The sequence below is a fragment of the Cervus elaphus genome, chromosome 25 (assembly GCF_910594005.1).
Source record: "Cervus elaphus chromosome 25, mCerEla1.1, whole genome shotgun sequence".
Classification (NCBI taxonomy): Eukaryota; Metazoa; Chordata; class Mammalia; order Artiodactyla; family Cervidae; genus Cervus; species Cervus elaphus.
The window spans coordinates 63,558,464-64,711,896 of NC_057839.1; the positions used below are offsets into that span (position 1 = coordinate 63,558,464).

General features: G+C 42.2%; 2 protein-coding genes, 1 long non-coding RNA gene and 1 other non-coding gene across 4 annotated transcripts; 2 read left to right on the forward strand and 2 right to left on the reverse strand.

Moving 5' to 3' along the window:
- Nucleotides 1-184,540: 184,540 nt before the first annotated feature.
- Nucleotides 184,541-185,440, forward strand: TAS2R1 (taste 2 receptor member 1). Its single transcript, XM_043887826.1, has one exon. The coding sequence runs from the start codon at nt 184,541-184,543 to the stop codon at nt 185,438-185,440; it is 900 nt and encodes a 299-aa protein (XP_043743761.1).
- Nucleotides 185,441-270,419: 84,979 nt separating this feature from the next.
- Nucleotides 270,420-274,664, reverse strand: LOC122683870. The gene is made up of 2 exons (XR_006337858.1): nt 274,344-274,664; nt 270,420-271,795 (listed from the first exon to the last, which is right to left on the reverse strand). It is a non-coding gene; the product is annotated as an uncharacterized LOC122683870 (long non-coding RNA).
- LOC122683994 lies at nt 271,893-271,962 on the reverse strand. The gene has a single exon (XR_006337900.1). It is a non-coding gene; the product is annotated as a small nucleolar RNA SNORD123 (small nucleolar RNA).
- A 207-nt stretch (nt 274,665-274,871) lies between the features above and the next one.
- On the forward strand, nt 274,872-829,542 carry SEMA5A (semaphorin 5A). The gene is made up of 23 exons (XM_043887779.1): nt 274,872-275,383; nt 401,189-401,283; nt 466,846-467,040; nt 518,756-518,855; nt 535,991-536,036; nt 618,384-618,446; nt 627,878-627,976; nt 629,818-630,031; nt 652,080-652,365; nt 657,696-657,831; nt 666,695-666,899; nt 702,476-702,683; nt 730,583-730,700; nt 740,658-740,839; nt 747,243-747,386; nt 757,327-757,474; nt 800,766-800,991; nt 804,148-804,366; nt 808,553-808,723; nt 810,747-810,902; nt 812,683-812,730; nt 819,934-820,145; nt 822,655-829,542. Exons 3-23 carry the CDS (start codon nt 466,920-466,922, stop codon nt 822,772-822,774), a joined length of 3,222 nt encoding a protein of 1,073 aa, XP_043743714.1. The 5' UTR covers nt 274,872-275,383; nt 401,189-401,283; nt 466,846-466,919; the 3' UTR covers nt 822,775-829,542.
- Nucleotides 829,543-1,153,433: the final 323,891 nt, after the last annotated feature.

The window sequence follows — 1,153,433 nt, forward strand, 5'->3', positions numbered from 1 at the left end:
AACCTCTCTCTAAGGATCTGCAGATCTGTAGAGCTTTCTTTTTCCTTTTTGTGAGACATCTTGGCTTTTCACCATTAATTAAAAAACATAGGTTGTATATATATATATATTTAATTGCACATGAATGAGAAAGAAAGATTGGAGGAGGGAATGGCAATCCACTCCAGTATTCTTGCCTGGAGAATCCCATGGACATAGGTGCCTGGCGGGCTACAGTCCATGGGGTCGCACAAAGTCGGACACGACTGAGGCAACTTAGCACACACGCAAGAAAGAGAGAAGAGAGAAGGGAAAAGAGAAAGAGAAAGAGAGAGAGCTCACTTACATCAGTTGCCAGTTTGACTCCAGATTTCAGACATGGAGGTTGTTTCTCCCTGCTGACGTGTTTCTGATCCATACTTCTGGTGCCTGTGTGCTAAGAAGCCTCAGTTGTGTCCGGCTCTTTGTAACCCTGTGGACTGTGGCCCGCCAGGCTCCTGTGTCCAGGGGATTCTCCAGGCAAGAGTACTCGAGTGGGCTGCCATGCCCTCCTCCAGGGGATCTTTTCGACCTGGGGTCTAACCCACGTCTCTCACATCTCCTGCATTGGCAGGCCAGTTCTTTACCCACTGTGCCACCTGGGAACTTCTGATACTTCCCCTATGTCCCGTAAAGTCTTTGGGTTACACTGCATAGAATCTCTGGTGGTCACCCCAATCTGCCTTTTGTCTCTCATGCCAAGGAATCTGATGCATGACTTTGATCAGTTACGACCTTCTTTTCCATTCCATCTTTAAGGGAAGTTTATTTGGAAGGCTTTTAGGAGGCTTAATTACACTTCCTTTTATCCATCTCAAGATAAATAGCATTTTATTTACATCGCCCATGTGTTCACCATTCTGCTGACACGCCAAGCGAGAGGGAGAAGGAAGAACAATTGCATTAAGCTGTGTATTTCATGCAGAAATTTCAAAACGTCCTGACAGATTGCAGAAATAAATGCTAAACAATAACAGTGTTTACGCTCAGTAATGAGATAATTTATTAGTAAATTAGTGGAACTTTACTTTCTCTGTTTTGCAAATGAGGAAGCAAAGTCAGAGAAAGGGTATTTTCTTTTCCCAAGGTCACACAGTGAGAGCCAAGAAAAGAATTTTTCCATATTTTATCTTCTGCTTAGGCCATGGAGCCACTGAAATTTTGTAAGCAACAATGGATCATAGAGAAGGTAAGTGATGTCACTGTTGGATAATTCAAATGTATCCATGTTGCCCTTCATTCTAGAGTAAAAATGAGTGTAGGACTGAGTCATTAGTTTGCATTTGTAGACAAATGCTTCAGTGATTTTTATCTGGAATATAAAATGGATTTCTTATTTGAACTGTCAGCTTCAAATTGGCACTTGCCGTGGGCACTTGCCATCTTACTTCTACAAGGATTAAATCATGTGCTGTTGTAGCTGCTTGTTTTCAATAGCCCCTGAAAGGAAGACAGGATTGGGAGCAGAAATGAGGCACTCTGTGCTCTGGGAAAAACTGGCAGGACCGTAGCTAGGTATTTTCAGAGGCCAGTTTTATGAACCCAATACTTGTATCTCATCATATCTAGAAAAGCACTAAAGTCCTTTATGGTCCTTTATCTGCTCCTTGAGACTAGCAGAAAGCTTCATAAGACTGCAGGAAACCTCTGGAAAAATCTGTGCTTGATTGCATATATTCCTCCTTCACCAAAATCACACATGTACTGATCTTCCCCTCTGGCTCTCTGGAGATGGTTCTCAGCTGTTTCTCTGTTTCTCAGAGCTCTCTGAGGTCTTGTCTCCTGGACTGCAGTCCTCATTTTGCCCCAAATAAAATCTAACTCACAACTCTCCTGTTGTGAAGTTTTTTCCAAAGTCGACAGAACTTTAATAGGATGTCTGCATGAAAAAAAGTCTCGGGAACAATGGAATGCATTGTAGGGAAAACTCTGAAACAACCTGTGTTTGATGTTCAAAATTTTTACTCCAGATATTCCAGCTTAGATAAAAGAACATTCTTGCTATGGAGTTTCCTTAAAGTAAGACAGAGTTGAATTAGCATCTTATGCTAGTATTTTTTTTTCTTTTTTTTGCCTTTTCCCTTTTACGTCTATTGATTAAGAAAAATCAGGCACCTATCTAGGTATCAATTAACAGCAAATCCGCATTTTAAAGTCGACATTTTCAAAAGGCCAAAAGTGTCTAGCCAAATCCCATTGTCATTGGATTCTATTGAGAGAAGTCCCTTTAATTTCAAAGGGGATTTTACTTCTAAGCAAAATAGGAGAGAAAAGGTGGGTGACTATTTTGGGAAAGTGCTGTACCTGTAATGATGGTGGCTGAGTCACGTTCAATTGTACCTGGGTTAAAAAAGAAAAGGAGCAGCACACAGTGGCAAGCTTGTATCCCAGAAAGCACTTTATGCTTGACAACCAGATCAGAGTGAAATAAAGGGAGTATTGTGGTTGAGGATATAAAAAGAAAAAATCTTGGGAGAGATGTTTTGAGTGAATTGCAAATGCAAAGAGAAGAGAGGTTGGCAATGAAAACCAAATTTGTTGAAGACATCAATGAGATCGGAAGTTTAGGAGGCAGGGATGATACGGTAGTGGTGGTTTAGTCTCTAAGTCCTGTCCGACTCTTGCGACCCCGTGGACTGTAGCCTGCCAGGCTCCTCCGTCCATGGGATTCTCCAGGCAAGAATACTGGAGTGGGTTGCCATTTCCTTCTCCAGGGGATCTTTCCAACCCAGGAATCAAACCCCAGTCTCCTGCATTGCAGGCAGATGATATACCAACTGAGCTAAGAGGGAAGCCCAAGGATGCTATGATGTACTTTAAATTCTATAAGTATAATGGATACTGTATAACAATGGTGAGATGCCAAGTGTAATTCATTGGAAGTCACATGTGAATCCATTTACAGCTAGCCATGGCCCAAACGCAAGATGTATCACTTAGAATATAGGTTAAGGTGCTGTAACCAAGTTTGTGTGTGAAGGCATCATCTTTGCAGTCTCTGTGTGTGCTAAGCTGCTTCAGTTGTGTCCAACGCTGTGAGACCCTATGGGCTGTAGCCTGGCAGGCCCCCCTCTTCCTGGGATTCTCCAGGCAAGAATACTGGAGTGGGTTGCCATGCCCTCCTCCAGGGGACCTTCCCAAACCAGGGTCTAACCTGCATCTCTTGTTTTTGGCAGGTGGGTTCTTTACCACTAGAGCCAACTGGGAAGCCCTATCTTTTCCCTAAGTTGCTAAATCTCGCCGGCGGTTTTGCATTGGCCAATGTGTATTCAAAAGTGCTTGTTTGTTTTAATAACAAAATAATTCTTTTAAAAAAGTTTCCGCCAAAATGCCATTGAGAGGAAAATGCACTTGAGAACAAACATCTGTTAGCTCGTTTGAAGCTGTGACAGCCCTCAGGATTTAGCACTCACTCTTTGGCAAGAACAAGTCTTCAGCTTCTTTAAAGTTGAGCACAAAATGCTGCGAGATGTTTCTCTCTTTCTCCTCTTAGCTTTTGATTTAAATGCTTAATTGGGAGAATTGTGCCCCCTAATTTAGTAATGCATTGACAGAGTTGCAAATTATTTCAGAGGATTTGTAAAGTTAACATGGTGTAAGAAGACACAGCTGGATTGTTCTAGTAAAAGAAATAATTAGTTCTTTCCGGACTGCCGTACATCTCTCCTTATTGGTCTCATTGAAACAAGATGCTCTGTGGTGTCAGCCACCAGCTGGTATAAAGGGTCGACCCTCTGTCTGATGATGCCTTCAGTTTTGGGCCTTCTTAGCAAATCTTTCTGATTCCATGAATGCCTGACTGAGTCTCCTCTACTTGCTAAGTGAACTCTCCTTGGAAAATTATCACATCAGATGACAGGGCAGATGTGGTTATCATCACTATGTATGGCATGAATGGGAGTTCAGGAAGGGAAGCAACTGCATTTTGGAAAATATTTTGAGTTACAGTGGCCTCCCATTTTTTCCAAAGACCTGAAAAAGATATGAGGTAAGACCAATGCTTTTCCACCTTTATAGTGAAAAGGTATTTTTCTGTTTTTGCAAAATTCACCATTACATAACTTTCTAGTCTACTTATACTTAGGGGCCAGGAAAATAAAATTGGGTTTCCCAATATGTCTCATGAAGGGACTTCATCTTTGGCATTTAGTGTCATTTCATTTTTTAATTTAATTTTTATTTTATACTGGAGTATAGTTAATTGATACTGTTGAGTTAGTTCAGGTGTATAGAAAAGTGATTCAGTCATACATGTACATTTATATACTCTTTTTCAGATTCTTTTCCCATATAGATTATTACAGAATATTGAGTAGTTCCCTGTGCTATATAGTAGGTGCTTGTCGATTTTCTGTTTTACATAGAGTAGTGTGTGCATGTTAATCCCAAACCCCTAATGCATCCTGCCTCTCCTCACCTTTCCCCTCTGGTAACAATAAGTTTTTTTTGTTGCTGTTGTTGTTTTAATTTTTTACATTTTAAAGATGCATATTGAAAAGTAATCAGAGTACAGTCTCTAACGGGGATGAGATATATGATGAAAGGGCAGTGCAAAAGCAGCTTAGTATGAGAGACCCTCTTTACATGATTTTGTTGCAAAAGTCATCACAGGTAAGCCATCATCTGAGCGGTGCTCAGCAGGAGTGGTGTTTTGGTGGGTTTTGAAAGCCAAACGGGAAAGGAAAGCTAACTCTAGAGAGTCTATTAGGGAATCAAAGAGACCTGGAGACATGGAGTTGGCTAGACCTGCCACTGCCCTGGGTTCTGTGGTTTTAGCGAGTTGTTTGACTTTTGCACACTCAGTTTTCTCATCTGTGAAATGGGAGACGTCCTGTGAGATCCTTGAGATCCTGGCACAGCTCTTGTGCCCAGCCAGTCCCTCTGTGAAATCACAAGGACTCTTGTCTTAGGTCACCTCTGTGCCCTGGCGAGCTCTCAGTCACAACTTAGATGCAGTATTTATTTGCAAACATTTACATGATGGTTTTTCTATTTGACTGAAGGAGAAGGAGGGTAGTTGGGGCCATTAGGGTACAGAGGGGTGAGAGGGATGGAGATTGGGATGGGAATTGGAACCGCCAGGAGGCATCTGGATCCTGCTCGGCCAACACTGTGTCTTAGTCAGAGAGGAAACTGTGGGCAGAGGGCCGGAGCAGCCCTTCCTGAGAGTCCAGGAGATACTGAGCAGGGAGGATCTGATGCCCTGTGGGCATAGTACAGTGATGTGCAGGGTTGCCTTTGATCCATACAGTGTTTTTGTTCAACTTAGGAGCCTTGGTTCAGATTAGGAGAAGGTGCTCCTCCCCTGAGTAGCTATCATCCTACATGGGGCACTGAGCTTAGCATGCAGAGTATGAATGGGTTTTTACTTCTTCTTATCCCTGACCCCTTTACTGGGTGTCCTTGTGCAGTCAACAACCTGTGCAACTGCACATGGAGTTTCTAAAGTCCTAGGCCACTTGGTGGGGCTACAGTTCTACCCAAGGGTTCTCCCCAGTAGGTGGGGTAGAGTTTCCTAGTTCCTCATTGGGTATATGGGCACAGAACAATGGTGAGGCGCTTGCAGTCCCTGACCATTTGAAGAGGCAAGAGCTGCCTCAAGGATGATCCTGCTTGCACACCTTCATCCATCCCCTAGGCAGGGTGTACCTGGGGAAGGTGAGGCAGCTGTTTTGCCTCAGGCAATGAGGTCTGAGTTTGTGCTGCGTGCCCCAGGCTGTTGTCTAAGGTGGGTGATGTGGCAATGTGGCCCAACTTGGGAGAGGAAGAGGAACCCCCTTGGGTATGAATATACCTGCCTAAGAAGACCCCACGCTGGCCCTTTGGTTTGACAGCAGACATCCTCATCTGTGGGCTTCCCTGGTGGCTCAGCTGGTAAAGAATCTGCCTGCAATGCAGGAGGCGTGAGTTCGATCCCTGGGTCGGGAAGATCCCCTGGAGGAGGATATGGCAACCCACTCCAACGTTCTTGCCTGGGAAGTCCCATGGACAGAGAAGCCTGGTGGGCTACAGTCCATGGGGTCACAAAGAGTCAGACACGACTGAATGACTGACACGTACATTTTCATCCTCGTCTGTGGGACACTGATGGGAAGGAGGGTCTCTCCTGACTGCTAACAGGGTGAGACTGGAGGAGAGTTTCCCTCAGCCGTTCATGCGGTCCTGGGCTTGACTTATATCTGCAGTCCCCTACTCTATAATGTGAAGCGGGCTTCAGACGTGAGCTGATTATTATGACGTAAGGACTGAGGCTCGTGAGCTGTAGAGGCTCCTCTTCCTGTTGAGTGTGAGTCATTGGTTAACCAGATCTTACAGCCTGAGAAGCGGTCAGTACCTCGTGGGCTACTGGCCACTTTGCAGTTTGGGAAACTGAGTTCTGGAGCAAATCGGTGCCTTGCCTTCAGTAATGCAGCTAATTGTGGATAGAATCGAGACTAGGACATAAATGGGTCCCCCCCGCCTCCCGCCCCATTAAGTGTTCTTTCTATAACTTTCTTTACCAAGGTTAGGGAAAAAAATCCTTCCAAGTCTGATGGACTTTTTTTGTAAGAGTTTTATTGAGATAGCTTCTTCCCTGGTGGCTCAGATGGTAAAGAATCTGCTGCAATGCAGGAGACCTGGGTTCAGTCCCTGGGTCAGGAAGATCCCCTGGAGAAGGGAATGGCAACCCACTCCAGTATTCTTGCCTGAAGAATCCCATGGACAGAGGAGGTTGGTGGACTACAGTCTGTGGGGTTGCAAAGAGTCAGACACAACTAAGGAACTTTCACTTTATTGAGGTATCATTTATACACCATAAAATTCACCCACTTTAAGTGTGCAATTCAATGACTTTTAGTAAATTTACAAACTTGCACAATTATCCCCACACCATTTACCAGGTGACGAACATTTGGGTTGTTTTCACTTTTGCCTATTATTAACGCTGCTGCTATGAACATTCATGCACAACTCTTTGTGTGGATGTATCAACACATTTTTAAAGTGAATTTTCAGTATTTCAAAGAGAGTTCATTTTAATTAATGCTGAAAACAGCAGCCTAACAGCATCTCTCCCCTCCCACTCCTGCTCCTGGTCACAGGGTATTAACATGACTGTAACAGGGGGAAGAGCCAGAAAACCATCAGTGACATCACCAACATCATTAGATCATTGCCAACAGCCTTTAATAGGCTCTAACTCTTCCTAACACTTGGAATGGGTTGGAGATACATTTTTTTTTTCTATAAAGTAGAATTTTTTTGCCATTAATTCATACTTTCTTTTTTTCCCCCTCTAAAATGTTTCCCTCCTTCCCAGAAACAGTGATAATCTTCATCAGAGAAGGTGATCAATGTGCAAGCTTTGGGCTGTGTTCTCTTCAAAATCCCCTAAATGTCATAGGACTAGCATCTGAGACGCACACCCTCCTCTGCCCTTGGCGATACTGACATTGAATTCTTTGTGGTGAGGGGGTGTCCTGTGTCTTATCGGGTGTGTTAGCAGCATTTCAGCCCATGACCCATGGCATGCCAGAGGTAAACCTCCTAGCAGTGACAGCAAAGACTGCAACATCCGCCGGGGGGGTGGGGCACAATGATTCCACTGGAAGGGGAGGTTAGGGGAAGGGTCGAGACCACCTCCTACTGTTTCTTTGGAAAGGCCGAGGGTGGGTGAGCCAGCCAAGCCTCTCCCAGCCCCTGGAGGACCCCAGGGAGCCGCTGATGGCTCCAAGACAAGGCGGTCTGTAACTGGATCCCTGTTACCCCAGGACTGGAACAACACTAGCTTCATTGTGAAGGGAAACGTGTTTGGGCTGGGAGGAGGATGTTATGGGAAACAAGTAGATGAGAACATGTCAGCCTGGAGGGGAAACAGCGTTTCCTTTGACTCTGAAGTGAAGTCAAGTGCTGCTTGAGTCAAAACGGCCGCCCACCAGATGGCCACGTCTGTCACTTAGTGAGGAACTGGTGCTCTGTGTCCCTGCAGAAAGGGCAGAGGGACACTTTGATCTTTTGCAGGAAAAAAAAAAAAGGAGCAGTTTTCCACATGAAAGGTTTGCCTGTGCACTTTCAAATGATCCTGCTGACTACGAGGTTAGCTTTTAGGACTTCCCTGATAGCTCAGTTGGTAAAGAATTTGCCTGCAATGCAGGAGACCCTGGTTCAATTCCTGGGTTGGGAAGATTCACTGGAGAAGGGATAGGATATCCACTCTTGTATTCTTGGGCTTCCCTTGTGGCTCAACTGGTAAAGAATCTGCCTGCAATGTGGGTAGACCTGGGTTTGATCCCTGGGTTGGGAAGATCCCCTGGAGAAAGGAAAGGCTACCCAATCCAGTATTCTGGCCTGGAGAACTCCATGGACTGTTTGATCCATGGGGTCTCGAAGAGTGGGACGTGACTGAGCGACTTTCACTTTCAAATGACAGACTTTTAAAAGACTTCCCGGCCACTCCCTTGTTTTGGCTTAGAGTGGAGCTGTGAATACTTCCTTAGAAGAGGGGGATTTAGGGTTTTCATTTGTAGGACAAGCCATCACCCCAATTTTCAGGGACTGAGAGGTTTCCCAGGACATGGGACTTTCAGGGTTGACGCCAGGACAGTTGGTCACCTTGCTTGGAAGAGGCGGGAGACCCTGGTTGGCCCTGTCACTTTAAAGAGCCCTCCCCACCCTGAAGCTGCAGATTCTTCTCACGGAATGTGGGTGTGATTCTTGTGTTCTTGCTGGAGCCCTGGGTGGACGGGTGGCGGCTCTGAGCAGTGAGTCAGCATGAAGGGTTTCGTCCAGAGTGGAGGGCAATGGACGGCTAGCATCCAGGCACCTACTGCGTGGTCTTGTCCAAGTCAAGTTATCGTGTACGCTCAGTCGCTTAGATGTGTGCGACTCTGCCTGCCAGGCTCCCCTGTCCAGGGGATTCTCCAGGCAAGAATACTGGAATGGGTTGCCATGCCCTGCTCCAGGGGCATCTTCCCAACACCGGGATGGACCCTGTGCCTCTTGCGTCTCCTGCATTGGCAGGCAGATTCTTTACAAATTATCCTACTGCGTTTGGATGCTTAACCCCTCCTCTTAAACCATCTTTGATGTCTCCATCGGACACACTCCACGGTTGACTCTCTTGCTGTCAAGTTGATGTCGAGTCTTGAAGAGCAATCTTGAGGTCCTTGGAACCCCTGACATCTCTGTTGGGGCTGATTTATCCACCTGTCTGCAGAGCCAGCTCACTGGGGTCCCAGGAGATGGATGGAGGGCAAGGTGTTTGGCAGTGGGTTGGAGCTGGGATGGGTCTGAAGTGGTGACCTTCACCTTTCTGACTGAGGGGCCCTTAGAGAGCAGGATGGAAGCTATGGATCCTCTCCATGTAAGTATTCACATATACATACCCTGGAGAAGGGAATGGCAACCTTCTCCAGTATTCTTGCCTGGAGAATTCCACGGACGGAGGAGCTGGTGGGCTGTGGTCCATGGAGTCGCAAAAAGTTGGACCGGACTGAGCGACTAACACACATGCACACGGCTTGGGCGCACAGGTTCCCCCCTGACACCTAGCCGTGGTCCCCTGGATTCAAGGGTCAGGATAAGGAGAGCCTGACCCAGAGCTTGGCTTCTCTGTGGGCTGGGAAGGGTCCCCACATGAGGGACCCCCAAGAGCATGGGAAAAACCAGACAGGAGAAATTTGAAGAGACGCACCATGCTGCAAGGAAGTGCTTCTGCTTGACCCGGTGTGTGTCCTCTGGAGGCTGAGGGTGACTGGTTAAGCGTGAAGCCCTGAAGTGGATATCTACTGGGTCCTGGAGACACTTTCTGAAACACTGCAAGGGATAAGGCAATGAAGGCTTGATGTCAGGGAGCTGAGAATAGGGGGACCCCAGCATGCTGAGCGCCTACCACCCACCAGAGGAGGTGCTGAGCCCTTTCACTGTTAAAGTGCTTTTAGTTTTTGAAGACATTAGTTTTCTCTCCAGCCCCAAGGTGGACAAAATAGTTTTAGCTCTAAAGTTCAAGGACACTTGACAATGATGCTGGTATAGAGTATATGTTCCTCCGGTTCTCAAGTGGACATAAATAAGAGCCAGATTATAAATTACTTCTGGTTGCTGTGTAGAAACACTGACTAAACAGCCAATGGGCATGCTTTGAGAACCAAGATGCTAGAAATATCATTATTATGTTATTATTGAGTGGAAGGTGAAAGGTGGCAACATATATCATCTTCAATACAGGAGAGGCTTTAACATTTGCTGAATGTTAGGATCACTCTTCAAATGACTATTTAAAAAAAACCGCAACAACCCTACTGATATTCAAAGCACACTGACCCATTTCTGAGTCTATTTGAAGTATACAATAGTTTAGATTTTTTTAAAGGGCATTTTTTTTTTAAGATTTTGTCTCAGAAAAGACTACTTAGAATAATTTTGTTTAAATCAGCGCTCATTTTTTAAAGTTGAAAATTAATTTTTTTCTCAAGCTCCTATGTTAAAATGACAACGTTTCAAACTAATAAATTTAATAATTTTGGTATAAAATAAGGATGACTGCTTATGCTTATGAATATTTGTTTAAACAAATGGGATTAAACAAATAGGATTCACCTAAACAACCAATCAAACTTAGAAACTTAATTAAATTTCCTTAAACATTTTAAAATTCTGTTCTTGAAATTTAATATATCTGAAATATTTCATATATTCCATAAGACAGACTTACAACCCAACAAGTAAATTCCTTCTAAGCACTTATCTCATGTTAATATAACAAGTGAATAAATGAAGTTCTATTAAACTATCAAGCACTCTTTACAAACATAATCAAATTCCCTTCCTTTCACACTAAAACCACAATTCTATAATCAACTAAAAATTTCAAATCAACCCTCTGGGCCAATATGTCATATATTCTAATATGCTGAAATCCCATAGATTTTTTTCAACTGATTTAAATGACATGGATTTTTCAAAAATGATGATAACACAATTCATTCCTAAATTCAATATACATACATGCTTGCATGCAAAGTCATTTCAGTTGTGTCCGACTCTTTGTGACGCTATGGACTATAGCCCACCAGGCTCCTCAGTCCATGGGATTCTTCAGGCAAGAACACTTGAGTGGGTTGCCATTTCCTTCTCCAGCAGGTCTTCCCAACCGAAGGATCGAATCCACGTTTCTTATGTCTTCTCTACTGGCAGGAGAGTTCTTTATCATATAGAAGAACTAATATTGTGGGTTAGATTAACCTCACGATATTTTAATTTTTTTCTTCACCTTTCTGTTAACAAAGTTCCTTAACTGTCCCAAGGGAGCTTACTTATCACTAAGGCTCAGTTCTGGAAGGTGGTTCAGGATCCCAGCTTTGTTTGTGGAGTCTGGAGCCAAACAGAGGCTCTGGTACTGTGTCCAGAACTATGGGCTCGTAGGTGATGGGAATCCTCAGAGCATCACTCTTCCTGCCTCTGAGATGGTTCGTGCTGTCTCTCTCCCCACTTTTGAAAACTTAGCAACCTAATAATTCACAACTCACAATGCCTTGAGTTAAATGGATAAGACTCTGCACCCTTTAAGGGTTGCATCTGGTTTCTTTCTTTTTTTTTGAAATGATATACTTAATTTTGTTCCCATTTATTTATTTATTTTTGACTGCACTGGCTCCTTGTTGCTGGGCGGGATTTCTTTAGTTGCAGGGAGCAGGGATGCTCTCTAGCTGCGGTGTGTAGGGTCTCACTGCAGTGGCTTCTCTTGTTGCAGAGCATGCACGCTAGGGCGAGTGGTCTTCAGCTGTTGCACACAGCCGTAAGTTGCCCTGCGGCATGTGGAATCTTCCCTGACCAGGGGTTGAACCTGTGTCCCCTGCATTGATAGGCAGATTCCCAACCACCAGAGAAGTCCTGCTTCCGGTTTCTCTTCTGTTTGGACCACATTCTGCATCCAAAGCCAAAGGGTTCGTCACCTCCAGACTGAGGGCTTGGTGCCATTCTTAACAAAGAACTGCAGCTAATGTCTACCCCATGGAGGCAGGTAGGGTATTGGGGCTCATTTTATTATGTCTCCCAAGGGCTGCTTTCTTCTTATGCCCTCTCAAGCTAACACTCCCCTTTTCCATCTGTCCTTAAGGTTTCCCTCTTTGTGGTATTTGGTTTCCTTTGAAGTGATCAAAGCTTAGTTTTCTCTTTGTTACTTGAGTTGAAAGAACTACCTATTTACTGATTATCCCTTAACACCACGGGTAGCATGGAGTTGTTATGAAAACAAAAATTTCCCAATGTGAGTGTTTTATTCCCTTTGATCTTCACTTACTTTATGTAACTCTTAATTTCTAGAATATTACCTCAACACATACCCTATTTCCCTTGATCCCCTACCATGCCTCCATAAAACCCACAAAGGAAAAAAAGTGCCTCCATTATTCTGATTAGTGCTTCTTTTGAGGACTTCAGATGGTTGAATGTGGTCCTTTGCAGTCTCTTGGTTGCCTTCATGCTCTATTTGTAGATGAGCCCAAGGACATTCTCTTTCATGAGGGTGCTCTCTTTAATGTTGTGTTATCCCTACCAGCATAGGGAAGAGATCTAAGCTTCTTGCTCTTAAATATTTTTTTTCTTAACAATTAGACTTTGGATTTAATTTAATTTTATTTTATTTTTGGCTATGCCGCGCAGCATCTGAGATTTTAGTTCCCTTACCAGGAGCTCAGATCTTAATTTCCTGACTAGGAACTGGAGGATCCATGGAACCTCTGCCCCCTGCACTGGAAGCATGGTGTCTTAACTACTGGACAGCCATGGAAACTCCCTGGGCTTCTTGCTTTTAGCCATGAGATTGTCTTCACCTTCAAGAGCATGCACTTGAATTTGAGGTAAAAATGAACATTTTGATGAGAATTTCACCAATTTAAAGATGAAAAGTGGAAAAGATTATATAGGGGCCTTCATCTTCTTCCTCCCAATGAGCCTTACTTTTATCTCCCCAAGTAAAGATTTGTATATAGATCTTTTTCTTATTACACACACCACTTTCCCCACGAGATTAATGATCACTGCCACATTTCCTCCTAAGTTGTCAAGCGGGAGTAGTCATTTGGGAGCTTTCCAAAGATGCAGTATTGACACTTGAGCAAAGAATTATGAGATTGCCAACGTTCATACTTACTTTTGAATTTTTTATCCTTTTGGAATAAAAAGTCTGTTGTTGGAAGCTTAGGTGCAAATAACTTTTCCTCTTCAAAAGTCTGCTTGGTTGTTGGCAACATTTGTAACCCAATTCAAGACGGTTAGACATTTCAAAGTTAGGATAGATGAAGAAAATCTTTTTGTTCCAGTAATAATGTCATCCGCCCCAGGTCTTTATATTTAGAGGCTACCGGCTGGAACAGACAGGTTCATTATGCATCTATGACCTTGACAACCTAAGAGATTTTAAAATATTGGAAGTTCACCATCTCTTCAAAATTATGGTATTATGAATGTTCATGCAGGTATATACATATATATGTGCATACATATACATGTATGAAATTTTCTTAAATCACACTGCTTCAATCACATGTAAAAGCAAATACTATCAATTTAATATGTATGCACTCACACATATAGTAAAAAACAAACTTAGATTAACTCAGAAAATATCATAACACCAAAACAGTTAAATGTTATTCCAAATATTCTTCCCATTAGTGTTTATTTTCTGATGTAATTTTAGGCTTCCTTTACACAGAACCATATGATGCCATCAAAACATGGAAACATTATTTGGAAGTAGTAGAAAAAAAACTAAATTCAGACAAAATATCCTCTCACAAATGTAAAGTGTGGAGATAAAAGTCACTGAAAAGTCCTAGTTGTACTTGAAACCAAATCCCAGTGCCTTTAAGGAAGTCAGTTTGAAAACTCTTGATTTTAGGTTGTTTACCCGGATTCAGATGATATAAGGTAGGATGCAATCTCTCTTAACTATAAATAATCAGTAAGTCTTCAGAGAGGTAAAATACTCCATGAATAAGTCTAAATATGTGTACAAAAATAACACACTTTTGTATCTGTGAAAGTGTTAGTTGTTCAGTCATGTCTGACTTTTTAAGACCCCATGGACTGTAGCCCACCAGGCTCCTCTGTCCATGGGATTCTCTGGCTAAGAATACTGGAGTGGGTTGCCATTCTCTTTTCCAGGGGATCCTCCCAACCCAGGAATCAAACCTGGGTCTCCTGGATTGCAGGCAGATTCTTTATCGTCTGAGCCACCAGGGAAGCAGCCCCTTAATAAGTTTCATCCCATAAAGAGCATCTTTGTAAACTCAGAACCCCAGGAAATGTGGACAGAGGCTGGCAAGTGGCAGCTGTCATTTTTAAGCCCATTTAACAGCAGAACGCTGAGGCTCCAGGAGTCAGCAAATCAGACCTGCGGTTCTGGGTGTGCTACTCAGATCCTGACTCCCGGTGGTTCTCAGCACTATACAACATCTTTCTCCTTCCTGCCTCCTAAATTAGAACATATTTATGCAGCGGTCCTGAGAGTGACGGTAAGGATTCACCATGCTCACAGGAGAGCTAGACGGCTCTGCTCCTAGTTCACAAACAGCTCCCTACCCAAGTAGACCCTCCGCTCCCCACTGCATCAGAAACCCCAACCCGTAGTCACCTAGGAGGTGTTTAAAACCTCGGATGCCCCAAACCAAGTGAATCTTTGAGGGTGGAGGCTAGGCATCAGTATTTAAAAAAAAAAATCTCTAGGGGATCTTAATGTGTAGCCAGGGTTGAGATGGGGTTGAGATACCCAGTCTGCCCTTGTTATCACATTTCCTCTGATTAATGGAATAACTCTGGGATGTTTCTTCCTCTTATCCCATGTGTTGGGGCCCCAGGATGCAGAGAGGAATGGGGAGGGCATTCTTATTGACCCCATGATCCATGCACATGTGTGTGTGTGTGTGTGTGTTCACTCTAGCATAATACACTTCACAGCTATGAGGTCACTGCCACTTATAATGCTACTTATCACACTTTGTTGAGCATGGGATCATCTGCAGATCCTGTTAATGTTCTGAGGCAATGGGTCTAGGTTGGGATCCAGCAGTTTTGCATTTCTATTAACAACCAGTTTCCGGGGGACATCCGTTGCTCTGAGCCACAGCTGTACTTTGAGGAGCAAGACTGCAGAGTATTTTAAGACTGATCAGCAAATTTTATTTTACACACACACAAATATTATATTTCACTGATCATGAGATTTCAATTTTTCCCACAGTTCAATAAAGGTGCAACAGAAATGAATCTTCCAAACGATGATGTCTTGTGCTTGCTGTGGACCAGGAAACCACAACTGACATTGCCTTGTGTGAGTCCTGGCTTTGTCCTGGCTGACACGCTGATGGAGCTTCAGTGAGTCATGAGTGTGGCTAATAACTACATAGCTGAGTTTATCTGATGATTAAAATATCTCTGAAAATTACCTATTATTTGCCGTTCAAAGGAAAATGTATCAAAGACATAAAAAGGCATGAAAACAGAGTAGCAGAGTATAAATACGTTAGCAGAGCAAATATGGCTTTATAGTAGAATGGCCAGTCTCTTATTTCTTGCAAAGTGACTGCCAAAAGCTTAATGGCAGATTATAGTATTGGGTCAAGATGTTCACTGCCCCTCATCCGTCCCTCCTTCCTGCATCTACTGGTGGGAGGAGCTGACTTCATACCCAGTCATGTCACACTTGACCATGTGACTACTTTTGGTCAGTGGTGTGTGAGCAGACTCATGGGTGAATTCCTGAAAAGAAGACGCAGGAGCCGTAACACCATTCTTCTGCTCCTCTTTCGCTCTGCCATGAGAATGGCACGTCCCTGGGAGGGGCCATTCCCTCAGCCTGAGGACCTGTGGAGCCGAGCCACAGCCAACCTGAAAGCATAGTGAATCCAGCGAGAACTGAACTTTTGTTGTAAGCCCCTGGGATTTTGGTGGTGGTTGTTAACCACAACGTTACTTATCCAAAGCTGACTAATAGACAGGGCTAAGAGAAGAAGTTTTTGTTGCTGTTCACTTGCTAAGTCATGTCCAACTTTTTGTGGCCCCGTGGACTGTAGCACACCAGGCTCACCTGTCCTCCACTATCTCCTGAACTTTGTTATTCATGTCCATTGAGTTGGTGATGCTATCTAACCATTTCATCCTCTGCTGCCCGCTTCCCCTTTTGCCTTCAATCTTTCCCAGCATCAGGGTCTTTTCCAGTGAGTCAGGTCTTCACTTTAGATGGCCAAAGTATTGGAGCTTCATCTTTAGCATCAGTCCTTCTAAGGAGTATTTAGGACTGATTTCCTTTAGGATGGACTGGTTTGATCTTCTTGCTGTCCAAGGGGCTCTCAAGAGTCTTCTCCATAGCCACAATTTGAAAGCATCAATTCTAGAAGTAGATGAAAATCAATTACTACTAAATCTATGCAGAAGGATTGCATTGTGCAGGGCAACCAAAGCAACTGAAAGCAGGAGAAATCACCAGATCCCCAAGAATGGGACATAGGCATTTCAGGTAAGGAGAGAATGGTGTGATCCATTCACGCATCTTATTCACAGACTGTCATTTAGGCATCCTTCTGTAGCCTAATTTACAGTTTGTTTTTCTCAATCATTTCAAAATTAAAAGTGTGTCTTACAGTCGTGTGGAGGCGCCATGTTTTGTTTGGAAATCTCATCCCATTCGCATGCTGAATCACTTGTGCCCATTTCTCAAGCATTTTGAGTTGAAATCTGTAAAAGGGTTTGTTCATATCAAGGCAGTTTAAGAAGCAAAGGACTGTGTGTATGTATATCCCTTGAATAAGGAATAACTGGTGCCATTTTTTTTTTTAAAGCAAATGTCAAGCTGTTCCTAAAGGGAAGATCTAAGGCCTCTCCTGGTTGTCTTGCTTTTGAAGTTAGTACTTCTATCCAATGCCCTAGAGGAAGCCCTCCCCACTCACCATGTGGTTGATACTCCTTTTTCTTATTTAGATGAAAGTTTTTCTTAAAACAATGGATGAGTTGTCTGGGGTAAGGGAGGAATCGGACCAGAGGGTAATATCTACCAGGTCATTTTTGTTGCTTTTGCTTCTGAACAGGAAGGAACATTTATCATATGCAATCATGATACATATAAGAAAATAGATACTTGGGGTACACAGGTGCATGCATCAGTATAAGCTCATGGGTTGTTCATGCATAGCCCTTACTTATGAACTGGGGGGAAATAACTAATATGAGAGCACACTTCTATTTTTTTTCTCTTAATTCTGTCTCTATATTTTGAAGAAAATCTATTTCTTGTTCTAGAGCACAAAACATTTTTACTTTTCATTCACAATCTCCACTCTGCATTCTTTTCCAAAATACCCTAATAGCGTCTAATGAGTTGAATTGTGGTTCAGCTGAAATCAACCCACAGGCTACATAAGATCACATTTCTCTTTGAGATAAACGAAAGGTGAGGAGAACTATAATTATATTTCCTTTTGGCTTCCTATCTCTTCCTTTATTCCTTTTTTTTTTTTTTTTTAAAAAAGACCAAGATCTTAATAGAAGTGCTTCTACTCTCATCTACCTGTTGGAAACTCTTTAAATTCCAAGAAATAACTTTTGAGGCTTTTCAGATCAGAGATAAGGGTCAGCCACACTTGGTGACTGCAAAATAACTGAATGCCAGTGGGGATTAGTTGAACCGTATTAGGGATGCGCAGCAGAAGTGATGGGATATAGTCCATTTGCACAGCCCCAACTTGACTTGCCCAAGGTGATACAGTCCGTCATCCTTAAGCTGCCTACAGGGTGAGGCATCAGTTGAAGCTCTGAAATCCCCCTGCTGCATTTGGACACTGCAAACAGACAATTTAGAGCATTCAGGCAGAAAACTCCAGCTTAAGCCTGCACATTTGAATCGGGCACGTGTATACCTACTTATCTGTGTGATGCTTCAGCAAGAAACCAGGAAGTCTCTAGTCTCTTCCAGTGTATCAGCAATACAAAGGGGCTGATAGAGATGATCTCTTGACCCCCAGTGAATGCTGACCACCCCATGGTTCTGCTCCATCCTCACCCTGTGAGGCTGTTGACAGCTCTTAGCAAGCTCGCCTCGTGCCCAGCTCTGCAGAATGGCCTGGAGCCTGCCTTGTTAAGTTTGATATGCCTAAAGTATCTGCTAGCCAAGTGCTGCTGGTCCAATTGCTGTCATTCTGCAAAGTCTAATCCAGAGTGCCTCATGACTGCGAGAAACCCTGGGCAAGAACTTCATCTTTAACAACACGCGCTGCACTTGGCAGGAGATGTTTGCCCTTGCTTCGGCTCCAGCAGCCTTTGCTCAAGTGCACACAATCTCCAGGGACCTCTCTTTCAGACTTGATGGCTGGTAAGGATTTCTGACAGTGTCTCTTGCGAAGTTGCTAGGAAGGAGTAGCCCCAGGGTTGCTTAGCACACAGGAGATGTTCGGTTCTTAATTGTCTGGGAAGACAGTCAAGGAATAAATTACCTGGTTCTGGTACTTCTGAAGTGTCACTGCCATTTGGCTACTTCACTTGGGACAGATGATTGGCAGGTCAGCAAATGTTTGCAGCCGTGTTTCAGGGCATTGCCGTCTCCCCAAGGGAAGGCCTTTCATCTGCAGAACCACTTGTAGAAATTGAGTATCTTATATTTCCATCAGGCTGAAAAAAATATCCTGGCTACTAGGATGCCTTTATGTCTCTTGGCTTTTTAAAATTTCAGTTTTATTGAGGTATAATTGACATATAAAATTGTATTTAAGTATTTAGCATGTACATCATGATTTGATACATAAATATATATATTGTGAAAAGATTCTGCCCTATAATGTTACTTGGCTTTTTATAATAACAACAAAGGGGGAAATAAAGACTCATTTATAAACACCATATAAAATATGATACAACTAATTCCTCTATATTACCCTCCTTTTGCATAATGTTCTCTTTTAAGCCTTTTGGGTGCGAACATCTACAAAGCAAATGTTCTTTTAAATGTGTATACCTGTCAAGACTGTACATTTCCCAGTATTATACTTGATGAGTACAGGATACATGCTTCCTAATGCCCTCCTGTTTCCTGACTTCATCTCACAATCATTCCTTGTTGGGCTGTTTACTGGCCTAGGTGATGGGAACCTAAGGGAGAATCTCTGCTTTTAGGATGTTCATCCTAAATGATCATTAAATGCAGATCATTAAATGCAACACAGTGTGTTCATACCTTGTGGAACCATAGGGAAGTTACACTGAGATAGACCAGGGGTTGAATTGCCAGCACTGATCGTTAAGTCATTTAAGGAAAGGTTCCTGGAAGACTGTGAGCACTTGTGAAGCACAGAGGAGAGAAATGACGCGGTTTGTGTGGAGAAAGTTCAGCTGCAGCAAGAAAGTGCAGGAAGTAATCGGTGAGGCTAAAGAGCAAAGTGTGGCTAAGATCATAGAAGGCTACATTGCCACGTGAAGGAGGTTATTTCTAATTCTTCATGTTATCTTATTTCACAAACAGCCCTTCTAGTTTTTAGCCATTTTAATCCTTTCCATTTCTTAAACTAAAGATTTAATCCCTTAATCTTCTAGGGAGGCGGGTGTCAACTTCTGCTGCACATTAAAGTCACTTGAAGAGCCTTTCTAGAAACTCAATGCTTAGCTGCTTCCAGTATCAATTAAGTGGAATGCAGGCATCGGTACTTTTAAAGCCTTCTAGGTGGTTGCAGTGTTCAGCTTGAGTTGAGAACCACATTACTATCATCTATTCAAGGAAGGTCAGAAAGGCAAATTCTAAGCAACACTTACTCACCTTTGAAATTCACATCCCTTCCTAATGGCAACGGTCTTTCATCATTTTGAGCTTCAAGGTTTACAGCATCTGTCATAGTCACAGATAAACTTACGGATAATAATTAAAGGAATGGAAATTTCAATGGTGTCTTCGTCAAAAGCTCTCAAACATCTTCTTAGGAAATATACTCCCAGAAATGGCGGACGTACACAGCAGCTTTAGATCTGGTAAAGTTTCACAAGTCACCATTCTCCTCCGTCAATTCAGTGCCTGAAATCCCAGGTTTATGCCTCTTGTACCACTTTCTAATGACCTACTGGCCCATGGTGCATGAGCTAATGTTTCTGTTCTGCCTTTGAAACTAGATCCTTGAAGTGTAAACACATCTGGCTCCAAAGTCAAGTCATTGATTTTAAACAAGCAAAGGAGAATTGAAACAGTTCTCTGCAGAGCGGCTGTGTCTTGGATTTCCAAAACTTTCAAGACTTTTTGGCCTGCTTTGTTGCTTTATATACTTTCAATGGTCACAAAACTTTGGAAGGTGGGTTTGGGAACAACCAAATCTAGATTTTTCTGAGCAAATGAGAGCTTCCTGACTCAGAGATCGAACACAAGTATCCTGCATTGCAGGCAGATTTACCGTCTGAGCCACCAGGGAAGCCCAAGAATCGGAAAAGGAACATCAGATTTTCTATTTTTTGCATAAACAAGACCCTCTCCTGAAGATGCAAATTTAAATCATGAGTACGTGTCTTTAAAGGTATGAGCAGAAACCTAGTGGTAAATAGAGGCATATGGAAAGATCCAAGTGTCAGCATAGCTCTCCTGGTAGGGGAGTGGGTGACTGGGGGAGCTGGGAAGGAGAGGGTGGCCGTGATAAGATCTCATTCAGATACTGATATGTGAGCATGGCTTCAAAATGGGGTGCATCCATTTTTGTTGTTGTTCAAAAAGATGGAGGTTCTTTAACATGGGAGACTGTTATGGACTGAACTGTGTCTCCCAGAAAAAAAAAATATGCATCAGATTATGACCTTATTTGGAAATAGGGTCATTGCAGATATAATCAATTAAATTGAGATGATGTCATCTGGAGTAGAGAGCTTCCCAGGTGGTGCTGGTGGTAAAGAACCCACCTGTCAATTCAGGAGATGTTAGGAGACATGGGTTTGATCCCTGGGTTGGGAAGATTCCCTGGTGGGGGGCATGGCAACTGACTCCAGTATTCTTGCTTGAATCCCATGGGTGGAGGAGCGTGGTGGGCTATAGTCCATGGGGTCACAAAGAGTCGGACACGACTAAAGCGACTACGCATGCACACCCACATGCGCGCATCTGGAGTAGAGTGGGTCCCTAATCCAGTGTGACCTTTGTCCTTCTCTGAAGATGGCTATGTGAAGGCAGACCCACAGGGAGAGCACCACATGAATGATGCTGGCAGGACAGAAGGACACCAAGGACCAACAAACGTCAGAAGCTGGAGGAGGTGAAGAGGGGTTCCCCCTGCCCCGTTAGAGACTCCGGAGGGTGAACAGCTCTGCCCACACCTTGATTTTGGACTTCTGCTCTCCAGAACTGTGAGAGAATAGATTTCTCTTGTTTTTAGTCACAGAGTTTGTGGCACTTTGTTAGAGCAGCCCTGGAAAATTCATAGAGACACCATTCTTGATTCTGTTTTATAACCTGACCTTTTTCATTTAACAAAATACGGTGAACATCTTTCCATGTCATTAAAGTTTCTGCTACAATATCCAAGATGAAATTTTATTTCTACTCTGGAGGTATGGCTACATTTTGTGTCGTGTGAATTGACCTCATAAAGTGAACTGTGGGCCTTTCTACTCCGGTTGGACTCTCAAGGGCAGGTTGGGGTTGGGGGAGGGGGCCTTTTCACTGATGCTTACATAGTAGCCAGGGACCCTGTCCTATTCCCGCTGCCTGACTGCTTTAATTCCTTCTTCACCTGTGCTGTGTGCAGGGCACACTCTAGGCCTTGTGCCAGGTGCTGGGAATACCTGCACCTGAGGCGTGTCCTGACATGTGGACTCTTGGGAGACCTGGGCAAAAGGCCAAGGTCCAGGCCCGGCTCAGGAGTGCCAGACCTGCTGGAGATCTCAGGGCCTGGCAGGGGTCTGTGTGGACAGACCTGGGCCTACTCATATCCCCGGACTCGGGGTCTGTCCCTTTCCCGGAGGAACCCCTGAACACCAGAAGTAAATTTCCCGCTAGTCTGGTTAGAGAGATGCTCAGAATCAAAATTGTATTTGTTTATAGAAAATTAGGGCTTCCCAGGTGATTTGGTGGTAAAGAATCTGCCTTGCCAATGCAGGAGACATAGGAGATGAAGATTCGATCTCTGGATTGGGAAGATCCTCTGGAGGAGGAAATGGCAACATACTCTAGTATTCTTGCCTGAGAATCCCATGGACAGAGGAGCCTGGGAGATTACAGTCCATGGGGTTGCAAAGAGTCGGATACGACTAAGCACACATGCATACATAGAAAATTAAGAGTGAATGATCATAGTAGACTTTTCCATGGTACAAATCTTTAGTGTTATTGTTCAGTTGCTCAGTTGTGTCCTATTCTTTGCGACCCCATGGACTGCAGCACGTCAGGCTTCCCTGCCCTTCACTATCTCCTGGAGTTTGGTCAAACCCATGTCCATGGAGTTGGTGATGCTATCCCACCATCTCATCTTCGGTTGCCCTCTTCTCCTTTTGCCCTCAATCTTTCCCAGCATCAAGGTCTTTTCCAATGAGTTGGCTCTTTGCATCAGGTGGCCAAAGGATTGGAGCTTCAGCTTCAGCATCAGTCTTTCCAATGAATATTCATGGTTGATTTCCTTTAGGGTCAACTAGTTTGGTCTCCTTGCTGCCCAAGGGACTCTCAAGAGTCTTCTCCAGCACCACAGTTTGAAAGCATCAGTTCTTGGGCACTCAGCCTTTTTTATGGTCCAACTTTCACATCTGTACATGACTACTGGAAAAACCACAGCTTTGACTACAAAGCTTCCCAGGTGGCTCAAACAGTAGAGTCTGCCTGCAACTCAGGAGACCTGGGTATAATCCCTGGGTCGGGAAGATCCCCTGGAGGAGGAAATGGCAACCCACTCCAGTACCCTTGCCTGGAGAATTCCACTGACAGAGGAGCCTGGTGGGCTCCAGTCCATGGGATTGCAAAGAGCTGGACATGACTGAGCGACTACCACTTCACTTCACTTTGACTACAGAATATTCGGTATCATCATTTATATTTATTAACTTATTTAAACCTCACCCCCTCCTAATGCCCTCGAGACTGTTGTCATCCTCGTTTTACTGATGTAAAACTGAAGCAAGAGAGGTAAGGCCACCAGCTGGAGGTCACAGAGCTAACACTAGGAGGAGCTGGGATTTGAAGGCAGACGGCTCGGCTCCCAGGGACTGGATTGAGCCCACTAGACGATACCCCTGGAGGCCCCCGGAACCTCCGGTGCTCAGCAGATGCCCTTTCTAAAGGTGTCATGTTCATCAACTCCTTAACTGCGCACGGTTGCTTCTGACATATGGGCTTGCAAACAGAGACACATCTTGGCTACTGTATATTTCAGAACATTCTGGCCTTTCTCAGAAGATAATATATCATTTTGGTGTCCATATTTTAAAGTTCTAGAAATAACCAAAGAGGGGGAAAAAAACCAAAATAGAATAGTCTTATTTCTTTAAAAAGGTATAAAATACTTTTATTCTGGAGGGAATCAGACCCAGAAAATTATTCAGCAGTTTGAAGTGTGGTCACTCAAATAAGAGGATTGAGGGGTTCAGGTCACAAGCCCAAGGGTGATTAAGTAGCACCCAACCCCCAGGCCCAGTGGAGTTCAGATGGACACAGTCTCAAAGTCATCTGGTTCCCTGAGGATGGCTCTGGCTTGGGGCGTTCCCCAGGACAGACCTTGGCATCAGCCAAGCTGACCAAATGCTCTAGGAGTAGCTCCTGTTTCCAGGGTCAGTTGAGCCTGCTAACATTATTTCCTTTCTTAACAGCTAAGGAGTTATAGGCTTCCCTGGTGGCTTAGCGGTAGAGAATCCACCTACAATGCAGGAGACCCGGGTTCCACCCTTGGGTTGGAAAGATCTCCTGGAGAAGGGAATGGCAAGCCACTCCAGTATCCTTGCCTGGAGAATCCCATGGACAGAGGAGCCTGGTGGGCTACAGCCTCACATAGGATCCCAAAGAGTCAAACACAACTGAGGGATTAACACACAGAAGGAGCTAAAGTAGAATCACTGAGATGATCTTTCCAGATGCCTGGGTGAGAGGATTCAAGTGTAAGAGGAGAGACACAGGTCATAATCATTAGATTCTTTTAGGTGAAGGGGAGCCAAGCTAGGCAGGCATTCACATGGCCAGATTTGAAAGTTAATGAAGTTCTCAGAAGCCAGCCGAGGGAAGGCAGTGGGGCGGCTGCGATCTGATGGAGGCGGGAGGCAGGCCCCCTTACACAGTCATCAGGAGCAGAGGGCCGTCTGCAAACCATGCGTCTGCAAACAGCACCGGCTGTTTGTTTTATACATATTCTTGCCTGGAGTATCCCATGGACAGAGAAGCGTGGTGGGCTACAGTCCATAGGGTCACAAAGAGTCAGACACGACTGAAGCGACGTAGCACACTATTAAATGTTAGCGTTTTTGCCCCATCTGTTTCCAGAGAAGAACCACTCCCCCGTCCCCAAAAGATGTTTTTCATAAGTAGGAATCCTTTTCCTGACAGCACAACATTTAGTGCCAGCATTAGAAAGCAAAGGAAATGCTATTGCTTTTAAAAGTGTTTTGAAGTCACTGGTGAGGTAGATGTGAATTCTAACATGCACACCTTTTAGTCTTTGGTTAACGTGCTAGTGATTGATGGAAGATAGGTCCCCATGGCTGGAGGGGGAGCAGCTGGTGGACTCAGGGCTCTAAAGGGGTGCCTGGCTGGGTTTGGGAGGCCTCTGTTTGACCTGTTTTGAGTCTCAAATTTTCAGATCAGTTTCAGCAAGATTAGGACTTACTGTGTGGGTGAGACCTTCCCCTCAAGATGCCAGCCTGGGAGAAATCAGCTTAGTATGAATGTCTGTTCATTTTTTTTTTTTTTTAATTGGAATATAGTTGTTTTACAATGTTGTGTTAGTTCCTGCTGTACAGTGGAGTGAATCAGTCGTATGTGTGCCTATATCCCCTCTTCTTTGGATTTCCACCCCACTTATCGGTCACCACAGAGCACTGAGGACATTTCCCTGTGCAGTGTAATTGATTCTCATTAGCTATCTATTTTATGCATGGTAATCTATACATGCCAATCCCAACCTCCCAATTCATCCCACCTTCCTTCTTCCCTTGGTAACCATAAAGTTTGCTCTTTCACATCTGTGATTCTATTTCTGCTTTGCAAATAAGTTCCTCTGTGCAGATGGCTCAGTAGGTAAAGACCCCACCCGCCAATGTAGGAGCCACAGGACACGCAAGTTTGATCCCTGGCTTGGGAAGATCCCCTGGAGGAGGGCATGGCAACCCACTCCAGGATTCTTGCCATGGACAGAGGAGCCTGGTAGGCTACAGTCCATGGGGTTGTGAAGAGTTGGACATGACTGAGCACGCATGCAGTATGCAATATACGATGTTGAACATCTGGTTCTGAAGGGAAAAGAGCAGAGTGGGGGCACCTGGAAATGGTACTGTGTTGTAAAAGCAATGCTCATTTCCAGACCTTCCAGAAACAAGCAAAGCCAGGCCTGCTGCACCTGGGCAAGAAGATAATGAGTTCATGCACCTCACAGGAACTAGCCTCCCTTTCATATCTGAAGACCCTCATTAGACGGAGGAACTCTGCTGTGGTCTGTTTGTCTCCCCCTCAAATTCATATGTTGAAATCCTACCCCCCACCCCCAGGTGATTATATTAGGCAGTGGGGACTTTGGGAGGTGCTTACATCATGAGATTGGAGCCTACAGGAATGGAATTAATGCCTCCTAAAAGAGGGACACCCTTTCTGCCACATGAAGACACAAAGAAAAGTCCTCAACCTGAAAGAGGACCCCCACCACGCCCCGACCCAACCACACTGGTGCCCTCCTCTCAGACATCTGACCTCCAGAACTGTGAGAAGTAGATTTTGAGACTTAGAGTATTTGTTGTTTCTTGTTCAGTCTCTCAATCATGTACAACTCTCTGTGACCCCATGGGACTGCAGCGCATCAGGCTTCCCTGTCCTTCACTCTCTTCGGGGTTTGCTCAAATTCATGTCCATTGAGTCGGTGATGTTATCCAACTATCTCATCCTCCATCGCCCCCTTCTCCTCTTGTTTATAGTATGGTTGGTAGTATATTTTGCTTTACCAGCCTCAAGGACTAAGACAAGCTCACAGGGCCCCTCTAAAAATCCACATCTACCCTGTCTTGAGGACTGTTCAAGGTGCTTGAATGAGAGGCGAGTCCTGGTCCTCACAGAGCTCTTCCTCTAATGCAGGAGAGAGATGAGGCATGATCACACTAAGCTCCTTCTGCACATGCCAGGCTTCCTGTGTTCATGTGGGAGGCTTTGTGTGAGGAATAGAAAGGCTACATTCTAGGGGAAAAGCTAGACCATACAGGTGAGGAGTAAGTCAAACATAGTGAGGAGGCTGTGAACCCAAGGGAGGGTCAGAGCAGGATGAGGACAGTCAGAGCCCTGGGGTGGACAGGCGTGCAGGTTGGAATAATGGGCTCAGGAAGCTTTGATGAGAAGTGAGATATAAGTAAAGACTTGAAGGAGATGGGAGCAAGCATGTGGGTATCTGAGGAAGAGAGTTTCAGGCAGAGAGAATGTTCTGGAGTCCAGGCCCTGGCATCAGTTCAGTTCAGTTCAGTCGCTCAGTCATATCCAACTCTTTGCAACCCCATGAACTGCAGCATAGGCCTCCCTGTCACCACCAGCTCCCAGAGTCCACCCAAACTTATGTTCATTGAGTCGGTGATGCCATCCAACCATCTCATCCTCTGTCATCCCCTTCTCCTCCTGCCTGCAATCTTTCCCAGCATCAAGGTCTTTTCCAGTGAGTCAGCTCTTCCTATCAGGTGGCCAAAGTATTGGAGTTTCAGCTTCAACATCAGTCCTTCCAATGAACACCCAGGACTGATCTCCTTTAGGATGGACTGGTTGGATCTCCTTGCAGTCCAAGGGACTCTCAGGAGTCTTCTCCAACACCACAGTTCAAAAGCATCAAGTCTTCGGCACTCAGCTTTCTTTATAGTCCAACTCTCACATCCATACACGACCACTGGAAAAACCATAGCCTTGACTAAACGGATCTTTGTTGACAAAGTAATGTCTCTGCTTTTCAAAATGCTGTCTAGGTTGGTCATAACTTTCCTTCCAAAGAGTCAGCGTCTTTTAATTTTATGGCTGCAATCCCCACCTGCAGTGATTTTGGAGCCCCAAAAAATAAAGTCTGCCACTGTTTCCACTGTCTCCCCATCTATTTGCCATGAAGTGATAGGACCAGATGCCATGATCTTAGTTTTCTGAATGTTGAGCTTTAAGTCAACTTTTTCACTCTCCTCTTTCACTTTCATCAAGAGGCTCTTTAGTTCTTCTTCACTTTCTGCCATAAGGGGGGTGTTATCTGCATATCTAAGGTTATTGATATTTCTCCTGGCAATCTTGATTCCAGCTTGTGCTTCATCCAGCCCAGCATTTCTCATGATGTACTCTGCATAGAAGTTAAATAAGCAGGGTGACAATATACAGCCTTGACATGCTCCTTTTCCAATTTGGAACCAGTCTGTTGTTCCATGTCCAGTTCTAGCTGCGCCCTGGCATACACCTGCTATATTTAAGGGATTCCCTGCTAGCTCAGTTGGTAAACAATCTGCCTGCAATGCAGGAGACCTCAGTTCAATTCCTGGGTTGGGAAGATCTGCTGGAGAAGGGATAGGCTACCCACTGTAGTATTCTTGGGCTTCCCTTGTGACTCAGCTGGTAAAGAATCGATCCATAATGCTAGAGGCCTGGGATTGATCCTTGGGTTGGAAAGAGCCCCTGGAGAAGGAAAAGTTACCCACTCCAGTATCCTGGTCTGGAGAATTCCATGGACTGTTCTGGAGAATTCCATGCACTTTATAGTCCATGGGGTCGCAAAGAGTCAGACATAACTGAACGACTTTCACTTTCAGGGGCTCTGTGGTCAGAGTGGCCCACACAAAAGGGCAGAGCAAAGGGTCTGGTCGGTGAGTGAAAGGGGCAGATCCTGTAGGGCTGGTGGACCATGATGCGAACTTGGCTTTTATTCCGAGTGCAAGGTGGAGGTGCAGCGTGGTCCAGAGCAAAGAAATGCAGTGTTCCAGGTTTCACAGGAAGAGGCTCACTCGGGTTGCTGTTGAGATTAGAGAACAAGGGCAGAAGCATTTCAGAGGTGATTACAGCAACCACGTCAAAGGTGACAGTGCTGGGGGCCATGGTGGTCACAGAGGAGGCTGTAAGAAGGGAGAGCCAACAAGATTTGCTTGGCTTGAGGGGTGTGAACGGGAGGATGACTCAGCAGTTTAAGAATGGGGGGCTGGTAGGATGAAGTTACCACCAACTGAGATGGAGATTTTGACATTAATGCTCAACTTTGAATGCCCAGACTGTGTTGGGTCTCCAAGTGGAGATATTGAGCCAGCAAACAGATACACAAGTCTGGGGTTCAGAAAAATGGCCTGGCCTAAAAATATGGATTTGGGGTATCATGGCATGTGGACGGTTAGTTTTATGTATTCACTTGGTTAGGCTATAGTACCCTGTTTTTTTAATCAAACACTAATGTAGGTATAATTATGGAGGTATTTTATAGACGAGGTTAGATGTAGATTTGGTCAAATCTATTAACCTTGTGGAGATTATGCTCAATAGTGCTGAAGGCCTTAAGGGCAAAAACTGAAGTTTTCTATAGAAAAAGATATTCTCCCTCAAAACTGCAGCATCAGCTTCTGTAGGAGGGTCAAGTAATTTATTTATTTATTTTTTGGTAAGATGAGATGATTGATAGCAGGTTTCTATGGTGATGGGGTGACCTCATAGAAAGAAGGGGATATTGATAATACAGGAGAGAAGGGGGCCTTGCTAGAGCAATGTCTTTGTGTAGGACAGAGGGAATGTGATACACAAGAGATTGATCTTGGTTGGAATCATGGGTTTCTCTTGAGCAGTGTTCGTGAAACTTGCACCTGCAATGGAATTCCCCAAGGGCTGGTTGAAATGCAGAGTTCTGTAATGCGACCTGTGAATCTGCATTTCTCACAAAGTTCCCAGAGCCCCCGATGCTACTGGTCTGGGGCCATGCTCTGAGAATCACGGACTTTGGTGGGCAGATGCAGGCAGAATGTGTGAACACAGATGCTTGGAAGAAGAGAGACTGGTGGAAAGGGTCTGAACATCCTCCTAGGAGCACTTTCAATTTCCTAGTGAAGCAGAAAGCCAAGATACTAGCTGAAAGTGAGGAGTGGAGAGAAGGTTTGTAGAAAAGCTGGTGAAATGGTCATTCAGGAGAAAAGGGAAGGTGAGTAAAGCAGGGTTGATAGATCATATGCTTGACATCACTAAGGGTCTGCCTTAGTTATTTCATCATGAATTTCAAATGAGATCAGTCAGCATGTGCTTTTTTCCAGCTACATCCAATTGAGAGAAAAGGATTTCAGGGTAGTGGCTTTGCCAAGCAATGATGAAAATGCATGAGAGCCAGAGAGTCGAAGATACGGGCAAAGAAAAACTGCAATGATCCAAGGAATGGGAGCAGAGACAAGAGGGGAAGGAAGGAGGAAAAGTGGACAGGCTGAGGCCACATGGAGAAGAATTCAAGGAACTAAGCAAGAGTCCACAGACTGGATGTGTTCTCCAGGTTGTTCAGTCACTCAGTCGTGTCCAACTCTTTGTGACCCCATGGACTGCAGCACGCCAGGCTTCCCTGTCCTTCACCTTCTCCCAGAGTTTGCTCAAACTCATGTCTATTGAGCCAATGATGCCATCCAACCATCTCATCCGCTACTGAAACTGCCAAGAATAAAATGGAAGTAGTGTTGGGAGAGTGACATTGACTTAGGAAATCAAATCTGCTAGAAATAAGAGGCAGAGTTGGTAGCCTCATCAGGAGGTCATATAATCTGGGGACATGAGATTCAAAGCTGGGAGCTTTAGGGGGAAGAGAGAAGGATGGTGAGTGCCATGAATACAACACAACATAGCAATGGCATGGTGGGGAGTGGCCAGGACAAGGGCAGAATAGGACAGTCAAGGCAGACCCCTCTGAGCAGGGAACATCCGGGCTGGGTCTTGTAGATGACAGCTCTGTGGACTGCAGGTAGACCATTCCAGACAGAGACAGTGCACAGGCTCCTAGGAAGAATGTAATCAGAGTGTGCAGGAAACACAAGGATGAATAGATGACATGTTAGATGGAACTGAACCAGGAGGGTCCTGGTCTGGCAGCAGATGCAGTCGGAGATGGTGCAGGAGAGAGACCATGCTTGTGGGCCCCAGGAAGGAATGTGGACTTGATTCTAATAAAACGTGGAAACCAGTGCAGGGTGATGTGGGAGCAGGGGAGGGACACAGTCGGTTTATGTGGTTTACCCTGGCTGCTGCCAAGGAGATGGACTGTGAGGGGATAAGAAAGGAAGAAGAGAGACCAGTCAGGAGAACAAGGCCTCTGGAAGATGGTGCTTCTATGGGCCCCTCAATAACCCCAGGAGGTGGGAAACATTATTTCTCCCATTTTACAACTGTGGAATTGGAGGCACAGACTTAACCCAGCTAATGAGGGGCAGAGGACGGATTCCAACCCTGGCAGTCTGGGTTTATACCTGAGATTCAGAAGCAGGTGCAATGCTACATCTCTTGGGCAAGAGATCTGATGACTCAGATGTAAGATGAAGTAGGAGAGTTGGTGAGGAGAGACAGGGTCAGGATATATTTTTGAGATGGAACAAGCAGGTATGAATTATACTTGAACTTCAGGGTAAAGAGAGAAATGCATAATGGCTCTGGATTTGAGGTCCAGGCGACTGTGTGTCGGTAAGTGCTTCCACAGGCCAAGATGGGAAGACATATGAATGGAGCAGGTTTGGATTAAATAACAAGTTTTGAATACGATAAGGGATGGATGCCTTATAGGAACGTTTATGGATCTGTGGAGTAGGGAGGTGGATACACTCACTGAAGCTGTGGAGAGGTTGGGGATAAAGAGATGGGTTTGGGTGCCACCCATGTGTGGGTGGTGTTGAGACCCATGGAAAGGAAGAGACTGCAGGCAGAAGAGAAGGAAGGTGAGGACTGAGTTTGAGGCTCACCAACCTTAGTGTCAATGGAGGATCACAACAAACTGTGTGTGTGGATCACCACAAACTGTGGAAAATTCTTCAAGAGAAGGGAATACCAGACCACCTGACCTGACTCCTGAGAAATCTGTAAGCAGGTGAAGAAGCAACAGGTAGAATAGGACATGGAACAACAGATTGGTTCCAAATTGGTAAAGGAGTACATCAAGGCTGTATATTGTCACCCTGCTTATTTAACTTATACACAGAGTACATCATGCGAAATGCCGGGCTGGATGAAGCACAAGCTGGAATCAAGATTGCAGGAGAAATATCAATAACCTCAGATATGCAGATGACACGACCCTTATGGCAGAAAGTGAAGAAGAACTAAAGGGCCTCCTAGTGAAGGTGAAAGAGGAGAATGAAAAAGTTGGCTTAAAACTCAGCATTCAGAAAACTAAGATCAAGGCATCTGGTCCCATCACTTCATGATGAGTAGATGGGGAAACAATGAAAACAGTGACAGACTTTATTTTTTTGAGCTCCAAAATTACTACAAATGGTGACTGCAGCAATTAAATTAAAAGGCACTTGTTGCCTAGAAGAAAAGCTATGACCAATGTAGACAGCATTTTAAAAAGCAGAGACATTACTTGGCTAAAAAACGTTTGTCTAGTCAAAGCTATTGTTTCTCTAGTAGTCATGTATGGATGTGAGAGTTGGACTATCAAGAAAGCTGAGCGCTGAAGAATTGATGCTTTTGAACTGTGGTGTTGGAGAAGACTCTTGAGAGTCCCTTGGACTGTAAGGAGATCAAAGCAATCAATCCTAAAGTAAGTCAGTCATGAATATTCATTGGAAGGACTAATGCTGAAGCTGAAACTCCAATATTTTGGCCACCTAATGCAAAGAACTGTCTCATTTGAAAAGATCCTGATACTGGGAAAGATTGAAGGCAGGAGGAGAAGGGGACGACAGAGGATGAGATGGTTGGATGGCATCACTGACTCAATGGACATGAGTTTGAGTAAACTCTGGGAGTTGGTGATGGACAGAGAGGCCTGGCATGCTGCGATTCATGGGGTCACAAAGAGTCAGACACGACTGAGTGACTGAACTGACCTGAACATTATTGTCAACGGAGGAAATTTCAGTAAGAGACTAAGGACCAGCAGCCAGGGAGGTGAGAGGAAACCAAGTGAGGATTCTATGAGCTCCTGGCTCTGACCATATGGTAACCAATCACCCACCCCAGGGACTTGCTAACCTCCCCCCCCACCACCACCCCGTGCACTTTAACCTCTGTTGGTATTGTATGCTTGTTCAGCTCAGCTCAACTGGTCCTCTGGCTATTGCCTGAACTTGGGAACAGACAAGGAGAGACCCTTGATCTGAGTCACCAGGATAGGGTTTTCTGGGACAGAAGAGAAACCCAGGCTTGCCCTACCTTGGGAACACCAGTCTGATTTTGTGTTGGGTTGACGGTCATGTACGGGGACATGACAGGGTGAAGGATGGATTTGGATCTGTGATTACAGTCTTATCAGGGGTTATGAGACTCATCCAACCAAGGTGGTTCCCGGGATCCTTTAGGGGATTCAGAACCAGCCCGGGTAGATCTACAACGTGGGAAATCCTACATCATGGACTGTTACCGATTAATTGTTTTACCCCCTGGTGGAAGTTGCTCAGTTGTGTCCAACTCCTGCGACCCCATGCACTGTAGCCCGCCAAGCTCCTCTGTCCATGGGATTTTCCAGGCAAGAATACTGGAGTGGATTGTCATTCCCTTCTCCAGGGGATCTTCCTGACCTGGGGATAGAATCCGTGTCTCCTGCACTGCAGGCAGATTCTTTACCATCTGAGCCACCAGGGAAGCCCAATGATCAATAGATGTAGAGAAAGGTTCTGACAAAATTCGGTACCCACTTATGATAAAAAATAAAACTCTCCAGAAAGTGGATACAGAGGGAACACATCTCAACATAATAAAGGCCATATTCGACAAGCCTTCAGCTAACATTATACTCAATGGTGAAAAGCTGAAAGCATTTCCTCTAAGGCCATAATGAGACAAGGGTGTCCACTCTCCCCACTTTTATTCAACATGGTTTTGGATGTCCTAGCTATGGAAATCAGAGAAGAAAAAGAAATAAAAGGAATCCAAATTGGAAAAGAAGTTAAGCTGTCACTGCTTGCAGATGACATGATCCCATAAATAGAAAATCCTAAAGACACTACCAGAAAACTACTAGAGCTCATCAATGAATCTGGTAAAGCCACAGGCTTCAAAATTAACACACAGAAATCTTTTGCATTTCTATACATTAACACCAAAATATTAGCAAGAGATTCAAGAAACAATTCCACTTACCACTGCATCAAAAAGAATAAAATATCTTAGGAATAAACCTACCTAAGGAAACAAAAGACCTGTACTCTGAAAACTATAAGATGCTGATGAAAGAAGTCAAAGATGTTCTTCCAACATCTCTGCTTTGTTTAATAAGGGAATCCCTAAGAAGGAGGCCTGAAGTCCGGCTTAGTCTTGACCGTCAGCCAGCTTCAAATGTAAAATAAAAATGGTAAAATTAAAGAGTAGAACATTTTTTATGACTTTCTACAGTTTACACAGAAACTGATTTTAAATCTAAAGCAAGCATGTGTAAACATTTATTTAACATTGCCTGGTGGATCAAATGGTAAAGAATCAGCCTGCAATGCAGGAAACCCTAGTTCGATCCCTGAGTTGGGAGGATCCCCTGGAGAAGGGACTAGCAACTCACTCCAGTATTCTTGCCTGAAGAATTCCATGGACAGAGGAGCCTGGTGGGCTACAGTCCATGGGATCACAAAGAGTCAGACACGGCTGAGCAACTAACACTTTCATTAAAATTTTAAACACTTACATAGGATTATGTAGGTTTGTTGAAGGTTTTCCACCAGCAAAATAGAAATATTCCATTAGGTCACTTTTCTAGATGAGCGATAATGATTTGCTCTAAGAAATGCATTATAGGATCTGTGACTTTTGCTCTATTCCCTTATAAAGCTTGACTATGTTATTTGGAGATGATGAAGAATAAATCTGAAAGGCCAAGTAGCACTCTGGCTATGAATAACTCAGCCATGTGTGATCACAGAGCGCCAGACAACAAGAAATGCAGCTCAGATAAAATATTTATAGAGTGAAATGGAAAGGCGTTTCTCATTGTCTTAGGCCACCTTTCTGGTGCATTTGACACATTGATGCTTTTGTCTTAGGGTAATCTAGTCTATGTCCTTCTGGGACATGAAAACACAATTTTAATGATGTGCTCTCAATTTATTCCAGGGGCACTTTGTGAGAACTTGCTGTGGAATTAGGTAGTGGCTCGTTTACTCTTGTATTAGGTGTCCCATTATTTTCATCTCCATATGTCTGGCTGTCGGGTTTCCTGCCGTCATCATGAAGGGGCTCTTCAAAGCTTTCCAGACCATCTGGCATCCAGTGAAGGAAGGGTTGTTTCCTACCAGGCTCGCTGTCCATGAGATTCTCCAGGGAAGATTACTGGAGTGGGTTGCCATTTCCTTCTCCAGGGGATCTTCCTGGCCCAGGAATCAAACCCGAGTACCCTGTATCTCCTGCATTGCAGGTGGATTCTTTACCACTAAGCCCCCAGGGAAGCTCTCTACACTTGGAAGCATCTCCCAAATGGTTGTTGTTCAGTCACTAAGTCATGTCTGACTCTTTGCAACTCCATGGACTTCAGCACGCCAGGCTTCCCTGTCCTTAACTATCTCCTGGAGTTTGCTCAAATTCATGTTCATTGAGTCAGTGATGCCAAGGGCCCTAAAAATCAACAATGTGAGTGTGATATTCCCATGTTTGTGGAGAAGTGGCAATTGAAATACTCATCTGGAATGGCCTTTTTTTTTTTTTTTTAATTTCATTGACTACATGTATTGTATGTGTGAAGGTTTGGCTGGCATTTATTCATACTTACTTGGTACTAGAGTTGTATCTGGCTCTTAACATATATTATTTTAGTTAAATTATTCCAGTTAACTCCGTCTCAACTTGGGACATATATTATTATCTGAGATTCATAAAAAACAACTAATTTGTCTGTGTTAATATAAGAATAAGTGATAATCAAAGTTCAATGCTGTTTTAAACCTTGCAATCAGTACTTCACTTACTTTTATTTCAGTTAATAACTAATAACTCTTTACTAGTATAAATCTACATAGGCTCACTATTCCCAAATTAGTGCTAGTGGTAAAGAATCTGCCTTGTGCAGGAGACACAAGAGTTGTGGGTTCAATCCCTGGATCAGGAAGATGCCCAGGAGTAGGAAATGGCAACCCAGTCTAGGGTTCTTGCCTGGAAAATTCCATGGGCAGAGGAGCCTGGTGGGCTACAGTCCATGGGGCTAAAAAGAGCCAGCACAACTGAGCACATGCTCATTATAGAGAAAATTTAGTGGCATGAAGGACAAAATTAATATTGCTTTTTCTCCCATCCAGAAACAGCAACTCCATTTACATGGTAACTTTTAGGTTTTTTTCTAGATGTATATTTGTGTATGTGTGTATATTTTAACATATATGTCTTCAGACTATAAATAAACTTTATATTTTACTTTTCATCACTTGATCTTATACTGTGAGTGTGTTCTCCTATTACTAATTTTTCCTCAGACATGGTTTTTATAAGTCATCTCATGGCTATAATTTATTTATTCTTTCCTTGCTAGTGGCAGTTCAGGGGGTTGCCCACTTCTTAACTGGATTTTTTAAAAGGCGCCATAAACAATTTTATGCATAAATCTTGGTTGAAATCTCTGGCTCTTTTTTTTTTTTAGGACTGGCTTCTAAAACTGAGATCACTGGGTCTTGTGCCATCTGCTCTTGTCTGATACATTGGGAGAAACTATTTCCCAACAGACCCTTCTCAAGTTAGGATGTAAAGGGTGTGAATGACCTGGAGGAAAAAAGTGAAAGTGAAAGTCGCTCTCAGTCGTGTCCAATTCTTTGTGACCCCATGGACAGTCCATGGAATTCTCCAGGCCAGAATACTGGAGTGGGCAGCGTTTCGCTTCTCCAGGGGATCTTCCCAACCCAGGAATCAAACCCAGGCCTCCCGCACTGCAGGTGGATTCTTTACCAACTGAGCCACAAGGGAAGTCCAAGAATAAATTCTGGAGTGGGTTGCCCATCCCTTCTCCAGTGGATCTTCCAGACCCAGGAATCGAACCAGGGTCTCCTGCATTGCAAGAGGATTCCTTACTGACTGAGACACCAGGGAAGTCCAATTCTTCTTAAATTTGCCTTTTCCCTATAAAAAAAAATTCTTCCTGGTCCCAAGTGATAAGCTAATTGACTCTGAGTCTTAGTTTTGTTGAAGGTGTGAATTTTTGTCTCTATCGGTATATATATATTTTATTAAAATATCTGTATCTAACACCCATATTTAAATAAGATGCTGGGAGTGGGAGCAGCTCAAAAAGGCTAGTCAGAAATTATTTTAATCTTAAAAACCCCAATCCTACTAGGACACTTTAATCTGAAGGAAATTTCCCAAGTGAGTTTTGATATTTCTATAGAGTTAAATGTTTTCCTAAAAAGCAACAAAAAATGTTGGGACAAATATGAGAAGTCCTATCAGGGGAGGAAAAGTAATTGCCATACTTTTAGGAAGATTTCAGATGCACAAATGATTTATAAGCCTTTCCAGAATTAAATTTTAAAAAATGATGAATTTTGCACTTAACTTTCCAAAACCTAGCCTTGTCTCCCGTAGACTGTCCATCACCCCTCTGCTCCCAGGGCCCCTTGTTAGCCTTCTGCAGTCTGACTGTTAAAGACATGACCTTTTAATTTATTTTTGAGTAGCATCCCTGTGGAAATCTAGGGAGGATAAAGGCTAGGAGGTCATTTCGATTTTCCTTCCAATCTTTTGTATCTTCTCTTTTATCCTCCCTAAATTGTCAAGTAATTAGATTCTTGCATTATTTTCCTTTTTGAACTTTCTGTGAACATTCACTTTTATTTTCCGTATTGTTTTACTAACTAAACAATGCGTCTCTGGATTGGTGAGCCGCACACAACAATTCATTCGAAAATCGTCTGTTTCATGTTTATTTCCTACTCCTTTGTTCCTGGTGGAGTCCAGTGCACCATCACTGTGGTTTTGATGGCTTTAATTCTTTGTTGTACCCAGGGCTCCTGGTACTATTTCTCTTCCTGTGCTTCCCTTTGTTCTTCTGATTCTCTTTCCTCCCCGCTCTGCCCCCTGGCAGAGCAGGGTTTCAGATGTTGTTGCACAGCTGGTGCATTTATAGACAATCACTTCTGATTGTTTCCTTTTCTAGATTTTCATTGGGATTCATGGAGTCATAGAATGAATGCTGGCATTGCTGTTTTCTCTCATACATAATATTTCTAACACCCCTTTTTTGTGACTTTCTCAATTCTGCTTCTTCAGTTTATTTCAAATCCTACAAAACTAATTCTCCAAAAGGTTCAGCTTAAACAAGGTGTTGATATGGGCCTCTTTGAGGAAGAGCAAAAGTGAATTTACACTCATGCCTCAGCAGCTACCTTCTATTATCACAAATCCACACATATTTTTCTCTGGAGTGGCCATGTATAAAGAGGCTTTCTGGAATATTAACTTTTGTTATCTTGGCGTGAGTTTGTAGAAGAGAATTCCACTGAGAAATGGCAATGGACATGTTTTTTCTATCTTTTTGATAGGAATTCCCCAAAGAGAATTCTTGCTGTTTCCAATTTAGGCGAAGCTTCTCATCCCAGAGGAATTATTTCTGGCATAAGGTTAGAGACAAGGAACTCTGACAAATTGCAAATCATTCTCCAATGCCAGAAGGGTGTTTTTGAAAGAAATACTCTCCCCAAGTGAGGCAAAGTTTGTCACCTTTCCTTTATGAACTCTAGTAAGTAGGTGTCAAGTCTAAATTTGTTAGCAGCTTTTGTGCTATCTGTTAAAAATGGGGAATGAAAGGAAAAGATTCAGATCATCGCAAACTTTCACACAGAAACCTGATTTGGAAAAGGGAAAGTTCTCCGGACAATGTACCAGCTCTTTGTGGTGACATACTTACACACTTCTGTGTGTAGTAACACAAATGGGCTTTGTTGTGGATGGACAAACATGCATTCCTAATTATATAATTTAGTTTGAAATGCTGTGAAACCTAATATGTTTTTTTATCCTCTGTGAAACTGATGATGTAAACTAGGTTTTAGTTACTATGATAATCCAAGATTGGGGTCCTTTGGCCTTCCTGAAAGATATAAAAGATATCTCGTTTTGTGCCTTTATGTGTAGAAATTCCTTTGAATAGATATTCTCCTTCTTAGGGTTCTTTTATTTTGTGGGCTGTGTAGGTGGGTGTGGGAGCAGTGAAAGAGTGCTGTGTAGGCTAGAGACCCAACCTTGGCATCTTCAGCTTGCTCAGTAAGGATGTCTCGACTGAAAAAAATACATGAAACCTAAAAGTTGAGGGTGATGCTTTATTTGGCAGAAATTTTTAGGACTTCAAGCTAGGCAGGCAGCATCTCAAGTAATCCTAAGAGAACTGTTTTCTCTCATACATAAAATAGGCTCCTCCAGACTCGGAGGAGATGAGGGGGAGGAGACAAGTTATACAAAAAGATTTGCAACAAAGGGCAGGTAGTCTAAACATCAAAAGATCATTGTTAATTAAAGAAAACTTGATATTCCAAGTTAAAGAATTTAGTGCTTTTCTGTGTGAGGAAAGAGGCATGAGCCTGGGCTCACTGAAATCATTCTTTTGATATGCATCTCAGCAGTCCTGGACCAGTATCCTGTATTCTCCTCCTGAGTTTCCTCAGGGCAGCTGGTCGCAGATGACTGCTAGGTGGTAGGTATTCTGTCCTTTCCTGAGCTTCCTCAGGGCTCACTGGCTTATGCTGGAGAGCTGTAATAATTCATGAGTGTGACATCCTTGTTTACTGATGTGGTAGGAAATATTCCATTTCTCAGGTGGCAGGAATTTAGACAGGCTATTCTACAATTAGCAATGTGAGGCTTAAGAAAGGGTACCCACATTTTCATCACGGAAGAGAAGGGTGTGGTGCTTTGGAGAAGCCCTCTGGCTCTTCGAGGACTCCGAACATTCAGGAAAATGATGGTGGATTGCGTAAGGCTCATGAGGACCTGTATGCACCAGTCTAAAGACGGTCCTCCAGGCGCCTACTGCTCCTTCTAGCGCCTCCTCTCCAGAGGAGGTAGCTTCGGGATGTGGAAATTTTGTTAGATTTCAGGATTCTGGAAAACTGTTCAGTGGAGCTCCATAAAAAGCTGGGTAAAGTAGGCTTCATGAACAAAAACTATCTGGAGCCAAACTAAATGTCCAGATGTGATTTGAACATTTATGCCTCATTTTATTGCAGTGATTACTGAACTGTTTAGTAACAGGGTAATAATTACTATTACAATTCTTGTGTTTGATGACACACAGCCATCATCAGAGAGCGGGCACAGACACTCTAACTCACCGAATAACTGAGCCAAGGCACTAAACATCTATATAGAAATATTTCAAAAGGCAGATGGAATTTAGAGAAAATGATAAATAGCTCTTGTTTAAACTGAATGCATAAGAAAGAAGAAAATTATCAAAATTATTTTGCAAAGGTATTAGCACAATTGCCTCTATCCTTCTGAACCTTTGAAGTAGCATAAAGATTAAATCTTCCATTTTATCATTTGTATAAAGGAAGGATAAGTCCCCATTTCCCTTCATCAAGCACAGAGTTTTTTTCTTTCTGTTACTAAATTACAGCCATCAAGACCATCTTCTTGATTTAGGTCACTTACTTGTTAATACCTGACTCTTAACTAGAATCCTTATTCTCATCAAACTCCAAGGAAAATTTAAAGTGAATATAAAGTAATTTTAAAAAAGAATATGTTGTCCTACTCAACCAGAAGATAATTAATTCCTCAGGTGAAGGTGTATTTTCTCCTTAATTTGGCCACAACCTTCTTAGAGTGGCAAAGTTAATTCATTTGGACTAACACTTTTCCATAATGAAATATAAAACATCTATAAGGAAGCAACTGCTTTTTGTATGTTAAGCTTCTACCCTTTGAGTTTGCTGTACTCTTTTATTAGCTCCAGAAGTTATTCTGTAGATGCTATGGAATCTTTTGCATAGACACTCATGTTATCTACAAATAGAGGTTTTTTTTTTTTTTCTTCTTTTCCAACCTGTATGACGTTTATTTACTTTTCTTATTGCACTAGTTAGAATTTCTAGTATGGTGTCTAACAGGACTGGTGAAAGAAGATATCTTTCCCCAGCTTATGAGGAAAGCATCTAACTAAAACCCTTCAAGGACAACAGAGGCAGAACACTCTTAGACATAAAAATGGCAACCCACTTCAGTATTCTTGCCTGGAGAATCCCATGGACAGAGGAGTCTGAGGTTGCAAAGAGTCAAACACAACTTAGTGACGAAGCAACATTTTATATTTATAGAAAGAAACTTTCAAAGTTTTGTTAATGCTTATATAGTATTATTCCTCATCAAAATCTCCATAAAATATAAAAAGTGGGTTTAAAAGTAGTTAATTTTCTTCTTGAATATTCTAATACATGCCAATTTAGATTAGCCTTCAGATTTTAAGGACTTGTAGAATATGCAAAAAGTGAGTGCATGTATGCATGTGTGCTAAGCTGTGTCTGACTCTTGCCCACCAGCCTCCTCTGTTCATGGGGATTCTCCAGGCAAGAATACTTGAGTGGGTTGCCATGCCCTCCTCTAGGGGATCTTCCCAACCCAGGGATCAAATCCACATCTCTTATGTCTCCTGCATTGGCAGGCAGGTTCTTTACCACTAGTGCTGCCTGGGAAGCCCATACAAAATGTACTCAAGAATATTTCGATATATTTAAAATCAGTTTGTTTACATTATGACAGCAATACTTTGGACTTGCAGATATTGAAAAAATTATCCTAAGTATACAGAAAAGGCATTTTAGACCAAGTTACTTATTGGTAAAAATAACACATCAGAAAATTATTAGTTGTGCAAGCACCCCAGGTGAGTATAATGCAGTATCCTGCTGACCTTTTACTAAGAACACTACCATTGACCTTGTACTGGAAAGGCCTTCAGAGGGCATTAATCTTGACCCTTCATTTAATGAATGAGATCCCAGACCTCTAGAGGGGGCAGTGCAGTTAGTCAGGAAATGGCCCACGACTTCAGCTTCCTTGTATTATACAATGATGTGCTACTCAGGACACTGGTGATGAATGTCCAGCTTGATTATCCAACTAAACTTTGAATGTATTTTAACCATCATAAGTAATGAATAGAAATATACTTACTTTAGAAATTAAAAAGAGCATGCGATAGATACATTTCATCCATAAGAATAGATAATAGTGCCACCACTGTCTGCTTTGATGTCTACAAAGTCAGTAACTACTTGGGGAAGCAGTGCAAAATGATGTGGTCCACCAAGCCAGCTGAATATTCTAGACACAGATGCTTACACATCAGACTTCACTCATTAATTGAAATTCAGTGCAGTTGCTCAGTCCTGTCCAACTCTTTGCAACCTCATGGATTGCAACACACCAGACCTCCCTGTCCATCACCAACTCCTGAGGTGTGCTCAAATTCATGTCCATCTAGTCAGTGATGCAATCCAACCGTCTCATCCTCTGTCATCCTCTTCTCCTTCTCCCTTCAATCTTTCTAAGCTTCAGGGTCTTTTCCAATGAGTCAGTTCTTCGCATTAGGTGGTCAAAATATTGTAGCTTCAGCTTCAGCATCAGTCCTTCCAGTGAACACTCAGGACTAATCTTCTTGAGGAGGGACTGGTTGGATCTCCAAGAGACTCTCAAGAGTCTTCTCCAACACCACAGTTCAAAAGCATCAACTCTTTGGCATTCAGCTTTCTTCATGGTCCAACTCTTACATTCATACATGACTATTGGAAAAACCATAGCTTTGACTAGACAGACCTTTGTCAGCAAAGGTCCTAGGTTGGTCATAGCTTTTCTTCCAAGGAGCAAGCTTCTTTTAATTTCATGGCTGCAGTCACCATCTGCAGTGATTTTGGAGCCCAAGAAAATAAAGCCTGTCACTATTTTCATTGTTTTCCCACCTATTTGCCATGAAGTAATAGGAATGGATGCCATGATCTTTGTTTTTTGAATGTTGAGTTTTAAGCCAACTTTTTCACTCTCCTCTTTTACTTTCATCAAGAGGCTCTTCAGTTCCTCTTCACTTTCTGCCATAACAGTGGCGTCATCTTCTTACCTGAGGTTATTGATACTTCTCCTGGCAATCTTGATTCCAGCTTGTGCTTCATCCAAACCAACATTTCACAGGATGTACTCTGCATAGGAATTAAATAAGCAGGGTGACAATATACAACCTTGATGTACTCCTATCCTGATTTGGAATCAGTCCATTGTTCCATGTCCGATTCTAACCATTGCTTCTTGACCTGCATACAGATTTTTCATGAGGCAGGCCAGGTGGTCTGGTATTCCCTAAAATTCTCTTTAAGAATTTTCTACAGTTTGTTGTGATCCACACAGTCCAAGACTTTGGCATAGTCAGTAGAGGAAAATACAATCTTTCACATGTGTTTATGTTTTTAGGAGAGGTGTGGTCTTATATTTGAAAACTATTCCTTACTATCTTGGAGGTCCCGCTGAGATGTTAGGACTCATCTGACAAGTTGTCTTCCTGGAGCAGCTTACCTCTTGGGCTCAGCCTGTGTGCTATTTGTTTTTCTTGGTTTCCAGTCTGAGTCCCAAATGACTGTAGAACTTTAATATTGTTGATGCTCTATTTTATTTCTTCTTTTCCCCTGATTTTGTGTTTTGTCTTTGTTTCTGGTTCACACAGGTGGTTCATATAGAAGCTAATTTACTTCTCACTGGGGTCAGCAATGATTCAAAATGTGGTTCTATCCCTGATGGCTTATTAATTCCTACAGATGGAAGATAGTGATCTGCTCTCTCTTGGATGACAGACAATGGAGAATTCATATTTTCAGTCCTTTTTGTTTGCCTATTTTGAACTCTAATCAATTTAGAATTTCTGGGACAGGAAAAAGCTCTTTGAGATGTAGGCCACAGAGTTTTTGTGTGCCTGTGTTTCCTTTTGACCTGAGGCTGATATTGTAAAACCGAAGCTGTAGGTTCTCTATGTGTCTTCATGAATGTGTGTCTGTATGTGTAATTGAGAAAGGCATTTCTCAGGATTTTCCCCTATCACCAGAGGATATTAGTGAATTAAGTTGTTATGGCACTTAGAAAAGCTCTCTTATGATTGTTTATAGAGGTAAATATACACTTATATAAATAAAATATTCCTAAAGTTTCCCCAGAGTAATGAAATTGTATTTCTAATAATTTAACAGAGTTGCCCTTAAAAATATGTTGCTGGATGAGAAACAGTTTAAGGATTCAAGATTACATAATTATGATAGAGTTTTGGCAAATTGGACTGGAGTAATGATTACAGTTTTCAAAAGAAATTTATGTCTTTGTCTGATTTATCAGTATTAACTATATATAAGCATATATGTCATTTTTTAGTTGATTGATTTTCTCTTTCATGAAAAGAATAGACTGAATTTCCTAAAATTATGCCAGTCTCAAGATCAAGTAAGCTAGTAATATTCCCACACAATATTAAAGATTATGAAAAGTAATTTGCACTCAACTAAATTGAATCATTACTCCAGCAAACTTTTTATATCTGTAGTAATTATGTTTTGTAGTGCATCAGCTTAAACTGCAGAAGGAAATGGCAACCCACTCCAGGATTCTTGACAAGAGAATCCTGTGGACAGAGGAGCCTGGTGGACCGCTGTCCATAGGGTTGCACAGAGTCGGACAGGATTGAAGTGACTTAGCATGCATGCGTGCCTTGGAGAAGGAAATGGCAACCCACTCTAGTGTTCTTGCCTGGAGAATGCGAGGGACGGAGGAGCCTCATGGGCTGCCATCTATGGGATCGCACAGAGTCAGACACGACTGAAGTGGCTTCACAGCAGCAGCAGCTTAAACATAATTTCCAAACTCTTTAGGTAATTTAAAACCTTAAACTACTATTAAATTGAGCTAATTAATGTATAATTCTTGGGTGGCTAGATATTTTCCAAGTGATATGGAATACTGAAATGTTAATGTCCAAGTGTAATTTGAGGCTTCATATTCCTATGCCACAAAGGTCTATATCTTTAAGTCATGTCACTGAATGTGTTTGTTTTTGCCACTTAAGGTACAAAAGCAATCAGCGTGGCTGTAGAAAGCTGTGTTAAGTATATTCACAAGCTATGTCATTCTGCTAAAAAGCTGCAGAATGACAGGCTGTTCTCAACAATATATTCTCTAGTTTTCTCTGAAATAGAAAACTTTCACCTTGGTCAGAATTTATAATAAACATTTGTGGTTGAGATTATGCTACAAGCAATGAGAATGCAGAAATGCAAGTGGGTGTGTGCCTTTATTTTCTGAGGAAAAAGGTAGTTTTGTTCTCATATGAGTAAGTTCCTTCCAGAATATGAAACAGGTTGAAAAAGACAATACCTGAAAAGTAAATTTTATTCAGTTTGGTTTATCATAACTGAATCTGAAAAGAAGGCATAAGGTAAAATTTTAGCTAAGTTTGCTCATTTTTGACGGGCTGGTTGGTTTCATTGGTTCACTGACTAATGTCTTGGTTTACAAGATGAAAGAATAGTTTTTTACCTTTTGCAAAATCTGTCTACGTAGCGGAGAACCTGCATCTGCCAGAACAAGTTTTTTGTGTGCTTCATGTTGACTTTACTATGTCCTTGATTGTTAAAAAGAAAAAACCCAAAGAACCAAGTTTTCTCACTTGTGAAAGAGTTCAGGTTCTTTATGAGTTTATTACCCTTTATGTGTAATTCAAAACACTTTGTTGTCAATTTGATTAAATAGGTCACCATGCAGTTGGTTCTCAGGCACCTAATATCCAATCAAGATCAAGTGCCCCAAATCTCCTCTGACAGCTGGTTTGATTTTTTACCTTACCAAGATTGGATCCTCTATTTAGAAAAAAACAAAATAAAAACTTTAGGGTATCTTTAATATCTAAAATGATGTTTGAGATTTCACAAAGGCCCCAGAGCAATCTCCAAGATTTATTTTTTACCTTGTAAAATGAGAAACACTAGAAATAATTAAGTTAGTTTAACATGCTATATTTCTCTTAAATTAGCTCAGTGCTATTGCAAGAGCTACGTGGGAAAAGTCATCAAATTAGATGAGACATTTAGCCTTCTCTTGAGTTTGTTGAGGACAATTCTATTAATATAAATATTCCAGACAGTATATGCCTTCCGAGAAGACTCTGGAGGTTTGTCTTACTCTCAAGGGACACGTTGATACAATCCTTATGAAACAATTAGGTACTATCCTCCAGCAGGGAGTTTATCCTCTTGCATGACGATATTATTGATAGTAACTGGGGCTTCCCAGGTGGTGCCATGGCAAAGAATCCACCTGCCAATGCAGGAGACACAAGAGACCCGGGTTTGATCCCTGGATCAGGAAGATCCCCTGGAGGAGGAAATGTCAACCCACTCTAATATGCTTGCCTGGAGAATCCCATGGACAGTCTATGGGGTCGCAAAGAGTCAGACATGAATGAATGACTGAGCACGATGATAGTAATCATTAAGTGTTTGTCTTCCACAAGTAATCATTGTCTTATTCTGAGCCTGAAGGCTCTACTCTAAGGTACAGGTAGTCATTTTTGCCTTTAGACTTAAATCCTGATGGAAAGAATGGTAGCAGCTACTTTGATCTATTAACTCTTTCAAGTCAAGGCTCTTGGGTACAGGTTTCTGAACTGACATCACTTAAAGGCTGTCAAATTTTATGACTGGCCTGAGGTAGGAGCTCAGGACTCTCCCTAGTCTGGAAGCAGATGGCTTCATCAGCAGAAGAGACCAAATAAACAGAGGACAGAAATTTTGTTGTGATTAGTTCCTTGGAATTTTTCAAATACTTTGTTCATGTTCTATTTTTTCATGTTTATATTTAGAAGTCCTTTTTCTTTCTGAGCCATCACTAACTGTTCAGTAAACTCTGCTTTTGTAAAGTGAAATAAAATATTTTGAAATGATATCTGATTCTCACTCATCCCTCAGAAGTCCCCAATTCTTAATGAGTCTTTCCATGGCATTACAGTTATTTATGTAGATTTTATGTAAACCTGGGGCTTCCCTGGTAGCTCAGGTGGTAAAGAATCTGCTGCAATGCTGGAGACTAGGGTTCGATCCCTGGGTCAGGAAGATCTCCTGGAGAAGGGAATGGTAACCCACTCCAGTATTCTTGCCAGGAAACTCCAATGGACAGAGGAGCCTGGTGGGCTACAGTCTATAGGGTCACAAAGAGATGGTCATGACTAAGCGACTAAGTACTGTACCATAGACTTTGGAATCAACCCACCTGACCAATCCTATGTCTCATCAACAAAATTTCAAAACCTAAAGTGGAAATTATAGGAAGACAACACTGGGCAAGAATTTAACACTGACAACTTAGCTAAGAATCTCTAAATGAAAGTTGTGTCTTCAAGCACTAAAACTGTGTGTGTTAAATGGGAGGCTAGAGGGCCTCCCTTGTGGCTCAGTTGGTAAAGAATCCGCCTGCAATGCGGCAGACCTGGGTTCAATCCCTGGGTTGGGACGATCCCCTGGAGAAGGGAGAGGCTACCCACTCCAGCATTCTGGCCTAGAGAATCCCATGGTCAGTCCATGGGGTTGCAAAGAGTCAGACACAACTGAGCGACTTTCACTTCACAGAGTCTGTAATACTGACAGAGGCCCTCAGACTGTTTCCTGCCTTTGCCAAAAGTTAACCTTGGCTGTCAGGACACTGAAGATAAGGACACAAGTTCACCTGTCCTAGTGAGACACAATCCTTCTCTTGCAACTGAAGATGTATTAAGCCTCACCCTAAATACACTCTGAAAATGCCAGGATGGAAAGTGTTCCTCACTGAATGCAAAGCATTGTTTTTTTAAAAAGATTGCCAGTTTTTGCTGTATGCCTGTGGGTACTGATCATGCTTTTGAGTCATATTAAATCTTTTCTGGTTTCATTTGTTTCCTTGGGAAACTATCAACCGTAATACTCTGACATCCTAGAATTTCCCAGATTGGTTTCTATGTGCAAATTAAAGTTGGGAGAAATGAAGACTTTGTAAGATTACCTGTAATGTACTGCCAAGTGTTTAATGCACAATTAGTCAAGGACCCAATTAGAATGCAAGTAAAACTGAGCCTATGGTTAATTAAAGCAACTGGACAGTGAAGCTGAGAGCTGGTGGTTTAGGTACCTTAGGACATTAAGTTAGAAAACTTGGTCCATTAAGAATGGCTCATAATCATTTTAAAGTTTGTTCTTTGGATAAGAGTTTGTGCAGAACACTTCAGTTCAGTTCAGTTCAGTTCAGTTGCTCAGGCATGTTCCACTCTTTGCGACCCTGTGGACTGCAGCATGCCAGGCCTCCCTGTCCATCACCAACTCAAACTCATGTCCATTGAGTCGGCGATGCCATCCAACCATCTCATCCTCTGTCGTCCCCTTCTCCTCCTGCCTTAAATCTTTCCCAGCATCAGGGTCTTTTCCAATGAGTCAGCTCTTCGCATCAGGTGGCCAAAGTATTGGAGTTTCAGCTTCAGCATCAGTCCTTCCAATGAACACTGATCTCTTTTAGAATGGACTGGTTGGATCTCCTTTCTGTCCAAGGGACTCTCAAGAGTCTTCTCCAATGCCACAGTTCAAAAGCATCGATTCTTTGGTGCTCAGCTTTCTTTATAGTCCAACTCTCATATCCATACATGACTACTGGAAAAGCCATAGCTTTGACTAGATGAAACTTTGTTGGCAAAGTAATGTCTCAGCTTTTTAATATGCTGTATAGATTGGTCATAGCTTTTCTTCCAAGGAGCAAGCATCTTTTAATTTCATGGATTCAGTCACCATCTGCAGTGATTTTGGAGCCCCCCAAAATAAATCCTGTCACTGTTTTCATTGTTTCCCCACCTGTTTGTCATGAAGTGATGGGACTGGATGCCATGATCTTAGTTTTTTCAATGTTGAGATCTAAGCCAGCTTTTTCACTCTCCTCTTTCACCTTCATCAAGAAGCTCTTAAGTTCCTCTTCACTTTTTGCCATGAGGGTGGTGTCATCTGCATATCTGAGGTTACTGATATTTCTCCTGGCTGTCTTGATTCCAGCTTGTGCTTCATCCAGCCTGGCATTTCACATGATGTACTCTGCATGTAAGTTAAATAAGCAGGGTGACAATGTAGCCTTGACGTACTCCCTTCCCAATTTGTAACCAGCCCACTGTTTCATGTCCAGTTCTAAGTGTTGCTCCTTGACCTGCTTACAGATTTCTCAGGAGGCAGGTAAGGTTGTCTGGTATTCACATCTCTTGAAGAATTTTCCACAGTTTGTTGTGATCCACAGTCAAAGGCTTTGGTGTAGTCAGTGAAGCACAAGTAGATGTTTTTCTGGAATTCTTTTACTTTTTTTACTCTCCAACAGATGTTGGCAATTTGATCTCTGGTTCCTCTGCATTTTCTAAATTCAACTTGAACATCTGAAAGTTCTTTGTTCATGTACTGTTGAAGCCTGGTTTGAATAATTTTGAGCATTACTTTGCTAGTGTGTGAGATGAGTGCAATTGTGCAGCAGTGTAAACATTCTTTGGTATTGGCCTTCTTTGGGATTGGAACAAAAGTTGACATTTTCCAGTCCTAAGGCCACTGTTGAGTTTTCCAAATTTGCTGGCATATTGAGTGCAGCACGTTCACAGCGTCATCTTTTAGGATTTGAAATAGCTCAACTGAAATTCCATCACCTCCACTAGCTTTGTTTGTAGTGATGTTTCCTAAGGCCCACTTGACTTCACATTCCAGGATGTCTGGCTCTAGGTGAGTGATCACACCATTGTGGTTGTCTGGGTCATTAAGATCTTTTTTGTATAGTTCTCTGTGTTCTTGCCACCATTTCTTAATTTCTTCTGCTTTTGTTAGGTCCATACTGTTTCTGTCCTTTATGGTGCCCATTTTTGCATGAACTGTGGTGTTGGAGAAAACTCGAGAGTCCCTTGGACTGCAAGGAGATCAAACCAGTCAGTCGTAAAGGAAACCAGCCTTGAATATTCATTGGAAGGACTGATGCTGAAGCTGAAATTCCAATAGTTTGGCCACCTGATGCAAGGAACTGACTCCTTGGAAAAGTCCCTGATGCTGGGAAAGATTGAAGGCAGGAGGAGAAGGGGATGACAGAGGATGAGATGGTTGGATGGTATCACCGACTCAAAGCACATGAGTTTGAGCAAGCTCTGGGAGTTGATGATGGACAGGGAAGCCTGGTGTGTTGCAGTCCATGTGGTTGCAAATAGTTGGACACGACTGTGCGACTGAACTGACTGAACTAACTTGCATGAAATGTTCCCTTGGTGTCTCTAATTTTCTTGAGGAGGTCTCTACTCTTTCCCATTCTATCGTTTTCCTCTTTTTCTTTGCATTGATCACTTAGGAAGGCTTTCTTATCTCTCCTTACTATTGTTTGGAACTGCTCCTAAACTTTTTCTTGAGGAGGGGGAGGGTAAAGGACGTTTTGGTGTCTTATGGAAGCTGTGAATCCATTTTATAAAAGTAAAATCACACCTCAAATATATTCCAAAATCTGCACAGTTTTAGCAGCTCTCGTGATATATCCATCTGCATGCATGCGTGTTAGGTCGCTTCAGTCATGTCCAACTCTTTGCGACCCCGTGGACTATAGCCCGCCAGGCTCCTCTGTCCACGGGATTCTCCAGGCAAGAACACTGCCGTGCTGTTCTCCGTAGCGGCTGTACTAGTTTGCATTCCCACCAACGGTGTAAGAGGGTCCCCTTTTCTCCACGCCCTCTCCAGCATTTATTGCTTGTAGACTTTTGGATAGCAGCCATCCTGACTGGCGTGTAATGGTACCTCATTGTGGTTTTGATTTGCATTTCTCTGATAATGAGTGATGTTGAGCATCTTTTCATGTGTTTGTTAGCCATCTGTATGTCTCCTTTGGAGAAATGTCTGTTTAGTTCTTTGGCCCATTTTTTGATTGGGTCATTTATTTTTCTGGAATTGAGCTGTAGGAGTTGCTTGTATATTTTTGAGATTAGTCCTTTGTCTGTTGCTTCATTTGCTATTATTTTCTCCCAATCTGAGGGCTATCTTTTCACCTTGCTTATAGTTTCCTTTGTTGTGCAAAAGCTTTTAAGTTTCATTAGGTCCCATTTGTTTGTTTTTGCTTTTATTTCCAATATTCTGGAATGTGGGTCATAGAGGATCCTGCTGTGAGTTATGTCAGAGAGTGTTTTCAGTGTGGAGATTTCTTTAAAAACTGGAAATAGAACTGCCATATGACCCAGCAATACCACTTCTGGGCATACACACTGAGGAAACCAGATCTGAAAGAGACACATGCACCCCAATGTTCATCACAGCACTGTTTATAATAGCCAGGACATGGAAGCAACCTAGATGTCCATCAGCAGACGAATGGATAAGGAAGCTGTGGTACATATACACCATGGAATATTGCTCAGTCATTAAAAAGAATTCATTTGAATCAGTTCTAATGAGATGGATGAAACTGGAGCCCATTATACAGAGTGAAGTAAGCCAGAAAGATAAAGACCAATACAGTATACTAATGCATATATATGGAATTTAGAAAGAGGGTAACAATAACCCTATATGCAAAACAGAAAAAGAGACACAGATGTACAGAACAGACTTTTGGACTCTGTGGCAGAAGGCGAGGGTAGGATGTTTAGAGAGAGCAGCATCGAAACATATTATCAAGGGCGAAACAGATCACCAGCCCAGGTTGGATGCATGAGACAAGTGCTTGGGGCTGGTGCACTGGGAAGACCCAGAAGGATCGGGTGGAGAGGGAGGTGGGAGGGGGGTTCAGGATGGGGAACACATGTAAATCCATGGCTGATTCATGTCAATGTATGGCAAAAACCACTACAATATTGTAATTAGCCTCCAACTAATAAAAATAAATGAAAAATAAATAAATAAAAATAATAACAACAACAAAAAAAGAATGCTGCCGTGGGTTGCCATGTCCTTCTCCAGGGGATCTTCCTGATCCAGGGATTGACCCCAAGTCTTTTATGCCTCTTGCATTGGCAGGTGGGTTCCTTACTGCTAGCGCCATCTGGGAAGCCCAATATATCCATCTACCCCAGGTTAAAAGGCTCTTGATGCAGTTGCCTCCATTTACATATAAAAAACCAGACTAGAAGTGCTTAAGGACATCCAACCAGTTACGAGGAGGGCAGGGTCTGGGGCCCCCTGACTCTTCACACTTCTCTTGTCATCCAGCGTGCCGTGGGCAGAACTGTTCAGGATTGGATACCATGCTTACCTCTGTCTGAGAGTTTTAATCAATCAGCAGGCAGAGGATTTCAAATATAGCATTGTATTTCTGCACCTTCTATGACAGCTGTATAATAGCTCTTTGAAAGCTACTCCACGACATTTTGTATCTGAGGGCACATCCAATTGATCCTGCAAAAGTCCTGTGATTTGCCTTGCTTGTTCTACAGAGCTAATGGTTAATCTTCTCTAACCCGGGAGGACACAGCTATCTCCATTTGATTGCCAACTGGGGGTTAATTTGGTGATTTCTTATTTGATCACTGCTTTTGAAAGTGCTCCAACTGCCTGCAATCACACCCGAAAGGAATTATGATGACATTGTGCTGTTTCTAATGATGAAAGTGGCAAAGGGACCATTCACATTGTATCGATTGCTGGGCCTCTGTGATAGAGACTTCTGGATTTGGGTTCTTTCTCTGGAATAATTGAAGAGTTATAGTTAAGCAGGGCATATAGCTGATTCTGGTCAATGATTACAAGTGGAAGTGATGTGGGCCATTTTCAGACCAAACCATGCAAAATCTGAGTAATTGAAGAAAGTTTACTAAAGGAGTGAGTTGGATTTCTCAAGTTTACATAAGTGTTTTCAAAGGGGATGGGCTAGGTTTTAAGAAAACAGCAAGGAGTGGTGATACAGCCTGGTCTATTAACAGCAAGGCAGCATTACCTGGGTTTGGAAAGAGAAGAGGGCAGCTATCAGAATTCAGAGAGACAGAGACAGACAGAGAAAAGTTCTGGTCCTCAGTAGAGGGCTGCAGCCAGGCCAGCACGATCCCACGGAATATGAGTGGAGGAATAACACTCCAAACTCATTTAGCTTCTGCTTCTGTGGTCCACCCCGTTGTTCAGATGCAATGAGAACCAGAGGGCAAGATCACACAGATCAGACTCTTGTGACTGAACAGCTGGAGAATGCTGGCGGGGGTTCTGGAAGGGCAAAGGGAGCTGTCCAGCGCAGAACCGCTCACTCACTCCCATCCCTGCAGTGGGCACAATGGAGGAGACACAGGTTCAGAGCAGCCTGAAAGGCTAGGCCCTGTAGGTAGAGGACAGCAGTCCTGGAGGGTTGCTGTCTCCACCAGTAGCTTTGCATGAGCAACAAATGATCTTGTGTTAAGCCACTGAGATTTCCTTGTTGTAGTTGATGAAGACAACTTCTCTGAATAGGCCCTTTGCAGGGGATGAGATTGGATTTTCTTCTCGTTCATGTGCAAAGATAATAATACATTCAAAGCTTGGATGGAGGAGTAAAATGCATCTCCTTGTTTCCCTGTGGACTCAGTAAAATTCCTTATCCTATTCAAGATCCCAGAAGGGGATTTTGTTACTGGCTCAAGCTAACCTCAAGTCTCCCATGAGTCATGTGGTTTAATATACCTGGTCATTACTTTTGGTCCTTTCAGTATCTGGAATATTGTGCTTAAAATATGTACATGTCATACATGATCAATAATTCAAATTTTTTCCAGGGTCAGCCACAGCACTGTGCCAGGGTCAGTTTTTCAGAGTAATCAGTCACCCTTTTATCCACTTAGCCCCTGTTGCTTTTTGGAAGCAGCCTTCAGTGCTTGAGTCTATATTCCAAGGTGATGGTCATACAGAATCATTCCTCAATGTTGACACCACATTCTACAAAGGCCTCTCTTGTTGTGTTGAGATGGCTGTCTTAACTTACTAATGTGTGAATTCATTCTCCTGTTCCTTTAAAAAAAAATATTGCCATCCCAGTCTTCCAAGGAAAATGCCAGAGATTAGATTGCGGAAATCCTTAAGGGCCATTTGTTGCTGTTCAGTTGCTCAGTCCTGTCTGACTCTTTGCAATTCCATGGACTGCAGCATGCCAGGCTTTCCTGTCCTTCACTATCTCCTGGAGCTTTTTCAAACTCATGTCCATTGAGTCGGTGATGCCATCCAACCATCTCATCCTCTGTCGTCCTCTGTTGTCACTTCTCCTCCTGCCTTCTATCTTTCCCAGCATTAGGGTCTATTATAATGAGTTGGCTCTTCGCATCAGGTGGCCAAAGTATTGGAGCTTCAGCTTTAGCATCAGTCTTCCCAATGAATATCCAGGATTGATTTGCTTTAGGATAGACTGGTTTGATCTCCTTGTCGGCAAAGTAATGTCTTTGCTTTTTAATATGCAATCTAGGTTTGTCATAGCTTTTCTTCCAAGGAGCAAGCATCTTTTAATTTCATGGCTGCAGTCACCACCTGCAGTGATTTTGGAGCCCAAGAAAATAACGTCTGCCATGTTTCCATTGTTTCCCCATCTATTTGCCTTGAAGTGATGGGACTGGATGCCATGATCTTAGTTTTTTGAATGTTGAGTTTTAAGCCAGCTTTTTCACTCTCCTCTTTCACCTTTATCAAGAGGCTCTTCAGTTCCTCTTTGCTTTCTGCCATAAGGTGGTCATCTGAATATCTGAGGTTATTGATATTTCTCCTGGCAATCTTGATTCCAGCTTGTGCTTCATCCGGCCTGGTGTTTTGTATAATGTACTCTGCAAGGGCCATTATTCTACCTGAAAGTGTCAAAGTTTAGTCTCTCAGTCATGTCCAGCTCTTTGCTGTTCCATGAATTGGGCCCACCCAGGCTCCTCTGTCCATGGGGTTCTCCAGGCAAGAATACTAGAATGGGTTGCCATTCCCCTCTCCAGGGGATCTTCTAGACCCGGGGATCCAACCCAGGTCTCCTGCATTGCAAACAGGCTATTTACCATCTGAGCCACCAGGAAAGTGCATTATTCTGCCTCCCATAGACAAAACTTTCTTTCCTCATGGAGCTCATAACCCAGTGACACCATGAGAGACTCAGTAATTTCTTCATATGCATTCATGCTTGTAATAAGTAATCTTGATTAAGAAGGTTCATTAGCAAGGTTTAATGAACACACTACGTTTTGTTTATGAATTTATGGTTCCCAAAGTTGTGCTCTCATTCAACTAAAAAGAGTAGTCAGTCTTCCTCTCTTGTTTCCCATTCCCATCTCATTTGCTATAGAAATGAAAGAATATGCCTTTTAATTTCATAACTCATACATATTTAGGGAATGTTGATGACTTCTGAGCCCAATATTGGACAGTGAAGGGAGGACTCTGCAAAAGTATGGAGATTCCAAAGATGTAATTAACACAAACCAAAACAGTTTGACAGTCATATCTTAAAGAATCTAAGAAAAGTCAAAGGATGTATTTTCAAGGATCCAGGCTTAATAAGTTCAAAGCTGGGAAAAAGAAAGCATGCTATGAGCTGGTATTGAGCAGAGGGGATGGGAAGAAGACATCCCAGGAGTAGGAATTTACAGGCAATTTGGGTGCAGAATGGTCTGGTCTAACATTTTTGCCAAAATATCCAAACAAGAGTGATCCAGAATAGTAGGTGATACCAGATTAGATGCATTTGGCTTTAAACTCTGTTATTTAAAAATTGTTTGGGGAAATTATATTCCATTTAGAAAAATATAAAAATGAAACCACATGTCCTAAACATAAAAATGTGCTAAGAAATTTATGTATTTTTAGATCAGTTCCAAACAGAATATTTTCCCCTCCTCTCCTTCTCATCTCTTGCCCTCAGGAATAATTCACCTGGAAACATCTTTCTAAAGTTCTGTCATGAGAGGGTTTACTTAGTCTAGGGGAGAGAACTTAAGATCCTCTGGAAGCAATGCCAATTGCATGTCGTGTACAATTTGTGACTTTGCTTAGGTTCCGTAAGAGATTCATATTTATGCAATCTTGGGTTGTATAACCCACATTCATTTATATTTCCACGATTTACTGGTAATGGCACTAATTATGCAGTTGGCAGACAGGAGTGAAGTGACAGTTATGACGATTTTGTCAACAGTAGGGTGTTTGATTGTAAACTGTTCCCATCGCGAAATCCTCCAAGTTAATTTGTTTTTTCCATATTGCCAGCAGAAAAGAATAGCACTGCTTGACTCAGACTGTGAAACTTAGAACTCTCCCAACTTTATGAGCATCCAGAAGGGAGCCCTGGAGAGAGAAGAGGCAAAGGGAGTTGCTTCTGGCACTAATTAACAGGAAAGACAAGCACCATAGTTAGTAAAGATAATCTGGAACTTTTTGCAAGTACAGTCTCTTTTACGAGCTGTCTGGTTGGAGCAAATGGAGAAGAAATGAGCACTGGCGTTTCTCTGCATCGCTTATTGCTTTCCACATGTCAGCAGATTCGAGTTTGCCCTTCTGATTTGTTCCAGACTGAATCATTTTTGTTGTTGTTGTTTAGTCCCTAAGTCACATATGACTCTTGCTGACCCCATGGACGGCAGCACAAAAGGCTTCCCTGTCCCTCCCCATCACCCAGAGTTTGCTCAGGTTCATGTCCATTGAGTTGGTGATGCCATCTACCCGTCTCATCCTCTTTCATCCCCTTCTCCTCCTGCCTTCACTCTTTCCCAGCAGCAGGGTCTCTTCCAAATGAGTCGGCTCTTCGCATCAGGTGGCCAAAGTATTGGATTCAGCACGAGTCCTTCCAGTGAATGTTCAGGGTTGATTGCCTTTAGGAGTGGCTGGTTTAATCTCCTTGCTGTCCAAGGGGCTCTCAAGAGTCTTCTCCAGCACCACAATTTGTAAGCATCATGCTTACAAATGCTAATAATGCTGCCTAGTCCCTCCTCACATTTGAATTTACCACTCTCCGCCCTGCCCCTCTGTGTCACCAGCTACCATTTTCAGTTCTAACCTAGACATGCATCTTTTATCATCTTCTGGGTTTTCTCCTCCCCTGCCATCTACGGCTTCAGGCTGGTAAAGATTTTCGGCCTCTCTTGTGAATGACACTAAATTAGTTTTGGCTGAGCCTCACCAAACTGATGACACTTCCCAACTCAAATCTTCTCAACATGTGAGGTTGTTAGTGTGGTACATGATGACAGCAGGAAATTGAGCTAAAGTAAGTTCCAGGTATGGAAAAAAAGGGTCCCTGTAGTCAAAGCTACAGTTTTTCAAGTAGTCATGTACAGATGTAAGAGTTGGACCATGAAGAAGGCTGAGTGCCTAAGAACTGATGCTTTCAAACTGTGGTGCTGGAGAAGACTCTTGAGAGTCCCTTGGACGGCAAGGAGATCAAACCAGTCCATCCTAAAGGAAATCAACCCTGAATATTCATTGGAAGGACTGATGTTAAAGCTGAAGCTCCAATACTTTGACCACATGATACAAAGAGCCAACTCATTGGAAAAGCCCCTGATGCTGAGAAAGATTGAGGGCAGGAGGAGAAGCGGGCAACAGAGGATAAGGTGGTTGGATGACATCACTGACTCAGTGGACATGAGTTTGAGCAAATCCTGGGAGACAGTGAAGAACAGGGAAGTCTGGCGTGGTGCAGTCCATGGGGTTGCAAAATCAGACATGACTTAGCAGCTGAGTAACAAATGGGAAAAAAGAACCAAGAATTTTCTTTTGTTAAGAAAACCAGTAGTAAACATTGCATTGTTTTTCACAGATCTTAGCTGTAGAAGTGAGGAGAACTAAGAAGTTAGGGACAAATTCAAAGATTTTTTTTCCCACCTGAAATATTTGCCCCGCTAAACTTGGATATTCCTGTATTTGCACGTAGAAAATGTTATGTTAGAGAGATAAAGTGTCTAAACATTTTGTGGGGAGTCCAGTTGTTTTGCTAAAAACTCAGTATGGGTTTTTCATGGTGCTTCAGGAGCAGGTATGCAGATGGAAGTTTATCTCTATGGCAGCCGGCTAATGTTTTCAGGAGGGTAATACCTGGAAAATGAGGGAAACAGGTGGACGCTCTGTTTCTATGCCTATTCCTTGGGGCTCATGTGTTAACAAACACTGAGAGATTAACAGGAGATCTCTGATTTGAAAGCTTGTTTGTGCTGTTGTCTGTTACATGACACGAGAGTGAAGGCCTCCTTAATAGTGACCTTTGCACTGTAGGGCAGCCTCACCTACAGCTGGGAAGACGTCTGAAAAGAAGAGGAGCTCCCGGAGCCAGAAGGTGCCTTCAAGGGTCAGCTGGCTCCTTTCCCTCCCTCCCCAACTGCGTTCAAGTCCACTTCAGGCAGCCTGTTGCCCAGATATGGGGCGTAGACCTGCCAGATCCAACGTTTGCTGGGTATCTCTGAGCTGGTTAAGAGCAGATGAGACAGGGCAGTCCCCCATCTGCTACACCTGCCAACTGACTCACAGTTCTGCTTTCCAATGTACACAAAAGAAAGTCCCTCTTTTCTTCATGTAAATCTTTCCTTTGGTAATTTTAACGCATTTCCTGTCAACGTCCAACATGAGTAACACTTGTCATTCTGGGGAGAACGTGGTGTTTTGCTACAGATCAGAAACTTAGATCAGTGGGAATCTGCTGGTGACTTTCAGGCACTGGCCTCCATGGGATGCTTTGGAGTGTCGTGGGCTGGAAATTCACTGGGACAGGAGATAGGGGATGGGTCGCCTTGCTGGCTTCCCATGGGCCTTTGGGGACTCTCAATTTACCCGGATCTCTATCTCCGATAGGTCAAATGAGGGGTGTAAGGTAGAGTGAAAGTGAAAGTGTTAAGTCACTCTGTCTCTTTGTGACCTTATGGACTGCAGCCTGCCAGGTCCCTCTGTCCATGGGATTCTCCAGGCAAGAATGGTGGAGTGGGTTGCCATTTCCTCCTCCAAGGGACCTTCCCAACCCGGGGATCAAACCTGGGTCTCCTGCATTGCAGGCAGAGTCTTTACCATCTGAGCCACTGGGAAGCCCTGTGTAAGGTAGGTGATCTCTGTAATTCCCTTCTGATGGCAAAGTTGCCTGCGTCTGTGGATGTTGAGGGACAGGGTGATTGTATTCTCGGCGTCCTCTGGGACACCATGTTAGCAGTGGTTTGTAGAATTTTAGTGGAGGGAATGATATAATGATCCTACTCAAGTGGCAGAGGCTGGTTGATGAAGAATGGCATGGAAGAGGAAAAATACCTTATTTCCGTTCAGGATTTAATGAGAGGTTGCTTTGGGGCTAAGCTCTGTTTATAATAAGGCCCACCTGAGACAGATCATATTGTTAATAAACATCTTTGAGTTTCTCAGCTGCCACCAGGAAGCATCAAAGGAACTAATTACTCAGATTCTTGTTCAGTGGTGCTTATCTAAATAACTTAGGAGCTTTTGACTGAAAACAATAAAAATGCAAATGATTATGGTGCAGTGTAGCATAATAAAGATATTTTCATAATCAGAAATGAAGGAGTCACAAAGCCAAGAGCATGGACCTGCTAGTGAGTGTTACCTGCTCAAGAGTTCTGTCAGGTTCAAGGATTGGGGACCTGTAATAATGGAGGTATCTTTGCTTGTTTCTTAGCTTCTGTCTCTTAATCTGTGCGTGTGTGTGGGTGCTCAGTCTCCAAGTTGTGTCCAACTCTTTGTGACCCCATGAACTATAGCCCACCAAGCTCCTCTGTCCACAGAATTTTCCAGGCAAGAGTACTGGAGTGGGTTGCCATTTCCTTCTTCAGGGGATCTTCCTGACCCAGGGATCAGACCTGTGTCTCCTGCATTGGCATGTGGATCCTTTACCACTGAGCCACCTGAGAAGCCCGTGGCTCTTAACCTGTACCTGCTCTAAAATGAGACTCCAAAAGCTGCTCTTGGGTCTTGGAAGGCAACTGGGTGACAAATTCCAAAGGACATCACAGTGTGCTAAGAAATTCCACAACTGAGGTGGCTGCGGTTCTCCAGTGTAAATTTGTCTTTAACTATACCCCATTAACTTAATAGTTTTGAAATTCTTAGGGTAATACTTTAGGCAAGAGATAATTGTACCATGGGGCTTTCCTGGTGACTCAATGCTAAAGAATCCACCTGCCAAGGCAGGAGACCTGGGTTTGATCGCTGGGTCAGGAAGATCCCCTGGAGAAGGAAATGGCAACTCACTCCAGTATTCTTGCCTGGAGAATCCCATGGACAGAGAAGTCTGGCGGGCTACAGTCCGTGGGGTTGCAAAGACTTGGACACAACTTAGCAACTAAACAACTCTACCATGGTGCCTTACTAGATTCACTGAAAAATGATGCATGAAATATTGCTGTGTAGTAAAGCCCTGAAACTAGAATTGGAAGCTCCAGACTATTCTTGCCTTTATTATTTATTGACTGGGTCCTTAGCACAAACTGTATAATCTCTTGGGGCTTCATTTTCCCACCATTTCTATTCACCTACAAATCAGTCCTAAGAAAAAAGTGTGTCGTTGTTGTTCAGTTGCTAAGTTGTGTCCGACCCTTTGCGACCCCATGGACTGCAACACGCCAGGCTGCCCTGTCCTTCACTGTCTCCCACCGTTTGCTCAAATACATGTCCATTGAGTCAGTGATGCCATCCAACCATCTCATCCTCTGTTGTCCCCTTCTCCTCCTGCCTTCAATCTTTCCTGGTATCAGAGTCTTTTCCAATAAGTGGCTCTTCGCATGAGGTGGCCAAAGTATTGGAGCTTCAGCTTCAGCATCAGTTCTTCCAATGAATATTCAGGGTTGATTTCCTTTAGGATTGACTGGTTTGATCTCCTTGCTGTAAACGGACTCTCAAAGTCATCAGATCAGTGAGGAAAATCTTGCAAACTAGAACACTCATAATTTAGTTAAGTGTAGCAAAGAACCTGAGTAAGTTTGACACAACATTTCCTGGACTTACTAAACAACAGAACGTTTTTGGGTTAAAGTCTATTACTAACAAATGTCCCTGAGGAACATGGGACCGTGTTGATGGCCTCTATAATTCTTCCCCACTCCATGAGGAGGTATGTAAGTTGCAATTTCTGCAAATTTTGAGAAAAGTTACTGAGATATGAATTAAATCCAATAACAAAGTTAACCTGCTTTAAAAAAGACCTTGAATTCTAGAAGGACTCATTTAGTTGCTGTATTTCATAGAATCTAAAATGCCACTGGTTATAAAATGCACCATTATTTTATGTACTTCTAAGGAAAAAAATGCTGCTAGTTAAACTATGACATGGCTTCGGTTATAAGACTCATCCTGATTTAGAGATATCTTAAATTCCCTAAATTCAAGTAGTATTCACGTATTTAGAATTAGGAATGCTTTGGCTACTAGGCCTTGAAAGGAGGAGAATGAGAAGGGCATTAGAAAGAAATTTTAAGCATTAAAAGATCTTTATGCTTGAATCTCTCAAATATAATTTTTGCATGAATTACTTTTACCATAACTCTAAGGAATTGTTGGGAAGCATACTTGCCTTTTACTGACTTATAACAGCTAAGATGTAACAAGACTGGATGTCACCAAGGATGAGAGCGTGAATCCCAGCACTGTTTTTTGGATGCTATTAACAGTATAGGTTTACATGACTCACCTTTTTATTGTGACTACTTCAAGAACATCATTATTTATTAATCCACAGTTTTACTAATTTCATTTTCAAGTAAGTGAATCTGGACTCTAGTTCGGGTTTCCCCTGCCCAATAAATAGACCCTTCTGGGGTTGGTGAAAAGGCAGAGGAACCAGAGATCAAATTGCCAACATCCGCTGGATCATCAAAAAAGCAAGAGAGTTCCAGAAAAACATCTATTTCTGCTTTATTGACTATACCAAAGCCTTTGACTGTGTGGATCACAATAAACTGTGGAAAATTCTGAAAGAGATGGGAATACCAGACCACCTGACCCACCTCTTGAGAAACCTACATGCAGGTCAGGAAGCAACAGTTAGAACTGGACATGGACTAACAGACTGGTTCCAAATAGGAAAAGGAGTATGTCAAGGCTGTACATTGTCACCCTGCTTCTTTAACTTGTATGCAGAGGACATCATGAGAAACGCTGGGCTGGAAGAAGCACAAGCTGGAATCAAGATTGCTGGGAGAAATGTCAATAACCTCAGATATGCAGATGACACCACCCTTATGGCAGAAAGTGAAGAGGAACTAAAAAGCTTCTTGATGACAGTGAAAGAGGAGAGTGAAAAAGTTGGCTTAAAGCTTAACATTCAGAAAACTAAGATCATGGAATCTGGTCCCATCACCTCAAGGGAAATAGATGGAGAAACAGTGGAAACAGTGTCAGACTTTATTTTGGGGGGCTCCCAAATCACTGCAGATGGTGACTGCAGCCATGAAATTAAAAGACTCTTACTTCTTGGAAGGAAAGTTATGACCAACCTAGATAGCATATTAAAAAGCAGAGACATTACTTTGCCAACAAAGGTCCATCTAGTCAAGGCTATGGTTTTTCCAGTAGTCATGTATGGATGTGAGGGTTGGTCTGTGTAGAAAACTGAGCACCAAAAAATTGATGCTTTTGAACTGTGGTGTTGGAGAAGACTCTCGAGAGTCCCTTGGACTGCAAGAAGATCCAACCAGTCCATCCTGAAGGAGATCAGTCCTGGGTGTTCATTGTAAGGACTGATGCTGAGGCTGAAACTCCAATACTTTGGCCACCTCATGTGAAGAGTTGACTCATTGGAAAAGACCCTGATGCTGGGAGGGATTGGGGGCAGGAGGAGAAGGGGACGACAGAGGATGAGATGGCTGAATGGCATCACCGACTCGATGGACATGAGTTTGAGTAAACTCCGGGAGTTTGTGATGGACAGGGAGGCCTGGTGTGCTGCGATTCATGGAGTCACAAAGAGTTGGACACGACTGAGCGACTGAACTGAACTGAACTGGGGTTGGTGAGGCAAAGCCTCGGCCCTTCCGAGGACGGGCCTACCTGCAGGGGGCAGAGGAGAGCTTGAGGAGTGGACTGGACCAGGGGCTAGGTCTGACCTCTGTTCACTGTGAGAGCATCCTCTTCACCAGACAAAGGGACAGAGGGGAAGGACAACTGGATTTGAATGCATAAGAGTGAGGGGCCTGTGCTGTGTGTGCGCGCGCGCGAGTATATGTGTGTGTGCGCATGCGGGTATGCACGCGCTCAGTCACATGGGACCCTTTGCGACCTCATGGACTGTAGCCCACCAGGCTCCTCTGCACATGGAATCTTCCAGGCAAGAACACTGGACTGGGTTGCTCTTTCCTCCTCCAGGGGATCTTCCCGACCCAGGGACTGAACCCACATCTCCTGCCTGTGTCTTCTGCATTGGCAGATGGATTCTTCACCACATGTGCCACCTGCTCTAAAAATAAGCAGATACTGACTAGTGTCTTGGAAGAGGAAGCACATGGACGCAAAGGGACCAGGTTCCATTACTGAGAAAGGTAAAGGCAGTCTTCTGTGTTTCTAATTTCCAGTAAACTTTTTCTAGAACCAGGCAGGCACTGAAGAAAATTTGTGGGTTTTTTCAAAACTGAGTTAAAGCAGAAAAATATGATGATGTGAGACTGGCTTTTCCAGCAGCTTGCCATGGGAATTACTGGCAGGGCTTATCTCTCTAGTGTAAAAAGAAAAAAATTAAACTCAAATCTTAGCATATGTGCACCCAGGGAGAGAGACACCCAGTGGAATATTTGAGGGCTGTCTGAAGGCCCATCTGCACTGAAGCTCATCCTCTGAGGTTCTCCTGCAGCTGACATTTGGTTTATTAGTCATTACCTTGAGTCTGGAAGAGGGCATGGCAACCCACTCCAGTATTTTTGTCTGGAGAATCTCATGGAAAGAGGATCCTGGCAGACTACAGTCTATAGGGTCACGAAGAGTCGGGCATGGCTGGGCATGAGCACACATGCACTTTGACACAAGACAGTAAACATTAGATTTCAAGGCAAAGTATCAGAAAAGGCGTGCCTGTTATTCCCTGTCACCCCCGTAGCAAAAATTGGCTCATCAACCAGGGGGTTGGTCATCCCTTGGGTGCTGGGAGGGCAGGAGGAGAAGAGGACCTGCTAAGTTGCTTCTGTCGTGCCTTACTCTTTATGACCCCACGGACTGCAGCCCACCAGGCTCCTCTGTCCATGGGATTCTCCAGGCAAGAATACTGGAGTGGGTTGCTAAGCCCTCCTCCAGGGGATCTTCCCGATCCAGGGATTGAACCTGTATCTCTTACGTCTTGTTTTCATTGGCAGGCAAGTTCTTTACCACTAATGCCACCCGGGAAGCCCTGGCCATCCATTAGTGTCCTGAAGAAACAGAAATGGGGTCAGTTTAAATAACATAACAATCACTGCTGGATTGGCTAGTGACAGAAACCATCCACGACTTAGACTAAACGAAAGTGATGCTGTTAGAATAACACTGGGTGGCATTTGGGAACCCAAAGTAAGGGATGTGCTTGGGCCTCAGAAAAGTTTAGAGTCAGGAACTTGGGCCCTAGGAGACACCCTCTTCTCTGGTCTCCTCTTTCCCCGTCTGCTTGCCCCACTTCTCTGGTTTGTATATTAGAAAACAGGACCACTTACCTGAGTGTCACCTCCCGCAGCCCAGGGTTCCCAGAGACTGGCTTCTCATTTCCAACAGAAGCTCTAGCTCTGATTGGATCATGTCTCAACCATGGGCTTAGCAACTCTGAAAATGGAATGGTAATAACTGCCCCCCCACCCCCCGCCAAGAATAGTAAGTTTCTGGGAAGAAAAATAATGTTCTACTAAGTCAAACTGTAAAGAAAAAAAAATCTAATCTTGCCAGAAGGCGGGGAAGAGACAGAGACAGAGAGAGAAGGCAGAATATTGAAATGACTTATCTTTTTTTAATACGCAGGAGGGCAGCTGGAGGGTTGTGGGTCTCCCACCAGGTGAGAAGATCCAGATGAGGAAGACGGCCGTGTGCATGTTCTTGTGTGGGTCATCCCAGGCATGCAAACATCGGGACAAAACAGCAAAGGGCTCAGTCATGAGGAGGCAACCCCGCTGCTGAGGGTCTTCTCCACCTTGCTGATGGTCTGAGAGGGGCTTGGGAGACTTTGGCTCATAAAGAATGAAGTCAGGAAGGGGCAGAATTGGACTCAAGCAGACAAAAGTTAATTGAGCCTCTGTCCGTAAGAGTTTGGTGTTGCTGCATTATGCTCAGCTGTGTCTGACTCCTTGCTGACTTACCCTGGCTAAGTCAACATGAATAACTAACCATTCATCTTCCTGTCCACAGTGTCCCACCTGTTCGGTTTGTCCACACTGCCATCTGGATGGAACCAGGAAGGGGAATGGCAGCTCCTCAGCTTCCTTGTGCCTATCATCTCGGGGTGAGGACCAGCTCTCCCCCCGACCCTCACCATCACCTCCAGAGGCTGGTGCCTGGGGTAGGACAGGGCACCAGCCTCAGCTGATATCCGTCAGAAGCTTTTCATGCACCAGGTGCTGTCAAAACACTTGTCAAGCATTATTTCATCTCATTTCATGAAGACTTAATGACATAGTTATCACTATTGTTCCCAATTTCCAGAGGAGAAAATTGAGGCTGAGAGCAGTTACATAACTAAATGACCTTCCCTCAAGGTCTCTCAGGTTGTGTTAGAAACACGTTGGTCAGATTCCAGAATCCTTCACAGTTACACTGAGTCATCATGTGACTTGACACCCCTTGTTGCAAATGAAGAAGGAAGAGTTTGCATCCGAACAGGAGCTGAGATTTGTGGGTTCAGAGACTATAATGGGGGACAAAGAAGACCAGGGCCTCTGCTTGCTCTCAAAATTCATAGGGATAGTGGCATCTCTGGTTCAACCATTTGTCCGTTTGTCAACCATTTGTATGACCCAATCAAAACTTTAGATCAACGAAAAAGGGTAGAGTTGCTGAAATCAACCAAGGGCTGAAAACATGAAATGTAGAGAGAGCTCCCCTTCCATCCAGGCCCTCTTGGGGACTCGCAAGGCTTGACAGGAGAGAACTCAAGGCTGAAATAAGAGACTGTTCAAGAGAAGTGTACTTGTGGGTTTAGTTACGGATCAGGATAACTTAATTTGGATTCCCAGGAGATCCTGAGAGAAGGGTTCCCACACAAGTACTTTGACAGCTACTCCAAGTAACAGCATGTGAGAAGTGGGTTTTGCTAGGCACAAAGGGGAGAAAGGGTGCATCTCCAAGCAAGTTCCCACTGTAGCCACGTGGAGGACAAGCCCACTGGGAGATGGTTTAGAGGGTGGACCTTAAAGTTTCCCACAAGAGGACCAGGGGTGCTGGGGTGTTTACCCACCACTCTCAACCCGAGGGATGCCAAATCCTGGACACTCTGGGACTGCCCCACAAGAGAGCAGATGGGGCTTCTGGTTGACGCTGGACCAAGGTATGAGCACACGGGGATATTGACATGGTATTGACATGGGTATTGACACATGTGCAATTGTGTCTTTCTGTGGCTTCAGCCAGGGACGCCACAGGCAAGTCTTTCCAAGATTTGATTCCACTTATATGAGGTACCTGGAATAGTCAAATTCATACAGTCAGAAGGTAGGCTGCAGATGCCAGGGGTCAGGGAGTGGAGAGGGGAGATGGGGCATAGAGGGTTGGCACTCAGTGGGGACAGAGTTTCAACTTAAGAAGTGAAAAGTTTCGGAGGTGGATGGTGGTGAGAGTTGCACGACAATGTGAATGTACTTAGTGCTTTTGGACTGAACAGTTAAAGATGGTGAAAATAGGATGTTTTTATATTATGTGACTTTTACCACAATAAAAACATTAGAAATTAATAAAATAAAGTAAATTTAAATTAAAAAGAAGACTGAGGCCTCTCAAGGATGAATTCTGACTTTGCTGTGAGGTGAGGAAGAGAAAGAGGGATGATAGACAGGGGTACCCATATCAAAGGCATCTGTATGACTCCTTGGGACAAGAGCTGGACCATTCAGCGATGCTTTAATATGGAACTGTGCATTGAGAATAAGGTGAAGCTAGTTAAGATGCAAACAACACCGGAGGGTTTATGAGGCGTTCCCCATATAAGGGAACAAGGATAAGGTCTGCAAATTGAATGAATGGGGCCTCAACCCAATGCTCAGATGCTAAGTTCTTATGTCCTCTCTGTCACCCAATGGAGATCTTGGAACAAATATTGGAGGGAAAGTTGACTGTATCAGGGCTCTCCATCTAGAAGGTAATGGCAGGCATATTTTGGTTATGTGATAACTGTGCTGGTTTTTAAATGAAATCACACACTCTTCAGAAAGTTTGTTGTTTAGTTGCTATGTTGTGTCTGACACTTTTGCAACCCATGGACTGTAGCCTGCCAGGCTCCCCTGTCCTTGGGATTTCCCAGGCAAAAATGCTGGAATGGGTTGCCATTTCCTTCTCCAGGGGATCTTCCCAATCCAAGGATTGAACTGGGTCTTCTGCATTGGCAGGCAGATGCTTTACCACTGAGCCACCTGGGAAATCCCTTAGACAGTTACATTTCTAAATAAAAGCAAACACTATTTAGGTCAGTCAAGAAGCATACAATTACATAATTGATTATTTTGGAATTAGCTATTTCTGTTAACAGATTATTGACCAGAGACATATTAATAAGTCTTTTGTTACCTGAGTGTTATTGACCAAAGATGTATCAATACGTTTTTAGAGAGGGATACAATTAACCTCACAGAGCCAAGTTGGTAGAGCTTAAAAATGATCAAGGGTTCATTATGCAACTTCTGATTGTTGTTATCATTCACATTTTGCTCTGTTAGATTTTTGTCCCAACTTTGTATATATTATAAGCATAAAGTTTTTAAAAATGAAGCATTGCAAAATTTTGAGTGAAGAATTTTTGGTGATTTTCATGCAGATGCTTTCTCTGATTTTCTGATCAACATATATGTTCGTGTCTCAGAGGATGATAGTTCTTCAGGGTATAGTTCTGATTCAGAAGAAGTGATTATTCAATTCAGTCGCTCAGTCGTGTCCAATTCTTTGTGACCCCATGAATCACAGCACACCAGGCCTCCCTGTCCATCACCAACTCCCAAAGTCTACCCAAACCCATGCCTATCGAGTCGGTGATGCCATCCAGCCATCTCATCCTCTGTCATCCCCTCCTCCTCCTGCCCCCGATCCCTACCAGCAACAGGGTCTTTTCCAATGAGTCAACTCTTTGCATGAGGTAGCCAAAGTATTGGAGTTTCAGCTTCAGCATCAGTCCTTCCAATGAACACCCAGGACTTATCTCCTTCAGGATGGACTGGTTGGATTTCCTTACAGTCCAAGGGACTCTCAAGAGTCTTCTCCAACACCACAGTTCAAAAGCATCAATTTTTTGGTGCTTAGCTTTCTACACAGACCAACTTTCACATCCATACATGACCACTGGAAAAACCATAGCCTTGACCAGACGGACCTTTGTTGGCAAAGTAATGTCTCTGCTTTTTAATATGCTATCTAGGTTGGTCATAACTTTCCTTCCAAGGAGTAAGCATCTTTTAATTTCATGGCTACAGTCACCATCTGCAGTGATTTAGGAGCCCCCCAAAATAAAGTCTGACACTGTTTCCACTGTCTCCCCATCTATTTCTCTTGAGGTGATGGGACCAGATGCCATGATCTTAGTTTTCTGAATGTTGAGCTTTAAGCCAACTTTTTCACTCTCCTCTTTCACTTTCATCAAGAGGTTCTTTAGTTCCTCTTCACTTTCTGCCATAAGGGTGGTGTCATCTGCATACCTGAGGTTATTGATATTTCTCCCAGCAATCTTGATTCCAGCCTGTGCTTCTTCCAGCCCAGCGTTTCTCACGATGTACTGTGCATAGAAGTTAAATAAGCAGGGTGACAATATACAGCCTTGACCTACTCCTTTTCTGATTTGGAACCAGTCTGTTGTTCCATGTCCAGTTCTAACTGTTGCTTCCTGACCTGCATACAGGTTTCTCAAGAGGCGGGTCAGGTGGTCTGGTATTCCCATCTCCTTCAGAATTTTCCACAGTTTATTGTGATCCACACAGTCAAAGGCTTTGGCACAGTCAATAAAGCAGAAATAGATGTTTTCTGGAACTCTCTTGCTTTTTCTACGATCCAGCGGATGTTGGCAATTTGATCTCTGGTTCCTCTGCCTTTTCTAAATCCAGCTTGAACATCTGGAAGTTCATAGTTTGCGTATTGCTGAAGCCTGCCTTCGAGAATTTTGAGCATTACCTTACTAGTGTGTGAGATGAGTGCAATTGTGCGGTAGTTTGAACGTTCTTTGGCATTGCCTTTCTTAGGGATTGGAATGAAAACTGACCTTTTCCAGTACTGTGGCCACTGCTGAGTTGTCCAAATTTGCTGGCATATTGAGTGCAGCACTTTCACAGCATCATCTTTCAGAATTTGAATTAGCTCAACTGGAATTCCATCACATCCACTAGCTTTGTTCGTAGTGATGCTTTCTAAGGCCCACTTGACTTCACATTCCAGGATGTCTGGCTCTAGGTGAGTGATCACACCATTGTGATTATCTGGGTCGTGAAGATCTTTTTTGTACAGTTCTTCTGTGTATTTTTGCCACCTCTTCTTAATATCTTCTGCTTCTGTTAGGTCCATACCATTTCTTTCCTTTATTGAGCCCATTTTTGCATGAAATGTTCCCTTGGTATCTCTAATTTTCTTGAAGAGATCTCTAGTCTTTCCCATTGTGTTGTTTTCCTCTATTCTTTGCATTGATCACCGAGGAAGGCTTTCTTATCTCTCCTGGTTATTCTTTGGAACTCTACATTCAAATGGGAATATCTTTCCTTTTTTCCTTTGCTTTTCACTTTTCTTCATTTCACAGCTATTTGTATGGCCTCCTCAGACAAACATTTTGCCTTTTTGCATTTCTTTTCAATGGGGATGGTCTTGATCCCTGTCTCCTGTGCAATGTCAGGAACCTCTGTCCATAGTTCATCAGGCTCTCTGTCTGTCAGATCTAGTCCCTTAAATCTATTTCTCATTTCCGCTGTATAGTCATAAGGGGTTTGATTTAGGTCATACCTGGATGGTCTAGTGGTTATCCCTAGATGGTCGGGTCATGGTGGAGAGATCTGACAGAATGTGGTCCACTGGAGAAGGGAATGGCAAACCACTTCAGTATTCTTACCTTGAGAACCCCATGAACAGTATGAAAAGGCAAAATGATAGGATACTGAAAGAGGAACTCCCCAGGTCGATAGGTGCCCAATATGCTACTGGAGATCAGTGGAGAAATAACTCCAGAAAGAATGAAGGGAAGGAGCCAAAGCAAAAACAATACCCAGTTGTGGATGGGACTGGTGATAGAAGCAAGGTCCGATGCTGTAAAGAGCAATATTGCATAGGAACCTGGAATGTTAGGTCCATGAATCAAGGCAAATTGGAAGTGGTCAAACAGGAGATGGCAAGAGTGAATGTCGACATTCTAGGAATCAGCGAACTAAAATGGACTGGAATGGGTGAATTTAACTCAGATAACCATTATATCTACTACTGTGGGCAGGAATCCCTTAGAAGAAATGGAGTAGCCATCATAGTCAACAAAAGAGTCCGAAATGCAGCACTTGGATGCAATCTCAAAAACAACAGAATGATCACTGTTTGTTTCCAAGGCAAACCATTCAGTATCACGGTAATCCAAGCCTATGCCCCAAACAGTAATGCTGAAGAAGCTGAAGTTGAACAGTTCTGTGAAGACCTACAAGATCTTTTAGAACTAACACCCAAAAAAGATGTCCTTTTCATTATAGGAGACTGGAATGCAAAAGTAGGAAGTCAAGAAACACCTGGAGTAACAGGCAAATTTGGCCTTGGAGTACAGAATGAAGCAGGGCAAAGGCTAATAGAGTTTTGCCAAGAGAACGCACTGGTCATAGCAAACACCCTCTTCCAACAACACAAGAGAAGACTCTACACATGGACATCACCAGATGGTCAACACCAAAATCAGATTGATTATATTCTTTGTAGCCAAAGATGGAGAAGTTCTATACAGTCAGTAAAAACAAGAATTGGAGCTGACTGTGGCTCAGCTCATGAACTCCTTATTGCCAAATACAGACTTAAACTGCAGTGAATATTAGGCCAACAAAAAGACAAAAATCCTTCATGATTGACTCTGATAGGGAAAGTGAATGTGAAAATGAAACTCTTGGGACTGGAGAAAGCTCCTTTGCTGCTACAGAAGAGTGGATTCAAGGCAACATTTCATGAGAATTAGAAGACTTTACGTGGGTGACAGGTGTACCTGCTGAATGTAATAACCTGCGAAGTGTTAGTGAAATAACAGAGTTAATTTTTGGCTGGCCACAATAAAAATCGCCAAAGGACTCAATGTCTGCAAAAATCTGCTGATCAATAAGGAGTTAAATTAGGGAAGCACTTCTGCAGTGGTTGGGGTGTGTGTTGTGGAAGAGGAGAGCTGGGCTTTCAGCTCAGGTTGGTGTCTCACCTAGAAACACAAGATAAAAATATATACATCTCCTAGTATAACTCTAGGAATTACAGGGGATTTTACATACAAAATACATAGTATGGTACTAAATAAAGAGTACCATATGCTGTACCTACAGTACATGGTAAAATAATGTATCAGCATTAATTTTATTTGTTCAAGCATTGTGGGATTTTTTTGTCTTTTGTAAAAATTAATTTTATTTTATCATATGTCTATATTGCTATGTATTTTTCTCACACCTTGACAATAAAAAAAATCTAAAATTTTTCTGTTCAGTTAATAATCTCAGCAAGCATTATTTTGGTTCAGACACAGGGTGATGAATCAAGATAATAGAATCAGTTTGTTTCAGCAAAATTTATTCCCAAAAAAGCAATGAAGGGTGGTGGGTGGGGGGAGCTTCCACTGCTAAGATAAAATATGGTAAGATATCAGGTGGTAGACGAAAGTTGGAATAATTTTGTGAGAAAATGATTTCATTAAAATTTAAAGTGTCATAATATGCTTTTAACAGGAAAGAAAAAAGCATTTCAAGTTTTTGAAGGTTATTTTTCTCCCTTTTCAAGGTACTGATAAGCTGCTTAAACTTCAGGTAAAACCCTGAGCCAATCGCTACTCGCAAAATCAGGCAAGTTGGCCGGGGTTTGCCCTCCAGGTGTGTGTGATGTGAAATTCCTTCTGGGTCAAACTTCCATCCACAAGCCCCAAGTCTCCATTTTTGAGTGGTGAGATAAGAGCTGCCCTCTGACAGATTACGAGCTGTGGTGAAATGAAAAGAAAATACTATGGGTTTCTTTCTCCAAAGTCATGTTTGACTATTCTTGAAAGATTTCCCCAGCCCTTCCGTGGGTTCAGATTGGACGACCTAAACTGAATCCTGAATCTTTTCCATTGAATAGAACCGTTGCCTTGCGTGAGTAACTTCACAAATGTTTTCTCTAAAGGGCCAGATAGTAGATGTTTTTGCTCTGTGGGTCATTTGGTCTCTGTCACAAATAGTCAACTCCGCAGTTGTCATACAAAAGTAGCAGAAGACAAAGCCCAAACTAATGGGTGTGATCGAGTTCCAAAAAGCATTACTCAACCACACTGGCGATGGGCAGGATTTGGTCTCCTGCCTGTAGTGTGCTGACCTTTGAGCTATACCATTCGTGAATTCTAGATGCTTCTATCGAGCCATTCTTTGGATCTGTGATGGTTATTTCTATCAACCTGGCTGGGCTAGAGTACCCGGTTATTTAATCACACATTAATCTAACTGCTGCTGTGAAAGGAATTTGGTATGTTTGATATGACATGGCATCTATAGTCTGCTGACTGTAAGGAAGGGAGATTATCTCAGTAATGTGGGTGGGCTTCATCCCATCTGTTGAAAGCTTTAAAAGGGAAAAACCAAACCCTGAGGGTTCCCCTAGGAAGAAATAATTTGCCTCAACACTGTGATACCAATCTCTACCTAAATTTCTAAGCGTTTTTTTTTTTTCCACCCTGAAGATTTGATCTCCTTTACTGTGTTATTTTCTTTACATATTTATTGGTTTACTCAACTATCTACCCATCCATCCACCTATCTATCCATCCACCTGTTTACCTGTCCATTCTTCCAAAAATCTTGTCCATCTCAGTAAGCCAGTCCACAGCTATTAAAACCAGAATCTTTGCAGGCAGGCCAGCCTCCTGTTTTTGGCTCTGAAACATATTTCCTTCCCATCATTCACCTTATTTTCAGGCTCTGTCCTACTCTGAGCCCCCTCTGTGGTCTGCACCTCATCAGTTTACCTGCACAGGTGCAGCACGCCTGTGCATGAAACACGTTAGATAGCAAGCCTTTATTGATTTTATGCACCTTATTTACTTTTTTGAATTGAACCATGGCTGATTTGCAGTGTTGTGCCAATCTCTTCCATTCAGCATCTTGTTTGCTTTGTTTACTTTAGTTCCAAAAGGTAATCTCGTGAAGATGAGACATTGCCTCATTTTCCTCTTTACACAGTCAAGACACACGTTCCTTCCCTCAGCCTCCCTGCCAAACTCACTGTGAGACTCAAAGAGACAGCAGTGGTGGAGAACCCAACCTTGTACAAAAAAGCCCAAAGTATAATTTTTCTCCTGGTTCTGTCTGAACCTGCTTTTCATGTCACAGTGAGATTTGGAACCCATGTGAACCAAAATCATATTTTTGTCTTTTGAAAAAGCTTATATCTAAAGATAAAGAAGAATAGCAATCATTACCACTGTACCCTATGATTTTTTTTTTTTATTAGTTGGAGGCTAATTACTTCATAACATTTCAGTGGGTTTTGTCATACATTGATATGAATCAGCCATAGATTTACACGTATTCCCCATCCCGATCCCCCCTCCCACCTCCCTCTCCACCCGATTCCTCTGGGTCTTCCCAGTGCACCAGGCCCGAGCACTTGTCTCATGCATCCCACCTGGGCTGGTGATCTGTTTCACCATAGATAGTATACATGCTGTTCTTTCAAAACATCCCACCCTCACCTTCTCCCACAGAGTTCAAAAGTCTGTTCTGTATTTCTGTGTCTCTTTTTCTGTTTTGCATATAGGGTTATCGTTACCATCTTTCTAAGTTCCATATATATGTGTTAGTATGCTGTAATGTTCTTTATCTTTCTGGCTTACTTCACTCTGTATAATGGGCTCCAGTTTCATCCATCTCATTAGGACTGATTCAAATGAATTCTTTTTAACAGCTGAGTAATATTCCATGTGTAGCCTGATTTTATATTCATATATTATACAGAATGCTTTTAAAAATAAAAATGAGTTGGTATTTATATGTTTGTGTGCATGTATGTGCGTGTGCTCAGTTGTGTCTGACTCTTTGTAGCCCTTTGGACTGTAGCCCACCAGGCTCCTCTGTTCATGGGATTCTCCAGGCAAGAATATCTGAACGGGTTGCCATTTCCTTTTCCAGGGGGTCTTCCTGACCCAAGGATCAAACCTGCATCTCCTTCATTGGCAGACCGATTCTTTACCCACTGATCCATCGGGGAAGCCCATTTATGTTTAGGAACTCTAAATTTCCTCTCCTAGAACTTCCTCTTTTGAATTCTTGCCTCCTTTATCTACCCGTCCACCACTGATATGTATTCAGCACAGTTACATTGCACAAAATTGGATAAAAATGTCCATGGGTATCACCATGAAAAGTGAGAAAAAGAGAAAAAAAAAAATTATCCCCCTACTCTTTCAGTAGAGGGGTCATAGATCAGCTCACATATTGGCAGATAACCTTGTTCTTTCAAGCGACTTGTGGAGGATGGTAATGTTGTCCTTCCTAAAGATAATAAAGAACTGATCATTAATCACTAACCTTTTAAAATAATTTTTTTAAAGAACTTTTAAAGGTAGATTTTAAAACAACATTCCAAGACATGTGTGTACCTACTTGCTCAGTACTCTGGTTAAACTCACTCACTTGACTCTAGTTGTCTCCAATCTGGTTCAGGAAAGGTCTTTCATGGGCTTTTGGTTTCTGGAAGCTTCTTCATAACTTCCCAGACATTCTTGACTGGGAGAGGAGGGTGATGGTGCATCAGTAGGGAACGTGCCTGAGAGTAAAGAGACGCCCTAGTTGCGAGCAAAGTGACATCACAGCTGGTCAGGAAGGCGAAAATTAAGACTGCTGGAGCATCATCTTCTCCAGCCCGTGGCAGGACCAGGAGGCCAGCCCACTGGGACAGACCATGACTCTTCAACCATCACCTTGTGATGTTAGAGATGGGGATCACTTCCTGAGAGCTCTGCCCCTTGTGCAGGGGGGTGAGTCCTTCTTTATTAGACCTCCTTTCCTGCAGTCTGACAGCCACCCACAAAACACCTGCCCCTGCCCACCAGCTTTAACCCGGAGTGTGGGTTATTAAGGGCTTCCTTGGTGGCTTATGGGTAGAACATCTGCCTCCAAAGCAGGAGACTTGGGTTCAATCCCTAAAAGATCCCCTAGAGAGGGAAATGACAACTTGCTCCAGTATTCTTGCCTGGGAAATCCCAATGGACAGAGGAGCCTGGTGGGCTACAGCCCATGGGGTCGCAAAGAGCCAGACACCACCTAGCCATATAAGACAGGGTGTGAAGGCCAGGCCTGGGCGATAAGGAGGGTGGTAGTACCTGTGTGGCACAGGTGATGCTCAGCTATCCTTCTCCTTGAACCAAGGGGAGCCTGGCCTGGTCTGTGCCCTGCCTCCTGCGTGGGTGAAGGGTCCTTATCCTTAACAAGAGAACAGGTTACAACCCCCCACTGGGCCTCAGTTTCTCTTCAAGCATCTTCCTTCTCCTGGTCTCAGGAAGCTTCTGGTTTCCTTCAATAAGCAAGTGTGTTGAGTCTTGTAAACTCCTAGCCCCCAGATCTTGCCACTCAGGCCTGGGAAAGGGTGGAAGATGGCCTAAGTTCTACCTTCAGATGCGCCAGCTCCCCTCCGCTTCCACTCTTCCTGGCCTGGGCTCACCCGGGAGTGGGCGTCTCTGTTCCCCGGGCTCCTGGGTGCTGGCAGCTCCCAGTCTGTGTTCACCACTTAACCGCCACACAGAAAGGGCCACACTAGTAGGGCGAGCTACCAAAATGTGGAATAAATCGGCTTTGTGCAAACCAGACTCCTCAGTTGTTGTTCAGTTGCTCAGTTGTGTCCGCCTCTTTGGGGCCCCATGGACAGCAGCACGCCTGCTTTCCCTGTCCTTCACCGTCTCCCCAGGTTTGCTCAAATTCACATCCATCGAGTCAGTGATGCCATCCAACCATCCCATCCTCTGTCACCCCCTTCTCCTCCTGCCTTCAATCTTTCCCAGCATCAGGGTCTGTTCTTCACAAGATGCCTTAGAGTCCTGCTCTACTTTCTCCCTTGAATATTTAGAAGCACAACACTCCATGGCATTTTTCAGCAGCAACGGTGTTGGGAAAGATGGCCTATTTTGTCTGTGAGAACTTGGATTTCAGGTAGTGAAAATCCCATGTAAACAGAATGTTGTATTGGAATTTTGTTCATTTTCTACATTAAAAAAATTTTTAACTTTTATTAGAATAGAGTTTCTTTACAATGTTGATAGTTTCTGCCGTGCACACATACCCCCGCTTCCTTGGATTTCCTTCCCATTTAGGTCACGCAGGGCATTGAGTAGAGTTCCCTTTGCTATACAGTAGGTTCTCATTAGCTATCTGTTTACATATAACAGTGTATATATGTCAACCTCAATATCCCAATTCTTCCCACCCCTCCCTTTTCCCCTTGGTATCTAATATATTTGTTTTATGCAAATCAATCAATGTGATACACCATTTTAACAAACTGAAGAATAAAAACCATATGGTCATCTCAAGATATGCATAGAAAGCTTTTGACAAAATTCAACATCCATTTATGATTAAAAACTCTCCAGAAAGTGGGCATAGGGGGAATCTTCCTTAATTTTTAGATGTTTCACTTATGATATCGAGGAAAGCTGTGCCAAAATCAGATTTGATGTACCTTCCTGTGTATATTTCAGGTGACAGAGCTGCTCGTAGCATGGGGGTAGATTTTAATCTGCACGGTCCCAGTGTGCAAAGATGATATTTTTTTGTTCTTCTATAATTTACATTTGTGACTCCATTGCATTGGAGTGGTGGAAATGTTTGCCAGCTTGGCTTATCTCAACATTTCTGGGGTTGTAGTTAAGTTCTAGGAGAATTGTGAGAGAAGATAAGAGAGAGCTTATAACACCCAGTGCTGGAATGTCTAGAGTCCTCAGCATCTCCTCTAATAGCTCTGCATCATCCCCTATCTCTGTACATCTGATGACCGTGTTACATCTATACCCAGGATTCGTTCTGCCTCTTCCACACACATTGGACCAGAGCAACCCCATGAGGCTGAGTGGGTGACTTCCATGCCACTTGACTGCACACAGTACTCTGCTGTCCTGCATCTCACTGGGGCCCCACGAGCCCTGCAGGGCTGCTTTAGTCCTTCCAGCAAGACACCTGTATGGGCACTTCTACTCTGGGTCCTTGTGGGTGTTGGTATTCAGTCACTCAGTCTTGTCCAACTCTTGGCCACCCCACAGACTGTAGCCTGCCAGGCTCCTCTGTCCATGGGGTTTCCCAGGCAAGAATACTGGAGTGGGTTTCCCATTTCCTTCTCCAGGGGATCTTCCTGACCCAGGGAGCGAACCTGGATCAAACCTGGGTCTCCTGCATTGGCAGGCAGAGTCTTTACCACTGAACCACTGGGCTGCTTGCTTATCCTCTACGTGGAGCCAGATGCAAACCCTCAGCAACTCTGGAATCCTTGTCCTCAGGCCTGAGGCTCAGATCAGGGGAAGAAGAGGTGCCCTCCTTTGCTCAGAGCCTTCCCAGCATCTTAGCTCTTGTTGCTTTTATGATGATTGTTCTCGCTCCAGCCTGGGGATGTTTATTGTTCCCAGGCAGCAAGGGTGGACAAGCTTTTTAACTTGGAACCTAGACTTGTAAATCCTAAAGCCGTTACAGGATTTCTGCTATGACCTTACTTCCCTTAGCTCCTGAATTCTGCTCTTTTTGGTTTCCCTAAGAGTGAAAGGGTAAAAAGTCCAAGCAAATATGGAAGAGTCATGTCAGTTAACACTGAAATGTTTTATCTGAGACCAAGACTTTCTCTTTTTCATCAGCTCTATTCATTAAATGACCATTTGTTGAATGTCTGCTTTCCGATAGAAATGTACTTAGGTCTTAGAAGGCATAAGTGAATATAACACAGTACCTATCTCTTTAAGGCCTAATGATTCAGGAAGGTGATGGAAAAAAATGAGCTGCCTCAGGGTGAAAAGCTTGATAATAGGGTGTAGATAAAGCACTTTTATAGCGCTGGTGAGGTCACCGGAGGCTACTGGAGCACCTGCGTTGTTTCTCGGGTATCATTTGGAGCTCAGGAATCGCTGTGTCCAGAATGTGAAATGACTGCTTCACCACTGATATGAAGCAATTGGGTCATCCTTTCTGAAGTGATGGAGCAAGACAATTGGTAGATCCTGTTTTAAACATTGAAAATCTATCTGTCAGCTGCTCACAGTTGACAAGAAAAGCTTCATCCGTAGTACACCAGTGTGGAGACAGGTCTTCTACGGGGAAGGCATCCCACTGATGAACGCTCTCTTATCAAAAGAAAAATCGCTGAATTTTTGTAAGTAAGATGCCTTCCTGCTTAGCCCCTCTGTTTAGAAGTCCCACTTTTAAATTTGGAAAATGTACAGGAGCGGTTGCTCCCTGTGGGGCTCTAGGATTCCTTTAACAGGCTCACCCCATTCTCTCAAGAGTCCTCCCTCCACTGCTATGAACACCACATGTTCAGGTGACTCAGTGGCCCAGGAGCCCACTGGCTCCTGGATTGGAAAAATGAATACTGTTAAGATGTTCGTACTACCCAATGTCATCAACAGATTCAAAGCAATTCCTATCAAAATTCCAGAGGCACTTTTCACAGAAATACAATCCTAAATCTTATCAATACTAAATCACACCGGCATGTCCAAATGGATCACCCCCACAAAATGCCTCCCTGACTCCAGGGCTTAAGGCATATCTTCTGGGGATTCTGTAAGTCTGAATTTATTGATCTTATCACTGCTCTGGAAGAATTACATTGCAGACAGTAATTTTTTCCCTAAATTGTTAAGTTTTCCGAGAGGAGTTTCTCCAAACCATGTACAATTCTTTGCCCAGCGACTAACCAGGTGGCCGCACGTGGTATGCACTGAGGATGTGGTGGGCACATCCGTGGACACTTACTTGTAAAACTCCTTCAAGGAAGTGCTGGAGAAATACAGTCCTTCTCGTACTCCACCTGACTTCATGGTATCAGGAACTTGCCAGGTACAACCTGTGTTCTCCACAAGGATAAAATTTGTGTCCATGATTCACCTGAACTTGCTGAGTCTTGTCAGGAGAGCTGTCTAAGAACAACAGAAAGACTACATTTATAGTCCGTCCATGGTGTGGCAGAATTTAAATCGTTTTTTTTTTCTTTAGAAATAAAATTGGGGAAAAAAATTTCTTTTTGCATATGGTTTATTTATATTCTATCTTTTTGCCAAGGAAGATAGAAAATGGCTTAAGAAGATACAATATTTCAACATAATAAAAAATTTAGGAATATCTAAGAGAAGCATTTTTCAAAAGCCAAATAAAGGAGAAGGTTCTGAAGCTAAAACAGAGCCAGAGGGAGGGTCTCCTAGCAGGTCAGACAGGCTTAGCCATAGTAGGGAGTGAGCTGCAGGTTTAGTTCTGGCCCCAATGTGGGTAAAAAGAAGACTCAAATGAAGTCAGACTCAGAGTTGAATTTCAAAAAGGCATAGACTGGTCAGGAGAGTATCTGCTCTCCTGACACTCAGGGAGAAGCTATTCTCCCTTAAGTCTTCACAGGGAAGGCTTTCTGCAAAAGGATGAATGTGATTCTCAATCACGAGCCTGCCCGAGACAGTCTGAGATATGCCCTAAGTCCACAGGTCAGAGGTCACCCCAAAAGGACGAAGGAAAAAAGACGTGGATGCTCTGCCTTATTTCAGTGACGCTCTTCTCAGGGTTACTCTCTTGGGTCTCTACACTGTCTTTCTTTATCTCTGAATCCAATATAAAATCTTCCTCTCAGAGCACTACTTTTACCCCAAAATGTGTTTTATTTTTCAAATACAATTGCAAATGATAAGTTTGTATATAAGCAAGGATTATGAAATTCTGTCTTTCTCATATGTTCTGTTAAAAAGAGTCAAGTAATCTATGTGCACTTGTTGTTCAATGGTTAAGTTGTGTACGACTCTCTGTGACTCCGCGGATTGCAGCACTCCAGGCTTCCCTGTCCTTCACTATCTCCCAGAGTTTGCTCAAATTCATGTCCAGTGAGTCAGCGATGCCATCCAATCATCTCATCCTCTGTTGCCCACTTCTCTTCCTGCCTTCAATCTTTCCCTGCATCAGGGTCTTTTTCAATGAGTTGGCTCTTTGCATCAGGTGGTCAAAGTATCAGAGCTTCAGCGTCAAGACCAGTCCCTCCAATGAATATTCAGGTCGATTTCCTTTAAGATTGAGTGGTTTGTTCTCCATGCCGTCCAAGGGACTCTCAAGAGTCTTCTCCAGCACCACAGTTTGAAAGCATCAATTCTTTGGCGCTCAGCCTTCTTTATGGTCCAACTACGTGCACTGCACGTATGTAAAATAGGTAGCTAGTGCGAAGCTGCCGTAGAGAACAGGGAGCTCAGCTCAGGGCTCTGTGATGACCTAGATGGGTGGGATGGGGGTTGGGAGGGAGGTACAGGAGGGAGGGGATACATGAAGACTTGCAGCCGATTTACTTTGCTGTATAGCAGACAGGAACATTGGAAAGCAACTATGTATGCATGCTAAGTTGCTTCAGTTGTGTCTGACTCTTTGCCATCCTATGCATCCTCTGTCCATGGGATTCTCCAGGCAAGAATACTGAATGCCCTCCTCCAGAGGATCTTCCCCACCCAGAGATCAAATCCACATCTCATTATGTTTCCTACATCTCCCTCCAAAAAAGTCAGGTGAAGAGAGGACCCCAGGGCACTGACTTGTAGATGTCCCCATGGAGCTCCAGCCCTGACTTACCTGAGGCCCAGGTGCATGCAGAAGATGAAGGGAGTGGCCAATTTCTGACCCCTGGTCTCCTTCAGTTGTCCTGAAGGTGCCTGACACTGACCGCATTGTGGGCTGGAATCAGCATGTGTTCTGTGTGGCGGTTCAGGGCATCCCACTCACACATGGATGTCTCTTCGCCCCGAGACAGGGAGGGGGAGTCTCTGCCCTGCAGATGCCTGTGTTTCTTTTCTTTATAAATTGTCTTTCTTTTTAATGACATAAACCCCAAGGATTTTCCTGGGCATGGCCCTCCTGCTGGAGAACCCTGAGCAGGTTGGTCGGGCTCCACCCTGGGAGCATCATACCTGATGGGTGGGGTCATACCTGCCAAGTGGGGTCATCCCTGACAGGGGGGCCGGCAGCTGTGAGAACAGGCGGAGGTCTCCCCATTGTTCCTAGTGAGGCAGCAGAACTTGGTGGGGCATTTCTAGGGGTTGAGAAACCTAGGCCAGGAGAAGGAAAGGGGCTGAGTATTGTCACACGCTCTGGGACAAAGCCCAGCTCCAAAACAGTGTCTCCCAACTCGGGGTAATCTTGCTGCCCAAGGGACTTCTGTCAGCAGAAAGTTTTCGTGGCCATGATCTCGAGCATCCTACTGGCATGTACTGGCCAGGGGTGTTGCTCAGCATCCTACAAAGCACAGGGCAGACCCACAGAAAAGAATTATCCAGCCTGCAATGTTGGCAGCACAGAGGGTCAGAAACTCAGCTCCAGAAGGAAGCAGAGAGAAAACTGGGCCAGTAAGCAGGGCATTTAGTGCAGAGACACACAGAGGACAAAGAGCAAGTCACGGGAGCAGGAGGGCCCCAAATACCAAAGTTCTTTTTAAAAAATCTTTTTGTTTTTGTATTGGGATATAGCCAACTAACAAACAATGTTGTGGCAGTTTCAGATGAACAGCGAAGGAATCAGCCATCAGAGAAGCTGGTACCACGCACATGTGCACCAATGGTGAGTGAGACTGTTAGTCACTCCGTCGTGTCCAGCTCTTTGTGACCCCATGGACTGGAGCCTGCCAGGCTCCTCTCTCCCTGGGGATTCTCCAGGCAAGAATACTGGAGTGGGTTGCCATGCCCTCCTCCAGGGGATCTTCCCGACCCAGGGATCAAACCTGCATCTCTTATGTCTCCTGCATCGGCAAACAAGTTCTTTGCCAGTGGTGCCACCTACTTATATGTAAATTTTTGGCATATATATATATATATATATATATATATTTATAAATATATATAAGGAACAATGTTTTCTACATCTTTGTACAACTGCCGGAGTCGCTTATATATAATATCTGTGATGACTGGCATTTTTATGTCAAAACTACTTACAATGTTCCAGTTGAAGTCTATAATTTACAGCATGTCTATTTTTTCTATCATTTCAATACAATCAGTAAATCTTCCATGTGTAGTAATGGAGTTGGTTTTCACACAATTGTATCTTCTCCTGTGCCATACTTATTTACCATGAGCTACTTCTCTCATACAATCAAAGCAAGGAGAAGTATTTGATTTGTATATTTTTAACTGTATTTCACACCTAACCTGATTTCTTAGGAGCCTTATGTCTCTTTTTGAGTTGTATTAAACATATAAGAACAGACCACTTTTTATCCAAAAAAGAGGAGATACATGTATACCTTTAGCTATTTCACCTTGCTGTACAGAAAAAAACTAATACAACATTGTAGAGCAGATATACTCCAATAAAAATTTAAAAATAAAAAATACTCAAACTCAGCAGATCCCCAGTGATAGTTAGGAGAAAGTGACAAAATCACAGACTTGACAATGGCAAACTCTCCTTCAAGTGATTTCAGATGCTGCCATTTCTTATCAGGAGTAAGTTGCCTCTTAGAAGATCACATGGAATTACTCAAAGTTCAAAGCCTAGAATGTTTCTCAATTTGGTTGAAATCACACATTATTTATAATGTCTGTATAGCTTGCAATGATATGTAAGCATTAAGGTTTATCTGAAAGTGAAAGAGAAAGTCATTCAGTCATGTCTGACTCTGTGACCCCATGGACAATGCAGTGGAGAAGGCAATGGCACCCCACTCCAGTACTCTTGCCTGGAAAATCCCACGGACGGAGGAGCCTGGTAGGCTGCAGTCCACGGGATCTCGAAGAGTTGGACACGACTGAGTGACTTCACTTTCACTTGTCACTTTCATGCATTTGAGAAGGAAAAGGCAACCCACTCCAGTGTTCTTGCCTGGAGAATCCCAGGGACGGGGGAGCCTGGTGGGCTGCCGTCTATGGGGTCGCACAGAGTTGGACACGACTGAAGCAACTTAGCAGCAGCAGCAGCAGCAGGACAATGCAGTCCATGGAATTCTCCAGGCCAGAATACTGGAGTGGGTAGATTTTCCCTTCTTCAGGGGATCTTCCCAACCCCGGGATCAAACCCAGGTTTCCTGCATGGCAGGTGGATTCTTTACCAGCTGAGTCACAAGGGAAACCCTTTATCTATTGACTTTCTATTGGGATAGACACAGAATTAGTTCAGACCCACTCTGCCTTCCCTGTCTGCATCCTTCCAGTAGAGCTTTGCTACTCACTGCAGTGAATAGTGGGCAATTTTGCTTTACAGAGAAGACACAAGTGTGTTAAAGATGCAATCTCTCTCCTTCATGGAGTTTAATCACAGTTGGAGGAAACATGTAGAAATCAGCAACTACCTTACCACAGGATAACTTCTGAGAGAGAGGTGTTCACAGAGGATAAACAAAATTCTCCCCAAAATGCTTAAGTCAAGTTTTAAAGGATGAGCAGAGTTTGCCAAAAAATCAGAAGTGGTGGTGTGGTGAGTAAAGGATAGAGATATTAGACTTTAAGCAGGACATTCGCAAGAGTTCTAATGCTAGAGAGAGGACAAGCCATTCAAGGGACCCCACTGAGAAGGGATTTAGTAAAACAATCCATGTACAATACTTACACAATACTTTGGTCACCCGATGCAAAGAGATAACTCATTAGAAAAGGCCCTGATGCTGGGGAAATATTGAAGGCAGGAGGAGAAGAGAAGGCAGGAGGAGAAGAGAAAACAGAAGATGAGATAGTTAGATGGCATCACCGACTCGGTGGACATGAGTTTGAGCAAGCTCTGGGAGTTGGAGATGGACAGGGAAGCCTGGCGTGCTGCGGTCCATGGGGTCACAAAGAGTCAGACACGACTGATGGATAAACAAGAACAACACTTAGACACTAAGCATGGTACCTGACAAATGACACCTGATAAATGTGGGGTGAAGGTTTGGTGGTGATTTGGGGTGATGATAATTTTGTTGTTGCTGGCGGTTGTTGGTGGTGGGGATGTTGGTGTCAATTTTGTTGTGGTCAGTGGATGCTGTGGTGGTCTTGTTGTTGCTGAGAGATATTGTGGGGGTGGTTTTGCTATTTTTGGTGGTGGCAGCTGTCACAGTAGCTTTATCATTGTTGGTTTTGTCGTCGTTGGTGTTTGCATAGTTTTTGGTGGTGGTGCTGCTGCTGGAGATTTTGCTGTTGCTGATTGTGGTGTTGGTGGTGGTTGTGATGGTGAGTAAGGAACTGTCTGTGGCAGGAGTGATAATAAGAGTGAAAAGAGTGGCTAGAGTTGAGATTGGGCTCACCTCTTTAATTTGAAGTGTTTTGTTGGGCCTCTGTAATGCAATGGGAAGATGAGTAATGCAATTTTGTCCCTCAGAGTCCACAATGACAGCAGACTCTCCCTTTGGGAAAAGACCACAGGCCCATAATAATTAGATGCTAAAATACTGGTGCCTTGGAGCTATCGATCTCATCATCTTTTGACAGAGAAGAGGCACGGTCTTCATGGCAACGGCAGAGAATCACTGAAACTACCCCCCAGATTTAAAACTGTCACTCCATCTGCAAGCTGAACTGGTACCCCCCAGATTTAAAACTGTCACTCCATCTGCAAGCTGAACTGGCAAATGTGGAACCCCAGGACGGCAGATGGTGGCAAGCTCCCAAATGCCAATTTGACCCCAGACTGAAATATTTCTGTGCACACTCTGATTTCCACCCTGCTCTCCCTCACCTCCATCTGCTTGGGAGGCCTGTTGCCCATCTGAGAACTGGGCAAATCTTTATTGTGCAGCAGAGGCACACCGTGGTAGGGGGCTGCATGGGGCCATCTCATAGCCTGAATGACCGTCTCTGAGCCAGCTGTGTAGGCATGGCCGAGTCAGTGGCAACCCGCTAGGGTCTCATCTGGAATAAGGGCAGCCGTACTCCAAGCATCCATTCTCCAGCCTTGACATCACTGTGGGCTGTGAATATGCTTGCTCACTCACAGTGTGCTTTTGATATTCGGAGTACTAGGTGGTGTCTCTCTGTAGTAAGCGTAGGCGGTTGTGTGGGGGATTCAGTTCAGCAGAAGATAGCATAGGCAATACAAAGAAAGAAGACAGGACCACAGGTACTGGGTACCCAGGGAAAGAAGGTGGGAACTTAAAGGTTTGCTTTGCAAATCTGAGGCCAACCCGTGGCAATGAGGCTTCGCACTTTTACTTTTTTCAGTAGATTCCTGCACAACAGCCACGGCTTAAAAGGCGAGTGCAGTGTTTTGGCAAGAAAGCCATCCATTGGGTTTCTCTGTGAAAGTGAAAATCGCTCAGTCCTGTCTGACTCTTTGGGACCCCATGGACTATATAGTCCGTGGAATTCTCCTGGCCAGAATCCTGGAGTGGGTAGCCTTTCCCTTCTCCAGGGGATCTTCCCAACCCAGGGATCGAATCCAGGTCTCCTGCTGAGAGATGCAGTTTCAATCTTTGCTCCTCTTGGAGATTAAACCCAAACTTTATTATAGTGTTTGGTACAATGAAGATGTATCAGTTAGCAATTTGTTGCAGAAAAAAATTACACTGGGACTCCCCTGGTGGTCAAGTGGTTGAGAATCTGCCTGCCAATGCAGGGGATATGGCTTCAGTCCCTGGCTGGGGAACTAAGATCCTACAAGCTGGGGGGCAACCTAGACCACACACTGGGACTACTGCCCTTGACTCTCTGCAGCCTGCACCTCACCACTAGAGGAGCCCTGGAGAAGCCCGAACTCCACATCCAAAGATTCCTGAATGCCTCAACTAAGACCTGATGCAACCAAATAAATAAAATAAGTAAGACACAGTGATGTAGTGTACATATAAAAATTTTTGCTGACTCTACCCCTTGACTGTGGGTTTGGGGGTCTTGGTTCCTCTTTGGGGGTTGGCTGGAGGCCATCATCATTTCCTTGGCCCTTCAGCTCACAAAAGGGCAGCTGTTTCATCAGAGCAAACCAGAAGAGCCAAAGAGAGAGAAAGTGAAAACAGGGGGAGAGCGGTTTTGTACAGCAGTCTCAGTGCCATATCGCCATTCTTGCCGGATGCTGCTCTTTAGAAGCAAGTGATGTCCAGCTCACACACAAGGGGAGGAGATCACACAAAGAGGCTAAAAATTGTCAAAATTATATCTGTCAAAATTGAGGAACACATCTGTGCTAAGTGAGGAAAAAAGAGGAAAAAAAACAGTAACACCCAAACTATGATGATGATAATACTTTTTGTTGAACATTTTCTTAAGGTGTAATTTATTCAGTGCCTACTGTGGGTTAGTTAGGACACTAAGAGCTTTTGAGAGTCCTTCATTTCACTCTTACAGAACCCTGTGAGTTTAGGATTGGCTGTATTTTATGGATGAAGAAGTATAGTCTTGGAGGCATTAAGATGACAAAGCTAATTAGCAGCATCAAGGTTGTAAGCCAGCCTAACTCCAGAGCATCTGGTTTTAGCCCCTAGGCTCCACAGCTTCTTCATACTTCTGGTTTTAGAACATACTCTGATAGGCAATTTTCTTCTGGATCATTTTTAAAAATGCATTTGAAAATGTATGTAGCCTTTGTATCAAACATACTATTCTCAGGAGGACCCCCAGGGAGCCACGTGGGATTCCATGTTATGGAAAGCTCCCTTGTTCTTTGCTGGTGTATATTGCTCCTAGATTGTCAGAGAATTTTTGCCAAAGCTTGCTTTATTAGCTATTGATGTGAGCAGATTACACATTGATAGGGAAAACCTCACACTCCGGGTTCTTGCTTAGGACCTCCAGGCAGTCAGGGGCAGGGGGAGCAGGGGGAACAGGGGAAAAGATGGTGGGGGGCAACACACAGAGGTCCCAGCAGAGCCAACTCATCACGTGTAGGGTCCAGGGCTGCACATACCCAAGGGCACTGGAAATGACGGCAGCAGGAGAAGTGAAGACAGCACCCCCTCAAATTCAGTGTGACCCACCCTGACGCTCCCCAGAAATGCAAAAATCTTAGAGAATAGAAGATCTGGCTTTCCATCCCAAAGAAGGAAGGCCTTTAAAACCCCCCACGCTGGATTTCCCCGGTGGTCCAGTGGTTAGTATCTGCCTACCAATGCAGGTTTGATCTCTAGTCAGGGAAGATTCCACATGCCAAGGGTCAACTTAAGCCCGAGCACCACAACTGTTGGGCCTATGATCTACAAGGGAAGCCATAGCAATGAGAAGCCCGAGCATTTGCATCTAGAGAGCAGCCCCTGCTCACCGCAACTAGAGAAAGCCTGCATGCAGCAACCAAATTCCAGTCTAGCCAAAAAAAAAAAAAACAAAACCCACATAATGGACATTTCAGGTGAACTGTTTCTGCCTGCCCGCTCCTGACACCTGTACTTACCTATGTCCCCACCAAGAACACAGGTCGGTCCCCCGGTGGCTCCTCCCTGTGATACCTTCATGCTTCTGTTGCCATGGTCTCAGTTGCAGAAACCCTCACCAACAGCCAGTTGAGACAAATGGCTTCATCCTTTTACTTCCAGAGACTTCCAGGTGCACCCTTCCCTGTGGCTGTGGCTGCCACTAGTGAGCTCTGGCCATTCTAACCTCTAATGACAGAGCATCCTTCTCAGCCCCTTGAGTGAGTTTGACGCTGTGATTTTCTTTAGCAAATAGGATATGAGTAGGAAGGACAGTGAGCTGGTTTGGGGGCCCAGGGCTCCAGAGATGTTACATATATCTATTTGCTTCCTTGCCTCCTGCGATTGATGTAAGAGCATGATCCAGCCAACCCACAGCTCCAGGGCGGATGAGAGACACGTGGAGCAGAGGCAGAGTAGCCTGCAGCTTAGAGCACAGTCAGAAAACCTCCACCAAGACCTGAGATGTTGCCTCTCAGGCTTGAAGTCCTAAAACTTTATGTCGAATAAGGAGACTCACCAACAAAAAAGAAAGAAAATCTCCACCAAGATCAGCCAAACCCTGCCAACTCGCAGACCCATAAGAGTAAATGCTTTTTGTTGAATGTTACAGTTGGACCATAAAGAAAGCTGAGGGCCGAAGAACTGATGCTTCTTTCAAACTGTGGTGCCGGAGAAGACTCTCGAGGGTCCCTTGGACAGCAAGGAGATCCAATCATTCAATCCTAAAGAAAATCAACCCTGAATATTCACAGGGAGGACTGATGCTGAAGCTCCGATACTTTGGCCACCTGATGCAAAGAGCCAACTCATTGAAAAAGACCCGGATGCTGGGAAATCTTGAGGGCGAGAGAAGTGGGCAACAGAGGATGAGATGGGTGGATGGCATCACTGACTCAATGGATGAGTTTGAGCAAACTCCGGGAGAGGGTAAAGGACAGGGAAGCCTGGTGTGCTGCAGTCTGTGGGTTCCAAAGAGTTGGACACGACTAAGCAACTGAACAACAGTGATCGTGTAATTGTTTGTTACACAGCAAGAGTTAAATGATATAGTAGGTTCAGCTCAGCTCAGCTCAGTCGCTCAGTCATGTCCGACTCTTTGGACCCCATGAATCGCAGCACGCCAGGCCTCCCTGTCCATCACCAACTCCCGGAGTTTACTCAAACTCATGTCCATCGAGTCTGTGATGCCATCCAACCATCTCATCCTCTGTTGTCCCCTTCTCCTCCTGCCCCCAATCCCTCCCAGCATCAGGGTCTTTTCCAATGAGTCAACTCTTCGCATGAGGTGGCCAAAGTATTGGAGTTTCAGCTTCAGCATCAGTCCTTCCATTGAACACCCAGGACTGATCTCCTTTAGGATGGACTGGTTGGATCTCCTTGCAGTCCAAGGGACTCTCAAGAGTCTTCTCCAGCACCATAGTTCAAAAGCATCAATTTTTCGGCACTCAGCTTTCTTCACAGTCCAACTCTCAAATCCATAGTAGGTTAACCAGCTTTTAATGATCAACCATTTTCTGACTATCCAATTTGTGGTGTTTGGAATCATGAAAATGAAAGCAGAGAGAACATGGTGTGTTAAAACAGATCCAAACAAAGATTCTTGGGAAAGTCTCATATTTAAAGGTCGAGGGGGAAAAGGAAAGAGAATAAGGCTGGAGTGGGGTGATCATAAAGGTGAGAGGGAATAAATAGAGGGAGGTCATGGAAGTAGTGATTTTTAGGAAGTAAGGGGCTGAAAGAACCTAATGTTACCCCTAACCCCAGCAATATAAGGAACTGAAGGATTCCCCTTGGATTTCCTGCTCTGGAATACATGGAGGACTTTACCAGGAGCGGGTGTCAGTGGAGGAGATGGGGAGTAATGATTCAGGGGGAGATGAACAATGAAGGAGTAGAGATGTGGAAGCATGAGACCATCATTGCTTCTAAAGTTTTCTTTGCAAATAATTTCAAATTTATAAAAATTGCAAAAATACAGTGGAAATTGGCTGTATGATGCAGGGGTCTCAAACTCAGTGTTCTGTGACAACCTAGAGATGTGGGAAAGGGTGGGAGGTGGAAGAGAGATTCAAGAGGGAGTGCATATACATTTACCTATGGCTGGTTCATGTTGATATATGGCTGAAACCGACACAGTATTGTAAAGCAATTATCCTCCAATTAAAAATAAATAAATCTTTTAAAAGTTGCAAAAATATGAATAGTACAAAACATCCTTATGTCCTTGACCCAAACTCATTTTATTTTACCACATTTGCTTTATCACCTTCTGAATGTGTGTATGTATACACACACACACACACACACACAAACACACACATGCACGCATGCATAATTTTTTTTTTGAACCATTGGAGAAGAAGTTACATATAACCTGGTCCTCTGCTACTAATAAACACTTCAATGCCCATTTTCTAAGAACAGGGAGATTTATTTTATCCCTACATAAAACTACTGATTTTACATTATTGATTTACGTTTATGTTGATGCCAAACTTATTAATTAATCTAACGTCCATATTCTAATTTTGTCGGTTACCCTGGTAATTATAATGTCTTTTATAATGTTTTCTTCCCCAGTACAGGATCAAAGGTATTGCCCTCTGTAGTCATGGCTCTTTAACCTTCTTCAGTCTGGAACAGTTCCAAAGCTTTTCCTTATCTTTTATGGCACTGAAGTGCTTGAGGAATACAGCACCCCCTTCACTTTTAAATATTAACACTCTTGTTTCTATGCCATCTCCTAGTGATTAGGATGAGATGCTTTCCCAGCCAGGCTATTACCGAGATGATGTGTCTTTCTCAGGCCTCACATCTCATCTCAAGGGACATGGTCTATCTATCTGTTCCACATGGGTGATGTTAACTCTGACCACCTGGTCAAGGTGTTGCCTAATTTTCCCACAGACAGTTTACTATTTTCTTTCTTATAAGAAATAATCAGTCTGCAGGAGATGCTTTAAGACTCTCCGGAAAGCCTGCTCCTCAGTGAAATTTTCCCATTGGTGATGAGACCATCCATTGGTAGATACTGTCAGTCTGAATCTTAACCATGTTGTTGCAAAATAATTTTCCTACTCCACCAGCCCTTTATAAGCCAGCCTTCAGCATCCTGCTGTAAACAAGACTTCCCCTCACCCTCATTCTTTTCTTTTTCTTTCTTTCTTTCTTCATCTTTCTTTCTGTGCTTCAGGTATTCAGTTCACTTGCTCAGTCATGTCCTACTCTTTGTGACCCCATGGACTGCTCAAACTCATGTCCATCGAGTTGGTGATGCCATCCAACCATCTCATCCTTTGTCGTCCCCTTCTCCTGCCCTCAATCTTTCCCAGCATCAGGGTCTTTTCTAATGAGTCAGTTCTTTGCATCAGGTTGCAAAAGTACTGGAACTTCAGCTTCAGAATCAGTCCTTTCAATGAGTATTCAGAACTGATTTCCTTGAGGATTGACTGGTTTGATCTCCTTGGGACTCTCAAGAGTCTTCTCCAACACCACAGTTCAAAAGCATCAATTCTTTGGCGCTCAGTTTTCTTTATGGCCCAACTCTCACATCCATAATGATCCATAATGAAAAACCATAGCTTTGACTATATGAACCTTTATCAGTAAAGTAATGTCTCTGCTTTTTTAATATGCTGTCTACATTTGTCATAGCTTTCCTTCCAAGGAGAAAGCAACTTTTAATACCCTCAAGTATTAGGCTCATGATTTTCTGTTTTTTGTTTTTTTTTTTTTCAAAATAGGTTATTACTCATTACTGTACTTAATTACTTTGGTGTTCTATGTGAATCTGCCTGCAGTGCAGCAGACATAGGAGATGCAGATTCGATCCCTGGGTTGGAAAGATTCCCTGTAGGAAGGGACTCCAGTATTCCTGCCTGGAAAATCCCATGGACAGGGGAGTCTGGTGTGTTACAGTCCAAAGGGTCACAAAGAGTAGGACAAGACTGACCAACTAAGCACATACACATAGTCTGTATTAGGACAATTAGCACTCCTTCAATTGGGCCCTGTGTCCTAGGACAGACCCCAACTTTTTTTTTTTTATAGTTTTCCTTTTTTTTTTTTTTCCATTTATTTTTATTAGTTGGAGGCTAATCACTTTACAATATTGTAGTGGTTTTTGCCATACATTGACATGAATCAGCCATGGATTTACATGTATTCCCCATCCCGATCCCCTCTCCCACCTCCCTCCCCACCCCATCCCTCTGGGTCTTCCCAGTGCACCAGCCCCAAGCACTTGTCTCATGCATCCAACCTGGGCTGGTGATCTGTTTCACCCTTGATAATATACATGTTTTGATGCTGTTCTCTCTAAATATCCCACCCTCGCCTTCTCCCACAGAGTCCAAAAGTCTGTTCTGTACATCTGTGTCTCTTTTTCTGTTTTGCATATAAGGTTATCATTACCATCTTTCTAAATTCCATATATATATGCGTTAGTATACTGTATTGGTCTTTATCTTTCTGGCTTTCTTCACTCTGTATAATGGGCTCCAGTTTCATCCATCTCATTAGAACTGATTCAAATGAATTCTTTTGAATGGCTGAGTAATATTCCATGGTGTGTATATACCACAGCTTCCTTATCCATTCATCTGCTGATGGGCATCTAGGTTGCTTCCATGTCCTGGCTATTATAAACAGTGCTGCGATGAACATTGGGGTGCATGTGTCTCTTTCAGACCTGGTTTCCTCGGTGTGTATGCCCAGAAGTGGGATTGCTGGGTGATATGGCAGTTCTATTTTCAGTTTTTTAAGAAATCTCCACACTGTTTTCCATAGTGGCTGTACTAGTTTGCATTCCCACCAACAGTGTAAGAGGGTTCCCTTTTCTCCACACCCTCTCCAGCATTTATTGTTTGTAGACTTTTGGATAGCAGCCATCCTGACTGGCGTGTAATGGTACCTCATTGTGGTTTTGATTTGCATTTCTCTGATAATGAGTGATGTTGAGCATCTTTTCATGTGTTTGTTAGCCATCTGTATGTCTTCTTTGGAGAAGTGTCTGTTTAGTTCTTTGGCCCATTTTTTGATTGGGTCATTTATTTTTCTGGAATTGAACTGTAGGAGTTGCTTGTATATTTTTGAGATTAATCCTTTGTCTGTTGCTTTGTTTGCTATTATTTTCTCCCATTCTGAAGACTGTCTTTTCACCTTGCTTATAGCTTCCTTTGTTGTGCAAAAGCTTTTAAGTTTCATTAGGTCCCATTTGTTTATTTTTGCTTTTATTTCCAATATTCTGGGAGGTGGGTCATAGAGGATCCTGCTGTGATTTATGTCGGAGAGTGTTTTGCCTATGTTCTCCTCTAGGAGTTTTATAGTTTCTGGTCTTACATTTAGATCTTTAATCCATTTTGAGTTTATTTTTGTGTATGGTATTAGAAAGTGTTCTAGTTTCATTCTTTTACAAGTGGTTGACTGCCGGGAGCTGTTATGGGGGGTCCCGCCTGTGACAAGGTCATAAAGAAAATACCAGGCAGACAAGGCCTTCCGGGACCCCATCCATGACCAGGTCACGAGGAAAGAAGCTGACAGCAAGGCCGTCTAGGATAAGGGACCCTCCAGGTTGGCCTCGGCCTCTACCTCACCCTGTATCCTCCCCCCTTTTCTGCTGTTGTTCTTGTTTGTCCTGTTGCAGATTCTTGTGTTGCCTGCCGAGAGCTCTCCTGCTCCTCTTTCACTGAATAAAGACAAACTTAAAACCCTAACTAATAAATCTCCTGGACACTGGTACCCTATGAAGGGGCCAGGGATGAAGGAAATGCTTCAATTCAAACCCTTTTGCTGACATTCTGGCTTGTTTGATAAATGTGTACTCTCATTGCACAAAATGCTCTTGATTGTTCTAAACATCCTAAACACAGTATTCTAACAAAAGAAACTATTAAGCATAGGCCCCTCCACGTGGTGAGAAAAGCTCCACAAATAATAGTCACAAATGTGCCTAATAGAAAATAGTTTAGATAGAGAAGAGCTGGCGACTTCTTGCAGCTAGTTAACTTTTAGACTAAGAGCCTGTTTTGTGCCATATCTGCTGTTTCTGCAGTCCTTCGCATTTCTGTTCTGTAAAAATGTAATCCTATCTAGTTCCCATAGAGATGACGCTTATTAGAAAGAAAATAGATTAATTATAAGAAAAACAGGGTTGGCTACTGAAGTTGCTTAAGTCACACCAGGTGCAAGCCATAAAATGTTAACAGGCCTGAAGGCCAAATGATAAGAAAGACTCTTGTGAATGAAAAAGTATGTGGGTGACATCCAGTTTCAGTTGAAGGTCAAGTTGCTGTAAAGTTTTGAGATGACCTGTGTGTAAGCAACATGCACTTCCCCCAAATATGTTGTTAAGGGTATAAAGGAGCCATGCAAAAATAAACTTCAGACTTAGCCCTCGAGGTTTGTCTCACTCTCTCTCTCATTCGCCAATGCCGTTCATCCTGAGGGTTCCCCTGGATCCTGCTGGGGCTGGACCCCAGCAGTTGACCAGTTTTCCCAGCACCACTTGTTAAAGAGGTTGTCTTTTTTCCATTGTATATCCTTGCCTCCTTTGTTGAAGACAAGGTGTCCATAGATATGTGGATTTATCTCTGGGCTTTCTATTTTGTTCTGTTGATCTATATTTCTGTCTCTGTGCCAGTACCATACTGTCTTGATGACTGTGGTTTTGTAGTAGAGCCTGAAGTCAGGTAGGTTGATTCCTCCAGTTCCATTCTTCTTTCTCAAGATTGCTTTGGCTATTCAAGGTTTTTTGTATTTCCATACAAATTGTGAAATTATTTGTTCTAGTTCTGTGAAGAATACCGTTGGTAGCTTGATAGGGATTGCATTGAATCTATAGATTGCTTTGGGTAGTATAGTCATTTTGACAATATTGATTCTTCCAATCCATGAACACGGTATATTTCTCCATCTGTTTGTGTCCTCTTTGATTTCTTTCATCAGTGTTTTATAGTTTTCTACGTATAGGTCTTTTGTTTCTTTAGGTAGATATACTCCTAAGTATTTTATTCTTTTTGTTGCAATGGTGAATGATATTGTTTCCTTAATTTCTCTTTCTGTTTTCTCATTGTTAGTGTATCGGAATGCAAGGGATTTCTGTGGGTTAATTTTATATCCTGCAACTTTACTATATTCATTGACTAGCTCTAGTAATTTTCTGGTAGAGTCTTTAGGATTTTCTATGTAGAGGATCATGCCATCTGCAAACAGTGAGTTTCATTTCTTCTTTTCCTATCTGGATTCCTTTTATTTTTCTCAAGTGCACACAGAATCTTCTCCAGAATAGGTCACATCCTGGGCCATAAATCTAGCCTTGGGAAATTTTAAAAAATTGAAATCATTCCAGTCATCTTTTCTGACCACAGTGCAAGTTAAGATTAGATCTCAATTACAGGAAAAAATTATTAAAAATTCAAACATATGGAGGCTAAATAACACGCTTCTGAATAACCAACAAATCATAGAAGAAATCAAAAAAGAAATCAAAATATGCATAGAAACAAATGAAAATGAAAACACAACAACCCAAAACCTATGGGACACTGTAAAAGCAGTGCTAAGGGGAAGGTTCATAGCACTATAGGCTTACCTCAAGAAACAAGCAAAAAGTCAAATAAATAACCTAACTCTATACCTAAAGCAATTAGAGAAGGAAGAAATGAAGAACCCCAGGGTTAATAGAAGGAAAGAAATCTTAAAATTAGGGCAGAAATAAATGCAAAAGAAATTAAAGAGACCATAGCAAAAATCAACAAAGCTAAAAGCTGGTTTTTTGAAAAAATAAACAAAATTGACAAACCATTAGCATTAAGAAACCATTCATTAAGAAACAAAGGGAGAAGAACCAAATTAACAAAATTAAAAATGAAAATGGAGAGATCACAACAGACAACACTGAAATACAAAGGATCATAAGAGACTACTACCAGCAGTTCTATGTCAATAAACTGGACAACTTGGAAGAAATGGACAAGTTCTTAGAAAAGTATAACTTTCCAAAACTGAACCAGCAAGAAATAGAAGATCTTAACAGAGACATCACAAGCAAGGAAATCGAAACTGTAATCAGAAATCTTCCAGCAAACAAAAGCCCAGGACCAGATGGCTTCACAGCTGAATTCTACCAAAAATTTAGAGAAGAGCTAACACCTACCTTACTCAAACTCTTCCAGAAAATTGCAGAAGAAGGTAAACTTCCAAACTCATTCTATGAGGCCACCATCACCCTAATTCCAAAACCAGACAAAGATGCCACAGAAAAAGAAAACTACAGGCCAATATCACTGATGAACATAGATGCAAAAATCCTTAACAAAATTCTAGCAAACAGAATCCAACAACATATTAAAAAAAATCATACATCATGACCAAGTGGGCTTTATCCCAGGAATGCAAGGATTCTTTAATATCCACAAATCAATCAATGTAATACACCACATTAACAAATTGAAAGATAAAAACCATATGATTATCTCAATAGATGCAGAGAAAGCCTTTGACAAAATTCAACATCCATTTATGATAAAAACTCTCCAGAAATCAGGAATAGAAGGAACATACCTCAACATAATAAAAGCTATATATGATAAACCCACAGCAAGCATTACCCTCAATGGTGAAAAATTAAAAGCATTTCCCCAACATTTTTTTAACTTGTGTACATTCTGGAGAAACAAAGCAAAATTTTCAAGTTCATTTTGTACCTACCCTGCCACAGACCTGAAACTACCCATTTCTTTAAGGTGACCTGGTTGTTTTAGTGGGAAACAGTGTTAGAGACCAAGATCTGGGCATTAGGTGTGCTCTTTAATACTGGGGTGTCTTTACTTCTTGACTCTTTCACAGGATAAAACCAACAAATAAATGTACATGTTTATGTATACCTATAAATATGCATATACGCATACACATACATTCATATATTTATGTGCACATAAGCGTGCATATACACATATATAAACACATTTTTGAAAACATGAGTTCACAGTCACACTAATACTTTCAGCTCCAGTCCATTCCAATAAGGTTCTTTCTTGCCTTCTCGTTTCCCCATATATACAAGTCCTTTCTTCCATAGTGAGAACCCTGGCTTCCAAAAATATTAACATATTACTAAATTGCTCAGTCCTGTAACACATCTAAAATAGTGTCAGAATTGCTTTGTCCATATCACTATGGTAAATAAACCTAATGTTTTATATTTGACTTATTTCACTTAGCATCATGTTGTCTATATTTATTCCTGTTGTCACAAATGATAGAATCTCCTTCCTTTTTTTTAAGGCTGAATAATATATCATCATAAGTATAGAATAAATTTTCTTTATTCATCTATCAGTGAATGTTTGATTGCTTCCATGTGTTGACTATTGTGGATAACACTGCCATGAATATGGGGGTGCAGGTGTCTCTTAGAGATGCTGATTGCCTTGGATATGTACCCAGAAATGGGATTGCAGCATCATATTCAAGTTCTAGTTTTAGTTCTCTGAGAAAATCCCACGTTGTTTTCTATGTGCCCTGCTGTTCTCAGTCGCTTAGCTGTGTCCGACTCTTTACAACCCCATGGACTGTGGTCCTCCAGGCTCCTCTGTCCATGGGATTCTCTGGGCAAGAATATTGGACTGAGTTGCCATTTCCTCCTCCAGGGGATCTTCCCAACCCAGGGATTGAACCCAGGTTTCCCACCTTGCAGGCAGATCCTTTACCAGCTGAGCTACCAGGGAAGCCCTGCTTTCCATAGTACTGCACAAGTTTACATCAGCAGTGTACAAGGGTTCCCTTTTCTCCACTTTCTTGTCTGGAGTTGTTTTCTTCTGTCTTTCTGATATTAACCATTCTAACAGTTGTTACTTAATATCTTACTGTGGTTTTGATTTGCATTTCTCTGATGATTAGTGATGCTGAGCACTTTATTGTATACCTGTTGGCCATTTGTACGTCTTCTTTGGAGAATTATATTTATTTTCTTTACCTGTTTTTAAATGAGTTATGGGGGGGTTGTGTGTTTTTGTTTGTTTTGTCACTATTGAATCATAGGAGCTTCTTAGATATTTTGGATATTAAAACTTTACTAGATATAAGAATTTGCCTGCCAGTGCAAGAGGCACAAGAGAAGCAGGTTTGTTCCCTGAGTCTGAAGTACAAAATGGCAAGCCACTCCAGTATTCTTGCCTGGAAAATTCCATGGACAGAAGAGCCTGATGGGCTACAGTCATTGGGGTTGCAAAGAGTCAGACATGGCTGAGCACACAGACACAACAAGCCTTTTACTATACTCAGGTTATAGGAGAGTTTACCTCTGTTTCCTTCTAGTATGTGTATAGGTTTATTTTTTTTTAGCACTTAGATACCATATCTACTGGGAATTAACTTTTATGTATGGTTTGAGGAACAGATTTAATTTTATCTTTTTCCAAATGACTAATCAATTCTCTCAACATCATTTGTTAAAGAGATTATTGTTATACCTGTGATCTGAGATACCTGTTTACATGTTTTTCTTAACTATGTACGCCGTTCCACTATTTTTTCTATTATTGAGCCTTACCACACTATTTTAATTGTGTAGGAATTGTGTTACATTTTAACATCTGATAGGTTTATTCCTCCCCTAACCTCCTCCACCCGCTCAGTTCTTCCTTGTCAGTGTTTTCCTAGCTATTCTTTCGTGTTGATTTTCCTAACTCACCTAGCTCCATTAAGAAGCTCCTTAGGATTTTATTGGGATGGCATTACACTTTACACTTATAAACTAACTTAGGGAGGACTGACGTCTGGATAACATTGAGACATCTGAACCGAGAACAAGGGACGTTGTTCTTTCCGTTCAGTTATTCTGCAGGACACATTGCTCCCTGTTACTTCCTTCTTTTCCTTCATAGACACATCTCTCAGAGGTACCATGCCTTTCTACATAGCAGTGTCTCTCCCACAAATAACGTTTCTTTGAGGCTGTCCTTTCTGGCCCCGCCCACTTCCAAGCTCCTTTTCCATAGCAGTGCTGTGACTCTTCAGCTCCTGACTGATGTTGAGTAATTTTGTACTTATAATTTCACCTCCTCTTTCTGGGGACCATTTCGTCTATACTTCTTGTAAGCCCTCTATCCCTCCTACTCTTTTCCACACCTCTTTCCAGTCTCCCCTCTCCATTCACAAGCTCCTAGAAACACAGTGTGAACAGAGGAGCCCCACTGGAATTTATTTATTTGGTTGTGCTGGGTTGTAACACACGTGTTCTGCGTTGTGGTGTACGGGCTTCTATAGTTGCGGCACAAGGGATGTGCAATCTTACTTCCCTGACCAGAGATGGAACTTTTGTTCCCTACGTTGGAAGGTGGATTCTTCACCACTGGACCACCAGGCAAGTCCTCATCACTGGAACTTGTTGCTGTCTTTCTCTACCCTCAGGTAATTTATGGGCTTCCCTGGTGGTTCAGATGGTAAAGAGCCCACCTGCAGTGCAGGAGACCTAGGTTCAATCCCTGGGTTGGGAAGATCCCCTGGAGGAGGGCATGGCAACCCACTCCAGTATTCTTGCCTGGAGAATCCCATGGACAGAGGAGCCTGGCAGGCTACAGTCCATGAGGTCGCAAAGAGTCAGACACGGCAGAGCGAATCATCTCATTCTCAGATAATTTAAACGGTGCGGCTTTCTCTGTCTTCTGGCAGTGCTGAAGGCTTGAGTTCTTTTTTGTCTCCTTTGTTTGCCTTCTAGGTTTCAGGGTTGTTTGGGGAGGGAGGCCAAGGTTCAGAACCCTCCCATCATTGGTCTCCCAACCCTGAACACTATTTTAACAGGCTTGATATCAAGGCAAAACTAGAGGTAAATTTCAAATCAAAATTGTCTCCCCCACCAATCCCAGAGAAGGACTTGAGGACTTATGTTCACAGACTGTGGAGTTAAGATAGGGTGCAATTTCAAACTGATGAAGTTCTGTACCTCTACACAAACGGGGCTTGTTCAGGGAAACTTTTGAAGTCAAAATTAGGGAATCCAGATAGTTCACATTTGGTTGATAATTAAGAAAGCGTTTCAGGAGTAAGTGTAGGTAAAACTACAAATCATAGACTTGAAGTGAATCTGGATTTGAGTTAATGTGATTGCCATCCCTGGGGCTTTTCCCCACTATAGTAACTCAGGCACTCTAAATCAGGTTGTGGGGCTTCCCTGGTGGCTCAGTGATAAAGAATCCACCTACTAATACAGGAGATGGGGGTTTGATCCCTGGGTTGGGAAGATCCCCTGGAGAAGGAAATGCAATCCACTCCAGTATTCTTGCCTGGGAAATCCCGTGGACAGAGGCACCTCGGGGGCTACAGTCTGTCAGGTCACCAAAGAGTCAGACATGACTGAGTGACTGAACAACAAGAAGTTAGATTGTGTCTAGAATGATTTGCAAATCAATGGCACCACAAATAGATCCCCACCCTCCCTGCATCATTTCCTGATATTTGGCAATGAAAAAGTATATGACCTGTGAAAGTGAGTGGGCACCTACTTGTGGAGGACACCAACAATAACATGATAGTATGGTTCACTGTGACCTCAACTGTGACATATACACACAGGGAACAACTTCATTGTTTTCTCTCTTGTGTTTTCAATCTTGCTCTGTTGGAGTGTCCCTCCCTGCCCACTGAAGACACCTTAGGCAGATTCATATAGTTTTATTGATGCTTTGGCTCATTTTTAGCAAAGATTCACTGTTAGGTGATTACAGATCTAGGTACATGAAAAGCTTTATTCTTACCTTCACTGCAAAGCTCCTCCCCACCCCCAGCTCAGGGTCCTGCAGTGGGAAAGGGAGACACGGTCTGCTCCATCCCTCCTCTCCTGCCCTTTCCTTCTCCTCCTCTCTCCAGGACAGTGGAAGGGGAAAACTGAGTGGAAGAAAGTGCCTGATGCTGTAATCCACCTGCCCCTCTCTGTGATTGGTTCCCCAGAGCTGGGACTTCTTTGGGAGGTGGTTCAGTGGTGGTCTGGAAGCCCTATAGAGGTCTCTGCAAAAATATGAGTGAGTTCAATGGGGAAGCTTTTGAAATTCTCCTGCTTTTGTTCTGATGCTATTCCCACAGCCTCCTGGTGATGACTCAGTAGGCTGCCCTGTCGGATGGTGCTTCCAAAGCACTTGTCTTGGCCAGCATGGGTAGTATCCTTGTCATTCAGGGTGGTCATGAATGATGGTGGTCACATAGGACCCCAAGGGGTTCCTCTCTCCCTAGCTCTTACACTGCACTGCTCCAGCCAGTCTCTCATCTTCCAAGTTCTCCAGGAGAGAAACAGGCAACATGTCTGTTGTTGCCTATGACTTCCTACATAAACCCACCCAATTCTAAGAAACACACACCCAGCCCTCCCAGGAGCCACCCTTCTTGTTTCACTCCACATGCAGGGCATTGGGTCTGATGGGTAGTAAGATGTTGGTCTCTCCCTCCTAAAATGTATATAATTTCTTCTGATACCTCTTCCTGGAGCTTCCTTTTCCACTCTTTCATGAGAGCTTCCCTCTCTCCTGGAAGAACAATCCACAGCAGTCTCCTCCCTGGTTGGCAAATCTTGTTTGGCTCATCCCATTCAATGAACTCATTTATTCACATATATGTATGTGTGTATGCAGATATTCTTTGAATGTATGTATGGTATATAGACATAAAACATACATATAAGTTGCATATTGCACACAGATTGCATATATCATGCTAGATACTCAGTTTCATCCCTAGACTGGCTCTTCAGTTTTTCAATAAGTCCAGAAGGAATGTGTTAAGCACTTGACTTTGAAACACAAGGGGCTTTCTCACTCTTTGTTTGAAGCTTCAGCCAGAATCCTGAACCAAAGGGAACGGTGTCAACCATATTCTGTTACAAACACTTTCTACCATTTTTGATCAACTCTTACGTGCCAATCCCTATTCCAAAAGCTTGAACTAATTTTCATATTGTTCCTGTAAGGTGGTTTTCATTTACCTCCTTTTAGAGTAGGGTACTGGGATTCAGAGAAGCCAAACATCTTGCCCAGGATCATGCATCTGGTGAGGCCAAACCTGGAGCTCCATCTGATTACAGAGCCTGGGTTCTGTACTTCATCACTACATCAGATGGTTCGATAGCATCAGATGGATCTGCTAAACAGAAACAGACTTCATTCTCCTGAAAGTGCTGATTAAAAAGTTCAGTTGGGACATTATGTTTGTTATCATGAATGCTGGTGTGGATAACACCAGGTTCCCTGGAAACCATGAAGATATTATCTACGTCCCATTTACAGATGAAATACCAAGTAAAGACTGCAGACGACTACCCCTCAGGGAGGAAAGTCAGCCAACTCGTCATTAGGGACCTGTTCAAATTTCTGGCTTCTCAGTGAATGCTGATTTTTGATGGAAAGCCACTTGTGCATGTGGCATGATTTGCATGCAAGGCTCTGTGAGAAAAAGTGAGAAAAAGTGAATGTGTGATATTCAAAGAGCAGAGCCAGCCCCACAATTGCTTCTATATGTTGACATGAAGATGCTGCTCTACTGGCCTTAAGTGACATCGCTTTTAAACAAACAGTTATACTTACAATAGGGGAGCAAAAGGAATTCTGACTGAATTTGTTAATTGTTCTACCCTTTTGTGGGCATAAGCCAATGTTTGGTCTTTTGCTGAAATAGACATTTGACTAAAAACCATTGTTCAGAAAGATCCATTTCCCCTGTTATTTTAACTCCCTCTCTCCTAACTGTACCTCCCCTCACTGACCTTCCAGCACATTCCCAGCTTTCATGAGCTTTGTACTTCAGTTATTAAATTACAAAAGAAATGGAGCAAAAGGACTGAAATATATTTCTCAAAAATACAGCTGTGCTCGCAATGGGCGCCGCGTGTGAAGTATGCCTCTGAACCCCCTACGCCTCATCACATTTCAGCAAATAAATCTGACTCTCTGTGGAACAATTTTGGTGTTAGCACAAAGTAATTCAAAACAGTGGGGGCAGGGGGGACGCATAATTATGACCAGCAGAAGACGCATTTGCAAAAGCTGTGCATGAAATGATTTAGTTAGGAAAAAAGGCTCTGCCCGAAGCCCAGAAAATCCTTCTGTTTCCCCCTAAATTATGAAGCTTCATTCTATTCTATAGTGATTTACATGTTAATTCCATAAAACTACTTTTGTCTAAAATCATTCTGTTTGTCCTTTTTGGTGATAATGTGTTAGGATTCATCCATTTATATCTTCATTCTCTGGACAGCACAAGAGCTAGTTCCTGTTCTGGTGGCCATTTGTAAAAGAGGTCGTTAGAGTCCGATTTGACATGTGGATGAAGGGGGTACTGCAAAGTGAGCATCATCAGGGAGGACCACATGTCCCAGGTGGCTTGGCCAAGGGAAGCTTCCTGGGCAAGATTATGGTTCAGCTGAGCTTTAGAGGAGGACACGGTGATGGAGGGGCAGAGACAGGATGTCCTGGGTGGAAGCGGTGGTGTGGGCAAGGATGTGAAAGGCAGAATCAAGAAGGATGAGGAAGGTATGTGTCTTCCTCTGCTCAGGCTGTCTTAATAGAACACCACATACTAGGTGGCTCAAACAACAGAAACGTATTTGTCCACGGTTGTGGATGCTGGATGTTCGTGACCAAGGTGTCATCAGGACTGGCATCCGATGAGGGTACTCACCTTGAGTTGCAGACAGTCGTCTTCTTCCTGCCTCTCACAAGGCCGCTCCTCTGTGTTCCTGTGGAGGGACAGCGAGACAGAGACAGAAATGACTCTTCCTCCTCTTACAAGGACACTCATCCCTTCACAAGGGTCTCACCCTCATGACCTAATGTCATTCTAATTGCATCACGAAAGCTCCATCTCAAAAGCCATCACACTAGGGGTGTTAGTGCTTCAACAATATGCGTTTTGGGAGACACAGTTCAGCCAAAATTAGTGGGTATATTAGTTAAGATATTCCCGAGAAGCAGAACTATATGTGTATGAAAGGGAAGAAATAGGACAGGCTCACAGTGCAGGGGTTGGCAAGTCCAAAAATCTGTTGGACAATCCAGCAGGCAGGAAATTCAGATAAGGGTTGACTTTACAGTCTTGAGCCTGAATTCCACACGGCAGGCCAGGTAGGCTGGATACCTGGGCAGGGTTTCTATATTGTTGTCCTGAGGCCAAATTCCTTCTCGTTCCAATTTCCTTCTCTTTCCGAAAGCATCAGTCTCCACCCTTAAGTCCTTCAACTGATTGTATAAAGCCCAAACATGTTATGGAGAACAATCTTCATTACTCAAAGTCCACCAGTGGAAATGTTAAGAACATCTAAAAAAACCTCCATGGCAACATTTAGACTAGTGTTTGACCAAACAACTGGGTCCCATGGCCTAGCCAAGTTGACACATAAAACCCTCACAGTGGGTGATGTATCAAGGAGAAGGGAATATGATGAACCAGTGGTCTTGGGCTGGATTCCAATGAAGCTGGACTGTGCTAATGAACTACCTGCTGATCTGGGCTCATAAACACAGATGTCTAAGGGGACCAGGCAGGGAAGACATACAGGTGACTTGAGACCCACTTATATTCTTACGCTTTGTTTACATATTAAACACATGAGAACATTCTTTTTTATGAAGGTGTTCTCTCAGCTGCTTTTTCAGCAGAGCCCTTTTGATCTATTTTTTCCCCATTTTGGATAGGGACATGGGTACGCAAGAGTATGTCTCCACTATGCTCCAAATAATGGTACAAGCAGGGATTGTGTGTGTGTATGCTAAATTGTTTCAGTTGTGTCCGACTCTGTGCAACCCCATGGACCATAGACCCCCAGGTTCCTCTGTCTATGGGATTCTCCAGGCAAGATTACTGGAGTGGGTTGCTATGCACTCCTCCAGAGGATCTTCCCGACCCAGGGATCAAACCCACATCTCTTATGTCTCTTGCCGTGTCAGGCGGGTTTTTTACCACTAGCGCCTCCTGGGAAACCCACAAGCAGGGATTAGAAAAATGGCAATGTCCCTGCTATTTTTGAAGTAATAATAGTGGAGGACACTCAATTAATTGGAACTGAATTGAGTTTTTAAAGGAAGCAGCTGATCTTATGGAATACCTCATGGTGTTCTATGGACATGTGGCTGTAGTGTGGCCAGATGTTCTACTGTTCTGACATCTCCCAGTTTGAAATATCAGTTCCAAATCTTTAAATCTGTGAATCCAAATTCATCTGCTGGGAAGTCTAAGTCATCTGCTCTGAGGCATGGGGACTACTTACAGGTTTTAGGCAGGACAATTTCCCATTAAGTCAATTCATTACCTATCACTGCACAACAAACAGTTCCTCAAATCAGTGGCTCAAAACAACAAACGCTTATTGTCTCACAGTCTCTGTGGGTCAGGAATAGGGGAACAGCTTACTTGGATGCTCCTGGCCCAGGGCTTGTCATGAGTTGTTAGTCAAGATGTCAGCTGAGGGCTTGGCTGGGGACGGAATCCACTTCCAAACCCACCATGAGCTGTTGGCAGGAAGCCTCAGTCCTCACTGTGTAGACCGCTCCATAGAGCTGCTGAGCATCATCAAGACATGGATGTTGCCTTCCCCAGAGCAAGGGATGAGAGAGCTGAAGATGAAGTCACAGCACCTTTTGTAATCTGACCTCAGAAGTGAAATCCCATCAAGTCTGTCATCTCCTATTGGCCACCCAGACTACCCCTGGAACATGTGGGAGGGACTACATGGGGTGTGAGTAGCAGGCTGTGTGAGTCATTGGTGGCCGTCTTTAAGTACAGCTACCACCTTAAATGCTGGGCTAGCACCTACGTAGAAGATAGATTTGCGATGGGGACCTTTTAGGAGAATGTTGAATCAGTAGAATGCTGATGAGGGGAGGGGATATTGCAATTAGAAAAAAGAAAGAGAAAATCATTGAAACCCTGTGACTGAGTCAATAATTCATTTCTAATCAAAAAGCAAGTCTGATGATGGGAACTTCTGGGAAAATTTTTCTGTCCTGATTAAAAAAAAATTGAAGAATGAAGATGCTCACATTTCTCTGGCTTCTCCATGAATTTTTCTGCTTTTGAATATAACTGTGTGGGAACATGATGCATGGAACTGTTGCAGCTGTTTTGTGACAGTGAGGGGGAAAATCATTATGTTTGATGTGGTTGAGTGGGAATATGGGCAGACCCTGAATGATATGCTGAGTCATTAGTCAATCATAGATCTTGTTATGTTAACAATAAATATCTTAAGAAGAATTTAAGTCACCATGAGTTGGCCATTCTGTTATGTGCTGCTAAAAGCATTCCTGACATACAAGGGGGAGAGAAAAAGACATTTCCAGACTTTTTGTTTTAATTAATTGATTGGTTTAAGGCTAGATGAAATGAAAAGTATGCAAAGTTTTGCTTTATAAATAGTGTAGATGATGGTGATGCTAGATAAAATGCAAAAGATAAGAGGGAGCAGGGTCCAGTCTATTGAAATTGACCTGCTTGTGGGATATGCACATGACAAAGACCAGCAGGCAATGGTTAAAGGAGAGGACCGTCTTCATATTCCCGTGACCATCATGATGCTTAACACATTCTGAGGAAGTCAAAAAATGAATGAAGGGAAGGATGCTGAAAGTTTAAAACTGGGACTAAATGACAAAGATTGCTTTGCAACAAAACTTCAGTGTAGATGGTTTGTGACAGATTCTAGTGAAGCTTTTAATCAATGTGTGTGAAAGTTAGACTGCACAAAAAGAGAGATAGCGCTGTGTGTGAAAATGCATTGTTTTAGGAGGATCCGCATTTTCTGTTCCCTCTTTGTGTGTATTTCTTTGAATGGTAAGTTGCCTTTGAAGAAAGCAGCGTCTTCATTTTTTTTTTTTTTAATAAGAAAACTATGTTGGAGAGATGAAAATTAAGTGAACAAAATTGAATCTGCCATGTGGCACAGCAGCTCAAGGATTCTTATTTGAGAACCAAAAGGAAGTGACAGTCTGCACCCAGGCAGGGTCTGTCATCCATATTACATGCTTGCTCTCATTTGAGTTGAGTAGCCTGAAAGCCTCAAAGCGCCTGTTGGTCAGTTAACTTCATTTGAAGAATATTCTATGGGATCGTCTTTTCCCCCCTTTGGACTTTGAAGTTTATTTCCATTTTCTAGGCTACCCTCAACTGATGACATATCCTGATAGGAGCTTGCACTATAAAGACAGAATATTTACGGCTGAATCCTTTCTGTTCCCTCACTTTCCATAGACGTAGAGATAAGAGTCAGATGGAGGCCATCTGACTGAGCTCAGCCAGCAGCTCTGGGTGGAAGCAGCCCCAGGCAGAGAGTCACGTGTCTGCAATGAGAAGCAGGAGTAAACAGTGCGGCTTGGACCAATGAGTGCCACGGGGGGTCTCGGTGAGGTCTTCACAGTTCTGGTACAATAGCTAACCTGAGTTATTTTGCATCACTGCCCCCCAACAATCAGTGCCCTGGTTCTAGAACATTGCACGGTTCCAAAACCCAGGGAGAGCTGGGCTGAGAGTTCCAAGGTGGCTGTGGGAGCATCGTTTAGCCCTTGTAAGTGGTCACTTCAGATGGGTGGGCTCTCTGGTCTTCTAAGCCTGTTTGGGGTGTGGAAACATTGGTGAAGCTGTCCAGGGTCCTGAGGGAGGAGGGCCAGACATGCCCCACCCTAGGGGGTTCTGGTAGCTCGACCTGGGGTTTGGGGTGCAATTAGGAGCTCTTGCTCTTCTTCTCAAACTCCTGCTTCCTCCTCTCCCCAACTCTACCACCAGGCGGGGGAATCCTTCCCTAGTCTTTTTTCCTTTTTTAACTATTTACTATCTATTTATTTGGCTTCATTGGGTCTTAGTTGAAGCACATGGATCTTTGTTGTGGTACATGGACTCTCTCTAGCTGTGGCAGGCAGACTTTGTTGCTCTGTGTCAAGTGGAACCTTAGTACCCTGACCAGGGAACAAACCCGAGTCCCCTGAATTAGAAGGTGGATTCTTAACCACTGTGAGGCCGGAGATAGATGCGCCCTGGGCTGAACAGTATCCTGCTGAGGACAGAAACTCCATAAGCAGGATGATGGAAGAAGCTAGGCCCTGTCACATAAGAGGTAAAAGATTACATATTCCTCATTCTCAAAGTTAAAGAGACCTCCCCGACTACACATGTGCAGAAAGGCTCTTTGGAGCTCAAAAAAGGAGGAGGCGTCACCGCATAAGTAAGTGATGTCAACTACCCATAAGCCTCTCCACTAGAATTTTTCTTGAATAAGAAAGGAGAATGCACGTGAGAGGATTCTGAAATAAACCAAATACGGACTCAGATTCAGCTAATCAAAATGATTGGTCAAAGGACTCCTGGAAGAAATGCTCGATAAAAGTAATTCAAACTGCCACGTGGGCGCGACTCAGCGACTCTGAGTCTGCCTGTGTTGTCTGTCCCACACACTGGACTCTTTTCCCTCCTAATAAACACTTGACTTGTTTCACTACTTTCCATCTTTGTGGGAATTCTTTTCTGCAAAACCGAGAAGCCAGAGCCTTGTCACTGACCACTGGTTTAGTGACTAGGATCTGGTATCCTCACCGCCGGGACTCGACCTCGGTCTCTGGCCAGGAACTGAAGCCCTGCTTCAAGTCTATGCAGGCCGAAGCCACCTGAGATCAACCGGGCCACCAAGGAAGTGTCCCCCTTCCCTAGTCTTGAGGAAATCCTTCTCTCAAGGATTTGAATATTTTGTTTCTCTTGGAGACAGGCAAAGAGAATTCTTTGGAATTCTCTCTCGGTTTCAGAGCAGCTGTAAAGGTCTTGGCATCCTTCTGTCCTTCACCCTGTCACACCCCACCCCGGAGGCAATAAATCAGCCAAGTAACTCATAAGGACCTTGCATGGGAAGACTTGGGGAAAGAGGGAAATTAAAGTGAAGGAAAACACTCACACATGAGAAAAACAGCATCATTTATTGTCTCAGAACATCCCTTTAATATCAGGGTCTGCCTTCACCAGTTCTGCTCAAGGAAGGTTCAAAAGTTCACTACCTTATTCATAAACCAGGCCTCGCCAAGTCTGAAGCCCCCCCCCCCCCCCCCACCAGAAGCCAGCATGTAGGACCAGCCTTGATGCTCTCTGCTCTTCATCAGTAGTGAAGGAGGAAACAGACAGAACAGCCTCTATCTTGAAAGCAGGACTCCATCCTGGGCCGGGCTGTGGACTTTGAGCTCTATGCCCAGTATCTATGGAAACCACACACCAACTGGAAAACCAGGCCACCCAAATGGAAGAGCCCCAGGGCTCGTACCTAGACTCTTCTTCACCTAAAAGAATACCCTAATTATCTATGTAACCGAATAGAATCAGAAATTCTACTATGCTTATTGGGGTATGACCACAGGCCTATTGATAATTGTCCACTGTTAACTACCTAGGCTTAAGGCATATGAATCACGGGCTTAAGGCCTACGAATCAGGGTTTAACTTTGATTGTATCTTTCTTTTCCTTTGTTCAATCTAGTTTCAGAGAATTTGGGGAGGTGAGTTTGAGCACATACACTTAGGGTATATAAGGTTTTCACAAAACCTGGTTGGGCCCTTGGCTAAGAGGAGACTCTGCCTTGGGCCCGCCGGTGTAATAAACTGCACTCCACTATCTGCATTGTCCTTCTGAGTGAGTTTGTTTCCCGGAACGCGTGGCTACAACAGTAGCCTGGTGAGTTCTGAGCACACAAATATCCTCTGAGCTCTATTTTTCTGCCTGCCCTCCTCAGCTGCTCAAATATCCCTGGGTCTGCAGAGCTGTACAACCCAACTTCTGTTTTGGTTTCCAGAAGGGCCCCAGTGGTAAAGAACCAACTTGCCAATGCAGGAGACATAAGAGATGTGGGTTCAATCCCTGGGTTGGGAAGATTCCCCTGGAGGAGGCAATTGCAACCCACTCCAGTATTCTTGCCTGGAGAATCCCATGGACAGAGGAGCCTGGCGGGCTACAGTCCACAGGGTTGCAGGGAGTCAGACGTGCTAGGGCAGTTGGTCACCCAAGAGACCTAGGCACTCCTGGGCTCAGGACTAGGTTGACCAAAATGATGATTATGATTTGGGTTATATATCTTTAGATAAAATCAGTAGGAACAGAATTTTAATTTTAGTTTACTTCTCTGAAGTAGTATGCCTTCTTTTCACTAAATAGTAATTAGAAAAGCAATGTAAGCACACGCACAGGAAATAATTCAAACTAAGCAAAAGAGTACAGTGTGAAAATCAGAAGTCTTTCTCCATTCCCATCCCCCATCCTCTTGATCTTCTAGCCGTTAGACCCCCGGGCGCTCCTGTTTCTTGATGTTAGTCTATTAACATTCAGTGCATGCACAAACCTCTTTATACAGAGGTATATATGCATTACAAACAATTTCCTCCTGTTTTCCTTGGGTAACTCTATTTTGAAGTTCCATCCCAAAGAACACTTAGTCTGTGCCTGCCTGCTCTGTCACTAAGTCTTGTCTGACTCTTTGTGACCCCATGGACTGTAACCCATCAGCTCCTCTGTCCATGCGATTCTCCACACAAGAATACTGGAGCGGGTTGCCATTTCCTCCTCCAGGGACTCTCCCAGACCCAGGGATCAAACCCACATCTTCTGTGTCTCCTGCATTGGCAGATGAATTCTTTATGACTAAGCAGCCCAAGAACACATACACATTTCTTTAAATTAAGGAAAAAAATTTCCTATAGTTTTCCCCACCATAAAGCAATGTCAAACTGGCCACTTGTAGATATTTAGCCTGTGCTTTGTCTTCTGCTATTATGAACAATCTGCAATGAATAAATTTGTAAGCACATTTGTGCACATGGATCTCGTGGATAAACTGCTGGAAGAGAATTGGCAATACCAGCAGATATGTCCATTTTACATTCTGACAGTTTAGAAGCAGGCACAGATACACTGCACCAATTTACTTTTCTGTTAACAAAGCATAAGACTGTTCAACCTCCCTTATCATCTCTGGGTATTATCAAACTTCTTTATCTCTGGCAGTCTGACAGAGAAAAATAATCTATAATTATATTTGCATTATTTTAGTCATAAATAGGCTGAATATCAGTTCACATGTTGGCCTGAATAAACTGATCACTAACTGGCCACTTGCTTGATTTGTGTATGGAGGACTTTCCAGGTGGCACCAGTGGTAAAGAGCCTGCCTGCCAATCCAGGAGACATAAGAGACCAGGGTTCGACCCCTCAGTTGGGAAGATCCTCTGGAGGAGGTCATGGCAACCCACTCCATTATTCTTGCCTGGAGAATCCCCTGGACAGAGGAGCCAGGAGGGCAGCAGTCCATAGGGTCACAAAGAGTTGGACATGACTGAGCGACTTAGCATGCATGTATGGGTGTGTGTGGATTAATTTTTCATCCATTTCCCCCCTCATCTATATGTTTCTGCCTCTTATAAAGATCTATAGTTTCAGGATGATTTTATTGGATTTCTTCAACATGAATTGCCTTTTGTTGTTCTTTGAGGGTATTAACTATTTATGTTTGAATACTTAAATCTCACTGCAGCTCATGAACAGTCAGCCTGAAGCTCGTGGGATCTATTTCACTTACCAAATTAGATTTATATTATCTGAGTTTTGTTCTCAGTGGAACTGTTGCTGCAGGAAGTAAATAAAGAACATGGGTCAATAAAAAAAAAAAAAAGATACTCTAGGAAGGGGTAGCTTTTTGAGGGAAGAAATGGTGATACAGAAAATTGAGATGAACATAACATAAAACAAAAAGCTAAGGAATTCTTAAGCTCATGGGGTCCAACATTAGGATGTGAATTCAAATTTCATCCTAAGTTTTCTAGTTGTAGGGAGATTGCTACAGTTTGTTTTGTCCCTTAATTTCTTCATCTGTCCATTAGAGTGTCAATTAATATTTCCTGTTTAATTGAAATAGAATGTGCATGCTAAGTCACTTCAGTCATGTCTGACTCTTTGCGACCCCATGGACTGTAGCCCGCCAGGCTCTTCTCTCCATGGGATTCTCCAGAGAAGAATACTGAAGTGGGTTGCCACGCCCTCCTCCAGGGGATCTTCCCTGACCCAGGGATCAAACCCATATCTCTTATGTCTCCTGCAGGAAGTTGGCAGGTGAGTTCTTTACCACTAGCACCACCTGGGAAGCCCTAAATAAAATGTAGTACACTCAAAAATTTTCTAGACTAGGAATTCAGGGTAAGTGACAATTTATATGATTTTACCACAAATCAGCTTTACAACTTTGGCCACTCTGGAATCAGTTTCCATTATTGCCAAGTTGAATCTCTCAGCCCTAAAATGTGGGATCATGTTCTCGGAGCATGAATTTGATCTAGTGGCTAAGACACTTCACCTTATAAGAATATGAACAAATTTTCTTTCTAATAGTGAGTCATGCCTCATCACCCGCTCAATTGAGCAGCTGTGGGCACAGATGCTGTGTCAGCCAGGCTCTGAGTCCTTACCGGGAAAATGATGGAATTGCCAAGTTTCCCAAAATCTTTTGGCTTTCATGTTCTGAGGACAGTTACATGGTTTCTTGGTGGCCACTTGGGCCACAGAAGTGACTTTCTTTGGGGCTTCTCAGGTGGCGCTAATGGTAAAGAACCCACCTGCCAATGCAAGAGAACTAACAGACTTGGGTTTGATCCTTGGGTTGGGAAGATCCCCTGGAGGAAGGCATGGCAATCCACTCCAGTATTCTTGCCTGGAAAATCCCATGGATAGGGGAGCCGGGCAAGCTACAGTCCATGAAATAGCAAAGAGTGGGACACAACTGAAGCAGCTTAGCATTTAAGTTCACCCAGTGACTGGCCATCCTAGCTCACCAAGGACTAATCCACCTCATTCCTCACAGGCGCTTCTACAGAGCAGGATGAACTTGTGTATTTACAGTTGGATCCCTTCTGCCTGGGTGTCTGCCCTCTTGTTTCCATGTGACCCTTATTGCTTCCTGCAAATGGATGCTCTCATACCTGTTCTACAACTTGAGGGTTGCCTGGAGTGACTGCCCTTCTATTGGATGCCCAGCTGACCGGTCTGATGAGCTCCTTGTCTAAAGAACCAATCACTGCTGTAGACTTATTTATTCATTTTTCCCCCAGTCAACTCTTTGGAGGATGTCGGTCTGAAAATTGTTAGAGTCTATGCCTCTACTGAACAGTATCACACGTAAAGCACCCCAGACACAGAGCAGACATGGTCCCTGATGGGAAGCAGATGTCTCCTCGCTCTCCTCCTCCCCTCCCCCTCCCAGTCCTCCTCCTCCCCTCCTGCTCTTCTCCTTCTTCCTCCCCTCCCAGTCCTCCTCCTCTCTCCCTCCTCCCCTCCTGTCTCCCTCCTCCCCTCCTGTCTCCCTCCTCCCCTCCTGTCTCCCTCCTCCCCTCCTCTCTCCCTCCTTCTCTCCCCTCCCCTCCTCCCTCTTCTCCTCCCCCTTTCCTCCTCTTCCTCCCCTCCTCCTCCCAGTCCTCCTCCTCCCCTCACCCTCTTCTATCTCTTCCTCCTCTCACCCTCTTCTCCCTCCTCCTCCCCTTCTCCCTCCTCCCCTCCTCCCTCCCTCATCCCCCTCTTCCCCTCCTTCTCCTCCTCCTCTTCTTGACATTTTCTCCACCCAATAAAAACTGTCTTCTAGTTGCTGACAGAGAGGGGGTACCCTTAATTCTGGTTTATGAGTATTCTGGCATTAGAGTCCAAGTCTCTATTTAACTTTCTTCTAAGGAGACCAATCCGGCCTCCAAGCCTATTGTGTATATAAGGCTAGAGACTATCTACTGGGGCTTAGCTTTGTTTTTACTTTAAGGCGATGATATTAAAGAAGATATTGCTTAACTAGCCCTCTTCAGTGCTTCTCTTACTGTCCCCGCCTTTTCATCTGATTTTATTTTCCCCTCCTTTCTTGAAACTTTCCATTCCTTTTCCTTTTTATTGTCACTCTTGGCTCCTTTAGCTTTTCTGTCTTGTTTATTTTTCCCCTCTCTGACACCTCCCTCACTTTTGTTGTCTCTCTTCCTCACTCCACCATCCCTTAAAAATCTGCCTTTCTCCAGTATTTGATCCTTCTCTCATCTCTTCTAGTTTGACCAGATCATTGTGGGGGCTCTCATCTAGGTCAAGTTTTTAAATGACCAGTTTAGGTCAATTCTCTATTCCCATGTAACAAATCCCAAACACAGTGGCCTGAAGAAATAATTATTTACTTCATGGTTCTTCTGATCAGCAATTTAAGCTGGGCTCAGCTGGGTGAGCTTCTGTGTGCTTAACAGTTTCTACTTTGTGAGTTTCTTTTTGTTTCCAAGAACCCACCACATGGTTTTTAACCCTAGGCAATATTGGCATTTGGCCAGATAACTCTTTGTTCTGCATTGTAGGATGTACAGTAGCATCTCTGTTCTCTACCTGTTAGATGATGGTGGCAGACTCCCTCCTCAGGGTGACAACCCCTAATCTCTCCAGAGTTTGCAAATGTCCGTTGGGGTTGGGATGGGGAATTTGCCCTTGGTTGAGAAGCACTGACATATCACAATACCTGGAAGAGTGAGAGCAAGAAATATACACCAAGAAATTGGTGTATATTTAATAAGGAAATGCAGCTTTTTATTCCCACAGACGGAAAGCTGCTAGAAGTATTTGCAAAGACTTTTGATAGGTCCTTACCAGGAGAAGTATGTCAAGGCTTAAAGGAAAGAGAAAGGAAGTAGTCTTGCAGCTAGCTGGCTGACTTGGAGAAAGTTTTCTTGAGATGGGACACCTAAATTTCATTTTGTTCTACATGAAGTGACCTTTAAGCAAGTTTTGTCCCCTGCAAGTCATATTCATTTCATTCTAACAGAGACTTTAGTTATATTAAATTTTAGATCAGTCTGCTCTTAAAAAGACTCTCTTTAATTTTTTAGAAATGTTTTATCCTGAATGGTAGCAATGTGACTGCAAGAAAGAAGAGCTATTTGTGTAAATTGATCTGGGAAATGTTTAATAATCTTTCAAGACATTTGGAACATGTGAAAGCCTGTTGTAATAAGAGTTGGAAAAAAATTTTTCCAATATATGAAGAAACAACTTTACAAAAGTACTGGGAGTGAATCCACATACACATATGCTCCAAAATTAGTATTTGTCAAATTGTCATTGGTTCTAATTTTCAGTGTTTAGATTTCCATCCGTTTATGTCAGTCTACTAAGCATTGGTTTCTTGCTTCTCAGAGAAACAGGCATCTTTTCCTTTTGTCATTCTACCAGGTTATAATCATATGCAATATTAATAAGATATTGAGGAGGACTTCTGAAACACCTGGTGTCACCCCATCACATTTATTTTTCTTGTTAGAAAAGTAGTTTGCTCTATGCAATAACTCAGTTATTCAACCTCATCCCAGAAAGCTTTCTGTTCATCTTTCCAGACATATAAAGAGAAGGAATTTCAGTGAAAGAAGAGATCAGGGAAAAAAGAGATGAATATTGCTACAAGACTATCTAGGTGATACATATTGCAAATGAAAGAGTAACCTCTTTCAACAAGGATTGCATGTGCGGAAATGTCATTTGTTTTTACCACTTCTACTTTTGAGAAATTCGTTGGCCAGTGTTGTTCTCCTGTATCAGAAATGTTGAATGGTCCCATAAGTCCTTTGAGGAATGTGTTGTAATGTTGGTGTTTTCTGTATGTTACGGACTGCAGTATGCCCCCTCACTCACCCAGAATCCACATGTTGACGTCCTAATCTCCAGTATTGCAGAATGTGACTGTATTTGGAAATGGGGCCTTTAAAGAGATAATTAAGTTAAAATGAGGTCACAGGGGTGTGCTCTAATCCAACAGACTGGTGTCCTTATAAGAAGAAATCAGGATACAGACATGCACAGAGGGACAGCCATGTGAAAACTTACAGAGAAGACAGCCGTCTACAAGCCAAGGAGGAGGCCCCAGGAGAAACCAGCTCAGTTGATGTCTTCATCCTAAACTTCCAGCCTCCAGAATTGTGAGGATATAAATTGATGTTGGTGAAGATACGCAGTCTGTTGTGCTCTGTATGGTAGCCTTAGAACACTCATGCACTATATTCCAAGTCTCTTGTGCAGTTGTGTGATAGAGATTCCTTGTATTCCTTAGAGTGACTCCCTCCCAACTCAGTTTGTCTTTTTCACTGCTTCCTGATCAACCATTCTTGTTTAAATAAGGGCAAAGATCAAGAAGATCATCTCCATGGAAGTGTGTGTGTATATATATAAATATACACACACACACATATATATCTCCTTACATCTACAGCTAATCTGTAACTGAATTCTGCATAGCCTAAGATCACAATTTTCATTATCTCTTACACTGGCCCTAGACATAGACACATATAATGAGTTTCTGGTCCAGAAACCTCATTTTTTCAAAAATTGTGAACTTGATAAATGATTTAATTTCAATGTTAGGAAACATAATCTGAATCAGGGTCATTTTTAAAATCCACTCACTCAGAATCTTGATGAGAAGACAGTGATGAAAAAGATGGGGGAAAATATCTCATTGAGTTGAGAATTTTATGAATTAGTTTCACTTCCCTGGTGGCTCAGACTGTAAAGAATCTGCCTGCAATGCAGGAGACCTGGATTCAATCGCTGGGTCAGGGAGATCCCTCCGAGAAGGAAATGGCAACCTACTCCAGTATTCATGCCTGGAGAATTCCATGGACAGAGGAGCCTGGCAGGCTACAGTCCAAAGGGTCACTAAGAGTCGGATGTGACCGAGAGATTAACTTTCTTTGTTTAAGGCAGAGCAAAGCTCTGCTTTTCACACATGGGATTAGATTAAACTCCAAAATTTCTTTGTGGTTTAAAAGATGCTAAAATAAGTTATCAGAGAAATGATAGGCTATCTTTCTCGGAAGAATGTTGAAGAAATAGTCTCAATTCTTTTCCATCAAAGATGCATGGTTGCAGTTCTCCCTTGGGTTGGTGATAGCACAGAGACCCTGCTAACTTTATGCTGATAAAAGAAAAAAGTGAATTATCAGTTCAAAAATATTATAGGTCTTTAACAAAGTCTTTGTCGAGGGCAAAGTAGTCAAGAATCAGAAACAGCATGTCACAATTAAAAGAATAGAGGCTTGTAGAGAGAAGACAGGGGAGGTGGCTAGGAGCATCAGGGTTCCATCACACTGCCCACAAGTATGGCCAAACATCAGAGCACTTGGTTTTCCCATGAGTCATGTAGGTCCACAGGGGTAATATGTTTAGCAACGGACTTGTAGATGCTAGAAAAGACAGTTCCAGAATCCCTGAGACAGTGTGAGCTTTGGTGATATTTAGAATCTGTGGCTTTTGATGTAAATCTCTGTTATAATATTTGGTAGTAGCTCAAGGCATTTGGTACAAGTAAGGAAACAGGATTGTATCATTTCAACTCATATAAATCTTCCCCAGAGGAACAAACCATCCTTAGAAGTCAGAAAGCTGCATGAGCTACATACTAATAGGAGCATGAAAGCTTTGGAGGGAACTGATTTTTTTCATGGATATTCAGCTTCATCACTTTGACTTTGGTTCGTGGAGTTAATTACACCTCTGATTGGATTTACATCGCAGATCATTTAGTATGTTTACATGAACTAGCTGCTTCTAATCATTATGTTTATTCTATAGTTAGAGGCTGACTGTGAGAACAAGTTTATTTTTATGTGTCTTGATCTATTCTCACTGACTTCATGGTTTGCCTATATCATTTTCTTTTAAATAGCTTGTTGAGATATAGTTGATATACAAAAGCTGCATATATTTAATGTATACAGTTTGATGAGTTTAGACATATGTGTATAGCCGTGACACCATCACCACAATCAAGGTAATAAACATATCCATCACCTTCAAGAGTTTCTTCTCCCCAGTTTTTTTTTTTTTAATTCCACTTCCCTGGTGGTTCAGACAATAAAGAATCTTCCTGCAATGCAGGAGACCGGGGTTTAATCCCTGGGTCAGGAAGATCCCTTAAAGGAAATGGCAACCCACACCAGTATTCTTGATTCTTGACCATCTTGAATCCCATGGACAAAGGAACCTGACAGGCTGTGTCTATGGGATCACAAAGAGTTGGACATGACTGAGCAAGTAACCCTACAACTGCTATTTTTTGTGTGTGTGATAAGAATACTTAACATGAAATTGCCCTCAACAAACTTTTAAAGTCTAAAATGCAGTTTTGTTAACTGTGGGCATTATGTTATACATTGCTGCTGCTGCTACTGCTGCTAAGTCACTTCAGTCGTGTCTGACTGTGCGACCCCATAGATGGCAGCCCACCAGGCTCCCCCGTCCCTGGGATTCTCCAGGCAAGAACACTGGAGTGGGCTGCCATTTCCTTCTCCAATGCATGAAAGTGAAAAGTGAAAGTGAAGTCACTCAGTCGTGTCCGACTCTTACCATGGACTGCAGCCCACCCGGCTCCTCTGTCCATGGGATTTTCCAGGCAAAAGTACTGGAGTGGGGTGCCATTGCATTAGGGCTTTAGAAATTACTCATCTTGCATACCTGAAAGTTTATACCCAGGAGCAAAAACTTCCTGTTTTCCTCTCCCCCCCATTCCCTGGCAGTCACCATTTTACTTGCTACTGCTCTGAACTGAATTATTTTAGTTACTACCTATAAGTGACTTCATGCAGTAATTTTCTTTCTGTGTCTGAATCATTTCACTTAGCACAACCTCCTCCGGGTTTACCCATGTGGTCTGCTATGACGGCATTCCCTCGTATTTAAATACTGAATAATATGCCATTGTAAGCATATATTCTCCATCCATTCTCTGTATCTATGCATTCCTGATGGACACTTGGGTTGCTTCTATATCTTGGCTGTTGTGAATAATGCTGCCTGAACACAATCTATTCTTTTGTATTGTGCTGCCTGACACTCCTCTTGAGATCTGTCCAGTTGGGTGTTTCACACATGAGGCAAACTTAGTTTTTAAATAGGAAAGTCTTCTTTATTATAGAGCTTGTTTCTTGTAAAAAGAATAACAGGATGTCACTCCATTTATTTTTCACTTTATCTTCTAAAATATGGGCAGCTTCCCAGGTGGCTCAGTGGTAAAGAATCCAGTTGCCAATGCAAGAGATACAGGAGAGCCAGGTTCCATCCTTGAGTCTGGAAGATGACCTGGAGTAGGAAATGGCAACCCACTCCAGTATTCTTGCCTGGAAAATTCTGTGAACATAGGAGCCTGGCAGGCTATGGTCAGTGAGTTTGTAAAGGGTCAGACATGACTGAGCACACACACACACAATAATATATGGAGGAATAGGACAATTTGGAACACAAACACCAAGAAAGGATGTATACAAAGTCATTTTCTTTGAAAACTTAAAAAAAAAATTACACTCTTTCAAGAAATCTGTGATGTCTGGCTGTATCTGCATAGGTTTAGTCACTTAACTCTGGTGTTCACAAGAATTATACTAACTACAGAGGATGGAGTTTCCAGAATATTCTGTGTCTTCATAGGTGTAATTATTAAAAATTGGTTGTAGTTAAAGTCTGCTGATTTTATTCTCAGGTGTGTTTGTATTTGTGAGAATATCTACCTCCTTCCTTTTATGCTTTCCTGCACATTTTTAAACTTTGAAAGTCTGTGGGAGAAGGTGAGGGTGGGATGTTTCAAGAGAACAGCATTGAAACATGTATATTATCTAGGGTGAAACAGATCACCAGCCCAGGTTGGATGCATGAGACAAGTGCTCGGGCCTGGTGCACTGGGAAGACCCAGAGGGATAAGGTGGAGAGGGAGGTGGGAGCGGGGATCGGGATGGGGAATACATGTAAATCCATGGCTGATTCATGTCAATGTATGACAAAAACCACTACAATAGTGTAAAGTAATTAGCCTCCAACTAATAAAAATTAATGGAAAAAAAAAAGAAAGTCAATGGAAAAAATTGTCTCGTTTATTAAAAACAAATCAAAATGCTACAATTTTACAGAAAAAGAAACAGTTTTTAACCATCAGTTAAATAGATTAATCAGGACTTTAGGATTTCAATTTTGATGTCATGTTGACAACATTTAAGGGTGGCACACATCTTATTTTATGATATTTCTGTAGCGATCATATATAAATATTAATGATTCATTTAAAAATGATTGGCACAGACTGTCTAAGCTATTTGTATAATCTTAAAATTCTTTCAAGATATTTTGAATCATGTTTTTCAAGTTTCCAAAAAAATTCTACTGGGATTTTGATTAGAATTCCATTGGAACCATCCACTAAGGAAAATAGATATATTAAAATATTCATCATGCTTTTATCTGATAACATGTTGCTCCTTTAGTTTTTTTTTAATTTTATAAAGTAACTTTATCTTTCCTTATGAGGTTATTTCTTGATACTTTATGTTGGAAAGTGCTAAGAACAAGCTGCCAGCATACTAAGACATATTTCCGGGGCAAAGGCTAAGACTAATTTTTGCCAACCTTATTTAGTTTTTTCCTAATTCTCAAGAGGTTTTTTTTAATTGATTTTTCTTGGATTTTTAAATCTCGTCTTTTGCACTTGATAATTGTTGTTGTTCAGTCACTAAGTCGTGTCTGACCCTTTGCAACCCCATGAACGGCAGCATGCCAGGCTTCCTTGTCCTTCACTATCGCCCTAAGTTTGCTGAAACTCATATGTGCTGTGCTTAGTTGCTCAGTTGTGGCCGACTCTTTGTGACCTACTTGATGATAACTTTGCCTTATTCTTCCTCAGTCAGTTCAGTTCAGTTCAGTCACTCAATCATGTCTGACTCTTTGTGATCCCATGGATTGCAGCACGCTAGGCTTCCCTGTCCATCACCAACTCCTGGAGCGTGCTCAAACTCATGTCCATTGAGTTAGTGATGCCATTCAACCATCTCATCTTCTGTCGTCCCCTTCTCCTCCTGTCTTCAATCTTTCCCGGTATCAGGATCTTTCAAATGAGACAGTTCTTTGCATCAGGTGGCCAAAGTATTGGAGTTTCAGCTTCAACATCAGTCCTTCCAATGAATAGTCAGGATTGATTTCCTTTAGGAATGACTGGTTTGATCTCCTTGCATTCCAAGAGACCCTCAAAGCCTTCTCCAACACCACAGTTCAGAAGCATCAATTCTTCTGCACTCAGCTTTCTTTATAGTCCAACTTTCATATCCATACATGACTACTGGAAAAACCATAGCTTTGACTAGACGGATCTTTGTTGGCAAAGTAATGTCTCAGCTTTGCAATATGCTGTCTAGGTTGGTCATAACTTTTCTTCCAAAGAACAAGTCTCTTTTAATTTCATGACTGCACTCACTATCTGCAGTGATTTTGGAGTCCAAGATAACAAAGTCTGTCACTGTTTCCATAGTTTCCCCATCTATTTGTCATGAATGATGGGACCAGATGCCATGATCTTAGTTTTTTGAATGTTGAGTTTTAAGCCAGGTTTTTCACTTTCTTCTTTCACTTTCGTCAAGAGGTTCTGTAGTTCTTCTTCGCTTTCTGCCATAAAGGTGGTGTCATCTGCATATTTGAGGTTATTGATATTTGTCCCGGCAATCTTGATTCCAGCTTGTGCTTCATCCAGTCTGGCACTTTGCATGATAGATTCAAGGGATTAGATCTGATAGACAGAGTGCCTGAAGAACTATGAACAGAGGTTCATGACATTGTACAGGAGGCAGTGATCAAGACCATCCCCAAGAAAAAGAAATGCAGAAAGTCGAAATGGTTGTCTGAGGAGGCCTTACAAAAAGCTGAGAAAAGAAGAGAAGCTAAAGGCAAAGAAAAGGAAAGATACACCTATTTGAATGCAGCATTCCAAAGAATAGCAAGGAGCGATAAGAAAGCCTTCCTCAATGATCAATACAAATAGAGGAAAACAACAGAATGGGAAAGACTAGAGATTTCTTCAAGAAAATTAGAAATACCAAGAAAACATTTCATGGAAAGATGGGCTCAATAAAGGACAGAAGTGGTCTGGCCCTAACAGAAACAGAAGATATTAAGAAGAGGTGGCAAGATTACACAGAAGAACTATACAAAAAAAGATGTTCATGACCCAGACAACCATGATGGTGTGATCATTCACCAAGAGCCAGACATCCTGGAAAGTGAAGGCAAGTGGGCCTTCGGAGCAACACTAGAACAAAGCTGGTACAGGTGATGGACTTCCAGTTGAGCTGTTTAAAATCCTTATTCTTCCTAATGGTTATATTCTAATGTTGTTCCATATCTTATTGCATAAATAAGGCTTTCAGAATTATATAGAATAATAACAGCAATGATTATCTTGTCTTAATTTTAACCAGAATGTGTTAAGTATTTTAATATTAAATGTGGTAGTTGTTCCGGTTTTCCCTGGTGGCTTGAACAGTAAAGAATTTGCCTGCAATCCAGGAAAACTGGGTGATTCCTGGGTCAGGAAGATCCCCTGGAGAAGGAAACTTCTACCCACTCCAGTATTCTTGCCCAGAGAATTCCGTGGATGGAGGAGCCTGATGGGTTATAGTCCATGGGGCTGCAAAGACTCAGACACGCCTGAACAACTAACATGGTGATAGTTGTTGGTTTGAGACTTGTCATAGTATTACAGTATTATTTGTAGTTACCTGAGCTTTTCTTTTTAAATAGCTGATAGTTTTAAAATTCCATGAACTTTTTTTTCTTTTTGGCAAAAGCAGGATTCTTTATTTTTCATATTGGTTCTCAATGTATAAAATCATATTAACAGATTTCCTAATATTAAACCAATTTGTGTTAGTGGGATCAATTTTCTTTTCTGTGGTGGATATTTTTTTTTTTCATGTATAAGTGAATTGTATTTAGTATCCATATTTCCAAGTGGAATTAGCTTTGAATTTTCATTTATTTTGTGGTATATTTGTTACACATGATCTAATATTCTTCTCCTTGGAAAGTTATGACCAACCTAGACAGCATATTAAAAAGCAGAGACAGTACTTTGCTGACAAAGGTCCATCTAGTCAAGGCTATAGTTTTTCCAGTAGTCATGTATGGATGTGAAAATTGGACTATAAAGAAAGCTGAGTGCCGAATAATTGATGCTTTTGAACTGTGGTGTTGGAGAAGACTCTTGAGAGTCCCTTGGACTGCAAGGAGATCCAACCAGTCCATCCTAAAAGAGATCAGTCCTGCATGTTCATTGGAAGGACTGATGTTGAAGCTGAAACTCCAATACTTAGGCAACCTGATGCAAAGAGCTGACTCATTTGAAAAGACCCTGATGCTGGGAAAGATTGAAGGCAGGAGGAGAAGGGGATGACAGAAGATGAGATGGTTGGATGGCATCACCGACTCAATGGACATGAGTTTGAGTAAACTCCAGGAGTTGGTGATGACAGGGAGGCCTGGCATGCTGTGGTTCATGGGGTCGCAGAGTCAGACACGACTGAGCGACTGAACTGACTGACTGACTGAGCTTAATAAAATGAACTGAATAGCTTTGTCTATTTTTCTATTCTCTAAATAATTTACATATTACATATACTACTACTTTCTTTGAAAATTTGAAGTACTCAAGTATAAAATAGACCTAGTGGTTTTATGGTAGTGTTTTGCTTTATAGAATACATGCACATATACGCAATATTTTCTTGGAAATAATCTGTTTATTACAAAACAATCAGACTCTGTTGTAGGATTCTTTGTCCAACTTTATTGAGAGGTAATTGACATATCAGTTCAGTTCAGTTCAGTCGCTCAGTCATGTCCGACTCTTTGAGACCCCATGAATCGCAGCATGACAGGCCTCCGTGTCCATCACCAACTCCCGGAGTTCACTCAAACCCACGTCCATCGAGTCAGTGATGCCATCCAACCATCTCATCCTCTGTCATCCCCTTCTCCTCCTGCCCCCAATCCCTCCCAGCATCAGGGCTTTTTCCAATGAGTCATAACATGGTTTAAGTCACGTTGCTTTTGATACATTTGTATGTTAGCAACATTATCATCAATTGCCAAAATATAATAATCACCTCACATAAATATCATTTCACTTTGTGGTGATAACATTTAAAACCTATTCTCTTAGCAGCTTTCAAGTATATGATACAGTGTTGTTAACTCTAACCACCATGTTGGGTTTTAGATCCCCAGAACTTATTAACCTGGTAACTGGCAGTTTATACCCCTGAGGAAAATCTCCCCATTTCCCCCACCCCCATTCTATGGAACCAACATTCTACCTTCTTTTTCTATGAGTTTGTCTTTTTTAGACTCCACATGTAAGTGATGTCATATAGCATGTTGCCTTTCTCTGTCTGACTTAGTTCAATGCCCTCAAGATCCATGGTATCACAAATGACAGGATTTCCTTTTTTCTTAAGTTTTACCTATGGTGGTAGATATAATGGTCATCCAAATTAAAATTGCCCATTCCTATCCATTTTAGTTCACTGATTCCTAAGGTGTTGCTGTCCAATCTTGCCATCTCCTGCTTGACCACGTCCGACTCACCTTGATACATGGACCTAACATTCCAGATTCCTATGCAATATTGTTCTTTACAGCATGGGACTTTACTTTCACCACCAGACACATCCACAACTATCATTTCTGCTTTGGCCCAGCCACTTCATTCTTGCTGGAGCTACTAGTAATTGCCCCCTGCTCTTCCCCAGTAGCATACTGGACACCTTCCAACCTGGGGGGTTCATTTTGGGTGTAAATTCTTCTTGCCTTTTCATACTGTCCATGGGGTTCTCCAGGCAAGAATACTGAAGTGGTTTGCTGTTTCCTTCTCCAGTGGAACACGTTTTGTCAGAAAGCTCATCCATCTTGGGTGGCCTTACACAGCATGGCTCATAGCTTCATTGAGTTAGGCAAGCCCCTTTGCCAATACAAGGCTTGTGATTCATGAAGGCGAAGCCAATAGTTACATAGGCTATTTTAAAATTTTGATGTGTTTCCAAAGTTGTTTAACCTCCTGTTTTCAAAGGTAAGATGAAAATCTCTCCTTTACCTTGACTTTGCCAGGTAATAGAAAAAAAATTGCCAAAGTTCTACTCTTCCCTTGCCTTTAGTAATATATCCTGAGGCTTTTAGAATAAATTAGTCATTAAATTATTATTTTTGGTCTTGCATTTGCTGTCTTCTGCACTGTCAGCAGCCCACTTAAATTCATCCATTATATAATTACTTTCCTTTCTACCCCATTATTATGGCTCATGACTTATCTTTAGTGTATATTTTATTTAGTCCACTTAAAAGCTTTTCAGGTAATCTCTTCTTACTTCATCCAGTGTATTTTTCACCCAAGCTTTTCTCTTTGTTATTCTCTCCTTGCTGCCTCTCAGAGGTGACGTATCCTGGCTTTCTATCTGCTTGGTCTCTTCACGCTCTATTTCTTCAAAGTTTCAGTCACTCAGTCACGTCCAACTCTTTGCAACCGTATGGATTGACTGCAGCCCGTCAGGCTCCTCTGTCCATGGAATTTTCCAGGCAAGAATACTGGAGTGGGTTGCCATTCCCTTCTCCAGGGGATCTTCCTGACCCAGGGACTGAACGTGTCTCCTGCATTGCAGGCAGATTCTTTACTATCTGAGCCACTTGGGAAGCCCCCATTTCCTCAATCAGGCTTCAGCTGCTATGGTAAATATTTGACTGAACCAGGGTCCCTGCTGCGTCTTCAAGATGACATTCCCCCTGCTCATCCTGAGGGGCTTTCTCACAGGTGCTGTTTGGGTGTGAGAGTCTTTTCTTCCTGTGGTCATCGTCAGGTGCAGCTATGGAGACCCACAGTTGCTCTAAGTTTAGTCTCTGGTTTCCACATGGCCTTATTCTCCATCCCCTTTGGGCACCTTCACAGCTTTTTAGGTAGTAGGAGGGTTCTGCCAATCTTTACAGCTTCAACATCTAGCATATAGGCTGATCTTGCCCCAGCCTTCTTAGATCATTCTGCAGGGAATATGAGATACCATCCAAACTTTCCCTTGGCCTGGATTTATCTCAAACCAGTTCCACATGCCTTAGAGTCGATGCAAACTTTTTCCAAATGCTGGAAAGAGGCGAGTCACTCTGTCAGATGGTGGATGGTTTATGAGTTTTCAAGTTCCCCTGTATCTTCAAAGGTGTTTAATCGAGAAAGGAATCGAGGCTTTCTCAGGGCTATTGTGAGGTGGCGAACTGACACAACAAAGATGATGCCATTACAAGTTACAGTAACAGCGGCGATGACAGAACTGATTTTGTTCAGAGCTTGCTTAAGCAGCAGCACGAATTGTTCCATTGCTTTGTTTAATACACGCTGTGTAACAGGGCTCCCCGGGTTGCACTGGTGGTAAAGAACCCTCCTGCCAGTGCAGGAGATGTAAGAGATGCAGGTTCGATCCCCGGGTCGGGAAGGTCCACTGGGGGAGGGCATGGCAGCCCACTCCAGTGTTCATGCCTGGAGAATCCCATGGACAGAGGAGCCCGGAGGGCTACAGTCCATAGCATTGAAAGGAGTTGGGCAGGACTGAAGGGACTTAGCTTGCACACAGCGTGTGTAATAGATAATATTATTCCCTCTTCTTTACAGATGAGGAAAGGGTCATGGGGAGATGAGTAGACCCTCCCCCCCAAGCCACACAGCAGGCAAACAGTGCAGTAAGCCGGTAATCACATCCAGAAAAATCAACTCTAGAATCAACCCTACTGACCATGCACTAGAACTAGAAAAGATCTTATTACTTCGTCTACCCATGGAGCACAAGATTAAAACTCTACAATGTCATGAAATTGAGAAAAGTCCTTTAATAGTGAACTAATGAAGTCACAATGGAAAACTGAAAATTCAGTGAATTCTAGAGACACACCCTAAAAACAGGCAAATTTCTGGAATGACTCCTATAGGGTATTAATGATCAAAATTAACCTAAATAATCAATATGTGAGAAAGAGCAATTGTTTTACTGATTATCAAGCTTTTACACACCAACCTCTCCAGTGCTTATGCTGTAACTAACATAACTTTCTACCAAAAGCTCATCACTTAAAAAACTGGATTTAAAATGAGATAATAGAAAAAGATGTAAAATTAAGATCAAGCAACATAAACCCATTAGGAAGAAACTGGCTCTTTTAACATTTTCCTTTTATAGATTTCAAGGTGGCAAGAAGAGGTGATATACTTCAAACACTAAATGACACCTATAAAAATGTTGAAATACAAAATTAATAAAATTTTTATTTTATAAGTAGGTAATACAATCCCCTTTTCTTATTCTTTTTACCTTTATTTTGGAAGAAAATATTAGTTTCAAGGTCTTAGTTTGGTGGCCCTGAAACTAAAGAAGCCACTCTGAGTTCATCTTTTGTTTGATTTGCAACTACTTAGATTTCCTTTGATCTCAACTTAATTTCTTCCATATTTTTGTGAATTAAAAACTTGTTTGATTTTGTTTGTTCCACTTGTTACAATTTGTCATCTGCTTTGTTGTTGTCAACAGCTGCAAACATCTTAGATGCTACACTTAAAAAGGTTGATTTTATGATTCATTTGTGTCTTAATTTTGGCAAAGGGGACGTAATTAGTTGTAAATCTTCCCTTGTGAATTATGATGAAGCCATTTCCCTGTGTGGTAAAACTAGGACTGGAATAGCTTTTTTAAAGTGGATGCCTCACAGGAGAAAACATTAAAAGCTAGTAATTTCTTTGATGGTAGACAAGGGTTGAATCTTGGAAGTGAGGGTTATTGAGTTATCAGAGCTGGTTTAATTCTATCAAAATGTATTACATTTTAAATTGTTCTAGAACATAAGAACAGGCCATGTTATTTAAACTGCTGTGTGACAGCTAACCCTATACACACAGAAAATCCCAATGGACCCAAGTGTTGGTTAACTCCTTTTTTGGGAAAAAAAATTAAAGGCAGTGTAGTAGGCAAACAATTGGGAACAAAAAGCATTAGAACAGAGATCGTGCTATAACTGAGCAAGGGATACAGGTAAGATAAAATTTAAGAAAAGTATTTGTCTCCTTTATTGTGTTTCTTTATTGAAAAATATTTGAGGAAGATTTGTAAAATGCCTAAAGAAGCCAAGTGTTTTAAATAGTCATTGTGCAATGTATCTATCTGTACTTTTCTCTCTGTGTGTATATACACATATTTAATTTTTATTTTGTGGACTGAAGGCAGACAGCCATCTCCAATTTATTACCAACTTATGAGTGTTTTGTTCAAGCCCAGGGGCTCATCCACTGATGGGGAGCAGCCTTTAAAAGCTTTTCTTCTGGAGATAGTTGGGTGGGGAGTGTTGGTGTAGGGAGAAAAAACGGCTTTGGAATTCAAGTCCCGATGGACAAGAGAAATGATTACTCTTCCTTTAACATAGGTTTCACACATCCTCAATGAATATCACCTTTCTTGGTAATTAGTTTTTAAAAACAAGTGAGAAAATCAGAGTGAAGGAAAAAAAAATAAGATGTGGCCAGAATGAGGCTTATGGACAAAAAGGAGAGCTGCAAAACCAGTTCTGTGCCTCCCAGAGCAGAACACACTTTGCCAAGTAATTCTTGGTGTCCATACAATATGAACGCTTGTTCACGATGGAGGCACACAGCTGTTTTCAGTCCCCTCGTAGTTTCGTGGAGACAATGCCCTGTGATGTCATAAGCTACGGGTCCACTATAGGTGGGCCACAAATTAGGCAAAAATGCACTTTGGTTTGGTATCCCTTCTGGAAGCAGATGGCAGCAAATCCAGCTGCTGTTCAGTGTGAGCGTCTGAGCCAGTAACCATATGTGACCAGGTTCTTTGATAGTCTGGGGCAGTTCAAGAATAAAAGCTTAATATTTAGACTCACTGAGTTTTACATGGACTATGTAGCCCCCATAATTGAGTGTGTAGCCAATGACAGTCCTTAACTTCAGCAGGTTCTGGCCCAGTGACCTCCCCCGACCCACCCGCCCCCTGCTCTTTTTCAAAAATCACCAATCAGGAGGGAGGGTGGTCTGTGACTCTCATGCAATCTTAGGTTTATTTTTCCTCTGACTCGAGGTGTGCTGGTAACCCTTGGCTGGAGGCGGGGTCCAAGTATGCTCTGGCTGGTACCTAGAATACAAGTGTCCTTGACACCAACCAAAGAAGAAACCCAAGCATGAGAATTACTGAAGCTGGGCTCAGCGTGACATGGAAGAATCAAGACACAAGCCCAGGTTCAAGGCCACTGCTCCTCTTCATGAGGCTGAGAGAATAGCTGAGGACAGAGCCCAGACTGCTTTTTTTTTTTTTTTGTAATTGAAGTATTAGTTGATTGACAATGCTGTGTTAATTACCGTTGTACAGCAAAGTGATTCAGTTGCACACACACACATATATGTAATCCATTCTGTTTTATATTCTTTCCTGTTCTAGTTTATCATCAGCAAGGATGGGCATGCAGTGCTTTCAGGGTGCAGTTTGGTGGAACATGTGATGTGAAATCTTTAATTAGCAGTGAAAGTGAAGTCGCTCAGTCATATCCGACTCTTTGCGACCCCATGGACTATAGCCTACCAGGCTCCTCCATCCATGGGATTCTCCAGGCAAGAATACTGCAGTGGGTTGCCATTTCCTTCTCCAGGGGATCTCCCTGACCCAGGGATCGAACCTGGGTCTCCAGCACTGCAGGCAGATGCTTTACCCTCTGAGTCACCAGGGAATTAGCAGTAATGAGTAATTAATTAGCAGTAATGAGTCTCATTCCTTTCAGACAGCGAGCATCCACCAGGTGGCTGAGGGGCCCGTCTTCCAGGAGGGGCCCTTCAGGAACGGCAGTGGCTCTGGTCAGGGGTAGGATGAGCAGACAATGGACACTGCAGGAGCTTTGCTCAGGGTTGGTGGCTGGTGGTTTCAGTCGCTAAGTCGTGTCCGACTCTTGTGACCCCACAGATTGTAGCCCTCCAGGCTCCTGTGTCCATGGGATTCTCCAGGCGAGAATACCAGAGTGGGTTGCCATTCCTTTCTCCAGGGGATCTTCCCAACCCAGGAATCGAGCCCTGGTCTCCTGCCTTGTAGGCAGATTCTTTACTGACTGAGCTACAGTTTATCATAGGATATTGATTATAGTTGTCAGTATTATACAGTAGGGCTGGGGTTTTCATCCATTCTACAGGTACTAATTTGCATCTGCTAACCCCAAACTCCCACTCCACCTCTCCCCCAGCCCCCTCCCATTGGCAGCCACCAGTCTGTTCTCTGCGTCCAAGATTCTGTTCCTCAGAACAGATAGGCTCATTTGTGTCGTATTTTAGACTCCACCTGCTCCAAACCATGGAGGAAGGTTGTCCCATAGGCATCCTCTCTGGCTGTGGCACTGAAGCATTCAAGCTCCAGGTGAAGGGACCATTCGGGTTGATCTTCACAGATGTTTAATTATCATGGAATGTATCATCTGATTTCTCCATACCTAAATCTCAGCTTAGTTCTTCTGGTAAAGATACTGTGTGCTGCTGCTGCTGCTAAGTCACTTCAGCCGTGCCCAACTCTGTGCGACCCCATAGACAGCAGCCCACCAGGCTCCCCTGTCCCTGGGATTCTCCAGGCAAGAACACTGGAGTGGGTTGCCATTTCCTTCTCCTATGCATGAAAGTGAAAAGTGAAAGTGAAGTCGCTCAGTCGTGTCAGACTCTTAGTGACCCCATGGACTGCAGCCTACCAGGCTCCTCCGTCCATGGGATTTTCCAGGCAAGAGTACTGGAGTAGACATTTTTTTAAAAATATATAAATCAAGTAAGTCCCATTAGTAGAATCAGAAACTAAGAAAAGACCTCAAATCGAGCACTGAAAGTTAAAGTGAAAGTCAGTCCTGTCTGACTCTTTGTGACCCCATGGACTATACAGTCTATGGAAGTCTTCAGGCCAGAATACAGGAGTGGGTAGCCTTTCCCTTCTCCAGGGGATCATCCCAACCCAGGGATCAAACCTAGGTCTCCCACATTGCAGGAGGATTCTTTACCAGCTGAGCCACAAAGGAAGCCCCAAATAGAGCACTCAGCTCAGTTCAGTTCAGTTCAGTCACTCAGTCGTGTCCGACTCTTTGCAATCCCATGAATCGCAGCACGCCAGGCCTCCCTGTCCATCACCAATTCCCGGAGTTCACTCAAACTCATGTCCATCAAGTCGGTGATGCCATCCAGCCATCTCATCCTCTGTCGTCCCCTTCTCCTCCTGCCCCCAATCCCTCCCAGCATCAGGGTCTTTTCCAATGAGTCAACTCTTCGCATCAGGTGGCCAAAGTATTGGAGTTTCACCTTCAGTATCAGTCCTTCCAATGAACACCCAGGACTGATCTCCTTTAGGATGGACTGGTTGGATCTCCTTGCAGTCCAAGGGACTCTCAAGAGTCTTCTCCAACACCACAGTTCAAAAGCATCAATTTTTCAGTGCTCAGCTTTCTTCACAGTCCAGCTGTCACATCCATACATGACCACTGGAAAAACCATAGCCTTGACTAGACGGACCTTTGTTGGCAAAGTGATGGCTCTGCTTTTTAATATGCTATCTAGGTTGGTCATCACTTTCCTTCCAAGGAGTAAGCATCTTTTAATTTCATGGCTGCAGTAACCGTCTGCATGATTTTGGAGCCCCCAAAAATAAAGTCTGCCTCTGTTTCCACTGTTTCCCCATCTATTTGCCATGAAGTGATGGGACCAGATGCCATGATCCTACTTTTCTGAATGTTGAGCTTTAAGCCAACTTTTTCACTCTCTTTCACTTTCATCAAGAGGCTTTTTAGTTCCTCTTCACTTTCTGCCATAAGGGTGGTGTCATCTGTATATCTGAGGTGATTGATATTTCTCCTGGCAATCTTGATTCCAGCTTGTGCTTCTTCTAGCCCAGCGTTTCTCACAATGTACTCTGCATATAAGTTAAATAAGCAGGGTGACAATATACAGCCTTGACGTCCTCCTTTTCCTATTTGGAACCAGTCTGTTGTTCCATGTCCAGTTCTAACTGTTGCTTCCTGACCTGCATACAGGTTTCTCAAGAGGTAGGTCAGGTGGTCTGGTATTCCCATCTCTTTCAGAATTTTCCACAGTTTATTGTGATCCACACAATCAAAGGCTTTGGCATAGTCAATAAAGCAGAAATAGATGTTTTCTGGAACTCTCTTGCTTTTTCTACGATCCAGCGGATGTTGGCAATTTGATCTCTGGTTTCTCTGTCTTTTCTTAAACCATCTTGAACATCTGGAAGTTCATAGTTCGCGTATTGCTGAAGCCTGGCTTGGAGAATTTTGAGCATTACTTTACTAGTGTGTGAGATGAGTGCAATCGTGAGGTAGTTTGAGCATTCTTTGGCATTGCCTTTCTTTGGGATTGGAATGAAAACTGACCTTTTCCAGTCCTGTGGCCACTGCTGAGTTTTCCAAATTTGCTAGCATATTGAGTGCAGCACTTTCACAGCATCATCCTTCAGGATTTGAAATCACTCAACTGGAATTCCATCACATCCACTAGCTTTGTTTGTAGTGATACTTCTTTCTAAGACCCACTTGACTTCACATTCCAGGATGTCTGGCTCTAGGTGAGTGATCACACCATCGTGATTATCTGGGTTGTGAAGATCTTTTTTGGTACAGTTCTTCTGTGTATTCTTGACACCTCTTCTTAATATCTTCTGCTTCTGTTAGGTCCCTACCATTTCTGTCCTTTATTGAGCCCATCTTTGCATGAAATGTTCCCTTGGTATCTCTAATTCTCTTGAAGAGATCTCTAGTCTTTCCCATTCTGTTGTTTTCCTATATTTCTTTGCATTGATTGCTGAGGAAGGCTTTCTTATTTCTCCTTGCTATTCTTTGGAACTCTGCATTCAAATGGGATTTAAGGGACTAGATATGATAGACAGAGTGCCTGATGAACTATGAATGGAGGTTCGTGACACTGTACAGGAGACAGGGATCAAGACCATCCCCATGGAAAAGAAATGCCAAAAGGCAAAATGGTTGTCTGAAGAGGGCTTACAAATAGCTGTGAAAAGAAGAGAAGCAAAAAGCAAAGGAGAAAAGGAAAGATATTCCCATTTGAATGCAGAGTTCCAAAGAATAGCAAGGAGAGATAAGAAATAGAGCACTAGATACTCCATTTTGTTTAACCAAGTAATCATCACCAAACAGCTCCATCTCTCCATCCTGTTCCCTGATTGGAACATTGTCCCACGCCTGCTGACTCTAGAATGTGCTTTTGCTTCCCATCTTCCATAATCATGCCAGCATTGTTTTCCATTCCCTTTCTGTAATCACCTGTAAAACAGACGAAAGTCACCTTGTTCACCCTTCTGGAATCTTCCCAGAAGCTTGGAGGCAGCAAGCTCTGCACACAGAGAGCATTGACAAGCCTCATTCAATTAAAGTGTGTGTGTATTCATTTCCTGAGGCGGTCGGAACAAGCTACAACACTGGGGTTCTTACAGCCACGGAAATTATTCTGTTCACAGTTCTAGACACCTGGAGTGAGAAATCAAGACTCAGCAAGACCCCACTCCCCCTGAAGGCTCTAGGGGCGAATCCTTCCTGCCTCTTCCAGGTCCTGGTGGCTCCAGGCATTCCTTGGCTTGTGGCTGCATCACTCCTGTCTCTGCCTCCACCAACATCACGTGGCATCTCCTCTGCTTCCTGTGTGTCTGTCTCCTTCTGCATGTCTCTTCCAAAGACACATGAGAATCTAGGGGCCACCAGCATCTTCCAGGATGAGCTCATCTTGAGATCCATAGCATCATTACAGATAAGGTCCCGTTCTGGGACTCCAGAGTTTGGGAAGTGGGCTTATCTCTTTGGGGGCCACCTTTCAGCCTACTACCATGCACAGTACCCTCCCCAGGACTGGATTACCTCCTGGGTTACACACATTCCTGGGAAGGGTGAAGCGTGGTATTACAGGGAGGGGCTTTGGCCTGGTTTTGAAGGATATGAGTTCAACTATATGGTAGTAATGATAAGAGTATTGCTTGTTCGTATTTTCTTCTCTTTCATTCCTTGAGTATTGGCAGAGAATGGCTTGCTCATGGGGAAAAATCCCAGGATGAGGAGGCAAAGGTATTGGAACTGAAGGCAGTTGCCTCTTCTTTCATGCCCTCAGCAACTCCAGTGGGCAGCTCTGCCTTATTCATCTCTTTCTCCACCTTTACTTTAGAATTCAGAAGTAAGACGGTTGGTCAAGAGAGGCATCAACACTTTTAATTGAAAATGAAGTCAGACTTGCTTTTTCTCTCTGATAGAAATTAAGGTTGACTTGATTGGGTTGACAATGACTCATCTGACTAATTAGATAATATGAAGGCTATTTTCCAAAGAGTTATGTCCTTAATTTTAACGAGAATAGATTTAAAGCATCTGATGAGATAAAAGCACTGGAGGGCCACCACTTGGTGTGCATCCAGGGCCGCCCCTTGTGCTAGAGCTTTTGCAAATATCACCCTTTAAGCTGGATGGTGCACAAGCTACATGGTCAGACTCCCAGACCTGGACGTTTTATTTTAAAATTATTATGCAATGATATAGTTTACAGAATTTTATTTTCCCAAATGTTTATGAATATATCAAATTAAAGCACTTCTTCAGGAAAGTTATTTGATAAATATTGGCAGAATTTTGGGGGTAGTTATTTGATAAATATTGGCAGAATTTGGGGGGAACATGTATTCCAAAAATTACAAAAAGAGTAATAACAGAATAGCAAAATTTTTACCAGTTAGAAGGGCTCTAATTCTTTTCTGTCAACATAAAAAAGGTCCTGGTCCTGTTATTAAAGATAATTTTTGATGACATATTGCTATACTGTTTTGGTCCCATAATTTAGACAAATTTCAATGAATTGAGTGAAAACGTTTTAACAAAACTTCTCTATTCCCATCTACTTACAAACATAGTTTTCAATGTTTGTCATAAGATAAGAATAGAATTTATGAGGACTCCTAACTCATTCTCTATGTGAGAATTTAAAAAGACCCTCACTCACTGCTTTAGGAGATGAATTTGTAAAAATACTGTTTCTTGTGAAAAGCATCAAAGTTGATATAATGTAGTTTTAATCAATTATTTATTGTAATATGAAATGATAATAACAAAAGAAATTTTTAATATTTTGAAACTCTAGACTGAGGAAATTTTAAATGATAATTTATATATATATATATGTATATATATATAGTTTTATCTATCTATATTTGTTCCAGAGAAGTATGATAGAGTAACCTATAAAAGACTCTCTAGCCTAAAAAATGTATTAAACTACAATAAAAATCTATGGGGAAAGAGCCCAAGGAACAAAAAGAATGAAAGAAATTTTCCAACTGTTAAAAAAGAGCTTATTATTATATAGATATATTTAAATGGATGATGGTAGGTGTTAACTCCCTATGGCAATAATTTTCAAACTTGAAAACTCATCAGAATCATCTGGATGGTGTATTAAGCACTCCTAGAGTTTCAAATTCAGTAGGTCTGGGATGGAACTTGCAAAATTGCATTTCTAACATGTTCCCAGGTAATTCTGAAACTGCTGGTCCAGGCATACACTTTGAGAAGGACCACCCCTAAGTATCTTGGGACTTCCCTGGTGGTTCAGACAGTGAAGAATCTGCCTGGAATGTGGGAGACCCAGGTTTGATCCCTGGGTCGGAAAGATCCCCTGGAGAAAGAAATGGCAACCTACTCCAGTGTTCTTGCCTGGAGAATTCCATGGACAGAGGAGCCTGCTGGGCTACAGTCCATAGGTTTGCAAAGAGTCAGACAGGGACTGAGCAACTAACACTTTAAGTATCTGGAGTCCATTGTCTAATTGGATATTTTCACAGGAGAATTTAATTGAGTACATGGGCAAAAATATTACAGGTCACAGGCTAGATAGATAGATAGATGATAGACAGAGCCCTAGCCAGGCCAGAACAGAGCAACAGAGTTGATAAAAGTAAGTAAATGGGCAGAAATCAGAGTCCTCTGTTGAGAATGGTCTGGGAACAGCTTGCACAAACCTTAGTTCATTCAAGCTTTTACAGACCCTGTATTAGCAGATGCTGGTGGGGCCCATGTAATTATGACCAGAGCCATCTTTGCTGAGCACTTTCTTCCAGCACCCAGTTCTAAATGATTGGTGACCAGTACCGAAGCAGCCAGTCCCCAAGCATGAAGCTTATAACATGAGAGAAGCCCTTAACTTCTCTATTTTTCACCCTGGTTTGCCTTCCTGAAGCCATGGTTTTTACAAAGTGGTTACACATTGGGCTTCTGGAACTGGGGGCAATGATAACCTACAGAGCATCCACTGGGCAAGGGTCTTCACATTTTCAGCATTTCATGGCAGTTGATGTGATTCCCATCATAAATATGCAGATAATGAGCCTCCCAGAACCCAGGGGTCTCACCCCTGCTCCCCAAAGTGTGGGGAGTGGGGCACCTACCTGACACCAAAGTCTGCCTTCTCTTTCTTCTGTCTGCACTGTTCAGCGTACATCAGAAATACCTGCATCCAAGTATAAGCAATACCATGTGACATGTAATCTTAAAAAATGGTCCTGATGAACTTATTTGCAAAACAGAGGCACAGATATAGAAAATAACGAACTTCTTACTACCAGGGAGGAAAGGGGGAAAGGAACAAATTGGGAGATTAGGATTGACACATACACATTACTATTTATAAAACAGATAATCAGTAAGAACCTACTCTTTGGCACAGGGAACTTGACTCAATTCTCTGTAATGACCTATATGGGAAAAGAAACTAAGTGGATGCATGTATGTGTGTAGCTGATCCACTTTGCTGTACAACAGTGACTAGCCCCGCATTGCAAAACAACTCTACTCCAATAGAAATCAATTTAAAAAGAAATACCTGCATTTGACACACCTAAACCCCAGGCTCGTCTCACATTTATTTAGTCAGAATCTCTGAGGGATATTTGAGAATCTCTATTTTTGAACACAATCCTGCTCTTTATTATGTAGACTTCCAGAATTCCTCTATTTCTGAAAAAGACACATTTTCATGTAACCACATAAGACTTCATGTAACCTGCCCAAGTGATAAATCAACCCTACATCCATGGAAGAATATTGAAGCTTTCTAAAGGTCATTCCATTAATGGTTTAAAGGGGTCCCAGATTTCTGTTGATAGCTAATTAATATCACTTAGCATAGTTATCTAAACATAGGATGAAAAACTATATTTTTGTTCTGAGGTTTTGGTTACTCAAATCTCCCAGGCATGGGGCAATGCTTAATATGCTACTGTATTTTGAAATAAGTCTTTGGTTATTTTTTTCTCTGTGCAGGAGTCTGTTCTCCTATGGCAGTGACTCTGTGAATTTCTTCCAGGGCCTCTTTTGATAGGACCTTGTGTGGAACTGAATAAACTGTGGAAATTCTGAAAGAGATGGGAATACCAGACCACCTGACCTGCCTCTTGAGAAACCTGTATGCAGGTCAGGAAGCAACAGTTAGAACTGGGCATGGAACAACAGACTGGTTCCAAATAGGAAAAGGAGTACGTCAAGGCTGTATATTGTCACCCTGCTTATTTAACTTATATGCAGAGTACATCAAGAGAAACGCTGGACTGGAAGAAGCACAAGCTGGAATCAAGATTGCCAGGAGAAATATCAATCACCTCCGATATGCAGATGACACCACCCTTATGGCAGAAAGTGAAGAGGAACTAAAAAGCCTCTTGATGACAGTGAAAGAGGAGAGTGAAAAAGTTGGCTTAAAGCTCAACATTCAGAAAAGTAGGATCATGGCATCTGGTCCCATCACTTCATGGCAAATAGATGGGGAAACAGTGGAAACAGTGGCAGACTTTATTTTTGGGGGCTCCAAAATCATGCAGACGGTGACTGCAGCCATGAAATTAAAAGATGCTTACTCCTTGGAAGGAAAGTGATGACCAACCTAGATAGCATATTAAAAAGCAGAGCCATTACTTTGCCAACAAGGGTCCGTCTGGTCAAGGCTATAGTTTTTCCAGTAGTCATGTATCGATGTGAGAGTTGTACTGTGAAGAATGCTGAGCGCCAAAGAATTGATGCATTTGAACTGTGGTGTTGGAGAAGACTCTTGAGAGTCCCTTGGACTGCAAGGAGATCCAACCAGTCCATCCTAGAGGAGATCAGTCCTGGGTGTTCATTGGAAGGACTGATGCTGAAGCTGAACCTCCAATACTTTGGCCACCTGATGCGAAGAGTTGACTCATGGGAAAAGACCCTGATGCTGGGAGGGATTGGGGGCAGGAGGAGAAGGGGACGACAGAGGATGAGATGGCTGGATGGCATCACCAACTCGATGGACATGAGTTTGAGTGAACTCCGGGAGTTTGTGATGGACAGGGAGGCCTGGCGTGCTGCGATTCATGGGGTTGCAAAGAGTCAGATGTGACTGAGTGACTGAACTGAACTGAACTGAACTGAACTGATATATCCAGCGCCAAGCTACACACAATTCTCATTGATAGATGGGCTCTCATTCAATGAGAATAAATAGAGCAAATGCTCATTGAAGAGCTACTATAGGTAAGCCATCTCTGCAGGCCCTTCAGAGAACCATAAAGGAAGACGAGACACTATCTCTGCCTCTTGAAGCTTTAGAGAAAGCATGGATGGAGCTGGCAACATGGCAATCTATTGTCATTGGACAACAGTTTCTGCCCTGCTCTGTGCCTGGCCCTTGGAGATGCTGAGGGGTACGCTGTGGGCAGAGATGACTCTTTGTCAGCTAAAGGGGGTGGTCAATACAGAGTAGAAAAAGAAGCTCCATGTTGGGGTCCTTAAATCTTTAACTGAGCCCAGAGCATGCTTTGCCGGGCACTTCTATTCCCCACCACAGCCTGTCAGTTTCATTAAGCAATTCTCATGGGATTCTCACTGGCAGGAGGATCACAAGATAGAACTGCATACAGTCCTCGGCATATACCCAGAGGAAACCATAATTCAAAAGGATACATGCACCTCAGTGTTCAGAACAGCATTGTTTATCATAGTCAGGATATGGAAACAACATAAATGTCCATCAATAGGTGAATGGATAAAGATGTGTTACTTATATATGATACAATAGAATATTTCTCAGCCATAAATAGGAACAGAATTGGGTCATTTGAGGAGATGTGGATGGACCTAGAGTCTGTCATACAGAGTGAAGTGAGTCAGAAAGAGAAAAACAAATGTCATATATTAACGCATATATGAGGAAATTAGAAAAATGGTATAGGTGATCTAATCTGCAAAGTAGAAATAAAGAAACAGACATAGAAAAAAAAAGTATGGATACCAAGGGGGAAACAGAGCGAAAGAAATTGAGAAATCAGGATTGACGTGTATACACCATTGCTATGATGTATAAACTAATGAAAACTTACCGTATGGCACAGAGAGCTCTACTTAATGCCCTGTGGTGAGCTGTATGGGAAGGAGGCCGAGACGGAAGAGTGTGTATGTATGTGTCTGTGTATATGTATGGCTGGTTCTGGGAAAGGCTAAAGGCTAGAGGAGGAGGGGGAGGCAGAGGGTGACGTGGTTAGGGAGCATCACCGACTCAATGGACGTGAATTTCAGCAAATTGCGGGAGACCGTGAAGGACAGAGAAGCCTGGCGTGCTGCCGTCCAGTCCATGAGGTTACAAAGAGTGGAACACAGCTTAGCAATTAAACAGCAACAACGGTTGATTCATTTTGCTGTTGAGTGGAAACAAACTCAACTTTGTAAAACAACTATACTTTAATAAAAATTAACTTTAAAAAAAGAACTGCATCCAGATGCTATTGTCACCTAAATGTCAAATCTATCCCAAGTAGGTGAAAGCTTCCATGTTTCCCCTTTTGCTGGTGGCTAGTATTACATCTGGTAATAGTTTAGTATAAGCAACAAAACCATGGAGAGAATTCTCTGGGGCCTCTGAATATTTACACTTTTAAGACTCATTTCCAGTGATGTACTGTTATGTCATAACACACTAACTTCTGAAAGATCACTAGATACTCTGGGCTCTGTAAACAGACACACCAAAGCAAGTTCCCTTTTTTCTGTGTTTTTTAATCAAAAGAGATCCTAAGTTAATGACTCCTAATAACGTCCATCATATATTAGTACATATATTTGAATTATATATTAATAACTCAAGTTACCTTTCTGTTATCTATCCAGGAAACATTACAATTTGAAAATTTTGTTGAATATTTTACACATTTAAAACAGGCAAAAGGTAACTAGATACTCTTAAAAACATACCATTTATCACTTTATTTTTTAAAGTATGTTAGTCCCAAGAGTAATATAGAATACTATCAAATACAAAAAAACACATGGAAGAAAATAAAAATAATCCAATAAACTGCTGCCAAGATATAATTATTATTAATATGAAGTTTCACTTTCGTAATAGCACATATTTTAAAATGAAATTGGAATTTTTTGGTATTGTGCTACTTTAAATTCTGCTTTTAAAAATGTAACATTTTATTAGGAGGAATTCTCCATAAAAAGCAAATTTTCCCAGGCCTACAGTTTCTAGTGCATGAAAGCAAAGCTGTTTGTTTGTCCATTTCACCATAGGTTTGGACTTTTGGGTAATTCCTTCCCTCCTGTTTCCTCCCTGCCTCCCTCACTCCCTCCTCCCTCCATCCTTCCCTCCCTTCCTTTCCTCTTTCTTTCCTTCCTCCCTCCCTCCCTCCCCTCCTTCTCCCTTCTTGCCTGCTACTCTTCTAAATAAAGTTACACTGAACATCACCCTGCAGGTCTTCTGCGTGATTAATCAGATGAGGAAGCAAAGTCCCAAGGAATTTCTCAGGATGAACGGCCCCCAGGAGAGAGTTACCCATCTGGTGCTCTAGTCTCTGGGAAATGCCTAGAGATAAGTCAGGACTGCTGGATCAGCGTTTTCTTTCCAAGAGTAAGTTGTTTGTTTGTTTGTTTTTAAGATTTTTCCCAGTGGCAACAGCTTTGTCTTCCTGATGACACTCTGGCATTCAGGACAGTTATCTGTTTTTGAGGTGCTAATAAATAAAATCTGGGGATTGAAGATTTTAAGGAAGAGAGGCATCCAATCACAGTTTAAAAGATACAAGCAAAATGGCATTATCTGTGTAAAGTTTGCCTACATTACTGCACAATATTTAATTCTGTATCTAGTACAACACACTATGCTTTTCTTTAAAAATAATTTGTAGAAGTAATTAGTCTTCTTCCTTGGCACTATGTAGTCTGAAGTACACTGGAACATGTCATTTATTGACAGCCATCAGCTCTGGCTGGGTGGTTTGCATGGACACTGACACAGTCCTGCAAAATCTGATGCTAATATATAACATCTCTAATATGCCAAGACTGCCTCCCAGTTGTTAAATATATGACTAGTCCCAATGGGCTTGTGTTTCCCGTTTACTTGATTTCCAAGGGACATTTTGTCCAGCTTGATTTTTATAAATATATTTATGGTATAACATAATACAATCAACTGAGCTGTGAGGGAAGCTTCCCTGGTGGCTCAGATGGTAAAGCGTCTGCCCGCAATGCGGGAGACACAGGTTCAATCCCTGGGTTGGGAAGATCCCCTGGAGAAGGAAATGGCAACCCACTCCAGTATCCTTGCCTGGAAAATCCCATGGTCAGAGGAGCCTGGTGGGCTGCAGTCTATGGGGTCACAAAGAGTCGGACACGACTGAGGGACTTCACTTTCACTTTCATAATACAATACTATATAATGTGATACTATAAAAGAGATTACTATGAATACCTAAATGTACTATAAAAATCATGTACAATTATTAATTTTTATACATCTAGCACTTCAAAAGTGTTTTTTCTTGACATATTTTAGTTGAGATGAGGCACTTTCTATGCTTCTATAAGATTGTCTTGTGTGTGTCTAATCCATTTCAAAGAGCAAAAGTCCACTTTTTTCTTATAATTTCCCCTCTGATTGCTTAAATGGACAAGTGCCCTCTAGGGTTTTCATTGGGAGAGAATAAACATTACCAGCTTGTGTTATCAGCCCCACTCCTCATAGATCTGCCTGTGAACTTGACCTTGAGGTCTCTCATACCCTGGTGCAGATCCAGCATGCCTCTGCTCTCCAGACACAGGCAGAGGCCTCGTGGATGTGCCCTGTGAATTCACCCTCCACTCAGCAAGTACGACCTGGGCATGTCTGAGCTGCAGAGCTGGTTCTGAACCCTCCAAAGTCTCTGTCGTCTGAGTTCTGGATTGCAGCAGAGGAAGGTGGCTGGGGTTGTCCTACCAAAACCTCAGACTCACTCAGTTCAAACTGAACTTGTTCAGGGCTTTGCTCAGACCTGCTCTTCTCTTCTAGTCCCTGTTTCAGTTTGGGGCACCACCCATCACCCCGTCTTATAATCTTGTAACAAAAATGTGCCACACACTTGGCTAGATGCTGCCAGCATGATGGTAAAGCACACAGACCTTGAGTTGACATTCCGCAAAGATCACAGCAGAAGTGGAGGCTGCTGAGGCATGGACATGCAGATCTGTGTTTAGCGGGGAGAAGGGATGAGACAGGAAGGTCCCAGCTCTGCAATATCAGAGAAATTTCATTTTACATGCGATCTCCAATCAATTAATAGTGACTGCCTTGATGGAGAAGGCTCCACCTAGGTTGAAGCAGAAGACTGCTGTGATCAATTAGTAATGTCTGCCAGGGGCAGCAGCTGGTGGTGCATGGCCATGAATTCTAAGCATTTTCATCCTATATTCCTAACATCAATTTCTTTCCGCAAGAACCATGGGAAACCACCCCTGGATGTTTGCCTGAGCATCAGAATGGTTTGTTGAGTTGTGTTTAAAGCCCCTTGTGCTTCAGGAGGACTCGGCTCTCCCAGGGAGATTATATCAGTACTAAACCTTCCAAAAATTGTGACTGTCAAACTGCGCTGTGTATTTTTAAATGTACATGACTAGTGAGTATCGTTGTTTTAATTTTTTTTTTTTTTTAGGATACCATACACATGGGTCTTAAATCATTGGGTAAAAGGCTTTCCAAATAGGCTTGGAGGCTTACAGACTATGGTATTCTGCCTGACTGAGGATGATCATAATATGATATTATAATGTTGCATTTTTATAATCCATATTATGGGCTTCCCTAGTGGCTCAGATAGTGAAAAATCCACTTGCAATGCAAGTGACCTGGGTTCAATCCCTGGGTCAGTAAGATCCCCTGGGGAAGCAAAAGGCTACTCACTCCAGTAAACTCACCTGGAGAATTCCATGGACAAAGGAACCTGGAGGGCTATATAGTCCATAGGGTCACAAAGAGTCAGACACAACATGTATACCATAATACCTATTACTCAAAGAGTTTAGGGAAAAACTCAAATTTTCTGAGTTCAATGGTATAAAGGCAATGAATAATATTTCAAATGACACAGCTATGAGCCCTTGTGGTTTTGGAGTAGACTACATTCAGGGATCTTTGAGCATTCCTGCTCTTCTCAAAACTCAGTTTATTACTGTTGGTTGGTTAGAGTGCATCCTTATTTTGAATGGATTAAAGATAACACTTTATGTCATATTAGGTAATTTTCTGGTCAATAGAGCTGGAAGGTAGCCCCTGGAAGAGTAGAACCCAATGGCAGGTCCCAGACCCTTCAGTCTGATGTGGCCAGTGGGGGCTGGACCCTGAGCCAGGCCTTTCAGAGCACCCTCGGCTCATCTGGAGACCAGAGGAGACAGTTCAGGTCTAGTCTGGTTCACAGTGGAGCCGGCCTGAGGTCTCATCCTAAAGGAGGCAAGATTCAACCAAATCATGCCCGTCAGACCTCTGTCAGCTGGATGATCTTCGCCCTGAGAAACTCTTTTAATAATATTCTTCACCTTTTGTATAATTTTATTTCTTTTTTGGCTGTGCCGAGTACTCATTACTGCAGGGGGTTTTCTCCAGTTGCAGCGAGCGCTGGCTACTCTCTGGTTGTGGTGTGTGAGTTTCTCGTTGCGGTGGCTTCTCTTGATGCAGAGCGTGGGCTCTAGGCCTGTAGGCTCTGCAGTTGCATCTCCTGGGCTCTAGAGCACAGGCTCAGTAGCTGTGGCACATGGGCTCCTTTGCTTCGCGGGATATGGGATCTTCCCGGACCAGGAATCGAACCTGTGTCTCCTTCATTCTTTACCACTGAGTGAGAGGGGAAGCCCCGCCCTGAGATAATAGCTCATGCATTGTATTTCTATTTCCTCTCTCTTAATCCCTGTTCATTCCTTTTTCCCTCTGAACTTCCCACTGTGGGTAGCAGTGTTAACTTCATCAGAGTCACCTACTAATTATCCACTACAAGAGGGAGGGAGCGGTTTTGCTGAGAATTAGAGAGAAGACCTTGAACAAGCACCTCTGTTTCTGCTCTTAGTACTCTGACTGGAGAGAGAGCAACACAGGTCTAAGCCTCCATGCCTTATGTCTTATAAGAGCAGATCCCTATTCCCCATGGGGAAGCTAGGATAAGCTTTATGTCTGCTTAATTCTGGGTAAGGCATAAAGAAGCTGCCCAGCTGTGGAGCAAAGCCATGATCTCCCACATCAGCTTCATCAGCAGAAATAAACTTGATGCTTTGTACATCATCTGCCTGACCCTTTGCCTGTCTGTCAGTTGTTTCTAAATTTTGGCAAGGATAGATGGAGTGTTAGGTATTACCTGTAAAACTTCTATAACTTTCCAATACAGCCTCTCATTTAATGTGTCCTTGAGCCAGTCATTAATTTGGTTCTGTTCCCATGAATGTCCCAGATGCAGTGATAATATGGGAGATAAAGGAAAAAAAAATGAAACATGACTCCTGTCCTCAGTGAGTTCATAACTTGGCAAAGATACAGACAATTAAAAAAATTCAGAGAACCACACGCAAAGGGCTTGGGGAGAACTAAATCCTGGATGCTCAAAGCATTTCCAACTATAATATGGCTACAAATCATCTGAAGATCTTGTTCAAATGTAGATTCTGATTTTGTAGGCACAGGATGAGGTGAGATTCTGCATTTTCAATGAGCTCCCATGTGATGCCTATGCTGTTGATCCATGAACCACACTGAGTTCAGTTCAGTTCAGTCGCTCAGTCGTGTCCAACTCTTTGCCACCCCATGGACTGCAGCACCCCAGGCCTCCCTGTCCTTCGCCAACTCCTGGAGCTTGCTCAAACTCATGTCCATCGAGTCAGTGATGCCACCCAACCATCTCATCCTTTGTCGTCCCCTTCTCCTCCTGCCTCCAATCTTTCCCAGCATCAGGGTCTTTCCTAATGAGTTAGTTCTTTGCATCAGGTGGCCAAAGCTGGTCCATGAACCACACTGAGTAGCGAGTAGCAGTCTGATAGAATTTATTGCACTCCTTTGGAGCCAGATGGCATAGACAAAGTACACCCAATCAATTCATTTCAGAAAGGCCAGGGAAGACTTCTCTGAGGAGGGGACGACTACAGTGAATCATCAAAGATGAGCCATTTCTTAGGAAAAATCTGGAGTAGTAGATGCTTTGTTGTTGTTTGGTCACTAAGTCATGTCTGACTCTTTGCAACCCCATGGACTGTAGCCCTCCAGGCTCCTCTGTCCGTGAGGTTTTCCAGGCAAGAATACTGGAGTGAGTCGCCATTGTCGGCTCCAGGGGATTTTCCCAGCCCAGGAATTGAACCTGAGTCTCCTGCATTGGCCTGTGAATTCTTTACCACTGAGCCACCTGGGAAGCCCAGTGGATGGATGACATCTTTCCAGAGATGAGGAATTGTGGAAAGGAGTGATAGTTTTTTGTTGCTATTGTTTGAGAACCCATGAGAAGCTCCCACAAGTGTGAATTGGAGTGTGAATTAGAAAGGGGAGAAAATAAGGTTTGGAATTCACTGATAAGGCTGGAGTTTGGATTTAATCCTGCAAGTATAATTAGGGATATTAAAAAACCTAAATGGAATTTTCATGATCTATTTAAAATTTTAGTATACTTTTTTAGAACAATTTTAGTTTTACAGAAACATTGAGAACATATTACAGAGGATTGCCTTATATCCCATTCTCAACCTTCCCATTATTAAACTCTCACGTTAGTACGGTACATTGTTTGCAATTAATTAACCATCGATGTATTATTATTTATTAAAATTCATACTTTATTCATATTTCCTTCATTTGTACCTAATGTTTTGGTGGTGTTGTTCCAAGACCCTATCCAGGACGTCACATTAGATTTAGTTGGCATGTCTTCCTGGATTTCTCTTGGCTCTGGCTGTTTCTGTGTGTGTGTGTGTGTGCATGCTCAGTTGTGTTCAACTCTTGGCCACCCCATGGATGGTAGCCCCACTAGGCCCCTCTGTCCATGGAATTTTCAAAGCAAGAATACTAGAATGGGTTGCTGTTTCCAACTCCAAGGGATCTTCCCAACCCAGAGATCGAACCCACATCTGCATTGGCAGGCAGATTCTTCACCACTGCGCCACCTTTCTTGATGACCTTGACAGTTTTGAGGAATATTGGTCAGATATTTTGTAGGATGTCTCTATATTGGGACTTATTTGAAATTTTTATCCTGATAAAACTGGGGTTATGGATTGTGGGAGAAAGACCACACAGGGGAAAGTGCCATTTTCATCTCATCATACGAAGAGTAGATACCATGAACATGACTTAGAACTGTTGTTGTTGACCTTGATCCTCTGCCTGAGGCAGTATTTGCCAAGTTTCTCTGCGGTAATGTCACTCTTCCCCCACCAACCTTTTCATACTGTGCTCTTTGGAAGGGAGTTACTATGCACTATTCATGTGTAAGGAGTATGAGTTATGCTCCTCCTCCTTGGGGGCATAGTACCTACATAGCTACTTGGAAATACTCTGCATGAAAGATTGGTCTCTTCTTCCCGCTTACAAATTTATTCAATCATTTATATCAGGATGGATGTTTGACATTTATTTTATGCTTCAGATTATATCTAATGCTATCTTATTACTTTGTTGTTCACATTGTCCAGATTTGATTTTTTGGGAGCTCTTCAAGAAGCACCTGTCATATTGACATAACCCATCACATAGGGTTTTCATTTTGGCACCTTCTTATTATTTGGGACTAAAAGATGCTCCAGGCTTATCTGTATTTTCACTGTCCCACTTCTAGAACCAACTGTTTTTCCAAGGATCCCCAATTCCTTCTATTGGAAGATGATATCAGATACCAAGTTGCTGGGGCTATCGTTGCTCCTGTGGTGGTGTTTCTTTCTGGCTCTCTCTGCTGATACAACAAGGAAATAAATGGGTAGATACTAATCTTCAAGTATACATACACCTGTACATACACCTATACATACACTTCTGTATGTAATAACTGACATCTGTATTTGGCTAAACAGAAGTTCATACCTGTATCTCCATCTCTAACCCAGTACCACGTACATCATTCTAGTCTCCTCCTGGGCTTGCCTGTAAATTCTCAGTGGGTTTCCATGCCCTTCTCCAGGGGAGAAGCCTGGTGGCTACAGTCCATAGGTTTGCAAAGAGTCAGACACAACTGAAGCGACTTAGCATGCACGCATGCACAGTGAGAGGCCTGCCTCCCACCACTTGCCCTTCATTCACTTATTTTTTCAATTCCAGTAATATCAACATTGTTAGCCCACATCCCATGGGAAATAGCTTTATCCACTAGAGTACAATGTCTGTGGGTAGTGTCTTTCGTCTTTAGTCTTAGAGATTCTGCTCATTTCCAAAGTCACTTAGGTCAGCAGCTTTTCTCCTTACCCCTTTTAATGAGGTTATTGGATACCTCAACATTCCAAATGATGTTTTTAATATTCGTACACTAAAGTTCATCCTTTGTCCTGTAAAATTCTACGGATTTTGACAAAGGCATAACATCATATATTCACCATTATATTATCATAAAGAATAGTTTTATTGTCCTAAAAACCTCCTGTATTTCATGCACTTACTTACTTCTCTCCCTTTCTCTGAGCACCTGGCAACCATTGTTCATTTTATAGTCTTTAGAATTATGCATTTGCCAGAATGTCATAGTTGGAATAATACAATATGATCCCTTTTCAAATTGGCTTCTTTCATTTATCAACATGCATTTTAAATCACTGCTTGTTCCTTCTTAATTTGATAGCACCTTTATTTTTATTGCTGAATAACATTCCCCTGTATGGACATACCACAGTTTACTTATCCATTCACCTGTTGAAGGAATCTTGGTTGCTTCCAACCTTCGGTGATTATCAGTAAAGTTGCTCTAAATATTCATATACAGGTTTTTGGGTGGGCTTAAGTTTTCAAGTCAGTTGGGTAAGTGCCTCAGAGCACAGTTGCTGGATCATATGGCAAGATGATGATTAGCATTTAACCTTGTGAAAAACTGCCAATCTCGTTTCCAAAGTGGCAATGTTACTTTGCATTCCCACCAGCGATAAAGGAGACTTCCTATTGTTCTGCACACTTGCCAGAACTCAGTATTGTTAGTTTTTGGATTTTGGATGTTATAATAAACGTGTAGTGATATCTGCTTGGTTTAATTTCCACTCCCCTAATGAGAAATGATATTGAGCATCTTTACAAAAGCTTATTTTCCATCCATATATCCTCTTTGATGAAGTGTCTGTTCATGTCTTTACCCATTTTTTAATTGGGTTGTTCCTTCTGTTTACAGTTGAGTTTTAAGAGTTCTTCATATATTTCAGACAACAGTTCTTTATCAAATAGGTCTTCTGTAAATATTTTCTTCCAGTCAGACTTGTCTGTTAATGCTCTTAACTGTGTCCTTCATAAACCCCAAATTTTAATTACAATAGTCTAATTTTTTCTCTCATGTATTATACTGTTGACATTATATCTGAAACTTCACTGCTAGGCTCAGTCACGTATTTTCTCCCTTGTTTTCTTCTAGAATGCCCAATTGTACCAGCAGCCTTTGTAGAAATGCTATTCTTTCCCTGATAAGTTGCCTTTGCTCCTTTGTAAAAACCAGTTAGTGATATGTGTATGGTCCTATTTCTGGGTCCTCCACACTGTTCTGTTGTCTGCGTATCCTTTCTTTCTCTGCTCTATCTTGATTCCTATAGCTTTACAGTGAGTGCTGAAGTCAGGTAGGGTCAGCGCTCCAGCTTTTTTCTTCTTCAGTATTGCGCTGATTGTTCTGGACTTTAGCCTTTTCTATAAACTTTGAAATCAATTGGTTGATATCCGCTAAATAGCTTTCTGGGATTTTGACTGGGAATGTGCTGGGCAGAGGGGCTGCAGGCAAGGACAAGCCGTGAGCAGGTGCTGGGAGCACAAGTTTCAAGTGATGGTTTTACACTTCCTGTTAGTGTAGAAAAATTGCAAATTAGACAAAAGCATAAACAAACACATAAGTAGAAAAAGAAATCATAGTGCCTACACACTTAAAATTTTCTGTATCTCCTTCCAATCTTTTTCCTACATATGTATTTAAATTATTAGTACATTAATTTACTTTAATTAAGCTTAAACTTTTAAAGGAGAGACTATACTCACATCTGTTAAAACGTGTGTTTCCAATTTCTAACATAATGCCAGGCACGTGATAGACATGCACTAAATAGATATATAGAAAAAAAATGGGTTCCAGAAATCAACATAAATGTTTCATGTCTCACAGATTTTTATTTTGGAACATATCAATTAACTACATATAATGACCAGTTTTAAGCATTTAAAAAAAATTTGCCTTGAACTTGACTTCTTAATTATTGATAATAGCTATTGCCACTTTGTTTAATTTCATTTGCCTTACATATTTCCATCATTTTATTTTTTAAGTCAAGTAATATTGAAGCATGTCTCTTTTTGAATAGCATTTAGTAGAATTTGCTTTGTGATTTTGTGAACCTTTTGTTTTATAACTCACATTTTTATAACAACACATTTATCAACTCACATTTGTTATCATAACTGATACGTCAGTTTTTAACTTCTGCTTTCTGTATTTTTGCTTCCTGTTAGTTTTTGTTGTTGTTCTCTCTCATCTGCTGATCTAGATATTGCTTACATTTTTTCACTTTTTAGTGAGTTGAAGACATGCAATACATTTTTATTCTACTATTATTTAGTGTTAAGATTTTACCAGGATATTTATACTGTAAATATATCAATATGCAAATATAATGTATAATTTCACTGGGAAAAAAAATCTGCTTTTTTTCCCTAAGCATCAGTGCCAAGAAAAGAATAGTTTGTTTTGTTTTTTTTCTCTCCATCATCTGAAAAATAGCAGGTGCTATTTCACTGATGAAGAATCTTATCCCTCTCAGATATCATGAGTATTAACAAGGATATTATGTTCGACATTAAGAGCAGTTTCCAGAGCTGTGGTCAGCCAGGGACATGGCATTTTAGGGAAGATGCAAGCTTTGTAGATACCTTCATATTGTACATCACAGTTGACCATGGAGGACATCTGATGCAATGGCAGCTGAAAAAGTGAAAGTGTAGTACCAGGTTGTATTCAACTTTTTGCGACCCCATGGACTGTAGCACCCCAGGTTCCTTTGTCCATGGAATTTTCCAGGCAAGAATACTGGAGTGGGTTGCCATTCCCTTTTCCAGGGTATCTTCCTGACCCAGGAATCAAATCTGAGTCTCCTGCATTGCACAGATTCTTTACTGTCTGAACCACCAGGCAAGCTGCAATGTCAGCTGTATCACCATAGTTATAACAAGGGTTTTTCAATCACAGAGATTCGTTATGTTGTGATTTTCCTCTCAGTCAGAACAGCTGTTTCAATAAACAAAACTCTCTCTAAATCCTTCTTAAAATGAAACTTTTTTAAGAACAGAAAAATATCTTTTGCAATTATTTTCCCGCTTAATAACCTGTCTGGAAATAAGCAACATCAAAAAAAAAAAAAAAATCATGACGTCCCATTTATGTAATTTTCCTGAATCCATTTCAATTCCTCAATTGATTAGTGAGCATCTATCTAATGCATACAAATCATATTCTCTCCCCCAAAAGTAGGTTTTGGTACAGATACACCTTACAGTATTAGCTGAAAAGTAGGGCAGGGTTAGATTAGCAAATACTTCAACTTTTAACAAGTTGTAAACTCTCATGGTGTAATAAAATAAGAAAAATCACTTCTCAACTGCTGTCCTCTCTTGCCTCTTTCTGTCTTGTACAATATGATCATTTCTTTGTATTTATTTAAAATCACTTCTACCATGGGTGCCAAATGCCAGGCAATGTTCTCAGCTTTTGCCAATATTAAGTCACTTAATTTTTACAATCCTAAAGGTGGATATTGATATTTCACCCATTCTACAGATGAGGGGACTGAGGATTTATTCCAGACAGGACTGCCTACGGTCTGTGATTTTAGACATGACACTCTACCATCTCACCAGCATCCTCAGATTTTACTGTTTGTGCTTCCACAGCTCAGGTTTAGGTTACGGTGAGTCTGAGGAGGCAGAAAGACATAAGTCAAAAAGAATAAAAACAGATTTAGGTTCACAGCCCTGGTCTGTTCCTTACAACCTGTGAAAAATACAGGTAGGCAGAATTATGGACCTATAAACATTCCAGTTCTAATCCCCAGGACAGAAAATGATGAGATACCACAACTTTGGATGTGTTACCATACACAGCAAGAGGACTTTGAAATGTAATTAAGATTACTTATCAGCTGATCTTAAAATAGATGATCCTGGATTACCTAGGAGGGCCCAATGTAATTTCAGGAGGCCTTAAAAGCAGAGGCAGGAGAGGAAACTGAAGTGATTCAAAGTATGAAGTAGTCAATGTACCACTGCTGCATGAAGATGGAGGAGGCTGGGAGTCAAGGAAAGGGGAGCCTCAGTCCCACAGCTACAAGGAACTGAATTCTGCCAACAATGGGCATAAGCTTGGAAGCAGATTCTTCCAGAGAGCCTCCAGAAAGAAGCACAGCCAACACCTTGACTTTAACCTTGTAGGATTCTGAGCAGGGTAACCAGCCCTGCTGTGCTGGACTTCTCACCAAAGTGCAGTGGAATAATAAATCAGTGTTTCAAGCTACTTAGTTTGTGGAACTTTGTTACACAGCAATAGCATACTGATACGACGAACTCAGACAAGTGCGGTAGCTGTGTTTTTGGAAGAATAAATGAAATCACTTCATGACCGTCTGGCATAGCACCTGAAATTTAGTAAGAGTTCAAAAAATATGACTACATTTCACAGGTATTAAAACAAAATTCTAAGAGTGAAACAGAGAAACTGAATGAAGAAAGTGGCACTTTAATTGAACTTTGAGAAATAGGCTGAGTTTTGATCGACAATTCAGACTGAAATTAAACCAGTAAAGAATTGAGAGGGGAAAACGCTACAGTTTATCCAAGTCTATCACTCGTTGTGCAGAAGTATGAATTTGCATTTTAATAGAGAGAAGAACATTAACTGAACTCAAACCATGGCATCTTTTGAAGGGAACTTTCAATCCTGGAGAATAAAATAGAAACAAAACAAATGGGAATTCACATAGAATATATACAGTGGTTTATAGCCCATATGTTCATACAGCCGACTGTCAGGGGAAGGACCAAAACTGGGCTCATTTTTATTTCAACTCTGTACCATTTGCTTTGTATGTGCAAACAAAAGCAAAAATGTTTCCGTGCAAAGCACAAGACACATGTTCACATCTGTGATTGACACCTGGTGTGTGGGGTGTGACAACAGTCGCTTTTCTATGGAACCTGAAGGAAGTCTTGTGAAGTGAAATCACTGAGATTTTAAACGGTGGCAATTCAGAGATTATGGTTCTGCTGCCTTGTTGGAAAATGCCAAAAATTTTTTAAAAAGAAAAAGATGGAGGAGAGAAGGAAATCATGAGCGACATGGAGTGTCTTTACTAGGTACCCAGGACTTCCCTAACAAATCACCTAAACTGGGTGGCTTACAACCCTGGAAATTTATTCTCCTGCGGTTCTGAAGGTAAGATGTCTGAAATCAAAGTGTTGGCAATATTGGTCTCCTGGGGGCTCCAAGGGAAAATATTTCTTCACCCTTCTCCTGGCTTCTGGTGTAGCCGGCAATCCTTATAGATACATCGCCTCAGTCTCTGCCTCCAGCTTCACCTGACCTCTCTTCTCCCTTCCGTCTCTTATCAGGACACTAGTCGTTGGACTTGGGACTCAGTTGAGCAATGCAAAAGTGATCTCATCTCAAAATCCTCAACTTAATTACACTTGCAAAGACTCTTGATCCAAATACTCAGATTCACAAGTCCCAGAGGGTAGGACTTGGACATATGTTTTTTGGGGCTGGTCATTCAAATCATTAAGGGGACTATTAGCTAGACAGTCTATGAGGGGCTTCCCTTGTAGCTCAGTCAGCAAAGAATCTGCCTGCAATGCAGGAGACCCAGGTTGGATTCCTGGGTTGGGAAGATCCCCTGGAGGAGGAAATGGCAACCCACTTGCCCGGAGAGTTCCATGGACAGAGGAGCCTGCCGAGCTACAGTCCATGGGGTCGCAAGAGCCAGACAGGACTTAGCAACTAAACCACCATTAGCTAAAACCTACTGAGGAATATCATTTGTTGCTGGTGTTCAGTTGTTAAGCCATGTTCAACTCTTTGCAATCCCCTGGACTGAAGTACTCCAGGCTTCTTTGTCCTTCACCATCTTCTGGAGTTTGCTCATACTATGTCCATCGAGTCGGTGATGCCATCCAACCATCTCATCCTTGGCCACCCCCTTCTCCTCCTGCCTTCAATCTTTCCCAGCATCAGGATCGTTTCCAATGAGTCAGTTCTTCGCATCAGGTGGCCAAAGTATAGAGTTTCAACTTCAGCATCAGTCCTTCCAATGGATATTTGGAACTGATTTCCTTTAGAATTGACTAGCTTGATCTCCTACCTGTCCAAGGGACTCTCAAGAGTCTTCTCCAGCACCACAATTTGAAAGTGTCAATTCTTTGGCGCTCAGCTTTCTTCATGCGTGCATGCATGCTAAGTCACTTCAATCACGTCAGACTCTTCACAACACCATTGACTGTAGCCCTCCAGGCTCCTCTGTCCATGGGATTCTCCAGGCAAGAATACTGGATTGGGTTGCCATACCCTCCTCCAGGGGATCTTCCTGACCCAGGGATTGAACCTCCATCTATGTCTCCTTCATTGGTAGGTAGGGTCCTTATCACTAGTGACACCTCTTTATGCAAACACCTTTTAAAATAAATGTGGAATTATATGAGAAATAAAGAAAGCAAAACCCACATGGCTAATTTATGTCCAATTTAAGTTTAAAAAAATCTCTAATTTAGATTTCAGGTAAATATTAGTATAATCTTCTACATGAAAAGAAAAATCCATTCTTAGAAAAAGAAGAAAAAAGATTAGGTGCCTGAAAAAAGTTGAGCCAGTAAAGACAGCCAGAATTCATAAACCTCTCCTCCTACTTCATCACAGACCTGTAAATATTCCAACATGAAAAATTAAAATTATTAAGAAAATATAAAATTAAAAACATATAAACTATTTTCTACCTTTGCTTCAATTTTTTAAAATAATAACCATTAGCCGAGTCCAACAATTCCAACTGGTAGTCGTGGTGATTCAATATTATTTGTTTTGCCTTTTGTTAATAGCGCATATGTTGTTTGTAGAATCATCTTTATTTAGCGAAGTGTACATGAGAGAACCTAATAGCTTTGTTATGATTTAATATTTGCCATAATGCTTTGCAATGTAGAATTGTATGCAAACATGAATGGTGGAATTTCATTAGCCAAATCAAGTCACATGACAGCATTTAACTTTAAGTGGATGGGGGCTGACCAGCCCTCAGAAGGAGAAAGAGCCTGAACATCTGTGAACACCTGGACTATCACAGCCTGGAATCCCAGCCTCTATGTCCAGAGACACTCCAAAATGGCAAAACATCTTTTTAGTCAGACTGGGGAGAAAATCCTTCCATGTCTCATCAAAGGCAGTTGGGTCTTAACAAGTTAATTCCATTTACATCATTATTTCTGGAAGAAACAAGAGAGAATTAGTCTTCCTATCAAAATTTCTTACAAAAATGACAAAAATACTACCAATCGTGTTATTTTTCTTTCTTAACTGATATATAGTTACAGGGTATAATTTCCAGAACACTGACAGCATTCTGGGTACTTCCAAATATTTGAGACATCTGTGTGGAACTAACAGATTGATGGTGTTTGTGTGTGTGTGTGTGTGTGTGTGTGTGTGTGTGTGTGTGTGTGTGTGTGTGTGCTCGCGTGTGCGTGTGTGTATGTGTGCTCATATATGTTGTGATGCTTACTAGCATATATGTTTGCTCATATTTGAGCTCTCCTCTTTCTAGGAGGAGAAAGACTCCAAGTCTTTGCCTCCCACTCCTCTGAGGTCAGCTGTGACCTTATCATTTACCTTGGACGGTGACTGGTTGAGTGACCCATGTCACTCTTGGACAGAAGCATCTCATTTCCTACAAGAGTCTTCACTGCTATCTTTCCCTTGGCAAGGAAAACCAACCCAGGGTGGTCTGGGTGGGGGAAGAAGTCCATCACTCCACATTTCCTCATGAGGAATAATGTGGAGAAGAACCCCAAGCAGACCACAGAGGACATGCAGCATTAGTAAAAATAAACCTTTCAGGTTTGAGGGTAACGATAGATAATGAAAATAGTAAAGCCCTCCATCACGTTTGCAATGTGAATTGTTGTTCTTCTCACAAGGGGGTACATCTTCTTTCTCTATGCCCTAAAAGACTGGGCTGAGCTTGTGACTTGCTTTGATCAACAGACTGAGAAGTAACCTTGAAAGGTTTCCCAGCAAAGACCCCTCCTAACTTCTGCTTGAACTCCCTGCTGCCTTCAGACCACCCTGGGTAGCCAGCGGCCATAGGGAGTGACCGTGTTCAGAGAGAGACCTGGCAGACGGCCAGCATCCGCCTCCAAGCATGAGAGTGGGCTTGTCTTGGACCATTCAGCCCAGGATGGGCCTCAGAAGACTGAACTATGAACTACATGGGGGACCCCAGGCAAAACTCAGAGAACTGCCAACTGAGCCCAGTCCAAACCACTGGCCCACGGGACTACACGTAAATACAGTTTTGTTGTCTTGGGCCACTAAGTCTGTGTAATTTGTATGTAGCGATGGATAGCAGATGCAGCTTGAACTAGCTTATCCTGATTAATATATGTGTGTGTGCATGCAGCTCTGTATGTGTGGGTGCAAGTGTGCTTGACCTTGCAGCCCCATGGACTGAAGCCCAGCAGGGTCCTCTGTTCATGTACTACTCCAGGCAAGAATACTAGAGTGGGTTGCCTTTTTCTCCTTCAGGGGATCTTCCTAACCCAGAGATCAAACTCATGTTTTCTGTGTCTCCTGCATTGGCAGGCAGATTCTTTACCATTGAGCCACCTGGGGAGATAGTTAAGTGTATGCATGTAATATAAATGTGTATATATCATATACACATATAGTATCAATGCATGTATATAGTTGTGTGTGTATAGTATAAATCTGTGTATACATTACATATATACACATACACACATGTATTGATGTGTATATGTCAAAATAATTTTTAGCAGCAGACTGGGTCAAGAAGGTGATTCAGTTTTTATTTTATTAACTAAGAAATTCATATGTTTACTGAAATTTCCCTTATTCCTATCAAGATAATCTCAGCAGATGGCTAGATTACAGGGGTCTTAAAATTTGGACTTGAGGAAATCATCCTCTAATAGTGGATTCTTCTGCAAACAAATGATATTAAAACCAGATTGTGAGGTCAGAAGATCAGTGTCTTTGCTTTTCCTTCTTCACGCTGATGCATTCCAGAATACACTATGCAGTTGTTGCCAGACGTGATTGAGACCACCTTCAGGGTCAGGAAAGATAGCATCCATTCTCCTTTTGGAGTTTAGTATTACATCAGTCCTAACTGATACTGCTGGGATTAGTTGAGCCATTTGGGCCAAAATGCAGCATGGAAATCCACTGATGCTTTTAATATAAAAAATTAGTAGAAAAATTATAAAGACCTTTCTAAATTATCTCATCTGAGGAAGAGGGTTGCTTTATGAGACTGAACCAGAGTTCATGCTGCTTAGAGTCTTCAGCTGGAAGGAATACGATTGGTTAAAGTGGAAAGGTTTTAATTAAGAAGGAAACTGACATGAAAACTATGTATTCCTTTTCTATTGCTGCCATAACTATTAACGATAAACAGAAACAACGCATATTAAAATTACACACATCTATGATCTTCTAGTTCTGGAGGTCAGAAGTCCAATGTGGGTCTCTCGGGACTACAATCCCAGTGTTAGCCAGTTGAGCTCCATTCTGGAGGCTCTAGGGAAGAACCGTTCCCTTGCCCATTCAGGTGGTGGCATAACTCAGTTCCTGGAGATTGTAGGACGAAGGTCCCGTTTCCTGACTGGCTGTCAGCGGGGAGCCACCCTTACCTCCTAGAGGCTTCTCTCAGATCTTTGCACACCACCCGTACCTTTGGACCCTTCTCAAGCTCCCATCTCTTTGATTCACAACCCTCCTGTCCTCTTCTACCTTCAGGAACTCATGTAATTAGATGAAACTCATTCAGATAATCAGGGTGATTTTCCCATCTCCAGGTATGCCCCATAACCACATCTGTAAAGTCCATTTTGCTGTGTAAGGAGACATATTCAAGGGTTCCAGGGATCAGGACGTGGGCACTGTTGCCAAGGGTGGAACATCACGCTGCCCTCCACATCCTACAGAGAGGCATAGATGGATTAGAGGAGTGGGTCTAAAGGACCTCATGACCACTGGGTCTCACTTCCCAGGCTGGGCAGTTTAGGGAATGGATTAGGGGATCTGGGGACCTCAGTGAATGCCAGGATGTGTTCTGTGTAAGGAACAATGAAGTCATATGGAGGCCTTGGTTTTTGTCCATTGGTTTAGAAGTATTTCTGACTTTTCTACAGTGCCTTTTATCTATGACTAAAAAGCATGTGTAACTACCTCATGGCTCAGACAGTAAAGAATCTGCCTGCAATGCAAGATACCTGGGTTTGATCCCCAGATCAGAAAGAATCTCCTAGAGAAGGGAATGGCAACCCACTCCAGTATTCCTGCTTGGAGAATCCCACGGACAGAGGAGCCCCGAGGGTTATAATCCATGGGGTTGCAAAGAGTCAGACACCACTGAGCAACTAACCCTTTCACTTTCCTCTTCAAGAACTCCTTCATGGATGAACGCTTAGTGTTTTCAGTCCACAGTTTTGAGAGACTTGCTGGTGAGCTTGGGGGCTCAGGGTGGATCTGAGTCTTCACTGCAGAGTGAAACCAACCAACAATGTCCCGTAACCTCCTCTCCTGACGCTGTGGGAACTGATTCTGACCCGGTAAGCACAGGTGATTGGAGAGCGTGAACCAGTTCATTTGGAGCCCGTTGTTTGAATTTCATTCCCAGGCAGGGAGATACAGAAGGGAATCCAGTAGTAAAATGAAAACCTTTTATTGGGCCTGACCCCTTACAAAAATGCTCACGTCATGTGTCTTGTCGTCCAGTAGCTTTGGACGGCTGTGCCATGGAGCCATCACTAGGGATGTGCCCCCTCACCCAATTCTTAGAGGTCAGATAGGCCTGACGGGGTGGGGGACGGGTCAAATGATGCCTTGTGGTTCTGTCCACTGGCCACCAGCCTGGTAGCTCTCCAGGGAGAAATGGAAGACATGGGACAGGAGGAAAGCAGGGGCATGCTGCTGGCTGATTGTTCTAGGCAGCGGAAGGTTAAGCCTGTGCCTGTTATTTAAAGCAGGATGGTCCTGTCTCAGAGGGCAGCTGCCCTAGGTCTTGAGTATTAGACGTAACTGTGGAAGTCCAGCTGGGCCCTGGGCAGCCAATCACACCCGCTGCACTCCCCGTGTCTATAGTGAGAGGGGTGCTCTCTTTCCTCCAGGGTGGGTTCGGGGACACCCCTGTGTGCCCCTGCGGCGACCACTGGCCTGGATTCAGCTGTCCAGTTGGAGAGCCCAGGGACTGGTTTTGTCAGTTTTCACGGAGGTCATCAAACTTGGGCGGTTTGAGCCATGCAGGAAAATTAATAACAAGCAGATTTATTCAATCCAAGTTTGCCACAGGGGACAGACTTTGCAGGCGTGAGGATGTAGCCAAGGCAACCTGTCCTGGAAGAAACAGATTAGACAGAGGGCAGAGGGAGCATGAGGGCTTGTGGGAGGCTGTCTGTGGCCATAGAGGATCTCCTGGGACTTCTGAAAACGGGGCTCTAGCGGCCAGAAGACCGTGTGCTGCTGTTATGGCAGTTTTACCGCAAATGATACCCCCTTGGTTTTGCATCTCCGTAGCCCCCAGCAGGCTTGTCATGAGGGTGCATCACCTCATTACTTGCTGCCACGAAGTGGAAAAAGTGAGTTTTTAAATTGGATTATCAACCAACTTTGCTACCAATTCCTGCTATATCAATAGGAAGTCATTTGGCCTAAATTAATTTGATTCATGGGTAGCTCATCCATTATTGACTGTTTACTAGATTTAATTCCAGAGCGTAGCTGGTGCACTTTGTTGCAACCTTTTGGGTCTGCAGAGCTGCGCAGCGTGTGGCTCTCAGACCAGCAGCGCCAACGCTTGACGGACCTGCGCGTTCACCGCCTACTAAATCCGCCTACTAAATCCTGGACGGAGTCCAGGAAACGGTTTTCATGACCCTCTCAAGTCATTCTTCTGTGCATTAAATGGTTAAGAGCACGGATGCTAGGGCCAGACTGACTGGGTTTATATTTTGCTATTCTACTGCAGGCTGGTATCCTTGGGAAATTACCCTTCTGAGACTCAGGTTTCTAATCTGTGAAATGGGCACACTCAATGGTTCTTACCTCCCAGGGTTGCTGTGGGGGTTAACTGAGTCAGCACAGGTAGAGTGTGCTCTGAACAGCAACTGGCAAATAGGAAGCATATGCTAAGTGTTTGCTATTACTATTGCTTTCCTTCCCAGCCAGATGGGCTTCCCCGGTGGTGCTAGTGGTAAAGACCCTGCCTACAAATGCAGGAGACATCAGAGACTCGGGTTCAATCCCTGGATTGCGAAGATCCCCTGGAGGAGGGAGGGCATGGCAACCCACTCCAGTTTTCTTGCCTGGAGAATCCCCATGGACAGAGGAGCAGGGTCGCAAAGAGTGGGACATGACTGAAGTGACTCAGCATGCAGGCAAATGGAAGCACGTGTTTCACTGGCTCCCACTTGCTGAGAGCTCAGCATCTGATTGGTGGTGACTAAAGGCCAGGCGCCCGGGATGCACACCGGAAGAATGCTCTGGCATCACCAAGGCCTGGACCACATCGTTTAATGTATCTGACCCTGGTCTCCTCACCACCCCAGGCTTGTTGCTTTTTAAGGTCCACTTTTGTCTTTGAAATTTCATTCCTAAACATCTTCCCAGTCTCTTTTCCTCCCGGGGCCACATCATACACAGTGTAGGCCAGTGTTCAAACTGATCAGAGCAGGGATGTTTGCAGGAGAAGAAATGAAACTTTTAAGAAGAGCGTGGCTCTCAGTCATCTGCTTTTGATTTCAATCCTGAGAGACTGAACTTCAAGGTGAAGCCCATCTCTGTAAAGATAACAGAGCTTCCAAAACACATGGTTAATGTTTTTGTTCCTCAAAATTACAGAAATAAGTCATGCTAGTTGAAATAAAAATTAGAAATCACCAAATCAGCAAAAGGAAAAAATTGACCCATGATTCCATCGTCTGGAGAAAATACCGATTAATTTTTTAGATGCACAGTTCCACAGGTTTATCTGTATATATATTTTAAATTGAAATTGGATTATATTATAATTCTCTTTTTAACTGGCTTTTAAAACTTAACATACTGTGATGAGTTTTTAACATCAATAATTGTAGGTTATCATATGAGCACTGTTAATTATTGAATAATATTTTATTATAACTCATAAGTTATTTAATTACTCCCTTTAGGTGTTTAAATTTTTTCAAGTTATAACCAATAAGCAATGAAATCTCGTGTCCCAATATTCATGGAAATTATCTGATAATTTCCTTGGAACACATTTTTAAATGCTGAATTCCTAGATTCAGCCTTTAACATGCAAAGCATTTTAAGGGCTTATATTAAATGTTGCCAAATTACCTCTCTTTCCCCAAAATTATACCTGTTTATACTTTCACCAGTAGTCGGTAAAGCGCCATAATTTAAAATTTTGCCAATACTGTATATTTTGCTTCATTTTAACCCTTCCCAATTTAAAAAGCCACCCACACTCAATGAAGCACTCAGGAAATATTGATTAAAAACCAGCATGCCTGAGGCACTCAGGCTCTGGTTATGCCCTTATGGAACTTATCATGACGGTTGTCATAAGGAAGGTGCACAGTGAGGACAGTGGGATGAATGCTCTGCACGGGGGCGTGTGTGGCCCAGCATTGCAGAGCGGGGCCTTCATCAGAACTGGGAGTCAGGAGCAGCTATCAAAGAAGTGACATCTGAACTGAGGCCTTGAGGACGGATAGGAGTGATACGGGAGATGCAGAAGATAGGAGTTTGATCCCTCGGTCAGGAAGATCCCCTGGAGAAAGAAATGGCAACCCACTCCAGTATTCTAGCCTGGAGAATTCCACGGACAGAGGAGCCTGGTGGGCTGCAGTCCAAAGGGTCACAAAGAGTCAGACACGACTGAGCGACTGAGCACACAGACATTGAATTTGGAAATGTTGGTCCTGGAGAAATAATGGAAGCCCAGTGGCAGAAGGAAGCCGGGAAAAGTCAGGGCAAGGCATGCATTTTCTTGATTTCTAGACAGTCAAACGTTTTAATACTTATTGGTTATATATGTGCAGCTTTCTCATGAACTGTTTATTCATATCTTTTGCTTAAATATCCAAGTGTTGGGTGAATTTTGTTTCTCTAAAAACCTTTATAGAAGTACTTTAACCTTTGGTCAGTTACACAGTTAAAGTAGTAAATATACTATTACTTCTTTAATAAATTGTCTATTTCATCATTCAGTGGGTTTTGTGTGTGTGTGTGTGTGTGTGTCTAGCTTTGAGATTCTCTTCTAAAATAAAGTATTGACTCAATCTCTTATACATAATGATTTTTTTTTTCTGGTTGTTACATACCAGACCTGCCTCTTAAGAAATCTGTATGCAGGTCAGAAAGCAACAGTTAGAACTGGACATGGAACAATAGACTGGTTCCAAATAGGAAAAGGAGTACGTCAAGGCTGTATATTGTCACCCTGCTTATTTAACTTGTATGCAGAGGACATCATGAGAAACGCTGGGCTGGAAGAAGCACAAGCTGGAATCAAGATTGCTGGGAGAAATATCAATAACCTCAGATATGCAGATGACACCACCCTTATGGCAGAAAGTGAAGAAGAACTAAAGAGCCTCTTGATGAAAGTGAAAGAGGAGAGTGAAAAAGTTGGCTTAAAGCTCAACATTCAGAAAAGTAGGATCATGGCATCTGGTCCCATCACTTCATGGGAAATGGATTGGGAAACAGTGGAAATAGTGGCAGATTTTATTTTGGGGGGCTCCAAAATCACTGCAGATGTTGATTGCAGCCAAGAAATTAAAAGACGCTTACTCTTTGGAAGGAAAGTTATGACCAACTTAGACAGCATATTAAAAAGCAGAGACATTACTTTGCCAACAAAAGTCCATCTAGTCAAGGCTATGATTTTTCCAGTAGCCATGTATGGATGTGAGAGTTGGATTATAAAGAAAGTTGAGCACCGAAGAATTGATGCTTTTGAACTGTGGTGTTGGAGAAGACTCTTGAGAGTCCCTTGAACTGCAGGGAGATCCAGCCAGTCCATCCTGAAGGAGATCAGTCCTGGGTGTTCATTGGAAGGACTGATGCTGAAGCTGAAACTCCAATACTTTGGCCACCTCATGTGAAGAGCTGACTCATTTGAAAAGACCCTGATGCTGGGAAAGATTGAAGGCAGGAGGAGAAGGGGATGACAGAGGATGAGATGGTTGGATGGCATCACCGACTCAATGGATATGAGTTTGAGTAAACTCTGGGAGTTGGCGATGGATAGGGAGGCCTGGCATGCTGCAGTTCATGGGGTCACAAAGAGTCAGACACGATCGAGCGACTGAACTGAACTGAACATATTTTAATACTGTGTGTGCCTTTTGATTCTACAGAAGTTTAAATTAAGCAGTTGTACTTGTCAACCTCTCCTTTCGATATTAAACCCTTCTCTACTTAATAATTGTATTAAGACATAATTGTCATATGTTGAAGTTTGCAGTTTGATGAGTTTTGACAAACCTGTGTAGCACATAACCACCACTATGGCATGAATGTGGGATATTTTTCTTATTCCAGAAAGTGTCTTCCTGTTCTGTACTAGGCAATTTCTCCATGCACCATGCCCTGACATCAGACCACCACAGCTCTGATTTCTAGCACCAGAGACTCGTTTTGCTTATTCTAGAACTTCAAGTAAATACAGCCACAGTATGGACTCTTTCCATCCAACATAATGTTTTTGATACTCATCCATGTGGTTGCATGGGCAGGAATTTGTTCCTTTTAATTCTAAACAGTAATCATTGCATGACCATTTATTTCTATATATCTCACTGTAGTTTTTCACTTATCCAAATCTTTATTGGTGGACATTGGTTTCGTTCATGTTTTCAGCTGCTATGAAAGAGCTGCTATTGGCAGTCTTTGTACAAGTCTTTCTGGGGCATATGCTCTGCTTCTTTTGGTACATAAGAGTGAAATTGCTGGATCACTGACAACGTGCCTGTCTAACTTTATAATAAGCTGGCAAACTGTCTTCCAGGGTAGTCATATCATTTTTACTCCCACCAACAAGGTATGTTGTTCCACATTTTCACCATTTGTTTCATGTTTAATTAATTCCAATTTCTATGAAAATTCTGAGACAACGGGAATCTAACTTTGTGTCTCCCAGGGGGCTTAGCCACTTATCTCAGCAACACTCATCAAATAATCTGTAATCTCTCCATTGCTTTAAACACCAAAATGGTTTCATATACATGTTTCTTTTTCTGGACTACCTACTTATTCTCTGGTTTTCTGAGGCCAGTGTTGCCTCATTATCATCACTGTCACTTTTTAATACATTTTAATATCTGAGAGTGAAAGTCATTCATCTTTAGTCCTCTCTATCCTCATTCTTCCAAAAAGTTTCTTGCTTTATATATATATATATATATATATATATATGCATATACATTTTAGCTTCCTTGAAGTTTTGAACTATTTCCCTAAAAGTTTGATTTTTATAAGTAAAGGAGCAATGGAAGGATAGAAAGTAAAATTAGGAGATTTTTCCAGTCTTCTGTAAATTTTTGTCCAAGGGAATAACTCAAAATATTATTATGATTTTAGCACTCAATTTTTTTTTAATGCTCAGTCTCACTAGCAATCATCTAAATGCAAAATAAAGCCATCATTATCATCTGTCAGACTGAGGTTAAATCAAAAGAAAAAAAGACCAATATTTGTCCAGTAGAGGTGAGGATGAATGGAAAGGAATATTTTTACACATTGGCGTTTGGAATGTAAATGAAGTAAGCATTTTGGGAGCATACTTTGGTGACAACAATAAAATTGTTTAAAGTTCACACATTTTTAATGACAATTCCATTTCTAAAGATTTCTCCTGTGTGCCTCTGACTTCTAGCACCTGGTATTATTGGTGCCAGTCTAGTTTTCAGCAGTCCCTTCCCTTAACTTTGGAATTCTCTTGGAGTTTCTATTTATCCAGTTCCAAATTTCATGGTGATGCATCACATTGCAGGGTCTTTTCCCATTCATCCCAGTTACGATGCAACAGGCTGTTTCAATTTTGGCCATTTTGACAATGGGATACTTTATGTAATTTCCCTGATAATTGCCTTTGCTTTGGTTTTCCAATTCTTCTTTCTGGAACTCCTGTAAGATAGAGGTTGGCCATCTTTTCTTTTAATTTTCATTTTATGTTGGCATTCAGTTGATTTACAATGTGATATTAGTTTCAGGTGCACAGCAAAGTGGTTTACGTGTACTTATACATGTATCTGGGTTTCCCTGGTGGCTCAGATGGTAAAGAATATGCCTGCAATGTGGGAGACCTGGGTTCGATCCCTGGGCTGGAAAGATCCCCTGGAGGAAGGCATGGCAACCCACTCCAGTATTCTTGCCTGGAGAATTCCATGGACAGAGGAGCCTGGCAGGCTACAGTCTGTGGAGTCACAAAGAGTCAGACACAACTGAGTGACTTTTAGTTCACTAAACATATATCTATTCTTTTTCAGATTCTTTTCCCATGTTAGCTATTACAGAGTATTGAGTAGAATTCCCTGTCTTCTACAATAGGTTCCTGTTGATTATCTGTTGTATATAGCAGTGTGTATATCGGTATGATAAAATACTATTTTTTAAAGAAACTTTAGGTGTTGTTTCCACACAGCAAATGTAGGAAGGATTTTTGGTTTTGTTTTAAATTTCACACCAAATTGAACTTGAGGAGTCCTTTTAACTAGAACTTCAGGCACTATGGAAATTCCTATGGAAACTAATTTTAAAAGTTCTCGATTTCCTGGAGTCTATTTTTGGAGGGGAATTTACATTTCTTGTTAATTTGCTCCAGGTAAAGGCAAAGACAGCGAAGCCTGGTGTGCTGCAGTCCATAGGGTTGCAAAAAGTCGGACACGACTTAGTGACCGAACAACAACAACAAGCTTACAATGCTCTCATACAAACAAAACTGTCTAGCTGAGCTGTCGGATCCACACCTCGCTGAACATTGCCCACTGATGAAGCAAGTTGTTATCTGGAGATCATTAGCTAACCACAAAGCTAACTGCAACCTCACTTCATGCTCAGAAGTCACCATACGACCGTGATGCTTAGTTTGGGGTGAAAGAGTGGTTGTGTTTCACATCAAGGAAAGAACAGTGGACTTTGAATATTTAGGAATAGTTCTAATTTGGGGACTGATTTCCACAGATATTGACATTTCAGACAGTAATTTTTGCAGTCACATGTTGTTTCTTTTCTTCATATGTGGTGGATGTTAAGATCCTAGGAAATCCAAATAGAAAAAAAGAGTTAGTGAGGATGTGGAGAAATCAAAACCCTTGTGCTGGGGGGAATTGGGTGCAGCTGCCATGGAGAACAGTCTGGCAATTCTTCAAAAACTGAAAAATAGAACAACCATATGATCCAGCAATTCCATTTCTGGGTATATGCCCCCAAAGAATGGAAAGTGAGGACAAGGAAAGATATCTGTACACTCAGGTGTATAGCAATATTATTCACAATGGCTATAAATGGTAGAAGCAACAGAGGAAGAGAAATGTGGTCTATACACACAGCAGAGCATCGTCCAGCCTTAAACAGGAAGGAGACTCTGACACATGTTACAATAAGCCTGGAAGAAGACATTCTGCTTTGTGAAAATATGCTACTTAAACCGGACAAATACTACATGATTCCACTCAGATGAGGTACATAGAGACAGAAAGTGATTGCTAGGGGCTGAGCCAGGAATGGGAAGTTTAATGGGTGCAAAATTTCAGTTTTGCAAGACAAAAAAAGACGTGAAGATGGATGGTGGTGATGGCTGCCCAAAAATATGAACATCCTTAGGACCACCGAACTGTATGCTTAAAATAGATTAAGATGGTAACTTGTATACTACCTATATTTTAGCACAATTTAAATAAATCTTTTTTTAAAAGTCAATAAAATATAAAAAGATCCAAGGAATTCCAGATTCTAAAAAACCTTTCAGGGTCATTGTATTAGTTATGCTAACTGGCAAACACACAGTCCCCCACATTTGGATGGCTCATTGCAACAAAAGCGTATTTCTCACTTGTATTTCCACCCATTGTGGGTCTGAAGGGGGCAGACAGCAGTGGGGGTAATTGCCCCACACAGTCATGCAGGGAACCCCATCCTGGCTTCATGTTACCACACCTTTCTTTGGCCTTTTGGAGTTCTCTGTGTTCAGCCAGGGAAAGGAGGGTGAGGATAGTCTTGGCAGTTTTTACAGGCCAGACCTCAGAGGGGCCCACACCCATCCTGGTCATATTCCACTGGCCTGAACTCCCCTCACAGGGAGACCCCTCATCCAAGGGACACTGGGAAATGTAGTCCAGGGAGACACCCCACCCCCCACCCGAGGGACACTGGGAAATGTAGTCCAATTGTGTGTCAGAGGAAGCAGGCAAAGGGTGGCAGGAAGGGGTCTCAGGCATTCATGGGAACTGCAGGTCTCTGCTACAGACATTGTGCAGGGCACAGCAGTATGATAAGAAGATCAGGAACAATCCTAGCTGTCAGAATTTTGTAGGAAAGATATTTCTTATGGGGGACAGAGAGATACTGTGTCAACATGATCTGTCCCACCTCACTGCCTTAGCATGATAATACAGTCATGTGACTCTCAGTTCAGGTCAGTTCAGTCGCTCAGTCGTGTCCAACACTTTGCGACTCCATGAATCACAGCACGCCAGGCCTCCCTGTCCATCACCAACTCCTAGAGATTACTCAAACTCATGTCCATTGAGTCGGTGATGCCATCCAGCCATCTCATCCTCTGTCGTCCCCTTCTCCTCCTGCCCCCAATCCCTCCCAGCATCAGGGTCTTTTCCAATGAGTCAACTCTTCACATGAGGTGGCCAAAGTATTGGAGTTTCAGCTTCAGCATCAGTCCTTCCAATGAACACCCAGGACTGATCTCCTTTAGGATGGACTGGTTGGATCTCCTTGCAGTCCAAGGGACTCTCAAGAGTCTTCTCCAACACCACAGTTCAAAAGCATCATTTCTTCGGCACTCAGCTTTCTTCACTGTCCAACTCTCACATCCATACATGACCACTGGAAAAACCATAGCCTTGACTAGACGGACCTTTGTTGGCAAAGTGATGGCTCTGCTTTTTAATATGCTATCTAGGTTGGTCATCACTTTCCTTCCAAGGAGTAAGCGTCTTTTAATTTCATGGCTGCAGTCACTATCTGCAGTGATTTTGGAGCCCAAAAAAATAAAGTCTGACACTGTTTCCACTGTTTCCCCATCCATTTGCCATGAAGTGATGGGACCAGATGCCATGATCTTAGTTTTCAGAATGTTGACTCTATAGATAGTTGTTTCAATTAAGACACATTTTTATATGAAGATCAGTCGCTTCAGCAACTGACCTCAAAACTCTCTCCTGACAGTCAAGTGGAGTGACTCTATTCTGCTAGTCACTACTAGGGTCAGAGCAGGTCCATAGAAAGGATGGTCCAGAAACTTGATCGACACCTCGGGTACAGATGGGAGTATGGAAACTCAGTGACTGGAGACCTCCACTGCCGTGTTCTACTCAAATTTCCCACCTGTAGTGTAAGCTCTGACTGTGGTCTTTTCCTTTTTCGTAACGCAAGTGCCTGACTTAAACTTTAGTGCTGAGGCAACCCCTTCAAAGAAGGCTGAATGGAATAAACACAATCGCAGCTGCAGGACTAGATGGAAATCAGACCGCCTCCTCATTCTGAGGCTCCTTTGTTTTCGAGAGACTGGTTGATCTAGATAACTGGCTATTGGAGCTAATTTCCCACCCCCCCCCCTTTCTGTTCTTTAAATTCCCTCCCTTATCTTTTAAATTCCCTAATAAATAATGAGCCCTTGAAACCCTAGACCCCTACTCTCAACCCCAATAAAAGCAGAACCTCAAGCTCATGTGCTTTATCTCTATCTCCTTTGACCCTACTCTGTGGTCCCAGGTGTGTAGAGTAATTTCCAGGTCTTGTAAGTAATTTGTTGTTGTTCGGTCACCAAGTCGTGTTTGACTCCTTGCAACCCCAGGGACTGCCGCACGCCAGGCCTCCCTGTCCCTTACCCTCTCCCAGAGTTTTCCCACGTTCATGTCCATTGAGTCAGTGGTGCCATCTAAACTTCTCATCCTCTGTCACCCTCTTCTCCTTCTGCCTTCAATCTTTCCCACCATCAGGGTCTTTTCCAGTGAGTGAGCTGTCTGCATCAGGTGGCCAAAGGACTGGAGCTTCAGCTTGTAAGTAACGAAGTCTCTATTTTTTCACAGTTTCCTGATGGTTGTTGCTGAAGGATGTCTTAAGAACCACAAGGGCTGGTCCTACCCAGCATTGGTCATCAATAAGCCGAGGCTAGCTGCATCACCATCTAGATGAAGCTGAGGTAGAGGGGAGTGGATGGGGGGTGTGGGGGGTTGCTGAGCCCCAGCCATAGCTTCAGTGGAGCCTAAGCTGTCTCCTGGCGTCTGGAGTGTTCTTAATTCCTGAACCCTCACCAGGGCTGCTTAAGAAAGACTGTGTTTGAGACAGGAGGTAGATACTGCCCCCTCACAAGAGTAAAGCAATTGGAGATTCATTTTCTGTCGATGGAAACTCCAAGAAGAGAATAGCAGAGCAATTAAGGGAGGAGACTGGGCCCTGCCTAGACCTCCTATTTCTCATTCCCAAAGTCAGAAGACTTCCCTACCACACATGCGCAGAAAAGCTCCTTCTAAGTCCAAGGGGGAACAATATCAAGGAATGCTCTACCCACATGCCTCTTTGGTAGAATCCATCTTGGCTCAGAGATACCAGTGCACACATAAGGATCCTGAGATATACCAAAGGTGGACTGTGAATCCTGGCCAAAGGAAACCCAGAAAAAATGCCCAATAAAAATAATTCAACCTGACTTGCAGGCACAGCTCAGGGCCTGACCTTCTGAGTCTGCCTTGGGAGCCTATCCACCTGTCCTGTACTCTTTTTCCTCTTAATAAATACTTTACTGGCTTCACTACTTTCCACCTTTGTCGAAAATCTTTGCTGCAAAGCCTGAGTGCCAGGGCCCTTGTCACTGTCCACTGGTCTAGAGGCTAGAATCTGGTGTTTTCATGGCCTTGACACTCTCTGGCTGGGAACCCAAGTCCTGCTCCAAGCTTTCGCAGGCTGAATCCACCCAAGTTCATGTCTGCACAGAGTTGAGTTATACTCACTCAGATGGAAGGAGCTGTAAATTCACCTGTACCTATGTTATACACATATTCACAGAATTTTGGGTTTGTGTCATAAACTTTAAAAACTGAAAATCTTTATACCTGTTACACGTTTCTCCATTAAATATGCCTTCATTAAGATGAAAAGCCTTCACAAATGTGAATCACTTCCCAATTTATCTTGTTTATCAGGGCAGAATTTAGCATCTTGGGGGATTTTGATCAATATGTTATGGAATCACTTCACATTTTTCTTCCCGAAATTTTCACTTCCTGTTTCAGAACTGGCTTTCTTTCTCCAAACCAAGACCTTATTCTCTTTCATACTAGTACCTGTATGAATAATTATTTAAAACAGAAGACACTGCACAGATTTCTGTTAATTAAATTGAATAGCTATGTTGAGGATCAATTCAGAGATGTATGTATGAAACTCAACAAAAACCCATGCAAAACCAGAGGTATAAAGTTTCCTTATCCCCAACACGGTTGAGCTTCATAGAGGAATCAGGCAATCCTGTAGAAACACCAGCTTGGCTTCATCCACCTTCATGGCCAAGAGTTCAGGGGAAGTGCCCAGCACACATACCATTGTCTTTCTCTTCCCCCGCATTTCATGTCCGATGTTTTCAGGAGCAAACACTGTTGTTGATTTTTTTTTCTTTAAATCCAATTTCTTTCATTTGAAAAAATGGTTCCCATGATGAAGCAGTCATAAATACAGTCCAGCATGTACATAATAAGATGATAATTCTTTAGCTATGTTAGGGCAGTTTTTTTTTTCTATCAACTTAGAAAATACAAAATTTCTTACAGATCTATTCTTAATAATAGATCTTGGGTAAGAATTGCTTCTGTCTAAAACTTATTCTTGGAAATTGCTAAATGTCTTTTATCCCTCTATCGCTAATTTTATTTTTCATATGAAAATTTCCAGTGCCAATCTCTGACTGTACAACTCTTGTCCATTTTGGCTGTAAACTGCTTATAATTAAGTTTGCTTTTTAGTTGCATATTTATATGCAGACTGGTTTAAAACAGGCATATTTGTTAAGTATTCTCAGTTTTAGGTAAAAAAAAAAAAATGATGCTGATTTCTTTCTTTTTTTTTTTTTTTAATGCAAACTTTTCTCCACTCCAGTATTCTTGCTTGGACAATTCCATGGACGAGCCTGGTGGGCTACAGTCCATAGCGTCACAAAGAGCTGGACATGACTAAGTGACTAACTTTCACTTTTCTCCAAAATTAGGGATATTGGCTGTTCTGTTGGTCATGGATCTATCTTCAATAAAATTTCCTTTTGCTTGAAGGTATCAACGTGAGTGGATGCAGTTTGCATATTTTGACCTCTTCAATCACAAATACAAAACAAATGTAAATGTGGCTCCACTTTTAACACGCTTTTGCATAATGCAGAATAGCTTGCTTGAGCATGCATGTGTGTGTTTGTGTTTCATTAAAACTCTGTATTTGAGATAGAACTTGCCTTAGGACGTGTGACCACTGACTTTTGATTGAATTATAGGAAATTGGGAAAATGGGAGTTGAAAAAGTTACATTCCAGAGAGGTATCAGATAGGAGTATTTTGGAAAGATATGATGTAGCTTGATTTTCCTTGAGATGCCACAACATTGGAGTCAGTGAGCTTGTGCACAGATGTTTTGCAAATACTCCCAACTCTTGTTATCTCTTATACTTTTCTACTTAACATTTGTCATATGATGGCCTCCAGAAGAAAATATTGGCAAGTAACTTATTTCAAATGCATTATAAACAGTTTTTGTTTGTTTGTTTCTTTTAAATTCATTCTATTGAACTATAGTTGATTTAAAATGTGTTAATTTCTGCTATACAGCAGAGTGATGCAGTTATACACATATAAATTCTTTTTCATATTTTTTTTCCATTATGGTTTATCACAGAATATTGAATATGGTTCCCTGGGCTAATCAGTCAGACTTTGTCCATCCTAGAGGTAACAGTGAATGTTCATTACAAGGACTGATGCTGAAGCTGAAGCTCCAATACCATGGCCCTCTAATGCAAAGAGCCGACTCATTGGCAAAGAACCTTGAAGCTGGGAAAGACTGAGGGCAGCAGGCAACAGAGGAGGAGATGGTTGGATGGCATTATCGACTTGATGGACTTGAGTTTGAGCAAACTTTGGGAGATGGTGAAGGACAGGGAAGCCTGGTGTGCTGCAGTGCGTGGGGTCACAAAGAGTCAGATAGGAATTAGTGACTGAACAACAGAAACTATAGGTAGCAGTTAGCCATTCTACAGGTAACAATTTGCATCTGTTAATCCCAAACTCCCAGTCTATCCCCCTGTACCCTCCCTTGACAACTATAAGTCTGTTCTCTATGTCCACGAGTCTGTTTTTCTACGAACAGTTTTTTGAGTAGATATATTAACTGCTGCTTTCACACATTGCTAATGATGTACATGAATAAATGCATCACACAGTAGGGGCCCAGGAAGTATTTGTTCAATGGACAAACCAATCAGTACAATGTCAAAGATCTGAGTGTGCAAGATGCTTGGTTGTCCTTTGTTGGTCAGTCGCTAAGTCATTTCCGACTCCTTTCAGCAATGAGAAACTGTGGACCTCACAGCAAGCTCACTATCTGAACCACAAGATAAAAGTGTTTTAAATCAGAGTCCGGAGTGAGCTGTTGGAGAAGGGGTTCCCAGAGGAGAAAGGCCGGAGAGGAGGGCCTTCGAGGATGTTACCGGTGTTGCTGCTCCCTCCCTCTACGTGAGTGGATGGCCTTGCTAAGACTGAATTGGTTTTGAGGTCTGAATGTCTGCACAGATGTCACTGGGCACAGATCGTTAGTATAGATTCTTCCTACATGATGCTGCAAGTCCCTAGCCAAAAAAGGGCAGAGGGATCAAAAGAAATTGAGGTCTTCATCTTGGAAGGACCCTACTCTGCACAGAAGATGTCATTCCTCACTTTTGAGTCTTCAGTAGTAGCGATTATGGAGACCTGGAGAACATAGGTGGCCTCTGTTTTTGCTTTTGGGGTGACCCATCGTGTCCCCCGAGGTCCAGTGCACAGGACCTCCATCTATGCTTACAGATTACGTGGTTCTGACCTCTTCCCATCACACGGGACCCCCTTGAAACAGTGAGGAACAAAGCAGGTCGCCTCTGGTAGATCTGATAGATTATTTGGGTTTGGGAGGCAGCAAAATAAGCTTCATAAATAAGTTTTAAAAGTGGTTGGAAGCTAACATTGGCTCCCCTGGTAGCTCAGCTGGTAATGAAACCACCTACAATGCAGGAGACCCCAGTTCCATTCCTGGGTCAGGAAGTTCCCCCTGGAGAAGGGATAGCCTACCTACTCCAGGATTCTTGGGCTCCCCTGGTGCCCCAGACAGTAAAGAATCCACCTGCAGTGTGGAACACCTGGGTTTGATCCCTGAGTTGGGAAGGTCCCCTGGAGGAGGGCATGGCAACCCACTCCAGTATTCTTGCCTGGAGAATCCCATGGACAGAGGAGCCTGGCAGGCTCCATGGGGTCGCAGAGTCTGACAAGACTGAGTGACTAAGCACAACACAGCACAGAGACTAAAATGAGATCTGAATATCTGTTCCCAGCAAACTGGGTCAGCAAATGAGGTTTGACCTGCATAAATTAACTGCTCGTATCATTAAGATCATGTTTTCCTCTCGTGTGTGTGTTACTCTCTGCTCCTCCTCTATGCCTTGCCACTGTGTATCCAGGATCATATTTACACTCTTTCTCCATTTAAGAGCAACGCATGATGCATTCTGAATATCTCTGATGACAATTACTTTTGGAGTATGTCTGATCTTATCCTGTTTTTATAACCAAAATTGCTTTATTTATTATTGCATAAATTCTTAGGAGGAAGGAAGTAAATCTTGTAAATCACTGTGTTGTCATAACTAGAAAAAAAAAATGGGACACCCCTAACAAAAACCCGACTCCTGATTGCATAATTGTGAGCATTACCCAAATCTTCTCTAACAGTAGAATCTATGATTATCTAAAATGTGTTTCATGTCAGGCAGGAAGAGGAGATTTTAAAAATTGGTATTATCAATTTAACTTTAATAAGACAATATTTAGGCTGGTGGGTAATTGAGGAAGGATAGTATTTCATAAAATGAAAATTCTCTATCATTTATTATGTATGTAGGGAGTCTCAAATGTACAAGGATAAGTATTAATGACTACAGAAAATTATAATGAAATGTTGGCGTTGGGTTTCCATTTCTAATGCATTATCTTTGCAATTTATATTGGACCAATTGTACTCTATGAATGGCTGAGGAGCCCTGGGTACCATTGTTGAATGTTGTTCTTTTTTTTCCACATTTTGAGTAAGGACTGCAAATCCATGAGTCTATACTTTGCAGTCCACATTAGTGGGCTACAGGCGCATATATGTGGGGTTTTCACACCTCTCCCAAGAAACATGGTCAGTAGGCATGCCTTGGGAGATCACAGTTACCATGTCCTGTCAGCCAGTGTTCTACCCATCAACGGTGGTTGTGGTTTAATTGCTCAATCACGTCAGACTCTTGTGACCCCAAGGACTGTAGCCTGCCAGGCTCTTCTCTCCGTGGATTCTCCAAGCAAGAATACTGGAGTGGGTTGCCAATTCCTTCTCCAAAGGATCTTCCCGACTCGGGAATCAAACTGGGTCTCCTGCATTGCAGGCAGATTCTTTACTGACTGAGCTATGAGGGAAGATCTACCAATGTCCCACCATTATTCCATCCCATGAAGGTTTCATAACTAAGTAAAATACATCCACAATATCCACTCTTCTAGAATACATCTGACTATTTCCCTGAACAAGTCACAGGGAATTGCATCTCTCTTCTGGGATTCTGCTTTCTCCTTCTTGATAAAATAAGAAGTTGGCACAAAATAGTACTAATATCCTTTGCAGATCTGATGTGATGTGGTTCTGTATTAAGTTTACTATATTGAATCCAGACAGTCAAGTTAATGTTTTTCTCACTCCCTCCATGTTACAGATCTCATCCTTCATCCCTCATTTGTCCCACAAATATTCACAAAAGATGGATGCTAGACAATGGTAGGTAGATAGAATAACACTCTGCCAGAGGAAAAACATTACAAGGATGACATAGTACTAAAGTCTGACTAGCAACACCTTTCTAAAGCTGAGAAAGTCCATTCAGTTTTTTTCCATTGTTGTTTTCTCGGCAAATGTTTCTAGAGTATCGCTGCATATATCCACATATATATGTCTCTTTTTGAATGCTGGGGGTTCGATAAGAGTTCCCAAACCATATGAGATGGGAGACCATGAAACCTGCTCCCAGCTACTGGGGAAATAAAGCAAGAAACAATCATCTTGGTCTTCTATAAGTTGACAAAATTATATCTGCAGAAGCCTGTTTGGAGGGGAAGAAGGAGAAATAAGCTTTTATGTATGAAAACCCGGAATGCCCTTTTCTATCATTTCATTGTAATTCCTAAGTAATATCCTTTCTTTGTGGGGCAGGAAAAAGAGTCTCAGGTACTAGGTTAAAAGGGAACAATTCAAGATGGTACCAGGGCAGAAACCACCATCATTCGAGACCAAACATCCACTATCTTCATCCTTGTGTCCAATTTGATGATTTCAACCAACATATATGTCAACGCATATTATAAAGTCCACTGAACATCCTTTAGACAAAGTATAGCCTTTTGGCATGCAGTGCCACTGGCAGTCTATACAGCATGGAATGAATAAAACTTCTGATGTCCATATGCTAACCTCAAGCTTTGCAAACTCTTCCTACATGTGTTATGTGTGTGTCTACTCAGTTGTGTCTGTCTCTTTGTGACCCCGTGGACTGTAGCCTGCCAAGCTCCTCTGTCCGTGGGATTTCCCAGGCAAGAATACTGGGGTAGGTTGCCATTTCCTACTTCAGAGGATTTTCCAGGGATCAAACCTGCGTCTCCTGAATTGGCAGGTAGATTCTTTACCACTGGGCCACTAGAAACTCTTCCTATAACACAGTAAAACTCTGAGCTGTTTAAGTGAGTTCGTGATGGGAAAAAAATCATTAAATGTATAGGGAAACCCCAGAAAAGAATTCCATAATTTTTTAAACAAATTTCCTACAAATATATTTTAAGAAACTGTGAATTTAGTTGAATACAGCCCTCAACTCTAATTTAGAGATCACAGGTTTGGGCTCTAGGAGTATCACTGAATGACTAGCTATAGGAAAGTTACTTCTCTAGCACCAATTCCTAAATGTGAAAAATGAAAAGTGCATTTCTGCTTTTCTATATAGCCCGCAGCTATTATATAATAGTACACCCAGTGTGCGAAAAACCTAGCTCAAGCTTGCTTCAGCAAAATCTGGAAATTTAAAGGTTCATTTAAATATTAAGGCCAATGGTATATAAGGGCTGACTCTGGGTGCTGACAAGTTCTGAGCACTGGTCTTGCTCCCTCTTCTCTGAGCACTGATGTTGTCACGTAGAATCCATTCTCAGGCAGGTTCAGGTCCCTCCTCATGGTGGCAAGGTGGCTGCCAGCAGCTTCTGACAAGCATCCCGTCTCTGATGGGAAAGTTCATTTTGCCCAGCCTGCTATACAAAAAATTCTGGGATTATTTCTGATTTGATGAATTTGGACTTCATACTCATCCCTGATCAGATCTCCACTGTTCAGGTGTGTGATTATGTTAACTGTTACACTTGGTCAAATGTTTCTTCCTGGGTTCAGAAAGGAGGACAGCCCCAAACAAGAGACACAAACAAGCGTGGACTGTGTGTGGATGGGGGGATGGGGGTGGGGGGGAGTGATTCTTCCAAAGAAAGTCAGGGTAAAGAGGAGGGAATAATACCAGAAAGGCCAGAAATAGCAGTTGTTCAACCTTCAAGCCTAAACCACTCAAAGACATTTTCACCGAGACTAAGCTTTAACATGAGAGATAGTGATGGTGAATGTTTAAAGACAGATACAAGTAGTAGTTAGTATCAGATCTTGGTCCATATCTTAGGAATACTATTTATTCACTACATGTCTTTAGGCAATTTCCAATCCTATGTGTACCTCAATTTAATATTCTGTAAAGTGGAGATAATATTGATTTCACACAGTTGTCAAGAAAGCAAATTGATACCATGTCTGCCAATTGTTAAGCATTTTAAGTGCTAAATAACTGGTAAGGACTGTGCCCTTTCCCAAGAGCCTCTGGCCTCAGATTCTTTCATTGTAAATTCTTTCCAATCCCCAAGAAACACGTAACTCCCATGCAATTTATATCACTCCGGTGCATAGAAAATAAGAAAAGCTTAACAATCTTTTGATAAATCTAGCATAACATGGATAATCAAATTGATCAAATATAGCACTAGAAAAATCTCCAAACCAATCTTCTTTGTGAATAAAAGAGTGATATTTCTAAATTAAACAACACATAGAATCAGCCATGTATAATGAGATTAAGCCCTCCCGTGACTGGCGGGGTCAATTTCAAAGAAGCAAGTGTTAACTCATGTACTTCTGCCCATCATGTTTCTTTCCCCAGAGAGATGGCATCGGAAAGGACAGTTGGGGTGATGTGAGCACACAAAATAGTTTCTTATCTACAGTGCTCAGAGACTCCACTTGGCAACCTGCTCACTACATAACCTTGTCCAACCTCATGGACACACAAGTAAATTCCAAGTGCATATTTCTAGCCCTTGTGGTTCCCCTCAAACCCCAAGTTTATCACCAACTGTTGAGTAACATTTCTTCCTGGAGTAGGCACCTCCGACCAAAAATAGAGTTCTTTTAGCTTTCCTCCAATCTTCTCTTCTTGAAAAATGGCACCATCGCTCACCAGCAGGGCGTGTCAACCACTCTGAAAGTGTTCTTAATTTCTCTCTTTCCCTTACTCCCCCTGCCAAAGCCATCTAACATTCCTGCTGAGGTTTCAAATCAACAAAGAAATGTCAACAGACATTTCTTTCCACATTCTTCCACCAAGCTGATTTGGGGAACAGCATCCCTTGACTAGGGCTTCCCAGATGGCACTAGTGGAAAAGAACCTGCCTGCCAATGCAGGAGGTTTAAGAGACAAAGGTTTCATCCCTGGATCAGGAAGATCCCCTGGAGGAGGGGGGATCTCACATGGTGATACGTGGCAACTCCAGCCTTCTTGTCTGGAGAATCCCGTGGACAGAGAAGGTTGCAGTTCTCAGGGTTGCAAAGAGTCAGACGTGACTGAAGTGACTTAGCACTCATGCACACATCCCTTGTCTGATGGATTGCAACAGCCTTCAGACTGGTCTTTCGGCTCCTACTCTAGCTCTTTCCTGACCCACAAGGCTGTCTTCCAGAGTAAAATGTTTTCTTTTCCTTTTTTTTCAAGCAGTCAGCGTAAATATTTTTGAACATAGATCTGATTATGAAAAACCCCTTCCCTCCCTGCCACAAACACATTTTGTTGCTATTGTTGTTCAGTTGCTCAGTCATGTCTGATTCTTTGTGACCCCATGGACTGCAGCATGCCAGGCTTCCCTGTCCTTCTCTGTCTTGCAGAGTTTGCTCAAATTTGGTCATGCTATCTAAATATCTCATCTTCTGCTTTCTCCTTCTCCTTTTGCCTTCAGTTTCTGCCTGCATCAGAGTCCTTTCCAATGAGTAGGCTCTTCACAGCAGGTGGCCAAAGTACTGGTGCTTCAGCATCAGTCCTTCCAATGAATATTCAAAGTTGATTTCCTTTAGGATCAACTGATTCATCTCCTTGTAGTCCAAAGGACTCTCGAGAGTCTTCTCCAGAAACAAAATTCAAAAGCATCAGTTATCCTCTGTCCATGGGATTTCCCAGGCAAGAATACTGGAGTGGGTTGCCATTTCCTTCTCCAGGGGATCTTCCCGACTCAGGGATCAAACCTACATCTCCTGCATTGGCAGGTGGATTCTTTACCACTGAGCCCCCAGGGAAACGCCCGCACACACATAAACTCACACAAACTTTGAACTGGTTTCCCAACACAGTGAGGATGTAACCTAGTCCTTACCGTGACCTGAAGCTCTCTCTGACTGGGTCACATCTGCTCCTCTGTTCTCGACTCCTTGGGCCCTTCGCTTTGCTCATGTTGCTCCAGACACCGCAAAGTTTAGGTCTTTGTTTTCGTGAAATACTTCAAGCTCTTTCTTTGATTCAAGGAGGCACTGCCTTCTCCTGCCCTCTCCCCGAGGATGCTCATCCCCTCAGTATCCATGGATTCCATCCCCTTCAGTTCTCTTTGCAGTTATCACCTCCTCCTGGAGGAGTCTACCTTTCCTGACCACTCTCTCTAGAAGTGTACCTATGTTACCAGGAAGTACTTCTTTCTTTAATTGCTCAATTCTCATCTTCCCCACTAAGATGCAACGTCTAAGATGGCAGAGACTTGGCCTGTCTTGCTTACTGCAACACACTCCATGCTTAGGGTAGCACCTAGTCCGTGACACACAATACGTGTGGACCCACAGAGAGAGAAAGAAGGAGAGAGGAAGGGAGAAAGGGGAAGAGAGGCAAGAAAGGATTGGAAATTCCCCAGCTCGGTTCAGAGCTGAAGACAAAACTGTGAGAACCAACTCAAGTGATGTAAGTGCCTCCCTTTTCTCATCGTAACTAACAAGGGATGCTTGCTTGTAAAGCACTCTGAGTTTTTACATGTAAGCCTTAAATTCAATGCATTACATGACTCCATTATTCTATTTGGTACAATGAGAGTAAATTTCACAACACTGAGAGGAGGGAGGAAAAGCACAGAAATATATCACCAGGATAAATAGAACAGAGAAGGGACAAGCACTGGGGAGTGACCTGAATATTAAAGACGAAAATTTTAGTTGAAAAGATCAACTGCAAATTCAAGTGGAAAGAAGCAAATGAATGGACTGAAAGAATTATTAGTCTGAAAGGGTCTGGAGGTTTTCAACCAAAATGTGAATTTTAGATGGAATAAATTCCATCTGGGCTTGGAATAAATTCCAAGGGCTGAGTTATTCTACAGGAAAGATTCAGAAAGGATATCTGCCTTGGTTTTCCCAGAATCTGTATTTTTCTTATTTGAACAATCTTATTAAATATACAATAATGTTACTACAGATGCACCTTCCTTAAAGCAGGGATTGTTTCCCAAGAATTGCTCCCTTGGTAATGAAGTGGGAAGACCCACTTGGGAAAGGTGTTAAAACTATGGCTCCCTTTCACGATGGCTCTAATCCCAAAGTAAATGTCCGTGTTCTGCTGAAAAGCAGAAAGATGATCATCACAGGCTCCTACCTGGTGAGAAGCTTGCCAATGTCAATCTAACAGCATGTGAAAAAAAAATTGCACTTTCTTTGGAGGGACTGAATGATTTGAATATAAATAAGCAATCCTTTCCGCCTGTCAGTTACCTCAAGAATATTTAGTATTGTCTCTTTTAATGACTGCTCATTACCAATGAGTGCCAGTGAGCAGATTTAATCAGGGTAATGTGGGGTAATCACTATGTGAATTTCTCCACATCAGGATTTGTTCCATCTGTTCCGAGCCATTTGTCCATGTAAAACTGTCACCATTCTGAGCTGATGACTGACAGGTGAGGCCAGGCTTGTTCATTTCTCATCTCATAGTCAGAAATTCTCCTATGTGTCCTTCTCACTAAAACAAATGGCTTCAGAGACACAAAGAGGTTCTGTATTCAGACCACTTTCCTCTATTTGGTTTGTTGTGTGGCTCATTAAAATACTTAGCTCACCCTCACTTAGCCCAAGAGTGCAGTCAACATCCATGGTTATCTTGATGGATGTAGTGGAATCTAAGGTGGGGAGAGACACTGGACCAGGCGACCCTGGAGGTCTTCCCATGAGTACTGAGATGCAGTCACCTCTGGGCCTGAATGGGTATCAGGTTGTCCATGGCCACAGGAAGGCTGGGTGCCCAGGGCAGATGTCTCTTGTTCTGCCATCCTTTGATGGAATCCAGTTCACGTCCCAGGCGAGCTGATGTGCCTTCAACAGCTTTGTGTGTGCTCAATGAAGAGACTGGTGGTGGGAATTATTGAATGAAAAAATAATGTAGCTTAAGCCTCATGAATTTTTATTTTTTACTCCATGGGATTCCAGCACCAGAAGACCTGTTCTACATGAAATAAAGTTTTCTATGAAGAATCACTGCTGTTCCCCAAGCTAGTTCTCACAAAAGTCATCATAGAATATTTGAGACCCAAATACCCACTCCAGATGCTTGAATTCAAAAGACAAACAGCATGTTAATAAGTAGAATAGGGCAAAGTTATTTCCTTAAAGGCTTTGGTGTTCCAGGCATTATCTCTGCTAATTCGAGTGTGGAAAAACTATATGTGATTCTAGACTCAGAACAGAATTTTTTTTTCTCTTTAATGTTACCATGACTTTTTTGTGATACTGAAGTGTGCAGACCATGCTGAAGGGCTCAGGAGGTCAATGTCATGGCTAAATTGGAGCAACAGGGAAGAGGCATGAGCTAGCTGTTCCTCTGACCTGATGTCTTTAGGAACTGAGAGCTGGAAAACAAAAGCTCTCTTTCTGTGATTTTGTAATATTTTTTCCTCTTTCCTTTGCTATGAAAACCCTTCTGTAACGGAGTTTGGTTCTTGATGCGAGGAGTCGACTCATTGGCAAAAACCCTGATACTGGGAAAGATTGAGGGCAAGAGCAGAAGGGCACAGCAGAGGATGAGATGGTTGGATAATATCACTGAATCAATGGACATGAGTTTGAGCAAACTCTGGGAGATAATGAAGGATGGGGAAGCCTGGCGTGCTACAGTCCGTGGGGTCCCAAAAAGTCAGATACAACTTAGCAATTGAACGACAACTACCTAAAAAGATTTTACTTTGGTGTTTGCATGCTCAGTCGTGTCTGACTCTTTGCAACCCCGTGGACTGTACCCCACCAGACTCCGCTGTCCACGGGATTTCCCAGGCAAGAATACTGGAGTGGGTAGCCATTTCCTCCTCCAGGGGAAAGTACCATCTGCCAAACACAGAAGAGGCAAATGCATTCTGGGGATGAGAAGAAAATCCAGATGTGCCCTCCCTAGAGCAGAGTCTGCAGGATCCAGGCAAGGACCCAACATTTGCAGGCAGCGACAGGCACAGTGATGGGAGGTTTGATGGAGAAACCATGGCAGCAGTGGTCTCTTGTTTCACAGGCAGATGCCCTGCAGTTTTCACTTCTCCAGCCTGTAGAATGTGAAATCGGGAAGTTTTTAAAAATTATTGTTCTCTCTCCACATAGGAGAGAAGAAGGCTTATTCTCATTGTCATGCTTGAATCTGGATCAGTTTTGTGAGGGCCCACTGGTGAACTTCCTCGGTGGCTCAGATGATAACAAATCTGCCTGCGGTGTAGGAAACACAGGTTTGAGTCCTTGGTGGGGAAGATCCCCTGGAGAAGGGAATGGCTACCCATTCCAATATTCCTGCCTGGAGAATTCCATGGACAGAGGAGTCTGGTGGGCTACAGTCCATAGGGTTGCAAAGAGTCAGACACGACTGAGCGACTTTCACTTTCTTTCACTTCACTCATGAGCTACCTCCCTTGACACCTCATTGAAGATGCTCCCGGCTGTTTCCTACATTGCACTGAACTTGTGACACAAAGAACAAAGTAGAGATACTGTGTATATACATGACACAGTTCAGTTCAGTCGCTCAGTCTTCCGTGGCCTCCCTGTCCATCACCGACTCCCGGAGTTTACTCAAACTCATGTCCATTGAGTGGGTGATGCCATCCAACCATCTCACCCACTGTCATCCCCTTCTCCTCCTGCCTTCAATCTTTCCCAGCATCAGGGTCTTCTCCAATGAGTCAGTTCTTCACATCAGGTGGCCAAAGTATTAGAGCTTCAGTTTCAGCATCAGTCCTTCCAATGAATATTCAGGACTGATTTCCTTTAGGATGGACTGGTTGGTTCTCCTTGCAGTCCAAGGGCCTCTCAAGAACCTTCTCCAGCACCAAAGTTCAAAAGCATCAATTCTTCAGCACTCAGTTTTCTTTATAGTCCAACTCTCACATCCATACATGACTATTGGAAAACCATAGCTTTGACTAGACAGACTTTTGCTGGTAAAGTAATGTCTCTGCTTTTTAATATGCTATCTAGGTTGGTCATAACTTTCCTTCCAAGGAGTGAGCGTCTTTTCATTTCATGGCTGCAATCACCATCTACTGTGATTTTGGAGCCCCAGAAAATAAAGTCTCTCAAGGTTTCCGTTGTTTCCCCATCTATCTGCAATGAAGTGATGGGACCTGATGCCATGATCTTAGTTTTCTGAATGTTGAGTTTTAAGCCAGCTTTTTCACTCTCCTCTTTCACTTTCATCAAGAGGCTCTAGCTCTTCTTCACTTTCTGCCATAAGGGTGGTGTCATCTGCATATCTGAGGTGATTGATATTTCTCCTGGCAATCTTGATTCCAGCTTGTGCTTCATCCAGCCCAGAGTTTCTCATAATGTACTCTGCATATAAGTTAAATAAGCAGGGTGACAATATACAGCCTTGATGTACTCCTTTCCCAATTTGGAACCAGTCTCTTGTTCTATGTCCAGCTCTAAGTGTTGCTTCTTGACCTGCATACAGATTTCTCAAGAGGCAGGTCAGTTGGTCCTGTATTCCCATCTCTTTCAGAATTTTCCACAGTTTATTGTGATCCAGACAAAGGCTTTGGCATAGTCAATAAAGCAGAAGTAGATGTTTTTATGGAACTCTCTTGCTTTTTCGATGATTCAGTGGATGTTGGCAACTTGATCTCTGGTTCTTCTGCCTTTTCTAAATCCAGCTTGAAGTTCATGGTTCACGTACTGTTGAAACCTGACTTGGCGAATTTTGAGCATTACTTTGCTAGCGTGTGAGATCGGTGCAATTGTGCGGTAGTTTGAACATTCTTTGGCATCGCCTTTCTTTGGGATTGGAATGAAAACTGATCTTTTCCAGTCCTGTGGCCACTGCTGAATTTTCCAAATTTGGAAACAGATACTGCATATTCAGAGAAGAATCATAGGATAACCTAGGTCCCTACTCTCAACATGAAGGATTTCATATGGATTGCCTTCCACCTTTCTAAAAGTGAGCTTCACCCCAAGAGCCCTTTAGGACACCTTCAGACAAAGTACAACACATGTCCATAGGGACACATGCTTCAAGGTAGGCTCTGCTGGGTCCACTGTGATTAACTGCTAGGTTGGAAAATCTTCATTCCACAAAGGCATAATAGATCACTCCCCACTTTTGTGCTCCAGTGGGGATTTTTCCAAATAATGAATTTAGTTTTAAGTCACATTCTACAATGTGGCTTGCTCTGCCATTAGTTTTCAAGTGCCTTGAGGACAGAAACTATTGTATCCACCTTTGTCCCCACAGTGGTAAGACAGTGATGTTCAGTGGGGGGGGGGGGGGGGGGGTGATTTTGCCACTCAGGAAACACTCAGCAAAGCCCAGAATCATTTTTTGTTGTAGCACCTTGGGCAGGGCGTGCCCTGCCGGCATCCGATGCTTAGAAGCTGGGAGACTTGCTACACTACCCAGGACGCACTACCACCACCCCTCAAATATCTGGCCCCGAATGTCAGCAGTGTCAAGGTTGAGCGCAACTGCTCATGCAGAATACATTTTAATAACCGCTCATTTACTTTTTCCAAAAATAATCCATTAGAGAGTTAAAACAACAAGTCAAATCATGTGCTCTTTTATCATTACATTTGCCCTGGAACAATCAGCTCATGCCATAAAATTCTCACAGTCTTGGGACACTAACAGGGGAAAAATTTCGAGCCCTTTATTATCCTGAAGAGGGTTGGTTACCGATGAGAATGGTGCTGAAGGGTTCTCTATTACCTTCCTTTCAGCTCTTGACCTACTGTGTACATGGACATGTAAGCATACTCCCTTTGCCGTTATAGTTTGTCATGCTCTGCGGTTTATCACATATGATTTATCGCATAACTGTTTTACATTTTAGGTGGCATTAAGTTGCTCAATAATTGCATTATGAAGAACTACTACTTAGGAGTCTCACATTGCTGATTATACTATGTCATTATAGCACAAATGATGTTTGTTTGTTTGTTTGTTTAAAAGAGTTTTCTGTAAAGAATGCCTTGCAAGTGTTAAATAGAATCACACCTATAGGCATAATTAAACAATTCATGGTAGAGATGAAGATTGAGAAGCTTCCACTGCTCAGGTACTGGAGGAGATCTCCTCCAGCCCTGGAGGGATCTGGTTCCATCATTCGCTTGTGATGAAGCTGAAAGCCAAATAGACCAGGGAAATGCAAATGCCATCACTAGGAGGCAAATCATTGCTCAAGTATCTCTTTCTTATTTGACTGCCTTGGGACAAAATTGAGGAAACAGTGATAGCAACAAATGTTCACCACATTCCTACCTATTGCTTTTGTTGTTAAGAGCTGTGTTCTCTAAAGGAATTCTAGTTGAAGAAAAAAGAAAATTCAGAGAATCCAAACAGTCTGAAAATCCACAGCTACATCATTTTTTAAAGTGATGTGATTTTTTAAGTGATTTTTTTTATTTCCTTCTCGGAATGCTGGCGTCTCACCTTGTTAGCCACCTTGTTTTGACAGTGATACAAGTTCTCTTTGGGATTTTTGTAAATGGCCTCATTGTGATTGTGAACGGTACTGACTTGATCAAGCAGAGAAAGTTGATCCCGCTGGATCTCCTTGTTTCCTGCTTGGCGATTTCCAGGATGGGAATTCAGCTGGCCTTCTTCTACATTAATCTGGCTCTTCTTTCCTTAATTAAATTTCCCCAGTTTACTGAGAAGCTTGTAGTTTTCACATTTGTGAATGATTTGGGACTTTGGTTTGCCACCTGGCTCAGCGTCTACTACTGCACCAAGATCGCTACCGTCGCTCACCCTCTCTTGTTCTGGTTGAAGACGAAGATCTCCAAGTTGGTTCCTTGGCTGATTCTTGCGTCCCTGCTGTATACATGTGGTACTTCTGCTGTGCACGTCAAATATAAGTGGGTATTTTACGGAGAAGATTTCCTGAGCCTTTTCTTCCCCAATGTAACAGCTCCCATCGAAGTAACCCCTAGTTTACAGTTTGCCTTTCTGTTTGCTGAGTTTGCATTGCCATTGTTCATCTTCCTCATTTCTTCTCTGCTCCTGATATTTTCCTTAGGGAGACATGCCTGGCAGGTGAGAAACACATGGACAGGCCCCAGAAACCCTCGCACACACGTGCACGTCAGGGCCTTTCTCTCCATCCTTTCCTTTCTGGCCCTCTATCTCTGCCACTATCTGATCGTGGCTTTGATCTTTTTTCAGATTTTTAAGCTTAGAAGCTTCCTATTTCTGTTCTGCACCTTCACGGTTGGTTCATACCACTCCGTCCACTCTATTACTTTAATTTTAGGAAATCCAAAAATGAAACAAAATGCAAAGGCGTTGCTCCTCCTTGGAAAGTGCGGTCAGTGAGAGAGAACTTTGATCCAGTCAAAGAATCTGCAGCTCAGTGAATTAGCGGAAGCCACTCGGCCTCCCTCAGCCAAACGAAGTCTGTTCACAAATTTACGAAGCATCATCTAAAGACTATTTGTTCAACTTGAAACACTTTTGTGGATGCTCTCCTTTTTCAAAGGGTTACATTGATTATCAAAGTGTAAAATGTGTGGCTGGATTATGTCAATGTCAGTATCCCTGCCAGGTCTTACCTCACTGGAGAAGCCTGGGTAAGTGGTACAGGGATCTTTCTGTATTATTTCTTACACGCATGCAAGCTAAGCTGCTCAGTTGTGTCAGACTCTCTGCCACGCTATGGACTGTAGCCCACCAGGCTCCTCTGTCCATGGGATTCTCCAGGCAAGAACACTGGAGTGGGTTGCCATGCCCTCCTTCAGGGGATCTTCCCAATCCAGGGATCAAACTCACATCTCTTATGTCTCCTGTATTGGCAAGCGGGTTCTTTACCACTAGTGCCATCTGGGAGACCCTTTTATAATTTCTTATGACTGCTTACAAATCTGCAGTTATCTCAAAACAAAAAGCTTAAAGAAAAAGGGAATCACCTGTTGGAACTTGTGATGGCAGAAGGACGCATGAATATCCTGGGGACTCTGTGTCTAATGCTGGTTTTAGATGATTTATCCTGACTTAAAGTGTTGATTGCTTATTTCTAATCTACCTGGATATTATTTCTGCACTGTTTTTTAGACTCACAGACAACAGAACCATTTTTCTTCATCAGATCAGACAGTAAGCCGAGGACAGGCTGGATTTCTCTGTCCCTGTAAGTAGGTTCACCTACTCCAAGCTGCCAAGAACCTAGGTGCCATGGTGACATGATAAAAAGGCAGACAGGTGGAAGAGAAAGAGGAAACAATGGCTGAACTCTTACTTTCCATTTCACCTGATTGGACACACTGAACAGACAATAGCTTGCAAAGATATTTCGTTTTTACTTGTGTGCTCTGCTTTGGAGCCCTTTCAACTGATGGTGGCAATGTGGAACTCCTACCACACTGCATGTCTTCCCGATGAGGCAACATCAGGTGGGTGGGCTGGGGGCTTCTCCATCTGCTTGAAGTCACAGATGCAGTTTCTAACTAGCTGATGATGTCAGATGCTAAGATACATGTGTATATTCCTAAAACACCTTCAGAACTCTTTTGTTTTCAGTGGAAGCAAAAGATGTTCCTTATTTTGGCCAGCTTGCAGCTTATGTGTAATGATAGAAAATGTGTTAGGTTTGGATTTGCCAGTCATCAACAACATGGATTCAAATGTTGGTTTATAAACCTAAGATATACAGATCTCATTGTACTAAACTGAGGTCTTTGCTTCAGAAGATTCTTGGATGTGGGAGAGCTCTGAGGTTACTCTTGCTCTTCCTATGGAGGAAGGAGCAAAGCAACAAACTTTGTCTTCTTGGAATTTCCTTCCCCCACGTCCCAGTGGGTAGGAAGGTTTATAGCTAACTGTGTACTCAGGTGGCCAGCTCTGGAAAGAGCAGTTGTGCCCTGGAGATGACGATCATTCCTTCCTTTGGAGGGGACAGTGAGGAACCACATTTTCTGGACAAGTCAAGTTCAGATGCCTTCTCCTTGAAATATGGTGAGAAAAGCAGAAGAGATTTCAAATATACAAGTCTCATGTGATTGTTTTACTCAGATGCCAAGTTCTCATTCAATTCATGAGAATGAGAATTCTCATTCTCATTCATGCAAATCTTGCTTTAATAATGCTGGTTAATGAGATGAATATGAAGGTATGATTGTTTGTATGCTTAAAAGTTACCAAGAGTTATAAAAAAAAAAACAAAAAAAAAAACAGATAATGCATGCTAATGCAAACTCTTCCAGAAACACTTTCTCAGTCTACTTTCAAATGTTGCCTAGCTCTCACACTGATGGAGATTGGGTTGGACACTAATTGCCCCATCACTGGTTGAAGCAAAACAGACTCAGTCTTTTGACTGTTTGGAGCTGCCTTTATGTGGACAAATTGTTCTAGTCCTGCTCACTTTGCATGGGATTAGCCTCTGTCGTGGTACGGCATTGTCCTCTACCCAATCCCTGAGGTGGGGTTGGACACAGTCACCCCAGGACCTTGCCGTGGGATCACATGCCCATGGGTCAGGCCAGAGGACTGCTGACCACAGGACAAGGCCCTGTGCACTCTTCCTTCACGTCCCGTGGCTCCCCTGCTGAGTCAGTAGCAGAGGAGATGGGCAGGGAGACGGGCTCTTACAACGAGGCCAGGGGCAGCAAGAGCATCCCATTCCGTTTCAGAGAGAGGTCGGACGAGCACCCTCAAACCAGGAGACACACATCGCCACGTGGCCACCCATTCTCCATTCTGAGGTTGACCCGTTCGGTGCCCAAGCTTCAGGGATTCTCCGTGGTTTCAGTGACCACAAGACAGTGACTCCAACCAAGAAGACTAAATCTGTGTGCTTACATCAACAGTTTTCTCAAAATATGAATGCTGTAAGTAATTAGCCTCCAACTAATAATAATAAAAAAAAATATGAATGCTGTAACAATTTGGATATGAGGAAAGAAACGCAACAATTCTAAAACTCTCCCAAAGTAAGAATGCCTTTTTAATCCTCAGTCACTAATTCAAATGTAGCAACTGCTTGTAGTTAGAATAATCCAGACCCAGAAGTGGAAGGAAGACATGAAATTTAATGTCTACTCATCTTCTTTAGGGCTTTCCAGGTGGCGCTAGTTGTAAAGAATCTGCCTGTTAATAAAGGAGATGCAAGAGATGCGGGTTCGATCCCTAGGTTGGGAAGAACCCCTAGAGAAAGAAATAAATGGCAACCCACTCCAATATTATTGCCTGGAAAATTCCATGAACAGAGGAGCCTGGCAGGCTGCAGTCCACAGGGTCTCAAAGAGTCAGACACAAGTGACAGACTGACACACACATCTTTAGGTTAAGGACCACCCATTCTAGATGCTTTAGACAGTTTGAACATTTTGCCCCATTGTATGCTTAAGTATAGTCATTCTTGTCAAACTGTGCTCTAATTTTAGGCTTGGGAAACATGATTTCTGCAGCTTTAGGGCATGTGGACCTACATCTCTTGGGGTGAGAGGAGGGATAGATGGTCAGACATATCCAAGAAAGAAAGAAACCAAACAGATCATCCAAACCAGCACTGGCAATCAGTGGGATAACAGATGCTGTAGACAGATGGAGCCCATATTGGAGAAAAATCCAAATGGCAGGGGCAGGAGACCCACCTGTTTCCAAAGGGTCTTGCTACAGTGTGAATTTGGAATCAAGCTAGTGATTGTATTTGTACAAACTTAGCACCAGCATGCGTGTGCTTAGTCGCTCAGTCACGTCCGACTCTTTGTGACCCTTTGGACTGTAACCTGCCAGGCTCCTCTGTCCATGGGATTTTTCAGGCAAGAATACTGGAGTGGGTTTCCATACCCTTCTCCAGGGGATCTTCCCAATCCAGAGATTAAACTCGCATCTCCTGTGTCTCCTGCATTACAGGTAGATTCCTTACCCTCTGAGCCACTGGGGAAGCCCTGCTTCAGTGGTATATTTCCTTTTAAAAGAATTATTCTTTTGCCACCTATTCATTATCAACTGTCATGTGAAAACTTTATGCCAGGAGAAAGGGTAGGGGCTGAGAAAATCAGTCCCAAAGAGCTGAGAACATTAAGCTTTTGAGAAAGAGTCAACATAAATGCAGATTGCGTGTGGGCCTTTGCTTCACTGTCCTCTTATATAAAGTGAGCATCTTTCTCTGTCTCCTTGTACATTAGACCACTCGATGCACCGCTTCATACCTTCGCGAGAAGAAATAGTGCTTGTTTTTGACATTTGGCTTCACATTTGTGACATCTGCATCTACTTAATCGTTCTACTTGGGGGTCAGATTGGTGATTGTATCCTGTAGTTTAAAAGATTCAGATCAACACATCGTGGGTTTCCGTTTTCCTCTCTGGTGCTCTATTTGTTTCTGTTTTAAATGTTTGTCCACAAGATCATCTCTGTAACTCAGTTTAGAATAAAATAATCTTCTGAAACTTCTCAAAATATGTCTGCTTTAAAAGTGAAGACTTAGGGGTGGGAGAAATTGGGAGATTAGGACTGATACATATGCACTACTGATACTATGTATAAAATCGGTAACTGTGGAGAACTTACTGTACACAGAACTCTCTGCTTACTGCACTGCGGGGACCAGGATGGGAAGGAGGTCCAAACAGGAGGGCACACATGCATTCACTGGGGCTTCCCTGGTGGCTCAGAGGGTAAAGCGTCTGCCGGCAACGCGGGAGACCGTGTTCGATCTGAGACCCAGGTTTGATCCCTGGATCGGGCAGATCCCCTGGAGAAGGAAATGGCAACCCACTCCAGTACTCTTGCCTGAAAAATCCCATGGATGGAGGAGCCTGGTAGGCCACAGTCCATTGGGTCGCAGAGTCGGACACGACTGAGCGACGTCACTTACAGCTGATTCATCCTGTTATACAGTAGAAACTAACACAGCCTTGTAAAGCAACTACAGGCTGATAAAAATTCCTGTAAAAAGGAATAAAAAATAAAAATTATGCCTGAGGGTTCATTTTATTTCAATCTCAACATTCCTGGGGAAAACAACACATTTCAACTCTTTCTCAATTGTTGAGGTTGGTATGAATGTTCTTAAGTGAAACCTTGAGTTTTTATTAAACAAACTCTCTCCTCCCTACAGATGTGCTTAAGTAATATAATATAAACACAGGCTAATGTGTACCTGGGCAAAATTTGAATTTAAGAGTATCTAAGTCCCCATAGCTAGACTGCGCTCAGCACTTGGAAAGCATCTCTGAATGACCTAGATTCCAGAACCACTGGGAACACTTCGGATTCTTCTGAAGATAAGCAGGTGGAAAAGGATGGGATAAAAAGCTAGGATATTGTATTACTAAATAGATGGAAGGTCCTCTGGCCACAAGTTCACTCATTTGGACAGCAAATGCTATGCTTGTGATTGAAGACTGTGAACTTTACTTCACTTGAGGTGGCGCTAGTGGTAAAGAACCCGCCTGCCAACGCAGGAGACATAAGAGACACAGGTTCGATCCCTGGGTTTGGAAGAGCCCCTGGAGAAGGAAATGGCAACCCACTCCAGTATTCCAGCCTGGAGAATCTCAGGGCCTGAGAAGCCTAGTGGGCTACAGTCCATGGTGTCACAAAGAGTTGGACATGACTGAAGAGACTTAGCATGCACTTCTCTTGAAACCCAGAAAACTGGCTTCCAGAAAGAGCTACCAGATATAGTAAAAAAAAAAAAGCTTGGTTTCATGATAAATATTCTCTAGCATACGCATCATTGCACATCTGCTATAATACTTGAAACTCTTGAGACAAGGACTTGTGCCTTTGATCACGGAGGCATGATGTCCTTTATAACTTTGGTGGAGATGGATGTGGTGAACAAGCTCTGTGGGAGGAGAGAGGAAGTCTTCAGCATAATATTCTAGACAGGGAGGCTCAACAGATTTGTGCCGTAGCTTATAGAGATCAGAAGCCGGTCCATACACTGTCCTTCAAAGCCAGTCTCCTGATCTCCTCAGTTCTTGCTAGAACTGTACCTGCTTACCTGGGTCTTTTAAGCCACATCTGTGCAATGCTGTAAGCACAGCAATGAGCTGAGCCTCTGTTCCTTGATCTATAAAATGGGGATGATAATGATAGATGCCATGTGCTTAACAGAGTTCCAGGTACGTAACTGTGAGCACTAATAAAAGCATCTCCTGAGTAAAGGAAATGAAAGCTGCTCAGTGGTATCCGACTCTTTGCAAACACCATGGACTGTACAGTTCGGGCCAGAATACTGGAGTGGGTAGCTGTTCCCTTCTCCAGGGGATCTTCCCAACCCAGGGATCGAACCCAGGTCTCCTGCACTGCAGGCAGATTCTTTACCAGCTGAGCCACCAGGAAAGCCCAAGAATACTGAAGTGGGTAGCCTATCCCTTCTCCAGGGGGTCTTCCCGACCCAGGAATCAAACCAGGGTCTCCTGCATTGCAAGTGGATTCTTTACCAGCTGAGCTACCACAGAACCCTCACCCCCCGCCCCCAGCCCAAGTAAGGGGACTGATATCAATATGGTTACCGGGAGTCTCCAACAGCACCGTGGGGACAAGGGCATTGGGAAGGACCATCCTGAATAACAGAGGGTCATATTATAGGCTGATTTGCAATCTATGAGCTGGGTGACTTGACGAGCCTGAATCTCACATTTCTCCATCTTTGAAATGGGCGCATGGTTCATTCTGAGTCTAATGAGCTATGTTGATGAGCCAGGTGGAATCCACACAAGGCTGCTGCCAGTGTTGTTTTCCTGTTGTTGTTAAATCATATGAAACTCCTTAAATGGAATCATTTTTGACCTTCCAAGATGTCAGTTTGGTAAGCTTAGCCTCGAATAACCAACCAAACAATCATAGAGTTTGTAGGAGGGCACATTCTAGACAAAGTAAACAGTGTGTGTAGAGGGATCTGGCAGAGAAAAGAAATAAAGACACAGAAAAGTAAAAGAGTGAAAGGAGGAATGAAGGGTGTATCAGACTGCTTTGCTACAGTATCATGGTGGTGGTTTAGTTGCTAAGTCATGTCCAACCCCATGTACTGTAGTCCACCAGGCTCCTCTGTCCATGGAACTTTCCAGGCAAGAATACTAGGGTGAGTTGCCTTTTGCTTCTCCAGGGGATCTTCCCGATCCAGAGATCCAAACTGCAACTCCTGCATTTTAGGCAGCCTCCTTCATTGCAGGCGGATTCTTTTACTGCAGAGCCACTAGGGATGGGGCCGGCAACTCAGTCCTCGAGTCATGGGTTCATTCTCATACACATTGCCTGAGGCCTGGGAATTTACAAGAGTCTTGTTGCTACTCCAAGTCCCAAGGGAGCAGCACCTGTTTGGGTTGGCAAATTTTATGTTATGTATGTGTTAACACAATAAACAGATTTTACCAGAAAAGGAAAGAGGCAGGGGCTGGGGGGATGGTTTTTTAATTTAATTTTTATTTCATATCAGAATATAGCTGATTTACAATGTTGCTTTACTTTCAAGTATGAAAGTGAAAGTTGCTCAGTCATGTCTGACTCTTTGTGACCCCATGGACTATAGAGTTCATGGTATTCTCCAGGCTAGCATACTGGAGTGGGTAGCCTTTCTCTTCTCCAGGGGATCTTCCTAACCCAGGGATGAAACCCAGGTCTCCTGCATTGCAGGCAGATTCTTTACCAGCTGAGCCACAAGGGAAGCCCAAGAATACTGGAGTGAGTAGCCTATCCCTTCTCCAGCGGATCTTCCCAACCCAGGAATCGAACCAGGGTCTCCTGCGTTGCAGGTGGATTCTTTACCAACTGAGCTATGAGGGAAGCCTTTCAAGTGTACGGCAAAGTGATTCAATTATATGTATATCCATCTTTTTCAGATCCTTTTCCCCTATAGGTTATTACAGAACATTGAGTAGAGCTCCCTGGGCTACACAGTAGGTCCTCACTGATTATTTTATATATAGTAGTGTATGTATGTATATCCTGCACTCCCAATGTGTTGCTGTATATGGTTCATGGGCAAAACAAGGGACAGGTAGTATTCCATAGTGAATTAATTCACTGCCGTTGTTGTTCAGTAGCAAAGTCGAGTCCAGCTTTTTGCGACCCCATGGACGGCGGTATACCAGGTTACTCTGTCTTCCACTATCTCCCAGAGTTTGCTCAAATTCATGTCCATTGAGTCGGTGATGTGTTGGTGAATTAACTCACTGTTAAATCCTAAATCAGCCTTCCCCATTAGAATCAGCTTGCGTTTCAGTGAATAAATATTGCAAACCCTGATACTTTTAGAATCTAAATAGATAATTACCATTCAAACACAAGCTTCCCCTCCTCCAAGTACACAGGCTTTTACACGCCATTGACCCTAAGAATGTGCAGTGGCTGTTTAGAATAAAGAGAGAAGAATCGCGTCTTCCGATATCATCTCTAAAAAGCTCATCTCGAGGATCAAACCCAGATAAACCTTATAAATTTCTTTCTATTTTTCCTTTCTTTCTTTCTTTTAATGGGCAGAAAATGCTTGAGGCTAGTTGTTAGGGGATGGAAATTCTTACCATTGAGGACATTGAGGTTGTATTTCACTGTCTGGAGTAGAGAATTTTAAAGGCTGCTTCAGTCACTGGTAGCTAATTCCGAGAGAACAAACTGATTGTTCTCTCTGAACAGACATACAGATGACATGCTTCCAGAACCTTCAAAATAAAAACACTTCCCTGGAGAGAACCAGTGTTGATCACTGTGAGCCCTGACGGGAGTAAGCTGGCAGTGCGTCTTGGGGATCGTTGACCTTGTCCAGTTATGAGTGTGACCAGAGTTGAGCTGGCTGATTCCAGTTTGAAAATGTAGTCCTCATCCTTCTTTCCTGCTTTGTGCTCTGTGACCCTCCAGCTTGCTGCCCCTGCAGATCGCAGCTGCTTCATCATCCCTTCCACCCAGATCTGCTGGAATGTGCTTATCAGTTACAGGCGGAGTGCCGCTCCTAAAGCATTCCCCGAGGGATCCCAAGTATGAATAGCTCTCGGTCTCCCTGTTTTTACAGGAAGAGAATGAACGGACCTCTTGTGAAATAACTCTCCAATGTGTTCTCTTCGAGGCTTTAAATCATGCTGGAGAGAACAAAAATAAAATAAAGCAGAGCAGGGCAGACACGCCGGCAAAGACTAACGGAGAAAGGCGCCTCGGGCCCAGGGACTGAGCCCTTTGTCGCTGTTCAGACGCCGAGTCGTGTCTGACCCCGCTACCTGTGGACTGTAGCATGCCAGCTCCTCTGTCCTCCACTGTCTCCCAGAATTTGGGAGATACTCATGTCCTTTAAGTCGGTGGTGCTATCTAACCATCTCATCCTCTGCCGCCCCCATCTTCTTTTGCCGTCAACCTTCCCCAGCATCAGGGGCTTTTCCAATAAGTCGGCCCTTCACATCAGATGGTCACAGATTGGAGCTTCAGCTTCAGCATCATTCCTTCCAATGAATATTCAGGGTTGATTTCCTTTAGGATGGACTGGTCTGGTCTCCTTGCAGTCCAAGACACTGTCAAGAGTCCTCCAGCACGACAGTTTGAAGGTGTCAATTCTTTGGCACTCAGCCTTCTCTACGGTCCAACTCACATGTCCATCCATGATTATTGGAAATAATGTAATAATAACTAGCAAATAGTAAAGAAGAAAATCATCCTGAATTTGCATCCTAATAAACCAGCCATTTGGATCTGCCCATGTTCCCATTAAATGCTGGGACTCTTATCATCACGGCAAAGATATATTTTTATAAATTTCATTTCTCTTATTAAGTATCTTCTTGCTAATCACTTTAATGACAACAGAATATTGTCTTGGGCTGGCATATAACACAGTGCTTAAAAATGGAGGTAATCAATATATATTTGTTGAAAAGATGAATAAATGTGTTTAACTTATCTACATCAAAGGTCCGTCTAGTCAAAGCTATGGTTTTTCCAGTACTCATGTACGATTGTGAGCGTTGGCCTATAAAGAAAGCTGAGCGCTAAAGAATTGATGCTTTTGATTTGTGCTGTTGGAGAAGATTCTTGAGAGTCCCTTGGACTGCAAGGAGATCCAACCAGTCCATCCTAAAGGAAATCAGTCCTGAATATTCATTGGAAGGACTGATGCTGAAGCTGAAACTCCAATACTTTGGCCACCTCATGCGAAGAACTGATGCATTGGAAAAGATCCTGATGCTGGGAAAGATTGAAAGCGGGAGGAGAAGGGGATGATAGAGGATGAGATGGTTGGATGGCATCACCAACTCAATGGACATGAGTTTGAGTAAACTCTGGGAGTTGGTGATGGACAGGGAGGCTTGGCCTGCTGCAGTCCATGGGGTCATAAAGAGTCGGACACGACTGAACGACTGAACTAAACTGAACTGAATATCCTTATTTGGAGGCACTGAGTGTGCTTCCATTTTTATGGCTGTAAATAATGTCTAATGGCCCTTAATTTTCCTATTTTTGTGCAATTTTGCCAGGAAAAGTTCTTAGAAATAGGGTTCCTATGTCAGTGATTATTAAACGCACCAACAAATTCCTTTTTAAGGAGATTGTGTAGATTCGCTGGACTGTCAACCAGCAATGCACAAGATTGCTAGGTTGTTTATCATTTGCTAATTTCCTAGGTGCAGAGAGAGATTTCCATTTGCGAATCTCTCTTTTTTTTTAAGTAATTACTGAACAGCTTTTGTGCTTTCTCTTCATTTTAGAAGCCTTGTCTTATGGTCTGACACAGAACTGATCAACTTTGAAGGTTTCTCAGGAAACCTTGTTTCCAGTGAGCTGGAGATGTTCAAAGTGAACGTCCTGCAGCAGATCTGTCCAGCAAAGAGGACAGGTTTAAAAAAAAAAAAAAAAAGAGGACAGGTTTGAGTCACTGGACGGTCTCCAACCACCCACAGCCCAGAGCGTGGCCCGTGGTGGCTGTCACTGTGTAACTCTTCCAAGGCAGAGGCCGAAGGCTCCGGACGGCTCCCGGCTGGCAGGGAATGCTTTCAGGCAGGCCATGTAGGGAAGACTGTGAGGTCCTTACTGACAGTGCTCCCCAAAGCCCTCATTTGGTTGGCAACCACCTAGGGCTTCCCGTGAGCGGGGCTGTCTCTACATGGTCACAAATATGGTGCTAGTGGTTAAGAATTCATCTGCCAAATGCAGGAGATACTGGAGACGTGAGTTCAAACCCTGGGTTGGAAAGATCCCCTGAAGAAGGAAGTGGCAACCCACTCCAGTATTCTTGCCCAGAAATTTCCATGAACATTGGAGCTTGGCGGTCTACAGTCCTTGGGGTCACAAAGAGTCGGACACGACGGAGTGAGTGACACTACTCACTACACCGTGATGTGGACGGCGGTTTCACTTTCACCCTCACTTTCCAGACTCAGGAACAGGGCCCTCGGGAACGTTGTTTTCCCAGGATGGTTCGGCCATGAGGACCCAGGCTCGGGTGATCTGACGCCACAGATCAATCAATAATATTGAATCAATAATATTGAATCAATCAATCAAATTAATATTGAGTCAAATCAATAATTAAAATTGAATCAATCAATAATTATAATCAGTAATAATAATCACTTTCAACATGAGAGTGACAATGATGGTGATAATGATGGGCACTAATGCTCCTGATCTAGTATTTTTAAAACCTGTTATTGACCCTGCTACAAGCGAAGGGACTGAGCCTCAGAGGTGGAGTGGCTGGTGCAGCCAGGCCTCCCATAGCAGTAGTAGTAGTAATAGTGTTAGTTGCTCAGTTGTGTCCGACTCTTTGCAATTCCACAGACTGTAGCCCGCCAGGCTCCTCTGTACATGGGATTCTCCAGGCAAGAAGACTGGAGCAGATCGCCATTCCCTTCTCCAGGGGATCTTCCCAACCCAGGGATGGAACCCAGGTCTCCTGCATTGCAAGCAGATTCTTTACCGTCTGAGCCACAGGGAAGAACTCCCATGGTGTCCCCTGACTCATCTGCCCGAGGGACGGGATAGTAACATTGGCCCTGAGGGAGAGCTGAGGGGCAGGATGCTCAGCAGATGGTGTGGCGCACACAACTATGGATGCTGGAGGAGACGGATGGAGGAGGCGGCAAGCAGAAGCCACGAGTACAAGAAGATGGCGCTGGAGGTCAGCAGAGAGGCTGGTACCTGGGCTCAGGGGAAAACCTTGCTTCACAGGAGATGGGGGGCAGGCGGAGGGGCAGTGGGCCATATGTCAATGAACATTTTGATAATTTAAAAGTAACACGTGACTATGGTGCTACTTATGCAATTAAATAATAGAGCACTGAACTCTCTGTGAACATCAACTTCCAGAGAAAACTCAGAACTGTGTCATTTGAACCAGATTCAAACTCTGTCTGTTTTTGTTTTTCTTTCTCCTGGACAGGATTTCTCCCTTGTTTCCGGTTTCAAACCACTGTTTATGGCCTCTGAGAAACAGCTGCTGTGGCCCAGAGTGACGACATCGCAGTGGTGTAGGTAGGGGCTTCATCAATTAATGGGTGCAGGGTTCAGTGACATTGGGACAGAAGTCTCAAGAGCAAAGTTCTGTAAGGATTCAGACATCTGTGCGGTCAATAGCCTCATCCTTCTGTTTGGAGTTCCTCTTAAGGAGGACGCTGTCCTTAAAGTTCATGTTAGGTCATCTGATGCTCTGAGTGGGTTTTAGGGAGCAGAGTCCAAATGCGGGCAACAAGGCCAGATGCCCCTCTTCCATGGCATCGGCTGTCTGCTCTGGGGTCACTGGGGGTGCAGATACACGTCTGCAGAGAGTTCAAGTGTGTCTGCATCGTCATTCATTGCTTCTTTAGATGCCTGGAGGGAGAGGTCAAGTCAAGCAGGCAGGCTGTCCAGCCAGCAGTGTTACTGCCCTTCACCTCCTTCCTGAGAAGCCATGTGTGGTCATCTCAGAGCTGGGACAGCCTTGCTCCCTGAGGAGGGACAGTGCCTTATCAGATGGGAGCTTGTGGAGACCTCCCTGCAAACAATGGCCCGGTGATTGCTCTCTGCAGACTCAGGCAAGCAGGAGGGAACGTTCACAAGGAGTGTTTGTAACAGTGTGGAGCCGCTGTGTAACAGGCTGACTTTGTTTCAGTTTTTTGTTTTTCTCACCAGAATGCTAGTGGGAAGAAGACAGTCAGCTGGGTTAACATCTGAATGTAAGTGTTTACCAACAGACAGCGAAGCTGCATTCTGATAGAACTGGGGGGTGGGAGAGGTCTTTTGGAGCAGAAACTTAAAGCCAAAAAAATCACAAATCTGATAACAGAAATGTTTCAAATAACTGTACAGAAAAAAAAAAAAACTCAAAGATAATCACGAGAACATTGGGAAACCACCACAGCTTGTACCACAGAATTAATATAAACACAGCAAAAACTCTCAAAAGCAACAAGAAAAGATTAAGTGTGCCCAACAGAATCTGCAAAAGATAAGAAGTGGGTGATTCAACAAAGACTGGAAATACAGGAGAAATTTGCAACCAAAATGCAAACTGGACCAGCGGTTAGGTAGAATCACAGTATAGCTGGCAGATGGACAAAGATGGAAAAGAATGCAGTGACCAGAGCTGGTGATCCTGAGGGTGGAGGGTGTGGTGTGCAGGTGGGTTTGGAACCAGCATAGAGCTTTTTGAGAGTCCTTGGTCAGTGTACCTTGATACTGGAAACTTTGAATACTGTGACCCGGCAATTCCACATCTAATTACTTAGTATCAAGAAGCAATAAATACTGCACACAAAAACTTAGAAAGCTTCATGACATGGTTTTCTATGAAAGCAAAAATGTGGAAAACTCTAAATGACCAGATGAGAATTTAAACCCCAGTTGAGCTATACAATGAAATATTCTTGGATCTATTACAAATACTTATGTTGACCTACACTTATAGACATGAGGAGGTTTATAAAATAGTAAATGCAAAAAATAGATTATAAGACAATGTATATGATTTTATGTGAAATATGTTAAGTATGCCTATAAAAACTTATACATAAATATATAGAAATATTAGAATGATATAAATCAAAATATTATTCAATATTATTCTCCTTGGACAGCAAGGAGATCAAACCAATCAATCTCAAAGGAAATTAACCCTGAATATTCATTGGAAGGACTGATGCTGAAGCTGAAGCTCCAATACTTCAGCTACCTGATGCAAAGAGTCAACTCGTTGGAAAAGACTGATGCTGGAAAATTTGAGGGCCAGAGGAGAAGGGGGCAATGGAGGATTAGATGGTTGGATGGCATCCCTGATTCAATGTACATGAGTTTGAGCAAACTGTGGAAGACAGTGAAAGACAGGGAAGCCCGACATGCTGCAGTCCATTGGGTTGCAAAGTCAGACATGACTTAGTGACTGAACAACAATAATTATTCAGTAGCTATCTCTAGATTGGGGCTTCCCTAATAGCTCAGTTGGTAAAGAATTCACCTGTAATGCAGGAGACCCTGGTTTGATTCCTGGGTCAGGGAGATCAGCTGGGGAAGGGATAGGCTACTGACTCCAGTATTCTTGGGCTTCCCTTGTGGCTCAGCTGGTAAAGAATCCACCTGCAATGTGGGAGACCTGGGTTCAATCCCTGGGGTGGGAAGATCCCCTGGAGAAGGGTTAGGCTACCCACTCCAGTATTCTGGCCTGGAGAATTCCAAGGACTGTAAAGTCCATGGGGTCGCAAAGAGTTGGACACTACTGAGCAACTTTCAGTCACTCATCTCTAGATTTACACATTAGGATGATTTTATTTCTTCTTCTCTTATCTGTAGCTCCTAAGATTTTCACAAGTAGCATGTAATGTTTGTATAACAAACTAATAGTAAAAGCAAAATAATAAAAATGAAAAGAGGCCCTCTGACAATTGAGCAGCCTTTTCGCTACCTGTTCTGATTCTTGGCACTTGTCCCAGGTGGATATTTCTTTCTGACTTCTCACTCTCTGCCTTGCATCAAAGCTGGGCCTTCGTCTGAATCCTCCGGACTCCCCTGCAACTCTTTTTCTGTCATTTTTAGCAGGCCTGCTTACTCCTGCCCAGCTGTTACCCATGGGATCCAGCTCCTTCAGGCTTTTGGTTTCACACCAGGAACAAGTTCCCAGAAGCAGAATTGAAAGCAAAGGAGGTCTGTGGACACCTGCGGCTGCTTTAAAATATGTAAATCTGGTTTATCGCTCTGCTACTCAAAACCCTCCATTGTCTTGCCTTCATGTTCAGAATTAAAACCACACTTTCCCTGTCATTTATTTATAAGAGCTCATGAACTCTGAGCCCTAGCATCTCTCTGATTTTTCCCTCTCTCTTTACTTTACCTGGCCTGCATGGGACCCAATGGCCTCCATGCCATTCTAGTTAATGAGTCAAGTCTGTTTCCACCCCAGGGCCTTTGCACGTCCTTCACTCAGCCCAGACAAATGCACAGTCTGTGCCTCTGTTCCTCACTTATTCAGGTCTCTGCTAGAGTGTCACCCTTGTGAAGAAGCCTTTCCTGACCATCTAACTGTGAAATGAAAATATCTCCTGCCATATCAATAAACAAGGAATGTCACAGCCATCAACGATTTCTGGCCTCCAGCTGTGAATGAGGGCTCCCAAAAGTGCAATGCTGCCAGCCCCTACAGTGATTGCTGAGGAGCTGGGGGAATGCAAGAAGCAGCCATCTGCCACCCCTTAAGGTGAGCAAGGAAACAGGATTTGACCCCAGATAGCTGAGATGCATGTGAAAGGAATGAATTCGGTGAGCCCAGAGGCTTGTATCTTCCCATACATAGAAGGCTAGATTCCTTAACTTGATACCTGGTCTTTGCTGTTCCTACTGCCTTCTCCCTTTGTTACAACATTGCATATAGCCTGACTCCCTCTACTTCCTCCCTGAAGCAGTCTCTCAGAACTGAGGTGCCCCCTCTCAGACCGCAGTCCTCATTTTGCCCCAAATAAAACTTAACTCACAGCTCTCAAGTTGTGCATGTTGTTTAGTCAACATAATCTCACGCAGAACCTTCTCCATTGTCTTGTTTCCCTGACTTATCTTTATTTTTCCTCAAAGCTCCTCAGACACCCTCTGATGACAAAATATGCCTTAAGTTGTCCCTTGTTTGTTTATTCCCCTTCTGCCTACAACAAAAGCTGCAGGATGGGGAGATTTTGGCTTGTTCTTTGCTGTATCCACAATTTCTGAAAAAAAAAAAAAAATGACTAGTTCATATTTATTGGTGGAAAGAAAGACAGGGAACAATGGTAGAAATTAATGAGCTAGAAGACAAAGAAACAAAATCACAAAAGCAAAAGCTGTTTTTAGAAAATAGAAAATAAACTACTGACAAAGCAGATTAAACTTCCAGAAAGAGGAAGACACAAAGAAATTATATTAGTGATGACAAAGGAAGCAAAACAGATGAAAAGTTTTAAAAATTGTGAGAGACTCCCCTGGTGGACTTCATGACAATAAATGGAAAATTGCACTGAAGTGAGGGTCCTGCTCACTTAAAGCCCCTTGAAGGCCACCTGCATACAGTGGGGACAGGACCAGCCCAGGTGCCATGGGGTTGAAACTTACATAGAATGTGATGATGATGCTTGAGAAAAATCACACAAATTTATATACTAAAAAGCTGACAAATATCACAAACATCATAACATCCAGAAAAATCAGATGACATTGTTATTATTAGTCCTAGCAGTAACTGACTTTCAGCCACATATCTGCAAGGCTCACTTCTCTGGTTTTTCCCTGCACACATTTATTGCTTCCTCCTAGGATAATAATTTAGCAATATCATTTTCTGTAGAGAGAACAGAAAGCTAATTCCATCTTTCCTCCAGCAAGGCTGACAGAAATTTGTTTTTTATTATTGATAGTTTGAAAAAGCCACCCTCAGCACCACGTCTTGTAATTGGCAATGCCGCAATGGAGACTCTCTGTGCAGTCTCTTGCTCAGCGGGTCCTCCCAGTGGAGATAAGGAGGGATGCAGAGTCAAAGGAAGCTTTGGGGGACCCTGGGTCTTCCCTGGGGGCAGGGGGTAGATGCAGGATCAGGTCAGGTCCTCAGAGGTCCACATCCTTCATCCACCAGGCTCTCTGGATCAGGACTCCTGCAGTTCCTGCCTCAGTGGCAGGTCTAGCCTCCCATGCCCTGGTCTGTCTCCCTTCTGAGTCTCCTGGCTATGGCCAGCTGCATGCCAAGCAGAGGCTAGAGCAGCACCTTCGGTTCCCTCTCCTTGAGGTCAAGGGTAGAGTCAGGATGCTCTATGAACCCACAAAGGACTGGGACCACAGGATAGAACACAGTGGCAATTTTCTGGCCTTTCCCGCAGCCTCCATGAGTAGAGCACAAAGGTGACCCTAGCTTGGGGCGGTGCTCCACGTATCTGGCCAGCAGCTACTGAGCCCGAGTCTCTGGGGGAGAGCAGAGCTGGTGTAAGCTTCACTCCCTTCATGGCAAGCCCACTGCCGAGCAGGAGCCAACCTGGGAGGAGGTGGGACTGTCTCGAAAGCCTGAGGAGGGGCAGAGGGACTGCTGGGGTGAGGGCAGAGGACTTGCTGCCATGGTTGTGCTTCCCAGCCTTCTCCTACTTTATCTCAGGTTCCTATCCTGGGCTTCCTCATTCCTGCCACGTCCTCATACCGGTCATCACTTCCCTCCCACTCCTTGTCTCCTAGACAAGGATTCTCACCTTGCTTTTATAGCTGACATTTCATTATTTGTTTTCTATATGTTTTATGTCTTTTTTATTCCTCTGTTTCTCTGTTACTTCTGGTTTTTTTTATGTCAGGTACATATATTCCAGTGTACCATTACAATTCTCTTTTCATTTCTTTTACTATATATATTTGGAGTTATTTTCATAGTGATTGCCCTGGGGATGATAATTAATGTCTTATCGTGTAACAATCCACATCAGATTATATCAGTTTAATTTCAGTATTGTGTGAACACTGTCCTTATATGACTCAATTTCCTCCCACTCTGGTGCTTTTTCTGTTGTCACAAATTACATCTTTGTACACTGTATGCCCATCGACACAGATTTATAATTACTTCCTGAAGCTGTTGTCTTTTAAATTAGAAAGGAGGAAAAAAGCTACAAATGAAACAGTTGTTTATACTGTCTTTTATACTGACCTATGTTCTTGTCTTTATTAATGCTTTTGATTTCCTGTGTCCCTTCATTTCAGCCTGAAAGATCCCCTTTGCTATTTCTTGTAGGGTAGTTCTGTTAAGAGACAAATTATCTCAATTTTTTAAAAATATAAGATGATATTCATTTCTCCTTCATTTCTGAAGGATAGTTTTGCAGATATAGAATTTATGGTTGATAGTTTTTTTCTTTCAGTGCTTTGAATATGTCATGCCCTAGATATCTGGTCTCCATGGTCTCTGACGAGTCAGCCATTGTACGGAATCTGTCCCTTCTCTCTTGCTGCTTTCAAAATTCTCCTTGAGTCTTTGGCTTTTGACAGTTTGATGATGATGTGTATATGTGGGTCTCTTGAGTTTATTTATTTGGAATTCATTAAGCTAATTGGAGGAACAGATTGTTTTTCATCAAACTTGAGAGGTTTTCAGCCATTATTTCTTCAAATATTCTTTCTGTCTCTTCCTTTCTCTCCACTCCTTCTGAGATTCCCGTTATTCATATGTTGAGACTTTTGCTTGTGTTCTACAGGTCTCTGAGGCTGTGTTCATTTTTCTTTCTTTTTTTTCTCAAAATTGATAATCTCAATGGACTGTTTTCAAGTTCACTTAGTGTTTCTTCTGTCTTTTCAAGTCTATCGTTGAGACTGGCCATGGATTCTTCATATTAGTTATTGTACTTTTCAACTTCAGGGTTTCTATATGATTTTTAATTATTTCCATTTCTTTATAGGTATTCTATATTTGATGAGATCTCTTATTTTTCTTTAGTTCTTTGGACACGTTCTTTTTTTTTTTTTTACCACTTTGGTTATATTTGCATACCTTATTTAAAGTTTTTGTTCAGTAAATCAAATGTTTGATCTTCCTCAGAGACAGACTCTATTGATTGCTTACACACTGTCCACTTGCTATGTAGACCATGCTTTCCTGTTTATTTGAATGTCCCATAATTGTCTGTAGGAAATCAGAATTTTAAAATAATATAATGTAGTAATTCTGAGGGCTTTCAGGGTGGCTCAGTTGATAAAGAATCGGCCTGCAATGCAGGAGACTCTGGTTCAATTCCTGGGTCAGGAAGTTCTCCTGGAGAAAGAATAGGCTTCCCACTTCAGTATTCTTGGGCTTCCCTGGTGGCTCAGATGGTAAAAAAAAAAAAAAAAAAAAAAAAAAAACACCCACAGTGTGGGAGACCTGGGTTCAATCCCTGAGTTGGGACGTTCCCCTGGAGGAGAGCATGGCATCCCACTCTAGTATCCTTGCCTGGAGAATCCCCACGGACAGAGGAACTTGGAGGGCTATAGTCCAAGGGGTCACAAAGAGTCAGACATGACTGAGTAACTAAGCAGCGCGCAGAACAGCACAGTAATTCTGAAAATCAGATTTCCCTCTGCCCCCGCCTCTGTTCCACCCTGGATTATTGTTATCATTGTTGTTCATCTGGTGACTTCTCTGAACTAATTCTACAAAGTCTGTATCTCCTTGTGTGGCCACTGCCATCTCTACTCAGTTAGCTTTGTGGTCAGCTAGTGATTAGACAGAGGTTTCCTTAAATGCCTGGGCATCAGTGTCTCCCAGTTTTTGCAAAGGGGCTGCATATGTGTTTTGAGGTGCTCCTTCAACTCAGTGTTGCCTTTGCCTTCTTTTCCTGTTTGCACAGAGCTTCAAAGTCAGCTAAAGCTGACAGCTTAGAACCTTCACAAAGCTTTCCTGAGTAAGCTCACAGTCCAGGATATATGGGCAGTTTTTCTAGATTCCCAGGAATATGTCAGAGTTTTTCTAATCCCCTTCAGATTTCTCTTTCTCCAGCTTTTCCTTTTAAGCTTGCTGCTTAGCCTGGTGTTTGTCAAAACTGTTATCCATCACCTCGGGCAGCTACAAAGTTAAACATGTCTCTATTATTGTTTTCAACAAGCACCCCTTGGGGAGAAACCTTTTTGCACTGCACAAGCTCTAAGTCAAGTCAAATGCAGATAACCCTGCAAGTGAGATCTTCCAGGGAACCCTGAGATAGTTCAAGCAATGACAGTTATCTGGGATTGGGTCTTTGCAAAGAGTTCCAGCTCTGTTCTGTTAGGCTGCTAGGTTGCAACAGAAAAACAGGCTTTCATTTACAAGGTTCTTATGGATCTGGAGACCAGGGGGTGGGACTAGGGCAAGTTGAATGCGAGGACTTCACTGGTGGTCCAGTGGTTAGGACTCCATATTTTAACTGTGGGGGTGCAAGTTCCATCACTGGTCAGGGAACTAAGATTCCACATGCCCTGCGGTGCGGCAACCCTCCTCCCCTAACAAATGTAATGAAGCTCATTGGTCTTACTGAGATTTAGTTAGTTACTCTCTAACAAATGCCTCTCAGATTACACCACGCCTTTGGTTAATTTTCCAGATTTCTGAAAATATTGAGTCTGATGACATTTACCAGTTGTCTCATTGCTCTTATGAAGAATTTTTGGTTCGGAGAAAAGAATTTTCTGCCTTTTTCATTGATGTCATTCAACTTTCTTTTGATACATGAAATATCTTAATCACGCTGTTTTTGTGTAACCCCGGCCTGACCTAATAGATCTGTTCGTGAAGGAATTTGACTGATTCTTGGTACTTATTTGTCCCTCTAGGCCCGTTTTCACTGTCCTCTAACATGGGTACCCCCTTAAAATGTGTATTTATTGATGGTATTCAAACTAGTGTGCATAATAGCACCATTAATATTTGTATAAGGAAGTTATGTAGTGAAATATTACTTCAATATTATTACTTGAAATAAGGTCACAACCAGTTAAGTGAACATCACCTGTGAGCTGGTTCAATGCAAATTCTCAGGTCCTAATCTGATCTACTAAATCAGAAACTGGGGGTGGAGTCCAGGTAACTTTTAACAAATAGTGTTTTACTGTTTATTAAAGTTTAAGAACCACTGGAAAAAAGAAAAGCTAAATATTTTACACCAGTTAAATATTCTAATCACCTGAGTAGTCATTTATTCCCCTATCTTCACTGAATTGACTTATGTTGATGAGTTACTTATTCTCATCTATAGGCTTTAGATCCAAACCTATAAAATGATGGAGTTAACATATAAACAAAGAGATGAGGAGTCAATTTTGTTTTGGTTTTTATATGTTATTCCAGTCTTTTATATGAATCCCCAGTCTTGCTTAGAAGTAACTTCTCTTCTTAATAATAATTTTTTTTAAACAGCATAACTTCTATATTGTATTATATTATTAGATGGATTGTACCTTTCATTCAGGTCTTTATTCAATCTAAAAATAATTTTTAAATTTTGTATAGATGCATATATAATTTTTTTCTTTTATAAAGTATCGGCTATTTGTCCTCACATCATTTATCATATATTAAAAACCCAGGTGCTTCCAGTTTGGTTTCTGGACTATGTTCTGTTTTGCTTATCAATCTGTCTATTCCTGTGCCAGTATTCCCAAACTATATTGTTTTGATTAGAGTAGTTTTAACATACATTCAAATATCTGGAAAATAAGTCCCTTATAATTTCTTTTCTGAACTATTCTCAGAAATGATCAAGTTTATTGTTTATATGAAATGGATAATCAATTTGTCTAATTTAAGAAGCTGGATCAGAATACAAAACAACTATTAAGATGCTGATCGGAGTTGGATTAACTTTACACACTAATTGGAAACACACTTATAATGTTCCCATTTAGGGATATGTCATGTCTTCATTTACTGAAGTTTCATTTCATGTCCTCTGTAAAATATTAATGCTAAAATACATATTCTAAATCTTATAACTGCCTTGAAAATTTACTTTAGTCGTTTTGAAGTTTTAGTAGCTGTCACGAATGGCATCTTCTCCCATTTCAATTTCTGAATGGTTATTACTAGTACAGAGAAAGACTATTGGGTTTTTCAAATATTTATGTCACATATGGTGATATCTTCATATGTTGGTGTTTTAAAAAATTGGCTCTAAGATGTTTTCTCTTAGTTAAGACTCCTGAATTTTCTGGATTTAGAATCGCATTAGCTGCAAAAAGTGCTACTGTTTTCACCTCTTCCCTAATATTTACCCCGTGTACTTGGGTCTGTCTTACTGCGTTAGCAGCTGCTGCTGCTGCTTAATCACTTCAGTTGTGTCCGACTCTGTGTGACCCTATGCACTGCAGCCTGCCAGACTCCTCTGTCCATGGGATTTTCCAGGCAAAAATACTGGATTGGTTTGCCATGCCCTCCTCCAGAGGATCGTCTCCACCCAGGGATCAAACCCAGGAATTTGCAGGCAAATTCTTTACCGCTGAGCCACTAGGGAGGCCCATTGCATTAACTAATTCTCTTAAATGAGATTGAATTTTAGTGAGCTATTCCCTGGCTGTTCTGTTTCCAAGTGCAGTAGGAAAGCATATAAGATTTCACTATTTAATATTAATGCTTGATAATAATTTCTGGTTTCATTTTAAAAATTATTTTTAAAAGTTTTTGTTATATCTGAGGAAAAGTTTTATTTAAAGTCTTTAATCACAAAATTTTCTTCTTGATTATTCTTTTCTCAGGATATGATGACATAAATTCTTACTCAAATTTGTATTAATATAATTAATATTATTTCTAGATTCCTTAAAATTGAACCATTTCAGCAAGTCTGGAATAAAACTTTTGTATAATGGATATAGAAGAAGATGCCATAAATAAAATTAAAGATGAGTGGGAGGCTTAGAGAAATCATTTTCAATGCAATGCATACAAATTGCATACTATATAACATAAATGTTATGTATTTACAATACATAGATAACATATACATTGTATATTTTATATATTTAGAGTACATAATCTGATGTTATCTCTAATAATAAAAAATAGAAAATAGACAAAGGGTATAAATAGGCAAAACAAAGATTAAAAAATACAAAATGTAAAAATATTCAGTAAATATATGAAAATATAGTTAATCTCACTAATGATTTTTAAAATGTATATTGAAATGAGACGCAGTTTTGCCTTTCAAAATGGCATCATTTAAAAACATTTAAAAAGTCTAACAGCATCAAGTGTTAGACCAAAGGTTTAGATTTCTTCTAGATTTCTTCATGCATCTGTTCAGATCAGTTCAGTCGCTCAGTCATGTCCAACTCTTTGCGACCCCATGAATCGCAGCACGCCAGGCCTCCCTGTCCATCACAAACTCCCGAAGTTTACCCAAACCCACGCCCATCGAGTCGGTGATGCCATCCAGCCATCTCATCCTCTGTCGTCCCCTTCTCCTCCTGCCCCCAATCCCTCCCAGCATCATGCATCTGTAGTGGGAGTACAAATTAGCATAATCTTTGAAAATATAATTCATATAGTAAATATTTTAATATGTATCTATGATAATCCAGCAATCCTACTGCTAGGAATCTATGCAAAAACTCTACTGGGTGAGTTGGTAAGCATAACTATGTCTGTTTTCACTGCTGTATTGTATATGACAATTGAAAATAGGAAAATCTCTCCAATGTAAATTGATAGGGAACTCGATAAGCAAATTATGGTGTAGGAGTCAGGACCAGGGGATCTGATGGCTGTTGACCAGAAAGGAGGGGTCTAAGCTAGCTGGTATTACAACGAGTGTGTACTTAGTTGTTCAGTCCTGTCTGACTCTTTGTGACCACGTGGACTGCAGTCCACCAGGCTCCTCTGTCCATGGGATTTTCCAGGCAAGAATACTGGAGTGGGTTGCCACTTCCTATTCCAGAGAATGAGATTGAGTCCACATCTCCTGCATCTCCACATTGGCAGGTACCCCCTGAGAAGCCCGGTGAGTACAATAGACTCCCACTCTCCAATGAAAGTACGCTGTTGCTTACATGCATACAGATTCTGGGGAGGTGCTTTCACATGGCAAGGACAGCCAGGACCAGACTAAGTTAGCAGCTACCAGTAACAGTAACTAACTATGGTGGATTCAGCAGAAAAGAGTGGACCAAGGAGCCGGTGATATTCTCGAAACATCTGAGAAATAAACTTCGCACTTCCAGGAACAGGGTCCCCAACCACGGACCTGGCAGTGACCGTGGGACCTCCCTGTCACTAAGCCTGGGATACCAGGATGAGCACTGCCTCCTGGCTTGGCCACAGAGGCTGCTGCCCCAGGCCCCAGGCCCCTTTCGCTCCAGACATGAGGTAGGCAAGCGCACGGCCCTCCAGGAGCCAAATGCCTCCACCAAAAGTGGATTCCACTGAAGCCTCGTTTCTCAGGCTGCTCCTTCCCAGAGCAGGGCTTGCATGTGAGGATCAGCCTGGTGGGGCTTGGAAACCTGTGGGGCCCAGTTTCTAAGAGCTGAGACCCCATGTCCTCTGGGTTCTGCCTTAGGTATGTGGGACTCACACAGCTAGAATTTCCCAGACATCCCAAGGATGTTCAAATTTGCTGTGAAGCCAGAAAATATAACAAGTTTGATAGAGAAAGGATCCAAATTAATCTAGATAGTGGTCATCTCTGGAGGGTAGAATCAGAAGGGTGGCTGTAGCTGGAACTCTGGCAGAATTCCAGGGATGTCAATCACATTGGGCTGGAACTTACAACATGGAAACACTTCTTCTGGGTGGAAGGATGTGTGTGTGAGTGTGTGTGTGTGTGTGTATGTGTGTGTGAGAAATATATATGTATATATATGCAATGGAGTTATTTTAAATTATTTGTATTTTTCATTTTTTTAATATTCAAAGCTAAAAATAGATTAAATAAGCTATTTGAGATCAAACCTGTCAATCCTAAAGGAAATCAACCCTGAATATTGATTGGAAGGACTGATGCTGAGGCTGAAACTCCAATACTTTGGCCACCTGATGTGGAGAGCCAACTCACTGGAAAATATCCTGATGCTGGGAAAGATGGAAGGCAAAAGGAGAAGGGGTAGTGAGGATAATATGGGTAGGTAACAATACCATCCCAGTGAATGGGAATGTGAGCAAACTCCCAAAGATAGTGGAGGGCAGAAGAGCTTGGTGTGCTAAAATTCATGGTGTCAAAGAGTTGGACATGACTTAGCAAGTGAACAGCAACAACAAAGGGCCCTTTGAATACTATAACTTTTGATACTAAAATAAAAGTCACGCTTAAAGCATGATAAAATTGAGTATTAAAGCTTTTAATATCACTATGTTTCACTTATACATTATTCAGATCACTGCAAGCAAAATATAACTGGGAGTCTTCAAGTTCAGCAACTGTCTTTGCAAAACACCAGGTCCCAGATGGATTTAAATGGTTTGCATTGTCCAATGAGCAGACACGTGACAGAACCCATTCTGGGATTTCATGCTCTTTCTATTTCTTTTTCTATTTTCTATTTCTATTTCTTTCTATTCCAGTGTACTATGGTGATGGCCTGTGAGAACAATGGTGGGACCTCATCTCTTCCTAATTCTTTCTAATTATGAAAATCCCCAGTGGCTTCTTATCCCATGAAGGATGGAATTCTGATTCCTTAAAGGGCCCCACACACCTGGTCACAGACTGTCTGAGTCTGTCATCTTCCTCGTCATCCCTGCCCCAGTCCCACGGACCTCTTGTTTCTGGAGCTTGCCAACCACATTGTCACCAGAAGTTCTTTGCACACAGTCTCTTTTCCTGAAATGTTCCCTTCTTCCCTGACCCCAGTATCTCCACAGTGATCCACTTCTTCATTCCATTCCACTATTGCTGAAAGACTTCCTGCTCAGGGAGGCTTATATAAACACAGGATAGAAAACCCTATTCCCTACCCCCCATTCTCCAGCCCTCACCTGCATTTCAGCAGGGTCACCTATTCTCTGCTGGAATGTTAGCTCCATGCAGGAGGCGATGGCTATGGTCTGAGTTTTGTGTCTCTATCAAATTCGTCATGTTGAAATCCTAACCCTCTGAGATGATGGTAGGAAGTGAGACCTTTGGGAGGTGCTTAGGTCATGAGGGTGAAGTCCTCAGCAATGGGATTAGTGCCCTTTTAGAAGAATCTCCATAGAGATCCCCAGCCCCATCGATTAATACCGTGTGAGGACACTAAGTAGGAGCCGGTTATGAGCTAGGAGGAGGGCTCTCATCAGAACTTGTCCATGCTGGCGCTTTGATCGTGGCCACCCCAGCCTCCGGAACTGTGAGAAATAATCTTTTTTTGTTTATAAGGCACCCGGTCTGTGCTGTTTTGTGACAGCAGCCTGGAGACTGCCCAGTTCACTCCCAGTATCGACCGAGCCACTACACGTCACAGAGCATCAGTAAACAGTGATTGAAGGGGTGACCCGTGGCATTGGTTAAGGTGACCGGCCGCTGGCTTGAAGTATTGAATAGACTTTCTTCCTTTGGAGTTCTTTTGCAGGCTTCTTTCTCCTGGAATCCACTTCCTGTTGAGTTACTGTCAACCAAAAACACAGAGGGCTGATTTCAGTACCAATGAATGGCAGACTCTCTTGGTCACACCTGCCTCTTCCATTGAGCTCCCAGTCCCCATGTCCTCACCCCGCTCACGAATCCACTGAGGACAACCAGCCCCGCACCTCATCCTACGTGCTCTGAGCATCTTTGCACAGAATTCTTGGTGGTTCCAAATCTTTTTATCTGCCTACTTGGGATCAGCTTGTCCACTGACATTGCCAATAGCCCCTAATAGTTCCCAATGATTCTGCTGTTTGAGCTACACTTCTCATTGCAATTCACTCCTGAATGCACCAGTCCTCAGATCCCCAACTAAGAAAGATCCAGACTTCATCTGTTTTATTTTCTCCCAACTGAATCCTTTTTATGAAGGTCCATTCAATTTATATGCATTTCAGTATCTGAAAACTATTAATAAATTCAACAGAAAGTGTAGTCATAGTTTTCTTACAGAGAAATTGCTCGTGGGCTCACAGACCTCTTCCTGACCACACCAAGACTTCTGGTTAAGAAAACACCCTAAACTTTTCCAGTTTTGATTGCAACAAAAATCCCCAAATATTTGTATTTCTTTGTCTGGTGTCCTATGTAACAGAAAATGTGTAGGCTGCTTAAAAAAACATATCCTGAGTCACTGTTGGATTATACCACTGTGTCAATATTAGCCCACAGGCTGGCATTCCATCTTGTTTAAAGTGACCTCTTTGATTACAAAATCGAATGTCTTATTGTACCTTCACCTTTTGATGCCATCTGCTACAAGCCTCTGCAGTTCTATCAAGCATGAAAAATAAAGGTGAACTTTGTTTCCATTATTCATACTGCACTAGACACAGGGTAGACACTGCAGGAGAAATGAGAAACAAGAATCTATGCCACAAAGAATCTGTGGTCACGGGGATCAAGAGTAGAGGTGGATGACACGGTTTATACCAGAGCATCAAGGGGAAGCATTTCTGCAGGACAGAACTTTAAAAAAGAAGGAGAAGGATGGTGCTCTGTTTTCCCTGCCAGCAACAGGAACACTGAGGTGGAAAATATGAAACCAGGAAAAACCCATCCATTTGCTGTGGAGTGAATAATAGGATGAGAAGATGAAGGGACAAAGAAAAGGGGATATCTTGTAAGTGGATGGCTTCTACTCTGACAAGCATCTACGTAGAGGGGAAGGAAAATACAACCTACCTCTCCATTCTCCTTTAGGAATTCAACAACTTTTCCAGGCCATACACTGGGCAAAGGGGTGCGTGAAACCAATGTCAACACAGAGGGGAGCAGTAGCCCATCAGGACAAAGCAAGGCAGATTTAGATGCTGTTTAGCCTTATCTTTGAGTGCTATTTATTTTTATTATTGTTACTGGTCAGTCTCCAAGTCATGTCCAACTCATTGCAACCCCATGGACTGCCGCATGCCAGGCTCCTCTGTCCTTCACTACCTTCCAGAGTTTGCTCAAACTCACGTCCATTGAGTTGGTGATGCTATCTAACCACTTCCTTCTCTATTGCCCCCATCTCATTTTTCCTTCAATCTTTCCCAGCTTCAGGGTCTTTTCCAATTAGTTGGCTCTTCATATCAGGTGGCCAAAGTATTGGAGCTTCAGCTTCAGCATCAGTCATCCAATAATATTCAGGGTTGATTATTTTAGGACTTCCTGTTTGATCTCCTTGCAGTCCAAGGGACTCTCAGGAGTCTTCTCCAGCACCACAGTTTGAAAGAATCAGTTCTTTGATACTCAGCCTTCTTTATGGTTCAACTCTAACATCTGTACATGACTACTGGAAAAACCATAGCTTTGACTATATGGATCTTTGTAGGCAAAGTGATGTCTGTTTTTTAATATGCTGTCTAGGTTTGTCATAACTTTCCTTCCAAGAAGCAAGCGTCTTTTAATTTCATGGCTGCAGTCATCATTCACAGTGATTTTGGAGCTCAGAAAAATAAAATCTGTCACTGCTTTTCCTTTTTCCCCTTCTATTTGCATGAAGTGATGGGACCGGAAGCCATGAGCTTAGTTTTTTGAATGTTGAGTTTTAAGCCAGCTTTTTCGCTCTCCTCTTACACCCTCATTAAGAGGCTCTTTAGCTCTCCTCTTTGCTTTCTGCCGTAAAAATGGTATCATCTGCCTCTCTGAGGTTGTTATTTTTCCTGGTAATCTTGATTCCAGCTTGTGATTCATCCAGCCCAGCATTTCACATGATGTACTCTGCATAGAAGTTTAAAAAGCATGGTGACAATATACAGCCTTGATGTACTCCTTTCCCAATTTTGAACCAGTTTGTTATTCCATGTCTGGTTCTAACTGTTGCTTCTTGACCTTCATATAGATTTCTCAGGAGATAGGTAAGGTGGTCTGGCATTCCTATCTCTTTAAGAATTTTTCACAGTTTGTTGTGATTGAGGCAAGGATACTCTGCCTAGAAAGAGACTTCAAACTCCAATTTCTAGTCTGCCACAGTTAGAAGTTCCTGATGGTGATAATTTTGAGCTCAGAGCTCAGAGCAGTGAACAGCTCTTCCTTTGGGGCTCTCCAGCATCTGCCCTCTCTTCTTATGCCCGGATTTTGTCTGCTGTGGTGGATGCTGTTTTTTTTGTGGTCAACCTGGAAGCCCATTCAGGGCCAGCACTCCCAGCTCCTGGGAGCGTTTGCTGCTAAAGATTCACTGATTTTCCCACTTTTCAGAGCTTCCATACCTGGAGTCTGTATTGGTTCTTAGAGAAGCCACAGCAGAGTATCAGAGACTGGGTGACTTAAGCAACAGAAATTTATTTCTCATGGTTCTGAAGGCCAGAAATCCAAAGTCACAGTGCTGGCAGCATTGGTTTCTTCTGAGGCCTCTCTCTACGCCTTGCAGATGGCTGCCTTCTCCCTGTGTCCTCACATGGTTTTTCCCATGTCCTAATCTCTCCTTCTTATAGGGACACCAGTCATATTGAATTAAGACTGGTGCATCTGACCTCAGTTGACCTTAATTGCCTCTTCAAAGGCCCTGTCTCCAAATTCAGTCATGTTCTGAGGTCCTAGGAGTTAGGATTTTAACACATGAATTTGTAGAAAACACAGTTCAGCCCATGGAAGCCTTTCCTTTCTTTCCCCCCTTTTCTCTTTCTTTTTTCTTTCTTTGCTTCTTCCTTTCTCTCTTTCTTTCAAGAAGATTCTTTATAAAGCTATTTGGAGTCTGGTCATTAATAGCCTCTGAGTATTTGACCTCCCTAGACAGATTCCTGGTCCCTATACCTGCAGCTGCAAGAACTGTTCTAATAATACTCTGACCACTTTCCCCAGAAAGGAACATCCTTCCCAAAGTCCACCTAAGATGTGGCCAAGGAGGAATGCAACACAGACAGTGAAGGGCCCCCTGCTCCACCCTTGGAAAAGAGCAGAAGTCAGGGAGGGGAGGATGAGGGAGCCCCTCGAGGTTGCAGAGCCAGCAAGTCCAAGAGCTCTTTCCATCCCCCTGTTCTCATCCTTCAAGGGGTGATGACACATGCCACCAAGAAGGGACCACCAACTGTGGTATTACCACTCACCCCTTTCTTGAATGAGAGCCATTATTGTTCAGTCACTAAGTTGTGTCCAATTCTTTGTGACCCCTTGGACTGCAGCACACCAGGCTTCCCTGTCCTTCACTATCTCCTGGAGTTTGCTCAAACTCATGTCCATTGAATCAGTGATACCATCTCATCCTCTGTCATCCTCTTCTCCTCCTGCCTTCAATCTTTCCCAGCAGCAAGGTCTTTTCCAATGAGTTGGCTCTTCACATCAGGTGGCCATAGTATTGGAGCTTCAGCATCAGTCCTTGCAGTGAATGAGAGCTGTAGATGAATAAAAAGTAGAGACTCTGGACTGGACCAGAAGAAACCCATCTCCTATAGCCTTCCGTGGCTGTTCAGCAGTTCCTTACATGTTGAAGATAGCATCACAGGCTCGTTAGGCTGAATATGACTCCCAAACATGCCATGTCCTAACTTCTGGTACCCGTGATTATGTTATTTCACCTGACAAAAAGGACTTTGCAGATGTGGTTAAGTTAAGGATTTTACTGGAGAGATTATCTTGAGTTACCTAATGGGCCCAATGTAATCATAGGATTCTTACAAGGGGGAAATTGGGGCAAGGAAAGTCAAAGAAGATGTGACAATAGGAGCAGAGATCAGAGATCAGGGATGATGCTGTCCTGCTGGCTTTGAAGACAGAAGAAGGGGCCACAAGCCAAGGACTGCAGGGCTCTCTAGAAGGAAAGGGGCCAATCTCCCCTCTGATTGAGGGGAGCCCCTGATGGAATGCAGCCCTGCCAACCCCTTGATTTTAGCCTGGTGAGGCTGATTCAGGGCTTCTTAGCTCACACTGTGAGAGAATCCACTCATGTGGTTTTGAGTCACTGTGGTTGTTTGTTGCAGCAGCCCCGAGAAGCTCATGCAATATGTAAAGAACCCGGATGCATGTGCTTTACTCCAGAAAACTCATGTGAGTTTCTGTCTTCCTAGAAACACAGACTAGCATCTCATCTTTAAATCTAGAACTGAACTGGCTAGAACTGGGATGATAGAGAAAGGTACCCATCCTTCTCAGGATCTCACCAGTATCCTTGAGGATGTGAGTGATGCAGAAAATGTATAAGGGATCTCCTGATGTCAGGCTTTGACAAGAACAGCTGAGATGGCCATCGTTTAAGCCCACATTCCAAGCTAACAGTTCAGGGGTCGTTGTGTTATTTGGTAAAGAGCCAGATAGTGAATACTCTAGACTTTGTGGTCTCTGACACAACTACTCAACTCCACTCTGGTAGTGTGAAAGCTGCCATACATCAAACAGAAACAAAAGGGACACGGTTACACACCAATGAAATCCTATTTACCGAAACAGGCTGCGGCCTGGATGTAGCCACAGTTTGCAGACTTTTCCTTGGGCTACTCAAAGGTCGGCAAACCTCCACTCCCTTGTGACAAATCTGGAGACTTGGATCTTCCAAGCAACCTCAAAGGGCACAGCTCTTAGGAGTCCATCTTCAATCCATCAGGCTTCCCAGGAGGCTCAGTCATAAAGAATCCACCTGCCAACGCAGGAGACACAGGTTTGATCCCTGGGTTGGGAAGATCCTCTGGAGGAGGAAATGGCAACCCACTCCAGTCTTCTTGTCTGGAAAATCCCATGGCCTGGTGGGTTACAGTCTATAGGGTTGCGAAAGAGTCAGACACGGCTTAGCCACTAAACAGCAGCAACAGTTTCAAGCCGTCACAAGATACCTGAGTAGGAGTCCTTCAGCTGAGATGATCCCTTGAGGCCAGGTGTCCCCAGCAGGACTTCCGATCAGTATCCTGAGCCCCACTGACTTCTGATGCGAGGGCTGGCCCACTCTCCTCTCCCTGCGCATTTCCATATCTCTTCTGCAAGGATCCAGCTCTTTTCCTCCCAGACCCCTTTTTTCTTTTGAGAAAAGAAACGGAAAGAAGCTTCTTTTCCTTTCACAACCACAGGAAAAATATTAACATTCTCCATCGAGTTATCCTGCGCTTCATATTATTTATCGTCCGTTGGATACATGTGCAGACTTAAGCGGGTGGCTCAGTAAACCCTAGGTTGTTTTCATTCTATGTGAACATCATTATTCGTCTGTCCTTCTATGCCTTAAAAAGTCACAGATAGCACTGCAGATAAACATCTAGACAGCATGCAATGTAATTGAAAACAGTCCAGGTTCTAACGGCCAGCCATGGGAGGCTGGGTGACCAGCTTTCCTTATATAACAGCCCATTAACCAGGTTTATTCCCATCTGGGCGTCCCACTCGACCTGCCCTTGACCTTTCTCTAGCTGTCTGCTCTCCTCCGCAGGTCCTATGTCTGGTTTAGGACTCCCCTTGGTTCCTGGCCCAGGAACGATTGCATTTGTGGATGTGAACAAAGCTGAGGTGAATAGGCTTATCCTGAGGAGACAAAGCGAGTGTCCTGGGTTTCAGCCACCTGCCTCTCCTTCCTTCAAGTCAAAACAAAACAAGCTCTTCAGGGCTTAGTAAATACGTATCTATTCTTTGGCTTCCCAGCTCTCACTAAGCTGATAGCTAGTCTTTCAGCACTTGGACAAATGTTTCCGATTGCTGAGTGTTGAACTTAATTATACAAAAGAAAATGTTTAATGGGTTCATCTTGAAAAAAGTGGTGCGCTTAATGGCAATTTTAAGAATATTTTTATTCAACAAAGCTTCTTACGTGAAAGAAGCAAATTTATAGCCTGGGAAGAAAAATTTTAGCAAAGACTATAGAAATGGCAAAGTGTGCTATTTTCTTCCCGTTTTATTCTCTTGCTATTCAACCTTCCTTCACCCACCCACACTTACTGGAGAAGAGACTTTTGCCTACTGACAGGCTAGCTTACCTCCCCTGGCAAGAGCTTAGGAATCAACAGGAGGGGAACAAAGGCATCTGGAAATCACAGGTAGGCTAATCATCACATCATATTTCTTGACTTTGCATCCAGAAGCAGGGGAAGCACTGTGCCAAGGCAGACATAAACTGAATGAACAGGAAAACTGCATAGACCCACAGTGGAGGCAAATTAATCCACTGACTAAGATAACAAGCCAGCAACTGCTTCTTCTACATGTTTGCAAAAAGAGTTCAAATGGATATGATGTGAGCAGGAGAAGATTTTCTTATATAATGTGAGAGAATCCATTTCATTTAACATATCTGGAGAACTTGAAGACTCAGGTGTCTGAAACTGGGAAGGATAAACCATTTTGTTTTCTCTGCCAATCCTCCAATTTTATATAATTTTTAAAAATGAAATCAGAACAGAACAGTGTGGTGTGTTATGATGACACTGATGATTAACTTTTCTCAGTTATTCCTTTAAACTAAGAAGATAGATAGATGAGAAGTAAGTATTGATTTTCCTACAGAAAATACTAGAAGCAACTCTCATGCTTATTTTTGTTAACTTAAGAAATAAACCATAGGCTTCACTTCTTCCAGGAATTTAGGAATTGCAGTCTGCTGAATGCATGGATACTCCTCAATTTAACATATGTCATACCAACATTAACCGGAAGCTGGAAACAGAAGGGAACACTGTGGAGAATGATACTCATTCCTTACAAGGCATCTATCTCTTCCCCTAATAAGGTGACACGCCACCTGAGTCATCCCAATTTAAATAGCACCATTATTCTTTAACTCCAAAGCATCCCTTTTTCCCCCTAAGAATGTGCTCTGTTTTCTTCATAACATGGGCATTATGGGCAATAGGATAACTTATTTCTATCATATGGGAATCAGGCAACTTTCTGGAACACTGCTGTACTTGCCTTCATGGAGACAGCCTTTTTTTTTTTTTTTTGCCAAAAACAAGTACAAAATAGTTTGCTTTTTGTTGCAATGTGTGGGTGTGCTCAGTTGCTATGTCGTGTCCAAACTCTTTACAACTCCATGGACTGTGTAGCGCACCCAGCTCCTCTGTCCATGGGATTCTCCAGGCAAGAATACTGGAGTGGGTAGCCTGTCCCTTCTCCAGGGAATCTTACTGACCTAGGGATCGAACCCAGGTCACCCTCATTGCAGGTGGATTCTTTACCATCTGAACCACCAGGGAAGGTCCTTGTTGCAATGTAAATGCCTACAAAATGTTCCTGAAAAAAAGTGAAGAATTGTGAGACAAATGTAATAAATGAGAATGCCAAGTATGCATTTGGCATTAGTAGAAGAGCTTAGTCCCAAGTATGTACTGAAAAGGGAGAAGATGGACAGGAGAGAGGAAGCAAAATGGAAAATGAGAGAAGAAAGAGAAATCCATGCAATGAAAAGTGAGAATTAAATAAAAGGAGAGAAGCAGGTGTCAGACCCCTCAAGCTGCAACAAAAGTCCTCTAACAACACAGTTCTGGAGGCTAAGAAGTCCAACCTCGAGGCCCAGGCAGATCTGGTGTCTGGTGAGGTTCTGAGTTCTGAGGATGCGTAGCCAGCCAACTTCTCACTGCATCCTCATGTGAGAGGGAGTTCTGGGTCCTCTTTTATCAGGGCACTAACTCTTTTCATCAGGGCCCCACTCTTACGACCTAATCACTTCCTAAAGACTCCACACCCAAATATCATCCCACCGAGGATGAACTTTCAACGTACAAACTCTGGAGTGATACAAGCATTCAGTCTGGAGCAAGACACAAAGGCAGTGGTGGGAAGGAGGAGAAGACAGCAGAGATGAAGTGGAGAGGAGCCGGAGCAGGGAGGGAGGAGCGTGAGAAGAGACAGAGAGAGGCAGTGGGAACTGTCCTGCGAGGAACCCTGCTCTCCCTGCACCCACCCCCAGCCCCAATAGTCGTCCTCGGAGGAAGTTATACCAGGCTGTCACAGGCACTATAGTGCTGATTTCCACAGAGAGTTATTTATCCAGCGAATACTCACAGTGAATCTTCCTGGTCAGGCTGTGTTCTAGGAGCTGGAATACATCAGTGAGGTTCATATATTTGTGAGGTTCCGTTCAGTTCAGCTTAGTCGCTTAGTCACGTCCGACTCTTTGAGACCCTGTGGACTGCAGCACGCCAGGCCTCCCTGTCCATCACCAACTCCCGGAGTTTACTCAGACTTGTGTCCATCGAGTCAGTGATGCCATCCAACCATCTCATCCTCTGTCCTTTGTGAGGTTACCCCGCTGAAAAGCACGCTTTTACCCATCCTTTGTGAGGTTACCCTACTGAAAAGCACGCTTTGTTTTCATTATAAAATTCTACAGTTTATGTTTTAAAGAAGGATTATTTTACCCCAGATTACTCGAGCCTTTGCATTCATAGGAATGATTAAGGGTTTAAAGCTGTAGTTTAGAACTTTCGAAAAGTCTGCATTTTTGGTATGAATTAAAAGCCTGTTTCATATTTGAAAGCAGCCAGATGTGTTTGGGATTTGATGAGGAGTTTGCATGGGGAGGGGTGGGGAGAGGGGTCTGAGGAATAGGATGAAATTATTTCATGAACCTAAAGGTTACCTTTGAGAAGGCGCTCATTTCATTGTCTTGGCTCTTTTTTTTTGCCTCTGAAATCAAATCCACATGTCTCCTTAGTCCAATAGAGTCTCAGAAAGCCAAGTTCTTGGCACTGTTATGCAGGAAATTAAGAGAACCTTCAGGTTAAATAAAGGAATGAAACTCAATTCTTACTTTTGCAACTGCTCTTATCAAAATGTCAAGCTTCTCGATTCTGAAAGCCATCAGCCTTGGCATACCCCCCTACTTGTGACGGATGAGATTGCAAACGAGTTGTTACATAAGGATTCATTGCACAGTTCATCAAAGCAGACTGTTTCTCTGATTTAACTGTGTCTGTGGCAGGTCACTCTGAGGCCATCCCTGTGGGGCTGGTGTAGGGCCAGGGTGATGGTTCTATGGGGAGGATGGAGTCATCCCAGAGACCCCTAGATGGAGCAAAACTCAGGAGAGTCGAACTTCCAAAGGAAAAGCCCTTATGACTACCTGTCGTCATGTTCAAGAAATTATTTTGGTAAAAAGTACTGTTTGATAAAATCATTTGGCAACAGATATTCATTTTCCATGGGAAGGGAGATTGCTTTGAACCATTAGGCATATTTAATTTTAGTCAGTGAAATTCTGGAACTGGATCGAGGTGATGGTTGGTACAACATTGTGAATGAGCACAATACTACTGAATTGTAGACTTAAAATGGTCAATTCTATGGGATTGACATATACACACACTTGTTCAGTCACTAAGTCGCGTCCTACTCTTTATAACTCCGTGGACTGCAGCACTCCAGGCCTCCCTGTCCATCACCAACTCCCAGAGTTTACTCAAATTCATGTCCATTGAGTTGGTGATGCCATCCAACCATCTCATTCTCTGCCACACCCTTCTCCTTCTGCCTTCAATCTTTTCCAGCATCAGGGTCTTTTCAATACATACGCTCAGTTCAGTTCAGTCACTCAGTCGTGTCCAACTCTTTGCGACCCCATGAATCACAGCACACCAGGCCTTCCTGTCCCTCACCAACTCCTGGAATCTATCCAAACCCATGTCCATCGAGTCGGTGATGCCATCCAGCCATCTCATCCTCTGTCATCCCCTTCTTCTCCTGCCCCCAATCCTTCCCAGCATCAGGGTCTTTTCCAATGAGTCAATTCTTCACATGAGGTGGCCAAAGTATTGGAGTTTCAGCTTCAGCATCAGTCCTTCCAATGAACACCAAGGACTGATCTCCTTCAGGATGGACTGGTTGGATCTCCTTGCAGTCCAAGGGACTCTCAAGAGTCTTCTCCACAGTTCAAAAGCATCAATTCTTCAGTGCTCAGCTTTCTTCACAGTCCAACTCTCACATCCATACATGACCACTGGAAAACCATAGCCTTGACTAGACAGACGTTTGTTGGCAAAGTAATGTCTCTGCTTTTAAATATAAAATAGGTAATTAATAAGGACCTACTGTATAGCACAGGAAACTCTACTCAATATTCTGTAATGGTCTTTATGGGAAAAGAGTATTAAAAAAGAGTGGATATGTATATATGAATAACTGACTCACTTTGCTCTACACCTGAAACTGATGCATCATTGTAAATCAATTATATGCCAATAAAAAATAAATTAAGAAAATAAATAAAATTGTCAGTTCTATGCTGTTGTTGTTGTTAAGTCGCTAAGTCAAGCCCATCTCTTTTGTGACCCCATGAACTGTATGTAGCCCACCAAGCTCCTCTGTCCATGGGATTTCCCAGACAAGAATACTGGAGTGGGTTGCCATTTCCTTCTCCACAATTCTATGTTACCTATACCTTATCACAGTAAAAAAATTAGTTGGATGAGTTTACTATAAAACAAGTTGCAAGAAATAATTAGGCATCAATATAATAAATCAATGGGAGGAATGAAATGACATTCACCAAATTTGGAACAATGTTCTTATAGGCTCATAATTTAGTATGATTTGATAATAAGGAAAGTTCAGAGTGGACATAAATTTCTTCTATCCATAGTTTTTGAGTTTGTCTTCAGATGTGGGAATATTAAAACAAAGAAACAAAAGTGACCAAAAAAATCCAGAGCTTGTCATTTTATCAGGAACTAAGAAGCAAGTAACCAGGCTCCTATGAGATAAATCACACCATTTGGCATATAATCACTTTGTTTAGGAAATACTGCATTCAGAGGGAATGATATCTGGTAAGAAAAGCATCTTTTTAATCTTATCAGAAACAGCTCTGCACCTGGAGTTTGGAGCCAGCATCTTTTCCCTTCATTAGGGGCTGAGCTTCAAAGCCTGAAAGGACTCCGTGTGAGGAGAAGCGAAGCTGCTTACAATCATTTTTCTCCCTTTTCAAGCTGAGCTGTGTAAGTATTGAAAAGTAGCTCTATCAGATCCCCAGGCAGAAAGAGGATTTCTAGAAAGTGCAAAAACTTACCTTTATGGGAAAATAATTCACCCGATTAAATTAACAGCTTATCCCGAGCCCCTACCTTTCTGCAGTATACAATTCATTTTTATTTCGTTTTCTTTTAAACTTTATGGAACTGCAGAGACCATGCATATGCTCAGTCAACTTCTCCGGTAAAGAAGAGGTTGACTTCTTATTTAAGGATCAAAGCCTTAGTACATTTCCAAATTTGATCTTGGGGAAGGGGTGGATCTGGAATTTAATACAACGATATTTATATTTACCAGGCTCTGAACACCTCATACCCTCCTTAGACACTGAAACACAGAGTCAGTCCTTGCTAATGTTTAATCTAAGGTGACTCTGCTATTAAACAAACAATTTCTTTTTGTCTCCTCTCTAGGAAGAATGAGTAAATCTATTTACACATTATCAGTTCATCTACTTAGGATCTGATGACTGTGTGCCCCTGTTCCTTATCAGTAAACTAATAAATACAGAACCTTTCAGATCCCCATAAAGAGATTATCTCCCAACAGTTTGATGACGTGATACTTTTTCTTTAGGCGTTCTTTAGGGTAATCTATTGAACAAACAGAACAAAATGGCACTAAGTTATTGCTGATCACGCAGGAGCCCCGTTGATCATGCAGAGTTAATACATATAGCATTGTCTGGATGGAATGTTAGTCAATATGACTACAATCGCCCATTGAGGACCAGGGTTGATTCCGATGACCTGGCTGACTCAGGTGGGCCCTGCCCCTCATTACAGAAAGTGTTTCTCTTTCAAAATTACACCTGGAAAGAAAAATATGTAATGACTACCAGCATCTCAGGTCCTTGGTTCCTCCAAAGATTCCCCCGTGGGAGAATGGGTCAGCACCCACACTTATTCAGTGCCCGTCTCTGTGGAAGACAGAGCATCCTTGAAGGGGGTAGGTACCACACGACTTGCCTTTGCCAATGAAATATGAGTGTGCTTGGATGGATGCTTTACGAGCTAGCCCCTGCTCCCTTTTTCCTCCCGTGAGATGATGAAATCAGGGAGCCCCTGCAAGCCTGGGTCCCTGAGTGATTTAAGATGAGAAGAGCCTAAAACACAGAGTGTGAGCGAGAAATAGACTTTGTTATCTAGCCACTGAGATGTTTCTACACCATTACCCACTCCATCCTGCCTGATACCTCACCAATCACAGCTAAAATATTTTTTAATTTAATTTTTATTTTATGTTAATGTTTAGTTGACTTATAATGTTGTGTTAGTTTTCAGGTATACAGCAAAAGTGATTCAGTTACACACATATCCATTCTTTTTCAGAATCTTTTTCCATATGGGTTATTATGGAACATTGAGTAGATTTTGCTGTGCTTGTTGATTATCTATTTTATATATAGTAGTGTGTATATGTTAATGCTATACTCCTAGTTTATCCCTCCTCCCTTTGGTAACCACTTCCCCAGTGGCTCAGCAGGTAAAGAATCTGCCTGCAGTGCAGAAGACATAGGAGATGTGGGTTCGATCCCTGAATCAGCAAGATCCCCTGAAGGAGGAAAATGGCAACCCACTCTTGCCTGAAAAAATCCCATGAACAGAGAAGCTTGGTGGGCTACGGTTACAGTCCAAAGTGTCAAAAAGAATCAGATGTGACTGAGCGACTACACTTTGGTAACCATTAAGTGTGTTTTCAAAGTCCAAGAGTCTGTTTCTGTTTGATAAATACATTTGTATCATTTTTTAAAGATTCCACATGTAAGTGATATCATATAGTATCTGTCTTTGTCTGAACAACTGAAAATGTTGATGAGTTTGTCTCTTCAGATTCCCGGTGGAACAGTAATGATCATCAGTCATGTTCAAGTTCAGTTGGTATCAACAGCTCTTTGATACCTGATGCAGGGAAAATGACCCTGATGCTGGGAAAAACTGAAGGCAGGAGGAGAAGGGGACGACAGAGGATGAGATGGTTGGATGGCATTGCCAACTTGATGGACATGAGTTTTAGCAAGGTCTGGGAGCTGGTGATGGACAGGAAAGCCTGGCATGCTGCAGTCCATGGGATCACAAAGAATCAGATATGACTGAACGACTGAACTGAACGGAACCGAGTAGCTCTTTGAGACCTATCGTTTCAATGGAATGAAGAACTGGAGTAGCTGGGATCCCCGGGGTTGACAACGCCTACAGGTACGGAGCAGTGGATTTGTGGGAAACAAACAGCGATGAGGAGGTTTAATAGATGTCTCATTTTAGGGGGCGATAAAGAAATTGCAAAGCAGAGTGGGACAGAGGGCATCAAAAATGAAGTCTTGTGTGGGACACAGCTACAATGCTGCAAGAAGTTCTAGAGCAGAAGTGCTATTCTGAACTCACGAAAATGTAATGTGGAACCGTGTTAGCCAAGGTTCTCCAGAGAAACAGAAAACGGAACCAAGAGGATACAGATAGATATTGGCGTATAATTCTCCAATAATTGGAGGAACACATAACATTGCTTTACAGAGTCATGTTAGTTTCTGCTGTGCAACGAAGTAAAGCAGCCATACGTACGCACCTATCCCGTCTCTCTTGAGTCTCCCTTCTACTCTCCCATCCCACGCCTCTAGGTCGTCACAGAGCACCGGGCTGAGCTCTCTCTGCTGTAGCAGGCTCCCTCTAGCTATTTAGCTGACACAGCGTAGTGCATACAGTCTGGAGCCCTCAGTTCATGCCACCCTCTCCTTCTCCACCCACCTACCGTGTCCACACGTCCAGTCTCTAGACCTGTGTCTCTATTCCTGCCCTGTAAATGTGTTCACATGTACCATTTTACTAGACTCCACATACATGTGTTAATAGACAATGTTTGTCTCCCTTTCTGACTTGTCTCTAGGTCCATCCATGTCTCTGCAAAGGACCCAGTTTCATTCCTTTTGATGGCTGAGTAACATTCCATTCTATATATGTACCATATCTTCTTTACCCACTTATCTGTCCATGGACATTCATAAAGAACTAGCTCATGTGATTATGAAGGCTGACAAATCCACAATCTGCTACCTGCATGAAAGCTGGTCGTGTAGTTCCAGTCTGAATCCAAAGGCCTGAGAACTAAGAGAACTGAAGGTGTAAGTCCAAGTTTGGGGGCAGGAGAAGACCAATGTCCCAGCTCAAACCATGAAGCAGAGCACTCTCCCGTCCTCTGCCTTTCTGTTCTATCCAGGCCCTCAACAGATGAGATGATGCCCATTCTCGCTGGCAAGGGCAGTCTGCACAATTCAGTTTACTATTCAAAATCTAATCTCTTCCAGAAATACAAACAAACTCAGAAATAATGTTAGGCTAAAAGCCTGAACATCCCATGACCCAGACAAACTGGCATGTAAAGTGAACTCATCACAGGGACCTTAGGTCTGGTGTTAATGAAATTGGGTGTGCACATGTGCATGTATGTCTTCATGCACGTTGCAATTCAGAGGGTAAAGTATTTACTGAGGCACAATATACATCCAAATCATAGAATTTGTATACATAATACATCCAATCAAGAAATACACACAAATCATAAGTATACAGATCAGTGAGTTTTCGCAAAATGAACACACCATGTAACTAGTACACCATGTAACATGAAAATTCCTCTCATGTCTCCTTCCCCCTATTCAAGAGTAATTACTTTCCAGACTTCAACAACAGATTTTTTTTATGGTTAAGTAATATTTCATTTTATATATGTACCGTGTCTTCTCTATTCATTCACCTATCATTGGACATTTAGATTGCTTCCATGTCCTGGCTATTGTAAACAGTGCTTCAGTGAACATTGGGGTACATGTGTCTTTTTGAATTATGCTTTTCTCAGATTATATGCCCGGTAATGGGATTACTGAGTCATATGGTAGCTCTATTTTTAGTTTTTAAAGAACCTCCATACTCTACTCCATAGTGGCTGTACCAGTTTACTTTCCCACCAACAGTGCAAGAGGGTTCCTTTTCTTCACACCCTCCCCAGCATTAAATGATTGTAGTTTTTTGATGATGGCAATTCTGAGCAGTGACATCTCATTGAAGTTTTGATTTACGTTTTTCTAATAATTTGGAAAACTCAGCAGTGGCCACAGGACTGGAAAACGTCTTCATTTCAATCCCAAAGAAGGGCAATGCCAAAGAATGTTCAAACCTACCACACAATCGCACTCATTTTACATGCTAGTAAAGTAGTGCTCAAAATTCTCCAAGCTAGGTTTCAGCAATACATGAACCAAGAACTTCCAGATGTTCAAGCTGTATTTAGAAAAGGTGGAGGAACCAGAGATCAAATTGCCTGGATCATAGGAAAAGCAAGAGAATTCCAGAAGAACATCTACTTTTGCTTCATTGACCACACTAAAGCCTTTGACTGTGTCAGTTCAGTTCAGTTCAGTCGCTCAGTCGTGTCTGACTCTGCAACCCCATGGACTACAGCACGCCAGGCTTCCCTGTCCATAACTGACTCCCAGAGCTTGCTCAAACTCATGTCCATCGAGTAGGTAATGCCATCTATCTGTCTCATCCTCTGTTGTCCCCTTCTCTTCCTGCCTTCAATCTTGCCCAGAATCAGGGTCTTTTCCAATGAGTCAGTTCTTTGCATCAGATGGCCAAAGTATTGGAGTTCCAGCTTCAGCATTAGTCCTTCCAAAGAATATTCAGAACTTCCAATGAATATCCTTTAGGATTGACTGGTTTGGTCTCCTTCCAGTCTAAGGGACTCACAAGAGTCTTCCCCAACACCATAGTTCAAAAGCATCAATTCTGCAGCACTCAACTATCTTTATGGTCCAACTCTCAAATCCATACATGACTACTGGAAAAACCATAGTTCTGACTAGATGGACTTTTGTCAGCAAAATAATGTTGCTGCTTTTTAATATGCTGCTTAGGTTGGTCATAGCTTTTCTTCCAAGGAGCAAGCATCTTTTAATTTCATGGCTACAGTCACCAACTGCAGTGAATTTAGAGCCTCCAAAATAAAATCTCTCACTGTTTCCATTGTTTCCCTATTTGCCACGAACTGATGGGACCAGATGCCATGATCTTCGTTTTTTAAATGTTGAGTTTTAAGCCAGCTTTTAAACTCTCCTCCTTCACTTTCATCAAGAGGCTCTTTAGTTCTTCTTCGCTTTCTGCCATAAGGGTGGTGCCATCTGCATATCTGAGGTTATTGCAGTTTCTCCTGGCAATCTTGATTCCAGATTGTGCTTCATCCAAGCCCAGCATTTCACATGATGTACGCTGCATATAAGTTAAATAAGCAGGGTGACAATATACAGCCTCGACATACTCCTTTCCTGATTTGGAACCAGTCTGTCATTCCATATCCAGTTCTAACTGTTGCTTCTAGACTGGTGTAAAGATTTCTCAGGAGGCAGATGAGGTGGTCTGGTATTCCCATCTCTTTAAGTACCTCCCATCTTTTTGACTGTGTGGATCACAACAAACTAAATGCTTGCTGGTGCAAGCTGTGTTATGCCAGGATTCGTGACCTTGGGAGGAGAGGATTTCGATCTGGGGTCGGAGACGAGCCTTGACTACTTGGAGCATTTTGCGTAGCAAAATTTTACGAAAGTGTAATAGAGATAGGGAAAGCTTCTGACAGACATCAGAAGGGGACAGAAAGAGTGCCCCCTTGCTAGTTTTTCAGCCAGGCGTTCCATGTCTGTTGCTGCTGCTGCTGCTAAGTCGCTTCAGTCGTGTCCGACTGTGTGTGACCCCATAGACGGCAGCCCACCAGGCTCCCCCATTAGAAACCTATTAATGAAATAAGAGAGGCACCCCAAGGCTGATGGGGTCTCACCAGGCCCCTCTCCCACAACAGACAGATGGCAGGAGACGTGTCATCCTCCAGCCATAAAATAGTTGACTTGAATACTGGTTTGCTGAGCCATTATCAGTCCAAGGTTTGAGAAAAGAAAAAAAAATTAGTCTTAAGTGGAAGCATTTTGAAGAAAGGCAAATTCTAAAACAAATGCATAGTTTTATTACTTAGCCTAAGAAAAACATTTCCCTAAGAAAAATACATTGGTTAGCTCAAGGCAGGACGTCTGCAACTTGCAGTTTATTTCCTCGGGCCACTTGGGGACCTCTGGCCTTCCTGCCTGTGACCCTCTCAAAACTGGAAAATTCTTCAAATGATGGGAATACCAGACCACCTTACCTGCCTCCTGAAAAACCTGTATGCGGGTCAAGAAGCAACAGTGAGAACCAGACATGAAACAATGGACTGATTCCAAATTGGAAAAGGAGTACATCAAGGCTGTATATTGTCACACTGCTTAGTTAACTTATATGTAGAGTACATCATGCGAAATGCCGGGCTGGATGAAGCACAAACTGGAATCAAGATTGCTGACAGAAATATCAGTAACTTCAGATATACAGATGGCACCACCCTTATGGCAGAAAGCAAAGAGGAACTAAAGAGCTTCTTGATGAAGGTGAAAGAGGAGAGTGGAAAGGTTGGCTTAAAACTCAATATTCAAAAAACAAAGATCACGGCATCTGGCCCCATCAGTTCATGGCAAATAGATGGGAAAACAATGGAAACAGTGACAGATTTTGCTTTCTTGGGGTCCAAGATCACTGCAGATGGTGACTGCAGCCATGAAATTAAAAGATGCTTGCTCCTTGGAAGAAAAGCTATGACCAACCTAGACAGTATATTAAAAAGCAGAGACATTAATTTGCTGACAGAGGTTCATCTAGTCAAAGCTACGGTTTTTTCCAGTAGTCCTGTATGGATGTGAGAGTTATAAAGAAGTCTGAGTGCTGAAGAATCAGTGCTTTCGAACTGTGATGTTAGAGAAGACTCTTGAGAGTCCCTTGGACTGCAAGGAGATCCAACCAGTCAATCCTAATATTGAAATCAATCCTGAATATTCATTGGAAGGACTGATGCTGAAACTGAAGATCCAACACTTTGGCCACCTGATGTGAACAACCAAAAAGACCCTGATGCTGGGAAAGATTGAAGGCAGGAGGAGAAGGGAGTAACAGAGGATGAGATGGTTGGATGGCATCACTGACTCAATGGACATGAGTTTGAGCAAGCTCTGAAATATTGAAATATGGTGAAGGACAAGGAAGCCTGGCGTGCTGCAGTCTATGGGGTTGAGTTTGGACAAAACTGAGTGACTGAACAACAAAGAATGAGTACACTCTGTTGTAGAGCAGAAACTAGCACAGCATTGAAAATCAACTGGACTCCAACAAAACAAAGCAACAGATGATCTTAACCTGCTCTCTCTGGTCAGTTCTTCTCAGTATTGTATCTGTGGCATCCATCCAGGTGTCACTGTAGTTTGTCCATTTTCATAGCTGCATGGCATTCTATGTGCAGATACATACTTAAATTTTTTTGTCCAAACTGTCACTGATGGGCACTTGAGTAGTCTCCAGTTTGGGGCCATTACAATGGTGCTGCTAGGAATATTTATATACATATCTTCTGATGAACATACATGTACAAGCCCACTGTGTTTATTGAGTCACAGGATAGGTAGTATGCTCTGTTTTAATATTACTACCAAGCAAGTTTCCAAAGCAGTCACACTCCCACCCGCAGCAGAGGGGGTCTGGTTTGCTCCACAACTTTCCTACCGTTGGTGGGTTTTGTCCTCATTTTAGCCACTAGTGGATTTATGGTGATATCTTATCATGACTGTAATTCACATTACCCTGTTGCCTCTTGAACATTTTTTCATGTTTACTTATCATTTGGAGCATCCTCTAAGTGTTTGCTCAAGTCTTTTGACCATTTGTCCACTGAGTTGTCTTGTCTCTCTTTTTTTAATGATTTATAGACGTTCTTTATATGTTCTGGATACAAATCCTTTTTCAGATATATATTTTGCAAAACTTTCTCCCAACCCACGGGAGTCCCTTTCAGTCTGTTAATGATGTCTTTATGTACAAACGTTCTTAATTTAATATGCTTTCAATTTGTCTTTTTTTTTTCTCTCATGATTACCACATTGTAATCACTGCCTACTCCACAGTCATGAATATGTTCTCCCATATTTTTTTTTGAAAGATTTATTATTTTCCTGCATGCATTTATATCTGTACTCCATCTGTAATTGACTTCTGGGTTTGGTGTGATGCAAGGATTAAGAATCATTTTTTCCACATGGATATCCAACTGGCACAGCATCATCGGTCAAAAAGCCATCTTTTCTCTTGGCTAGCGTGTCACTTTTGGTCACATACAGGGTGACTGCCTAAGTGTGGGTCTAGTTTAGACTTTTCATTCTGATGCCTTGATGTACTCATCTAACCACGCACTGCATTAACTGCCATAATTTTACAACTATAAAACATACTGCATTTTTAAAAAAGAATGTTATTATTTGGCTGTACTGCAGTCCTGAATATTCATTGGAAGGACTGATGCTGAAGCTGAAACTCCAATACTTTGGCCACCTGATGGGAAGAACTAACTCCTTGGAAAAAACCCTGATGCCAGGAAAGATTGAAGGCAGAAGGAGAAAAGGATGAGATGGTTGCATGGCATCACCTACTTGATGGACATGAGTTTGAGTAAGCTCCGGGAGTTGGTGATGGACAGAGAAGCCAGGCGTGCTGCAGTCCACGGGGTCGCAAAGAGTCGGACATGACTGAGTGATTGAGCTGAACTGGGTCTTCACTGCGGCGCATGGGGGCGTTTCTCTAGTTGCAGCACACAGGCTTCTCTTGTTGCAGATCACGGGCTCCAGGGTGCTCCAGCTCAGTACCTGCAGCTCGCAGACTTCCTTGCCCTGCTGCATGTGGGATCTTAGTTCCCTGACCAGAGACTGAACCCACGTCACCTGCATCGGAAGGCAGATCTTTAACCACTGGACCACCAGGGAAGCCCTCATATTGCACTTTTATTTTCTTAACACAAATTCATAAGAAAAGAAGCAATAGTTCAAATGATATGGATCATATTCTAGAAGCTCTTGGCTTATACAGTCGAATGCCTTCCAAAGGTGTCACATCTTCAGATAGTGTACATAATTATTATTTTAACTCTTTGGCCTCAATTTTGGCAACTTTTAGTTCTTGCATTAAAAAAGATTGCACCACAGGCCCGCAACACCAGTGATGCTGACAAGCACCACTTACGCCATTGCACTCCAGGTGCTGTGCTAACATGTGTCTCAAAAGATCTGCAGGATTGGGTATATGCTTCCTATTTCCCCTGTTAGGAACCCGAGGCTCTGGAAGGTCACCTGACTCTTGCAAGTCAGGGCAGCAACTGCCAGAGCTGCAAGTCCAGTCTCTAACCCCTTCTCTGCAGAGCAGAGTCCTTCCCTCCCTCACTCTGCTAGTACCCTAACTTGCAAATCTTTCACAACAAGGTAGGTGGAATTGCTTTCTCTTTGTGGGCAGAGGTGTTCCAGTCCCCCTTCCTGATGTCTTTAATGCTTATACCCTTCTCAGAAGGAATGACAATTGACAAGGCTTCTTCCTGGCTGGAGAACCATGCATATTTGATCTTTCACCCGAAAGAAAGACTGGAGTGATGTCCTTTGCATGGATGCCCCTTCCACAGGGGCCAGTGGTCTACCAGAACTAGTTAAGCAGTTTCAGAAAATGTATCAGTGATTATATTGCCACTCCTCATGCGTAGGTGAGAGAGAAAGATGTGTGGGCGGCCAATTTTCAGGGGAAACAGAACACATCAAGAGGATGGGAGCTGCAAAGACTTCTAGGAGAAGTGACCTTGAGGCCCGTGCTGGTTGACCTTGGAGGGAATTCTCAACGGACAGCATTTGAAGGAGGCGGCCAGCACAATGAGCTGGGAGTTGATGTGTGGGTTGCTCACCTTAGAAACAGGCTCCAAACCAACACGCGGACCAGACTCTTCTTTTGACACACGTGTATCTCTTTCTCTCACACACGTGCACCCACAAATCTCTCCCTACACACGTTGCTCCCCTACACACTGACAGTTCAGATCTTTGCCAATATGCTAGAAGGAATTTTGGCAAAAGAAGGCTCCAGCTCCTTCTGTGGCCCCTGACCATGTGCCTTGCTCTGAGCTGAGCTGAGGGAGGAGGGGGAAGGATGGAATGTGTGGAAGGAGATTTGCAGAGGTGTCGTGCCCTCTCTCACCAGCTGCTTTTTTAAGTTCAGTTCAGTTCAGTACATGTATATATATATATACACACATATGTATATATATATATAAATCTTATATATATATAAATCTTGTATATATATATAAATCTTCTCAGATTATACTGTATGGTTGATGTTACTAATATAGATATCCTCAAATTATGTAGAATTCATATAGATCTGATATTCCCTGATAAAATGTGGTCAATTATAATTCTAGTTATCATGTTAAAGGGTTACAAGTCATAGCAATGACCAGGCTACATTGTCAATTGCAATTTAAACAGATTTTAAACATGCCTGGGTTGGGAAGATCTCCTGGAGGAGGGCATGGCAACCCAATCCAGGATTCTTGCCTAGAGAATCTCATGGACAGAGGAGCCAGGTGGGCTACAGTTCATGGGGTCGCAAAGAGTCAGACACGATTAAGCAACTAACTAACTATATATATATGTATATATATGTGTATATATATATATATATATGCTACTACAGAATATTGAGTAGAGTTCCCTGTGCTATAGAGTTGGCCCTTGTTGGATATCTACTTTATACAGAGTGGTGTGTGTGTGTGTGTGTGTTACTTCCGTCTTTACATTTTCTTTAAATGTTCACAGGATAAAGATGCTCCTCCAAACAAGCTGGAAGAGAAAACACAGAGAGACACAGGCTCCATCTGGGCTTGATGAAACTTTGAGCTAATTATGGGATTCCAGTTTTTATGTAATTACTTATTGGTTTTACAGAAATTGGAAGGAGGAAGTCAACACTGCTTAGGCAAGAACATAAAATCCTGCCTCCTGCCTGGGACATGCCTCCTGCTTCCACTGAGGCAACTTCTAAACAAAAAGAAATAACCTTTTGGATGTTTGATGTCGCTGAAGCCTTGTTGCAGTCTCATGTGTTAAGTTCTTTAACCTTCATAACCCTGAAAGGCAGATATTGTTTCCATTTTGCAGATGAAGAAACTGAGGCTCAGAGGGAGTCTTTGCCGATGATTGCAAAAAAAAGAAAAAAATAGTAGACAGTGAAGGCAAAATTTACTCCAGGTCTGTCCAGCTCTAAAGTCAATGATCTAAGGTGATATTTATTTTGGTCTCAAATATCAGGATGGTCCTCAGGACATAATTTTTGTTGACTCTGTTGTATTTTTATTGAATTGACCCTGTCATGGCTCAGCAGTAAAAAATCCACCTGCCAATGAAGGAGATACAAGAGATGGGTCGGAAAGATTCCCTGAATTAAGAAATGGCAAGTCACTCCATTATTCTTGTCTGGAAAATTCCATGGACAGAGGACCTGGCGGGCTACAGTCAATGGGGTTGCAAAAGAACCGGACACAACTGAGGGACTGAGCACATGTATTTTTATTAACATTTTATGACTTCTTTCACAAGCAGTAGTATGATTCTGCACGTGGTACTTATCACACTCTTTCACTTATTTTTCACAAGCCTTTTAAAGTGTTGGTTTTCCAATTCTGGGCATGTAGTCCAAGTTTTTAGTGAAGCAAAACCTTCTTAGTGGACTTGTTTATTTTGACATGAGTAGTTTTATCTCTGAATTCCATAGTAAAAGAGCAACTGACCATCTCACTGTATGCTTCAGTGTGGCAGGAAATCATCCAGAAGGAAAAGAAACAACTCCTTGGACACATTTGTGTGGCAGACAAGAATGCCTGTCTTGTTCCAGAAATGGATAATCCCGAGTGTTCCTCATTCAGAGCTCCCCCTAGATCAAAGACTTGGTATTGAACTTCCCAGAGCTTTGGTTGAACTCTCTTCGTCCAGAGAAACTTGCTTCCTCATGCCTTGGCTGCAAGTGGTTGTAAATGGGTTTCATATCATTTGAGTCTATCTAAATCCACACAATTCCTCGAGTTTTGAAGCTGCTGAATCTGCAGTTCCTCAGATGTCCAGAGTGAGGAAGGCATGCCAAGAAAGCATTCCAAATGCATCGGCTACATGAACTATGCTTGGCTGGGTGAGAGGCGTTACCTGCGTAGAGAAATTAGGAGAAGCAGTACTCAGAAGGTGAGGACCTAAGGGTTTTCTTGGTAGATTCCACAATTAATACTTCCCATCTTTAAGGGGCAGCTATCACATGGAAGTAGCTAAGCTTTGGAGAAAGTAGCTATAAAACCAAAGACTTTAAGTAACTAGCCTGTGGCCACACAAATCAATGCTGGGAGCTGAAAATAGAAGCCAGCCTTCCGACCTCTTGTCTGAGACTCTATCCATCATCCCTGTCTCCCTTAGACCAAAATACACCCTTCCCTTTAGAAACAAATGAAACCAGGGTGACCCAGTGGAACTGAGTGTTGTTACTGTAATTGTCATAGCAACCAGATTTAGAGTTCAAAATCTAAACTTTGGTTTTACATTTTGGGAAGACACTGGGGAGATTGTGGTAAGAAACCCCTCTCCAAATAAATAAATAAAGTTTAATTTTTCTATGACTTGGATCCAAATGCGGATATAGAAAGCTTTATTGTTTGGAGCTTTAGAACTTCCAGGTGAGGAAATAGAGGTTTTTTTCTCATAGGTGTTTTGTTTTGTTTTTGCCGTTTTTCTTAGCAAAATTAGGATCTTATTTTCATTCTATAGTTATCTTTATAGCATTCAAAATTCTTTAGAATACTTGATGAGTCAATATATAATTAGTATATTTTATAGAATTTCAAATAATTTCTGGGGCTTCCCAAATAGCTCAGTGGTAAAGAATCCGCCTGCCAATGCAAGAGACACAGGAGATGCAGGTTCAGTCCCTGGGTCAGGAAGATCCCCTGGAGGAGGAAATGGTAACCACTCCAGTGTTCTTGCCTGGAGAATCCCATGGACAGAGGAGCCTGGCGGGCTACAGTCTATAGAATGGAAAAGAGTCAGACATGACTGAGCAACTGAGCACACACGCATGAAAAGAACTTCCAGTTGGGAAGTAATTCTAAATATCATCATAATGAATAGGCAAATGTTCTTCACTTATTTTGTTTCTAGGATTACATGACTGATTTAAAAAAATAAAATTATTCTCCAAAAGTAGCCCCTAATGAAAATGCTTTATGTGTTAAGAGGTTATAATTATATGCAGCAGAAACCCCAGTTGCTGCTCAGTTCAGCCTCCTCTTTTCCCTAATTTTTTTTTTAATCTTTTGCCACTAAGTCAAATGACTGCTTACTCACATGCATCAAAGCTAAATATGACCATTTGTTTTGGTCAAGGAAATGTAAGTCAGAGTGTTTTGTGCAAGTCACAGGAAGTGTCTCTAAAGGGATGAGGACCACTTTCTTCCTCCCTGGACCATGGCAGTGATGGCTGGAGCTCTGGCATCCAGTTGGGACCCTGAGGTCCTAAGACATATGCTGGGGATAGCAGAGGTGTTGGCTGGACAAATTCTGTGTCCTGTAGACTTAGGGGAGCAGGTACATAGATGTTCTTGCTGTTGCCTCTGGACTGCTTTTACAAGGCAAGAAAAGTAACATATCTAATTGGGCTTTCTGTACCACATAGCAGAACTTAGTCCCAGCTGATATAAAAGATGCAAAATGGTATTATTATTATTTGGATTGTTCTATCAAAATTTAACCTTCTAGGATCAACAGAGGGAAATAACCCATTTGGTCTTTTCTACCTCTAATTTCTCCCACCAAGATCACAGACAGTGACAGATTTCCCCGTACTATGCCTGACATTCACACCAGCCTCTGTCGGGGACATTTCCTCTTGGCGTGGGTAAGAGGAATTTGCAGTCCTCTCTTTGTAGACAGCAAACAGCCTTTGATGACAAGGATGTATTCCTAATAAGCTGGTTGTCCAGGAAGTGTGGGGACGGCCAGCTACTTCATCAAGGTGCAATCTCCAGTCTGTGAAGTGCTCTGAGGAAGACACCTTGGTACAATTAATTTATGATCATTACTGACCTGGGGTTTAGAACAACCACAGAATAGCCGCCTAATGGGAGCAGGCGACTTGCTGTGAACACAGGCCTGGTGCCCTTGTCTGCTTCCTCAGGGATGTGTGCCCAGTATACACTCCCAGAGTGAGGCTGGGGGAAGCCCAGTGCTGGGTAACTAGTTATCTTAACCAGCCCTTTAACAGTTGACTGTTTGCAGAAACGCAGGCAGCTGTCTTGATCAGATGACTAGTTACAAAAGGCCCTGAATTTTTGGAGTAACTTAATACTGCGTCTCTCACACATGCTTTATCTTGTGTGTTGAGGCCCGGCTGTGACCTGACCTGGAGCAGAGGATGCGGTGGTGGCCCAGGTGTGGACAGTTGTTACTAATCTCCCAGGTGCTCTTTGCGTCAGGATCTCACATGCATGATGTGGGCCGCTGGGCACAGACATGCCATCTTCCCCCACGCTGAAAGTTCAGATCCGCAGCAAGGCTGATTTTCACTGTCAACACAATTTAAGAGGAGGAAATCTAAAGGCAAGCAGCCTTTCAGGTGGTTTTTGGAACAACACGAGTAAGCAGCAAATAGGCAAATATTTGCATTTCTTTCGAAATGTGAAAACTTCTCTTATTTCAGAAAGTCTTTTAGGACAAAAAAATCCTTTATCAACAATTCTACCTAAGTATGTGATCTCTGCATGAACCTCAAGATGCATTTATATCCAATACTCTAGATGTCAACAATTGAAGTGGCAAAATGTGCATTTATATATGTTACAAATACAAATATTAACCTTGTTTGTTTATTTTCATTTTATTAACATTAAGCCGTCAACTTAAAGTGCAGTCTCTAACAACTTTGATTTAAATAGTGAGAGACTGCTATTCTAATTCCGTGATCAGGTTCTCCAATTTTTAAATCTGAAAGATTACTACTAATCTCTCCACTTCATCTTCATTGTGGCTTAAGGGTTTTATGAGAAATATTTACTATCTCTTTTTCTTGAAATCCCCAAATGATGATTTAATTGAATCTTCTTCTCTTCCACCTTGTTTTATATGATTTAGCAAGTGGAGTGTTGTTTCTCTCCAACAGCATTTGCTCCCAAAATAAGGAGGCCAATTATTTGCTGGTTCCACATCTACCAAGTTTGGAAAAGTTGCCAGGTCGTGCATTCTTCCCATGTGCTACATCATAAACTCAGCACGTTGCAAATCAGATACCCTCATTCAGCTACACCTCTAGGGAATCCACTCACACATCGTTTTAAATGTGTTTGGTTGTTTCTGCTAACTTATAAATGTTCCGAAGAAAAAGAGTCTGGCTTCTGCAGAAGACAGTTATAAAATGGATAACTAACCAGGATGGGGAGGTTTCTGAATCAGTTTCAAAGAAGAGGAGAAAGGGTCAATTGCCAGTCCAGGCTGAAGAATTTGGTGCCGCAAAATAAGAAGAGCAGAGAGAATTAGAAGGGACAGAGAGGAACCTTGGAGTGAAATGGATTTGGCATTGGAAGTAATGGGAGCATTGAGAAGGTCTGTGATGTCTTGGAAAGGAGGAAGGATAATAGCAAAGTGTAAAGAAAAAAATACTTTGGTCAAACTTCTGTCTGGTAAGCATTATTCATTATTTAGGCACACTTTGGTTGTTACTAAAGCTTTTATTTCTTTTAAATACGTGCTCTTGTTGGACTGTACTGTTTTTAACGAGAGTGTCGACTTTGAGGGATCCACGTTTTATCTTCTTAATGAAGGGGATTGTGAGCTCCTTGACAGATGACCAGGGAAATCAAACTGGGAGTTTCTTCATTCAGTGATTCAACAAAATTAATTGAGCAATATGCATTTTTATATCCATATATTTACTTGTGAGTGATTTCCATCAATAGTCAATCATCTTTGCATAGCTTTGGGTAACTAATACAGTATTTGGTTGCTTTATAAAGATCTGTGAATTGTATCAAGTTTTTGTAGGGAAAAAAGCACAGGTTCATATGTAACCCCCCCTCTTATTCGAGAAATGGAGAAGGCAATGGCAAGCCACTCCAGTACTCTTGCCTGGAAAATTCCATGGATGGAGGAGCCTGGTAGGCTGCAGTCCATGGGGTCACTAAGAGTCAGACACGACTGAAGCGACTTAGCAGCAGCAGCAGCAGCATTTGAGAAATGCCTACCCTTTGGGTTGGCCGGCTTGGGTGGTGGTTCTCTAAAATGCAGGCTCTATTTGTAGTGCTCCTAATCTCACCTGCCCAAGTTCAAACCTAGACATCATGGTCTATTATTAGCTGCGTGACTTGGGAAGCTTACTTAACCTCTCTGGGCCTCAGTTTCTTCATCTACAAAATGGGGCTAATTCTACACATACATAATAAAGGTGAGACATTGGAACAGTGAAAATGGCAAGTTTCTACCTTTGGGTATAAAACAAAATGCTCAAAATTACCAGAAACATAGGGAACGGAAGGATATTTCCTCACCTCATGGGAGCATACAACCTAGTATGGCAGCAAGAAAAGATACAAAATTATGAGGAATGGTATCTCTGAATGTACAGTGGTGTCTATTAGGTTATAGGGAACCTGTGACAGGTGTTATTAGTTACAGTTTCTTAGACAAAAACTATAGAGGATTTAAGGGACTTCCCCGGTGGCTCAGACGGTAAAGTGTCTGCCTACGATGCAGGAGACCTGGGTTCGATCCCTGGGTTGGGAAGATCTCCTGGAGAAGGAAATGGCAACCCACTCCAGTATTCTTGCCTGGAAAATTCCATGGAAAGAGGAGCCTGCTAGGCTATAGTCCACAGGGTCTCAAAGAGTCGGACGACTGAGCAACTTCACTTCACTCACTATAGAGGATTTCAGCTGGGTTTTAAACTACATATCCACAATCTCAATCCTGTATTCCCAATTCTAAAATTCAAAATTCTTCAGGAACCATGTTATTCATAACTCATGTGGTTACAAGAAATTGCCTAGTGAACTTTTTAGTGACAACTTGACCTGAATTGATGTGAGGCTATTTATGATCATGATTACCCACATTGTACTATTTCTGGATTTCTCTATACTGATGTATATATTATCTTAGTGCTATGCAAGGAGGGACCCCAAAACTTATGGCTTAAAGCAACAGTCGCCATTTATATATTTTTCTTTTATAAAAATCTTTGTTTTTAATTGAAGGATAATTGCTTTATAATGTTGTGTGGGTTTCTGCCATCCATCAGCATGAATCAGCCATAGGTACACATATGTCCCCTCCCTCTTAAACCCCCTCCCACCTCCCACCCCATCCCACCCCTCTAGGCGGTCACAGAGCTCTGGTTCGAGTTCCCTGAGTCATATAGCAAATGCCCACGGCTATTTTACATATGGTAGTGGGCACGTTTCCATGCTACTCTCTCCACTCATCCCACCTTCTCCTCCCCTCGTTCCCCACGTCCGTATGTCTGTTCTCTGTGTCCACATCTCCACTGCTGTCCTGCAAACAGGTTCATGAGAACCATCTTTCTAGATTCCATATATATGTGTTAAAATACGATACTTGTTTTTCTCTTTCTGACTTACTTCACTCTGTATAAGGCTCTAGGTTCATCTACCTCATTAGCACCGAATCAAACGCTTCCTTTTACGGCTGAGTAATCATCCATCATAGATACGTACCACTGCTTCTTTATCCATTCATCTGTTGATGGGCATCTAGGTTGCATCCATGTCCTAGCTATCGTAAATAGTGCTGCAATGAACATTTGGGTACATGTGTCTTTTTCAATTAAGGCTTTCTCAGGGTAAATGCCCAGTAGTGGGATTTTTTAAGGAATCCCCACACTGTCTTCCATAGTGGGTGTATCCATTTGCTTTCCCACTGGATTCTCTTTTCTCCACACTCTCTCCAGCATTTATCTTTGTAGACTTTTTTATAATGGCGATTCTAACCAGTGTCAAGTGAACTGTCTCATGGTTCTGCGGGTTGATGGGTTCATCAGGGTGGTTCTTCTACTCCACTTGGTGTCAGCTGGGGCCTTGAGCTGAGATGGTTCAGGTCCCCTCCACGACCTTCTCCCTGTGACTCATCTGGGCTTTCTCAGCACAGCAGCTGAATTATGAGAGGGCGAATCCCAAGACTATCGAAGAAAAGCTGCAGCTTTTGCCCAAGGCACAGGCTCAAAGTTGGGGTGTCACTTACACTGCCTTCTAGTGGCCAAAACCAATTACACTCCAGCCCAGATTCAAGGACAAGGGCAATGGACTCTACCTTTCAAGGGACATGAACACATTGGGAGACTGGGATGGACATATACCCACTTTTGCTGTTCAGTTGCTAAGTCATGTCAGACTTTTGGTGATCCCATGAACTGCAGCACGCCAGGCTCCTCTGTCCTCCACTACCTCCTGCAGCTTGCTCAAATTCATGTCCAACAAGTCAGTGATGCTATCTAACCATCTCTGTTGTCCCCTTCTCCTCCTGCCCACAAATTTTCCTAGCATCAGGGTCTTTTTCAATGAGTCAGCACTTTGCATTGGGCGACCTGAGTATTGGAGCTTCAGCTTCAACATCAGTCCTTCCAATGAATACTGAGGATTGATTTCTTTTAGGATGGACTGGTCTGATCTTCTTGCAGTCCAAGGGATGCTCCAGAGTCTTCTCCAGCACCACAATTTGAAAGCATCAATTCTTCGGTGCTCAGCCTTCTTTATGATCGAACTCTCACATCCTTATGGTTTTTTCAATGGTCATGTATGGATGTGAGAGTTGGCCTATATACACACTTATAAAATGGATAACTAATAACAAGCTACTCTCTAGCACACGGAACTCTACTCTGTAATGACTGCTGTGAGAAAAGAACCTTAAAAAAGAGTGGGATATGTGTAACTAACTCACTTTGCTCTACAGCGGAAACTAACACAACTATACTCCAATAAACATTGATTTAAAAAAAGAGAATTGGTAACCACCCTTAGCCCACCACAGGATGTTACGTACTCTATGACACAGGTACCCTATACCTTTGTAAAGACACAGCTCCAGCCCTGGGGACTTTGGGTAGAGATGAGAAGATTTGCACATGCTCCACCTCTGTGCTCTTGGTCCAACCTGTTGCATGCTGATACAGAAGTGTACCAACACCAGGACTGGCATGTTCAAATATTTCCCCCAACAGAATGTTGAATCTGTGAATGCTTCCCTTCACACATGTTTGAATTAATATCCAAAATCCCTTATCATAAATTTAAATACTTGCAAGGTTATCATTTCAAATGTTGCTGTCCACACTGGAAACTTAGATTAAATCCTAATATTTTCTCCTTTAAATATATTCTATGGAATCTCAATCACAAAGTGATTTGACATCTACCACCAACTGTTTTTAATACTATGTGAACAAACTCTTACAGGAGAAGTTTTACTTTATTTCTTTTTCTCATTAAATTTGCATTTCCATTTTACTTCTCCACAATGTAAATATGGGTCTATATTTAAATTTAATTTTCTAAAATATCATGTGATACTTTAAATACCCTGCTCTACATTTTGAATAATTACTTCTGGATTTAGTTAGCATTCCAGTAATTACTATTGCATAATGGAACAAAAATGAAAATGTCTCACAAACTTTGATAATTGTAAGAAAGAACATAAGATTTTATTGAAAAAATGCATCATTAGCAAAATGGCTGATTTTTTTTCCCTTCTTTTTCTTTTCTTTTTTGTTCTTTTCCTCTTTTAGTTCATATGTCTCCTGGTGAATATTACCTATTGCTAAAATGAAAAATGATTCAGTGTCAATTCTATTCCTGTTTTGCACTTTTATAAATTTAAGTACTTAGAAAATTCATCCATATAAATAAATGGAAATAGAAGAAAACTGTTATAACAATGTTGCACAATTCTTTGAACTCTTCCAAGCTACACTGCAGAAATCATATTACAATTTATCATCAAAAATTACTTTTAATGTTCTATGGGCTGATAATTCAATTAAACTCTCCTTTAATTTGGTTGAAAAAAATTGGAAACCAATCTGACTTATTATCAAGTCATTAGTATGGAAAAATTTCCCCTTTCCTTGAGGTGTGCATCTCTGAGACAGCTACTTTGGGAAGATAAAGGAACAGGAAGGGAGTGCTTTTGTTCAATAAATTGACTGTTTGCCCCTTAGAAAGCTGAAGAACTGCTGGGTCCCCTGAGCACCAGAAGTAGTTGGGAGTTGGGGAAGGGGGAGTGTGGTCTCTGGGGCTGTGAGTCAGGGCGCCCCACCAGGAAAGCCAGCTCAGTTTTTCCACTTTCATAGACAGGGCACTACTTGGAGAAAGGCCCCCCGACTGACCCATAAACCAGAGCATTTTGAGAAAAGGAACAACAAGGTCAACACATTAGAGAGAAGGGTGGAGAATCAGTTAACATAATTTATTTCCCTTTGGAAAATCCTTAACAAGTTTACATTAACAATTATAGATAAGTAAATATTTTACACTGGCAGAAGAATGATGGATTCCAAATTCCTTCTGAGGGAATAAGTTGCTGGCATCAGCAGATTTAGTGATGTTATAGTATCTGAGAAAAGGAGTGTGTGATTTCCATGGCATTATGTTTGTCCTCAAGCCCAAATCATGAATATAGACTGAAACTCTCCAAATGGGCCCAGTTATATTATTAGATGAGCCTTAATTGGCAAGTGTTTATACAACAGGCTTTGAGAACTAGAATACAAACTATTTGTATGGAAAGATGGAATCAGATTATGAATAATTCAGTGCCATGTGCAGACGTTATTACTTGAATTTCAAAATAGAGTTGAAGTAACATTGACATAAGAATTTATATTATAAATCTGTGTTTATAAATGTATGGAAGAAAAACATAAAATATATTACACCACCAGGTGATTGTGGCAGAAAAACTAGCTATAAACCCAAAACTGTGCTCTTTCTTCCACAATATGGATGCATGTTTGGTAGGTGGTTGCCCAACTTAGGACATTTTCCAGCTCAGCCTTCTATCCAGGTGTGGCCATGAACCATTTCTCTCCAATGAGCAGAAGTGAGGTGTATCATGTTGTCACTGGGGTAATTAGGAAGCAGAGGAGCCCTGTCCACTGTCTTTTTTGCCTTTCTACTGGTTGAAAGGGCTTTCCAGGTGGTTCTGCGGTAAAGAATCCACCTGCCAATGTAGGAAACACAAGAGACATGAGTTCAATCCCTGGGTCAGAAAGATCACCTGGAGGAGGGCATGGCAACCCACTCCAGTATTCTTGCCTGGAGAATCCCATGGACAGAGGAGTATGGTGGGCTACAGACCCCAGGGCCACAAAGAGTCAAATATGACTTAGCATCTAAACAGCAACAACAGCTGGTTGAAAGCAATGTTTCAGGGTCCACCACAGAGCCGGGAAAGGTGGAGCCGCAAGATGGGAAGTGGTAGGGCCTTTGAATCACAAGGTAGAGGAAAACTGCCTACTAACCAGGAATTACTCATTGGACAGTAACGTGAACAAGAAAACAAATTGTCTTAACCCAATTGCAAGGTTTGTTATAGTACTGCCCGAATAAAACAGAGACCCAGATTGAAAATATATATAAGTCAAAAACCACTTAAGTAAATTAATGAACGGTAGGGCGACATTTTATATTTAAGAAAATGCAAAGTGTTTAAAATTAAGGACTTCCTTGGTGGCTCAGATGGTTAAGAATCCACCTGCAATGCTGGAAATCCTGGTTCAATCCCTGGGTCAGGAAGATCCCCTGGAGAAGGGAATGGCTATTTAAAAGAATTTCATGGAAAGAGGAGCCTGGTGGACTACAGTCCATGAGGTCACAAAGAGTCAGGCACAACTGAATGACCAACACTATATATAAGAAAACATAAGGTACACGTGTGGTTATATTTTCCTATTGACTGGGAGAGTCCAAAGTGCCTCTTTTATTGCCAGAACTCCACTCAACCATGTGCATTTTCCTGCAATTAAAAATACTGTAAACTTGCACAAGTAAACTATGGATTTTTTAAAAAATCACATTATGGATCATTCTTTGGGAAATATTGTCACTCCAAAATGTGTCAAACAAACGAAAACAGCAGCAGGTCGCATTATTAAAGTGATTCAGAGTTAGCAGCAAAGTCAGAGTGGTGGCAGAGAGTGAGACGAACAGTCGCTCTGGCCGCGGCATCTGCTCATTGCACTTGGGCAGCCTTGCCGCTGGCAGTGTGTCGGCATCCACAGTTGGCAGGGGAAGAGCCTGCCGGGCCGCCGCCGCCACCCATCCGTCTTCATTCAGCCTCCCTCCTAAAGGCCAAGGTTACTGATGCTCTAACAAGCGCACTGACAGGCTCTATCAAACTTCTGTTTAGAGCCCAGTGATCACAGGAGGGCAACAGATTTGCTGGCAATTTATACAAATGACGTTGAATATGTGAGTTTGAATACTGATTTTTTTTTTTTTTTTTTTAGAAAAAGGAATCTGTTGAGTCTTCATATTTTTATCTGGGGTAAAAAAGAGAGGAAAAGGACAAAATACCAGAGTGTCAACTCTGCTCTAAAATTAACTTATACAAAACAGGAGAAAAAATAAGTCACATTTGAATCTGTTATTGGTGGACATCTCATTCTAAATTTACAAACATCCAGCTAAAAGAACTTCTGAATTTTGATTCATCTTTGAAGAAGTCAGTTTTGATCATTCCTGAGAAAATCACATACGGCACACATTACAGTTATAAAGAGAGCAAGTTCTAATTGCTAAGTAAGTAAGTACAGTAGTTCAGTCACGTCTGACTCTTTGCAACCCCATGAACAGTAGCCTACCAGGTTCCTCTGTCCATGGGATTTTCCAGGCAAGATTACAGGAGTGGGTTGTCATTTCCTGCTCCATCTAATTGCTAAGGTACTCCTAAATTCAAAAGCATGAAGATTTCTAATAATGTGGCTTAGACATGTAATATTTCCTGCCATATTAGTAAACAAAAGATCTCACAGTTGTCATAGATTGCAGCCCTCCAGTATGAACCAGATGTTCAGACTACCTGTTCTTTGTTACAAAATTTTTACATAACCTGGCTCCCCTTCCCTTGTGTCCTTGGAGCAGTTGTCTCAGTATTACTTTAGATGCTGTTTCCTAGGCTTGTTGCTATTGTTGTTTAGTCGCTAAGTCATATCCATCTCTTTTGTGACCCCTCTAGGCTGCTCTGTCCATGGGATTTCCCAGGCAAGAATACTGTAGCAGGTGGCCATTTCATTCTCCAGGAGATCTTTTCAACCCAGGCATCGAACCTGGGTCTCCTGCACTGGCAGGCAGATTCTTTACCATCTGAGCCACCAGGGAAGCCTTCTCTTGCTAAGTTATGACCGATTCAGAAGCCTGAAGACTGATGTATCATGTGTGACACCCTTTTATTTAAACATGCAACCATATATGTCTGGGCTAAAACTCACGCTCATTTCCAGACAGTGATTAATGACTTTTTGTTTTTTGTTTTAACATGTTTATGTCTCAACAGTAGGCATGATAATTCCTCAGTGTGTCTCCTTTTTCATCCCGTATGAAGACTGATGTACAGCCTTCTCCCTAATCCACAGAGATGACTGGCAAAATGGAGAAAGTGACCAAGGGCAGGGGGTGAAAGACTGCAGGCTTTCTTCAGGGCTGGAGCAAATCCAAATTCCAGAATCGGGATCATCCACTGGAGACACTGACATATACAGGCAAGTACTGGGTTGGGTCAGATGAACTCACTTCCTTTCCTCATCTCCTTTATCCACCTTCATTTTACTCTCTTCGCTTGCTCCAGTAAGCAACCGCGAGAAGGTCCATAAATCAGACTTAACTGTGAATCAGAACCTAAAGACTAAAGAAACGCGGGGGGTTCAGTCCCATGGAAGTGTGAGCTGCACTTACCCTGGTGGATCATGTGGGCAGAGACACAGTAACATGTGGGTATCCTGGAAGAAGCTTTTGTTTAGTTACTTTTGGCAGTGCTGGGTCACTGCTGTGGGAGGACTACTGTCTAGCTGTGGGGCTCAGACTTCTCACTGCAGTGACTTCTCTTGACTCGGCGGCTGGGCCCCAGGGTGCGAGAGCTCAGTAAGTTGCTAAATACAGGCTTAGTTGCCCCACTGCATGTGGAATCTTCTCAGACCAGGGGTCAAACCTGTGTCCCCTGTATTAACAGGCGGATTCTAAACCACGGGACCACCAGAGAAGTCCCCGGGAAGGAACACTTCATTTAGCTCTTCCCCCTGGTGACTCAGACAGTAAAGCATCTGGCTGCAACGTGGGAGACCTGGGTTCAATCCCTGGGTCGGGAAGATCCCCTGGAGAAGGAAATGGCCACCCACTCCAGTAATCTTGCCTGGAAAATTCCATGGATGGAGGAGCCTGGTAGGCTACAGTCCATGGGGTTGCAAACAGTTGGAGACATGACTGGGCAACTTCATTTTCACTTTCTTTCTATTTCTGAAGCTCAATAGACGTGGACATGAGAATAAAGATGGATCAACACGAGACATTTCATCCATTCACCTGAAATGAGATCCAAAGTCTGTGCTTTTCCAATTAGACTCAGGTGATCAGTGCTGCTGCTGCTGGAACCTGGGGAAAAGATGTTTTCCCTTTAATAGCCCTCCTCTTTCCCACACCCTCCTCCATTATTCACTAAGTACCCTGGTCCCTCCAGACCATCCAGGAGTCTCAGGTTCCCTGGAGGAATAAATTCTCTTACAGCCAATCATTCTCCCACTTTAACAATCAGAGTGAGTTAAAATCTTGCGTTAAAATCACACCATGGTGCCTGATGACTGCTTTTGTGAAATCAGCTCTCACAGTATTGCCTACTCCTCTACCCAGTAACACTCCAACTTTTGCTGTTTTCAGTTTTTAACTTTAAAGATGACATTTCCACCCTTCCTGGCTTTGTGAGTCTTTCTACCATCTGGGACCAAAAACAGTAATGCTGACATAACGTTAACGTTAAATCCTGTTCAACTCTTGCAATGTTTACATTTTAAAGAGGGCCACAGACAGCGGCAGGAGCCAGGCCCCACTAGTATAATTTAAGACTCTTACAACTCTTGCTCAAGGGGAGACTAGCTGTTCTGGGTCAGGGGCTTTTGTGGGGCTTCACTTGTGGCTCAGACACTGAACAATCTGCCTGCAATGCAGAATACCTGGGTTCGATCCCTGGGTCAGATTCCCTGGAGAAGGGAATGGCAACCCACTCCAGAAATCTTGCCTGGAGAATCCCATGGACAGGGGAGCCTGGTGGGTCCCAGTCCATGGGGTAGCAAAGAGTCGGACATGACTTACCGACTAACATTCTCATTAAGACCGATTTGTTCAGACTTTATTTTTTTGGGCTCCAAAATCACTGCAGATGGTGACTTCGGACATGAAATTAAAAGACGCTTACTCCTTGGAAGGAAAGTTATGACTAACCTAGATAGCACATTAAAAAGCAGAGACATTAGTTTGCCAACCAAGGTCCGCCTGGTCAAGGCTATGGTTTTTCCAGTGGTCATGTATGGATGTGAGAGTTGGACTGTGAAGAAAGCTGAGCACCGAAAAACTGATGCTTTTGAATTGGTGGTGTTGGAGAAGACTCTTGAGAGTCCCTTGGACTGCAAGGAGATCCAACCAGTCCATCCTAAAGGAAATCAGTCCTGGGTGTTCATTGGAAGGACTGATGCTGAAGCTGAAACTCCAATACTTTGGCCACCTCATGAGAAGCATTGACTCACTGGAAAAGACCCTGATGCTGAGAGGGATTGGGGGCAGGAGGAGAAGGGGATGACAGAGGATGAGATGGTTGGATGGCATCACCGACTCAATGGGCATGAGTTTGAGTAAACTCCGGGAGATGGTGATGGACAGGGAGGCCTGGCGTGCTGCGATTCATGGGGTCGCAAAGAGTCGGACATGACTGAGTGATTGAACTGAACTGATATTTATCTATCCGTCCATTCATTCAAAAACAATACTACTGAGCACCAAATATCAGCTTGGCGCTGTTTTCAGGACAAAACAGTTGAAAATGTCCTTATGGAGCTTATCTTCTAGTGAAAATATTATTTTGTTAATAAAAATGGAAAGTACAGTTTGTTATACAATGATACGTGCCCTGGGGGTGGGGTGAGGGTGGAGGAACTAGGTTATGTGTCTGCGTGCTCAGTCGCTCAGTCGTGTCTGACCCTCTGTGACCCCATGGACTGTAACCCACCAGGCTCCTCTGTCCAGGGGATTCTCCAGGCAAGAATACTGGAGTGGGTTGCCATTTCCTACTCCAGGGCATCTTCATGACCCAGGGATCGAACCCGGGTCTCCTGCATTGGCAGGCAGGTTCTTTACTACTGAGCCACCTGGGAAGTGAGTCCACGGTGCATGAGGGTGTGACATTTTAAATGGACCCATCAGGTGGGGCATCACTGAGAAGTTAACCTGTGGACAAATGCTTGGAGGAGGTGAGAGCATGGAATAAAAAGTCTGACCCCATTTTTGATGTGGGGCTGCTGACAGCTGGCAAGCCCACCATTGCTGTTCCCTCCCCTTCTGCCCCACATGTGGGCAAAGCGTTGGTGCCCTGGGAAACCCAGCCACACAGCCCCGATCCTGCTGGAAGGGGCTGTACAAGCAGGCAGTCACACAGTCACCCTTGAGTTAATGCTCTGCCGGCCACATCTTGAGATTCTTAATCATTCTTGAACCCGAGGCCCTAAATTTTCATTTGCACTTCTTCCTGCAAATGATATTGGTAGTCCTTTCTCCCCCATCTGAATCAGAGCTTGAAGGAGTTCTAATATTAGATTCAAACCTGGCCTTTTCTTATCAAAAGTGTCACTTTTTAACTTTTTTTGAGATCGTTGTAATGTTAACTTTTGAGATACATTTTAAGAAAACTGTAGATTCACATGCAGTTATAAGAAAACCTTCAAAAAGATACCAGACATGCTTTATTTGGTGTTTTTTCCTAACTGGTAACATCTTGCATTAAATGTATCTTTTTTTTTTTCCAGTGTGAGAACTGAGCATCTTTTCTGTAACAGCTTGTTGGTTATAATGATATTTTTAAATATTTAGTAAAGTGAGCCTGTTTTTCCTCTTCCTACCGTCTATAATATTAGGAGTTAGTTGCAAGAAAACTTTGAAAAGTGGTCTGCAGTCCTCCACTTCTCTCACCATTTCTCAGATTTCTGTCCCTTTATTCTCAGTAACTGCTTTTATTGATTCACATGGTTAAATCCAGTGGGCGCTTGTTTCTCTGTTTAACTGGCCTCTCAGCAGCATCGATGGAGCAGGAAATGGTAATCCCCTCCAGTATCTTGCTTGGAAAATTCCGAGGACAGAGGAGCCTGGTGTGCTGCAGTCTATGGGGTCCAAAGAGTTGGACACGACTGATGGACTGCTCACATAGCAGCATGTATGGATTTGATTTCTGTCTTTTCCTGGACCGGGCTTCCAGGACGCTGAGCCATCCAGGTTTCCTCCTACCTCAGTGGGCATTCCTGAGTCCACTGCTGGTTCTACCTCCCCCACCTCTGAGTTCTGGGCTCTGGCGTTCACTCCTTGCACTTTATCTTCTCTATCCATCCCTGCAACCCTGTTCCTAGCCTGTCCGGCCACGTATGAACTGAAGACTCCCAAACCTCTTTTTTTATTTCAGACTTGACATCCCCACTGCCTGCCCAGGAATACTTTGTATCATTACTTTGCACCAAGATTAAAAGCAACACAATATTAGAAAGAGGATATAGATTATTTTAAGGAGTAATTGCTTGACTGGTTTGCTAATTGTTGCCCAAGAATTGGTAACATCTCTCTGCTTTTGTTTCTAGGTTACATTTCATTTTATCCTTCTTTGAAAAAATTCAGGAATAATTTGAGATGCATATTTCTTTTACTCGACATGAACTATGTATTTTAACATTGGATTTTCTGTGTTTTTACATTATTTCCAGTCATCTGTAGCCTTTAACATTTGAATTAAAATTTATTTTGTAATACCTAGCAAGTCTAATCAATGTATAAAACGTTGTAAAAGTTTTTTTTTTCTTTTTTTTCTTCTCAGGATTATTCCTTTAAACTGAAGGCAGGTGGAAACTGTTGTTTTATATATATGTATGTGTGTATATATATGTATGTGTATATATATACATGAAAGCCGATTTCAGTGTCAATACTCCAACCTGACCCTCTAAGCTGATGGTGTAGATTAGTGGGAAAGCATTATTCTAAAAATACTAATTAAAAATCAACGAAACTGTGCTCCTGTGAAAGTGCCGCTCAGACCCCATGTAGCTCTGCACAGCATCACTGCTTATGTGGGGCAGCCAGCTAACGAGAACGTCTAATCAATCAGGAGAAAGATTTTTCCAGTAAATGAGGAACAGATACAATTGAAGTAGGTTAAACCAGTTGAAAGTGCTTTCTGTGAAAGCAAAAAACTGTTAAATACTGGCACTTTCATCTGGTTGAACTTCACATGTGCGGGCACCTCAGTAGGAAGAGTGATGAAACTGCTAACTAGCAGAGCAACTGAGAAAGAGATGATTCAGAACAAATGAAAGAAAACGAACCAGCAATGGAGACACAGACATAGAGAACAGGCTTATGGACGGGGCAAGGGGTGGGCAGGGGGAGATGAATGGAGAGAGCAGCATGGAAGCCTATACATGACCATGTGCAAAACAGGGAGCCAATGGAAACTGTGTGACTCAAGGACCTCACGCCCGGGCTCTGTAACAGCCTAGAGGGGCGCAGAGGGGTGGGAGGGGCTACGGGAGGGAGGGGACGCACGTACACCTGTGACTGATTCACGTCGATGTGTGCAGAGATCACACCAAGACTGTAAAGCAATCATCCTTCAGTTAAAAATAAATCTAAAAAAAAAGAACAAGGGAAAAAGAAAAAAGAAATGTGAAACCAGAGTCTTCAGTAACGAGGAGCAACTGAGGGAGCCCCAACTGTGAGTGGGGCCCCTCCAAGGCCAGAGTCCTTGCAGCAGGCAGTGACCAGGAAGGGCCAGCCCTGGTCAGAGGAACACGGAGCCGGCCTCCCTGTGAGCACCTCTCAGACACGTGCAGCGGGGGAAATGGGAGTGAAATCTGTAGAGGCACGGAAACCCCACTGATCGCGACTATATAATCATAATGATAGCTTTTATTGTCCTTTCCACTGACAATGAATATAACCCATGTTCACTGTGAAAAATTGAGAAAATGGAGAAATTCATGATGGGGAAAGCCACAATCACTCATGTGTCTACATACTTCTAGGTGTCACCGATACTTGTACAAATACAAAATTAGGACTATATATTTTACATATTGCTTTACAACCTGTGTATTTCTCTATGTCATCACATAATTAGGTTGTAAATAATTTTCATAAGAATGTCATAAGCTTTTTTGCATGAGTTGAAATAGGCTTTGAGAAGAAAGTGAGATTCAAAGCTATGTAATGGATGAAAAACATGCATTTGATTATACTTTTTTTTGTGATCTATTTGTTTCTTTTTATTGTGTATACTAGTGCCACAGTAGCAATCTCTGTCCCCAACTTTTTTGGCCTTCTGCTTCTTTTATTTTTTTCACTATGCTTTAATTTATTAATAGAAGGATAATTGCTTTACAGGATTTTGTTGCTTTCCATCAGACCTCAACATGAATCAGCCATCAGTTCAGTTCAGTTCAGTTCAGTCGCTCAGTCGTGTCTGACTCTGCGACACCATGAACTGAAGCACGCCAGGCCTCCCTGTCCATCACCAACTCCCGGAGTTTACTCAAACTCACGTCCATCGAGGTGGTGATGCCCATCAGCCATAGGTATACATATATCCCCTCCCTTTTGGCCCTCCCTCCCATCCGCCTCCCCATCCCACCCCTCCAGGCTGATCCAGAGCCCCTGTTTGAATTTCCTGAGCCACACAGCAAATTCCCATTGGCCATCTACATTACATATGGTAATATAAGCAACTTTTGTCCCTAACTTTGATAACCCTCTTATTATTTCTTTAAATATTTGGAGGAAACTGGAGTGTTTATTTTAAAAACTCTCACTAAATATTTCCCTTCATAACATTTATATACATTTAGTCATTAGTCAGAAAATAAGAGGGTAAAACACATATTTGATAATGTTTGTCAATTTGGTAGATGAAAATGATACCTCATTGTTGTTTAATTTTTCAGCAAAATTAATATATATGTTTAATATCTATTGGGTTGGCCAAAACATTCATTTGGGTTTTTCCATAACATCTCATGGAAAAACCCGAATGAACATTTTCAGTTCAGTTCAGTCGCTCAGTCATGTCTGACTCTTTGCGACCCCATGGACTGCAGCATGCCAGGCTTCCCTGTCCATCACCAATTCTGGGAGCTTGTTCAAACTCATGACCATCGAGTCGGTGATGCCATACAACCATCTCATCCTCTGTCGTCCTCTTCTCCCCCTGCCCTCAATCTTTCCCAGCATCAGGGTCTTTTCCAGTAAGTCAGCTCTTCGCATCAGGTGGCCAAAGTTTTGGAGCTTCACCTTCAGTATCAGTCCTTCCAATGAATGTTCAGAACTGATTTCCTTTAGGATGGACTGGTTGGATCTCCTTGCAGTCCAAGGGACTCTCGAGAGCCTTTTCCAGCACCAGAATTCCAAGGCATCAGTTCTTCAGTGCTCAGCCTTCTTTATGGTCCAAATCTCATATTCATACATGACTACTGGAAAAACCATAGCTTTGGCTATATGGACCTTTGTCAGCAAAGTGATGTCTTTGCATTTTAACACACCGTCTGGGTTTGTCAGAGCTTTCCTTTCAAGGAGCAAACTCAAATTCATGTCTATTGAGTTGATGATGTTATCTAACCATCTCGTCCTCTGCCACTGCCTTCTCCTTTTGCCTTCAATCTTTCCCAGCATCAGGGTCTTTTCCAATGAGTTGGCTCTTTGCATCAGGTAGCCAAAGTATTGGAGCTTTGGCTTCACAGCAACAGACCTTCTAATGAGTGCACTAAGCCTTTGTCTGTGACAAATGTTGCAAACATTTTCTCTTAGTTCTGTTGTAACTTATTTTTCCTTTATTTTAAATTTCCGTTGCAATTTATTGGGTTGAAGCACCTAACTTCTGCATGAACTGAAAGGAGGAGCTGATTTCTTTTTATGGAGGCATGGTCCACTAGGTATTCAAAAACTCCTCCCACTGCAGAAACCAGGAAAGGCTGGATAAAAATAAATCCAACTGCTTTGAAATGCAGAGCTGTGCTCACAAGAAAGTAAGGAAACTCCCAAGGGTTAAAAATAAAGAAAGAATAGAAATTCACCTGGTTGCTTTACAGGAACCGGGGCAGGAAGCAGGTGAGGCACACCTATCTTGATGAGCAATAAACAGGGGGGTTAGATTTCAAGGTCACAGGAAATAAGGCCTTAGGGCATGCAGGAGGCTGTGATGACATTTCTTCCCCTTCCTCCCTCCCCAAAGCCCTTGATTGGCTATATCAAGGGAAATTGTAGGAAAGGGAAATGTGAAAGGGAATGTGAAACATTCACTCATCAGCAAAGAGATAATCAGTGATTTCTCCTGGGCTCATGGTGAGAAAAACTCTTCTCTTAAAAATAATAACCCTGAGATTTATTTCATGAAGGTTTGGAGTTTGATTTTATTATGCATGAGATCCCCAAAGGAGAAAATTAGCCACAACAGAAACAGCCCCAGTCTGATATCACTCCTGGGATTTCTAAAACTTTCTGCAAGGGACATATTTTAATTCAGGACACTCAGGGTTTTCATTGCTAAAGACCCACTGAGCACAAACTCACAATCTAAATTTTAAAAATCACAAAAGAACAATCTATAATACCATGTGCACAAGTCAGCAGAAAATATAGACTCAGAACCTAGAAAAATAGGATACTGGGGACAAAATTAGCATACTTGGGATGACTAATGCCACAAGAGAAAGCAGGAAGTAAGCTCAATATTGTTACAAAAAGACCATGTACATTCTAATAATGAAAACCATGTCTGTTGGAAATAAAAGCTTCAGGGGCAAGTTAAAATAAGGAGTTAAGCCAGATGTATCCAAAATGAGAACTTTGAGCAGTTACTAAAGACGGGTTCACTTGATTTAATATCATTCCCCACAGAAGAAGCACCTGTCCCAGCGTCACCCAAGGAGGATGCCCCCTGTCTGGGAACAGAAGGAAGATCAAATCACAGTGGAGGATGAGATGATGCTAACACTTCACAGGAGTTTCCTACAATTCCCTCACTGGCAGTATTGCTAATACTCTAGAGGAGAGAGACTTAGAGGTTAAAAAAAAAAGCCAAAATTATAGTTGTCCTGCAATTATAGCTATAAACTAATTGCAAGTTGTTTTTATCAATATTTATGTCGCACATTAAAAAGATTCCATAGTGCGGCAGAGGCCACTCAAGTTCCACAGTATCAACTTCCTTTCCTTCTCAAGCAATAAAAACCTTGAGTTTTGTCTGGGCACTAAGCCATGCTGAAGAATGAGTTTATTCTTGAGATATAATTCTGAATAATAGGATTGCACAGAAATGATGTGTGAAATCTCTAGGGATGTAGCATCCTCCTTATGCCTCCTCACGGGTGGTAAGAAATGTTGGGTCATGAAGACCAGAGAATTAACAAGGCGCGACGCGGGGACCAGGAGAAAGGGGCCTGGTGCATGGTAATCTTGTGGAACAGACACAGCAGGTCAGATTTTATGCGAGAAAGAAGTCGACTTCTAAACTGTCCCACGTTTGGATGAATCTATAGAGCAGAATTCTATTCCTGGAAGTGCGAGGTTGCCTTTGTTAGAACCTAAAATGGATGTCATTGTCTTAGAGGAAACATACTGCTAGCAGGTGGCAGAGACACAGATCACGGTGGCTGGAAAGCTGGTGAAGCTTGTCATGTACCGACAAGACCTCCGGGGACGCTGTCTGCTGCAGGATCCTGGCCGCAGAACACATGCCATCACTGCCGTCACCACCATTCAGGGAAATGGTCAGCAGATCCAGGACGCCGGTGTGTTCCGGCAGCTGCTTGAGATGAAGAGAGGCCAATTAAGACTAGAGCCACCAGACGTTAACCACAACTGGAAGGACCTCAGCTCTGCCACGCCACATTCTGTCTTGAAGAAGACACTCACTTATTTGCAGACAACTGAGTTGACTAAGGGTCCTCCTGGGACGTTGTAAGGCGGATAAATTCAGCCTCTACCCCAAACTGAGACAGTGACCAGAGGCAGCTCAGGGAAGGCTGCAAGGGCAAAAGATCATAGGTTGTTCTCACGCTCCTTAAATAAGGCGTTTCCTGTTAGGTACCATTCAAGGTAAAGAACCTCCCTACCGGTGCAGGAGACCTAACAGATATGGGTTCGATCCCTGAGTCGGGAAGATCCCTGGAGGAGGAAATGCCAACCCACTCCAGTATTCTTTCCTGTTGAATCCCATGGGCAGAGGAGCCTGGAGGGCTACAGCCCATAGGACTGCAAAGAGTCGAACATGACTGAAGCACCTTAGCATGCAGCACGCGTGTCAGACAGTGGGAGACCAGACAAGGAAATGTCCTTATGTTCTTTAGTCCCTTAGCTGTGTCTGACTCTTTGAGACCCCATGGTCTGTAGTCCACAAGGCTCCTCTGTCCATGGGATTCTCCAGGCTAAAACACAGAAGGGGGTTGCCATTTCCTTCTCCAGGGGATCTTCCCGACCCAGGGATCAAACCTGTGTCTCTTGCATTAGCACGCAGATTCTTAGCCAACTGTGCCACCTTGGAGGCTTCTTTCTTTAAGACACCCTCAAAGTAGTCACCATTTATTTGAGAAGAATTTTGGCAGAGCACAGAGGTAAGGAAATAAAAATGCTGAATTTTAAGGTTGAAAAGGATGTTGTCAAGGCAGCCGCAAGAGGAGCTTGCGTACATAAGTGATCGGTGACCCACTGTCAACCTGCTGGGGGCTGGGCTCGCCCCAGCTGGATGGCACAGGCTAAGAGACCAGCAAGCCTCTCCCAGGAGACGAAGCCATGGAAGAAACGGATCAGGATCTCCTTCCAGAGGCCTCTGCCCGGTATGGCCAGAAAAAGGGACCAAGACACTGACTCCGCTACCTGGCCAGGGACTCTTCGGAGGGATTTGCTTACTAGTAACAAACAGCTTTCCTCCCTTATGGCAGAAAGTGAACAGAAACTAAAGAGTCTCGGTGAAGGTGAAAGACGAGAGTAAAAAAGCTGGCTTAAAACTCAACATTCAAAAATCTAAAATAATGATATCCGGTTCCATCATTTCATGGCAAATAGATGGGGAAACAGCGGAAACAGTGACAGATTTTATTTTCTTGGGCTCCAAAATCACTGCAGATGGTGACTGCAGCCATGAAATGAAAAGATGCTTGCTCCTTGGAAGAAAAGCTATGACAAACCTGGACAGCATATTAAAAAGTAGACACATTACTTTACTGACAAAGGTCCACATAATCAAAGCTATGCTTTTTCCAGTAGTCAAGTATGGATGTGAGAGTTGGAACATATGAAGGCTGAGTGCCAAAGAATTGATGCTTTCTAACTGTGGTGTTGGCGATTCTTGAGAGTCCTTTGGAGTGCAAAAATATCAAACCAGTCATTCCTAAAGGAAATCAATGCTGAATACTCATTGGAAGAATTGATGCTGAAGCTCCAATATTTTGGCCTTCTGATGTGAAGAGCCGACTCACTGGAAAAGACCCTGATGCTGGGAAAGACTGAAGGCAGGAGGAGAAGGGGATGACAGAGGATGAGATGGTTGGATGGCATCACCGACTCAATGGACATGAGTTTGAGCAAGCTCCGGGAGACAGTGAAGGACAGGGAAGCCTGGCGTGCTTCAGTCCATGGGGTCAAGAAGAGGCAGACACAGCTGAGCGACTGAACAGCAACAACAAAGAACCAGTAGCTGCTGCTTGACTTCCATTGAGAGATTTGCTCCCTCATTGAAGTTTTCTGTTTCTACTTTACCATTGCATACTGAATACAATGGATGGGCAGAAATTCATCTTTTTATTTATACTTGCTAGCCTGAGGGGCCCACACCTGGACCTGGTGGAGGCAGCACATGTTTGGAGGTGAAAGTGAAATGAACGTGAAAGTTGCTCAGTCGTGTCCAACTCTTTGAACCCCATGGACAATACAGTCCATGGAATTCTCCAGGCCAGAATACTGGAGTGAGTAGCCTTTCCCCCAGCCCAGGGATCGAACCCAGGTCTCCCACATTGCAGGCAGATTCCTTACCAACTGAGCCACAAGGAAAGCCCAAGAATATTTGGAGGTGAACACAGTGACAATACGGGATCACCCACCTGGGGTAGGAGTTGGGTATGTCCTCCATGAGAAGATGATTGCGTGTGTGTGCTAAATTGCTTCAGTCGTGTTTGACTCTTCGCAGCCCCATGGACTGTAGCCCGCCAGGCTCCTCTGTCCATGGAGGTTCTCCAGGCAAGAATACCAGAGTGGGTTGCCTTGCCCTCCTCCAGGGGATCTTCCCAACCCAGGGATCAAACCCACGTCTTTTGCATCTCTTACACTGGCAGGTGGGTTCTTGTACCACTAGCTCTGCCTGGGAAGCCCAAGAAGTTGATTAGACATAGATGTTTGGATGGCCAGAAAGGCCAAGCAAGGTGAAACTAAGACAAAAAGCAATAGCCGTTGTTTCATCAACAGTGTATAATTCCATATACTAAATTTAGCTTGGCACATGGATCCCCAGAATCAAGATCTGACCTTGTTACGAAGTTCCAGCCAAGGTCATGTGTATGTGGGCTCCAGGGCATGTCCCCATGGGAAAGAGTATGCTTTCCCTTTCTCTTCCCCTCCTCTCTTTCATGGCTGCATTTTTGGGGTGATGGTTAACAATGCTGGTTCATGAAGACATAAGAAGCCCACCAGGGGTGGCCCTGGAGAGGAGCCAGGCCCCAAGAGGAATTTAAAAAGCACTGTATCATCATTGCCCTGATTTTTCCTTTGCCTCCAGTGTTTAAGCCCCTGTTATTTTTGGGTCTCTGTCATCTGAAGCTCAATGAAATCCTTATTACCACATGTGGCTAGGTTAAGTCTTTCTTGAATAATTTTTTCATGGTGTTTGTACAATGTGTTGTTAAGAGATCCAAGTAAAACTATGAAATATCTGAAAATAGAGGACTAAGTTCAAATGGGTAGCCAAACAATTATTACGGACACATGTGCGCCTGTGCATATGCACGGCCATTGGAAGGTGAAGCAGAGAGGGGTAAACTAGAGGCCCTTTCCTGTAAGGAATTAATGGGAAGAGTGGAGCACAGGGGCGGGGTGGGGGGGACTGGTTTATGGGCCAGGAGGCTGAGCATCAGATGTCGCTGTGTCCCCAGCTGGCTCTGTGAATCCGAGAGGGACACATAATCACTCCAGCCCTCAGCGTCTTCATCTGTGGGATGAAGTTCAAGATCAACGATCTTGAAAATCCCTTTTGGCTCTCAAATCTTATCTTGACATTAACAAAGTCATATTAATTTTGCAGTTGCCTAATCTGCAATTATACATTCTCGCCTTCAACTCCATCTGTTTGCCGACCTCGGGAATGGCAGCCATTAAATGGGGAACAAAAATGCTTAGAAGTGAAGTTTGCCGCTTTTGTTACGAAATAAAATGAAAGTGCTGAGCGTGTTCTGTCAGTTCAAATTAACATTTGGATGCAGGAAGACCGTGATGCTTGTGTGCCAAAGACTGGGAGCAATCTCTTCACTCTGCTGCTGCGTTCAGTTGCTTTTCCCCTCCCAGAATTGCTGGGGGGTGGAGAGGGAGAAAGAAAAGTCATGCTTTGAAACCAAAGGAGATGCTTTTTCCTTTTAATTAAAATATTGGGGTGACCAAAAAGTTTGTTCGGGTTGGTGCTTAAGCTGTTAGGAAAAATTGGAATGAACACACTCCTTTGTGGCCAACACACTACTTCAGAGAACATCTAGATTTCCCGCCTGTTTTTCTAGATAAAGGGAACCGGGAGGCCCTGATGCCCTTAAGGTTTGGCCAGGGCACTGAGATTTGTAAGTGGCTTGCTCTTTGTCATACTTACCTGGCTACTTACCCCAAGGGGGAGTCCCCTGGGCAGGTACGTTGTGCTCGAGTTATTTCTAGACAGGTCCAGTCAGCCTCATCCCAGTCTTGGAGCTATAAGATCCGTTGCTGCCTAGGTTGCTAATGCCTTTTGTGAAATAAGTAACCTACAACTCTTTGGTCTCCAATCTCTAAGGAATACCTTGACAGGCAAGGGCTTCTTATGGAGAATCACAACTCAGAGCAAGCTACATCTTTTGTGACTTGGACAAAACTCAGGACTTGTCTTAAAATGTAGATTTTCCTTAAATTTGCAAAGTGGGCAAAATGAGCTCCTGTACCATACACATGATTTCCCCACACTAGGCCATGTTACACTCTGAGTTTGAGCAAATCCTTAGTATTTTTGTCACATTCAAAAATTGTTGGCAATAATCTAACGCAGCACTAGACTCATTCATTTTGCTTTCATTCTACAAGAAAATAGTTTTGAACTTCTTGTAACAAGCCACTACACTGGGCACTGTGAATACCAAGAAGATAAAATCTGGTTCAGGTTTGAAGAGCTGATGTTCCTGAAAACAAAATTCCTGAGAATAAAGACTGCCAGGGGAAGGAGCTGATAGGGGTTTAGTCATAAGAATGGTAAGATTTTACAGCAAATCTGATTTACCCACAGAAGATAAGATGCAGGCTGTGTGATGCTAAGATTCCTGTAGGCTATCATTCTCAAGGGGTGGTACCCAGACCCACAGGATCAGTATCACCTGGAGGCAGATTAAAGATGCTGCCTTGGACCTGGCCCAGGACCTACTGAGTAAGACACTTGGGAGGGTGTTGAACACCAGTTTGATTTTTAACAAATTCTCCCAATGATTCTGAGGCATGTTCAAACTTGAGCACCACTGGGATCAACCACCTGGGAGCCAAAGATGCATCTCCATCTGCTTTTGTAGATGATGTGCTGTTATTCAGTTGCTAAGTTGTGTTCCACTCTCTGCAACCTGAAGAACTGCAGCACACCAGGCTTCCTCGTCCTTCCCTACCTCCTAGAGTTTGCTCAAACTCAATGTCCACTGAGTTGGTGATGCCATCCAACCATCTCATCTTTTATTTCCCCCTTCTCCTCTTGCCCTCCAATTTCCCAGCATCAGGGTCTTTTCCAACGAGTCGACTCTTCGCATCAGGTGGCTGAAGGTATCGGAGCTTCAGCTTCAGCACCAGTCCTTCCAATGAATATTCAGGGTTGACTTTCTTTAGGACTGCCTGATTTGATCTCCTTGCTGTTCAAGGGACTCTCAAGAGTCTTCTCCAGCACCACAGTTCGAAAGCATCAATTCTTTGGTGCTCAGCCTTCTTTATGGTCCACTTCTTATGTCAGTACATGACTATTGAAAAAACCATAGCTTTGACTATATGGATCTTCGTTGGCAAAGCGAAGTCTCTGCTTTTCAATAAGTGTTACTGGAACACAATTCATTTATCTGTTGTCTAGAGTTACAACAGAGACCTCATGGCTCACAAAGCCTAAATATTTACTACTGGGCCTTTACAGGAAAAACTCACCAACCTCTGGTCTGGTACCTAGCAGAATTGGGGAGAGGAGCCAGCCTCTGAGGACAGCCATCTAAACCCCATCTCTGTCTCCTTCTTGTCTGATGTTGGCGGAGATTACTTCACCTCTCTGTGGCTCAGTGTTCTCATCCATAAAGTGGTTGTAATAATAGTTGTAATAATAGTTTCTAACAATAAGAGTTCTTGTGAAGGCTCAACAGGTCAGTGTACTTCTCTCGGGGCTCAGGGATTAAGAACCTGCTTGCCGATGCAGGAGACAAGAGTTTGATCCCTGGGTTGGGAAGATCCCCTGGAGAAGGAAATGGCAACTCACCCCAGTATTCTTGCCTGGGAAATCCTATGAACAGAGGAGCCTGGCAGACTATAGTCCATGGGGTAGAAAAGAGTCAAACGTGAGTTAGCAGCTAACAACAAAAACAACAGATTAATCATTTAAACCTTTTAGACCAGAGTGTGGTAAGTAGGAAAAACTCTACACATGTCAGCTATTGATACATGAAAGACACATTGCATTAATAACACACTTCCCTGGGGAACGTCTTGAGCCTCCGATGTCTCTGACTTCACCTGTGCAGACAGCACGGATGGGTGAATCGCATGCCGTGCATGAGGCTGTGGGACACAGAAAAGAAGGCAATCCTGCCTACTCAGAGAGGGGAGCAGCATGAGCTTGGTGGAGGCTGGCAGGGGTGGTATCATTTTTCCGGGAGCAAGGTACCTGCAGGCCATTTCCCCACCCACCCTAGAGCCTGACATGTCTCCCTGTGGTGAGCAGGCATGATATCATCTCCTGGGGGGCAGGGAAAGGTGAAATGAATATTATTGCAGCTCCTGTGCTTATGTGATTAAAGAATCATGTCCGTGCTGGTTGAGCTGAGAAGTTAGGCTAGAGGGAGGGTAAACAAGGGTCAGAGAGATCTTGGTGCTACTCAGCGGGGAATCCTGTCTCATTTCATGTCCCTAAGAAGTTGCTTTCACTCATGCACAAAGCTGCAAAATCTGATCCTTGTGGAAGAGAAAAGTATGTATATGTCTGTGTGTGAGAGACAGACAGAGACAGAAAGAGATAAGACAGAAGCTCCCATAATATAAGTAGTCTCTAAAGTAATAATCTTGCAGGATATATTATTGACGAGCCAAAATATTTTATAGTTGATATTTTAATGATATTTTAATGACTCTTTTGGGCAAGACGAGCAAATATTAAGAATCTGTTCTGATTACATAAGATTTTAAACAGAAAAACATGTTCTTGATGCAGTTTAGGATGGAAGGAGTTGCCATACAGGCTGCTCAGTGCAAGAATTCTAGAAGCTTAGGAATGGATAGAAAAACACTCCCAGTAGGGGCACTCCAGCCTTTGTCCTACTGGAACATTTCTTCCTTGGGACAATCAGGACCACTCTTGCTTTAGAGATAGGTGAACTTTTGTACTGACAATAACCCAAGTCAGTACAGATTGTGTTTCAGACTCACCCGGGGAGATTTTTTAAAAATCACAGGTCTGGACTCAGCCCCTAGAGACTTATTCACTGGGTTGATGGTCAGCCTGGGCTTGTGCTTGTTTACAGACTTCCCGGTTATTTCTCATTAGTCACACGGGTTAAGGGTGGTGATGACCAGTTCTTTCTAGAAGAGATACTGGAGATTAGCATCAAATTCCATTGTATGCGGCTATTCAGGTTTACTCTGTTGAAACTTGCTTGAGAAATTTAGTGGAAAAAGGATGGCGTTTGGGGGCCAGCCATTCTGGGTTCCTCTGTCTATTAGTCTGTGAGTGTCTTCTTAGAGGTTCACTCTCACTGAACCACATTTTCAAACCCTGTAAAATGAAGAAGATGGAGCCCTTTCCTCACGGCTGTTGTCTGCCGACTGCCTGTGTGACCCTGCCTCCTTCCCTGAAGACTCCTCTGGGGGATTCAACATCTATACTGATCACACATCTAAGATGCTGACCTTCTGTTCCATGACCCATCTGTCCTCCCCCGCCTTCAACAACCACTAATTTTTCCACCTGGGCTCCCCATTGCCATGGAAACACCATGATGCAATGCATGTCCTCATTCTACCTTTCCCCCACAACAACTTCTGCTTCCCTTTCAAGGGGACCCCTTGCAATGATTCCTTGACTGTATCTTGTCGTCCAGTCCACAGATACTGTGATTTCTGTCTGCACGTTCTCCTTAGTTGGCTTCCATTGCAGGACCATGCTTAAAGCCATGTCCTTGTAAACAGCTTCAGTTTTCCTGCTTTTCCCTTTTTCTATTGCTTGGGGAAACTGTTTCCTGGTTGGATCTAATCACAGCTTTCCTCATACCAGTGCCTGAGCTGCTGAACTTTGCAGGAGAAAATCCCACTGGCCTGGGGATGGGGTTCGAGTTAGGATGACGACCACCAGCTTCTGTTGTCTTTCAAGGCAGCATGGAGATCCCAGCAAGTTTGTCTTCCTGATTTTCAAGATGTCGATTTCACAGCTTCTCTTTTCTAAACTTCATACCTTCTTTCTCCCCGCAAACTGAACCTGCCATCATACTTCATTAGGAAAACAAAAGTTATCAGAAGGGCAGGCCTGCATCTATACCAACAAAACTTCCGCTCCTGCTGTGTCCACTCTCTCCCTGCACGTCTCTGCTATGAGAACGCGGAGACAAACTCCAGCTCTCTCCAAACAAATTCTATTGTCTCTTATCTTTCCAAGACCTTCGTTCCTGGGATTCTCTTGTTTCCTCTACTGAATAGGCAATTTCTCTCTGGCCATGAAGGTATTTCAATCAATATATTAACACGCTTCGAATGACCCACTTTAAAAAAATAGCCCTCTGTGCTCATCTCTCTCCAGCTGCTACCAGCCCTTTTGTTCCTCTCCAGGACAAAACCGCTCTAATGAGCTCTCTTTGCCTACTTTCTGCACTTCCTTACTTCCCGTTAACCCTCTTTATTGAATGATGAAATCTTCTGAGCATACAGAAAAAGATAGTAATCTAATGAACACCCACCAAACCAGCTTTATACAATCTTAACCTTTCTCAGTATTTACCTTGTATCTTATTTTCTTAACGGAAAGCAGATTCACAGATAAACACAGTGTCCTGTGTTTGTCTTTCCACCATCATGAATTTCATCATAAATGTAGTGTTTAGCATTTCTGTTGCTATTACACATACTGTGTATGTATCCATACACTATACAGATATGTGGGGTTTGAATACTTTATATAACCTGGCAGTATGTGGCATGTTCTCTGCAACTTTGCCAACTGGGCCGTACGGAATGTACATTTTCAGCTTTATAAGAGTGGCCAAGATGCTTTCCCAAGTGATTGCACCAATTTACACCTCTAAAGTTCCGCTTGTCAATATGTGATAACAGTTGGTATTGCCAGACTTTTTCATTATTGCCAATCTGATCTGTTTTCCATGGTGCCATGTTGCTTTAAATAAATTTCCATGATTATTAAGGTTATTAGTCTACTCTTAGGTTTATTGGTCAGTGAGCTTCCTGTTTCATTTGCACGTTTCCTTTGCTTCTTCTTTCTCCATTGGATGGTTGGGAGTTAGAGAATATGTATTTTCTGTCTACCATCTTTTGTCATTTGTAGGAACTGAAAATCCTCCTAGGCTGTGGCTTGCTTTTAAGTTGTATTTTGTTATTTGGAAGTTCCAAACTTTAAGGTTGTTTGCAGTATTGACTTTTTTTTTTTTTTAAGACTGGTCTTTGTATCTTATTTTGAGAACTGCCTTCCTTATCCAGAGGTCATATAGATAGATACATGTTTTCTAAACGTTTTAATGTTTTGTTCCTCAGTTTAGCTTTAATCTACTTTGAAGTTATTGGTATGAATGGCTTGAGGGAAGTATCTGATTCAGCGTTTATTGCATCAAGTACTCAATTGTCTTTGGAAAAGGCAATGGCAACCCACTCCAGTACCCTCGCCTGGAAAATCCCATGGATGGAGGAGCCTGGTAGGATGCAGCCCATGGGGTCGCGAAGAGTTGGAAACGACTGAGCGACTTCACTTTCACTTTTCACTTTCATGCATTGGAGAAGGAAATGGCAACCCACTCCAGTGTTCTTGCCTGGAGAATCCCAGGGACAGGGGAGCCTGGTGGGCTGCTGTCTATGGGGTCGCACAGAGTCGGACACGACTGAAGTGACTTAGCAGCAGCGGCAGCAGTCAATTGTCTTAAACACACTTGAGCCCTACCTCTGCCCAGGGAGCCCCTTGGTCACACGTCCAGGATGGTGTATGTTGGGTCTGTTTATGGGCCCTCTGTTCGTTGTTCTTTTTGTCTCTTCCCTGACAATGCATCAATGCCATAATTGTTACAACTTTATGAACAGGATTGGTAGTTTATAATCCCACCTTTTTTGTTCATTTTCTACAGAAATTTCTTAACCACTCCTAAACGTTTGCTCTTGTCTTGCAAGATCCATTGTAAGATCTACCCAAGTTTCATACAGCCAGCCTCATTGGACCTGCATTGTATTTAAGGATAAATTCGGGGAGCATGGACATTTCGAAACAAATATATCATGTTCAAGATATTATATACTCAATCAGTCTACTTATAAATGTGATAGAGAATTACCTTATTTAGGACTTCTTTGGGTGCTAAATCGCTTCAGCCGTGTCTGACTCTGCGATCCCACGGACTGTAGTCCTCCAGGTTCCTCTGTCCACGAGATTCTCCAGACAAGAATACTGGAGTGGGTTGCCATTTCCTTCTCCATAGGACTTCTTTAGGACCTTTAAATTTAGTTTTATAAGTTTTCCACAAAGGTCCAACATATTGTTTGCTGACATTATTCTTAGGTAACAAATCAATGTTTTTGATTATTGTTATCTTAAAAATTATATTTTCTCATATTTGCTGCTGGCTTATGGGAACACAATTGATTTGTGTGTCGAGATTCTATCTAGCAACCTTGCAGAACTTTCTTTTCATTCTGCAGATGTTCCTAAGTGGTTTTACTGGAGACACTTGTACAATCTGCAATTTAAAGTTTTTCCTCCCTTTTCAACAATTGTTTCTGTGTTGAATAGAAGTGTTGATATGTGCACACTTGTCTTGATCTTCTCTTTCAAGTAAATAGTTCTAACTTTTCACAATGAAGTGTCAAGTATTTTGTTAATTTTCTTTGTAGACAGTCTGTTAGGTAAATTCCTTTTTGTTACTAATCTAATAGCTAACAGGTTCTGTGCTTTTTTAAAATAAAAATACATGTTGGATTTTATCAAAGCATATTATGTGGTTACTGAAATTGTTACCCCATCCAAGCTCACTCTACTATCTTCTCTCCTGCCATCCACAGGTGGACAGGATTCTGATAAAAAGCACTTTGGCTTAACAGTTAGGCAGAGGGGCAGGATTCTCTGAGGCAGGCTATTTAGGTATGATTATAATAACAAAAGCAATGGAAAGCAAATCAGAGAAATAGTTCCAGCATGGAGTCAGAATTGGCTTTTCCCTGCAATAAAATGATTATATGGTTTTTCTTTTTTATTTAGTTGCTGAGGTGATTAATATTAGTATATTTTCTAATGATAAAACATTCTCGAATTTTGGGGGGGTTTGGGCTACAATTTTCATGTTCACCAGGATGACTTTCACAGAATGGGGTAAATTGTGCTTGAATATTCAGTAGCGTTCTTTTAGAAAACCATGCAGACCTGTTTGCTCTTCTTGTCCAAGCATATACTGATTCAGTTTCTTTAATGGTCGTAATTGTTATTGGATTTTCATTTCTTCTTTAGTTTTCTAAAGCCAAATTTCCCTAGTGAGTTACATATCTTTTCAGAGGTTTGTTTGTTTTGTTAACCTTTCATGATTTTTTTTTTTAAACAGCTTTGGTATTTCCCATTCTTTCCACTGTATCTTTATAGCATATTTCATTAAAATGTGATATTAACTACATTATTTCCCTTGCTTTGTTCTTTTTCTGGGTTTTTGAGTTAGACATCTACCTTGTTAATTTCGGTCTTTCTTAGAGTTCTCATCACAAAGCGGTACTTTTTTCTATTTCTTTAATTTTGTATCTGTATGAAATGATGGATGTTCATTAAACTTATTGGGAAAATCTTTTTATGATACAAGTCAAATCATTATGCTGTACACCTTAAACTTATATAGTGCTGCAGGTCAGTTACATCTCAATAAAGTTGGAAGAAAAAAGTTTTACTACTTCCTTCTTAAGTACTTAAGGCTAAATTTCCCTGTAAATATAACTTTAACTAAATCACATTTTATATGTTGAATCTTTATACAACATATATGTTTCTCTGATTTCCATTATTTCTTTTTTGTCACATTATTAAAAATATGGCTTAAAGCCAACAAATGTGAAGTTTTCTAAATTATTTTTTAAATTATTATTTTGTAACCCAGTTATGGTACTAATTATTCAGCATTAATTGAGGCTTGCTTTGTGGCCCCAGACTTGATTAATTTTTGTAATTCTTGCATGAGTGTTTGACATATCCATACCATATCAGAATAACCTTGATAACTGCTTTTCTCAGAATATCTAAATTCATACTATTTTCCCCCTTGTGAATTCATCAATTAGTGAGAGAAATGTGCACTATCAATGATTGGGGATTTGTCAATTTTCCTTACAATTCTGATTTTTACTTTTTATATTTTGAAACTCTTTTGTTAGTTGTATATGTATTTCTATTTCCTAATGAACTTTTTTTTAGATGGTGAATATTTTTACCAAAAAAGATTTTAATCTAAAAATTTGTTTCTAATATTAGTATTTGTAAACTAGCTTTATTGGGACTGATGTTTGCCTGGTGTATATTTTTTTCCTTTGTTGTTATGTGCTTTATGATATAATTAGATTGTATGTATTTACTTAATTTCGTCTAGTTTTTCTCTTGCACAATTTTTTTCTTTCCATTTCCAGTCCTCTCCTGGATTGACCAATCTGTCTTTATTTCATCTTTTTTCCTCTCTACTGTTTCAGAAGATTGTGTCTGTGGCTATTCTTTTGCAATTACTATCTTTGATGTTTTAACAAGTGTTAACTTCTAAAGTTAAATGCTTCTTCTTTTTTCCTGGAATCGCTCTTTCCACATTTTTTTTATTACTCACTACTCATCCTTCCAAAGTTAGCCCAAAGGCCACCTCCTCAACGATGCCTGTTCTGACTCCCCAGACTAAACCAGACACCACTAAACTTGTCTTTCATAGCACTTACTAGGGCATACGCCAACATACTTGTGAAATCAGTCATCGACCCCTGCCTTCCTTAATTTCTGTAAGGGCTGTAATGCCTGAAAGGGTAGGCATTGGCTGTGCCGCTCTCTATTCTCCTCTTAAGGTGCAGCCCAGTGCCAGAACATGCCAGGCAACAAACGGCGTTGAAGGCCAATAGTGGGAGGAGAGAAGAGGGCACGGGTGGTGATGCTGAGAGGGGAACCCACGGGGACGCTGACTCTGGGAGAGCCTCACACTTTTGTCAGTTAGGAATTACATTCTCCTGCGAAAACTAGAACAGACAATGATGGACAAAAAGGGAAATTCATTTCTTTTCCATGTTATGAAGTCTGGAGGCAGAAATCCTGGCTTAATAAGGGGGCTCCATAAAGTCAAGAGGGACTCAGACATTTTTTTCTCCCCCAGCTCTATTATCCTTGCCGGCTGTATGCTAAGTTGCTTCAGTCATTTTTGATTCTTTGTGACCCTATGGACTACATCCTGCCAGGCTCCTCTGTCCATGGGATTCTCCAGGCAAGAGTACTGGAGTGGGTTGCCATTCCCTTCTCCAGGGGGTCTTCCTGACCCAGGGATCAAACCTGCATCTCTTAGGTCTCCTGCACTGCAGGTGGATTCTTTACCACTGAGCCACCAGGGAAGCCCTTACTATCCTTGGTTCATGGCTTAGATCCTGAGATTACGAGTCCAAGATGGTAGCCGGTATTTCAACCACTACAATCAAGTTAGAGGCAGGAATGTGGAAGTGGGAGGGAAGGGCAAGAAAGAGCAAGCCCAGTTATTTGTTGCCCCTTTTAGGAAGACTTTCTTGGAATTTCATGGACTTTATATCTTATTCATCATGGCTAAGTTCCATGGTCAAACCTAGATGCAAGAAAAAAAATTTTTTTTCAAAGCCAGGATGATTGCAATTTAAATATAACTGGGGGGGGGGTCCTGTGTTATTAAGGCTGATGGGAGTGGGGGTGGTGTTTGTAGGTGATCACTGTGGTACAGTGATGCAGACTAGGGGTGACAGGGAGACGGGTAAGAGGAGGGGTTGGTATTTTGGGCGAGAGAAGTTGACATTCTGAATTAAGGCAACAACATGGGAACGGAAAGGAGGGTCTGAAATGAGATTTGACAGACGCTGCGATGGGGTTCTTAACAGCTCATCTTCTCACTGCATTGCTCCAGGAGACACTTTGCCTATTGGTTTAATTTCACTTAGTAGAGAGGCTTTTCACTGAACTCAAGGTCATTAAGAGTTGATCTCCCTGGTAAATGCTGGAATAAACAAATACTTATTTGTGTTTCTAAATACATGCAGGATGAGTACTCTCTTCAAAGATGTTTTTCCAAATGTACTTATTTCCTCTCAAAGCTCTATTTCCAAAGACAGATGAATACAGAGGACAATGATTAATAAGTACAAACATAATTTTTTTAAAAAAGTACAGTCATTCTTTGCATATAGATACTCAAGATAAATATAAGGTTCAATGTCAGAAAATGACACTCAGGAGTGCTTTATCTCCATGTTGCACACCATTTGCATTTCCTCTAGGTATTCCCAAAATCTTCTAAATTTTGCATTTTTTTCCCTCTCCCCATATGATACTTATAAAAAGATGACTTGAGGTATTTTGAGCACACCGATTTTATTTTAAGCAAACTGGGATGCTAGAAAAATACATACATCTAGACATTTAACCATCAACACCAGAAAAAATACTTTCAGATTTCTAGAATACTTTGTTCTTCTGGATACACAGTTGAAGTAAAAACACATCTTTTATTAATAGGCCCTTATTAAAAATGAGATTAATTGCTAAGATTATGTGAGATTAATTTTCCTAAGTAAAAAATAAGGAGCATTTCTTACTGAATATGTGCTCGGGTTGCTGTACCCTTGAGTTCTTGCTAAGGTTCTTGGTGGGCAGGATTTAGGCAGGCTGCTCCTTCGAACGTGGCTGTGAGGGGTGGGAAGGTGGTTTTCACCTGTGAAATGAGCTTAAGAGAGATCACAGGTGAGTCGAGCTCACCTGGATGAAGCAAGGGCCACGTTGCTCTGTGCTGACCTGCACTGAACCAGCGGCAGTGGCGAAGCATGTTCCCTTGACCAGACGCGGGAAGCTCAGAGAAGTTCCTGGATGCAGCGGGGTGGAAACCGAGACGCAAGGGAAGGGGCCATGGTGATGTGCAACGCACAGGCTGGCAGAGGCCTGCTGCCCACCTGGAGGACCAGGTCCTTCCATTAAGGCCCAAGGGACCCGCCCTTTGTCCCACGCTCATTCTCAGATGTGCCCTAACTATTCTTTCTATTCCGTCCTAGTTTTGGAGCTGCTTTTTAGAATAGAGCTGCTATGCTTACCTCTGCCAGGGGAGTGGGCTGCTGCACTGAAAGGGGAGTGAGCATTTCTTGGGCTTAAATAAAAGAAAGCAAAAAAAAAAAAAAAAAAAAGCGAGAGTTTCTGGTGAAGCTCAGGGGATGTGATTAGGAGCTGACGGCTCCAAGCTCTCCTTCCTCGGCGATTCAGTCACCTGTGATTGTAATTGTGAGTCTTCCAAATATTTAAAATTGCTGAACAAAAAACAGCACCAGGTAACTTTAGTGATGCATAAAACTTCCTATCTTTTTCTCAATGTTTGGCCATTTTAAGAAAAAAAAAACTGATGGGGTTGATCAGATGATCTGGCCATTTTTTCAATTTCTCAAGGCCATGGATCTAAAAGAAGCAAAACGGGGTGAAGAGAGAACACTTGTGGTTGGTGACTGTAACGTGTTCCCTGTTGATCCGTAGGAAAATCCAGTTATGATGGAAACGTCTAGAACCACAGTTTCTATGCTGAGGTTTTTCATGATATGGATACAATCTCATTGCATTGTAAGGATCACAGACAGCAAGGTTTCCTGTTAAGGTCACTGACCCACAGCAGCATGGCAGTCTCCTCTGGGGAACGTTCTCTGCCACCCTCTCCCGGCTCCTTTCAGCTGAGGTGGCAGTTTAACCATGAGGCTGAAATTCAAACACAAGGGAGGACGGTAAAGACAAGACAAAATCAGTTATTTGTTTCAGAGATATGAGACCCCTCACATTCCCACCCAGAAACTGAGGTGAATCAGGAAATGGATGGCGTTTTTCAAATCACATGAATCAGCGCCCCAGAATTCATCATTTTCACCAAGTGTTTGGCTGGTTTTCATTCCTTTATATTATGGCTCACCAAATACAGTTTAGGGAGAGATCCGATTTCATGTTTAAAAGAAGATAACTAAACACTTTCATTTTGAAATGATTCCCTCTAGTTTTGACTGTGATGAGAAGCAGCTTAATGTCACATGGGCTTCAGCTAAGACTTATCAAAGGAAAAAAAAACTCAGAAATTGCATTTGGGAAAAGAACACACTTGTGGATTCTTTTAAATGAGTTTTGTTGTAGAGCGCCTACTTCCGTGCAGGGCCTCGGGTGAATATTTCACTTGTACCAGTTTCTTTTTCTGTGAATGTTTACAAAGGATGTAATTGCCAGCAGGTTTGTTTAAGCTCCTGACAAGACTATAGCTCAGAAAAGTTCAGGAACTTTCTCCAGGTTGCAAGGTAAATCATGACTTCAGTTTAGTTCCATTCAGCTGTAAAGGCGCATCCTAAATGATTATTTGGTTTCTCCCGTTCCTCATTTTTATTATTCATTTATTTATAATTCATTATCACTAAAGATACATATTTTAACAACGCTTTGGTGTAGTCTGTAAGTACCTGTCAAAGTGCCCCGCACTCTAAGTCACCACACACATACACATGGGCTCCCCTTTTTGCTCAGTCGGTAAAGAATCTGCCTGCAATGCAGGAGACCTGGGTTCAATTCCTGGATTGGGCAGGTCCCCTGGAGAATGGCTAACCACCCCAGTATTCTTGCCTGGAGAATCCCATGGATCGCCTGGTGGGCTACAGTCCATGGGGTCTCAAAGAGTTGGAAACGACTGGGTGACTAACACTTTCACTCCTTCCACAGACACATAAAGTTACATAATTTATCGAGTTAAATGTTATCAGCCCTCTTTGGGTGATACTTCTTCTCCCCGCTCAGCCCTCTATATGCCTTTAAAAAAAAAAATTCTTTATTATTATTTTTTAATGCCTTTAACTGTAGTGTTGAGGGGCAAAGGACGAGGAGCAGTTAAAAACGTCGGATTCTAGCTTCTGTCTCCCTCTGCCCTGGCAGCTGGAAGATCCAAGGTCCACAGAGCCACCCTTAAATGGTGTCAAGTGTGAGTCTGGGTTCTCCTTCCACCCAGGAGCAGAGCAGCCTGGGGAGACCTTGGCCAGCCTCCGCCCTCCCCAGGAAGCACTCCTGGGTCTCCCTGCCACGTTGGCAGGAGAATTGGAATGTCGGGAATGGAGCTGGTGCCCCACGTGCCCTGCACAGAAGGAGACCTGTTAAAGCTTTTCCTGAAGGCCCCAGGAGTCCAGCAGCTGCTAGGCACCTGGCTGAGTGCCCCCAGCACAACCCGGGGAAGAAAGCATCTCAGACGCCCGCCCAGCTACTGATATTTCCTCCGGACATCTTAAGGAAATCCGAGTGAGGCCCTGAGTTGTACCTCCAACCGCTCCATCACCAGCCCTACAGAGGGACTGGAGATTTCAGGCTGGGCTGGGCTTCCACGGAAACCCGCGGGATTACTTTCATTTAATTCTTTTATTAAAAAAAAAAAAATTCTAGAAAATAAAGATAAATCAATGTCAGTTTGTTTTTCTGTTGTCTTTCTCCTAGATCTATGTGGCTCCTGCGGGAGCCCTGACACTTCCAGCCAGCGATGGGCTGTCTTCATAGATGAACGCAGGGACACAGTTCTGGGCCCATGGGGCCACCTGGCCACTGTCACTGCAGTTCAAGGGCCGCGGTGGGGCGTTCATGAATTTCCTCACCCCAGGGAAGCTTGAAAGCCACGCTCTGAAGCCCAGTAGGAGAGAAAAAGGCCCAGAGAGACTGTCCCCAACCCCCACCCAGCAAGGTCAGGCGCAGCCCTTCAGCGTTCCCTCCCAAAGTTTTGCAACAAAGTACCAACACACCTTCCCCCCTCCCCCCCACCAACGAATTCCGGAGTCTTGAAAGGTACTCTGCTTTTCAACTACGAATCTTTTTCGCCTGAGTACTCGCTCAATCAAGGCGAAAGAACCGGCCGAAGTCCAACAAGTAACATTTGCCCCATAACTGGACGAGACTACTGTCCATCTGGGACATTATCCTCTCTTAACACGCAGCCCGGCCACTCGGGGATCCCCTGACTTGCCTCCCTGGTTCGCCGAATTTGTTCGCTTCTCTAGTTCAACGCTGCAAAAATTGACCCCATCTAGCCGGGAGGCGCAACCCCAGCCCCCGCCCCCAACACGCTCCTCCAAGAATCCGCAGCAACTTCCCTCGGTCGTTTGTGAAGTTTTCAGCGCTGAGCACACAAGAGGAACAAGATCACACACTCGGAGTCCAAAGGATCCCCGCGGCCCCTGCCCACCCCCACCCCCCATCCCCGGCCGGATTAGCCGGGGGGTGGGGGGCGCGCACATACCTGGAGCTGAGGTCGCTGGAGTGGACGCGCCACGTCCCGAGGCTCGGCCCGCGCCGCCTGCGGCCCTTTATACCCCCCCCCCCCACCCCAACCCCAACCCCCAGCAGCCACGTCGGAGCGGCGGGACAGGGGACAGGGGCGGGGGAGCGACCGAAAGTTGCGCGGCGGGGGAGGGGGGCTCCCTGAAAGTCAACGCTCGGACGCCCTCGCCCTGAGCGGGCAGGAGTGGGGGCCTCCCCGGAGTCCAGGGGGGCGCCCCGGGAGCAGAGGAGGGGGTCCAGTGCTGGGAAGGGGCGGTGTCTGGGGAGGGGCCCGGGAGGTCAGGCGCGGGGTGGGGCGCTCGGGTTTCACCCGGGCCGGGAGGGGCAGGAGGCGGGGCGGAGGTGGGCGGGACCGGGGCGGGGCTAATCGAGCGTAGGCGGGGCCGGGGCGGGGTTAGGGGCAGAGCTAACTGGGCCGGGGCGGGGCCTGGGGCGGGGCGAAGCGGCCCCGCGCTCCCTGCCCTGGCTCCCCGCGCCGCTCTTCTCGCCGGGAAGGCAGCGCCAGCGGCTGCTGCTCTCCCTGCGGTGGCTCCCGCGCGCTGTGCTTCCCGCCGCGGGTGGGCTCCGCAGCCCCCTGCCGTCCGCGGCCCCGGGCCCAGCGGCGACCCGCCACCACCCTCCACCTCCTTTCGGCGTGGGGGCGCCCCGGCTCTTGTGGCTCATCCCAGGGGCTCCCCTTTACCTCCTCCAACCGGCGGTTTCCCTGCGGAGCTGGCTGGAGCACCCAACTTTGCCTCCTCTCCCGTCGCTCCCTCTGGGCGCGAACCTGCTCACCTCAGGTCCGGCCGTGCGCCCGGGGACCGTGCGCCTGGGGCTCGAGCCGGCGCACCCCCGCTCCAGCCCGGAGAGCAGCGAGTTGCGGGTAACTCTAGGGAAGTGGCGGGGGGCGGCGGCGGTTGCTGCCTGGACATCCTTCGCGGGCGCTGAAGAAGACCCTCGCAGCCGCTCTTGACCCCTCGGGCGCCGGATGACTGGCACGGTGAACGCGCCTTGCACCTGGTGAGCGACCCCTCCACCCCACCCCGCACTCTGACCCGTCCCCGCGTGGTCGTAAGCTGCAGCCGCTAGCTAGCCGCGTTGGGGGCCAGGACTCGGGGGCGGCAGTTGTCGGCGCGTGGGTCGTGTGGGTCTCGGGAGGGTCGCTCTGCAGGCGCGGGGGACACAGTCCCGGGGTTGCGTTTGCGGGATCCGGACTTCCCAATACGGGGCGGGGGGGTCACCCACAGTTGAGCAGGTTCGCGGGCTGGAAGTTTGAGTCTCCGCCTTTGCCGAGGTCTGAGCGTGCAAAGGGAAAAAGGGGGAGCGAGCCGGTGGGCCCCCGGGCGTGGGGAGCGAGGGCACCCTCCTAACGCCTCCTTAAGGTGCACGGCGGAGCTCGCTGCACGCACCGGGCGCGTGTCCGGGCTCGCGCGGTAGGGAGCTGAGGACAGGGTCCCGGTGGCCGTCACTTCGCAGTGCCTGCCTGGGGCAAGGTTTTCTGGTCGAGTGACTGGGGCTCTGCGGCGCCCGCGAGAAACCAGGAGGCGGTGGGACCCGGGCTCAACTCCTCCGAGCGCTGTGGATAAGCAGGGAGGGAGACCGAGGCAGGCGGCCGCCCCGATCGCCGCGGCCGGGGATGTGTAGAGGCCCCGGGAGCCGCCGGCCCGATGGGCTGGCTGCAGCCAGGCCAGTCCCTTCCGCGGGCATCTCCCGCCGCTCCACTACTTCGCATCCCCTCCTGGCTTAGGATTTCGGGCTTGGGAGGCGGATCTGGGCGCCGGAGGGAGGATGCGCGGAGGAGCCGCGGCCGAGGAGGGGTCTCCCCGGGTCGCTCTCCGCCGCGGCGCCGGGTGCCAGGCCTAGCGCGGTCAGATCCCGGGTCCCTGGGCTTTGGTGGGAAGCGCATTTACCTCCTCGCCCTCCCCTCGCTTTGTACCTGGATGCGGTTGGCTGTTGAGAGTTGGGGTTGAACTTTTCCTGCACTTGCGGCGTCCCGGGGACCCCCGGTAGGGGGCGCCGAGAGCGAGCGCTGGAAGAGGGCCTGAGGATGCTGGCTGGCTAGGAAGGCTTCCTCTGTGCCCGGTGAGTGGGTGGGGGTCCCGGTGAGTAAAGAGCAGGACCAGGCGGATCTTGCCATCATTTCCTAGAGGCGGAGGGTGGAGGGGTAGGTGATCTGTCGACTAGGTGGGGAGACGTCAGCCTTGTTAGAAGGGACAGGAAAGGTGGTCAACAAACTCTGGTCCTTTAAATAGAAAGACTCCTTCCAGAGACAAACGCATCCCTGTAAAATCTTCCTGTTTGTGCGTCTGCCTTCCTTCCCCCTGACCTTTGTATTTACCCAGAAAGAAATGGGAATCGGGTGAAGAGAATGTGAGTTATGTTTAATATTGACATGAAGTTCTCCTCCACGAGCAGATTAGTGAAAACGCCAGGAGTTACAAATGACTGTTGCATCTTTTTTTTTTTTTTTTTTTTAAATTAAGGTTTATGTTGAATCTTGTTTTTAAGAAAAGCCAGTTGTATGTCACAATCAGTTTATCCGGAAGAGCCCTGTTATGATGGCCAAGTTTGCAACCAACAGATATGTTATTAAATACAGAGTTAGTCTTTCCTAAGGAGACCCAGAAAGACAAAATCAGACTTTACCAGGGAAGATTTTAACACCTAATTAGGATTGCTAAATTAATTGCTGGTTAGTGCCACTTCCATTATTGAAGAGAGGGCAGAGTTTATCCTTCACTGTTTTGAATGACCAGTTCACACTTTCAGTTGTAGCTGATAATAGCTTAACTTGTGTACCATTTAAACGACTTTTCCTCTATGTCTGTGTTTACCCCAGAGGAAATAGGGATTTTGTACCCCCAAAGATTTTTTTTTTTCTTGTTTGTCTTAAATGAAAATAGTGGTCTGAAGTACAACTGTTTGGGCCACTTGAAACAGATTTCTTTTTCCTTAAGTTTCTTTCTTGCAGAAACTTTGCCATGATATAGGAGCTCATCCATGATGCTACACTGGTCATGCTAATTCTCTGCATACTCATGGAACCCTTGGGGTGAGGAGCTGGTACCTGCTTTTACATACTTTGCTTAACAGGGAGAAGATGGATGATGCTAATCATTTTATGTCTTTTACAAATTGCACTAACTTAATCGGTTGTTTTAATGGCAAGCAGCTGTGAGATTCCTGCTGCGAGCAAAGCCTTTGGTCTCCTGGGTGGTAAAGCTTGTTTTTGTCCAAAAGAAGTTTTGGGGATGTTCAAAACTTGATAAAGATAAACCTGTGCTCTTCACTGCCGTTCTCCTTTTAAAATGATTCTTCTCCCTGTCTGGGTAGGATGAAGCATAGAAATGTGTAGTGTAGTGGCTGTTAAAAGATGTTGGCCGGTGGGGCATGATGAATATGTGCATGTTCCCATAAACTTTTGCTTAAGTTTTAGAGTTTGTAGACCTTCCGAATCCCTAGCTGTGGCTTTGCAGCAAGAAATCTTGTTCACATTAGACTCTTGATTGGAGATGTTAAAACCCACAGACTTTTCTATGTGTTGTATGCTAATTGCTCAAAATAAGAGATGCCAGCTCCTTGGGACTCTGTCCTTTGCTCCTGATACTAGAGAGAACTGCTTAGCTGAATCATTACGTAGTTTTTTATTAACTTGGTGATTATTTTTAATGATTCCAAATGTCTGTTTTTGTTGTTATAAAGTCACTGAAATGGAGGCTTTCCTTCTGATACACATACCGGGAAGTTGGGGAGGGGAAATTCCCCTCCTTCATTAAATGTCCAGCAGAGGTCTAAAGGCATCCCATTATATAAACAAGTAATCAACAACTCCAGAGTTAACTAAGATTAGGACCTAATCCATAAGAAGAGGTTTGGATCACAAATCCTACAGTTTGTGAGACAGAACAAGTTAATTAGTTTATACTATGTCAGAGTCAAGGAATCCATTTTTGGAGTATTCTGTGTACAAGTGTTTGAGCAAAGTCCCACATCCTGCAATAAATCCTCCATAATTCTTGATTCTAAAATTGTACTATATTTGTGTTTTAAAATGCTTCTGAACTTGTTGCTATAGTTACACAGACAAGTTGCTTAGGGTATAATTATAACACCAAGGTGACACATTTTTACGTTTAGAGTGAAATAATTTTTAAAAGGTAAGTTACGATGTCTAACAAATTTGAGTTACAGCCAAGTGCAGTGTGTGTGTGGAACCTTTGCCATTTCTGCCCACATGCATCTTTGTACATTTATACAGAGAAAGTCAACTCTTTTCTTGAGTCTTAAGATGAGAACAAGTAAGCACTTTGAAGTTGTTTATACTTGTCTTTGTGTACTGTTGTTAACATAGATATTTTCACATAGGTCCCTGGCAGCCTTTTAAAATTGAGATGCAGAAATTTTGTTGAAAATTGCTGATTTTTATCACTCTGTTTGCTGCCTTGTAGAAATGATCAGTTGTAGATAGGGGGCAATCTGTGGTTTCTAATTCCTGCACATATTGGTAGCATCTTAAAGATTAAATTCAACAGGTGAGGAGTGGCTAGCTCATTGGGAAGCTGTTTGAAGAAGCAGCTTTTGGTGTGCTTGATAAAGATGTCACTGACTTCTGTGATGAATTTATCAGGTACTGGTTATCCAGATTACACAGAATCAATTTCTAATGGCAAGAAAAGAGGAGAAAAATTAAAGCAAGCTGGAATATAAATAGACAAACTTGTTTTGATTCAGAATTTATACCAAACAGAACAAAGCAAATGAAAACTTGATCCCAGAGAAGGTCCAGTGTAACAATTAAGTTATTGTTATGTACTGGTATTGACACAATTAATCTTTTTCATCTAAAGGTTCTAGATCTAGGGAAATTTGGCTCTGAATTTCACAGAGTATTCTGAAGCAACTTCAAAGACAAGCTATAGGTCCCTGGGGCATGACATTTAAAATAGGATTAACCCAATGGTGAGCTCAAGGAAACAGAAAACTTTCTCAAAGGAATTGCTGTTGTCTTTTTCTTTACCTTCTTTTATTGTCCAAGATTAATGGCTGTTTGACAAGAGCAAAGTTGAGCACTTTACTTCTCTTTCCTAAGTTTTAAAATGTATTAGTGTGGTACTGTTGCATTTGGAAAAAATTAAATCATTCCGTTCTTTACTCTTTTATTTTTTTCCCTACATACACTCGAATTGGTTTCCTGATTAAGATTGAAGAACACTAAATTTTTAAAAGAGAATAAATTTTTAGAGGGTAATTTCTTTGCTTTCTGGAAGGCCATGAACTCACTAATCTTTATCTTCCCATCCGTCATTCTTTACTTGTCACCATCTCTCTGGGAAATCGGCTACCCTAGGGTTCATATAGAATGGTGAGGAGGTACATATTGGAACGATTTTATTTTATGTTGCATTTTTATGTCCATTTGCGAGTAGATCACATTACTGCAATAGGTAATTCAATTACAGATATGTATGATAAATAACCAGGAGATGGATGCTATCAGAAGGCAATTCTCCTGGAGAAAATAATACTGTATTTGCTGAGATGTGAAATTAAATAAGTTCTAGGCAAGTGACAGTCAGGATTGAGAATGGCCAAATTGTTCACAGGAAAAAGAGCCCCTTTCAGTCAGTTCAAATTCACCCAACATTTGGCAGTGATATATGATATGCCTATGCAAGGAAAAAGCAGAGTCAAAGAAAAACAAATAAAGCAATAAGAAAAATTCTGCTAAGCTGTGTCCTGTGAATTGTCTGCAGCAACATACGATGGTTAGTGCCTGGCTGTTAACTTCCCAGAACAGATGCATTCCTCACCAACTGACCCCCAATACAATTCCTTACAAAGAGCTTCCCTTTCTGTAAAGAAAACTGGAGATGTGACGTGTCTCGGGGAGCTGAACTCAGTCAGCCACCAAGGATGCAGCTGCCTGCTGCCAGGACTTCGCCAGGACCCGGTGCCAAGTGAGCGCCCCGGATGGAGGCCAGGGACGTTTATAGCTGGACAGGCTGCAGCCAAATGGGCTTTAGCATCACAACGGGCTGCTGTGATTTCCTTTTGCCGTTACAGGGCCCAGATTTAGATCTGCCGTAAAACTTTACCGATTGTAAAGCTGAGAACATTGTTTGTACCTGGTGTGGCATAAAGCAAAAATAATCCCTTGGGATGCAAACCTCCCTTTGTTCAATGGACGTTGCCGTGAAGGCCATCGTCCGTGCCAGTCGGAACAGGAGGAGAAGTTGCTTCTGAGACACCCATCAAGTCAGTTCCTCAGTGTGTGCTAGCTGTGAACTTTGGGAGACTTAGTTCTGGGAAAGCCGGGTGGAATAATTACCAGGAGCCTGGGCTCTGATGAGACTGCTTGCCTAACTGGCAGGGCACTTAGGATGGCAGCACAGAGGTCCCCAGGGGACAGCCCGCTTGCGGGGCTGGAGGGGTGTCGGCGGTGGTGGCAGGCTTCCAGGGCAGCTGGTGAGGGGTGGTGAGGGCAAGCGTCCCTGTCCCTGCTCAACGGCGGGGTGCCGGGTAGGGACTCCCCACACGACGGATGCGGCAGAGCGTGTGGGTGGACTGGGGGAGGACCAGGCAGCAGTGATGGGTCAGGGTGCCAGGCCTGCCTTGCCGCAGGGCTCCTCGTGGGGCAGGTACTCCAGAAGGGAGAAGGGGACGTGGGCGGGAAGCAGGATGTCTCTAGGAGAGGGGGAGGATGACCCAGGGAGGGCTGGACGCAGGACAGCACAAACCACAGCGAGGGTGATGTCCAAACTGGACGTGGAGGACAGGTCGAGGGGACAGTCTCGATGCAGTGAGAGAAGCAAGCCAGCTGGACTGGCTGCCCGCCAGGTGTGGGTACCATGATGGCAGATGGCTGCTGCTAACGTGCAGAAAGAGCCAGGGGTCCTGGGCCCTGCAGCGGGCTGGAATCCATTCCTGGTTGGGGGCATGAGCGCCTGAGCTCATCCAAGCATCCTGTGTGATCCCGGCCCCCCGACGTGGCTCAGTCCTACCACTGTCTCCTCCTCCTGACCCCAGCCCCTTTGGCCTCTGCGTGTTCTCTTCCTTCTGCTCAGAAAGCTTCCCCACCCCCCCCCCCACTTGCCTTCCAGATCTGGTCTCTCAGACGGCTTTCACTCAAGTGGCCCGTCTTCAGAAAGGCATCTCCGCATCACGCTAGCTAGGACCCCATCCCGTCCCTTTTTCCTCTCTTCCTCAGCCTCCTCTTTTTCTCTTCTTACCTTTTCACTCTAACCCAGCATACTGTATTGGCTTAAAGTCTTTAACCAACAGAGAATGGAAGCTTAGGAGCCGGGTGATATTGCCTCTAGTGAATCTGTGTTTAGCAGGGCGCCTGGCACACAGGCTGCTTTGGGTTCAGGTATGTGGTGAGTGAATGAATGGGAAAATGCCTTTATGTGGTATATAAATAGTGCAGACTGTGATACAGTGTCCTGGATAAAAGCTATGGCTTAAAACTTTGGGGGCCAACTATGGAAGCTAAAAACTATTTGGGTGGAGAAAAGTGTTTCAGATACTCCCAAACTGATTTATTGACATCGTCTTGAAATACAGATGTCCTTGTGAGCCAAAGACTGTGAGCTTCATGTTTCCTATACAGGGCTATTTGCCCAGTTGTAAATGCTTGTTCAATGAATCCGGGACCTTGCTGGATTGGGAGATTAGCATAAAACATTTTGTGTGTATTCTAATAGTTTATGTATATTAAAACATAAAAAGTGAAATTCAGGGGTGTTGTTTATTTACTGAGAACAGCTGCCCTTCCCTCTGCCACCCACAGGCACAAAAATTCCAGGCACTGTATTGTATCCTCATGACATTTTCACACATTACAGAGACTTTTCGAAATTCCAGAAAAAGTTTAGGACTGTGGAAGCCTTTCTTCTTGTATTGCTGAGATGAGGCCCATGAGCCCTGTCGCTTAGTTGGATTTATAGATTTAATAAGCTGAAACAGATGAGTGGATAAACAGAGTGTGGTCCAGCCATACAATGGGCTACTATTCGGCAATCAAATGAATGAACTCTTGATATGGGCCATACTGAGTGTGAACTTTAAAACATTATGCTTTGTGAAAGAAGTCAGTCCCAAAAGACCGCGTGTCATATGATTCCTTTTATGTGAAATGTCTAGAACAGGTAGACCTGTGAAGACAAAAAGCAGATTTGAAGTTATCTGAGATTAGGGCTGGGGATTGGAAGAAACTGCTGATGGGCAGCTGGGGGTTTTTCAGGGAAATGGAAAAATTCTAAAAGTGGATAATGGGGACAGGCACACAACATGTGCATTTACTAAAAATCATCAAATTGTACACAAATGGTATGTAATCTATGCCTCAGTGAAGTTGTATAGTTCCAACTTAGCACCAAAGGAATCCAAAACCTCAAAATGCAAGAGGTACGTAAGATAATGACAATAATTTATAATGTTCTGAGTGGTTACAGAGTACCAAAACATTTTACCCACTTAAAAGAAAAAAGGCATACTCTGGGGGCATACTCTCTAAAGAGTTCTTTGAACCACCCATGGCCTAAACAAATCCTGGTGTGTTTCCTGGGAATTGTGTCTGTGTTTCCAGGATTTTCACAAAGCCCAGTGCTGACGCCACCGGATGCGGGTGAGCAGCATCTCTTTGATCCCCAGGCACTTCCTGGGAAGTGTATCAGAGCTGTGATCTCTGTCCTGAAAACAAGCAAACCTGGGTTGTTTCCAGATGAGACCCGGAACCAAATCAAATCAATTAAACTCGTCTGACCCCTGGGCTACTCCGTGTTTGCTGCCCACCAGTTTCCAGTTGTCTATTGAGGATACTTCTCTTTTGCCAGTTTTCAAAATCTTTTTGGTGTTGTTTATTATTGTTATTCTTTTTGGCTGCACTGGGTCTTCACAGTACTGCACAGGCTTCTCATTGAGGTGGCTTCTCTTGTTGGGGTGCACAGGCTCTAGGCACTTGGGCTTCAGTTCAGTTCAGTTGCTCAGTTGTGTCCGACTATTTGTGACCCCATGGACTGCAGCACACCAGGCTTCCCTGTCCATCACCAACTCCTGGAGTTTACTCAAACTCACACCCATTGAGTCAGTGATGCCCTCCAACCATCTCATCCTCTGTCGTCCCCTTTTCCTCCTTCAATCTTTCCCAGCATGAGGGTCTTTTCCAATGAGTCAGTCCTTCACATCAGGTGGCCAAAGTATTGGCCACAATCACAGGAAACTAATCAAAGTGATCACATGGACCACAGCCTTGTCTAACTCAGTGAAACTATGAGCCATGCTGGGTAGGGCTGCCCAAGACGGATGGGTCATGGTGGAGAGTTCTGACAAAACGTGGTCCACTGGAGTGGCAAACCGCTTCAGTATTCTTGCCTTGAGAACCCCATGAACAGTATGAAAAGGGCTTTAGTAGCTGTGACTCATGGGCCCTAGAGCACGGGCTCAGTATTTGGGGCTCAGGGGCTTAGCTGCTCCGTGACATGTGGAATCCTCCCGGACCGGAGATCCAACCCGTGTCCCCTGCTTTGGCAGGTGGATTTCTTTCCACAGTGCCACCAGGGAAATCCTCTTCTGCTAGTTTTATTGGTACATGGGCATCGCTCTGGGTGGGGGTGGGGGGGTGGAAAATCTTGGAAAACACACCATCTCCTGGTCTTATTACAGTTGCAGGGTTTGGAACTCCAGAGCGTGGCTCTGCTCGCCAAAGAATGCTGCTTTCCTGGGATGGGGCAGAGTGCGTGGTACCTGCTTCTATATCCTTGTTCACCTAGCAGAGCATCTGCTTCGGCTGGTGAGGTGACTTCTGACAGCCAGAGCTGGTGGTAGGATGCAGGGTTTTGAATGCCCAGAGCCCAACAGTTCAACTGGAGAGGGCCCTTTTTCCCCATTAGAAGAAGAGTCATTAGAATCGTTTCTGGCTCTTTCCCTTCTGCTTTGACACATTCTGCAGTTAAAGCACAAGCTGAGATTTGGTTATGGGCCGAGGTACATGTGAATTGCTTGTAATTTCCTTGCTCTCCGACTATTGTCCCTGGATGGGAGTGTCTTTAGCTCTTTCCTCTTGTTTATGGCAACTTCCATCTGTTTAGTGCCTGAGAATCCTCTCTGCCTCCTGCCTCGGGGCTTGCTTGGCTCTCTCTTGGGCACCTTACCCTCCCCACACCAGTTGGTTTCCACATGGTGACTTTCTGTGGGAGTGTTTACTTTGGCAAAGACGATCCCGGCTCCAGATAGACTGGGCATGAGATGGCCGGCTTTCAGAGCTCATATGCCTCTTTCCATTAGTGGTGACGTATTGCTCTCCAGTCCTGGGATGGTTCGGGCAAGCATTTGTAAAGAGCGTCTAATGTCTTCAGCCCTTGTAGTGGTCATATGCAAAAATTGAGATGGACAAGAGTTTAAAATTCTAGGGCAATAGTTTTATTGACCTCTTACCAGTGTAATTTCTGACTCGCTCATTCTGAGTTTGCCTCCCCCCAAACTGGCAGCCTAACCTACACACAAATTAAGAGTAAAATTTTTAAAATGACCATGTTTTTCTGTTACCACCCCTAAATTATTACTCACCCTTGGTGAGTAGTAAGGAGTTCTTTATGAGATTGCATTAATATTTCTTTCTGCTTATTAGGTGGCAAAGGAGTGGCTGACATTTATATTTGGATGTCACTTTTGATAGCTTTAATTGGTCAATAAAGTACTGTTTAGGTGGGTACTTTTGGTAGTTGTTTTGTTTCATTTGCAATGAGCGAATGTTCTCCATATTTTAAGGGTAACTATTTAAGTATTCAATTAAAGAGATTGACTGGTTACATGATGAGAGAAATTTCCATGTTGCCAGGACAGAGACTTAGTTTGGAAACACAAGGAATAAGAAAATGATGCCATTTTTCTCTTGTTTTAAGACCTCCCTTTAGAATCATTGTTGATTTGTATTGGATCTGAGAGCTGGAGTTGATCGTAATTGAAGGAAGATGTAATGTTAGATACAGAATTCTGTGAAGACATTGCCCTAAGTGGGAAAAATGTGTTAGACCATTAGTTTTGATTTTTAAAAAATTTTTTCCTAATCATTTCTTTTTCTGAAAAGCATCCAGATGCTGAGATCAAATACTGATTTCAGACAGTCTAGCGTGTACCAGATCCTACCTTTATTGGGTGGTTGGATCACAGGGAAGAGCCTGGAATGTTCACTTCACAGCCTGGAACGTTACTATTGCAATCCCTTATATCTGCGGACACCTCCTCCCGCTGCCCTTGTTCTGAAGTTTAAACTTGAAGGGTCTTTGACAATGTTTCAGGGAAAGAAATCTTTAATGTTTGAGCTAGAAGTTAAAGTTGGACATTTTATTTATTAAGTTTAATATTTCTGGGCTGTAAGTAGAGAAGAAAGATCATGTTTGACGGAGCTGGGGTCCAGCCTGCAGATGTTGAAACTTTGCCCGAGGTAAGGTGACCAGATGTCCCATGTGGAAAGGCGCTTGCTGGACTGTGGTTTCTTGTTCTTCCTAATGAAAGAAAGAACTGCTGCTCCTCCAATATCCTCCGATGTTCTTTTTATCCACCCCCCCCACCCCCCCCGCCCCCAGTCAGAGGGATTCTTCTGCGGTCCTCCTTACCGTGATCTTTCTCTGGTCAATTTCTCTGCTAATCCAGCTGCCTTTTTAGTAATGCATTTCTCCTTCACCATAAAGTTCTGAGCTGAGCTCAAAACTTCTGATCGGCCCTTAGTTTCCAGCAAGGCCCGGCTCACTCTCTGGCCCTCCCCTCCTCTGTTTCAGCTCCCGCCCCCATGGGAAAGGGTCTGGCCAGGCTCCTCAGTGGCATCTTCAGCACTTGGCTCTAAGCTCTGGGGGTACCGAGCCACGGCTGGATGATGTAATATCAGCGGTGTCATCGATGGGCTTCCCTTGTAGCTCAGTCTGTAAAGAATCTGCCTGCCATGCAGGAGACCTGGGTTCGACCCCTGGGTCAGGAAGATCCCCTGGAGAAGGAAATGGCAACCCACTCCAGTATTCTTGCCTGGGGAATCCCATGGACAGAGGAGCCTGGTGGGTTGCAGTCCATGGGGTCACAAGAGTCGGATGCGACTTAGTGAGTAAACCATCACCACCACCACCATCGATGGACACGCTCTTTTGCTCAGCTGTGTTCCTGGGCTGGTTCATGTTGGCTCATGAGGTTAGTCCTTCTCTAGGTCAGTTATAAGTATGATGGGAATGTGGTGGCAATTTCGTTCCCTCCCTTCTTTAGTTTCATGTCTGATGGTGCTCTCGAGCTGGGAGAAGCAGGCATCGGCTTATTAGGCGAGAGAAGCCCTTGAGAGAAGGCAGTGGGGACTTCTCCACCCCTCAGCCTTTCCTCTTGGTGATGGAGGTCGGGAGCCTTGGAGTTACGCCTCTCAAGGTCCTGCCTCCTTTCCACATGGAACTCTCACTTCCTTGGCCCCTGGTCACAAAGTTGGTGCCAGGAAAATTGGGGATACCTGAACCGAGGTGTTTGAGGCGACAGTCTTTCCCACTCTGCCTGTCTACCCCTACATACTTTACAGTGCACATCTGAAACCAGTGTAAATGCCTTCTGTGAACGGAAATTGTGCGGTGGTTGGGGGTGGGCCTGGCTGGGTGGAGACGGGAGGGCCCAGGAGCCCTGAACGTCCAGGCAGGGGCTTATTGGCTGTCAAGGCTTTCCAAGCCGACTCCCAAGTCAGGCCTGGAGCCAAATTTACTTTCCGTCTGTCAGCTGTGATGGAATTCCTAGGTCCTATCGCCAGCTTGTGAAAAGAAATCATTCAGGGAAGTGCAAGCTGGCAAGTAAGAATTGCAAAGGTTCATTCACTCGAAAGCTGACGCCTGCAAATGTTATTTAACTTTGAACAATTTCTCTGGGCCCACCTGCTGGGGTTCCATCTCCCTGAGGTTTGTGTTGGTGCAGAGGAGAGGTCACGGGGAAGGGCTCATGGTGGGCATCTTAGCGGACATGTCCCAGTGATGGTCCTGGCAGAAGGACTTTCTGGATGTCTCCACCTCACTCATCCCTGACCCAAGCGTTGTTCAGTAAGGTCCATTTCTTTCGAACTCCATGGAGTAAATAACAGTGCTTGGACTTCAGCTGCTAAAGTTGCTGAACTCTAAAACCCAGTTAGGACTGTAGAGTCAGGTTTCACAGTGGTTAGACGCCCTGTCAATTTGAATACCTGAAGACACTTTTAAAAAGAGTGTCAGTGAATTAATTGTTTTTGGAAGGAGGCTCAAGAAAGTCAATGCTTTCCACTTGGGCCGTGGCTACAGGGGAGACTGACTTGCTAAGCCGGGGAGGAGTAACACACCTTACATCTTTGATTAGGAAGAAGAGTACTTCCCAGTGTCTACAGAGTATTTCAGAAAGACTTCTCTTTGTCATATAATGAAAATAATAACAGAAGGTCAAGCACTCCAGATACAATTTATTGGTATAGTTGATTTATAATATTCGTTTTTCTCCTTCTGACTTACTTTACTCTGTATGACCGTTTCTGGGTCCACCCATATCTTTACAAATGACCCAGTTTCACTTGTTTTTTGTGGTGACTATTCCATTGTATATATATGCCACATCTTCTTTATCCACCTGGTGATGGACATTTAGGTTGCTTCCTTGTCCTGCCTGTTGTGAACAGGGGATATGTGTGTCTTTTTGAATTATGATTTTTCTCAGGGTACGTGCCCAGTCACGGGATTGCTACATCATATGGCAGCTCTCTTTCTAGTTTTGTAAGGAACCTCTGTACTGCTGTCCGTAGTGGCTATTCCAACCTACATTCCCATCAAGAGTGTAGGAGGGTTCCCTTTTCTCTACACCTTCTCCAGCATTTATTGTTTGGAGACATTTTGATGATGGTCATGCTGACCAGTGTGAGGTGATCCCTCATATGGGCACTGAAAAGTGAAAGTGAAGTCACTCAGTCGTGTCCGACTCTTTGCGACCCCATGGACTGCAGCCTACCAGGCTCCTCCATCCGTGGGATTTTCCAGGTGGGAGTCCTGGAGTGGGTTGCTGTCTCCTTCTCCAGGGTGTCTTCCCGACCTAGGAATCAATCCTGGTTCTCCCACATTGCAGGCAGATACGCTTTACCGTCTGAGCCATCAGGGAAGTCAATATATGCACTAACATGTGTGAAATAGATAGCTAGTGGGAAGCTTCTCTATAGCACAGGGAACTCAGCTTGGTGTTTGGCGATGACCTAGAAGGGTAAGATCAAGGAGTGGGAGGGAAGTCCAGGAGGGAGGGGATATATGTTTACCTATAGCTGATTCACTTTGTTGTATGGCAGAATCTAACACAATATTGTAAAGGAATTATTCTCCTATAGAAATGAACTACATTAGATTTCTTTGCTTGGGTTTGTAGATGGGAGTAGTATGAGCTTTGGAGTGACTTTGGGAAAGAATAGGCCAGATAAATATGCTTCATTTGATCCCTGGGATCCTGAGTTCTTTGGTAATCTTTCAGAAAAATCTCCGTTTTTCTTCTTGCGGTCAATGACTTTGCTCTTTTATGTTAAGAGGGAAGAGAGTATCGTGACCTCTCAGCTAGTGAGTGGGTGAGAGGGGAGACTCAGCCAGGAGGCGTGTCTCATGTCATGCTTTTCCAGAGTTTCGCGCAGATCTTTGTCCTCTACCAAAATGCTCAGCTCCGTTGGTGCCTTGGTTTGGGGTCTACATGACGAAGTGACACAGAGTGGGGAAGTTTGCCCAGTCTGTCCCTGGCAGTGGGTCCGCTGAGGTTGTGCCCATAAAACGGGGCTATGAGTTCACCCCCAGTGGTCTTTCCCTTAGGGTCTCTTTAACTACTGGTGGTAGTGTGTGAACTTTAAACCAACTTTTGGATCTGCCGCTAAGTGCCTTTCAGTGGGTTTTTGGTTTTTGTTTTTAAATGAAAAGTGTATGTTCCCAGAAGAACTGGCTTTGGGGCCCAGATTTTCTGCCTGGAGGTTGTTGGAGACAGGGCTAAGTGGGAAGAATAAAAATCGTGATTGGAGGCTTGGCAAAAATAATTGTTGGAGGCTTGGCAAAAATCATCATGAAGAGACCCAGACAAAGGGCACAATTAGTTCATGGCTGAGGCTGGGCACTGATGTGGGTGGCCCTGAGGGCCAAGTGCCCCTTGTGGTTCTTTAATTGCACTTTTGAGCGAACAACCAGTCTAATTAAGTAATGAAAACTAGTCAAAAGCAGGTTAGGGAAGAATGCTTGCTTGAAGGAGTGTGGGAACCCTCGTGTTTATCTCTGTTACTCTTCAAGGGCGTGCTACCCTCTCTATTTTCTTTTCTTTTTTATGTTGGAGTATAGTTGATTAACAATGTGTTAGTTTCAGGTGTATAGCAAAGTACAGGTAAACATATGCAAGTATCTCTTCTTTTACAAATTCTTCTTTTCTCATTTAGGTCATTACAGAATACTGAGCAGGGTTCTCTGTGCTTAGGGCTTCCCTGGGGACTAGGATGGTAAAGAATCTGCTTGCAATGTGGGAGACCTGGTTTTGATCCCTGAGTCGGGAAGATTCTCTGGAGAAGGGAATGGCAATCCACTCCAGTATTCTTGCCTGGAGAATCCCATGGACAGTGGAGCCTGGCGGGCTATGGTCCATGGGGTGGCAAAGACTTAGATGTCACTGAGCATGAGATTTTTAAAAAGCCCCCCGTGAAGTAGACCATCAGTACCGGGTTCATTCCTGTATCTTTCCTCTATGTAGGAAGAAAACGATTTGTAGCCGTATTTCTGTCAAAGAGTTAGGCATAAACTTTAAAGAATTGGTTGAAAGCAAAAGGCATTCATGTAAAGACATAACTAGAGGTACATATGAAACATGTTTGAAATGCTTGACTTTTCTGAGCAATCCGGAGGTTGTTAGCTGTTTCCTTTTCCCACTTAAACTTTCAAATGATTAATAGGATTTGTTTAATTAAATGTTCCACGTTTACGTGGAGTAGAGGCCCAGGGAGTGTTCTGAAAATAGTATCAATTGTTTTCTATTGATCTACAATATGCAGTATGGCTTGCTTATCCCGAGAGAAAAAGCATTCAGTTTTATATTAATAATCTTTTTCAAATTATTTAACTGTTAGTTCTAAAGTGAAAAATCTATTTAAAACATCCCCTGGACCTCCTGAAAAATTCCCTGTCATGAAATACTCCTTTACTGCATTCCAGAGGAAGAAGGTAGTTTTAAAAAGAGAAGCACGCTTCTGTGGCTACCACAGGAGGTTGAAATGTGCCCAGGGGTAGCTGGGCTATTTTTAGCGAGTTCCAACGTATCCTGTGGTGGCTGATGTCCAATGATCCAAAATTAGTCATGGGATCTTGGCCACCACAATGTCTGGGACTCAGCCGATCAGCATGCTCCACATCTTTGAATTGTCAGCCTAAATCTACCACTAGGATTGATTGCTTTGGTCAAACAATACATCATTCTTTGCAGAAAACAAAAGGATTACCTCTTCTTGTGAGCTAAAAGATCAGAAGCCTTGGAATTACGGGCTAGCAAGGTGGGTGCTGAATAAAATTGGGAACACTTTCAGGCTTTTGGAAGATGACAGTCTCTTGGTAATGAAGACAGTGAAATACCTAAGAGGGACATTTTTACTTTATTCTATTGGTGGGGGCATGAAAAAGAACAGCTGAGATTTTTTTTTCCTCTTCTGCTTTGTTTACATAAAAAGAAGGTCAAAGGAGAAGGTTGATGGGGACCCTCAAGGCAGAAAAAGCTTGGTCTTTCATCTGTAGAAAAAAGGGGGGATACAGTTACCTTCTGAGAAAGGTCTCTTCTTACACATGGTGCCCCCGATCATTCTAGAGACAGATGACCTATTCACCTTGAAAGAATTAGATTTACGTTTCCCTGTGCCTAGAGAAATGCTTCCTTGTTAAATACACACCCAGCATACAATTATCCTTTGCTGTGTTCATTGATTACTTTTTTTCCCAAAGGTTTTTCTGTTTGCTTGTAAAGTAATCCATAGTTGACAGAGGATGGGCTAATTTTTAATAGCTTTATTCTGACAAATCCTTTCTGTTGTCTTAATTTAAATTGACATGGCAAATGGGAGGTGGATTTGATTCGAAGGAGGGGAAATGCACTTGGTTGGAGCATAGTCTCTTATGTGTTGACTATTGACTGCCTTCTAATTGATATAAGCGTTCCATAGGATTCCAGAATTTAGGGGACACAGTGGAAACCATCCTCTGCGTCTCTTTGTCTGCGTGCAGGGCCTGTTCTGAACCCTTGTGAACAAATCATGATCTGTTATGTTCTTAAAGAGGGAGGTACCTTGCGGCTTCTGTTGTAACTTGGTCCACTGGTTTTCACTGTGGTCCAACTCCAGAGAAGCACTGGGTGAAGGGTGACATTTGATCATCCAGCAAGTTTACTAGAAACTTCCTCTCTGTCTGACACCAGGCCTGCTCTGGGAATACAGTGAATGTAGGACAGACAGGCTTTCTGTTCTCTTGGTCCTGGTTTTCCAGTTGGGTATTCCTTGCCTTGGCAAGGCTGCCATTTTTCTCCAGTGTTTTTCAAGAAAACTTGCAGGATGCTTCAGTTCAGTTCGGTTCAGTCGCTCAGTCGTGTCCGACTCCTTGCAACCCCGTGAATCACAGCACGCCAGGCCTCCCTGTCCATCACCAATTCCAGGAGTTTATTCAAACCCATGTCCATCGAGTCAGTGATGCCATCCAGCCATCTCATCCTCTGTCGTCCCCTTCTCCTCCTGCCCCCAATCCCTCCCAGCATCAGGGTCTTTTCCCATGAGTCAACTCTTCACATGAGGTGGCCAAAGTATTGGAGTTTCAGCTTCAGCATCAGTCCTTCCAAAGAACATCCAGGACTGATCTCCTTTAGGATGGACTGGTTGGATCTCCTTGCAGTCCAAGGGACTCTCAAGAGTCTTCTCCAACACCACAGTTCAAAAGCATCAATTTTTCGGCGTTCAGCTTTCCTCACAGTCCAACTCTCACATCCATACATGACCACTGGAAAAACCATAATCTTGACTACACAGACCTTTGTTGGCAAAGTAATGTCTCTGCTTTTTAATGTACTATCTAGGTTGGTCATAACTTTCCTTCCAAGGAGTAAGTGTCTTTTAATTTCATGGCTGCAATCACCATTTGAAGTGGTTTTGGAGCCCCCCAAAATAAAGTCTGTTACTGTTTCCTCTGTTTCCCCATCTATTTGCCATGAAATGATGGGACCGGATGCCATGATCTTAGTTTTCTGAATGTTGAGCTTTAAGCCAACTTTTTCACTCTCCTCTTTCACTTTCATCAAGAGGCTTTTTAGTTCCTCTTCACTTTCTGCCATAAGGGTGGTGTCATCTGCATATCTGAGGTTATTTATATTTCTCCTGGCAATCTTGATTCCAGCTTGTGCTTCTTCTAGCCCAGCGTTTCTCATGATGTACTCTGCATATAAGTGAAATAAGCAGGGTGACAATGTACAGCCTTGACGTACTCCTTTTCCTATTTGGAACCAGTCTGTTGTTCCATGTCCAGTTCTAGCTGTTGCTTCCTGACCTGCATACAGGTTTCTCAAGAGGCAGGTCAGGTGGTCTGGTATTCCCATCTCTTTCAGAATTTTCCACAGTTTATTGTGATCCACACAGTCTAAGGCTTTGGCATAGTCAATAAAGCAGAAATAAATGTTTTTCTGGAACTCTTGTTTTTTCGATGATCCTGGATATGATTTGATCCAGGATGCTTCAAATGCCATTAAACTTTGAGGATTGCCTCGAACCTCTAGCCAGGATGGGGTGACTGTGGGTGGAAGATTTGGGCATGGGAACATTTGGAACAGCATGCTCTGGTCTCCACGTCCTGGCAGAGCTTCCTTCCTTCCTGGGGCTAGAGGGACCTGAGGGGGTTTGGAGGATGCCCAACTAACACGAACACCTGGTTGGTGCTCATTCTGGGCCCTGGGAGGACCCCCACCCGGGGTGCAGAGCAGCACCCATCAGTGTACATGTAGCCTGGGCACATGCCTTCTGATGTTCTCTGGGAGCGGAGAGGGCCTGACACCCAGAAATGCCTTCAGGAAGATTAAGGGAAAGATGGAACTGTCCACGGTCTTACCTTTAGGACCTTAGAGAAGTCTTCAGGCATCTCCGTGGGATGGCTCAGAGATCTTCCTCATCAGGGCTGGAGGTCGAATGATTAGCTCTGTGTATGATTTGGCTAAAGGGGTTTATGTCACTGGCTTCAAACGTGGGACAGATTTCTTGGTGGATTTCTTAGAGACAGAAATCACATAATCCACCTTGGTTGCAGGACTGTCATTTCCAGTGTCTAGTGTGCTCTGCAGTTGGGATAAGAAAGGAACCTGACCTTTCCTGAAATAGAAGAGCCTCGGGATGTGGAGAGGGCAGTTGGCCCTGGAGCACAGTTAGATAACTAAGCTGCCTGAGACCCACTCCTGCCCAGCCTTCTCGGGGATGCTCGCACCCTCTGCCTGTCTCTCTCTCTGATTTCCTAGCCCCTTAGCAGAGCGTCTCGGTTTCTGCAAACTCCTTCGAAGAGGGATCCCAGCCTGGTGGTCAAGATCCCTAGCCAGACTGTGGTTGCAGGAGAAATTCATTTCTCTTTTCCACTAGCCTTCCTCCCTGTATCCCAGGTGCCCCCTTCCTCAGAGTCGAACCATCATTGGTGGTTCTCTGACGTCAGAATGCCAGTGACTGTTTAAATCATTCAGGCTGTGTGTCAGCGTGCTCCATCCACCAGTTCTCATTGCAGAGGTGTTTGTGACCCAGGAGAATGAACTCACTCACTTCTGTTTTCTTCCTTTTGTCCTTTTACAGAAACCTGAAGGAGAAGCACCTTGTTTGGGGATAAATGTGGGCCAATATCTCAGAAATAAAAAAAGAGACTATTACAAAGGAGCCCTTTCCCTCCTACCTCAGGATGTTGTTTGAGACTTAAAGAGTTTGTCAGCGATGTGTGTTGTTTCCTTTTGGATGTTTCATTTGGGTAAAGGTGTTGATGTTATAATTATCCATCAAATTATATGCAGCTGTGAAAGCCTCCAGACGTACAAAAATGTGGTTGTTGGTCTAAATGGGAGTATCCGAGCTCTCCTTGGGTCACCTATGACACTGTGTGAGCATGACTTTTTATTTACACATGTGATGGGGACTTCCCTGGTGGTCCAGTGGTTAAGAATTTGTCTGCCAGTTCAGGGGACACAGGTTCGATCCCTGGTCTGGGAAGATCCCACATGCTGCAGAGCGACTACTGAGCCTGTCCCCTAGAGCCTGTGCTCTGCAACAGGAGAAGCCACCTCAATGAGAAGCTGCACACCACAACTAGACAAAGCCAGAGGGCAGCAACCAAGACCCAGAGCAGCCAAAAATAATAAATAAATTAAAAAAAAAAAATCACGCAGTCTCTCTTTCATGGTGTAGCCCAGCACAACAAAGGATCACCAACTTGCTTTGGATATAATCTCCAGAAACAGTCTCATTTAAGAGGAGCACAAACTGGAATCAAGATTTCCAGGAGAAATATCAATAACCTCAGATACATAGATGACACCACCCTTATGGCAGAAAGTGAAGAGGAACTAAAGAGCCTCTTGGTGAAAGTGAAAGAGGAGAGTGAAAAAGCTGGCTTAAAACTCAACATTCAAGAAACTAAGATCATGGCATCCAGTCCCATCACTTCATGGCAAATAGATGGGGAAACAGTGGAAACAGTAACAGACTTTATTTTCTTGGGCTTCAAAATCACTGCAGATGGTGACTGCAGCCATGAAATTAAAAGACACTTGCTCCTTGGAAGAAAAGCTACAACAAACCTAGACAGCATTTTAAAAAACAGAGACAGTAGTTTGCAGACAAACATCCATCTAGTCAAAGCTATGGTTTTTCCAGTAGTCATGTATGCATGTGAGAGTTGGACTATAAAGAAAACTGAGCACTGAAGAATTGATGCTTTCGAACTGTGGTGTTGGAGAAGACTCTTGAGGATCCCTTGGACTGCAAGGAGATCAAACCAGTCAGTGCTCAAAGAAATCAGTCCTAAATATTCATTGGGAGGACTGATGCTGAAGCTGAAACTCCAATAGTTTGGCCACCTGATGTGAAGAGCTGACTCATTTGAAAAGACCCTGATGCTGGGAGGGATTGGGGGCAGGAGGAGAAGGGGACGACAGAGGATGAGATGGTTGGATGGCGTCACCAACTCAATGGACATGAGTTTGAGTCAACTCCCAGAGTTGGTGATGGACAGGGAGGCCTGGCGTGCTGCAGTCCATGGGGTTGCAAAGAGTCGGACACGACTGAGCGACTGAACTGACCTGAAGAGAGCTAGAGAATATGGGGCTCTGGAACAGCAAGTGGGGCTCTGGGCAAAAGCCCCCAGCACGCCTCTCTGTCTGCCTTGCCAATCTTTTGACTTTGCCTTCTCCTTAGAGGTCACACTGGCCACTGAGCCTTTTGGAAACTATGTGGAGTCTGTTTGAACATGACACCTTTTGGGCTTTATGGTGGTTTAGTTTCAGATAACTACTCTGAAGGCCACCCTTCCACATGATCCCAGGGAAAATATAAAGCGCTGAAAGTCTGGGTAGTGAAGTAGCAGAAAGAGAAGTTAGCCACACATCAGGTTGCCCCGAAAGAACTTTAAAACAATTAAAAAAATATATATTTTTGGACCTCACCCTGTAGCATGTGGGATCTTAGCTCCACAACCAGAGATCGAACTTGCATCCCTTGCTTTGGAAGTGTGGCGTCTTCACCCATGGACTGCAAAGGAAGACCCCCCAGAGAAATTTGATTTCACAACCCCCTGCCCTGCTTGCTGAAGAACTTTCAACAGAATGAATGAATAACTGAAAGTCAGGTTCAGAGTTACTTGCAAAGGTACCCATGGAATTTTATAAGGATGTGAATACCAAGAGGAGCCCAGGGTTTGAACATGAGTTAGCAATTTAATGTGAAAAAACAGTTCTGGCTCCAGGTCAGTAGATACCTTAATCACGTTAGCAGAGGCCTGTATGTCAAAGTCTGAAACGTTTCTGGCATAAAGAGCTTGCATGTTTTATTTTGTTCTGATTGAAGTTTATTAGTGGTAGCTTTGGTTCCGTAGCTTCACTGTGAAATGAAGACCTTGGTCCTGAAGCCCTTGGGGGGAAACCCTGTTGCTGGTGGGGGAGCAGGCCAAGGTAGTGGGCTCTCTCAGCTGCCTCCCGGGGCCGGCCAAGTGGCTTCCTGACCTCTCAGAGAGGTGCTGACAAGCCTGGCCACCGGAGAGGACACGTGGGGATGTTTACCACAGTGATACGGGTGGAGGCGATGTGAGGGAAGGCTGGCACCCCGACTCAGGCAGCTTCGCACCCAAGGCCTGGCTGCCATCCCTGGATGGATCCTCAGACCGTGATGTAGCTGACAGCTGGTTGTGCTTTCAGAACTGGAAGGCAGTCTGATGGTGAGAGCCAGAACCATCTGTATAGAGCCCTACAACAAGCCTCAGAGCTCCAAACAGGCTGCCCTTCTGCCTTTTCCTGGATTTTCTGGAAACACCGAGACCTGCAAATATAATTGCCGTATCTTACAAATTACCTAATGGCAACAACAGCAAAAATAAACCCATGGGATTCCATCAAAGGCTTCTGCACAGCAAAGGAAACGATCAGCGAAATGAAACCTGTGGCCTGGGAGGAAATATATTTGCAAATCATGTATCTGATGAGGGGATAGTATCCAAAATATATAAAGAACACATGCAACTCAATAGCAAAAAGCCAAGTAATCCAACTTAAAAAATGGATCCGAATCGACGTCTTTCTAAGGAAGACATACAGATGGCCCACATGAAAAGATGCTCAAGATCACTAACCATCAGTGAGATACAAATATAAATAAAAATGATATCATACCTCACATCCATTAAAATAACTAGTAGCAAAATGACAGGAAATAACAAGTGTTGGTGAGGATATGGAGAAAAGGGAACTCTTGTGTAGGGTGTGTAAATTAGTGTGGCCATTATGAGAAATAGTATGGAGAGTCCTCAAAAAATTAAAACTAGAACATCATTTGATCTAGGTATCCCATTTCTGGGAATTTATCAGAGGGAAAGCAAAGCCCTAATTTGAATAGATACCTGCAGCCCCACATTTATAGCAGCACTGTTTGCAATAGCCAAGACCTGGAAACAACCTAAATGTTCATTGATGGATGAATGTGTAGAGAAGATATGGTGTACACACACACACACACACATATTTTTCAGCCACAGAAAAGGAAATTCTGCCATTCATGACTACATGGATGGACCTTGAGGACATTATGCTAAGTGAAATAATTCAGATAAAGATATATATCAAATGATTCACTTATATGTGGATTCTTAAAACAGATCAGTTTCTTAGAACTGATCAGTTAAAACAGATCAGTCCTGGGTGTTCATTGGAAGGACTGATGTTGAAGCTGAAACTCCAATATGTTGGCCACCTGATGTGAAGAGCTGACTCATTGGAAAAGACCCTGATGCTGGGAAAGATTGAGGGCAGAAGGAGAAGGGGATGACAGAGGATGAGATGGCTGGATGGCATCACCTACTGTAGAGAATTCTAGAATTCTCTAGGCCAGAATACTGAAGTGGGTAACCTTTCCCTTCTCCATGGGCTCTTCCCAACCCAGGGATAGAACCCAGGTCTCCCTCATTGCAGGCGGATTCTTTAACAGCTGAGCCACAAGGGAAGCCCAAGAAGTGTAGCCCATTCCTTCTCCAGCACATCTTCCCAACCTAGGAATCAAATCGGGGTCTCCTGCATCGCAGGCAGATTGTTTACCACCTGAGCTCTCAGGGAAGCCCTATGACCTATTTGCTATGTAGCAAATAGTCTGACCATTTAGTGGTTGGAGACAATACTTGGTTATTTTCTTTCCCAGTCCTTTGGGTGGGCTGGGTGTTTCTCCTGGGTCTCTACTGCAGTTGTGGTCATGTGGCCACTGGGGCGAGTGGTCCACCCTCATCAGAGACTTCACAGAGCGGGATGCTCCAGACGGCTTCACCTGGACACATGGCCTCCCTCATCTTACAGGAAGGCATGGGTTTCAAGAGGCAGGAAACCCAAGTTTCCAGGGCAGTTAGAGGCTGTGCCCAGAACCAAGTATTGAATATTCTCACTGTATTCTAATGCTCAGGGCAAGTCCTAGAGCTTGCCCAGATTAAGGGGGTTGGAGGCATAGTATGCTTACTGATGGGAAGGTGCCGAGGTTTTTGCAGAAGATGGTGTGTGTGAGGGAGGGTGTGCCAAGACCATCTGTGGAGAAGTACCATCTGCCACTCCATTCCTCATCATGTTCAGTGTATGAGAACTGACAAAGTACATGTGCAATCATTTGCTTAAGTCAGTCATCCCCGAATTCGTTTCTGTAAAGACAGGATTGGGAAGCCAGCACACAGTCCTTCAGCAAATATGATATGCAGTGTCCAACTTGAAAATTACAAAATGGGTAATCCTTTTCACCAAAATGGATTTTTTTTTTATTCCACGAGGAAGATCAGTTACAGAATTCCTTCAAGAATCAAGGTCTTCTAAAACTTTTCACTGTCATGAGATGCAGTGATTATGAGAGTGGGTTTTGAATGAAGATGGCTGGGTTTGTAACTCAGTTCCGCTGCTAAGGAGCCAAGAGAACTCGAGGGATATGCTTAACCCCTCCGTGCCTCAGTTTCCTCAAGTCATGTTTGGGTGTGAGATTTAGAGCATAGAGAAGGCTGAGCGCCCAAGAATTGATGCTTTCAAATTGTGGTGCTGGAGAAGACTCTTGAGAGTCCCTTGGACAGCAGGGAGATCAAACCAGTCAGTCCTAAAGGAAATTAACTCTGAATATGCATTGGAAGGACTGACGCTAAAGCTGAAGCTCCAGTACTTTGGCCACCTGACATGAAGAGCCAACTCACTGGAAAAGACCCTGATGCTGGGGAAGATTGAAGGCAGGAGGAGAAGGGGGCAGCAGAGGGTGAGATGGTTGGATGGCATCACTGACTCGATGGACATGAGTTTGGGAAAGCCCTGGGAGATAGTGAAGGACAGAGAAGCCTGGTGTGCCACAGTCCATGGGGTTGCAAAGAGTCGGACACGACTTAGCAGCTGAACAACAGAAAAATGACAAGAGTAGTTCTTACCTCCTAGGGACCTTTGTGAACATTCGTGACTGTTGATACAGGTGAATTGCCTGCTTCATAGTGAACACTCTTAATCTTAGCAGGTATTACTCTTGAGATGATTGGATGAATAGAAATTCTCTCGAGAGGCCACGAGATGGGTTAGTGCCTTCTTCTGCTCAGCAGTGTGTCACGCCATGCACTTGGTTCAGCCCCTCTGTTAGGTCAGCTGCGCAGGGAGTGCCCACACAGAGCGGAGGAAGGAAGGAAGGGAGGTGGGAGGAAAAATGCGGAAATGGCCAGTACGAAAATAAAGATGGTTGGAGTGGAAATTGTTGCTGTACTCGCCATCAGAGCAGGTATCTCTGGACCTTAAGAAAAAAAAACGAAGGAAAGGTTGGTGATGTCTTAGCCTTTTGCTCCAGTATCTTCTGCTGGCCACTGCAGATCCTATCTGAGCCTCGTTCAGGCTCTGGAAGGTTCATCTGTGTGGACTGCATCACGAAGCCTGGCCAGCTCTCTGCTTCTGCCTGGCCTCCCCTGATGGGAGCCCTGGGGAAGTGGGGGAAAGGGGGCTTGTACCCTGAGAGGTCTCCATGAGCCGGCTACAACTTTCCTTCTGCCCAAGGCCTCAGCACCCATCAGGATCTCCCCCATAACCCCTCTGGAGGGGTGGATCGTAGGACTGGAAACTGCTCCCTCCTGCCAGGACAGCAGGCCTGGGGATGGTAGCTGAACCGGCTGTGACTGGCCCGACTCTGAGCTCTGCCTTGCTTTTCCCTCCCCAGCTTCTCAGGTGGGTGTCACTGCCACCCCAGGACCCTAGGTGGTGGTTGTTTAGTTGTTAAGTCACGTCTGACTCTTTTGCGACCCCAGAGCCTGTAGCTCACCAGTCTCCTCTGTCCATGGGATTCTCCAGGCAAGAGTACTGACGTGGGTTCCCGTTTCATTCTCCAGGGGTTCTTCCTGACCCAGGGATCGAACCTGGGTCTCCTGCATTGCAGGCAGATTCTTTACCACTGGGCTGCCAACGAAGCCTGTATGTGGGTAGTCATCCGTTATCTGTCATCACATGAAGCTCACGTGAAGTCACGTGAAACACTCGGGGTGAAACAGATCATGTAACCAGAAATATGACTGTGCTCTGAAACAGCCCTGACTCCTGGCCGTTTAATGACCCCACTTGACCTGCCGCTGTTGGGGCTGGAACCAAGGGCCTGGACTGGCAGCCCAAAGCCCGGTGTCCTTCAGCCCCTGATGGCTCTTGAGGAAGAAATCATTGCCGTTAAGGATTCGCAACAGTTCCCTTAGAAATCAGGAGCAGTTGTGTTACACATCCAGCTCTCAAAGCTGGACGACTCTTATTTTCCAAGCTGAAGTCTTCTCTGGGCACCGGACAGCTGGTTTGTGTAATGAATGGCACCCCTGTGTGCTGTGAATTAGTTTTGATAAAATCAGTAAACTGTTTTACCCTGGACAGTCCTCACAAATGGGGTCTAAGATACATTTAATTTCAGACATATAAACATGCAATAGCTGTTTACTTTCCGGCTCATACACACACATCCTACTTGGCTTTCTGGCTGAATCCTCAACTTCAGTGTCTGTTACTACCAGGGTTTAATGCGCTTTTGGGAAAGAGAGGGCTCTTCTGACTCAGACCGATTTCCTTCTTCCTTTCATCGTTTTTATATCTTTGGGGAGCTTTGGGTAGCAAGAACTTTGCAATTCAACATACAGGAGAAATACAGGCTTTGTAGCAGGTCGCTGTTGTTGTTCGGTTGCTCAGTTGTGCCTGACTCTTTGCAGCCTCATGGACTGCAGCACACCAGGTTTCTCTGTCCTTCACTATCTCCCAGAGTTTGTTCAAATTCATATCCATTGAGTCGGTGATGCTGTCTAACCGTCTCATCCGCCGCTGCCCTGATGCTGGTAACTATTGAAGGCAAAAGGAGAAGAGGGCGGCATAGTATGAGAGGATAACAGGTCCTATTTTAACAGGTCGTATTTTGGATGAAATGTGTGGCTTATTAATGAGGAAGAAATTGCTCCTTTTCATTACTTTTTGATTTGATAACCCAAAGAGGTTCCCAGTTGTTTAAAATGCCCCATAATTCTTGAAAATATAATTACTGCAAACATTGGAATAATTATTCTTCATGATATAACCCTATAAAGGGCCAAAGGCTAGTTACTCCAAATAAGATAATGTTTGCTCTAGATTCAATTATTTCACTTCTATAGGAGATGTTACGTTATTTTATGTCATGTTACGTTATGTTACGTTATTTCCCTAACGTAACGTATCACACGTTTGTCCTGTCTCTCTGGATTCATGCTTAAAGAAAACAGATACCGTTTCTCTGTCTGGTGTTCAGGGAATGTTGGCATCTCTGAAAACCTGACCAAACCTGCCTCTTTCTGTTTGCACTTGGCCCCGGGGAGGGCTCGGCTGAGACAGTACCTGGAAGCCCGTGGAGGGGTATCTGTGGTTGTCCCAGTGACCGTGGGTGCCCTGGGTGTTTGGGCTTCTAGAGTCAGCACAGCCGTTGTCATCTAGTGATGGCATCCCTTGAAGAGTCCTTTCCCCTTCCGGTTCAGAATCCAGGTCTTTCTCAAGACCCAGCTCAAGGCTGGGCTGTCAGGGAGCACGTTACATTCATCTTACCGTTCCTGACCTTCTGTCATCCTTGCTGTCTCTGCGGGTCGTTTCATCTGTTAGGTTAAGCAAACCTTCCGTACTTTTCTCCTAAAGGGCCAGTTGGCAAATGCTTTAGGTTTTGGGGACCACATGATCTCTGTCATGACAGCTTGGTTGTGCTGTTGAAGCATAAAAGCAGCCATTTTGCAGCAGCAAAGGAGTGGGCCTGGCTGGGTTTCAATAAAACTTTATGCAAACAGACTGCATTTCAATAAAACCATACAAACAGGCTGTGGTTCACATTTGATCCAAGGGCTACAATTTTGATCCCCGGCTTAAACCACTTTTTTTTTTTATGAGTTTGAGCCACTGTCTTCCCTGGTGGCTCAGATGGTAAAGAGTCTGCCTGCAGTGTGAGAGACTTGGGTTTGATCCCTAGGTCGGGAAGATCCCCTGGAGAAGGAAATGGCAACCCACTCTGGTATTCTTGCCTGGGAAATCCCATGGACAGAGGAGCCTGGTGGGCTACAATCCATGGGGTTGAAAATAGTTGGATATAACTTAGCGACTAACACTTAAACCATATGAAATAGCAATTTTTGTAGTTTAGAAAGGGTCAACTGCTGGCAATTTCGTAGGATTCAAGCTAATATATCGTATACATTGTTGTAAATTTCCTTGTCGTTTGAATGTGTCATTTCTACTCCAAATACATCTGATTCTCTCTCAGTCTCCTGGGTTGTTGTTTTTTTATTTTTTTTATTTTTAGTCTCTGTGGTATCCAAGTCAAAGCCTGAACTATTTTGGTCATGCAACAAGTACATATTTAGTTCATGACTGAAATGCTGAAGCCTAAATTCAAAATGCCTTCCCTGGAAGAAAACTGATAACTTATTAGATATTCTTTTGGTTACCCTCAAATTTTTTATGTTTATAATTGCTTTAGTAGTGGTTGAGATTTGTTAAGTCTTTATGCTACGACCAAAGGGATTTTCATAATTGTTGTTACTATCTGTTTATTTTCTAGTGTGACCACACCACACTTGATGGCTTACAACACGAGAACTCCATTCTCTCACAGATTTGGGGCTGGACGTCTGAGATCAGATATCAGCAGGCTTGGTTCCTTCTGAGGCTTCAGTGGATAATCTGGCTCACGCATCCTTCCTAGCTTCCGGGCCCTGGTTCCTTGCAGTCCTCGCTGTGTCTCAGCTGGTAGACCCATTTCCCTAAGCCCTTCCTCAGTCGTCACGTGGCATTCGCCCTGTGTGTATACCTCTGTCTCGTCTTATGAGGACACCAATGATTGAACTAGGGCCCACCCTCCTCCAGAAAGATCTCACCTTTTTAAAAAAACTTATTTTTTTTTTGGAGTATAGTTGCTTTACAATGTTGTATTAGTTTTTGCTGTATAGCAAAGTGAATCGGCTGTATGTTTATATATATATATATATATCTCCTCTTTTTTATTTGGATTTCCTTCACACGTAGGTTGCCAGAGGGCAGTGGATAGGGGTCCTTGTGCTATACACTGAGTTCTCATTATTTATCTATTTTATGTGTTTGTGCATGCTAAGTTGCTTCCGTCGTGTCCAACTCTTGGGATTCTCTAAGCAAGAATACCAGAGGGGGTTGCCATGCCCTCTTGCAGGGCGGTCTTCCTGACCCAGGGATCAAACATGCAACTCTTATGTCTCCTGCATTGGCAGGCAAGTTCTTTACCCCTGGAAAGTCCCGATGTATTTTATACGTGATATCAATAGTGTATATATGTCAATCTCAATCTCCCAGTTCATCCCACCTTCCCTTTCCTGCTTGGTATCCATATGTTTATTCTCTTCATCTGTATCTCTATTTCTGCTTGGCAGCTAAGATCATCTATATCAATTTTTCCGGATTCCACATTATATGCGTTAATATAGGATACTTGGCTTTTCTCCAGAAAGACCTCATCTTAATGTAACTGTCTACATCTGCAGAAACCTTATTTCCGTATCACATGCCATTTGGCAGCTCTTCGCAGACATGAACCTGGGGGACCACTATTCCACTCTTCACCCCAGGAGGCCATCTGTGAGGGAGTGATGTAGGTGCCTGGTGGTGGAGATGGCAGCTGGATGGCATCCTGATGTTTGCGCTGCCTCAGGTTCACAGAGACTTTTCTGACTCTTGGGATGGTCCTGAGTTACTTGCTTTGAACCTCAAATGGAGAGTTATGTTTTTGAGCACTTAATGAACATTCACTAATTTTAATTTGCCTGAGAGCCACTTCTTTCAGACCAACTGCTTACAAAAGAGAGAAAGCGTGCAGGAGACAATTGTGGTGCCATAATGATGACTGATAATTGATAATTTGCTGCTGAGACACCGACTCACATCACCTTCCCTTTGGTCCCTCTTTATATCTTTTTATGTATTTATGTGATAATATGGAGATACTGTGGTTTTGATTTCTGAGCTTTTATAAACAATTGTGTACTATATAGAGTGGTTGTAGTTACAGCTAAGATTTGAAAAGTATGCTCTGAAATGTTCTCACGTTATAAATGTTTTACAGTTCCTGAATTTCTATGGGATCCATCAGCATGATTAGGTTTCTCATTACAGAAATTTAAACCACCTTCTAGTAAGGGAGGTGATGATATGGGAGCTCACCTCTCTAGTGGTACCATGATAAGACAGGACTCAGGAAATAGAGACAACATTTAAACATTTAGAACAACCCACCATTGCCAATGTGCTATATTTAGTTATACTCAAATCTCATTGTCCTTTGTGGGGGCTCAGTTTGATGGTTACATAGTTCTCTTATGTATGTTTCAGCTTTGATTTTAATTTTCTCTTGACTGGAAGAGTTAATTCCTGTTCTATATTTAAAAAAAGAAAAGGACAGATTTCTTCAGCTTCTTGTTATTCAGTTGCTAAGTCGTTGTGACCTCATGGACTGCACTATACCAGTCTTCCCTGTCCTTCACTATCTCCCAGACTTTGCTCAAATCATATCCATTGAGTCAGTGATGCCATCCAACCATTTCATCCTCTGGTGTCCCCTTCTCCTACCCTCAATCTTCCTCAGCATTAGGGACTGTTGTAGTGAGTTGGCTCTTCGCATCAGGTGGCCAACGTATTGGAGCTTCAGCTTCAGCATCAGTCCTTCTAATAAATATTCAGGGTTGATATCCCTTAGGATTGACTGGTTTGATCTCCTTGCAATCCAGGGGACTGTCAAAAGTCTTCTCCAGCACCACAATTTGAAAACATCAATTCTTGGCACTCAGCCTCCTTTATGGTCCAACTCTCTCTTCTGTACATGACTACTGGAAAAATGATAGCTTTGACTATATGGACCTTTGTTGGCAAGGTGATGTCTTTGCTTTTTAATATACTGTCTAGGTTCCTCATAGTTTTCCTTCCAAGGAGCAAGTGGTTTTTAATTTCATGGCTGCAGTCACCGTCTGAGATGATTTTGGAGCCCAAGAAAATAAAATCTGTCACTGCTTCTACCTTTTCCCCTTCTATTTGCCATGAAGTGATGGGACTGGTTGCCATGATCTTAGTTTTTTGAATGTTGAGTTTTAAGCCAGCTTTTTCACTCTGCTCTTTCCCCTTCATCTAGAGGTTCTTTAGTTCCTCTTCACTTTCTGCCATAGGGGTGGTATCATTTGCGTATCTGAGGTTGTTGGTATTTCTTCTGGCAATCTTGATTCCAGGTTGTAATTCATCGAGCCTGGCATTTCACATGATGTACTCTGCATATAATTTAAACAAACAGAGTGACAGTATACACCCTTGTCATATTCCTTTCCCAATTTTGTACCATTCAGTTTTTCAAGCCAGTCAGTAAGGTTCTAACTGTTGCTTCTTGACTCAAATACAGATTTCTCAGAAGGCAGGTATGGTGGTTTGGTATTCCCATCTCTTCAAGAACTTTCCAGTTGGTTGTGGTCCACACAATCAAAAGCTTTCGTTTAGTCAATGAAGCAGAAATAGATGTGTGTTTTTTTTTTTTTAATTTCCTCGCTTTCTGTATGATCCCCAAAATGTTGGAAGAATGGATCTTCTTTAGATTAGCTTCTAATAGGTTGTAAATACTCTTTTTATGAGCTATGTAAATCAAACCACCTTGTCGTTTACTGATTGCTTTATTTTGTAAAACTGTTTACACCTTTGTCTTACTTAAACTCAAAATATGCATGTGCATAGTAGTTTGAAAAAGGAAAATATTACTTTCAATCCATTTTTTAAATAGTGTTGAAAGTTGCTGTGTGGTCCTGACTACATAAAAGGCTGTGTGAATTCAATTTCAGTGGAAAGCCAATTTGATCAACAACTGTGATGAGGTTCCACAACTAAAATGTACAAGAGAGAGACTAAATTATGTTAAGGCTGGCTGTCGGAGACCAAATTTAAGAGATTTCACTTTCTGCTAAATATTAATTTCATAGTCATGACAATCCTCAAAGGCTTAGCTTTTCAGGTTAAAATTGCTCATTTTGGAAACCCAGAAATGAAAACCATTCAGGAGAGTGAAGCGTCACCCCTTTATTCTGCCTTTGCCCCCGTCCTTTCCTCATTTTCTCTCATACACAGCACCCATCTGGCTGCTGCTGAGGCATGGGATCCTTTAGCACGTTAGCTTGATCTTGCTGTGCTCCCTGGACGTCGTCCGCATCCTTGATTGAACGATCGGTGGATGCAGGCGCTGTGTTTGGCAGTGACGGTGACAGAGGAGGACGAGGTGAGGTCTCTGAGAAGGTGTAGTCCAGGCAGATGGGGGCCTCTGATACATACGAGCTGCCCTGAGCCCACGCGCTGGACCCTAGATAGGGTGCAGAAGGGACCTCGGGACAGGCATGGCAACAGCACTACCTGGACTTTACCTCTGACCTCCGTGAGTATCAAGCAGACCTTCCTACTTGTGACCTTCTCCCTCAAAGAGGCCAGAGCCCCTCCCTGGAGTCAGGACAACCATGGAAACATCAGAGATCCCCTGTGGACACGTAAGGGGGGCGCTGACTGGTGCACATTGCTGCTGCCGGGAGCTCGCAGCCCAGTGAAGGCAAGAAAGTACTTGAGTTGAAGAGTGTTCTCGAAAGACCTGAAGGACTCTTAAGAGGAAGAGAGGTTTTCCTTGTCATTTGTGCCCCAGAGGATAGAAGTAGAGCCAATGGAGGAAAAATGCCTCAATAATTTAGAATCATAAAGGAATATTTGGAACGGGCTGGCTTGGAGGGTTCAAACAGATTTGATAAAACACTCAGCAAAAACATGCAGAGGAGTGTTAAGTCCTGAACAATCTGACCCAAAGTTGTTATAGATCCATCGTTTTTGTTTCAGTTCGTATTCCAGAGTCATGATTTCTAGACAGAGAGCCTTTGTGCATTTTTTAACAAAATAAACTTTTAAATAAATTTTTTAGATTTACAGAGGAGTGACAAGATAGTGTAGAGTTTCCCTGTACTGTCTTTCATTAGAATCTACATTGGTCACCAGGAAAAACCAGCTCTGACTCATTATTGGATTATTGTTACCTAAAGTCTGTACTCTACTCGAACTTCCTCAGTTTTCCCCTCAGTTGCTTTCTCGTGGAGTCATGTTCCAGAATCCCATCCAGGACCCCGCATTTTCTAGTTATTTGTCACGTCTTCTTAGGTTCCTTGTGGCTGTGGCAGTTTCCCAGACTTGTCTGTGTCTGTGATGACCTTGATGACCTTTCTAGTTATTTGTCACGTCTTCTTAGGTTCCTTGTGGCTGTGGCAGTTTCCCAGACTTGTCTGTGTCTGTGATGACCTTGACAGGTTTGAGCAGTGCTGGTCAGATAGTTTGTAGACTCTCTCTCAGTTTGGGTTTGTCTAATTTTTTTTTCTGGGCTACACTGTAGTTTGGGTTTTGGGGGAGGACTACAGTGGTGAAATGTCATCCTCGTGGATATCAAGGGTCCGACCGTCAGCATGACTTGTCACTTGCGGTGTTGGCCTTGAGGACCTTGTGGAGATGGTATAAAATATGGGATAATAGTGAAGTCCAGAGTATCTGGAGGGGCCCAGGGCCCCGAGTGAGCTCTGTCCTGTGATCCACTTCCTGCCCTCACGTCCTGGACCCTTGTGACTGTCCTTCCGTTTGTGCTTGTCCTATCTTTTCGTGTCAGAGGCCATCTCAGCATCCCTTCTCAGCCACCTGCTCCCCACCACGCTCCTGTTACCCTTTATCCTGCCCTGTTCTCTCCCCAAGGCTCATCACCACCGGCATTCTGTGTGGCTGTATGTCTGACTGGTGGCTGTCTCCTTGCCTAGAGGGCAGGCCCCGGAGGGTGGAGGGTTTGCTTCATTCACTGTATCCTCGGTCCCTGTGACAGTGTCTGGCACATAGTAGGTGCTCAAAAAATATGGAAAGAGTAAATAAGCAAATGAATGAGTGATTTGTCAAAAGAGCGGTCATAGCCTTTAGCTCACACTCCGCTATACCTAAGGTTACAATTTGGGGGTGAATAAAGCCTCAAACGTGGCCATGGTGATGGCCCTTCTCAGATACCACTGGTAGGGATCACTTGGCTTTTTGCTGCCAACTTTTCCCATGAATGTATATTCTGAGCAGTGTGGGATTCAGTGATACTCTTTTTTTCCATGTAGGTCTGAGCTTTTGGCTATCGCATATGTTGTGGCAATATTTGCAAAAGCACACAGTCTAGGAGTACTGAAATGGGTTTCAATCAAGGAAATGCATCAGAATCAATCAGAAACATACACTAATGCAGAAGGAAGAGGATAATGTAATTAGTGTGGTAGATCCTGGAATAAGTGATGTGTTAGCATGTAATGATCACATGATAGGAGGCACTGTAGTGCAATCCTATTTACATGTGTGTGTGCTCAGTCACGTCCTTCTCTTTGGGACCCCATGCACTGTAGCCCGCCAGGTTCCTCTGTCCGTGGAATTTTCCAGGCAAGGGTACTGGAGTGGGTTGCCATTTCCTACTCCAGGGGATCTTCCTGACCCAGGGATCGGTCTCCTGCATTGGCAGGCAGATTCTTTACCATTGCGCCACCTGGGAAGCCCACAGCCCCATTTGCAGGCCAGAAAAACCAGACCATGCTGGTCTCATCATGGTCTTAGCTGTCTTAGGGCTCTGCTGGTTTCAGCACTTATATTTGTGGATTCTGTGATAGTTTGCTGGCTTTGGCTTCCGTACATGCACGGTGATTGGAAACCCATCTGAGGCATTTTTCCTCCTACTAAGGCATAGAGCGCTCAGTGACCAGCCTCTCAAAGGCTTCTTTCAGCATTAATTATGTAGTTAGAGAAAATAAATGAGCAAATTAGAGAATTAGCACCAAATTAAAAGGATGCTGGAATGGTCACAGCAGCTAGTTCAGGTTGTTTTCCCGTTTTTGGTGGTGGAAAGCTTTTTCTCACTTTGTGAGTTGAACCCTGAGTTGAACAATGGAAAGTTCAGGATATTATTCTATTTTAATGCCACGTAAAAACAGCTTTAAAGTTTTTTTGGCACAATCCATCAAAAGCATTCTAGGCACATAGTAGAAACAAATATTTAATTTTGAAATGTTTTAGAGCTCTTTTTAGATTTCAGTTGAAAATGGGGCACTCACTTAAAAAATCACAACCAAGCAGGCTTTGCAAACCATGTTAGTGTTTATTTGCACACTCTGCCTGTAGGTAATAACACAGTGGTGATTAGCAAAGGTGCGTTTTGCAGAGAAAGGAGGAAGATCAAACACAAACACACAAAAGGAGGCACAAACTCACATAAATATTCTCAGGAGGATGGAACTCAATATCATATTTACGTCTTTATAATATGCCACAGTTAATTCATTGAGCCCAGACAGTGGGAATTCAGAGAGTAGGTGCCCAAAGTCTGCCTTCATTTATCCAGCCCCCCAAATAGTTTCTGCTCTGATGTGGAATGAAAAAAGTAAGTGAAAGATAAGCATGTCATTCTGGTATAAATGCATCCTTGAGACCCATGTTTACAATTTTTTAAAACTCCTTTCGGTTGGGATTCATTCTTTTCTCGTTTTGTTAGTGGAGTGGCCATTTTCTCCTGGGGAGGATCTGACAGGCATCAGGCAGTTCACACGTTGATCTGCAAAGGGGGAAGGTAATATCCGATCTGAAAGTGAGGAAGAAACAGCATCAAACAGATAAATGGGAGGATCTATAGAAATCCACAGGGGACCCGCTTATGGCGTGGAGTTGGATGGATGGGTATCTCCAGGCAATAGGTAAATTGATGTTAACATTGAAATGTTCCTTCTTCATTCTTGCTGTGTAAATAATGTGTCAATTTAGACTGATCTTTCCATAGGAAATCTATAGAGGACCAACTTAGTAAACATATAATGGGCTGGATCCTTGTGATCATTTATCTTCCTCAGGTGTAAATTAGACACTTTAGAAGTTACCGTTAATTTCTTAAATCTTGAAAATTGGTGAGATGTCTTGCCACTTACGTTTAACAGTTAATTCACCTTCAAAACAGTATACCTTTCACCTAAAGAATGAGCGAGCTGAATCAGGTAAGGGCCCATTTTAATCTTTAGAATCCATGGAAACCTAGATTTAAACTGAGTCACAGTGGCTCAGAAAGTAAAGAATCTGCCTGTAATGCAGGAGACCCAGGTTCGTTCCCTAGGTTGGGAAGATCCCCTGGAGGAGGGCATGTCAACTCACTCCGTATTCTTAGTGGGAAATCCCATGGACAGAGGAGCCTGGCAGGCTACAGGCCATAGGGTCACACAGAGTCAAACACGACTGGAGCGACTTAGCCCTGCATGCATGCACACCTAAACAACCCAAGTGTAAAAATATGCAATTTAACAATTCCACAGCAAATCAAACAACCTGTGAAAGTGCTTAAGTAAAACATTAGTGTGACTTTCTTCTATATGTTGGGCTATCTGGGGAAATTATCCATGGATTTGCCCACAGTTAATTTTTTTATGAAAGAAATAGAGTTGCTCTGCCCTTTGTAAACTGCAAGTCATTTTTGAAGTTTTTGTCTGGTTGCCATAGTTACTGCTGGTGTTTCTCTTTCATGGGATGATGCAAATCATTGCTTGGCTTGACCTTTCTCACCTGTTGTTACCATAAACCCTGACCAGAAAGGGAGAAACTCCTTTGTGTCAGTTTTCTTGCTTTTTGTGTGTTCTGAGCCTGCAAATGTGTGTTGCCATGCTAACAGGCAATCAGATGGGAGGGAGTCAGTGAGTCAACTCCTTGGTAAGCTGCAGTCCCTCGATTTATTGGTGATACTATTTTCTTCATAATGAGCTGGGAGATAACCTTGGTAAACTTTACTGGTGCACAAAAACTGACCGTTTATGTAACTCATCCTCTTAGCCAAGGAATTCCAAGTCATTGCTAGGCTAGCTCCATTAACTAGAGAAATTAATTACAGACAAAAGTTTACAAAAGTAAACTACAAGTGACATTTTTTGGTCTAGATTGTACTCCTGGTATTCATTCCACTGCTTCACTTTCTCGGAGGTACATACAGAGCGTCTGGGGATTATGTAAAAATGCAGACCCTGGTCCAGGGCTCCAGGATGGGCCTGGGATGCTGCATTTCTCACAAGCTCCGGGATGATACTGATGCCACTGGCATTGAGCCCTCAGTCTGAGGAGCCACAATTATGCTACATCAGGCTCCAGAGCCCAGAAGAACCTCCCAGTAAATTCCCTTTCCTCGGCCATCGACATTTAGTGAACAGGCCAGGCAAAATTGTCACTGAATCTCACTGTTCTTTATTTAGGGGAAAAATGTGATTATCCACAGGCATCACACAATTTGTTTTTCCACTGGTGTTTGGTTATTTGCAATGTGACAACGCTGATGGACTCTTCTCCCCATCCGTCTAGCTAGATCTTGGAGGTTTTTCCTTATTGTATTTTTTTTTATTGTACTATGACCCCAACCCCAAATTTGTGGATATTCCTGTTTTAATGTTATTGAGAAGTAAGTAAATAATTAGGAACTGAGATGACTGACCTTTTTCTCTATTTCCTTATAAAGAAGCTGATGTGGGAATAATAGCAGGCTTTGCTAAGACTGCAGGATTCTTCTCAGGTCAGTGGTCGTGTTGTTCCTGTGGGGATATCATGCAGATTTCAGATTCTAGTGGGGGGTGTGTGCTTTCAGCGAGGGTGTCTGTGGATCCGAGCCCCACGGTGCCTTGCAGGGCGTCCCCTGTTATCCATGAGGTACCATTCCAGTGTGGCCCCAGACCGCCTGTTCCTGCTTCTCTGGCTGAGTGGCCAGGGTGGCCAGACCTGCTCTTCAGCAGCTGGAGTGTTGAGGGCTTCCCTGCTCTGGGCTCCAAGATGTTTTGATGCTGCCAAGAGGCAGCATCTTTGGAACGGGTCAGTCAACCATTCAGTACACTGAAGATGGTATGCTGCATCCTGCCTTTTCCAGCTGGGTTTTTTTTGGGTGGGGGGAGACTCTTTGGTTCACACAAAAGTGAAGGCAGTTTTCTAAATTTTTGAAATGTGTGCAATGTGGACTATAAACTGTGTAACTGAGTATGTGGGAAGATCACTGTGAGAGCCTTTAGACACTGTGGGCAGGAGGGATCTGTTTCTCTAAAGATTCTAAGTGGGTCCTCCCTCTCTCAAGCAATGGTGCTCCCGAATCCTTACCCATGGAGGCCATTCGGGTCTCCCGGCCGTTAACAAGATGAGTCCTGCTCTTCATGAGTGACCCATTAGGCATGCAGTGTGTGTATGTGTGCATGTGAGCATGTGTGTATCGGTGTGGATGGTATGCATATGCACGTATATGTGAATTTGCATGTACATGTGAGTGTATGAGTGCATTTATGCTACACGAGTATGTATGTTCATGCGATGTGTGTATCTGTGTATCTCTGTTTACAGATATGGGTGTGTGTATATATCTTTGTATGTGCATGCATGTTTGTGTGGTATATACAATTATTTATGCATGCATAAATGGTATATGTTTTTGTGTGGTGTGTGCATCTGTGTATATATGTGGTGTATTTATGAGTGTATGTGTGTACATATGTGTGGTATCTGTGTGTGTCTGTGTGTGTGTATTAGTGTGTGTGTCTGGGTGGTGTGGTATGTATGCGTGCAGGCGTGTGAGTGGGGTGCATGTATGTCTGTGCGTATGAGTGTGTGTATGTGTGATATGTATGTCGTATGTAGTGTGTATATGTGTATGTGCTGTGTGTCTGTGTGAGAACCTGTGCCTCCTCACAGGCAGGGCTGGAGTCAAGTCCAGCGGGGCCCCGCTGCAGTGGCTTGCATGATACTTTATACCCAGTAGGTGTACAGAAGATTTCTTTCGCTAAATTGAATTGAATGCATAAGTACTGTCTGATGCAGTAAAAAGTGATTGTTTGCAGATTGAATTCACAAATCTCCAACAACTCCTTAAGAAAGGAGCAAGTGAATTAATAAAAGAGCAGTATCCAGTCACTCATTTGTCTATGAGACGCCGCTCTGCCTCTGATGGAGTGAGGTCTGAATATTTAGTTATTTATTTTGGATCTCAAATATCCCATGATCATATTCAGATGATTATATTTTTCTCATATCCCGTGATGGTAATGTTTTGGACAGTGGATTTATCAATTACCTGACAGCACACACTAGTGTTAAATTAATACACCTTTATTTTTTAACATGAGGTGTAGAAATTACTGACTAGGGCCATTTTCTAGTTGGGTTTATTATGAGAATATGATTTGCATGTGGGAGCAAAACATTTTGAGGAATCTGGCTTGAACTTTCCAACATCTGCCAGAATGAAGGAAGCATAGATCCTATCCTGTAGTCTTTCTCCAAGAGTTTCATAACATACAGGGTTTAAGTTGGAGTAGAAATGAAACTAATCAAGATTCCAAAAAGCTGATTGTTCTGAAGGAATCTTAAGGCATGTATTCATTTGGGAAGATGATTAGGAAATAATTTGGAGGGATGATACTGAGAGGTGAATATATAGTGCTGTGGTAGGCAGGACGGGGACCCCAAAGATGTCCCCCTGCTAATCCCCAGACCTTCTGAATGTTACCTGACCTGGCAAAAGGAATGTGTGTGTGCGCTCAGTCATGTCCGACTCTCTGTGACCCTATGGACTGTACCCGCCAGACTGCTCTGTCCATGGGATTCTCCAGGCAGGTATACTGGAGTGGGTTGCTGTTTCCTCCTCCAGGGGATCTTCCCAACCCAGGGATTGAACCTGTGTCTCTTGCATCTCCTACACTGGTAGGTGGATTCTTTACCCCTGCACCTCCTGGAAATCCCAAAAGGAAAGTGAGAGATGTGATTCAGTTAAGGGTCTTGAGATGAGAGGTTATCCTGAGTGTCCATTTGTGAGTTCTGAATGTAACCCCAGGAGTCTTCATAAAGGGGAAGTGGATGGATCTTTGCTACAGGGAGAGAGGAGAGGAGGATGTGAAGTTGCAGCAGAGAGAGATTTGAAGATGTTTTGCTATTTGTTGCTTTAAAGATGGAAGGGATGACTGGAGCCAAGCAAGAGTGCAGCTCTAGAAGCTGGAAAAGACAAGAAAGAACTGCTGTCTAGAGCCTTGAGTGTGGCCCTGCTGAGGTCTTGGTTTCACCCCAGGGAAACCCATTTCAGATTTCTGACCTCCAGAAATGCTAGGGAATAAATTTGCGTTGTTTTAAGCCACCAAATTTATACTAATTTTTTCCATAGGAAGCTAATATGCCACTTCTCTATCTAATTAGGAAGCATTTCTGGCTCAGATGCTAAAGCGTCTGCCTACAATGAGGGAGACCTGGGTTTGATCCCTGGGTCAGGAAGCTCCTCTGGAGAAGGAAATGGCAACCCACTCCAGTACTCTTGCCTGGAAAATCCCGTGGATGGAGGAGCGTGGTAGGCTGTAGTTCCTGGGGTTGCAAAGAGTCAGATACGACTGAGCGACTTCACTTTCGTCCAAGGGCACTGAGTTTTTGAAAGATAAAATTGATATTCAAATGTGTACTGAGCCTATGAGAAACTGTAGGAGGTACAGTGATTGGAATAAGGGGAGAATGAAAGTGCAAAAATTCAGGTGACTCTGGGGTCTAGACTGGGAGAGCGTCGGATGCGGACGGAATGGGTGATTCTTCAGTCCCTTGGTGTTTGGTGGCGCAGCTGTGTGCTGCGTCTTGTGCAGGGGCTGCTCCGCCAGGACTGTGCAGTCAGAGATGGTGCATTTTGCTAAGCACGTGATGCCCCTTTCTTCCCGTCTTCCCATCCTCTTCTCTCTCTGCTCCCCACAAACACACGTGTTCCCAATGGCCAATATTTCCCTGGAAGACTATTCCCCAGGATGTATATATTTTTTAATTGATTAACACATTTCAGGAAGAAAAACATTATAAAGTAATTTGATGAAATCTAGAGGATTTGAGACAGTGGAAACAGTGTCAGACTTTATTTTTAGGGACTCCAAAATCACTGCAGATGGTGACTGAAGCCATGAAATTAAAAGACGCTTACTCCTTGGAAGGAAAGTGATGACCAACCTAGACAGCATATTAAAAAGCAGAGACATTACTTTGCCAACAAAGGTCTGTCTGGTCAAGACTATGGTTTTTCCAGTGGTCATGTATGGATGTGAGAGTTGGACTGTGAAGAAAGCTGAGCGCCGAAAACTTGATGCTTTTGAGCTACAGTGTTGGAGAAGACTCTTGAGAGTCCCTTGGACTGCAAGGAGATTCAACCAGTCCATCTTAAGGGAGATCAGTCCTGGTTGTTCATTGGAAGGACTGATGTTGAAGCTGAAACTCCAGTACTTGGGCCACCTCATGAGAAGAGTTGAATCGTTGGAAAAGACCCTGATGCTGGGAGGGATTGGGGGCAGTAGGAGAAGGGGACGACAGAGGATGAGATGGCTGGATGGCATCACTGACTCGATGGGCATGAGTTCGAGTAAACTCTGGGAGTTGGTGATGGACAGGGAGGCCTGGCGTGCTGCGATTCATGGGGTCGCAAAGAGTCGGACACGACTGAGTGACTGAACTGAAGAGGATTTGATACCTTCTTGGATGAGATGCAGAGAGAGGGTTCCCTCTGGATTATTTTTTCCCCCCCATAAGGATAGTAAAGTTTTCCAGCTTAATCATGTTATAGGAGTGAATCAGTAATGTCCTTAAATTTTACCAAAACACACCTTAAACCCATGTGCCTGTGATTTTTTTTTTTTTTTTTTAGTTCTTCAGATGGGTAATTTATTCTCCTAAAATATTCTAGTGGGAGAATTCACATTGACAACCCACGAAGCACTTTCTTCCTCACTTTGCATGTTTTTCTTTTGCATCTTGTTTTGATGAAATAAGGCAGACAGTTTTTCCTCCTTGAACTTGGCTTCGTTTTGCTTTCCATTTTCATTAACGCTTCTCTTGCTTTGGCACACGACACTATTTGATTGACGGCGTTCTAGGAAAAATGCTTAATTACTGAAAAACTTTGACTGCAATTCAGGAAGAACATGCAGGGCAGCATATTTGTTCAGGTTAAGTTTATGTGATTTTTCAAAAATAGATAAGAAATGATCTGCTGCTAAGCCAAATGGGCACTTTCATTGAAAGCATTTGGTTGTGAGCAGAGCGGAGAGAGATGGGATCTAAGGCATTAATTTAAAATACCTTAAAAGGAGAAGCAAGATGCATTGCTCTGCTCCTGCTGGCAGCAGACCAGGTTCTTCTTGAGGTCTGTCCCTGGTGCCAGAATACTGTCCACAGCAGCAGAACTGAACCTGAGGGTCGAGGTCTAAATCCACTCTGTGTGCATGGAGAGTGCTCACTTACTATGAACACTTAATTTTGAAAGTGAAAGAAAATAAGTCTTGATTGTGAATTAGCAGACCAGGATTTCTACTGGTCTTCATCACTGCCTATCCACATATCTCTAGGAGTCCCTTCAAGGCATGAAGCTCTGTTGCTTCATTTGCAAAATAGCGGTATGCATGGTCTGGGAGACAGTGAAGGACAGGGAAGCCTGGCGTGCTTCAGTTCATGGGGTCACAGAGTCGGGCACAACTTAGCCACTGAACCATAACAATATGCACCTTGCTTCCTACTCCAGATTCTTGAGAAAGTCAAGAGGTAAGATGTAAACCCAAAACCTTTGTGAAATGTAATTTTATGTATTAATAAAAAGAAATGTCATGATGACGGTGTTTGGAACATGGCTGAAATAGAAGGCAGGTAAACTCTGTGTGTACACTTGGGGTGAAAGAATTAAGAATTGAGTCTGCTCCCATGCCCAGAAGCAACAGAAGTGGACCTAGGCTATTTCGGTTCTGCTGTCTTCTGGGACTGACAGTTGTGACATCTCCTAACATTTGTTGTCAGGAGCCTAATACTGATGAATACTCCCTTGCCTTCATTCATGTCCATGCTCATATAAAGGATGCTTCCCGATTCCCCATCATTCATCCCTGGCTAAGAGAGAATGAGATGTCTGTGTAAGAACAGAGGGGTGAGATGTCATACTTTGAGGATGGTACTATTTGCATTTTTTATTTATTTATCTTTAATTATTTATCTTAATTTTCCTTTACGTATTTTTTTCCTGGTCACTACACAGTAATTCAGCTTTGTTTTTAGGCTATATTTGGGGCATAGGTACCAGACAACTCAGGCTGGAGCATTTGCAGGTTGGAGGGTCTTTTGAGAGAGTTGGTGCCATTGCTTTCTTCTATCAGGGTGATTATCTCTAGTGTATCAGAGGTATCTTTTCTTGTATTCTCAGACTCTGGAATGAAATCCACAGAGAGTTTTCAATGTTGGAGAGTTTTCATCCTTGTGGTTGCCTCCTGAATTATCCAGATAAAAACATTAGACTCTGTTGTAAAAAGGAGGTATCTCCTTGACTCAGTGTAAACTGAGAATAGGACAGGGTCTAATTCCGTCTCACCACTAATAGTGTAGATTAGAGGAACTTCATTCTACGACTGCGTTCATGGCATCTCTTTGACGAGATGCACTCTTGCCTAGCTGTGGAAGCACTGTGTTGCATAGTGGGAAGTGCAACTGTAAAGTTCATCACCCCAAGAGTTGAGTAATCTATTATAGTTTCTCATTGTACATGAATTCCCTAAGGGTTTGGATGAGCTCATGAGCCAGTAATGACTCCTGAGCCAATTAAAGAGCCAGTAATGGCTCCTGAGAGAATTCAGAATATTTTTTTTTTTCTCATAATCTTTCCTTTCAGAATATTTCTAACCCTGAAGATTGATACCAAGAAAGGCAGGACTTGATACTCATGGTCACAGAATGAGCAATGAAACTTGAATGACTTAACAAGAACTTCTAATTATGTGTTTGTTGGAATTGGCATTCTAGGCTGAATGGATCATGCTTCTATTCATTGTACCAGTTTTTGTTTGTTTTTCATTTGTGTAATGATTGTCACCAAAAATATTTTCCAAACTTGTTTAACTCAGTTCCTTGGATTGCTGAGATTATACTTTAAAATGTTTCTTTCCTGAAGGAATGGAAAGAGAATCTTAGGTTGAAATTCTTCTTGGGAGGTAGATGGAAAGAGTTCTGTTATATACCAATACGTATAGAATATTGTTAACTTTGCATTAACTTGGGAAAAGCGTCCAAAATATAAGGTTTTTAAAGAACCTACAGTTTTACTTATTTCAGCCATTAACTGTAAATAGAACAGGGTTAACAAAGGTTCCTTAAAAATTATCCTTTCACCCAGAGAAGAGACTTCTTTGCTAACTAAAAATAGTACTATTTTGTGATGGTGTATAAATGAGCTCTTACAAAAAACTTGGAAAATCCAGATTATGAAACATGTTATTTACCTCCCAGTAGTTTGTGCTTACTAATTTAGGAATAAAACATCACCTTTGAATCATTCATAATTACCGTCTTGTAGGTCAAAATTTGTCAAGTATCAGAGAGTTTATGTGATCAGATTCACTTTAATTCTCCCAACCAAGTAACAGACATTTATTATGTTATTACCACCCACCAGAGCGCTGGCAGCCTGTAACTCCTTGGTGAGCCCTTTGCTGAAGGAATAAATGAGATAGTAAATGAATGGAAGACAATGTGTGAATCTGTATGAGATTGGGACTCAGCATTGGGCCAGGAACCATGGGGCTAAAGTGGCATGTCTTCCAGTCTTAGGACTTTTTCTTTCATCTCTGGCTTTTAATTCCAGGTGCCATGAAGTTACTTTTTCCTGTCACGCTGGCCTATCACAGAGGGTCATTCCGTGGACATCTTATCTGAAATACCCCATGGCCATTCCCATGAGAGATCCACTGCTTTTTTACATATTTTCCCTTCCTCATTCGTATCACTATTTGAAACCATATACTTTAGCTTATATATTGGTTTTCTCCTGTCTTTTCCAGTAAGGTCCATGATTGAAGGCACCTGGTCTTACTAAGTAATATCTCTTCAGTTCCCAGAAGAGTGAGTGGTAAGTGAGGGATACTCAGTAAATAGATAGCAGTATTAAAAAGCAGAGACATCACTTTGCTGACAAAGGTTCATCCAGTCAAAGCTATGATTTTTCCAGTAGTCATGTACAGATGTGAGAGTTAGATCATAAAGAAGGCTGATAGTCAAAGAATTGATGCTTTCAGATTGCGGTGCTGGAGAAGACTCTTGAGAATCCCCTGGACTGCAAGGAGATCAAACCAGTCAATCCTAGAGGAAATCAACCCTGAATACTCATTGGAAGGACTGATGCTGAAGCTGAAACTCCAATACTTTGGCCACCTGATGTGAAGGAATGACTCACTGGAAAAGATCCTGATGCTGGGAGAGATTGAAGGCAGGAGGAGAAGGGGACGACAGAGGATGAGATGGTTGGATGGCATCATGATCCAACCATGATCATGACTCAATGGAATGAATTTGAGTAAGCTCTGGGAGATGGTGGAGGACAGAGGAGCCTGGGGTGCTGCAGTCCATGGGGTCACAAAGACTTGGACATGACTTAGGGACTAAACAGTGCAAACAACAACTCACTATAAATATTTTGTAAGTGAAGGAAGGAATCATTTGAAGAGATACTATCTAGTGAGATGATCTGGTTTGCACATATTTTTTCCCAGAAACTGAGCTTTAAGATGAAACTCTGAGACTTCTGCAGAATTTAGAACATTAGAATAACACCCATGAAGATGGGCTGAGACCACAGTACTCCAGGGTACCTGGGGCTCTGGAGCCAATATTCTTTCATCTAGCATTTTTGTTGTTGTTGAATGCCTACTAAGTGCTAGGCAATGGTTACTTAGTGGATCTTGGATGAAAGGTAAAAGTGGGCTCCCCAAGCCCTGTCCCCTCATTCTGTTTCTCATGTCCTCAGCCCCAATCATCACCTGCCTTCTCCTTTTAGTAATACGGCTCTGGAGAGCACTATTGGGCTTCTCCATGTACCCATTCTGGTGTGCATGTGCGTGTGCTAAATCGCTTCAGTCCTGTCCGACTCTGTGATCCCATGCAGTGTAGCCCGCCATGCTCCTCTATCCATGGGATTCTCTAAGCATGAATACTGGAATGGGTTGCCATGCCCCCCTCCAAGGGATCTTCCCCACCTAGGAACCGAACCAGCATCTTTTACATCTCCTGCATTGGCAGGTGGGTTCTTTACCACTAGTGCCACCTGGGAAAGCCCATCCACTCCGATACCTTGTGCTTGCTCAGAATGGGTCAATGTTACAGCTTCCTTGGCCTCTCTTCTCTTTCAGAGGCGTGGATTTCGTTGTCAAGTGCTGTTTTTCTCTGCTGGACCCATAAAGGTTCTGATAAGCATCCTCTAGGGTTGCCAGTGAGACTCTGTCATGAACCTCTATAATGTCCTTCGTTATAATTCACTTTACATTTTTCCTTACCTTTAGGCTCTTGCATTTTTTTTTTTTTTTTGGCTCTTGCATTTTTAAAAGATATCAAGGGTGTAGTAATGGACAAAACAGACAGGGCTGTAGAATCTCACAGAACTGCCATTGTGCCAAAGAGGATGGGCAGTTGCCAAGTAGCTGCATTGAAATGGAAGATGGATTACTGAAGGGAACATAGAGAAGGTTCCAGAGTGTTTAGCAGTGGAGGGGTGGCAGGGAAGGCCTGAAATAGGAGGCCATTGTGTGGATACCTGCGGGAGGGAGAGGGAGACAGAGGGAGCCACCTGTTAAAGCTTTGGGGTGCGAGAAAGCTTGGAGCAGCTGAAGACCTGGAAATGGTTGAGTCGGGCCAGCATGTGGCCCACAGTCAGCGGCGTGTATCTGTGAGATTCTCTAAGCCATCTGTTCTGCAGCGTGGAGGACGGATTGGAGGAGAAGAAGACTGGAAGCAGGGAACCTAGTTTGGGAGCCTCTTTACTTGCTCACATCCAGTAAAATGATGGTGTTTATTAGAGAAGTTACAGTGCATGAGAGGGAAGTGGTCCATTTAGCAGGGATACAGGAGGCTCAACGTGCAAGATTCGGTGACTGGTGGACGTGGTAAGAGGAGGGAACTTCATGATGGGAGATGACACTGGTTTCCTGCTTGATCCTGAGAAGGGCTGCTCTGTCCCAAGGTGAGCGACTAGAGAAAGGTGTATCAGCTGTTGCTGTTGGTGTGGCATGTGGGGGGTGTGGGGGGAAGAATTCAAATGTTTGACACTCGAGACTCACCCGCTTGCAGTGACTCATCTCTCTCCAGTTGCTATTATAGCCTTATGACCATGTTCTGGAAGTGATTCCCCATGCTGTCTTTCTGAAGTTTTCCTTTGTGCTGGAAGAATGGCTTTCCATGGTCGGCATGTCTAGAGGGGAAGCTGCCTGGGTCACTCTATGGAAACTATCGCAGTCTGTTTCTTTCCCCCCAAGCCTGAATGAGAATTTATGTCATGGGCTTTTGTGGTACCATATTGCATCAGATGGACTTCTCTGGTGGCTCAGATGATAAAGAATCTGCCTGCAATGCAGGAGACCCAGGTTCAGTCCCTGGGTTGGGAAGATCCCCTGGAGAAAGAAATGGCAACCCACTCCAGTATTCTTGCCTGGAGATTTGCATGGACAGAGGAGCCTGGTGGGCTACAGTCCATGGGGTTGCAAAGAGTCGGACACGACTGAGTGACTAACATTGCATCAGATATGGAAGCTGGGAAATAAGGAAAGACCTCAGGAGTGCATCCTGAACAAAGTAATAAGCCTCCGTAACCACGTGTAAACTTGTGTAGAAGGCGGGGGAAAGCAAGTTTGACAAGAGAGCCAATTTATTCTGAAGAAGGTGATTAAGGCCTGTGTGGGAAACACACGGCGATGGCATCCAGATAAACCGTTAGCGAGAAGTCCTACTGCGCCAGGGCATTTTCTTTCCAAGACTGCTCACATTCCTTCTCTCCAAGGAACTAGTTAACGTGTAAATCTGCCCCAGATATTCTGGGATGAATTTAACCTGAAAGTGACTTGCAGATAATGAAAGCGAAGATCTGCAGGTCTGGGGCCATGGTAAAAACTCAACCTCTCCAAAGCACGTGCTCCTTTATTATGTCAATAAAACATAATTAGATCTGATTGTCATGGAGCACACCCATGTAATTTCTATCAGTATTTTATTTCTGGTAAAATGATACCTCTGCCACCTCACTAATTTCATCTTGTTTCTCATAAGAGTGGACGTTTTTCCCATGGGGAATTGACACCCATTTCCTTCTATTATTGGTTGTAGCCAGCTTTTAACAAATACTCAGTAATTGGTGGATTTTAAAGGTTGTTTTGGCACAAGCTCATGCTTCAGGAAGTTGAGATGGCGGGCTCCCTGTGAGAAACGTGGTGGTCTTGGGATGCCTGTGGGTGGGGGGCAGGTCTTCGGGGTCACAGGGTGCTCTTGGGAGTTGAAGCTGGTTGTGTTCTGGGACCTCACCGCTGGGATCTGAGTTTCAGATGGCTGTCGGCCTTGGCTTTTCAGCACTTTGTTGTGGTGGATTTCATCACTTTCTTACCATGTCTACTCACCATCTTTGCTCTCAATCCATAAGGGGCTCAACAAAACTGCACAGGGATTCCCCACCCCTGTCAGCTTCTTATCCCTTGTTCTGATGCCCCTGAAGACCCAGGGTCTGTCCTTTTGACCCTGCTCATGAGGCTGCACTTCATTGTACATCACTTATGGCTTCTTCCCTAAATGGGACCCTCCACAGTCTTGTTTCCAAAAACTGAACCTTATATAAGATTGTCTAATGATAGCTCTTTGCAGCCCAAACCAAAAGTTGAAAAAAAAAAGGCCTCTTATATTGACATTAGGTTAAAAAATAATTTGAGAGTTAAACATCAGTTCTATTTAATGAACTTAGAACCTTCAGTATGTGTGAATACATTTTGTAGCAGTTAAATGGAGACATGAACAAACCAAGAAGTCAGATAATTTTAGCAGCTCCTAACAAATGGTTTGAAGTTAATACATGTAACCTGTTAAGAGTGTCCCCATTACAGCTAATATAAAATTAAACTTTTACAACTAAATTGGCCCCTGTCTGAAGCTGAATCAATCTTTAAATGATTCCAAAAGGAAGCCTGAAATATCTGGTTCCTTCTCTGCTTTCATCTGTCTGCAGCCATCATGTAAATTATTCTGGGTGGATGTGTTAATTAATTGTACCTGAAAGATTCCCATGAGGTTGAGACCCACCTCCGTAGCCCAAGGTACCATTGGGGGCGTTAATTTCATCTGGCTCTGATCTTGGTGAATGTGGAGAAGAGCTGCTTGCATGACAGTTAATCTACCTGGATACATTTCTCACTGATCACTTTGAGACTCTTCTTTTCACTGATCCCTGAAATTATAAACTTGGAAGTCAAAAACAATAGAGAAATAACATGCTCCCCATTTATGAACCTGCCCTGTGTCTTCTTGCTGCAGTTAGAAAAGAGATCACTGTCTTAGTTTTAGGAACCTGGTCTTCTCAGGGAAAGATGCCAGCAGAGATGTGCTGGGTGCCATGGGCCATGGGCCAAGGCTCTGCCTCCCTGGGTCTTCAGACCTCAAGGGCTGGGATCAGTTGGGTGTGGGCACTGACTTTCTGGCAGCTTTAACCTTCTAGAAGAGGGAGATTAAGCAGCTGTCCTCCCAATGCTTCAGGGGAGTTAAACAGACTAGAGTAGGCTTAACTGCTTCCACCGTGTCATTGGAAAGTTCTGGCAACCTGTGGACCTGTCCCCAAGGGAAAGATGAGCCTGTCACCTCTTTTTTTTTACAGACCACTTCTTGTTCCCCCAACAGCGAAGCTGTGTCTGAGATCTCCCACTAGTAATTAGTGAAAATCACTGATGAAGTGAGGCCATAATTTGAAAGTTTGAGTCACAGACATGTGAAATATAATTAAAAAATCCTACTAAATGGATTTCTTCATTGGGTAAACTAAGCCCAAATGGGCTGTCTGTTGAAATCAAGATGCTTTTGCCTTCTGTGAACTATTAAGATGAGAGCTGGATCCAGGAGAGGAGGAGGAAATTGGGCATCACATAGATGCTTAGTCCCCTCCATGTGAAATTGCTCAGTCATTATTATAGTCATCCTTGATGTTTCCAGAACTCTTTTCCTCCAAGTTATTTCATATTTCTGCCAAGATAGAAGATATGTAATGAAGCTAAATTAGGCTTTTAATTCTCCAGCATTCTGAATTTCGTTGCGATATTTGGTCAGGAGAAATGACTGGGTGATGAATTTCGATTTCTGTCAAAAATGCAGTTATTGGGATTCTGCAGATGGTTGGGCATTAGGCTGTTTGCTAGACCAAGCACAGGGGCCTTATGAAAACAGAGGACAATGTCCAAGCCTTTGGAAGAGGTGGCAGATTGAGAAATGAGGATAGGATGAAAAAGAAAGCCAAAGTCTCAGCCTTCAGTTGGCACCATGGCGTAATCCCCTGATGTCATTGGTAGCAACATGGCGTCTCTGGTCAGGACTCATCAATTACAGAGCTTCCTGTGGCCTGGCCCTTGACCTGTTTTTATCCTCATTGGCTGCTTTCTCTCTGGCACCCGTGATCATTCATGTGCACACCCTTGTCCCTGAGCTGCCCGGTGGTATACTGGCTCCTGCCTTTCTTCAGGAAGGGTTCTGCCCCACTATCGGCTGCTCTGGGGCAGCTCCACTGACTGCTCCATCTGTGGTTCTATCCAGCTCCACTGTCTGTCCCTCCTCACACGCTGTCCTTTCCAGCACTTCGCATCACCTGCCGTTGCATCATGTATGTATGGATGCATATGTTTATTCTCTGTCCTCTCCTGTGCATCCATCTTCTGTGAGAATGGGGACTTTGTCCTGTTCCCTGTGCATCTCTGGGGCTGGAAGACATTTCTGGAAAACAGTAGATGCGCCAACATTTATAAAATGAGGACTCTATTTGAAAGAATTAATTTTTTTAATGGAAACTATAAAAATTGTGTCTTTGTGACTCCATGGACTGCAGCCTCCCAGGCTCCTCCGTCCATGAGATTTTCTCGGCAAGAATACTGGAGTGGGTTGCCATTTCTTGAATTAATAATATTAATGTCGAGAAGATTTGTAATTCATAATCTGTAACCGGTTAACATCCTTTAAGAGTCAGGTGTGTGCGCACACACTCTCGCTCACTCAGTCATGTTCGACTCTTTATGACCCCATGGACTGTAGCTGCCAGGCTTCTCTATGCAGCAGGTGGTAAGGAACCGCCTGCCAATGCAGGAGACATAAGAGACGCGGGTTCCATCCTGGGTCGGGAAGGTCCCCTGGAGGAGGGCATGGCAGCCCACTCCAGTGTTCTTGCCTGGAGAATCCCATGGACAGAGGAGCCTGGCGGGCTACAGTCCACGGGGTCGCAAAGAGTCGGACACGACTGAGCGCACATGCACAGTCCTGCAGGTGGAAGGGATTATAAAAACGTTTTGAATACTCTCTTTCTTCCTCGTCTCTTTCTGTCTGTTTCAACACTGGAGAGGCCAGAGGCTGTGTTTCCTGTGCTGTCCGCTCTGTTCCAGGGATGCACGCATTCTCTGTACCGTCATTATTTGGACACACACAGTATGCAGAGCACGGTGCAAGATGATCAAGGAGACGTCCTCTCTGGAGGAGAACTACTTTGCGATCCTGGCTGAATCAGGGCTTAAGATTCCAGCGTCCCTTTGGGAAAATGTCCAGGAAATCAGAGAATGAAGCAAGCTCTATCCACTCCCCAGGCTTGCTTCCCTGTCTTCCCTTCTCTCTCCTCCACATTCCCTCTGTATTTCATGACAGAGTTGCCTCTGTTGTCCCAGGCAGCTCGTCCCTGATGGCTGTGAGACTGAGCTTTTTCCTTTCCTTGAAGTTGGGGGCCACGGTGCTGGGGGGCCTCCCACCAGGATCTGGGGCTCTGGTGTCGCTGGGAGCGTGCCAGGTGACAAGCTCAGCACGTGTTTCCTGGCTGACCCTCGAGGAAGCCCGTGGAAACTCTGTAAGCCTGAGACCCAGGATGTGTCGCGAACCGCTGGGAGGGAGCCCAGGCCAGCTCTCTGCTATTTCTGGCTTGAGGTTTGCTGTCCCTCCTGTCGGCCTGGACGTCACGTGGCTGTCTCAGGTCCTTCAATCAATGTGAGCTCAGGAATGTGCGGGCAGAGCAGGCGTTCTTACCCTGGGCCGGCTGGTGCCTCTAACATGCACGTGTGTGGATGAGAATGAATCCTCAGGTGAGCACTGGTTGGTCCGTGTTGCAGAGGGCTGGGTGCATCTGCTTTTATTTGTGTGAGTGCTCATTCAGTCGTGTCTGCCTCTTTGCAACTCGTTGACTCTAACCCTCCAGGCTCCTCTGTCCACGGGATTTCCCAGGCAAGAATACTGGAGAGGGTTGCCAGTTCCTCCTCCAGGGGATCCTCCTGACCCAGGGATCAAATCCCAGTCTTGTGCATCTCCTGCACTGGCAGGCAGATTCTTTACCGCTGGTGTCACTTCTGCTTTTATGGAAATTCCAGCTAGGTATGGAAATGTTTCTTGGTCTCCAGGCTAACAGCCTACAGAGCAATAAAGAACCATCTGTGCTGCACCCAGAGACGTGCTCTTCCCCTCAGTTCTTAACTCAGACCCTGCAGATGCCTCTGCAGTAAGAAAATTTTAATTGAAGTATACTTGATGTACTATATGTTATATATGTATAATATATTGATTCATATTTTTAAAGACTACCTTTCATTTGTAGACGTAACACATTGGATCCATTCCCTGTATTGTGCAATATATTATCATAGTAGTTTATACCTCTTCTAAGAGTAGAGAGTGAGTTTGCGCAAAAGGCTCACAGTCAGGTGTTGTCTGTTTTAGCATCTGTGGTAGCTTTGATTGTTTTCGATATTGTCCTTAGGCTATGAAAAAATGCACATACCTGAGTTCCATCTTATGTATGGGAATTGTTACAAAACCATCTAGAGATTGAACAGGTTGCCTTTTCTATACGTAGATTCCAGAGCTTTTTAAGTTTCCCCTTTTGTAACGGTTTGGGAAATATTCAGCCTGGTGTTCCTGCAAACCTGACTTAGGGCAGATGGGCCACCGAAAGTGAAAATGAAAGTGAAAGTCGCTAAGTCGTGTCCAACTCTTTGCAACCCCATGGGACTATACAGTCCATGGAATTTTCCAGGCTAGAATACTGAAGTGTGTAGCCTTTCCCTTCTTCAGGGGATCTTTCCAACCTAGGGATTGAACCCAGGTGTCCTGCATTGCAGGTGGATTTTTTTTAACCAGCTGCACCACCTGGGAAGTCCTACCACCCCCTGGGGAGCTCTTTAAACATGTAGGTGCCTGGGCCATACCCACAACAATTAAATCCAAATCTCTGGGGGCCCTGGCAGCAGCATTTAAAAAAAATCTCCATAGGTGTTTGCAAAGCACAGCCCAAGTTGAGAACCACTGTGTAAACATATGTGGATTTTCATTTCTGTGGTGTATTGTGATTCCAGCAGGTTAGAGATTAAACTGTGTTAGCAACCCTTTTGACAGACTTACATGAAACTGCTAATGTATTTGTGAGTCAAGTGTATTTTAATTGGAGAAAAGCTGTCTTAGAATATCACTGATTATTTTCCATGGTCTTTGTATGACAGCATTAAAATATCAAGAAAATCATAGTAAGAGACTTCAGCTTCACAGAGTGGCTATTAAATAAGTGTCTAGGTTTTTTTTTGTAAAGACAAGTATAGTTAATTCTTTCACTGGGGATTAATTTAGTTTGATCTTTAATGAACAGTTTAGCTTATGAAGATATTGATGAAGGAGTCTTATGGAGTAAAGAAACCAGCTTAGAAGGGATGTGTTGGCAAGCTCCAAGAAATCAGGGAGAGATGCATAAGGAGGAAACTAGATCTGCCAAGATTTCCCTCTTCGGAAACAGATAGCTTGGATGGGGCCAGGCACAGACCACAATCTGGAGTTACATAAGCAGGACTGCCTGAGTTAGCAAATATTTTAGTGTTAGTATATCCTAAGTGTTGCATGGGATCTATTGGGTTGACCAAAATGTTTGTTCAGGTGTTTCTGTCGGAACCTTGATTGCTGATCACCTATCCTTTACTCTAAAGATAATTGAAATATGTATATGGGCCTGTGTGAGTAAGTGTGTATATAAAAGACTCTATTAAGTATATATACATTTGTTGTTATTCAGTCACTCAGTCATGTCTGACTCTTTGCGACCCCATGAACTGCAGCCCATCAGGCTTCCCTGTCCTTCACCATCTCCCGGAGTTTACTCAAACTCATGTCCACTGAGTCGGTGATGCCATCCAACCATCTCATCCTCTGTCTTCTTCTCCTCCTGCCTTCAGTCTTTCCCAGCATCAGGGTCTATTCCATTGAATTGACTGTTCGCATCAGGTGGCCAAAGTATTAGAGCTTCAGCTTCAGCATCAGTCCTTCCAATGAATACACACACACACACACAAATATAGACATGCATTCATTTGAGTGGTTTTCTGTTTGGAAACCTGAATGAACTTTTTGGCCAACCCAATAGTTATGCTAACAGGACGTTGTTTGCTATTTATCTGAAATGCAGATTTAATTGGGTGTCCTGGATTTTCTCTGGCACTCCACCCTCAGGGCATCTCTGTGTGGTGTTTTTCTTCCATCGGCTTGGATGAGTTGAACGCAGTCCCGGAGGTGGAGGGATGATATCTGGACCAGTCGGGAGAAAATGAATGTTCTGGGTAGGGTAACAAGGCAAGCTTTGATTAGAATGCACACACACATCCATGCTGGCGTGATTAAAACCTTTGGAAGGTTTGGAGTTTTGCCATGTAGCTCTGCGCTTGTGTCTTAGGCACAGACGTTTTCTTGTCACTGGGAAAGATGATCTCTTCTGAGGCCTCCTGGGGATGACAGCTATCCACTATCACGATGGGTATGTGGCGACTTTAAGAAGGATGGAGTCTGAAGCGTGTGTTGCGTTTAATAATGCATGATAATAACACAAGCCGGACTGGAGGATTAATCAAAACTTTGTCAACTGGTGCTGAATTGACTCGGTGATTTGCATCCGGCTCTATGTGGGTGGCCTGTTGACAATAACTTACTCAAAAACAATGGCTTTGGAATTCCTCCTTAAGTGCATATGTTGTGCTGTAGGGTGATACACAAGATATTAAAATATGAGTAACAGATGGATGCTGGCTAATGGAGCTTCACTTCGCATATATTTTCTCCTGATTGTTTTCTTTTGACTTATATTCCTATTCCTGTAAAATAGAGCTTTTCTTTTTCAGGACAGCACTGATTTCACCCTTTTTTCCCCCTAACTCTCCTACACTTTCTGGTCTGTTTCTTCTTCTCACCTTCCTGTGGGATAGAAGAGCCTCTGTACCCTGGATTTTGGAGTTCGGTTTTTGTTACTAGTGGGTGGAAGTTGATGATACATCACCAGGTTGAGATACTTGAGTGATTTTCATATATTGATGACTGTAGTTTTGTTATTTATCTGCCATGGCTGTAGTTCCCTTACCCTTAGTGATAACAGAAGACTAAAATACTGAAGAATTAAAGTGTCCATTTCTGGGCTGTGAGAAAAGAAGTCAGTCCATTATTTAGAGAGTCTAATATATGTAAGGGTTTCTCAGGCGGCTCAGTTGTAAAGAATCCACCTGCCAATATAGGAGCCAAAGGAGATGGGGGTTCGATCCCTGGGTCATGAAGGTCCCCTGGGGGAAGAAATGGCAACCCACTCCATTATTTCTTGCTTGGAAAATGCCATGGGCAGGGGAGCCTGGTGGGCTACAGTCCACGGGGTCACAAAAGGGTTGGACATGACTTAGTGGGTAAATAACAGCAACAACTGTGTGTAAGGCGTTAACTAATATTCAGAGACATAGCGGGTGTTTCTCTGACTTCAATAGCTTGCAGTTTAATGGGGGGAGAAGAAAACATATATCCAGATAATTAGATCAATGAGGCATTCTTCCTGTTCCATAGGGAAGCTTTCTTTGTGCCATTACTAATGGTGTAATTCCTGTGATTTTTGCAGCGCATTCATTGCCAAATACATCCATTTTTTTAATCCGTTCCTTTTGGCATTTGCTGGCTTTTTTAAATATGGGAAAATGAACTGAGGTGGGGATAGAAAGAGAATAAAGAAACGGCCATAAACTAGTTGAGGTTTTTCCTTAAAATCATTTTTTTTGATTGCTCTATAAAGGTTTGTGAAGTTTTAGGAGTAGTGACGCTTGGCATTCCTGTGAAGTCTCCTGGTGGTGGTGGGCGCAGGTGGGGGCAGCCATCCCTTGTGATGATCAATGCTCCCACCTTCCTGGCACCTCCAGGTGGGACCACAGAAATGCCAGCATCCTTGCACCCTTGGCAGCCAGTGGGACCATTGTGTGCTTGTACTTACACCCACTGCTTCGTGTTTGCTCACTGGGTTGTGGTATTAGCATAATTGCCACACACATGTCTTGTTATTATGTTCCTTTAGCTTGCAGTAACTAATACCTCTGTTTGATAGAGCGAATTCTGTAACTGTTAATCATATACACAAAACAAATGCACAAAATAAATACAGAATGAAAACATCCCTGAACTACACTACACCCAGCCCAACTCCAGCCATGCTAAACATTGCCTTCTGTGTTAGGGTTCAAGTTCAACCCCAGCCTTCCAGTCTTGAGTCATAATGGCCCCGGGCATGATGTGTTTCTTGGGTCAGAGTTGGTTCTTGTTGTACTTGGATGCCATAGCCGTGGGAATCGAGCTGCTACCAAGAATGCCTGTTGAAGATTTTGTGATCTGAGTCTCGTCTACTTTACATGCTCCCTGGTGCCATATTGTGGGCTGAGAAACAGACACTGTGGACCCCTCGTCTCCCTAATGGCCCTGCCTCCGTGACAAAATGCCTTGTGTGTTAGAGTCCACCCAGGAGTCTGAGTGGGTTGAAGAATAACTGTGACACTGCTTTTTAAAACAATGTCATAGCTTCCAAAAATTTGTTTTACAGTTTCTAAAGTTTATTTCTGAACTGACATAAAATACAGCAGAGTTCAGTGTAATTTTCTCGAAAGAGCTGGGTGGAGGGTGAACTGAAAGTCATTTTCCTTTCTGGTGGCATTGCTACATTTTAGACCTTGCATGTTTATTTATGATAATGATGCTCTCAGCTGGATTGCTGTAATTGTGCTGTGATTCTCGAAACTCTCTTTTGAATATAGGTAACAAACGCATCTTTGAGGGCTTCCCTGGTGGCTCAGATGGTAAAGAACATATCTGCATTCAGTTTTGGAAAGTTATACTTTTCTAAGAATTTGTCCATTTCATCCAAGTTGTCCATTTTATTGGCATAGAGCTGCTGGTAGTAGTCTCTTATGATCCTTTGTATTTCAGTGTTGTCTGTTGTGATCTCTCCATTTTCATTTCTAATTTTGTTAATTTGGTTCTTCTCTCTTTGTTTCTTAATGAGTCTTGCTAATGGTTTGTCAATTTTGTTTATTTTTTCAAAAAACCAGCTTTTAGCTTTGTTGATTTTTGCTATGGTCTCTTTAGTTTCTTTTGCATTTATTTCTGCCCTGATTTTTAAGATTTCTTTCCTTCTGCTAACCCTGGGCTTCTTCATTTCTTCCTTCTCTAATTGCTTTAGGTGTAGAGTTAGGTTATTTATTTGGCTTTTTTCTTGTTTCTTGATGTAAGCCTGTAATGCTATGAACCTTCCCCTTAGCACTGCTTTTACAGTGTCCCATAGGTTTTGGGTTGTTGTGTTTTCATTTTCATTCATTTCTATACATATTTTGATTTCTTTTTTGATTTCTTCTATGATTTGTTGGTTATTCAAAAGCATGTTATTTAGCCTCCATATGTTTGCATTTTTAACAATTTTTTTCCTGTAATTGAGATCTAATCTTACTGCACTGTGGTCAGAAAAGATGACTGGAATGATTTCAATTTTTTTGAATTTTCCAAGACCAGATTTATGGCCCAGGATGTGATCTATTCTGGAGAAGGTTCCGTGTGCACTTGAGAAAAAGGTGAAGTTGATTGTTTTGGGGTGAAATGTCCTATAGATATCAATTAGGTCTAGCTGGTCCATTGTGTCACTTAAGGTTTGTGTTTCCTTGTGAATTTTCTGTTTAGTTGATCTATCCATAGTTGTGAGTGGGGTATTAAAGTCTCCCACTATTATTGTGTTACTATTAATTTCCTCATTCATACTCGTTAGTGTTTGCCGTACATATTGTGGTGCTCCTATGTTGGGAGCTGAACCAGGAAGATATAGAAGATCTTAACAGACCCATCACAAGCAAGGAAATCGAAACTGTAATCAAAAATCTTCCAGCAAACAAAAGCCCAGGACCAGATGGCTTCACAGCTGAATTCTACCAAAAATTTAGAGAAGAGCTAACACCTATCTTGCTCAAACTCTTCCAGAAAATTGCAGAGGAAGGTAAACTTCCAAACTCATTCTATGAGGCCACCATCACCCTAATTCCAAAACCAGACAAAGATGCCACAAAAAAAGAAAACTACAGGCCAATATCACGGATGAACATAGATGCAAAAATCCTTAACAAAATTCTAGCAAACAGAATCCAACAACATATTAAAAAAATCATACACCATGACCAAGTGGGCTTTATCCCAGGAATGCAAGGATTCTTTAATATCCGCAAATCAATCAATGTAATACACCACATTAACAAATTGAAAGATAAAAACCATATGATTATCTCAATAGATGCAGAGAAAGCCTTTGACAAAATTCAACACTCATTTATGATTAAAACTCTCCAGAAAGCAGGAATAGAAGGAACATACCTCAACACAATAAAAGCTATATATGACAAACCCACAGCAAGCATCACCCTCAATGGTGAAAAATTGAAAGCATTTCCCCTGAAATCAGGAACAAGACAAGGGTGCCCACTCTCACCACTACTGTTCAACATAGTGTTGGAAGTTTTGGCCACAGCAATCAGAGCAGAAAAAGAAGTAAAAGGAATCCAGATAGGAAAAGAAGAAGTGAAACTCTCGCTGTTTTCAGATGACATGATCCTCTATATAGAAAACCCTAAAGACTCTTCCAGAAAATTACTAGAGCTAATCAATGAATATAGTAAAGTTGCAGGATATAAAATTAACACACAGAAATCCCTTCCATTCCTATATACTAACAATGAAAAAACAGAAAGAGAAATTAAGGAAACAATACCATTCACCATTGCAACAAAAAGAATAAAATACTTAGGAGTATATCTACCTAAAGAGACAAAAGACCTATACATAGAAAACTATAAAACACTGATGAAAGAAATCAAAGAGGACACAAACAGATGGAGAAACATACCGTGTTCATGGATTGGAAGAATCAATATTGTCAAAATGGCTATTCTACCCAAAGCAATCTATAGATTTAATGCAATCCCTATCAAGCTACCAACGGTATTTTTCACAGAACTAGACCAAAGAATTTCACAATTTGTATGGAAATACAAAAAACCTCGAATAGCCAAAGTAATCTTGAGAAAGAAGAATGGAACTGGAGGAATCAACCTGCCTGACTTCAGACTCTACTACAAAGCCACAGTCATCAAGACAGTATGGTACTGGCACAAAGACAGAAATATAGATCAATGGAACAGAATAGAAAGCCCAGAGATAAATCCACGAACCTATGGACACCTTATCTTTGACAAAGGAGGCAAGGATATACAATGGAAAAAAGACAACCTCTTTAACAAGTGGTGCTGGGAAAACTGGTCAACCAGTTGTAAAAGAATGAAACTAGAACACTTTCTAACACCATACACAAAAATAAACTCAAAATGGATTAAAGATCTAACTGTAAGACCAGAAACTATAAAACTCCTAGAGGAGAACATAGGCAAAACACTCTCCGACATAAATCACAGCAAGATCCTCTATGACCCACCTCCCAGAATATTGGAAATAAAAGCAAAACTAAACAAATGGGACCTAATGAAACTTAAAAGCTTTTGCACAACAAAGGAAGCTATAAGCAAGGTGAAAAGACAGTCTTCAGAATGGGAGAAAATAATAGCAAATGAAGAAACAGACAAAGGATTAATCTCAAAAATATACAAGCAAGTCCTGCAGCTCAATTCCAGAAAAATAAATGACCCAATCAAAAAATGGGCCAAAGAACTAAACAGCCATTTCTCCAAAGAAGACATACAGATGGCTAACAAACACATGAAAAGATGCTCCACATCGCTCATTATTAGAGAAATGCAAATCAAAACCACAATGAGGTACCATTACATGCCAGTCAGGATGGCTGCTATCCAAAAGTCTACAAGCAATAAATGCTGGAGAGGGTGTGGAGAAAAGGGAACCCTCTTACACTGTTGGTGGGAATGCAAACTAGTACAGCCACTATGGAAAACAGTGTGGAGATTCCTTAAAAAACTGGAAATAGAACTGCCATATGACCCAGCGATCCCACTTCTGGGCATACACACTGAGGAAACCAGATCTGAAAGAGACATGTGCACCCAAATGTTCATTGCAGCACTGTTTATAATAGCCAGGACATGGAAGCAACCTAGATGCCCATCAGCAGATGAATGGATAAGGAAGCTGTGGTACATATACACCATGGAATATTACTCAGCTGTTAAAAAGAATTCATTTGAATCAGTCCTAATGAGATGGATGAAACTGGAGCCCATTATACAGAGTGAAGTAAGCCAGAAAGATAAAGAACATTACAGCATACTAACACATATATATGGAATTTAGAAAGATGGTAATGATAACCCTATATGCAAAACAGAAAAAGAGACACAGAAATACAGAACAGACTTTTTTGAACTCTGTGGGAGAAGGTGAGGGTGGGATGTTTCAAAAGAACAGCATGTATACTATCTACGGTGAAACAGATCACCAGCCCAGGTGGGATGCATGAGACAAGTGCTCCGGCCTGGTGCACTGGGAAGACCCAGAGGAATCGGGTGGAGAGGGAGGTGGGAGGGGGGATCGGGATGGGGAATACGTGTAAATCTATGGCTGATTCATATCAATGTATGACAAAACCCACTGAAATGTTGTGAAGTAATTAGCCTCCAACTAATTAAAATAAAATAAAATAAAAAATTAAAAAAAAATAAAATAAAAGAAATGCAAAAAAAAAAAAAAAGAACCTATCTGCAGTGCAGGAGACCCGAGTTCAACCCCTGGGTCAGGCAGATCCCCTGGAGAAGGGAATGGCAACCCACTCCAGTATTCTTGCCTGGAAAATCCCATGCACAGAGGAGCCTGGCAGACTACAGTCCATGGGGCTGCAAAGAGCTGGACACAATGGAGTAACTAACACATGCTCATACACACACTTGCATCTTTGAGTGTGGGCTCTGAATTCTACTCTGTGGGTAGTGATTGAACCCAATTTCAGGAAATGATTTCTCAGTTCTGGATGAATGGATAAGAATTTTCATCAGGGGTAATTTTGCATTAAGCGTTGTAAGATACCTTGGTTGACAGCAGGGAGCTTGGGAACACCTGAAACCTCTTTCTGAGCATTTTCCATCTGACAGGTTTCAAAGGAAATGAAAGGACAAAAGCCAAGGCCAAGGCCACGTCCAGGAGCGCTTCCTGCCCCTGTGCCCAGTCCCAGCTTAGTCACCATCTTCTGTCCTACACCCCCCTGCCCTCCCTGCTCACTTCCTCTCCTAACTCCTCACTCCCATCCAAAGCAAGGACACATTTGTTGTTGGATTAGGAACTTGATCCTCAAGCAGCCAAAACTTCCTTCTTCACCCTTTTCCCTGCAAACTTCTCCCTCAATCTGGACCCCTTCCCTAGTGCAGAGAGGCCAATCTGGGGTAAAGATCACCCAGCCTATATCTATATCTATCTATGTATCTATCTCTATATATAAACCAAACAAATATGGGAGGGCAGAGGCAAACCAGCCTGTAGCTCCCCAGTGTCCAGGATTCGCAGGCTTCAGGGCTGATGCCTGGCTTTTCAGGCTGCCATGAGAACAGGGAAGCTACTAGTGTTCACATTGGCTCCTGATACATGGAACCAGAGAGGGCTGCTGTCCTGCCCAGCTCTGGAGTGGCTGTTTCTGCCACTTCCTGCCTCCCTCATCTCCTTACCTCTCTGACCCAGTGGAAAAGAAACCTTTTGCGAGAGCTCAGTGACATGTCTGTCCCCTAGAACACACATGTTGAAAACACAGTTGAACTTGAGCAGATTAGGAAGGATGACTGGGAGAAGCCAGCAGCATCCTGGGACAGCATCCTTCACCTTTGTCCAGCTTCTTTTCTGTCCCAACTGGGGAGTCTGCCAAGGGACCCATGATAGCCAATCGCACATATAAGGCGACCATGAATCTCTGATGACAGCAGAATGTGATAAATGGTTCTCCCCAGTTCTGGATAGTCAAAGCTATGTAGCTTTTCCAGTAGTCATGTACGGATGTGAGAATTGGACCATAAATTAGGCTGAGCATCGAAGAGTAGATGCTTTCGAACTGTAGTGTTGGAGAAAACTCTTGAGAGTCCCTTGGACAGCAAGGAGATCAAACTGGTCAATCCTAAAGGAAATAAATTCTGAATATTCACTGGAAGGACTGATGCTGAAGCTGAAGCTCCAATACTTTGACCTCCTGATGCGAAGAACTGACTCATTGGAAAAGACCCTGATGTTGGGAAAGATTGAAGGCAAAAGGAGAAGGGGGGTGACAGAGGATGAGATGGTTGGATGGCATCATCAACTCAATGGACATGAGTTTGAGCAAACTCTGGGAGATAGCAAAGGACAGGAAAGCCTGGTGTGCTGCAGTCCAGGGGCCCACAAAGAGTTGGACACGACTTAGTAACTGAACAACAACAGTAACAAGCTATCTTAGCTACACAAGTTTCTGGTAATTTCAATAGAAAAATGTTTTTAGGCAATGGAAACATATTAAGTGTGTGGGAATAATCTTCAATTACTCAGTAATTTAAAAGCAGCTGTTACTGTTCAGTTGAAAAGAATAAAGGGATGGTTCATTGAATATTGAGGAGAAAGAAGGAATGGTTCATTGGTGTACCTAGTTGCTCAGATGGTAGAGAATCTGCCTGCAATGCAGGAGACCCAGGTTCAATCCCTGGGTCAGGAAAATGTCCAAGAGAAGGGAATGGCCACCCACTGCAGTATTCTTGCTTGGAGAATTCTATGGACAGAGGGACAGTCCATGGAGTGTTCATGGGGTCACGAAGAGTTGGATATGACTGAGTGACTAACACTTCACTCTTTCATTGAATATTACAGGCGACCTTCATTTGGAGTCTAAGTTGTATTAACTTGCAAGTGATTTACAGGGTTAGATGAACTGTGTTGGGGGGGGGGGGCGGGTAGATTCCCTTGGCCTCTGTGCAGTTAACTTGGGATGGTGTCTTTGTGTCCATCACCATACCCAGCTCTGCCTGCCTCACGTCCCAGTGGTCCACACACAGTTGACCACCTTAGAATGGAGTGGTGTCTCTGTTTCTGAACACCAGCCAGGAGTCAAACAAGAGGCTACCATGGGATGGGAGAGTGGGACTGACATGGGAAGCAGGCAGTTTCAGCAAGAAATTAATGAAGGCTAAAGGGCTTCCCTGGTGACTCAGACCGTAGAGTCTGCCTGCAACACAGGAGACCCAGGTTCCATCCCTGGGTCAGGAAGATCCCCTGGAGTAGGAAATGGCAACCCACTCCAGTATTCTTGTCTGGGAGAATTCCATGGACAGAGGAGCCTGGTGGGCTACAGGCCATGGGCTCGCAAAGAACCAGACATCACTGAATGACTGACGCACACACGTAAGGCAAGTCAACCCAGTGGTGAAGGGCAGCGGCTTCACAGAGAGGCTCCTGTTGTCAGTGCTTGCTTCCTGTGGGACTCGGATCGAAATTCTGACTTCTCATATTCTTCTTCGATGAAGTGAGGACAAGAATTAATATTTCCTCACCTACATCCACCGGTCGGTTCCCATTAGGAACTCATCATTTTCCATTAAGTGTGAACGCTGATTGTATCCATATCCTGACTGACCAGTTCCAAGTGTTTCAGAGAGAAATGCCATGTCCCTGTGAGTCCCTAACACAAGAAGCTAAAAGGAGAAAGAAAAATGGTACCATGCGATGTTCTTTTTAATAAGGCGTTGCATTTGGAAGCCCATACCAGATTAACTAATTTAAAAGACAAATATTGGATTCATGCGCCAGGCTATTTTAGGGCCTTTTTATTCATGCATATTAAAATGTAAATGAGCAGTGATTATCTCAGATAGGCTGCTCAGAATATTGTCCTTCCTGGTAACTGGTAGCAGAGGGTGCATGGGCTTTTTTTGGCTCAAAAAATATTCTTGGGACTCATCTGTAAATTAGGAAAATGAATACTTTAAAAGGGGGCTTCTCTGGTGGTGCTCGTGGTTAAGAACCTGCCTGGCAATGCAGGAGACAGACTGGGGTTGAATCTCTGGGTTGGGCAGATCCCTTGGAGGAGGGCATGGCAACCCACTCCAGTATTCTTGTCTGGAGAATCCCATGGACAGAGGAGGCTGGTGGGATGCCATCCATAGGGTCACAAAGAGTCAGACACGACTGAAGCAACTTAGCAGGCATGCATGCACGCACATACTTAAAAAAAGTGAAAAATCAAAGACGTTCAAAGAATTCAGCCTTTTTCAGGCTGGTTACCGATTGGCTGAGGACGGTGATTTGGGTTGACTCTTGGCAAGGAGGAAACTCTGGAAGATAGTGAAGGACACGACAGAGGAACCTGGTGTGCTGCAGTCTATGGGGTCACAAAGAGTGGGGCAACTCAACAACAGCAACTGGTGGGGAGGTTGTTGTATTGACTAGACAGAGCATATTCAAACTTCAATAGCTAGGTTTTGCTACTTTTAAAAGTGGTCCCATAATGGTGATGTCAGATGGCCCTGCTTATCCAGAGAGAGTAGTAATAAGACTACTAGTCTTCTTCTGACCCTGGTGGTGACAGGGAGGAGGTGTCGGGTGTGAAGGAGGTACCAGCAGGCTCACACCACCCTGGGAAAGGCAACGCCCTCCGCCCCCCTCCTGCTGGAACTTCTGCAGATGAGCACATAGCCATGGTCCTGATGGGGGCAGTTACTTTGTTGTTGAGTTGATAAGTTGTCTCTGACTCTCTGCGACCCCACAGATGGTAGCCCCCTAGGCTCCTCTGTCCATGGGATTCCTCCAGGCAAGAATACTGGAGTGGGTTGCCATGCCCTCCTCCACCGATGTGATGTGAGTAGAATGATGACTGAATGCTTTCCTTTAACTAATGTGACACTTTTCTTCTGCACTTTACAGTGTACACGCATGTCCTACTTCTACCCTGAGAATTGAGTCTTAGGTAGGTAAAACCATCAATAAATCCTCAGAAGAACCTTTGCAACTTGAATTTATACTGTATTTCTTGAACTCGCATGTTGGAAATTTTTAAATCAGAAATAATGATTCCATTTGAATCTTCAAGTAACACATCACGTATCTTCTGTGCATTAAATTGAAGAGCAGAGATACATTCAGAAATATAAAGAAAGTTACCTTTGAAGGTTACTCCCTGGTTCTTCTAAGTAGAGTTTAGGGAAGGATAGATTGCCAAACTGGAAGAATGGAGAGTAAAACTCAGAGAGACTGATGCATTTACTATCATTTACTGTCTATTTTTAAATGTCAAAATACTAGTTTGCCAAGAACTGCTAGGAAAAAAAAAATAGATGGCTATCCTTTGACTATCCTGGCTGGGGATGCCCACTGGGCCTCTCCTCAGCCCAAACAGGCTCCCTCTTTAGCTGTCCCATCCTGGAAGTGACATTGGTGAGCTTGTTACTCAACCATGTCAACTGCTTCACTGTGAGCTCAGTCGAGTTCCCTCGTTATATTCCAGCATTTGCTACTGGGCTAGACACTTAGTAGGGGATCAGCAAGTGTGTATTGACTGGTGGAACACACAGATGCTATTTCTCGACACGGTCCTTACTGCAGGTGAAGGAAGAGTGAGACTTCTTGCTGTGGGAAATCGTGATGGTCGGGGCAGTAGAGAAGTTCGTGTCAACTTCTCCCACCTGGAATGTGTCTGGCTTTGGCTCATTGACTTGCTGTCTTGTGAGAAGGTTTCATGGGGAGTGCTTGTGTTTGCTCTTGGGTGAGGCTGTTATTGAGAGACCCTCTCCTGAACATGCCTGCCTGCTGACTCCTCGTGGTGGCGGTTTAATTACTGCCTCTGGGTAATTAATTATCTCACCTCGACCCCAGTGTACTGGATAGGACCAAAGGTGTTGCAGCCCCGTGGTTCAGAAGGAACACAGGTTTTTGTTTTACCTGAAATAATGACAATCTCAAAGGAAATGAAAAGGAATTTCAGCACTTTGAAGTATTCTAGAACTGTTTTGGTTTTGAAGTAGGTTCATGCTTCCCTGGTGGCTCAGATGATAAAGAATCCGCCCACAATATGGGAGACCTGTGTTCGATCCCCAGGTTGGGAAAATCCCCTGGAGAAGGGAACAGTTACCCACTCCAGTATTCTGGCCTGGAGAATTCCATGGGCAGAGGAGTCTGGCAGGCTATAGTCCTTGGGGTCTCAGAGAGTCAGACACGACTGAAGGACTTTCATTTGCACATAAGTACAAATATTGTTCTTTTCCTGAAATTCCTAATTTTCACTTCGGAATGAGTATTTTTATATATACAGTCAGTTCGCAAGAAAGCTTTTATTATTATTTCTTAGAGAGGAGAATGGGAATATTTTAAGTAGATACTTTGGCAAGCATGAGTTTTTGTATATGAGCTGATGCAACTCATATTCGCCAGTCTCTAGGACAAAATACTTGTTCAGGAAATAGATCTTGCACAGTGCCTAAGGAGGTTTAAGTAAAGTTTGCAAACTCTAAAGTATTATGCAAATATTGAGTTGGTGGAGGCCAGGAGAGAAGGGGAATTGGCGGAAGCTGACTCATGAGACACCTAGTAATCAGAGAAAATCAGAGGCCTGAGGCATGAAGCAGGGTGATTAGAAAGCTTCTCAGGGGAGCGTGATGAGCAGGCTGGTTGGGGAAGCACTGAATCAGTGTTTCTGGCACATCCATTCTGTTCTGGTCAAGGGTCCAGGCTCTGGCAACTTACTTGGGAAGCAGGAAGAGTGTACATAAAAGTACAAAGCTTTCGTTATATACCTTGCCAGTTTTAGAGTGAATATTATGTATCTGTACTGCCTTGAAGTTCTATTTCTATAGTTGTCTTGAGTCTGAGAGTTAAACGGTTAACTTCTTGATATCCTTTCATCTCTTTCTCAGCCTCCATGAGTAAGCACTTTGAGGTAAGGGGCTATCCTTCACATTTCTTATATTATTATTCCTATAATACTTGGGCGATGATGCAAAAGGAAGGAGCTCTGTGTATCGTTGCTGATTTAATTTGGTTTTATTAAAAGAAGGATCGTTAAATTCAGTCTTTGTGGAGGACATTTGTAAGTACAGATTTAAATAAGCACATGATCCACTCATTTAAAAATGTATGGTTTTTCTTTTTTATTGACGTATTGTTTTACAGTGTTGTATTAGTTTTGGCCGTCCAGCAAACTGAATCAGCTATATGTATACATATATCCCCTCTTTTTTTGGATTTTGTTCCTATTTAGGTCACCACAGAGTATTGAGCAAAATTCCCTGTGCTGTACAGTAGGTCCTCATTCAGTTCAGTTCAGTTCAGTCGCTCAGTCGTGTCCGACTCGTTGTGACCCCATGGACTGGGGCCAGCACGCCAGGCCTCCCTGTCCATCACCAACTCCCGGAACTTTTTCAAACTCATGTCCATTGAGTCGGTGATGCCATCCAACCATCTCACCCTCTGTCGTCCCCTTCTCCTCCCGCCTTCAATCTTTTCCAGCATCAGAGTCTTTCCAAATGAGTCAGTTCATTATCTATTAATATTTTATACATAGTATCATAGTGTATGGGCTTCCCAGGTGGCTCAGTGGTAAAGAATCCACCTGCCGATGCAGAACCCGCAGGAGACACAGGTTCAATCCCTGGGTGGGGGAGATCCCCTGGAGGAGGAAATGGCAACCCACTCCAGTATTCTTGCCTGGAAAATTCCATGGACCGAGGAGCCTGGTGGGCTACAGTCCATAGGGTCGCAAAGAGTTGGACACGATTTAGCGACTGAGCACACGTCATTAGTGTATATATGCTAATCTCAATCTCCTAGTCTGCCCCTCTCTCCTCTTGGTATCTGTACATTTATTCTCCATGTTTGTGTCTCTATAAAAATGTATTTTTAAACTTTAACTAAAAATAGGCAGAATATTTAGCACACACTAGAAACAGATGCTCCTTGCAAAAGTGTGTTGACCCTACATCTGTTGCACTGAACCTCGGTGCTCTGAGAGATAAGATGGGAGAATTTGTTGATTCGCTGCTAGAAACCGTCTTTGAGAAAATGTTCATTTCTCTAAAGGTCAGTGCCGAGCGGCTGCTGGCGTGTGTCACTTCACGAGGAGCTGGCCTTTTGCTGACGTTCCATCCAAGACATCATCCGGTTACATTTTTCATCTGTGTTTCCCAAGGTGGCATGGGAAAAAGGCCTTGCAAGGACTTAGCGCATGTTTCTGAGAAGAGAAACACAATGATGTGGACTTAACTTGACACATTTGTAGTTGGGAGGAAAGTGATGTTAATCCCACGATCAAGGACTGTCAGGCCTAATGAGATTTTTCTCTTCTTGTTCCCTTGTTCTGAGGCTTTCAGTTCTGTTTTATAAACAGACTGCGCTGACCTTCTCCCCACAGAAATAACAACGTTCATAATTAATTATCAGTGTTACCATGGCATCGTTCTAGAGGGATCTTGCAATAATCAAATGGGACACATACATGTAGGTAAGACAGAGGGAAGCTGTTTTGAAAAATGGTAAATTTTTTGAATAAATGTTAGTGGTGGTGATGAGAGTATGCCTCTTAACACTTGCTCTATGTGTATACACATTTTATATATAGATATATTTGTACACATGTGTGTGAGAGCTAAGTCACTTCAGTTGTGTCCAACTCTTTGCTACCCCATGGACAGTAGCCCACCAGATTCCTCTGTACATGAAATTCTCCATCCAGGCAAGAATACTGGAGTGGGTTGCCATGCCCTCGTCCAGGGGATCTGCCTGATGCAGGAATCAAAACCCATGTCTCCTGCGGCTCCTGCATAGCAGGCAGATTCTTTACTGCTGAGGCACCGGGGAAGCCTGTATTTATGGGCCTCCCTGGGGGTGCTAGTGGTAAAGAACTCCCCTCCCAATGCAGGAGACCCCAGAGATGCAGACTGGATCCTTGGGTTGGGAAGATACCCTGGAGGAGGATGTGGCAACCCATTCCAGTATTCTCCCCTGGAGAATCCCATGGATAGAGGAGTGGTTTGGAGGGTCACAAAGAGTTGGACACGGAAGTGACTTAGCACGCAAGTGTATATATATATATATATATATATATATATATATATATAATATAGTTATATTTATGTGAAAATCGCTCAGTCATGTCTGACTCTTTGTGACCCCATGGTCTATACGTCCATGGAATTCTCCAGGCCAGAATACTGGAGTGGGTAGCTTTTCCCTTCTCCAGGGGATCTTCCCAACCCAGGGATCAAATGCAGGTCTCGCACATTGCAGGCGAATTCTTTACCAGCTGAACCACAAGGGAAGCCCAGATATATCTATACAAAGACCTTATTTTCAAGCAGTTTTGGGTGAACAGCAGAATTACGTGGAAAGCACAGCAATTTCTTGTATACCCCCTCGCCCCCCTATACACCTACAACCTCCCCTGCCATCAACATTCCCCACCAGAGGGGTACATTTGTTACACCCGATGAACCTACCTTAATGCATCATGGACACCTGAAGTCCATAGTTTATGTTAGGGTTCACTCTTGGTGTACTTTCTATGAGTTTGGGCAAATGTGCAATGGTGTGTATCCATCATTGACATACCATGTGGAGTAGTTACTCTGCCTTAACAAATCCTCTGTGCTCCATTGTTCATCCTCCTCTCCTGCTTAACATCTGACATCCGTGGATCTTCTTACTGTCTCCATAGTTTTACCACTTCCACAGTTTCATATAGTGAGACTCATAGAAAATGTAGCCTTTGCAAAGCAGATTCTTTCACTTATGGGCGATGCGTTTAAATATGTATTTAAGGTTCTTCTGAGTCTTTTTGGATTGTTATCTCATTTCTTTTTAGCCCTGAATAACATTTCCCTGTCTGGCTAGACATTGGTTTATTTATCCAGTCGCCTACTAAGGGGCATCTTGGTTTCTCCTCTGTTTTGGTCATGATGGATAAGACAGTCTGCTTTTAAAGGCAGTCTCTTTTATGCTAGTTTCTTTTAAGTAAAGCTTTCTGTAAAAATGAAAAGCAAGTAGAATTTGGATGTTGCAGACACCGTGGAGATGGCAAGGAGGAGCCTGGGTATTCAGGATATTGAGGACCTTTGGGTCATCTGGTGTCTGGTTCCCTTGTGTTCACCTCTCACCCAGACTGCAGTAGGCCTGGCTCCTGGTTTTCCTGTTCAGATGGTTGGTGAGGTCTCTTTAGGATTTCCCAGGAATCTAACAGTGTGATGATTAAACAAACACATTATGTTATCGAGATGGGCCTTTGAATCTTGGCTTGTGAATCAGCTTCCCGTTTGTATGCATTTTAGCAAGTTTCTTCATTTTCCTGAGCCTACGTTTTCTCCTCCAGAAAAGATGTCAGTACTGCCTTCTCCGTGATGTATACATAAAGCCTGGTGGTCAACGGGAGATTACTGTTCTCCATGGATCTTGTCACTTTCCTGCTTATTGTAACATTTACTTCTTATGTTGTTTATTGTCTTTTTCGCACACCATACCGGCAGATTTGTTTTTCTGACTTGTACTGATGGAGCTCCAGTGCCTAGGAAAGTATCTGATGCACTTCATAAGTAGCTGTTGAATGACTAAAAGAACTTTCCAAAAGAACTGATGGGGCTTTATCGAAGCTGTGCTGTGCCTTTTGTCTATATTCCAGAAAGACTGACCACAGATTCACCAAGAAAGAGTGCAGATGTCCATAAATTGAGGGCCGCTATTGGCAAGTCAATTAATTGTATATGTGATTTCTTCTCTAATGAATATATTGGATAAAGATCTCAATTCACGACTGTAGGACTAACCAATTTATCGATCTATAGGAAGTTAGGGTACTTTTGTCCTTTTCTGTTGGATAGCATATCAGTGACAATAAAATTTTTTTCCTCCCTTTTGTATTTATTTGTGTGTTTCTTTTCATTTTTTCCTTCTAGTTTAATGTAACTTTTTTGGCAGTGGCAATTTAAAGGTTATGGATTAAAATAAAACATGAAAGTTGTTAGAAATCTGAACCTGGCTTTAATTAAGAGAAGTTGCACTGCTGATTTCCTGTTCATAAACTTTTACAGGCTCAGTAGTAAAGAACCTGTCTACCAATGCAGGAGACTCAGGTTTGATCCCTGGGTTGGGAAGATCCCCTGGAGTAGGGAATGGCAACCCACTCCAATATTTCTTGCCTGGAAAATTCCATGGACAGATGAGCCTGGCAGGCTATATATAGTCCATTGGGTCTCAGAGTCAGACATGACTGAGCACAAGCATGAAACTTGTACGTCCTTAAAGGTTTTACCTGTATTTCCATCTATTCACGTCATTGAATTGTATAGACAATCTAGCTTGCTGTTTAGTCACTAAGTTTTGTCTGACTCTTCAAGACTCCACGAACTATAGTCCACCAGGCTCCTCCGTCCGTGGGATTTCCCAGTCAAGAATACTGAAGTGGGTTGCCATTTCCTTCTCCAGGGGATCTTCCCAACCCAGGGATTGAACCCACATCTCCTGCATTGGCAGGCAGCTTCTTTACCACTGAGTCACCTGGGAAGCCCTGTACAACCTAGGTACATCAGTATTAAAGAGCCTCAAAGCCCCAGATGTAGGTAGAGCAGCTCCTATGGCCAGAGTCTGGGGATGAGCCCCAAACAAGGTGAGATAGTTCCATTTCCCAGGTTAGGTAAACTGAGGCAAAAGGATGTGTGAAGAAGGGGCAGCTTCTGTCCAAGGCTGAAGTTGAGGACATCATGAGTGATGTGCAGGCCACGGGCAGTGGACGCCTAAGGAGGGCTGCCTGTGGCCGGTTTGGGCCAGGAGACTCCTAGTTTCTTTCCTGTGGATCTGGCAGCTGGCCTGCCAGTGCTGGCTTACACTCCACTCCGTGAGGCTGACGAGGAACACACAGGGTTTCTGCTGTGATCTCTTAGTGGGTCCGGGAGCGGACTCCGTGGAAGGGCAGGCGGTGTGGCAGTGGGGACGGTGTGAACTTTGGCGTGAGAAGGGCTGACACTGGCCAGTTCTGAGAGATAAGTTGGAAAGAAGAAGTCGTGTTCAAGGCTTGTGTGAGATGAAAGGTTCTCATCAAAGACGCTGGGGTAGCAGCCACAGCCCCACCCCTGCTCCTTGTAAGTCCACCTGGGCAGGCTCTCCCCATGAAGTGGCGGGAGAGTGGCCACTTTCTCCTGCCAGATGTGGGAATAGACAAGAGCATCTGAGCTTCGAGGCTGCTTATTTTAGCACCAGTTCAACTGGCATGCAGTTATCCTCCACACTGGAGCCTGAGTACAATAACTGAAAAGAAAGAAAGAAAATAAAGTGAAGTCGCTCGGTCATGTCTGACTCTTTTGGATCCTACGGACTATCCGCCAGGCTCCTCCATCCATGGAATTCTCCAGGCTAGAATACTGGAGTGGGTTGCCATTTCCTTCTCCAGGGGATCTTCCCGACCCAGGGATCGAACCTGGGTCTCCTTCATTGCAGGCAGAGTCTTTATTGTCTGAGCCACCCGGGGAGTCTCAGGGTGATTGCCACCCTGAAGGAGGAATAGGTTTATTTATTTTATTTATCATATATCCATTTTAGTAGTGTTTTTGAAGTAAAATGCTGATAGCCAAGGCATAATTTTAGTGTACAGTTATTTTCACAGTTTTTTTTTTCCTGATACAGAGAAATTAATGATAGATCACTTGAAAAAAGACGATGGTCTTCTATTTTTCCATCTTACTGACTTCTCAGAATCTTACTTACAGTCTCCAAAAACTGCAATGTCAGGCTGGGGTTGTGCTAAAACAGAAGTTGTGTCAGTTTAAATAAGATGTATTAGGCTCGCCTTTTGTTCCCCACTGCATGAGGCCTTTGCTGAATCCAAATTGGGCTTTTTTAATGTTCTCAAATTGCAGACGTGGCTCTTTTTTAGCAAATGAGCAGAGGAAAGTTGGCAGTTCTATTTGTTGGGCGCATTTGTTTTGAAGAAATCAGCTCAGACACTTTACATATGTTTGATTATCTCACCTACGTATTCTCACCAAGGAATTCAATTTGTCTGGGGAGCAGATGAGACTTGTTTCTGTCTCTAATGGTAGCTTTCTCATATATTTCATTTCAAATGGCCTGTGCTGATTGGCTCACTCGTGTATCTTTTCCTTGATCATGTAGCAAGGAGAAGAGTGCCAAGGACAGCGTGGAGCCTTTGGTGAGGGGAAAGTGGTGCCAACTGAAATTCAGCATTACTTAGTAAAAATTGGAAGCCTTGAGTGGTGCTTGAAGGCAGTGTATTGAGAGCAGATACTCACTTGGGTAACCTCTTAGATAGAAATTTGTGATGAGTCGTAATGGATGATAATGTTAGAAAAACCACGTCCGTCCATGTGCAGGGTTGTTATTGCTGTTCCCATTTGGAGCTGTTCTCATCATCCTGTTAGCGCTGCTTCAAGGGCACTTTCATTTCTTAAGTGTTGAATACCTACTTCACTTCTTTATTCTCTTTGAATTATTTGGACCACACGATCTGAAGAGTGGTTTATCTCAAAATTTCCCATACTCAGAATGAATATGATGGACCAGACATTCGTGACTTAATCCACGATGTCTGGCGCATTCTATCTGCTCATGGTGAAGTATGTTGACCACCACCCCCACCTGGCCCCTGGCTCCTTTCTGAATGGCAGCTTCTTGATTCCTGTGCAGCCTTGAGCCCAACAGAGGGCCTGTCTTCTATGAGGGCCTGCGGGGATGTGTTTATGGAAAGGCTGATATTTAGTTCTCTTTTGCACAGTTCTAGTTAGCATCACCGGCTCAATGGACATGCATCTGAGCAAATTCCGGGAGATAGCGAAGGACAAGCAAGCCTGGCTCGCTTCACTCCATGGGGTGGAAAAAAGTCGGACACGACTTAGCGACTGAACAGCAGCAACAAGTTAGAGTTAGAGAAACCCTTGTATTTTGGACCAAGCATAGCACCTGCCATTTAGGAAAGACCTTTAAATAGGTTTTATGAAAAAGCTAACTTTTTGTTCTCTTTTGAATCATTTTCGTTAGAATGAAGGGCTCCCATTGTTGTTAGTTTCATCCTGCATTCAAATCTAGCTTCTTTTTTCTACCTGGGGCAAAGCACTGAAGGACACTCCTTGGATGCAATGTCTGTCTGTGTCATGTCCTGTTTGGACCTGGGGAAAGCCTGTAAGAATATGGAGTGTGAGCCTCACCAAGGATTTTGGGTTGTTCAAAGAATGCTGATAGTCGTAAAACTGTTAAGCGGTTTTTCACTGGAGCTAATGCAAAACAAGTAACAAGTGGAAAGCAAACTGATCAAACCAAACAAGTAGCAAACATTTCAGGAAGATGCCGTGGAGGGGGGCATGGCAACCCACTCCAGTATTCTTGTCTGGCGAGTCCCATGGACAGAGGAGCCTGGTGGGCTACAGTCCATGACACAACTGAAGCAACTTAGCAGCAGCAGCGAACGTTTCAGAAGGTGTTTTTGGGAACAAAGTTATGTTGACCTAAAACCAAACAGAACAAAGGAAGAGAGTTTTTACTAAAATTTACTCACTTCAGAAGGAACTTCATAGATTTCTAACACTTCCCCGATTTTTGACCTGATGGTGAATTTTGAATAGATTTAAATATCTTTCTGTTTCCAGAAAAGACTCTGTAATGGGCATATTTTATTTGAAGATATAAAAAATATTTGCTGTCAATGCTTGAGATCTGTGGACATACAAGCAGTGTGTCAGAGAACACGGGCCGGGTCAGTTTAGGAATTAACTCGAGGACACGACCTTCTGCAGGTGTGTGGCCCGCATAGACCGCATACAGATGCTAGTGTCAACAGACACAGGGTTGAGACTAATCCCTGATTTTCCAGACTTGAGAGCAGTAATGAAACATACGGTCACAAATAGTAGGAATAGTGGCATTGGAATGTGTGTGCTCAGTCGCTCAGTCGTGTCTGACCCTTTGTGGCCCCATGGACTGTTGTCCACAAGGCTCTTCAGTCCTTGCGATTTCCCAGGCAAGAATACTGGAGTGGTGGGTTGCCATTTCCTTCTACGAGAGATCTTCCTGATCCAGGGATTGAACTCCTATCTCTTGCGCCTCGTGCCTTGGCAGGCAGATCCTTTACCACTGAGCCTCCTGGGAAGCCCTGATGATAGAGTGTGGCAGGTCAAAGTGGACTTTCACAACAGACTTTCCTGTAAAAGGTGGTGCATTTAGCATCTGGAATGACTTTTTTTTTAAGGGGAACTTGAGTTCAGTTCAATTGCTCAGTTGTGTCTGACTCTTTACGGCCCCATGGACTGCAGCATGACAGACTTTCCGGTCCATCACCAATTCCTGGAGTTTACTCAAATTCATTGAATCAGTGATGCCATCCAACCATTTCATCCTCTGTAGTCCCCTTCTCCTCCTGCCTTCAATCTTTCCCAGCATCAGGGTCTTTTCCAATGAGTCAAGTCTTTGCATCGGGTGGCCAAAGTGTCAGTTTCAGCTTCAGCCTCAGTCCTTCCAATGAATATTCAGGACTGATTTCCTTGAGGACTGACTGGTTTGATCTTCTTGCAGTCCAAGGGACTCTCAAGAGTCTTCTCCAACACCACAGTTCAAAAACATCAGTCCTTTGGCGCTCAGTTTTCTTTATAGTCCAACTCTCACAGCCATACAGGACTACTGGAAAAACCATAGCTTTGACTAGATGGACCTTTGTTGGCAAAGTAATGTCTCTGCTTTTTAGTATGCTATCTAGGTTGGTCATAGCTTCACAATGTGGAACTTACACGTTGTGAAATATTCAGCAGGGCTGTCCAGAAGTGTGGGTATTCCAGCTTCATCTCAGTTCACCTGCAGACGGAGATACCTATCTAGACAGATTGTGTGTTTCCAAACATGGACAAAGAGTGAGTGATTCAGGCCCAGGGGGGATGGAGTAGCCTCACAGGTGAACACTGATACAGCATGTGTTCCCTGTGCTATGTGTGTTGTGCTAAGTCACTTTGGTCATGTCCTATTCTCTGTGACCCCATGGACTGTAGCCCCCAGGCTCCTCTGTCCATGGGATTCTCCAGGCAAGAATATTGGAGTGGGTTTCCGTGCCCTCCTCCAGGAGATCTTCAGGATCCCGGGATCAAATCAGCATCTCTTATGTCTTCTGCATTGGCAGGCTGGTTCTTTGCCACTCGTGCCACCTGGGAAGCCCTGGCAGAACACAACCATTGAGAGAAATGTGGAGGGAAGTAACTCTTCTTTGCCCATTGAGGTGGGAAAAGGATACTGGCTTTTCTAGTGTGATTTAATGCTGTATTTTGATGAAATTTTAAGCAATGCAATTCTGGAGTAGGAAACGGCAGCCCACTCCAGTATTTCTGCCTGGAGAATCCCATTGACAGAGGAGGCTGGTGGGCTACAGTCCATGGGATTGCAAAGAGTTGGACACAACTGAGTACTGAGCACAAGCAATGCAGTTAGATAGAAAAGGAGGTAAGAAAATATGAATGTTGAAGCAGAAAATGTAAAATTATTCTACGTTATGTTGTGTTTTGGCCCTCAAAACACAAGATAATCAACTACAACTGTTTTGAGGAAATCAGAGTTCAGTCACATTACAAATTATGAAATAAATGTGCAAAAGTCAATGATTTTCTATTTACCAGCAATAAATGATGAATATATAGCAACATAATGTGATCCCATTCATGATAGCAGCACAACTACAGAATATGTAAGAATTAAATGAACATATAGGACCCACATAGCTCTTTGGTGATTCCTGCTGTTGATGTTGCTTTTCCTGAGGTTCTTGGTCATTAGGTCATCCTGTGAGCCTGGAATCTTCTATCTGTGGTTGCTGTTTGGCTTTCTGGGCTTGGAGTCCATTGACTGAGAATAATGGGGCTGGGTATACAGCAGAGGTGTTGTTTTCTGCCTCCTGGGTGTCAGCAGTCACTGGGTACCTCCCTCTCTCTTTGGTCCAAGTGCTGGTGGACCATCCTAGGAGCAGATGCTTCTGCTGCTTAACCCGGGGTGAGGGTGGTGGGCACCACTTTTTAGCGGTTCTGAAGGAGGTCCCGCAACTAATCCTCAAGGCCTTTGTTCTCTTGTTCATCATTGCATGTGTTACTTCTGATCTTGGAGTAGCTCCAGAGGTACCACGGTGTTTCCTGGCAGTCTTCTTATGTCGTATTGGAGACTAGGAGTTCCTCTGTTCATGTGAGCTGATTTCCTTTCTATCTCAAGATTTCGGGCCTGCATGGCGCTTTCTTTTCATCTTTTGGCACTTTCCCGATCATTGTCATTTAAGCGCACATGTCCCTTTTGTCATTTCCAGAGTCCCAGAGTGGGAAGGAGAGGCAGGTAGCCAGGATCAGGACCCTGAACTATGCACGGTTCCCCACAGCTTTCCCTGGGTAGGATTGCCAGATAAAACACAGGGTGCCCATTTGAATTTGAGCTTCAGATAAGCAATGCGTAATTGTGTTGGGATAAATCTGCCCTGTACTTACCCTAAAAAAAGCATCCACTGTTTATCTGAAATTTACATTTAACCTAAAAAAAACTGTGTGTTGTTTATTTTCTTTTCAATTCCAATTCAGCAGCACATACTGTATTTTTATTTGCTAAATCTGCTGAGCCTACCCACGGGTGTCTGGTGAACACAAAATGCACTTGACTCTAGAGGAACGTGTGTGATGGAGAGTAGGAGGGGGAGGCGGTAGTGACACATACTTTAGGGACCAAAAGGAGGGGCCCCCCTAGAGCTCTAGCAGTGCAGACCCTTTAAATGCATTTATTTTGAGAACTGGACCAAATGAAATGGTAGTTGAACCAAGACTGACTTACCTTACTTTCTCAGTCCCATTCCTGAGGGTTCTACCCTCATGACCTAATCAATTTCACCTCCTAACCCCGTCACATTTGAATTCAGGAGAGACACAAACCTTTTGTTTTCTTGGGCTCCAAAATCACTGTGGATGGTGACTGCAACCAGGAATTTAAAAGACACTTGCTCCTTGGAAGAAAAGCTATGACCAACCTAGACAGCATATTAAAAAGCAGAGACATTACTTTGCCAACAAAGGTCCATCTAGTCAAAGCTATGGTTTTCCCAGTAGTCATGTATGGGTGTGAGAGTTGCACTATAAAGAAAGCTGAGCACTGAAGAATTGATGCTTTTAAACTGAGGTGTTGGAGAAAACTCTTGAGAGTCCCTTGGACTGCATGCAGATCAAATCAGTCAATCCTAAAGGAAATAGCCCTGAATATTCACTGGAAGGACTGAGGCTGAAGCTGAAGCTCCAGTAGTTGGGCTAGCTAATTCGAAGAACTGAGTTATTTTAAAAGACCCTGATGCTGAGAAAGATTGAGGGGAGGAGAAGAAAGGGGTGACAGAAGATGAGATGATTGGATGCATCACCAACTCAATGGACATGAGTTTGAGCAAACTCCAGGAGATAGAGAAGGACAGGGAAGCCTGGTGCGCTGCCGTCCATGGGTTCACAACGAGTCGGACACGACTTAATGACAACAACAGCAGCAGCAGCAGCGAAAACAAATCTTCAGACCCTAGCAATAATTAAGTATACGAATATTCCAGATAATATTTAGGTGTGAATAAATGAATTTCTAACAGTAAATATACTGATGTGTAATGATAAATAGCACTTCAAATGGGAGACCCTGTAGTCTACTGAGTTATTTAGCACTTTGCTTGAAATGTAAAATACTTCTTCTGTTGTTTTATTAAAACGCACTCTTTAATTACAGTTCTTTTAGAGTTTCCACTTAGTATCATTAACTTCAAAGATGTTAAATGTTGACTGTGACAGCTAGCTAACTAGCTGTTTGCCTACAGCCTCCTGATGACATGCTAAATAAGAACAAGTGTGTTAAAACAAAGAGATCACATAAGAAATTTTAATATTTTTCTGACTGTGGGAGGCCAATGAAGTAATGTTAGTGGCTAATTATTATTGACATATTTTTCAAATGATTCTAAGAGCTATAAACACAGCTTTCATTTTCATTTATCAGAAGAACATGGAGGACATGCTTTGCCTTAATCTTTGGAAAAAAATTCTTTACAAAATTTCCTGTATTTTAATGATTTCAGGTTGGAAATCTATTTGTTTTTCCTCTGCAAAATCTGTGGGCATCAGCAATTCAGTTTCACCTTTTTTACTATTCTCAGGGGACAGCATTTTGAGTTAATTTTCCATGGGACCCCTGCATTGAAGAATGTGATTCTGTGAATAAAGAATTAGCTCCCAAAGAATTGTCACACTTAGAGTCATATTATTTTCTCTGTTCAGCATATGTTGGCAGCACTATCTCTGTCAGGTGGAAAGGAGTACTTGACCTTGAGATTATCTACATCTTTAATAGGTTTTCTATTCTTTGTCTCATCCCTCACAGCTGCTTTTCCCCCCCTACCCCCTAAATCTTAGAATGTTTATTTTTTTTAAATGCACTCATTGGGACTTCCCTGTTGGTCTAGAACTTGAGACTTTGCCTTCCAGTGCAGAGGGTACAGGTTCGATCCTTGATGAGGGAGCTAATATTCCACATGCCTCATGAGCGAAAAACCAAAACATAAAACAGAGGCAATAATGTAACAAATCCAATAAAGATTTTAAAAATAGCCCTTATTGAAAAATTAAAAAACAAATAAACAAAAAAACTGCCCTCATTTTGTGACTTATGCTTTTAAGTCTTTGGGTCTAATTTACTTTTCTCCTCTGAATCTTCTGATATGTGAGAATTTCAGAGCTTGGCTAGTACATACCAGGGCAAGGGGAAGCCAGCAAATAAAAGAGAAATACCACTCAGAATTCTTGTTGCACCATTTTCAGCTAACTTTATTTAAATGGTTAGTAATCTACTCTCTTGTGCCTATACATTCTTTCTGTTCTGCCACATTTGTTTTTGGTACATCATATTAAGTCTGAATGGGTAACACACAATTTTTAAATGTGCTCTGAGCTTTGTTTGGAATTTTGTAATAGATGGTACATTTTTCGTTGTGCTCAGATTCATTGACTTCTTTCTGTTTCCCCTACAGTTTGACTTGTCACTCACTCGGTAAACAGAATTGGAAACCTGGGCCTGGGTTTTCAGGTAGTTTGTGAGGATAAACATATAAATCCTTGTCTTATTGAGAAACTGAGAGAGGAGAGAGAGTGGGGAGAGGGAGAAGGAGGAGATGAGGGAAGTAAATGGTAAGGGGGCCAGAAGGGGGAGAACTGGGGAAGAGAGAGTCGGAGAGATTGAGGGGCGTGTGGACAGAGACCGAGAAAGAAAAATGGAGAAGAGGTGTAGGGAGCCCCTCGAAGAGAGAGAACACAAAGTGAGAGGGGAGGAAAGGAGACAGAAAGAGGCGGTGGAGGGAGAGCTAACGGCAACCAGCAAGTCTCAGAGTGATGAGGTGATAATCTGGTCTGTGGATGCCGCCAACAACAAGTCTGGGCATGACTAAAGTGCATCTGAATCCAAATCAGTGCCTTGATAATTTCCTGCCGTATTTAATGGGGTAGGGTCACAACGGGAAGAAAATTAACAGTCCTTTGAGGTTTGGATTTAATTTAGTCTGTGCTCTTCATGAATTTTTAAATTTCTAAGAATTTCGTAAATGCAAGTGGAGAGAAGGAAGCTCCATTCAGTGTCCTAGAATTCATGATCAGGAAAGCCCAGTTCTATCAATGTTGAAGGCCCTGATAGAGCAAATCCCCACCTGTGGGAAACAGGTTTCAGGGTCCCTACCCAGTTTCCAATTCCCCTTCAGTTCTTACTTCCTTTGCTGGTAGTGGGCTGGTCTGGTCTATCCTATCACGCTCTGAGAACCAACTGTGTACGTCTCTTCCCATCCCAGTATCCAGTGACCTCCTGTGGGTAGCTTGAAGTGATACACAGCAGTGTCATCCGAATCTACCTGTCTGTACCCCTGACCTTGGACAGCACAACCAGAAGCACATTAAAGTACAGAAGACAAGTATGTTTGCGTGAAAGTGAAAGTGTTCGTCACTCAGTTGTGTCTGACTCTTTGAAACCCCATGGACTGTAGCCCACAGGTTCCTCTGTCCATGGGATTTTCCAGGCAAGAATACTGGAGTGGGTTGCAATTTCCTTCTCCAGGGGATCTTCCCGACCCAGGGATTGAACCCGGGTCTCCTGCATTGCAGGCAGACTCTTTACCATCTGAGCCACCAGGAAGCCCCATGTTTGTGTAGACCAAGATAATTTGGGGGTCAGTGCAATTTCATGAGAAGCTGAGACCCCTGTTTATCAAATCATCAGTTCAGTTTCAGGGAAACAGAAATGTTTGGAGATATGATTTCCATTTTGTGCTTTTGTGAGGGCCATTCGACTGACCCTGTATGTCCATGAAGGCTGAAATAGATGTCTCTGTGCATTTCAAATCTTTCTCTAGAGAGTTTGCAGGGCCATGCTGTTTGTTTAGTCAGTCAGCTCAGTCGCTCAGTTGTGTCTCCCCCATGTGAGGGAGGAGACAAGTGCCTCCCCCAGTGAGGCTCCCAGGTTCAACCCCATCTCTACTGCAGTTTGATACAAAACAGAAACAGACTTGCAGACTTAGAAAACAGACTTACCTTTACCAAAGGGGAAAGGTGGTTGTTGTCGTTGTTCAGTCGCTCAGTCATGTCTGACTCTTAGTGACCCCATGGGCTGCAGCACGCCAGGCTTCCCTGTCCTTCACCAGCTCCTGGAGCTTGCTCAGACTCATGTCCATCGAGTCGGTGATGCCATACAGCCATCTCATCCTCTGTTGTCCCCTCCTCCTCCTGCCTTCAGTCTTTTCCAATGAGTCAGTTCTTCTCATCAGGTGGCCAAAGTATTGGAGTTTCAGCTTCAGCATCAATCCCTCCAATGAATATTCAGAACTGATTTCCTTTAGGATTGACTGGTTTGATCTCCTTGCAGTCCAAGGGACTCTCAAGAGTCTTCTCCAACACCACAATTCAAAAGCACCAATTCTTTGGTGCTCAGCTTTCTTTATAGTCCAACTCTCAAGGTAAGAACACTGAAGTGATTTGCCATTCCCTTCTCCAGTGGACCACATTTTGTCAGAACTCTCCACCATGACCTATTCATCTTGGGTGGCCATACGTGGCATGGCTCATAGTTTCATTGAGTTATACAGGGTTGTGGTCCATGTGATCAGTTTGATTAGTTTTCTGTGATTGCCTTTGTTTAGAGAGGAGGGCATCTCCTTATTGGAATCTTGTCAGTGGCCTTCCAAGGAACAACTTGTCTGTCTTAACATCTAACTTTTCTTGTGCCACTGAGCTTACAGGGACCTCTCCTTATAATTAAATCTGGCCTTTGAATAAGTGAGTGGGACTACAAGAAAGCGGGGGAGGGAAAAGACAGTGAAAGGGAAAAGAAACTGAAGTATAGACTATAAATAGAGACAAAGCAACTTACAAAAAAAGGAAGACGAAATTTCTAACAGTTTAAGCAGAACTCTCTCTAATTTCCAGTGGTTTGTCCCAGTCAACAGAACTATGTCAGTTTAGATACTCTTTTTAATGGTGGCACTTTCCCCCCCAATTTGGCCATCACAGCCTGCGGAGCTCAGAGATGACTCCTGATTGACAGGACACATTGTGACCTGGACCAAAATAACTCCTCCCCCCGCCCCCCAAAGAAGTCTACATCCTATGGTTCCCATTCCCTAAATTGAGGGCAAGGAGTAAAGAGAATGGTCTTGCATCTATGACACCAGACATGTGTTCATACCACGTTTTCCAGTCTCCGAGTGGTTAAGATGGGATTGCTCGTCACGAATGGTCATCAACTGTGCCTGTCCACGTGTCATCTGATCTGCATTTTACCTGGTGGGTTTCCTCCCTGTCTTGCCCTGGGCTGAGGATGGAAAGTGAGAAGGGGCTGGTGGGGGAAGGCTGTGGTCCAGGCTTCTGATTTACACACCTCTCCCACGGCTCTCTGTTCTCTGCTAGGCGGGCAAGTTATGAGTCTGCGGCTCTCCTGCGCTGGTTTTTTTCCCTCCTCTGCAGGTTGGAGGACCTTACATCTCACATCTTCCAGCTTGAAAGGCAATAAGAGCAGATTTGCAACGTACAGTTTTCCTGATTAATTGAAGAATACACAGGGCTTATTCCTATTCACAAGAGCAGGGTTGCCACCAAAAACGAATCTAATTGGCTAAATAAATAACCTCGAGGTTTCATAGCCTGCAGCCTTTTGCTTTATTGAATTATTAATGCTGTGTCCCCCTCCAAATCAGCAGTAGCTAATGACTGATTTGCCCGAGGCAGTTAATATTCTCCAATCAGTTGTAAATAACCCTGATGACTTATTTTGCTAATGTTGAGCTTATCTTATTGGCTCGGCTCTCTAAACGGCTCTGGGTTCAGGAACATAGGAAAAATTCAGCAAGTTGTAACATTGCATTAAAAAAAACACAAAACACATTTGGTTCTTTCCCTTCTGTTTAAAGCAGTGGTTAAGAATGAGCAGTGGGGGGCTCATTTTGACTCCCAGGGGACGTTTAAGTGGCCACGTCTGGAGACGGTTGGAATTGTCACATCTTGGGGTGTGTGCACCAGGCGTGTCCAGGTGGAAGTCAGGGATGCTGAGAAAGGCACAGGACAGCACCTCACGATGCAGAATTATCCAGATCCAGGTGCTTCAGTGCTGTGGTTGAGATTCGTTGGTCTAAACAGATTCTTATGGTATTTTGGTAGCAGCAGTTATATATACTCAGGTGCCAGGCTTGGGGAGGGTAATGATGTGAGTGGGCATAAACACTGTTGCCCTGCGTGGTCTGTCGGAGCTCCATCCGGGAGGTGGGCTAGTGGGAGACTGGGCCATGCCTGGCACGACTCTTCACCTAGAGATGGATAGACTGTAGTCAAGATTCGCAGTGGGGACGGAAAGCAGATATTTCTCTTGTTCTGTATTCCTGTGTGAAGTGAGAAATGATGCCCCAGGAGGGATTTTATAACTTAAAAAGAAAATCCTGTCTCATACAGCCAACAGTGGCCACTTTGTTTTCTTGCTTTATTCAGTCAAAGGTCAGACACTGTACACAGTATTTCTACGTGGTTGATGTCGTAGATGAGGACGCTGAGGCCCAGGAACGGTGAGCCGTGTGTCCGGCTCGCGGCTGACAAGTGGCAGGTCCATGCCCATCCCGTGTCTCTGCTGTGTCTTCTCTTCCAATCCCTTGGGGAGAGAAATGCTATTATTTTCAAATGACAGCAGGCGTTTTTGTCTTAGTCAAAGTTATGATAAGGAATGATGGGGGCTATATCAGCTGAAATGACATGCATGCAGTTAAAAATGAGCCAGGCGTGTTGTCTGGAAGCTCGGGTAAGTTACGGATGAGTTGAGCCAACTCAGCTCAAGGGGCAGAGCGTAGGTGGTTCGGAGGATTGCAGCCCTGACTCACGCAGCCTCCTGCCCACGGGGCTGTTAGTCTTCCAGCATCCCCCTCCAGCGCTTAGTTTCTCGCTTGGCGAGGAGGCGTCAGATCATCTTTATTAGTTAGAAAAGAAATGTAAGAGACAGCGAATAGTATGAAAAGCTGATTTACCTTAGTCATCATTAAGGGCATTTAAAGCATCAACTGATTTTCACCTATCAAGTTGACAAAAATTTTTTAAACAATAGAAATCCCAGAGTGTGCAAAGGCTAATGTGAACCTAACAGCCACTAGGCAGTTTAGAACGTATCTATCAATGTTAATGGACCAGGCACTAACACATCTAGGAATTTATCCTGTGTTTATGCTCAACTAATTGTGCAATGGTGGAGGATAGTTACTGATTTCTTCTTTTAATGGGAGAAAAACCCAAGTGTCCACAAGAAGGGACATTTATAAGTGGTTTATAAAGTACGGATTCATACCTAGCCTTTAAGAAGACTGGGGCATATCTGTTTTTGCAAACCTAGTAATGTATCTATGATATATTGAGTGAAAGAAGTAAGTTATAAAATCACATGTGTAAATCTTTTGTGTGCACATTTTGGGTCACAAATACGCGGCAAATGAAAGAACATACAGCAACCTGTTCTCAGTGGGTACCTCTGTAGGATGAATTGGATTGAGTTGGGGGGGGGAGGCTTTTTCCACTTTATATAAGTTTATACTTTTACTTTTGCCTGGAAAATCCCATGGACGGAGGAGCCTGGTGGGCTGCAATCCATGGGGTTGCTGAGAGTCAGACACAACTGAGCGACTTCACTTTCACTTTTCACTTTCATGCATTGGAGAAGGAAATGGCAACCCACTCCAGTGTTCTTGCCTGGAGAATCCCAGGGACGGGGGAGCCTGGTGGGCTGCTGTCTATGGGGTCGCACAGAGTCGGACACGACTGAAGTGACTTAGCAGCAGCAGCAGCAGCATACTTTCACAAATGACTACTGCTAGTGGGGTAAAAAACCCACCTGCCGATTCAGGAGACATAAGAGATGCAGGTTTGCTTACTGGCTTGGGAAGATAACCTGAAGGAGGGCAGGGCAACCCACTCCAGTATTCTTACCTAGGAAATCCCCTGGACAGAGGAGCCCACGGGCTACAGTCCATAGGGTCTCAGAGAGTTGGATGTGACTGAAGTGACTTAGCATGCACCATATGTCAGTGTGAACTAGAAAACCTTCTAAACCAAAACACACTTATTGAGCATTGCCAGGTACTCTGCTTAACACTGATGGTCACATGTGAATGAGAAATTTTTTTCCTGCTATCGAGTACCTTCCAGTCAGTCTTTACAAAATACTTATTGGCCAGATGAAACCCATTTTCTATTTTTGGGGCCCTTAGTAACTTGCTGCTCAGGAGAGTTAGGTTAAAATAGAAATAGTGTCATTTGGTACTGTGCAAGCGAGTGATATTTTGCTTATTTCTGAAATGTTTTTTTGGATCATTATGACATAAGAAATAAATGTTATTTTAAAAGCTGCATTTTCATCAAAACGTATTCTGTGTGTGTCTCAGTCAGAAATGCTCACATTGGAAAGCTGGTTATGTGGTGGGCAGTGGGAAGGGGACTGATGAGCAGGATGCGTGTATGCCTTTCTTTTTAAAGTCTGTTGTTGCTGTTTAGTTGCTAAGTCCTCTCTGATGCTTTTCAACCCTGTGGAATGCAGCATGCTAGGCTCCCTTGTCCTTCATTGCCTCCCAGAGTTGGCTCAAATTTATGTCCACTGAGTTGGCGACACCATCCAACCATCTCATCCTCTGTCATCCCCTTCTCCTGCCTTCAATCTTTCCCAGCATCAAGGTCTTTCCCATTGAGTCAGATCTTCCCATCAGGTGGTCAAACTACTGGAGATTCAGCTTTAGCACCAGTCCTTCCAAAGAATATTTAGGGTTGGTTTCTTTTAGGATTGACTTGTTGGATCTCCTTGCGGTCCAAGGGACTCTGGAGTCTTCTCCAGCGCTATAATTCAAAGGCATCAATTCTTTGGCCCTCAGCCTTCTGTATGGTCCAACTCTCACATCCATAGATGACTACTAGAGAAAACATGGGTTTGACTATACAGACCTTTGTTAGCAAAGTGATGTCTTTGCTTTTTAATACACTGTCTATGTTTGTCATTAACTTCCATGGTAGCTCAGTGGAAAAGGATCTGCTTGCAGTGTAGGCCCACAGGTTTGAGCCCTGGATTAGGAAGATACCCTGGAGAAGGGAATGGCAACCCACTCCAGTATTCTTCCCTGGGAAATCTCATGGATAGAGGAGCCTGGCAAGCTATAGTCCATGGCATGACAAAAGAGTTGGACGTGACTGAGCGACAAAGCAACAAATGTTTGTAATAGCTTTTCTTCCAAGGAGCAAGCGTTTTTTAATTTCATGACTACAGTCACCATCCACAGTGATTTAGAAGCCCAAGAAAATAAAATCTGTCACTGCTTCCACTTTTTCTCAATCTACCTGCCATTGAAGTGATGGGACCAGACTCCATGATCTTAGTTTTTTGAGTGATGAATTTTAAAGTCTAACGTTAGACTTTTAAAGTCTAGTTGAGGAAATAGAAAACATATAAGGAAACAAAGAGTTGAATACTTCATAAACATTGAGATAAGGGATGTGGGGAAAATGGACACACTCGATTTCAACAGGGCTGTCCACAAGAGCCTCTCCATGGAGAGGACATTTGAAAGTAGACAAGAAGAATGAGAAAGAAATCAACTGCACAAGCAGTGGGGAGTTTTCCATGTGTAAAATCATGGAGATTCAAAAAGATCTCTTGTGGACCAGCAATTCCACTCCTGGGCATATATCTGAAAAAATGAAAATGAGTTCAAAAGCATACATGTACCCAATGTTCATAACAGCCTTATTTGCAATTGCCAAGGTATGAAAGCAACTTAAGTGTCCATCAACAGATAGATGGATAAAGATGTGCTGTATATACACAATGGGATACTACTCAGCCATAAAAAAAGAATGAAATTTTGCCATCAGCAGCAACATGGATGGACTTAGAAGGCATTAGGCTAAGTGAATTAGGTCAGAAAAAGACAAATTGCTGTTATGATATTCTGTCATATGTCATGTAAATGATACCACTTAAAAGACAAATCTAAAAGCTACAGCAAACTATTCAATAAAACAAAAGGGAAGCAGATTCATGGATACAAAGAACAAACCAGTGGTTACCAGTGGGAAGAAGGAAATGGCAGTTTGGGTATGGAGGGGAAAGGGTTATAATGAGTTATATGAAATCATGTGGTGCAACTTTGAAAGTTATAAAGCACTGTAGAATTTAATGAATGTAATGAATCTCTCATTCAGTTAAAGTGAAAGCATGCAGTGGCCCATGAGAGTTGATGAAGGTGGACTGGTGTGGCCAGGGTGAAGGAAGGACAGGCAGACAGAGGCCAGATGGTGGGTGACAGGTGGCCCTAACGTGGCACGACCTCTGTGCAGAGTGGAGTAGACCTTTGTACCCTGTGTTGGAGACGATTCTGAGATGACAGGCAAAGTCCATTTACCTTTGAGGTAGAAGATTAATTCCATGGTGCCTTGCACATGGGTGGGTATTCCTCTCCTAATTACCCGGTGAATGCCTAAACCTCTAAAACCTGTAGAGACTCTTCCAGATGAAATTTAAGGATGTCCTTGAAACAAAGTGAAGGTGCTTCTCAGACGTGCCTGTTTATTCCTTGGTCCTTTTCAAGCCAGGCTCCTGTTTCCTGCTGGGAAGCTCTGTCCTCGCCTTTGACTTAGGTCTGTCACAGCTGGTGTCCCCTTGTGTCTGGCTGCTCCCCCTGGACCCCACTAACTGACAGATGCTTTGATTTAAGCCTGCCCTCGGGCTCAGCTTTCCTCTGCACACCACGTTCAAACGGGTGTGCGACTTGAGAGACTGACTCAGTAGAAAGTCATTTCTGCTCATGGAGAAATCTGATTGTCAGATCAGATCCAGCCCTAAAGGACTGAACTCTTCACCTTTTAGAGGGCCTCCTCATTCTCAACATCTGCAGTTACTAGTAGCACCTTCTTTATCACATCGTCTACCATTTTTCTAGTATGGAAACGCTTTGTCCTAGGTAGATAGATGGATAGATGTAGGTATAGATTATTGTTTGGAGGCAGCTGACTACAGTAAATGTCTTGCATGCTCCATAACGAGTGATCGCACCAGCATCTTTGGACTCCTTGTTGTCAGTGATGGTGTTACTCTGGTGACCCTGTGTCTTGATTCCTGACCCCCAGCCCTGCTATTCCAGCGTCCAGCGTCTAGACTCCTGCCCTACTGATCTGAGCCCAGCCCAGGAGAGCACCTGGGGTCTCCCATCCCTGGCTGTGGATTCCAGAGGACCTGTGTGCAGACTCTCATGTGTGTCGTCTGCACCAGCTGGCCACTTGCCAGGATCCTCGTGCTGACTCACCCCTGGCCATCCCATCCCCGTCTCCTGACTTATTTTGTTCTTTCTTCCTTTCATCCTTTCCCCAGGCTCCTTGTTCCCTCCTACCTTCCCCATCTTTCCTCTTCTTGTCTTTTTCCCCTCTCTTCTCTCCTCTTTCCCCTTAACATACTGCACCCTAGTTTTGGCCAATATTTCAAGGTCAGATCCCCTGGCCCTCCTTGGCTGTTTTCTTTGGGTGGATTCACTTGGTCTTGGCTGCCCAGTCCCCTCGTGTCTGGTCTGATCCCCTGAAGAGTCAGAACACAGCACAGCACCTGTGCTGGTCTTTGCTGGGCTTACTGGTCAGTTAGTGGTCCTCATTTTTGCTACTTGTTTCCATATTCTGTCAATAGGTTGTACTAATTAAAACTGTATTATTCACTATAAGCTGCTGCTTACAAATAGTTAAAGTTCTTTTTTTCATTGTTATTTTCAATCATTCACTTGACTAGGTGATCTGGTAGGTCCTTCCCTGCTGATGTTTATCATTCTTGTTAACCATGGCAACAGACAGGAAGAAAACCAGAAAAAAAAAAAAAGAAATTAAAATATGAATCAAAGAAATGGCCAGCAGCAAAGAAACAGTTAAACGAATATTGTTGCATTAATAATATGAATATTGTGCAGTTGTTAAAAATCCTGCACTTAAAAGGTTTCACTTCATATACCTGGAAATATATTTTATGCATATCTTTTCAGTAACTCTAAATCCTATATAAATGCATGTATTACATATATATTACATATATTATTATAACATATAATAATATAATATTTGTTGTTCAGATTCTTAGCTAAGTTGTATCTGACTCTTTGCAACCCCATGGACTGCAGCACGCCAGGCTTCCCTGTCCTTCACTATCTCCCTGAGTTTGCTCAAACTCATGTCCATTGAGTCAGTGATAATAATATATATATAATATAATTATTACATTATATACTATATTATAATATAGTATATTATGTATATTATATATGTATTATACATTATGTATGTGTATATTTATATATATATAATACATACATTTCTAAGAAAAAAGACTGTAACGAAATACAGCAAAATGATAATAGTGATTATTGCTTGGTGGTCAGTTTAAGAAGGATTTTTTCTTTTTTATATTTTTATAAATGTTCTGCAATGAATATATGCAGGTCACTCAGTGAAGAAGAAAAGGCCTATGAAAACATTAAGAATGTATCTGGAAGTGAACAGAAATTATTATTATAGAGTTTTTTTCCTCTACTTCCCCCCATCATCTCCCAACCCTCCTATCCCCCTCAGGATCTGTTGTTTTAGACTGTTCCTTTGGCTGTTGTCCCAGACCGAGTTAAGGATTATCTCTGTGCCTGTGGAAGATACAGGAAAACGTACAATACAGTCTCAAGAGGGCTGATTCTGTTCTTTGAACACAGAGCAGGAACTTTCCATTTCATATCTTATTCACGAAGCACAGAGTTGATTCCCACAGTCACGTGATGCTATTAGGAAGTGCCATAAAAGACCAAAAATCAAAACAAAAAACTCTTGCAGAGCACTGTATGATGTCTTTTCTATGCTCGAAAATGTCAAGAGCAGATAGAAGAAAAACAAAAGCAAAAACAAATTCAAACACTGCCAAGCTTTTAGAGAGAAAGCAGAAGGGAAATTTCCCCAAAGACAGATGCTTTTAGAAAACATGACTGGCTGTTTGTGTTTTTGAGAGACCAAAGCAAGAGTTTTTATAGCTTTTTTTAAAAAAAATAAAAATTGTAGAGCCCCATTCCTAATAATTTAAGATTAGATCTTATAGTGTAAGGAATATTTTACATCATTTTACTAAGAGTAACAAGTTGTGACTTTTTCTGCTTTTTTGTATTTTTTCCTTCAAGCAAAATTGGAAATAAAAATGTACCACAGAGCATTTAATTTTGAGTAAATGAGTTTCCTTGTAACTGTATCATTCAGTGAGTTTGTTAATGAATCGGGTTAAAATGAATACACACAGACTTACTGGTTGATGAAACTGTTAGTAGCAACCATTATTCAAGGTACTACATGTGACTTGTAAAACTGAGTGATGCTCCATGATTTGGATACTTTACCAAATCTCTTTTACTTCTTCTATTTGAACCGCAAACTGGTTGCTTTGACAACAATCTTTTTGAGTTTTCTGAAGTCATCGTTAATTCTAAATCTGGAACTGAAGCTTTTCCTATGTTGCCTGGTGGTTATGGATTGGAGGGCAGAAACCACACCATTCTCTCCCTGATACAGAAACCTCTGGAAAGCGGGCTGTGCGTGCCTGGTTCCAGCAGCGCTGTTGTATGTATATTGCTGTGCAGTGTCCCCTGAACAGATCTATCCCTAGGTTCTCGGCTGGGCAGTGCTGCCTGGAGACCCACAGCCCTGCAGGAACCTAAGCAATCAGCCCAGTTGGCTTTAGACCCCATCACCCATTCATCCTCAAGGGACTTACATCACCCTTCGTGTAGACTTAGGGGTATGATCCCTGGAGTTGAGGGCACTGGGTTCTCCTAGCTCCTGACACCCAGGGGGTTGTGCAGAGTCCATTCCCACTGAGTCCTGGGAAAATTTCTCACCTCCAGCTTTTCACTGCTCTGAAACAGTCTTTGACCTTAGCTACCTACTCTAATTGAGAAAGTCCTCAATCAGAATTACTATTATTAATGTTTGGATCAAAAGCTGGGATCATTTTTTCCAACTATTCTGGGGGAGTATGACAAATTACTCAGAATAGTATCAGCATCAATTTGATGGGTCAAGTTACAGTAACAAAGTACTCCTGAATCTCCATTAGCTAATGTCTGCTTCGTGTTCTGTGTGCCTCTGGAGTTGGCAGAGTCTGCTCCCCCAGTCCCCACTCTGGGGTGGGGGGCTGGCTGACTTCCAGGGCTGCTGTAACCAGGATTGTTGGTGATCACTGTGATGCAGGAAGGAATATTCATTGGAAGGACTGATGCTGAAGCTGAAGCTCCAATACTTTGGCCACCTGATGCGAAGAGCTGACTCGATGGAAAAGACCCCAGTGCTAGGAAAGATTGAGGGCAGGAGGAGAAAGGGGTGGCAGAGGATGAAATGGTTGGATGGCATCACCAACTCAGTGGACGTGAGTTTGAGCAGACTCCAGGAGATGGTGAAGGACAGGGTAGCCTGGCGTGCTGCAGTCCATAGGGTTGCAAAGAGTCAGACACAACTTAGCAACTGAATAGCAACAACAACCGTGGACCACTGTCTCCTAAAGGCTTCTACCTAGGGGAATTCTGGTCCCTTCCACTCACATCAGCCAGAGAAGTGATATGTCTATCACCAGTTCCAAGAGGTGGAGAGGTAGGATTCTACTGTGTGCTGAGAGGAGAATGTGACAAGACGGGTGAACAGCTTTCATGATTACCGCAATCCCGGTAGTTAGTGTTTTTCATTTTTTATGTGTCACGCATCGTCACCCTAACCTTTGCATGTGTAGTATTATCTCATTTACTTCTCACAGCAGGTCAGAACTGTGATGATCTTCATTTCACACAGGCTTACAGAGGGTGTGAAGTGTCCAAGGCTGCCCAATGGACAGAGTTATACGGAGTTGATTAATGGAATCCAATCTTGTCCGTTACCCTGCAGCCATCAGCCGTGGCCTGAGGATGCTGCAGAATCCTCCAGAATCCACTTTTGAGGCCAACACTGCAGGGACAAGAAACTTGCCATTCCTGGAGCTTCTCTAGTTGTGCCTGCCTGGGTAATGCAGCCCAGGGAAATCCCACCACATTCTGAGGATAGGAGCTAGGTGTGTGTCGAAGCTAGGTCACTTCTATCGCCTTCTGAGTCAGATACCTGTGTTCCATCCTCATCACCTCGTTTGCAGTAGTAGGAATTCTTATTAGAGACCATTTCTTGAGCATTACCATGCTTCCGGCACTAGGATAATCCCCCTGTGTGCTCTGTCTCCTTAATTCTTACTCATTCATTTAATAAGTGAGGAGTAGGTGGCATGCCCAAAGTCACACATGTTTTAAGTTGCAGAGTTGGTACTAAAACCCACAGTAGTCTGACTCAAAGCTTGCCTTTGAAAGACTTTGTGCCTTAGGGTTTAATTAAAAGTACTCCATGAGAAAATAGCATTGAAACGTGTACGTTACTGTGTGTAAAATAGATAGCCAGTGGGAGTTGGATGTATGAATTAGGGAACCCAAAGCTGGTGCTCTGTGATAACCTGGGGGGATGGGGTGGGGAGGGAGGCTGAGGAGGGGGTCTCGCAGGGAGGGGACACATGTCTGCCTGTGACTGATTCATGTTCACGTATGGCAGAGACCATCACAGTATTGTAAAGTAATTCTCCTCCAATTAAATAAATAACATTTTTTAAAAAGTACTCCACATACCCAGGGTTCTTACAGAGTACTCCTTCAATACAAACCTCCTTATTCCTGCAGAATAAGGGGTACTTTGGATCTAGGATTGAATACTTTTCTGCCATCAGTACTTGAAGAAGAGAATGGACAATAGCCAGGATCAAAAGGGCTGCTTACACCCCCTACTCAGTGTCCCTTAACCTTCTGAATTAGATGTGGGTGGGATGGACCAGACAGTCAGGCCTGCTATCTTGGCACCATCATGCTACATCCAAGTTAGAGAATCTCTGTGAGCCTCATTATTGTCAAGTGTCAAATGGGGATAACTTCCTTGCAATGGTCTTTTACATGAATTGTTTTCCATAGTCACTTAATGAATGTTGGTGACTTTTGGGGGGAATGAAGAGATGTTTGTTTCTCCCCCCTTGGCTGGCAGCCCTCATTAGCCATTCCAAACAGGCATTCTGTCTGTAAAACCGATATTTGCTTTAAATATGGCTTTATGCCAAATGTTCTAGCCATGATTGCAACCCGTTGCCACTCTTAAGTCCCACCACTAGAGGAATTTTGGAGAAGTCAGAAAAGTTCACCTCTTAAAGCAGGTGAAAGTGGAAATGGATACAACATGCTGGAGAATAGTATGGTGGTATATATGGAAAGCTTTGAATATATGTGAATCCTTTGACTCAGTGATTCATCTTCTACAAATTGCCACTGAGGAGATGATCAGAAATTTTTATGAGAAATGTTTATCTAATGTCATGATAGCACTAATTGGAAGCCACTAAAATAGCCAGTATTGGGGATTGGCTAAATAATGGATAATACCATTTGATGGATTGTTATGTAGCCATTTAATACATATTTTTGAATAATATTCAAGGATTTGATAAAAGTAAAGCAGTCCTGATTTTACCTAACAGACATGTATTTACATGCATAAAAACTGACAGGTAGAACTTGCCCCCAAGTGTTAACAGAGATCAATCATAATCCACCAATAAGAGATCCCTCATTACTCTTTTTTTTTTTAACTTCTTTGTAGTTTCCAAAAATTCTCACAATATAGATAACTAATCAGAAAAATACTATAATTTATTTACAGGAAGATTGTTGAAAAAGAAAACACTAAATGTGCTAAACACATTGTTTAGCACGTGCATGCTAAACCTCTTCAGTCGTGTCCAATTCTTTGCGGCCCTGTGAACTAGCCCCCCAGGCTCCTCTGTCCCAGGCAACACCGGAGTGAGTTGCCGTACCCTCCTGCAGGGGATCTTCCCCACCCAGGGATTGAACCCCTGTTTCTTATGTCTCCTGCATTAGCAGGCAACCACCTGGGAAGCCCAAGCATTATTTAGTGCTCATGCCTAAACTTTTCAGGCTGCCAATGGAAGCAGTAGCATGTAGGGGCCACCGTCAGGGAAGAGGCCCGGTGATGCAAGTCCAGCTTCGGACGAGATTCGTCAAAGTCATACATTCTACATCCTGATACTGGGCAAGTCTGCCAGCATCTCAAGTCAGACATTTCTCATTTGGCAAAATTACTGTCATTTACTGTTATTAAAGTTACAACAAAAAACAATGTCTGCTTCCTTTATTTTAAATAAAATCTAATCACCGGTTCCATTCTGAGTAATGAGAGACTCCTTAGCTGACCTTCCCAGCATGAGTCAGTGGGGCTGGGCAGCGTGTTGTTCCGAAGCTGGGCTTGGTTGTCACCCAGACTCCAGTGATGCTCACCTTCCTATGACCCTGCTTATAGCTCCTTACCTCTCTCTGCTCTCCCTAAAATGGGAATAATGAATCCTGTTTGCTTCCCCAACTCAGTGGGGGTGTTGTAAGGATTAGCGGGACTTTGTTAGGAAGAGGACTTTGAAGTTTTAGTGCCCTGAATGGTGCGATTACTAATAAACCCGTCACACTTTCATCTGCAGTGTTCCCCTATTAGTAGCATTTAGTAATTCTGCACAAGGAACCAGGCTCCTGCAGGTATGGCGCCGGGCCCACACTGGGCCAGAACGGGCTCAGTCCTGCCTCTGCCGTTCCACCCACCCTGGCCCCCACCTCCAGGCACGGAGCTGCTGGGACCTGCCTCGTCTTGCCTTGGCTTCAGGGCTTCTCGGGCTTATTTTCCAAATTCGGTCGAGGTAGAAACCTCCTATGCTGACAGTCTTCTAGGCTGTGCCAGAAAACATAGATGCTTTCCCACCAAGTCTACTTTACAGGCTGCAGAGTTCTGCAGAGTAGCCTGGCCAAGTGGAACCTTGGAATTCTCCAGCAAGTGCCCCAAAGCTACCACCTGTAGAAGTGGAAGATCCTCGAAGTCATAACTGGGAATGAAGTCAGTGTCCAGCTGGACTCAGGACAGTTCAGGCAGGCCGCCTTCCTCTTCCTGGCTCTGGTTTCCTTTTGTTTATATGGCTCATGAGATGAAAAGTATAGACTTGTTGTGTCTGGCGAAGAGAATTGACGTGGACATTGCTTTGTGAGGGTGTCTTTGCCCTCTGTCTGCTGGTTGTCACTCTGAACAGTGGAGCTCCTCTCGGCCTGGGGATTGCCAAGCCCCTTTGTCCTTTTTGCCACGTGTGCCCGCTCCTGTGATAAACCCGAAACACACCGATCTGAAAACCCAGGCTCCCTCATGGCCTTGCCTTTGAAGAGTATTTTAGAAATGTCTGTCAGGAGTGGATGCCAAGTATTTAATTCTGCGTGGGAAGAGGAAGAATGAGAAAAATCAGCCAACTACTCAGGTGAAACCAATCCCAGATCATTAACTCTGAAATATTTATGATACACATTGAAAATAATAACTTTAGAGTAACATGAGGACAGATTGTATTCACTTCACAATTCTTTGGTAATTGGATTTCCTTATCTTTGTATATAAATTCGTTTACCTAGTTTTCCAAACCAGAAATCTCTGAACTAAGTGTTTTTAAAGCAATCTCAGAATCACTCTAAATTTTTTTTCACCCCCCCTTTTCTGTTGTTGTTGTTCCATTGCCAAGTCATGTCTGACTCCTTGAGACCCTATGTACGGCAGCATGCCAGGCTTCCTTGTCCTTCACCATCTCCTGTAGTTTGCCCAAGTAGTTCATGTCCATTGAGTTGGTGATGCCATCCAACCGTCTCATCCTCTGTCTCCCTCTTCTCCTCCTGCTTTCAATCTTTCCCAGCATCAGGGTCTTTTCCAGTGAGTGGGTTGTTTGCATCAGGTGGCCAGACTACATCAGCCTCAGCATCAGTCCTTCTGGTGAGTCTTCAGAGTTGATTTCCTTCAGGATCGACTGGTTTGATCTTGCAGTCCAAGGGACTCTCAAGAGTCTTCTCCAGCACCACAGTTCAAAAGGATCAATTATTGGGTGCTCTGTCTCCTTTATGGCCTAGCTCTCACATCCATACATGACTACGGGAAAGGCCATAGCCTTGACTATATGGACCCTTGTCAGAAAAATCTAACTCATAAAGAACTCTGCCCCCCAAATATTCTAGTCCTTCTTTTCTGTTCTCTTCCTCCATTTTGATAGATGAGGCTTCATTCTCTTACTGGCCTCAAGACTCCTCTTATTAAATACTTTTAGTGGCTTAATCCTTGTTTCCAGACAATCTCCCAGTGGTAACCAAATTACCTCTAGATACAGCTACTCAGATCTCTGCACCTCCAGCTCTGAGAGACCTCACTGAATTCCCATCCCTCTTGAGATAAAATAAGAAACAAACTTCCCGTATATAAAAGTCCTTTAGTAATGCCAAAGAAAAATTGTACTGAAGAAGTTAGACTTTAGGTCAGGAGGATTTCATGCAAGGATATGGCAATAGGGGTCAAGACAGCTATATCAGAGGAGAGAGATTGAACTCAATTTCACTGATGTGAAAAGTGGAAAAATTTATAGGCATCGGGATGAGCCAAGGCAAAAGTTCTGGAGGGCGCTTCAGGTGGCTGGCTTTCGCCAAGAGGCCCCCTGCGTTTGCTAACTGGCCCCCAGTAGTTAGGCTCCAGCCCTCCCCAGAGACTAGCGGCACCCTATCTTCCCTACTGATCACATTTCAAAAGGATGGCTCCTGGGTCCTTGAGATAAACAACCGTGGGTTGTAAAACTGGCAAGAGGCTGGGAGAAGATTTATATCTCAAAGGGGCAGAGAAAGACTTGACACCTGTAGGTGTTCTAAAGGAAATGTCCTTAGAAAAGAGAAGTCAGGGACCCAGAGTCAGGAAGAAATGTGCCTGAAGTTTAGCTAAGCAGAGGGGAGCTTGAAGGCCTTCTGGGTCCACAGTGGAGCATCGCTTCACCCTCTAACCTCCTCTCCAAACTTCCTGCCTGGAGTTTGGAGGCACTTCCTTGCCTCCTTCCTTCCCTACACGGAAGCCACATGGAACTTCTAAGTGACGTTTCGTTCTTGCCTCCCCACGTTACTGCCCTTCTTCATGCTTCCAGAACCTGTCGGGTGTCACCTTGGCACACCAGACAGTGATTAGGACCCAAAATAGGGTAATTAAATATCTTCACACAGTGAGCCCACTGGACTGAGACTGATTATATTAACTTAGCTCCTTGTGGGTGATTGAAACGCTTCTCTCCTGATGAGTGATGAATACATTTCACTCACCTGTTTCAAGATTGATACCTAGAGGCTTTGGGGAAAATCAGATTTCAGCTCTTGGAAAAGTTAGTGTTTGATGTTAGATTCTGATTTTAACCTGAAAATTAAGGAAATTCACAAATAAGAAGGAAGTTTCCTAGGAATCACTGGGTAACCTGTTAAGATGGAGACTCTGAGGCCCCACCTGTAGAGAGTTGATTGGGTGGGTCTGGGGTGGGTCTGGGACCCTGCATTTTGATTGAGTGGGTCTGGGATGAGCCTGGAACACTGCATTCTGACACATCATTAGTGATGCTGCTGATAAACAGGAACCCAGTAGTGACTGCTTGTCATCCACACTTTGAATGCATTCTGGATGATGGAATTGGGGCTCCTAAAACTGACGATGCAATGAGAGATTTGGGGTGATGCCGGAAGACTTGTAGAACGTGGACACCCCCCCCCAACTACTCCATGGAGTCATGGTGCAGCAAACCTCGAGTCACAGGTGGCTGCAGACCAGGAGTGGGCCTTGCTGCCAGCATCCATTTGAATGGAGACCTGAGTCCATTAGACATCATGATCTTGTCTGGGGTTAAGGTTACCACACAGTGAGCAATCATTTGTGGGCACTCGTGGTACGTCCACACCTTTTGTCCCCATTTCCACTCGGGGTAGGTGGTGATGGTCGGCAGGCTTCAGCGCCGGGCCTGAGAGAGGATGGCAGTGGCAGCATCATGTCCTCGGGGCTGGCTCCTCCAGTGAGGCTCCCAGGTTCAACCCCATCTCTACTGCAGTTTGATGCAAAACAGAAACAGACTTGCAGACTTAGAAAACAGACTTACGCTTACCAAAGGGGAAAGGTGGTTGTTGTCATTGTTTAGTTGCTCAGTCGTGTCCGACTCTTTGAGACCCCATGGGCTGCAGCACACCAGGCTTCCCTGTCCTTCACCATCTCCTGGAGCTTGCTCAAATTCAAGTCCATTGAGTCAGGGATGCCATCCAACCATCTCATCCTCGTCGTCCCCTTCTTCTCCTGCCTTCAATCTTTCCCAGGATCAGAGTCTTTTCTGATGAGTCAGTTCTTCGCATCAGGTGGACAAAGTATTGGAGTTTCAGCTTCAGCATCAGTCTTTCCAATGAATATTCAGGACTGATTTCCTTTAGGACTGACTGGTTTGATCTCCTTGCAGTCCAAGGGACTCTCAAGAGTTCTCCAACACCACAGCTCAAAGGTATCAATTGTTTGGCATTCAGCCTTCTTTATGGTCCATCTCTCACATCCATACACGACTACTGGAAAAACCATAGCTTTGACTAGATGGATCTTTGTTGGCAAAGTAATGTCTCTGCTTTTTAATATGCTGTCTAGGTTGGTCATAGCTTTTCTTCCAAGGAGCAAGTGTCTTTTAGTTTCGTGGCCATGGTCATGAAAGGTGGTTCAGTTCAGTTCAGTTCAGTTGCTCAGTCGTGTCTGACTTTTTGCGACTCCATGAATCGCAGCACGCCAGGCCTCCCTGTCTGTCACCAACTCTCAGAGTCTACCCAAACCCATGTCCATCGAGTCGGTGATGCCATCCAACCATCTCATCCTCTGTCGTCCCCTTCTCTTCCTGCCCCCAATCCCTCCCAGCATCAGGGTCTTTTCCAATGAGTCAAGTGGTAGGGAGGGATAAATTAGAAGATTGGGATTACCATACACACACTACTATATATAAAATAGATAACTAACAAGGTTGGTTGTTGGAGGCTCCTTGGAAGAAAAGCTATGATCAACCTAGGCAGCATATTAAAAAACAGAGACATTACTTGGCCAGCAAAGGTCCGTCTAGTCAAAACTATGGTTTTTCCAGTAGTCATGTATGGATGTGAGAGTTGGACTATAAAGAAAGCTGAGCACCGAAGAATTGATGCCTTTGAACTGTGGTGTTGGAGAAGACTCTTGAGAGTCCCTTGGACTGCAAGGAGATCCAACCTGTCCATCCTAAAGGAAATCAGTTCTGAATGTTCATTGGAAGGACTGATGCTGAAGCTGAAACTCCAATACTTTGGCCACTTGATGCAAATAACTGACACATTGGAGAAGACCCTGATGCTGGGAAAGATTGAAGGCAGGGGGAAGGGGAAAACAGAGGATGAGATGGTTGGATGGCATCACTGACTCAATGGACATGAGTTTGTGCAAGGTCTGGGAGATGGTGATGGACAGAGAAGCCTGGCGTGCTGCAGTCCATGGGATCGCAAAGAGTCAGACGCGACTGAGGGACTGAACTGATCCAACAAGTACCTACTGTATAGCACAGGGGACTAAAGTTATTATTTTGTCATCTATAAGGGGGCTTCCCTAGTGGCTCAGATGGTAAAGGATTCGCCTGCAATGAAGGAGACTGAGGTTGAATCTGTAGGTCAGGAAGATCCCCTGGAGAAGGGAATGACTGCCACTCTGGTATTCCTGCCTGGAAAATTCCATGGGCAGAGGAGCCGGGTGGGCTACAGTCCATGGGGTCACAAAGAGTCGGACATGATTGAGCAACTAACACTTTCACTTTATACTGGAGAAAAAATCTGAAAAGCCATACATATATGTATATAAAAAACTGAATCAATTGGCTGTACATCTAAAACCAACACAATATTGTAAATCAATTATACTTCAATAAATAAATTGGAGTTTGACTGAAAGAACACACATACAAAAAAAAAACCTTCTAGTTTTTAAAAAATGTATTGAATGCTAGAATTTGAAAAATATGAGAAGTTGTTAAAGTTATCTTTAGATGATTGAGAAGAAGTACAGGAGTATAGCAAACAATTTAAATGGTAGAAAAATGTAAACAAGATCTCCCTCCCCAGAGACCAGCATGATTAAGACTCAGGTTTTTCTCCAGAAGTTTCCTAAGCAGATGGAAATATATGCAGACTCTGGAATGGGAACCGAGGTGTGGTTCTGACTTTTGCTTTTTTCCATGTAACTCTGACACAAAGGTCATTCCAGGGCAGCAGCAAGTAGACCTCCCACATCCTCTTCAACGCCTGCAATTGAAAGGGACAGCATCCCACGGATCCAGCCCTGCGATTCTCCGCCAGGGGCAGTTTGCTCCCTGTGCTTACTTGCTCAGTTGTGCCCAACTCTGCAACTGGGCAAGTCCACGGACTGTAGCCCACCAGGCTCCTCTGTCCGTGGGATTCTCCAGGCAAGAGTACTGGAGGGGGGGAACTTCTCCAGAGGATCTTCCTAACCCAGGGACTGAATGCCAGTCTCCTGCATTGCAAGCAGATTCTTTATCGTATGAGCTTCAGGGAAATTCCTATAGGAACATCTTTCAGTGTCTAAGGACAGTTTTGTTTTCACAACTCAGGGGGAAGTGCCGAGTGCCACTGGCCTTTAGAGAGTAGAGACCAGGGATGCTTCTGGTCACCCTGCCTACATGTGTTAGCTACCATGACAATGAATTAGCTTTAGCTGTCTGCTTCCCAGGTGGCTCAGGGGTAAAGAGTCTGCCAGTGCAGGAGACACAGAAGACTTGGGTTTGATCCCTGGGCCGGGGAGATCCCCTGGAGTAGGAAAATGGCGACCCACTCCAGTATTTCTTTCCTGGAGAATTCCACAAACAGAGGACTGGAGTGATGGGGTCTTAAAGAGTCGGACACGACTGAGCATGAACACAGAACATCTGTTACGTTATGGGCTTCCCAGATGGCTTAGTGGTAAAGAATCCACCTGCCAATGCACGGGAGGCAGGAGATGTGGGTCCCATCCATGGGTCGGGAAGATCCCCTGGAGGAGGAAATGGCAACCACTCCAGAATTCTTGCCTGGAAAATTCCATGGACAGAGGAGCCTGGTGGACTATAGTCCATGTGGTTGAAAACGGCTGGACACAACTGAGCACACGCATACATGTGTACGCAAATGCTTGTACTTCCAGTGTGGACGAAACCTGCTCTAGCATCACTGATTTTAAGATTCCTCAGGACTTTCCTTCAGAGTGTAGGTTACCAACCAGTAACAACAGCTTAGATAACATTTCCCCAAAGTCACAAAATACAGCCAGTGAAAACACTTCCGGTGGTGAGGTCCACGGTTGTGTGGGGAACGTGTTCCAGTCTGGGTTTGCCTGTTGCATCTGTTGGTTGGGAACGACTCTGGTGGTGTCACCGCATACTATGTGAATGTTAAACGTAACTTGCCATTTCCTACTGCATGCCTCTGCTGAAGCAGAGCTCCCTGTTTGGGGACAGAGGAAGGTAGCGCTGGCAGCGGAGGCCTTGGTGGCTTGCAGCACCTGCCAAACCTATAATTTCTCAGGCGAAATGAGAGTATCCATTTTTAGCTCCAGATTTTTGTATGCTTTAAATTCTGGCTGGGTTATTTTTGTCCAAGCTCCACTGTGTTTACTTCATACTCAGGAGAAAGGATGTTTTCTTTATAGAATTATTGCAACTAAGCTTAAGGGAAAAAAAAAAGAAACTAATTTGCTAGGAAAATCATGCTTAATTATTACTAATATTGTCCAAACCTCTTGTCCTTCTCAGAGGCTGTTGATGCCTTTGACTGTTTAGGTGACACTTTATATCTATGTGTGGCTTTATTTTCTTCCGGACCTAAAGCAACTCTTTCAAGTGCAGTTTTAGCACCAAATCTCCCTCCTCTTTTTAATTGTTGCAGTAAACTTAGTGATGGTTGTGTCAGAAGTCTGCTTTGCACTTGAAAATCCTTTGCCTGTTTTGCTTCAGATCATGTCTTTCCCAAATAAGACTTTCTTGGTTAAAATAAATTGAGTGTTCTCCATATTATGATTCTTTTGAGAGCTTAGATATAAGTCAAAAATGAAAGTGAAGTCGCTCAGTCGTGTCCGACTCTTTGCGACCCCATGGACTGTAGCCTAGCAGGCTCCTCCGTCCATGTGATTTTCCAGGCAACAGTACTGGAATGGGTTGCCATTTCCCTCTCCAGGGAATCTTCACGACCCAGGGATTGAACTCGGGTCTCCTGCATTGCAGGCAGATGCCTTACTCTCTGGGCCACCAGGGAAGTCTTTAAGATATATATGCACCTTTAGATATAAGGTGCATCCTTATTTTTTGGAAGACTTGCTATACATTTAGTTCACGTTTGGGATACAGATATTCCTAGCCCTAGAGTGGGGAGGGGCTCAAGTTTGGTCTTTAAGCCAAGATCATATGCAACAACGCAACCATCATAACGATGGAAATATATAGGTCTTTATCATTCGATAAAGACCTTTGTGTGTGTTTTATTTTTTTTTTTTAGTTAAAAATTTTTCATTGAGGTATTGTTGATTTACAATGTTATATTAGTTTCTGGTATACAGCAAAGTGATGCAGTTATATATATATATAATGTGTACACAATATTATATATTTGTTGTTCAGTCTCTCAGGTGTATTATAGAGAGATGGATATTCTTTTTCGGATTCTTTCCCTTTATAGATTATTATAAGATATTAAATTTAGTTTCCTGTGCTATAAAGTAGGACCTTGTGGTTTATCTATTTTACATATAGTTATGTATATCTGTTAATCCCAAACTCCTAATTTATCCCTCCCTCCTTGCCCCCTTTCCCCTTGGGTAACCATAAGTTCTCTATGTCTGTGAATCTATTTCTGTTTTGTGAATAAGTTCATTTATGTCATTTTTTGCGATTCTACAAATAAGTGATATCATATGATATTTGTCTTTGACTTTCTTCACTTAGGATGATAATCTCTGCATCCATCCATGTTGCCGTACATGGCATTATTCCATTCTTTTCTTATGGCTGAGAAACATTCCATTGTATATATGTAGCGTGTCCTCTTTATCCATTCATCAGACAATGGACACTTAAGTTGCTTACATGTTTTGGGTGTTGTCAGTAGTGGTGCTATGAATGCTGGGTTCAGAGTTTGCTCTGAATTTATGCCCAAGAGTGGGATTGCCGAATCATATGGTAGCTCTATTTTTAGATTTTTAAGGAACCTCCAGACTGTTCTCTGTCGTGGCTTTACCAAACCAAATTCCTACCAACTGTGTAGGAGGGTGCTCTTTCCTTCACACCCTCTCCAGTATTTATGTTTGTGGACTTTTTGATGATGGCCATTCGGACTAGTGTGAGTTAATTGTACTTGTAGTTATGATTTTCGTTGGAGTTATGATTTTCATTTCTCTAATAATTAGTGATGTGAAGCATCTCCTCATCTATATGTCTTCTGTAGAAACGTGTCTGTGGAGGTCTTCTGTCCCAGAGCTTTTTGGTTGGTTGGTTGTTTTGCATTTTGGTCATGCTGCATGGTTTGTGGGATCTTGGTTCCCTGACCAGGGATTGAACTCAGGCCCAAGGCAATGAAAGTGTTGAGTCCTAACCACTGGACAGCCAGAGAATTCCCTGCCCCAGAGCTTTTAAAATCATTTCTTGTTAGGAAATCTCTATGCTAAATGCATGCTAAAGCCTGTTACTAAGAAAATAAGCATTTCCTCAAGTGATGTAAATTGCAGTGAGATTCAGTGTTTGGTTTACTTGGCTCTCTTAGGGGTTTGGTCCAAAGAAAAGCCATGTGCTACTTGTTCGGCAAGGCTTAGGGACATCTAAGACAGCAAACAGAGTTCATAATTGAAGTCTTACTCTTTATAAGAATAGCAGCATAGATAATAGATAGCCAAGCAAATTTAAGTCTTAAGGCAACAAATTACTTAAAATTTTTCAAAACAGAATAACAAAGGCTTATCAGTTTATAAGTAGATGAATACATGGCTTTACTATAGTATTTATTTTCATTTGATTGTATTGTACACTTTCAATGACAAGAGAAGAATGAATTCTATGAAATAAAGAATTCCATAATTTCTGGGAGCTAGAAAATGTAAACATGGGACATTTGGTTCTGTTTCAAATTGATAAACATGTCAAGATGAGGAAAACATTTCCCACTTTTCATCCCAAATGAAGATGTGAGTGAAAATATCTAACTTTGAGTAAGCAGCAAAATTTTCCTACTTGTATAGCATGCTATATTTAATTCTGTTCAGTTCAGTCGCTCAGTCGTGTCTGACTCTTTGTGACCTCACAAACTGCAGCCTGCCAGGCTTCCCTGTCCATCACCAACTCCTGGAGCTTACTCAAACTCATGTCCATCTAGTTGGTGATGCCATCCAACCGCCTCATCCTCAGTCTTCCCGTTCTCCTCCTGCCCTCAATCTTTCCCAGCATCAGGGTCTTCTCCAATGAGTCAGTTATTCGCATCAAGTGACCAAAGTATTGGAGTTTCAGCTTCAGCATCAGTCCTTCCAATGAACATTCAGAACTGATCTCCTTTAGGATGGACGGGTTGGATCTCCTTGCAGTCCAAGGGACTCTCAAGAGTCTTCTCCAACACCATAGCTCAAAAGCATCAATTCTTCAGTGCTCAGCTTTCTTTATGGTCCAACTCTCACATCCATACATGACTACTAGAAAAACCATAGCTTTGACTAGATGGACCTTTGTTGGCAAAGTAATGTCTCTGCTTTTTAATGGCTGTCCAAGTTGGTTGTAGCTCTTCTTCCAAGGAGCAAGCATCTTTAATTTCATTAAAAGATGATGTTTTATTATATGCACTAAAAGTTGATATTTTATTACATGCATTTTATATTCTTTTAACAGAACATAGACAGAAATAATGTATTTAAGCAAAGCAATCATGAGGTTAAATTAACTCATAAACATGCTTAGCAAAATATTTTCATGGATAACTGCTGTGAACTCAATTATGTACCCGCCAAGATTGTATATTGATGTCCTTATTCCCAATGTGATAGTGTTTACAGATGGGGCCTTTGGGAAGTAATTAGGATTAGATGAAGCTGTAAGGGTGGCCACTCGTGAGGGGATTAGCACCCTTGTAAGAAAAGACGTCATCAAGTTGCTTCTCTCTATATACCATCTGAGGCCACAACACGAAGGTGACCGTCTGTCTTTAAGTTGGAAAGAGGGCCCTCACCAGGGAACTGAATTGGCTGACATGTTGATTTCAGATTTCTATCTTCCATAACTATAAGAAAATAATCTTTTTTAATATTTTATTTATAGACTTCCTATTGAAATTAAAGCTAATTTACAATGTTGTATTAATTACTGCTGTACGGCAAAGTAACTCGGTTATACATACATATATATATATTAAAAATTCTTTTTCATTCTGGTTTATCATAGGATATTGAATATAGTTCTCTGTGATGTGCAGAAGGAACTTGTGGTTATATATAAAAGCTTACATCTGCTAACTTCAACCTCTCATTTCATCTCTCTCCCCCTTGGAACCCACCTGTCTGTTCTTCTCTATGTCTGTGATTCTGTTTCTGTTTATAATAGATAACCTCCTTTGTGTCATATTTTAGATTCCACATATAAGTGATATCCTATGGTATTTGTCTTTTTCTTTTTGATTTCATTTTTGTATGATAATCTCTAGTTGCATCTGTATTGCTGCAAATGGCATTATTTCATTGTTTTTATGGCCAAGTAGTATTCCATTGTATTTATGTACCACATCTTTATTCATTCATTTGTCAATGGACATTTATGTTGTTTCCATGTCTTGGCTATTGTGAGTAGAGCTGAACATTGGAGTGCCTGTATCTTTGTGAATTATAGTTTTGTCTGAATATATGGCCAGAAGTGGGATTTCTGGATCACATGGTAATTCTATTTTTTGTTTTCTGTTCTATCTATTTCAACACATCCTGCAGACTAAGTATCCCTCCCACGTGAAACAGCCTACATGACATAGCTTAGCAATACCTTCCTCATGCCTGTTCAGTCAGACCCTTCACTTAGACTACTGTTAACATCAGTCACAGTGTCCTAGAGTGCATTTCAGGAACACATTATACAAACTATCAGAATTTTGAAAATAAGCTTTGAAAGTAGTAGATGTGGCATTTTTATGGTAATCATGGGTCAATTTAAAGGTGAAGATGGTTACTTTTTCCCAGGTCAGTTAAAAGTGAACTTGGTTATCAGGGATCCATGGTTGGTAACTAATGGTCAAATGCTGCTGTTTTGATTGTACACAACTTTATTTGTCTTATTAGAGGATGGTCTTGCTGTCTTTAGAATGACTGTGGAGTAGAGATTGGAGAATGAGAGTCAGCTATCCACAGTGCTTGATTTTGTCCTGTAGTTAAAAATAATCTTATTAAAATCAGTTAATTAAAAATACATATTTGTAGTTTATGATACAGCAGTTCAACTGGATAATGTTCTATGCATTCTTATTTTAAATAAAAGTGCTTGTGTCATTCTAATGGTCTATATCATTTATCTACTAGCATATTAAACTAATGTAACAAATTCTTAGTAGCTTGAAAGAACACATCTATTATCTTACTCTTTCTGGAGTCTGGTTGTCGCCTTGCTGGCTTCTCGGCACTGCTACCATCAAGGACAGTTGACCAGGGTTGGGGTATCATCTGAAAGCTTGCCTGAGGAAGGGTCTGCTTCTTGGTTCATTTTCTAGTAGTTCACTTCGCACCAGGGGCTTCCTTCAGCACTGGCAGCTTCCCAGAACTCCCTGCCATAGCTTCTCCAGCTCGTCTGTTTGCTTTCTCAAAGCCAGCTATAGAGACAGAAACTCCAGCAAAGTAGGTGCTGTAAGCTAAGGTAAGAGTCATGTAATCACTCATATCTTCTTCCCTTTCCTGTGTTCTGTTGGCAGAAGCAAGTCACATGTCCCACCTACCTTCAAGCAGATGAATCTTGCAAGGCAGGTAGCCTGGGAGCTGTCTTAGAGTCTTTCTGAAACATGATCCATCAGTAGCTTTCTGGGAGACATTTCCAACTTTTAATGAAAGCAATATAATTATGAGAAATTAAAAAAATAGATATTAACCTTATAATATCATGCACTATGTATTTAATCATTGCCTCCAGCATTGATTAAAATTGATTTGTCCATATAGTCAAGGCTGTGGTTTTTCCAAGAGTCATGTATGGATGTCAGAGTTGGTCCATAAAGAGGGCTGAGTGCTGAAGAATTGATGCTTTCAAATTGTGGTGCTGGAGAAAATTCTTGAGAGTCCCTTAGACTGCAGTGAGATCAAAAGAGTCAATTCTAAAGGAAAACAACCTTGAATATTCATTGGAAGGACTGTTGCTGAAGCTGAAGCTCCAATCCTTTGGCCACCTGATGCGAAGAGCTGACTCACTGAGAAAGACTGATTCCGGGAAAGATTGAAGGAAAAAGGAAAAAGGGGCAGCAGAGGATAAAATGCTTAGATGGCATCACTGACTCAATGGATGTGAATTTAAACAAACTCTGGGAGATACTGAAGGATCTTGCGGAGCCTGGCATGCTGCAGTTCATGGGTCCACAAAGAATCAATCAGTATAGACTGAACAACAATTGAGTAAAAATCTTTCTGGTCCATATTTTGTTTTTCAAAATAGATGAATTCAAGAGCTTAGTCTTTTAAGACTCCCTGAATCAGTTTTCATCCAACATAAGCCTTCTCCTAAATGAAGCTGAAGGTAGCCTGTGGCAGATTTAAAGGATGTCAGTACTGATGCTACTCTGATTATAAAATGTGTACCGCTTTGAAACTCCCTGGTGAGCCTTTCCGCTTCTTACACCTGCCTGTTAGCTCTTGTGTGAAAGTCGTGTCTGACTCTTTGAGACCCCATAGACTGTATAGCCTGGCCAGGCTTCTCTGTCCATAGAATTTTCCAGGCAAGAAGACTGGAATGGGTAGCCATTCCCTTCTCCAGGGCATCTTCCCAACCCAGGGTTCAAACCCAGGTCTCCCGCGTTGCTGGTGGATTCTTTACCATCTGAGCCACCAGGGAGCGTCCCCTGAATACCGATGCTCAGATATGGTCCATGGAGTTGGCACTGCTGTCCATGGCAGTTTGAAGCTTCTTGTGATATATTTCATAGCAAACATGGACAACCAGCTCTTTGGGGACACTGTGGACATCCTGGAGTCTCCTAGTGCACCCTGGAGTGTATCCTGGAGTCTCAACTTATGGACTCATTGTGCAGCCCCAGAGCAGTCTACATCTGCCTTCTAGGGACCAATGGGTGATCTGTTAGCTGCTGAATCTACATGCTGGACCACAGGTGGATGGGTGCCTGCAGTCTGTATCTTATTAACTGGCTTGCTTCTGATCAGCCTACACAGTAGAGCAGCTGAACATCTGAGGAAAGTGCATCGTAGGCAAATGTGCCCCTTAGTTTCAGGCAGTTACCTCAGATTTATGCTTTCTACATTATCCTGAAACATTGCGAAAGGTCAAACGACTGATCTGATCAATTTTAGAAGGACTTGAAGATTTAGAACAAAGCTACCATCACCAGGGGAAGAAAAAACAACAAAATCAACACCTGTATGTCATTAGCTATCTGGACCTTTCCACATGGTGATGCCTGAATGCTCTTCCCATTCTCATTTGAAAGGAGAAACACCGATTTTTAATGTTCCCTTCTTCTTTTGTACTTTATATCAAAAACTTGTCCTATGACCCTTTCAAAACATGTCATCCTTGTGTTGGGTTGGCCAAAAAGTTTGTTTAAGTTTTTTTGTAAAATATTATGGAGAAATCTGAAAGAAGTTTTTGGCCAACCAAGCATATTAGAGGGCATCTGATGGATGTTTCTTGCTTTTTCCTGAAAAAGTTGCCAGGAAGAAAAAATGTCATGGTAGGCATAGAATGAGTCTTCAGAGTTGCACAGTACAGAGGAAGACACCAAATGCCCAGACAATAGACCTGAAACTGGCCTTAACAAAAATAATGTAAACATATCCACTTCATTTGATAGATGAAACAGTGAAGCCCAGAAAGGTAAAGTGGTAAACACAGCCTCATAGAACAGATGAACCCTGGCTTTTATAAACAGTGCTGCTATGAACATTGGGTGCATGTGTCTTTTGTGATGAACCTATTTTCAGGGAAGGAAAGGAGACAGGGAGGTAGAGAGTGGACTTGTGGACACAGTGGGGGAGGGAGAGGGTGGGATGAATGGAGAAAGGAACATGAGCACATGTCCTGATCGGGTATAAGATGGATCAGTGGTGAGAAGTTGCGGTGTGGCACAGGGTGTCCAGTCTGGTGCTGTGTGATGACCTGGAAGGATGGGATGGGGCAGGAGGAGGGAAGCTGGGGATGGAGTGGGGTGTATACATAATTATGGCTGATTTGTGTTGTTGTATGGCAAAAACCAACACAATATTGTAAAAATTAAAAAAAAATAATGAACCCAATCCTCTAGACTTTTTCCCTTTTTCAGTCTAAGGAGCCATTCCATTTGTTGTAATGATAGAAATAGTGAGCACCAGCTTTGAGCTAGGAGGTTGGCATGCATAGTGAAAGCTCATACCCTTCCTTTAACCTGATGCTATCATATGGGAAACCACTCAGGAAAGTTAAAAAGCAAAATAAAAAGCCACGTTCCTGCTAAGCAGGTAGAAAGTAGTGTCAGCCTTCGAACTTGGGTCGGGTGCCATTTCTGGTCCATTGGGGAGCCTTTGTCCAACTTTTCTTAAAAAAGACGGGGTGGGTTGTAGATACGGTCAGGCACAGCCCTTCAGCCATTATGCATGGGTGATGTGTTTTTATTATTATTGTGTGTTTTTTTTAAACAGCTTGGAAAGTTCTGGGCCACAGTTTGTACTTTCAGGAATAGAACTTAGAAGCAGCAGGTTTTTAGCACAAACAGGGAGACCAATTATTTCCCCAAAGCTCTGAAATAGAGGCATAGTTGGGCTAATTTGTTAGGATTGATTCAGGAAATTTAGGGGGTAACAGTATTAAGACTCTGGAAGCCTTCAGCATCCTGGGGGCTTTGAGGCATGTTCAAGACGAAGGAAGTTTCCATGGGGAGATGAAAGGCCAGTTGGGTCTCTTTGTAGAACAGTCTGAACAGGCTTCTTCTGAGGGTTTCTCTGTTTGATCCTGTTCTCCTTGGGTGAGGCAGGCCTCTCTGTTGTCATTTAAACACCTCATTGAAAGGCAGTTCTAAATGGTTTTAAAAATGAGGTCTGGTGAGGTCCAGCACTCCTTGAAGTTCCCCCAGTGCTGGGTTTTCCCCGTGGCTTTGAATCACAGTGTTTATTTTTAAAGCCTTTTGTGGTTCGACCCTTCTGGTTTGTTATTGCAGCTGGACCCACTTAGTCCTCGCCCGGCTCCTCCAGCCCGTTTGTGGTTTGGGGTCCCATTCGGCCGCGCTAGGACGGGGCTGAGGGCTCAGGAGGCCAAGACCACGGCCACATCTGCTTTCTGTTAGCTCCCAAAGTCACAGGTGTCCCTAATTGGGCTCTGCTCTCTCACCAGAAATGGCTCTCTTTTCTTCTCCCCTCTCTGTGTTCCCCTTACATTGCCTTGAAAGTCGGGTGGTGGGGGTGGGGTTTCATTTTCTCCTTTCGTTATGTTTTGGTCTCCGCTTCCAATTACTCCCTCCTCTTCCCTAGGCAAATCCCGATTCTCATCTTCACCCAGATCCCCAGTGCTTGTCTTTACAGAAGCAGTTGTTGGCAGTGGGTTGTAGAAGAGAGATTAAACTTCCCAGGAAGGCCTAGTGCGGCCAGGACACGTGTTTCTCTCCCTGGCACAGCCGGGGACAGAGCAGCTCTTTGTTGAACTGGGTAACAAGGAGCTCAAACCCTGCTGAAAGATGAAGCTGATGAGTGGAAAACTCTTCAGGGAACCCAGAAAGATTTACTTTAATTAGAATTTATGCCCTAGTCTAAGGCCCGCAACTGCCGGCTTCTTGGAAACAAAAAGCTGACTGCTGCTGAAATTGGCAGACCAAGGCTTGGTTCTTTCTAAGCACCTTCTCTGGTTGTCCTCAGATTCTTTTGATCACATTCTTCTCTCAGTGCTTTTTGCATTTAAGGTTCTCCAGATAATGTATACATACCCTTCTGACTCACTCACATTCTGTAAGGGTCTTCTGAAAGTTTTAGTCCAATTTGACCATTTCTCTGCTTTTCAGCTCTGAATTTTAGTGGTGCTCAAGCCTTCCTTTCATGTTGCCACTGGATCTTTTTAAAACTCTCAGTTAACATCTATACGCATGTCCTTATTTTAGCATCTAGTATTTTGAGAGATCAGAGAATTTTTAGAACCAGCTTTGGCTGGAAAGCCAGATGGAATAGTCATTTTAAAAAATTCTCACAATTTCTTATTACAAGATTGCTTGATCCCAATTTGAAACCTGTTTCCTGTCCTGGCCCGTTCATGTTGGCACACTGCCTGCATCCCAGTCTCAAGGACTAAGCCCACGATATGCTAACTAACCAGGGAACTCCTTGAGAGGTGTGGTTAGTTTGCAATAATCACAGCCTCAGGTATGGGCGAGATACAGCCCTCTCTGAGGCTGGTGAAATAAAAATTCAGGTGTCTGACTCATATCCATAATTCTTAGGATTGAGTTATTTATAGGTCATTCTGATTTTCTCTATGAATGCATTTGTGGAGCTAACCGACTTATATTTTTGTGATCATTGTTGAAAGTACCCTTTCTGAACTTGGGAAACAGTATATGCATCATTTTATTATGAGCCATTTCTGTTAGTTTTAGTCTCTTTCTATTGACAATTCCCAGTGTAGAGGTGAAGGTGGGGAAAGACGCTCAGTGTTCTTTTTTTCCTTCATTATAAAAGGAAGTCAATCATTCCAAAAGGTGGTAATTATAATTCTTAATATTGTAATAAAAGGGGAGAAGTGTCTAGAGGAAAAAGCCTGTAAAACCATAAGGAAATAAGCAAGTAATGGCTTTGGGCCTTTTTATTTTATGGCCTTTATGGATTGCCTTGCCTCTTTTGTTTTTTGATGTTAAAGATCTCAATGTACTTTGTAGTGTTGTGACTCAGTTGAATTAAGACGGTCATGGACTAGGAGAAAAAAACAGAAACGGTGCTCGCTGTTCTGTACCAATTTAACTTTTTTTCTCCTTTACACGCTGAGTAGCAAGGAAACACTTTCCTGTTTGATGTGCCACGGATGAGAATATGTCAGAGGGCCGGTGTGAAGTGTTTGGAAGTTCAAGTTAATAGCCTCAGTTGTCAGGAATCTCTTATCTCAAGTGTAATGAGGCACAATCAACTCTTTAGACTGTGATCATCCCTTAAATCAAGGGAGCAAGCATCGTTATCTGCTGTGGAAGACGGGGATCTGGTTCACATTAGGCACCGAGAGCTATGAGGGGCCCTGCCAGCCAAAGCCGGAGCCGCCATGCGGCAAGCAAATGATCTTGGCCACCGGCCCGTCATCCCCGATGCCCTGAATTGTCCAGATGTCTGTTTCTGAGGGGTCTAATTGTCTCTCCAGGATAACTTCAGAAAGATTAGTGCCAGACAGCCAGGCACCAGGGGCTCCCACAGTTTGCTGCCAGCGCCGTGAGCTCTGGGCTCCTTGGAAGCCAGAGAGCCCGTAGTTGGCTTCTCAGGAACAATCTGGTAGCTTGTGTCTTTGGAGTTCCTATTGTCTGACCCCTCATCTCCCCATCGAGGGGGCCCCTCCTCTGTGTGACATGCACTTCACTTATGCAGTCCTGCCGCCTGCCTTCATGTTGGCCAGCGCCTGACATTCCTGCGTACAGCTGGGACATGGTGAGGGTGGTCAGCCTGTTGCTCATCACTTTCAATATTTAGTCTGTCCTCATGGAGCGTGGGTTTTCCTGATGGCTCAGTGGTACAGAATCAACCTACATTGCAGGAGATGCGGATTCGATCTCCGACTCGAGGAGATCCCCTGGAGGAGGTAATGGCAACCCACTCCAGTCTTCTTGCCTGAAAAACCCCATGGACAGAGGAGCCTGGCAGGCTACAGTGCGTGGGTTTGCAAAGAGCCGGACACGACTGAGCACACAGCACAGCTCATGGTACTCACGACCTGTAAGTTCATTGGGAACCCTGAGTTAGTCGTTCCTGAATCCTTGCTTCTAGGGGACACACAGGGTTAGGCTCCTGTGAGCCTCTGGTCAGGAAGTCTTTATCAACTTCTGAATAAAGAACCTCCTTTTATGTATATTTCTTTGAAATCACCTTATTTAACATGTAATTGACTCCTTACCTTTGAACTTAAAGCAAACAGAACATTTTGTGGTTACAAATGTTAGCCAGTAGGCATAGAATTTGCAAATGCAGAATCTGTAAATGTGGAATCCATGAAGAAAGAGCAGAACATTGACTCCATTTTCTTCTTTCATGAGTATCAATTACCATGGGAAAGAAGTAATACCTGCATTTGTCCAACTCCATTTGTACCCTGAATCTTACAGGTGCGAAGGAGCTGTTTAAGCTCTTCTCAGGAAGCAGGATTTTCTGTGCATCCCTATGTCCTTGGCAGTGGCAACATCACTGGTGGAAAACTTCCCAGGCTCTGAAGCAGCTCTCAGACATTCCTGCTTCCTGATGGAATTAGACCTCTTTGGAAGCTTTTCTGCCTGTCCTGACGGCCACGTTTTTTCTGAACATGAGTGCTTCTGCTTTGACCTGGAGGAGAACAGTGGTTTTAGAGCTTTTGTGATCAACAGCACCCTGAACTAATAAGCTGGGTGAGGTCACACTGGGTACGTCTCCCTAGCAAGTAACGACAAGGGTTAGTTTGCATCTCTAGTTTCTCTTTGTAAATTTGGCTTTGGGAGAGTTGCCGGGAAGGTAAAGGAAGTTTCCTTTGGTCTGGGTTATTAAGGGCTGTGGCCTGATTTCTGGGAGCCCTTTGTGATTCTTCGAACAGGACTCTGAAGCTTCCTTCTGAAATGCAGTGCCGACCTCCATGCCCTGGTGGGAGCCATCGAGGTCCCGGCTGGAATAATCGGTGGGGGAGGCTCTTCTGCTTGTGGGATTATGTATCAGCACGTGGAATGGATCACTGGCTGAGATGCCACAGAGGTTTCTCCCTGAGCCCTGACATCTGTTGACAAGCCAAGGACGGTTCTGGAATTCCCGCCCAGCATCTTGCTCTGGGAAGTGTGAGGCTCCTCCATTAGCTATGTGTCTATCACGGCAAATTGAAACCAAGGGGGAGGGGGCTCCCTCTCGTGATCTCTGCAGGAATGCAGACGTCTTCTGAGCAGCTCCAGTTCCCCAAGTGAACATCCCTGAGGGAGGGATGCTCACGTCATTGTAGCTTCTCTGCCCATCCTTTCTTTAAAGGTCTGTTGTAGCCAAAAGGAGCACAGTAGGTCCTGAAGGGCTGAAGGGCTGACAGATGGAAAAGGTGGTGGTGGGAAAGGTGAAGCAGGGCGTCAGGGGAAGAGTCTGTTTCTGTTGACAGTTGATCCTTTGATGACAGATGGACTAGGTGTAGGGCTGAAACCATTCAGTTATCCAGATTTCTGCTATGATTGTTTTCTTCCTTCTATGAGGACTTCTCTGGTGGCTCAGGGGTAAAGAATCCACCTGGAATGCAGGAGATGCTCAACCCCTGGGTCGGAAAGATCCCCTGGAGAAGGGCATAGCAACCCACCCCAGTATTATTGCCTGGAGAATCCAATGGACAGAGGAGGCTGGAGGGCTACAGTCTATGAGGTCACCAAGAGTTGGACACAATTGAATGACTATCACTTTTGCTTTCTTTTCACCATATAGTTGAGAAAGAACCAACCTCGTTACTTGGTGTCCACACCTTGTCAGGTGCCTTGTCTGAGAAGCAGAGTTCCCATCTGCCATCCTTGGCCAGGTGAAGACAACGACGATGGGATTGTTGACCTCTCCCAAGGTCCATAGTGGAGGGAAATCATGAGACCTGGACCTTTCTCATCTCAGGATGGTTATGACCAATTTGCATCTGTTTAGCTTCTGTTGAAACACCCTATGTCCCCCAGAATATGAAACTAAGAGAGACCTAATGTGAAGAGGGTGAGGAGTTCATCGAGTAAGGTGGATAAAGACCATGCTATTACATCAAGTTATGGTTTGACAGTTTACTTAGGAGTCTTTGAGACAAGCAGCTATCACCAACATTTCGGGTCACTGTTCTGATTTATAGCTACTTTTTAACAATATTTGGAAAGGGAGCTTGGCTTGATGAATTGTCGGCATGCACAGCCTGCCCTGTCCTCCCAGTGCTGTCTGAGACACGTGACGAAGGAAACGGCCAGCAGAGCAAGGTGTTTTGTTCTAAGAATAATAACGGGTCTTATCACCTCTCCCCACAGTGCTATCAGCTTTCCATGTGATTTAGGGGTTCTGTTTATGGTTTAGTTTCTCTGGTGTTCACAGTGACGCCTGCATTGATAGGACAGTCCTTAATTAGACCATAGTTCCTCTGATGAAACACGTAAGAAGAGAGAGAGAGATTTTGCTCATGCACTGTGCTGAGATGCCGGCTGTCTGTTTGTCCAAGAGAAGGGACCTGATATGACAAGAATGTCTTATTTTAACACTTGAGCATGTAGTTTGGAAAAAAAATCCCAAAGCAAAGACAGGTCTGTGTCCTGTTGTCACTTGATTTTATTTTCTGTATCACTGTTTTGTCATCTTCACTGGAGTTATACAGACTTTTCCTTAAAGCTGGATTCGGTTGGTTGTTGGGCTTATTACTCTCATGGAATAGCATCACTTCCATAAGCCTGAAAAGTGATTGATGGGAATTGTAAGTATGAATGGAGTCAAAAAACGTAACATTGAGATTAAAATGCACATTGTAAATTCAAGCATAAAATGTCCCTAAGAACAGATTGATTTTTCTGGTGCTAAATTGCCAAATTTGCTTTTAAGTTTTCAACTGGGTAAAGCATGTCATAATTTCATGTTCAAGGTGGCCAGAGCATGTCCATGTTTTCTAAAGATCAAACCAGTCAATTCTAAAGGAAATCAGTCCTTAATATTCATTGGAAGGACTGGTACTGAGACTGAAGCTCCAATATTTTGGCCACTTGATGCGAAGAACAGACTCATTAGAATAAGACCCTCATGCTGGGAAAGATTGAAGGCAGGAGAAGGATGACAGAGGATGAGATGGTTGAAAGATATCCCCGACTTGATGGACATGAGTTTGAGCAAGCTCCAGGAGCTGGTGATGAACAGGGAAGCCTGGCGTGCTACAGTCCATGGGGTCTCAAAGAGTCAGACACGACTGAGTGCCTGAACTGAACCTGAACTGACATGGAAAACTGCAGGGTGAAAGAGAGCTGCTTAAAACTTTCTTACTCTGCAAGGAGATCAAACCAGTCAATCCTGAGGAAATCAGTCCTGAATATTCATTGGAAGGTCTGATGCTGATGCTGAAGCTCTAATACTTTGGCCACCTGATGCAAAGAGCCGACTCACTGGAAAAGACCCTGATGCTGGGAAAGATTGAAGGCAGGGGGAAGGGGACAACAGAGGATGAGATGGTTGGATGGAATCACTGACTCATTGGACATGAGTTTGGGCAGACTCCAAGAGACAGTGGAGGACAGGGGAGCCTGCTATGCTGCAGTCCATGGGGTCTCAAAGAGTTGGACGCGGCTTAGCCGCTGAACAACAACAAAAACACTCAGCAATTAACAGGAGAGAAGGGGCAAAGTGTGAGCGGCCACCAGCTGAGGTTCAGGTACATTCAGGACAGTGCCCGGGTGAAGGAGCTGGAAGCTCTGATGATAGAACTGAAGTCCAAGAACTTTGATCTTGTTTTAATTAATTGTTGAAGACTTGCTACATAGGAAACATTCCAGTTCAAATGAGCATCATTAGTTCAGAACTTGGAGTAATTTATCCTTGGCAGTTCACTGTGGAAAATGGGTTAACTAAGGAAATTATCACTATGAACATTCCACGTACAAAGATAATGTTTATATCATTTAAGGAAGGGCATTTTCCTGGCTGTCACTGATGGTCCCTTGTTCGACCTTGTTCTCTTGTCTGGCCTCTGTTCCTGTGAGTAGCTGTCCCTTCACGGGGGGGTGGGGGGGGGTGGGGGGGGGAGGGATCTCTGAGCATCTAGAGAGATTTTGGGGGGTGTAGAGGCAACTCCTCCAGGGAGTCTGCAGAAGGACCCTTGTGTATGTTTTAGTCGGCTTAATAGACAAGGACAGAGCGATTTTGGCTTCTTTGCCCTGAGAAGTCTGCGATAAAGTCTGGGTTTTACAATAGCATGAACAGGATGTAAAAAAGGGGGATTCAGACCTGTATCAGTAGCGTTAGAAAGCTGTCTCTGGAGGTGTGAAATCCTTCTAAAGAAAGGTGGAAGGAGGACTTATTTTTGTTTTATCCCAGAGATGGGATCAAGGCATGCCTCAAGCCTCTGGTCCAGGAAGGTGTGACTCCCTTCCCACAAGACTGTCTCTCCCTCACAGTCACCACCAACTCCTACCTGGGCACCTGCTGGGAGCCCGGCAATATACCTGGAGGAGAGCATCTCGGTCCCCCCAAGGTTTGGTTTGCTCTGTTTTTCTGGATGATTTTGATTGATATCAGACTGGATAATGTGAAGTCAAGAGGGAAGAGTGTCTCTAGAAGCTGACTTTAGGATTATGTCCTCTGGGTCCGTGGGTCCATTATCATTTACACAAACTTGGAAGTAAAGTGAAGGAAACCTCATGGACTCTTTGCCTATTTACCTAAGCCTGGGATCTGGGACTCAGGGTTGAATAGGGTAGGATGATAGCCCTTGATGGAGGAAGCAGACAAATACCAGAGGGTGATATGAGATAACTGGAGGCGGGCACTGAGTGTCCTGGTCACAGAGGACAGGCGACTACATCCCATGGGGACACAGGGGACACATGTGGATTTCAGAGAGCCTGGTGGGATGCTTCAACAGCACTTAGAATGGCTGGTTTGAGTGTAAAGCCAACAAGATAGACTCGGAAAGGGTGAGAAATACAGAGTTCTGGATTCAGATTCGTAAATATACTTCATCGGTACCACAAGTAGGGGAGGTACTATCTCAGCAACTAGTAAAATCAAAAGAAAAAACAAACAAACCAATGCCATGGTCAGTTTCATACTTACCATCCAATAGAGGAGGAGTTTGTCTTCTTGAGATTTTGTGAAAAGGAAGCCCAAACCCAGCCCATGGTGGGGACAGAGAAAAGAGACAGGGAAACAGTCACGGGTGGTTTGTATGTGTCAGGCATGGCCTGGATCATGCTCCCTGTGCTGGCAGAGCTTGTCAGTGGAAAATAACGGAACACAATTTTGTAAAACACCGTCAGCCTTTTAAACTGGCCTTGTTTTCTTTATGCTTCCTCCAGCGGAGCAAGGCTTGTATTGAATGCAATGGGGAGTGATGGATTGTGTCTTCTTTAATCATCAGTAAGCTCAGAAATTTCCCAATTATTCAGCACCCCTCTCCGAGGTCTGATAGTTTGGTTCATGATGGTCAAGGATGAGGAAATGGATACAGGTAGAGGGGGGCCCTTAAATCAAGTCCTGGGTTGACATTTCGAAGGGTGCCTGTTGCAGAAGGAATAGAGGAAGCATCTTTGATTTATACAAAAAGGGTGTCTTTTTACAGCAGGTTTGCATCAGGACACGCCCGACCTTCTGGTTATGTTTAGCAAGTCCAATTTGATCAGATCTTGCCCTTGCTGGAGGCTGCAGGATGGGCAGAATGGCTTCATGACTAATCGAAGGCAGCTGACATGGTTGTTTTTAAACGTTAGTGAAACTGCGTTGGTTCTTCCTGGGGAGGAAGTTTCAGTACAGTTCGTGCTGAAATGGGTGACATGACTCATTGCCAAATGTAAAGAAAAGAAAATCTTTTTTTTCCCCCACATGTGTACACACTCTAAACTCAGCCGAGTTTACAGGAAGGTAAGACACCATCTGGTTAAATGCGTAGTAGCCTATTTCTTATTTTTATCACTGATTTATATTGAGAGGATGACAAATAGAACAGAAGTAGGTTTTGGGTTATACAACACACGCAGGGTTTTATATGGTGTTAAGCCTGCGGTTGTCTCAAAAGCAAGAAACAAATGCATCTCTGAGCATCTTGACATGTTGCCGGAACAAAGAGATAAGTTATTTTATTTTCTTAGTCTTGGAGCCCACCTTTGACAATGGAAGACCCAATAGGTCATTGGGACTGATTTCAGCAGGTTTTAAATGCCCATTTATTCTTCATGCCTTTGGAGAAATGAAATGGTTTCACTCCATTTGCTGGGTTTAAGGCAAAAAAACAAGAGCGTAGTTTCACTTTTAATTCAAAACACAATTTGGCCCAGATTGCTGTTATCTCATGTAAAACAGCAGCATTAAAGTCTGGACAGATATTAATAAAATAAATGAAGGTATTGAGAAGCTAGAACTGACACAGCCCAGCATGCATATTGAATTGGCTTGTGTGGGTTTGTCCTAATCCGATTGGGACATCTTTCCATTTCTCTACTGAATTGGTGAGAGAGCATCCTTTGTAGCTAGAGACTTCTAAAAAACTTCTGTTCTTTTTTTCAGAAAATAGTTTTCTGTGTGATTTATCCCATTGCCATTTCACTAACAATTCCCTGTGATTTTCACAGTCTGCCATCTTTCCAGGGACAAATGCTGTCTTCTCCTTCATGCACATGCTTGAGCCCTTTGTCTGCCTTAGTTCAGCTTCATCCTGGGAAGGTCTTGGTGCCAGTTGTGAGTTTAATCTGTGACAGACGGTGCCCTCTTCCTGTGTAATGACCAAAGAGCTAGTTTAAGAACCCAAACCTGCCCTGTTTGCTTTAATGGGAAGTAACAGCAAGGGTTAATTTTTTAGCCTTAAATCTTGATCTTAGAGTTGAATCTCAAATTTCGATCTCGAGTTGGATCTTGAATCCCTTTTGTGTGGGCAAGCTACTGCTTACAGGGCAAGTCTTGTTGAATGTGTTGTCCTGAATAAATAGGAACTGAGAGACCACATTTTTCAAAAAGCCTCAGACATCTTTCTCTTTCTGGGTCCTGAGATTCTAGTCTACATAGGACAGATCAATTTAGCTGTCAAAATGAAAGCCGAGAGGCCAATTGTCCATGCAAATTAACCACTTGTGCAAGCACTTCAAAATTGCCTGCCTAAAAAGTGAGGCTGCCCTTTGAAAATTTGGCACATGGCAGAAAGAAGAAAGTGGTCCCTATTCAGGGACATTGGCGTCCTTAGAGAGCTGATCTTAGAAATTGCTCATTTTGAGCAGACGCTTAGTTTTGGGCAACATTTTTGCTTGAATGAGGGTGTCATTTTTGCCCTCTCTTTCCCTCTCTTCCCATGCCTCCTGGAGGCTCAGGACACATCTCATCGTCTGGTGCAGGAACAGAGGCGTAGGAAGTGTTTTTTATCACAGCTTCGTTTCGGTTACTGAGGCAGTGTATTCATTCCAGGGTCAGCAGTTCCTACCAGCTTTAAATCCTCACCAAAGGATGATCTACCTGAAGCCAAAATGAAAAACAGTCAGGTTTCTTTTTTCCCAAATGTTGTTAGGATTAGTCAATGCTTTGAGAAACGAAATATCCAATTTCCTCCTTCCGTCTTCTGTAGGTCTCAGCTGTGTCTAATATTTGTAAACCATCACATTTCACAGTGACAACTATCTGATGGAGAGAGGAGCCATGCAGTGGATCTGGGTGTGAAGGATCTGACAGGGAGCTTATGTCTTTTTCTTGAGCATCTTACTCCTTGGAGGTCACTTTTAGAAGTGCCTGTTCCTCTGTTCCAGGAGGTAGGGTTTACATCTGCTGGTCTCAGGGCTAGATGATTGTGTCATGAAACGACCCAGATGTGAGGTCCTGCGTTCCCACCTGAGGACCCACTGTCCTTGAAGCCTCAGCCATTGCTAGGGCTGAAGGTCTCCCGGTGTTCCTACTCTGGCCCAAAGACAGCCAGAGATTTAAAGAAGCGAAATTGTGACATTTGGTACTTGTCTTGTCTAAATGTAGGTGAGATAATTATGAAAGAGATTGTTTTACTAAATGGTCTTGATCAAGAAGTGGCATTATTTGTACGAAAACGAATTAGCCGGTTACTAAAGAAATCATTTCTGAGTTGGGGGAAGCCAGAGGGCGCATTCCTTGGGGACAGGACCCTTCCTCGCGACGAGGGCATTGTGTGTGTCTCCCTTCAGCATATCCCGTGCTCAACTGTGATGCAGCAGAGTGTCTGATTGGCCGTGGAGAGTGACTTGGGAAGTAAGGCGGGACATCCATGTGCTCCTCAGTCTCCCCGGCACCGGTTCTCTGGTTTCCTTCCTTGCTTTCCTGCACAAAGTCGAGGATGAGGCCAGCTTCCCCTCTGTGATCCTCGCTGCCCTCAAGTCCTGCTTTCCAGTTTTAGCAGAGTTGCTGTCAGCTCCCAGGCCTTGACTCATTCATTCGGTAGTGGTAGCTCTCTTTCCTCCCATTTCATAGTATTTGGTGAATTGTGTAGCAGACAAATCTTGTGTGAGCTCTTGGGAACAGAATCGGTTCTTGCTTTATCGGCTGACCACCCTCCATGCAAGTCCAGAGGGGGATGCTGTGCGTGGTGACTCACTGCCCAGCTGACTGATGATGGGAGGTCTCTCAGTGAAGCTGTAAAATTCTCAGAACTTGGGAAACCCTAGCCCAACCACTTACAGGTTTTCTGAGCTTGCACCTCATGGTGTTTCTTTCCATGACTCTGCTAGACATCTTACGATGACAGGTGGTCTTGCCCATTGTCACCTTATTTCCTGTGATTTTACTGTTGGTTACTGTGGTGCTATTTCTAAATGGAGCTCTTTAGATTGGCCTGAGATTTTAATTTCTCTCTTGTATCTTTAGGGTACAAAACCACTGCTCCGCTGACCTTTTGTTTCTAGGAAAATATTTCAATCCACCGTTTTTCCTCACTCTAAGCCACACAGGGAAGTTTGCATATTTTAGCAGAAAATCGTGTTCTCAAGGGTATGCTCCTGTATGCTCACTTGCTCAGTCGTGTCTGACTCTTTGCAACGCAATGGACTGTACCCCGCCAGAATCCTCTGTCCATGGAATTTTCCAGGCAAGAATACTGGAGTGGGTTGACATTTCCTCCTCTGGGGGGTCTTCCAGGTCCAGGAATCGAGCCCGCATCTCCTGCATCTCCTATGTTGGCAAGTGGATTCTTCACCACTGAGCCCCCTGGAGGCTTCTGATGGATACGTAGTGCTAATTGATGTTTAAATTTTACACATGTATCTTAATTTAGAGATGATTTTATGAACTTGTGAAGGTGGCTACAGGTACCACTTCTAGGAAAGGTTTCTTGTTTGTGAATCACGGAGTGTGATAGGGGTTTCCCTGAACGTGGGTTCACGTAGCAGTTTTTTCCAAGGCAAGGCCCTAATTGAGAACCATGAGACAGAGCACTTAGGAGCTGTTTCTACTATAGTTGATTTTCAGCTAAAGGAGAATATGGAATTGAGTCAAATGGAGACATTTGTATTTTAGTACAACATAAGCAATTTCTTATTTAATGAGTAGTTATAATAAATAGCCACTTAAAAATACTCCAACTTCAGTCTGAGATGACCCTCTGAGACTTTGTAGCTTCTTTACCTTTGGAATTTTTTCTCAGTTTTCTAGAAAATATGTCAGCGAGTGAGGATGACAGAGCCCAGCATCCAGACCCAAAGGGGCTGATATCTGTGACTTTAGTTCAGCCTAGTCAAGGATACTGCTTTGGTGCTGAGGTTTCCTACACTGCTCGGCACACGTGGGTATCCTGTGGAATGGTGTGTATTCCTTTAGAGCAGCAGTCCTCAACCTTTTTGTCACCAAGGACTGGTTTCATGGAAGACAGTTTTTCCATGGACCAGGGGTGGAGGGGGATGGTTTTGGGATGATTCAAGCACAGACGAGTTCGTGCTCCTACGAGAATCTAATGCCACTGCTGATCTGACAGGAGGCGGGACTCAGGCAGTCATGCAAGCGCTGGAGAGCTGCTGTAAATATGGATGAAGCCTCACTTACTCGCCTGCCACTTGCCGCCTCTTCTGCAGCCCGGTTCTTAACAGGTTATGGACCAATACTGGTCCATGGCACAGGGGTTGAGGACTCCTGCTTTCGAGGGTGGCACGCCTACCCAGGCAAGGGTTGGCCCTCCAGACTAGGAGGTCCTGATGGGTTTGCGTGGCTATCATGGGCTAGGGTGGTAAAATGTCTTTTTCACTGTTGGTGTAACTGCAAACATAGTTAAAACCTTTCAGGGTGTGTGTCCCGAATGCTGCTGTTGGAACTAGTTTCTTGTTTAGATTTCAGATTCTAAAGGGCGTTCTATCGTTCCCCAAGGCTGTATGAACTCTGGGCATTCTGTCCCTTGAGTGTTGCCTTTTCAGAAGGAAGGGCCTCACGTCTGGCTTGCCCAGGATGCAGGCTGTCCCCGCCTGGATTCAGCAGGAAAGTTCACCTCCTGCAGTATTTGTTGTGTGGTCGTGTCAACAATTCTGGATTCTTTCAATGTCCTATTTGGCCTCCATCACTTTTGCCTTTTAAGAGGATCGTCCTTCTCTGTAGGTGTGATTCTTGGATGGCTTAGCTGAGGGGCTACATCCGCTAATTTACGATCTCACTGAGGGAGGATGGGAGAACTCAGCCTTCAGACCTAATTATCACCTCTCATTTTTAACTTAATTCTGACACATGGAAATCTTTAGGAATTGCTGGACGTTCATGGCAGTACCCAGTGGGCCTATCCAACTTTATCAGTTAAATTTTGATTAAGAGATAACCTAATGCAAAGAAATTTTAGTACTAATTGCAAAATAGATCAAGAGAGGAAGTTACTGTATTCAAGTTGTTTAGCAAGAAGTCCCAGCTAACATATTTGTTGCCACACCCAAAGGATATTACTGGTGTTGTGAGAAAGGAATTGGCCGCTCCTAGGAATTTTTCCTGGGCCAAGTATGCCTTCTTACCTTGGGGAGAGCTCCCTTCCTCTTTTTTTGGCCTCGAAGATTTACATCTGCACCTCCTCCTTTCCAAAGGATGAAGTCACAGACTTTCAAAGACTCAGCTGGGACCTCAAGGGATCAGCGATGCCGCAGTGCAGGAGTGCACCTGGGCTGTGGGTGCCTTCCTGGGCAATTCTGAATATTTTACTTTGGATTGCCCCCTCACTTCCCATGAAGATGCCTAATGGAGGCAGAGAGCCTCATGGAGAGACGTTGTCACCTAGCCATTGTCTTCTGGCCTCTGAACCTCAGGACTTTCAAATGGCATTTCAACAGATAGAAAGTTATATAAATTTCCAGATGCTGTAATCCAGTTGACCTTCTGAAGGCAGATGGCCTTTAGATAATCACTAAGTAGACAGTGTGGGAATCATTGCATAGGGGGACAGCCAGAATGTTTCAGAATGTTCTGGAAGCGTCTTCTCCCCCTTTTCTTGTCATCATTCTCAGCTGCTGCCCGAGTGTTCATGCTAGGATAGGTATGCTCAGTCACTCAGGCATGTCTGACTCCTTGTCACCCCGTGGACTGTAGCTCACCAGCCTCCTCTGTTCATGGGATTTTCCAGGCAAGAATACTGGAATGGGTTGCTATTTGCTACTCCAGGGGATCTTCCTGACCCAGGAATCGAACCTGTGTCTCTTGTGTCTCCTGCATTGGCAGATGGATTCTTTACCACTTTGTCTTCTGGGAAGCCTTGGGATAGGCAACCTCAGTGTGTTTGAGGTTTATGCAGCCAGAAGCAATGGACTACAGAGAATAGAAAGAAACGACAACAACGAGAACAACAGGACAAGCATGAGCCCCAAAATGTAGTAGTTGAAGTAGCAGACATCCTTAAATAGTAGTGGAGAAATTTCTTTTTTGAATTAGAAATGGAAAGTAACACATTTCTTTAATTTCTGTCGTACATGGTTCTGGGGAAGCTCATGCTTTGCAGTCATCTTTTATCACATTATGTATTAAGCTTTCAGGATTTTATTTATTTGTTACATTGAATGAGCAGACTGGATAAATTTGTTTTAGTAATGTGAATTGTTTATATAGCTTACAATTTCCTTTAAAAAAAAGCCTCATATTTTGCATCAAATAAATTAATATGTAAATAAAAACAAAGTTCTGAATCTAGTATAGTTTATTGTATACCTTCTGACTTAATCTCCTATTTTTGAAATGCATTACTTAAGGTGCTATGTATTTCCAAAAACAGAATGAAAGACCCATCATAAAATGGGTAAATTCACACAATTGGAATTTGATGCTCAAACTGCTTAAAGTAATTTAAATAGGTGTGCAATGATCCTTTTGGTTGTTTTATGAGATTTATTTTCCTGTATTAATGATATTTGAATTTTTGTTTCTCCTTTTCCGAGGAAATGAGTCCATTGGTATGGGATAGGAGGCTAGGGCTGTGAAGTGATTTCTGAGTCGCCTTGTGAAAAGCCTTACATTGTCGATGTAGCTGGTTGTGCAGGGGATTCATGGAACTTTCTAGAATCAATCAGCAATGACCATGGCCTCTTTTCAAATGGGTTAGTATAATCTCTGTTTTTTTTTTCCCCTGTTTTCTTTGTTGAAGCATTGGTGTGTGAGAGTTGGGCTGAACCACCCGAGTGGCTGTGGATCCTTCGTGTGATACATGGTCGAGGACACACTCCACCCCTTTCCTCCTTGGTAAGTCAGACGCTCAAATGGGAAATGAAGAAGCCAACAGTTTCATAGATTGAGGTACCATGATGGTTGTGAGTATCACTTATCTCTGCTGTCCAGAGGCAGTGAAAGAATGAGCAAGCTTCCAGAGAGAAACTGAAGCACGGAGAAGTGAAGTAATGGGCTCAGGATCTCACAAGTGATCGGGGCAGGGCTGGGGTGTGAGCCCATGTTCTTAACCCTAATCACTACTACCTCTTAGCACTAAGTGTGCCTTCTGAGAATAAGGACAGACATGGTTTCATTCTGTTCTCGAAATAGTTCGATCCTCAAAGCTCACATTAAATAGTGAGAAATCAATGTTTTGACCAGCAGTCTCTATCAGGAGATAGTAAACTTTTTCTGAAACAGGTGAGATAGGAAACATTTTAGGATTCATTGGCCATGTCATCTCTCTCATGTCATCATCATCATTATCTTGTACCAGCTCAGCTCTGTGTTGTAGCCTAAAGCAGTCATGGATGATATATATAAATTTACAAATACAGGTGTCAAGCTGAGCTGGACTTGTCCCACATGACTGTAGTTTCTTGAACCTTGATCTACATGCAGTGCTCCAAGATCCCAGTGTAGAGAGTGAGAGTGTTTTAGTGGCCAGTAGGTATGAGTCCCTTAATAAAATTTATCTTGGATGCTCAGAATTTAATCATAAGCCACTTTGAACAAAGTCTACTGTAACTGCAAAAACCTACTCCTTGGCGTGACTGCATTTGGTGTTCAGTGCGTGTCACAGAGAGTGTGCCCCGAGTGCATTAGTCTGAGTCCAAACACCTAGACTACAGCTTTGCTCAAAGCAGGGCCTTATCAAGATGATGTTGGTAATCTAGAATGTCTAGCTCATTTACCAAATAAGTTCAGATAGCATTTCCTATTTTGGTCTCCATATAATTTCTAAAGGGGACATTTTAATTTGGTAGCCGTATACTTGCTGCTGGGCTTCCCAGGTAGCTCAGTGGTAAGGAATCCTCCTGCCGATGCAGGAGACACAGGAAACTCGGGTTCAGTCCCTGGTCGGGAAGATCCTCTGGAGTAGAATTGGCACCCTACTTTGCCTGGAAAATTCCATGGTCTGAGGAGCCTGGTGGGCCACAGTCCATGGGGTGGGAAAGAGTCAGATACAACTGAGTGACTGCGCATACATGCTTCTCCATACACACCCCAGATATGTTACCTTATACTTATTAGGGCGATCATGCAATTAGCTTGGGGGCTGTTTTATAATTACATTGTACAGAAGCATTCCGGTATCAAATCTTCATCTTTTATTCTGAACAAAAGAGATGTTTATAAGACAAGTGGGAACAAGATTGACATACTTAAATCATGGGGTAACATGGCAACCCTCTTTGCCACATACATCAGATGAGGTGGGGTTTTGATTTTTTTAAACTTTTTCTTGCAAAAGGATACGTCTGACACTTCAAGGCCTGCTAGACTCTCTACATTACTGCTTATCATCTAATAAGAAGGATAAAGGAAAACCAGTTAATTTGTGTTTCTTAAAGGAGTTTAATCAGGGACCTGTCCTAGTTGTTCATTCCTTCATTTACAGAAGTAATTGTAGCAAGGGTGTGAGCCTGATGTTGTGTAACTTTTGAGGATATACCTTTTTCCAGGGCCACTGTCTCTGCACTTCTTCTACAAGTAATGGAAAAGTGTTCTTCACTTTAATAGTAATGATATGAGAAGTAAAATTTAGATTATAAAAGTATTGGAAAGCTAGGTGTGGTTCTTTATTAATCAGAAAAAGCAGGTTGTGGAATAATATACTTAATATAATCACATTCATCTTAAAAACACACTCATACTATCTCTGCATCCAAGTGCCTGTGTGTTACAAAGTCTGTTAGATCACACCTTGGTATATACCAGACCCTAAACAGGTCATCTCTGGGGTTGAGGTGTTGGCCCTTTATGAACCAAATGTGTGTGTGCTTACATGCATACGCTCAGTCCTGTCTGACTCTTTGCAACCCATGGATTCTAGCCCTCCAGGCTCCTCTGTCCATGGGCAGTCCATGGGGTTGCAAAGTGTTGGACCTGACTGAGCGACTTCACTTTCACTTTTCACTTTCATGCATTGGAGAAGGAAATGGCAGCCCACTCCAGTGTTCTTGCCTGGAGAATCCCAGGGATGGGGGAGCCTGGTGGGCTGCGGTCTAAGGGGTCGCACAGAGTCGGACACAACTGAAATGACTTAGCAGCAGCAGCAGCAGTGTATATGTCAGTACCAGGGTCATAATTCATCCCACCCACCTTCCCCCACTCCGTCCACATCTTCATTCTCTAAGTCTGTGTTTCTTTTACTGCCCTCCAAATATGTTCATTGGTACCATTTTTCTAGATTCCACATACTTGCATTAATATATGATACTTGTTTTTCTCTTTCTGACTTCTTGGCTGGAGATATATATTGCTTTCGGTTAACAAACATCACAGACAGTGTGAAAGGATCTTGAGAAGGGGAGTGTAGCAGACTCCTGAATTCCACTGCTACTTGCTGTTGTTTGCTTTTACAGCCCACACTGTCTCTACCTTAGAAAGAGTAGAAATCTGGAGCATAAAGTAGACTCTTCATAAACAATAGCAACTATTATTATGAAAGTTTTTTTTAATTGAAGATGAATTCATTATGTCAGAATAGCTGTAGTTGATTTACTCTTTCAGAGCCAATGCATTTTAATAAGATTGTCAGTCGGCTTTGCAGAAGTATTCTAGATATTTTTATTTCACTAAAAATATGTTACAGAATTTGTTTTGCTAAAGCTTTAATATCATCATCATCATCATTAATTTTTTAATCAACTTGATAGTTTTGCCTCCTTTTATATACTCTACTGTTTACTCATTACGTTATTTGGTAGGTTTTTAAAATTTTTGTGTGATAACTTTTTTTGAGAAGGGGAGAAGAGCAGGAGAGAGGGAAAGTAGAAGAGAGGAAGGGAACTTACGTGTGAAGGAATTGTTAGTTCTCATTTTATGCTCATTTAGCTGTTGAGATGTTCCATGTCTTTTTAACAGATATTTGCAGAATTTATTTTTAGGAATATTAACCCTTTGTTGTCATTCTCCCCAGTATGCTGGCTTGTTAACTTTATCCTTTTAAATTCAAAGTGTATTTTAGTGTCACCAGATAGCTCCTTCGTGATTATTTCAATCAGTGCTTAGAAACTTAATAAATTTTTTTCCTTTACTTTCTTCTGATATTATTAAAAACACTCAACTCTTTCATTCAGGGAAGTTTTCACTTATTTAAGAATAACCATCTCTTATTTTACAATTCTTCTCATAATTTTATTCTGCCTCTTTTTTAACTCCCTGACAAAAATTATCCCACAAATGTAATCTAAGGAGGATGTTCAGGCAATCAAAATATTTGTAGGAATGAGAGATTTCAACGAAATATTGCTTCATCCTACAAATAGAGACCAGGTTTATAGCCAGACAACTGGAATTCTTTCACTCTTTAACTTTCCTCTTTTAGCTAGGGGAAGGTTAACTTTGGCATTTTATCTATTTTTTTTAACAGCTGTATTTCATATCTTTTTATTCAGTAGAACTTAACTCATTATGTTGAGCATTATTAAGTCATATGGTAGTGTTTTTCCCCTTGTTTCGCTTTTGTACGTAACTTTTGATTTTCACCAAAATAGTCTGTGGTGTGTCTGAAATACCAAGGCGGGACTGGTGGAATCTCGTGTACATTGGTTTATGTCTTCGCTTGTTGAGTTTAGAGTACTCACCTAAAATATTAATTGATTGTTAATTATCACGGGATTACGAGGACGGTTTCATAATTTTGTAAGTTCCAAAAGAGAGAGAATTAGCTAGATTTCTGTTTTGAAGATGGAGTTGAGCCTGGCTTTGGAAACACTGAACCCCAGTTCAAGTCTCCACATTTCCTTAGCTTTCTATATTTCTTGGCTGGTAAATTCTTTGTTCTGCTGTCAGAGTTTCTGTTGGTGCTGGTGTACTGATAGGAATTCTATTTTACGATATTTGCGGTGCATCTCTATGTATGTTATTGACACAAGGTACATCCCTTGTTTAAACATGCTGAGTGGTTGCCTTTGGGGATCAAGATTTAGCCTGTCAGTCTCAATAATGCGTGGAATAGTAAAGCTGTGGTCTCCACGTCTTTTTATTCTTGCTGCATTGTCCAGGCAGCAATCTGGGAAGGCCCCATGCAGTTCTGATCTGTTTTGTCATGTGTATCTCAATCCACATGAGCCAGGTTCACTGAGAGCAGAGCTGTGTGCTTCCATTGTTCGCAATCCAAGGCAGCAGAATGGGGAAACCTTGCTTTCTCTCCTGCTCTCTTCCCTGTTGGGGTTTTGGCCTTTGAAACTTGTTTGTTTGGGTGAGTTTCTGCACATATGTTATTGTCCCAGCTCTTTGACTACTATAAATATTTGTGAGTCACAGATGTGTGATGAAGTTCAGAATCCTTTTCTCCCTGGGAATGGCCCATATGTGTTGTTCATTCCCAGGTACCCATTAGAGGGGCAGATATTTGTGTGTGGGGTTAATTGCTTGGATTTGAAGGTTTACATGTGCCTGTGAGTACATTGCCCTTGATTAAACTGTGTGTGAGATCTTCTCTGGCAGAACTCTCCTAAGGGCATAAAAATGACCCTGTGTTTGGATTTTTGGATTTCATGGACTTGAGGTTTTCCTGCTTGTGGTCTGCAGATCACAGCACTGGAGAGGCTTCCATAGCTGCAGGGTCGCAAAGCTCATCAGCTCATGTTTTCTTCGCTGGAGCCTTTCATGTGGCTTGCCTGTGTGTTTCTGCCTCTTTTAGCCTCCCAGGCCACAAAGGGAGCAGAATCATTTTGTTTTGTTTGCTTTTGCCTCAAACTTGGGCAGTAACCACTCTTGGTTAAACCAAAGCCAAGGTTGGAAAGATGGTCAGTAGATTCTGGGAAGTAAATACCATCATGTTTTCATATAATAATGTCTAAAAATAGTGAACAGATCTTCCATTTCCAGTGCTGAGGAATTAGGTGAGTGTGTCCAAGCTGTTTATCCTTGTTCAGAATTTTTTATTTTTTATTTTTTTTGGTAGAGGGCGGGAGATAGCTGCCTTGCTCGCAGCTCAGTGGTCGTATACCTTTGAGAACGGTTCTTCCTGCTTCCCCAGAAAGTAACCTCCTTGCTACAGTGATGATTTGAAGGTGAGGCACCTGCCCAACTTGGCCAATCACACGTCCCACCCATTGGCCACTCTGATCAATTCTTCTTGAGACCAAGACTCCAACTTGGGCATGAATATCCCATTCCTTCTCTCCTACTCTAAGACAGTACTTAAACAGTTTTCTCCTTTCTTTCCTGCATCATCAGTTTTTATTTTCCCCTCTCTGCTAGATCTTTCCAATAGGAAGGAAAACATCTACCATTAAAAAAAAAAAGTGACCTGTTGATCTGAATTTCCTCTCCAACTATGAGCCCATTCTCTTCTTCTCTTTACAGAGAAATTGCTTGAAAGCATTTGTTTGTATTTATTATCCTAAATTCCTGTGTTTCCACTTCCTTTTGAACCCACTTGGACCACTGAGTCCTTTCATCAGTCCTGCCTCTTTAAGATTACCTGTCTTAATGGGAGAAGGCGAGGGTGGGATGATCTGAGAGAACAGTACCGAAACATGTATATTATCAAGTGTGAAACAGATCGCCAGTCCAGGTTGGATGCATGAGACAAGTGCTCGGGGCTGATGCACTGGGATGACCCAGCTCATGGGTGGGGAGGGACGTGTGAGGGGGGATCGGGATGGGGAATACATGTAAATCCATGGCTGATTCATGTCAATGTACGGCAAAAACCACTACAATATTGTAAAGTAATTAGCCTCCAACTAATAAAAATAAACGGGGAAAAAAAAAGATTAACTGTCGCCATCATGTTGCCGAGTCTAGGGGTTGATGTTGTCAGCATCACCGCTACCAGTCAGGGTCAGCAGCATTCCTACAGTGTAGTCCATCCCTCTCCGCTCCTTGAAGCACTTGCTCCATCTGGTTTCAGGACACTGCTGTTCTCTGGAGTGACTCCCATATCTCTGGCCATTCACCTCAACTGCTCGACTCCCTGCCCCGCAGCCATTGGAGTCTTGCAGGGTGCAGTGCCTTGACCTTCCCGTCTCCCCTGACCATCCCCACCATTTGTATCATTTCTGCTCTCCCCAAAATGTAAGCTCTACGAGGTCAGGGATTTTTTTGCCTATTTTGATCATTGCTCCATCTTCAGGCATAGAGAACGACCTGAGACATAAAAGCTGTCAGTAATTTTTTGGATGGATGGATGATTTTGAAAACTAGCTCAGAAAAACCCAATTTTAGTTTGGACACAGAACTGTAAGTACATGAGATTGTCTGCAAGAGGACGGGATGGGCTTATTCAACCTCTGTACCCAACCAAAGTTTAGTGTATTTGGTGTAATTTTTCCCATATTGTCCAGCAGGTGGGTGCATGGTCATCAAGTCTCAGTTCACATGTCACCCCTTTTACGGAGCCTTATTATCCCTATTCATAGCCAGATAAGTGATGCTGCACCTCCACATTCCTAGGCATGTCCCCACAATGGCAGTTTAAAGTTGGACTCATCATACTGTTCCCTGAAGACATGTAGTCCTTTCCTTGTCAGACCAGGAAGCCCTTGACTCGATTGTGTTCATTTTCCCAATCCTTAACACACAATGAGCACTGAATATGTGAACGTTATTTAGTGAAGTGATTCTGATTGAAATTTTTTAAAACATGATTTACTTAATAGTCCTTAAAAGTGTGATAATGGTGTGCTCCTCTGGCCTTCTGGGCCTACTCTGTTTGATTTAAGATGTTTATTTCATGATTTTACAATAATTAAATAGATTTGCTATAGCCATATTATAGATTGTCCCCATATTGTCCAGCTGTGGCCATTTACCGTTTCCCCAAATAATTTTTGCTGTTTCTATATAAGGGTACCTCATTCACAGCGCCTCTTAGAGAGGAAAGACTGCACGCTCCTCCCTAAGTGTGTTTCTCCCTCATGGCGGTCTATGAGCTGTGAGCTTACCCGAAAGGGGAGTTGACAGGAGTCCGTTAGCACATGGTCCGCGACCACACTGTAAGATCAGAAGACAGTTCCTTCCTGCCTTTAACCTTTCTAACGCAGAGTATTTGGACCCACTGTCAAGGTCACATTGGAATCTCATCAGTTTCATCTTCAAGGCGTACATATCATTAAATGTAAAAATGGCTCCGTCCCGCGTGGCTGAGCCAAGCTCAGAACCCTCAAGTTGTGTTTCCTGTGAAGTAGTTACCAGGGGTGCACATGCTCCAAAAACAGCCCCGGTGTGCCTCACAGAGTCCCTCACGGAGGGACCGGGAGCCTCACAGAGTCCCTGCCATGCTGGGAGCATAAACCTCTGAGTCAGTTCAATAGTCTGTCTATAGATAGATGGATAGAGAGACAGATATATTTATAGATATATGGGGGCCTCCCTGGTGGCTCAGCGGTAAAGAATCTGCCTGCCCTTGAAGTAGGCGTGGGTTCAATCCCTGGGTTGGGAAATCCCCCAGAGGAGGAAATGGCCGCCATCCAGTATTCTTGCCTGAAAAATCCCATGAACAGAGGAGCCTGGCAGGCTGCAGTCCATGGGATCACAAAGAGTCGGACACAACTTAGCGGCTAAACATCACCACCACCACCACCATTCATAGACATATAGGTTTGTAGATACAGATGAAATAAACATAAATATACATATAGACAGAGATAGCACTAGCACTGAGCTCATGAAGGTCACTAAAGCAGGAGTAGTCAATGAAATAAGTGTCACCAAAACAGAGTACTAAATGGACTTTCCTAGTGGTCCAGTGGCCTTACGGCTCCATGCTCCCAATGTAGGGGGCCTGGGTTCTATCCCCGATCAGGGAACATATACCGTATGCCTCAGCTAAGACCTGGTGCAGCCAACTAAGTAAATAAAAATAAATATTAAAAAAATAAAACCGTGTACTAAAGCCCAGCTTTGTGGCTTAATTAGGAGTTTCTGGTAAATTGGTTGATAGCTACTGAATGATCCACAATTATGAAGCACCTTTTAGATAAACACTCTTTCATTGACTTGGGGCTGCAAGTATGTGCATATACACTGTTGTTGCTGTTTAGTCACTCAGTCGTGTCTGACTCTTTGCCACCCCACGGACTGTAGCCCGCCAGGCTCCTCTGTCCATGGGAGTGCCCAGGCAAGAATACTGGAGTGGGTTGCCGTTTCCTTCTCCAGGGGATCTTCCTGACCCAGGAATCAAACCTGCGTCTCCTGAATTGCAGGTGGGTTTCCCACTGAGGCACCCGGGAAGCCCTACACACACATATACACACAAATGCTTTTCACTGGAAGGTGCAGACAGCTGGCCACCGTTTTCATCACTCATCCCTGAGCACAGATGCAAGTTAGCTGTGAGCAGCAGTAGGATGCGTCCCCAGGCCAGGCACACAGTAGGACCCAAAGATGAAGGAACATCAGTGAAGTAATGAGTGACCACATGTTACCCATACAAATGCTTATTCTGAAATATCTTCAGTGAAGCAAACATATTTTTAGTAGGCAAATCTAACTAAATCCCAACTAACTATGCCTTTTTTCTTTTATTTTTATTTCCCCTGCTAAATTTGATAAGCTGTGGTATGCTAGCTTGATCATTCCACTGCCATAGTTCTAGGAGCTGATCACATTTCTTGCGACTTTCTATTTTTTGTGCTGCTGTGTCACCGACTTGATGGACATGAGTTTGAGCAAACTCCAAGAGTTGGTGATGGACAGGGAAGCCTGGCATGGTGCGGTCCATGGGGGTGCAAAGAGTCAGACACGACTGGGCAACTGAACTGACTGATGCTCTTCTCAGATTAGTCCATAATCCAGGTGTAATAAGGGTTTTGTCAAGTTCTTAGAAATTTTTTTTCTGGGATGTCATAATAATAGCAATAATAAGAAAAATGAATTGTCGTGGTCTGACTTTTGTTCTGTGGTTATAATGTTAGGGTTATGTATATTCTAACCTTGCGTTAATTTTTGGTTCAAGTTATGTCTTTATGGAAGAGGATTTACAGAGTCACTGCAAAGAGTCAGACATGACTGAGTGACTCACACTTGACTTTTTTGTTTTCTTAAGCACATTCTGGCTGTTCAGGTATACCTACAACTAATATTTCTAAGCACTGGTACGTGGTTTGTGAATACGTTCTTGATTTAGAATAGGTTCTTCTTTTTATCTGAGTGCAGGTCAGATCTCCTCATGTTGAAAGCGAGGAATGTAAATATTCTGGGTCACCTCCACCTGCTTGTATGTTTGGGTCTGAAGGAATTGGGTCTGTTCACCAGTGGAAGTCATTAAACAGCCCCTTGTAATGTGGCAATGATAATAGACTTTTGATAGAGGTTGTTCAACATTTCTTATTTTGGAACATTTTATAAACCACTGATAATAACAGCTTACTAATAATTCATATCAGTGGCTCAAGTTACTTGAGCACACCCTACATCCCAAGCGCTGGTATAACTGCTTTATGTATATCATTTCATCCTCTTAGCAACCACACAAAGCAGGTTCTAACATTATCCTCAGTTTAGTGATGAGTAAACCAAAACATGGATAGTTAAGAAATTTGCCAGCATAATTCAGAGGTTACATGCATGCCAACTTCAGCGGATGATATGTAACTTCTGAATTCAGATTCAGGATGTGTGTCACCCCCTTTTTCTCCTAAAGATCACCAAGGGGACTCCAGGGCAGAACATTCCCTATCCTAAATGTTATTGCAAAATAAAGCAGCTATAGGTTTCTGCAAACAGTGTCTTGGTTTTATTTCCCTGAGCCAGCAAGTACGCTGAGGGTTGGAACCCACTCTGTGTGTAATTTCCTTGCAGAAAACACATGATTGGTGGTTAATCTCAAACAAAAGTCCCTCATGGATGAACATCTGTATAAACACATGGTGCCTCTGAAGCATCTCTTCCTCCACACGCGGGTCATCAAGGACTAGCGGGCATCCCGATTAATGTCAGATTAGAAATTGTGTTTCTGTTATCATTGTAACAGGATAACCACTTTTCTTGAAAATTGTGAGGGAAGTGACAGGGAAGAGATAACCTGTGTCCAGCTGTGCCCTCTCTCTAAACAGATATTTACTGGGTACGTACAGAGTAGGAGTCTCTTACATATTAGAAATATACTGACAAACAGGAAGGCTCCCTGTTCTCATGAAGCAGATGTTTTAGGAGAGAGTTAGATTATGAACAATTATTGCATCACACCTGATGCGAAGAGCCAACTCATTGGAAGAGATCCTGATGCTGAGAAAGAATGAAGGCAATTGGAGAAGTGGCTGGCAGAGGATGAGATGGTTGGATAGCATCACCGACTCAGGGGACATGAACTTGAGCATACTCCAGGAGATAGTGAAGGACAGGGAAGCCTGGCGTGCTTCTGTTCATGGGATTTCAATGAGTCGGACATGACTTAGTGACTGAACAACAACAAATAAAAAAGTAACATATAGTGGTAAGTGCTATGCAGAGCATCCAGAGAGGGTCATGTGGTAGGCAGTAAAGAGGGGGCAACTTTGGGCACTCGTGTGTGTATAGTGTGGAAGGGGAGAGTGGTGTGAATTCAGATCAAGAGGCGGGCGAGAGTTAGAGTGTGTAGGTCTCTGTAAGACAGGACAGGAAACCTGGTTATTTATAATGGGCATTGGAAAGCCTTTGCTGAAACAGTGCTTTCGCTGTTTCAACAGTGAAACAATGCTGAAACAGGACTTCTTTGTGTTTTTAAAATGTCATTTAAATTTTCATGGTTGCCATTGGGGAAATGGATCACAAAATAGCAAGAGGGGAAGGAGGAAGACCAGCTAGAAGGTCATCACAGGTGACCAGACAAGGCATGATGGTGGTACTGACGAAGGTGTTGGTGGAGGTGGAGGAAACTGGATGGATTTGGCATATTTTTAGAAGCAAGGTGAGTGATAGTCTCTGATGGCTTGGGCACTAGGGGAGAGGGGGAGAAAAAAAATAAGAGTCCTATTTAGCTTTGGACTTGAATGAGTTGGTGGATAGACCGTTTAGTGAGACAGAAATTCTGCAGAAGTGCAGGTTTTAGAAGAAAAAGCAAGAAGTCTCCTAGGGCCATGTACATTTTGAGCTGAAGCCTTTGATTTCTCACTCATTTGGAGAGAATAGGTAGTCATGTCTGTGAGTCTGGATGTTTGGGAATGACTGGGGCTAAAGATCAGTGCTTCCGAGTCACCTCTGTATTTGATAGTAAAGTCCAAGGACTCTCCCCTAGGAGAGACCAGAGAGAGGAGAAGAGCCCCTTGGGCATGACTGTGGGTGCTGGGATGTTTGAGGAGGGTTCGAGCATCTGTTGGAAAGTGCTTCATAACATTCTGCTTGATATGGTAGTGCTTTGATATTTCAGAAGTGATGGAAAAAGTGACAAGAAGTCCCAAAGGTAATTCTTGCCTTGAGGGATTTCATTCAACATATGGTTTGTGTATGCGTGCATGCTCAGCCACATCCCTCTCTTTGCGACTCACCTGCCAGGCTCCTCTGTCTGTGAAATTTTCCAGGCAAGAATCCTGGAGTGGGTTTCCATTTCTTTCCCCAAGGGATCTTCTCCACCCAGGAATCGAACCTGCGTCTCCTGTGTCTTCTACATCGGCAAACAGATTCTTTACCACTGAGCCACCTGGGAATCCCTCATTCAACATGTTAGCAGAAAAATTCTCCACTGTTGTGATAGAAAATGCCATTCTGATTATGGGAAATGGGGTCATATTACGATGAAGTACAGTGTTCCCTCCGCGTCTGCAAGGGATTGGTTCTGGGATCTCCTGGAGACCAAAATCCAAGGATGCTCAGGTTCTTTTCAGTAAGTCCCCGACATGCAAACCATTAAGTTGTGAATTTTCAAATACATTGCTTGGCCAATCAAGTAAGTTATTTCACATGTCTGGCGTAATTTTTGAGGCACTGTACTGTAAGATTAAAAATGTTTTCTTTATTTTTTTGTGTTTGTTTTTTAATGCATTATTCATGTGAAAAACATTATAAGCCTATTGCAGTACAGAACTGTATAGCCAGTTATGTTAGTTGGGTACCTAGGCTAACTTTGCTGGACTTATGAAAACATTGGACTTATGAACTTGCTCTTGGAATGGAATTTGTTCATATGTAGGGGACTTACTGTATATTAAGTGGTGGAGTACAGTAGTCAGTCTTCGGTTTCTCCAGGTTGATCTGTGGTTGGCTGAGTTGCAGATGCAGAAACTGGGGGCGTGAGGGATGACTGTATGTGAAGCAATATGATTTATTTTCAGCATTCATTTTGCTTTTTTCTTTCAATCAGCAGTTCTATGGTTTCAGTTAACCCACTGTTTCTCAAAAGCAGCCTCTTCCCAGTTGCGTCTTAGAAGGCACTGGGCAAGGTATGAAGTGCATTTTAAACAATCCACCCAGTTTTCTTTGGGCTTCCCTTGTGGCTCAGCTGGTAAAGAATCTGCTTGCAATGCAGGAGACCTAGGTTCAATCCCTGGGTTGGGAAGATCCTCTGGAGAAGGGAATGGCTACCCACTCCAGGATTCTGGTCTGGAGAATTCCATGGACAATATGGGATTCCCCCTAGCTCAGTTGGCAAAGAATCTGCCTGCAATGCAGGAGACCTGGATTCGATTCCTGGGTTGGGAAGATGCCCTGGAGAAGGAAATGGCAAGCCGCTCCAGTATTCTTGCCTGGAGAATCCCATGGACAGAGGAACCTGGCGGGCTACTGTCCATGGGGTCACAAGAGTCAGTCAGTTTTCTTTGTTACCGACATGCCGCTTTCTGGCATTAAAATTTTGCACTGCTGTTTCCTCTTCCCTCACTGGGTTCATTTAATTATTGTAATTACATGTTTTTTCCAGGAACCTTGAGCTAGTGAAAGTTCAGTATTTAAGAGGCCTGGGGAATGTTTCTGCCAATACATTTCACGTTCTCAATGTCAGTGCTGCATACTTGTTGACTGAATGAATCTCTATGAATGTTTGCAATGTGCTGGGTAAGAAACTCTGTGACACGCTATTAATAATAATGTATCAGACTATGATGCAGGCCAGAGAGCCACTCAGTGTTTGATTCCCTGCAAGGATTCTAGTTAACCCCACTTGCATTGCTAACAGCTTTTGTAAAAGGATCAGAGATACAAAGCTCAGGGTGTCACCAGAGTTTTATCAGTGGTTTAGAACTTGATTTCTATCAAGCAGAAGTGCATTTGGCCAATTAATGTAAAGTTGAGGACTCTTATTTCTCCTAGTAACTGAAAATAAGATTCAGCACCAGCCATTAAGATTCCCTGAGACAGTTGTATTCTGCTTTAAGCCAGGATACAGGGCTGTATGTTGGAAAGTAATGAGTTTGAGCATCTAGAATCTGTAGAGAGGCTTGTGAAAAGGACACACGTAATTTGTAAGGCACTTGTTAAAAGCACTTGTTAAAACTGATGAGCTGAACTAAAGAATGTCATTTTTTTCCCCAGTGAGTCATTTCATTGGTAAAATGCCAACATAGAAAGTGGTTTATAAATCATCCAGAAGATCTTACTTTTTTTAAGGAAAAACTTTATTGAGGTAAGATTTATTGAGGTATGTAATTTATTTATTGAGGTATGTAAGAAGCTATACATACTTAGTGCATAGATCTCAATGAATTTGGGGATAAGAATACACCTGTGAAACCATCATTGCCATCAAGACTGTCAGCGCTTGAAGTTTCCTCTTACTTTTTTCTTCTTATTTTTTTAAAATTATTTTTTATTGAAGTATAGTTGAGTTACAATGTTGTGTTAGTTTCAGGTATGCAGCAAAGTGAATCAGTTATACATATATGTACATCTACTCTTTTTTAGATTCCTTTCCGTTATAGGTCATCGCAGAGTCTTGAGTAGAATTTCATTCTATACAGTGGGTCCTTATCAGTTGTCTGTTTTATCTGTAGTAGTGTGTATATGTCCTTCCCAATTATTTTGGTAAAACACTTAACCTAAGATCAACCCTCTTAGCAAATTTAAACTTAAAATATGGTCTTGTTATTATCAATAGACTCCATGGTGTAAATATATATCTCATTTTAAAAATTCACCTTTATTTCTAGAGACTGAGGCTCATCTCTAAAGAATGCCGTTTGAACAAGTCAGTCTGGGGGTTATTAGTCAACCTGGAGCACCCTCAGTTTCACCTAGTCTGAATTTTAAAGTTATGTGACTTCCCTTTCTACAATTTATTTTTATTTTAAAAAGTTCTACAGTGCTTCACAGTTTTCAAAAGCTTTGCACACATCATAGCATATGATCCCATAATAACCCGTGTTTAAATCCCCTACTCCCATATTGCCCCGTCCCCCACCACTCCCCACCAGTAACCGCTAGTTTATTCTCTATGTCTGTAAGTCTGCTGCTTTTTGCGTTATTCACTAGTTGGTTGTAATTTTTAGATTCCACATGTGAGTGATATCAGACAATATTTGTCTTGATCTGACTTATAAGTGTTTCTTCTTAAATGGATGATGTAGATGAAGCTCGCTGAGGACAGTATAATATGAAATAGGGATTTGCCTGGACTGATCAGGGCTTTGCATGATCACTGGAAGACTGAGACTCAGAGATTACATCACTTGGAATTATATTATCACTTTACAGTGGATCTTGGCTGTCACATTAGGTTACTGAAGTAAAAGGCGATCCCATTATCTTTTTCAAGACTCGTTTTATTGCACCATTTTGGGGGGATGAGAAAAACTCCATAGCATCTTTAATGTTGATACCAGTGTCGATCTGATAAAAATTGGACAAGATTCCAAACCCCAACAACACTGAAAGATGCTCACGAGAATCAGGTAAAATGATAAATGTATTTTTCTCACTCTTTACCACCTAACAGTTTTGAGCTTCCTGATTCTAGAGACAGTTTCTCAACTAAGCATATCATGTATATATTCTGGTTAAAAAAAAAATCCACTTTGCACAGCACAGAGTAGTATTTGTAGCTGAAAAGTCCCAAACAATCCACCCAGATTCAAGAGTTACAGAGAGCGCTGCGTTTAGTAACATCTACCCCAGGGGTCAGGAAGGACCAGCCACGTTGTCAACTGTGTGGGTAATCACGTTCTCCTCAGCCAGGGAAGGGGAAAAATGATGTTTGTGCTAACGGTGAAGAATGCATTTTTGGGCATGTAGTTTTATTTATACTGGATCCTTTCCAAGTTTATGTTTCAGTGGGTTTTTGAGTTAATTTTAGCAGTGGCAAGCTGGGAATCTTCTGCTGATTTCCTTCTCGTTTTTTGGTGGTGGAGGGACTCACATGTAATTCGGTTGCCATTTAAAGAATAACCTGTGCCACAGACAACGTAGATAATCTAACAAGTTGAGTATCAGATACAGACAATATTTGTAATGCATATGATGGACCTGTGTTTAGTATCTCTATATACAAGTAGCTGTATATTGATAAGAAAAATTCAAGCAGCCCACAAGGAAATGGGCAAAGATATGAGTAGACAGTTCACATATGAGTAACTTCTGCTGTCCAGTAAGTAGATGACATCATGTTCCAACCACTTCCAACTCTCAAAGGAAAACAAAACTCGGCTGATGGTAAGGACACTAATGAAAGAGGACTCTCACCCTTTTCTGGTGGAAAAAAATGTGAATTGCTTGTATTTGAGGGAAAGCAGTCTGACTTCCTATTAAAAATATATGCACTCTTTGACCCAGCATTACCACTTCTGGGAATATAGACTATAAAAATAAAAACACAGTATTTCTCTTTGTCTGATTTCAGCCTGGATGGGAGGGGAGTTTGGGGGAGAATGGATGCATGTATATGTATGGCTGAGTTACTCTGCTGTGCGCCTGAAACTTTGCTATGCATCTAAACCTTTATCACAGTACTGTTAATTGGCTATTTGGTTGTTCAGTCACTCAGTCACGTCCGACTCTTTGTGACCCTATGGGCTGCATGCCGAGCTTCCCTGTCCGTCACCAACTCCCGGAGCTTACTCAAACTCATGTCCATCAAGTCAGTGATGCCATCCAACCATCTCATCCTCTGTTGTCCCCTTCACCTCCTGCCTTCAATCTTTCCCAGCATCAGGATCTTTTCAAATGAGTCAGTTCTTCGCATCAGGTGGCCAAAGTATTGGAGTGTCAGCATTAGTCCTTCTAATGAATATTCAGGATTGATTTCCTTTAGGATTCATTGGTTTGATCTCCTTGCAGTCTAAGGAACTCTCAAGAGTCTCCTCCAACACCACAGTTCAAAAGCATCAATTGTTCGGCATTCAGCCTTCTTTTTGGTCCAACTCTCACATCCATACCTGACTACTGGAAAAACCATTGCTTTGATGATATGGAACTTTGTTGGCTAAGTACTGTCTCTACTTTTTAATGCACTGTCTAGGTTTGTCATAGCTTTTCTTCCAAGGAGCAGGTGTCTTTTAATTTTGTGGCTGTAGCCACCATCTGTAGTGATTTTGGAGCCCAAGAAAATAAAGTCTGTCACTGTTTCCATTGTTTCTCCATCTATTTGCCAGAAAGTGATGAGATCAGATGCCATGATCTTCATTTTTTGAATGCTGAGTTTTAAGCCAACTTTTTCACTCTCCTCTTTCACCTTCATCAAGAGGCTCTTTAGTTCCTCTTCTCTTTCTGCCATAAGGGTGGTGTTATCTGCATATCTGACATTATTGACATTTCTCCCGGCAATCTTGATTCCAGCTTGTGCTTCATCCAGCCCAGCATTTCACATGATGTACTCTGCACAGAAGTTAAATAAGCAGGGTGACAATATACAGCCTTGACGTATTCCTTGAAAGTACTTAAAACTACTCCTTTCCTAATTTGGAACCAGTCCACTGTTCCATGTCTAGTTCTAACTGTTGCTTTTTGAGTTGCATACAAGATGCACAGGAGGCAGGTAAGGTGGTCTGTTTTTCTGATCTCTTAAGAATTTTCCACAGTTTGTTGTGATCTACACAGTGAAAGGCTTTATCGTAGTCAATGAAGCCAAAGTAAATTTTTTTTCTGGAATTCTCTTGCTTTTTCTATGATCCAACAGATGTTGGAAACATCAATTGGCTATACTCCAATATAAAATAGAATGTTTGAAAGAGTAAAAGCACAAGCATACATATATAAGGGTATGTGTATTAGGCATTTATAGTAACATTGTTTTCAGTGCTCTCCTCCCCTTGACAAACTATAAATACTACCCCAAATGTTGAATATATATGGGTAGATTTTAGATTATGCATCAAATTATAAGAATGCCTCAGGTATGATGCAGCCATTTATAAAGACTAATTTAAATCACTCCTGGTTAACTCAGAGGGATTTACATATCAGTGAGAAAGGTAGATCTCATTTCATAAAGCAGAAAGACCCTCATCCCCCAAGTCTGTGTACCTGTGTTTGTGAGTGATACGTGAACGTGGGGACAGGTCCTGAGTCCGTCATCACCTGGTCCCTGATGACCCTCAGCTCAGAGGTGCAGGTTTATCTTGTGATCATGATTTGACACCATCTTCCTCTGGTTCCTAAATGAGGCGCATAGTCTGGCCAAGACATGTTCTATTTTTCCATTTGTTGTTGTTGTTTGGTCGCTAAGTTGTCTTCAACTTTTGGAACTCCATGAATGTAGCCCACCAGCCTCCTCTATCCTTGGGATTCTCCAGGCAAAAATACTGGATTGGTTGTCATTTCCTTCTCCAGAGAATCTTCTCGACCCAGGGATCAAATCTGTGTCTCCCCATTGCAGGGGGATTCTTTACCACTGAGCCTCGAGGGAACCCATTTTTCCTTTCCTTTGTTGTAAATGGTTGAGATGCTCCTTGGCCACCTGAACTCCTCTCTGCAACAGGAAGGGTCAAGTAGAATAAATGCCATCAATCATCCTTGTCAACATCAGGAGCATAGTTAGGACAAGTTTACTGCTTTCTGTGGATGAAGACATGGATATCAGACTTCCCTATCTTAAGGATCTTCCCATTTAATGTGCTCTCAGTATTTCTCATCCAGGGAGGGCAGGTGTCACGGGCAGACAGTAAAGAGCGCTCTTGTTGGGTGCCAGGGATTTTGAGCAAACAGCAAGGCTTTGATTGGAGTCACGAGAGGGTGTCTGATCATCGTGGGTTGAAGCCAAATGCTGCTCTTACTGAGGCAGAGTGAAACTGGCTCAGTCGTGTCCGACTCTTTGTGACCCCGTGGACTGTAGCCTGCCAGGCCGCTCTGCCCATGGAATCCTGCAGGCAAGAACACTGGAGTGGGTTGCCATTTCCTCCTGCATACTGAGACAGAACCTGGAGGTGGAGTCTGTGCCCTTATTTGCTGCATCTTTCATGTAAGAGGTGTTATGGACTGAGTGACGGTGTCCCTCTGAAGGTCAAATGTTAAATGTCTGACCCCCAGTGTGATGATGTCAGGAGTGGGGCACTTGAGAAGTGATTGGATCGTGAGGGTGGGCCCTCAGGAGATTGCTTCCCCCTCCCGCTTCTTTCCCCACCTGCCTCTCCTACTGTGAGTGTGAGAGTGCGGCAGAAGACTGGCCTCTGAACCAGGAAGAGGCTTCTTGCCAGACACCAAATCTGCTAGCATCCTGGTTTTGGACTTCCTAGCCTCCAAAACTGTGAAAATAGATCTTTACTCCTAAAGCCACCCAGTCTTTAAAAATAAAACAAAACAGAACAACAAACCCACCTGTTCTTATAGCAGTCCTAGCCCACTGACATGGGAGGGATTTAATAAATGCCAAAATGAAGTTATCTAACAGAACGACTGATAGGCAAAAGATGTGTGGATCTGAGAGTCTGTGGAGATAACGATACAGCACAGAAGTGAAGAAAAATGTCTCCAGAGACAGGAATGCAGTTATGGAGTCAGATGGGTTGAACCTTTACAATTCTCCTTGTTCCCCTTAACTTTGAAAAGTATTTGTCAGTTCCTATTTAGCAGATTATAGGTAGTGCCAAGGAATAACTGAGGTCAAATGATATGGATACTTGAGAAGAAAATGCACAAACTGAGATCCCATCCAGTACTTAAATAAATGTAGATTTATGTGAGAGGTGAAAAAATGTTTTGACAAAGCAGATGATGTACAGGAGTGGAAACGATAAGTACACTCTGCATATGCAGCCCAATAGAATCAAATATTTGATTAGAAGCTGAAGTTTATGATGTTAACAAAGTATTCTTTGAAAAACAATTGCTCATGAATTGTGTCCAGCTGGTTTTTTATTATTCTAGCGTAACTTCTTTGGGGTAAAATTGTAAAAGCAGCAGCGTTTTAATATAGCAGAGAGTTGAAATCTTTCTATAAATTGCCTCTTGTTTTTTACATGGCAAAATAAAGAGAGGACCTGTATAGGATATAAAAGATAATTAGAAAGTTGTCCAATGACTGGAAAAGTCTTCCGATTTTAGCAGCTGAGAAAAGTTCTTGTGGTATGGAGTTCCCAGGTCTGTAACTGACAGCTTGTAAGCTGTGGAGAACAGTGGTTCTATGCAGGGGATGAGGAACCTTCCTCTTGGTTCAGGAACTGTGAGCAAATGGTAATGCTTTCATCACAATCATTGAAGGTGGGATGGGGGGGGTGTTGATCATTACGTCTGGTACTAGTCTTTTCTCCCTACAGGGCATAATGCTCTCTAAATTGCAGTTATTTTTTTTCCCCCAGTCTGGGAGCAGTTTCTCAATCTTGGCACTATTTGGGGGTAGACAGTTTCTTTCTTGGGGGCCTTTCTCGTACATTATGGGAAATACGTCGGCGTCCCCAGCTTCAGTTCACTATATGCCAGGAGCATCCCCGAATGTGACAGCCCAAATTGTCTCCAGACATGGCCCACTCTTCCCAGGCAGAGGGACTAAAATCGCCCTTGGTTTGGAGCTATTGGTCTGAATGCACTCTCTCAAATTAAAAACAGGACAAGTATGAGTCTTGAAAACACTCTGTGTCTTCTTCGTGTAGCCGTACATCTGTGAAGGCCAGGGCTCGGACTGGATACACCGCGATTTTCATGTTGCCTTTGACAGGCTTTCTGACCTTGTGCCTTCAGCTTCCGTCCACTGCATGGGTGAGGCAGCCCTGCGGTGGGAGGGAGGCAGGCAGGACCCATGGTTTCAGGGTCTGCTCTCCCCTCCCTGGGGACTCTGGGGGGGCCTGCCTGGATCTCATTGCTGGGCAGTGTGGGGCCAAGTCTTACGATGAATAATGACTTGGGGGCTTATCCTATAATTACCAGTGATCACAAATGGGCTAGAGTGGACCAAGTCCGCCACAGTTAACCCCTACCTTCCCTGACCGCTCTCATCTACAAATCTCAATGCTCTCTCCCCTCATTTATGGATTTTAGAGTGGAAGGGTAGAACAAATAAAATTCAACCCCCTGGCTGAAGTTTGAACTACTTCAGAGTGAGTTTTTTCCTAAGAGTTTTGAGAGTTAATCTATGATCTGATGACCGCTTACCATCATGTCATTTGCCTTCCTTGTCTTAACTGACAACTCTCCAAAATAACACAATGATCAGAGTTAAATGTAAAACTGGAAAGATCAAGTGAGATTTTTTCATGGTACCTCTAAGACGCTTTGGAGAAGGAAATGGCAACCCACTCCAGTACTCTTGCCTGGAAAATTCCATGGGTGGGGGAGCCTGGTAGGCTACAGTCCATGGGGTCACAAAGAATTGGACATGACTGAGCAACTTCCCTACTAAGACCCATGGACTGATGCTGAAGCTGAAGCTCCAATACTTTGGCCACCTGATGTGAAGAGCCAAATCATTGGAAAAGACCCTGATGCTGGGAAAGATTGAGGGCAGGAGAAGGGGACAACAGAGGATGAGATGGTTGGATGGCATTATTGACTCAATGGACATGGGTTTGAGCAAGCTCCAGGAGATGGTGGGGGACAGGGAAGCCTGGTGTGCTACAGTTCATGGGGTCGCAGAGTTGGACACGACTGAGTGACTGAACAGCACCTAAGACCCATGGATTTTATTGAGTGGGGACAGGGTAAAGCTGTCTTGGAAGGATGCAAATTTTTAAAAAATTTATTATTGTTTTGTTGTTGCTCAATTTTTTCAGCTGTGTTACCAAGAAGAACGTTGTCTAGTCATGGAAAATGTCAGTCTGTGTCTTTGCACTAAATCACAGACCCGATGCTGACCCCAGTGCTACAGATTTTGGGAACAAAATCATGCAAATTTTGGACTCCTTGTGATAGAGTGAAGCCATAAAGCAGTGAGTGCCTTATAACAATGCAGGCAGTGGTCATTGTGATTTGATAGGTATTCAGCATGGCCTCTGTGACATACATTTTCCATTTTATTTAAAGGAAAATTCCACCCAATTTGCTTAGACCCAGCATCTGGAAGCACTTTTTCTCTGTATTGCCTTTTGACACCTTGCCAACTGAAAAAATAAAAAAAGAGCATGAAAAAATTATAAAAATACTGATTTTAAAGAAATGTTAAAAGAAATGCTAATTTTTCATCTTCTAACACATGCACTAAGTTAAAGTAAGCTCCTTTAAGTTCTCTTTGGTATTCCTCCTCTGATGTGTGTGAGAGTGTTTAGATTCCTCTTCCTTCCTCTGGCTGACATTTTACATCTCCAGGGCCCAGTATTTCTTACAGGTGTTTGTGTTCAGTGATCATCTTTACGTTACTAGGCGGGAGAGCTCTGTCTTACAATCAAGGAATCCTAGACACTAAGTGATCAAGCTCTTCTGATCCTTGCAGCTGCTTCTTTTTTTTTTTTTTTTTTGATCCTTGCAGCTGCTTCTATACTGGCCAAAGACCTGTTTTTTTTTTTTTTTTCCTTCTTTAATGAAATTTTGCTTAAAGAAAACAGTTTTCTGAAAACTGCATCTTAAAAGTAAATACTGGTTATAAGCAGTTCTTGGATGTTTATGTTTTTATGTACAAACAAATTGTTGAATTTATTTAAACAGAGTAGTTACATGCTTGGAAAATCTGTCAGAAGGCTTCTCAACACGGCATGTGATTTCTAGTGATCTGAAATGGTATAACATTCATTAAACAGTTTTATATGAAATCTCGTATTTACAGAAGACCTTCAATGTGTTGGGCATGGTAGTAGAAGTTTTCCGTATGTTTTGTCAGTCATGATAAATGTCAGTCATAAAAGCCCGAATGGTAGAGGGTTTTATGCCCATTTAATAGATAAAACTGAGGCATGGAGTTTTTAATTTCCCTAGTGTAGAATCATGAAGGTAGATTCATTCTGAGATCTTCTCACTTAAAAACCCTTGATCTGATTTTGGGAAATATTCTCCTTTCACTTGTGAATGATACCTGTGGTGGGTATTTTCTTCTCATCAGTATATGGGAAGGTTTTGCTAAGGTTTCTGCGTGACTTTTTTGTATCATTTGTGTGAAAGTTTCTGGAAAAGAATGTGGCCAATGTTTTTGTGCTATGATTAGTAGACTGTAAAAGCATCATTCAAGCAAATGCCATATAAACCTTTGAAAATGGACATATTTCTATCTTAATATTTATGCAGAATTCATGATACTTAGAGCACTGAATGTAAATTTATACTATCAAATCTAATCAGAGGGACTTTTTTATTTTATGCTCATTTGAAGAGAATATATTGTCTAAGAAGCAGCAAAAACCAGAGAAAAGCTCTCGTTTTAGATGAAAGTAATTTTTCCTTACTCACAGGGAGCTGTGAGATCTTGAACACAACTGAGGAGAGTTTTCCATATCTTATGCTTCATTTACTGTAAATTAAATTAATGCTGTTCGGTGGTATTCTTTAAAGTCTCAGATATTTTTGCAATGAAATATGCTTATAATAAAGTCTATTTGTGCATATAATATGTGTTTTCCTAAAATAATTATGTAATAAATTTTCATTTCACAGTGACAAGAGAACTGGGTATCCTTTCAGTTAAACAAAAAATAACAGTACATGATAATTTTGTATCAGATGCTACTAGATAGGAAAAAAAAGTTAGGGATGCTGTCTCTTAATGTCTTAGATGCGTTTTACTTAATTCATTTAAAGGGGAAGTAATAAAGTGTAGGGCTTCCCAGGTGGCTCAGTGGTAAAGAATCCGCCTGCCAGTGCAGGAGACGTGGGTTCAATCCCTGGGTCAGGAAGATCCCCTGGGAAGGAAATGGCAACCCACTCCAGTATTTTCGCCTGGGAAATCCCATGGACAGAGGAGCCTGGCAGGCTACAGTCCCTAAGGTCAAAAAGAGTCAGACATGACAGAAGCGGCTTAGCACGAGCCCATGTAGCCAATCTCCTCTGTAGTCTCATCTGTACTTTACGTTTGCTCTCATAGGTGGTATATGTTTAAATGATGCCCTTCTCCTTCCCTGGAGGACTGTATTAGTGATTTAAAAGAGTTTTTTTTAACCCACTCTCCTGTCATTGGATAATTTTATTTACCATTCTCTTGGGGGCGTTGCCTGTCATTCTCAAAGTTTTCTTGATTCTGACTCTGAGTTGCCCAACACCTGGTTGCCTGACCTCATGACTCTTAGCTGGGGATGCAGATTTTACTTTACCTCCTGCCACAAATAATTCCACTATATTTCACATGGTGGGTTATATGGGATGGTAGACACTGTGGGTGAAACACCAGAGATTGCTGATGGAAGGATGGGTGGGTATATGAATACTGTGCTTTGGTCATGAAATGTCCTTATACAGAAAACATATTAACAATGGGCACTGTTAAGTTTTGAAAATGATAGTAACATTTTAGAGGAATAGTAACATGGTAGAGGAATCAATAAAATCAGGTCATAGTTCCTCACTTTATATGACACTTAATGTGAAAATTTAAAGAATTTTCTTAGTCAAGATAGCCGTTCCAAAGGTAAGTCATTCCCATATAGGATAATCTGGGGAGTGACTGATTGTATTACATTTTCATAGACATAGTTCTCTAGCTTAATTGAAATAGGCAACAGAAATAAAGAAGGACAAAGCAATCCATGACAAGATTGAATTTCCACCCCATATTTACTGGGATAGGACACTTCCTTCTTGAAGGAGACGGTCTTTTAATTTCAGGGACCGCCTTGCAGGGGTTTAACTAAGACCCTGTGTCTCATTCTAAATAAAGTTCTAGTCACAGGGTTTCCCAGGTGTCGCTTGGGAAGGAGTCTGCCTACTAATGTAAGAGATGCAGAAGACTCTGGTTCGATCCCTGGGTTGGGAAGATCCCTTGGAGTAGGAAGTGGCAGCCCACTCCAGTATTCTTGCCTGGGAAATCCCATGAACAGAGAGGAGTCTGGTGGGCTACAGTCCATGGGGTCTCAAACCATCAGACATGACTGAGCAACTGAACAGGCACATGCAATATTATTTGAGCTTTTCTCCTTTAAGTTATAATTTGTAGCATTTTCTAATCATAGTTGCATATTTAGTATAAGTCTTTCTATTTGCTGGGTGCCAGATTACTTCATTTCATTCTTCCTCTGTCCCTTTCTTCTGATAGTTGAAGGCACAGTTTAGTTCTTTGAGTTGGGGATGAGCCATCCTTCTGGCAGTGGGTGGAATGTGGCAATGATGTGACTTGCCTATCAGTCTGTGGGTGACTTAAGGGAAGTGCCCAGTTTATTGTAGTTGGGGATTAGTAAACATGAGACTTTATTTTTTTGGGGGGCTCCAAAATCACTGCAGATGGTGACTGCAACCATGAAATTAAAAGACGCTTGCTCCTTGGAAGAAAAGTTATGACCAATCTAGACAGCATATTAAAAAGCAGAGACATTACTTTGTCAACAAAGTTCTGTCTAGTCGAAGCTATGGTTTTTCCAGTGGTCATGTATGGATGTGAGAGCTGGACTATAAAGAAAGCTGAGCCCCAAAGAACTGACGCTTTTGAACTGTGGGGTTGGAGAAGACTCTTGAGAGTCCCTTGGACTGCAAGAAGATACAACAAATCCATTCTAAAGGAAATCAGTCTTGAATATTGGGAGGACTGATGCTGAAGCTGAAACTCCAGTACGTTGGCCACCTGATGTGAAGGACTGACTCATTTGAAAAGACCCTGATGCTGGGAAAGATTGCGGGCAGGAGGAGAAGGGGACGACAGAGGATGAGATGGTTGGATGGCATCACCGACTCAATGGACTGGAGTTTGAGTAAACTCTGGGAGTTGGTGATGGACAGGGAGGCCTGGCGTGCTGCAGTCCGTGGGGTCACAAAGATATCGATATGACTGACTGAACTGAAACATGAGACAGGGAACTTTTATCAGGGTGCTGCTAGGGTTGCACTTTTCGCTTTACTTGATATTGGTTGGATATGGGATGGAGATGCTTGGCCCCTGCAGTGGATGATATCAGAGGATACCTGGGCCTCCCAGGTAGCTCAGATGGTAAAGAACCCATCTGCAATGCCGGAAACCCAGGTTCGATCCCTGCGTGTGGAAGATCCCATGGAGAAGGGAATGGCTACCCACTCCTGTATTCTTGCCTTGAGAATTCCATGGACACAGGAGCCTGACACGCCCCAGTCCCTGGGATCACTAAGAGCTGGATACGACTGAGTGACCAGCACTTACTAACTATGGCATAGACAAGGCACAGAGTACAAATGGATGAGCGAGATTCGTCTCTTACTTGACTGCTCTAACCCAGCGGCTGAACTAAATGTCCAATTAAGAAGATTGATCAAACTCCAGAGCCCCGCAGGATAATCAGAAGCATGGCAGAGGGCATGCCAGAGACATGCCACTTTATTCCTTCCCTTCCAGTGCGCGGCCCTCTGACGCTGTTTCTTCGGCTGGGCTGGAATAGCTAGCTTTAGTATGCATGAAGTTTGAGAATAAATTTTGGAGAGGTGCTGTGAGCTATTTTATTTATGGTTACCCAGTGTACACTGTTTTCAAATTATCACAGGATGAAACAAGAAATGCCTTTTATGAAGGAAAAAGAAAAAAAAAGAAGTCCAGATGGAAATTGTCATTTGCTATACTCCGGAATAAACATAGTGAGTAGGTACAGAACACTCTGTTGTGGAAATGTAAGCAGCTTGTATGCCTTTTTATTTTTTTCCTTACTTTCAGATTGTTTTATTTACTTATTTATAATCTGTGAAAAGAGTAGCCTGGATCCTTTGCAAGATTAAAGACCAATGAAATGGAAATCCTCGTCCTGGGGTGATTGGCAGCTGACTTTCCTAGGAAACCAGACGTTAAAACAGCTGCAAGGAAATGGAACAAAATGCTTTGAAAAGGTGAATAAAGAAAGGCCCTCCCGCTCTGGAGCCCATGTAATATCAGAAAAATATTTATTAGTTGCACACAGGCTATTTCTAGTAAGAACTTAATATCTTACTGGAGTTCTTTATTATTATTTTTTGCTTTCTTAAAAAAATAGACTGACAGCACCATATGATTTCTTTTGTCCTCTTATAGGTATAGGTAGATGCTTATCTCTTATTTACACTCTTTCCTTTCTTTAATTAAAACAAATGAAAGAGGCTGGAAAATAAAACCTCTAGCACTAACTTTTAATGAACAGTTTCTAAAAATGAAAAATTTTCATAGTAAAATAAGAGCTAAAAGGTTTTTTCTTCTATTGAATTATTATTTTTATAGGAAGATACACAACATTTTTTTTTAATTAAGATTGCATCATGCCTCATATAGGAAAGAAAACCCCTAAATAAAGCATGTAGGATCACACTTCATCTCAGGATGAAACCTCAGAGCAGTGGGGAGGTCTTACTCATTTGTTAAAACCACGGTGTTTCTGGAAGTCTTTTTTTTTCCACCTGGAGACTTTGGATTGAGCAGCTGCATGAATGATGGATGGATGCCATCCTGGATTCGAGGCCATCTCGGGCCTCTGTCTGAGGCACTTTTGCTCTGTGGCCAGGTGTGTTGGATCATTTCTCAACACCTCCTCTAGGGCAGGGGGGAGGAGTAGTTTTCTGCAGGGGAGGAACTTAGTCATGGAAAGGTTTAAGATGTGAAGGTCTCAAGGTCAACCCTTAAATCAATTACGGGCTGTTGCCCAGGAGCCTCTGTCTCCTCCACACTCAGGTAAGGGACCCTTCCAGGTGTGGAGTGGGTGGGAGAACTTTGGGCTGGGAGTGTGCGCTGGATATCGGTGGATGGACAGACGGACAGAGGACCTAGGTTTTAGTTGTTGCTCAGCCATAAACTCGGATCCCCAAAGTCTTTGTTACAGTTTCTCCCTGGCTAACTCTGCTGGTGACTTGGTGGCCAAGCTTTGCCTGCAAAGGGCTTTGGACCCCAATAGATGAGAGGGTCAGCTTAGATTTCTGACTAGGATACTTGACCCTGAAGATTTAGAGAAGAAGACATGTTTGGGTGAGTGGTTATCTTTTGCCTTTTCTGCTGAATTGTTTTCACGTGTCTGTAGTCACGTCTCCAAACTGATTGATGATAAAGTGCACTTTTATGGATCTGTTGATTAGCCAGGGTACCCGGGGATAATTGAAGGGTGACTGGTTGGCACCAGGACACCTATGTTCTAGTTTCAGCTCTGCTGTCGACTAGCTCTGTGGTTCTCTGGCCAAAGACTTTCCCTCTAGGGGGCTCAGTTTTCATATCTGTGAAAAGAGAAGGTTGAAGCAAAATCAGTGGTTTCTAAACTGTTTAGATTGACCCCAGATTTTCTCCAGAGTGCTCTGTGGTGTGGGGTTGAATCTCTTGAAAATAGGGTTCTGTTGGTAGGAAAAAAAATGGAAAATCAGCAGACCAAAGGTTTCTACAGCTCTGTATGGACCTGTGACATTTATGTAGGAAGCGTAACTTACACATTAATGAAAAATATACACATACAAAAAGTATGACATAAAATTAGCCTTGGAACTGTCTTCATTTAGAGCAGCTCCAAAGTGGAGTGGTTTAGAATCCCTAGAGAGACTGCTTCCTGGGTTTGCATCTCAGCTCTGCCATTTACTGTGACCTTAGGCATGTTTTTAATGCCTCAATTTCCTCACCTGTGAAAAGATGACAGTAACTTTCGGTGATAACAGTGTCGATGTGAATTCACTCTGGTGGGGGATGTTGATGGTAGGCAAGGCTGTGCACGTGTAAGCTTGGGGAGCATAAGGGAAATTCTTGTGTCTTTTTCTCAATTTTGCTGTGAAACTAAAGCTGTTTTAAGAATGTGAGTTAATATATTAGTTATAATTAGTATATGTAGAATTAATATAAAGTTTATTCATTTAAAAAGAAGATAATACTGATAGTCATGGTTTCGTTGAGTTGTTATGGGGCAAGATCATGATAATTGTAAAATATTAAGAACAGTGCCTGACATCTATTAAGCACTTTGTAAGAGTTAAGTAAGTGAATTCTCATCCACTAGAAGACTTGCTTTGTAACATGGGGAGATTTTCTGCAATTCGTGAAACAGTTTTTTAGTCTTTTCTCTGTGTCCAGTGTCTTTTCACCTTGGCTTCATAGGTTGGTAAGCTAACCGTTTGTGTAGGGTGGATGTTGTAGGTCAAGAGGACAACTGGAGCCAGGTTTGGAAATGTAGAGGTTCTAGACGTGGAAAAGTCTAGTGTAGGTAAGAAGTGTGGGAAGCTGGGAAAATTGAGTGGGCTTCTGTCCAAGAAGAGGGTTGCTTGTGCTGGAGCCCAATGCAGGGTCATAGAATTCCTTGCTGTAGAAATTATACCTTCCAGCTAATGGGAGTGGCTGTCATGGTGGTAGTAGTGATGATGGTGATAGTGCTGGTGGTGGTGATGGTGAGGTGGAGGTGTTATTGGTGGTGGAGGTGTTGTTGGTGGTGATGTTACTGGTGGTGGTGATGGTGTTGGTGGTGGTGATGGAGGTGTTGTTGGTGATGGAGGTGTTGTTGGTGATGGGGACAGTGCTGGCGATGATGTGGTGGAGGTGGTGGTGGTGATGGAGGTGTTGTTGGTGATGGGGACAGTGCTGGCGATGATGTGGTGGAGGTGTTGGTGGTGATGGGGACAGTGCTGGTGACGATGTGGTGGAGGTGTTGGTGGTGGTGGCAGTGATGGTGTGGAGGTGGTCATGGTAGTGGTGGCGGTGTGGTCGTGGTGATGGTGGAGGTGGTAGTGATGGTAGTGGGATAGGACAGAAGACTCATTTCCTCTTTATCTTAAGTAACCATGGTGCTGTCCCTACCCAGAGCTTAAAAGCATCTGGAGGTTCCATGCCAACTGCTAAGGAAAGGCTCAGTTGACTCTTATGGAAGGCAAAAGCACTGCTTAGCTGCAGAGAGAGAAGAGAAGAAAGTGGGGGACAGTCAGTAAACTGTCTTTATTCTTTTTCTTCCTGGCTGACCCCTGTGGAGGCTCCACTTGGAGCCTCTTCTGCAGGTACACACTTGACTTGTAATTCCGTTACCATCTGTGGAGCAAAACCAAAGCAGTCAGGTAGCTGAGGGATCAAAGTACACTTCCTCTGGACACTCAGAAGTTCTGTTCATGTTTTTGAAGTGGAATAGATGTCAGCTTTGCTTACAAATTTTGACAGTATTCATTTCATTTACCAAACTGTTCCATCCCTGTTACTGTGGTAACAAGCACATTTATCTGGCTTCCATTATGTAACTATTTTGTGAAACCCACATTTCATTGTGGTGAAATTGTGTGTTGTAGGGACTCAGGAAACAGTTTTGATTAATACGTGTAGCGCATTCTATTTACAGCATCCTATTGGCATAGTAAGTAGACAAGAAAATTGAAGTATGAAGAAAAGATTGAAATGTTCCCTTTGTATGTTTAGGTCTTTTGTTCTATCATAACTCAGAAACTTCTTTGAGATTATAACTTTGTATATAGCAGTGATTCTCAGGGGGAGGGAGGGTGAATTGCACCCCCACCCACCTGCCCAAACAGGGATATTTGTCAGTATCTAGGGCTATTTGGGGCTTCCCTGGTGGCTCAGTGATAAAGAATCTGCCTGCCAATGCAGGAGATGCAGGTTCCATCCCTGGGTTGGGAAGATCCCCTGAAAAGGAAATGGCAAACCACTCCAGTATTCTTGCCTAGAAAGTTCCACGGACAGAGGAGCCTGTTAGGCTAGAGTCCATGGGGTCACAAAAGAGTTGGACACAACTGAGCAACTAAACAACAACAATAGTAAGAGACATTTTGATTGTCAAGATTATTATCTTGTTTTTGCTGGTCAGTCGCTCAGTCATGTCTGACTCTTTGTGACCCCTTGGACTGCAGCATGCCAGGCTTCCTTGCCCTTCACTGTCTCCCGGAGCTTACTCAAACTCATGTCCACTGAGTCAGTGATGCCACCCAACCATCTCATCCTGTCGTCCCCTTCTCCTGCCTTCAAATCTCTCCCAGCATCAGGGTCTTTCCTAATGAGTCAGCTCTTCCCATCAGGTGTCAAAGTATTGGAGCTTCAGTTTCAGCATCAGTCTTTCCAATGAATATTCAGGGTTGATTTCCTTCAGAATTGACTGGTTTGATCTCCTTGCAGTCCAAGGGACTCTCAGGAGTCTTCTCCAAACCACAGTTCAAAAGCATCAATTCTTTGGCATTCAGCCTTCTTTATGTTCCAACTCTCACATCCATACATGACTGCTAGGAAAACCATGCTTTGACTAGACGGATCTTTGTCAGCAAAGTAATGTCTTTTCTTACTCTTACTTTTATTATCTTGAGCTCCTGGCATCTCCTAGGTAAAGAGAGACCAGCAGTACTGCTAAACACCCTCCAGTGCTCAGACAGCACCTCCAAAACCCCACCCCCCATCCAAATGCCAGTAATACTGAGATTAAGAAACTCTGGAATGCAATGTTTATTCTATGAAAACTCTGATAGTACCTATGTTTCTCATTCTAGAATATCTTCTTTTCCATTTTCCAAATTTCATGACGATGAATACCTAATTTTTACTTAAAGACCTGTTTGGAATCTGTGTACCACAAAAAATGTTCTTCCATTTGGCTAATTTCTTTATATCTTGTCTGTCTGCCCTGTAGATATGAACAATTCTGGTTTAAGTGTTAACCCTATAAATATTTTCTTTATGCTTTTTCAAATGATTTTTTAAATCAATTCTTAGTAGCCAAGTTATGGATATGTTTATTCTCCCCAAATTTGATTTTAAGCTCCTTAAAACTGTGTAAAGTTCTTTGAATTGTTTGCAAAATATAGTTTACTGCTATATAGTCTCTACATATCCAACACATATTTAGTGTTTAAATTTGATACCTTAAGCATCTGTATAAATCAAAATATTATTTTTTATATCTATAATTCCTTAGAAAAAAAACTGTTTCTCCTTTTACCCCCAAAGGAGAAGTACTTTAAAGTCTCACTGGATTTGAATATCAACTGAGGGTAATTTTGTTCTTATCTGAGGAAATAGTTTTAGCTTCTTACTTTTAGAGGCTTCATTATTATATTAATTTTTGATAAATCTAGAGTCTTTATGAGACTATTCTCACTGGACAACCTTTTAAAAACCCATGTTGTACTCTCTTTTTGATATTATAAATAGATATCCATGACTTTGCTAAACTTAATGCTGAGGAAGCAATTGCCATCAGGAAGACGTATCTATATGGACAATTCCTGCTGTTGGGCATGTGATGCCCTTTGAGACAGCGATGATTTGACAGTCATTTTAACTGTGTTCTCTTGGTTTGATTTCTAACAAATTCTTTTTCCCATATCCATTTCTCTGACTAGTTAAACCAGGGACATGTTTTAGCTCCTTGATGGAGAATTAGAAACTCAAGTCTTATTTTTTTCCTGATGAGTAAAGAAAGACCCCAGAAGTTCACCATTTTCAGTCATTTCTGCTGGCCTGTTGGCTCCTGTGGGCCCCTCTGGTGACTCAGATGATAATGAATTTGACTGCAATGCAGGAGACCTGGGTTCAATCCCTGGGTTAAGAAGAGCCCCTGGAGAAGGGCACCCACTCCAATATTCTTGCCTGGTAAATTCCATGGACGGAGGCGCCTGGTGGGCTATGGTCCATGGGGTCGCGAAGAGTCAGACACGACTGAGCATGCATGGATTCCTGTCTCCTGCTGGCTTGTCATGTGAGCGTGTAAGTTGCAGGCAGTGTGTGATTACGGGAGCTGCATTGGGGCCCCTCTTACAGACACTGTCTGTCTGCATGCCCCCCAGGTGGTCTGTTCAGCAGCAAGGAGTGATGGGCGATATGGAAGAGAATCTAGAATATTCAGAGCCCCCCTTGTAAAAGGCCATGCAAACGAATTCATGATTACTGGCCCTTAGCTGGGCGCCAGGCACCCTGGCGGCCTCTTGCACATCTTAGCTCATTTTGTCCTTGCAGTTGCACAGTGAGGTGGGTCTGGGTATCCTTATTTCACCTTACGAGCTTACAGAGCACTGTAGTTCTGTGTGTGGCTCAGGTCTGCCCAGCTCCAAGTACTGTATTCTTCTCACTGTGCCTGTCCACTAGAACCTCATTGGCGTTTCTACATTATAAATTATTCTGTTCAACGAGAGTAAAGGAAGGTGACCAGGTTTGGAAGGAATGCTTTCCTGGGCCTTCAGAAACTCACCTTTAATATGGCTTACAATGTCCATGGGTTTGCAAGAGTTGGACCCGAGTTAATGACTAAACCACCACCACCATGGCTTAAAATTAAGAAAGGTGCTGTCGAATAAATGAAACAGACGTATGAATGAGTGAGAGACATCATGGCCCCTGGACAATAGGGAAAGTTTTTGTGAGAGCACACGGGATGGTCCACAATGTGGGATTCCTGCAGAATCTTGGGTCTCTGGCAAGACCGTTTATCTATGAAGCCATTTTAAAGTGTCGCTTAAATTCTCTGAAGGGACTGAAATGCCATAACAAGCAGGGCATTGAGAACACCTGCTTTGCTTCCTGACGTGTGCAAACAGAGCCTCCAAGGACGTTCCTGAGTTGGCTGCCCGGGCCTGTTTTTTCAGGGTGGGATAAAACAATGAACATCTTGATTAGCCTTCTGTAACCCTAGAAGTTGCATCCAAAATACATGGCTCCTTATTAAATCAGGGAGAAAAAACATGCCCGAGAGCTAGTTACTTTCTTTTCACCCTTTCTTTGGGTGGCCAGATAATCCCTTTTGGAATCTTATACTTGTTGGAAAGAGGGAGACGGTGAAGCAAGCTCATCGCGTGTTGGTTTACGGTTGGGATGCCAGAATCCCCCTTATCTGAGTTAACCGTCAGAGGTCACCTGAGATGGTCCACCTGGAAGGCCTTGGTGTTTGTTCATTCATTTGTGGTTATTTTCATTCTGTGATCTCAAGAACCAGCTATGAGAGGTTAGTCCAATCATGAGTTCTTCCTAATAAGGGGAAATTATTTGTCTTGAAATTTTGTGCCAGTGGGACACTGAAATGATCCTTTATCAGAGGAGACTTCTAATCACTCATCATTATAAATACACATTTCAAGATGATTTGATTAAATATGGAATCTAGCGATATAGTGTTAGAGATTTCGAGCTATTACTAAATCTTATAAATGGTTTACCTTTGGGTTAGAGATTTGTCACTCACTTTAGAAAGTTATGGGTACCTAACCTACAATTTTAATCCTGTTTTTCTCATATGTGTGTGTGTGTGTGTGTGTGTATAAATATATATGGCTCCTGGATGATAGGGAAGATTTTTGTGAGAGCACCCAGGATGGCCCGCAATGTGGGATTCCTGCAGAATCTTGGATCTTTGGTGAGACTGTTTCTCTGTGAAGCCATTTCTAAGTGTTACTCAAATTCTCTGAAGGGACCAAAATGCTGTAACAAGCAGGGCATTGAGAACATGCTTTGTTTCTTGATGTGTGCAGAGTCTCACAAGTATACACACACACACACACACACAAACAGTATATACACACAAACACTGTTTTTACATGGAGAATCCCATGGACAGAGGAGTCTGGTGGGCTATCGTCCATGGGGGTCACAAAGAATCAGATACTACTGAGCAACTAACACTTTCACTTTCATATATATATATGTTGTTATTGTTCAGTAATTCAGTCATGTCTGACTGTTTTTGACCCCATGGACTGCAACACGCCAGGATTTCCTGTCCTTCACCATCTCCCAGATCTGGCTCAGACTCATGTTCACTGAGTCACTGATGCCATCCAACCATCTCATCCTCCGTCATTCCCTTCTCCTCCTACCTTCAATCTTTCCCGGCATCAGGGTCTTTTCCAATGAGTCAGCTCTTCACATCATGTGGCCAAAGTATTGGAGCTTCAGCATCAGTCTTTCCAATGAATATTCAGGGTTGATTTCCTTTAGGATTAACTGGTTTGATCTCCTTGTAATCCAAGGGACTCTCAAGAGTCTTGTCCAATACTACAGTTCAGAAGCATCAGTCCTTTGGCACTGAGCCTTCTTTATGGTCCAACTCTCACATCCATACATGGCTGCTGGAAAAACCATAGCTTTGACTGTACGGACCTTTGTTGACGAAGTAATGACTCTGCTTTTAAACATGCTGTCTAGGTTGGTCATAGCTTTTCTTCCAAGGAGCAAGCGTCTTTTAATTTCATGGCTGCAGTCACCGTCCTCAGTGATATTGGAGCCCAAGAAAATAAAGTGTGTCACTGTTTCCATTGTTTCCCCATCTATTTGCCATGAAGTGATGAGACCAGATGTCATGATCTTCGTTTTTGAATGTTGAGTTTTAAGCCAGCTTTTTCACTCTCCTCTCTCTATCAGATATTTTAGACAGATCTGATTTCCTTTAGGATTGACTGTTTTGATCTCCTTGCAGTCCAAGGGACTCTCAAGAATCTTCTCCTATATCACTGTTCAAAAGCATCAATTCTTCAGTGCTCAGCTTTCTTTATATTTATGACTTTGATTAGAAGAGAAAAAAATCATTGCTGTTCCTGCCTAGTTTAACCTCATGACAGGCAGCTAAATGAAAATATGTATCACCATGGTTAAGGGAAATATGACCACCCTGGGTTTCATGGTTGAGGAAATTAACATAAAGGCCATATATATGTCTTCTAAGGAGGATTCACAGTAAGACAGAACCTGTCTTAGAACTTGGATGTAAATGCCTTGTACCACTCTTACTGTGTTTCCAATAGCAGAGAGGAGAGCTGTGTGTGTAAAGTTTCTGTTACTCTTTTCTCTCATCCTCTTCTTCTGTTTTATTAAGTTGTTTCAAGGGCTTAAACCTCTGAGCACTGATAGGGAACACTCAGTAAAAAAGGTTGACCCATTTTTCAACAGAGTATGATATGGCTTGAAATGAGGTGTTCCAGTTTTCATTACAGTGTGACAGCAGATGTGTGTTAATCATTGCATGCTAGTCAGTGTGAGATGATGCATGTAAAGAATTCAATATTATAATCTTCACAGCAACCCACGGGGAAAGTACAGTTAATATCCACATTTCATAATGAGGCAGTTCAGCTTTAGAGAGGTTGAGTAACTTGCCCAGAGTCACTCAGCCAGCATGGGGCAGAAACTCTGGAAGCCTGATCCAGAAGCTGGGCTTATCAGTCATGCCTGCACCTCTTTATTTATCTCATAAACATTGGCTGGGTCTCCACAGCGTTTAGTACCTAAGTTCTCTATTGTGATTAAAAAAAAAAAGAGGTCTACTAATAAGACGATCTCTGCCCATGGCCTGTTGCGGTATCCATGAAGAATTATATCCCTTTGCAAGTGGAATGATAAAGGGTATATGCAGTGGCTTTTGAGTGCAAGGTTGAAGGAAGATCTCAGTCTCATGGGGGATGAGAGTGGGTGAATCACCACACTTTTGCAGATACATCTGCGGTCGGTCTTCACAGGATAGGAGGAGTTGTAGATGGAAAGTTGTGGTTGGAAGAAAGTGTTCTAAGCATAAAGAGGGAAAGGGATGTGTAGGTATGAACATGCTAGTGTCTCAAGAATGCTAAATCATGTGTGGTGCCTGGTGGAAGGTGAGGCAGTCGTTTGGAGTAAGATAGTGTTGTGTCTTGCCAGCCATACTCAGGGACTGTCCACAGGATCAAGTGCAGAGGGTCGGGACAGAGGTGTTTAAGCCATGTTGAGAATGTTGTTGTTCAGTCACTAAGTTGTGTCCGACTCTTTGTGACCCCATTGACTGCAGCATGCCAGACTTCCCTGTCCTTCACTATTTCTGGAGTTTGCTCTAATTCATGTCCATTGAGTCAGTGATGCCATCCAATCATCTCATCTGCTGCTGCCCCCTTCTGATTTTGCCTTCAATCTTTCCCAGCATCAGGGTTTTTTCCTAAGGAGTCATTTTTTCGCATCAGATGGCCAGACTGTTGGAGCTTCAGCTTCAGCATCAGTCCTTCCAATGAATATTTAAGGTTGGCTTCCTTTCGGATTGGCTGATTTGATCTCCCTGCAGTCCAGCATACTCTCAAGACTCTTCTTCAGCAGCACAATTCGAAATCATCAGTTCTTCCGTGCTCAGCTTTCTTTATGGATGCAAGAAAAAGAGAAAAACCAATAATGATTCAACCAGAACAGTGACTGGGGCAGGGAGAGAGGGACATTTAACGTGGACCATCAATACATGCCTGATGTTCTGGGAACATTTAAAGCATAAGCTTATCTGTTCCCACACAAACCATGACAATTCAATGGCCCTAGTGTTTTAGATGAGAAAAGAAAGTTGGCCAAGGTTAGGAAACTTCCGGAGTTCTCAAGCTAGAAGTTAGCATGAATTCAAACTCACGGCTATCTGATTCCAGAAGTTGTTGGAAAGACCTGTGGAATAATTCAATTTTCATGGTGGAATTGGAGATAAAGTTGTACCATCTCTTCTGAAACTGAGGGTGAGGTTGAAATATGCCACTTCTAAAAATTCCAGAGAAGTGTCAACGGATGAGATAAGATATCAAAGTCCTTCGTTGCTCTGTGACTGTATGTTTACATGGAACTAATTAGTCCTTGACTGTGAGCAAAGTCACTTTATTTATTAATTGTAAGATATGGGGGTGTTCTGTGGCTCCTTCTTCATGAGTCTTGACGTTCAGTGAAGAGTGGGCCAAAAGAAATGTATTGAGACATCTGAGTTCGTGTGTGAGTGTGTGTGTGTGTGTATGTTAGTTGCTCAGTCATGTTGGACTCTCTGCCACCCCATGGACTGTAGCTCACCAGGCTCCTCTGTCCATGGGATTTTCCAGGCAAGAATACTGGAGTGGGTTGTCATTCCCTTCTCCAGGGGATCTTCCCAACCTAGGGACCGAACCCCAGTCTCTCACGTTGCAGGCAGATTGTTTGCATGTGAACCACCAAGGATGCCCACGTTTTAAGCATGTGGGTTACAGCAAATAAAGATACGATTTTCTCACTGTAGACCAATGCAGAGGACTGTCTGGCAGTCCACATGTGGGGCCCACTTGGACTGGAGCAGGCCTGCCTTTAATTTATCAGGGCTGCTGAAGGCAGTGCTGGCCTGCTCAGAGGCAGAGTTCTAGAGGGAATGGTTACAGGAGAAGAAGCAGCTGTGTGTTAGGGCTGAGTTGTGCTTAGCTAACAATCCTGGGCTCCTCGTCCTTGGAATTTCTTCAAAAAACTCTTGTGCAGGGTGGATCTTGTCCTGAAAATCCCCCCATGGGTTAAGAATCTTGCTTGGTGGTTCAGGAATTGATTTGTAAAGATATGCTGGCTAGAGATTTATAGAGGATTGTGATTAGGGGGAAACAAAGCTCCTTTACGGTCTGAAATGCTCATTTGACCATCACAGCACCCAGTTACCTCCTGCTGTGGGGACAGTGGAGTGGGTGGTGAGACTGATATTGATATTTAAAGGCTGAGAAGGGGACCAGGGACTGCTCATTTGAGCCATCGCGCAGGTGTTGGGTGACGGAGGCTTCACCGAACTGTGGGCCTTGGGGGAGTTCTCAGACCCCAGAGGAACATGTTTCAGAATCAAGGGTGGATATGGCAGAAAATATTCTTTTTGGCTGACATGGAGCACTAGATTCTTAGTCTTCTAAGCATTATGTATACACGGTTTAAGTGACATGTCCAGGTACATGGACCCAATATTTGCAGATGCCACCAGCCACATTTATGCCCATTGCTTTTTCCATTTATTCTCCTCTTTGGAGAAAGAGCAATCCTGGAAAAGCCCTCCTTAGCCCTCTGGCTGAATTGCTTTCACTGTGGAAACACACTGGGAAAAGAATAGGAAGTTCTATTAGAATATGTTTGGGTGAAGGAAGCATGGGTATGGTCTCTGGGGATTGTCCAAGGGTGTGCACAACACGCTGGGGACGTCAGCTTGGAGCCAGGCTTCCACTAATACTATTAGTAAGTAATAGACTATAAGTAATATAAACTAGGAGGTAATTTCTGATGATGGATAATATAAATTATACAGTAATTTTTCATTATAAATAGTGAAAGATATTTAAATTTATTGCAGAGTTAGTTGTTTTGTGAATATGTAGGTAGCAGCAAGCTATCTGGATAATCAGTGCAATTCAACCTAAAAATGTGCTTTGGGTTCAAACTGTTGAACAACAATGTCAAGTTCAGATTAAGTTTGTATAGCTCTTTTACTTTTTTATTTACCAGTAACTCATCTACCAATGCTTCACACTTATGTCAGCAGATGGGGAACCTAGCGTATAAAAGCTCCATATACAAAGAGCTCTTTTGTTTCTTTTGCGGTCCCCACCATCACTGCCGGGGTGTCTGTCCCAGATGACTCTATGGTAAAGCATCTCCCTGCCAATGCAGGAGATGCAAGTTTGATCCCTGAATCAGGGAGATTCCCTGGAATGGGAAATGGTAACCCACTCCAGTATTCTTGCCTGAAAAATTCCATGGACAAAAGAACCTGGCAAGCTACAGTCCATGGGGTTGCAAAGAGTTCAACACGACTGAGCACACAACATGTCGGACATTCCACGTTTTCTTTTTCAAATCAACCATGTGATAGACCTTCACATTGTTTCCTTGTTTGGGACTGTTATGAATCGTTCTGCTATCATCATTCAGGTACAAGTTTTGGTGTAGATATATGATTTAATTTTTCTTAGGCACATATCTAGCAGTGGAACTGTTGGATCATTAGCATTCATTCTTACAGAGAGACAAATAATTTAGTTGTTGTTCATTGTTCAGTCTCTAAGTTGTGTCTGACTCTTTGTAACCTCACGGACTGCAGCACACCAGGATTCCCTGTTCTTTACCACCTCCTGGAGCTTGCTCAAACTCATGTCCATTGAGTTGGGGATCCCATCCTGCCATCTCATCCTCTGTCGTCCCCTTCTCCTCCTGCCCTCAATCTTTCACAGCATCAGGGTCTTTTCCGATGAGTCAGCTCTTTGCATCAGGTGGCCGAAGTATTGGAGCTTCAGCTTCAGCGTCATTCCTTCCAATGACTATTCAGGGTTTATTTCCTTTAGGATTGACCGGTTTGATCTCCTTGCTGTCCAAGAGACTTCTCAAGAGTCTTCTCCAACACCATAATTGAAAAGCGTCAATTCTTAGATGCTTAGCCTTCTTTATGGTCCAGCTTTCACCTCCATACATGACCGCTGGAAAAATAGTTTAGTACCATAATGTATTTGAAATGTAGCATACACTTTACACATTTTTTAATGTGGGGCTTTCTCCAGTGGGGTCTGTTATTGCTGTGGCTACAAAATGATCAGCCTGCCTAAAGCAGTAAATCAGAAGACCATTGGTGACACAGGATTGTACCAGGTATTTTCAGTCAAACCCATATGATTTCAGGTTCTGGCTCCAGTCATTTCTAGACTGCTGATAACCTGCAGCCAGAAGACTGAGCTCTCTGAGTCAGAGTATCTTGACTGGATTAAACCCAGGTCTGTGATCTGCAAGCTCTCATAGTTTTCTCCGAAGATTTTCTTGTCATTGCATGCAGAAAATGGTAACATTTTGTGGGTAGGTTTGGTAGCTTTTCAGTCTCCAAGTTGTGTCTGACTCTTAGAGTGGCGACTTTTCACCTGGAGGCTGAAGGGGTTGGTCCCTGGCACACCTGGATTGCAGCTCTTTAGTATCTTAGGTCTGGAGAAGGCAATGGCACCCCACTCCAGTACTCTTGCCTGTAAAAGCCCATGGACGGAGGAGCCTGGTGGGCTGCCGTCTATGGGGTCACACAAAGTCGGACACGACTGAAGTGACTTAGCAGCAGCAGCAACAGTATCTTAAGTCAAACTGGGCTGCTTGGCTGTGCCTCTCAGCTGCGAAGAAATTGTTTTCTCAATGTGTCTGCACTCTTGCCTTTTCCTATAACCTCTTCTGTTCTGATCTCTGAGAGTCACCATTAACCACGAGGGAAAAATATTAGACAATAAGCTTTTGAAGGGTTATGGTCTTGCTGTATTTTATTTTCAGTATGGCATGTGGGAGAGACTCGGAAGATGAATGAAGACTCCAGCGACGTGGTCTTGCATCTAGCTCTGAATTCCATTTAGGAATTTATGGATGAGCACCACGGACACCCTTCATATGATCTCCTGTTTGATGCCACACTATTGTCATAGCTTTCCTGGGCTTCGGAACATCATCTTGTCTTTCTTGATTCGTTTTTTCTATGCTGGCTTCAGCTCAGATGGTAAAGAATCCACCAGCAATGCGGGAGACCTGGGTTTGGTCCCTGAGTTGGGAAGATACCGCGCAGAAGGGAAAGGCTACCTGCTCCAGTATTCTTGCCTGAAGAGTCCCATAGACAGAGGAGCCTGGCAGGCTACAGTCCATGGAGTCGCAAAGAGTCGGACACAACTGAGTGACTAACACTTTCACTTTCAAGCTGGCTTCAGCTGGTCTTGGGTCAATATGCTGCTTAGGTGGTTGTTGTTGGGTCGCTAAGTTGTGTCTGACTCTTTGTGACCCCATGGACTGCAGCATGACCGTCTCCTCTTTCCATGGGGTTTCCCAGGCAAGAATACTGGAGTGGGTTGCCACTTCCCATTCCAGGGGATCTTCCTAACCCAAGGATTGAACCCGTGTCTCCTGCATCTTCCGAATTAGCAGGTGGATTCTTTACTGCGGAGTCACCAAGGACCTGCTGCTTAGGTAAGGTATCTAAATTAAATTCTACTCTCCTGCTGTGAGCAAAACCCTCGGCCATGTGGAATTTCCTCCAGAGAGTGGGTATGTCATCTTGTTGTGTTGTGTTTCTCTGTGAAATTAACTGCACTGACCTGCTCTTCTCATTGAAGGGGACCACTCAGATGCAGTAGGTGCTTCTGAGTTTAGGAATGCTTTTTAGATGGCAACCTAGCTCTGACGAGGTACAAGAATCTGGCCCTTTTAAAAATAATTAAAGGCTGTTTTCAAAACCATCTCCCCTGTTCTTGCTAGCATCTTCAAGCATGACATGTGTTACAGATATGCAGAAACTGGACTGACGAGAGTTGCTTCTGTCCTCTGCTGAATGGACTGAGTCAGAGAGGGAATTTACATCTCCAGTTCATGGTTTTTTGTTGTTTTTTTTTTTTTAATATTTTTTAAACTTTTAATTTTGTTTTGGGGTAGAGCCAATTAACAATGTTGTGGTAGTTTCAGATGAACATCAAGTAGACTCAGGCATATGTATACATGTATCTATTCTCCCCCAAACTCCCCTCCCATCCAGGCTGCCACATGACATCCCCCATTCATCTTGATTATTCTCTGCAGTATTTTCTCAAAGAATACGGAAACATTTCTGATGATAATAACCTCACATGTCTGTCTGCAGGAAACTAGCAAAAACAACCCCCAAAAGTATTAAAAAATTATGCTGAACCACACATCTCAGACGGTTCTAATGATTGGATAAATTTCCCTCCAGATGTTACTTGTAACCATTCAGATCCACGAGGCTGTGTCTAACAATAATTGAGCACTTACAGTGGGGCTAGCATTGTTCTCAGCATTTCATATTGATTAAAGCATTAAGTCCTCAAAGGTTATCCCCACTTGAAGATGGAAATAGACTCTATACAACCAGCAAGAGACATAACTGAAATTTGCATCCAATTTACTGTCAAACTCAGACCCGAGGCTCCCAGTGATTTTACGTTTGCATGTCAGTATGAGACCATCTGTGTGTGTGCATGCACATGGCTTGCATTTGTGGGTGTGCTGTGTGTGTGCACTTGTTTATGGGCCAGGCACAGAGGTTAGCTTACTGGCTGTACACTTTATATTGTATCTTGAGTATTTCTTATATCCTTAAAATTTCTCTTAAAAACAATAGTCTCTCTTTCTGATGTTCTGTATTATATCTATATGGAACCATTTCCATTTCTCTAAACTGAAGTTTCCATATCATGGTTGTAATTAATGTATGATAATCAGACTAGAAGGAATATATCTCGATGTGAATATATATTGACTTATCTGATCAATTTCTTCAGGGAAGGTCCTTCAGATGAAAGCACCAAGACAAAGTGTATGAATTCTTTAAGTCCCTTAAAATTTTTCTGGGGGAATTCCTCTGTGTTCCAGTGGTTAGGACTTGACCCTTTCCCTGCTGAGGGCTCGGGTTCAATCCCTGGTGGGGGACCTATTAATAAGAACCTATAACCCACATGGCATGGCCAAGAAATAAATAAAATATGTCTTTTAAAAAATTTTCTCTGTGTGTATGTGTACTGGTGTATCAAAGAAAACAGTTTTTTTTTTTTTCAAGTGGTCATAGCTACTGCCAAGTGCCTCATTATTTGTTTTGCAAAAAGACAGTCATTAAACAATACAAGGATAGTACAAGGTGGAAACAAACTTTTCTTTCAGACTTCTTAAATAGATAACTTTCTTCTGTGTGTGCATGCTAAGTCACTTCCATTGTGTCCCACTCTTTGTGACCCTATGGATTGTAGCCCACCAGGCTCCACTGTCCATGGGATTCTCCAGGCAAGAATACTAGAGTGGGTTGCCATGCCCTCCTCCAGGGAATCTTCCTGACCTAGGGATCGAACCCACATCTCTTATGTCTCCTGCATTGGCAGGGGGCTTCTTGACCACTAGTGCCACCTGGCAAGCCCAAGCTTTCTTCCATAACTTGCCTCATCCCCTCCGATGTTATCTCTGTGGGCAGTGAGCTGCTGTTTGTGGTCCTGCAGCTGTACTCAGAGGGAACCATTCGAATTTTCTGGAATAGCAAGATGAACCATAACATTTTGCAACGCTTACGTATGGTGTTACGGAAAGCACATCACTTTCGTGTAGGCACTCAACCAGAAACACAGTCTACTGCTTCTCAACAAAACAAACATGTGCGCTAACTTTCCTGAGTGATTTCACAGCGGGGGCTATTTACCAAGCTGAAGGGGCAACTTTGAGGACAAAACACAGGAATGTCATGTCAAGTTTGGAAAACATTTGTCAAAGCCTCTGTGCCTGATCATTTCTTCTCTGTCTAAGCAGAGGGCTTTGCATATTATGCTTTATTGTCTAGGCTGATAAGACCAATCCCATTTGCTTAGGTTAGAGTGAAGGTTTCCTTTTTTCCCCAGGTAAAATGAGTATAGTGAGGAAAGGCCTTGGAGGTCCCGGTTGCAGAAATGTCTCTCACTGACTCACAGTTTACACCGGCTTATCCTATATTTTCATCCTAAGTGTTCTTCACCTGATTTTAAATGAGAATAGTAGGGGTTTCCTGTTGGGTTTGGAAAATTCTTATGGAAAGTTGGCATCTGCCCTGTCAGTATTTTTACCTTCTCGTCATCCCCTCTTCAAACTTGCTTTGCTTTCTGTCCTGCCCCCAGCTCCTGTTCTCCCATCATTTTGTATCCCTTCTATCCAGTGAGTGAGCCTGAACTGAATCTACAGATGGAACTTAGCCCCAGTCTCATTAACTAATCCAGAAAACGAATCTCACCCTGTTCACTTATCTTAAACCTAAATATTAATATTTTTTGCTTACTCTAAGTTACAAACGAAGTCAATACTTATTGAAAATTCAAACAACACAGAAGAATCATCTCATCTCTTTAGAGTCTGTATATATGCATTAATATATGGTATTTGTTTTGTTCTTTCTGACTTCACTCTGTGTAATATGCTCTAGGGTCATCCATCTCATTAGAACTGACTTACAGGACAACAGTGGAGATGCGGACATAGAGAACAGACCTGTGGACACAGTGGGGTAGAGAGAGAGGGGCAAATGGAGAGAGGAACTTGGAAACATATCCATGACCATATCTAATAGATAATCAGTGGGAATTTGCTCTATGACACAGGGAACTCCAACCTGAAACTCTGTGATAACCTCGCGGGGTGGAATGGAGTAGGAGGTGGGAACAAGGTTTCAGAGGGAGAGGATATGTGTATCAGTTCAGTTCAGTTCAGTCAGTCAGTCGTGTCCAACTCTTTGCGACCCCATGAATCGCAGCATGCCAGGCCTCCCTGTCCATCACCAACTCCCAGAGATTACTCAAACTCATGTCCATCGAGTCAGTGATGCCATCCAGCCATCTCATCCTCTGTCGTCCCCTTCTCCTCCTGCCCCCAATCCCTCCCAGCATCAGGGTCTTTTCCAATGAGTCAACTCATGAGGTGGTCAAAGTATTGGAGTTTCAGCTTCAGCATCAGTCCTTCCAATGAACACCCAGGACTGACCTCCTTTAGGATGGACTGATTGGATCTCCTTGCAGTCCAAGGGACTCTCAAGAGTCTTCTCCAATGGATATGTGTATACCTATGGCTAATTAATGTTTATGCGTGTCAGAAACCAGCACAATCTTGTAAAGCAATTATCCTCCAATTAAAAAGAAATAAATCACAAAATACAGACAAATATAAATTACCCTCCACTTCCTAGGAGTAATCAAAGTTTTCTTTCACCCACAAACATACAAGCATAAAAATCATCTGGCTTATTTCATTCAAGAATGGAATCCTACTCCTTTTTCTCTCTGTATAGATAAGTAAACGTCTACACTTTATTTTTTCAGCATCATTATTGGATTTTTGTGTCTGTGTGTAGAGTTTTGCTACATTGGTTTTACAGGCTGTGTACCATTTAATAGTATGGATGTGCCATGATTTATTTGATTTCATTATAAAAATAACTTTGGTCTTTTCACTTCTAGCAGATAAATGTGTTTACTACTCCCATTCTCAGAAAATTCTACCCTGAGATTTTTCTTCTATTTCTCTGCCAAAATGTGATCATTCTAGCTCGTTTATACAATTCCCAGGCTTCCAAAACTCATCTGTTCCTCAGCCTCCTCCTATATTAGCTGGATATTCTTTCTGCTGTTTGTAAGTGATTGGTTGTTCTTTTCCTTCAACAAATATTAGGTCATCTCTAAGTGCAAAAAAGAAAAAGAAAATGTGGTGGGCTTTGAGGGGTATACGGGCTTCCCTGGTGACTCAGCTGGTAAAGAATCTGCCTGCAGTGCAGGAGACCTGGGTTCGATGCCTGAGTTGGGAAGATCCCATGGAAAAGGGAATGGCTACCCACTCCAGTATTCTGACCTTGAGAATTCCATGGATTGTACAGCCCATGGAGTTTCTAAAGAGTCAAACATGACTGAGCAACTTTCACTTTCCCTTTGAGGAGCTGTAGTAATGTGTGTGGCACAGGGTCTCCTGGGTGGCCCCACCACACAGCAGAAGAAGCCAGATTGTAAGATGAGGTGAGCTGATGGCCATGTAGACAGTTGCTTCCCAAGGAGGCCTGGTGGAGGGCCCTTGCTTCTTGCAGGGGAAATGGTTATAGACAGAGGGGAGCTGGTGATGATATGGACCTCAGAGGAGGCATGGGGTTCTAAGAGAAACACAGAAAAGAGCATGTGGTCCAGGCAGAGGGTGGAAGTGAAAAACCAGGGGAGTGGATGGGGCTAAAAGGGATTAGTGGGTCTAACTGATCCAAGTGGCTTAATCATGGGGGGTGAAGAAGTAGTGAAATTCCTCCATTGTTCTTTCAACCTTTAGTAACTTTCACATTAACACCACTGTGAAGTTTCTATTTACATTTCCTTCCTTGTTTTTGAAATACATTTTTTATGTCTTATTCACATTTTTAAGCTGTCTTACAGCATGTTTCTACAATTCTTATTATCTTTTCATAATTGTATAGTTGATTTACAATACTGTGTTTAAATATTGTTTTAACAAATTCAAATTATCCTTTAATTTTGTATATTTTCAATAGATATCAATTTGCACACGTGCATGCTAAGTCGCTTCAGTTGTGTCCAACTTTTTGCAACCCTACAGATTGTAGCCCGCCAGGCTCCTCTGTCCATGGGACTCTCCAGACCAGAATACTGGGGTGGGTAGTCATTCCCCTTTCCAGGGGATCTTCCTGACTCAGGGATCGGACCTGCATTGGCAAGATGGTTCTTTACCACTAGTGCCATCTGGGAATCCCAAATATTGATTTACTGTATTATATATTATTCTTGACTTTTTCTCTCACCATGATGTTTCTAATATTTGTTTACATTGCATGTAGCTGGTACCCATCCATTTTCCCCATGATATAAAAAACCATAAACTTTCCCATTCTCTCAGTGGACACCTCTGTTGTTTCTAGTTTTTTGCTAATATGAAAAATGCTGCTGTGAATGTCCTTTTACATGCTTCCTGGGGAGATGTGGAATTTTCCTAAGGCCGAGGCCGCCCACCATCACAGCTCTTTTTAAACCATGAACTGATTTTATCATCCCTTTGTAGGAAGACACTAATTTGGTAGCTGGCGGGTTTTTTTTTTTTCCCCTGCAAATTTTTTTTTTTTTGATAGTGGAGTGCAGTTTATTACGCCGGCGGGCCCAAGGCAGAGTCTCCTCTTAGCCAAGGACCCTGACCAGCATTTGTGAAAATCTTTTATACCCCATGTGTCCAAACCCACTACCCCAATTCCCTTGAGACTTACATAAACAAAGGAAGGGTAAATACAACTACAATAACCCCATCATTCACGTGTTATGTGTTCACACAGTCAATAATCAATAAGCCCGCAGTTACATTCCAAATAGTTAATAACTGATAAGCCTGTGCTTACATTCTGATAGATAGTGTCCGGAGGCAGGGGTGATTAGTGTCTGTTCTTCAAGATTCCCCTGCCCAGAGGGGGGTCTTATCCTTCCATTGTCATTCCCACAGGCGCTAAGCACAGAGTTCAGAGTCCACTGGAGAGGTGGCCGCGCACGATCAGCACAGACAGGCCTGAGATGGAGTCCAGGCCCTATGAATTCCTTCTTCATTCCCCCCTCTTGATGCTCTTAGTTTCCATAACGAGCATCATTTATTGAGATATATTGTACCTTAGCCCTCCTGCCACCCCCATGAGAGAATGCTATCAACCTCTGGGTTACAAAATTCACAAGGCATTGTAGGAAGCAGGGTCCACAAAGCAGTATGATCAAGATTACTATAACAACAGTTCATTAGACATGGCTTTCACTTGATTTTGCATATCCTCCAAGGCAGCAGATACATCTTCAGACAGGTCAGGGATGTACACACCATTTGCCAAAGTCCCTCCTTGGGCTGCTGTGAGTATGTCTAATGCCATCCTATTTTGAATTACTGCCTTCCTCATCTGAATCTATTCTTCATTCAAAGCTTGAATGGCTTTAGTACTGTCTAAGAGGGCCTGTTTAATGAAATTAGTTAAGGCCTCTACCTTAACCATGATATCCGTTGTCCCTACAGAGGGTATAAACAAGGCAGCAAGATAGTCATACCATTGGAACACAGATCGTGTCCATCTTGCATGCAGATAAGGCAGGTTTACTGGAGGCTGGTGTAGGCTAGGCTTAATTCTGCCATGGGCGAAAGCAAATCCTAATGTGCAACGCCCCACCCAGCCAACTGGTAACCATGGCCATAAGTTAAGCCCACAGAGCCACTGGGTCCCATTGGGGGCTACCCAGCGGATTCCAGGATTATATTTCCAGTCGGAACCGGGCCACTGAGCAGACTGATTGGGGTGATAGGTAACTTCCAAGATTTGTTTACTTTGTTCAGGGGACAAATAACAATTCTTTTGGGTCTGGGGGATGGTCTCCAAATCCAACTTTCTGTTCTTTTTGTTCCCAGCAAATAGTAGCAGGGGCAATCAACTGTCCTTTCTCAGGAGTCATCCAGAAATATTCATCCCAGACCTGGTAGTATTGCTCAAGGCACCGGGAGCCCTGTCCCCCTTTTGTAAGGGAGCCCTTTTCCTCTTTAATTCTCATATATGAGGTATAAGCCTTTGTTATCTCCGTAAGGCTGGTGTTCATGTTAAATGTAACCCTATGTCCCTGGCCCATTGATGGCTTCTTCTAACACCAGAGGGCAAAGAAAGGTTATGGTTGGTGAGAGAGAGGAAAGTTCCTTTCTGTTGTTAAAGTCCCCATAACAGAGTGATGATACCCACCAGGGGAGTCTGTCTATTACTGACAGGGGCATAGCCCCACATACCCAAGTTCAGAATTGCATTGGTGAGGCCGAGCAGCAGGAGTCGTTTACCCAGCTCCATCCTGTAGAGGGCTCGTCTGGGACCTAGTTTTCTTCTTCCTCCTCAGAATGATCTTGGTTTCCCGTGGGTCGGTGGGGTCCTTCTGGGTGGTCCACTCGGCATCCTCCGGGTCAGCGTGGTATGTCTTCTTTGCTCTGAGCGCTCAGTTCCCCTGCTGCCGTCCACTACCTGCTGATGTGAACGGTCCGGGCATTGAGAAGCAGAATCCTTCCAGAGGGGCGAGGCGCCTTCCCCCCTCTAGGAGATTCAAGCCACAAAGCCTCGGGGTGGCCTCAAATGAGACCTGTCTCCTCAAAGTGAGGAGTTTCCTGGCCCATGCACCAAATGTTATAGCCACGCTTTCCGGGAAACAGACTCACTCAGAAGGACAATGCAGATAGTGGAGTGCAGTTTATTACACTGGCGGGCCCAAGGCAGAGTCTCCTCTTAGCCAAGGACCTCCCCTGCAAATTTTAAGAAGCATTTAAAATATAACCCTTATTTGTTTATTAAAACTTTTCTGGTGCTTACTAATTGCTAGGGAGTTATCTATGTTCTTTCAAATTAACGCATGTGATCTTAAGCCATGGCTTTTATCCCTGTTTGACAGATAATGGACCCTCAGGCATAAGGCTAGTGTTGGAGCTAAGTGAAACCCAGGCAGTCTAGGTCCAAAGTCTGTGTGCCTAAGCTTCTCTGAATGGCTACCTCTCCCACGCCAGCATGGTGGGCAGGTGGGTCACTGGGACTTGGGGGACGGTAGGTACTTTTTCTTTTCTCATGGCACGGGCAAGCAAGCAGGCATCCTGCAATTCTGTTGTAGCCTCACAGTTGAAGAGTGTTTGTTGTGTTGTGTGTGTGTGCTCAGTGGCTCAGTTGTGTCTGGCTCTTTGTGACCCCATTGACTGTAGACCATCAGGTTCCTCCATCTATGGAGTTTCCCAGGCAAAAATACTGGAGTGGGTTGCCATTTCCATCTCCAGGAAATCTTCCTGGACCAGGGATTGAACTGATGTCTCCTGAGCCTCCTGCATTGGCAGACAAAGTTTTTACCACTGCACCACCTGGGAACGGCTTGCCAAATTGATGCAATCTGTCCCTGCTTTTACTGGACTCGAATTTAGGAATTCTTATTGCGTTTCCATTAACACATCCACTGTCACCTCTTTTTTAATATTTAGAAAATGTAGAACTTAAAACACTTGGGGGTTACTTTAAACCACAGAGACCTTTATTGTAATGTCCTCAATGACCTTTCCACATTTCAGGCTAATGAAGTGAAGAATAAAACACCATATGTTCACAGCACGTCTGCAGGTCCCAGCGTTGTATTACACGCTATTTGTTCCATGCTTTTGTGCCATCTCATTCATGGGCTTTGCTGACTTCTTCTCCTGAAATCTCACCTAATAGACTGATTGCTTGTGAGGAAACTTGTAGTTTTCTGTAGAAATGCTCCTGAAGCTTCTGGTAAGCACCACTCAGAGGCATTGGCAGAAAGCATTCAAGCCTTTAGAGCGATTTTTTTCCTTCATTTAGCTGAAGGCTGTCTTGGTTTCTTTCCTTTCTAGGACCTTGTCAGTCAGGCGATAATATTTAATATCATACTTTCTTCTGGACTCTGGGAACATCCATTGAGCGTGACCAAGGCTCAGTCCTCCAGCTCCGATATTCTTGTGGATTAAACAGGCCATAAGCAGATACATCAGTGGAGTGATTTCATGTAATTTTAAGGGCTTCCCTGGTGGCTCAGAGGTTAAAGCACCTGTCTGCAATGCGGGAGACCTGGGTTCGATCCCTAGGTCGGGAAGATTCCCTGGAGAAGGAAATGGTAACCCACTCCAGTATTCTTGCCTGGAGAATCCCATGGACAGAGGAGCCTGGTGGGCTACAGTCCATGGGGTCGCAAAGAGTCGGATATGACTGAGCGACTTCACATTCACTTTCACTTAAGACGAGAACAGGACAGAATCTACTAGACAGTGAGAGGCCGTGTCAGCCTGCCAAGTTGGGAGTCATTTCTGAGGAGGTGACGTTGGGAGAAACCTGAGGAATGAGAAGGAGGCTTTGAAACAACCTGGCGAAATGACCTCTGGACCTAAGGAGTGGCAAGTGGCATCTGAAAACTGATGAGCTCAGTGGGCAAAAATACCAGAGAGATGAGTGTGTGCCTGTGTGTACCTGGGTGTATGTATGCATGGGTGTGTGTGTGGTCCCAGAATGGTGCATAGAAGTGTTGGAGGGAAAGGTGCAGAAGTGGGTGGGGTCCGTCCTTTAAAAACATGCAGGTATTTTATTATAATGGATTATTTTGTCCAGCTTTATTGAGGTACAATTGACAAATCAAAATTGCATATATTTCAGCATACAACGGGGCTTCCCAGGTGGCACTAGTAGTAAAGAACCCACCTTCCAGGGCAGGAGGCTTAAGAGACACAGGTTTGATCCTTGGGTTGGGAAGATCCTCTGGAGGAGGGCACGGCAACCCACTCCAGGATTCTCATTGGAAAAAGCCCATGGACAGAGGAGCCTGGTGGGCTACAGTCCAGGGGGTCGATAAGAGTCAGACTTGACGGGAGCAGCTTAGCACAGCGCATAACACAGTGTACAACATGCTTTTTGTTTTTGTTTTCTTAAAGAGCAAATAGGATGGAAGTTTTATTGGATGATTATCTCAACAATTTTATGGAACTTTGTAACTTTGATAACAACACCTAAAAGCCTAAGAAAGGTAATACGCAATTTTACTTACAGTTCAGTTCAGTTCAGTCGCTCAGTCGTGTCCGACTCTTTGCAACCCCATGAACTGCAGCACGCCAGGCCTCCCTGTCCATCACCAACTCCTGGAGTCCACCCAAACCCATGTCCGTCGTGTCGGTGATGCCAGCCAACCATCTCATCCTCTCTCTTCCCCTTCTCTTCCTGCCCTTGATCTTTCCCAGCATAAGGGTCTTTTCCAATGAGTCAGCTCTTCACATCAGGTGGCCAAAGTATTGGAGTTTCAGCTTCAGCATCGGTCCTTCCAATGAACACCCAGGACTGATCTCCTTTAGGATGGACTGGTTGGATCTCCTTGCAGTCCAAGGGACTCTCAAGAGTCTTCTCCAACACCACAGTTCAAAAGCATCAATTCTTCAGCGCTCAGCTTTCTTTATAGTCCAACTCTCACATCCATACATGACCACTGGAAAAACCATAGCCTTGACCAGGCGGATCTTTGTTGGCAAAGGAATGTCTCTGCTTTTTAACATGCTGTCTAGGTTGGTCATAACTTTCCTTCCAAGGAGCAAGCATCTTTTAATTTCATGGCTGCACTCACCAGAATAGGATCAAAAATTACAAGTGACGTAAGATCTTAATGAAGCAAGTGAATCAGTTATATTAAAATGAGCTAAGTGGGAAGGAAAGCCACAAAAGTGGGAATATATATATATACATACCCAGAGCTGCCTCACTTTGCTGTACAGTAGAAACAACCATGTAAAGCAACTCTACTCCAGTAAAAATTAAAAAATGACAATCTGCCATGATTTTGTTATATTTGGGCTTGTAATGCAAAGTCCCTCCGATATTAGGAATTCGTATAAACATACCATGTCGTTAGGATAGTGCGATGGGATGTTTTGATGTATGTACACATTGTGAAATGGTTGTCACAGTCAAGCTACTGAACACATCCACCCCTTCGTCTGTTGCCCGTGTGTGCCCGTGTGTGCCCGTGTAATGAGGACGTTTAAGATCTAGCCTGTTAGCACATGGCAAGCACACAGTGTGTATTACTGACGATGGTCACCGTGCTGTCCATTAAATGTCTAGAACATTTTTATCTCTTGTAACTGAACCTTTGTCCTCCTTCTGGTTTCTCCCACTCCCCAACTGCTGGCAGCCAGTTCTACTCTCTGCTTCTATGAGTTTGGCATTTTCAGTCTCTTTATAAAGATTACTCTGGTTGCGATGTAGATAAGAGACTTCTGTGGAGGGGAGTCAAGAGAGAAAAGCCCCAAGACTCTGATGAGACAGGTTCTGCTGGGTGCAGGTGGGAGAGGAAACAGCTTCAGGTGGGACTGCACCCTTTGAGGGGAGAGAGGGCCAGGTGTGTGATCCGCTGTTGTTATTGTTCAGTCACTAAGTCGTGTCCCACTCTTTTGCGACCCCATGGACTCCTTGCAGCACGCCAAGTTCCCCTGTCCTTCACTATCTCCCGGTGTTTGCTCAGATTAATGTCTATTGAGTCGGTGGTGCTATCTAACCATCTTATCCTCTGCCCCTCTTCTCCTTTTGCCTTCAGTCTTTTGCAGCATCAAGGTCTTTTCCAATGAGTCGGCTCTTTGCACCAGGTGGCCCAAGTCTGGAGCTTCAGCATCAGTGTGAAGTGTGATCCATAGGACAGGGTTTATTGATGGTTTAGAGTACCACATGGGGAAATTAGAGACACCAAATTGACTCTAGTAATGATGGGGGGGACTCAGGGAGGAAGCAGATTTGGGGAAGAGTGGCAGCTAGGGGCATGTTAGGTCCTTGTTTGATTGGAGGTAATTCTTTGCACTCAAGTAGAAGTGAAGAGATGGAAGTTGCAGTTTCAGGGTCGAGGTGGAGCTGAGATGTCCTTTGATATTCCCCACCCGATAGTTGCTCTTGCACGTCTTGGGCTCCTAGTAGGATGTATAGATGGCGGGAAGAGGATGACAGAAGATGCCAAGGCCATCTCATAGTTCTGCTCAGGCTGGTGTATGTTCATCACTGGCTGGATTAAATTCTGGTCCATGAAATCTCTGACTTCAGGGTCTATGAATGATGATGCCAGTTAGTTAGCAAAATCTCTATCTGCAAGGAAACACATTTTCAAGCCCAATACGAAGTCAGTTGGTAGAAATAGAGCACTGCTTATTTTTTCAGACAGATGATCCGTGTGTCTAGCAGGGCTCCAGTCTCTAGCCAATACATGATTATTGTATACACAGAGGCAGGATCTTCAGTGTAGTGAGATGACTGTGGATTTGGAACCAGGGATGTACCTGTTAAAATTGTTAGCTCTTCCATTTATCTGCGGGACCTCCTTGAGTCTTGTCTCCACATCGGTAGAATACGAAAGAATGCTGATGCTTATTTTACAAGCTTGTTTCAGGAGAGGAAGAGGTGTATTGATGCCGTACGTAACCACATAACCCTCTTTGTGGTTTCTTATATTTTATCATTCTCTGATAGTGGAATCTTTGATTTTGATATTATATGTCTCAGTATTGTTTTCTTGATGAGAGCTTTTACAGTCTGCCCTCTTGTGTGCTCAGTCACTCAGTTGTGCCCGACTCTTTTCAAACCCATGGACTATAGCCTACCAGGCTCCTCTGACCATGGAATTTTTCAGGCAAAAATACTGGAGTGGGTTGCCATTTCCTCCTCCAGGGGATCTTCCCAAACTAGTGATCGAACATGTGTCTCCTGCATTAGTAGGCGGATACTTTTCCACATTGCTACCTGGGAAGCCTCATTCGCTCTTTTAGCAAATTGCAAAGATGCAATGCAATATTAACTATAGTTATTCTTTATTTTAGTAAGGATTTCTTATTTTTGTTTTTGAATAACTGCCCCCCAAATATAATTAGTGCTTGTGAAGTTTATCTTTTTTTGTTCTTAGACCAAAGAGTGTAACAGATTTGAACTCTAATGAATAAGCTTTGACATGTTGGTCCATTGGATTTAATGTGCGTGCATGCTAAGTTGTGTCTGACTCTTTGTGACCCCATGGACTGTAGCCCACCAGGCTCCTCTGTCCGTGGAATTTTCCAGGCAAGAATACTGGAGTGGATTGCCTTGCCCTTCTGCAGGGGATCTTCCCTTCCCGACCCAGGGATCAAACCCAGGTCTCCTGCATTGCAGGCAGATTCTTTACTATCTGAGCCACTGGGGAAATCCCAGTGGACCTAATAGGTATCATTAGATGTCACACACGGGGCCATTCCCAACTGAAATCTGAAAACGCCAATCAGCAGCCTTCTCACTAAACACTGTAGTTTCCCCGAATTGTTAGTAGTCTATTATCTGTAAATTTATCTGTTACCACCTGCTGTGTGTGTGCTCAGTCACGTCTGACTATGACCCCATGGACTGTAGCCCACCAGACTCTTCTGTCCATGGAATTTTCCAGGCAAGAATCTTGAGTGGGTTGCCATTCCCTCTTTCAGGGGATCTTCCCAACCCAGGGATTGTACGCTTGTCTCCTGAAAGTCTCCTACATTGCAGGCAGAGTCTTTGCTGCTGAGCCACTGGGGAAGCCCCAGATTTATCTGATGCTATTTCAAGTTATTTGTATTTTCACCCTGCAACAATGAATTTGATGAATTTACTTCTGCTGTGAGTTGTAATTTCTTCCTTTTTCATCCTATGATTTTTTTTTCCAAGCGGTTGCAGCGAATTATGGTGTGCTAGAATAACTTATCCAAACCCCTCAGGGTTTACAAACTTCGGTTATATCTTCCATGTGCTTTCATGTTTCCAGGCCCAGCGAGACTTCCTCTTTTTAACTGGTCTGCCTATAGTAATCCCTTCATCCCTTTGACCATTAATTGGAAAATTATGACATTTAGAAAGGACATTTCTCAAAACCGTGGGAATCCTTGTATTTGGACCAGATGTTAAGAGAATTTTAATAGAGGAATAAAGCATCTGTGACAGTGACTAGCAGAGTTATGGAAGGAAAGGGAACAAGAATTGCATTTTAATGGAAGCATCAATATTGATAAGAAGGTAGAGAGGTATGTGCGAGTGTGCCTTGTTTCTCTCCACTGACTCATTTCTCATGAGATAATTTTTTTTGTGTATACACTGTACCTTCTGTGTTGTCCAGAGGCTGGGATTGTCATAGCCTGATTTTCGAATGGAGCATGTACACAGGTAATTGTAATTCAGGGTGACAAATAGAAATGAGTGTTGATGTGTCGGGGCCCCATGGGAGTGGAGGAAAGTGGGAAAGAATCAGAGAAGATTGTTACTCAGAGATGAAGCTTAAAAATTGGAACTGGAGGCAAGAAAATCTGTCAAAAAATGGCCAATATTGTAGAAGTGAGAAATAGAGAGGGTGTTTAGGGTAGGGAGGGGTTGTTGCTGTTTAGTCACTCAGTTGTATCTGACTCTTTGTGACCCCAAGGACTGCAGCACACTAGGCCTCCCTGTCTATCACCATCTCCCGGAGTTTACTCAAACTCATGTCCATTGAGTCAGTGAGGCCATCCAACCATCTCATCCTCTGTTGTCCCCTACTCCTCCTGCCCTCGATCTTTCCCAGCATCAGGGTCTTTTCCAGTGGGTTGGGGGAGAGTTGTCAGAACACAGTGACAAAATGACAGAGGAGCTTTGGGAAGACGAAGGAGGGCAGATGGGGTGAGTCCTTGGATTATGCTTTGGATGTCGGCATGGATGGGGAGCAGCGATGAGTGAAAGTAGGCATAAAGGATACAGTTGATAAGGGAGACAAGGAAGTCACCCTCAGATGGGGTCCTTCTGTCTGATTTGTGTGAAGAGGTCTATTTTGGGAGGAGGTCTATTTTGATTTATAGATCTGCATTATGTACAGAGGTCTCACAGAGCATTATAGACTTGGAAGTCACCCACTTTTAGGAACTGTATCAAGTCATTGAGTTTGAAGAGATGGGCCACTGAGAGTGTGTGGACGGAGAAGAAATGAATGTTTGGGAAAGGCTGAGTTGCACCTTCATTTCAAGGGAAGAGTGAGAAATAAGGGTTCTGAATGCAATGGAACACTGCATGGAGGTTGGCATGGTTAAGGAAGCCAGGGAGGAGAGGGTTTGGGGAGACATTTAAGAGCAGAGGTCATGAGCACAGTTGCCATGGTGATAGATGCCCAGTTGCATAAGCTCATCAGACTCGGCAATCACAAGGTGATCAGTGATGCTGACCAGAGTAGAGATGTTGGAGAGCATTCTTTTCTTCCTGCCACTGTTGCATGCTTTTACATGCCACCATCGACATCACACCTTCTGGTTGACAAGAGACAAAGTGTCGCTCCACCGCCTGCCTATCTTACCTAGGAATGAACAGGAGCTATGAATAGTAATTGTCACACTATGGGAGTCATTTATAACGTGATTATTTTGTTTTGCCCATATGAGTTTCCTGCCTTGAGGGAACTTCTCTGGATAAATCCCTTAGTAATTGTAAATATATTAATAGTTATCTTGTCTTGTGGGACCATTATTTAAGGTTTTTTTTTTTTTTTTTAGAAAGAGTTTCTTTTGGTTTAGCTGGCATAGAAGTACATTGAATGAACTTTCACTTAGTTTTAAAACCTGCTGACAGATAAAATTAATATTGCCTTTGTGTAAATAATAATTTTATCTAATGGACTTCATTTATTTTTATGATCCCTCCAGGCGATCTAGAACTAAACAAGGAGAAAAAGGCAAAAGTGTAATAACAATTCCCTTTGAAGAGAGATATAAAATAAGGTCACTGGAGCTGAACCATTATTGAAATGTATAAAATAGTTTAATGTTTGCTTTTTCCCATTTTATACCATGAGGTCATTTTATATAGCCATAAAATTCCATCTCATCTCAGTTCAGATATGATGAAAATCTGTGAGTAAGAAAGTCGGTTTCTTGTTCAGTTACCTGAAGGTAGCATGCAGAAGGGGTTCCGTATTTGAGGGCGGTTAGGGTTTTCATTAAGACATTCCTAAAAATGTTGCACTAATTCATTTGTGTGCAACCTCTTTTGGCTGAAATTTGGCAGTCACAGTACATGGGTTAAAACAATATAAAGAGGATTCAACTTTTACAAAAGTATACCTAAAAATTGAAGATGCAATATGCCTGGTGAACATCCTGATTTCCTTTATAGACTCAGTACCATAACAAGAAAACTTTAATTTTGCTATATTTCCCAAAGAATACAATGTTTGGTTATTGTTTTTGAAAAAGAATAGAAGAATCTGTTTACTTGAACACTTTGCATTAAGTTTATTGTTTTATTGGTTCTTCACTTAATGTCATTTCCTGCTCAGTACCTGGAATGTCTAATGTTATGATGAGGAAACAGCCCAGACCCATTCAACAGGTTCATTCCAGCTCTGAATACACCCCATGGGCTTGGATGGCCCCTGACCTTTATTCCCCCTTCTTGAACTTGAACCCTTTAGAAGTCACAGCTTCTTCCTCCATTCAGAGGGATTCCTCCTTTTCCTGTGGCTCTTAAGATTTGCTCTTACTTCTAGGATAACTGGGTGTTTATCAAAAGGTGGGTTTTGACTCACTTGATTACTCACACCTGTGAGCCGGAAGTGCCCAGACTGTGCCCTCTTCACTTTGCCCCTGTGTCAGAGCGCTCTCCCTTGCCCACAGGTGGCATCCTTCAATGACTGGCTGGATTAGTGATGACCCCTGTTTCCAGGCCATGGGTTCATCTGTTATGCTTCAGTCTTAACAGAGATAACTGTGTTTCTGGGTGTGATTTGAGTCTCTTGTGGCCCTAAGTGTGTGGTCTTCCCAGTGTGAGCAGGAAGGTAGGCGCACCTGCCAAAGGGCCAGGGGGCTTTGCTCCTGTTTTAACGTGGCCTGCCACTGTTCATTCAATCTTACCTTACCCTAGAAGATCCGTTCAATCCATCTGAGCTGTTGCTTTCTCTGCTGAAAAGTGACGAGGTGACTTCAAATGTCCCTCCCATCTCTCAAATTCATGAGTTTTTGAGCCACTTCCCGTATCCTGTGTGCCAAGGGGCTGAATAAACGGCCTGACAAGGGTGCTTGCTCTGTGGCGAGGGATGGGTGAGCTCTCCATGCTAAATAGGACATCAATTATGTGGTTTCTGATTCATTCAGACGGCCAGTTCAGCTTGTTGGAATGCCTAACTTGGGGCTGTCACTACATGTTCAACCCATAACTTGTTTATGAAAAAAAAAGAGAGAAGTCAAAATTTAGAAACCTGGAAGGTTATGACTTTCCGTGGACCCCTTGATGAGGAAGTAGAGACTGCTCATGATTCACCAGGATTTACCGCAGGGGATCTGCCACCTTGGCCAGAGTAGGCAACTGCTGTGTGTGCAGAAGGTGGAGGCCAGCCTTGACCTTGGGTAGTGGGAAGTCTCAGGACACACGTGGGCCTGAGGCATCCGCAGATGTGCAGATGTGTGTGCAAGGCTTACCGGAAGGGCCATGGCTGGGCTGGAGGGGCTGAAGGGAAGCCTTGGTGCTGGCGGTGGTGGAGGTGGGTCGTTGGTGAAAGGGCAGGGGGTTGTCTTGGGAAGGCAGTGGGACGATCTTGCGAGGGTTTCAGTGGGGCCGGGCTCTTTACCTGGCAGCTGCTGATGGTGCAACAGACTCCAAGTGGCCACGTTTGGCTCTGCCAGAGTGTGCGGGCGTAAGGCTCGTGGTCTGTACCAAAGGTAGGCTGGTTTCTTCAGTGGTTCTGCTGCTTTTGCTTTGGGCTGGGGCTTCAGTCCCTGGGGGAGCAGCTCATCTGATCCCGTGGAGGAGGGCCACGAGATGCTTGGAAAGATGAGGGTAAACACAGACCTTTAGAAGAGCTGTCCGTCCCCATCTTCTAAATGTTGTCACGTTTCCGATGGTACCAAAGACCATAACGTTTTACAGTTAAGACGCACATGCAGAGCGTCTTCCCGAGGGTCGGTGTACTCCTGCGAGGGTGGAGCTCAGCCTCCTGGTCGTCTCCAAGCAGCTCATGGGTCAGTTCTCTCAGCTGACCTCATCCTTTCGGAGATGGTGGTCCTGAAGCCATCAGGTGGGAGCTGGGCTGGCAGGGTTTCCGCAGACTCTCAACACCAGTGGCCACTTCTAACCTAAGACTTGGAAGAAAACCAGTCGCCCCTGAAAAGAGGTACATGAAGCTTATTTTGGATCTGTTTTTATTAATAACTAGTGGGACTTTGTTTCCAAAGCAAAACTTCTTGTGTAGCTTTCATTCTTTTGATTTTTCTTCTGACAGCAGTAATTTTTTTTTTTAAACTAAAAGCAACAGTTATTTTCTGTTCCCCAAAGCCTATTCATTTGCAGTGTGGGTGTGAATGGGAAATGTTATTTATTGCACAAACACACATATACAGCGTTTTGCTTCTTTAGATCCAGCTTATAGAGGGCTTCTCCCTCCCACGTCAGGAAACTGAAAAGAAGGCTGGAGGCATTTTGAAGTAGCTGCAACGAAAATGATTTGATTGTGCAGCCCAACCAGGCTCTCTGTAATAAATCTTCCTATTGACAAAATCACTCGCTTAGGATCAACTCACCAAACATACTTTTAATTTTCCAGAGATGCTAGGATGGAATTCGAACAACTTTTCCTAAAATTGATCCTTTGAAAATTTCTTCCTCATGTATTTCCCTGACGGAGCTAAATAGTTTTAATTAATGTGACTTTCATTTTTCTTGAAATTTTCCTGAAAGTATTCCATACACATTCACTTGGATAATTTTTATAAGCATATTTTAAAATAATCTTTCAAGTGATGATAGCTTCTTTTATTTCTAAAGAGGGAGAGTTATTTTGACACATTCAAATCAGAGATTATCAACCAAGACAATTTGATAAAATCTGGAGGCAATTTTCAGTGGCACAGATAGTGGGATGCTACTGGTTACTGGGTGGGAGTGGGTAGAGAGAGGCCAGCAATGGTGCTAAATGCATAGAACAGCTCCCAGAACAAAGAACTGCCTGGATCTAAATGTCAGTATGTCTGAGACTAAGCCCCGAACTTGCTGACTTAAAGACGCTTCTCCCCAGCCTCTGGTATTCCACTAAGAAGTGAGAGTCCAGGATGGAAGGGCCTGATGTTTATATCTGAGCCCACTTAGACTAGAAGGCTATTCAAGGAGTTAGTTTGATGGTAGGATGCTCAGAAAACCCTGATCTAAATGAAGACTCTGAATGCCCCTCCCTGGCACCTTACCAGGATGACTGTTTATGGTGCCTTTATTTTAGGGAAAAAAGGTAACATGTTACAGTCTGAAAATTATAAACTTCTAAAAATCACCTGTTCTCATTAAATGTGCTTCCCTTAGCTTAACACAGCAAACCTGTAATTTCATCTCCTCCCCATCAAACCACGGGTCTCTCCCATTTTAGCTGCTCTTTCCCTTGACACGGCATTTCCTTCTCTAATCATCACTTCCAAAATCCCAGGGAGGGGACAGGTCGGGCATTTGTGTTATTTTTCTTCACCTTTCCTTCAGGAGGCAAAGACGTCAGGACTGAGATAGGAACGCATGGCTGTCGTAAATTTAAGACAGTCCCAATTGGCCATTGTCTGTGTGGCTTGTTCCATAGTTAACAGAAGTTTCTGGGTTGCCTTGGATCTGACACATTGAAAAGCGATCTGCAAGAGAAAGAATTTGCTTTTAGCCTCCAGGTGACGCGAGCTCGGTCTCAGAGGTCGAGGTGGCCATGTCCCCATCCATCTCCGTGACGGATGCTGCTCAGGGGGAGTCGGAGTGTCAGAGATACTGCTCCGGGCGCCTGGTGGGTGCTGGGCGTGGGTGTCAGTGCTCGGGGCGCTGCCTGTCACAAAGCTAGCTAGCACCTGTTGAGACTTCACTGTTACTTTCATTAGCTTTCCTATATATTTTTAATCATCACCAATTTTTTTTTTTTTGTGACGTGGGGCAGTGATAATCTACCTGCAACCTTCCCCGGGTGGATTGGTGAGGGTGCTGTACGCCTTGCTCTGAACAGAACAAAGTTACACCCGAACACCTCTGACAGCTGTCATTCTTTTTTTTTAAATTTAATTTCTTATTTTATACTGGAGTAGAATTGGGCTTCCCTGGTGGCTCAGGGGTTAAAGAATCTGCCCGCCAATGCAGGCAACATGGGTTTGATCCCTGGTTGGAAAGATGCCCTCGAGAAGGAGATGGCAACCCTCTCCAGTTGCCCGGAGAATCCCATGGACAGAGGAACCTGGCGGGCTAGTCCATGGGGTTGCAAAAGAGTCTGACACAACTTAGTGACTAAACAGCAACAACAAAGAATTGATTTATAATGTTGTGTTAGTTTCAAGTGCATAACAAAGTGATTTAATTCCAGATACACATACATTCATTCTTTTTCAGATTCTTTTCCCATGTAAGTTATTACAGAAAATTGAGTAGAGTTTGCTGTGCTGTATGCTAAGTAGGTCCTTTTTGATTATCTGTTTTATACAGTAGTGTCTTTGTGTTAATCCCAAAATCCTATTAAGATACGTCATTTGGTGAGACGTCATAAGCCTCAGGTCACAGGGACCCCAGTATTCCCTTTGGGTCCCTGTATTCACCTCTAAGCTTGCATTCTAGAGCAGTCTCCAGTTTTGCAGACTGTGACCCCACTTCCAAGGGTGAAATTAATCATACTTTTAATTTTATAATCCACTATAACCATGCTTTTAATTTTATAATTCCTTTGATCCTTTTCATAGCCACCCTCTCTACTGGAACCATAATCTTTCGGCACCTCTGTTTTTCTGGGTCTTATACTACCTCTCCTTCTTAAATCTACATTCTCATCTCTACGCCCCACTCCTCAGCGACTGGGACCCCATTGTCCGTGACAGTGTGCTGTCTCTGGGCAGGGGCCGTGGCCTGACTGGATGGAAGTGCCCCTGGATCCCAGTTTTTCTCTGCATTCCTTCCTCCACCTTTCTTGCTCATGGTCTCTCCCTCCCACAGACACCATTCTCTTGCCTCAACATGATTTGCAGCCCCTTCACCTGTTTCTCTGTGTAATTAGCACATTTCTACCCCCGGGAACATTGAGTCAACGGGAATCAGAAGGTGGAGATTGTGAAAGATGATGTACCCTCCGCTTCATACTTTCTCCATCTTTATATCTCATAAAGTGAGATATCATCTCTATTTCATCACTATCTTGATATCTTACCATGTATTCATGAACACACCCCCTTTTTAAAGATGAAGCCCCTTCCTTCCTTTTCATAACCACCCTCTCTCGATGGCTCAGCTGGTAAAGCTCAGCCTGCAATGTGGGAGACCTGGCTTCGATCCCTGGGTTTGGAAGATCCCCTGGAGAAGGGACAGGCTACCCACTCCAGTATTCTTGGGCTTCCCTTGTGGCTCAGCTGGTAAAGAATTTACCTGCAATACGGGAGACCTGGGTTCGATCCCTGGGTTGGGAAGATCCCCTGGAGAAGGGAACAGCTACTCACTCCATTATTCTGGCGTGGAGAATTCTGTGGACTGTACAGTCCCTTACCATATATTCATGAACACACTCCCTTTTAAAAGATGAAGCCCTTTTCTTCTTTTTCATGACCACCTTCTCTTCTGGAACCTTAATCCTTTGTCACCTGTTTTTCTGGATCTTGTACTACCTCTCCCTCTAAAATCTGCATTCTCTTCTCCATTCCCCACTCCTCAGAAAAGGAGACACATTTAATTATCAGTTTTCTGTATCCTAAAATTTTCTGAACTTTGATCCCTTAGTGCTTTTCTGACTTCATTGAGTTTTCTGGGGTTACCTAACATTCAAGGTACCACAAATATTCTGTCCCTCTTTTGCTTCATCTGTTCCCTTCTTGGTTCCTTGGGTCATGGATTCTGTCTCCTATTTTTCTGAAACTGACTTCAAAATTGACCACTGACTGTTCATTGACTCAATAAAGCCAGTGGTCTTTGCTTTGCCTCATCAGGGTACAGTTGATGAGGTCTCTTTTTAAAGTGTGTTGTTTCTGTCCTCCCTCCAACTTAATTTGGCCCTCGTGGTGCTATATTTGCGAGATGCTCTGTGTTTCTTCTCTCATTTTTGTGTGGTTACTTTTCTTTAACAGCTTCTAAATAAACACTTCTCTTTAGCCAATTTTTCCCCTCTCATGTTTCATGAGTCTGAACCACACCCATGATTTTAACCATTCTAAATATTATATGCTGTCTTTGCATTCTTTTTTTTTTTTTTTCTTTTCTGAGCATCCGCCGTGGATTTTCCACAGTCTGCTGCGTTTCCTTAAATGTTCTCTCAGCATCTTAAACCCAACACACACCAAACCAAATGATCATATCCTCCTCTAAAACTTCTTCTGTTGTTTTTCATATTTGGAAAAGTGGCCTCACTATCCTCCAAGTGACTTACATTCTTTGAGTCCATCTGTGCTTTTTGCTTTCCGTTCCTCCAAATTTAACAGATTGGAACAATAGCCATTTATGAGGAAGTTGGGCCGGGCTCCACTAATTGCCTCTACTCTTGGGATACTTACTGACGTCACCCGGTGGGTTTCGGCTTTATTCACGTATCAGGTGTCTTGGTGGGGCTGGCTGGGAACCTGGACTATATGGGAGATAACTCTAGGAGGACCTGTATGTGGTCTCTCTGGCTTGGCGGTTTCAGGGGCACTAAACTTCTGACCCCGTGTCTCCGTGCCCCAGAGGATGTGATCAGAGAGACAGGAAGTGGAAACTGCCGGTCTCTAAGGGTGAGAGCTTGGAAGCTGGGGTGTCATCACTTCTATTACATTCGGCTAAGCAGAGCAATCAGAGAGCCAACCCAGATTCGGGGCTGCAGGGGAGGGATGCAGATCCAGCTTTTGGTGGGAGGAAGGTTGAAGAATCTATGACATCTTTAATTTTCTGGACTTCCCCTTACCCATCACATGATGTATTTACTGGGTTTGCCTTAATTTCTGTTGGCACTGAAGCCCCCGAAATCACAGCTCCACTGATTCCTCTCTGGACAGTTGCCATAGCTTCACTTTAACTTCTCCACCTTTATGCTCTTCTTTACCCAATTTCCTATGTGCACTCTGGTGAGAGTGATCTTGTTAACATTTCTTCTAATGTTAACTTACTGTGGTGGCTTATTGTTATGGAAATAGAGACCTCAGACCTCAGTCTCATTCACCTTCCACATCTTAACCCAACCTGCTGTCTCAGCTGCTTCTCACTTCTCCCCTTTACATCCTCTGGGGTCCAGGTCAAGTACGGTAAACTGTTTCCAGCACGTGCAGCTTGATCCTTCCTCTTACCCCGTCCAGTGAGTCTTTTCATCCCCTTCTGGATTACTTCCGGAAATCTCTGTCTGTTGAAATCCTCTTTATCCTCCACGATTAAACTCAAATATGAAGTCCTCCTTGGGCCCATCCTTGATTCCTCTAAATAGCAGCGTGCTCTGTCCCCTAATTCCCACAGCACTCCAGCTTCTTTTTATGGCTTTCCAACAGCTTGGATTATCCTTATTTTTATAAGCCTATCTTATTTTAAAGCTTATTAATCTTTTAAATTATTCATCCTCTTTAAAGTCTCTCAGCTCCCAGCGCCGTAATTTCATTTCACCCAGTAGGTGCTCCGCTTAGGTTTTATTTGATTCACACTTGATCGCTAGCCAGAAAGTTTGCAGGCAGGTCACCTGTAAGTTTCAAAGGATAAACTCACCCACTGTGGATGATTTTTAAGAGTTGGGGGCATGATATTAATCAGGTTATTAGGATAGGACAATGCTCATGGCCTACTTTAATAGGGGTTTTTGTATTTTGAAAAGGGAAGGGGAGGAATTCTGCGGGCTTCCACATATAGATCTGTGTCTGCACGGGGAGGTAAGAATGGTGTTCCGAGGGAAAAACCAATCCATGATCATAAGCCTTAAATTGCATTCTTCAGGGGTGACGATGACAACTCGATAGAGCTTAAGCGTGCATATTTCCCCTTTTATAATGGATGGGTTATCTCATAAAATTATTGGGAGAAACAGAGGTCTGGATTCAGATATATATATATATACACATGCTAAATCTCTTCAGTTGTGTCCAACTCTGTGACCCCATGGACTGTAGCCCACCAGGCTCCTCTGTCCATGGGATTCTCCAGGCAAGACTACTGGAGTGGGTTGCTGTTTCCTTCTCCAGGGGATCTTCCTGACCCAGGGATGGAAGCCGTGTTTTTTATGTCTGCTGCATTGACAGGTGGGTTCTTTACCACTAGCGCCACCTGGGAAGCCTATACATATACATGTACACATTTCTGAAATATTTTCTAGAAAAAGGGATGTTTTTCTAGGTACTCCAAGTCTCTCTCTCTTTTTAACTAGAGTGCTGAGGCTTTACCAAAAGACCACCTACTAAAAACCTGAGCCCATGTTCATGTACTTCTTCTCTTCTCTGTGTTTTAGGCACTTTCCACACATGACGGGACCACGAGCTTCTGGTTAGACAAGTGCCCAGTGTTGACGGTCTCCTGCCCACCATGAAGGGACCCTGCGTCATCGCGTGGCTGTTCTCGAGCCTGGGGTGGTGGAGACTCGCCCAGCCAGAGACAGACGCATCTCTGTGCCAGAGAGCAGAGCACCCAGTCATTTCCTATAAAGGTGAGAGTCGGGCACGCTCGCATTGCAAAGGCACCATTTAAGTGCAAGTTTCATGCTCAGGATACCAGCGGTTATCCCTCTGTTGTTCTGTGACTTTTGTTTAAAATCAGAGCGAAAATACGCAATCCCCCATCCTGAGTGTTTCATATTTTGAAACTGAGAAGAATTCAAGGTCAGAATTATCACAGATAGACAATCCCATTGTTGAGGCCACGTTTACTTGACAGGTGCTGTCAGCCCCCTAGGCGTGTGAAGCAGGGGAGAAAAATGTGACCCACAGAAATAACAACACACCAAGCAAAACAAAAAATTCTTCACTTCAGCATTTCTCAACAAAGCCCGAGTCCTACCACACAGTGTATGCCTTTGTCTTCATCTGGCACTGCATGGCAGACAGAATTCTTTTGTTGTCTCAAATATTTCCACAGATCTGTAGGATCAATTGATTAGTATGTGTACACGTTCTTTTATTATCTAATTCATCAAAAGTTTTTAGGGTTCTTTACCCCTGACCACTTAAAGACATTTAGGGTGAAAGGTAAACTAGTCCTTATCTCTGTCTTCAAGGAAATCACACTTATATCATGAAGCCAAGTACAACCAGACATTGTATTTTAATAATTCATCCACTAGTTTTTTATTTTGTAACTTTCATATCACAAAAATTTTGAAATATATACAAAATTAGAATCTATTCTAAAGTCTAAGGAACACTCAACCCCTGGATTTATTCATTCTTGGCCCGCCTTTTTTGTTTTAAATCCCTACCCATGCTCCACCCACATTCACCAAATTATTTTGAAGCAAATTCAATAAATCATATAATTTTGTCATAACAGTTCATTTCTTGAATATCAAAGATGAGGAATTCATACTACGGTAATCACACCAAAACAGTCAAAAGCCCAAACATAAACCAATGCCATAAAATTAGCAACCATCACGTGAGTCCTGGGAGACGCCTGATGGCCTCAGGAATGCTTGCCTCTTGCTTTGTTAACAGTTGTGTTGAGTCAGGAGCGGAGTGAAGTTCACATATTGCGATTGGTTGGTATATCTCTCTAGTCTCCTCATCTTTCACTGTGTTTTATTGTTTTTGTTGCTCCACTTGCAAGTTCATCTTTAAAAAAACGTAAGTTCATTGTCCTGTAGAGTTTCCACATTGCTTCCCATTGGTGTCATTGAGATGTTCTTCTGTCCCTAATGTTTCTACAAACTAGGAGTGATAGTGAGAGGCCACTCAGATTCAGGACTGCATCTTTTTGTCTCTACTGTGTCGCGGGTGGTGCCCTGTCCTTCACCGCGATATGAAATAATCAGTCACTGATGATCATTCATTCATTCGTCTAAATCTTCTGATTCATTCATGAGTGCAAAACTAGGAGTCTCACATTTCCCTACTCTTTCTTTATTTAATGGTTAAATTATTTCTACATAATTATTTAAAACATAATTAAAACATAAATTATTTCCCTCAACTATTTGAATTTTCTAAGGGTGCATCTGACATAGCAAAGGCAGAGCGAACGCTTATTTTTCTTTTCTTTCCTTTGCCATTTTTTTCAACAGTCCAGTTAGTCAGTTCTCTAACATTATCCAAAGGGGACAAATAAAATGTTATGTTTGCTTTTTTAAAAACAAGTTGTTTATTAGAGTTATTTTTAACATATGGATTTCAATATTTGATATGTTTCAATTAATTGCAGCTTTTATTCTTATAGATGGTGCAGTGATCACATTTCAAGGTTAGGGGAGGGGACGCTCCTGAGTTTTTCTGAGACACCTCGAGTAGCCTTTAATGGCTTCATTATTCTCTGGGATAGCAAGATGCCCCTCACTCCTCTTATCCATTTCGTTCCATTGACCTAAGAAGCAGCCGTTTTTATCTGATTGGAGCATAGGAGTGGCTAAAGTGAGGTCTTGTCAGTGTACAGAGCCAAGGAAAGCGTTCTCCACAGCGCACTATGATTGTTCTGGATGCTTCCAGTTCATCTCGAGGACTCTAGGGATCTCTTCTGGACCTCTTCCATTCTGTGTCTCTGTCTTTCTCTGCTGCACAGACTCCTGTCTCTGCAGGTCAATGTAATTATTCCTTTGTCTTTTCCTGCAATACACACTCAGTTGTTTCAGAATAATGGTTTTGTGCAACTCTAGTCCTTGTTGACTACAGAAAACCCTTTCGTGTGATTTTTCTTTTAGTCATCAGGGTATGAATCACACTGCATAATTGAAGCAAAATTACTGCTTTGAAATTGAAAGAATTTCCGTTTGTATGGTTGGGCCATCAACTCAAAACATTGTTAATTTCACATTTGATTTTTGACATTTTTCAAAATTTACATAATTCTGTAATATTTTAAAGCCTAATTAATAAGGGTGTTTGGAGAAACTGAGTTCACTTTGTTTTCCTTACCTTGTTCCTTCTTTCTGCTTTTAGCGCACCTTTTACTTATAGTTCATGGTTTTTGTTTCTTTTTTAATATAAACAAAATTCTACACACACACATTTATATGTACAGATATATTCATACCCTCTTTTCCTAAAAAGTAGCATGTATACAAAATTCTCTCTATCGAGCATTTTTTCACATCATGATATGCCCTGTTGTCCACGCCTCAGTAACATGGATTTATGTCACTTCTACTCATAGTCACATGGCTCTCGTCTATGGAAGGAGCTCCAGTCTATTCAACAACTCCTTACTGGGGGATGCGATCATGTATAGTGTTACAATGTGCAGTACCTCCTGGAACAATCTTTTGATGTTTTTACAAGTGTGCTATTGGCAGAGCTGCCTGGAATTGGGATTGCTGGGTCAAAGTGTGAATGCACCTGTGGTTTTGTTAGATCTTGCCTGATTCCCTTTCATGAGGGTTGTGCCATTTTGCATTCTCCTTGCTCTGGATATGAATGTTTCCTACCAGCCTTTCCAGCAAAGCACACTGTTAGGCTTTGGGATTTGGGACAACCCCATAGTTCATCAGAGGCTTCCCAGGTGGCTCAGTGGTAAAGAACCCGCTTGCTGACACAAGAGACATGGCTTCAGTCCCTGAGTTGGGAAGATCCCCTGGAGAAGGAAATGGCAATCCACTCCAGTATTCTTGCCTGGAAAATTCCATGGACAGAAGAGCCTAGCGGACTACAGTCCATGGGGTCATAATAAGTCAGATGTGACTGAGCTACTGAGTACGCATGCATGCATAGTGCATCAATGGCATCTAACTTACTTTTAAACTGCATTTTTATAAGGACGTGTGGACCCAGCGGAGGAAGGAGAGGGTAGGAAGAATTGAGGAAAGAGCACTGACATATACACTCCTCCTGCATGCTAAGTTGCTTCAGTCATGTCAGACTCTGTGTGCCCCTATAGGCTATAGCACAGAGCCCCCGCCCAGGCTCTTCTGTCCATGGGATACCAAGAATACGTTGCTATGCCCTCCTCCAAGGCATCTTCCTGACCCAGGGATTGAACCTGCATCTCCTGCATTGGGAGGCAGGTTCTTTATCACTAGCGCCACCTGGGAAGCCGCATATTCTCTATCATGTGTAAAATAAATAAATAGTGGTAAGCTGTGATATAGCACAGGGAACCCAGCCTGGCATCTTGTGATGACCTGGAGGAGAGGGATGGGAGGGCTGAGGGAGGCTCTAAAGTGGGGATACCTGTGTGTGTGTGTGTGTATGTATAGTTATGACTCATTCGGAGAAGGCAATGGCACCCCACCCAGTACCCTTGCCTGGAAAATCCCATGGACGGAGGAGCCTGGTGGGCTGCAGTCCATGGGGTCGCTGGGAGTCGGACACGACTGAGTGACTTCACTTTCACTTTTCACTTTCATGTATTGGAGAAGGAAATGGCAACCCACTCCAGTGTTCTTGCCTGGAGAATCCCAGGGATGAGGGAGCCTGGTGGGCTGCTGTCTATGGGGTCGCACAGAGTCAGACACGACTGAAGTGACTTAGCAGCAGCGTGACTCATTTGCATTATTGTACTGCAGACACCATCATACTGTAAAGCAATTATCCTCCAATTAACCAATAAATAAAAAAATAAAATTTGGAGTGAACATTCAACTAACATCTAATAGGTGCCTATTATGTACTGGAGTCTGTGCTAAATATTGAGGAGACAGAGGTAAAAAACATAGTTCCTCTTAAGGGCTTAGAATGTCTTAAGGAATACAGATGGAAAGGGCTGTTGTGTTCCTTTCTATTAAGGGTCCTCACAGAGGTGTCTTTGCTGGGTGCGTGGGAGCCCAGGGAAAAAGGGTCTGAACCAACAGCCTGGGCTGCAGAGGAGTGCTTGAGCAGAGGAGTGGCTGAGGACTCTTTTTAGGATGCTGCAAGACCAGAGCTGAGTCCCAGATGACTGTGAGAAGGTGTTTACGAGTCTCATGGAGGGAGCCCAGCAGGTTTTGGCAAATGACAAGACCAGTGAGCCATGAAATCTCAGTTCAGATTATGGAGAGGAGGTGGAGGGAGATGAGACTTAGAGGGAAGATTCAATAATGCAGGGCATCAGAGGCATCTCTAGAAGGGCCCCTCTGTCTGCACAGGCTCAGCGTGGAAGGTGAACTGGCAGCGGAAAGAGCCGACCCTGGGGCTGCTGCTGTGACCAGAGGGAGCGGTGATGAGGGCAGGAGGGCCTGAGCTGCGGGAGGTGTCGCAGAATGTGAAGAGCTGGGTGGATTCCGGAAATCTGCAGACGAGGCTGTTGATGTTTTCAAGGAGGGACCAGGAGGCACTGAGTAGGAAGCCCAAGTTCTTGGCTGTGGATTCCAGGTGGAGTAAAGAAGGGAAATCTGAAAAGGTGAGGTGCGGTTGAGAAATCGGAGTTCCTAGCTGCCATCAGATGGAGTTAACTAGTTGAGAGCTGGTATCATGGGTACCAGAGATTTTTCAAGAGGGAAGTGGCCGTCAGAATATCTGAGCCAGAAGGCAGGGTGACAGACTCACCCTGATTTTCCCCAGGCTTTTTGGGGGGTGTAGCACTGAAAGCTCTGAGACATAGATTTGATCCCTGGGTCGGGAAGATCCTCTGGAGGAGGGCACGGCCACCCATGGTGACTGGAGAATCCCATGGACAGAGGAGCCTGGCAGGCTGCAGTCGATAGGGTCATGGACATGACATGACATGACTGAAATGACTTAGCACATGCACTGAAAACTCTACTGTATTTTCAGAAAACTAGAACAGATGGTTACCCTCCTAGAGACTGTCAGCAATGGTGTATTCATCTCCCAGTGTTGCTGCAACCAGATACCCTAAACTAGATGATTTAAAACAACAACAACATCCTCTCTTATAGTTCTGGAGTCTGGAAGTCCAAAAACAAGATGTCAGCAGAGCTGTACTCTCTTTGAAGGCTCCAGGAAAGAATTCTTCTTTTCCACATCCTAGCTTCTGGTGGTTGTCAGCAATCTCCTGTGTTCCTTGGCTTGTGGACCCATCACTGCAGTCTCTGAGTCTGTAGTCACATGACATTCTCTGTGTGGCTGTTTTTGCCTTCTCTTCTTTTTATAAGAATAGGAACTCTATTGAATTTAGAGCCCACCCTAACCCAGCATGACTAAATCTGAATTAATTACATCAAGACTCTATGTCCAAGTAAGATCATAGTCATCACAGGTACATGAGGTTAGGACTTCAGCATATCTTTTTGGTGGACATATTCAGTTCAGTTCAGTTGCTCAGGCATGTCCAACTCTTTCTGACCCCATGGACTGTAGCACATGAGGCTTCCCTGTCCATTACCAACTCCCAGAGCTTGCTCAAACTCATATCCATCAAGTTGGTGTTGCCATCCAACCATCTCATCCTCTGCTGTCCCCTTCTCCTTCTGCCTTCAATATTTACCCCATCAGGGTCTTTGGAAGTGAGTCAGTTCTTTGCATTAGGTGACCAAAGTTTTGGAGTTTCAGCTTCAGCATCAGTCCTTCCTATAAATATTCAGGACTGTTTTCCTTTAGGATGGACTGGTTGGATCTCCTTGCAGTCCAAGGGACTCTCAAGAGTCTTCTCCAACACCACAGTTCAAAAGCATCAATTCTTTGGCACTCAGCTTTTGTTATAGTCCAACTCTCACATCCATACATGACTACTAGAAAAACCATAGCTTTGACTAGATGGACCATTGTTGGCAAAGTAATGTCTCTGCTTTTTAATACGCTGTCTAGGTTGGTCATAGCTTTTCTTCCAAGGATCAAATGTCTTTTAATTTCATGGCTGCAGTCACCATCTGCAGTGATTTTGGAGCCCCCCCAAAATAAAGTCTGTCACTGTTTCCACTGTTTCCCCATCTATTTGCGATAAAGTGATGGGACCAGATGCCATGATCTTAGTTTTCTGAATGTTAGGTTTTAAGCCAACTTTTTCACTCTCCTCTTTCACTTTCATCAAGAGCCTCTTTAGTTCTTCGCTTTCTGCCGTAAGGGTATGTCATGTGAGGTGTCATCTACAGGACATATTCAACCTGTAGCAAATGGCATTTACCAGCGCAGCTTTGAGCAGTGATGGGGCTGAAACTAGATGGCAATGAGTGAGGGGTGTGTGTGACGTGAAGAGATAGATATAAAAATAGAGAATTATTGTTTCAAGTAGGCAGGGATGTAAGGATAGGGAATAGCTTTTAAGAGAACATTATTTAATCCTCTTTAAATGGTGATGGTGAAGAGAGAAAAGACAGGGGGAGGGAATTGACTAGACAGAGCCCCCAGGGCTGTAGGAGGGGACAGGATGCGGGGGACAGGTGAGGGATTAGCTCCCAGGAAGCAGACCCCGCCCCCAGGGAGCCCAGAGGGAGGGAGGCCGGGGGACCCAGGATGCAGGGCAGTCAGAGGAGGGGGTTGCCCAGGACTCCATCTTCACTGAGAAGGAGCAGGCAGGCTGTGGGCCAAGAGGTTGGGGCTTTAGGAAGGAAGTGCCTTTCTTAAGAAAGGATAAGACTGTTGACCAAAAACAGACACAAAAGATTCCCCATGACTCTTCAGAGCCCAGTCAGCCCTTGAAATGGCTCCTTTTATAGCTGAGCAGGTGGCCACAGCTACGCCCCCTAAACACTTTTCTGTGCTCTCTACAAACGGTTTGAGAAAGTAAAATGAAACATGGATGAGAGAGCAATAAAGGCAGGACTGGATCACCTTGATGTTTAAGATCTTGATATTTGGGGTATATTTCAAATTTCATGATTTAGTTTTATACGTTGGAGTCACCCTGCACGAGATTCTACTCAAGAAGCATCTACAGGAACATTTCATCACAGCTAAGCATGTTTCATTGAGATCTTGATTCGATTTGCCTAGTTGGGCAGAAGATGCTGGCAGGATCTTGGTGAAATATTTGCCATTCCAGGCTCCTCTTGTCTTGTGGAGTTCATTGCTCAAGAAGCCCCAGCAGCTTGCTGTGTTTGCACGGTTGGTCCCTTGACTGCATGGTCTAGAATATTTATCCCTGATCACGCAGTGGCTGCTAAAACACCCTAACCCATGACAGATGCTTCACACTTACGTCCTTGTCGATTGCTTAAATATCTGTTCGAATAAAGAGGGGGAAAATACTGACCCTTCCAGACAACATGTTTCTCAGCATGCTTACTGACTCTCATAACCATCTTCCAAATGAGTTTTAAATGTTTAATGTCCACTTAAGGGGATAGCGCCACATTCTGCTTTTGTTTGTTTATTGATTAAAGTTTACCCAGCAGGCTGGCTGTTTAGAGAGCCTGAGCCAGTTATAGGAATTAGAGCAATTTCACAGGATGCATAGAGAAAGACCACTGCTGGAGTGAGGCATGCTGGACTCAGGCTTACTTGGACTTGCAACTTTAATGTTATGACTAATTTGGAGGCCTATCTTCAGTGTCTTAGCTGACAGCGCTTAGTATTTTTATAAATTTTATTTGAAGGCTAGTTGATTTACAAGGTTGTGTTAATTTCAGCTATACAGCAGAGTATATCTATATATACACATTCCTTTTCATATTCTTTTCCATTATGGTTTATTACAGGCTATTGAATATAATCCCCTGTACTCTACAGTAGACCTTATTGTTATCCATTATATATGTAAAAGTTGACATCTGCTAACCCCCAGTTCCCAACCCATCTGGTCCCTCCCCTCCCCTCCCCCCTGGGAGCTGCAGTGTCTGTTCTCTATGTCTGTGAGTCTCTTTCTGTTTCATCGATAAAGGTTCGTTTGTGTTGTATTTTAGATTCTACGTATAAGTGGTGTCATGTGGCATTTGTCCTTCTCTTTCTGACTGACTTTGCTTAGTTTGATCCTTTCTAGGTCCATCCGTGTTTTTGCCATGTATCATGGCTCTATACCTGTCTTGGGACTCCATACCTATCTCTTGGTCTCATGATCATCCCAGGGCCATATATATGTCCCATGATGCTTCATTTTCTCTCTGGGTTTTGGCTGTCCAGTGTCTAATGCCTCAGGCATGTAGTTTCATGATCCTGGCTGGATTTTCTCTCTTCTCTTAGGATCTAGGATGATCATTACCACACGAGGGGCTGTTGTAGCTAATTTCCAGAGTCCCTGTCAGATTTCAGAGTCTTTAAGCATGTAAACCTTGATTAAAATTGCTTCCAGTATTTCTCCCTGTTCTAGTCTTAGATTTGCCATTTGACCTTTATGAGTTACAATTGTGCATAATTGCATGACAGTGGCCTACTTTCTCCAAGGAAGAATTGGGAAAGTTTATTTTAATTACAATAGATTGCATAAAATTCATTTTAATATTTTCATGTGAATCTAATTAAAGTATAGCAAGATACCACTTACTGTTGAAAATTGTCTTGAACTCAGTGCTTTTGTTTGTGAAAACTAAAATTTATATAAATCAAGTGTGATTCACTTTGGTTTCATAAGAGGTTGTAAGTTATCGTCCTTTGAGTTTACTTGGGAAGGGGGAAATGTTTCCTACAGATTCTCTATTATAAAACTCCTTTGACCTTTCAATAATTTAACTTCTGTTATCATGCAAATGACTGAATGTTTCTCATAGTGTAATCTCAAAATCACATGGAAAAAATATTTGAACCTGTATGCAAGTGAAGCAACTAAGGTATACACACACTGCCTGCTCTGTACATTGCTGTCGTTCAGTCCCTAAGTCCTGTCTGACTCTTTGCGACCCCATGGACTCAGCACACCAGGCTCCCCTGTCCACGGTCTCCAGGCGTTTGCTCAGATTCATGTCCACGGAGTCGGTGATGTCATCCAACCAGCTCATCCTCTGCTGCCCTCCTCTCCTCCTGCCTTCAATCCTTCCCAGCGTCAGGGCCTTTTCCAGTATGCTGACTCTTCTCATCAGGTGGCCAAAGTATGGGAGCTCCAGCTTCAGCATCAGTCCTTCCAACGACTATTCAGGGTTTTACACATTTAAGAACTGCATTTGCTATTACATTTTTTACTCTAAAGTGTGTTGCTAGTTTGCTATCTGAGAAAATGGATTATTAAAAAATGTCACTTTTCAACTCTATAATTTGGATTATATGTAATGATCATTCATGAGTGCATGGAGGTGTTAGAAACAATGCAATCATTATAAAACCGCTATGCATTATTCATTGGGTGAAATTGTTCCAATACCTACCTTGTACTTTCATATTGTTATTGATCTTTGATTGATGAAAGCTTTCAAGTATCTCTGTTATATGTTTTTTTATAAACAGTGATTAAGTTCTGATGAAAATAATTTGAGCTTTGAGAATGATCAATAACTTTTGTATTACTTTTGTGTTCTAGGACCACTAATGAAATAATGTGTAAGACATCTATATTTTATCTTGAGATAACCAATTTTTGATTGATTTTTCTTGGTGGGGAAATAGTGTTTATTACTTTAAGATTGTAAATGTAAAACTTTATAAGTTAAGTGGTTCAGTGGGATTACATTAAATTTGGGGATAAGATTTTGTGAAGTTATTGTCAGGACTCTAATTTAAAATGGTCATCTCGTTTAGCCTCAAAGAGTATGTTATTGTACTTTGTTTTTGCTCAAGCATATTATAGGCTTTCTAAGCCTTACAGGGGCAATTTATCCATTTCTCACAGTGAATGTAGATAAAAATCTTATCCTTATTTTACCTATGAAAAAGAGTTGGAAATTAAATGTACAGTGGATAAGCTTTTAATTAAGCAATATTTTTCTTGGATTTATAACTCCCTGTCATCTTCTAATATCAAGGCAAAGTAAGCATCCATGGTCACATTTGAGGAGACCAAGGTTCTGCCTGCTTCTGCAGACAACAGTGCTGAAATGTTTGTTATTTGTATAATAAAGAAAAACCTACACCGAGGTTTCTAAACCTTATTTAGTTTGTGTACTAATGTAGTCAGCACCTTAACCTTTTATTTCCCTGAAGCTTTTTAAAGAGGAGTTTTTTGATTTTTTTTTTTAATTGCGGTATAGTTGCTTTACAATCTTGTGTTTATCTCTGCTGTTCAATGCAGGGCGTCAGCCATATGTACACATATAACCCCTCCCTCTTGGACCTCCTCTCCACCCTGTCTTGCTCCTCTAGGTCACCACAGAGCCCCAGGCTGCGCTCCTTTTGCCATATATACAGCGGGTTCCCACTAGCTAGCTATTTTACACACAGCAGTGCGCAGAGGTCAATCCCCATCTCCCTTCACCCCCGCCCCGTCCCATGTCCAAGTGTCTGTTCCCTGCGTCTGTGTCTCTGTTCCTGCCAGTGGGGTGTTATTTTTTAATTTCTCTTTTACTTTTCCTTTTCCATCCTGTGAGTCAGGGATGGGCTTCAGAAAGCCTCATCACATGCGTCACATGGTTCATAATCAAGAGCAGGTGACAGTGTATGCTGACACGCCCGAAGGGGTAGGTCCCTCCAGTCTGCACGACGGCAACGTTGTCGTAATACTCTCTGACCATTCCCACCTTGAAAGCCCCTCTGGGCTGTGTGTTAGGCCGACTGCACACCCTAGTAAACAAAATCAGTGAAATGAGACCCTGATGCCCTGAATGCCTGGGCTGGCGGAGCTGTCCTGGCAGCTCTCAGAATGTGATTAACGACTATCATCCTCATTTGTATTTTTGTGCCCCGGATCCCCTGGCTTCATCACACAGAGTGCTTTAGCCTCTGCTTTTTGAAGATAAAAGCAGAGGTCCAGTTCATTAATTATGCAATCAGTCTTTATTGAGTGCATATGATGTGCTAGACATATTTCCATTACAGGGTTTCCCCAATAAACGAAATGGTGGAAATCTCAGAGTTTACATTCTGTTAGGGGAGACAGACAATAATAAGATGATATGATATAGAACTGCTGGCTCAGATGGTAAAGAATCTGTCTGTAATTCGGGAGACCCATGTTTGATTCCTGGGTCGGGAGGATCCCCTGAAGAAGGGAATAGCAACCCACTCCAGTATTCTTGCCTGGAGAATCCCATGGACAGAGGAGCCTGGCGGGCTACAGTCAGGGTCACAAACAGTCAGACAGGACTGAACGACTAACACACACACACACACACAATATAAACTGGTCTCTGTAGTACTATGGGCTGAGAAAAAAGATAAAGCAGGGAATGGGTTTAGTAGATGAGGGATCTTGCAATTTACACTAGGGTAACCAAGTGTGCCTGGCATTTACCTGTTGCCTCCAGCCCCATACCTGCCCCTTAAATTTCACCTTGTACAACTGATCATGGAGTTAGTGAAATTCCTCAGGCTCCTGACTCAGCTGGGTTCCTGTTAGAATGTGTGATGGGGACGAACCAGCTGTTGCTGGGGAGGCTGCCGCAGGAAGATGGAGAATCACGTTTATGCCTCCGCAGGGCGGCTGAGGACTGGGGTGATTCTGAGTCCTCAGCCGGGGAGCAGGCGGTCACATCTTGAGTCACAGCTGCCGGAGAAGGGCACAGCAGCAGAAACAGGTGTGTGGGTCCAGCCCAGCTTGCTAGCAGCTGCTCATCTTTGTGTCTTGCATTCTTCCTCTTGGCTCTCCCAGGATGCATCCTTCATTCTCATACCTTATCTTCCAATATCTTTACAATCAGCTCTCTATATTACATGTTGTCTGAGCTACCTAGGGTGGTTTCTGCCTTCCTGTTGACTGTGGCTCATATAGAATGACCTGTTGAGTCAAGGCTTGAAGGAGGTGAGGCTGCAAGTGACATGGATAGTGGAGGAGGCTGTTCCAGCGGAGGGGAGAAGAAATTCACAGGCCCTGGGGTGGAAGTGTGTGAGCTACAAGCAGGGAGGCCAGTGTGGCTAGAATGGAAGGTGGGATGGAGATGAGATTAGAAGGAAAATAGGGGGAAAAGGTCCTGTGGGGCCTTTAAGACTTTGACCTTTATTTTGAGTGAAGTGAGGAGTGGGGCTTCCCAGGTGGCACTAGTGGTAAAGAACCCACCTGCCAATGCTGGAGACATAAGAGACTCTGGTTAGATTCCTGGTTCGGGAAGATCTCCTGGGGGAGGGCACGGCAACCCACACAAGCATTCTTGCCTGGAGAATCCCATGGACAGAGGAGCCTGGCGGGCAACAGTGCATGGGGTCACAAAGAGTCGGACACAACTGAAGTGACTTAGCACGCATGCACTCCCGAGGAGCCACTGGAAGGTTTTGAGCAGAGGAATGATGTAGTGAGGACCTAATATCACTTAAAGTATCACCCTGGCTGCCGTGCCGAGGACAGACTGAATCACTAGTGGGTGCGTGGGACAGGGCAGGGGGAGCGTTTTGGGAGCTGGCGGGTGATCTAGGCTGGGGATGGTGGTAGCTTGGATGAAAGTGTTAGCAGCAGTCCCCAGGGAGCGGTGGCCACATTCTGGTTATAATGTGTTTGGATGTCATGCCCAAAGTGTTTCCTTTTAAGTTGTATATATGGGAGAAAGAGAAAGGCAAGAGCAACTCCAAAGTTTTTGGCTTGGGCAGTTGGGCAGGGTGGAAGTGGTATTTACTAACATGCTGCTGCTGCTGCTAAGTCGCTTCAGTTGTGTCCGACTCTGCGATCCCACAGACGGCAGCCCACCAGGCTCCCCCGTCCCTGGGATTCTCCAGGCAAGAACACTGGAGTGGGTTGCCATTTCCTTCTCCAATGTATGAAAGTGAAAAGTGAAAGTGAAGGCGCTCAGTCATGTCCTACTCTTAGCCACCCCATGGACTGTAGCCCACCAGGCTCCTCTGTCCATGAGATTTTCCAGGCAAGAGTACCAGAGTGGGGTACCACTGGAAAAGAGCTGCACTTGGAAGGAGTTTCAGAGGCTCAGTTTTGGACACTTGAAGTATGAGATGGTTCTTTAGCATCCAAGTGAAAATGTCAAGTAGTCAGTTGCATATACAAGTTTGGAGTCATGGGCAGCAATTTTTGAAGATTCCATAAAGCATAGCAGTTTGGGAACTAGCAGTGAGGAAGGGACAACAAATCTGAATATTTAGTCTTTATGAATTTTGTCTGGATTTTAATGTTTCTCACTGTATAATGTAAAAGTATGTTGAGAAGTTGTAATTTGGGAGTTAAAGAGAAAATTTCAAATCATTGCATGGATGGTTCCACCCAGATTCAAACATTTTCTGAATTAAAATAATAGACTAAAATAATATAAAGCATGGTTCTTTCAAATTTAGGACTCAACTGAATACTTTTATTTCTTGATTCCGAAGTGTCAGCCCTACTTTAAAAAAGCATATTTACAAAAGAAAAGTTACAGGCTGGAAACCATACACTTCCCATTTCGTAGTGGGGAAAAACATCTTAGCTGATAAATCCAAGGATTAATTAATCACTTAATCCAAGGAATAAATATCTAACTCATTATAATTAATTTTGGGACTATAAATGCATACCAATGAAAAATATATGAATGTTTGAATTATTTCATGATAAGAATTTTTAACCATAATATCTAGTACTAATTTTGAAAATTGTATATGAATTAGCAGAGAGCTTCTGTTTTATATGCTTCTTGTTTGACCAAGATTTGGTAAACCTGATTTTTAAGTTGAAAAATGATATAGGGAACTTTACTATCTGGTCATGATGGGAAAAGGGGGTTTGATTTATCTTCATGATTTAAACAAGAAAACCAGACAGAATATTAGCAAGTACACCTTTCAGACAGTGGACAACAGGCAGAAGATGGAGTAGGATCATGATTCTTTAGGCAAAGTAAATAAACGAGATGAGTCCTATGATTGCCTCAGCTTGCTAAAAGTAGTTTCCAAGACTTAGCACAGTGATGGAGACTCCAAACATAGATCAGCATAAAGTAAGTCTCAATATATTAAAAAGGATTAAAATCATGGCTGTGTAATCAACGAGCACATCAGAGTCAAACTAAAAATCAGTAACAGAATGGTATATAGAAAATTATGTTGGAATTTTAAGCAATACATTTCTAAATGGCTCATAGATCAAATTGAAAATCAAAGGGGAATTCTGAAATATTTTCATCTGAATGACAATAAAAGCCCAACTTATCCAAATTTATGGTATATGATTAAAGCAGAGTTTGGTAGGGGGAGATTTAGATCATTATTTGCTTATGTTAGGGATGGATAAAGTCTGAAAAAAATAAAACTTATAGTAAACAGAAGAAAGAAGAAAATGGAGATGAGTATAAATCATTATAAGTGAAAATAAAAAATAATGAAGAGCAATGAAATTAAAACCTAGTTCTTTAACAACACCAATAATGTCAATAGGCCTCTAACTAGATTGGTAGGAACAAGAGATATATTGATCAATATTAGGAATGAATGAGGAGACATCAGTACTGAACCTACAGTTTAAAAAGACAGTGATAGAAAACAATTTGACAGCTTAGATGAAATGGATAAATTCTTTGAAGATAAGCAGTCTATTCAAGTTCACTTAAGAAATGTCAGATAAACTAAATTCTGTTTCCATTAAAGGAATGGACTGGAGGGCATGGGAAAGACTTTACTGCAAATATTTTGTGAGAAATATTTTATGTCACAATTGAGGAGGTGGTGACAGAGTCTATACATTTGTTAAAGGTCATTGAATTTAAAATGCTAAATGTTACTGTGCCTAAATTATATCTTATTATTGTTCAGTCATTAAGTCACGTCTGACTCTTTGCAACCCCATGACTACACTATGCCAGGCTCCCTGTCCTTCACTGTCTCCAAGAGTTTGCTCAAATTTATGTCCATTGAATCAGTGGTGCTATCTAACCATTTCATTCTCTGCCACCCCCTTCTTCTCTTGCCCTCAATCTTTCCCAGCATCAGTGTCTTTTCCAAAGAGTCAGCTCTTCGCATCAGGTGGCCAAAGTATGGGAGTTTCAGCTTCAGCATCAGTCCTTCCAATAAATATTCAGGGTTGATTTTCTTTAGGATTGACTGGTTTGTCTCTTTATTTTATTTTACTTTTTAATTGTTTAAATTTTTATTATTTTTAATTAATTTATTTTAATTGGAGGATAATTACTTTATAATATTGTGATGGTTTTTGCTATACATCAACATGAATCAGCGATGGGTGCACATATATTCCCTGAACCCCCCCACCTACCTCCCTCCCCACCCCATCCCTCTGGGTTGTCCCAGAGCACCGGCTTTGAGTGCCCTGCTTCATGCATCGAACTTGCACTGGTCATCTATTTTGCATATGGTAATATACACGTTTCAGTGCTATTCTCTCAAATCATCCCACCCTCGCCTTCTCCCACAGAGTCCAAAAGTCTGTTCTTTACATCTGTGTCTCTTGCTGCCTTGCATATAGGATAGTCATTACCATCTTTCTAAATTCTATATATATATATATGTGTGTGTGTGTTAATATACAGTATTGGTGTTTCTCTTTCTGACTTACTTCACTCTTACAGGCTTCCTTCATAAGTAAGTTGGTAAAGAATCTGCCTGCAATGCAGGAGACCTGAGTTTGATCCCTGAGTTGGGAAAATCCTCTGGAGAAGGAAGTGGCAACCTGTTCCAGTATTCTTGCCTGGAGAATCCCATGGACAGAGGAGCCTGGCAGGCTACAGTCCATGGGGTCACAAGAGTTGGACACAACTTAGCGACTAAACCACCAACACTCTATGTAATAGGCTCCAGTTTCATCCACCTCATTAGAACTGACTTCAACGCATTCCTTTCTATAGCTGAGTAATAGTCCATTGTGTGTATGAACCACAGCTTCCTTATCCATCATCTGCTGATGGGCATCTAGGCTGCTTCCATGGAAGCAGTGTTCATGCGGTGCTGTGCTGAACATTGGGGTACACGTGTCTCTTTCAGTTGGATTTCCTCAGTGTGTGTGTCCAGCAGTGGGATTGCTGGGTCATATGGCAGTTCTATCTCCAGCTTTTTAAGGAATCTCCACACTGTTCTCCATCGTGGCTGTACCAGTTTGCAGTCCCACCGACACTGTTAGAGGGTGCCCTTTTCTCCAACCCTCTCCAGCATTTGTTTGTAGACTTTTTGATGGCAGCCATTCTGACTGGCATGAGATGATACCTCATTGTGATTTTGATTTGCATTTCTCTGATAGTGAGCGATATTGAGCATCTTTTCATGTGTTTATTAGCCATCTGTATGTCTTCTTTGGAGAAATGTCTGTTTAGTTCTTTTGCCCACTTTTTGATTAGGACTGATTGGTTTGATCTCCTTTCTGTCCAAGGGACTCTCAAGAGTCTTCTCCTGCACCACAATTCGAAAGCATCAGTTCTTCTGTGCTCAATCTTCTTTGCTTGTGCAACTGAAAGAATGAATTTTTAAATTTATTTAATTTTAATTCCCTAAAATTAAAGTATAAATAGTCATCTCTTCCTGGTGACTACCATGTTGGATAGCACAAGTATGGACCTTTGGCTTCTAGGACTACATAATAAACACTGGTATAGGCTGCCATTCCTGTGAGGCTACACAAAGACCCTTGTATCCTGGCATCTTCTCTGAGTCAGTTTTTTGAAAAGCATCCTAGTTCATGTTTTAAGAAAACTGGGCTAGGAAAAGAAAACAGTGTAATTGTGATAATTCTGCTATGAACTGTGTCTCTGATGAAAAAGAAATCTCTTGTTGCCTTTCCTTTTGATCTCAATTTTTGTAAATGGAAAATGCGTATATTGGATTATTCTATCAAAGGCCTTGTTGCAGTGATGATTCTATTACTCTTCAATCTAGGATAATGAGGTAGCCCAGAGAATACTGGGACATTCCTTATCTCTCTTTTTGTAAAATTTTTTATTTATTTTTGGCTGTGTTGGGTCTTTGTTGCTGCATGGACATTTCTCTAGTAGCAGAGACTGGGGGCCACTCTCCAACCATGGTGTGTGGGCTTCCCATGGCGGTGGCTTCTCTTGTTGAGGACCACGGGCTTCAGGACACGTGGGCTCAATAGTTGTGGCTCCTGGGCTCTAGGGCACAGGCTCAGTAGCTGTGGCACATGGGCTTAGCTGCCCCGTGGCATGTGGGATCCGCATCAACCACAGATCGAACCCATGTCACCTTCACTGGCGTGTGGATTCTTCACCACTAAACCACTAGGAGAGCTCCGTTCCTTATCTCTTTAAGAAAATGCTATCCAGTCTTATTCTTCAAATAATAATAATATAAAATTCTATATTATAAGAGCAAACTAGAATTTGAGATTTCTATTGCCATTCTTGATACTGACATTTTTATCACAAATATTTAGTAGGGAAAATGAATGTATTTCATATATATAGAATGGTTTGACCTTTCAGTTTTTCACACATTTCCTCAATTAATTAACATATTGAAGTGGAATCATATTTCACTTTAGACAAAGCACTTTTTCTATCTAGAACTCAGTTGTTTCTATAAACAACTCAGAGATGAAATAGTGTATATTTTAAGTTACTAATGAAGTGAAATTTGAAAACTCTTACTCTTAAAGCTCACTGGCTGTTAAGCTTACAACATCAATTAAAAATATCTTGGCTTCAAGTAACAGACAACTGACCTAATAGTGGTTTAAATTGTAAGGATATTTATTGCTCTTTAACTCAACTTAAAGAATTAGGCATCCAAGCTCAGGGACCAAAGTTCTGTCATTTTATTCAGTTATTATCATGGAATTGGCCTTTGCTTTTTGTTTTTATTTCATGTTTGGATGGTTCTTGGCAGCGTTCAGAGGCAGGCAACAGCAGGAGAATGGGGGATAACCAACCTTTTGACTCATCTGTTTCGTATCAGAAATCAACAACAATGCAAAATCTTTCATGGGAGCCATGTGCAGAATTGTTTATATGCAAGTGGCCAGAGCCATGTCATATGGCAGCCTCAAGTTGTAAAGAGAAGTGCCTGGAAAAATGGAATGGGACAAGTCATGAATTAACCCCTGAGTCTAGTAGGCCTAGGAGTGTGGTGAGATGAGGAAGTCACCTTGGATGCATATTTAAGAGGCACCAAAAAATTCAGAAATTAAAACAAGTTAATGCAGTATTTAAAACTCAATATGTATGACCAAAAAAATCCGTGATGAGCTAACTATTCAGATTTTAATTAGTCAAGATCAGTACAGTCTCCTTCCAGACTGTGGAGATCCAACATCTTTATTTAAAATATTGAAAAAAATATTGAAAGTTTATTCTTCATGAGCTTTTTTGTGTTAATTTACACATTTAAAAGGGGCTTCCCAGGTGGTGCTAGTGGTAAAGAACCTGCCTGCCAATGCAGGAGACATAAGAGATGCAGGTTTGATTCCTGGGTTGGGAAGATCCCCTAGAGAAGGACATGGCAACCCACTCCAGTATTCTTGCCTGGAGAATCCCATGGACAGAGGAAACTGGTGGGCTACAGTCCAAGGGGTCACAAAGAGGTGGACATGGCTGAAGCAACTTAGCACGCATGCACGCCTTTGAAAATACTGCATTAAAGTATTATCTTGATTGCTGAGTATTTTGGCACCCTCTTAAATTTCACACTCTAGGTGACTCTAGCTCACTTGCCTACCTCTTGTCCCACCTCTTGCTGCTCTATGATATTGGGTTCCATTAGCAAGGAGGAACATGGGCAGCTCACAGCATTTGCCTCCAGAGCTTTGTCATCAGTTCTGATGCATCTGTCCCATCAGTAAATCCTTATATAATCTTCGTGGAATATTTTACATTCTAAAACCCTGGTTGATAAACAAAGTGTGTACTCTATTTTGTATTTATTTCTGAACGAGGAGCAGTACTCACTGCTGTTTCTGATTGAAGCCTGGACTAGACTTTCTCTTGATAGATTATAGAAAAATTCCCCCAGAAGACTGTTTCCAACCAAATCTGAGATACTGTGAAGAAGAGCAAGAATTTCTCTTTTTTTTTTATTTTCTCATACTTTAAGAGAAATATTGTTGAATGACTTGAGACTTCAGGGATGATTCATGAAAAGGTTGAGAGAACAGAAAACTGTGTTGGTGCTTTTTCACATCTCTTGAAGTGGACAGTAGGAATCTGACTCTCTTTGAGTGACTAAGCATGTTTTCAAAGAACTCATGTTGCAAAATTTTGGCAATTATTATTATTCAGTGTGAAAGCTGGTACAAAAGAATTCACCCTTCCTGCTTCCCAGGTGGCTCAGTGGTAGGGAATACTCCTGCCAGTTCAGGAGATGCAGGAGACACAGGTTTGATCCCTGGATTGGGAGGATCCTTTGGAGGGGGAAATGGCAACCCACTCCAGTATTTTTGCCTGGAGAATCCCATGGACAGTGGAGACTAGTGGGCTACATACAGTCCATGGGATCTCAAAAAAGTCAGCACAACCTAGAGACTGAGTAGGCACACACATAATATTAATCTCGCTCTACCTTTGGTCTGATTAACTCTTAGGTGATACTCATAAGCTTTATCTGAAATCCACTAAGCTTTTTTTCCCCTCAAGGAGCAAGATAAAAGAAAGGCATCCATCTCTCATTGGTAAAGCTTTAACATTCAATCAGATTTTTCCTTATGAATACAAGTAACCCTCCTACGATGATAATTTCATAGGAGAATATTTCATCTAGACCTGTGAAGCCTGTCTAATATAGATGTGTAGTAGGAATTTCATGCAAGGCTATAAAATAAGTTTGTGTTAGGGTCAAATGTATTATTCACACCATTTATAAGACATAAATTCTTCAACCTCAAAGGTGTCTGCACAAAATTGCTCAATGTCTTCTCTGATTTAATTCAGCTTTGAAAGCTCTTGAGGGCAATGTTTGGAATTTAGGGGGAGAAGAGGGAAGAACATATGGAAATAATAAATTTACATAGTTGGTTGTTAAAGATGCCTGCTATGAGGAAATTTAAAGTACACAGCAGCGAAAGAAAAAGTAGGAAGATTATAGCAAACGTGGCATGTGTTTGCCATTACTGTTCTTGTTTAAGACTTCCCTTTCTTCCTTAGCCAAACCTGAACACCCCTGGTTTTTTTAAGCAACCAATGAAATACTGTGTTTTTCCCAGCTATATTCTGCTTCACACCCTGCCTATTTCCATGTACTTATTTTTTTCTGGTCCCTTGAGATGCCTTTTTATTTTATTTTACTTTGTTTTTTGATCCAGCCATCCCACTGCATGCATTAAAAATTGTTTTCATTGCAACTGAGCAACCGACCCACTGCAGGTCTGTAGCTCTTGGCGAGGACCATGTAACTGCTGCCTAGCAGGGAGGCGGAGGAGGGAGTAGGGTTAGATAATATTCCATCTGTGACATGTTTTGTAATTGTCAAATGCTCTGGGTTTCTTTTACCTCTATACCTATGTGAAGCCTCCGTTGATATCGCCAAGAATTTCACACTCCATGTGAGGGAAAGATGTCTCCCAAAGGATGTGTAATTCTGTTATGTAGCAATAGCTCTTGTGATGACTTCAAGCCAAGCAAAAACATTTGCCGGAGCTAGAGCCACTTTCCAGCCAGTCCCACCGGGTGACCTTCGAGAACTTCTCTCATCCCAGCAATTTGCTTTTGACCTGTTCCTGCCCTGCGTCATCATAGTGACCTCCCTCTTCTACTGCGGTAGGTGGGGGTAGCAGACCGACTGTCTTAGGTGAAGATCCAGTGCAGGACTGGATCTGGCTCCTGCTGTTTATTTTTATCATCTGTAGAGCATTAAGGGACCAGTGAGCTCCTAGAGGACAGCAACTGTCTTCAGATGGAATAAAACAGAAATGATGCTATCGGCACTTGGCAATGATTTCCTGGGTGCTCTATTTGTTCATGTGTAGATTAGAAGGACTTGTGCCTTTTATAGTCTGAGACCCAATTCCTCTGGCCAGATAACCACACAGACAATGTGAAGAACTAACCGGATTATAAGATTGCCTGAAAAATCCTACTGTAAGGAAATGTATTATGGAGTTCTGAGATCTTTAATAAGTGGGTTTCCCAACTGTATTAAAAGAAATAAAAATGCAAAACAAAGAAAAATAAATAAGATTCATTCACAAATAACGTGACCAGGAAGTCACTGAGGGATCCTTTTGAGTACTCCCAGTTGGCTGAGGTGCTGAACGTTTTCTGGCCAGCTCATGATTTCTTCTCTGAGCATTTACAGATGGTTTTACACATCAGAATTAAGATTTGAGCAGCTATACGTCAATTAAAAAAAAATAAAATAGAAAAAAAACCCTAAAACAGAATTTTGTAAAATAAACAAAAAATACCTCAAAGATCATTGCCTAATTTAAAAAATATTCAGCAAGTTAAGTTTTTAAAAAATGAATGACTTTCTAGCACATATCAGTTTCATACACACATATCATTTTGACCAGACTGGTGGCTGAAATAAAAAGGACTTATAAAACTGTTGAAAAAAGATTAAGATTTGAGTTTGAGATGAAAATTTTCCTACTTTAAGTGTCACCTCCTAACCAGTGAATTCATCTCACATTTGGTGTTTATTGGGGACCAAATAAAGAGTTTAGAATGTGTGTGGGCTGAGCCCCAAAGCAAGGGGCCCAGAGATTAATTTTGTGTTCCCTTGGGTTTTTGTGTTCTGTTTTGCAGGGGGATATAATTAATGGTTAAATGAGATTTACCTTAGTAATTTAAAATCTATTTTAAAAAGCAGATGTTAAATAAAAAGTAGGGACTTAAAATTGCATAGCTCTTCCCTGCAGATTTAAAGTGTGAATATTTATCAACATGAAAATGTTAGAAATAATTATCTCTGTTCATTTTGGGGTAATAGTCTTAGTTCCTAAGGAATTATGTGAAAACATAAAGACAGGTCTTATTTAAGATTTCCAGCAAAACCGTAAACTGAGTTGATGGGAGAGATCCCTCAGCCTAGCATAATGGCACTAAAAAATACAGAGCTGCTCCAAAAGCAAAGAAGGGAAAGTCTTGGGGAACAGGTATCAAACATAAGAGTCAGGTCTGGAATCCTCAGTAGGAAGCCAGGCTGAAAGGCCTTAGAGGCTGGGGTTTTAAACCATGCTTAGGGATGTGTGTGGTGGGGTTCCTGATGGGCAGAAAAAGTTGTAAAGATACAAGCCACAAGCGGAAGTTCAAAAGAAGTAACCTCCTAGGATGCAGGGGGAGGGACACTGGCTGTGGGTGTTACAGGCTCTTGAAGGAGAAATTCAAGCACCACACTTGCTTTCTGGGATCCCCTGCTAAAGAATGGACCTGCAATGCAGGACACATCAAGAGAGAGGGTTCGATCCTTGGGTCGGGAAGATCCCGTGGAGGAGGGCATGGCAACCCACTCCAGTGTTCTTGCCTGGAAAAATTCCTTGGACAGAGGAGCCTGGTGGGCTACAGTCCATAGGGTCACAAAGAGTTGCCCATGGTTAAAGCGACTTAGCATGTAGCATGTATTGTAGATGCAACCTTAAACGCTGTCCTTGGGAGGGAGGAGCCTCAAACAGAGACATTGGCAGTTAAGAGAACACCAAGCCTCAGTCTCTGAGAGCGCCCCCTAGGGTTCGGCTCTCTAGGCATGCCTTTGCCTTTCTTGGATCCTGGGTTCTTGCCGGACTCACTCTTGCTGAGGGTGGAAGTGAAAGTTGCTCAGTCGTGTCCAACTCTTTGTGACCCCATGGACTATACGGTCCATGGAATTCTCCAGGCCAGAATACTGGAGTGAACATTCTTTCCTTTCTCCAGGGGGTCTTCCCAACCCAGGTCTTCAACATTGCAGGAGGATTCTTCACCGGCTGAGCCCCCAGGGAAGCCCAAGAATACTGGAGTGGGTAGCCTATCCCTTCTCCAGCAGATCTTCCCGACCCAGGAATTGAACTGAGGTCTCCTGCATTGCAGGTGGATTCTTTACTAACAGAGCTATCAGGGAAGCCCACTCTTGCTGAAGATGAGCTTAAACAATGCAGAACACTGAGACCATAAATAACCCCAAGAGAGTCAGAAAACACAGTCAGGGCAGGAGGAACATCCCATCGACCCATATAATAAATCAACTCCTGACAGATTTTAAGGTCTATAAGAGATACATAAGTAGAATCAAGATGTCCAGAGCGTAACGCCAGGGCAGAGATAGGACAGAAAACAGATGTAGCAAAGAAGAGTGTCATGAATTGGAAAAAGAATCTCTGAGGAGATCTGTGCAAATGTAGTACGTAGAGAAGGATAGATTAATCTATATTTGAATTCAGAGTTGGGAATTCATTCAGGATCTATCCAGAAATTATAACAGAATAAATATGTGACTCAGTCCAGTCAGTTCAGTTGCTCAGTTGTGTCTGACTCTTTGTGACCCCATGGACTGCAGCACGCCAGGCTACATTATAGGAAAAAAAAAAGTAGAAGTCTCTATAGTCTAATTTTCATCCCTTTCCCTCCTTTCTCTCTAAAAAGAGCCATACATGTATTTTCAATAAGGAAAGTATGTGATTCTGCACAGACTTGGGTTTTAGAGAGTGAGATTTCTGTTTTATTCATTATTGTACCCAAAACAAAAACTTCACAGATGGTGGAGAGAATGACTTCATGTTTAATTATTTGCTTTCAAAAAGCTTACTTTCTCCAATAGGATGAAGAAGATAAAAAAATAGATGTTTAAAACATAAATCTTAGACTGAGAAAATGATAAAATAAAAAATATTCATCATTTGTGTCTTTTGCGCTTCTTTACCTTTTTGCTCTTAGAATTCTAGTTTTCATAGACAAATAATGTGGATAATAATATCTGCTTCAGGATTTTTCAAGATTCATGAATATATATTGTAAAATAGCTGTCTTTTTGCTTGGCTTACTGTGCAATCAGTACGTACTATTATGGTTGTTATTATTTTCATGGCAATTTTATTATATTTATCATCATCTGAAATAGTTTCTCAACAGTGTGTTCTAAGGCTTTGTTTCTTTTGGTGGCTGTTGTCTTGTTATAAAGAACAAGTTTATTGTATTTGTTTAGTTGACAAGTGGTATCCAACTCTTTGTGACCCCATGGACTGTAGCTTGCCAGGCTCCTTTGTCCATGGGATTTCCCAGGCAGGAATACTGGAGTAGGTTGCCATTTCTTCTCCAGGGATTGAATCCATATCATCTGCTTTGGCATGCAGATTCTTTACCACTGAACCACCAGGGAAGCCCCAAAGAGCAAGGTATGGGCTTATTAAAAATATATATATATGTATATATATATATGGGGAATACTGTTGAGATGATTCTTTCCTGGGTTTCTATCTCTTAATCTAACCTCTCATTACAGTTTCCTTTATTTTCTCAATACACGTATTTTGAAAAACACCTTTATTTACTTTTAGACTATTAAAATGTATCTTGGGAACTCCCCTGTGGTCTAGTGGTTGACTCCACGTTTCCACTACAGGGGGGATGGGTTCCATCCTTGGCTGGGGAATAAGATCCTACAAGTTGCGCAGCCAAGAATGGGAATTTTGTCTCTTTTGAAATATATTCAGTCTGTCAGATTTCTTAAGGTCTCACTCACTGTATTCTCTGAGGGTTGCTAACGGAATCAAAACCCCATCCCTCTGGATATCACCCTAGACATTATCTTCAAGTGTTTGTTCCCATGCTTGATGCTAACTTCTGATCAGATGAGATATGTTACCCACTAAAATGTGGGGGGCGGGGGCTTCCCTGGTGGCTCAGATGGTCAAGAATCCACTTGCAATATGGGAAACCTGGGTTCAATCCCTTGATTAAGAAGATCCCCTGGAGAAGGAAATGGCAGCCCACCCCAGTATTCTTGCCTGGAGAATCCCATGGACAGAGGAGCCTGACGGGCTACAGTCCACGGGGTCACAAAGAGTTGGGCACAGCTCAGTGACTTTCACTTCCTCACTCACCCACAGAGGGGGGCAGTGGCTCATTTGGGGAGTGTGTCATTGAACTGCCTGAAGTGTGCAAAGGCCATTGCTGAGAGATGATGTCACACTGAAATTCTTGTTTATATTGAATTTGAAAACTCAACAAGAATAGTCTCCTGTTAGTTGCCTATCACATGAAGAGAACAAAAATTCTAAAATCTGTTATCTGTTATTGTCCTGTTCAGAAACAAAGATCTAAAATCTGTTGCTGTCCTGTGATTGACCTCAGGAGAGTCAATCCCAAAAGCTTGTCAAAGGAATAACTTTCTTATCACAGTCTTGCATTCCAGATCATTCTGCCTCCTCCACCCAGTGGTTCATATGAAACTGGGTGGATGTTTTGCCCTCCCAGTGTAACTTTTTCCATGGGTCTTATTTTTTTCCCTCATAATTGAGTTACTTTGGTAACTCATGGGTATTTCACTCTTCAACAAGCCAACATGATGTGTTGTCACATGTAGATAGAACAAGCTGGAGTTGATGAACTTTTGAAGTTTTTAAAGCAAAAGGCAAAATTGGTGTACACAAATCATTATTACGATCATGAAAGTTCTGGCGTGTCCTCTCTGAAAGCAAGGAATCATTTTGGATTCCATGCATGTCAACTTGTCATCAGTTCAGCTTTGATCTAAACTGATATTTGGAACTTCCCTCTCTGGCCACGTCATTATTTAGGCATGTTGCAGAGGGGGTCTATTGTAGGGAAGCACTGTTGATAATCACGGCAGGTGATGAAGAGAACGGAGAACAGTAGTCTTGAATTCTTAACAATGCCGTGCACCCCAGCAGCTAGTATTTATTGAGTCTTTTATGTACAACATGGTTTTTAGTCTTAAGTTCTATAACATGGTGATGTCTGTACCCTTTTGTCTAGCCCCAGGAAGCAGGCTAAGAGAAGTGAAGGAACTTGCCCACAAACCCCTGGTGCATATATAACTGAGCAGGGACCCTGGCCAGTGGGGATGCAAAGGTCAGGCTCTAAAATTCTGCAGTCCTTAGCCTTGATGGGAAGGGGCTTGTTCCATGCTGCTCCAGCCTCGTATGCCTGTCTTGGTTTGTGTGTGTGTCTAGTGAGGGATCGGTTTTGGGTGCCCCTGAGGAACCTGGGGGCCTGGATAACTGGGGACCCATGCTCCCTCTTAGTCGACATGTGTTTCTCATCACCCTGCTGACGGCCAGATTTACAAGGGACTCTCAACCTGTGCTTTGCTGAAAAATTTTTCAGCAAGCCGGGGGTAGGGGGAGAATGGGGGGAAGAGATAGCTAAGAAGTTGGGATGGCCATGTACACACAGCTACATTTAAAATGGATCACCAACAAGGACCTGCTGTCTAGCACAGAGAACTCTGCTCGATGTGGCAGCCTGGATGGGTGGGGAGTTTGGGGGAGAATGGACACAGTCTGTGTGTGGCTTTGCCCCTTTGCTGCGCGCCTGAGACCATCACAACATTGTTCGTCGGCTGAACTCCGGTACAAAATCAAAAGGGTCTTAAAAAAGTTTAAGGCAAGAATATCTCATTATGTATCTCGTGCCTAAATAAGGGACTCCTCTGATAGATTCCAGAGGTCTTTGTTATGCTTTAGAGGGACAGCCCATGCACATGGAGCTGAAAGAACTTGTCTACATCCACAGCTTTGTCTTATATTCCAGACTGACTGTTTGCATCACAGAGAGGCTCCTTAAGGACTCCTGTTCATTTCTTCACGTGTGTGTTCAATGTCCGTTCACTCACTTATTCACTGGGCCGGCATCCACTCATTCATGACATACACTTTTCTCCAGTGGATGCCCGCTTTGTGTTAGGCTCTGGGAATACAGGAAGCGGGGGGACAGTTGTGAACTGAACATGGGGTCACGGGTTCTGCTGGGTCAAAGTTTATGTGGTGTGTGCACGTGGAGGCCTCCTTCCTCTCGTCTCGGGAGACTCAGAGAGGCTTTCCCGAGGAGCTGCTCTCACACCTGGCACCTGCGATGAGGTTAACAGAGCTCCAGGTGAGGAGAGGGAGGTGAGGTCCGGAGAGACCCGGGACCCTAGAAGTCTCTGATGCAGCTGGATCCAGGGTGAACCTTGGATGGCAGAGCGAATGGCTTGGAGAGGACCCAGGCCAGTTTCTTCTAAGGTGCTTGATGGGGTCGCAGGCAGAGGAAACCACAGGACCAGAGCTCCGAGGGAGCAACTCTCAGCACAGCCAAGGGAGCCGTGGCCGGACCCAAGGCCTTGACAGGGAGAACGAAGGATGCACAGTGAAGAGGCAGAAGCAATAGGGTTTGGTGCAGGGGTGCGGGGTGCAGGGTGGGGTGGAGAGAACACCACTGCAGGGTATTGCAGGGTAATTCACTGCCTTCAGTTCAGTTTAATGTAAACCTGACGATTTAGGTTTTGAAACCTAAAACCTACATTTTCAGTTGAGTTTCAGCACGGGAAAAGGCATTCTCGTAATTCTTGTCTCCATAATGTTAGTTAAATAACTTTGGTCTGAAATGTGGCCTAGAAGTGTTTGTATAAATATTCATTGATATTAACATTATATTATGAGACACGGAGATAAAGAATGTTTGCCTTATAAATTTGTTTTAATTTTTCTTGAAGTATAGTCGATCTACAAGGTTGTGTTAGCTTCTGCTGTATAGCAAAGTGAATCATATACAGATACATATTCCCACTCTTTTAGATTCTTTCCTGGTGGCTCACACGGTTAAGAGTCTGCCTGTAGTGCGGGAGACCCAGCTTCGATTCCTGGGTCGGGAAGATCCTCTGGAGAAGGAAATAGGAACCCACTCCAGTATTCTTGCCTGGAGAATCCCATGGACAGAGCAGCCTGGCGGGTTACAGTCCATGGGGTCACAAGGGGTCAGACAGGACTGTGGGACTTGACTTCACTTTCGTATAGTTCATCACAGCGTTGAGTAGAGTTCTCTGTGCTATTCAGTAGGTCCTTATTAGTCGTCTATTTTATATATTAGCTGTTGTTATTGTTGTTTTAGTATCTTAACTTGCGTCTGACCCTTTTGGGACTCCATGGACTGTAGCCCAGCAGGCTCCTCCGTCCATGGGATTCTCCAGGCAAGAATACTGGAGTGGGTTGCCATGTCCTTCTCCAGGAGATCTTCCTGACCCGGGGATCGAACCCTGGTCTCCCGCACTGGCAGGCGGGTTCCTACCATCTGAGCCGCCAGCAGTCTGTGCCAGTCCCCATCTCCCAGTCCATCCCCCCTTCCCTTTCCCCCTCGGTAACCATGCATTTGTTTTCTGTGTCTGCGACTCTATTGCTGTTTTGTAAATAAGTTCATTTGTATCACTTTTTTTTAGATTCCCCACATAAATGATATCATATGATGTCTGTCTTCTCTGTCTGACTTCACTTAGGATGATGCATGTCCATCCATGTTGGTGCAAATGGTGTTATGATGGATTTATGAATCAGATTCGGATGTCCGTCTCATCTTCACACTGGGCTTCAGATGACTTCTCTGTGTGTCTCCTTTAGTAAAAGTGCTGACACAGTCAGAGGAGAGGTTTCACTGGGGCTTTTTGTCTTCACGTCACCAATTCAGTGGTGGCTCCTTGGGTCACAGTACCACTCTCTCCTAATCCTTTTAATAGACTCAACATGTGAAAAGAGACGTATTTGTTCCTAGCATTTATAGAGATAATGTCAGAATCCCTTATGCTTGGGTATCTTTAATGCAGTAGTGTTTATGTTTTGGGAAGAATAAAAATAGAAATGTTTATAACTGGTGGGGAAATTTAGAAAAGAGCTAATGCAGGCTGGAGTCATCAGCTTGGTCGGTCCTGCTTGTGAAAACAATTCTGGCTAATTATAGCCCTTTCAGAAGGACAGCGTTATTATACTGACCATATGCAATTAACTTGACTTTTCTTTCTCTCTCCATTAAAGTAGACTACTCTACAGTTTCCTCCTTACATTTTCCCAAGCAAAGACTAGTTTTTTTTTTTTTTAATGGACACAGTCCAGTACTGGTCTTTTCTTCAGGAGTTCTAAAATCTCTGTATGGCATTAAATATAATAGGTCCAGTATATCAAAGATAGAATTATAATTATGAAAAGTCAGTTAAAAGGAGGGTGAACAGGAAAATGAAATGAGATTTTTAATGACTTGCCAGCAGTTGTAATTAATGAGATGCAGATTTGACCACGCATGTGACCTTCAGGTAGGAAATGGACAAAGCCTGGCATGAATGGGCCCAGAAAAGAGGACAATTTTTCAATAGAAAAAGACTGCATCTTGCCAGTTTCTGATACCCCTTCTTTCAGGGTGTTTTTTTTTTCTTGAAGTCAGGCTCATTGGTGCAGACAGGAGGCAGGTTGATGATCATTTCAAATGCATGGCGCATCCCTGGAAGAGACAAACTGGACCGGGCGATGGGGCCCCTGGAAGAGGTTTGGTGGCTGAACAGGAGCTTCTGTAACTGACGGGCCACTTGCCATCTTACTCAAAGTGGGAAGCTGCTTTTCGTGACAACGTTAATTCGTGAGTCTGATCCACTCCAGTATCTCTTTTACACAGTGAGTTTCTTTGAAAGCTTGTTGCAAACACAGAGAGAATAATGCAAACGCTTGCTGGCTTCCATGCCCAAGGCTCAACTTCCTCACACACCAAGTGGGTTCCTGAGGCTATAAAAATTATTTTTGCCTGATTAAACTTAGATCCCTTTGAACTCTGTGGGGGTTCTTTTCCTCTTGCACTTTCTTGTAACTGTGCAAAACCTTTTTTTTTGGCCTGATTTGGAATCCAAAGAGCCTTCAAGTCAGCCCACCCCACCTCCTTCATCTTCTGAAAGCATAAAAATTTGTAGTTGCTATAACATCTGTTATATTCCATACCCCGAGGCAAAGACAGGCAGAACTAAACTTTCTTCACACATACGCACGTACACACACACGCACACAGACACACAATGGGTTGACTGGAAGGCAGAAACAAATCAGAACAAATATCTAGTAACTGGTTCAAAAAGAATGATAGTTACCGATCTCATTATCACCAAAACAGTTTCTGCCTTTCAAGGGGGCCCACGGAGGGCAACTGCATCTTCAGGGAGGCTGGGCACCTACCTGGACCTGTAAGCCTTCACTTCTGGAGAAAAGGGAGGAGGCAAGTTGGAATTTATATTTATGGTGCTAGAAACAGCGTCTAATTAAGAGGCACTTAAAAGCACATGTGTGTAACTTTGTTCTGCATTTTCCAAGTCTCCTGTAAATGTGTTAGCATATTTTCATAATTTAGTGAGAAAAAAACAAAGCATCAGAAAAAGAAGAAGCACATATGTAGATAACGGCTTACTGGTTTCAGGGAGGGGATTTAAGTAGTCAAATGAATTGCAAAATCAACAGCGTCATGGTGGTGAGATGTGAAATTCTGCAGTGAACGGCAGGAGTTGGAGATGATGGGGGAGGGCCAGCAGGACCCTGTGAACTCCTTCATTCATTCTGGCCTGCATCTGCGCCTTTGATCGACATTCTACAAGTTGTTCTGCTGACTTTGGCTTGCTCCTTGTTCTGACTTGCTTCCTTGAATGTCCCTGTCGAGAACCATATCAAATACCATCTCTGTTGATTTCTCTCTCTCTCAGCCACCCTTGATCTTCAGCATAGCCCTGCGCCTACCCACTCGTATGGACACAGGGATTTTTAGGGGAGATCTCTACTTAGATTTCCAGACGCCAGAATAAACCCATTTTATTTCTGGTCTCTCCTATTTCAGAAATGCTCCCCATTGATTGAGTTGCTCTCCAGGAAAACTTGGGTGTCAGCCTTAATTCCTCACATTTCCTTCTTTCTCCGGTCAGCTTAGAGCCCTTCTGCATTCACCCTTTCCCTCTGGCTCCTCTGGACTGTTGAGACACAGCCTACTTCTTGCATTCTAAGTCCCTTGGAGTCCTTCTTCATACTGTAACCATAGACACCTTTAAAAAATGCAAAGTTGGGACTTCCCTGATGGTCCAGCTGTTATATATCTTGACATGTCCAGTGCCTCCACTGCATGGGGCGTGGGTTTGATCCTTGGGGATCAAACTAAGTTGGGGAACTAGCTTAGTTCTAACTAACTTAGTCCCCAGCTAACTCATTTGGGGGGAATGGAGATCTCACATGCTGTGCCCCACGGGGTGGGATGGAAGCAAAGTAGCTCCTGCTTCTCCCCGCATCCTCACCTCCTTCCCTCATACCTTGACTTCCTTGGGCCATAGAACAGGGGTTGGCAAGCTACAAGCCACGGCCAGATCTGGTCCACCTCCAGTGATGTGAATGTCCTTGTATTGGAACCTAGCTGCACTCACTCACTTGTATTTGTCTTTATTGATAAGAGGCAAGTTGCATAGCTGTGACAGAGGCCACATGGCCTGCAAAGCCTAAATACTCTCTGGCCCTTTATAGCAAGAATTTTCCCATCACTCCTGGAGGATTTGATGGGAATTGGTCACCTTGCCCTGCAGGTCTCTGGGTGAGCTGGCCCTGCCTCACTCAGGTCTCTCCTGGCCTCAGCTCTCAGGGCACCTCTGCATCGGCTGTGGTATGGTACCCACTGACCCCTGGCCCACGCCCACCTCGGGGCCTCTCCCAAGACAGCTCCCTCTCCTGGAGTCCTCTTCTGCCGGCTCTCTGTGACTTCTTTGTCACTGAGGTCTCAGCTTGGGTTTTTGTTTTTTTTAACATTTTATTTTGCTTTGGGCTAAGCTCCAATACTTTGGCCACCTGATGCAGACAGCTAACGCATTGGAAAAGATCCTGAGGCTGGGAGAGATTGAGGGCAGGAGGAGAAGGAGGTGACAGAGAATGAGATGGGTGGATGACATCACCAATTCAATAGACATGAACTTGGGCAAACCCCGGGAGATGGTGAAGGACAGGGGAGCCTGGCATGCTGCTGCCCACGGGGTCACAAAGAGCTGATCATGACTTAGTGACTGCACAACAACATGGCTGACTAACGATGTTGTTATCATTTCAGGTGACCAGCAAAGGGACTCAGCCATACGTATACACGTATCCATTCTCCCCCAAGACCCCCTCCATCCAGACTGCCACGTAACATTGAGCACAGTTCCCTGTGCTGTACTGTAGGTCCTTGTTCGTCATCATTTTAAATATAGCAGTGTGTACATGTCGGAACTCGGAGCTCCCGCTCCAGCGTTGCCCACACAGTGGCTTGGTTACCTGCTGGAACTGAGAACTGCCCTTAGACAAGCTTATGGTTCCTCTCAGGTTAGTGGCAGACGTGAAAACAACCACAGCATCACCAAAATAAACCGAGTGGACAAAGCAAAGGGAAAGAGAGCATTTATGCTCCCTGATGTCCTCTGATTGTGCAAGGGCTTGTGAACTCATTTCTGTGGAGGTTGGTTATTTGAGGCTGCAGTCTGCCGAGTTCTCAGGGGGACCCTGGGCCAGGCCGGAATCCACCTCTGCTGGAAATAAAAACCAGTAAATGTCAGCTTTTGTTTTGAATTTAAAACATTTTTTTTTTTTCAGTCTAACATCTTGAGTGTTTGACTTGAGGCTACTGGTCCCAAAGTAAGCCTAAGAGTGAGGCGTGTAAGTTTTCTGGAACCGTAGATAACATCAGCTAATAGGCCATGCTAGGAATTGCAAAAGGTTTATTTATCTTTTGGAGGAAATGGAAGTATAGTGATTAGCTGGGGTTTCGAAGTGATTTTGTGTGACTGTGCATGGAACACTCAGCTTTTGTCCATGAGGAGAATAATGATTTTCTGTGTTCCATTTTTGGTTTAGTTGAAACATATTAATGGATAAGTGAAACTAATGGAATAAAATATTCTGGAAATGCTATTACTCATGGATGCTAACTGTTATAGAGCAAATGGTGTAGGGTAGTTGATTACTCCAGATTTCTCATCATTAAAATGGGGCATTTGAGTAGAGGTGTCTAGAGATTCTTTCTTACTTAAAGGTTGTGTATTATCTTTGTGTCTGTTGTTAAAGAATTATACTTGGTGTGTTTAATTATCTGTAGTACGTATTTATGGAGTTCTTATCAGCTTATGATCTTCCAGGGCAGAGCTTGGAATGTTGCTATAAAAGAGTAAGTACTAAATATCTTCCCTGGTGGCTCAGTGGTAAAGAATTCACCTGCTAATGCAGGAGATGCAGGTTTCATCTCTGAGTCAGAAAAATCCCGTGGAGGAGGAAATGGCAATCCACTCCAGTATGCTTGCCTGGAGAATCCCATGGACAGAGGGGCCTGGTGGGCTATAGTCTAAGGGGTAGCAAAGAGTCACACATGACTGAGAGTGAGAAGATATTCACACAGAAAATATCTTAGACCTTCAGTTCTGTTCAGTTCAGTTCCTTAGTTGTGTCCGACTCTTTATGACCCCAGGGACTGCAGCATCCCAGGCTTCCCTATCCATCACCAACTCCCAGAGCTTGCTTAAACTCATGTCCATTGAGTTGGTGATACCATCCAACCATCTCATCCTCTGTCATCCCCATCTCCTCCTGCCTTCAATCTTTCCCAGCATCAGAATCTTTTCCAATGAGTCAGTTCTTCACATTAGGTGGCCAAGATATTGGAGTTTCAGCTTCAGCATCAATCCTTCCAATGAACAATCAGGACTGATTTCCTTGAAGATTCACTGGTTTGATCTCCTTGCAGTCCAAGGGGCTTGAAGAGTCTTCTCCAACACCACAGTTCAAAAGCATCAATTTTTTGGTGCTCAACTTTCTTTATTGTCCAACTCTCACATCCATACATGACCACTGGAAAAACCATAGCCTTGACTAGACGGACCTTTGTCGGCAAAGTAATGTCTCTGCTTTTTAATATGCTGTCTAGGTTGGTCATAGCTTTTCTTCCAAGAAGCAAGCATCTTTTAATTTCATGGCTGCAGTCACCATCTGCAGTGATTTTGGAGCCCAGGAAAATAGTCTTTCACTGTTTCCATTGTTTCCCCATCAATTTGCCATGAAGGGATGGGACCGGATGCCATGATCTTCATTTTTTGAATGTTGAGTCTTAAGCCAGCTTTTTCACTCTTGTCTTTCACTTTCATCAAGAGGCTCTTTAGTTCCTCTTCACTTTCTGCCATAAGGGTGGTGTCATTTGCATATCTGAAGTTATTGATATTTCTCCCGGCAGTCTTGATTCCAGCTTGTGCTTCATCCAGCCCAGCAGTTCACATGATATACTCTGCATGTAAGTTATAAGTTAAATAACTTGTATGAATTCTTATAAGTTATAAGTTAAAGATGGCAGAGTAGAAGGATGTGCACCTATCTTCTCCTGCGAGAACTCCAAAATTGCAACTCACTGCTGAACAACCATCGGCAGGAGAAGGTTGGATCCCACCAAAAAAAGATAACCGCACATCTAAGAACAAAGGAGAAGCCCCAACAAGATGGTAGGGTGCGCGAAGTCACGTATAGAGTCAAACCCCATACCTGCCAGAGACACCTGGAGGGCTCAAACAAGCCGTGAGCACCAGGACCCAGAGCCCCCACAGAGGCTGAGCCGGGCCTGGGTCTGAGTGTCTCCTGCAGAGGTCCTTGTCAGCAGTGGCCTGCCGCAGGGGCAGGGGCTCTGGGTGCAGCTCGTTACGGAACTTACACAAGACTGGGGGAACGGACTCTTGAGGGCATAGACAAAACCTTGTATGTACCAGGACCCAGGAGAGAGGAGCAGTGACCCACAGGAGACTGACCCAGACTTGCCTGTGAGTGTCCAGGAGTCTCTGGCGGAGGTGTGGGCTGGCAGCAGCCTGCTGCAGGGCTGGGGGCACTGAGTGTGGCTGTGCGTGCATGGGACGTTTTGAAGGAGGTCGCCGTTATCTTCTTAGACCTTGGCCGTCTGTATTCAGCTTGGCCAGTGTAGCCCCAATGCAGCCCTAGAATATATGCAAATGTATGCGGTGTTTCATAAAACCTTCTTTGCAAAATAATCAATGGGTCCAGGGTGGCGCATGAGTCATCATTTGCTGATCCCTGTTCTAGAGCTTGTGCCTGCAAGAGTGCTAAGTCACTTCAGTCGTGTCCGACTCTTTGCAACCCCCTAGACCATCATCCACCAGCCTCCTCTGTCCACGGGATGCTCTAGGCAAGAATACTGGAATGGGTAGCCATTCTCTTCTCCAGGAAATCTTCCTGACCCAGGGCTTGGATCTTGGTCTCCATCACTGCAGACGAATTCTTAATGTCTGAGCCACCCGGGAAGCCCATTCTAGAGCCTAGGAACCAAAAAATTTTACTCTATGAACAGTAACAATGGCTTTTTAAGATAAATACACAACAGTGTTTGCATATGAACTTATTCACATATAAGACAGGTAAAAGAATGGTACAATATAATTCATTAGTGCCTCTGAAACATTATCACCAGCCAAGCAGTATTACACAGGTGATATCTGGTGGGCCAGAAGGAACAGAGAATGGCCAGTGAGGGTTTTTTTTTTTTTTTTTTTTTTCCTAGTGAGGGTTTTTAAGGAAGAATTCAGGTAGATTCTGGGGTTGTACTGGGCTCAGCCTTATATTCAATGTGGTTATCATTTTCAAATGCATGTTCATATGAGGCCTGTTGTGCTACTTACTAGAACACAAATATTAGTAAATTTGTACCCTGCTCGTAAGTGGCTTGCAGGCTGTTATATTTACTAGGCAGCAAGCAGTCATTCAGAGAAGGTTGTCATGTTAGCAAAGTGCGGAAGTGAGAGTGAGCTCAGTGAAGAGCTGATTGTGGTGTAACTAGGTGGTGGTGAGGGGTTGTTGGGGAAAAGCAGAAAAGAAGTGAAGGGCAGGTGTGTTTGAGAGGGGCTGACCGCCAGCAAAGGCAGTTCACTGTGGCCCATGGAAACTTACAGACAGATAATGCCAGTGCATGCAGAGGGCAGACTTGCCGCTTGACACTGGATGGCCTTCCAAAGGCTGTTGGTGGAAGTTCACAGGGACGTCATAAACTAAGAATGTGTCCTCCAAACGTGTGTGTGAATTTCACATGAGGACTGGGCCACTCCTGACTCTGAATCTGACTTTCTTTCTTCTTTTCATCCCTCCTGAAAGATCCCTCTTTCAAATGCAAAACAGTTGCATTTTGGCTTTATTTTATATTGATGTTAATTATTGAATAGGACAATGAAAACTCTAATGGAATGTCTGCTCACTTTTTTAATCTATTACCTTGTTGGTTTCTGTGGAAAAATCCAAGATCGAAGTCTCTAAGCACAGAGTTTTTTGTAGTGGGTTGGGAAACAAAAAATAAAGACAAAACAAAACAAAAAACCAGGGTAGGGAACTGTAAAATATATCGAGAAAGTCACAGTGAAATGTACTGATTGTACCTGTACCTATTTTCAGCCATAGCGTGATCACAACTCAGATAAAGAATTTGGTGAGCTTGATCCTAAGAATGAATTGCCCCTCTGGAAAAGCTGTAGGTTGGCCACCTAAGACTTTTACCTATTAAAGGAACCTGGGATCTCTTTTTAGATGAGCAGGTTAAATAACCCTCTGATAAAGTGAGAGACTGATTTCTGTGTATTTCCGACTCACCTAAACCAACATGTGTGTATTTGAATAATACCTTTTCAAGAATATTTATATGAGTTTTATCACTTTATTTATTGTGAGTATCATCACAAGGAGGTAACCTCCAAGTTAGGGGTCCCCAAAATGACCCTTGGTTTAATGATTTCACTAGGAAGATTCACAGAACTCAGCAAAGTTGTTATAGTTATTGGGTTAGCCAAAAAGTTCATTTGGGTTTTTCTGTCTCATCTTACAGAAAATCCTGAATGAACTTCTTGGCCAACTCAATATGATTTATTACAATAAAAAGGATACATTTTAAAATTAGCAAAGGTAGAAGGTACATAGAACACAGTTCAGGAGAAACTAGGTGCAAGATCTTTTGTTCTTTCACAGTAGAATCATCTGGACATCACTCAGTCTCTTAGCAAGATGTGTGACAAAATGCATGAAGCAGTGCCAACCAGAGAATCTCACTTGAGCTTTGGTGTCCTGGGGACTTTTTATGACTCAGTCAGTAGGCATGGAACACCCATGTGGCTGATCTTAGTTATTTAGTCTCCAGTCCCTGTGGAGGTCAGACTGACTCACCACGGTCAAAGGTCTCCACCGTCAATCAAGGGTCTCAGGTATACAGAGTCACCCTGATGAGGCACCTCATGCCAAGGTCTTAGAGACTATCTCCCAGGAACTGGTCAAGGGTCAGACTCTTCTTTGCAAATTGCAAGCTTCAAATGCCCCAGACCTGCGGAGTCAACCTGTTACTGAAAAACCTCTCAATGTATTAGTAGATTTCTGGCAAAGGGTGTTACTTTTTCAGTTGGTTTTGAATGGTTCTTCGAGTGTTTCTAAATTTGGCAGGGCTCTTACATCCTGAGCAGGTAGAATGTGATTTACGTGAAAGTGAGTGTAGTTCTCAGTGGCAGCAAAGCTAGTGTCAGATATGTTTCCTGATCCTCAGGGTGTTGTCAAAAGATTTGATAGAGCCATCCTCATGGTAAAATTGTGAGATGGGTTAAAGCCCGGCTCAGATGGTAAAGAATCTGCCTGCAATGTGGGACACCTGGGTTGGATCCTTGGGTCAGGATGATCCCCTGGAGTACAGAATGGCAGCCCACTCCAGTATTCCTGCCTGGAGAATTCCATGGACCCAGGAGCCTAGCAGTCTACAGTCCTTGGGGTGGAGAGGAGTCAGACACGACCGAGCAACTTAACACTTGACTATCTAGCATGGTGATGGTAGGAACTGACATTTCTTGAGATCCTACCATGCTTTAGGTACTCTGCGGGCTGTGTCCTGGGAATTTAATTTACATATTCTTCTCAAACCAAACTATTGTTCTGTTACTTCCCTGATTTATAGTTTGTTTAAGGAGAAAAAAAAGCAACTAGTGGTAGCCTCACAGTACTACTGATAAAAACTTTTGCATCTGAGTTTCAAACCCAAGTCAACCAAAGTCCAAGAATCATGTTACTTTCGTTAATGATTAGGTGACTAGAGCCAGTCTCTGATTCAGTTGCAGTGTTAATGGCATTTCCTTCTGAGAAGATCCAGAACTTCCTTTTCAGTAATGGAGGTAATAGAAAAATAACTCTACCTTACCACAGAGGCTGTTTCTCTAATACCTTGCTTAGGTATTGTCCAACAATAGCCACATTTGGCTACCAAGTAGTTGAAATGTGGTTAGTCTGAACTGAGACAAGCAGTAGGTGGTAAAAGATACACACTGACTTTCAGAGACTTAGAACATACACATGAAATGAAAATATCTCAAAGATTTTTATTTTGCTAACATGTTGAAATGATATCATGGCTATATGATTAAATAAACCATATTGTTGAAACTTAGTTTTATCTGCTTCCTAACATTTTTTAATGTCACTACTGGAAAATTTAACATTACATGTCTAGGTTGCTATATATTTTCATTGGACAGTGCTGCCTTGGAGCGTTTATTATCACACTTCCGGTGGGACCAGCAAGCACTTCTCTTTTTCGGCATAATTATCTTGGGTAGACATCTCACATTTTACACTAAATCATAAATGTCTTGAGGGCAGAGGTCTCTCTCCTGTAGAACTCTGTGTCTAAGCCGGTATATACCTACAGTATGTTCCTCAGCGTAGGTGGTACTCAAGAAGTACTAGTTGACTATATAAATACAAAATATTCTTTAGAAGATTATTCTAGGCAAGAATATTCTTATGTTGAGAAGAAAATGGCAACCCACTCCAGTATTCTTGCCTGGGAAATCCCATGGACAGAAGAGCCTAGCAGGTTATAGTCCATGGGGTTGCAAAAGTCGGACCTGACTTAGTGACTAAACAACAGCAACTCTTATTATTGTATGTGTGTACTAAGTCGCTTCAGTCATATCTGACTGTTTGTGACCCCATGGACTGTAGCCCACCAGACTCTCTGTTCATGGAATTCTCTAGGTAAGAGTACTAGAGTGGGTTGCCTTGCCCTCCTCCAGGAGATCTTCTCAACCCAGGGATCGAACCCATGTCTCTTAGGTCTCCTGCACTGGCCGGCAGGCCCTTTACCACTGATACCACCTGGGACGCCCGCCTTACTATTATTATACATATCATCATAATCCTTAACTGTAAAGTTCCTAGAAAAATCTGGGTCTGTCTTGGACATCAACCTAGTTCTAATGTACAGATAGAACCAATACTTGCTCAGAGAGTACCTTGGGACTTTTTCAAATGTCTTCAAGCGAGGAGACTTCCTGGCCCAAGCCTGCCTTGTCTCCTGAGTTGTTAGAACTTGGCTTCTTCCCCTGAATTCTGCGGTCTGTGGAGGCAGAGGCTTAGATGAGAACACATGCTTTTTCCAAGTAGCAAGGAGCCTGAGAAGAAACTGAACATGAATTGTCAGAGAGTGATATTAACTTCAGGAAATGATTTGTTTTCTTAAAGCCAAAGTCTGTCAATTCCTGAATATGTGGCAGAACAAAGTGTAAGCGCATTTTAAAACCGAACACCCTAAGGTTCTAAGAAATTCCTGAGGCTGCTTCCTGCAGTCTCTGTAGTTACCCAGTGGCAAGTGGCTTTATTTGTACCTGTCAGACTTCTGGTCATGACTGCTGACATGCAAGCACATGGCTGACTCGCAGCGTGCCTGTTGAATAGAAATTGTTCGTTGTTATACTTTTCATCGTATTAAGATCATTTGTAATTCTAAAGTTGTAAATCTGAAGGAAATTACTTTCGAATGTCCTCTGGCGCAACATTAAGATTTTGCAATTAGATTTTATAGCCTACAGTCATATGTTGCAGGTCACAAGGCAAAATTAAGACCTTCTGCACCCGGAAAGCTTCCTATGGATGAGGCAGGGTGTTTATAAGCCAAGCCAAGTTCAGGGCAGGACAGTCTCAGCACAAAACTCGCTGCCAGGAAGACAAAGGCAGCTGCAGTCCAAGAATTTGAGGGTCTTGCTTAGTTTACATATAAATTTACATAATCTTTTAGCTAAAAAAAAAAGTCTGTCTTGATGGATGGATGAATAGAAATTGCTTCTTGTGTGAGGTATACAGCAGTAAAACCTGCCCCTGATTAGCTTGATTCTTATCCTGAACTAACCAACAGTTATTGCTTCAGATGGTTCAGTGAAACAGGAGGTTTCCAGATCTTAAAAGTCCTAAATAAAAGAGAAGGCAATGCCCTCGGCCAGGCGGATTATGAACCTAGCTTACTGACAGCTTTCCAGACGCTTCTCTTTATACCTTGCCAGATGTGTCTCAGGGGACCCTTGAACAACTCAAGAATTTGTGGACCCAGAGAAGCCTGGCTTTCACCTAACACTGACATTAGATCCTGAGACTGAATAAGTGTTTCGGCCAGAAAATCATGCAAATGAATGAAAAGTAGGGGACATGGTGGATATCACAAATCCTACCCTTCATTCAAAAAGGAAGTACATTTCATTTGGTTATGGAATGGTAGTTGATCCCACTGAAATTTTGTTTCCTAAGATTTTTCTTAAAATAGATACTCAGGATAAATATCAAATGCATTTAATTAGTTCCCTGTTACCCTGCAATACCCTGATGTGAAGAGCTGACTTATTGGAAAAGACTGATGCTGGGAAAGATTGAAGGCAGGAGGAGAAGTGGGTAACAGAGGATGAGATGGTTGGATGGCATCACCAACTTGATGGACATGAGTTTGAGCAAGCTCTGGGAGATGGTGAAGGACAGGGAAGCCTGGCGTGCTGCAGTCCATGGGGTCAGAAAGAGTCAGACATGACTGAGCAACTGAAGAAGAACAGCATACCCTGCGATTACCTAACTGAGCGATGCTGTCTCTGTAAGTCATGCCAGAAGACCTTCTAGGGGTGAAGTACGCCCTCAGCAAGCCCTGGCCAGTGCTTATCTAACAGCCACTGCCGGATGCTGGCCGTCTGCTTCTGCCCTTCCTGGAGCAATGCATTCTTTCCTACAATTTAACTGATTTGTGGTTATTATTTAATGTCTATTTATGTTGTGAATATCTCTTGTACATGGATTCCAGGCTATAAAACACATCCTAATTTGAGACTTGTGGTTTTCGAATCGTGTTTGAGTTAAGGACACCCAAATCAGAACACTTAAAGAAAAGTGAACTATCATAGATTTTTAGTTTCTTAGAAATCTACCAAGCAGGCTGTGCAAAGTGAAGGAGTGGATTTTAGAAGAAACTAATTCCAGGGCACAGATATGTTGCATGACTTGCACTTTGTAGTTTTTTTCTATCGTGAACCAGTGAAAAATGGATTATTATGTCATTGCAAAGAAACATATGAAGAGACTTGGTAGAATACCAGACTCAAGGTGAGCAGTTATGCAGCTGAAAGCAAAAAGAATCTAGCAAAACACTCTTAGCATTTTAAAATGCTGTGTTTTATCAATTTATATTCCTACCAAAATGCAAGAGGGTTCCCTTTTCTCCACACCCTTTCCAGCATTTACTGTTTGTAGATTTTTTTAACGATGGCCATTATGACTGATCTGAGAGGATACGTCATTGTAGTTCAGTTTGCATTTCTCTAATAATTAGTGATGTCAAGCATATTTTCATGTGTTTGTTGGCCATCTGTATGTCTTTGGAGAAATGTCTGTTTAGGTCTTCTGCCCACTTTTTGATTGGGTTGTTTGGTTTTTTTGATCTTGAGTTGCATGAGATAATCGGCATGTATACACGATTGATACTATGTATAAAGTAGGTACCTAACGAGAGCCTACTGTATAGCACAGGAAACTGCTCCGTGCTCTGTGGTGACCTGGATGGGAAGGAAATCCAAAAAGAAGGGATAGACGTATATGGACAGCGGATTCATTTTGTTGTGCAGTGGAAAAAACACAGCTCTGTAAAGCACCTATACTCCAATAAAAATTCATTTTAAGAAGTTTAATAAATTGCATTGAATGCATACTCAATGTGTCCAACTCTTTGCAACCCTATGGATTGTAGCTCTCCAGGCTCCTCTGTCCACAGGAATTTCCAGGCAAGAATACTGCAGTGGGTTGCTATTTCGTCCTCTAGGGGATCTCCAGACCCAGTGATCTAACCCGTATCTACTATGACTCTTGCACTGGCAGGCGGATTCTTTACCACTGAGTCACCTGGGAAACCCCAATAAATAAATACAAATAAAATTTTTAAAATTGCTGTCTTTTATGTGTCAGGTTTATAAATAAAAGTGTAAATTAAAGATACTTCATCTTTTTTTTTGAAAATTGGATCATTTTTCTTTTACTGATATAAAATATTTTCATTTACCTAATAGGATATTATTGAATATTTTGGTTTTATTTTTTTAGAAAAGTTTGCATCAATGGAACACTTTGGTTGTTTCCTATAGTAAGATCTTGAGACCATTATTTTCTTCTTTGTTGTGGTATTCATGTATGTATACATGTGTGTATGTGTATATATTTTTATATCTCTCCATATATACTTATGCAAATACATATATGTGTATATATGAATGAACTTATGGATGCCTGTAGCTAAATATAAATATGTACAGCAATATATGTATCTGTATCTAGATATATATGTAAATATATACTGATTATATACACATTATATATCTGTGTATGTATATATGCATGATAGACATATGGAAATACACACACACATGAATCTGCCACTACATATTTGAATATAGAAATGTATACCTAAAACTAGACATTGACATTTTTGTCCCTTAAAATGTGACGATTTGGAAAGTTTTCTGTGCTCAGATAAGTCCATGGTTTTCCAGTGCATGGGTTTTCATTTGGAGGTCCTTCTGTTGTGATGGAGAAGAATATATATGTGTATATATATATATATATATTGGTAAAGGAGACACGGGACTTAGTGTTTCCAGTTTGCCACTCATTTGCTGTTACTCTGCAGTCACGTTACTTCTTTGCCCTGAGTTTTGTGAACTATAAAATAAGGGGGGGTGTGAATTGTAAGATAGTCAATATCATGTCCTACTAAAATTACTTTGATTCTGGGTTGTAGTTATTGTTAAAATAATTGAGGTCTATACATTTGGAGAAACAAAATTAACTGGACATTTTCCAGCCTTTCTACAAAGCTTAAGTAAAGCATAGCATGTTTGCACGTGTAAGTTAGCTTCTGTAAACATCACCTGCCTTGGAAATACCATGATGAAGGAGATACATGTTGCGCTGTTGGGATATTCTTCCTCTGGATGCCTGGTTACTGTGGGGGCGCTGGCTTCTTTCTGCTTTCTTCTGGGATCTTCCATCAAGCTGTCCCCGGCCTTCCGGGCAGTGTGAACTGGGTCCTTCACATCCCCTATCAGAAGACCACCACAAATTCCCTCCTTTCCAACTTTTCCCTCTTTTGGTGGGTGGCAACCACTGTTTCCACTAAATTAATCCACTCAGAGAGATTACTCGGTGCTAAGGATTAATGTACTTTATATATGTTCTTTGGAAAATTGATTTTTAATTTGGACCTTATGGAAATATTACCTTAGTCTGTCTTAGGTTTAACTCCAGTTAAACTCCTTCCCACTGTGTTGCATTTGGCAAGATGTTTTATTTGTCAAAATCCCAGACATTTTTATTTAAAAAATTATTTCTACCGCAATGATTATAGCCTTATAGGATTATGAACACTAAATGTAATAAAAAGGTTTTGACATGTAAAGGCATCTAGGATAGTTCAAACACAGAAAATATAGATAGTTTTAAAAAAGGTATAAATAAGAGACATCAGTTATTCTGATTCACAAACATTTATGCTTGTGAATTTGCATGTTTCCTCTCAGATGACTTTTTTTTTTTTTAATCTGCCGCTGAACAACCATTTGAGACTTGGGGGCTGAAATCTATGATAATCACTTGAAGAATTTCAGACAGGACTGAGGTCTCAAAAGCCTGAGTGTATCTTATTCGGGGGGTGAACCAGAGTGTGCCATCAAACCACTCCCTGAAGTGATTGTTCTGCGTTGCCTTCTTCTGAATGATTGTTTGGTGAAACAGGCCTGGAAAGGCAGATGAGAAAGGGGGTGGAGAAAAATGGAGACAGAGGAGTAAACAGCCCAGACCTGCCATGCTATTCTTCTTCTTAGGGCTTTTTAAAATTCCACTCCTCTGTTTTCCAATCATATTTTGAGCTCAGATTGCTTTTGACAGAATGGTTCATGTAATGCACTGAAGCTGAAAATGAAGTCCGTGGCAGGGCGAGGCATGCCAACTTCAGAGAGTAATAGGTGCCTTTGAGGTAGGATGGCTCCTTTTGCAACCTGGGAGAAGGTCAGGCAGGATGAGCTTCCACATGCTAAGCTCAGAGTCCACCCTGCCCTTGGCCCCGTTGGCCCTGCCCAGGAATGTGCCCTCTGGAGGCGATGAGGACCCCGCTCCTGCACATTTGGGACAGGGTTCTATATCCCCAGATCAGAGTCGAGTGGCTTAGTCTGCTGAGAAATTGAAACCATGGTATCCGCCCTGCCTTTTCATTCCAGAATGTTCTTCATCCCGTAAAGCAGTAAATAGTGACATTTTCTCTCCCCCTGCCTTACTTATATTATGACCCTTGAATCATAACACCTCGAGGTGGCACTAGTAGTAAAGAATCTGCTTGCCAATGCAGGAGACAGAAGAGACAGGGGTTCGATTCCTGGGCCGGAAGATCCCCTGGAGGAGGAAATGGCAACAAGCTCCAGTATTCTTGTCTGGAAAAATCCATGGACAGAGGAGCCTGGCGGGCTAGAATCCACGGGGCTGCAAAGAGTAGGAAATGACTGAGCACACAGCCCAGGGAAAATGGTGAAGGCTTTTTCCTGTAGATCTTAACATACAGATCGTCATTATTAGTAAGAGCAACAGTAAACACAGTAACTGTGAAGTGAAGTGAAAGCCGCTCAGTCATGTCCAACTCTTTGCGACCCCATGGACTGTACAGTCCACTGAATTCTCCAGGCCAGGATACTGGAGTGGGTAGCCTTTCCCTTCTCCCGGGGATCTTCCCAACCCAGGGATTGAGCCCTGGTCTCCAACACTGCAGGCAGATTCCTTACCAGCTGAGCCACAAGGGAGGCCCAAGAATACTGGAGTGGGTAACCTATCCCTTCTCCAGTGGATCTTCCCGGCCCAGGCATGGAACCAGGGTCTCCTGCATTGCAGGTGGATTCTTTACCAACTGTACTATCAGGGAAGCCCAACAATAAGTGTATTATTTATTAAACATAGTGGGTGGCTTCCCTGGTGGCCCGGAGGTTAAAGCATCTGCCTGCAACGCGGGAGACCCGGGTTCGATCCCTGCATCAGGAAGTTCCCCTGGAGAAGGAAATGGCAACCCTCTCCAGTATTCTTGCCTGGAGAATCCCATGGAGGGAGGAGCCTGGTGGGCTACAGTCCACGGGGTCACAAGGAGTCGGACAAAACTGAGCAACTTCACTTTCACTTTTCAGTGGCTGACAGTTTTTGCTTAATAGTATAAAGCACTGGGAGATCTTCCCAACCCAGGCATGGAACCCAGATCTCCTGCACTGCAGGCAAATTCTTTACCTTCTGATCCACCAGGAAGCCCAAAGCAATGGCGATAAACTCATTTTCAAAGAGCAGAGATCTTTGATTTTTCTTTCTTCCTGTTATTTTCCAAATGTGTCACATAGGAAGCTACATTTCAAGTGCTCATCTGTAGCAGGGTGAGTGTGAGAAATACAGGACTTAATACGCGTGAAGTACATAGACTAGCATCTAGCAGGTGGTGTATACTATTTAAATGTTAGCCCTTTTGTTAGCTACTTTACCAGTCATCATGTTATTAACATTATTATTATTTCTATGTGTAATAGTAGATGTAGATTAACACCAACATATAACTTATGAGAGTTGGGAACAGTAGGCCTTGATTTGCTCTTTTCATTTCAGGATATGTATGTTGCTACCTGTGCCTTTTCAACAATCTTTAGCCACCATCCCCCAAACCCATCCAGTTTAGCCTGTGACTCAGTTTCCAATATGGGTTTCAAGTTTCCTAAAGAAGTTTTACCATCCTGTTTTCCTAGTTGCTTAATTGACTAAGGTTTGGAGGGATGAAGACTGAAACTCAGGTTACCCAAAGCCGCTCTCCTTCTCAGCACTTGCCTGCAAGTCAGCTGGATCTGCAGACAGTCCGCTCTGAAGCCTTCAGCCCGTGGAGCAGCCAGCAGTCTGATAATTGGACTGACTCTCAGGTTTTGGACAAGTGCTATTCTTCAACAGCAGAGTCTCCTATGATTCTCACTCATCGGGCTCTGAAAGGCTTTCTTAACATACAACCATCACTAACTTGGACAACTTTAGAGTTTTTGCTTTAAAAAAAAAATAGTAAATTTTACTCCTTTTTCTTTTCCTTTTTTTTGGGGGTGGGGGATGGTGATGAGGATCCCAACAAAGATCCATCTAGTCAAGGCTATGGTTTTTCCAGTAGTCATGTAAGGATGTGAGAGTTGGACCATAAAGAAAGCTGAGCACTGAAGAATTAATGCATTTGAACTGTGGTGTTGGAGAAGACTCTTGAGAGTCTCTGGACAGCAAGGAGATCCAACCAGTCCATCCTACAGAAAATCAGCCCTGAATATTCATTGAAAGGACTGATGCTGAAGCTGAAACTCCAATCCTTTGGCCACCTGATGCGAAGAACCGACTCACTGCAAAAGACCCTGATGCTGGGAAAGATTGAAGGTGGGACAAGCTCTGGGAGTTGGTGATGGACAGGGAAACCTGGTGTGCTATAGTCCATGGGGTTGCAAAGAGTTGGACACGACTGAGCGGCTGAACTGACTAACTGAGGAATGAGGAAAGACAAACTTGAGCAGAGTTAAAGTAGGAAATTTATGCCTGCCAGTTGTTTAGACCAAATTTAGTAATACTGATACATGTTCATGAAAAGAATCATTTTTTGAAGCTGGCTACTTAGAAAATTGAATCAGTGCACTTCTGCTAGACTGTTTTTAAACTATCATGTGGGTGCCTATATAGTATTAAGAGAAGGCAACTATGAATGAATCATCAGAGCTAATTCTGCAGCAGAAAGTCATTGCCAGAGGCCATATTTCAACAATCATGTTTGTGTAATGAATGGATTAGCTAAGATGATTAATATCAAATATTAAAATATATATATAAAATATTCAGTTTGAGTTTATAGATTTTTATGTCACTACTTGACTTTCAAACAGTGGTCACATTGGCTGTGATATTTAAATTCCATTTCATCATATGGGTCTTTCAATAAGATCAGAAGAAAGGGATGGTGCAGGGGAGGGAAGCTCATTATTTGGAGGAAATGAGACGTGTTAAGAAAGTCAGTGTTCCTGAGGATGATGTTTCCCCCAGTCCCCACGTGCTATGCGCCACCTCACTCTCCCTGACCTTTCTTTGGTATCCAGTGAGCTTGTTCACCACCACCTGCCCTGGTGATCTCTGCTCTCCTGCCTGACTTGACTCTGTTCTCTCATACCTCTTCTTACACATTCATAACTGTTCATTTTCTGTGTCCTCAGAAAGCAGCACTGATGTATTTTTCATGTTACTGTGGAAATCCATTATTGTGGTAGTGAACTCTGCTAGTAGATTTTCTGATGTCGTCTCCAGAATAAACTCTATACCATATGAATTTGTGTGTGTGTGTGTGTGTGTGTCCATATCTCTGTGTGTTGTATGCTAATCCAAGTATTTACTTAGGAATGTGTTCAACCCAGTTCTTAAATGGGAGTTGCCCATGATTTTCATTTCTTCATAATGTCCTGTTCAGCCTCAGTATCAAGTTTATCAAGACCATTATAGCCTCCAAACTGCAGAGAGAAGAGAAGCTTTATCTCTTTGTTTAATCTCTGAAATAATTTGTATGAAATTGGTCTTATAGGTTCCTTAAGCAGTTGGCAACACTTGCTTGTAAAACCAAGCCTGAAGCTCTTTTTAACATACTGCACTTTGGAGTTTATTATTTGGATGTTTGAAACTGTAATCACAAAAGAGTGTGAAGAAAATATGTTTTAAAATATTTTTTAAAATGCAAGGAGTATGCATATTCATATAGGGAGAGGTGAAGGGACTTGGCAACATTGGAGATAAGAGAGGATAAAAGAGGTAAACCAGGGAAGGGATTGAAGAGGAAGAGATGGTGTTGAAATAAAGTTGGAGGGACTGGTCTTTGAAAAAGAGGATGGAACACCGTGATTCTGACTTTACAGAGGAAGTTGAAAGGTTGGGTATTGATGCAGGCATTTCTTCAGCTGGAGAGATGGACTGGTGCAGGAACTTCCCATCAAGGCCATGAGGCAACCAGTAGAGTAGAAGGCCATGTGTTATGCAAATTCAAGATATTCCGACCTTATGGAAGAACACACAGGGAAATCAGAAAAGAAGGGAATATGTGTATTACCCAAATTTTATCCAGTGTTAACCATAAAAATATACAGTTTTAATGGGTGAGTTCGTTAGACATTTAACTAAGGAGAATTGAACAATATTGAGAGAACTCTATGATGTGAACTCATTTTCCCCTCTTGACGTGGTCCTTTTTATTTACTTGAGGTTACTTTAGGAAGTAATGTAAGCACTTTCCTGTTGTTCAGCATAGGTACCGAAGCCTGGACTATGTCTCTTCATCTTGTTCCGTTGGCTACTGTCTTCCGATTCTTCTCAGTGAAAAGAGGTGAACCTGTGGTAGACCAGTTGACTGATTTTCTTCCCCCATCTTTTCATAGCCTTCTCTCCACTTGTGTTGCTCATGTTTCCATTCCTGGGACAGAAGGGTCAGCTCTTGGGCTTCTGCTCTCCCCTCACACCACCTAGTCACCCTCAGTGCCTTGGATGTGGCATGTATGCCCGGCTTTGGCAGCTGTGAGTTTGGGAGGATGAAGCCTTAGCCCTGCTCTCAGGACTGCAGTCCTGGCAGGACTCACTGGTCCTGGGTTTTCTATCTGTAGGATGAGCCTCTCGAACTAGAACAACTGTTTGGACATTTCTAGGTCTTAGAGATTCCTAGCAATGACTGACTGTGAAGTCAGTGTCACTGGAAATTTTTCATAAGTGACCTTCTACATGGTTGTCCCTGAAGCCATTAGCTTTCTCTAAAACCAGTCTTACCCCTGACATCTATGTCTCACTCATCATATTTTCCTCTTCATTGAGTCTCAGAACTGTTTTTCTTTTCTTTAACTCATTCCCTTTGACCTCTTCAATCAGGTATCTGGCCAACCAGACTCTCGCATCACATCCTCGTTGCATTTTCATAGCCACTACCTAAATTGTATCATTTTTAGTTTGTAAAGCTAATATTCTTGCCTCCATTCAGTCTTCTTTTCTGCCTTTTGTATTCCCAAGATACTTGCTTTATGTGTCAAGTGCTTGCTTGTAAACTTCTCAGAGCCTTGCTACCACAGATGAGGTCAAGTCTAGACTTTTTAACCTGTAAGTGAATTTTAACCTGTAAGTGAATTTTTTACAGTTATATTTCAGTGTACCTTTTCCATAGTTTCTTGAGTTGCCATTTCATTTCCCTTTCTCTCTTCTCTTTTTTCTCTTTCCTTTCAGTTTAATTCTCTTGATTTCACTTGCTTATTCTTACTCTTTCATTCCACACATTCATTATCACTCATCACATTCAAGTTATTGTACCTTAGTGTTGCAGGCACCCCAGTGAGCAATAGGGACCCAGGAGCCTTAGGAAACTGTCTCCTGCAAATAGAGAAATGCAACAGGGGTCCATAGAAGTGAAGATGAGCAATACCAATTATGGCCACAGGGGGCATCAGATTTCCCACGTGGCACTCCTGCTTCCTCTAGGTCACACCCATTCTGTCAATTCCTAGTCAGAGCTTTCTTTTCCTGCTTCCTAAGGCCCCAAACATCTCTCCCTCCTGTGTATGAGTATTTCCTGTAATCCTGCAAATACCTGTAAAGATCTTGTATCCGTGGAATTCTCCAGGCTAGAATACTGGAGCGGATTACCATTTCCTCCTCCAAGAGATCTTCCCAACCCAGGGATAGAACCTGGGTCTCCCGCATTGCAGACAGGTTGTTTACCATCTGAGACATCAGGGAAGCCCTGTATCTACAGATACTGTGTTTAAAGAAGATATTAGTGCTAGTTCCCTAACTAAATTAAAAACTCCTAAAATAGACTGTTTATCAACAGCTTTTTATAGCTCTAGGACCTTGTACTTATTTTGCTGCAAATGAGTATTTTTAAAAAATTGACTTGCCTATAAAATGAAAAACTTTATATAAAATACTAAAAAGAATCAAGATACAGTATACATTAAAATTTCAAAAACTAAATACAGATCTCTGTATAACTCAACCTTGGTTTGCTTTAAGTAGTCTAGAACTTTCAGTTCATTTCATTCCCCTCCTGCCACCCCCCCTGCCAACAACTGATATTAGAGAAATGATGCATTTGTTTCACAAAACAGTCCCTTGAAAATAATCTACCTCATTCATGTCAACAAAGGCCTTTCTACAGGACATGTCTTAGGACAGGGGCATATTTCCATATTAGATCTGTTTTTAGCATCTGTTTTTGTGGAATGAGATTATTTCTGTGCTGCACAGTTTTTTCCTCAAACCAATAGCTGTGTTGATTTGCCTGTTTTCATGCCCCTGTTTCATCAGAGTGATACCACTCAGAATATTAAACCCAAGGTAAAAGACAATCAGCTTGAGTGGTTAATTGTCAAGGATAATGATCAGGTTCCGCACAACTGGCAGGCAGCTCCCTGAAGACTCTTTTGGTGAAAGAAACCAGCTAATGAAAGTTGCAAAAACGGCTCATAAAGCTGAGTTCTCGCCCTTTTCCAGTACCGTCATGTTATAATAATTGGACTCTAGGCTGGAGGTCGCTTCATAGGAGTTAACAGAGCTTGTAAAAAAATAAAATAAAAACAGTCTCTAAAGAGTGGCTGTTTTCTGATTTTCCATAGGAAAAAATGTAAATGAGGCCAGGAGTTACTGTGGGTTTCTCATCCAGAAAGGACTGTGTTTAACTAGTCTGATCACAGGGCCTACATAGAAACTCACAGGGAAATGGAATGTCCACGTTGGAAGAAGGCAAATGGTGCTCCTGTGTTTGCCCTTGTTCCAGATGGGGACTGTTGTGATTTCTCCACTTCAGTGGCCCCTACCCACCAAGTTGCACAGGGAATGGTCTTGTTTGCATTCGGTATTCCTGTGAGTGTTGTGTTATTGTCTGCCCAGCCCAGAGCCAATAGGAACACGCACATCTGGCTTGTAAATCACAGCCCAGCATTGGCGTCTTGCTCCCTTTTTATTGGGTGGCTGCCCTCTGTGTTTTACACGTTCTCAGTGTGGATTTTGTGACATCCTGACGGAAACCTCCAGTGACCCCCAAGCCATCCATCGGGGGACCTTCAAATCCTCTCTGAAATGTAATGTTTGCTACCTCATGTGCATTCTCTGTGGGTCCCCGGAGGGGGTAAAAAAATCATTCATTTTTATCTTTTTATTTATTTATTTCTCCTGTTTAGAAATTGGCCCCTGGTTGCGGGAGTTCAGAGCGAAGAATGCTGTGGATTTCTCGCAGTTAACATTTGATCCAGGACAGAAAGAACTTGTTGTAGGAGCAAGGTGAGAGATCTGACGTTTTGCCCTTGCAGATATTTTCAACTTCATTTTACGTCTCTGCAGTTACACGCGAGCATCCCTGCCGGAGTTGATGAGTGCTAAGTAATATTTCATCTCAGAATGAAGTTCTGTGTAAGAGTGTCATGAACATGCTACTTCTAATAGAAGGACTGCTGCTCTCTATACCCATGTGCTGGGAGCTGCTCTAACATGAATTAATTCAGTTTTTTTTTTCCTCCTATGACACCTGAGAGGTAGGTATTGTCACCATCCCTGTGTTAGAGTTGAGGAAATTGAGGCAGAAGTTGGATAAATATGTTACCCCGGGGACACATTTATTATGTCTAATAACAAATGGTCCCAGACTTCAGACCCAGACAGTCTGCTCCAAACAGCATGTTCTTATTTCTCAATTCAGCACAGTTCTTGAGAACAAGAGACCTTGATGTCCACTCCCACATCCGTTGCTGTCTTTTTTTGTGACCTCTGTTCTGTTGTCTGCCAGTCAATTGAGATTTCAAGGGAGTTGCTATTGTTTATTTCTCTTAAAGAGCCCAGGATTCTGTGTCCAAGTCAATGCCTGACCTTCCAGTTGGGCAGTCTGGCCACTGGAACCCAATCAGAACAGATCTAGTCTTGTGTTCCTGACATTCGCCATGACTTCCTCAGAAAACGTGCATCCTCTCTGACTTCAAATCACCTATCCTGCCAGTATGTTTTGAGACTGATGGAGATAAAACATTTTCTATTCATCTCTTAGGAGAAATGATGTAATAATGTGAAGAGGTGATTTGTGGATTTGAACTCTTCTGGCAGCCAAGGAAAGTACTTTGGGCAGAGGAGTTAGTGCACATTATCTTTTTTGGCCAACTTTACTAGATGATGAAATATACCTTTCATAGCAAGAGAGGTTGTGGAATTTCTACCTGAGTGAAGCCAAATCTGGCTTAGGCTCTGAGGACCCTGGATGGACACTGAACAGCTTCTAGAATCACTACATTTCCTCTCAGATGTTAAGGAGACCTTGTGCATCCACTTAACACTTGAAGACTCGAGATGTATGGTCTTCACTTAAATGAATGGACAGAGTTGGCTTAGTTCCTGGCACTTAGCTTGTCACTGGCATGTTTTTCGGTATTTGTAGGGTGGACAGTGAATTTGGGAGGGCTTCCTTGGTGTTTTCACTGCCCTTAGGCCACTGGGACTGCAATGGGGGTTTCTGATGCTGACTTCCATCAAATTTCATCATTGGGAGCCTTGGCCATACATTGCAGGCCTCTGGAATTTCTCTTCCTTTTGCATACCATGGCCAAAGCCATCTTTTACAAACATCTCCCTCAGTGGCTCCTCCTGGAGGACTTACGACTTGTCTCCCTTCACATATGTTGTAGAAATACTGTTCAATCCAGGCATCCTCTGTTAGCTCTTTGGTGTGGCCTGTCGGAACCTCTGGCTTATGGTCCTGCACTCCAGAGAGACACACATCATTTTCGTCCTCATGTAGTCCAGGCATGTGGAATTATTTATGTTGCCCACAACTGGAAAATGTTCTTTCTCTCGCCTCTGGGACTTGATGCCCTCTTGTGCTTTCCTGGAATATTAATTTGCCACCCACCGCCATCCCAGGTCATCCACTGGGTGAACTCCTGCTCCTTGCAGGGATCTTGCTCAAGGGCCCCGCTTTGGGCCTGAGCTGCCGTGTTCCCTGCCCTGCCTGGTTCTGTTAGCACACCTGCCACCTGCCTTCATCACTGCCCTTACTGTACTATTTCTTGTTTCAACTCTCCCCTTCCCCGATGTCAGATAGTGAAGTACTGCGTGGTAGAGGATGTGTCTGTCTTTATTCCCCCAAGCTTTAAACTTCTTATATTGGGATATAGCTGGTTAGAGCCTCCCTGGTGGCTTAGATGGTAAAGCGTCTGCCTGCAATACGGGAGACCCAGGTTCAATCTCTGGGTCAGGAGGATCCCCTGGAGAAGCAAATGGCACCCCACTCCAGTAGTCTAGCCTGGAAAATTCCATGGACGGAGGAGCCTGGCAAGCTACGGTCCATGGGGTCACAAAGAGTCAGACACAACTGAGCAAACTAATTAATTAATTATTATAGCTGGTTAATAATGTTGTGATAGATCCAGGTGAACTGTGAAGGCGCTCAGACATACATGTACAGGTATCCATTCTCCCGCACACTCCTCTCGCATCCAGACTGGCACATGATACTGAGCAGGGCTCCCTGCGCGTCACAGAAGGTCCTTGTCGGTTATCCACTTTAAACATAGCAGTGTGCTCATGACCTGATCTGTCTTTCCTTTCTTTCTCTAAGATGTAGCACAGTTTCTCCCTGGCTAGAAGTTTGAAGATTTCTGTTGATTCATTGTGTATATTTCCAGGATTTGACTTGTATATGTGCCCCTCTGCATTTGGTAGGACACTTACAAAAAAGGGAGTGGGCTTATAGCACATTTATTCAGATGCCTACCTTTGGGCAAGGCCACAGTGAGCAGCAGTCTCTAAACCCAGAAGTTAATCCTTAGGGTGAATGGACTCTCACCCTCAGCCAAGGGGAAGAGGTTCCCGGCTGGGGTAGCAGGTGCAAACATGACCCCAACCGGTGTTGCTGAGTCCTGCATCTCTCGTTCCACTCCAACTAACTTTGGAAATAGTATTCCTGTGAACTTGGTTCAAAAGACTCCATTGTTTCTGGAGGTCCTTCACACTATAGGGACAGGGCCGTGTCACATACCTGCCCATACTCTGCAGGCGGTAGGCTTTTGGTCAAGAGCACAGATTCTCCTAATGGGGATGTGAGAAGCCACTGGAAAACTAAGATTTGGAGGAGACATCACCATCATTCTGTCCTGGCTTTGGACAACACCTGAGAATTGTTCCTGGGGAACTCCTGTTCCTGACAGTCTCCATCGAGTGTGGGTGGAGTGATCGATCCCATTATTCCTTGAGCTCTCCTCGCGAGCCTGCCTGAAGGTTTCCTAGTCAGTGTCCTTGAAAATCTCCATTCTGACCTCCCTGGAGGTCTCCAGTGCAGAGTTTCTCAAGATCTCCATCCATCTCCCCTTAACCCAGTCCCAGCCCGGACATGGGAGGGATTGGCCTACCCACTGAGTCACCCTGGCATGTACTATGGCATAATGACCAGGAGCAATGGGATTGCCAGACTTAGCACATAAAAGTCAGATGAGCAACCCTAGGAGCAGGGGCTGTATTTTCTATTCTAGAGCAGGGCATAATGCATCATGATCACTCGATAAAGAAAGAAGCAGGTAGACTTGCTTAACTGTGTGACCTTGAGCCCATTCGAGAGTCTAATTTTCTTATCTTTAAAATTGATATATTTATTTCTATCCCTTTCAGCTGTTGTGAGGATTAGATGAAATAATCCAGGAAAGGTGATTGTCACAGAAACAGACATCCTGTAAGCCCACAGTGGTGGGGAAGCTGTGTGGGTAGATGTGGGCTTCGGCATATGTGTGCATCTGTGTTTTGGGCAGATATCACTGCTGTGGAGAAGAGCAATTTTACCTAAGATACATGGTGGGATTAGGCTCAGAAAGTTTAAGTGGGAATGTGAGCCAGTTATAAAACTTTAAAAATAACCCAGCCTGCAGATTCCTGTTTGGAAGGGCTTGACCTAGCAAAAATGGTTTAGGTAGTAAGTAGGTGTATATTTCAAAAATCTTTAGTTGTTTAAATATGTAAGTGGTGAAAAAGTATAATGATAGTCTTTTTATTTTTTCATAATTAATACTAGGCATTGTAAGGCCATTGGTGGTTTACTGGGTGGTTATTATTATTAATTATTATTATTGGGTGGTTTCACTTTTTACCAGTGGTACTTTATGCTCCTGAAACTGAATTCAGTTAAACATTCTTTGCATCCCTTGCAAAAAGTTCTCTTGTTTACAAAATAAAAACAAAAAGGAAAACAAGCAAAATCAGTTCAAAAACCACTTCTCTTTAGGTGATTTGTGGCTATGTGGTACCAGAGGTAGTTGCATCTGAATTCAGGCAGTTTCTGGGAGGATCCTTAAATTTGTCATTTCCAAGATGCACGTTATCTTTCCAATTATTTTAAAAGCACTGATACTCATCTCCTATGTTACCCATGCCTCTTTAAAAGTTAATAATGTTTGTATTTTCAGTGATGAGACTTAGGCACTTTGATTTTAAAGAAAGTAGAAAATACTGTAAAGCATAAAAAAAAACACAATTTCAGAAATAATCACAGTTAACCTTTTCAGTTATTTCCCCACAGTATTTCATTTCTATTTGTTTATATGTTGGGACAATATATTATGGATGGTTTGTATACTTTTTTGCTAAAAAAACCTACTAAAAACAGTTTCCAATTTGTGTCTGTGTATATATATATATATATATATATATATATATATATATACACATATACATATATTTATTTATAGGTACATACATTATGTATGTACCTATAAATATTTGTATTGCATATGTACATACATATATATATATATCTTTATAGGTACATGCATTCATATATTAATGGATACATATACAAGGGCTTCCCAGGTGGCAGTAGTGGTAAAGAACCCACTGCTATTGCAGGAGACTTAAGGGATACAGGTTCGATCCCTGGGTCAGGAGGATCCCCTGGAGAAGGGCATGGCAACCCACTCCAGTAATGCCTGGAGAATTCCATGAACAGAGAGGAGCCTGGCAGGCTACAGTCAATGGAGTCGCAAGGAGTTGGACGTGACTGAAGTGACTTAGCACACATGCACATATACATACATATATGTATATATGTGTTTACATGTGTGTGAAAATCTCAAATGAAAGGATAACAATTCACAAAGAAATAGTATTTCACAAACTTGGTTCCAGTTTCACTGTGTATAACATTGTAACAGTAGATCAAAGTGAGAGTAATGACATTTTCTTCTCCAAATGAATCTGTCTTTAGTGTTTTGGGTTCGTGTATGGATAGCTAGTGATTCTGTGTTGAATTCAAGTGTTACTCCAAGTGGCAACTAACTTGATCTACACACAAAAAGGTGTTTGACAATAATTAGAGTGTTTACAAATTAGCCATATTTTTGTAAAGTCATACAATAAATAGTGAGAAAAAAAGTTTTTTCATCATCAGAGAGAACATGAGCTTCTTTCAGCTTTTGTTTGTGTCTTGGTCTTTCATCCATTTTCTTGCTATAACCTGTTTTCTGATTATCTTCCTCTTTTCTAACAAGCTTCAGTGTAATAGAAACCTATCACTTAAGAGCACAGTCTTACAATCTATGATATTTTGGTAAGAACACTCATCTCTGAGCTCTTATACAAGCACTTGTGAGTCCAGGAAGCCCACCCATCTTCCAGTAATTGAGAGGACAGGATTGAAGACCATAGACCCAATACTGGGTCAGGTAAAAATCATAATTGATGACAAGCATAAGATTTATGTTTGTCTTGGGAAACTTTTAATTTTCGTTCTAAAATTTTAAACTTTAAAATTGCATCACACAATGGGAACTTCATAAAAATATTAATTGAAAGGGTAATGGGGTTGCATGGGTTTCCTTGCACATCTGACTCAATGTGGGTACCAGCCAAGAGTTGTGAATGTGCCCCGTATAGAACCCTATGACCATTATGGTCAAAGGACTATTTCCATATACTGAAAGATATTTCTGTACATATCTGTGTGAAAAATAGTACAGATTTCAAATCAGCATGTTTTCTACTAAAAACAAAAGCTAAAATCTACCTGCCTTCAAGGCAGAGCTTGGTCTCTCTTAAGGTCACAGAAAACTGGTCTTGAAACATCTGAGTGTGTTATTTTAGACCATTGTTTTGCCCATGATTTGAATCTACAAAAAACAAAGATAAAAATAAAAAGATTAACTTGCTTTTTGTTATGCTGGTACTGAATTTGCTTTTAGTGTTCCAAGTATATAATGTCATACGATCACGTTAAATGAATGGGCAGGCTTCTACTCAGTGTAAATTCCTCCTTTCAAAATGATTTTGCTGTTGATTCGAAACAAGTGGAGCTAAATTTTGAAGTCACGTGTCACCTTTGAAATTTGACCAATATAATTCTCTCCTTTTTTGATGGTTATAATTCCTATTTTTCTTTCGAAGTTTACCTTGGAGTTAATCTGTTGGAAGCAGTCTATAATTAAAAGAAAAACTGGAGATTTTTATGAGATCAGCAGTTCTCCTTCCAGTAGCCACAACTTCTTTCCATTTTCCAGTTTATACAATTAAAGGTAACTCATGCTGAGTGGAGTAAAATTAGCAATTAGGAGTGAATCCAAAAAGCAGTAAACCCCCATTGTGCAAAGAAATCCCCGATAATGATGATGTTGGCATAGTATTTATATTAATTATGACTTAGGAAGACAGCTGGTGATGAACGAAGGGATGGAGCTTCCATTCCTGCTCTTCATTTTTATCCCACCCCAGCGGGAATTTTTTTTTTTAAACTGTACTTTAGGATTTAAATATTTCCTTTTTCCTGTTGGCTCTTGCTACGTAGGTGTGTTTTCCTCTTAAGATTCTCTTTGCCTATCTTCCTTCTTCTCGCCTGTCTTCCAATAGACCTTTTGATTGATTAACCTAATCTGTGTTTTTCTTTAAAAAAATCTGTTCTTCGTCTTCCTGCTTTGTTACATTTTGTTCAGTATTTACCAAACATCCCTGTACCTAAGTATCACCTGGGACAGTCGTTCAAAATGAAGCTTGCTCTGCCCCTTCTCCCAGCTCTGCTGAGTAGGGACCTGGAGGGTGGTCCCAGAGTGTGAGCTTTTAACAAACAGGTGGTCTGCAGACGCTCCTGTGGGAAGGACCATCCAACCATTGTGTTCCTTTTGCTGTTATATTAAAAAAAAAACAAAAAAAAAATCTCTGCATTTTTCTTTCTGCTGGAGGTATGGCTAAGGAGAATAAACCTAGCAGAATAGTTACTTATTTAGTTAATATAGTCTTCCCCTTTCCCATATTCCCTGAATGATAAAAATTAGCCAGCTTTTGAGTGCATGTGTGTGTTACAAGTCTTGAGTGTTGCGAGTTTTCTCCTAGTCAGTCCCCCATGGGTTCCATCAGAATTTATTAGTTCACATTGTTGCTCTTCATTCATCAAATATTTATAGAACCTACTTTGTGCCAGGAAGTATCTTAGGCAAGGGGAAAAGGAAGATGCAGCAGAGTGTCTGCCTGGTAAAGACTTTAGATCCTAGTGCATAGGTTGGCAAGCTAAGGTCGCTGGGTTGGCCTCTTGCTTTTGTAAATAAAGTTTTATTGGCACACAGCCACACCCATTCATTTGCACATCACTTATGGCTGCTTTCCAGCTTTCACTGCAGAGATGAGTAGTTCCCACAGGGCCACAAAGGTGAAGTGTTTGCTATTTAGCCCATGAAATATTTTCCGTACTCCTGGCCTGATGGGAATGGGGAACATGAATGGTTATGTTCTCCAGGGAGGCCTGAATAAAGAGCCTTGAAAACACCAAGAGGAAAGAAGGGTGAAATGGGTGTACTGAGAAGGTGCTTTTTCAGTTGGCCTTAGAGGTCTTCCAGAAGGATCATAGAACAGGGAGCTCAGATGCCGACGAGGCTGATAGGAGCTCGCCTTAACTGGACCTGTTAGTGACTGGGAGGAGGGGTAGGTGTAGGTGAGGCTGGGGCTGTAGATTATGGTGGAGTGGGGATCTCATCCTGTAAACCTGTGTTTCTAATGCGGCAGTCAGTAGGATGGTCTGAGAAATCTCTCAAGAATGCCGATAGCCAGGCCTCTCCTCAGAACATTTGAATTAGACTTTCAAAAGTAATGTTGGAATTTTTGATTAATCAAGCTTCTGGTAATCCGCTGGCCTGGCAGACTTGCAAACCTCTGCTAAAGACAGTAGGCGCTCAGGATATTTCTAAGGCTGCATGTTTATAAGTTCATATTTGCACTAGAAAAATTCTTCCACCATACTGTGTGCAGAATGCACTAGAGTTTGGAGGTACGGACGGCAATTGGGGGATCTGGGTCAAGTGTCAGTAGAGAGAATTTAAACTTAGGCAGTGATAGTGCAAGTGGAGATAAGTCAGATTTGAGATATCTTTGGGTTGATGGTGACTGATGACCAATCATGATAGGTGGTTGAGAACAAGGTTCAAAGATAAGATTTGGGAGTGTGGTTTGAAACTGTGGCTTGTTGTAATGCCATCACTGGAATTGAGCATTTGAGAAATGAATTAGAGTTCTTCTGTTATGTGAGATACATGAAAAAGATCTCAGGTTTTACTAACTCTAAGATAACCCGGAAAAGTAGTATATATGGAGATAATTTGAAGAGTGAATATTCCTAGGAAAGCATAGGTTAAAGGAAGCATAAAATAATACAGTTGGTAGTTTTGCAATGAAAAATGATCTCTATTAATTAAAAAATGGAAAGGAACAAATCAAATACCCAATGGACCAGAAAAGCTGAAGTCATGAGTTAAATTTAGGGCAATAAATCATGATCTGTAATCTTCAAAGAACTTAGAAATTTGCACATAATGTTTAGAACATAATAAAACTTAAATTGGGGTTACCTGGTGGCTCTGTCAGTAAAGAATCCACCAGCAATGTGGGAGACCTGGGTTTGATTCCTGGATTGGGAAGATCCCCTGGAGGAAGGCATGAGAGCCCAATCCAGTATTCTTTCCAGGATTCTTTCCTGGAGAATCCTCATGGACAGAGAAGCCTGGTGGGCTATGGTCCATGGGGTCGCAAAGAGTCAGATATGACTGAACGACCAGAAACAAAATTTAAATTACTGATATAATTGTTGACAGTATTGATTCATAACTTTGTCCCTAAATATGCTTATGGGAAAAGATTTTCCTGATTTCATATCTTTGGAATTTACTAACCACTAAAAATCCATCTCTGTTATTTGATTCTACTTGCAAAATAGTAAGAGGTTTCCATCTATTTCTCTGCCTTTGAATATCGGTAGTTAAATATATAAGAGTACTATTAATGTGGTTTAATTTTGGTTTTGATGTATTCTTTGGAACTTTTTTTTACAGTAATCAAGGCTTTCAATGGGTTTGAAATGGATTTTTTTAGGATAGGTAATGAGATAAACCGGTATAATTTTGGGAGAGTGAGTGCTAGACACATATGGTATTATAATAATATAATAATACCCAAAGTACATGTATTTATTATTTTTCAAAGAGGGTTGGAAAAATTCTGACTGAAGAGGTAGCTCATAACATGACAATATTATACATTTCTCACCATATGGCAAAATGTATTAGCAAAGTGAAAAAAAGTCAGTATTCAAAAACTGTGATCTAAATGTGATCCCACTGTTTATAAGTTGGTAATATTAAAGCTGAATTAGACTCCCAAAAACTTATGAGAAAAGTACATTGAAAAGATATTTTTGGAGTGGTTAGGGTAACAGAAAATAAAAGCTCCTCGAATTTGTTTAGAATCAATCAACATAATGAAAGCCTTAGGAATAGCAATTATAGATAGGTTGGTGAGCTATGTGAGTTGGTTACATGCTGAAATTAATATTCTTAAAATTTTGATATGATTGAAATATTAAATATTTACATGTAGATAATTAAAATAATTTTTATGAAAACATTTTGTGCTATAAGAAATATAGATACTACTTTTCTTTAGCTTCAGAGTCACACATTTATTATATTTTAATCTTTAAGTCTGTCTCTGCAACTATAAATCTGGGTGTCATGTAAGAAGTCACAGTATCAGCCTCTCTGCCAGTGGAATATTGACAACAGTCAGGATGGAATCGTGCACTAATGTGAAATCGCAGAAGAGGTGAAGCCGACTCAGGTACAGGGGAGACTAGCTTCACTCTCAGATTTACCCAAATGATCCCAGTTTATGTGCAGTGGGTATTTTGTTTTCAGATTGCTTCACCATCAATAGTGGTCTAAACTTTAATAAACAACCAACATGGTGGCACTAGTGGGAAAGAGCCCTCCAGCCAATGCAGAAGATGTGAGAGATGTGGGTTCCATCCCTGGGTCGAGAAGATCTTCTGGAGGAGGGCATGGCAACCCACCCCAGTATTCTTGCCTGGAGAATCCCAGGGACAGAGGAGCCTGGTGGGCTTCAGTCCATAGGGTCACACAGAGTAGGACACGACTGAAGTGACTTGGCACACACACATGTGTGTTTCTATCACTGTTGTTTAAACCTTTTTTTTTTTTTATAGATTTCCTTGCTTTTCTGTGAGTAAATCAAGATTTGCTTGATTTTCCTAGTGCAAAGTACAAGTCTACCTTTCTTAATTATTCAGTCTTTTGCTCCTCAGTTATAAGCAAGCCTCTAACTTAAATGTTCAATAAGAACCTGAAATTATTTCCTTTGATTTTATAACTATATTCATCAGAGACCAATTGAATTATTCTAAGCGAATGTCATTTTAAAACACCTGTGTCTTCCATAATTAATGGAGGTCAGAGTTAAGTTTTATGGTGTCTCTAGATAAAATGAATCATTTAGTTAATATGCTCATGAAGGCTCAACCTTTTCTTTAATGCTGGCTGAATTTTATTACTTTACATGAAGACACAAATGAAGTTCATCTATTAAGGCCCCCGCTGCTCCCTCAGAGAATATATTGTTGTGCTTAGCGATTTGTTTCTAATAGGCCACTGGGGGATGTGCTGGGAGGTGGGAATGAGTTATTCATTCCTATAGTCAGTCAGAAAGAAATACACTCTGGTCAAGAGGGAGACCATACACTCAGATGTCTAGTGGGGGAAGGATGGAGGAGCTTAAGAACTGTCAGTTTGTGTCTGTCAAATTCAATGGCTTTGTGATTTGAATTATTCAGTTTACCGGATCTATGTATTCCTCATCTATCACTCTTAAAAGTAATACAGTTATTACATTTAAATGTGCATGTCAAATTTTATTCCATACCTTTGATAAAGAGTAAGTTCAAACCAAGGGAGGAAAATCCCATAGTTTTATTGACTGTAGCCATAAAATTGAACCTTTACAGCCTTGTTAAACCCTTGCTTTGTACTTCTGTAATGCGAGGTGGGACATGGCAATAGAGACCAGCTCCCCTAAGCTATGTAACTAATATGCTCTTAGAATTTAATCTCTTAACCTCCTGCAGCACTGCCTTCTCCCTGCAGAATGACGATATTCCTCATTATTACCTATTTACATCGAGGGGTGTTAGGAAGATTAATGAGGCCACTTAAATGCTTTGGGTTGCTCAAAGCACTGCCCGAATAGAGAATCTGACCTTATGTGAAACGTTTGGTTAGTATTCTCTGTTGGCTGGGAGCCAGAAGCATTATTCCTTCTTGCTGGAAAGGTTGGTAGCCTTTCTCTTGAACCTCACATACATTGTTTTCCCTTCTCTGTGCTCTCAGTTGCAAGATAAAGTGATTGCCTCTTCCATAAAGCCCTGGAGAGCAGCCTCTTGCAGGGGACCATAGATCTTACTTTAGTGCCTGAGTGACCCAACATCTGGGAGTATCCATTTTTATATTCCCTTTAGAAGATTTTCTTTCTTTTTGTAACCTTTAACTTCATAGGTCGTTCACCTGAACTGTGATGGATCAAGCTGTCATAGGAGATTTCGGTCCCTTATGTTGCTAGCTATACTGGAATTTTTCCAACAGCAGAAAAACACACTTGGAATTATACTTGGAACCAAATAGTTTGATGAAAGTGTTTTGAGAATGGTAGAATCCACACTATGTTTTTGTCAGAGTCTTAGGTTCCAAGGAGATGATTAGGGAATTCCACACATTTTTCATGTATATTTCATGTTTTCAATTTAAAAAAAAATTGTTGAAAATCATGATAGATAAAGTGACCACTAAAATGTATAATACTATGTATTTCTAATATGGAAAGGTCTAGCAAGGTATTAAATTGCCCATGGGTTTGTGTAGACATGTTCATGTATTAAACAAATATTTGAAAACATCTGCCAACTCTTTCTCACAAAATTCAAACAAGTTAAAAAAAAAAAAGGCAACGAAAATGTAACCATCCAACCAACACCAAAAGAGACCATAATTAGACTTTGAGGCTACTCAAAATTAGAGATAATTCTGATAATGCCAAATTCAAAATGTTAAAATCAACTTAATCAACTGACTTTATGATTAGCAGGTATTACATATAAGTAAACTATTGAATACATTTTCTTACCTCTTTTGTATGCTGAAATTTCATTTAAGATTATTTAAGTATGGTATTCAGTTGTAGACAATAAAAATACACCTGTAAAGTGTTAGGAATTTATTGAACTATGTCATAATAACAATTATTTCATTAGATGGTCATTTGATTATCCAACTCTGTTGCTCATTTTCTATCTCTAAAAAAGGTCCCAATCTTTTAGGAATCTGTGTTAAGCAAATTGACGGATTGTATAGTTTTGCTCTCTCATTTTACAAAGCATGGAACTGGGCACTCTTAAAATAAGTATGGTTAGGCAGTTTCAGGAATAATTCATGTGAAATTAAGAGGGAGATGAGGCACCATGTAATGAGCCAGATCTGTGGGATTAACATTTCCTCTTAATGGGGAGACATATGTCCCAGGCAGATCACAGTCCCAGAGGTGAAACTCATTTACCTACAACTGAAAGCTTGTCATGAGTAGTGCCAAGACTTGAATTATCTCAGAAACATTTGTAAATGCACCTGTAGATGAACAATGATGACATGAAATAATTGTACTGTAAGAATGATTCCTCTGTATGTGTGTGTGTGTTTGCTGTCAGTCAAATTGGAAAGAGGACACTGGATGACTGATTGGTGAGGCCATTTGGCACAATGGTGTAAGGGACAGCAAAGTGAGGAGTCCTATTTCTAATCACAGGTGTTTCTCTGAATCCTGATAATCTTAGATAAATCACACTGTGCCCCTTACTTTGCAGAAATGTCCAGAACAAGTATCAAGGGGTATATATTCTCTAATGACAACCTAGCTCCAAAATTCTTGGACTTTATGAATTTTGTAGGTCAAAACTTGAGAATAGGTTAAAAAAAAATCACTACCTTGCATCTTATGACCCAGAAAATATCAAAGGAAAAGTTCAGATTTTTGGTGATTTGCTTCATTAAGGTTTGAGGCATGGGATACTAGTGATGGTGATGGTATCTCATAATTACTGAGCTGTCTTTCCTAGTAGGCATGCCCCTCCTCTCTGCCCTGTCTTTTCACCTATGCCATAGTGATTGATTACTGATGAGATGGTTGTGAGGGTACCATAGTCTCAGTTATCTCGGGAAGGAAGAGTAAATGGCTGAAATCCACTGGTAAGCCCTTTACAGACTGTTGAGACATGCAGCAGATGTGGCCAGTGGAGCTAGAGTTGACTGCAGAGATGTACACTAAGAGTGTGCCGTATTTGTCATCATCAATCAATGTCTTCCTACCTTGGTCCATTTGAGCTGCTATTACAAAACACCACAGACTGGGAAGCTTATAAATAACAGAGATTTATGTCTCACAATTCTGAGGGTTGACAGTCCAAGATCTGTATACCAGCCCTGTGGGGTTCTTGTAAGGATCCTCTTCTAGTTTGCAGACAGCAGACTTTTCACTGTGTCCTCACATGGTGGAAGGGGGAGGGAGCTCTCTGGAGCCTCTTTGGTCAGGGCACTAATCCCATTCATGAGGGCCCCACCCTCATGACCAAATCACCTGCCAAAGGCCCCACCTCTTAATACTTTGAGGGTTGGATTTCAATGTATAAATTTTAGGAAGACACAAACATTCAGACCATAATATTTCCCCCATGAACAACACCTGAAACGGCACCCAGGGTTTTCAGAGAGGACCTCACACCTCCTTCAACCCTCATCACAAGGAGAAAGATGACTTTGAACTTTACTGTCCAGTTTTCCTGTTCATAGCTCTACAGAGCATCATGGACACAACCACCCTCTTTCCTCAATGGTACGAAGCCTCCCAGCTCTTCCTTAGTGTATGAGAACCGTCTTTCTAGAAAGTTCTCAGAGACAATACTGTAGTGTGTGTGTTCATCCTTGTAGGTGTGTATGTGTGTGGGACAGCGGAGGAAGAAGAAAGAAAGAGAGAGAGAGAGAAAGAGGTGGCCTTGCAATATCATCAAAGCTCTCAAGTAATTCATTGATTAAAAATACAAATGGCTTCTTTATTGGGAACATTTGCAGAAAAACAATATTTTTTTTCCTTAAAAGAGCCAGTGAGCTCGAAAGAGTGTGACCACTGGGTGCCAGAACCATGATAAGATGAACAATGTTGTCTTTTTCAAAAGCCTAGTGGTGCCACCGCCATCCCCCGCCTCCCCGACAACAACCCCATCACCTGAACACAGAGATAATTGCACCTACTTATGCCTGAAACCTGCCTTTGCTGGAAGGCGAAAATGCTCTTTCCTTCTCCGTACAATGGAGAAAATGCTGAGAATTTCAACATGTCTGGAAATGTTAATATTTTCCATAAACTACCTAGAAGTAGTTACTGGTAATTAAGTGCTGGTCAGACACCATTCTGTGTTTCCTTTGATTTAAACCTCAAAGCAACATCAGCGAGTAGATGGGACGATTAGCTCCATTTTACAGATGAAATGTTGGAAGCATAGTGTGCCCACCTTCCCTCCCCATGCAGTTTGGTGACAGAGCTTTGGCCTTTGCACAAATATCCTAGGCAACACGGCATCCTATAGTAAAGGGGCAGTGACTTCTGGCAACTTCCTGCAGCCAGAAAGCCCATGATGAACCCAGCCTGGGGGTGGGGAACCATGGTGCTCATAAGAGGCTGTGAGTGTGTCACTGCCAGTAATTGCCTCTGGTGCCTCTTGTAAACCCCTCATCTGAAAGATTTATCTCTGGGTAGGTATGAAAGTGAAAGTAAAGTCAGTAAGTCATGTCCGACTCTTTGGGACCGCATAGACTGTAGGCTACCAGGCTTCTCCATCCATTGGATTTTTCAGGCAAGAGTACTGGAGTGGGTTGCTGTTTCCTTCTCCAGGGGATCTTCCTGACCCAGGGATCAAACCTGAGTCTCCTGCTTTGCAGGCAGACACTTTACCGTCTGAAACACCAGGGAAGCCCTGGGTAGGTATAGATTTCTAATTTCTCCTAGAGGCACTTTGCCGGTGTCTGTTTCACATTAGGTGAGATCTTGGCAGCTCTTTGTATTCTAGGAAGCCTTCAGTGGTGCTTCCCTTGGCAGCCTGACTACACTCCTCTGTTCCTCCTCTGAATTCATCTTCCTTCCCCTGCAGGAAGATGTTTTCTGTTGGAAATCTTGCCTGTCCATAGTGCTGGGCTAAATAGAAGTAGTCCAGCTTCCACATTCCCTCTTCAAAGGCATCCTCAGTTCTGTGTAGTGATAGTGTTAGTCGTTCAGTTGTATCCAGCTCTTTGCAATCCCATGGACTGTAGCCCACCAGGCTTCTTTGTCCATGGGATTCTCCAGGCAAGAATACTGGAGTGGGTTGCCATTCCCTTCTCCAGGGGATCTTCCCGACCCAGGGATTAAACTCAGGTCTCCTGCATTGCAGGCAGATTCTTTACCAGCTGAGCCACCAGGGAAGCCCTCTGTAGAGGTCTATGATTTGACTGTAAGCAGAGAGGTGGGAAGTGTTCCCTCAATGGTTCTGTGGTGGAGGTGCCATATATCATGCACTTTATCGAGCTGGCCAAAATGGAAAAACCTGAAAGAATTTTTTGGCCACTTCCATATTTCAGAGGTTGAATTGAAGTCACAGAAAGAGCGTAGTGAGCATGCCATTGTATTGGTTGGAGAAGTGATTTTCAACGTGCAGGCTGGCTGCGTTCCCGTGGAGCGGGTGCATATTGTGAGAAACCTGGGTGCCCTGGGGGCAAGGGCTGGTCCTCCTGAGGCCACCCTGAAAGTGAACTAAAATCCCTTTCTTCCTCCAGCAGTGTGCGCCTACATGTTTTTGGAGCCGGAACCATCCCTGTTGTTTGTGCCTGCCATCTGCATCCCCACCATCGAGATGTTTCTTGGTTCTCTCAGGGCCGTGCCCATGGCTGTTGTGGCTGTCCCTTGTCACCTCCTCTGGGACAGTGTGCTCACTTCCAACATCTGCCCACCTCCACAAGAGAGTGAAAATCGTTTGCATTTGTTTCTTGCTGGTGTTGGGAGAATTGGTATTCTCTTAGTATTCTCTTACCTTGGACCATCCTATTATAACAGTATTCTCAGCTTCTCGGAGACCCCTCCCTGCACGCATGCGTTCTTGAGGTCTGCTCTCCACTCTGTCAATTTCTCCCTGCCATCACTGTTCAGCCCTGGGCTGACTTTCCTGTCCATCCGTCCCTCGGGTGCTGCCTCTGCCGCCCCCGCTTCTCATCTGCATGATGTTAAGATGTTCTTTCAAGACTAAAGTTGGAGACCAATCCATTGTTTCTAAAAGCTACAGCAATATGATCCAAAGTCTCATGTGGCCAAATCTACATTTTTCCCTCATGCTCTGCTGATCTCTCTTGCATATTTCATTGTTGTTCCTCTTTATTGTTGAAAGCTGATCATTTCCTTTTCTCTGATTCCCTGTTTCATGCTTAGGCAGCCAGAGCTGACCCTTTCAAACCCTTGATGGCAGGTAGACAAGCTCATGCTTCTGAAGTTATCGCACACAGAATCCATCCAGTGAGGTAGAGAGCTATAATGGTCAGACCATTGGTGAATTCAAAACCTGGATGTGTTTTAATTATAAAACTTGGTGAATGCAGGTGACCTATCAGGATGAAGACTCACGAAGAGTGGTTTTGTATCGTCTTGCTGAACTTAAACTTAGTTTCAGAATTGAATACCCACGTCCTTTTGTCTGAATGGAATTCCGTGAATTCAGAGAGCTAGTTAGTAGTTTAGACTTACCTTAGTTCCCACCCCCTTATTCCTTAGCTTTCTCGCCAATCTCAAATGTGTGTTTTTGTTGCCTTACTGAATGTCTGTGAAATCTGGGTTCCAAGGAAAACAGGAAAACTGTGTTACACACAGGCTTAGCAGGAGATTGCTTTGGAAGCCAAAAATCGTTGCTGTTTTTTTTTTTTTCTCTTGTTCTCATATTTTTTTATGAACTGTAATTTTTTTTAGATCTATTAAAAATGAAACTGTTCTCTTTTTGTATTTTGTAGAAACTACCTCTTCAGGTTACAGCTGGAGGATTTGTCTCTGATCCAGGTAGGTGCAATTTATTTTTCTCGAGCTTTTGTTTTCCATCCTAATTAGCTCTGTGTTTAAGGGGATGAAGACAGATGTACGTGAAGGTGTAAATCAAGTCAGAGGAAGTGTTCCTTTCCTCAGAAGGTTAGGCCGCGGAACTCTTGGCTGACCTATTAGACATGAGTCCTCACCCGCTTTAATTCTCAATTAGCCCTCTTCCTTCTGGGCAGCCTCTTTTCATTTCATGGAATCATCCTGACTTACTCTACATCAAATGAGAGCTAATTCAATGGATATTTCCTCAGTGTTAGGGAGTGACCTTTCCACCCTAGTTAATCATTGATGATTCAGTTTGATTTATCCAGCCATCATATTATCAAAATCAGCTCCCTTAGAAAAACATCTCTGTTTCTTCTTTATTATTTGCAATTAAAAAATAGAACTATATGGCTTAAAAACCACATATGATGAAGAATTAGCGATGATAGATAAAAATGCAGTTTACCTAGGTTTTTATTTTTGTAGTTTGGAGGAGGAACCTGAGATGCTTAAGCCTGAATGGTGTATATTTTAGTGGCAGATCTGAATCACAAAGGCCCTTTCAGTCTTTAGCAGAGTCTCTTGGAGAAGGACAGGGTCGTGGCATAAATATCTCCTCTACCAAGATTCTGGAACTCCCCATGAAGCACAGAATCCTTGGGCTGTATATAGTTGGGAAAAATTCTTTAATCACCCTCACGTACTAGAGTTCTAAGAAGTGACTGGCAAGAAGTTCACGTTATTTTCTTCTCTTTGTGATGCTGGTATTTGTGAACATTCAGGAAACTTTAGAGTTAGGATTTAATATGAAATTTAAGTTTCATTTACCAGTACCTTAACATAAGCCAACCTCCACAAGAAAACTAATATCGGCAAACACTTTAAAGACCAGTAGCGCTGGGTTCATCTAGTTTCGTGACTACCAGCAATAGTGGGCTTTCTTTTTTTTTAAATTTTTTTATTAGTTGGAGGCTAATTACTTCACAACATTTCAGTGGGTTTTGTCATACATTGATATGAATCAGCCATAGATTTACACTTATTCCCCATCCCGATCCCCCCTCCCATCTCCCTCTCCACCCGATTCCTCTGGGTCTTCCCAGTGCACCAGGCCGGAGCACTTGTCTCATGCATCCCACCTGGGCTGGTGATCTGTTTCACCATAGATAGTATACATGCTGTTCTTTTGAAACATCCCACCCTCACCTTCTCCCACAGAGTTCAAAAGTCTGTTCTGTATTTCTGTGTCTCTTTTTCTGTTTTGCATATAGGGTTATCATTACCATCTTTCTAAATTCCATATATATGTGTTAGTATGCTGTAATGTTCTTTATCTTTCTGGCTTACTTCACTCTGTATAAGGGGCTCCAGTTTCATCCATCTCATTAGGACTGGTTCAAATGAATTCTTTTTGGCGGCTGAGTAAAATTCCATGGTGTATATGTACCACAGCTTCCTTATCCATTCATCTGCTGATGGGCATCTAGGTTGCTTCCATGTCCTGGCTATTATAAACAGTGCTGCGATGAACATTGGGGTGCATGTGTCTCTTTCAGATCTGGTTTCCTCAGTGTGTATGCCCAGAAGTGGTATTGCTGGGTCATATGGCAGTTCTATTTCCAGTTTTTTAAGGAATCTCCACACTGTTTTCCATAGTGGCTGTACTAGTTTGCATTCCCACCAACAGTGTAAGAGGGTTCCCTTTTCTCCACAGCCTCTCCAGCATTTATTGCTTGTAGACTTTTGGATAGCAGCCATCCTGACTGGTGTGTAATGGTACCTCATTGTGGTTTTGATTTGCATTTCTCTAATAATGAGTGATGTTGAGCACCTTTTCATGTGTTTGTTAGCCATCTGTATGTCTTCTTTGGAGAAATGTCTGTTTAGTTCTTTGGCCCATTTTTTGATTGGGTCATTTATTTTTCTGGAATTGAGCTTCAGGAGTTGCTTGTATATTTTTGAGATTAATCCTTTGTCTGTTTCTTCATTTGCTATGATTTTCTCCCAATCTGAGGGCTGTCTTTTCACCTTACTTATAGTTTCTTTTGTAGTGCAAAAGCTTTTAAGTTTCATTAGATCCCATTTGTTTAGTTTTGCTTTTATTTCCAATATTCTGGGAGGTGGGTCATAGAGGATCTTGCTGTGATTTATGTCAGAGAGTGTTTTGCCTATGTTCTCCTCTAGGAGTTTTATAGTTTCTGGTCTTACATTTAGATCTTTAATCCATTTTGAGTTTATTTTTGTGTATGGTGTTAGAAAGTGTTCTAGTTTCATTCTTTTGCAAGTGGTTGACCAGTTTTCCCAGCTCCACTTGTTAAAGAGGTTGTCTTTTTTCCATTGTATATCCTTGCCTCCTTTGTCAAAGATAAGGTGTCCATAGGTTCGTGGATTTATCTCTGGGCTTTCTATTCTGTTCCATTGGTCTATATTTCTGTCTTTGTGCCAGTACCACACTGTCTTGATGACTGTGGCTTTGTAGTAGAGTCTGAAGTCAGGCAGGTTGATTCCTCCAGTTCCATTCTTCTTTTTCAAGATTACTTTGGCTATTCGAGGTTTTTTGTATTTCCATACAAATTGTGAAATTCTTTGGTCTAGTTCTGTGAAAAATACCGTTGGTAGCTTGATAGGGATTGCATTGAATCTATAGATTGCTTTGGGTAGAATAGCCATTTTGACAATATTGATTCTTCCAATCCATGAACACGGTATGTTTCTCCATCTGTTTGTGTCCTCTTTGATTTCTTTCATCAGTGTTTTATAGTTTTCTATGTATAGGTCTTTTGTTTCTTTAGGTAGATATACTCCTAAGTATTTTATTCTTTTTGTTGCAATGGTGAATGGTATTGTTTCCTTAATTTCTCTTTCTGTTTTTTCATTGTTAGTATATAGGAATGCAAGGGATTTCTGTGTGTTAATTTTATATCCTGCAACTTTACTATATTCATTGATTAGTTCTAGTAATTTTCTGGTAGAGTCTTTAGGGTTTTCTATATAGAGGATCATGTCATCTGCAAACAGTGAGAGTTTCACTTCTTCTTTTCCTATCTGGATTCCTTTTACTTCTTTCTCTGCTCTGATTGCTGTGGCCAAAGCTTCCAACACTATGTTGAACAGTAGTGGTGAGAGTGGGCATCCTTGTCTTGTTCCTGATTTCAGGGGAAATGCTTTCAATTTTTCACCATTGAGGGTGATGCTTGCTGTGGGTTTGTCATATATAGCTTTTATTGTGTTGAGGTATGTTCCTTCTATTCCTGCTTTTTGGAGAGTTTTAATCATAAATGAGTGTTGAATTTTGTCAAAGGCTTTCTCTGCATCTACTGAGATAATCATATGGTTTTTATCTTTCAATTTGTTAATGTGGTGTATTACATTGATTGATTTGCAGATATTGAAGAATCCTTGCATTCCTGGGATAAAGCCCACTTGGTCGTGGTGTATGATTTTTTTAATATGTTGTTGGATTCTGTTTGCTAGAATTTTGTTAAGGATTTTTGCATCTATGTTCATCAGTGATATTGGCCTGTAGTTTTCTTTTTTTGTGGCATCTTTGTCTGGTTTTGGAATTAGGGTGATGGTGGCCTCATAGAATGAGTTTGGAAGTTTACCTTCTTCTGCAATTTTCTGGAAGAGTTTGAGTAAGGTAGGTGTTAGCTCTTCTCTAAATTTTTGGTAGAATTCAGCTGTGAAGCCATCTGGTCCTGGGCTTTTGTTTGCTGGAAGATTTTTGATTACAGTTTCGATTTCCTTGCCTGTGATGGGTCTGTTAAGATCTTCTATTTCTTCCTGGTTCAGTTTTGGAAAGTTATACTTTTCTAAGAATTTGTCCATTTCATCCAAGTTGTCCATTTTATTGGCATAGAGCTGCTGGTAGTAGTCTCTTATGATCCTTTGTATTTCAGTGTTGTCTGTTGTGATCTCTCCATTTTCATTTCTAATTTTGTTAATTTGGTTCTTCTGTCTTTGTTTCTTAATGAGTCTTGCTAATGGTTTGTCAATTTTGTTTATTTTTTCAAAAAACCAGCTTTTAGCTTTGTTGATTTTTGCTATGGTCTCTTTAGTTTCTATTGCATTTATTTCTGCCTTAATTTTTAAGATTTCTTTCCTTCTGCTAACCCTGGGGTTCTTCATTTCTTCCTTCTCTAATTGCTTTAGGTGTAGAGTTAGGTTATTTATTTGGCTTTTTTCTTGCTTCTTGATGTAAGCCTGTAATGCTATGAACCTTCCCCTTAGCACTGCTTTTACAGTGTCCCATAGGTTTTGGGTTGTTGTGTTTTCATTTTCATTCATTTCTATACATATTTTGATTTCTTTTTTGATTTCTTCTATGATTTGTTGGTTATTCAGAAGTGTGTTATTTAGCCTCCAGGTGTTTGAATTTTTAACAATTTTTTTCCTGTAATTGAGATCTAATCTTACTGCACTGTGGTCAGAAAAGATGACTGGAATGATTTCAATTTTTTTGAATTTTCCAAGACTAGATTTATGGCCCAGGATGTGATCTATTCTGGAGAAGGTTCCGTGTGCACTTGAGAAAAAGGTGAAGTTGCTTGTTTTGGGGTGAAATGTCCTATAGATATCAATTAGGTCTAGCTGGTCCATTGTGTCATTTAAAGTTTGTGTTTCCTTGTGAATTTTCTGTTTAGTTGATCTATCCATAGTTGTGAGTGGGGTATTAAAGTCTCCCACTATTATTGTGTTACTATTAATTTCCTCTTTCATACTCGTTAGTGTTTGTCGTACATATTGCAGTGCTCCTATGTTGGGTGCATATATATTTATAATTGTTATATCTCCTTCTTGGATTGATCCTTTGATCATTATGTAGTGTCCTTCTTTGTCTCTTTTCACAGCTTTTATTTGAAAGTCTATTTTATCTGATATGAGTATTGCGACTCCTGCTTTCTTTTGGTCTCCATTTGCATGAAATATTTTTTTCCAGCCCTTCACTTTTAGTCTGTATGTGTCTCTTGTTTTGAGGTGGGTCTCTTGTAGACAGCATATATGGGGGTCTTGTTTTTGTATCCATTCAGCCAATCTTTGTCTTTTGGTTGGGGCATTCAACCCATTTACATTTAAGGTAATTATTGATAGGTGTGGTCCCGTTGCCATTTACTTTGTTGTTTTGGGTTCACGTTTATACAACCTTTCTGCATTTCCTGTCTAGAGAAGATCCTTTAGCATTTGTTGAAGAGCTGGTTTGGTGGTGCTGAATTCTCTCAGCTTTTGCTTATCTGTAAAGCTTTTGAGTTCTCCTTCATATCTGAATGAGATCCTTGCTGGATACAGTAATCTAGGTTGTAGGTTATTCTCTTTCATTACTTTCAGGACGTCCTGCCATTCCCTTCTGGCCTGGAGGGTTTCTATTGATAGCTCAGCTGTTATCCTTATGGGAATCCCTTTGTGTGTTATTTGTTGTTTTTCCCTTGCTGCTTTTAATATTTGTTCTTTGTGTTTGATCTTTGTTAGTTTGATTAATATGTGTCTTGGGGTGTTTCGCCTTGGGTTTATCCTGTTTGGGACTCTCTGGGTTTCTTGGACTTGAGTGGCTATTTCCTTCCCCATTTTAGGGAAGTTTTCAGCTATTATCTCCTCGAGTATTTTCTCATGGCCTTTCTTTTTGTCTTCTTCTTCTGGAACTCCTATGATTCGAATGTTGGGGCGTTTCACAGTGTCCCAGAGGTCCCTGAGGTTGTCCTCATTTCTTTTGATCCTTTTTTCTTTTTTCCTCTCTGCTTCATTTATTTCCACCATTTTATCTTCTACCTCACTTATCCTATCTTCTGCCTCCGTTATTCTACTCTTGGTTCCCTCCAAAGTGTTTTTGATCTCATTCATTGCATTGTTCATTTTTAATTGACTCTTTTTTATTTCTTCTAGGTCTTTATTAAACAATTCTTGTATCTTTTCAATCTTTGTCTCCAGGCTATTTATCTGTAACTCCATTTTGTTTTCAAGATTTTGGATCATTTTTATTATCATTATTCTAAATTCTTTTTCAGGTAGATTCCCTATCTCCTCCTCTTTTGTTTGACTTGGTGGGCATTTTTCATGTTCCTTTACCTGTTGGGTATTTCTTTGCCTTTTCATCTTGTTTAGATTGCTGTGTCTGGAGTGGGCTTTCTGTATTCTGGAGGTCTATGGTTCCTTTTTATTGTGGAGGATTTACCCAGTGGGTGGGGTTAGACGATTGGCTTGTCAAGGTTTCCCGGTTAGGGAAGCTTGCGTCAGTGTACTGGTGCGTGGAACTTGATTTCTTCTTTTTGGAGAGCAATGGAGTGCCCAGTAATGAGTTTTGAGATGGGTCTATGTGTTAGGTGTCACCTTGGGCAGCCTGTATGTTGACATTCGGGGCTATGTTCCTGTGTTGCTGGAGAATTTGCTTGGTATGTCTTGCTCTAAAACTTACTGGCTCTTGGGTGGTGGTTGGTTTCAGTGTAGGTATGGAGGCTTTTGGACGGTCACTTATTGCTTAAAGTTCCATGTAGTCAGGAGTTTTCTGGTGTTCTCAGGTTTTGGGCTTAAGTTTCCTGCCTCTGGATTTCAGTTTTATTCTTCCTGTAGTCTCAGGACTTCTCCAACTATACAGCACTGATAATAAAACTTCTAGGTTAATGGCGAAAAGATTCTCCCCTGTTAGGGACACCCAGAGAGGTTCACAGAGTTACATGAACAGGAGAAAAGGGAGGAGGGAGATAGAGATGAGCAGGAGGAGAAAAAGGGGGACTCAAGAGGAGAGAGACAGATCTACGCAGCTGTCTGTTCCCAGAGTGTTCTTCGTATCTCAGACACCTACAAGGATTCACAGAATTGGATTGGGAAGAGAAGGGGAAAGGAGGAAATAGAGGTGTTCTGAGGTAGAAAACAGAGAGTCAAGATTGGGAGAGAATAATCTTCGGTTTAAAGATAGGGCTTCTCTTTTTTTTTTTTTTGGTAAGGTTATAGTGTAGTGAAAATGAAAATGAAGAGTAGTAGAGGAGTACTAGAGGACTTTAAAAGAAATAAGAGAAAAAGAAAAATAGAAAATAAAAGAGAAAACGGAAAGGAAAAAAAAGAAGAAAAAAGAAAAAAAAGAAAAAGAAAAAAAGAAAAAAAAAATTAAAAAAAAAAAAAAGAAAGAAAGAAAAAAAAATTTTTTTTTCCCCTAATTAAAAAAATCGTAAAAATCTATGTAAATGAAAGTTAAGGAGTGATGGGGGAGTAATAGGGAATTTTAAAGGAAAATAAAAGAGAAAAAATAAAAAAGAAAAAATATAAAAAGAAAAAAAATTTTTTTTTTTTTCCTTACTTAGAAAAAAAAAAGTAAAAATATATCTAGGAGTTTCTCTGGAGCTGCTGCGGTCAGTGTGGGTTCGGCTCAGTTTCAGATAGCTCCTCGTTCCAGCTTACACTTCTCGATATCTACAGGGCCCTTCCGGTGAAGTCGGTGTTTTCTACAGGGATTTTAATCTGTTGCACCAGTCCCTTCTGAAGCGGTTCCCTTTGTTTATTTGGCTTCTGTTTGCCGGTCTCTTCAGAGCCTCATTTCCGCCCTGACACAGGCGGGCGGAGGTGGACTCTTATTCAGTTAGCTAGTTCCGTTGCGCTGCTGGGAGGGGCTGACGCTGCGGGGAGGGGCTGGCGCTGCGGGGCGGGGCTGACGCTGCGGGGAGGGGCTGGCGCTGCGGGGCGGGGCTGACGCTGCGGGGAGGGGCTGGCCCTGCGGGGGCGGGCTGGCGCTGCCAGGAGGGGCTGAAGCTGCTTTCTCCGTCTGCGCTGCTCAGGCTCCCGGCTGTTCTATATGGAGCGCGCCCCCGCGCTGTGCTAGGTTCCAGCCCTCGGGTGTTACACAAAAGCGCGGCGAAAAGCTGCGCCTGCTCTCTGTGCCTTCCCCGTCAGAGCGGTCCAGGCAGCGAGGGGCTTGATGGGCGCACTATCCCCAGGTGTGGCACACTCACTCCCTTCCGCGGACCCAGCCCCAGTCCCCGCCCGCGCCGGTCGGGTGCGCGCGCCTTCCGCCCTCTGCGTCCCCAGCCCCAGTCCCCGCCCGCGCCGGTCGGGTGCCTGCGCCCTGTGTCTCGCCGCGACCTTCCCCTCCCCCCTGCCTCCTGCCTCCGGCGGGGCTGGGTGGGTCCGCAGCCTGCGACCTCTTCTTGGGACTTTCTCCGTCCCTTTGTTCTGCGAACGGCCGGCAGTGTGTTCCGGCCGGTTAATTTTCTCTCTTTTGGTCTCCCACAGTTCAAGTTGGCACCTCACAGAAGCTCCCTCCGATTGTCCTCAGGGCACTCAGGCCCGGACCCTAGCCCAAGCAAGGCCGCCTAAGACTCCCTTCCCGGGACGGGTCTCCGTCCTTAGCTCTTTTGTCTCACTTTTTATCTTTTATATTTTGTCCTACCTCCTTTCGAAGACAATGGTCTGCTTTTCTGGGCGCCTGATGACCTCAGCTAGCGATCAGAAGTTGTTTTGTGAGGTTTGCTCTGCATTCAGTTATTCTTTTGATGAATTTGTAGGAGAGAAAGTGGTCTCCCCGTCCTACTCCTCCGCCATCTTGCAATAATTAGCCTGGGCTTTCTTATCTGGAGAACAGCCACAAATCAATACCCACTGTCATTGCTGGAATTAAATAGTGTATGCATAAGGGGTAAGGCATAGTCATTTTGTAACAAATGTTAATTGTTATTGCTTTTTGGAAAGTGATGGCAATAAATAATAACTTCTTAAATCATTTCATCACAGTGGACAATGAATCATCTCTCTACTGCAATTTGATGTATAACTAAAGTCTTTGAGTTGATCATTAATGAAATTATGAATGTAATAATAAGAAATCAGAATGATCAGTAGTTTAACCAAAATAGCATTTGATTTTAAATAGTCTTTTATAAAATATGTACATTATTCAATAGATAGGGTTATTCTCATTTTGATTCTCATGGTATAATATATTATTTGGTGTGTTGTATGTGTTGAAAAAGTGAAATGTGTAGATCTGTGTGTGTACAGATATATATGTTTCCATATATATATTTGTTGATTTCCTAGTTCCCTAGCACCCTCGGCTAAGAAGGTCTAGAAGTATTGTTATTCCAACAGCAATGAACACACTGAACAATATCTAGTGCTTGGTTTCTAAATATAATTATCCATTAAGAAGAGACAGGGCTTCTTAGAGAAGTAGCTGATTGTAGAGTTTTGGCAAAGAAAGTCCCAGATAAGCCTGGAAGACTTTCTTGTTTCAGAAATTAAAGGATTGTTCAAAGAATGGTGGGAGCAGGTCAAAAGGATCTAAGAGCCAGCTCGATGTGGACTCACTGAAGAAATCTGGGACAATTTGATTATTAAAATAATGATAGAATCAGATTAAAACACATTGAATTAACTAAGAATCCATGAGTAAATACTAACATAAAAATACATGAATGAGTAAACAAATGAGACAAAGGGACTGCTTTTCCTAATTCTAAAATACCAACTAGGAAATATTGAATGAATGATTTAATTAGGAAATTATCATTTGGCAATGATCACATGAAAAACCTGATTCAGGCAAAAGTGATCAATGGATGCTAAATTTATGAGAGAGAGTTTGGTGATGACCTAGGTATCTATATAGTCTCAAAGTCTTTACCTATAGAATGCTTATTAATTATAAGAGGAAAACCTGTGACTTGATCCTGAAGAAGTCTGGCCACTGCTATGATAACCAACTAGTTAAGGTACTTTCACTATAATGGGACAAGAGTTAGTATAAGCTTCCTGATTGGATGCACTGAAAAGGCCACAGCAAGATTTCCATATTACAGCCAAAAATTATATTCAGTTTCATCATGAGGAACCATCACACAAACCAAACATGAAGGCCATTCTACAAAAAACTGGTCTCCACTGTTAAAAAATCACCCTCACAAAAGGCATAAAGAGTAAGAACAGCTATTCCATCCTAAAGAGAATAAATGCATATGTCACGCAAATGAAACACTTGATTAAAATTGTATCTTGGAGCAGGAAATAAGTTTTTTCTTGCTATAAAGGATCGTACTGGGACAACTGGTGAAATTTTAATGTCTGGGTAGAAGATGGTAGGAATGTATTAATATTAATGTCCTGACTTTGATAACTGTAATGTTATCAAAATGTCTTTGTTCTTTGGAGAATGTCTTTGTTATTTGGACAAACCTTCTGAGATAAGTAAGGGTGAAGTTTCATTTCTGAAACTTACTCTGATTTAAAAAAATTAGAATATGTGTATATATATTACACTGTTGTTGCTTAATCACTAAGTTGTGTCCAACTCCTCTGCGACCCTGTGGGCTGCAGCCAGCCAAGTTCCTCTGCCCATGAGATTCTCCAGGCAAGAATACTAGTGTGGGTTGCCATTTCCTCCTCCAGGGGATCTTCTGAACCAGGGATTGAACCCATGTCTCCTGCATTGGCAGGCAGATTCTTTACCACTGAGCTACCACGGACGCCCATATATAGTGTATATACATATATGTGTTTATGTATATACATGTTCACACACACATGCATGCATGTAGAGAAAAAGAATCATAAAACAAATGTGATAAAATATCAGTGAGTAAGCTCTAGAAATCTCAGTGAAGGATTTATGAGAGTCCATTGGGCATTTCTTAAAAAAAAAAAAACCCATGTAATTTCGGAAGAAATAATGCAAAAATAAGGAGACGCGTTTGTCGTTACCGTGTGTATGATGCTCTTTTAGGGACAAGGGAACTAGCTGTACTTTCCCCATGGTTGCTTCTCATTGTCGTGTCTGACTTTTGGTGGAAATCAGGTTGAGGTTATTGATGAAATAAGTGTTCTTATTGAGGTTTGGAGAATTTATTAGCATCTCCACCTGGCAAGAGAGAGCCTGGTTCGCTGACACAGGACCAGGCAGGAAGGCAGGGACTTTCTGTGCGGAAGCTTTGCAACACAGCCCCCATCACAGATGTCAGACGCGGCATTGTGATCAGTACACACAGTGAGACCCCCCTCTGTCACGTTTTGTGGGTGTATCTGGTGCTCGGCTTACTGCAGCTTGGAGACTTCCCTCTAGAAATTCTTCATACAGAGTTCTTTTCTTATATGTCAATAGTTAAGTTGTCCTTTTGATTTCTATGACTATTTTATTTCAACTTAAATGACTATTTCCAAGGGTAACAATGGGCTTCCTTGGTTGGCTCAGTGGTAGAGAATCCACCTGTCAATGCAGGAGACGTGGGTTAGAACCCTGGGTCAGAAGATCCCCAGGAGGAGGAAATGGCAACTCACTCCAGTACTCTTGCGGAGAATCCCCATGGATAGAGGAGCCTGGTGGGTTACAGTCCATGGGCTTGCAAAGAGTTGCAGACAGCTGAGCAACTAGAAAACAACAAGGGTAACGAAAAAGAGTTGGCACGCCGATGAAGAAAGGGTTATAGTGCCCAGTAGAGACATAATGTGATCCTCATGGACAGTTTAAGGTTATCTGATGATCACATTGAAACAAGTATTATGAAGCATTATTTTTAATTGAGGTATAGTTGTAGAATATATGTCAAGTGAACACCATATTGATACACAATTCACAATTTTTAAAGGCTATATTCCATTTATAGTTATTATAAAATATTGAATATATTCACTGTGTTGTACAATATATCTTTGTAGCTTCTTTATTTTAAACATAGTAGTTGGTACCTCTTAATCCCTTTGGGGGAAATTATTTTTAATAATATATTTTACTTAACTCATTATATCCCAAATATTAACATTTTACCATGTAGTGATTACAAAAAAAAAAAAACAATGAGCTACATTTCTTGAATTTAATTGTATTAAGTCTTCAAAATCTGGTATGTATTTCACTCCTAGAGAACATATGGGTTTGAAATAGCCACCATTCAAGAGTGGAAAATCTCTTTCTGACCAGTTGGACTGTGCCCTTTGAGATCACGAGGAGCAGTAGCATTTATGACTTCCACGCCTTCAGTTATTTGTAGAAATAGTGTTTCCTCCAGGGACCACCTGGATTAATTGAATATTTTAGGCTGTAGGTTTTCTCCTTTCCTCTCTCTTCATAGATCGAAAATAATTGCTTAAACATGGGAAAATCAGGGACCAGAGCCCAGAAAGGAAAAGCAATTTGCAAAAACAGTGGAGAGAATCAGGGCTGGGAATCAGTGACATTCCTTATTTAACACTAGACAAAGCTTCATTTGATCTGGCCCCTCCCTGCCTGACAGGAGGGTCCACTTCCAGTTGGCAGATGTCTTGGGATGCTTCCTTGGGTCTTGGAATGACAAGTTGCTCAAAACTTCCCAGACCGGGGGCCACTTTCCAACTCTCAGCATCTACTCAGGTCCTCCTTCTCATGAACAATTTTAATCCCATTCTCTTCTCTATCTAGAAGATGTCAACCCTTGGGTCTCACTTTAACTGTCACCTTTTTGTAATCCACCTTGAGTCTGTTTGGGCTGATGCTCCTGGAATGTGTTTCATAAACCCAGCTTTTATCCTTGATGATTTCCTCTTGTCTCAGATTGAAATTCTGTCTGTGTTCTGTGGAGCATTTGATTTCTTTGTGTCTTCAGGATTATATGAAAGTTGATCATTATATGTAGTCATCTGGCAGGTGATAGACTGGAGAAGAATGTCTGTGAAAGTTTGCAACCCTTGATACTTAATAATATATTCACTCTGCAACTTTTTAAAACTTTATCATTAGCGGGGCATGGGTGAACTTCATATTTTTGTCCTTACATTCAAGAGAAGGAAAGTAATGACATCCAGGGACTAGAGAAGTGCAGAATGCCTGCTGAAAGTCATGCTGAAACACACATGTGCACACTCCCACCCTACAGGAAAATTCTAGGACAGTATAATTAATTCCTGACTCTGACCCATTCCTTTCCTTTTACGTGCCAGCCACCTGGCTGCTCCATCTTACTCTGCACTTTTCTTCTTCCCCAGATTCTTCTGCTTAAGCACTGTCTTAGGATCAGTGATGAGAAAGCAGACGTTGAACAGGGCTCCTTTCTTGAGTTTCTATTTAGTGATTTTCGCAGAGTCCCAGAGCCTCCCCTTGACTTCCTGGCCCCTGAATTCAGTGTGTTCATGTGTGTTCTGCAGCCAGCAGTGTCCAGCCCCACCCCCCCCACCACAGGAGCACCGTGAACACCCTTAGTGCATCCTCCCGTCTCCCATTGGTCCACACCCAGTGACTCGATGGTCCCAGCACAGTGACTTGATGGTCCAAACTTTCATTGTTTAATGCGGGTTCCAGCTCTTGTTTCTGCCCAAGGGGTGAGGGATGGGTGGAAGATGCAATGCTGGTATATTCACAGAAATCAGAGCCTGTTATCCATCCACCATGGTCGGGCTTCGTGGCTCAGCTTGTGGAAATGCGTGGAAATCCACAAGTGAGAAAAATGGACTTTTGTGAAGTGGCTTTAGGATGAGAGACTGAACTGTGAGGTCAGGCTGCCTGATAAGCCTGATCCTGACCACAGTCCAGAACTGGCATCAGCAGAACCTTGAATCAGAGTTCTTTTTCCCCTTTTCTCCCTAACAAAGTCAAGACACCACTAGTGGAGTTTCTAAAGCAGCCAAGATTTGAGCAAGGATTGGGTTGGGACTTGATTACTATTACTCCCAGTGAACATTATCTGTTTGAGGTAAATCTCTTAGCATCACTGCAAAAATATTCACCTATAAATATGCCATGAGCTAGAATGGCTCTATCTGGAATATTTGTTGTGATTTTCAAATATGCATACCTTAAAGTATCAAAGCGAAAGACCCAGAGGAAACAAAACCTGTTTTTCATCAATGACCGGAGAATCAGATATTCATGTGACATCATTTATAAGGCGTCTTTCTGCTAGGAGGCTGTGATAAATCTCCTTGCAGCTCACCGTGTGCTGAAATGTAGCCTCCGCATCTTGGAAACCAGTCATTTTCAGGCACAAGGATGGAGGGCATGGAATTTCCCGTCAGGCGTCTCTCCACTTCTTGTCATAATAACAGATCCAACTCTTCAGCATCACTTTTTTTTTTCTTGCCTTGATCACAGCAGTTATTTTCTAAGAACAAAGCTTTCTGGAAAATGTAAAAACGCAGCTGGCCTCATGAGGAACTGACAGCGTTTGCCCATCTGGGGTTGTGCCTGGGATGGCCTGAGGTAGACGTACCTTGAACAACCTCCTATGAACACTGGGAGACCGCAGCTCATTTAACCTCGATGTCTTCCTAACGTACTTTGGGGAAATAGCTCAAAATCCAGTTTTGTATTGCTTTGTTACCGAGGGAAAGGAATTCACAGCCTGTTTCTCACTCACAACTGCTGGAATAAGCAGAAAAAATTGTAATCTGTGTTCCAATTTGCCACCTGCCTCACTCTGGTTTCTAAATTGAAAACTGTTAAGTCTCTGACGACCTGGTCAATATTGGTAGAAAATCTGCTCCTAAGTTAAGGTAAATGTTAACTTTGTTTCTTGTATATTTGGGTTTGGGGAATTGTGTTTCAACTCCAGTCAGTTTCCAAGTCAGTATTTCTCAATTAGGGGCAGCGTCACCTGCTGGGAACATCAGGTTGTCACCACTGGAGGGGAAAGTTCTAGTGGCATCTAGTGGGTCAAGCAAGACCGGAGAAGCTGCTAAACTTTTTGCAATGCCCAGGACAGCCCCTCGCTTCTCAACCAAGAATTCTCTGGCTCTACCTGCTAACAGCACCAAGGTTGAGAAACCCTAGGTTAAGCAATCACTGCCTTGGCTTCTGTGTGTTTTGAGGAAGCCACTTTTCAAGTCTGCAATGTTAACATTATTGGATTAAACCTAGAAGATCAATGCTTGGGGAGTTCTCCTCTTTAGATTCTTTCATATATTTAACCAAACACATGCATGAACCCTTAGTGGCATTTCTAAAGAAGCTGCTGGGGTTCTTGAGTTTAAATTGCTTCCTTTTATTAATGTGAAATTAAATTTAAAAACAAATTGAGTCAATTTATAATAGTAAAACCCTCTCTGATGGGTCATAACAATTTGATACAACTACCCTCTGTTGGAATTCTTCTATATAATTTAAAGAATGATGTTTTAATTAATAATTTAGAATAACTATTCAAGTAAGATATTCACATTGATTAATTTTTGCAGTCTTGTCTTATATTTATATTGGGCAATGGAAGACTGGTCTCCTGTGTAGTCCTTAAAAACCATGATTCTAAATTTTCTTTCTTTTCTGCCTTCCTTTGTCAAATATGTTCTTGAAATCATACTGTTGTAGAAGTGACTGGCATTTTAGAGATTAAAGAGCTTAGAGATCTTTATTATAAATGTTCAGGGCTCTGAAAATGAAGGCTTGCCGATAGTGGTTATGGTTTTATGGGAATATGGCCATGCCCATTTATTTGCATTTGCCAGCTCATGATTATCCTTAATAAATCTTATTGAAACACAAACACACCCACTCCTTTGGATGTTTTCTATGGCTGCTAGATCAACTGGGTTGACCAGTTGTGTCAGATACCGTCTAGGCTACAAAGCTGAAATATTTACTGTCTGACCCATTAAAGAAGTTTGTCACCTGTTATGGTACCAAACAGGTGGTACAGATCAAGATCTCCGTTAAGTGTTTCCTGAATGGATGAGTGAACACAGTATGATGTGCTATAGTTCTTTGTTTTTGCTTTTTTTCCCCCAGACATTGTGTGGTTGGTGTGTTTATTTTGACTCCTTGGCCAATAATTTTCATGGTCCTCCCTAGACTGTGACCCATAGGTTGGCAACCCACAGTGCGGTCATTTGTCCCCAGATTCTTGTCTCTTCCTTCCACTCCTTTGGTAAACGTTTTCCACCAAGAGCTGTTTTATCGACCCATTTATTCAAACACTTTCCTTTCCTTTTCTCATAAGTTCCTGGAGGATTTATAGTTTCTGTTGTATATTTTGTATAAAGTGAAGTGAAAATCGTTCAGTCGTGTCTGACTCTCTGCGACCACAGTCCGTGGGATTCTCTAGGCCAGAATACTGGAGTGGGTAGCCTTTACCTTCTCCAGGAATCTTTCCAACCCAGGGATCAAACCCAGGTCTCTCGCATTGTAGGCAGATTCTTTACCAGTCAATGAGGACTAAGATTTTACTAGCTTCACAGAAAGGAGTCACGTTGAGTTCATTCTGTTAACAAACAGCCCTTCACTCCTAGTGCATAAGCATACATCAGAAGTTTCTCACTTACATGATGACTGTCCAGGGCAGCAGCTGTGGGGACTGTTTTCTCTGCTGCCATCCAGGAGCCCAGGGGGTTCTGCCCGTGCTGCCTGCAGGGCAACATGGAAGAAAGGTTGGAGGATGGAGCAGAGAAGATCTGCATGGCCCAAGCCAGGAAGTGGCACGCCCCCTTCTGCCCAGTGGCCACGAGGTCACAGAGCCTCAACCAGCTGCAAGGAGGCTGGGATTATAATTTATCCATGTACCCAGAAAGAAGTCAAAAACTCAGACCTTCAGTCATCGGTAGGTATTAGCATTTTCTCCCAGAAGGTGCTAGAAAACAAGATTATCACCTAGGGCTATACTTCACTGATACTGTTGTTTGCCTCTGCCCCCCGCCATTCCAGCCATTCTGATTTCCTACTGTACACACAGATTTATCCATGCTTCCAACATTTCTGTAAGTAACAAAGCAGGGATATGTTGAACCAACCACTCAACCTCTTCGGACCTCAATTTTCTTGACGGTGCATTTGGACAGGAGAGCTGGGGAGAAGAGTAGGCTGGATCATTCCTGCAGTCCCTTTCAGCATTAAAATCTTAACGTGTGCCATCCTGCTGCTGATTCTTCCTTCTGTCACTGCTTAAATGACTCCTGGATTCCTCCTTCTTTAGGGAAAACTTGCCCTATAATGGGAAACCTGGCACTGTTCTTATTCGATGTAACTTTAATGACTTAATGTCATGAGTTAATGATGACGACAACACCAACAGTGATAGCAGACAGTGGCTTACTGTGTTCTTCCTCCATACTCAGCTCTTCACGTGCATCAGCTCAGTTTTGTTTTCCCAGTAGCACTAAGGTGTAGTAGGTACTATTTTCAGTATTTTGCAGAGGAAGAGTTGAATCTTGGAGAGTTTATGTGATTTAGCTAGGCTCACCCAGCTGGTATATACCAGAACTACCATTCAGATCTGGGTATATTGGGCTCCAGGCTTCCAGGGTAGCTCAGTAGATAAAGAACCCATCAGCAGTTCAAGAGTTGTAGGGAACGCGGGTTCGATCCCTGGGTCGGGAAGATCCCCTGGAGGAGGGCATGGCAACCCACTCCAGTATTTTTGCCTGGAGAATTCCATGGACAGAGGAGCCTGGTGGGCTACAGTCCGTGGGGTCATAGAGTCGGACACAATGGAAGTGACTGAGCATGCGTGTACGCACATTGGGTCCCAGATGACAGTCTCTTAATCACTAAAACACTATTGTACTCATTACAATGTGAGTAATGTTGCACCACCTGTGGTTGACCACTGGCCTACAGTAGATAATTGTTCATTTATAATTACAACTTTTACGTGGATTTAAGCCGAGTTCCCTGAAAGTCTGACACAAGGATCCATATGCTTGTACTTTATTGAGGGTATGTTCTCAGCACATGGAGAGATGAGACATATGGCAGATAACGAAACAAGACAAGCCTTTGCTCTCAGCTGGGGTCCAGCATCAGCCTGATTCCAGGGGAATTCCAAAGTATGGATGGAATCTCAGTAGGTCCCCTTTGAAGCAAGGGTTTGATGATTTATACAACTGCAACCTTGTCATTAAGCAACAGGTTTTTGAGTTGGGTGGGGGGGTTGTGATGGTGAATCTCCTGGCAGAGTGACTCTCATCAGCCAAGAGCAGTTCTCCAGAGATGGGGGTAGCCTGAGTCAGAAGCTGTCAACACTGCCAGAAGCCAGAGGAAGGTGCATTGGCCTGTGAGAAGAGCTGGGTGGGGTGCCAGGGCACTCAGTGTAGAACGCATCACTCGGTATTCGTAGGCATCTTACTTTAGCTTCTTCTTATGTTCTAGACCCTGACTATACTGACACTGGTCTCCATCACCAAGGAAGCAAAATGTTTTTATATCCCTGAAAAAATGTAGTACATACTTGATTATTGAGTGCATTCTGTTGTGTTGTACATGTCATGCTTTTTAATAATTTTCATATCCATTTCCAAATTTATGCCTCACTTGCAGCCTCAAAAACTAAATTGAAGATGCATGAATATTTTTCTTAGTCATGTGGATCATTTAGTTTTATGAATTGAGGTCAGGAAATTTCTGTAAGTCCATAGCAAACACTGTCTGACAATCACAGGCTGCAGACAAATGGATGGGCCCATTTCATTTATCTAAAACGCATTTCTATTTCTATTTCAGAAGTGGCCCCAGTACCTGACATAGCTATCGAATGATGAGCATACTCAGAATTCTCTGATCTGCTTTCTTTTTCCTAATTTTGACTGTCTCTCCCAAAAAGCTGACCCAAACAGATAAACTAATGTACTAGGAAAAGCCTTTGTTTTAAATTTAAGTAATGCGTTTTTTGTTTTGGTGAGAGATTATACATTCCAGGAGCTGAAGTCTCTTAGTTTCCTAGAAGCCAAAGGAAAATAGCAAGGGAGAATGATAGATGAAAAAACATGTCACTTTGGCCTACCATTCTCTAGAGTGAATGGACTCAAATTCTTGGTGATTCTTTCATATGTGAGCTATTTGTCATCCTGAATTTGTTCAGTAACTGGGATGAAGTTGAGAGAGTAGCTGTGGATTGAACTGTAATGGGCTCTACCTTGATTTAATATATGCCCATCAAACGCTCCTTTTGCTGTTCTCACATAGGTAACATTTTAGAGTCTATATAATACTTCTTCATTAGGTTACAATATTTAATCTATTTGCAGCATTACTTACTAACCTAGAGGCTACTCATCTTCTTTCAAAGTACAGAATATGATATCTGTTAAGATTTTATGTGGGCTGATTGTATAGTTTAATGCTTGAGGTTCAACCCTATATTCATATTTTGGAAGTCATCACTCATTGATTACATGTTTTCCAGAAGGGAGAGAGGCAAGTTGCCCTATTATAATTCCTATTAGAAGCAGTCTGTTTAATGAGAAAATAGGTATAACTATGTATGGAGTGTGTTAATATTTACAGGGCAGAGATCTTGTAAAGTGTTTTGCTGAAAAATTTTAATTGTCATTTTAATAAAGGAGTATTGAGCTCAAAAGTAGTGTCAAAGTATAGCTACCCATTTCTGGTTTAAGAAGGTAGAGAGAACCCATGTACTGATCTTCCATCCTTCAAAACATAGCATTTAAATGAAGGTAAAAGTGCATAAAAGGAAAAATTCAAAGAATTCTAGAAATGAAAGCTTTTTTTGAGAAACAAAATTTTGGAAATTTGGTAAAATATAAGAACAGAGAAAACTGCAGTACAAAACATGATAAAAACTAATTACTTCAGATGAATCAGTAATAGTCCAAGGTATATAACATATTAAAGAAATTGCAAATATTATAAACAATGAAAATCAAAAAAATATTGTAGGTATTCAGTGAGAAATAAGACTGAACACTCAGGATCATTTCAGTCCTTTTCTGACATATGACTTTGAGAATGTAGGAAGTATATTTTTAATGTTACAAGCCTGCAAGAACTGGTAAAATGAGAGAGAAGATAAAACTATCAGAGTTTTAGGAAGAGACAAGCCTCTGGTAAATGACTACTGCTCAGAAAGAGAAGTATAGTCACAAATTAAAGACCTAACAGACCAAATAGACTTTAAAGACTATCGCAAAGGACAAAGAAGGACACTACATAATGATCAAGGGATCAATCCAAGAAAAAGATATAACAATTGCAAATATATATGCACCCAATATAGGAGCACCATGATATATAAAGCAAATGTTAACAAACATAAAAGGAGAAGTCAACAGTAACACAATAATAGTGGGGGACTTTAACATCCCGTTTACAGTAATAGACAGGTCATCTAGACCAAAGATCACTAGAAATCATAGACCTTAAATGACACATTAAACCAGATGGACGTAATTGATATTTATAGAGCATTCCATCTGAAAGCAGCAGAATACTCATTCTTTTCAAGTGCTTTTGGAACATTCTCCAAGATAGATCACATGCTGGGCCTCAGTAAATTTAAGAAAATTGAAATCACATCAAACTTCCTTTTCGACCACAATGCTACAGGATAGAAATCAACCACACACACACACACACACACACAAAAAAAAAAAACAAAAACAAAACTGCAAACAATACAAACATGAAGTCTAAACAATATGCTATTTAACAAGCAGTGGATCGCTGAAGAATAGGTTATGAGACCAAAGCTCTCATGAATAGGGTTAATAACCTTATAAATGAGACCCCAGAAAGATCCCTTTCCTCTTCCGTCATGTGAGGTTACAGCACCATCTATGAACCAGGAATCTTGCCTTCACTGAACACCTAATCTGCCAGCACCTTGATCTTGCACTTCTCAGCTTGCAGAACTGTGAGAAATAAATTTCTGTTCTTTATAAGTGCCCAGTCATTGGTATTTTGTTATACTAGTCCAAGCAGACTAAGAAAAGAGGTAACCGTTGTTACCTCCAAGAAGAATAACATTGTTTTGAGAAGCGTATCTTATTCCACGGCACATCTGTGGATGTGTGTGAGTATACATCTGTGATACTGTCATAGTCATGAATATGTAAACATTGAGTATCAAAGCAGAATTATAGTAAATTCATAATGAGAAAGTGGGGATGGAAGGATGTGTTGTGTAGTTGGGGGAGAATGGATAAGTTGGGAAAAAAAAGGACACTAAATGATATTTTTAACTGAAGCAATCAAAACAGCAGTGAAACCATATTATTTTGAGATTTGGAGATAAATGCCAAAATAGACCAGTGAAACAGCTGGAAGTTCTTCTGTAGAACAAATAGTTTATCAACCACAAAACAGAGGGCTTTCTTCAGTATTCTGTGCTAAGCCTTGTGGCTGTCTTTATAAATTAAGTACTTGTTTAACTTTAGTTTTAAAAAAAACAGCACAAGGAAAGATACTCTATCCATAAAGCATGAAAAGGCTGCCATGGAAAAGAGAAAACCATTTTCAAGAAAGAATTCATAGAATTAAAAATATAATGTCTCATATAGACAGTTCATCAAAAATATGCAAAAAGAGTTCCATAAAAATGCCTTGAAGAAGAAAGTAGGTATTTTTGTCTAAGTCACAAGATTAATAACAGTTGGAAAGTAGTTAATTATATGATGATTGTTTTTATCAAAAGGAAAAGTAGAAATGCTATTAGAAATTTGATAGGAAAACAAAGATATATAATGAATATACAAGAATGTACTCCAAATATAAAACAAATTTTTTAAAAGTGGGATATAAGCAAAATTTAAAAATGAATATCACATATAACAAATATAAACATCAAACAAATATAAAACAAACTTAAAATATAAAACACACTTTTCTAAAAACAAGAATATGTATATACCAAATAAAACCAAATAAGATGATTTTTAGTATGAAGAAGTGAAAGCAACAAATATGTATGTACATAAGACTGCAGTCTTTATTTGTGTGTAATTTCTAAGATTTATTTTAATTAATGACACAATCAATTTACAATATTTATCTTTCCCCAAAAAGTGATTTGTCTTTTATGAATGGGATTCTTGCTTGATAAATGCTCATCTTCTGTTTTCTGTATTTCTTTGAGAATCAAGCTAAAAACAAGCTTAGATTTTAAAGTTGGATCCATTTCAAAATATTTCTTATAGGATTTGTTAAAATTTATAATTGTCATGAACAGTTTTTTTTTTTTAAACTTGTTTCTTCTGATTCTTAAATAACTGATCCAAGTTTTACTTCTTGGAAAAATAAACATGTTCTGTAAAGAACTATGTGGTTAAAAAATAAACAGCAACCTTGATGACCTCATCATAAACATATTTACAACACTTTTTTCAAAATATATTCCTTTTATGAATATTTTAGCAGTTTACATGTATGGTGAAGAAATATGAAATTTAGGCATTCCTTCAATTTGATTTCAAATTATTTTGCTTCTTTATATTTAATTTATATTTTGTATCTGAAATAATCAGTACCCATCTGTATGTGGTGGGTGATTTGGATTCTCCTGTTTGTTTTTTTATTATAATTTTCATAATTGTATGCCATATATATATGTATATATGTAATGTATATATACATATACATTATTTCTAGTATCATCAAAGGCTAATAAATTTAAACAGACTCATGAAGGAAGAGAAATCTGATTTCAATACTTCTTGCCACATTGTAGTTAGTTTCTTGCTGTTTGTTGTTTAGTTGCTAAGTTGTGTCTGACTCTTTTGTGACCCCGTGGGCTGTAGCCCACCCTGGTCCTCTCTCTATGGGGTTTCCCAGGAAAGGAAACTGGAGGGGGTTGCCATTTCCTTCTCCATGGGATCTTCCCCACTCAGGGATCGAACCCGGGTCTCCTGTACTGACAGGTGGATTCTATACTACGGAGCCAGTTAGTTTCTTGGTGGAGAGCATGGTTACCCACTCCAGTATCCTTACCTGGAGCATCCCACGGACAGAGGAGCCTCATGGGCTATAGTCCAGGGGCTCGCAAAGAGTCTGGCAGCACCCAGCACATCTCTTCCTCTCAGCATGAACCTAGTAGGAGAGTCAGAGAAGAAATGCTGAGAGTGTGGGTAAGCATCTTCTCTCTCACCCTCAGTAAGCTTCCCTCCAGTACCGGCGTGTGACTTCAGATTTCTCACCGGGCCACCAGCTGCTTCTGCCTCACTTCTAGAGCTCTGTCTTTGCCTAGACGTAGCTGATGTCACCGTCACAGCAGCTGGGATATCTGTGGTCCGGGATGGTGCCTTGATGACCATTGCAAATCTGCTTTGAGAAACAGCCCAGGACATAAAAATGAGAGTGAAATCAAATGTTGTTTCTACCACTATCTGCTTCTTAGTCTGACCAAACAGCAGGTTTGAGATTCCGTTTGACTTCTGTGGTGGTTCAAATACATGTAGTTGACCCTGGAACCACATGGGTTTGAAATGTACAGGTTCACTTACTTGTGGGTTTTTTTTCTCAGTAAATACGTGCAGCAGTACTCCATGATTGAATCCGAGGATACAGAAGCATGAATACAGAGGGTCAACAGTAACGATATCTCATGATCTTTGACTGCACAGGGGTCTGCACCTCACCCCTCACATTGTTGAAGGGTTCACTCTAATGACTTCTTAGTATCTTGAGAATTAACAACAGGAAGATTAACTAAAGAGCTCACATTTTCACCCATAAGGGGCATCTGTCACTGTCTTGCTTGTTGATTTTTCTTCTGGGATTATCAGAACCTACTCTTTGATTCTAGCAGTATTGCCAGTGACATGGTGTGGCAGATTGAAAAACTGCCCCCTCAGAAGATCCCCATGACCTAATCTTTGAAACCTGTGAATGTTAACTTATTGTGACAAAAATGTAGTGAAGTTAGAAATCTTGAGATGGGAAAGTTATCTTGAATGATATGGATAAGCCATAAAAAATAAATCAATCCTGAATATTCATTGGAAGGACGATTGCTGAAGCTCCAAAACTTTGGACACATGATGTGAAGAGCAGACTCATTGGAAAAGACCCTGATGCTGGGAAAGATTTAGACGCAAAAGAAGTGGCCTGCAGAGGATGAGATGTTTAGCTAGCATCACTGAATGAATGGACATGAATTTGGGCAAACTCTGGGAGATAGTGGAAGACAGAGGAGCCTGGTGTGATGCAGTCCCTGGGGTCACAGAGTCAAACATGATTTAGTGACTGAACAATAACAACAAAACCTTAAATGCATTCATAACTATCCTTTGGAGAGCAAGGTGAATGGATATTTGACCCCCACACCTGCAGAGAAGAAATTCATATGTAGGTGGAGCAGAGGGGGACTGGAAGAGGTTGGCCTTGATGACTGATGCGGCCAATCTTTTGACTTAAACTAGTTGGTGAGATTTTATCACTTGTCACAGTGATAGTAACAAATTCTAAGGGCTTGGTTAAAATGATTTTAATTTTATCTGATGTTAATGTTAAAACTTCTCCAGGTAGATTATAATGCCAGTGTATACTTAATTGAGACTCCTGAGGCTTATGAATTTACTGCCTATAATTTGTCTATGCTTTGAGAAAAGAGACTCTCTTTAGAGCACTGGGTCTAAAGTGTGATTGGGGTCCCCAAGTGTGATTTTCTTCTGTTTACAAAAAGCATTATCATTGGTTGAGGGGATCAATTAGCTCTGAGAAACACACTTGGCTTATAAAGGCAGATCTTAACTTATTTGAAAGTCACATTTAAACCAGGTATATGTGTGTATATGTTAGTTGCTCAGTCATGTCCGACTCTTTGTGATCCCATGAACTATAGCTCGCCAGACTCCTCTGTCCATGGAATTCTCCAGGCAAGAATACTGGAGTGGGAAGCCATTTCTTCTCCAGGGGATCTTCCTGACCCAGGGATCGAACCCAGGTCTTCTGCATTGCAGGCAGATTCTTTACCATCTGAGCTATCAGAGAAGCCCTTAAACCAGGTAGTTCTGTCCTTTAGAAAGAATACAAGTTAAATGTAAACCAATTATAAGGAAAGCTGAGCGCCAAAGAATTGATGCTTTTGAACTGTGGTGCTGGAGAAGACTCTTGAGAGTCCCTTGGACTGCAAGGAGATCCAACCAGTTCCTCCTAAAGGAAATCAGTCCTGAATATTCACTGGAAGGACTGACACTGATGCTAAAGCTCCAGTACTTTGGCCACTTGATGCCAAGAACTGACTCATTGGAAAAGACCCTGATGCTGGGAAAGACTGAAGGCAGAAGGCGAAGGGGACAACAGAGGATGAGATGGTTGGATGACATCACCGACTCAATGGACTTGAATTTGAGCAACTTCCGGGAGTTGGTGATGGACAGGGAGGCCTGGTGTGCTACAGTTCATGGGGTCGCAAAGAGTCAGATATGACTGAGTGACTGAACAGACTGACTGATCCTTTATTTGACTTATTCATTTCCTAGGGCTGCTGTAACAAATTACCACAGACTAAAACAAGAGATATCTGTTCCCTCACAGTCCTGGAGGCCAGTAGCCTGAAATCCAGATGCCAGCAGGACCATACCTCTCCCAGAGCTCTGGGAGATGATCCTTCCTGCCTCTTCTCGCTTCTGGCGGCTCCAGGTGTTCTAGGCTTGTTGGCACATCACTCCAGTCTTTCCCTCATCTTCATATGGTCCTCTCCATGAGTCAGAGTGACAAATCTCCCTCGCCTTTCCTGTATAAGGATACATGTCATTGGATTAAGATAATCCATTGGATTAACCCATCAGATAATCTAGAGTGATCTCATTTTGAGGTCCCTTAACTGGATTAGCAAAACCATTTCTCCAAATAAGGTAATATTCACAGCTTCTAGGTAGACATATCTATTTTGCAAGGCCACCGTTCAACCCCGTGTGGATGGTGTTCAGGGGGTCTTTAGAAAACATCTTTCTGAGCTTATGCCTCTTTGTTTCAAAGAGATCCCACCCATCCATGGTTCTCTGAGGCTTCTCCTTGGGCTATAGTTGCAAGAAATTTTTTAAAATGACTCATCCTTTTTTCCCCTATCTCAGGACTTCTTAAGCTCAGCATTCTTGACATTTAGATCAGATAATTCTTTGTTTTGGGTGGGGGTGGGTTGTCCTATGCCCAGTAGGATGTGGGATGGAGGCGGAAGCTCTGAGTTTTGTGCCCTAGATATTAGTGGCACCTTGACTCCCAGTTGCAACACCAAAACTGTCCCCAGATGTTGTCAAACACCTGCTGGGGGGGGGGCAGGGGGCAAAGTCATCCCTACTTGAGAAGCATACTCTGTCTCCAAATCCCTGGATGATGATGATAAATGATTTCAACAGAAAGGTGAAGAGATAAGAGAACAGGAAATTGGAGGGCTCAGAGGCAAATATAAATTCCACCTTTCCTGTTCTTGGAGGGAATGGATCTTCTCTGGCGAAACACATGGACAATGGAAGCCTGCCCTCCTGACCCTTTTCTGGCATGGTCATACCTTAGAAGTACAAGGAGGTCGATGGTGGCAGAGAGCATGTTTGTCCTAATGCCCATCCCAGTGATATCCTGGAGGACGGCTCTGAAGATGGTTACAACTGGACTTGGTCTGCAACCCCACCAGGGGCTGGATGGTCTCCCCACATCCCCGAGGCAGCTGTGCAAGCACAGCATCCTCAAATGCCTTTGGGTACAGTAGTGGGGAATCAAGAGGATGGGACTGCAGCTTTCTTTCTGTTTATCTTCTGTTTCAGTACCACAATATAGCAGGGTTAAAGCCTTGGGAGCTTACAGTTCTTGAGCTGGGGTCCTGAAGGGTTTCAGGAGCACGCCTCCTGCTGTATTTCAGCTGCATTAGGACATCATGGTCCAACCACATAAGGGAAAAAGGAAATGTGAGGCATAGCTCTTGCCTGCTATTTGGAATAATCACTGTCCAGGTTTTCTTGTAAATATTGTTTGGCTTTTTAAAGTTCAGATAGGAGGGCAGAGAAAGGTGTTATGCATCGGTGGCCGCCTTCCCAAAACCTGTTCAAATGACAGGTGTTGATAAATGAGGAAATCCTGCCTAAGGCTGTGCCTAAGGGGATGCTTAAAGTTGGCACCTCAGCTCCACTCTGCCAGGGCGGACTTAGGTTGCTGGGGACACACTTCTGCTCAGGTCCACCTGCACTGCCCTCCCTCTCTGGTCCATCAGTCAGCACCCAGCCTGAGATAGGGAGCTGATAAAAATGCAAGGTCAGCTCCGAGAAAGTCCCCAGGACTAGATGTATATCAGTGAATCACTCCCAACCTTCCAGCTTCTTGCACGCTGACCTGATCTCCAGCTGAATTCAGACCTCCCACCTGTGTCTCCAGGCGCTGTTCTGTTCCGACCCTATAATTATGTCTGTGTGTGCTCAATCGCTCAGTTGTGTCTGACGCTTTGTGACCCTTGGGACTGTAGCCCAACAGGCTGCTCTGTGCATGGAATTTCCTAGGCAAGAAGACTGGAACAGGTTGCCATTTCCTCCTCCAGGGGATCTTCCCGGCCCGGGGATGGAACCAGCATCTCTTGGATCTCCTGCATTAGCAGGTGGACTCTTTACCACTGCTTCACCTGGGCAGCTGTTATTTTAATTGTCCCTTCCAGGCCAGCTGTTTCTTCATAACGCTCCTGTTGCTGTTCTCCTTTGCGCTCCTCCAGCCCGTCAGAACAAGACTAGGTGGGCGGGTGATCTTCAAGGGCCCGTTCAGCTCCAAGATTCCGACTGTTGCCTGTGTCAGTTGCTTTGGCTCCTCCTTCAGAAGAGTTAAGCTCACCATCAATGTTTAATTAATATTGAGGGTGCAGCAAATACAGCTCACTCTGTGCCTTTAATGGCCAGTTGACTGTGGGCTTGGTTTATCAAGCCTGTCCAAACGGCTAACCGAAGAGATCCCAAGCTCCTAACAGCTCCATCAGGCAAGTATTTACTTAGGCTAATGGCCTCCATTCAACAGTGGGCAGAGCCAAGACTTGGAGAGTTCATTGCTAAAATGTTATAATAATGGTTTGGAAATCGTACGACAGTGGAGCCATTTTAGTGTTCGAATCTTCCCATAATTTCTCACTAAAGGCTGTCACTCTGTATATTTGCCTGCATGCACCTGTTGCGTTCTATCCAACTGTTTGCGACTCCATGGGCTGTAGTTCTCCAGGCTCCTCTCTCTATGGAATTTTTCAGGCAAGAATATTAGAGTGGGTAACCATTCCTTTCTCCAGGGCATCTTCCCAACCCAGGGATCAAACGCAATTCTCCTGCATCTCCTGCACTGGCAGGTGGATTCTTTACCACTGAGCCAACTGGGAAGCCCTTATATATTTAAAGTTGCAAAAGGATCAGCTACTACCACAGTCTTAAAAAAGAAGCTTAATCACAGATATTTTCCTTTAATAACCTGGTTCAAAATTCTATGCCAAACAGAGAACAAAATTCATATTTAATATCCTTTAAAATGAAATCATTACAGCAATAGAAAATTAAACTATGTAAATATTTGTTATTATTTATATATTCTTGGTTGTTTCAGAGAACTGGTAAAAAACTTTTCAAAAAAAGATTGGATCACGATGCTCTCATTCTAACCATCTGTGTTAATTTCCTAGGAGTGCTATTACAGAGTAACACAAACTAAGGGGCTTAAAGCAGCAGAAATATATTCCCTCACAGGTCCTGAGGCCAAAACTCTGAAATCAAGGTGTCAGCAGGGCCGTGCTCTCTCTGAAGGTGCTAAGGAAGGGTCCTTTTTGCCTCTTTCAGTTCGGGTGTTTTCCACCAGTCCTTGGCATCCTCGCTTGTAAATGCAGACTCTGGTCTTGTGAGCACCTTCTCTCTATTTGTCTTCATATCAGCTTCACTCTGTGTTTATCTGTCACAGTGTCCAAATTTCTCCTTTTCTAAAGGACACCAGTCTTATTGCATTAGAGCCCATCCTAATGAAAGTGAAAAGTGAAAGTTGCTCAGTCGTGTCCAATGCTCTGTGACCCCATGGACTGTAGCCCACCAGGCTCCTCTGTCCATGGGATTCTTCAGGCAAGAATACTGGAGTGGGTTGCCATTCCCTTCTCCAGGGGATCTCTATAACCCAGGGACAGAACCTGGGTCTCTCCTCATGTAACTTAGTTACTTCTAGAAAAATGTTATTTCCTATTGACATCACATTCTGAGGTACTAGGAATTGGGATTTCAACCTATCATTTATGGGAGGGATGCAATTCAAACTTTAACATGGTCAATATCATTTTTAATAATAGAAGAACATTTTGATCACCTAAGTTCATGTCTATGTATTTCATTCTGCACACATGTGTGAGCAAGTAATCAACAACCCCCCCTTCCACCCTCTGTGGAATAGTTTAGTTGATGGTATGAAATTTAGGGGGGAAAAAAAGTATTTTTGTTAAGTTGAATTTGTCACTTTTCAACAGTTGGCTGATAATTAAATTTTTTTTAGGTAACCACCATGCCACCTTTTTAATTTTTTTTTAAATAGAAGTATAGTTGATTTACAATGTTGTACTAATTTCTGCTGTACAGAAAAGTGACTCGGTTATGCCACCTTGTTTTCCATCTTTTTCCTCAACCCTTTTGTGTTTCCTCCTAATGAAGCATCTGGTTTCCCTGGTGGTGCAGTGGTAAAGAACCCGCCAACCAATACAGGAGATGGAGGAGGTGGGTTTGACCCCTGGGTGGGGAAGATCCCCTGGAGGAGGGCATGGCAACCCACTCTCATTCTTGCCTGGGAAATCCCATGGACAGAGGACCCTGGCGGGCTATAGTCCACAGGGCTGCAAAAGAGTTGGACAAAGAGACTAAACACCAAAATGGATCATCCAGGGATGCTGGTTGTCTTCTCTGAAATTTAACTGTTGTTCTCTGCCCATCATGAATCACCTCCTTTGTCTTATCTTCCAGAGGGAGACCCTGAAGCTTCTGTTGTAACCCAGTGAAAGCTCCTCTGGGACAGGAGAGTGCCTTTACACCTTTTTTTTAGCCCATACAGTTTAGAGCATGGTGACTGACATACCGAATGTACTCTGTCCTTCCCTCCCCTTTCCTCTTTTCTCTGCCCAATATTGGTGCTGTCCCTACTAATCCTGAAATTTAAAAATTATAAGATATTGCAAAGGTATTATTTCCTACGTTAGTTCTGAAATTTAAAAGTCATCAAGTATTCCATCTGGACCAGGTTACTTTCTGTATGATATTTTACATTTATATTTGATTGGAGACTTTCTAAAATGCTGATTTCCTTTTCTAATTAGAAAAAACAAGTTACCAAATTAACCTTGAGCACTAAAGCTATAAACTGTAAAAATAAAAAATTTCAGGCCTTATAAAGATCTGACCAAGCGCATAATAATATGATACCTTTTGGCAACTGAGTATAAAATGGAATTACACATAACCATAAATGTAAATGTGTTCCCTGAGTCAGAAAAGAATGTGTAATATATTTACCTTAGTAAATAGAGATTTTACATTGATGGTTTTTTTTATTAGCCTTGAATGTGTGAATAAAAGTATAGTCTTAATAATAGGTGACTCCCCCCCCCACAACCAGGGAATCGTAATTATAATAGCCTTTTTCATTTGAAGCATGATTAAAGCAAATATATGTGATCTTAAACTCATTGCTCATGAGTTTGCTTTTTATAAAAAAAGAAAATGAATGAACCAGGAGCAGTAAACTTGAGTAGATAATATATGCTTGAACTAAATTGAAAATGAGGAGAATAGGGTGATTCAAACAAAACTTTTGAGTGTACATGCCATGTATGCAGTAAATTGCTGATGAAATTATTTAATGTCTTACTGTAATATTTTTGTCTCCTTATAAATTTCAGGTTTTTTTTTTAATTAGCTCATAAGTCAGATTTCAAGCCCTAATTTATTATTATTATTTTTTCCCACAGCATTGGAAGTGGGAGTGAACTCTGCCAGAAAAGGCAGATTCTTTGTTAATAAGTACATTTGTGGAAAGTTGCCATTTTTCGCATAGAACACCTAGTTCTCTATTTTCACTGAAAATGTGTATTTCATAGTTATAGAAAATGTCACATCATCTATATGCAGCCTGATGCTTAGAGAGCTCTGTATAAATATATCATGTTTAAGCTTTTGTAGAAAGGAAACTGTTTTACCAGTTTCTGACAAATTAAAGTTTATCATAGCAGTTTAAATATAGCCAATATATATGAAGATTCATAGGTCAGCCTCTAAGACATGATAAGCTTATAAATGGAGGTATAGATAGTATATTAATTACACATTTCATTCACTAATAATCTTTTCCTGACCTTCTAAAATGATTTTTTTTTAATACCGTATTCCTTTCCCCATGTGGGATTCAATTCTGTATTTCCTTGTCCCCATTACATACCCCCTTTTAAATTAACATGGCAGCATTTGAACTTTTAAGTCCTTAATTATCATTCACCACATTAAAATACCCTTTAGCTGATAAGTAATAATCTGTTTGCTCCACTGGTTAATCGCAGATTTATTTGACAAATAGAAACTGTATTTTCTGGTCACTCTACCTAGGACTGTTGAGTGCTATTTGGATGAGGACAGTTGTTTCCAGTCAGATTTTCTGAGATATGTTGTTGTTCAGTCACTAAGTTGTGTCTGATTCTTTGTGACCCCACGAACTGCGGCACACCAGGCTTCCCTGTCCTTCACTCTCTCCCAGAGCTCGCTCAAACTCATGTCCATTGAGTCAATGATACCATCCAACCGTCTTATCCTCTGTCGCCCCCTTCTCCTACTCTCAATCTTTTCCAGCATCAGGATGTGCAATGTTATTTTCTGAAGATATTTAACAATAGAAGGAAGTTAACTTTTCCTGAATCATAATTATATAATGGTGATCTTAGCCATGTATATGTATGTATATATCCATCTGTGTGCTACTAACTCAGCATGTGTTGAATCTGAGAGGCACCATCTTTACTGTGACTTTGCATTCAAGGAAAATATGTCCATATCACACCTGTAACCTTGGTGGGCTCCAGATTCGATCTCAGACCTGCCAGCTGTAGCATCTGCTTTTTAACCTTCTAACGTAAATTCTGAAGAGCAGGATGGGTAAGACAGTGACCCCTCCTCCTCCCCTCTCCACTGTTGACTCCTTTCCCTTTTAACTTCCACATACCACCTTCATGAACCACTGGAAAATTCTATCAAGTCTACCATCCAAGCTCTTACTGTGAAATTATTTGGTCTCTCATCTCTCTCTTTGTTCACTTAATTCTAGCTCACAAAGGTTCGTTTATTTCTGTGCAATGCCTTTTCCACTAGAATGAGTGTTTCAAATGCGAGTTAGGACAAGAGGCTCACTGATTTTTAACACAGTGCTTCTCGAATCTGTTAGATCATCAGATTCCCTTAGCTGGACTTTTAAAGGTGGAAATCCCCAAATCCCTCCCATGTCTAGTGATTAAGCATGCAGAGTCATTGGAATTCCTGCCTTGAACGTGAACTTTGGGAAGGGACAGCCCTGGTGTCAGTCACGCTCTGTGGGAGCAGATCCAAGCATGGGCTCTGAAAATAGTCCCTCTAAGCCTAGAAGTGCTGGAGATCTGTCGGGAGAGTGGAACTGCAGAGGCTGGATGTTGGCTGGGTTGAGGAAATGGAGGGTGGGAAGTTCTGCTTTGACATTAGTGAACTTGAGCCCCCTGGCTGTCCAGTGGGTCTTTGAAAAGGCAGTTTAAAGTCTTAGTGGGTATAAAGATGGAGGAGGATAACAGAGCAAGTGAAAGTGAAAGAGCGAGAGAGAAAATGAATGAGCGAATGAATGAATGATGAACCAGGTAGATCTTGGAATGGGACTAGATGGTTGGCTCACAAGGAAGCCGGTTCCACCTTGCATCCTCAGCGTAGAGGAAGAGGCCGTGGTCTGCTCTGTGGATGAGGTGTTAGGGCTCCAGTGTCCTTGGACGAAGCAGATAACAGGTGCAGGGTTTGGCTCTCTAAGTGGTGAAGCAGGTAGGCTGGTCTGTGGATCTGTGAAGAGCGCTTTGCCAAGGTGTCTAGAGAGCACCGAATATTGAGATATGCCAGGCAGGGAGTTTGACACTCGATAACCGGAAGGAGGCATGATGCCAGTCCTTGTGTGAGTAGCAGCAGGAGGAATCCAGGAGAGAATGGAGGGAGGAGTCTCAGCGTCCATCTCACGGCGTCTGGCAGGACTGTGACTTTCTGAGCCCAAGGCAAGGATCACTGCCCAGTTTGGGGCCAACTTGCCGATGTGATGGAGAATGTCTCCTGGGCGTGTCTGGTTCCCCAACGGGATGCGGGTTGCGCGTGCTAAGGCTTACCCCAGGTGTTGTGCCTCCAAAGGGCCATGCCTCTCCCAGCTCTCAAAGGCTGAGCAGGGGCGGTGGAGCTGAGCCTCTCTTCAGATGGTTAGGTGTCCCTGCATCAGAGGTGCGTGGTGACCAGCCCACGTGCCATCTTTTGAAGACAAGATTTGGGGATTATCCACTGCTCTGTCTGATCTGAGTTTCTACTCCCCACTTCATTTTCTTGTCTCTCTTCTCCCTTCAATTATATGATTAATTAAAAGCCAATATTTTTTTTTTCTCCCCAACCACTTTAACACCTCTGTTGGCAGGTGATAAGTGATATCAGGTGGTGAGTCAGAGGGGGTAAAATATATAGACTGTGATTTGCAGAAAAAGGAACCACTTACTCTTCATTTCTTTTCAGAGAAAAGTATAGAGATAATACATTAATTGATATAGAGCTAACATAGGCACCAATAGCATTCATCTTTTTGTAGACTTACTGATTTTTGCAATAAATATCAACATCCCTTCCACTTGTACCTTAATATCAATTACTAGTTTGGGTTAACAGTTTCTTAATTCTGAATCCTGGGTATCACATGGCTGACATAGGAATATGGCAGATAAGGAGTTGATCTAAATAATCTAAATTTGGAGGAGAAGGTGAGAGAAAACTGAAAATAAAGAAGTTAGATGAGCAAATGGCACAGGAGAGGAAGACATAGAAGAAAAATTATATAGGTGTAAACTGTGATAAACTGAGGTCAAGAACAGTGTAGAATTGAATGACATGTATTAGATTTATTGTTGTTGCAGAAACGTAGCAGTTGCCCATACAGTGAGTATAAGACAGCTGGCTGTCAACACTGCACATTCAAAACTTCAAGTCTGTGTTTCTCTCGTAATAACTTTCTCTTGCAGTTTAAAAGTTGAGAAAGTTTGTTTTCCAAATGCCTCTGGGTGAGGGGATGAACGGGAGACTTCATAAACCCTTAAGAAGTCAGAGACCTTGAATGAAGACATTTTCTTAGAGGGAAGTAATTATCTGGACTGCTTTGAATCTCTCATTTCAAATCCTCCAAGAACAGAAATTAGGAGGTCAATAGGGTTGACAAATAGATACAAGGTGCTGAATGTTTGCACTGTGTTCTGTCAGGGAAGAAAGGGACAAGAGAACTCAGCAGAAGCTCCTGTTCTATTTAACAAGATAAGATTTATGCTTCTGAAGAATTAATAGTAATAGTGGCAGTCCTCTCCCAGGCCCTTTGTGATTAAACGCTGGCGTGTGATATCAGACAGGCCAGGGGAACTTGGAGCAGGAAGACAGGATCACTGATCACGGACCAGAAGGTCAGAGAAGGCCATCTCAGGGCACAACTCCAATCACGTTCCCGACCAGGTTTCTTGCCTATTGGTGTCTTGGGCTGGATAATCCTTTTTCATGGCAGGGGCGTAGGGTGAGAGGCTATCTAAGCACACTAGTGCCCTTCCTCCAAAACTATAACAACCAAAATGTCCCCAGACACTTCCAAGGAGCCAGAGGGGGTCACAATAAGCCCCTTGATTGAGAGCCATGGGTCGATACTAACAGCAGTTGCTTGGGTTTTAAACTTTCCTACATATGAGCAGTTGAATATTATATTACTTAGGACACTGAAATAAATACGGTTTTCATGTTAGTTTTTGTTTAACAAAGTACATAAAAATTATTTAAACATACCAGGAATTCTAGAGTAGTTCATCTTCCCATAAATTCAGCAAAGTTTAGTTAGCTGCCATTTCATCTACAACTTCTGCGTTAATAACTAGAAGGCAGTAAATAGGAGTTTTGGAAAATGCTATCTGAGTTTTCCCTGTCTCTGCATGTGGACAAGTTGCTTAAACTCACTGTATCTCAGCTTCCTTTTGGGACTAATCCTCATGCCTTCCTGCAGACTTTTATGGTGAGTGAGTGCGGCTAACACTGTGGAAGCTGCCTGACTTGTCAGAAGCCGTGAATGGGCGTCATTGTTATTTTCCTGTTTTAATCATGAACTTCACAAATCAAGTGTGTTCTAGTAATAGCTGTATTTTAAGATCAAGACCATAAGTGGGCTGGGAGACACAGAATTTATTTGTCACTTGGGGGCCATAGGCATTTGCTAAGAGAGAAGGGGTCTTACATATTTGCATATGTTTCAAATCATCTTGCTTTTAATGTTTGACATCTTCTAAGTGCTGGGAAAAATTGAAGGCAGGAGAAGGGGATGACAGAGGATAAGATGGTTGGATGGCATCACCGACTCAATGGACATGAGTCTGAGTAAACTCCAGGAGTTGGGGATGGATAGGGAGGCCTGGCATGCTGCAGTCCATGGGGTCGCAAAGAGTCAGACACGACTGAGCGACTGAACTGAACTGAACTGAACTGAAGTGCCACTACCATCCCTGCCCCAGTTCTGGTTCTGCTCAGCTGGGCAAGGGGAGCTGGGGTGGCTGGTGAGATGGGGATGAGAGTGCTGACCCCAGGGGAGGGTGGGCTTGACATGCCCACCTGTGGGGAGCAGGACAGTGTCCCTTCTAGAGCTGAAGTTGTGGCAGAGCGGTTACTCCTTGCTTCCATTGGCTATTGGTTGCTGCCTGAGCCAACGCCACAACTTAGTGTTTCAGAACATCTGTTTCATTTTGCTCACAGTTTTGTGAATCAGGCAATTCTGAAAACCTTAGTTGGGGAGTTGACGTGTGACCAACATAGCTTCAAACGGAGGCAGCTGGAGCCAGAAGTTCCTTACTCAAGCAGGTTGATCAACCACTGTGTCTGCTTCTTGGGTCACCCCTCTGTCTCTCCTCCCCACCTCCTCTTCCTTCCTCTTCTCCTTCTCCCCCTTCCCTCTTCTCCTCCTCCACCTTCCTCTTCCTCTTCTTCAGCTTCTCCTTCCCTCCCCTCCCCTCTCCCTCCCTCTTTGTGCTCTACATCCTCACCCTTCCCATCTCACTCCCCCACCGTCATCTCATCCCTGGGGGTCTCTCCCTCTGCTCTCAGGACAGTCCTGCTTCTTACCTGGCTGCTGACTTCGCAAGGCAGGAAGCTGAGTGATGGAGCCAACTAGGGCTGAGCAGGGAGCCGGAGAGACAGGGCCCTTCTGTCCTGAACTGTTGGACCAGCAGTCACAGGCCTTTGGATGCTGAGCGGTGGAGATCTGGACTCAGTTCTGGGTGGGGGTCTGCAGGTCACGTTGCAGAAGGGCCTGTTTGGGGAGGGGGCACTCTGGAGCCATCCGAGGGGCTCACACTCTGCCCTTGCTGAGTTCCTTTAAGTCCTGGGTCCTGGGACTCCACCTCCCGTGGATTCTGACCCCAGGGACCAAGGATCTTCATTTTCAACAAAGCCCTGAGTTGAGTCTGATGTAGGGAGTCTAGACTCGAATGCAGTGATATCAAAAATCATGGGGAAAAGTACTCAAATTTATTTCTACTATTTTTATAGAGAAATCAACAGTGTGACATTTACTAATATTAATATACAAATCGATGCTATGCCCTCATTTTCTCAACATGTCAAGTTGCAACAGAAATCAGGGTCAATTTCTGGGGTCCCTGCGGAAATCGTGGGCAAATGGGGAAGGATTTTAGTTTACAAGTGCCAGTAAAGTGGATTTTTGTATCATGTTATCTATGTGGTAGGATCTTCGTAATGTTTTGTAATGAGGTGTGGAAGGACCATTACTTTGTGTTCTGTAGAGAAGTTCCATTAGTATTTAGTGGCAACAGACTTTTAAAATTGTCATATTAATATGATATGTTAAAAAGTAATTAAACAACATATATATATAAATAAAATGAAGTGTGTCTATCTGTCATCCACATATCTATCCTTTCATATATGTATCTACCCATCTATCTATCTATCCATCCTTTCTAAGAAAACTGGTCCAAATTTGCTGAACTTCCTGTGATTTTTATTTTTTTTTCATTTATTTTTATTAGTTGGAGGCTAATTACTTCACAACATTGCAGTGGGTTTTGTCATACATTGACATGAATCAGCCATGGAGTTACATGTATTCCCCATCCTGATCCCCCCTCCCACCTCCCTCTCCACCCGATCCCTCTGGGTCTTCCCAGTGCACCAGGCCCGAGCACTTGTCTCATGCATCCCACCTGGGCTGGTGATCTGTTTCACCCTAGATAATATACATGCTGTTCTCTCGAAACATCCCACCCTCGCCTTCTCCCACAGAGTCCAAAAGTCTGTCCTGTACATCTGTGTCTCTTTTTCTGTTTTGCATATAGGGTTATCATCTTTCTAGATTCCATATATATGTGTTAGTATGCTGTAATGTTCTTTATCTTTCTGGCTTACTTCACTGTGTATAATGGGCTCCAGTTTCCTCCATCTCATTAGGACTGATTCAAATGAATTCTTTTTAACGGCTGAGTAATATTCCATGGTGTATATGTACCACAGCTTCCTTATCCATTCGTCTGCTGATGGGCATCTAGGTTGCTTCCATGTCCTGGCTATTATAAACAGTGCTGCGATGAACATTGAGGTGCACGTGTCTCTTTCAGATCTGGTTTCCTCAGTGTGTATGCCCAGAAGTGGTATTGCTGGGTCATATTGCAGTTCTATTTCCAGTTTTTTAAGAAATCTCCACATTGTTCTCCATAGTGGCTGAATAGTGTGATAAATAGGTGCTTTTGGGAAAAAAATATGATCTTCATTTTAAGAATTAGTGAAACAAAGTCTATTTTTTAAAAAACGAATACAATGGAAAAGTCATTTTTTAATCAAATGCTTTAATTCTATCCTTATGTGAATTTGTGGTTGAAAATGAAAATGTCACCACAATAATGGCCTTATCCATACTGGAGATTTGAAAATGTAGAAAATTCTTTTCTAAGCATTCTTATCTGCACTTTTAATTTTGCTGCAAAACTTCCCACTGGAGGATTTCGGTGTGTTTTTTGCTTATTTTAAACTTCTTTTGAGTTTTCAAGCTAGAGATTTTGGTATCAGTGAAGCTGGAAATGTTCTAGGTAAGTTTCAACAAAGAATCAACTAATCAGAAGACTGGTTTGAAAGAAGTGAAAATTTAGTAAGAATGGTCAAGGGGGCAGTTGGATTACATGTCTGTTTGAGATGTGTACTTTGGTTCTAACAATTTTAAACTGAAAGTCAAAGTAAACTGAATGTAAAAATAGAAACTCTAAACAAAATTTTAAATTACTGTATCGCTACATCATAGATATTTATTTCAAGATTTAAAAAAAGTTCAATTAAAATATAAAATAACTTTAATATATTTCTTTGTATATTTATGTAATTCTTTTGAAATATAATGAAAATATACATATATGCAAGCATAGTTCTATGTGTATAATATATAAATGATGAAATATATATTCAGTTTAGTCGCTCAGTCGTGTCTGACTCTTTGTGACCCCATGAACTGCATCATCTCAGGCTTCCCTGTCCATCACCTACTCCCAGCACTTGCTCAAACTCATGTCCATCATGTTGGTGATGCCATCCAACCACCTCATCCTCTGTCGTCCCCTGCTCCTCCTGCCTTCAGTCTTTCCCAGCATCAGGGTCTTTTCCAGTGAGTCAGTTCTTCACATCAGGTGGCCAAAGTATTGGAGCTTCAGCTTTAGCATCAGTCTTTCCAATGAATATTCAGGACTGATTTCCTTTAGGATGGACTGGTTGGATCTCCTTGCTGTCCAAGGGACTCTCAAGAGTCTTCTCCAACACCACAGTTCAAAAGCATCAGTTCTTCAGTGCTCAGCTTTCTTTATGGTCCAACTCTCACATCCATACATGACTACTGGAAAAACCATAGCTTTGGCTAGATGGACCTTTGTTGGCAAAGTAATGTCTCTGCTTTTTAATATGCTGTCTAGGTTGGTCATAACTTTTCTTCCAGGAGGTTGGTCACAGCTTTTCTTCCAAGGAGCAAGTGTCTTTTAATTTCAGGGTGGCAGTCACCATCTGCAGTGATTTTGGAGCCCAATGAAATACACATTGGTAGAGAGGAAATGCCAAAAGTCTTACTGATAAGAATGAACAAAACATTTTAGGAAATACAGTTACAGTCATATTAAAGGATGCTTTGTGAATACCACATACTGGTCTCTAGTAAGCTTAGACAATTGATTATAATATTAATGCATATAGTATTCTTTCTCCAGCAAAAGGCTATTTAATTTAAAATTATGTTTTAGACGACAGAACCTTTGTTTGAAGAACATTATTAAATGTCCTCTGCTTTCTTATTTGTTTAGTCATTTTTACTTTTTTCAAACATCACATGATATTAAGTAGATGTAGTTTAAAACTTGTAAATTCCTTTGCCAGGTTAGTTGTAATCTTATCAAGGCTACTTTTTCGTTATCATGGAGTGAGTTTTTGGTAAAATTGTTTTTAAGTTTAATGTTGGTAAAAAGAATCACCCTTATTCTTACCTTGATTTTAGAAAAGGCATTTCATTTGTGATACTATATTTGCTAGAAATACAGCACCATTGAGAATGGCTTCACATTTATTTTCTCCTGTTTCATCAGCCTTGAAAGGACATGCATCTTCTCTTGCGCCTCCAGTACACTTTTCCCTTCTCCATGGGACCCTGCTGCCTGGACCACCTCTGTACTCCTGTGGCTTCACGTGTCTGATTGGCTGGACTTGGGGCCAGTGGAGAAGTCACACAAAACTTTAGTGGAGAAGACAGGGAGGCCAGGGTTATCATCCGCATAAGGTCACCTCAGGCTAGCTGTAGCTCTTGACCAAAGGCCAGCTCTTCCAGGACTCAGATCACAGAACTCTGTACCACCTGGCCCTCCCTTGATATACCCAGTCTTCTCTAATTTTGTTTGTCTGACCCCCTGCTAGCCACTGTGGACTCTTAGGTTGACTTCTACCTGCTCACATTTTAATTTATAGTCCTTTTATTAAGCTTTCCTCAAATTATCTTATGTGATGATGTCACATATTACTTATAGGACTTTTGATTTATAAAATATCCTGTAAAAGTATTTTTATGATTTTCCCAGAGTTTCAAAGTATTATAACACAGCATATGTGTAACACAGTAGATATGCCACTGTTAGTTTTAAATTTGTCTTATATTAGTTGCTAGTTCTCTCTGTCCATCAATGGTTTTGCAGAGAGACATATTTTAAGAATCTACATTTTTAATTGAGTTTGGTTGAATATGATGGCTTTTCAGTTTTTTAAGTTAGGAGTTGAGGAGAAAAGAATTTCAAAGCGCTGTGCCATATTTGACCAGAACAAGAGTTTGCTCATTTTCTTTTCTGTAAAGGATCAGATAAGTTTTGACGCTTTTGCAGGCCAGGTGATCTCTGTTACAACTAATCAGCTTTTCTATTTGTGTTGCAAAACCAGGCACAGGCAGTATGTAAATGAATAGAAATGGTTGTACAAATAAAACTTTATTGATTACAATAGGTGGTGAGCCAGATTGGCCTACTTGCTATGGTTTGCTCATTTCAGTATTAGTAGCACAGTGTTGGGAAATGGATATAATTTATTTCAAAAGCAAAAAATTTTTGAAGCTATATACATTATAAATTTTCACAATTGATGAAATTATAAAATCTTTGCCATTTAAATTATCATTTAAATTCTATTTAAGGATAACTTCTAGTTATAGTTGTCTAAAAATAATTATAGTATATGAAGAAGCCAAGTATATATACTTGGCTGTAAGAACTACATGTGTATGAAGAGAACTTGAGTGTTTGGTCTGTTTGAATTAAATAATATTTAGCGCATTGTGTGAAGCCTGAAAATAGCACTTGATACTTTTGCTGACTCTGAAACCACTTAACAGATATTTAATTAACCATAGCAAGTGTGGATACAGATGGTATTGTTCAGATCATGCTGATATTTGAGTTAAATATAAAAATGAATGTCCTGATTCATTTTCTACGTGGGTGCGTGTGTGTTTGTGCACACTTGCACCGATATATTAGTTGCTGGTCTTCAACACTGCTGATCATTCTGAGGTGTGTGCTGTCTCCTCCATTGCATAGGGTGCATGCAGAACAAAAGCAGTGGGCTGAAATGGGTTGTGCATGTTTTGACTGCAGCTAAAGTAAGAGAATGGAGAAGGAAATGGCAACCCACTCCAGTATTCTTGCCTGAGAAATCCCATGGACAGAAGAGCCTGGTGGGCTACAGTCCATGAGGTCACAAAACAGGCAGGCATGACTTAGTGACGAAACAACAATAAAAAAGAAGGGGAATGCGTGCAAAGATTGAAGTCAATGCATTGCCAGGGTGCGGGAGGGCCCTGGGCCCAGACAGATCACAAGAGACTCGCATGTATCTCATCACAAATTGTTTCCATCTCTGCTGATTGGCTTTACTTCAGATATTGGCAGACATCAATGTTAATTGTGTGTGTGTGTGTGTGAGAAAGAGAGAGAGAAGAGAGAGAGAGAAGAGGTTGAATATGAGCATTTGAATAAATGATTGTTCAATAAATGGTGACTGAAGGCAGAGGACTAAGGAGTATCTTATTTGGAGTGGAACGGGTTAACTGCCCATGCCTGGTCCAGTCAGCTGTGACCAGGAAGCAGATTGCCCCTGTCTTTTGGGCTCACTCCTTGGAGGGGTATTTCCCTGGCACTGGGCCTGGTGAGCTGAGGGAAAGACCATCAGTGTCTGTCTGGTTGCCCAAGGCAGTATGTGAGAATTTCAAGTCAGGCTGCAAGGAAGGACTGCTGACCCTTTTTAACATATAGGACTGGGAGGTAGAGAGGAAGTTGGGAACGGGCTCCAGAGTATATAAAAAATGAAGCTATCAATCAAATGGTAGGAAAAAACTAATCATATATATATATGTGTGTGTGTATATATTATAATTATATATATCTAATTGTACATTATATGTATATATAATTTAAATAGCTCTTTAATAGTTGTAACTATCTGAAAATTTGACTTCATGCTGATCCAATCAGGTAAGGGTAAGCTACCTACATGTAACACACAGGTACATTTTCAAATGTAGCTTCATGGGACACCGCTTTGTAATTTCTCTTTAATACAATGTTACAAATAGAATTGAATTGCCTTGATTTAGCATCTGTATTTGATCAAGAAGCTGGAATAAATCTCTAGTATATTCTTGGGAGCTTCATACAAAGAGACGAATACCATTTGGTGCAGCTCTCTAGAACAGCTTGGCCTCCAAGTTCATACCTCCTGCTTCAGAATTTTCGTGGGCACATCCATATGCTTTGATAGTATTTCTTTCACTCCCCATGAGCAGAGCATCAGGGTCACGATTCACCCTAGGGTACCACCTCCATGGGGGTAGATCCTCACGGGGTGTGCCCCTCCCCTGTGCTCCCGAGATGAGCCCTCATGCCCCAGAGGGCACCCCCTGCCCGCTCAGGACCGCCGTTTGGCAGAGAAATGGATGTGGCACCCGGAAACAGCTGTTCTGGAAACTTGCAAACTGATGTTTCAGGTTGGCCTAGAGAAGAACCAGGCCTGGCTGCTTATGAGTCTCATGACTCACGGCTTTAACGGGCCCACCACAGTTTGAGTTAAACGATGTGTTTAATTTGGACATTAGTATGTTGAGAGACTTAGAAGTTCCTTGTTAATCCCCTGTTTCTTTGGAGAGGAAGAGCTCGAGGCATTTTTGGCCTTTCACGCCAACTCACAGAGGCCGCTAGCTTGGCTGGCTTTCAGCTTAATGACTGATACTCGGGATCCCCTCCAAGATGGGTTGCAGTCTCCAGCCCCACACGATGGAAGGAGATTAGCTGCATCCTGAAATGCAGGCCCTTAGTGGGCAGGATCATTGTCTAACAAATTTTTGTTGTTCCGTCACTCAGTCCTGTCCAAAGCTTTGCAACCCCATGGACCATCTCCCAGAATTTGCTCAAACTTAGCTATGAGCCACAATTAAGAAAATATTTATCCTCCATGCCCCAGCCCAAAACTAGAATTCTATTTCAATTAGTAGCCTTATCCCTTTAAAATTTACTCAATTATTATTGCTATAGTTTGAATTGCATCGGTTTTTAAAGCTGTACATCTGTTCTTCCGCCTTGTTACATAAGTACCTGCGTAATATAGGAGATTTTGCCTCTTGGCCCACAAAGCCTAAAGTATTTACTGTCAAGCCTTTATAGCAGTTTGCTAACAAGAGATGCTCAAAATTCTTATTAGAGTGGGAGGCTTCTTCGACAGTGGATGGAAGGCTAAGGAGACTTGTGATGATGTATTAGTGCTTCTAATTAAAAGGAGGGGGTTTGGGAAGTGTTGGGGGCATGAGAAATTTAACGCAGAACTGTAGATGTTTCTTCTTGCCTTCCTCTCCTTTGGTGTTATTATTAGAATAGAATTATTAGAGAATGTGAGCTGTCCTGCTGGGCTGGCTGCCCCAGACTGACAAGACTATCTAGCTGGCCAAGGGGGAGCTCTCTTCCCCTTCCTGAGGCTAGGCTGTGAGGAGTGACCCCTCCCTCCCCCAGCGCTGGAGCAGAACTATAATTGAAGCAATGTGTGGTGCGTTGGCACAAGGAGAGCTATTTATTAAAGCATATCCGTTCTGCAGCAGTAGGCTGCTTCCAGCTGAAAACTGCCAGAACAAGGAAGGAGGCTGTTCTTCCTTACACATAAAAGCCCCCTAGGTTCACACTAGCCTGTAATGGGGAGTCTGTTCCATTTGTGATTTTCTCAAAATGTGACCCTAAGAAAGAGTTCTTGAGTTAGAAAATAAAGGAAAACCATCCCATCGCTAGCCATTGTTAGTAATAATTGATAAATTGTGTCTAATTTGAATGAATCTGATCCATCATAAAAAAAGGAATGGAAGTCATTGATTTGAGCATTCATTGCTAACTCCCATAGGGCTGCTTTCTCTACATAATTCATTCCATATGTGTCTACATTGATACTTTTCAAGCAAGCAAATATAGGTCTGAGTTTGCATTATGAAAATGAAGGTCTCTGGCTTTCTTCTTGTCACGATCGGTTTCTTTCAGAATTCTGTGTTAGCTCCTGTTTTATAGTGTAGTGAAAGTGAGTGCATTGCTAGATGCTCGTTACAGTGTGCGTTCATGTGGAATGTATTCAATCAGGAAAACACTTTTGATATAGACAAAACTCACCATATACACATTTTTAATAAAACTATGGGTCGTTTACATTAAGATGCATAATAATTCATTCCATTCACCTACGTTCTGTGTTAGACACTTTGACCATGAAAGCGAGTTGAAGTTTGGGCACTCGTTGAGGTGGTAAGGAGCTGGGGGAACCACCTGGGGGCCGTCACTGGAGAGAGAGGGGTATACCTAAGGTTATACATGTTCTATGTAACCATGAGCATATTCAGGGCAGCCACAACTTACTAATTTGCCTGTGTTGGGAGATTTGGTTAAAGATAAGTTGTCAAGGGTAAACTGGCCATGTGTTCAGTTTTCCCAGTGAAGGAGTATGCTAGAGGGAATTTCAGGTGGCTCCCAGCATTCTTTTTTGTCTCCTTATACAGTTCATGAGGTTCTCACAGCAAATACACTGGGGTGGTTTTCCATTCCCTGCTCCAGTGGATCACATTTTGTCAGAACTCTCCACTATGACCCATCCATCTTGGGTGGCCCTACACGGCATGGCTCATAGCTTCACTGAGTTACGGAAGCCCTTTGCCATGACACGATAGTGGTCCTTGAAGCGGATGGCTGGATGACATCACCGATGCAATGGACATGAACTTTGGCACACTTGGGGAGATGGTGAGAGACAGAGAGGCCTGGCATGATGTAGTTCATGGGGTTGCAAAGAGTTGGACACAACTAGGTCACTGAACAACCACAACAACCCATCATTCTGCCTCCTGGTGGACAGTGGAGCGTTGTTGATATCTCAGGATTCACTTTCATGAATTCCTTGGCAGCTCAGATGGTAAAGAATGTGCCTGCAATGTAGGAGACCTAGGTTTGATCCTTCGGTCATCCCCTGGAGTAGTAAATTTCAACCCACTCCAATATTCTTGCCTGGAAAATTCCATGGACAGAGGAGCCAGGTGGGCTATAGTCCATGGGGTCCCAAAGAGTCAGATGGGACTGCAAAGAGTCAGACACAACTGAACAACTAACACACATCTATGATCAGGTAGCCTCATGTGGTGAAAGGATTTTGCAGATGTAATTAGCACTGGTGAGTGGAGTGTAAGTTAGTCAAAAAGAGATATTATCTTAGTGGACTTGAACTAACCACGTGAGCCCTTAAGAGGGACTCCAGAGTGGTGCCAGATGCTCTGCTGTTGGCCGTGAAGAAGCAAACTTCCATGTCATGTAGAGAGCCACTCGGCAAAGGTTGATAAGCAGCTCCTAGGAGCAGAAAGTCTCAGTCCTACAACCATAGGAACTGAACTTTGCCACAGTCATTGAATTTGAAAGAGGATCCTGAGCGTCAAACAGGATCTCGGTGCCAGCTGACACTTCAGCTACAGGCTGGTGAGATCATAAGCAGAGCTAAGCCACATCTGGACTTCTAACCCTCAAGAACCATGAACTGTTACGTGGATATTGCTTTAAGCCTCCAAGTTTATGACAGCTTGTTAGAAAGTAATAGAAAACTAAAACAGGAGTTCATGCATTTTCTATTGCTTTCCATATTTAATAACAGGTTGTCATAAACTTAGTGGCTTAAAACAATGTAAATTTTTCATCTTACCCTTCCTGAGTGTCAGAAGTTCAAAGTGGGTAAAACCAAGGTCTTGACATGGCTGTGTTCCTTCTGGAGGCTGTAGGAGATAGTCTTTTTCTTTCCCATTTCTAGCTTCTAGAGGATGCCTGCATTCCATGGCTCCTGGCCACCTCCATATTTAAAAGTGGTGATTTTATCACTCTGGCCTCTGCTTTCTCCATCATATCTCTTTTTCTGTCTGCAACGCTCTTGCATCCTTCTTTCACTTATAAGGACTGTTGTGATATTATTGGGCTCACTAGATAATCCAGAATAATCTCCCCATTTCAGGGTCAACTGATTAGCAACCTAATTCTGCCTGCAGCCTAACCCTGCCCCCTTTGCTGTGATTCTCAGGTTCCAAAGGTTAGGACATGTACATCTTTATTCTGCCTACCATTGGGAAGTTTTATGTTGTGAAATAGGAAGGCACATGTGTGACAGAGTGGAATATGTATTTCAGAAAGACCATTCCGATGGCATGACAAAGAGCCCAGTTGGTAATTTGTTTGTTTTGGCCAGGTTATGACTACCAGAAAGTGAGTAATGCCTCAGTGTACCCATGGTGCTTGAAATTACACTAGTTCTAGAAATGGTAGTCAATTAATTAAGTGGACTTAACCATAAATAAAGTATTGGAGCTGAAACTCCAGTACTTTGGCCACCTGATGGAAAGAACTGACTCATTGGAGAAGACCCTGATACTAGGAAAGATTGAAGGCAGGGAGAAAAGGGGACGACAGAATGAGACGGTTGGATGGCATCACCGTCTCAATGGACATGAACTTGAGTAAGCTCTGGGAGCTGGTGACGGACAGGGAGGCCTGTCATGCTGTAGTCCATGGGGTCACAAAGAGTGAGACATGACTGAGCGACTGACCTGAACTTAACTGAATTATAAATAAAAGTTGTGTAGTATAGATTTTCATTAATGTGCATTTCACAGGGAAGGAGCATGTGTCATTTTGCACATGTGTGTCCCTTTGCTTGAAAGTTGTGGGAATTTACAATTAGTCCATTTCCCGTCACTGCCTTCAGGTCCCCTTGGGTCCTTCTTGGGTCCCCTTCACTTGACTTACTGAAAACTCCAGGGACAAATCCAAGATTCAGTGTCCGCAGGCCTCACTGTTTGTTCTAGCCTCTTGTCATTCCAACCTGAATTTTCTCTTTGCTTCATTTTTCTTTTTGTACTTTCCTCTATTGGTGGGGTCTTCATTATTTTATTTGTATTCATTATTTCTTTAAAGTGTGTTTGACATTAATCTATTTGCTCCAGAAAATGAACCTTGTTTGAACTGAATTCTGATGACGCTCTTGTGGTTGAGTGGGAAAAAAAATGAGACATGACCCGTCACTCACTTTTCTGAAGAGACTCCAGTATTCTGAGAGGTTAGGTGACCTGAAAAATGTCAAACAGCTGTCTTCGCCCCTCTCAGGGACAGCAGAATTTCTTGATCTCTTTTAATCAGGTTTTTTGGCTCTATTTACCTTACTGTTGAGAAATATTTGTAAGAATTCAGTATTTCTCAATATCTCCCCATAGCCTTGTCAATCAATTCATCAGTTAAAAAAAAATCAGTAAATAACATGGGTATGGAGTTTACTTTTCCTATGAACTAGGGTTCCTCAACTTTGCTGCAGTAGATATTTTGGGTGGATAACTCTGTGTTATGAGTCTGCCCTAAACATTCTTTCTGTGATGCTTAACAACATCCCTGACCTCCACCCACTGATGTCAGCAGCATGCCCCAGCCCCTGCCCAGTTTAATAACCAAAAACAACTCCAGCCATTGCCAAGTGTCCCTTGGGGGGGCCAAATTCATCCCCAGTTGAGACCATTGGGAAAACATATTTGACTAGGAGCTGGCTGGATTAAATTAGGTGTTTGAATGAGGTACTTTAATTCCAGTAGAGCAACATTCTATGCTAGAGGGGAAATGAAAATTTTATTCTAATAGAAGTAAATAGGCCATTATCAAAGTATCATAATTGTCTGTGGCTTTTTTATTTTGTTAGTTTTACTAGATCTACATGATAAAGATAGATTCAAAGATCATTAAATATTAGAGATTAAATTGTGAGGATAATCCATTTTTATTCAGTAATAGTAATATATTTGATGTTCTCATCTATAAAATGGGGATGACAAGGGCACCTGCCTCCTAGGGTTATTGTGAGGATGACATAAGGCTTACAGAGTGGCTTTCATTTTGCCTAGAAGCTCTCAATCCATGTTAACTAATATTATCAGTAAGGAATCAGGTTAACGAAGAGATTCTTTAAATTATGTAAACACAACACCCACATATAATTATATCTTTATTTTTAAAAACAGCTCTATAATTCCTAGTATCTTCTTCTTCAGCAGAAATTGAAGATAAAACACAGTCACATCCCCTTGTCTTGGAGAAATCTCCTCTGTATCAGACTAGAGTGAGTCCAGATTGATGGTCTCCTGTGGTTCATTGAGGGCCAAGCCAGGAGAACTCAGGCTGACCTGAGGAGGTGTTTCAGAGTGAAGGTTGCATATCTGACCAGCCAGGACTTGTTCCTGTCCTCTCACTTTCTCCTCTGGCCAGAGTTTCAAAACATGGTCTTCACTTTTCCAGTTTGACTTATGAAGTCTTATGGCTCATGTGTCTGCAAATGTACTTCTGCATACTTCAGTAAAGTTATTGCCTTTGGGGGTATGGTCCCCCAGCTTCCATGGTTCTGCAGGAGAATTCATAGGACTCCACAGGCCATCACGTTCATAGCTGTGGTTTCTTACGGTGAAGGATACACAGCCAAGTCCAAGAAAGGAAAAGACCCAAGGGGAGAGTCCAGGGGAATCTAGGGGTGAGCTTCAACAGTCCTCTTTCAGGGGAGCCACACAGGATGGGCTTCATTCCAGAAATATTTGTGACAGCAACACCTGTGAAGCGCTGTCCACCAGGGAAATTCACTGGACTCAATGCCTCAGAGTCATGAGCGCTGGTCACATAGGCACCCTCTGCCTGGGACCTACTAAACCTCCAGACTCCTTGAAGGAAAGGGTGTTTCAACATAAACCATCTTGTTACAGAAACAGTTTAGGCCCAGTCAACCATTCTTAGAGAAGGATAGAAACCCTTCTGAAATCCAGCCTCCCAGATACCCGCTGAAGGCCACTGTTGCAAGCAGGTCCTTCTAGGGATAATGGTCCCACGTCTACTAAACAGACTCCTTTCTGTACAGTTATTCAAAGGGGAGTGGAGTTTATTTTCATGAGGAATTTAATTTAATAGTACTGGATCCCTGAGCCAGAAAAGACCCTTAGAACTACCCCTTACTTTATGCTGGTGTAGATTTGTTATTTTTTAATATTGCGTAAGTAAAAGAAGTAGAAAATACATGTTGAGAAATTCTGTACACATTTATAGAAACCTTAAGATCATGTTTCATCATACAAAATCTTGCATTCTGTATTTTATGCTTCTTTTGCTGCTATTAGATGAATAATTGTACGTAGCATATTTGCTTTCCTTTTTAGTGGAAATATAAAGGTATTTTCATGGATATTACCTCCTTTGAACTCTGTATCACTGATTTTTGTAACTAAGGCATTTTCTTCCCATATTTCTAGGTGAACAAACTAACTTAGGTTAGACAATTTGCTCAAAGTTTGTATAGCTAATAAAAAAAAAAAGTCCTTGTAATGTAGAATTCCGCTCAATGTTATGTGATAGCCTGAATTGGAGGGGAGATCAGGGGATAATGAATATATGTATATGTATGACTGAGTCCCTTCACTGTTCAACTGAAACTGTCTTAACACTGTTAATCGGCTATACTCCAATACAAAACAAAAAGCTTAAAATGCAGCTTTCTCTGATGTCTTGTTACTGACTCAGATAAGAATCCCACCTGCAACAGAGTAGGTTGTTATTAGCATTAATATTTATTTTTATTGTTTTCATGCCTACCGGAGCTAGTATTAAACTTTCCCTTATATGTCATCCACATGGCTAGCTCCTTTCCTCCAACTGCCAACAAAGTGTCTCTACGTGGGGATGCGGATTCTATTCTAGGCAGTTTGTTGCCAGTGAGGACTTTAGGTGGTTCCACGGCATAACCGATTTGAGACATGTTCTCAACTCTCCACCTGATGGTTTTTTTCTCAGTACAGTTCCCTCCCCATCTGACTTTCTGTGAAGAGTCCAAGAGATGCATTTTGGGTAATTCCTTTAGTCTAAATATCTGATCTTACAGTCTGGAAGGGGGGAAAATGTATTTTTGCTTAGCTTCTCAGAAGATAATTCTGTGATGTAGTGTATACCTTACTAGCTTATTTATCATGAAATTATCATTGTTTCTAAAACAAATTGAAATATACCTACTTCAAAACTAATTTAGTATGTTTAAAACAGAGATAAATATAATTTATCCCCAAATTATTAAGCAATTACAAATCAGTTGGTGCTGATTAATTATCTATATACAAGGTAGCATTTAAAAAATTCATGATAAATTGCAGCAATCTCTTGAAGTGTTGAGGGTGATTATTTATAAAGTGTGATGTAAATGAAATTTGCCACAGTGGAAGGAAAATAAATTCCTTATTAACATCCAATTATCTCTTTCCCTCACTTCTAACATCAATATGCCCTACCTCTACATCAACTCTTACTGGTTAGGGGCAATAATATTTACTAAGGTGGCATTTTTAGTTCCATCATCATTACAGTTTTTTAAGTTCCAGGTCGATGCTGTCACCTTACCCACAAATTCTGAACTTTAATGCAAAAATGACAAGTAATAAGCTTTATATTTCTTTCCCTGAGAGTTCCATGGCCTCATTTTCTGTGTTTTCCTCAATGAATGGGTGGTCTTATCATTTTTATTGAATCAGCTTTCCAGAAGAAATTGTTGTGTACATCCTCCACACACAGAAAATGTTTTGCAAGTTCATTCTCTAGATTTCCAACTTCTGTCTTTCTAAGTAATTTTATCAGTGACTCAGATTAGGATTTAAAGGCTGTGCTAAAAATATTTGTGTAGTCTCAAATAAACAAGTTGATTGACAGCTTTAGGGTCTGTGGGTGTTTAACAGATGAAATATTTCAAAATGATATCTTCAAGGGCAAATATTAAGCTGTACAATTGCAGCTAAACCCACCACCAATTAAAAAACAAGAACCAACCATGTTAATCAAGAATGGGAAATACCAGAGGTTTTTCAGGAAACACAAATTTACATGGCTCTTAAAAAAAAAAAAAAAGGCAGTCATGTTTGTCAGTAATCAATGTACAGTATTATGATACAGAATGTGTAATCTTAGCTTTTTCTCAACAAATCCTATCATGTATGAGGTATCATGCATGTTTTTGGATGCTATATCATTGAAAAGTCTTTTAAACTTAGACAAAAGTAAAGAGGATAGTATTATGAAACCATGTATTAAGCAGTCAGTTAAACAATTTATCCACATATTTTGCAAATCTTGTTTCATCTATTTCCTCACCCACTTATCCCACATCCACCCCTTGTTGTTGTTTAGTCGATAAATCATGTCTGACTCTTCTGTGACCCCATGGACTGTGGCCCACTAGGCTCCTCTGCCCATGGGGTTTCCCAGGCAAGAACACTGGAGCAGATTGCCATTTCTTTACCCCAAGGGATCACCCCGACCCGGGGATCAAACATGTATCTACTGCCACTGAACCACCTGGGAATCCCACATTCACCCTGAGCCACAAATTATTCTGAAGCAGACCTCAGACAACATGTCATATTATCTTCCAACATTTTTAGTTGAATTCTATGTTTTGGAGTTACAGTCAGAAAGTAGAGAGAGGAAAGAGACCAGAATAATGAGAGAAATCAGATACCATGTTATCCGAGAAATTGGAAGAACCTGGGTATAGTTGTCTAGAGAGCAGAAGACTCAGGGGGACGATTTAGGAGTCCATAAACAAGAAAGTGGAAATAATGTGGAAGAAGGTTAAGAATTTATCTTTGTGTCTCTAGGGCATAGAACCAGAACTAATGGGTAAAAGCTATGGGGTGATGGATGTCAGCTCAGTTAAAGAAAGAACTTTCTACAGCCAAGTGGGCTGAAGATTCGATGGCCTGTCACAAGAAATTGATGTTTTGAACCAATAGGATTTATCAAGTGGACAGAGCAACAGCTTAGCAGCATGATATAGAGGGGCAGGTAGGTGGGATTTAGATGAGATTTGAAGTCACCTAGCTCTCTCCAGACACAAGATCCTATGAAGTATTGTTGGATTCTCAGCTCGTCTTTATTATAGTCTTATGAAGTCAGAATCTAGTATTTTCTGAACATGAAAGCCAGGGAAGAGCTTTTTTCTACTGTTCATAGTATGGACACATAGGGTGGTGGAAAGACCCTAGTGCCTTGAGCCAGCAAACTAGCAGTTCACCTTGATCCTGCCACTTTCTCGCTAGGCTTAATGAGATATTTACCCTCAACCTGAACCTCAGCCTCCTAATTTATGAAGTGGGCTTTGTAAGGAGTTTTCTGAGAATTTAACAAGGGGCCATCGTTTAAGTCTCTTTTATTTTGTACTCAATTGGTTGCTTGATATTTAGTGTTTAAACTTACTGTTCAAATGTTCAGAGCTTCCCAAATCTTCCATGTTAATGTTGCTTTGATATAATGGGAATTGTGTTCATTCATTCAGCAGTGTGATCTGAGGACACAATGATCGCTACACAGGGTCCGTTCAGAGGGAAGCTAGAAATTGCCTTCTTTGCCCCAATGGTGAAAGAGATTCCCTGCCCACTGAGGTTACGAGGATGGCTGAACACAGGTGGTGGGCATTCTGCAATGGATAGAATCCTCTTCATCACTCTCGGAGAAAGAAGGGCATTTTCAGTTTAACCATGCCTGTTTCCTTCTGTCGAAAGAGAGTAGTTGCAATAATTTCATTGCTATCATCTTCCTACATTTTTTGTTTTCTCACAGGGTGGGAAGAGGTTGCTTGAAAGATAAAATATTGTTTCCTAGTACTGTCTTAAGGGATCTGATGGAAGTTTCCACTGAAGCCTAACATTACATTAAATAAAAGGGCTTATTCAACCAGGCATTGCATCACTACATTGACAGAGACTTTGTAAACATGTAATAGTCATTCATGAAGCCCTAGCCCTCTAGAGATTGTCACAAATAACAAGGTATCCCCCAAATTATATGTTTCTATTCATCCTCTTTATTAACAGTATTTACAAGTAGAGGCTTGCCAATAGATTCTATTTATAAGATACCTAGAAAGTACAGAAACCCTCTCATGCTTTGGAGTGTGCCCCTGTGAGCTCTGACATTCTGCTTTCGGAAACACCACAACACAAAACTGTGGAACAGACTGTTCTCTACTTGCACACATCAACCTGTGTCCAGAGACTCGAAGGAGCCGTTGTTTCCTAAGATGCCCTCAGGGCAGAGGTAAAGCCAGCAATATTCCGAGCTTACACAGTGAGGAACAGAGCACTGATGTCCTTTGTTTACCAGCAGGTTGGGGAATGTAAGATAAGTGGCTTTTTTGGTGATGGTGGGAGAAACTGTGGGAGAGGCTTGGAAGGAGGGGGTGCTGCGGGGCCAGGAATGTTAAAACTTAGCAATTCCTCTTTGGTCTTCCTCCACAAAGCACTGCCCTTCTCCTTCACACATTTTTGAGATGCATGAAATCACTGCATGCCAGCAGAGTGCCTCACATTCCCCAGGAGTGCGTGGTGGGGAGCAGCCCAGTGCTCCCAGCTCCTGTGTCCGGAGCCCGACTTTCAGTGGGGATGGGTACCAGTCCTGTGAAGGTCAGAGGACGCTGAGAGGACCGCTCCCCCAAACTTGGTTTAGCCTCGCCCTGGAGGTGATGCCTATTTTCATTGCCACCTGTTGCCCCGATGGGGAAGGTGATCCCCTGCCACTGGGGCTAGGAGGATGGCTGAACACAGGACAGCCGACACTGGACAGAGGAGGTGATCACAGTGCGTGAGTCACCAGGACTCACGGCCGGGGTGGGAGGACACGGCCGCCAGGCAGGGCCCCCGGGGAACAGGGTGGACCCCCGGGGGCTGTGGGAGGCAGGCTCGGTAGATCAAAGGGCAGACTGCCCCGGCTCCTGCAGGAGCATGTGATGGGAACACGTCCTCATCATCTGGTCGTTTGAATAACCACATGGGATGGCAGGGAACTGAAGCTGTGACCCAGGGGTTAGCGGGAGCAGAGCCTTGCCCTGTGACCAAGAGAGTCGCTTGGCTAAGGGACCTTATTCATGGGAGCAGAGCAGGAAAGAAGCTTGCAGTCACACCATTCAAGAGCCTTTAGGTTCCCCTAGATTTGGAGGCAGCATTTAGCCGTAGACCTTCATTTTAGGACTTCTGTTACTTTGCTTGAAACTAAAAAAAGGAAAAAAAAAAAGGTACTTCTTGGCAGTCCCGGTGGACCACTCACTCACTGTTTCACTCAATTCATATATTACTGCTCTTCCTCTGCTTTTCTACTCCGAAATATTAAAGTGTGTATACATTACAGTGACAGTCCCAAGAATCAGATTAGAAGGAATTTTAGATCAAAGACATTCTTATTCACCTTTGGGAGGCTCCAAGTAAGGGATCAACGACTTTGTAGATAAAGACACTTGATTCTCGGCCACAGGCCACCCTCCCTCGCTTCACTTCCTTCCATCCTCGAGGCAGCAAATCTTGGAAACATCACAGGTTAGGCCGCCGTGGAGGTTCTTGGTTAAAGAGCTGTTGTCGTTATTGAAAAGGAAGGTAGCTTGTTTGTCCTCAAGTAGGTTATACAAAGAGAATCCGCCTGCAGTGTGGGAGACCTGGGTTCAGCCCCTGGGTTGGGAAGATCCCCTGGAGGAGGGCATGGCAACCCACTCCAGTATCCTTGCCTGGTAAACCCCCTAGACAGAGGAACCTGGTGGACTACAGTCCATGGGGTCACAAGAGGCAGATATGACTGAGTGACTAAGCACAGCATAGCACAGGTTATACAAAATCATAAAACTGGGGATGTGTTTCTCTTTTGAGTTTCCATCTCTGTCTCCAGGGTCCACTGATGAAACACTGAACGTTACTCTCAGGTGAAGCCGGAGGGAGGGTGTAAATGTGAGTGTGTCCCACTCCTGACCAACCTGCAATCTCAAAACTGAGGATCAGAGTTTCTACTCAAGTCATTCATTTGACATCAGTTTTTAACTTGCACGCAGGCATGCATGGATGCTAAGTCTCTTCAGTCGTGTCCAACTCTGTGTGACCCCATAGACGGCAGCCCACCAGGCTCCTCTGTCCCTGGGATTCTCCAGGCAAGAATACTGGAGTGGGTTGCCATTTCCTTCTCCAATGCATGCATTTAGCTTATTTCCTTATAAAACAGTGGCCACATTTTAACTTCAGGTGCTTATTCTAGTACCTTGCTCTTGGATTTGCTTTGAACATTATTTTTTTTTATGTGTTTTTTCTTGGAGGCTAGGTGGTTTAATGCTTTCCAGCTTCCTTTTCCTCTTTATCACTGTCAGCTTCTAATTCACCCCTTTCCCGTCTACTTCCTGGCTTCCCTTCCCTCCTTCCTTGCCCCTGGTTCTTTCTATCATCTTTATCCTCATGCACAAGTCCTATTCCTCTTAGCTTATAGGCGTGTGTTGGGCAAATGTGAAATGTTCTCAAATAGGAAATAATAGACCTAAACTAAAACTTAAGTGATCTATTTTGAGTGCATGTTTTATTCTCTTCCAAACTTACAACTAATTCCCCAAAATAGACTTGAATTGAAGTCTGTTTACATCTTTCATTACTGGCCCATATTTCCTAAAAAGAAAGTAGGCACACAGCCACCGTTTGAGAGTTTCCAATCCTAAAATTAGTTTAAAGACAGCAAAAGTAGACTAATAAGCGAAATTCATCTCTTATCAGTCTCTGTAGGGGAGATGGGGAGAGATGAGGTGAGTGCGTGTTTGAGAAAAGAGAAATGATCACAGCAGCTGAAGTTGTTTTTGCAGTGTTTCTGCACATTAAAAAAAAAAAAAAAGGACACAAGTGAATGGGGGAAAACCCAGGCTAAGAGGGACATCTTTTAGAGCAGCTCATGGTTAAAAACCCAAGTGTTATTAATAAGAATAACTTGATTTTTCACGTGTAATCATGATGAGACTCTAGGACAAGTCATAGGCATTAAAGACCATGTTCTCATATGTTTCACAAGAAGCTAAACTCTAGTCACAGATAAAGGTTAAATGGCAGGATGCACGTGTTCTAGTGACTTCACTGACCCTGGAGGACAGAGTGCAAAAGCAGGGACAGTTTTATTCCTTTTATTGTCTGACCTGTGGCTACTCACAACACTTCTGACATCAAATGAGGGGTGTTTTCCTTAAGACCAACAATTCTGCTACTCTCTTGACACCAACAGGGTGTCCTACAGTTCATTTCAGTTCTGACACTAACTTCCTGGAATTCACTAGACCCCACAGGTTAAGGACTCAGTGCCAATTGACTGATTCTTGTATCAGAAAGTCCAGATTATCATCTGTATTCTGACCAATTGGCTATAAATCAGGCTTCCCACCTTCCCCTCCTCAGATTCAATAATTTGCTAGAGCAGCTCACAAAACTCAAGGAATCACTTTATCTTTACTCATTTACCAGTTTATTACAAAGGATGAAACGGAGACAGCCAAATGGAGGAGAGGTGCATAGCAAGGAAATAATGGGGTGGGGGTGCACATGAAAGAGCGTCCATGGTCTTTCTCAACTCACCTTCCTCCCAGCATCTTAAAGTGTTCACCAACCTCAACCAGGAAGCTTTCTGAACCCCATCACTTAGGTATTTGGGGAAGGTTTCATTACATCAGCATGGATGGATGAATACATCTTTGGGTGTTGGTTTAACTCAGTCTCCAGCCCCTCTCCCCTTCCAGCAGGTAAGGCTGTAAGTTCCAGTCCTGTGATCATAGAGCTACTGCCCCTTGGGCATCAGCCCCCATCCTGAAGACCCCAGTTCAGTTCAGTCACTCAGTCGTGTCTGACTCTTTGTGACCCCATGGACTGCCGCACCCCAGGCTTCCCTGTCCATCACGAACTCCCGGAGCTTGCTCAAACTCATGTCCATTGAGTTGGTGATGACATCCAACCGTCTCATCCTCTGTCATCCCCTTTTCCTCCTGCCTTCAATCTTTCCCAGCATCAGGGTCTTTTCAAAAGAGTCAGTTCTTCACATCAGTTGGCCAAAGTATTGGAGTTTCAGCTTCATCAGTCCTTCCAATGAATACTCAGGACTGATTTTCTTTAGGATGGACTGGTTGGATCTCCTTGCAGTCCAAGGGACTCTCAAGAGTCTTCTCCGACACCAGTTCAAAAGCATCAATTCTTTGGTGCTCAGTTTTCTTTATGGTCCAGCTCTCACATCCGTGTGTGTGTGTGTGTGTGTGTGTGTGTGTTAGTCATTCAGTCATGTCCAGCCCTTTGTGACACATGGATGGTAGCCCACGAGGCTCCTCTGTCCATGGGATTTCCAGGCAAGAATACTGGAGTGGGTTTCCATTTTCTCCTCCAGGGTATCCATACATGACTACTGGAAAAACCATAGCTTTGATTAAATGGACCTTTGTTGGCAAAGTAGTGTATCTGCTTGAAGCCACCATTGGGGTCATCAAGAGTCACCTCATTAGCATAAACTCAGGAGTGACTGAAAGTAGCTTCTTAATGAATAACAAAAGATATTCCTGTCACGCGGGAAATTCCAAGGGTTTTAGAAATGCCTCAGGAACTGAGGGTGAGAAGGACAGGACAAAGGTCAAATGTGCATTTCTCCTTGTGTCACACACTGATAACTAATTTTTATAAATGTCTCAAGGCATAGCACTGTTTATTTCAGTTTTCTCCAAATGTTGCAAGAAGCAAGTATTAATATTCTGAATAGATTTTTTTGGCAGACAGCTGTATTTTTTTTTCTACTGACTGAATGGATTTAGCTTTTCAAATCTTCAAATCATTTGGAATTCTTTAAGCATTTACTTGAAATTTTATTTTCAAATCTCCCTCAAAGCAAAGAGCAATATCTTGTCAACACACATGGAAAGATGTGTTACTATAACCTTTTAAGAAAAGTGAGCTGTTGCCTGGTAACTGTGTGCATGTATCCCTTCCACTATAGCTGTATTCCAAGTTAAAGACAGATACCTGAAGGATTAGAGGTGGATTAAAATGGATGCTTCTTTAAATGATTAAATGCTCTTAGTTTAATTAAGGCTCTGTATTAAATGCCATTCATAAGTTCTTGTTAGTACTAACTGAACTTGAGTCTGCTAGCCTGACTCACAGTAACCCAGTCTATTTTTAAAACTTTTTTTTAAATTATGAAAGTATTTTACAGGAGACTTGGAAAATACAAAACTAGGTTATATATAGTTTTATTGTTTATTACAATTATTTTTAAGTAGATAAAGTTTTTAGTTGGAGTTTCAATATCAAGCCCTTAAAAATTAATAAAATGAATATTCAGAGAAGTGGGAAGATCTAGCAGGCTTGAAAAGCACTGTGAACCAATTCAACATAATTAAGACTTCTACAATTTTCACCCAACAGTAGGATACAAATTCTGTTCAAGTTCCCATAGACTATAAACCAGGAGACAACGAACCTTACCAAGGAATATAACACAAGGTGCAAAAATTTCGTGGTCTAAACGTATTGAAAGCACACAGAGTCTGTTCCCTTAGTCACTGTGGAATTGTGTTAGAAATCAATGTCAAAAGATCAATCATTGTCATCAGGTGGTGGTGAAGGAAAGTACAGTGTTTATCGCAGGGCGTCCAGCAAGAACAGGCAGCTGATGCTCCAAAGCTCTGAACTCCTTGATGGTTTTCTGGGGAGGGTTTTTAAAGGCCACATTTGGGATGAGGGTTGCAGCTCTTGGACTTTCTTCTCTCTGGTTACTGGTGAGATACAGGGCGCTGTTTCTGGGATCTTAGTCATCCGTCTCTGACTGCAGCCAATTTGACTCTACGTGTTTGTGCTCGGTGTGTGGCCTCCCTCATCTACCTGGATGAAGGTCTCAGTTTCTGCAGAATGAGTCCAAGGTATGCATCACATGGTTATATACAGCCCTCGAGGAGGAACCAAATGTGCAAAAACCAACTCCAAAGATTCTGCACCACCATGAAAGATTTTGAGGCAAGGATCCTCTGGGGAGGGGTCAGAGTCTTTGTTAACTTCCACTGAGTGCAGACTTTCTTTGGGTTGGTCAGTGGTGAGGTAATAGGGCAGTGCTCTGGGGATCTTGTCCTCAGCCTGAAATTGCCTTCCTCCATCTGGGTGGGGGTCTTAGTGCCTGCAGAGGAACTCCAAGGAGTTGCAAGGAGAAATTATAATCAGTTTTTTTTTTTTAAGATTCATACAGAGTCTGGGTCCCTAATATAAACCACACATTTTGAGTTGGAACTGTCTCTTTTGATGAACATTTTTAGGTTTTATTTCATTTGGTTTGCCTTCAAGTGAAATTTGATTTGGCGTGAAGAAAGATTATATATGTATTATATATAGTCTCTCAGATATGCTGAGCTTTACTTTTTCCCATATAATAGTGTAGTAGTATGTGTACCAAGAATCCTATTGGAAATAAAAGGTGAGCTGAATTTTATCCATCGAACAATCTGAATGTCTCGTGACAGGCGGCTATGAAAAAATAATAGAGATGACTGCTAAGAAGTGTTCTCTGTGTTTTGTTTTGTACTTTTGGTTTTTCACCTTGCACAGGAGTTATGTTCTGGAGTGTTGCCAGCAAAGCTCTTCAAGGCCCGGTGGTAAGAGCCACCACTTCAGTTATGTGACACCATTCAATGGGCAGCGTATCCATAAGGATGAGAATGAGCTTGCCAATGCCTGATGAAGACAGGCGATCCCAGGCCAGACTACTACTGACATACTTTGCCCTTGAGTTTGTAGAGTGCTTCCATATTTATCTCTTCATACCTTCAACAATTGTGTGAAACAAGAAAAACAGGGATTACTTTCCCATTATACAGAAGTTCAGCTTGCTTTGCCCAGACTTGACACTCATCTTAAACCAATGGTCTTAAAACTAAGTTCACCTGATAACAAATGCTAATGAGGGTTTTCTTTGCCTTAAAATTGTTACCTTTTGTTCAAAAATTTTCTAAAGGCAAAATTGTTGTGTCTTCTTATAATCCTAGATTTGTTCTTTCAGTATTTTCTTTTAGGGATGTCCTATGTGGCAAGCAAACTTCTAAGTGTGGGGAATAAAGGAGCAAGCCAGAAAGAAGGACTTTCTTCTCTTAGAAGTTGGATAATAGTTGGACTCCATACTTAAGAGAAGTATTAGAGAGTGAAACGCAGTGATACAATGGGCAGTGTCTCTGGGTCTCCTGTAGATAAGGTGGCTGGAAAAAACCCACCCTTAGAAAGTCATGTTTGAGCTTATGTCTGAAAGATGAGGAGTTAGGTGAGGGGAAGAGGTTCTGGAAAGAGATACCAACAGATCCAAAGAACCAGAACAGACCTTGGTGAGCCAAAGGACTATAAAGAAGTTACTGGTTCCTATTAGTCAAGGGGCAGAGGGATGGTATCAAGTAATCAGAGAAACAAATGGTGATAAAATCTCACAAGGTTTTCTGAACAAGCCTGAGGACTCCGGGTATTATTTTAAGGACAATATTAAGCCACCAGAAGATATTCAGTATCTAATTTTCATATTGAAAAACATACTTTTTGTGGAAGTGTAGATAAATGGTTGTTGTTGTTCAGTTGCTAAGTCATGTCCGACTCTTTGTGATCCCATGGACTGTAGCATGCCAGGCTTCCCTGTCCTTCACTGTCTCCCAGAGTTTGCTCAAACTCATGCCCATTGTGTCGATGGGTATCCAACTATCTCATCCTCTGCCACCCTTTCTCCTTTTGCCTTCAATCTTTTGCAGCATCAGGGTCTTTTCCAGTTAGTCAGTTCTTCAGGTCAGGTGACCAGAGTATTGGAGCTTAAGCTTCAGCAGTAATACTTCCAAAGAGTATTCAGGGTTGGGTGGATTGAAATCTTTTTCTGCTTTTCACGGTCGATTGGATTTGCTGGTGGCTTGGAAGCTGGCAATGAGGAAATGAGAGGAATCCAGGATGCTTCATATACTTTTTACCCAAGCAACTGGCTGAGTGGTGATGGGGAAAACCTGAGGGGAGGGGAAGCAAGTTGAGACACACTGAAGGAGACCAGGCATGGTGATTTGGATGCATTCAGCTGGAGATCCCTTTTGATTATTCCAGGGGATATATCCAAGAGAGAGTTAAAAATATGAATCATTGCTGGCAATGAGCAAGAATGGAGGGACTGTGTATTGATGGCTTTTATCATCATGGGACCAGATTATAGTCCCCAAGAGGGAAAGGTTGAGAGGAAAGACAAGAGACCCAGACAGATGGCAGAGGCAGGCCACCATTTGGAGGGAACACAGAGGAGGAAGAATTGCTAGAGGTGGCCGAGAAGGAGCAGCTAGTGAGTGGAGAAGAAAACCTGGAGAATGTGAGTTGTAGAACATGGGGAGGAGGTGGTTCTTTCCAATGCTTTTGAGAAATCATTAGCAAAACGCTTAGACAACCAGATGCTGCGCTGGGTGCTTCACTCTGTTGTCTGGGACAACAAACTGTGCTGAGTTCTCTTGACCTTAATGTCACTGTGCCGTAGATGTGAGTCTTTGTGTTCCACTGAATCACCTCACACTCTGAACACACAAGGGTTTTGATTTATCCTTACTTATAACAATAATATGACCAGCAGCTGAGCATGGACCCTGCATGTTAACCAGCATGTAGAATGTCGATTTATGATTGTGTGAGCTGTTGTGACTTCTTATTCCATTCCCTTCCCAGAAAAGAACAAAAGCCAAATCAAAATGTCTGAGCTACTCTTAAATCACTGTATCCCCTTAGTTCCCAAGCAAAGGCAATTTAAGTCTCAAATAAAACAATGTTTTGTTTTGTTTTTCTTTACCTCCGATCTAGCTTCTTTCTGGAACAATGGAATACTTTTTCATACCACCAGCACCATTTGGTTAAGAACCAGCGTACCAGTGCAGGAGACATTAGAGGCATGGGTTTGGTCCCTGGGTCTGGAAGATCCCCTGGAGAAAGAAATGGCAACCCACTCTGGTATTCTTGCCTGGGAAATACCATGGACAGAGAAGCCTGGTGGGCTACAGTCCATGGGGTCACAAATAGTCGGACGTGACTAAAGCAACTTAGCACACATATACCTCAAGCTGACCTTAGCGAGCTGACTTGAGACTTTCTGTCCAGAGCACTTAAGGCCTTTGGAAATTTCTGTCTCCATTAATAAAGCCTGTACTGATATTGGGTTGGCCAAACAGTTTATTTAGGTTTTTCCTAAGATGGTAGGAGAAAAACAAAATGAACTTTTTGCCAGTCCAATACAGTCTACCCATTTCTATCGCTGATTCTGTCTTATTCAGTTCAGTTCAGTTGCTCAGTTGTGTCCAGCTCTTTGAGACCCCATGAACCGCAGCACGCCAGGCCTTCCTGTCCATCACCAACTCCCGGAGTTTACCCAGGCTCATGTCCATTGAGTCGGTGATACCATATCCAACAGTCTCATCCTCTGTCATCCCCTTCTCTTCCTGCCCTTTCCCAGCATCAAGGTCTTTTCAAATGAGTCAGCTCTTCACATCGGGTGGCCAAAATATTGGAGTTTCACACTGCTTGAATTTGGCTTCTTTGCTTTATCCTCTATGAGCTTAAAATAGGTAATGTTCTCTTATGAATTATTTTCTATTTTCTCATTTGTTCAATCCTTTTCCCTCAGTCAATTTCTGGACTATTTATCCAGTTCTACTTGAACCCTAACTCCTTCCCTGGCTTCCTGACCTTGGGCCGGCGTTTGTAATGACTTGTGCCTCAGTTTCCCCTGCCTCATACTGTGATTCATGTCTTAATATAGGTAAACTATTATATGACTTTTCTACTAAATCCCTTCAATATAAGCATTCCTGTTTTCAAACCACATCACATAAGAAGCTTCATGGTCTGACCTTTTTTCTCTTTCCATCATCAAAGCCTGTGGGTCCTCAGCATGGCTCAGGGCCTTCACACATAGAGCGTTCTTGCAGTTTCCTAGACAGGAGATGCCTTTTCTCTTCTCACGGACCTTATACATGCTGTTGCCTCTTTCCAGGGAGCATGTGCTCCTTTCATTTACCGGAAGAACCTCCATGTTTGCTCCAGCCCTGATCAGACGGAAGCTTGGCTAAGCGTCTTAGTGTGACTCATCATCACCTCTACCCAAGGTGTTCTTTCTGCGTGCTTGCCTGTAGGTACTTGTACTTCCCACGTTGTATTACAATCATGCCTTTTCTGTCACCTCTCCTGGGCTCAGAATTCCTAAAGTGCAGGAAGGTTTGGAAAGGAGCCTAATTGTATCTCAGATTCTGTCACAGAGTAGATACTCAGAAAATGAAATAAAGTTTGCAAGTTGTAAACTGAGCTGCCTGGAAATATGACTAGTTAGTTAGCATTGCCTGTTTTGGTTTTTTTCTTGGCATAGAGCCAATTACAAAGGATTAAGGGTAACATAGGGTTTCTACTCATATTTCCGGTTTTGTGAGTTCATCAATATTTAACACAGCCGAGCTTCAGTGACTGTCCTTTGTGTTGTTCGGCATCAGGAGAGAAAGTTCACTTTGCTGTTTTAGAACTATTATGCAATGATGATTTTGATTCTCACTAATATTATGGCAACATAGAAGCTATTTTCGGAGAAGGCAATGGCAAACCACTCCAGTACTCTTGCCTGGAAAATCCCATGGATGGAGGAGCCTGGTGGGCTGCAGTCCATGGGGTCACTGTGAGTCGGACACAACTGAGCGACTTCACTTTCACTTTTCACTTTCATGCATTGGAGAAGGAAATGGCAACCCACTCCAGTGTTCTTGCCTGGAGAATCCCAGGGACAGGGGAGCCTGGTGGGCTGCTGTCTATGGGGTCGCACAGTCGGACATGACTTAAGCGACTTAGCAGCAGCAGCAGCAGAAGCTATTTTCCTAAAGTTAAAAGTTTCTGTCCTTGAGACTCATCATTGTTTAAAGGAAAAGTAAGAATTAGCAGATATTCCCTAGGGAGGACATTTTCTAGAAACACCAAGGGTTGGATGTCTAGAAAAGTTGATGTTCTGAGGTTTTGTAGGCCACGTTTGGACTTGCCACATCCATTTTTTTTTAATAGATTCAATTAAAATTGGGTAATTAAGCATTATATGTTGGTCAAATCACCCAGATTGTATATTAGCATGAACACAAATCTAACCAATTACAAATGACATTTGTCAAACCACCATAGAAGGTAAACCAATCAAAATGGTTATAAATAGACTGAGAATGTCTTTGAATATGCAAAGAAAAATGATGAACGCACTTGGCTGGAGATAGTTCTCAAAACCAGAAATCATTTCTAAATTAAAAGGCAATTAAATGTCTCATAATTACTATTTGGATGTATGTGCATGTGGCTTGATTTTCTCAGCTACAATAATCCTAAGAAAATAATTAAGAGACCTAATTATCCATCATCACAATCCATTAAGTCTGTTGCCCTTGGGTGAGAGCACATATAGACGTGTATAGGAAAAAGTGATCCTATTTGGAAAAACAAGTAAGAAAAAGGTGAGAAAAAACAGCTTCTCTTAATTGTTCAACCTAATCAGACCTGTAGGCCTCAGGAAGTGAGAAGGATAACTCTAGTAGCATCACTTATTTCAGAGACATTAGAGCTCTTTTAGGGTATGATTGGGTTGGTTGTTGCTCAGTGGCTAAGTCATGTCCATCTCTGCAACCCCATGAACTGCAGTGCACCAGGCTTCCCTATCCTTTACTATCTCCCAGAGCTTGCTCAAATTCATGTCTATTGAGTCGGTGATGCTCTCCAACCGTCTTATCCTCTGCTGCCCCCTTCTCTTGCCTTCAATCGCAGCATCAAGGTCTTTCCCAATGAGTCGACTGTTTGCATCACATGGTCAAAGTATTGAAGCTTCAGCTTCAGCAATAATCCTTTTAATGAAAACTCAGAAAATACTAAGTTGAAAGGCAGTGCTTTTTTACAGCCTGTGAAATTGCTTCCAGAGGATGATTGGTTTCTCTCTGTAATGGTGGCACTGTTGGCAGCCTGGGGACCATTTAGGAAGACTCGGAAGGGCTCTGTTGGATGGTAGAAAAAACAAGAGAATTCCAGGAAAGCATCTGCTTCATTGACTATGCTAAAGCCTTTGACTGCATGGATCATAACAAAATGGAAAATTTTTCAAAAGATAGGAATACCTTACCTGCCTCCTGAAAAATCTGTATGTGGGTCAAGAAGCAACAGTTAGAACCAGACATAGAACAACAAACTGGTTTCAAATTAGGAAAGAAGTATGTCAAGGCTGTATATTGTCACCCTGTTTATTTAACTTACATGCAGAGTACATCATGCGAAATGCTGGGCTAGATGAAGCACAAGCTGGAATCAAAATTGCTAGGAAAAATATCAATAACCTCAGATACACAGATGACACCACACTTATGGCAGAAAGTGAAGAGGAACTAAAGAGCCTCTTGATGAAAGTGAAAGAAGAAAGTGAAAAAATTAGCTTAAAGCTAAACATTCAGAAAACGAAGAGCATGGTATCCAGTCTCATCACTTCATAGTAAACAGATGGGGAAACAATGGAAACAGTGACAGACCTTATTCTTTTGGGGCTCCAAAATTACTGCAGATGGTGACTGCAACTATGAAATTAAAAGATGCTTGCTCCTTGGAAGAAAAGCTATGACAAACTTAGCATATTAAAAAGCAGAGACATTACTTTGCTGACAAAGGTCCGTCTAGTCAAAGCTATGGTTTTTCCAGTAGTCATGTATGGATGTGAGACTTGGACCATAAAGAAAGCTGAGTGCTGAACAATTGATGCTTTTGAACTGTGGTGTTGGAGAAGACTCTTGAGAGTCCCTTGGACTGCAAGGAGATCCAACCAGTGCATCCTAAAGGAAATCAGTCCTGAGTATTCATTGGAAGGACTGATGTTGAAGCTGAAGCTCCAATACTTTGGCCACCTGATGCGAAGATCTGACTCCTTAGAAAATACCCTGATGCTGAGAAAGATTGAGGGCAGAAGGAGACGGGGACAACAGAGGACGAGATGGTTGGATGGCATCACTGACTCAATGGACATGAGTTTGAGCATGCTCCATGAGTTGGTGATGGACAGGGAAGCCTGGCATGCTGCAGTCTGTGGGGTCACAAAGAGTCGGACGCGACTGAGTGCCTGACCTGCACTGAAGGACTGGGTCCTTTGGTAAGAGGACAGCAAGTGGAATCTTGTGACTCTGGACCCCAGGAAGAGTCACATTCTAGGCAAGACCAGTTAGGCTGGCTCCCAGCAAGTGTAAGAACCCAGCAGTGCCCCAGGCCCCATGGTACCGCCTCATTTTCCTTCTCAGGCTTGCCGTGATTGCTTCCGTGGTCCTTTACACCTCCTGTGAGCTTCCCTGCTCTGTGCTGGAGGAGGAAGAGGTTGCCCTCCATATTCCATGTGAGAAGGTGGGGACCCATCTTTTGCTTCACTGAGAAGAACTTGGAACCTTACAATCTCAGCCTGGAATTCTGTGTTTTCTTGGCTGCGCCCCTGTAATGGATGGGTCTGTCATACCCTGTTCAGGACATTGAGGGGTCTGTTGACCTGGGTGCTTATCAGCTTCCATGATATTTCTGTGGGAGAGCTTTTACTTTATTCCCTCAAATTCAACACATAAATTCACTTTGGGGATATAACCTGGTGGGAGTTACCTACATGTAGTTTAATCATCTTTCCCCAGCTGTTCGCTGCCAGAAGATGGGATTATCTACACATTTATCCACTCATGTATGAGCTGCACCTTGCCTTCGCTATTATTTCAAGTGAGTTTGATAATTCAGCAGAATTGCAAAGCGATGGACTGTTCTCAATTAAATTTACTTTTGTATTCTCCATGCCTTTTCAGAGCGCCAATGGGAAGGGTTAGGGGGTGCTTGCCAACACGTTTAAATGAATGAGCATGCCCAGTATGGAGTCAGCACTGAATCTATTACTGGTTTTATCAAAATTTCAGTAAAGACAAAGTGAACGGGCATCACCTCTTCAACCAAATCGTTTTCTTATTTTTTTCTTGTAAAAGTTGCATGATATGAAACATTATTCTCACCATATGTGACTGTACAGTTCAGTGGTACCAAGAACCACTTAGTTGTTATGCAACTCTCCCCATCATCGGTCTCTCAGATTTCTCACCTTTCACCTGAACTGAAACTCGGTCCCCATGAAACCCCACCTCCCCTTCCCCCTCCCTACCCACCTATCCTGCAAGCCCTGGCATCAACCAATGTAATTCAACCAAGTCATTTTATTTTCCATTTTCCCCCCAAGAGTCTTTTTGCTTTTTTATTACAAAGAGAACATGACACATTTTATTTCCTCTGACAAGTTCAAAGCAAGCGAACTCCATCTTTGAATAGGTCTCTGATGAGGCAGAAAGGAACCAGGAATCTGGGAGGTCCCAGAGCCCACCCACTGGAAGCAGGGGCCATAGCACACGGGCTGACATCAGAGAGGCTGAAGCCAGGTGGCCTGGGTTCAAATCCCAGGTCATCTGCTTAGCAGCTTGGTGATCTTGGGAAAGTTATTTACCTTTCTAGCTGCTGTGTCGGATGGATTTAATACTAGTAGCTGCTTCGTGTGGCTGTTGGTGAAGACAGAATGTGTAGCGATGGGAAGAAGGACACCAGACATCATCCCCAGCAGGGATTCTAGAACGTTTTCCCCGATATGTCTTTCTGACGTCTATTTTAGGGGTGTTTTCCTGCCACATATTGTCTGGTTTCTGGTTTCTGCTGTTCTATTGCTCCTCTGTGTCAGCTATGCTTGGAGCACTGTGTCAACTCCAGATTGACTGACAGCTTTCTGCATGTATGTTTGCCTGTTGGGTCTGGTTGAACTCACTATGCTGATTCAAAAGGCAGACAGTAATGAATTCAGAGTCAAAACTTGAAAAGTCACAGTCAGACCCAAAGTGTTCCCTAAAAATGGCATTAAATTTCCTCTGTTAATGTTAAGAATGACAGTAATTGAACCCGTGTACCTGAAACTCCAGCCTGAATTCTGAATTTGGCTTATTTAGAAGCGAATAGATGTTCATTTTTAATAGCATTTTTCTTTCTCAGAAGTTCCCACATAGGTGAAAATCTGAAAGGAATGTGCCTAACTGATGTGAAAAGCTTCATTCTTTCTACTGTATCTTCGCTATTTTTTTTCCACTTACAAATTTAAACTTCGTGAGCCTTGTTAGATTATGTTTTTCCTCATTTTTGTTTCCCATTTATGTCACGTTTCTTTTATGTCATCCTATTTGTTTGTCTCAGGACATAGGATTCCAAGCACAGAAGTCATTACTGTGTGGCTTTGGAAAAGAAGTCCTTTTACGGAACTTCCTTCAGTGTAGTGATATCTTTCACCTGATGAATATGGTTTTCTGCTTTGGTTATTGTGCTTTCTTATTGAATTGGTTTTGAAAACCCAGAATTTTGTTACCAGTGAACCAAAATACTTTTGTTTCAAGAGTGTGATGATCAAAACATATGAATTTGGTTTTTTGCCAACTCTTCTGCTCTTTAGCAGAAGATAGTAGGTGGATCACTCTATTATATTTTCCATCAAACCACGTGATGAAAGTAGCTTAATTTTTCTGAAGTTACTTATGGAGCGAGAGAAGGCAGTCCGGAATTGTGCCCAGTGCTTAGTTCGGACCCAGCCAGAGGAGTGGGTTCAATTTGTTTCATCAAAAAGTTAGGCAGACTTGAGCTGCTGATGGGTGATCAGTAGTCTGGCCAGGCGAGTGGGTGCCTCCCTCCCGGGCATCTACTTTTTAAGCCGGCGGTGCTCTTCCCACTCCGAGGTGGCTGATCACTCATCCCTTCTTCTTTATCCCATTGACCCTGTGTGTTTCAGGCCCTCAGCATCCGCCGGTTGCCTGCAGTGGCCTCTATGTCTGTCTACACATATGGCTCACCTGCTACACTCCTTTCCAGGCTCCCAGAGAGAACTTTCTCAGTTATTGACCTCACCATGCCAACATCTGGGTTAACATCGTATCTGTGGCTTTTTGTAATTCAGAGGGAAAAAACTGAGCTCCTTGGTACAGTTTGCAAGCCCTGCCTTGAGCTACACGCCAACCCAGAAAGCCACATTCCTCTCTCTTCCCACCCCAGTGACTCAGGTCCTCACATGGACACACTTTCTTCCCATTCTAGGCCTTTGTAGTGGCCAGTTCCTTCTCTTTTCATGATTACCCACCCTCCCCTGTCAGTTCCCTCACCATCAAGCTCACGCCTTGCTGCCCTGAGAAATTCCCTTGATTCATCCCTAAGCCAGATGCCTTCCGTGCCCCCAAACCACTGCAAGCATCCCCCCGGCAGCGTTTGCAAAGCAGGGTCTGCCTGTTTCCTCTTTGCAGGGACCAACTCAGATGTCCAACACAAGCACAGAGATGAATTTGTTCACCTGATGATGTGAAAATTATGTGTGTGTGTGTGTGTGTGTGTGTGTTTGCATGTGACTAATTCACGTGTAATTATGCCTGTATTCATTTTTCTATGGTTGCTGTGACAAATTAACATCAACTTGGTGACTTGTAGCAATAGAAATGTATTGTCTCAGAGTTGTAGAGGTCAGGAGTCCGAAATGATTTTTATGGGGCTAAAATTAAATCTCAAAATTAAATTCAGGGGAGAATCACTTCTTTGCCTTTTCTAGATGCTGGCGGCGCCACGCCTCCAATCTCAGCCTTGTGGTCACATTGCTTGTTCCCGGGTCTCTGTCACTGTTCCCTCTACCTCTCTTATAAGGAAGCATCTGATCATGTTTAGGGCCCGCTTGAATAATGCAGGATAATTTCCTAATCTCAAGATCCTTAATTTAATCATATCTGTAAAGTTCTTTTTTGCCCTACAAGGTAGCACTCATTGGTTCCAGGGAATAGTGTGTGAATATCTTTTGTGGGGGGCCATTATTCAAATTCACCAACCATGCCCCGCCCCTACATACACACAAAATTTGTTTCTGGGTGCTATTCAGAGCCATAGAGATGGAAATCAAATTCCTTCCCACAAAACTGGGTAAAGTTGCAACACGGGGCAATTAGTTGCCAATTCAGGCTTATCATACAGGTAAAGACCAACTAAGAATGCATGGAAAGGGGTGAGGGGAAACAGTGATGTTTATTTCAAACTGTTGTAAAATTGTAGCAAAAATATCCATTTTCAATCAAAATATCTTAGACATTGCATATATCAAAAAACCACCAGTTCTCATTCTCATACTTGAAATACTTTCAGACTTGTTTACAAGGTAGAGTTCTTTCTCATCAAAGACTTTAGTGCTAGTTATAATAATCCACCGTCACATAAATAAACTGATTATACTATAGAAAAGAAACAAATTCTTGATGAAATAAATGGTGAAAACACACATTCCTGTTGAATACTAAATTATTTATTGGCTTGAATAAGTTCAAGCAGGTATTCATGAAATTATGAGGCTTCAGTATTAACTGGGAAATGAATATATCAATAGTGCTCATTAAGTTCTCTTTTAACATTGTGATAATATTATAAATAATATTTCTTGAACAAAAATTACACATCCTATTACACATTTTATGTAAAATAGGAGAGAAATGTAACTGCCCCAATATATACCAGAAAACAAACTTTAATGTTTGTTTCTCTTAGCTGCAAACTAAAATTTATGAGACTAAGACTGAATAAGACTCCTATAAAGGATTTTCCATATATTTTGTGATCTGACAAATAGATCAATATGTTTTGAAGTTGAAATAAATTCAGTCTTTGTAGTGGTAGGGTGCATCTCAGGAAGCAAGGGTTTATAACGTGAACAATAAATAAATTCCGAGTGGTTCAGCGAGTATAGAATAATTCCCTAGTAAGCATCCATAATCTGGGCTTTATAAGAACTTCCGTGAATTCTAGTGCACACATTCTAACTTAGAACCATGAAGAAAAGGAATCGAGTACAAAGTATTATTTGTTTTTGTGAAGCTAGTTTCAGAAAAAAATAGTAAATATTGATGGAAAAACTAAAAACAAACATCCATGTATTTACATTTATGCTGAGTGTTATGGTCACAGTTCCTGAAGGATGCATTCATTAGGATATAGCCAGAATATACAGTAATAGGACCCAAACTGATGAACCCAATAAAGGTGACTTTATGCTTCAAGCAAGAGAAACCTAACATATGGGATCACAAATGAATCTTGAAAACACAAGAAATATTTTTTTGATCTCAACAGAATAAAACTAAGTCAAACGAAGAATCTGTATCTCTTCGCATTCATGCTATGGTTGCTAGACTGTTTTTCTACATCTCATGTTGCCTCAAAATTAACACCTTGGCCCTTCATATTGGTCCTTCACTGTGAGATGCAGTCCCTTCTAAACTCCTTCACTGTGAGATGCAGTCCCTTCTAAATTCCCTCCCTGTGAGATGCAGTCCCTTCATATTGGTCCTTCACTGTGAGATGCAGTCCCTTCTAAACTCCCTCCCTGTGAGATGCAGTCCCTTCATATTGGTCCTTCACTGTGAGATGCAGTCCCTTCTAAACTCCCTCCCTGTGAGATGCAGTCTCTTTCAAAGTCCTAAGTGAGGTCTTGTTCTATGGCTGGGAAACGCATTCCTGTAGCAGGGCCAGAACTGTTTCTCTCCACTTTTCCCTGTGGATCTGAAATGTGATTGTCAGTAGTCAAGTGCTCTGTGTGAGCAGGCTTTGGTCAAAGCCCTAGTACAAATTTAGCCTTGTGGAGACATTTCCAAGACAACATTCATTATGCAAAGTTGCTTATCCTTCCAGTTGACTGAGGTCCAACAGAGCATTCCATGTCATTTGCTGCCTTTTTTATTTTTATTTTTTTGCGAGACCTCTTGTCATTGTTCTGTAAAGTCTTCAAGTAGTGTTAAGAAGCTCACCTTGGTCTGATATTTCTCACGACTACATAATCAATTTATTCCTTTCAGGGTACTTCTTTGCATGAGTAAAATAAATGTTACATCAGCTAGAATGCCTACTTTTAATTTGATTGTGTTATATCTGTTTCATTTCTAATGAACGTCACAATTTTTGTTAAATATTACAAATATCATGATGTTTGAATTGCCCCATCTGTGTGATGGAAGATGTAATCGTATGTTTGAAAATATGGCATTTGAAGCAATATTTTTCAGACATTTGGGAAATATGTAGTTAAGGAGCTGGCCCTTGAGAAGTCAATCCACTCTGAAGTCAACACTTTTATCCCATGCTTGATTTACTTTGTACTGGATTCTTTATATACAAACACTTCAGCAAGTTTATATATAAAAATAGTCATTTCTCCATAATTACAATTTTACCCCTACATTTATTCTGATGAATTGGACATTATGCCATTTTTCAAACCAATCTCTCTTGGATCCATAAAGATAACTTCTTTGAAACCAAGAGCAGCTGTGCTTGCTAGCTTACCTTCCAGCAGCATTTTCACTCATGGCAACATTTTGGAAATATAAGAATTGTTTGGTGCCTCGGTGTCTGACAGTCATAATTCTAAATATTCTACCAGATTTTATAGTGTTCTTGATATTGGCCTCCTTCCTAATCCACTTTTTTTCACAAAATCATCTAGGGAGGGCTCATTCATGTTCAGAAGTAGGGTGGGATTATTAGAACTCACCTTCCATTACATTTTCTCCAAATTCAATTTCATTCCAAGCATTTTGCTTATTTAAAGTTTTGTTTTTTGGTTGTGAACTGTTTTTAAAGTCTTTTTAGTTTGTTACAATATTCCTTCTGTTTTATGTTTTGGTTTTTTGGCCAAGAGGCATGTTGGATCTTAGTTCCCCGACCAGGAATCAAACCCACACCTCCTACATTGGAAGGCGAAGTCTTAACCACTGACCGCCAGGAAAGTCCCTCCAAGCACTTTAGATTGCTTATCAAAGATGCTTGGTTCCTTGGAACCAAATATGCCTCCTAGAGTCCCAGAATTCTAGAGGTGCTAAAGGATTTTAGGTATTGCATACATGTTAATTCTATTAATTAAAAATTAGTTACATTGATGCATACCACATATAAAAATTTAAGGCATTGGCAACCCTCAGTGCTGCAGTCCATGGGGTCGCAAAGCGTCGGACAAGACTGAACGACTGGACTGAACTGAACTGATATGAGATTATAGGGCTTTCCTGATGGCTCAGAGGTAAAGAATCTGCCTGCCAATGCAGGAGATGCAGGTTCGATCCCTAGCTCCAGAAGATCCCCTGGAGAAGGAAACGGCAATGCACTTCAGTATTATTGTCTGGAGAATCCCATGGACAGAGGAACCTGACAGCAAGCTATAGTCCATGGGGTCACAGAGTTGGATGAGACTTAGTGACTAAACAACAGCATATGAGATTCTACATAAGATTTTACTTAAGGAAGTGAAAGCACGTGCACACACACACACACACACACACACAAAGCAGAAAAAATGTAGATATCTGTACTCTAGTGCAGGGGTCCCCAACTCTTGGGCCAAGGACCAGTACCTGTCTGTGGTCTGTTAGAAACTGGACCACACAGCAGATGGTAAGCCAGAGGTGGGTGAGCAAGCAAAGCTCCATCTGTATTTATGTCTGCTCCCCACATCGCTCACGTTACTACCTAAGCTCTGCTTCCTGTCAGATCTGTGGCAGCATAATAAATGGACGCGCTTGAATCATCTCGAAACTGTCCCCCACCCCAGACTGTGGAAAAATGATTTACCATGACCAGCCCCTGCTGCGTAAAAGCCTGGGGACCCTGCTCTGGTGGATTCTGCACCCACCTTGATGTGTGTCTTCCCAGTGTCAGGGGAGGGTTTGGAAGAAGCACTGTTGAGGTGTGTGGACCACAGATGCATAGTGTATGGTACCAAAGTCTCATGTGTCCCTTCCACTTGGGGGGCACCATCAGGGTGCCTGGAGCCACTTCAAGGTTGCAGGCATAGAGCTTCCTCGGCCTGTTCATGTATGCAGCAGGCGGGCTGTTGAACAAACTTCTTATGTGTGAAGCAGTGTTCCAGGCGCTGGGGACACAGAAGTGAACCGAGGGGATGAGACGCCTACCCAAGTGGGAGTCACCTTCCAGGGGGGCTGAGAATGCCTGTTGCTGTTTCCATGCATGACCACACAGGCCCCATGAGGAGGTAACCCTTGAGCAGAGATGAGCTGGAGGCATAGGCATTAGCCAGGTTTGTGTCCCAGAAAGTGGGACGAGCTGGTACACAAGCCACAGGAAACACATCTGCCTTGTCTGAGGACCAGTACAGGGCATGGGGGTGATGGGGTCTAGGAAAGCCGAGAGAAGGCAAGTGAATAGATCTGGTAGACCCTTCCAGAAGGCTTTAACTTTTCCTCCAGGTAAATGAAGGACCCCCTGGAAGGCTGTGGCAGAGGAGGGATGGGATATCAATACCTGTTTTAAAAGCACAATATCCTTGCTGTCTCAAGAGCAGACTGTTCTGATATTCGAGATGTGTTGTTGTTGTTCAGTCACTCAGTTGTGTCCGACTCTTTGAGACCCCGTGGACTGCAGCACGCCAGGCTTCCCTGTCCTTCACCATCTTCTGGAGCTTACTCAAACTCATGCCCATCGAGTTGGTGATGCCAACCAATCATCTCATCCTCTGTCATCCCCTTCTCCTCCTGCCCTCAATCTTTCCCAGGATCAGAATCTTCTTCCAGTGAGTTGGTTCTTTGCATTAAGTGGCCAAAGTATTGAGCTTCAGTGTCAGTCCTTCCAATGAATATTCATTGTTGATTTCCTTTAGGATTGACTGGTTTGATCTCCTTGCAGGTCAAGGGACTCTCAAGACATTGTTGATTTCCTTTAGGATTGACTGGTTTGATCTCCTTGCAGGTCAAGGGACTCTCAAGAGTCTTCTCCAGCACCACAGTTTGAAAACATCAGTTCTTCAGTTCTCAGCCTTGCTTATAGTCCAACTCTCATATCCATATATGACTACTGGAAAAACCAAAGCTTTGGCTAGACAGACCTTTGTTGGCAAAGTGACTGCTCTGCTTTTTAATATCCTGGCTAGGTTAATCATAGCTTTTCTTCCAAGGAGCAAGTGTCTTTTAATTTCATGGCTGCAGTCACCATCTGCAGTGATTTTGGAGCCCAAGAAAATAAGATGTGTAATGTCACAAAATCAACCTCAGTTTTTATATCATACCCTGGCCATGCAGTTGTAACTATAGAGTTTCGTTAGATGAATCATGCCTCCTTTAAAATCAATGCTAGGACCATGAGTGGGCCCAGAGGCTTTAAAAATGAATGCATTCCATGACAGGGCAATCGATGGCTTGTATGATTAATTAATGTTTGCTGAATGGCTACAGCTCCGAATTTAGGTGTATACACATTTCTATGCTTTAAGTATACAGTTGTTTGTTTGTTTTTCCTAAATTATGGGCTTCCAAGGTGGCTCAGACAGTAAAGAATCCGCCTGCAGTTCAGGAGACCTGGGTTTGATCCCTTGGTCGGGAAAATCCCCTGGAGAAGGGAAAGTCTACCCACTCTATTATTCTTACCTGGAGAATCCCATGGACAGAGGAGCCTGGCAGGGTTGCAAAGAGTCAGACAGAACTGAGCAACTTTCACATCACTTCACTTTCTAAATTAAGGGAAAAAAGAAAACTGTGACAGCCAGTGATGAAGGTCAGTTGTGCTCAATGACTAAATTGTGTCCAGCGCTTTGCAAACCCATGGACTGTAGCCTACACACCAAGCTCCTCTGTCCTTGGGATTTCCCAAGCAAGAACACTGGATTGGGTTACCATTTCCTTCTCCAATGAAGATCAGTTACTTTGACAATTTCAAAGTGAAGGAGAGTGGATTAGAGCCCAGACCTCCTCCAAGCTACCAAATTCCAATCCTGGTGTCCCACTTGCTCTGTATGTGGTTTTGCAAAGTGGCTTAGCCACTGTCCTCATCCTGAACATAACCTTAATGGTATTTTCCACACAAAATTATAGAGGCATATACGTGAGATAAATGTATAGAAAGCATGTAGTACTGTGATTAGGGTGTAACCAAAGTTTTTGAACTGTGGTGTTGGAGAAGACTCTTCAGAGTCTCTTGGACTGCAAGGAGATCCAACCAGTCCATCCTAAAGGAAATCAGTCCTGAATATTCATTGGAAGGACCGATGTTGAAGCTGAAACCCCCATACTTTGTCTACCTGATGGAAAGAGCCGACTCTTTTGAAAAGACCCTGATGCTGGGAAAGATTGAAGGTGGGAGGAGAAGGGGATGACAGAGGATGAGATGGTTGGATGGCATCACTGACTCTACGGACATGAGTTTGAGTCAACTCTGGGAGTTGGTGATGGACAGGGAGGCCTAGCGTGCTGCGGTCCATGGGGTCGCAGAGAGTCAGACACGACAGAGCAACTGAACTGAACTGAACTGACTGGAAGTTTTATAAACTGCTATCCATGCTGTGGTAAGATCTGGCCAATTTGCAGCAGAACAATGTCCCTCATTAATGTGCTGTCTGTTTTCGGTTTCAGGGTTTCTTATGTCATGATGTCTGGCTATCTGTGCTGTGTTGAATGGGGTCCCTCCAAAATTCATCTTCAACTCAATTCTCAGCATGTGACCTTTTTAGCAAACAGAATCTTTGCAGATGTAATTAGTTAAGATAATGGATTGAGTGGGCCCTAATTCAAACACCAATGTTTTCTTAAGAAGTGCATTTGGACAGAGGCACACAAGGGGAGGACTGTATGATGACAGTTGCAAGGACCAGAGTGTTGCTTCCACGAGCCAATGAAGGTCAAGGATAGCCAAGCAGTCACCAGAGGCAGGAGAGCCCAGAAAGAAGCAACTCTGGCTGACCTACCCCTTGGGAACTGTGAGAAAATAAATTTATATTGTTTAAAGCCACCCCGTTTGCGGTGCTCTGTTACATCAGCCCTAGGTATCTCATACCTTGTCTGCTCAATCAAAAAGAACAGTCCTGAACTTAAAAACCCGATTATAAAACAAAAGCCCCAGTGAGCATTTGACAAATTGGGAGCTCCACTGGGCAGGGATCAAAGGAAGTTTGACTTGGTATTATTTTGTAGAAGAAAATCTTGGGCTTTGATATATACGGATTTAAACAATGATTATAGCACATTTGTATGGGACTTTCTGAGGTTCAGATGTTTCTCTAATGCTGGATGACTTCAGTTTTGTAAGAATCAAAAAACAGTAGTTAGAAGATATGATAAAAGTCCCCTTCCAATTCTCTGACTTGGAAACTGCCAGTAAGAATAAAATGGGCTTGCTTACATTTGCCATAGATGTAAATGTCGGTGTACGGCGAATTGATGTTAAAAGTGAATGAATACACTTAATATCCACTAAGAAGTAAAGACCCAGAGGCAGACTGGACAAATCCTTTCAAATTGACTCAACTCTTTACCCCTTTGTCTTGCAGTGCACACCTTTCCATCTCAAGTGCCCCCAGTTTCTTAGTTCAGGGATCAAACCCAGGTCCCCTGCAATGGAAGTGTACGGCCCTAGCCACTGAACTCCCAGGGAATTCCCAATTGCCACTTGTTTTGAACCTATCAAGTGTGACCCCTAAAATAATTATCGAAGCTGCCTTTGCCCAAGGATAACTAGATTGACGCTTGACTCAGGTCGCATAAAAATCACAACTGTTTCAAATTCCAACTCATTTGCATTTTGCTTCTCTTTTGAACACATACAGTCTCATGGTCCCTGGCAATTTGTTTATAATCATCATGACAATTTAACATTCTCCAGCATTTCACAGAAATCCATGACATAAGAGTATGAATGCAAACATATTTTTAAAAAAAGCCCTCAGGTGGTTGTTAATTTTTGGCACTGTGTAATTAAACTAGTTTTTTTTTTCATGTTATCTTTTGCCAGTATCTAATTAGCAAAGCCATCTGCTGAAAGAGTGTTGGCCCATCTGCCTAGAATGTTGTTCTCTTCATTTTTATGAAAAGTATCTGCCTTTGCTGGTCCCGGTCTAATTAACTTCTCTGTCTGCAGAATGTGATAATACACAGCTTTGTTTATATACTTCCGCGAACTGTGGATTTATATGTATGTAACTCCTCCATAAAAAGAGCCAATCTTTTTTTTTTCTTTCTCCCATCCTATTTACTTCTGAGATCACAGTTCTGTTAATCATAACCAGAACATGTGTGCGTGTGCACGACAGAGAAGAGTATACTGTACCATGAAACCATAAATGCTTTGACACACCCAGGATTTCTGCAGGTATAACATGATTTTTGGTAAACCTGCTCTCTCTGAAAGTTCTGTCACTTCCTGAAAGTTAAAGGTGTTGTAAGTTTCAGTGTACCATTGGATTCTGGATGAACATGCTTCTGTAACAACGAAAATGACCTTGGATGCGTTCTCAGATTTAGCCTGATGCTGACTAGGCTGACAGAAGTCACTTAAATTTTATTGTAAATTAATGTCTGATTTGTGTGAATATTATCTCTCTGTGTGTTTTTCCTTATTTTGCTCATTATCTATTGGTGTCTTGCACTTGGTCGGTATTTAATGAATATTAAATGAGAGAGTGGTAAATGTGTGTGCATAAAGCAACACTTCTGTAAGTTGTTGAATAGCGCAGATATTATTTCTATTTACAGACAAAAAAGTCACAAACTGGAATCTTTGTGTCTTTTAAGATGTAGATATTTCAAACTCATTGCCTTTGGATATTCGAGTAACCACATTATCACTGCAACACTTCTGCTGTTGAAAAATGTAATGAAGACTAAATACAGAATAGAGTCAAATATTTAGATACCTTTTCTCTACCAGGTCTTATGCTACAGAAAAAGACAAAGAGATGACAAAAATTTAAGGATGTGAAAGAAACAGAGATAGAAAATAAGATCACGAGTGTTGCATCGAGGTGTGAGTGCAACAGACCTAGAATGTATGTGGAATGTAGACCTAGAATGTAGACATAGAATGCCTTAGCCTTTGTGGTGACTGTCATAAAGGCAGGTTTGCATGGGTAGAAAGTGTCTCAAAATGCAAGGCAACCAGAAAGATGGCTTCGTAAATCATAGCGGAATTTGTTCCAAAATTATCAAAGAATTTCATTCTGCACAGTAAATCTCCATTGAGATTAGAGTGAGATGGCTTGATTTTTAAAAATTTATGAATCTTATAGAATAAAGAAAAGTTGTGACCAGGCTAAAATGTAGTCTAATTCAAGCAGAATAATTGAGAAACTTTGAGAAATCTGATCCTGGAGAGTCCCACTGAAATTCATATTTCTCTCCAGTGAAAGTGTCTTTACCCATTGCTGCCACCAGGTCATACAGGTAAAGTCTAGTTTGCTGAATGAGCGAAAAATAAGGGGCTCGGTGCACTGGGAAGACCCAGAGGAATCGGGTGGAGAGGGAGGTGGGAGGGGGGATCGGGATGGGGAATACATGTAAATCCATGGCTGATTCATGTCAATGTATGACAAAAACCACTACAATATTGTAAAGTAGTTAGCATCCAATTAATAAAAATAAATGGAAAAAAAAATAGAATACAAGAGTGAAAAAAAAATAAGGTGCTCATCTGGAACACCCAATTTTAGGCCAATCTGGAAAAGATACATTTCCCTACTTCATTCTTTATCAAATTCTGTGATATCCAATCACATGTGTTCAACTCTACAAAAGATAGTTCATTTCTCTTCTTAATATAATTTCCCTTTATCCTGTCTTCTAGTCAGGGTGAAAGTGAATCAACAGAATAGCTACATAATCATAGTCTTTAATTAATTCTGGATTTGAATATTATTGGAAACTTGATATACTGTGATAAAAATGCCACAGGAAAGCAATTTTGCTACTTTTAATAACTGTCTTCAGAAAAATCTGTAAGATTTTTTCCATTTCCTATTGGTCTAATAAACTTATGTGAGCAGTTGCTCTTTCTGGGTAAACTGGATAAAGTAGTGACATGTGTTCAAGAATTGTCACAATTTTTTTTTTCTATTACTATCCCCTTCCAATCCTTGGCCAGTGTTTATCTTGAAAATGCAAAGGCTACTTGGATGTTAGGAAAACATGGGAAGCTGATTGTTTGCCATTTCATCAGAAGGATTTGACTTTTGATGGCGTTTGATAAATATTCTTCCTGTAGCTCTGGCACTAACTGCTTCTTTCAGCTCTTAAGTTTACTGAAGAGTGCAGTACTGTTTAACTTTCAACAAATTCACTAGACAGGCGAGAGCCACAAGGAATGCCCCATTATCTGAAGCATTTTACTGAGTAATTTGCCTAGCGATTATGCAGCACAAATCCTCTTTGTGATCTATAACTCTAAGTCCCCTTGATAATATAATATCCAAGTTATACCAAGGTCTACTTGACTAAAGACTATATCATAGCGTGGGCTTGCCTGGTGGATCTAGTGGTGAAGAACCCGCCGGCCAATGCAGGAGACACAAGTTCGACCCTGGGTCGGGAAGACCCGCTGGAGAAGGAAGTGGCGACCTACTTGCCTGGGAAATATCAGGGACAGAAGGAGCCTGGAGGGCTATGGTCTTTGGAGTCACAAAGGAGTCAAATACAACTTAGGGACTAAGCAACAACTGTAATATCATAGTGTATCATTTCTTTTTTTGAGTTTGAGTAAGGGTGAAGGCGAGACTTTCCTGATGGCTCGGATAGTGAAGAATCTGCCTGCAATGCAGGAGACCCAGGTTTGATCCCTGGGTCAGGAAGATCCCCTGGAGAAGGGATCCCACTGTAGTATTCTTGGCTGGAGAATCCCATGGACACAGTCCATGGGATGGCAAAGACTCAGACATGACTGAACAACTAAACACATAAACATGCCCTCACCTTAGAAAGTGTGAAGACATGGATATCTTTATTTCCATGAAAACAACAGGATGAGCTTTTATACAGAGGTCTGCTAAAGGAACACTCCCCTCAAAACTGCAGCAATGCACTTCTTTTATCTGTGCTTCCTGGGGATATATAATTATGCAACTGTATGTGAAGCTCTTATCTCTTCTCTTATCTCTTCTCTGAGGTGTCACCACTTCTCATAAAAGGATCTGTCTCTCTAGTGTGAAATTCAAGTCATTTGTTTGCATTAGATGCTAATTAGCTCTAACCTTCTTGGTGCCATTAAGCATTATGAACAGGAAAACATCACAGGAAGAAAGAACAAATTCTTTCATCAGATGTTGACACGGACAAAAATCTCTAAGTCTGCACAGGGGAAAACAGTTATAGTATTGTTTCTGTTTGAAAGGCCCTTAAGTGGTTCTCTCTAGAACACTTTTCTTGTGGATTCATATTTGATAAGCAAGATAAGATTTGGAAAATGCGGTGTTTTATGTTTTAATCTCTTATGTAACATTCTTTGGAGAACAGTAGATGTTAGATAATGGTGTTGATATGACTTTTGTTGTTTTCCTCAGTTCAGAAGAGTTAGCGAAAAAAAACATTCTTTTTAAAAGTAAGAGTGAAGCCTTTATTCTCTTGCATAATATCTAGCATTAGTATTTTTTCACTTAGTTTATTATGTAGCAGTAACCCAAACTAACAACAAATTGTCCCTCACTTCAATTTTTTTTTTTCTGGTAATAATTCATCTGGTTCTTCAGAACTCTTGAATTCTTCAGAAATCCAACTGTAACAGGAAAATAGGACAATATTGTGATGAGAGACGGACAGAATAAAGGAAACATTTTGGCCCTATGAAAGTAAAATAGTAGAAAATATAAATACCGCAGATGCTTAAATCTGTTCAAAATATGATTCCCAATCTCAACATACCAGCCATTAAAGCTTGCAAGCATCCTTTCTTCCTGTGAAGTAAGTGCTGTGCATTATCTTGACTAAGCACAGGTCCACTTGTGAGTTAGCATCAGGTGTCAAAGAATGCATATCAAATTGATCGGCGTGAGTTAGATCTGGAAAGTGAGGGAAGAAATTTAGAAGCTGTAGCTCTCAGTATTTAGTGGGAGCTAATGAGAGTATGGAAATTAGTGGCTTTGGAAGGAAGTAGTAGCTGGGCTTTGCATGAGCTGCTTATTTTATTGACTATTCATCATCTATATGTGTGTTTGGGGAGTAGGGATACAGGCAGTCAACCTTGCTTCATTATCTATGAATACTGATAAATGACAGACTATTAAGATATACATGTCTACATGAGGATTTAGATCGGTTTGTCTCTGTTTTCAGCATCTTAAGAATCCATTCCGTGATGCACAGAAGGGAGTGTTTCTGTCATCACTGCGTCAGAGTCACTGACTCATAGCGTGTGCCTGTCTTATGGCGATGTTTGAAATATCACATTATTGCTGCATAAATGAAAATACTTAGGGGATGAGTCCTTTAAAATGCTTCCCTTTGAAAGCTCAGTGTAAACCCACATGACCGGATGACATGCATTTTGTGTAAACTTTGTGAGGGTGAAGATGTTGGGTGCCGTGGCCTCTCTGCATCACCCCTTCTGGGTACCGGTGCCTTAGTGTTTGTTTTCCTCTTATTAAGTCACAGTCCTAACAGTTGCTGTCACGCTGGTGTTTCTTACAGGCTGTGGAGTGGGAGTGTGACGAAGCAACCAAGAAGGCCTGTTACAGCAAAGGCAAGTCCCAGGTAAGGAGGACGCTGTCACGGGCATGTCATCACTGACCTGAAGGCCGGTATGTAGAATATTTTAATATGAAGGTTACTCCTGGTTATGGTGCCATGGACACTGAAAAATGAATGAAAAATGATTCAAAATATACACACAGGAAATTCTCAAGGTTCTACCATTTAAAAGTGAGATGAACAATAGTCAGTTGTTAGGATTCAGAACATAGCAGATCTAATTTGCCCTCCCAATCATTAGAATGAGACATGAAATTAATTGGTTATGATGTTATTTAGAAAAATATGGACCTGAATTTTGAAAATGCTCTTTTAATTCCCCCTAATCATTCCTGATGGGCTCCCTGGATGGCTCAGTGGTTCAGAGAATCTGCCTGCAATACAAGAGACACAGGTTTGATCTCTGGGTTGGAAAGGTTCCCTGGAGGAGCAAATGGCTACCCATTCCATGATTCTTGCCTGGAAAATTCCATGGACAGTGGAGTCTGGGAGGCTACAGCCCTTGGAGCCACAAAGAGTTGGACACAACTGAGCGCAGCACAGCAATCATACCTTGCAGCTCACTCCAGGAAGTGATTATATAATAAACCTAATTATTAGATCACAAATGATTCGAGATTTTTTAATAATGTATCTTAACATATCTTTATATGTTAAATAAAATATAGGGCCTTCCCTAGTAGCTCAGATGGTAAAGCATCTGCCTGCAATGCAAGAGACATGGGTTTGATCCTTGGGTCGGGAGGATCCCCTGGAGAAGGGAATGGCTACCCACTCCAGTATTCTTGCCTGGAGAATCCCAGGCACAGAGGAGCCTGGCAGGCTACAGTCCACGGAGTCACAAAGAGTCAGACACAACTGAGTGACTAACATACACATCTTTAAAATGAGCTCTCTCTCTCTGTCTGTCTCCGAATGAATATCTACATCCTCAAGTTCCCAAGGATAGATAGATTATCGCTAAGGTTGGAGATACAGTTCTTGAATTCCTGTGCACATCACAGGTCTTGCTGTTCATTCACTCAGTCGTGACCCCACGGACTGCAGCACGCCAGGCTTCCCTGTCCTTCCCCATCTCCCGGAGTTTGCTTAAACTCATGTCCATTGAGTTGGTGATGCCATCCAACCATCTCATCCTCCGTCATCCCCTTCTCCTCCTGCCATCAATCTTTCCCAGCATCAGGGTCTTTTCTAAAGAGTTGGCTCTTTGCCTCAGGTGGCCAAAGTATTGGAGTTTCAGCTTCAGCATCAGACCTTCCAATGAATATACAGTGTTGATTTCCTTGAGGATTGACCAGTTTAATCTCCTTGCAGTCCAAGGGACTCTCAAGAGTCTTCTTCAGCACCACAGTTCAAAAGCATTAATTCTTCAATCTACCTTCACACAACTTCAGCTCAGTAAGAGGCCTGAGTCCTTTTCCAAGGAATTTTATATTTCGAGAAAATCACACTGGCTCATCCTGAAGGAATTCTTCTGCAGCTGATCCCTAAGCTCATGATGTTTCATTCTGTTGAAAGAAAGTGAAGTCGCTTAGTCGTGTCCAACTCTTTGCAACCCCATGGACTGTAGCCTGCCAGGTTCCTCTGTTCGTGGGATTTCCCAGGCAAGAATACTGGAGTCGGTTGCCATTCCCCTCTCCGGGGGATCTTCCCGACCCAGGGATCGAACCTGGCACTCCAGCATTGCAGGCAGACTTGTTATTGTCTGAAGCACCAGGGATCGTTCTGTTAGTGATCGTCTCACTTTACTAGAATGTGGGCCTTTCTGATGCGAATCACACTTAAGGTTACAGAAGAAGCAGACACACAGCGGCAGAGAGGGCTCTCTGTGCAAAGTGTGGTCCCAAGGCCAGGAACTTGGGAGACACACAGCAAATGGAGAGAGGGCGCTGGTGAAGTATCCTCACACCACCTGTGTTGGTCCAAGACTGCTGCACACTTTATTTTATCCAGTTTCATCCCCTGTTCCTTTGTCTTTTAAATCAGCGGTTCTGAGAGACATACATGGAGGCAGGTCTCAGCACACTTAGTTATTCAGTTTCCCAAAACTGAAAGAAGGAAGAGGAGGAAGAAAATGCCAACTTAGCTAGAGAAACACTTGGAGACATTGATAAAAAGCCAAAGTTGCTGAAGGCTATTTACTGAAAGTTATATTTAACCTCAAAAATTCCTCTGAGATAAGTCATCAGAGACACAGATAATTTAAAGGTAGCACTAAGTTCCAAAGAATCAGACTAGTGTCTCTTAAAATTCCCGCCAAAATAAATGAATTAGAACATAGTAAATTTATTTACCTCTGTAATAAATTCAATGGAATTTGTATATATTATATATAAAGCTTTGGAAAAGGGGCTTCCTATATGCCTTTCCTCTCTGCCCTCTAACACTTACACATCTGATGGGTGGATTCCTGCGCTTTTGTTCCTTACTCCTTGGCACATAAGAAGTGCTTCAAGGAAGACTCTCTGTACTGAACAGTGAAATAGATCAGCTTGGGTGTGAGGGCTGGAAACGCGACTTTCTTTCTTCTGGCAAGATCCACGGATGGGAAACACTGGCCGCTCTGGCCATGGTTCTCAGGCCAGCGCTGTCCCTTGTCTGGTGACACTGGGGACCCCAGGGCCCCTGGGCTTTCTTCTCCCTCTTTAGTTCAGTTCATCGCTCAGTCGTGTCCGACTCTTTGTGACCCCATGGACTGCAGCACACCAGGCCTCCCTGTCCGTCACCAACTCCCGGAGCTTACTCATGTCCATTGAGGCGGTGATGCCATCCAACCATCTCATCCTCTGTCATCCCCTACTTCTCCTGCCTTCAATCTTTCCCAGCATCAGGGTCTTTTCAAATGAGTCAGCTCTTCACATCAGGTGGCCAAAGTATTAGAGCTTCAGCTCAAGATCAGTCCTTCCAAGGAACACTCATGACTGATTTCCTTTAGGATGGACTGGTTGGATCTCCTCGCAGTCTTCTCCAACACTACAGTTCAAAAGCATCAATTCTTTGGCACTCAGCTTTCTTTATGGTCCACCTCTCACATCCATACATGACTACTGGGAAAATCTTTTACTTGTCCCCTTTTTCCTCCTTTATTGTCTGTCTTCATCTCCCTCTAGGACTTTGGATCTTTCTCCTCCTCTTCCTGCTTGCTAGGGCTATGATACACCCATTAGCAGCCCTAGTCAGCTTTGGGAAACCTAGCCACAAATCCTATTGACACGTGCCTGTCCTAAGGCTTGTCTGAGAACATGTGTAGTTGGCAGCCCTGGGTCTGGGGGTGGCTGTGCCCTCCTCTGCCTCTCGGGCTCCATCCTAACCCTTCCCTGCCCACCTTGCTATCATTCCACCCTGCCTCGCTTACCCATCTTCCTGGACTCGTGTGTCCCCTGTCCGTGGGCATTTCTGCCTCACCTGTCCCTCCCTACCCTCCATCTCCTGCATACCCCACTGCGTGCCTTCTCAGTAGCTATTTGTATTTCCTGGTCAGTCTGCATGTTGATTACCCAGCCCCTCACTCCTCAACTGGGAGCTGGGCCAGTGGATTCATGTTGATCCCAGCCTGTGGTGGCTGTTCAACTTCACTCCACTACGGAGTGAACAAACGCACGATCCTTCATCTGGATTCTGCTCTCAGCACTCCTGATGTTGGGGCCGATCACTCCCCGCTGTGGAGTCTGTCCTGTTATTGGTGGATGTTTGACATGATCCTGGCCTCTACGTGCTGGATACTGGTAATTCCTCTCACCCATCAGGACAACCAAAAATAACCAAAAATGTCTCCAGACATTGCCAGACTATGACTCGGTTGAAAATTCTGGCTGTAATTCCCCAAGGTGGGAAATATATTGACAACTTTTACATTGTCTGTGTTAGATTTTACTCTCCCTAAGAGTCCTTTCGTATTTCATCTCGATCTTGCTTATGTAATCATTTCATGGACTTTCAAAAAATCACAGTTAATCCTCTTCATCTCTGTGGACTTCTGTCTCCTACATGTTACAGGAGAACATTCGATTACTTAATCTAGCCAAGATTCCTCCTGCTAATAGTCTATGAGTCTTTAATTTTAAAACAATCTTGTGGTAACCTTATACTAGTAGATTATTACTCCTTGGGGTTCAGAGTTGCTTCTGCTGAATCAAAATTGGCCCATATTTTGCCTTAAGCTGTGATCATTGGTTGTTTGGTGGTTAGAAATTAAGCAATAAAAGCCATAGAACATGCCACAAAGGCTAGCTTCATGCTCATCAGGAATATACTTTTGATTCACAGAAGGAGTGAATCATTATTATATGTAATTGAGGCTTCCTGATACACAGAAAGAAAACGAACAAAACAAACATTTTCAAAGGAAATCATACCTTTACGTTCCACATGTGTCTGGTTTTAATAGGCTAAGAGCAATGGCAAACCTCAGTAATTAGAAACTGATTCAAACTGCGTTTGTGGATGGAGTTTCTTTTCTTTTTTTTTAAGATGACTATAAGACAGATGAAGATGAATTTCAAAGTGCCGACATTGTGGGAAAGAGAAACTGAATATTTTTTCAGGTTGCATGAAGTATGCTGATAAACTCACAGTTCTGAGCAACCTGAGCTTGTTTGTAACAGAATTCGGTTTTGTAGCAGAACTGTGTGTGCGGCGAAGTTCCCTGGCACAAAATGATACGACAGGATTAGGAAGGGAAGAACCTAGGCCGTGCTGCTGGGCTGGGCCAAGGGCAGGGAGAGCAGAGGGACCTCCCAGGCCCTTCCTTTTCTTTCACTAGTTCCTTTCTCTTTTTTAGCATCCCTGTTGCTTTCTTAAAGACCTGAGCCCCGCTCTTGGAACCCAGAAGGGAAGGAACTAAACCACTCCCTAGGGCTAGTCCCTGAATTCAGAGGTCACACAACCCCGGTTTCCCTGTGCTGACGCTTCCAGAGCCCAGATCAGAAAACACTTCGCTCGGGTTCCTTTCACTAAAATATAACATCTATTTGGGGGAGTGGAATTCAGATTTTCCTAGTTGCCCGGAGCTTAGAAATAGGAATTCAATTATCTTTTCATCTGTGCTATGGTAATATGAAAATTTTACACACAGATTGACAGTTTCCCCTCTCCCCGAAATAAAAAAGAATAAGGCAAAATGTGACATCTCAAAAATGAGAAAAATGCCAGCCATTTTGAGTGAACTCATTTTTTCCTGCCCTAAGGAAAAAAAAAGTGGTCTGTGCGTCTCCACATAATGCATTTTACTGTAGGAACAGGAATGTGGAGCATGGGTGAGGGGGCTGTGGCTGCGGGGTGGTACCACCCATGCCCACTCTGTTCCCTGGAGAGAACATTCCTCCACAGACTGCAGGGGGTGGGAAGAGACAGGACACATTTCCTCAAGTTTCTCGGTGCAGTTGGGACCAACCCGAGCATCATTTCATCTGCAGTCCGTTAAAGTGACCATTCAGGGACTCGGGGTCAAGAAAACATTGCCAGATCTTTGATTCAGGCCTGTCTAGCAGAGAAGGGCGGGTAGAGACTGCCAGTTCTTCGTGAGCTTTGAATTCGGTTCCACTTAAACTTTTCCAGCTCACTTGGGAGAAAGGGGGTGACTTGGCCTGAAAGGATCTTAAACATTCCATCTACGAAAAAGGGAGGGCGAACTCTTGTGTTGTTTGTGGATTCAAAACAGTTTTCTAATAAAATCTGTTGTCGTTCGTTATTTTTGAAACACCATTATAGAATTTGGCTTCTAGAACTATTTAAATGTGTTTGACACAAATATTATTTTAAACATAAATAGTCAGTTCACTTGTGATCCAACAAGAGCTCTTTGTCTGCTTGGGGTCATTATGTCTAAACCAAAATCCTTCCCACCGTGACCTTTAACAACTTTACAAAGGAAACACAGCCGATTATTAAGGGAATAAAAGAGTTCCTTTATGCACATATTATACTTTATAATTTTCGAAAGCGTCTTGTTTGTGATCTCATCTCAGTATTTTAAACACCAAGTTCCTAGAATGATTCTGCTGGTCAGTGGGAGAGTCTTGTTTAGAATCCATTGTTCCCCCTGCTGTATCCTGCTTCCCGGTTGTCAGATTCTGCTCCTGGCCAGGTTAACTCAAGAGAGGAACAACAAACCACCATCCTGCCTGGGAACCTGGTGATGTAGGGGGTAAACAACATTTTTGTTCGAAGTGCCAACATTTAGAAACCTGTGGGTTTATCAGTGAAGGCGGTACTTTACAGTGCTGCCTTTATTCTGTATTCTTCATTCTTAATTGTTCCCAAAATGGAAGATTCTTTCAGATTAGATACTAACAACCTGTGCGGGTCACACACACCAAGTTTTGGTTTATAAATACTTCGAAAATAACTTTTTTTTCTTTTTTTTTTAAATGAGAGACTGGGGAAAATCCAAGCAAAACAGAATATTAAAAAAAATAATAATAAATGGAGGAGCTGATTGGGGACACATGTGCATACATAGCCCTTCCCAGACAGCATGGCCTTCCAGGAGGAGAGGGTATTCTCAAGGAGCCTGACCACCAGAACACACTTTTTACTACTTAAGATAATTTGGTATCTTCCCTCATATATTTTTTACAAGATTTTCTTTTTGAAAACTGGTTGGATTTGTCCCTCCGCTCTGACACGTGTCAGCATCCGAATTATCACATCCCCCGCCATCTTTCTTGTTCTCCATCAAGTCTGTGATGGGCCTTCAGGACGGTTATTGACCTGCAGCCCTCTTTTCACTTTGTCTTTCTTTGGGGAGATGAAGATAAATGCCACATGTGGTATCTTGATTGTTTCTCTTCCTATAATCAATGAGAGACCCTTGCTTTTCTTTAGCGCATCTGTAGGACTCAGCCATGAGACCACCTCTTTCAACGGGAATGATTCTCTTCCAATAACTCACCCTTACCCCCAAGTTCACGGTGACGTGACTGTCTCTAGCGTTTTTCTACCTGCGTCAGTCTCCTGCTTAGGAAAACCAACAAAATGAACATTTTGACCCAATTTTTAAAAGAGGTCTAAAAGCAGCAACAGAAACAAACTCCCGCCCCCAAAAGTCTCTGCGCCGTTTGTAATTTTCTCATTCATTATTACAGCATCGCTGCTGTGTCTGTTCTGTCTGCCCCGGCCACCCAGAGCGCTCTGAGCCCTGTGTTCCCCGAGACGTCTCTCTGGAGCCCCCTCACTTATGCGATCAGGGCTGATGTTTCCACCACAGCCGTGGTCCTGCCTCTGTGCCCCTCCGCTTCCGGCAGCTGCTCGCTCTCCTCTGCGTTCTTAGAACCGGAGCTCTCAGAGCCTGGGAAAGGAGACTGACGTGCCTGTTTGAAGTCTGGCCTTGTTCTTTCTCTTTAGAACTCTTCTTCCCTTTCCCCAGCTATAAAAACAAAGCAGAGCAGAACAGAACAAGCCTCCCCATCTGGTGCATCTTTCTCAGTTCAGTCCAGTCGCTCAGTCGCGTCCAACTCTTTTCGACCCTATGAACCACAGCACGCCAGGCCTCCCTGTCCATCACCAACTCCTGGAGTTTGCTCAAACTCATGTCCACTGAGTTGGTGATGCCATCCAACCATCTCATCCTTTGTTATGCAGTTTATTTTTAGTGCAGTTATTTATTTTAATTGGAGGATAATTACTTTATAATACCGTGATGATTTCGGCCATGCATCAGTATGAATCAGCCGCAGGCATACATGTGTCCCCTCCCTCCTGAAACCCCCTCCCACCTCCCTCTGCATCCTCTCCTCCTCCAGGCTGTCACGGAGCACTGGCTTTTGCCTTCTGTTTACACTCATTTCTGAATTCTTCTAATAGTTAACCTCCATCTTTTAGTCTGTCCATTTTTTCCTCAAAGTACTTCAGATTAGCAACCAATGCTAATTTGTTACTATTATTGTTAATAGTAATATTAGGTTGGAGTAGGAAATGGCAACCCAGTATTGTTGCCTGGAAAAGTCCATGGACAGGGGAGCCTGGCAGGCTACAGTCCATGGGGTCGCAAAGAATTGACACCACTGAGCAGCTGACCAGAAACGAGGACCCGCCTTAATCCAGGTTGATCTCGTCTCAAAACCCACAATCACCCTGGAGAAGAAAATGGCAACCCACTCCAGTACTCGTGCCTGGAAAATCCCATGGAAGGAGAAACTTGGTAGGCTACAGGCCATGGGGTCACAAAAGAGTCAGACACGACTGAGCGACTTCACTTTCACTTTCAGTAATAGTAGGTAAATTATCTACCTTTGATAGCTCACTTTATGTTTAGAAAGCAAATTCAAGCGTTTTAGCTCATCTTACATCCACAACTGACCTTAGGTGTCACCTCCTCCAGGAAGCCTTCCTATACCTCCTCCCTTCCCCTCCCCTGCCCTCTAGAATTAGCACTATGCTGTTCTCCTGTGCTTCCTTAATAGAGCATGTAGACAACTCCATGTATTTTAATTTTGTGCCAAGGGCCTCGATGCAGGCTTCCCTGGTGGTTCAGATGGTAAAGAGTCTGCCTGCAGTGCAGGAGACCTGGGTTCGATCCCTGGGTAGGGAAGATACCTTGAAGAAGGGAATAGCAACTCACTCCAGTATTCTTGCCTGGGGAATTCCATAGACCGAGGAGCCTGGTGGACTATAATACCTGGGGTCACAAAAAGTTGGACATTGAGCAAATTCCACAGACAAGGGCCTAGATTGTGACTTCTTCCATAGTCTCTACCATCGAGTGTCTAATCAGTAAATTCTTGCTGGGTAAATGAAAAGCTTTGTAGCTGAATGTTCCTGTACTACTTTGACCATGCCCCAGATATATATGTATGTTTTGCAACCATAAAAAATATTCAATCCCTTAGCATGGGCTTTCATCCCTCGTTGTTTACTTGTTATAGTTGTATTTTACTTTTTCACCAAAAAATCAAAATTGTTTATAGAATCTTCCTGTACACAAAGTAGTTTAAGAACTTAATCTAAAACTTGCTTTGGTTGTAATCAGAGCTTCACTTGTGACCCTTGTATTTGGAAAAGCATTCACCATGGTTTTTGAAGCTCCTGGGCAAGTTTCCTAAACTGCTCTTTCATGAGCCGCTCTAATAGTTTCCTTTATTTATTTTCCTACCATACGTCAAAGGCAATTTAGAGTTTGCACTGTTATCAGATACAACACAAAATGAGACCACATTCATCAAAAGAAGACACATGCTTTGAGATTTTAACTGAACGTGTATTAATCTTCACAAACATCCTCTATTGAGCAAGTGTGCAGACGAGGGTAAACTGTTTAAGATTTTTTGTTGTTATTTTTTGGTCAGTATCTGAGAGGAGGTTGTTTGTTGGATTTGTAGTGGTCAATTAACTTTTAATTTATTGAATAGACAAGACATCTTCGTGTTCACCTTCCTCTTGAGCTCAGGCCTCTTAATCCTTTTTCTTGTGTTTTATTTTTTGTTTTTGTTTTCCAGGAGGAATGTCAGAACTACATTCGGGTACTGTTGGTGGGTGGGAACCGGCTGTTCACGTGTGGGACCAACGCTTTCACGCCTGTCTGCACCAACCGCTCGGTATGGCTTCATGTGGAGTTTTGATAGATTTTAATGCCAGGAAAACCCAAACAGCCTATTAAAACACCACTTTTAAAATGTGTTCCTATTCTCCAAGGAGTTGCATTTTAATTCAAAGCATGTTTTGTCAAACTGAATAAAGACTTAATGTATTTTTTATTACATGTTATATAATAAGCTTGTTTAATTAAATTTAAATATTCTTGCAAGCTATTTCTATCAGCTTTTTTCTCAACAGTGACCCTAAAGATAATCCTAAACATATTCTTTTTTCTTCTCCTGCTTCATTGCAGAGATAGTGTTAAGTATTAAAATGACCTAAAATCACAATCCAAACAAAGAAAATGCAGTTTAGAAATTGGACAAGAAGTGTGTTGAAAAATTAAAGCAAACTAACAAACAAATGGAATCCAAGGAAAAATAAAGTTATTACCCACCCTCTTTCTTTTTCTTTTAACCTATCATTATGAACAGGGGACTTTTCTGTATCCAGGTCTCATTCCTGTAGAATTGCAGGGTTCTTAAAGCACATGTGTAATCTTCCTAATTTAGGATATTCATTTGCTCTTCCTCAGGGAATAAGAAATGATGAAGAAATATCATTAATTTCCTGGTTACACAATTTCTCTCAAAGGCTGAATTAATCTTCCTCTTTTACTATTCTTTATTTTCAAGTTAACATTCAGTTACTGGAAATAAAGAGAGGATGATGATAATGATAAGAAGCGATGCTCACAGAGACAGCCCTAGGTATCGTGGCCTGTCCTATGCACCTTACAACAACCCAGTCACTTCACACTCACATCCACCCGGCCTGGTGATTATCCTTTGGGTCATCGTTTTGTAAAAGAAGAATCTAAGGCTTAAAGACTTTACGTAGCTTACCTGGGTCTACATGTGTAATAAGGGCTTCCCTGGTAGCTCAGATGGTAAAGAATCTGCCTGCAGTGGGGGAGACCCAGGTTCAATCCCTGGGTTGGGAAGATCTTCTGGAGAAGGAAATGGCAACCCACTCCAGTATTCTTTCTTGGAGAATCCCATGGACAGAGGAGCCTGGCGGGCTACAGTCCGTGGGGTCGCAAAGAGTTAGATATAACTGAGCAACTACGCACACACGTGTTATAAGGCAGGCAGGGTATCTGAGCCGCTGCCTGACCCCTCTGCTCTCTTACCTCTCAGGTAAGAGGAGAGAAAAGCTGAGTGAAGATCCCCTCCTCCAACCACCCAGAGAACCTTTCTCATTCAATGGTGGTTCAGCTTCTCAAATACAGGAGTCCTACTGCTGGACTGCGAGACACTAATTTGCATCTTGGAACACTAAAATCTAAAGCCTTGGAAATTTGAGCTACATGGTTGCTAAATGTCCACACATCCTTACCCATGAACACAGTTTGGGCTAGTCAATCCACTTTTATTGATAAACCTGTAGCTAACTTCTCTTGCAGTTTGTACTTCTATAAACATTGACATTGAGTTTTGTAATGTAAGTGGGCAAATCTGCATTGTCCCATTGTGTTATGAAAAGAAGTCATAAATGATAGTTTTTTGGGTTTTTTTTTTTCCATAAATGGTAGTCTTACTCTGTCTTTGGTGAGTATCCAACAGCCTGGGGTTCAGTAACTCTCACGGGATGACGAGAGATTGATTGCCAGATTCTCTGACAGTCACCACAGGATATTATTCTCATCAAAGTCAGAGTGTGGACGTCTGGCCCATGCTCTCAGCCCCAGAGAGTTCACTGTACATGCTTCATTTGCAAGTTGGGCGGGTCTGATCCATGAACACTATTAAAGGGGTTTCATGGGGGATCGCTGACTTTTCTCTCTTGTCCTCACTCCTAGTTGAGTAACCTGACGGAGATCCATGATCAGATCAGCGGCATGGCTCGCTGCCCCTACAGCCCCCAGCACAACTCCACAGCCCTGCTCACGGCCGGCGGGGAGCTCTATGCTGCCACGGCCATGGATTTCCCGGGGCGCGACCCCGCCATCTACCGAAGCCTGGGCATCTTGCCCCCGCTCCGCACTGCGCAATACAACTCCAAGTGGCTCAACGGTGAGTCTTACCCTCCCACCTGGCTTCCCATCTCGCTGGTCTGTGATGCCCTTGATGTCCTTGGTGCTCAGAAGCAAGCTGTCACAATTTTCAAAATAAAATGGTTTCCTCCTTTTCTAAAGGAATCAAAATGTAACTTGTTTTGTTCTTCGATGTAGAAAAGCATCCGATGGCTCATTTCCAATTAGGGAGAGAAACGATTCTCTCAACACTGTAGGACATGGTAACATAGGGCTAATGCTGCAAGGGTTCATCAAGCTTAAGCTGCTTTCTTATATTATTGTTTGAAGTTCAGGAAGTCTGATGACACGTCATTGTCTATAGAGTCATGTGCATTCTTTCTTGACTTTTTTACTGTATACCTAAAAAGCAAAGTTTCTAGCATTGCATGAAATTTTCAGATGACTGTGTAAAAGAATGTGTTTGGCTATAGGGAGCCCCAAATAGCTTGACAAGTTTTTAATTTAATTTTTTATTTTATATTGGAGTGTAGTTGCTTTACAATGTTGTGTTAGCTTCAGGTATAGAACAAAGTAATTCAGTTACACATACACATATACCCATTTTTTTTTTCAGATTCTTTGCCCATATAGGTTATTACAGGGTACTGACTCATTGAGTATCTAGTTTACAGGTGTGTGTGTGTGTGTGTTCAGTTGCTCAGTCTTGTCTGACTCCTTGCTACCCCATGGACTGTAGCCCTCCAGGCTTCTCTGTCCATAGGATTTCCCAGGAAAGAATCCTGGAGTGGGTAGCTATTTCCTTCTCCAGGGGGGGTCTTCCCATCCCAGGGATTGAACCCTGGTCTCCTGCACTGTAGGCAGATTCTAGAATGAGTGGCCCTTTCCTCCTTCAGGGGATTTTATAGATCGTAGTGTCTGTATGTTAATCCCAAGCTCCCGATTTATCCCCCCTCCCACCTTTCCCCTTTGGTAATCATAAATTTGTTTTCGAAGTCTGTGAGTCTGTTTCTGTTTTGTGAATAAGTTCATTTGTATCATTTTTTTTTTTTTAGATTCCACAGGCAAGTTGACGAAAATTTTTTTTAAAGGTATCAAGTCTTATACGCAGGAGGTCAGGGTAGGTGTCATTGGAGTTGCTCACTTCAGTGGCTCAGGAATTAATAAGCCCCCAAGTCCTGCCACTACTGTCTCTGCCACCCACAGTCTGTCAGATTGGTCCTCAGGCTGGCTCTGCTTATGGGTGCAAACTCACAACTATAGTTCCAGCTACTGCCCTCAGATATGACGACATCCAGGGGAGAACCACATCCCTTGTGTCCTTTTTTAAAGACATCAGAAACTGCCAGAAGATTTCCTTCAGTCCTGGCCTAGAACTTGGTTACTTGCTCACTAAATGAGGGGGAAGTGATTCCAGCCTCCCACATTGAAGTTAAAGTTGGCTATGTACTGAGACTGAGATGTGCCAGCTCCGTATATGTGCACATTCATGGGTGAATATGGTGATACACACATGCGCGCGCACACACACACTAGCAAGCACAATGTCGTGGACAGACATAGGCACCGTATGTAATCCATTCCCTCAAGCCTTTGTTTGGTGGTTTGCGTAAAGATGAGCTCTTATAATTGTGCTTATAATATTTACTGTTCTGAGCTTTCAAGTCCTACAAAGTTGTGCTGGTTTTCACCAAGCAAAAGTTCATTATGTAGATCACAGTTTCTAGACCTCAGCACTATTGGCGTTCAGGGCCAGATAATTCTTTGCTGGGGAAGGGGGGTTGTGCTAGTTATTGTAGGATGGTCAGCTACATCCCTGGCTTACACCCCTTAGATGTGTTAGCATGCCTCCCCCCTGCATCGTGACAACAGAACATTTGTTCAAAAACTTGCAAATATTCCTTGGGAAAAATATTGCCTCTCATTGAGAAATTTTGGTTGAGAACGATCACTTATGCATATTTAGGTGTATGGGGTTTCCCCAGTGGTTCAGTGGGTAAAGAATCCGCCTGCAATGCAGGAGATTGGGGTTCAATCCCTGGGTTGGGAAGACCCCTGAAGAAGGAAATGGCAACCCACTCCAGTATTCTTGCCTGGAGAATCCAATGGACAGAGGAGCCTGGTGGACTACAGTCCAAAGGGTTGCAAAGAGTTGGACATGACTGATAGACTAAGCATAGCACAGGAACCTATATAACATGAGCATTTTGTAAAATAATATAGTCAAACCAGCCATCGCCGTTTGCCTTTAAAATACTTCCTATTAGAGAAAAGCGTATTGTTACCCAGTTTCTTCAGCAAGCTGAATGACTCCATGTGCTTCCAAAGGGCAGCGTGAATTGTTTTCCCAAACTGAAGCACTTTCTAGCTTCCCTGTATTAACACTATTTCTGTTGAACTGGTTTCAGCTGAACCTTTTGACTCTACAGAAGGTCTTTCTGCTCTGATACAGTCATCTGTGTAGCTTAAAGTTCTTTCTTTTCATTTGTTGATTTTTCCCATCCAAGTAAAATTCCAGTTAAAAATCAAAATGAGTTCTTCCGCAACCACAAACGCTGCATTTAGACTTTGCTGAAAGCAAAGTAAAAAGTAATTAGGAGCACAGTGTCTTTGTTTTCCCAGAAGTAACACCCTGAAGAATATCTTGGAAAAAATCATTCAAATTATAGCATGAGTTATAAGCACTGTTTGTTTCTATGTATTTCCAGGCGGATCAGGTTCTCAGATTCTGTTAACCCTCTGGGTGGAATCTCTTCCATCTGAGAGTCAGGTGAGGGCCTAAGTAAGGACAGTCACTGTAGGCATGTGTGTCCTAAATTATATATGATGCTATCTAACTGTGGACATTACAAATAAGACCAAGTAAATATAGTGAAGTCGCCACCTGCCTCCCAGTGTCATCATAACGCCCATGGCACTGAATGGCCTGCCTTCCTCAGAGAGCGGTGCTCTGCCGCACCAGGAGGCCCCCACTCCCAGGCAGAGAGCCCCGAGGGTCCTGCGTTCTTGTGTGTTCCGTGTTCGTTCCCTCTCTGTGTTCTCTCTGGGGCACTTTCTCTGTTGAACTCTGAGATGTCCTTTCTCCCTCTCGTTGGCCCTGGTCATCTGCTCCAATCGCTCCTCCATCCAGCATGGATTCGGGTCTCTGACCCCCACTCAGCTCTGCTTCCGTTCCCCCGCGGAGCCTGGACGCAGGGACATTTATTCTCACCTACTTGGAGTCCACACTTGGCATCTGCTTGCACTTAGACCCGACGCCCTGTCCCTTTTTCTTTCTGCCAAGCTCGGGAGTAATTTTCTTCCTTTATTAGAAGTTGTTGCTTTACCTGTTGCCCCTTCTTTTTTGCCATATCCTTAAATTTCTCACGCTCTGGTGATAACCACCATCTCTTAATAAAAATGCTCATCTCCTCCCTCGTCAGTGAGACAAAAACAAAGAAACCCAATGAAACTAAAAGCACCCTTAGGTCTGCGTGTCCAGGAAGACGCCTGTTCCCGTGTGATATTGCTTGTGTGTGTGCTCAGTCACTTCAGCTGTGTTTGCAACCCTATTGTGTGATATTAGGGACCCCTTAAATGCTGCTCTTATGTTCTTCTAAGTTTTCAACTGATGGAGGATCAAGGCACAGGAGTTAATCAATGACAGTCAGAGAGGTGGATTTGTTTGTGATAGAGCTGAGCGAATGTACTGGAAACTCTCAGAGCTGGTACCTTAAGAAGACGCAGACTATGAGCTGCTGAATGAAGAGGCGCAGCCTTCCGTGTGGGGTCGGCAGGCAGCTTCCTCAGCATCGAGCTCCCATCTGGGGAAGTAAAAACCTGGGGTTTTGATTGAAGATGCAATTTTCAGAACCCGGGCACCAGGAGGTGGGAGAAGGCAGCCCTCCACCCCAAGTCACCAGCAGGAGACAGAAAGCAGGGTAACAAGTGCGTGTGAACTTACAAGGTCTTTTGGGCAGAGGTTATTACCTTTTCTTGGGTTCAGTGATCATTTTAAAAGGTAAGCGATGGAGGCTTTGGAGGTGGAAAGACCTGCCGGTGAATCAGTGCTCACCCCTCAGGGAGCTGAATCGTCTCAGTTCTCAATTTCCTCATCTGCAAACTGGAGATAACTAGTCACTGGACCTGGAAGTTCTGAGAATAAAATGGGACCATGTAGAGATAATAAATATTAGTAGCATATAGCTGATTATAAATAGATGTAATGACTGTGAACTCCCTGATTCCTGATAGACTATCTGACTTCAGTGCCAGAGAGTAAGTACTTATTGGCTGAGTGCACCTGGGGCTGTGGTTCCTGATTACTGACACCTACCGGCCTCCTATTTCCTGTCTCTGCTGACAATGACCGTCTGCCTCTGAGCTTTCCCCACCCCACTCTGGGCTGGCCTCTCTTGGCCATCTTATCTTCCTGCGGCCACATCCAAGTCCCCCAGGTATATTCCTGTCACTGCCCAATCCGTGGTACCCCCAGGTGTCAACAAGACCCAAGGTCCCCCAGAGGCCATCACTCAGCCAACAGCTGCTCACACATTATGATAAGCAGAGCTCCCGTCTTTGTTTTGGACATTTTCCCCTTTTCTTTTTTTTTTTTTTGCCAACATTTCTCTGTTGAGGAAGGAGAATTCTATCAGCAGGGGAGGTGTGGAGGATGGTACCTCCGAACCATCGTCAGCAGAATTTTTTATTTCAGATCCACTGTTGTGATTAAATTCTGTGTAGGATAATTTGCCTGTCCACGGAGGGAATATCTTTCCATGATTGGATTAATTAGCTCGTAGAGGGGACACTCATAGTGTGACCAGTTCAGCGGTCACATACATTTTTCGTTTGCCTCTGCCAGTCCCGTGCCAGGCGTCTTCCTTCTCAGCCTCCAGCCATGCAACAGCCCGGTACCAACCAACTCCACCTCCTCAGGCCATACCTTCAGTGGCAGTTTGGACAGTGGTGGTGTTCATTTCATTTGTTTCCTAGCATTGCTGGAACAAAGTACCACAAACTGGGTAGCTTAAAACAGAAATGTGTCTTCTCAGAGGTATGGGGGTGAGAAGTCCAAGACCAAGTTGTTGGCAGCCCATGCTCTTTATGAAGACTCCAGGGGAGGACCCTTCCTCAACTCCTTAGTTCTCAGCATCCCTTGGCTTGTGGCTACATCCCTTGGCTTGTGGCCGCATCACTCCAGTTTTTGCCTCTATTCATGTGGCTTCTCCCTGTGGCCCCATGTCCTCATATGGCCGTCTTCATTTCATATGAGAACACCGATCGTATTGGACTAGAAAGTGAAGGTGAAAGCCACTCAGTTGTGCCAGACTCTTTGCAACCCCATGGACCATACGGTCCATGGAATTCTCCAGGCCAGAATCCTGGATTGGGTAGCCTTTCCCTTCTCCAGGGGATCTTCCCCAACCCAGGGATCAAACCCAGGTCTCGCATATTGCAGGCAGATTCTTTACCAGCTGAGCCACCAGGGAAACCCAAGAATACTAGAGTGGGTAGCTTTTCCCTTCTCCAGCAGATCTTCCCGACCCAAGGATCAAACCAGGGTCTCCTGCATTGCAGGTGGATTCTTTACCAACTGGATTAGGGGCCCACCTTATTCCAGTATGGCTTCACCTTTACTAATTATATCAGTCATGACCTTATTTCCAAATAAGGTCACATTTATAGATACCAGCATATCTTGGGGTGGGGGAATACAGTGCAACCCATAACAGTGCCCTAAACAGGAAATGCTCAAATGTTGAAATCTTAAACTTTGGTGTTCCATTTTCCAGTGATGCTCTCTTTCTGTATGGCCACTAAATCCTCTGGCTATTCTGTCCCCCCATCTCAGCAGTATCCTCTTCACTCTAGACAAACAGTATTGCCTTCTTGTTCCCAATGGGCATTGGAAGTCATCAAGGAGGGCTCAGGGGATGGTCCTCTTTGCCCAGGGCCGAGCTGGCCTGCACCTCTCTCCTCCTTCCATGGTCCAGAGCACTGGTGCGGACAGTCTGTCCACTTAAACCTTTGCTTTATCCGCTGTACATCTGTCCTCCAGCCCACAGTCTTTGGGGAAGGAGTCCCTCTCTCCTAGGCAGCATTCTGACGTGGATTTCATCTCGCGCATTCTCTCTCTGAATTACTCCCTCAATGGACTGTAGAGAAACCCTGACCACAATGAGCACTCTGACCCTCCAGGTCAAGAGAAGCCTAAAGGATGCTCTTCAGGACGTGGGAACATGTAGATAGAACAAGTCATGACCGTTCAGTGACCCCAGTCTCTGGGGCCCCCCTATGCTTCAGGGCTTCTCTTCAGGCGAAGGGTGGCATCAAGCTGTCTAGGTGATGTCCTGCCAGCATACAGAGAGCCCTGAGAAAGGACCTGAAAAGCCTCTGATCTTCCCCTCACCCTTCCCCGTTGATATTGTTCAGTCACTCAGTCGTGTCTGACTCTTTGCAACCCCATGGACTGCAGCATGCCTGGCTTCTGGGTCCTTCACCATCTCCCAGAGTTTGCTCAAACTCATGTCCATTGAGTCGGTGATGCCATCCAACCATCTCATCCTCTGTCGTCCACTTCTCCTCCTGCCCTCTGTCTTTCCCAGCATCAGGGTCTTTTCCTGATGCTGGGAGTGAGTTGGCCAAGAGTGAGTTGGCTCTTCTTATCAAACGATTGGAGCTTCAGCTTCAGCATCAGTCCTTCCAGTGAATACTCAGGGTTGATTTCCTTTAGGATGGACTGCTTGGATCTCCTTGCTGCCCCTCCCAGAGACCCAGCATCCCTTCGTGGTATAGTTCCAACAACTGTGCTGAGCAAGCCAAGTGCCCTGGGTCTGACACCAGAGTTCCAGGCACGATGTCTTATGATACCACCAGCACTAAGATTGTCCACCAGTGGGTAGCGTCCCACCTGCACCTTTGCAAGACCCGCGTGGTGACCGCACCGTCGGCTATCAGCAGAGGCTGACGAGGAGAGGAGAGCCAGGCTGGCTGTGGAAGCTTCCTCGAGTTCCCTCTTTCCTCCCTGTGTTATCTGGCTTTTCCTGTTCTTCAGCCCTGAGTCCTCTCCTCTGCCCACATGCCGTCTAGGTGTCCTTTCAAGAGGAGCATGCAACTCCCTGCGTGCGACTCTGCCCTCCTCAATGAACTCCTTCCCACACACTGTTTACGCTGTTCTGACTTCCCCTGAGTTGTGCCTCCTCCATAATTCCTATTATTCTGTAGCTCCAATCACAGTTTTAGTTTCCTTGAGAATCGGTGGGTCCCGTTCATTCCTTCCTCGTGGTCGATGTGCAGGGTTGCGTTCACCCCCCAACTCTGTAGCTTGTCGTGGTCCTTCTCCGGCTCAAGACCCTCTCGAGTCCCCGTTTCACCTGCAGAGAAGGTGGAGGCGCCACTGGCCGGCCTCCACTGCCTCCCTGTCCTCGCTGCTGCCCACCCCCTGCTCCTTAAGCTTTAACCCCTTATATGCTGCACACTGGCCCTGGCCCTTCCTCTCTGCCAGGGATCAGCATTATCAATAAAGGGCCAGAGAGGAAATACTTTATCGTTTGCATCCATATGGCCTTTGTTGCAGCTTTTCAATGCTGCCATTGTAGCATGAAAGGAGACATGGCCATTGTATACATCTATGCTATGTGACTGCAGCCATGAAGTTAAAAGACGCTTACTCCTTGGAAGGAAAGTTATGACCAACCTAGACAGCCTATTAAAAAGCAGAGACATTACTTTGTCAACAAAGGTCTGTCTAGTCAAGGCTATGGTTTTTCCAGTGGTCATGTATGGATGTGAGAGTTGGACTATAAAGAAAGCTGAGCGCCGAAAAATTGATGCCTTTGAACTGTGGTGTTGGAGAAGACTCTTGAGCATCCCTTGGACTGCAAGGAGAGCCAACCAGTCCATCCTAAAGGAGATCAGTCCTAGGTGTTCATTGGAAGGACTGATGTTGAAGCTGAAACTCCAATACTTAAGCCACCTGATGCGAAGAGCTGACTCATTGATAAAGACCCTGATGCTGGGAAAGATTGAGGGCAAGAGGAGAAGGGGACAACAGAGGATGAGAAGGTTGGATGGCATCATCGACTCAATGGACATGGGTTTGAGTGGACTCTGGCAGTTGGTGATGGACAAGGAGGCCTGGCTTGCTGTGGTTCATGGGGTCGCAAAGAGTCGGACATGACTGAGCGACTGACCTGAACTGAATGCTCTGTGCTCATAAACCTTTATTTATAACCAGTGGGTAGGCCTAGCCTGAGGTCTATAGGAGGCTGGTCCCTGTACTATCTGGAGAACTCTTCGCCCCAGACGGTCCATGTGGCCAATGACTTTAGTTCTGTCCTGTCTTTGCTCTGATGTGGCTTCTAAGTGGGACCTTGGCCCTGACCATCTTATTTGACATGACCCCCCTGCTCCATCTGGGGCTTCCCTGGTTATTCAGATGGTAAAGAATCAGCCTGCACTGCAGGAGACGTGAGTTTGATCCCTGGGTCGGGAAGATCCCCTGGAGAGAGGAATGGCTACTCACTCCAGTATTCTTGCCTGGAGAATCCCATGGACAGAGGAGCCTGGTGGACTATGGTCCAGGGGTCATAAAGTGTCGGACATGACTGAGTGACTAACACTTTCACCTTCCCTCCTCCATCTAGCCCTCTTGCTTCCCTTCACTGTGTCCAACTTTTATCCTCCTTTAGTTCTGGCCTCCTTTCCTCCACTGGAATGAAGCTTCTCCGGTGGCCGTGCTTATTTTCTTTGGCCACTGATGTATCCCAGGTGCTCATAGGAAGCACCCAAGACATCATTTTTGAATAAATGAGTTAATAGATGAGTAGTTTGCACTTTTGTTTTCCCCATCCATGAGTGTATGAATTCCTTGAGGGCAGCGTTTAGATGGGATCAATTTTTGTGTGCTCAGCATTTCATGTAGTGCCCAAAATACCGTTGAGGCTCCATCCATATTTGTTGAATGAGTTGGAGATAAGCACATTTCATAAGCAGCAGAAATATGAATTTTGTTATTAACAAAGGGAACATGTCGCCATTAGTTGTAACCCAGAATTTAAAACATAGAGATTTGTATGTTTGAAATGGATGCAGGTCCAGACATTTAAAGAATCTTGCTTTGCCATCTCATTTCAACTCCCACTTTTAGCTATTATGTATTTCGTCAGTTATCAAAGGCAGCATGATCGATTGGATAATGTTCTGGTGGAATTTGAAACGTTGAGTTATATGTTTGGTCGTATAAGTTTCAAAATCAGATTTTTTTTTCTCTGTGCCAAAATCACTCTTAAAGCAAATTTATGTGTTTAGAGAAATACTTTAACAGCCTTAGTGCATTAAAATACTAATCATTAATAACCCTTATTAAATGATTACTGTAAAGCAGGATAATAAATGTTTCATAGTCGATGCTTAAAATAGAGAAGCTATAAAACTTGCCTTCAAGAAACTGGTAATCAAATCAGGGAAATAGTTAACCCATGAAAAGGGGGAAAATAACATATCCAAATTAATGTACAAATTGAGTTTGTGGGTTCTCAGGGAACTGCTTGCTTGCACATGGACTGAAACCTTGGTGAGAATGTGGAAAAAAGAATCTATCAGTGAGCTTTATGAACACAGCATGGACATCTCCCAGGGCGTAATCTCACTGGGACGCGGCATCCTGTTTCTTTTCCTTCTTGGAGATAGCATCTGTCTCTCTCCTGGGTTCTCCCACAGTTTTTGCATCTCCCCCATTCTCTAAGAGTCCAGCCTTGACCTCACTGTAAAGGAAAACACACTTGAAATCCACGGTATTGTTTTTTATGAGCTATTGTGTTTCTAGTTTAAAAAACTCTTTCTATAACCATCTCAAGCTCTCCTGGCTTGAAATACTTTATTGATGTTACCCACATATTAAATAGACTCTTTGAGGTCTTTAAAATACAATGATTAACTTCCTAGTGATTAAAGATAATTTACTTGGAGAGAGAAAAATCCCTTCTGTGCTTAACTCTAAGGAGGAATTGTTTCTGCTTATCGTGAAGACAGGTGCTTTGTGGAGCTTGGCATTTCTTCCCGGGAGCAGACACCACTTCTTGGGGATGCAGACATGGCTGGGATAGGGTGACCCTGTTGGGTTCCATCCTGGGGACAGTGAGATCACTTTTGGCACAATCTATACAGTGCAGTCCCCAAAGGTATAAATCGTGTGAGTTAGGCTCTCCCTGGACAGATGAGATTTGCTAAAGCAGGAAATTCATGAGTGGAAGCAGAGTTCACAGAACAAGAGAAGCAAAGACAAGTTGGGCCTGAAAATGAAGTCTGTTTGTTTTAGGAGATCTGTAGTGTTTATCAAGGAAAATAAGCTCGGTAAAACCCAGAACAAAAGACATGGATGTATAGTCTACAGCCTAGTTTTGTGATTTTATCAGACAGCATCTGGGGAGGTGCTTAAAAAGGGTGTCCTTGTGAACAATGGACTCAGTTCAGCAGTGCAGCTGAAAGGCTAAACCCTGACCACTGACTCATGAAGTTTCAACTTGTTAGGATGATGGTACATGGGCTTAGAGCTTGGGAGCAAAGTCATGAGACACAGCATGACCAAATGCCATTTTCTGGTTTTCAGGCTTGATCAAGCCTATCAGAAGGCATTGTGGGCAGATGGTCTACCTTGAGGGGGATGGATGTATCTTGGAAATAGTGTTGTAAACTGATTCTAATGATCTTTATAAAGTCAGAAAGGAGTTTAAATAAATGGCCTTCTTGCATATCATCTGCCTGTCTGTGCACCTGCTGGAATCTCTGGTACATCCAATTATTATTCCAGGCACAAGGAGTGGTGACAATGACTATTTATAACTTGCCAGGTAGATGGGAAACTCCATTTATGTGTCTTCTGGAATTCTCTGCACAACCCCCCCACCCCAAGGGAGATGGCACTGTCCTCATTTACAGATGAGAAGCTGGGTCGGAGGAATCAGCCTCCGGAACCAGGGTCACACGGCTGATGCATGTGTGAGCTAGTACTTGAAGACAGACCCTCCTCTCTCTGTAGGCGCCCAGCCTCCCCTTTGGTTAATCGACTTCTTAGGAAGCACCACCATCCTAAGCTGCCCCCGTCTCTCTCCTGGTGTCCACATTTTTGTGCACAGGCTGCCATGGTAGAGGGGTATGGAGACCCGGCATGGTGGCTGGTGTTTTCTGGACTGGTGAAAGCTTGACAAAGGGGATGCAATGAGCTGGAGTTATTAAACCCAAGGCAGAAATGTCTGTAGGATTATTTAGCACAGCCCTTTATGCGTGCAGAAGTCTGGTAGGTGAGGAAGGAACCAGTTCTTGTGGCATTCCCTGAAAATAGCAGTGTATTCTGTCCTGGTCCTTGAGCACTGAGTTCCTGAAAGTCGGGCAATCACAGCATCCCTTCAGGCAAGTGTTGCAGGGTCTTTACTTGCAATAAGACATTTTGTCACCAAACTCAAGTTTGATCACTTGCCCCTCAAGAATCCGATCCTGAGAGAGAGAAGTGTTGGGTAAAAGGAAAGATAGCTTTATCGAGGAAGCCAGCAGTCCTGGGGAGAAGGTGGACTCATGTCCCAAAGAACCAACTCCCCACTCCCCATGTTTTGCTTGGAGATTTTATGGGAAAAAGAGGAAGGGGTACCTGTTGAGGAGAGGGTTGCCATGTATATGGTCAGTTCATGGACCTTCTGCTGACTGGTGGGTGGTGAGGTAATCTGGACTCAACATCATTGACCTTCTGGTTCCAACCGGTCTGAGGTCTCTGTGCTTGTGGGCAGCATACAGTTATCGTCTCCCACTTGGCAGGGGTTTCAGTATCTGCAAAACAGCTCAGAGGATGCATCTGAGAATATTACCTATAGCCCTGAAGGAGGAACTAAAAGTCTTTGACTTTGCCTGATGGCTAAACTGTTATTTTGTCTGTTTAACTGTTTTCCTTTGCTTCTGCATTTTCTCATTTCTCTGATTAAGCTTATTCTTTGGCTTATTTAGTTATTTATTTATTTATTTTACAGACAAGAGGCAGGCAGAGCACATGTGAGTGAGGCTGTGTTCTGGAAGGCCCCATAGGATCCTGCTCAGTTACATTTTGGACTTCAGTTCACACATTTCCAGAAAGTATAGTTGAATCCCACCCTTTCTCTCCCCACCAAAATATTATGAGGCCAGAGGCACCAACTGTATACACTAAGACATATAGAGACCTGCATTTAAAAAAAATCTGCACAAAGAAGATATGTTCCATTACAGAGAACACATATACTATTAAGAAATTTGCTAGTACTTATGTAACCACTCAGGACAGTGCTTTGATGTTCATTGTCCAGAAGTCATAGCAGTCTCCTGTGGACAGTCCTGGGTCACTCCGGCCTCCTGGCGTGATTATTAACATTGTTTTTCTCTCTCTCAAAAGATCTCCAGTTCAGATCATTAATCATGCTGTCATCCTGTTTATCAGATACTCAATTGTCTGTGTTTCAGTAAATTTGCCTCCATAATGCTCTGCTAAACTTCTTGTTTTCCTTCAGTCAATGACCTCTCACATTTTTTCATTCCCTGATGTACACTGGATAATCTCCATGTTTTATATTCTTTCTTGCCCTGGTCCAGATCAACTCAAGAGACAAAGACTAAACCATCTTACAAGTTTTTGTATTCTAACTAAATAACGCTGGAGCCTAGTATCTCTTCCAATTAACTTTTGCATGTTTTCTTCTTAGTCTTTAAGAAATATTTTATAGGCACTAAAATATCCCTAAGATCTTTGAATTAAAGTTAATGCTCCAATTTAAAAACTTCTCAGGTGTTACAATCCTGCAGGTTAAATGACTGATTCCTAAAAGAAGTAACCTGCATATTTAAAATATTAATATAATCAAGAAAAAATGAACATGGTCAATAGAAGCTTGCAGCTTTGAAAATGTGAGAAATACGTAATCATGAAATCACTAATGCCTAGTTGAGCCCAGGCCTGTATGATTTAGTCAGATCGTTCAGGGGACTGGAAAGGCTGTCAGAGGCTTTGTGCTTCAAATAGAGTGAGCAAGCAGGATAGAGCAGGATGTCTCTGGCCCTGTGAGCTAGAACAGGTAGGCAATAGCCAGTTGGTGGAGAGAAGAGAGCTGGGTGAGAGTTTGGTTTCCTAGAGTACGTGCTGGTGAGCAGGTGGCAGGTCTCATTCGGGAAGAGACAGTACGTGTCTGTGCTACACGTTGCTCCTGCTCGGACCAGAAAATCTATGTAAATAACACACTGTCGACAGGTCGCATTCCCCATGAAGAGGAATCAAGTTTGCTGGAACCACAATTCTAGTTCTTCTGCGATATTTTAGCAGTGACTTTCTTTCTGCCGGGTTCCCAGTGAGTGAAGGACCTGGAGATCTGAGGCTCATGTTATGATGTCAGTGATCACTAAGGACATACTGGGACCACATCCCACCCCCGCCTTTGCCTGATGACCACCACACACACGGGAATTTGGGTCATCAGCTTTCTCTGCAGCTCCTCGGTATCTCCCCAGTGGCAGCTGAATTGTAGATTTCTCTCTGTGGATCTCTGTCTTGGCCTGGCCTCCTGGACCAACACTAGCTTCCTTCCATTCTTGGTCACCTTTAGGGTCTTCTCCAGGGCTACTTTCCATCCTGGGTGTGGCTTGGGGCCCAGTCCCACCCTAAGGATCTGCCTTTTCCCTCCTCCCCTCCCTCTGATTCTTGAATTCACCTTGATGCCCTTGGCCCCCAGTGTCCTCCTCCTCATTGTCCTGGCTCATTGGTCTATGTCTTGTTGGTTGGTTCACAGTGGCCTTGAAGGTGTGGGCTGTGGGATGCCCAGGGCCCAGGAGCAGGTGATAAGGAAGTGCGTGAGGATGGAGGCCCTTTAGCTAGAGTTCAAGGCTCCATCTCTAGCACAGACCCTCCACTGTGTTTGGTTCCAGATCTGCTGAAAGGAACACACAGCCTCATTTGATATACAGAATGCAAATATTATGAAGTATGATAACTTGTTAAATAAATAAGGACTTCCCAGGGTGATGCTAGTGGTAAAGAATCCATCTGCTGATGCAAGAGATTCAAGAGTCGTGGATTCAATCCCTGGGTCAGGAAGATCCCCTGGAGTAGGAAATGTCTACCCCTCAAGTATCCGTGCCTGGAGAATCCCATGGGCAGAGAAACCTGGTGGGTTACAGTCCGTGGAGTCACAAAGAGTCAGACAGGAGTGAGCGTGAGCACACACAAGTAAATACTGATGATATGTTTACCAACATGTCCATTGGTATTAATTTATATTTTTGTATATATTTATTTATTTATATATTTATTATTATATAATATTTATACACATATATAAATATGCATATATAAATGGTGGTCTATATTTTGATAATTAGCAACCAAGTGATAGGCACGTGGCAGGCATCACCTTTGACTTTTCACAGTGATAGATACCGTTGTTCAGGCGCTAAGTCATGTCCAACACAATGATACTAAGTATTGGGTATTTTTATCACCATTCTAAGGGGCTTCCCAGGTGGCTCAGTGGGTAAAGAATCTTCCTGCAATGCGGGACAGGAAGGCAGATGAGAGTTTGATCCCCAGATTGGGAAGATCCCCTGGAGGAGGGCATGGCAACCCACTCCAGTATTCTTGCCTGGAAAATCCCATGGACAGAGGAGCCTGGTGGGCTACAGTCCAGAGGGTCACAAAGAATCAGATAGGACTGAAGCGACTGAGCATGCCTTCTAAAAGGGGGAAACTGAGAACTTGCGCTGTTACGTAATCCGGCCAAGATCTTACTGCCAGTAGGTGGAAGTATTGAGCCACATATACGTACACCTCAATCCTATACGTATGGATGTCACACACTCAAAACATACACACACAAACGTGTATATCTATCCATCTATCTGTACCTATTGATCTATCAATCGATCTATCTAGTCTTTTCCTAGAAATCTTAAGGAAAGAATTTTAGTATGTCAACGTCTTTTAAACCACTTTTTACTTAATTAAATTTTAGTTTAATTATCCAATCTTGACAAACACATAGATGAAATTAGCTTTATTTTGGAACTCTCTGCTGCACATTTCCATGTAGCTGTGATAGGGAAACAATCTTCAAAAGAAAGAGAGGACCTGAAAATCTAGGAATATGCACAGAAATGGTTTAGATGGTAACTGATATCAAAAAATTATAGAACTGAAACCTCTGTCTCACAGAATGTCATATCTAAATATTGTTTCCATTAGCTTCTTTATTCTTGTGGAAAGGCCACCTATTTTAAAAACTCAGCCTGGCTTTATTTATATTTCTCAAGTTCTGATCACCTTAATATATGCATGTTTGATTACTCATCATCATTATGTGAAGTTCTACTTGTTCCGTCACTAAGTTGTGTCCGACTCTTTGCGACCCCATGGCCTTCAGCATGCCTGTCTCCTCTGTCTTTCACTATCTCCGGGAATCTGCTTAAATTCATGTCCACTGAGTCAGTGATGCTATCTAACCATCTCCCTCTATTGTCCCCTTCTCCTCTTGCTCTCAATCTTTCCCAGCATCAGGGTCTTTTCCAATGAGCTGACTCTTTGCATCAGGTGGCCAAAGTATTGTAGCTTTAGCCTCAGCATCAGTCTTTCCAATGAATATTCAGAGTTGATTTCCTTAGAGTTGAGTGGTTTGATCTCCCTGCGTCCAAGGGACTCTCAAGAGTCTTCTCCAGCATCACAATTCAAAAGCAGCGGTTCTTTAGAAGGTCTACTACATACAAATTATTCAAAAGGAAAGCAAAAGGAAATCATGAAATAAAATTTATAGCCATCATTTAATGGGACGGTATTTTGTATCAGTCTCTTTCTTCCCTAGGCTGAATAGTTTGTTCAGGATGAAGGAACATTCTGGATGTCAGTTATTCAGCCCAGGGTTTTAAGCCTGCTAGACATTTTCTAGTCTACCTTTCTCTTTGACTGCAAAAAAAAAAAAAAAAAACTTTGATAGATTTTTATTCTAGTAAGATTTTTGTAGAGTTGGAAAATCTGAATTCCTTTCTGTCTTTAATGTCCATTCTCATTGGTTTAGACAAATATTTCTATATTAAGAGCCTCTCGGTGGTCCAGTCAGTCATTAGATTGGACCACTGAACCTGGCGCTCCTCCAGACTGGTGCAGTAGGCCATGGAACAGAGAGAAGACCTATGGAAAGGCTCCATCTCGCTGTTCAGAGTTGGGTTGTACATGGTCAGAAACTCCTCAGAAATATCGATTCTTTTGCCCTTCATACAACTCAAGTTTATCAGTGTTCCCATTTTCATGGGCACTATTATGTCAGTAAATGTGCAAAATAAAAGTGCTTATATCATGAATCATAATTCCTCTTATATTTTGTAGAATACTCTGTAATCTGTTACTCAACATGTTTTACAAACATGAGGAAAGAAACCAGCTTCTCCATGCATATATGTGATAATAAGCTGACAAATACTTGTGTCTGTTTTTATTCTGAATTAGCAGAACTTCTATTCACTTGTAGCTTGATAACGATGATGAATAAAAGACCTCTCTTTCATGCCCCCACACTCACTGTAGACGGGAAGGCCACTGACTGATTTCTGACTTGTTCAGCTCACTCAAGAGTGACAGATACTAGCTTATGGTGAATCACATTTCAACAAGAGACAGGACTTAAATAATGGGAGGGAAACAATATGCATCTTATTGTCCCACCAGGTGAGAGTCAAGCATCGCTTACCTCCAGACTTCTATCCATAAAGGCAAGAGCTCCTTGGCTGTCTTTTTAAAGCTATCACTGCTTTTCCACTCTCTTTGGCAAAGGAACGGAATGCTGGCTGGGTTTTAAAAGGCTCTGGAACTTCCTGATATGACAGCAAGTCACCCATCAGAACCCATCATCCCCCTGAAGGACCACTGTGAGGCTGCAGGATGTGTTTCCAACCGTAGTTTGGCTCCTTGACTAAAACATCTGTCAGATGCGGTGGGTTGGAGAAACACATGTGCGACGTTCTTTGTCATTCAGTCGCTAAGTCATGTCCGACTCTCTGCGGCCCCACAAACTGTAGCCCACCAGGCTCCTCTGTCCTCCACTATCTCCCCAGGTTTGCTCAAACTCATGTCCAGTACTGCCTTCCAGGCACAAATTCTTCCCTTGTTTTTGCAATAGGAAAGAAATCTATTTGCACATTTTTATCTAAAAAACTCTATATCACCCTATGATAAAATGGGTTAGAGTGGTGTGCAGAGATATTGGAGGTTCTCCAGGGAAAGAGGAACCCATGGGCGAGTCTGCTAGGCATGACTCAGTACTCCTCCTTTATGAGAAATCTTGGTGAGATTGTTCATGGGAGTGGACGATGAACATGGATAGAGGTTCTTGCAGTCACTGGTGGATGTGCCCTTGCTCTGGTGTCCGCCATGGGAAGCATTTTCTCTAGAATTAGGGCAAACGCTTCCCACACTATTCTTGTTTAATGAGCCCTGGGATTGTTGACTCCTTCCTCCCACTCTTCTTTCTGTGGCATCTTTGATGTCTCTGATAGCTGCAGAGTAAAGATTTATCTGAGCATCCCTCTTCCCCTCTGGTCTGTTCTCAGACCCTCCTCATCTTGGTCTTGAGTAAAACCCAGCCGCCACTGTGGTTTCTGAAACTTTGCCTGAAATTCCGAGACCTGTTCTTCCATGTTGTTGAAGTAACTGATGGTCCTCTTGCAGCCCGTTATTTTTTCAGTGTAGTGTAATGGTCCGTGTACAGGGCCTGTGGTCAGACTGCCTAGACTCAGGACATAACCCCCAACTGGATGCTGGTCGTGTGAACTTGGTCGGGCTCCTCTGGGCTATAGTGTCTTCATCTGTGAAACTGGAGGAGTAACACAAGCATCTCCTTCTATGATTCCTGTGAGTTTCCTGAGCTTCTGAAAGAGAAGCACCCAGCCTGGAGCCTTACACCAGAGTTTAGCACTCAATAGAGATTTTAGAGTTTTTAATCTCAATAGAGACTGGGCTTCCCTGGTGGCTCAGATGGTTAAGAATCCACCTGCAATGTGGGAGACCTCAGTTCAATCCCTGGGTTGGAAGGATCCCTAGGAGAAGGAAACAGCTACCCACTCCAGTATTCTGGCATGGAGAATTCCATGGAGAATTCCAGTATAGTCCATGGGGTCGCAAAGAGTCAAACACAAATGAGTGACTTTCCCTTCACTTCAGAGATTTTTAAATTATAGACCAACCTTGAGCTGGAAGATACCAAGGCAGATCTTTTTTAATGTTTTCAGCTCCTTGATTTCCTGCTCAAGGCTTCCTGGATCCTACAGATACTTCCTATGTGGTTTTCATGCTGTGTGGCCCCGAGTTACTGGCAGAAGTAGGTAGTCATGAGGGTGCTTGCTAAAGCTTGTGGACTCCGTCTCACACCACATCCACCCGTGCTGGGAGCTATAGCTAGACACACCTACATCTTTCTTCCATTTCTTCATTTTCCATAAAGTCTGTTGGTGATGACAGTGGTTTTTGTTTGTCTCCATTTCACTGAGCAAACTGCAGTCTGGTTATATGAGCCTGGGTGCAGAACCTGCTCTGCAGAGATTTAGCCTTCTCTTCAGGATTAGGCATCCAGGTGAATATTAGCTTTAGAAACTCAATAGAGTCTTGTAATTGTTTCATATATTTGCTTTTGGGGGTCAGCTTCAGTGAGTAATTCTCTTTGGGAGACACACAGTGAACATGGATTCAAACTCCCCCAATATTATGCTTTTCTTTCCAAAAACACAAGTCGGAGAGGTGTCCCCGCCTGTTTTTGTGAGCATCTTTCCAGGATATTAAAGCAGACTGTACAGTAAATATGTCTAACTTCCATCTCATATATTTTAATGCAAGCCAGGGTGTTTTTTAAAAATATCTGTTTCAAGTTAAAGCAAGTGATCAGATACTATGTTTAACAGTTGATAAATTAAAATCAGTTCTTATTGAAATCTCTATGATTAATACTTCATGTACGTAAAACTACTTAACAATATCATGAGCTTAGGAGAGAAGCACATGACACATACAACATATAGTAGAATATTTTTACATTTTTAGAACGTGAAGTGAAAGTGAAATTGTTAGTCGTTCAGTCGTGTCCGACTCTGCGACCCATGGACTGTAGCCCAACAGGCTGCTCTGTCTGTGGAATTCTGCAGGCAAGAATACTGGAGTGGGTTGCCATTTCCTTCTCCAGGGGATCTTCCCAACCCAGGTATCCAACCCCGGTCTCCTGCATTGCAGGCTGATTCTTTACCATCTCAGCCCCCAGGAAGCTGTGAAGTTGAATGAATTTGAAACATTTTGTGATGACATCAACTGTTGATTGAAATTCAGTCAAATTTGGCTGAAAGCTGGCAGCAGCCTTTCAGGACAGAAGAGTACTTGGTGTCCTCTTCATGCCGGTCTCAGAATCTGTGTCTGCATTTCAGATCTTAGGTGAGCCTAAAACAGGCCTAACACTTAACATTAATGGATCATCTTGTAGCCAAACCTATTTTTAGTTGTTCTGCTGATAACATGTCTGTTGGTACAACATGATTGGATCTGACAAAGTACAAGGCCAATTGAATTGTCCTCCAAAACCAATTGTCCCTGAAATATGTCCTGTGGATACAGTTGTGTGTATTTTTCCATTAATTTTGAAGGATATTTTCCTATTATCTTAATTGCACCATAAATTAAGACACTTGCTGATTGAGTAGAAAACTCTCAGCAATAGAGAAAAGCATAAGAATCAAACCTGGTTATTAGAGTTTTTAAAAGATAAGTATTAGGGCACACCTGTGTCTGACAGGGGCTTCCCACGTAGTGTTAGTGGTAAAGAACCCACCTGCCAATGCAGGAGACTTAAGAGACGTTGGTTTGACCCCTGGGTTGGAAAGATCCCCTGCAGAAGAAAACGGCAAACTGCTCCAGTATTCTCACCTGGGAAATCCTTGGACAGAGGAGCCTGGCGTGCTGCAGTCCGTGGGGTCACACAGAGTCAGACACGACTGAGGTGACTTAGCACGCATGGCACGGTGTCTGAGAGGGTATCATCTTTATTATCAGCAGGCTCAACCAGCAAGTTATGAAGATAATGCTTTCGGTGCTGTATACGAAGTTCTGTTGACAATCTATAATAAATTCCTAAATGCCTGATGAGCATGGTGATTAAGTAAAGGTTTGCCATAATTTGTCATTTCTAAGTCCATAATTTTGATCTAATCATGAGATCAGAAAGGCAATGACTCCATTTCAATACCCTCCTCTCCTCTAAATGAATTCCCCAGAAATGAAGAAATAAGAAATTAAGAATTGATTATCACATTTCATGGTCACCATAGTAACAGGAATGTCTAAAGCTGATTCAGGACACTAACCCTATAGTTTCAGTTTTCACAAATGAAAAACATTTTTAAAGTCCTTACTAAAAGCACATAATTTATGCCAAAGTCATACTCGAGTATATAAGTAAAATCAAAGAATTTTGTTGTCTTCTACACAAACAAACATGATATTAATGCTATACCTCTATATTCTGAGTCACATTTCATGTTTTTAATATTTTTCTCCCACTGTTTTTCTCCAAATTCATATAGCTTTTATTATGGTATAATGATTGTTCTATTTTATTATTATTGCTAAGAATCTCTGTCTAATTTTTTCTTTCTATTTTATTTTTTTATCTTTCATGTTTTTACAGTAGGTCCTTCTTGGCCATCTATTTAAAATACAGTCAGTCCCAAACACCCAATCAATCCCTCCCCTTACCCTTCCCTTCCGGTGACCATAAGTTCATTCTCTAAGTCTGTGAGTCTGTTTCTGTTCTGTAAATAAGTTCATCTCCCACTGTTTCTGAAGGTTATTAAGAATATACAAATAAAGTACTGTCTATGGCTTTAAAGTGTATTGCAAATTTTTGCTGTCCATTTTTGATGGTATCAATATTATATACCTATTGAAAAGTTGTGTGTGTGTTAGTTGTTCATTCGTGTCCAACTCTTTGCGACCCCATGGACTGTAACCCACCAGGCTCCTCTGTCCATGGGTTTTCCCAGGAAAGAACACTGGAGTGGGTTGCCATTTCCTACTCCAGGAGATCTTCCCAACCCAGGAATCGAACCCGGGTTTCCTACATTACAGGCAGATTCTCTACCATCTGAGCCATCAGGGAAGCCTCGCTATGTACCTAAGTGCTATATAACTCAGGATGCTTATGTGTGGAATCACACTGGCTATTTCCTGTCACTTAGAACTCATGTGGGCTCCAGTGATTCAGACAGTAAAGAGTCCACTTGCCAATGCAGGAGACTTGAGTTTGACCCCTGGGCTGGGAAGATCCCCTCAAGAAGGAAATGGCAACCCACTCCAGTATTCTTGCCCGGAATGTCCCAAGGACAGAGGTGCCTGGTGGGCTACAGCCCATGGGGTCGCAAAGAGTCAGACATGACTGAACGACTAAATGATAGAACTCACGCACTAGGTTCCACCCCGTGGTGTAGATCATTAGGGTGCTCTTGGGGCCTTGTTCCTTCTATAACAGCACAGTGTTATCCACACAAAATCAAGTCTCTCTGGAATAAATACTGAGCAGGCAAGACGCAGAGGAGTAGCTTATGGATGTTTAGGCTTTTCTTCTCTCCTGCTTTTTTATCAACTTTCTATTTTACATTGGAGCATAGTTTTGGGGATTCCCTGGTGGCTCAGTAGGTAAAAAATTCCAACTGCAATGGACCGCCTGCAATGCAGGGGACTCGGATTCAATCCCTGGGTCCAGACGATCCTCTCGAGAAGTATATGGCAACCCATTCCAGTATTCTTATTTGGGAAATCCCTTGGACAGAGGAGCTTGGTGGGTGATAGGTAGTTCATGGGGGTCACAAAGAGTCAGACACAACTGAGCAACCAAACCACCACCACCACAGTCGATTTACAATATTGTATTAGTTTCAGACGTACAGCAGAGTGATTCAGTGAAACATGTGTCTCTTTCTTTTTCACATTCCTCCCCCGTTTAGGTTGTTAGGTAATGTTGAGCAGAGTTTGCTGTGCTGTCCAGTAAGCTGAGCCCTTTCTTCTTTCCTGATGTTTCTAGAACCAAACTTCGTGTCCTCTTACGACATCGGAAATTTCACCTACTTCTTCTTCCGAGAAAATGCCGTGGAGCACGACTGTGGGAAGACCGTGTTCTCCCGAGCTGCCCGGGTGTGTAAGAACGACATCGGGGGCCGCTTCCTGCTGGAGGACACGTGGACCACGTTCATGAAGGCCCGCCTCAACTGCTCCCGCCCGGGCGAGGTCCCTTTCTACTACCACGAGCTCCAGGGCACCTTCTTCCTGCCCGAGCTGGACCTGATCTACGGCATCTTCACCACCAACGTGTACGTAACTGCGAATCATTCTTGCCTTGCTCTTCTGCTCCTGGTGAATGACTCTACTGTTCTCTGCCCTTTGAGCTTTACAAGTTGCTTTAACAGAAATGTTTCTTCTTTTGCTGGGCTAACAGCCAAAAAAAAAAAAAAATGTGAGTGTGAATTCAGTGCTACCAAAAGGGATGTGATTTCTGAGACGGGTGTTAGGAAAATAAAGCTACTCAGAAAGTTTTGATCTATCCTTCTGTTATGGTAGTCTCAAATTATTCTCTGTACATTTTTCCTTCTGATTTACTAGTGTGTTCTGGGCATGGGCCCGTTCTGAAATGCTAGAACATATTAGATGTCTTTTTTTTTTTTTTAATTTATTTTTAACTGGTGGTTGATTGCTTTACATTGTAGTGTTGGTGTCTGTTGGTCAACAACCTGCATCAGCCAGAGTTATATATGTATCCCCTCTCTCCCCATCTTACCCCTCTAGGTCTCTTTCTTTTACCCCATACATAAGTCATGCATCTTTGCATAATGAAACCAGTGTTGTCTGGAGAGCCTGATCTTTGCGATAACATAACTTTTAACTCAGATGTACATGTAGGAAGAGCACATAAGTAGGCTTACCCTATTATATTCGATGACTAACTTAGACATTTCTAAAGGAATGATTCTACTTTTAAAGTATTTTTGCAAAAAAAAAAAAAATACAGTGTTTTATTTCTTGCGGGAGATACTCTTCCTCCGGAACTGACACTATTTGGACTAAGTATAGGATGTACAGTTTCCTGACTCGCATTCTGTCTGGTGGAGTGTGCCAGGACTCCGCACTTAGTTCCCTTCCTTAGCTGACGTGCTCAGACTCCATGCGATGGCACCCACCACCAGGAGTCACAGACTCCAGCTCTACTTTCTTCCGCCTTCGCAGTGGGCATGATGGTTCCGCAGGGTGATTTCTGCTTTGCAGCACCTTTGAAATCTCTCATCTGGTGGCCTAATGGTTTGGACAAAAGCCAGATATCTGTGTCCAGGGTAAAGGATCTGAGTCAGGATGAGTTGAAGTGCCAATCATGGAGGTGTGATGGCCAAGCGTCCAGGTCTGTCCTGGATCACAGCTTTTAGCACCAAGGCCTGCTCTGTGCTGGGAAGCCTCTTGGTCTTGGACAAGCCAGGACAGTTGGTCACTCTACCATGTCTCCTCGGCTTCCTGAGTCTTGCCAACTTCTGTTTTCATCCCCTCTGCATCCAAATGGTGCATGCTCAGTCACTCAGTTGTGTCCGACTTTTTGTGACCCCTTGGACTGTAGCCAAGAATGCAGGCTCCTCTATCCCTGGGATTTTCCAGGCAAGAATACTGGAGTGACTTGCCCCTTCTTCCTCCAGGGGGTTTTCCTGACCCAGGGATCGAACCCATGTCTCCTGTGTTCCTGCATTGGCAGCGGGATTCTTTATCACTGAACCACTTGGGAAGGCTGTCCACAAATTGCATTTCTGAAGAATCACTTCATCTGCATCTTACTTCCTTGTTACGCTTCCCTCCCATTTTTCCTACTGCTGAGCTTAAGTGTTAACATTTGCTTTCTAACAAGTTTCTTCCGTGAGGAGTCTTCTTTCTGATGCAAAGTTAGAAAAACAAGACTAAAATGGATGACTCCCTACTCACCCCCACCCCACCAGGACCATCTTTGTTATAAATCTGGTTTTCAAACCCAGAGGTTATTTTCTCTCCTTGATAAGTTTCTTTGGGGGGGAAAAAAATCAATGTATAGCTTCTGAAGTTGATTTGCTTTCTAAAACCTTATTTAAGAAATAGTGTAAGCTGCACAAGATGAATGTTCACTGGCTCTGTTGACATCAATTTTACACACAATGGGAGCTTGGCTTACTGAGCTGTTCGTTGCCCTGGCTGCGGGCAAACGCAAACAATTTAAAAAGTTGAGGAAGTTCTGTGCCTGGGCCATTCCAGGAGGGTGAGTGGTCTATTTAGATACCTGCAAAGGTAAGTTTCAGGCTATCCAGAATATTTGCTTAGTGCTGAAGATGCTCATCGTGTTGGAAATCACCTGATACAGAGAACTCGTACTAACAGAAAGAATCACTAGTCCTTCCATGTCTCTCTCCAGCGCTTATTCTCAGTAGGTCTTGGGAACTGCTTTCTGATCTATCCATTGCAAATCCCGGCATATGTCTCACCTCTGCTCCCTCTCCTGTCTCAACCTTGCTCTTACTCTCTCAGGAAATGACATGCATTCTTGGCAAGACTTGCTCGAAATTGAAAGAAAATGACAGTTTGAGGTACCAGTTGTGTCTTGTCTCTGAACTTATGGCTAAAACTGCCCTAGCTGAGCTTTCCAGTGCTTAGGCTCATAGGTTTGGTTGGTCTCCAGCACAGGGGACTAGGGATAAAGTTCAGTGTTCCAGCTCATTCTGTCCCTAGTTGTTCAGCTGCTAAGTCATGTCCGACTCTCTGTGACCCCATAGACTGCAACACACCAGGCTTCCCTGTCCTTCACCATCTCCCGGAGTTTGCTCAAACTCATGTCCATTGAGTTGGTGACGTCATCCAACCATCTCATCCTCTGTGGCCCCCTTCTCACTCTGCCCTTACTCTTTCCCAGCATCAGGGTCTTTTTTAAAAAGGCGACTCTTCGTATCAGGTGGCCAAAGTATTGGAGCTTCAGCTTCAGCACCAGTCCTTCCAATGAATATTCAGGGTTGATTTCCTATAAGATGGACTGGTTGGATCTCCTTGCTGTCCAAGAAGCTCTCAAGAGTCTTCTCCAGCTAGAGCTCAGTGGTATTTTTTCTCAACCCTGGGGCATGGATGGGACTGCAGGAAATAGTACATTCCTGCAACAGAGTCTCTGAAGGATTTCCCTGTTTTTTCTTTTTTTTGTTTTTTTCTTCTCCTGGAATCTAAAAATGCTGGCTTTCAGATAATACAGTTGAGGGAGTAGGGAAGGGTTAAAGTTTTTAGTTTTCTTCCTTTGTTAAGAGGCAAGGAGCTAAGAGAAACTTCTCTACTTTTCTACCAGTGGCTTCCAGCAGATTCTAAGTTCCCATATTGTTGGGCTCACCTAGCGGGAGGGAGGGGCTACCTCCACTTTTACATGCCTAGACTCTGAATAGGGAAAGAAAGAAAATAGAACATTAGATAAAGCAGTAAGCTTGCAACACGTGGTTGAAGGTCTGTTAGCCAAATGGATTTATCACCACAGACCCCAGCTTTCAGCAGACTTGTCCGCAAGGTCATGGTAGACCAGACCTGTGCTGACCACCACTACTTGCAGGGACCAACAGGAGAAGGTGAATGTGCAATTCTGGCGGGCAGACCCATCCCAGGAAGATTGGGTGAAGAGCTGCTAGGGGGTGGTCACTCATGTCCTTCCTCCTCACCCGTCTCAGTTTGCAGGAAGTTAAAGGGTAGAGGAAAGGCAGGAAAGTGTGTGTGTGTGTGTGTGTGTTGTGTGCACAGAACACATAACCTGTACCAATGGGGCTTTGCTCTCCAGGAGGTGGGAAGACGTGTCTACCAACACGTGTCAGGGATACTCAGAATGACAGCCCCTGGGGCATCCAGGTTGACATCAGAGATCCCACCCAGTGCCCTTCAGAGTGAGTGAGCGCAGTGAACTGAGAGATGGATGCAGGCAGGTGGAGGATAAGTGTCTTCCCTTCCTGTGAAAGAGCCATAGCAACGGGGTCAAAGGCAGGAACCCCAAGGCCCCCTGCAAAGCAGGTATAAATCCTGCTTTCTTTCCCCTCAGCCTGTGACGTGGACTCAGGAACCTCCCTGCACCTTTGTCCATGCATCTGTGAAGTCAGGCTGGTCTCAGGAGCTAGAGGTTCCCTGTGCTCAACAAGAAGGTCCCTGTCGGCCACTCAGCAGAGGGCTCGGAGAGGTGAGCCCCTCGCTGTCACTGTGCCAGGCCCGAGGCGTGGTCACCTGGTCCCCGGATGGCGTCCCTCCTGGGGGTCTGGCCAGCCGTCCTCATCCTAACAGACTTGTCTTCTGGTTCTTGCTGAAGTCTAGTCAGGCGTCCAAAGGCTAATTCTACCTTTAGACATTTCTGGCTTATCTTCTTGTTTTCCGAGGGTAATGCACAAAGAGTAAAATTAGCAATGAGTTCACATTTATATCATTTTATCCGCCAGCAGCAGTGGTGAGTCTTCCCGCCAGACTCTCTTCTCTGGGGCTTCCAGAGGGAACAGGCATACCTGCTCTCAAGGCTCTGACCTTCCACAGGGTGTCTTTTGTTATTGTCCACACAGAGCTGTCACCAAGAATTCAAACTTTCCATTTTGGTGCCAACCCACCTTGGGGTTCAGTCCAACTCCCCCATTTAGTGGCTGGGTGACTTGGGGCAGGTGTCTCGACCTCCCTTGGTCAGTGAATGTCCCCTCCCTTAATAGATGAATTGGAGTTTGTAAATATTTACCACCTATTTGTGTTTTTCAGATGAACCAAGGATAAGGTAGACATTCACATTTTAGAGTTTCTTGTTTTTTCTTTGCCTCAGAAAATACAATTGATAAGTAGACATACTATTGGCTAATAGCATAAACATGAAATTTTAAAACCATAGCTGAACTCACAATGAAGATTTACTTAACCAAAAAAAAATATTGCAGTTTCCACTTAGTAAAAGGGCCCTGGACTCTGAGAGCATCGCATTGACAGCCTTCGGTCCTGCAAAGGTTGAATTCTGAATTAAGGCTTCAAGAGGTCCTATGTCAGTGCTCTGTCAAATATTTGTCTTTGACCCTTTGAATTTAAAATACTTTTCACATATGCATGTACATATATATGAAGGATCTTGAAAGGCACTTGTTGCAAAATGCTTTCAGTTGCTTATTTTTTAAAGATAACAAATACTCACAACTATTTGGGGCTTTTATAGACAGAAGCAGCGGCAGCTTGCCCCACTGCCAGCTAAAGTGCCCAGATTAGAGTGTGGGAGAGAGCCTTGCCAGGCTGATGGGTGGCCCATGCCCTAGAGGAGGAACTCTGTTTCCTCCACGAATTTTAAAGGCATAACATACAGCTCTTCCCTTCAAAAGCTTCTATCACTCCCGCCCCAGCTGGGTGAATCCATCCTGTCGGCGGGATTACAAGCATCATAACTGCTAAATACTGTTGTTTCTAGACTGAAATGTTGGAGGAACAAAAACCCCAGAGGAACACCATTCACTGCTTCCGCTTCATCCGTGGGGTGTTTATTCCTGCTGATCTTGAGTGTTCCCCTCAAAGACGCTTCCTGGGCACCCAGAATCTGTCATGGGGAGCAGAGGTCGCCTCGAGGGTGCTCTCTGACCTGCCTTTTCCTTTTTCTTCCTCACCTCCACAGGAACAGCATCGCTGCCTCGGCTGTGTGCGTCTTCAACCTCAGCGCCATCTCCCAGGCCTTTAATGGGCCCTTCAAGTACCAGGAGAACTCTCGGTCCGCCTGGCTGCCATATCCCAACCCCAACCCCAACTTCCAGGTAATTCCAGGGACAAAGGGCCTCTCCTTAGGTCATTCCCCACACCCCGCCCCAGATAACAGGCAGAAACCTTGTGCAGACAGACAGGCTGGGACCACTGAAACCCTGGAACTCACCCAGTGCAGCTGTGAGCTCCCCACCCCCAGCCCCTTGCAGACAGTCCCTCACTCAGCTTGTCTCATGTAAATAGACCACCGCCTTTTGTGTACTGAGGCGCCTGGCCTTCAAAGGGTCTTTTGTCAGCTGGGATGCCTGAGCTTGGACTGCAAAAGGCCAGCACAATGCAGCAGGTTGGGAATCCAGCTTCAATTAGTACTAATGATGGTGGGCTCTGTGTCCCCAAGGAGCTCTGACTCCTAATGAACGACGCTGTAATGAATGTGGTCCAGGACACAGAGCAGTGGGGATGCACAAACAGAATTGAGCTCTAATTGGGTACGCTGTGAGATTTCCTGTTGGGGTGATGGGGCAGCTGTGGAGAAAACAGGAGCAGATGGAGGCCATTCGTGTATAAGGCACCAAATGCCCTGTGTTCAAGCCGTCAGGGGCTCTGACATCGTCTGCTCTCACCTGCCCATGTTCAGAGGGAGCTGAAACCAAAAGAGACGAAGCCCTCTACTGTTTGGTCAGTCAGCAGGTATATTACTCAGCTCCAGCCACTGTAACAAAATACCGCAGACTGGAAATTTCTTTTCTCAGAATTCTGGAGGCTAGAAGTCTGTGATCAAGGTTCTGGCCAATTCAGTTTCTGGAGAGTGCTCCCTTCCCAGTTTGTAGATAGCCAGCTCCCTCACTGTGTCCTCATGTGGCATTCCCTAGGTGAGCATGAAATGACACTAATCCTATGAGATCAGGGCCCCACCCTTATTTAACCTCATTTAACCTCATTTAACCTCAGTCACTTCCTTAGAGGCTCCAGCTCCTAATACAGTCACTTTGAGGGGTAGGATTTCAACATATGAATTTTAGGGGAAATGGCAACCCACTCTAGTATTCATGCCTGGAAAATTCCATGGATGGAGAAGCCTGGTGGGCTACAGTCCATGGGGTCGCAAAGAGTTGGACACAACTGAGCGACTTCACTTTCACTTTTCTGACATTCATGCATACCAGCAGACTTCCCTGGAGCGCCTTTCTTCTGAGAAGAACTGTCCTAGGATCTTCACCATCATCATTGTGGGTGTAATTTTTAGAAATGCTAAGTTCCAAACACTGGGCTCAATGCTTCTATGTGTCTTGCCACCTTCTGGCACCTGTGGTATGGTTGGTAACAGCTCCCACTGACAGAGAAGGGTGTTGAGCCTCAGAGCATGTCATCAGGATGAGGATACGGGCTCCTTAGTGGCTGAGCTGGGCTCCCAGGCCCAGTCCTCACGTGCAGAGCTTCAACCTCTTCCAAGCAGAGGAACTTTAGTTTTCATAACCAGTCAGTGTTAGACTCGAGTCATGTATTCAGGCCTCCAAATTCTGGTTGGCTTGTCAACCCAACACATAAAACCTCTAGCTTTTGAGAAAACTAGGAATATGGAAAAGTTCAATTATTTTACATTTTACTTGCACTTTGACAGGAATCATTCAATTCTAATTGTTTTGAAATCTTTTTATAAAGATCATGACGCTGAGAATAGAAATGGGCTTACATGTCCACTTTACCATTCACTGCTTTACTTGGGAAAATGATTTAGCATCCCATAACAAGGGGGACTATTTAAGGATTATTTGTTTGTAGCTACTTTGTCATATTTTCTCATCTCAGCAGCTCTGTAAAGTGGGTGTCATAAGCCCTACTTGTAAGTCAGGAAACTGAGTGATCAAGTTTATAGTTATTATTCAAGTCTCCCTACTAAGAAAGTTCAGTACTAGACAAAGAAATCCAGGCAAGCAAACAGTTTAGTGGGAACCAGACATGAAGTCGTCACTTTTCCTGATAACATATGTGGTTCACGTAATTAGTAACTGAACACGGACTCTCTGTGCCCCATTGTTGAGTCTCTGCATTTAAATCCCACCCATATCCCTGGATCCTGGGGTGATGTAGCTGTTTAAGAAGGCCCTCTGGAAAACCAGGAAGGTGAAATATATCATTTCCTTTCAGAAAGTCCATTGTAAAACCCTGAAGTTTAAAAAAAGATGATCAAAGAAGCTCACAGTATTTTAGGGTTCTTTTAATGTAGTTGATGTTTCAATTGCAAACGTCTTCACAGTGAACAGTGACTTAGTAAACTCTGTGATGCCTTACCACCTCTGGGCAGTTGGATAACTTTTAGCCCCTCTGTCTGAATGCATTTGTAGCACAGAGCAAAGCCCCTCATTTCCTGAGGCCACAGGCATCTGGTTTTATAATGCCAGTGTCCCACTGAAGGGCTTACTCAGGTTTATGAGATGGGAGTCGGGCCATGCGGTGTAATGAACGAAGCCTGCAGAATGTGGCGTGCATTTCAGGCAGGGAGCCTGCTCCAGTGAGCTTGTCTTCTTTGGGTAGTACTTAAGATTTGCGTGGAACTAAAGTTTAGATTATGGTGATTCTTTGTGTAAGTCCTGATATTCATGAGTAATAAATATTTTCTTTTGGTTTACCATGTTTGGTAACCATGCTAACTTAAGGCAACCTGACTGACTTTTATGGAACCACACACACTGGCGTGGGGGGTGGGATATGATGTGAATTAAGGGTCCATCTGCTGTGTATAAAGGGCCTTATGTTTGCAAAAACCAATACTTAGATGTAGTTAGATTTTTTTTAAATTATTGTTTGCCTACTGAGATTTGGAATTTTATGCAGTGCTTATGTACTAGAAGGCTTCCTTGATAGCTCAGACGGTAAAGAATCCACCTGCATTGCAGGAGACTGGGGTTTGATCCCTGGGTTGGGAAGATCCCCCGGAGAAGGGCATGGCAACCCACTCCAGTATTATTGTCTGGAGAACCCCATGGACAGAGAAGCCAGACCGGCTGCAGTCCTTGGGGTCGCAGTCTCAGACACGACTGAGCAACTAAGCACATATGTACTAGAAATAGCTAATTAACTGGAAGATCAGATACATGGCTCAGATTCAGGAGGAAGAATGGGTTAGGATGAACACTGAGTAATTTTGCAAGATTCGATACAAAATTCTCTATTGAAAATAATAACAAAATATAATACTATTAATTTTTATCAGTTGCAATTTAGAAACCATCGCAGGTCATGCTGTGAAAGTCGTCCCTGTTAGAGCTGGAGTCCCCAAAGCCGTCTGAACTCTGGGCCTCACTAAGAAAGGCTTCAGTCAATTACAGAAAACATTATCCGGACTCAGTGGTACAGCTGCACTGGGACAGACTCTAGAAATTTCTGTGCAGTTTTGATTCCCAGCAATCAAATTGGTGGAGCTGAAATGGAAGACAGACCCTCAAAAGTGGTCCAGCAGATGAGCAGGCCATTGCTGGAGGACCAGATGATGGGACCTGGCCAAATCATCAGCATCCTTCAGTACACCATAGGCATCTGCAGCAAAAGAGGAGGAAGGGTACCATCGACGTCCAGCACTCTCCGCATGAGCCTCAGTGATCATGGATGTACCCACCAAGGGCTGGCAGGCTAGGGCGAGGATGGATCTGTCATCCTTGGAAAAAATAAACAAGAATGCAAATATTATTGTTATAAGAATTAGTAGAAGTATTGATCTATTAGTCTCAGAGGTGTTAGCAAGACAATGATTATGGATTGTAAGTCACAGGAGGACGATGGCTGTGTTTTTACTATTTTTAATGTTTTCCTCTTGCTCAGAGTCCCTGGGGTGTCATGCCAACACTGCGGGAGCCCCATGTGTAAGGCATGGTGAGAGAATTTGCAGCCCGTTAGAGAGCTAGGTGGATTACTTATGATCCAATAAATATATGGTATAAATTTAAATACCATTCAAAATATTTGAAAAAGGATCCTCGGGTGAGATATTCATTATAAGTTGGCTAAAAAACCAAGACACTGTATAGTTTCAACCTGTTCTTAGCTAATGATACTGTTGATCAATTCCAACCTATGCCTTCCCCCCCACACACACACCACAAATCAGCTGTTTTTCCTCCAACACCAAGCCAGATGTCTAACAATTCCACTCAATTCTGACACTGTTTACCCAGAGATAGCATCAGATCTCATGGTTGATAGACCCAGTCCTACAAGGCTCTCCCCTTGACCCTCATTTCCAATGCCAGTCTCCAGTCCAAGTTGCTACCCATGCTTCCGACCTGTGGGCTATACATGGACCCCCTCCTTAGGTTTGTCAATCAGCTAGAGAGGCTCACAGAATGCAAACATTTTACTTATGACGTCGTTGTAGTTCAGTCGTTAAGTCGTGTCCAACTCTTTGTGACTCCATGGACTACAGCACACCAGGCTCACCTGTCCTTCTCCATCTCCTGGAGTTTGCTCAAATTCATGTCCATTGAGTCAGGGATGCCATCCAGCCATTTCACCCTCTGCTGCCCCCTTCTTCTACCTTCAATCTTTCGCAGCATCAGGGTCTTTTCCAATGAGTCGGCTCTTCCCATCAGGTAGCCAAAACATTGGAGCTTCAGTATCAGTCCTTCCAATGAATATTCAGGGTTGATTTCCTTTAGGATTGACTGGTTTGATCTCTTTGCAGTCCAAGGGACTCTCAAGAGTCTTCTTCAACACCACAGTTTGAAAGCATCAATTCTTCGGTGCTTAGCCTTCTTTGTGGTCCAACTCTCACATCTGTACATGACGACTGGAAAAACCATAGCTTTGACCATATGGACTTTTATCAGCAAGTGATAGCTCTACTTGTTAATATACTGTCTAGATTTGTCATAGCTTTCCCTCCAAGAAGCAGGCATCTTTTGATTTCACGGCTTTTGATTTCAGCCAATCACTGTCTGCAGTGATCTGGGAGTCCAAGAAAGCAAGCTTTGCTGTAAACGACGTGGCTCAGGGGGAGTCAGACGGAGGAGGTACACAGGGAGAGCAGGGGGAGGTTTGGCTGAAGAGCATATGGGGCTCCTTCTGCATTGAGCACGCTCCCTGAACCTCCATGTGGTCACCAGCCCAGAAGGGCTGAACGCTCCATCCTTTGGAGCCCTATGGACGTCTTTCACTTAAGCAGGTTGATTAAATCATTTGGCCATTGGTAATGCATTCAACCTCCAGCACCTTTCTCCTTCCTGGAGGTCAGGGCAGTGGGACCAAAAGTTCTGACCCTCTGACCACAGGGATGGCAACTCTGGCAATCAGCATTCCCGCCCTTCAGTGAGGTCCAGAGGTCACCTCCGTAACTTAACAAAAGACGCCTTTATGGCACTCTTCACTTAGGAAGTGTCAGGGGTTTTAGGAGCTCTGTGACAGAACAGGAATGAAAACTAACTGTATATTTCTTATTACAAATCGCAGTATCACAGTGACAATTCAGGTTGCAGCCTAGGATTAGGTTAGCAGTCATGAAAAAGACAGGTGGCAGTTGGGGGTTCCGCTCTGCAGCCCCAGCAATGCCCCCTCCCCAAGTCTTGGAGTCTCCCAGGTCCCCAGACACCTCAAGAGCAGCCAGAGGTCCTCAGTTTTGCATTATGTCTCCCAGGTTTTATGATGCCAATTTTAAAAACACTGTGCAGAGAAAACAAAACCTGGATGGAAAACTCCATCCCCCAAGCAGACTGCTCCATGCCTCCTGTGACTTAAGAATTGCTGCTGATTTCAGGAAGAGAAAACAGCCAGACGTGGCCACTCTCAGAACTAGAACTCGCCCGGACAGACTTCAGACCGTTTTGTGACACTGTTGTTAGCGGGTGGTGTCTCTGCCCTCCACGTGTCATTGTTAAATACGGTAATTATATAAAATCCCCTGGCACTGCCCCCCTGCCCCAGTACCACTGCTGTGTGTTTGCTCATTGATTCCTTCCTTCCTGCACTTATTCATTCCTTCCCTCTGGCCCCTGCAGCTCAATGGACCATAGAATTGCTGCCCTGCTACTAGGCAGACCCACGGACCATTTATACCATTGTTTGAATGGCTTCTCCATGCCAGGCACATGGCCTGGCTCCTTGGCGTTTACAAGGGCTTTCAATTAATTTACAAATGCTGTCCACTGATGGTCTCAGTTGGCCTCAGAGCAGTCCTCTGAAGGGAGCAGAGGAAGTGTTTTTCTAGCCACTTTATAGATGGAGACAAAGACTGACAGGCAGGGCCTCACCTGAGACCACATCGCTCCTGGGTCACAGAGCTGACCCTTCACCTTCACCCAACCCTTCCACCACCTGGTACCTGGGGCACCCCTGCAAGATGTAGCATTTAAACTAAGCTTTGGACCAGTCTTGGCATCCATTTTGCCCCAATATTCTTTAAATATACCATCAGCCTATCCTTTGGGGGCATGTAGGCTATTTTATCAAGCGCTACAAAAATATCCTCTATTTTTCACAAGCCATTTCCATCGTCTACTCTTGCACCTCTAACCTATTATAAAACCACGTTATTAGAAACGACATGTTATAAAGGTCGTTTTTCAGATGGAATGGACAGGGAAATTCATTTCCATCAACCCTACCTCTATGAAGTTCTGCCAGGGATCAGCCTTTATTGGTACTAGGATTTAAAGTTTATGAAAGAAATGAGAAATCGTGGTGATAATTTTCTGATTCTGTGCGCTGCCCCGGGAAAGCGTGGCTTGCTTTCCTGCCCCTCTTTTAACCTTGTCCCTGCCCAAAACCATCCTCCACGATGTCTGCCAGCCTTTGCACAGCGCAGCTCTGAATTTAATTCTCAGCAGTTTCCAGGCTTGGTTTTTTGTTGTTGTTTTTTTGCCTCGCTTTAGTCCCAGATTCCTCTGCCCCGCTTTAGTCCCAGATTCCTCTGCCTGGGATTTCTACCTGAAAAGTCCACTTCTTTCCTTCCTATTTCCTTCTGGTTTCTTCCTTTTCTCTCTCTTCATCTCCTTCCTCTCTCACTTCCTTTATTTCCTTATGTCCCCTGTTCTTGAAAATTCTTCATTATCAGGACAGAAGAAAGTTTCCTCTGCCCTTCTAGCTTCTTCTGACCAGTCTAAGAATTAAATTGGCATGAGACATGTTAACAGGAGAAAATCCAGCACAAGTTTAATATCACATACTCATGAGAGGGACCCAGGAAAACTGAGTAACTCCCCCTAATGGCAGAAACCTTCACCTTAAATATCGTCTTCAACTAAAGATAAAAGAGCATGTTGCTGGTAGTGGTTTGAGACTTCAAAGGGGAGGAAGGCAACTGACCTGCAGATGGAAAAGCAAATGTTTAGTAAACAAGAGTTTGCTGGGCCTGCAGAGACTGTTGGACACAGAGTGGGCTCTGGTCTCTGGTCTGCTGAGTCTTCCCACTGCAATCTGCCCTTATTCTTTGCAGGTATCTCTGGAGATAGCTCTATTCCAGTTGTAAGCGTTTAGGGGAAGGTCAAAGTTTCTTGAGTCTTTTGGGCCTTCATTGTTTTCCACTCCAGAAATCATTCACATGCCAGAGAGACATTTTGGGGCAGCAAGTTTTGCTCCCCAGCACCGTGTTTTTTATTAGATGCTTGACTCTAAACAGAGTTTTGTTTCTTTTGGCTTGGGTTAGACAATAAGGGCATGATAATAAAGTGAACATAGTGTTTCGTTCGTGGAATTCTCCAGGCAGGAATACTGGAGTGGGTAGCCATTCCCGCCTCCAGGGGATCTTCCTGACCCAGGCATTGAACCTACGTCTTCCACATTGCAGGCGGATTCTTTACCATCTGAGCCACCAGGGAAGCCCAGATAATAAGGGCATGAATATAAGGCTAACATAGCATTTTGTAGCTTATGTGAAAGACAGCAGAACAGTATTGCATAGTTTTCAGATTAAAATGACCTAAATCTAACTCTGTAGAATCCATGTCTTGCTTACAGACCTGCCATCCCAAAGAAAGCTAGTAAATCTGTGTGATGCATTTGATGGCTGCATTTTCCACCTGGGAATCTGATGTGTCTGGCAGATTGAACAGTGTGCATTTAGCCAGACAAATCCCTAGGGGACTCTAGAGGTGATGAGGAGATTTTATGCATATGCCATTCAAATTAGCAATGACTCCTACTTCATTTTTTTAAAACTCCTGATTGTTGATTTATTCCTTTTTTTTACTTTTTATTTTATACTGGAGCATAGTTGATTTACAGTGTTGTGATAGTTTCGGTTATACAGCAAAGTGATTCAGCTATACAACGCAATGCAATGTGTGTGCATGCTCAGTCATAGCCAACTCTGTGACCCCATGGGGCTCCTCTGTCCGTGGGATTTCCCAGGCCACAATACTGGAATGGGCTGCCATTTCTGTCTGTAGGGGATCTTCCTGACCCAGGGATCAAACCCGAGGCAGAACCACTGAGATACCAGGGAAGCCTGCTCAGTTATTCTTACACATATATCTATTTTTTTTCAAATTCTTCTCCCATTTAGGTTGTTAGGTAATACTGGGCAGATTTCCCTCTGCTCTACAGTCCTTGTTGGGTATCCATTCTAAGTATAGCAGGGTATACATGTTGATTCCAGACTCCCAAGCTATCCCCCCCTCACTGTTCCTCTGGTAACCACAGTTACCCCCTGGTTACCGTAAGTTCTTTCTCTAAGTCTGTGGGTTTGTTTCTGCTTTGTCGATGTCACTTCATTTTGTTCTGATCGTTCATTTAGGATGCGAGTTGAGAAGACTCCCCAGATATGATGGGCTCAGATCTAAGCTGGGAGAGACACCAAGAATGAGGGCTGTGGGGGGACTGGAGAAGGGGGCACATTGGCACCAGCAGGTGTTCAGATTGCCAGTCGCCTTCCAGCCTGGCTGGGTGTGCAGGTGGCCGGGTCTGCTCACAGCCTCTCTCCCCCTGCAGTGCGGCACCGTGGACCAGGGCCTGTACGTGAACCTCACGGAGAGGAACCTGCAGGACGCGCAGAAGTTCATCCTGATGCATGAGGTGGTGCAGCCGGTGAGCCCCGTGCCCGCCTTCATGGAGGACAACAGCCGCTTCTCCCACGTGGCCGTGGACGTGGTGCAGGCCCGGGACGCCCTCGTCCACATCATCTACCTGGCCACAGGTGGGAGCCCGCCCTCCTCTGGGGAGTGTTTCGGATTTCCTGTGCCACCTCGGTGCCCCGCTTTGGGCCTGTCTTCTTTCCTCCAAGCATCAAACCCAGGAGTGCTTTCTTATCTTCATCACCCTTGCTGAAGTAATTTAATCATCTGTTTTCACTCTATTCGTTATAACTTTTGTTGGAAAAGCAATGCCTAATTTTTTTTTTTTTAATTTTATTGAAGTATAGCATCCATTTTAGCTGTATAGCAAAGTGATTCACTTATGCGCACATCTATGTATTATTCTTTTTCGTATTCTTTCCCATTATGGTTTATGACAGGATATTGAATGTAGCTCCTGGTGCTCTACAGTAGGACCTTGTTTATCCATCCTGTTTATACTAGTTTGCATCTGTTAATCCCAAACTCCTAGTCCTTCCTTCCCCCATTCTCCTTGTAACTATGTCTGTTTTCTATGTGAGTCCGTTTCTGTTTTGTAAATTCTGTTCCATTTAATTTGTATCGTGTTTGAGACTCCACCTAACTGTCTGTCTGTGTCTATGTTAGTTGCTCAGTTGTGTCCAACTCTTTGTAACCCCATGGGCTGTAACTCATCAGGCTCCTCTGTCCAAGGGATTCTCCAGCCAAGAATACTGGAGTGGGTTGCCATTTCCTTCTTCCGGGGATTTTCATGACCCAGGGATCAAACCCCAGTCGCCTGGATTGCAGGCATATTCTTAACATCTGCGCTATAAGGGAAGATCTGTAAGTGACATCACATGGTATTTGTCTTTCTCTGTATGACCTACTTCATTTAGTATGATACTCTCTAGGTCCATCCTGGTTCGGGGTTCTGATTCTGATCATAATAGATGACAAGCCATTCAGCAAATATGTCCTACAGAGACTCACTTTTCTTTTCTACGGACCTGATTTTTTTTTTTTGCTTTTGATATAATCTACTGCTTATTGATAAATTCATTCATAGTATAGCAAGATGTTACTAATGCCAATCACAGGATGGGCTCTGGGAGAAGATGCCATACTTAGAACTCTTCTGTACTTTCCATGACGCACTAATCAGGTTGTTTGTTAAACTCAAGGGGAAGTGGCATTTGCAGTGGATGAAGGCCCCTTCCAGCAGGGAAGTGACCATGAATCCCCAGGGTCCCAAAAAGAGCCCTGCTCCTGACCTAACGCAGGAACTCAGGGCAGACATGCAGAGTTCTCCTACCATATGGATACATAGATAGTATTTAAGTTTGTTTAGACTAGCTGGGTGATTCTAACTTTAGGGCCTCTTAAGTTATAAATTTCATGTCTCAACCAAGTTCTGACTCTTTTCATTTATCTTGTCTAGCACTGCTGAATACATTTTGAAGGTGATATCTTTTTTTGCAGGTTTTAATTCAGAATACAATTTAGCTTTAAAAGGATGTCATTTGAAATGATCTAGCAGATAGCTTTCTTCATTTTCAAGGCATTGAAATGTACAAATGGAATATTAGAAAGAATATCCAAAAATGCCAGTTTGTTTTAACTAAACCTGCTGAGAGTTGAACCATTCCTGACAAGTAGCGATGTCAAAGATTGCAGAATTGGACTTTTAAAATTCAGAAGGCTGATGTTTATTTATAGCTTGGATAGGCTTCCCAGGTGGCACTAGTGGTAAAAAACTCACCTGCCAATGCAGACAAATAAGAAATGCAAGGTTTGATCCCTGGGTTGGGAAGATCCCCTAGAGAACGGCATGGCAACCCACTCCAGTATTCTTGCCTGGAGAATCCCATGGACAGAGGACAGAGGCTACAGTCCATGGAGTCCCCAAGAGTCGGACATGACTGAGCGACTAAGCATAGCACAGCTGATACAGCGTTGGTGTAATTACCATTCACAGCCAGTGAGTGTGAAGCTGGACTATTTCCTAACTCGCTAGCAGGGTCAGTTTGGTATCTTGGGTTTAGGAATCAGATTTGATAATACTTTTGCTTCTTTTACCTGGGGTTTACTTGAAGAAGCACAAATTGGAGAAAGCCTGCCCATGGTCATTTGAAAGCCGGTTACTTTTATTTCTCAGTACTATCTAAAAATCAAAGTGAAATAGACCTCTGTTCACTGTGCAGCTCATGGTGCTTCGTGAAGCTCGAATGGCATTGTCCCTGCTGGCCAGCACCGTGCTGAGACTAACAGCCTTTCCCGGACACCTTCTGGGGCTGAATCTTTGCTACTCCCATCTCTGTCTTGTCCAAAATCTAGCCAGGCTGGGGCACATCCTCTGGCTCATGACTGTGTGGATATTTGGCAGGCTAGTCCTCTACAGGTCTTCTCATAACAGGAGGCAACATGGCCATGGTAACTCCTTTAGAATATTTAAGAGTGGTGTTTTATGAATGACTGAGTCTTACATCCAAACAGCTGCTGAGTTCCCCTCTCCAAGGACAGAATGAGCATCGTGTTGACCATCCATGGATTCCGAGCATCTTGATTTGGGGAATCATAGGCCCGTCTTTTCGGGCCTATGTTCTCCCTCTGTGACATGCCTTTGCCAGCTCTGTATATTTTCCTGCCCTTCATGTGAGGTTATTTCTCTTGCTCTTAGCTATGGTTGTTCTCATTCTAGGTTCCAACCCTGGAAATACCATTCAGTTTCAGAGCTTCTTCTGTCCTCTCTAGGGTGAAATGTATTACTTTCTCTCACTTGGCCTCAATTCCAATGTCTACAGATTTGCTCCTCCCATATGTGGTCACTCTTGCTCAAATGTGTGTGTGTCCTTAGGTGCTCAGTTGTGTCTGACTCTTTGTGACCCCATGGACTGTAGCCTACTAGGCTCCTCTGTAGCCCACCAGCCTCCTCTGTCCATGGGACTTTCCAGGCAAGAATACTGGAGTGGGTTGCCATTTCCTCCTCCAGGAGAATCTTCCTGACTCAGGAATGGAACTTGGGTCTCCTGCATTAGCAGGCTCATTTACCACTGAGCCACCTGGGAAGCCCCTTGTTCAGGTACCCATTCTGTAATGTTGAGCCCTCTGCCACCTCTGCTAACCATTTATTTTATTTTTCCCATGACTGTTTATTCCCTTAATTCAAGCCCATCTTATTTATGGGGTGCTGTTTTAGAATACTGTTTGTTCAGTGAGGGTGTGGATAAGACTCACCTGGAGGACAGGTGAAATGCAGGTTCCTGAGCCCAACCACATGAGATCTTGATTCAGTACAGAGATGGGGGTGTTTTTACTAGGTTCCCAGGTCAACCCAATGCTGGGCATTTCTGGTCCATATTTAAGAAGTGCCCTTCTAGAGGAAATAGTGATGATTACTGACTTAGACTCACTTCTCTGTAACAAATGTACCTTGCTTATCTCTGTGCTTGGGCTCTGATATCATTGCGATTGATTTCTAATTGTTCATGACGCAGATATAAAATCTGTTACTTGATGTGAACATTACAGACATGTTCACAGTTCGTCTCACTTGCTGGTATTATTTGCTAATCAGGGGAGCTACCAGGGCTTACCTTATAGCTCAGTTGGTAAAGAATCTGCCTGCAATGCAGGAGACCCCAGTTTGTTTCCTGGATCAGGAAGATCTGCTGGAGAAGGGATAGGCTACCCACTCCAGTATTCTTGGGCTTCCCTTGTGGCTCAGCTGGTAAAGAATCTGCCTACAATGCAGGAGACCTAGGTTCGATCCTGGGTTGGGAAGATCCCCTGGAGAAGGGAAAGGCTACCCATTCCAGTATTCTGGCCTGGAGAATTCCATAGACTGTATAGTCCATGGGGACACGACTGAGCGATTTTCACTTTTAGCAAAACAGATGTGACTTGACTTGAAAGAAGATGTTTTAAGATGAAGCAAGCTAATACAGAATGATTAAAATATACCAGCCCAAAAAATAGTCAGAAATCATATTGATAGGACTTGGTGGTCTGGGCTGGACAGGCAAAGATAGAAGAATGATTTCCCTGAAATAAAGGAAGAATAGAGTCTGTACATTTCAAATCACACCATTCTTGAGCAATATTAACTCAGAATAAATGAACACTGAATGTAGTCAGGTTAAGATTTTAAATTACAATAATAAAGAAATATTCAGGTGCTCAGGAGAAAAAGAATATCTACAAGTAGAAAAATAAAGGTGGTTCTAGAGTGCTCTCTGGCTGCATAAATCTGTGAAATGTAGTCTGAGATATTCTGAGAAAAAGAAAATATGAATCAAGAGTATTATATTCAACCAGAAATGAAGAAAACAGGCAGACATTCCTCAAAATGAAAATCTCAGGCAATAGAATAAACACCAGGAGTGTCTTCTACAAGCACAAAACAAGACCAATTACTGGCTAGATTCAGCCAAACAAATGATGGAGAAGTTTTGAAAAGAAAAATAAAACAAAATAATGGAGCACTTAAGACCAGATTGCAAGTAAAGCTATATATGTAAAAATTGGAAGAAAGTTGAATGTGACTCAAGAGTTTTCATTCTAGGCTAATTTTTCCTTCAAAGATAAAGGTACATGGAAAATTTAGGAATATAGTATCTATGATTTCTTACTTTTGAAACAGAAAAACGTGTTTTGTAGTCCAAGAAGAAAATTAGAATAGAAATGTCAGGAAAGAAGTCATAGAAAAAGGATGGTTGGTGAACTAAGGATGCATTTTCATTGCGGATGAAAGAAAAATTAAGGTGTCCTATAGAAGTTGTTGTGACGAGTCAAGAACCGAGGAGCATACACTCGCCTGACATCTATGGTGCCGTGACTTGGATTTAACCTGGCTGAAACAACCTCTGCGTGGAAGAGGCCAAGCACAGTAGGAGCCCAACTCAGCGAAGCTCCCGCGGTAGAAGCAGAGCGGAGAAAACCCAGCACAGGGGAAGGCCGGTCATGCTGGAAACCGGGGCAGCAGAAAACGAGCTCAGCAGAAAGCCCATGCGGCTCAGCCTCAGATTCCAGAAGACCTCCGGTTACGGTAGGAGGTCCTCACGCCTATGGCTGGAGGGACATGCCTAACAAAATCTTAACTCCTTTACAATCTCTCGTTTCTTGTTTCCTTGAACCCCCCGCGAACAGGCGGGCAGCAGTGGGCGCAATTGAGGGACTCTGGAGAGGCTACTCTTCAGTATGTCCCCAAGGCGCTATCTGCTGGGCCCCAGTAGCGGTTACCCAAGCCGGTGGGGGTACTTCTGTCCTTACTGTTCTTTGTGCCAAGGATCAGGCCAATGAAATCTGTGAGCATCGGTCAGATATTTAGCAAATTTTCCGGCAGGCTATGAAGGGGATTCCTTGGCACGTTTTTCCCACTGCTCTTTCCTCCTGTCCTTCAGCTCTATCCCAGGACTCCATCCCAGCCAAAAAGTAAGAGGTGGCTTTGTTAGGATCCAGAGAGAAGCCATGCTTCAGGGTGTGGGCTGTTGCCGAGGGCAAGGGCTCAGGTCATGGAATGTGGTCTGGATAGGTTTTGCGAGTAAATTCATATGCTAATGAGTGGGAGGATCATCCCAGCCATTGGGGAACCACCCACTCCTCCCTCTTTTGACAGTGCCTAGGGCTTCCCTGGTGGTTCAGAGGGTAAAGCGTCTGCCTGCAATGCTGGAGACCTGGGTTTGATTCCTGGGTTGGGAAGATCCCCTGGAGAAGGAAATGGCAACCCACTCCAGTATTCTTGCCTGGAGAACCCCATGGACAGAGGAGCTGGGTGGACTACAGTCCATGGGGTAGCAAAGAGTTGGACACGACTGATTTCACTTTCACTTTCACTTTATAGAACCTGAGGGCTCCTGGTGACTCAGTGGTAAAGAGTCCAAATTCAGCCAATGCAGGAGATGCAAGTTCAGTCCCTGGGTCAGGCAGATCCTCTGGAGAAGGAAATAGGAACTCAGTCCAGTACTGTTGCCTGGGAAACCCCATGGACAGAGGAGCCTGGTGGGCCACAGTCCATGGGGTCACAGAGTCAGACACCATTTAACAACTAAACAACAATAGAACATGAAGGGCTCTGAGCGTTGATGGAACACCCTATGTACAGAAAACATAGAGAAGGTCCGTAAGGGTCCATCACTGCAGATGGTGACTGCAGCCATGAAATTAAAAGACGCTTGCTCCTTGGAAGAAAAGCTATGACCAACCTAGACAGTATATTAAAAAGTAGAGACATTACTTTGCCCACAGAGATTTGTCTAGTCAAAGCTATGGTTTTTCCAGTGGTCATGTATGGATGTGAGAGTTGGACTATAAAGAAAGCTGAGTGCCAAAGAATTGATGCTTTTGAACTGTGGTGTTGGAGAAGACTCCGGAGAGTCCCTTGGACTGCAAGGAGATCCAACCAGTCCATCCTAAAGGAGATTAGTCCTGGCTGTTCATTGGAAGGACTGATGCTGAAGCTGAAACTCCAATACTTTGGCCACCTGATGTGAAGAGCTGACTCCTTGGAAAAGACCCTGATGCTGGGAAAGATTGAAGGCGGGAGGAGAAGGGGACGACAGAGGATGAGATGGTTGGATGGCATCACCGACTTGATGGACATGAGTTTGAGTAAACTCCAGGAGTTGGTGATGGACGGGGAAGCCTGGCATGCTGCATTCCATGGGGTTGCAAAGAGTCAGACATGACTGAGCAACTGACCTGAACTGAGCCCCTCCTCAGATTTTCTTGGGCTTCCTTTCCCTGGACCCTCAGCCATTCACTCCATCCCAGGTGCCACCAGGGCTGATAGATGCCTGGGCAAGACGATGTTTTTTTTCCCCCACTGATGCTGATCAGCTAGTGGCCAGGCCCTCCTGCCACTTCTGGATGTAGATGAGACATCACACTGCTTGCCTGGAATGTGGATTCTCAAGCAGATGCTAAACGATCTGGGAGACGCAACCTGGAAGTTCAGGGGAATGAACTTCCAGTAAGGAGAATGTTGATGGACAAGAGGCAGGATATGGGAAGGAACCACCTAATAAATTTCCTTTCTCTTTTTTTCCTCCAGTGGCTGTTTAGGAACCCAGTGGGTTCTTCACATAACCAAGCAGATGTCTCAGCATACAGGGGTGGCCCACAGTGACCCCTCACTTGGCATTACCGGCCACCTTTCCTGCTCAAACTTGTCCCTCATTCACACGTCCTGGGGGTGTACCCCTAATAATGCATCAGCTCCTAATTCTTGCTTCATGTTCGGCTTTCTAGGCAATCACACTAAGGAAGAATTCACCCAACCATGTAGAGTTGCCTGACTGTAAACAAAGGCAGGGATAGATGATATAGGCTCTATAGACCAGATTAAGACTTTAATCTGAGTACAATGATAATAATACAACAAAACTTTGTAAAAAGAGGAAATTATATGCATCATAGATGTTTTCAAAATCATTGAGTTGGAGGGAAAAAAAAAAAAAAACAGACTAGTGTCCGTAGTACCCGTAGTACCTGAAGAACGGATTGGAGAGTAGCAACAATGGCAGAAACAGGATAAAACTTATTTTTTACAACATCACTATGATTTTGCTAAACGACCTGCTGGTTATATAAAAATAAACAGGCAGTGTGGTGACATGCCATTCAATGAAACTGTGTAATGAAGACTAGTCTGTGGTCAAGGCTGTTTCAGTCATAAACAAGATCCAGGAGGGGATGGGTGTGGTGGCCTTGGCTGGCAGACAGGCAGTGGTGGTGTAGCCTGAAGCACATGCTCTCAGCCAGGCTATACAGCCCCCAAGGAGGCAAAAATCAGTTCTTAAGAGAAAAACCACTTATTTTGATGTGTAAGGAACAGATAAGAGGAGAAGGGGATGACAGAGGATGAGATGGTTGGATGGCATCACTGACTTGATGGGCATGAGTTTGAATAAGCTCCGGGAGTTGGTGATGGACAGGGAGGCCTGGCGTGCTGTGGTCCATGGGGTCGCAAAGAGTCAGACATGACTGAGCGACTGAACTAAACTGATGATACATGCACTACATAAACAAATATGCTATCTTTAGTTTTAAAATTTCATGGGCCTGAGGACAGTTACAGAAAAAGAAATGACAGTCTCCTTGCCAGAGTGATCATTTTAAAAAGTTTGAGACACATTGCTGTTGAGTATTTTCATGGAGAGAACAGAAGTAAATAGATTCAGTGTATGTTATGTTCTGGAGGTATGTGTGGGTGAGGTAAGCGGTCATATCAAAGAGTGTCTTAATTTTCTCGCGAGGGGGCAGTTGAAGCCGACAATCTTTTGACAGCATTTTCTGAGAAGACAAAAAACTGAAGTTTTGGTGTCAAACTCCCTGGGTAAACAAAAGGGACTTCCTGTCCTCAAGAAGCTTATCTTCCAGAAAGATATACAAACAATAAAATAAATAGTTACATTAAGTGTTAGATGGGGAAAAAAATAAAGCAAGAAGAAGGAATGGAGGAGGGGACGGTTTCAGTGTCCCTTCTAAGGGTAATGCATGAGATCCATCGTGTATAATGATTTCCAAGAGGAAAAAAAAAACTGGAATTCTACTTTCTAGAACTCCAGTTTGGGGAAATAAATGATTTTGAATATTTTCAGTAGAGACTAGACCCCTTGAATCCGGCTCTTATAAAGTTGATAACCTGCTGGGAATCATCTCACTGAGAAGGAAAATTGAGCTACAGAAGGAGTCACTAAATGGATGACATTCTGTTGCTCATGTGGGGTTAAAGTCAAGCTAACCAGCGAAGAGAAAGGAGATTCCTCAGTGCAGATGGGAAGCCAGATTCATGATTCCATGTGGCTTTTCCACAAGGACCATGGAGAAAATACCACCAATGATTCTATCCTGTTTTCCCTCTTTTCTTTTCCAAAGAGATTTTTAATACAGAACAGGCATTTTTTAAAAATTGTCAATTGCTATTAATAATGCCTAAAATCCAGAAATCAGCATTATTTCCAAAATGAGTTCACGGAGAAAAAACAAAGAAGTAAAAAATGTTCCAGAAACTTCTGTAAGAGTAACTATCATCACCTAGTTCAACCCCACTTGACTTATTTCCCTGAATATAGTTTCTTCCAGGACCTAATTACCCAGTTTTTCAGCTCCCTTTCTAAAGAAAGGAAGACAAGACTGCTAGTGAAGGAGGGGCCTCAATATTCTCTGGGACTAAAGTACACAGGACTTAAGACCCCAGGCAGATCTTTTCAAGCACCAAAATTTAAGTAATACATTTAATGCTGCCATTACTAACAATTATCTCCCTTAATATTTATAAGGAATTTGCAACTACTTAAGTGTCATAGGCAAATGTCAATCTGTGAAAATCCTATGTTGAAAAGATTTTTTACAGTCTCTCCAAATTCTCTCCCTCACGGTGGAAGCTGGAACTCCAAACCTCATCCGGGTTTGCTCTGTATGTGCCCATTTATGTAAGGGGTTTCCCTAGGCTGAAAGGGAGCGTTATGGCCTTTGAATGTTTGATAAAATTTAATGAATTTCGGTTTAATGATAAAATACCTGTAGTGAATAGCAACAGTGTAGGAAAATTCCCGTGTCCTGGTGTCACGGGTTCAGCTGTGTTCCCTGCAAAGCTGGCTCAGGACGGGAGCTTACCTGGAGAGAGTCTTTGCAGATGTCATGGCGCTGTCCTGCATGCTGCGCTCAGTCGCTGCGCTCAACTCTTTGCAGCCCCATAGTCTGTGCCCACCAGGCTCCTCCGTCCATGGGATTCTCCAGGCAAGAATGCTGGGGTGGGTGGCCATTCCCTTCTCCAGGGGATCTTCCCCACCCAGGGATCCAACCTGGGTCTTCTGCGCTGCAGGCAGATCCTACCACTGAGCCACCTGGGAAGTCGTGTGCTGGAGTAGGGTGGACTCTGAATCCAGCGTGACTGGCATTCTTATAAGAAGAGGAGAAAGACACACACAGGAGAATGGCATGTGACACCTCAGCAGAGATCGGAGGGATGCGACTGAGCCAGGGAACAGTGATGGACAGCCAGCACCAGAGGCTGGGGAGATACCAGGAAGGATTGAATTCCCAGTCTCCAGGGAGCGTGGCCCTGCCAATACCTTGATTTCAGACTTCTGGGCTCCAGAGCAGTGGGATGGGGGATTTCTGCTGCTTTAAGACATTTAGAATGTGATATTCTATTGTAGCTGCCCCAGGACACTGATTCATCTGGGTATACTTTTCCACTTTGCACGTGATGTTGCAGCCTAATTTAAAGTGCTAGCCTGCTCCCCTGACATTCCTCAAATGTCCTGAACACAACGAACAAAATTAGTGTTTTAGTATTACTTTATGTCAGGCCCAATTAAAATGAAAAGTCTACTCTTGAATACAATTTAATGTATGCCAAACCGCTTAAAATGGTATAAGAACAACTTTACTAATTATAGGAACATTACTACTTGCTTTTTAATGTGTTTTGTTTTTAATCATGTTTTCTGAATAATTTTTGTACTTTAGGCCTGTTTCCCCAGCCACAGAATAATCTGAATTATATGCTAATTAGTAAATATCACAATTTAGTCCAAATTGATGCAATCCACTTCTGTCTTTATGGAAGACCCAATTTTAGTTTTCTTCTCTGCTTTCTCTCTCCTGCCTTTCTTTGTTTCTGACCCATGTAACTCTTTTCATTCTTTCTCTTTCATATTTCACCAGATCAGTTTTGATTGAAAGTTGCCCCAGGAGGTAAAGTGTTACAGTCTGTGGACAAGACAAACTGTTTCTCTTTATCTCATCTTTTCATATAGATCCTGTTTGGTGCACATTTTTGGTGTAACTCCTTTAGAAATCATGACAGATACTGGAGGTTAACAATGATAGTTCTCCCATTCCCAGTCTTGCTGTTCTCCTATTTATGCAAAACTCTTGAAGCCTATTATTTTCTTCTGTGTGAAATGACACCATGACTCCAAAGAGATTTTACTAATAGCCACCAAATATCCCAGGTTTCCTTATTCTGTGGATTGGAGAGCTCCACTTCGGCAGAGAAACATCAAAACCACTTGCTAGGCAGACTTCATAAGGCAAGTCGAATGTAGATCCCCAGTTATTGGAATGCATAATTTAAGGTATGATTTTTGTAGATACGTTTATCCTGGAAATTCCATTATGAGAAAACCCACTCCTCTGCTAAGTTGATCATGAACTTGCAAGTTTTATTATAAAAGGATTTCTGTAGCTGATCTTAAAAACAAACACTCCCATAGGTAACAGAACTCAGCGATTAAAAGACCACTCCATCTTCATTGATTTTTTTCATCTGGGGCAAAATACATTAAATACGTTGTACAGTTATTACCAACACTTGTTAATGGCTCCTCTTTATAGAAACTTGGTTAAAAGGAATTTGTTCGAGATATATATTGTTACAAGGGGTTTTGTCTAAATCCCATACATGGGATCACAAAGAATCAGACACTACTTAACGACTGAACAACAACAAATGTATATAGGGGCTTCCCTGGCGGCTCGGCAGTGAAGAATCTGCCTGCAGTGCAGGGGACATGGGTTCCATCCCTGGGTCGGGAAGATCACTTGGAGGAGGGCACCAACCCAGTCCAGTATTCTTGCTTGGAGAATCCCATGAACAGAGGAGCCTGGCCAGCTACAGTCCACAGGGTTGCAAAGAGTCGGACATGACTAAAGCAACTGAACAATCACATATATATATATAATATCTTATATATGCATATTAATATATTCTATATATACATATATATATAATCTTAGCAGTTTAATATGAAACACATGTATTATCTTACAGTTTCCATGGGTCAGGAGACTGGGCTTGGCTGGATCGTCTGGTGATCGTCCTGGATCACCAGGCTGTGGCAAGATGTTAGGTAGGGCTGTCGTCTCCTCTGAAGGCTGGACTGGTGAAGAATGCACATACAGGTTCGTTCAGTTTGTTGGCAGAGTCACATCCTCTCGGCTGTGCGACTGGGGTTCCCAGGTTTTGATGGCTCTTAGCAGAGGCCATCTCATGTCCTATAGGCGGCCTGCAGCTGCTTCCCACCCAGTCTTCTCCTTCCACCTGCAAAGAGCCATTCTTCTCAGGAAAGGTCTTGTCTGTCTTTTAAGGGTTTTCACCTGATCAGATCAGGCCCACAAAAGATCATCCCGTTCTAACCCAAAATCAACTTAGTTGGGATCTTAATCACATCTGCAGAATCCTTTTGCTGTTGCCATAGAAGGTCAGCTAATCACAGGAGTGATATATCATCATCAAAGTTTGGGCCACTCAAGAAGAGGTACATATATATAACATGTGTAATTGTGGGGCCACCTGAGAAATTCTGGGGCTTCCCTGATGGCTCAGCTGGTAAGGAATCCATCTGCAATGCAGGAGACCCCAATTCCATTCCTGGGTCAGGAAGATCCCCTGGAGAAGGGATAGGCTACCCACTCCAGTATTCCTGCCTGGAGAATCCCCATGGCAGAAGAGCCTGGTGGGCTACAGTCCATGGGGTCGCAAAGAGTCAGACACGACTAAGTGACTAAGCACTTAAAAATTTTCCACCCTAGAAAGTCTCTTGAAGCCTCCACCCACACCTGCTACCCGCTCCTACCAAACAAACAGACAAAAAACCCTCTCAATGTAAGTTTCGATTTTGAAAGTTTAAAACTAAGTACAAAATGTTTCCAGCCCTGCAATTATTAGGGCCATTCATATTTAAAGGGCAAAAACCTGTTGCTCTAGTCTGGGCTGCCCGGTTGCATCGATTATTTGTTCTCCACCTGGTTATCTAGCCCAGACTGGAGTACTCATGGCAGAATGAAGTCATTTTTCATTGGCTCCGATGCTCCATGAGCTAATGTCTGCACTGGGAAAAAAAATCAATAATGTAGAAGTGGAAGGCTGGGGGAAAATGCCTTGTATTTATGGCATTTCACAGATAATTCCCTCACAAGCCAAAAACAAATAAACAAAATATCTTACGACATTAAAAATGTAAGGGCCATCCCCGTGTCTGCTTTCTCTCTCTCCCCTTCCTTTCTTTGGACTGTGACCTTGAGGTCTGGTGCTTTCCTGACTGTGGGCATGAACACATAACTTGTCAGGAACATTTTTCTGACATCAGCCTACAGGCATGGAGGGAACTGCACAAATCTCCCAGGGGGTACTTCCTCTCTGACACCCAGGTATTCCAGGACCACTGGGGAACTGTCTGGATTCCCACAGTAAGAACTTGTCCGATACTCAGTTGGCATGGACCTCCGTGAACACACAGAATCAGAATGAGGTTTTGTCATTCATTAGGGAATGCAAGAATCTGCCTGCCAATGCAGGAGACACAGGTTCCATCCCTGGGTCAGGAAGATCCCCTGAAGAAGGACATGGCAACCCACCCAGTATTCTTGACTGGGAAATCCCAGGGACAAAGGAGCCTGGTGGGCTACGGTCCACGGGGTTGCAAAGAGTCAGACACGACTTACTGACTAAACAACAGCAAGGGAGTGCAAGGGACAGACGCAGGACTCCCTCACCCTCCACGTTGCTGATGGGCGCTAAAATAATTGTGAAATTGCTGTCAACGAGCCCACCGTCATCATTCTATAACCCATTAAATCAGAAAGCAAGATTCTTCTTAGCACCATAAAATCTGGAATAATTTGATTCTGTTTATGATGTGTTAACAAATTGAATCTTTGCACTAGGAAGACTCAGATTTCACCCTCGCCCTGTGAAAGGAATGTTGTCCCTGGAGCAAATGTTTCTAAAATGATTTCATCTCAGCACAGGACGTGGTAACAGGGGCTTTGCAAAGTGTTGCTTGGGCCACAGTGGACCCGCATCTGATGTCTAGCAGCAAATGACTTGTAGGATTGTTTACATCTTGGCTTTGACCATCTGCCTTTTTCACTCCCTGTCTAAGCGCCTTCTACCATCCTTGCTGGCTTGTATATATGATCCTTGCCTAACAATAATGACCAGCCGTGACTGAGCCGATTTAGGCCATGACCTCCCGGTAATTAAATTCTAAAGCTGACAGCATTGCACGCAGAAGGACCGGGAAGGTAGAAGTGCAGTCCTCACTGCGTGATGGAATATCATTAGCAATGACATTACATGCAGCCTTTGCTTCCAGAAGTCGTTACACAGCAGAGTGACTGGAGGAAAAAAACCTATCATTTCTTTGCAAATAAACCTTTGCAGAGGAGATGGGGGTAGAGAAATCCCTTAGCACAGAAGGAAGAAGTTTGACAGACCTGCTAAGAGAGTGCCAAGGTGTAGTGGGGGACGTGCACCTATTAATACTGTAGCTCCCACCTGGAGCCCATTAGAGGAAGTGGTGAATTAACCCAGGTGGGAGGAATTAATCCTTCTGCCAGGATGCCTGCAGAAAATTGTAATTGGTGTAAACAGCTTGATGGTAGTGTGATTATCGACAGGGCACATCTACAAACCTGCGTGGGTGTGGGAAACCGTATTTGTCTTTTGCAGAGATGTCAACATCAAAATTTCTTTTAACTTACTTCTTGCAAAAAAAAAATTGCCTAATCCTGCAGTGTGATTAAAAACCCATCCAATTATTTATTGGTTTATGATATTTTCACCTACCTTTCCTTACTGAAATATTGAAATAGTCAAATCGATGTTTCCTAAACAGAATATTTTATGGTCTTTAAACAGAATTCTCTTTCCAAAAAGATGCTGCAGAGGTTCTTATTTAGGAACCATACTATTCTCGTAGTATTAAGAATAAGATAATGTTTTAAGGCAATGCCCCTCAGAGCAAATGCTATTCCTTCTTGGTCCTATCTGACTTACATGTTGGGTAAATAAGTATTTCCTCGGAGAAGCTGAAGACATGACTTTTGCTAATGAGACCTTGTAGTATATGAAGAATCAAGGCAGCCCAAACCCACCTTCTAAAGTCAAGAATATCTGAAATTATAATTATATATGTACGAAGCTGCTCCCATAGATGAAAAAGAAATGAACAGTGAAGTCGATCCCAATTGTGCATTGGCTGATAGTAAAAGCAAAACCAGTGCTGAATAAACGGATAGATGAAACCAAGGGGCCATCTGTCTGTCCAGCCAGCCATCCTTGCAGTCATCCAGCCCATTGTCATTATGTTAACTAAACCCAAATGTGAAAGAAAGAAGAAAAAAGCTCTGAGCTTTTTTCACCATTTAAGAGCATTCAATGCAAATTAATTCACTTTTTGACCAAGTGAATAATTATCATCACTTTTTGGATTTCTGAAGGCTACAAAAGCTTAACTCTGTATGAAGCTATTAAAGCATTTTGAGATTAAAACAATGTTCAGAGGGCAGTTCTTGTTACCTATTTTTAGTCTAATCTTGCACTCCAACTGAGTACAATGAAGCTGATTAAATATGTAATTTTTTATTTGAAGAATTAAACTTGAGTAGAGAGAAAGGACAAGAAAATTTGCTCAAGATAGATGATTTATTTCTTTAACAAGAAAATATGTGTTAAGCATTGTTATCATCTGAGGCTAAAATATTGAGAATTATCTAAAATTACTACAAGTTCCTTACTATGATCTTGAGTCAAGAACAGTAGAAGTTGGTTTTTATACCGAGAATAATATGAGGTTTTATGACCCTTAATTTGCACGTATTTGTGTTGAGGAATGGAATGTGAAAGTCACTCAGTCGTGTCCGACTCTTTGCGACCCCACAGCCTATACAGTCCATGGAATTCTCCAGGCCAGAAACTGGAGTGGGTTGCCATTCCTTTCTCCAGGGGATCTTCCCAACCCAGGGATCAAACCCAGGTCTCCCACACTGCAGGCAGATTCTTTACCAGCTGAGCCGCAAAGGAAGCCCAAGAACACTGGAGTGGGCAGCCTGTCCCTCCTCCAGGGAATCTTCCCAACCCGGGGATCGAACCAGGTTCTCCTGCATTGCAGGTGGACTCTTTACCAGCTGAGCCATCACATTTCCTGCCACGTCAGTAAACAAGGATGTCACAATCATCAATGATTCAGGCTTGTGTGAAGTGCTAAGCTGTGAGGGCACCCAGGGAGGAGAGGAATACTCGCCACCCAGGAGCCATCAGGCTGCAGGCACGCCCTACAGTGAGCACTGAGGAACTCAGGATGTGGAAACACACAGGATGCTGGCCCCAGATAGCTGAGATGCATGTGAAAGCAAAGATTCAGTGAGCTCAGACTCTTGCATCTTCCCATAGGTAGCAAAGCACTAGATTGCTTACCTTGAAATCTCAGGTTTCCTTTAATTCACAAAATGCTTTTGATGTCAGACTGCCCGCCCTTGGTTGCAAATTTCTGTATAACCTGACTCCTCCCCGCCATCCCCAGCATTCTTGGAGGAGTTCTCTCAGCGTTATTGAGATGCTGTCTCCCGGGCTTGAAGTCCTAAAAATTCCCACCAAATAAAACATGACTCTCAACTTTTAGATTGTGACGATTTTTGTCGACAGTATTAATGATTAAAAAATGTCAGTAATTGTCTAACTATTCAAAATGTAAAAAAAAAAGATCCTCACTTATACTATTTAGAGTGATATTAAAGTATAATTATCAATGTAGGCATTTCATGTAGATCCTCATTGATATACTCAATTAATTTTAAAAATCTGACCTTGACCATAGCAAAAGACCACTGGTTCAAAGTGAAAGCCCTATCTGCAGAGATGTTGACTTGTCCTTGGTAAACTGGCTATTTCAAAGGCCATCTTCACAACACACTATTGTTGTGAGTTAAACTATATATATACAATTTGTAATTTATATATATATATATACATATATATATTATATTGCTTACAAAATCTGTTTAAATCAGGCATTTTCTGTTTAAATTGTGGGCAGCATTAAGTTCTTGCCACACAGACCGGATAAGGGTCAGTTGCCTTAGTCTTTATTGACTTACTGACTTGGGATGAGTCACCTGCAGCTTGTCTTCTGGACCTTCTGACTTTCAAGGTTAGGGTTCCTTAACCTATACCTCTGGGTTCCTCAGGTTCTGGAGCCTCCCTGCCTTGAGCTCCAGGTATGCCAGGAACCGGAGGCCACTGGCCCAGTGAAGCTCATCTTTCCCTGGCTTGGCTCTGACTTATCACCCAGTTCGTGACTTGGCATCTTGCCTTGTGACCTGTGATCACATGTATTAATCACTTACCTCTCTCCAGTGTCCGGGTTGTATGTCCCATCCTCTCTGGCCTATCCCCTGCTGTCTGATGGGGACCCTCACTTTGGCCTTCATAGTTGGAAGATGTACAGCTAGTATTGAGACCCGGCTGCCCCTTAGCCATTTAAATCCTAGTTAGGGAAAACCAGTGAATTTTGTTAGGATTCACTGGCATCCATAAAAAAGTTCTAGAGACACACGGGAAATGAGCGTTGAGGCCAGCAGGTCAAGGGCCCTGGATTCTGCATCCTTAGTGTGGGGCTTGTTTAGTGGCTGAACATCCCAGCTCCTCACCTCAGTAACGAGTCATGATGTAGAGCTGGTTTGTGCACACAAACATTTAATAGCACGTATCACACCTGCGCAGTGGAAACCGGTTGGGGCTTTCCTGCCCCTTGAGTCTTTGGTTCTGATTTCAGACTCGCAGTTTCATGGCCCTGGAAGTCCTCAGCTCTCTCCACAATTTCTGTTAATGAATTCTGAGCTATGCTCATGAAGTCCTGTGTACTCTCAGGCAGACTGTGTTTCTCACGCTGTCAGACACACACTCAGCTCCCTCACCAGATTGTGTTTGAAAAGAACAAGGCCCAGCAAGCCTTGTGTGGGCTTAGATGCCACTGTGAAAGGTTCGATGTCATGGGGAAGTTTTATTGGCAGCTTCTGTCCATCTCCCAGCCTTCTCTCTCCCACCCTTTATCTTTCATCTTCCTCTACAAAGTCTACAGAAGTCCAACCCTTACCTCCTGTGGAACATTTTTCCCTTGACCGCCCCCCCGCCCCCAACCCACACCCAGGTCTAGAGGGTGGGTAACAGGAAAGTGTGTAAGCTCCCATCTCAAGCTCAGTCCAAGACAATCCCCAAAGAATAACCGGTTCTTTCCCAGAGGAACGTTTAGGGACTAGAAGTACATGTATTAATCACTTACTTACTACATACTTATTACTACATGATTATTACTTACTACATACTTATGATGCCTTTTGTTCTTAATACTCACTTCTAATGTAATATATTTGCATCTAAATCAGCTTCCCATCGTGTAAATGCATGTGTGTATTGGGTTGGGGTGCAGGTGGTGTTTCCTGCTGGCACTACTGGTAAAGAACCCAGCTGCCAATGTGGGAAACATGAGAGACACCAGTTCGATCCCTGGGTCGGGAAGATCCCCTGGAGGAGGGCATGGCAACCCACTCCAGTATTCTTGCCTGGAGAATCCCGTGGACAGAGGAGCCTGGCCGACTACAGTCCATGGGGTCACATAGAGTCAGACATGACTGAAGCGACTCAGCACGCACACACACATGTGGTATAAGAGATAGGTCTGCCCATCTGCTTAAAGTGGTAAATTTGCCAAGGTCAAGAATTGCATTCTATATAGTAGTTTTCCATTTTTAAGAAGTTTTTTGGGGGAAGGGCAAATTGTAGACTACTATTTTAGATAGATATTTTAGGTGTAAAGAATAATAACATGGTCAAATCAATGTCCCTGATGGCTCAGTTGGTAAAGAATTTGCCTGCAATGCAGGAGACCCCAGTTTGATGCCTGGGTTGGGAAGATCTGCTGGAGAAGGGATAGGCTACCCATTTCAGTATTCTTGGGCTTCCTTTGTGGGTCAGCTGGTAAAGAATCTGCCCACAATGTGGGAGATCTGGGTTCAGTCCCTGGGTTGGGAAGATTCCCTGGAGAAGGGAAACGCTATCCACTCTAGTATTCTAGCCTGGAGAATTCCACAGACTGTATAGTCCATGGGGTCACAAAGAGTTGGACCCGATTGAGCAACTTTCACTTTCTTTGACTTTCACTTTCAAATCAGTTTACCCACCAGCCAAGTCACACAGTGAGCTGCACTGGTGTTCTGGGGGCCTCCCTCTTTACCCCACTTCAAACCCATGCCCTCTTCCGTCAGTATCCACTGTCCTGAATTTTGTTTTTATTATTCCCTTCCTTTCTTTGATAATTTCACTATATTTTATTCCCGAGATGGCATTGCTTAGTTTTATATGGCTGGAACTTTCAGTAAGTGGGTTTATGTGTTTTCTCCTGGGACTATCTTTTTAAAATTTTGTTCAACATTTTTTAAATTAATGATTCACTCATGCCCGTGCACATAACTAAAATCCCTTCGTCTTTGTCACTCTGCAGTTTTCCACTGTTTGCCTAAACTTAAGGTAATCTTGGGGATTGATATTTGGGAGGCTTCCAGTCTTCTGCTGTTGTAAATGGTGCTGATCTTGGGTTGGCCAAAAGGTTTGTTTGGGTTTTTCAAATGTGTCACCCTTGTAAGGAACAGTTAATCCTACACACCTGTGAGCCAGAGTCCCCCATTCTCCCCACTTTGCTCGGACACCCCTCCCCAACTTGCCCTCCTATCCTTCTCTGCCTGGTGAATGCTTGCTCATCTTTCAAGGTCCAGCTGAAGAGTGTAGGCTTCCCCTCCCCCACCCTCTCCTTAAAGACTGGTTAAGGATTTCTTCCTGTAGGTCCTGAGGCCCAGAGACTTGGGAAGAATGGTCTGGCTTGGGAGGGTCAGAAAGAGGGTGGAAGCTGGCTCTTGAAAGACGGGGATGCTTTCCTAGTGGAGAAGGTTTGGAAAAATCTTCCTGGAAGAAGACACCAGATATAGAAAACCTGCAGATGTAGAAAGGCATGGAGTGTTGTGAAGGTGAAAAAAGTTGCATTAGCTGGCGTTATAGGTAGAGAGACAGAAAAGTGATAGAAAATATTAGTTGCTCAGTTGTGTCTGACTCTTTGCAACCCCATGGACTGTAGCCCGCCAGGCTCCTCCATCCTTGGGATTCTCCAGGCAAGGTTACTGGAGTGGGTTGCCATGCCCTCCTCCAAGGGATCTTTCTGACCCAGGGATCAAACCTGGGTCTCCTGCCTTGCAGACAGATTCTTTATCATCCGAGCCACCAGGGAAGACCTGAGAGAAAAGATCAAATGAAAACATAGAATAATTGAAAAATTTATCCCAATGAATGGAAAGAGATTTAGATGCATGAGCAGATTTACACCAAAGGGGAGACAACAGTGCAGTTTGGGGATACGCTGAGTTCCAGTTTCCCCGGGGTAGGTCTGATGGTCGGTTAGAAATCCTTTTTTAAAGAGAAAGGTTTGGGTCACTAATGGAGGGCTCAGATCGGCTTTGGTGCCGTAGGAATGGGTGAGATCATGCCTGAAAAAAGCATTTGAAAAGTCCAGCTACCCAGCAGCTGGGACTATCAGCCACTAGTTCATAATTAGTGCAATGCAGTGATTCAGAAAAACGACAAAATAGTTTTCTTACTCCATTGAATAGACAGCTCTTTTTTTTCCCCCCTCTAAATTAATGTTGCACAAGTACAAAAGTGCTTTGCATAGATCTTTTCAGCCATCTCAGTTCATACCTAATGGAATTAGAGGCAGTACAAATTTTACCACTGGGGGTGAGAGGGTCGTTTAGACCCTGTGTTCCTGCCTGATGCCTGTCAATGGAGAGCTGCCAACCTGGCCAACTGGGTCGTTGTTTGGTAATTTAGATACAATAAATCTAAGGCAAGTAATTACCTTCTAGAAACTTGAATCGCCACCTTAGCAGAATGATGGGAGAATGAAGCTGTGGGGTTAGATGGGAGCTTAGAAAAGATACCCAGAGGGCTCCATTAATTGCACTTTCATTTCGAATGGAATATGGTTTTTGTTCACAGGATGCTCCAGTGCTAAATTTCCTGTAAGCATGTAAGCATCAGCTTATGATGCAGAGTAGTTAGAGGAGTGTTTTGTTTCATTTTGGTTTTCAGAAAGACAGTAGAGGTTGTTGAAATAAAGCCATCATCTACTCCTCTCTTTTATGTGCGGCCAGTACTGACAGATGTAGGGAACTTGCTCATTTTAGACAAAACTTTGAGGAGGGCTTATAATCTATAAGCTAAAAATAGCAATAAAGTAATAACAGTGAATTCTTACGTAACAACATAATATACCCTGCCTGCCAGGCACCGTCCAAGACTTCTGTGTAGATAAGCTCCTTGCCTGGCCCCTGGTCTGTGAGCTGGGTCCCAGGGTGTAGGAGACACAGAGGTGAGTGAGCTAGAGACAGGAGTCTAACCCAGGCCCTCAGGCTCCAGGGTCCACACGCTGGACCACATGTTCTGCTTGAGCACCTACTTAGTGTCAGGCACAGACACTGGTGAGACCCCAATGAATAAGAGAGACTGTGTCCGCCAACACTGACTCCCTCAAATTTACATACTGAGGGTGACAATATTTAAATATATATATTTGTCCAGACCATGTGGCTTGCAGGATCTTAGTTCCCTGACCAGGGATGAAACTCAGACCACAGCAGCAAAAGTGCCAAGTCCTAACCACTGGATGGCCAGGAAACTCCCTCAATATGGTTTAAAATAATACTTTGTGATAAAAGAATGTTACAGAATGTTACATATAATTTATGACTGGGATGTCTAAGCTGACTTACATGTCCTTTTTTTTTTTTTTTGAGAAAAAAATAAGCCATTAGTTGAATCTGATAAACTGAGTTAATTAAAATCTCCTTTTCAGGCATACACGAGCCAAGAAAGCCTGTTTTTTTTTTTCTCTTAATTCCCCTTCACTATATAAATGTGATACTGAGCTCCCAGTGCCAAGACCAATTTAATTCATTTGCTCAATTATGGGTTAAAAGAAAGAACTTTGGAAACATATTAGCTGTCTGCTACTTGGGACTAACAACCAGCTGAATTGATGAACTTTGTATAATGATCTGTTGCTATGGCAACATGCTGCCCAGTGAGTGGAAGAGGGCTCTTCGTCATTACCTCACAGATAGAGCTCCGAGCAGCAACAGATGCAAGTACAAAGGGCTTCCTTTTAGTCTGCAGTCACTCTGGGTCGATGAGATAAACGCTAAAAATGTCTCTTGGATACAGCAGCGGAGAATCAGAGTCAAATGCACAATTGGAAATAAAGCAATTTAGCTTCCCTGATTAGTGGCCTTGATGTCTGCACTGACTCTCCAGCCCCATCACAGCCAGCCATCATCAGGATGGCCACCTGTCTGGTTCACAGGTTGAATTTCTGTACTGGCTTCAGCACATGGCAAGTTGAATGTCCCTTTTAAAATACAGCAGAACTTAGAAAAGTAGTTAAAGGAGAATGGAATCAAGATTTAAAAGATTTCATCATCCAAGGCTTTGCAATCATGCTGCATTTTTATAACACATTTCCCTGGAATATTTGTCTCTGTTTCATGGTGGGACTTCTTTCCCTTCTTAAAACAAAAATTTTATATGTGTAGAGTATGTTACAGCTCCACCCTCCTAAGTGTTTTATTGAAACTTAGCGGAGATATATATTTTTCCTGTTTTTTACAAGTACTTCTAACTGCTATACTCAAAAAGAATTTTTAACTTCTCTGAACCTTTCTTCGTTGTTTAGGGTTTTCAAGTTCATTAGACTTGAAGCTGCTATAAGCAGTTGTTTAGTTATTAAGTCATGTCCGACTCTGTGACCCAATGGACTGTAGCCCGCCACGCTCTTCTGTCCTTGGGATTTTCCAGGCAAGAATACTGGAGTGGGTTGCCATTTCCTTCTCCAGGGGATCTGCCTGACCCAGGGAATGAACCTACGTGTCCTGTGTCTCCTGCATTGACAGGCAGATTCTTTACCGTTGAGCCTCCTGGTAAGCCCAAAACATAAGACATGACTTTCCCTTTAAGTATTGTTTTATTGTTGAAGCTTTAATGAATTGCAGGAGGCTATCTGATCATATACAAATATAAAAAATAAAAAAATATTTTTATTTATAGCAGTAGTAAATGTTATACTCAGCTGATCATATTTATTTTCCTTTCCTATTTCTCCCTCCTTCCTTTCTGCCTTCCCTCTTTCAAAAAAAAAATTTCATGAACTTTTGAAATTTTGGTGATAATCCTCTGAAAAGAAATTCATTATAGTCAATGACCTTTTCCTTAAATAATGGCAAAGCTTTTTCCTGAGAATTCATTTAGTTCTAATTGTCCCCCAAAGATCACCAGGGTCATTAGCATAAAGGTTGTGCACATGGCTTCAGCTATTTGAATTATTTTATAATGTTTATCAAAGTGCATCAGTTTTTCACAATACTACATGTTCTCTGTCATTTCCTGCTGCTTTTCTAGCCCAGGATCATATGTATAGGGGATTAAATGAAATATATGACAATATTTGATAACACCGTACTATTACTAATATGAGTCATGTTATAAACCACACAAGGTAAAAAGAAAATTGTCTAACGTAGTTTATAATGCCTTTGCATTAGAATTTGAGTCATAATAGCTTAGAGAAATATGGAAAAATAGTTTGCAGTCTAGTTTGGAAATTGCTTTCAGCAAATTATTTGGGTGACAAACTCTTCCTGCTCTTGGCATGGAGTCTATCTGCTAGTCTTCTCAAGCTCCCCTAGCAAAGAAATGGAGCACTGCGGATTGGGTGGATACAACCACAGAAGTCTGTTCTCATGGCTCTGGAGGCTAGAAGTTTGAGATCAAGGTGTTGGCAGGGTTTATTTCTTCTGAGACCTCTCCCCTTGGCTTGTAGTCAAGTATCTTCCAGATGTATCCTCCCATGTGGATGCAGAAGTCTGCATCTTAATTCCTCTTCTTAAAGAACACCAGTCCCCTGAGATTGGGCTTCCAGGTATCTCTAGTGGCTAAGAACCCACTTGCCAATGCAGGAGATGTAAGAAAAGCTGGTTCCATCTGGAGGAGGACATGGCCACCCATTCCAGTATTCTTGCATGGAGAATCCCATGGACAGAGGAGCCTGGCGGGCTATAGTCCATGGGGTCACAAAGAGTCGGACACAACTGAACGAATTAGCACACACGCAGCACGCACTTTAGATTTAGGAATCACCCATATGATTCATTTTACATTAATAACCTCTTTAAGAGCCCTTTCTTAGGACTTCAACTGGTGGTCTGATGGTTAAGAATCCGCCTTCCAAGGCAGGGGTCACAGTTTGATGCCTGGTTGGGGAACTAAGATCCTACATTCTTGAAGTAGCTAAGCCCTCATACCACAACTAGAGAGTTTGTGTGTAGCAATGAAAGATCCCACAGGATACAACAAAGATCCTATATGAGGCAACTAAGACCCGATGCAGCAAAATAAATACTTTTTTTAAAAAAAGCCCTTTTTCCACATATTCTGAAGTATTAGGAATTAAGACTTAAACATAAGAATATTCAAGGAGTACGATCCAGCACAAAATACCCCATATTTTATTATATGTTATCAGTTCAATCACTCAGTCATATCCAACTCTTTGAGACCCCATGGACTGCAGCAAGCCAGGTTTCCTTGTCCATCACCAACTCCCGCAGCTTGCTCAAACTCATGTCCATTGAGTCGATGATGTCATCCAACCATCTCATCCTCTGTTGTCTCTTCCTCCTGCCTTCACTCTTTCCCAGAATCAGGGTCTTTTCCAATGAGTCAGTTCTTTGCATCAGGTGGCCAAAGTGTTGGAGCTTCAGCTTCAGCATCAGTCCTTCCAATGAATGTTCAGGACTGGTCTCCTTTAGGAAGGACTGGTTGGATCTCCTTGCAGTCCAAGGGACTCTCAAAAGTCTTCTCCAACACCACAGTTCAAAAGCATCAATTCTTCGGTGCTCAGCTTTGTTTATGGTCCAACTCTCACACCCATACATGACTACTAGAAAAACCATAGCCTTGACTGTATGGACCTTTGTTGGCAAAGTAATGTCTCTGCTTTTTAACATGCTGCTTGGGTTGTGGCTCAGCTGGTAAAGAATCCGCCTACAATGTGGGAGACCTGGGTTCTATCCCTGGGTTGGGAAGATCCCCTGGGGAAGGGAAACCTTTCTCATGCCAGTATTCTGGCCTGGAGAATTTCATGGACTGTATAGTCCTTGGGGTTGTAAAGAGTCAGACACAGCTGAGCAACTTTCAGTCAATTACTTACTGGGTTTGTCATAACTTTTCTTCCAAGGACCAAGTATCCTGTAATTTCATAGCTGCAGTGACTTTGGGGCCCAGGAAAATAAAGTCTGTCACTGTTTTATTGTTTCCTCCTCTATTTGCCATAAAGTGATGGGACCGGATGCCACAGTCTTCGTCTTTTGAATGTTGAGTTTTAAGCCAGCTTTTTCACTCTCCTCTTTCACTTTCATCAAGAAGCTCTTAGTTCCTCTTTGCTTTCTGCCATTAGGGTGTTGTCATCTGCATAGTATATGATATACTTCACAGCAAATGAGAGATTTCTGTATTTGACCATCCCTATCAAGATGCAGAATAAAGTATTGTTTAAACTATTGAATTGATGTTAATTAGCAAGCTGAACTTTGAAATTTAGAAAAAGACCTGCTATTTTCTCCCAAAGTAAAAAATATAGTTAATTTTCAACCACTTATAACTGAATTATGTGTATTAAAGTTTATATTACACAGAGCTTACATTACATAAAGAAATTAGTGGTTTAAAAATCATATTTTTATTATAAAATTTTTTGTTTAAACCAATCTTTTATCACCTTAAACCTTCTTCAAAAAAATAACTGAAATAGAATACGCTAGTTATTTTTCTTTTCTTTTTTTTTTCCCTTTAGCCACACTGCATGCAGGGTCTTAGTTCCCTGACCAGGAATTAAACCCATACCCCCTGCTGTGGAAGCACTGAGTCTTAACCTCTGAGCCACCAGGGAAGTCCTTAGGCAATTTTTCCGTCAGTTTATTCTCTTGTTTGCTTCCTGAGCTCGTGGAAATGAGAGTCCCTAGCCTGGTAGAGAAGTTAGATCTATCCTGGGCTTGGCACCATTTATACATTGGTTGTTTGTGTAGGGAATTCTGTGATAAGCATGTCCAAGAATCACAGCTTAATCATTGTCTGAAATAATCAGTCAGTTCAGTTTAGTCGCTCAGTCATGTCCGACTCTGCGACCCCATGAATCGCAGCACGCCAGGCCTCCCTGTCCATCACAAACTCCTGGAGTTTACTCAAACTCATGCCTATCGAGTCGATGATGCCATCCAGCCATCTCATCCTCTGTCATCCCCTTCTCTTCCTGCCCCCCAATCCCTCCCAGCATCAGGGTCTTTTCCAATGAGTCAACTCTTCGCATGAGGTGGCCAAAGTATTGGAGTTTCAGCTTCACCATCAGTCCTTCCAATGAACACCCAGGACTGATCTCCTTCAGGATGGATTGGTTGGATCTCCTTGCAGTCCAAGGGACTCTCAAGAGTCTTCTCCAACACCACAGTTCAAAAGCATCAATTTTTTGGCGCTCAGCTTTCTTCACAGTCCAACTCTCACATCCATACATGACCTCTGGAAAAACCATAGCCTTGACTAGATGGACCTTTGTTGGCAAAGTAATGTCTCTGCTTTTTAATATGCTATCTAGGTTGGTCATAACTTTCCTTCCAAGGAATAAGCGTCTTTTAATTTCATGGCTGCAGTTACCATCTGCAGTGATTTTGGAGCCCAAAAAAATAAAGTCTGACACTGTTTCCACTCTCTCCCCATCTATTTCCCATGAGGTGATGGGACCAGATGCCATGATCTTAGTTTTCTGAATGTTGAGCTTTAAGCCAACTTGTTCACTCTCCTCTTTCACTTTCATCAAGAGGCCTTTTAGTTCCTCTTCACTTTCTGCCATAAGGGTGGTATCATCTGCATATCTGAGGTTATTGATATTTCTCCCAGCAATCTTGATTCCAGCTTGTGCTTCTTCCAGCCCAGCATTTCTCATGATGTACTCTGCATATAAGTTAAATAAGCAGGGTGACAATATACAGCCTTGACGTACTCCTTTTCCTATATATAATGAGTGCTGCTTAATACCCTTAGTATCAGACTACCTAATCTTTTGACAAGTAGGCCTGGCGTGCTGCAGTTCATGGGGTCGCACAGAGTCAGACATGACTGAGCAACTGAGCTGAACTGAACCGAATCTTTTGAGAAACTTGTCAGCTATACTATTCTGAATGCACTGTTGTATAACGATTGCATATTATAAGTTCCATACTTTCAAAATGAAAAGACTATCAGAAATTTAAAAACAACCACCTGATTGAACACAGAGGACCTACATTTAGATTCCAGAATCTGACCTTAGGGACTCAGTTTTTCTGGGTTTTGCTTTTCTTACTTACAAAATTCAAAATATTGTTGTAGGTTCTTTCCAACGCTAATACCCTATGACTATCTGAAATTTTAGTTTAGAAAACATAGTGATGGTAGATTATTTGCCTTTAGGGTGGCCACACCAATGGGATCTCTTTTATTCTCCCTCAAGGACTTACCTTGGATTTACAAAACTGACTGAATAAGAAAATAAGGGGTTCTATACTTTTCTGTTTGTCCATCAAGTTTTACATCTGCACTTCTTTCTTTGTTAGCATATATTTTGATACAAATATATCAGCGGCTTTTTCTTGTTTACACTGGCTTTAATATGTTGATTACTCAGGCTGTGGGTGATGAAAAGTCATGTCGCCGTCACCATTTCTATTTGGGAGTGCAGTAAGGGTCATTGGTTTTCTCAGAAAAATGATACAAAGATTCACTCCACGAGAGTAGGGGCAAGCTTGTGTGTGTGTGCTAAATTACTTCAGTCGTGTCTGACTCTTTGCAACCCTGTGGACTGTAGCCCACCAGGCTCCTCTGTCCATGGGATTCTCCAGGCAAGAATACTGGAGTGGGTTGCCATGCCCTCCTCCAGGGGATCTTCCTGACCCAGGGATCCAACTCATGTCTCCTGCGGTTCCTGCATTGTAGCTGGATTCTTTATTGTTGAGCTACTGAGGAAGCCCAAGCATAAGACTAACCTCTAACTAAAGGAAAACTCTACAAAACACACAAGCCAAAACATAAAGAATCTTCTTTCAGTTCACTTCAGTCACTGTCATGTCCAACTCTTTGCGACCCCATGGACTGCAGCACGCCAGGCCTCCCTGTCCATCACCAACTCCCAGAGCTTACTCAAGCTCATGTCCATCAAGTTGGTGATGCCATCCAACCATCTCATCCTCTGTCGTCCCCTTCTCCTCCTGCCCTCAATCTTTCCCAGCATCAAGGTCTTTTCAAATGAGTCAGCTCTTTGCATCAGATGGCCAAAGTATACATTGGAGTAAATAAAAATTAGTAAATAAATTCAATTCACCTGTTAATCTTTTTTTAGATGTGGCTACTAAAAAATATTAATTACATGGATTGCTCTATATTTCCATTGGATAATGCTGGTCTAGACTCACTCTGTGAGCTCCTGCCTCCAGGCATCCATACTTGATAGTTTCTTGAGGATTCTAGTCATCATTTGTTCCTCAGGTCCCACATGCCAGTCACTTTGTTCCCATGAAATGTGTGAGGAATGTGTCCTGGCAGCTTTCGTGACTACCACATTCTGCTCTCACTGAAATCAGTTTTTTTTATTTTTTATTTTTTTCTGCAGAGAAACACATGCATTTTTGTTTACTTGGTTTTGTTCTCATTTCTCATATTATTCCTCTAAGGTTATTTGGCAGCTCATTAGCTGTAGGACCTGCACAGATTTTCTTATGGGTTGGAGGTTGTGGACCAAGCTTCTGTGTCTCATGGATCATTTCTTGTGGTTGGAATTGGGCAAGGGGTGGGGATGGGCAAGGATTTCTCATGTCGTTTTCAAGTAGCACTCCAGTCTTCTGATAAGTATTATGTAAATATTCCCCAGCAGTCATTTTTAAAACAGATTTCTTGCTATGTCACGTGTCAGGGTTCCAACTTTAACTTAGAAAACCATCTTATTTACGATTTTTGCTTTTTCCTTCGGTCATTTTCCTAATGGCTCAGAATATTGAGGTTGAAACGCATGCCTCTCTTATTGCGATAATCCAATTTTGCCTGTGTTTTCCACCTGCCATCAGCTGTGCCTCTGGTCTTCCATGACTTTGTTAGTCACCAGTAAAAATCAATATTAGGAATTATTGGGACCTGCAGTCTGATGCTGTATGCCCAGGAGAGTTCTCATGTCACCGGCAAGCACTTCAATGAAGCCCTTCATTTGTTCAAGGTCTGGTCTGGTGAGGGTACCTTCCTTGCATGGTGCTTGTTTCGGGGCGGGAGGGGGGCGGGCAGTGGTCCTTGTCTCTTATGCCCAGAATTACTGCCCTTTCAATGTGCATGCAGCTTCTGTTCATCCACAGACAGGTGTTTGATCTGGCTCAGTGTGCCTCCCTCTTTAAATAGATGGTGTAAGGGCGCATGGCTGGGCTGTCAGTCACTGTGTTTGCCTGTCTATGGGTTGTGGTATCCCGAGAAGGGATGTCGTCCTGATGGCCAGGAGAGTCCGGAGCTTTCTGAAGCAGATGCTGCCTCTGCATGTCGTCCACATGGGCAGCTTCCGGTGGATCAGGAGGTTGCCTGCCTTCTTGCTGCCTCCCAGCTGGTTATGTTTCACAACTTGTGGGAGACTTCGTGGAATAAAGAGTTTTGCAAACAATCTCGTCGAAACTGCCATTTCTTAGGTGTCACTCCCACTGGCATTTTATTTAATGATTCTTTGGGGCCCTTTGTTGGATTTATCTTGTTCATTAGCATTGACTTGAACCTCCATTTTATGTCTGACTTCTTCATGGGGCTTTGAAAGACCTGTTCATAGGAAATATATATCAGATCTTCTATTCCTGGAAACTCAGTTTTCTCATCTATCAAGTGGGAATACTCATTCACATATTTGTTACATTCTCACCAGCTTGCTGAGACAATCAAATGAGATGTGGATATAATGAGTTTTGTTTATGTAATAAAATACAAGATGCTTACTTTAATTTGAACTTCAGATAAACCATGAATAATATTGAATTTGACATACTAATACTAAAGAAATGTTAATGGTTTAGCTAAAATTCAAATTTAAGTGGGCATCCTTTCTTTAGTCTGCCCACTCCTGAGAACATAAGCATGCTTCCTGTTCTGCTGAAATTAGGCAAATATAAGTTCTGCAGTACATTATGTACATTTTTGTGTAATTACAGCTATTCATGTCTTTCAAATAACAACCATACAATTAGCTTTCATCAGTCTTAAAAATCTTGCAGCAGCTCTATCTCTTCCATAATGAGTAGCTGTGGTTTTTCAATTTGAGCGTGAAACTTTAAATATATGACTCTGAGATTTGTTTCCATAACATAATTAGTAGTTCGTATTTTCACAAAAAGGTGAATATTATGAGAATTTGGGCCAAAACAGTGTCGCCCTATTGTCCTGCCCTCAGCACCGATTCTTCACTTCCTAAACCACTTTCTCCTCCTTGTCTCTCTGGGGAAGTGATCTGTGATTGACAGGAAGTGCCAACTTTCTCCTTTCTTCCTAATCTCAAAATGGTAAAGACTGATTGAGAAGCTTTTCTGTATTTCTAGCATTTTATTTTTTAACTTCAACTGACTTTGATTAGAGTATTGAATTTCAGGAGTATGGAAGGTGTGTATGGTTTTATTTTTCTGCGGCAAATTTTTAGAGCTGATATTTTCTCAGCTGAAACCAATTAAAATGGTTTTTTTCACTCCTATTTAGTTTATGATGCTTTTAGAGGATATATTTTGGAATTGGTGGAGGATTATTTCTTGTTTCACCTTCACATTGACTGATATCATATTTCTTACTAAAAGTTGCTACTCAAAAGCATTAATCAGGAGTCTTTTTGGCAAATGTGCAAGTGACAAGACATTCCTGTAACATTTGCCTTCTTTCCCTGGCTTTCTGTCTTTCTACTTTCCTTCCTTCCCTCACTCATCTCTTCAGTCTCTCATCTGGCACGTATTCAGTAACCTCCACAGGCCACAGAGATGGCCACTCTGCGGACATCAGAGAATGACACTGACAGCGTCTGCCCTCTTGGAGCTTCATCATGTCAAGTGCAGAAGCCGCAAAACAAGTGAATCAGTAATTAAACCCTGGAAAATATTATAACACAAAAATAACACACACACACAAAAAAAATAAAAGCACTCAAGGCCCTCCCACGGTCACCCTAGTGCCAAAAGAACAGGGAGCTTCACGAAGCGCCTCACGTGACTGATGCTTTATGGTGAAGACGACCCAGCAGAGGCACAGAGTGTGGTGAGTGTTAAAAAAAATACTCACTACATAAAAATTGAGAGTTACGTCTTATTCAGTGGGAATTTTTTGGACTTCAGGCCTGGGAGCCAGCATCTCAAATAACCCCGAGAGAACTGCTCAGAGGAGGTGAGGGGGGGAGCCATGTTATATACAAGTTTTGCAAACAAAGGGCAGATAGTCTAAATGTCAAATGTATTTTTTTTTGTAAATTAAAGAAAACCAGGTATCCCAAGTTAAGGAATTTAGCACTTTTCTTTGTATGGGAAGACAGAGTCTGGGCTTACTGAAATCATCCCTTTGATATGCACCTCAGCTGTCTGGGACCAGTGTCCTGCGTTTTCACTTCCTCAGCTTCCTTTCCTCCCAGCTCACCGTGGGGAGTGGCTGCAGTCTAGATGGCAGGTTTTCTTCTGCTTCCGGAGTTCCCTCAGGGCTGCAATCACTGATGACCATGACATCCTTGTTTACTGATACGGCAAGAAATATTCCATTTCTCAATGGACAAGCACCTAATTGGTACAACCGTACCATTCTCTGAAGTGCTAAGTCCTGTAGTTTTGTTAGATCCTTGGATGGAACAAATCCCTGGATTTGTCAGTCAGCTGGAAAGTAGATGCAAGCTGTGCAGAAATATACACCGAGAAATTTTGGTCAATGATGGTGAGTACTTTTAAATCAAATTTTTAAAGATCTTTTAAAATTTGTTTTTCCCACAGTTGCTTAAGAATCCAAAGTGCATATATGAGCATATGGATGTTTGCATCGTTATTGATTTGGTTTCACAGAGTAATAATCCATGAGCAAAAGAAATAATCATCAGCCAGTTGTCTTTGTTCGCCTGTTGGATAGGATTTAGTTCTCTCACCCATGGTTCCTATGAAGATAGTGTGTTGTTGTTCAGTCGCTAAGTCACATCCAACTCTTTGTGACCCCATGGACCCGCAGCACGCCAGGCTTCCCTGTCCTTCACTGTCTCCCAGAGTTTGCTCAAACTTATGTCCATTGAGTCACTGATGTCCTTCAACTATCTCATCCTCTCTCGTCCCCTTCTCCTCCTGTCTTTAGTCTTTCTCAGCATCAGGGTCTTTTCCAATAAATCAACTCCTCGCATCAGGTGGGCAAAGTATTGAAGCTTCAGCATCAGTTCTTCCAATGAATATGCATAGCTGATTTCCTTTAGGATTTACTGGGTTGATCCCCTTGCTGTCCAAGGGACTCTGAAGAGTCTTCTCCAGCACCACAGTTTGAAAGCATCAATTCTTCAGTGCTGGTAACAGTCAAAATATGACAGTTATTCAGCTGGACTCCCGCCTATTCTGCCACTCCCCACCTAGACTCCTGCATTGCTCTAAAATGTTCTATTTTATCCCAAGAGTCTTTCTTTTTAATGTTTATTGGAGTATAGTTGATTTGCAGTGTTGTGTTAGCTTCAGCTATACAGCAAAGTGAATCAGTTGTACATACACATGTATCCACTCTTTCGCAGATTCTTTCCCTATGTGGACCACTACAGAGTATTGAGGAGAGTTCCCTGTGCTAAACAGCAGTTTCTTATTAGTTATCTATTTTATTCATGCTGCTGCTGCTGCTAAGTCACTTCAGTCATGTCCGACTCTGTGTGATCCCATAGACAGCAGCCCACCAGGCTCCCCGATCCCTGGGATTCTCCAGACAAGAACACAGGAGTGGGTTGCCATTTCCTTCTCCAATAGTAGTGTGTATATTCCCAGGTGGCACTAGGGATAAAGAACTCGTCTGTCAATGCAGGAGATATAAGCAATGCAGGTTTGATCTCTGAGTCAGGAAGATCCCCTAAAGAAGGACACGGCAACCCACTCTATTATTCTTGCCTGGAGAATCCCATGAACAGAGGAGCCCAGTGGGCTACAGTCCATAGAGTGCAACTAAAGCAACCTAGCACTCACACATGCACGTACGCACATGGGCACTCTGTATTCCCAAGAGTCTTCCTTAAGCCTCATCAGAGCCTTGCTGCTCACTGGGTAGTGGCGGGCCTGGCTCCTAACTTCAGTCTCAGACCTTGTTTGATTGTCAGGATTTCCCAAAGGGCCGCAGGGGCTCCCTGCCTTTCACTGGCCTGCAGGAAGCCTTGCTGTTCCGTCTGCCGGTGGATGCTGAAGTCACCTTCCGTGAAGCCCCCACTTGGTTTGCACCACTCTCCTGATGCCCTGCTCATCTTTGTTCCTTTGCATCATACAGGCAGGAAGACCCGAACATCCCTGGGTTGAACTTCCCACCAGCTGGGAACTGAGGTCTCCAAGTCAAAATTAGATTGAGTCATATAATAAATACATACAAATTTTCTTTCACGCTGAAGTGTGATTATTTATTAAAATGCTGCCTTGCTGCACAGTCTGCCCCCCTGTTCTGTCCATCTCTCTACTTTGCTGTGTGTTCACAACACACTCTTAAAGACTGGTGCGTGTATGCATGCTAAGTCACTTCAGTCGTGTCTGACTCTTTGCAACCCTATGGCCTGTAGCCCGCCAGGCTCCTCTGTCCATGGGATTCTCCTTATTTTTAATCTTGCCAGCATCCATTACAATTCTGTTTGTGCTTGAACTTTCTCAAAAGTTACATGTTTAACCAACTAACCTAAAATAAAATTGAGCAATGATTTAGTGATATTGAATATATCATTATATGCAAAATTAACAGTCAGTTCATAATCAATGTGGAGAAGGCAATGGCAACCCACTCCAGTACTCTTGCCTGGAAAATCCCATGGACGGAGGAGCCTGGTAGGCTGCAGTCCATGGGATCGCTGAGAGTCGGACATGACTGAGCGACTTCCCTTTCACTTTTCCTTTCATGCATTGGAGAAGGAAATGGCAACCCACTCCAATGGTCTTGCCTGGAGAATCCCAGGGACAGAGGAGCCTGGTGGGCTGCCGTCTATGGGGTCTCACAGAGTCGGACACGACTGAAGCGACTTAACAGCAGCAGCAGCAGCATAATCAATGAATGATCACTGGAGATGTTTCAGATACATATTCCTTAATGAACTCAGGATACCATATATCCACTTCGGTAAACATCCTCCATCTCTAAAGACTCTCCTAGGAATGGAAAACTGGAAAGGTAACTTCTGTCCAGACCTTCAGAGATTAGCAGATCAATCAGAGGCCTTGAAGCCAGAGGTTCCGGATTCCACTTCCCCTTTGAGAAGACTTCCTAGCCCCATTGTCTGTGTTGATAGAGTGAGAATCATGATGTTTTAAAACTCAGGTTCCTGTGGGTTTTATTCAGCCAGGGTGATCTGAGGAGCTTGCCAGCAGCTCTCAGAGGTGCTCCTAGAGGGTAGGATCCATGCCCTGGATTGGCAGATTGGCTGGAGGGGGTGGGGTTTCACTTCCATGCACCACAGACGACATCCTATGTTTCAAGTCTGTGTCCCAACCCTGGGGGGTTGACTGTGCCATGCCCCTTACTGGCTGGGAGGACCCTCCTTCGTGTCCCTCACAGCCACTCTGGGGGAATCTGTGTGGTTCAGGTGACCCTGGCCCACTTGTCCTGGGGCAGCACTTAAGGCCAAAATGAGTGTAAACACGTGATGAGCAGAAAATGTGGAGGAGGGAGGGGGTTTGGGTCAAAATGGATGTTCAGTAGGATGGGTAAGAAGAATCCATGGAGCTGAGACCCAGGAGAGCATCCCAGAGAACCAGACAGAGAGAGAGAGAGAGAGAGAGAGAGGGTGTCTAGATGCAGACACACAGACGGATATATTTTCTGGGCAGGAAGGCTGCAGGAGCCTCCTTTGCCACCTGCATATCTGCGGCCGTCTGTAAGGTGGGGTCTGCTGTGTTGGGCAGCAGGGTCAGCTCCTCTGTCTGACACCGAGAATCCAGCCCCTCTCACCTGATGTTGTCCATGGGATGGTGCAAAGCCGGCTGCTTTGGACCACGGTAAGCTCCGCTGTGGGCTTTCCTGGTGGCTCAGACGGTAAAGCATCTGTCTACAATGCAGGAGACCCAGGTTCAATCCCTGGGTTTGGAATATCCCCTGGAGAAGGGAATGACAACCCACTCCAGTACTCTTGCCTGGAAAATCCCATGGATGGAGGAGCCTGGTGGGCTATAGTTCACTGGGTCGCAGAGTCCGACACAACTGAGCGACTTCACTTTCTTTTTTTCTTTCAAGCTCTTCTGTGCTCTGGGTCTCCGGACCTGTGTGGGGACCAGGCAGCTGGTAGCCGAGTGGCCCTCATCCCAGTTCTATGTCGGCTGTGCTGAGAGCTGTCAAAATACTGGTGCCTGGCCCCACATCCAGCATGGCTGACCAAACACGTCCAGGGTGGGTCTCCGGCATTTGTCCAAGCTCCTCAGATGGCCCCATGTGCAGCCCGCCTGGAGAAGCCCGGTGGTTTAGCTGGTGAGTGACGGTGAGACCACGGACCTTACTTTTCTACATTCCCTGTTGCCTTCGCAGATTACGGCACCATTAAGAAGGTGCGGGCGCCCCTGACCCAGACCTCGGGTGGATGTGTGCTGGAAGAGATGGAACTCTTCGCCGAGAGGCGGCCCGAGCCCGTCAGGAGCCTGCGGATCCTCCACAGCCAGAGCGTCCTGTTTGTGGGCCTGCGGGAGCACGTGGCCAAGATCCCGCTGAAGAGGTGCCAGTTCTACCGCTCACGCAGGTAGGGCAGCCCCAAGGGGGGATCATCCCACGTGCTGGTGCTCTTTGTAGACACCCCACCCAGGGAGAAAGCCCAGGAGCCCCAAGGACGTTCAGATTTCCTGTGTCTGAGAGGGATGGGGACCAGAGCATCCTTGTGAGTCCTGCATCCCTGGATGCAGAGACTTCTGATACACACCAGCTTGCTATGACGACAATAATACATCAGCCTCCCTGGAGGAAGAACCGCTTATGACATCTGTAAGCAGTATGTCAGGACTGAAGTGAATTGTTCAGTGAGTTTGGAGAAGGACATGTCAACCCACTCCAATATCCTTGCCTGGAGAATCCCATGAACAGAGGAGCCTGGAGGGCTGCAGTCCAAAGGGTCACAGAGTCAGACACAACTGAAGTGACTGAGCACGCACTCAGCATTGAGTGATAATGCTGATATTTGGTGTTCCTGGATTAATCTGGCACAAATTATATGTATATATTGACCTGGTCACTAAAGTATTTTAAAGTTCTCTTTCTTATCTGTGTGTATTGTATGTTCAGTTGCCCCCTTGTCTCCGACTCTTTGCGACCCCATGGACTGTAGCCCACCAGGTTCCTCTGTCCATGGGATTATTCCAGCAAGAACACTTGGAATGGGTTGCCATTCCCTCCTACAAGGGATCTTCCCAACCCAGGGATCAAAACCCACATCTCCCATGGCTCAGGTGGATTATTTATCACTGAGCCACCTAGCAAGCCCCACTTTCTTATCTAACACATACTAATCATACTAACCTAATGGAATAATATGTATTATGCAAGATTTAAGGCACTCTGCAAAGTAGGTATTCTTACGTAGAAGAAGGTTCTTGTATTTAATAAAAATCATTACCGTATTCCTTTCTAGATGGTTTTAGACAGCACAGTATATAATAAAATTCCTCTTTTGGTATCAGAGTTTTGAGAAACAAATGACATTAGGGCCCTCCCAACTAATAACAATGCTATTGTGATTGCTGATAACAAATAGTGATGTTGATTAAGGACTATCTTGTATGTAACTGCTTTTCCCTAAATGTAACCAATGCCTGCTTGTAGTTTGTTCTGCTCTATGTTTCCTGCAGCACTAGCCCAGGGCAGAAATTATTCTGGCCCAGGTCTTGATGGCTCAGTGGTTGACAGGGAAGGCTGGGGTCTTCTCAGTGGGAGCATCACAAGTTCAATGAAGCCGAAAGGTCACCAGTCTTCCAGTTCCAGGCCAGCAAGCTCTGGGGATGTGACATAGGACATCACACAAGAAGTCAGACCTGAGCCATACACAGATGTTTCTGGTGCCAGGATGGATGTTAGTGTCTTGCAAAAGGTTTTAGCTGCTCAGTTGTGTCTGACTCTTCGTGACCAACAGACTGTAGCCCTCCAGGCTCCTCTGTCCATAGAATTCTTCAGGCAAGAATACTGGAGTGAGTTGCCATTTCCTTCTGCAGGGGATCTTCCCAACCCAGGGATCAAACCCAGGTCTCCTGCATTGCAGGCAGAGCAGGAGGCAATTTCCCTTTTCCAGGCACTCTGCTAGCTCAGCAACTTGTAGCTGCAACTTACACAACTAGATCCTGAATCAGGTCAAACAAGGCAGGCATCATCTGCCCGCCTCTCATCTCCTAGACAACCACACTTGCAGCTCAGTCATGAATCCACAGGCACCAGTGGCCTCCAGGCACAGCTGCCCAGGAGGAGCTGACAGTCTCCCCTGTTCCTTTCAGGAGAATAAGCCCCTTGTCTGTCTGTATCAGGCTTCTGGGAGGACAGGATTTTACAGTTCTACCCAGAGCTGAATCTGCCTGCTGTTTTCTTGTCCACTTGCTCAGGGAAAAGCAGTGAGGGATGATATTTATTGTAAACTGATAGACTGTGATCCTCTGTGTGCTCACCCAGACTGGGTTAGTTTGTATTTGACCCTTAAATGCTCCATTTGAGGACACAGAATCTAAAGATTTCAACCCAAGAGTTTCTCTGAATTTCTTCCAATGTTTTTCTGTCATCTTCCTCTCGTAGAAAGACAAGAAAACCTCTCTTAACATTCGCTGGAGAAAAAAAAGAATCAATTTTTTTTTTTTTTTTTTTATTAGTTGGAGGCTAATTACTTCACAACATTTCAGTGGGTTTTGTCATACATTGATATAAATCAGCCATAGATTTACACTTATTCCCCATCCCGATCCCCCCTCCCACCTCCCTCTTCACCCGACTCCTCTGGGTCTTCCCAGTGCACCAGGCCCGAGCACTTGTCTCATGCATCCCACCTGGGCTGGTGATCTGTTTCACCATAGATAGTATACATGCTGTTCTTTTGAAACATCCCACCCTCACATTCTCCCACAGAGTTCAAAAGTCTGTTCTGTATTTCTGTGTCTCTTTTTTTGTTTTGCATATAGGGTTATCATTACCATCTTTCTAAATTCCATATATATGTGTTAGTATGCTGTAATGTTCTTTATCTTTCTGGCTTACTTCACTCTGTATAATGGGCTCCAGTTTCATCCATCTCATTAGGACTGATTCAAATGAATTCTTTTTGACAGCTGAGTAATATTCCATGGTGTATATGTACCACAGCTTCCTTATCCATTCATCTGCTGATGGGCATCTAGGTTGCTTCCATGTCCTGGCTATTATAAACAGTGCTGCAATGAACATTGGGGTGCACGTGTCTCTTTCAGATCTGGTTTCCTCAGTGTGTATGCCCAAAAGTGGGATTGCTGGGTCATATGGCAGTTCTATTTCCAGTTTTTTAAGAAATCTCCACACTGTTTTCCATAGTGGCTGTACTAGTTTGCATTCCCACCAACAGTGTAAGAGGGTTCCCTTTTCTCCACACCCTCTCCAGCATTTATTGCTTGTAGTCTTTTGGATAGCAGCCATCCTGACTGGCGTGTAATGGTACCTCATTGTGGTTTTGATTTGCATTTCTCTAATAATGAGTGATGTTGAGCACCTTTTCATGTGTTTGTTAGCCATCTGTATGTCTTCTTTGGAGAAATGTCTGTTTAGTTCTTTGGCCCATTTTTTGATTGGGTCATTTATTTTTCTGGAATTGAGCTGCAGGAGTTGCTTGTATATTTTTGAGATTAATCCTTTGTCTGTTTCTTCATTTGCTATTATTTTCTCCCAATCTGACGGCTGTCTTTTCACCTTACTTATAGTTTCCTTTGTAGTGCAAAAGCTTTTAAGTTTCATTAGATCCCATTTGTTTAGTTTTGCTTTTATTTCCAATATTCTGGGAGGTGGGTCATAGAGGATCTTGCTGTGATTTATGTCAGAGAGTGTTTTGCCTATGTTCTCCTCTAGGAGTTTTATAGTTTCTGGTCTTACATTTAGATCTTTAATCCATTTTGAGTTTATTTTTGTGTATGGTGTTAGAAAGTGTTCTAGTTTCATTCTTTTACAAGTGGTTGACCAGTTTTCCCAGCACCACTTGTTAAAGAGGTTGTCTTTTTTCCATTGTATATCCTTGCCTCCTTTGTCAAAGATAAGGTGTCCATAGGTTCGTGGATTTATCTCTGGGCTTTCTATTCTGTTCCATTGATCTATATTTCTGTCTTTGTGCCAGTACCATACTGTCTTGATGACTGTGGCTTTGTAGTAGAGTCTGAAGTCAGGCAGGTTGATTCCTCCAGTTCCATTCTTCTTTCTCAAGATTACTTTGGCTATTCGAGGTTTTTTGTATTTCCATACAAATTGTGAAATTCTTTGGTCTAGTTCTGTGAAAAATACCGTTGGTAGCTTGATAGGGATTGCATTGAATCTATAGATTGCTTTGGGTAGAATAGCCATTTTGACAATATTGATTCTTCCAATCCATGAACACGGTATGTTTCTCCATCTCTTTGTGTCCTCTTTGATTTCTTTCATCAGTGTTTTATAGTTTTCTATGTATAGGTCTTTTGTTTCTTTAGGTAGATATACTCCTAAGTATTTTATTCTTTTTGTTGCAATGGTGAATGGTATTGTTTCCTTAATTTCTCTCTCTGTTTTCTCATTGTTAGTATATAGGAATGCAAGGGATTTCTGTGTGTTAATTTTATATCCTGCAACTTTACTATATTCATTGATTAGTTCTAGTAATTTTCTGGTAGAGTCTTTAGGGTTTTCTATGTAGAGGATCATGTCATCTGCAAACAGTGAGAGTTTCACTTCTTCTTTTCCTATCTGGATTCCTTTTACTTCTTTTTCTGCTCTGATTGCTGTGGCCAAAACTTCCAACACTATGTTGAACAGTAGTGGTGACAGTGGGCACCCTTGTCTTGTTCCTGATTTCAGGGGGAATGCTTTCAATTTTTCACCATTGAGGGTGATGCTTGCTGTGGGTTTGTCATATATGGCTTTTATAATGTTGAGGTATGTTCCTTCTATTCCTGCTTTTTGGAGAGTTTTAATCATAAATGAGTGTTGAATTTTGTCAAAGGCTTTCTCTGCATCTATTGAGATAATCATATGGTTTTTATCTTTCAATTTGTTAATGTGGTGTATTACGTTGATTGATTTGCGGATATTGAAGAATCCTTGCATTCCTGGGATAAAGCCCACTTGGTCGTGGTGTATGATTTTTTTAATATGTTGTTGGATTCTGTTTGCTAGAATTTTGTTAAGGATTTTTGCATCTATGTTCATCAGTGATATTGGCCTGTAGTTTTCTTTTTTTGTGGTATCTTTGTCTGGTTTTGGAATTAGGGTGATGGTGGCCTCATAGAATGAGTTTGGAAGTTTACCTTCTTCTGCAATTTTCTTGAAGAGTTTGAGTAAGATAGGTGTTAGCTCTTCTCTAAATTTTTGGTAGAATTCAGCTGTGAAGCCATCTGGTCCTGGGCTTTTGTTTGCTGGAAGATTTTTGATTACACTTTCGATTTCCTTGCCTGTGATGGGTCTGTTAAGATCTTCTATTTCTTCCTGGTTCAGTTTTGGAAAGTTATACTTTTCTAAGAATTTGTCCATTTCATCCAAGTTGTCCATTTTATTGGCATAGAGCTGCTGGTAGTAGTCTCTTATGATCCTTTGTATTTCAGTGTTGTCTGTTGTGATCTCTCCATTTTCATTTCTAATTTTGTTAATTTGGTTCTTCTCTCTTTGCTTCTTAATGAGTCTTGCTAATGGTTTGTCAATTTTGTTTATTTTTTCAAAAAACCAGCTTTTAGCTTTGTTGATTTTTGCTATGGTCTCTTTAGTTTCTTTTGCATTTATTTCTGCCCTGATTTTTAAGATTTCTTTCCTTCTGCTAACCCTGGGCTTCTTCATTTCTTCCTTCTCTAATTGCTTTAGGTGTAGAGTTAGGTTATTTATTTGGCTTTTTTCTTGTTTCTTGATGTAAGCCTGTAATGCTATGAACTTTCCCCTTAGCACTGCTTTTACAGTGTCCCATAGGTTTTGGGTTGTTGTGTTTTCATTTTCATTCATTTCTATGCATATTTTGATTTCTTTTTTGATTTCTTCTATGATTTGTTGGTTATTCAGAAGTGTGTTATTTAGCCTCCATGTGTTTGAATTTTTAACAATTTTTTTCCTGTAATTGAGATCTAATCTTACTGCACTGTGGTCAGAAAAGATGACTGGAATGATTTCAATTTTTTTGAATTTTCCAAGACCAGATTTATGGCCCAGGATGTGATCTATTCTGGAGAAGGTTCCGTGTGCACTTGAGAAAAAGGTGAAGTTGATTGTTTTGGGGTGAAATGTCCTATAGATATCAATTAGGTCTAGCTGGTCCATTGTGTCATTTAAAGTTTGTGTTTCCTTGTTAATTTTCTGTGTCGTTGATCTATCCATAGTTGTGAGTGGGGTATTGAAGTCTCCCACTATTATTGTGTTACTATTAATTTCCTCTTTCATACTCGTTAGTGTTTGCCGTACATATTGCGGTGCTCCTATGTTGGGTGCATATATATTTATAATTGTTATATCTTCTTCTTGGATTGATCCTTTGATCATTATGTAGTGTCCTTCTTTGTCTCTTTTCACAGCTTTTATTTGAAAGTCTATTTTATCTGATATGAGTATTGCGACTCCTGCTTTCTTTTGGTCTCCGTTTGCATGAAATATTTTTTTCCAGCCCTTCACTTTCAGTCTGTATGTGTCTCTTGTTTTGAGGTGGGCCTCTTGTAGACAGCATATATAGGGGTCTTGTTTTTGTATCCATTCAGCCAATCTTTGTCTTTTGGTTGGGGCATTCAACCCATTTACATTTAAGGTAATTATTGATAGGTGTGGTCCCGTTGCCATTTACTTTGTTGTTTTGGGTTCATGTTTATACAACCTTTCTGCGTTTCCTGTCTAGAGAAGATCCTTTAGCATTTGTTGAAGAGCTGGTTTGGTAGTGCTGAATTCTCTCAGCTTTTGCTTATCTGTAAAGCTTTTGAGTTCTCCTTCATATCTGAATGAGATCCTTGCTGGATACAGTAATCTAGGTTGTAGGTTATTCTCTTTCATTACTTTCAGGACGTCCTGCCATTCCCTTCTGGCCTGGAGGGTTTCTATTGATAGATCAGCTGTTATCCTTATGGGAATCCCTTTGTGTGTTATTTGTTGTTTTTCCCTTGCTGCTTTTAATATTTGTTCTTTGTGTTTGATCTTTGTTAGTTTGATTAATATGTGTCTTGGGGTGTTTCGCCTTGGGTTTATCCTGTTTGGAACTCTCTGGGTTTCTTGGACTTGGGTGGCTATTTCCTTCCCCATTTTAGGGAAGTTTTCAGCTATTATCTCCTCGAGTATTTTCTCATGGCCTTTCTTTTTGTCTTCTTCTTCTGGAACTCCTATGATTCGAATGTTGGGGCGTTTCACATTGTCCCAGAGGTCCCTGAGTTGTCCTCATTTCTTTTGATCCTTTTTTCTTTTTTCCTCTCTGCTTCATTTATTTCCACCATTTTATCTTCTATCTCACTTATCCTATCTTCTGCCTCCGTTATTCTACTCTTGGTTCCCTCCAAAGTGTTTTTGATCTCATTCATTGCATTATTCATTTTTAATTGACTCTTTTTTATTTCTTCTAGGTCTTTATTAAACAATTCTTGTATCTTTTCAATCTTTGTTTCCAAGCTATTTATCTGTAACTCCATTTTGTTTTCAAGATTTTGGATCATTTTTATTATCATTATTCTAAATTCTTTTTCAGGTAGATTCCCTCTCTCCTCCTCTTTTGTTTGACTTGGTGGGCATTTTTCTTGTTCCTTTACCTGTTGGGTATTTCTTTGCCTTTTCATCTTGTTTAGGTTGCTGTGTCTGGAGTGGACTTTCTGTATTCTGGAGGTCTGTGGTTCCTTTTTATTGTGGAGGATTTACCCAGTGGGTGGGGTTGGACGTTTGGCTTGTCAAGGTTTCCTGGTTAGGGAAGCTTGCGTCAGTGTACTGGTGCGTGGAACTTGATTTCTTCTCTTTGGAGAGCAATGGAGTGCCCAGTAATGAGTTTTGAGTTGGGTCTATGTGTTAGGTGTGACCTTGGGTAGCCTGTATGTTGACATTCAGGGCTATGTTCCTGTGTTGCTGGAGAATTTGCGTGGTATGTCTTGCTCTAAAACTTATTGGCTCTTGGGTGGTGGTTGGTTTCAGTGTAGGTATGGAGGCTTTTGGACGGTCACTTATCACTTAAAGTTCCATGTAGTCAGGAGTTTTCTGGTGTTCTCAGGTTTTGGGCTTAAGTTTCCTGCCTCTGGATTTCAGTTTTATTCTTCCTGTAGTCTCAGGACTTCTCCAACTATACAGCTCTGATAATTAAACTTCTAGGTTAATGGCGAAAAGATTCTCCCCCGTTAGGGACACCCAGAGAGGTTCACAGAGTTACATGAACAGGAGAAAAGGGAGGAGGGAGATAGAGATGAGTAGGAGGAGAAAAAGGGGGACTCAAGAGGAGAGAGACAGATCTACGCAGCTGTCTGTTCCCAGAGTGTTCTCGTATCTCAGACACCTACAAGGATTCACAGAATTGGATGGGGAAGAGAAGGGGAAAAGAGGAAATAGAGGTGTTCTGAGGTAGAAAACAGAGAGTCAAGATTGGGAGGGAATAATCTTCAGTTTTAAGATAGGGCTTCTCTTTTTTTTTTTTTTTTTTGTAAGGTTATAGTGTAGTGAAGATGAAAATGAAGAGTAGTAGAGGAGTACTAGAGGACTTTAAAAGAAATAAGAGAAAAAGAAAAATAGAAAATAGAAGAGAAAAAGGAAAGAAAAAAAAAAAAGAAGAAAAAGGAGAAGGAAAAAAAAGAAAAAGAAAAAAAAAAAAAAAAAAAGAAAAAAAAATTTTTTTTTTCCCCTAATTAAAAAAATCGTAAAAATCTATGAAAATGAAAGTTAAGGAGTAATGGGGGAGTAATAGGGAATTTTAAAGGAAAATAAAAGAGAAAAAATAAAAAAGAAAAATATAAAAAGAAAAAAAATTTTTTTTTTTTTCCTTACTTAGAAAAAACAGAAAAATAAAAAAAAAAGTAAAAATATGTCTAGGAATTTCTCTGGGGCTGTTGCGGTCAGTGTGGGTTCGGCTCAGTTTCAGATAGCTCCTCGTTCCAGCTTGCACTTCTCGATATCTACAGGGCCCTTCCGGTGAAGTCGGTGTTTTCTTCAGGGATTTTAATCTGTTGCACCAGTCCCTTCTGAAGCGGTTCCCTTTGTTTATTTGGCTTCTGTTTGCCGGTCTCTTCAGAGGCTCATTTCCGCCCTGACACAGGCGGCCGGAGGCGGACTCTTATTCAGGTAGCTAGTTCCGTTGCGCTGCTGGGAGGGGCTGACGCTGTGGGGCGGGGCTGGCGCTGCGGGGCGGGGCTGACGCTGCGGGGAGGGGCTGGCCCTGCGGGGGCGGGCTGGCGCTGCCGGGAGGGGCTGACGCTGCTTTCTCCGTCTGCGCTGCTCAGGCTCCCGGCTGTTCTATATGGAGCGCGCCCCGCGCTGCGCGAGGTTCCAGCCCTCGGGTGTTACACAAAAGCGCGGAAGGAAAAGCTGCGCCTGCTCTCTGTGCCTTCCCCGTCAGAGCGGTCCAGGCAGCCAGGGGCTTGGTGGGCGCGCTATCCCCAGGTGTGGCGCACCCACTCCCTTCCGCGGACCCAGTCTCAGTTTCCGCTGGCGCCAGGCGGGTGCGCGCGCCTTCCGCCCTCCGCGTCCCCAGCCCCAGTCCCCGCCCCGCGCCGGTCGGGTGCCTGCGCCCTGTGTCTCGCCGCGACCTTCCCCTCCCCCCTGCCTCCTGCCTCCGGCGGGGCTGGGCCGGTCCGCAGCCTGCGAGCTCTTCTCGGGACTTTCCCCGTCCCTTTGTTCTGCGAACGGCCGGCAGTGTGTTCCGGCCGGTCAATTTTCTCTCTCTCCTTTGGTCTCCCACAGTTCAAGTTGGCACCTCACAGAAGCTCCCCCCGATTGTCCTCAGGGCACTCAGGCCCGGACCCTAGCCCAAGCAAGGCCGCCTAAGACTCCCTTCCCGGGACGGGTCTCCGTCCTTAGCTCTTTTGTCTCACTTTTTATCTTTTATATTTTGTCCTACCTCCTTTCGAAGACAATGGTCTGCTTTTCTGGGCGCCTGATGACCTCAGCTAGCGATCAGAAGTTGTTTTGTGAAGTTTGCTCTGCATTCGGTTATTCTTTTGATGAATTTGTAGGAGAGAAAGTGGTCTCCCGGTCCTACTCCTCCGCCATCTTGGCTCCTCCCTCAAGAATCAATTTTTAAGAAACTGATATCTACATGACCAGATTTTTATAATTTATGGAGAAACTGTGTTTTTTTCTAGACAAAAGCAATTTTAATTTTCAAGAAATATGCCTAAAGAAGCACACTGTTAATAGTTGTTAAATATATAATTTTTAAATGAATGTATTTCTTTTTAATTGAAGGATAATTGCTTTGCAATCTTGTGTTGATTATGGCCAAACATCAGATGAATTAGTCATAGTTATATCTATGTCCCCTCCCTCTTATTTTTTCTTGTTTCAATTTTTATTTTATGTTGGACTATAATTTTTTGACAACATTATGTTAGCTTCAGGTGTACAACAAAGCAATTCAGCTATGCATGTATTTCTTTTTTCAAGTTTTTTCCTCTTTAGGTTATTACAGAATATTGAGCAGAGCTCCCTATGCTATATAGTTTGTCCTTGTTGGTTACCTATTTTAAAGATAATAGTGTGTATACGTCAATCCCAAACTCCCGATTTATCCCCTCAACCACCTTCCCCTTTGGTAGCCATAAGTTTGCTTTCTAAGTCTGTAAGTCTGTTTCTGTTTTGTAAATAAGTTCATTTGTATAATTTTTTGAATTCCACAATATAAGCAATATTATAATGACATTTGTCTTTCTCTGTCTGACATTTCACTTAGTATGGTAATCTCTTCATCCATCTTGTTGCAAATGTCATTTCATTTGTGTTAATGTGAAAGTAAAAGTCGTGCAGTCATGTCAAATAATCTGTGACCCCATGAACTGTAGCCCACCAGGCTCCTCTGTCCATGGGATTCTCCTGGCAAGTATACTGGAGTGGATAGCCATTTCCTTCTCCAGATGATCTTCCTAGGAGATCAAACCCAGGTCGCCTGCATTGCAGGCAGATTCTTTACCATCTGAGCCACAGTTTCATTTGTTTTAATGGTTGAGGAATATCCCATTGTATGTATGTTCCACATGTTCCTTGTCTATTTTTCTGTCAATGGACATTTAGATTGCTTCTCTGACATGGCTGTTGTAAACAGCCCTGCAGTGAACATTGGGATGCATGCATATTTTTGAGCCATGATTTTCTCTGGAAATATGCCCAGGACTGGTATTGCTGGATCATATGGAGCTCTATTTTTAGTTTTAAGGAAGCTCCATACTGTTTTCCACAGTGGCTGTAACAATTTACATTCCCACAAGCAGTATAGGAGAATTCCCTTTTCTCCACACCCTCTCCAGCGTTTATTGTTTATAGACTTTTTGATGATGATCTTTCTGACTAGTGTGAGGTGATATTTTAGTTTTTATTTTTATTTCTCTAATAGTTAGCCGTGTTAAGCATTTTTCATGTGCCTTTTGGCCATCTGTATGTCTTCTTTGGGTAAATATATATTTAGGTGTTTTGCCCATTTTTTGATTGGATTGTTTGTGTTTTCTTTATATTGAGTTTCATGAGCTGTTTGTAAATTGTGGAGATTATTCCTCTGTGGGTTACTTTGTTTGCCAAACATTCTCTCCCATTCTGACGGTTGTCCTTTCATTTTGTTTGTGGTTTCCTTGGCTGTGCAAAAGGTTTTGAGTTTAATTAGGTCCTATTTGTTTATTTTTCTTTTTTATTTCCATTTTTCTAGGAGATGGATCAAAAAAAAAAATAGTGCCAAAACTCTAAGAGTTTTATAGTTTAGTTTTACATTTGGGTCTTTCATCTATTTTGAGTTCATACTTGTGTATAGCATTAGAACAGGTGTCCCCAACTTTTTTGGCACCAGAGACCGGTTTGGTGGGAGACAATTTTTCCACAGATGAGAATGCAGATGATTTCAGGGTAATTCAAGCACATTACATTTATTTTGCACTTTATTTCTATTATTATTACATCAACTATACCTCAGATCATCAGGTATTAGATCCTGGAGGTTGGGGACTCCTGTGTTAGAGGATGTTCTAATTTCGTTCTTTTACATGTAGCTGTCCACTTTTCCCAGCAGCGCTTATTGAAGAGACTGTCTTTTCTCCATTGTATAGTCTTGCCTCCTTTGTTATAGATTAATTGTCCACAGGTGTGTGGGCTCATTTCTGGGCTTTCTGACTTGTTCCACTGATCTATATTTAAACATTGTTTGCACCAGTGCCGTACTCTTTTGATGACCGTAACTTTGTATTATAGCCTGATGTCAGGGAGCCTGATTCCTGCAGCTCTGTTTCTCTTCCTCAATATTGCTTTGATTATTTGTCTCTGTACAGATTTTTAAATAGTTTGTTCTAGTTCTATAACAAATGCCATTGGTAATTTGATAGGGATTGCTTCCCAGGTGAAGGCAATGGCAACCCACTCCAGTACTCTTGCCTGGAAAATCCCATGGATGTAGGAGCCTGGTAGGCTGCAGTCCATGGGGTAGCACAGAGTCAGACATGACTGAAGCAACTTAGCAGCAGCAGCTTCCCAGGTGGCGGTAGTGGTGGAGAACCAGCCTGCCAATGCAGGACACAGGAGACATGGGTCTCAGTCCCTGGGTCAAGAAGATCCCCTGGAGGAGGACATGGCAACCCTCTCCAGTATCCTTGCCAGGAGAATCCCATGGACAGAGGATCCTGGGAAGCTACAGTCTCTAGGGGTGCAAAGAGACATACAAGACTGCAGTGACTTAGCACACGTTGACTCTGTAGATTACCTTTGGTCGTATACTCATTTTGACAATATTGACTCTTCCAATCTAAGAATATGGTATATCTTTCCATCTGTTTGTGTCATGTTCCATTTCTTTCATCTTGTCTTATGGCTTTTGCAGTACAGGTTTTTGTCTCCTTTGGTAGTTTTATTCCTAGGCTAGATCTTTTATCCTTTTTGATGTTAAGGTAAATGGGATCGTTTCTTTGTCTTTCTGATCTTTTGTTGCAGGATACAAACTTAATAAACAGAAATATGTTGCATTTTTCTATACACTAACAATATTAATTATGCTTTTTATAATAGAATGTAAGTAATTTTGTTATCAGAAAATCAATTTTATGAATAAATTTTGAAGTGTTTAAGAACAGAAATTGAGCTTAACTAAATTACTTACCTCCTTCAGAATCATACATTGTTCATTTTGTTAATATCTGTTTTTCAGAGACAAGGCAGTTTGATATCTGATACAATGCTTAGAAATGATAAACACCTGATACAATTTTCCAAGATTCTTCTATGTCTGCCACTATGCTGGATCTTATCCCTACTTTCCTTAATCATAGCACCCTGACAGTAAAGTCAAACAACATCTCCAATTTTCAGATGAAGAAATGGTAGCTGTGATTTCTGGTGTCCTGCCCAAGGTCACATAGCTCTTGCATTTGAAACCCAGGTTCAGAGCTGAACTCTCTTGCCCCCAAGGCCCAGACTTTATTTTTGGTTCTCTCTGCTCCCCCTGGTACAAAGAATATGTCATGCTCAGTCATCCGATTTCAGCAGGGATGAAGCATTTAATGGCATTTTCCATGGAGTTGCTGAGAACTAGAATTAGTACCAGGACAGGCTGAGCTCAGTCTATTGACAAGTACCCCCAGCTTCCTCCCATTAGTTCTTTCTTTATTATGACTGCCACCAGGCTGGGTTAAGGAGACCAAAAGGAGGTTTTATACCTCTGGGCTACTATAAAATGAGTCTTTATCCTCCAGCTGTTCTAGAGGTGACCCTGAACCCAGGGGAGGCCAAAAAGATGTGCACGCCAGTGCCATCCATGCTGTGCACACATTGTAACTTGGGGCCAACAGCATGGTGTTTTTAACTTCCCATAGCTGTTTTCCTCGAAAAGCTATTTTGAAAGAACAATATCTTAAAAATATATTTCGGTCGAGTTTGACCTCAAAAAAATGAGCAGAAAGATCTTGTTTTAATTTTAGTCTTTTTTTTTTTTTTTGCACAACCCATTTAAGAAATAGCATGGAAAAATGATGCAAATAATAAAGCAGCTGATCAGAATGGGTGGTGACTTCTGAGGATGTAGACTAGGAGAGAAAGCTTACTTTTCCTGTGTGCCCTTTGTACTCCAAGACTTATTTACCACACACATGTGTTAGTTTCATGAGATGAATTAGTATTTGCTGAATTCTAAGGAACATGGGTGTTTAGGAAGAGCTGGATTGGGGTACAGCCTGTGAAGGGCTTCCCCAGTGGTGCTAGTGGTAAACAGCCTGCCTGCCAATGCAGGAAACTTAAGAGATGAGGGTTCAACCTGTGAGTCAGGAAGACCCCCTAGAGGAGGGCACAGCAACCCACTCCAGTGTTCTTGCCTCAAGAATGCCATGAACAGAGGAGCCTGGTGAGCTATGGCCCATAGGGTCTCAAAGAGTCAGACAGGACTGAAGCAGCTTAGTGCATATGCACAGCCTGTGAAATGGAGTGTAGGTAAGCTGATGTCATCCTTACATGAGACTGGTGCACAGTCAGGAGCTCCCAGCAGGAAAGTTGTACAAGGTCTTCATACGGATGCACAGGATGAAGCAGCCAAGAATAGCCATTAACTTAATTCCTGCTGATATAAATACCAATGTAAAGTCATAACCAGCCACTTGGAAAAGTAAACACTGGCCAAGGATTGATAGAGTTCTTATCTTCCTGCTTTAGGAAGAAAGGAATGACCACAGGACTCAGATTATAATCATCACATCCAGGAATCAAGCTGTTATCCCTGCCTCCCACCTCCAAGGAAATTATGTGACCTTCCAGTTAATTCAGCTGATTGAAACTCCCAAGGTCTAAGGAAAGGAAAGCCTGGGGAAGTGGGGTGGTAGGGCTTTTGATTTAGACTTTAAAGTCATTTTAAGGATTGTGCATTCATTAGATCAGTGGGTTTGCAAATGTCCTCTGTAGCTTCAGGCTTCCCAGGCTGTAAGGTCTCTTGCAACTTCTCTATTCCACCCTTGCAGCATGGAAGCAGCTTCAGACCATAATGAGTGGGTGTGGTTGTTTGTCAGCAAGGCATACAGATTCATCAGGAAGAGAAACAGTTTACTTTTAGAGTCAGACAGTTCATTACTTACATAGACAATGAAAGTGAGAACAGAAAATGTATCAGCTACCCAAGTTCCTTGGGCTTCCCTGGTGTCTCAGCAGGTAAAAAAAAGCCACCTGCCAGTGCAAGAGACATAGAGACATGGGTTCAATCCCTGGGTCAGGAAGATTCCGTGAAGAAGGAAATGGCAACCCACTCCAGTATTCTTGCCTGGGAAATTCCATGGACAGAGGAGCCTGGTGGGCTATAGTTCATGGAGTCACAGAGTCGGACACAACTTAGCAACTGAGCAGCTGGGCAACAACAATCCAGGTCCCTTATCCCACAGATGACACCACAACAAAACAACCTAGGCTCCTTATCTCACAGATGACAACCCACAGATGAACTCGGGGCCCACGTGGCTGAGGAGCTGATTATGTGCTACAGTTCTATGCCTCCAGCTGTACCCTAGTAGGGGCGAGAGTAGGGGGCAGAAAGCCTTATACCTTGTTAGAATTCAGGAGGCAATGAGAAACTCTCATGAAACCCTCCCTGGAAGGAGGGTGGAAGGAAAGCAGCTTTCTAGCAGGTGCTCATAACCCTCCCATGTGCATGATCAGAAGGGTCCCAGGGCCCTCCACCAAAGCTCAGGTCAGCTTTGGATAAGCTTTGCCCTACATGGAGACACGACAATCACCAGGATACCGGGGCCAGGAAGCTGCCTACCCTGTGTTTCACTGAAACTTCAGGGAGCAGGCTGGATGAGGACCACGGGCTGTCACTTGCTGATTCCTGAATTAGATTATTGTCATATATGCCTATTGAATGAACAAACGTGCTTTGCATCATTATATACACTAACATTTAAAATTGGGTGTTAAATTACATCAAGTATTAAATTACATAATTTAACTCTAAACCCAGTTAAATTAATAGTTTTCTACTCTTCAGATACTCATCAAGTTTTTATTTTTTACTTGACACCCACCACAATTATGAGCTAAGATAAACCTATTAGGTTGTAGAGTCAACATTTCACAGATGAGGAATTGGATCAGAATCAGAGAGAGATTATACGAAGAGTCATCAGTCACAGAACAGAAACTAGAATTCTGAGTGTGGGCTGCCAGGGCAGGCTTCCTTCTGCCCTTGAGAACGTGAAATACAAAGGCTGGGTGTTGTCTTTCTAGGCTCCCTGTAGCCTTCAGCATGTGCCTGGCCAGAGACAGGCTTGGTAAATACTTATCAAATTAACAAATGGATACTCTGCCTCTCTGCTTTCTACTATTTTTTCTTCATGACCTAAAAAACAAACAAACAAACAAACAAAAACACCTCAATTCTTGAGAAACTGTAAAGCTCTCTTTAAAGAAAAGTATGCATGCATGAGTGATAAGTTGCTTCAGTCATGTCTGACTCTGTGCCACCCTATGGACTCGCTATCCATGGGATTATCCTGACCCATGGGATCAAATCCACGTCTTCCATCTCCTGCATTGCCAGACAGGTTCTTTACCACTAGCACCACCTGGAAAGCCCACAGAAAAGTGTAGTAGTGATATAAAACATCACCCAAAGGATTGGAAGCCCCTAGTCCTTAGATATTTATTTTTGCTTTGTTATAAAAAAATATTTGGAGAGAGAAGAAAAGCTGAGAACTGGAAGAACCACAGCCTATATATAACATAAGAGACATCTCTTTTAAATTTTGCTTATACAACTGAAGGGAAAGAGGAAACCATTAAGAAAAAAACTTTAACTCCCTTTTTGAATGGATGTCTAGTTACTCCATTCAAATAACTAGAATTCAAATTCTAGTTAGCCTGTAATTAAAAAAAAATTAATACCTCACGAAGACAATTAATATCAAAATTAGGTTACTGTAGGATGTGTATTATTTGAAAGAACAAAGTTTTAAGAGGTAGAGTTAATAATTGGCACCTTTATTAATGAAATATTCTCTAAAAAAAAAGAAAAAACATTTGCCTGATGAGGCAAACACAGTGCATAGAGAGAAATTGCAGAATCCCCAAAAAGTCCCCCAGCAAGACAACCTTAACCACTCAGTTATGAATCATATAAACATCAAAAGGATGTTTAGGCATGTACCCATTTTACAAAGTAAATATTCTCCGTTCAAAACGAATTTGCTGTTGTTCAGTTGCTAAGTCATGTCCGACTCTTTGTGACCCCGTGGACTGCAGCACGCCAGGCTTCCCTGTCCTTCACTGTCTCCTGGAATTTGCTCAAGCTCATGTCCATCGAGTCGGTGATGCCATCCAACCACCTCGTCCTCTGTCGTCCCCTTCTCCTCCTGCCTTCCATCTTTCCCAACATCAGGGTATTTTCCAATGAATCAGCTCTTATCAGGTGGCTAAAGGATTGGAGCTTCAGCTTCAGCATCAGTCCTTCCAATGAATATTCAGGACTGATTTCCTTTAGGATGGACTGGTTTGATCTCCCTCCTGTCCAAGGGACTCTCAAGAGTTTTCTAAATCTCAGTGTCTTGAGCTTTTGTTTGCACTGACTTTGGTGTAGCCTCTAAAGACTGTGGGCTTTCCTTAGTTAATTCACTCGTAGTATATTTATTGAACCTCGGGCGTACCAAGCAGCAAGCCAGGTTCTGAGTGTATGATGACGGATGACACATCCCTACCCTGTCTTCCTGGGCTCAGACTCCAATGAGAAATTCTGACATAAATAAGATCTCCCAAATATCTCTTGTGGATTCAAGCCAGAGGGCCTTGGAGTTACTTTAGACTTTATCCCAAAATTGATTTATCATTGAAGTCTGATCCTAGACTCCACTAGGACCTAATCTCCAAGCCTGCTGTTCCTTTCCAGTTATTTTTTAAGCTATGTCTGAATCACAACCAGTGCTCTAATTTAAATTTCCAATAGTAAGGGGATTAATTACCAAGTTATAGTATACTGACTCAATGGAGCATTCCCTCAGTGGATTATTCTTAAATCATTAAATGATGACAATGAAGACATATATATGATACGATCTTAACTGAAAAAAAATAACCTGACATTATGTGTTTGCTGTCATTAACACTGTTTAGAAAATAGAAGGAAAAGTATACATGCCCACATGATATTTACAACTGTAAAATACATGCCAATACGCTGATTACAGCCCTGTAAGAGTGGGTTGGAGGAGGGCTTGAACTGGAACACAGTGTCTTCCAGCAGAGTCATTAAGTCACACATCCAAGTCCTGGGCAGGGTGGATAAAGAACAGACAAAATGTGATGCATAGAACATGAACGTGCATGAAGTAGACAAGTAAATTAAGAAATATGTCATATTACTCTTCAGTAATATTCAGGGAAAGTGTGGATTATGTGAAGTAGGACGCTTACAATTTGGGAGGAATTCTCTATTCTAAAAGGAATTCTCTGTTCTAAGGAAAAGAAAATCAAATACTAACAAAAAAATATTCTCGAGTTAATCACAGAATCTTAGAAGGTCTCATGAAGTGAGGAAGTTCAGGCTACATTAGGATCATGGTGAATCCACCTTTGACAGTGATGTAGACATATATTTGATCCAGGTAGAAAATGAAAGCAAAGAAAACAGATGAGTGTCATCTTGTAGAGATGCTGTGGGCTGCCCCCACAACCTTAGAATTATCAGTACACTTTTTTCCTTCTCTTCTTTTGCCAAATGTGTTAGTGTAACCACATTGTTATTACAACAGAGAATAAGTTTCTAAGAACAAGAAACTATGCAAAGAATTTTCCACAGGTCAAATCCACTAGTATAGGTTCTTAGCTTCCCTTAGTCACCCAATAGCTTTTGGGTTTCACCCTCTGGTTGGTTTCCTAAACGAGCATGTTACTGTCTTCTAAATGGCATTCTGAGTTCCAAATAGTCATCTGGGATAGAGTTTAAAATCAGTGTAATTACCAACCTTTTGTACCTCATTTGTGTTGAGGATTCACACTGCAAGGTTTCATTATTTAATGTCCACTCTACTGGCCTCCTGTTTTTGAACTTCCAGATTGAAAACTATGTAATGAACTCTATTCCACCACTCCTTCAAACTGGGGTGCTGGAGAAGACTCCTGAAAGTTCCTTGGACAGCAGGGAGATCAAACCAGTCAATCTTAAGGGAAATAAACCCTGAATATTCATTGGAAGGACTGATGCTGAAGCTGAAGCTCCAGTATTTTGGTCATCTGGTGTGAAGAGCTGACTCATTGGAAAAGTCCCTGTTGCTGGGAAAGATTGAGGGCAGAAGGAGAAGAGGGCATCAGAGGATGAGAAGGCGGGATGGCATCACTGATGCAATGGGCATGAACTTGGGCAAACTTCGGGAGAGGGTAAGGGGCAGGGAGGCCTGGCATACTGCAGTCTATGGGGTCACAAAGAGTCGGAATGACCGGGTGACTGAACAACAACAGTGAACTCTGTGGGGAAGTTTGGGTTGCAGGTAGCTAATGTGCAGCACCAGATTTTTGCATCTGAGTTATTCTTAGCAGAAACACCTTGGCTTTTATTCCCTGAGTCCCCCTAAGATTGTATTTGCAGCCTGGTCCAATGAATTAGTGATTCTTAAGGAAATCATCATTCCTCTGGTAACATAAAACAGCTCACATGTGGAAAGATCATGAGCTCTGGATTCAGGTGGATCTGGATAAGCCTTTAGCTTGGTGTGTGGTTGTAAGCAAGTGACTCACTGTGTTGTTAGTCAGAGTCGTGTCTGACTTTTGCGACCCCGTGAACTGTAGCCCACCAGCCACCTCTGTCCATGGAATTCTCCAGGCAAGACTACAGGAGTGGGTTGCTCTTCCCCTCTGCAGGGAATCTTCCCGACCCAGAGATCAAACTCAGGTCTCTTGCATTGCAGGCAGATTCCTTACCATCTGAGCCACCAGGCAAATGAAAAGACAGAGACCATATAATGGGTCTGACAAATAAAAAGATTCACTATGAGATGCTCCTCTTCTTTCCTGCCTAAGAATTATATTCAGCTCACATAGGTCCTCCAGAGTCAGGGCTGCTGTTACACACATGCTTTGCCTTCTTTGTCCAGATATGCTTCACTTGCCTCTGGACCAGAGGGCACATGGACCCATCAAGAATTTGTTCTTCCGCCTTTAAACAGCTTCCCATTGTCTGAGATGCAGGGGACCCATCAGGCTCGATTCTGCTCCTTGCATTGAGTTATTTACCTAGCTCCAGTCTGTTTGGGCAAGGAGATTTCCTACCATGACCACACTCTGTGTGTAGGTGAGTGATGTCAGCGTGGTCCCAGCCAACAGGCAGGTGCATCTGTCAGTACAAATTCAGCAATCCCCTGTCTCACGTGAGCGGATACCTGTCCTTACAAGAGGGGCTGAGGTTCAGACCCCGGTGGAGGCTGATCAGTGCCAACTGTGAGGAAAGCCAAGCGCTTATCCTTGCCGCTTTTACCAGGCCCTTCCCAGTGGCTGGGGAGGGCAACAGAGAGTCCAGAGGCAAAGCGGGCACCACACTTGCCTCCCCTGTTCTGCTGAGATGGGTGGATGTCCTTCCTGGGATGGACTATGCTAACACCGCGGCTCAGCCTCATTCAGTCATGGGCAAACTGTTGAGTGAATTGTAAGAAGACAACATCATAATATTTTCCCCTCCCTCTGGACTTACTTTCCTATAGGGTTTTGTGTAAAAATTAAAATGTGTTACTTGACACCTTGTCCATTCTTCAGGTGTGACTGTTGACCCTTTGACCTCTCCTGTGTCCTCTGACTCTGCCCACTAAACCCTCATGCGCAGAAGGGTTTCTCTTGATTAAACATGAGGGGGACAAGAAGTAATTGTGTCTTCATTGTTTTCCTTGATTGACCAGGGAGGAGAGAGGACTGGAACCTGTAGTTACCTCTCTTGTACAAAGTAGAGAAGAGCGGATACCGAAGTGTAGACTTTTCCCTGAATGAAGACTCCAGTGATGCTCTTCGTTTTCTCCTGGGGCAGGGCGCAGCATTTTCCAGTCACTTGGGAATTCCTTCAACAGCCCTGAGCTGGGAAGGACTCGTGTTTACCCTCTGGGCCCCCTTTGTCCCTAAGTACCAAACTGGACAGCCTGCCTTCCCTGGAGAGCTTCACTTTCAAAGGGCAGAATGGCCTTTCCGGAAAATCTTTGTGTTTAGACAAGAGAAAAGTCCCCAATGACTGAGGTCCACCCAGAGGCCAAGATAAACAGCTCAGTAATCTCTGTGGGAAAAGCGGGACTCTCTATCACATCAGAAACCAAAATTGATCGCAAATGCTCAATTTCCAGGAAGCCTTTTTTTTTGCTTATTTCAAACACCATCACTTTTTTCACTATTTGTTTAAGCTATCAATTTTCCCATAATGCCTCACTGCAAAATTTATATCAATTTAGTTCAGTTTTAAAACAGATTTTTTCAGGAAAACCTGAGTGTTCTATCTCCCTACTAAGACTTTAACTAAAAACCATTTGCTTAATATTACCAGCAGTGCAAATCAGTTATTTGAACTTAATGATAAAAGCAAATTGAAATGTGAAAAATCCTCATTTTATTTAATCAATGTAATTTAATGATAAGCCAATAATGAATAGTTTTTAATATATTGAATGCTAGTGACTAACTGAAATTCTAGTTCATTAACTTTCTCTACAAATCATAGCCTGTAACATGAATGATTATTAAGTGCCTTTAAAATGCTATGCATCATGAGTGTGGACACATATTTTTATTGGTAATTATGTCTTTTGTTTACTTGGCATGTGTCCTAACTTTAAAAAATGCTGTTTCAAATGTACTTGTATCTCAGTTCTTCTTGGGAATTATGAATTAATCTTCTAGTAGATGTCATATACATCCTATACACCGCAGACAAATTCCCCATGCTTAAGCAAAGCACCATTTTATTTGCATCGCTACACTTCTCTGGAATCTTGAGGAAACTTCAGCGCAGCCAAGCTGCTTGGTTTACCTCCCTGATCATGCCATGGGCAGGTGACTCCGTGTTGTCCTTCCCAGAGCCACAGTGACCAGGGATGTTCTTACTCAACTAATCCCCAGCTTCATTCAAAGGCCAACTTCCTGGAACTCATCTGGGCCATGGCTTCTCCTCTGACTTCTGTAGCACCGGTTGTCTGGGCTTCTTACTTAACAGTCATCAACTCTGGTGTCGTCGAGCAATGATCATGACCATGGTCTTCCTCCCTCACTGGGCTGCAAGTTCATTCCTGGTTCTTGTGCCTTCAGACCACAGCACTGTGCACGCATATGCAAGTAGTTAAAAAATCATTATAGATCGACCCACACGTGTAGCTGAAATACCTAAAGGAACACATCCTGGTGTGATACATCCCCTTGTTAAATAAAGACCCCAAGGTATTCACAGAGTTAGTATTTTTGGAATACAGTGTTTTCAGTCACTCAAAAATCAACCGCATGTATTAATTTGTAATTATGTTTAGAGGTTAAGGATAAAGGGTTTCCCAGGTGGCTCCAGTGGTAAAGAATCCTCCTGCCAATGCAGGAGACACAAGAGACACAGTTTCTATCCCTGGATCATGATGATCCTCTGGAATAGGCAATGGCAACCCACTCCTCTATTCTTGCCTGGAAAATGCTATGGATGGAGGAGCCTGCCGGGCTCTATGGTCCATGGGGTTGCAAAGAGCTGGACATGACTGATGCATGCATGCATGCATTAAGTAGAACAGCTATGTATATCCCATCTCAAAACACTTTGTTCTGTTTGGTTGCTTTTTTTCTTAACTACATGATGTAATTTAATCTTTAGAACAGCCCAGTGAGGTGAGCATTATCATTCCAGTTTTATAGAAGAGAAAACTGGGGGAAAAAAATATGCTCCAGTTAGATTTACCAGTTGAGGGGTTTGTGGATGTCTTAAGATGCATTTTTCAGGAAGTGAAAGGGTTAGTTGCTCAGTTGCATCCACCTCTTTAGGACCCTATAGATTATAAGCCACTAGGCTCCACTGTCCATGGGATTCTCCAGGCAAGAATACTGGAGTGGGTGCCATTTCCTTCTCCAGGGGTTCTTCCCAACCCAGGGATGGAACCTGGGTCTCCTGCATTGCAGGCAGTTTCTTTACCATCTGAGCCACGAGGGAAGCCCTTCTTCAGGAAGGTTACTGTCTAATTGGAATATCTCCATCTTATTTTTAGTAGTATAATGCTTTTAATGCAGCTCAAAGTAAAAGCAGATTCTGAAGTATATAGTGACTTAGTGGTTAAGAATAAGGCACCCGAGATTGTCTTAGAAATTAAGTCACTCTCATTCATGAACAGATAAATTATTCTCTCTCTCGCTGTCATCATCATGATAATACAAGTAAATACTGATGTTTGACATGTGATGATTCTTGCACAGAATTTGGGAAACACTTTAAAGGTGCATGCAGCATTTACAAGGAATCCTAAGTCCTTAGGGAGGGATGCTGGAGCGCTCAGCAGATTCTACACACCGAGCTTCTTCAAAAACCCCACCTCCATCTACTGGGTGTTTCTTTAGACTCTCAAGATCTCTCCCACCTGGTCTTGCTGCCTCATGCTGATCTTCCTCCCTGAAAGTATCATGTCAATCACTCTGGTCATCTTATTGGTCACAGCTTAAATGCCTCTCTCTGCATACTTCCTCATCCCCTTTTCATTTCTTTTTTTTTTTTCCTTTGCAACTGGCTGTTGTAGTTGTTTTATGTTTATTTCCTTCACTAAGAGACGAGTTCTTTGGTACACTGACTGTGTCTGTTTTGTTTGCCTGGCCCACCCATCACTTTCAAGGTCAGTTCACAGCTGGTGCTAAGCATGTGATGAAGAAATGAATGATGGGAACACTTTTGATGTTCCCTGTTTCATGAATAAATTTTGTTGACACAGCAGAAATTCTTAATATCAAAAATAAGTTGACATAGTGGCAGTTAGTGTGATGAAACAAGCCAGATGAAGTCATCGATACTTAATCTAATACTCAAGAGGATGATATTCAGTAATTAGCTCCAACTTTCCAGAAATACAGTGGAAAGATTTTGATGAACATGCATTTCTTTTTTCTATTACTCAACTTAACAAGTAGCATAACTGCAAACTTTAAAAAGTAAAGGAAGAGTTTATATAAATTTTAACGTCATTAGATAAATTTCCTGTAAAAAGGAAAGTAGTTTATCCTTCCAGAATTAAGGCCTACCTCTCAATATATGTTTGTTCTAAAATACTCTTTTCAATAAATGTGTTTTCAAATTGAACCTCCGATTCTGGCCAACATTTTTTTCTGAATTCAGATACTTTCAGATGCCAGAGCAATATGTCAGCTGAAAATAATATAAAGTTCTTAGCAAAATAAGAAAAAAATATTATTGAAAAGACTCATCACAGAAAGAAAAACATTTTCATGGTGGAATAAAGAAAAGCCACTTTCACAATGGCTGCATTAATAGGGAGTCTGTGACTTTTGACACGACCTCCTTCAGAGACCCACTTTCCAAAACTAAGAAGTTATTGCTAGTTTTCCTTAAGGTGTAATTTAGAATATAGGTAGAGATCATTGGAATGTTCCTTGTGGTATGAAATGCTTACAGTGAGGTAAACATGTTTATATATAAATGGTATTTTTAATGAATGGGCTCTTATGATTATAGAGACGTTTTAGTGTTTTAAGTGTAATTTTAAGAAACTGCAGAACCATCAGTAGTATCAGAAGAAAGAGATGTTGTTGCAAGCCGCTTTTCATTTAAAGCAGCTTAACTATTCCCTGTAATCCCTGTGGCATTGCTTCAGTTCTACAGGCAACTTTGCAAGGGGAAGTCTCAGGCAAAATTAGGGGCTCGGTGAAATTTCCTTCTTTTTTGGAAGGTGAAGTTTGTCTCATGGACATTTTGCCTTAATCTTTTTTTTTTTTTTTTTTTTAGTTGGAGGCTAATTACTTCACAACATTTCAGTGGGTTTTGTCATACGTTGATATGAATCAGCCATAGATTTACACGTATTCCCCATCCCGATCCCCCCTCCCACCTCCCTCTCCACCCGACTCCTCTGGGTCTTCCCAGTGCACCAGGCCCGAGCACTTGTCTCATGCATCCCACCTGGGCTGGTGATCTGTTTCACCATAGATAATATACATGCTGTTCTTTCAAAACATCCCACCCTCACCTTCTCCCACAGAGTCCAAAAGTCTGTTCTGTATTTCTGTGTCTCTTTTTCTGTTTTGCATATAGGGTTATCGTTACCATCTTTCTAAATTCCATATATATGTGTTAGTATGCTGTAATGTTCTTTATCTTTCTGGCTTACTTCACTCTGTATAAGGGGCTCCAGTTTCATCCATCTCATTAGGACTGATTCAAATGAATTCTTTTTAATGGCTGAGTAATATTCCATGGTGTATATGTACCACAGCTTCCTTATCCATTCGTCTGCTGATGGGCATCTAGGTTGCCTTAATCTTTTAAAAAAAGCATGAGATCGAATCCAGGCTTCTTGAATAATTCTCGAAGCCCTATTTGCCCACTGACAGGAAAACAGGATCAAACACGTAGTGGATCCCACTGTGTGATGTACGCTGAGTGTCCGGCAGGGATGTCTCAGTAGGAATAGGCACTGGTCCTGCCTGACCCAGTCAGCACACTGGGATCAGAGAAGGTGGAACTTAAGAACAAGAGGGCTGCAGCCAACCAGGCTTTCCCAAGTAAGGTACCTTTTAAGCTGCAGGCAATCAAATAACTTTCTTGCTTTGCTTCTCAAGTGAAAGTGTTAGTCGTTCAGTTGTGTCCGATTCTTTGCGACCCCATGGACTGTAGCCCGCCAGGCTCCTCTGTCCGTGGGATTCTCCAGGCAAGGACATTGGATGGGTAGCCATTCCCTTCTCCAGGGGATCTTCTGACTCAGGGAGCAAACCCAGGTCTCCCGCATTGCGGGCAGACTCTTTTCCTCTGAGCCACCAGGGAATCTTCCCTATAAAACCCCTTCTTAGCTCCTTTGCTCAAATAAACTCTTGAATGGTTTAATTGTGTCTTTGCTGTTGTCACTCAGTTGTGTCCTACTGTTTGCAAGCCAGGGACTGTAGCCCGCCAGGCTCCTCTGTCCATGGGGTTTCCCAGGCAAGAATACTGGAGTGGGTTGCCATTTCCTGTTCTAGGGAATCTTCCCAACATGGAGATTGAACCTGTGTCTCCTGCATGGGCAGGCATGTTGTTTATCACTTGAGCCACCAGGGAAGTCCCACCTAACAGTTTAATAGGCCTCAGTTTACGTTTTAACAGGTTCAGGGTCACTTATCAAAAAGTTTCAGTGAGGTTATGGTAAAGGTAACTGTTTGACACTCCTTTCCACCCCAGCCTGGTACTGCAGTGAGAAGCACCAGTTTTAACCCTTTGAACTTTGGCTGGTTAATAAACAGTAATTGCATAGTAACTTAATCAGCCATAGTTTTCTCTATTGTTTGATTTATTACCTTTGGATTAGCATCCCTAACTGTGGAACTTGGACTTCTCCTTTGTCTCCATTCTATTCTTTGATTTTTTTTTCCTTTTAAAATGAGACTAAATGGAGTCTAATGGGGGTACTGTATTTAAAGCTTTTATGAGGTTTAAATGAGGAGATAGAGGTCAAGTTCTTAGAACAGCACTCTATACAAGGTTCGCCTATTTGATTTGTTAATAAGGGGTTTTTAATATCATTAATATTAATGACATTATTGTTTAGAGTACCTCCCTGGCCCATGCTTGATGATTAGGCTAGAACTTGTAGCCCTACTCTCAGAGGACTGGTAACTCTATAGCATCTTCAGTCTCTTATTGTTGTTGCCCTTCAGTCGCTCAGTTGTGTCTGACTCTTTGTGACCCCAGGGACCACAGCACGCCAGGCTTCCCGGTCCTTCACTGTCTCCTGGAGCTTGCTCAAACTCATGTCCATTGAGTCGGTGATGCCATCCAACCATCTCATCCTCTGTCATCCCCTTCTCCTCTTGCCTTCAATCTGTCCCAGCATCAAGGTCTTTTCTAATGGGTCGGCTCTTCGCATCAGGTGGCTGAAGTGTTGGAGGTGCCACAGTCTCTTGTAAGCTCCGTCCTAACTTGGTAGACTTTGTCACTCCCAGGCTGGATTCTCTGCCTTTGCCCACTGCCATGCCCTGTGTCCTTGACCTCCTGACTCTTAAGAGAAAGTGTCCAATGGCCTGCTTGTCTGTGGGAGCATCTTCTGTACCATTCTGGCCCTGTCACTGTCCTCTCTGCTTCCTCCATCCGCACATCTACTGGATTTTTTATTTTTATTTTTGGCCACACCTCATGCCTTGTAGGATCTTAGTTCCTCTGCCAGGATCAATCCTGTGCCTCCTGCTCTGGAAGCACGGAACCCTAACCACAGGGCTGCCAGGGAATTCCCAGCCTTCTATTATATCTGTTGCTATTGTCGTTGGCCAGAAATCTTCATCTAATCATGCCCATGTTGTATATGAACTCTCATTTAGACACAGCTAGAATAAAGTATCTACCATATATTTATGATATAATATATTGAATATTGTATACAAGTCTATACTAAACCACTAGTAAATGGAAATTTTTAATACTTTTTTAACATCTGCTACTCAAAAGGAAGACTCCTCTATTATATTATATTTGAACCAGTCATGTTACAGGTTTGGGGGTGTATTTGTTTTTCCTTGGGCAAATTTTAGAAATTTTCAGTGTCTCCTTTTTCTCATCAGTAAAGTTGAAATAATACCTCCCTCATTACAGTTGTTTAAATGGTCAAATGATGTAATAATCTTATGTATCACAGTCTGTTTAACCAATAATACCTATTATTAAGTGGGTGAGGATGATGTAGTAATGATGGTGGTGGTAGTAATAATGATTATGATGATAAATAAAGTGAAAATATTAATACCTTCCTTAAAAGCTGTTAATGTATCAATGATGTAATCATTTTATTTGTCACAAATAATGCCTATTATTCATGGGATGATGTTCGTTGTGGTGGTGGTGGAGGTAATAGCTAGTATTCTTGAGCAAAAGTGTGACTTTAGATCATTCATAACACCAAAAGTCACCATGTTAGCACCGATAATCATTTTCTGTATCTTAGAAAAAATAGACATTTCAGTTAAAATTAATTTAATTTTAATTAGATACTTAGTGGGGTATGCAGTTAGCTGTGTTCTCTAATGTGCAGACTGAAGCTTTTGTTTCACATAACTAGTTCCTACATCAAGTCCTGAGGGTCCACTCTTAGCTTACCTCTTTTGTTCTAGATTCACCTGCCTTTCTGTTGACCCTTTGGTGTGTATTTTCAGTGCCTGCATTGGGGCCCAGGACCCGTACTGTGGCTGGGACGTGGTGATGAAGAAATGCACGACCCTGGAGGAGAGCCTGAGCATGAGGCAGTGGGAGCAGAGCATCGCCACCTGTCCTGTGAGTGTCCGGGTCCTCAGCTCTGGAAGCACCATCCCTGGGACCCCAGCGGTCCTAACCCGCAGCCCTAAGCCACCCTTCTGTGGCCTCCATTCATTTTCCTATGAGAACCTTCCTCATAAAGCTGGTCTGTGCTTCTTAACTCATTCAGCTCTTCCTGCACCAAGCCACACAGGATGATGCCATCACTTGCTGTCCATTTTGAAAAGAAATATCTTAAGAGAAGGGGCTTCGCTGGTGGCTCAAGAATCCGCCTGCCAGCACTATTTATAATAGCTAGGATGTGGAAGCAACCTAGATGTCCATCGACAGATGAATGGATAAAGGAGCTGTGGTATATATATATATCATGGAATATTACTCAGCCTTAAAAAGGAATGCATTTGAGTCAGTTCTAATGAGGTGAATGAACTTAGAGCTTATTATACAGAGTGAAGTAAGTCAAAAAGAGAAAAACAAATATCATATATTAACACATACATAAGAAATCTAGAGGACTTCCCTGTAGCTCAAACGGTAAAGAATATGTCTGCAACGCAAGAGACCCGGGTTCAATCTCTGCGTCGGGAAGATCCTCTAGAGAAGGGAATGGCAATCCTCTCCCGTATTCTTGCCTGGAGAATTCCATAGACAGAGCCTGGTGGGCTACAGTCTATGGGGTCGCGAAGAGTCAGACAAGACTGAGTGAATAACACTACTATTATGGAATCTAGAAAGAAGGCGCTGATAAACCTATTTGCAGGGGAGCAGTGAAAATGCAGTCATAGGGAGCAGAGTTGTGGACATAGTCAGGGGAAGGGGAGGGTGCAGTGAATTGACAGAGTAGCATGGACACATACATTTCCACCTGGAAAATAGTTACCCAGTGGGAATCTGCTGTACAGCTCGGGGAGCTCAAACGCGGTGCTCTCTGACCACCCAGAGGGTGGGATGGGCTGGGAAGTGGGAGGGAGGCTCAAGAGGGACGGGACATACATGTACCTGTGGCTGATTCATGGGGATGTGGCAGAAGCCAACACAATATTGTAAAGCAATGATCCTCCAATTAAAAATACATAAATTTTAGAAAAAATGGAGAAAAGAATCCACCTGCTAATGCAGGAGACATAGGAGATGAGAGTTTGATCCCTGGGTGGGGAAGAATCCTTGGAGCAGGAAATGGCAACCCACTCCAGTATTCTTGCCTGGAAAATCCCACTGACAGAGGACCTGGCAGGCTACAGTCCATGGGATTGCAAAGAGTTGGACACGACTGAACACACACAGACACACGCATGATCTTGGGAGAAAATAGTGCTGGTTTGCAAGTGGGATGTAACATCTCTGTTAATTTTTGGATTTTTGTCTCCAGAGTTTGGTGTGGACGATTTTGCCCTTTGTAGCATTAATAATAATAAAATAGCAACTTCCACACCCATCCATATCTCCTGGGAGCTGTAATTCCAGAAGCAGGGAAACAGAGCTTTTAAACAAACTAAAGGATAGTATGATGGAACCCCATGTGTCTTCACTACCACTCAGGGTCAGAGGATTCCTGGGAGAAACAGCCTAAAGTACATTCCCCCAGGGAACCCTGTGGAATGTGGAGAAACTCCGCTGTTTACAGTCAGACTCTGAACCCAAGAACCCAGATTCCTCTCTTGCCTTTGCCGGTATATTTAGCTGGGTCCTCACTTGCACAATCCGGCCTTTCTTCTCCTTTGTCTTCAGAGCCGTCAGTCAAGTCATCCTAAGTTCTATTTTTCTGTTCTCGGAGAATATGAGCAACAAGTATTAACTTCAGCACATTTAGAATTTAGCTAAGTCCCTTGGCATCCTTATCAGCCCTGGCCTCACCCTGCAAGACAGAGGTGAGAAAGCAGGGACACCGTCCCTTATGTTAAATCCGTGTTGGTCCTTCTGTTCCAAACAGCCTGAGGCATTCGAACAGTCTGCCTGTTTCCTGTCAAGGAACCTGCTCTTTGCATCATCCAAGCCACGTGTCACAAAGGCTGTCCTTCAGTTTGTAAGTGAGACAAGCAGGCAGAGTGACCGGAGGAAGGCTAAGGCGATTAAACCGGTGTCAGTCCCCAGTTGTTGGCACAAAGAGCAGGCTTTTCCCTCTAAAGGAGGGTGCATCGCCGCACCCAGGCTCTCAGCAAAGCCTTGGAGGGGGTGCGCTGGGCTGCCAGTCCTTTTTGTTCTTTAGCTCCAGATCTCTGAATTTAGGAGCCAGCTCATCTGCGGTGTCTTGTGAAACTGGTTCACACATGCCACTGTCTGTGTGAAGTCCTTTCTTCTGTCTGAACCACATTGTACAAGCACAGAGGTGTTCCCTTTAAATTCTTCGCAGCTAAAAACACAAAGAGCGCTCTGTGACATGTAGCTTTAAAAGCTCAGGCATGCACTTTAGAAGAATCAGCACATCTTCTTGCAAAAGTTTGACCTTACTGTTTTAATGGTTAAAAAGGGGCAGAAGATAACAGTGGTTCTTCTTAAGCAATAAAGTCATTGGTCCAGGGCTCAAGGGCATTTCAGTGGCTATCTGGGACATGCTTAATTACAAAGTGGGAAATACACACTCACCCACTTGGTCTGTAACAAGTACGTCTTGTATGTTTCTATGGTCAGAAAATGAAGGTGACCTGATATTTAAGAAGTGACCGGAGGGTTATCACTAAAGTTGCTTCTTTCTGCTGAGAGGACAACTTCTGATACAAACTCAGGAAAGGTCAGAGGAGGATGTGGACCTACCCTGGTTTCAGAGCTGCCCCTCCACCAACTCTTTTTGAAAAATGTGACTGAGATGTGATCTCTGATTCACTGAAGGTTTTTGGGTTTTTTTTTTTTGTTTTATCCCCCTGATTTGAGGTGATTTCATTACACACAACCATCTCTACCATCTCATCCAATGTAACTGGTCATTTGCCAAGATACACATTTGATAAGAATATGCAAAGCGTCTAACAACAGACAATAATAAATTGTATCACTTTGAGCAAAGCTAAGGAAAGCCAAACGTATATTTTTCTGATTCATGTAAGTTGCCAGGCAGAATGTGGGAAATCCTATATTACCCAACTCTTGTTTTAATTAATTATACATCTCTTTCAAAAAATCTCTTAGAAAGAAATGAGCTAGATGAAATGATTAGCATTGACACAGAACAGGCATAGAGAAGTACTTTTAAAAGCAATTAAAATGTAATTTATATTATTATTTTTAAGTTTTGACCAAAATGGAAAAGAAGCTTGACTTTATGGACCAGAGTAAAGACAGAGGCCTATTTTCCACTAAAAGGTCCCTATTTAAAATTGTTTATGCATTTCTCTTATCCAGGAGACAGACACTAGTTAATTGACATATTGATTAATGTTCTTTTTGCTTATATTATTGTAATGTAAGCATTTTACCCAGTATAAGAGATTTCAAGTACTAAAGTTAGATCTAAATTTATATACCTAGAGTGATTCAAATAATATATATGTCTTAACTTGCAATGTTGCTTAACAAGGGTGAAAGTGTTAGTCACTCAGTTGTGTCTGAATCTTTATGAACTGCATGGATTGCAGCCTTCCAGGTTCCTCTGTCCATGGAATTCTCCAGGCAAGAACACTGGAGTGGGTAGCCATTCCCTTCTCCAGGGGATCTTCCTGACCCAGGGATCAAACTCAAGTCTCCTGCATTGACAGGCAGATTCTTTACCATCTGAGCTACCAAGGGAATCTGCCTGGACTTGATTTATGTGTGAGTGTCATCCATACTCTGTGTGGTGTGTATGTGCATGCTAAGTCACTTCAGTTGTATCTGACTCTTTGCAACCCTATGGACTGTAGCCTGCCAGTCTCTTCTGTCCATGGGGTTCTCCAGGCAAGAATACTGTGTGGACACATGGTTATTAGCACACTATGTCATAAAATGAGTCTCTGTTCCAAAATATGTGCTGCAGTGATTAACAAAATAAGTAGACCAAATAAGCACCTAAATGTATTAAAATAACTGAATATTCCCAAGCAACTGTGTAATTATCATATTTGAGTTAAAGGAGACTTTAGCAATGATTAAGCCTAGAGCTCTTTATTTAGACATCAGTAGACCACAGACTAAAGGTTTTACACAAGATTCTGAAACTACATTGGGAAATATATCTGGACTTAATTTCAGTACTTCTGAGATTCTCCCTTGTCTGCAGATCAGTGCCATTCCCAGCCAGCAACATCTCCCAAAGCAGTGGCTGATTGGTGGACGAAGTGACTGGTGACCCACTTCTCATGCACGTGTTATGTTGAGATAGCCAGAGAGGTATTACTGAAATCTACTGTGAAAGAAGGAAAAGGGAATGAAAGTTACACAGGACTCTTTCTAAGAAAACACTAAAGTGTCCTTATGGTCAGAGTCTGTTATTATTCAGTCTCTAAGTTGTCCGACTCTTTGTGATCCCAGGGACCTCAGCACACTAGACTTCCCTGTCCTCCAGTATCTCCCGGAGCTTGCTCAAACTCATATTCATTGGCTTGGTGATGCCGTCCAACCATCTCATCCTCTGCCGCCCCCTTCCCCTCCTGCCCTCAGGCTTTTCCAGCATCAGGTGGCCAAAGGATTGGAGCTTCAGCTTCAGCATCAGTCCTCAGTCCTTCCAAAGAATATTCAGGGTTGATTTCCTTTAGGATGTACTGGTTCGATCTCCTCCAGTCCAAGGGAGGCTCAAGAGTCTTCTCCGACACCACAGTCTGAAGCATAGTCAGAGTAGGAGCAGCATTTTGTATTTTTTTTAATCCTGGTGGGACAGTAGGTTACAGGGACCTTAGAAACGGTGATGTTTTCCTCTCAGGAAATATCTGCCTTTGTACCTTCACACATTTGTGTAGGATCCCGTGAATCACTCTGAATCCAGAGGATCAGGCAGGTTTGTCCTCTCCCTTTTGACCACATCTTATAGAAAGAGCCAGGTGTGGCGAGTGGGTATAAAGCCTTGGAGTGTGGATAAGAAAGAAGGACAGAGTCATCATTATGGCAGCTGGAGATGAGCAACCAGCCAGGTCAGAGGAAATGGACACAGTGAATGCTAAGCTTCCCTGGTGGCTTAGTCAGTAAAGAATCTGCCAGCAATGTAGCAGACCTGGGTTCAATCCCTGGGTCGGGAAGATCCCCTGGAGAAGGAAATGGCAACCCACACCAGTGTTCTTGCCTGGAGAATCCCATGGACAGAGGAGCCTGGTGGGCTACAGTCCATGGGGTCGCAAAGAGTAGGACACGACTGAGCAACTAAACCACCAGCAGTGGTTACTCTTGCCTTTTGTACTTGGAGACTGAAAGTCCAGAGATAAAACCCACTTGGATATCTATATGTTTTTAATATTTATTATTTGGCTATGCTGGATCTTAGTTGCAGGTTGTGGGATCTACTTCTCTGACCAGGGATCGAACCCAGGCCCCCTGCATTGGGAGCTCGGATTCTCAGCCACCAGACCACCAGGGAAGTCGCCTGGATTTTCACAAAATATGGTTTCACCTTTGTTCTGAAACTGCGACACGCAAGTACAGTTTGTTTTACAAGTTGCAAATGTTAGTCGCTGAGTCGTGTCTGACTCTTTGCTCAGTCATGTCACAGTTTGTTTGCTCCAAAGGGATTAATTCTCTCCTCTATGGAGTCCCCTCCCATGTGGATCAGGAATCTTGAATCCCCCAGAATCAACCAGGGCAGGAACTTGTGGGCGAGATGGTGGGAGCAGCAGGCAGCAGAGGGTAAAGCGAAGTGTGTAACTTACATGTAACTTCATCTCTTCGTTTATCATGTTTTCTAAGAAATGCATAGATCCCTATGTTAAATTCAGGAGGTTTGGACTCTATGCCTTCTGTCCATTTGCAGAGGAGAGATTCCTTCTGAGGGCTGGGTGATCTGAAGTCTGGGCCCCATGAGTCTCGAATCTTGGGACTCACTAGCTCCTGGGAAGATCTGCTTGTCAGATTTGAGCTGACATGGTGTGGTTCCACCTGCCCCGGACCAGTCTCCATGGGTCAAGGGAGTGTCGAGGCCCCTCCTGTAGGGCTCTCAGCGTCCACGTCACAGGGCATCCACACACCCCTCCCGCCCCTGGCTCGGACCCTGCTGATGCCTCCAGCTCAGCTCTCAGCTTTGCTTACTCTGGGCCACCTCCTTCCGTCCCAGGGAAAGCAGCTGGTGCCCCGACACACGTGGCAGTATCCTTCCCCTTTGTCATCACTCAGGCTGCCCTCTGCCTCCACAGCCCCAGCAGACCCCTTCGCCTGGACCCTCCATCATCACCATCCCTCCGGATCCCACCAGCTTGCTGGAAGCCCCCCATCTCCTCGTCCACACCCCGTACTCTGAGCTCCATCACTGGATTTATTTGCAGTAATAATTAGGGGTCCAGCTCCTCCGTGCCGGCTCATAAACTCTGGGAGGGTGGACACAGTATGGATTTGACTGGGATGCGCCTAACAGCTAGGACATATCTGGCTGCTTAACAGGCACTCTTTTAATATGGAAACTAAATGTCAGTTTGAAATGACTTTTTCAGTCGGTTCGACTTTTTAGACCAAGCCAGATCTTACATAAAACTAGTTGACTGATCTTTCAACTTTTTAAGGAACATAAAAATGCAAGAGTTGTACATCTGTGAGTTTTAACTTCAGTTCTATTTTTTCATTTTATGTTTTCTTTTCTCAATTAATTTTTATTGGAGTATAGTGTTAGTTTCAGGTGTACAATGAAGTGAATCAGTTATGCATATACATATATGCACTCTTTTTTAGATTCTTTTCCCATATAGATCATTACAGACTATTGAGTGGAGTTCAATGTGCTATACAATAGGTCCTTATCAGTTATCAATTTTATATTGGTAGTGTGTATATGTCAACCCCAATCTCCCAATTTATCCCTCCCCGCACGCTCCCCTCCTCCTCTAACCATAAGTATGCTTTCTGCATCTGTGACTCTATTTCTGTTTTGTAAATAGGTTCATTTGTGCCATTTTTAAAAAAAGATTCCACATATAAGTGACATCACAAGAAAGGGGCAGAAGAAAAGAAAGAGGAGAAGAAAGGAAAGGGGACTGTGCTAATGGTAATGTAAGTCAAGGGATGGCAGGACCTTCCGCTCACGTGAGAAAGCCAGAGAACACGAAGAATTGGATATTCAATCAGTCAGTTCAGTCACTCAGTCATGTCCAACTCTGTGACCCCATGGACTGCAGCACACCAGGCCTCCCTGTCCATCACCAACTCCTGGAGCTTACTCAAATTCATGTCCATTGAGTCGGTGATGCCATCCAACCATCTCATCCTCTGTCGTCCCCTTCTCCTCCCACCTTCAATCTTTCCCAGCATGAGGGTCTTTTTCAGTGAGTCAGTTCTTCTCATCAGGTGACTAAAGTATTGGAGTTTCAGCTTCAGCATCAGTCCTTCCAATGAATATTCAGGACTGATTTCCTTCAGGATGGACTGGTTGGATCTCCTTGCAGTCCAGGGGACTCTCAAGAGTCTTCTCCAACACCACAGTTCAAAGGCATCAATTCTTTGGTGCTCAGCTTTCTTTATAGTCCAATTCTCACATCCATACATGACGACTGGAAAAACCATAGCTTTCACTAGGTGGACCTTTGTTGGTAAAGCACTGTCTCTCCTTTTTAATATGTTATCTAGGTTGGTCATAGCTTTTCTTCCAAGGAGCAAGCATCTTTTAATTTCATGGCTGCAGTCACCATCTGCAGTGATTTTAGAGCCACCAAAAATAAAAAGCCTATCACTGTTTCCATTGTTTCCTCACCTATTTGCCATGAAGTGATGGGACCAGATACCATGATCTTAGTTTTCTGAATGTTGAGTTTTAAGGCAACTTTTTCACTCTCCTCTTTCATCAAGAGGTTCTGTAGTTCTTCTTTGCTTTGTGCCATAAGGGTGGTATCATCTGCGTTTCTGAGGTTATTGATATTTCTCCTGGCAGTCTTGATTCCAGCTTGTGCTTCAACCATCCCAGCATTTCACATGATGTACTCTGCATATAAGTTAAATAAAACAGGGTGACAGTGTACAGCCTTGACGTACCCCTTTCCCAATTTGGAACCAGTCTATTTTTCCATGTTCAGTTCCAACTGTTGCTTCCTGACCTGCATACAGGTTTCTCAGGAAGCAGGTCAGGTGCCCTAGTAGTCTCATCTCTTTCAGAATTTTCCACAGTTTGTTGTGATCCTCAATCAAATGCTTTGGCATAGTCAATAAAGCAGTAGTAGATGTTTTTCTGGAACTCTCTTGCTTTTTTGATGATCCAGTGGATGTTGGCAATTTGATCTCTGGCTCCTCTGCCTTTCCTAAAACCAGCTTGAACATCTGGAAGTTCACGGTTCATGTATTGCTGAAGCCTGGCTTGCAGAATTTTGAGCATTACTTTACTAGCATGTGAGATGAGGGCAATTATGCAGTAGTTTGAGCATTCTTTGGGATTGCCTTTCTTTGGGATTGAATGAAAACTTTTCCAGTCCTGTGGCCACTGCTGAGTTTTCCAAATTTGCTGGCAAATAGAGTGGAGCACTTTCACAGCATCATCTTTTAGGATTTGAAATAGCTCAGCTGGAATTCCATCACCTCCACTAGCTTTGTTTGTAGTGATACTCCCTAAGGACCACTGGAGTTCACATTCCAGGATGTCTGGCTCTAGGTGAGTGATCACACCGTCGTGATTATCTGGGTCATGAAGATCTTTTTTTGTACAGTCCTTCTTTGTGTTCTTGCCACCTCTTCTTAATATCTTCTGCTTCTGTTAGGTCCATACCATTTCTGTCCTTTATTGTGCTCATCTTTGCATGAAATGTTCCCTTGGTATCTCTAATTTTCTTGAAGAGATCTCTAGTCTTTCCCATTCTATTGTTTTCCTCTATTTCTTTGCATTGATTGCTGAGGAAGGCTTTCTTATCTCTCCTTGCTATTTTTTGAAACTCTGCATTCAGATGGGTATATCTTTCCTTTTATCCTTTAGCTTTAGCTTCAACAGTTACAGCCTATTCTGCTCCATTCTGTTCTGGCATGTTAGAAGAGGAGAGAGGGTGTCCTTTATTCTTGATTCCTAAAAGTGAAAGTGAAGTCACTCAGTCGAGTCTGACTCTTTGCGACCCCATGGACTGTAGCCTACTAGGCTCCTCCATCCATAGGATTTTCCAGGCAAGAGTACTGGAATGGTTTGCCATCTCCTTCTCCAGGGGATCTTCCTTACCTAAGGATTGAACCTGCGTCTCGCACATTGTAGGCAGACACTTTACCATCTGAGCCACCAGGGAAGTCCTAAATTCGATTCCTAAAATTATACATAAATTTATACCTACTCATAATAAGTTTTATATGGCTTCCTCACAAATAAAAGATGTTTTGTTATGAAAAACAACAACAGCAACAAGAAGAACCAGACTTTTGGGCTCTGTGGGAGAAGTCGAGGGTGGGACGATTTGAGAGAATAGCATTGAAACACGTATGTTATCATATGTGAAACAGATCACCAGTCCAGGTTCCATGCATGAGACAGGGTGCCCAGGGCTGAGGGATGGGATGGGGAACACATGTGCACCCATTGCTGGTCCATGTCAATGTATGGCAAAATCCACTACAACATTGTAAAGTAATTAGCCTCCAATTAAATAAATTTTTTAAAAAAAGAACTAGAGTAGACCACACTGCATTGGTTTGATTGACAGGTCATTAGCACCCTCCTCTCCCCTCCTCCTTTTCCTCTGTTCCCTCCTCCCTTCCGCCTCCTTCCTCCCCCTCCTCTCCTCCACTCTTCGCTGTCTCCACCTGTGGCCTCTGCTGCTTTCCTTCGAACTACTTCCCCTTCCTCTCTTTTTGATTGCAATATGAGATATTGCAAAGAAGCTCTGATGGTCTCATGGGAGACCTCGTTTTTTTCTCTTACCATGTTTGCAGCCTTAACCCTTTCTGACATCCTTGCGTATATCTGCTTCCTAGACGAGGAATCTCACCGTGGACGGGCACTTCGGCGCGTGGTCTCCGTGGACGCCCTGCACGCACACGGACGGCAGCGCCGTGGGATCCTGCCTCTGTCGCACCCGCTCCTGCGACAGCCCGGCCCCCCAGTGTGGCGGCTGGCAGTGCCAGGGCCCCCGCATGGAGATCGCCAACTGCTCCAGGTGCGTCCCTCCTGACGCCTGGGCTTAAATGTAGGTGTAAACCCAGCTTGTCCAGGCGTTTGGGAAATCACTTCCAATACATGCCTTCCCTATTCAAGAGAAAGGTCACAAAAAGATAGAGACATTGACCACTTAAAAATGACATGACCTATGGGAGGAGATTTTAAATTAAAAATCTAATTTGCAATACACTTATATATGTATGTATCCTATACATATATTTGTATAACCGAATTGCTGTGCTATATAACTAAAACTAACACAATATTGTAAATCAACTATAACTCAATTTAAAAAATTACAAATCAGATTCTAAGCCTCTTTATATGTTTAGGTAAATCTAAACCTATCCTTGTGTTCATTGTTAGATTGGGAAAAGTGTTTCGAGTATGCAAAATGTTAGAAGAAGGAAAAGCATACAGTTTCTGAATGTTAAATTAGACTCTGCTCATCAATTTTTTAAATGTGAAGGTGACTATCAAATCTCTGTGGTATTTAAATTCCATTCATACATTCAAATAGTGATGTAACAGAAATGTCTTTGCAACATTTGAAGCTTTTGATGAAAAGAATTCAATGACAACTTACAAGTATATGAAGGATATCTAGTTTATCACCATTCTTTTAGAAGGCACGTGAGTAGCTTGCTGTGGAGACATAGAGTCCAAAAACCACACTGTCCAAGTATAAACATTGTGAGCAACAGCTGGCCCATTGCAGGTACCTGTGTGGACATGGGAGCGTTAGTTGTTACTAGACTGGTCCTTTACAGATTCAGGAATATCAACTCTAGGGCCCACTGCTGAAACCACCAAAGTTATCCTACACTGGTGCTTACACTCGGAGGACCCTGCTTCTTAAAGTGCATATTTCAATATCTTAACGCTCTATTGTGTCTAACTCTTTGTGACCTCATGGACTGTAGCCCACCAGGCTCCTCTGTCCATGGGATTTTCCAGGCAAGAATAATGGAGTGGGTAACCATTTCCTTCTCCAGGGGACCTTCCTGACTCAGGGATCAAACCCACATGTCCTGCTTTGGCAGACAGATTCTTTCCCACTGCGCCGTCTGGAAAGCCCCTCTAAAAGTGCATATGGCTTTCCCAAATCCACATGAGAGTGTCGCTTACTGGTATATAAGCTATTAGTGATAATTTTTGGTTGACAACTTAAGGGGGATCTAAGAACGCATGAGTTGATACACTGTGCCTGCATCTCTGTCCCTGCCTGACTCGGGGATCACGTCTGTCATGGTAACAGAAGAGGATGCTCAGCTGCCAGGAGCATCCCGTCTGCTCGGTGGAGATCTCCCATGGGTGCACATCTCAGCATGCCTGAGGGATAGGAAGCTAGGACTCCATCGCTGGCAAAAACAGGCCATGTTGCAGTTTTATGGGTGTCACCAGATTTGATTTTCATCCTTATGAACCACCTCCCTGCAGGGTCGGGAGGGAGGAACCATAGCACTCACTTGCTTCTATCCACTGGGAGCCCCTGGTGCTGTCAAAGGAAAGAGACAGTTGTGAGAAGCCAAGTGAACAAGGCCCGTTTGCAGCTAATATTTGCTTTTGTAGCAGCAAGGGCTTATTAGTTTACATATTCCTTTGAAGTTATCTGCCAAAACTATGGTAGTCTGACATGAGAGATTGTTTTTAGTGCCCTTTATCAGTTGATAACTTGTTTTTGTTGGCCTCAGTTTTGTTGGAAACAGAAAAGTGGAAACCACCTAACTTGCAAACTGATTTTTTTTTTTTTTGGCTCAGTCAGTGATGTCAAGTACTTCCTCAATTTGTGCAAAGTACATCAGAAAGCCTTTACAAAGACTGATCTAATGACTCTAAGTTAAACCCATTCTTCATTTTTCATTGTTATTGTTTAACTTAATATACTCAGAAAGTGTTGGGGAATTCAAAATATTGCTAATTCAATACATTTGGCAACTATATCTTTGATTAAATGCTCTTATATCACATCATTTAAATTTGTCATTATCTTGGAGCTACACATTAAGGGCATTCGATTTATGGAAATAAATCCACAGTATAAGGTAATTAGCTAAGCCAGACTCTATTATCAAACTGGGGCCAAGTCAGACTTCCTATCAATCAAGAAAATCTGGTTTAATTTTATAATTAAAGTGAACACATGAATGTCTACACCCCTTCTGAATTCTAATTCTTTGGGAAGGAGAAAGGAATGGAGGGAGACAAACCTCGAGCTAGCTCAATAGAAAGGTAGAATGTCAAGGAAGGCTTGGCGCTTTGACACAGCTTTTGTCATCTAAATAAGTCTGCAGCTTCCAATGATTGCTATGTATACCTTCTTTTATGGGACTTTTTTTCTAGGAGCAAGACCTGCGTCCGTCCTGGTTGGTCAGGAGGACCACTCTGACAGCGAGGCTGTGTGCAGGACGTATGGGGAGGGTTCTGCGCATCTCCAGGTGGGATGAGGGGAAGGCAGGAAGCTGGGTGAGCTGTACTGTAGGCCCCATAAAGACTGCAGCTGGTCACAAGGGGAGCTCTGTAGCTGCAGGACCCCTTGATGGTGTTAGATTCTCTCACCTGAGAGTTATCACTGCCAAGGCAGACAGATCACAGCGTCTATAACTGTCCTCTCTGACAGTAGCCGGGAGACAGAGGCCAAATCTTTAATCAAAAAGCTCTATGCTGCGTTCCAAATGGGCTTCCCAGGTGGCGCCAGGGGTAAAGAACCTGCCTGCCAATACTGGAGACGTGAGAGACACAGGTTGAATCCCTGGGTCAGAAAGATGCCCTGGAGGAGGGCACGGCAACCCACTCCAGTGTTCTTGCCTGGAGAATCCCGTGGACAGAAGAGCCTGGCGGGCTACAGTCTATGAGGTCACAAAGAGTCAGAGAAGACTGAAATAGCTTTGCAGGAGTGCTCAGAACATCCCGACGCAGCTAATATCCGCTGCTGAATAACCTGGAGGATGGCTGACATAGTGTGAGCCACGAGGAGGCTTTCTGCTGTCTGTGTATTGTTTTGTTGTTGGCTTATTATTATTTTTTTTACAACCATGCTCACTTTTCTCTTCCCTTCCCTGCACCATGTATAGTGCTGTGGCCACAGTAATATGTTCCTTTTTTTTTTTTTAAACTGGAGTATAATTGCTTTCCAGTGTTACATTAGTTTCTATTGTACAGCAAAGTACATGAGTTATACGTATACAGATGTCTTCTCTTTTTTAGATTTCCTTCCCATCTAGGTTGCCACAGCACCGAGTCCCCTGCGCTATACAGTAGGTCCTCATTAGTTATCTGTTTTGTACATAGTATCACTGGCTTTGATCCCTGAGTCAAGAATATCCCCTGGAGTAGGAAACGGCAACCCACTCAAGTATTCTTGCCTGGAAAATCCCCTGGACAGAAGAGCCTGGTGGGTTATAATCACAGGGTTGGTAAAGAGTCAGACGTGATTGAGCATCACACATACACACACAAGATCAGCAGTGTGCACACGTCAATCCCAGTCTCCCAATCAATATGTCATATTTAAAGCAAACACAAGGACACCTGAAACTAACACAATATTGTGAATCAGCCATAGTGCAATAAAAACATGTAAAAAATTTAAAAAGCAAGAAGCAGCAGGAAAGCTTCTCAGATCAGTGTCCACACTCACCCTCCTCACTTATTGTAGGATTTGTTGTCTTCTTTCCAAGAGCCAATTTAGAATGCAGAGACCTCTGGGCAAGTTGTCTGTGACATCACTTACACTGACAATCATGTTGGGGGACCACACTGTATGGCAACCCAGGGCGTGAGGACACTGCCTGCCCAAGAAGGGAAGGGCGGTCAGATAAGGAAAGGCAGGGTGCAAGGGCAGATTTTGCCCTCTGCTCACCATCTCTGTAGGCCAGCTCAGATGCTCCACGCAGTCAAAAAGGAGCCCATTAAGGCTACAGGCATCAGATTATTTGTATTATTTCAGAAAACAGGAGCATATCAACATTGCCTTATGTGTTGCATCATTTCTATAACACTAAGATGGTTTCCACTGATGCCTGGCAAAGACTTCATAAAAGCTATAGAACTGTTATTGTTGGAAGGCTACAGTCAATGAGTAGTACTCTATTTTATATTGTTTAATGGAAAAAAGGACTATCGCAGACCTTCTTGTGACTTTATTGATGCCTGCTCAGCTCTGGCTCTAGTTTTGGAATGCCTTTCACTAAAAGGAGCTGTGATACAATTAGTGGTTATTTTAAGACTAAAAATCAAATATTAGTAAACAAACCTGTTTCAGTGATGTTTTAAATGCATTAAGTGGATTGTTTTTGACTGACTTAATCAAAAAAATGATCCATCTGCTGATATACGGTGACTTAATGCTACTCTGGGCTTCCTTGTGGCTCAGTTGGTAAAGAATCTGCCTGCAGTGCAGAAGACCCGGGTTCGATCCCTGGGTCAGGAAGATCCACTGGAGAAGGGCATGGCAACCCACTCCAGTATGCTTGCCATAGAGAATTCCATGGACAGAGGAGCCTGGTGGGCTACAGTCCACGGGGTCACACAGAGTCAGACACAACTGAGCGACTGACACTTTGACTTTCAATGCTGCTGCTTTGGTTGCCGGCTGCTACAGCTGCCTCTAAGCAGCGCTCTGAGGTGTGCAAACCCAGCTCCATAGAAGAGTCACATACGTGGACAGGGCACTCATTAATCCCCTAACGTACTATACTCCTAATGTTTAAAATACCTACTTCCCTGTATGCAACAGTTTCCACAGATTGCAAGTAGATTACATCATAAGGTGTCACGTTTGTTAAAAGGTTTAGAAAATTAAGAATTTCCAAGCAATTTTGGGAGCAGTGTTTCTTGCATTATCTAAACTTTTTTTCATATAAAAGAAACTTTAAAAATTTCTTTTTATTTATGTTGAAATTTATTTTATGTTTGTTTCTATTTATGTATGTTTCTTTTATTTATATTTTCATTTTATTTATGTTGAAATTACATTACTTGGATACTTTTTAAAATAGTGCGAGGAATGATATGTAAGATACTAATTACTTGTAGAAACAGCTTCGGAAATCTGTCTTATTTTGTGTTATTTTGGTTACATTATTATGAAGCAGCTTTGTTACATCATACCTCGAAGTATCACTTTATTTTGATTTTGATTATTTTTAAGTTTCAGAAAGTAAAGTAGGGAAATATGAAACATGCTAAGAATTTTCTCAGAGGAGCTTTCACTTGAAATTGTGTTAGAAATTACATATCCAGTGTGCTATTTATACCTTGAGCTTCAATGGTATAGCTGTGCACCTCCGTGCTTTTAAAGGAATATATCAAGTAAAATAAGAATTATTTCACTGGAAATATAAATACTATAGATGAGAGTAACAGCTATTTAGAAATGCATATACGAATAGAGAAATAGAGAAAAAATTCTACATGCAGTTAACCATCTATATGGGAGTTTGGACTCTGGTTTTAACATATATGTTATTAATGCTACTTAAATTTTTTTAAAAATTCCTATAGTTTATTTTTAAATAGTGGGGACAAACTGCTAAAGAGATTTTTAAATTATAAATATTCTACAAGCAGACATTTTAAGGAAAAAAATACAATATTAAACAAAAATTTTTCTCTAGCTGTGAGTAGCAGTTTATTGTACAACCCACTTTTATAAAAGTTTATTTTATATTTTAATATATCTGCCTTATTTTATACATGTATAAAATAACATAAATAAAGGTATACACAATTGACACTTCCTATTTATACTCTATATACTCTATATCTTTGTCAGATTATTAGAGAATAGCCAATAATCTGAATTTAAAATATTCTTTCTTCATTTTCAATAAAGCTTGTTTTATGGCTTTGGAAATTTTGGTACCCTTTATCAATACGAATGCCATCAAGAGAATTACTGATTTTCACTGATATTAATAGATTTTAAAGGAAACATTTAGATGATTATTTGATTCAATGTGCCCTTTTCATAGATTATAACTGATACAGTACAAATCAAATAAAATCATAAAGGCCAAAGGTTCAGGGATGCATCTCTAATTGCTTTTAAAAAAAAAAAGAGCATTATTTTTCATTAGCTTAACATTTTCACCACTAAGCTTTCTTGGTTCTAATTAGCCCGTTTTTTAAGTTATTTGCAAGTACATGTAAAACTTGACTCTCAAGTTTTCTCTTTTGACTGGAAAATCAGATTCGGGGGGCAGGGACGGACTTCCCGGTAACTGTGGTTCCGAGACAGTACAATTCGTTGACTCCCAGGGCTCCTTGCCCCCGTGGCCTTCGCAGCCCGCGGTCAGTGGTCTCCGTGGGGGAACCCCCGTGTGAACTTGGGGCCGGTGCAGGTGGAGGCTGGGCCTCGCGCAGGTTGGCCCCAGTGACCCTGTTGCTTCTTCCCCCAGGAACGGAGGCTGGACGCCCTGGACCTCGTGGTCCCCCTGCAGCACCACGTGTGGCATCGGCTTCCAGGTGCGACAGCGGTCCTGCAGCAACCCCACCCCGCGGCACGGGGGCCGGGTGTGCGTGGGGCAGAACCGCGAGGAGAGGTGGGTACCTACCCTCTGTGCCTCCGGTCGCCACCCTCCCGCTCCCTGTCATCCCGGTGCGGTCGGTTTCCCTGCGGTTTCAGTTTCTGGATCTAGCTCAGCTTGTCTGTGGCATCCTTTTCTGTTGAGTCGAATGACCCTCCTCTTTTCTTTCATCCTTTAATTTCGACCAAAGCTTGGGGTGGGCAGCATCACTGGTGGGGGCGCCAAGGAGCCTGCAGGGTTCGCTCAGCCCAGCGTCTCTTGAGAGATGTGAGATCCAGGGACAGCGGGCATCTCTGTGCTGGGCTCCCCAGAGATGAGGCAAGAGAGTCTGCTGGGGAATGACTGCTCTTATTAAAATTCTGCTAGACTGGTCTCACACCTCCAATTCCAAATAGGGCCTGAGCTGGTCCTGGGTCCAGATGGTGTTGATCAGAAGAGGTAAGTTCTCCAGGTGAGAGCCATAGTCAGCATTTTGATTATAATTACAGCTACACCCTTGTCTATTAACAGGACCCTCTCGGTGAACCTGCAGGACAACCCAGAGTGGGGTTTGTTACACATGGGTTTCCATGTGTATTTTAAGCTTTCAGCACCTCCCTGGGACATTTCAGTCCAGTCTCACATTTAAGGACTTGTTGCTCTTTGTAGACTCAAACATTTGGTTTCAGCCTTATAAATCTGCAGTTGTGATAATTGGCTCTTCCTTCCATATTTAAAGTACATCCTCGTTTATGGTTATTAGGAGAAAATCCAGGTAGGTGAATTTCACATCACCTTTGTGAGTCTTAACTCTCCATACTCACATCAGTTTATGTTCTTGGTCCATGAGAAGCAAATTGGCTTTCAGTACTTTTTAATTAAATTGTAGTAAGACTTGTATCCTGTGAAATGACTTCAGTGGGAGCCTCGTAAAAATACCTATGCAGTTATTGGCTTATGTGATTAATATTTATACAGACAAAGCCAGCAGGCTTAGTGGGTAGGTAATTCTCCACCAGATATTTATTGCAACCTGAAATTAACTGGAGAGAATCATTTTTTTCTCTCTTCATTGTGTTCCTAAATCACCGATTAAGACTGCATTCTTTTGATTCAGAGAAAAATGAATGATGATTTTTACAAGGCAAAGTTGGTTGTTTTTGAAGTAGTACCCTGTGACAGTCTAACCCAAGCCTGTCATTTCCAATCTGACACCAGTTGATAGGTGGGAAAGTCGATTATGGGAAAGATGTCTTCCAGCATTAGAAGGTTTTAAATTGGCTAGAAGTTTTAAATGCTGTATATTATCACCTAATAGGGCCCATTTAGGTAAAGTGACCTCTATCCACCCATAGAATCACAGCACCTCCATCCACAAAGCTCACACCTGTTATCACCTTTCCCTAGCTGAACACACAGGAAGGAAGAAGCTGGCTAATTATGTGGTTAAAGTCTATATATGTTCTGTATCCATTTACAAGTGTTCCTAAAGCTTCATTTTCAGAAAAAGATCAGGATGGTTAATGTGTTTGGGGAACTTTCATTTAAAGTGTTCTTATTTTACAGAAGAAACACTTTTGGACTAGATGAATGTTCGCTTGAGGAGGGAACTTGGACTAAGTAATAGACATGTGGATGAGGAGAACAGGGCCTGTATCCCCAGGGAGCCTCCCTTTGAAACAGCCTTTCTTAGGGGGCGATTGAGAAGTTAATGAAAGCTAGAAAAAACAAATGCATCGCATCTCTTTCTTGGCCTTCACTAGCAAAGAGTTCTTAGGGTCTTTGCCATGTTATGTGGAAAGTCTCTCTACCTAAGTAATACAAAGAAATACCATCCGGATTTTGACAAAAGAGATATTTGAGAACTAAACTCAAGATTAAAGGAGACCCTGATCTTCATGGGAAGGTACGAAAGAACAAGGGCTAGACATATACACTCATTAATAAAGTCACATCATGCTTATTTAAACACCATCAAACCTAAAAATGAGATATGATGAGATGAGATGGTTGCATAGAATCACCGATGCAATGGACATGAACTTGGGCAAGCTCTGGGAGACGGTGAGGGACAGGGAAGCCTGGCATCCTACAGTCCATAAGGGTCACAAAGAGTCAGACACCAACCTGGTAACTGAAAAACAATAAATCTAAAAAACTCCTGAGTGGTCACAAATGAATAAATTGACTCTCCAGGTAAGGTCCCTAAATTAATGCTAGGATTTTAGTGAGTGAGTTTTTATTTGTGACAAAATCTCCGATATGTGAAAAATTCAGTGAGAACATTATTGCAACAGAAATCTCAAAAACGTTCAAATCGATTTTTGTCTAAATAATGGATAAAGAAAATATCCAATTTCTATTCTAGATGTACTTTAAAAGGCCTGGGCATTTGTTTCTCTGTTCCAAAATTTCCTGGAAAATTATTTTCTTGAGTAGCAGAAACTGAATAGAAGTATTGATTCCCAGGGAGGCTACCCACAAGGATGAAGCAGTGGACCCCTGTGTAAATATTACTGAAATGTGAATATCCTTGTCTGTATTCACTTTCTCCTGCTGTGTAACAACAGTACTACAAACTTACTGACTTAAAACAACACATATTTATCACCTCCAGTCTCAGTGGACCAGGAGTTCTGGTGTGATCCACCTGGGTTCTCTGCTCAGCCAGAGCTGTGGTCTCATCTGAGGCTCACCTGCGGAAGGATTTACTTCCAAGTTCACGTGGTTGTTATTGGCATTCATTGCCATCAAACTGGGGACCTGGGTTGCTCACTCATTGTCAGTCTGAAACTGTCCTCAGTTTTTTGACAAACAAGCCTTCCCAACGTGGTCACTTGCTTCCTCAAATCCGGCAAGGAAGAGAATCTCCTTGCAAAATGAACATTACTGTCTTATGTAATGTCATCGCAAAGGTGATATACTCACACCTTGCCATATTTTATTGGTTAGAAGAAAGTCACAGACCTAGTGCTCAATCAAGAGGAAAGATATGTACATCATACATAAACGTATGCATTGCACAGGATGTACACATCAAGAGGCAGGAATCGTTGGGCTCACTGTAGAGTTTATCTGCCGTCAATGATGAACTGTCCCTATCACATACAACATGCAATTCACCCCATCTCCAGTTTCCTCCTAGTTTTATACCATTCAGTCATCTCCCCAAATCTGGAACCTTATTCAAATCAGACCCAAAGTGAATGAGTCTCCCTGGGTGTAGTTCATTTCAGCCTGTCCATCTTAAAGTGCGAGACAAGTTATCTGGACACCAACACACTCGGTGGACACATGGTGGGGCAGGCAGAGGATAACAGCTACAGTTACTTCTGTTCAAAAAGCGGGAAATGGAAGGTACAAAGAAATTTCCATAAAAATTCTGAGACCTACGCAGACAAGTGTACGGAGTTGCTTGATGAAGCTGCAAGGCTTGAGCGTAATTCTCCGCAGTCTTAGCTGTGTTCTCATGTCTGTTTCCTGCTTGATCCTTCCTTTTCCATGAAAGGTAGCATGTGCCTGCAGCTGGTTAGTTTAATGAGCCTGCTTCCTGCCGGTGGAAGTTTGGGTTTCCAACAGCCTCATTTCATTTGTACTTTCTCCATATATTCAGTCTCAGCTGGTGATCATTTTGCTGAAGTCAACTTCAGAAGTCTGCCATGAATTTCCTTGGGCTTTGCTCCACTAAACAGTCTACACCCACAGATCTTTCTGAGCCAGCCCTTCTCTACCTGGGGCTCCCGCTAAGACAGCTGAGGGACAACACCCTCCAGCTTTCTTGTGATTGAGAGGATCTGCGACTCTTGCTCCTGAACTTCTAAAAGGACTCCTCATGGGACTGAACACTACTCTGATCTTTTGACACTCCTGAGGTTTTAACAAAAGGTTGTTCAGTCACAACTTCAGTTTTTTACTCTTTGCCAGCCTTTCCTGGTGGTGCTCAGAAGCTGACTCTTCATTTTAGTTTCTTTTGCCATCAGGAGAGGCCAAGAATTTCCTTTCTGTTTAATATCATTTCCCTCAGTTTTTCTTTTTTCTTCTGCTCCAATGGCTCAGTGGTAAAGAATTCACCTGCCAGGAGACATAGAAGATGCGGGTTTGATCCCTGAGTCAGAAATAATTCCTGGAGAGGGAAACGGCAACCCACTCCGGTATTCTTGCCTGGAGAATCCCATGAACAGAGGAGCCTGGCAGCTACAGTCCATGGGTTCATAAAGAGAATGAACATGCATGCACATATATAAGTACACACACACACACATATATAACATAAAGGGAAGGGAAGTCACTCAGTCATGTCTGACTCTTTGTAACCACATGGGCTGTAGCGTACCAGGCTCCTCCATCCATAGAACTTTCCAGGCAAGAATACTGGAGTGGGTTGCCATTTCCTCCATCTCCAGGGAATCTTCCCTACACAGGGATCAAACTTGGGTCTCCCACATTGCAGGCAGACGCTTTACCATCTGAGCCACCAGGGAAGCCCATGACATAAAATTGCCATTTAACCATTTTTAAGAGTCTGACTTAGTCACATTATTACATTTAAGTATTGTGCAACCATAACACCGTTTCCGAAACTTCTGCATTCCCCGAAACAAGGACTCTGGAACCAGTAGTTGATAAATCTGCCCATTAGAAGATTTAAGTAAGTATTGAGTAAGTAGAATCATATAGTCTTTTCTAGTTTGTACCTCACTTATTTCACTTAGCGTATCATTTACAAAGTTCATCTTGTAGCGTGTATCAGAACTTCATTGCTTTTCAGGCTGAATAATATTCTTCTGTAATATTATACTAACAGTTTATTCAAAGGAATTAATTTTCTCTACCATGATTCTCAAAATTCTACTTGCTTCTACTCAGTTTCTAGTCCTGAAGCCTCTTTGGTATTTTTTAGATATTTCTTAAAGTAGCACCATGTGTCTAAGTATCAAGATCTGTTCTAGTTGTCATTCATAAAAATATTGCCTCAGACTTAACTGCCTAAAACACCACATGCTTTATCGGCTCACAGTGTCTCTGGGGTCGTGGCCTGGACCGAACTTAGCTGGACCCTTTGCTTCAGCATCATTCAAGGGTACACCAAGGTATAGACTGTGGCCTTGGTCTCATTGAGGGTCCTTTGGCGAGGGGAGGGGTCTGCTTCCTAGATTCCTCCTGTGTTGTTGGACTGAAGCTGTTTTCCAGAAACTGCTCTCAGTTCATTGCCTCGGGGACTTTCCCATCTGATTGCTTACTTCTTCAGAGCCAGCAAGAAAAGGAACTTCTTTAAAAGAAGGACGTTACAGGGTTAGGTAACATATCATGGAAATGACCATCTGTCGTCTTTGCCATGTTCTGTTGATTAGAAGCAAGTCACAGGTCCCACCCACACTGAGTGGGAAGGAATTACACAAGATGTCAATTCCAAGAAGTGAGGCTCATGAAGACCACGCTAGAGTCTTTCAGTTGTATTATCAAAGTAAAGAGACCCAGCCACCAATCGGGGTTTATGATACGATTTTTCTGTCTGCACAGGCAAGTTTGCTTAATCCCGTGATGAGCCAAAGTGATGCTCTTTGCAAGTCATTATCACTACTCTTTCCTAATGGTTCCCTTAGCTTCTTCTTGGGGTAAAAAATAATATTGTGAAGAACTCAATACTTGTAGAGTTTCTCTGGTGCCACAGAAGATTCCATTCTCCCAGTGTGGCCCAGAAAAGCAACAATCACTTAAAAGTAAATCAAGGAGAAAACAGTTCTCACAGGGCTCTGATTGGTTCAGGCTAACAGGTTTCATGAGAAACCAACATGGGTGGAACCAGAACAGAACACAATTTGTAGCGTGAAGAAATAGGACAAGAGAACATGATACGGTATTGAAAATCTGGTCCATGTAGGATTATGATAGACAATTCTCTTCACAGGGACTAGGTCTGTGGAAAAATGGATAATTTATGGAGAAATAGCGCCAGGCTATTAATTCATTTTGAAATGCAAAATGAGAATGAGCAGTCATGGGCAAAATGAAAATCTTAATTTTTAATGCATCGTGAAATGCATCTGTGACCATCAGTGCTCTAAGAGGCTGGCGGTCTGGGAGAGCCAATAAGATTTCAAAACTGTTTAGCTTGTCCTTTGGTAACAGCCAGCCGTGTATAAAGGGCTCAGTAATGAAGAGCAAATGGCTGATATATTGTGTATCTATTTTATCCGTAAATTAATAAAAACCCTTGCACACCCAGGGTCACCGAGGTAACTAATTTGGTGTGTGCTCAGTCGCTCACTCATGTCTGACTCTTTGCAACCCATCGACTACAGGCCACCAGGCTCCTCTGTCCATGGGATTGTCCAGGCAAGAGTACTGGAGTGGGTTAGATGCCCATTGTTGTTTGTGACCAAGAAAGATATCCGAGGCCCAGTCTGTAATTTAACAAGAGGAGCATCTCTCTGGCACGTGTTTGTTGGGTGATAGATTAAGAAGGACAGGGGGCCAGTGCTCTCTTGACATTGCAGCGAATCCAGAGCTAGGAGCTTGTAAGGGCTCAGCCTCTGAGCAGAGTCCCCCAGGGTGAATTTCTAAGTGAAACCTAGACATAAATGACAGACTAGCCTGGAAATTTCTAGTTCTCTCTGACCTCCCTTGCAGAGGACACCAGTGAAAATATCTGGTGTGCCTTTTGTCATGGAACTACTATAGAAGAAGAAAGAGAAGAAAGAGAAGCACATTGTTGACCACTTTAAAATGCAGCCAGGGACATAATTTATAACATGGATAGAAAGTTCTAGGCTACACACAGTATCAGGTTCTCCTGCGGCAGACTTTCAACTGTAATAATACACTGAGTGTGTTCAGAGGGGAGCATGATGTAGACAGAGATGAGAAAGGATATGTGCATTATGATTTACTTTCCTTTTGGTGAGTGGTAGCTCCATTGCCATGCTTTTTATTAAAAAGTCAAGGGTTTTGTGAGTACTATGAATAAGATTTTCCTTTGCCCACTCTACTCTCAATGTGGGTTTGTTTTTCATTTAGAAAGCCAAAGTTAGTGTCAAGGAGTTGAGGAAATCCAGACCCTTTAAATGTCGGCAACATCACTTTGGAAACTGGAGATGTTCTTCTGTCTACACTGAGAAAGGCTCCTCGTGGATATTTTTAATTAACTGCTAAGAATTCTGATGTTTTGTGTTTTCTTGACTGACTTCTTCCAAACACCTTCTTAAAACAAATGGCAGTTTCCTTGTAGAACAATCATCACACCAACATGGACGTTAATAGTCACTGAGGAGTCAGGATACTTTGCTTTACATCTTGTAACTCTGCACATTTGCAAAGGTCTAGTGCTTCTCGTCTATTATATCCTCAGTTTTGTTTTCAAGGTCATACTCTCTTAATTAGAAGCCTCGTTCCCCTTCCCTCCCACATGTAAGACTGTCTATAGAGTCCCAAGCTGTGAGACTCAAGGCCCTGGAAAACTGTCTTATGAAGAAGAGTGAGAACTCTTTAGTTTCACTGGCTACTCTTTCATGCAAAGATTGAGACGCGAAACCATTTTCCCAATTAGTCCCTGACTCTCCTTCTGCTGTCAAATATCAGCCCTCTCTCCCTAGAAGCAAGCACGCCACCCACTTTCACTGGAGAGGCTGACATTAGACTCCACAGTTTGTTTATTTATTCAACTTGATGTCCACCAGCTGCCATCGTATTCCCCCTCTACCATGGATGTCCCACAGATGTCCCTTCCTGTCTCTTGCCATCACCATTGTATTTGTCCAACTTGGGCTATCTCTGCCTCGGATTGTCGCAAACATGCCTTCTTGGCTGGCATCCGCTCCATCAGCTCCTAACCCACCTTTGGGAACTCAGCACCACCTCCATGCAAGCATGGAGAACTTTGCTCCTCTCAAGGGCTCCAGTACCAGCAGGACGAGACACCAACTGCCGCAGCCAAGTCTTCACTCCAACTCTGACAGTACTCGTTTTTTCTCTGGAGCTTGAGATTTCCTTGGGTCCTTGTACATAAAGCTCAAGTTCCTCCACTCTATCTGTATAATGACAGGTCATTCCACTCTCGCTGACTTTTTCTATTCACTTCTCTTTAAGCACTTTTTAACCACAATCTTCCCATTCCTGTTGTTCAGTTGCTAGGTTGTATCCAACTCTTTGTGACCCCATGGAGGGAACCATGCCTGGTTCCCCTGTCCTTCACTATCTCCCAGAGCTTGCTCAGATTTGTGTCCATTGAGTCGGTGATGCTATCTAACCATCTCATCCTCTGCCGCCTCCTTCTCCTTTTGCCTTCAATCTTTCCCAACATCAGGATCGTATCCAATGAGTCAGCTCTTTGCATCATGTGGCCAAAAGTATTAGAGCTTCAGCTACAGCATCAGTCCTTCCAGTGAATACGTGTGGTCAATTTCCTTTAGGATGGACTGGTTTGATCTCCTTGCTTTCCAAGGGACTCTTAACAGCCTTCTCCAGCACCACAATTCAAGAGCCTCAATTCTTCAGTGCCCATCCTTCTTCATGGTCCAGCTCTCATATCCCTACATGACTACTGGGAAGACCCACTCCTGCTTTCCATTCTTTCCCAGAATGCCCAGTGATGCTCTCTGTGCTTCATCCTGTTGACTCCCTTCAGCTTGGCCTGACATTTTGCTTTTCATGGTTGTATATATTCCTGCATCTACCATATTCATTAAATGTCCTTCATTTGATGGGAAAACAGTTGAGCCATATCAGCATTTGCTGTCAGGAAACTATGCTGCCCAAACTACCTTTCTTACTTTCTGGCAACAGCTCCTTACCTCTGTTTTTTGCTCATTAAGATAGTGTTTTTCTTACTGTGGAGAATAGTATGGAGGTCCCTTAAGAATAGATAAATAGCAAGGACCTATCATATAGCACAGAGAATTAAATGCAATACCTTGTAATAAAGTATAATGGGAAAGAATCTGAAAAGAATATATATAAACTGAAACACTGCTATACACAAGAAACTAACATAACATTGTAAATTAACTGTATTTCAGTTTAAATAAAAGTGTGTTCTGTCCTGCACACCCTGGGATTGTGTCTGTTTCCCTGAGTGCAACTCAGGTTGGACACGCCTGAGATAGGGAAGCTCCCTTGATGAAGAAGAATAGCATCTTCTTACCTGTGAGCCATAAACCTGTGCATCGCCAGCTTGCTTCCTTCTTATTGTTTGTTTCTCTCACTTCATTTTATCTCACTTGTAGATTGAAAGACTGAGGAGATACTTGATATATCTAAGGCTAAGGATGGCTTTGTATATTTGGCTAAGAATTGGTAATATGAACATACACGTAGACATATAGTCAGTGACTAAAACAAATAGGACTAGTTGTCAACAGTAACTCACCTCTTTTTGGATAACAGGTGCTCATCAAAATTAAGGTTGTTGGGCATCATTCTAGGAGTCCACAAATAAATTTAAAAATACAATAACCTAAGCAGTGTGTGGCTGGAAGCTTCATACTAAAATTAGACTAATTTTCTCTAAGGTATGTCACTAGGATTACAGACCTTCCTTGATTCAAGGATGAGAAATGAATCCCAAATGCAATTTGCTGACTTTATATTCATAGCCTACTTTATCTTTCAGTGTTTATGTTTCGAAGATAAATGCCCTACTTAGGTATTTTGTGTGTGTTCTCATTTTCCCGAGCGTCTATTTGAAGGCCTCTGTTTGTTTGTTTCTCCTCTAACTGGCTGCGCAGGAAGCTCCACCCTGCATTGTGAGTCTAGCATCTTGCGTTGTCTCCCGCGCATCCCATTGTTCGTGCGCACACAGCATGGCCAGCGCCGCATCCGCCTCCTCCCCCCGTGCGACTGCTCGGAACACGGAGCGCCCCTCCACGCGGAGCATGCGCATGGGTTCGACATCCGGTGCAGGGACGCAGAGCGGACAGCCCTGCGGCCTCACGTTACGCTAAACGGTTGCTTTCCCCCCCTCTTGATTTCCCCGTTACAGATACTGCAACGAGCACCTGCTGTGCCCGCCACACGTGTTCTGGACGGGATGGGGACCCTGGGAACGATGCACGGCCCAGTGTGGGGGTGGCATTCAAGCTCGCCGCAGAACCTGCGAGAATGGCCCTGACTGTGCAGGCTGTAACGTGGTGAGTAATCCTCATCCCCAGCCCGCAGTCTCGAGCTGGGAGACCAGAGGCATCAAACACTGGGTGCTCTGCAAACCCTGCATGCTGCACCCACAACAGATATTTTGCAAACACAGATGCTCTGCAGAGACTAGGTGCGCTCACCGACTAGATACACTGCAAACAGGAGCTTCTCAGCAGACACTTGATGTTTTGCAAACTTAAAATGCTCTGGAAACTTGATGCGCTGCAAACTTGATGCTGTGAATCTAGTGCCTATTCAGGTACTAGATGCTGTGAACCACAGTCTCTCTGGCTAATGAGCATGTCTGGAGGAAATTCTTGGACTTAAGAATATCCTGAAGGCTGATTGGAGGAAATCTTCCCATATGGAATAAGCTGCCCCAGGAGTTTTCCAGTTCTTGTCTCTGAGCTAGTACAGAAACTTCAGGCTGCTTAACTCTGAGTGCTATATTTGGTTTGGGAAATGGGATAAGGTCATCAAACTGAGCCCACACTAAGTTATTAATGTAACATGTGGACAAACCTTAGACATTGAAGATTCACCAACTTTATGGGGCCATTATTAGAACACATTTGGTGCCAATTTTAAGGGTGTCAAAGACAACTTATGGTTTTCTTTCTTTTATGCCTTAGTGGGTCCTATTTCTCCTAACACTTTGGTCTGTCAAAATTCCACTTGTGCAAAGGCCTGATGTTGCTCTTCCTCTGCCATCTGTCAGAATGATTGAGCACTTAAGTCTGCAGGGCTTTGGCTTCATTTTCTTGCCCTCGGTGCAAACATTGCCGAGTGACTGCAGAGACAGTAGGGATGCCTTGGTGGGGAGGTTCAGCATGAGAAGGTCTGGTTGGGCCTGCTTCCTTGCTGATCTTCCAGTTGGTCTTTGCAGTAATTTTGTAACCTTGGCTCATGAGGCTTAGAAGGTTTTTGTGCTGCTGTAAAGTTTGTTTTTGTGAGACCCCAAAACCACACAGTTCAGACAGTCTTGGGAAATTTGGAGAGAGGAAGAGGGTTATGAGACGCTTTGTCAGATATTACACCCAACCCAAGGAGATTTTGTTATTGGGATTTGCAATTAGATTTGTTCCCCTTTGCACTGGCAAAGATATTGCAGTAGCTTTAGCAGAATCTATTACTGATTATAGAGGCACTTCTTTGCAGGTCAGCCTGAACTAACTTTCAACCATGGAATATCTTAGGGTCCAGTTTAGGATGATGTAATTATTGATAATTCAGATGCTGAGATCTAAAATTATTTATGAAAATGTGATAGGTAAATCTGTGATCATTTAGAAGGTCTAGGAAACCATTTAAATGTGGTAAGTTCTTTCTAAAATATATCAGTCCTGTTCCAACTGGTCTGGCATCTAACACTGGGATCTCCACTCCCATATCAAAATTTGTCTCCTCTGCTGGTAAACCATAGGGATAGATGACCTGAGTGGAATTGCACTTTAATTTGTAAACTTTGCACTACAAACAACTCAGAAAACATTTCAAGTCATTTATTTTCTTTTTGCAAACTTACTTCAATTATTACATACAAAAAGTTTAATGAGAGAAAAGTGTAGCCTATCTCCTGTGCAGTTGCTGGACTGTATGTGTGTGTGTGTGTGTGTGTGTGTGTGTGTGTGTGTGTATGATACAGATGATTATAAATGTAAAAATTGAATGTCTTCCTAAAATATTAATATGTTTGTTTTGTTTGTGTCTAAATTTGCAGAATTTGGTTTATGAAAACTGTAACATCAGTTTTCAAATTCAGAGTAATATCAGGAGTATCTCTAAGGAGTTTAGTGTAAGTTTTTAGGTATTTTAGTTTAGTTTTCTTTTTCTTCCCTTCCATAGTTAAACTACTGGCCATGTAATTCCAGAAAGCTGTTTTTACGGCACACTGGAGCATTCTGTTCTTTTATAGTAGAAGCACAGCTTTTATTTTTTTCCCACAGTTTTTTTTTTCTTCTGTTTATTCCACTTTCTGTCTCTTCCAAGGCAGGAATGCCAACTGAGGAACATAAGCGGAATGAAGGAGAGGCTTGATTTATCTGGCTTGCTTAGAAAACGTATCCTATCAGTTCAATTCCTAAGATGCTTATTTAAAAATAATAGCTATTTAGGTAAAGTGATGTGTTGATCATATTCTAGCTGCAGTTTAGACATTTTTGGCCACAACGTACATTTGCTTTTGATGTTTAGTCTTTTATCAAGATGGTGGCACACAGCATTGTAAATTGACTATACTCTAATATAAAATAAAAGTTAAATATTAAAACAAGAGAATTTTTAAAAATACAAGGACAATTTAAATTGGTAAAAAAAAAAAAAAAAAGATGTGGCTGTAAGTATAAGTAATGTGTTGATTTTGGCGTCACGCATTTCGTTATCTGCATGCCCGTGTCTGGCTGGATGACCTCAGGTGATATTTCTGAATCTCTGGCTCCTCTTCTGAGAAGAGGGCGATCTTTCACCCCTCCCAGAGCCACGGTGAGTATCAAGTGTGGTGATGCCCGTGACCTCCTGCCAGAAAGTCTCAGCTTCCTGGTGAGTTCTCTTCCCCACTTTCACTTCTTTGTTATTCCTGGTCTTCAGCTGCTCCTTTGAGTTCAATCTTGTTAAAAATGATTTATACTAATGAAATGTTATTCACACAGTAAAGGACAGACCCGTGAAAAGTATAAGAACTTAAATTTCATAAGCACAACAGCAGCCAATAGAAAAAGTGTTGAATTCAAGTTCAAGAATGAATAGGATATAAAAGTCTTGAGAATCTTTTCTTGCTCTGCCATTTTAAACTTGAAATTTCCCAAAAAATCTTTCCCATGTTTCACCTGTGATGTTCATATATCCTTGTCTTTGAATAAATCTCCAAACCTTTATTTAAGTCTCAGTAAGAGTTGGTCAGTCAAGGATCCTCATTGAGAGCCATTAGATTTTTTTCTGTGAATCTCTGCTCTTAAAAGTTCCAAATGTTGGTATCTCTTCACAGTCCTGATTTTAGATGTTTATTGTTGTTGTTAAATATGTAGAAGTGGGCTTGCTGGGATCGTATGGTAGTTTTATTTTTTACTGTTTGAGCAATCTCTGTGCTGTTTCCTATAGTGGTTGCACCATTTTGCATCCCCATCTATAGGATGCAAGGGTTTCAATTTCTCTATATCCAAAAGAATTGAAACCAAAATCTTAAAACGCTCTCTATATGCCCATGTTCACTGAAGCACTAATCACAGTAGGTAGGATATGGAAGCAACCTAAATGTCCATCTACAGATGAAAGGATAAAGAACAGGCAGTATATACATAAAATGGAATACCACTTAGCCTTGAAAAAGGAGGAAATCCCGCCATATGTAACAACGTGGACCTTGAGGATATTATGCTAAGTGAAATTAGCCATTCACAGGAAGACAAATAGCATGTGATTCCACTTATAAGGAGGTATCTGAAAATAGTCAGATACTTAGGATCAAAGACTGCAGCGGTGTTTGCCAGGGGCTGGGTGGAGAGGGAGATGGAGAGATAAAGTTTTAGTTCAGAAGATGGACAAGTTCTAGAGGTATGCTATAACACTGTGCCTACGGTCAACAATACAGTACTGAACACTTGAAAATTTAAGAAGGTCCATCTCATGTTAAATGTTTATCATGTTTACCATGATAAAACAAAGTAATAAAAAACAAAGTTAAACAAAAGTAAGTTCCAGATGTCAAAGGCTTGGGGGCCCTGAGCCTTGGGTTGTTTGGGGAGCTCACTGACACATGCAGAGGGAAGGCCTGGATCTTTTGCAGCCAATTGTTAATTGTGTGACCCTGAGGTCTACCCACTGTCCTCTGGGCCTCTGTCTCAAAGCCAGCTTGAGGCCAAGTTCCCTGGCCCCGAAGTCACTGGTGCTCTGATCCTGGTAACCCTTTCCTGGACCCTGGGGACCCATGTGTCCTCCTCTGGTGGCTGAGTCCTCTGATGAGTTTGGAATGATATACAATAGGACACTTAATGGACAAACTCCTCCCACTTCTAAGTAAGCTGCTCTAGAACCCATATGAGCCCTGGGTCCCACTTCTAATTAAGCTACTCTAGAACCCATATGAGCCATGGGTCCCGCTTCTGAGTAAGCTACTCTAGAACCCATATGAGCCATGGGTCCCGCTTCTGAGTAAGCTGCTCTAGAACCTGTATGAGCGCTGGGTCCCACTTCTGAGTAATCTGCTCTAGAATCCATATGAGTCCCTGGTCCCACTTCTGAGTAGCTGCTCTAGAACCCATGTGAGCACTGGGTCCCACTTCTGAGTAAGCTGCTGTAGAACCCGTATGAGCACTGGGTCCCACTTCTGAGTAAGCGGCTCTAGAACCCATATGAGTCTCGGGTCCCACTTCTGAGTAGCTGCACTAAAACCTGTATGAACACTGCATCCCACTTCTGAGTAAGCTGCTCTAGAATCCGTATGAGCACTGGGTCCCACTTCTGAGTAAGCTGCTCTAGAACCCGTATGAGCGCTGGGTTCCTCTGGTCCCAGCTGCTCCTCCCCAGCTCCCTTCACACCTGGTAGCCTCCAAGAGCATGTGGGGAAAGCACGGGTGACAGGTGAGGAAGCTGGTGTCACACCCCAGCTCTGCCTCTGAGTCCCCAGGACACTTGGGGCCCTGTTCCGCGTCTCCAGTCAGCATCCTCGAATGCAATCCCCTGGCTGTCTGGGAGGATGCACAGAATGTATGAGACATATGTTTATATATCATTGCTCAGTGGCAAACCCAACAAGGCAAATAGAAATAGAAAATGTCACCATCATTATTAGAGCTTCCCAAGTGACTCTAGTGGTAAAGAATCTACCTACAATGCAGGAGACCATGGTTCGATCCCTGGGTCAATCACTGGAGGAGGAAATGGCAACCCACTCCAGTATTCTTGCCTGGAGAATTCCATGGACAGTGGAAACTGGTGGGCTACAGTCCATGGGGCCGCAGAGTCAAACATGACTGAGCATCCACCCACCACCATCATTACTGGCATCAAGTCATAGTCTTGGGGAAAAATCTTCTATTCTTAAATAATATACCATTAACAACTTGCATTTTATGTTTTTCTATTTAAAATTATCTTTATGTTCATATTTGTATAATTTATAATTTGTATTTATGTAAATATATAAATTTATATTAAATGTAAGTTGTTTTATGTTACCCGAGGTTGGCATATGTGTTCAGTTACTCAGTCATGTCCGACTCTTTGTGACCACAGGGACTGTAGCCCACCAGACTTCTCTGTCCATAGTATTTTCCAGGCAGGAATACTGGAGTGGGTTGCCATTTCCTTCTTCAGGGGATCTTCCCAACCCAGGGATTGAATCCTGGTCTCCTGCACTGCAGGTAGCTTGTTTACCAACCGAGCTACCAGGAGAGCCTGAGGTTGGCATACGTGTTTCACTTTTAACCTCTTTTAATAATAGCTGATAACCATAATGATGCTTGTTAGATCAAGTCTTACAAATCCTAACTTACTGCATAATGTCACACAAATTATTGAAATGAGGTGATGATTAGACACACTTGAGTTGTTATCTAGTCAGGTTATGAAAGGTGGAAATCCCGTGTCATATAGCAAAGCGCTCATAGTGAACCTGGATAGCAGTAGTAAAAGTGAAAATTGCTCAGTTGTGTCTAACTCTTTGTTACCCCAAAGACTATACAGTCCATGAATTCTCCAGGCCAGAATACTGGAGTGGGTAGCCTTTACCTTCTCCAGAGGATCTTCCCAAGCCAGGGATCAAACCCAGGTCTCCTGGGTTGCAGGCGGATTCTTTACCAGCTGAGCCACAGGGGAAACCCCCAGGGGAGAGCAGTAGAAACCAGGAGAAATGATGCTCTACTGAGCACCTGCTGAGAGCTGGATGCTGTCTATTGGCCTCTTGTTCTATGCAACCCTCTGTAAATATGACTCAACTACACCAGTGCTTATGGATGAAGCCTAGTGAGACAGCCTAGGGGTAAACTGCCCGAGGGTCTGTGCCTGTCCCTAGAGGAGGAAGACAGAACTGTCTCCTCTCCAGTGTCTCCTCCTCTTCTACTTGTGGGAAGATGGGCTGAGAGAGAGTCAATGTCTGTTCCAGGTCTCCTGCCAGGATTTAAGCCTAGTTTACAGCAGTGATTTGGAACTGTGAGGATATACTTATATTACTTAAAATAGTTAGATCACTTTAGAATAGGCCCTTTGGGCTCAATTATATTTGCATATTTTTACTTCATTTCTAACCTTGTTTTTGTTGTTCATTTGCTCAGTCGTGTCCATCTCTTTGTGACATCATGGACTACAGCATTCCAGGCTTCCCTGTGCTTCACCATCTCCCAGAGCTTGCTCAAACTCATGTCCATTGAGTTAGTGATGCCATCCAACCATCTTGTCCTCTGTCATCCCCTTCTTCTCCTGCCTTCAATCTTTCCTAGCATCACGGTATTTTCTAACAAGTCAGCTCTTCACAACAGGTGATCAAAGTATTGGAGCTTCAGCATCAATCCTTCCAATGAATATTCAAGACTGATTTCCTTTAGAATTGACTGGTCAGATCAATTTAGAATTGACTGGTTGGACTTGCAGTCCAAGGGACTCTCAAGAGTCTTCTCCAACACCACAGTTCAAAAGCATCAATTCTGTAGCACTCAGCCTTCTTTATGATCCAACTCTCACATCCATACATGACTACTGAAAAAACCATAGCTTTGATTATATGGAACTTTGGCAGAGTAATGCCTCTGCTTTTTAATATGCTGTCTAGTTCGGTCATAGCTTTTCTTCCAAGGAGCAAGCGTCTTTTAATTGCATGGCTGCAGTCACCATCTGCAGTGATTTTGGAGCCCTAGAAAATAAAGCCTGTCAGTGTTTCCATTGTTTCCCCATCTATTTGCCATGAAGTGATGCCATAATCTTCATTTTTTGAATGTTGAGTTATAAGCCAGCTTTTTTCACTCTCCTCTTTCACTTTCATCAAGAGGCTTTTTAGTTCTTCCCTTTCTGCCATAAGGGTGGTATTATCTGCATATCTGAGGTTATTGATATTTCTCCCAGCAATCTTGATTCCAGCTTGTGCTTCATCCAACCCATCATTTCTCATGATGTACTCTGCATATAAGTTAAATAAGCAGGGTGACAATATACAGCCTTGTCGTACTCCTTTCCCAATCTGGAACCAGTCTCTTGTTCCATGTTCAGTTCTAACTTGCTTATTGACCTATGTACAAATTTCTTAGGAGGCAGGTCAGGTGGTCTGGTATTCCCATCTCTTTCAGAATTTTCCACTGTTTGTTGTGATCCACAAAGTCAAAGACTTTAGTGTAGTCAGTAAAGCAAAAGTGTATGTTTTTTCTGGAATTGTCTTACTTTTTCTATGATGTAGCAGATGTTGACAGTTTGATGTCTGGATCCTCTGCCTTTCCTAAATCCAGCTTGAACATCTGGAAGTTCTCAGTTCATGTACTGTTGAAGCATAACTTGGAGAATTTTGAGCGTTACTGTGCTAGCATGTGAGATGAGTGCAATTGTGCTGCAGTTTGCACATTCTTTGGCATTGTCTTTCTTTGGGACTGGAATGAAAACTGACCTTTTCCAGTCCTGTGGCCACTGCTGAGTTTTCCAGATTTGCTGGCATATTGAGTGTAGCACTTTCACAGCATCATCTTTTAGAATTTGAAATAGCTCAACTAGAATTCCATCACCTCCTCTAGCTTTGTTTATAGTGATGCTTCCTAAGGCCCACTTGACTTTGCGCTCCAAGGTATTTGGCTCTAGGTGAGTGATCACACCAATAACCATGGTGGTAATCATTATATAAAGTTTTACAAATAATAACTTACTGCCTAATATCAAATGAAATGTTGAAACTATAACCAAGTAACCTGGAATTATTATTTAGGTGTGTTATGATAGACTGAAATTCTGTGTTTCCTAATCAAATAATTCAGTTTTATTGAGCTCCTACTGTGTGCCCTGCATTATTCTATTCTCACTGTGTCCCTTCTAGGCAGTTTTCATTAGTACCTCCATGTGGAGATGGGGAAACTCACCTTGAGAAAGATTAATGACCTTGGCCAGTACCCTGTGATAGTGGGTAACTGGGCCAGCAGTTGAGAGTTGGTTCTTTTGGTACAAATAGAACACACTGACACAACGGCATTTGCACATTTTTTTTTTTTGCTTAATGTTAAGTAATAAATGATAAGACCTTTCTTTTCTTTACTCTTATGAAGTACAAATTGTATCTTAAAAGAAAGAAAAGCTTTTTTGTTTCTGTCTTTCCATAACCCTCCCCTAGTTGATTAACTTCCTTGATGTCCATAATATTGCAGTCATATCCTTTTGCGAGCCCCCACCATGAGAGTTCCACTTAGAGATTCTCATGAGCATGGAAATGAATTGAAGGTGAACTCATAACCCAAGTCTTGCTTCTTTGTTTTGCCTGACAAATGCAACACACAAAAGGAAGAAAGAGAGGACTTCCTCGGTGGTACAGTGGATAAGAATCAGCCTATCAATGCAGGAGACATAGGTTTGATCTGGTCCAGGATCATCCCACCTGCTGGGAAACACCTAAGCTCATGCACCATCGCTACAGAGCCTGAGCTCTAGAACCCACCAGCTGCAACTACCGAAGCCCATGCGCCTAGGACCTGTGCTCCACAACAAGAAAAGCTACTGCAATGGGGAGCCCACACATTGCAACGAAAAGTAGCCTCTACTCATTGCAACTCAAGAAAGCCTGAGGGCAGCAGCAGGGACCCAGCAGAGGCAAAAATCAATATGTAAGTTTTTTTTAAAAAGGAAGGAAGACATAAAATGTTACAGTGTATATAGACTTGCTTCCTAAATTAGTGTAATTCTGAATTCCCTCAAAGGTTTAGCAGAAGAATAAAGCTAAAGACAGTGTCACATAGGGCTAAGATAATTCAAAAGCAAAAACAGCCTTAGTCCTGCCAGCACTATATTTATTACTGAAATATCACACCCGCTGTAAGGCAGTTGACAAAAGCCATGATTTCAGATATCAGCAGGGAGCAGAGGAGAGAGATCTATTTCCTAGATACAAAAGAACTGGACCAGAGAAGGCCCTGAAAGGTCAGGAATAAAGACATCAAAATCAATCAGATTCAATACAAGCTGTCAAAAGGGCTTCTGGGAAGCCTTTATATCAGCTTAATCAGAGTTGATATAACACATTGGAAATTGTTTGAATCAAGTAACGGCACCAGTAGTCGTGTACGAGTGTGAGTCGGACCACAAAGAAGACTGAGCACTGAAGAATCGATCCTTTCAAATAGCAGTGGTGGAGAAGACGCTTGCAAGTCCCTTGGACTGCAAGGAGGTCAAACCCGTCAACCCTAAAGGAGATCAATCCTGAATATTCACTGGGAAGACTGATACTGAAAGTGAAGCTTCAGTACTTTGGCCGTCTGATGCAAAGATCCGACTCATTGGAAAAGACCCTGATGCTGGGAAAGATTGAGGGCAAGAATAGAAGCGGTGACAGAAGATGAGATGGTTAGATAGTATCACTGATTCAGAGGACATCAGTCTGAACAAACTTCAGGAGATGATGAAGGACAGAGACGCCTGGTGTGCTGTAGTACATGGAGTCGCACAGAGTCGGACCAACTTAGTGACCGAATAACGACAGATGTCATCATCATGGATACATTTAGAAACGAGTAAGACCAGAAATTGGCAGTTCAAATAGATTGCAACGTATGAAAATAGTAACAATATTACAAAATAGCTGGGTCTTGTGTAGCACTTTGGATTTCACAAAATACTTTGGGAAAGGTTATCTCATATGTTCCTGATTTTCCAAATAAAAAAATCGCAGCTCAGGGAAAATCATTTGTGTGTGCAAAACCCTGAAGTTGACCGAGCAAGACCCTGGGTCCAGGTCTTCTGGCCTTAAAATGCTGGGAAGTCCAGGATGCTGTGGCCTCCTCAGAAGATACTAGGGTAAGAACCAATCATTCTACAGGAGGTAGTAACCCCACCCACAAGTTAACAACCACACCCACAAGTTAATAACTCCATCCACAAAGTAATAACCCTGCCCACAAAGCTGGTTGATTTCCTTTCCTTCTATATTGATAAAGTTATCTTTAGTGCCCCCCCCACCACCATTTTTTTAGTACTAAAATACCTTTCCTGGTGGCTCAGAAGATAAAGAATCTACTTGCAGTGTGGGAGACCTGGGTTTGATCCCTGGGTTGGGAAGATCCCCTGGAGAAGGGAAAGGCTACCCACTCCGTTATCCTGGCCTGGAGAATTCCATGGACAAAGGAGCCTGGCGGGCTACAGTCCAGGGGGTCACAAAGAGTTGGACACGACTGAAGCTGAGCAACTTGGACTGCTTTCAAAATATCTTTAAGAGGTGGCGCTAGTGATACAGAATTTGCCTCCCATTGCAGGAGATGCAGGAGACACGGGTTCAGTTCCTGGGTTGGGAGGATCCTCTGGAGAAGGAAATGGCAACCCAGTCCAGTATTCTTGCCTGGAGAATCCCACGGACAGAGGAGCCTGGCCGGCTACAGTCCATGGGGTCAAAAAGAGTCAAGACACGACTGATCACACACACACATCCTACTACACATGCCTTCAAAAGAATAACAACCTCCTTGCAGGGGCACCTACTTCTCCTCAGATGGGGCAGCTGGTACCTTTCTGCAGAAAATAGGAAGGAAACCTTAGCTGAGAGAGACTGAAGTTTCTAAACCTGCAAAGTAGTCTGCCTCCTGGTGTGTGTGTGCCAGTTTCCCTTCCACCCCTGTTTCACGTTTCCTCACTTTGAAAGGTGATTTTCTGGGGTTCCGTGGTCCTGCCATGGAGAACCAGACTTTTCTCTGTGGACGGGCCAACACGTTTTCTCTTGGTCCTGTTATTTTTGTTTGCTTTTGTGAATGTTTGGACGGTGTGCGCCCAGCATATGCTAGACAGAGGCACTTGCACATTGCCAGTTTACACTAAGCTGTGTTATTCAAAGGGCTATTATTTCACTTCTACCCAAATCCACTTCTGCACATTTTACTGTTTCCCCAGCAATACCTTGAAGACTCGGTCACGAACACTGCCCCCCCCGCCCCCCATCATCTGGGCTCCTTACTTGGGCTTCTCACTGAGCTGTAGGAAGCTCCTGTTTAGTCTCTCAGACTTGTCTGATTCATCTGCGACCCTGTGGACTGTAGTCCACCAGGTTCTTCTGTCCATGGGATTCCCCAGGCAAGAATACTGGAGTGGGTTGCCATTTCCTCCTCCAGGAGATCTTCCCAACCCGGGGATCGAACCCGAGTCACCTGTGTCTCCTGCACTGTCAGGCAGATTCTTTACCGCTGAGCTGCCAGGGAAGCCTGAAAGCGCTGCTTACTTTAATAAGTCAGTCAGTGGCCCTGCTGGGTTAAATACAGCTAGCTTTGACATTGTTTATGAAAATACCATTTCATAATTCTAAGGCTATTCTCTGAAATAGAATTTAATAAATAAAATTAAATAAAAATCAAATAGTTGATTCTTACTCAATGGAAACAATGAAAATTTTTTATAAATAAAAATAATTTATGTATATTTCATCACCATCACTCGCCCATTGCACTGTGCTTGTAAAATTCTTTCACTTGTTCTTCCACATATTATTCTGTAAGGGGAATGATGGATCTCCCTAGTTGAAACTAGATACTACAGCTTCCTAAGCATGGGAATGCAAAATTGGCTTTGTTTTGTTATTTGAGGTCTCAGTGAAAAGCTTGCATATATGAAAGATTCTCAGCTTAAGAATGCCACAATTTGTTAAAAGAGGCTTGAATATTGTTAAAAAGTTATTATCAGTACACACAATCAAGTGGTACAGTGGATAGCTGAAAATATATAAGCATTCTGAAATTTAGAACTGGAAGTTTGGCCATCAAGTCTAAGAATGGTGTATGATAAAGATGGAAATAAAAGAAAATGATGGATATCAGGAGTTAATCCATCAAAAGCCTGCCTCTAGAACATATGAATTATGCTACGATCTCTGCAAATTGTAATTGGTATGGAGATCTGGACTAGTTCACAAAAAAGTTTTCGTTACAGTGTCGGAAGAAGCTATTGCCCAGATTTCTTTGGCTTTACGAAAAACTGGGGTTGTTTCTGCCTGTGACAATTCAAATAGAGTGATTGCAATGTTAATTGAAAAGAGACGCTTTCATGAAGAGGATTTTCTGTTGTAAAAGTGGCTTTATCACACACACACACACACACAGACTCTTTTTTTAAAGATTACTAATCCATTCCATGATAAAGATTTTCTAATACCTGGTTTTAAATTACCTAAAATTAACTTATGGAAACACAGAAGCAGTATTCTTAACCATAACAATTGCCACTCAATGACCATGAGTTTAAAAAGCTTTTGTAGACCTACACAAATACACAGTACACAAATAAACAGATTTTCTAAAGATGTTAATAAATACTCAACTGGATGAATCGAACCCCTGCCCCAGCAATGGAAGCGTGGAGTCTAAACCACTGGACCACCAAGCATGTCCCCCAGGCTTCTGTTTCAAATGATGCTAGAGTTTTAACTACTGCAAAATGAGTAATGAAATGTGACTTTCTAAATTTAAAGCCTTAGTAGAAGTTCCTATAACAACAGTCAGGGAATATTCATTTCCAAATGCATCTTCAGTCTTTGATCATTGCCCTGCTGACACTTTGCGTTAATCGTGGATTATCCATAGAGGATGCTCATGGGGTCGTTTATTCGACTTGACGTCTCTGCCAGACTGGGCAGTTATTTTTAGTCAATTACTGCAGCTCACCTTGTTTCCTTGTAGTTGCACCAGGCACTTGCCACTGCAATTAAAGAGAATGGTCTCTTGGAGTCTGAACAGGCTTTGCTTGTTCCTAGTTTTTAAAAGGCAGTTTAGCTGTCCCATCAAATTGGCCTTTAAATGATGCTCTCATTTGGAGAGGATCTCATACAGAGGACTTCCTGTTTGTAACATCAAGGATGCACTATTGCGTTTGTGTACTTCCCTCTCCCTGGGTTCACAGTGTACTTTAGTACCAGTGTTGATTTAGCACGAGTGGTGTGTTACAGAAATAGTTCACATGTATACTAGGGCAACCAAAGAGTTTTAAGACAACTTTTGGTCATATTATATTGATACTTGTCATTTGGCTTTACTGGTGGAAGACAGTTTTTCCTTTTGGGGGAAGTAACATAAGTGTTTAATTATATCAACAGTATGTTTTAATTGGTGTTTTGCCTAAGATTTTCATTTTCCATTTTTTTTTATTATTATTTCATCTGAGTGCCTCCAATGGAATTATTGAACATGTATAATTTCAGTTGTTAAAACAATGTGCATACATAATAATTTTCAAAGCAACTTGTAATTAAGTAAAGAAGGAACTAACAGATGTTGGAACATGAAAAAAAAAAAGGTTTTAAAGCATTGAATATTTTTCACAGATGCCATGGTTTGTTTCTTCCCAAGTGTTGTCCCTTTATTAATCCTTGAATTTTCAAAGAACAAGAGCCTAGCTCAGAACTCTTCAGTGTGAATACAAGAAAGAGGCTGCTGCTACGTTTTGAATTTTTGGTTAATATTTCTAAGTAGAAATATAGGATTCCTTATAGAAGCCTTTAACGTTGGGCAGAAAAAAATTTTTTTAAAGCTGAACTGTTTTGCTCTGTGGTCTGAGGATGTGCAAAATCGCACACATTCTCAGAATAGTTGTCTGTTCATTTTACTACTCGGCATGTTTTTTTTTAAGATCTGTTTGACTTGCAGAATCTCACGAGGTTCTGCTTTGAAAGAAGTCGTTGCAGGAAAGGCTGTTGAAGATGGAGTTGGCTCGTACCATGTCACATTCTTGCGTTATTATATAAGCCAAGCTGCGTGAGAAAGTGGCGTCCTGGACACTAGTATTTGGCATCTTGCTTCTATCATGATGGGGAAGGTTTTCCACATCTGTTCCAGTCTATCCTAGCCCCGTGAAATTGCCCAGTTTGCAGCTATTAAAAAAGCAGTCTTCCAAGGAACCCAAGTGTCATTGTGCTGGGAGAAAGAAATGGCAGTGGCTGAAGAAAAGGAAGCTGTGGAATCTACCTTATAAAATCATTCAGGCTCCCTCAAAGCATATGAGCCGTCGCCTCTCAAAGAGAGAGACGAAAATAGCAGGGGCAAACAGATGGAATCCAGATCTTAGGAGGAGCCCTCTGATGTTAGCCGGGCAGTTAGGAAGCTGATGTAATTGATTTCCTTCTCTTATCTTCTTGTCACGGCTAATAGCTTTTAGGGATAAGCTCTGACATCCAAAAGCAGAGGGTGGAGGGGAGCTCGGCCTATTACATAAGTCATCTTTGATAATTAATTTCTCTAACGCCTGGTGTGATCTCATGTGTAATTGTTAATTTCTAAACAGTTTCACATGCAAAAGAGAAGAAGGCTCTCAGTGACTTGAGTTATGGATCCATGCCTTCCATTCTATCCTCCATAGACTTTTCAGATCTTTTCATCTGTATATCTAGTCAACCAAAAGTGTCAAACGTGCTGTGTGGAAAGAACAGTAGGAGGTACTATGGAAGATGAAGATACGCAGCGCATGCAAGAAAACTAACCATGGGAGAAAACATATAAATCTAATGGGCAGAATACAAGGAAGAAGTCAGGTGTGCCAGAAAGCAATGAGGTCAGAGAAGGGCACGGTTGCCTCAGGTTGGATGAGTCCGTGGCCCCAGAGGTGTGGCCAGGATTTGGCCAAGTTGAAGTGGGAATGAGAACTTCCCTGTAGAAGTAGCATAAAGGAAGGCTGTGGGTCGGAGGGGCAGGGAACGCCCTGGGAGCCACTGTTGTTCATTTCACCAAGTCGTGTCCGACTCTTTGCCACCCCACGGACGGCAGCCTGCCAGGCCTCCCTGTCCCGCAGTGTTGTTCATGTAGCCCGAGGCTGTCGTCAAGGAGTATGAAGTGAAGCCGCTCAGTCCTGTCCGGCTCTGCGACCCTGTGGGCTGTAGCCCACCAGGCTCCTTCATCCATGGGATTTTCCAGGCAAGAATACTGGAGTGGGTTGCCATTTCCTTCTTCGGGGAAATCTTCCTGACCCAGGGATCAAACCCAGGTCCCCCGTATTGTAGGCAGACTGTCTTTAGGCTTTACTGTCTGAGCCACCGGGGGAGTCATCAAGGAATATGGCAAGATGCAATATGGAAAGCAAGATGTTTTATTCCTGAAAGGTCTGGAATATCAGGCTGAGATGGGATGTAGCTGTCTGACTCTCACTCACTATTGCAGCTATATAACTGGGGCTACTATAACTTTTTGTAAAAAGCTTTTTGGCCACACCTCACAGCCCTAGAATAATTTTCTTGTGTTAATAATTCCACACTATAACTCCATGAGTGATTTCAAACATATAAGCTGCATCCTGGTTTCAGTTATTTTTCTTGATAGACCACCCCCCTCCCAGCCAAAATCATCCTGATTGTACTACCCAAAAAAAACTAATTGTCAACACATACATGACATTGTGAAAGCAGATCTGTGTAGGTGCAAAGTCCTTATTCTAAAATTTGCTATTTGCCCACCATCATTATTTCAACTTTCATAGGTGCTTCTAAACCAAAAAAAAAAAAAGAAAGAAACATAAAGTCCATGTTGCCCCCAAATATGTCATGTAAACTTGAGTGTAGTCCTATTTCAAAGGGGAAAGTTCCATCACATTAATATGAGATAAAATTAATTTCTTTTTAAACATGGTTTAAATCCCCTTAGGTGATGTTTTTATTTCTATTTCTATGTATTTAATTTTCTTCATCAGGTCTTAGTTGTGGCATGCGGGATCTTCGTTGCATCATGCAGAATATTTTTCTGTGCCAAATGGATTCTCATTGTGGCCATTGAGCTCAGTAGGTACAATACATGGGCTTAGTTACTCTGAGACATGTGGGGTCTTAGTTCTTCAACCAAGGTCGAAGCCATGTCCCTTGCGTTGCAACGTGGATTATTAACCACTGGACCACCAGGGAAGTTTCTTTTAAACTTATTAATACCCAAAAAAGATGATATTTTAAGATTTTTAGGAAATGGCAACCCTCTCCAATTGCCTGGAGAATCCCATGAACAGAGGAGCCTTGCAAGCTACAGTCCATAGGGTCACAAAGAGTCAGACACAACTAAAGTAACTTAGCACAAAGTCTAGGACAATATCTGTTTCATTTGGGATTGTATCCTCAGTACCTAGCAGAATGCATAGCAGTGAATAAATGAAACTAGTTATTAATTTTATGTGTTAATTTGTTAAAGATGATGGCAGTTTGGGGAAATGTTATCGATATCTTTGCAAATGAAGTGATTATACTTGTGCATTATATTGGTTTTGTCTAGTCTTTGGTTCTTTCTTACAGTTTCTTATGAAGGAATGTATTTTGTGATCATTCTTCTTCACCCAGACTCTTCATACCCCGATAGAGCTGGTTTTTGTTCACATTTAATTTTTCTTTCCATGGTATTAGCTTATGAACTTTTCATTTCTTGTTCATATTCTTAAAGTATTTCAAATTCTTTCTAATTAACTTTACAAGGCTGCTCCAAACGAATCAAATTCAGCACTGAAAACCAGCGTGCCTACAGTAATAGCATATAGAGTTCATTAAAATTGGTTTTGATATTAGATTATACTTGGCAGTGACCTTCCAAGGCCTTATCAGACCCCCGTAGGCAAGACTTGAGTACATATAACTAATGCAGAGCTCCCAATTAGAAAAGAAGATGTGAATTTAATATTTTAAAGCTGCATGGATTCCAGTATTTGAGCTCTCCTTTGTAAATAAGAAATGTAATGGCCCTGAGCCCTTTGCAGACCATCAGCCTGCCTGTTAGTCAAACATTGTCTTATCTCCCTTGGTGCATTTCGTGAGCACAGCCAATGTGGAGTCCAGCTCTGTTCCCTCAACAGTGAGTCTTGAAGAGTCATGAGTATGAACCATAGCCAGGGCTGCAGGCTGGGTGCAATGTGAGTCTGGGTAGGTGGCTGTCCTTAACCTTGAGGAGCTCTCAGCCTAGGAGGAGAGATACTAATACTAACGACCCCATAACATCAGCTTCAGGTAGACAGTGCTATATTGGAGATAAGCTACGTGTGTCCAGAAATTGGGAGGATTCAGGCTGGTAGTTTTAAGCCCCCTCTATATGGGATGGGTTTTTCTGGACAAGCCCCACCTCACTATTTTAGCAGAAGTCAGTTTAGCTCAGTTGTTCAGTCATGTCCGACTCTTCATGACCCCATGGACCACAGCACACCAGGCTTCCCTGTCCATCACCAACTCCCAGAACCTACTCAAACTCATCTCCATTGAGTCAGTGATGCCATCCAACCTTCTCATCCTCTGTCGTCCCCTTCTCCTCCTGCCTTCAATCTTCCCCAGCATCAGGGTCTTTTCAAATGAGTCATTTCTTCTCATCAGGTGGCCAAAGTATTGGAGTTTCAGCTTCAATGTCAGTCCTTACAATGAACACCCAGGACTGATTTCCTTTAGGATGGACTGGTTGGATCTCCTTGCAGTCCAAGGGACTCTCAAGGGTCTTCTCCAACACCACAGTTCAAAAGCATCAATTCTCTGGCACACAGTTTTCTTTATAGTCCAACTCTCACATCTATACATGACTACTGGAAAAACTATAGCCTTGATGAGACTGACCTTTGTTGGTAAAGTAATGTCTCTGCTTTTTAATATGCTGTCTAGGTTGATCATAACTTTCCTTCCAAGGAGCAAGTATCTTTTAATTTCATGGCTGCAGTCACCATCTGCAGTGATTTTGGAGCCCCCAAAAGTAAAGTCAGCCACTGTTTCCACTGTTTCCCCATCTATTTGCCATGAAGTGATGGGACCAGATGCCATGATCTTAGTTTTCTGAGTGTTGAGCTTTAAGCCAACTTTTTCACTGTCCTCTTTCACTTTCATCAAGAGGCTCTTTAGTTCTTCTTCACTTTCTGCCATAAGGGTGGTGTCATCTGCATATCTGAGGTTACTGATATTTCTCCCAGCAATCTTCATTCCAGCTTGTGCTTCCTCCAGCCCAGCATTTCTCATGATGTACTCTGCATATAAGTGAAATAAGCAGGGTGACAATATACAGCCTTGACATACTCCTTTTGTTTTAGAGTTACTGAGAGTTAGGAAGACCAGTGCTCAGTGAGACTTCAAACGTGAAACAGATGGCTAGTGGGAAGCTGCTGGCCAGCACAGGGGCCTCAGCTGGGTGCTCTGTGACGACCTAGAGGGACGGGATGGCCGGGGGGGAGGGAGATCCAAGAAGGTGGGGACACGTGTACACACAGCTGACTCGCACTGTTGCACAGCAGAAAGGAATGCAACAGTGTAAAGCAGTCATCCTCCAATAAAACATACAAACGGTGTCCCCAGTGCTTTGCGCTAACAAACCAATTGTCAGAGATTGACTGAGGTGCTGACGTTTCTCTGAGCATGTGTGGGGTGGGGTGGCTTGCCTCTAGCACCCTCCCGGGGCTTTCTGAAGAACTCCTGCTAATTACCCCGCTGAACAGAGATTGGCCTACGCACTTCCAGTGCATTTATCATGTTTTTCCGTGCACTGCAAATCTCATTGAAACAAATGGGTCCTTTAGCCTGCATGGTCATTAAACTGGAAACACAAATACTTCTGGCCCATTGGAATTGATTTTATATTTTGTAAAACCCCATTCCTTGGACTGTTGAGGTGTCATTCCACGTGTGTGTTTTTCATGAGAGTCTGACACTCTTTTTCTTGGGAGCACGTGCCTTAAATGATCTCGTATCTCTCGTGCTTTCTGTCTTGTCTGTCACCCTTGGCCCTCACAGATTGTAATAGTCTTAGAGGAGACCCAGGACTCACAGCATAAGGAAAGGAACCTGCCCCTAGGACATCCTACTTCATCCTGATACAAACTGTCAATTATTAGAATTACGACTGTACTTTTACCTGAATCTTGTCAAAAAATAATCAGTGGAAATTGTAACTTTTTCCCCAGAAGTCATTGCTTCTTATTCTTTAACAAAAGTTGCAGTTTCCCTTTGTTGATTTTGGGTTGATATTTGTGTAGGGGAGGCCTCCAAGTAGAAGCAGCTATGAGTAGAAGCAGCTATGAATTTATTACACATTTATCGGGTTTTGACTCATTTAAAACGAAGCTGAATTAACTTTCAGCATTTGTCCCCAAGTTAAAAAAAGATGAAGGGCTAGTGTTATAAAAGACACGTTTACAAGTTGGCACTTTGCAGACGTTTTATTTACATCTCAGTGGAAGACAGAACTATGCTTGTCTGAGTTTTAGGTTGTCAATCATGTCCTTGTAACTGTACCAGGCTGAAATCATGGGTGAGCCTGAATTTCCAGAAAGCTGAGTGATGCTTTTTTTATGGTGCACTCTACTAGAGAGGGGAGGTGTCCCAGGAGGCTTGGGGACACCTTGCTGCGAACACCGTGAGATTCCAAGCCCCCAAGTGCCGATGCCCTGCCTCTGGGGCTCAGCCCTATATCCTCAGCCCCTTCTGGATACCTGGAGCAAAGTAGCTGCTCAGTGAACTGTGTGAAAGTTCCTGACAAAACTCAAATGAAGCAAGAATCATCACAAATTTAAACCAGCAGGAGAGATCACACATTCTCTCATGAAGTCCCCAAACATTCCTTATTTTTCAAGAAGAGTCGGATCTTCACCATTTTAAGTTGCATTTATATCTTTCTCCCTTACTTAAATATCTGCATGCCTTTTCTAGTGGCAGCATCACTGAGAAGGGGAGCGTATGAGAAGTCAGAGCTAGTGTTGCTAGCTCGTAGAGATGGCAGCAGGGATTCTGAGCAGTTGACAAATTGGGACCCTTTGTTCAAAGTGAGAAGCCCTTCCAGGAAGTTCTCCCAAGATAAGGTATCCAGCGGTTGAGTTGCAAGAAGGGGGAGCCCCTTCCAGGGCCCGAGAGTGGGCTCTTGTCTAACATTTGGAAATGAACTGTCCAAGGAGACACATGTGCTGTCAAAGGAAGAGACTTCACTGGGAAGGGGCGCCGGGCGGAGAGCAGGAGGGTGAGGGAACCCAGGGGGGCTGCTCTGCCACGTGGCTCACAGTCTCGGGTTTTATGGTGATGGGATTAGTTTCCGGGTTGTCTCTGGCCAAGCATTCTGACTCAGGATCCTTCCTGGTGGCGCACGCATCACTCGGCCAAGATGGATGCCAGCGAGGAGGATTCTGGGAGGTGGTCCAACACGTAGCATTGCCTTTAGACGTTTTTCAGACTTCTGGTTGGTGGTGGCTTATTAATTCCGTGTTCCTCCCCAGGACCTCCTGTCATAAAACAACTCACACAAGTGGCTACTGTGGTGCCTGGACAGGATGGGCGATTTCAGTCAGCGTGTTACCCCTGACCATTGAGTTGCTTGGTAAATGCCTTTGGCCTTGAGGGTTAGGAATGGGTGAGACCCAGAATCACTGCTCACCTGTAAGGTACCTTTTTGTGAAGTAGTACCTGTTTCCCCTCCTGAGGGTCCCAACACCACAGGCTCGGGGCTCGGCAGGCAGCCAGCATGTTTTTATGCCCTTTCCTCCGAGGACAGACAGCCCTTCTACCAGCACTCATGGTTTAGGAAAAAAGGGAGGCTGAATCTCAGCCTTCACAGTTCTCTCTGCCAGGGTCTTCTATGCAGTGTACATATTGCGCAACCTTATACAATGTTAATTCATCAGGGTTTTATGTATAAATATAAATTATACATAGATAAATAATTGCATTTCACTTATATGTTCATATTTATGACATTTATAATGATCAAGTAGAGAACCTTGTAAATAATAAATTTGACATTAGTAAGATTTGAAAAGGAAAACAATGTTAGAGTTATCCCAATGCAGAACAAATGTTTGATAAAATTTAACATTCGTAATAGTTTTTTAAAAAGTCAACAAACAAAGCATAGATGCGAGCCGTTTTAACCTTATGAGGATACCTTCTAAAATGATACAGCAAACACCATCATACATAGTAGTGAAAGGTTAGATGCTTTTCAATTGAATTCAAAGACGAGCCATGGATTCCTGCCAGCACTGCTAATGTTCAGTATTGTTCTGGACCTCATGGTCAATTCAACACAACAAGGCAAAGAAGTAGTAGTTGTTAGGTCAAGAATGGGAGTGATTTTTCCCAAGAATTGCTGTCAGCTCACTTACCATGTCTTACTAGTTAATAACCAGTCAATAGCTGTAAGGTAACATTCATTTATTGTGTCTTTGGCTAATGGCGCCATGTTGAGCCTGGGCAGGTGGCATTGGGGTCATAACAGGTGCCCAACTGGACCACTTCTGGCCCCAACCCACTTCTGGCCCATAACCCACTTGAACTATGGCCACTTGATCTTTGTGTATTCTTCATTGATTGAAAGGTTATTCAGTGCTTTAAAAGATTTTGAGGACCATTGAGGAAAAGCTGTGAAAACACAGGTGCGTAGGCTGGTTTTCTGATGCATGGACCCCGTTAGTGACATGTTTATCAGAAGAAGGGCCGGGAGGTCTTCTGCTCTTTGCCAGGTAGCAAGTGTCCAGTGAGGGGCTGAAAATTCTTCTGTTTTGTGACAGGAGCAAGTGTCCAGTGCCGAGCTAGAAATGGAGCACGAAAACCAGGTAGCAATGTCTTCAAAATCAAAGGAGACACTCCCGAGCAGACAGGTCCTTTGGCAACTCGTCCTTTGTCTGTTGTCTTTCTTCTGGGTGCGATGGTGGCGTGAAGGAGGGCGTGGTATTTGCAGGTAAATGTAGGAATCCCATATTACAGGAAAGGCAGTGGCGAAAAAGACAGAGAGGCCTGCAGCCATGGCATGCCTCACGGGTCCCTAAGACAGTGCCACGTGGTTTGAACACAGGGCGCGGGATGGGAGGGGTGGAGCCAGTGCAGTGGATCTCATTTTCTGAATCTGGAAAGTTGAGCACTTTGGATTTTGTCCTACTGGGCACCCCCGCTTCCCAGATCGCTCAGTGGTCAAGAATGTGCCTGCCAATACAGGACACGTGCGTTCGATTCCTGGGTCGGGCAGATCACCTGGAGGAGGGCATGGCAACCCACTCCAGTATTCTTGCCTGGGAAATCCCTTGGGCAGAGGAGCCTGGTGGGCCACAGTCCACAGAGGTCGCAAAGAGTCAGACACGACTGAAGCGATTTAGCACACATGCACTCGGGATGCTGCAGGCATCCAAGTTTTCTCTTATAACGTGACAGAAGAAAATTTAGTTTTCTTCTTCTAGATTATTCCTCGGTGTTAGAGGGTGTTTGTCTTTATTATACCACGAAAGATCCCAACCCATATTCAGACAGAATATAGCAGTCAGGAGAGTGAGATGTGAGGTTTTTATTCAAAAAAGAGTTTACACAGGCAGGCAGGAATGATACCAGCAGCTAGAAGCCTAATTATATATTAATATATACAATATACAATTACATATAAATATGTATATATAATTTCACAAAATTATTGTAAAAGTCATTTTCAAGGCAGCTCCACAGGAAGAGAGTTTGAATGGTGGGATGGCAGCCTCTGAAAACCTCAGCTAATTAGTGTTAATTGCGTTTCTGTGACTCCATGTTGTTGAGGTTGTTTAGTTGCTACGTGCGTGTGCGCTAAGTCGCTTCATCCTTTAGTTTTCTTATTGCATATACTTATATTTGTAGGAAAATTAAGCAATTTAGAGCTACTTCAGTCATATTTTGGTAGGGCAGGCCTTTTAATTCAGCCACCTTATGAATTTTTTTTTTTTTTTGCTCAAATTAGTAGAAATTGAAGCAGGAAGCAGCTAATAGTCTTGCTTAAATTTTACATTTCCTAGAAAAGAAAAAAATGAATTTCAAAATCATTCACAGAGCAACTGTGACTTCTACAGAATTTAGTACAGAATTCTAAATATTTTAATGGAACATTTTCTATTGTCCTAAAAGATAGCTTTCCATGAGGAACACAAGAAACACTCCTCCTTTATTAAAGGAACATTCTAGAACAAGAGATTTGTAGCCACACTTGTTAGTTCAGTAATCTTCATATGGGGGTTTCCCAGGTGGCTCAGTGGTAAAGAATCCCTTGCCAATGCTGGAGTTGGGAAGATGCCCTGGAGAAGGGAAAGGCTACCCACTCCAGTATTTCTGCCTGGAGAAATCCGTGGACAAAGCAGCCTTGTAGGCAGTCCATGGGTCACAAAGAGTCGGACACAACTGAGTGACTGACAGTTTTACAAAACCTAAGGAGTGTATAGCACATGTGCTAAGTCACTTCAGTCGTGTCTGACTCTTTCAACCCTATGGACTGTAGCCTGCCAGGCTCCTCTGTCCATGGGATTCTTGAGACAAGAATACTGGAGTGGGTAGCCATTCCCTTCTCCAGGAGATCTTCCCGACCTAGGGATCAGACCCTCGTCCCTTATGTCTCCTGCATTGACAGGCAGGTTCTTTACCACTGTGCCACCTGGGACGCCCATGCATAGCATCAGTTCAGTCGCTCAGTCGTGTCGTGATAGATAAATATCTTTGACAAAAATATGGATTTGGTGCAAGTTTATCAACTTAATAATTTAATCACCATATTGTATATTAAAGATGTATAGATTTTCAAATTATATTTCACTAGGTGAAAATCCATAATCTAGTTCAGTCTTCAGAAGTTCATTTGGACAGTTATTTTTTATCACAAACTTCTATAGCCATATGTTAAGTATATTAAAGGCCAGAATTGTTTAGCTTACAAGTTTGGGGTTAACCTCTTGAATATCCTAATCCTACCACAGTCCTCCCTGATAGGAAAAGAACCACATCAATGCTAAGGGCCAGTGTCAGGCTGGGTTTAGGAAGCAGGTGTGTTCAAAGGTTTTCTGTCCAGCCTTGTGGCACAGACTCCAGGCCCTCACAAGGTCGGGCTGTTCTCTTTGGTATGTGCTCCAAACAGTTGAATGATCCGTTGTCCAGAATATCACGCTGAGGAGGGGAGAACAAGGACCGTGAGAAGTGGGTGTATAGGACCTGCAGTGTGTGCACATGTGCCGTTGCTCGGCTGTGTCTGACTTTTGGCCCCTCCCTGGACGATGACTTCCCAGGCTCCTCCATCCATAGGATTTCCCAGGCAAGAATACTGGAGTGGGTAGCCATTCCCTTTTCCAGGGGAATCTTCCCCACCCAGGGATCAAACCCAAGTCTCCTGTGTCTCTGGCATTGGCAGATGGATTCTTCACTGCCGAGACACCTGGGAAGCCCCTGCTGTGGCCAAAAACTCAGTTTATAGAGAAAAATATAAGCAGATGTGAGAAATATGTTTAGGCTATGACAAAACAACCACCACAACATGAATAGTATTGTCAGCAATAAGTAAATTTAATTATAACCCCAAGACATCAATAAACCATTAAACCATTCTGGTAGAGATGTTTATAAATCTTAGGAGTAAATCCATCAAGAGCAGTCTTGGACAAATGATTGTGTTATGATGTTTGTCAATTCATTTAGACAAAATGAATATTGACTATTGTGATCGTTTATTTGAGAAAAATAATAGGAAAGCCATTATTTGTTTATATTAACTGTGCTGAGATTGTGATTCTACCAAGAAAGAGCAGTGCATTTTTCCTAGAGTTGAAATGCGTCTCCTTTGCTGCGAGATTGGTGGTCTCTTGTTGCTGTAGCTCCCAGCTTTGAGAGGAAAGTTAATAGAATAATGATGTTCCCAGGGCACCACCCAGGCCTTGGAAAGACCCTTGGCCATCAGTTGTGACCATAGTTCTGGGCAAGCTATTCTCTCCCTTTCCTCTTTTCACCAGACCTACTGCTGGGACCCTGTGCATACATTTATAAAACCGGGCACAAAGAATTTTATCTTTAAGAAAAAATAGGAACACACACCCAGCACTTCTGACAACTTATATTTTAACCCGCGGGCTTCCCTGGTGGCTCAGTGGTAGAGTCCACCTGCAAAGCAGGAGATCCGAGTTTGATCCCTGGGTTGGGAAGATCCCCTGAGAAGGGAATGGCAACCCACTTCAGTATTCTTTCCTGGCAAATCCCATGGACAGGGAAGCCTGGCAGGCTACAGTCCATGGAGTCTCAGAGAGTCAGACATGACTTAATAGCAAAACAGCCGCATTTTAACCTGTTGGCCATTTATTTTCTGTAATCTAAACTTTTTTAAGGTGGGTAGGAATGCACTGGGGTTTTCTTTTGCTTTGTATTAGCAGTGACTTTGTACAACAGCATAATCACTGGTGCAGAGCCTAAGGAAAAACATATCCTTAGCAAGATGAGTTGTTTTGCCGTGTAATCATTAGCTCTGGGCTTAAAGAAAAAAGTGTTTTATGTGACTGAGATGCAGGAATGTAGGGGGAATAAAAGTTTGTCCTTTTCTCCTCCTCGAGGTCCCTGGTCTCCTTATCAACCTACCTAAGATTTAACTCTTTCAGCATCTTGCATAACAAATAGTTATGACTACTGGGATAAGTATGAATGGAGGAGCAGATGGATTGATGGGTAACGTGATACTTCTGTCTCCATGACTATGTTTATCATTGAAAATGCCATTTGGACAATATTACTTTGACATTTAATTTCAAAAATACAGTTGTTTAAATTTAGGTATTTAGGACATTATCCATAATGTCTGACAGGAAATACTCATGAGGTAAAAGGGACCTAGTTAATCTGAATTGTAAGAAGAAAGTCATTTAAAGAACCTTACTTGAGGACCATAATTTCTGAAAATAAATTGGCCAAAAAAAGAGCAAAAAAAAAAGTTGGTTCCTTGTGCTTTAAATTATAAGCAAAGGTATTGATAAAATATACATGTTTTTCATTTCCCAGGCCCATTAAATGATAGAATCTGAGCTTAGAAAACCAAAAAAAATTACCCAAAGTTCAGAATATTTCCACATTGGTGAAAGGAAGTGACTGAAGAACTTGGACCTTAGTAGTGAAAGTTCCAAATGCATCATTCATGTTGTAGGAATTTTAGGTTAAATAAATGTTCCTACTACTATCTTTTAGGACATGACATCTTAACTAACTGTTTAAGGAATGTGAACTTATTAAAAGCTAGTTTCATATAAACTCAGATAACGAATTTCAGAGATAATTATCTACTGAATGATCACAGTACAGAGGGAATGAAATAATATGTGTAAACTTGGATGCAAATTAAATTCAAACATATTTTGCCAGTTAGGTAAATCCGTTCCCCTGTGTGTAACTCTGCTGGGATCTTTATGGGTTGTTGTGACCATTAGCAATTTCTTGGACAGAGGGTGATTTCTCGAGATTGCTAGTGACCAACTTTGAAGAAGCCCTAATATTTTCGTGTTCTGCATCCCATCTTCATTTCCAGGCTTCTGTGCAGACCAGAGATGCTCCATGTACCAGGATCTTTGCTAATCTCTGTGAACAGCTTATCTTGTTAACACTCCTCAGTCATTATGATGTATTCCTTTATATGCCCATTTTACAGATGAGAAGTCTGAGGCACTAGGTAAAGGTTAAGACCATGTGGGAATACCTGGTTATTATATGGGCCCATGAACTTGGAAGTGAATGAAGAGTCTCCTGCATGGCAGGCAGATTCTTTACCACTGACCAACTAGAGAAGCCATATATGTGTGTGTGTGTGTGTGTGTGTGTGTGTGTGTGTGTGTGTGTGTGTGAATTTCCCTTGCTCTATATCAGAAACTAACAGCACATTGTAAACCAACTATACTTTAAGAAAAAAAAAAAAAGGGACTGTATCTTCAGTCTTTTAAATCCTGGTTAATTTTGGCAGAACACAGGTGACTTCTACATAACTTCAAAACTCTGGGGATACACCGCTCCCTCCAGTTTTGAATCAGTGAAGTTGATTATAGAATCAGTCATTCAAGGAGAAGTCTGCCCTCACCTTTCGAAAACTCCTTTGGTTGCAGGTAGCATCCTCTCTGACCACATGTGCTAAGACGCCCTCTACTCAGTTCTGCTTCCCGAATACTTCTGAGAGAAAAAGCTGCCAGTTCAGCTCTGATCAGTCCTGGCTTAATGAAACCCGTTTAACTTTGCTGAGCCTGGGGCTTTTCAGTACCAACTAACAACAGATGCTTTTCCCGGTAGTGCCATGAGCATCCCACAGAGACGCATTTTAGGAAAAGCTCTTTCATGGAGGGAATGGAGCTTCATCTTAAATTCTGTTCAAGCCCTTAAAAGCAAAAGCATTTACCTATCATGTTTATGTGAACACAGTGAACGGAAATCTACAGCTTTAATGGAACTGATGAGGTTGAAATATAATTTGATGATCAACACATGTCTATTCTGTCATAATTCTATGAAACTGAATTCAAAAAAATTAACTCTGGATGGTATCAGGCACTTTTAATAAAACAAATTATAACAAACAACCTCAACTTGATAGATAACATGCAGATTCTCATTAACACCTTGAATTTCCTATGTAATGTTAATGTCAAGTAATGGTCATTTTTTTCTTTGAAATTCCTAATTTATCCCTCCCCTAACCCCTTTCCCTTTTGGTAACCATAAATTGGTTTTCTATGTCTGTGAGTCTGTTTCTGTTTTGTAAATGAGTTAATTTGTATCATGCAAGTGATACTTCCACGTGCAAGTAATACCATGTGCTATTTGTCTTTCTCTTTCCGATTTACTTCACTTATATGATAATCTCTAGGTTGCTACAAATGGCATTGTACTTTTTATTGCTAAGTAGTATTCCACTGTATATATGCATATTGGTGTGTATGAATATTGATGTGTATGTGTGTATATACACATGCATATATATATATACCATACTCTTTATCCATTCATCTATATCATTCATGCCATATGATCCAGCAATCCCTTCCTGAGCATGTATCTGGAGAAAAATCTATTTGAAAAGATACATGCACCCATGTATTAACAGCTCTATTTACAATAACCAAGGCACAGAAACAACCTAGATGTCCATCAACAGATGAGTGCTTTTACTGATTTTTTTTTAACTTTTAACTAAAACTTTCTTATAAGAGAATATTGGAGGACTATCGTAGCAGAGGCAGTGAGGTTTCCATGAAGGAAAATCCATTGCTACTGGGAAACCAGAATAAGAGGTAAAGAAGGCAGCAGATAAGACAATTCAGCTTAATTTGAATCATTTACTAAATCGAACCCCTGGACTATTGAAAGGAAATCAGGATCGTGGAATAGATTCCCTTTTATATATAAATACCAAATAAATAAATATTTACATAGGAATATATTCTTTTCTTGGGCTTCCTGGGTGGTTCAGTGACAAAGAATCTGCCAATACAGGAGACGCAAGAGATGTATGTTCGATCCTTGGGTTGGGACGATTTCCTTGAGTAGGGAATGGCAACCCACTCCAATATTCTTGCCTGGAAGATACCATGGATAGAGGAGCCTGGCAGGCTACAGTCCATGGGGTCACAAAGAGTCGGACATGACTGAGTGTCTGAGCACACACATGTTAGTTTCTATTGCTGTGTAATCAGTCATTCAGTTCAGTTGTTCAGTCGTCTCAGACTCTTTGCAGCCCCATGACTGCAGCCCGCCAGGCTTCCCTGTCCATTGCCAACTCCTGGAGTTTATTCAAACTCATGTCCGTCAAGTCAGTGATGCCATCCAACCATCTCATCCTCTGTCGTCCCCTTCTCCTCCTGCCTTCAGTCTTTCCCAGCATCAGGGTCTTTTCCAGTGAGTCAGTTCTTCCCATCAGGTGGCCAAATTATTGGAGTTTCAGCTTCAGCATCAGTCCTTCCAATGAATATTCAGGACTGATTTCCTTTAGGATGGACTGGTTGGATCTCCTTTCAGTTCAAGGGACTCTCAAGAGTCTTCTCGAACACCACAGTTCAAAAGCATCAATTCTTTGGCGTTCAGCTTTCTTTATAGTCCAACTCTCACATCCATCCGTGACTACTGGAAAAACCATAATTAGTACAAACTTAGTGGCTTAAAGCATCGTGCATTTATGGTTTCCCAGATCCATGGTTCAGACGCCTGGACCCAGTGGAAGCAGTTCTTCTGATCAGTGTTCACAGGCTGGCATCAAGGTGTTGACCAGAGCTCCAAACTTCTCTGAGGCTCATGATCCTCTTTCCAACCCTGTGGCTATTGGCAGAACTCAGGTCCTTAAAGTCTGGGGACTGAGGGTCTCATTTTCTTCTGACTGTGGGTAGGAGGATGCCTTCCATTCCTGTGGGCTGCCCCCCCGTCCCGGCCACATGGTCCACTCACAGCAGGGCAGCTAACCTTCACAAAACCAACAGGAGACGCTCTCCTCTGTCCACTGCAGGGAGGTCTCAGATAAGGGGGAGCCTCACTGTGCTGTCAGCTTCAGGAACCCGCCCCCACGCCCAGGGAGGGGACGACACACGGCGTGATATCCGGGTGGTGGGGCTTTTGAGAGTGTCTGAGAATTCTGCGCACCAGTCTGCGAGCGAGTCCTTAATGTCAGAGCTCCCTCAAGATCACAGCTGTGCCGTAAGCAGGGAGTTAGGGGACAGGTGACTAATGGCAAACAGACCAGCTGCTGCCCGGACTCCAAGCAGGACTACTCAGACCTCCACGCCTGACGAAAGGCAGAAGAACCTGATATCTTTTTAGATGTCTTTCGGAATTTTGCCAACTGAACAAACACATAGAAGATATTACAACTCTGATTTGATCTAAGTTCCTTTAGCTGCAAAAGCAGAATAAAGAAAAAAACAAAAGTATCCAAATTATCTAAAAGGAGACAATGGTATTAAATTATTTTGCAGTCAATGGGCAGGTAGAAAACAGTTGCATATATTTATCAGCAGCATCTGACTCCCATTTATTTTTAGTACATTTCTCAAAAGCTCAGAACAATTTGTTTTAGGGATTTATATGTGTGTGTGTGTGTGTATATATATATATAATAAATGTTTACTTACAACACAGACTAATAACCACATGTTGGTAAAATACTAACTGTTGCCTAGGTTGCTAAGTAACAGCTTTTAATATTAATACAATACACTTATTTTTTTAAACTAGGGTTTACCCAAACCATGAGTATGGTTTTAACCTGTGTCTTCATGACTTACAGGCTTCTCTGATAGCTCAGTTGGTAAAGAATCTGCCTGCAATGCAGGAGACCTGGGTTCGATCCCTGGGTTTGGGAAGATCCCCTAGAGAAGGAAAAGGCTACCCAGTCCAGTATTCTTGCCTGAAGAATTCCATGGATGGTATAGTCCATGGGGTCACAAAGAGTCAGCCACGACTAAGCAACTTTCACTTTCATGACATAACCATTCCCTTACTCCTTTTTTTTTTTTTTACATTTTCTTGCCAAGAAGTGGAGCCACTTCAGTGCACACAAGTGTGACTCTAGGAATATATCCATAACATCCACATCTTATGTTTATAGGGAAGATTTCTTTCCTTTAATCATGTGTTTCTATTGTGTATGTATGATGAGATTCACACACACACACACACACACACACACACACACACACGGTCATATTCTAGTAAGAAAGCAGATGATTTGCTTTTCTTACTTAAAAGAATCCAGGGCAACTACCATCATGTATTACTATAAAAGCAAGGCCCCATGAGTTCACCATAAACTTAAATAACAGAGCCTCATTTTGGTTTGTGTTATTTACTCTGGTTCTTCCAAAATTCCTCTAAGAACTCTTAAAATATGTACAAATATTCTGAAGCAACTATATTACAGTGAAGCATTTTTTTTCCTTTAAAAATGGAGGAATGGCAGTAATGGGTGGGCGTTTTTGCTCAAGGTCACCCATTCCCATCATCCATCTGAGAAGGAAACATTTTTCCTAATGACAGGCTTTCACTCCTAACTAAAAGTAGTTTCTCCTCTCATTGCAAAGCGTTCGCCAAAAAAAAGAGAGATGTCTGAATTCTTGATGTTCACTCTCAGAGACTAAGAATTTAAGGGCTTGATAGTGAAAGAATAAAGCAAATAAATGGATCTTCTCATTTGAGATGTAAGTTTATAGCGGACCACAAATCACAGCCCTTATAATAAAAAAGATTTCCAGCAACAGCACTGATTTTCTTATTTTCTTGGGCTTTCTACAGTGTTATAAAAAGGAATGCCTAAAATTATGTGTGAGGAAGAAAGCCAGCTACCTTTTTATAGATATACACATGTATATAATCTAACAAAACACACAGGCGCTCACATCTCTTTTTTGGTGCAAAGGCATAGGAATATTTTGCTGCTTTTCTGCACCTGGAAGCATGCAGGTTGACTGCTTGCTGAAAGTAAATGCACCCATTTGAAAGCCCCTGAGATGTTTATCTCAATCTGTTCCCCCTTTGGAGCCAGCGGTACTGCCAGTGCTTCACTCAAATGGAAGGAAGCTGCTTCAACCCCAGGTTTTACCCTCAAAAAGCTTGCAGGCTTGGGGGACCCCTAGGTAAACAAATGATCAGTAAAGACTTATGAACGTGGCATAAGAGGGGAGTGTGGCTGCTCAGAGGAGGTCTGCTGAAATGCAGACAGTTGTTGCAATAGAACAGCAGGATCTTTTTTAAAATGTATTTATTTATTTTAATTGGAGGCTAATTACATTCCAATATTGTAGTGGCTTTTGCCATATATCGACGCGAATCAGCCACAGGTGTACACCTGTCCCCCATCCTCAACCCCCCTCTCACCTCCCTCTCCTGGGGTGGGGATTTTTTTTTTAACATTTTAATGCTACTTTTTTAATGGAGTATAATTGCTTTGCAATGCCATGCTAGTTTCTGCTATACAACAAAGTAAATCAGCTGCAGGCATCCATATATCCCCTTCCTCTCATGCCTCCCTCCCTCACCATCCCACGCCTCTGTCATCAGTGAGTACCGAGCTGAGTTCCTTGTGCCATAGAGCAGGTTCTCACTAGCGATCTGCTTTACACATGTGTAAAGTGTCTATGTGTCGAATCTGCTCTTCCAGCCCTCCCCCTCTCCTCTGTGCCTACAAGTCCATTCTCTACCTCTTCATCTCTATTCCTGCCCTGTAAATAGGTTCACGAGTACCATTTTTCTAGATTCCACATCTATGCATTAATATATACTTTTATATATACTTTTATATATTAATACATAATATATACTATGCATTAATAATACAGTTTTGGATTTTTTTTCCCCTTTCTGACTTACTTCACTCTGTATGACAGTCTCTAGGTCCAGTCACAACTACAAAGGACCTAATTTCATCTCTTTTTATGGCTGAGCAGTTTTCCACTTTATATATATACCACATCTTCTTTACCTATTTATCTGTCAGTGGACATCTATGTTGCTTACATGTTGTGGCTATTGTAAATAATTTTATTATAATAAACTGTAAATAGAAAAACATGTCCTGGCAATGAACATTGGGGCACCCATGTTGTCTTTTTTCATTATGACTTGCTGCTTGCTGATCATATGGTAGTTCTATCTTTAGTTTTTTAAGGGACGTCCAAACTCTTCTCCAGAGTGGTTCTATCAAGGGATTTTATACTTTAAAATGGTCACTCTTTTTGTTCCCATATTGCCCTTACATTGGAAGAACATTTCTATGTTATGTCAGGGGGCCATTAATGACTAATAATAGTAATGGAAATGAATCAGGAATATTCTTCAAAGTCTGTAAATCGTCATCCTCTCTTCAGACCAGCTGCCACGTTGCTGCTGTTCACTCAGTCGTGTTCAATATCACGTCTTTTCCTTTCTATGAACCAGATTCAAATGTGTGTTGTTGTTTAGGTGGCAAGTTGTGTCCCACTCTTTTGCAGCGCTATGGACTGTAGCCCTCCCAGCATCTCTGTCCGTGGGATTTCCCAGGCAAGAATACTGGGGTGGGTTACTCTTTCCTTCTCCAGGGGATCTCCCAACCCAGGGATCAAACCTGAATCTCCTGCCTCTCCTGCATTGGCAGGTGGATATCACTGAGCCACCTGGGAAGCCCTCAAGTGTATGTACTGAGTATTTATTTTGGGTCAGCAGACTAAATCAAAAGCAAGATGGTGGATTTCCAAAATGTGTTTGTTAAGTGCTTTGAGATCATCTTGTATGGCCTCTCACTTGGCATTTTTTGGATGTGTTCTGCTATTGGCTGAATGCTGGTGCTCTGCCTCTGCCCTCCCCCAGCCCCAGTCCATGTATTGAAGACCTAATGCTAAAGATGATGATATTAGGAGATGGAGCCTTCAGGGCATGATTAGACTATGCAGGTGGAGCCCCCATGAGTGGGATTTGTGTCCTTATGAAAGAGGCCCCAAAGAGTTAGCTGGCCTCTTTCACCATGCGAGGATACACAGGGATATCTGTAACTCAGAATAGGACCCTCATCTGGCCACGCAGAAAGGCACCCTGCTCTTGGACTTCCAGCTTCCAGAATGGTGGGAAATAAATTCCTGTGGTTTACAAAGCACCCAGTCTGTGGCATTTTGTTATAGTACCCTGAACGGACCAAGACATGTTCTAGGATTTGCAGAGGATTGTCCTATCGTAAGATTATTCTAGCAGTAAGTTAGAAGGTGGGCATCCCAGGTGGCGCTAGTGGTAAAGAAACTGCCTGCCAGTGCAGGAGATGCAGGAGACGTAGGTTCGAATCCTGAATCCCTGAATCAGGAAGATCCCCTGGAGAAGGAAATGGCAACCCACACCAGTATTCTTGCCTGGAAAATTCCATGGACAGAGGATCCTGGTGGTCCACAGTCCATAGGGCTGCAAAGAGTCAGACACGACTGAGCGTGAGCACACACGGAAATTAGAAGGTGGCCTTTGGGCTGAGTTCTCCTCCGACCAAGCCATCCTGCGGCACACAAACTTCTCCAGACCCCAAGGAAGATAATCACTCCTTCGTGTTCAAAGACCCCCATCAGCGTGGAAATGCACTGCAGCTAAAGAAACTGATTGTAAGAGAAATAAGATTGTGAAAGAATGCAGTTCATTCATGTATATGTAGTGGCTATAACAAGCAGTTGCTACACTGGCTGATTGTATGATAGAAAATAATATTTTTCAGGCATCAGTGATGACAGGTAAAATTGGGCTTGATGATGCACATTTTGTATTTATGAAACACTTATCTACAAATTCTTAGTAGTTTACATCCAGATGCGAATATTCCAATATGAATGCCATAAAATAACTGTAATTTTAGTTTGTGTGCAGGTATATGCAAGCTACTGTTTTGGATATCATTTCTAAATTAGCAAACTGACCATCATTCTTTAAAAAGACATTTTCTGTGAGCATATGATTTAACATTTTCATTGAGTGTGATTGTTATACAATATACTGCACATGCTTAACATGTAATAAATTAACAAATATGTACATCCATGCAACCATCAATGCAAGAGGATAACTATGTTCATCAACTCCAAAGGTTCCTTGTTTCCTTGTGTGACCCTCCCTCATACACATCCCTGCCCTCTCTAATCCCAGATAACTACTCAGCTTTTTGATTCTACATTAGCTCCATGTTTCATGATTTTATGTGAACAACATCATACTTCATCACTCATTTTTTAGAAGCTTCTTTCACTCAGCACAGTTCTTTTCAGATTCTTCTATGTTGAACATAACAGCAGTTCATTTTTTTCATTATTGAGTAGTCTCATTTGAATATAAGATGATTTGCTTAGATATCTACCTGCTGATGGATATATGCATCGTTTCCTTTTTTTTTTTTTTTTTTGGTAAATGCAAATGAAGCTGTTGTGAACATTCATGTCCAAGTATTTGTGTGAACATGTTCTTTCTTTTCTCTTGGGTAAATATCCAGCAGGGAAAAGTCTAGGTCACGCAGTAAGTATTTGTTTACATTTTTAGCCAAGTGTCAAAAAGCTCTGAAATCAATTGTATCATTTTGCATTCCTACCAGCAGGGTGTGAGGGAGAGAGCTTTCCTGTTGCTCTGCAGGCTCACCAGCATTTGAGATTGTCAGGTTCTGGGTTTCTCCTGTTGGTTACATGCTAACCCTTCTGAAGGGTGTGTGGTGGTTTCTTGTGGGTTTAATTTGCTTGTTTGTTTCTAAAAAATGATGTTGAGTATCATTACATATACTTTTTGCCATCTATGTTTCAGGTGATCTGCAAAGGGACTAAGACATGCACATACATGCGTCCATTCTCCATGTTTTTTGTTGTTGAGTTTTAATTTTTTAAATTTGTGGTGGGTATGAGTCTTCTTATCAGGTATCTGATGTGAAGATATTTTCTCCAGTGTGTAACTAGTCTTTCATTCTCTTAACAGTAAGTGTCTCTCAAGAGCAGCAGTTTCTGATTTGATTCATACAACTTACTTTTACTTCTTTTTTGAGTGATGCTTTTGGCATAGTATCTAGGAAATCTTTGCTTTACCTAAGGTCCTGAAAATATTCTCCTAGGTTTTCTTCTAGAAGTTTCATGGTTTTAGATATTGCTCTATGATTCATTTAAGTTTATTATCACAGGTAGAGATAGATATTAATCAAAATTCATATATTTGCATTTGGATATCTAATTGTTCCAGCACCATTTGTTGAAAAGACTACTTTCTCCACTAAATTGTCTTTGTACCTTTTCAAAGAATCAGTAGATCCTATGTTTGTGGATCTATTTCTGGGCTTTTCATTTTGTTCCTTTGCTCAATCTTTCAATCTTAATGAATTCATTATTGTAGTTTTATAATGAATCCTGAAGTCAGATTGTGTAAGTCCTCCAATGATGTCCTTTTTTTTTCAGAATGTGTTTGCTGTCCTAGAAACTCTGTATCTCTATATGAATTTTAGAATTAACCTGTCAAATTTATATTTTTAAAAGGCCTCTGGAATTGTGACTAAAATTGCTTTGATTCTATAGATCATTTAGAAGATTTCAGTTTCTTTTAATTGTATAAGTCATGCACATATTTTGAGACTCATTTCTAAGTATTTCATTATCTTTGCTAGTACATAGGAACAAAATTATTATTTATATTTATCTTATATTCTTCAGCTTTACAAAAAGCATGCAGGCTTTAACCTTTAACTAAGCTGTTGCTTGTATGTTTTTAAATAAATGTCCTTCGTCAGATTTAGGAAATTTATTTCTATCCCCAGTTGATTGATAGTTTCTGTTAGGTTAGGAATGGATTTTTGGATCTTATCAAATGATATTTCTGTGATGTTCATATAGATTTGCTTTTTTTAGTTAGAGTGCAGTTGACTTGCAATGTTGTGTTAGCTTCTACTGTCCAACAATGTGAATTAGCTGTATGTATACATGTGTCTGCTCCCACTGGGACCTCCCTCCCACCTCCTATCCCACCCCTCTGGGTCAGCACAGAGCGCAGACCTGAGCTCCCTGTGCAAGACAACAGCTTCCCACAGCTTCGATTTGATTTTTAGACTGCTGATAGGGTGAATTACATTGATCCAATTTTAAATATTGATGCAACCTTACACCCCTGACATAATCCCTACCTGTGAAATATTAGCCTTTCTGTCTACTTGGGGATTTTGTTTACTAAAGCCTGTTAAGCACTTCTGTATCTCAGTTAATGGGGAACATTCACATGTAAATTTCTTTCCCTCTAATGTCTTTATCTGGTTTTTATATCTAATTAGAATTGATGTTGTATACAGTTGACTTTATATCTCTTCTGCATATCTTCCATGTTTCTACCTAATATGTTAGTTTCTTCTAGCTCCTAGAACATATGCAATACAGTTACAATAACAGTTTTAAAGATCAACCACAAATTCTGCCATGGATGTCATTTCTGTGCCAATTTCAGTTGACTTATGTTCCTTCTCATAATAGGTTCTGTTATTTGCTTTTTTTTTTTATTTTTTCAGAAGCTTCTTTGCATATCTGGTAATTTTAGATTAGATGTAAGATACTGTGACCTTTTCCTTGTTCATTGGATAATATTGAATCCCCCAAATATGCTAGAGCTCTCCTTTGGACAAGATCAAGTTATATGAAATTAGTTTCATCTTTTTGGATTTTGCTTGTAAGCTTTGTTAGTTGAGATCAGAGCAGAGTTCATTCTGGGGTGATTTTTCCGCAGTGTGGAGATAAGACCCTTCTTGGTACCTTAACTGATTATAGGAGAGTTAAGGAGTTTTTCAGTCTGGCTCTTAGGACCAAGCCCTATTCCCAGCCTCATGTCAGCGACAAGTACTGCTCTCTCTCATCTTTTCAGATGGGTCTTTCCCCAGCAATGTGTGGTTTCTTCATACATGCTCATGGGTTGCTACTATTCTAAATACTTGAGGGGACGCTGTGCATAGAAGCTGTGCATAACTGGGATTTCCTTGCCTTGTAGCCCTCTCCTTCGGAGAACTCCAGCGCCTTTGGCTTCCTCCAGTTTCCAGCTCTGCCTCCCTAATCACTAGCCTGTGCCTGGCCTGGGTTTTTCCTTCCTCCACCAGCACCTGGAAACCTTCTTAGGGTTGTAGGCTTGGTCAGCTGTGGGACTCACTTCGTGTTTCCCAAACTTGGCAGTCAGTATCCTTCTTTGCTTGATGTCCAATGTCTTCAGACCTGTTGCTTTATGTATTTTAAGTTATTGTTGGTGAAAGAGTTAATCCCATTTTTGTTACCTCATCCTGGTTGGACACAGACATCTTTCTGCAGCGTTTTAATTTTGACTGAACTGTCTCCCTTTTCTTCTCTTCCTTGCTGGGACCTCTAAACTAATTTCCAGGGTGCCCTGCCAATCCTGGCTCTGTTTCCACAAGCTCCTGGGGTCACAGGTATGCTTCTTTGCACGTGCTTTGGTGCTTTGGACCTTTGAAAGCGCAACTGCATTCCTTTCTTGTTTCTCTTATGCAGAATGGCTTTCTACTTCCGTGTGTGACTTGCTAAGTTGCTGAAAGAAAACTTGATAAATGCATATAGAAAGCATGAATGTTCCATGATGAGAATATATTTATACATTAAGCTATTGATGAAATCACTTTAAAGGTAATTTTATTTTGTGCCAAACATATGGTATCAAATTTTTTTCTTAGACTGTCACCATCTCTCTATTTTACTTTCAACCTGTGGAATATAAGATATCTTCATTTTCTCAATGGAAAAGTTAATAACAAAATAGAGCGCCCCACTTGACCATCTCATTTTTTCCCAAATTTATGCAAATTCCACCAGAACGGACTTACTTGTGAATTGATCAGTATGATTTGTCCATTCACCAAAAATAACATTGTTGGCCTTAAGATTGATAGTATAAATAAATATGACAAAGTTCTTGGTCTTGACAAATTTTCAGTCTGTTAATGGAGGCTGAATTATAAATACACAATTAAATGTCAGTGAAATACATGCTTTAATTCCATGAAACAGGCCTGAGGTGACATGGCCTAAATTAGAAAAAAAGATGATTAAGATGGGGAGGAGAGAATGAACCCAAGAGGCTGTATATGTGTGTGTGTGTATATATATATGTAGGACTTGGCCTAGAGGTGAGGGGGAACAGGAAGGACCTCCCAGGTTTCTGGATCAAACTTTAAATGCCTGGTTGTTGTGTTTCCGTTGACTGGGACAGAGAGAACACGGGCAACACGCTTGAAGAACTGCTGAAAATTGCTGTAGTAATCATGCGATGTTCCCCTTTGTTCTTTTTGTCTTTATTTTTATTTTATCCAGCTTTATTGAGATTTAACTGACGCATAACATTGTGTGAGGTGTATGTGTATATATTTAAAGTGTGCAGTGTGTTGATTTGATACATTTATAAATTGCAAAATGATGACCAGCATGGCGTTAGTTAGTCTGCACCTCCATCCTGCCATGTAATCACTATTTCTTTACTACAGTGAGAGCACTGAAGGTCCACTCTGTTAGCATCATTCAAGTGCCTGATACAGTATTATTAGCTATAATCATCAAGCTATAATGTTAGATCCCCAAACGTGTTAATCTTATAACTGGAAGTTTGTACCCTTTGACCAGTATGTCCCCATTTCCCCCAACCAGGAAGTTCCCTGGTAACTTCCACTCTACATTGTGTTTGTCATTTTTAGATTCCACATATAAGTGAGATCATACAGAATGTCTTTCTCTACCTGTCTTATTTCACTTAGCATAATGCCCTCAAGGTCCAATCAAGTTATTCAAATGGGAGAATTTCCTTCTTTCTCGTGGCTGAACAATATTCGTGTGTGTGTGTGTGTGTGTGTGTGTGTGTGTGTGTGTGAGACATCTTCTTTATCCATTAACTTGTTGTTAGACACCTACATTTCCATGTCTTGGCTAATGTGAATAATGCTGCAGTGAACATGGAAGTGTAGGTATCTCTATGAGATCCTGACTTTAATTCCTCTGGATATATAGCAGCAGTGAGATTGATTTAGTCGCAATTATTATGTTAGTTTTTCCATGAGCATATTAAGAACCCTATGTGGCAGGTAATAACAATTAGTTCCCTGAAATCACTTTTAAAACAAATTCTTTCTTTAACGTTAAATGTAACGCTGTTCCAGGCCCATTCAAATTTGGACTTGCTTGGATTGTCACTGTCTCTCTCTTTCACTTATAGCATCAATTCCTCAGAAAATTGGAGCTCACAGGCTCAGTGAAGCCATACAACTACTCACCATTGAATTGAGTCACTTTATAATTTTGGTTATTAATATAAAATAGGGCAGTCATATCATTTCTGAGGATTTAATAAATTTGATATTTTAAATGAATGCATCATCATCAGATCTTAAAAAGCAGTTGAAAGAAGAAGTCCTGAAACTCCTGTTGGATTTTGAACGGTGATGAGTTAATGGGACACAAGGAGACAGAGTTTGTTTTCAGAGGTTTAGGTCTAGCGGCTCTGAACTGTTCTTCTTCACCCTTGAGCTGTGCCCACCTCTGGGACGATTTCACCCCCACTCCCCGCTGAGCCTGTTAGCAATACACGGAGGCAAACTCGGGTTTTAAAATATGTCCTCTACTCATCTGCTTCAAAAACAAAACTTCACCTCCATAGAAGAGGTAAGATTTCTGGTGCAAGGAAACTCAAAATTATTGGACTTCCTACGTTTTTTTTCTTGAGACATGGGATCTTACTCGTTTGCAGGTGATACCAAACGTGTTACAATGCTAAGAGCCGGGGTGCATAAGCAGCATGTGCTTTAAGTCCATTTTGGCAAGGAGCCCCTGGGCGCTTGCCCAGCCAGGCTGGCAGAGTGAGGAAGGGAACGCGCGTGGTATTTCAGTCTGGGGCTGGCAGTGTTTCACACCGTGAGCCTGGATGGTCGGAGACAAGGTCGAAGGCATTCCTATCACGTGGTCTCCATTTCAAGTGAAAAAAGCGCACGTGTGTTCTGTCTAGTACTTCACACGATTAGGTTTATGGCACCCATTAGGGCTTTTTTTTTTCCTTTCATTTAAAAAGCAGCATCTGAAAGATGCCATAATAAAAGATCCTATAAACAAAGGAAATGAAGTCACCCCTCTGCCAATGTGTGTTGCTGTGGAGATGGGGGTCATCCATGTGGGATGGGGAAGGGATGCAGTATTAAAGTAGGAAAGCAGTGATTGCATATTTTCTGTTAAAAGCCTATGAAGTCCCAAAGATGAAGAACCTTCGATTATGGTTCCTTGTAAAAAATTTTTAAAAAGGGACCCTGAGTAGAGAAAGCTATTAAATAATTAGAATTGTGACAAAATAAATATTTAAATAGGCCTCCAATGAAGGCTTCTGGTGTGGATGCACGTGGCTACTTTCTACCAGAATTCATTTATACAGTATTACCAATACTTTATTTTCAAAGCATACACCAGGCAATACAGTTCTTACTGTGTCCAAATATCTGATGAGGAGGGGGTACGAATGCATGACAAGTTCACAGAGACTAGAAAACCATCCTCACAAAACAGGAGAGCCCTTGACTCGGGCTGGGAAGAAACTGGACACAAGACAGAAGTTAATCAGTTCTCCACGGCAGTCACCTATGGATAGTGGTCATCTAGCAGTGAGTGCAAACACTGGATTTTGATCTAACCAAGAGTGCAGCATGACTACATTAAGATGACAGGATGTGGGGACACTGCGTCAATGTTGGGGACACAGAGTGAGAAAGAAAGAAAGTGAAGGCGCTCAGTCACGTCTGAGTCTTGGAGACGCCGTGGACTGTAGCCTACCAGGCTCCTCCTGCATCCACGGGATTTTCCAGGCAAGAGTGCTGGAGTGGGGTGCCATTTTCTTCTCCAATGCAGAGTGAGGGTAAAGAATAAAAACTGAAATCCTTTTCCTATGGTACACAGTTCATAGATGATGCCTGTTACTGGAAAATTCTCATTGTTAGCTCTAAGGGATAAATATCTAGATATTCAACTGAAAGAGACGGGGCAGGGGCGGGGGGTGGAAGGACAGAATTTTTGTTGTTCTTCAGTCTCTAAGTTGTGTCTGACTTTTTGTGACCCCATGGACTGCAGCACGCCAGGCCTCCCTGTCCTTTACTATCTCCCAGAGCTTGCTCAAACTCATGTCCATTGAGTCAGTGATGCCATCCAACCCTCTCATCCTCTATCATCCCCTTCTCCTCCTGCCTTCAATCTTTCCCAGCATCAGGGTCTTTTCCAGTGAGTCAGCTCTTCACAAAGTATTGGAAATTCAGCTTCAGCATCAGTCCTTCCAGTAAATATTCAGGACTGATTTCCTTTAGGATGGATTGGTTGGATCTCCTTGCAGTCCAAGGGACTCTCAAGAGTCTTCTCCAACACCACAGTTCAAAAGCATCAATTCTTCAGCGCTCAGCTTTCTTTATAGTCCAACTCTCACATCCACACATGACTACTGGAAAAACAATAGCTTTGACTAGATGGACCTTTGTTGGCAAAGTAATGTCTCTGCTTTTTAATATGCTGTCTACGTTGGTCATAGCTTTTCTTCCAAGGAGCAACCGCCCTTTCATTTCATGGCTGCAGTCACCATCTGCAGTGATTTTGGAGCCTAAGAAAATTAAATTTGTCACTGTTTCCATTGTTTCCCCATCTATTTGCTATGACATGATGGGACTGGATGCCATGACCTATGATTTATTGTGAAAAACTTACTATTTCTCATAATAAATGTTAGAAAACTACTTAACTCTTATTTGATATGTATATTTAACGTTAATAAAATTGTTTTAAAAGTATGGCCATCATTGGATGTATTACATTTTGTAGGTTTTCCCTCTAATGAAGCATCCTTTGCTGTCAAAAGGAGGACTTGGGATCCAAGGTCAAACTCTGCACCCCTTAGGTTTGGTCTTGTTTCTGGAGACATAGTGCTTAAAATTCTTGTCAAATAGTTAGACCTAGGTGTATGGTCCTAAAGTGCACCACCCACAACTGCATGGCCCACTTGCCTGGATCCTTCCACCCTTGCTTGTTGGGGAGGCACCTGGCAGTGAGGAAAGGGAGCTGAGACTGAGAAAAACCATCGCGTTATCTTGCGGGAATTCCTTATAGACTAAAAGTTATCACGCGTTGTGTTATCAACTGGATAGCTACCTTCCTAACACTCTGAATCTGTGATCCAGAGCTTAAGCTATTCGTAAATCTCAAATCAAACACATTATCATCCTAAAAACAAATATTGGTTCCATCATTTTAAATAACTATAATCTTAGAGAAAAAAGCAGCTAAACCTATCAGAATAAACAGCATTTTCAGGCATTATTAAGTGAAAGGAAGACGATTCGGGGGATCACCTTTTTGTTGCATGCTCAGTCGCCTCAGCCCTGTCTGACCCTGTGCGACCCCATGGACTGTAGCCCGCCAGACTTCTCTGTCCATGGCATTCTCCAGGCAAGAATACTGGAGTGGGTTGCTGTTTCCTTCTGCAGAGGATCTTCCCGACCCAGGGATTGAACGCACACCTCTTATGTCTCATGCATTGGCAGGCAAGTTCTTTATAATGAGCTCTGCCTGGGAAGCCCTTTCACCATCTTTACTCACATTCAATAAATGTAATTACATGCACCGGTTTTATTAACATACAATCACATTTATTGTCTCATTCTCATTGTTGATACAGAAACTGCATACTCCTTTGCAGTTAACTTGAACCCTAACTTCCTCTTAAATGCCTAATTTGACCAAAAACTGTGCTTTTAACCTTGTACAGTGGCTGGTAGGTGTCAGGACCTGAAGTTTGAAAGAATGCTGTCTTTCACCCCAGGAACGAGGCACCAGGCTCTGCTTCTGCCCATGACAAGCACATGTCATGCGTTTTTTCACCCCAGGAAGGATGCACCAGGCTCTGCTTCTTCAGTATGATAAGCACATGTCATGCATTTTCTCTCCCAGGAGTACCAGCCTTGTAACACCAACCCGTGCCCTGAGCTGAAAAAGACCACGCCCTGGACTCCCTGGACACCCGTCAACATCTCTGACAATGGGGGTCACTACGAGCAGCGATTTCGGTACACGTGCAAAGCCCGTCTGCCTGATCCAAACTTGCTGGAGGTGGGAAGACAGAGAATTGAGATGCGGTACTGCTCTAGTGATGGGACCAGTGGCTGCTCCACCGACGGTGAGTCAGCGACTCCGTAGGGACTGACCTGCTTCCAGGGACAGGCAATCCGTCTCATCTCCAAGTTCACAGAATAGCTGGGGTGCTGGGGGCGGGGGGGATTTTTCCTGTTCATCATGGCTTAGCCATGTTTATAACAATGATCTCTCTACATCAGAACTGACTTTATAGCAAACTGGTGGGGAAGACCCTTACAATAAATATTCAGTTACATGTTGGGGTGGTTCCCTGACTCCATCCCTCAAAATGGCACCATATTTATAATGGGTCCAGAAAAGTTTGTGGGAGATTTATTTAGTATCAGAATATCTGCTGAGGAAACCTCTGCATTCTTCCATCACCACTTTTATTCACATACAATTATATATATTTATCATTGATGTCGGAGACTGTACAGATCCCTTTGCAGCTGGTACTGAAACATAACCTGCAAATAAGCTTTTCCTTTTTTTACTCCCCAAATGGGACAAAGACAAAGGAAGTGCATATCTGTGTTTATATCTGTGAAAGAATCTTTCTGCTAAAAAAGGCAGTATGTGAGAATCCTTTAATACTCTTTGAAATTGCTTTGCCCCTTATAATTGTATAAATCCCTTCAATGCCATTTGACTTATGTAGGGAGAGCACTAAGGTAGATGGGATGATCCATTCTCTGCCTGGTCCTGCCGCTGAATGGTCACCTTCCGCCACTAAAGCCGCTCCCGCCTGCACCCACCAGGCAACTCACTAGCTCCCTCTGGGGCTCAGGTGTCTCAGCTACAGAAAAAGGCGTGAGGTTGGCCATCCCAAAGAGACTCATTTCTGCTTCTGTCTTCATCTCTCCTATAACACTCATCTGATTTAAGAAAACCGGTGCAATCCTAGAAAGAAAATAAAATGGCACTTGGAGCAAGATGATGAGCACAGTAGTAGTCATATCTTACACGGGACCAGCTTGAACATGACTTACACTTTTGGGTTTATGCTTCTCTGTTATTCTCCCAATGTGACTGTGATAGAGAATACACAGTCACCATCAGCATCCTTTTAGGTTCAGAGTGATTGGCTTTGATGGATCGCAGAGCTGATGAGTCGCCCCGTTGGGCTTGCCGTGGGTGGGATAAGCTTATGGAGGCGCCGTGAGTCTGCTCCTGCTTTGTCGCAGGGCTTCACTCACAAGGAGCGGCTCTGAGTGAGGGTCGCCAGCTACACGTAGGACTCAGATCTCCATTCCTCCTCCTGGAGCTGCCAGCCTGGATGCTCAGCGGCTCAATAGTTGCTCTCAAGAGCCACTCCCAGTTGTATTCCCACTGACATTAACTGTCTCCTGATCTCAAACCATTTTGTTCCCTGTAGTTCAGCAGCTATACAAGTTCATTGTTTCTTGGTGGGGACGGGGGCAGGAAGTCTACTAGAGTGAAGTATTTTATTTGAATAAGTATACACTTTAAATCAAAGGAATAAACACTACCTACCTAGGAAATAAAGCAACATGATATTCATTCTGACTCATTATAAAATCCTGCTTTAGTGAGAAGGAAAGACAGGTGATGGAATGCCGAGAAATAGGTAACTGAAGACCCATTTTAAAGATCTACATACCACAAGGGATGGTCTTTGATCTCAAGTTAGGGTTCTGAGATAAAATACAAAATGCGCAGTTTAATATGAATTTCCGATATTTTTCAAAAATTATTTTAGTATAAATATGTTTCATGTGCTTCGCTGGTGGCTCAGATGGTAAAGAATCTGCCTACAGTGCAGAAGACCTGGGTTTGATCCCTGGGTTGGGAAGATCCCCTGGAGAAAGGAATGACAACCCACTCTAGTATTCTTGCGTGGAGAAGTCCATGGACAGAGGAGCCTGGTGAGCTACAGTCCATGGGATTGAAAAGAGTTGGACACAACTGAGGGACTAACACACACATGTTCCTTGTGTCTTTTTTTTAAGATAGGTATATCCCATGCACTTATGTACATATTTATACTAAAATATTATTTTTTATTTATCTGAAACTAAAATTTAACTGGGTTTCCTGTATTTTATTCGCTAAATCTGGCAACCCTGTCTTCAATTCAGTCACTTATTCCCATATTTCAGAGCAGGCTATGAACTTACTTCTTATGACATCAAAGATAAGAAAGAGAAAATGAATGACATTGTTTCTTTAACTTTATTCTCTTTTCTGAACATATATCTTTTTTAATCCTTCCTTTCTCAGACATATATGAAAGCAACATTAACATTCATTTTTAATGACAGTAATATAAGCTAAAGAAAAATTGATACACGTTTATAAAAGACATCTTATATTTCCTCTGAAAGTATATTGTGGGCATGGTTTGAAAAATACTTCATCCTTCTTGTATCTTAATGGCTTCAAGTTCTAATCACCAGCCACCCATCTTGGTATTGATATCCTGAGAATACAGAATTGGACTCGTTTGGCTCCTATCACAGAAAACAAGGCTAAATTGTGTGTTCTATATTGATTAACCACAAAGGACTGTCTCATCAGAGAAACAGGTTTCTCATCTATTTTCTCTGAAGAGCACCCCGCATAGGTTTCTGAGCCACAAGTTTTAAGTAAGCAACCAAGGAGCCTAGAATCATCCATACACGTGCCTCCTCACACCCAGAACCTCATGGCATACTTTGAGAGTTTTTTGTTAAAACCCATGTCACCCTGCTTCCATTTGAGAAAATGACTGAGTTTACTTCTTAATATTTTAAGGCAGTAGACATGTTCATCAAAATAATCACAAATTGCACAAGGGAAATTTGTTGCAGAATTCCCAATGCAAGTGAGTAGGGTGTATTTTCTTTAAAAGAAGTTTCTCAGAACAGTAAGTGATCTATTACCAAAGGGAAAAAACAAAACCAAACAAAAAAAAACTCTGTTCCTTGTACAAGGACTTTGCCACATTCACAAATTGAGGTCTTAGTTGCCCCATTATTTAATAGCAACTGTGGAGATAGAAGACTTGGATTATAGGAGATTATCAGGCAAACTGCAATTTTATTTTTATTTCGTTTTTCGCTTCTGCTGTGTAAACATTGTTCCATGGATATTTGAGAATGTAGTTGCAGACAGGGGCTGCAGAATGAGAGTTAGTTTGGACTCTGGTTACTCTAAGAGCTGCTGACAAAATCACACGTGGGCATTTTCTTGGCAGGCCTGTCCGGCGATTTCCTGCGGGCGGGGAGATACTCTGCCCACACCGTCAATGGGGCGTGGTCGGCCTGGACGTCCTGGTCACAGTGCAGCCGAGACTGCAGCCGGGGCATCCGGAACCGGAAGCGGGTCTGCAACAACCCGGAGCCCAAGTTCGGGGGCATGCCTTGCCTGGGCCCGTCCCTGGAATACCAGGAATGCAACATCTTGCCCTGCCCAGGTGAGCAGGTCCTGAAGTCTGGAAAAACTGAGACATCAAGGGCTTGGAAGACCTTCTCACCCAGCTTCCCTGGCTTTATGTTTGAGGTATAACTTCTGATAGATAGGTAGATACAGACGCAGGTGTGCATGGAGGTGTAGATACATGTATATACACAGATATATGTGGACGTCCCAGGTTGCTCTAGTGGTAAAAGAACCCGCCTGCCAATGCAGGAGACTGCTGATTAATCCCGGGGCCAGCAAGATCCCCTGGAGGAGGGCATGGCAACCCACTCCAGTATTCTTGCCTGGGGAATCCTGTAGACAGAGGAGTCTGGCTGGCTACAGTCCGTAGGGTTGCAAAGAGTAGGACACAATCGAAGTGACAGAGCATGCACACACACATAGATATAGGTGTAGGTGTGGACACAGGTGTAGACGCAGATATAGACATACATATGGAGCAGACATAGATTTAGAGGTAGACATAGGTATAGATGTAGACATAGACATAGATGAGAGAGTAGGATGTAAGATACAGACGTATGTATAGATATTGGGTGTAGACATAGATGGGACTTCCCAGGTGGTGCTAGTGGTAAAGAACCTTCCTGCCAATGCAGGAGACATGAGAGATACTGATTAATCCCTTGGTCTGGAAGATCCTCTGGAGGAGGACATGGCACAGATGTACAGACAGAGATGCAGGTGTAAACAGAGATGTAGACACAGATACAGATGTAGATAGAGACATAGGTGTAGATATAAATACAGGTTTCCCTGGAGGAGGGCATGGCAACCCACTCTAGTATTCTTGCCTGAGAATCCCATGGGCAGAGCAGTGAGGCCTGCTGTAGTCCATGGAGATGCAAAGAGTCGGACAGGACTGAGGTGGCTTAGCACAGCATAGGTATAGGTTTAGATATATAGATATAGAGATAATCTCCCAACTGCCTTGCTGTAAACACAAATATAATCTAGACCAGATTATGTTCATCTGTTTCTGCTGCCGTAAAAGAAACCGGATCATACTCAGAGCCCCTCTGAGGGATGGTGGGTCCAGGCACCGCTCCTCAGGAGAAGAGGGCTGGGCTTTGTCATCTGGAAAGATGTGTCCTGTCCTTGACGCGGGAGGCTGGCCCCTCCCAGCCTGTGATGGGTCCAGCCCCCCAGGATTGGCCTCCCTTCATACCCCAGAGCCTTCACTAGAGTGACAGTTAACAGGGCTGGCCCCCGAGGGGCCTGCCAAGCCCGTCCCGGGTGCCTTCAGCTGACAGGCGTCCCCTTCCTCCTGAGTTCAGTCCTCTAAAGGCGCAGCGCCTTCCTGCAGGCCCACCGGAGCTGCGCTGTCGGAGTCTCCTTCCTGAGCCCTGGCTTTGTATTCCACGAATTCCCGCACAAGCGCAGGGTCCATCAGTGAGCCTCAGGGCCCCCCTGCAGGGTGTTGAGTACTGACGCAGCTCCAAAGGCTCCTCTGTGGTCTTTGATGCTCTGACCACCTCTGCCTTCCTCCTGCCCCGGCTCTGAGTGCAGCTCTGTCACCTTGATCGCTTCCTCTGACCTTCCCACGTCAGAGCAGCTTTCACTTAACCCCATACTGCATAGCCATCCTGCACGCTGGGCTCTGGTGTTGGATCCTGCCTTCGATTTCGTCGCAGTGCCCACCCAAGGAGGCCAGGACCCTCTCACTCCTGACCACGCCCTCAGCTCCCAGTGAGCCCGGCACATGCTCCAAATAGCTCCAGTGATGGTTGGTGAAGGATGAGAAAATAAGTAGTTTGTTAGTTGATCTGCCTTTTTTTTTTAATTCATTCAGTTCTTCAGCAAACATTTTTGATGACCCACTGTGCATTATTTACTGAATATAAAAAGACTCGGGCTTCCCTGGTAGCTCAGCTGATAAAGAATCCACCTGCAATGCAGGAGACCCAGGTTCGATCCCTGGGTTGGGAAGGTCCCCTGGAGGAGGGATAGGCTACCCACTCCAGTCTTCTTGGGCTTCCCAGGTGGCTCAGACAGGAAAGAATCCATCTGCAATGCAGGAGACGTCACTTCCATCCCTGGGTTGGGAAGATCCCCTGGAGGAGGGCATGGCAACCCACCCCAGTATTCTTGCCTGGAAAATCCGATGGACGGAGGAACATGGCAGGCTACAGCCCATGGAGTTCCAGCACAGTATAGCGCAGAGAAAGACTCAGAGACCTGCTCCAGGTTGGAAAGGAACTTAAGAATTTCGTGAGGAGGCGTCCTGTGAACAAGGGCAGCCTCGTAGGGTCACCAGCTGTTGGGTTTGATGACAAGATGCAGTGGCGATATCAGCTGGGGACCCACTGAGCTGGGATCAGGGCAGCTGTACCGAGCAGGCTGCCCCTGGGCTGAGTCCTCAGGGCCAGATGCGAGCTGGCCATGTAGACAAGCAGGGGTGGGGAATAAGGGGTCATGCTAAGTACGGTGCACAGGGTTTTTAAAGGCCCAGAAGCCTGCATCTGTAGCATCTTTTCCAGTTGGTTTAAAAAAAACGATTTTCTGAATTCCTTAAGCAAGGAACTGGCTTGCAGCAGTACTTAGAGAGCCTGTGTTAGATGGACAGATGGATGGATGATGAGCGAATTGTGGGCGAGTGATGGATGGATGATGAGAGGATGGTGGGTGGATAGTTGGGTGGGTGAATAAACATGTACATTAAACTTAATATACAGTCCTCAGCTTTGTAGCAGGGACTCCCAGTCATGTTCCCGCTCCTCCCGGTACTCTGTGCTTTCTAGACCATCTCTGCCTAAATTTCTCCAGCCTTGGGAGACTCTTCCCTCCAAACTACCCAGCTTTCTTGGCTGAGCCATGCTGAGGGGCTGGGAAAGGTCATGTCTTTCCCACAGCCCCAGTGTGGAGAGTGGAAGGGCTCCTCCTCCCCCGGGGGGCCAAGAGGGAACCCGTGGGGCCACATGATTAGATTAGCATCTGTGCTGTAAAGAGGGGCCGGGAGGCAACATGAGAAAGTCAGGACCCCTCGCCCACGCCGCCTCCCCAGGCTCCAGACAGGAGCCCTCGCTGCCGCGGGCAGAATGTGCAGACTCCTGCAGATTCTTGGGTGCTGCCCTGGCCCTCGGGAGCTAGGCTGGGGTCCATCTCAGACACATCCCATCAGCGTGACCTAGTGGCTGCTTTTATTTTTGTGGATCTGCTGGTCGAGCCAGCACCATGTATACATAACCTTATTGTATTGCAATAGCTCTTTTGAAAGCCAAGATTCCCTAGAGGGCTGTGAAAACATTCAGAGTGGCCCTCTTCACTTTCCACTTGGGAGGGTACAAGTCCAGGGGCTGAGTGGGCAAATGCTAATTCTCTCTCCCACCTCCGAGGAAAGTCCTAACGCAACACGGAGGGATTGGAAGAGCTCGGAGCTTTGCATGCTGAGCTGCTCAGCCGGTGATGGGCTATTTTTGCCTCATCCAGGACTCTTCCCTCTGTTTGAATTTACTCCTCCTTCGTCCTCTTGGGTCCACAAAGGGGCACTGTGTTTTATTTTAAAGTGAGTTTTCTCATTATGGGCTTCCCTGGTGGCTCAGTGGTAATCCATCTGCCAGTGCAGATGTGGCTTTGACCCCTGGGTTGAGAAGATCCCCCGGAGAAAGAAATGACAACCCACTCCAGTATTCTTGCCTGGGAAATCCCATGGACAGAGGAGCCTGGCGGGCTACAGCCTATGGGGTCAGACATGACTTAACGACTAAATAACAACAGTGTTCTATATATAACGTCTATTAGGCACCTGTGGCGTGCTAAGAACTCATTGCGTCTCTGTCCTGAAGTCCACACTTTGTTCAGTAAAGTGCAAGGAACATAGAAGGAGCCTGAGACTCTGGTTCCGTCCTGTGTGGTTGGCAGCAAAGGGCAGTAGCTGGAGCTTCATCTGAACAGCTATAGAACCAGGTTCACGGTCAGCCCCGGGGGCTGGATTTTGCTCTACAGACATACCTGTGTTCCTCGGTCACCCTTGTGCTTGCAAGTTACATGCTTAGAACTGTTTCCTGGAAGAACTGAGAGGAGCTGAGGAAACATGGGGAGGAATGTGGAAGACCCCACCTGCCCTCCTGTGATGGTCCGTGGTGTGCCTGGCGCGCGCCTGCGGTGCAGACCCTGGGTAGCCCCACCGGCTCGGTCAGATGTGGGTTTCAGAGGTGCTGTGATTTTGTGCCCCTTCCCAGTGGACGGCATGTGGTCTTGCTGGTCCTCCTGGTCCACGTGCTCGGCGACGTGTGGAGGCGGACACTACATGAGGACCCGCTCCTGCACAAACCCAGCCCCCGCCTACGGAGGTGACATCTGCCTGGGACTGCACACGGAGGAGGCGCTCTGCAACACGCAGCCCTGCCCGGGTAAGCAGCCCTTCCTGGCCCAGCGCCGAGGACAGGGCGGTTTCGGCCTTCCCCTTGGTAAGAATAGGCTTGCAACACAGGATATCCTGGTTCGATTCCTGGGTTGGGAAGATCCGCTGGAGAAGGGATAGGCTCCCCACTCCAGTATTCTTGGGCTTCCCTGGTGGCTCAGCTGGTAAAGAATTGGCCTGCAATGCGGGAGACACTGGGTTCGATCCCTGGGTTGGGAAGATCCCCTGGAGAAGGGAAAGGCTACCCACGCCAGTATACTGGCCTGGAGAATTCCATGGACTGTAGTCCATGGGGTCGCAAAGAGTCGGACACGACTGAGCGACTTTCACTTTCACTTTTGACTTTGATGGAGGAATGGTGAAATTGACAAAAGCATATCTCAGTAAGACTAAAAGAGGGGAACACAGCACCTGTGTTGCTGGTGAAGTGACTTCATAACACGTTGTTCTGTTAATATAATGGAGTCATTCCCACCATGCCACGGTTGCAGAACTAGCAACAGAAACTGGTGATGACCGAGCATTCTTGTAATATTTAAGCTGGAAATGGGGACTGAGGGGCTTCCCCTCTGGCTCAGTGGTAAAGAATCCACCTGCCAGTGCAGGCGATGTGGGTTCAATCCCTGGGTCGGGAAGATCCCCTATAAGAGGAAATGGCAACCCACTCGAATATTCTTGCCTGGAGAATCCCATGGACAGAGGAGCCTGGCAGGCTACAGCTCCTAAGGTCACAAAGAGTCGTACATGACTAAGTGATGAGCAGGCAGGCAGGGAATGGGAATTGACGTTTTGTTGCTGAGAATCAGGGTGGGAATCAGAGAGCCTTTATGGACTGGCTTCACGGAAATCCCCCAGGACAGGGTTCCAGGCTCCACAGCTGGGTGGCCCCAGGGCCCAGTGGATACCCTGTAGCAGCCTTCCCCATCCAAGAATAGTTTAGTTTTCTGACATATAGGGACCACTTGGAGTGAAAATGAGACACTCTCTTCTGAATCTGATTTAAACTTTGAAACACACTAACACGTGTGTGTGTGTGTATATGTGTGTATTTTTTAACTAGCTCCTGAAGATTTTCCTTGCAGGTTTCTTGTATATTGAGAAGTGTTTAGAAAACGTATTCTCAGTCACTCCAAAAACTGTTACCTTACACATTTCTCAGGAAATACTGTACCCTTTACAATCGATCAAAACACAAGTTTGGTTTCCAAATTTTCCCTGAACTGCAAAGAGGATGCTTACATCCAAAAAGGAAGAGAAAAGCAAAGTGTGTAGAAAAGAGGAAGAAAAAAACAAAGTGTGTACTAACACTATTTTTATATTATTTCAGAAATATTATCGAGAGTTCATTTTTTTAAACTCCTCACTTAAAATGTGTATTAATCTTATCTTTTCACACATCTATGTACCCGGGTGAATTTAACAAATCCTAGTGAATCTCCTCCTCTGGGCTAAAGTGACCTTAGCTGGCTCATCTTTTGACCTTGACCCAGACTTGTTCATGGATCTTTGGTGCTTCAGGCACAGTAAACATGGGATGAATTCTACGTCAAGTATAGCCTGCCTGTGGTGTACTGACTCTGTAGGGCTGTTTTCCTAACAGGAGAGAAAGTATTAATATGTGTAGTAGCTTGAACCCCCCTTCAGCAGCCAAGGCTTTCTCATTGTCCTTTCTCTTGCCTGGGTGCTGAGACCTGTAGAAATTTTCCAGGGAAGTATGTGAGCATGAATGATCCTGTAGAAAGGTATCTAACACCATTACTTTAGAGCGTTAAAATAATGTGCGTTTTAGAAGGTGTATTTTAGGCACATTATTTCTAATCAAAGGTATATGAGTTCTGTGATTCATGCTCCTGTGTGTTTTATTTAGTGGACTTGGTCATGAGATATGAGTCTATCTTATTTATAAACTGTAAATATCACATGCAAACTCAGTGTCAGTAAGTTGCCAGTCTTCCAGGTTGGTAGATTTTAATGGTCTTGTTGCCGCATCTCGTCTCCTCGGGCCCCTGCAGAGAGCTGGTCGGAGTGGTCAGACTGGTCTGAGTGTGACGTGGCTGGAGTCCAGGTCCGTGTCCGCCAGTGCATCCTTCTGTTCCCCGTGGGCAGCCAGTGTTCGGGAAACACCACGGAGAGCCGGCCCTGCGTTTTTGATTCCAACTTCATTCCAGGTAAGGGGGCAGAGATGCTTGTTAGTGTGAACAAAATCACTTCTAATGTTTCAAGAGGAAGTGATTCATGGGTGGGAGTTTTAACTGCTCTTTGAGGTTCTGTTTGGTAAAACAAGAGGTCATTCAATCAGTTCTTATGGTTTCAAGGTGGTTATGAATTTGTGGGAGTTCCCAGGTGGTGCTAGTGGTAAAGAACCCACCTGGCAATGCAAGAGATATAAGAGATGCAGGTTCCATCCCTGGGTCAAAAGAAGATCCCCTGGAGGAGGGCATGGCAACCCACTCCACTATTCTTGCCTGGAGAATCTCGTGGACAGAGGCGCATGATGGACTACAGTCCTTAGGGTCGAAAAGAGACAAAACCGAAGCAGCTTAGCAGGCATGCATACATGCATGGATTTGTAAGTATGTGGGTGGAGACTTGAATTTAGGCTATGAGTTTTAAGATTTTTTTAAGCACAATATCTTCTACAATTTATTGACTATATTCACAGTCAGATAGTTTGTTCAAAAAATAGACTGTTTTCTTTAAATATTAGATTAAATGTGTTGGCACTGCTGTGCATATTTGTTTGCACAAAGAAAAGAGGACCATTCTTTTCATGTAACCTTAGTATATTTGGGAAAATGGAAACCCATCCTTGTTCTCGTCTTAGAGGAGAGGTTGGCTGGCCCTTCAGCTGCAGTCCTTTCCTTGTGAAGTCAATGTTTGGTTAATAGTGATAGCATATCACCCATCACCTGCTCAGACAGGCACCTGCTATTGTTCAGTCGCTAAATTGTGTCTGATTCTTTGTGACCCCTTGGACCGTAGTACACCGGGCCCCCTATCCTCCACCATCTCCCAGAGTCCACCCAAGTTCATGTCCATTGAGTCCGTGATGCCATCTAAACATCCAACCGAAAGGCATGAGCTAGATACTTACAAAATATTTCATATATTCCTATCATGTGGCTTAGGACTCTGACATGGACCAAAAGCAGAGATTAACCTCTTATAAGGTTGCAATAGAGAATACCTTGTTCTCCTCCACTAAAGGAAAAGATAGTCATATTTTAGAGAAAGTTAGCTTAGGCCTCCTAAGACACCTCAATTTTCTGTTATCTAGACCTGCAGGAATGTTTATTATTGTTTCGTTTTCAACCATAGACATATTTTTAATTCTTGCTGTTGAATGAAAAATCAGGAGCATTTCTGGATTCTTGAAACGGTGTGTATCCTTGGGAGTTAAACATTTAGGTGGATCTCCTTTTATTGGCATCCTACCTGTGGGTTTCACATAAGCATGGAAAACAGCCTGGATGAGCTCTGAGTAGGAAAATTATTTGTTGAGTCAGTTTCCTTTGAGCTCTAGTGGAATGGTCTCCCTCCCCAGGGAATATGACAACACTGGTTTTGATGAGACAAAAAATCTGAGGCAGAAATGCTGCAGGCAAACATTGCCATGTTCCACAGCGAGCAGAATACATTGTAACAGAAAATCTGCACAAACTCCACCCTTGTTTTTTTGAAACAAGTACCCTGGATTCTGTCTGGGAGACCATAGTATTTTCTCATTGCTGTAATGAATCTCACCTCTTTCCAATCAAGATGACCTTGACAAGATGCATCACAGTTTGGCTAAAACAAGCAAATAAATGTGGTTTTTAAAAAAGCAATTGATTAGGCTTTTGGAAACATTGACTCACATCAAACTGAAAATCATTAGACACTTTGTAAATGAATCATTAATGTGATCTTATTTCACTTCATACATTGTGATTGATTTTTTTTTTCCAGAAGTGTCTGTGGCCAGATCCAGCAGCATAGAAGAGAAAAGGTGTGGGGGTGAGTTCTGCTTTTTAATTAATTCCTAGTGCATTTCTGATATTTTCCAGTCATTTCTAACCTCATATGTTTCATGTGATGTTTCTGCTATTGGCCAGGAAAAACAGATTAGAGAACCTCCTCAATCTAAGCACATTTTATTTGGGCAGTAAAAATGCAAAGGAGTCTGTATTTGATGTCTGCATCAGTGATTCTTACACTGGGTCCTTAGATCAGCAGCAGCAGTATCATGTGGGAACTTGATAGAAATGGAGGTTCACAGGCCCCCCTCAATCTACAGAATCAGAACCTCACTGAGAGGGGTCCGGCTCTGTGGTTCAATCAGCCCCTCAGGTGTTTCTGGTGGATGTAAGCTTTATGATCCAGTGATCTTGGTATTAGCTACAGTTAGATTCCAAATGAGTAAAACAGAATTCAACCATTTTGTTTATATTTATAGTGTAAATCCATGGCAACCATCCTCAGATCTCCAAAGGGCTGAAGCAATAAAATGATACAGTTTTATTATGGCCAAAAGGTTAGACTTATATCTCTAGAGATATTTTTCAGACTTCCGGCAACCCTGAATGACAGACGTCGCATTCCCTGGGTCAAATCCATGATGCTTTTGGACTTTCTTGTCTAGTTCTATCCAGGACAGGAGGGGCTGGCTGACCATCGATCAGAGCCCAGCCACTGTCCAGCTATTGTGTGGGGCCAGTATCCAGACACAAGACCAGTGTCTTCCTGTGTGTAGGTGTTGACCATTCCTAGCATAATCTGTTCCAGCTGGGAGTCCCAGACAGCTCAGGTCAAAGGTCTCTGGTCTCTCACATTCAGAAAGAAGCTGGATTTTCAGAGGTGTGTTTGGGGATGTACTTAGTTATTAACTGCACTGGTAAAGAGTTCACTGTCTCTAAAGAGTTGCACTCTGCTTACTCGGCCATCTGTTAATGCATTTGTTCACTCATGTTTACTGAGCACCCACGCCGTTCCCGTTTTGTCAGGAGTGCGTACAGTGGGGACTCTAATAGCTCCGACTTGTCTGGAAAGAAATGACAAATCCCAGGAGAGCTCTGGGCCTGAGACGGGTGATGTCTGGTGTCTGACATGGGGCAATTCACTGACTTCACAGGCTAGTGACCACTGCCTTGGGATCTGGGCTTCCCCTGTGGATCAGCGGTCAAACATCCTCTTGTAATGCAGAAGACACAGGAGATAGGGATTCGATCTCTGGGTCAGGAAGATCCCCTGGAGGAGGGCATGGCAACCCACTCCAGTACTGTTGCCTGGAGAATCCCGTGGACAGAGGAGCCTGGAGGGCTGTGGTCCATAGAGTTGCAAAGAGTCAAACATGGCTGAAGCTACTGAGCAGGCACACACCTGGGATCTACCTGCAAGATGAGTGTGGGTTTGTTCACAGAAAAACAACTGGCGGTTTTGTGTTTTTGGATCAGTCACTATGTGCTCAACACGGTATCAGATGACAGGAGGTACCCTATTTCATCCCCACAAAGTTTGTTCCTGTGGGTGCCACAGCCCACAGTTCTTTTTGTAAAACCCTTGGTGGTAGAGAAGGATTCGGAAGTCAGCGTTTTTCAGGGTATAGACAGGTGATACTGAGCATATACAGTATCACACCGCTGAGGATCTGGGGACCACACTTCATAGTACCCGCTCTCTTTAAAGACCTTGCCGTGGAATGTGGGTGAAGAGACGCAGCTAACGAATGCTCCTCCTGGCATTCCTGGTCGGTTCTGCAACAAACGGTCAGGTCAGGTCGGGCTTTGCGGCCAGATGAGTGGTGAAAAATCAGTGTTCAGAGACTGTGGTTTTGGGAACTGTAGAGAAGGGATAGCAGCCACAGCTTTTATCTGCATTTTATAAACAGAGAGAAAGTCTGAGAGAAGAGGTTCATGGGAAGTCAAAGTGGAGCTGGGTCTGGATCCAAGCAGTGGGATCCCAGTGTGAGTGTTAAGCCCGGAGCACCTTTCCGAGATGGCTCGGTGGTAGAGAATCTGCCTGCCAATGCGGGAGGTGTAAGTTCAGTCCCTGGGTCAGGAAGATCCCCTAGAGAAGGAATTGGCAACCCACTCCAATATTCTTGCCTGAGAAATCTCATGGGCAGAGGAGCTTGGTGGGCTACAGTCTATGGGGTCACAGAGTCGGACACGACTTAGCAACTAAACAGCAATCACAACGAGAAAAGAGTCCGGGTGCTGAGTGTCCCAGTGGAGGGTGTCTGCAGCCACAGAAGCCCTACCCAGGCAGCAGTCTTAGATAACATCCAGGGTCCACAGAGCCGCAGAGTTTATAGAGAGTGTCCCCGTCCAGAGGGATTTCAAGGCAGAACCTGGGGGCAGCCAGCTGACACTTCTGCAGCGTGACTGACCCTCCAGGTGTAACACAAATTCACAAACCACTTTCCTCAGCCGGCCTTCGCAGGGTAAGATACGGGAGTCCTGCCAAGACCTTGAACATCCAGGAGGACATGATACAGAAGGCCCTTTTCTCTCTCTCTCTCTCTTTAGTCACTAAGTTGTGTCCGACTCTTGCGACCCCATGGACTGTGGCCTGCCAGGCTCCTCTGTCCATGGGATTCTCCAGGCAAGAATACTGGACTGGGTTGCCATTTCCTTCTCTAGGAGATCTTCCCGACCCAGGAATTGAACCCGGGTCTCCTGCATTGCAGGCAGATTCTTTACCATCTGAGCTATGAGGAACAGAAGGGCCACTTCCATCCTTTCTCTTCCTTCCATAAGATTCAGCGTTTTTGTGTGTTTGAGCCAGTTCTGCCATATGCTGCACCAAATCATGTCTCGGGGTGCTATTGATTCAGTCATAGAAACTTTAATCACAGTCTTCAGAACTTATCGTTTTCGTCTGAGGCTGCTGCCACAGCAGAGCAGGTAGGTAGGTGCTCATGTGTGCGGGGGCGCTCAGTCACTAGTCGTGTCTGACTCTTTGTGACTCTGTGGACTATAGTCCTCCAGGCTCCTCCGTCCATGGGATTTCCCAGGAAAGAATACTGGGGGAGGTTACCATTCCCTTCTCCAAGGGATCTTCCTGACCCAGGGATTGAATCTGAGTCTACTGCATTGCAGGCCAGTTCTTTACGGTCTGAGCCCCCAGAGAAGCCCTGGGGATAAGAAGTCAGATTGGGCTTATTGTCCGGTGACAAGTAAAAAGGATTACCTAGTAAGGAGGTTTGAGGATATTGAGGGCACTTCACAGATAACTTTTTTCAGCTCATTGAAAAATCGGTCAAACTTTACACAGAAAATTGGCTAGTTGGACCCACTGGGTAGTTGGCCTCTATTCTAGATTTACTGAATAAAAACAACAGCAAGAAGCATATTCAAAGCAAAGTGCCACACTAAGCAGATTCGAGAGATTTAATAGGAACGATTTTTCACTTACGCAGAAAAAAATGTATGCCTCTAGAAAGGTTCTGACTTTGAGAGCTATTTTTAGTTGCATGAGACACAGAGACTATACAATCATCCCAGAGATGTCAGCTGGCCCAGCCTTCCCCAGGCACCTGCAGGAATGATTCACTTGACTAATGACAAAGTATCTGCATATGGAGAGAGTCATACATCTTCCCTGTGTTATAATATAATATGTTACTACTACAGCAGAAGTACTTTTATAAATTTAAAAGTACTTTATTGCCAAAAAAAAAAAAAAAAGCTAACCATCATCTGAGCCTTCGGCAAGTCATAATTTTTTTGCAATAGTGACATCAAAGATCACTGATCGCAGATTACTGTAACAGATTATAACAGTAATAAAGTTAGAACTATTGCAAGAATTGCTAAAATGAGACACAGAGACATGTAGTGAGCAAATGCTGCTGGAAAAACTGGTGCCAATGGACTTGCCAGACAGACAGAGAGTCCCCACCAACCTTCCATGTGTGAAAAGCACAGTATCTGCCTCTGTGCTCTGTCTGCACCATCAGAACCTCGCATGCTCCCCTTTCACCCTCATTGGTCTTTGTTTGCAAGTAGCTACATATTTAAGGTTCACCTCCAGCCCATTGTCCAGGTCTTGCCTGTTGTTTTAGTCTTGTTCTCTGATTATTCCAACACAGGAAGGGCTCTTGTGAACAATGTTCTCTTGAGTTGAGACAATGAGACAACAGCTTATTCTCCTTATACTTGAAAGTCAGTTTTGCTGGGTATAAAGAATAAAATACCTAGGAATAAATGTACATAAGGAGGCAAAAGATCTGTACTCAGAAAACTGTACGACACTGGTGAAAGACACAAAGACGACACGAGCAGATGGACAGATGTCCCGTGTTCTTGAATTGGAAGAATCAATATTGTGAACATGACTGTTGTTACCTAAAGGAAACTACGGATCCAGTGAAATCCCTATCAAATTACTAATGGCATTTTTCACAGAATTATTACCAGATTCTTTTACTATTTGTACAGAAACACAAAAGACCCCAAATAGCCAAAGCAAGTTTGAGAAAGAAAAAGAGAGCTGGAGGAATCAGGCGCCCTGACTTCAGGCTATATTACAAAGCTCCAGTAATCGGTACAGTATGGTACTGGCACAAAAACAAAACTATGGATCCGTGGATTAAGATAGAAAACCCAGAGAGAAACACAGGCTCCTACGGTAACCTAATCTGTGACAGAGGAGACAGGGATACACAATGGAGAAAAGACAGTCTCTTCAGTGAGTGGTGCTGGGAAAACTGGGCAGCCACGCATAAAAGGATGAAATTAGAACACTCCCTAACACCTGCACAAAAACAAACTCAAAATGGATTGAAGACCTAAATGTAAGACTGGACACTATAAAACTATTAGAGGAAAATATAGGCGGCAGAAGTACTTTTATCCCCACGTGGCCTTGACCCTGGAGGGTCCAAATGGCTAAAGCATTGAGAAATGACAACAAGTGTGAAATCCACGCTTGCTTACCTTGAGGGTGGCTTAAGGGTTAGAATAGAAGCTTCTAGTGGTTGCTAGTAGAATGGCCCTTGCATGCTTTATCCAACTGTCCCAGATTCAGCCCTAGAGGCTTTAGACAAAATCAGGAAAAGCCACAGGCTTATTGATTCCTTTCTCGTTGTTAAACCAGTGACCAAATAATCAAGAAGTGAAAAGTTGAGGTAGATGTCAGGGAATGGGTGGTACTGTGGAATATGCTAGTAACATCCTCCTGGATTATCCAGTCCCAGATGCTGAAGACACCAGAGGCCTGTGTTCGGAATCATCAGTTTAGCATTTCAGTGTGAGTGGGAGTACACTGGTTATGGCTCACAGAGGACAGAGGAGGAGGCTGCCCCTCTACACCATCTTCATCCACCTCAGGGTGCAAATCTGACTCCCAGGGCTGCAGAGCCCCAGACCTGGTGTCCAGGAGCGGCAAAGGGGCGCAGCTTAGAGGGAGAAGCTGAGACGGTTTAGAGATGGGTGAAGGATGCTCCGCCTGTGCTCTGGATTCCAGGTGAGGCAAAGGCAGCTCTCAGAGTCCTTGGGAAGGAGCCCAGGTGACTAAGGAACATATATGCCAGGACCTGCTAGATGCAGGAAACAGACTCACAGATCTTCTCTCCCTGGGGACCTCCCCATGTGGCCCAGTCTTGTCATCCGGCGTGCACAGTGGTACCCAGCAGGCATCTTCAGGGGTCCCATTTGAGTGCAGAATGGACAACAGGTCCCATCTGAGTGATAGAGAGCAAGGGTGACGCTTGGCATCTGGTGGTGCATGGAGGGGGCACCTGGGAGAAAAGCCAGATCCTCAGATGTGCCCTGTGCAATGGAGACATAAGGCCAGTAACTCTCAGGCAGCTGGTTAGCTATACATTGCCAAGATAGCCGAAGAGCATTGAGGTTATACTTTGCTTCACCTGAATTTCAATAATTTCAGCTTCCCGGGCACAGCTCAGATGTTGTCTTTATTTCCTGAAAGGCTTAAAATTTTGATTGTCAGATGTTTTGCCAACACACAATGAATATCTTATTTTTTCTTTGGTCATTCTTTCTCAGACATTAAGCAGGTCTTGCTATGCCACTTTGATACCACTCAAACCAATCCTATATTAGAGACATAAGGCCCTATCAGTTCTTTAATCAATATTTTGTATTTAAAACTCAAAATAACTTAGAGATGCTATTAAGTAGAAAAAAAGCACTGTATAAAAGAGGGTCATTTCATGACCATTAAAAGATCATATTTCTTTGACACCAATCATTTGTTTCTTCAGAGTGAAGCATTTTACTTATAAGGTCTCCGAGATACAATGTGAATGAAAAAAAAATGGTACCCTGGGTGACATTTACAACATGCACACACGGCATGTGAGTGTGCCTCGTGTCTGCAAAACACAGTACAGAAGATGGTGACAGTCGTTTCCTCTTGTAAATAATAATAATAATAATAAAAAGATTTATTCTTGTATAGCATTTTGCACTTTCTTAGGTTATACAATACGGGCATATTCATATTCCAAAAATGTAATGGAAACATAACAATGATGCAATCAGAGCACATTTTTAAATAATATGAAGTGATAAAGGATAGGGGAAGTAGTCAGGCTTGCAGGTGAGTGGGAATGGGAAGCAGTGAGAAGCATCCTCGCTCTGTTCCCGGGACACAGACAAGCTGCATGCAGGGGCCCTCAGTCCCTTCAGGAACATGGAAAACATGTTCCCTAGAACCCCAGAGAGCACAGATCATGCTGTACTTGAGACAGGACTGTCTCGTTCAAGCCTTTAAAGAAAAAAAAAATGTCTCTGCTAGTGTATGTGGGGGCGTCCAAAAGGCTGGTTATAATGCATAAAAGCACTGACATAAACTACCGTGTGCTCAGTGCAGAGAAGCGTTTTGGTGGCAGTGACATTTTATACTTTTAAAGATTTTTTTCATGGTCCACATAAAAAAAGTCTTTATTGAATTTGTTATGATAGTGTTTCTGTCTTATATCTTGTTTCTGTTTTTTTTGGCGACAAGGCATGTAGGATCTTAGCTCCCTGACCAGGGATCAAACCCACACCGCCTCCCTTAGAAGGCAGAGTCTCAACTGCTGAACCACCGGGGACGTCCCTGGGACACTTTAAGGAGGGTCTGATGATTTCCTGAGTTTTGGAAGGAATCTGGTGCTTTCCCCAGCGTCCTTCTCTTTTCCTCTGAGCCCACTGCGCTGGGGAGGAGCGTGTCCCTTTCCCGGCGGCCTGACTGTGGATCTTGTCTCCCCAGAGTTCAGCCTGCTCCACATGATTGCCGCGGGGCTCAGCAGCGCCATCCTGGGCTGCCTTCTCACGCTGCTCGTCCACACCTACTGCCAGCGGTACCAGCAGCAATCCCACGACGCCACCGTTATCCACCCCGTCGCGCCCGCCCCGCTCAACACCAGCATAACCAACCACATCAACAAACTGGACAAGTACGACTCGGTGGAGGCCATCAAGGTAGGGACCGGCAGCCAGGCGTGCCAGGGAGGCAGGTGTTGTCCTGGGGGCTGCCGGCAAAGCCCAGGGGTGGTGATGCAGGTCACGGGGTGGGGGGCAAGGTGAATGACGTCTCTTATTTTTCCTGTCAGTGTTTACTCTATATACTGAAAAACAGTTGATTAACAATGTTGTGTTAATTCCAGGTGTACGGCAAAGTGATTCCGTTATATGTATATATGGTTTCTGACTCTTTCCCACTATAGGTTATTATAAGATATTGGATATGTTTCCCCTGGGCTGCTTCCCTGGTGGTTCAGAAGGTAAAATCGTCTGCTTGCAATGCTGGAGACCTGGGTTCAATCCCTGGGTCGGGAAGATCCCCTGGAGAAGGAAACAGCAACCCATTCCAGTACTCTTGCCTGGAAAATTCCATGGATGGAAGAACCTCATAGGCTACAGTCTATGGGGTCGCAAAGAGTCAGACATGACTAAGAGACTTTGCTTCCACTTTTCACTTTGCTTTCACAAGATGTTGAATATATTTCCCTGCATAGTAAATCATTGTTGTTTAGTTTGTATATAATGGTGTATATCTATTAATCCCATACTCCTAATTTATCTCATGCCCACCTTTCCCCTGTGGTTACTGTAAGTTTATTTTCTGTGTTTCTGTTTTGTAAATAAGTTCATTTGTATTATTTTTTAGATTCCACATGTAACTGATACCATATGATGTTTGTCTTTGCCGGGCTTACCTCACTCAGGATGATCATGTCTAGGTCCATCCGTGTCGCTGCAAACGCCATCATTTCATTCAGTCATCAGAATTTTGATATTCCTGTTAAGTCCATGGTCCCTCTTAATATTCCTGCTATGATGGCTTCTTTCAAAATCCAGTTTCCTTCCCATGTGGGAAATGCAGTTTCTTCAGCCCCGACAGCTTCAGCTAGTTGGAAGCTCTTATGTCCTAGGATCCGCAGGGTCCTCGCTGGTTCCTCTCACCACCATGGGGCCCCCACGTGCATAGAGACAGAGCTGGGTTCCCCAGCCATCAGCATGTTATACTGATCCATGATAGAGGCAGGAAATGAAGCCCCAAGAATTAATAACACACCCCACACACCTTCTCAGAACCAAGCCCCCAGAGAATGAGGAGGAACATGAGTTCCCATGAGCAAGAGTCTTCAAGGAGAAACCTCCAGTACCCAAGAATGGGGCCCTTCTCAATGTGATCCCAACCCATCAGCTCACTTGTGATCACTTGCTTCAAGCATCTGAAGATCATTTAGCTGGTCTCCTGTTCTCACTGAAGATCCAGGAGCCACTTACTCTGAAATCTTGCTGCTCTGAAGGCAAAGTACCACTGTCCAGTCTCTAATGAGTCTTTCTAGAACTTTCTTCTGACTCCTTGGCCAGATAAATCCCAAACATTTGGGCTGTGCCACCTACCTAACATCTTTATTTTGGTCCTCTCGTAATTTACCCTCTACCTGGGATAGTTCAGCTCTTTAAAAGGACAGGTATGTGAAGTGAAGTGAAAATTGCTCAGTCATGTCTGACTCTGCAACTCCATGGACTGCAGCCCACCAGGCCTCTCTGTCCATGGGATTTTCCAGGAAAGAATACTAGAGTGGATTGCCTTTCCCTTCTCCAGGGTATCTTCCTATCCCAGGGATTGAACCTGGGCCTCCTGCATTGCAGGCAGATTCTTTACCATCTGAACCACCAGGGAAGCCCCAGAGTATGGGTAACTATTCTCTTAGTGAGAAAGCGCTTTTGTGTCAGAAGTGGCTGCAATAGAAACCACCACCACCACAGTCACCTTCCCACAAGTGTAGAAAATGAGAAATTAAGAATCTCATGCATTTATGTAAATGTGTTCCTTCAAAATCTTTTATCAATGTACCATGACAATCCAAAAGCTGCTCAGTTATAAGTGGTAATACTCAAAGTGCTCATGAATTTGAAATCACTAGAGTCTTAGGTTTCCTGGAGGTTTCAATTTAGGTCTTCTAACTCTTGGAAGTTTTCAGGCTAAAGTTCAAAAGTAGAGTTTCTGAGTAAAGCTCAAAAATAATCTGGACTGAAAACCTACCAACCTCATTCTACTTATGAGGCAAATCCTCAACAAGGAAAATGATGTGCGGAAGCGTGTAAGCGAGAAAAGACATTTTAAAATAATGAAGGCTTAGGGGAGAGCTCAAATTCCACATACAGCAGGTTTTTGAACAACATTGCACTGCATGGGTCCACTTATTTGCAGATTTTTTTCAATACTACCAAACTCCACGATAGGTTGGCTGAATCCAGGATGCAGCACTATGGATCCAGGCAGACCTCAGATACAGAAGACCCACATGTATGGAGGGCTGACTATAAGTTAAATTCAGATTTTCAGCTTCGAGGAGGGTCAGTGCCCCTGACACCAATGTTGTTCAAGGGTCAACTATAATTGTCTCCTATTATATTCTCTTTCTGAAATACTGCTTACTGAGTGCTCGTAAATCTTCTATCTTCTATTCTACAGGCATTTAACAAAAACAACTTGATCCTAGAGGAAAGAAACAAATACTTCAACCCACATCTCACTGGGAAGACCTATTCTAACGCCTACTTTACAGATCTCAATAACTATGATGAGTACTAAGAGCTCTTCTATTTTTGGCTTCTTGTAATTCCCCCAGTTCCTTAAGGCCTGTGCTCCATGACTGCCCATGTCTCCAAGCCTTCAGAGATGGAGTGTGGATACATCTCAAGTGCATTTCAAGCCACTAGTGTCCCATTGTTGCCGAAGAGAAACGTTTTCAAAAGCAACAAAAATCTAAACACGACCGTGAAAATCTGGTCTACAATTCTTGATGATCGTGTTTAATGAGCCTTGGTGTGCAGCTTTTTTTTTTTTTTTTTTTTTATGTTCAGTCCATTTTTCGAAAAAGTTGGTTGCTTTTTTGGAGCTTTTTTCATAACTGTACCACCCACATTGGAAGGAGTCTTTAGAAATATGAACATCTTCTTGACCCTGAGCATAAATCTTAATGGTGATTTAATTCAGGAAAGCAGGCACCCCACCTCCACATGCTTTAGAGTGCTGATAAAATGGAGACTATGAATGTGGCCATACAAGGACTCACCATTGTGGTGATCGCCATCTTCTCATTCTGGATGGTTCTGTGTGTGTTTGGACTTGGAACGCTTCTCGCCTGAGGACGCCCGGGGATTCAGCCTGGCTTGCATCTGCGGAGGTGCGGGTGTGCGATGGGAGGTCTCCACTCTCAGCCTTGCTGCGCTTGCTGTGTTGTTCCCGGGGGAGCTGAGTGTAAAGAACAGAGGGACAGACGGGATGAAGGGTGAATGTGCCCTGCAGCTCGCCGTGAAGCTCGCCTTATTCTGACTTGTGGTTTTCATGGCAGTTCAGGGAGCTCTTTGCCACGCGGGGTCAAGAGAGCCCGCCTGTCTGGGCCGTAGTAACATTCTGAAGAACCACTCTGTAAAATAACCACTTGTTTAGCATTTGTATAATAGATTCTGCACCTGCCCTCTCTCTGCAAAGAAAAATTTCAAACATTCATGATGCCAGTGAAGAAAGTATTGAAAGAACTGAAATATAATTGAAAACAACTTTTTAAAAAAAATTTTCCATGCTACAGAAGGTATTGGATGAACTGATGTTTAATGAAAAGCAACTTTCTATTTTCCATCTCCCTGATAGAACTAACGTGAGGCCATCAGCCCCTACTAAGAGCATTAATGATGTGTAAAGCTGGCTTTCTGCAGCTTGCTACTGTGCATATTGAAGTGCTCCCCAAGTTCCAAGCTGTCATTTGCTGCCTTCAGGTCAGGTCAGGAGGTGATGTTTAGCTTGGGTGCCTTTTGTTTTTTATCTCAGTGCTGCCTTCCCACCCACCTAGTCCCATTTCTCCCTGCATAGGGGCAACAACATTTCAAAAGAAGTACCCTGAGAAATCAGGGTATCAGGATGTTAAAGCCTTCAGTGATCCCTGTGGTTCTGAGCTTCAATCATTCACAAGCATTTCTGAGTTATGATATTGTTCAGTGTGGTCCCCAGAAGGAAAAAAAAAAAACCAGGATAAATTACTCACAAAAAACTGATACATAATATATGGCAGTTGGTTGAATAATTTTTGAAAGTAACAAGAAGATTGAAACTATTCATTGGATGCCTCTGGGTATCATGATAAAGGCCTGGGTGGACATTAAAACATGTTCTTATGATAAATGAACCTTCAGATCTGTGAAAATCTACGATATGGGCATCAAGGGACATATGTATGTTTTAGCATACATGTTTTCACTCTGTCCTATCTGAAGAAATTGGAAATTTTTATGCTTAGTAATGAATGTTGTTGAGTTCAAAACATTCTCATGTACCCAAATTTTCTGAAATGGCTCTACTAAAATAAAATCTAAATTGCAGTTGGGCTCTGGGAGGTCTGATAGATTTCAAATGAATGATGTTCGGGGTCTTTCCAGTGGGGAGTTCTTGCTGTATCTCCTGTATTCCCTTGAATGCTGTGTGAGATTGCTCTGTCTAAAGTCCACACTTGGGAAGGGAAGTTTACCCAGATAGTTTTCTAATTGTCCTTGGGTTGTGTTTTCCTTGATTGCTTCACCCTGTCTCATCACTGTCCTGTAAGACAGATGTCCACATTGCGTAGCACATTTAGCAGTTTTATGAATTCCAGCCCCCACAATGTTTTCTAAGCTTTTAAAAGGTCATTCTCTTTCCCGCAGAACAGACGATACTGACATTTCAAAAAAAGCATCACTGGACTTGATGGGAAATGTGTTCTAAATGACATCAAAGTTGGTCATCAATCATTCTTACCCACTGACTAGGGAGAGCACCCTCCCCCACAACAGACTTTTCATGTTGTTGATTCCATACACCTTTGTGATTATCACCGCAAAGAAATTCATGCGTTTTTGTTCTCTGGCATTCTATTAGAAATAAAATTGTTCTGTTCTCTCGCTCTCTGTCTCCCGTTCCCTCCCATCCCTTCCTCCCTCCATCCCTCCCTCTTACTTAACAGAATATGAGTTGGTTTTAGGATAGTTTTAGCTATAATCTAAGAAATTTAACCAGCCATGGAATAACTTTCGTTTTCCCGTCACCGAAGGGCTTTTGCTCACGTGTCTGCCTCCCCTCTGCATCCTTCATTAAGCCCCCGTGTGGTGGGCTTTTGTGGTAAAGTCTCCCACTTCTGCTGGATTCTTCAAACAGCCGCTCTTCGTAAGGTGGGTGGTAGAGATTCCTGCCAGCACTTGTCACATTTTAAATTTCTGTGTAACTTCACTATCCAACCTTTTTCTTCCTTTCTTTCTCCCTCTTTTTCTTTCTTTCTTTCATTCTTCCTTTTGTGTGTGTGTGTTTTTTTTCTTTCTGGTACAGGCAGCACAAATAAAATCTAATATTTTTAAATTGTATTTCTCTGAGTCTAATATCAAATGACATTAATCACAGTTTAATTTCTAGGGTTGCTTCTAGATACAGTTGAAGTTTGGCTGGTTCTCGTTAGGAAACGGGCTTCAGTCTCACCCTGACATTCTTTGGAATCTGATTCCCAGTGTTGGGTGCTTTCTCTAGACCAGACCAGTCACTGCCTAACACCAACCCGTACTGCCCCAGGGTCCCTGCTCTCGGCATAGCAGGCGGCCTCTCAGAGCAGCTCTGCAGGTGACAGCTCTGATCGCTCGGAGGGATTTGTCTCCCTGGACGACCTCGACTCTGTGGATTCTGGGGACGCAGAATCAGGCAGTGCTGCGTGAAGACCCCGGGTCCCCAGACTCGGGTGTTTTCTTCCCCGATTGTCTGACCTGCTCTAGGTCTGTTTCTGTGCTGGTGCCTCTGGAACTTACGGGGGGATCTGAACCTTCCTGCTCTTTCAGGGACTTGTCACTAAGCCTGTCGATTCTGACTAGAACTGGCAGTAATCCTGGGGGAAAAGATGGCTCCCTGTGTGTGGAGAGTGGACAGAGAGTCTAAAGGAACTGAGAGGGGTAAGCGGTGAGCGAATGTGAGGGCTGCTATGTGGAGAAGCCTCTGTGCCCAGGAACGGTCAGCCTGCGGGGTCAATGAGAACCAGGGCTCTGGCCCCCTGATTCATGAGTGATGTCAAAGAGAAAGGAAGTGAATTCAGGAGAAAGTGGCCTTGTAAAGAAGGGACTCTGGTGCCTCCCAGCCCAGGGCTGTGGACGATCCCAGGTGGAGACTATGATCATCTCACACAGTCCTGTGTCTGATCCCTGGGTCTTCCGGGATCAACTGCCCAGAGAGCAGGCCAGGGTGCCTCTCTTTCCTCATTTATCTGCAAAAGGGTGAAGTTCATGGGCATCAATGCCTGTGTGGTCAGAGTTCGCGCAGGTGTCCTTCAGAATTAGTGAGTAAGTGAGTCAGATGCCTTCAGAGTTATGGACAAATTTTCAGCCCAGGGGCTTCCTGAAAGGATGTGTTAGTGTAACTGCAGATCAAAGGAGATTTTTTTTTTTTTTCGTGTACGAAGTCTGCGCTCAGCTAGTCATTTTGTGTAAACACTCCCTTAATGCACACTGGAGGTACAACTGCGATGGTGTTTTCATTTGCAAATATCCTGATGTTCCTTTTTGACATATTCCTCACTTTCAGAATCAATCATGAATATTTCCCCAACACTGTCAAACCACTTTCAGCATTGACTTTGCCCCAAGGTCATCAACCTTCTTCAGCCCCAGGATGTCTTTTATATTTCAGTGGAATTTTCTTGTGTGTGGCATTTGGTGATAACTACACTGAATTCAGTCTTTCTGTTTTCAAAAGGTGACTCTGGGGCATCTATTCAGAGGCAACAGGTATCAGTGGTTAATGCCACGCGCCAAGTCTGCCTCTAGGGATATGTTCTCCACTTGGCAGGGCTGCACTTAAATCCCACAACTCCAATAATCATTGTCTGTGAAGGAGGGAATTAAAAAACAATCTTATTTAAAAAAATCTTAAATCTATTCATATGCAGACTGTTTCTCTGCTCTTATTTTTAAAATGATACAAAATGGAGTTCACAGATTCATTGGCTATGCCCAGCGTTTTCATTTCTTCTAACATCTCTTATTTCATGGTAATTTATGTTGACATGGTGATGCATGTTGACATGACTTTACCAAGATTTGAGTACCTCTGATTACCTATCTTTTTAACTATTGTCAGACACTAGAAAGCCGTTTTGAGCCCCCTGCTTCTCTGATCAATGGGTGTGAAATGGGAGAACACGGTAACATTCATTTTGGCCTGATAAATGTACAAAAGGGAATGCCAAATATTTCACAGTAAATTGCTGTGTAAGATAAAATATACAGAGACCAGTGGCCATAGTGGAATTTATTTCTGTTATTCTCTCCTATTGAAGTCATTAATAGTAATTGATTTAAATATATTTTGTAACTCTACAAATATAGAACCAATGCATTCTCTTTCTCTATTTTGATAACCTGATAAGACACAAAATAATATATTGCTTTCATTCTTGCTTATTTTTTCTTTGGAAATTGAAAAGTAATGAGCAAGATATAAAATTGGACTATTGGCAGAGATTTTTTATCAAAATGACTATTCCATTCTCTTTTTTATGGATTTATGTTAAAGATGCATTATAGATATTTTTGGAGCAGATGGATCAAAGTGGGAGTTTTTTAATGGTCATATATTGCATCATCAAAAACTTAGTACATGTTTCAGAAGCATTAGGAATGGAGACCTTTTCTCTTTTGAAAATATATGTTCACACTGCAAAATGTCTAATAGCATTATCAAAACCAAAATCAGAGCCTTACATGAATGTACTATTCCCAATGAAACCTGTCTCATATAGTACTTTTAAAAGATTGTATTAGTCCTGCCATAGAAAAACAAAACATTCAAGCTTATTACCCATCGTGTGTGTGTATGCACACTTGGTTGCTTAGCCGTGTGTGACTCTTCGTGACCCCATGGACTGTAGCCCGCCAGGTTCCTCTGTCCTTGGAATTTCCTAGGAGAGAATATTGGAGTGGGTTGCCATTTCCTTCTCCAGCGGATCTTCTCAACAGAGGTCGAACCTATATCTCTTGTGTCTCTCTCCTGCATTAGCAGGCAGATTCTTTCCCACTGCACCACCTGTGAAGCCCCTTGTTACCCATTACCCAATACCACTTCTCATTCAACCAAACTTGTTTCACTTTGCTGACATGACAACAGTAGCTAGTCAAAGATATCATAACACCTGAAAGGAGAAAAATTGAAATAGAAAATCACTGTATGGCATTTCTTAAACAAACATGTTGGGCAGGCAACAAAATTCAGTCCACCTCTCCCATATCAGTCAGAAATCTGAGGCCAGCCATTCAAAGATGATCCTGTTCTTTCTCAGCTTTTTGGCAACTGAATGCCAAAAATGGCCCAAATGTTAGCTGTTTAAAATGGTCCCCGCGTTATATAAATACAAGCTGGAAAGCAAAATCTGGATTCCAGAAGATCCAAACTATCATCACTAAGAAAGAGCCTTGTTAGTAAGTGCAGGTAGTTTAATTTCCTGTAGAGTGTTGCCAGTGCCTTGTTTCAGATGATGATTTATCATTTTATCTGGATATTTGTTCAAAGCAGAGGACTGATTGGCTGTACTTTAAAGAAAATCATCATATGCCTCTTTGATCTCAGGAGAGCAAGAAGCACAGCATCATCAGGTGTGAATTCTGCCCCCACTGGGCTGTGGTGCCAGAGTGGGGTACCACGGTGTGTTCAGAATTTAGGTGAACCCAGCCATCCAGAAACTGACATCACTTTAATTTTACATCTTCCAAGAACACTTGAGAGTTTGTTCTGTAGAAAGAACGTCAACGGGATGCCTGTAGAAGTTAAAGGATCTTGTCACTGTCCCTCTTCAGGCAAGTCTCTATAGATACAGGAAAATCAGATGGAGGCTCGTGATGCCTGGCAGATATAGTGAGTGGAGTGACAACCACATAGAATATTGCCTACTGTTGGTTTGAAGTCAATGTCAAAATTGCTTCATAAGTTCACAAAGTTTTCTTCCTTAATTTGAATCAAGAAAACTTGCAGTGTTTTTTCTCTGTTAAATTTGATTCCTTCTCTCCCCTCAACCCATACTGTGACTGTTGGCCAAAATCAGACTTGAACTTCGGCACTTTGAAAGAAAGCACAGTGGGAACCTCCAACACAAGCCCCTACGTTCACCACCAAAACGCTACATTGTTTGCAAAGAAAGTGCACAAGCTGGTCCAATGTAAGATTCTTCAAAAGTTTGTAATTGAAATTGTGTGTTATGCCACTCGCAACTTTTGAATATGTTATGAAATGTTAAATGCCTCATTCCTTGTTAATTTGCTGTTGCCATTTTTGTGATACAAAATAAACTTATTTGGGATTGTTTCTCTCTTTTTTTTAATTGAAATTTCTTGGAAGTCATCTTGAGCCTTTGATAAACTTACAGAAACTACTGATCTTGAAATTAATGTGTAAGAGACAATATATATTCGTCATAATGGAACTTTTTTAGAATGAGGTAGCATTGTCTGCCCTTCACTGGAGTGAGAAAAATGGAACTTCAGTTGTCTTATGGAATGCTTGTGGATTTCTGGGTATTCCCCCTCACAACCATTGGGTGTACATAACACACTGCTTTTCATTCCTCACATTTAACTTTCAAGGTTCTATTGGAAACCTGGTTGCTAGAAATGTGCAATCCAGATATCCAGTGATCTTCACATTCATCTTCTGTTCATCGGTTCACTGGTCTTAAAAGAGTCCAGCATGACTGAAGTGACTCAGCATGCATACAATGTTAGGAAAAGGAAACAGCAACCCACCCCAGTATTCTCACCTGAGGAATCAGAGGAACCTGGTGGGCTACCGTCCATAGGGTCGCAAAGAGTCAGACATGACTGAGGCAACTTAACACATGAACATGATTCACTGGTCTTAACTGCTGGCTGGAGAGCTGTTCAGGTCTAAATCTAAGAAAGTTGTCTAATGACACCAGATAGATACACTGTTTTCAAAATCAGCTTAAAATACCGGTTGTGCAGCACAGGCAGGGAGCCCATTGCCCGCTGCCCTGGATTAGTGATGGATGCTCGTGAGCGAGGCGGACAGGGGTCACACAGCCAGCCAGCAGAAACCAACTCCCGCCAGCTCCCAGCCTCAACACCAAGGAAAACAAGCATATCTACAAGGTAAAATGAGCTGGTACCCTAGAAGTGCAAGTGTCCTGCTCACTCACTGCTCCTGGCAAATTGTCTGGTTCTAGAATCCAAACCTTCACATCTTTTATAAACAATTCATGAAGGATGATCCTGGGTCCTGCCAACAGTCCCCCAATTTTCCTTCCACAGCAGCCCCCTCCTCATCTCTATCTGCCAACATTTGGGGGAAAAAATAAGAGAATCCTGATATGTACAGTAAAAGTTGTATTCTATTTTTTGTACTTAGGTTTTTATGTAAATAGTTTATCTCATTCCATTGTAAGTTAGCATTGAAATAAACCCTACTGTTTAGGAAACAATTTAGTGGCATTTTTCTTTGCAGAGCCTCAGTGGCCCCTTTGTCCCCAAATGTGCTGAGGTGTGATCACTACTTAAAGGAAAGCATTTCACTGGAGGGAGACTGCAGACGACCTCCAGGGTAAACTCCACAACACGCTCCTGGGTGTGTTGCCACGGCCTCTTATGTGCAGGCCAAGACAGGACCAACCAGTCTCCTAATGATTCTGTGATGTGGTAAACAACTTTTATAAATATCTCAGTGGGCAACAAGAAATGTGTCCCAAGGAAAATCAATCAGGACTTTAACTTACAAGGAGCTGATATCCTGTGTTGACAGTGATCAATTTATTTTTCTATGAAGATCATCTTCTCTACAGCACATCAGATTCCATTCTTTCTTGCATAAGACAAGGTTTTTCTAGGGTGAATGATGACAATTAGTAAGCCTGAACATAGCTAGAAGATTCCTGAAAGCCATATTTCAGTATTCATGATCCCATTAAATCTCTTTCTCTCTCTCTCCATACGATGAGATGGTTGGATAGGATCACTGATTCAAGGAACATGAAATTGGGCAAACTCCAGGAGATTGTGAGGGACGGGGAAGCCTGGCATGATGCAGTCCATGGGGTTGTAAAGAGTCAGACATGAGTTGGCGACTGAACAGCTCTCTGTATATATATATATACACACATATATATGTTGTCGGTTGGTTTAGTTACTAAGTCATGTCAGACTCTTTGCAACCCCATAGACTATAGCCTTCTAGGCTCCTCTGTCCATGGGATTTCCCCACCAAACGTACTGGAATGGGTTATCATTCCCTTCTCCAAGGGATCTTCCTGACCCAGAGATGGAATCCAAGTCTCTTGGATCACAGGCTGTGAGAGACTTGGATTCCATCCCTGGGTCAGGAAGATCTCTTGGAGAAGGGAACAGTAACCCACTCCAGTACATTTGGTGGGGAAATCCCATATATGTGTGTGTGTGTGTGTGTGTGTATAGAGTGTCTATATATATATATATATATAGAGAGAGAGAGAGAGAGAGAGAGAGAGACAGTATGCACACTCATTCATTCGACATTCAGAAAACTAAGATCAGAAACTCATTCAACTAAGAAAACTAAGATCAGAAAACCCATTCAACATTCAGAAAACTAAGATCATGGCATCCAGTCCCATCACTTCATGGCAAATAGATGGGGAAACAATGGAAGCAGTGAGAGACTTTATTTGGGGGGGCTTCAAAATCACTGCAGGTGGTGACTGCAGCCATGAAATTAAAAGATGCTTGCTCTTGGAAGAAAAGCTATGACCAAACTAGAAAGCATACTAAAAAGCAGAGACATTACTTTGGCAACAAAGGTCCATCTAGTCAAAGCTATGGTCTTTCCAGTAGCCATGTATGGATGTGAGTTGGACTATAAAGAAAACTGAGCACTAAAGAATTGGTGTTTTTGAACTGTGGTGTTGGAGAAGGCTCTTGAGAGTCCCTTGGACTGCAAGGAGATCCAACCAGTCCATCCGAAAGGAGATCAGTCCTGGGTGTTCATTGGAAGGACTGGTGCTAAAGCAGAAACTCCAATACTTTGGTCATCCGATGGGAAGTACTGACTCATTGGAAAAGACCCTGATGCTGGGAAAGATTGAAGGCAGGAGGAGAAGGGGACAACAGAGGATGAGACGGTTAGATGGCATCACCAACTCAATGAACATAAGTTTGAGCAAGTTCCGGGAGTTTGTGATGGATAGGGAAGCCTGGCGTGCTGCAGTGATGGGGTCGCAAAGAGTTGGACACAACTGAGTGACTGAATTGAACTGATGCACACTCATATATATAAACATATATGTGTATAATTCCCCATATATAATTTTCAATTGACCAGAAAGCTTATTTAATATAGAAGCCAAAAAATAACAAAATATACAAAAATATAAACTAATGAAGCATGCTATAATGATTAAACTAACTTTAACTCCAACTAATGAAATATAAATCTGTCTTTACCCAGAGGGTCCAGGCTGACTTGCACAGTGGAAAGACTTCTCTCCTATTCAAAGGTTGGGGATCTTTTAATGCTAAAAGCACAGAAGAATTTCCTGCAGCTTCTTGGGGGAGATTTGTTCTTCCGTGATTGAGCAGGTTGACAATCCAAGAGATTATCAGCTCTGGCTGCATATTGAAATTATCTGGGGAGCTGTTTTTTAAACATTACCCAGACCCCATCCCAGACCATTTGACTTTGGATACTTCCTATGTATCTGTATTATATGAAACAAAATCTTAAAACACTGCAAAAGAACCTACACTGACTGTTAGAAAGTGAGTGGAATAAATGTGGCACCAATTTTCTTCCTTGCGAATTTTTTCTGAATCTTTGTATTTACAGTGATGTATTATAATAGGGGGTTTCTCTGGTGGCTCAGCTTATAATAAAGAACCTGCCTGCCAATACAGGAGATGCAAGAGATGCGGGTTAAATCCCTGTGTCAGGAAGATGCCCTGGAGAAGGAAATGGCAAACCACTCCAATATTCTTGCCCGGAGAATCCCATGGACAGAGGAGCCTGGCGGGCTACAGTCCATGGGGTTGCAGAGTCAAACACAACTGAACACACACATGCACACACACTCATTCTAATGTTTAAGCATTCTCATCTAATGCTGATGTATCCACTTCCTCTTTTTTGAATCTACTTCATTCATTCTTAAAAAATAAATTAACATATGATTTAAAATCCTTCTTTGGATGTATTTGAAATACACAATGTAAATTTCAATTTAAAGTGTATCCTTGAGCCCAGCTTATGAAAAATGACAGGAATGATTGAATGTATTGACTACACAACTGTAAGAAATTAATGTAAGAAGAAACTGTCCTTAACATCTGAAACTATATTATTTTCTGGAATTATACTTGTTTATACTTGGTTTACTTCTTTAAAGGAGTTTGCTTATAAAATCAAACAGGAATGTCAGAAATGGCTTTTCTCTCATTAATCGACTTGGCATACATTTTTCTTGGGAGTATCCAAAACTCTCACCTCATCCCTGCGATCACAGTCAGAAACAGAGCTGAAAGCAACAAGAATACATTTGATAAACATCTGATAGTGCTGGGTAGTGCAGAGCTCCAAAGACCAGCTACTAAAAAAATAACAGAGGAAACAAACTCAAAAGGTAACCCTTGGTGAAGTGATCCCTCGTATAACACACCAAAACTGCAAAAGTTCATCTTTAGTATGAAAAACCACCATTAATGTTTTGAAAATGAGTCTCACCATAGAATACAGAGAAAACTTTGCTGAACTAAGATTTTCCAGTCTTCATGTATGTGAGCTCCATGATATTTGTCAGGTCCTTGCCATGACCTTTGCCAAAGGGTCAACTGTTCATCCCAGGGGTGGTTCTGAAAGCAGTTCTTTCTTCCCTTTCCTGTTTGCCCTTTTTTGCTCCCCTCTAATCTTAAAAGAATCTAATCATGGGAATGAGATCACTAAGCAATTAAAACTAACTCCTGATTTATCCTCTCCTGCATGCACACCATGCCTTATCTAACCTGTTGATCCTTTTCCTAAATTAAAAAGAAGACTAGCTCTCTTCCCCCATAGCCCCTCTGAGCAATCCTGCAGGCAGATCACATGGACAGGATAATATCTGTAGAGAAAGTCAGTTGGTCTGCCCACAATAGAGACAGATCCTACCCTCCTTCCTCAGTGACTCACGGAGTTCTGCCCCTCTTCTCCCATTTTTTTCCTTTGAAAACTGTCATGGCCAAGCAGAATCTTTGGAGCCGGTCTCTGGATACAAGTTCACCTTCCCCCCAGATTGCCTGCTTTTCTTTTCTTTTTTTTTTTGTATTTCCTATTTATTGTATCATAGTTACTTGCTACCTGTAACTTTCTTTTTGTTTTCCTTTTGTTCTTTTTAAAAATTTATTTATTTTAATTGGAGGCTAATTACTTTACAGTATTGTGGTGGTTTTTGCCATACACTGACATGAATCAGCCATGGGTGTACATGTGTTCCCCATCCTGAACCCCCTTCCCACCTCCCCCCCCATCCCATCCCTCTGGGTCATCCCAGTGCACCAGCCCTGAGCACCCTGTCTGATGCATCGAACATGGACTGGCGATCCTGATGAAAGCACCTTTCCTTTCTAATGACACTGGCCTCTCAAATGGTTGGCCAATGGGCAGCGAGCAGGCTTCAGCCGGTAACTGACCTGGGTTCGGTTACAGTTTCATGGGTCTTCTTTCCTGAATCCAGTCACCCCCACACTCGAGTGCCGTGCAGGTCCTCCCCTCTGCAGCCTCAGCCCTGCGGTCACTTCCTGTTTCCCGCTGTGAAAGTGTTAGTTGCTCAGTCGTGTCCAACTCTTTGCAACCCCATGAACTGTGGCCCATCAAGCTCCTCTGTCCGCGGGATTCTCCAGGCAAGAACACTGGAGTGGGTTGCCGTTTCCTTCTCCAGGGGGTCTTCCCGACCCGGGGATGGAGCCCAGGTCTCCTGCATCACAGGCAGATGCTTCACCATCTGAGCCACCAGGGAAGCCCTGTTTCCTGCTAGTAGGTCCCTGTTACAAGAGTTACAGCCGTGCCCCTTCTGAGGCTGGCACCCCGGTAGCCAGGCCCCACGGTCCTCGAGAGAAGCCTGGTGGGGGCAGCAACAAGGCGGCAAGACACGCCCATCAGGAGGAGAGGCGGGCAGCCGGCCAGTGGGTGCATTCAAGCGCACACACTCACAGATCCGCAGGGCGGCTGGCAAGTCCCCGTCCGGAATCTAGGAGGCGCTCCCATTTCCTGACGGGACGAGGGGAAACACACTTGCACAAGTAAGCGTGACGGCTTCAGCGGTCCCCTTCTGAACTTGGAGACACACTTTCCATGCGCTCACAGTCATCCTAACCTAACCCTTTGTGACACATGCATTTTGCAGCACATACTCAGGACAGACCCCACTTTAAAGCGCCTGAGGCTCATGTAATCTGGGTGTCATTGAGAGGAGAGGAATATGTGATTCACACTGTGAAGTATAAAAATCAATGTTCATTCAGACTTAAAAAATAAATCTCTACAAACTAAAAAATTTTTTTAAATTATGGGAGAAACGATATATGTAATAATTTAAAAAATAGCAGAATGTGTGTGTTAACTACCAGACAAAAACTATGGTATTGCAAAAATAGAAAATAATTATTAAACCAGGCTGATTTATCTTTATCAATAGCACCGTGTTGTGTGTAGCCACATGTAAAATTTTAGAGTTTTTATCAAAATTTGGAACACTTCTTTCAACGTTTATTCTCATACAAGCTAAGAGACAAGGATGATCGCCTATGTAGAGCAGCCGATGGCCTTGTATTTCCAAAACTTCTTTCCCCTCCACCGTTCCCAGACTTGTGTGCTGCAGGACAGAACCTCTGATGCCGCATCTCTGTGTCAACACATGGGTGATGTGACAGACAGGTTAAGTACTGCTGTGCTGACAAATGCCTACAGTAACGTCACTTTATGCACACATGACCACACACCACTTACCCACGCTTCCTGAAGCCCAGCTGAATGTATCCCCATCTCAGTTCCCCCTGGAACCTCCCAGAATTGCCTACAGTCATTCCAACCCCACCCAGTAGAAGGGGAAATGTGATGCGTGGGGAGGGGAATCAGAATGGAAATAGAAAAGAGTCTGGGACTTCCCTGGTGGTCCAGTGGTTAAGACTTAGCCTCCCAATGCAGGGGATTCAGGTTCAATCCCTGAATGAGGAGCTAAGAATCCCACTTGCCTGGTGGTTATAAAATGAAAACATAAAACAGAAGCAATATTGTGTCAAATTCAATAAAGACTTTTTAAAAAACATTAAAAAATTGAAAGGTTAATAAAAATAAATGAAAAAATAAATAAATAAGTAAAAATTTTTTTAAAGTAAAAAAATAAATAAATAAGTAAATAAAAAATAAAAAATTGAAAGGAATCTGACTTGTGGTTGAATTCTACCCCGATCACATTTGAGAACATCACTCAGATTTTAAAGAATCACATGACACACACAGGTAATGGGATGAAGCGTGTGCTCCAATACCTCCACGGTACTCCATTTCTAGGCCACTAAACACCAGGTCTGGGTTGGAAGATGGGAAAAGGTGTTGACTCAGATGGCTGTGTCTTTGGCTCCCTGATGACAGGGAGCTGGTGCTGGGCTGGGTTCCAACAGAGACTCTAAGCTTATGACTGTGACCTTGGGGCTGATCACTGGTCTGTGTCTCAGTTTCTCATCTGTAAATGGAGATAACAAGAGCATCCAACTAAATATACCTCGTCTTATCACGTTTCACAGATATCATGTTTTACTGCAAACTGCAGGTGTGTGGCAACTCTGCATGGTGCAAGTCTATTGGTGTCACATTTCCAAGCATGTGTTCACTTGGCACCTCTGTGTCACATTTGGCATTTGTCAACATTTCAAAGGCTTCCTTGGTGGCTCAAACGGTAAAGAGTCTGCTTGTAATGCAGGAGACCTGGATTCAATCCCTGGGCCAGGAAGATCCCCTGGAGAGGGAAATGGCAACCCACTCCAGTATTCTTGCCTGGAAAATTCCATGGATGGAGGAGTCTACAGTCCACAGTTACAGTCCATGGGGTTGTGAAGAGTCAGACACAACTGAGCAACTAACACACACCAGCAGCAAAAAGATTGCAATTCACTGAAAGCATGGGTGATGGTTAACATTTTTTAGCTATAAAGTATTTTTTGATTCAATATCATGGTAATCCAAGTCTATGCCCCAACCACTTATTCCAAAGAAGCTGAAGTTGAATGGTTCTATGATGACCTATAAGACCGTCTAGAACTAACACCAAAAAAAGATGTCCTTTTCATTATAAGGGACTGGAATGCAAAAGTAGGAAGTCAGAGATACCTGGAGTAACAGGCAAGTTTGGCCTTGAAGTACAAAATGAAGCAGGGCAAAGGCTAACAGTTTTGCCAAGAGAACGCACTGGTCATAGCAAACACCCTCTTCCAACAGCACAAGAGAAGACTCTACACATGGACATCACCAGATGGTCAACATCGAAATCCGATTGATTATTTTCTTTGCAGTCAAAAAGGAGAAGCTCTGCACAGTCAGCAAAAACAAGAGTGAGAGCTGACTGTGGCTCAGATCATGAACTCCTTATTGCCAAATTCAGACTTAAGTTGAAGAAAGTAGGGAAAATCACTAGACTATTCAGGTATGACCTAAATCAAATCCTTTGTGATTATACAGTGGAAGAGACAAATAGATTCAAGGGATTAAATCTGATAGAGTGCCTGAAGAACTATGGACAGAGGTTCATGACATTGTACAGGAGGCTGATCAAAACCATCCCTAAGAAAAAGAAATGCAAAAAAGCAAAATGACTGTCTGAGGAGGTCTTACAAATAACTATGAAGAGAAGAGAAGCAAAAAGCAAAGGAGAAAAGGAAAGATATATCCATATGAATGCAGAGTTCCAAAGAATAGCAAGGAGAGACAAGAAAGCCTTCCTAAGTGATCAGTGCAAAGAAAATAGAGGAAAACAACAGAATGGGAAAGGCTAGAGATCTCTTCAAGAAAATTGGAGATACCAAGGGAACATTTCATGCAAAGATGGGCACAATGAAGGACAGAAATGATATGAACCTAACAGAAGCAGAAGATATTAAGAAGAGGTGGCAAGAATACACAGAACTGTACGAAAAAGATCTTCATGAACCAGATAACCACTATGGTGTGATAACTCACCTAGAGCCAGACATCCTGGAGTTTGAAGTCAAGTGGACCTTAGGAAGAATCACTATGAACAAAGCTAGTAGAGGTGATGGCATTCCAGCTGAGCTATTTCAAATCCTAAAATATGATGCTGTGAAAATGCTGCACTCAATATACCAGCTAATTTGGGAAACTCGGCAGTGTCTGCAGGACTGGAAAAGGTCAGTTTTCATTCCAGTCCCAAAGAAAGGCAATGCCAAAGATTGTACAAACTACCACATGATTGTACTCATTCCACACGTTAGCAAACTAATGCTCAAAATTCTCCACGCTAAGCTTCAACAGTATCTGAACCGAGAACTTCCAGATGTTCAAGCTGGATTTAGAAAAGGCAAAGGAACCAGAGATCAAGTTGCCAACATCTGCTGGGTCATAGAAAAAGCAAGAGATTTCCAGAAAAACATCTACTTTGCTTTATTGAATATGCCAAAACCTTTGACTGTGTGGATCACAACAAACTGTGGAGAAATCTTAAAGAGATGGGAATAGCAGACCACCTTTCCTGCCTCCTGAGAAATCTGTATGCAGGTCAAGAAACAACAATTTAGAACTGGATATGGAACAATAGACTGGTTCCAAATTGGGAAAGAGGTATGTCAAGGTTGTATATTGTCACCCTGTACATTTAACTTATATACAGAGTACGTCATGTGAAATGATGGGCTGGATGAAGCACAAGCTGGAATCAATACTTCCAGGAGAAATATCAATAACCTTAGACATGCAGATGACATCATCCTTATGGCAAAAAGTGAAGAGAAACTAAAGTGCCTCTTGATGAAAGTGAAAGAGGAAAGTGAAAAAGTTGGCTTAAAACTGAATATTCAAAAAACGAAGATCATAGCACCTGGTCCCATCACTTCACGGCAAATAGATGGGGAAACAATGGAAACAGTGAAAAACTTTGTTTTATTGGGCTCCAAAATCACTGCGGATGGTGACTGCAGCCATAAAATTAAAATACACTTGCTCCTTGGAAGAAAAGCTATGACAAACCTAGGCAGCATATTAAAAAGCAGAGATACTACTTTGCTGTCAAAGGTCCATCCAGTCAAAGCTGTGGTTTTTCCACTAGTCATGTATGGATGTGAGAGTTGAACCATAAAAAAAACTGAGTGCCAAAGAATTGATGCTTTCAAACTGGTGCTGGAAAAGACCCTTGAGAGTCCCTTGGGATGCAAGGATTTTGAACCAGTCAATCCTAAAGAAATCAGTCCTGAATGTTCTTTGGAAGGACTGATGCTGAGGCTGAAGCTCCAATACTTTGGCCATCTGATGCAGAGAACTGACTCATTAGAAAAGGCCTTGATAGTGGGAAAGATTGAAGGCAGGAGAAGCGGACAACAGAGGATGAGATGGTTGAATGGCATCACTGAAGCAATGGACATGAGTTTGAGTGAGCTCCGGGAGTTGGTGATGGACGGGAAGGCCTGGCGTGCTGCAGTCTATAGGGTGGCAAAGAGTCAGACACACCTGAGTGACTGAGCTGAACTGCCGGGAGCCAGCACATGAGATCCCACCCATGACAAGGTCATGAGGAGAAGACCTGCCGGGCGAGGCGGATCAGGTTTTCAGGGATTCCGAAAAGTTGCCCCCAGCGCTCACCTTAAAGTTGATATCTGTCTCTCTGATGCTTGCTTCAATAGACTACTCCCTAATTTCTGTGACACAGGCAGATGGCCTTCCCTGATCTCTTTCCAAATAAGAATCAATTTAGAACTTTAATCAATAAGTTTCCCGGGTGGTGGTATTTTATGAGATTATCCAAGGTGAAAGGAGTGTTTTAATTTAAACTTCTTTGCTGGTATTTTAGTTTGTTTGGCAAATGCGTTTATGCCCTTGGTACTAATATGCATGACTGCTCATAATACCCTAATCATAAAACAGCATAAAGAACCTGATCACATAAAGGCCCTAATAGGCACAGAGCCCTTCAGGGGTGAGGAAGCCCTATTAGAGAACATAAAAATATTATTCTAAAAGTTGTTATAGTTAAAGATTTAGAAAAATAAGAGTTTAAAATTGTTAATTTTAACCAGGAATGCTAAACAGGGGCTGCCTCACTGGAGCTGCAGAGTCTTTCTGTGGTAAACCTTTTAGATAAATTTAACTGGTAACTTCTGCAAAAGGACTGACCCTTGTGTTCATTAAAGAATAGATTACGGAAAACAGCTTTGCATTCACCTAGGTCATAAAATATCAATAGGCCCCAAGGCCAGAAGATAATGTACAAGACCCTCATAAACAAAGAAGTATGCAGAAAACACCCTGGTTTCGTGAAGAACAAGCTGATGTAATGTTAAACTATCTTCCCCTTAGAAATGTACTAATTTAGGGTATAAAAGCCACGGTAAAAAATAAAGCATTGCCAGACTCTGCCAGACCCTGCAAACACCCCCGTCTGGTCATTCTCTCTCTCTCTTTTTCTCTCTCTCTCCCTCGCAAACTTGGCCCTATCAAGGCTGGTCTCACGTGTCTTCTCTCTCTCTCTCTCTCTCTCGCCGACGCCGTTCATCCTGAGGGTATCCCCTGGATCCTGCCAAGGCCGGACCCCGGCACTGAACTGTTTTTTTAATTAGGGTAGATATTTTTTTAGACATAATGCTCTCACACACTTAATAGACTGTGGTATAGCAGACACGTAACTTTTACATGCACTGAGAAACCAGAAAAAAAAATTATGTGACTGCCTTTATTTCAATAGTCACCTTAATCCAACGGTCTGGAATCGAATCCACAATATCTCTAAGGTCTGCCTATACTGAAAGGTCCTTTATATGATTCATCCAGTTAACTTAACTCATAGCAAAGGGCCTGGCCTCATACAAAGTGCTGAATAAGTATGCCTTTGCTATTATTCCTTTTATTGTAAATGGAAGAGCAATGTGAATAATATTTAAATGAGTAATCCTTTACTGAACACTCCTTGTGAAAACTGGGATGTTATTCAATTAAAAAGAAAAAAACAAACAAACTCCACAACATTTTAAGAGAAGAAATGTGCTTTCAGGCCAAGTGATTATCAGAACAGATATGTATAAACCAAGTTTTCCCAGGTTCCACTTAATATACAATATTTGTTTTTCTCTTTGTGACTCACTTCACTTTGTATGACAGTCTCTGGGTCCATCTACATCTCTCAAAATGACCCAATTTCATAATATATGTATTTCATCTTCTTTAGAAATGCAGACACATATGTAGTAGACAAACATATGAACACCAAGAGGAAAAAGGGAATGGCGGGAGGAATTGGGAAACTGGGACTGGCATGTATATGTATATACATATATATGTCATTGATACTATGCCTAAAATGGATAACTAATGAGAACCTACTGTATAGCTTGGAGAGCTCTACTCTGCTCTGTGTTGACCTAAACAGGAAGGAAATCCAAAAAGGAGGGGATCTATGTACACACATAGCTGATTCACACTGCTGTAAGTAGGAACTAACACAACACTATAAAGTAACTATACGCCCATAAAAATTTAAAAACCAAGAAGAACAGCTATGTGTCCATCGCAGGGAAACAGGGACTCAAGCTGGTCAGATGCGTATTTGGGGGATTATTCCAGGGCCTGCAAAACAGAGGCAAGTTATGATTCTCCATGACAGAGGCGCTGATGGGGAGGAACACGCAGATCCTTGATGGCTCTGGTCCGTAGAGCAGCCTGGATCCTCTCCTTACCTTCTGATGGAAGGACTGGCTCAGACAAGTGATATTCTCACAGCTCTCAGGAATGAAAGCTTTCTGAGCCTTTATGGCAACATTCTCATAATTAGTATGGATCATGTAAACAGAGAGTGTCAGGTACTTGAGTTTGTTCAAGAGTTATATGGCAAAGATTGGGCTTCCCTGGTGGCTCTGTGGGGAAGAATCCTTCCGCCAGTGCAGGAAACACGGGTTCGATCCCTGGTCCAGGAAGATCCCACATGCTGTGGAGCAATTAAGCCCGTGTACCACGCCTATGGTGTCTGTGTTCCAGAGCCCGAGAGCCGCAACTACTGAGCCCACGTGCTGCAAGTACTGAAGTCTGAGCACCCTGGAACCGGTGCTCCACAAGGAGAGGCCACAACTACTAGACGCCTGCGCGCTGCAACTAGAGAAAAGCCCGCACAGACAAAACCCAGCCTAGTCAGTGAGCAAGTAAATCTATAAAAAAGTTAGGGAAAAGATAGATTTTCTGTGGTCGGTAGTCGAGGTTGCTAGGTACCTTTGGCTCCTTGACCTTGAGATAACCAGAGAAAGCAACGAGTTTTTAAAAGGCAGGTAGTTGTGCCTGTTTTCGTTGTTTCTAACCTATTTTTGTTTTTGTCGAGAGGGATGATGATTGGGAAACCCTGAGGGGTGAACACAAGAAAAATCCAACCTCTGAACTTTGCTTCCGAAAATGGATACCAGTGTCATCATGACTCCACAAGGGCCCGCTTGAGAACTTGGAGAGAAACCTGCTGGTGGAAACATGTTTTATGACCTGGATATTTAACGTTCTCTCTTTTGATCTTTGGGCTTGATTTTTCACTGCTCCATATTTTTCAAAAGTTTTGTGGAAATCGGGATTTGGAAAAGTTGTAAAACATACCAAAATTCAGACAGTGTGGGTCCTGGAATTTCCCCGAAGTATTTCCCTGGGTACAGGGGGCTGCAGGTAAGAAGAAATATATGAGCAAGGCAAGTCAGCTGGGGGGGGGGGGCTTGCCTGGTGGCTCAGTGGTAAATAATCTGCCTGCAAAATAGGAGAACACGGATTTGATTCCTGGGTCAGGAAGATCCCCTGGAGAAGGGGGTGGCAACCCACTCCAATATTCTTGCCTGGGAAACCCTATGGACAGAGGAGCCTGTTGGGGTATAGTCTATGGGGTCACAGAGTCAGACACAACTTGGTGACTAAACAACAAGAAAGTTGGCTGGAATGGAACCTTGCAAGTTGCATCCACAGCAGGATTCTGAAGCTATTTGCTGGGGTCTTACTTGCACACACTCACATAAATATCAAGTAGCCTTGGGCAAATTCTGGTGTTTGAGAGCAGTGGAAAAAGAAAAGTTTGTAGAAAGCAAATGTGAACATGCCTTTTTAGCTGTGGTGATTCAGTCCAACAGGAGAGACACCTACAAAGGAATTGAAAGTCCAGACATTTGTAAGCACGTGGCCGCTCACTGCCCTGACCACTTTGTCCCCAAGGACAGAGCCAGATTCAGACCCAGTTTGATGACCTAGTGCAGCACCAGCTTTGAGTGACAGAGCCCTTGTCCAATCTGGCCGAGGCATCTGATGGGAGGGCCTTGTCACGTGAGGACCGGGGCCTGAGATTCTTTTGAAAGGAGGTGGGAGAACCCACCACAGCTGGTTGTGGGAGATCAGGGCAGGAAAGAGGGTAAAGTCCTAATCCTGTGTGAAGGACAGGGCTGAGTGGTTGCTTTGATTGGAACAGAATAGCATTTTTGAAATGACTTAATTTGCATTTCTTCTCCCAGTCACCCTGTTTGTTTCTTTTCCTAGTCTCCTGTGCCTTTAGAACTGAGGCTGGGCCACGGTTCCTGCTGTTCCAGCCAAGGTGTGAATGAGCCGCAAGTGACCAGAAGCAGTCAGGTCCTCCTTACGCCCAGTGTGACCAGGTGACACAGAAGTCCCTGCACTCTCTCCCGATGTAGACGGAGAACTGAGGGGCCCAGACCTGCCGTGGTGAGAAATGTTGTTCAGTCCCTCAGTCATGTCCTTCTCTCTGCAACCCCACGGACTGCAGCACGCCAGGCCTCCCTGTCCTACACCATCTCCCCGAGTTTGCTCAATCTCATGTCCATTGAGTCGGTGATGCCATCCAACCATCTCATCCTCTGTCATCCCCTTCCCCTCCTGCCTTCAATCTTTCCCAGCAGCAGGGTCTTTTCCAATGAGTCAGCTCTGATGGAGTCTTTGAACCTAAAAAAGAAAACAACAGTCTCAAAGGCCCTTGCTGAATCAGCTGACTTCAGGGAAGACAAAACCAAACTTTTAAGTCCCACCTTGATGCTCCGGGCCAGTTGCATCTCCTGGGATTTATCACCCCCTGCCCAAAACCTCCCACCCCCTGTTCAACTACAAATGCCATCTCAACTAAAGATTACCCAAAATGTCCCGCCTGACTAACGTTTCCCTTATTGCTTCCACAAACCTCCCTTTAAATATGAAGCCTCCTTGACCCCTTTCGTGCTTAGCTTGGCCCTTAGGCCGACTGCTGCCCCTCCTTGCCTGAATAAAGGTCACCTACCTCCACTGAGGTCGTCTCTCCCTCTTTTCTGCCTCGGCCCGAACTATACCTTACAGGCTCTCTGCATCAGGTGGCCAAAGTATTGGAGCTTCAGTTTCAGCAGCTGTCCTTCCAGTGAGTATTCAGGGTTGATTTCCTTCAGGATTGACTGGTTTGATCTCTTTGCTGTCCAAGCAAATGTCACTTATAGCAGCTGAATGTAAACACAAACCTACTCCTTCATAGATGCAATCTCATAGGAAGCTGCCTTCTTGAAAAGGCAAATATTTGTCTAAAATTACAGAAAATGGGAGTCTGTGAAGCTGAGACAACTCTGTCAGTTCCTGGTTAGCCAGCTCACTCTGCGGGGTGTTCTCGGGGCAGCACCAGGTGAGGAGCTGTCCGGAGTGGAGGAGATGAGTCTGCCGTGCACCACCCAGTGGGCCTGGAAGGGGGAGAGGCCTCGGGCTCTGTGGGGAAGTTGTCTGGACCAGGGAGGAGGGAGGGAGACTCCCCAGAGCCTGGTCATGTGGCACTTTCCCCAAAGGCGGGGACAGAGCAGAGGATGGGCAGGTGTGATGACCAGCAGAGCACAGAGTCTTGGTCATGAAGAGGGGTGAGGATGCTCGGGGCAGGGTGCAGGGAGGCCTGGAGGAAGGAGGAGAGTTTGACAGGACAGAGCATTTCTGTGGAGCAAGGTGAGAGGAGGGGGGAGAAGCTAGACCTGGAGGAGCCCCCACAGAGGGCTCTGGAAACCATTAAAGACAAGCGGCTCTTACTCCCTTGGAGGAGTGGCCTTAATTTCTTTTCTATTTAAGTTCTTTATTTTTAAAATAAAATGTGTGCAAAACACAATTGCATAGAACAGTTAACAGTGGAGCTGGCATGGCTGAGGCCTGAAGACACTTGCTACTCCCAGGCTATTCCCCATGCCCGGGGCAGCTGGTACCATCCAAACCCCCAATCACAAGGCTGCTCTGGAAAGAACAGTGCCCAGAAGTCATCACTGAGAAGGTGGTCCTTCCATAGACCCCGAGGCAATAAATGCAGCATAGCAAGATGAAAAGAGTTTTGTAATCTAGATTAAGAGAAAGAAGGAGACATGATGGGTGTGTTGGCATCAGGAAAGGCCCGTAGGGCAGAGACTGGGCTTTTGTTGAGAAGGGGCCCTCTGTCCTTGGCAGTCACCAAAGGTCACATTGCCAGACCTGAGACCAGGATGCAGGGTGAGCACTCCGTGCTTAGAAAATAGCCAACTGTCCTGATTATCTGAAAACGCACCACTGTGAACTTGACAGTGTAGTCAGGTTCTTTTCTGGAAGCTTTTCAGAAAACAAGTTTCAACAGTGTAATAAAATTAAACTGGGGCCTAGGTAACAACCAATCCTATTGTTGAACAGTCTAAGTTTTGATCCTTTATGAGACAATGAGATGTTAGCCAGCCCAGGTGAAAATGCCCTTTGAATATGTCTCTAGTACCTGAAGGGTGGCAGCTCCCTCACTTTGCCCAGTTTAATGTGGCTAATGGGAAAGAAAAGGATTAGATGCTCGGAAATAAGGGGCAGGAAGAGATTAGGGAAAATATCTGGGCATGTCTCAATCCTACATCTCTACTGCCAAAACTGGGCATTGCTATTTATAAAATGTTGACAACCTGAAACAAAAGTGAGTTAACACATGTAAATCACAAATGGATTCACTAGAGAGAATATGTCCAATGTTTGCCTCGTTTTGAGAAGACAGTCATTGTATTTGCTCCATTACATAAGATCCTCCCTTTAATGATTCTATATGTTTTGAAGAGGGAAGTAACTTCTCCTAGAAAAGTTGGTCTGGTCTGTATTGCTCTTGTATCACCTGTAAATGACTGTGACCAGTGTTCACCAAGTCCCCTATTTCTAAGCTGCCTGCTCTGCACATATTCAAAGAGTGTGTTCTAAGGAAATAAAATACATTTACAGAAACAGCAGTGATACTTAAGCGTTTCCCATCCAGAAAAGCTCAATCATAAATGCCTAGCATCCCTTAAAGTAAAGGTTTTGGTAAAACAGAAGACTGTGCAAAGTAGGCTTGAGGTGATAGGCATGCTTGTAAGAGACGTAGGGGCACAATGGAACCAAGTAATGTTAAAGGGCGTCCAGTCCCATCAGTTCACGGCAAACAGATGAGAAAAAAATGGAAACAGTGACATTTTATTTTCTTGGGCTCCAAAATCACTGCAGACAATGACTACAGCCACGGAATTAAAAGACACTTGCTTCTGGGAAGAATAGCTATGACAAACCTAGACAGTGTGTTTAAAAGCAAAGATATCTCTTTGCCTACAATTATCTCTATAGTCAAAAGTATGGTTTTTCCAGTAGTTACGTACAGATGTGAGAAGGCTGAGCACCAAATAATTGATGCTTTCACACCGTTGCAAATCATCACTATTGGAGAAGACTCTTGAGAATTTCTTGACAGCAAGGAGATCAAATCAGTCAATCCTAAAGAAAATCAACCCTGAATATTCTTTGGAAGGACTGATGCTGAACCTGAAGCTCCAATAGTTTTTCTTTTTTTTTTTCTGTTTCAAATGTTTATTGTTTAAATCAGAAATAAGTTCACAATCACAATGTTTGAAAAAATTTAAAATTTAAGAAAGACTAGTGAAAAATTCCCTTATACTCCTCTCTACAAACTGTTCAGTCCCTAATCCTTCCACCTCCCGACACAAACCTCAGCGAAGCAACTAACTACTTGCTTCTTCTGTCATTTACACACACACACACACACACACACACACACATACACGCATGCATGAGTGCTAAGTCGTGAAGCTCCAATACTTTGGCCACCAGATGTGAAGAGCAGACTCACTGGCAAAGACCCTGATACTGGGAAAGACTGAGGGCAGGAAGAAAAGGGGATAACAGAGGTTGAGATGGTTGGATGGCATCAGTCATGAGTCTGAGCAAATTCTAGGCGATAGTGAAGGACACGGAAGCCGGGTGTGCTGCAGCCCATGGGCTCACAAAGAGTTGTATAAGACTGAGTGACTGAGAAAGAATCACGGGGTCAGAAACTGGGAAGTCAGTTTCATCCAGGAGGTTAAGGATGAACACCCTGTGCTCACTACTGAGAAATCCCAGGTCTATGTTGAACTGGGATTCTGAGCTATTGTTGGAAAAGAGTAGCCCATGACAATGAAGAAACCACAGCCTGTGTGATGTGCAAAAATCTATAGAAATAAATGTTGAAATGTAGCCTATAATGATAAAATTTCTGCTCATACACACTCTAACAAACTTAGAAGCAAATCTTGAAAAGGTCAAGGCAATCAAAATAACATAATTGATCATCAGAACATGTCCCAACACTATACAGAAATAAAATAAAGTTCAACATTAATCTACACAAATTTGCAATTTTCAGCATCCATTAACCAAATACCAAGCATGCAAAGAAGAAAATATGACACAAATATTTGTATGCAAAATCCATAGCAGCTTTGTTCACGGCGGCAAAATGGAAAAAACAGCCCAAGTGTCCAGCAACTGGTGAATGATAAATTGTGGTATATTCATAAAATGGAATTCTGCTTAGTAATGAAATGGAATAAGCTGCTGATACACACCAACATAAGTGAACCTCAAGAGCATGATATTAAGTGGAACAAGCCATACGCACAAAAACATTACGTGAGCTATGAGTCCATTGATGTGAAATTCTAGTAAAGGCAAAAATCATAGTAACAGAAAACAGATTTTACTTTTATTGAAGTATAGTTGATTTACAATATTATATTTGTTCCAGGTGTATAGCATAATGATTCAATATTTTTACAGATCATGCTCCATTAAAAGTTATGACAAAATCATGGCTATAATTTCCTGTGCGGTACAATATATCCCTGTTGCTTCAGAAAACAGATTTGGGGTTGTCTGGGGCAGGAGTGGGGAAGGAGTATGTTCTCTGCCAGGGAGCCTGAAGGACGTTTTAGGGGTGATAAAAATGACCGTTATGGCTAGAACTTCACAGGGGACTCAGATGGTAAAGAATCTGCCTGCCAGTGCAGGAGACGGGGGCTTCAGTCCCTAGGTCAGGAAGATCCCCTGGAGGGGGAAATGGCAACCTACTCCAACATTCTTCGCTGGAAAATCCCATGGACAGAGGAGCCTGGCAGGCTACAGTCCACGGAGTCTTAGAGACACAACTTAGCAACTAAACAGCAACAACATGGCTAGAAGAATGTATATATTTGTCAACAATGATCAAAGTTTACCCTTAACTTTTATTTTGTGTATTTTATATATTTCAGTAATGCTGCTGAAAAAAAAAAATTAGTCTAGAAAATGATAAAGTTTTGCGAACCTAAATGTGAAGTCTCATTGTGAATTCTCCACATCTGGGAGCAATGTGTTTCCCTAAAATATATCCCACATAAGGTAAGGAAAGAAGATGACGACATAGGAGCAGATCCTTGAGAGAGATTCAGACACTGCCATCAGGTGATGACCATTCAGGGTATTTCTAGTTTGGGGCTACTTTAAATCTTAAAAAAAGTTTTGAAAACAAATATGCTTAAGATGTTGGAAAAAATAAGAGAAAGGTAGAATTTTTAAGGCAAGAATAAGGCATGATTCACAAAGGAAATGGAAATTTAGAAAATCCATCAAAATCCTGAAAAAAAAAACATATAATCATTGAAAAATATCTCAGAAGAAGGGTAAATGGTGAATTAGATGTTACAGATGAAAAGACTGTAATTGGAAGATAAAACTCAAGAATTAAGACAAAATGATCCACAGATATGAAGTACAAAATAGAAGTTAAAAGTCAAGACAAAAACAATGAGAAGATTTAATTTAAAACAAGCTTTAGATTTCACCTAAAACTGAAATAGAGGAGAGAAGTATGTACGTGGTAAGGTGCTTCAGTTGTGTCTGACTCTTTATGACCCCATGGACTGTAGCCCACCAGGCTCCTCTGTCCAGGGGATTCGCCAGGAAAGAATACTGCAGGGGGTTGCCATGCCCTCCTCCAGGGGATCTTCCTGACCCAGGGATTGAACCCAGGTCTCTTATGTCTCTGCATTGGCAGGCAGGTTCTTTACCACTAGCACCACCTGGGAAGCCCAAAAAACACAGTCGGAAGCACTGTTGGGAATCTGGCTTAGACTTAGTGCAGTGGACTGAAGTAAAAGTACTAGCCACTCAGGGAAAGAAAAGAGGAAAAGATTCCAGGGAAAATATCCAAGACACATCTCAATGTCCCAGCATTCTATAAATCAACAACACAAATGATATATTCTGGAACCTGGTCAGAGGGCTTACCGTCCACAAAAGATCAGTGTTCCCTCATTGTAGGTTAGAGCTGGTCCTTGGAGGTGGCCATGCAGAGAGGGGATGTATTTCCCTATCCCAGGGTCTTTAGGTGATCAGGTGAGGATTCTGACCAATGGGCTGTGAGTCCAAGAAAAGGATACCCATCATTTCCGGACTCTGTTCTGACTGGAGGTGCCCCCCCAGGCCTTGGAAGCTGTGTGCTGGATAATGCATTGGCACTGCTGCTGGGGACCCCGAAAAGAGTCAGGCTAATTGAGATTCTTTCATAGTGCTGCTATATCAATAGTTCATTCCTTGCCAACACCCACCCCGCCCGCCCCACCCCACCACCACCTCCCTCTCAGCCTCATGACGTGGAGACAATGACCTGACCTTGTGACCATTTGCACAAGAACCAAGCTCTTACAGTGTCTGAGCCATTTTCCCACTTGAAATCTTTCCCTTTGGTCAGTTAGCTTACACTAAATGTTACCAAGACACTGTTGCAGGAACCAATACTCGAGAAACCAAGCACCACGCTCGGAGAACTCAGGTTTACTGCGCCGGCGGGCCCAGAGGAGTTAAGCTCTGAGCCCCGAACAATAGGGTTGCAGTTTTTATGGACCAACTATAGTGGGCAACACTAGCTGCTAATAGGCTGGTTTAAACTAAGGGGTTTCGCAGGCACGCAGGAACAGTGGTCAAGATGGGGAGGGGGATGCCTGATCTTTACACGGACAGGCGTGATTAAGCAGGCTTGCAGGGGCCGGGCGATTGCAAAGAGCAGGACAAGGGTGAGTGAGACAAGCTCCAGCTCCTAGACAAGCTCCCCACTTTCTGAGACTACCTGACCTACGTGATCCAGACTTTGCAAGGAGCAAGCTGAGTTACAGAGGCAGGATGAGGAGGTGATGTAAAATTTCCACTTTTCCTCTTTAACATCATGTAACAGGTTTCTATCATTCTATACAAATAAGTTTCCTCTTTCAGGCATTTCATCTCTTTGATCTTTTACAGAGATAATTGTAAAATTTCTCAAGACTTTTTGTTCAATCAGTTCCTTCTGCTGTATCATTAGAGATAAATGATGTAAAAATGGCTCTTTTTCCCAAGAAAATCTTGAACTAATACCTTGTATGTTTTTCCTGCATTTTCCCAAAATAACCAAAAAATTCACTGGAAAATACATATTATATCTTAAAAAGACAGAGATTGTGTGTTATGGTTTTGAAATACTCAAGGTCATAGAGCCTAGAAAGAATTTCAGTACATTTAATGTCAAGCCTCTCTGAAAAGCCACTGTTGGGTTCATGGAAAGTATGCATTGATGATAAATGGAAAACATAAGGTCCCAGCATTCTCTAAGAAGATAAGATACATTAGGTACTTTCAAGGAGAAAAATCTTCTGAAGATGGAAGCCATGATTTGAGGTTTCAGAAACTTTAATCACCAACTTTTACAGAGGCTAATAACATCTCATCACATTGCCACTGGCCATTGCCTATGAAGGCGTCACAGCACCTACTTGTATGTCTCATTGCACTTCAACCTAGAAAGATACAAATGATTCAAGTCACAAATTTAGGGGAGGAGAAGGTGCTGACACCCATATGCATAATAGAAGCATACTAATATGATGACAATGTTAAGACAGTAATAGCAACATTTATGACATTCATTCAGCAGACATACTAAAATGTGCCTGAGTAAATATGAACATATTGAGAAGTGCATTTGACAGAGGGTTGGACTGCAAGGAATCAAACCAGTCAGTCATAAAGGAAATCAACTCAATGTTCTTTGGAAGGACTGATGCTGAAGCTGAAGCTCCAACATTTTGATCATTTGATGCAAAGAACTGACTCTTTAGAAAAGACCCTGATGCTGGGAAAGATTGAAGGCAGGAGAAGACGAGGGCAACAGATGATGAGTTAGTTAAAAAGCACCACCAACTCAGTGGATTTCAATTTGCACAAACTCTGAGAGATAGTGAAGGACAGAGGAAACTGGTATGCTGCAGTCCATGGGGTCTCAGAGTCAGACATGACTGAGCAACTGAACAATGACAACAGCAAATTTTGAAGAAAGGTCTTCATACTTGCAATCAGATTCAGCCTCATTCTTTGATCGATTATTGTGATATATGCATGCCAAACAGTACAGCTTCTCTGGAGAAAAACTGATCATTGTCTCATAAATTTTATGTGTGTGTGTGTGTGTATTACATATATGACCTAGCGATTGCAGTCCTCTGGAGGTTAATTGTATATTCACAGAAATACTTGTGCGTGAGTGTTTGGATTGCATGCAAGCCCAGTCATGTCTGACTCTGCGACCCCATGGACTGTAGCCCGCCAGACTCCTCTGTCCATGGGATTTTTGAGGCAAGAATACTGGAGTGGGTTACCATTTCCCCCTCCAGGGGATCTTCCCAACCTAGGGATCAAACCCATGTCTCCTGGATTGGCAGGCAGCTTCTTTAGCACTGTGACACTGGCGCGGGAATGTTTATAGCACCTCTATTCAAAGTGTTTCTACTCTTCTTATCAAGGGGTCTTTACTTTCCAGGAACTCCCAGTGTTATCTGTACCCCAGACAGGAAGAAGTAAGAGAGAGGTCCTGCTGTGGAGCAGCACAATGTCCCTAAGAACTTCGGGCAGATGGCCGTGCCATCTCATTCAGCTAAGCCATCAGGGGCGGGAGAGGTTGGAAAGTGTCCTTCTTTACCTGGTGCACTGCAATTCTAAACAAAGGAAAGATTCTCTTGAGAAGAAAGGCAGGATTGTGAATATGTGGATTAAAAAGCAGTATCTGCCGTGTACACCTGTCATCTAGAGATGACTGCTATCACTTAATGTTCCTTTTATTAGAAACAGTGTGAGAAAGAATCCTCCTGTCAATGCAGGAGATGCAAGAGATGTGGGTTCCACTCCAGAAAGATCCCCTGGAGGAGAGCATGGTGACCCACTCCAGTCTTCTTGCCTGGGAAATCCCATGGACAGAGAAGCCTGGTGGGCCACAGCCCATGGGGTCACAAAGAGTTGGACATGACTGCATGACTGAGCATGCATGCACATGAATATTTTTATACGTACAGACAAATATTATTCAACCCATTTTTCCTGTCTTAACATTGTGCATTAATATATTCCAGGAAACAAGCTGTTTGCTTCTCAATCATATTAAATGGCTCCTTCATTCATCCGCCTGTCAGGAATGTACAACCTCTGTTTGAGGGATGTTAGGTGGTTTCCAAGAGTCCTATGAACAAGGCTATGGTGACTATCTTTGTAATTATTATCTTGAGATATTTCTTGTAAATGAAATTACTAAGTCAAAGTTAGGCATGTATTTGAGGCTTTTGATTTGATTATGAAATTGCCCTTTAGAAAAGCTATCCCAATTTATATTTCTACCCTGTTTCCAAGTACCTTTGTTAGGTATAAGGGGGTTATATTTTAAAATAGTCTTTGGTGACGTCTTTTTGAAATTATGAGGGGTGCTAAGAAGAGGCAGAACCTTAATTAGGAGAAGCTGAGGTCTGTTTGTATGAAAGGCATGTTGTTGCTCAGTCACTCAGTCATGTCCGACTTTGTGACCCCATGGACCGCAGTACGCCAGGCTTCCCTGTCCTTCACTATCTTCCGGAGTTTGCTCAAACTCATGTCTATTGAGTCGGTGATGCTGTCCAACCGTCTCGTCCTCTGTCGTCCCCTTCTCCTCCTGCCTTCAATCTTTCCCAGCACCAGGGGCTTTTCCAATGAGTCAGCTCTTCACATCAGGCTGGCCAAAGGATTGGAGCTTCAAACCATCTCAACTGGAAGATGACAGAGACTGTACCTGGGACGGTGGAGTGTTGCATAAAATAATTATGTAGCTTGCAGTTTTCAGGTTGCCAACTGCCTACTATGTTAGTGATGGAGCATCAAGTTTTTTGCCCTAAGGACTCCTTCCCCCCTAGTGATTTTTGGAAGACCTTAAAGGGTTCACAGTTTCCCCACATACCCCCACACTTAATCATATACTCTCTTCCTCTTCTCTCGGCAACCCCTGCCCCTCACTGTCCCACAAACTCTGCCCGAAAAGCCCCTCCGTTGTCTCAGTCTTCCAAGGTCACTAAACACTCCGGGCAGGTCTTGGAGCTGCTGGGCCGTCAGGCTGCAGGCTGATGGGGGGCAGAGGCTGGGAGGAAGGAGTGTCTCCCCCAAATAGGTGCTTTACTTTGCGGCTCTAGACACAAGGTCAGCATCTCAACATCCCAAGTGGCCAGGTTCTTCAGGCTGGTCAGTGGTCTGGAGCGTCTGAGTCCTCTCTGGTTGGAAGTTTTAAACCTGCTCCAGGGACCTCAGTGAGCTGGTGCCCCTCGCCCTAGAAACTTTTCTTCTCATTTTAGTCTCCCCTCCTCAAAATGTCCCCTCTCTCCTCCCATTTTCAAAATCAACCACTTTGGATGTGAATGAAATGAAATAACCCTACCGAGGGGCTGAGAGGGGCCTTGACTTCAGGTGCATTGGCTTTCATGCCTCCATGAACTCCTTAGATGCCCTGGGCAAGGACTCAGGCCAATAAGTTTGCTTGGCAAAGAAGCAAAGTTAAACATGGTGAACTTGCAATGGACGGAATTGATTTTAAGTAGAAGAAGGGAGGTGGCCGGTGTTGCTATTTCACTTTGGAGCTATCTGGAGGTGTGATAAATCCCAGTGAGTAGCAAGGAGCAATGGTGAGATGGGAAGTGCAGCGGAATGGTTAAGAGATGGAGTTCCCTCCCCTTCCCCTTCTTCCTTTCTTCTTTTTACTAGCATTGTGATTTTGACAATTTTACTTAACATCTGTTAATTTTACTTAACATCTGTGAGTCTCCTTTTCCCTCTCCTAGAAGACGAGGATAAAAGTGTAACTTGAGTCATAATGGCATGGACTTCCCTGGTGGCGCGGCATTTTCTGCCTTCAATGCAGGTGACTTGGGTTCCTTCCTAGGTCGGGAAGATCCCCTGGAGAAAAGAAATGGCGACCCATCCAGTGTTCTTGTCTGGAGAATCCCATGGAGAGAGGAGCCTGGAGGGTTACAGTCCACTGGGTCACAAAAGATTCCAACACTCCTTGGTGATGAAACCAGCCAACATAATGTCATTAGCGGGGTTACGTGAGGTTTACACCTGTAAACACCCAAGCACACGGTTTGACTCCTAGGAATGCTCTGTCGCCTTTATAAATTATTATGTTTGCTCTCTTTCTACGACAAAAAGTAATGAACTCCCAGTTTTCTCACTCCTCTTGCTTCCTGGCCCGTTTGTCTCAGGCCTCACACGCTCCATTATGGATCTTAAAACCATTCCTTTATAACCTCCTTGTATCCTCCAAAACCTGCCAGCCGGCCCCAACTTTCTCCTCTCCATTATAAATACTATAGAATCCTAAAAGATGAACTTTGAGAGATGGTATTATTAGTCTGAAGCTATGGCATTTAACTTTGGCATTTAACAAACAGAGACAGGGACCTCTCGGGTGGTACAGAGGTTAAGACTTCACTTCCAATACAGAGGATACGGCTTGGGGAGCTACATGGCCAAACAACAACAACAAAACATAAAAGAGAAGCAATATTGTAGCAAATTCAATAAAGATTAAAAAATATATGTGTGTGTGTGTGTGTACTCAGTCATGTCCTACTCTTTGCAACCCCGCGTACTGTATAGACCATCAGGCTTCTCGATCCATGGAATTTTCCAGGCAAGAATACTGAAGTACGTTACCATTGCCTACTCCAGGGGATCTTCCCGACCCAGGGATTGAATCCAAGTCTCTTGCGTCCCCCGCATTGGCAGGCAGATTCTTTATCACTGAGCCACCTGGGAAGCCCTTAAAAAAAATGGCTGTCATTAAAGACAGACAAGACAACACAGAGGCAGTAAATGTTGTAGACATAAAATCTAACTGGTCTAACAGTGGAACAGCCTGTATGTTGTTTTGCCACACAAACCCACCTAAGCTAATTTCATCCTTAAACCATGCCTCCCGAGATAGGTCCCATCATTACCCTACCTGTCAGATGAGAAAGTTGAAGCTCCAAGAGGTTAAGTCACTTTTCTGCAGTCACATGGTTAATGAGGGGGACCAGTACCCAGGGAGGCGAGCCCCACAGTCAGTGCTCCTGGCCACTGTGCTCTCATCCCTGCAGATGAGATGCTCCTGCTTATTCCTCAGCATGAATTGCCCTCCACCAGTGCAGCTTGGATATTTCTGACCGGGCACCTGGAATGGTCTTGATTAGGACAAGCCACATGTGGTCATCCACCCCTCTTGCTGGTGATTTATTCAGGCTGGACCAAGCCAAAGTGGGCCATTGCAATGGGAGGAATTAATTGATTACATTCAGTGTCTCATCCCATAAAATAGGGTTAATAATCACAACCATTACAGAAGATTGTTAGTGAGGATTAAATGAGTTCATTTAAAAAGAGACCTGGCTTTCCTAGATGTTGGCTATTACTTCTTCTGCAAATGAACACTCACTGATGGTTACAATGGACTGAGTTCTGTGCTATGTTTGTTTGGATGAAGTGTTTTGGTGAGAAAGCCGCTTCAGTTCGTGCGTGAGAAGGACTCCAGAGACACACTCAGAGAGAGGGGTTTGGAATTCTCTGGGAGAAACGCAAGAAGGGAAAGGGGAGCCTGAGACCCAGGGGATGAGAGCAGAGTTCAGCTGGAAAAATCTTCCGGAGCTGAACGTGAGGGAAAGGGACTTGCATTCTTAAATTGTTTAAGGAATTTACTAGAAAACCACTGCTTCAGTCTTAGTTTGATTCAGAGACACTGGTCAAAATGTATTTGGTGACCAGTGAATGTTTTGGGTTTGGCGATGAGTCAGTGGAGCCCTTTGCTAGCCCAGGATCAAAGGGCAAAGAGAGTAGAGATAGGATTTAGGGGAAAATAGGAAGCCTGGGTTTCTCCATGACAGATAGATTTCATTAGGATGCTGTCTCTGGTTGAGGGCACATGGGAGTCATGAATGCAGTGTTCTGAGAGCTCTGTGAAATCAGCCTTAGGGAAAAAAAAAAGGTTGTTACAGAACGAAACACAACCCTAGCTGCAGGTCTGGAAGAACCGGGTTCCTCTGCAGTTATAATTCCCCCACCAAACAAAAATCTTTTCCTAATATTAAATAATATCAAACAGCTTTGTTGTGCCAATAGATTGTACATTTATTCAATCACCAAACCTCTCTTACACACACTTTACGCCAGGTATCCTGTCAAGTGCTGGGAAGACCCTGATTAATTGACAGAGCCTCTGTTTACCCTGAGGTCGCACTCAGCATCTCTGCCGGGGAGAAGCAATGCAACGCAGTCAGTATGCAGGGCTTGGAGAGCAGCTGGCATCTCAGAGGACAGCCTCCCTGGAAAGGTGATGTTCGTGTTGCCCTTGGAAGGAGAGATGGATTCTGCCAGAAGTGAAGAGCAGCATAGCTAGCGTGCCGGACACTCTCCGCTGACTCCTGCAGACCCGTTCTCCTCCCATCTCCACTGTTCTGTGCCTTCGCTTACTGCTTCAATTGCTTCCTTTGTCCTCCAGCTCCCAACTGAACTTGTGCAATAAGTGGTCCTAGGAGCAGATCACAACTTGGGAGGAGAAGAAAGCTTGGATATGTACCCCTGGCTCCCCGCCTGCTGGACCAGGAGTGGACAGTGACTGTGGTGTTTCACTGAAGGGCGCTGCTTCCTGTGGGGGACCCTTTTCTGTGGCTACAGCTCTCTTTGCGTTCTGGAAATAGCTCTCTCCCCTGGACACGCACCTAAGGTTGCTCATAGCCTCGTGCGTGTGCATGTTCAGTCACTCGGTCCTGTCCGATTCTTGCAACCTCACAGTCTGCTGTGGCTCGCCAGGCTCCTCCAAGGTATTTTTAAGGCAAGAATACTGGAGTGGGTTGCCATTTCCTCCTTCAGGGGATCTTCCCAACCCAGGGATCGAACCCAAGTCTCCCACATTAGCAAGCGGATTCCTTACCATTGAGCCATCTGGGAAGTCCCTGGTCACAGTCTTACAGTTTCTAAACTTGGGGTGGTAGAAAGTTGTTTTGGTTTGCTTCAACCTTGTTCACATCACTAACAACATCCTATTTCAGTGCCTTTGTTCTTCCTGGGAAACCTACAGATACAGCAAGTATTGGGTTGGCCAAAAAGTTCACTCTTTAGTTCGAATTTTTTTCCATGAGATGTTATGGAAAAACCTGAATGAACATTTTGACCAGCCCAATACATATCACGTCACTGAAATGTACAATTGATACATAGTAGAGGTTGTTGGTTTTCTCAGAAAGGCATGGCCTGTGATGGCATTAATCATAAAGTCCCAACCATGCTTACTTTTGCACTTGATATCAAGCATAATTTGGGTCTCAAAAAAGTAAACCTGGAATAAACTAGGGATTCTTTAATGTAATGTCTTTTTACTTCTATTCAAACTCTGCATTTTCTATTCTGTCTACAGCTTTAAGAATAACTTATCCTCATTTTTTAATTAGCCAAACTGTTGTGATAGAGTTTGAAGGAAGACTATATTTAAGCATATTCTCTAAGGAGTAATGCAATTTAAAAACAGCTCATTAGCTACAAGAATGTTAACTAGGATATTAAAGGAACATTTGAAATTATTAAGTGATTTTACTATCTCTTAAATTATGCCAATATAGAAGAGTCAATGCAGTGGCTCCTATATCACATAATCAGTTATTATGAATCACGTAAAGATCAGGGGAAAGTGATGATTATTAAAATTGAAATTAACTTTGAGTAACATTTGAGGAAATGTTTTACGTTCATGATCATATTGCTTTTACTGACAAGAAATACTTGTCATTAGTAGGTTTTAGTTTGTACACCACATGGATGATTCTTAATCCTTCCACACTATGGGAGAAATAAAATCTGTCCTTTCTATTGTGAGATCATCTCTTTTGACTTCGGCATTTTTACATTATGGAAGCAGCCATGACTCTGAAAACAGTACATGGGTTAAAATCAAGGAGTGCTTAAACCAAATTTTTGGATGATTCTCCCTTGACTTCTTGCTTCCTTTCTTTGTAAAATATAGTTTTCTGATCTGCAAAAGTTTGAATAAGCTGTTGTGTAGTCACTAAGTTTTATCTGACTCTTTGTGACCCCATGGACTGTAGCCCACCAGGCTTCTCTGCCCATGGGATTTCCCTGGCAAGAACACTGGAGCGGGTTGCCATTTCCTTCTCCAGGGCGTCTTCCAGACCCAGGGATCGAGCCCAGGTCTCCTTTTTGGCGTGGATGCTTTACCACTGAGTCACCAGGGAAGTTCTTTGAATAAGTTATCCATCTATAATTTGCGTGTATTGGGAGAATAAGAAGGGAATGTCTGGGTGTTGAATATTCTCATCAGTTTCAAAAAGAGAGATAGTTATTCTAGGAAAATGTCTGGGACCTATTACATTTTTTGCAGTTTTGACAGTCCTGTCAAACTCTTTTTGACATTTCCTTGCAACAACCCTGGAGTGGGTTGCCATTTCCTTCTTCAGACGATCTTTCTGACACAGGGATTGAGCCTGTGTCTCCTAAATTGGCAGGCAGATTCTTTGCCACCAGCGTGACCTGGGAAACCCCATGTGCAATCATTATCTTGTATGTAAGTTTGATTGTTTCCTCTTGTTCATATAAATTCAGACAAAGGTGTCTACACAAGTGTAGAGGTTAGATAAGTTCTGAACTCACAAAGTAAGATGCAGACTTCAGAGCAAGACAAGACGTCAAAAGGGACTGTGGGTTGACAGGCCACTAACCTGAACATTTGCTGAAGGTAGGACTCTTCTGAGAAACATCTGTTTCCCTATTTCTCTTAAGAGAAACAGGCAAATGCTTCTGAACTTCTGTAATAAAATTGATACCTTTTATTTTTTCTTTTAAATAACCAAGGCTTTTCCTTTGTAGAAGTTTGAAAGATTTGCTAGAATGTAGTAGCAGTAGTGTTAGCTCTGTCATATCTGACTCTTGGCCAGCCCGTAGACTGTAGCCCATCAGGCTCCTCTGTCCATGGAACTCTCCAGGCAAGAATACTGGAGTGGATTGCTGGACTCTTCCCCACCCAGGAATTGAACCAGGGTCTCCTGTATCACAGGCAGATTCTTTACCAACTGAGCTACCTGGGAAGCCCTTGATGGAATGTATCCACCATCAAATGATGGAATGTACCCACCATTCCATTTGTTCAGGCTTCCCTGGTGGCACAGGTGGTAAAGAATCTGCCTGAAATGCAGGAAAAGCTGGGTTTTATCCCTGGATTGGAAAGATCCCCTGGTGAAGGGAATGGCTACCCCTCCAGTAGCCATGCCTTGAGAATTCCATGGACAGAGGAGCCTGACAGGTTACAGTCCATTGGGTCACAAAGAGTCAGACATGACTGAGTGACTAACACTTCACTTTCATCCACCAGTGTGCAGATATGTACTTTATGTGGCTGTTTAATCGCTCAGATGTGTCCAACTGTGACCCCATGGACTGCAGCTCGCCAGGCTTCCCTGTCCAAAACTATCTCCCAGAGTTTGCTCAAACTCATGATTATTAAGTCGGCGATGCCATCCAATCATCTCATCCTCTGTGGTCCCCTTCTCCTTCTGCCCTCAGTCTTTCCCACCATCAGAGTGTTTTCTAATGAGTCAGTTCTTTGCATCAGGTGGCCAAAGATTTTGAGTTTCAGCTTCAGCATCAGTCATTCCAATGCATATTCATGGTTGATTTCCTTTAGGACTGACTGGTTTGCTCTCCTTATTGTCTAAGGGACTCTCAAGAGTCTTCTCCAACACCACAGTGTGAAAGCATCAATTCTTCAGCCCTCAGCTTTCTTTATGGTCCAACTCTCACATCCATACATGACTACTGGAAAAACCATAGCTTTGAGTAGATGGACCTTTCTTGGCAAAGTGATGTCTCTGATTTTGAATATGCTATCTAGGTTTTTCATAGCTTTTCTTTCAATGAACAATCGTCTTTTAATTTCATGACTGAAGTCACTGTCTGCAGTGATTTTGGAGTCCAAGAAAATAAAGTCTGCCACTGTTTCCATTGCTTCCCCGTCTATTTGCCATAAAGTGATGGGACCAGGTGCCATGATCTTAGTTTTCTGAATGTTGAGTTTTAAGCCAACTTTTTCACTTTCTTCTTTCACTTCATCAATAGGCTCTCTGGTTCCTCTTCACCTTCTGCCATTAAGGTGGTGATATCTGCATATCTGAAGTTATTGATATTTCTCCCGGCAATTTTGATTCCAGCTTGATCTTCAATCAGCCTGGCATTTTGCACGATGTACTCTGCATATAAGTCAAATAGGGTGACAACATACTGCCTGGACATATTCCTTTCCCTATTTTGAACTAATCCATTGTTCTATGTCTGATTCTAAACTATTGCTTCTTGACCTGAATACAGATTTCTCAGCAGGCAGGTCAGGTGGTCTGGTATTCCCATCTCTTTAAGAATTTTCCACAGTTTGTTGTGATTCACACAAGAAAGGCTATAGCTTAGTCAATGAAACAGAAGCAGATGTTTTTCTGTAATTCTCTTGTTTTTTCTATGATCCAATAGATGTTGGCAATTTGGTCTCTGGTTCCTTTGCCTTTTCTAAATCCAGCTTGAACATCTGGTTTGTGGCTCATGTTTTGTTGAAGCCTGGCTTGGAGAATTTTGAGCATCACTTTGCTAATGTGTGCAATAGGTGCAACTGTGCAGTAGCTTGCATATCCTTCGGCATTGCCTTTCTTTAGGATTGGAATGAAAACTGACCTTTTCCAGTCCTGTGGCCACTGCTGAGTTTTCCAAATTTGCTGGCATATTGAGTGCAGCACTTTCACAGCATCATCTTTCAGGATTTGAAATAGCTCAACTGGAATTCCAACACCTCCGCTAGCTTTGTTCATAGTGATGCTTCCTAAGGCCCACTTGACTTCAGATTCCAGGATGTCTGGCTCTAGGTGAGTGATCACACCATCATGGTTATCTGGGTCATTAAGATCTTTTTCGTATATTTCTTCTGTGTATTCTTGCCACCTCTTCTTAAGACCTTTTGCTTCTGTTAGGGTAGAAAGTAGGGAGAACCACTAGGCCTTTCAAGAATAACTTAAATCAAATTCCTTATGTATATTATAATTCCTTGTATTAATTTTCTACATATTTGAAAAAACAACTATTTTACTATTAAAAACTACCATTATCACTGTGATTTTTTTTCCCAGATTTTCAAAGAAGGAGGCCACCACCCAAGGAAGTTGAACTTTTTTACATGCCAAAGTCAAAGAAAGCTATGCTTGTAGGAACAATCTGTCCAAGCAGGTCAGGGAATAGGTTTCTGAGAAGTGGGTAATTAAGACACTGGTGGGCTTTGACAGGTGGAAATGTGCAAGCATTTGCTTTATTACCTGGGTGATCCACACGTAAATGCTAGTGTGAAGTGCATGTGCTGGTGACTGGCTCGCTTTCCAACGTGGTCGCTAACACGTTTACGCTGCCAGCAGGTGCACTCTTAGGCATGTGGCTGTCGTTGGTGTGTAGTTGTGCTCAATCACTCAGCTGTGTCAGACTCTTTGTGTTTCTGTAGACTGCAGCCCATTGGACACCTTTGTCCATTGGGTTTCCCAGGCAAGAAAGGGGATTGATAGCCATTTCCTCCTCCAGGGGATCTTCCTGACCCAGGGATCAAACCCACATTTCCTTCATTGGCAGGGAGATTCTTTACCTCTGAGCCACCTGGGAAGCTCGCCTGTCACTGACTGGCTGGTTTTAAAAGTGACGTCATGGAGCTTACTTTTTATTTTATCCGTTAGACATGATTAATGCTGGTTCTTTGTTGTTTCTTGTTATGGTCACAGAACCACCCATGTTTTCCTGAAAGTCAGGGGACTCTTCTTCAAAATCTGCTTTTTTGATCATCCTTTGTCCAAAGTTGCAGCCCAAAGTGGTGACTGTCTTCGATGTTGAATTTTCACATATAGTTTGATTTATAGTTTGTGTGTCTGATTTAGAGTCTGAGATCTGATTTATAGTTGTGAGTCAATATTTCATTCTGTATATGTCTTTGAGTCTTTATTGGATAATTTGATGTAACATGGCATTTCTTATTCTCTATTTTTATATTCCTAAATGCTTTGATCTTCTGTCATTTTGCAATAATATATATGATTTCAAAAGTTGGAGTCTCTCTGAGGATTTGATTTGTAGTAGTATTACAAGAGAAACATTGTGAACAATCATTAAAGAGAAAGTATGTTGAGGAACAGATCAAATCACATGATCATAGTGAATTATGGTTTTTATATAAGTAAAATCAAACCATACTGTCTTGGATCTTTATCAGTCTACCACTTGTTAAGGTTAATTAATGACTAGAATATCCTTGATAAAGATGCATTTTAACAGCATTAATTGTAGTTATGGCCATTTTTGAGTTTTTCTAAGAACTGGCAAGGGATAATATGTCTGACAATTTTTAAAATTGTTTGTGTTAGCAATAGATTGTGAAATCTGAATTTTAAAGTGTGGGGTGGAGGTTGTCTATAATACGACATAGACTTAGGCAAGTTTTTACTATTATTAAAGTCAGAAATTTAAATTATGAACTGGTAAAAATATTGCCAAAAGAAGGATGACCAAAAGTATGACCAAAAGTATGCAAAAAGGGAAGGAAATGACATCCCACTCCAGTATTCTTGCCTGGAGAGTTCCATGGACAGAGGAGCCTGGCAGGCTACAGTCCATGGGGTTGCAAAGAGTTGGACATGACTGAGCGACCAACACCATACAAAGGGAAATGTGACGAACAGTGGCTCCAAGGATGTCCAGAAATCTTGTCCTGATGGTCTTGTGCAGAAGCTGCTGATTTCATAAAGTGTCTGTTTGTTCTGAGAATCATATATCATCACGTCCATCGACCATCTGCTTCCAGAATTCCTTGGAGAATGATAGTTTGAGATTTCCAATTGCCGTGATTTTTTTCCATTTTTAGTCATTTGAAAAGGGGTGAAGAAGCATTTAAAGATTGCTTCCTTGCAATTTCATCACTATCACGGTGATCATGAGCTAGGGTACAGTCATTTCCAGTGATATGGGAAGACAGGCTTTCTCTGGTGTCTGTTTTATAACCTCAAACCATCTAGTTTTCGTCGCTTAGGGGCTGATGATTGGTGAAGAAAACCATCCTGTGCAATTTCATGATCAGACTGAAGATACTGAGTTCTTCTTTTGCAATATTGAACTGTATCAGCTGTAAAGTGTAGGAAGTGCACATCGGTGATGTATTTTTCTGTAACCTAGGCCTGCCAGTGACCACCCTAGAGAAGGAAAATATATGCATTCCTGTGAGCTGTGAAAACTGAAGTTAGGATCTTGGGCCCTGAGATTTCAAAGGTGTCTTCTAGTTTAAATCATTTTAGTTTCAATATTCTATTATACTTCCAGGGCTTCCATGGTGGCTCAGACAGTAAAGAATCTGCTTGCAATGCCTGAGACCTGAGTTGGGAAGATCCCTTGGAGAAAGGAATGGCTATTCCTTACCTGGAAAGTATTCCTGCCTGGAGAATTCCATGGACAGAGGAGCCTAGTGGGCTACAGTCCACGGGGTCAAAAAGAGTCAGACACCATTGAACATGGAGGCTTGCGGGTTATGAGGGCAGAGGACAGAGGATTTTGCAGTTGAGAAAGCCTTAACTAAATCACGAGTCAGTTTCCCAATAAAATATTTTTTCATCATTGTAGGATGTTATAACTCTCTAACTAGTAAACACAAAATAATACTCTTTTTAAAATCCACTGTGTGTACTAAGACTTTAAAATAAAAGGGAGGATTATTTCAACATCTTCAAGAAGATAAATGTATTGTGACTAGTCCATATCCACAGAGCATAGCAGAAGACACTTGTCTAACATCCACTTGGGAAAGCTCAAAAGATCTTTTTAAATTATGATTTAATCACTGTTCTGTCTTGACAGTTTCCCTATGAATTTATCTTTCTGTTCTGTAGAAGTCCTTTAGTCAGGACAGAGAGCCTGTTATGAAGGTCTGCCAAATTTTCCCCTCTAGCTTCCTTTTTTTCCTTTTCACTGTGGGCCTCTACCCTTACGATGGTAGGTTTGGGGAATAGTATCTAGATATCAAGTCATTCTTACCTTTTGGACCATGTTCACAGGGGTGCCTCGGGAATTTAAGAACACTCTTTTTTCTATAGCATCCTGGAATCAAGAACTATTCCAAAAGCATATGACTGTGAGGGTATATATTTACCATTTAAACATTTTTATTGTATTTTGCTGGAATGCAATGTGTTAGTTTCTGCTTTGCAACATTGCCAATCAGCCGTGTGTGTGTGTGTGTGTGTGTGTGTGTGTGTGTGTGTATCCGTTCCCTGCTGAGCCTCCCTCCTTCCCACTCCCCATCCCACCCCTGAAGGTCATCACAGAGCACCAAGCTAAGCTCCCTGTGCTATAAGCAGCTTCCCACTAGCTGGCTATTTTACACATAGTAATGTATATAAAAATTATTTTTACCATTTATCACAATGGGTAGGACGTCAGAAAGAACAGATGGATGCATGCATGCATGGATATGTACAGATAGATAACTTGTTCACATTTAATTTAAATGAAATAAAAACCTTTCACCTCATATCACACACACACACAACAACTGTCAAAAAATGCATTCACAGGTCTATTCCGGAAACTACTTGATCCCTCAGCTTGTGCTGCTTTGGGACACAGTCCTCTCGTTTGCATGATGCAAGAATATACCTAAGGGCCTTGGCATCGATAAATTACCTGGGGAAAAACAGAAGTCCTCGGTGTCGTTTGCCTTTGTTTCCTCACAGGCGTGGGATCATTCACGACCATCCACAAGCTTCTCCATCACAGGAAACCGCAGCCGCACGCGTCTTGTTTTAACGCTCTTCCTAGACAGAGGTGCATCCTTCACAGTCACACGACTCCTGGGCATCTGATGGGACTCAAGGGGACCTGAGCTTGTCTCTAAGCTTTTTAAGGAACAAAGTGCTGCAGCTTGCACTGGCTTTGGAGATAGTCTGGTCACAGCCCCACCACTCCACCCTCGAGGAAACTGAGGCAAGAGGAAACGGTGACTTTCCCGGTCGCAGGTTTCACTGGGGGCAGAGTCAGGGCTGGGCCCAACTCATCTCACATACAGTATTCTAATGGTGTCTCCTGCGTGTGCGTCCGTCCGAACACACGTTGTAGCAGCCTGTGTGGGAGGGTCTAACGCAAACTGCCTCCCTCCTATCAGGACCCCTCAGCCCCGCACCCCAGTTCAGCCAGGCAGAGGGCGTGCAGCGCTCTGAGACTCATGAAGCAACAGACCCCCGTTTATCAGATCCGTGCGCGGCACGGTCCTCACTCTTAGCTAGCTGCCGGCAGACAAGACTGATCTTCCAGCTGGATTACAGAGATGTATCAATACACCTGTCTTCTTAGGTTGTGTGCAAATTCGTGGAGATTTGCTGCACTTCGTGTGGGTTTGGGATAATAGACAGAACCAGGAGTGCTGAAGCAGAGATGCCATTAATAAAGGCCAGTAGACTGAGCCAAGTGTATTTTATCAAAAAAACAGAGAGCAAATCTGCGGAGCACAATTGTGTATCGTGACAAGTAAAAATAGCAGCATTTTTTTTCATGTTCTGGGAAAAAAAAGTATATATCTTAAACACAACGGAGCTGTTCATAGGCTGCGACTGTCCAGTTGAGGATGGAGATGTGGATTAAAGCATCCGTGAGGATCCTGGAACTAATTCTTCCATATTCAAGAAGCCCCTGTGGAGAAGCAACCTCAGGGGAAACAGTGACAGGGAGATATTTGGGATCCGAGGTGATCACAGACTCTGCCCTCCAGAGGCTCACCCTTTATTCTCTATGTAATAACACCAGGGAGACATCAATAAGTTCCAAAAGAGTGGTTAAAAAGTGATAACTTAATTCAGAGGAGAGGTAGCCAGCTTCCCACTGCGATGTGTAGAAGGAAAGAAGAGAGATCATTTCTTCATGTCTTTTGACTTTGCCAAAGTATTTAGTATGAGTAGCTTATTAGAAGGGGCTAACTTGTTAGAAGGGGCTAATCGTGTGCTTTCTGCAACTCAAGGAGGGAAGAAAGTTTCACTGCGCATTCCAGTTTCAAACATGAGGTCATCTCATGTCTAGAAAGCCATTGCTTCACTCAAATGTAGCCACTCCTCACTGGAAAATGAGAATCTCAAAAGAAATCTTGTGTGAGGCTGTGAATTAGAATACTTTGAAATAAGCGAACGTTGAATTCTTAAAATTAGGGAGTATGGTTTAATAGATTTAAGAGATTTTAAGATTTTAAAATCTTATACTGGATTTTAAAACAACGTCCTGAATTTGGCTTCTTTCATCATTAACTGTAGCAATCTTTCCCCCAAGCTTTGCCCGTTTCCACCCCATTTGCATTTATAGATGCCCATCTTGTTAGATGCAAAGACTAACATGGCTACAGAATTTAGAAAATGGGAGAACTAACTGAAGTACAGACATAAGGCCACTTTAGCCTTCAGATTATTTTTTCTCTTTTATATCTGTTTTTTCTCTTTTATATTCTGTATTTTTATGAATGCAAGTATTTTCATCTTATCATGTCCTTCTCATCTAAAGTGTCTAATGTAAGACACAGCAGGTCTTCTCTAAAAGCTAGATTTAAAATTGATAAAAAAATAAGTATGTGACTAAATCAGTTAATAGAATATCTATTTCCACTTTAATAATAGACCACTCAAATGTGTTGAAATCCTGTTACAAGGATTCCTAACTCCACATATTTGAGCTTTACTGAACTCGTAGGTGAAGGATTCGTTACAATTGCTCCAACTCAGCTCATGGCAGTCACGGGGAACTGAATGGCCCATGATGTGCTGAGTAACGGACACTGTCCTGCCTTTTTGTAAATAAGGTGGCAGGTCATCATGATAGTTTAAGCATCTAGATTTTTCCTATAGTTGAATAAAAAGAAAAAGGAGAACAGAAAGCAAATCTAAAAATATAAAACATGGGAGAAAAGTTGAGTTTATGTCTCAGGAGGGTAGAACTTTATAACTGTGAACTGGGTTAACTGATGGGAAGAACACTTGTGTCCACATGGAAAATATAATCATTCACAGTAGGAAGGACACTGTTAGGCATTAGACAAAACTTATTTGGGGGAATTAAACGTCCAGGTTTCATTAGCACCAAGGGCATCTTGACTCTCACTCCATCTTCATCACCCTGATTAGACACCCCAGGTGTTCAGCCAGATCTTATTTTATATCACCATCTCTAGTAAATTAAGACACAGTGAAATTCAATTGTCTACAGCAGAACCCATGAACTGTAATTTCAGCACAGCACTGGAATTTATGCACTGAAGTCTACTCTGAAAGAGTCTGTGTCTCATGTTACAGTCTATGGAAAGGCGTAATTGATGTGAGTGACAACATCACACCCTCGCGATATGTGAAGTCAGTGGGTTTGAGAGAAATCTAAAGAAAATACTGAAAGATCCAGCCATGAATCGCGCTGACAAGTAACCACAGTAATTACTGTTTGTGTTGCTATTTAGATGACTGCATTGACAGTATTGACTTCAGGAAAAATTGCTAAATGACTCCAAAAATAATCATTTATTCAGAGAAATAAAGCTAGACAAAGAACAGTCTATCATATGTCTTTACAGGACTGTAGAATTTATATAAAGTCAACTTTCAAATAAATAAAAAGAGAAGATTTTGTATTCAGACTTCAGTTCACTTTCCACATACCTTCTAATTTCTGGTTCACGTGGAAATGATTTAGACTTGGTCTTAAAACTCTACTTATTTTGAAGACAAAATTGTATGTGTGGATGGAGGTGGAAAATAAGTGCTGTATCAAGCACTTATACAGAAAGTAGAACCTAATTAAACCTTGGGCTTGGGGAGAATACGGGCACAGGTGTGAGAAACACTCTCTTGACCTCACAGATATAATGAATCTTAAGGAAAAAAGTATCCTGAGAAAAACTGGATGTGAAAAGTAGGCACAATTTATCTACATAAATTTAAATAGCAAATGAGTATTGACAAAAGTCATCAAAGAAAAAGATCAGCAGAGCCAGCATGGTGTATATCTACTTGCATTTTTCTCTAATGAAAAGAAAATATTGGGAGAAAATAAATCATAATCTTGTCCTGAAGTCTGGGAAAGATTGAGGGCAGGAGGAGAACAGGAGGGCAGGAGGAGAGCGGGACGGCAAAGGATGAGATAGTTGGATGGCATCACCAACTCAGTGGACACGGGTTTGCGTGAACTCCGGTAGTTGATGATGGACAGGGAGACCTGGCGTGCTGTGGTTCATGGGGTCACAAAGAGTCGGACACAACCGAGCGACTGAACTGAACTGAAATTATATATAAACAGCTAAATTATGAATGGTTACTAAAGCTATGTAACAGATACCCTAAAACTCAGCAGGGTAAAGCAAACATTCCTTATGATCAGAGATTCTGTGGGTCTGCAACTTAAATAGGGAACCTCAGAGACCAATGGTCTCTACACCACAACATCCAGGTCCTCATGTGGAAGGCCCAGAAGTTAGAATCATCTGAGGATTCATTATCTCACATGTTGGCTGCATGATGCTGGCTTTGAGCTGGGGGGGGGGCCTGGAATTTGACTGGAGGTAAAATTCTCTGTGTGGGACAGCTTGGACTTCTTTAAAATATGGCAGTTGGGTTCACAGGGCATGTTCAACTTCTGCTTATTAGAAAAAACCCTCAGACTTAGACCTCACTTCATGTAGGGAGTCATGTTATGGTCTGCAACAAGGGGGCTGAGCTCAACTGTTGTTTCTCTGAGCAAATTAAATGTGAGCCTCCACTTCTTGTCGTTCAGTTGTGTCCTGCTCTTTGCGACCCCATGGGTTGCAGCACGCCAGGCTTCCCTGTCCATCACTATCTCCCAGACTTTGCTCAGATTCGAATCCATTGAGTCGGTGATGCTATCTAGCCATTTGATCCTCTGCCACCCTCTTCTTTTTTTGCCTTCAATCTTGCCCAGCATCAGGGTCTTCACATCACATGGCCAAAGGATTGGAGCTTCAGCATCAGTCCTTCCAATGAATATTCAGAGTTGATTTTTTTTAGGATTGACTGGTTTGATCTCCTTGCAGTCCAAGAGACTCTCAAGAGTCTTCTCCAACACCACAGTTCAAAAGCATCAATTAGCACTCAGCCTTCTTTATGGTCCAACTCTCACATCTATACATGACTTTTGGAAAAACCATAGCTTTGACTATATGGACCTTTGTCAGCAAAGTCAATACGCTTTTTAGTGTACTGTCTAGGTTTGCCATAGCTTTCCTTTCAAGGAACAAGTATCTTTTAATTTCATGGCTGCCGTCACAGCCCACAGTGATTTTGGAACCCAAGAAAATAAAATCTGTCACTGCTTCCACTTTTTCCCCATCTATTTACCATGGTGATGGGAGTGGATGCCATGATCTTAGTTTCTTGAATATTGAGTTTTAAGCTAGTTTTTTCACTCTGTTCTTTCATCCTCATCCAAAGATTCTTTAGTTCCTCATCACTTTCTGCCATTAGAGTGGTGTAATCTGCATATTTGAGTCTTCACTGATTGCTTCTAATTCTAGAATATTTAGAGGTCTAAATATTTGGCTTCTCTCTGTAGATATATCCAAGGATACATTACCTTAATTGAAAAAAATTTTAACCTATAGTGGAGTGAGTGTGTGTGTGCTTCTACTTTTTCTTTTTTAGTGGAGGGCAGAGTTCTTTGGGCATATTCTGCTTTTTTGACTAGAAATCTAATCTTATTAGAAATAATGATTCACTTTTGGAATGGAGAGGCAAGGAAAGTTTGAAGGGAACCTGAAAAATATCCTCAAGGGTTGATTAAATCGTCAAGGTAATTTCTTCCTCCTGTTGTTATATGAATATATGTACAGATTAAAGAACTAGAAGATTCAGTAATACTCTATTAGCAAAACTCTTTTATTGAGTAAATTGAGGAATGGCATAATTAATGTTTTAAAGTGTTGGCCAATTCATGTTTGGGACTTCTCAGGTGGCACAGTGGTAAAGAATCTGCCCGCTAATGCAGGAGACACAAGAGACAAGTATTTGTTTCCTGGTTTTGGAAGATCCCCTGGAGTAGGAAATGGCAACCCACCCCAGTATTCTTGCCTGAAATAGTCCATGGACAGAGGAGCCCTGCGGGCTATGTCCATGGTAGTCACAAAGAGTGAGACACGGCTGAGAGACTGAACTCACACACACCCAGTTGATTTTTAGGTTTTGGATATTGGATATTTAATAGCACAACAGTGCAGATTAAAGATCTGGGCTTCTTTGCAGCACATAAATGAAGAGTAATAATAGCCCGCTGTATCATAAATTTTAATCCACATGTTCATTCTAAAAATTTATGTTCTTTTCATTTTGATGCATAGGTTAATAAAATAGCCACACATACACATACAGACAGTCACAATTACATATTCAGTCTCTTTAGAGCAAATGAGAGCCATGTTATTTTAGTGTCTACACTGCATTTGCAGTCTAGTTGAATTCCATTTTAATAGTTACAGCCAATGAGTGAAGGCGAAATATCATGAGTCAAGTTTCAAGAAAGAGAAGACAAACTGAGAAGTAGCAAGAATCTCATGTTAATAGGCAAAGTGTTTGTTTTTAATTTTGGGGCGATTAATTTCTACTAGATTGCAATGAATTTTACCAAAAGAAGTAAGTAAAAGGTAATGACCCATTCTGTTCCGTTGTTTCCTTTGTTCTCAGCAGTGAACAAAGCAGCAGGAGGAGAGCAAGTGAAAATGTCTAAACGAGTCTGGAATAGAGTGTATTCCATGGAGTATAACTTCTATAATTTCAAATGATCTTTAATTGCCTCGCCGTCACTTGAATGAATGATTAATAGATACAGCAGGAATGAAGGGGAGTAACGCCCAGAAGCCAGCCTAGTTATTGCAAAAGTTAAGCAGGTATCATTTTGTTTTTTTCAAAGTTTAGTTTTGCTTTACTTCTTATAATGAGGGGTAGAGGAATAACATGTCAGGAAAATCAACCAAAGGAATCTTTCTATCAGAAGTGATCATAATAATAATGTATTTATCAGTTGATTAAAACTCCAAGCCAAATGATAAATAACTTCCAAGACAGAATTGATAAGTATAGATTGAGGGCAGAGAACTTCTCTATCATGTTCACTAATGTACTTCCATCTCCCAGGATGATTCTTGGTACCTAATAGTCATGTTAAAAAGTTACATTTAATGTGCTAATCAATTGATTTGTGGAAGGATGCTGAAATGCAAAGAACACAGGCACTGGGGATTAAAATGTGATGTTGTAGCCCAATACTGATACTAACAGTACCTTGGAAGTACTATCAGTACCTTGGAACAAAAGCTACCACAAGCCTAGACAGCATATTCAAAAGCAGAGATGTTACTTTGCTAACAAAGGTCCATCTAGTCAAAGTTATGGTTTTTCCAGTAGTCACGTATGGATGTGAGAGTTGGACTATAAAGAAAGCTGAGCGCTGAAGAATTGATGCTTTTGAACTATGGTGTTGAAGAAGACTCTTGAGAGTCCCTTGAACTGCAAGGAGATCAAACCAGCCCTTCCTAAAGGAAGTCAGTCCTGAATATTCATTGGAAGGACTGATGCTGCAGCTGAAACTCCAATACTTTGGCCACCTGATGTGAAGAACTGATTCATTGGAAAAGACCCTGATGCTGGGAAAGATTGAAGGCAGGAGGAGAAGGGGATGACAGAGGATGAGATGGTTTGATGGCATCACCAACTCGATGAACATGAGTTTGAGCAAGCTCTGGGAGTTGATGATGGACAGGGAAGCCTGGCGTGCTGCAGTCCATGGGGTTGCAAAGAGTCAGACATGACTGAGCAACTGAGCTGAACTGAACTGATACTAACATGCTATTTAACTTTGTAAACTTATTGAGTTTTCTGGGACTAGTTCTCAACAGATGAGAAGAGATCAGATGATCCCCAGGCACTTTTAAGCATTTATGGAGTAAAATTAATGAAGCAAGTAGAAAATCTGGCCTAGAGGTAAATGGAGCCATGATACAATCTTTGACAGGGATAGGTTACTGCCTCTGCCCACTCCTACACAGCGTGGCAAATGAGCAGCAGATTCACCAAAGCTCGGAAAAATTACCCATCAGCACCTCCCTAGATGTCATGTAACCTCAAAGTTAAAGCAAACTCACCAAACTAGAAAAACAAAACTTTCCCCTCCTCTTTCCTACTGTTTCACTCTCAGGCTATCCTTGTCCATCCCTCTAATAATAAAGGATAAAGTTAACTGATGAGGGCTTGAAGTATGGACCGTTGAACAGTGGAACTGTGAAAATGAAAACAGCATATTGTGAATACTTCGTGGCAGAAGGCTCTGCTTAGTTGCTATGTGCCAAAAAGCCCAGTAGTTACAGCTGTGTGCTTCATTTCTTTTCATTTTTTCCTTTTAAGTTATTAATATTTTTGACAGAACTTGCAGAGAAGGAGGTCTCCATTTATTGCCTTTTCTCTCTTGAGTATGCATTCACATTGTCTTTTCCTTTGTATGTCTGGTAATTTTGGATTGTATCTTGGGTGTGGCTGAGACATCATGAAATTCTGATGTTCTGAATGTTCAGAATTCAGAATCTTGACATGTTCCTCTCAAAAGTCCTGACTTAGTTTCTTTGTTTTATTAAACTCGAATTCCCTACCCTGTCTCCATAGAAATGTTAGTAGCTAAAATCTCAGTGCAGTTCCTTTCTCCTTCGATGAACTTAGCTTAGTTTACACGTAGGACTATGTACATGTAGTAGGACTACACGTAGGACTACCGTCCGTCAGAGACATGGGGGGCTTATGCACAGGATTGGGGTCTTGCCCTGTGTTGTGTTAGTCACTCAGTCACGTCTGACTCTTCACGACCCCCTGGACTGTAGCCACCTTGCTCCTCTGTCCCTAGAATTCTCCAGGCAAGAATACTGGAGTGGGTTGCCATTTCTTTCTCCAAGGGATCTTCCCGACCCAGGGATCAAACCCGGGTCTCCTACTTGGCAGGCAGATTCTTTACTGTCTGAGCCACCAGGGAAGCCCCAATATCAGGATTTCCTTTCTCTCTTTCTAGCTTACATATTTACTTTGAACTCTGTCATTTCATTTCTCAAGCCAGTAGGACCTGGTGTTTCTATCTGGGTCTTAGACATCCAGCATGGCCCTGCTTGAAGCCTGGTTAAGCTACAAGCTGGAAGAATAGAAACTCACGGAGTCCTCTTCTCTTATTATGGAGAAGGCAATGGCACCCCACTCCAGTACTCTTGCCTGGAAAATCCCATGGATGGAGGAGCCTGGTAGGCTGCAGTCCATGGCGTTGCTAAGAGTTGGACAGGACTGAATGAATTCACATTCTCTTTTCACTTTCATGCATTGGAGAAGGAAATAGCAACCCACTCCAGTGTTCTTGCCTGGAGAATCCCAGGGACAGGGGAGCCTGGTGGGCTGCCGTCTATGGGGTCGCACAGAGTTGGACATGACTGAAGCGACTTAGCAGCTGCAGCTTCTCTTATTGGAGTTTCTACTGTGTCCCTGGGTCTTTTGACCATTCACAAGCCAATTGGCTAAACTGAAAATTGAAGCAACCAGTTTTCCTGTATGTCAACTAAGTACACGTTGCCTATACTTTTTCAATCTCAATGATTTTTTAAATAATTAGCACCTCATACTAGAATGCTGTTCACTTTATCTCGTAACTCTTTATACCCCTCACTCACATGCTTAACAAGGGGAACACCTGGAATTAAAGGTGAGTTGAAGCTGGCTAGACACAAGTTACAGAATGAGCCTCTAATGTTTTTCACCCACACTGGGTCACTTCTGAGAATTAAGGAAAGTTATTAAAAGATAACCAATGTAAATGGCAATGTCTTTGATAATTGTATTGATTAGGCTTATTTCTAGTTCTCCACTGCATTAGTTTCCACAGTTGCCACAACCAAGGGCAGACCACAACCTGAGTGGCTTTAAAACAACAGAAATTTATTGTCTCACAGTTTTGGAGGCTAGAAGTCTGAATTTAAGGTGTTGGCAGGGACATGTTCTCTCTGAAAACTGTAGGGTGATCCTCCTTTGCCTCTTCCCGCATTTGGTAGTTTTCTGGGATTCTGGCACTCCTTGGCTTGTAAATGCATCAATCCAACCCTCCACCTTCACAGGACATTGTCCCTGCATTCCAGCCTTCACATGGACATCTTCTGATACAATCCTATCTCTTTTTATGTCTCCTTGTCCCATTTACAATGGAAATTTTCTATTTACAATAGAAAATTGATGTAAATTCAATGTCAACACAAGGTTCTGCTGCTGTAAGGAAGAGACAGCCAAAGGCAGCTAAAGTAAAAGTCCAGCGTTCTCAGGATGACAGCTGGGCACTCACCCCAGAGAGCAGTGGGCCCTCCCCAGAAGACAGGACCCTCCCCAGAGGACAGGACCCTCCCCAGAGGACAGGACCAGCAGAGACGCAGCTGGAAACAAGATGGAACCAACAGAAGCATGGGATCACTGGACCAGGTGGAAAACGCCAGTGAGAAGTATTTGAAGAGAGTGGGAAGAACTGATGAGGGTTACACAGAAATCTATGGAAATGAAAGGGCAGAACAGCTATTAATTATCGGAAAAATAGTTCTTTATATTTAAAGCAAGGGGAACCAGACACATGTACCCCAAAATTCATTGCAACACTATTTACAATAGCCAGGACATGGAAGCAACCTAGCTATCTATCGGATGAATGGATAAAGAAGTTGTGGTACATATATACAATGCAATATTACTCAGCCAGATAAAGGAACAGACTTGGATCAGTTCTAGTGAGGCGGATGAACCTAGAGCCTATCATACAGGGTGAAATATGTCAAAAAGAGAAAAGGAAATATCATATATTAATGCATATATATGGAGTCTAGAAAAATGGTGCTGGTGAACCTGTTTGCAGGGCAGGAATAAAGATGCAGACATAGGGAACAGACTTAGTGTACACAGCGGGGAACAGAGATGTTGGGATGAGCAGAGAGGAGCATTGAAACAAACACATTACGTATATGTAAAATAGCCAGAGGGGAGTTGCTGTGTATCACAGGGAGTTCAACCAGCCCCATGCTCTGTGACAACCTGGAGGTGTGGGACGGGGTCGGGGTGGGAATGAGGTTCGCATGGGAGAGGCACATGTATATTATGGCTGATTCATGTGATTGTATGGCAGAAACCAATACAGCATTGTAAGGCAATTATCCTCTAATTAAAAACTTTTAAAAATCATTAAAGAAGCAAAGGGAGCCTAATCAAAGGACACCACTTAGCGAAGCAGAAAACAATAGTTACTGGTCATAATAATACAAGCTCGGAATCTGATGTCACCAACAGTTGTGGCATAAAAGTTATGCGAGGAGAGGGGAGAAGAATCATGTATGCTGGAAGTCTAAGAACCAGATCCCTATCTCCATAGCAGAAAAGTATAAAGTCTAACACTGGTAAGTCAAAGCAAAAATAATAAAAATGAAAAACAAAAAATTACTCCTTTCACAATAGGATTCTGAAAGGTAGCCACTTCATTATCATTAAAGTGCCCTGGTGATCATGATAAATCCTAATTGCCAGCTTATATTTATGTTGTACCTTAATAGACTCCAACGCTAGTAAATACATTTCCCGGTCATTTTTAATTCATTACCAGGATATTTTACAGTTTAAACAAAGGTGAATTACAGAAGCTCCGAACCTTATCTTTCTCAGTAAACATGCTACAGAATGGATTCAGAAGCTCAAGTAGCTTGCATGAGTGGACCTTTCATTTTGGCATCCCTAGTTTTTCATTTACAATGATTGCAGACTGTTGACATCAGGTAAGAACAAAAGGCTTTAATCTCTGGAAAACGGAGACGTCTATACGAACAACAGCATTCACTAGTGCATCTGTTTAGAGTGTTAATGTGGCCCAATTTTTATTCCACTGCTGCTCAGTGTGGAGAAGGAAACGGCACCCCACTCCAGTACTCTTGCCTGGAAAATCCCATGGATGGAGGAGCCTGGTGGGCTACAGTCCATGGCGTCGCACGGAGTCGGATACGACTGAGCGACTTCACTTTGTTTCCTTCTATAGTTCCTTTTGGAGCCAGGATTGGCAGCCCACTCCAGTGTTCTTGCCTGGAGAATCCCATGGACAGGGGCCTGGTGGGCTGCCGTCTGTGGGGTTGGACACGACTAAGCAACGAACACACGCACACTGCTCAGCGTAATGCCGCCGCTGCTGCTGCTGAGTCGCTTCAGTCGTGGCCAACTCTGTGCGACCCCATAGACGGCAGCCCACCAGGCTCCCCCGTCCATGGGATTCTCCAGGCAAGAGCACTGGAGTGGGCTGCCATTGCCTTCTCTGGCTCAGTGTAATAGTCCTCAATATAAAAGTATAGTGTTATTACTTCATTCTTCTAGTTTCCCTTTTCAATCTTGTGAAAGAATATCCATTTACAACCTACTTATTTGGTACATTCACAATTGTACTTCCAAGTCTGAATCTTCTTCACTGTTTGTGCTTTTAGCCAAGTGTTAAATAAGCATTCCTCTCACTTGATTTTATTGCTGACCTCAAACATAGGGTCAAAAACCCTTGCCCACTAGGGCAATCTCGATTGTGGAGTGCTTTCCTTAGGTCAGCCTATACTGTTACAAAAGTGGATTTGAATGCCTCTGTGTGTGTGTGTGTGTGTGTGTGGATACAGTCCTCTTCATCTCGTATTTTTATTTATTTATTTGATGTAGCATTGACTTAGGGCTTCCTCGGTGGCTCAGTGGTAAAGGAACCACCTGAAATGCAGGAGACACAGGTTCAATCTCTGCGTCAGGAAGATCCTTGGAGAAGAAAATGGCAACCCACTCCAGTATTCTTGCCTGGGAATTCCCATGGACAGAGGAACCTGGTGGGTTACAGTCCATGGGGTCACGAAAGAGTCAGACGTGACTTGGCGACTAAACAACAACACATTGATTTATACCACAAATTCCACACATTCAACATTTTATCTCTAACTTTGCACATCCTACGGGGTGCTCACCACCACCACTTCATTTTCCGTCTGTCACCATACATCTGACCAGCTTTACTCTTTCCCCCTTTCCTCCTCCATCTCCCTAGTCTATCTATGTGCTCTTTTTTTATTTGGTTTGTTCATCTATTTTGTGTTTTCATGTGTTTGTTTATTGGTTTTTTTCTAGTCCATACATGAGTGAAATCACACGGTCTTTGTCTCTCCCACTGACTTATCTCACTTAGCACAATACCCTCGAGGCCCACCTGTGTTGTTGCAAATAGCAAAATTTCATGTTTCCTGGCTGAGTAGCATCCCGTTTTATATATATTCTGCATCTTCTTTATCCCAGAAATAAATCCATGCACATATAGATAATTTATGACAAAAGAGCAAAATGAACAGTCAATGGAGAAAGACCAGCCTCTTCAATCAATAAATGGCGTTGGGAAAACTGGACAGCCACATGCAAAAAAAAAAAAAAGAAACTAGATCATTATCTCAGAGGATACACCAAAACTGACTTAAAATGGATTTGACTTGAACATAAGAAGCCATAAAACTCCTGGAAGACAGCATAGTCAGTGCACGCTGACGTGAATCTTAGCAATATCTTTCTAGATCTGTCTCCTCAGGCAAGGAAAAGAAAAACAAAAACTAAACAAATGGGATTACATCAAACTACAAAGCTTCTGCACAGTGAGGGAAACCATCAGCAGAACAAAAAGACAGCCTACCAGATGGGTGAAGATGTGTGCAAGTGTGTCCTCGTACACTCAGAGAAATTACACATTCAGGTTACCTGCCTGGCCCTGTGGACACTGAGTTTAAGTGCCTGCTACAATAGTAGATTGAAACATCTTGGAGGAAAGACCCCCACTCAGTGGGAGGATTTTCTACAACTACACATCCCATGCCTCCAGCAGAGGCGGAATTAGTGACCTTAGTTTCAAGATCCTTCTTAGTTTAAATCCCAGGAGGGATTTAAGAAATCTGGGAGGCAGGGGTGCACAGAGGTGCAGAGCTTGGCTCTGGGCTCAACCTGACTCTGATCACTGCCCTCACCACTCACTCTGTGCATTTTGGACACTTTACATGAACTGTTGAAAACTCAGATCCTTTCTCTGCAAAATCAGAAATTGTGATGGCATTATTACTGGGTTCAGTCGCAGGTGAAATTGCTTATACATAGTAGTATTCCCTCGATATTACCAATAATAGCAAAAATAACCATAATACTAGTTTATTAGATAAAATATAAGAAGAATTAAGATGACTAAGTAATTAAGGTCCCAGAAAGCAAAGTTCCAAATAGAGTTATATTACTACAGTGCAATTTGTGTTTTCTATTTTGCTTAATTTTATTATGATCGTACTGAAAGCCTCTTCCAAAACTGTTTTCTTTTTTTTGGTCCAGAGATGATTATCTTAGTCAATTGTTGATGGGACTTAGGTCTGGTTACATCTTCAGCTTACTGGCTTTCAGTACTGGCTAACTTTCCAGTGGATTTGTGTTTCTCTTCTAAGACCTCAGGGTCAGACTTGCTAAGCTGCTGTCTGACAGGGGGCCACAGGAGGGAAAAATGACTTTTGCAGCAGACGGGCCCTATCTGCTGCCTCCCCTCTGATCTTTCAGGCTTGCGATAATAGCTGGAATAAATTGGTTCCATCTTCTTGAATAAATTCCTTACAAAGCTCCGTAGATTTCTGAACTGAGTCCCTTTTGATTGTGAAAGTGGGTATAAATGGATTCTTTTGCAATTCATTCCAGTACTTGTATGTGTTAAATTTTACTGTCTATGCCTAGGTTTTTGGCTGGTTTTCCTCTTAGCCAATTTTTTTTCATGAAAAAAAAAAAAGAGTATCCTTTTTTTATGCTTTAGCAATCTCTCGGATCCTATGTGCTTTTCGAAAGATAATCACTGGAGACTCTACAGTGATGTCTTTATAGCCACAGTTGTTTGCAGACTCACAAATAAAAATTCACTGGGGGCTCACTGAGGTTCCTCAAGTGTCATGTGTAAAGGAAATCCCCATTCACACACTTGAAACGATGCCCACACGTGACTCTGTCCATTCTGAATATGGCTATTTTCATCTTTATCAAAGCCATCTTCCAACTCAAAAGCAATCTGTGTGACCCCTGATTAGCCTTGTGACTCCCCACCTTGGGAAAGAAGGTCAAAGACCAAGGTGCTTAGCATGTAATCTAGTACATGAACCTTTTCTCCTTCTTGGAGCCCAAAGGAAAGCAAAAGAAAATGAAACAAATTATTAAACATGCTTTTAATAATTGGTAATTGGCAAGCAATAAATGCTGGAGAGGGTGTGGAGAAAAGGGAACCCTCTTACACTGTTGGTGGGAATGCAAACTAGTACAGCCACTATGGAGAACAGTGTCGAGATTCCTTTAAAAACTGGAAACAGAACTGCCATATGACCCAGCAATCCCACTTCTGGGCATACACACTGAGGAAACCAGATCTGAAAGAGACACATGCACCCCAATGTTCATCACAGCACTGTTTATAATAGCCAGGACATGGAAGCAACCTAGATGCCCATCAGCAGATGAATGGATAAGGAAGCTGTGGTACATATACACCATGGAATATTACTCAGCCATTAAAAAGAATTCATTTGAATCAGTTCTAACGAGATGGATGAAACTGGAGCCCATTATACAGAGTGAAGTAAGCCAGAAAGATAAAGACCAATACAGCATACTAACACATATATATGGAATTTAGAAAGATGGTAATGATAACCCTATATGCAAAACAGAAAAAGAGACACAGATGTACAGAACAGACTTTTGGACTCTGTGGGAGAAGGTGAGGGTGGGATGTTTCGAGAGAACAGCATGTATATTATCTATGGTGAAACAGATCACCAGCCCAGGTGGGATGCATGAGACAAGTGCTCCGGCCTGGTGCACTGGGAAGACCCAGAGGAATCGGGTGGAGAGGGAGGTGGGAAGGGGGGATCGGGGTGGGGAATACATGTGACTCCATGGCTGATTCATGTCAATGTATGACAAAACCCACTGCAATGTTGTGAAGTAATTAGCCTCTAATTAGCAACTAATAAAAATTAAAAAAAAATAAAAAATAAAATAAAAAAATTGGTAATTGGTTCTAATAGTGTCAATTTAAAATTGATCTTTTTCACCAGTAGTTTAAATGGTTCTTAACAATCTGCTGCAGAACAAGGCAGAAGTGGAAAGAAAACAGCCTGTAAATTAGCTGTTACTTTTGGATTTGGGAGGTGCTAAATGCTAACAGAGGCTGGTCAGTGGGGGAGAATGTCCTGCACAGAAAGAGAAGTTATGGGACCTGGTGACACATTTGAGATGATTAAGAGCAATTTAAACTTTCCCTTATTTAGCCAGATTTAAAATTCTGGGATGCAAGTACAATCATTTTGGAAAATAGTTGAGGAATAAAGAACTCCACATTTATTTCTAGATGTGTAAATTCACTTGTCCCCAATTAATGCTACTAAATTACTTTCTGAAGAATAAATCTGGCTTTGTGCATATGGAATACGGTCAATATATATCGTACAATTGGATAGTTTTCTTGTCAACATGAAACATGGCCAATGAGTTCCAGAAACTATAAAGATTTAAAAATGAATATTTTAAAGAGAGAATAAACTGGTTGTATTTTAATGTGACTGCATGAAAAAAGCATACTGAGAAAGGAGAGTTTATTTTCACAGAGGGATAGAAATGAGGCAGAGGGTTTCGCGGTGGGGTGAGTGAGACGGAACGTGCTTCCTTCAGGATGCTGTTGTCATGGTAGTGGTTGAAGAGAACATAGATGACCTCTGACCCTCATCTGAGGACCACCGTAGGGAGGAAGGTGATGGGAGTCATCACAGATTGAAACTTGCCTTTTTCTCCTGATGCAAAACAGCTTAACGTGATCTGAGCACATCGACTACTCTACTGAGAACCTCAATTTTCTTGCTTTGGCAGAGAACTCCAAAATGAGGGGGTATGAAGAGAAAGTGAGAAGATTCATACTCTATATAAAAAGAGTACAAGTCCATTTTTCTAAATCATGACTTCAAAATTACACATGCAGCCCCTTGCAGGGACAGCCCTCTCCTGACCAGAAACCGCGTGTCCGTGTATTTGCACATTTTTTGTGTTTGTGATAGCTGCACTTGAACTGTTCTCCCCACCACCACCCCAGGCAGAGAATGCCTCGTGTATGCTGATGAGAGAAGCCCTCAGAAGGAAATGTGTGTAGTGGTTATTATTTGGCAACTGGGGAAGAAGAGATGCTTATTAAGTGTAGGTGAAAAGATTCTACCCCAACAGAAACCCAACTCACACTAGCCTAATGTAAACTGAGAATTTAATGGCTCCCAGAGCAGAGATCCAGTTCAGGCATGGCTGGATCAAGAGGCTCCAACTTGATCAGCAGGCTCCTCCATTTCTTCATTTCTCCTCTCCCCTGCCTTTTGGATGGGCATGTACACACATACGTGTGCACATGTGCACACACACACACACACACACACACACACAGGAATTTTTATGCATCCTACTGGTTCTGTTTCTCTGAAGAACTGTGAATAACACAGAGCTATAGACAAGCGGGTGTGGATCAGCAGGAGATCTGCCTCATCCATGGTACACATGTGTACAGTGGGGTTAGCAATGACTGCCTTACAGGGTTTCCATAAGGCTTAGGTGAGACCCTACAGATGAGGACCCCAACACGGCACCTGCTGCAGGATTAGTAAAAAAAAAAAAAAAAAAAAAAAATCTAACTTAGTTCCCAGCACATTCAGAGACATTCTTGCATTTAAATAACCATCACTGGCATCCCTGGGGTCGTCAGTGTCCTGTGGAAGAATTAGACACTTCTGATTTCAGAGCTTCAGGAAAGTACACTCTGTTCTGATGAACATGGTTTCAAGGGGAATAGTGATGTGGTACCTGAAGCCCCATGCAGGGGTTGGCCTTCATTATGGTTACGTACATCATTCTCCCTCTCCTGGAGAGAAACCCTGCTCTCCAGGGTCACCCCCTGCCTTTCTCCCACCCACTCTCCTCCCAGGACACCCAGAGAAGACACACTAGGAGCCCCAGGCCTGCGCGAGAGCCTCCTCCAGGGGCTCATCTGACCATCCCATGAGCACCGCCACTCACTGGCCAGACAGGGTTCGATGACTTCCTACTGGATCACAGCTCCCTCTTCTCAGACCACAAATATCATGAGTCTACGTATCTCTAAGTCATAACAATATAACCGTATAGTTATACCATAACCATAGCGGGGACTGTAGAAGATGCTATAATTAGTCCACCCACACTTATTACCACTCTTCTTCCATTTCTAAGGAAATAGTTTTTAAAAAAATATATTTATTGATTTATTTGGCTGCACTGGGTCTTAGCTGTATCTTGTGGGATCTAGCTCCCAGACCAGGGATCAAATCCAGACTCCCTACATTGGGAGTACAGTCTTAGCCACTGGACAACCAGGGAAGCCCCCTAAGGAAACCCTTTATGTTGGTTGAGCAGCCATGTGTCCAGATGAAAATTTCAATTTTCCAGGCTGCCTTCTAGCTAGCGGTGACCATGTGACATAGTTCTGCTCAATAAGAAATTGTGGGTGGGGCTTCTGGAGAAGCTGCTCTTTTCTTAATAAAAAGTATCAGATTCAGCTGGCACATTCTTTTTGCCCTTTTCCCCCTTCTCTTTTGCTGCCTGGAATAAAAATGTGATGCCCAGAGGCACAGCAACCATTTTGTGAACATGAGGATGAAAGTCATTTATTAAGAGTCTCAGAACAGGAAGGGAGGAGGAACTTGGTTTGGAGGTTTGGTTTGGAGATGCTCTTTCCATTCAGAATGCTTACCTCTAGCTTTCTGATGCCTATGGAAAAAAATGAATTATTCAATTTTATATTACTTGCAGTTGAAGGAAAGTCTGTATAAGTTACATAGGATGAGGAAAAGTAGAATGTCAGACATCTTAACAATCATCATGGAAAACAACAACTAAATGTGACCATAGGCACTTATTAGAAGATAAAACAGGAAAGAACACAGAACTTGATAAATATAGTCATTATCTACTCATTTACCCTCTAACTCACCCCTATTGCATTTAACTTTTCATACTTTGATATTTCACACACACATTCATATATATACTCATCTTATTTTAAATCTCCAAAATAGTCTCAATATGTTTTATTGGTCATTTTGGTTACAAGATTGGTAAAAAAGAAAGCGATGTTGGGGGAAAAAAGTAAAATTTTCTTCAAAATGTAAGAAGGAACGATGTGCCAAAATTAGGAAGACTGAGCATTCTTAGTCATATCTTTATTGTCACATGGTTAGACTGCATGACTTTCTATTTTGTCCTCTTAACAGAAAATTGCAAGGATCAGTGAACATTCATAATTGAGGCGTGAAATGAAGGCCATTTTTACCTGAATTATCTATTTTGGCAATTATCATCTTTGACAGTCACTGCATGATGACAAAATTTCTTCCTGAATTTGATCTTAGATAATCAGACTTCATGAGAAGAAATATGAATTGATCTGTATGAATATACACTGTTATAAATGTTTAATAGCTTAACTCATCAACCAAATCCTTTATCACTGTTCTGTGTGCTACAACCTCCTAGGAACTAATCAGAGCGTCTTCTGTGTGCGAAAGAGCTAAAATGTTTTTACCATCCCAAAGGCAACACGAATCAGACATGGATGCTCTTTTGCCAGTTTGGCCTTTTCTTTATAATTCTAAGAATTACGTGCGGGGCTTGAGAGGGTAGAATGCAGAGCTGCATAGTGGCGGAATTTGTTTCTCTCCGTTTTACCCTTGGAATTGCAATCGCAAACCAATGTTCTGGGGATTTGAAACAAATATTTCATCCCCCTCCCCACAAACTGCAGGTGGTATTTGCCTCACTAAAACAAGCTCTCTTGGGCAGATCATAATTGCAAACATAAGCTTAGATGTCTCGATTGCTCCTACTGGGTTTTCTCTTTCCATCAGCTGGTACAGAAAGGAGTCTCAGGTACTTACGTGATTTCTGATTCTCCAAGATGCTTTCTTCCTCCAAACACCCAGTGCCCAGTCAGTGGAAGGAAATCCCTTCCTCTCGGGGAGTCTCAGAAGCCCTGTGCATGGGCGCTGCATCAGGGGCAGACCCGGAGGACGGGTGCGTTTACTCGTCGTCGGGAGAGCTGCGGGCCCTGGTGTGTGTCAGGCCAGGGCCACGTGCCAGTGAGCAGGGACCGAGCCACAGACTGTGGGGGCTGGGAGCCTTGGCCCAGGTGGGACGTGAGGGGATCCGGGTACCAGCAGGCAGGTCCAACCCTGCCTAGGCAGAGCTCCAGGTGAGACCTGTCAGCTGGGAGCCTGAGGGGCTGGGGTTGGGCCTGGTGAATTTGTGATCACAAATGCCTGGAAAGCCTGGGACAAAGGCAAGGCCAGGCTTAGGCCTGCCTCTAGCCCGCTAATAAAACACGCAGTGAGTGCAGTGGGCAGTCATATGTGGAAAGTGGTCATATCGGTGCTTTTAGACTCTAAGGATCACTGGCTGGCTTCTTAGCTATCATTAAAATTCTGACCCTGGAATCAGAGTAGAAATATTTTCTGAGGCTCTGGGATGCTGTGTTGCTCAGTTCAATATGGGAATATGATGGGAATATGATGTCCTCTGGGACATTTGGGCTGGAATGTCGGATGAAAGACAGAGTTTTCTCAGCCTGAGTTGAGTGGGGGTGGACTTCTAGGAAAATCAGATGGCAAGTCAGAGTGAATTGGGTCTGTAGATCCTTTAGGGGAGGACTAGGAGGGGAAAAGATCTTGTTTGAAAAGAGATCCATTTGGGGATGGAGGGATTTCAACCAGGTACTGAGGTGCTTACATTCCATCTTTTCAGGGTGGATTCACCGAATTATTAGTATCTTTATTTTTTTTATATAATGAAAGATCCTTTAAATTTTACAGTGCTTTATAATTTTCAAAACTTTCATACACGTAATTTCATATAGTCCCATAATAATGCCTTTTTCCTACCTCTATGTTGCTCCTTCCCCTTATTCCTCCCCATTGATAAACACTAAAGACTGCCTATGTGCTGTCATGTCTGATTCTTTGTGACCCCATGGACTATAGCCTGCCTCTGTCCATGGAATTCTCCAGGCAAGAATACTGGAGTGGGTTGCCATTCCCTTCTCTGAAAGGTTCTTATCAACTCAGGGATCAAACCCAGGTCTCCCACATTGCAGGCAGATTCTTTACTGTCTGAGCCACCCAAATTGCTTTCTAAATCTGTGAGTCTGGCGGCAACCTAAGTAAGTGTCCATCAACAGATGAATGGATAACAGCGTGGTATATATACATGTATATTGGAATACTACTCAGCCTTAAAAAAGAATGAAGTTTTGTCACTTGCTACAGTATGGATGGACTTGGAGGGCACTGTGCTAAGTGAAATAAATCAGGCAAAGACATACTGCATGGTTTCACTTATATATGGAATCTAAAAAAAAATAAAATAACAAACTAGTGAATAAAACAAACAAAAAAAGAATTATTATCATCTTTCAAAGTTTGGAAAAGAATGAATACTTTCTACATGGAATAACTTCCAGATATTGAACTAGGTATTCTAAACCTACTCTTATTCTTTTGAGTCTATAGAGAATGATAGTGCCAAAGTCAAGGTCTGGGGAGACTTACCAGCTCACTCTGTGTAACTGGGGTTGGGGGAAATCTTTGCAGGTACCAAGTCTTGGAAGGTCAGATGCATCTTCCAGCAAAGGGTGGAGAGAGCTGAGATAAGAGCAGCCCAGGGAACCGCATGGTATCAACCTGAGAAGAGCCAAAAACCATCTCTCGCTTAATCCAGATTTCTGCATATTATTGTTTTTTAGGACTTAGATTATATACTTGTAAAGAAAGAGTAAAAGTTGCTCAGTCTTTTCTGACTCTTTGTGACCCCATGGACTAAAGTCCATGGTCAGAATTCTCCAGGCCAGAATACTGAAGTGGGTGGCCTTTCCCTTCTCCAGGGTATCCTCCCAACCCAGGGATCAAACCCAGGTCTCCCACACTGCAGGCGGATTCTTTCCCAGCTGAGCCAGCAGGGAAGCCAAGAACACTGGAGTGGGTAGCCTATTCCTTCTCCAGCGGATCTTCCCAACCCATGAATTGAACTGGGGTCTCCTGCACTGCAGGTAGATTCTTCACCAACTGAGCTATCAGGGAAGCCCTTTTTTTGGATGCAAGCAAAAAAAGATACCCCACGTCCAAGGGCAAAGAAGAAGCCCTAGTGAAATGGTAGGAGGGGCAAAATCACAATTAGAATCAAACCCCATACCCACCAGACACTCAGAGGGCTCAAACAAAACCTTGTGTGCACCAGGACCCAGAGCCCCCTCAGAGACACACAAACCGAAGAACAATTATGTCTAATAAATTCTCACACTGTTGAGAAAGTTCTAGGACCCACAACAGATTTTCCAACCTGGGGATCTGGCAAAGAGACTGAGAACCCCCAGGGAATTTGACTCTGGAGGCCAGTGGGATTTGATTACAGAACTTACACAGGACTGGGGAAACAGACTCTTGGAGGGCATGAACAAAAACTCGTGCGCACCAGGACCCAGGAGAAAGGAGCAGTGACCTCACAAGAGACAGAGCCAGACTCGCCCATGAGTGTCCAGGAGTCTCCAGCAGAGGCGTGGGTCAGCGGTGGCCTGCTGCAGGGTCGGGGGCCCTGAGTGCAGCAGTGCTTGCATGTATGGGACCTTTTGAAGGAGGTCGCCATTATCTTCATTACCTCCACCATAGTTTGTACTCAGGTAAAACAACAGGGAGGGAACACAGCCCTGCCCATCAACAGAAAATTGGATTAAAGATTTACTGAGCATGGCCCCGCCCATCAGAACAAGACCCAGTTTCCCCCACAGTCAGTCTCTACCATCAGGAAGCTTCCATCAGCCTCTTACCCTTACCTATCAAAGGGTAGACAGAATGAAAACCACAATCACAGAAAGCTAATCAAACTGATCACATACTATAGCCTTGTCTAAATCAGTGAAACCATGAGCCATGCTGTGTAGGGCCACCCAAGACGGATGGAGAATTCTGACAACATGTGGTCCGCTGGAGAAGGGAATGGCAGACCACTTCAGTATTCCTGCCCTGAGAACCCCAAGAGCAGTATGAAAAGGCAAAAAAATAGGACACTGAAAGATGAACTCCCGGGTGGGTAGGTGCCCAGTCTGCTACTGGGGAAGAGTGCACCCCAGCCCCCACCATCTCTTATTGCCCACGACTCAGCCCAGGAGCAAGAGCCGAGAGACATTCATCAAAGTGACAGGTACACCCAAGGGGCAAGATTAGAAGCTCCTCTCAGTTCACTATACAGTCAGACTACAATCTTCTTGGCTTGAAGACTCGCTAAAATCAATAACTCTGTGCTTCATTAAAAAGCAATATAGTGTTTGTTCTAGAATGAACTAGTAATACACTCAAGGTTCTTCTTCAATCTGAGAAAGACATAATTCATTGGCCCTATTACTGTCTACTCAGCCCCAAAGTTGGGTCTACCATGGTGCTGATATTTTATTAATGACAGTTTGTGATTTGTGACTTTCTACCAGATCCGGAGCTAACTTAATTTGATTGTATTAAATACACACACACACACACACACACATATACACACACACACATAATATATAGCAGACAAAGTATAGTTTGGGTATATCCTATAGGTGAAAAACATATTCAAAAGAATTATATCAAATTTTAGGGTGTTTGCAAACCAATAAGAAATAGATAGTAAAAGGAAATCAGACAGAATGCAAACCTCTCAAAGGGTCAATATACAAGAGCCAAGAGCTATGCGAAAAAAGATTCTAGTCTTATTGAAACTCAAAAACATGAAATACCACTTCTCACTCACCACATTGGCCAAGACAAAAAGAAAGAAAATATTCCAATGTTGTCAAATCCAGCTTTCTCATGCACTTCCGGTAGAATTATAAATGGATGCAACATTCTCAGAGATAATTGCCAAAGTATTTCAAAAGCCTTAGAAACGTGCTTGGCATTTGTTTCATCTGTGAAACACAGCAGGGTTCCACGGGGAGTGGCTGGTGAACCGGAAAGGCGGTGTGTCTTCCCAGCCCGGTGGTGTTCCTTGCTAGGCTGCTGGCTCCAACAACTGCGTAGAACATGGGGTCACGGGGAAAGGAGCACCGAGTGTGGGGCAGGGGGAGGGACGAAGCATTCACTGGTCCAGACACACAGTCACTAGGGCCTTTATATACAGTGGCCTGAGCTCCATACTGGGAGAAATAAGAGCTCCGAGGGAGCTGGAGGGTAGTGGTGAAGAAGGGGAGAGAATGAATGAGGCAAATTTTCAAGAAGTTTTTGGAGGAAAATGAGGGCTATGGGGGTAACTGGAGGAACATATAGGGCCAAGGGCACTTTTTAAAGATAGGAGATTCTTGGTCATTTTATTTATTTATATTGAAGGATAGTTGATTTGCAATATGGTGCCAATTTCTGCTGTTCAGCAAAGTTATTCAGTTAAGATTCAGTTGTACATGTGTGTATATACACTTTTGAAATACTCTTTTTCATCATGTTGTTTAACGTGGGATACTGAGTATAGTCTTCTGTGCTAAACAGTAGGATCTTGCTGTTTGTCCTTGCTGTATTTTAATAGCTGACATCAGCTAATCCCAACCTCCTTCTCCATGACTGTACTGTATTTAACACACTATGTGTCTTGAGAATATAGCAGATTTGAAGTAAAAGTTAACAGTTATTTATAACTTAATCATCAGTAATGCTGCTGCAACCAGGGGAAGTTTCAATCCCTGGTTGAGACATCATTACTTCTTTAAAACTGGAGTATAGTTGATTTACAATGCTGTGTTCTTGAGCATTTCAACATACTGATGAGGAGATAAAAAGGTGAGGTTGAATAAAGAGCAGAAAGAAGATAACTGCAAGATCAGGGCTGCTGAGAATTGAGGACGGGGCTGTGTGGATGAGTCCACAAGGCATCTTGTAAGAGCAGGCTAAATTCAGGAGCACCTTCTCCTGAGGACACAAGGGGAGACAGAAATGTTGAACACAAGTGAAAGCAGTTGTGTGGGATTAGTGCTAAAAATCTGACATAGACCAGGCAATGGTTTAAATTCCAAAGATGTTAGAAAGAAGAGTTCTTGTATAAGTGAGATTCAGGAGAAGGGAAAAGATTAGAAATAAGCCACAGAGAATGGGAAACTGAATTAGTTATAGTTTAAAGACTCAAATGGGTTGGATAAGAATAAATTCTTATTCCATTCTGTGATGTTTATTTTAATCTAAATATACCTTCTTCTACACATTTGTCACCTACACTGTAAAACAAACTATTTATTTAAGTTCACAGTTTGAGTAATGACTTTAAAGATAGAAAGCAAATCTGCTCAGAATGTGATATAGCTTCTGTGTCTATTGATTATGCCTTTTCCCACATACTATTTCTGTAAGGATCTGGTAGAGTCTGATTTCTATCCTGACTCATAAAGCCAGGGATTTCATAAGACAAATAGGTAAGAGATCACAAAATGAACAGATGACTGAGATGCACAGTCGTATTTTTTAGGGCCTAATTTTGATTTGAAGGAAAAGCTTTTCAGTCATTTTTATTCCACATCATTCCATACTAAAAAGTAGAGGAGAGAAAGATATTCAAAAGAATAAAGAAAAGTTAACTTTATATGCTTTGGCCACCTGATGTGAAGAGCTGACTCATTGGAAAAGATCCTAATGCTAGGAAAGATTGAGGGCAGGAGGGGAAGGAGGCGGCAGAGGATGAGATGGCCTTAATCATATTTTCCTTCAATTTTAGTCTATTTGCTTTTGACTTGTCTTTCAGCTTAATTATCCTTTCTTCAGCTCTCAATATCCTGTTATCAAACAATCTTAACTACACTTATAGCATACTTAATTTTATATTTTCCATTAGATTTACTTTTATTGCTTCAATTTCCTTATTGATGATCTACATTCGTCATCTGATTTCGTGATCATATTTGTATGTGTGTGTACAATTTAAAGTTTGTACTTTAAAGCACAAACTTTGTACTTAAAAGTTTGTATGTCTGAGAACATTAATTAAAATGTCTGAATTCCCCATGGGTCTGTGTCTGGTTTTTGTTTGTTTGGTTTTTTTCCTATCACTTGGTCTTATCTCCTGGTATGTTGAGTGATTTTCAAATTTAATGTCAAAATGTATATTTCAACATTTGTAAAGATCATTTGTTATGACAAATGATAAAGTTTGTTATCATCCTTAGAGATTTGTTTTTACTCTGGCAAGCAGATTGTTCAGCTCTAAGCACCAAATGCCCCTTGAGGTTTTGTGAGCTAAAAATTCAGAACCGGTAGCTCAGAGCAAATCATAAATTGAAACTGATCAGAGATTAACTAATAAGAAGCTCAACTTTATTATTCTTAAATACCTTTATTATTATTCTTAAAGAGCTGGTGCATTTCACTTTGTTCTTACTCACAGCATGTAGACCTTCAGGATTTCCTGGGTTAAACACCAGGCATTCTCTTCTTGCTGAGACCTGAACTCCCTTTCCGGTCTCTCGAATGCAATGAGATTTCTGGAAATTCTGTTCAGCTTCTTCACCTCTCAGCTCTGTCTGTCCGATTGGTTTCTGAACCAGTGGGAATTACCCTTCTAATTTACAAATAGTTCCAGGGGAAAAAAACTGTGTTTCATGGTGAATATGCTTCTCTGCACTTCTTTTATCTCTGGGATCCTGGCTTCTCCTCTCTTGGTAGTTCTTCAAAGCCTTCAAACAGATAATTCCCTTTTATTGTTTCAGGGTTCCTAGCACTTCTTGGTGGGAGGGTTGGAGTGCAACAAACTAATCTACAAATATCAGAAGAATGCAAATCCACTGATAACTTGTTAGAAACCTAGCTAAGCCAACACAAAGTAATATAATGAAAACAGGCACTAATGATATTACTCAGATAAATTTTTGATTTTCATGTACCTTTATCCTTAAACCAATAAAATTTACATAAACCCCCTGTCCCAAAGCACTGTGAGCCAATGGACAGTAAGGAGCAGCAATGACAGTCAGGTTTCTAGACAGGCTAGACCATCTTGGCTTGAATCTCCCTTCACCATGTTCAAGCTTCAAGGTCTTTGGGAAATTGCACAACGTTCCTGTCTGTTATTTTTCATCTGTGAAATAGAGCCAAAAACCAGTCTGCCTTTGCAGAAGTCTCTATCAACTTTCTAGAACTATGCAAAGAGGGTTTGTAACTTTCATTTGTATTTTTAACAGATTTTTCTCTTTAGGAGAAGACAAACTACACACACTGTCTCGTTATAATAATGTTGTTCCACAGAGAGGACAGAACTCTGAAGAGAAACAAAATTAGATTTATTTCCTGGGTAATTTAATATTATCTATGGAACCAAGCCAACTCAACATGCCCTAGTATTTGAAATTACATGGAATTTAAGGACTCAGAGGGAAGATAAATGTTTTTGGCATCACCGATCCTAAACAGGTGGCTTAAAGTTCACTGGTACTGCTTCCCAGGTGGTGCTCGTGATGAAGGACCCATTTGCCAATGCAGGAGGCTGGTAAGGGACACGGGTTCTATCTCTGGGCAAAGAAGATTCCCCGGAGGAGGGCATGGCACCCACTCCAGTGTTCTTGCCTGGAAAATCCCACGAACAGAGGAGCCTGGCAGACTACGGTCCGGGGATTGCAAAGGGCTGGACATGACTGAAGACATTTAGGACACACGCACGCATGACTAAACTGAAACATCTAAGAGAAGCAAAGATAATTCATTCTCCAGTTTTTTCTTTGCCAAAATTGCCCCTCTTGGAGGGCTAGGTGTCGCAACCAAGTCATGAACCGAAGCTCTTGGGAATTTAGAAATCATCCTCACTTTGCCATCAGGGGGCTTCCTGAGATTCCTGCTGTGTCAAAAACCAGCAGTCTCCATGAAGTTGACTGATCCTTAATTATTTACTGCTTTGGGCACAACGCAAAATCTCATGACTTATGAAGCTGGTGTAAAACTTGATCCCTGTTGCTGCTACCATCGACGTATTGGTATTTCATATGAACTGGCGGATAGACAGCATCTTCAGTGGTAGCAAATAGCAGGTGTTGTTCTCCTGTTATTGATGCCATAGAGCAAACTGTGCATTACTTTTATGAGTGCCTGGCTGAATGAAAGATGCATTACAGAAAGAATCAATCACTAGATACGATGAAAAAGGAAGGAATATATTGAAACATTTGCTCTGAGAAAATTGCCAAGAGGGTAAAGAGTTTCAGACAGCTTAAGCACCTCGTGTGAAAGAACTTGCCTCTTCCTGCCGTGACCCGCTCCCCAGAAGGCAGAGCCAAGAGTGCAGAAAAAGCCGGAGGGGGACCACTGAGTCCTCGTGAATAATGCAGAGATCATAAGCTTAAATGTGGTGATGACTAAAACCTGAAGACGTTTATCTCCGATGCTAGCTGGCTGGCCAGATGATTGTAAAATTGCATGTGATTTATGTGTGTGATTTATGTACCTACTGTGAAACGTTCCTTTTCCTCACTCCATTCCTTGGCAAACTAGTCATAATGCTGTTATTATTGTATCAAAATTACATAGAAATATCACCCTAAGTACATCTATTTTTAAAATGGTTAGGAAAACCTGCCATATCCTGTAATGCTCTTGCCATAAAAGCAAATTTTTAAAAAAGACAATAAGATAAAAATACAAATAGAAGTGTGAGTAATCTAGTTACTGAATGCTTAATATATTGAGAAACTTAACGGAACTATGTCTCTATAAAAATATATGTTGGGAAACTAGAAAAAAATGGAAGTGGCCAATGAATATGTATGGTAATACTTCTGAAGTATAATCACACGGAAACTTATAACGGTAAAAATCATTACCATAGAATTATGATAGTAAACATTCAATTTTGGAATAGATGAAACAAGGATATGAGTAAAATAATTGCTGAGTATCACTCAGCATCACCCACTATTTTAATGGCTTTTTGAATATCGCCTTTTTTTCTATGAGAAAAACAGTGAGTTGTGTAACATCTTAAATCATATTTGCAAATAATTTTCCAAAGCCATGAGTCAAACAAATCTTTCTTTCTGGAAGATTCATGCTATCTCCTCCTACTCAGACTGCTGCCTTTCCCCACATAGGAGATGACAAGGCAGCCTGGCTCTTAAAACCTAAGCAAACCCACCTGGCCACCCTGACCACAAGATACAGCCCAACCCCATCCATCTCCTTCCCCTCCCCGGGTCCAGCCTTCCCACCTCTCATCCCAGGGCACAGGAGGCTGTTTCCTAAGCTTCACTCCATCCAGGGCACTCTCGTCAGGACCCAGCATGTATGTGCGTTGCTCTAACAGCCCTGTAAGTTAGGGACTGGTGCATTCTAACATTAAAAACAAGGAAACTGGCAGTTGGCCCCACGTGTTCAAGTCACAGAATGGCTTTGGGCAGAGCCAGGACTCAGATGTAGGCACCTGTTATCACAGCATCAGAGCTTTCGTCTGCCGTGATGCCTGTGTCTCACTGAGACCCCACATGATTAGGTGAGAACTGGTTTTCTTCAGCCAGAGTTTACACTGCACTGCTTCAGCCACATTTGTGTTAAAGGGGCTTCATATTACCGATAAAAGTACTGTTTTTACCTCCTCACTGGAGCACTGGATTGAAGTAAGAAAATTGTTTCTATTCTGGTAGGTCTGATCATGATTCATTTCCCACTGATCCTCTTCTGTTTGCCTGAAACAGTTCATTACCTTAGGTTTCCAATTATTTTTCCTTCTTATTGTTGTTTCAGAACCACTTTTTACTCTCAAAGAATTAAGGAGTGTTCCAAAGGAGCTTTTGTTTATGAGTTTTCCATCTGTTGGTATAGAACACAAATCAGAGTTGTTAATATGACTACCATAGTCATAAGAAAACGTTTTTAAAGTATCAGGAAGCTGTCTAGTTCACAGTAGCTGACATAAGTTTTCCAAAATTCTAATTTTCACTTGAAAGCTCAAATTTTGTCATTGGAAACAGGTTTTGTCAGCTGTTTTCTTTGAAGAAAATGCCTCACTTTATTTAAGAGAGTATCTGCCAAATATCTATGTTTGAAAAGCCATGGTTGGTCTGTCAGTTATTTTTTCAAATATAAAAGGTGTTCTGTGGAAAAATAGCTAGTGCTGTTTGTAACTGAAATAATCACACAATCAATTTTTCTTGAGATAACCATTATGTCTCACTTTAACACCCAAAATATTTTTTAAAAGGATGTATACTAAAGGGTTGAGATTTAATAATAATAATTTTTACTGCTTCATCTAGGACATTCTTAAGTATAACCCTTTTTGAAATAAAATGCATTGGTTTTGTTTTATGGGAGTGTGTAGTAGGGAGGACTACAATGCCTGCTAGTACAGTTTCCTGCCATGAATTTGATTCACATGCCAGAAGTTTTAACCACCACTGCTTCTGCATCAATAGCGAAAATATCAACACTTCTTTTCTGAAATAAAACAAGAGTTTAAAAAAGTTATTCAATAGTTCAAATATTTCAATACCACTTAAGGTTTGTATTAAATATTCGTGCACTGGCTTCCACTCTACAGCAAAATGGATCACCTGTACAAATACATATATTCCCTCCCTTTTGGGTAAAGCAACTATGTTGTCGTTGTCCAGTTGCTCAGTCGTGTCTGACTCTTTGTGATCCCATGGACTGTAGCACTCCAGGCTTCCCTGTTCTTCACTATTTCCCAGGTTTGCTCAGATTCATGTCCAATGAGTTCATGATGTCATCCAACCATCTCATCCTCTGTCATCTCCTTCTCCTCCTGCCTTCAATCTTTCCCAGCATCAGGGTCTTTTCCAGTGAGTCAGCTCTTCACATCAGGTGGCCAAAGGATTGGAGCTTCAGCTTCAGTCCTTCTAATGAATATTCAGGACTGATTTCCTTTAAGATGGACTGGTTTGATCTCCTTGCTGTCCAAGGGACTCTCAAGAGTCTTCTCCAGCACCACAATATGAAAGCATCAATTCTTTGGCGCTCAGCCTTCTTTATGGTCCAACTCTCACTTCCATACCCGACTACTGGAAAAACCATAGCTTGGACTAGATGGACCTTTGTCAGCAAAGTAGTGTCTCTGCTTGTTAATACACTGTCTAGGTTTTTCATAGTTTTTCTTCCAAGGAGCAATGTCTTTCAATTTCATGGTTTCAGTCACTGTCCATAGTGATAAGAAATAATTTTTTAAAACTTCAAAAATAAAATTTTGAGAAAAAAATCCAGGTCCTGGGAAATCTTTTTTAATACAACTATTTGGTGTTCCTATTGGACCAATGTGAGCAAAATAGCAAGCCCTCTCACATCTAGAAATTTAGCCCTGTGTAAGGCAAAGCGCAGTTCTGTCCCTGAGATATTGACTCAGTCTTTGTGTTTGTAGGAAAATTTGTGAATCAAGTTACTGAATCCTGGGAAAGCAACACTGGTTCATATGCTGCATTTGCACCCAGCAGGCATTCAGCCGTGGGTGTCTCAGCTGCTCTGTGGTCCCCCAGACAATACAGGGCAGTGACTTGCCCTGGAGGATGCTTCCAGACCTCCTCATTTCTGGTGTGAAACTCTTTAACAGTTAGTCTTAAAGAGCTATGCTTCATATAGTCAGTTCCTTTTTCTTTAATCTTTGAATGATTAGTCTCAAAATGATGCCTGTCACCCTAATGTTTTTCAAAATGTTCTATTACGTAAGATTCAACATAGTTAATTGTTAACATCAATGAAGACAGGAAAAATTGTCCTCACCATATTTCAATTTTCATATATAGTTTTACCCAGTTTCTTTGGAGTAGAGTCTTTTCTCTCATGAATCAGAGAACTCTGACATGGCAGTCTGATTTCTGAAGCATTTTAAAATATAGACAGTGCCATTGTAGTTTGAAAAAGTATTATAATACATTCATAGGCCAATGATAAAAGCTCAAAACAAGAAAAATGTAATATAAATAATCCCATATTTTAAAATTATACATTGTCAAATTCTAAAATAAACAATATAAATAAAAATTTTAAATTTAGAAATATTTCCTATAAAATATGAAAATGTATTGCAAAAGAAGCAAAATATTGCATTTGCCTCTTATTAGTGTTTCTGCTTAAGATTAAGGGAAATTTTCAACTATAAAATGATTATCTATTGATTAATACTGAGCTTGAAAATTTAGCAGGAGATATAATTGGATGTAAGAGTATTGAGAACAAGTGAGTTAATTTTTGCAAATGCACATATTTATATTTGTATACTAAATATGAAAAAAAAAATGTTAGTCACTCAGTTGTGTCTGACTCTTTGTGACCCCATGGACTGCAGCCAGCCAGGCCCTGTCCATGAGATTTCCCAAGCAAGAATACTGGAGTGGATTGCCATTCCCTTCTCCAGGGGATCTTCCTGACCCAAGGATTGAACCTGGGTCTCCTACATTGCAGGCATATTCTTTACCACTGAGCCACCAAGGAAGGCTGTACTAAATAGATCATGTTAGAAAACTCTAGAAAATATAAGAATATATAAACATACATTCTATTAGTTATCAGAATGATGATGACATCATGCATGTAGCTACTAGATAACTCAAACTCTACCTGAATGAGAGAATGACAGTAAAAAAGGCAAATCATGTCATAATTATTATAAAGATAGTTTTGACCTAGTATTTTGCCAAATGGGGACTCAAATGCTCACGAGGGTCCTCAGGCCACATTTGGAGAACCTATCGTTTACTACTATTCCTGACTGCTTCTATTTAGGGGTAAATGTGTCAACCTCCTTTTAAAAATAAGCTTAACAATTTTTAAAAATATTTATTTATTTGACTGTGACAGGTCTTAGTTGTAGCATGCTGGATCTTCCATCTTCATTGTATCATGTGGGATCCTTGTTGCAGCCCGCGAACTCTTAGCTGTTGCATGCAGGAGCTAGTTCCGTGACCAGGGATAGAACCTGGGCCCCCCTGCATTGGGAATTTGGAGTCTTAGCCCTGGATCACCAGGGAATCCCTCAGTCTTCTTTTTAGGGGAACTAGGGAAGCTCCCTTCCCTTCTTTTTTATGGGAACTTTGGTTTCCAAAGTGAAAATAAAATTCATCTCTTGGGCAGGAAAATTGGATGTTTTGACTTTTCTGTGTGGCACTATTATTAAACTCCCTGGCAAGGCATACATGCTTCAGAACCATGGAATCTTCTTCCTTAAAGGGACAAAGTAATCAATTGCCAACATTTTACAGATAAGGCTAATGAGAACCCCCCAAAACTGAGCATCCCAAAGTCATAGCTAGCTGGGTCAGGAAGTGAGATGGATGACTCAGTTTCATTTTTTGTCCAGGTTTTATGATTTATGGTACTAAAAAATGTTTGAAAATAACATTCATGATTCAAACCTGTCATGTATTATTGTACATATACAAGGACTATGTTTAATTTGGAACTGCATTTAATTTACCTTCCCATCCAATACTCATCTGCCTCACACAGGAGCACTGCATGACCTACACTAAAAAAAAATTTACAAGCTTCTGCTTCAATAACCATTGACCCTGCTGAAAGTATGATGCAATATGAGTAAGACAGGGCATCATGTGACTGGCAGGCCACAGTCTATGGGGTCGTTAAGAGTTGGACACAACTGAGTGACTAAGCTCGCTGAGCTGAGCTGAGCTGAGGGCATCGCATGTTGGTCTGACTCTGGGATCTGGTGGGGTGCGGCTGAGGAAGCTCTCAACTTCGTTTGATGATCTAGTCCCATTTAATTTCTTCTCCTCCTGAGTGCATTTTCTCTATTTATTCATTAAACTTACACTATATCACTTTACAGGTTGCTTGGAATAACTGAGACTCTTTAACATGCATACAGCGTCTACCAAGAAATGCTCACTTTGCAGAAAATTCTTCCTAGCTGGCAGGGAATGTCCTGCCAATCATCACTGTGATTTTTGATCCCATTTTATGAAGTCAAATCTCAAGCTCACTGCTCTTCCTTGTTGCTGAGTCTTGCTATTCTTTCATTGGTAAATCCTGAAGACTAAATGAAACATTCATGTAAAAGCTTCAGCACAATACCTGGAACATGACAGAAATACACTTTTAATGCACAATTATGACCTCTTTTTTCTGCTAATGCAAAGTTTACTGCCCTCATATTGCCAGGGAGTCAGCACAATCTCTTCATGTTTCCTACAGAAGACACTCCACTGGTTGTATGTCATGTCTGCTGCCCTGAATTACCTGTATCTGATCTTTGTTACCTGGTATCAGACACCTTAGATTATTAACACTACTTAAGTATATCAACTTCAACGTCACACATCTTACTACACTGTGTTCAAAATTTATACTAAGTTAGAAGTAACTGTTACATCTCCAAAATCACAGTATGAACTCACTCAAAGGATTTTTTAAAACATTTGTCATATTATCCACGTTGTCTAGTTCTTTTTTTATACATTTATGAGAAATGTCCCCAAAGAAAGCAACTGAAATGCATTTAAATTAAGAATTCAATTATAAATATTTAACAATAATATATGGATGAGATAATTACTTGCCAATTTTGATCTGTAAACCATTCTGAGGCAGAGTATCAACCTCAGTCCAGATTCTGATTGCATCTTACTAAACCAGGACTTCGGAATTGGCTAAGTTACAAATCATTATATTCTTGGTCTAAAAGACTTTCATTGCTGCTAACAAATGCATGCTCTGTAGAAGAAAATTTCAACTTGAAAATAATTTTCCTCTAATAGTATCTTCTTTTGTAACACCCAAAATATATTTAGGGGTTTTATGATGCGTGTTGAAATGAATATCATTAAATTGACCAATTTTCTGTTCCATTTTCTGTAGTTTCAGATTCACTAAATGAGTATTTCTTTTGTTCCTTTCCAACAATGCATAAGAATATGTGCAGTAAAGATCTACCCTCATTCTGGCCAAGAGATGTTTTGGCAAAGGCTAAGGCAGCCATATGGTGGAGGAGGCAGCATTTTACTAGGTGAGTGGTTTGATTGAAAGGCATTTCATCAAACCTTCCCCTCCAATGGGCCACCTGTCAGTTCATTCTGAGTCTCAGGGGAGGGGTATTCCCCAGGTGGTTCTGAATCCGTGGTTGGCTCCAAGTTACTGAGGAGAAAAATGATAGATTCCTTGACAGGAAGAAAGAAAGATTTTTTTTTTTAACTCTACAGAAGAGATATTATCCCCAAGCACAAGCTTTGTGAATCTACAGAGCAATTTTCCTGCCTCCCCTGCCCTCCTGCATCTCACATCCAGAGGACTGGGTGCCTGGAAGTGGATGGGGCCCCTCCTTCGCCAGGGAGATACAAGGTCTTCCAAAAGATCTAGTTTGTTTCTAGGCAACCAGAAACAGCGTGCACTGTCTATAAGAACGTTACTTACCCCTCCCAACTTCTTTTTTTTTTAGGCTTAAAAAAACATTATTTTTTATTGGACCGTAAATGGTTTACAATGCTGCATTAGTTTTTGCTGTTCAACAAAGTATATCAGCTCTGCTGCTGCTGCTGCTGCTAAGTTGCTTCAGTCGTGTCCGACTCTGTGCGACCCCATAGACGGCAGCCCACCAGGCTCCCCCGTCCCTGGGATTCTCCAAGCAAGAACACTGGAGTGGGTTGCCATTTCCTTCTCCAATGCATGAAAGTGAAAAGTGAAAGTGAAGTCGCTCAGTCGTGTCGGACTCTTAGCGACCCCACGGACTGCAGCCTACCAGGCTCCTCCGTCCATGGGATTTTCCAGGCAAGAGTACGGGAGTGGGGTGCCATCAGCTCTAAGTATACATAAATCCCCTCCCTCTTGGGCCTCCCTCCCATGTGCAGTGATGTGGATGGACCTGGAGTTTATCACACAAATTGAAGGGGGTCAGAGACAGAATAACAAATTTTGTACATTAATGCATTTATGTGGAATCTAGAAAAAAAAATGGTACAGGTGAACCTATTTCCAGGGCGGGAATAGAGACACAGACATAGAGGACAGACATACGGACACAGAGGGACCTGGGGAGGGTGGGATGAGCTGGGAGTGTAGGGCTGCCATATATACACTACTGTTTGAGTAATAGGTCACTAGTGAGAAACTGCCATATAGCATAGGGAGCCCAGCTTGGGGCTCTGTGATGACTAACTTCATCTTGGGAGGAAGGATCAGCTCACTCAGTCCTGTTGGGAAGGTTTAATGGGGACACACGGGAATGCCTGGTGATTTCAGCTCTTTCCATTTCCTTCCTTGATCCTCTGCCGCATTTTTCTGCTGCCTCTGTTGGGAGTGGTGGAAGCCTCCTGTCTTTCACACTCTCAGCAAACTCGGGGAAGGGCATCTCTAATGGGGCTCCATGTACTTTGTCCTACTCAGAAGAAAGCAGCATTCAGCCAAAACATGGGAATTGGAAGCTTTTTCATGGCAGATTCAGCCTGGCAGGCTACAGTCCATGGGGCTGCTAAGAGTCGGACGTGACTGAGTGACTTCACTTTACTTTCCTTCACCTTTTGATGCCTTCTCTGCTAGGATAGAGGATTCTGTGCAGCCCAGCTGCCTGCAGTTGAGGGAGAGGAAGGCACAGAGGAAAGAAAACCCAGATCTAGGATCCGCGAGACACTGCCTGTGAATTCTCATGTAATCCTTACTACCATGCTATGACTGCAAGGAGATCAAAACCGGTCCATCCTAAAGGAACTCCATCCTGAATATTCACCGGAAGGACTGATGCTGAAGCTGAAGCTTCAGTACTTTGGCCACCTGATGGGAAGAGCCGGCTCATTGGAAACGACCCTGATGCTGGGAAAGATTGAAGGTGGGAGGAGAAGGGGACAACGGGGGATGAGATGGTTGGATGGCATCACCGACTCAATGGACATGAATTTGAGCAAACTCTGGGAGAAGGTAAAGGACAGGGAAGCCTGGCATGCTGCAGGCCGTGGGGTCGCAGAGAGTCACACACGACTGAGGGACTGAACAACAGGCATGCTATGAAGGATGGTACTGTGATCCCTATGCCATAGATGAAGCCACATAAGTGTGGGGAGTTAAATGGCTCTGAATCTCTGCAGTAACTTCACTCTACTTCAGGGAAGACAGACGGCATCACACGAGCAGCAGAAAAACACGAGCAGCCCTGCTTCTCCGTGGTCCTCCCCATCTCCTGCCTCATGGCCACTGTCACAGCAGGTAAACCAACAGAAGCGCATAATTATGGCGCTCCTGTCATTCTAGCAGGGCACGGAGGGAAGGCTGAACACAGGGAGCTGGACCCAGTAAGAAGCGTTAAAAATCTGGAATCAGGTGTGTTCTTTTTAGCTGTAAACAACCGTTGAATCACTCTGTTCTGGAAGCCTCTGTCATTTCTCAACAGTTTCCCTGAGCGTCTAGATATTAATGTATATGGCTGTGTGCCTTATTCCTACCCCAAACCACACAGATCACACTTGATTCATTAATGATTGATTTAAGGAGACTGGAAAAGAAAAAGCCACACTTCATCCCACTATCCCGTTTGATTTAAATGTGAATTCCAAAAAGCCATAACGGGACTAACGTAACAACCCCTTGCTCTGTGCAACTTTGCCCAGTTGACACCCTGAAAACCTACCCCTCCCAGGCAATTTTTAATTTAAAAACATTGTGGGAAGTTCAGCTTCCTGATAGACCTTTGTGCTTCTGCAGTAGGTCAAAGCTCTCACGCATTTTTCATGTAAATTATTCAATCTGAACTTTTAGTAAATACACTAGATTGCAAGGGCAGCTGTTTTATTTGTGTTGCATTAAGTAAAGACAATAAGGCTCTTGAAAGGAAATGTCTTTTTCTAGGGTCATGCGGCCAATAATTTTTCAAGCTGGATTTAAAGTACCGGTTAATTTTTTTTTTTTTCTCTACTAAAGTATGATGTATAGACTAGGTAACGTAATTAAAATTAAGAGTAAGCTGTTTGCTTTTTAATTATTATGTTTCTTAGTTTCCTAGAGGAATCATGTCACTAATTCAAATATAAACTAAAAGAAATCAAGTTGTACCGCATGGACTATAGAAAGGATAATGTAGCGTTTTCAGCTTCCATTGTTTTTGGAAACCTATTTGCTGTCGGCGGCGGACAGCTAAGGGATTTCACTTGTGCCAAAAACTGTGTGCTCTGCTTCCGGCTTCCCCGAGAGCCTTGGAACGAGTCATCTGACGACGCGCGCCCCTAGTGGACAATCCTTGTCATTGCACGAGGTAGTGAGCACACACGCCGCCTGCAGGAGTCTGTCCGAAGTGCTTGAGGGGTGCTCATCATGTGCTTCTCACAACACATCCGTGACCCAAGGATTCTGTCATTTCATTTTTCGAGACAGGGCTATGAGACTCCTCAAGATTAACTACGGAACTTACAAGTCGCAAGAGTAGTAAGGGAAGCAGGTTTAAATCAAGTGTTCTAGACCCCCAGCCAGCCGTTTAACTTTAGTGCCACCTGGACTTGCCTTCACAGTGGGATGGACACTAGGCGCTGGAGGCGGACCCAGAGGATGGTTGCAGTGGGCGGGAGAGGACCTCGGGAGACAGCAGGCGGAAAACTGGGCTTGCTGAGATGTGGAGAGGACAAGTGAGCCGAGAGCGTGCGACCGAGGGAGAGTGGCCAGGACAGAAACTAGGCTGCAGGCGGTAACCCACAGTGATTGGAAGGTGATAGAGCTGATTCTGGAAGAAGCTGCTGCTGCTGCTAAGTCGCTTCAGCCGTGTCCGACTCTGTGCAACCCCATAGACGGCAGCCCACCAGGCTATCCCCGTCCATGGGATTCTCCAGGCAAGAATACTGGAGTGGGTTGCCATTTTCTTCTCCAATGCATGAAAGTGAAAAGTGAAAGTGAAGTCGCTCAGTCGTGTCCGACTCTTAGCGACCCCATGGACCGCAGCCTACCAGGCTCCTCCGTCCATGAGATTTTCCGCAAGAGTACTGGAGTGGGGTGATATAGGCTTCTCCGCTGGAAAGAACAGATGATTGATAGGGGAAAAGCTGAAGGCAAGGTAGAAGTCAAACTGAAGGCAAATAGAGAATACATTGGAGCCCTAGACCGAGCAGTTGTTAGTTTTTGAAGTTTGTGAGTAGAGAAATAGGTGAACACACATAGAAATTGCGTACCTGCTGTGAGATGGCCATGGTACTAGGTATTCTAATATCTCATTTAAATCCCATAAATCTTAACGTTGGTAAGTTGATCCCCATTTTACAGAACAGAAAACCGAGGCTAGGAATGTAGTGTATTTTGAGCCGCTTTGTTGTTTGACTCCCTGCACTGCTGGAAGTTTAGAGATTTCATCTGTGACTTTGTGAAGTTGTGTATTAGTTCAATAACTTCATTAGAAATTTGACCAAATGAGAATCGACAGATCGGGAAGCAGAATTTTAAACACATTTTCCAATGAATTTTGCTGGTATGCAATTTGAAACAGGCCTATATAAATGCCAAGTTATTTCATTTCCTCTTACTTCTGTAGGGGAGTTCTTCTGGCTGGCTTCCAAATGGAATGCATTTAAATCACAGCTACTGGCTGACTGTTAATAGTGATTCAAGGGAAGGAACTGGAGACCAAAATTTTATTTTAAAATTAATCTAAAATTAACTGAAAACTTACCTTCCTGTAATGAATCAGATCAAGATGAAAGCATGATAAATTTAACTATAATTGACTTTGTGTGAGCATTGCCATTCATTCTCATATTCGTCAAGTCCCATGGAATAATTTTTCTTACCTACTTGAATGTGAAGACTGAGGAAGGACAGAGACATGGATAATTACAAGGCAAACTGGTCTCTGGGAAAAGTTCTCTAACTTAAACTTCCCAGACTTAAACCGCTGGACCGTAATCTTTATCATTGTACACATACTCAGATATGACCTGAGTCTCTGGGCTTGGATGCCCTGAAGGAGAAACCCTGTCCTAACTGCTTAGTAAGGAAGTGGGAAAGCTCTGGGGAATCCCTCCCTGGAAGGCTGGGGTGTCGCTGGCCGTGGTGCTGATGGGTGCCCTGACTCAGTAGAGCTTCCGGGCCCCAGGCTTTCTGCCTCTCCGGACTCTGGTACATAGCACAGCTTCTGCCAGGACCCGTTTCCTGACAGTGGGATCTCTAGGACCTGGGCTCCAAGATTTCCTCATTTATATCTGGAGATGGAAAAGGCTTCTCCTGGGCATTCCCCCAGAAGACTGACAGGAGTGTCTTCGAAACTGGTGGCAAACCTCTGTTTGTACTTCATTGGTCCAGAGGGTGCCATGTTTCCACTCCCAATCCAAATATTGGTAATAAAGATGGGTTGACTGACATGGATTGATTGACATGGATTATTCAGGATCGCATCTGCAAATGGGGCTGAGAGATTGAATTAATATTTTTTAAAGATCTGGAACAAAATCAGGGCAATGGAAGGAGCTGTATTTAGTGAGAAATATTTTCACACTTTGTTTTATTTCTTTAAGCTTGATTTCCTTAGATTTTCAAAATATGAATAATAGTTGATTTAAAATGTTTTTCAATATCTGAGTTTCCCAGAGGATGGCTTCTATTGACTGCTGCTTCTCTGTGTGTATGGGCAATATTCTATAACTTTTTTTTAGTTAACAGTAAGACATTTAAAATATTTTGCCACTCTAGAAATCCATTTCTCACCCCACTCTAAGGTTTTTTTGTTGCTATGTATGTAGCAGTTTGTTTAGTGACTTTTTAAAATCTATTTCTGTAAAGTCTGTATCTTTGACGTATCTACTTGATTAGTCAGTGATCAGCCAGAGATTGTAAAGAGATTTCTCTAATTGCCTAGGACCTCTGGTTCTTCCAAGGAATACCAATCAAATCCGATAATGATGCCTATTTTTGAATGAAGCTGTGAGCAGTTTCTAGTCCTGCTTGACTCCCTCTGCTCGGGGAAGTTGGGCTGCTATTTTCCAAGGTTGCTGTGGAGCTGGGCAGCAGGAGATGTGACTAGATGAGTTGAAATGCTGCAAAGCTCGCTGTTCTTTAGCTCTTTTTCTTGACTAAATGCACGCCAGTTTGCTGCCAGCTATTAGTTGATTTTCAGAGATCTGAAAAAGTTGATTCTGACAACAGTTGCCAGTTTTCTCATTGCTTTTATGGAGAGGCAGATGTTAGGAAGTCTTCCACCCTGCCACTTTTGCAGACATAACCCCCCTCTAATTTTGTGCCTCTGTTTCTTCACACATGCCATGCTCTTGTATCCATCTGAAAGGAATAGTGAAATTGAACTAACTAGTAAAAGGGGTAAAGAGAATTTTAAGGAACACAAGAATGAGAGATGTAAATAGTAACCACTAAATCTAGGACTAAGGAAAGTATCTAAGGGACTCATTTAGTTGGAAGAACCCACACATCCAGGGCTGAAACTCAGACCTTGTTGGAAGGGATGCGTCCATCACCCACTCTCTCCTTTTGCCAATAACTTGCCCATAAAATAAAAATGGAAAGAAGGGAAAAGCCAAAGTGATATCTACAAATAGTATAAATATATATCAGATGTGAGGAAATATTTCCCTAAGGCTGGGAAAGATTGAAGGCAAAAGGGGAAGGGGGCATCAGGGATGTGAGGGTTAGATAGCATCACGGACTCAATATGCATGAATCTGAGCAAACTCCAGGAGATAGTGGAGGACAGGGAAGCCTGGTATGCAAAGAGTCAGACAAAACTCAGGGACTGAACAAAATGGGAAATATGCAAATATATAATAATCCTCATTTAAAAAATTGGTCACAGAGCTGTAGTTGATTATCTCTGTCTTTTTCCTTCCACAAACATTTCACATTTCTCCTCAGCCATCCCCTGGAGAAGGGAAAGGCTACCCACTCCAGTATTCTGGCCTGGAAAATTCCATGGACGGTATAGTCCATGGGGTCACAAAGAGTTGGACATGGAAAAAAAAAAAAGAGTTGGACACGACTGAGTGACTTTCACTTTCACATAAACTGGCCAGGGCTCCTCAGCTGGCAGAGTGATTCAAGCTTTCGTTCCTGTGTAGCCTTGATACTTAGGAGTTCTGTTATTTTGATTTCTGTACTTTTCCATTAATTTTTACTCTTGGGCAAGAACTCTTAACCATCAGCCCAGAGCATCCCTATGGGTTCTAGAGACAGTCTTCCCTGTCTGCTCTTGTGCAGGGCTCAAGATGAAATCTTGATGATATCAGATGATTATCCTGATGATAATAAAGATCAATCATTCTACTCAGGGGAGTAACCCCTTTTCTTTCTGTTGGTTCAGTGGCATAAGAAGGCCAAAAGTTCTGGATTGGGTATCTCATTTTCCATTTCAGTGAGCTATTACTGTATCCCTTCATGCAAACATCACCCTTTGGGAAATAAGACCCACAAACCAGGAGAGCTCAGTGCGTCTGGAACAGAAAGCAAAACTTTTGTGAGCTGCTTGTTGTTGCTGCTGCTAAGTCACTTCAGTCGTGTCCGACTCTGTGCAACCCCATAGATGGCAGCCCACCAGGCTCCCCCGTCCCTGGGATTCTCCAGGCAAGAACACTGGAGTGGGTTGCCATTTCCTTCTCCAGTGCATGCACGCATGCTAAGTCGCTTCAGTCACGTCTGACTCTGTGCGACTCCATGGACAGCAGCCCACCAGGCTCTTCTGTCCACAGGATCCTCTAGGCAAGAATACTGGAGTGGGTTGTTATTTCCTTCTCCTGAGTTGCTTGTTAGGGATAATATTAAGAGGAGACGGGCCAACTTTTAACCCTTGATCCTCAGGCTCATGCTTTCTAGCTCTGGGGGAGAAAGCAGCATACAGTGATCTCTGACTCAGAGTAAAGGGTACCTATAATACAGAACACCAGTCTGCATCTGGGTATTGTGTTACTACTGCTATAACTGAGTTCTCAGTAAGCGCTTCTACCCTTTGTTCTGACCGCTGCTTCCGGTGGGGGGAAATGTGATGATAACTGTCCTTTCCTTGGAGATAAGCCCCTTGCAGTGCTTGCTGCCATGAAGGGAGTTCCTGGTCAAAATCATTGCTGTGTGGAAACCATGATAATAGATATTAGGAGTATACGGATGGTGGTGCAGGCAAGGCAAATTCACATCCAGAATGTGTCTATTCCAGTGAGATGTTTGCATAACTAGCCATTTAAACATAATTGTTATGAATATGGAGATAAATACTCTTTAACCTGTTTTCCCCCTTAACATTGCTCATGAATATGTTCCATGGAACAGTCTGCTAGGTATTCTTCCCTGTCGTGCTAAGTGAGTCCACAGCTTCCATGTCATGAATGTAAAGTCCCTATTTGTATGAAGTTAGGTCCTTTCCAAGAGTCACTATTACAAACAAGACTGAGGCGACAATTTTCACATGTATGCCTTAAGACCACTGACTGAAAAAAAAAATGCCCAACCTAAAAGTTGAGAGTTATGTTTTATTAGGGGCAACTTTTAGGTCTTCAAATTTTTAGAAAGTCAGCATGTCAAGTAATCCTGAGAAACCTGGTTTGAAGAGCAGGGGTGGAGGGAGCCATGATATGTAAGAGTTTTGTAATAAAGGACAGGCTGTCTGGACATCAAAAGATCCTTGTTAATTGAAAAACAAACAGATATCTCAAGTTAAGGAATTTAGCTCTTTTTCTATGTATGGGAAGATGCAAGAGTCTGGGATTATGGAAACTATTCTTTCTAAATGCACCTCGGCTGTTTGGGGCCAGTAGTTTATCATCCTGAGTTTCCTTGGGGCTCACAGTGGGAAGGGGCCACAGTCTGATGGCTGCTAGATAGCAGGTATTCTTTCTTTCCTGAGTTCCCCCGGGGCTCATCAGCTGAGCAAGAGGTGACTGCAATCCCTGATGACTGTGACAATCTTTGTTTACTGATATGCCAGGAAACAGTTAATTTCTCAAGACATTTCCTATAAAAGAAGTTACTGGGCCAAAGTTAGGCATCTATTTGAGGATTTTTATTTGATTGTTAAATTGCTGTCTGGAAAGGTTATCCTGGTACATATTTCCACCTTATTTTCAAGTACCTTCACTAGTGCTAGGGGAATCATTTTCCCCCCTAATTTTAGTCAGTTTTGGGGGTGGAATCCTTCTGGAATTATGAGGAGTGCTAAGAACATGAATGTATTTAATTCATTTAATGTACTTAAAGAAAGTGAAGCCTGCTGTGTAAATGGTATAAACCACATCAACCAAGAGATCATGGGGACTGTTCCTGGGAACAGTGACATGGCTATGAGAAATGATGATGTCGTCAGTAGCAATTGCACTGATAAATTCTTTCTGTGTACTTGGTGATGAAGTACCGATCTTTACCCCCATGAGTCCTCCAGTTATTTCTGGAAATTCTTAGAGGCTGCCCTACGTGTCCCCACAAACACACAAGGCTGTCCCTTTATTCTCCTCTCTGGGGAAGTTCTCACAGGCTCATGAGTTCTGACAGCAAAGCCCCTGGAGGACCTTCTTGCTGCTCCAGCTTTATGGGAACACTGAATACCCACACCAGGTCTCCGAGCATCCAGACATCTAGGCAGGTTGTGCTGGACAGAGCCTAAGAGGCGGAAGGATCTGCCCTAGCACTCAGAGGAGACCTTGAAGGACAGTGGGGAGAGAGTTCTCCAAGTGGGACAATAATACTCTAGCTATCAGTTTTTCAATTGTTACTAGTTTTCTGCACAGACTCATTTGTAAACCAGGGTTGAAACTTTACATTCTCAGTCAACCAATCATCAGGAATTCCCCTGAGAAGCTGTAGGGATGAACTGAGGAAAAGGAAGCAATGCAACTGAATGATAAAGATTCTGAGCCACCTGCTCCTGGAAAAAAACTGTTGTGAACATTTGTTGCAGAAAATCATAGCAACTCATTAATGAAAATGATGTAGAATACTCTGCGGTCTTGAAAAGAAAGAAGCCAAAAATCTCCACATCAATGAAAAAGTGAGATAAAGTAAATCTTCTTTGAAAGCTAATTATCCAAATAAATTCAACTATTAAGATAAAAACAGTATATTTGTGAATGGAAGGAAGGAAATCTATACTCCCTTCAGGATGCAGAACTGGTTCTTTCCTTCTGTGCAGTCACTGGTGCTGGCAACTTATGTAACCTGGAAACACTTACAGAGAAGGTTGGTTCTCCTTCAGGGGAGAAGGACTCTTATGGATCAGAGGACTGCGGTGCAATTAAACATGAAATGCTCATCTCCTTGCATAGGCTTCTCAGGCAGAACCTGCCCTTCAGCACCAGATCACAGAAGGTAGAAAAGCTTCATCTCAATATCCTCCTAATTCAGAGAATCAGCAGCATCACAACACCATCAACAATCATCCCGGTAGACAGTCAAACCCAAGCACCAGGCTAGGAAAGAAATATGATTTTATAAATAATAAAATTGGAAAAATATACAGGGAGACAAAGAAAAAATGTAGAGAAACTCAGCATAGAGAAACTTGGTGTAAAGAAACTCAGCGTAGAGAATCTCAACATAGAGAATTTCTATCCTTTCTTTTTTTCAAAGGGTTATGATTTTATTGGAGAAGCAAAGTGATGTAGTTGAGCTCTGTCCTTTGTAATGCAGCCTATCAAGAAGAGGAAGTAAAGAATCTCTTAGTGAAGGTGAAGGAGGAGAGTGAAAAACTGGCTTGAAATTCAACATTCGAAAAACTAAAGTTATGGCATCTGGCCGCATCACTTCATGGCAAATAGAAGGGGGAAAAGTAGAAACAGAAACAGATTTTATTTTCTTGGGCTCCAAAATCACTGCAGATGGTGACTGCAGCCATGAAATTAAAAGATGCTTACTCCTTGGAAGGAAAGCTGTGAAAAACCTAGACAGCGTATTAAAACCCAGAGACATCACTTTACTGACAAAGGTCTGTATATTCAAAGCTGTGATTTTTCCAGTAGTCATGTAGAGATGTGACAGTTGGACCATAAAGAAACCTGAACACCGAAGAACTGATGCCTTCAAACTGTGGTGCTAGAGAAGACTCTTGAGAGTCCCTTGGACTGAAAGGAGATCAAACCAGTCTATCCTAAAGGAAGTCAGTCCTAAATATTCATTGGAAGGACTTATGCTGAAGCTGAAGCTCCAATACTTTGGTTGCCTGATCCAAAGAGCTGACTCATTGGAAAAGACCTTCATGATGGGAAAGATTGAAGGCAAAAGGAGAAGGGAGTGGCAGAGAATGAGATAATTAGATAGCATTACAGGCTCAATGGACATGAGTCTGAGAAAACTCTGAGAGACAGTGGAGGATGCAGGAGCCTGTCATGATGCAGTCTATGAAGTTGCAAAGAGTTGGACTTGACTTAGAGACTGAACAACAAGAACAGAAAATCCAGAAGCTGAATGTTTGATATCTCCAGTGCAGGAAGTACTTGGAAGAATCCCAGTTCTCTGTGTACATGGTGCAGAATAAGTGCTGAAGTCTTCCAGGGAAGTGACGTTCAGATCCTCCCTTGATAGCTTTTCAAGGATAACATCTTGTGACCCCATTTTGGTTTCCTTGCTCTCCTTGTGGCTGGTATAGGAACTGCATCTGAGTTCTCCTACGGTTAAGAGCTTCTGTTTTTGTAAATGGCCTGAGATGCATGTAACTATTGCTTACTCTTATAAACATTACATTATCTCCAGATTTTTAAGTCATGGAAATACTATCCAGATGGTTTTCTCATTGAAGTGAAGTGAAGTCGCTCAGTCGTGTCCAACTCTTTGCGACCCCATGGACTGTAGCCTACCACGCTCCTCCGTCCATGGGATTTTCCAGGCAAGAGTACTGGAGTGGGTTGCCATTTCTTTCTCCAGAGGATCTTCCCAACCCAGGGATCAAACCCTGGTCTCCCGCATTATAGGCAGACGCTTTACAGTCTGAGCCACAAGGGAAGTCCTTGGTTTTCTCATTAGTCTGATATAATTAGCCATCCATGTTTTTGTTCCATTTTATTGCTATTTAGTCTTCCCTAAAGACTTCCCAGGAAGTTTGGCTTGCTTCTGTGGTGGCTCAGAGGTTAAAGTGTCTGCCTGCAATGTGGGAGACCTGGGTTCAATCCCTGGGTTGGGAAGATCCCCTGGAGAAGGAAATGGCAACCCACTCCAGTATTCTTGCCTGGAGAATCCCATGGACAGAGGAGCCTGGTGGGCTACAGTCCATGGGGTCACAAAGAGTTGGACACGGCTAAGTGGCTTCACTTTCACTTTTTCACTTTTTTCAGTCTTCCCTGCCAATGTATTTGTTATATGTTCCCCTCAGCTTGTTAAAGACAATATCTAAGGATTTAAAGTACACAAAATTGTATTTAGGATCCCTATTACCAATGTCATTGTTTGTCTATAAGTTAAAGTAACTGGGTATTTAACACAACTGACTTTTCTTAAGTCCTCAACTTCAAATGCTGTGTGTATGCTATTAATATGTCAATCATGTTGTTCTAGGACAGAAAGCACTTTATGTCCTAAAATATCATTCAGAGTCCATTAGCTCAAAGTTCATGGTAGTTAGGCATGCTGTGCTGAATGTAACCTTTAAAAGCTTCTGTGAAAAAAAGAAGGTCCTGAAAAAAATAATAATGCAAATAAAATTAACATTTTCTCCAAGTTAATAATGACATCATACAAATTTTCCTGGCTTTGTTTTAGTAGTATCTCAGATTCCAACCTGGAAGTGTAACATGAAATAGAATGTAAGTGCCTGATAATGATGTCAAAAACTTGACCTCTGTGCACTGGTGCTGAATCAAATCTTGGAGAAAGAGTTTTGGGTAAAGTAGAAAAGAATAGCTTTGTTACTTTGCCAGGTTTTATAGCAACAGTTCAAGGTCAAGTTTGCTGAAAATATATAGGGTGATTGCAAGACCTGCACTCTTTTAATCTGATCTCAGGTATTCTCTTGATGAACTTCTCTGGTCCCTTTAATCTGGCCTCAGGTTGTCTTCTCTGGAATGAAGAGTTTTAACTCCATTTGTTGGGGGTTTGGTTCTGTAAAGAGCTCAGAGATATTGCCATATGTTCCCTTGAGATGGAGCTATTGCTTCTCAACTCCTCCTCCCTTGTCTGCATCCTCTCCCTTCTCTGATTAACAGCTGCTCAGATCTACCCTTTGGAACTTAAGGAAGGTCATGGAGGCTAGAGTCTGTTCCCTACAAGCAAGAAATGGGGGACACAGAAATGCTTCTCTGACCAGTGGCCCTGCAAGCTCCTGCTCGGTTTCAATAGGGACAAAAAACAAATGTTTCCAATCATTTATCATATTCTAGGCATTTTGCTAGGTCTTGGAAGTGCAATGATGAATATCATACTGACCTTCATTTTGAAGAGATCATATTCTAGAAGGAAAAATACATATGTATTTTGCATTCACTTATGATAAAAAAGGGTTTCCCTGGTGGCTCACTGATAAAGAATCTGCCTGCCAATGCAGGAGACTCAGATTCAATCTTTGGGTAGGGAAGGTCCCTTGGAGAAGGAAATGGCTACCCACTCTAGTATTTTTGCCTGGGAAATCCCATGGCAAGAAGAGCCTGGTGGGCTCTAGTCCTTGGGGTTGCAAAGAAGTTGGACATGACTTAGCAAATAAGCATCATCAAAAATTTTAAGAAAATGTATAGTAGGAATGTTAATAAAGTGCTGCATTTATACAAAGAAATATGTGGATAAAATGGATATATGGAGAAATGATGGATAAAAAGACTTCACAAGAGATACTTGGATTGGGTCTGTAAAAATAGCTAAAGATTTAAAAGAACATCAGAGGATATTACTTAAAGGTTTCTTGGACAGAAGGGTGGATGCAGAAGTGCATGGTGTGCTCAGATGAAGGTAAGATACTGTGAGGGCATCCAGGAGAGGACACATGGGGAGAGCAGAGCAAGAAAGCCTGTGAATACAGGGCTCAGTTACTGTTAATGTTTCTTGGTTGGAAGCTCCAAAATCATTTTAAGATTCCTCATTTTATACTCTACATTTGATAAAAAGCCACTTGAGCATTTTAGGCAGAATGGCAAAGTCTCCAATTTCACTTTGCAGATAAATATCTGGCAGCTGTTTGGAAGTGGAAGGGAAGCAAACACAGTGGCCTGGAAGAGAGGTGATCAGGTTTGAAACTCACCTGGGGAGGAGTGATGACGGAAAGACACAGGAGAGGTTTTGGAGGTAGAGGGATTGGGCAGCAGGGTGGTGGGAAGAAAGATTGAAGAAGACTTCAGTGTTGAAAAGCTGAGTGGTAAGTAAAGGAGGATATTTGCAGGTAAGGGAAGTGGGTGTCTTTGGGATATGATAACCTTTAGGTGCTGGAGGAAATTCAAAGTCCAGATGTGAACTGGGGTACCAATTGTCCATCCTTATCACCACGTGTTATAGACACCACCTGAAGCTGACTGAGGATGTCCAGGAAAGGGTTAAACCAGGAACCTGGAGAGTCAGGGGCAGGGCTTGTGAGAGAGCCTTTGAGTGAGGGGCCAGCCACAACAGTGAAGCTTCAACAAGAGTCCCAAACAAATCCAGAGAGGGCTCAAACGAGGAGGGAAGTGAGTTCATGATGGAATTAAAGGTTTTGATGTCATGGCTGAAGGACATGGGGAATCGTGAGGACTGAAAGAATTTTTTTTTTAAGTTGTTAGAGCTTCCCAAGTGACTCAGTTGGTAAAGTGTCTGCCTGCAATATGGGAGACCCGGATTCTATCCCTGGGTCGGGAAGATCCCCTGGAGAAGGAAATGGCAGCCCACTCCAGTACTCTTGCCTGGAAAATTCCATAGACAGAGGAGTCTGGTAGGCTACAGTCCATTGGGTCTCAAAGAGTCGGACGTGACTGAGTGACTTCACTTTTCTTTTCTCAGAGATCAAAGGAAATGGCTGAGCATGGAGGAGACATGGAAGCCAGGTGGCTGTGGGATGAGTTGTTCATGAAGGATGACGAAGCCTCACCTTTGGAACAGTGGCTTAAATGGCTTGGGTGTGAATGCAAAGGGAGGTGAAGCCGGATGGGAATCCAGGGTCAGAAATGCTTAGAAAAGTAGACAGACCAAGGAAAATAGTGTGGAGAGAGATCAAGAGAAAATTACTTTTGATATAGGAAACAAGCGATTTTAATAACGCTGGCTCCCCTCTAAGCCAGGGAGATCATGGTAATAGATAGATCTGAGTAGACAGATTCCCCAGGAATTCATAAAAGAGTGCTGGGGTGTCAGGCAGAGGACACAGAATAAGGAAAGCCTCCAGGCCATGCCTATTCTGACATGTCAGAGGAAGTCCTTTAGCATAGGTGGTCACAGGACAGGGCCCGTGGTCAGGCATGGAGTGCATTCATAGTGGAGTGGCTGGAGAAAGTGTCCGATGAGCTTGGAGGGTAATCATAGATCCTAAAATGCCTTCGATATTTGACTTTTAGAAAAAGTAAGGACCACTGAGGGACTTTGAAGTCTTTTTATGATTTTTATTATAAGAAGGATATTCTGACAGTGTGACAGTGAAATTTGTGTGTTAACTTGACAGTGCTTAGGGATGCTCAGAGAGCCGGAAGAGAAGAGGAAGAGACGGATCAATAGACTGAATAAAGGAGATCAGTTCTCATCAGTGTGGGTGGGTCTCATCTAATCCCTTGAAGGACTCAAATAGAACAAAAAGGTGGAGGAGGGACTTCCTCTGGTGGTCCAGTGGTAAAGAATCTGCCTTGCAAAGCAGGTGATGTGGGTTGGGTTAGATCTCTGGTCAAGGAACTAAGATCCCATAGATCCATACCGTGGAGCGACTAAGTCTGCGGACCACTACTGAGCCCATGCGCTGCAAGCAGACAGTCCACGCGCTGCATCAAAAAGATCCTCCGTGACACAGGGAAGATCAGATGTGCTGCAGCTGAGACTAGATGCAGCCAAACAACAGCATTAAAATAGATAACCAACAAAGACCTAGCCGAATAGAAAACAAAAATGGTGGAGGAAGGATTAATCTCCTCTCTCCTCTTGAGTTAGGATGAGATTTTGCCCTGCCCTTGGAGTCAGCAGAACTCTTGGTTACACAAACACACACACACACACTCACAAACTCACACCCACACTTCTCAAGCCTTTGGCCTCAGACTGAATTATACCCCTGGTTTTCTTTGTTTTTCAGGTTGTCTGTGGCATATTTTGGCATATCTCATCCTCTGCAATCACATAAGCCAATTCTCATAAAAAAATCTCCTCTTACATATCTATATTTCCTGTTTGTTCTGTTTCTCTGGAGACCTCTGATTTATAAAGAGAGTGGTCAGAAAGCAGACATAACAGGGAGGTTCAGGTGAGAGACGAAAGAAATTCAAACTAGGCAATGATGCTGATAAATAAGAGGGGATGGAGACGAGAGATGCTCAGGATGAAGAAGCCGCAACTATGGTGGGATTGAGGACTCTGGGGTCATGGGGGCTCCTGGGGGACCTCCAGGTATGTAAGTGGATGATGGACACGAAGTAGAGTAAGTGGAATAGATCTGGGTGGGGAAGGAGAAACAGGTTCAATTCTGGGCCTGCCCAGCTTGAAGGGCCTATAAAACGTGCAGAGGAGAGGTCGCTGGGCAGCTGGCTGCGTGCACGTGCAGCAGATGTGCTAGTTCAGGTGATTCTAGTCACTGTAGGAAACTAAAGCAGATGCAGTATCCAAACATGAGTAGAAGACTATCTCTCACTCTTGGAAATCCCATAACTGGTGTTTCTGATGGGCGGAAGACTCTCCCTCAAGCGGCAAGTCAAGAGCCCAGCCTTCACCATCTCAAACAGGTGACTTACAAAGTCCCCATGCGTGCTGACGGGGAGAAAGCAATATAGAGGATGAAATGAAAGTGGTTCCTGTGGGCCAGTCTCGCAAGTCTCAGACATCATTGAGACACACAGGCCACTGACGGAGGCCCGCTTACACGGTCACACTATGAATAACTGCAGAGGCCGCACACGCTAACTACAGAAGGAACGGCGCGGCAGAACGTGCGTTGGCCAGTCTCTCTCAAGGCTCTATACTTAGTAGCTTCTCAGCGAAGGCAGGCGCTATTAACAGCAGAGGGGCCTAGGTTGAGGGAGAATGAGTGCGAGCAGGTATTACGTAGAAATTAGAGAAAAATCCCAGAGAGAGTTTAGAGAGATCAGCAAAAGGAGGTGATGCACAAGCTCCAGGGAGCAAGTAGCCTCGGAAGTAGCAGTGGAATATCCTCAGCAACAAGGTGTGAGCTCGACGGCCAAATGCAGCAGCGTTCATGAATCTCGCAAATGCAACGCTGAAGAAAAGAAATTAGGTGAAAAGTATCTACGGACCTGCTGGATGGCCCAGGGAACCCTGCTCAGGGTTATGTGGCAGCCTGGATGGGAGGGAGTTTGAGAGAGAATGGATGCATGCATACGCGTGGCTAAGTCCCTCTGCTGTCCTCCTGAAACTATCACAACACTGTAAATCAGCTACACCCCATCACAAAATGAAAAGTTTTAAAAAGAAGAGTACATACTGTTGTGATGCTTCTCACATCATGTTTAAAGTCAGGTAGGACCTAGTGACGGTGTGAACCTGGTTGTGCTCAGACAGACATAAATCCCATTTTAAAAGCACTTGGGGAACTCTGAAGCACTATCAAATCCACTTAAAATGACCAAAGGAAAATTTTTGATTTTAGAAACGTAGGAAAGAGCTGGAAGTATATACAGATATGTCAAAAACTTATGATGGTTCCAGTGCCTAACTGTGGTGAATGATTTAATTTGGAATTATAATAGCATTGATATAGTGTTGCACATTTACTTAAAATAATGAAAATGTTTCTGTTTTGCCTACCTATTGCTACATAATAAACCACTCCAAAACTTAAAAAAAATCGAGTAGAACCCCTGTGAAGTACTAAAGCCAGGAAAGCAGTTAACTGTATCTAGTCTTCTGATCCGTGTAGGGTGGAAGAGGGTTGGGGTTTGCTGGTCATGTTTATCTCCATCTGGGTGTTGGCTTCCTAGGATGTTCATTCTGCGAAAATTCATTGATGGGAACAATTGAGCAACTTTTGTATATTGCATTCCAACAAAACAGCTATTAAAAAAAAAATAATTGTTGCATATGTTCTAAAATTTCTGTTCACACACCCTAATAAGAAAATAGGTTAATCGTATCCTCAGTAAGAACTCTCTCTAATTAGGAAATATTGGCCTCTATTCCCTTTTCTCAACATAAATATTCATCACCTATTAACTGTTGGCCTTCCCAGGTGGCACTAGTGGTAAAGATCCTGCCAGCCAATGGAGGAGACGTAACATCCCCTGAGATGCAGGGAAGATCCCCTGGAGTGAGAAACGGCACCCCACTCCAGCATTCTTGCCTGGAGAATCCCATGGACAGAGAAGCTTGGCGGGCTATAGTCCATGGGGTCACATAGAGTTGGACACGATGGAATGACCAAGCACACTTATTAAATTTTGCTTATAACTTTTCCCTAAAAGTGGAAATTATTTTATGCTAAAGGTAAGTCTTTCTAGCAGATTATTTTTTAATCATCTCCTCTATTCATACTGGATATTTTGAGGTTCAAAGCAAGCATTCTCTGGTTTGGACCCCCGCGAGTACCTGATGGCATTAATAGTCTTGAAACTTATTTCAAACAATACTTAAGTGTCTGTGAAAGAGACAGCTCCCTGGTCACCAAGGACTCAGGTATCTCTTCCATAATGTAGCTATTTTTGTTGACCCCTTTTAATCTGAATGGGGTCACTGACTTCTAGTAAATTGGATGTGGGCCGATGTAATTTATGTCCTTCCAGCTCTGACCCCTACACACTTCCAGACAGACCATCCAATCCCTCTCTCTCCCCATCAGCTGGGAGGTCATCCAGTGCAGGTGGCCTGGGGACCCATGTGTCGCACATGGCTGAGCTTCTGTTGGCAAGGACTCTGGAACGCCTGCTCAAAGCTGAACACATCCATTGTACTTTACAGGAGCAAGAGATCAGTTTTCTTGCTGAGTCCCTAAGATTTCAGGTTCATCTATTCTTCCTCTGAATATTTTGCTTGTCTTACTTGAAATGGTTGTAAATTGCTGGCATGGAATATTTTATCCTGTCTCCTTGCAGAACCTTTGGTTTACACATCACAGTACTCCCATACTCTACACTAGCCCAGCTAAGCAATCTGCCCCTGAGTCAGTCATTCCATCTGCAGTAATATTCAGATTTGTCCAATCAGTCAAAAATCCTTTATTATCTTGCCTTGTAAGGGGAACAAATAAACCCACCTGTGTGGATAGAGACTCAGGGGGTTCAGATTTCAGTCTTCCTTGACTTGCTGATACTTTGCATATTTCTTTTTTTATTATTTAATAGGAGGAAAATTGCTTTACAATGCTGTAATGGTTTCTGGGGTATGACAACACAAGTAAGTCGTAACTATATGTACAGATCTCTTCTCTCTTGAGCCTCCCTTCCCTCCCCTCTTCCCATCCATCTAGGTCCTCACAGAGCTCCAGGCCAGGCATATTTCTTTTGAATGTAGTAGCATTGGTTACGGGCTTCCCTCGTGGCTCAGTTGGTAAAGAATCTGCCTGAAAGGCGGAAGATCCAGGTTCTGTCCCTGGGTCAGGAAGATCCCCTGGAGAAGGGAATGGCAACCCACTCCTGTATTCTTGCCTGGAGAATTCCATGGACAGAGAAGCCTGGTGGTCTATGGTCCATGGAGTCACTAAGAGAAGGACACAGCTGAGTGACTAGCACACACGCGCCCATACACACACACACACAGCATCAGCTAAAGGTGGACAGTTGATGGGCATCAGTTCTCAGAGAGGGAACTAGCCTCCATGTGGTTGCATGATTCAGGGTGATCCTGGTAATTAAAAATCTGCCAGGACATACATCGGGCACATGGGACTCCTGTTGGTGATGTCTGCTGCGGTGGGAGAGTGTGTGGCTGTCGTAAGGACTGACAGGGCGCTCCAGGAGGCATGCTGCTTGGGCAGTCAGCAAGCCATTGCTATGCCTTTCAGCAGATCTCCACACCTGAGTGGTGGGTGCTCTTAAGGAGGGGGGATAATTTTATTTCTTTTCTCTTTATATTGGATTCCTCATCACTGCTGATCTGTGTGATAAAACAAAGCCTGCCTTTCCTGACCCCAATTTGTTTTAGATATATTTGAAAGAAGAAACATTCCTACAGGACAATACAGCAGTTCCTTATTTAATTTTGTATTTTCTCTCAGTCAACGTACCACTGTTGAGTTCAGTTCAGTTGCTCAGTCATGTCCGACTCTTTGCAACCCCATGGACTGCAGCATGCCAGGCCTCTCTGTCCATCACCAACTCCCGGAGTTCACTCAAATTCATGTCCATTGAGTCGACGATGCCATCCAACCATCTCATCCTCTGTCATCACATCTTCTCCTCACACCTTCAATCTTTCCCAGCATCAGGGTTTTTTCCAATGAGTCAGTTCTTCAAATCAGGTGGCCAAAGTATTGGAGTTGCAGCTTGGAGAGGAATTTATTCTTTCACAATTCTGTATTATGTTGGGTGTAAGGTTATTATTATTATTGGTAACCAATCTTTTTAAACTTGAGAAAGTTCACCTTTAGTTTTTGTTTTCTGAGGAATTTTTAAAATTGTGACTGAGTGATGAATTCTGACAATATGTTTTTCTGCCTCCATTGAGATGATCAAAGAGGCTTTCTTTTTAATTCTCTCAATATGAAGAATTTAAAAAATTGCCTTTGGATTTGTAAATCAACTTCATTCCTGGGAATAACTTTATTTGGCCATAATGAATTAAGCTTTTTTATATATTTAGGTTTTTTTTTTTATAAATAGTAATATTTTAAAATGGATTTTGAATACATGTTCTTGATAGCCAAGATTAACCTTACATTGTCTTTGTCTGGTTTTGGAATCAGAGCAATGCTGGCCTTATTAAAGTATTTGAAAAATATTTTGTCCTTTTATTAAATATATTGGGTAATACTGGTATTATTTTTTCCCTTAAATATTTGATAGAATTCACTAGTAAGTCCATCTGGATTCTTGTGTCATTTTATAAAGGCTTTTAGCTTCAAATTCTATCTCTTTAGTTGGTATAAGACTATTCAAATATTCTGCTTATTTTTTTGGTCAGTTTGATTTATGTCTTTGGAGAAATTTATCTCCTTTTCTGGCTTCCCTGGTGGCTCAGACAGTAAAGAATCTGCCTGCAATGCGGGAGATCAGGTTCAAGCCTTGGGTTGGAAATATCCCCTGGAGAAGGAAATGTCAACCAACTCCAGTATTCTTGCCTGGAGAATTCCGTGGACAGAGAAGCCTGGCAGGCTACAGTCCATGGGGTCTCAAAGAATTGGACACGACAGCATGACTAACATTTATTTACCTACTTATTTAAGTTGTCTATTTGGGGGGGATAAATTTGTTCATACTATTACCACCTATTCTTTTAATGTCCACAGGATCTCTAGTGATGTTCATTTTCTTATTTCTGAAGGTGATTGCCATGGATTGAATTGTATCTCCCTGAAACGCTTCCTGGCTCAGACAGTAAAGAATCTGCCTGCACAAAGATCTAAACAGACATTTCTCCAAAGAAGACCTACAAATGGCTAACAAACACATGAAAAGATGCTCAACATCACTCATTATCAGAGAAATGCAAATCAAAACCTCAATGAGGTACCATTACACACCAGTCTGAATGGCTGCTATCCAAAAGTCTACAAGCAATAAATGCTGGAGAGGGTGTGGAGAAAAGGGAACCCTCTTACACTGTTGGTGGGAATGCAAACTAGTACAGCCGCTATGCAGAACAGTGTGGAGATTCCTTTAAAAACTGGAAATAGAACTGCCATATGACCCAGCAATCCCACTTCTGGGCATACACACAAAGGAAACCAGATCTGAAAGAGATATGTGCACCCCAATGTTCATCACAGCACTGTTTATAATAGCCAGGACATGGAAGCAACCTAGATGCCCATCAGCAGATGAATGGATAAGGAAGCTGTGGTACATATACACCATGGAATATTACTCAGCCGTTAAAAAGAATTCATTTGAATCAGTTCTAATGAGATGGATGAAACTGGAGCCCATTATACAGAGTGAAGTAAGACAGAAAGAAAAACACCAACACAGTATACGAACGCATATATATGGAATTTAGAAAGACAGTAATGATAACCCTATATATATGCAAGACAGAAAAAGAGACACAGATGTATAGAACAGACTTTTGGACTCTATGGGACAAGGCGAGGGTGGGATGATCTGAGAGAACAGCATCGAAACATGTATATTATCAACCGTGAAACAGATCTCCAGTCCAGGTTGGATGCATGAGACAAATGCTCGGGGCTGGTGCACTGGGATGACCCAGAGGGATGGGATGGGGAGGGAGGTGGGAAGAAGGTTCAGAATGGGGAACACATGTAAATCCGTGGCTGATTCATGTCAATGTATGGCAAAAACCACTACAATATTGTAAAGTAATTAGCCTCCAAATAATAAAAGTAATTGTGGGGAAAAGAAAGAAAGAAAGAAAGAAAAAAAAGAATCTGCCTGCAATGTAGAGACCTGGTTTTGATCCCTGGGTCAGGAAGATCCTTTGGAGAGGGGAGTGGCTCCCCACACCAGTATTCTTGCCTGAAGAATTCCATGGACAGAGGAGCCTGGCGGGCTGCAGTCCATGGGGTCTCAAAGAATCAGACACAATTTAGCAGCTAACACTTTGACTTTCAAAATTCATATGTTGGAGCCCTAATCCTCAATGTAACTATGTTTGGAAATGGGGCCCTATATGTAGGTGTGTGAGTGTTGCATGCACGCTAAGTTGCTTAGTTGTGTCCGACTCTGTGCAACCCTACGGACTGCATCCTGCAAGGCTCCTCTGTCCATGGAGTCCTCCAGGCAAGAATACTGGAGTGGGTTGCCACGCCTTCCTCTAGGCAATCTCCCCAACCCAGGGATCAGGTAATTAGGGTTAAGTAAAGGCTTAAGAGTGGGATCCCAATCCCAAAGAACTGGTGTCCTTACTAGAAGAGAAACAGAAACCAGATATCTCAGTCCCTGCACACACACAGAGGAAGGACCATGTGAAGACACAGTGAGAAGGTGACTTCCTGCAAGTCAGGAGGAGAAGCCTCACCAGAAACCCCCTCGGGAGTCACCTTGATCTTGGACTGTTGCCTCCAGAACTGTGAGGAAGCACATTTCCATTCAAGCCAACCAGCCAGTGGTATTGTTATGGCTGCCTGAGCAGACTAACACAGTGGTAATATTTGGTTTTGCTTTTCTTTTTTTTTTTGGTTTTTAAGTAGAGTTGATTTAATTAAATTCTAAAATCTAGCTTTTGGTTTTACTGTTTTTGTCTCCTGGTTCTGTTTTCCGTTTCATTGTTTCCACTCTTTATTTTTTGCTTCAGTGTTTTGTGCTTCCCTGGTAGCTCAGCTGGTAAAGAATCCATCTCCAATGCAGGAGACCCCAGTTCAGTTTCTGGGTCAGGAAGATCTGCTGGAGAAGGGATAGGCTGCCCACTCCAGTATTCCTGGGCTTCCCTTGTGGCTCAGCTGGTAAAGAATCCACCTGCAGTGTGGGAGACCTGGGTTCGATCCCCAGGTTGGGAAGATCCCCTGGAGCAGGGAACAGCTACCCACTCCAGTATTCTGGCCTGGAGAATCCCATGGACTGTATAGTCCATGGGGTCACAAAAAGTCGGACATACTGAGCGATTTTCACTTTCACTTTTTTCATACTTATTTTGCTTCAGTTTGCTCTTTTTCTGTCTTCTTAAGGTGAAATCTAAATAATTGAAGGTGTCATTGATTGTCAACCTTTTACTTTTAATGTACCTTCTGATATTGTTAGGTTTGTGTGTATTAATGTACTTCCTATTTGTATCTGTCAACTATAAATTGGCACTTCCACCTACCTCTACAAGGATTAAATCATGTGCTGCAGCAGCTGCTGGCCTTCAAAACCCCCTGGAAGCAGTTTAGGGTGGAAAGCAGAAATGAGGCACTCTGTACTTGGGGAGTATTTGACAGGACATATTTTCAGAGAGATAGATATTTTCAGGAGCTGATTCTTGTATTTCCCCATATCTAGAAAAGCACTAAAATTCTTTATGGTGACAACTGTTCCTTGTGACTAGCCAAGGTTCATGAGACTAGTAGAAACCTTCTGGAAAAATATGTGCTTGCTTGCATATTTTCTCCCTTCACTGAAATCACATATATACTGACCTTTGCCCCCGCCTCTTTGGCGCAGTCTCCCAGGCTACAGTCTTCATTTTGCCCCAAATAAAACATTACTTGTAACTCTCACATTGCATGTATTTTAGAACTTGACCTATTGCATATTAATGTTTCATTTTTTTGCTTTTCCTTACTTTTTTGAGTGATTTTTAACACTTGATTTTTGTCTTCAATTTTGGAATATTTACTGAATCTGGTTCATTTTTTAACAATTGCTCTAAGATTTACATTTTACGTATATTGTCATGGACTACTTCTAAATTATGCCATTTCAAGTAGAGTGTGAAAGCTATACAGTACTTACGTTCATTTCTTTCATTCCAATCTAAATGCTAGTGGTTTTACACGTTTTACCTCTACATATGTTATTAACTTCAAAACATATTGTTATTATTTTTCATTTAAACAAGTGGTTTTCGAAGAACAGAAGGTCTCCTGTGGTCCATAAGATCCTTTCAGAACACCCATGAATTTAAAATCATTTTCATGATGATGAAACAGTGTTTGCTTTCTAAATTTTTAGTCTTTTATAAAAAAGAATTTTCCAATTGCTGTATTATGTGTTATATTACAACAAAATGAATGAAAAAGCAGATATGATACTTAAGCTGTCTTTATTTAAGTATAAAAGAGATTTGAAAAAATGAAAAATAATGTCATCCTGTTCATTGTTTTCTCTTTTGGAAGATGTAGTTATTTTTTCTTATTTGTTGTTGTTCAGTCACTCACTCCTGTCTGACTCTTTGCAACCCCATGAACTGCAGCACACCATGCTTCCCTGTCCTTCACCATCTCCTGGAGCTTGCTCAAACTCATGTCCGTTGAGTTGGTGATGCCATCCAACCACCTCATCCTCTGTCATCCCCTTCTCCTGCCTTCAATCTTTATTTTTTAAATTAAAAAAATTTTATTTTATAGTGGAGCATATTTAATTACCAATGCTGTGTTAGTTTTAGGTATACAACACAGTGATTCAGTTATATGTAAACATGTATTTTGCATGGTTGATTATTAATTCTTTAAAGCAAATTGATAAACAAATATTTAAAATATTTATTAATGAAGATATGTTCTTATTTTAGTTTCTTACATGACAAAGTATTGGTAGATATTACAATATTCTCTGTGGTCTTCAATAATTTTTAAGACTGTAAAGTTCATCTGAAATAAAAAATTTTATCTCAGAATTGGTTCCTTAAAATTTTTAGGAATTGACTATTGAAACTAAAAAGGGCCCTATGGGAGCCTCCAAGGTTCAGTTCAGTTCAGTTCAGTTGCTCAGTCATGTCCGACTCTTTGCGACCCCATGAATTGCAGCATGCCAGGCCTCCCTGTCCATCACCAATTCCAGGAGTTTATTCAAACCCATGTCCATTGAGTCGGTGATGCCAACCAACCATCTCATCCTCTGTCATCCCCTTCTCCTCCTGCCCCCAATCCCTCCCAGCATCAGGGTCTTTTCCCATGAGTCAACTCTTTGCATGAGGTGGCCGAAGTATTGGAGTTTCAGCTTCAGCATCAGTCCTTCCAATGAACACCCAGGACTGATCTCCTTTAGGATGGACTGGTTGGATCTCCTTGTAGTCCAAGGGACTCTCAAGAGTCTTCTCCAACACCACAGTTCAAAAGCATTAATTCTTCGGCACTCAGCTTTCTTTACAGTCCAGCTCTCACATCCATACATGACCACTGGAAAAACCATAGCCTTGACCAGACAGACCTTTGTTGGCAAAGTAATGTCTCTGCTTTTTAATGTGCTGTCTAGGTTGGTCATAACTTTCCTTCCAAGCAGTAAGCGTCTTTTAATTTCATGGCTACAATCCCCATCTGCAGTGATTTTGGAGCCCAAAAAAATGAAGTCTGACACTGTTTCCACTGTCTCCCCATCTATTTCCCATGAGGTGATGGGACCAGGTGCCATGATCTTAGTTTTCTGAATGTTGAGCTTTAAGCCAACTTTTTCACTTTCCTCTTTCACTTTCATCAAGAGGCTTTTTAGTTTCTCTTCACTTTCTGCCATAAGGGTGGTGTCATCTGCATATCTGAGGTTATTGGTATTTCTCCCGGCAATCTTGATTTCAGCTTGTGCTTCTTCCAGCCCAGCGTTTCTCATGATGTACTCTGCATATAAGCTAAATAAGCAGGGTGACAATATACAGCCTTGATGTACTCCTTTTCCTATTGCGAACCAGTCTGTTGTCCCATGTCCAGTTCTAACTATTGCTTCCTGACCTGCATACAGGTTTCTCAAGAGGCAGGTCAGGTGGTCTGGTATACCCATCTCTTTCAGAATTTTCCACAGCCTTCAAAGTACAAATCCTTTTAATGTTCTCATTTCTTGTTTCTAGGAAAAAAGCTTCAGCCTCCGAGAACTTCCCTGAATATTAAAGGGCAGACTCAAACAGTTGCTGGTTAGAAAAGTTAGGGAATGCAGAAGCAAAGCAGAAGCAATGGTAAACCAATAATGCAGAGTTTTGGTTCCTCCTCAAAGAGTAAACATAACAATACCTTAGAGGTGTTTTGTTTTGTTTTGTTTTGTTTTTAGCTGCAGCTAAGGTCTTCCCTGGTGGCCCCCAGTGTCTCAGATGGTAAAGAATCTTCTTGCAATGCAGGAGACTTGGGTTTGATAACTGGGTTGGAAAGATCCCCTGGAGCAGGGATTGCAACCCACTCAAGTATTCTTGCCTGGAGAATCCCCATGGACAGAGGAGCCTGGTGGGCCACAGTCCATGGGATCTCAAAGAGTCAGACACAACAGAGCACCTGCCAGGCTCCTCTGTCTATGGGATTCTCCAGGCAAGAATACTGGAGTGGGTTGCCACGCTTTCCTCCAGGGGATCGTCTAAATCCACGGATTGAACCTACATCTCTTATGTCTAACCTGTGTTGGCAGGCAGGTTCTTTTTCAGGCTGAGCACAAGAGTCCTGGAGCAACTTCCTGTAACCTCACCACCAACCAATCATAAGAAACTCTGCAAACAGCGGAAGATAACAAAGACTCTGACGCCTCCTGAAATGATTAACTACAATTAATTTCCCCCTTTGAAAATTCTCATGGTTCAGTAGAATCTTTGGGAGTTGGTTCTTGCCCATGAGTCCACCTTCTCCCCAGGTTTCCAGCCTCCTGAATAAAGCAATCTTTCCATTCCTACCAAAACTCTTCTCTCAAGTACTGGCTTTCAAGTGGTGAGCAGCCAAATCTGAGTTCAGGACCACAAATTCCCTTTAAAATAAATATTTAAAAATCTCTTATTTGCCGACATATTTATCATTTCCAGTGCTCTTCATTACTTAACGTAGATACATGTTTCCATGGAGTATTACTATACTTCAACTTAAAGACAGTTCTTTTAACAGAGTTTATAGACAAGGTTTGTTTGCAAAAAAAAAAAAAAGCTTTGTATCTATTTTTGTTTGATTAAGCAAACCTTCATTTTGCTTTTAGGAGGAAAATTTAGCTAGATGTGTTTGTAGACGGTCATCTTGCCTCTCATAATTCATGGTATTCATTGTGTCATGCTCCCTTAGTTCTCTTCAAGCTGCAAGGAAAGGTTACTTGAGAGGGTTAAAATGAATTGCATGTTAAGAAAAAAAAGGCAGTTGGAATAAGAAGATTGACAAAAGTATTAGCTCTGCATTTAATTCAGTGTTAAAACTGCCCTTTTTACCCATTCATGTTCCATCATGAAAAGCTAAAGTATTTCATATTGAGTTGCATTATGAAGTTTATAATTTTCATCTAACCTCAAAAATTTAAAATCTTTGCTCAATAATTCAAAGGTATTTTTCAGTTGAATTAAAATATTTACCTTTGGTCAATGGTATCACACGTTTTTGAGAAAAACATAAAGAAGCAGTTGGATGACCTTTCCAGTCAACCTCCTCCACCATCCTTAGCACTTTTTCTGCTAAAGTGATATCAGAAAGCCTTCCTAGAAGATGACAGCTCTTTACAGAATGTCACATTATTATTATATAGTTGGCGTTTGAACACAGGTATTTTCTTTAAAACTTTACAAGAGACTAATCTTTTCTCCTTTGATACTTACAACTTTGGCCCTATACAATGCAAACTCCAGAACGTTCAGAAGAAAAAAAGCACAAATCCATGTGTCAGAAGAGAAGGAGTGGCACCAGTCGATTACCATCAAATACCAGTCCCAGATTTTGAGGAACAATGAATAAAAGGCTTTTAAAATAAAAAAAAAAAATTTAAAATAATAAAATTTATACATGCACTGTTATGTAGGAGCTTAAGACTCTACTGTTAGTGGAAGCAGGCTGATTGAAACCGCCCACCCTGGCCAGGCACCCTAGTAACCATTTGCATGAGTTGTTTTACGACAGGAGGTCCTGGTAAGGAACAGGGAACTAATAAGCCACCGCCAACCAGAAGAGTTCGGGAAAGGTCAAAAGGAGACACCACCTATCAGACCACCTCCCAGAATCCTTCTCTCTAGTGTCCATCTTGGCTGAACAAGGCGTGCACCACCAGGAAGGACTCTGATTTAGCTAATCAGAATGATTAGCTACAGACAACCCGGAAACTAATCCCATCACTGTAAATCCCGAGACTGCAAGCCATATGGCAGAGCAGTTCTCCTGGTTTCCCTTCCCCTCCTGCTCTCCACCCTGGTGCCCTTTCCAAATAAAATCTCTTGCTTTGTCAGCACATGTGTCTCCTCGGAAAATTCAGTTCTGAGTGTTAGACAAGAGTCCGGTTTCAGGCCCTGGAAGGGGTCCCCCTTCCTGCAACACTACTATTAGAGGAAGCAACACTTTGAAGGAGAGGTGGAACATCAGTATCAATAGAAAAATTTTCTAACAGATCTCAGCTCCATTTCTGTTGTCTGTTCCATGACTTCCCAGTAATGATTATCTTCTACTGACATGAGTATTCCTAGGAGTGCTGTGGTACAAACCAATTATTGCTTGTAATGTAAATGCCTGATGTTAAACTTCTTTTTTTTCTTTCTTTCTTAGTGGGATCTTATTTCCCTGACCAAGGATTGAACCTGAGCCCCCTGCATTGGAAGAATAGAGTCTTAAGCACTGAAGTGCCAGGGAAGTCTCCACATTAAACTTTTGATTGCTGAGGCATCCACTTCAAGGCACTCATGTTGAATAAAGACATTACCTCAGTTCAGTTGTTCAGTCCAACACTTTGCAACCCTATGGACTGCAGCACGCCAGGCCTCCCTGTCCATCACCAACTCCCAGAGTCCACCCAAACCCATGTCTATTGAGTTGGTGATGCCATCCAACCATCTCATCCTCTGTCATCCCCTTTTCCTCCTGCCCTCAATCTTTCCCAGCATCAGGGTCTTTTCCAATGAGTCAGCTCTTCGCATCAGGTGGCCAAAGTATTGGAGTTTCAGCTTCAGCATCAGTCCTTCCAATGAATATTTAGGACTGATTTCCCTGCTATTCAACTAAATGAGGAGCCAACTATGATGTTCCACCTATGATGTTCTCCTTTTAGGAAGCCCTGTGTGACCCGCTTGCTTGCTTTATTTACCTGCTCTGTGCTTTAATTTCTACTCTTAGGTTTAAAATCCACCAATGAAGAGTGAACCTGTAAAATCCTAGTCACCCCACCCTTGACTCCAACAAAGGCAGAAGCCGAGGTCTCCCCATCCCCACCTCACTGTGTGGCCATGGGTGTGCTGTGTATCCTGCAGGACTTGTGAATAATAAGTTTGCTATTTGAAGGTCTCCTGGTGCTTGTTGCTGAGGAGCAACTTACGGTAATAGCAAGATGCACAAGGGCTGGTCCAGCCATGACATTGTGGGGACAGCCACAGGTAGTATGTGCCCAAGTGAGTGCCCAGTCATTCCTAGTAGAAAGCGTCATTATCACAGGCTGAGACTGACCTGGAAGGAACCTCACTGCAGTCTCTGCTCTCCAGACAGATGCAATTCACTGAGTGCCCAGACATCCCACTCCTACAGGGCTTCTCGCCATTCAGGAATCTTCACCTTGAACTCCTGCCTTCAACCCTAGGCCTTCTCCCTGACTTTATCCAAAACCTACTTGGTCTTTAGGGCTCAACCTAAAGTCCTCATCCTCTGTGAAACCTTCCAGTAGACTCAGGGAATCAACACTCTTTTCTCTGTATCACAAGGATACTTTTAAATCAGTTTAGCAGCATTTTAGTTGGTGGCTGACTTGTTTGTGCTCGTCCTGAACTGTGCCAAGGGTTTGCTTTCAGATTCTGCTAATGAACCAAGTCTCTCTGCCTGATGTGCAGCAAGACAGAGAACACAGAGGTTCACAGCTAAGGAAGAGCTAATTTACAATGCTGCCAAGTGAGCACACGGGAGGGACAAGTCTCAGATCTGCCTCCCCAGAGGTGAGGGGGCTGCGACGCTTATGGGGTAAGCAGGTTGGCCTTAAGTTTGGGGCAAGGTTTTTGGAGGTGGGGAAAAGGGGAGGTAAACAGAGTTTTGCCCAGGTGCATGTCAGTTACATGCGTATGCATGTTCAAAATGGAAATGCATAGCATGACCGGAGGGTAGAGTTTTCGAGTCCTCTGATGTCAAGAAGCCATTCATCAGATACCTGCACAGGCCTTGTTTTAGGGTCGGTGGTCCCAACCAGACCTAGCCATCTGACATGGGGCAGGAGCTGACTCCAATTCCTGTAAAACAATTGGGCTGCATGAAGCTGGGAAGGTATGCAATTAAAAAGAAAAAAAGAAAAAAGAAGCTTAATCAATGAAGGTAGTATATAAGCGAAGGATTTTTAACAAGCTGTTCACACTTTTGTTGTTAAGACAGGTTTAAAAATTTCAACTAGTTATCAGTTTCTGGTAACTCTATGGGGCATGGTTTCAATCCCAGTAGTTCTTGGTACAGGTAGAAAGTGGGATTTCCTAGGAAAACTTAAGAGCCGAGAAGTAGAAGAGCACATGGACCCCTGAATTCTCACTATTTCATACCTTGTCTGCCCCAGCCTGTGACCAACCTGCCAGGGTAGAGCGTCCCTGTCTACTGTTGATCCACCTTTAGCGTCTGGGAGACAGGAACACCTGTGTGATGGTCACCAATGGACAGTCTCTCATTTGAGAACTTCCTGTCAAGGAAGGGTGAGCAGTGGCTAGTATCAGCCTACTTATCTGTTGAAATAACACTGACCTGGTAAGTTTCCTCTCTGCTGAACCTCCAAAGAAGTGGAAGTGAAAGTGTTAGTTGCTCAGTTGTGTCCAACTCTTTGTGACCCCGTGGACTGTAGCCCCCCAGGCTCCTCTGTCCATGGAATTCTCCAGGCAAGAATACTGGAGTGGGTAGCCTTTCCCTTCTCCAAGGGATCTTCCCAACCCAGGGATGGAACGCAAGTCTCCTGCATTGCATTGCATTGCACTGCAGGCAGATTCTTTACTCTTTACCCAGGCCCCCAAAGAAATGAGAACATAAACCTCAAGGGCCACCCATATTTGCCACCTTGAAAACCAAGTGTTGATCCTGTTCATTTTTATATCCTCAATTTCAGCACTGATGCACACAATAAATACGCATGATGAACAGGTGGGTATGAAAGTCATTACATTCTGCTGCTACATTCTCTGGACCCGAGATCTCTGCATGCAAAACAGCACATGAGCTGTCATTTGAGGTCTGCAAGAAACCTCTGATATAAGCTTTCATCAGAATGTTCCAACACATTCCCGTCTGAATAACCACTCATTGGATGGGGTCATCAGGTCATCCACCACAGGGGTGAGACCCCACAATCAGCCGTTCTTGGGGTGAGATCTAGCCTTGGCACTTCAGCCTTCCATGTCTGGCCAGTATCCTCTCGTTGGCTCCACCAGCCCCTCTGTATTGCACATTATTGCCTCAAACTTAATAGCCTCAGTGCTTGCCATTCTGTTATTTTATGTTGTACTCATTCCTGGAAGCTTTGGGAATATCCAATATAGATGGCTTTTTCTTAAGCTATGCCATGTATTTCCACAGAGCAAGTACACACTGCTGAGTGTGTTGAAAAAAGAGAGACTTGCTTCCAACTATCAGACAAGTTATGGCCCTGCTTTGACTCCGGCAGGTAACAGTATTTTAGCATCTTCAGCTCAAGAAGGGGAACAGTTTTGCTGTACAGTTTTGTGCTGCTGTTGTTATTCTAAAATTCAAGAGCTGTTTTCTATTTCATTGCCCTATGTTGGAATGCAGGAATCGAGCACAAAGATACAAGGAAATGTGTTTTATAGTGACAGGAGCACAGGGCAAAGTACACTGGAGACTTCAAACTCAAATGAGTTCATCACAGTATCAGTCAGGAGGAGAGCCTGAATTTCACCTTCACAACCAGTGATTTATTCATGGCAATATCTGAGATTTGGCAAATAATTCACTGATATTTAATTAGGAATAATTCCTTCTGTCTCCATCTTAGTTTACTCATCTCTTTTGTATTTTCACAGCCTCAGGTGCAAGTTCCTTTCAGAGAACAAACTTCTTCATTAGTAATATGTCTTCATTAGCAAGCAGCTGTGCTAAATGAACCTTGATATTTCAATTTTTCATGTAATTTTGTGCATATGATCTCAGCTGAATGCCATCTACCCAGTTCATTGCCACAAGTGTCAGCTAATAATATTTCAGGTATGAAATGTTAAACACATTCAGATTATATCTCAATAAGGGAAATTTACTTCCTCTGAAGCTTCTCTTAGAAATTCTGTAGCATTTGATGTCCAAATCATCAAGTATTAAATTTCAAAGAAGCTCCTGCTGCTTCACTGGTGGCTGTCACTTAGAGTCAAAATTCTTAAATTTTCAGTTTCAGAATCAGAAATCTCTGGATCACAATAACCTCTCCAAGTTACAGTGGCCAAATCCAAGAAATTGACAAACGAGGTAATAAACATGTTTTGTAGGGCTTCCCAGGTGGTGCTAGTGGTAAAGAATCCTCCTGCCAGTGAAGGAGACGTAAGATACTTGGGTTTGATCCCCGGGTTGGGAAAATCCCCTGGAGGAGGACACGGCAACCCATTCCAGTATTCTTGCCTGGATAATCCCGCGGATAGAAGAGCCTGGCAAGCTACCGTCCATACGGTCACAGAGTCAGACATGACTGAAGAGACTCAGCACACACCTAGCTAACATACATGAAAAATGGTCTCTTTTTTGGTTTAGAGAGGTTACTCTATCAGGATCAACATGATCATTACACATTTGACTAAGTCATTCTCAGTGGGCAGCAAGAATTTAAAAAGTCCTCATGAAGCTTTCAGAAGTTGAGATATATTGTATCAGTTAGAAAAAACTAAATGTGCTGCAGTAACAAATATCTCTAACATCTCAGTGGTCTAAATAGTTAAGGTCTGTCTCTGGTTTTTGCATTGTGGACTGGAAAAGATGTTTTGCCCCAGGATTATTATTCCATAGTCACACTAACAAAGCTTCCTCTCAGCTCAAGTTGCCATCATGAATGGGAGCATGATAAATCATGCCTTGGTTGTTAAAGTTTTTGCTCTGCAGTCATGTATTTTGCTTCCATTCATTCTTCAATGGCCAAGACAACTCAAATGCCAGCTCACTTTTAAACAGAGAAGTGAAGTTCAGGCTTGACGTGTGCAAAAGTAGGTGGAAAAGACACCTGTTTGTAAACATCTCTAATGCCTGAGAGACAGTTAAGCTGTTGGTAGAAATGCAGGTTGAGAGGGAACATCTTGGTAACACAGTTTAACCCCTTCAGTTCACAAATTGAAAAACCATGATTGGTGGAGGCTGACTTTAGGTGTCAGCCCTCAGCTGGCCTCAAGGTCCCTGGTGAAGTCATTCATTCTTGGGTCTGTAACATAAAGTAAGGTACCTCCTAGAAACAGAAAGGGTGTTAGGACTCTATATTTAACATCCCATCGAGCCCAGACAACTTTGTGCTTATTGATAGCTAATTGGAAGCCAGGACAGTATGTGTGAACAGAGTTGCCTTACTGTTATTATTTTTTTAAATCAGCCTTCAGACCAAGACTCAGAAGAGAAAAAGAATCTTTAGAATAATGTTGCCTGAGACCCAGTCCCCATCTGGCATGATCATCAGGGATGTATAATTCTTGCTGAACATTTTTATCATTCCAATGTCCGGATCTAACCAGAGAATAAAGAAAACATAATCTCCAGGTGGGGCACAGGTATGGGAATAGTTTATTCCAGTAGGAACTGTAATTGTGTAGATTCCCAAACTGGCTCTTGGTGGTGTCCACCCGTGGGCCCCAAGCGAAATACAGCAGTTGTCCTTAATTTTCACAGGTGCGCCACAAGTGAGAGGGGGCTGATGGTCTTAATACCTGAACCCCACACTCCCTGGCCTCAGGGGTCACATGGATCAGGGCTCTTGGCTCACATGCATTCCTCTCCAGGACAGAACGCCAGTGGTCTTCCTTGGTTGACAAACTTAAAAGAAAGCATTGCTTTTCAAAAACGTTTTCCCTATAATGTTGCTGCTGGTAAGTCACTTCAGTCGTGTCCGACTCTGTGCAACCCCATAGATGGTAGCCCAGCAGGCTCCTCCGTCCCTGAGATTCTCCAGGCAAGAACACTGGAGCGGGTTGCCATTTCCTTCTCCATCCTATAATGTTATTTACCCTTTTATAAACAAAAAGCTTAAACTACTCAAACAGATAAGGCTGCTCTCCTAAAAGCTCCCTGAGTATGCTAATGGTTCCCAACAACTACCTTCAAAACAGACCTTCAAAGGCAAAATCAAAGTACTGGGCATTTTTTCAAACTGATCAGTTACTGCTGTGACCTCTTCTAGGCTAAAGTCCAAATGAAAAAATGAAAAAATGCAGGGCAGAGCCTCTGCCCAGGCATGACAGAGTGAGGCTCGCTGACCTCAATTACCATCTGACTATGCCATTATCTCTAACGAGTGAGTGGCTGCCCAAGTTCAGACAAGCCAGTGACAGGCATGCAGCCATTAGTTTCCACGCCGATATCACCATATATGAGGCTCCGTGAAACTGCTGTCTCTTAAATGCCAGGAAGGGTTGAATACCTGGACCCCAGTGTCACTGGGATTGGGACCACTGGCAACAGATGGAACAGGCCCAAGGCTGCCAGCTGGATTGAGACCAGTGACCCTTAGGCAGCAGGGGAAGCTGCAGGTGAGCTGGAGTTAGCAGCCCATGTCAGTGCAAGGAGAATCTTCACACAGGGGTGTGGTTCCTGTGTCAGCTTCGTCACCCAAAAGATGACGGGCCATGACCTCTGAAGAGTGTAGACAAGGTTGTCCCTGGCTGCCCTGGGCTCTTGGCCTTCACTTGGAGCAGCAAAACCCTTCCTGGGACGTTCTTGGTGTCCGGGATGTCTCTGGTCATTCTTGAGTCAGACATCAACAGGCACTTCTGGCAGAAGGGATAGATTAAGAGACAAATCCATGCCATGAGTTTGAGTTCCATGATTGGAAAGGCAAATGGAGACTGACCCACCATCACAGGTTTGAGAGGGTGCTCTTTCTTCAAAGTCATGGCATGTGAAGCAAAGAAAATACCATGTCAGGAATTTGGGGGTGCCCTGATCCATCTTTAGAGCCTTGGGTGGGGTCAGATGAGAGAGAATAAAGAAAGAGAAGTCAAGGAAGGTGAAGTCTTCTCCTTGTTACCCTTGCAGACGAGCAACTTCTTGTGCAGCATCCATCCCAGTGAGGAGAGGTGGGGAGGGGATGGCAGGGGTTAGGAGGGAAATGAAAGGGAGGGGAGGGTGGGGGTGAAGAATGAGAAGTGTGGGAAGGGATCAGTAGGGCACTGAGGGAGGGAATGAACAGAGGGACACTAGATGGGAGGAGTTGGGATGGGGCGGGTTGGGAGGGACTGCTGGGACCACGGAGGGGGCACGTGAACATGAAAAGCACGTCCAGAGCCCCAGACTGGAGGATTGTAGGATAAACTCTGTTCTCTTGCCACTTAGACCTGGAAAGGGTTGACCTTTGGAAAAAATGGAGAGAAGACACTTAGAGCATATGTCTGTTGAATAATGTGATCCTTTTGTTAGAACCAATTACAATTTGAGCTCGGTCTACTTATTTAGCACCCCCTACTCCCATTCACATGCCCTGAATTCCAAGCCAAGCTAAAAACTGAGGTGAAGTGGAGTGAAAAGTGAAGTGGCTCAGTCGTGGCCAAGTCTTTCCACCCCATGGTCTGTAGCCCACTAGGCTCCTCCATCTATGGAATTTTCCAGGCAAGAATACTGGAGTGGGTTGCCATTTCCTCCTCCAGAGGATCTTCCCAATGATTTCTATTAAAGTGGTGAAAATCTGAAACACTGACAACACCATATGCCTGTGAGGGTGTGCAGCAACAGAAAATCTCGTTCATTGCTGGTGGGGCTGAAAAACATTCCAGTCACCTTGGAAAACAGATTGCTGGTTTCTTATAAAACTAAATGTCCTTTTACTGTATGATCCAGCAGTATCTTCCTTGGTATTTACCCAAATCAGCTGAAATCTTATATCTATACAAATACCCACACACAGATGTTTATAGCATCTTTATCCATAATTGCCCCAAACTGGAAACAGTCAATATACCCTTCAGTAGGTGAATGAATAAACTGTGGTAATCAGAGAAATGAATATTATTTAGCTCTTAAAATAAGCTAGATATCAAGCCAAGAAGAGACACAGTGGAACCGTAAATGCATATTACCCCATGAAAAAACCCAATCTGAAAAGGTTATATACTGTTAGATTCCAATCATATGACATTCCAAAAAAGGCAAAATCATGAAGACAGTAATAAGCAATGGTTGTCAGGTACTGAAGGACAGGTGATGAATACCCAGAGCACAGAGGATTTTTAGGGCAGTGAAACTCTTCTCTACGATGCTGTAATGATGGACATGTATTCAAATCCACAGAATGTACAGCACCACGAATGAATCCTAATGTGAACCATGGTGATAATGACGTGTCAGCGTAGAGTCATCTATTATAACAAATGGACCACTCTGGGGGAGGATGTTGATAATGGGAAAGCTGTCATGTATGAGGGCAGGAGGTATATGGGAAATTTCTGTACCTTTTCTTGATGTTGCTTTGGACTTAAAAGTGCTCTAAAAACTAAAGTCAATTTAAAACATTTGTGATTTTTTAAAATGGGCCATGGGATCTTTTCTGGTAAAACTTTATTTTGTCTAGCCTTGTTGCTGTTTTTGTTTAGTCCGCAAGGAATGGACGGAGGAACCTTGTAAGCTACAGCCCGTGGGGTCGCAAAGAGTCAGACATGACTGAACGACTTCACTCTAAGTCATGTCCTACTCTTTGCAACCCCATGGACTGCAGCACACCAGGCTTACCTGTACTTCACTATCTCCTAGAGTTTACTCAAACTCATGTCCATTGAGTTGGTGATGCCATCCAACCATCTCATCCTCCTGCCCTCAATTTTTCCCAGCATCTGGGTCTTTTCCAATGAGTTAACTCAGGTGATCAAAGGATTGGAGCTTCAGCTTTAGCATCAGTCCTTCCACAGTTTGAAAGTATCAGTTCTTTGGTGCTCAGCCTTAATTACATGGCTGTAGTCACCATACACAGTGATTTTGGAGCCCAATAAAATAAAATCTGTCACTTTTTCTCCATCTATTTGCCATGAAATGATAGGCCTGGATGCCACGATCTTAGTTTTTTGAATGATGAGTTTTAAGCCAGCTTTTTCACTCTCCTCTTTCACCTTCATCAAGAGGCTCTTTAGTTCCTCTTTGCTTTATGCCATCAGACTGGTACCGTCTGCATATCTGGGCTTCCCTGGTGGCTCAGACGGTAAAGACTCTGCTTGCAAGGCAAGAGACCTGGGTTCGATCCCTGGGTCAGGACAATCCCCTGGAGAAGGAAATGGCAACTCAATCTAGTATTCTTGCCTGGAGAATCCCATGGACAGAGGAGCCTGGTGGGCTACAGTCCACAGGGTCTCAAAGAGTTGAACACTGACTGAACGACTAACACACACATCTGCATATCTGAGGTTGCTGATATTTCTCCGGGCACTATCAGTTTACTATGCATATTATTATGTGAGGCTGTATAGTATGTCTTCACCCTTTAAAGAAGTTCTGGGGCCCGCTCCACAAAATGAACTTCTAGAGCAGCTTATTTGTACCAGCCTTCCTTGTGATATGTGTTTGGATGATCTTGCATTTGCCTCAGCCATTCATATCTATTTCTTACTAGATCATATCTTATTTTAATTCAGGAATACATTCTAGTTTTTATTGCTAGCTATTATTAGGAATGTGGTTTGTAGGACTAAAACTATACTGTATAGAAGTACTGCTATAGAAGTTATTCAATTTGCCTTTATTCAACTATAAGGAAGGCCAGCTTCTGATCCCTGGTGTTAATTCCTAAACCAATAACTGGATGTGTGTTCTTCCCCATCATCTGATGATCCTCTGTCAAGCTCCTTGCCAAAATCCTCACTCAGTGTGACTCAGTCTCCTTCTTAGGTCACCAGCATTCTCATAATTACACTACCTTTTCTTATATAGTAACTCTTTCTCAAGAAAGATCTAGCAAGCTTATTCATACTAAGCTGTAATTGGCTAGTTGACTGATAAATTATCCCATGATCTGGAACTTAAGGGATATTTCCAAGTAAGAGGAACTAAGAACCTTAAATCACTAATTTTCAAAATGGGACTCACATATGTCAGGACAGGAAGCTGCAAGATAAAGATGAGGAACTTCAAAGTAAAATTAATTTTCCCTGCAGACAGGTTATACAAAATCTTACTTCTCTGAAAAAGATAAATGTAAAACGTGGTACATGGTAAAAATGCACATGGTATTTACAGGTGAAACATGAGGGTTCAGTCTGAACCTCAGTTTCTCTAAAGCTGCACTTCAGAGCACCGTTGCTTAGATGGTAAAGAATCTGACTGCCAATGCAGGAGACTCAGGTCATGATGATCCCCTGGAGAAGAGCATGACAACCCACCCCAGTATCCTTGCCTGGACTACCCCATGGACAGAGGAACCTGGTGGGCTACAACCCACAGGGTCACAAAGAGTCTGACATGATTGAGTGACTAACACTTTCACTTTCAAAGCTACACTTTCCTCCTGATATCTCAGTGGTCCCATTACTCTCTCTGCCCTGAGGTTTACATTGAGAAGTAGATGTTTAAGAAGTGTTGCTGTAGACAGAGACATTGCTCTCTTGCAGAACCTGATTCTTGAAGAATCAGGTTAAGTGCGTACGTTTTAACAGGTAAGATGAAAATGGAGCTTCTGAGTAACAGTGGGTCATAAACCGTCAGCCTTATCCTCACAGGGAATACTGAGATATGCAGGAATCAATCTTGACTGATGACAGCACCTAGGAGGGAAAGATTTAATTTTTTTCAAACCCTGGAAGAAATCAGGGCCACCCTCCAGAAGCTCTATGTTTTAGGGTTTAAGGTGTCTCCTTGTGGCTCTTATGCTCGAATAATAATCCTGCCTGCAAGGAAACAGGTGTTTGAAGGAGAAATCTTGATTAATGACAGCATCCAGAAAAGTCTGTGGCATCACATCAACTGTGCCTTTGCCAAAGCGGAGATGAGATGCATCTGGTGACACACCACAGGTTAAAAACTGAGGAAAAAACAGGGACACTTGTTGGTTTAGTGCTGGCCAGTGCTTCCTATAAATAGGCAGGTGGAAAATAAATGAGTCAGAAGAAAGCTTCACTTCACTGCTGCGGGTTCCTCCTCTTGTCTTGCCTTCTGGGAAAGGTACTTAGAGAAGAACAGAAGGTTGGCTAACCTTCTAAAGCAGGTTTTTGCAATATTCCAGTCTGAAGTGCATAGGTTTCCTGTATGTATCTGTTTTAGTTGCTTCAGTTCTTTGCAACCCCATGAACTTTAGCCCACAAGGCTGCTCTGTCCTTGGAATTCTCCAGGCAAGAATACTTGAGTAGATTGCCATTCCCTTCACCAGGAGATCTTCCAAAACCAGGGATTGGACTTGGGTATCCCAGAATTACAGGCAGATTATTTCCAATCTAAGTCACCCTTACTCTAAAGCTTACATGTGGGGTCCTTTAGATATCGGTGCTGCCATTCTAGCTGTGAAGGCATCCTTCTCCTTTGAACTGGTTCAGGCAGCAAGACCCTGAAAGGTGATGGAATTACCTTTACACTCTAGCTTCTAATTGTCTTCAGTCTCTCTGACTTTTAACATATAGTATTCTGGTTGATTTTCTGACCCAACAAGAAGCTGATTCTCATGAGAGCACAGTTGTCTAAGCAGAAGAGAACTCATGGATTTCTCTCCTCTCAGGGCCCAACTGTGGTGTGGAGAAGACTCTTGAGAGCCCCTTGGAGAGTCCCCAAGGAGATCAAACCAGTCAATCCTAAAGGAAATCAACTCTGAATATTCATTGAAAAGACTGATGCTGAAGCTGAAACTCCAATACTTTGGGTGCCTGATAGGAAAAGTCAACTCATTGGAAGAGACCCGGATGCTGGGCAAGATTGACGGCATGAGGAGAAGGGGACGACAGAGGATGAGATGGTTGGATGACATCACTGATGGACATGAGTTTGAGTAAACTCTGGGAGATAGTGAAGGACAGGGAAGCCCTGCATGCTGCAGTTGATTAGGTGGCAAAGAGTCAGACATAACTGAGTGACTGAGCAACAACAGCAAGCCCAAGACTGCCCTGCTCCACATCCCGACATTTGCTGAAGTGAATCTAGACTCCATCCTTGAACAAAGCATTTTGCTAATAATCATGTAATAGTCTCCACTACCCATGATCATTTCCTGTTGCAAATTCTGGGGCACACAAAATTGTGAGACTCCATGGCCCCTCTGGAGCCTGGCTGGCAGCTCTGTATGGGAGGGGGGGTCATCCACGGGAAATGACCACAGGAGGGGTCCTTCCACTTGCCTGGGTGCAAGGAAAGCTAGAAGATGCAGGAAGAAGTGGACTCAAGAGTTTCAGAGCTGTCTCACTTGTTCTGCCCCAAAGCATCCCTGTGGTGTAATTAAAGCCAGGGGGAAGCAGGAATGGAATGTGATGTGAGGCTTAGAGCTCAGAGTAACCCATGGAGATGACTGTTCTTCAGAGTTGTTTGAATGAGGGAGCTAGGACCGGGGGTTGCTAGCAACAGGTGATGTTTCTGTATCCAGTAAAGATGGAATCAAGATTGCTGGGGGAAATATCAATAACCTCAGATATGCAGATGACACCACCCTTATGGCAGAAAGCAAAGGAGAACTAAAGAGATTCTTGTTAAAAGTGAAAGAGAAGAGTGAAAAGTTGGCTTAAAACTCAACATTAAGAAAACTAAGATCATGGCATCTTAGTTATGGTCCCATCACCCTTAGTGATGGTTCCATCACTTCATGGCAAATAGATGGGGAAACAGTGGATAGTGACAGACTTTATTTTTTGGGGGAGCTCCAAAATCACTGCAGATGGTGATTGCAGCCATGAAATTAAAAGATACTTACTCCTTGGAAGGAAAGTTATGACCAACCTAGACAGCATATTAAAAAGCAGAGACATTACTATGCCAACAAAGGTCCATCTAGTCAAAACTATGGTTTTTCCAGTAGTCATGTATAGATGTGAGAGTTGGACCATAAAGAAAGCTGAGCACCAAAGAACTGATGTTTTTGAACTGTGGTTTTGGAGAAGACACTTGAGAGTCCTTTGGACAGCAAGGAGACCCAACCAGTCCATCCTGAAGGAAATCAGTCCTGAATACTCATTGGAAGGACTGATGCTGAAGCTGAATCTCCAATACTTTGTCCACCTGATGCGAGGAACTGACTCATTGGAAAGACAGTGATGCTGGGAAAGATTGAAGGCAGGAGGAGAAGGGGACAACAGAGGATAAGATAGTTGGATGGTATCACCAACTCAATGGACATGAGTTTGAGTAAACTCCAGGAGTTGGTGATGGACAGGGAGGCCTGGTGTGTTGCAGTCCATGGGGTCACAAAGAGTCGGACATGACTGAGCAACTGAACTGACTGAACTGAAAGATGGTGTTGGCGTTTCCAGGACTCCCAACTAGGTGTGAACCCCATCCTGCATCTGAAAAGGGAAAGGAACTGAAGGGGAAAGGAGGAAGCTAGAAGACTCAGACTGGATTGAGGAATCTGATCGCGTGGCTTGTGCAGCCAGCAGCTTCCAATGAGGATCAGTTTATCTTAGAGTCTTAAGACGTTCACATCTTCCCAGAAAAGTACAGGTAAGGGCCCGCAAAGCAGCTGTTTTTCCAGGTTAATAAGAGGGTAGGAATGAATTAAAAGACTTTGAGTTTGGAGGTTCAATGGAAGATGCAGAATTCCATTCCTAAGTCCTACTGGATGAAGGGAGCTACATCAACTTTACAATTTTGTTGTCATGAAAAATCACAACACTTAAACTTTTCCTCAAGTTAATTTCTTGGGAACATTTGGTAATTCGTAGAGGGAATGGTCATGGTCTTGGTTCAGGGCAGAGGACTCTGTGAGAGAAAGACACCAGCAGAGAGTGTAGGCTGCAGGGACAGACTTCACGGGGACCGCATCTTGAAGGAGGCTGCTTTTCTCCACGAGGCATTTGCTGAGTGTTGGGATGGCAAAGAAAGGTAAACAGCAGGACTGCCTCCTCTTGGTGTCCAGGAAACCAAGTCCCCCAGACCAAGGGTCTGCGGCTACTTAAGAGCAGAGCCCAGAGGCTCCAGATGGTGGAAAGCGGAGGAAGACTGGGTGTTACTAAAGCTGCTACCAGGTGGGACCCTCTCCAGTTCCTCACTGAACTGAGATCAGCTTCTCATCACACCCGCTTTACCGAAGAGGGACACTTGTCTCTGGGAAAACAAAGCAAACAAACAAAAACAACTCATAAATCCTAGAGTCTACGTATTTTCTACAAAACTGACAACAAATAATGAAGTTAGCAGACATCATATATTGTTATAAATTATTATTAATTCCCCTGGTAGATTAATGGTGAATCCAGTGGGTTTTGTTGATGTTGTTGTTTTTATTTTTTTGTTGAAAATTACAAGTCTGTTCTCAATTGTCTATGGAAATGCAAAGGATGGAGAATACAAAACTACCTTGAATAAGATTCACCAGCTTCCACATCTTAGGATAGAGCTATATAAGGGATGTTCAATGAAATTCAGCATCATTTGTGATTTAAAAAAAATATCAAGTAAAGAAGAAATAAAAATTACATTTTATTACCTGATACACATCAGCTCTCAGAGACCTACAGCAAATGCAGTGCTTTTTAGAGATACCTAAATAGCTGGGAAAGATTGACGGCAAAAGGAGGAGAGGTGGCAGAGGATGAGACGGTTGGATGGCATCACCAACTCAACGGACATGAGTTTGAGCAAACTCCGGGAGATAGTGAAGGACAGGGAAGCCCGGCATACTGTCTCAGAGCCAGAGTTGCAAAGAGTCAGACACGGCTTATCAACCGAACAACAGCGACAAATAGCTGTTCTATTAAGCAAAGGAGCAAGACAAAGCCGTCCTCTCTTCCTCATTATTCAGTGAGTGTTCAGTGCATGTGACTTCTGCACAACAGTGCACAGAAGATTCTTTCAATTCAGGCAAATGAGGAAAACAAGTATGTGCTATGGGAGTTGCAAAGAAAAAAAGACAGCTTTTTTTTTTTCTTTTACTGTAGATACATAGTCTACACAGACAATTTACTGGGAAGGTGCTCTATCAATCGGATTAGGATGAGTTATGCTGCAGAGCACCCAAATTCAGAAGTCGAACAGAGGAAGCCTTCTTTCTTGCTGACTCAGTGTCCACTGTAAGTCTGTGTCTCCAGACTGACTGCCCTTCACATCCTCCTTGTGACAACTTTCCTGCCAAAGGAGACAAAACTATCCTGCAGTCTCCATATGTTACATGAGGCATCCTTCTTTGTTGTGAGTTTGCTGTAGGATCAGAAGGGGAATGCGATACTGATTGTTAAAAGCTGACATCTAGAAATGATAAACATAATTTTTGCCTATATCTCATTGATCAAATCAAGACACCTGTGCACATCTAACTTCAAGGTGGGGGTAGTTTAATCCTTCCAAGGATCTGGAGGAGAGAATGAAAGTATGAGTAAATAGCAGAAAAGTCTGCTGCAATCACCTAGAAAGAAAACAATAAAGAAGATGGACATAACATATGGAGAAAACTGTGAAATACTATTTGAAAAAAATAATAATGTAATGGAATACTATGGGAATAATCAAAGCAAAATACTAATTTTATCTAAAATAATGTATAAATTTAATAAATTCCAATCAAACTCCTAATATTTTAAAAATGAAATTTGATGAGCTAATCTTATATATTTCTTGAAGAATTTTCATTAAAAAATTTTTTTAGTATTTCTTTTTTATAAACAAGTGATTGATAAAATAATGAATATATAATAAAGCTAATTCTAAATTCCTGTGAAAGAATAAAAATTTAAGAATAGATACAGTTGAGGGAAAAAATGGAGTAACAATAATTGACTTAATCAAGATAACATGATTTGTCATAAAATAATGATTACACCATCTTTGAGTTTTCTTCATGGAGGATAAATAAGTTTAAATAACTGGGGAAACAAGAAATATAAATATGAATATGAGACCTAGTAACAGCAGAAATATTGGGGGAAAATGAGAAAAAATTGTTTTTTTTAGAAATGTAACTGAACAAGTGGAGAAATATACTATATTTTAGATAAACATGTAAATATGAAAGCAGCATTTGAAATGCTTAGATAAATACACAAAATATCTGTGGTCTTGTAATAAAGAATAATTGTTATACAGGAGACCAAAGGCTATGTAAAGGAAAAGACTGACTGCATTAAAATGTAAAATTTCTGTATGACTTCTAAGTGACATAAAACCTTATAAAAGTCAAAACAGAGATTAGAAGAAAACACTTATATTTCTTATTACAAAAGATTGGTATTCAGAATATATGATATCATTACAAATCCATAAAATAAGGCAAAGCTTCTTATTAGAGAAGAATATCAAAGGATGTAAGCAAAGAAATCAAGGTAGAACACAAAAGCCTTAATTAAACATAAAATGATTTGCAATTGTACTAATAGAGAAATCAGATTCAACAACAGATAATAGTCTCTTGCAAAGAAATTCTAGGTGCAATGTAGATCAATAAGAAGTAAGAATTATAATTTACTATTAGTGATTATAAAAATACGTATAAGGGGCTTCCCAGGTGGCACAGTGGTAGAGAATCCACCTGCCAATCCAGGAGATGCAAGAGATACCGATTCAATCGCTGGGTCAGGAAGATCCCCTGGAGAAGGAAATGGCAAGCCCCTCCAGTGTTCCCGCCTGGAGAATCCCATGGACAGAGGAGCCTGAGATGCTACAGTCCTTGGAGTTGCAAAGAGTTGGACACAACTAGGTCACTGAGCACACAAGCAAATAAGCATAAACACTTGGGGGAATAATTTAGTTTCATCAAAAAGAAGATGTATTTGCTCCGTGATCCCACAATTTCACTTTTATGTAGAGACCAAAGATAAAATGAATCCCACATTTACAAGGATATACGCACATGCATGTTATAAGTAGTCTTACTTTAAATAATTTTTAATCGAAGATTCCAATGATAAAGGGAACAGAAAAACACAAAAAAAGTTAAACCATCCACTATCTGTGAGTATTAGGGGACGTTTGAACAAAGTGAGTACTATATAGCTATGAGGAAGTACTACGATTTTGCTAATAGTAATAATGGTGCTGCATTATTTTCTGTGAAAGATTCTTGGTTGAGGAATTTACAGGTAAAATGACACGATATCAGGGATTTGCATTGTATTTCAATGGGAAGTTAGAGAGTACAAACTAAATAAGACTGACCAACTAATGACTTCTAACTGCTGGCGGCAGCCAACAATTATGTGTGTATGCAGCCATATGTATTAATATTTGTGAATATGTGTATGAATATATAACTGTATATTTCTGTATACATAACTGTATATATAACTGTTTAGGTGAAAAATATATGTGTGTGTATACACACGTGCATTTTAAATGCTCTTTGTTTATGGGAGTATCTTCGGTGATACTCACAAAACACACATATTATCTACCTATTTATCCATCTACCTATCCATGTGGATGCTTTACTGAGGAAAAGATAAAACTTAATAACAACATTGTATGTATGAAATTACCAGTATAAATATATTGCTGGTGGCAAAGTAAATTCATACAATTATTCTAAGATATTATTTGACAGCAATCAAGAGTTTAAAGATCATTATCATTTTGGATTTAGTAATCTTACTCTATGCATTTATGATGGAGAATTAATTAGAAGTCATGTCAAGTTTTATGCAGAATGTTTTTGATTATACTACTATTAATAGATTAGAGATAAAAATAATTACTGTTCATTAGAAAAAGATTGACGTAAATTATGTGATGTGTGTGCCCAGTTGTTCAGTTGTGTCTGACTCTGTGACCCCTCAAATTGTAGTGCCCTGGGCTCCTCTGTCCATGAGATTTTCCAGGCAAGAATACTGAAGAGGGTTGCCATTTCCTTCTCTAAAATTATGTGATAACAGATACTAAGATGTCTCTTTGGTGGTGTAAGAGAAGATTTACATAAATGGAAAGGAGGTGATTCAATAATCTCAATATGTATATTACTTTGAACTGTTCTGTGTGACTAACAAAATTCCAAAGTGTAAGTATTGGAATATACTTTAAAATGACAAGTTATTCTAAAACTATAATACATAAGTACATATATTATCTAAGGTATCAGAAGGATAAATCAACTTGGCTATAGTAACAAGTGACACCCACATCTCATTGATTAGAACAACAAATGTTTATTCTTTGCTCAGATCATTATAGATTCTTGCTTTGCATAATTGTAATTTTCATGCCAAAGTCAGCCTGCTGAGACTTTAACTTTCTAGAACAGTCTTAGATAACAAAGCAGAGGAAAAAGGGAGTATCAGATGAAGGGCACACTGATGCTTTTTTTTTTTTCTCTTGATTTGATACTAATTTTCATTGTTCGTTATTTATTTATCTACTTATTTTGGCTGCACTGGGGCATGTGGGATCCTGGTTCCTTGACCAGGAATCGAACCTGCATGCCCTGCATTGGAAGCACAGAGTCTTATCCACCGGGTGACCAGACAAGTCCCTAGTTTTTATTTCTGTTTGGCACATTGACTCTTAGAGTAATGGCTGCAATTGTCGTGTCAGTTTCAACCTCATTTGATTGATCCAAACAAGTAATATTGCCGTGTGTCAGCTCAGAATATCAGGGAAGTTCAGTTCTCCTGAGGAAGGGCAGTGGTAACTGCTACATAATTTTAATCTGCAAAAAGATGAACAGAGGAGCTAAACCTCCTAGACATAAAATGATTAACTTACTTAAAGCAAAAATAGTATCCCAGAAATATATGCATATATAGTCATTTAACAATATCTATGTTTATACAGATATGAATGTAATATTAAATATAAATATGCCTGAAATATTAAACATAACATACAGAATCATATTTACATATTATTTTATATATGACATACTATGCAACTTACATATAATTGAAATATAAATTAAATGTCTAAATTTATAGGTTAAGTATATTTATATAAATATTTAAAATTATAACTATTTATAATGATATCACAGTATATTCATATTAATACACTATATATTGCCATATTTATATCATAAAACATAATATATTAAATGACATATAATACAAAATAATACATAATATGTATATTCATTATATTATGTATTGTGTTATTTTGCATATTAAACATTTATTAGAATATTTATCATTAAATATATAAAATAGTAAATATCTGTCATATTAAAATATACATATAAATATTGAGTTTATCCAATCTGAAGAACAGAGAAAACTAGGATGAAAAAGAATGAAAATAAAAAGAAACCCAATGAACTACTTTAAGGGAACTGTAGATAATATCAAATTATTCAGTGTACATGTAATTGCTTCTCAGAAAAAGAAATGTGTAAAATTGGAGAAGAAAAAATATTTGAAGACATAATCACTAAAACTTTTCAATATCTGAGGAAAAAATGTGTTTACATATGCAAGAATCTCAGTAGGACAGAAGCAAAATAAGTATTAAAAGACTCATACTACATGTACCATAGTCAACATGCTATAAACCAAAATAAAAAAAGGAAACCAGAGAAACTTGGGAACAGCCAGAGTAAGGAGAAAAGAAGAAACATTTTTGAAAAGGCATTTAAAAAGATGAGAAAAACGGATGATTTTACAGAAATATTATAATTTTTAAAGTACTGGATATTAAAAAATAAAACTTTATCAGCCAAAAGTACCCTCCAAAGCTGAGAAGAAATCAGGATAGCTTCGTGCTAACAGACGCTGAGACAGTCTTTACCGCAGGAAACGCTAGCTAGGGTCTGCCCTTCAGGCCGAAGGTCCTGAGACCAGTTAAAACCTTGAGCTAGAAGCAGGAATGAGGAACGCAGTAAATGATAGAGAGATGGTTAACTATAAAAGTGTGTTCTTTTATCTTTATTTAATTTACAATAAAACTGACTTCTGAAAGAACAACACTATAAAGTAGGATTTATGATATATTTAGAGGTAAATGATATGACAGAAACAGCAGTAGTTCATAATCTTAAGAGGTGGGTACTTTATTATCCCTTTTTTACAGAAGGAAGAAAATGAACACATTTTCTTCTGGGTTAAATGGTTTACTTGAAAATCACATAGCAGATAAGTAGGGTGGAGATGAGACTCTGACATACAGCCTTGCACTATTTATTACTTTTATTACCACTCTCATTTATTAATGATTTATGGCAACTGTGTGATTAAACCCTCACATTATGTTCATATGGTAAACACGAAAATGTCAAAATATTAAATGTTACTAAGGGCATTTAATATAATATTTCAGTTGGTTATATTTCTATAGCATTATTTATGAAAAGGAGTGATATTTGTCTTCTGTTTCATTAAATGTTTTCAATCCTTCAGACCTCTTCAAAATTCACTAAGATTTCACTGTAATGTCTGTTCCAGCTTGAATTTCATCCTCAGAAACCACTCAAGCAAAGAAAATTCTATAAGCCATGGGAGTCTTTGATGTGAAATATTTATCCACTTTTGCAAATCATAGGCAGTTATTCCTCATGATAATAACTCACTTGGACCAAACAAACACGAAAAGGAACATTTGCTTCTAAGTATATAATTAGCAGCTTTATGGCAGTCAGTGACAAATTCATATTATAAGAAATAGAGAAAATGACTCTTTAATTCATAATATCTACATCCAAAGAAGAGCTTAAAGGTATTACATAAATCCAAGTCCTTAGACAATTTTTAAATACATATCTTTGAAAGTGGAACCTTTTTAGATTTAAGGAACACTTGGAGAGTATACAGAATCTCCATATACCTCACACCATTTCTCCTGTTATTTACATCTCACATTAGGGTGGTACATTTGTTGCAATCAGTAAACCAGTGTTGATACAGTACAAGTCTACACTTTATTCAGATTTCCTGAATTTTTACCTAAAGTTCCCTTTTGATTCTGGGACACACGGAGGCGATCATATCGCAACTATTAACCAGTCGTCTCTTCTTAAGGCTCTGCTTGGCTGTGACAGTTACTCAGACTTTCTTTGCTTTTGTTGACCTTGACGGTCCTGAGGAGTATTGATCTCTTACACTGTAGGAGTCCCCTCCGTTAAGTTGTCTCTGGTACTTTTCCCACCCTGGGGTTTTCAGTTTTGAGAGGAAGACCATAGAAATAAAGTGTGGTTTTCCTCACATCATGTCGAAGGTACATTCTGTCAACATGACTAATCTCTTTGGGCGTTAACTTTGATCAATTGACCGAATACTTTTGTCAGGTTTCTTTACCATGAAGTTACTCTTCTTACCCCTTTCAGGGTTGTACTTTTTAGAAAGCAGTTACTATATGCAGCCCACACATAAGTCACGGGAAGACACACTTCACTTCTTTGTTGGGGGAGGGTGAGTCTTTTAAATATTTGGTTCTTCTGGATTTCTGGAGAATGAGAATTTGCTGGGCAAATTCGAACAAGCAAAAACAAAAAAACAAGCCCAAAGCTGAAACTCCAATACTTTGGCCACCTGATGCAAAGAGCTGACTCATTTGAAAAGACCCTGATGATGGGAAAGATTGAAGGTGGGAGGAGAAGGGGGCGACAGAGGATGAGATGGTTGGATGGCATCACCGACTCAATGGACATGAGTTTGGGTAGACTCCAGGAGTTGGTGATGGACAGGGAGGCCTGGCGTGCTGCAGTCCTTGGGGTCACAAAGAGTCACACATGACTGAGTGACTGAACTGAACTGATGAACAGGTGAATGGATAAACAAAGTTTAGTGTTAAATACATCGTACCATAAAACCAACCTAGACAGCATATTAAAAAGCAGAGACATTACTTTGCCAACAAAGGTCCATCTAGTCAAGGCTATGGTTTTTCCAGTAGTCATGTATGGATGTGAGAGTTGGACTATAAAGAAAGCTGAGCGCCAAAGAATTGATGCTTTTCAACTGTGGTATTGGAGAAGACTCTTGAGAGTCCCTTGGACTGCAAGGACATCCAATCAGTCCATCCTAAAGGAAATCAGTCCTGGGTGTTCATTGGAAGGACTGATGTTGAAGCTGAAACTCCTATACTTTGGCCACCTTATGCGAAGAGTTGACTCATTGGAAAAGGCCCTGATGCTGGGAAAGATTGAGGGCAGGAAGAGAAGGGGATGACAGAGGATGAAAAGGTTGGATGGCATCAACGACTCCATGGACATGGGTTTGGGTGGACTCTGGGAGTTGGTGATGGACAGGGAGGCCTGGCGTGCTGCAGTTCATGGGGTCGGACACGACTGAGTGACTGAACTGAACTGATAACATAAAATATTTGGAATATTACTCAAAAATTAGAGAGGATGTTGCTGTAGTGATACATACAACATTAATAAATCATAAAATACCCTGACTGTAATCTGTGTGTAATATGTACCCTGGTTACTGTGTGTAATCATCTGTCATCTACTTGTATATAATTATAGAAAATTCAGAAAGTAGATTGGTGCATGCCTGGGGATGGGAGGCAGACAATGAAAGGAGGAAGAAATTACAGAAGGGCACCAGGATTTCTATAGAGCTGATGAATATGTTCACCATCTTACCATCTTGATTGTGGTAATAGTCATGCTTTTTTGCACATATTTTATGGTTTCTATACACGGTTTACTATATGTCAATTCTACATCAATAAATCCTTTTTAAAGCTCCAGCACATATACATACTTCAAAATGCAAAAGTAAGTCATCTTTCTTTAACTTTTTTCCTATTGTGTAGCTTTCATGCATTAAAATATTTTTATGATGGATTCGTAATGAAATCCAGAGTTGATCGCTTGAACTGCTCACAAGTATTTTGTTAGTTCTCCCCCTTTATCTCTCACGTTTAACTTTCAATTAGGCTTAATTTACGATGGATCCCTAATTGTTCACAGAGTGTCCTGTTCAGTGAATCATTGTGTTTAATCTAGTGAAGCCTGCAGATGTTATGTTTTGCTTTATCATCACTCATGATAATTGACTATTGTTAGTGGCAATCTATTAAACAATGCGCCATTATCAAAAGTCTTTGGTTATAACAGCTTCTTTAATGTAGTGACTAAAAGTTAAAATTCCCACACTAGAAATCCAAATCCATAAGTGGAATTGCATAGAAGAACCAGCTCATTTAAAAATATTTTATATAGTTTGTAATAAAGATTTCTACTCCCATGCCTTAACATGGTGTTAAGTAAGCTTGGATACTGGAAAAATGATTAAATAAGACTAGTCTCGGGTGAAACTATGGCAATGACTGATTCTCAAACTTTCCTGAATATCTTGACTACTCTGAATAGTTTGTGTAGCATGAACTCTCCTCACTTTATTTGAATTTCCCATCTCACAGATTTAGGTTACAAATTAATCTAGTATCTCTGATGGATATGTTATAATTTTGTCAGTGTTCTTACCTGAATAACCCTAATGAAAGAGAAAATTAAAAACTATGCACTCAATCATTTGCATTTTTAAGGCGCATCAATTTTTTTATATTGATGCTTAATTTTATAATAGTTTTAAATTTCAAAAAATGTAAAAGTAGTTTGGAGAGTTCTATATACTTTCCTCTATTGGAGGAAAGTTCTATATCTAGATATATATAGTTCTATATCTAGATATATATAAAGTTCTATATCTTTCCTCTATTGTTTTTTATTTATTAAGTGCAGTTGATTTAGAACATTATATTAGTTTTCAGTATGACATAGTATCTCAATTTTCTATAGATTACACTCCATTTCAATTTACTACATAATGCTGGCTATATTCCCTGTGCTATAAAATGTATCCTTCTATCCTTGTAGCTTATTTTATACATAGTAGTTTGTAACTTTTAATCCACTAAACTTAGTTTGCCCTCCTTCCATCCCTCTCTTGACTGGTAACCACTCATTGATTCCTTATATCTGTATGTTTCTGTTTTGTTACATATTTATTTATATTTTAAAAATATTATATATATATATATATATACTATTAGTTTTATTTTTTGGATTCTACATGTAAATGGATTCAGTATGGATTATTTGTGGATTCTACATGTAAATCTACATGGATTCTACATGTAAATCTACAGTATGGATTATTTGTCTGTCTCTAACTGACTACTTTCCCTTGGCATATACCCTCCAGGTTCATCCATGTAGTTGCAAATGGAAAAATTTCATCCTTTTCTTTATGGCTGAGTAATGTGCAATTACATGTGTGTATGTGTGTGTGTGTGTGTGTGAGTACATGAGTGTGTGTATCTCACATCTTGTTTGTAAATTCACCTGTTGATGGACACTTAAGCTGCTTCCTGATCTTGGCTATCATAAATAATATAGTCATAAAACTGGGGTGCATATAGATGTGTTTAGATTTTTTAATCCACTCAGTAACTCGATGCTTCTTGGTTTGGATTATTTATTCTGTTGACCTTAAAAGGGATTATTGATAGCATGCATTTACTGCATTGTCATTTTGCTGCTTTTTTTTGAGGGGAGTTTGTTTTGTTTCTTAGTTACTCTTAGTTCATTTCTTCTTCTCTTAATCTCTTGCTTTGTGATTTGTTGATTTTCTTTAGTGTTATGCTTCAGTTTGGTTCTGGAAAGTTTTTGTGTATCTGTTTTCGGTTTTTCATTTGTGGTTACCACGGGGTTCATATGTGTTGACGTGTAACTATGTCTGCTTATTTTAAACTTGTAATCATTTAAATTCAAACACTTTCTAAAGTACATTTTTTACTCCCTTCCTCTACATTTGGTGTTTTTGATGTCGCATTTTATATCTTCATGTCTCAACCTTAATGGTTTATTTATTGTAATTATACTTAATTTCATAATTCTTGTCTTTTCATCATACTGACTTTGTAAGTGGTTGGCCCACATCCTTTATGTTTCCTTTACTAGTGGAATTTTTCCTTTCCTATAAATCCTTACTTCTTGTTGCCGTGTTTTCTTTTCCCCCTAAAGAAAGCACGTTAACATTTCTTGTAAAATCATTTTAGAATGTGTGGACTCTTAGTATTATCTTCGGCTGTAGAAGCGCCCTTTTTCCAGACTCCGACTCCAGGATGTTTCCAGTGAGAGTTGCTCCAAGTGCCGATGTATCTCCCCGTGTGTGGGGGGTCTGGAGTTCAGAGTCCTCCCCCTTCACCATCTCTCCTCCCACCCTCCCCCGTCAGCATCTTATGTTCTGTGGTATATTTGTCACAACCAGTGATCCAATCTTGATCACTAGTGCCAACTGAACTTTATATTTTATTATACTTTATTTGGATTATCTTAGTTGTGCCCTATTCTCCTTTTTTTGTTCCAGGAGTTCATCCAGGATGAAACATTGGACTCATTTATTATTTCTTCTTATAAAGCAAGCCCCTGATACTTTTGAGACAAACTTCCTCCCTGAATTCAAAACATTGTCCTGAATTTGTTCAGTGGAAGTACACTAGTCAGGAGATTTGCAGTGCAAATATCTGGCTACTTTATTATGTTAGTATGTTACTATAATAATTATTGTTTGTACAGAATCATGAAATCTTAGAGACATATAAGAAATCATCCAGTCTAGTGCCCATCCCAAATCATACATTTGAAATATGTTGCTCTATCTATGTTCAACATGCTAGTCCATTTACTGTATTTTAAAGCATCACAAAACACTATAGAACTGTATTTAAAGCCTTTTCCTTCTAACCACAGATCCCTTTAAGCCTGTGATGTAGCCCATGAAATTCTTATCTAATCTCTGCTATGAGTGGACTGTCTCCTGTGGTAACTGGCCCACTCTCTTGAGGTTTCCAGACCCATTCTGGTGTCCTGTTGATCCTCTTCTGGGTACTATAGTTGTTACAAATCCTCTTTCACATGGCAGAGTTGTGCTCCAGGTTTGTTCTAATTTCACCTCTGTAGCTCTTGTCTCCACAAGAACCTATATTTCTGCTTATCACAAATGATGTAGATCCCATTAGGGAATTTCTCAGTTTATTAGATATGTTCAGGTTTATAGCCAAGATGCTGTGATGAACAGTTTCATAGTCTTTCTCAGAAGTAGCTTATTGAAACTCTGACAATTAATCTTGTTTTAAAACCCTGAGTTCATTGTTCAATGCAGTCATGAACTTTATTTATATGTCACCAACTAAATGCGTGTGCAAAGAGAAATCATAAGTGAAAATAAAGGTCAGTCAAGTGAGAAAATCAAAAGCTACTTATATAGAGCTTGCCAGAGTAAGGGAGTCAGTTACTATCACTTGCATTTCAGCAGAGACTCGAAGGCAGGCAGAAGAGTGGGGAATGCTATTTTAGAAAACCAAGAAACGGTGTTTGATGTGTTCTGGTTGGAAGTTGTTGGTGTAGGGAGGCTGGAGGTGAGCTAACTAGAATTGAGGCCTCTAACGTGATTGGTTAGGAGTACATTGGTTAGAGGTTACTCTGGTTAGTCCTAGATTAAAAGTGGGGATAAAAATTAGGGAGGCTGACTTGTTAACGAAGTCCTTGTTCTTTCTGACCAAGCCTCACAGGGATTATTGATGAGGTTCCAGGATTAGTCATGAAAGATAGTAATCTGGATTTCCTACAAGTCTGACATAGAAAGCAAGCTCGCTTCCTGGGCCCTTTATGTGGATAATGGTTTGGTTTCCTGGGCTGGTCACTGCAAATTGTGGGTCAGGGTTCTATTTTCATACATGGTCTAACACTGTCCATTTGTATATTCAATCTCTCACACGATTGATTCCCAAAAATGTTTTTGTGCCCTTTTAGAATTATGCTCATACGAATCATGGAGATTTGTCTGGCTCCCCAGTGACACCCAGATGTCGAGGTGATCCGCATGACATCACTCACAATCTGTGATTCTTCGAGGTTTGGTCCATGCTGCTATATTTCATAAAAGATACAGGGAGCAGCTTAGACTGCATTTGGCTTTCAAATCAAATGAAGTATTGTGTTTGGTGGTACACAGATAAGTCTACGAAATAACAAATGTAAATATATTTCTGCTCTGGGAAATAGTCAGTGAATTGGGGAAAAAAAGCAATATATAATGTAGTCCGTTTTAAAATAGGTCTTGTTATATGGCTTCTCTTGTCCTTTTGGCAGAGCACACATTTGTTTCCTGTTTGATAAGTCAAATTAACACAAAAACACGGACTTCAGTCTCCACCAGCTGTGAGAAGGCAAGGCTTGATGGACAGAACATCTAAGAAAGTCAGACAGAAGATGCATAAAAGTGAATTGCCGTAAGAGTAAACACACAGGAGATAATAAATATTTATTTAAAAGTCACATTTCTGTCTTTTTAATGAGAAATGACTGTGGGGTCCTTCCTTCCCCCGCTGGCACCATAGAAACATAACCTTGTTGGAGTCAGTAATTATTTGTTTACACTCTTCTCCTGTGATTGAACCTGAACTCCTCAGAGGCAGAAACCTGTTTTTGTTTTCGTTGTTTTTGCTGCTGATTTTGCTGTCATTTATCCCTTTCTACACACTTCTAATCCCTCTCCTGCAGAAACAAAGGAGAATTTCTGATTCATGGAAGGTGCTGGTAAATGTTTGTTCAGCAAATAGGTGCAGAGAAATGAATGGATGAACAACTTTTGTTTCTTTCTCAGGTTTGTTCAAAATGCCAGGAAAGCATTTTGCATTCCAGGGCTGTTTTGCCTTTGATATACCCTTGTTTAAAATATTATATGTTTAATACTTTAGATGTTTAACACTAAATTCAAGAAATGATAGTGGTTGAAATATGATACCCAAATTGAAACATGAGTGTATATGTCTTGTTAGGGTTGGTTACTGACCTTTGTCCATGAGTAATTTATCAGTGAGGGTTTAAACAGGACAAAGGGAATCATTTTATCTATTTAAAACCACTACAATATTGTAATTAGCCTCCAATTAAAGTAAATAAATTAATTTACAAAAAAAAAGGGGAGATTTAAATGATGGTGTTTATACATGTGACAGAGAAATTGAGAATCTGAACGAGTTTGTGAGGCCACCCAGGGATGGGCCACACAGGACAAGACTTTATTCCTCTGCAGACTGGAAGCTCAAAGGCAGGAGGCAGTGTCCAGAGTCCAGGGTTGGGGCCACCCAGTGGCAGGGTTAGCGCAGAATTCTGTCTGGATCCACAGAGGGCACTCAGCTGCTGACAAAGTCTCCAGCAATGATAGATTTCTCCCTTCCCTTCTCCCTCCCATTTCCCTCTAGAGGCTGGTATTGGCAGGATCCCACCAGAACAAAGCTGTTATGGGAGAACGAGAGACATAATTGCTTGGGTTACCCCAGTGGTAAAGGATCTGCCCGCCAATGCAAGAGATGAGGTTTGATTCCTGGGTTGGAAAGATTCCCGGGAGGAGGAGATGGCAACGTGCTCCAGTGTTCTTGCCTCGCAAATCCCATGGACAGAGGAGCCTGGCAGGCTACAGTCCATGGGGTTGCAAAGAGTCAGACACGACTGAACGACTGAGCACACATACACAGATACACTAGAAAGTAGGGAGGAGAAGGATGAAGAATGCAATAAAGACCAATAGGTCCAAAAGTAGGACCTGTTGGAGATGGTGGTGGTAATGGTGACTATCTCTGAGTCCATTCCCAGAGAGCTGGTTGTGATCAAGTTATGAATTCACTTGAAAAAATCCACGCTAGTGAGAGTTTCCTGACCTAATAATCAGAAAAGATTGATTCCAACTCTCTTTCAGAAACTGAGGACCTCTGAACACATCCCCCAGATCTTTCCAAATTTCCATCAAGGTCTACATTTCCTTGTCTTTGTTGTCAACATATTACGTCTGTGAACTTGATTATCTCTTTTCTGTTTTAAGATTGTCCTTCCTTAATGCCCTGGTATCCTTCCAGTAGTCATGTATGAATGTGAGAGTTGGACTGTGAAGAAAGCTGAGCGCCGAAGAATTGATGCTTTTGAACTGTAGTGCTGGAGAAGGCTCTTGAGAGTCCCTTGGACTGCAAGGAAATCCAACCAGTCCATCCTAAAGGAGATCAGTCCTGGGTGTTCATTGGAAGGACTGATGCTGAAGCCGAAACTCCATTACTTTGGCCACCTCATGCAAAGAGTTGACTCATTGGAAAAGACCCTGATGCTGGGAAAGATTGAGTGCAGGAGGAGAAGGGGACGACGGAGGATGAGATGGTTGGATGCCATCACCGACTTGATGGACATGAGTTTGGGTAAACTCCTAGAGTTGGTGATGGACAGGGAAGCCTGGCGTGCTGCAGTCCACGGGGTTGAAAAGAGTTGGACACGACTGAGCGACTGAACTGAATTGAACTGAATCCTTCCAGACCCAAGAAATAATCCCTTCTGCTTTTTTCTCTTTACATAAGGCAATTGCTCAATTTGGCTAGAATTCTTTCCTGAAACACTGGGAGGGCTTCCCTTGTATTCGGCATGAGTTGAAACTAAAATGACTGTGTCTCCTTCCACTTTTCTTGACACTGACATCTCTCCCTAACTCTTCTTTACCAGATCAAATCCTGGCTTATTATTTTGCCTTCTCTTTTCTCTTCTTCCTTCCTCCTGTATTAATTCCACACTCTTTTTCCTGGAAAGTAACTGGGCATTCACAGTTCTTGTTTATGTCCAGTATTTAACTCACCCCAGCTTCCATCAATAAACTTAGCTTTATAACCACCTCATGGTGTTCTGTAGATCAATAAGAACTCCTGTGTCATAGGCCCTTCCCCATGGAAAACAGAAGTGATTTTAAACAATTAATAAAATGTTATTAACAAATCCATCTTGGCCCTATAGGGTTAGAGGAGAAGTAGAGTGTGTTTAGGGATAGATAATGAGATTTGGTTTTAGAATTTTAAATTTCAACTGCCTGAAGACCTTTTCTTGAAACTGTTCTGCATGCAGCTTGGAAATGTGGATTTCAGCATCAGAAAAAAGTCAAAATGCTGAAAGATGTTTAAAAATTATCAGTGGTAGCTGAAGACATGGCGGTAGATAGTATGATCTGTAAATGATGCAGAGACAGAGAATAAATTTGGCCTCATACTGGACTTCTGAGTAACCAGGTAAGGGGAGAGAGTGGAGGAGGGGCAGATATAAGTGCTTGAGGCGTGCGCTGTGAAGAAGTGCTGTCTGGAAAGATATCAGGGAGAAGACGGTGTTTGTGAAAGACCAAAAAGCCCCCAGAAGATGTTTTAGCAGCCGATTTAAAAAATGTCCCTTGCATGAAAAAAAAAAAGATTATATATGCAAGTTATAGGCCACTGTTGATCTTGGCAAATGCAATTTCCTAAAAATAACAGATAAATCAAGTTGATTTTAAGGAAACAGGAGAGTCTGGGACTCGGCCAATGAATGAGAGTTAAGGAAGTAAGTACAGTGGTGCTAGATGGTTCTTTATTGATTTTTTCTTTTATTAATTTTTTTAATCTTTTGGTCATGCCACATGGGATTGAGGGGTGGGTCTTAGCTTCCTGACCAGGGATTGAACCCTCAGCCCCTCCTTTGGCAGCATGAAGTCTTAACCCATGAGTCACAAGGGAAGTCCCTAGATGGTTCTTTCTAGGGGTTTGGAAGAAAGGGGAATGATAGAGATAGGTCAGCTACATGAGAGGAAGACCTGAATAGAAGCTTTAGGAAATATGTCTTTATAGATAATGACTAATGGACACTTGCTGTTGCTCAGTCACTCACTCCTGTCCGACTATTTGCAACCCCATGGACTGCAGCATGCCAGGATTTCCTGGCCTTTACCATCTCCTGGAGCTTGCTCAAACTCACGCCCACTGACTCAGTGATGCCATCCAACCATCTTGTTCTCTGTCGTCCCCTTCTCCTTCTGCCTTCAATCTTTCCCAGCATCAGGGTCTTCTCTAATGAGTCAGTTCTTTGCATCGGGTATTGGAGTTTCAATTTCAGCATCAGTCCTTCCAATGAATGTTCAGGACTGATCTCCTTTAGGATGGACAGGTTTGATCTCCTTGCAGCCCAAGGGACTCTCAAGAGTTTTCTCCAACACCACAGTTCAAAAGCATCAATTCTTTGGTGCTCAGCCTTCTTTATGGTCCATCTCTCACATCCATACGTGACTACTGGAAAAACCATAGCTTTGACTAGACCTTGGCATGGACCTTGGCAATGAAATGTTGCTGCTTTTTATATGCTGTGAGTTTGTCATAGCTTTTCTTCCAAGGAGTAAACGTCTTTTAATTTCATGACTGCAGTCACCATCTGCAGTGATTTTGGAGACACTACTGTATGTTAGGACACTATTGTATGCAATGGACACGGTATGCTAAAGGAAAGGGGCAACCAGAGAGGAGAAAGACATGATAGAAGTCATGCTTCATTGTGCAAAGTAAAATAAAGTCATAAGTGCTAGGAGAAGAATTGACCCTCATCAGGAGGCAGTGCTATTCTCATTGTCTATGAGGATTCCATGGAGAAATAGCTGGGATGCAAGTCTTTAAAACCTCAAGTAGTTGACTCCTACTTCTGCAAGGATCTGAAGATGAGCAGGGAAAATTAAGCAAATACATAATTTATTGCTTTATTCCTTGATCTAGGATCATAGCATGGAAGACTTGTACCTGGTGGGCCAGTCTGGACTAGTTATGAAACTGGTCCTGATGTGATGAAACCATGGAGTGTAGGCTGTACCTGAGCTCACGGCTTTCATGGGGAGAGGAATTCCCTCACAGATCCTGGCAGATAACAGAGACCACTTGAGGCTTCTGGTGAGGAAAGAGAGTTTATTGAAAAGAAACAGACTTCTGACATAGACCTCAGAAGGAGGTGAAAGAGAATACCTGCATCATTAACTTGAGCAGAGTGTTATATGCCTTTTGATTCATTACTAACAATGGACCAGAAGACTAACTCAAGGTTGTAAAAGTTCTACCAGAGGCTCTCCCACAGCATACATCTTGAGATAACATAGGTAAGAGATTAGCCAGAAGGAACAGGTTCCTGTTAAGAAGAAGAAACATATCCTCAAGAAGGATACTTTGTTGTTATATAATCATTAGCACAGGACCTAAGAAAAACATGTCCTCAGGGAAGATACATTGTTGGTCTATAATCATTAACCCAGAGCCTAAGGAGAAACATATTCTTGAGCAAGATAGATTGTTGTTTACAGGCAAAGAATGAATAGCTTCTTCTTAAGAGGCCTTGGACTCCTTATCAACATGCCTAAATTTCACTCTATCAGGTATTATTTGCACAAACTTGATTCCGAACTGTACAGGATGGCAAAATGAATAGCAAAAACACTTGCCTGTAGCATCTTTCACACATCTATTCATGCCCCTCCATTTCATCCTCCACAGATGTGCACTTCAGTAGGGAGGATAATGAGATGCTTACTTCTTCAAATCTTATGTAGCTGGTCAAAGACTTACATTTTTCCCCCTCTGGATTCTTTCCTGTCCATTCTAAAGTTTCAGACGTTGGTCTTGTACAGATGTAGCCTGCTTTAATTGATAACTGAACATATAAAACCCAAAGAATGTTCAAATTGGCCAGCCCAAAAGAAAAGTGTTGACTATGACATGAGGAAGGAGGAAGTACAACATGCAAAAGAAGAAAAATCAAAGAGGAAGACACTCCCAAGAAGATTCTCAAAGGGATTTGCCAAGCGGATTTCACAGTTTTATCTATTCATTTTTAAATTTACTTTAATATTTATGTTTTCTGGCCATGCCATGTGGCATGTGGGATCTTAGTTCCCTGGCCCAGGGATTGAACCCATGCTCCCTGCATAGGGAGGGCAGAGTCTTAACCACTGGACCACCAGGGAAGTCTTGGGTTCTATGGTTTTAATCTTTATGCTGACAATTCTACTGATTGCACCATTATGTCACAACGGTGACCTTGACTTTGAATCCTGGTTATTCTAGATGAAGAAGCCAGCATGGCGCTAGGAATAGTGAATGGGAACTGAGAGAACAGTCAGAAAGTAAAGTAAACTTTTATCCTACTCATTCATTCTTAATTGCAGCAATGCTTATTCAAGACACAGCATGTGCTTATCCTTGGGCCTGGTACTGAGAATACCCATGAAATAGTTGGCTCTGTGTTCTGGCACAGGGTCCAGTCTGATGGCAGAGGCAGTTAAAAATTAATTTGTAACATAAAGTGAAATTTGAGGTAATGGCTTGACTGTTTGTATTTACAGACTTTCCAGGTGGTGCTAGTGGTAAAGAATGTGCTTGTCAGTGTAGGAGACACAAGAGACACAGGTTCATTCCCGAGGGTGCAAAGATCCCATGGAGGACGGAATGGCGACCCGCTCCAGTGTTCTTGCCTGGAGAATCCCATGGGCAGAGGAGCCTGGTGGGCTACAGTCCATGGGATTGCGAAGAGTTGGAAAATGATCATAGCCAGTTAGCATGTACGCACAAATATGTGCGTATTCCAGCCTTGCGAGGTCAAGGATGGCTTTCCTGAGAAAGTCATGTCTAATTAGAGTACTGATACGCCCACAAAGTTGAAAAGCCAGTAAAGTTTAACCAGGCCAGCAGAGGAGGGCAGGGTGCAGATGAGAGAATGTGAAGGTCCAGAGGGTGGGCACTGGGGAACTGACTTAGCCTAAAGAAAGGAGGGTTGGAGCCCAGACACTAGAAGTGGCTGTGTTAAGCGGAGCCTAGATTTTGTCTTGGGGCAAACGGACGTCCTTGAATCGATCTGCATGTTTACATGAGTCTCTCCCAGTCAGCTGGGGTAGAGATTAAAGGAAACAGATACCTATTCAGGTACCTATTCAGGAGGACTGGTGAGAGGGCCTTCACCAAGGTTGTGACTGAAAAAGTGTAGAAAGCGAAACACATTTCAACCATATTAAAGTAAGAAAGAAAAGAAAGAAAGTAAAGTTGCTCAGTCATGTCCGACTCTTTGCGACCCCATGGACTGTAGCCTACCAGGTTCCTCCATCCATGGGATTTTCCAGGCAAGAATACTGGAGTGGGTTGCCATTTCATTCTCTAGGAGATCTTCATGACCCAGGGATTGAACCTGGGTCTCCCACATTGTAGACAGACGCTTTACTGTCTGAGCCACCAGAGGGTAAAATTAACAAACGGACTTTGGGGAGAGAAAACTTGGTGTCTTAGTCCATTCGGATGCTATAATAAAAATGCCATGTACTGGGTAGCCAGAGCAACTGAAATTTATTTCTCACAGTTTGAAGATTGGGAGGTCCAAAGATGAAGACACTGGAAGATTTGGTGTGTGATGAGGGCTGCTTCCCGGTTTGCAGATGGCCATCTCTCTGTGGCATCTCATGTGGCAGAAAGTGTGGGGGAGTTTTCTGGGGTCTGTCTTATGAGGACACTAATCCCATTTAGAGGACTTTATGCTCAAGATCTAACCACTTCCCAAATGCCCCACCTCCTACTCCATCAGTTCAGTTCAGTTCAGTCGCTCAGTCGTGTCCGACTCTTTGCAACCCCATGGACTGCAGCACTCCAGGCCTCCCTGTCTATTGCCAACTCCCGGAGTTTACTCAAACTCATGTCCATCAAGTCAGTGATGCCATCCAACCATCTCATTCTCTGTCGTCCCCTTCTCCTCTTACCTTCAATCTTTCCCAGCATCAGGGTCTTTTTTAATGAGTCAGTTCTTCGCATCAGATAGCCAGAGTTTTGGAGTTTCAGCTTCAGCATCAGTCCTTCCAATGAATATTTAGGAACTGATTTCCTTTAGGATGCACTGGTTGGATCTCCTTGGAGTCCAAGGGACTCTCAAGAGTCTTCTCCAACACCACAGTTCAAAAGCATCACACAGGGAATTAGGCTTCAGCATAACTAGTTTGGAGAGGTACAAACATTCAGTCTGTAGCATCTGGCTACAAGTTAGTTGCATTTGCAAGCATTTGATTGAAAATATACCATTATCCTTGTCCAGGATATGTTGATTTCTATCAAAATGAATACAGAAAGATTAAGTGGAGTGGCACTGTGGTATAACTGTAACCAGTCAGATGTTAGCGTATGAATAAACATCAAGAACACCATGATTGACTAAATATACATTTGGCTCAGAGTGGCAATTTTTATATTAACACATTTATGAAGCATCTGCTAAGTGTTTCACATAGCTGATCTCCCATTCCTGAATCTACATAATGAACTGTGCCTTCATTTACATATGAAGAGATGAAATCCAGTGAGAATCAGGAAGCTTGCCCACCTAGGGTGTCTGGTCTGAGTCAAGGTCAGGGGTGTCTCACCCCAGAGAATCAGCTCAACCTTGAGTCTCCATCCCAGGAGGGGTGCTCATCTGTGTGAGTCCCGGCTTCTCCCCATGGTGCCCAGGGAAGAGCCGAGTCCAGCGGGGACCCCTGGAAGTGCTAGCCGGGGTGACACAGGCTGCCCTGTCCTGTCCTCTCTGGGGCCACTTGCCTGATCCAGCGAGTCTGCCTGCAGGCGCTGCCCTTGGCCTGAGCGGAGAGGGGAGACTGGCCTGTTCCCAGGTTCACTGAGCCTCTCTCCTCCCCAGGAGCCAGTGTCCCCCACTAGCCTTTAGCAGGTAGGGTGGTGATGCTTTGTGACAATCTGCTCATTGACTCCCTGGCGGATGTGGAGCCCTGGGGGGGCGAGGCAGGGGAGCTGGGGGGCGTGGAGGTTGTATTGGACCCTTGGCCTCCCCATCACCCACTCCCTGTCATGGGGAGACTGAACGGTCTCTGCCAGGACCACGGCCTTGTGAATCCTCATTCCCGTGAGTGAGGCTGGAGTCACACACCAGCGGTCCGAGGCCATGAGGACAGCTCAGGTGCCAAAGCCATGTACCCTAGCTTTCACTGGTGGATATTCTGCCCCAACTTTGCCTGAATATGTTGAATTCCTTTTGAAACATTAAGGGCAATTTGCAGAACATTTTTACAAATGCTATTGGAAATGCTATGAAATCAAGACATCAGTGTACAGTATTTGCTCAGGGCAGGTTTTCTCATATTTAATGTTTCTTCTGTGTCATTTTATTTTCAGTCTTCCTTTTTATGTAACCTTCAGTGCTGTAATTTTCTCTTTGCAGAAAGCCTTTGCCTTTGCTAAGCAATGCATGAGAAGAAATTGAATTCAATTTATTTTGCTCTGAATTTCTTATGTTAGAAATTTTCCATGGCAAATGAGCCGAAATCAGCCTTTTATTTTGAACAGAAATTGCAAGCTGTTGTTTAAAAAAGAATTTACTTTTTAAAAAAGACAGAACATAATGAGTCCTGGTAATCTGGTAACCTGAATTTCAGTGTTTTGTTTAGAAACTTGGACAGACATGATCAAAAGTTTTCTCCTGTCCAGGATTAACTGTGACAAATTATTAGAACAACAAAAAAGTTATTCAAGCTTTTAAGGGTTTTTGTTTATTTTCTCTGTGACTTGAGAAAAGCCGAAGGTTGCCCTTGAAATGCAACTGGGCAGGGTGCTTTCTCACTCTTTTATTTGTTGTTTTGGAATGAAGATTTCTGAAGCATCAGGTGTTTTATAGCATCTGGTCCTGGCTTTGCAGCCATGTATTCACTGTGAGAACACAATGGAATATGTTTCTTAGAAATCAACCCATTTTGCCATTTGAAAGTTAAATATTTGATTGTAGTAAATATGTATGCAAAAGGTTTATGCCCTTAAAAATAATGTGGATTCCTCTAAAGGTAGATAAAATGGAAACTATAATCATTTCCATTTCCCCTATTAATTCAGATTATCCCTAGTAACAATTGTAGCATTTAGGTTGAGAGATAAGGCACTACACTGTGTTAAAGCCCTAAAATAATTCACTATAATATAGGAGGGAAAGCATAATAGGAGAGGAAGATCTGTTTCATGCTTATTTAACAGTTTCATTCCCCAATGAAACTGTCTTTAAAAGTTTTGTTGGAACTTCCCTGGTAGTCCAGTGGTTAAGACTCAGTTCTTCCAAAGCAGGAAGCACAAGCTAGATCTCTGGTTTGGGAATTAAGACCCCACATCCTGCACAGTGTGGCCAAAGAAAAATAAACATTATTTGTAACTTATAAAATAAATGATAATCATTAAAACAAAAAATGACAAGAACAACATATATCAAAAAGCAGCAGAAAGAAGAAAGTAATGAATCACCAGAAGTTGAAATATTCAATACAGATAAGAAAAATTCAGTGACCTTTATTTCATAGCTTTAATATGCATACTTCATATATACATAAGCTATATATAATATTTTACATATAATGCAAATACAAGTTATGTGTGCATGTGCAGTAGGAGACATATGTATGGAGCCAATATGAGCCTTACCAAAATACTTGAACAATATGTTTAAGTATTAAGTAATTCCAAATAGTTTAAATTCAAAATTCTAACATCTTATTTCAAAAAAACAGATGGTTATGTGGGGATAATTGTTAAATTTTCTATATTATTTGAAAACAGTACCTAAGATAGAAAAATTAACGGCCCCAGAGAGATGACCGGTTCCCAATCTCTGAAACCTGTGTGTTTCTTCCATCATATCTTGTTCAGATGGCTCAGAGTTGTACTTCTTCTGCTTATCTCATGCTCTTCGGTTCTATAATATGTCTATAATTACACAATGAGAAAAATGTTGCACTGTTATCTGTCATATAGAGCTACGAATATTGCAAGTTTTGATCACATTTTAAAGAAAGTTATTCTGTTTGCAAAGGCACAATAAGGGTGCATCTTATAAAATACTTTGGCCACCTGAAGCAAAGTGCTGACTCATTTGAAAAGACCTTGATACTGGGAAAGACTGAAGGCAGGAGGAGAAGGGAATGACAGGATGAGATGGTTAGATGGCATCACCGACTTGATGGACAGGATTTTGAGCAAGTTCCAGCAGACAGGGAAGCCAGGTCTGCTGCAGTCCATGTGGGTCACAAAGAGTTGGACATGACTGAGCAACTGAACAACAATGACAACAACACCAAAACTATAAATGAAATTTATTTAATACAGACCAGGCTTCCCTGGCGACTCAGCAGTAAAGACTCTGCCTCAAAGCAAGAGCCTCAGAAGATGAGGCTGGTTCAGTCCCTGGGTTGGGAAGATCCCCTAGAGGAGGGCATAGCAACCCACTCCAGCATTCTTGCTTGGAGAATCCCACGGACAGAGGAAGCTGGTGGGCCACAGTCCATAGGGTCGCAAAGAATCAGACATGACAGAACTGACTTAGCAATACAAACCATAGTCACATTCTCTTTTCATTTGATTTTGAAAAAGTCTACTATGTCCAGAAGTTTTAGGGATTTGAATTTAGCTTTAAAAATTGGATACATTTAAACAATGAATTTCAGACTACTATATTAGTTTTGGAAAACTGTAAGAAATGTTTTCTTCATGTGTACATTCCTATGTAAAGCTCATAGCTTCTTCTGTGTATGCTTTTAAAAGTTAAAGAAGCCTGGTGCACTGGGAAGACCCAGAGGAGTCGGGTGAAGAGGGAGGTGGGAGGGGGGATCGGGATGGGGAATAAGTGTAAATCTATGGCTGATTCATATCAATGTATGACAAAACCCACTGAAATGTTGTGAAGTAATTAGCCTCCAACTAATAAAAAAAAAAAAAAAAAAAAAAAAAAAAAGTTAAAGAAATGTCTCTTTTTTTTTTTTTTAAGGGGGCATTTACCATATCTAATTAAATTTCTGGACCCTATGATGGGGTGAGTCTTCTGGATTATCCAGACAGGCCCAGTCAGATCATGTGAGCCCACAGAAGCAGAGAACTTTTTTCAGCTGAGGCAGAATGGAATGTCAGAGAGATTGGAAGCCTCAGAGGGATTTGACATTGACTTTGAAGATGGAGGCTATCATGAGTCAAGGAATTCAGGTGTCCTCTAGAGGCTAAGAACAACCTCCAGGCAAAAGCGAGCAAAATGGGGGCCTTGATGTTGCAAGCACCTGGTACTGAATTCTGCCAACAGCCACCGAGAGCCTTGGAGAGGATGCTCCACAGCCTCCAGCAAGTAGCACAGCTCTGCTGACACCTCGATTTCAGTCGTGAAAGGGCAGGAGCAAAAGCATCTGCCAAGCTGCCTGTGTTTTCATCCTACAGAAGTGTCAGATAATAAATTTGCTGTTTTAAGCCTCTGTGTTTGTGGTAATTTGTCATGGTAGCAACTGTAAAATGAATGCAGTACCTGTATTTATTTTATTCTTTATATCTTTCAAAGCAAATGGAATATCCAAGCAGTGTGGTTTACTTTCTACTAAGCAATCTTACATTTTTGATTAAAACATGCAGCTGCAAGAAGGTATGTCTAGGAGTAGCAAATTTGCCTCACCAACCATGGTTTCTCCGGTATACTCCCAGAAGCTGCAAATTCAGCTACTTATTTCAGGGCATGGAGAGCCCATATCAAGTTGTCCAAAACAATATGGGGACTGGTGAACACAAAACTGAAATGATTGTGGTACATTTATGACAATGTGAGAACTATTCTTATTTTTAGATGCACTTAAATAAATGTATCCGTTTTGTTGTTGTTCACTTACTGTCGCGTCGGACTTTTTGTGACCCCATGAACTGCAGCACACCAGGCTTCCCTGTCCTTCACCCTCTCCCAGAGCTTGCTCAAACTCATGTCCATTGAATCGGTGATGCCATCCAACCATCTCATCTTCTGTCATCCCCTTCTCTTGCCTGCAATATTTCGCAGCATCAGGGTCTTTTCCAAAGAGTCGGCTCTTTGCATCAGGTGACCAAAGTATAGGAGCTTCAGCTTCAGCCTCAGTCCCTCCAATGAATATCAGGGTTGATTTCTTTAGGATTGAGTTGTTTGATTTCCTTCCCATCCAGGGGACTCTCAAGAGTCTTCTCCAGCACCACAGTTTGAAGGCATCAATTCTTTGGCTTTCAGCCTTTTTTTATTGTCCAGCTCTCACATCTGTACATGATCTCTGTTTACATGCGAGTTTAACTCATTGATTGGCAATTAGATTGCTTTGCTTTTTTCCAGTGGGTCCCTGCTCTTAACATCTAAATTGATACATGTACATGAATGCAATCTTTCTTCTTTGCTTCATGTATCTAAGCCCTGTATTGGTAAAGTAACATAATACTGTGCTTGAATTTTCCATACATTCCCCACGTCCCCAAAACCCCTGCAAAAAAAAAAAAATCTTTTCAACTTAGCCAGGATGTACATTTTAAAGTTTGTCCCTGGCATTGACTAAAGCACTTCACTTCTTCTAATCTCTATGGCTCCCAAATATACCACTTTGGAAGTCTGACTTTCTTTTCTTTTAACCTAAAAATCACATTGACCCTTAAGCTTCAGTATCTCCTCAGAACCAACAACTTGGCTTCTCGTCAATGAGTAATAGATCAAAGGAGCTTAAAGCTGAAGCACTCATATTCAGCTTCACTGAAGGAGATGTCTTTCTCATTAGATTGCAAGGCCTGGTCACCATATAGCAATATGTATAGGAGTTTTCATCATCTGAATAGAGTGACCTGGTAATGAAAAATACTCTAGTGCTGAATGTGGAATACTGATTTTGTCATCCTTGTTTCCGCCTCAATTCTGTCTAGCACATGCCTAACAGTGGGGAACACTGCATTACCTTTCTGACGTGAGGAAACCAGAGCACGTCCACGGGTACTGGTGTAGAGAGATTAAGACAGGCCCAGTACAGGTGACCCAAATAATTTTCCAGAATGCCATTAATGTGTGAAACTGCAGTCTTCCCCCACTTCTTCAATCAAGAGGTTTTAAAAGTCCTTCTGGGTCTCTATTTTAAGTCATAAGGAAAGCTCAGGCAAAAGTCCCTGCCGCAGGTGCTATTCTTCTCGGAAATGAAAATATCTTGGCTTCTTAAAACATTAGAAATGATACAGAAATGTCTTTCTCCGCATTAGCAGGAATTTTCTCTTTGGCTCTGGGTTGAACCTTAAAACCATGGAGGTCATAAAAATGAAAATCCGTAAAGAAACAAATCAGGAGGAATATTCTTCCAGTGGTTTATTTGCTTGGTCATGTCTAACTCTTTTGCAACCCCATGGACTGTAGCCCTCGGGGCTCCCCTGTCCATGGAATTCTCCAGGCAAGAATACTGGAGTGGGTTGCCATTTCCTCCTCCAAGGGATCTTCTCCGCCTAGGAACTGAACCTGAATTTCCTGCATTTACAGACGGAGTCTTTTACCATTGAGCCACCGGGGAAGCCCCTATTTTTCCAGTAGGATCAACTATATCAATATGTATGACACATACCCATATGAATAGGTAAAGGGAGGACATTATTTGCATTTTCAGAAAAGAAAACGCAGCGACTACCAAGTGATCACAGAGTGGGGTCACAGTCTCCGGGAATACTGAGACCCTGGTCACCTCTGCTTTTTCTTTACGTAGGGCATCTCCTGATGCCATGGCTGCAGTGGCCACCACATGCAGCTGCAGAATGGACCCAAGACCAAGGTCAGGGGAAGGTTGAAATGTCTCCACCCCTGTTTGCCTGGAGCCGATGTTCAGCACCATCAACATAGAAACTTCCTCGTATGGAGGAGGTACCATTGACAACTCTTAGTTTGTGCCTCAAAACCTGTAGTAAACAGACTTTTCTAATGGGATCTTTGATGCCCATAGAATAAGGCATGTTTTCTCAAAATAATTATTAAATATATCTATCTGGATTTCAATATTTCAGAACCAGAATCACACATCAAGCTGTAGAAGCTGAACACAAAGCCTTGGGTCTTGATTCACAGCCAGGATCTCATGCATGGGAAGTTCCACCAGCCTGTTGCCCTTCTTTGCTCCCGCAAAGAACAGACCTTTTCTGGATCACTTCTTTTTGAAAAGTACTACCTGGAAGTGGTCAGTATCATATGTTCTGAAAGCACAAAGGGAAGACAGGCTGAAAGCAAAAGGGAGCAGGAGACCAGACTTGCACAAGCGGCTCTGGAGGACTTTCTCTCCATCGATGCTGCAAACCCACACCTGGACTGAGAGCTGCCGCCAAGGTGAAGGTGACGTTGGGCCAGAACAAGAGTGTGCACTGGGGCACTGTATCTGTAGGAGTCCCATTTCTCATCTTGCATGGCTTCCACATCACTTTTCTAGGCTCCCTCGGCCTTGGTTCAGCAAGACTGTGTGTGCATGAGTTAGGGGAAATACCAGGGTCCACATTTTCCCTGGAAAGTGCTTAAGACGCTCTCCATGTCTCTGCTCACCACCTTTCCCCAATCCTACAGAACACACCAACGCACAGCCCTTTCACACACACCTTCTCTCATTCACACACTCACACTCACTCACAGACACACAAATCCATTCGCAAACTCTCACACACTCATACTCCTCTGTGTAGTCACAACCACAACCTCACATTTTCAGGCACAGTCCACTGACATCCACAAACACAAAACACCCACACTCACAAACGCCTTTACACTCAAGCACGCTCTCTTACATTCATCATGCATTTCACTAACACCCACAAGCTCACAATCACGTTTTCAAGCATAGAGTACAAACACACAGACTCACAGGCATTTTCCAACCCACCTCTCTCTCTGTCTCTCACACCTGCCCACACACACACCCCATTCCACACATACACACACACACGTGCTCTGCGGATTCACCAGCCTCGGGCCTCAGCCCAGCCACTGTGGGACCCGCCCTGTCAGACGCGGTTGGACGTGGAGGGAGGCTGAGAGCCCCTCTCCTCCTCGCCCCCACGGCCCCCGCGTGCCCCGTCCTCTGGCTCAGGAGCAGCAAGGGCTGCAGACCAGGAGCCCGGCCCCCTCTGCTGGCTCCACACCAGCGCTGAGACGGGCGTTTGCTGGGACACACGGGCGTGAGAGGCTGGTGTGATTCAGTCTCCTGTCAGCCTCCAGCTTTAAGCTTCGCGCATCCTGCCCTGGAAAGAAAAATGCGGTGCGGTTGGGAGCCCAGCCTCCCCCCAGGTCCTCTGAAAAGCCGCACGAGTCCCGTTCTTGGAGGAGCGCTGTCATTTCAGCCGACAGAGGGGAGAGCCAGGCACAGGGCCCGGGAGGCCGAGGTCTTCGGGAATGAGGCGCCCTCGGGACCCCGCGCTGCCCCCTCAGGGCGGTCAGGGCGCGTCCCCAGCCTCCCCTCAGCCTTGCCTTTCCCCTCCCGGGTCCCTGTGGGGCGGGGGACTGCAGAGCCAGCCCCCTGCTCCTCCCGGGTTACTGGTCTGCGGTTCTCAGCTCTGCCCTGACAGGAGCACCTCTGGTTGTCCTTGACTCCGAGGCCTCTCCCCCAGGGTCTGATGACCGCGTAGTGTTGACCTTCCCTGGGAAGTGGGGTCTCTCTCTAGACCTTCGCCCAGGGATTCGAGTGACAGTCACCCCGAGCTCACACAGCAGAACTAGTGGGAAAGAAAGAAAAAACAGCAGAGGGCAGCGTAAACTCTAGAGGCCAAGCAAGAGCAACGCAGGGCGAAAGCCATGAGGGTTAAGAGGTGGGTGCAAATGCTCAAGTGGCTGCCTCCAGGGAGTTGGCCAAAGTTCATCAGCAGAAGCTGTTCTGTTGGAATTGTCGGTGGGCTTTATGATAACACACCCTGATGCGGTGCAGCCCATGTAAAATCAGCAACTGATCGAAGGCCATGCGGGGTTGGCATCCTTTGTTTCAACAAATAGGACAGCATTTCCAACTAAGAGAAACTGAAGAACACCATGCACCAGCTGGGAAATTTTGAGAAGACTCAACCCCCAGGACCTCACTTGTTCTCATCTGTGTAGCTCACGCAATTCTGAGATAATCAAATGCAGTATCGCGTGTGACTGTGGCTGGGGGGAAACCACATGTTAAGTGGAGTGTCTGCCATGCTTTTATTAGAGTCTCAGGCTTGGGGGTATCATTTAGACACCTTACTTTCTGAGTTGAGTCCTATAATTGTCTCAGGGTTTAATGACCTCTCAGAAGCGTGACAAAGCAGGAAATAGGACTTTAATCCGTCCTGCTCACCTGAGGAGCTCTGATTTCACTGACCTCCCACGAGCGGCCCTGAGGGACCCTGGGGACTCTCCTCCTGAATCACGGGTGCCTCGTGGGTGTGGGCTCTCTGACAGCCGTGGACCCAAATGATGTCAGATTGCAAGTGTCAGTCAGAGGGCTTCCTTTTTTCTAATAAAACTTAAGCCTTAATTACCTTTAATATAATCAATGAATGGAATCGAAGATATTGTGCTTCTGCCCCTTCATGACTGTGGGGCTGCTTGAGGACCCGGGCTACACGGTATCACCTGTTATCATGACTTTCAGGCATGGATCAGGCTTTAAGGACACATGTGGAATAAGTGAATGATGAAGGAATGGAGTCAACACTAATCTGATTATGCTTTATGATCATTCATGTTCTCATCTAAATGCCACGGAAGGTCAGAGATCTGCTGGTTCAAAGCTTGTGTTTTGTCTTAAGGAGGATGAAATCCAAATGAACAGAGTTGGCAACACGGCTGTAAAACTACAAGGTTATAGAAACAGGTCCTAAAGCCCCAGGGCAGGGCTCCGTGTCCTACCCCTCCCCCATGCATTCTTCTGTTAGCCCTGGGAATCTGGGGAGACTCACTAAAGCTGAAATAAGGAGAGAAAGCGCCTGGATTGTGAGCCAGCCAGGAGCAGTGCTGAATGTGTTCCCTAAGAGCCTCGCACGGCTGCTGTGAATGGCCTTTGTGTTGACTCAGTCAACTCAGAGCCACATTTAGATTTGCTCCTGAGTCTTCTGTGTCCCGAGAGGCGGGGTTGTGCCATTTCACTAACGTGCTTAGGGCCCCTGGGTGAGGCATGAGGGTGACCGGACCCTGAAGGTGTTAGGACCCTGCACCTCCTTCCCCGGAGGTGACGCAAAGTGTCCTCTTACCCTAAAGGAAGGACGACCTTGAGACGAGCAATGAGCCCCGCTGCCTGCCCGCCTCTGGCTTCTCTCCGCTCTCCGAGGGGGAGATGAGCTGCTCACCTCGAATATCCACTCCTGTCCGCTAAACTGCTCCAAGACAGGCAGTTTATAAACCTGACTCACTCCATACTTCTAGAAGTGGGAAAAGAAGAAAAGCTTAGATACATGGCACATGCGTAGCCTGACGACTTTGCGTCTGCAAATACACATTGACTCCCATCCCCTGAAAACCCGTCCTTAGATCAGCTGTCCTCACGTGACTGTACCTTCTCTGTGTGCGCAGCATCCTTCTTGTCCTGGTGCTTGTTGCTGCATCTTCCAGGGTCTCCAGTGGTCCAGCGGGTGGCAAAGATGCTCCCCTCCACAGACACAGACCTCATTGGCGAGGTTGGGGGTGGGAGGGTGTCTCCATGGCTGAGACTCCCCCCATCCCCCAGCATTTAAGCCCTCCTTGTCTGGGGTCCCTGGGCTTCACTGACTCTTCTCCAGAGTTTGGAATCACTCTTGGTGCTCACGGAGATTCTCCTTCCATGGATTCCAATCACATAGGCATTTTTCTTTCCTGGCTGAAACTCTCATGTGGGGTTGCTTTGTATTAGTCAGCAGCCTCCACGCTTCTGTCGTGCTGGAGAAGAAACCGATTTGTCTTGCAGTCGTTCTTGGGCTCCAAAATAACTGTGGACAGTGACTGCAGCCATAAAATTAAAAGATGCTTGCTCCTCAGAAAAAAAGCTATGACAAGCCTAGACAGCATATTAAAACTCAGAGACATCACTTTGCTGACAAAAGTCCATCTAGTCAAAGCTATGGTTTTTCCAGTGGCTATATATGGATGGTCAGTTGGATCATAAGGAAGGCTGAACACTGAAGAATTAATGCTTTTGAACTGTGGTGCTGGAGCAGACTTTTGAGAGTCCCTTGGACAGCAAGGAGATCAAACCAGTGATTCCCAAAGGAAATCAACCCTGAATATTCATTGGAAGGACTGATGCTGAAGCTGAAACTCCAATACTTTGGCCACCTGATGGGAAGAACTGACTCATTGGAAAAGACCCTGATTCTGGGAAAGACTGAAGGGAGGAGGAGAAGGGGACGACAGAGGATGAGATGGTTGGATGGCATCACTGATTTAATGGACATGAGTTTGAGCAACTCCGGGAGAGGGTGAAGGACAGGGAAACCTGGTGTGCTACAGTCCATGGTGTTGCAAAGAGTCGGACACAGCTGAGCAACTGAACAAGTTAAACAAGATGGTACTTTTAAAGTATTTTTGGAATTACTTTTTTCTTGAGATTCAGCTTTTGTAGTCACGAGGATTTAGAAAGCTACAGAGTTTAACACAAAAGCCCTGGGGCTTTGGGGGTTTCTGGAGTGATTCTTGTGTCCATTAACCTCCAAAGGATGAAGAAAATGAGGAGAAACAGATCCTTTCATTGCAGATAATTTGTACCAGGCAGCACACGTTACAGCATCTTGACACGACACCCTCCTGATCGATGATAGAGGCAAATGACATTTCTGGTTTACAGATAAATCAGTCACCAGCTTCCTTGATTGCTTGGACTATTCAAGAGTCTGAGAGATTCTAATCATGGGGCTGGTCCCTTATTTCCTGGCAGTAAATAGCCATTCCTGACATTTTTTATCAAGTAAACTTAACCTATGGACTCCAAGAGATATTTCAGTTGTTTAGTACTTTTCTGAGAGCAAGAAATAGCAATGCTCAGTGCCTATCTTACTCTCTGCTTCCTCCCAAAATATTAAGAAATATTAAATGATAATAAATGAGTTTCCTCTTTATTTAAACTGGCTTCCTGTGTGGAATCTGCTCAATAAGATATCACAGCACTGATCTACTCTGTCGTGTGCATCCCTTTCATTCAAAAGAACTGGGCTGGCAACCTGTACTCGCTTAATCGTCGCATCTTCTCTGCTCCATTAGCCTCCAGTAGATGAAAGGCAATCAAACCAGTCAGTCCTATAGGAAATCAACCCTAAATATTCACTGGAAGGACTGATGCTGAAACTGAAGCTCCAATAATTCGGCCACCTGATGGGAAGAGCCAACTCACTGGAAAAGACCCTGATGCTGGGGAAGATTGAGGGCAGGAGGAGAAGGGGGCAACAGAGGATGAGATGGTGAGATGGCATCACTGACTCTATGGGCATGAGTTTGAGCAAACTGAGAGAGAGTGAAGGACAGGGAAGCCTGGCGTGCTGCAGTTCATGGGTTGCAATGAGTCAAACACAACCCAGGGACTGAACAGCAAACTAGTTTACCAGATGGCCTTGATGAACCACGCCTGCTGGTGTTCATACCTCTCGGGTAGCCTTCTCTCCTATTAGGTCAAGCTGACCCTGTGTAACCAAGAGAATGTAGTGTTAGTGATGCTGCCTGACTCCTGAGACTCAGTTACAAGAAACCTAAGTGACACTATGAAACTTCTGCCTGTTTCCTCACATCACTTGCTCTGGTGTAATTCAGATGCCATGTATGATGCTTGAACCCTTGAAACTACTGTACATGCAAGGATTCCAAGATTGTTTAACAAATGGAAAGAGATGCTTGATCTTCCCCCAACTTTTCCATCCATTTTTCATCCAGAACCAATGCCAGGCATGTAGTGAAGAAGGCTTCAGATGTCTCCAGACTCAGCCCTGACCTGCCTCAAATGATGGGGGCCCCAAGAAGGAGATGCTCAGATGAACCATCAATTGCCAGAACTGTGAGAGATAACAATCAGTTTTAATCCAGTCAGCTGTTACTCTGAAATAAATATCCAGACCTTCATAATTGATTGACCAGGGGAAATGTACATCTGAGGATTCACAAAATCTCTTTGAGTCTGGTTCAATGAAAGAACCAACTGAGTTCATCCACACAACTCCCATCCTTTTAGTAAATGGCTTATATTAAAATTTAGTAAATGGCTTTTTAGTAAATGGCCTATACTAAAATTAATAGTTTTGGCAACTGATCTATCTATATATATATATATCATACAGTTTCTAAAGTGACCTATAAAACAAAATGATCTTTGCAGCTGTCATATGAACTCTTTGAAATCTCAACATTCTGAAAGGCATTAAAAACAGAACACAGATACTCTGTTTGGTGAAGAATTTGTTGAATACTCTGTTTGAATTTGTTGTTGGCCTCTTGCAAGTTGTGTTGTCTTATAAATTCAGAGCTGTTCTTTGCCTCTTTGGAGAGTGTAATACCATTTCTTGGAGAGTTTTTACAGAATGCTACTTTTGGTCAAGTTCATGAGAGTCGTATACAAGAAAAAAAGGCTGTTTTGAGACTCTCATCTTAGAATCATAGCATTTAATGCCAAAAAAGAAACATGGAAATAGTCCAATCCAACAACACAAGCACACTTGATCCTCTAATCCATTTTGTGTACTCTAAGGGGAATGTTCTTTTAGATTCTGAAGTAAATTTAATCATGCCTTGCCCTTAATAAAAGCTTCCAATGGTTTTTCTTCAGTGCACGTAGGATAAAAAGTACAAAGTCCTTAATACATGCGTGATATCTCTGCGTGGTCCCATAACATATCTATTATTAAATAAAAACATTGGACCAGTTCCATATTCTAATGGAAAAAAATACAAAACTAATTGTACATGAATTAAAAATGCAAATATAATGAAATTCTCTCATCGCTCCCATTTTCTCTTTCATGTTTGCTTTCAGATTTTAGCCAGTAATTTCAGAGTACAAATAAAACCCATTTTACTGATGGGCTCTATTTTCCCAAGAAGGCTAGCACATTTTCTGTCACATGTAGAACTTTTCCTTATGGTACCTCCCACATGTGTTTAATTGGATGTCTTTTGTGTGATGTTGATGGTATTTTTCACTAAAGACTGAGACGTTGGATGTGCAGGTCCACTGAATTCTCATCATTCTTGTCCATGCACCAGTAACTCACATTCATGGAAAGCTAGTATTGGACTTGGATGGGGTCCATAAGGGACATCAGTGTAGAAAAGAAATGTTATCATGATTCATCTCATCCAGAAACTAGTGAAAGAGAGGTTTTGATATCTCAGAAAAATTACTGCATTTTGTTGCCTAAGATAGTTGCCTTCATGCCAAAGTGAATCCTGAAACCTTAAAAGGTAGACATTTGTTGCTCAAGGACTTTAATGAGAGAGTAGCCTTGTAACACTTCAGGCAAACCTGCACCCTGATTGTCATATTTGATGCTTTTAATCATTCTTTACCCCTTGTCAAGGTCCATTTCTCTCATGCTAGCTTCTGTTTCAAACACCCCTGGGAATCCTGGTAGATATTTCACTTTGGTGGACTCGCTGGGTTGAGGCCCTCACTCTTTCTCAACATTGCTGGACCAGACTCAGGGCAGAGATCTATTTCCACCCAAGTGCGATATGGGGGCCCGGTGGGAGCCTGGCCATTATGTTTCCCGCCCAGCTCCCAATGCAGAATCCACAGCCTCACACAGTTTAATGCAAAGGTTCCACAACTAAACTGAGCATCAAATGGGAGTTTCACAAGACTGAATTACTAAGGACGTGCCATCAACATTGACCTCCATGGAGAAACTGAATGTTTAAAAATTCTGAACGTGCACGGCACTTTGATTTGAAACCCTCATCTCTCTTTGCTTCTGATTTTTGATCTCTTCGTCTTCTGTTTGATTCTGAGACCCTGCATGGCGTGTCTGCTCCTTCTTAGAGGGGGTGGTGACTCCTGGCTGGGGCTCTGTACACGCCCACACAGGGTGGCTCCTTCTACGTGGGTGTTCACTAGGTGTCCCCAGTGGCCCCGAGAACACTTTTCACCTTAATAACCTTGGAACAAAGGCATAACCCTTCATTCATTTCAGCTCAGAATTCCTCTTGTAAAATTTCTCTTGATGTTATTTCCTCAACTGATTTTACTCAACTCCCACTGTAGCACTGTGGATCAGAACTATAATCTGGGTTTATAGTATTGAATAAACAGCTACAGTTTTTTTTTTTTAAATCCCAAACAGGAAAACAGGGTGGGCTTGGCTACCAAATAAGTCCATGTGGATTTAACAGAAGCAGTAGGTGGTTCCTAAATTTACTGTAACTTACCCGTCTGTGTTAGCGCACTTTGGAGGGGAGTCTCTATAAATTGGCTATAGGGAAATACTCTTCTTGTGTTATTGCAAAGTGCCATTTAACTTGGGTTTCTTGAGAGTTGCTTCTCTCACCTCACATTTTTGGGTTTAACATGGGTAATCTGGGGAAGCATCTGCTGTCAATGATACAGGTGGAGCCAGGACTTCCCATGTGACACAGTGGTAAGGAATCCACCTGTTAATGGAGGAGACACAAGAGACATGGGTTCAATATCTAGGTTGGGAAGATCCCCTGAAGGAAGAAATGGCAACTTACTCCAGTATTCTTGCCTGGGAAATTCTGTGGACAGCGGTAACTTGTGGGCTACAGTCCATGGGATCACAAACAGTCAGGCATGACTGCGTGACTAAGCATGCACATGAACCAAGGTTATATTTGTGTCTTCTTATGTTTGGGGGACATGTCTATTCCACAGAACTTTCTTTTTCCTGATCCACGGGTGCTAGTTAATCAGATTGGTAACACTGGCAACTTCAGATTGGTAAGACCTCTATAAATTGTAATCTGACATGAGGTGTTTCACAAGCCATTTATTGCTAGTTAGAGTGGCTTAATGATGTCCCACTGTTTATTTTGCATCAAAGTAGATGGAGTGTCATCTTTGGGACCTAGTCTCTGTCACTTGCATTCTAAGATTCCTTCACGAGGGGATAATAAAGGGTTTGTGTGGAACCCAGCAGACTCTGATGGTGTCAGAAAATAGAAAGGGCTGGAGTTTCATCGATTAAAGTCTTCTCTGAACATCCACTATGTCCCAGGTTCTCTGCCAGGGAGACAGAGATGAAAAACTCAGACCCTGTGCTCTAGGAGCTCACTGCTCAGAGGAGTGGAACAATGGAGATGCAGTGTGATAATCACTCACAGCCACTACGGCCGTGGTTGAGCAGGCTCTCATAAAGAACCCCCAGCTTGCTCCAGGAAGGGTTAGCAAGGTGCTTGGAGAAAGTGAGACCTGAACTTGGTGTTGGGAAACAATAGGGATAAACCAAGCTAAAAAAACAGAAAGGAATGAGCCAAATTGAGAAAGGTGTGTAGGGGCCAAATGGACTTCCCTGGTGGCTCAGATGGTAAAGAATCCACGAGCAACGTAGGAGACCTGGGTTCGATCCTTGGGTAGGGAAGATCCCCTGGAGAAGGGAGTATCTACCCACTCCAGTATTCTTACCTGAAGAGTTGCAGGGACAGAGGAGCATGGTGGGCTACAGTCCATGAGGTCACAAAGAGTCAGACACCACTGAGTGACTATCACTTTCACTTTCATAGGGACCAAATAACACCTTAGCAACACCTTAGTAACAGCCAGGGAAGCAAAAAATGACCATATCTTGAAAATGGTGAAACCTAAAAGATTTGTCATTTGTACTTCTGGGGTAAGAGATACATTCTCATTTCACCCCAAGCTTATCTCAGCAATCCAATCTCAGGAAGGCCATCCTTACACGTATTCAGTCCTTTCCTCCAGACTGCTGCTTCCAGGTACCCAAGAAATAGAATTTTATTTCCTTGGGGGCAAAAGGAAATCTTTGATTTTTAAAGGGCATTTCTGATACATCTCTCAATCCTCATCATGTAAATGTTTGAAAGTGTTAGTTGCTCAGTCATGTCTGACTCCTTGCAACCCCATGGACTGTAATCCACCAGGACGCTCTGTCCATGGAGTTCTCCAGGCAAGAATACTGGAGCGGGTTACCATTTCCTTCTCCAGGGGATCTGAAAGAAAATTCTACAGAGAAAGGTCTCTGTGGTATAGAAAGGGCATTGATTCAGCTCTTAATTCCACTTCTGATTCCAGCCAGGTCCAGCTGCTAGTTCAAGAAGGGCATTCTGTACAAAACAAATAGTTTCTTCCTTGTTTCCGAGAAGGAGGAATTTGGATCGTTTTGTATATCTAGGCATCTTTCTGTCCTAAAACCTTGTGCATCTAAGCCAATGTTTCTTTGTTTTTTTTAAATGTGGAACACTTGTAGAATTTGCATGTCATCTCCACTCAGAGGAAATGCTAATTCTTTGTATCATCACACCTTTCGCGTACATGTTTCTGAAGCAAGCACTCTAAGCCAGTGTTTTTTGACTGCTTATGTTTTCCTCTAAATTTTCCCCTTTCAGGTACATGTCAGGACCTGTAATTACCACAGGAAAAATCCATTTACTGGTTCTAACTCTATGCCCACTATTATTATTATTGTTATGCCCTTCTCCAGGGGATCTTCCCAACTCAGGGACTGAACCTGTGTCTGTTAAAGTCTCCTGCCCTGGCAAGTAAATTTGCTAAACTAATGTAGACTATGGTAAAACTCAATGAATATAATTTTATCAGTTGAAATTTTAATGTTACCAAATAGTTCAAATCACGAGGTCATAGGTAGGCATAAATGACCTTTCATTAGGCCTTAGTTGAGCCGGGTCCCTGAGAAGGTGAATGTGACAGGGTCCTGGCTGGAGGCTGTGCTTTCTCCCTCGCTGCTCCAGGTGCTTAAAACTATTTATCTTGGATGGCCGACGTGTGCTAGTCCCACAGTACAGAGTGTGTCAGCATTTTCGTCAGCATTTCCTAAGCCCCTGCAACAGTAGTGTCATAAATTCCAGCTCTTATTTCTTCTGTGTGAACTTGTGATTAGGAAAAGCAGAGAAAAAGAGTCTGCAAAAAGGGATAATTAAGAATGGTCAGGTGGCCACATGAAATACATCTGCCAGAAGCAAAACTGTCCAAATTGCAGATCCATGAATGGTCAGAAGTCCCAAGGTGACATTCTAGAACATTCAGTGCCATGTGTCTCAATAAAATTTGACTCTTTTTGATGGGTCCATTTTTTTTCTTTCAAAGAATTAGGGTGTTTGAGTAACACTATGTGACCTTTGGAGGAAGGTAGGATAGGGACACAAGAGTGAAAGATCCAACTGAGTTTTAATCATATTTTATGTTAGTACGTGTGTGTGTTAGTATGAACTTCCCTAAAAGCCTTTCAGGAAGCACATCCTGCATGAATCAATCAAATGTGTGTCAGTCGGCACGTGAAGTTGCTACTCCATGTGTCTTGCTTGCATCTGATGTTTTTGTGATATGAACTATTTAGATTAATGACTGAAGTGTAAGTAACTTCAAACAATCCTCAGGAAAAAGCATATATAAATAGGAAGCATTTCAGTTGCATCAACAATTAGTTCTGTAATGAATCAGTGGGGGAAAATAACTCAGGATGAATTTTCTGGATTGGTAAAGAACCCAGCTGCAATTCAGGAGACGGAGGAGACACAGGTTCTATCCCCAGCTAGGGAAGATTCCCTGGAGGAGGACAGGGCAATCCACTCCAGCATTCTTGCCTGGGGAGTCCCATGGACAGAGGAGCCTGGTGGGCTACAGTCCACTGGGTCCCAAAGAGTTGGTCATGACTTAGCGACTAAACACACAAACACACATAAATGATAACTCCTGAAAAAATACATATTGGGGATCCAAAGAAATATTTGGTACAATAGTACATGATTTTCTACAGAACCTTTTTAATTACAAAGCGATTTTATTTTACCAATTGTTAATTCACAGTATATCTTTAAGTCTCATTTTTAGTAAGACATTATATCTTCAATCAAAATGAAAATAAAATTAAATGCAGACAGTGATCTTAATAAAAGTGTTGATGTATGTAAAGAAACTGTTCAATTTTTCTTTTGAATATTAAACTGTATTTATATATCTGGTAGTCATTTCATGAAAGAACAGCATATGCAGAATGATAATTTTATGTTTTATATCCTTTAGTGAAATAATATTGTGGAGTATAAAATTTTGCAGTTTTAATAATAAAAGAAATTTTTACCCTGAACTTTTTGTATTCTGACTGTGGAATGATTAAATAACTACCTTTTACACTTAACTTTATTTATTTACTTTGAACTTTTAATTTTGTATTCGGGTATAGCCAATTAACAATGCTATGATAGTTTCAGGTGAATAGTGGAGGGACTCAGCCACATGTACACATGCACCCATTCTCCCCCAAGCCCCCTCACGTCCAGGCTGTCCCAGAACAGAGAGCAGAGTTCCGTGTGCTTTGCTGTAGGTCCTTGTTACTTATCCATCTTAAATATAGCACTGTGTACACTTCTCTCAGACAAACAAAAATTGGGAAAATTTGTTGCCAGTTGACTTCTCTTGTAAGAAATGTTAAAGTAGGTTTTTCAAGAAGAAGAAAAATGATACAGGTCAGAATGCAGGATCTACACAAAGAAAGGAAGAGTGTGGGAAGTATGATAAAGTAAGGTAAAGTAAAACCTCTCATTTTTCTTATCTTTAATTCATCTAAAAGGTAATTTTGTTAGAAATAATAATAGCAAAATGCATTGGGTTATGCATGCAAATATATATTTTATGTATAAGTAAAATATATGATACAAAGGATGGAGGGAGGAATAAGGAATATATTGCTGTTATAAAGTTCTTGCATCATGTATAAAGTGCTATGGTATCATTTGAAAGTGGAGCTGAATCAGCTGCAAGTCTGTATTGCCCACTCTAGAGCAACCACTATAAAAATATAAAGAAAAATATGAATGATATCCTAATAAAGGAGAGAAAATAGAATCATATGTAAGACTCAATTAAGACAAAAAAGACATATAAAGCATGGGAGACAGAAGTAGTAACAAACAAGCAAACATTAGGGCAACAAACAGAAATCATTAATCTTTGTGTGAAGGTGGTCAAGACGCACAGACTTTCACTGATATGATGAATAAGTTCTGGGGACCTAATATATAGCATGGTGACTATTGTCAATAATTCTGTATTGTTTACATGATATTTGCTAAGAGGGTAGATCTTAAAAGTTCTCATGACGAGGAAAATAATTAGCAACTATGTGAGGTGGTGGATGTTAACTAAATTTATTGAGGTAATCATTTCACAGTATATACATATATCAAATCATTATGTTGTATATTGAAAACTATACAATATCCTATGTCAATTACATTTCAATAGCTATTAATCCAACTACATTAATAATCATTTTAAGTATCAATGTTATACTATACCAATTAAAAGAGATGGTCAGAGTGGATCATAATATCTAACTTTGCTGTCTACATGAAGCCTATTTAAAATATAAAAAGCATGTAGACTAAAAGTGAAAAGAAGGAGAAAGACACTAGTATTATTCAAGAGAAAGCATAGGTGACAGTATTAATTTCAGACAGAGCAAATTTCAGAAAAAGAAAAGTAGACCAAAGTAGGACAAAGAGAGGCCATTGTTTTGTTGTTATTGTTTGTTGTTTAGTTGTTAAGTTGTATCTGACATTTCTACACTCCGCCAGGTTCCTCTGTCCATGGGATTTCCCAGTGGAGAATACTGGAAGTGAAGTGAAAGTCATTCAGTCGTGTCCGACTCTTAGCAACACCGTGGACGATACAGTCCATGGAGTTCTCCAGGCCACAGTACTGGAGTGGGTTGCCATTTCCTTCTCCAGGGGATATTCCCGACCCAGCGACTGAACCTGCATCTCCTGCATTGGGAGGCAGATTCTTTAACAGAGAGCTAGCAGCTTTAACACAGCTACCATAAAGAGGGACATCGCAAAACAATAAAGGGTCAGTTCTCCAAGAGGATGTAACAATCTTTAATGTGTATGCATCTAAAACAGAGCATCAAAATATAAGAGGAAAATCTGATATAAATACAGGAGAAATAAATGAATCTATGCTGAGGAATTGATGCTTTTGAACTGTGGTGTTGCAGAAGACTGCAAGGAAATCCAACCAGTCCACCCTAAAGGAATTAGCCCCAAATATTCACTGGAAAGACTGATGCTGAAGCTGAAGCTCCAATATTTTGGCCACCTGATGTGAAGAGCTGACTGACTGGAAAAGACTCTGATGCTGGGAAAGAGTGAAAGCAGGGGGAGAAGGGGACAGCAGAGGATGAGATGATTGAATGGCATCACCAACTCAATGGACACGAGTTTGAGCAAGTTCTGGGAGATTAGCGAAGGACAGGGAAGCCTGGTGTGCTGCAGTCCACGGGGTTGCAAAGAGTCAGACGTGAATGAGTAACTGAACAACAACTATTATAGTTGGAAACATCCTCTATCAGAAACAGACATATGTGACCTAGCAGGCATAAAATCTGGAAGGACATATTTGAATTCATTGGCACCATCAATCAACTGGATACAGTTGACATCAATTGATTACTTCCTCCAATAACAGCAGAAGACCAAGCAGGCTAGAATTTACAGGACTGAGAATCAGAGAGGAAAGACAACTGTGGAGAGGAAGAAACCTGGAGGTCTTCAAAGAGTCTTGATCTGGAGATGTTCACAGAGTCTGTTTCACAGACTACACAGGAGTGTGTAGTGGTCAGAGTGGATCATAATATCTAACTTTGCTGTCTACATGAAGCCTATTTAAAGTATAAAAAGCATATAGACTAAAAGTGAAAAGAAGGAGAAAGACACTAGTATTATTCAAAAGAAAGCATAGGTGACAGTATTAATTTCAGACAGAGCAAATTTCAGAAAAAGAAAAGTAGACCAAAGTAGGACAAAGAGAGGCCATTGTTTTGTTGTTATTGTTTGTTGTTTAGTTGTTAAGTTGTATCTGACATTTCTACACTCCGCCAGGTTCCTCTGTCCATGGGATTTCCCAGTGGAGAATACTGGAAGTGAAGTGAAAGTCATTCAGTCGTGTCCGACTCTTTGCAACACCGTGGACTATACAGTCCATGGAGTTCTCCAGGCCACAGTACTGGAGTGGGTTGCCATTTCCTTCTCCAGGGGATCCTCCCGACCCAGGATCGGGTAATTAAGCTCTCAAATCTGGGGGGAAGGAGGGGTGGGAAACAACCAAAAGAATCAGAATAGCTTGTGCTGCCATGACCAGATTTCAAAATCTCCTAATTCACAGGGATTCAGTTATGCTCAAAGGACCCTGCCTTCACAGTGAGGGGTACTTAAGTCTACACTAAGCACTGCCCTGGTGGTGGTGGTTTAGTCACTCAGCTGTGTCCGACTCTTGTGACCCTATGGGCTGTTGTTAGCCCGCCAGGCTCCTGTGTCCGTGGGAATAACAGGGACCGTGAATAGAAATAATAGGGATCATGAATTCAGGAGTACTGCTCTTGGGAGAAAATTAAAAATCTTTTCTCTGGTTTTCTTGAGAGGTAGAGATTGATAGAAAACAATTTAGAAGTTCCTGGGGGGTCTTCCCTGACCCAGGGATAGAACCCATGTCTCCCGCATTGCAGGCAGATTCTTTACCATCTTATCCAGCAGGGAAGCCCAGTGATAGGAAGCAATTCAGGAGTTATGAGACTAAGAGGGAAGACATCTTTGAAGTGGGATATTCCAGGAAAGTTAATTTTCATTGGAAATCACTACTATGTGAGTAGAAAAGTCTAGGTGTTAAGAGTAAAGGCTGGGTTTAAAAAGCCAGGCTGTTTGGGTTCATTCTTGGCTCACCCTTGTCCTACAGCCTTAGGCAAGTTTTTTTGCTATTTGATGCTTTGATTTCCTTCCATGTAAAATGGCAATAATTATGTCACTTATTTCATAGTTATTGGAGGAATACAATGATATTATATTTGTTCTCTTGTATGAGGTCTCCAGGCATCCTAGTTTTACTCTGTTGGAAGGAATAAGGATTGTGCTCAATCACATCTGACTCTTTGTGACCTCAGGGACTATAGTCCAACAGGCTCCTCTGTCTGGGGAATTTCCCTGGTAAGAATACTGGATTCGGTTGCCATTTCCTCCTCCAGGGGATCTTCCCCACCCAGGGATCAAACCCACAACTCTTGCATCTCCTGCACTGGCAGGCAGATTCTTTACCACTGCACCTCCTGGGAAGCCCACTTATTCTATATTAAATGTTTAAAAAATTTATTGTTATTTTAAACATGTTCTGTAAAAAAAAATCAAATATCAAATTTGTTCAGGATTATCTGGAATTAAGTTTCTGATTAATAGGTGATATACATATGCAATTATATATTTATCAGAAAAACAATAGCCAAGACATAATAGATACCTCTACTTGATGAAGATTGTCAGTAATTATCAATATTGTATGCACATTATGATTAGGGAAAATTTTTTAGAAAATATTTGTGCCTGAGCTCCATTTTCAGAAGTTCTTAGTAGATTGGAATCCTGGGAGAAAATGGCAGGTTGAGAAGCACAGATTTATCTGAGTTAAGAATTCACAAGGCCTCAGAAACAACACAGTGAATATTGCATGTCATGAATTCTTTTAAAGAAAAATTATTTTATGTAAATAATTATTAACTACAATATGCCACACATTATTTCTCTGAGATAAAATGTATGTACATTTTTTTAATAATTTGAAAGTCAAAAGAATTTGTCATCTTTCTAAAAAATACTAACCATTTACTTCATATATATATATATATATATATATACACACACACACACACATGATATTTCCAAGTATTAATTCAGTACAGTTGCTCAGTCATGTCTGACTCTTTGCAGTCTCATGGACCGCAGCACACCAGGCTTCCCTGTCCATCATCAACTCCCGGAGCTTGCTCAAACTTATGTCCATCAACTCAATGATGCCATCCAACTATCTCATCCTCTGTCGTCCCCTTCTCCTCCTGCCTTCAATCTTTCTCAGCATCAGGGTCTTTTTCAATAAGTCAGTTCTTCACATCAGGTGGCCAACGTATTGGAGTTTCACCTTCAGCATCTGTCCTTCCAGTGAATATTCAGGACTGATTTCCTTTAGAATGCAGACAAATCAGAGAGTTGTTACATTCAAATTCCATTGACTAAACATGTCACAGGATAGAAGAATGGTTATCATTATATCAATGCAGAAACACTATGATAATATACAGACTTATTTCCAAAAGCTTCCTGAGGAGGACTGAAAATAGTGTGTTATTTCTGGATAGTGCAAAAAATACACTTCTTTTTATATTCTGCATAGTAATAGTATTTATAACCATGAATTTTATTATCATAAAGCACTTTAGAATTAGTGAAGAACAAAACAGTTAGGAATGTTTCAAAATTTCAATCATGTATTAAATTAATTTTCTATGTGGCTGCTTATGCAAAATGAGAAATTCAATGGAAAGTTGAAATAAATAAAATTGTTTCTTTTTTAAAATTGTCTTTTCTTCAATTTATACTTACCTTCATTCCTGGTACAATTGCCATCCTTTTCTTTCCAGTGGTAGTCCTTCACTTTATCCATTCTTAAAGAGTATAGATCCATTTTCCAAAAAAGAACATACTTGGAATGATCATGTTTTTCAGAAGTAAATGTAGATAAACAGAAAGTCAGTTCTGCTCACAAGGTTATCATTGCACTCTGATGCTACTTTGTTACTAGGGAATTAATCAATTTGCTCTTCCTTTATGATCTTTCTTGAAGCAAATTCTTTTTAATACACTTAGCAGTAAAATCTTTTTTTTTTCTAAAAATTAAGCCACCATAAGGATTTCTTCTTCAGATAATAGCAGAGTAGCTCATATTGGACTAACTCCCCTTCAGATAATATTAAACAATTGAAAAACAAACAAACAAAACAAGTCCAAAGGAACTAAAAAAACACCCAAAGCAGGTAGGAGGAAAGTTGGCATGGAAAAAAGATAATGACACTGTACAACTTTCCCAGTTTGTGGCTCAGTGCCTGATGGTAGACCCTAGTTGTTCTCACATGGAGTGTCTAAATTTCTGGTAAATATCAAGAGTTTTACCGGATTCAGAATCAGAGTGGAATAAGGAGAGACCACAGCAGTTGGAATGTGATGGAGAGAATTCTATGCAAAATAAAGCCAAAGGAGGGGAAGAAGTTCTGTCTAATCTGCCCAGCTTATTGGCTGTCCCCTTAACTATGCTTCTATAGAACAGGCTCCAAGTAACCCAGAAAGTGTTAACTGACTTAACATATGTGAGCTTCCGACAACTGTAGGGAAGACAGAATTTGGAGTCTGAGTTCAGCTGAGATAAAAGTGAAAGGAAAAAAGTCAAATATTATAACATTGTATCTGGCATTTATGTGATAAGAATATATAATACACATGATACTGAAGTATAAAGATTTGGGCATGGTAAATGGAAACTTACTGTTTCTAGATATTTATATTTTATAAGTGGTTCAATATTAATTTTAATTAGACTCTGAAGAATCAAAGATACATGCTGTAATCCCCAAAACAATTACTAACATGTATATTGCAAAGATGTATAGGGGAAAAAGCAGTGGATAGCCATAACTGCGGATCAGGTACCCCAATGTAAAACCTTAAACTATAAAATTTCTAGAAGATGATCTTGATGACCTTGGGGTAAAGGTTTTAATATAGAACACAATATGGAAGAATCATAAAAGAAAGAAGGAATTGCAAATTAAAGTCACATTGAAATAGTACTGAATACTTAGAAGACCTCTTCTCCTCCTCAAAAAAAAAAACAAAAACAAAATTGATGCTGGCATCTTAGCATTATACTTTTGAATAATTGTTTTGGGGATTACAGCATATATCTTTGATTCTTCACAGTCTAATTAGAATTAATATTGTACCACTTATAAAATATAAATATCTAGAAACAGTACGTTTCCATTTACCATGCCCAAATTTCTGTACTTTAGTAGTCATGTGTATTATATATTCATATCACATAAATTCCAAAATATATTTCACCTCAACATATGTGAGATGAAAAAATTTTCAATTGGATTAATTGTAGGTGATAAACCCACTGATGTCTTAAAGTTCCAATACTTCTGTTCCTGGGATATTTCTTCCATTAGTGTTATTACCCTGGGAAATAGGAGAAACAAGGCATGGACCACAGAGAATCACCTAAGTATGAGGTTTCAAAAAATAATTTTTCATTTTATCTTACATGTGTTGAGGTGAAACATATTCTAAATTAAATGGTATCAGTGTTAATGGGTTTTTGCTACATGACAAGGCATTCTTCTCTGTTTATTCAGAGAAGCTAGAGGCTCGTTATATTTCACGAGTGGATGAGTAACATATACACATAATCTAAGATTCATAAAATATAAAAGGATATACAGTGAAGTGTGATCTGTTACAGTTACCTTTTATGGGTATAATCTCTTTACAGAGAATATTCAGGTTGCCTCCCACATCTTGTATTAGGAGCAATATTTCACTGAGACTCTTTGTAAATATATCATTTTACATGTATGCAAGAAGATTGAAAGAATAAGTTAGATATAAAATTGATAAATCAAAGGCTGTATGCACTTACAATTCTGACATGTACTTTCAAATTACCATCTGTAGAAGTTGTTCCAATTTACATTCTCATCAGCAATGTATGAAAGATTGGCTAAATTTGGAAAAAAAAGCAAACTTTTTTTGATCTTCCACAGCAAGATTTTTAGTTGTTCTCTACTGCAGGCAGATTGCAGTGACCTCAGTCTGGGTAGTGACAACTTCCACCTCCTGTGGTGTATATAGAGATGTTGTGAGGATACTTTGAGCCAATCCTGAAGTGACAGTTTTGAAATTCTTGAATACATCCTATGATTCAAGGCCCTGTGCCCCCACCAGCATGGTATTGGGAAGTTTTCCCTGGCCTGTTATTATCTCAGCTGTAAGCTGAGATTTGAACCTTTTTGTAGGAGACCCATGCACTCTGAAGTGTGAGTGGAGTGTAAATGAAAGAAGGTCAGAGAATGTTGACCTAGGACAGTAGTCTCTGTTGTCAATGCCTGGAGAGGCTTTTATCTGACACAGCTTGGGGAGGGGGTGATGTGGGTTATGCTGGTAGCATCTCCTGTATAGAGGTCAAGATGCCGCTAAGCATCCTAGAGGGTAGCATTTCAAAACAAAGAATGATCTAGCCCCAAATGTCAGCAGTTCCAGGCTGAGAAGTCCTGCTACACACAGACACGAGTGTTAAAAGTGGTTCTTTACAAAGAAGGAGCTAGAGCTGCTACCAATGGTTGGAGATTAAGAGTAAGGAAAGTGAACACTGGCTTGTCCCTTTTTACAGTATATACTTCTATGTTTCAAAAGATTAATAAATGGCATAGAGCCATCTTACTTCTAAACATAATGCATAACCATACTCCCAAATCCATATGGTAATTTTGAGTCAAGTAAAAAAAATTTATTAGTACATATTGTAGTGAGCAAGTATGTTTTGCATAATTACCTATTAAAGGTGTAAACAATTTAACTATTAATACGTTTCCTCATCACAGTGAGTTGTACAACTTTTAAAATTTCTTTTGGCTAACAGCTTGATACTTACTTTTCTTCATAGTTTTGAGGATTTATTTCCCAGTTCCAGTAGGTAAAGATACTCTCCTGGTTAGTTTTTAATTATCATCATATCTGCAGACTGAGTTGCTACGGTAACAAGATAAAGACTCCAACAGGGGAAAGGTGAAGACCGAGTTGATTCTGTCTTTTTGCCGATACAGTGAGAGCTGAATTAACCTTGGAAAATGAAGCAGAGCTTCAACAAATCAGTTCTGGGTCTGTTTTACATATTCACACAAAGGGCAAAAAGAATGATTGCAAATACCCTTCCCCTATATTGTAAGACACTATCCAGAATCGTGCTTCCCACACTTCAAAGCAGAGATCATGGTCCGTCAATAACCTCTTCCAGGTCCTCTCTCATGTTTTTTTCCTGAGATCAGTGACACAGACAGCTTCGAATCCACCTGCAATGCAGGAGACCCGAGTTCAATCCCTGGATTGGGAAGACCCTCTGGAGAAGGAAATGGCAACCCACTCCAGTATTCTTGCCTGGGAAATCCCATGGACAGAGGAGCCTGGTGGGCTACAGACCATGAGGCTGTGAGAGTTGGACATGACTGAGCGACTAAACCATCACCATTTTAAAAAATAGTCTCGAGGTGCTGCACAGTATATGATTTCATGAAATGAAATTCTGGAAAGGTCAAAACTATGGAGACAGTAATGAAATCAGTGATTGCAGAGCCCAAGGGTTGGAGACAAGGCAGAGATCATAACAGCACAGAGGACTTTTAGGTCAGAGAACGTATTTTGTATAATATTATAATGATGGATACATATAAATTTGCTCAAACCTATAGAATGCAAAACAACAAGAGTATAAAATATGAGTATTGGGTAATTATGATGTGTCAACATAGTTTCATTAGTTGTAACAAATGTTTTATTCTGGAGAAGGATGTTGATAGTGGGAGGGGGGTGGTTATGAGTATATGAGAATGGGGAATTTGGGGAATCTCTGTACTTTCCCCTGGTTTTACCTTGAATTTTATACTACTCTAAAAATTGTCCTAATTTAAAAAAGTCATAATAGAACTAGGCCCAAACAAAAGCAAATTATGAATTGAGAAATGGTGAAAATAAATTGATAAGAAAAAAAATAAATTACTGAGGTGATGGATATGTTCGTTAGCTTGATTGTGTTGATCATTTCTCACTGTATATATATACCAAAGATCAGGTTGTATGTCTTAGTGAAAGTGAAAGTTGCTCAGTCATGTCTGACTGTACAGTCCATGGAATTCTCCAGGCCAGAATACTGGAGTGGGTAGCCATTCCCTTCTCCAGGGGATCTTCCCGACCCAGGAATTGAACCAGGGTCTCCTGAGTTACAGGTGGATTCTTTACCAACTGAGCTACCAGAGAAGCCCTGTATGTCTTAAATATATACAATTCCTATGTGTTAATTATACCTCAACAAATCTGAAAAATTATCAAAAATATATGTCCTTTATTTTTTTTTTCCATTTATTTTTATTAGTTGGAGGTTAATTACTTTACAATATTGTAGTGGTTTTGGCCATGCATTGACATGAATCAGCCATGGGTTTACATGTGTTCCCCATCCCGATCCCCCCTCCCGCCTCCCTCCCCACCCCATCCCTCTGGGTCTTCCCAGTGCACCAGCCCTGAGCACTTGTCTCATGCATCCAACTTGGGCTGGTGGTTTGTTTCACCCTTGATAGTATACTTGTTTCAATGCTGTTCTCTCAGAACATCCTACCCTCGCCTTCTCCCACAGAGTCTAAAAGTCTGTTCTGTACATCTGTGTCTCTTTTTCTGTTTTGCATATAGGGTTATTGTTACCATCTTTTTAAATTCCATATATATGCATTAGTATACTGTATTGCTGTTTATCTTTCTGGCTTACTTCACTCTGTATAATGGGCTCCAGTTTCATCCATCTCACTAGAACTGATTCAGATGAATATATGTCCTTTAAAGTTCTTCGGCGGAGATTGACTGATGGTGAAAATTTTCAGTTTTTGATGACCTGAAATGAAGTGACCTTCATTAATAAAGTGAGTGTTAATGAAGAACTGTCCATAGACAGTTTTAGGATGAGATCTATTGTCCTCAGCACTCTGGGGACATGGTTTTCTGGCTTCTGTTTTTGTGCCTGAGTAGCCATTCCTTATATTATTTCACTAAATCATTCTTCTCTTCTCTCTTTGTCCTAAGAACATTCTCCCTTTTTCCTTTGGTTTGTATTTTTTACCATAGTATGAAAAAGTACATTTCCCGTTAAAAAATCATTTTTAAGCAATCCCCATTAATTATGTCAGAGATTATTGGTAGAGGCTGTGATTCCTGGTAGATTCATGTATTCAATCCTTATGAAAAATTCTCAGCCATTTTCTGTTTGAAAATTGCTTCTCTGATGTTATATTCTTTCTTCCTGGAATCCTGATTATTCATGTGTGAGACTTTCCCAATCTCCTCCATGGATTTTCACCTCTTGTGACCCAAAGTGTTTTCTAAAGATGGTTCAAAATGTTCTCCTATGATGTGACCTTGACATTCAACTCATCTGGTAGTGGGATGCATGTATGCTCCATCCTTTTGAAGTTGGCTGGATCTTTGTGACTGTCTCATCCAATAGAGAATAGTAGATATGATGCTGGCTGACTTCCAAGGCAAGGCCATAACAAAGGCACACTCCTTCAGACCACCAGCTCTCAGACCCCAGCCACCACAACTTCAGGAACCCATATATGTTCTCTCATATCGTGGGGTGCATAGATAAAACCCCATGTGTAGAGGTCATATGGAATTGTTCTGTCAGCCCAGTTTGAGTACAAGTTGATAGCTAGTATTACCCACCAACCATGTAAGTCAAGATGCTCCCAGATGATTTCAGCCACCAGCTAAAGTCACACGAATTCCGAGTCTTCCTAGGTGGGTGAATGTGGTCATAAGGCATGAACCTCCAATTATTAGATAAATATGATTAATGTAGTTACCACTGCTATATGTTATATAATGAAACTTGTTGAGCCAGTCCTAAATGTCCTCATTGCAAGGAAAACATTTGTTTCTTTTTCTTCTATTTTTATATCTATATGATATGGTAGATGTTCACTAAACTACTGTGATCATCATTTCAACATGCATGTAAGTCAAATCATTGTGCTGTGTACTTTAAACTTACACAGTATTGTATACCATTTACATCTTAATAAAACTGGAAGAAAAAATTAGTGTATTTTTTTCAATTCATTCAAAATCTAATTGTGTGGTATTCAATTTGCCATATTGCTAGGAGTATAAGTCCAAGGAAATCATTAATTATAGATGTAGATATAGAGATAATCATAGTTATGTATAGGTATATTTCATACAAAACTTCAAACATGAGTGTTATTTAGCATGGCTTTCATCTTTACATGAACAAAGAACATGTAGAAGGATTTTCAAATGCATTTCTCAATGACAAATCAGAGTTCAATAGTTTGTCCATGTAGATTAGAAAAGAATACCCATTTTAATCAATAAAAAGGTCAGAAGGCTAAAAGTTTGAAAGTCCATAAATTAGAAATTTGATATCAGCTTTACTCTTTAATGAGTTCTGATTCCTTTCTCATGAATTTCTAATTGTACTTTTAGGAGAAGTTTAATTGGATAATAAAAAATGGATTATAAAACTTGCTTTGAATGTTCCTCTAGTTCATGGTTTAGAACAAACATCTTAGAGTTGGGAAGTTATCAATGATTATCTGCCTCACACAGAAGCATTAGATAATTTTCTTTTAAATTATTCATATATTTTACAAGTAAAGTTTTAAGTCTGCATCTTAGTATGTAAGATATCAAATGGTCCTTTAACATTTCAATACTATGGGAAATTAGAGGCCTTAGTACTGCTGCTTTGGGATATGTTTACTCTGCTATTATTTAAAATACTGTTCTGTCTATTACCTGTAGTTCTGAAGAGTTCGGGATGTTTTCTACCCAAGATAATAAAAAATAAATCCTGGCTTTCATAGTTAGATTTCTTTAGCCCATCTCAGCTTTCCAGAACCACTTACAAAGGAGAATTATATTGCACTTGTATTTAAAGAGTATACACAACTTCTAGGATAAATTTGAAGATGGAATTCAAGCTGCAAGAACTAAATCCTTTCCTTCCAGAAATCACCAATAAAACTAGTTTTTTGTTTTTTTTTTAAGATACAAAACAGGAGAGTGAAAAAGCTGGCTTAAAACTCAACATTCAAAAAACTAAGATCATGACATCCAGTCTCATCACTTCATGGCAAATAGATGGAGAAGCATAGGAAACCGTGACAGACTTCATTTTCTTAGGCTCCAAAATCACTGCAGATGGTGACTGCAGCCATGAAATTAAATGACAATAGCTCCTTGGAAGAAAAGCTATGACCAACCTAGACAGCATATTAAAAAGCAGAGACATTACTTTGCCAACAAAGATCGTTCTAGTCAAAACTATGGTTTTTCCAGCAGTCATGTAAGGATGTGAGCATTGGACCATAACGAAGGCTGAGCACTGAAAAATTGGTGCTTTTGAATTGGTTCTGGAGAAGACTCTTTAGAGTCCCTTGGACTGCAAGAAGATCAAACCAGTCAAACCTAAAGGAAATCAGTCCTGAATATTCATTGGAAGGACTGATGCTGAAGCTCCAATACTTTGGCCACCTGATGTGAAGAACTGACTCATTGGAAAATACCCTGATGCTGGGAAAGACTGAGGGCAGGAGAAGAAGGGGATGACATAGGATGAGATGGTTGGATGGCATCACCGACTCAATGGACATGAGTTTGAGTAAACTCTGGGAGAAGGTAAAGGACAGAGAAGCCTGGCGTGCTGCAGTCCATGGGGTCACAAAGAGTTTGACATGACTGAGCAACTGACCACCACCACCAACAAAACACAGGAGAGGCCTCAATAGCTGTGGGGTTTAGAATCTGGAAGGAGATGATGATGACAGACCTGGGTCACCTGAGGCTTCCAGATGGTGCTATGATTTTAAGGAGAGAGTATATACTCTAAAATGGTGTAGAGAAAGTCTGGAAATTTCAGTTTACTCAGTTTACATGGCAGATTCTTCAAATGGCCTAGGAAATGGTGCAATCGAGTATCTCAGGGCATGGGATCAAACAGGCTAAAATTAGAAAAGTGAAAGGAAATGTTTTGATAAATAGTATTCTATATAAAAAAAAAATTCTTCTCAGGTGGCTTACTGGTAAATAATTCTCCTGCCAATGCAGGAGACACAGGTGATGCAGGTTCAAAACCTGGGTCAGGAAGATCTCCTGGAGGAGGAAACTGCAACCCACTCCAGTCTTCTTGCTGGGAAATTCCCACAGACAGAGGAGCCTGGCAAGCTACAGTCCATGGGGTCACAGAGAGTTGGATAGGACTGAGCACACACACGCACACATCCGATAAAATACACCCATGCTGAGGTTCACCATTTTAAGAGAAAAAAATGACTTCTGAAGTCAAAGAACAGATGAGAGAGAGAAGATGATGTAAATACATAAGAAATGCCATATTGATTTGCTACTGTTATTAAAAACAGACATAAAGAAATGTGTTCATATAAGGAAAGAATTAAACAGTGGTCTGGTGAAAATCTGCATAAGATGTGGGAGACCTCAGTTTGATTCCTGGGTTGGGAAGATCTCCTGGAGGAGGGCATGGCAACCCACTCCAGTATTCTCCCTGGAGAATCCCCATGGAGAGAGGAGCCTGCTGGGCTACAGTCCATGGGGTTGCAAAGGGTCAGACACGACTGAGCGACTGAGCACACACTGGTTCCATGAAGAGACTTAATTATCTGCATGAATCCACAGGGAAATTGATCACACAGAGAAGTCACAAAGGAAATAATGATTTCATTGCTGCTACTCAATTTTATTCACCTGGATATAGCTACAAATAGAGAAAACATTTTAAAAAATTCAAAGTGCAATCATGCTAATGTGATATCAATTTAATGAAAACATTTTTAGATTTCAATCAATAGAGACAGAAGGTTTTAAATGCTATTATTTTTCTTTCAGTGCCTAAAAAACCACATTGGTTTAAATATTAATAACTGAAAAGAGTTACGTTTTTTTCCCATAAGTTTTCCAAATAACATTTATTGTTGGCTTGAAGGTAGCTAAAGAAATTTTAGACCAAAAGGTATTTTCTTGTGATTAAGAACAAAAGTTTAGCATGAAAACAACTCCTCAAACATAGCTGACCGTATTTTATAGATCTTTCATGCATTTTAGTGGCAAAATGCAGACAGAAAATTAAACCAGAAACAGTAAAGAAAGAAAATGGACAATTTTATTATAAGATGAATGTTTTCTAATTCGAACATAAAAGTTAAAATTTGCTTGTTGGCACATCTAAACTCATTTCTACCTTCATGTTCCAGAAGTGACATATACATTTCTCTGATAATAAATTCCAATCAACTGAAAAATTAACAGTCTCTTATGTGAAATGTTCCCAGGTGATTAGTGTCCTTGCTTCTTTATATTCTTTAATAATATGATTTTTTTCAGTGATATTACATATGGAACTAGTATTATATTTCATTGCATAAATGTACAAAATGTTTTTTATCAGTTTCTTGTTGGAAGGCGTATCAGTCAATTCAGTTGCTCAGTCGTGTCCAACTCTTTGTGACCCTGTGGATTGTAGCACACCAAGCTTCCCTGTCCATGGCCAACTCCCAGAGCTTACTCAAACTCATGTCCATCGAGTTCGTGATACCATCCAGTCATCTTATCCTCTGTTTTCCCTGTTTGTAATTTTTGCTGTGCATCAGAGCAAAAGTTATTGCAATGAAATAATTTTGGAGCAACTACTTTTTCTACTAGATAACTAGAAGTATAATTTTTGAGTCAAGGGCTAAGTGCATTTTTATAGTATATTAATATTCATCTTATAAATTTTGTCTCACTTGCTGCCTTGACCTTACCAAAACCATCCGGATACAAGCATTATAGTGGTCTTAGTGGGGGGTCAGATGCAACAAACAAATGAAAAAAGAGAAGCCAGTCAGAAGTCTCAATACTCTTTCTAAAGAAAATGTAATGCATTTAGAGAATAGAAGCACTTTCTTTATGGGTGAAGCCCAGGGGAAAACAAGGGGAACTGTGGTAAGGGGTGAGACTGGAAAAGATAACAGGGTTGAGCAGATTATAGATTCTTTCTTGTGACATCATAATAGTGGACTTTACTCTGAAGCCTAAGGGGAGACTTTGCAGGATTCTGTACTGCAAGGGACATGATCAAATGTGTGCTTCAGGAATATCACCATGACAACAGTGTGAACAGCATTTGGATGGGATGCGGTGAATGGAAGGAGTCTGCTGCCATGAGAATTTATGAGGGATGTAAATTAACTACAGGAGAAGGGGGCTGAGAATTGGACAGACCTAAGGAAATGGCAACCCACTCCAGTATCCTTGCCTGGAGAAGCCCAGGGACGGAGGACCCTGATGGGCTGCCGTCTATGGGGTCGCACAGAGTCGGACACCACTGAAATGACTTAGCAGCAGCAGCAGCTCATTTCTAAAGAGGAGTAGGGGGTGGCAGAAGATGAGATAGTTGGATGCCATCACTGACTCAGTAGTCATGAATTTGAGCAAACTCAGGGAGATAGTGATGGACAGAGAAGATTGGCAGTGCTACAGTTCTTGGGGGCACAAAGGGTCGGACATGACTCAGCAACTGAACAGCAGCAAAAACAAGGAATTTCAGAGAGAACACCTACCAGCACCAGATTACATCAGTTAGAGGAGAAGACCTACCTTGTGAATTCGTAAAACACATTCATTGTTGTCCAGTTGCTCAGTCCTGACAGATTCTTTGGGGGACCCCATGGACTGGAGCATGCCAGGCTTCCCTGTCCTTCTCTATCTCCTGGAGTTTGCTCAAACTCATGTCCATTGAGTCGATGATGCCATCCAACCATCTCATCCTTGGTTGCCCCCTTATCCTGCTGCCCTCAATCTAGAACACGTGACTGAATATAAATTAAGGTGATTTCAGGACTTCGAGCTTTGGGGTGACTTACTGCACATCAGTGAAACCTGAGATTATGGAGTTTCTCTAAAATGGGCCATTGTCCGCATCAGGACAGAGCTGTGACTCGTTCCTTTCCTATTGCTCCATAATAAGAATACATTAAAGAGAGAAGTGAGATGCTGGAGATGGTACTCATACTCAAAGACTGTACAAATTCCAAATGTACCATCAGTAGCTTGGTGGACCGAGTGGAATCAAATGCTGTTCCCTAAAGAGTTGTGTCCATAAAATCTGAAAACATCATGTAGGGCATCTTTAGTATAAAAAAAAAAAAAAACAACTTTATTTTTCAGGCTCTGTGGGCACCCTAAGATGTAGGAAACAATAAAAATGACTTTAATAAATTGCTTAGCTCAAAAGTAAGAGAAACACTGGAGTCCAGGAGTGTTGGAGAACTCAAGCTGAATTCCTAGCAGCTTAAGGTAATATAGGTACTGGAAGTGGTGGTGGGGGGGGGCATGTAGATCTAAACATATATCCTATAGAGACAGATTTTCCATAGGATGGGGGTTTCCTCACCTTGGCATGACTCAAGAAGGGGAAATAGAGCTGACTTTGGCACAGAACCAGGGTTCCTTCGATGCTGCTAGTCTGAGTATGTAAGGAAAACCACCCAGAACTGTCAAAAGAGCCTACTTTCTTCCTGTGCCCCCAGGGTAAGAGACATGATGATACCTTCTGAAAGTTTAAGCTTCATGAAGTCAGGGTATTTGCCCCTTTGGTTCACTACTATAACCATCATTGGGAGCAGTGTCTCATACATCATTGGTGCCTAGTTAATAGTTGTTGAAATATGGAAAGTTATATATTGAATTCTTGAACTGTCACATAGGGGTGTGAAGTTTGAGTTTGCATTACCTGCATAGGTCAGGAATCCCAACCTGAGACAGTTCACTTCAGTTCAGTCACTCAGTCGTGTCCAACTCTTTGCAACCTCATGGACTGCAGCATGCCAGGCCTCCCTGTCCATCACCAACTTTACTCAAGCTCATGAGTCATGAGTCCAACCATCTCATTCCCTGTCATCCCCTTCTCCTCCTGCCTTCAATCTTTCCCAGCATCAGGGTCTTTTCAAATGAGTCAGTTCTTCACATCAGGTGGTCAAAATAGAGGAGCTTCAGCTTCAGCGTCAGTCCTTCCAATGAACATTCAGGACTAATTTCCTTTAGGGTTGACTGGCTTGATCTCCTTGCAGTCCGAGGGACTCTTCTTCAACACCACAGTTCAAAAACATCAATTCTTTTGTGCTCAGCTTTCTTTATAGTCCAACTCTCACATCCATACATGACTACTGGAAAAACCATGGCTTTGACTAGATAGACCTTTGTCAGCAAAGTCCCTACAAAATGGCTTGGATTGATGAAACCAGAAACTTCAGAACAATCAAGGTAGAACCTGTCTGACCTGTTCACTTTCATGGGCACTCCTTAGTAAAAGTCACCACCACGAAAACCACATAAAGAAGGTAAGGGAAGAGATATAATTTGGAATAGAACCACAATATGTTCCTTTGGGGAAAATTGTTAGGTTTTGTGTTGTATAAACTAGTTTAAAAGCCAATAAGTATCAATAAATGGGCAGTGGAAGGCAAAGATACAGTAAAGTTGGGACTAGGTGAGGAAATGTAGTCAGAGAAAGTAAGGGCATGAAATTTATATCATGGTTATGGACAATTTGTGATAGAAGAGAAAAGAGAAGAAAGCAAGTAATTACTAACTGGCCACACAGGAAAATGAGAACAGTTTTGCTTTGAGGCTCCTATTTTTTTTTGTTGTTGTTAGTGAGAAGTAAGAAAGTCTTCTTTGAGAGTTAGTTGAGAAGGGAAATCTGGTAATTCTATTACCAGTCATTCAAGCATGACTGGCACTTCCTATTTATTACTTCTAATCCTATGGCAACCCTGCAGGATGGATGTTATTACTTCTATTTCATAAGTGAGGGATCTCAAGATTTTAGAAGTGCTGGCATTTATTTACCCAGGTCAGATAAAGAGTGGAGGTAGAATTCAAATGCTTATTCTTGTCAATGAACTCTTCCATCTCCTTGGCATTCACTTAGGAGAGGAGCAGCGGGTGGAAATAATCATCACAGCAGGAAGAGAAAAGAGCCCGATAGGATACACATTATCCATGGTGAAGCTCTGGTGGGCCCATCAGTTAAAGACCACTTTGCAGTAGCTCCATCTATATGATTCTGGATTCCTCTTCACCCACCCAGACCCTGCCTTGGGTTGCTCAGATCCCAGGGGAAGGCGGCAGATGAGATTTGGTTGAGAAATCACGGTCAGGATTTTGGATAAAAGTTGAAGTGGAAAGACAAGGGAAAAGGACTCAGCAGTTTTGGTAAGGGCACTGAATATGCTGCATTGTGAAGGTCAACAATGGCTCTGTCACTACTACTGCAGAACCCACGGGGTACACACCATGTCACAGGCAAGACGTGTAGATCAAGGTAACGATCTGTTCATGTTTTGTTCTATCATCCTAAATTTCCAGATATATTGTTAAAAAGACAATATTGTGGAAAAAAAGGTACATTTTTAGCATAACTGAAAGTCAACAAAATAGTAAAACAGTGGAAATCAATTACCATTGCCTACATCTAAGTGTTCTATTAGTAGGTTGTTTGGACAATGTTTGGATAAGTGATAACATGAACACAAAATTACTATGTTTTTATAGTCAAGATTTTCACACCAATTTTGTGTGACACAAATTCACTTTTTATTGTATTGATATTCATAATCTAAAAGACTAAAAGTAAAATGCAATTGCATTTGAAGTATACAAAGTTGAATTTATTTTCCTCAAACATCTAAATTAAAGGAAATGTGAAAAAGTTAAGCACTGAGAATTACATATTAAGATTAGAAGGGAATATGAGCATAGTTATTGAACATCTTTTATGTCAAATTATTTAATGATGCCAAATTTTTATTTAAATTTAAAGACAATTTAATTAAATGGTAGGAAATATTTTAAATAACTAAACCATTTCCTATTCTAGCATTCTATATCCATTTAATTGCATAATACCTACAGGTTGCAATTAGAGTCTACACATTTGTTTTAGAATCTACACATTCAAGGTTATTTTAGACCAAATGAACTTAAGATTTAAAACTAGTTTTCAAAATGTCCTTCAACCATCATATGGAAACTGTAACAACATGTCAATTTACGAGTGCCCTTCGTGAAAACTCAAGGCTCCTTATTGCATCTATTCTGAGTCCAAATCCCTTGCCTTGACCTAATGGGCTCTGCAGGTCTTATTTTATTTACTTCTCCAGTATCATTTCACATCGCTGCACACTCTCACCTCTTTATGCTTCTTCTTATGCTTCATATGACTCTTGTCCACTACTCTGCCATCAAGTCCAGAACAACTATCCAGCGAGAAAAGTAAGTCTATGAATTCTTCAGGTATGTAATGAGCCCTGATGGTACCAGGAATCAGGAATGCAGAGATGGAGCCTGGCCACTAGAAGACTGGAGTTTGCATCCTGGTGGTGGAGCAGATAGTGAAGGCTAGTGGAGAGGATGAGTCTCAGAGGCTTATGGAATGTGAGGTGGACATCTTAAGTGGGTTCCTTCTGGCAAAACCTCCTTGAGGGAATGCCCATGAGCAGCAGGTCATGGAGGAGTCAGTTGGAGTTTGCCAAGAAAGGGAGGAAAGTACCACTGGGAGGTGGATGTGTCATCTGTTGGGGGTTGGGGCAAAGACAGTAGAAAGGTGATCTTATTCCTCACTGGGCTTCTTGAATCTTTCTGATGACATCTCTATGGCAGAGGGAGCTGACTGGCAGTGTGGACTCCCCCAAGGCCCTGATTATAAAACCTAAACAGCCCTTAAGGCTAATGGGCCTCCCTTTATAGTTTCATTTCATATCTCATAAATTTTTGTGAACATGCATTCTGCTTTTTCATTATTCCTAAGAATGTGTTATTTCAATTAAAAATGATTATTTTAACTTGTAAGTTTAATTGTCTAACGTTTTCCCTAAAATTCTGAGATAAATCAGTGCCCTAGCATAGTAAACCATGTTTATCCTGAGACTGCAGACCACCGCATTGTTCTCTTGGGCTTGGATCCCAGTTGGGCAATGATGTTTCCAGTACCCATCTTTTCCTCTCTCCTCCACCACCCCCCAAACTCTGGCAATGTGCTAATTGTAGGTACCAACTGCAGTGTGAATGCAGCAGAATCAATTTGATAAATGGTTTGCTATTCTGACTGAACTAACTTTTCGCTTCACATGGAGCAGTACAGGAATATCTACTTAAATTACTTCTTCATTCTATAATAAAATTGACATTGCGGCCTATCTACAAACATGCTCCTGTTTCTCCAATCAGACCCCCACCTTTGAGAGTGAAATCCCCACAGGTGAAGAGGAGAGCAGTCTAATCTTCTTTTGATGAAGCAGGTGCACTGATCTCCATGCGGAGCCAAACAGGAAAAACAGCCGAGATTCATGGAGGGTGATACACTTAGTGACAATTTTTAACAATACATGACAAATCAGGTTGCAAATCCTGAGATAATGCTTCTACATCCAAAGCAGAAGGAAAATATTAGGCATCTCAGAGTACCTAGCTGCCAGTGGTCACAGCGGTGTTTTGATTCAAAGATTATGAAAATTACTCATTACTGCCTACTCAAGTGATACAGTGAAGAGAAATGAGACACTTGGATGACTCTTGAGTATATTTTGGGCTCTTTCTTCCAGCATTCATTTATTAAAAAAATCAAAACCTTCAAAACCTTTGCTGAATATCTGTTTTACGCCAAGTGTGAGGTACTAGGGAATTAATCTGTTCAAACAATATTTGAATTTCTAGGTGTTGGGCGCTGTCTGACTTGATCAAAGTGGACAGAGCCACTTTCCATGGACCTTACTTACATTTGGGAGAGGCAGCCTATACACAACAAACAAATTAACAACAGCAATGCCTGTAATGATAGTAACAGTAAGAGCTCCAGTTGAGTTATGTGATAGAGAGGAGGCAGACAAAATTTCTCTGAAGAGTGACATTTAAACTGCAATTTAAATGACAGGAAGGACCCAGTTACGTAGAGATCAAGGAGGGATAATTGTTATTCCCAAGTCTTACACATGGGCTCTTTGGGGAGACTAAGGACCAAAAAGAAGCCTCTCATGCCAGATTGCAGTGGGTGAGGGGGGCGAGGTGTGGCTGGAGGACAAAGAAACGGTGGAACCAGACCTGCAGATCCTCAGTGAGCCAGGGTCTGACATTTACCCTGAATGTGATAAGTATTCATTAGGAGATTTGTAAACAGCAAAGTGATAGGATCAGATTTGCGTTTTCAAAAGATCATGACTGGTACATGGAAAATGGAATGTGGAATGTAGGAAGGAAAGAATGGATGCTCAGGCGAAGATGATGATCATATGAAAAGTGGCCACAGAAGTGGGGCGACATGGAAGGACTCAGGGTGTATACGTATTGGAGACAGGGTCAACCAGAACTCATCCTGGATGAATTGGGGGAATGAGGAGGGAGGGAAAGTGAAATCAACAAGAACTCCCCACTTCTGCTTGGCTTCAACCCTACCCTCGGCCCTGCACACACAGACACCTTCTTCTTCCGTTAGCTGCTAATACAAAAAAATTCAGTTGCCCTGGTCGACACTTCAGTCATCCTTATTTCTTCTCTTTGCTGCACATCTCATACCAAGCTAGCTCTGCATGAAAAATGCTCAGTCATCCATCCACTTCTCACCTTTCAAGTGCTAATTGTGTGGCCCAGACCAATATCATGGGGCACCTCGCTCTCCTTTACAGCATCCGACAATCTTTCTGCTCCTCTCTGCTTGCCTTCCTCCAACGCATTGTCAACCCAAGAAGAAGGATTACCTTCTTAAAATGTAAATGAAGAATGACAGGCCACTATAATTTTATATTACAGGTTGAACCAAAATCAACTTCCCTGCAAGGTCTGAAAGGGTTCACAATATCACAGCTCCATCAACCTTCATGATACTTTGAATGTCATCCTCCTACTTGTCATTGCCTGCCAGAAGTGTTTGTTCCTTTTCTGTCTTAAATTCTGCCAAGGTTTTCCTGTCTTAAGGCTTTTGCACTAGTATTCCTTCCAATGGAACTTCCCTGGTGGCTCAGATGGTAAAGCGTCTGCCTACAATGCAGGAGACCTGGGTTCAATCCCTGGGTTGGGAAGATCTCCTGAAGAAGGAAATGACAACCCACTCCAGTATTCTAGCCTGGAAAATTCCATGAATGGAGGAGCCTGGTAGGCTAGAGCCCATGGAGTCACAAAGAGTCAGACACAACTGAGCAACTTCAGTTCACTTCATTCCACTGAGGTGATTTTCCACCAAATATCCAAAGCCTGTCTTCTTTCATGATTCGTATTACAACTCAGATTCTCCACTCTCTCATTCAGTTCCGTTCAGTTGCTCAGTAGCGTCTGACCCTCGGCAACCCCGTGGACTTCAGCACGCCAGGCTTCCCTGTCCATCATCAACTCCTGGAGTTTGCTCAAACTCATGTCCATTGAGTCGGTGATGCCATCCAACCATCTCATCCTCTGTCATCCCCTTCTCCTCTTGCCTTCAATCTTTCCCAGCATCAGGGTCTTTTCCAATGAGCCAGTTCTTCACAACAGGTGGTCAGAGTACTGGAGTTTTAGCTTCAACATCAGTCCTTCCGATGAATATTCAGGGCTGATTTTCTTTAGAAAGCATAAAATGGAAGCAATATTGTAACAAATTCAATAAAGTCTTTTTTTTCTTTTTATTTTTATTACTTGGGGGCTAATTACTTTACAATATTGTAGTGGGTTTTGTCATACATTGACATGAATTAGCCATGGAGTTACATGTATTCCCCATCCCGATTCTCCCTCCCACCTCCCTCTCTACCGAATCCCTCTGGGTCTTCCCAATGCACCAGGCCTGAGCATTTGTCTCATGCATCCCACCTGGGCTGGTGATCTGTTTCACTATAGATAATATACATGTTTCGATGTTGTTCTCACGAAACATCCCACCCTCGCCTTCTCCCACAGAGTCCAAAAGTCTGTTCTGTACATCTGTGTCTCTTTTTCTGTTTTGCATATAGGGTTATCATTACCATCTTTTTAAATTCCATATATATGTGTTAGTACGCTGTAATGTTCTTTATCTTTCTGGCTTACTTCACTCTGTATAATGGGCTCCAGTTTCATCCATCTCATTAGAACTGATTCAAATGAATTCTTTTTAATGGCTGAGTAATATTCCATGGTGTATATGTACCACAGCTTCCTTATCCATTCGTCTGCTGATGGGCATTTAGGTTGCTTCCGTGTCCTGGCTGTTATAAACAGTGCTGCGATGAACATTGGGGTGCATGTGTCTCTTTCAGATCTGGTTTCCTTGGTGTGTATGCCCAGAAGTGGTATTGCTGGGTCATATGGCAGTTCTATTTCCAGTTTTTTAAGAAATCTCCACACTGTTTTCCATAGCGGTTGTCCTAGTTTGCATTCCCACCAGCAGTGTAAGAGGGTTCCCTTTTCTCCACACCCTCTCCAGCATTTATTGCTTGTAGACTTTTGGATAGCAGCCATCCTGACTGGCGTGTAATGGTACCTCATTGTGGTTTTGATTTGCATTTCTCTGATAATGAGTGATGTTGAGCATCTTTTCATGTGTTTGTGAGCCATCTGTATGTCTTCTTTGGAGAAATGTCTGTTTAGTTCTTTGGCCCATTTTTTAATTGGGTCATTTATTTTTCTGGAATTGAGCTTCAGGAGTTGCTTGTATATTTTTGAGATTAATCCTTTGTCTGTTTCTTCATTTGCTATTATTTTCTCCCAATCTGAGGGCTGTCTTTTCACCTTGCTTTTGCATTCCTATACACTAACAATGAGAAAACAGATAGAGAAGTTAAGGAAACAATACCATTCACCATTGTAACAAAAAGAATAAAATACTTAGGAGTATATCTACCTAAAGAAACAAAAGACCTATACATAGAAAACTATAAAACACTGATGAAAGAAATCAAAGAGAACACAAACAGATGGAGAAACATACCGTGTTCATGGATTGGAAGAATCAATATTGTCAAAATGGCTATTCTACCGAAAGCAATCTATAGATTCAATGCAATCCCTATTAAGCTACCAACAGTATTTTTCACAGAACTAGAACAAATAATTTCTCAATTTGTATTGAAATACAAAAAACCTCAAATGGCCAAAGTAATCTTGAGAAAGAAGAATGGGACTGGAGGAATCAACCTGCCTGACTTCAGATTCTACTACAAAGCCACAGTCATCAAGACAGTATGGTACTGGAACAAAGACAGAAATATAGATCAATGGAACAGAATAGAAAGCCCAGAGATAAATCCACAAACCTATGGACACCTTATCTTTGACAAAGGAGGCAAGGATATACAGTGGAAAAAAGACAACCTCTTTAACAAGTGGTGCTGGGAATACTGGTCAACCACTTGTAAAAGAATGAAACTAGAACACTTTCTAACACCATACACAAAAATAAACTCAAAATGGATTAAAGATCTAAATGTAAGACCAGAAACTATAAAACTCCTAGAGGAGAACATAGGCAAAACACTCTCTGACATAAATCACAGCAAGATCCTCTATGACCCACCTCCCAGAATATTGGAAATAAAAGCAAAACTAAACAAATGGGACCTAATGAAACTTAAAAGCTTTTGCACTACAAAGGAAACTATAAGTAAGGTGAAAAGACAGCCCTCAGATTGGGAGAAAATAATAGCAAATGAAGCAACAGACAAAGGATTAATCTCAAAAATAAAGTCTTTAAGAAGAGATTGTATTAAAAAGAAATCTAAAAAAAAAAAGGAAAATGATGAGGGCCTAAAAGAGGTAACAAAATACACCTGGAAAGAAGTGGTGACTGAGAGCCATCTGCAATCTGATGATAGAAATGACTTAGGGAGGAAGAGGAGGGGAAAAAAGTGAAAATTAATACCAGTTTCTAAACTAAGAGACTCAAAAATATCATTTGGAGAAAAGAGTTGGAGAAATAAAATTTTTTAAAAAATTGTGCAGTTTGCCTCTAACACACAGCTTGTCTCTTCTTGAGTAATAATTCAGGAAAAGATAGCTGAGAAGACCAGGGATTCCTAGCAGTCGAATTAAAACTATGGTGCCTAACTTGTGAAATACAGTTTCCTGATCTTATTTATGGAGAAGGCAATGGCACCCCACTCCAGTACTCTTGCCTGGAAAATCCCATGATTGGAGGAGCCTGGTGGGCTGCGGTCCATGGGGTCGCTAAGAGTCGGACACAACTGAGCAACTTCACTTTCACTTTTCACTTACACATTGGAGAAGGAAATGGCAACCCACTCCAGTGTTTTTGCCTGGAGAATCCCAGGGACGGGGGAGCCTGGTGGGCTGCCGTCTATGGGATCACACAGAGTCGGACACGACTGAAGTGACTTAGCAGCAGCAGGAGATATTATTTAACCTTGAACTGATAAACTAAGTTCTTGAATGTAGATTTTGTTCCTTCATAGACATTGCAGGGTGATGACTGTTCTTTTTTTTGTTTTTTTCTTGGTAGCTTGACTCTGATGTGTTGGACACGAATGAAATGACCAAGATTGTACGTCAGGAGTAATGGGACACCTTCATCAGGGTTTTCCAGATGGGTGGTAGAGGGGCTTAGACTCTGGGGTCAGAGGCATTGTGATTTGGCTTCTGCCCTGTCCACTCTTAGCTGAGGGATACAAATGTTGCTTAGCCTCACAAAACCTTAGTTTCTCTGTGGTCAGGGGCAGATGATTAAGCTCCTTCTCAGGACTGGGGTGAGAGTTTGATGAGGGATCATACTCAAAGAGCCTTTCACTTCTGGTGCATTGTTGTCGTTCAGTCCATTAAGTCAGTGATAACTCATTTAATGCCAGATTCCCTTTCCTTTTGAGGCAACTCTACTTCCTAGTTACACTAGGCCATGGATTGCCGGAAGATTGCTGACATTTCCTCACCTCCCTAATGTATTCTTCACAACCGCAGTGCAAATGGGTGGCTCCCTCTCTTTGGAGCACATGGCACCTGACACTCATCGGGAGCTTGGAGGTGCTGGGTGCCAACATCATGGGCAGGTGAGCACTGACATTGCAGCCTGGTCCTTCTGTGAGCCTCAGGTGGATCCTGGCAGGGAAGGCTCATCTTTTGTCCTGTGGGACCAGAATCCATGCCTGGTTATTACACATTGGCCTCTTTACCAACCTTTGCTCAGCGTGAACTGCAAAGAGTGTAGTAATGACTCTGTTACACCGTGTGTCAGGAACTCTCTGCTGGACTATTAGTGCCCTTGCGAAGTCTGTGTTGTTCTCTGCAGTTGGCAGATGTAGGGGCATTAACTTCCTATCACAGCTCCTCTGAAAGGATTGGGCATGTGCCTGGTAGGGGCTTCCTTTGGGAGAAGCCCCAGCTGCAGCCTGAAGCATCTGCATCCTTGCTCCCTTGGAGGACAGAGCTGACCTCATGACTGCCTCACTCTCCCCACCCCCCAACAGCCTGATGAGATTTAAGCAGTTTGCCCTTCATGGTGTCTCTACCTAGGCTGAGTTTCCAAGAATTCTGATTCTGATCAAGATTTGCAAATTGCCCTTTTTATTTTTTAAAGGTGGGATTTTAGCTGAAGCTCTCAATGGATTCCTTTGTTTGGTGGTTCTCTTTTGATGACTTCCAATGATTGGGAGTGGCAGTTTGCAGACTGATTATTTGGATGTTTTTAATAGGTTTTCATCACATATGATTTACTTTTCATGCTGGTGTGAAACCTCTGGTTATTAAACTTCTGCAAATTAGCCTAGATAACACATCAGTTGCATAAAAAGAAAAATCATGGGCTTCAAAATCAGTCACAACAATGGCTAATTAACTCTGCGTTCATGTTCTGAATAGAAGTTGTGAAGTTACAAGTCTCAGGAGACTCAGCAAGCAGTTATGGTTCATGGCATCATCACTTTGGATTTTTTCTCTCCTTCTCTAAGTCGTCAGGCTAACGGTAGCTCAGGCAGCACCTGCTGATAGAAGGAGATGAACTGGGCTTCCTTTGAGCTGGTCCAGAGGCCGCCTGCTGCGCTCCCAGTGGGGATGCTCTGGGGAGATGTGTTGGGTCCAATAAGCTCCCAAGCAGATGCTCAGTGTCAGAGAATGATGGAGGTGCAAATCAATGATAAATTAGTGAGAGGAGCTCACGCTTCACAGCCCTCTGATTTTGATGTTCTGCACAGAACCACTGCAGCAGGCTGTGCTTCCAAGTTAAGCAAAAGGAAAACCTCCCTCATGAATATAGTGCAACATGTTTTCTGTTCTCCAGGCAGTTTCTGAACCAGGTCCAGAAACATTTAGCTTAGCTTGGTGGGAGAAGAGAGATATCTTAAAGACGTTGTCATGCTTCCTCTCTCTTCTGCCAAAACCTTGATGCTAACAAGCTGACTGGATTGGGGTGACTTTATTATTCTCTTTACTTCAGTGAACATGCATGTGTTCAGTGGTGTCTTACCCTTTGCGAACCCACGGACTGTAGCCCTCCAGGCTCCTCTGTCCATGAGATTCTCCAAGCAAGAATACTGGAGTGGGTTGCCATTCCCTTCTCCAGGGGATCTTCCCAACCCAGGGATCAGTGTCACATCTCTTATGTCTCCTTCATTGGCAGGTAGGTTCTTTAGCACTAGCACTGCCTGGAAAACCCTCAGTGAACATGTGTCCTATCTATTACTTTATAAACCAGATTATTATAACAGAAAACAAAGTTTAGTAATGGGAGATATGGAAACTTTACTTGTATTTAACATTTCCCAAATTCTAGTACATTTATAGGGGGGACAGAATATAATTGTGGGGAAGGAATCTGTAGAAAACACATGGAATGGACTTTAGCAACTCCCTAAATTAATAGCATGAAAGTGATTAAACAGCCACATAGACTCACTTGCCAAGGTCAGAAACATCATTTCCCACCATTCTGCAGGATGACCCCCTGGAGGGTTCACAGGCAAAGAAAAACCCCTCCACTCCCCCCACCCAACTGAATCACTAACAGATCTGCTTTGCTTATAGGTCAGGATAAAAGCATAAGGTTAACAACCTACTCAACTTTTCCAGAAATAATTTACTCAAATCTGCCAAAGACAATAAGATAGACACATAGGAGAGTGACTTCTGGTTCAATGGCTAGAAGCAAAACTCTGGCTGAGCATCTTTATGTGTCAGCCCCTGCTGGCCCCCAACCTCTGTATCGACCCCCCAGGAAAAACAAGGGGCAGCCCCCAGATGATGTCATCAGGACCACGTGAACTTCAGGGGAAAAGAGGATGATTAGGACACTCTTCACTGCCTTCCTCCTGCTTAACTCTTTCTTCTCCCAGCCCTGCAGGCTGCAGACACGGACATAGCACATCTCCCTTTGAGAGAATCATGGGAAGATTAAACCTCATACAGGAGGCACGTTGGCTGAGACTGTTCACTGTTCATCCCAATCCACGCTTTGTTTTCTCATTTCAAATGGAGAGCTACGATGGTGGATTTAGATGTTGATTTAATATTCAAGTCTGGGACTTCCCTGGTGGTTCAGTGGTTAAGACTCTGCACTTCCGCTACAGGGGACACAGGTTCCATCCCTGGTCGGGGAACTAAGAACTAAGATCCTGCATACTGCTCAGTGAAGAAAAAAAAAAAAAAAAAAAAAAAAAAAAAAAAATTAAGATTAAGAAAATTAAGTCATATAAAGTGACTAAGGCATAGAAAGTAGTATTTCTGCATCCCATCTGTAAGATTTTAATGCTTAATAGACGGGTGAGTTCTTACTGTTTTCTAAGAAAATTATTAAGTTTATCTAGTCTCTGACTGACTTCCAAAATAAATTTAAATAGTGTTCAGAGAAATAGGGGTTTCTCATGTGGCACTAGAGGTAAAGAACCCAGCTGCCATTGCAAGAGATGTAAGAGACTCAGGTTCAATCCCTGGGTCAGGAAGCTCCCCTGGAGAAGGGCATGGCAACCGACTCCGGCATTCTTGCCTGGGAAAATCCCACGGACAGAGGAGCCTGGTGGGCTCATGGGTTGCAAAGAACCAGATACGACTGAAGTGACTTAACACTCATGCACCCAAAGAAACAGATGCGTGTGACCCATGGCACAACAGTCAGAAAGCGAGCTTCTGAGACACACAGATCTGAGTTCCAATCTTAGCCTTGTCTGTTACAGTCGAATGACTAAGCACAGAATTAATAATTTCATTCCTCTGTAAAAAAATGAAAATATACAGTATGGAGATTGCAAGTTTGTGGTGAGGATTAAGTGTTAACAATCCAAGTAAAGCGTTTTGCACAGTGCCTGGTAAATACCAAGATTGCTAATGTCAGTATCTTTAGAGAATTTTTTCAGTCATTTTATGGAAGTAAAAACAACACCAGGTGTTACTTTGCATCAAATAAACATGCTGCATTTCTTCAAACACCAAGGGCAGCTATTTCTTCTCAGTAAGGGACTTCATGCCTTTGAAAGCCAGCTTCATGACTACTAGTAATTTTGTTACCAAGTCCAAGCTTGCTCTGCTCACTGTACCACAGGCCAATAAATCCAAGAGATCCCAGGTATGGAGACCAGGTGTTGAGGGAAGGAATACAACTTTATTTGGAAAGCCAGCTGATCGAGAAGATGGCAGAATAATGTCCCAAAATAGCCACTTTATGGGGTCTGCACATCAGGTTCTTTTATAGAACAGGGATGGGGGGTTGGTGAGGAGGCAAGCAAAGTGAAAAGACCATTAATCTTGCAAATATCTGCTAGAATTGCAGGCCTTAGGGTGTGTGCATGCTAAGTCACTTCAGTGTCCAACTCTTTGCAACCCTGTGGACTGTAGCCCACTAGGCCCCTCTTTCATGGAAATTCCCAGGTAAGAATACTGGAGTGAGTTGCCATTTCCTTCTCCAGGGGCTCTTACTGATCCAGGGATTAAACTCATGTCTCTTACGTCTCCTGCATTGGCAGGCGTGTTCTTTACCACTTAGTACCATCTGGGAAGCCTCGGGGAGGGGATATGTCAATTTCTTCCTTTCTGTGGTGGTCCACAGGTGGACAGGGTCCTGAACAAAGGCAGTGTGGTTTAACATCCAGGCAGAGGGGCAGAGTTACCTGAAGCAGATCCTTATGTATAAACAGTATCCTTTGAGTGAACAAAGTGACTGAGAAGCAAAGGTTAAAGTGTGGCTGGCCAAAATCTTGGCTTTCTTTGCCCACCTAAGCGGAACGAAAAATACGAAGACCGAGTTTGGAGGAAATAGAAAGGTGGCTTTAATTCTCAGCCAGCAGAGAGGGGGACCCAGTAGGCTCAAACCTCAAGAACTGTGCCCAGACTAGGGGTTGTAGTCAAGGGTTAGTGATGAGGAACAAAGGTGTTAGGATCTTACTTTCTTCTGAAGAGGAAGTGTTAAAATTTTACATCACCTCCTGCTCGTCCTGCTTCTGTAACTCAGCTTGCTCCTTGCAAAGTCTGGATCACGTAGGTCAGGTAGTCTCAGAAAGTGGGGGCTTACAATACTAGGAGCTGGAGCTTGTCTCACTCACCCTTGTCCTGATCTTTGCAATCGCCCGGCCCCTGCAAGCCTGCTTAATCATGCCTGTGCGTGTAAAGGTCAGGCATTCCCATCCCCGTCTTAACTGCTGTTCCCATGCGCGAAACCCCTTAGTTTAAACCAGCCAGTTAAAAGTTAGTGTTGCCCACTATAGTCTGTCTATAAAAGCTCCGTAACCCCTTTGTCTGGGGCTCTGAGCTCAGAGTGTTAACTCCTCTGGGCCCGCCGGCGTAATAAACCTGAGTTCTCCAGCTCTCCGAGCATGGTGCTTGGTTTCTCGAGTACTGGTTTCTGCAACACTTCCTCTTGCATTGTTTCAAACACAGTCACAGGCTGGTGTCTATAATCCAGAAATTGAGTCTGGCAGTCTGGCGGCTCTGTGACCTCCTTCCTGATACGCAAAAAGAGAAGAACTACAGGACACGATGATTGGATGGCACTGCCAACTCAATGAACATGAGTTTAAGCGAATTCTGGGAGATGGTGAAGGACAGAGAGGCCTGGCCTACTGCAGTCCATGGGGTCACAAAGAGTCAGACACGACTGAGCGATTGACCAACAACAAGAGGAAGAGTGTTATAAAGGTGAGCACTAGATACAGGATGCATTTGGCAGAGAGTCAAAGGATAATTCATTGGAAGGACTGAAGCTGAAGCTCCAATACTTTGGCCACTTGATGCAAAGACCTTATTCATTGGAAAAGACCCTGATGGTGAGGAAGATTGAAGGCATGAGGAGAAGTGGGTGACAGAGGATGAGCTGGTTGGATGGCATCACCGACTCATTGGACAAGAGTCTGAGAAAACTCCCGGAGATAGTCAAGGACAAGGAAGCCTGGCGTGCTGCAATCCATGGGGTCACAAAGAGTCGGACTGAACAAAAGCAAAAACAATATCAAAGGATAATATGTGCAAAATGTAGCACATGCAAAGTTAGGGGCCAAAAAAGCAAACTTCTTACAGATTATAGATTGGAAATAGTTGAAGTTAAAGCTAGTGTTAGGCAGTTAGAATAGAAAACAAGAGTCCAAAATGGCGGTGGCTAAAAGACAAGGAAGGGAAAAGCCACGAAAAATAGAACAAAGGAAGGTCAAAGGAAGTTGCGAGGACCGGAGTGAGGACCTCAGGTAGAGCAAACAGCACTCCTGGCTGGCCCAATTTACATAGGGCAGACCCTGGGGGAGGGAAAAACATATAAGCGGAGGAGCCAAAGGGTTCTCTCTCTCTCTCTCTCTCTCCCTCTCTCCCCTGCCCCGCGGCCCTGTGCTGGCGCGCTCCCCCACTCTCTTCTCCTCCCGTCTTTTGGTTGGCATGCCCTCACGCCTTGAGGATGGATTCTCCTGCTATTTTCTAAATAAAATAGAGCTGTAACACGAGGCTGTAATACTCATCTGTCTAAAAGCTATAACACGGTCTGTCCAAGAACCGAGAGCTGTGGCCCACTGAGGGCTTTAATGTCCGTCACTCCAAATCTTTGTTGTGATGAGACAGAACCGAGGAGAATACACTCGCCTGACACTAGGAATATTCCGGCCTGATCACTGTTCTCTTTATCTTCTTCTCAAGAAAGGGAAAGAAAGAACTCATTCCTCTTGTTTTCTTTTCACTGGGACAGAAGTGACAGATCCAACATGGAGTCAGAATTGGCTCTTTCCTGAAACAGTCTGAAACTCTTTTTAGCTCTTTCAGTTTTCAAGAAACACATGGTGTAGACTTCGTTCAATATTAATTAGATCTCCTATACAGAAGTCAGGATCCTACTAAGGAAACCTTCAAATACATGCATGCTAAGTCACTTCAGTCATGTCTGACTCTTTGTGACCTTATGGACTGCAGCCTGCCAGGCTCCTCTGTCCATGGGATTGTCCAGGCAAGAATCCTGAAGTGGGTTGCCATGCCCTCCTCCACAGATACATTTTCTGCTAAAATGTGGGAAAACATTTCTGGGAAGTGAAATTCTTCCTTTAAATAAAAACTATTAGAACTCAGTTCACAGAGTCACAAAGAGCAGAACACAACTGAGCATGTAATGAATGATAATAATCAATTTGGGCTTCCCCAACGGCTCGAGTGGTGTAGAATCTGCCTGCAATGCAGAAATGCAAGAGACAGGTTCAATTCTTGGGTCAGGAAGACCCCCTGGAGGAGGAAATGGTGACCAACTCCAGTATCTTGCCTGGAGAATTCCATAGACAGAGAGGCGTGGTGGGCTACAGTCCATGGGGTCTCAAAGTGTCGGACATGACTCAGCGCATAATAGGTTATTATCAGAACTGAAATAAGTTTTAGAGGTCAGCTTTTAAAAACTTATGTTTTAATTAGCATACAGCAAAATGTACTCTTTTGGGAACACGTTTCTGAGTTTTGACAAATGCATAGTGTAATTACCATGAAAGTTTGTAGTGGGATAATCCCCAAAGGCAAATCCCCGATAAATGGCATATGACACATTTTACTGATGGATGATCTTCCTCTCAATATTAATGTTTCCTGTTATTTATCCAGAAGAAAAGAAAACAAGGTGATTAGTGACGATTTTGTGAAAGAGGACAGGATAAGAATACAGACACATTAGCAGTATCCTTAGAACTACAAATCCTTGCAGTGTTTTTAGTGGTTACAAGTGCTTGAATATGGAATATGCAGAGCACATTGTTCCAAGTGCTGAGCCTTTGGTCCCCAAATTCCCAACAGCCAGGGTCCTCCAGCCACAGAATAAATGAATATAATGAGGCCACTTGGAGCTCATTTAGCCAATGCCACCTGAGGCACAGATCCCATCACTTCACACACTCGTGCAGACTTTGATTGAAGAGCCTTGGATACACTTCCTCAAAAAAAGTAACCAATTCAATTCTGATCAGCTCAAAATTTCCAAAAGCTGAACTTCCTGCAAATCCCTCCAGTAGTTTTCAGGTCTGTCTTCGAAATCAGAGTCGTCTGGGCTATCCTTTCATAAGCTGAATGTTTCTAGTGTCTCTTGTCTTTGTTGTTCCTCAGTCATGCAGTCGTGTCCCACTCTTCGTGACCCCATGGACTACAGCACGCCAGGCTTCCCTGTCCCTCAACAACTCCCGAAGTGTGCCCAAGTTCATATCTACTGCATCAGTGTGCCATCCGGCTATCTCATCCTCTGACACCCTCTTCTTCTGCCCTCAATCTTTCCCAGCATTGGGGATGTTTCCAATGAATTGGCTCTTCACATCAGGTGACCAAAATACTGGAGCTTCAGCGTCGGTCCTTCCAGTGAGTATTCAGGGTCGATTTTCCTTAAGACTGACTGGTTTGACCTCCTTGCTGTCCAAGGGACTCTCAAGAGTCCTCTACAGCACCCCAGTTTGAAGTCTTTTATTTCTTATTATATGAGATCAACCATACATTTTTCAACTGAGACAGGAAGATGTGAGGAGGAGTAGATGATATTTGTACTCACACATGGATTGCATTTAAGAGGACTCTTGTGCATCAGGAACCTAAATCTTTTAAAATAGGCAGCAAACATGCTACTCTTTGCTTGGAAGGAGACTCTGTCTTTATTTTACTAAGCAGTAAGTGTGCTGTCTGTCACTCTCTCTCAAAGATCTTTGCTATACAAGCTTCCATAGAAAGAGAGAACAAAGTCAGTTATCACATGTGTTCACATGACTCTCAGAAATTGGAAAATTCATGGAGGATTGTCTCCCAACACTTTGGTTTAATTCTCATGCCAAAATGGATTTAAACTAATCAACTGACATGTATTTATTTACTCAGCCTCCAAGTAGCATTTTTTTTTTTTTTTGCTTTAGTCATATTCTGTTTTCTCTGTTCATATCTCAGAGAGTTGAGAGTAAAAACATGAAATATTTTATTTGCATGAAAAGCATAAAGATTGATACTTTTTCAATACCAGTTAGATTTTATTGTTCATTTTTAGTATAATATTTTATTATTCAATGTTGGTATTAACAGGTTTTGATTTTAGTATTCAGAAGAGTGGGTAAAGCAAGGCATTTATTTTGGACTCCAAGAAGAGGTAAATTGCTTAGTATTTCTGGATTATATGTCAAAGTTCTGGGAACGAGGGTGACATAGATGTATATAGAGCAGATATCCCAAACTTGATTAATGTTTTTCTTAAAAGTTGAAATAAGACAGCAACAACATGCAGTCCTACTTTGCAAAATACTAACTGAAGTACGAAGGGCTTATTTTATGAAAATATCCTTCAACACAGATTATAAATTTAAAACAATATACACACACCAAAAAACCCCAGGACACTCGATGAGATAAAAACACAACGTGATAAAGATTTTATAGAATTCTTGTATCTGAGAAGATGCCTTGGGTCCACAGGAACATATGAGTCACTATGATACTGTGATTTATAATAAATATGTTTTTAACCTTTGTCCCCATTTCCTGGCACAGAGCTCCTAAAATCCTTGAAATTTATGTTTATAAGAAATACCTTTCAACCACACCTGGGTTTGCGTCAATGAGATGACTTTTGGAAAACACCTAAAGATGGTTACTGGGGGAACCAACCATGTGATTAGAGGATTGGAATTTTCAGCCCCTCTCCCTTGACTTCTAGGGACGGAAAATGGCCTGGAGATTTATTTGGTCATACTTACATAATGAAGCCTCCATAAAGACACAAAGGGATGGGAGTCAGAGAGCTTCCGGGTTGGGGAACACGTGGGTGTTCCTGTAGAATGGGGCACTTGGAGAAGACTTGGGAGCTCCACAGGCTGCCCTCATATCTTGCCCTGTGTGTCTCTTCCACCTGGCTGTTCCTAAGTTAGACCCTTTTATAGTAAATGATAACCTCAGAGTGAAATATTTCTCTGAATATTCCCAGTTCTGTGAGTTTCTCTAGCACATTGACTGAATCATGGATGAGACTGGGAACCTCCAAACAGTTGGTCAGAAGCCCAGATAACAACCTGGCCTTCTGATCGGGGAATGATGTGGAGATCAGTCTTGTAGGACTGAACCCTTGACCCATGGACTCTGATACTGTCTTCAGGTAGATCCTGTTAGAATTGAGTTGAGTTCTAGGATATCCAGCTGGTGAGAAGAGTTGCTTCATGTGAAGGGAAAAGCCTACACATTAGAACTTGATGCAGAATTATAGTCAGAATGTGAGAAGGTCTAGAGAGTGTTACTCACTCATTTTTTGCCCGACTCTTTGCGACCCCATAGACTGTAGCCCTCCAGCTCTGTCCATGGGATTCTCCAGGCAAGACTATTGGAGTGGGTTGCCATTCCTTTCTCCAGGGGATCTTCCCAACCCAGGGGTTGAACCTGGGTTATTCTGTATTGCAGGCAGATTCTTTACCACTGAGCCACCAGGGAAGCCCAGTGGTAAAGAATTTTAGCCACAACTTGAGAAGGTCTAGAGAAAAAGATTTCAAAAGTATTTTAAAAATAAACTGTGGTGTGATCTTGACTATACCAAAAACTAATTTGTATAGCCTTTAACAGATAGATTGACACTTTAATGTAGAGAAAATTATGATAGAAGGAAGGTTGGAACAGCACATTAAACTTTAAATCAGTATGTCTCACACTGTGCATTCTGATTCTGGCCTACTCATATTTGCATGAGCCCAAGTCTGAGCTTATTGTTTTTATTGTTTTAAAAGAAATGCTGCTCAAAAATAGAAGCCAAAGAACTGATTCAAGGGAATCTCTCAGCATCCTACCACTCAGATCCTTTTGTTACTGAGATCACAGGATGAACGGGTGATGAAAGTTTTTAGAATTTCAAAATTATCATTCTGCAATGGCAAATAACTCACATTCTAGGCAAAATATGAGTTATCTGAAATTGTTTTATTTCAAAATATCTCCAACTCATTCCATTAACGTTTGCTTCCCAGTGGTAGTTGGCAAAGATCCTGATCAGCGCTTCTCTGTGCAGGGTGAAAATGAGATGTTGCTAAGTTTCACACAGCAAGAGAGGGATGAGACGATGATTGAATTAGTTCTCCATCACCCACCCATGGCCCAGGGCCTGCCTGAGAGTCTCCAGAAGTCTGAACATTCTCAGAATGTCGTGTATGAAGTTAGGGAAATCAATTATCCATTTTTACCTCTCAGCCTCTGTATTCTAAGCTCAGAGAGGAAACCTGTTGTGATCCATTTACCTTGGGAATGACTGGTACTCCCAATCCTGTCCTGGTTGTCATGGTACCCAGAGCCCACGGCAGCATCCAGATAGGCAGTATTCTGCTCTGTTTTCCCCAAATGCTGCATTGGGATGAAGTAATAGCTTATTTCCTGACTGACACCTGGAAACCTATTTATGATTTATTCTCCCACAACTCATCTTCTGCAAGAGCCTGTCATTATTGACAAGGTTGTATTTGCCTTAGATACCTCAAGTGACTCACTCTAGCTACATCCTCCCAGGGACCCCCTAGGGCCCAGGTTATTACATGCCATTTTTCTTTGAGGGCCTTTTAACCCACACTATATTGGAAATGTAAATAATCCTCCAAAGGACACTGACATCTCTTTTGAGAGCTTCTTCACAGCTCAGAAATTGGGAGAATAATCCAGAGGAAAAAAAAATTCCCTGTGGAATTTGATTTCCAGCCCAGTGTCTCAGTCTACAGGTTCTGTCAATTATTCAGCATCTAATGAGCTTCTACCATGTGAATAAAACTAATAGGAAGGTCTGTGATCATTCCTTATCATCCATGCATCATTAAGTTCTGGATGAGCTTCCCTGGTAGCTCAATGTTAGTAAAGAATCCACCTGCAAAGCATGAGACCCGGATTGCATCACTGAGTCAGTAAGATCCCCTAAAGAAAACAGTGGCAGCCCATTCTAGTATTCTTGTCTGGAAACTTCCATGGACAGAGGTGCCGGCAGGCTACAGTCCATGCATGTGCGCTGCATGCTAAGTTGCTTCAGTCATTTCCAACTCTTTGCAACCCTATGGACTGTAGCCTGCCTGGCTCCTCTGTTCCTGGGATTTTCCAGGCAAGAATACTGGAGTGCTTTGCCATCTCCTCCTCCTGGGGGTCTTCCCGACCAGGGAGTGAACCTACATCTCCTACACTGCAGGCAGATTCTTTGCTGCTGAGGCGTCAGGGCACCGCCTTGTGGTGGTGTAATTAATTCACAAGAAACTATGTATATTTAAAGTACACAAGTCAATATTAACCTGACATACACGTACACCTGCAAAAGCAACCACCACCAACGCGGTAACATAGCCATTACTTCCAAAAGCTGTCTCCTTCTCTTTCTTGTGTTTAGCTTTTGTTTTATTTTTATTGTGGTAGCAACATTTAATGTGAGATCTACTTTCTTCACAAAATTTTCAGTGCACGGTAAAGTATTGTTGAACAGGCACAATACTGTGTATCAGATCTCCAGACTTTATTCATCTTATGTAAGATAGCATTAACTGAATCACTATGACAGTTTGTTTAAAATGTTCACCAATCTGTGAAAAAAGCAGAACCAATACCACTCACTCACCTACTAACCTGAGCTGCTGTCTTATATTATGACCCAGGAAACCCTGAGTCACCAACTAAGGATGGAGAGGGGCTGAAAATGAAAGGAGGCTGATAGACAAAGTCATTTAGATACTGGCTGATAATTAGACTCAGTCTCTCTCTCTCATACACACACACACACACACACACACACACACAAGTCTTCATCATCTGAGGTTGGGAAGACATCCCTAGTGCTGGTCTGTCAGTGGACACAGGCTGAGTCGCCCTGGAGTAGCCTACCTGAGGGCTTGCATATCCTTATGACACCAGACCTCCAAGTGGGGAATCCAGTTACACTCCCTGTCTATCTGCCTGAGCACCAAGATCAGCAGAAATTATTTTATTGTCTTTATGCGGTAATGAAAACAATGACAGCTCTGTAGGTATATTGATGTCAATATCTGTCATACACCTCAGCAACTCTATGATCGGGATCACACATTAATACATACATCTGAGTGAACCAAAAACACGTGTGGTTTGCAACTACATAGGAAAAAATAACAGAAAGTGAAAAAGTAGGAAATTACTCCAGCATGTATTCTCTTCTGAAAACGTCTCCACCAAAGTAAATTACTTAACTTTGTGAAGTTCCATTTTCATTTCTTTCATCCCGTCTCTCTCCCTAACCCCCTGATTTGCTGTTTTTATTTTTTCAGTCACTTGGAGACTAATTTCTTTCCATATAAACAGCTAGCAACTTCGGAGAGTTTAATATCCACCCCAGGATTTTGCTTTCTCTTCTGTTGTCTTTCCAGCAGCTTGAGACAGAATCTCCCTCTGAAGTCATTTAGGCAGCTGGCCCCATCAGTTTCCTTCTCATCATCTGCATTCAAGACCCTCATCTCATTTGAATACAGCAGCACAAGTAATACCCATTGATGAAATAGTTCCTCCCTTCAGCATATGGTGAGCTCTTCTTCATTATCGAGGGATGCTTCCCAACTCTTCCTAGAACAAATTTCTCTTCATGTTTCCTGAACTAAATAGTACTATAGTTCTCTCCCTAAGTAAACCATGTACCACTACAACAACGATTCCAGAGAGTATGAGGCATTTTTCCTGATGTTTCTCATTTGCAATTAGTGTCTACATATTCTGCAGGATCATTAAATATCCTCGTTCTATTTCGTGGTCTTTTCAGCAACAGCATTTCCCAATCACTTCTCAGAATTTGATATTGGGACCTGAAACAGACATGCTCATGTATACCTACTCCTAAAACGCTATGGTTTCTTCAGTAGCCATGTACATGTGAGAGTTGAACCATATAGATGGCTGACCACCAAAGAATTGATGCTTTCAAACTGTGGTCCTGGAGAAAATTCTTGAGAGTCCCTTGAACTGCAAGGAGGTCAAAGCAGTCAGTCCTAAAGAAATCAACCCTGAGTATTCATTGGAAGGACTCTTGCTGAAGCCGAAGCTCTAAACTTTGGCCACCAGATTTGAAGAGACAACTCACTGGAAAAGACTCTGACACTGGGAAAGGCTGAAGGCAAAAGGAGAAAGGGGTGACAGAGGATGAGATGGTTAGATGGAATCACCTTTTTGATGGACATGAATTTGAGCAAACTCTGGCAGATAGTGTAGGACAGAGGAGTCTGCTGTGCTGCAGTCCATGGGGTCTCAAAGAGTTGGGCATGACATAGCCACTGAACAACAACAATGACCACATACTTATCGGCAACCCACAAAGAAGAGACCTCATGGGGTTATCAGCTCTTCTGGTGCAATTCCCTGAGACGTGGGCACTTCTCTACAGGTGCACTAGAAGAAACTCCCAGGAAAAGAGAAGGAGCAATAAGAATTAGATATGTCACGAATGCTCACTGTTGCATATGGTGAATACTTTGAGTGTGTTTGTTGTGTCCTCAGTCATGTCCAACTCTTTGCGACCCCATGGACTGTAGCCCACTAGCCTCCTCTGTCCATGGAATTTTCCAGTCAAGAATCCCAGAGTGGGTTGCCATCTCTTTCTTCAGGGATCTTCCCGACCCAGTGATCAAACCTACATCTCCTGCATCCCCTGCATTGGCAGGTGGATTCTTTACCAGTGAGTCTTCTGGAAAGCCCAGTGAATTCTTTATGGTTGTACTAAACAGAACAGTATTTCAGAGAGGAAATACTTAACTTTAAGGAAATGCCAAGGAAAGATCAACACAAGAGCACATTCCATCAATCCATGCAGTTATTCTAATATTAAAATAAATGATTTAAAGGGTGTATTGACTTTACAAGAGCCCTTCTCCACAGAAGCACTGACTTGGGCACAAGAATTGCCTTGGATTTGCCTGACTTCATTGCATTGATGAACCTTTCAGGTACATCGATGACCAACTCCTTGTATCCTCTTCCTAGTATGTGTAGCAGGCAACACCAGCTCCATATCTCTGCATTCCTTCCCTCCTCTGTGCTTGCTAGACTCTCCAAGGCAAGTAATTAATCATCACCCAGTCTTTTCCTCATTTGTAAAATAGGGAAAGCAATAAATTCAGTCTTATGAGAATTTAATTAGATAATTTATTGAAAATACTTATGGAGCATTGATAATCATAAACTCAATAGCTTTTAATTTGTATTTTCTTTTCTTTGGCTTCTTCCTCATCCTCTTATTTTCTTCTCAGTCTTTAAAATTTATTTTCCCTTGCTCTTGGCTCCCCTCTGGTTCCCCTCCACTTCCTTCCACCCCAACATCTTTCCCTCCCCCCAGGCTTATTTCTTTCCTTAGGACTCTACTTTATCAGCCATTTGAAATTCACATACTGATAAGAGCAATTTAGCATTGCTAAATTTGAATTCCTTGACGCCAAATATTGAGATCATCATTCTAATTTTGGAGTAGAAACTAGGAAGGTACACATGTAAAGTTAAACCCTAGAGCTACTGATAGAGCTGTTTGCATTCTAAAGTGGGGGGCGGGGGGGACACAGCTTTCTTCTGCAATGTAAAGCAGCAAAGAAAAGGCTTCCCAGTGTTGGCTGTACATCAAAACTGCTAGACAGTGTTTGAAAAACCTTTTGTCCGGTATACACCAGAGTAAAGAGAATCTCTCGGTGAAGGGTCCAAGAAGAGGTAGATTTACTGGGAAAGTCAACATATAGCTATTACCATCATGTAGCTATTGACCACATCACCAGATGGTCAAAACTGAAATCAGATTGATTATATTCTTTGCAACCAAAGATGCAGAGGCTCTATACAGTCAGCAAAAACAAGACCAGGAGCTGACTATGGCTCAGATCATGAACTCCTTATTGCCAATTTCAGACTTAAATTGAAGGAAGTAGGGAAAATCCCTAAACCATTCAGGTATGACCTAAATCAAGTCCCTTATGATTATACAGTGGAAGTGACAAATAGATTCAAGGGATTAGATCTGATAGACAGAGTGCCTGATGAACTATGGAAGGAGGTTTGTGACACTGTACAGGAAGCAGTGATCAAGACCATCCACAAGGAAAACAAATGCAAAAAGGCAACATCGTTGTCTGAGGAGGCCCTAGAAATAGCTGAGAAGAGAAGCTAAAGGCAAAGGAGAAAAGGAAAAATATACTCATTTGAATTCAGAGTTCCAAAGAATAGCAAGGAGAGATAAGAAAGCCTTCCTCAGTGATCAATGCAAAGAAATAGAGGAAAACGATAGAATGGGAAAGTCTAGAGATCTCTTCAAGAAAATTAGAGATACCAAGGGAACATTTCAGATGGGCACAATAAAGGACAGAAATGGTATGGACCTAAAAGAAGTAGAAGATGTTAAGAAGAGGTAGCAAAAATACACAGAACTATACAAAAAAAAATCTTCATGAACCAGATAACCACTATGGTGTGATCACTGGCCTAGAGCAAGACATCGTGGAATAAGAAGTCAAGTGGACCTTAGGAAATATCACTATGAACAAAGCTAGTGGAGGTGATGGAATTCCAGTTGAGCTATTTCAAATCCTAAAAGATGATGCTGTGAAAGTGCTGCACTCAATATGCTAGCAAATTTGGAAAACTCAGCAGTGGCCACAGGACTGGAAAAGTCAGTTTTCATTCCAATACAAAAGGAAGGCAATGCCAAAGAATGTTCAAACTACTGCACAATTGCACTCATCTCACACGCTAGCAAAGTAATGCTCAAAATTCCCCAAGCCAGGCTTCAACAGTATGTGAACCATGAACTTTCAAATGTTCAAGCTGGATTTAGAAAAGGCAGAGGAAGCAGAGATCAGATTGCCAACATCTGTTTGATCATCAAGAAAGCAAGAGAATTCCAGAAAAACATCTACTTCTGCTTTCTTGTCTATGCCAAAGCCTTCAACTATGTGGGTCACAATAAACTGTGGAAAATTCTGAAAGAGATGGCAATACCAGACCACCTGACCTGCCTCTTGAGAAATCTGTATGCAGGTCAAGAAGCAACTGTTAGAACTGGACATGGAACAATAGATTGGTTCCAAATCGGGAAAGGAGTACGTCAAGGCTGTATATTGTCATACTGCTTATTTAACTACTTTTCAGGGTACATCATGTGAAATGCTGGGTTGGATGAAGCACAAGCTGGAATCAAGCTTACCAGGAGAAGTGTCAATAACCTCAGATATGTAGATGACACCACCCTTATTGCATAAAGCAAAGAACTAAAGAGGCTCTTGATGAAAGTTAAAAAGGAGAGTGAAAAAGTTGGCTTAAAACTCAACATTTGAAAAAATAAGATTGTGGCCATAAGATCTGGTCCCATCACTTCATGGCAAATAGACGGGGAAACAGTGGAAACAGTGACTTTGCTTTTTTGGGCTCTAAAATCACTGTAGATAGTGACTACAGCTGTGAAATTAAGACAATTGCTCCTTGGAATAAAAGCTATGACCAGCTTAGACAGAATATTAAAAAGCAGAAACATTGCTTTACCAACAAAGGTCTGTCTAGTCAAAGATAATGTTTTTCCAGTAGTCATGTATGAATGTGAGATTTGGACTATAAAGAAAGCTGAGCACTGAAGAATTACTGCTTTTGCATTGTGGTGTTGGAGAAGACTCTTCAGAGTCCCTTGGACTGCAAGGAGATCAAACCAGTCCATCCTAAAGGGAATCAGTCCTGAATATTCATTTGAAGGACTGATGCTGAAGCTGAAGCTCCAATACCTTGGCCACCTGATGCAAAGAACTGACTCATTGGAAAAGACCCTGATGCTGGGAAATACTGGGGGCAGGAGGAGAAGGGGATGACAGAGGATGGACAGGGAAGCCTGGCATGCTGCAGTCCATGAGGTTGCAAAGAGTTGGATATGACTGAGCTGAACAACATAAACCAGCTTCAAACTATTTATAAGATTCTAAGAAAGACTTTCATGATTCTTATGCAGATTAGAGTTTGGAAAACACTGATTTAAAGTGACACTTTGTAGGACACTTTCTATAAATGATCATGTGATTTAGCACAGTCAAGTATTGTGAAATAAACTGTTATTATTTTTAAATGATAAACTGTTTGATGCTTGGGAAGATTGAGGGCAGGAGGAGTGGGGGCAGCAGAGGATGAGATGGTTGGATGGCAACGCTGACTTAATGAACATGAGTTTGAGCAAACTCTAGGAGATAATGAAGGTCAGGGGAATCAAGAGTGCTGTAGTTCATGGGGTTGCAAAGAGTTGGACAAGACTTAGTGACTCAACAACAACAGAAAAGTTTCAAAGATAGTATAGAGATTTCCTGTATACTGCAACTCTATTTTGCATATTCCTAACATTGCATTCAGTTCAGTTCAGTTGTTCAGTCTTGTCTGACATCTGTGACCCCATGGACTGCAGCATGCCAGGCTCCCCTGTCCATCACCAACTCCTAGAGTTTACTCAAACTCATGTCCATTGAGTCAGTGATGTCATCCAACCATCTCATCCTCTGTCGTCCCCTTCTCCTCCTGTCTTCAATCTTTCCCAGCAGCAGGGTCTTTTCAAATGAGCCAGTTCTTCACATCAGATGGCCAAAGTATTGGAGTTTCAGCTGTAGCATCAGTCCTTCAAATGAATATTCAGGACTGATTTCCTTTAGGATGGACTGGTTGGATCTCCTTGCAGTCCAAGGAACTCTCAAGAGTCTTCTCCAACACCACAGTGCAAAAGCAGTAATTCTTCAGCGGTCAGTTTTCTTTATAGTCCAACTCTTACATCCATACATGACTACTGGAAAAATCATAGCTTTGACTAGACAGACCTTTGCCAGTAAAGTAATGTCTCTGCTTTTTAATATGCTGTCTAGATTGGTCATAACTTTTCTTCCAAGGAGCAAGCGTCTTTTGATTTCATGGCTGCAGTCACCATCTGCAGTGATTTTGGAGCCCAGGAAAATAAGGTCTGTCACTATTTCCATTGTTTCTCCATCTATTTGCCATGGAGTGTTGGGACCAGATGGCATGATCTTATTTTTTTGAATACTGCATATATTAGTACAATACATTCATCCCAACTAATAAACCAACACTAATAGGTTATTCTTCATTCAATTTGTTTCTTGCAGTTTTTTCCATTTATTTTAGATTTTTCTTAGTTTTTATCCAATGTTCTTTTCTGTCCCGGGATCCCATCAAGCATACCACATTACAGTTGGCCATCATATTTCATATCCTTTCTTGGTTGTGACAGTTTCTCAGAATTTCTGGGTTTTTTGATGACCTTGACAATATTGAGTAGTACTGGTCCAGTAGTTTATAGAGCATCCCACAGTTTGGGTTTGTCAAACATTTTTGCATGTGTGTGTGTGATTAGACAGTGTTTATGGATTATTGAAACAAAGTTTTACAGAAGAAAAAAGCCATCCTCATCATATGATATCAAGGTTATATAGTATCAATCTGACTTGTGGCTGTTGGTGACCTTATTCAACTGGCTGAGCTAGAGTTTATCAGATATCTCTTCCATAAAGATAGTCTTATCTCCTCTTCCCCTCCTGTAATCTTTGAAGGTCACTGTGTGAAGCTCACATCTAAGGAGTGGGGAGTAAACTCCACTTGAAGGAAGGCAGAGAATCAAAATAATTGATTTGGATTTATCCTGCAAATGAGACTTTTCTCTTTCCTCTATTCATTTACTGTTTCAGTCATTTATTTCCTTTAATCCATACTCATGGATATTTATTTGGGTTGTAATCTATTACTTCTTTACTAACTTTGTGGTCCAAATTGTTCTAGCTTTGATCATTGGTTATCTCCATTGGCTCCTGCGTCCAGTTGACTGTGTTTTCTTTTCTATTCTTTTCTTTTTTCCTTTGAGCACTTAGCTTCTGGCACCACAAGATGTGCCTCTTCTCAGAGATGTCATTTCTTTATTTTCTTCCTGTATTTTCAGTTTGGTCCTGTAGTTTCCAAGAACACAGCAGATATCATACATCATTGAAAAGATTCCTCAGTGAATGGATGTGCATGGCATCTACAAATGTCAGTGGAGAGCAGCAGTAGAAGAAAAAAAAAATCCCAAAAAACCCATAAGGAGCAAATGTAATAACAAGAGTACCACAGTATGGACTGCCTCAGCCTGGCCTGCAAATTCCTTAAATTGCTTTTGCATCATGAATTATTCAGTATGTGTTGTCTGCCTGAACATCTCTAAGGCTCCCAAGGTTAAGATGTCTGATAGGTTCTACTAAAAATCCATGCACACATGCACACATTCATTTAGTGAAAAAGGAAAATGATGAAAATTTTTGGGAAAGTAACCATTAGAAATTTGTAAAGGAAAATTTTTTTTTTTTGAGAGAATAATACATCTATATGGAACAACCTATTCATTACAAATGCCAGAGCTACAAACTCTTAACAGGTAATATGACAATGCCTGAAATCTGGCAAGAGTATTGGAGTGGTAGCCGTTCCCCTCTCCGGGGGATCTTCCTGACCCAGGGATCAAACCCAGGTTTCCTGCAGGTGGATTCTTTACCATCTAGGCCACCAGGGAAGCTCTGAAATCTCTAACACCCTACACATAAGCTTTGCTGTTCGATGGAAGGGTAGCATGTACCCCAGTGTCTACTTACTTTGTATCTTAAAATGCATTTTTCTAAGTTAACCTTTAGCTAAAGGTGAAGTCAGATAAGAAAACACATTCTATTGAAGCCAAGCTCAAAGTCCATGAAGTCTAATGCAGTGCACAGTACTCACGATCTCTCTGGATGAACTAAACGTAACTTATAAAGCAAAATTCCCCAGACCCTATGAGAAAAATGCAGTTTAGGAAATATATGTGAAACATTTTAAATCACAAATCATGTCCCATCTTATGTATTCTGTAATTTACAAAAGTATATATACTTATGCAAATTTGTCACATATCCTTTAATGTTTAAGTTTTCTTCTTTCAAAAAATTTAAATATCATTCAACCTTAGCTCACGACATTCACTTCATGCATATTATACAAGAGTTTCATACTATGACTATCAAGGTTATTAGATTAATCATGTGACTAATGTATAATAGTCAAGTGGTATGGCAAGTAATTAAACATTTTATTTTAATAAAGAAAACATTGCTTTTGATGATTTTTGTTCCTAAATAAATCGAGCTCATTATCCTACCTTTACATTTTAATCTCGGGGGAAATTAAAAACTTGACGATGTGAGGTGACTGCTTTTGCTTTTAACCTTGGTAGATCTGTGTGTCCACCAGTCAGCACATTGATGAGCTGACAACGTCTCTGTAGGCTGATAGGCAGGACTTTCTTTTCTTTGATAAATTACTTAACTTGCTCTCTTCTCTATCCTGTCAAAGAACCTGTTTCTTTTGTCCTCTGGAAAAAATTTAATCTTTGTTCTTTTTCTCTTATCCTTACCTCAGGAATATTTAATATCCAAGAGCACAGTGTTAGAATTAGCTGGGTAGAGAGGGTATTGGGAAAGTCAGAATAAAGAGAGAAAAAAGGAGACAGAGAGGAGAGGATAGGTGAAAGAGAGACAGACAGAAGGATTTCTATTTACTCTAAACAGATTGTTAATAATGACATTAGAGATCAGCACACTAATAAATAACAAAGCATAGACTTCCTAATGAAAAACACCAAGCTTTTAAAATAGGCTTAAACTTTCAAGACATAAGATATAGTCTCTGCCTTTAATAGCAACCTCTACAGCTAGAAACCAATGACAATACACATTTTAATAACGAGAAAAATTGTTTCTATTAGTATTATAAGCATATTCTCCTTTGCAAATCTAAGAGCAAAGATAGAATGTACAAGATTTTTAATGTTTCTGCTCATGTGGGTCTTTTTCTTTGATGACACCCTTCTAGAAACCAAAGAGTAATGAATCTATACTTTAGAAATATGATTTGAGTCTTGGTTCCAAAGGAAGAGAGATGAAAAGAAATACCATGTTCTTAGAAAGCAGCATTCAAGGTTTTGTGGGTAAAATAAAATATGGTGCAATTTGTGGGATGGTGTAGCTGAGCAAAATTACAGGAGAGTTTGTAACATGCTCACCTTCATGTTGATTCTCCAGCCTGACAGGAGCAAGCTGATGAAGACTCTGAGAAGAATTGCAGGGATTGTATTTACCACTTACCTGAGAATAAGCAGTTATTAGAACATCAAAACTAGCAGAAATATCTGATTAAAAAAACAGAACTGAAGATGGCGGAGGAGTAGGACGGGGAGACCACTTTCTCTCCTACAAATTCATCAAAAGAATAACTGAATGCAGAGCAAACTTCACAAAACAACTTCTGATCGCTAGCTGAGGTCATCAGGCGCCCAGAAAAGCAGCCCATTGTCTTCGAAAGGAGGTAGGACAAAATATAAAAGATAAAAAGTGAGACAAAAGAGCTAAGGACGGAGATCCGTCCTGGGAAGGGAGTCTTAGGCGGCATTGCTTGGGGTAGGGTCCGGGCCTGAGTGCCCTGAGGACAATCAGAGGGAGCTTCTGTGAGTTGCCAACTTGAACTGTGGGAGACCAAAAGAGAGAGAGAAAATTAACCGGCCTGAACACACTGCCGGCCGTTCGCAGAACAAAGGGACCGAGAAAGTCCAGAGAAGAGCTCGCAGGCTGTGGACCGGCCCAGCCCCGCCAGAGGCAGGAGGCAGGAGGCAGGGGGCAGGGGAAGGTCACCGCGAGACACAGGGCGCAGGCACCTGACCGGCGCGGGCGGGGACTGGGGCTGGGGACGCGGAGGGTGGAAGGCGCACGCACACGACAGGCGCCAGAGAAAACTGAAACTGGGTCCGCGGAAGGGAGTGGGCGTGCCACACCTGGGGAGAGTGCGCCCACCAAGCCCCTGGCTGCCTGGACCGCTCTGACGGGGAAGGCACAGAGAGGGGGCGCAGCTTTTCCTTCCGCGCTTTTGTGGAACACCCGAGGGCTGGAACCTCGCGCAGCGCGGGGCGCGCTCCATATAGAACAACCGGGAGCCTGAGCAGCGCAGAGGAGAAAGCAGCGCCAGCCCCTCCCAGCAGCGCCAGCCCGCCCCCGCAGGGCCAGCCCCTCCCCGCAGCGTCAGCCCCGCCCCCGCAGGGCCAGCCCCTCCCCGCAGCGTCAGCCCCGCCCCGCAGAGCGACGGAAATAGCTACCTGAATAAGAGTCCACCTCCGCCCGCCTGTGTCAGGGCGGAAACGAGGCTCTGAAGAGACCGGCAAACAGAAGCCAAATAAACAAAGGGAACCCCTTCAGAAGGGACTGGTGCAACAGATTAAACTCCCTGTAGAAAACACCGACTACACCGGAAGGGCCCTGTAGATATCGAGACGTGTAAGCTGGAACGAGGAGCTATCTGAAACTGAGCCGAACCCACACTGACCGCAACAGCTCCAGAGAAACTCCTAGATATATTTTTACTTTTTTTTTTTTTTCCTAAGTAAGAAAAAAAAATTTTTTTTCTTTTTTTATTTTTTATCTTTTATTTTCCTTTAAAATTCCCTATTACTCCCCCATTACTCCTTAACTTTCATTTTCATAGATTTTTACGATTTTTTTAATTAGGGAAAAAAAAATTTTTTTTTCTTTCTTTTTTTTTTTTCTTTTTCCTTCTTTTTTTTCTTTCCTTTTTCTCTTCTATTTTCTATTTTTCTCTTTCTCTTATTTCTTTTAAATAGTACTCTAGTACTCCTCTACTACTCCTTAATTTTCATTATCAATATACTATAACCTTACAAAAAAAAAAAAGAAGAGAAGCCCTATTTTTAAACCGAAGATTATTCTCTCCCAATCTTGACTCTCTGTTTTCTACCTCAGAACACCTCTATTTCCTCCTTTCCCCTTCTCTTCCCAATCCAATTCTGTGAATCTTTGTAGTGTCTGGGCTATGGAGAACACTCTGGGAACAGACAGCTGTGTAGATCTGTCTCTCTCCTCTTGAGTCCCCCTTTTTCTCCTCCTGCTCATCTCTATCCCCCTCCTCCCTTTTCTCCTCTTCATGTAACTCTGTGAACCTCTCTGGGTGTCCCTAATGGGGGAGAATCTTTTCGCCAGTAACCTAGAAGTTTTATTATCAGTGCTATATAGCTGGAGAAGTCCTGAGACTACAGGAAGAAGAAAACTGAAATCCAGAGGCAGGAGACTTAAGCCCAAAACCTGAGAACACCAGAAAACTCCTGACTACATGGAACTTAAAGCAATAAGTGACCGTCCAAAAGCCTCCATACCTACACTGAAACCAACCACCACCCAAGAGCCAATAAGTTTTAGAGCAAGACATACCATGCAAATTCTCCAGCAACGCAGGAACATAGCCCTGAATGTCAACATACAGGCTGCCCAAGGTCACACCTAACACATAGACCCATCTCAAAACTCATTACTGGGCACTCCATTGCTCTCCAAAGAGAAGAAATCAAGTTCCACGCACCAGAACACCAACACAAGCTTCCCTAACCAGGAAACCTTGACAAGCCAATCGTCTAACCCCACCCACTGGGTAAATCCTCCACAATAAAAAGGAACCATAGACCTCCAGAATACAGAAAGCCCACTCCAGACACAGCAATCTAAACAAGATGAAAAGGCAAAGAAATACCCAACAGGTAAAGGAACATGAAAAATACCCACCAAGTCAAACAAAAGAGGAGGAGATAGGGAATCTACCTGAAAAAGAATTTAGAATAATGATAATAAAAATGATCCAAAATCTTGAAAACAAAATGGAGTTACAGGTAAATAGCCTGGAGACAAAGATTGAAAAGATGCAAGAAATGTTTAATAAAGACCTAGAAGAAATAAAAAAGAGTCAATTAAAAATGAACAATGCAATGAATGAGATCAAAAACACTTTGGAGGGAACCAAGAGTAGAATAACGGAGGCAGAAGATAGGATAAGTGAGGTAGAAGATAAAATGGTGGAAATAAATGAAGCAGAGAGGAAAAAAGAAAAAAGGATCAAAAGAAATGAGGACAACTCAGGGACCTCTGGGACAATGTGAAATGCCCCAACATTCGAATCATAGGAGTCCCAGAAGAAGAAGACAAAAAGAAAGGCCATGAGAAAATACTCGAGGAGATAATAGCTGAAAACTTCCCTAAAATGGGGAAGGAAATAGCCACCCAAGTCCAAGAAACCCAGAGAGTCCCAAACAGGATAAACCCAAGGCGAAACACCCCAAGACACATATTAATCAAATTAACAAAGATCAAACACAAAGAACAAATATTAAAAGCAGCAAGGGAGAAACAACAAATAACACACAAAGGGATTCCCATAAGGATAACAGCTGATTGATCAATAGAAACCCTCCAGGCCAGAAGGGAATGGCAGGATGTCCTGAAAGTAATGAAAGAGAATAACCTACAACCTAGATTACTGTATCCAGCAAGGATCTCATTCAGATATGAAGGAGAATTCAAAAGCTTTACAGATAAGCAAAAGCTGAGAGAATTCAGCACCACCAAACCAGCTCTTCAACAAATGCTAAAGGATATTCTCTAGACAGGAAATGCAGAAAGGTTGTATAAACGTGAACCCAAAACAACAAAGTAAATGGCAACGGAAACACACCTACCAATAATTACCTTAAATGTAAATGGGTTGAATGCCCCAACCAAAAGACAAAGATTGGCTGAATGGATACAAAAACAAGACCCCTATATATGCTGTCTACAAGAGACCCACCTCAAAACAAGAGACACATACAGACTGAAAGTGAAGGGCTGGAAAAAAATATTTCACGCAAACGGAGACCAAAAGAAAGCAGGAGTCGCAATACTCATATCAGATAAAATAGACTTTCAAATACAGGCTGTGAAAAGAGACAAAGAAGGACACTACATAATGATCAAAGGATCAATCAAAGAAGAAGATATAACAATTATAAATATATATGCACCCAACATAGGAGCACCACAATATGTACGGCAAACGCTAACGAGTATGAAAGAGGAAATTAATAGTAACACAATAATAGTGGGAGACTTTAATACCCCACTCACAACTATGGATAGATCAACTAAACAGAAAATTAACAAGGAAACACAAACCTTAAATGACACAATGGACCAGCTAGACCTAATTGATATCTATAGGACATTTCACCCCAAAACAATCAACTTCACCTTTTTCTCAAGTGCACACGGAACCTTCTCCAGAATAGATCACATCCTGGGCCATAAATCTGGTCTTGGAAAATTCAAAAAAATTGAAATCATTCCAGTCATCTTTTCTGACCACAGTGCAGTAAGATTAGATCTCAATTACAGTAAAAAAATTGTTAAAAATTCAAACACATGGAGGCTAAATAACACGCTTCTGAATAACCAACAAATCATAGAAGAAATCAAAAAAGAAATCAAAATATGTATAGAAATGAATGAAAATGAAAACACAACAACCCAAAACCAATGGGACACTGTAAAAGCAGTGCTAAGGGGAAGGTTCATAGCATTACAGGCTTACATCAAGAAACAAGAAAAAAGCCAAATAAATAACCTAACTCTACACCTAAAGCAATTAGAGAAGGAAGAAATGAAGAACCCCAGGGTTAGCAGAAGGAAAGAAATCTTAAAAATTAAGGCAGAAATAAATGCAATGGAAACTAAGGAGACCATAGCAAAAATCAACAAAGCTAAAAGCTGGTTTTTTGAAAAAATAAACAAAATTGACAAACCATTAGCAAGACTCATTAAGAAACAAAGAGAGAAAAACCAAATTAACAAAATTAGAAATGAAAATGGAGAGATCACAACAGACAACACTGAAATACAAAGGATCATAAGAGACTACTACCAGCAGCTCTATGCCAATAAAATGGACAACTTGGATGAAATGGACAAATTCTTAGAAAAGTATAACTTTCCAAACCTGAACCAGGAAGAAATACAAGATCTTAACAGACCCATCACAGGCAAGGAAATCGAAACTGTAATCAAAAATCTTCCAGCAAACAAAAGCCCAGGACCAGATGGCTTCACAGCTGAATTCTACCAAAAATTTAGAGAGGAGCTAACACCTATCTTACTCAAACTCTTCCAGAAAATTGCAGATGAAGGTAAGCTTCCAAACTCATTCTATGAGGCCACCATCACCCTAATTCCAAAACCAGACAAAGATGCCACAAAAAAAGAAAACTACAGGCCAATATCACTGATGAACATAGATGCAAAAATCCTTAACAAAATTCTAGCAAACAGAATCCAACAACATATTAAAAAAATCATACACCATGACCAAGTGGGCTTTATCCCAGGAATGCAAGGATTCTTCAATATCTGCAAATCAATCAATGTAATACACCACATTAACAAATTGAAAGATAAAAACCATATGATTATCTCAATAGATGCAGAGAAAGCCTTTGACAAAATTCAACACTCATTTATGATTAAAGCTCTCCAAAAAGCAGGAATAGAAGGAACATACCTCAACATAATAAAAGCTATATATGACAAACCCACAGCAAGCATCACCCTCAATGGTGAAAAATTGAAAGCATTTCCCCTGAAATCAGGAACAAGACAAGGGTGCCCACTCTCACCACTACTGTTCAACATAGTGTTGGAAGTTTTGGCCATAGCAATCAGAGCAGAAAAAGAAGTAAAAGGAATCCATATAGGAAAAGAAGAAGCGAAACTCTCACTGTTTGCAGATGACATGATCCTCTACATAGAAAACCCTAAAGACTACCAGAAAATTACTAGAGCTAATCAATGAATATAGTAAAGTTGCAGGATATAAAATTAACACACAGAAATCCCTTGCATTCCTATATACTAACAATGAAAAAACAGAAAGAGAAATTAAGGAAACAATACCATTCACCATTGCAACAAAAAGAATAAAATACTTAGGAGTATATCTACCTAAAGAAACAAAAGACCTATACATAGAAAACTATAAAACACTGATGAAAGAAATCAAAGAGGACACAAACAGATGGAGAAACATACCGTGTTCATGGATAGGAAGAATCAATATTGTCAAAATGGCTATTCTACCCAAAGCAATCTATAGATTCAATGCAATCCCTATCAAGCTACCAACGGTATTTTTCACAGAACTAGAACAAATAATTTCACAATTTGTATGGAAATACAAAAAACCTCGAATAGCCAAAGTAATCTTGAGAAAGAAGAATGGAACTGGAGGAATCAACCTGCCTGACTTCAGATTCTACTACAAAGCCACAGTCATCAAGACAGTATGGTACTGGAACAAAGACAGAAATATAGATCAATGGAACAGAATAGAAAGCCCAGAGATAAATCCACGAACCTATGGACACCTTATCTTTGACAAAGGAGGCAAGGATATACAATGGAAAAAAGACAACCTCTTTAACAAGTGGTGCTGGGAAAACTGGTCAACCACTTGTAAAAGAATGAAACTAGAACACTTTCTAACACCATACACAAAAATAAACTCAAAATGGATTAAAGATCTAAATGTCAGACCAGAAACTATAAAACTCCTAGAGGAGAACATAGGCAAAACACTCTCTGACATAAATTACAGCAAGATCCTCTATGACCCACCTCCCAGAATATTGGAAATAAAAGCAAAACTAAACAAATGGGACCTAATGAAACTTAAAAGCTTTTGCACTACAAAGGAAACTATAAGTAAGGTGAAAAGACAGCCCTCAGATTGGGAGAAAATAACGGCAAATGAAGAAACAGACAAAGGATTAATCTCAAAAATATACAAGCAACTCCTGCAGCTCAATTCCAGAAAAATAAATGACCCAATCAAAAAATGGGCCAAAGAACTAAACAGGCATTTCTCCAAAGAAGACATACAGATGGCTAACAAACACATGAAAAGATGCTCAACATCACTCATTATTAGAGAAATGCAAATCAAAACCACAATGAGGTACCATTACACACCAGTCAGGATGGCTGCTATCCAAAAGTCTACAAGCAATAAATGCTGGAGAGGGTGTGGAGAAAAGGGAACCCTCTTACACTGTTTGTGGGAATGGAAACTAGTACAGCCACTATGGAAAACAGTGTGGAGATTCCTTAAAAAACTGGAAATAGAACTGCCATATGACCCAGCAATCCCACTTCTGTGCATACACACTGAGGAAACCAGATCTGAAAGAGACACGTGCACCCCAATGTTCATCGCAGCACTGTTTATAATAGCCAGGACATGGAAGCAACCTAGATGCCCATCAGCAAATGAATGGATAAGGAAGCTGTGGTACATATACACCATGGAATATTACTCAGCCGTTAAAAAGAATTCATTTGAATCAGTCCTAATGAGATGGATGAAACTGGAGCCCATTATACAGAGTGAAGTAAGCCAGAAAGATAAAGAACATTACAGCGTACTAACACATATATATGGAATTTAGAAAGATGGTAATGATAACCCTATATGCAAAACAGAAAAAGAGACAGAGAACTACAGAACAGACTTTTGAACTCTGTGGGAGAATGTGAGGGTGTGAGGGTGGGATATTTCAAAAGAACATACTATCTATGGTGAAGCAGATCACCAGCCCAGGTGGGATGCATGAGACAAGTGCTCGGGCCTGGTGCACTGGGAAGACCCAGAGGAATCGGGTGGAGAGGGAGGTGGGAGGGGGGATCGGGATGGGGAATAAGTGTAAATCTATGGCTGATTCATATCAATGTATGACAAAACCCACTGAAATGTTATGAAGTAATTAGCCTCCAACTAATAAAAAAATTAAAAAAAAAATAAATAAATGGGACATTGTAGGGAAAAAAAAAAAAAAACAACAGAACTGAGAATATGCAAAATGACTATCTAAACCCATATATATGCAGGAACATCTTCTTGTGTTTGTGCAAATTTGCACATGTATGTACAAGTAGGTATCTTTAATTACACTGTTAGTAGTAGTTTAGTCACTGTGTCACATCTGACTCTTGTGACCCTATGGACTGTAGCCCACCAGGCTCCTTTGTCCATGGGATTCTCCAGGCAAGAATGCTGGAGTGGGTTCCCATTTCCTTCTCCAGTGGATCTTCCCAACCCAGGAATCGGACCCAGGTCTCCTGCACTGCAGGCAGATTCTTTACCAACTGAGCTGTGAGGGAAAGCCCAATTACACTGCTACAGGCAGAAAATATCACAATTGTAAAAGTGGTAAACAGTGATTTTTCTCAGGAGAGGGCACTGAAAGTGATGCTTTTTTTCCCCTTTGTGTTCTATGTTTTTAAATTTTGTATCATATGCCAATACTGTTTCTATAAAGGACAAATTAGGCATTGTATGGTTTTCTTTGCTTTTTCATTTATTAATTTACTTATAATTTCAGGCACATGAATAATAACACCTTTCAAATACAAACTAGGAAATGTGACTGATTATTTAAAGTTAAAATTGAACTAAGTTTCATCCATCTCATTAGAACTGATTCAAATGTATTCTTTTTAATGGCTGAGTAATATTCCATTGTGTATATCAGCCATGAATGTACATGTGTTCCCCACCCTGAACCCCCCTCCCACCTCCCTCCCCATCCCATCCCTCTGGGTCATCCCAGTGCACCAGCCCCGAGCACTTGTCTCATGCATCCAACCTGGGCTGGAGATCTGTTTCACACTTGATAATATACATGTTTCAATGCTATTCTCTCAGAGCATCCCACCCTTGCCTTCTCCCATAGAGTCCAAAAGTCTGTTCTATATATCTGTGTCTCTTTTTCTGTCTTGCATATAGGGTTATCATTACCATCTTTCTAAATCCCGTATATACGCATTAGTATACTGTATTGGTGTTTATCTTTCTGGCTTACTTCACTCTGTATAATGGGCTCCAGTCAATGTATGGCAAAAAAACACTACAATGTTGTAAAGTAATTAGTCTCCAACTAATAAAAATAAATGGAAAAAATAAATAAATAAACATATCTTATTAGCGGTAATAAATAAATAAATAAATAAAATTGAACTAAGAAATGGGGCCTCTTTTTAAATTGACCTGTCAGCAGGTTATCAAGGATGATTCTCTTTGATTATAAGCTGTGAGGATGAAAATGATCTGGAATATTTAATTTTAAAGTACTAACAATGATAACCACTCAAAGCTTCAATTAAACTGGTTTGGAACCATAGTATATTCAATGAAAAATTAAAGCATATTATGGCATTAGCTCTATATTTGAGAAGGTACAGTAGCAATGTGTTATGAATAACAAAGTGCTTCTAGAAGAGACATACTGAACCAAGTCCTCCATCAAATAGAAACAGTAATTGGCATCCTTAGGTGACAATGTTTATTTTTCGGTCAGTTAATTGTTAGTGTAAAAACATCCCCCACACCTGGAAAGCCAAATTGCTTCTTCAATTTGTGTAAATTGCTTTGAATTTAATCTTTTGCAATGAAATTACAGCGAACTTTTAAATGAAGACAACACATTTTTTTAAAACTCAGATTTAAAAAGCCCGCTATTGTAAAATTACTTTAACCTCCCACTTAATGTCTCATGCTAAAAATAACCTGAATGGAATTTGGCTGTGAAATTGTAGAAATGTAACAGCAAAACTGAATTATTTAGGTTGTTGAACCAATATTAACCAAAAAACTTTCAGTATCTCTAAACTAAATGATAACCAATTAAAAAAATCACTTCTAGGCACTGATCTGTGATCACTGAGTGTCTCTTCTGCAAGTTTATGTGAATAACTAACTTCTAAAGTGTCAGACTTTATTTTTGGAGGCTCTAAAATCACTGCAGATGGTGACTGCAGCCATGAAATTAAAAGACGCTTACTCCTTGGAAGGAAAGTTATGACCAATCTAGATAGCATATTAAAAAGCAGAGGCATTACTTTGCCGACAAAGATCCATCTAGTCAAGGCTATGGTTTTTCCAGGAGTCATGTATGGATGTGAGAGTTGGACTGTGAAGAAAGCTGAGTGCCGAAGAATTGATGCTTTTGAACTGTGGTATTGGAGAAGACTCTTGAGAGTCCCTTGGACTGCAAGGAGCTCCAACCAGTCCCTCCTAAAGCAGATGAGCCCTGGATGCTCATTGAAAGGGCTGATGCTGAAGCTGAAACTCCACCTCTTGGCCACCTCATGTGAAGAGTTGACTCATTGGAAAAGACCCTGATGCTGGGAGGGATTGGGGGCAGGAGGAGAAGGGGACGACAGAGGATGGGATGGCTAGATGGCATCACCGACTTGATGGACATGAGTTTGAGTAAACTCTGGGAGTTGGTGATGGACAGGGAGGCCTGGCGCGCTGCGATTCATGGGGTCGCAAAGAGTCGGACACGACTGAGCGACTGAACTGAACTGAACTGAATAGGGTCTAATGGGGTTTCTCCCAAATGTTTAAAATATTGTAAAGGTCTAAATTACAGATATTATGTCTAAGACACTCACAAGTGCACATTATTAGGGTGAGCGTATAGCAAATAAAGCAACAGTTTTAACTAATCTGACAGAATCTTAGTGTTTTCTGGAATCTCTGACTAGTGAACAGAACAGAAAATTTGGATGAACTTCCCTTCCCTTCTTCATTCCAAACTGTTTATCTAACTATGAACCAGTTCCCCGTCCTCTATGACCTGGAACTTTTCCATTTGCAAAATAAGTTGAGAAAGAAAATAAACTATTTAGAGTTGGAATATATAGGAGCTAAAAGATTATAGAGTAGAGACAAAGGTGAAATTATCGTTTCATTATTATTTAGCAAGCGTTTAGGAGATTATGAGTGAAGTTAGTATATAAGATGCTTTAGAACTGTGGTATTGGGGAAGATTCTTGAGAGTCCCTTGGACAGGAAGGAGATCAAACCAGTGATTCCTAAAGGAAATCAACCCTGAATATTCATTGGAAGGACCGATGCTGCAGCTAAAGCTCCAATGCTTTGGACACCTGATTCCAAGAACTGACTCATTGGGAAAGACCCTGATGCTGGGAAAGATTGAAGGCAGGAGGAGAAGGGGACAATAGAGGATGGGTGGTTTGAGCAAACTCCAGAAGATGGTGAAGGACAGGGAAGCCTGGTGTTTTGCGGTCTCTGGGGTCATAGAGTCAGACATGGAAAGAGTTGGACATGACTGAGCAACTGAACAGCAACAATAATAATAGAAATGTATTTTACCGATTCATCTAAAAATATATTACAGGTTAGTTGCTTTTCAGGTAATGTGTAAATATATATGTCAGGGTTATGGATGTTTATTCAGTGCCTTTCTAGAATTTTTACAGAAATATCTAATTTAGTCCACATGCAAACTTCATGCAAGGGATATAATTTTCACCATTTTGCAGGCAAGAAAACAGGATGGGAGAAGCCAAGATGCTTGGCCAGCATCACACAACTCATGAGAGATTCATCAGAATCAGAACTGCGTCTCTATGACTGACATCAATGGTGCTTTTCTATTGCACCTCAGGGAATGAAATCCAAACCCTTGAGAGAATGAATGGTTGCTTTCTACTCTGTTAAAATGGTTATATCATTTGCTTTTATCTCAATGATCAGTTAAAGGTTTTGCTTTTGCTTCATATTGGCTGGCTGTGCATCAGCACCTTTCCCACTAAGCCAGTTGGCACAGGAGATGGTTCCATGGCAATAAATGCTTTCCCAGCTTGGCTTTGAGCCTCTGAAATATATTACAAAGGCTTTAAACTAACATTTTCTAAAATGCATTTGAGGAATGAATTTAGAATTATATACATTAATGAGAGACAGAAAGAGTGTCCTATGTGTATGATGCAGTTGTTAAGTATTTTCACTGTGTGCATGGACTGATCCTTCGAAGCACTGATGCTTTACCGGAGAACGACTTTACCTTTTTGCCCAAAATCCTCTTCTTCATAAGCCTTTCAAACTTTGACATCTCCTTTCTTCTCAAAACACTACTTTTAGGCATCTCTGAGACCTAATATTTTGGTTTTCCCTTGTTCTCACTGGTCAGTCCTTAAGAGGTTCCTCTGCTGGTTCCAAGCCCTTGGTGAAACCTTTATGTGTTTGGGTCACCCAGAGTTCAGATCTTGGCATTTTGCCCTCTTAGGAAATAATAGGCTATCTGTTGTGGACTGAATGTGTACTTCTGAAATCCATATATTGGAATCCTAAACTCCAATGTCATAATTTTATCTGGCGGGGCCTTTGGAAAGTAATTCGATCATGAAGTTGGTGTCCCTGTGATGGCATTATAAATATAAAGTATAAGGACTGAGTGACTTATACTTTATATTTATATAATATAATATTATAAATATAAATTATAAATATAATTTTAATTATAATTTAATTATAACATTATAAATATAAAGTATAAGTCACTCAGTCATGTACGACTCTGTGACCCCATAGACGGTAGCCTGCCAGGCTCCTCTGTCCACGGAATTCTCCAGGCAAGAATACTGGAGTGGGTAGCCATTCCCTTCTCCAGGGGATCTTTCCAACCCAGGGATTGAACCTGGGTCTTCCGCACTGCAGGCAGATTCTTTACTGTCTGAGTCACTATAGTTAGGTGATGGGATTAGCGCATTTATAAGAGAAGACATGGGAGCTTGCTTTCTCTCTGCTCTCCTATCCACCTAAAAAAAACTATGAGAAGACAGCTGTTGGAACAAGGTAAAGAGCTCTCACAGAACCCAACCATGCTGGTGCCCAGATCTTGGAACCCCATCCTCAGAACTGTAAGAGATCAATGCTTGCTGTTTAAGCCACACCGTCTGACATTTTGTTATAGTAGCCCAAACTAAGACAATATCCAATGGCATTAACTGTGTGAGCATCAAATTCTGTCTCCATACTGGTGACTTTTACATGTCAGTCTCCAGCCTTGACTCCTTCTGTGAGCCCCAGACTAAATAGTGGCTGCTCCCCAACATCTGCACTGCAATGTCTTGTTGACAAACAGATCAGGCTATAAATGGCTATGGGAGGCAGTCACATGAGCTCAGAATGAAACAAATAGGAAAGCTTAATTGTATTAACTTTCATTTAATAAACACGTGACTCGTAGGAAGACTGGGGAGCAAAACACAACTAGAGGATTAATTTGGTGGGTAAGATTGAGAATCTGGGCCAAGATAGCTCAAGTTGCTGTTACTGTTCAGTCAAATTGCATCCCACTCTTTGTATCCCCATAATTGAGTAACTAACAGTTATACTTTATACTTATAATTCTGTCATAGGGATGCCTACTTTATGACCTAATCAATTCCCCAAAGCCTCATCTCCTAAATTTATGGAGATCTATCGCACACCAGGCCTCTGTGTCCTTCATTATTTTCCAGAGTTTGCTCAAACTCATGTCCACTGAGTTGGTGATGCCATCCAACCATCTCATCCTCTGTCGCCCCCTTCTCCTCCTGCCTTCAATCTTTCCCAACATCAGGGTCTTTTCCATTGAGTTGGCTCTTCTCACCAGGTGGCCAAAGTATTGGAGCTTCAGCTTCAGCATCAGTCCTGCTAATAAGTATTCAGGTTGATTTCCTTTAGGATTGACTGATTTGATCTCCTTGCTGTCCAAGGAACTCTCAATTGTCTTTTCCAGCACCTCAGTTTGAAAGCTTCACTTCTTTGGTGCTCAGCCTTCTTTATGGCCCAATTTTCACATACATGACGACTGGAAAGACCATATCCTTGACTACACGCACCTTTGTTGGCAACATGATGTCTTTGCTTTTTAAAACACTGTCTACATTTGTCATAGATTTCCTTCCAGGAAGCATTGGACTTCTAAGTTCATGGCTGCTGTCACCATCCTCAGTGATTGTAGAGCCCAAGAAAAGGAAATCTGTTGCTGCTTCCATCTTTTCCTCTTCTATTTGCCATGAAGTGATGGGACCGTATGCCATTATCTTAGTTTTATGAATATTGAGTTTTATGCCTGCTTTTTCACTCTCCTCTTTCACCTTCACCAAAAGGTTCTTCAGTTCCTCTTGTAAAAAGGCAAAAAGATAGCTGAAGAGGAGAGGTAAATACTGGCCAATGAGAATGATGCCACATCTGAAGGCCTATGACTCTTCGGACATTACAAACTTCATGTTCCTAGGAATAGCTTTAGGTCAGCAAGGCGATGTTTGCTGTATTAATGCAAGCAATTAACCTGATAGTGCATTTGAAATTTTAGTTTCAGCAAAGTTTTGACTACAGTTAAAATGATCTAGTGCACCTTGGTACATAATTTTTCAAAATTCTGTGCATAAAAGAAAAAATTCTTGTTTTTAACCAACTTTTTATTAGCAGCAAATTTATTAACTATGTGAACTTTATTGGAAATTGAGCCATTATAATATTATCTCCATCCACTATGAGAAACAGGCATTTTTCTAAAGTTATTGCTAGCTAGATATCCTTTTGGAGGGTTTCCCTGGTCATCCAGTGGTTAAGACTTTGTCTTCTGTGAAATGAAAATATCTCATGCCATATTAATAAACAGGCAATGTCACAGCCTTTAGCAATTTCTGGCCTCCAAATGTGAATAAGGGCTCCCAAAACAGATCCAGTGGATGCTGCTGCCCCCCTCACTGTTTGTGGAGGAGCTAGGGAAATGCAAGAAGCCGGGAGAACAAGGAAAGGAGATTGGCCCCAGATAGCTGAGATGCATAAGAAAGAAGTGAATTCAGTGAGCCCAGAGTCTTGCATCTTCCCATACATAGAATGCTAAATTCCTTGATGTTCATACTGCCTGCTCCCTGTAAACTTGCATATAGATCGACTTTCCCCCTCCCCTTCCCCTGCCTCCTTGGAGTCATTTTCTCAGAACTGCTGCCTCCCAGGCTCAAGGGTCTTAAACTTTCTCACCAAATAAAAGAACACTTTACTTTCAGGTTGTGAATAAATGTTTTAGTAGACACTTCCAAAGCAGGGGATGTGGGTTTGACCCCTGGTTAGAGAGCTGAGATCTCACATGCCTCATGGCCTAAAAACCAGAACATAAACCAGAAGCAACATGGTAACAAATTCAATAAAGACTTTTCAAATGGGCCACATCAGAAAATCTTGAAAAAAAAAGTACACTTTTGGATGACTGGTTTCTTCACCTTTCCTTCCCCAGTTCCTTTCATTTTTCTGTGATAAATATAATGATATAAAGGTGAAAAATTGATGTAATTTTTGCTAGTCCTCAAAAAAAACAAAACAAAACAAAACAAAAAACCACAAACTAATTATTTAAGAGCAAAGTTTATAACAGGATATTTGAGTGTAAATTTTGACATGATCAGTTAATGCATATTTCTTTGAGAAATGTGTGGAGGGTGTAAAAACATCATAAATTGAGCCTTCAGATATTATATCAGCTCTTAGATGTAGCAGAAGTCTAAAGGAACACAAAACAGTCACACTCCATTTTTGACTACATGTACTAGCCACCATGGAATCTACAAAATATTTATAGAATGTATACGCATAAACACCTGCTGTCTATTCTTGATTCCACGCGAATCAGAAACACAGCAGATGACCTAGGGTGTCTGATGTTAGAGCACCAGACCTCAGCTGTGTCAAAGAAAAGGGATTCAAGCTTGGTTGATGGGGTGCTGACCCTCAAGAATTCAAATGATCAACAATACACAAGGGAACATGCTGGGAAATGACCATCTAATTACAAAATGTCTGTGCAGTCTGCAAGTGAACTGATTCAGTCCACCATAATTGGACTTCCTGGGTGGACCAGGGTCAGTGGCTGTCATGTGAAAAAATGCAGCATCATTGCCTGTTACCGTCAGAGAAAGACAAATTCTCTTTTCCTTCTCTCTCCTCAGTATATTCAAATTCTATCCTTCCATGCAGACATGTTAGCACAGCAAGGACTATCAGTTCTTTGATTAAAATATCTGAGACACTTTACTTTTGCAAGGCATTAAACTGCCTTAAAATTCACATAAACCTGGGAATTTGAGGCAATAATATAATTTTATAAATCAGATTGTAAAAATAAGATTATATGGAAACTTCCATTTACTATACTTGACTAAAAAATTAAGATTTTTATTGGAAGTACAACATAAATGGAGTAGATTAAGACTGATTCACATATTGATATTTTAGTATCTATAATTGATACTTTCATGAAACTGACAATAAAACCAAAAATAGTGATGCTCTAAATACCCACAGAACAACATATGATTGATATTCTATTTTAAAAATAGTTAACATGGCCTAAAATATGCTGGATAATTTTTATGAAATACAAATAATGTAAGGAAATTAGCATTTTTCAGAAAAGTGTTTTCTCTGACTTCAGGGACTCACCATTGAGTTAAATTCATCTCAGTTAAATTCATCTCAATAGGGATGTCTGAAAATACATGTATTACTAAACAGAGTATTCTTAAACAGCAATTTTACAGTCTTTAATAATGGAAGAGCATCATTTTTAATTCTCAGAACTTCAATATAAAGCACCCATCTTCAAAATATATTTATAATATCATTGCCATATTTGGTTTAACACCATAAGAGACTTCCTTAAAATGTTACACTAAAAATCTAAGGAAAAAATCAGAAACTCAATCTTGACATCTAATTCTTTGTTACTTTGCTATAAATGTCATTACCTCTAAATATGAAACATTTCCATGAAAATAAAAGTACTTTGTGTTGTTAATTTTCTGAACAAGTTTATCAATAGGAAAATGGGACAGAACTAGTATTTTAAACAGATATTCTTGATACATACTGTTCAGCTGGTGACTTACAAAGATTCATAAAAGGGAGTGAGGGGAGGTGCTCCTGTGTGCTCAGTCGTGTCTGACTCTTTGTGACCCCATGGGCTGTAGCTTGCCAGGCTCCTCTGTCCATGGAATTTTCCAGGCAAAAATACTGAAGTGATGTTTTCTGCCATACATCAACATGAATATTGTAAACTAATTACCCTCCAATTAAAATAAATAAATAAAAATTTTTAAAAAATTTTTAAAAAGAAACTGAAAAAAAATAGCAAAGAAAAAAAATTACTGGAGTGGGTTGCCATTTCCTCCTCTAGGGGATCTTTTTCACCTGGGAATGGAACCTGCATCTCCTGCATTGCAGGCAGATTCTTTACCTGTGGAGCCATTGGGAAAGTATCTGTGTTAAAAAACAACTGGCAGATCATACATATGCACTGACAGTATCATATTACTGATTACTTTTCTTGTTCACATATGTTATGGCATTTAGTAAGTTCTAAGCTGGAGTAATTAAATGATTGCTTACCAGTTTACACAGGGAAAGTATTTTGTGTGTAGATGCATTAGGAGTGGATATATATATATATACATCTACATCATATATCAGTGGAGAAAATATGAAATAAGACCAGGAATCACATGAAGTTCCAATGAATATATGAGGGAAACTTCAGGTTTTAAAAGTGTTCCCAAAGGTTCCTCAAAATATTAAAGATAGAACTGCCATATGATCGAATAGTCTCATTTCTGTGTTTATACATCCAAAGGAAATGAAATCACGATCTTGAAGAGGTTATTTCACGACCATATTCATCGCCGCTTTAGTCACAACATCCAAGATATGGAAACAACCTGCATGACTATTGCCAGATGGATAAACAAAGAAAATGTGGTGTGGGCATGAAGCAGAATATCGTTCAACCACAGAAAGAAGGAAATCCTGCATTTGCGACAACCTGGATGAACTTCAGGGCATGGCAATATGTGAAGTGAATCAGAGAGAGACAAACACTATGCCATCTCACTTACGTGTAGAATCTAAATAGGGTGAATTCATAAAAGCAGAGAGCAGAATGGTGTTGCCTAGGGTTTGGGGGCTGGAGAGAAATGAGGTGTTGGTCAAAAGGGTACAGACCTCTGGTTATAAGACAAAAAAGTTCTGGGGATCTGATGTATAGCAAGGTGATTATAGTGAATGATATTGTATTATATACTTGAAAGTTGCTAAGAGAGATGTTTTAATTGTTTCTCACCACACACTCACATACAAATAACAATTATGTGAGGTGTTGGAAGTATTTACTAACTTTGGTATGATGCTTGTTTCACAATCCATAAGTGTACCAAACCAACACATTGTACATTTTAAATTTACCCAATGTTACATGTCAGTTATATCTCAATGAAGCTAGAAAAAAATGAGTGTTCCACCATTTTAAAAACTACTGAATCAAATATTTGAAATTGGCATTCAAGAGCTCCTGCACCCTCTCAGGGTCTGATGCTGCTTATCTTACATATTGGCTACTTTAGATAAGGCAGGGGTAGTGAAGGGAAGTGAAAGGAAAGTCGCTCAGTCCTGTCTGACTCTTTGTGACCCCATGGACTATACAGTCCATGGAATTCTCTAGGCCAGAATACTGGAGTGGGTAGCCTTTCCCTTCTCCAGAGGATCTTCCCAAGCCAGGGATCGAACCCAGCTCTCCCACATTGCAGGCGGATTCTTTACCAGCTGAGCCACAAGGGAAGCCCAAAAAAGGCAGGCGTAGTAGGGGTACATGCTATTACCTATAGGCGACTCTAAAGGGATAAAGTTGAATTTCCCTGCTCCAAACATATTGGATAGGCAGTATCATGAGATTTTTCCTACTTATAAGAGTTCGTGTCTCTTCAATTTTAAAACAGCACACAGATATTATATTGAGTCTGCATTATTTTATTAGAATTTCAACCCTCACATTCCTATACTCAGAGATAATTTTAAGCCAAATAAGAACATTGTGGTGCTATGGACAGAGGAGCCTGGGGGGCTACAGTCCATGAGGTCACCAAGAGTCGGACACGACTGAGCGACTAAGCACAGCGCTGACTTCTACCTACTATTTCAAGTATACAGTATGTCAGAGAGAGACAGCACCCACTAGTCAATTATTGCTTCTTACTCTAAGTGTCATGTTCGTGTCACTTATTCAAATGTGTTCTCTTGATTGTCTTTAGGTTTCTTCATCTCTTTAAGTAAACAGTATACAAACTGCACCTTGAACAAAATGGGGTCAGAGTGTTGACTTTCTAAGCAGGTGAAAATTCGCAAATTGATTTTGACTCTCCTTTTGACCCCCCCAAAACTAACAGCGTGTTGTTGACTGGAAGGCTTATCAATAGCAGAAAGTCAATTAATGCATATTTTGTATTAATATGTTTGTGTATTATATACTGTATTCGTATAATAAAGTAAGCTAGAGAAAACAAAATGTTGCTAAGAAAATCATAAGGAAGAGGAAATATATTTATGATACTGTACTTATTTATGCATAATGTATGTTTACATCATCTGTTTACAAGATGAATTATCTATTAGTACCTACATCAGTAGTGTCTTCTATGATACAAAACAATGTAGACATTATACATATTACAACATTAGATGCCACAATGAAAATATCACATGAAAAAGAGATGATTCATGCATTGATCATGAAGACGCAGTAATAGGATTTTTTAGGGTAGTCTTGTGTGATTGATTCAACTGCTTCATGGTAGCTTAGCCTAGACTCAAATAAGTCGTATATAAATTTTATGGCATAGAGTATTACAGACAGTAAAGGACAGGGAAGCCTGACATGCTGCAGTCCGTGGGGTCACAGAGTCAGACACGACTGAGCAACTGAACAGCAACAATTACGGTCATACTTATAAGACACTATTGGAAAATTATTACATTTAAAAAAACACTTTCCTGATATGATAGGCTACTCATTTTCTCCACTTAAGAAAGAGGCAAACATTGTACAGTAATATAATTCTTTGAAAGCAAAGCTTTAAAACAGCAAGAAAACTAGCTTATTATTAATTTCATATTGAATATCAATCACTTATGTAAGGATGGCCTATCCACTTCAAGTCTTGCAGACGATGTTCTACACAATGAAAAGCTAGGTGTTGATAACGACGGTGCAAAAACCCTCATGAAGTTCTTGTCATCCAGTTATTAGATCTTCACATGAAGACATTCACCCATACACAACAGATGCGTTTATTAACTGTATAGCATGATATTATTTATTCATTAATGGAAGTGGGTCATCATAAAGGTGCTCATTCTCACTGTTTTCGTGCTGGGTAGGCAGACGAGGAGGAGGAGGAGGATGTGTCCTGCTGTCTTGGGGATGGCTGAGGCAGACGCGATGGAGGTGGAAGGGGAGACAGGCACTCTAGGTGTAACTTTACAGAAATACGTTGTAATTTCTATTTTGCTTTTCATGTCTCTAAAAATGTGTCTATATGGTGCCAATCCTTCTTCCACTGCTTTAGTCTCAGGGCCTGTATCATAGGAGAGTCCATGTTGTTAAAGAGTGAAAGACAATCTTGGTTTCTCAGAACTCTTCTGCCAGCGTGTCTAATTCTTTTCTTGCTGGCACTGCTTCTTCTATATCTTCTTCCTTCTTGTCTGGCACCAGTTCAGAAGCTTGCATCTCTATCAGGTTGTCTTCTGTTAATTCCTCTGGGGCAGAGGCTATTAGCTCTTGAAATTTTTCCAAGATCCATTTTTTAACTCCCTTCCCCTAGCTTTTTGTTTTGTTTTGCTATATCTACAGTCTCTTTCATGATTTCCTTAATTGAGTCTCTTTTAAATCTGTGAAATCATGGCCAATATCTGGACACAGTTTCTCCAACAGGAATTTATTGTGTCTGATTTGATGATTTTCTTGGCTTTTTCTACAACGATGGCATCTTCAATGATACAATGCTTCCCAACTTTCATGACGTTCTCTTTGATAAAGTCCTCTCCCGTAGCATTGGAAATTGTTCCCATAGAGTATCATGTGTAATGAGCCTTACAGTTCTTCATGATCTCCTCTTCTAGAGGTTGAGTTAAAAGCTTTGTGTTTGAGGGCAAGGAGGTCACTTTGATCCTTTCAGGGTTGGACTCATGGGGTCTGGGCCACCAGGGACACTGCCCAATATCAATAGAACTTTAAAATCCTGTCCCTTAGGAATCAGGTAATCCCTTACTTCAAGGACAAAGCATCAGTAGGCACAACCAAGAGAAAAAAGATGCTCTTGTTCAGACTTTCTTGTATAATCAAAAGACTGGTGTTTCAGAAGCTGGTATTTATCTTTTCTCTTCAAAGTTTGAAAGTTAGCAGCTTTATAGACAAGGGCAGCCCTGATCTTAAACCTGACTCTTGTTAGATGTGCACTAGGTTGCCTTTTAATCTTACGTGGTGAACTAGTCTCCAATTAGAACTACACTTGTACCTGGCTGAGCTGAGTAAATGGTGACCCAATCATAGAAAGAGAGAACCATTCCCCAGCATTGGTGAGATGGGGATTTGAAAGAGATTTTCTCTAAGGCCTGACATTGTTTAATTCTACAAAATGCCTATATTTTTGAAGAAACTTTGTCTCTTCAGATGCTACAGTTCTGAGAATTTGGGGGAGTTTTTAATCAAATAAAAACAGTGGCATCAAGGTTCTTTAAAATCTTGACTGTCACTGGAATATTAAAGAGTGCAATTTAAAACTTTTAAGGAATGACACTTTGATGAATAGTTTCATCAATACTTTGAACTCCGTTACCCTGTAAAATGTGTGCCTGAAGAGAACTTTTGTGAGGACGTGCCTGAAGCTCTGAGGACACACTTAGTCCATCAGAGTGAACAGGGCCACGAGGACTTTATTATGGGACAAGGAGAGCCTTGACTAAGAGATGTGAGTGAAGCAGTTGTGGATCTTTGCTCAGACTTCCCCCCTACACCGTGTGTGTGCACGATCGAGACCTTCGCTCTAGTTTGCGTGAGTCACAGTTTGTTCTTAGGCTCATACATGCGCACCCTTTAGAGAACCTGAGAGTCTGGGGGCCATAAATCATGGAAGATTGCCAGAACTTTTTAGTTTTAACATTGTGAAAACAACAATTCCTTCTTGTTTGGGTACTAGCTGTGTTAGCAAGAAAAGATTCTGAAATTTAAAAATATGAGATAGTATATCTAACAAGATGATTAAGACAATGAATTGCATGAGTCTCTTTAATCTCGATGGACACTATGTTGACTGATCTAGGCTTCTCTGTGTCTTGGATGCCCCAATAATGCTTTTTGACCAATAGAGAGGAACCTATCAGCCAGCTCATGAAATATTTCTTAGAAAAAGGCAATTGCAGTGATATGTTTTAGGTCAAAGATCTTGCTGATGTTGCTAAGTTTACATCCTTCAAGAAATATTCAATCAACATGCTTTCATTAAGTACCCAAAATGCAACAGAAGCAGTTACTTGTAATTGGAGGAGAAATGACAGAGTGCCAAACCGCAAATCATTTATGGTCTATTAAAATACATTAACTTTATTTATGCCTCAATAAAAAATATACACAAAGTGGTAGAAGGCAAAAACAAAGATCTATCTTTCCTCAAAGCCAAGTGATATAAGTGAAATGATAAGTTCTCTGTAATATTAGCCTTTGATATGCTGTCTAATGCTAAATTTATGGTGATTTCTACATGATGCTTGTAATTCATCAAGGAAGTGCCATTAGTTTATCTTGTCTTATTAAGCTAAAAGGAATTCTCTGCCACCACACTTCCCTCGCTTACTTATGGAAGGATTTTCTTATAGATAAAACCACTCCTTCAATTTTGTTCCTCTTTATTGATTGCCTATATTGATGCAAGAGACTACAAAAATGATCACTTCACAAGGAAATACACTTCATGCCATACAGTTTGAGAAGGGAGTGAATTAAATCAATCTTTGTGAAAGTCAGCTTAGCAACGTGCATCAAAATTTTGTTAATGTGAAGACATTTGATTCAATCTTGCTCTTCTGATTTTATTCCAAAGGCATAACTGGAACCAAAATGGTAGACAATTCATATTCAAGAGGCCAAAATCTTGCAGAAAAGGGAAGGGTTGAGGAATATTAATAAGTTTTCATGTTGTGGCATGCCAAGCTCTTAAACCGCAGAAGTGAAGTGAATGAGACAATAAGCCAACAAAATCTGAACATCAGAGTATAGTTGTCAGTTTACTTCCAATGCAGAGGAGATAGAAACTGGAGCTGAGCACATAAGATGCTCTTGAAACACTGGTGATACAATAGGGTATAAGTCTCACAATTGGATAGCTATGCAGTAGTAGCAATGGTGAATCAGTGGCAGCAGTTTCAAAATTTTAACACAAAGTAGGGTCAGACCTGCACTGAAATGAAATGATTTGCTTCACTCTAGCTAGCTACCTTAGGATAGGGTGAACCTTCTCTGGAATAAGATAATAATCAAGTTTAAAATGTGGAGGAGGCTTGGTCAAAAGTTCTGGCTTCCGTATAATTAGAATTCTAGAAGAAAAGGAGAGACTGAGATAAGGATCTGATAATCTTTCCAAATCAATAAAGGAATCCCTCTCTTCAGATTCAAGAAGCTTAGTACCTGCAAGCAGTTGAAATACGAAATGACTACACCTAGACAAATCTTGGTTAAAAATGCTAAAAATATAAAAAGCAGACAGAAATAAAATGCACATCACCATCAAGGAGCAAGAGTAAGACTGACAGCTGCTTTTGTCGGTGAACACAATGGAAGTCAGAAGAAATAAAATGACATTATTAAAGGCTGAAAGAAAACAATTTCTAATTTAGAAATCCCCATACCAAGTGAAAATATTGTACAAATATGCAGTTAAAATAAACAAGGAAAGAGCAAATAAAAACAGAATTATCACCGGCAGATATTCAGTAAAACAAATATTCAAGGTAGCTTTCTCACCAGAGTAAAATAATCCAAGATGGAAAAGAGAAATTAGGATAGAATCAAGGACAACAGAAAGAATAAATCTATTGGTAAATGTAAATGAATATTAACTTTAGAAACCAATAATAATAATGCTCTGTAATATATAAAACAGATATATATGTATAAAATGGACAAGGACAATGACAATTAAATGTTAAAAAGTCATTGATGTAAATGAAGTTATAGTATCCTCAGGCATTAGTGTTGTATAAGAAGATAGAGATAAAATAATTTACTTTAGGATAAAATAATTCATTGAAGTATGTTGTAATCTCTAAAGCAACTTTGAATGTTAAATCATGTACAACTAAAGAGCAGATAATGATAATTCATGAATTAATTAAAAAGAAATTAAAACAGAGACAGAAAAGGTATATCAAATTGGTGAGATCAAAAGAAAACAAATAAATAATAGATACAGATGTATTATTTTCAAGAAATGGTATTGAAGCAGAAGGACATTTGTATATGTGGTGGGGAATGGGAGGAGGGACCCCATCTCATCTAAGAGACACCTAAGTGTAAATTAAAATCTAAAATAGTCAGACTTCTTTGCCTATTTTGCAGTGAGAATTAGCTGGAAATGGGTATGAGGAAAGTTTATAGAGTGATGGAAATATTTTGTTATTTTTTTTTTTAGTGATTGTTACACAGGTGTATGATAGGTTTGCTAAGCTCATAAAACTGCACAGTTAAAATTCATGCATTTTATTAAATGTCAATATATTGTAATAAAAATGGGAAGAAAATATCTATAGAAGGTAATGCAAAACATTCCTGAAAAAGGATAATAAATTAAAGAAAAAGTTTTAAGACTCCTAGAAGAAAACATAGAAAAAAAATCTTTATAACCTTGAGATATGAGGAAGATTCTTAGAATGCAAAAACCAAATATGGCAAAGGAAATGTAAATAAAAATGTGTACACTTCTAAGGATGTCATAAAGAAAATGAAAGTGCAACTCCCATCTGGTCCCACCACTTCATGGCAAAGAGATGGGGAAACAATGGAAACAGTGACAGACTTTATTTTCTTGGGCTCGAAAATCACTGTAGATGGTGACTGTAGCCATGAAATTAAAGGACGCTTGAAACCTAGACAGCATATTAAAAACCAGAGACATTACTTTATCGACAAAGGTCCGATAGTCAAACCTGTGGCTTTTCCAGTAGTCGTGTCTGGATGTGAGAGTTGGACCATAAAGAAAGCTGAGCGCTGAAGAACTGATGTTTTTGAGCTGTGATGTTGGAGAAGACTCTGTTTAGAGTCCCTTGGATTGCAAGGAGATCAAAACAATCAATCATCAAGGAAATCAGCCTTGAATGTTCACTAGAAAGACTGATGCTAAAGCTGAAGCTCCAGTACTTTGGTCACCTGATGCGAAGGGTGACTCATCAAAAAAGAATCTGATGCTGGGAAAGATTGAAGGCAGGAGGAGAAGGGATGACAGAGGATGAGATGGTTGGATGGCATCACCGACTCCATGGACAAGAGTTTGATCAAGTTGGTGATGGACAGGGAAGACTGTCGTGCTGAAGTCTATGGGGTCGCAAAGACTCAGACACGACTGAGCAACTGAACTGAACTGAAAGTACCCAGATAATAGCAATAGGGTTTGATGCAAATTTCCTGAGTTGTTTTGCATATGTGCCCCACCCCCCCACCCGTCTCACCCCAAGGAGGAACTAATGGAGGACTATGAGCACACAGTCCCGGCCTCCAGGAACCTAATGACTATGTTCACCCCTGAGACACCACCCTACGGCCTCACCATCAGCCAATCAGAGAATTGTGCAAAGGCTGACCAGGTACCCTGCAATGCCCCCTCACCTGCCTTTTAAAAGTGTGGGAGGGGGGATCGGGATGGGGAATACGTGTAACTCCATGGCTGATTCTTGTCAATGTATGACAAAACCCACTTCAATATTGTAAAGTAATTAGCCTCCAACTAATAAAAATAAATGAAAAAATAAATAAAGTGCTTTGCAGAAACCCTTCAGGGAGCTGGGCCTTTTCAGTCCATGAACCGCCTTGTCTCCCTGCACGGCCCTGCAGTCAGCCTTTCTCTGCTTCATACACTAGCGTCTCAGTTTGCTCGGCCTCACTGTGGGTCAGGTTAACAACACCCATTTTATTGCATTTCATTTCATTGAGCTTTCACAAATTCAAGATTTGGGGCAAACCTATGTTGAGAAAGTCTGTTGGAGTCATTGGTCCAACATCATTTGCTCGCTTTGTGGCTCTGTGTCCCATTTGATAATAGTTGCAATATTTCCAACTTTAATTATGTTGAATTTGTTGTGGTGATCTGTGATCAGTGACCTTTGATGTTAACTCCTGTGACTCACTGAAAGCTCAGATGATGGGTTGGGATTTTTTAGCAATAAAGTATTTTCAAATGAAGGAATGTACATTGTCTTTTCAGGCATAATGCTATCCCACATTTAATAGGCTACAGCATAGTGTACACAGAATTTTAACATGCAGTGGGAAACCAAAAGTTGAGTTTGACTGCCTTTACCGAGATGTTCTCTTTACTGCCATGGTCTGGAACCAAACCCACAGAATCTCCAAGGTCTGCCTATAGTTCAAATACTACTGCTCCCCTGATACCACTGCTGTTGCTGCTGATACTTTACTACTATTACTAGTACTACCAGTCACGTTATAACTACCACCCCTACAAGTAACGACCGCCGCTCTGGGGCTGCTGCTGCTCCTGCTCCCACCCCCGCCGTCGTTATTACTGCTGCTGCTGCTGCTACTAGTGACACTATTCCCCTCTTCCTACTATAACTAGTATTACTGCTGCTAGTTACTACTACACCTCTGCTTCTGTGGTTACTCTTGCTGCTGCTCCTGCTCCCACCACTCCCACTGTCGTTATTACTGCTGCTGCTACTAGTGACACTATTCCCCTCTTCCTACTGTTACTGGTATTACTGCTGCTAGTTACTACTACACCTCTGCTTCTGTGGTTACTCTTGCTGCTGCTCCTGTTCCTACCATCCCCGCCGTAACTTACTACTGCTTACCCTCTGCTACGACTTTTGCCAATATTATTCCTCCTGCTACTAATGCAAATGTGGTCACGGCTACTACCTTGACCACTACGCCACCGCCAATCTAACTCCTAGCTAGTATAATAATTGTTCCAGCAGTCAGGTTTCAGTGGTGACTATGTATCTAGCTCTATATGCTTTATCCCTATTAACTTATTTAATCTTCACAGAAATCCTAGGAAGTAGCCACTATAAATTATTGCAGTTTTCCAGAGCATAACAAAGATAGACACGTGTTAACTATTACTGCGGCTTACCAACATGCACTTCTGCATCTAGGAGCAAGAAAGGCTACACAAGCCAGACTTTTGTCCACTCACGTGACCACTTCAAGCCAGTGGCTGTAAGATCGGACATTTGGCTAGCATGGCCTCAGCCTATGTAAGATCTCCACATTTCTCTCTGCCTCAGAGATAGTCAAGGTCTCATGCTCCTGATGATGAGGCCAGAAAAAGATGAATGTGACTTTTTGGATAAAGCTTGTGAGTGAATTTATGGAGCAGAGCTCCCAGTGAAACAGCTTTGCATCTATACCGTCAGTTAAAAATAGATCTTACTTGATGAAGCTTCTGAGACTGGGTGTTTGTTCATTACTTCATGGGCTTCCCTGGTAGTTTCACACAGTAAAGAATCTGCCTGCAGAGCAACAGGCCTGTGTTTGATTCTTGGGTCGGGAAGATCCCTTGGAAAAGGGAATGGCAACCCACTCCACCATTCTTGCCAGGAAAATCCCATGGACAGAGGAGCCTGGTGGGCTGTAGTCCATAGCGTTGCAAAGAATCAGACATGACTGAGCGACTGACAAGTTCATGTTCAATAAAGTTTATCTTATTCAGATTAATATGCATTAGTGTTAAAACCTATATATTAATACAAAAATCCTTAGAAGACTTTAAAATGGGATCTAGTAAAATATTATAAGGACACCACATAAGACCAAGTAATGTTAATGACAGTAGTTCAGAATTAATAAAGCAGCTACTGTGAAACAATATTTAGAAGTTTACATGAAAAAACTGCAGAAGACAATGGCACCACACTCCAGTACTCTTGCCTGGAAAATCCCATGGACGGAGGAGCCTGGTAGGCTGCAGTTCATGGGATCGCTAGGAGTCGGACACGACTGAGAGACTTCACTTTAACGCATTGGAAAAAGAAATGGCAATCCACTCCAGTGTTCTTGCCTGGAGAATCCCAGGGACGGGGGAGCCTGGTGGGCTGCTGTCTATGGGGTCTCACAGAGTTGGACACGACTGAAGTGACTTAGCAGCAGCAGCATGAAAAAGCATTTCCTAGACTTCCATATTTATTCTTGCATTTAACAAACAGTTAAAGACAAACAGTGTGTCTCACTGAGCTAAGACTATCAAGGAAATAAGATGCTCCATTTAAGTACATCTAACCTGTTTCTCCTCTTTGAAGACTTTCAGCCATAGAATGAAAACTTGAGTGTATAAGCCTGCTGAGCTGCAGTATTGCATATAAACACAAAAAGGAAAAACATATATTCTCAGCTATGTAAGTATCAGTAGCATAAGTTTGGACCAAGCCAAAATTAATAAGAAATAATAATTGAAATTATAAATAGTATCTCACAAATCAGTTAAAACCAAGGATATATTGTGTATTAATAGCTATGATATTTCTCTGTTCATGACAAATGTTGATCACTTTTGATATACTAAGTGAAGTGAAAGTTGCTCAGTCATGTCCAACTATTTGTGACCCCATGTACTATGCAGCCCATGGAATTTTCCAGGTGAGAATCCTTGAATGGGTAGCTTTTCCCTTCTCCAGGGGATCTTCCCAACCCAAAGATTGAACCCAGGTCTGCCACCTTGCAGGCAGATTCTTTACCAGCTGAGCCACAAGGGAAGCCCTTTGATAAACTAAATATTGGGCTAAATGCTTTTATATTCTTTTCATGGTCCCTTATCTACAACCATACTTGGGAATTTGTGTGTGCACACTTAGTTGCTCAGGTGTGTTTGACTCTTTGTGACCCCAGGGACTGTTACCTGCCAGACTCCTCTGAATTTTCCAGGCAAGAGTATTGGAATGGAGTGCCATTTCCTACTTCAGAGGCTCTTCCTGACCCAGGAATTGAACCTGCATCTCTTGCATCTCCTACATTGACAGGAGATTCCTGGCAGATTCTTTACCCCTAGTGCCACCTGGGAAGCCCCACTTGGGAGATAGAAGCCAAACCAAAACACCACAGCAGTTCACACCACTGGGGGTCTGTTGAAGGTGCCATGAAGCCAGAGAGGTACAAGTAAGTTCAGTTTACACAAAATAATTAATTTCATTTCTTCCATTTCCTGTGAAATGAGAGTTATCTCAGCACCCTTGTATTAAGATGACACCGAAGCCCCTTTCAACAATTTCCCAAAGGAACTAGGACTCGAGTTGACAGCACTATAGAGAGAGGAGCTGATCCCATGGAGTTTTCTCAGAACAATTTCACTCTCTCAAGTGCTTGGCTTTTCCAACATGAGTAGTCTGGGGTCACAAAAGCGTATTTAGTCAAATGTCTTCATTTGGAATGACAAGTGGCAAAGACAAACCTGGATAAGAAGTCAGGGAAGATGACAAGTAATTGTCCAGCACTTAAAATCTGTTATTTCCTCCCCCCACAAGAATATATAGCTCTTGTCGGAAGCTTGATGGCTTTTGGTTAGTAGAAATCTATGACGCTTAGACAAGACAGTAATTGGTTTCCATCTACTATGATAAGAAGACCATGAGAACCATTAATTGAGTAATACAATCTATTTGATAAATTATTATAATATACTCTCAGAACTTCATTAGGTTCTAAATTATGAATCCCACGATGAAATCCCATTCTCTGTTCTTTTTAAAAATTAACTCATTTTTTAATTGATGGATAATTGCTTTACAGAATTTTGTTGTTTTCTGTCAAACCTCAACATGAATTGGTCATAGGTGTACAGATATCCCGTCCCTCTTGAACTTCCATCCCAGCACTCTATGTTGCCGTTCTGTTCTTATTGATGATTTTTATGTGCAGTTGATTTAAACTTAATGTATTACTTTCCTCCCACTGGCAAATGAAATATATTGTTTAGATAAACTTGTTCAGGAGTAATTTTTTTTTCATTTATTTTTATTAGTTGGAGGCTAATTACTTTACAATATTGTAGTGGTTTTTGCCATACATTGACATGAATCAGCCATGGATTTAGATGTGTTCCGCATCCCGATTCCCCCTCCCGCCTCCCTCCCCATCCCATCCCTCTGGGTCTTCCCAGTGCACCAGCCCTGAGCACTGTGAAACAGACCACCAGCCCAGGTTGTTCAGGAGTAATTTAAGAAACACCAGGGGCATGTTGGAACTTCCTAGACATGGTGCAGAATGGAGGTGTTTAGGAGAAGGAGAACCACCAACCTGATCCTACAGGCGTGTGGAAAGCCATCAGGAGGTAAAGTTTTAGATCAGCCTGGATATAGGGCTTATAACAATGACGCAGACAGACACAGGAGCAAAGAGATGGTCGGATGTCAGCTGAAGACAGCTCAGATGTAGATGTTATGCCTCAGATACAGATATCAATACTTCTTTTCCTTTTTTTATTATTGGTTTTAAAATTATTATATCTTTAAATTGGAGGCTACTTGCCTTACCATGCCGTGTCAGTTTCTGCTGCATGGCATCGTGGATCAGCTCTATGCATAAGTCCCCTCCCTCTTGAGTCTCCCTCCCACCCCTAATCCCGCCCCTCTAGGTCATCACGGAGCACCAGGTTGAGCTCCCTGTGGCATACACAGCTTCCCACCAGCTGTCTGTCTCACACACGGCAGTGTATGTATGGCAAGGCTACTGTCTCAACGTGCCCCCTCCTCTCTTTCCTGCCCTGGTCCACAAGTCCGCTGTCTGTGTCTGCTGTAATCCTAGATGAACATAGAGTCTGTCAGACAAAGCGAAGTCAGAAAGCGAAAAACAAGTGTCGTATGGTAATGTGTATGTGTTTCATATATATAAGGAATCTGGAAAAATACTTGCTAATTGACTATGATTCATTGAGACAAAAACCACTTGACTTGCATTTAATGAAACAGTACACGCTTGCAGGCAAGGCAGTCCAAGACTAGAAATCTTTAGATCTGATTGCTCTACTAGCAGCTACATTATTAAAGCAGAGTGCTAAAACCTCTAACTAGACTGAGAAGGCAGGCCTCAGATCTCTGTGCTCATTTCAGAGCATGTATGCTAAAAATTCTCAGGTTTCTCTCAGTTATTAAAAATTTAAGATGACAATATTTAGAAGAGCTGTGAATTTCAAATGAAGCCACAGGCATCTCAAAATCTTCAGAGATTCTAAGACACATAACAAACAAGACACAAGTTAATAGCATGCTATTTTCAGTATAATCCATGAAAAAACATCTTGGGCATGGATTTCATGAGTCTCAGAGTTTTAATTTAGCGTTCCCCTTGGCACAAAGTATTGGGATGAATAACTTCAGTAGACAGTACCACTTTCAGCTATCTAAGTCACTTTATTTTAATGGCAGATTTAATGCATTAATAAAGTGTTTGTGGCAGAAGCATGTGCAGAAAAACATGCTAGCAAATCACAAGGAATTTACCATATTGCTACTGAGAACGATATTACCTCCACTCAAAAATATTAACTTTAAGGGTTTCATATTTCATGAAGATGTTGTAGTGTGTAATAAGCTGCTTATTGGGAAATCAACAGCCATTAAATTCATTTCTATGAGCTGTTGACAATTTATAACTATTTAATAGTCCAATCACTGTAAACTTTATGCTCTGTATAGAGATAGGTATAAATATTTTAATAAATCTTATAAATAAATATGCAACTGTAGGAATAAATCAGTTTGGTAGAGTGGTTGATATGTTAAACTATTAATGGTCCAAATATGTGATAAATCACTGGTGATGTACCTTCCTATTACTGGATATGATCAACAGATTGCTAACACATAGTGTGCACAAAGACTCATTGATATAGACCAGCTTCAGTTCATTACCATTTTTGGTAGCACTGATATTTTGAGGTCTGACTCTACCACAAAAGTAAAAAAAAAAAAAAAAGAGTTTAAATTTAACCAAAAGAATGATTTGTTAAACCACAATTTTATATGACCAGGTTTATAAATCCAGATCTGGAAAACTCTCTGCCTATAATAAAATGAATTTTTCAATAACCTTAACAGTCTCCAAATGTACCTTTTATTTAATTGCTCATTTAAGAAATTTTGTGATTAAAAATTTTGTGATTCACTTTCACATTTTGTGATTCACATTGTGTTCACTTTCACTCTAAAAACTTGTCTTCATCTCATTAATGTTGGCGTCTAACATAGGTGAATGTACTAAGAATAGACTTCTTTTTATCAGCTTTCAGGAATGTTGACTTGATGGGCATGGGGGCTGCTGTTCTCTTGGTGTTCTTATGGCTGGAAGCTTCATGCTAAAAGTGGCAAAATAGATTCAAGTACATTCTGATAACTTAGTAGGTCTGTGTTGTGAGGCCTGTACAGCCAACTTCCACTGTTCTTTTATGGGATGGAAAAAATCCTTATGAATACAGATGTCTGAAGTCAGGATGTTTGTTACTAGGAGCTGAAAGTAAATCTGAATTGATATAGAAAGGTCAGAACACTGTATGTAGAAATTCACGTAAAACTGAATCATGAAGGAGGCAAGTTAAAGATATTTTCAATTAGGAAAGAGAAGAGAGAGAAAAATTGGAAGCTAATCAAATACATCTTTGTAAATCACTAGCATAATGTGGCCATATGTTGCTGAAATCATCAAACTAAAATATGACCTCTTTGAACATAAAATATCATGACTAAAAACCTTGGATAAGTATCCCTAGAAATCATCTTTACCCTATATTTAAAGAGTACAATGGTTGCATAATGAATTTAGCAGTTAGCTGATTTCCCTACATTACTGTGGAAAACTGTAAAATATATGTTGAAAGAAGCACTCATTCATTAGCGATAACTTAGAATGTCACATTATAAAAAAAAAATATAGAAAGAGACTTCTGTATTAATAATACCCTGAAAACATTGACTGCATTAGAAGACAGTGTTATGGACATTTATTTTCTTGTGCAAATATATGATATAATTACCACTCCTGTAAAGAGATCATACCAGTCTGCTTGGTGTTCAGGAGTGCGGGAAGACAGTTGCTTTAGCAAATTTCCTGCAAAAAAAACAAATGAGCAAGATATTTCCCCAAATTTTAGAAATATGTAAGCTAAAGATTTTAAGACCTAAATTATTCTTGTTCATTCTATAGACTTTCTCATTTTGCCACTGAGAGAGTTTAAAGAAAGAGCAAACTTTTATGACAGCACATAGAATGTGAAATGCCACAGGTAAGTGTCAGGTAATAACCTGCAACCTCATTTGAATATGGAAAGCTACATTACAAAAATACAAAATATCATTAATGATACACTAACTTGAAAAATTCATAAGGTAACAGTTTACACAGGTTTCAGTCATTTTAATATATACTTCTCAAATAACTTGAAGGAGTTTAGAGCAAACTGCCCCCAAACAATAATATTCATAAACAATTTTAAAGTATTGAATAATATTATTTAATTATTGAAAATTAACTTAATTTTTGTTTATTGAATAATTAGGGAATGAAAAAAATAAAAAATGTTATGAAAGAAAATATCAGCCTCTAAACACAAAGCTGAGTCATCTGAGAAGTTGGAAATTTAATTAATTTTTAATTCTCCTTGACTGTTTCAAATAAATGAATTTCATTATTCATTTTAAAATAATTGCTAAATAATAAAGCTTATTTAAGAAGAAAATGTTGAAAAAAGTATAGCCCCCCAAATATATAACACACATTGAATGTTTCAGTATGTTTATAGATGAGGAAAACAATAGAAAATGATGGACTAATTTACCAATGTGTTTCAGTTTCAGTTTAAACATGCTTCCCCGGTGGGTCAGACGGTAAAGCGTCTGTCTGCAGTGCAGGAGACCTGGGTTCAATTCTTGGGTCGGGAAGATCCCCTGGAGAAGGAAATGGCAGCTCACCCCAGTACTCTTGCCTAGAAAATCCCATGGACGGAGGAGCCTGGTAGGCTAGAGTCCATGGGGTCGCAAAGAGTTGGACACAACTGAGCAACGTCACTTTCACATAGTGGCTCAGTAAGTACATTTACTTGACTGTTATGATGGAGAACCTTTGAAAAGTTTATGTTGAAATAACTAAATTTTAATTATCTTGGCAATATATAATATAGAACAGGAATCCCTTTTTATAAGAGCCATTTGGGAGAAATTGTTTCAAATGTGTAGACACTTGCTCCTTGGAAGAAAAGCTATGACAAACCTAGACAGCATATTAAAAAGCAGAGACATTACTTTGCTGACAAAAGTCTGTATTGTCAAAGGTATGGTTTTTGCAGTAGTCAGGTACGGATGTGAGAGTTGGACCATAAAGAAAGGTGAGTGACGAAAAATTGATTCTTTTGAACTGTAGTGTTGGAGAAGACTCTTGAGAGGATATCAGTTTAATCCATGGAAAAAATATAAGGAGTTTTATATTCAGTTTAATCCATAGAAAAGTTGTTCCTATATACACTAAGGAACTGACAAAAATATGCATATGAAAATAAAGTGCACACATGAGGAGGTATTAAACATTGAATAGCTCCATGGTGTGCATATTTTTTTTTTTTCAGTTTACTGATTTCATGCAGACCAGAGTTTACAGTGCTATAAGTTCTGATGGAGTATTTGCAATTTGAGCCACACTTTCTGTCAAGATCTTTCTGTAGACTTCAATCCTTTACACTGGTTGCTTTAAGCAAGCTTCACTAGTTTGTTTTATTACTATAGGAAATGTAAAACTATATTAAATGCTAAGCTATTATTTCATAAATCTAAAAATCTGCCAAAGAACCAAAAGTTGGCATACTAGTCTTCAGTATAGTTGCAGAGTTAATTTAATATTCTAACAGAGTGAATAACTTCATTGATGTTTTAAAAATCATCAAATTTAGGTAGACCATAGACCAAAAATTTGATGCATAAAAACATCAATTTTCATTTATTCATCAAGACAACATAATTGTTCTCTACATGATGCTATGTGATTAGATATATTTCCTAGTGGATGAATATTAATTTCCTCTGCTTAATGAACAAGTGAAATAACCTGTTATAATATTCCTTATTATGTCTATATTTTCTTTATTAGTATACAATTGTCTTCAAAATGTTTAGCCATCTATGAGATAAAATTACAAGACTTAGTAATTACTGTGCTTCCTCTATAATAATTGATTCTTCCATAGTTAATTACAAAAAAGTCATAGATATCTCAAATAACAGATTTACTGTCTCTATTGTCATGAAGGCCTAGTTAAAAATTGAAGTATGTACCAGTGACAGAACATATAATCAAGCTTTAGATTAAAATAACAACATTAATCCCACTTATTTATATTTTTATTTATTTAATACATCATAATAATTTTAAAGTGCAGTCCTTTTTATATGACCAAACAAACACAAATAAAACAGCTAATAGGGACCAGTGAAGTGAAGTGAAGTCACTCAGTCGTGTCCAACTCTTTGCAACCCCATGGACTGTAGCCTACTGGGCTCCTCCAGCCATGGGATTTTCCAGGCAAGAGTATTAGAGTGGGTTGCCATTTCCTTCTCCAGAGGATCTTCCTGACCCAGGGATCAAACCCGGGTTTCCCGCATTGTAGGCAGGCGCTTTACCATCTGAGCCACCAGGGAAACCCAAATAGGGACTGGTAACACAGTTATTCCAAGGATGCTACATTCTATCCTGAAAAACTGCTTGTTACTGTAAGTCACAGTGGCCAGTACACTAGGGAGTCTGTTCTATGTGGCTTCCCAGTTCTGAGACAGCTGCAGGATGCACCTGCTCTCGAGGTCTGCACACACACACACACACACACACACACACACACACACACACACGACTCCTCATATTCCCTTTTTGAGGAAGCGTACTGAATTTCTATTTCTACCATTTATTTTAAGTTTTCTTTACAAACACATAAAGTGGCAGGGACTCAGTGTGTCTCAAAATTCTATAAATTTATATCGTCTCCGAGTGGCTCAGATGATAAAGAATCTGCCTGCATCGTGGGAGACCCAGGTTCATTTCCTGGGTTGGGAATATCTCCTGGAGGAGGGAATGACAACCCACTCCAGTATTCTTGCCTGGAGAATCACATGGACAGAGGAGCCTGGGGCTACAGTTCATAGGGTCCCAAATAGTCAGATATGACTAAGCAACTAACGTGTGAAAGTTGCTCAGTTGTGTCCAATTCTTTGCTACTCCATGAACTATACAGTCCATGGCATTCTCCAGGCCAGAATACTGGAGTGTGTAGTCCTTCCCTTCTCCATGGGATCTTCCCAGCCCAGGGATTGAGCCTAGGTCTCCCATACTGCAGGCAGATTCTTTATTAGCTGAGCTACATGGGAAGCCCTACAGGGAAATAACTATTCAGAGTCTCCATGTGCCACTATCATTCAGCATTGTGAACTGCATCTTGCAGTTATGTGCTTGAAAATCTCATGCATGAAAAGTAGAATTTAAGTACAGTATTACTCTAAACTTTAGATTACATTGATACGTGTTTTTTATTATCTTGTGTTTATTCACTTTTAAATCACTTTGCCTCAAATTTTTAGATAATGCATCTACAAGATAATATTTTTTGTGTGAAGCTTATTTTAGGCCAAAAAAATTGCCTGGAAATATATGATCTGTAAAAAATATTTGTCAGAGCTGTAACATGTGCCTAGCATAGTGCAATGCTTCTGTTAATTGTTCTCAAATTTTAAACAAAATGCAGATAATCCCCAAAGAAGCTTTAATTAAGGCAGCTGCTAATAGTTAGGTCTACTTAGGTCTTAACTCAGATGACCTGGAGACATACAATAAAACTTTATATATGTACTTAAATAGTAATGTCTCTTTGGGGAAACACAGTGTATCTACCTTTGCAGTATTTTTTGTAGTAAAAATGTATGTGACTTTGCAAAGTAGAGTTGGTGACTGGATAATATTAATGATGTAAGTTTTGTTTGAACTTCAGTAGCATAAGGGGACAGTAGCATAAGAGAAGTAAATTGGTGTGAAGTGAATGAATAATTAAGACCATTTTGCACACAGAAATATTAGGATTTGCAGTTGGGAAGAAAACTGTTCAGGCACATCTGACTGTAATTTCCACTTTTATTCATTCACAAAAATTAATGTGGCAGACTTTGTTAGGTGAAGGGAATAAAATTTCTGATTTTGAGAGCCTTGCTATAGAGACAGAGAAGTAAATACATTACATAAATAATTCACTTCATTCCTTCATTCAGAAACAATTCAATGAGATATGTTTAGGTGAATAAAAGGTATGGCATGTTCCTAACAAGTAATTTCTCAAATCTCCTTTCAGACTTAATAGAAGGTGTTTCAGAAAGCATAAATATGTTCATTCTCTCATTGCTTACTAAAAGTTTCCAGTAGAAATTCAGGTAACCTCTATTTTTTTCTCACAATAATGAGTGCAACCCAAGACTCTCTTTTCTAGCCAAAACAAGGTTATAAAGGCATATATTTGAAAACTGCACATAGTCATGTTACATGCAATTCAGTGAAACTAAAAAAAGGGTCTCCTTTCTGTTCTTATAAAAATTGTGTTTCATCAGTACACTTCAGATTCTTCTTCATTACTCTATAATGAAGGTAACTTTTCTGCAAGTTCTCATTCTCTTTAGGACAAGGATCTATATGGCTGTCAGCAGAGAAATATTAGTATATTAGTTCAATACTTTTACACAATACAAATGGGATTAGTTCAGCACTAATATTTGCTTTTTTATTTTACTTATTTCTAAAATGCAAACTAATGTGACAGTGCAGAAAGTTGAGGTAATAACTTCATGTCCACTCCAGTTCACTCTACCCCCTCATCACCTCACTCACTTTCCATTGACAGGAATAGGCCATATGGTCCCACTCAGCCACAAGAGGGGCTTCCTCTTAGTGACTATTGATAAGACAGAAGGAGGAAGAGCAATATGAGAGAAACATAACATGAAATAACAATTCATCAACATATGTTACACTGTTGACACCTTAGATTTTCTTATTCATTGAATGATTGCTTTTAATATCTTTGAAACAGTCTAGTGTTTTCCTCAGAGAAGGCAATGGCAACCCACTCCAGTACTCTTGCCTGGAAAATCCCATGGACAGAGGAGCCTGGTGGGCTGCAGCCTATGGGGTCGCGAAGTGTTGGACACGACTGAGCGACTTCACTTTCACTTTTCACTTTCAAACATTGGAGAAGGAAATGGCAACCCACTCCAGTGTTCTTGCCTGGAGAATCCCAGGGATGGGGGAGCCTGGTGGGCTGCCGTCTATGGGGTCTCACAGAGTCGGACACGACTGAAGTGACTTAGCAGCAGCAGCAGTAGCAGCAGCAGTGTTTTCATAAGATACAAATCTTAGTGCTGAAAATTAAAACTACAATGAGGAACCACCTCATACTGCTCAGAAGAGCCATAATTAAGAAGTCTATAAATAACAAATGTTGGTGAGGGTGTGGAGAAAAAGGAACCCTCTTATACTGTTGGCAGAAACGCAAATTGCACCCTTATGTCCGTAAAAGCACTGCTTCCAACAGCCAAGACATGGAAACAACTTAAAAGTCCTTCAACAGATTAATTAATAAAGATGCTTTGTGTGTGTGTGTGTGTGTAATACTTTTTCATAACTGAGTAGTATTCCAAGTGACTCTCAAGGGTCTTCTCCAACACCACAGTTCAAAAGCATCAATCCTTTGATATTCAACCTTCTTTTTAGTCCAACTCTCACATCCATACATGACTACTGGAAAATTCATAGCTTTAACTAGAATGACCTTTGATGGCAAAGTAATGTCTCTGCTTTTTAATAAGCTGTCTATGTTGGTCATAACTTTTCTTCCAAGGAGCAAGAGTCTACACATTTGAAACAATTTCTCCCAAATGGCTCTCATAAAAAGTGATTTTTCACTCTCCTCTTTCACTTTCATCAAGAGGCCCTTTAGTTCTTCTTTGCTTTCTGCCATAAGGGTTGTGTCATCTGCATATCTGAGGTTATAGATATTTCTCCTGGCAATCTTGATTCCAGCTTGTGCCTCATCCAGTCCAGCATTTCTCATGATGTACTCTACATAGAAGTGAAATAAGCAGGGGTGACAACATACAGCCTTGACATACTCCTTTCTTGATTTGGAAGCAGCCTGTTGTTCCATGTTTGGTTCTAACTATTGCTTCTTGTCTGCATAGAGATTTCTCAGGAAGCATGTCAGGTGGTCTGGTATTCCCATCTCTTTAAGAATTTTCCACCATTTATTGTGATCGACACAGTCAAAGGCTTTGGCATAGTTAAGAAAGCAGAAGTAGATATTTCTCTGGAACTCTCTAGCTTTTTTGTGATCCAACACATGTTGGCAATTTGACCTCTGGTTCCTTTGCCTTTTCTAAATCCAGCTTGAGCATCTGGAAGTTCATGGTTCTCCTACCGTTGAAGCCTGGCTTGGAGAATTTTGAGCATTAATTTACTAGCATGTGAGATGAGTGCAATTGTGCGGTAGTTTGAGCAATCTTTGGCATTGCTTTTCTTTAGGATTGGAATGAAAACTGACCTTTTCCAGTCCTGTGGCCACTGCTGAGTTTTCCAAATTTGCTGACACATTGAGTGCAGCACTGTCACAGCACCATCTTTTAGGATTTGAAATAGCTCAGCTGGAATTCCATCATCTCCACTATCTTTGTTCGTAGTGATGCTTCCTAAGGCCCATTTGACTGCATTCCAGGTGTCTGACTCTAGGTGAGTGATCACACCATCATGATTATCTGGGTCGTGAAGATCTTTTTTGTATAGCTCTTCTGTGTATTCTTGCCACCTCTTCTTAATATCTTCTGCTTCTGTTAGGCCCATACCATTTCTGTCCTTTATTGAGCCCATCTTTGCATGAAATGTTCCCTTGGTATCTCTAATTTTCTTGAAGAGATCTCTAGTCTTTCCTGTTATATTGTTTTCCTCTATTTGTTTGCATTGATCACTGAGGAAGTGATCTTATCTCTCCTTGCTATTCTTTGGAACTCTGCATTCAAATGGGTATATCTTTCCTTTTCTCCTTTGCCTTTCACTTCTCTTCTTTTCATAGCTGTTTGTAAGGCTTCCTCAGATAACCATTTTGTCTTTTTGCATTTCTTTTCCTTGGGGATGGTCTTGATCACTGCCTCCTGTACGATGTCATGAACCTCCGTCCATTTTTCTTCAGGCACTCTGTCTGTCAGATCTAATCCCTTGAATCTATTTCTCACTTCCACTGTATAGTCATAAGGGATTTTATTTAGGTCATACCTGAATGGTCTGGTGGTTTTCCCTTTCTTCAATTTAAGTCTGAATTTGGCAGTAAGGAATTCATGATCTCAGCCATGGTAGCTCCTGGTCTCAGTTTTGCTGACTGTATAGAGCTTCTCCATCTTTGGCTGCAAAGAATATAATCAATATGATTTTGGTATTGACAGTCTGGTGATGTTCATGTGTAGAGTCATCTCTTGTGTTGTTGGAAGCATGTGTTTGCTATGACCAGTGCGTTCTCTTGGCAAAACTCTGTTAGTTTTTGCCCTGCTTCATTCTGTACTCCAAGGCCAAAGTTGCCTGTTACTCCAGGTTTTGTTACTCTGACCAAACATGGTCAGGAGAAGGGAATGCTAACCACTTCAGTATTCTTGGCTTGAGATCCCCATGAACCCATGGGGTTCTTCTCCAGTGAAGAACCCCATGAACAGTATGAACCCCGTGAACATTAAGAAGAACCCCATAAACAATATGAAAAGGCAAAAAGATAGGACACTGAAAGATGAACTCCCCAGGTCAGCAGGTGCCCAATATGCTACTGGAGATCAGTGGAGAAACAAATCCAGAAAAAATGAAGCAATGGAGCCAAAGCAAAAACAGCACCCAGCTGTGGATGTGACTGGTGATGGAAGTAAAGTCCAATGCTGTAAAGAGCAATACTGCATAGGAACCTGGACTGTTAGGCCCATGAATCAAGGCAAATTGGAAGTGGTCATACAGGAGATGGCAAGAGTGAACATTGACATTTTAGAAATCAATGAACTAAAATGAACTGGAATGGGTGAATAAAGTCAGATGACCATTATATCTACTACTGTGGGCAAGATTCCCTTGGAAGGAATGGAGTAGCCATCATAGTCAACAAAAGAGTCTGGAATGCAGTACTTGGATGCAATCTCAAAAATTACAGAATGATCTTTGTTCACTTCCAAGGCAAACCATTCAATATCACAGTAATCCAAGTCTATGCCCCAACCAGTAATGCTGAAGAAGCTGAAGTTGAATGGTTCTGTGAAGACCTACAAGAGCTTCTAGAACTATCACCAAAAAAAGATGTCCTTTTCATTACAAGGGACTGGAATGCAAAAGTAGGAAGTTAAGAAATACCTGGAGTAATAGGCAGATTTGGCCTTGGAGTACAGAAAGAAGCAGGGTAAAGGCTGACAGAGTTTTGCCAAGAGAATATAGTGGTCATAGCAAACACCCTCTTCCAACAATACAGTTTCCAAGTGGGTCTAAAAAGCACACACTTGAGTATATCAGGTGGACTGAGACAGTTATGGCAGCTTTCCTGATCCTCAGAAGTTGTGTAAGATGCCATTTCCTGTGTTAAGCCTTTGATACTCAAAATGCTTAATGTAGCCTCTGCTGCTGCTATTGCTGCTGCTAAATTGCTTCAGTCGTGTCCAACTCTGTGCGACCCCATAGACGGTAGTCCACCAGGCTCCCCCATCCCTGGGATTCTCCAGGCAAGAACACTGGAGTGGGCTGCCATTTCCTTCCCAATGCATCAAAGTGAAAAGTGAAAATTGAAAGTGAAGTCGCTCAGTTGTGTCTGACTCTTAGCAGACCCATGGACTGCAGCCAACCAGGCTCCTCCGTCCATGGGATTTTCCAGGCAAGAGTACTGGAGTGGGGTGCCATTGCCTTCTCCAATGTAGCCTCAGTTATCCCAATTGATTCCCGAAGTGCATGGACACATTCCTATGGAAAGCTGCTGAAATTTAGATATCATTATCCCCAAATGTAACACTGATCCAATTAATAGATATCACAATATTTTTAGATTTAAAAAAATTAAATACAAGGAAAATATTCACCTTTGTAATACTCAGCACATCTGCTTCCTTCTAATTGTGTCCTTTCTCGAAGTTCAACATTAGATGATGCATATTTGCATATGAATTTCTCTGAGTCATGCACTTAAACTTCTTCTCCTAATGTAAATTATTTATGTTAAGACTGAATCTTTAATTCATACACACATAGTTTAAATTCTTAACATAATCAAGCCCACTTACCATTCTTATGCTACTATCTCTTTAGTTTTGAATATTTATAAGATAAAGTGCTATGCTAACTCTTAATATTTAAGTAAAATCTCTCTCTTGAACAGTCTTAATTATTTTAAGAAAATTATCTTATAAATTTACTTGACACTCCCTTGAAGTCCAAAAGAACAAGTAAGAGTAGAAAGGAATTATCAGTGAGATTTTCTCAAACCAGTTTTCTATTAATAATTGAGATGGAGAAAAGTAAGAGGTAGAACTAGAATCTAGTAAACTTATAAAAATAAAGTTTGTCAAAAAGCAAAGGGACCTATGCTGGCATGCATATTTAAAAACACAAATCAGTCATAAATTATTTCAGAAAAGGTATCTGTGAGAGATAGAATAGTATGAAAAGATAACAAAATATGCAAATAAAAACATTTGAATAAATAGCAGAATTCAGTAATGTTCCTGCATACAAGAGAAATATGCAAAAGTCAGTAACTTTCCCAAACAGGAATAACAGTTAATACTAAGGAAATAATAGTGTCAGTTTTCCAAATCAACAAAAGTAGTTACAATAGGTAGGAATAAACCAAGATACATATACAATCTGTAGGACTACAACTTTAAAATGCACCTGAGGAATGTGTACAGGCTTGGAATAATAAGAAGCACATCCTGTTCTTGAAATATAAAAGGTTTTATTGTATAAAAAATTTTATTGTATTTTTTTTTCTGGAAATTAGCCTATGCATTTCATGGACCCCAATAAACAAAAGAGAATTATTTCATAGATAAATTGATTCTAAAGAACTTGTGAAAAATAAATGGATATGAATTGATAAAGTGTTTCCAAAACTTCAGTGGAATAAGCCTGAACTAGTTCCCACTGATGTCAACCACATAACAGAAGAAGCAGTAATTAAAACAATGTGACAGTTGGATTTTGCTTCTGGCCAACGTAGAGAGAGCAAAGGGGAGTTGATTTACGCTCCTGTCTGAAACAAGGGGAACAAGTAGACAAACGGGACAAAGCAAAATATATGGAACAGACACTGAGAAGTGACAGGTTTGGGTCCTGAGAGACAGGATCCAAATGATGTGAACAATGAAGTTTCCCCAGCTTCCTGCCTAGGGAGACTTTCCTGGCCACAGGGCAAGGATTGGCATCTCCTTTATTGAGGAAATGGAGTCCAAATTCTGGGGTCACCAAAGTGATTAGAGTTTCTAGGACGGAATACCAAAGAGGAGAAATCCTGCGTTTGAGCAGAACCCTGGAACTCCATGGAGGATCCTGACTAGGCAGGGAGCTATCAGTATATCCAGGCGCATGAAGACCCTCCTGAAATCATTGGGGGATCACTACTTGGCATCTCACAGGGGTGGGAATAGTGTGCACTTCCAGTGACCAGACTTAAAGGTGTCTTAATTCCTGGGTCATTGGGTGGAAGGGTCTTGTCTCAGTGGTGTGAAATAATCAGCCCTGGACTAAACATAGCTCTTCTCCTGGTTTAAGTTTTTATTTTTTTAAACTTTTTATTTTACCTTGGAGTATGTTTGATTAAGGAGACCTGGATTCGATCTCTAGATTGGAAAGATCCCCTGGAGAAGGGAATGGTTACCCATTTCAGTATTCCTGCATGGAGAATTTCCAGTATTCTTGCTTGGACAGAGGAGCCTGGTGGGCTACAGTCCATGGGGTTGCAAAGAGTCAGACATGACTGAGAGACTGACATAGTTGATTAACAATGGCATGTTAGATTTCAGTGGACAACATAATTATTCAGCTATACATGTACCTATTCATTGTCAAATTCTTTTCTTGTTTAGATTTTTCCCAACCCAGGGATTGAACCTGGGTCTCCTGAATTGCAGGCAATTTTTTACTGTCTGAGCCACCAAGGAAACTCATACACCCACGTGTATCTGTTCTTTTTCAAATTCTTTTCCTGTTTAGGTTTTTACCTAATATTGAGCAGAGTTTCCTGTGCTACATGGTGAGTTCTTGTTGGTTATCAATTTTATTTCTATTTTCTTACCCTCAAACATCAGCTAACTTCTAAGTAACTTTCTAAGTAACTGTGCCCCAGAATAGAGCTCAAAAATATTTATAGGGATGCAAATGGGAAAATGTTTCCAATCATAGGTCAAAAGTCTTTTAAAAACTGATGGACTGAAGCACATTAGAAAGTGTGTATGTCACAGGCAAAGTGGTGGCTTCCCTGGGGGCTCATTGGTAGAGAATCCACCTGCCAATGCAGGAAACATAGGTTCAGTCCTTGGTCTGGGAGGAACTCATGTGCTGCGGAGCAACTAAATCTATGCCCCACAGCTATTAAGCCTGTGCTCTAGAGCCCAGGAACCACAACTACTGAAGAGAAGCCCATGCTCCACAACTAGAGAGTAGCCCTCACTCCCTGCAACTAGAGAAAAGGCCACTCAGCAACAAGACGCAACACAGCCAAAAATAAATAAATAAATAAGCAAAATTATTTCTAAAAGGGGAGGGCAAGAGAGGGGCTGCCTGATAGCAAAAAAAAAAAAAAAAAAAAAAAAAAAAGAAAAGAAAAAGAAAAAAGAAAGAAAGAAAAGAAAAAGAAAAGAAAAAAAGCAAATAAATAGTAGTAGATAAAAAACACACAGTTAAAAACAAACAACCTAATGGATGTGAAAAATTCTTCAAGAGATAGGAATACTAGACCACCTTACCAGCCTCCAGAGAAATCTGTATGCAGGCAAGAAGCAACAGTTAGAATCAGACATGGAACAAGGGACTGGTTCCAAATTGAGAAAGGAGTATGTCAAGGCTGTATATTGTAGCCCTGCTTATGTCACTTCTACACAGAGGACGTCATGTGAAATGCCAGCTGCATGAAGCACAAACTGGAATCAAGATTGCTGGGAGAAATAGCAGTAACCTCAGATATGCAAATGATACCACCCTTATGGCAGAAACCAGAGAGGAACTAAAGAGCCTTTTAATGAAAGTGAGAGAGGAGAGTGAAAAACTTGGCTTAAAACTCAACATTCAAAAACTAAGATCATGGCATCCAGTCCCATCACTTCATGGCAAATAGATGGGGAAACAGTGGCAGACTTTATTTTCTTGGGCTCCAAAATCACTGTAGATGGTTAGTGCAGCCAAGAAATTAAAAGACACTTGTTCTGTGGAAGAAAAGCTATGACAAAACTAGACAGCATATTAAAAAGCAGAGACATTACTTTGATGACAAAGGTCCATCTAATCAAACCATGATTTTTCCAGTAGTCATGTATGGATGTGAGAGTTGGACTATAAAAAAAGCTGAGCACCAAAGAACTGATATTTTTGAACTGTGGTGTTGGAGAAGACTCTTGAGAGTCCCTTGGACTGCAAGGAGATCCAATCAGTCCATCCTAAAGGAAATCAGTCCTGAATATTCATTGGAAGGACTGATGCTGAAACTGAAGATCCACTATTTTGGCCACCAGATGCGAAGAGCTGACTCATAGGAAAAGACCCTGATGCTGGGAAAGATTGAAGGCAAGAGGAAAAGAGGATGACAGAGGATGAGATGGTTGGATGGCATCACCGACTTGATAAACATGAGTTTCAGCAAACTCTGGGAGATGGTGATGGACAGGGAAGCCTGGGGTGCTAAAGTCCATGGAGTCACAAAGAGTTGAATATGACTGAGCGGCTGAACTGACCTGAATGGATGTTTGCAATCTATATGACAAACACAAGGAGTAGGAAAAGGCAGTCTCTCTTTTATTTATAGTATTCATTCATGAAGAATTCAGAGGCATGAATGTGCAGTTGTAGATCTCAGCTTTGCACTGTAGAATCCAAAGGGGCCCTGGCTGTGAGAAGAGAGACCCTGGTTGACACAGGTTAAGACCAAAGGGAGGCGCGGGTACCCTAAGCAATGTGTGAAGCCAAGTAGAGTTGGGGTTTCCCAACAATGGACAGTGTTAAAGAATCTTGCCAAGTGGAGGCATCTGCCCTCTGAGGAAGACCACAGAGAACTGGAGCTTGTTTGTTTCACAGTGAAAATGGAAGGACAGCTGAAGATCTCTGCCTGAAGCCCCCTAGGCAGGAGCCCCTGGAGGGAGCTTTATTCCTGGGTGCGGAGAACCTGCCAAACCTGTGAGCTGATGGAAGCTCCCCACTGCTGTCCCAGGCCTTTGTCTGTGTCACTCACAGACCCAGACTTTAGGTCTAGCTTGCCTCAGAAAGATGTCCTGCAGTTTCCAGGCTGCTGTTCTTTGCTTTTGTCTTAGCATTTTTCCTTTTTAGATTTCACTACCTATGAACCTTGTGTCTAAACAAATAACAAATAAAGTGAGAGTTTTGTTTGTTCAGTTATTCATCTGGAAGGAATGTTGTGAGTTCTTCAAATAATGTCTGGGAGAGCACTTTATGCAAGTTGTTCATTCTATGAGATATAAAAAGCAGAGATATCAATAAATGCAGATAAATGGTGGAATTCCAGATAACCATGACCTTCTCCTCCTCTAGGAGATGGTGCAAGCATTCATAATTCTTAGGGTGTTGTGAGTAGTAACCAAGATTTATTGACAGCCCTCTGCAGAGTGACAGAACAATTATCAGAGATCATTTGGACAATCACAGTTATGTGGCTTCTAGATATTGCCTACATTTGGATACTCTATTTCTGATAATTTTCAAATGTAGTTAATATATTTCTGGACCAATTTGGCAACTAATAGCATGGACATGAGTTTGAGTAGGCTCCAGGAGTTGGTGATGGACAGGGAGGCCTGGCGTACTGCAGTCCATGGGGTCACAAAGAGTCGGACATGACTGAGAGACTGAACTGAACTGAACAGCGTTCTTGGCATCCTTATACAGCAAATGATAGAAGGTGTTTTTAAAACTTGGAAACATCTTTATATTTTTATTTCATTCCTAAAAGTAGACTTCTAAATTAGTAGGAATAAAACATGACAATGATCCAATTCTAATTGAAAGAAAAATATTTTAAGAAGCAACATAATATACAGGCTACCTATAATCAAATGTGATGATTTGGCATATCTAAAATATTTAAAAGAATACATGCTTAATCAGATGTCAGCCACAAAAGTGGATACCTTAAGGTTTATTTTATTGCTTTTCCCTAAAATCTCATGTTACTGATGCCTAAGCATGAATTATTTACTAGATCAAATTTCATCTTCATCTGCGACTCAAGTTCTATTTTGTAAATAAGTCCATTTGGGCCATTTTTAAGATTCCACATACAAGCAGTATTATGTGATATTTGTCTTTCTTTCTAGAGCAGAAACTAACACAGCATTGTAAATCAACTACACTACAATAAAAATTTAAAAGAAGAAATTAAATAGAATCCTGTTACAATAAAAAATTAAAAATAAAAATATAAGAAACTTATCTTGTCTGCTAAGTTATAGTCACCTATGAAACCAAGAAGATTTATGATGACCACTGTAGACAGACTTTTAATAAGCAAGGAAAGTTAAAACATGTATTCTTGCTCGAGGTGTGGAGAATGTATAGAGGGCAATGAAGGGCAGGAGGGGAGACAGAAGCATGCCCAGCATCTGGTCAGTCAGATGAAAGCTGCCTCATATAGTCTGGCTTTGCTTAGAGACAACCTGAATGAAGACAACTCAGATCTAGCCTTAAGGACATAGCAAACCTGGGATGAATAAAATCAGCTATCACCTTTGTCAAAGTTCAAGGAAATGAGAGACTGGAGACTGGAGTTTCAAAGAAAGGTTGTAAGAAAGATGTTAGGAATGCCTGGAAAAGAAGGAACAAAATTCTGTGGTGGTGAGGGTGAGGTGGAGAACGTTAGTGATAGCCAACAGTGTGGAAATACAGGTAAGTCTTTGACATGCACTGACTCATTTCACTGCAGCTGCCTTATGAAACTAGAGCTGCCATCCCCACTAGACACTGAGAGTTTGGTTAACTACTTGTCCAGGACCACATAGATGCTGACGGGGGCCACATACTACATCTCAAAAAAAAAGAAAAAAAACAAAAACAAAAAACAACCACATGTGGCCCATGATCATTTAATCAACACTCTACAGTTTTCAGGAGAGTTTTCAGTTTTCAGGTTGAGCAAAGGTGGGGAGTGGTGGTGAGAAGAATGTGAGGACATGGCTAGAGGAGACCAGTGTGACTGAAACAGGCTTCCCATCAACCCTGATGAGGCCAAAGGGAAGAAAGTTGAAAGAAGGATGACAAAACTTGGATGATAAATGGTAATATCTCATCACTGTTTAATGAGTCACCTCTTTTACCACCATCCTAATTTATTACATACTACATTCGTATACAAGGCGAGAACTCAGGATTCAAAACAATGCATATCCAGGAAAATGCTGAGAAGATAAAGTAAAAGAATGGGTTGAACTAACTGCAGGACCTGGGACAGGCAATTGAATATTAGTGATGCAGTAAAATTGGGGTAATACGCCTGGTTAACTACCTTCCTCTCAGCTCATTTAAGAGAATTAATAGTATCAAGATGAGCTAAGTATCCCATTAACTCTGTTTTTTCCTAGAAAATTTCTCTCAGCTGTGAAATAGAATCACCTGTGAGAAGTGTTTCTAACCATTTTTCTGCTTACCTGGTTTATTTATTCACCCCAGTTGACTCTATCTTGAGGCCAAGCTCCAAATTAATAGGGCATCCTAAACAAAATCTTTCTAGCAAAGTCAAAAGTGTAAAAGTGATTTCACGCATTTAACCTTATCCCAAGTTTGATTAGGGATTAATGCTCTCCATTTCTCATAGACAATTGCTCCCTAGATCAAGTATAACATAAGGGCAAATTACACAATTTGATTTCACCCAATGGGTTCTTGGATAGTTTCCTTATCAAGATGGTGGATTAGAAGGATGTGTGCTCATCTTCTCCAGCAAGAGCACCAAAATCGCAACTGGCTGCTGAACAACCATCGACAGGAGAATGTTGGATCCCACCAAAAAATGATACCCCGCATCCAAGGCCAAGAAGAAGCTGCAGCAAGATGGTAGGAGGGGTGCAATCGCATTTTAAATCAAAGCTCATACCTGCTAGAGATACTTGGAGGGCACAAACAAAACCTTGTGTGCACCAGGACCCAGGGAAAAGAGCAGTGGCCTCCACAAGAGACTGAGACAGACCTGCCTTTGAGTGAGTGTCTCCTGTAGAGGCACCAGTCAGCAGTGGCCTGTTGCAGGCCAAGGGGCTCTGGCAGCAGCAGTCCTGGGAGGTGTAGTGCATGACATAAGTCCTCTTGGAGGAGGTTGACATTAGCCCCACTATAGACTCACTGAGCAGGCGACCTACAAACTGAACGATTATACCAGAGAAGCTCTTGCTGTGTTACGAAAGAGATTCCACAACCTGAGGATCTGGAAAAGGGACCGAGAACCCACAGGGAAATTTGACTTTGAAGGCCAGGAGGATTTGATTATAGAACTTCCACAGGACTGGGGATACAGACTCTTGGAGGGTACAAACAAAACATCATGCACCCCAGGATCCGGGAGAAAGCAACAGTCACCCCACAAGAGATGGAGCCAGATTTGCCTGTGAGTATTGGGAGTCTCTGGTGCAGGCCTGAGGCCACAGTGGCCTGACCCATGTCAGGGATACTGACTGCAGAAGTCCTGGGAGGTTATGGCATACGGGTATAAATCTTTTTGGAAGAGGTTCCACTGCTGACACGTGCCTCCACAGGAGACACTCAGACACTCAAAGGCAGGTCTGTCTCAGTCTCTTGTGAAGACCAGGCTTCCCTGTCCTTCACTACTCTGTCCATTGAGTCAGTAATGCTATTCAACCATCGTATCCTCTGTATTGTCCATTGAGTCAGTAATGCTGTTCAACCATTGTATCCTTCTCCTCCTGCCCTCAGTCTTTCCCAGCATCAGGGTCTTTCCCAGTGAGTCAGCTCGCATCAGGCTGTCAAAGTATTGGAACTTCAGCTTCAGTATTGGTCCTTCCAATGAATATTCAGGGTTGATTTCCTTTAGGATTGACTGGTTTGATCTCCTTGCTATCCAAGGGACTCTCAAGAATCTTCTCCAGTGTACCAGAACAAAGATGAATTCAGGTATTCCCCAAACAGGGCACCCTCTCTAGAATCAAGAAGCCTAGAAGCCCTAGAGTATAATCAGAAGGTCCAAACAAATCCTTATGAATATTATCTGCATTCATAGAATCTGAGTCCTTTAATTTCAGGGGGCCCAGGGAGCCCAGAATATCATGTGGTTCTGTTTTCTCTATAGGCAAGCCTTTAATTCACTTTGCTGTAATAAAGAAGATCAAACCTGACACTGTGTTGAATCTATTCCTTTTGTTCAAACCTTTGTTCTCTAGCCTGCGCTTAATCATGCTGGCTTTGCATCTTTTTTAAGAGTGTTGCCTATGGCCTGGAATATACAGGATAGCCCATTCTCAAGGCTCTAACCTTTAAGAGTATAAAATTTTTCCTATTGCATAGGTTACAATACAGTTGCAATACAGATAATCGCAACAAAAAGTTGCAATACAGATAATAAAATTTGTCTTGTTGTGGTTTTATAGGACCAGACTGACATGTATAGCTGCCAAGAATAAGATTCCAGCACCACACTCCCTCCCTTTTTACTATAAAAGAAGCCTGAACTCTAACTTGAGAAAAGTGGTTCTTAGGGTTCTTAGACACTAGTCTACCATCTTCTCAGCCTGCTGGCTTTCTGAAAGTCACCATTCCTTTTCCCAACAGCTCTTCTCTTGCGTTATTGGTCTGCGATTTGGTCATTTGGCAAGCAGTAAAAGATTGGACTTGGTAACATTATTAGATTTGAAGAAAGGAAAGTGAACAAGTAAAATGGCCAAATAAAGTGCCTAAAGATTATCCAGAGCAGCACTGAAACTCTACATTCTGGTAACTTTGTTTGAAAACAGGCTTTAATGATTTACTCTTTTTCATAGAAAAGTGGTGAAATTGAAATTCTGATAATTTATCAGAACTTTACCTTGCTGTCTTGACTCCATTTTATCTCATATATGATGTTCATAAATTTCCTATTTTTTTGAGTTGCTTATAATATGTGGTAGAAGACTATCTGACAAGAAAAGTTTAAAGTTAGAATATGACACCAGAAAAGCTAAGCATCCATGAGCAAGTTTGTAATGAACCTGACTTGACCTCACCTGGCCATCAGTCATCAGCCAGTATCTTATTTGTCAGCCATTATTCAAAGATTTAAAATCACTCTTGTTGAATTACTTCTTAATTATGTGTTATAGCAGCTTTAATAGAGTTAGCTATGCGGAATGATGGTGCACTGCACCATTTTTAATATCTGTAAGGGACTTATCTAAAAGGTATACATATTTAGATGTAATTAATTATGTGAATAACCTAAATGTGGAAATAATTTCCTTGATATATTAAGCACAGAAAAAACAGCAAAATAAATGAAGTGAAATTGGTTCTACATTCCTATTTGTTAAAAGCTGATGAATTTTGACCATCTTTTATTCAATCACGGAGATGCAGTTCACATTCTCTGAATTTACATGGCTTTTTCTGTAACAATTCTGTGTGTGAGGGGAGATGAATGTTATGGTAATGATTATACAGGTGATTCAATTTACTTTTAGTTAATGTAATAATGAGCAAAACATACATTAAGTTTTAATGTATTTTCACATATTAATCTTTAGTAATCTCTCACCTCTACAGATGATTTTACCTATAAATAGTTTCATAAAGTAGGTACATGTGAAAGATTGATTTGAATCAACTTGGATGTCTCTTTAATCCCAAAAGAAGTTACCATAGGTAGGGCACACAAATTCTCATTCAAAAGGATACAAGTTTATTTGCATGTAAAAGAGTTCAGTCCATGCTATTGACATACACTGTTTTTTTTTGTTTTCTTTCGTAGGAGAGTAAAGAGAAATATCAAAGATGTCATTCTATGAAATTATTATTAAGATGATTCCAAGATATTCATATTGGAGTGTGAAGTCAAGTGGGCCTTAGGAAGCATCACTACAAATAAAACTCATGAAGATGATGGAATTCCAGCTGAGCTACTTCAAATCCTAAAATAAAATGCTGTTAAAGTGCTGCACTCAATATGCCAGCAAATTTGGAGAACTTGGCAGTGGCCACAGGACTGGAAAAGATCAGTCCAATCCCAAAGAAGGGCGATGCCAAACAATGTTCAAACTACCACACAATTGCACTCATTTCACATGCTAGCAAAGTAATGCTCAAAATTCTCCAAGTGAGGCTTCAACAGTATGTGAACTGAGAACTTCCAGATGTTCAAGTTGGATTTAGAAAAGGCAGAGGAACCAGAGATCAAATTGCTAACATCCATTGGATCACAGAAAAGGCAAGAAAAACTTCTGCTTTATTGACTACGCCAAAGCCTTTGACTGTGTGGATCACAACAATCTGTGGAAAATTCTTAAAGAGATGGGAATACCAGATCACCTTACCTGCCTCATGGGAAACCTGTATGCAGATCAAGAAGCAATAGTTAGAACTGGATATGGAACAATGGGCTGGTTCCAGTTTGGCAACAGAGTATGTCAAGGCTCTATATTACCACCCTGCTTATTTAACTTATATGCAGAGTACATTATGTGAAATGCTGGGCTGGATGAAGCACAAGCTGGAATGAAGATTGCAGGAAGAAATATCAATGATCTCAGATATACAGATGACACCACCCTTATGGAAGAAAGTGAAGAGGAACTAAAGAGCCTCTTGATGAAGGTGAAAGAGAAGAGTTGAAAAAGTTGGCTTAAAACTCAACATTCAAAAAACTAAGATCATGGCATCTGTCCCATTACTTCATTGCAAATAGATGGGGAAACAATGGAAACAGTGAGAGACTTTATTGCCTTGGGCTGCAAAATCACTGCAGATGGTGACTGCAGCCATGAAATTAAAAGATGCTTGCTTCTTTGAAGGAAAACTATGATAAATTAGACAGCGTATTATAAAGCAGAGACATTAGTTTGCTGACAAAGGTCTGTCTAGTCAAAACTATGGTTTTTCCAGTAGTCATGTATGGATATGAGAGTTGGACTGTAAAGAAGATTGAACATCGAAGAATTTATGCTTTTGAACTGTTGTGTTGGAGAAACTTTTGAGAGTCACTTGGACTGCAAGCAGATCAAATCAGTTAATGCTGAAGGAAATCAATCCTGAATATTCATTAGAAGGACTGATGCGGAGGCTGAAGCTCCAATACTTTGGCCACCTGATCCAAAGAGCTGACACATTAGAAAAGACCCTGATGCTGGGAAAGATTGAGGGCAAGAGGAGAAGGGGACAACAGAGGATGGAATGGTTGGATGGCATCACCGACTCGATCGACATGAGTTTGAGAAAGCTCAGGGAGATAGTGATGGACAGGGAGGCCTGTGATACAGTCCACGGGGTCGCAAGAGTCGGACACTACTGAGCAACTGAACAACAACAACAAGATGTTCATGAAGCAATTCAAATGACTTGAATAGAGAGAAAAAAATGTTTAAACTTTTAAATGTTTCTGCCTTTTTACTAAATAGATGGTGGTTGTATTGACCTTTTGGTCTTTCAGGAATGAGAGTCTAAGGAAAGGATCATCAGTTTTTTTTTTTAAGAAAGGGAAAGCATGACTCAGAAATGACTATTACTGGTGACAAGAAAGAAAGGATTTAAGTTGCAGAAAAGCTTATAGCTTTTTAATATGCAGAGAGTTTTTTGTAGACATAAAAAATAGATACAAAAACAGGTAAGCATTGTTAGTGTTCACAATGTATTTCTACATATACTCATGACATGTGTTTAGATGTAAACATCACATAGAGCTTTGGTATATAATTGAGCTATTATGTAAACATGTCAGCTCTTACAAAACGTAGAAAGGATATTGTGAAAGTGAACTCACAGGGCCATCAGCCTCAAGTCAAAATTTCACTGTCCTCGCAGAAATAAGTGAATAATGGCTTTTGATTTTATTCTTGGTATATTAACTTGATAGTCACTCCAGCCTCAACTCCAGCAGCGCCTCAACCAAACTGGCCCGCCTATTGATCGAGAGATCTTGGCAGACTGTCCTCCTTCTTTACATCTGTTATCCACCCGGGAGCATGGAGAGATGTTATTCTTGTTTACTACCCACTGACTAACCCTGTCAGGCTCAGAAAATATTCGGTAAACAGAGAGGTTTCTTATACAGAATAACTATATTTTCCTCAGTTCCTATTAGAGCCTAGAAGTTCTTCCAGGGCAGTAATTATGACTTTTTCTTTTTTTTTTTTTTTTTGTAGATGTCTTCAGAAATCATCTTGACAGATTTTATCAGCTTTTATTTCATCATATTTTAGCTACAGGATACATTAAATTATGTGGATGTCATCAAATTTTGTGCTTTTGCCTTAGACCAGGGGTAGGCAAAAATGACCCATGAGTCAAATCTAGCCACGCCCATTGGTGTGTACATTGTCTATAACTGCTTTCATGCTGCTGTGACAAAGTTGACTAGTTGCAACAGGCACTTTATTTAGCTCCCAGAGTCAAAAATCTTTACTATCTAGATCTTTTCAGGAAAAAAAAAAAAAAATCTGGTAATCCTCACCTTAGACTAAAATTGAATTACATATAACACTGTTAGCCATTACAGCCACAATCACTACCATTCCAAAGTACACGAGGGCAAAGGAGAGCTCTTGTTCTTCCTTTGATCTTTCATAACAATTTGCACATATTGGAAAGTCAATAAGTATTTCTTATTAACACGCATGTATTTATAAGCTAAGTTCTTCACTAAGTCATAGAAATGAACTGCAGGGGCACTGGCTTCATGGTCTTTGGGTGAGAAACCATGAATGATAATCAGGAGTGAATTGATATAACTAGTAACAGAGACTGGGTGAAAGTAAGAATACAAAAAGCAGAATATGTAATTATTTAAAGCCTTTGATTCATCTACGCTGAACAACTTTCAAGGTTTCTAGAATTTTGCTTAGTTTTTTTTTTTTTTTTTAGAACATGTGATTTTTTTCCCCCCATGCATTTAACAATAGTCTACAAGTCAATGTCAGAAAATCATTTGGGATTTTAACTAATGATTACTTTGAAAATAATAGTTTCTCCTTTTGCAATTACACATACTACACAACATTTCTAGATATATATTTGAAACTTGTACTTTCAGTTTATTTTAAAAATAATTTTGATACAGTTTCTACTGGATACAATTAAAAGTGATTTAACAGTGCAGGATCACAATAACTGTATGCTGGGGTGGGGAGGAATATATTTAATTTAAAAACTTTAAGGATAGTAGAGAAGTAATATACAAATTCAAGGAATGTCACTTTGCCATGGAAGTTAAAAAGTAATTGTCTGGGATAAAAAGATAAAGGATAAAAATTTTTTTAAGTATATAATTTATTTATAGTAAGGGTGCTATTTTTAGAGCCTAAAATGAAGTATACTTGGCATGATATGTTGGAATTGAAATCCATCTCCCTTCCACTCATGTGTATCTTCAATCCCACCATGAAGATTTGTTGCTTTGGGTTCTCTCCAAGTTACATCTACAGACAGTCTTACCATCACTCACCCATTCATCATGTCTTAATGTGAAGTTTTCTGCCTCTCATGGGTTCTGACCAATTCATCGTTTTACTAAATGACCACTGCAATGTGCTTCACTATAATTACTATACCTAAGGTTGTAATGCCCTGGGAAAAGTAATCTATTATATATGTACTAGAAGATACACCAGGAAGCCTGAAAGCCATTCAGGTTTGAAGACAGACGTGCTCATTGTGAGAGGTCTTGGGTGGACTCTGTCTCACTTCTCCTGTGGAAGCAAGACTAATGAGTGTAAGGACCCAAATAAATCATATATTCATGTATTGCCATACATATGTTAATTTCCTCCACAGTCTATGAAAATTTTAAATTTACTTTGAAAAGATTGAAATAAATACATTCATAAAATGACACATGTTCCCATTGCTTTGAACATTTATTTGAGTGGTACCTATTTTATTCCTTGTTGCTGAGATTTTTCTCTACCTGAATAAAAACGATATGTCATTTTTTTAATTTGACAAAGCAGAATTTTAATTAGCAAACACATATGGAGGTAGTTTAAAATTTTTCCTCTTCATTCTGTATCAAAATAAATCTAATCTTTTTGAATTGTTTATGTAGACAGATGTTTAATCATATCCTATTTTCTGGTTTTAATTTTAACTTTACAGTGTTAATATAAACCCAAGCTTATTTTGGTGGCTCAGACGGTAAACAATCTGCCTGCAATGCAGAAGACTTGGGTTCCACCCCTGGGTTGGGAAGATCCACCAGAGAAGGGAATGGCTACCCACTCCAGTGTTCTTGCCTGGAGAATTCCACAGACAGAAGAGCCTGGCGGGCCACAGTCCTCGGGGATGCAGAGCTGGACGTGACTGAGTGACTAACATTTTCACTTTCAAGCTTATTTTTATGGACTTCTTAATTCCTGTCAAAGTAATTTGACAAAATCTTGTGAGTGCTATTCATAAACAAGGGCAACGGTAGTTTTTCTTCAAAGATCTTGAGATGACGAAACAGTCCATTCTGCTTAAAAAAAAAAAAAAAAAAAAAAAGCCAGAAGCTTGTAAGACATGTTAGGTTCATGCTGGAATTCAGGGGAGAAGAATGGTTGAACCGCCTAAATTGATTGTATCTCTGCATATGGCACGGCTATACTCACCTCAAGTTGAGAGCTATGTCATCCTTCATTTGCCCATTTCCTAATAGCAGTAGAAACCATCAGACTCCATGTGTCTGCTGTCTGAGACCCTCAGATAAAAGCAGCAGTTGCTCAACCTGTTATTGGTGAGCACAGGAAATTATGCTCTTCATTGTCTTTCTTTATCTGCAGCCTTGGGGAGAAGTCCTCTTCCAGCCTCTCTGCTGAGACCTCCTTATGAAGGAGAGAAGCAAGAAATCTTGAAATGCTTTCCTCGGTCTGAGTCAGAACGTTGCACTGTTCAACTCTGTGCCCTTGCTTGGACCTCAGAGCCCATAGAACTGCCAGAGACTCTGTTCAGGGATTTCTCAAAAGTAATGACCCCCTTGTCTGCACTGACTACCTGACCCAGGATTGGTGTGCTTTTGCATGGGGCAAATGGAACATGGCAAGTCAGCACTTTCTCCAGTTTTGCATGCTTGCTTTAATTGCAGTAAAGGCATGACTCTTTCATTTTGAGCTTCCTGCTGGAATCAGCTACTCCCACACCTGACAGTCTCATTCTCTCTCTCCCAACTCAGCTCAACTCCTGACACCATACTTGTATCCTACTCTTTTCCGCTTTGCTTCTTTTTTCTTTTTGATTCTTGCTGTATGTTTTATAAATTCATTATATATGCACCATATGCTTATCTATTCATCCATCAATGGACACTTGTTTCCATATCTGAACCTGAGGATACGATGCTAAGTGAAATAAACCAGAAACAGAAAGACAAATCATGCATGATTATCCTTACATGTGGAATCTTAAAATTCTAAAGCAAGAAAGAGGAAAATAGAATAATGATTGTTGGGGCAGCAGAATGGCAAAAATTGATTTTGTGAGATGAATAAGTTCTGGAGACCAAACATAGAGCATGGGAAGTGTAGGTAATAATATACTGCATTGTATACCTGAAGTTTGCCGAGAGAGATCTTTAGTGTTCTTGCCATCCATACAAGAAATTAAAATGTCTGAGGTGATGGATATGTTAACTAGCTTGATTGTGGTGGAGTCATTTCACAATGTACACGAACATCAAAATATCATGTTGTACACCTTAAATCTATATATTTTTTACTTTTCAAGTATGCCTCAATAAAACTGAAAAAATTAAAAATACACACCACACGTGATTCATGTAGCTCAACTGACTGGTGTTCCTTTCTTTTCCATGGCCCCTGGGGAAGCCTTGCTCTGATACAAGGAGTCTATCACTGTGCTGAGGAAAGTTCTCACCATCAGTCAGTTCAGTCACTCGGTTGTGTCTGACTCTTTGCGACCCCATGAACCGCAGCACGCCAGGCCTCCCTGTCCATCACCAACTCCCGGAGTTTACTCAAACTCATGTCCATTGAGTCAGTGATGCTATCCAGCCATCTCATCCTCTGTCGTCCCCTTCTCCTCCTGCCCCCAGTCCCTCCCAGCATCAGGGTCTTTTCCAATGAGTCAGCTCTTCGCATCAGGTGGCCAAAGTATTGGAGTTTCAGCTTCAACATCATAGCAAACAGATAAAGCAAGAAAACAGAAACAAAAGATAGTTGCTCACTCTCTTTATAACATGCCCACTATTTCTGGGTTGCAAAAACCTGACAAAAATTTTTCAGGGGGAAAAAAAAGTGGTAGATGAGAGAAAAGACAAAAGGTGAATGGAAACTGATAGCTAACAAGAACATAACCGATTAAAACTCTCTGACCTCTAAAAGAGGGTAAAATTAATGTTATCTCAAGACAGGCAGGGATCTCTCCATGTGGTACTGTGAACATGAGCCATAAAATAACACTGATAATTGGATTTCTATTGATCTGTACAGCAGCATAGATGAGCCTCGAGAAGATTATGCTAAGTCCAGGAAGCAAGAGGCAAAAACTACTTATTGTGTGATTCCATGTATATGAAACTTCTGGGAAAGGCACAAGAAGCCAGATTCATGGTGGCCTGGGGTGGAGGCTGGGAGTGGGCATTACCTGCAAAACAGGTACAAGGATCTTTTGGGGTTGTAGGAAGTGTTCTAAAACTGAACTGGGATGGTGACTGCTTGGTCATCGAAATGTTCTGAAAAACACTGGGTCCATTTTCAGTGGGTTGAATAACAGTATGCAAATGAGCATTCAATAAACTCATGAGAAATCTTAGCTTGGACAATGTAATCAGGAGAATTACTTGCTTGATAGTAAAGATCTGTCCTAATTACCTTTGGATCCTGAAAACACTGTCATCATGCGGCAATGCTGAGCACTCGGATCATTACTGTGGGTGCATGCTAAGTCACTTCAGTCATGGTCTGTAGCCTGCCAGGCTCCTCTATCCGTGGGATTCTCCAGGCAAGAACACTGGAGTGGATTGCCCTGCCCTCCTCCAGGGGATCTTCCCAACCCAGGGATTGAACCTGCATCTCTTACGTCTCCTGAATTGGCAGATGTGTTCTTTACCGTGCGCTCCACCAGCCTGTGCTCAAATCATTCATTTGTTTATCCCGTGATTTATATGAGTACTAATGTCATTTTTGAGCTTGTTCTTTGTGCCAGGTTCTCCTTCGGGTTTGGAATGTGATAGTTGACCAAGGAGACAGTCATTGGCCTTAAACAAATAACATTCTGGTGGGAAAGATAGAAAAATAAAATTCTTACTCTTCCCTGGTGGCTCAGACAGTAAAGAATCTGCCTGAAATGCAGGAGACCCAGGTTCAATCCCTGGGTCGGGAAGATCCCCTGGAGAAGGGAATGGCAGCCTACTCCAGTGTTTTTGCCTGGAGACTCCCATGGACAGAGGAGTCTGGCTGACTACAGTCCATGGGGTCGTAAAGGGTTGGCTATGTCTGAGCAGATACACACTACTACTGCCCTCTAGAGATTGGCTAGTGCTCTGCCCTCCTATAGTGCCTGCCTCAGCACTGTGCAGATAAATAAGAAAGTGAGAATCTGACTGTTCACACCGAATCGTTTTTGGCTGATAAGATGCCCCATAGTCCAGTCCTGGCTACACCCTGGGCCACTGAATCCCACAGAATGGAACATGGACCTGGGCTTGCAGAAGGGGAGAATTACCACCAGATCAACCCCAGTGTCATCCTAGGGAAGAATTCTGCTCTATGAAGACCATGGTCACCCTCCCAAGAGGTCTGGAGATGAGTGACTTCCAGGGTCCCTTCTTCCCAAGGGCTTGGGGTCTTGGGAGTGTGACTATCAACCCAGAGCTGAGTTACATGACTTTTTGATTTTACTGACAACTTAACCTCGTGTGAAAATGGTAGTTTACCATGTAATTGAGTCAGAGGAAAGGAAGCATCATCCTAACAGAGAAGTCCACATCTCACTGGGAGCTGGTGAAAGGTCCCCACTGGAGATGGGCTGGCAAAAAGAGATGCATTAAACAGATAGCAAATTCCAATGCTAGAAAACACATCAGCAGCCTGTGTCTTCATGTTGGCCCCCAGCTGTCAAGTCTGGTTGGGTCCAAGCTCTTGATTTCGAGGACTTGGTAAGAAAGTAACTGATGTCTGATATTTTGGATTTTCTCATTTCAGAGAAACTTTAGCGGCTGCTATATGTTTCGCCACCTTTGCTTTGGTGCTTTTTCCAATACTACATACTAACAGAAAGTATCTTCTTTTTCCTAATTTCAAAAAAAATACAACCTGCCTTTGTACAGATTCAGTTTGTGGGACCTCACTTATTGGCTGATGGCACAATTTTGCTGTATTTCAAAGTCAAGTGCCTTTACTTGATCTCTGTGGTAGGAATACAGTCTCCTAAATCAGATGTTCCTAACAAGTTCATTAAGGTTACAAAGTAAAAAATTATCCATTCATTTTAGTATCATAGTTAGAAGGAGGAAACTGCATGTCCCTGAATTTCCATCCTGTAAAAACTTCAGAACAAAAAGTTTCTGCACTCACATGATAGTGGAGGTGGACACCTTAAGGTAATGGTCATCTTCTGCCTGAAACGTTAAACTGAGTCCTGATTATGCCTTTTGCCCATATTTACTAAGGACATATTTACTTCCCTGGTGGCTCAGCTAAAGAATCCGCCTGCAATGTGGGAGACCTGGGTTTGATCCCTGGGTTGGGAAGATCCCCTGGAGAAGGGAAAGGCTGCCCACTCCAATATTCTGGCCTGGAGAATTCCATGGACTGTATAGTCCACGGGGTCGCAAACAGTCGGACACGACTGAGCGACTTTCACTTCACTTCACTAACAACAGAGCCATTTTTCCAACGCTTAAATTTTCTGAATGCTTTCAGAAAGGGGAGGTATGAATGAAAAGCCTTTACTTACATATTTATGAAAGCCATTAAAACACACATTCCCAAGGTCTAGGGTGCCACACAGCCAGTATGAAAGCTGCCAAATGTGCTGCCTTTGATAAGAGAATGTGCTCACAACGTGTGTGGGCGTTCATCAAACACAGACAGTGAGAAGTGACTGGTTCTGAGCTTTTTCCACGTGTACCATTTGCTTAGCTCTTAAAGGAACCTTATCAGGTGAGGCCATTATCATCTCTGTCTTCTAGATCTAGAGACAGTCATGCTCAGAGAAGTGAAATAATGGCCCTGCAGGCACATGATGAGGTCACATTGTGCAAAAGGTGAAACCAGTGCCTTGACCATTTTTATAAACCAAATTCCAGTAGAAGTGTAGACTTTTGTCTGCTGTTTTTAAACTTCTTTGTAAACTTCAAATATAGCACAGTTCTGTTGTGCAGAACCAGCCCTCAAGTCCACAGGTTGAATGGGGGTTGGATTTTGAATTTTGAACTGAACTGAAGATGTCTCTAACTTAATTTATTAGAAACTATTACTCACCTTTCATTATCTTTTCTGAGAACATTCCATCTAAGAGGTCATTTCACTGCTGGCAAAGCACCCACGTTTGTTTATCCATGGCACCACCTCCATATTTGGACTGAATGACTCAAAGATCTTGCAGATTAGTGAATGCTATTGACTTTTTTTTTTTTTTTTTTTTAGAAAAGTGCCCATCTGTTTCTCAAAAACTTCCAACTTAAAGCAGATAGCCTAATTTAATTCATACTCAGTATGCTCCAAACTGCTGGTTTTCATTTTAATTATCTTCAAACATTTCTGGCTATATATTCTCTATGCTGAAACAAACTTGTATGATTGTAAATGATTTTTTTTTAATCTATGTGACAGATTGTTAAAGTCTGGGCATATGGAAAACTGTAAACAAAACTCAAACCATGTAAGTAAAGGCTCTAAGGCTTTCTCAGCTGAAACTAAATTTCCTTCAAATGACCCCATGACTCATTATAAGCATATGTGTAGAACCTCTGATGTTAATAAATGTGTAAGCCTATACACTGTGTCTCTCAAACCCTAACCAGAAAACATCTGATCATAGACAGATGGCAAATCATTCAAAGGTACAATGATATGCCTCACCATTGAGATTTCCTATAGTAAATATAGGAAGCAGTACAATTTTTAGGATTTTTAAATTTAGGACTTCCCTTGCAATCACTTAGGGCTTCCCTGGTGGCTCAGAGGGTAAAGCGTCTGCCTGCAATGAGGGAGACCTGGGTTCAATCCCTGAATCGGGAAGATTCCCTGGAGAAGGAAATGGCAACCCACTCCATTATTCTTGCCTGGAAAATCCCATGGACAGAGAAGCCTGGTAGGCTACAGTCCACTGGGTCGCAAAGTCGGATACAACTGAGCGACTTCACTTTGTAATCACTTACGAAAAGGGTGAATCTAGTGTATTTAATGATTAAAAATCCCTTCTTTTGCTGTAATTTTGTCCTCCAGCTAGAGCATAAAAGAATACCTTCAGCTCCAAATCCCATGGTTTGAAAATGCCCAAAGCTTCCTAAATTCCCACAGACTCTCAGGCCCTTCCCATTCTCATGGCCCAACTGACCCAGACTTCTTGAACTTGATCATCTTTGGACTTCCCCGTGTTGACTCAGACTTAAAACGCAGGACTGTTCTGAACTGAGCAAAAAGCTGTTCAAACAGAGAGTGTTGGTATAAAATCACACTTAAATGAAGATTTTGTAGGTCGCTTATAGGAAAGGTGTATGCCAGACACACCACTGAAAACACCAGTCCCACCTTAGACTTATTGATTTCGACTCTGCAAGGTACCATTTGGGTCACATCCCACCAAGTACCCTCTTGATTCCCTTTCTTAGTGAAGCCCTGCCCAATAGGTGACTCTGCCATCTACCCTCTGAGCTTCCCTGCCACAAACTTAAATTGTTTCTCCATCTTTTATCCTTCAATTCACTAATTTCCCTACATAAAGTCATCAGTGTCTTAAACAGAAAAACAACTTCCTTTTAAATATGCCCAACTTGATTCAAGGGCAATTGAGATAATAGGCTTTTGTTCACTTTGTCTGATTGCTCTCAGATGTCTAATCAACAAGATGACACAGTAACTTATACCATCCGTCCAATTGCAGAGCTTTAGAAAGGAGAGAGAGACAGGCCCGCAATTTCAGGGGAAGACGTCAACAGCCAGCTCCCAATAATTGATAGAACAGGTAGACAGAAAATCAGTGAGGACTGAGAAGACTTAAACAAAGCAAAACTATCAACAAACTTGATCTGATTGACATTTCTAGAACACTCCACACAAAGTCAGAATACATAATCTAAGTGAACAGAGAACACTTTCCAGTACAGTCTTCCCCTGATATCAGTGAATGCTCAATTCCCTTATATAAAATGCTGTAGTGTTTGCATAAAATCTACATATCTCCTTCTATATATTTTAAATGATTTCTAGATTATTTGTAATAATGGATGTAATTATTTGTAAATATGGATGCAGTATGAATAGTTGTAAATACAGTGTAAACGCCATGTACATAGTTGTAAATGTATGGCAGATACTGGAAAATTCAAAATTTCTGGAAAAATTTTTTTCTGAATATTTTCTATCTGAAGTTGGTTCAGTCAGCAGATGCAGAATCTGCAGATATGGAAGCAAACCTACTGTATAGATCATGTTGTCAGCCATTTTATCAAGCATCAATACATTTCAATGATTTGAAGCATGTTTTATGACCTCATTAAAATTAATTTGTATGGTACTAAAAGAAAGATATCTGAAAAAATCTCCAAACACTTTGAAACTAAATAACACATTTCTGAATAATACATCAGGTAAAAAGAAATCAAAAGGAAAATTATAATTTTTTAACTTAAAGAAAATGAAAATACAGCATAACGAATTTCTGAGAAATAGCTAAAGCAGAATATATAGAGAATGTTATAGCAATAAAATCTTTATTAAAAAAAGAAATACAAAATCTGTGACTCAGATGTTACCTTAAGAAACTAGAGAAATAGCTTCAAATTAAAGCAGAAAACATAATAAATCTAAAACAATAGAAATAATAAAATAGATCATAGCAAAGCAAATCGTCAACAAAATAAAAATCTTGTCCTTTAAGAAGATCAATAAAAATTGAAAATTTTAGAGAGATTAGGACAAAAAGAGAAGATGAAGGTTATTAAAATACCCAATAAAGAGAGGATATCACTATAAAAATTTTTAACATTAAAAGAATAAAAAAATTATGATTAATTTTGTGACAGTATGCTTGATAATTTAGATAAAATTGAACAATTATATGAAAGAAATAAATTACCAAACTTACTCAAGGAGAAATACAAAATTGAGTGGAACTCTATTTATCAAAGGAATTGAGTTTATAATTAAAATCCTTCCCTTAAAGTAAGCATCAAGGACAGATGGCTTCTGTGAGAATTCTAAGAAACACTGAGTGGAGAAATAGTACCAAATCTGTACAGACTTTCCTAGAAAACTGAAAAGGAGGAAATACCTCTCCACCCATCATATAGTGCCTAATACACTGATATCAAAACAAACAAAGAAAAATCACATGAAAAGAAAACCACTGACCAGAATCCTTTATGAATGTTAAGAAACATATTCTAAACAAAACTTCAGTAAATCAGTATATATGCATATGTGTTCATAAAATTATATATAAATAGACCCATAGATAGATAAATGATACCACATCTAAGCAATGTGGAAGAGGAAGCAGGCAAAGCAGAATTTCTGCTTCTGATGCCTACTCTTTGAACTTCTCTATCCTGTACTATTGCAATTGAATTTTATATTTTCTAGGAACTCTTAAAATATTTCACCAGAGCAGTCTACAGATGAAGAAGCTGAACCTCAAAGATTGAGTGATTTGCTGATTTTAACAACCGGTTAGTTGAAAAGCCAAAGTCTCCTTCAACAATACCAAATTCTAATAGCAAATGAACCTTGTCAATCTTGTCCCCTAGAGATGAACCAGCTACCTTTGCACTCACAGGTATTGGTTCTTTCCTCTCAAATAACACCTGTTGCTCTAGTTCTCATTGGAGAAGAAAATGGCAACCCACTCCAGTATTATTGCCTGGAAAATCCCATGGACAGAGGAGCCTGGCGGGCTATAGTCCATGGAGCGGCAAAAGAGTCAGATACAACTTAGTGACCAAACAACAACAACAACAACTCTAGTTCCTGTAGGATCCTGTCTTTCCATTTCAAGGTCGTATGTGTCCAGAGACTGCTGAACTTCTGGGACTACCTTATCTTTTCACCTGAGTTCCTTTCTTGACAATTTTCTACATCTTGCCTTTGTTTTATTCTTTGTATACTGTATGTGTTAGGAGCAAGAACAAGCAGATAAATGCTAAGAACGATGGTTATACTTCCACAAGGTACTTAAGAGTTAGGGAGTTTAGTGTGGGCCATGGGCTAGAGGCTCAGCAGACTCCTGTCATTCAAACTCAGAATGATATCAAGAAATAAAATGTAATAACAATGAAGTTTAACAGAAAAAAAAGTTACAGTTATTTGCTTTATGCTGGGAAAATATTAAGACTGCCTAGATTAGTTTACTTTTTCAAGACACTGACCTCCAAATGATATTTGGTGGAAGTAGGGGTTACTTGCATGACACAACACAAATGGTTGAAAGTGAAGAATATCTCCTACATCAGGTCAGGTCAGTTCAGTTCAGTTCAGTCGCTCAGTCGTGTCTGACTCTTTGAGACCCCATGAACCACAGCACACCAGGCCTCCCTGTCCATCACCAACTCCCGGAGTCTACCCAATCGCATGCCCATCGAGTCGGTGATGCCATCCAGCCATCTCATCCTCTGTCGTCCCCTTCTCCTCCTGCCCCTAATCCCTCCCAGCATCAGGGTCTTTTCCAATGAGTCAACTCTTCGCATGAAGTGGCCAAAGTACTGGAGTTTCAGCTTCAGCATCAGTCCTTCCAATGAACACCCAGGACTGATCTCCTTTAGGATGGACTGGTTGGATCTCCTTGCAGTCCAAGGGACTCTCAAGAGTGTTCTCCAACACCACAGTTCAAAAGCATCAATTTTTCGGCGCTCAGCCTTCTTTATAGTCCAAATCTCACATCCATACTTGACCACTGGAAAAACCATAGCCTTGACTAGACGGACCTTTGTTGGCAAAGTAATGTCTCTGCTTTTTAATATGCTATCTATGTTGGTCATAACTCTCCTTCCAAGGAGTAAGTGTCTTTTAATTTCATGGCTGCAGTCACCACCTGCAGTGATTTTGGAGCCCCCCAAAATAAAGTCTGACACTGTTTCCACTGCTTCCCCATCTATTTTCCATGAAGTGATGGAGGGCTTGTAAATGTTTGTAACTGTCTAGAATTTCATAAATTCTTATTTATAATTTGGTTTCTGTATTACAGCTGGGGGTTTTAACCAATAATTTTACAAATATCAAAGACAGATGTTTTAGAATCTTTTATTCCATAGTTTTGAAAGGAGACAAGTCTGTTTGGGAAATAAATTTTACCTAGACCCCTATGTGCAATAGAAATGGCTCCAGAATGTCACCGTCTTATAGCACTTCTTCACTCTCCACAAACTTTTTCTGGGGAGGAATTTTAAGAAGACTCATAGCTTTACTTGTCAAAGCAGTTGACAATGTAAGTGAAAATGCTGTATGTATATTTTATCTTTCTTCATAGATTCACGGGTACATATACAGAATATCCATTTTGTATATATAAAAGTTGATGATCTAAAGTATACAATTTAGCACGGGTTTCTTTATTATATGTCTTGACAAAAAGGTAGTGGCAAATGCTATCATGTTTAGAAGATTTAGTCAATTGCTCCATGTCAAAGAAATAATGTCACCATAGTAGTATACTACATTCCTGAAATTGAGGGTTTTGATTTACAAAAATCTATGAAAATATCATTTTTGCTTCTTTTAGGAGGAAAAAAAGAAGAAAGACATGTGATGGACATCTCTGCTAGAAGACCTCCTGGTTGGCTGTGAAGGGTGTCCTCCATAAGTACTTGTACTTCTTTTGTCTTCCCTTGGAAGGCCTGGAGATGGAAGAGTTCTGCCAACTTTTATCTTACTTAACGTTATATTCCTTAGCATTCTAGTGCTATTTCTTTAATATAGAAATACTTTTCTAGATTAGTCTCAATCTCCTTTTGTCCTAACAAGACTTTAGGATTTATATTTTTGGCAAATTAAGTTTAATCTTCTATTTAGCACTTAATATTATTTTATCTTACATAAAGGGATGTCTTTTATTTGTCTCTAAATAAATCCTTCCTAATAAGCCCAGCAGGAGATGAAGAAGCTTATTTCCCTTTAGTTAGGGACATTGATGGTTCTCCCAAGTGGTGCAGTTGTAAAGAATCCCCTTGCCAATGCAGGAGATGCAGAGAATCTTTCCAGACTGTGGTCAGAAAAATAAGGGACTTCCCCAGTGGCTCAGCAGTAAAGAATTCACCTGCAATGCGGGAGACTAGGGTTCAGTTCCTGGGTTTGGAATATTCCCTGGAGTAGGAAGTGGCATCCCACTCTAGTATTCTTGCTTGGAAAATTCCATGGACAGAGGAGCCCGGCAGGCTACTGTTCATGGGGTCTCAAAGGGTCAGACGTGACTGAGCGTCGGAACACAGGAACCTTGATCTCTTTTCTGTCTTTGTGAAAATCTGTATTGTCAATCTTGCTCTCCATTGAGTCCTTCAATAAAGAACTGCCATCTTAAAAAGAACAAAAAAGAAAATCGACACCTTTCTTTACTTTCATGTTTGCTAGGAATTGGAGTTTTATATCTCTTCTTAACTTCACAGCTAACATCTTGAATTGGCTATATTCACTCTTATTAATCCTTCAGGCTCTCGGTTATCATGAAATTCCACTCAAGTGACTCTCACCAAACCTGCCATTAGCCTTTAGTCTCTCTTATCCTCATCTTTGTGAATATTCCACAGCACCTGCTACTCATTGTTGAAGAATTTCACCTCTCTGAACAATGAACGGCAAACTTAGGAAAAAGGAAGCTCAGTGATTTGCTTATAAAATGTGTCTCTTAGAAGATATTTATGGGCTTTGCATGCATGCTAAGTCACTTTAGTCATGTCCAGCTCTGTGCAACTTCATGGACTGCAGCCCACCAGGCTCCTCTCTAGGCAAGAATACTGGAGTGGGTTGCCATGCCCTCCTTCAGGGGATCTTCCTGACCCAAAGATTCAACCCGAGATGAGTCTCTTACATCTCCTGCATTGACAGGCGGATTCTTTATCACTAGCACCACCTGCAGAGCCCCACTTATGGGCTTTACCCCAACTCAAATAATCATTGTCTTAAAGGGAAGAGGTGATATTTAAAAATAAATGTAAAGATTATATTTTATTGAAATTATGTTCAAAGTGTAGAAAAGGTTAGTAGTTTTATACTTAGCTTCTAAAATAAAATAATTTATTTTTTTGTTCAAGTGTGTCCTTTTTACTCCATTATTGAATAGCAACTTGATTTAAATTAAGAGATGGGAGAGAGAAAGAGTAGTTGAAGGGATCTGTGACATCAATGGGTTAATCAGGTGTTTTAATGAATATATTTTAGAGATATTTAATTTACTATGACTGCAAAGCAAATGGACACTTAATTGGCACATTGCTATCATCTTTTATACTAATAGATTCTATGGATTGGGAAGATGGACAGAGCTGAAAGGGATAGGGTCATGTTTGAATTTTCAGTAAGAAGGGCAGCCTTAAACTGGGATGGAGTCATCTGAAGGTTTGCCCACCCATGTCAGAGAGTTGAGCTGAGACTCAGACAGATGGGCACTGATAAGCCTGGGCACTTCTCTTTCTGTGTGTCCTCTCCATGAGGTCTCTCCAGCACGGCGGCTTCATGGTAGGCGGATGTCTTAGGAGTTGGCTTAGGTTTCCGTGGCACATATCTTAGCAGTTGACATGTCTTCAGACATGTCAAGGCACATGGCTGAACAGGGAGAGAGTGCCAGGCAATAGCAGCATCACGTTTTCTAACCTTGTCTCAGTGGTGATGCAATTAATTTTGTTTCTTTTTTTTCCCCATTACAAATGCTCACATTCAAGGGGACAGAAATTAGACTCTTCCATTTGCGGAAGGATCTCGAAAACTGTAGAGGGAGGTTTAAACAGACAATTAAAGAGCACTGAAATTCTGAGACAGCAGCCTTCCTGGGATGAAGGACAATGAGCAAGGTGTCCAATAAATAAGCACCAATTTTATGTATTCAAACCAGTGTTTTACAGAAGGACCAAGCTGAATATTAAAGGATACTCTAAGAAGAATACCATAATGATGGGGACAATAAGAGTGGGCCAATGACATAGTATTTCCATATCATAGCTATTTTTGTAGTTGAATACCAGTAGTCAATTCATGAGACAACATTCTGGGATGTAATTGATAATTGCCATAGAAATATTCCACATTATTTTCTAAATAGTCATTGAACATATTGGTATGTATCAAAGTATTTAAATCTAACAGAAAGCAGAAAGCTCTCTCCCACGCTTTTGTTAAATGTCAAAAATGCATTTTAGCTTCACTTATGAACAAGAATAGAGACTGAAGTCCTAATTAATTAAAGAAAGTTAGCTGTAGCAGTGATTTTAATATACTTCTCTTTAAGTTGTTATAATGGAAAGGTCAAGTTAGCTAACAATAACAAAAAAATACCCAGATTCCAAGGAGACTAAAATTCGAAATGAAGATTAATAATTCATGTAATGAAAAATAGAATTTTCAAGCCATATGTTCTGGAATGTTTTTAGTGAGTTTCAATAGTATTCACTGCATTGTCTCATCTGTTCAGATTATTTCTGGTGAATTTTTGTCAACAATTCCTCTTAAATACAGATCAGTTCTGTTCAGTTCAGTCACTTAGTCGCATCCAACTCTTTGCAAACCCATGGACTGCAGCATGCCAGGCCTCCCTGTCCATCACCAACTCCCAGAGTTTACCCAAACTCATGTCCATTGAGTCGGTGATGCCATCCAACCATCTCATCCTCTGTCATCCCCTTCTCCTCCCACCTTCACTCTTTCCCAGCATCAGGGTCTTTTCAAATGAATCAGTTCTTCGCATCAGGTGGCCAAAGGATTGGAGTTTCAGCTTCATCATCAGCCCTTCCAATGAATATTCAGGACTGATTACCTTTAGGTTGGACTGGCTGGATCTTCTTGAAGTTCAAGGCACTCTCAAGAGTCTTCTCCAACACCACAGTTCAAAAGCATCAATTCTTCGGCTCTCAGCTTTCTTTATAGTCCAACTCTCACATCCACACATGACTACTGGAAAAACCATAGCCTTGACTAGATGGACCTTTGTTGGCAAAGTAATGTCTCTGCTTTTGAATATGCTGTGTAGGTTAGTCATAACTTTTCTTAAATATAGGTCAGTAAGTTCCAAAAACCTACCACTTTTTTAATTCTTCAATGTAAAAATCCTTCAAATAAAGACTGTGTCTTTAAAAGAAAGACAAATGTATAGTTTTCATAGTTTATCTAGTCATGGTTCACAGATCATAATGGCACAATGACTTGACTTGTAAAAATTGTGATGAAAATCATAGTCACACCCGTGAAACAACAATGACAAAGACTGGCACTATCAAAAAGAAGTCAATAGGTCAGAAACATCTATAAGCAATTTTTTTCTTAACTATGAATTACGAATAAACACTATCCAGACAGAGCTAACACAAAAGTAAAGCAAGCCAATTATTAGTTGCTAATATTGTCAATATTGACTTAGTACACCTACTATAGAAAAGAATTCAAAGTTCAAATAATGCATGAAAGTGAAAATTGCTCAGTTGTGTCTGACTCTTTGTGACCCCATGGACTATACAGTCTATGGAGTTCTCTAGTCCAGAATACTGGAGTGGGTAGCCTTTCCCTTCTCCAGGGGATCCTTCCAACCCAGGGATTGAACCCAAGTCTCCCACATTGCAGGTGGATTCTTTACCAGCTGAGCCACAAGGGAAGCCCAAGAATACTGGAGTGGGTAGTTTATCCTTTCTCCAGAGGATCTTCCCTACCCAGGAATTGAACTGGGGTCTCCTGCATTGCAGGTGGATTCTTTACTGAGTTGTCAGGGAAGCCCATGCATAAAACCTTACTATTTCAAATAATGTTGCTGAAAAAGTGAGGAGCAACATGCTATGCTATGATTAGTTGCTCAGTGGTATCCAACTCTTTGTAACTCCATGGACTGTAGCCTGCCAGGCTCCTCTGTCCATAGGATTCTCCAGGCAAGAATACTGGAGTGGAGCGGGTACCCATTCCTTTCTGCAGGGGATCTTTCCAACCCGGGGATCAAACCTGGGTCTTCTGCATTGCAGGTGGATTCTTTACTCTCTGAGCCATCTAGGAAGCGTAGGTGACCTAACAAATACCTCCTGTTTGAGAATAAACATGATGGTAAAGTCAGCTCCTTACCTCGCACCTAAGTTAAACTCCATGTTATAAAGATGTGTGCTGTGCTGTGCTGTCTCTCAGTCATGTCGAGCTCTTTGTGACCCCATGGACTGTAGCCTGCCAGGCTCCTCTGTCCATGGAATTCTCCAGACGAGAATACTGGAGTGGGTTGCATTGCCTCCTCCAGAGGATCTTCCCGACCCAGGAATCAATCCGGGGCCTCCTGCACTGCAGGCAGATTCTTAACTGCCTGAGCCACCAAAGTTCATGTTCAACAGGCTTGGGTTTTATATATGTTTGCTAGAAACAAAAAAAAAAAGCCCAATAACTGCAGATGGCCAGAATAAAATCAGTTATAGAAAATAAAGTCATGTTAAATATTTTTAAATAAAAAAAAGCAAAACAGAGACATGATTGAAATAAAGAGGTATCTATTTGGGGTTGGTTAGGGCTGTAGCCCAGGCTCCCCAGATGGTGCTAGTAGTAAAGAACCCGCCTGCCAATGCAGGAGACACAGGTTCAATCCCTGGGTTGGGAAGATCCCCTGGAGAAGGAAACAGCACCCTGCTCCAGTATTCTTGCCTGGAGAATTCCATGGGCAGAGGAGCTGGGTGGGCGATAGTCCAAGGGGTCACAAAGACTTGGACATGACTGAAGTGACTTAGCATGCAGGACTGTAGCCCATGACACTTGACTTATTCTGCCAGCCTAAAAAATTAGGGAGGCTTATAAAGGCAAAACCCATAAGGTTACAGTTAGTTGTGCGAGTTGTTCATTGAGAATAATAATTAAAGCTGTTAAGAGTAAAGGGTGTTTGTTAAGTAGGGGTTGGGTGGGACCTGAAGTGATTGGTTACTTAGTTACAAGGGGAACTACCATGAACAACAAGGTTGCAGGTAGGAGATACTGGGTTAAAGACACTGGTGACCTTGGGTTAGTTATGTGGGTGCTCAGCTGCTCAGTAATGTCTGACTCTTTGTGACCCCACCAGGCTCCTCTGCCCACAGAAGTTTTCAAGGCAAGAATACCCGAGTGGATTTCCTTTCTCTGCTCCATGGGCTAGGTATAGTTCACAAAAAATTCAAGTTTTCAGTGCTACGGGGATGTGTCTGAGAATGGGACCTCAAAGACCGACACCTCCAGTTTTGTATGCTTTAACTGTTATTACTCCATTACAATTTCAATTTCTCATCAGTATCTAAATATCCAATAAGTGAAAAGTGATATTTATGATTTTTACTGAAACCACAGTGATATTTAAATTATTTTATTTTTTATACAATTTATAAAAGTTGCACTCCATTTTCAGTTATTACAAAATATTGACTATATTCCTTCTGTTGTGCAATATATCTCTTTAGCCTATCTGACACCAAGTAGTTTGTACCTGCCGCTGACTCACCCCTACATTGCCCTCCCCCAAATGGTAACCAACCACTAGTTTGTTCTCTATGTCTGCAAGTCTGTTTCTTTTTTGTTATAGTCACTAGTTTGTTGTGTTTTTTAGATTCCATGTATAAGTAATATCATATGGTGGTATTCCATTGTGTATCACATCTTCTTTATACATTTGTCTGTTGATGGACCCATAGGCTGCTCCCACACCTTGGCAATTGCAAATAATGCTGTTATCTTTCTGAATTGGTATTTTTGGCTTTTTTTCAGGTACATGCCCAGGAGTGGAATGGCTATGTGATAATATAGTCTATTTTTTTTGAGAAACCTCCATACTGTTTTCCACAGTGGCTAAACCAGTTTACGCTGGAATAAGTCGGGAAGATCCCCCGGAGGAGTGCATGGCAACCCACTCCAGTATTCTTGCCTGGAGAATTCAATGGACAGAGGATCCCTTCAGGCTATGGCCCACAGGGTCACAAAGAGTCAAATATGACTGAAGTGAGTTAGCAGACACGCACACACACACACAAGGGATTAATATCCAATGTATATAAATAGCTTGTACAACTCAACACCCGAAATCAAACAATCTAATTTAAAAATGGGCAGAAGAACTTTACTAGGCATTTTTCCAATGAGGAAATGCAGATGGCCAATAGGCATGTGAAAAGATGCTCAACACTGCTAATCGTCAAAGAAATGCAAATCAAAACCACAATGAGATATCACCTCACACCTATCATTAAATAAGAACACAAATAACAAATGTCAGCAAAGATATGGAGAAAAGAAAATCCTCATACACTGTTGATAGGAATGTAAATTGGCGAGACTGTGTTGATGATATCTAATATAAGTTTTAGCTGTTTATGAGCATTTGAATAAAAAGTACAATAGCCTGTATGGTAAATTACACAGACACACACATAAATATAAATAATATATACACATGTATTTATATGTAGGGCAAAGTGCTTGATATTAAAAAGTAAATAAAGATAAAAAATGTCATGGGAAACAGCATTGTCAAAGTTAGACTTAAAATAATCTACATAAAATGTTAGTTTATTTCCTGAAAAAACTTGCTCAAGCAAATGAGGTACTCACATTATCCCTTATGTGGGTTTAGTAAGCTTCTCTTCCAAGGGATAGGAAATGCCATTGACTGGATTTATTGGGTAATAATAAAGATGTGTAGCCAAATCCTACTTAGCTGTGTTTTTGTTGTTGAAAGGACAAATGTCATATAGGCTCTTGTTTTGGTTTAGTTGTTAAGTCGTGTCCAACTCTTTTGCAACCGCATGGACTGTAGCCCTCCAGGCTCCTCTGTCCATGGGGTTTCTCAGGCAAGAATACTGGTGTGTGTTGCCATTTCCTCCTCCAGAAGATCTTCCGGACCCAGGGATTGAAACTGTATCTCCTGCATTGCAGGCAGATTGGTTTACCCCTGAGTCACCAGGGAAGCCCCATATAGGCTTTTATGACCTCTTCAATGCTGGCTCATGAAACAGTCTCTCCCTGTGTTTATCAACTAATCTCTCTTCTGAATAGTTCACCATAGATCCTTAGGAGGGGTATTTGAAAATACAGCACAATTTAACATGACCTTCAATACCTTCTTTGAAAATCTGTCCCAAAGACAAACTAGCAGAAAATCACAGATATGTACATAGATTTGTTTATTGCAGCACTTTTAGTAACAGCAAAAATGGCTAAAAATATGTTCATATGTGGCAGCCTGGTTGCATGAATAATGAGACATTCTCCCAATGGCGACCTGTGTAGTCATGGAAATGACTGAAAACAACTCTGCATCTTATTTTTGAGTGATCAACCATATGGGTTTAGTCCCCAAAAGCAGGGTGAACACACGTGTATATAGTATTGTACCAAATATCTCATATATCAGATAAAATGTGAAAAGTAGATATATTTTAAGCTTGCCTCACTCACTTGTTAATGAAAGGTATGGAATGTATTTTTCTGAAAGCCTTTGAAACATTGTGACTTCATAAAGCAACTCTTACTGGATATCCAGTATCAGTCTAATTTAAGAAATGACTAAAACATAGCTTTAGTTGGGTTACTTAACTGAATAACTCCAGTAAACTTAATAAGGTCAATTTTCCCAGAAAAATAAAACATTAGAAAACTGGTAGATGATAGCAATTGTTGTAGCAGATTCAAAAATAAATTAACATTAATCTTTTCATTCATTCAACCAATAAATTTGACTAGATGTTCCTGTTTTTGTTAGAAAACTGTTACTCACTGTGCTTAATCCTGGGGATGGGAAAATGTTAAAAAAATGAATCCTGTCTTCAATGGATAATCAAACGCAGTAACATGTGAGCTGTAATAACACAGGATGGAATACCCAATAATAAATAGAGATGCAGAGAGGAACCAGGAACTTCTGACCCTATACAGCATGGAATAAGAAGTACAAGGTCAGAGCTTTATTTGGACAATTTGCAAATTAGTTCTGAGAAGAGTGATGTTCTTTAAACAGTATAGATATCTGTGTGTATTTTTATCTGTCATGATCAAAAATAATAAGCTATTTCTGCATAAAAATTGTTTTATTGTGTGTCACCAATGTATGATACCTATTTAAATAGTTTGATTTTTATTTTACTTATATTACTTCTCACATTTTAATGTCAAATGCAGTTACTATACTACTGCTTTATGCAATAATCTAAAGAACAGTTATTTAGTCTCAATGCACATACTTATCCATTTTATCAAATAAATTCTATTTTGGTATTCCAAGTAATTAAATGCATATATTCACTTGATATACAGAAATTTTCCTAAAGGGTGAGGGATTTTCACTCAATAAAAAATAGTGTAGAGCATGGTAGAGTTCTGTATGTTTTCACATATTTCATGTATATAACATATTTTATTTTAAATATTCTATATAGTAAACTAAAAAATGCAGGCTAAGCAAAGCAAATTGCTCTTAGCAGAAACTCCTCTCTGCTCAGAGAAATCCTTCATACTCATGCAGATAGGAATTGACAAAAATACATGTAGGCTGCTGTTGAATATTTTTTCTTGGATTATTTTTCATATAACATAAATTACAGTGCATATAGAAAATTTTATAAATCATTTTGTATTTGCCCCAATTCCCTCTTAACACTGAAACATATCCTAACATCATAGTACATGTCCTTTGATTTGACTCCAATTCACTTTAAGATGTCTCCAGTTCACTTTAAAATGTATCTCACCACTTTTTGTCTGTAACTAAGACCATTGGCATTGGTTTTTACCTTCATTACTGTAACTGTGGTGTACACTTGCTATTAACATGCTCAAGAAAATTGCTGTCAGAGTATAACTAATATGGACTTTCTTATAAATAATTCATATAAGGCATTTCAAGAATAAGTCAGGATACAAGTGGCAGCATCAGAGGACTCAAGGGAAATTTCAGGATATTTGTCTTGTTTGCATAGTTGTGGCTTCATAGGTGGTGTTTGAATATTTTCTGTGTACATGTGACTATCTGGGAGAGAGAAGCAAGTGAAAATAACATTCAAGGGTGCAGACTGTGTTTTCCAAGTGGGTGCAGCATTACGGCTCTTCCACATCTCTAGCACCACGTGACCTTATCACGCTTCCCAGGAAGCAGTGGGATCTTGTCCCTTCCCCTTGAGTTGACTGGGCTTTTGTCTTTGGCAACCAGCAGAATAGAATGAATGGAATCGACACTCTGACTTCTGAGGGGAGGTCAGAAAGTCATGTAACCTTGTTGGACTTGGTTTCCCTGACTTTCTGACTATGTAGCACAATGAACTATATTTGATATTCTGTGATAAACCATAATAGAGAAGAATATGACAAAGAATGTATATATACATGTATATATGTATGTATGTATAACTGAGTTGCTTTAGTGTGCAGCAGTAACACAGCATTGTAATTCATCCATACTTCAGTAAAAATAAATTAAATTAAATTTAAAAAAAGAAAGTCACATCACCTGGGCTTGGGTCATCGAGAAACTCTCATTCCTGAGGGCCCACCTGGACATGCTCTGTTTTGGGAGCTCAGTTATTCTGCTGAAGTCATGCACGTAGCATCTGGATCCTTGGAGAAAGACGCTCAAAGCTAACAGCCCTCAGGTCATGCCAGTGTAGGCATGAGGATGGTGAGGGTAGAAGCCACTTCGAAAGTGGGTTTCTAGCCAGTGTCCATCTCCCAGTCGTGAAGGTCTTCTCAGCTGTGCCTTCAGCCCCCAGACATCCAGACAGAGAGGTGTGATCACCACCACGGACTCCCCAGATTTCTGAGCCATGGAATCCCGGAGAATAATAAAACAGTTTGCTATACTGGAAAGATATTCAGAAGAGCAGGTAAACCTAACAGGGCCTAATTTTCATTATTATAAATTATTGAGGAGAACTCATCTAGAAGTACATTATCAGATCATCATAATACAGACACATATTTGTTTGTTGACTTATTTTTGATAGATATGAGGGGCTATATGGAGCTTAAAATTACAGGTAATTTTAACCTGAACAGTATCATCATTTTGTGTCACTTTAATTTATGTGGTATTAATTTTAATTTATAAAGATTAAACTTTTGACCATAACTTCTTTAACATCAGGATAGAGTATCAAAGTCATATGGAATTCTTAGTTTTCACTTCCAATACTTGGGCTCTGGGAATTCAGAGCCCCTGAGATAAAGGTTACAAATCCAGGAACTGAGAGTAACAAAGTAATCAGGGTGAGAAACCACTCAAAGCAAAAACAAGCAGCAAACAAACAGCAACAACAAAACAAGCATCTGTGAAACTTCCTTTTTAAAAAGTTAAATCCATTATGATCTTGAAGCTTGCTTGTGGTTTGGAAAGTCCATATTCTTCCAGTGAAAGCAAAATAATTAAAAATTTTATACAACAGACCATTGAAATAGTTGTGCAGACTTTTTTCCTATTTTAATCCTTACGAGATTAAAGAACACATCTATTCATTTTAGGTTTCAACTACAGTTTTTTATATTCCTTGTATCTGGATATAGTGTGACAATTAAGCATTTATCAGTCTCAAAATTAAAAAATATTGGACAGAAACTTGAACCCAGAGTCACCCATACAAATCTCAAAATCCCGTTGGCTTTTCCATAATGATTTTGCCAAAAACATTCTTGATTTATTGCAAAATTATGCTACACACAAAAAAACCATGAGCAGAATAGCCATATGTTCAAATGTCCAAAAGACTTGGGTAGAAATAATTGCTATCATTATATAATAAAACTTGTTAATTTGGCATCAGCAACACAAAAATATGTATAATAAATATTCTCACTCAAGGCAATAAGTTTGAAAAGAATGATTTATAGTTTGAAAAATAAAGAAGAATTTAACATAATGAAAAACATTATTCAGTATTTGAGAAAAAATGATAAATGAGCATATGTTTGCTCATAGAAAACTAGAATAAAAGAAAATTTAAAATTACTGTAACCAAGTAAACAAATGTAAGAAGTTTTGCCAAGTACATTATCTCTGGCCAAGAGCTGAAAGTTTGGTCCATGAAGAAGCAATCTGTGGTCAGCTTTGTTATTCGATTGCTAAGTCGTGTCCAACTCTTTGTGACCCCATGAACATCAGCACACCAGACTTCACTGTCCTTCATTATCTCCCAGAGTTTGCCCAAACTCATGTCCATTGAGTCAGTGATGCCATCCAACCGTCTCATCCTCCATTGCCCCCTTCCTCCCTTGCCCTCAATCTTTCCCAGCATCAGGGTCTTTTCCAATGACTCGGCTCTTCGCATCCAAAGTGTTGGAGCTTCAGCATAGATCACAGTGAATTTACAAACAATTATCTTTCCGTTATGACAGACTGTTTTGTTATTCTCACGGATTCCAAGGCTCAGAAATTTTGGAAGTCCATGGTAGGGGTGATAAACTCACTTAAAACTTTGGGACTGTAGGTGGAGCTATAGGCAACCAATATTATTGATGGCTGTAAAGATGATCTGGTCATTAACAGAACAAAAAGAAAGTTTAAATTCCACATCTGTAACTCAGGTGCTTTGTAAGCAAATATGTGTGGCTTCACAACTCTAAGCTGCAGTTTTCTTATCCCCTGAAAATGGGAATAATCATTTTTAAACAATTTCAAAAACACCCAGTTGCAATCAGATACAGTAATTACTACCATTAATGTATGTGGGGGAAAATGGTACCAAGTATGGGAGTTGTAAGCATCTTTCTGTCTCTCTACTGTGGACAAAAGAAGAAGAGCAACTAACAGTCAACCGTACATTAGTGAACAGTCCAAGGTGCCTTCTGATGACCACAGTTGGAACACGGCTTGTTAAAACCATCAGGTCTTGTTTTCAGTACACTTTAGTTCAGTTGCTCAGTCATGTCCGACTCCTTGTGACCCCATGGACTGCAGCACACCAGGCCTCCCTGTCCATCACCAACTCCCGGAGTTTACTCAGACTCATGTTCATTGAGTCGGTGATGCCATCCAACCATCTCATCCTCTGTTGTCCTCTTCTCCTCCTGCCTTCAATCTTTCCCAATATCAGGGTCTTTTCAAAAGAGTTAGTTCTTCACATCAAAGTATTGCAATTTTAGCTTCAGCATCAGTCCTTCCAATGAATATTCAGGACTGATTTCCTTTAGGACAGACTGGTTGGATCTCCTTGCAGTCCAAGGGGCTCTCAAGAGTCTTCTCCAACACCACAGTTCAAAAGCATCAATTTTTCAGTGCTCAGCTTTCTTCACAGTCCAACTCTCACATCCATACATGATCACTGGAAAAACCATAGCCTTGACTAGATGGACATTTGTTGGCAAAATAATGACTCTGTTTTTTAATATGCTGCCTGGGTTGGTCATAACTTTTCTTCCAAGGAGTAAGTGTCTTTTAATGTCAAGGCTGCAGTCACCATCTGCAGTAATTTTGGAGCAATAGCTGAAAAAAAAATGAGGAAAAGCAGTTTGCTGAGAAAGTACTGAAGACCAACAACAAGATAATGTGTTTGAAAATGAGCTCTTAAAGAGGAAAGACATTTCTAAGTACTGCTTGCTATTTTTAAAAGAACACAGGGAATTTTGAAAAGACCAAACTATGTGAAGTAGAGAAGTAAAACAAATAAGAGAAGAGATTAAAAATAAAATCATATGCTAAAACAGTATAATTATATTCTTACTGCAAAACACATCTTGGAAATTCTTGTGCCTCTCTTGCTGTGTTCTAGTTGGTAGTGAGCTTTTTGCCAGTTCTGCACTGCACCCATGCATTTGATCAGTTCAGTTCAGTTCAGTTGCTTAGTCCTGTCTGACTCTTTGTTACCCCATGGACTGCAGCACGCCAGACTTCCCTGTCCATCACCAACTCACAGAGCTTGCCCAAACTCATGTCCCTCAAATCGGTGATGCCATCCCACCATTTCATCCTTTGCCATCCCCTTCTCCTTCTGCCTTCAATCTTTCCCAGCATCAGTGTCTTTTCAAATGAGTCAGTTCTTCACATTAGTTGATCAGGGATGGGTACAAATGTAATAACACCTTGGCTGGCATTGGGTCTAATTCATGGTCACCAACATTAGCTGGGCTCCTAGTGCTACCTAGAGTTGGTACAACATATGCTTTTCCATTGACTTTGCCAGCCTCTTATGTGAACATTATGTAAACTATGTCCTCTCTGCAAATACTCCACTTCTTTTCCCACACTGACCCTCAGCAGATGACCACGACTCTGCACTGATAAAGATGGAACTTTCACAGACACCCACCAGCAATCACACCCATCAATAACCATCTGCACCCACGTGCCCCAGCTTCCTACTGCAGCCATGAATGATCCAGCTCCTTTCTAGCACATACATCTCCCCTGGCACATTTGTTCTCATCTCCTCTACCTACTCCAGAGCAAAAACTGGTACATCTCCCCTCTCCTCTTTCTCACTTCATCCAAGTTTCTCTTTCTACAAGATCATCCACATGATTACACAAATATGGTGTTTCATCTTCTACCTTGAAAAGTAATATTCTCTTCACTACACTTTCCCACCAACAATTTTCCCCTTTCCTTGCTCCCCATTATAACATTTCTCCAAAGAGTTTTCTCTACATGCTGTCTTGGGGTCCTCTGTTCCAGTTATCTGTTAAACCTCCTTCAAGCAGGCTTTTCCCCCACCACTCCACCAGATCTGTTCTCCAGTGTCAGTGATTATCTCCATGTGGTGAATTCCAAAGATTTAATTCTCAGTCCTTACATTACTTGGCAGCGTTTGACATAGTTGATCACTTATTCATTGTTAATAACTTGACTTTGAGGACACTACGCTCTTAATTTCCTCCTTGTCTCTTTTAATATTTCCTTCTTTTCTCCTTGATGTTTAATGTTGGCGAAATGCAAGGTTCCAAGTCCTGGTTCTCTTTGCTTTTTTATTAGGAGTCCCTCCCTAGATTTCTTCTGCTCTTACTTTAAATGCCATCTATGGACCAAATCTTATTTGTCCCTCAAGCTTCCAGGATCATATCACTGACCCATCCTCAATACCTCCACTGGAACATCAAATACACATCTTAACCTTAATGTGTCCAAAACAGAACTCAATAATTCTGCATAGTTGTCCCACTTTCCCAAATTTTCCTGGAAGCTCCATCTTTCCACTTTCTCAAGCAAAAGTTGTGGTGTTCATCTTTGGCCCTCTCCTCTTTTCTCCAGGACTCCACATCTGATTTGTCAAGAAATGTTCTTTGGCAGATCTATCTCAAAATAAACCCATGATACGACCACTTCTCAGCACCTTTCCTGATATCATTCAGAGTTAAGCCACCATCACTTCATACACGAATTTCTGAAATTGTTCATGTAACAGTAATAATGGTCTTCGTTTCCAATGATAACTTCCTAGACTCTGCTGTCAACTCAGCAGTCAGAGTGAGCTCCTAAAACTTAAATGACATCACACAAATCCTCTGCTCAAAACCCTCCAAATGCCTATGAGTTTTCCTCAGATTGAATTCCTGTCAACAAGAAGCTATTTGATCTGCTTGTGCTAAGTGTTTTCTAACCAATTTTTTTTTCCCTACACTTTAAAATCTATACATATATACTCATTTCCCTGGAGGTCCAGCGGTTAGGACTTGGCACTTTCACTGTGATGACTTTAGTTCAACCCTTGGTCAGGGAACTAAGATGCCACAAGCCATGCTACACAGCCAAAAATAAACAAATGAATAAAAAAAGTTTCTGGCTCCAATTTGAGGATATTCACATTAAAAAGAAAGTGATCCTGAGTATTATAAAAATATATGATGACTTCACTTTAAATTTATTGAAGATTACCCTTATAGGTTGGAATATTGAATAATAAAGAAAGTTAAACCAAATTTATTCACTTTTTATGGGTTTATCATAGAATGACTTGATTATTTTTGTACTCTTTGAAATGCATGGAAATCTAAGACACTGGGATTAAAATATTCAGGTTGTCCTGGTCAAGACCTTTGTTGGAGAATTATGAACTGATTATGATTCTTTTCAAGAAGTTCCAGTTTTTTAACTGTTATCAGAGTTTCCATTTATAGCTGAAAATTTTCCTCTTGTTATAAAGTTATTATTTTATTTACTATTCTACAAGTGTTTGCTATTCAAGTTCTATTCATATGCTGTGCTAGATATTATGTAATCTTATATACATTTCTTAAGGTAAAATAATATTTTTTATTTAGAAAGAAGGCATGCTTTTGGAGCAATAAATAAAACATATCAGAAATGACCTAGATATCAGACCTGGAGCACAGATGGTAAATACACAGTCATAGGTTGTTCCCAGCTGCTTCACACCCTGATTCCTAAGTGACAGCCAAATCTCACTCTGATCCTGAGTGGAACCTCAAAAACCTACTCAACCACAGTCGAGACCCTCAGGGCCCACTGCTCTGGAGAAACTTGTTGGTGAGCGGCAGTCCAGTGCAATAGCTGAGAGGCCAGTGGAGCTAGGGGTCTAGCTAGCTGTAATCAGACTGAGATTTAAGTCACTAATCATCAAGCATGGGGTGTGGCAGGTCGGGGTACACGTGGATGACCGAGTCCCTTTGCTGCTCACCTGAAGCTACCACATTGTTAACCAGCTGTACCCCAATGCAAATAAAAAGCTTAAAGCTTGAAAAACAAACAAAAAATAATAAAAATTTAAAAATATATAAAAATAATCACAGTACGTCTACCTCGTGTATATTTGAAAAGACTGGGTTGGTCCTATTGTAACGATAGCATTTCTGAAATTCAACAGCTATCAGATCCTACTCTATATGTACAGTGTGAAACTTTTTCAGATGCTTATTTTATGAGCTTGATAGCTTTTCAAACCTTTATATTGATCTGGATTCACCTACTTTTAACTCAGTGAAGAAAGGTTACATATGACCTAAAAATGTACATTAAATTCAATATTCACAACCAATTCAACCACCATTCTTTTGCCAGAAGGCTGTTGAGTAAAAGTTTATCTTTTACTACGTTTACTTTAAAAATTCAGAATTTTTGTTATTTTATTGTTATAATTCAGCTTTTCATATTCATATGACTAAAAATGCTTTCTTGTATATTTTTATTTACTGGTCCAAGTTGTATCTTCTTGCTCTTTTTAAAGACAAAAAATGTGTTAACTTACATTATGAAATGTGTATATCATACACATTAAAACATCAGGATCATTCACGTCCTTAATTTTTGTATTACTCTCAATATGATATACTGTAGATTTACTCCAGTTCAACCACAGAAGTAAATCATTGTATATATTTTGGCAAATTGCCTTAAACAGTGAAAGATACTATGAAAGCATTATCATAAACAGCTTCATCTGAAACAATATGAAACATTTATCTTATTTATCTGACTATTGAAAATAACTTCACTCTATTTGCCTAGATATATCTATGTCAAAAAGAAGTGGAAACAGCCTCCTGTCTACATGACGCATATTTTATTTCCCAGCTTTAATTCTATTTTTAATTTATACTGAAGTTGCGGACATGTTTTTTCTTCCTGACTCTTAATGAATTTTCATGGTGAAGAAGGTGGGCATAATCATTCAGTCCTCAGCGATGCTTCTATGTTTGACCCAGAACAGGAACTGAGCCGGCAAGAGTGGTGTAGGATGAGCTTTACCTGGAGCATCTGGCCTTCCTGTGAGAAAAGGCGTATGTGTGCCTGCCAGTGTGAGCACACACAGGGACACGTGCCTGGGTCTTAGAGCAGAAGGAGGCAATGCCGGGAGTGGATGCACAGCACCAGAAAATGGTCAAATCTTCCTGAGAATAATGGGATACCAGGAAGTCCTCATAGAGGGGAATGTTACATCTTTACTATTGATTATTAATTGGAGGGTAGCTGCTTTACAATGTTGTGTTTGTTTCCACTGTACAACAGTACGAAACAGCTACATGTGTGCATACACCGCCTTCCTCTGCGAGCCTCCCTCCCATCTGCCTCCATCTGCCTCCCATCTGCCTCCATCCCATCCCTCTAGGTCATCTAGGTCATCTAGCTGAGCTCTCTGGACATCCTGGAAAGTCAGTTATTGCTGCAGGGGGAAAATATTCCCGTGAGAAGGGGCATTTTTCAGGCACTTGAACAATTATCTGGTGTGTCCAGGACACAGTGAGCAGTTTGATGTGACTGGCACCTATGGGCGGGTTATGGGGACAAGTTCAGATTCAGTAAGTGATAAGCTGGGGACATGGGGCCTCCTGAGACATGTCAGGGGACTGGCATTCAGGGAGATTTTGTCGTGTTATAAATGGAGGATACGATGACTGTACCTGTGTCTTTCAGGGGTGATTTTAGAAAAAACACTAAAGACTGAGCTGGCAAGATGAGAGCCAGGGGGTTGCAGGTGGGGATTTCATCAACCCCAGTGAGTCAGTGACCACACTGAGAGAGAAAGAATGGAGTGGGACAGACAGAAGTGAGCCTCATTTAAGAACTAGAAGAATCTAGAGTTCTTTTGAAAAGACAGGAGCCAGGGAGACAAGCTAGGATTTTGGTTCAAAAGGTAGAAACGTATGACACACAGTAAGGGTCTAAAGAGGAGTGGAAAGAGTGGAACAAAATGGCTGGGATGTTGGGGGTCTCCAAGACCACTCAGCTTCAGGGAGTCACTAGTAAGAAGCTCAAGACTCAGAACAGAGTTCAGCTCACAGCTAAGAGGTAATACAACAAAAGGAAACAGCAAGAAGAGGAAGGGGGAACATGCAGCGATGGATGCATCTAGATTGATCCTAGATGAAACCAGGCTTAGGCTTCCACGGTCCTCTCCAGGATGTGGAGGACAGGTTGCATGCTATTCCTCCAGCAAGAAGCTGGGCCAATCTACTAAGGAAGCTCCCTAGATACTCAGGGCCCAGGGTTTTCATGAGGTCATGTAGGTATCCTCCACCCACCACATATAATCCCTGACTCCCAGAAGGAAAGAACCGCAGTGTTTGGTTCAGGCAGCACAGGCACAATAAGCCATTGTTATCATTTAACAGAAGCTTTTCATGTGAAATCTTTCCTTTTATTAAGCTTTTAAATTTTGTATTGGAGTATAGCCAATTAACAATGTTGTGATAGATTCAGGTGGATGGCAAAGGGACAGTCATACATTCCCAGGTCTGATATGCTAACTTTGGTGACGTGGGAGGAAGGGGAAGGGTCTGGGGGCTGAATGGCCCAAGGGAATGAGAGAAATTGGTAATACAAAATGAGGATCACGATTTAAAAAAAGATGATGAGGCTTCAACCCAGAGCGATGGACTGGAAGTTGTATCATTCGCAAAAGGGAAGAGTCAGAGGAGAAGGAGTTAGATGGTGAATCTGTTTTTGCATTTGCTGAACTCTAGGTTGGTCAGTCGCTCAGTTGTGTCTGACTCTTTGTGACCCCATGGACTGCAGCACCCCAGCCTTCCCTGTCCATCACTATTGCCTGCAGATTTCTCAAACTCATGTCCATTGAGTCAGTGATGCCATCTCATCCTCTGTCACCCCCATCTCCTCTTGCTCTGTAGCTGAGGATGTCAAATCTGAGTGTGAATATCCAGCCCTGGAGATGCAGCTTTGCTTGGAAACTGGTGAACTTGGGATATATTAGAAGAATAACCTGAACATGGGTGAGAGCTTCAGAGTTAGTGTTGACTTGAAGGAGAGCAATGCTTTTATTTGTTTTCATTCTGTCTTTAATACAATTTAAATATGTGAATCATCAACTTTTTATATTCTTACTTCAATTATATAACTGGTGGCAATCATCCTGGAAGCAGATTTATTTTTCACATATCCAGAAAGAGTCTTTTGAGATTTAAGGCACAGGTATAGGCTACAAGAACTAAAATTAGGTGCAGGCTAATGAAGTATATTTGTTTAGTTCCCTTTTATGTATAAAGAAATAAATTAGGTAGCTTCCTAACCAATAAAATGAAAGAAAGACATTTTTGTTTTGTGTTTCCTTTACCACTGAATTAGAGTTACAAACCATATGTGAAAATAAGTATATGTATAAAGCAGAAGATAGTCAATATCTTATGTTCCTTTAAGATCATCAAATTTGTTAGAGGAAATCAAAGCCAGAAGAGTTAATTCTATTTTAAGGTTTTTAGTTCAGAAAATTATTCAGAAGGTAGCTGGTTTGAGAGCTGAGTTCATGAAAGTTTTCCTTGAAGAAAGTTTGCGGAATATGCTGGAGAATGGGGCAGATTCAGGCACTAGTCAGGAAAGAGACTTTGTTTTTGATTCATCAGTAGACAGAGGGAAACAATCAGGAGGTTCTTTAAAGCTCGGGAGAGAAATTGAAAGACACCAGAGTGTGGGTTCATTGCTTTTTATTAAATAGTGAACTTTTTCTTTCTGTTCTATTTGTGGTTATCTAAATGCACAGTGAGGTTGGCAAGGATGTTACTAGCTTGTGTACATGGTTCTATTTTCCTTTCAGGCCTTCCTCACTCATCAATAAGCCAAAGGGAGAGAATGTTGATAAAAAGTATGCACATCAAGAAGTGAAAACAGAAACTAAAAGGCAGGTGGTGATTTAATGTCATGCAGAGTTTCCATTGTTCTGATAAGAGAAAAGAATGCAAGCATCTCTGAGCTATAAAATATAAATTACATCATTTGGGTGATTATGCAAAGGAATTAAATGCTTTTATATTTGAATTTAACACTGGTATTGCATAGTATAAAAATGAACGGTAAACTACCTGCTAATTTTGACTGTCATTGCTTAGAATGACATTATAACAAATATAAAAAGCATTATAACAAGAAAGATACTATAGAACAAAGGGGAAAACCTTCATATTTTAGTATTTCATAAATTTTTCCTGCCTTTTCAACAAGAAGCCTACCTTTTTATTTTCTATTTTGTCCTACAAATTATATAGTTAACTCTGGCCAAATATTGTTTCTGGATCTTTTCTCTGAAGTGCCAGAATTCAGATAATTGATAGGTTTTGCATACATATGTATCTTGAATCAAAATGAGACATACTTTCACAATTGCACACCCTTTATTCTAAAGCACAATTTTAAAGCATTTCATATTTAAAAGTTAGAATGGTACCTTATAATTGATATATTATTTGTAGTATATTTCTTCCCCAAGAAGAGGCTGATTAAATTAATGAGGGACCTTAAAACTAGTCTTAGACCCAAGAAAACTCACAATTTGCCTAAGTTTTTTCCTTAAATTAGACAGAGCAGTTGAGTCAATGGTAGACATATGATTTCTCCCTGCATCAAGCGTAAATGTGTCAGTGAAAGTTCATGACTAGCTGGTTTCCCCACCCTCTCACAGCACTGATACAGTAAGTAGAACTAGAGAAGGAGCAGAGAGAGTAATCAAGTCCTGTTCCAATGAACTGAGGCCCTGAGGAAGTTTGAGATGAAGGAAGACAAGAGGAGGGTGAGTCCCAATAGCAGTGGCCATTGATGCTCTTAGGGAGTGTTCCCTGCTTACTTGGGTAATGTGTTTTGAATAAATTTCCCTTCAACACTGTTTTCCTTAATAAGCAAGATAAGCAACTAACAACTCTCCTACAAGGTAGCCAAGTCTTGTTTCTAAATGAATCATCTAATATCATGTCTGTCATTGGTCATATCCATCATAGTTTGAGAATACTCAGGACAGAGAATGTTTGTCCTTATGCCTGTCCGTGTGATCAAACATGCATACTTATTGCTAAAGGGGTATTAACATTTTGAAAGTTGAAAGTGGTCTGCTGAAATTAGTAAAGTCCCAAGTGGAATATCTGAAAATAGCCCAAAAGAAATCCTACAGCTGGAACCAAACCTGGAAAGTCACAAGAGAGAAAATCATACAACATCAACAGATGATTTGCAAGTCTCGATGCAGAAAGCATGTGATATGCTAGGTTATAAACTGCAAACCAAAGAAGAGGTGTAGTATATAAAAAGAACCTAGAAGAAAGCAGTTTTATTAAGAGACTGGCCAATTCACCCAAAATAAAGATATAGTGAATACATTAGGAAAGCTAGACGGTAGATAAAAGAACTATAAATGACTGAAATATTTGTATATAAATATGCAAAATATGGGAAAGAAACAAATATTTCTGTTCCTATATTAACACATGTGAAAGCTAAATATTAACTGAGACTACAAGTTGGTGGACATTTATCCACAAGCATCTTTGTGATGTGGTGAAATTTCACCACATGGTGAATGGATGTGAATAGATCCAAGAGTGAAACAGGTCAATGAAAGGGTCCATACTTGTAAAGAAAGAAACAAGACTCTATCAAGCAAAAAAGTAGACATAAATTGAAGAAAGTAGGGAAAAACACTAGACCATTCAGGTGTGATCTAAATCAAATCTATTATGATTATTCAGTGGAGTGACAAATACATTCAAGGGATTAGATTGATAGATAAAGTGCCTGAAGAACTATGGATGGAGGCTCATAACATCGCATAGGAAGCAGTGATCAAAACCATCCCCAAGAAAAAGAAATGCAAAAAGGCAAAATGCAAAAAGATTGTCTGAGGAGGCCTTACAAATAGCTGCCGAAAGAAGAGAAGTGAAAGGCAAAGGAGAAAAGAAAGATATATCCACCTGAACACAGAGTTCCAAAGAATAGCAAGGAGAGGTAAGAAAGCCTTCCTCAGTGATCAGTGCAAAGAAATAGAGGAAAACAATAGAATGGGAAAGGCTAGAGATCTCCTCAAGAAAATTAGAGATACCAAGGGAATATTTCACGCAAAGGTTGACACAATAAAGGACAGAAATGGTATGGACCTAACGAAGCAGAAGATATTAAAAAGAGGTGACAAGAATACACAGAAGAACTATACAAAAAAGATCTTAATGATTCAGTTAACCATGATGGTGTGATCACTCACCTAGAGCCAGACATCATGGAATGCAAAGTAAAGTGGGCCTTAAGAAGCAACACTATGAACAAAGCTAGTGGAAGTGACAGAATTTCAGTTGAGCTATTTCAAATCCTAAAAGATGATGCTGTGAAAGTGGTGCACTAAATATGCCAGCAAATTTGGAAAACTCAGCAGTGGCCACCGGACTGGAAAAGGTCAGCTCTCATTCCAATATCAAAGAAATTCAGTTCAGTTCAGTCAGTCAGTTGTGTCCAACTCTTTGCAACCCCATGGACTGCAGCATGCCAGGCTTCCCTGTTTATCACCAACTCCTGGAGTTGCTTGAATCAATGTCCATCTAGTCAGTGATGCCATCCAACCATCTCATCCTCTGTCATCCCCTTCTCTTCCTGCCTTCATAGCTTTGACTATATGGACCTTTGTCAGCAAAGTACTGTCTTGCTTTTTAAAATGCTGTCTAGCTTGGTCATAGCTTTTCTTCCAAGGAGCAAACAATCCCAAAGAAAGGTAATGCCAAAGAATGTTCAAACTACTGCACAATTGCACTCATCTCATACTCTATCAAAGTAATGCTCAAAATTCTCCATGCTAGGCTTCAACAGTATGTGTGCTGAGAATTTCCAGATGTTTAAGCTGGATTTAGAAAAGGCAGAGGAACCAGAGATCAAATTGCCAACATCTGTTGGATCATGGAGAATGCAAGAGAATTCCACAAAAAACATTTATTTCTGCTTCATTGACTACAATAAAACCTTTGACTGCGTGGATCACAAGAAACTGGAAAACTCCCTAGAGAGATGGGAATACCAGACCACCTTACCTGCCTCCTGAGAAATCTGTATGCGGGTCAAGAAGCAAATTAGAACTGGACATTGAAAAATGGACTAGTTCCAAATTGCGAAAGGAGTATATCAAGGCTACATATTATCACCTTGTCTATTAACTTATATGCAGAATACATCATGCAAAATGTCAGGCTGGATGAAACACAAGTTGGAATCAAGATTGTAGGAAGAAATATCAATAACCTCAGATATGCAGATGACATCACCTTTATGGTAGGAAGTGAAGAGGAACTAAAGAGCCTCTTGGTGAAAATGAAAGAGGAGAGTGAAAAAGTTGGCTTAAAACTCAACATTCAAGAAACTAAAATCATGGCATCCAGTCTGATCACTTCATGGCAAATAGATGGGGAAACGGTGGAAACAGAGATGAACCTTATATTGGGGGGCTCCAAAATCACTGTAGATGGTGACTGCAGCCATGAAATTAAAAGATGCTTGCTCCTTGGAAGAAAAGCTATGACAAACCCAGACAACATTTTAAAAGACAGAGATATTACTTTATTGACAAAGGTCCATCTAGTCAAAGCTATGGGTTTTCCAGTAGTAATGTATGGATGTGGGAGTTGGGCCATAAAGAAAGCGGAGAATCGAACAACTGATGCTTTTAAACTGTGGTGTTGGAGAAGACTCTTGAAAGCCCCTTAGACAGCAAGGAGATCAAATCAATCATCCTAAAGGAAATCAGTTCTGAATATTCATTAGAAGGACTAATGCTGAAGCTAAAGCTCCAATATTTTGGCCACCTGATGTGAAGAACTGACTCATTTGAAAAGACTTTGATGCTGGGAAAGATTGAGGGCAGGAGAAGAAGGGGATGACAGAGGATGAGATGGTGGGATGGCTTCACCGACTCTATTGACACGAGGTTGAGCAAGCTCTGGGAGTTGGTGATGGACAGGGAAATGTGGCGTGCTGCAGTCCATGGGGTCACAGAGTCAGACACGATTGAGGAACTGAACTGAAACGAACATCTCAGAAAGTGTAAGGAGGATACTGTGTCCGAGAGGAACCTGTATCATAGAGGGACTTGAAAATTTAAAGGTTTTGACAAAACAGAAATGTAATAGATAGTGCAAATATAAAATAGAAAGTCAGTGAGCTGGAAAATGAAAGGAAGGGATTTTCTTAGAATTCAGAGTAAGGGTGTTAAACTGATAGAATGAAAGAAAAGTTAAGGCATAAGGAAAGAATAGTTTTTCCAACATTTTTCTAACAAGAGGGCCAGAAGGAAATAAAACAATGAAGAGAAGACAGCGATCAAGCAATACATGTGTGTTGCCCAGAATTGAAAACATATGTACACATATGACTGAAAGATTATACTGAGAAAACTCTATCTGTATTGGCCAGACTGAATTCAAATGAGGACCAGCTGATAAACCTCAAGAAGATACTCTACCCCATGAGACAACCCTATTCTTCTCAGACCTCCATGCCATGTTTGCTCTCTGTATTTGTTAAATCTTTCACATCCTCAACTGAAGACTTCAATTAACACTTTCCAGAGAATATAGTTATTATAAACGAGAAAACGATATCTCACTTTTAATTTGCATGACCATCTTTCCTTGCCTGACTACTTCACACAGAGCTTACTAATAGTGAGAGGAGGAGAGATCTGAGACACCACGTGTGACATCTTGATGAGGATTTAGAGATGATACGCTTGATGGTGGGACTAGTGGTAAAGAATCCACCTGCCAATTCAGGAGACCCAAGAGATGAGGTGATGGACCTGGAGGCCTTACATGCTGCAATTCATGGGGTTGCAAAGTGTCGGACATGACTGAGCGACTGAACTGAACTGAGGAGATGAGGGTTCAATCCCTAAGTTGGGAAGATGTCATGGAACAGGAAATGGCAACCCACTCCAGTATTATATCTTGCCTGGGAAATCCCATGGACAGAGAAGCCTGGCAGGCTATGGTTCATGGGGTCACAAAGAGTCAGACACCACTGAGTGACCGAGCACACATTCATCAGATGCATTAGAGACGTTCCCTGGTTTTTGTATAGCCACAGCTTCATCCACATTTCCAGTCTTCTTGCTCTCAGGTAAGGTCATGTGACTAATTCTAGCCAATGTGGTACAAGTAACATGGCCCTTGTCTCTTCTGAGACCAAGCATTTAAGACCTACTGAGTGGCACTCTCTCTCTCTTTCCCCAAATGACAGTCTCCTGGGAAGAGTCCAAGTCCTATGTTGAGATGGCAGCTTGACAAGATGGAGAGCATCTGGGTCACTGAGTCAACAAATACCTTGGAGTGTTGTCTGACCAGTGGAACACTGAACAGTGTGAGGACTTGAGGTTCCGTATTAGCCTTTTCAGATAGGTTCTAGGCCCTCCTCTCAGTATCTGCCTGCTACTTCCTCCCATCCTTTCAGATCTACTGGGTCGTGTGAGGTTCTGCTTGGATTTCTGAGGGGACGGTGTCTGTCTGGTTCCTTCGTTTCTTCCCACAATTCTCAGATAGTGTCAAAACAGAAATGTGAACGTTATTTTCAATTCAACAAATACATGAGCTCTTACTATGTATGCATCTTCACCAAATATTAACACCCAATGCAAAATAATGTAATAAGTGTGTGTCCTCAGTCATGTCCAACTCTGCGATACTATGGATTATAGCTCACCAGACTCCTCTGTCCATGGGATTCTCCAGGCAAGAAAACTGGAGTGGGTTGCCATGCTCTCCTCCAGGGGATCTTCCCGACCCAGAAATAGGACCTGTGTCTCCTGGGTCTCCTGCATTGGCAGGTGGATTCTTTACCACTGTGCCACCTGGGAAGCTACAAGAGAATGCAAAGGAGATGCTAATAAGAACCTCCTTTTAGTAAAAGAGGGGAATGGGGCCAAATTACCATCCTTTTCACTCTCAAAACCAGCTTTGTCATTCATTGACTGGAAGTATCTTATATTTTGTGGACTAACAAGTGCAGAGATTTGTTTTACTAAAGTCATCTTGATGTTGAGAATGAATATGTCCTTCTCAATTAAGAGACACTCTGGAGGAATAATGTGCTGACCGAGGTTAATATGCTTTAGGAGCCTTTCACATTTTGCATCACTGCTTACTTAATTTAAAAAAATAAAGTAAAATTCTGAATCTTTAGAGAGATTTTGTATATGGAATTATCTTGCCTCCATGGTTTGCTACTCAAAAATGAGTAGATTTTAGTTCGGAATATCAAAAACATCTAGCATAAGAAATCACACAAACTTTAAATGTGAATTTCATGGGGAGATAAAAATCTTACGTCTTCTTGTCAATTGTGCTTAGTCACTCAGTTATGTCCAGCTGTTTGTGACCCCACCGACTGGAGCCCCCCAGGCTCCTCTGTCCATGGGATTCTCCAGGCAAGAATACTGGAGTGGATTGCCATGCCCTCCTCCAGGGGATCTTCCCAACCCAGGAATCAAACCCAGGTCTCCCACATTGTAGGCAGATTCTTTACCATCTGAGCCACCAGGGAAGCCCTTTTTTGTCAATTAGAAGCAATTATTATGAAGTGTAGAGCCAGGAACTGACTTTCAGGTGATGAGGGTTGAGAGAAAAGGGCTTCTTATTCATATGAAAAATTTCCTGTAACGATGCTTACATTTTACTGTGCTTGGGAGTGGAAGGACAAAAAATGCATTAAAAAGTTAGAATGCAAAAGGAATCAAAATGAGCAATGTCTCTAGTAATTAGGCAATAACAAATGTATCACCTTATCTATTAATTATTTATAATTTGCCTTCCCATGTATTATCATTAAATACTCTGTCATTTCTCTCCAGTTTGATCAACTGATGTAGCAAAACAGAAAATTTTATAGACACTGCAGGAGAAAAGAGAACAGAACAGTATCTACAAAATAAAAATGACTTACTGAACCATACAGTGTCTCTGAACCCATGCTTGGGTTAAGTTATTTCATTCATCACACACTACTAACATCAGCTCAAGATAAAACAGTGAACTCACTGATTTTTGAGAATAAGACTTTGTAACCTGATTATAATATGAGAGAAGGCCAGCGTTTTAGCATGACAGGTGGTGCTCCAGTGACTCAGATGCCAAACGCAGACAGGCTAGATGCTTCCTAGCTAATGGGCCATCCAGTTGGAAGTGCCAACACAGACATTGAAAATGAACCACACAGAGGACCTTCAAATTCCCTGGGCTTATTTAATGCAGCAGCTTTTTAATATATGTAAAACCAGACATTTGAAAAAGAAAGAATTATTGCCAAATCTGCAAGAGGTAGAAAATGGCTTGGAAAACAAAATATATAATCTAGTAGTGTTTAATTATATGGAATTCCTGATTTAGGACCTGCAATGAATAATGAGTTTCTCCAATTCTAACACGAAATTCCTTCAACTATTTCAAAAGAAGCAATCCCAGTAATTTAAACTTACTATTCTCAAAAGTATCATATATGATGCTTTCATAAAGTAATCTTTAAAGTTTCTTCAAATACTTTTTTTGGAAATCATCTTTCCTTGCATAATTTCTTGAGAGGATAAATACAATATTTATAGTCTCATATTCTTAATGTATATTAAAAGTACTTAAAGTATTGAAATTTACTTTCTGATCAAAACTTGTTGGATTTCTATTTATAACTTATTTTTACTCTTTCCTTGAATATTAAGAGAAAAAAAAGTATAGACTTCTGGTTGCCCTATTGTAGATGTATAGCAGAGGACGCTTCTTTCAAGAATCCAGCTACTGCTTTGAAATTCAGCTTCAAGATTTCTATAACTAACTTGCTATAAAACAGATATTCTTTTCCTGCTGTATATGCATAACCATTTGAGTTTCCTCTACCACTAACATTAAAATTTTATAAGCCACCGAACAGGTAAATTGAAAAGGGAAAAAGAACTTCTCCAAAAAGTGATAAAATAGTAATTGCATTAGAGAACATATGATTTTTCAGGCTGTTTCCTGAAATTTTTCTTTCTGAATGTCTTTCTGCATCAGTTTATATCCTTTTGATTTGTGTTAACTCAAGTGAAACAGAAATAAGAAGTGTGTGGGGTAACATTCTCCTGTATTACAAAGGACAATATGTATCTGCTTAACAGGAAGCTAATTGCTTCACCTTTGCTTGCTTAACCTCCTAAAAAAGATTACCTCTGTTTTGTATTTTTAAAACCTCTTTTTTACTCTAATTTTGCCTCTGCTACTGTACCACTCACTCTAATTTCCAAAATTAAACAGCACGAAAGAGTTGTCTACACCTCCTTTCTATTTCTGCATTTTCTACTGTCTTCAAGCCATTTGGGTCTGAATTCTGCTCATTTTTCTAATGGAATCTTTCTATTCAAAGCCACCCTTGTGTCATTATACCTTCTGAATACTTGCCCTTATTTTTTACTGGATTATCATTGCCTTATATTTTGTGTTAGTTTCTGCTGTACAATGAAGTATATCCCCTTCCTTTTGAGTGTCCCTTCCACTCGCCCCCACCCCACTCATCGAGGTCACCACAGAGCACTGGATTAAGCTTGTCCCTTCTTCCCTCTCTTCCATGAACCCTATGTCACCAGCTTTCCCTGGTCTTCCAGTTACCTACCCTATCTCTTTATCCTTTGCCTCCTCCTTACCACTGAATGTTGAAATGCCAAAAACTTTGAAATTCCAAAGCTTTTCGGTCCTTGCACACTCTCTGTCTAATCTCAGAAAACTTTCTTGCTTCCATTATCCTCTGAATGCTGAGATTTCTTAAACATACGTCCTCATGGTAATATCCCGAACAGCAGGCATACGGCCACTTGGCCAGCACCCAGCTTCATTCAAGCTGCTTAGCAGTCATCTTTGCATTTCGCCTAGTCACTGCCACCACGAGCCACCTGCCCATCACCCACCTTGCAATAAATGGCACCACCACTTGCATTTGGCCAGAATAGAGAACAAGACACAGGCTTTCAGGTTCCACCATAATGCGCAGCTTCCTCAAGAGACTTTAATCTAGATGTGATGACAAAGCTCCCACGGGTTGCTCAGTGCCCAACCTGCACAGCGGTACAGGGTGTGCTGATATCCTACTTCTTCCTCATCACCAAAGTTCTCACAATTCCATCAAATACGTTTACCTCTACTTCTGGACTATCTCTTGCATCCCTCCATTTCCCTATCCAGTTCTGGCAGGACCCATCATTATCTTTTTCCTGGACTGTAGATCTAGCTCTCTGACTAATCCCGCGCCTTCTGTTCTGCCTCTATAGCCAGAGGGACAGTCATTAACATAATTGCGGTACTTAAGCTCTTTAATGGTCTCCTATCACTGTGCAGAAGATGTGCGAACTATGGGGCTCTCTCAAGTCCTGTAGATCTGGCCTCTCCTCCCTCAGTGTCAGCGAAATTTTCCTCTCCAGGGTTCAAGACTGCTGATCCTCTGCACTTATCCCAAAGATGTCATATTTTCTCCCATCTTGGCCATGTCCTCCACCTGGAACAATCTTCCCCAACTTGCATCCTTCACTTCTGGTTCAAGTCCAAGTTTACATATCTTTTCAATAGGGCCCTATTCTCTGATCTCTAGACCCAACTCAGCTGGCCCTGGGTCACATTCCTTAGTTCCCTGCTCTTCCCTTTTATCACACGATTGAGCATTATAGGTTTCTTATAGGTTTCATTGCCTGTCTTCCAGGAAGATGGGATGTCTTGTTCAAAAGCCCATCCCCAGCATCTATTTCAACATCTGGCACCTCGTAGGTACTTAACAAATTGCTTCTATTGATTATGTTCTATCATTTCCTTAGAATCTTAAATATGTGTGAACAGTTAAGAAAACGCTCTGAAGACTTTAGGATACTGTAATTTTGAAGATACCATTCAGATGGCTTAAAGTGCCTTTTTAACAATTTTTTTTTTTTTTTTTTGATGTGGACCATTTGAAAAGTCTTTAATGAATTTGTTACCATATTGCTTCTGTTTTGTGTTTTGGTTTTTTGACTGGCAAGCAGGATCTTAGCTTCCTGACCAGGAATTGGATCAGAACCCCCTGCACTGGAAGGTGAAATCTTAACCCACTAGACCACCAGGGAAGTCCTTAATGTGTCTTTTCTTAATAATAAATTCTAGAAGAGTAACTTTCAAAAATTAAACAGCTTAATTTTTGAAGGTGAACATTTACAACTGGCAAACAAGGCTGCACTAACAAGTGCTTTTCTCAAGCAGAAAATCGGGTGACAGCTCTGCTGAGGAAGATAAAGTCGCATCCTTTTTTATTTAAAAAATGTGTTTCCCACTGAAATCTGTGAGATTAAATTTCCCTGAGGGAGGAAAAAAATCTAGATTTATAAGTGGACAGACTCATCATTTACAAACTTTGTGAATCTTTACATATTTTTTCTCTAGACTGCAGACACCTGACATTATGGTGGCAACATGTGGCATATTACCCCAAGGCTGCTTCATTTCTGCTTTTCCTGTCCAGAGGGGAATCCGTCATATTTTCTGACTCCTTCTTTCTCAAATTTCCTTCACTAACCAGGTTTAGAATCTGTAAACCAACAAATATAAAATTGCACCCTTGCTGAATACTGGACTTTAAAAGAGAACATAATGGTCCTGACTTAAAATGTAATACTACATTTCTCAAATGAGAGAATACTTTCTTGATCCAAAACTTTTGGGTAACTATTTTGAGATGCAGATTTGTGAACAGAGGCTGGCCAATCACATGCCATCTAAAACAAGGGTGTTTATTTGGATGCTTTATTTAGGTTCTGACATTATTTTATCTCATAAATATTGAGGAGAGCCTTGTTGGAGACGGAAGCAAGGAAGCTTTTAGCTCAGAATCCTGCTGCCTGTGGCATGGTGCAGTAAAGATAGTCTAGTACACAGAGGGTCTCAGCTCTGCGTTCAGAGCCACAGATATCCAAGGGGCAAGGGCCCTGTCCTCTTCGATGTGGTCTTGCCCCTCTGAGACAAGACGTGGATGGCCCACCAGAAACAGTAGAAAGTGAAACAGAACACCTGACCTGGAGCTAGGCTTCAGTGTAACTGTAAATACTTTAGAAACTCACAAAAGGAGGAGATGATTGCAGTTGGAATGAAGAAGAAAAGGTTTCGGAAGGAAGACTCTTGAGACTTTCTTTGTCTTAACTCGCCAGGAACAATGGAAATACATTTTCAGGTGACTGCTTTGGTGTGAGCTACTGGTTGGAGCTAAGTCCAAGAAGACACCCCAGATTTGGCATAGAGTGTAGATACAGGATCACTGGAGGAAACTGGAAATAAGATAGGAAGACAAGAAGATAAAGCTGCTTGAGATTTTTGCCTACTAAAGTTACTCAGAATAACGTTTATTTCCACTGAATGCTTCTAACAGTATTATAAGATAAGCAACTTTGTGCAAAAGTTCTTTTAAATTGGTAGAAAGCAAAATTCATCTCTCTCTGTAAATTTATTTTCTTAAATAGATTTCAGAAGAGAAAACCTGAAATGTGTTTTATTAATAACAGCAAATTGAGAATGTTTTGGCAAAATATTTAAATATAAATAGATCTAATAAAGTTGAAGCTAATCCATTTACAATTATAGGATAGAGCAGTAGTATTAAGGTTAATTCTGGAAAGAAAACAGCCTTCCAACTATAAAGCTAGATGCTGATGGCTTTAGAGCAAGACGCCAGCTCTTAACTGAGGCCGATTCTACTATTGGTCCCTATTCTACTATTGGTCTACTATTGATCCGGCATTGAGCTAATCCTGAAGTGAAGTGTTAGTCCCTCAGTCTTGTCCGACTCTTTGTGACCGCATGGACTGTAGCCCACTAGGCTTCTCTGTCCGTGGAATTTTCCAGGCAAGGAATATAGAGTGGGTTGCTATTTCCTTTTCCAAGGTGTCTTCCTGACCCAGGGATTGAACTTGTGTCTCCTGCATTGCAAGCAGATTTTTTACCACTGTGTCACCAGGGAACCCCTGAACTAAGCCTCTGAAGGTATTAAAGTTTTAAAATCAAGTTCAATATTTCAACAGAATCATGATGGATCACTATTAATGTAATAATGAATTTAAGCAAATATTTGAGTGATATCAGTTATGTCCTACTCTTTGCAACCCTATGGACAATAGCCTGCCATTCTCCTCCTTCCATGGGATTCTCCAGGCAAGGGGTGAAGACAATGGCACCCCACCCAGTACTCTTGCCTGGAAAATCCCATGGACGGAGGAGCCTGGTAAGCTGCGGTCCATGGGGTCGCTAAGAGTCGGACACGTCTGAGCGAATTCACTTTCACTTTTCACTTTCATGCATTGGAGAAGGAAATGGCAACCCACTCCAGTGTTCTTTCCTGGAGAGTCCCAGGGACGGGGGAGCCTGGTGGGCTGCCGTCTATGCGGTCGCACAGAGTCGGACACGACTGAAGCGACTTAGCAGCAGCAGCAGAAGCTCTAGGCAAGAATGCTGGAGTGGGTTGCCATTCCCTTCTCCAGTTAATTTACTATGTTAATTTACTACGGGATTTTGGAAATCTTGTCCTTTCTCTTACTCACCTGGCTGTCTGTTCAGTTCAGTCACTCAGTCATGTCTGACTCTTTGCAACCCCATGGACTGCAGCACACCAGGCCTCCCTATCCATCAGCAACTCCCAGAGCTCACTCAAACTCATGCCCATTAAGTCAGTGATGCCATCCAACCATCTCATCCTCTGTCGTTCCCTTCTCCTCCTGCCTTCAATCTTTCCCAGCATCAGGGTCTTTTCTAAGCAGTCAGTTCTTTATGTCAGGTGACCAAAGTATTGGAGTTTCAGCTTCAGCATCAGTCCTTCCAATGAACATTCAGGACTGATTTCCTTTAGGATGGGCTGGTTGGATCTCCTTGCAGTTCAAGGGACTCTCAGAAGTCTTCTCCAACACCAGACTACCCCAACACCAGGTCACCTGGTGACCCTAATTACGGCAATAGTTGGCTATAGCGTAGAGTCATTTTGGAAATATCAGGAGTTTGTGTGTTATTTCCATATCCCCCCAAAACACTGGAACCACCCTGACAAAGAATGTAAAAGAAGTCAGCAGAAATCACATAATGACACAGGATGCCAGGCTCACTCGCAAACCTATCAGGCAAATTGAACTCACTCTTCGAAAGCCAATGAAAGTTAACCTTCACCTCCATTTTCTGTATAGAGAGATATCACTAATATTTGCAAAATATTAGATAGAGAAAAGACTATATTTAAGGCCAATTGTTTTCATAATTTAGATAATTGAGATTTCCAGTTTCTTTTTAAAAATTTATTATGTGTTTGATTTTTGCCGACACTGGGTCTTCCTTGCTGGACACAGGCTTTCTCTAGTCGCAGAGCGTGGGCGCCAGGTCTTGTTCTCAGCAGTTGTGGTGCAGGGACTACGTTCTCTCTGGCCTGTGGGATTTTCCGGAACCAGGGATTGAGCTGGTGTCCCTTGTACTGCAAGCCAGATTCTTAAGCCCTGGACCAATAGGGAAGCTTCCAGTTTCTAAGATATCATCATTAGCCATTCTATCCACTGAATTTTTTTCTGCTGTAAGAAATTCTATATATTAGCCTAATTTTCTTAAAACAGATAAAATTGTCTACTCATCTTGAAAATAATTCTACATTTCTATTTTTAGAAATTAAAAAATGAGTATAAACATTCACTCATATTTCCCAAACCTAGAAAATATATTTTTATTATGTTAGCTTCCCTTTTTTGTTTAGTGTGATCAATTATTAAAGTGATCTATGATCAATATAGAACAGTCACATTCCAGAGTTATACTTTCTCCAGCATCATGTTAATCAAATTTAGTATTTATTTCTATAGCTTTTAAAAAGTTATAGGAATGTATATTAGTGCCATATCTGAATGAATCTATTACTCAACTTTTCATGGTTTCTCATACTCTAAGATATTTATTTTGGTTTATTTCTAATTGGAGGAATTTCATTCTTAAATCAGTTTTATTTTTCCAAGTGCTTATTTCAGAGTAATGTTTCCTGAGCTATTTCAGGCTTGACTATGCAGAGTATCCTTAAGTCACATGTACCCAGAACTTTATAGGTATTTCCTAGATCAATGTTCAAATCTTGAAAATATGACCTGACTAATTTTCTCCCTAGATGCCTCAAGAATTTTTTGTTCTTGTGGTTTAATCACTTAACTCAAATATGTGCTAGTATTTAGCATTTTATATTAAAATACCTGGGAATATAATGTTATCAATTGGCATGTTGATTCACTTTTTCTTAATTTTTGGAGAAAATTTTAATGTTTCATGAAGTATATCAGTTTTTTTTAAATGAAATCTATAATTTAGAAATAACAATTGTTATGTCTTTCATCTTTTTCACATTTTCCTAATTTGTTTTTATATATGTTCCATCCTTATCTCAAAATTTTCCTCTATGTTACTGATTTCATGTTTATTGGACTATTCTGTTCCTTGATCTAACTCATTATTTTGACCTATAATCATGGTGTTTTATTTTTAACTTTATTTCCCTCACTGGAAATCTCCTTTGGCATTTCATTTTCCTAGTACCTTAAATATAAGCTCCTTCTAATATGAATGTTTTTATTGTTTCATATTAGGAAATATTATGAGAATTTTTCTCCATCCTGAGTTAAGTTTTCTCCTAATTGGTCTATTTTCTCCTGTCCCCTATGATGTCTATTTCTCTTTCTTCTGTGTTTGAACATTCTATCTTGTTCGTGGTGGTCAGATCTGGGTAGGCATCCTATTGATCTTGAGGTCACATGCTAACTATATGACTCTCTTCCCATCCTATTGGGTAGCAGTTTATCACCTCGAAAGAACTGCTGTGCCCTTGTATATAGCCTGTGGGAACGACTCGGGTCAGGTGCTGGAGAGGAGGGAACCCCACGGTGGTGATCTCCTTTTTACCTAGAGCACTTGGCCGTGGTCTTCTCCTTTGAGTATGTTAAATATTCTAGATAGGGTTGTTACCATATATTGTGTTGTGTGTTTTTGTGTGTGTGTGTGTGTGTTCCCAGTGGGTGAAAGTGTTAGTTGCTTAGTCATGTCTGACTCTTTGAGACCCCATGGATTGTAGCTCACCAGGCCCCTCTGTCCATAGAATTCTTCAGGCAAGCCTACTGGAGTGGGTTGCCATTCCCTTCTCCAGGGCATCTTCCCAACCCTGGCATTGAACCTGTGTCTCCTGCATTGCAGGCGGATTCTTTACCATCTGAGCCATCAGGGAAGACTGATGGCTAATCGCCTATTTCAAAACTCTTCTCAGTTCTCCACGGAGCTGCAGAGTCTCATCTCAGAGAGAGGAGAGCAGTCTCCTCGTCTCCTTCCCTAACTTCACTCATTTTCCCCGAGTCAGAAGAGGAAGCTAACATGAACCTTCATTTTGATTTCCAAGTTCTTAGTATCAGTGAGCACTGCTGGGATTTTATCACCCTGAAGTCCAGCTGTGTGACACAGATAGGGCTGAGGTTTGTTGTATTATCTGTTCCACCACGGAATGTCTTTATTTTCCTTGGCCATACTTAAAAAAAGAATGACATGACTATGTCCCTTCCCTGGTTCAGCTGCTGTAGGTGATATTTTTTTCTCATTAACCTTATCTCAATTTAGAGACATCCTTCTTAAATAACTCAACATAGAGAAAGAAGCATAAAGCCTGCCTTTAGGATTAATAATATATCCTGAATAAGGTCAGGCTCAGTAAAAGCAAATGAGTCTGTAGAGATAGATTTATACTTATCACAATCCCTTTTTTACACAATCATATGAAAGCTCTATTCAATAGCTTTCATACTTCAATATTCTTTAAGATGAAAACTGCTTTTTCAGTAGCTAAAGGTGAAGTCTTATGCCTCAGTCTCATCTAGGCTCTATAAACCTTGAGTGTATTGCCATGATGATATATGTTATTAACTGGCAGCTGAAAAGAACAGAAAACTTGGGCCAAAATGAGCAGCTCTACAGGAGCTTTGCTGAAATTCAGTTGTTAGCAGGAATCATTTTGTGCCTTCCTTGCGATCAGGCACAGATGATAACAGAGTTACGAAGTGAAATAGAAACTGCACAGAGGATCCACACCATATATGTTGTGATATGCAAGGCATAAATTATGAACCAAAAGGCACAGACTTACACTCATGGATCTACCTGTTGGTGTTATTTATGAATTATTATTAGTAGCAATGGCAGGTAGTATATTTAGAGCAATGATAAGAATAAACACATCTCACACTTTGGGTGTTAGGCTGATTTCCTCAAGAGGATGGGACTAAACTGCACCTTGGCCACACCCCAGGCATAGTCACCCACTGAAACGGAAGGAAGACATGGAAGTCTATGCCACAAGGGACAGAATCATCACATATAAGGAAAATCTATGCTCAGGACAATGTTACTAAAATGTTAGACATTTTAGGATTCACTGAGGGATCTCTGGCTTCTTGGTTATTAAGTTCATGGGTATAAACCATTGCTCTCAACACTTCCAGTTACTCACGAGAAAATAAATGTACATAGTACTTTATCAATGGATTTTATGGTTTTGGTTGTTTCATTTATATCATATTTATTATTTCCAATTTCAGTGGTTGGGGCATTTCCAACATCTAACATTGAGGATAGATAATAAATCATCAGACCAGTCCTCCCCCTATTCCAATCCCACTAATCTAGGTCATCATAGAGCTCCCTGTGCCATATAGCAACTTCCCACTAGCTATTTTACACATGGTATGCATATATCTGTCAACCCTAATCTCCCAATTCATATCACCCTCCCCTCCCCCTCCTGTGTATACAGGTCCATTCTCTATGTCTGTGTCTCTATTCCTGCCCTAGAAATAGTTTCATTAGTACTATTTTTCTAGACTCCACATGCATGCATTAATGTGTGATATTTGTTTTTCCCTTCTGACTTACTTCACTCTGTATGACCACTCTAGGAGGTCCTAGAGGGAGAGGATGTATGTACACATATAGCTGATTCATTTCATTGTATAGCAGAAACTAACACAATATTGTAAAGTGATTATACTTCAATTAAAAAAAAAGAACATAGTGCATCACAACATGAATGAAAGTTTTTTATTTGTTCTTTCATTCAGCTTAGTTCATTACACTTAATACAGTAACAATGTTCCAGGTAGAATATGGGCCCTGGACATGGACAGACTAGGTTAAAATCTTTACTCTGCTAATAGCAGCATATCCCCCATCACCCTTATCTGCTATAGCTCCTCTAGAATACAGACTACTAATCAGTAGTGAGTGATTCGGGGTAACACTCTTTGAACCATATCTTGTTCATAACAAGCTTTCAAATATATCAGTTCTTCTGTTTTCCCCTGTGTCAGGGTTAATTATAGACAATAGTAACATGTTAATATATATTATCTAACAGAAGAGTCAGTCTTTGTCTTCATGAAATTTAGTTCTAGTGGATAAAGGAGATGCCAGATAACTTCAAAAAGTAAATAAAATAGTTATGTGGCTCAATGGCTAAGTAGTGTTCACCTCTTTGCAACCCCATGGGCTGTAGCCATGGCTATAGACTCCTCTGTCCATAGAATTTCCAATCCAAGAATACTGGAGTGAGTAGCCATTACTTTCTCCAGGGGACCTTTCTGACCTAGGGACTGAACCCAGGTCTCTTGCATAGCAGGCAGATTTTTACCTACTGAGCCACTAGGGAAGCCCAATTACAATAAAAAAAAGGAAAATGTGATATGAAAAAAGTACATCCAGGCAATGTGATAGCAACCTAGACTTGGGGAAGCGGCTGTGAGGGTTCTGCTAAGATTGGGTTATTTGGGAAGACTTCTTTTTTTAAAAAACATTTTTTCGTATTATATTTTATTTATTCTTATTACATTTTTTTAAATGTTTGTTTATTTATCTCTCACTGTTGCTGCACAGGCTTTTCTCTAGTTGTGGGGAGCAGGGGCTACTCTTCATTGCAGCGTGCGGGCTTCTCCTGGCTGTGGATTCTCTTGTTTTGGAGCATGGCTCTAGGGGACGCAGCTTCAGTAGCTGCAATTCCTGGGCTCCAGAGCACAGGCTCAGTAGTTGCGATGCTCGGGCTTCATTGCTCCATGGCATGTGGGATCTTCCCACACCAGGGAGCAAACCTGCGGCTCCTGCATTGGCAGGTGGGTTCTTTACCACTGAGCCACCAGAGAAGCCCTGGGAAGACTTCTCTTAAGGGAAGCATTTGGCCTGAGAACCGAATGGCATGCCAGCAGCAGCCCATAGCTCTCAGGTAAGAGATTTCCAGGCAGAAGGACTGGAAGACTAGAGGGAGAGCAGTGAGAATGCAGAAAGCTGGGTAATTCAGGAGCTACTCAACAGGACATGTGGAGGGACTAGATGTGAGTCGGTTAGGAAAGAGTTGGAAATGCCACACATGGGGCGTGACAGTGTGAGCCTGGGACATGACATCAGAGCTCAGTGAGTGAAAATCAGAACATCAGACTGTCGTCAATTGACACGGGTTCATCATTGCCTGGGGAAGGAGTTTGTAGTTCATCCTAAGGATGATCAGGAGCCCTGGGAGGCTTTTAAACTGGGGAGTTATATGATTTGACTAACAATTTTGCAATGCCATTTTGGCTGCAACAAGACTGCAGGGGAGGCAAGATGGGAAGTAAGGCCCATTCTCTGTCAGGGGGTTCGAGATAACAGACTAGAGGGGAGCAGCGAGAACGCAGAAAGCAGGGTAATTCAGGAGCTACTCAACAGGACACGTGGCGGGACTAGACGTGGGTGGGTTAGGAAAGAGGAATCAAGCGGGGGGTTTCAGCAACTCTGAATTCTAGTGCTTCTTCAGATGCACAAGGCATAGAACTAAGTTGGGAGACTGTGTCAAGAGTTACATATGGGGTATGTTAGATATGATACATGAATCTGACATCCTAGGAGAGATATCAGGTATGCAGTGGTTTGTAAATGACTACCTCTCCAGAGAGAAGCAGGATCATAGATACAGATTTGTGAGTCAGCAACTCATGATGGATTTAAACCACTCGCTGAGAAAGCATAGAGACAAAGGGAAGAGAGAGGTGTAGCCTCAGACAGGCTTGAAGATGACAAAAAAACAGCAAGTGAGATTGGAGAGAATAGATAAGGAAGTAGGGAAAAAGTTATTTTGAGAAATATCTTCTATGACAAAAGGTGAATAAGATGGGAATAGGAAAGTAACGATGAGACGTGATGACATGGATGTTATATGACATGCTGACAAGAATTGTCCCGGATTGAAGAAAGCAAGTGCATCTGGTAATCCTTTAAGTCAAAATGTTATTTTATCATAAATGAATCACACTAAATACACCATGTCTAGAGTTCTTCATTTTATTTAAATTTTATCTTCAAGCTATTAGTTGCAACAAATGTCACAAATATTAATGGGTTTGCTCTCATCTAAATGGGACAAAATCTTGAACGTGTGCTAGCCTTCAAGTAGGATTATTTCTACTGCTTAACATCCAAAAATGTGACCTTATTTTTTATTTAGAGTACAATTGTAAATTCTCATAACTTCAACTTTCCTGGTTTAGAAGAGCTTCATTTTTTCCTTACCTTCATTATGACTCCTTTCCACACATTCATGCACTTGATTAATTCACACATAGCATCTTATTCTGTTTGGTTTCCATAACAAAACACCATAGACTGAGTGGCTTAAACAACAGAAATTTTCTCACAGTTCTGGAGGCTGGAAGTCTGGGTTGCCTCCATGGTCAGATAACGAATGCTGAGCACTCTCTTCCGGAGAAGGCAATGGCACCCCACTCCAGTACTCTTGCATGGAAAATCCCATGGACGGAGGAGCCTGGTAGGCTGCAGTCCGTGGGGTCGCTTAGAGTCAGACACGACTGAGCGACTTCACTTTCACTTTTCACTTTCATGCATTGGAGAAGGAAATGGCAACCCACTCCAGTGTTCTTGCCTGGAGGATCCCAGGGACTGGGGAGCCTGCTGGGCTGCTGTCAATGGGTCGCATAGAGTCGGACAGGGCTGAAGTGACTTAGCAGCAGAGCGCTCTCTTCCTGGCTTGTAGATTGCACTATCTGCTTTCATGGCATTTCCTCCGTGTGCATGAGATCTCTCTCTCTCTCTCTCTTCCTTTTCTTATAAGATCACGAATCCTAATGGATTAGGACTCTACCATTATGGCCTAATTTAAGGGCTTCCCTGGTAGCTTAGATGGTAAAGAATTTGCCTGCAAAGCAGGAGACCTGGGTTCAGTCCCTGGGTTGGAAAGATCCCCTGGAGAAGAGAAAATATGCCCTGGTGGTTGATATGGTAAAGAGTCTGCCTTCAATGCAGAAGACCCCAGTTCAATCCCTGGGTTGGGAAGATCCCCTGGAGAAGGGCATGGCAAACCACTCCAGTATTCTTGCCTGGAAAATTCCATGGATGGAGGAGCCTGGAGAGCTACAGTCCATGGGGTCACAGAGTCGGACTCAACTGAACGACTAACACACACATGCATAAATAAGCAATGTTTTTGATGTACATGTTTTATACAAATACATAATTCCATATGGGCTTCCCAAGTGGCTCAGGGGTAAAGAAACAAACTGCTTGCCATTGCGAGAGATGTAGGAGATGCAGGTTTGATTCCTGGGTCAGGGAGATCCCTCAGAGGAGGAAATGGCAACACACTGCAGTATTCTTGCTGTGAAATCCCATGGACAGAGGAGCCTGGCAGACTACAGTCCATGGGGTCACAAAGAGACAGTCATCACTGAGTGAGTGTGTAGGCATGTGTAATTCTGTGATTCAATATATAAAAACTACATTTCTTCATTCCCAATATACTTTTCAGGTAAATCTATAATGGTATGTAGACATGTACTATAGTATATCAAGGTATTTATATACTGGTTTTTTATTGATAGATCTACACTTTTCCAGTTTTTAATATTACAATAATGAAATTAGCATTTTTTAGATGTGTTTGAAATTACATGTGTGTTCCATGGGAAGCATGACCAGATATCTAGGTTTGACTGGGGCAATCATGGTTTATGACTGCTTTAGATCAGACATTTTTATCATCTCCTTTCATTCCACTTTTCATGATACATTATTCACTCAGAGCTTCCTTTGATTATATACCTTGGCAGTGGAACCACTGTATTTTAAGTTAAATATATACCCTGGTTTATTAAATGCTTGAAGCCTTCTTCAAATTTGCTTCATTAGTTCAGGCTTTCACTAAAATTTTGTTTACATGTTACAAAGTAACCAATGAGCTTATTGACAATGAATTTTGAATCTAACTTTCTAAACTTTAGCAATAGGGAGATATAACATGGTCTTTCAATTTTAAATATACTCTCCTCTTATTTATTAATGAACATATGGAGAAATGCTCAAACTTATTGGATATCCAAATTTTTTAAACTATGAATTGCCTTTTCAGATTCATTGATTACAGAATTATGTTCCTTTACTCATGTTGATTTTAGGACTTTCTACAATATTTTAGATAATAGTCATTGGTCAATTTATATAGGGAACAAATATAAGTTTCTGATTAATCACTTGCCTCTTTTTTTCAGTTAAATGTGGATGAAGCTATAAATATTTCCACTTGAGATATGTTTACTCAATATCATTAAAAAAGGAAAATAAGCAGAATAAGAATTAGGAAAAAGTCAAATATTGTTATCTGCAGGGTATATTTAAATGTGATATATACAAAAATCAGAAGAATCAGCAGAAAGACTGCTAAATGTGACTACAAAGTAGTTATACAGATCAAAACATAAACCTAAGGCAACGCAGTAAATGTAATTAGAAAATTCAATAAGATACTGCTTAGACTATCACATAGGCAGGGATTACCCTACCTATATTGGGTCTCTAGAGAGTAATTTATTTAGTGAAATAAAGTGTTAGATAAAAGGTTTATGGAAAAACATTGTTAAGATATCCATCCTTCCCAAGTAAAACAAAACAAAACAAAAAAAAATTAATGTGACTGATAGACACCTAAACAATTTTAGGGAAATTGGAAAGTTTTCAAATGTATGACTGTGTAAGTCTTTCCAGATTTCTGAGCTAAGTCTGAAAGAGAAAAAAGACAGGGCTTATTCTACTAGATGGAAGATAATATTGCAAAATCAAAGACTGGCACTTAGAAAGATACAGATAAATGGGCTAATAAGGAAGACTAGAGGGAATGCAGACAGCAAACCACAGCAGTTTAGAGCATTAGACACCAAAGATCATGATAACCAGGCTGAAAAACTTGCTCACCATATGAAGAAAATAAAATTGGATCAAAGCCTCCGTCTAAAATTGTTGAAATATATTGTATGAACTAAGAGGCAAAACTCTTTGTGAAGAAATTCAGGACAATATTTAGGAAAATCTTCTCCATCTTAAAGTCATAAACAAGTTTTAAGTTCCAGAACAGAGAAATTGGCTGATAATGAAAATATACATCTTATCACTCCACAGAGACTAAGACTTTAGCGATATCTCCATTTCCACCAAATTAAGTTAAAATTTTTAGCCTGGTTCTCCTGAATGAACTGTCATCAAAACAAGTCATTAAAGGGATTTCTCTTGTGGTCCAGTGGTTAAGAATCTGCCTTCCAGTGAAGGAAACTTGAGTTTGATCCCTGATCTGTGGTTGGGGGACTAAGATCCCACATTCTGCAGAGCAAATAAACCCAAGGAAAGAAGCCCATGCTCCACAACTAGAGAAAGGAGCATTACTGTCCTTTGAAGAAGGTCAGTACACACCACAATGAAGAACCAGCACGGCCAAAAATAAAACTGAATTACAAACAAACAGAACCATCAAGGTCACTCTTCCTCTCTTAGCCATGGCTTGGGTCAGCTCACAGCTTTTTTAGGAACCCTGTGGTCTTCCAAAATTTATCACATATCCTTGACTTTATCAAACTCTGTGTCCAACTAGGACAGTGCTTCTCACCCATGATTGTGTCTCTGAGGTGACATTTGACAATCTCTGAAGACCTGTTTATGGCAGAAAGTGAAGGGGAACTAAAGAGCCTCTTGATGAAAGTGAAAGAGGGGAATGAAAAAGCTGGCTTAAAGCTCAACATTCAAATAACAAAGATCATGGCATCTGGTCCCATCACTTCATGGCAAATAGATGGGGAAACAGTGGAAACAGTGACAGACTTTGTTTTCTTGGGCTCCAAAAATCACTGCAGATGGTGACTGCAGCCATGAAATTAAAAGACTCGTGTTCCTTGGAAGAAAAGCTATGACCAACCTAGACAGTATATTAAAAAGCAGAGACATTACTTTACTGACAAAATCCCCTCTAGTCAAAGATATGGTTTTCCCAGTAGTCATGTATGTATGTTAAAGTTAGACCATAAAGAAAGCTGAGCACTGAAGAATTGATGCTTTTGAACTGTGGTGTTGGAGAAGACTTTTGAAGTCCTTTGGACTGCAAGGAGATCCAACCAGTCCATCCTAAAGGAGATTAGTCCTGAATATTCATTGGAAGGACTGATGCTGAAGCTCCAATTCTCTGGCCACCTGATGCGAAGAACTGGCTCATTGGAAAAGATCCTGATGCTGAGAAAAATTGAAGGTGGGAGGAGAAGGGGACAAGACAGATGATGAGATGGTTGGATGGCATCACTGACTTGATGGACATGAGTTTGAGCAAGCTCCGGGAGTTGGTGATGGACAGGGAAGTCTGGCGTGCTGCAGTCCATGGGGTTGCAAAGAGTTGGACAAGACTGAGTGACCGAACTGAACTGAACTGAAGGCCTGTTTGGTTGTCACAACTGGGGGAGGCAATTCTACTGCCATCTAGTGGGTGGAGGTCAGTAATGCTGTTAAATATTCCACAGTGTACGAAGCATTCTCCACTGCAACAGAGTCATCCAGATTAAAATCTCAATAGTGTCGAGTTTGGGAAACTCTCTATTGGACTAAAGGGACTTCCCAAGTGTCTCAGTGGTAAAGAATCCGTCTGCCAATGCAGGAGATGCAGGTTTGATCCCTGGATCAAGAAAATTCCTTGGAGTAGGAAATGGCAACCCACTCCACTGTTCTTGCCGGGGATATCTCATGGACAGGGGAGCCTGGTGAGCTACAGTCTATGAAGTTGCAAAGAGTCGGACACGACAAAGCAAATGAGCACCCAGGCACGTACTAAACTAAGAACTTTAGAAGGGCACAGATTGCGACCTCCAGATTTTTGTATCCAGCAGTGAGCACAAGAGCAAAAACATAATTGAAACCCAAACTATTTATTGAATATATTACTAACTTAACTGATTACTACTGCCAATGAATGTACTAATTTTTCCCTGATCTTTTTACTTCCTTCACAAGACCTGTTATTATAATCACTTATACAAACTTTAACCTCAGATAGATTGCACTAAAGTATATGTTCCCTTCTCAACTACCAAGTTCTATTAAGACTATCATACTATTAAGACTATCTATTAATACTGTTATTCTAAAATATGACAAAGGAACCTCTGCATTAAAGGTAGTTTAAGGATGAAACTTTGAGGCAATAATCTTACAACCAAATGAAAATAATATATCATGCATCCTTAAAATAACACCCTACAAAATAACTGAAATCAAGACACATCGCTAAAGGAAGCTAGTCCATAAATTCACATACCATAAATGTGTCAGTCACTCAGTCATGTCTGACTCTTTGTGACCCCATGGACTGTAGCCCACCAGGCTCCTCTGTCCATGGAATTCTCCTGGCAAGAATACTGGAGTGGGTAGCCAGGACCCACAAAGACTCCACAGTAATTTTTTAAATAAAAATTTCAGGACTTTACCCACTTCCAATAAAGAAATATAGAAGTAGATATTAAAAGTCCATTTTATAATCCAGATAACTTAAGGAGTAAGTTATATATTATATATATATATATATAGTTGTATAAGGATAGCTTACATTTCAAGGTATGTGCATTTTAAATACAAAATGTGAAGTGGAAATTCATTTTTGCTTCCAGAATCACCAGGGATTTTTGAAAACAAAAGTATTTTCCTGGAAACTTTGTTCTTGCTGTGTAGCAAGAGGTGATACATTTTCAATGGCTTAAAAGATGGCTTGATTATACAATCATAAGTTATACTGGAATAATAAGTGATCCAGGGATGCTGGTAATCATCAGCTCTTGTCATTTTCAAATACACCGTGTCTTTGCAGCAGTAACTGATTTAGAGACCAGCATACTTTTACACTCTCATGAGCCTCTGAGCACCTCATTTTACCATTATGAGCCCCAGTCTCCTGTCTATGAAATGAAGGTGACAGATCATGAGTCATTTTTATCTGTGGGGATGGGCTTCAAACAATCTGTGCATCTCATGGGTGTGTGCCCAGTTGCTCAGTTGTGTATAACTCTTTATGATTCTATAGACTGTAGCCCACCAAGCTCCTCTGTCCATGGGATTCTCTAGGCAAGAATACTGAGGCGGTGGGGGTTGGGGGGGTCAGGTGACGCTTCCTGCTCCCGGGAGTCTTCCCGACCCAGGGATGGAACCCTCATCTCTTACATCTCTGGATGGATTCTTTACCACTAGCGCCACCTAGGAAGTCCATCTATGTGCTCAGCGGTCCCTGATTCTTGGCGACATCTACGCACCTAATTCCCTTTAAATACCGATTTCCTGTAGAAGTTCTAACTTGCTTCATTTTCAAGGGACATACTCTGAAGGTACTGTTAGCGTTTCCAAGAATCTTTGTCAAGATATTTAGCTGTGATTATCTGTTGGGCCAGGTTGATGGATGGGAAGGTCATTCTAGCAAATTTGGTTTATGGGGATTTTGCTCATCATATTATGATAAATAATTCAGCTGTCCCACACATAGGAGATTTATAGCACAGGTGGGAAGACGGTTCTGGGCACAGATGAGAAAAGATTTACACGATGTGTGTACAGTCTAGGGGGTGGGCTCTTCAGAGAAATGTCCTCAGGAGCGCAGTCTGGGGGCGTCCATCCAAGAACACAAACTATTCCAGTTCTGCTTGTGGGTGCACACCAGGAGTCCGACTTTATGCAAGGAAATGTGTTTATGGAATGCTCATGGATCAAATTCCTCACCTCATTTGGAAGGGTTAGTTATGGTATGGGTTGAGATGATGATTGACCCTTCCTACTGTGGTATTTTTTAATTGAAGGCGTGAGGGGAAGTGAGTCCTCTCTAAAGTCCTTGCAGGAGATGAAGGGAAAGAACCAGAGATAAGATCTCCCCTCCGAGGAAGTGCAAGGCTAGTGGTGCTTACTAGTGAAGTCTCCACCCTTGTCTGATCCATGAGGGGAATCCACCATGTATGACACCAGAGCCAGTGCACACCAGACTCCCCGCAGGAGCTGGACTCTACACACCTGCACAAACAAACCTCAGGTCCTGGTGAGCAGGTGTGCTGTGTAGTGTCGGGAATTAAGCCTGTTTGCAAAGCCTGATAGTAGACCACTGTTCACTTTAAGGACTGAAAAACAATAGAAAACTAAGTATCTTTTGGATTGCAATTTCTCTATAGAGGAACACTCTGCTCAAAAAAAAAAAAAAAAAAAAACACAAAAACTGGAAGCTGTGACAGATTTTATTTTTGGGGACTCCCAAATCACTGCAGGTGGTGACTGCAGCCTTGAAATTAAAAGATGCTTGCTTCTTGGAAGAAAAGCTATGACAAACTTAGACAACGTATTAAAACATAGAGATATCACTTTGCCACCAAAGGTAGCTATTGTCAAAGCTATGGTTTTTCTGGTAGTCATGTATGGATATGAGAGTTGGACTTCTTCATAAAGAAGGCTAGGCCCTGAAAAACTGATGCTTTGAACTGTGGTGCTGGAAAAGACTCTTGAGAGTCCCTTGGACCACAAGGAGATCAAACAAGTCTGTCCTAAAGGAAACCAATCCTGAATATTCCTTGGAAAGATTGATGCTGAAGTTGAAGCTCCAATACTTTGGCCACCTGTTGTGAAGAGCTGACTCACTGGAAAAGATCCTGATGATGGGAAAGACTGAAGGCAAAAGGAGAAGGGGATGGCAGAGGGTGAGATGTTTAGCATTACCAACTTAATAGACATGAATGTGAGCAAACTCTGGGAGACAGTGAAGGATGGGGAAGCCTGGCATGCTGCAGTCCATGGGGGTCGCAGAATCAGATACAACTTAGTAATTGAACAACAATAGCTGCTCAAAGGTTATGAAATAAGTAAGCTAGTACACAATTGGAATGAGCCTCACAATTAGCCTCACCCACACTAACGAGCTGTCTTTATCACAAGTAACCCACTTACCTTGTACCTGTGGGCAGATGTGGACTCAGATCTTGGTGAATGCCATCAACTCTTTGGTCTTGTCTTTCTTCTGAGCTTCTGCTCATCCTGTATCTGGAACGATTTCTTTAAAACCCCACCTGTACTGATCTCTTTGAAGTGGGTTCTATATAACAGAGTTGGCAAATTTATTTTGTATATGGCAAGACCCCTCATGTCAGATGCTTTAATCTTCCTTTGAGAGAGAAACTTTGAGAAAATGGCCCACATGTTTGTTTCTTTTCTTTCATGATCACCTCAGTGCAGGTGAGAGGCAGAGATGACCATTCATCTCCAGCTCAAGAGTGAGAGCACTTAAAGCTAGTATATACAGTAAGTCCGCTTCATAAGAATCTTCAAGATGTGAACTTTCAAAGATGTTAACGGACAGGTGTGAGTGAGGTTGCAGCTTGCCTTCGGTCTCCTATTGCTGACGGTTCTTCAGCTCTACCATCTCCCACCTCCTCTCTCTCCCCAGTCAGTACTTCTTTTTGCCTGTTCACTTGATGCCAACCCCTGTATGCCAGTTGTCACACTGAACTACTGAACATTTCAAGGTACTATACTATAAGATTTTTAAAAAATGTTTATTGTGTGTGTGTGTGTGTGTTTATGTATTATCTGCATGAAAAGTGTTATAAGCCTCTCAGAGTTCAGTACCATATAGCTGATTGTGCTAGTCGGGTACCTAGGCTAACTTTGTTGGACTTATGACAAATCGGACCTACAATATGCTATCGGAACAGAACTCATTCACATGTAGGGGACTTGCTATACCCAGGAGAGGATGAAAGGGTCTTAGAGGGGATCCAGGCAGACAGAATGGAGCTTCTGCCTGATGGAGTTGAAGGTTTTAGAGAGAAACAGTTTTGGAGAAGATAGGAGTTAGATCAAAATGATTTTGGAGAATCTGTCCTCTACCTCCAGGCCCCAGGGGAAGATACTACAGAGCCTTCTTTAAGAACCAGGTCCTGGGAACAGAGAATCTGCACTGACATTCTAGTGAGCGGTCCAGGGAAGAAGCCAAGCCTCAGACAAAGGTCCTCTTGCAACTAAAGAGGAAGTGCATGTGTGCGAGCTCAGTAGTGTCTAACTCTTTGCAACCCCAGGGACTGGAGCCCACCAGGTTCCTGTGTCCATGGGATTTCTAGGCAAAAATACTGGAAAAGGTGGCCATTTCCTCCTCCAGGGTATCTTACCAATCCAGGGATCGAACCTAGGTCTCCTTCATTGGTAACTGCTTTTTTTTTTTTTTTTTAACCACTGAGCCACCAGGGAAGCCCATACCTAGGTCAGGAATTAAGAAAATAACAGATGTGTCAAAAATAAAATAAGTTGATTGGAATAAAGCAATTCTAGCTGGAAAAGAAGCCTAGCTTCTTGGTGCCAGGCTCCTCCTCCACTCTGAGCTGTATTTCCTTTCAGAGGGCAGTCGACAGCCCCTCCCACCACACTTCACACTTGCCTGAAGGAAATCAAGCTCCCTGATCACATCCAGATGTGGCAACTCTGAACAGACCTGATAACCTCCTTGGGAAACTCGCCCCGCATCAAATGTAATGTAAAATAGCGACAGCACCCGTGTCATCCCCACCATACTCACCTGCCTGGATCAAGAGCATCTTCCTCCTAATGGGAAAATTCACAGAAAATATTGAAGACCCAACCTCAGGAAAAAAAATGAGACTATAGCAGTCATGCAACTTGTAGCTGGGATTCCCTGGCGGCCCAGTGGTTAAGACTCAGTGCTTCCACTTCCTCTGCAGGGGGTACAGTTTTATCTCTGGTCAGGGAAGTAAGATCCTGCTTGCTGCAAGGTGCTAACACACACACACACACACACACACACACACACACACACACACACACACACGCAGAGGGAGAGGGAGAGAGAGAAACAGCAGTCGTGAAACTCAGAGCCTAGGAATTCCATTTCCACACCAAGCCAGCTAGTTTCTTTATTCCTTGAACCATATGCTCATCTCTTAGCTGAAATAGATTGCAAGTGGTTTGTCAAGAACTAAGATTTGCTAAAATTGTGTATTTTTGCTATTATCCTAGCTCAGATTAGAAACATATGTTCATCACCTCAGCCTGTGAATAGTTCAACTTGGACTGTTTTCCTCATTTTATTTAGAGCAGATCAAACTGTTATCATTTCAAAGTTGACCTGCAAAAAATTCCACATGCACAATTTCTTTTCTAATTGTGTGGTTTTTTTTTTGCAAACTAGTCAGTGAACTCAATTAACTTAAACAGAGTTGTGCCTCTCAGTACCATAATTAGCACAGCCTTTATTCACGTAGGATATACTGATGGCATCATTAAGCTCAGAAGCCACATGAAGAGCCTTCAAATTTCAGAGTTCATATCTGAAGTAGGGACAGATAATGGGACTCAGGACATTTCATCTCTAAGTGAAAGTGAAAGTAGCTCAGTCGTGTCAGATTCTTTGTGACCCCAAGGACTATACAGTCCATGGAATTCTCCAGGCCAGAAGACTGGAGTGGGTAGCCTTTCCCTTCTCCAGGGGATCTTCCCAACCCAGGGATCAAACCCAGGTCTCCCACATTGCAGGCCGATTCTTTACCAGCTGAATCACAAGGGAAGCCCAAGGATACTGGAGTGGGGAGCCTATCTCTTCTCCGGTGGATCTTCCTGACCCAGGAATAGAACTGGGGTCTCCTGCATTGCAGGAGGATTCTTTACCAATGGAGCTATCAGGGAGGCCCTAAAGTTCTGGCTTTAATGGGGTGATGGCTTTAATGGTGATGAGAAAAATTACCATCTGAAGGCAGCTCCCAGCGTGATCTGATGAAAAATCGTTCCCAGGTCAGCCCAGTGATCACTGCTCATTAAGTATAGTGTAGATAATGTACTTCTCTGCAGAAATGAGGGATCGTAAGCAGTGACGTTTATCAGAAGCTCTGATGTCATTTAGGGGCATTTAGGAAGGTAGATGGCCACATCCTGGTCCAAAATTGATGCTATGGGTAGAGGAGCCTTTATATTAATAAAAGCTGGTAGTCAGATGACAAAAGAATTGGATGGTAGTTATCACTGTTCAGTAGTTGAGAAGAAAATAAAGAAGATAAATGAAATATATTTATGATGAAACAAGTGCTACTGGTCTCTCTCAATCTCCCCAGTCCTCTCTCTCGATCTGCCATGTAAGGTCACAGTGAGAAAATGGTCATCCATGAACCAGGAAGAGTCCTAACCAGATACTGCATCTGCCAGCATCTTGATATTAGACTTCTCAGACTCCAGAAGTATGAGAAATGAGAGCTTGTTGTTTAGGCCACGCATGATGTTTTGTTATAGCAGCCCTAACTCTCATGTGAATCCACAATGATCTCATGGCTGAAAAGAAACAGAGATACCGTTTTCCTGGTTTACAGTGCACTGCCCTCCTTTCTAAATATACATCCACCCACAGGAGTCCACAGGCACAGCTGTGTATCCTCAGATTTATCCCCAGAATAAGATCCAGTAGCACGTCCTTTGTGAGAAGTGATTAACATCATCACACTAGGGTATCAGTGGCAGTACCGTGAGATGGGAATTTAGGAAATACTTGATGTAATCTAATTAAAATTAATACTATCATAAGGAGCAGAGTTTTCCAAGAAAAGTTCCTATTTACTAAATATCTGATAAAGTGGGACTAATAATGTCTATTTTACCATTGAAGAAATGATACAAGGAAAGTCACAGTTCTTTCTAAAAGGACACAGTTGAAAAAGCGAGTCTCTGTGACTGTGAGTCTCTTGCTGTTTGGTTCAGCATCACAGTCGCCCATCACACACCCAAACAGTGGGTCATGGGCTACCTTGGTGTATGTTGCTGCACCATTTATATATGTGTACACATTCTTTATAAAGAGGTCTATAGACAACAAGGGGCTCTGGTGAAGTGTCCAGGTGAGGCACTGAGGTGAAAAGAGACCTTGAGAAGTCTTTGATTTCATAGAGTCTCTTTCAATGACATATTAGGATAAATTCATTTACCTCTTCACTTTGATATTGTCTTGAGTTGCAATTTTATCAGAAAGGTGTTTCTTGGAAAAATCTACAAATCCAATAGCAAGGCTCTTTGTAATGCTCATATGCTACTCACATTTTCTCCTCTTTGGAAATAGTAAAGTACTCCCTAATTTCTCCTGATCACTCAGGAGAAATGTACATAGGAACTTGCATCTGCTTCATGGCCCTAACTGAAAATATCACAAAATACTAGTTAAAAATAAGTATAGCTGAAAATTCACATAAGAAGTATCTTGACAAACCATGTAGAAAGTGACTGAATGGAACAATATTTATTTAGAAGTATTTCCCTTCCATTTTATTTCATATTTTATGCCTTTACTGTTAGTGTTTATCATTTGGCTCAAAAAAGAATGAATGGATTAAAATGATTAAATGATAATGTTTCTTTTTCTGGTTTCAGGTTTATAGTGTATCTTTGTAAAAGTAAGTAGACTTTTTTACTGGGAAAAAGCAAAACTTCCGATAAAAAGCTTAGCAATTAAAAAATATATGCATGCAAGTTTGAGCATCTTGAGTCGATTTTACACTGTTTTCAGATTAATTTGGGGGTAAATTAAGTACTGCAGTCACGAAATTAAAAGACACTTGCTTCTTGGAAGGAAAGCTATGACAAACCTAGACAGCACATAAAAAGCAGAGACATTACTTTGCCAACAAAGATCCATCTAGTCAAAACTATGGTTTTTCTAGCGTCATGTACAGATGTGAGAGCTGGACTATAAAGAAGTTCAGTTCGGTTCAGTTGCTCAGTTGTGTCTGAATATTTGCGACCCCATGGACTGCAGCATGGCAGACTTCCCTGTCCATCGCCAACTCCTGGAGCTTACTCAAACTCAAGTCTATTGAGTCAGTGATGCCATCCAACCATCTCATCCTCTGTTGGCCCTTTCTCCTCCTGCCTTCAGTCTTTCCTAGCATCAGGGTCTTTTCCAGTGAGTCAGTTCTTCACATCAAGTGGCCAAAGTATTAGAGTTTCAGCTTCAGCATCAGTCCTTCCAGTGAATATTCAGGACTTATTTCCTTTAGGATTGACTGCTTGGATCTTCTTACAGTCCAAGGGACTCTTAAGAGTCTTCTCCAACACCACAGTTCTTCAGCACTCAGCTTTCTTTATAGTCCAACTCTCATATTACCAGAAAAACCATAGCTTGAACTAGACAGACCTTTGTCAGTAAAGCAATGTCTCTGCTTTTTAATAAGCTGTCTAGGTTTGTCATAGCTTTTCTTCCAAGGAGCAAGCGTCTTTTCATTTCATGGCTGCAGTCACCATCTGCAGTGATTTTGGAGCCCAAGAAAATAAAGCCTGTCACTGCTTCCATTGTTTCCCCATCTATTTGCCATGAAGTGATGGGACCTGATGCCGTGGTCTTAGTTTTTTGAATGCTGAGTTTTAAGCTAACTTTTTCACTCTCCTCGTTCACTTTCATCAAGAGGCTCTTTAGTTCCTCGTCACTTCCTGCCATAAGGGTGGTATCATAGGTGTATCTGAGATTAATTATGTTTCTCCTAGCAATCTTGATTCCAGCTTGTGCTTCATCCAGCCTGGCATTTCACATGATATACTCTGCATAGAAGTTAAATAAGCAGGGTGACAATATACAGCCTTGACGTACTCCTTTCCCAATTTGGAACTAGTCTGTTGTTCCATGTCCAGGTCTAACAGTTGCTTCTTGACCTGGATACAGATTTCTCAGGAATCAGGTAAGGTTGTCTGGTATTTCCATCTCTTGAAGAATTTCCCATGGTTTGTTGTGATCTACAGTCAAAGGCTTTGGCGTAATCAATAAAGCAGGAATAGATGTCTTTCTAGAATTCTCTTGCTATTTCTATGATCCAACAGATGTCCCAGCTTGAACATCAGGAAGTTCATGGTTCACATACTCTTGAAGCCTGGCTTGGAGAATTTTGAGCATTACTGTGCTAATGTGTGAGATGAGTGCAATTGTGCGGTAGTTTGAACACTCCTTGGCATTGCCTTTCTTTGGGATTGGAATGAAAACTGACCTTTTCCAGTCCTGTGACCATGATGAGTTTTCCAAATTTGCTGGCATGCTGAGTGCAGCACTTTCACAGCATCATCTTTTAAGATTTGAAAGAGCTCGACTGGAATTCCACCACCTCCACTAGCTTTGTTTGCAGTGATGCTTCCTAAGGTCCACTTGACTTCACATTCCAGGATGTCTGTCATTAGGTGAGAGATCATACCATAGTGATTATCTGGCTCATGAAGATCTCTTTTTTGTGTGTATTCTTCTATGTATTCTTGCCACCTCTTCTTAATAGCTTCTGCTTCTGTTAGGTCCATACCATTTCTGTCCTTTATTGTGCCCATCTTTGCATGAAATATTCCCTTGGTACCTCTAATTTTCTTGAAGAGATGGCTAGTCTTTCCCATTCTATTGTTTTCTTCTATTTCTTTGCACTGATCACTAAGGAAGGTTTTCTTATCTCTCCTTGCTATTCTTTGGAACTCTGCATTCAAATGGGTAGATCTTTCCTTTCCTCCTTTGCCTTTAGCTTCTCTTCTTTTCTCAGCTATTCCTAAGGACTCCTCAGACAACCATATTGCCTTTTTGCATTTCTTTTTCTTGGGGATGGTATTGATCACTGCCTTCTGTATAATGTTATGAACCTCCATCCATGCCGTCTCTTTGATCTAATCCCTTGAATCTATTTGTCACTTCCACTGTATAATCGTAAGGGATTTGATTTAAGTCATACCTGAATGGTCTAGTGTTTTCCCTACTTTCTTCAATTTAAGTCTGAATTTGGCAATAAGGAGCTCATGATCTGAGTTATAGTCAGCTCCTGGTCTTGTTTCTGATGATTGTATAGAGCTTCTCCATCTTTGCAGAATATAATCAATCTGATTTCGGTATTGACCATCTGGTGATGTCCATGTGTAGAGTCTTCTCTTGTGTTGTTGGAAGAGGGTGTTTGCTATGACCAGTGCATTCTCTTGGCAAAACTCTGTTAGCCTTTGTCCTGATTCATTTTGTACTCCAAGCCAAATTTGCCTGTTACTCCAGGTATCTCTTGACTTCTTACTTTTGCATTCCAGTTCCCTATAATGAAAAGGACATCTTTTTTGGGTGTTAGTTCTAGAAGGTCTTGTCAGTCTTCATAGAACCATAAAGAAGGCTGAGTGCTAAAGAACTGATGCTTTTGAACTGTGGTGTTGGAGGAGACTCTTGAGAGTCCCTGGATTGCAAGGAGATCAAACCAGTCAATCCTAAAGGAAATCAACCCTGAATATTCATTAGAAGAACTGATGCTGAAGTTGAGGCTCCAATACTTTGGCCACCTGATGCAAAAAACTGACTTATTGGAAAAGACCCTGACTTGTTGGAAAAGACACTGATGCTGAGAAAGATTGAGGGCAGGAGGAGAAGGGGACAGCAGAAGATGAGATGGTTAGATAGCACCATTGACTCAATGGACATGAATTTGAGAAAACTCTGAGAGATAGCCTAGGACAGAGGAGTCTGGCCTGCCCTTGTTTATGAGGTCACCAAGAGGCAGACACAACTTGCCAACTGAACAGCAACAACAAATTAATTTTGCCTGTGTCCTGCTGGGAAAAGTTCTTCCTCATTATTCTGTTTTGCCCTCTCCTCTGCCTATTGTCACTGAAAGACCTTGAGGCCTAAAACAGTTACTAATTATTTTCCACCTTTGCCCCTCACTGTTCAAAGCAGTGTGTGATGTTTTGACCGCAAGGCTCATTAACATGGAGTTTATTAAAGTCACACAGAATAAAATGAACTCACAAAAACAAAGATTTTGTGCTCAGGGTTAAAGTTGAATAAATAACTATATTTCCACACAAGAAGAATTTCTGGGCCAATATTTTTATCATTATTAAAGTATAAT

Excerpts from the sequence above, each read along its gene's own strand:
- TAS2R1 (XM_043887826.1), top strand. The coding sequence starts at position 184,541 with ATGCTGGCGTCTCACCTTGTTAGCCACCTTGTTTTGACAGTGATACAA.
- SEMA5A (XM_043887779.1), top strand. The coding sequence starts at position 466,920 with ATGAAGGGACCCTGCGTCATCGCGTGGCTGTTCTCGAGCCTGGGGTGG. Across the intron at positions 518,856-535,990 it reads GAACTTGTTGTAGGAGCAAG|AAACTACCTCTTCAGGTTAC; the intron begins GTGAGAGATCTG and ends TGTATTTTGTAG. Across the intron at positions 618,447-627,877 it reads ACAGCAAAGGCAAGTCCCAG|GAGGAATGTCAGAACTACAT; the intron begins GTAAGGAGGACG and ends TTTGTTTTCCAG.